We start from the raw sequence: 997,907 nt of genomic DNA on the forward strand, positions 1-997,907 counted from the left end.
AGTGTGTTGTGTATGTCCAAAAATTTCACCAATCTCAATTTAATTAATTTTTCCAGAATCTTGGACAATCCGCTTAATAGGCTTATTGGTCGGTAGCTTTCAGGGTTATCAGGAGGTTTTCCTGGTTTGAGAATTGGAACTATTTTTGCTATCTTCCAATCCCGTGGGAAATAGCCTGCCTGAAGACAGTGATTGGCAATGTTAACAATATGATTAATGGCGCTTGTAGGAAGGTTTTTCAAGGATATATTAGGTATTCCATCAATTCCAGGAGATTTTCTAGTATGGAGAGCTTTTACAATTGAAAAAACCTCTGGATAAGTGACTCTACAAATTTCTGCAATGTTGTTTGGGGTTTCAGCTATAGATTGTAAAGATATTTTGACTTGGTCAATTGTATTTTGGTTTGAATATGAATGTGTCAGATTATGCTTCAGTTGAAAGACATCAGCAAGAATATTCGCTTTTTCTTTTCCAGAAGCGTATATTTCATCAGCTTTACTTAGACACGGAACAATTTGTTTTCTTTTTTTAATTGCTTTGGTTATATTCCAAAAGGGTTTGCTGCATTTATCCAGCTTTTGAAGTTTATTGTTCCATTTTGCATTATTATAAATGAAAAGCTCTTTTCGTATGATGTAATTTAAATGATCACATCTTGATTTTAATAATGGATGACGTGACCTAAACCATTGTCTTTGGATAATATTTCTTGTTTTAAATAATTCAGTTATATGTACAGGGAGTGTAAGCTTGGAGTGATGTATAGGTTTATGAGGGACTGCTTTAAGAAAGGCATAATTGATTACTCTAGTGAAAGAGCCGATTAAATTATCAATATCCAAAGTCGATATCTGTGAGCAGTTGACAACCACCTCTTCAACCATCAGCCTTTCATTTATAATTCTCTTAAAAAGCGCCCAATTTGCCCTTCCCAAAATCGGATATGTTTTTACATTGCGCATAAAATTTGTAGAGTATTTTATAACCACTGGTAGGTGATCAGAGGAAAGCTCTTGCATTACTGCTGGATTAGCCAGCTGGTTAGGGATATTAGTGAGGCATAGGTCCAATGTTGATGCTTTTGCTTTATGGTTATGCGGAATATATGTGGGTTGCGTAGGGTACAAAATACTGAATTTTCCCAGATCTGAAAGTTCATTGAGAATTTTGCCCCAACCATTGGCTCGGGTACACTTCCATGCTCTGTGGCGCGAGTTGAAGTCCCCGCAAATTAGAAAATTTCCATTTATTTGTGAGATCTTAAGGAGATCAGATCTATACAAACTTTTTAAATGATTATGGTCCCAAGATAAATCACATGAACTAGGAATACATTTTGAAGTATTTCCAGCAAAGTAAATAGAGTAAATTTTTAGACTGGAATTAGAGTCAGTGTTGATTTGTATACCTACATTTTCAATAACATGACTTTTAATGCAGGGTATTTGTTCATGTATCAATGTGTTGCTAACTGCAATGGCAACGCCGCCTCCCCTACTTTCCTTCCTGTCATTTCTGTATATAGTGTATTCGGGTATATTAAAACGGTCACCATGAGTCAGCCACGTTTCATTTATAAGTGCTATGTGAATGTGATTATTTTCTAAGAACTTGATCAGTTCTATACGTTTGTTTCTAACGGCACGAGCATTCCATGCCATAATATTCAAATTATCAATAAAATTATTTGTTTGTGTAAACATACTTAATCGCTAACTGAGAAATTACTTGAAATTGCTCTCCCTTATTGGAGCATTCATTAAGTCTTGTTATTAATTCAGACAAAAGAGAATTTATCTCTTCACATGAAAAGAGATTAGTTTCATTTGTGATATTTGCTTTGGGATTAGGCAAAGTATGAGTATTGGTGAGTGCATTACTATAGCTACCAAAGTTGAGTTGTTGCACTCTCTTAGTTTGAGTAGGCAATGAGATCTGGGGTTGATTTCCAAAGAGAGCAGATGGAGCGATGTGTTGCTTAGAATTCCTCATTCCATGAGCTTCCAAGTTATTTCTTCCAATGCGTTGTGATGAGCGTTTGGAAAGTAAATTGAGATAAGAAATTCGGCATGGGCATGTCAGTTCTGTCGATGGATGGTCGCCTTTACAGTTAGCGCATTTTTTGTTGTTTACGTCCATACATACGGCAGTCTGGTGTGATCCAGCACAATGGGCACATGATGTTTTAACTGAACAATTATTTGATCCATGTCCAAATAGTTGGCAATTGTAGCATTGAGTAATTTTATTCTGCAATTTCACTTTATACTCCCAGCGTACTTTAGTGTGGTTGACATACATAAAGTTTTTGCGCAGTTCCTTTACTGTGATACTTTTGTTTACGAAATAAACAATGTACAGTAATAATTCATGATCAGACTTAGTTTTCTTTTCCACAATTTTGACTTCGGTGCATTGTAATCCTAGGTTTTGTAGCATGGATTTGACAGTTTTAATTGGTAGTTTATCCAGCCCGGATAAAATAGCTTTGTATGGCTTGTTTGATCTAGTATCGTACGTGTAGAACTCACAGTTATGTTCCATGAGTTGGTTACAAGCTGCATTGAAACAGTCCATATTTGGTAAAAATATTTTAATTCCAATTGAGATGGTTTTAATAAAGTAATCATCAGTTTTAATTTTAGCCATTAGCTCGTGTACAAATTTTGTATTTTGTTTAATTAATGTTATAGGAGGTGGTTTGATTATTGTTTCATCAAGTGTGTCCGTTTCAATAGGTTTATCATCATTATCATCGTCTAAAGTTTGTAGTGGACGAAAATAATTTGTAAATTGCTTGGAGCCCCGTTCGTTCTGGCGCTCCACTAGTGGTTTATTCCTTTTAGTACGCATTTTTTCAACGGCAGATGCTTCAGCATCGCCAATTGCATCACTTGAACGTTTGATTGTAGTTTTTTGCGAATATCACAATTAAAGAAGAAAACAGAAAATATTTAATGTACACCAAAATGTTCTCAGAGAGAATAGAAGATAACGATCGCAGCGTTCAATTTTTACAACCGCGTTCGACAAGAGCTAGTCGAAGACTGATAATGACTTTAAACCATCGAATGCAATGTTTGGAGTTTAAGCAATATAACTATGTTTTGAAAAATTATGAAATATACTTATTAGTAATTGTGTCATTTTAAAGTTATTCGTTCTGGGTACGCATAACAAATAATAATACAATTAATAAATCAATATATATTTATTATTATAATAAATATGTTTGTCTTCACCGAACCCATATGCAAATCAAAAGTAAGTCTTCACAGCTGTTAAATCTATATAAGCATCTTGAAACCTGATTAGCGAATCAGTTAAGGTAAAACTATTAAACTTCATATCCAAAAAATCTGATTAATTACGACTTTAATTCCCGGTGATTCAAAAAACGTTAAGCGAAAAGCACTACACTGTCTGATGAAACGATAAACATCTTTTAAAAATGAATCCACTTAGACCAAATACCTCAGGCAGCACAAAGTTTAAACTATTTGCTAACTCTTATCACAAAATACCACACAAATCTTAACACTGGACTGCTGGGCAATTAATCTCGTGGAACAAACCGAACTAAACCAAACCGAACAAAACCAAAACCAAGAAATCCGGTTGCCTCTAATGCGGCTCATAATTTATGAGCCTTCGCACGCACACAAAAAGTCTCGGCGTTAGGAATCAACGCTCACATAATTTGCATAAATTGGAGATGTATTAACCGAAATTGAGGTAATAAAGCCAACAGCCGACGGAGGGCCCTATCAAATGCTGGGCTTTGATGACGGAGATGCTGATCTGCTATCGGGGCACTTGTAATTGGCACTAATTTGCTTTCACTCCATTAAAGAATCCCCCCACGATTTAAATGCAAATGAGGGCGCCCCACTGGATAGCAAAATAACAGGTTGCCTCTGCGACTACTATTGAAATCAATTAAGAAATGGAAATAAAATCAATCTCCAAGCACGGGCGTACACCCCCTTGTATGAGGAAGTGACGCAAGCCACCTTCGCCTTTTATCACAATTTATGCAAACTGCTGACAAAAATGTTAATAATTACATTCGCTGTCGCCAAAATCAAGCTAAGAACTCTCAGTTGTGTGACGACCAGATACAAAACATGAGATACGATATCATGTATCTACAAAATGCGACCGTGAACCCGAAAGAGTTCACAGTTTAATCATTTAATCAGCTGTTTCGGCATCTTATGCTGCTGCATTCTACCGAACTTAATATTGAAAAACGTCGAAGAAACCACTTAATTGGCCAAGAGCAAGCTTCGCTCTCGCGCTCGTCTGCCATCCCGAGAAAAATAAAAATAAATTAAAACCCCCGGTCTTAATCCGGTTGTTAAACTTTACACTGCGCAACATGATCGTGTAACTTTTGGGCCGATTCAATTTCAAAATGGATTGGATTCACCGACTATAAAAATGCTGCGCATGCTCAGCGCCGCTTTTAGTTCGTTCAAAAATTTCAAAGTGTTCGGTACGGGACACAAGTTTCCCGCCTTAAGTAAACAAATAGGATTCCTAGCAAATATGTCACTGAAATACGTAAGTGGACGGGACGACTCGTGTGCATAACTGTGAATTTAAAATTGTCCAAAATGTTGTTGCATTATTTCAACGTTCAAAGCTGGTCTTTCCTGAAATAGACTCTAAAAAATTCAACAAATTGTTCTAATTAGCCATCTGCGTAAGCGTCATTAGCGAAATTCCAGTTTAATGCATAAATTTCATTATGAAATTGGTCCTGAACTAAAATTAACATAATTAAAAAATGTTGTACAAGAACAAAGTTAATTTTGTTTTATATCATTTATTAAATTTATGATAAGAAAGAGAGTGGATTAATTTTTTAGTCATAGCAACTAAATAAATGGCTTAATTGACCGAGGTGTGAACCTGCAAGTCATAACTACAAGTCGACGTATACTTTATTTCTTTTCAAACCAAATATTTGACTAGTTTTCAAGCTTAATTAGTATCTTTATCTGCGCTATGTTAATCAGAACTGGAGAGGGTATAATGACCTTTCCCACAAGGGAAAGAAATATTTGATTTATAAACTAAATGCGAATAGAACTGACTATAAACTAATCCAGTTTTGGCATGTGCCTAACAATGCAAGGCTTTTGCAGATTCGAAGGTCAAGACAAATCAGGTTGGAATAATTTCGTAGCTCCCACACTTGTAGAGATAAACTAACAAAATGTTTGAAATTGGAACACGTTGGAATGGTTGTGACCATATCAAACAATAAAGCCATAAGTTTTGAGATATATGCACCCGAAATTGGTAAACAGATACATCTTTTCGGCTAGGCAGTCTCTTTACGAAAACTTTCGCTTTAACTTATTAACATTTATTTACGATATATGCCACACCTATTAGCACGACCTTTTCTTAAATAACTTACAAAATATAAACAAATATAAAATGTAAAAAATAAAGTTGCCAGAGTGCTTACCTTTAGTAGTTAAAAAAAACTAAGTTAACTAATAACAACCCGCCCTGTTGTATTGCAGTTACTCATTGCTTCTGCCGTGCTGATCGGCTTGTGTGGAGCTGATGTGTCGAAAGTAAAGGCGGGTAAAGTGGATGTGCCATTCAATGACTTGCTACCACCTCTAAATGATGAACCAAGCACCACGACGACGACAACAACGCAGAAGCCAACCACTACTCTTGCCACAAAGCCAACCAAGAAAGCGTACTACCAGAAGCCAGCCCAGCTGGCCAAGGAGGATAAGCCGAAGACCAGTGCCATCAAGCAAGATGTTCCGCAGCTCCCTTTAGACCTACTGCCACCTTTCGAAGACGAGGTCAAGCCGGCGGAGGACAAGTTGCAGCCAGTGGTGAATACTACGCCAAAACCCGTGGCTAGGATCTCTCAGCCGGCTGTGCTCAAGGTCACTCCTTCGGCTGTGCTCAAGGTCACTCCTCCGGCTGCGCTCAAGGTCACTTCTCCGGCTGTGCTCAAGGTCACTCCTCCGGCTGTTCCCAAGGTCACCCCGCCGCCTGCTCCACGTCCACAGTACTCGGTTCAGCCTGCCCCAGCATCACGTCCACAATACTCCGTTCATCCTGCTCCTCAAGCGGTTAACCCTCAGCCCACCCGTGCTCCTGGTTTCGGGAGCGGGTTCCAATCCCGATTCTCAAACTACTTTCTCACCACTACCATTCGACCTAGACGCGGCCCCCTGCCCACTATCACCCCCTTCCCGCGCTTCGTCAGGCTATAGGAATCCATTTAATTAAATTAGATAAGCACCATTCAAAGGCCGACTCCAATATAAAATAAATAAGATACGACACACACAGAGATAATGAGTGGAAACTAGCGGTATTTTTTAAAAGCGACTGTTCAAGCATGAAATCTCAACAAATTATTCGAAGATTTCAAATTTTGACGGATTAAATAATTTATGAATGCACAAAAGTTACCATTTTGGATCATAGAGACAACGCCATCTGTTGCCACTTTGTCATGTCAGGTTATCTGTTTTAAATAACCACCTTTGTAAAGGAAAAAGTGGGAGAAGCTAAAACTATTACCTAAAATAAAAGTTATCAAATATATTAATTAATGAAAATTTCTTAGAGACGGATTGATAACTTTATACCTTTTTCAGAGCTTCATCCACAAGTTTTTAATTTTAATACATGTATTTAAAATAAACTGTTAATTCAACATAAAAAAAATATAACCTTAGGTCTCATAAAACCAATATAAGACTTCGAAAAGGTATATTTCTATTAAATTAAATTCTCGGTACTATGATGATAAGATATCTTTATTAAGTTAGTTAACTTTGAAATGAAATAATTTGAAGAATAAAGTTGACAAAAATTTGACAGCGAAAACTTCTAAAACACCTTTCCCATCCCCAAAACAAGAGCATTCTGTGTCCACCGCAAAAGCGGAATTCAGATTCATTAACAGCATTTAATTAATTGCTTGGCGCCGCCGAAACTGAAGCTGACACTGAAAGCCGCTGTCAGCTGCCAAATAGCTGCAAACGGCTGAGCCCCCGGCTAATATGCTATACACATGCATATTACGGCACCCAAACACAAGTCCAAACACAAAACCAAGCCTAAACCGAACTCGACTCCAAATTTCAAGCGTGAGCTCGAACCCATCGCTTGACATTCGCTCAACCTGCTAAATGCTAATTACTTGGCGTCGATGGTGGCGCCGACATTCGGGCTGTCAGAAATTTGTAGCTCTCACATGGCCATTCGAGTGCGGTCCAGAGCACGGAGAGAATAAATATTACAATAGATTCACAAATTAGACTTCCTTTATATACGTTCGATGAGGATATACTGTTCAGTACTACTATCAATACGATCGAAACAGCATACGACGTTTTCTTTAGTTCGCAGAAAGACCTTTTTCCGTAATATAATTAAAATGTTTTCATTACTGTGTGATGTATATTAGCAGTACGGGGATATTATTTGTGCAAGTTGATTCTAAAGTATTACCTAGCATCCAAGGCAGGTGGCGTGAGTCGGTTTCTCCAAGTGCTGTCCAGTGGAAATGTGTACATTGCCGTGCTGATCTAATCAAATCATTGCCATACCGATTAGCCATATTAATGGCTCCCGTTTGTCACTGGAATTGTTGTTACGGCCGTTGTCCATTTGGCCGCGTTAATTACACAGCTGATTGACATTATGCGTTGCCATTGAATGATTGTTTTATTGGCGGCAAGTCCGGTGGCGATCTGCATGCAACAGCTTATTTGAATGACTGTCGGCTATCTGCCCTCAGACACGAATGAAGCAAACATTGCACATGATTAATGGAATTGAAATAAATTTAATAAGCTATTGAATTGATTCTGGTAAATGTATGCATATTTTGGAAAGAAATCCCCCGTGATGAATATTCCTGCTCTGTTTACCCAATTTCCATATTAAATGATTTTAAAAGTGAAATCAAAGGCATAGCTTGCAGTATATGAAGGGCACTTTAAAGGATTTGCGGAATGGCACACAATAAAGATGTAACTAAAAATGTTTTTACCATGAACAATTTGAACAAAATGCATACAACAATGTCTAACGCAAAGCATATCATAAATTGTTTTGTTATCTACAAATGATTTAGTTTCAGATATGCTGTATTTGTAATGCAAAACTAATCAATAACAATTTCCAACTGAGCGTAGGCTATACTAGCACATCAACAACAAAACTGTTCTGCTCAGTTTCATACAAAATGATAAAACGCTTTTCGACTGCCCTGGAAACTTTGTAAGCCGATTCGCTCGATACTGGCTATGTCATAGCTGCTGTAACCCAAGCTAATTCCAAAGCCCCCAATGTCAGGCCGGCACAAAATCATAGAGCTTTAATGCGCCCAACTAATTAACCACCCCGCAGCTCTTCCCGCGGGAAATGCCACGAGCTGCCGGGCGCAGCAATAATTTAAATGGCACTAGTTGATCTCGCAAGGCGACTCGAATGGCTACGTTTCTTGTGTTTCAGGCCAGGCTATTGAATGCCCAATGGGCGTCAGTTTTGGTGCCGATAATCGGTGCCTAAACTATTGGAAATTATAAGAGATTTCAAAATAAAAATGCAATGTATTAGAGTTGTATGTTAGCCAGTCCCAACATAAATGTTGTAATAGGTTAATTTAACGCACAAAAAAAAATAGTTTCTGATTAGCTGCTGAAATTTGAAAGTAATAAAAGCTAACACTCTCGGAAATTATCTTTTTAGAAGCAGATCTCAGCGACCGATTTTATTAGTACTTCTTACGTCGACGAAGGGTATTGGCACGAATCGCTCCTATTAAAAAAGTTTTCCCTGAGTTGCGTGGAAAGCCATTAGATGGCCATTGCATTGGAGGGGGCTTTTCACTATTTCACACCCTCTGGTGTGCGGATCCAGCAGCAGCATTAAAAATCGCTTTTACAAATGGTGCCATAAGCTCTTAGGCAAACTTTTAATGTGCACACACACCCACACACCCACACACATACACGAAGGCGCGCTCATAGTTGGTATTGCATGAGGGAGAAAGATTTATGTAGCCAATGCGGCGTATGAGCGTTGTGAAGTGTTTTCAACTTTAACACTGAGACTGAACTGGCCTACCGTACCCAGGACCCAAAAATTTAGATATATTAAAAGTGTCTAGACTGCGTCACATTAGGCAGCACAATAAACAATACACACAATAAAAATAATGAATATGATGAAAGAACGGTTGCACAGCCACTAAATGAAAACCTTGTCCGACCTATTTTATGGTCAATAAGATCGGAATGATATGGCAACAAATATATATTCCACTCGATGCCAAAAGCTAGTCCAGGAGCTCGTTTTCAACAATCATTTTTTACGCCACTTTAATTAAATTTTCCCACTTGCTGCGCAGTATGTTAATTTCATTTCCCCACCAAAAGACGATTTTCACTTTCCGCAGCTGTCGTCCGAATGAATTAATGACCTTAAGTGGATGGTCGAAGGGACAATAACTTTCCGCCGCAATACTGATGTAAATGTTTTCACGAATTTTAAATTAATAGTAAATATTAAAGTTCCCCGAATCCCTCCACCTTAAATGCAATTTTCCGCCAACTTTTCTCATTTGCCCAGTGCATACAATAATAATTTTAATACGACCATGCAGCCGCCGCATGCGAAGGGAAGGATACGGCGAATGATGGGGCTATCATCCTGCCAGCCACCCACATATATCCCTTTAATTATGCTATGCCAACAGAGGGACGGGGAAGGGGAGGCCTTCATCTCGAATTTACATAAGAGTGGCGAATGACGAGTGGCAACAACTGACCGTTTGTAGTATTGATTGCCGACTTGGCAACGTTGCTGGCCATTAGCGGAAATGGGCGCCAGTGCTGTGAAACTGTCTACTTTCGGGTTGGGACTATCCTTTTCTTGTATTTTGCAGGATTTTTACATTTGATTCCAAAGTACATACATACAAAGTAATAGTTTAAAGAGAATTTCAAAGGAGACAACTATCATGATAAAATTTAGTTATGCTTTAACTTAATTAATTATTAATCATTTATCTATCATGTTCGATTGATTCTTACAAAGCTTGATACAACTTCATTAAATAATTCAAGTTACAACAATATTCAACGGTAACTAACTTTTTGTTGAACGACTTACCCAGTTGTCGAAATAGATTTTTCCCAACACTAACAGTCCTACATGAAGCCATAGATGCTTCATCCAACCGTTAATGTCTCGCTTCAGCTACAATAACGGAAATGAGTTTTAATGCGAAAATAATTGCATGTCATTGACGTTGACAACAGCAACAGGACGTAAGCAAACAGACAATGCGAGAATATTGATATAATATCATTAAATTCCATTTCATATTTGCTTTCTGATGAATGACAGACAGTTCAAGTTGCTACTCGTAGATGCTCCGTCCTCAACCTCTCCATCTCCTACCGCTGCTAAATTGAATCGAAGTGAATGCAAAACCTTGACTCACATCCTGCCGATGAGCGGAGGCTCGGAATTTTGTTTGATTCATAATTTTCTGGCCTTAATTGAAAAGTGAAATTTGCATTTCCTTTCAAATAATTTTTTTCAAGGTTTCGTATTTTGGTTCTTGCTTTTGAAAGATGGCTTTGAGTTTTTCGTTTGTAAATTAAGCATGTTCATCGAGATTGATGAAACATATAAGTAAAGTTACCTTTCCTTAATAATTTATAAACAAATTTTTTGCGCGTTTAAAATTATTTTGAAATATACAGTTTCACTTTTTTGCAAATAATTTATTTTGTCAAATATCCATAGATTCATAGTTTCTTTACAAATTCCCTTCTCTATATCCTCTAAGGATAAAAAGAAATCATATTTTATTCTTTGTCAACTTTTTGTCAAGATAAAACCAGATATGAATAATGAATACGGAATACCGAATATCCGTCAATCATTTAGGCCACTGTAGACAAACAAATTGCGGCGAATGACAAAATAGATTATCTTTCCAAAATCGTGAAAATGAAAATGGCAGAAAACATCACGAGCACGTTTTTTGCAGATGGAAGGAGTTGAGTCTGGACCCTTAGATAAAGAGACAAACGAACAAGCAAATACAGCAATTGACCTAAGGGTGGAACTTGGAAACAGGAATATTTGACATTAAAATAAATAATTCATTTATTCGACGACAAACAGTGTTAATTCCCAAGTCTGGATTCTGCCGGGACCTCATAGAAATTATTAATAATTTATTTTAGTACATTTCAAGGATTTCGCACGACGGCCACACGTTTTGGCAATTTCCGGGTAACAAAACCGGAAAAATACTTCAAAACGCAATAAATTTCCAACGAAGCAGGGGCCGAGTTTTGGCCGTCCCGTCTGACTGTTTGAGTCAAGGGTCGACATCTGGGGCGGAATGGGGTCAAATGTGAGTGCTTGACAAACTGTTGCCGGGACCAAATCAATGACAAAAAATTACACACGAATGCCTTGGGGCGTTCCTGAAGAGATTTGCAAACGCAACAGTCGCACACTTTCCCTTCGAGGGACGGGAAATTAATTTCTTTACGAAGTTTGCGCCTGGTTAAGTTCTGGCGGAAATGGCAATTTATTTAATGCCATGACCTTAACTTCTGATTTCAGTTCGGTTTTCATTTAATTTTCACTTAAAGCTTGGAAACTTTTAGCCAAAAGCCAATTAAAATGTTTTAGTAATAAAACTTTGATTGTAACCCAACAATACAGCACAAGTACTCATGGTGCATAAATGTCAAGTTATCATGCTTAAAAGTTACAAATGAACTATATTAATTATTGGAATTATTTAAGCATGTTATATGTTAAGAAATATATAAAAGAAGTACTGGAATACATTTAATTAATTTACCTTTACCGCAGTCTCTTAAGATTCCATACTTCAAAGGCATCTCAGGCACAAAACCGAAGAAAAATAAAAAGTATTTAACCAAATCAACAAAGCTGCTTCCTGAGCACCTTGAACATTCAGCGAAACCAGACCGAATTAAATCCTGCGAAGCATTTTGTATAAATTATTTTTCGCGTGGCAGATATACAGACTACAAAACACAAAAACGAAAAGAATAACTACCTCGGAGCAGTCCTAAATCAAAACACCAAAGCTTTTCAATGCCACGTGCTTGGAGGTCAAAAACTGAGCTGAAGTCTATGGGGAGAGAAGGACCTCTGGTCCTTGATTCTCGGCCCAAAAAGTGGAAAGGGACGCGTGCGGCGAACAAGCTTAGCTGAAAAAGACCATTAACAAAGTAAACAGCTGCAGAAGAGCCTCCAGTCTGCGGAGTTTGAAGAGGGGTTCCGAAATTCAGTCGAGTCAGCCATATATTGTTCGGCGAGTAGAGTAGAAATTAAAGAATTCTCTTTGTTTTGACACCTCATTCTGGAAAAGCCTCTGGGCCGCGCTGATAAAATCGGTTGCTTAGCATTGTGTGTTTATATTAGCATAATTTTAGGCAGTTTTAAAAAAGTAGCTATAAAATGACCACCCTCATGACACTAAAGCTTGCCAGATGCCACTTCATCTGAAATTATTTCTGAGACAGTTTTTTTTTTGGGTCACTAAAGTATCTGTACTTCATCGCCAAGTCTAAAACAGTTGGAAGCACTACTTATCGCATCTTGACAAGTCATTGCTAATGACGACCTACATTTGAATTTTCTGGGGTGAATTTGGCCTAGATTTGATTCCAGAAGACAAACATTACTTTGATAACCGCAGTCAGAACGAATCCTTAAAATCAGTGGGCATTGTTAAAAATTCAGTCACAAGAAAAAATGGGAATATTTTTGAAACATTAATTCAGCAAATAGAATGTAAATTAGACAGAAAACACGGTGATTCCGCGTCTTAGGCTAGTATATAACACATAGATATATGTATATAGAAACATAAAATAATAACGTCATTTCTTTTTTGATCTAAAACTGTGGAGCTATTCTTGTATTCATATTGAACATATTTTACCTTATTCGGGATCTATAAGAAATCTAAAGTTCCAGAACCTGAAATAAGTACGTATACTAAGCTATTACGCGCAGAGTACGAATAAAACCAGGGCATAATCGATGGCTCAGTGCCGCCACAAGACATCCGTCAATGGCGGTGGCGACCGAACGCTCCGCAAAACCCAAAACGGCACATATCGGTTATTGAAATTGTCTCGCAGGTGTCATTAACGTTGGCAGCACTTTACTGCCAGCAGTTTTGGCTTGGGCCATGGCAATAGCAATGGCCGTATGGAGCAGGAGCAGGAGCAGCAGCAGGTGCTTCCATTTGTGGTCGTGCATAAACGATATGGAGGCCGCAGGCTCCTCCTGCCCAACCCTCCGGATCGAACTCTTCCCTGACTCGTCCCCCGGCGCCTGTGTCCACTGTTTGGCGTTGTCATTAATTTCGATTTATGGTCATTAAGCTGAGGCATCGACATCGGCGTCGGCTCCTTTCTATTTAATGTGGAAAATATTTAATGAGTCGCAATAATTTATGCACCTTTTTTGCAGCCAGTGATTGGAGAAAAGTAAATTATCCCGCCTGTCGATTTGCGTTTATGGTATTAATTATTGCCTACCAGGGTTATGTCCCGTCATATCTGTGCCACATCAGCTTTAAATTCACACTTAAATTTTCACACTTTTTTGCGTGCTCGGTGGCACCCCGAAAACTTTTGTTTCTCTCGCCCCGAGGAGGGAAAAAGGAAAATTATGAAAGAGTCGCAGCATATTTTCTTGCATACTTTTTGCACAAATAACAAACCATAAATAATGTCATACGCTCGCCCAAATGCCAGCCAATGTTGGCCTCGCCCCCCAAAGCATCCCATCTATATATTTCTTGCTGTTCGCCTTCGGTTTGCTTTTAGGCCAAAGTTTTTGAACTACTTGCACGTCGCTTTTTGTGCGACGTTTTTGGTATTTTTTGTAATATTTGTTCTTGTTTTTTCCCAGCCGTCCGCTTCTTTTTGGCAACCCTGCTGTTTTGTGTCTTGGCCATTTCTGAGCCGCCTTGGCCGGGCATCTTCATCTGCTTAAGGCTGCCACGCCTCCTATCGCCATTCTATCCAGCCTCCCGCTGCCTGCCGCTACTTTATGTGTCCGCCGTCGCGAGACTAGAACTTCAATAAGGCAAAAATGATAAATGGCGCTGCTGGAAATTTTTTTCGGGTTTGGTACGCGCGTAATGTGCGAAAATAAAAATGATCAAATAATTTGGCTCTTGAGCGAAGAAAACGAAACACAAGACATTTGAGTAAAGGGACTGTAAGAGAAGAAATTTAACACGTTATGTGTGTTTTATTAAATCTATCACATTTTAAATTGCTAGAAAGTGTTAGCAACATCAAAAGCTTTAACAAAGAAATGAATGAAGTTGTAAAATATATTCTTTCCTTTTAAAGCAACTCATATCATTATAAAAATACCACTAATTAAAACTCGTGAGAAGAAACTACATCGTGAGAAGCACAATGAAGTGAATTTTAATTAACGCGAAGACATGTTTGTCAGTATGTACGTACACGTGTATATCCATATGTACCCGTTGAGATATTGCAATGCAATCATTGAGAAAATGAGAAACTATTTTAGAAACTCTTTTCAATGCCCTAATTACATTTTTTTATCCCATAAGAACCAAAACAAAACGATTGAAAGCTTCGACTGCTTTCCAGGCTTTGGGTGGGTTCTCGTTCTGTACTCGAACTGCAACAGCTCCAAAATTTCGCCGAACCTCCACCTGCACATCCGACATGTGAAAAGCCAAATGCGTACGTTTTCCCTCTATGTTTACACAATTCAACCGCAAAATCCTTTTGTTTGCCAAATATGCTCAGCGCTCTGCGCTCTGCGCTCCCGTGCATGTGGATGTGCATTGCGCCAGTGTGCGGAAGGCATTGTTCGCCTTGCGAGTGGGTAGGTGCCTTGTTCTAGTCTTAGCGATAATGATGTTTATTTAATGCATTTCAGGTGCAAGGTGCTATTTGCCGTTTGACGTTTTGCGCGCCATCGCACGTCGGATTTCTGCTGAGCATCAACCTTAACTCTACCTTAAAAGAGATGAGAAGTTAAGTTACCTTTGCACCAAAATGCATATCGAAGTATATATGCTGCTTTAAAATAATGCATTGTGAGGAAACATTTCATTATGTTAGGCGTACTACTTTATTCACGTTCTCACTCATTTTATAAATACATAGACATCGGTGTAACTATACCTATAAAGTACAAGCGAATTTGTACCTAGCTTCTCAGTGAAGTAAATTTCCTCTGTCTCATCTCTGACTTCTAAAAGCTTCTCCACTAGCACTAATGCCGTGCTCGGGCATTGGCTTATTGGGTTGAAGTGGGCGGAAAAAGGGGCGGTGGTGAAGTGGGAGTGGCAGGGATACTGGCGCTCATTATGCTGGTCGTGGATCCATTCCATGCGCCCGAGCAGCTGCGACGTGCAAGCGATAAGCGAAAGCGTTAGCTCAATGTCATACGCTGCGTATACGTAATGGCTCGGGCAGCCAGTTCCCTTACCAAAGCGCTGGGAAACATTGGCGCTTAAAATGCAACACACGTTTTTGTGGCACTGCATTTATCGTGCCCAACCCAATGGCAACACTTTACCCATAAATAATGCACATAATCACATTTAAATAAGTAATTTAATTTGTGATTTTCACATATCGTTAAGTTCTTAAGCTCTATAATGAAAGCGACACGAGGGGAGTGATACGCTAATTATGGCTTATCGTTGAATACAATGTGTGAGTGGAAACGAGAACGTAAACCCCCTCATCACACGTTAATTGCCAAAAATCATGGGTAATCATGGAAACTATTCAGAGAACCTGAAATATAAGCTACGCTTGTCGAATTGACCATGGCGACGAAAATACTTCATTTTTATACTGGACGCAGACGTGCTATTAATAGCTAAATAGGTACAAATGGGTTCATTTACCGCGAGCATAACTGACGTCATAACTGGTTTTTTTTTCTAATAATTTCGGTACTCCCCACTTCCAATTTTGGACGTCTTTGCTCAACTGTTTCCGTAGTGTAGCGGTTATCACGTGTGCTTCACACGCACAAGGTCCCCGGTTCGAACCCGGGCGGGAACAAGTCGTTAATTATTTTGTCAAATTCGCCTTTTTGAGTTGAAGGTGCAATTATACATTCTTAATATTATTAAATGACAATTTTAATAAGCATGTTTATTTTCATGTTATTTTGAAACACTGTCAAAAACATCTTCCTTCTATGGCTTATGAAATATATAAGTATTCACCCACGTACCCTGAAATGAGCAAAAAAATAAGCATAGTTATATAGTAGAATAGGGGAGAATGGAATAGTCGATTTCCTCGCCTATCAGATACCCGTTACTCAGCTAGAAGGAGTGCCAGGGTGACATTTCAACTTTTTGATGGTTAGGGAATAGAAAATTGCAAGAAAAATAGTTAAATAAAGAACAAGAAAATAATTTTCAAATGTGTGGGAGGTTCAGTTTTGGTTGGCTTCTGGGCGCTAGAGTGGGCGTGTCAAATCTTTCCTCTAACCTCAGCTTGCTTAAACTGCACTTTTCAGCTATTATAGTTTCCAGAATCACAGCGCTCATACGGACGGACAGACAAACGGACATGGGCAATTCGAATCGACTTGTGATCCCAATCACAAATATAGATAGGGTCTGAAGCGATTCCTTCTAGCTGCTATGTACATTCTATAGAATCATTCTTTTACCCCACGAGCCATATCGTCATGATCACTCTTGACAGCCTCCCGATTGCAAGTTTCCGTAGTGTAGCGGTTATCACGTGTGCTTCACACGCACAAGGTCCCCGGTTCGAACCCGGGCGGGAACAATAAACTTTTTTTAAATTAGTTTACCAATATTTATTTTTGATTCTTTTACTTTATGCATTTACTATTATGCATTTTGTGTGTTATTAGTATGGTATATTAGTATATCAGTAAAAAAGAAGCAAGGTTAAACAGGAAACAGAACGTTTAAAACTGCAAGTGTGTTAAAGAAGAAATATGGGTTTCTTCTGGGCTTCGCACATATGTATAGATCCCTTTACCTCTTGGCACTTGCGTTTTAATTCGCCTGGCTGCTTTAGTGGCAAAACATTCCGTTTCGGTGTTTTGCATATTTCGGGCACGTTCTGCATTGCGTTTGGGTAATGCCAAGCCATAATTTCCTTATATTACTGTCCTTGGCCCCTTTTGCCATTTTTTGTTGTCCTGGCAGTGCAACATTTGCTTTGTGCAACATTTTAATTACGCATTCAGTTGGCGCAGACTCGCAAGAATTATGGCACAGAGGGGGTTAAATGGGGCACTGGGTAGAAAGGGGCTGTGGCAGGATGCGTTCTGCCGCCGGCAGGAATCAGCTGTTGTAGACACGCCCCCGCCCGCACTTTGTTTAACATTTCGCGCTATTTATGCATAATTTAACCATTTTACTTTATTATTTGGGTCCCGCGTCTTGTTCTTGCTCTTGTAGAAAATAAATGGCAGGAAATATACAAAAATAATGTACAGGGCCAAAACAGTGTTGCAATGCCGTAACTTTAGAGTCGTGGAGTGGGAAAAAAGGGGTTCTGGGCCAACAGCTTGAGTAAATGTTTGATCGGGCTGGCCGAGCCAACAATTTTATAGCACCCTAACTGCGCATAAAATCTTGGCGATTCCCAATTTCATCATAAAACGTAGTTAGACCTGCCCCGCGGGTCGGGGTTGTTTTTCGCAAAACATCTTAAGTTTAATGGCAATTAACCCCTGCGCTACAAAATTAAAATCATGAGCCCGGCTTAACCCGCGTATGTGGCTCCACATAAATCTTCCCTCCAAGTCGTAGAAGGGTTGCCACTGAGAAGTGGAGTCGTGGAGTCCAAAGGAAGGCAGACATGACACGTATTTATAGCGCGCCAACGACCTCACTCGAGCCACATTGCTAATACGCCATGTTGGCTGCTGCTCAGTTTTCTGCCGCGCCATTGTTTTATACATATGTATGTGCATGTGCGCATACCAACACACACTCGCACAAGTCAAGTTGAAACTGGCCTTGCATCCTTCAGTAGACTGAGAGAAAAGCTTTGTTTATAGTTTGAAACAAAATGTATCACCCTTCCAAGGATATCTTTTATCGGGGAGACGTACGGTTCCATATTTCACTTATCAACGGCTAAAGGATTGCTCCTACTGTATTGCAATTCGATACCGTAAACAGCTCAAGAGCAATTTATTTTTAATTTAATTGTCGCCTAATGCATGTATTCTGTATTTTATAAATCATTTTAGTTCGTCATATAGTGTAAATATTCCTCTGTGCAATTCCTCAACACTCTGCATTTGTATTAGCTGATTGTGTGGGGCGATGCAGCTGAAGCAGAGGCAATCGCCGCGTACAAGCTCGTAAATTGAATAAAAGTTCAAATGTCGGCAATTAATAAGCCGAAAAAGTTAATTCCAAGTTTTCACTTCCGCCGGCATGTTGCACCAATAAGGAACTGCGGTTTCGCAGGAGCTACGAAATTACTCGGCTAACCAAGGCTAGATTTGATTTTTGCATTGTTTGGTAAGATCTTTAAAATTCAAAGAATTTTAGCTTTTCGTAGCTGAAACTCTCACCTGATTCCAAAGAAGTTGAAAAGGGTCTTGCTTGTGGCTGTCCCAGCTGATGGTTGGTAAGAGGGACTTCTTACTAAATTGCAGTTTTTATCTCAATAGTGCACTCCATTTCAATACCTCATTCGTACACACAAGTTAAGCTCTCCCCAATGTGTATAGAGCCATTCCCCTGCCGAGAGGAAGTTCGTTTTGTTAAAATAGTCTGTATCTCGCTGGCTTTTACCGCTTCCTTTTAGCCCTCTGCCCAGATTGTGGCACACGCTAATTGCTCGAAACGCTTGCAACCTCTTACCATTACAGCCTCCCTAGAAATCCCGCTCCAAAACAGCCGCCTGGTTCACCATCCATTTTGCCCTAATGCGTTGCCATTGTAATGAAGTCGGGCCACATTTTGAAATCGCTGCTCTGGGGGACCTGAAAACAATACCGGGCCCTAGTTGTTGTTTTTAATTCTGCGCAATGGGTATTGCACATTTGCACACTTGTTGGGTAGGCTTCAACCTATTTTCATTTACAACTGCTGTTTTTAAAATTTAATTGCCGTTCTAATGTCAAAAGCTGTGACCCTTTCGATTATGTTTTAATTCTTGTTCCTTAGTTTAAGTGCGAGATTTTTTTTCGAAGCATACACACCAATGCTGCCAGTTGTTAATATAAAAATGCAGCTCTCCGGAAAGGGGATGTTTAGTGAATTTTTCAGCTATGGTCGCTTTAAAAGGGACGGAGCCACCCGGAAAATGGAAAAAAGCGGAGCACTGAAATACACAAGAGAAGAGCAAAATACTTAAAAGCGAAATATATTACAAAAAAATTAGAATTAGAATTAGAAAATTTCTATTAATTTCAATTGTATTTTTTTGTATAACCTCTAAGCGTTACTAAACATACATAGCCATTTCATATTGGGAAACTAAAAAAGCCAGAGATTTGCTCACGCTGGCCATTGCGCAATATATAAATCAATGTTTTACGAAAAATAAACCGGCTGTTAAAAACAACAATTCCATTTTTACACCTGTTTCACCATAATCTTGATAGCTCCGCAAATTGTTTGCAGCAAACTTTGAATTGTTTTTGTTGCACACCGATGATTTGTTTGCCCAACACAAACACACCCTAAATGGCCAACGCAGGCCAGTTTGTTAATGTTCTTCATAATGATTTTCACTTAGCATCCGCGCATTTTAATTATTAAAACCAAAAACGCTGCGTATGCGCGCTATTAAATAAATGACAGCTATTTGCAGAAAGTTCGAAAATTATTAGGCCCGTGGAGAGGCAATTTCCTACAGCATTTTTTCTGGGCACGCTTGTAAGTCCCCTGACAGCAGTGGCCCGACTCCTGTTGATATTTGTTTGTCTTCCAGACTCTGGCAACCAGGCAAGGGAAAATCTAATTTCTAACACAGAGCAGTACAGATTACGCAACAAAAAACGGCCAGATCAGGGAGTGAAAAAGAATTCTGCCCTTGTTTTGCCGAGGCAGAAGAAAAATCAGGAGACGGCTGACAGCCGAGCCCCCAAAAAGCGTATGCAGTGCATGTGTGTGGCATAAATCAAAGCTAGACAATTTTGGCTTGGGAAAACATGAGCGGCGAAAAATAAGAAAAACAACCAAAGGGGAGGAAATCAAAAGTAAGTGACAAGCAGACAGGCAGACGCACAGAAACACATGTGCACCGCAAACAAACAGGATGTCTGGGGCATGGGGCATGGGGCATTGAAATTGTGTAAGGGGGTTCCGGGGGAGTTGGCTTGACAAGTTGCTCTTTGAATATTTAGAACGCTCCTTGCCTAGGACCGTTTAAGTACTTTAATTGTTTCTTGCCAAGTTGTTAATAACACGCAATTGGCACGAAGGGACGAAATGCTGCCAGCCAACAAATAGGACAATTTCGAGTGATGTTTAAGAGGAGCCCATAAAAAAATCTCCTAAATAAAAATATGTTCATCTTGCTGATGACGATGTAACAACAAAGTAGTTTGTTAGAACATATGAATGTTTAATTGACTAAGGAATAGGAATACGTTGTGGAATTTCAGAAACTAAATTGTAGCCTTCAAATACTATTCATTTTTAATTTTCCTAATTGGTGATTTTTTAAGTATTTCTACAACGCTTTCACATTAATCAAAAAAACACGCATCGCACCCATTTAAGCCATTCACTTATTTACTTATTTTTTCACAGGATAACGCAATGCAATTGTAAACTGATGTAAACTGATTCCAATTATTTTTCCCTCATCCGGTTGCACAACACACACAGCGTTCTTATCGGGGCTCAATAAATTGCTGTCTCGACACGAAATGCACACCTGTGTTTGGGCGAAAACGGAGGATCAGATAGCTGTCAGCCAACTGCGAGTTGCTTAACCTCTCCGCCAGCCAGCCCCCATTTTTATTATTTTTTGCGCCCCAGGTTGGCTTTTTAATCACTCCTCTGAAGTCCCGGCGCGGCCAGACAGTTGGGTATACAAAATATGTCAACAGAGGCGACAGCCGGCAAAAAGAAGGCGAAACTCCGGCCACTGTTTGCTTAGACCTTTAGACACTGGCCAGACAATGGCCGGTCATGTCAGCGGCATTTCTGTCTGCCTGTCACGAGGATAGCACTCAAGTCCGCTGCGATTTGCCGGAATGTTCCAATGAATAAACGGATAAACCGCACTGACATCCCGCCAGGACATTCAATGGATTTGAATGAATCGAACAGCAATTATGGAAGGACTTGTGAGTGGTCAACAATTGCATTACGCAGTGGTTAGCTTTGAAAGCAAACCATTTTATGCAGATTGCTACGAAAATCATTGAAGATGAAGTCGAGATTATATGTTACAAGTGCACTGAAGAAAATCACTCGAATATCAGTAAATTTGTTGCTTTTTTAATTGTGCTTTTGGGACCCCCTCACAGTTAATCAATCAATAATTGCTAGAGAATAGCGATTACCAAGATAATTTATAACAACATAGTTATAAAAAAATAAATTACACAAAGTAGTTTTTTGTTAGGCCCCCTTACTATAAACTTTCTTCTGAATTACAGAATTCCAGACGTGTAGTTACGTTTTCGTCGAGTGTGCGGAAACATTCATCGAACCCCATTGACTCTTTTGGGGTCTTTGTGATGAAGTATGTGGATAGAAAACCGCACAAACCGCAAGGGATTACTACATCAGAAGAAACCGCAAAAGGGGTTAATGCACTCTTTGCACATGGGACACAACAAGCCAATTGGTTTTAGTGAGCATTCGAAGGTTGCCAGGGTCTGTCACATGCTCGCCATTTAATATTTATTAATGGTCGGCAGGGAAAACAAAAATGGGGAAACCAAACCAAAATTGAATGCATCAGCGAGCCAGTTAATATTAAATTGCCGCATCAATGAGCGCAACAACAAAGAGATCAATTTGATTGAGCATCAATATATAACCATTGTCGAAAACTATACTTAGCTGGGGTTGGAGGCTTCCATTCCATCCGAACATCAAACGCTTCATAAACGCGCCGTCATAACCCAAAAAAGCTTAAGGAAAAACTTATGGCTCCCCCGGGAGAGACTTGAGTGACTACAAAAACAACAGGGAGTGGAAAACCGTACGAAACTATTTCTTTGCGCAGCGTTGTGGAAAATTAAAAACGCCCAGGCCTAAGACTTAAGCAACCTCCTGCCGATGCTGATGTTGCTGCATCTTTTGCTTATTCATAACTGCGGCGAGGGCAGAACAGTTATTATACTTAGCGTACTTGGAATCTGGGTTACACCACCCATATGCATCGCTACATTGGGTCGTTGAACCCATCGTCTGGTATACAATAATCAGTGGTACTCCGCGCTATTCAATCCGTTCCACTCGTCTCTAATCAGCACTCACATTACGCATACGCCTGGTTGTCATAATTTCGCATTATTGATTTATTAGGTCGCAATGTTTGCATAGCCGAATGTGAGTGACAGGGCGATAAGCGAACTGTTTTGGCCTGGATTTTTGCTTTAGCATAAATTACACACCGATTGACAACGCGGCGAATGCGTAATGCAGGAATAGATTTATAATTTGTACTGGGTTAGGCTAAAGCAAGAACTCAAAGAATTCATCATTTGTTGTAAGTGTGGTTCGGAAATAATCTTAAAACTAATATAATAATCAAGCCATGAGATAGCAATATTGTGTGTATATCTATAGGTAATTTTCACATACCATGTACATATATAACATACTACGTTTTATGAAATATGTCAAGCAATTATGTCAATATCAAGGCTGAAATACCTCTATAATAGATCGCAATTCTTTCTGGTATGAACCTATAAATAATGCTTACTTCCCCTAATCCCTACCCATATACCGTATATCATTATTAATATTTGCCGCCCTTCAATTAAGCCACTCAGCGGAGGAAAAGTTATTCCCCAATTAGAGTCGAAATTGCCATTATTCCAAGCAACCAAGGCCTCAGCCTTGGGAGCCTGTATTAAAGTCGAAACCAAGGTAAAATGGCACAAGAATGCAATTGTACTTAAAAGCGCAGCCAGAGCGGGGGGTGAAAATGGCGGATAATAAAGAAGGGGTGGCAAATGAGGGGGTGGAATCTAGGGGTTGGCGAATGAGTCGGAAAAGCCGCTGCGAACATCATTTATAAAAATGGCTCAGCATTTTGTGGGCGTGGCCGGGAGGCGAAGAGAAGCCAGTGCGAAACCAAAACGCATTCAGGCAAACAATTGCAATTGTAATTGAGCCGAGACTTCTCGAATCACTGTCTGTGTGGGGGTGTGTATCTGTGTGCGCCCGGGTATCCCTATGTGTGTGTGTGTGTGTCTGTGTGCGTGGGCCGAGTCTGTTTGCATTGTTATTTCTACATCGGTGGGTCGGTTGGTCGTTTTTTCGGTCGCTTAGTGGCAATAAAAAGAATGCGCGTTCCATGGGGAAATTATGAAAGCGGATTCCTTTTGTTTAGAATCGTTTCTAGATTGCATGCAACCAAGCGGTACGAGCGAGTGTGTGTGAGTGTGTGCGGGAGTGCGGGAGCCAGATATTTTCCATTTCCGCTTATTGCTAATGCGACTGTTGCTGCGAGCCTTCGATATTCACTTTTAACCCAACGCCTCGCATCATTTGAGCCCGTTATGTCTAATGCTGATTGCGGCATCAAATATTTATTAATTTCCATGCCGACTTCCAAATGAAACGGTAAGAGTAAACCCAAGAGTTAAGCTGTACTTTAATCACGCTATGAGTTTTTACTGCGCCCATTTTATTGGAATTTATTTAAACGTCACGCACTAAAAAGATGTTTTATCCAATATATCCGCAGCAAACATTTAACTGCAAACTTTTCGATAAAAAATATGTTTTAATATTTCCCCTATACAAGCACTATTTTTCAAGTGCACCCGCTTACGTTCATTTCACTTTATTTTAGCTAACTTTCTGCTGCAATTCTTAGGTTCCTTCACAACTTCGCAATTTAACTTACATGCCAGAGAATCATTCAAAATAGGTCAAATGAAATTAAAAAATAAAATATTTTGTGCTAGCATGTATTGCAATAACTATAATTAAGGCTATGCCTTCAGCGGTAAAAATTCCTTTCCAGCGATTGCTTTCAATCACTAGCGCAGAGTTCAACTCATGGATGCTCCCGCAGCGCATTCAATGACTTTTGAGTCGGGAAAAGGGAAGATGCTCCCCCAAAGTGCCATACGAAAGTCAAATTTTTTATGATTGAGCAGCCAAGGAGCATGAAAACGCCATTTCCATTGCTGGCATTGAATGGCTCGCTATTTTGTATCATCATGCAATATGACCAGGGAACGCACTCCGACTTTATGCCAATTTCAGCGAGCTGCTGCTGATTTCATTTCCTCTTCAAGCGCGCATATTATTTGCATGCGAGTGCAGATGCGGATGCCAAGTATCTATTGCTGGGGTCATAGGGGAAATCGAAGTTTTATCAAGTGCATCAATTTGCATAGTACTTGCGATCCGACGGACAATGAACTATGATGACTGATTGATTAGGGTGCTTTGCAGGCGATAATGGTGGGGTCCCCCTGAAAAAAGGAGACCTTCACGCCATGGAAAGCCTCTTCAAGTTTTTTCTCGTAAAGTCAATGATTTGTCGGGTTCAAATAAATTCTCATTTTTATGACTTTCTATTGACTTGCATTTCTGAGAGGCAAGAACAACAGGATAATAGCCGAAGATAACAATGCAACTTCAGGCGCTGAACAAAAACAATGGACTTAAGATAAATATTTTCACGCGACGTTTTCACTGCTAATGAAAATTTGCTTTCAACTAAATTAGTATCTGTCTGTGCAGCAACGCTGGCAACAATGACAGAAAATAAAATTAAATAATGCAAGCACTTTTAGGTTAATTAAACTTGAATAGCAGCAAACTGGCTAGCAAACGGAGCGCCAAACTAAGCTCAAATAAAGTGAGAACGAGGATTCCACCCCACCACCCTGGCTAATGCCAACCGGCCAGGACTCCAGGCGTGTCCTTGTAATTGTTATTACAATACTTGTCCTTTTTCGGTGTATTGTCTGGCCGTCTCGCATTGCACTTTCACATAATTGTGTGGCGCTCAGCCTTTTGTTGCCGAATGCATTTTCAGCAGTGCAAGCCGAAAACCCAGCAGAGTGCAGTTGTCCTCCAGGATACGACTGCTCCTTTGGCCCACGAACCCAACTCCTTCTGGTGGCTTTTCTGGCCAAAAGCTGACAGAAATGGATTCAGGCAACGCCTGCCACTGGTTCCGGTTGTGTTTTGTTTTTGCCTGCAAATCTGCAAAAGTAAACAAAAGTGTTGCCAACTTGCCACAGACAAATACAAACGGCAGAACAAGGAGCACGACAAGGATTCGTCGGCCAGCTCCGTATCTTTTAATGCACTGAAAAAAATGATTTATCAGAGAAAAGGGTCTTTTACAATAGTGTTATTCAAAGCCAATTTTAAGAATTATTTGAGTATCTCTGTTGCATTATAAATAATACCTTATACAAGGTAAGATTTAATTTTCTTTTGCTTTCCATTAAGATTTAATTTATTATAAAATGAGAACTCTTATTTGTTGTGCTTTATCTTAAATTTTCGAGTGCATATTCTAGCTTCGATATAGTGAGCATTTTTTGCAGTGCTTAGCTTGGGATTTTGTTTGAGTGCAACAACAAGTTTCTGATACGGCTGCCTACCGGTATTCCTGCTTATTATAATTGCCTGTGATTTCCACCTTTCCCAAACACTTTCTAGCTGCATCGGGTGGGCCAGGACTTTTGGCCGGCAGTGTCCTGCGAGAAATGTAAGCAATGACATTGATGCTGCCTGCACTTCTCTAAGAGAGAGAGAGAGTGTTTCTGCTCATGCTTTTGTTTTGCCCTGCACATATTTATTTTGTATTCCGAAGTTTGTCGGATGGGAAGTTGTTATTATTTGTATTGTGATGGTTGGCAGCATGTCTATGCTATAAAGCAGCTGAAACAAAGCCAGAAACCAGTCAACATTGTGGTCAGCAAATGGAAAAGGTATGGGTTACCAAGTGGTTGAGGATGGATTTCAGAATAATTAATAAATTAAGCAAAAATATACTGGTAAATTGGCATTGGGACAAAGATACATAAAATACATTTGCATAATTTTAAAAATATTGGAGAAATATACTAATGATCTGCTAAGATTTTAATACTAATTCAACTTTTCATTTAATTACGTACAATACGTATTCCTTTGTTCGCCTTGTCTGGCTGAAAGTTTCTTGTATTGTAGTTTACAATTGAAAGATGTTACAAAAGTGAGGATATGAAATCTGTCTATCGTTTCTAACGGCCTGCAGTTGTTCGGACAGTCGTCTTTGGCATCTTCCCCAACTCGGATGTCGTCATAATGCCATTTGCAGCGCACACAATTGCTAATTGCTTTAAATGCATTTTAGCCGGAAGTGGATTTGCCCAAGCCTTTGGCATATGCACAGAAAGCCGGAGCAGTGCTGTGTGCCCTCTGCTATTTGTCCTGCGTATTATGTACTGCATATTGGCCGGCATTATCTGTGGCACATCCTGCCCTCCTTGGTTTTATTCTGCTTTATTTTATTGTATTGTGTTTTTTATTTATTTAAAGCTATTAGCCCGGCTTAGTCCTTGCCTTGGCTTCTGCAGCACTTAGAGTGCAGGCCGTATGTGTAATGTGATTCACCAGTTTCAATAAGCCAGTTTCTTGGCAGCACAAACAACACAGGCCAGCAGAAAAGAATCAGCAGCTTGTCCAATTATTTATTTTTCCATGTAAATACATGCACCATCCTACGGGCTTCTCACCACACCACACTGGTTGGGGTATTTAATTGGAATCTATAAGTTTATGATTGTTTTGTATGCAATTTCCATAAGCAATTAAATATGCATGCCTTTCAATTCATTGTTTGCCCATATTGTCTGCGCCCTTGCCATTTATCCAGGCCTCTCTATTTTCCCAACTCGTCGCCTCACCAGTTGCTGTTTGTTATGGCCGGGCTCTTTTGTACTGTGGCTTAATGAATTTTGTGGCCGGCATAAATAAGAAACAGACAGCAGCCATTATTTGTTTGGTACTTGCATTTGTCAATATTTATTATGGAGTCCAGCCATTCCAATCGAAAACCTTGTGAATATTTGCCATGTTGAAATTGAATTAATTTTTAAGTTGCCTTAAACTCATATGCATATCTCTTGGCAAATGTAAACCACATTATTTATTCTAAGTAAGGGATTAATTAAAGCCAATAAAGTTTCACTTTTGGATACAAAAGGAATACACAGCATGAATATTACATTTAGTTCTGGTTAAATGGACGAGAGGCTTAAATGTCATACTGATATAAATCTAAATACATCTCGAATATTAAACTAAACCTCTTAAAATTGAAAATATAAAATTGATTTTTCAATAGTTGCCGGACTTTTCTTAAAATCTTTTCGAATTCCGTTGCCGCAATTTGTTGATTTATTTCCCTATTAGCTCCCGAGCCAGAATTGAATTTATTTCGACTAATAAAATTGATTGTGTTTTAAAACCCCCAGCTCCGCCCTAAAGGAATTTTACACTTTAAAAGTAAGGCTTAGTGAGAAGATCCGAGCTGTTTTGGTTTTTGGGTTTGAGTTGGCTGCTTATGCGTTGACATTTTTATTGGTATTTTATGTGAATCAAGTGAATATGGCGAAGACAAAGCTAAGCTCCTTCCGAATCGATAAAAATGCAAATTAAACAGCACCAGTGTGTGTGTGTGTGGGTAAGTGCCATATAAACTTGCATATGTGCCACGGATACGGATATATACAGAGAGATATGGTGGGAAAATGGGAGGCGAATGGCAGCTCGTTAAAAGGAAAGCCGTGCGAAATTCAAGTGCCGGAAAATGGCTTTTGTTTAGAAGGAAAACTCTGAGTGTGGTGCTCGCTATCTCTCTCGCTTGCATGCATATAAATATGAAAAATATTCAGAAAATGTCAAACGGAAACAAGTTTCCAAGTCAGACTGCATGATGGAGCACACACGTCCTGGCGGTCACAGGACTCCTAGCAGGCTTCCACTCCTTCGACCACTCGGGCGACAAATGAAAATGGCAGAAATGATCGGAAATGACCAATTTGTAATAAAAATGTAGCCAACTGTGATCCAAGCACAGGCAGGTTTGTCCCATACATGTATGTATGTACATATATACAGTAGTTATGCTCAACATTATAAAATGACAAACATTCTAAGCTTGTTACATGTTGAAATAAAAGTAAATAGTTATTTGTCAATCCAAAAAAGTATAATTTATTCATTAAGTTTTTAACTATATTCAACACTGAAATCTTATAATCCAGTTCTGAGTTAACAAAAATTATTAATACTAAACAGATTGATAGCAAACCAATTACAATTCAATACTTTTTCGGTTCAAGAGAGATAACTCCAGAACTATTTTTTTAACAGCAACTGTGTTTTCGTGTGAGTGTGTGTAAGCGGAAGTAGAGCGCTTGACAGCCACCAATACCAACAAGTGGAAGACCAGTGCACTGCAGTGCAGGAAGCTCACAATTTGTACGGAACACTGCAGTTACCAGGCTGCTTCCAAATCTGAATGTCAAATGCAGCAGCTCAGAGCACTGATCAGATATGACAAGATGACAAATTAGAAAATTTGTCAAAGAAGTTATCGCGATCTTTGGATTGCCGGTTTGGATGGGACTCCACATCCGATTTGAGAGTTCCTTGACCCTTGGGCTCGAGGCGGCACACACATAACTCACACTCATAACTCACAGATGTCGTATTATGCATGAATTTAAAAACAATATCTTGAAAGCGCTCACGCATGTGAGGACTCCGGATCTGCACTCATTCCACTTCTTAGTGAAGTAATAAATCAAGACGAAAGGCGGAAAGTGGAAAACCCTTTTCAACGATTTCTATGCAAAGTGCTGGCACAGGCAGAGTAATTCATCAAAAATAATATAACAAGACGCCAAATGAGAAAAAACGGAAAACAGAACGGCTAAGAAATATAGAGAATGTCTTGGATTGTACATGGCAAAATTGAGCTCCTATACTGCAAAATGATGGTCTTGCAATCAGTTCGTATGTGGGTGTAAATTCGTGTGAGCCATATGGTAAAATCTTGCTGCAAGGCATCTTTTCGTTTCGGTGAGGTCTTAAAAGTAAAATAAACAAATTCTTTGATTATATTTTTTAGATGAAGCACTTACTAAATCCTGATAGATTTTCTGAGCACACCAAATAAAAATAGTGTTAAATAATATCCTAAAAAAATCGTTAGTTTTGATTGAAATTAAAAATTGGCCTAACTTTCTTGGCTCCTACATGAATTAAAAACTCCTTAAAGCTGGCAACAGTTCGACATTCTCCGCTCACCCCATACCCTTTCGAGTTGCACCGTGTCACATTGCTCTGCAAAAAAACGGACTGTAAGCAAATTTCGTTTGGTATTCTTTTGCAGCTGGGTCAGCACTCTGAAGCGCAGTCGGTGCTGACATTCTCCTTGTTTACTGGCTGGTCAAATGTGTCAACAACATTGCTGTGCAATTAGGAAGGTCCTCGAAAGTGTGGAGCAATTTGTTTCCTTCCTCTTTGCACCCTTTAAACATGGCTAAAACCGAGGGGATTCTCTTTAAGCTAAAAATAAGAGCCGGAGAAACGGGAAAGCAATTAATAGTGCTACACATGTTCAACATTCATCTGCATAGCATACCTACATCTGTTTTAGTTTTGGTTCTCGCTCAGGTTGCCTTTTTTTGTGCTGCGTGTGTTTTATTAAGTTTTTAATTAATGTATGAGCAGTTTAAACTTGTAAAAGTGCTGTCATGATAAACTAAAACAATATTTCTCACTTGGGGGCCAACGACGACAGCTCCCCTGTCTGATGTCCGATGTCCATTCTCCGTTCTCCGTTCTACGTTCTGAGTTTTCCGGCTGCCAGGAGAGCAGCCCACCCCACAGGCAGTCGAATTGCCCAAAGGCAAGCTTTTCAAAATAAATGAAGTTACGGCTAAAGAATGGTCGTGTCTGTGTTACTAGCTGTGTGCTCCGGTGGATGTGCCATTAAAATATTTGCATCTCATTATTTAGTTTTGGGATATTCGTGTCGGCCACTGTCGAGCATACCCTCGAACGATAGATGAAGAAATCCAACTATATATCTTTCGTCTATTTTATGGTAATTGACCTTTGCCAATTTCTTACGCATATACCACACTCCTTTTTATTTCGCTTTCTTTTGTGGGCAGACTTTTGTTTCGATTCATTTCTGTGTGCTCTGGCTCTATCTTATCAGGCAAATTGAATTTGTGGTCGGCACCCAATGAGTGTGCTAAACCATTTGGCAAACAGACATCAAGCGGCTTACACACACACACAAATACAGCTGCACTGGGAGAAATCGGCATTATTGCAATTGTTCTATATTATTAATTTTCAGGCATGTCCTCTAAAGGCCCAAGTTGATTGACAAATTAAATGGCTACAGATAACATCAATTACGGAACAGATTTACTGTTAGTATTCATTTGGGAAAAGGTGAAGTGGATTTTTCCTCTGCATTCGAGTGCCAGTCATTTTTCAGAAGTCTTGCAATCTGCTTCGGTTGAGCTTTTGAATGTGTGAGCTGGGGCTTGTGTGTGTGTGTCTAATCCTTTATGCATTTGGTATCCCAGACATGGACTGACCCCGTTTGCGAAATTCTCTACGCCATCTATCAACACATGCCCACAAAGACACGCACACAAAGCACAGGAAATTCACACGACATGGTCAAAAACTTTGCACAATTAAAGTTTAAGTGTTGCACAAACTTGTGTCGTGTGCTCAGGAGCAAGGGAAAGGGCGGGAAAGGAGATGGACGAAAATTGCAACGATGGATGCATAAATTTAATTTTGTTATTATAGACCTTGCCAACGAATCCCAAAGCTGCACAGTGAAGAAGAGTATATTATGTTAAGTTTATAGAAGTTTACAAAAAGTACTTGATTTCACTTTGCCTTATGTTGACACAAAGAAGGTGTGTAATACAAATATCGTGATAATAGGCAAAACCAAGAGGGATATATTATAATCCGGTACCATTAGATTTTAAAGTCCCACTTGGACTGTGCAAAAAGATTACCTTTTAAGGAAGCTTTTTGCTCCATTTACCTAAGAGAGTTTGCCCAATGTGCGGGTGTGTGTTTTGGGGAGTTATGGGAGAAGAAATAACACCTTTCGGAAAGTTGCAAATGCAGTAACAAAGTGTAATTAAAAAGTTTGACTACGCTTGCAAAAATAATGGAATCGATTATGAGCCAGCCCTTGACTGCCACGCCCAGGCTGGCCGGCCCACCTCGCATCCGCCCGCACTCAATGGAATTAAAAGGATATTTTTCGCCTTTGACTCCCTGCTGCCGACTGCCAATTGCATTCCCATGGCCGCCTTTCCCTCGAACCATTGTTTTCGTCTGTCAAATGCAGACACTTTGCTTTTGGTATTCATGCCTCGAGTAGCTGCAACAACCGAGCGGAAAACTCTTGCAGAAACTGTCAATAAGAGCATTTTTATGCATTCATTTCTTTCGCATTTCTGCAATCAGTTGAAAAATTGCAAAAACTACAGCGAACGCATTGAGAATGAAAAGTTTGAGAAATGTTAATGCAATTGCTTTCTCCGAAAAGTCTGAGTTCAGGGAACCTCATTAAAGTCAGCCAAGAATCGCAAAGGCTTGCATAAAATTTGTTTAACGACATCCTGGGTTTAATTAGATGAAGGTCCATTTAATCAGAGGGTATTATCCGATATTACTTAACCACTCTTAACCACTTTATGCAAGCAATTAATTGTAATGGATAGACGGGCCATTCGTCTGTCGCCGTTAATTAAGCACAACAAATGCGACGTTTTTATTTTTAATACTTAAAAGAGTCCGGTCTGTTATTGATTTAAGGGTAAACGTATATTTAAATTTGCATAAACTGTTATTAATAAGGCAGATTAAGCCGGCAATGGTTTGTGTTGAAATCGAATCGAAGGATAAAGAGATAAAATTTGTCGCTTTTTTGTGCTTCTTACACTGTATATGCACATTATTGGGTTATGCACCTTGCTGATATTTTTATTTCCCACGCATTTGTTATGCTTTTTAATGTATTTTTAATCCGATATAATTAATACGGCCCCAATAACGGGCCTATCGTTAATTAATAACATTATTTCGAAAAAATATTAACACAAGCCCGCAAAGTCATAAATAAATCTACGAAAACATCGAATGAAAAATAATACCTACGCCACAGAATATTGGAGGCTTCTTAAAATAAAAAACAAACTCGAACAATTTAATTATGACAATACTGCGCCTGACGACGACAAAATGGCTTAAGTCGCCGCTGGGGAAAACAAATTATGTGTGACAAATTAATGGAAAAGATAAGTTTAAACAATATAGAGCGCTTTAGGCAATTTCCTTGAATATCAGATAGCCTCTGCTCAGCTAGAGAGGGTGCGCGGAACACGTTTTATTTTCACTTGGACAGAAAAGAAAATCAGAAATGAGTGTAATGTGCCAAAGGCAAACAAAGGCTTCAATGCGGAATATATTATAATAAGAGTATACAAATTACACAATTATCATATGGAAGATTTAATCCGCAAGAAGAATGAAGCTTAATGCGAGAAAAAAAAACAAAAATCAGGCATTGGTTGCGTGTGTGCTCCATTGAGTTGTTCACACATGGATTTGCCTTTCATCGTCAATTTAAAAACAATTTCCATGTTTGTGCCATAGTTTTGTCATCGTTTTAAGTGTTTGCAAGTGTGGGTGGGTTCAGGTGATCCACAAACACACACGCACACACGCACCAACCACACCATCCCACTCATCTGTCTGTCCGTGTGGGAGATTGTAGGCTGTTTGTTGTGGTCAGCTGTGCTGAAAAGCTGGAAAATGAATCCTGAGGTTTCCTTGGTCACCGGAATGTTGTTATAGCACTCACACTTCAGGGCCAGAGATGTTGCTCATACGCCAGGTAATCCATATCTTTTTTGTACCCCGCTTTTGCCGGCAGGTCTAATCCAAAGCAAACACCTGCGTCATAAACTTTAAGCCCGACAAAGTTTCGGGCCAACAACCGAATTGGAATCATTGGAGCGTACTTACGGTTTGCCGTGTGAGAGTTTGGCCAAAAAGAAAACTTTTCGATTTGTCAAATGGTATTTAGGGATATCCTTGGTTGGTCTGAAAGTTTAAAGAGTTCCTTTGTACATTTGGTTATAATAATTTTTAACTAACATATATTTAGCTAGGATAAGGAGCGCTGGCTTTACTTTTCATTTAACTATTGTAAATGAATATGTACTAATGTTCGGCTTGATTACTAAAATAATTGGTAATATTAGTATTTCCTTGTAAAATCCTTGTAATAGACAAAAAGATAAGACAAACAGTAAGTCAGGGCTTTACGGCTAAAACTTTAAGGAATTTATATAAGCGAGGCATCAACCAATGCGACATTTCTTCATCATCTTTATCAAGTCGTTATTAGAGTTATTATCATTAATTTATTAAATCCCCTGAACATGGCGCGACATGACAGTCACAATTCAAACAGATACATTTCACCAATTCCCCACCCCGGCTAAACCGAATTTAATGTCCTTTTCTGGGGAAAGCTGTTTCGGAAAATCTTTAGTACGCGGGAGCAGCGCAGTACTGTTGACACTCGTTTCGGAAGGAAGACTTCATCTTCGCAGCTTAGTGGCGGACAAATTCCGAGTCTTGGTCACGCTCCCCCAACCCGTCGACTACATTTAGCTGGTTATTGTTTTAACATTTGCCCCCGTCCCCGTTCTCGTTCTCGTCCCCGTTCTCGTCCCCGTCCCCGTCCTCGAGCTCGAACCGCAAATGTGCGTCTGAGCTGCTCTTATCTTATCGTTATTAACGTTCATTTTATTGTCATGCTGCTCGGCTCGGTGGCAATGGCATTGGCAATGGCAGCTTTTGTCTGCTAGTTGCCATCAGTTGGCCGAGCATTTCAAAAGACCTTTTATTGTGTCATTATTGTCATTTACTCCGCTTTTCCGCTACTCTTGATCATTGCCGAGCTGTGTGGCCTGCATTATTTTGGTTATTTGCGAGTCTCCCTCCAAACGACCTAGTTTCAATACATTATGCCCGCGATGCTCTCTGATTCACCGATGACATGCGTCACTGCCACACTGCGAAAATAGCAAAACGAATTTAAACAATTCTGTTAAAATAGTATTTGAATTCTATTATGGGGGTGAAAACATTCTGATAAACTTAACCAGATATACCAAATATTATACACAACTTTTTTAATTTTAAATAAATACTTAAAATGTCGTTCAGCAGGAATATAAGAACTTTATATAATTAAGTTTCAGTTAAGTGAATTAAATTTTTTTGCATTTTCCCCCTGTGCATCTGAGAATCCTCTAAATGGGCACCCACTGTACATCGGCATCATTAATGTGATTAACGTCGCCACAAAAGCCGCTTTGATTTGGACGCTTAAAGGACCGAGCGATTTCTGATTTTCTTGTGCTTCATTAAGAGCATTCTATACATTTCACCGACCGTTATGTTTGCTGACCCATAAATACAGATTGGCCGACTTGGGTGCCGAACCCCCGTCAACAGCAAAATGATAAATAAAGCAGGCCGCTCATAAATTGATTTCGATATCAATTGCTGAACTTTGACTTTTAATTAAAGGCTGTACGGCGTGCTCACAAATAAAAGCAAAGTGTGGGGACCTTTCATATATGTATTGATTGGGAAAGTGCATATATGATATGCATGCAAGTTACCAATTTGGCGTTAAAATTCATACAAACATACAAACATGAAAAGCCGTGGAAAACGCATACATTTGCGCTATAAAGCATGCTTTTCCGAGGGGAAAACACGGGCGATCGCTGCGTTAAAAATGCGAATTAAAAAAGACCAAATGAACGGGAACTGGGCGCAGCAGGAAATGTTAAAACGCAACTCCGGGACGGGCTGAAATTATAAATCAATTTAACGTTGCCAAACGAACGAGGAGACCGGACAAAAGTGCGAGCCTCGAGCCGCATAGTAAGTAAATGTGCGGTGGCGGTGGCAAAGTTTTCCATTTTCCATTTTACAAGCAGGGCCTGCAAAAATTGTATAAATTGCCAACTCAAACGGAAACGCAATGACACCGGACGCCATTGACCACCGCCGACCCCGTGGCCCGTGATCCCGCTTGAGAACCTCCGCCCGGATGGCGGATTACGGGTTTCGGGCTACGGGTTACTGGTAACCGTTAACGGGTTACAGCTTTCGGGGTGCGGGTCTCTCCGGGATTTCGGGGACGCATGCGCGGCTCGTCATCCGGACATTTCGTGCTGCCTCGGATGTACGCGCTTTAATCCGTAAACCACAAACGACGGCATCAGATACAGATACTCGAACTGGGGCTCGGGACATGCCCCATTCAAGCCACTGGCCCGCTGCATTTTAAGTCAAGCAGTTGAACAACTGTTTGTAATTGCAGCTTCGCCGGCACTGTGGTAATGGCCCTTTGGGGCCGACTTGGGGTTGCCGTCCCGTCCGCCGGAATCTCTCACAGTTGAATGCTGCAAAAGTCCTTGCTACCGGATGTTGTGCAATAAAAATGCAAAGTGCGCAAAAGTTGCCGTCCAAAAGCAGCCAGCTGATACAGTAAATAAATGTGAATTAATGTTGTTCTGGGGCAGCACGAGACATTACAACTTTTGTAAAGGGCCAGTTATGGGTAAATTTTTACCATGGGATACAATATACCGGTGCGCCGCGGCGGTCCCGATGAAATTGTTTTGGGTTTTTAAAAGAATATGCCTAAAAGCATTCCTTAATTCTATTTTTTTGTACACTTACTTATTACTCGAGTAGCTACCATGAAAGGCTAAGTCCTCACATGAATCAGCTGGCAAACGCCGTGAGCAGTACTCGCCCACCAAATAGGCCTACCAGAAGACAACCGAGGGACCTCATTCTTCGATCTTCTTTGAGGAGGGCGAGTAGACACTGACATTTATGCCACTTACTATCTGTGATTGTTCCCTTTTATGTTTTAGTTTCTGTTACAAATTTAGAGACACCTATAACTGTAGTAAGCCGGCGGGCCCAAATTGGCCCAAGGTCACATGGGGGGAGAGGGAATTCCTCGTAATAAAAACAAAAAAAGGAAAAAAGGGAGGAAAAAAATGTATGAACTTCTTTATAAGAATTCTGAGAGCTGTGTACTATAATTATATAATAAATTAGTTGGTCAAACCAAAGACAGAATAATTAGAGTTCGAATTTCATAGTCTTTGGCCAAACACTACTTATATAATGTAACAAAATAGTATTATAAAAATACTTTTTTAAAAAGTTCCTCTGTTCCCGCCCGGGTTCGAACCGGGGACCTTGTGCGTGTGAAGCACACGTGATAACCGCTACACTACGGAAACCTGATGTCCAGCACTGTTCAAAGATTAGTGAGAAAATTAAAAAAAGTTCACTTATTCATTTTTTTTATTGCAATATATTAATATAAATACATATATTAATTATTATAATTTATGTTAATAATCCAATAAAAAGATTTTCGCTAAAAAAAATTAAGACTTTTAAATATTTCGCCAAAGGTAAACAAGTTTAAGAAGATTACATCTTGGAGGTACCCCGAAACAAACTCTTGTTTTCCGTAGAAGAGCATTTTTAAAGATGTTTTTTATGTTTCTTTTATGCTCGTAAATGAATCCTGAAATGAATTACCAACCATAAGGTGACTTGACTTTGACTTTTGTTTAAATGAAATAGAGAGCAGTAAGTTTGGACCTAAAATATTTTATATTTATTTATTTTTCTTAAGTTTTTTCATTTTCTTCAGGCTTTTCCGATAGGCATATTTGTCTGTGCGCTGAATAACCTCGTTGTATTTTCTCTTGTTGAACTGCTGGAATCTTTCGTCTTCTAACAACTCATTAACCAAAGACTGCTTCTTCTTCGACTTCTTTTCCTGATAGTGATCCAAATGCGAAGGTAGCACAGTTCCGATTTGGAAAAATTTGGGCAGACGTTTTAGGTCGTTTTTCTTGTAGAATTGCTTAGGGTTCAAAACTGATCGCATCTGAACTATTTTAAGTTCGTTTCGCATTTCGTCGGTGATCTCTGTTGCGGGGAGATTAAACCATCCTTTGCCCTTGGTCTTAGAGCGTTCAACCTGAAAGAAAGAAGGCGATTAGAAATGAGAGTAGGCGTAAAGCAGGGATATACATATACATATATCTTGCATTCAGATTACTAAAGACGTCGTCACCATGGCAAATAGCTTGGACCTAAGTAGCTCCTGGGTCAGCAAAAGTGCGTGTTTCATTTCTATTTGGGTGTTCTGTAAGCCAGAAACTAAACTATCTGTCTAGGACTTAAAGACAGACAATAGTCTTGATACCTGGCTGTTGGTGTTCCGCTGGCCTTACCGCCACTGCCAATTCTGGAGGGCAGCAGCAAAGATTACAACGGATGAAACTAAATTTGCTGGAGTCTGAGCCTTAGGTCCGGTCGCCAATGCGCAAACTCCGATGTCGAATATGTCATCATGGGCAAAAGGGGTGTTCGTACGACATCGCTTCATACTTACTCTGTTGATGATGGGTTGCTGCCTCTTTCCAACGGTGGGAATAGCGTGCGACTGATCAAGACCTGGATTCAAGGCCTGTTTCGTTCTCTTCATATCACTTTCCAGGTTTTCCCGTCGCAGGTCCAGGTGCGGACCATCATGGTTCAGTTCTGTTACCCGCTTTCGTGGCACAACTTTCGGTTTGCTGAAGTTCTCAACAGCACTCTCGACCTTGTCGCCGAGGTCATCCAATTGCTTGGCAACCTTTGAGACCGGCTTCCTTTGGTCAGGTAGGGAACTCACAACATCGAGCACTTCCTTGCAGTTCAGCTTCAGGCCAAAGAGCTCAACTGCGCCCTCCGTTTGTTCCTCGTCGGAGCTGTACGCGTCATTTTCTGCGAGGAGTAGCTCTTTGTGGTACACAATATCCTGCTGCTGTTCGCCATTATATTCCTGGCGGCCTGTTGTGTCTACCAGAAATACAGAATCCATTTTGTGCAGCGACCACGCTTGTTTATAAAATGCAAACAGTGTGACCGTGCAGCAGAAATAGAAACTCTCTGTGCGGCTCTCAAAAATATACTAATTACACCGCATTTATTTTGGAAAATACTAGCTCTTGATAAGGGTATTCCTTAATCTTTATTAGTTAAATATAAATTAAAAAACAAAAAAGGGTCCGTATTACGTCTGACGAATATGGATCTAATGTTTTTAAATTCAACAATTCACACACGATTTAATAACAGAAAAATATACATTACCCTCAATTTCTATGTGTTCCACTATGAATATATAACAATCCGAAATCTAGATAGGAGGGCATAGAGCAATAGCTAACTTGGTCGACTTATGTATAAACTGAATACTGCTTAAAAGTGCAAATCGACTGCAGCTAAATTGCACGGAATGTCTTCGGAGGAAGACTGTCCTCCATGTAATTCGTATGCCATACCTTTACTTTAATTTTGCATCTTTTATCCCAAGACTCGAAAACTAGAAATACGCATTGTAAACACAAAAGCTACACATGCCCACATCTTAGGAAAATGTACCGATTAATTATCGTTTGCCTGCTGTTTCCAAAAACCCATTTGATGTTCTATTTCAGCAAATTCTTGTTTCACTGACATTAATGATACATGCAACAGTCGTAAAATAAATAAGTTACTATTAGTATATTTATTTCACAGCAGCAAAAGAATGGGCAAATTGCTCGGCAATGCCGCGTACATGGAAGTGTTCTGAACAGCAAATTTGTTACGAAAATCCGAAGCTAAGCTACTAAGTTACTTAACCAACAAATTTTGAAAGTGGCTGACTCGGGCAACTGTCGCCGGCTTCAGCACCGGACCGCCGCCCGTCCCCGCCCAATACGGCTCCCGGTCGAGACCGGAATCCGAGGGGTGGAGGGGGCGACGGATCGGGGGTGCGTGACCGTGCGTCGACCGCCGGATAACCCGTCGTTGTCCGGCGGAAGGCAGCGGAAAGCCGATCCGAGCGAGGAGCCACGGCAACGCCAGGCAGAATTACTGGGAAACACAAAGGTGTGACGGAGGGTCGGCTCTGAACAGATCTGATAAGCAGATGCAGTTACCTGAATATCGATCAATGTACAGAACAATCACAGAATACACTTCCGTTTAACTGTAAAGCCAGTGTCGTATTTATAAGACGGAAATTCCGAATAAGCACTTGGGAATTACACGCTGCCAGTTAACCAAACGTGCTGGTGCGCCATCAACTTGGGGTGGGTTTTCGCTATTGCTTGTGCATACAAAGCTCCGAAAGCAAAAGTATTGCCTATCTGCAAGTTCTTTAAATCGTTTCAGAATAACTAAGTATTGCGGAATTGTAAAAAATAAAAACTAGTAGAATATGATAAAAATTTCTTTTCTGACTCGACCTCGGCTGGGTTCGAGCCCACAACAGATTTCACTCAGTGCACTGCCAGTATGAGATTGCTGCTGCACTTATTTATATTGAGCTGTTTGCAAATAAGCAACACATTTATATCTTTTGAAATTATTTAAAATATAAGAAAAAAACATAAAATAAATTGTTTATCAAGACGCCTAAAATAAATAACTTTGCAAAAACAAGTGATTGGTATTGTTCCCGCCCGGGTTCGAACCGGGGACCTTGTGCGTGTGAAGCACACGTGATAACCGCTACACTACGGAAACACCTGAAGAAAATGCGTTCAATGTTAAATCTCCGATGTACCGAACCTTTCAGAAAGTAAGCCTCTTAGAATAGAATATAAAATTAATGGAAATAAATCGGTACACTCGACTTTTGGCTACTTCCATTTTTGTTGCTGTTGCTTTCGATCAGCATCGTCGTCAAAAAATAAAAAGATGTGACACTTTCTTGAAAGTCACTCGCAATTTATTTGCTACTTTTGAAGCAAGTATGTACGTATTTTATAAAAAAGGCAGTCGAGTGTTGAGCAATTTAATAAAATAGTAAAAACCAGTTCTCATACAGCACCGCTTTTTGTTCTTGATTTGATTAAATCGTAGGACAGTAAAGTACCTACTAAACATTAGATGTTAGACAAAATAAATATGAAAAACATCCAATGGATATCGCGAACCAGATGGGGATTCCCTTACACAATGCTAAACAAATTTTTAAAAGCTAAAGACAGTTTAAATAAAATTACATCAAATTAAATAAAAAAAATCGGCTGAAGAGGATATGGACCTAGATGCCTCGTTTTGAGAATTTATTGTGACACATTGCAACGTTTTCAGTCGAGGGCACCGATTTTTGCCGCTATTCCGCTAAGACATCCGAAATTCGTCGCTTCAAAGTCGGAAGTTTGGGAACTGTTCGAGGAGAAAAAGTAATATAAAATGCTTATTTTTCAACAGTACAACGAAGCAATTTTTTTCCACAACAAGAAAGCTTTCTGAAGCATTGAATAAACGATTGCTCATATATAATATTTACGTTTACAGAGTAATTGCTAAACAGGTAAAAAGTCTCATGTACTATGTACATATGTACATACGTTTATGATCGAAAAATAAGCAAAGCGGAAAGAAAAAGACGGAAAAAGACGACTGATGCTAGTCTTTGATTTTTATCGCCCTTGATTTAAGTTCATACTTTAAGATCTATACTTTCAACTTATGGTTTTCTCAGATGCATTACAATACCGACATTTTTTAGAAGGTGAGGAAAATCGTTTAAATATGTACTGGTATGTCACGATGTGAGGTATGTATTAGACAGTTTCTTACTGCAATCGTGGGATATACATATGTACATATATCGACGTATCACCTTTTCATTCAGCATAAAACATGGATCGCTTATTAGACCGGTAAATCGAGGTGTGAAAATAATATTTCGGTAATGTCGGTGGGTGCAAACTAAAGTTTGATAATAAAGGAAAATAAATCATGGTAGAGCATTTATTGCTGTCTTTAATTTTAAGCCAACCGCTTTTTAATAAATTAATAATTTCAAAAGGATTTCTTTGTGGCTGCCAACTACATATGTACATTAATTGTATTAAATTGTATGTGCAATCTGTCATCACTTGTTTATAAGGGTTGGCCCATTTTTTATAAATGATTTTTACATTCGAGCATCGTGAGTTTTGAAAAGCAAAGCGGGGTATATGTGAAACTTACCAAACAACAGTGAACTAAATAATTCCCCACTAATTAGATTCTAAATGTTAAATGCACTAATACGAATTAAGCGGGACAAAGTGTCAGGTTTCATTTGGCAAAAGCCAGAGCTAATCTGGCACATTTTCGCTGGTTTATTTGTATTTCTAGCGCCATCAACCAGCATTCTACTTTACTTAGGCACGCGGCATTAAACTGAATGCAGATAATTAATTTCATTGCACACTGAGCTGGTGCTAGCTAATTAAATAAAATAGTGCAAAACGCTTTGGTGACTTTCCATTCACACATTAATTAATTTGATTGCCAATATAGTGCGTAAAATGGCAAAAATTCCTTGTGTTCATTATTAGAAACCAAATGAAAATTTGTTCAGGTTTACTGAGCTGAAAAAAGAGCACATTTATTTTATATTCACTGATTTCCGGAAATCAAATATAATTAAAAAAGTCATAAATGGAATTGACACTGTATTATGATCATTTTTTACTCCTGCCCAAAAATTTCATAGAGCACATCCCTTTATTGCTTGTTCTTGGTTGAGTAACTAAGTCCAGCGGACAACCTTTGACCCGCCCACAACAGACTATCACAAACATAGTTTTTTATAGTCGTAAACTTTATTCATTGCTCTGAATACACACCGCTTTGATCAGAACACCGAAGAACCATGAAAGGGCACAAATGAAGAACGAATTTGAAATGACCTCTCTAAAATATTTATTTATTTTATTATTAGTATTATTAGAGAATTCGTGTCCTTGGCAGCTATTAATTCAGTCCATTTGGGCACGCCGACTAACTACAGCTGTGTCTAAATTCATACCAATAATAAAACATATAACAACAATCACAGATCATACATGGCCAAAAATGCCAGTGTCTACTGACCCTTCTTAAAGGAGATCGGAGAAAGAGGTCCATCGGTTGTCTTCTGTCATTGTAACGACTCGAGTGATGATTAATTTCGTCAAAGACCGATGTCAGCTTCAAATCGTTGTGCAGAATGGTGTTTCGCACAAGCCACTTGCAACCAGTCTTGAAGCCAGTTAATCAGTCTTGCAGCCCTGTTCTGGAGAACCTGGAGACACTATTATATGGATTTTCATCATTCGAAGTAAAAGGAAGTTTGATCCAAACCAGAATAAATTGGACCGAAACTAAATTGTAATTTACAAAAAGGATTTTCTATATTTTACGTATTCTGTTTGGTGGAAAAAAACGGACGTATGAATTGGTAGATAGAAAGCGTGGTCTGCTTAAATCTAATTCTAATTCTGAGACAAGTTTGGCGTGCAAGCCTCGGGGCAAAGTGAAGCCAGAAAATGTAAGCTCAAGGCTAAACAGGTGTGATTATACCCTCTCAAAGGGTATCGAAAGTGGGAGGAATGTTTACCACGGCGCCTAAACAAACAGTGCATACTTTTGGGCGCCCAATGTTGACACATGCAGGGCGTGCAATAATGCGAGCCACCGGGCTTGTTGTGGCCGTGTCAAAAGTATTTTGACTTGGAAAATTTAAATTTATCCCATCCTCGGAGGAGAAGTGACTGACTTGTGCGGAAACAAAGTGTGGAAGCCATGAAAAGGTTATTTTGCGTAAGAGCTGGAAGGGTAAAGGTAAACAGACTTTCTGTTTGGCAACAAGTTTTTTATTGCTTACCAAATGAGCAAAGGGCAGGGATTTGCGAGTATGGTAAACACCGCCGTGTTAAGTTTGTCAATCGGAACTTTTTAATGCCATAAAAAGGCGCTGGGCAATAAAAATGCATTTTTTATTTGGCTCAGTGATTTATTCTCCCGAATAAAGAAGGGGCACAAAACGCGAATTTCTATTTCTTTGCACTACGTGATTTGCAATTTTCCAATTTCCCAAGAGCCGAAAATAAAGTTGCACCCCGACCCAATCTCTGTTTCAGTTTGTGGTATATCAACCCAACCCACACGCGGTTGTCCACACGGCAAATGTCGGCTGCCATTTGATTTTCCTCAGAAATTTTATTTGCCAGTCGCGATGCGTATTTTATACATGACTACAGCGAAAATTCACTAAGGAATAACGCGCGGGGAATTGGTTTGGACTAACTCCAAAATGGTTGGGATATTAACCATTTTTTTGGCTTGAAGGAAAACAATTTCATATTTTAACACATTCAATATCATCCAACTTTTGGTAATTTAAGCTTAATTATGTATATGCTTTTATTGTGTTTTTATTGTGCCTCTTAATAAATGAAACCATTAACTGGTTTCAAAATCCCAGATTGCTTGGTTAGACATATTTAATATATTTTTTCAATTTAATTTAGCTGAATTTTACTGTTGCGATTGTCAGGGATTCGGTATCGTTTCGGCTTCGGTTTGTTTGCACTTCTGCAAATGTATTGCATTTTATTTACGATTTCTAGCTGTCCTGGATCCAGCCGTTGTTCGCACATTTCCCTGACGCGATATGCACTTCCTGGTCTGATACCTCAACTTTGTATTTCCGCCATTTCCTTCGGCTTTTCTCCAGGAGCAGCAAAGGCAGGAGTCAGGGCCAAAGCCGTGGCCATATCTGCAGCTGGGGCACAGCGCTTTCTATTCCAACGCTGCCAAGGCAGCGCTCCAGGCCAATAAATATTTTTTGGGGCACGCGATTTTGCGCCATTTCGCTTTTCCTTTTTTATACCCGCTTCTAGTAGCGGACAAAGGTATATCGAATCCGGTCAGAAATTTATTTATTAAGTACTTTTATTTCTTTCTAAATGGGTTCTGCTTTAATATTCTTGTTCATGTATAGATTTTATGTATTTTTTATTTGGACACTTATTTAAAAGTTATCTTAAAAATCAAACAATAAGTATTTCGGGGTCTACGCCCCTTAAAGTAACTTCCAGTGTTTATTTTGCTTTTATTTCACTGCCTCGAGATGTTTCTATTTCGGTCTTCGGTCTGGGCCTCGTCCTTCGTGTGCTGCTGCCATTGTCTGCCACGCCATTTAATGTGTTTACTAGATAATCGAAATCATGGCAGTTTCTTGGTTTTATATGTTGCATTAACACATTGCAATTGCAGACATGTGGGCTGCCAACAAACTTCCTTTGTTTGCCTCTCAGTCTGCCCTTTAACCCACTGCAGTGAACTATGTTCAAGAAAAGAGTCAAATTGCTCAGTTACTCCCGAGCCAGCTTTATTTTTGCATTCTTTGGGAGTCACATGCAAGTTTTACGAATTATTAGCCAATTTAATTTCAGCTAGTCAAAGGATAGAACCGTCTTTAATTAATCTTCCTGCTCGTTTCTAGCAGATTGAAGACAACCCCGAAAACTTTCACAATTTGCGCACACTCACATTGCAGCAGATGTGATGTCAGGCGATAAACTTGCCAGGGTGGAGTTCAACTATTAATTACGTAACGGAAATGCAAATATTTCAACCAATTTGTGCCCGCAACAAAATACATCTACGTGCAACACTTGCCAGCTGATAATTAGCAAAAAGTTGCCACTGAAATAAAGTTACAGCAAACAGCTTGATGGCACCGTTTTCCCCCACCAAACGTACCTGCGTCCTTGGGAGCAAGGATAGGATCCTAGATTGCTGCACCTGCTGTCAGGTGTTGCCAGCATTTTGCATATGTCTTCCTTCCATTTTTGGCAACTGAGCACCGGAAATTGCTGTCGGCACAACTTTCTTTTTCTCTCCGCCGAAAGTGGCTGCGAAGGAAGGGAAAACGATTTATAATTTAACCAATTTGTTACAAGATATTCGTAGGTCGCCATTTCAGCATGGCACTTTCGCTCGATTGAAGGACGCCTTAACTTTTATCATACAGAAAATATTTAGCTTGTACTTTTATTGTTTGTCAAAGTTGGCCGAAGTACAAATGAATGGGGTAGACAAACTATTGGGTATTGTTTTACTTTTCCTCGCAAAAATGTTTGCTTGTTGCATTTGGGAAAGGGGAAGCATTTCAGTGTTGTTTACTTTTTTGTTGCAACGATTTCGTAATGAGAAAAGTTTTTGGCATGGCGAAAATGTTGCTGACTGCGTGGTTGATTTTTGGATTATGCGAATTTAAATTTATTTCTGTCATTTGATACAAGTTTTTAGCAAACAATCAAACCGCTTTGGTTTTATGTGATTAATTAAGACATTTTTTTTTTAATAGTTTAAATTTTTCATAGAACATAGTATTTTATTGAACTAGAAATTAAGGAATCAAGAAGAATATTAAATACAAAAACAACATATTACCATATTCTAATTTTCAAATCGTTTTTTAAAATAATTAAATATCTAAAACAATTTTTTATCATATGTATTGTCAGTTTAGCCTACAAAATCTATGATTTTTATATATGACCTCATAAGTTATGTACATAAATATGTACATATACATATGTATATGTAATATGCCTTATATTATATGGAATTATTTACATTTTCATATTCCCTAAACAGAAATTAAAGCCAACTACAATCTGTAGATGAGGAGCCAGCGTGAACTCAAAAACGACTCCTTTATCACCGCCTTCTCAACTCCCATCTAGCTTTGCATTTCACTGACTCTCTGACATGTTGAATGCTGTTGCAACATGAACATGCTGGGTACGGCCATAAAACTCTTGTACCAATCCCAAAAGCCCACTCTCGAACAACCCCAAATATGTCATTACGCATACGCACGGTGGGCGGTAACCGGGCCGAGTTAAACAAATGCGAAAAAGTCAGGCTCCCGGAACTGAGATCGGCCGAAAAGCTCACTGCGGCAATGCAAAAATTAATTTTCACCCAACGGCCATGCAGCCAAATTTCGACAGAAGCCGGCAACGCCTAATGTTAAGCAGGGTTTTGGGTTAGTAAGGCTCTTTCGGGGATGGAGGGCTCTGGGTTTCGGAGCTGGGTTTTCGGCTGGTAATGTCGGTTCTCCCGACAGTTACAAGTGCTGGCTGCAACTTGCCAAAAGAGCCACGACCAGCGAGCCAAACAAGCCGCATTAATTAGTGGCCAAGGACATGGACACGGACATGGACGGAATCCTGGCTCGTGCTCGCAGTGCCCGCTTTTACATTAACAATTTTTTCCGCCGGACTCTATCCCGCTGGCTCATGACAAATTGGACGTGCTCTCCCGAGTGTCCAAAGTAGCGAAGTTATTGCTATTGCTCTACTCCAGTACTCCAGTACGGATCGCCGGAGGACCCGCTTCCTTATCCTTTCGCCTCCATCGCGGTGCATTTGTTTAGCGATATTGCCACCCGGCAATGTCCCGCTGCTGATATGCATTGAGTGCATTAGTTGCATGTGTGTACACTTAGAGAAGTGGCTTTAAGATTGGTTGGAACTGAAACAAGAACTTGCTAGAATACAAAATATATATTTATACATATTATGTATTTAATATTATATATATATATATATCAATCGAAATATCCATCCCATTCAGTCTGATACCTATACTGTAGCTTAGTTTTACAAGTTAAGTATACAGCGTAAAATAAATATATATACATATGTATACATAAAATATGAAGTAACATATGAAGTATTTATATATGATATTTAAAACACTTATTAAGAATGTTAATTTATAAGAATTCGATGTAATTCCATAGTAATTTTCACCATAGTTTAAATATTCAAGCAAACCAATATTTTAAAAAACTTTCCTAACAATCTAATAGTACGTGCATTCCTAATTTCAGTTGGCTTTTTGAAGGATAATATCTAATTTGAAATTGCTCCAGCTATTATAAAGAAACAAATACATTTAAATTAACATGCAAATTTCCATTTTCTCCAAGTGCCTGATAAAGTGGTAGCTCTCAGACTGTGTGTGTGTAAATGCTCTCTATTTTGCGGCGACACTAAAAGCTATTTGTAAATTTCGCGGCTGCAATTATGTTTGCTGTGTCGTGTTGCCAACAACCCCTCCCACCGCACTTAGCACACATCTCTGGCCATCTCCCCCTGGACTTACTTCCGGTTTCCTCGCACTTTTTCTGGCCATGTGGCTTTGCTGGCTATTATTAGTTTGCTGCGGTTTTTTGGATGTGGCCGGATTCTGTCCTGCTGGCCACGTCGCGACGTGTATATATCCATGTAAGCATAAAAATATTTACACCATCGTCCGTGGGACCTTTGTTTTTGTGAGTCTGGGATTTTTAAGAACTTTAAAAACCTGTGCAGTCATTTTTGGCAAGCTCTTCGTGTACAGCTCAATACACGTTTCTTCATTAATAGTGAAATTTTATGTTGTTAGAATCTGACTAAGTTAACGCCATACAAGCCAGTGTTGTGCGAAAATTGATTAGTTTTCGTTCTAAAATAAGCTCACATCTGCTGAGTAAATACATTTTATGTATTAGATCCGTGTATAAATATGCCCGACAAAAATGTAAACATAATGAAATTTGATATGCTATTTGTATATGTTTTAAATATTATTTTTGCATTCATTCATTATTAATTTTTATCTGTTCGGGTTTCCTAAAATAATATCGAATTGTAAATTACAAAACAAATAGACAAGAGTAATCAATGAAGTAAAGCAATCCAAGCACTGTTAGCTGTGTTTAAATATTACTATTCTTGTATATTAATCAAATGCATTCGCTTTACGTGGAAATACTTCACAGGAACTACACTACCTTTAAACATAGACGAGAACCACCCAAGAACTGACCACAGTCTGCGTCAGCAGCTGCTTTGCACAACTTTCCCTAAGGTTCACCTGAAAAATGCCGACAAATTATATTCACACTTCAACGAAGGCCGAACTTCGACGTCTGCTCCTATTGGCAAACATTCAGCCTCCAAATCTCTCGCCTTTTTAGAGGGTGCCACAAATCATTAAGTGGCATGAATTATAGCTGGGAAGCAGAGAACGTGCTCCCAGCGTTAAAGTGTCATTACTGGGCTTTATGAGTCGGCGAACTGCACAAAAAAGAACCAGATACATACTGCGCTGGAATAGTATGCAAAAAATATGTGCAGAGACACGGAAAAGGAGCCAAGGACGAGTGAAAAATGAATATATGTAGCATGCAAACAAGCGCAAACTACATTGCTCATTGTCTGCGTCTAATTTATGTTGCTGTTGGTCAGCCAGCACTAATAAATATAAGTTCTTTGCTCAGACAAGTTCTGAAATAAGGTATAAGTGGGAATATTGGTGAACAGAGAGCATAATGTTTTGAAACTAATATTTCAATCAAAGTTGTAGAAAATAATCGTTAAATACATCCTAAACTTTTTTTTTAGTTTATACATATAATTTGATATGATTTCAAGAATATTATCAACGAAAACGCATTACAATTAATGAATAAATGTATTTTTTAAATTTGGTTTATCTTTTTAATCAATTTATTAAAGGCATTTGTACCGAAGGTACCAAGGTATACTTATTATATTCCAAACTTATTCCAAGCAGGGGTATACTTCACTTATTTGTTCAACTGACAACTAGTTCACCTGCTGATTAGCAACAGCTCCAAGTGGGCGACCGGACCCATTAACAAGGATACGTCACTCTGCCTGTGGCTAAGTGCAGAATCAAGAATCTTTAGGCAATGGGGCCGGAGCACTAACGCCACATAAATTGCGACGCCCAAAATGCATAAACCAAGCATGTCGCGCAATCATTTTCAGCTGCCACGTGCCCCGGCATACATTTCGGGCACTTTATGGGGCGAGAAAGGAGCTGGCCCCATGCTACTTGGCTAGCAAAGAAATGGCCAGGGGCAGATGGAATGGGAGTGGCTTGAAAAATTTTAAAGCTGATTACTCAATAACTTTACTTGGAGTGCATAAAACGCCGGGCATATCCTTCCACTGCACAACTCCCCCGCACTCCGTTCTCAGGACACAAGGACAGGAACAGGAGCCGGGCTTTCAGCTGCCTGCAAGTCGCTTTATGTGCACTTAAATTGTGTTTGTTATTAAAGCCGGCGAGGATGCAGCTCCTGCGGAATCTGCTGCTGTTGTTTTCACTTGGACCAAATGAAATTTATGCTCAAATTGAGTTGCGTCCGTGTGCGTCGAAGTGTTTTGCAGGTAAAACGCAGGCAACAGCTCCCTCCTCGAAAACATTTTTCACGTAATTTGTGACACTTAAGTGAATAATTTATGCCTGCAACATAATTGAGTTGCACCTGGTTCCGTTTTCTAATATCATATTTTCTAAGTGCCGTGCACTTGGAAGTCAAAAATCCAAGTTCTATTGACTTTTTCATGTGCAGCATTCATATATATACAGACACTAAATTGATGTGTTAATCAAAAGCAGCGGTGTTTTTTTAGAATTATTTCTTGCTTAAACGATCATGTATTATTATCTGATTTTGCGGCCATCGAAGCACTTATTTTAAGCAAGAGTAAACCATACTCAAACATGTAAAAACCGTTCTTAAAAGAGTGCGCTCTATCGTTCATCGGGGAAAAAATAAAAAGAATAATCATTTACATGGAATGGTATTTATTTATGTTATTTTCGGCTCAATTTCCATTGAAATTTAACACAATTTATTTTTCAGCGCACGAGTTATTCACTTTGAAAATTAGGAATAAACTTTTTTTTGCGTAAAAGCTGTCATAGTCACTCCAACGAGCTGGACATAACAGATATAAACATTCATAAAAAATCGTTGAATTCGTGGTGATCCCCTCGTAATGGCCAGAGATTCAAACAATGAAATCCTCCGTCCGCATACAAACCAGAGTCTTTTATTATGTTCTTATTTTATTATTCAAATGTACGGCAAATTCAATTAGGCCGCAGTTAAAAACAACGGGTGCGAAAAAAGCCAGCGTACATGCACATTGCTGAAATTCAATTACAACCGCTAATGCCACTTGTATTGCCTGGAGCCCCGGCCACAGAATGTTCAGCTCTAAATACCTGTAATCCGGCAAATTTAATTTGATAAAAGTTGAACTTGAATAAGCGCCACAGTTGCCATGGTTGTCGGCCATTATAATTGCGGTTGCTGTGTGTGTGCTGACCACTTTTTGTTAAGCGGCCGCCACAGTTCAGACCGCATACAAATATGATCAGACATCCGACGAGTGACTGCGATAAGCAACAAGCAAAAGAGTATAAAAAGCCCCCACGACAAGTGGCAACACGGCGGATGAATTTGGCTTATGCAGGCAAACACACTGCCACGCACCTACGCATTGACATGTGGGGCATTAAACTAAAAAAACATTTTTATTCGTTGCATACTTTCCTGCGGTGGCGGAAAAAATTCTCCATCTCAACTGGCAACAAAAAACAAACGTCAGGCTTTGAGTGCAAAAATATGTAGAATCCAAAACGAATTAAATTGAGTGTCTATTTAGAGAAAATGCATTTAAATGCCGTGGTCAGTGTAAAAAGTATTTTTTTTTTTTCAGTTACTGCTAAACTTCCATAACATAAACTACTCTAACGAAAGATTCACAACGAAAAAACCAAACAATATTGTAAAACCTCAACATTTAACACCATTTATGTTTATTAAGTGAAACCTTTGGGAAAATAATTAAAATGGATATTTTAATAGGTTGATTACAAATAGCAAAACTAAAATTGAAGAAGACTATTTTTTACAGAATATTAAGGCGTACTGTCACCCTGATAAATATCATAAGACAATTTAGACGAAATGATTGCAATGATTTGAGTTTTGGACTTTTAAACACAATAAGGATTCAATTACGTTAGTTGGATATTTCTAAGAGAACACATTTATAACTGAAATATGAAATTTACCCAATCCATTCGTTGGAAATTAAAACTTGAAGCTGTGCGCAAATTCATTAAAATCAAATTGAAAAAATATTTAATCAAACGCCAGAGCCAGGAATTGAAAGAGGAATGTGTAAAACGAGAAATCGCATTCTCAAACAATTTTGTGCAACGGAAAAAATTCTAATTTATTGAGTTAACGCCCATTTTTACACCCCGTGCACATGAACAGGATCCAGGCGCTAACCCCTCCTGGAAGGCCCCCTAAAAACCCCCATCCGTTGGTCACGCCCGGGCGCATGCCGCAGCCATGACCATAACACAGTCTAATTCTGTACAAAAAATTCTATATATATGAAAAATTTAACGAAAAATCGCCCGACCCTCTGCAAAAACCCCGCCTGTCCACAAACTGAATTTACGCTGCAGACGGGAACACGCATCCCGAACACACGGCGAACGAGCCTCTTTGCATTTACCACACAAACATTTCGGCCGTGTTCCGGCAAAGCCCCTCCGCCTAAAAAAAACGAATTAAAAACTTGCAAAAATTTTAATGGAATTTTTTTTCATTCTTTCCCGCGCTCCCTGGTGTCATCCTGCCCATCGTTGTTGGCGGTGGCATTGCGGAAATTGTTGTCCTCTTTGATTGTCAAGAGTCGGCTTACACACATAAATGTCACATCAGCATATAGCCAAGTGGGTGGAAGGGTTGGCTATACGCTGATGGTTCTGCCTGGTGTTAGCCGTAGAGATGAGCGGAGAAATAAACGTTCAAAATGCAGCAGGTTTGGAAAAGGCTGTCGCCACCGACACTAAACTAAATCTTAAAGCGGATCTCCCACACGGAAGTGTTAGTATTTAAAAAATTTATATACATCTCGGTTACTTCACGAAAAAACGATTGTGTTTGAGTTAAAAGATATGGTAACATTTATTTTATTTAATGCCAATCCGCTTCGGAGAAACTACTTAACTGTTTTTATATTTAATTTTATAAGATGCATTTATTAAAAGGGTTATGGAGTTGCTATGAATTATAAAATCGATAAGCAGGTATATATTAGTATAATCATTCTTTAAATTATGATAATTATTTTAAATCATTAAAATTTTAACTTTATTTAATTAATCAACATATCAATCGTATAATGTCCACATAACATATGTACAGCGTATTTACACAAATTAAGATTATCCAAATCCAAGGAATTGAGACAGCTAAAGCTATAAAACCCTATTAATGATGCACTGCATCTACAGTCGGTGTGGGGCGTAGAAACTATTCCACACAGGCTCGATTTTTTGCAATTCTGGAAGTGCCATGACTTCAAAATTATCCCCAATATTGAGACACTTGAAATTGTTCTCGTTTTCGATGGGTGCGAACTTAAGCGATTTTATACTTTCGCAGTTGGGATCCCCATGGGCTGCGAAACTCGTCCAAACGTCGATCATTCCGGTTATTACCTTGTGTTCCGCAGAATCGGGAGCCGATTGATGCGACAACATGCTGTGGAAAATATAGCACAGATCGTCACCATGGCATACACCTCGCATCTGATGACCGCAAAGTACAATCCTAATAGCGTTGCACAGTTTGGAATCGTGATCGAATCGATACAGATAGGTGGCGGCACTGGATTTCCGGACGCGGTTCAAAGCTGCCCTGTATATAGGGTGCCAGAATTCTCTATATGAACACAGTTCGAGAAACTTCATCATGTTTGCCTGGTTACAGGGTTCATCGCCGAAATACGCTTTCTTCAGCTGCAGACCGTAGTTCTCACGCAGTTTATGATCTAGGTTGAGACTGAGATCGTTCGGTAGCAGATTTTTGCAGTTTCCCACCTCATCCAAGGTTGCTGGTCGCCTAGAAACCTCTGAAAACAGAGCGAAATAATTAGCGTTTGAACAAATAAGTATCAGCACCATGTACCTGGATAGAATAGCAATCCCTCGAAGCTCGTGCCCCCAAACATCATGGGTATCCTGTGGCTCCAGCTATTCTGCATCAATTCATGTGGCTGGGTAGCGACCACAGTGTGCTCGGTAGTATAAGGTTCTACGACAGGTCCAAATGCGAAAAGAATACGATGATGCTTTTCATCGTTGCTGAGAACTGTTGCGGTGGCCTTTACAATCTCCCCGCCGCTCACTGATCTCAGAAACTCAAAGATTGCCTTGTCCTTATTGTCACCAGTGTACCCCAATTTTTGGGCCAGTCTGTAAGCCCAATTATTTCTCGGTGGTTGCGTCCAGGGGCACAAAACACTGCCCGACATTACGATAGCTTTGTGAATAAGTCCTTCAGTTTGGGGACTTAGTGTAAGGAAGTGGGTCGAGGCACCTCCGGCACTTTCGCCAAAAAGTGTGATATTGCTGGGATCACCGCCGAAAGCCTCGATGTTTTGCTTTACCCATCGAAGAGCCATTATTTGGTCCTTGAGGCCGGCATTTCCGGGCACGTTCAGTTGTGGATCGTCCAGGCTAAGGAAGCCCAAGGCACCCAGACGATAAGCAACGGTGACTATGACCACATCCTTCGACATGAAAAAGTCAGGACTATACATATCCCGAGAAGCTTCTCCAACTTGAAAGCCTCCTCCGTAGATCCAAACCATCACTGGACGCAGTTTATCCGGCTGTAACTGAAATGAAAATCATAACAATAAGATTAGACCCACAGGCACAAATTTTATAAGATTCATAGGCACACGAACCCAATAGTATTAAGCAATACCCAAAACTTACATCTTTGGCATACACATTCAAGTAGAGGCAGTCCTCTGAGCCCGCGAATTTTCGGAAAAACATGTGTGTCTGAAGGGGCTTGTCTGCCGGCGAAGTGCAGTCCAATTCCAAATCCCATGGTTCCACTGGTTCCGGCGCCTTAAAACGGAGATCTCCGACTGGAGGCTTTGCGAAAGGTATCTTCTCGAAACTAAAGTAGCTTCCTCCCCAGATCGTGTTTCTTTTCACTCCCCGCACAGGACCTGATTTGGTCTTTATTACGGAATATATTGTTGTGGCCAACTTGCGCTGCTCGTACTTAAAACTTAGCACCCTGTAACCAAAAATGTTTATTAACATAAGTTTAAGTTTCGATTGTATGGCAACAGTTTTTGGTTTAGCTAGTAATAATAATAAATAATAATAATTACATTAACAACAGTAATTTATGCACTTCTAAAGCTGTTATAGTCGAACACATTACTTACTAAAGATGACGTGTTAATATAAGTTTAAGTGGAGTTACTGCAAACTGTGCACTGCAAATAAAACTCGCTAATCTACCTGTGAATATATGTAGTTATTTTCTTAATATTTCTTTCAATTAGATATTTTGAATATTACACTTGGATTTGCTTTTATAAAATACGGCTGCTCATGGTAATAATCGTTTTATATACACTCGTACAACAATTGCATTCAAGAATAGGTTTCAATAAAATTTGGGGACTAATATTTTCTAGGTTTTAAATATTAAAAAAATTTATTTACTTTGAGAAAAAAATTCTTGAATTAAGGAATTAAATTTAATGGCGTATTTCTGGAAGCTCCTATGAGCGTAGGATCGTAAAATGGCGTATCAAGTGGCTTGTAAACTTCTTAAAAATGTCATAATGCTTACTGACCCATTAAAAGGTAACTCTTCTTCAAAATATTTATACAATAATGTTTGCGATCTAATCCGCTCACCGCAGTCACGCATTAGGAACATGACCACAGTGAACACTAAGCAGTGAGCTTCAGTCGCACATCAAATTGCCGAGGAACCACTTTCAATGTCGTTGGAGGTCTTTGTTGGCTTGAAAGTCTTGCGAATTGTCAACGGCTTTTGACCAACCTCAACTCAACGCCTCACATTTGCATGCACGACCAGTTCTCTATTTTCTATAACTCACCTTTGTTTTTATGCCTGAGATTTTTGTTTCTGATTTTATGGCTAATTTGTGGGTGGGCGTGAGGCGGTTTAATGCATTTAATGGCCTATTTTTATTTGTTCGCACTGCGTACCGTCGATAGAGGCACAAATCGTATATCTAACTGGCATTCTGCAAATGCACTGACATAGTTTGATTCAACATCATTGCACACGAATGCATACAAATAGGTAATTACGTTTGGAATTGAGAGAAAGGCGGGATCAGATTGTATCAGAGTATCAGATTGAGTTGTACGTGACTGCTGTCGGTCTGTGAAAGCCAACTTCCAAGACATAGCGCCTTAAAATATTTCTCGACGATCTGAGTTCGTTATTTAAGTATTTTTTGCCAGTGTAGTTAGTTTTAAGTGGCCTAATAAGCAGTAGAAAAGCAGCAGAGCGAAACAAATGAAGGTAATAAATTTAGACTAATTCACTCAGTTAACCTAAGGTTTAACATTTTTTTAAGTGGGAAAATCATTCGATTGCACTTCAAACACCAGGCATATGCGCAAAGTAATCAAAATTAAGTTGAGTCGTATATGAAATAATTAAAGCATTCGACAATCAATCAGTCCAGTGGAAGTGATCACCATTTTAGTTACTTAAAAGTCAATGCCTTGGCAACAAAGTGACTAGGATGACTAACAATATAAGCGACTGTACCTCAAGTCAGTCGTTAAAAAGAAACTAGAAATGAGCTTTAATTATATCAGAAATGTATCTATCGTGAAAATAAATGTCTAATTATAAACAGTTGATGTAAAATCCGCCATGTCATGCCCGTAGGGCAGAAAATATGGTAAACCTATCACCTGAAATGAACCCTGTACCCGAGCAACTTATCAGTATAATTCCTCTTGTTTATACATACGTGTGTAAGTACATGTTTGCGATTTGTCAAAGCGATTTGAGTGAGTGGTATAATGTAGGGAACGTTTATCTATAAACTAGCTATTAACTAGCAAGGAATATTAAACTTCAAACTTCAAAGAAAAGGTAAGGTGCTCTTGTTTTGTTCATGGTAATTTAGTTTTATTTGTGGTCCGCTATTTTTCTATTCCTCTATATTTTTTTTTGTTTGTATGCTCAATATAGTGTTGGTGATAAATTTATATATAAGTTTGATTGACTTCTTACTGACCTAGCCTACTTCACCGACTTCCTCAATTGAAAGCCCGCACAAACAAATAGTGATAAATAAATATAGATACACGCAATTAACACAATTCTGTGTGGATATGCAATAATTTATGTTAAAAATACTAACTACCCGCAAAACTGGTAATAAACCTGCAAAAACGCGCAAAAAATAGAAAACCCAAATCAAAAAATAATAACAACAAACGAATGCCGCAACTATGGTAACATCGCTGAATCAAAAGTGAAAAACACGGTAAAGATACAAAAGCCGAAAAAACAAAACGGACAGAAATGAGGCAGGGGAAAAGCAGAATTATTAGGTTTATGCAAACAACTGAAAACAAGCAACATTCATACATATATGTGTACAAACAACAAACAATGCTATAGTAGAGTTCCCCGACTATCTGATACCCGTTAGGTGCGAAGCAGAAATTTCATCACTGAAAGTTCTTGGCGGCTTCCTGGTGTTAAAGTGGGTGTGGGAAATTTTTTGGTAAATCGATAGAAATTTACAAGACTAATCAAAAAATAAAATTCGAAAAATTTTTCAAAAATGTGGGCGTGGTTAGTGTGGGCGTGGCAGCATGTGTGGCTTGCGTCTATGTCTCTGGAAACTGCTAGCTGAATCTGTCTAGCTTATATAGTTCCTGAGATCTCGACGTTCATACGGACGGACAGACGGACATGGCGGGATCGACTCGGCTATTGATTCTGATCAATAATATACATCTTTATATTGTGGGAAACACTTCCTTCTGTCTGTTACATACTTTTCAACGAATCTAGAATACCCTTTATAACAAAAAAAAAAGATCGAACTAGTCGGTATACTCGGATATCAGATACCAGTTATTTTGCTGTTAGGAGTGCAAACGGGAAAGTTCAACATTATTTTTGACATATCGATAGAAGTTGGAAAAAAAAAAATAATAAATTGAAAAAAATACAAAATAATTTCAAAAGTGTGGACGTCGGAGGTTTAGGCAGTTTGTGGGCGTTAGAGTAGTTTCCAAATATTTTTGTTGCAAATCGATAAAAATTGGAAAGATAAATAATAAGATGAAAATATTTTAACACATTTTTCAAAAGTGTGGGCGTGTCAGTTTTGGGTTTGTGGTCGTCTATGTCTCTGGGATCTGCATGTTTAATCTCAGCTTTCTAGCTTTTATAGTTTCTAACATCTCGACGTTCATACGGACATGGCCATCGACTCGGCTATTGATTCTGATCAATTATATAAATGCTTTATATGGTGAGAAACGCTTCATTCCGCCGATTACATACTTTTCAACGAGCCTAATATACCCTCTTACTTTACTAGTAACGGGTATAATAACCAACACGAAGCAAAGTTTGCGCAACAATTTCACCAGCGCAAGACATAAATTGATGTGTGCACAGATTACACTGAGAACAAATTACAAAATGCAATAATTTTTTTGCCTAAAACATTGATAAATATTTCAACCTGATATCTAATAAGTATTTATCTAAAACTATTTTAAATGAAAAGAACATCTGGCTTTATTTTACAGTATATTATATTGTATAGTCTGGTATTTAATGTTTTGAAGGGGTAAACATAAATTTATAAATAACATAAAATAAAAAGTGTATCATCCAAAATTTTGGATTGCTTAAGTTTTTTTTTAAATTTCTTCTTCAAAAATATTTTTCCAGTGCACACGTATGCATTTGTATGCATGCTGGGCAGAAGCTATTGCAAAACCAAGTCGCGAGACCTCAAAACAGAGAAAACCGTTTAACGCTCCGCAAAGGCAAGAAACAGACCCTGGGAGAACTCACTTAAAGGTCAGCTTCAGTATATCCATAAATCGGGTTGCCATATCGAATTCCTTATCGCGCACTCTTCTTCATGAACACCCAGACACGCTTGTTATCTATGTTCAGCTATACACGGTTCGAAAACGGGCGATTTGGGGAAAGTGTCACAATAAACCCGAAGCTAGCCAAGTTAACACAACCGGCTGGAACAAAACTATCGCTAATCGCTGAACGGATCAAACAGAGCGCTCTCAAAGAGCGTGCGGCACCAACTGACCGGTGTCTTGGGATCGGGCTCTTGTGGTGGCGGTAATCCCACTCACCAAACTCTCTCACTCTTTCCTCTCAGTGCTCTTGAACAGCGAAAGCGTTTCTCACCTGAATCAGCTGTTCAGTTACCAACTCTCTGCTCTGTAAAATACCGGTTTTACGGTTCACTTTCCGAGTTTTCTTACTGTTATGATATGTACATATGTAAGTGTTTCTTTTCAAGTGGGTCGAATCGTACCACAGTCATCTTAATTTATAAAGGCCAAGTATTAGGTATTAGTATTACCAAGATTAATATTTTTAATCGGAATCTACTCTTTTATCTTCGGGATACGCGTAGGGAACTTAATGTATATAAAATTCGGTTTCGTGCACTTCTAGCATTGCTCGGTGCTAAACTCGACGGATGCACTCTGTAATCTAAAGGTTCAACCAAATGTGAATGTAACCATAAGGAATACAAACGAACGGTCGCTGTAGGTCAAGCTTTCCAAGAAATATTAGGAGTTAGGGTTGCTTGATAACCTACCATAATAACACACGCAAAATTTTTGGCGGTTATCCCTTACTCAACGTTAATTAATTATTAAAATTTTTAATTCATATAACGGCAGCATATCACGATCAATCGCGAACATAATGCTTACTTCATTCAATCACAATCTTATCATCATTAACGAAATAATCAAAAAACAATATTTCTATCATTAGTCTTCAAATAAAATTATGTATCTTCAATACAAAATAATAGAACTCGAATTGCAAAATTATTTTTAAATTCTTACAATCACTGTCTAATTGATCTATAAAACTCCGTTATACATATGTACATATATAAACGCACACTTTGAATAAATTATTTCAAAATGATTAAGACATGGAAAATCAATATAGAGTAAATATTCGACTTCCGCAAATTTCCGGAGGTGCTTTACAAAGGTATTTCAATATTAATGCCTGACCAAATTCATTGTGTTCGTTATGATCAGAATTTAAAAAGATAAAAGAATGATTCTGTATGGAAAAGCGTGGGCTTCATCAATCCTCTGTCTAATCCCCCTGAACTTCGGTTCACCTAAACATACATGTATGTATGTACATACATACATAAGAAGGGATCTGCCGCTTCACATGTCAGGCTGTTAGCATGGTGCACGTGGCTTTGTGTGCCTAAATAGTGTTGCTTCCTGAGTTAGGATCGTGAGTTAGGATGAAGTTAAACTGTTTTAATATCACGGCCCAGAAATGTGAATGCATTCGAGTGGAGACTTACGATACTTGCCGACTACTGTAGCAGTTCCTGTTAGACTGCTGTTGATGCAACTGCAATTTTTGCTGCTAGAACTGCTGTTGTTGCGATGATGCGGTGGCGATCTATTCCGATTCGGGCGTACTGGAAATACATAGATTGAAGCCATATGTAAACTGTCATTCACAGTGATGCTCTTTTGTTATTCCTTACTGCACATGAATTATTTCAAAGTTTATCAAAGTATTAAAAAGTTAAAAGTTTGATTATATGGCACTGGGTATCAATAAAATGTCGTGGGAAAAGCTTTCCTTGGCAAGCTTTCTGAGCGCGCGGAAAAGCTAAATGTTGTGATACTCAAAGGTATGATCAAGCTTAACAAACAATTAAACCTATATACATATGTACATACATATGTAAAAAAACCAACGCCTCAAGATAACTTTGAACACAAACTTAATTAATTTACTTTTACTTTTGAGATATTTTAAGCCTTCCTGAAAAGACTGAATCCCCTAAAACATACACATAAGAACGGGACTTACTTTGTCTCTTCTTATATAAACTAATTGCTCATATTAGTGTTTACTTTTGCCCACGATTTTTTTTTTTTTTTTTACAAATACAGTAACTGAATAAGAGAGGGTAGCCTAATTTCTTACATCTTTTGAAATATTGCAACACTTTTCCATGTGGGCACAGCCCATTATGGAGTGACCCTGAACTTATGATATGAAAATACACCAACCAACTGATAAGTAAGTGATTTGCAAATACTTTAGAAATAAATTTCACAAAGATAAGACATATTATGTCATTAAAACTGTAACGATTATTTTATACGACCAACTAAGCCCCAGTATCCATGTGACATTTTGGAACTCACAATTGCCAGGGAACCTTGTCAATAAAAAAAACTGTCTCTCTGCTGAAAGATAGTAGATTTATTTACTCATGGATGGGCTTCGTAGGGCTCTGTTCGTGGCCCCCTTAATAGTCGAAGTCATCGGATGCAGTGTAGTGCTCTTCACTTTCGGTTACAACTGTGTCTGCCTCAGCGGAAGGTACATCGTCACACAATCCCAAGTGCAGGCTTACAGCAATAAAATATAAGCTGAAAACAAATTGGTTTATTTTCTAAGGCCCTCCACATCGAGATATAATCTTACCTGATCAACAAAACAATTTTCAGAAGTGCATCCATTTCGACTCGTCCAGCTGAGAGTCCCGAATATTACTGATACTCAGATGCATGGTGAGATATGGAAATATCAAGCTGGTTATACAAGTTGGATTACACTACCTATTAGCACTTGAAAGCTGATTCGTAGATATTTGCACAATCGGCGGACATTAAGTAGAACAGATCAAACAACCTCTGATTACAATACCTTGACATTCACTTTGGACAATATTATACAATTAATAGAGCTAATCACCGTAACGTACAAATGAAAATCATAAAGGTTCCAATTAGCAAGGAATTAGTCACGCAGTATTTCATTTCGCAATTTGTATTAGGTATAACATTTTCGCATCAACGCATTTGCGATAATTTGTGGCAATTTGGTTGGTCTGATAATTCACATGAGGCCCACACAAAAATTTATGACGCAGCCCCACGTTCCAATAAAGTTTTATGGGAGTGGTAATGAATATGCAACCACATGTTGAGTTTACGTTTTTCATTAGGCTAAACTATCGTACTTACTGCTGAATGAAATCCCAGTTGGTGAAGACTTTCGGTACACTGTTGTTTGGAATGAGGCTGAAGTGCCTTAGTTTGGTCAGAAATACGCCATACCTGTTCATTTTAATAGTGAGAACTTTTTCAAAGCACATGTTAAATCCTATATTTCTTTGTTTCAAAACACAAAGTTTATTTTTTTTCATAAAATACATTTATCAATTTCATAGTGTTTTTGCATCACATGACTTTGAAGCTTTTCGACAATATGTTTCCAACAAACTCGGATACACAGAGAATTCTTAGGCAAACTAGTTTTAACCCGTTTGTTTTAGATTGTTATCTTCTTGTGGACATCAATAAACGACTCCAAATAAATTGTTTTTGTTTTCACTATTTTGTATTCTAAAAATGATGTAAAACTTGGACAGGTTTATCGTTTGTTTGTTTAAATATAACATTTTACCAAAAACAACCTAAGCATACAAAAGATGTATATCTAAATAGACTTAGGCTTAGAATATAAATAAATTGGTTATGGTTAACTAGTAGTCTCAGTTAAATATACATATACTCTTCAAAACACAAATGGAAATTCCCTTCTTGTAAATTTGCGCGTTCGTGATACTGGAAGAAAATATAATGGATCTTCTAACTCGATTGTGCTTAGTACCTAAAACGATCTCGAATAAATTGAATTGTATAAAATACGTTTGATATTAGTTGGGTTTTAAAGACATCAGCGAGACTTAAAGGAACGTTATACTCGTATATAAGATCTTAGTTCAGATTCCTTGGCTGTCATGTTGAGTTTGGATTAGTGGGTTTGGTAGTTTCCCATAGAAGGTACTTCAGTTGCGACTTGTTTTACACTCATAGATCGTGCGCCTTGACTACATACGGACAGCCTGCTTAGACTACAGATTCGATCCGCTAAGATATAGATAGAAACGGATGAACTTTAACACACCTCGAATTCTTCCCGTTGACAAACTTAACAATAAACTCTCATATTTTAGTTCTAAAGCTACGCTTTTCATTGTATCAAACATAGGCTTCAACGTAAAGCTTTTCGAATCATAAATTAGGGTGGGTTCACATTGTTGCAAAAATAAGTCTTTAGGACAATCTGAGGGCAAATTCTTCAAAATGTTTTCATAAAACAGTGGTTCTCTCATCAGGAATGAAGTCCTATGATTATAAAGCCAAATATGTGTTGAATTTTGTAAATTTTCCTCCACGTAGTGTAAGGCTCAGACTGCAATGAAAGCTCAAGTTCTCTTGTCTTCAAATGTGACCCACCCTTGTACTAATAAAGCTACATATCTAGCCTAAATGGATTCCTGCAGATCACTACAGCAACTCGTCGCGTCGAAAGAAACTCTCCCAGACCATCAACTTCTTAAGATCGGGCACGTCGATCACCTTCAGCTCGTCGGATATGTTAAGGCACTTTAGCTGGTGTTTCTCGACGGCCGCAGGATCGACGGGTTGCCACAAGTCCTCCTGTTCCGGATCGAAGTTGGGATTTCCACATGCCGCAAAGTGCGTCCATAGTCCCACCAGCCGCTCGATGCACTTGTACTCCCGGGTGTGGTTCTTGAGCTTCCTCGCCAGGGAGTTGTAGAATAAGTAGGACAGATCGTCGCCGTGGCACGTACCCCTCACCTTTTTGCCGCAACTCAGGATGCGCAAATGGTTGAAGTGCTTGGAGTCGAAGTCGAAGCGGTACAAATACGTCGGAGCACTGCGGGCATACTGCAGGCGGGACAATACTGTGCGGTATATTGGGAACCAGAAATACTCGTGGGAAACCATCTGGAAAATATTCAATAGTCAATATTCAAGTTATTTTATGATTGGTGTACACATCGACCTTGCAAATAATCTTTATGGCGAATGTTACCATAAGGGACTGCCTAAATTCAAAATACGTTCTATTGTTACATCCCTATATGCCTAGGTATGCCTATACTCGTAATTACTTTATTTTGCAGAGTTTATAAGTAACCGATGCTTCTGCTTGTTTCTTTTAAACAGTGTAAAATGAAGTACATTCAAAATATATCAGCATTTACAACCATACTATTGTCACTCTAGTTTGCTTTTATCTGAATAACTTGACACACTCCTTAGTTGATTCAAAGAAATATTCAAGATTTATATATACAATCATAAAATACGTTATTTTCTGTCTTCTTCGTGATGTCAGTATACTTATTACTAAAAACCCATATTCTGTTTTCCATCTTTTATAACCGATTAATTTAAAAGTCATATTGCCCATAGTCATTCATAATTATTGGGGTTTCACCCACCTGAAGGTATTCATGTAGGGTGTCCAGACTGGGCGTTTTATCGCCGTAGTAGCACTGTCTCAGCTGATCGCCGTACTCCCGGCACAGGGCACTTGCCCTGTCCATATTCAATTCGATAGGCACCACGAACCGGCAGTCATCCAACTCATTTAGACACTTAGGATTCGTCTTGGTCTCCGAGTACAAGAGGAGTCCCTCGTTGGAAACCCCCCCGATGATCAGTGGGATATTATTGCTCCATGCGCATCTCATCATTTCGATGGGCTTCTTGGGCACCACACAGTGGTTGGTGACGTATGGCTCGATAACGGGTCCAAAAGAGAATCCAATCCGCTCCTTTTTCTCCTCGTCGATGCAGAGTTCTCCATTGGCTTTGATGATATCGGCTCCCTTGGCATTCTTCAGGAACTCCCAAACATCGCGGGTGTTGTTTTCACCCGTGTAACCCGCCTGGACAGCCAACCGAAATGGCCAGTTTCTCTGAGGAGTCACTGCCCAGGGCGAAAGCGTATTACCCGACATGCAGATGGCCTTGTGGAAAAGTCCACGCGTCTGCTCTGTGATCATCATATAGTGAACCGAGGCACTTCCCGCACTGTCGCCAAAAATGGTTATATTTGCGGAATCGCCTCCGAAGCGCGAACAATTGGCCTTGACCCAGCGCAGGGCCAACACTTGATCCTTGAGTCCTGCATTACCGGGCACATCAAGATCTGGATCGTCCAGACACAGGAATCCTAAGAGGTTTAGGTTAGTATAAATCTATGTATATATCTGTTTCACGCTTCATTCTTACCCAGAGGTCCCAATCTGTAGTTTATAGAAATGACCACTACATCCTCACGCAGCAAATAATCCGGACTGTAACATTCCCGCGAGGCCTCGCCAAACTGAAAGCCACCGCCATAGATCCAGACCATCACGGGCATGGGTTTGGTGGGATATAACTGTGAAGGAAATATTAAAGATAGTTTTTATTGTGATACAATAGAATAGGAAGCAACATAATATCATAATTGTTTGGGCTTTCAGTTAAAAAGTAGTTTTAAGATCCAGATTTGCTGCACTTCAAGATATCTTCCAACTATGCACTTACATTCTTTGTGTAGACATTGAGGTAGAGGCAGTCTTCGGAGCCATCGGTCATCTCGAACACGAAGTGCTTCTGCAGTGGCTTAGGACCCTGGGAAGTGCAGCTCCTGACCTCCGTCCAGACCTCCGGGGGCTGGGGGGCCTTGTAGCGCAGCTCGCCCACCGGGGGCTTGGCGAAGGGGATCCGCTCGAAGCTGAAGTACGACTGGCCGTAGATGGACTTCCTCTTCACACCCTTGATGGGTCCGTAGGTGGTGCTGACGACAGTCTTTTCGCTGGTCCTGTAGCGACGTTGTTGGACCTTAAAGTCAACCATTCTGTAAGAGACAGGGATCGGAGTGAGCTTTGGCGATTTCTCAAGATATTAGCCAGTTTGCACCAATTGATCTAAGCCTAATAAACGAAAGGGGGAATTCGCAGTCATTAATCAGGGACAATAAACGACGTCAGCTCTGCCAATATTGATGAGAGCGGTGCGTCTTTTCCGTTTGGTGTTCTGCTGATAAGGTTAATTTTTATCAGCTCGCGTCTGACGGACCAGGTGTGCGCCATTTATCAGGGCCCCCGACTATCAACGATTCGTATGAAATCAGTTTGCAACATTTTGTTATTCTTTCTGGCTTTCATTTTTTGTTTTTTGGCTTATTTATTCTGAGTAGCAGTCAAACAAAATCCGACACGGCCTGGTATCAAAAGATAAACAAACCGCTAACCAAACAAATTTTCCAGTATTTTCTGAGTTGTTTAAGTCATTCAACTCGGGCGGAGGAATTCAAGGGTAAAGGCCATTGAAATTCAGAAGTGCACCAAACTTTTAACAGCCAATCATAGCTACGTTATGTGTTTATAGATTTCATAGATTTTGTACCTAAAGTAAGCAGGTTTTTGGGGAAGTTTTGATCTAAAAGACTATGGTTTTCTCTTTTTTTTAGTTTAGGAATTAATGGCCGCGCTTGCTAAAATGTATATCAAGCTTTGGTGCAAGGCCATTCACACTGCTTATAGGTTTTGTATTTTAAAAATAAAATCTGGGTCTTCGATTATTTGATGAACTTTTAACCTTTCTCAGGTGCCCATTAAATAAATAAGAAAATAAAAACGTCAAGGCTAATTGATAAGGCTCAAGACTTTTATAGTAAGAATTATTTCATAAGTGCGCAAATATGATTATTTGTCTTTCCGATTCCAATTTCAATTTTAGGTCGCCCTGGGGCGTTTTTGTTTACCGACTGCCATAATAGTTAGGTCGTGTACACAAAATAAAACCGTTTATGTCTTTATTTCCATTTTTGGATTAAACGATGCCAAGCAGAATAGCAGAATAGTTTTGATCACTTATGTGCTCACCCGGCGAAGGAACGTGTTTCAACTTTTAATTAATGCCTACGTAAGTCCCTATTTCTCATAAACAATAGAAACCAAGCTATTTTCAGAGACACTTCTGACACTTTTTGTATTTTTTGCGTTGCTGGCAAATGTCAGTCCTGTTGTTCGCAAATGTCATCAGCTGCTGAAGAAACCCCAGAGCGGCGAAAATATATCAAAATTTATGTTTATTAATAGCCGGTACGAGCTGATGCCTGTTTTCATTTGAGATGGAAGCCAAAGCCCTGACGCATGAAGCGAATACTAAATCCGGAGCAATTTGGGTGCGACTATCTCAAAATACGGCCTTAAACTTGATCATGGAAGTTGTTATGGCAAAGGAGCGCTTAGGCACCTATAACAATAAGGAAAGTCGATATAAATAATGTTTATGACGGGTCTGCCGTACTATAAAAATTGCGTCCTAATGACGGGCTTGCGTGTATCAAGGTTATTTCTCAACTTAAGGTCCTAAAACGCACCTAAATGGGGTGGACTGGACACTAAATAATTTTTAAAATGCTGAAAGCCTATGGAATTAATATATTTCTCTTTGCTCATGGATACTTTTTTCTAATTATGCAAAAATAAACAAGCTGCCAAGAATGCAGAGACTAAGATTTTATGTTAACTCATTTAAGACTGCATACAACTTGATTTTCCTCGTATGCTGCATTGCTTCCGTCAAGAATGTGTCTGCTAAACGAACTTGTGTGTCATAATTGATTTATGTGTTATTTTTGGCCATGGCAGCGATAAATTTAAAGCAAAATAAACAAGAAAATTCTGCTTACACTACGATGGAAAACACTCAGCTGCTTATTAGCAAGATGTGACGACAGCAGACCCAAAAAAGACACGAAGAAATTCCACAGACCTAAACGCAAATAAACTTTATCCGATTAAAGGAAAAAACAAACAAAATCTTCACTTTACAATATACGTTTAATAATAGGAATTCTCGCTTATGGAGAAAATTAAAAACTCCAGTGAACAATTCAAAAAGAAAATGCTATAATGATTCATTGAGAAATAAGTTTTCCAAAATTTCAGTGTATAAGAAATCGTATGTTATATATTATATATTCTTGGGAGAAATATGAGGACTTGCAAACGTAAAATTGAGATCACCTTATCTACAGAGCAATAGGAATATTTTGAAACAGCATTCACACATTTGCTGTGTTTTATGCACCCAGGGGAGAGATTAGCTCCACTTATGTCACATATGATTCAATTAATTTCCCGTACAAGCTTTATATTCTGCCCGACTCTTCTTATCAGCTAGACATAGGACAAATCCGGCACGCGATAGATGTGAGACTGTATAATCTAGAACAGTATTAAAAATATTGTCTGGCCAACGGAGTGACAGACTGTCATGGCCATGTTAGTTTCTTAAAAAGATGACAACACACGTAAAAGTAGATATTAAGTAGCAAAAATTTAATTTCCGCCTTGTAGTGCTCAAAGAAAAATGAAAACGGTCTATTGATGACCATAACAAGGCTGTAAAAGCTCCATTCAGATATTGCAGATAGAAAGCTTGGGCACCTTGAATGAATAGGACGGTTGAAGGCCAAATGGGAAGAGCTTTAAAACGAAAGGGATAGTCATCGGACAGGTCAAGGAGTCATGAATGGCGTGGGTGGGTCGGCGACTGGAAGTAAATACATTTAAAAATATCCAAGAATATTTGGCTAACGAGATTAATACGTGTAAATATATATGAAAATTACACAGCGAGCATGAAGATAAATATTTAATAATATTTGGTTTAAGAAATAAAGCCTCCTCAGCACAATGTTAATAGGATTTTAGCCTAATTTAATGGCCCCAAGTAGACTTTATTAACCCCAATGAAGTAAATATATTTAATGAATAACACAAACCGATTTGCGTGTCTTCATTTAATGAAAAATGTGCTAAAACTTGAACTCATTCATACACACTCATTGAACTCATTGAATACATTTAAAAATATCCAAGAATATTTGGCTAACGAGATTAATACGTGTAAATAAATATAAAAATTACACAGCGAGCATGAAGATAAATATTTAATAATATTTGGTTTAAGAAATAAAGCCTCCTCAGCACAATGTTAATAGGATTTTAGCCTAATTTAATGGCCCCAAGTAGACTTTATTAACCCCAATGAAGTAAATATATTTAATGAATAACACAAACCGATTTGCGTGTCTTCATTTAATGAAAAATGTGCTAAAACTTGAACTCATTCATTGAAAAATCCTTATAATACATGATATGCACACACATAAATTTAAAATTCTGCTTGCTGTTGTCGCGGCAATTCTTTCATTCTTTATTCATTTAAAAAAATTGTTTTCGCCATACAAAAGCTTTTAGTAAAAAAAAATAATAGAGAAAAAGAAAATGCGGCAAAATTAAATGAAATTGACAAGCGTGGTGGTGTGTGGGCGGCAGATAGAAGGCGAGCACGAACGGCCAGCGACAGAATTTCACATAGAACACAAACGAATTTTTATGCCGCGGTTATACATGGCGTATGCGCAATATCAGAAACAAAGCATACAGAACGAACAAATGAGTGCTGGAAATCGCAGAAATCGTTAAAATATATCATAATCAAAAAGAATTTAAACAGCTTTCTTAATCATAAGATTAATTAAAGGAAATTAAATTCATGTCATTTCCATACTCGTTTCAACATTCGTGGAAAAGTATGTATCCAGGTATATTTTTATCGATATTCCAAAAACGTTGAAATATCTCTCTCGGTCTCCTACTAGTTGTGTACCGGCTATCTGTTAGTTTTCGCTATAGATACATAACAAATAATTTTGATACATTTCAAAATATGAAAAAGATAATTGTAATTCAATTATACAACTTGTGGTATATAATTTAGACCGTCAGTTTTTTCTCTTTTGATCTCCTGCCAATATAATTGCGATGCGAATAAAGATGTTCAGCGCATCCATGTAAATGGCTAGGGCGTGATTAATTGGATCGTATGGCGATTTACTGTACTGGGGGTACAACTCCGCCGATTTAACGATCCGTTGCGTATCGTACAAGAGAAATCCGCTAAACAGAATCAGTCCGCCGTACAAAGACATGCTGGCCAGTCCCGCCCCCACTGCAGTAGTGGGAGGCAACCACATGGAGGCTAGCGAGGAGGCGAAGACCACGCCCAACCCAATGGCCAGCGGTCCACCCATATGCAGGAACTTTTCGCTCGGTGCACAAGCGGCCACTGTAGACAGGGCACCCACAATTCCGCTGGTATACAGAAGAGCCTTGGTCAGGATGGGTCCGCCCAGAAGGCACATGGGCGCCAGGACAGCTCCCAAAACGGCGCAGTGGACGAGCCAGGCCAGCTGCTTGGCCCCAAAACCTGGCTGATACTCTATGCCTTGTGCAATTGATCCACTAAGCATTACAAGTCCCAGGGTAACCAGTGAGGCAACCCATCCGGAACGCGTCATCAGAGCCATCATGGCATCCGATTGAAAAAAGGCAACGGCTGAAGCAGCTGTTACACCACAGGATGCTCCAAAATAGGCGTAGGTGGCATGAATACGATCCCTAACGTACTGTGGCCATACCATCGAGTGATCGTAGATACTGGGTTGATTGGCAAGGCCGAGACCATAGTAACACAGACCGACGATACCCATCAGAGCCGCTCCAGCGGCCGCTCCTTTGCCCATGGAGTAAGCATTCTCACTAGGAGGTCCCATCATGCGCTCCTTCAGAGAGGGACCCCTGGTTCTACTCTCCAGTTGAGAACGGTCGCGATCTCTCGACTCCCTGGAATACTTTCTCATCCCAAGTTCCTGCATATTTCTGTTAGGAATCACTGGTTTTCCTCGAGCTGACAAGGGCATTCTCATAGAATTACTCTTCATCTGCGGATGGGCGGAGCTCCACAAGCGAGGACCTCCAGACTGACCCAAAAGTCGCAACGGTCGTCCAGACAGCACATGGTTGATACGGGCCAAAAGCATTTCGAAATTAGATTTGGCGTACTGCTTAAAAATTAACAATTTCTTATACGATTTTAAGGGAGTATCTTGTACAACGTCAGAAAAGTATTAATAGAAAGAAAAGGGAGTTTTGCCAGGCTGTAAGTTTAAATGAACAATTTAGCTAAACAAATTTTGAGACACGACTAACAGATTATGCTTGGCAGATTTATTTTGAAAAGGCCTCTAGGTTACATCTAAAATGAATTTATAGCTGAAATTGGCATCTACATTTATTATATTATCATCATCGCAAGTTTAATTGTTGAATAGCCCATTCTTATATATTTTATTATAATGAGGAAATAGGCGATAGCCTCTGAAGAAACTGAAAGCTCTTACCGGTTCGAACGAGTTAGACCTCACGACAACTAGATGTGAACACAAAGAATACCCAAAAGATATTTTTATTCTTCTTATGGACATTTTTGCACGTGCCGAGAAAATCAGCGAATTCTCAACAAAGATTGTCTGAAATTGAAGGTTAAGTGGCTGGCAAACGATGAGTTTGCTGTGTCAAGTGATCAAACCAATGACCTAAATTGGTTTCAGCCAATAAATAACAATGTGGAATTGACCAAATTCTAATTTCAGAAACTTAAAGGGAAGCAATTTATTAATAAAATGAAAATACATTGTATGCGTATCGACAATTTGTAGTTGTATATCGAACTGATTGAATGTGGGCTGTGTGAATTTATTTCGACTGGCAGAAATTACAAAAAAAAACAAGAGAGAGCGCTATAGTCGAGTTCCCCGACTATCTGATACCCGTTACTCAGCTAGTTAAAGTGCGAAGAAGACATTTCAACACTGAAATTTTTTTGCGGTTTGTGAGCGGTTGTGTGCGTCCAAAAAGATTTTTGGAAAATCGAGAGAAATTTACAGGACTAACAAAAATGTGAAAAATATCAAAAAATTGTTCAAAAGTGTGGGCGTGGCAGTTTTGGGCGGTTTCTGGGCGTAGCAACATGGTCCTGAGATCTCGACGTTCATACGGACGGACTGTCTGACGGACGTGGTCAGATCAACTCGGCTATTGATCCTGATCAAGAATACATATACTTGATATGGTCGGAAACGCTTCCTTCTGCCTGATACATACTTTTCAACTAATCTAGTATACCCATTTACTCTCCGAGTGGCGGGTATAAAAAAACAATTTAAACATGCAAATGAATGAGGAATTAAATTGTTATATGACGTCATTATACTGCAATTTATTATTTGTTGTTTCACAGATGCAATCAATAATATGCATAATAGTAGCAGTATCTAAAAGAAATTAAAAACCATTTCAGACCCTACATCTTATTCGCCACAATCAAACTTTTTGGTTCTTTAAATTCAATGAAATCATCGTGTGAAGGGGCCGAAATGAAACCAGTTGGCCACCAAACCGAGCTGATCTCATTCAACACCATTCCCATTCTTTGAAAGTCGTCAGATTTTTTTGCAAGCCATCCTAAAATGTGAGTCAGATCTGATGTGTTTACTATGGTTTACATAGTACTACAATTTGCATACGTCCCGTGAACTTCTGGGAGCGGACTGGCGGAGGAATGAGGAATTCTAGTTTGCTACCTAATTATTTGCGCAGTTTAAGTGTCGGCAAAAAAGCCCACAGACAAAAGAGAGAGCCAAAGACCCCACTAAACACAATCGACTCGTATAATGACGTCTGCCCTGTAGATGTGTGTGTATGTGCCGGTATGTGTATGGGTATGTGCCAATGTGTTATAGTGTTTGTGGATATCTATGTTTGCCCATAATAAAGACCAGCTACGATTCCACAGAATCAATGGGAAATGGGAGAAAAACCTCATAAAAGGGTAAGAAAAGCTGTAGCTAGACTCATGGAAGCAAAATATGTATATATTTTGCTAGTTTACTATTAGGTAGCATTAATAGGTGTTAAAAAACAGAACAGATATTTAGCGCAGGTCCAATTTATAATTGGTTTAATAATATTCCTTATCTCAAATACAAAGAAATAGATCGAATTAAAATGTAGTAATTCTTTACTTAAATCTGTTAAACAAATTGTAGACTAAATTCTGGGAAATTAATTATTTTTCTGACCGCCTGCTATAGGTGTCTCACCCACCTGTCTCACCCACCTTCTGTTGTTTTCTAGTACATAATTAGATGTGTGTGCGTCTTTCCACAAGAATAAGCAATCCCTGGGGGAGGACATTATAGGCAGCTGCTCAGCAATATCAAAGCAATTTCATTGCTCCCAGCTGTGTAAAATTCGTAACGCAAAACAAGACAGAAAATGCTGTATGCATGTAAATATTTTCCCGAAGGGATTGAAATAAAAGGTCCGTTACTTTTTGGTTTTCACTTGTTATGGGAATTATCTACATCGGGGATAGATTGATTAGGAGCTGGGCTAGGTGAGTCGCTCTGTAGATCAGGACATAAATCATAAATACGTCGGTTGCGATTTACAGAAGGCTTTTAAATACCCACTGGTTTCGGAGGTGTGCAGTTTAATTATATAGTTTGCTTTAGTGGGGATGACACAATACGCTGATGTCATGAGGCTTGTGTAATTGGAATGATTTTTATTCCACTCTTAGCTAAGCAATTCAAACGTTTCGAAAGGGGAAAGCAAATCTTTATAGCCTAAACAATAAGGAGCTCCTTACTACGAGATTCTCGCTGATCACGCAAATTACACATTTACTGCTTATCTTCAATAAATCAAAAGGATGATATGTCAACTTACTTGAGTCCAATTTTAAACTGATCAAATGCAGCCATGGAAGACATGTTGTTATTTTTCTGCTGTGTCTTTTCGGCTCGGGTGTAATTGAAAAATCAACAGGCGCCTTTTTAAACGAGGCGGAATTCTCGCTTTTTATTAAAAATGATATAAATTGTTTTCAGTTTGGTGGTGTTTCGATAAATATTTAAAAACGCTTTTATAAAAATTGTCCTGGTGTTTATGCCTAACCGAGTTGAGGAACTGCCAGCTGTTCGATGGCCTTGCACGGACTGCGTATATCAACAAAACGGAGCTTTTATGTCCTGCGCACATACACACGCACACGCACACGCACACGCATACGCGTCGAAACCACGCTGGAAAATGAAAGCGCAGTATGCGAAATTCCGAAGCAAAAGCCTATCACATCACTTTTGCTAGGTTTGCGGAGTCGCAGAACTAGCTTCTGTAAATCGGTTCCCTCACTATTGTTGCCCGATGTCGGTGATGTATATAGTTTGTGGCTTTTGTGGGCTTCGGATGGTACTTTATAACTATATATAGTCTGGCATCTGTGCCGTTACGCGTCCGCTTGGCGTGAAGGCAGCTCGTCAACTGCCCGCCAAAGCACAAAAAGTTCTAAGCGTGGCGAAAAGCTCGCGAACGCATACGAAACATAAAAGCGTTTCTTGGTAGACACGGGAGATACGATTCGGGGAAGCATTATCTATAATTCAGTAGTGCTATGCCACATATATATGTACATATGTATGTACATATGTAGTTCTGGGACGCACTTCTGCACGTCCCTGACTCACTGCCCAATTACATGGCACAAAATGTGTCGACTTTGTCCTGCCGCCAAATATCCACTTTATCACTGTCGAAACAAAAAATTTTACAAAAGAAAAAAACAGCGCAAAGATAGCTGTATTCGTATAGACTCGCACCGGTTACCAGTTGTGATTTCGCTGATTCGACAATATTTTGTATATTGGTTCTTTTTTGTTTGAAGGGGGTGTCATGCGGCGGTAATCTTTATGGCCCACTCATGCTTTGATAAGAAAGCGTGAAGTCAATTTCACGAATGAGTCACATCTTTATTGGAGGGTCTTCTAGGAAGCTGGAATCGGGAAATATTTATTGGAGGTTTTAAGGGGTAGTATGAATTGAAGGAGCAATGTTTTCGGGGAGAACAGCATGACGTTTTCTTAAAAATCCGGAACTGTCCCAATTATCGGTTTATTTTGGAGCAACAAGTTCCTTTTATCACAAGACAATTCTGCTAAACTCTTTTTGGGAAATATACGTAAATATGTGTGTAAATGATTTTTCCCATCCAAGGTATGAATACTCGTACCTCCTGGCTTAATAAGAAAACATTAGAAAATGGTTATTTTGGTTAGTAAATTGTTTAATATTAAATAAATATAGATTGCCTACATTTTACATCGTGTATCTGTCGGTATGTTTTCCTAGTCATATGGCTTACTGCATCCTAATGGTCGAACTTTCTCAAATTTAAATGTACACCATACGCAATCATTTCCTTGAATAAAGTCGTTCATTTAGTAGAAGTCCTTCCTTTTCAGCTTTCATTGGTGCCACTAATAGCAGAGTAAACAAAGCCAAGTGACGAAAACAAAACAGGGGATGGCAGGATAAACACAGCTGACTGAAGGACCTGACTCCTGTTGCTGCAAAAGCGGAGTACGAAAGCGAAAGGGAAAGTAAAATCAACCCCATACAAGCACTGGTCAAGAGCTTTCCCTCCAAAGCTCTTAACCTGCAAACTATTTTGTGTTCGCATTTTTGTGCTATTTGATTTGGTCTGCCTCAAGTAATTGCCTCTAGTTATGGTCAGTTCTAGTTTCAGTTTAGTTGGGCACGCATCTGCCGCAGACTGGAATCAGCATAGATTACACCTAATCAAATTATGGGTTGGATTAATGGAGCTTTAGTGCTTTATCGACCGAAAAAAAGATCGCATTACTTCTGCCAAACACTTTGAATCCACTTAAAGAGTTGAGTTGCAAGAACAGAAATAACAGAAACAAGGCAGGTGCTTCACAATAAATCGTATTAGCACTCGAAAACATTAACAGTTTTTCAAATTTGAAACACCCAAACATGGTGGTTTTTCTCAGTGCATGGTCACTTGAGCAGCCGACAGATTTGTTTATACTTATGATATGCTAAATAAATAACCTTGGCCGAGGGGTAATATAAACTCTCGTGACTTTTGGCGCTTATGTTGCCATGCGCCTTTGCTCGCAGTGCTTCTCAATCGGAATCGGCTTCTATATATATACATATATACATATGTACATATGTATCTACTCGCGGTATTTATTAAAGTGCTCTCCGGGTGTATCTGTGAAAACCTCTCTGAGAACGATCGCGTGCTCTGGGGTCGGCACGTTTTTCGCTATATGTACGAATGCTTCTCTAATTCGTTTAATTCAATTTGAATAAAGTTGTCGTTTTTTGTGCAACTCAGCAGTGACTATTTCTGGCATTGTCAGACCGCCACATTGTCACACATTGTTAGATTTTAAATGATTTTAATTTAACAAAAATGATTATTTATTGTTATTAGGGCAACTGAAAATGTATTACTAATAGAAAAAGTTTGCCATTCTGTATGTTGTTTTCGGGGGCTTACGTTGGCCATATGTTTCCCCCACATTTATCTCTTGTTTATCTTGCTAATACTTTTTTTTTGCAAATGCACGGAATACACCAAGGTTTAAAATAAAGCAATGCCATTCAGAATATTCATATTATAAAAACATTTTTGGTTACTATGTCCGGATTATTTTGTTACGTTACTGCATTCTTATAAACTTGACTAAAAAGTTATAAATTTCGATAATAAAACATTTACTTATAAACAAAAAACGCATACTCATAGGAAAGGAATTTGTCCTAAAATAAATTGAAATAAGTTCCTGCGCATTACATTATGATTTAATATATAGTTACGTTTTAATGAACATTTTTTAACGTGTTCCTTTGGGTGGAAACAATACATGGCTCATCATTTTGAATTGGAATTCACGGCAATGAGTAAATGTTTTTCCAAAAGCAACAAGTTTAAAGAATTAAGTATTCATTTTGTATAAGTATTCCTCGCTTGCATTTTCCGCCACAAACAGGGCCAAGAAAATGTTAATGGAATATCAAATGTCCAGGAGCTGAGTCGAAGCAACGTGCTAGTTCAGCGGCCCAAGTCGCACATGATAATCATGAGCATTTCGCGCCGCGCAACAATTGCCTCATGAATTTTTCAAAGGCGAATCAAATCAAAGTAGACCCCTTGCCACGCCCTCATCAGTGTCCCCTTTTCCGACCGCAAAGTCATAATTTTCCGGCAGTTCGCGTGACTTTCCCATGCCATTTCGTGACTTGATTACAGCGCTTGCTTAACGTGCGCCCTTGTTTTTGTTTTCGCTGTGCAAGGATAATTGGAGGAGGAGTCCTGTTCCCGACGTTGAATATTACCCCGAGCCACAAGCGCACCATTTCCTTTCACGCTTCTGCACGTGACACCAACCTATTGTCTGTGATTTTAAAAAATCCGCACCAACCCATTTGACATACTTAGGGCTCACTTGAGGGGTCCAAATGTAATGGGATAGCTCCTTGAAGAATAACCGTCTTTAATGATATTGATACTGGCTATTCTCAGACGGAGTAACGGGTATAAAAATGTTTTGATATTTTTTCATTTTTTTATTTGTGCCACGCCTACTGTACACTTTTGAAAAATGTTTTGATATTTTTTCAGGTCTTTATAAGTATTTACAAACTCATTCTATTGATTTGTCAAACAAAATTTTGCCACGCCCACAAAAATGATATTTGATATTTCTTTACACTTTCATTAGTCACAAACGGCCAAAAAATGTCAGTGTTGAAATTTCTCCTTCGCACTTCACTAGCTAAGTAGCGGGTATCAGACTATATCGTTCTTGTTCAAAAGTGTGGACGTGGCAGTTTTGGGCGGTTTGTAGGCGTTAGAGTGGGCGTGGCAGCATGGGTCAACAAATTTGCGCTGCGTATATGTCTATGGAAACTGTATGCTTAACCTCAACTGTCTAGCTTTTATAGTTCCTGGGATCTCGACGTTCATACGGACGGACAGACGGATGGACGTGGCCAGATCGACTCGGCTATATTCTTTATATGGTCGGAAACGTTTCCTTCGGCCTGTTACATACATTTCATCGAATCTAGTTTTACATCGTATGACACAACCAGCTACAACTACCGAATCCTACACAGTCAAAGTCGGTCTGCTACCTAACTTCTCCTCAATCCTCTTGAGCGAGAGAGTAGCAATCCACTAAGCTATCCAAATCTGCATCAAGATGCCAGGCATGTACTCCATATGCACCGACTCCCTTTCCTCCACCTCCTTTATCACCAACCACAGCAACCACTATCACCTCTGTCAGAACCTAATCACTAGACATTTCCCAAAAAAAACCCTCATATGGATCTCTAGCCATATAGGTATTAAAGGAAACGAAAATTCGGACGCTGTATCCAAATCGGCGGTAAAACTTCCCTTAACCTACACTACAATCAATAACTCAAAAAGCGTGTGTAAACACACACACGAGCTGAAGGTCTACAGCAGCTATATCTCATTCCTACTGTTAGCTTGTAATTGGTAATTACTTAAATAAAATAAAACTGAAAATAAATAAATAAAAATTGTAGTAGTTGAAATTTCTGATCAATTTATATTATTCGTTAACAGTTTGAGACTGCTGAAGTCATACTATTCAACAAGATTTTCGGAATGGGCCAGGCGCTGGAGTATTGGGATAAATAGCGGCAAGTCAACCAACGTATTCTATCTATCTTGCAGTCGCTCTGGATCGCAGACTTAAAAGGCAAAGCACTATTGGCTACTCGCCTCTACTACGGCCGCGGAGTAAATTGCCACTATCAAATAAGGTGGTACAAAAGGAAATTAGCTCCTTTTCGGAAGTAGCCAAATCAATAGGATCCAGGTTATCCAGAATAGGGCTACGAGATTAGTCACTGGTTGCGAGTAGTTTGTGAGAAACACCACCCTGCACAAGGATTTAAAACTGCCCACGGTGTTTGATGAAATAAACCAGCACTCAAGTCGCTACCACGAAAAGCTAAGGCGTCACAGGAATCGACTCGCCTATCAATGAGGCTTAATAGAAGGCTACCGAGGGATTTCATTCCTCGATCTCCTTCAAGGAGGGTCAATAGACACTGACATCTATACAATTTGTTTCTGTGATTGTCCCGTTTTATTTATAAACTTAGACACAGCTAACTTTAGTTAGCCGGCGCGGCCAAAGGAAGTTGGAGTTGGAATTCACCGTATGCCTTACTAAAATACAAAAAAAAAGTTTGATAAAATGTAATAAGTTTACATAAACAAAACCTGTCTGTTTGTCAGAACTTTTGCTTTGTTTTGTAAAGGTAAAATCGCAATTGCTTGTTCTGCGATAAGACAATTAATGAAGCTTATACTTTATTATAAGCAATCAGATACATTTCTGATGACCTATTCTGCATATGTGCCCATAAAAACCAAATAATCCCCAAAATCTTAGCAGGCATTTTACCGACCGAAATCAGTGCATACTTTGTGGCATCCCAAAATTAAAGCATCCCAAAAAGCAGGCCCGACAAACGAGGAGAACGGAAAGTTCGTGCAAATTTGCTAAGCACCTGTAAATAATAATTACAGCATTACAGTATAAACAAAATGGCGAAAAATCCGGTTGTTGGGCAAAGGTCAACGGAAGTCAACGCAACCGAGCTTAGTAAATTTGAAGCACGTGTAAGTTTTTAATTACAATTAATGGTGGGTGGTGTGGGCCCAGGTATGCGAGGTTCAGAGGCTAACGACTTTGTTGTGTGGGTGTATGTCTTGTGTTTATAGCGGTCTTTGAAGTTGCCATAGTCACAAGCACATAAGCCCCGCGTGGGGTGTTGCTTTTGTAAAATGGGTGGGCAGGTGTACGATGTACGCCGCGTGCATATGTTTTTGTGCACAGGTGTGCGCGCGCTTTTGGTCTTGTCACCTGACAGCCTTCATCTGTATGCGTGTGCGGCTTCGTCGGTGAGCGGGTGTTAATATTGTCATGTTTGAGCGTTTAAGTATTTTTAATATCATAACATTTTGCATACTTTATGGGAGGCTTCGCATGGGCTTAACCAATACAAACGCACGCGTGATCCTGTCACTCAGGCAACGTAATAATAATTATAATCAGATCAATGTCTTTGCTGTAGAACTCTGATTTTTTCTGAATTCTTAACCATCAGTTAAAAAATTGAAAGTTTAAAAATCGAAAATACTTTCACAAAAGTGCACTTGTTGATCATATATTTAAATATAATTATAAAATAGCTCCATCATATTGACGGAGCTTATATGCGAAATAATATGTTAATTGGGAATTTAAACAGATTTATTAATAAATGGATGAATTAAATTACAATTCAGAGAGTAGTACTTAATATTGTAACATTGTAAGCAATTAATTAAATTAAATTATACTAAATATACATAAATACACTTCAAAGGGTATATGAAAAAAACATAATATAACATTCTATTTGGTTTGCTTTACGATAAAAAAAAGAACCTAGACAGAAAAGTACCTTAGAATTAAGTATGATTTCCAAGAACTCACATCACGTAATGCAAAAATAATTCCGCTTCGACTCTAACGTTCAATGGCCAACTTTCAAGTAAACAAAATATTTACCCACTCATGTTTGTGTATAGATTTTTGTAATTGCTATTTACATGTGTACATTTGATGTGCGTTTAAGGCCACCCCAGGGCCAGTTAAGGAGCTATATCTAAATCTTATGCCATATTGCTACGGATAAATGTTTGCGATGAGGAGTGTTGAGGGAAGGTCTGTGGGTGGGCCTTCAGTATAGGAGTTCTCTTTCGTAGATGCAGTCCCAAAGTCTCAGCTTTTCGGCTTCGGGCAAATCAATCACATGCACATCGTGCGATATATTCAGGCACTGGAAAACCTTATCGTCTTTCGAAATGGGCAGCCACGCACCCCGCGGCTGTTCCTTCTCATCCTGGGAGACCATTGGGATGTTCGGATCCCCGGAAATGGCGAAGTGAACGATCATGGAAACCAAACGCTTTATGGTCTTGAACTCGGCTGTGCGGCGTTTCAGCTTCTTGGCAGCCGCATTGTAGAACAAGTACGACAGATCATCCGCGTGACAGGTGCCGCGTACCTTACGACCACAGGTGATAATTCGCATGATATTGAAGTGCTTCGAGTCGAAATCGAATCGGTACAGGAATGTTGGGGCCAATGGGGCGTGGTGCGCACGCGAGAGTAATGTCCTATGAATGCCGTGCCAGAAATATTTGTACGAGAAGAGCTAAAAAAAGGAGTATTTATATTTTAGTTAATCCAAACGGCCTATTTAATAAAACGTAAACATAATAAATAATAAATTGGAAGCTGATATCATAAAATAAGTTTGACTATTAATAGCTTTTAGTTCTTACAGCATGAATGCATCAAGTTTTTAACAGACATTGTAAAAAAAACTTGACTTAGTGGTAATTTATTCCTTAGAACTTACATCGCTGTACTCCAATATAGTCTTCCTGCCAGGAGTCCTATCACCAAAATATAGCTCTCGTACTTTCTTTCCAAAAGCTTTTCTTTGCTGCTCATCTACGTGGGCATCTCTGGGCGCCAGGTTCTCGCATTCACCCAGCTGGCAAAGCAGTTCCGGCCACTTGTTCACTTCAGGAAACATCAGGAGACCTTCGAAGGAGTTTCCTCCGATGACCATGGGAATGCTGTTGCCCCAACAGTCCCGCATCATCTCCAGTGGCGACTTGGGAATCACACAGTGAGGGGTCGAATAGGGTTCGATGGTGGGTCCAAAGCTGAACATGGTTAACCGCTGGTGACGCTCCTCCATAGTGATGATATCTTCGGCCACCTTCAACATGCTGCTGGCCTTGCATTTCTTGAGATGGGCAAATATGCTCCGATCGTTTGATTCTCCCGTGTAACCAGTGGCCTGGGCCAAGCGATAGGGCCAATTTATATGGGTAGGGGTCTGAGCCCAGGGCGCCAGTGCGGATCCCGACATAATGACAGTCTTGTGGAATAGTCCTCTTGCCTGATCCGTCAGCATCATATAATGCGTGGATGCCCCTCCAGCACTCTCACCGAAAACGGTTATATTATCGGGATCGCCACCAAAGAAGTGGCAATTCCGTTTAACCCATCGCAAGGCCATGACCTGATCCTTTAGTCCAGCGTTTCCAGGAACATCCAGGTCTTCGTCTTCCAAACTAAGGAATCCCAGGGCTCCTAGACGATATGATATTACGACCAGCACGACATGTTCCATCATTATGTAGTCCGGGCTATATAGATCCCGCGAGGCTTCACCCATTTGGAAACCACCGCCATAGATCCAAACCAGAACCGGCAAAGGTCTGTGTGGATGTAACTTTGAGAAATGAAATAAACGAACGATTATATTATTATTATATATCAGACAAATGTTCAAGTTTAAGTACAAATGCAAATCTAAAAACCGTATAAATAATTACTTTAGGAGGTGTGCAACAATTCTTTATCTTTAGGTGTATTAAAATGTCGTAAATTATAAAAACCTGACTTATCAAATGTGATTTCGCCATTTTTCTGGTACGGTTCTGGTTATTTATACATTCAGCTCAAAATATTGATCTCGTTGTCGAATTCGTTACAAATTCATGTTGTTTCCACCATTTATACATATACATATATCGGAAAATTAATCATTATGTAAATCCTAGCTTAATTGTCTTTAATAATTTACTTTGTTTCTGCACTCTTTAACTATTTTCTAATCCATTTCACTTATGCTTCAAGCTTTAAATTTGGACTTAGAAATAATATATTTAAAACTGAAAGGCCAAAGGCCTTGTTCTTAGTTTCCTAGATAGACAATAGTTTCCTAGATAGGCAAAAATAGCGAAAGCCAGCAACGTTTTAGGTTTACATTTATTTAGAAATATTTTCTTTGTCCTAAACTTAAAGGTTGTTTTAAGTTAAAAGGTCGTCAATAATAAATTGGTATTATCAAGCAGTACACAAATATTTTCTTTTGCACTCGTTTTACTGATCTTCGACTCACCTCCCTGGTGTAGACATTGAGGTACAGGCAGTCCTCGCTGCCTTGCACCTGTTTCAGAACGATGTTGACCTGGCAGGGCTTAGCGCGAACATGAGTGCACCGCTTGACCTCTGACCAGTGCTCGGGCTCCACGGGCGCCTTGAAGCGGAGCTCGCCCACCGGCGGCTTAGCGAACGGAATGCCCTCGAAGCTGTAGTAGTTGTTCCCGTAGATGGACTGCCACTTCACCCCCTTCACCTTTCCGTAGACCGTGTCGGCGATAACCTTGTCATTGCTGCGCAGGCGTTGCTGGTTTGTCTTGAACTTGACGTAGCTGCAAGGACGAAATGTGAATAAATTAACAAGGACTCAATCAAAGGACGCAGAGTCAGAAGGACTTTGCTGGGAAAGCCACCTCTCGGAGTGTTTGGCAATTCGCTTTCAGCTTTGTTTGTAAACAAATGCTTGACGACGGGTTTGTCGTACTGTTGCTTTTTTGCGAATTTTTAATTAGCGCGTAAACAAAATGAACTATAAATAGCCAATAGTGAAAATTAAATGAGTGTGTGAAGTGATGAGGTGTGAGTGGTGATGCCCTGTAAGCCCAAGCTAATTATGGCGAAGTGAAATTATGAATAACCTTCACAGTGCAGTTGAGTTCAGTAAAATCTTTTAAGAACAAGAATTATAAAAAATGTATATTTTCTTTTAAATGTGAGTGGTGATGCCCTGTAAGCCCAAGCAAATTATGGCGAAGTGAAATTATTAATAACCTTCACAGTGCAGTTGAGTTCAGTACAATCTTTTAAGAAAAAGAATTATAAAAAATTTATATTTTCATTCAAATAATTTATATTGAAATAAATTAGTGATATGTAAATATGTGATAATAATGCAATATAACACAGTAGACAGTTACTAGGAAACCTTTAACGTTTGCCCTAGTCTTAACTATTTGATAAACTTGATATATTGGCAAAAAAAACAGGTTTATTTTAGGAAAAACTAAAATTTTATTTCTGACAAATCGAAAAGTAATATTTGTTCTCTAAAGAAGCAATCTGATTGAATTATAATGTGTACACCGAGCAGATATAATCGGAAATACCCTATAGCGATGGAGGCGCGGCCCATTTAAATTTCAAGTGCGTTTTCATTTGGGAACGTGCTCTTTAAACGACGCGTGAGCCGATCCACAACAGATCGCCATACGCCGCCACAAAATAGACGGAATCATAAATGTCTAAAATAAATGTCTAAAGTAAATGTATAAAATAAAAGAAGACGGAATGCCCAGCCCAGACAAAATTCAAGTACTATGCTCGCAAATCAAGAGAGCAAACGGGTCTACAAGTAGTAAACAGAGGCACTGATTAATTAACAGCTTCCCGGCGTCTACTTCTGGGGCTTTTGAAGCCACGGCCTTGAGGAAATTCCAGTAGAAATCTTTTTTGAGATGCAATCAGTGCGATCTGTTAGAGATCAACTGCTAATTACAACTGGCCAGTCGAGGCCGAGCCCTAAGATCCAGTCATCTAATAACTAGTATTTAAGCTGAGAACTTGTTTCTAGTCTGTCCCCGTTAAATACGGAATTAAATATACTTTTATGTTAGCAGAGAGTATACACCTGCATTGCGAAATGAATATCATATTTTTCAACGATAAATGGTATGAGAATCAAAATTTAAGGATGAATTCAAATTCGATTGCATTTCAAACAAATATGCCTGTGAGTGTCCGAGTTTTCTGTGTTTTTAGAAAAATAAACTGTGCGACGTGCAACTCAAAATATTTACAAATTTAAATACGTATGCGGGGGGATCTAAAATGGAAATGAAAGTGGAAATTTTCGGAAATTCAATCAATATGGCCATGCATCAAAGCATCGCATGCTGGTCAATGGCATTTTGCTAGAGTGCATTCTGTATTCAATATTATTTTCTGTCGAGAAGAATAATAAAGGAAGTATATTATTCCGCATTTTACATCTATCAAATTCAAGCATTCGTGTGTAAGGTGAACCAGAAGGTTAGAAACGGCCTTTGATTTTTGAACAAACTTGTTTTATTAGCTTTTCTCGTCGCATTTATTTTATCTTTAGAAATGGGCAAAGAAATATTTACAGCAGCTTCTAGTTGAGTAATCGTTATCTTTAGAATTGCTGGTGAGTTTTAAAATATTTGGTATAAATACACGTTTTGTATTTCAAAAGGTTCCGGTTCGTATCCAATTTAGTAGTACGCGGAATTTTAAACAAAGGTAAAAAAACTAGGCCATTTGAAAAAAGAAAAGGTTTTAATAGTGTACGCAATAAGCAGAAGAATTTTTGAACAAACTTGTTTTATTAGCTTTTCTCGTCGCATTTATTTTATCTTTAGAAATGGGCAAAGAAATATTTACAGCAGCTTCTAGTTGAGTAATCGTTATCTTTAGAATTGCTGGTGAGTTTTAAAATATTTGGTATAAATACACGTTTTGTATTTCAAAAGGTTCCGGTTCGTATCCAATTTAGTAGTACGCGGAATTTTAAACAAAGGTAAAAAAACTAGGCCATTTGAAAAAAGAAAAGGTTTTAATAGTGTACGCAATAAGCAGAAGTTTAAGTTCGTTGTTCAAGAGTCGAAAATTTTGCATTCGTTCATTGAACTTCTTCGTTTCTTGTTTGCCTTGCTTGACTTCTTCGTTTAACTTTTTCACTGCTATTTTTCTTCGGCTTCTTTGCTTATAGCCAAGTTTTTACCTATAAGCTAAAACTTTTGTGCTGAAGCTGCAACTTATTGTAATTGCCTTGGCATTTGCCAAACGTGATTCTTGTTAAATAATTTTTCGATTGTCACCAGACAGTTTTTTACTTTTTCAAAGAACTCAGCTGATAGGACTGCTCGTAAATGACTTAAATCAGAGGATCGTAAACAGTAGCTTTTTGTGACGCACCTTGTTAAGCTGGGGTAGTTTAAAATCTTATCAGCCTATTGTCCGATACCGATAATTGATAATTGCCTCAAACAGGAGGAACATTATTAAGTTGTGCGTTATCAATTGTGTGTGACTAGCTTCGACATAATTCGCTTGAACTTTTTCGCACTCAAGAGCCCTGATACTGATTTTCAAAACTGATGTGTAATGTTCGGGAGTACAAGGTTCACACCAGATGTCTGCTGATCATTTGATGTTTGAATATGATTGCTGAACTTTGGCGAGACTTCGTTTTGATGACGATTTGATTTGATTATCGCTCATGCCAATGATGCGGATGCAGAATCAAGAAATTATCGGCGGCTTTATGACTATTAATAAGACCCAAACGGTGAACCGGATTCGGGTCTAAGCTTTAGCAGCCTGTAATCGCTTGATAAGAAATGAGGCTCGGCGGGCCGGACTTCTCTTATCAGGGCCTCTCAACTTAAGACTCGTATGGTCACGGCAACCGGGTGCTTATGGTACTGAGAAGCGCGGCACCCAATTGACCTTACTGATTGATAGATTTACTACACTGTAGTGCAGCGGAATGATGGCCTGTGACAAACAACAAGCCACAGTTGGCCAGAAAAGCGCTTTTAAAAACCATAACCAAATTTAGAAATAAGTGAATAGATTCCCCTCGCCGTATTCTAAAGGTATAGTATATTCTCTATATGCTACATGTAAACTTGGTAAAACTGTATGATGATGCGATATATAAAAAATATTTCATTCAGAATTGATCACGTCATTGCATAAGTTTTAACCATCATCTAGTATTTTGAAATATTTATATAAAAATATATTTGGTTCTTGAATATTTTATATTTGAATCGCTTAAATAGGTATAAATATATTAAATAGATGTTAAGAATATGCATGACAATTGAAGACTAAACTCTACATAAAATCTACCAGTCGATATGGCTGAAATAGATTTTACTATGGGACTTACTTCAGTGCAATACGCATCTGATCAGCCACGGCTATATCGAATGACATCTTGCTGTGGTCTCACGCCGCTGACCACAATCAATTCCCTTCCGGATATATTCGCTTATATATGCGAAACTATTAAGTACACAAAACACAATTGGCAAGCCGCTCGAAATCCCCGTGAAAATATACGAGGACGGCAATTGTATAAAATACCAGCTGGACAACGGGGCGAATGCGTAACGGGAGTCGTTGACGGCCCTTAAACTTTCGATTTGTAACTTTTTGTATTTTGCGGAATTATTTTAGATTCCTATTCGGTATGCGCTTCACAAAGCACAATGTCACATCACTTGTTCCCGCCACCTTAACTGCTCTGATTTTACAGATGCGGAGTAATTGAAAAAAGGCACTGAATCGCGGGAACTGTTTCTGCCACTGATTTCAAGCCCGAGAATCTAAGGCTGGCGTTGCGCTTTACTCAGGGTCCGCTCGGCAACTGAGCATTTAAAGTAAGCGCCGGCTAAGTTTAGTGCCCACCGACGTTCGCCTCGCATACACAAGCACAAGCACAAGCACACACAGCTTGTCGATGATGATTTTTCCACTCGTTTGCCCATTCCGCACTGGCCACGGGGTCGAATGAGTGATATTCTAGCGCTAGCTGGCCGCGCGTTTGTGTGCGCTATGCACTCAAATAAATGCCTTGGGACACTCGGTCTGCTCGACTGAATCGCTTGCTGGCTGTTCTGGGCGCCGTTGTTTTGTTTAGGCGTTATCGTTTTTGTTGCTGCCGCTTTGTTTATTCTTTATAGCATGCCCCGCCATTCGGCTATCAGCCCCCCGCGATTATTATTAATGTTATTGCTGTTTTAGGAGGAGCTTCCCTTCCCGGTTATACAAAAGTGATTACAATCATTGAGGCCTAAGTCAATAAAATGCAGTCTACGATTCCTTTTAAACTTAAAACTTCAATTTTACAGATTAATTTGGTAATGTTTTTATATAGGCTCGGGAAAGGAAAGCTCATCATAATATTAATTTTTCTTTGGCAGTTCTGCTGCCTAATCTCCTTCTAAAGACGAAAAAATATAATACACTGTTATGCATGTTTTGTGAAAATTAAATACTTATTTACTAGTTTTAAATTAGAGTTTGAAACTTTCTGCGTAGTTTTTGATTAATAATTAATATATATACAATCTTCAATAATACAGGTTGCCACTTAAGATATAATGTAACATAAACTAATTTATTTGTATTTTATTTATTTATACATTATACAAACTAGTTTTCCGCATTATTAAGTAGTTAAGTTAATTTAATTTGAGCTGTTGAACACAATTATATTTCCCTTAGATATGACCATGATAAATCTATATGGTGCAATTAGCAAAGTAGCTGGGAATATTATCAATGGCTAGAATTATAAAACAACACGAAATCAATATAGAAACATTGCTGACCATCAGAAAATGTACTCCCAGCTAATTGAGTTCGTTTTCCCAAGAGGAAGCACCACTAAAACCATATAGTTCATGTAATTATAGAATATTATATCGACTTCCCAGCAAGCCACGCGACTTCCCCCCACTAAGCCACGCAAACTGACGTGCTTGTATCAGTTTCATTTCCATGTGATAAGTCAACGGCTGGCTTTTAACTGGGCTCGGCAGAAACCACTTTTCATTTTTATATGACAAATTTGTTTCCCAACGTAATTGGTCAATTAAACTCAGCAAGAGTAATTGCCTACTGTTGATGCCGCTTCAACCTATTTGACGGTTAATTTATTGAGCTCACATCATCTCTACCAGGCATGAATCTAATTTTTGTTGCTTGTACTGATGCCAAATGCCAATTTTTACTATGTATTAAGAAGACAATTGCTGTTCTCAAATGCTTTTGACACACTGCAGTGCTAACGTGTCCCTGTGTTCAGTTCTGGCAAAAACGTTACGCAATAAGCAATAAGCTGCGCAACTTGCATAGGCCCATAAATAACTTGGAGGACACGAAGCACTTCTGATGAAGTGGCGACTTTGTTTATTTTCGATTGGGACGACCTCAACCACATATTCGTCGATTGCAACTATAGCTATTTAGTCAAAAACAAGAGGAAACGCTATAGTCGAGTTCCCCGGCTATCTGAGACCCGTTACTCACCTAGTGAGTAAGTGCGAGGAAGACATTTCCAGCGTTTGCGACAATATAAAGTAGATATTTTCTTGATCAGGATCAATAGCCGAGTCAAACTGGCCATGTCCGTCTATCCGTTTAAACGCCTCGATCTTAGCAACTATAAAAGCTTGAATGTTGAGAATAAGCATGCAGCTTCCAGAGACATGGGCGCACCGCAAGTTTCTTTCCAAATGTTGCCACGCACAATTTCTATCGATTTGCTAAAAACTTTTTGCGAAGCCCACAAACCGTCCAACACTTCCAGCCCAGCCTTTTCAAAAAGGCTTACTCTACAGGTTCCGACATCACCAAGTATTCTAGGTCATTACTCGACAAAGCCACGGTGCGCGCCTCGCAAGATATGGAAGCGCAGTCAGGCGAAAGAAAATTCACTGGAAACTGTCTGGTCGCGTTGAAACTGCAAGAAACATAAGAGAACAAATTAAGCTTTCATAATGATACCGTTTCAAATACTCCTCAATGTCTGGGTTCTCTGGCCGCTTTAATGCTGACTTCGCCTCGATTGGTGTGATAGCTTGCTTGCAGTCTGCCATTCCGAATTTTCGAAAAATAGCGTCGGTGTAGGTGCGCTTTGGTTTCTTCAAACCATTTAGGATGATTCGACGTATATCCTGCTTCGATCCCATTTTTGCGCCCGACTCTAGTTTTCCCGTAAAAATGCTAAAACTGTCAGGTTTATGCATAAATACCTGCTCCTCCAGCTCACTGTTGAGGTAGGCGGTGCGACGTCCATTTGAAATTCCGCCAATAAAGCAACAAACAGTTGCATTGACGTCAATCGCGCTACAGGTGAGTAGGACTCAAAGAAATCTTCTCCAGGTTTCTGAGCATATCCCTTGGCAACCAAACGAGCTTTCTTTTTCCCAAAGCGCTGCCGTAATCTTTCGTTTGGAATACCACCTTGTTTCCAATCGTTTTTCGATTTTCGGGCGTTCTGTAACCTTCCAAATTTTGTTGAGAACTTGGGCCATAAACTAGAATTCTATTGCGCGTGGCATCTGTTTTGCAGATAGCAAGCCGTGATAATAGCTTCTGCCCAAAACGACGGTGAAGCCCCCGCCTGTTTTATCATACACCTGGCCATTTCTACCAGTGTACGGTTCTGCCGCTGAGCCACGCCGTTTTGTTGTGGAGAATGTGGAGCAGACGGTCGTCGACTAATTCCGCTATGCCGATAGAATTCGCTGAATTCCTTTTCCTGGAATTCGGTCCCATTATCGCTCTGTAAGTGTAACAATTAAAATTTCCGGTTACATTTTCAGGTAATGCTTTAAATGATTTAAACGCATTTAGCACCTCTGATTCGGTATAGAAAATATACCGAACAATATCGCGCCCACTTTTTGACTGTGTACGCATCGGTCCACACACGTCAATGTGCACAATTTCCAGAGTTTTTTGCGATCACTTTTTCGTAGCACTTCAATATGTGTTTGCTATTTGTTAGATTATACAAATTTCACACGGCGATAGTTTTTCATTTTCTTTTACCTTCATTCCGTGAACTTTTCCGCATAACGGCATTTTCTTTAAATCTCTTTAATTTAGATGGCCGAACCGACGATGTCATGTTTCTATTTTGCTTTTTTCTTGCTTGCTTGCTTCATTTTTCTCGGCATAAAAATAATACAAATTTCCGTATTTCTTCGCACGAAGCAACACTTCGATTCGGGCGAAGGTCCCAAACGTATAACACTTCTTTTAGAGTAATCTTCCCACTTCTGTTCCCTTCTATGTCGATCTTGACGTCACCAACACCATTAACCTTTGTCGTATTACTATCGGCCAAATGTAATGTTGGTTGCATGTCTCCTTTTGATCCTTGTTCTCTTTGCGAATATATTTCGGTTGGTACGTCGAGATCTCAGGAACTATAGAAAATTGAGATAAAGCATACAGATTCTAGAGACAAACGCAGCGCAAAAACTGCCACCCTCACAGTTTTGAAAAATGTTTGTATATTTTTATACCAGTTACTCGTAGAGTAAAAGGGAAAGGGAACTGCCACGCCCACACTTTTGAAAAAGGTTTGGATATTTTTCATTTTTGTATTAGTTTTGTAAATTTTTATCGATTTGCCAAAAAACTTTTTGCCACGCCCACTCTAACGCCCACAAACCGCCTAAAATGTAGAAAAATGTTTTGATATTTTTTCATATTTGTATTAGTCTGGTAAATTTCTATCTGGCATTCTAACGTAACTGGTGACTTTTTGTAGGGCATCTAGGACGTTTTTTGTTGCTGTACTTTTTACTTCTCGAACTATGGTGGACTGGGTTAAAGCGTCGACAAGGACTAAAATGTGTTCATTTCGCTTTGAGCTTTTCGGAAACGGTCCCTGGTGATCCATGTGAACGGAGGAAATTGGAATCCGCTTGATGTCATCGTAGTGGTACTAACCTTCCTGGCGTCCACCTGGTATTTTATACATTGCGCAGACGACACAGGACTTTACATAGCTTTTTACAAAATTACGCATTCGGGGAAACCAAAACAGATTCAAAATCCGGCTGATAGTTTTATCTGTGCTCATGTGTCCGGCTTGGTCGTGGCATTCGTGGAGTATACGATATCTAAACTGCTTCGGCACCACCCAAAACATCTTGCCGTCATTTTTTCAAAACAGACGATCTTCCTTGATTACATACTCGTCATTTTCAGATTTCTTCTCGGCTTTGATATCAGCAACTATATTCTGGATTTTCTCGTAGTTGTATGGCAAACAACCAGTCAGCTTCATCATCATTGTTTTTGAGATCTTCAGATCTTTACTTAACGCGTCAATGTGGCACATCTAAGTTTCTGATCTTTGAACAATATCGATGTCAAACTCTTGTATTCGCAACCACCATCTTGCGATTCGCGGTATCAACTCTCGTTTTTCCATAGACGTTTTTAAAGCGTTGCAATCAGTAATACCCTTTACAATTTTTCAATAAATGTAGTATTTAAATCGTTCCAACGACTCGACGACGGCTAAGGCTTCTTGCTCGTAGCTGTTGTAGTTTTTCTCTGGCTTGGATGTGGCTCGGCTATAATATTTGGCTTTAGTTGATAGTCATCATTTTGCATCAAAACTCCGGCTAATCCAACGGCACTTACATTTGTATGTACTTCATGTTCAACATCTATGCTGTAGCTAGTTACAACACGCCTTGACGTGAGGCATATCTACAATTTTTTAAAAGCATCGTCTTGTGGCTGCTCCCATTTAAACTTTTGGTCTTTGCGTAAAAGAATTCGTAATGGCTCTGATATTATTGCATATCCGGTTACGAATTTCCGGAAATATCCAGTGAGACCTTATTTGCTTTGCGAAGTCTGCAATGGCATTAGTCTTTACTTCTCCGGGGCTGATTCCATCAGGGTGTATTTGATGACCTAGTGATTGATTGACTGCTTATACAGCTCACACTTGCCTAGATTCAACGTCAATCCGCAGTCTCGCAATACTTGTAAAATTCTCTCTTGTTTTTCGTATATCTCATCAAAAGTTTGGCTGCCAATATATCGTCCATGTAATGCATCATGTCGCCATTCCTCACACGCTTCTGTAACTCTGCCATGAGTCTGTTGAATGCAGCAGGTGCATTCTTTAGCCCAAACGGAAGACGTTTAAACTTAAATAATCCATCCATGTTGAACTTGGTTCCATTTCAATCTGATAATATCCGCTATTCAGGTCTAGTGATGAAAGATATGCGAAACGCTTCGTATCCTGCAACCTCTCCTCAATATTCGGTACGGGGAAATTTTCCTTTCTGATCAGCTTGTTCAGGCGGCGGTAATCGATGCAAAGTCGATCACCACCGCTCGGCTTGTTGATGGCTGGCGTACTCTGACGTGGATGGAGTAATAATATCTGGCTCTAATAATTTGCCGACCATCTAGGTAACAACTTCCTTCTTCGGCTCGGAGACTCGGTATGGCGCTTGAGAAACTACTTGGCCACCCTCGGTTGTCTTGTCTTGCCTATGCCAAACCTGTGGAAAAAAGCCTGCAAACTTCTCAAGCAAACTGCATACTTTGTTCCGTTCTTCTTCTTTCTGAAAACTAACAAGGTTTTTTAAAATACTCTCGGTTGAACGTGTTGCTTGCTGATGAACTGCTCTCTTGACTTCCATCTCGCTTGGCTCGAATTTCCACAAAAGTTCAGCGCATGTGATGCACCTTGTCCCAACAACAAAATCCCCCTGCAACAGATTGTCGTCGGCGATGTGTCACCATTTTTCCAGCGATTTCATTATGCCCACAATTTTTATGAAGCACTCCTGTTGATCTAATCCGCAATTGATTTGCGAATTATACTTGCTTGGCTTCCAGTATCAATGAAAGCGTTATAGCCTTTCTCGTTAATGTGGATTATACGAGTAAACAGCGTGTCATGATTGGATGTGCCCAAACGCATCACCTGTGCGGCTTGGCAAATTACATTGGTGGCATAAAACTTATTGCATTCGGAGCAACGCGTTTTTTTCCTCTCCTTTGGGCATGAATTACCAAAATGCCCGACATCTCCGCAATTGATGAATGCTCTAGCTTCTCTTGGCTTTGATTTTCCAGCTTTCCCTCAGAGGTACTCATTGTTGGGACAGGTACGCTATATTTTTACCTAGGTAAGGTACAAGGTAGTTACAAAAATAAGTACCTAGGTAAGGTAAAAGGTTTTCACATTTTTCTGTACCTAGGTAAAGGTAAAAGGTAAAAACAAGTTTATGAATTTTCTAAATTTTTTATTTGGTAATTTTCAAATTACAATAACACTTCATATTTAAACATACAAAAACTATTATATTATGATTATCTTACTTAATTAATTGTTTTTTAAGCATAACTAAGGTTTCGAAAACGTTATCTCCCAGCCTATTTCTTTTTGGTGTTAGTATTTGACCCCCGCAACTAAAAATTCTTTCAACGGGAGCAGAGCTAGGAAGGACAGTGTTAAACTTTAAAAATGCATTGAGAATTCGCTTATATCTATGCAGAGAAGTGACATTTTTGTCGACATTTTAAATAGGCTAAAACTTTCAATTCAAATTTACAGATTTCTAAATCTTTTTCCACTCTTGACTTAAAAGCTGTGTCTGAGATTTAAAACTCTTCCGAGTCATTTGTCAAAACACTGTCATTTACAACATTTTCTTCGTATTCTTTACTTTCTTCAATAAGCCAATCTTTAAAAGATCTTTCCTTTTTTTTTTTTTGCCCACTGGAGGAACCCAGCTTTAATTTTGGGATTGTCATAGTTGACAAAACGAAGGGTTTGGAGTCATCAGAAGTAAAATTATTAATCAGGCATGCTCCGGTAATCGTAAGTTTTTTTCGAATTCGATTTGAGCCAAATCGAACGATTTCGTTTTTAGGTGCTTTGGTTTTCGTAAAATTTTTGCTATCGTTTTGCTATCGGAATGTTTCATTTCTCATCGCTTCTTGCTGCGCAAACAGCTGTTTTATTTTATTTCTCTAAATCAAACAACGTGAAATAATGTTTTTATACCTGTTACTCGTAGAGTAATAGGGTATACTAGATTCGTTGAAAAGTATGTAACACGCAGAAGGAATCGTTTCCGACCATATAAAGTATATATAATCTTGATCAGGGTCAATAGCCGAGTCGATCTGGCCATGTCCGTCCGTATGAGCATCGAGATCTCAGGAACTACAAAAGGTAGTTGAGATTAAGCATACAGACTCCAGAGACATAGACGCAGCGCAAGTTTGTCAATTCATGTTGCCACGCCCACTCTAACGCCCACAAACCGCCCAAAGCTGCCCCACACTTTTAAAAAATGTTTTGATGTTTCTTAATTTTTGTATTAGTCTTGTAAAGTTCTATCGATTTGCCAAAAAACTTTTTGCCACGCCCACTTTAACGCCCACAAACCGACAAAAAACTGTTAGTGTTGAAGACTTCTGCGCACTTCCACTAGCTGAGTAACGGGTATCAGATAGTCGGGGTACTCGACTATAGCGTTCTTTCTTGTTTATATTTGCAATTGCTTGTTTTGAAGCCAGGAGAAGGCAGATATTTAAGGGCTTGAGAAAATCTAGAATTGCCACCTTTTTTACTGTTTTAATTCCGATGTTCGCAATTACTTTTTTACTGCACTGCGACCATTTAGGTACTTAAATTAGGTAGCATTAATTACAAACAACACTTTTGGCCCTCCTTTTAATAATTAATGAATTCTTTTATATTTTATAAGTACTTTTACCTGCCTGTTTCGTTCCACGAACAAGCTTCGCGATAGCTTTTGGTGACGTACTTATCGACCATTTACCAAATCGTAAATAGTTTTTGCCGACGACAACATTTTGTTTGTCAATTCTGAAGTGGGATCAGAAATATATTTTTTATAAAATAACTAAGTGGCAAAATAATTTTGTGGGGATGTGGAATTAACATCAATAGACCACTGAGTAAACTGTTTTTTCCCTTAGTAAATAAGATCTGATTTGAAATAAAAAAAAGGCATTTACTCTTGATTTCGGCCAGACAAAAGTGCCCGTTTTACAAATCGAAAAATTCTAACGATTTCGAAAACCGGAGCACCATTTTTTCGATTTTAAATCGAAATCGTACAAATCTTACGAATTCGATTACCGGAGCATGCCTTTATAAAAGGAAATTGTCTATTGACCCCAGTTAATAGGGCAACTGAAAGCGGTTCACAAAACTTTAAATCTGTTAAACTTTCTAGTTTTCTTGTAATCCCAATTAATGTGGTTAGCAAATATCCCAAGTAACAACGACTTTCACCCTGTAGAAGATCAAAAGCCTTCGCAAAAATATCGGTAACGGAATTCAATTCCTGCAAAAAATCAAGTTCTGTTGCACTAAAATATGGCTTCTTTAAAGTAGTGCATATGGCTTTTAGATGCTGCTTTACTTGTAAAAGGCGGCTTATACTATCATGAAAGGAGTTCCACCTGGTAGCACACGGAGCTATTAGCTTAAGATGACAAATTTTCTCAACTTCGTCTGCTGCAACTGTTGACCGGCTTACATAGTTTCAAAGTGACGTAGCTTTTGCTAGCGATGAGTGGTACAAACGTTTAAATGAGATGTTCTCGAGTGCTTTTTCTGCGTCTTTTGTAACCACTAGGTTAAGCGTGTGAGAAGCGCATCTAAAATGCATTGGTAGAACAATTTCATCCTTCGCAAATACGTCAGTCTCAATAGAATCAACTTCAGATTCCTCTAAAAATTCGGGATTAATTGCATTCGATCCTGTAAATGTATCATAGCTGTAGACCTTAAATGCTTTACTAAAGTTCGATGCGTTGTCGGTAACAGTGCCGCATATTTGAGACTCTTTTAACCCATAACGAGAATGAACGTCTGCCAATGTTTTTCCAATTAACTCACGCGCATGAGAAAAGCGTACTCGCTTACATGCCAATACAACGGAATGCCTTTCTAATTTGTAATCAATATAATGCCCGGTGACACCAAAATAACTTTTGTTGCTGGCACTCCAAATGTCAAAATTGACAAAATCATTTTTTTTCAAACTTTGGGAATGTATTTTCGTATGAAAATGTGCGTATGTATGTACTATGTATAAATACACATTTCGCGAATAAAATATTTTCCTAGGAAGTACCCAATTAACACTTTACAAAATTTGATTTTGTCAACAAAATGTTCTTCAATTTAAGAAGTATAAACGAACTTTTATATTCCGAAGCACAGAAATTATACGCATTTTCATTTACTTTACTTCACTTTTTACTTGCACACAATTACACACATATGAACATATAATATAATTATATTGTACTTGCCTCAAGATGTTTGTGTAAATTTCCAGTCGAATTTTCGTCGAATTTTATCGTTTTATTTATGCACAGTACACATTTGTACATAGAAGGGAGTTCCTTTTTATTTGAGCTTTCTTTTCCGGACATTTTTCGTCTCTTATGTACTGCAATTATAATCGAAACATAAATAACTTTCTATGGTGGAATCAGCTTTTTTTATTATTGTGGAGTTCGATTATTTTGTTCAATAGAAAATAATCAAAAAGTCTATTTAGTAGTAAATAAAGCAAAACACAAATATTTCAGTACCTTTTTACCTAGCTTACCTACTTCTCTAGGTATATACAAATTAGTACCTAGGTAAGGTAAAATGCTACCTTTTATATTTTTATACCCGTTACTCGTAGAGTAAAAGGGTATACTAGATTCGTTGAAAAGTATGTAACAGGCAGAAGGAAGCGTTTCCGACCATATAAAGTATATATATTCTTGATCAGGATCAGTAGCCGAGTCGATCTGGCCATGTCCGTCTGTCCGTCCGTATGAACGTCGAGATCTCAGGAACTACAAAAGCTAGAAAGTTGAAATTAAGCATACAGACTCCAGGGACATAGACGCAGCGCAAGTTTGTCGGTGCATGTTGCCACGCCCACAAACCGCCCAAAATTGCCACGCCCACACTTTTGAAAAATGTTTTGATATTTTTTCATTTTTGTATTAGACTTGTAAATTTCTATCGATTTGCCAAAAAACTTTTTGTCACGCCCTCTCTAACGCCCACAAGCCGCCAAAAACTGTCAGTGTTGACTCTCCTTCGCAATTCCACTAGCTGAGTCACGGGTATCAGATAGTCGGGGAACTCGACTATAGCGTTCTCTCCTGTTATACCTAGGTAAGGAAAAAGATACCAAAAAATGGTACCTAGGTACAAGTATCTAGGTACTCCCCAACACTGGAAGTACTGGATTTGGGTAAGAACTCTATTTATAAAATATTCCTCGGTAGCGAACTCGAAATTCCTTCATCGACGAAAAATGAATGGCTGCAATACTGTTTTGCAACTCTCTGGGCTGTAGACCCGCTCTAACATATCGGATGACTGCTGCTTCACTAAGCTAAATCGCACTCCAAGTGCTGCCATACGGAAACAATACTCCTTTACGGTTTCCTTCGATCGTCTGGTTGCATGTTGTGTGTAAAATCTACGAAGAATCGAGCCACATTTTGGAGGGACCCTTCAGCTTTGTGTATATAGAAAGAAGTACAACTTTTTCGTCCCACTGATACGCATCTACAACTTTGTAGATTCACGGTCCAAGGTTACGGTTGATAAAATAATCTACACCAATATCATCTTCCTGTTGCTGCCGCTGCTGATTATCTGTTGGCATATTATTGACAAACTGTGCCATCATGTTTGTCAGCGTCGTCATCTGCTGTTTTAGTTGTGAAATCGCAGCCGCCTTTACTACGAATGATTCCTCTTGTTGGCTCATAATTTCAATAGCTTGTGGCAAATCCTCTTCTTTAGAACTCTCGTGTTCCACTAATCTCTGCACTATTTCTGCTCTGCAGCCTGAAACTCCCAAGTTCCTTTCTCTTAGCAGATACCGCAACTGGTCTGCCTTGAGCTCCGCTATCTTGACCATCTTTTTATGTACCTACAACCACAATCGTTTGCACGCACAATCTTGCACCCACGAGCACCGCTGTATGCCCGTCTGCAAGGGGGCTTCACCACAATTGTCGCGAATTTCACCTTCTGTGAATTTCACCACGACGCTACACATACACACAAGCTTTTTGCATGTATACCTCCAGGTACACCAAGATTTCTGAGTACTCGGCTTTGAATCCATCAGCCACGTAGGATAAGATGACTTATCCGTAATTTGTAATCTCTTGTCCTTTAGACTTTTGGGAACACTTATCCCATTACAAACATCCCACGCCAACGACTCTTCTGGTGCCTTTGCTTTTCCGTGTCTCTCACACTGTTACTGCCTCTTACACATTACCAACTCAAGTTATCCCACGAACTGTAAAATTACAGGATGGCTGGCTTCTCGATTGGTGGAGTGTTTATTGTTGGCTAAGAGGGTAACATTCACTAAATTGACATTCGCTTTTACAGAACTTCCCGTGCGCTTCTTTTCAATCTCCTCTTCTTCTTCTATCGGTATCGATCATCATACGACTTAACTATCGATTACAAACTATAGGGTTTTGCTTAAATTATTCCTGGACAACAACCCGTTAGTTACACAATTCACACGATTGAACGATACGGTTTGCCACAAATTCAACCACATACGTATAAAAGCTCGATCACCAGACAATGTTCTTCAGCCCCCAACTTTGGCTTTTTGTGTTGTTTTGGCTTTGGGTTTGGAACTCATTAGTTTAAATTCATTTGAGTGTCGGCACCCACCGCGAACGGACGACTCTTAAAGATGTCAGAAAGGTGAGTTTTTGAAAACCGGAATCCTCCACAATTTAATTTATTGAGCTTACCTAAAACAGCCTGGAAACTTGCGAGCTTACCCTGCCCGTGGGTCAAATTAAGGGCGTAAAACGCCTTAGTCTTTATGACGACCCGTACTTCAGCTTTGAAAAGATCCCCTTTGCGAAGCCCCCGCTGGGAGAACTGAGATTTAGGGCTCCAGTGCCTGCAGATCCATGGACCGGAATTCTGGATTGCACCCACTACGCACAGAAGCCAACCCAGAGGGGATTACTGACTCGAGTTGTCGAAGGCGGCGAGGATTGTCTGTATCTGAACGTCTATTCCAAGCAGGTTAGAGTACTGCGGGCTATTTGGACCAATAATAATCCGCTAAACGAAACCTAGTAGGCCCGTTAACTTAAAGAGAAGGTTCCGTTCTCCCACCCATTTCCTCCTGTTTTTTGGCATGTTTTTAACTTTTTTAAAAAGCTATTTAGATATATTATATAATAGTTTTTTAAGCAAATTACGATTCTGCATAATCGATTATAATGACTGATAGCTAATTTATTTTTACAGTTGGAGAGTGACAAACCATTGCCAGTAATGGTGTACATTTATGGCGGGGCCTTCACCATAGGAGAGGCAACCCGTGAATTGTACGGCCCGGACTATTTTATGGCCAAAGATGTTGTTCTTGTGACGCTTAACTATCGCGTAGATTGTTTTGGTGAGTAATCTGAAACGGATAGCAATTATCTTATCAAAGGTTGTTTGTTGTGCCTGTGTTTTGTATGTAATCTTTGGATTGAATATGACAATCAACTTTTATTGAAAATATATAATAATTTAATTATACCAGTTACTCGTGGAATAAAAGAGTATTCTATATTCGTTGAAAGATATGCAACAGACTGAATGTAGCGTTTCCAACAAAATAACCTATATATGTACATATACATATTATTGATCAAGATCTCTTGCCGAGTCGATCTGGGCATTCTCGGTTGTCCATCCGTCTGTCTGATATTTTATAAATGGTAAATAAGATTTAGTGAAGCTATACTACAATATCTTATGGACCACTACAGTGAGACTCGTATTATTTATAAGGCATTTTCATACGATTTATACAAAGAACAAACATTTAATGGAAAGAAAGAAACAATTTCTTGACATTTGTGTTGATACCGATAGTAACGTTTTCTTTATGAATTTAAAGCTCAAACTCAACATATAACACGGTTTTTAGTCACTTTTCAAAATATTCAGGAGTACTTAACATTATATTAGGAAATTAATAATCTGATATCAAACAAAATCACCTTCTAACAATATTAATATTCATATTCTTTCTAATTCTGCACATTTTTTTGGAAGTCAATAAAGTGAATGGTAGAAATGCATTACTCACTTTTGTTAAAATAAATCAATTTCATTTAAACAAACGTTATTTCTTAAAGGATTCCTGTCGCTCAAGGATCCCAGTCTGAAAGTTCCTGGAAACGCAGGTCTCAAGGACCAAGTGCTAGCTCTCAAGTGGGTCAAGCAGTACATTTCCAACTTCAATGGCGATGATAGTAATATTACGGTATTCGGAGAGAGTGCTGGCGGTTGTTCTACCCACTTCATGATGTGTACGAAACAAACCAGGGGACTGTTCCACAAAGCCATTCCCATGTCGGGAACAGTCCACAATTACTGGTCCATTAACCCGACCGAAGACTTTGCCTTCCGCCTGGCTCAGCAGAATGGTTTCACTGGCGAAAATAACGACGCCAAGGTACTGGAATATCTCCGGGGAGTTCCGGCTAGAGATTTAGTGAACCATAGTTTGATAACACCTGAACACCAAAGGAATGGTCTGCTCTTCGCCTTCGGACCCACAGTGGAGGCGTATGTGGGTGAGGATTGCGTGGTCCCCAAGCCGCCGATGGAAATGGCCCGGGATGCGTGGTCCAACGATTTGCCCGTCATGCTGGGTGGAACTTCCTTTGAGGGGCTCTTCATGTATCCAGCCGTTTCGGCCAATCTTAAGGCATTGGATGACCTAAGCAAGGATCCACTTAGGCTGGTGCCGGTTGAAGTGCGTGAGGTCAGCAGCGAGAAAGAGAGTCTGCAGTACAGTCAGCGACTTATCAAAGCCTACTTCGGAGATTCACCACCCAGCTCAGCACTTCTTATGAATATGCTCGATGTGAGTAACAGTGCTCACCAATGCACAAAGCATTTTGTTTTGTTTATTTGTTATGGGTTTATTACCTAAAATATTATATTTATTTTAGTTGTATTCCTACAAAATATTTTGGCACGGTTTTAATCGCACCTTGAACGCGAGACTTACCTATGCAAAAGCACCAACATATTACTATCGCTTCGACTTTGATTCGCCGAGCTTCAACTTCTACCGGACTAAATTCTGTGGAGATAAGGTTAAAACTGGTGTGGCCCATGCCGATGACCTGAGTTATTTGTTCCGGAATGTGGGCTCTTGGAAACTGGAGAAGACATCTGCGGAATATCGCACCATCGAAAGGATGATTGGCATTTGGACGGCCTTCGCGGCGACCTCCGATCCTAATTGTCCTGAGATTGGTCATTTGGACTGGAGACCATCTACAAAGGATGATTCCAAGCGCATTATTAACATCAGCAGCGATGTTAATATAATAGATTTGCCCGAGTATGAAAAAATTCAAATTTGGGATAGCTTCTATAAGCAAAATCAATTGATCTAAACATACAAATAAATTTTCACGCATTTACGTTCTCAAAAGTGCAGTTGTGCAAACCTAATTGGCAAAAAAAACGCGTCCAAGGCTAATTTTTGTTAAATAGAGCTACGGACGATTTACGCGGCCAACAACAACGCCCGTGGCCACTACACCATCGGCAAGGAGATCGTCAATCTAGTTCTGGACAGGATCCGCAAACTGGCCGATCAGTGCACCGGTCTGCAGGGCTTCCTTATCTTCCACTCGTTCCGTGGAGGTACTGGCCAGAGCCAGAGCATCACCTCGCTACTGATGGAGCGTCTCTCCGTGGACTACAGCAAGAAGTCCAAGCTGGAGTTCGTCGGGATGAGGAAATTTCCGAAGTCATCAAATCACTGCCAATAAAGAAGCCTCCTGGTATCGACAATGTCTGTAATGCCACGTTAAAAGGACTACCTATCCGAGCTATTCTATACATGGCGCAAATATTTAATACAGACTCCAGGAACATATACGCAGCGCCCACTCTAACGCCCACAAACCGCCTAAAACTGCCACGCCCACACTTTTGAAAAAGGTTTTGATATTTTTTCATTTTTGTATTAGTCTTGTAAATTTTTACCGATTTGCCAAAAAACTTTTTGCCACGCCCACTCTATCGCCCACAAGCCGCCAAAAACTGCCAGTTTTAAAGACTCTCCTTCGCACTTCCACTAGCTGAGTATCGGGAATCAGATAGTCGGGGAACTCGACTATAGCGTTTTTTCTTGGTTTACTTCTTCTCTTGCCTATTTCTATCGGCACACCGTCGAGTTACCTCTGTCCATTAATACGCCTTACATTTTTCTTAGCGAACATTTAAAATAGGACAACTTATGTCTGACAAGTTTTAATTCATGGCCCAAACTATATATAATTTTGATATACAAATAATGTGAGCTGCTGCTGACCTTATTCCGGTCGCTTCTCCGCATTCTTCTTGGTGAACTCTTCGGCCGTCTTCATGAACTTCTTATGCTCCTTTACGAACTCCTCAGCCAGGTCAGAACGAAGCGGATGTTCTGGCTCCGGGTTGTGGACGATAGCTACCAGGGCCTGGAGCACCTGCTCGGTGCGCGTCGTGGGCTTCCAGTTGTCTGTGCTGATGATAGGCAGGCACACCTCTCCCTTCTCATCCACGTTGGGGTGATAGATTTTCGTCTTGAAAAGGATCTTCGGGGGCAAAAAGGGATACTGTGGCGGGAAGTTGATCTCGATGCGGAAGGCGCCCTTATTGTAGGGAGCCTTTTCCGGAACCAAAAGTCCCGTCCACATCAGCAGGGACTCGTCGCTACTCTCGATGTTGCGCAGAGTGCTCATCTTGGCCTCAACCAGATCAGAGAGTTCCCGTGTCAGACGACGAGTGGCAGCCATTCTATCAACGGGATCAGAGTTCCTTTCCTTTGTTTTCCCTAGATCTCGGAAAAAAACTTGTCAATTTATAAATGTCTAAAAACTTAATTTTCCTATTGCTTTAATGAAGGCTTGACAGTAAAGTCAAAAGAACTTGTCGAACTGCAGTTTACATTTATGTTAGTTTAGTAAAAGATATGTAGGTATACAATTACAAATCCAATTCATCAAAAGTATTTAGAAGTGATTACAAATTTTAATAAATTGCGTAAACAAATACAAATTTTTATTTCTTATTGATAAAATATAAACAGTAAAATATATACCCAAATACACCCAAAACCGCTACGCCCACACTTTTGAAAAATATGTAATATTTTTTCATTTTTTTATGTCTTGTAAATTTCTATCGATTTTCCAAAAAGTTTTTTGCCACGCCCTGGAGTAGCTGAGTAACGGGTGTTTGATAGTCCAGGAACTAGACTACAGCGTTCTTCTTGTTGTGGATGGGTTTTATATTATCACGCAGTTCTTTTTTATTCCGCTTGTCAGCACAGACTGACTCTTAATCTTCTATACATCAGCTTAACATTGTGTTAACATAAGTCTAACATCGTTATCATGTAGTATAAGTATTGATATCTCAGTGGGACCGACCCTCTGGTCTACTGCAATTCGGCCATCCTGACAAAAAGGATCCCCTGATCCTGGTTTCTCAGGAACTAACCATCTATGTTGTAACAATTTGTTATTTTTCCTATTCAAGGTTTTATGTTTTGAGCACTCCATATACCCTTGTAAGGATTTCGAGAAACTTGAAAACCTTCAACATCCTTTAGCAGGAACCTGTCATTACGAAGTATTTTAGCAATTACGTATGGGCCTTTGTTCTTTGGTATAAACTTTCTAGCAACTCCCGTAGTACTGTCAAAATTTCTCACCGTTACGTAGTCTCCTTTACTATAATCTTTTGGCTATTTCTTTGTTTTATCATAATATGTTTCGTTATAGGCCTGTGCTCGACTTTGATTCTCCATTGCCCTTTTTCTAATTTCCTCTAAACTTTCAACCTGAACTGTGTCGCTAATTTCTTCTAATTTCTCCCTAAGTTCATCAATAAATTGACTTTTCTGCTCTACACCAAAGAGCATTTTACTACGGTGTTATTGAGTGCATGTTCTACTTGTTCGATTACATTATCCCAGTGTACACCATTTTCAGGCTTAGTTAACTTTGTTATCATTGGCTCTATGGTCCTGTTTATGCGTTCCACTTGTCCATTTGCTTGTGGAGAACCTGTTGCAATTTTCAGAATTTTAATGTTTGTTTCTGCTAAAAATTGTGCGAATTCGTTAGATGTGAAACAACTGCCTCTATCCGAAACTATACATTTTGGTTTGCTGCTTGAAATGTAACTTCAAATGGAATTCTTGACTGCTTAATGAAAGATATCGCACTCCCCGAATCTATGAGACACTCTGCAATAATTAGTAAATTAGTGAAATAAACAAAAACATGTTTAACCTTCTTACCTAGTTGTTAACGTTGCTGTTGTGGTTGCTTTTCCTTAGACGACATTCTCCAACAAAATGGCCCATCTCTCCACAAGCGAAACAAGATCCAGGTGCTCTTGCTGGCTTGCGGTAGTCTTTGGCGAAATGACCCTTGGAGTTGCAGTTCCTGCAACGCAGGCTGTTGACTTCCGCCGCCTCCGACATCGACTTTTTTGGTGCGTAGTCTCCTGCTTGTTGCGGAAGGAGTACATTGGCAAATGCTAGTAGCATCTGCTCCGGATTGGCGAACCTTTGGATGCGGGCTTGACCACGCAAGCTCGCTGATGGGATTCCCTCGATGAGATGTTCGAGCAGTTCCTCCATGTCCATGTTGACGGTTTGGGACATTATTCTTTTTTCCTCGAAATACATGGTAAAACGCTCGTTCCTTTGCCATTTTCGTTGCAAACATTTTCGGCGAAGCTCTGACTTGGACGCTGTTTCTCCAAATGCTAAGATCACAGCCTCTCAAAAGAAGCTAGCATTCGTGTTGGGTTGGCGTGCAGCCTTTTTTTTTGGTAACGAACAACATCCGTAGGCAGTCTAGATCGTCACTGTTGCCAACTATCTGCTCTTGTTGCATTTGTGTGGCGGTTTGTGTCTCTTCCTGTTGCTGTGTATAAGTGTCGGTGCGCGTCTCTTCTTGTGGCTGTGTACGTGTGGCGGAGCGTTCTTCTGCCAGTTGCAACGCAGCCTTCAGTTGCGCGATGATCCCAAGAAGTTCGTTCTGATCTGTTGCATTCTGACTGTGATCGATAGCCGCGGGCGAAAGAAATATCGTCTGGAATGAGCACCTAAGGCGAGGTTGGCAGTCCCAAGAGGAGAAGGGGAAAGTGGGATGTATGTAGAGCGCCCCCTACCGTCCACACCCAAGAAAGGGGAAGTGTGGATGGTATGTGGAGAGAGGAGAACACCGACGAAGTGCATCCACCCACACTAAGACGGGGAATGAGCACTGGCATTGGCCTTGAAGTCGGTTCTCGACCTATGTGAAGGGAAAGGAGGAAGCAAAAGAATAGGAAAGGGAACCGGCAGAGCCGAGCCCATAAATAGGGCGAGGTGACCGCCATGTGGGCCATAGAAAATTTGGGAATCGGACGACCCGCTGCCGCGAACGAAATCTAACGGCCGTATTTTAAAATCGGTGGCACACATAAACGTGTGAGTGCGGTCGGTCTACCGGAGGTGAAAGCTCCGAAGAAAAGTTTAGTGATGTTTTTTTTATTGTTGGTATAGGGAAATCCAGAAAATTTTACCCGATCCGGAGATCGACGGGAGCAGGACGGGAGCAGAACTGGAGGACCCGGCAGCCGGAAGTGGAAAATAAACGTGAGTCCGTTCCGAGAGGGCATAGGTATTATATTTATATATCTGGGTTGCAGAGGGTATATAGGCATTTTCTTGACCCCGGGATATCCACAGTTTGGACCCGGGGAGACCTTTTCTGGAACCCGTGGTGGATTCCAACCTAAAATCCCGCCGAGGACCAAGCCAGACCGCCCGGGAGAAGCTCGCCCATAAAAAATTAGAATAATTATTTATTTATAATTATTTATTTATTTATTTAATCCGCCTTATTTATTCGCATCTATTTATTTATTTCCATTTATTTATTGATCGTTATTTATTTATTTATTTAACTTATTTATGTGCCCGTGTTAAAATTATGTAAAATATTCGTCTGTGTGTAATTATTTATTTATTCATTTTAGTGGCGTTTAGCATGCCATAAACAAACACACAAATATTTGTTTGAAAGACGATAAAACCCAAAACGCGTAAAACTATGATAAAAAAATTATAAATATGATATAAATAACCAATAACTTATGTATAATTAAATCGCGCCGAGTCCAAGCAAAATTAAATCTAAATCTTGAGATACGACCTCCGAGAAGACCAGGCCGATCCTGTGTAGGGGTATGGACCTTTCATAAATAACCACCTGACCCGTCTCAGCCCCTGATCCTCCTTGGAGCTCCATGTAGGCAGGAATTCTGAAGTGAAATGAGGGTTTATTAATTTTATTAATTTATATATATTTATATGTCAATACCCGTGCAGTAGTTTCGCGTCTTTGTTGTCCTCTCCAGCTCTTTAGTCGTCCTTTTTTTTTTTTTTGTATCGTATTTGCTTTGGCCCAGGGCGATGGAAGCCTAAAATTTTGGAAAAATTAAAAAAATGTTGTTTAGTATAATTGAATATTTAAATAAGTAAAGATTATAACGATGAATTGCTAGAGCGTATTATTTAGGGGGGGAAGATGAACGGATGAGCCGATAACCTGGAGGAAGCCGATGAACCACATACCTGGGAGATCCTCAAATTGGAAATAGACGGATCCTTGGTAGGGATGGGTGCGTCAGGGTCCTTTCCATCGAAGACCCAAATCTGCGTCGTGTCGTCCGGTATTAGTCCTTCACTTGTAGTTTCTGTTGATGTTTCTTTGTTGTTTTTGTGGATTCCATGCCGAGTGGAATTTATGGTGCGACCTGTGGGCACAGGGGAAGAATCCGCCCTGTTGATGACTGGCTAGCCGGCCTTGCCCCATCAAAATCAGCAGGCCGTAACAGATCTGGAACATTTTCGGAAGAGCCTTCATGCGACGATTTGTAATTTCAGGATCGGTGTCAGGCTGATCTTCTTTTCAGCAAATTATAAATACTTTGATTTATGTATACACTAAGGGAAAAATTAACGCTTTTCGATATAAAATCAAGACCGAACCGCATCGAAAGTACAGTAAACTCGCATATTTTGGATTCAAGAACGAAAATTTAAATTCAAGAACGAATAATTGTAGACTGAAATTATGATTAACGAACTAAATTTAAGTACTAAAATTTGATGGGATTAAATAAAGTTACCTTAAAATACTAATTTAAATGTCTCTATAGAGAGACTGGGTCCAGTGCATTTTCACCGTTCTTGTTAGTTAGCTTTATCTAAATTAACCTTTGGTATAATGTCAAGGGGGTCAGTCTTATCACTTTTTAAAAGTTTTATTAAGATCGAAAAGTAGTCGATTTCTGAGAGGTGACTGATTTTTGTCCATTTGGGGTATACTATTCAGGAGAGGTGAAGCTGTGGTGTGAAGGTTAGTAGTGATATGCGGTTATTAAATGTGAATAGAAAGGATTGGTTTATAAATTTATATAGAACGTTTCCTCGAGAATTATTATTATGTGATTCCAAGTAACGGCGATTGATTCAAATATATATGTATGTTTTGGCAGTCAGTTCATTTTGCTTGATAAAGGCAGGTAAAGATTTATCTATTGCGTTGTAGTGGTTATTTTCGTTTAATGCAGTGAGAGCATATCTTAGGGCTTTTACAAAAGTCGGAGGAGTGTCCAAATCTAAGACAGTCGAAACATCTCAATGTTAGTGCGATTTAAGGTCTTACATTGATAACTTCATAATTTACCATAACCTGCCAGGCAGGTTGTTGCGAAGCATAGTATTACTTATCCTGTTTCAGTTTTTTATTGCTGTTTTTTAAGCAATAAGTAAGTCATTGGAATATATTACTCCTTGGGTGTTTGTTGGTACGAAAGGGTTACCTATTGGTTGCTCTTACTTAGGTGTTGTATGCTGATAAGCTGGCGCCTAGAGAGTAGGTCAGTTGGAAGTTCTTACACTTTAAAGCATCCAGTGAAACTCAAAGCAAAATAACTCAATAAAAAGCATCAAACAAGTAAAAAGAAGCCCATTGTAGAATATATTTTATAAAGCATTTTGTCCTATTTACAATTCCTAGAGACTTATTTGTTAGGCTGTACAGTACAGTAAGTTCAATTTAGAATAATAAATCTTTGTTTTCATCATAAAGGCTCTCCCAGACCTTCAACTTGGACCACTCAGGCAGATCGATAAACTTTAGGTCATCACTGATGTTGAGGCACTTTATGACCTCGTCGGATTTGCGAACTGGATCAATGGTAAGCGTGTCCATTCCGGTAATCTTCTCGCTGTAGGGATTACCCGTGCCAGCAAACTGTGTCCAGATGCCCACAGTTCGCTCGATGTTCCTGTACTCACGACTTTCCTTAGGCAACCGCCGAGCCAGAAGGCTGCTGAATTGGTAGGTCAAATCGTCGGCATGGCTCACCCCCTTGACACCGCGTCCCATTCGCATAATGCGGTACGGAAAAATTAGCTCTTCGGAGTCGAAATCAAACCGGTAGAAATATACTGGTGCTCCAGCCGCATAAGCGTGACGGGAGTGGACCACCCTCAGGGCCGGAAACACGAAGTAGTTAATCGAACAGAGCTGGAAAGAACTCCCACTTATGATTAAGTAAGCACACCTTATTGGAAGACACTTACATCCATGTAATTATCTGGGGTGCTTTCTGGTCCAGTGCGATGAGCATCTCGAATCTTAACACTCCATGCATCCAGCTTTTCCTTATTGGGTTCGGCGGCCAGCAAGTCCTTGGGAATAAAAGGAGTACCAGCATCAAGCTGCTGCAATACCTGCGGCATAAGCTTGACCTCTGCGGAAGACAATTAAATGTACTTATTGATCGAAAATGCAAATAAATTCTCATTATCCAACCTGGGACCCACAGCAGTCCCTCGTACGAAGTGTTTCCTATAAACATGGGGATAGAGTTACTCCAGGCGGTCTTCATCATCTCCTTTGGAGGCTTGGGTATCACGCACTCGGGCGTGGAGAATGGTTCCAGGGATGGTCCAAAGGCAAACATTATCTTGTTCATGCGGTCCTCCAACGTGAGAACATTTTCCTCCACGCGTATAAGATCTTTGGCCTTCACGTTCTGCAAAAACTCCAGCACATCCTTGTCGTTGTCCTCGCCCTTGTAACCAGCTAGCTTGGCTATCCTGTAGGGATTGTGGGTGATATCGCCGTTGTACGCCCAAGGACAAAGGGCACTGCCCGACTGCAAGATACCCCTGTGAAAGAGTCCTTGTGTCTGTTCGGTTATCATCATGTAGTGAGTGGATGCGCCTCCTGCACTTTCTCCAAAAACAGTGATGCAGTTGGGATCTCCACCGAAACTAGCGCAATTGTTCTTGATCCATTTAAGGGCCAAGACCTGATCCTTGAGGCCAGCATTTCCAGGTACATTTAGCTCGGAGGACTTCAGACTCATAAATCCTGTGTAGGTACAAACATGTTTAGAAAAAATTGCGCATACGCACACGTAACCTACCCAAAGCACCAAGTCGGTATTGTATGGTGACGAGCACAACATCTTCTTTCATAAAGTAGTCCGGACCGTACCACTCCCGATTGGCCTCGCCGATAATGAAACCACCCCCATGAATCCAAACCATAACCGGGCGGGCCTTATCAGGCTTCACCTAAAATGTACCACAAAACAGTGGTTAGTGTAAAAATAAGCTCTTAAGTTTAAGTACTATATTGAATATTCAGACATCAGACAGCTGCTGATCTCTTATAAAATAAAACCACGATATTGTTGTTAAAAAAGTTTATTTAGACATCAGCTTAGGCGGACAGATAGACGGACGGACGAAAAGATGGGGAGACGAATAGATAAACGGACAGTAGGGTGGGCGGACCGATGGGCGGTTGGTTTTTCGGTGTTACTTACATTGTTGGAGTACACATTTAGATAGAGACAGTCCTCAGATCCCTCTACCTTATCGAAGACGAAATGCACCTGGACGGCCTTATCCTTGGGCTGGCTGCAGTCCCGAACTCCCTCCCAGGGAATGGGCCTTTGCGGAGCCTTGAACCGCAACTCCCCCACCGGAGGCTGGGCGTAGGGGATACCTTCGAAACTGAAGTAGGGCACATCGTAGAGCGATAGACGTTTGACACCCCTCACTTGGCCGTACTCCGTGTCGGCGACTACTGTTTCATTGGTGGACTGGCGATACTGCTGGACTTTATGCTCGATGGTTCTGCAATTGCACGATGGTACAAATAATTAGCATAATAATATTGGGTCTGCGCCAAGATAATTTGATATTTTTGTCACAAAGTCAATTATTTTAATTCATTCTCAAAGCCACATGCCAGTAGGCATACTGCATGCATTGCATTAAATTTAAATTGTTATGCTGATGTTCATCACATCGCATCCCATCCACAATTCATTCCAATGCATCACAACCAATTTCTCAGCCCTTTGGTAACACTAAAAAAAACAAGCTAGGAAACATATTAGATAATACTTGATTTCCTTAGCAATGTAATATTTTTTAGCTCCGTCCAGTTACTTTCGTGCCTAATTTAATTTTGAATGCTTGATATTACGTTATTTTTTATTTCTATTTATTTAATTTGGATTGTTGTTTTGGACCTACAGATGTATATACGAAACATGATGAAATTAATGCTTTCCTGAACTAAGTTCTTAAGGTAAAGAGGAATAACGGACGTTGTGAAAGAATTCAGAGTTCAAAAATATAAATTTATATTTTTTTGAGTGTGCACCTAGCAGCACATACAAATGTACAGCTGAAGGACCTGGCGAAAAACGGGTTTAGTTGGTGCAGTCGACTGTGTGGTCCACCTGCTAACCAGGCACGTCTGTCAGTGATAAATTAACACAGTCCGCTGCCCAAAATTTAAAGCCCAGGACTGAACTTAAATCATTTGCAGTTGAACTTCAGACAAGTCCTTGGACTGCCGTTAATGAACATCAAAATGTGGCAGTAATCTCAGTAATATTTAATAAGCATGAGCAGTTGTTCTGCCTTATCAGAAAATGTCAGTTTGTTATCACAGGCCAAGCTCTTAAGTTGTTTTAATTGTTTTTAATTGGTTTTATTGTTAACTAAAAATAGACTTTTAATCCACATTGCTAGATTACCATATGACCATTGTATGTATATTAATGCTATAAAAAATTAATAGCAAACTTAATGTGTAAAACTGCTGATAATTATTCTAATCCCCTCACAGACTTTTAATTACATTACGTTACGGCAGCAAAATAAAATCACACCTATTTAGCTACTGGTGATCAAATTTTATTTTCCCATTTATGGGCTGCAAAACGTTAAAGGCGAAACACAGTGAAATGGGTTGAAACCGAGACTATTTTCACCAATCGGCTTCATTATCAAGGTTAATGCGTGATAAGAACCGGACGAGACTACGATGACTTTGAAAATCGAAAAATTATTGTTGGGCCCACAACGAATAGTCAATGTTTAATTAGCATTATCTATATTGACGAGCTACTCGTCTTTTTAATATAAGGGTGCGGTCGTCATTAGAGATTGTATAGATGTTAGCCATCGGTTTGCATCACAAAACAAAGTATCCAAAGTGCCAGAACCCATTATGTATTTCCCTTTAGCTATAATATTACGGGTTAATTGGTCAATAAATAAATATAAAATATCATTTACGTTAAACTGATTAAGCAATGAATACAGATTTATGAATTAATGCTTACAAGTGACGGTTTAATGTTTAATACTCTCGATAAAAACTTTCCGGAATTAAACCAGAATATGTAAAAACTTTTCCAGTTAATGCTTTTGATTGGCAATTTCGCTGGTTTATTATGTTTGGCTCTCTCAGAATGCCAATAAATAATACAATACACAACTTGCCAATCGCGTCTACCCTCGCTTGCTGATTCATTTCATCGATGTATTTGATGACCTTATCCCACCTTACTTATAATGATTGCATAATGCTACAAAGCTTCATCTCCCGTCTGCAAAACTGACTTATTTGTGAAGCCACAAATTATTAGTTTCTGCCATCCAAAAAAAGTAGTCATGCGTGACCGTGAACATATGACAGATATGACTATATTTGCTAAAAAGGCAAACCAATTGTGTGCAAAGCTAACCATTACAACAATTACAATCGAAAGTAAGGAAAAACACTCCCTGGCATTAATAAGACAATAATTTAATAAACAATTCCCATCATCAAGGTCAACGGCGAAACTTACTTGAGACGCCACCGCAGGCGCTCCACAAAGCCGAGGTTCTTATTCATATGGGATGGACTAGAGCACACACACGATCCGATCGATTTGCTATATAAATATATGTATGCAGATACTAATGGGCGCGAGCTGCGTACTGTATCGCGCCACCTCCGAACCGAAACTGAAATTAAAAACACACTTTTTCACAACGAATTCCAGCGGCCAGCGAAAAAGCCCGCAAAATAGGCGAAAACAAGCGGAGAAAATATTATAGAAAAAAATATATGTACTACATTAACACAAATATCAGAATACAAATTACTGAACAAGAAGAGCGTGGGGAGCGGCAGAGAGAGAATAAAACACACAAAAAGAACACAACAAATTGTATTTCAAGTGCGGTGCCAAGATAAACGGAATAACTGATATAGCTGGATACGATCATCGAGCGTGGGCTGCCGGGTGGAGGCTTGGGCGGTGGGCGGTGGGCGGTGGGCGTGGCAGCACCTCATAGACAATGCATAATTATTCAACAATGCGAGAAAAGGCTGTTTGAGCCCAGAGTGCAGAAAACCACAGCTTCTTTCAACCCAACCGGGTATCTATAACCCTGGTGGAGTAACTGCGAGGTAGATAAGTATCTCGGTTATTGAGAGACCAGGGGTATGACTTACTTGGCCAACTAAGCCACGCTCTCAGCTGATCTATCTTAAACTTAGCCAAGTGACTATTTTAAGGGGGGAACTCCCTTTAGACATTTCAAAAAATCGATTTTTTTTTTACTGTCTTAATCGATAGGTATATGCTTCGAGAATATAATTCCGAAGTTTCAAAATTCTATTTTCAAAATTGTGGAAGTTATGCGACTTTAAAGCGGCGCGCTCGACCGGTGCGTGAGCCTCGACCGCTAACTTTGAACGTCGTTTTCTCAGAACCATGTTTTTTAAATTTGCGTGGGTGATTACAAAAAAACTAGTGAACCGATTTTGTTCATCCTTGATTTATTTTGAAGATCATAAAAAACTGCATCTGTGGTACTAGATTTATGAAAAAAAAAATTTTTTTTAACTATTTTTTAAATAAAAAAAATCGAAAATTTTTGCTTCAAAAACGGAAAATTTTTTGAATGCTCAATTTTTATAGTTAATGTTCATAAATACCGTATATTTTAGTACCACGGACAGAAAAAACCTTCTCGAGTAAAAAAATGTTTGATTTTATGATTTCAGATAAGAATTGCGGTCAGGATCGCCCACGCAGATTTCCATGTCAGCGGCGAGGCGAGATACAAGATCAGCTAAAACTTCAATTATTTATAATTTTGCAAACAATGAAAATGTTTTTTTCTTATCTTTAAACATTGTCCTGAATATATATAATACCAATTTGATGTGATCTTTTTTTATTTTCCCAAAAATAAATAACAAAAAATCACTAGATTTTTGGCTTCTAAAGGGAGTTCCCCCCTTAAGGCTTCTTGCTAGTAAATCGAGGGGAAGAAGTGGTGGTTCGCCCAGTGAGTAGGTCAACAACATTTCGATCGCGCCGGCAAAACTAGTGTAAACAAACAAATTTATGCGATTTGTTTTTGTTTATACGGCCACCGAGCTTTCGACTGGAGTGGGGCGTTGCCGTAAAGCTCCGGATCGGCTTTAATTGTAAAAAGCTAACAGTGGGCTCAATTGCGGTTTACGCGGAGTAAAAAAATATGAAATGCTCTCAAGGTAAGTGGTTCCAAAGAGATCTTTGGAACGGTGACTGTGTCACTTTTCCAACGGCGATAACAACGACAATCTATGGTTAAACATTATAGAAAATGACCATTGGACGAAACAAAATCGTTTATTGAATAATTACAAAAATTATAGCAAAATAGACTTCCATATAACCCCCCTATACTACTTCAAGTCATTGTATAGCCCATTCCACACCTCCAGACCATCCTTTTCGACCTGCGTTACACACTCCACCTGCTGTCCAATATTCAATACCTTGAAGGGAGTCTTTGTGGAGACGGGTAACCACTGATCCGGCCCCGTCTCCGGGCAATTGGGATCGCCAGTCCTGGCAAACGTGGTCAATATGCCCACCATACGCTGGATGGTCTGGAACTCCGGCGAGTCAAGCGGCTGCTTCGTTTGGGCCTGTTTGTGGAATATATAGCCCAAGTCATCCGCATGACAGACACCGCGCTTGATGTCATCACCGCAGAGCTGGTTTCTCATCAGATTTAGCTTGGGCGAATCAAAGTCGAACCGGTACAAATAGGTAGGTGCTTGTGCGAGAGATAATCTGGAGAGGACCACCCTATGTAGGCCGTGCCAGAATAACTTGTAGCTGAAAAGCTGTGGATCAAATATGTCAATTATCATTTTATTTACAAATATTTTTATCCGACTATCTCAGGCGGGCTAGGTTACACATAAATGCTTTGACTGGTGTAGTTGTGAAGATGTAAAATTAAAGAAATACCTAAGTTACTCACATCTAGAATCTGAGTGATGTTATTCTTGGTGATGCCGCGCGGTCCATAGTGAAACTTCACAAGAGCTTCGGCCGCTGTGTTCCGCTCCTCGACGCTCATTAATTGATATAGCTCGTGGGGCAATACCATCGCTGGTTCATGTTTCAGCAGCTCCAGCATGTAGCCATTATCCAGCTGACAGAAAGGGTAGTACACCAGTCCCTCGAAGGAAGTGCCGCCCAGGAGCAGGGGCACTTCGGAGGACCACGCCTCCTTCATCAGCTGCGGAAATGGGGCTCGAACCAAGCCTCCAACAACTGGAACAAACGAGTTAAGAAACCCAAAGCAACGGTCACGGGGTGATATGAAATCGTGGCATATGAGTTTTTCGGCATTCACGTTGCGCAGAAACTCCAATATGGAGACCTCTTCTGCGGGTCCTTGGTATCCTGCAGACGTGGCCAGGCGACAAAATATATTATCTCTTTCGGGAGCATTCACCCAGGGACTCAGCATCGATCCGGACATCATGATGGCCTTGTGGAAGAGCCCCTTAGCCTGCGGCAGACACATCATAAAGTGCACAGAGGCCGCCCCAGCACTCTCGCCAAAAAGCGTTATGTTCTGCGGGTCTCCGTTGAAGTTCCGTATGTGCTGGCTAACCCATTGAAGTGCTAGTAACTGATCATGGAGACCCGCATTGCCCGGCACGTCCAACTCGCAACTGGGCATGCTAAGGAATCCCAGAGAGCAGAGGCGATAGTTAAATAGCACATAAACAACATCCTTGCTCATCAAATAATCCGGCCCGTATTTGCTCCTTACAGCTCCGCCGGTGCGGAACGCACCACCGTAGATATACACCATGACGGGCAAAGGGGGCTCCGATTCATTGAACTAGGGGAACATTGTTTTAAATTATGAAAAAATTATTGAAATAATAGAAGCCTGCAATTATGCTAAAACAAGTTATACCCATCCTAAAAATTGTTTGTTGCTAAGGACACAGTATGTTTTTCTCATTTTGTGTTTGTATTATCTAAATGTACTCGTACTTTTTAATCCGTCCCAGTTATATACTGTTTATACGATTAAATTGGGGTTTGCAGACTATCTTCTCTAATAAATGTGGATGCTAACTGCTACCATAAAAACTAAGTGTGTTCTTAGACTGATAAGTAGTCATCTATCTAGCTAGTGTTTAGTCTCTATGTCTAGTCACAAAGATTTCCACGCAGTCAAAGTTAAGAGTTACTCGAGATCGGTTATGTCTTTCGAAAAGTAAAATTATTTTCTCTTTCACTTTTCATTTTAGTAAAGTAGTATATATTTCCAGTAGAGAAACTTCCCCCGTGGTGCAGACCACACATGGAAAAGTGCAGGGAACCCGGTTGAAGGGGCTTTATGACAATGAATTCTATGCATTTGATGGCATCCCATATGCTGCTCCTCCACTTGGATCTCTTCGCTTTAAAGAGCCAAAAGAGCTTCAACCGTGGACAGGGACTCGAGATTGCTCCAAGCCAGCTAGCAAGTGCTTGCAAGTGGGATCATTAACAAAATTGGTTGAGGGCTCAGAGGATTGTCTGTACTTAAATATGACAGTGAAGACGGTACGTTGATGAGAATGTTAAATTATTACTATACATTTTATTTTCCCCAACATGTTTTTTACTTTAAAGCTGCAAAGCGAGAAACCCTTACCACTCATGGTTTATATTCATGGTGGGCAATTTCTTCGCGGAGATTCTTCGAGACGAGCTTGGGGTCCGGACTATTTTATGCAAGAGGATGTCATTCACGTAAGCATTGGATATCGCAATGGACCTTTCGGTGAGTTGTTTTAAAGGTTCGGTACAAGAAACAGACGAACTTTTCAAATTACGTTTTAGTTTAAGCCTAAAACTAGCAGATTAGTTAACCAACAATGCTTTTCAGTTTTTGATAACGCACGTTGATTTTCTGAAAATCTAAGGCTTTAGTAATGCATAATGCCTCATTGCATTTACATTTCAGGATTTCTCAGCTTTGCTGACACCTCGCTAGATATTCCTGGAAATGCTGCTCTCAAGGATATAATTATGGCCCTTCGATGGATAAAGGCTAATGCACCTAATTTTAATGGTGACCCCGATAGAATTACCATTTTTGGCCACAGCTCGGGCAGCATAATGGTTCAAATGCTGCTGGCCAGTCCACAAGCAGAAGGGCTCTTCCATAAGGCCATCCTTTTGGCGGGTTTTTTTATGGAGATTAACACTCTGCCACATTTGGAGTTCCGATTGGCAAAGTGTTTGGGCTACGAGGGAAATAATGTCGATAGCCAGGTTTTGGAGTTCCTGTTGAAGGCTGATCCGCAACTGCTCGTATCTGTTGATGTTTTTAGCCCAGAGGAGAAGGCAGAAGGTATTAATTTATCGTTTAAACCCACCATAGAGAGGTATGCAACTCCCAATGCTGTTATATTGGCGGAGCCCAAAGAACTGCTGCGAAACAGTTGGAGCAACCGCATTCCCATCATTTTGGGCGCTAATACTGATGAGGGCCTACTCAGTATAGTTGGTTTTAAAACGGATCCTAGTGTCTTGCAGGGGTTCCGCGAAAACCCAGAGAGAGTACTTCCCTCTGTCCTTAAGAGCACCTGCACCTCCGCTGAAAAGCGTGAAATGGGTCTCAAAATGCTTGACTATTTCTGTGAGGCGAATGGTGAACAACTAAGCTTAGATCATTTCGATGCTATAAAAGAGATTTTCACCCACACTACCTTTCACTCGTTATACCGAATGATCCAATCCAGACTGGCTTTCGCACAGGCACCGACTTATTTTTACCGCTTCGACTTTGATTCGCCGGACTTCAACTTTTACCGAAATCGCTTCTGGGGAAAGGAGCAGCGTGGAGTTAATCACGTGGATGAGCTGGGCTACATATATGTCCTGCCAGACACTTTTAAATTGGACAAATCCCGACCAGAGTTTACCACTATTTGCCGAATGGTATCAATGTTTGTGCATTTCGCCGCCACCTCGGATCCCAATTCACCGCTTACAAAACCTTTGGTGGATTGGAAGCCCGTAAGCTCGGGACCTGCGCGTATGGTCCTCAACATCGGCGAGCAACTACAGTTTATTTCGCATACCATGCCTAAACTAGTGTTCTATGATCAACTATTAGAACAGGCTGGAGTGTCCCTTTTCTAGTCTTTATAAAACAATCCTTTCACAATAATTTTGTTACGGAATCTTAAATTGAGCAGGCCAAAGTTAGGATACGATGGCATGCCTGTTAATAAATGGTTAGCCAATGGTTCTGGGAAGAAATGCTTACATGCTTGGTGTATACGTTTAAGTACAGGCAATCCTCGCTGCCGATAACCTTGCCAGTCTTTCTGTCCATCTGCAGAGGAATCGGTCTCTCCTGCCGAGCATCGAGCTCTGAATTCCACGGATATGCCGAATGGGAGGCCCCAAATCGGGTTTTCCCCAGCGGCGGCTGGGCAAAGGGAATCCCCTCGAAGCTGTAGAATACGTCACCATAGATACCGCTCAGCCGACGACCCTTTACATTCCCTACTGAGAGCTTGACGACCTTGGAATCCGCATCACCTGCTGATGGGCAGGAAAATCGCTCAAAGCTGGGACCACAACGCGGGTTAAGGAATCTAAAACATTTGATCCGACTTCGACTTCTCGGCTGACAGAGCTTCCACATGTCATAGTCAAATGCTATTTTTGACCCAAATGAGATGGTAGACTCGATTCAAACGAAAATGTGTTCCCGATACCCCTTAATAAACCAGAGAAGTTAGGTAATGAGGTGATAATGATGGCCAACTGATTAGAAAGAAATATATGAGTAGAAGGAAAATATAGAATAATATAATATATATTTCCACAATGAACAATAACATCAGAGAAGGTTTGTTCATTTTTCGATGCACATATGTACATAGTTCAGTGTGCCTCAATAGGCAAATCCCGGTGCTCGCAATCACGACAACGACATCCTTTGCGGTGCTCCTCCTCCAGGAGACTTAGAAGTTGCTCATTATCGCATACTTTATATAGCATTTTGCCTTCCGTGGATTCCTGACCCTCATATGGTGACTCCGATGGATATTCTTTCTGAATACAATCCGTTTTTTCAGCTTTAGCTTCGACTATATTCGATTTATCATTCTTGCAATTCCGCAATTTCCGGATCTGGACATCAACAAGTGGCTTATACGACTCGTACAGTTTTGGTAGGGTAAAAATAAACACGTGTCCTAGAAAAAAAAAATTATTTAAGTATATATATTAAGCATGTGCTCATACATACCAAAAATAAGCAAAGTCAATCCGTTGAAACAATCTCCCAGCAAATTGATGCCGCAAAGCAAAACTAGGAACTTCAAGGAATCCTCCCACTTTTCCACCAGCAACAGTTCAATCATACGGTTTAAAATTGAACTCAGATGGAAAACTGCTTTCCCGGCCAGATGAAGAATCTCCTCCCGGGGAATGTCTATCTTCACGTGAGGATAAAAACTTGAGATATGATCTTTGTTCCCATCCTTCTTCCAGATCCTCCAGAACTGCATCAGAAGGCGATAACCAATAGCTGCCAGGAGAACTGTGATCCCTGCCATGCTTATTACACTGATCACCGAGTGGACCATTACATCCAGCAGGAGGAGCAGGATGCCCGTAAAGACCATCAAAGTCTTTCGGCAATCGCGCCACAACAATAGGTTCTTCAGATACATAAATATCTGGCTGGACTCCTCAGCCTTCAACGAAGTATCGGAATTCATATTTTTGAATTTCTTAAACTCACTTTCGGATGCTGGTTGTGGACTAAAAGTAAATTGTGTTTAATGTTTTCAGAGCTGAGTAATATTTCAAAGGTCAACCGAATAGACATAGTAAAAGGATTTCCGGTTGTCAGGGCACTACATTTCGAATAACCATTGTGAGGGTTACTAGTTGAAATATCTCTAACCGTTAAATACCATATTAACTGTGCACCAAAAACAAAAAAAACAAAAACTAGTAATTGACATACCCTAAATCTGCCACACCCATATTTTTTAAAAAATAAAATTATTTTTAAAATTATATTTTAAAATGCATCTGTGCATTATTTCAAAGCGTACTAGTTTCGCGCGCAACCAATCGATAAGTGCGCAAAGTGGATCGATATCTGCGCAGACTGTAATGCACACAAAAATGGTACTGCACACAAAAATATACTAAACGTGCCAAAAGCGGTCGCTGGGTTTTCAGGTGGCTTGCTCCTTTCCTTAAGATATATGAAAAAGATATATATAAAAAGAATTAGTTAATCTTAATGTTGTCAATTTATTTTTATCTATAACCTACCTATAAAAATACAAATTTCGATTTAAACACTTTGTTCTTTTTGGTAACTAGTAGATCGAAAATCTACACATTTAAACTTATTTAAATGGAACATTAGTAATTTGTCAGGATTTATTATCATAAGGAAACAAATTAAACAGAAGTCAAAATTCAAAGAAAATATAATGTTTTTACATTTCTTCAGTGTGTGGCTTATGGTTTATTTAAACAAGTATTGGTATTTCTTGAACTACTTGGTATCTTAAAATTTCCACCCCGGCGGTCACACTTAATCCACTGAACAAGCGTGCTTGTGCTAAATTAATTGACTGATCTTTAAATCTGGTAAATAGCGCCTATATAGCCGCATCTGAACGTCTTGCCGATGGTAATCAAATATTAGCCAAGAGCTAGCAATGTTGTGTGAAAATCAGCGTGAAACTAAAGCCGAATTCAAACAAAAAAACCAAACAGCGGCCTGACAGGGTCTTCCGTGCCACCAAAGCAAAATCGATTGGTAAAAGAAACGCGTTTACGTATAATATAGATAGTTATCTAATATCCGAGTTGTGAGGCTAATTTTCGTAAAACAGAGCTACGGGCGATTTACGTCTGTTAAAAATCCATTCTCGGGCATTCCAACGTATACGCCCGCAGAGTCAGACCCCAAAATCGTAGGCTTTACACTTTTTTCGTTGATTGAGAAACCGAAACTCGAAACAAGAAACAAGAAACCCGGAATCAGAAACCCCATTAAAATCAATATGCGGGAATGTATCTCCATCCACGTGGGCCAGGCTGGTGTCCAGATTGGAAACGCCTGCTGGGAGCTCTACTGCCTGGAGCACGGCATCCAGCCCGATGGCCAGATGCCTTCTGACAAGACCGTGGGCGGAGGTGATGACTCGTTCAACACCTTCTTCAGCGAGACTGGAGCTGGCAAGCACGTGCCCCGCGCCGTGTTTGTGGATCTGGAGCCCACTGTGGTCGATGAGGTCCGTACCGGAACCTACCGTCAGCTGTTCCACCCCGAGCAACTGATCACCGGTAAGGAGGACGCGGCCAACAACTACGCCCGTGGCCACTACACCATCGGCAAGGAGATCGTCGATCTAGTTCTGGACAGGATCCGCAAACTGGCCGATCAGTGCACCGGTCTGCAGGGCTTCCTCATCTTCCACTCGTTCGGTGGAGGTACTGGCTCTGGCTTCACCTCGCTGCTGATGGAGCGTCTCTCCGTCGACTACGGCAAGAAGTCCAAGCTGGAGTTCGCCGTGTACCCAGCTCCGCAGGTGTCCACCGCCGTAGTGGAGCCCTACAACTCCATCCTGACCACGCACACCACCCTCGAACACTCCGACTGCGCCTTCATGGTCGACAACGAGGCCATCTATGACATTTGTCGCCGAAACCTGGACATCGAACGACCCACTTACACTAACCTGAATCGTTTAATCGGCCAGATAGTGTCCTCGATCACTGCCTCTCTGCGATTCGATGGAGCCCTTAATGTGGACCTCACCGAGTTCCAGACCAACTTGGTTCCCTACCCCCGCATCCACTTCCCGCTGGTGACCTACGCCCCCGTCATCTCCGCCGAGAAGGCCTACCACGAGCAGCTGTCGGTGGCCGAGATCACCAATGCCTGCTTCGAGCCAGCCAACCAGATGGTCAAGGTGGATCCCCGGCACGGCAAGTACATGGCTTGCTGCATGCTGTACCGCGGCGATGTGGTGCCCAAGGACGTGAACGCCGCCATCGCAACCATCAAGACTAAGCGCACCATTCAGTTCGTGGACTGGTGCCCCACGGGCTTCAAGGTGGGCATTAACTACCAGCCACCCACTGTGGTTCCTGGCGGGGATCTGGCCAAGGTTCAGCGTGCCGTGTGCATGCTGTCCAATACCACTGCTATTGCCGAGGCCTGGGCTCGTCTGGACCACAAGTTTGACCTGATGTACGCCAAAAGGGCCTTCGTCCACTGGTATGTTGGTGAGGGCATGGAGGAGGGCGAGTTCTCAGAGGCCCGCGAGGATCTGGCTGCCTTGGAAAAGGACTACGAGGAGGTCGGCATGGACTCTGGTGACGGCGAGGGCGAGGGTGCTGAGGAGTACTAGAGCTAATAGGTGTGCATCTCTCAAAATCCTGCTTATTTTCATACGCTCCCACTCGCATGCATAAATTCTCTCCGACACTGTATAGCGAACAAAGAAGAAAATAAAAACCCCAAGAACCCAGTTTGTGTTTTTATTAACCACTTTTAAAAAAGACCCCAAAAAAGTCAGTACTAAATATAATTTAATTAAAGGAACTTGAGGTATTAAAATGAACTCTAATTTTATATAGGACCAAAAGTATTTCTATAGTTTTTATGACTTGCTGCTTTTCTTGTTCATAAGCAAGTTTGTTTTTTGGGTTATTTAAACTATTCTATTTACATGAGCTTGGTACACGACGAACTCCAGCTCGGACTTCTTGCTGTAGTCCACGGAGAGACGCTCCATCAGTAGCGAGGTGATGCTCTGGCTCTGGCCAGTACCTCCACGGAACGAGTGGAAGATGAGGAAGCCCTGCAGACCGGTGCACTGATCGGCCAGTTTGCGGATCCTGTCCAGAACTAGATTGACGATCTCCTTGCCGATGGTGTAGTGGCCACGGGCGTAGTTGCTGGCCGCGTGGGCCAGTTGTTGGCCCGTAGCTCGGATTAACGAAAATTAGCCTCAGAGCTCGGATATTAGATAACTGTCTATATTACCTATCTTTTAACGAATCGGTTTGCAAAACAGCACTTTTGAGAACGTAAATGCGTAAAAATTTATTTGTATGTTTAGATCAATTGATTTCGCTTATAGAAGCTATCCCAAATTTGAATTTTTTCATACTCGGGCAAATCTATTATATTAACATCGCTGCTGATGTTAATAATGCGCTTGGAATCATCCTTTGTAGATGGTCTCCAGTCCAAATGACCAATCTCAGGGCAATTTGGATCGGAGGTCGCCGCGAAGGCCGTCCAAATGCCAATCATCCTTTCGATGGTGCGATATTCCGCAGATGTCTTCTCCAGTTTCCAAGAGCCCACGTTCCGGAACAAATAACTCAGGTCATCGGCATGGGCCACACCAGTTTTAACCTTATCTCCACAGAATTTAGTCCGGTAGAAGTTGAAGCTCGGCGAATCAAAGTCGAAGCGATAGTAATATGTTGGTGCTTTTGCATAGGTAAGTCTCGCGTTCAAGGTGCGATTAAAACCGTGCCAATACGTTTTGTAGGAATACAACTAAAGTAAATATAATATTTTAGGTAATAAACCCATAACAAATAAACAAAACAAAATGCTTTGTGCATTGGTGAGCACTGTTACTCACATCGAGCATATTCATAAGAAGTGCTGAGCTGGGTGGTGAATCTCCGAAGTAGGCTTTGATAAGTCGCTGACTGTACTCCAGACTCTCTTTCTCGCTGCTGACCTCACGCACTTCAACCGGCACCAGCCTAAGTGGATCCTTGCTTAGGTCATCCAATGCCTTAAGATTGGCCGAAACGGCTGGATACATGAAGAGCCCCTCAAAGGAAGTTCCACCCAGCATGACGGGCAAATCGTTGGACCACGCATCCCGGGCCATCTCCATCGGCGGCTTGGGGACCACGCAATCCTCACCCACATACGCCTCCACTGTGGGTCCGAAGGCGAAGAGCAGACCATTCCTTTGGTGTTCAGGTTTTATCAAACTATGGTTCACTAAATCTCTAGCCGGAACTCCCCGGAGATATTCCAGTACCTTGGCGTCGTTATTTTCGCCAGTGAAACCATTCTGCTGAGCCAGGCGGAAGGCAAAGTCTTCGGTCGGGTTAATGGACCAGTAATTGTGGACTGTTCCCGACATGGGAATGGCTTTGTGGAACAGTCCCCTGGTCTGTTTCGTACACATCATGAAGTGGGTAGAACAACCGCCGGCACTGTCTCCGAATATCGTAATATTACTATCATCGCCATTGAAGTTGGAAATGTACTGCTTGACCCACTTGAGAGCTAGCACTTGGTCCTTATATATTTATATTATTTTATACCTTTTATGTTGAGCGATCGTCACTACCGTTTTTCTTTCTTGTCAGAAGGTGATTATGTTTGATATCAGAAGATTTAAGACAGATTATTAATTTCCAAATATAATGTTAAGTACTCCTGAATATTTCGAAAAGTGACTAAAAACGACGTGTTATATGTTGAGTTTGAGCTTTAAATTAAAAAAGAAAACCTTACTATCGGTATCAACACAAATGTCAAGAAAAAGTTTCTTTCTTTCCATTAAATGTTTGTTCTTTGTAGAAATCGTATGAAAATGCCTTATAAGTAATACGAGTCTCAAACTGTAGTGGTCTATAAGATATTGTAGTATAGCTTCACTAAATCTTATGTACCATTTATAAAATATCAGACAGACGGATGGACAACCGAGAATGCCCAGATCGTCTCGGCAAGTTGATGGTCATTTCAATCCAAAAATTACATACAAAACACAGGCACAACAAACAACCTTTGTGATTGATAAGATAATTGCTTTCAGTTTCAGATTGCTCACCCAAACAATCTACGCGATAGTTAAGCGTCACAATAACAACATCTTTGGCCATAAAATAGTCCGGGCCGTATACTTCACGGGTTCCCTCTCCTACGGTGAAGCCCCCGCCATAAATGTATACCATTACCGGCAATGGCTTGTCACTCTTCAACTGAAAAAATAACCTTCTCTTTAAGTTAACGGGCCTACAAGGTTTCGTTTAGCGGATTATTATTGGTCCAAATAGCCCGCAGTACACTAACCTGCTTGGAATAGACGTTCAGATACAGACAGTCCTCGCCGCCTTCGACAACTCGAGTCAGTAATCCCCTCTGGGTTGGCTTCTGTGCGTAGTGGGTGCAATCCAGAATTCCGCTCCATGGATCTGCAGGCACTGGAGCCCTAAATCTCAGTTCTCCCAGCGGGGGCTTCGCAAAGGGGATCTTTTCAAAGCTGAAGTACGGGTCGTCATAAAGACTAAGGCGTTTTACGCCCTTAATTTGACCCACGGGCAGGGTAAGCTCGCAAGTTTCCAGGCTGTTTTAGGTAAACTCAATAAATTAAATTGTGGAGGACTCCGGTTTTCAAAAACTCACCTTTCTGACATCTTTAAGAGTCGTCCGTTCGCGGTGGGTGCCGACACTCCAATGGATTTAAACTAATGAGTTCCAAAGCCAAAACAACACAAAAAGCCAAAGTGGGAGGCTGAAAAACGTTGTCTGGTGATCGAGCTTTTATACGTATGTGGTAAAATTTAACAACATTAACAATTGCACGATTAAAAGATAAGGTTTATCTTTTATCGTGTAAGTTGTTAAAGGCTTTTGTGCAAAGGCAACAAATTTTGTTTTTGCACCAAAAGCAAAGTTTAAAAATAATAACAACAAGAAAATTACAGCGATAAGCTTAAATCTTCTTAATATTGTCTGGTGTTCGAGCTTTTGCACGTATGTGTAAAATTTAGCTGGTTTTGAAAATGTTTAATATCACCTTTGAGCCTTTACTAATGATTATAATTCAAACAATTGTTGCTCGATCAAGTGAAAAATTTATTTATTTCTAATGAACATAACATAAGTTTTGAATTCAATAAAGATGAAAATGTAGGATTATTTAAAATAAAGGTACTCCTGCCATTTCGTAAAGACGATCGAAAAACTTCAGCTTCGGCATTTCTGGCTGCGGAATAAATTTTAAATCCTCGCTAATATTAAGAACCATTCGCTTTCCGAATCGAGTTACGGGTTTCCAATCCACTAGAGATGTAGTAAGCGGAGCATTTGGATCCGAGGTGGCGGCGAATTGGACAAACATGGCCACCAATCGGCGAATGGCTGTGAACTCTGGTCGCGACTTGTCCAATTTAAAGGTGGCTGGAAGCTTGAAAATGTATCCTAGCTCATCAACATGTGCAACTCCCCTCTGGTCTTTTCCCATGAAGCGAATTCGGTAGAAATTAAAATCCGGCGAGTCGAAGTCAAACCGATAAAGGTAAGTGGGCGCCTGACCGTAAGCCAGTCTGGACTGGATTAGTCGGTCCATTGCATGCACAAAGCCGTGGGTGAAGAGCTCCACCAATCCGTTTGTGTGATCGACAGTCAACTCGTGGCCGTGCGCCTCGCAAAAGTGATGGATCAATGCTTGACCCAATTGGCGCCGCTGTCCAGGATCACAGCGGTTTCTCAGGGTCCAAGGCAGAACCCGCTCAGGGTTGCACTGAAAGTCCTTCAGCCACGTGGGGTTCATTTTTAGGAAGTTTAAGATAGACAACCCCTCGCCACTGTTGGCGCCTAAGATGATAGGAATGCCATTGCTCCACGAAGTTCGTTGGAGGTCAACAGGCTCGGCAAGGAGCACTGCATTGGGAGTGGCGTAGCTTTCAATGCTGGGTTTGAAGGGCATGCTGTGACCATCTCTCTTCTCCAGTGGAGTGAAAAAGTCCGCAGAGACGATCAGTTCCGGATCTGCCTTCAAGAGGAACTCCAAGACCTGGCTATCGACATTCTCTCCCTCGTAGCCCAAATGCTTGGCCAGACGGTACTCCATTTGGGGTAGGCGATTCAGCTCCATTGAAATTCCTGCTAAAAGGATGGCCCTATGGAATAGTCCTTCTGATTGTGGACTTGCCAGAAGCAGCTGAACTGTCATGCTGCCGGTGCTGTGACCAAAAATGGTAATTCTCTCGGGGTCCCCATTAAAGTTGGCCGCGTTGGCCCTGATCCAACGGAGGGCCAAGATTACGTCCTTTAATCCAGCATTGCCAGGAATTTCAAGGTCGGGATCCTTAAGACTGAGGAAGCCTGTAAGAGGATAATGAAATGTTAGCGATTTTATCGAATTCCAGTTGTTTTAGCTCTATTAAATATCACCTAAGGGTCCCAGTCGATGGCCAATGCTTATGTACACAACGTTTTCTTTCATAAAATAGTCGGGACCCCAGGCGCGCCTTGAAGAATCTCCGCCCTTAAAAGCGCCTCCATGGATGTAGACCATCACAGGCATGGGATCACCGTTCAGCTAAAAGAAACCCATTATTGGTGTTTGGACCAAAGTTATAGAAAGGAAAAGACTTACAGATTTTACGGATATGTTCACATAAAGACAATCCTCAGAGCCCTCTACCAACTTGGTTAATGTGCTCACTTGCAAGCACTTGCTTAGCGGCTTGGAGCAATCGCGAATTCCGTGCCATGGTTTGAGGTCATGTGGCTCCTTGAAACGTAGAGTTCCCAACGGAGGAACCGCATAGGGGATTCCATCAAAAGCGTAAAACTGTTCTTCATATAGGGATTTAAGTAGGGTTCCCCGAACCTTGCCATGTGTAGTCTGTACCACAGGGGCAACTTCGTCGCTAAATAAAACAATAAAAAACAAATTTGCCTTGGATTTAAATGAATGCTCTTACTATACGTCCGACATCTTCGAATACAGCTGGTCTCTAGCTTTAACTGACTTCGCTTATTAAGCAATGAAGACCTCTATCGATAGCCGGGGCTTATCAACCTAAAAATACTCGGATCGCTCTCATATCTCGAACAATGGTAAATTTGCCGCATATAAACAAGGGGCCAAAAATTATAAAGTATACAATCTTGAATGGTTTACATACAAAACAAAAGAGAATGCTAAGTCGAGTTCCCCGACTATCTGATACCCGTTACCCAGCTAGTGAAAGTGCGAGGAGAAATTTCAACAGTTTTTTGAGGTTTGTGGGCGTGACAAAAAGTTTTTTGGCATGTTGAGAGGAATATGAAAACATTTTCGAAAAGTGTGGGCGTGGCAGCTTTGGACGGTTTTTGGTTAGAGTGGGCGTTGCAAAAAGATTTTTAGAAAGTTGGTAGAAATCTACAAGACTAATAAAAAAATGAAAATATATCAAAGCATTTTTCAAAAATGGTATAGTGGGCGTAACAATGTGGATCAACAAACTTGCGCTCCGTCTATGTCTCTGGAGTCTGTAATCTCAACTTTCTAGGTTTTATAGTTCCTGATATTTTGACGTTCATACGGACGGACAGACAGACGGACATGTCCATATCGACTCGGCTATTGATCCTGATCAAGAATATATATACTTTATACGGTCGGAAATCGGAAGGAATTCTGCCTGTTGAACACTCTTCGAGTGAGGGGAATAATTAGGATATGGATACGGCCATGCGAAAGTGGATCTAGGCAGGATTTAAAATTTAAAAAAAAAAGTATGAATCCGAAAGCAACAAGTCATACAAAGTGTAACGCCTTATATACATTATTTTCTTTTCCTTTTGATTGCTTAAGAAAATATTAAATATAAGCAAAAGGGAATAGTATGCGGATTTACAAATGCAAAACACACCGACCTCAACAAATAGTTGTCCGATTCTTTATACAATATATTTCCAACTAAAATTTGTATTGTAGATACTCGACATCGTTATAGAATGTTTAATCAATTGTTTGATTTAAGATACAAATTTTGTTTGGAAGGACATTTAATACTCTTGACTAGTCCGTTGATTGGCAGACACTTTCCCAGACCCTCAGCTTCTGCAGCTCCGGCAGCTCCATCAGCTTAATGTTCTCAGAGATGTTGAGGCACTCCAAAGCGGATTGGCTGTTTAGTGGCTTCCATTCTTTGGCTCGAGGAAGCTGATCCTGGATGAGCTTGCAATTAGGATTCGATGTCCTCGCGAAGCTTGTCAACATATCAATCATCCTCTCGATTGTGAGAAACTCGGGTGTGTGCTTGTCCAGCTTCCAGGAGAAGTCTCCATACCACAGGTACGAGTGATCATCCACGTGGGCCACGCCCCGCAACTTGTCCCCGCAGTACTTCAATCGCTGGTGATTGAACGTCGGAGAGTCAAAGTCGAACCGATAAAGGTATGTGGATGCACTGGAAGCACTCTTTACACGAGATCTCAGCGTTTTTAGAATGGGATGCCAAAACACTTTATAGCTGGCGTACTGAAAGAAGTTATCAAACAGTCTTTCAAATCAAAAGATGCAAAGATCTAAATTATCTCACCTCGCAGTACGCTTTTAAGGAGTCTGGCGACATGGAAGAAGGGTCGCTTTCGCCGAAATGAGTCTCCTGAAGTCGCTGGCCAAGATGTCGAGCCAGCGCCTGGGGCAGATTCCGCTTCACATCCAGTGGTAGCATGTGCTCTGGTTCTTTTTTCAGGCTGGTGAGCAAGTACGGAGCCATTTGGACTCGGGCGTACATCAGCAAACCCTCGAAAGAAGTGCCGCTCATCAGCACCGGAATCCTGTTTCCCCAGGCCTTGTCTAGCAGTTCCTGCGGATGCTTAGGCAGCGCGCAGTGCTCAGTTTTATATGGCTCCACCACTGGTCCGAACTGAAAGACGCAGTCGTCCAGGTGCTCCTCTGCGCTGAGTAGGTATGGTCGAACGAGTTTCTCTCCCGGTAATTTCTGCAGGAAGTCCAAAACCATGGCGTCGGTTACATGCTCGGCACTTTCCATTCCCAGGTTGACCGCTAACCGATGGGGCAGATTTTTGATAGAGCAGAGGGCCCAGGAGCAGAGCACATTGCCTGATTGCAAAATGGCCTTCTGGAACAGACCCTCAGCCTTGGAATTCAGCATTAAGTAATGCACTGAAGCGGCTCCGGCGCTTTCACCAAAAGCGGTCACGTTTTTGGGATCGCCATTAAATCTTTCTGCGTTTTCTTTGATCCATTGCATTGCCAGCAGCTGATCCTTCAGACCTGCATTTCCGGGCACTCCAACGGCAGGATCGTTCAGGCTCAGGAATCCCAGTGGACCCACGCGATAGGAAACTGTGACTACGACCACATCGCGCATCATGAAGTAGTCAGGACTATGCAGCTCCTTGGTGGGGTCGCCCTTTTCGAAACCACCTCCAAAAAAGAACACAATCATCGGTAGTGGACTTGGAGAGTCGAGCTGTATCGAAGGTAAATAATGGTTTAGGAACGATGAATTGGGTATATTTGTCAATATAAAAGACTTAAGCCTCCTTAAGACTCCTGCTCTTAGAATAAAAACTTTAATGGGCTCAAAGGGTATTTCTATAGAAGTAATAAAGCTTCAAAAAGTAATATAGCTGGCTTTTGCGTTAAAAACGAATAAAATACCTCAAACGCCGTCCAACGGACTAACGTGACTCAGCTGTTGATAATCGTCATATCTTATAAACGTGAGGTTAGATAAATGAATACAATTTCATTGGCTCAACAGTGCCTCATGGTTTTTTGGACAACACCAAACTCGATTTATACTATTGACACTCAACACAAGTAAATTGTACTCTTAAAGAAAGTATACTTAACGACCCCGCGGTACCTCCTTCGCGAAGACATTCAGATACAGGCAGTCCTCGACGCCCTCCAGCTGCTTGGAGTAGTGGTTGAATTGGAGCGGCTTCTGGCCGGGCTGGGTGCAATCCAGAGGCTGGCTCCAGGGTTCCACGGGCAGGGGGGCCATGAACCGGAGGGGGCCTACCGGCGGCTGCGCGTACGGAATCCGCTCGAAGCTGACGTACTCTTCGCCGTAGACACCTGAGCACAGTTTTCCGCGCACCGGTCCGCTGGTCGTGTTCACCTGCAAGCTGGAGGATCCAGGAATACTTAGTTCACTGCGGAGGTTTCACTGCTTCTGCGACCTCACCTCTTCATGTTCGACTGCTAAATGCTGGCTTCGCGCTCGTAACTTTTTATCTTGCAGGGGAAAAGCATTTAAAGCCCTTTTATCGCGCAAAAAATGAAACAAAAAACAAAGAATTTCGAGACAGCTGATTTTCAGTTTGCTTTGGTAGCTTTTTGTAGCACTGTGTTTGAGAAGTTTAATGTCACTGCAAAGTGTTGTTGGGGGCTATTGTTATTATTATCAGCTGACTTCGGCAATAACAGAAAGAGAGCATCTTAAGCGATCAAGAGAAAAAGCTCTATTCTTAGAAGCGATGATTTGCTACCAGTCACAGTCGCGTACCACATAGTGATGCGTGTAATTTTTTATTATTTCACTTATATAGTTATTTTTTACAGAGTTTTCCCTACCAAATGAATTTAAGTTAAAAATTTTATTTTAAATTAAAATTTTTATTTAATAGTTTGCGTTTGAAAAGCTTAATGTCACTGCAAAAGTGTTGTTGGGGGCTACTGTTATTATTATCAGCTGACTTCGGCAATAACAGAAAGAGAGCATCTTTAGCGATCAAGAGAAAAAGCTCTATTCTTAGAAGCGATGATTTGCTAACAGTCACAGTCGCGTACCACATAGTGATTCGTGTATTATTTTATTATTTTACTGCTATAGTTTTTTTTACAGAGTTTTCCCTACCTAATTAATTTAAGTTAAAAATTGTATAAGCCTTTTGCTTATTTAATAATATGTATTACCGACTGGCCCACAGTCAAGGAAAAACCTTTTTTTTATTATGCAAATTAACCGCATTTCCCAAATCTATTTAAATGAGAATTTCACATATGTAGATATGGGTTTTCCCTAACAAGAAAATTGATGTATACCCGTTATTCATAGAGTAAAACAGTATACTAGATTTGTTGAAAAGTATCTAATAGGTGGAAATAAGCGTTTCTGACCATAAAAGTAAACAAACCGACCAAAGCTGCTACGCACACACTTTTGAAAAATGATTTGATATTTTTTCACATTTTTGTTAGTCTTGTAATTTTCTACCGATTTGCCATGCCCACTCTAACTCCCACAAACCGCCAAAAACTGTCCGTGTTTACCTTCCATCGTACCTTCAATAGCTGAGTAACGGGTATTAGATAGTCGAGGAACTCGTCTATAGCGTCCTCTCTTGTTTTTTTTTAATTTTTCTTTCCAATTTTTACTGAATTTCCCGGAAAATGTTGCAATTTCTCCTTCGCACTTCCAATAGCTGAGTAACGGGTATCTAATAATCGGGGTTGTCGACATTCCCTCTTGTTTGTTTTATTAGTAATTTAAATTTTAATCGATTTGCCAAAAAACTTTCAGATACATATATCTTATATATGTATGTATATGTACATATATTTATTATATCGTCTGTAGCATCGAAGTCGCACTAAGAGGAATGTCTAATTCTAGTTAGTATATCAGAGTAAAAGCCAGGGCCAGATCCAGGGCCAGATCCAGGGCCATACCTTTGGACATGGAACGCTCCAGTGCCGCTGGTTATTACTTCTTATCGCTTAAGGCTCGTGCCAGAAAACTCTCGTAGGCCCAAATCATCCATATGCTCTCAGGTATTGGCAAATCGCGTGGCCTGGAAGAACCACAGTATCACAGCACCTATGGACCTAAATACGGAATAGGTGTGCTTTCGATGAAAGACGCTCCATGAAATCAGTTTGGAAATTGTTAAAGGCATTTTATGATGCTTTGAGAATTTGGACAATGGAATTAATACATATGAAATATTTTTACTTTCTATATTTTTTAATATTTATATTCATCAACACGAACGTTTAAATAAGCCAGACAAGTTTTTGACCATCTGAAATATCGAAAAAATATATATACATACGTTTTTTGAAATATATCTACGTCTTCTAGTTTTTAAAAACTTAAAAAAAAGGTACCCATTTACACAATATATCTTCTAGAAAGTAAATAGTATTAAAACTGGTGTAAAAACTGCGTTAATGAAATAACGGGTGTTTTTTTTAGAGGTATAGAACTTTAAATTGCAATAAAACAACGATGGATTATTCGATTGACATGAATTTTATTGACATGAAAGATAATCTTGTGGCATTACATTTTAAATATGATTTCTGGCATATGACCGCCACGGCTGGCTCGGATGTAGTCCAATCTGGACGTCCAATTTGCAATGACTTTTTCCAACATATTTGGCCGTATATCGGCAATAACACGGCGAATGTTGTCTTCCAAATGGTTTAGCGTTTGTGGCTTATCCGCATAGACCAATGACTTTACATAGCCCCACAAAAAGTAGTCTAGCGGTGTTAAATCACAAGATCTTGGAGGCCAATTCACAGGTCCAAAACGTGAAATTAGGCGGTCACCAAACGTGTCTTTCAATAAATCGATTGTGGCACGAGCTGTGTGACACGTTGCGCCGTCTTGTTGGAACCACAGCTCCTGGACATTATGGTCGTTCAATTCAGGAATGAAAAAGTTAGTAATCATGGCTCTATACCGATCACCATTCTTCCATAAAGTGGATGGACACAGATCCAATTCCTGTGCTCGATGGCGGATGGACTCATTCGGGTCTTCCTCAATGCTACGCTCTACAGCAGCAATAGCTTCTTCTGTACGCACCGTACGGCGTCTCTGGGGATGCGAGTTATCAATAAGAGTAAACGCGGTGCGAAAACGGTCCATGGTTAATCGAATTAACTGCTCTGATGGACGATTTTGTCGACGATAAAATGGACGTAGTGCGCGATACGTATTTCGCACAGAACCATTATTTTCGAAATAAAATTGCACTATTTGCAAGCGTTGTTCAGGCGTGAGTCTATTCATGACGAATTGCCAAACCAAACTGAGAATAAATCACTTGACAGCTGTTAAATCGGTCGCCATCTTGAACAGTAATGCCAACTTAAAGTTCTATACCTCTAAAAAAAACACCCGTTATTTTAGTTTTGTATTGTCTACCTATGTAAAACAAAATTTTTTAAAAATATTATCAATAAACGTAAAAATAATTAAATAATTATGGGTGTATACATGAATACAATGAATACAAATTTTTACAAGTTTCTAATTCGCTATTTTATTTATATTTTATTTTTGAATGTATATGTTTGCTTCCAGTAAGATATGTGTATCATTTAATGTATGTTTTGAAGCAAAACAGTGACCTATTTTGCTAACCAAAGCTGTGCTTGATAATGATCATACGGCTATATAGTTATATGTATTAGAGTATAATCGAGTGTTGCCGGCGTCTCTCCTGATTTAAGGTGCTATCACCGAATTTCTCCGATCAGTCGCACGGGAGTATTCGCTCGAATCAGAAATACCGCGAAGCCCACCAATCGTGGACCTTAATATAATCCTTACAAATATAAACGAACAAAACCATGGAGGTACATGTGGGATGGCCAAAGCTGCTGAAGATGGGAGCCCAGTGAGTAATTAGATTAAAGGTCAAGAGTACATGGCCAACGTCGTGATTTTTGGCAATCGTTACCTTTGAACCTTGTTCTTTGTCCCTAAACGCTCAACAATGTCTACGACCCCCGATCTGACCTAATTTCTCATTCAGGTTGGTGGGCCACAAGGTGCAACAGTACCGGCTATCTACGAGTCACACAGTGATTTTGGACACCAAATACGGACAGGTGCGCGGACTCCAAAGGAAGACGGTCTATGATAAGGAGCCGTACTTTGCCTTCGAGGGTATTCCATACGCCAAGCCCCCCATGGGTGACCTCCGATTTAGGGCTCCTCAGCCACCGGAACCCTGGCAAGGAGTGCTCAACTGCACTAGCAATAGATCCAAGCCCATGCAGAGGAACATGCTTCTGGGAATTGTCGAGGGCAGTGAAGATTGTTTGCACCTAAACGTTTATGTGAAAGTCCTGAAGTCGGAAAAACCGCTGCCCGTAATTGTGTGGATTTATGGAGGTGGTTTCCAAAAGGGCGAGGCCTCCAGGGATATTTACAGTCCCGATTACTTCATGAAGCAATCAGTGGTATTCGTCTCTATCAACTACAGGTTGGCAGCACTAGGTAAGGAGAAGCTTTTCGTACAAACAAAAGTGGGGAATGAAAGTCATTTATGACTGAATTAGGTGTACACAGTACTCGTACACATGCAATTCCAATGAGATGAAGAACTCATTTTTGATAATGGGTCTAATCATTCACATGTAAGCTGGGAATTGGGTTTTAGCCAATATATATAATTCTTATCAGCATTAACAAAAACAATGTTGATTAATTAATTAGGTATAAAATAAATGTATATCAACTTATTTATAGTAGGGGTGTCAAGTCGGAATCTATTTACGATTTAACATTTTGTCCTAGGAAACAAAGTAAATTAGTTAAATAGGGATACAGTAATTTGTAAATATTTTATCAATTCATATGAAATATAAAATCACTTTAATATTTTATGTCTCTCTCTTAGGTTTTCTCAGTCTAAAGGACCCGAAGTTGGATGTTCCTGGAAATGCGGGACTTAAGGACCAAGTAATGGCTCTACGTTGGATAAGCCAGAATATCGCCCACTTCAATGGCGACCCGAACAACATCACATTGATGGGAGAAAGTGCGGGATCTGCTGCTGTCCACGTGATGATGACCACGGAGCAAACACGTGGTCTCTTCCACAAGGCCATCATGCAGTCGGGATGTGCCCTCAGCGAATGGATGGAGAGTCCGGATAACAATTGGGCGTTCCGGTTGGCCCAGAACCTGGGCTACAAGGGCGACGAGAAGGACGCGGATGTCCTAAGTTTTCTTAGTAAGGTTAGCGCTCGTCAGATAGCGGCTGTTGATCAGAACGTTATCAGTCTAGATGAGGTCCGGAGCTTCCTATTATTCGCCTTCGGTCCTGTGGTAGAACCTTACGAAACCGACCATTGTGTGGTGCCCAAAAGACACAAAGATCTGTTGCCCGGAGCTTGGGGCAACGACATTCCCGTTATTGTCGGAGGGAATTCTTTCGAGGGCTTATTTTCGTACCAATTGGTTAGAAATGATCCTTGGGCCTTGAAAAACTTTCACAACATCCTGCCAAGGGAGGTTAGAGAAACCAGCAGTCTGGAAGGGCAGGATCTTCTTGTTCGGCGACTAAAGAAACTCTACTTCAACAACGAGATGCAAGAATCAATGGAAATGTTTGAGGCCCTAAATATATTTTCGCATCGCCAGATTTGGCACGATACGCATCGCTTTATTCTCGCCCGCCAGTCTTATGGCCCCAAAACTCCTACCTATCTATACCGTTTCGATTTCGATTCCCCGCACTTCAATCAATTCCGGCGATTGGTGTGCGGCGATCGGATTCGTGGAGTTGCCCATGCGGATGAATTATCGTACCTGTTCTACAACATCATAGCCTCCAAACTAGATAAGTCGTCGATGGAATATAAAACCATAGAGAGAATGGTGGGCATGTGGACGTCGTTTGCCTCCAGTGGAAATCCGAATTGTCCAGAACTCGGGTCTACTAAATGGGAACCCGTACAGCCGATGGAAAGCGCCGTGGAGAAGTGCTTCAACATCAGCCACGATCTTGAAATGCGAGAATTGCCGGAGGCCGAATGCCTGGCGGTGTGGGATACATTTTATCCCAGAGAGTCTCTCTTCTAGTTCTCAAATATAAATACAAGGTCAAGTGTAAATGTTTTATTCCTTAGTATCGTTTGTAAATTCCGCTTTATCTTTTGTCTTGATAATGCATAAATACATATAGCTACTTGCTTTTGATAATAACAAAGACTTCCATTTAAGACTTCTAAAATAATCACAAATTAATTGCTAATTATAAATTTTGCACTTATGTGCTTATAGATAAGGAAGTATTTTGGTTGTAGGTCGTGCATATTTTTGAAAAGCACATATTTATAAATAGAAATTAGAGATTGGGTACTTATTTTAAAGGTATTTACCCCTTATTTATACAATTATTGACAGAATTAAACTTTTTTTTAAGCTTACCATTGAAATAGATTTGCAACTGGCATTAAATCTCATTATAATCGGCAAACATCGTTGAGTCATTGCGAAGATCAAGTTTAAGGTCATTTAATGGAAAACTACCTGGCAAGGCGAATTGCTTTTTGCGTTGTGTGTAATGTGTATAATCATACAAACAAGTTTTATTTAACTAGATTAAACCATATAAATATTGATTAAGCAAAATCTAAATATATATCTATATAAATCTAAATATATATTTTTTTAAAACCTAATTTCCCAATGTTTACCTGTTTCTCCTTTGCACTTCCACAAGCTGAGTAACGGGTATCAGATAGTCGGGTACATCGACTATAGCGACTCTCTGGATTTTGATAAAAGCAGGCTAAGGAGGGCTAAGCAGGCTATTTGAACGACCAATGATAATTAAATTACATAATTCATTAAAATAATTTTCATTTTCCTTATTGGCGAAACCCAGTTGTTATTTATTTACAAAGTGCACAAACAAACTCCCATCTAGAAAAGGTCGTGCTTATCGTATAGTCTATCCCAAATCCGATTTTGCTTTGACTCCGGCAGCACAATGAACTCCAGTTGTTTTCCAATATTGAGACACATCTGCGGACCTTGCTCATCTAGCGCTTCCCATGTGATCGGGCCGATCTGTGGACAGTTGGGATTGTCGTTCCGGGCGAATGCCACCCACATGCCGACCAGTCTCTGTATTGTTTGGTACTCCATGGAAGACTTCTCCACCTTGTTGGCCAAAATGTGGTAGAAAAGGTAGGAAATATCGTCTGCATGGCTGACTCCGCGAACGTGTTTTCCGCACATCACCTGCCTGAAGTGATTAAAGTGGGGCGAGTCTACATCGAATCGGTACAGATAGGTGGGCGTAGTGGGGGCGTGGCTGAGGCGGGCCAATACAGTGCGATGGATGCCGTGCCAAAAGTGTTTAACGGACAGTATATGCAGGCACTCATTGAACTCCATTCGCCCACGAGTTGCATCCTCGAAATTATCCACCTTGAACTGACGTAGCAATTCCTTGAGATGAGACTGAGTACTCTTTTCCCTGATCTCCCGAGGAATTAGGACCTCAAAGGCACTTAGCATGTGTTCCTCGTCGTGCAGGGTACTCTGGTAGGCGAAGAGGCCTTCAAAGGAGTTGCCCCCCAGGATCAGCGGCAGGTCATTTCCCCAGGCCCCCGGCAGCATTTCTCTGTGGCATCGGGGCAATACGCAATCCCTGGTTATATATGGTTCCACAACGGGAGTAAACGGAAACAGGACGTACTCCCGTCGTTCCTCTTGAGAGACGAGAGTAATTCCCTGTGCGGCCATTTCGGAGGCGGGGGCTTTCTGAAGGAATCGAAACACTTCCTTCTCGTTCTCACTGCCCGAGTATCCTAATTGGCAGGCCAGGCGGTGTGCCCACCTGCCACTTGGCTCATTGGCCCACTCGCAGAACATGGACCCCGATTGCATGATGGCCTTATGGAAGAGCCCTCGTGTTTGCTCAGTGGTCATCATCGCGTGAACGGAGGCTGCTCCCGCACTCTCGCCCATCAGCGTTATATTTTGGGGGTCTCCATTGAATTGGGCTATGTTCTGACTGATCCAGCGAAGGGCCATCACTTGGTCCTTAAGACCAGCATTTCCGGGCGCATCCAAGTCACGATCCGTGAGGCTAAGGAAGCCTGAAATATTCCAAAGATCCGAGTTAGCAATTGAGAATTGTATATTACTGGTGAACATATTAATAAGATCAGCTTATAAAGTATACCCGAGCGATACTAACGTAAAATGACAAAAGCAATTACATTAGAAATTCATCTCTCTGTTACCAATCGATAGCCCCAAATAACGAAAACATAACTGATTATACCAAATACCCAGAAGAGATCTCTTAAAAATCATAAAACTACGTCTAGGAAACACCAGACTGACCCATGAGTATCGATTCTCCGAGCCAATCAACAGCCAATGCCGTTTCTGCAATATTGATCCAGCAACTCGAATTTGATCCAGACATCTTAAAAATCTCCAACATTTACTTAAATTTCCGAAAAAAGCTAACATAATCAATCTACTGTAATTATTCAATATATAGTACAATAAGAAAATATCCGTAATGCCCCAATTGTTAATCACTGTATATATATTGTAAATAATTGTAAATATTGTTGTAACTAAATACTTAAGTAAATATTGTTGAAGTCCGGCTGAAAGCCCCAACTGATATAGCCGATATCTATTGTTGCATAAGTTTTGAACTTTTGTCTACAACGTACAACTAAGTAAATAACGTAAAAATGGTTTGATTTAATAAAAGCAGATTTGATCTATACTATAGATGTAGAGCATTTCAATCTACCAGTTACATGATACATACATATTCTTTTAATTGATCGTTAAAGTAATAATAATTACAGGTCAGTATTGTTCTCTCTCCAATTTAACAGCAACTTAAGCGACAGTAATAATAGTGCTAACGATTTTATGACTAGAGGTGGCAGTAGTGGGCAATTAATCTACACGGCCTAAGTATTCTTTGCGATTGATATTGAGTTTTCCTGGCGTGGAAAGTGATGCGTGTAATTCGTATGATATAGACTATTCTGTAAGTAAGTGGGATCAAGGCAGAATGCAGATTGTTTAAAATTATTCTATATTAGTGTTTAGCTTGTGAATAATTTAATAAGAGAAGCAGAGCTTTCGTAAGTATAATGATGTAGATGAGACAAAAGCCACAAAACTAATTTTCTTTTAACAGAGCTACGAGCTATTAAAATTATATTAAATACATTAATTAATATTATTACATTATATAACATTTTAGCTTGGAATGTGCATGTTAAGTATAAGTAATGTAAAACCTTAGAAACTTACCTAATGCGCCCACCCTGTAATTAAATGTGACAACCACGACGTCGTGCTGCATGAAGTAGTCTGGACTATAGAAATCACGACCAGCCTCGCCGATCTGGAATCCACCGCCATAGATCCACACGATCACTGGCAGCGGTTTGTCCGACTTCAGACGCTTGGAATATACGTTTAGGTACAGGCAATCCTCGCTGCCTTCGACGATGCTGAGCACGAAGTGCTTTTGCATCGGCTTGGCCCTCGGGTAGGTGCAGTCCCGCACTCCCAACCAGGGGAGTGCTGGCTGGGGGGCTCGGAAGCGCAGCTCCCCCACCGGCGGCTGTGCGAAGGGGATTCCTTCGAAGGCGAAGTATACTTCCTCGTCATAGAGTGTTTTTCGGCGATGACCGCGCACCTGTCCATCCCTGGTGCAGACCACCTTCGTCTGCTTTGTGCCAAGGCGATACTGGACGATCTTGTGGCCAATGAGCCTGTGTGAAAAAATTAGATTTTTATGTTTTCTTTTTTTTTTAGTTAAAAAAATACTTTTCCCATTTATGTAGTAGTTGTAGTTATGTATGTATATTTTTGGTTGATTATGTGTTAATCTCTTTTGAGTTTGAGTTTACTAGTAAGCCATTCTTATCTTATCATTGTGAGAGCAGAACAAGTACTCAATTGAATAAAAAAGTGAAAGCTCATTTGGTAAACTGTTATGGCTGTCAACTATTTTCGAACAGCAAGCGTTTTGAAATCTATAGCCTTAGCTCGAATTCGAGCTCCCTTTTTTGATGTTGGTAAGAATTTGGTAGCCTGAAACACAAAGCTAAAAAGCCTTGAATCGAAAGTGATTATTTTAAAAATGAAGATAATTATAAATCGAGCTTTTCTCGCCTTTGTATTAGGCGTCTTTCGAGCAATGCCACTCATTAATTTGCGTTAGAGCTGTGAACTATTTGTGATTACTTCGAGGAGCAATAAGCCTTATCAAGTATTTGATTAAACTGTGTGTTCACCTAAATACTAGAATTCAATTGAGTAATACCATAGAATGAAGCACTACGAGGTCTCTCCAAGTAAGCTTTTACTGTAACTGCCTATAAGTCACCTACTTGGTGCCCATTTTCAGCAGATCGCCCACGCCCACTCGGATCTCCATTTATCCGCTCGCGACTCCAATTATATTCACTACTACTATGTGAATAGAAGACTCAAGGGTCAGAATCAGCGGTACAATCCAATGGGGCGCGATAGTGAAGTGAACACTTCCGCAGGCCGCGATCGACGGGGAACAACTGAATCGCGCAATGAGCACCGAACAATCCGATCCATCAGTTCGACTGCCAGTAAGCCCACAGCAGCCTCAATTCAGTTTGGGCTTTAATCGCGACCGCCGCTTATCGCAATGTGAGTTGCGGCCGCTGCACCGAAACATATGGCGCAGAATATTGGAGTAGAATATCGCGACTGATAAGCGGAGAGGGCCGAACTGCTCACAGGAGACAGCTGTTTTGCGTCTTCTGTGTAATAGCTTTTTAATGATCACTCTGCGTGCTCGCGTAAGTGATATAAACTCGCAGTTCATTGGGTCGAAGAGCGGATTAAACCTGCCAGATCCCATTTACGATCGGTGTTATAGGTCATGCAATTGCCACCGTAATGGGTTTCACAATAATATGCGCAAAAAATATGGATCCGCTTTAGAGCTATCGTGTTAGCATTTAAAGCTGCGCGCGCAGCTAACATGAACTGCTTTCACTGCTTGCATTTCTCGGTGGCTGTTAAAGCACAAGAGCACAAACTAATGTACGTTATCATTTAAGCTAACATTGTTTTGTTTTTTTTTTGTTATAATACTACAATTTACATATATCTGAAACCCCTAATAATAATGAATTTCTTAATTCTACTTAAATGTTCTATTATTAGCCGGACATGTTAAAAGAAGAAGCCTTTCAAAGTCAGTCTAACATTTTTCCCCTAGTTGCAGTTGGCCATCGCGATTTAGCTTTAGGGGATTCTTGTTTGCTAGCATCTTTGGTAAGAGTATAGCCGAGTAAGGTCAGGGTATACTTTCATAGTTGCCTAGAAAAGTGCAAACGTAGAAAACGAGCCACGATTTTTGCAGATGAGAGCCATGAACTGCTTATTGTTACATATGTGTACAAGCATAACATAAGGTAAACCCATTTCCAATTTATCAACACCAAATCATTATACATATGTACTTTTAATGAAGCAGGTTTTTGCGTCTTTTAATTTAGCTCAATAATCTCTTATTGACTTACATATGTTACATTTTTCCAATGCTCTCTTGGTAACTTGTCTAAAATATGGTAAATTGTTGTGAACTTTGTCGCCTCCTTGGGGAAATATTTTACAGATTTCCAATGAAAGCCAAAGAATTCATGTGCGAAAAAATTCAAAAAACTGTAAACAATTGCTATGAAAAAAAAAAGCCAAAACTTGTGTCGTTAAATTTGTTGAAGTAACACATAAAGTTATGGAATTTGCATATGCGTCTCGAAATATTCTTTTCCAAGCAATGGAAAATTTCATAGGAAAAAGTTTATTTACGCGCAAACGATTTTGATTAATAAGGCAGCTCCGAAAAGCAAAAGGCGACGGACGGCTGCGTCAAGTAATTAAAAAATTGTCATAAATCCCAAGAGTTTAACCCTTTTACAGCCGACTGGCCTGCTGAGAAATGGCCAAGAAAGGGATTGCTCGTATAATTTGAGCAGCTACTTAATTACACTTGCGCGCACTTTAATTTCCAGTTAAAAAATGCTTACCGAAAATCGTAAGCGACGGCAAAGAAATGTTAATTTTTTCCCTTCTCCTCCCTGAACCAAAGTCAAGACGAGCCGAAACATTGTAAATTATAGGCTTAAGCCAGGAGATGTGGAAGAGGAGGTGAAGTCAGGCCCTCGAGTTGGTTACATGGAGGAGCTTATTAAATTATACGAAGACATTCGGTTGGCGGAGGAATCGGGGTGCGGTCTTAAATTTCCAGCATTCTAATCCCGATTTGAGCCATCGGGAGCAGCATCGGCGGTATCAAGTGAATTCAATGTCAAAAGGGTTAATTGAAAGTGGCGCAGCAGCTGTCAGCCCAAAATGAAAAGTGGGAAAAGTGCCGTGAAGGTCTTTTCTGGTTCCCTGGTTCCCTGGTTCCATGGGTTACCTTTGCCAAAGTACACACATGGCACATATGCAGTAGTCATAAAATCAAAGTCCATAAAACGGTACAGACCCACCGCAGTGCATAAATATTTTTCTTTGGGTCTGGCTAGAAACTTTCATGTCTTGGGTCCAATTACGCTTTTTCTGACCGTCTTATTGCACCCACAGGGACTTTTCATTGACTTGTTGGGCCGAACTATTTCGAATTTGAAATGTAGAAAAATTGCTATGCGTCAAAAATTATGCGGGCCCCGGAGGGAATTTAAAATTCGAAGTGGGGTAGGTGGTGTCGTGGGAAAATTGTTTTCATATTTTTCAGAATATTGTTCAATTTGCCACGTCTGAATATGCCTGAATATGATTTTGCCCTTTATTGTGCAGGCAGTGAGTTTACAATTTAAATTATTATTATTTTCACAAGTTCGGTATAACAATAGCCATATAAATAATTTGGGGCTCTGCGCAGCAACCTGACATAAAAATAGCTTTATTTCTTCTCATAAATGAAACGACATGAAACGGTTTAGAAAGGTGAAGAAATCGTTTTTAATTAAATACCAAATTTAAAAAACGGAAAACCCAAAAAACAATTGAAGATCTTATCAAGACCTAAAAGAAAAGGGTAAATTAACTACAAGCCACTGACGCTAAAATCGGGAAGGTTTATATAGAAAATGGAAACCGTTTTGCATTTACTTTGCCATTTTTTACAAAGTAATTTGGTTAGAAAAGCAAAATGAGTAATTATTAAACTGTCGCCCAGGGGCTGAGATTGGGTTAAGCAAGGAGAAGCCCCTAAAGAGTAAAGGTAAGGGAAGTTTAAGGGTACTTTTCCCGTTCAAGGGGAAAAGGTGCAAACATAAACTTAACTTTGCTTCTTTCCCCAAATACATACCTTTTGGAAGCCGGAAAGAAGCTGAGAAAAAGAAATAAATTAACTTTTCCGAGGGGAAAGCGGTATTTCTTAGGTGGATGGGCTCGGCAAGTGCTCGGCCCCCATCAATGACAAAATAATGGACTGCTCGTCTCATTATTAAGTGAATGCTTTTTGATCATGCTAACGCAAATTACAAGCTACAACACGCTGAAGTTGACTGCTTCGCTCCCGCGCTGTTCAACGAACAATGAAACATTATCTTGGCGCTGGTCCTGGTGTTATATATAACACTTTCAAATTGATAAGGACGGGGCGTCGACTCCATCGTCATTTGCCAAGTTGCCACTGTCATTGTCTGGTGGCATTTGTAATTCACTTTGATTAAATATGCAAGGATGCTGGGCTCTCTCGCAGGACGCCACTGGACGAGGACCGCATTCAAATGCCGCAGCAATGCAACGACAGTCGAGGGACCCGAAATCCAGCAATCCACTATCTCACTACACTGGAAGAATTGTTGGAGATGGGTCAGCCAAGCCTCCAAAATAACCTCTAGTGATATATTCTTAGCTGACATAGCATCGGGTTATAATAATAATAATATATAGTTGGTGGTCATATAAAAGAAAAGAAAAAAATATATTTAAAACAACATTTTTCTTAAAATTTTAGTAAATAATACCATTTACCATTTTTTTTTTACAAATTTTGTATAAATTAAAATTGGCATAGATTGGTTTTGATTTATTTAACAAATATTTGTTGAGTGCATCGGCCCGCTTCTTAGTCAAGTCGCCAAGAAAGCGCAAAACAAGTTTGTGAATTTCGGCAACGGCGTGTCCTCTGACAGGATATAAAACAATCAGTGCAAGCTAGCGGAAACGGAAGTACTGCCCCACCCCCGCATCGCCCGCCCTCCTTGCGATTCTGTTGTGTGAAATCGTCTAAATTGTGGGCGTGGCAGCCGCTGTCTCTCTTTGTTGGCTTTTTCTCCCGGGGTTTGTGTGTGTGTGGTGTGTGTGTGTGTGTGAGACTCCTGTGAAATGTAGTCCAAAGTTGTTTTGTGGCCGCTGCCGCTCCAAAAGAGATGACTAACCAAAGAGTTGGACGGGAAACTGGGGGTGGGATATGAATAGTTGGGGGATCGCTCCGCCTTTGACTATTGTCTATTTTTGTGTCTTTCTCTCTGTGCTCCTGATTGCATTCGCTGGAGATTTTCAGCTGGGTTTATTAATGGGTTAAATTGAAATTTCACGCTTTGCTGGCTTCGCATCTCGTTGTCAGGGCTTGGAATAGGTCAGGTTGGTATCGGTCTCTATCTCGGCCTCGGTCTCGGTCCTTGAAGTTATCCTTGAAACGAATGCATATTTATAGTAATGCGGGTCAGGTTAACCCAACCGAGTGATTATTTTAAAAGGATAATCGAATCCAAAGGAGTGTAAAGGTAAGCGCTGTTTTAAAGCCAAACTGGCATAAAAACCCTATGTACAAAAGCAGTTTGATGGGTACAGTAAAGAACATCAGCGAGAACCTCCTTTCTTAATATAAAATGTTAAATATTAGAATACAAATAGTAAATTAAACTAATAATCGAATTTCCTTATATATTTAAGACAATTCGACTTAAAGCACAATCACCACAGCACCTTTTAGCTCTTGAATTTTAAGAAACTATTTACGCAGAAAGTTGTCATTGGCGTGGCTAAACTCAAAAACACGCATATATTGAATGACGAACTTTTACTTTTCAGCTGTCGCTTGCAGAATCCTAGGAACTCAGGACCAACAATGGGCCCTGAATATTTTTTGGCTGCTCCCTGCCCAAGATGTCAGCTGTCAAGACTTGGTGCGTTGTTTTCCTTGCTCGCCGCTGGGGCGTTTTGGGAGGGTGTCTGAAAATGCAAGAAAACCAAACAGTTTTGTGGCATTTTCTTGCAGTTGGCCATCCTCCGCCACTTCCTATGGCCGACTCTTTCCATTGCCCCCTCGTCCGTCTCCCTAACTTTTTGGTCAATGCTCGTCGTTGTCGTTGTCGTCATCGTCATCGTCATCGTCTCGTTTTGGTGGTTTATAAATGCCTTGGTGTGCTGTGGACTGCTGGCGGCGGAGGTCATCCTTTGTTCCTGTTGCTGACATCGTTGTCCTTCACTGCTGATTCGGCAGCTCCGAAAGAGACGGCTGTTGTGTGGGAGGGAGACGGGGAGCGGACTGGACCGGGGGCTCTTTCTCACAATGATAAACTGCTGCGCTGGTGGCCTCGGCTCATGGACATTTGGTACTATTTTGCTGGCCGGCAAGAAGAGTAACTCTCCAAAATGTTTGGTTCATTATACCCTAGAACGGGGTACCGCAGATATTTCCCAATCCTAATAATTTGCATTTATTCTCAGGGTTAAAAACTCGTCTTAGACAGTCGTTCATATATAATTATGTTATGTAGTGATTTTTTCATTTTTAGTTTTAGCCTGTTTCTGCTCATGGACTTTCTGAACATATATTTTACGCTGTAGGTTTGTATAGAAAACGCTTCGGATCCTGAAATGAATAAATAGAAAACGATTTAAATTACTTTTCATTATTATTATTTTATTCACTGTGGTGTTTTTTCACTTTCAGCAAACAAATAAAGGGTATTGCAAGATATCATATCGAACGCCGGCATCCTTTCGCTTTACTTATGCAGTTAGTCATTAGTTGCCTGCGGTTTTGGGTGGTTTATATTGATGACTCTGGTGGGGTCCCAAACATTTGCTGTGAGGAATAACTCACAAGATGCATTTGGAAATAGGATCCCACCTCCTAGGGCCTCTGCATTTAAGTTTACACCCTCAAACAATTGCAAAGTCATTTGCAATTTGAGAAATTACTTGCCTGACATCGTCGAGGCTGCTCTCTTAATATTTAATGTTGTCTGTCTAGAAAATGTTCCTCCGTCGTCTCTGAAGCAAGGCGACATTTTCAGTTTCATATTCTTAAATCTTTTTTGATTTGTTCTGTCATAAGAAAATTCACGGACTCAATTTAAATGATAAGAGCTGCTACGAAAGAGTGTGGTACCTTTCACGCCAAATTTCTTGTGTCAGATTCGTTGAATAAATAAGCTTTATTAGCATTTGTTATCCATCATGCTGAGTGGAATTAGTTTCGGCTTAGCCCATTTAGCACAAAAAGAAAAAATGTATTGTAATAGCAAGTACAATTTTTTTAGCAGCCACAAAATTGTTTGAATTTTAATATATTGGCATATAGTAAAATGAATTGTTAATTATGATTAGAAATCAATGCAATTGAACTTTGAGATAATCATAGACATAGAACAAAGTATCCGAACACGGATACCCCATCGGAGATGGGGGCTTAAAGTATCTCCAGCGCGGGCTTTCTCGCAACATTCTGATAAGCCCCGCAGAGATTTATCATCTAATTTGGGGCAGAACTTCTCCCCCGAGAATCCTTCCCGTCTGAAGACATCGCTAATTAGCAACAACATAATGTGCTTAGGTGTGGCGACACTGGCCGCAGAACCACACTCATTACAATGTCGCACCTAGTCGTCCTTTTCCCCAGCTTGCCCCACTACATCTCCCCGATCTCCCCGATCTCCCCGATCTCCCGGTTCGGAGCCATAAATACTGAGTGCAGCAGACTCGGCGTCCCTGTCTCGTGTAGCTGTACTGTTCCGGAGCCGTGCCTCCCTGACATTCTGCTAATTTAAATTTATTGGAACGAAATTTATGCGCCGCAGTTGCAGCGGAGGCGGCTGGGCGAAGGGCTAAGGGGGTAAAGGGGCGGGGCCGCATCTTGGCCGTCGTCTGCATGCGAAATTTATGACATTCGCCTGCATTGACACTGGCAGGCTCCGAAATATGGCAGCCAACTGAACAACGGCCGTTTTTATTTTTGGCATGGAAGAATGGGCCGCTGTGAGCCCATTTGGGTATGCAAATGTTGCGGCTTGCCATGCTTGTTTTGTCAACTTAAATGTGAGACCCACTTCTGTGCAAAACCACAGGGAGGTTATTGGAACGGAAGTGGTGTGCGAAAACCTCTCGAACTTAAAATAACAATAGTTAAGATGTACCCACAACTTTAGGTCTCTTTGATATATACGTAAAGCTTTCCGTTAAAGTTTTAGATATGTTTTGTTATACGTATGCCTGTTTATAGTTTGTTTTAACCTATCCTGAAGATTTAAATTATAACATTGAAAGTGTACATTCTAAGGTAAGTTTACGAATCAATTACCATGGAATTTGCATTACAAATATATCTATGATCAAATAGTACTCAGACATATTTTTCCAGATGCTACGTTCGACCGAATTTGTTAGCATTTCACATCTAACTCACGTTTGCAACATTTTTTAGCACATACTTTGTTTGCATAATTTATAATGTAATTAAAGCGATTGGTGTTTGTTGACATCGTGGTTTCGACCACGGGTTCGAGGGTGCCTAAGCCCATTTTGGGCCTTTGTTGTAGTTCTGTGGTCGTTAGTCATCCACCGGGTTTGCTCATAGGGGATACAGCCGAAAAAATCCCGACACACAGCAATTTTAATTGAAATTATAATAGCCTCATTATGCAAATTTCTTTTTTGTTGCTTATTTTTCGCCCGGTTGCTGCACACACAAAAATAAACACAAAACAAGCACACGGAATCCAAAATGTCGCTTTCTCAGTCGCCCCCCCCGAGTTTTTGTTTATTTTCTATTTGTGTTAATAACACTTTTTGTCTCTGCTGTGTTTGTTTTGTTGCTAAAGCATTTTTATTGTTTGGCAGCGAATTTCCCATTTATACACTTTATTATTCAACAGTTATTTGTTGTTGTTCCATTTTCCATCGTTTTGTAATTTCCAATTTCAGCGACATAATTGTATTTGTTTGACGATTGCAGAAGGGTAACCAGACTAAATTTTTAAGTAAGGGGATAAGGAACCATTGCGTCCAACGCAATTTTATTGCATTCTGATTGCAATTTAATTTTTGCAATGTTGGTTTGGTCCAGTAACGGATTAATTTTAGAGAGTCTGAAATTTTCGTCGTAGTTCAAACCAATTTAATATTTGCCATCAAATTGGAACAGAAATAAAGCATGAAACCATATTATAATTTAAAATTATGAATTCGTGTGTGCGAGTGGAACATGATTTGGTTTGGTTCCATTAACAACTAAGCAACTCCAATTGCAACCTTTTGCCGTTCCCTCTTCTGCCCCCTTTGAATGGACACCCAAAATGGAGGCTGGACTCATTTACAAAAGGCATAAATAATGTAAGCCAAAACAAATTTTTAACGGCACAGTTTCGCACAACTGAATGCGCACATTGGGGGAAATGCACCTGTTCAGTCGGATTTTCGCCACTCCCTCACTATTTACATTTACCTGGGCCTGGGTCAACGGCCCATTTGCCCCGATTGCGTGGAACGTGTGCGTTTTACCATTTAATAGCATTAACTTGAAATATGTAAAAGCAAACCCAACTCAATAATGGAGGACCAGCTCGAAAAATTTCTGGTCGTGGGCATTTTTCGTGGCCGCAAGAAGGATAATTTTTACTCTGTTAATCTAAACGAAATTGTGGAATATTTATTCTTGTGCAGTATGGCACAATACGTTTCATTTAAGTTTTTTAGTTTTTGACCGCGATATAGTACGTTCAAGATTTGGTTCAAGGGCTTTTCGATAAAGAAATCGCATTTGCAAACAGGCACTCCCCCAAAAGCTCATTTAAAAGTCGCTTTGAACCGTTTTGACATTAAACGCCTGCTGCCTTTCGGGGCCATTTCATAAATATATCCAAAAGGGCATCAGCCCAAACGATCCGGGCGAGCGGAGCCAATGAAATAACCCCGTCAACCCTTTATCCCGGATGCTCTACAACCAAAATGTGCAATGGGGCGTTGTGTATTGCATAAATATTTAGTCAGGCGATGCATTAAAATTAATGCAAAGGAGGCAAAACAAATTGGACTCGTAAAATTCAGTGAATTTTGCGATGCCAATCCTTAAAGACGACTAAACTGAAAACGCCATAGCAATAGCCATAGCCATTAAATGGAATCTCTCTTTATTTCCATTCCCGCCGCAAACATGTTCAAATGTCACATTAAAAATGGTTGCTACTGCTTTTGCATTAATTAAAACTGCGTTCGATCGATATGTTTGCGCGCCGGAGCTGGGATTATAATATTTCTGTAAAATGCAAAAATTGACAGAAAAATAATAACAATTGGCAGGCGCGAGTGTGTGTGCACACCAGATATTTCCAGAAACATAACAATGCACAAATTGCACCCCCATCGTACACGTTGGCTTTACGGTACGAGTTATTTTGGGTGCGAGGTGGTCCCGATTATGAGCCAACTGGGAACTGCCGCTATAACCGCAATAATGGATATCAGAGTCAATGAAAATTAATTGTTGTTTTAATGATTTGCCGTTTCCTGTTAATTGAAAAATGCATTGAGCTTAGTGTTCTTAATTCCGAATGTTGTGGTTCAGGCCTAAGGTGCCTTCTATGGATTGTAAGCAGTAATAGCATACATTTTGGCGTCGATACAGTGCATTTTTTGTTATGTGGGTCAGGGCGAGAGGTAGCCATTTAAACCCATATTTCTGCACATCCGAAGGAGGTAATCCTTTATTTTGCATGCGGTAATATATTATACATATTACCTTAAATCAGCAACGTCAGACACATTATTCCACTGTTTGCGTTACAGACCCGTATAGAGAGGCGAATAAAGTCGTTAAAAACTATTTGTTAAGCCCACATAATTGATTATATTAAATTAACATTAAACAAACACAGCAACGTAAATATTTTTCAGAAGCTGAAATCTAATTCGAATTGTGCATTCAACTGTAAAGCTAATGAAAAACTAAGATAAAACACATAATTAAATGGTAAACAAAGGCGTGGAAAAAAGTAAAAGGGAAACCAAAAAATATATACATGGCATTTATATGTTTGCATATATCGGGCTTATTTTGTGTCTTTAACCAAATTTCAAAATGTTATTACAAATTAATTTTTATTATAACTGAGAAACAAGTTTTTAAACTAAGCTAATGAACTATTATTTAAGTATAACAAACTTGTAAAACACATTTTTGAAATATAATGATTTGTAATATGGGAAATAGGCTTGTGAAATATATTTGTTAATTAACCACACTATTAAGAAAGTCAAATACTGAAGGATTTCTATTTTAAAACGAAACTGACACACAGAGGCCAAAAAGCCTTAACGAAAAGTCAATTTTAAAGGGTGGAACCCTTTTTTCGACTAGATTTTATTTGTCACCCAACTGGAATCCATTTAGTAGCTTCAGATTAAATGTAAATTCAATGTCCATCGGAAAGTGTCAAATCCCTTTGTAGCAACTCCTGGCCACGTGCTAATAGCAGCAGCTGCTGCCAAGGACCTTCTGCAGTTCAACTGAATGGACATTCTAGTGTCCTTGGGTGCTGTTTTTCTTAAGACTCTTAGCTCTGCAACTTTGAATGCGGATTGCATCTGCATGGAGTTGCTCATACGCCATGTGGTCAATCCACCTCGAAACGAGAAGATAGAGGTTTATTTCCTTTTTGAAGCTTAAGCCTAAGGTTGTTAGTGAAATAACCAAATAAAGTTTTACAATCCCCTTCAAAGGTGTTACTTTTTTATTGTCCTTAAAGCCATTCAATGGTGGTTTTGAACAAATGTTGTGTGCTTCAAATTAGATTTCATGTAGATACTATTGTATAACAACTCTTAGAAAAATGCATTCATGAAGATTCGACATATAACTGCTCAACCGAAACATGATTGGCATCCAGAATTAAATAGCTTCGAGTTTCCTTTCCGTTTTTTTTTTATACATTTTACATTTTTTTGTTATTTTATTTTAATGTTCTACAAAGAGCAGGTATAATGGTTTGATTTTTCAATTAACTTTCTTGGATTGAACACTTTACGCTTCGTAAAGAGCCTGATTTGTACGTAGCTGAATTGTATTTTTTAGAAGCTTGTTTGAATAGCATTGGGTAGCGTAGTAGAAGAGTTAGTAGAGTAAAAGGGTATACTAGATTCGTTGAAAAGTATGTAACAGGCAGAAGGATGCGTTTCCGACCATATAAAGTAAATATATTCATGATCAGGATCAATAGCCGAGTCGATCTGGCCATGTCCGTCTGTCCGTCCGTCTGTGTGTCCGTCTGTCCGTCCGTATAAACCCTAACGCCCACAAACTGACCAAGACTGCCACGCCTAATCTTTTGGAAAATTTGTAATATTCTTTTGATTTTATTATTTTGTTCCTCAATTTCTACCGACGTTCCAGAAATTCTACTAGCTGAGCAAAGGGTATCTGCAAGTCGAGTGTTTCGAGTGACTATAGCGTACTCTATTGCTTCTTTGTCTATCTGTATATGAATCATTGACAAAGTCTCTATGACAATGTCGTCCGAAGCGCAGGATTTTTATAGGATATTTATCTTCCAATTTTCAATTTGTTTCATTAATATGTGTATTATAATTATAAAGAAATACCTTTTATAAATGTAACCCCTGCGAAGTGAATCTATCTGTATCTATCTGTATAATAAACATCTTTGAATTGTGAGGCTTTGTTACAAACTTTCAGCAAAATAATAACATTTAACAGAACAGAAACTCAAATTGGCTTAAGTTTAAATAGATTAAATGTATGTTTGGTAGAGGGTCCCGTAATGTTTTTCCCTGTGTGGGACGACTTGCTCACCGTTGCCGCTGCCATTAATTACCAAACTCATCCAAAGTAATTCTATGGGAAAATTAGTTTAAGCGGGCGTGGCAGCCGCCTTCGGATGATTCAGAGCTGTCAGAGTGTGGATTGCTGTTGGTGGAGCTGCCACTGCAATTATTATGCAATTACTGGCGGATGGGCGACCGGATGGGTGGGCGGTAGGAAAGGGGGTGTAGGCCGACGTCGTTTTTCCATTGGCTCTCGGAGGGATAACTACATAAAACTGTTACCTAAGCAACCTGCTGCACAAAGTTATGCCCCCCGCCTCCGAAGAGGAAGGCAATTTAGCGGTGGCAAAGCGTTTCGGCCTCTCGCTCCCACTCCCGTCTTCGAGCACTCCCTCTCGTTTTGGCCTTTTGTCTTCTTTACGCGTCGTCGGTGGCTGTGTAATATTTTGCTTTCTTTGCCAGCCAGCCGACTGCTCTTTTTGTGGGGCCCCGTTGCATGGAGGAAAAGCTCATAAAACTTTTTCAATTTCACTTTAATTTCGCCGGCATTCTCCGCTGTCTTCATCACCATCTTTTCGACGGCGCGTTTTTCTAGCAGCAAAGGCATTTGGCGAATAGGCCTCTTCTTTAGTTGTGTAAAAATTCAATTATATGCATTACCTTCCTTTGCCTACCCACACATACAAACAAAGTATCACTCAAAAAATTTCAAATTCTTAGGTTCTGAAGCCTGTGTAAAAGTTTTGTACCAATCGTCTAAACTAATCAGTCCAAAGTCCAGATAAGTATGATTGGGCCTTCAATAATGTTTTTATATGAGAGTTGTATAGGAAATAGGTGTTTGTATAATTAAGTTACATATTTAGAATTCTGAATATTTTAAGTGTACGCATTATGTTCATGCAGAAGGTTGGATGAATTTGTTTCTCGCCTTCGCTGTCTAATGACAATCAAATTAGCGGCATTTTCCTTGGCGCCAAAAACTTTTTCCATTAAACGTGCAATTTTTTCTTCATTTATTTTTTTCCCTCAATAAATTGATTGAGCAAAGTTACGCTGCGTTTGGCTAAAAGCAATTTTTGTGCTGTATTGTCGCCAAGCTTGAAGCGATTGGCAGCTTGGACTGCACTTGGTCAGATAAACTTATCCATTGCCGCCGCATTCCCAGTCTTAATCAAAATGTTTACCTCTAATTGAAGTTTCTTGTTACCGGTTTAGTTTCGTGTTCATAATCTTATGCAGAACACCCGATTAAGTTTAGAACCATTTTCTGAGGGTGAAGTACACAGAGGGCGGAGATGGGGAGGTCAAATGTGGGATCTACCTATCCGAAGCCATGTTTTGCCCATACACTGTCGCTCGAATTGATTTATTATCAAGTGATGAGCAGCCTGTTCGATTAGGGACTTTCATGAATAAAATGCATACTTTTTACTTGATAACATAAATGAGCCATGACTGTAATCGACCTTTTTATGTTAAAAATAAGTTATACTTTAATCCCACAATTCAGTTTTAAGAAATGTACTTGCCTAAACAAACGAGTTGTAAATTATATGGATGTTTTAAAAAGGACAATGAAAACTGTCAAAAATAATTACCGCGCATATGGTTAGGCAGAACTTTGCACTGCTAAAGGGGTTTGGTGTTAATTAAAATCATTAATGGTCTCCAAACTCGAATCTTACATACCTTCTGCAGAGCAAATATTTCCATTCGGTCATTTATAATTATTCAATCTTAACCAATTTGAAGCCATGCTCGTGACTCAGCTTGCTAATTTTTGCCAGTGTCCCATTCCTTTACCCCTCCTAGTCATTCGTGTCATATTGTAGAGTTAAAAGTAAAGGAGAGCCCGATTTCTGAAGAAAGGTGAACAGTTGGCAGTGTCATCGCATCATAAACATGAATAATTGCGACGCTTAACGGGCGTTGAGAGCTAGGAGACCTCTGATGGGAGATGAGTTTCCCTTTCCACATTATTTAGTATGTGTCTTGCCTCTACTATAATACCTCCAAGGCGAAGAGATAAAGAAGAACTAACACCTATTAGTTCGGTTTGAATTGGTTCAACGCAAAATATGTTAGGATTTGTGCGTAATCTTATGGTATGTTATGCAAAACGGAACGTAACCATATAATTCTTGATAGTAAATTTTTTATTGATCAACAATCCTTAAAGTTTTAAGTATTAATTTCAAAACCTGTTGATAACGTATTCCTTTATTTAGGATATGATTCTCTATAACCAGGTATCCCATGGTCGAACCCTTGGCGGATCTATTTGATTTGGTTCTGTGTGCGTTCGTGCGCAAGTTCGAAGTTGCCACAACTAAAGGAAAGGGGATTGGATGTTGGGGCATACATGAAAAGTAGCTTAACATTAGACAGGACGACATACGACACTTGTCGGCCAGTTGGTGCCTCCGACTCCCCTCCCTGCTCGGGACGAAGCTATCATTGACAGCCATCGAGTGTGACCCTCGATGGGACGGATAGGAAGGGGGGATACGGAGGTGGATCGGGTGGGATAGTGTTGTGGATGGATTGGGGGTGACCTGGTCTTCATTTTGCACTCTGCGTATTTCAGAGTGAGCTGCATCGAATGTAAGAACTCCTCCTTTCTCCCTTGGTGCATTTGTGATTCGATTTGATTTGGCTGAATGGATGGATTATGGTTTCCATACATGTGCGAAATTTGGGTTAGTTGGAGATTGTATCGAGTAAGGCGGATCGGAAATATATCAGGGCCATTATTGCCGTCCTCAGTGTGCACTGCATGTGAGATCTGACGACTCTATAAAAGGGACCTCGTAAACGTAGACGAGAGTTTCCACTCTCGAAACACACTTGTAGTCTATCAAATTTGATTTTCAGGAAAAAAATCCCCTAAGTCAATTGAGTAAATCTGATTAATGAGCGGTTTTGACGGCTTTAAGGTCTACGTGAAATGTTATTCATAGCTGTTCCCAATTGGATTAGAGTTCATCTGGCTACTGAATGGGAGTGCAAAGTTTTCACTCAACAATGACAAAAAGACAATGGGCAAACTTTGTTATTTCTGGTTTTTGTGCCACGGGAATTGTAACGAAACCGAACGCGGGAAGCAAAAAGAAAGGTATTGGTCAAGCAACTAATAAAACTTTCTGTGGCATTCAAAAAGCGTATAGTAGTGAATCCTGTTTTCACCTGGTTTCCAAAAAAAACGGAGTGCAGCATGCAAAAGCTGCAAAAACACACTATATAAATATTTTAAAAGTTGAAAAATGCAACTTGGCACTGGGGCAAAAAGAACAAATATAAATGGCAAAGTAAACTGAAAAATAATACAAACTAATTGCCGTCCAAATAAAGTTTACCCAACGAAAAACTGTTATAGTGTATATAACATTTTTTGCTCAGCTACTTTTCTTCGATTTCGTTTAAACTTTTCCAACGGCTTCTGGAAAAAAACATTAACGAACTTTCCGCAAATTGTGCGAATTTTTTTTGGTCGTCGACCAATTTTTGTTAAGCAATCCCGAACCCAATTTTGGTTGGGATTAACGTTGAAGTGCTATAAAACTGGAACTAGTTAAACTTTCAAAAGTACTGCCAGGCCCAGCCTGAAGATACGTTCGCTTTTCCAAGTCTTTCGCAAAGCAGTAAAGGAGATATTTGCGACACCAACTAGTCTTTTATATACATAAATATAATATAAAACATAAATATAATAAATAAAATAAGATTAAAAAAACCAAAAATCGACTTCCTTTTTGATCATAATATGTTCGGCATAAGCTTGTTTTCCGGCAACGTAATATTTCGGTTTTTATTTGATTAAAATCAGTTAAAAAAGGCATTGAAAATTATAAATAAGTTAAATAGTTCGTTGATGCTCACCAAATTCATTCATCAAATTATAGTATAAGAAAACAATAAGATCTACCATTAAAAAAATATATTAACTAAAAGTGCTCTATAGTTTCCGTGCAATTCGGAATCACCTTAAATTAAGTTGTTTGCTATCCCTTTGGAAAGACTTTTATTAGCGTATAAGGCAGTTTCCAGCAGATTTCGCAACATAAATTATCAACTTGTCTGGACTTCGGGTAACGGCAGGACGGATGTTCAGTTCGCCAGCCATTGAGTCTTTTGGCCTCACGCCCATCAAAGGGTCGAAGGAGGTCTGCCCGCCACGCCCCTGGCTTGTGACCTTTTTGGCAGCATTAAAAGTGATAATTTTCACTCACACGCAGGGGGAAACACGATGAAGGGGAGCCACTTGGAAGACTTTTATTATTTAATTTTGCCGGGCGGTGCTAATAAATTAAGCACAGCTTGACTTACGCCCACCATCTTGGTTCCTGATTTTAAGTGAAACTGACGAAGAATAACACGTACGACCAATGAGTGCATAAAGTATCTCAAAAGCTGAATTACGAAATTGAAACTTTTTCCAAGGGATTAAATGCCATGACTCGCCTTTTTGCCCCATTGCTATGCGACTTTCAATTGGATTTTGTCATAGGTAATGAAAATCAGGCAAATCAGCCAAAAGAGGAGAGAGGAGAAGAGAGGACGAAAGCTAAGCTAGTTTGAAATTGTTTTGATTCAATTATAACGTTGAGCATATATGTACATGTGGGCTTCGAGAACAGAGGAATAGTGCGGTTTTATTTCTATTTGTTAATTGAAGACACTGATGGAGTAATAGCGAACTCACTTACGTCCTCCAAATTTACATAATAAATCTATTTGTAATGGATTTAACGTTCTTATCCATCTCTTTTTCGTTAAGGAAACTTTTATCCATCGAGCTCTGCCTTTGCGCATTCTATTTTGCTATCAATAGAACCATTATTGTACTTCAGTCCGCAACCCACCCAACTATTTCCCCGCAAGTCTGTATTTTTCCTTTATCCTTGGGGATGCAGCTCTGCGAATATTTGGTTAAGAGCTGTAGATGTGTGGATCCAGTATCTGTGCGAGCGCCAGAGCCATATTTGTTTCGCATAAAGATGTACGAACTATCTGTATCTCAATAAACGAGTCTTGGCGCCCATGTGTGCAGCTGTTTAACGCTTCAATGGGAACTTAAAGCTCACATGCCTCCGTTACTTAACACTATCGTTTGATTTGGCAATTTTCATTGGAAATGGACAATTTTTGGAAATGGAAATGTATTTTTACCTAGTGCCCATGCTGGTATTATGTGTTAGTATACTGGCCCCTTCTAAATAACTCTTACCTTTTTTGCTACGTTTTGCAATAAAACACCTCAGGCGTAGTTTTTATAATTTTTGCAACTTTATTATTATTTAAATTTTTAGTTCATCTTAATGCCTGCAAGTTGTTTTGCTGCACATTTGGTTATACACCATTAAACTAATTTTTCTTCTCTTCTCTCATAGGGTTTTAATTTTATGTTTTTCTGGTTTAACTATACTTCAGTTAGTCCGAATTTGTTAATGCTAAGTCCCTTTCGCAAAATCGTTACACATTTTCTAACGCAATAGATTTTATGACTTTTGGTTTTAGTAGTAGCCTTTTGTTTTGCCAGTTATGTAGCACTCTATATATAATTTATATATATATTTGTTGTATTATTTTGCTAATTATTCTAAGTTTACACCATTACATTAATATATAGATTTAATTTTAGATGTATGTATATGCATACAGAAGCTATAAACTTATACATTCTCAATGGGGCTGTAAATGGTTTCCGTTTTTCATTATAGTTTTCTTTTCGCTTTTGTTTTCACTGCCGCTAAATGTGTTTATATAATATACAAGTATTTTTTATAAGCGCCGCAAATTGTTTGCCATTTTCGTGCTGTTTCACTTTAATGAGCTGTTCCATTGCATAATTTTCCGATTCCCTTTTTCGGGGTATCATTTCCATTTTAGTTACAATTTTGGGCAACCGTTTGTAAATAGTTATTATTCAGAACGAAAACCAAATATAGTACAACAACTAAACGTAATGAATATCTGTTATGCTTTCAATGCGCATTTCAATTGCCCCGCTTAACTCCTAATGGAATTTTTAACTATTCTCGCAGTTGGAAATTTGTATAGCTATGTAGAGGAAATTATTGTTTTTTATTTTGTGTGGGCTTATATACGCATTTAATTTTAATGGCTATATAAATATTTATTTAGTTACATAACAAAGTACCTCATGCTTACAATTAACAGTTTAATTTAATTTTGCTTTTGTTTCGTTTGTTTTCTGTCGACCAAAGCTTAGTTCAGTTTTAGTATGAGTTCAGTTTACGACTATTGTTTTTTGGGGTAGTTGTACAGCTTCTATTTTACAAATCTTCTGCAAAAATTTAAAGGAACAGCTCCCTTTCACCTGTACATGATTTGATTTCATGGTTGCCATTTTTCTTGGACTTGTGTCTTATTTTGGTTTTCGGTTTGGTTAAAAACTGCTTTCTCATATTAATACTTCTGGAAACTAAAATATATATATATGAGTATTTGTTTGTACGTATAGAGTAGTACTTTTAATTCTGCAACTAGTTTTATTTACACACAATACACAATTATAATTCAGTCTTTGGAAGAATAACATTCATGTTCTTTTCATGTTCTTATTGCATTTAGAACACTCTTAGTTTTTCCTATATTTATTCTACCATAATTTTGTATACTAACGCCAACAGAAGGAAGAGAAGGAAACTTGTCCGTAACTTGGAATCGTGTAGTTTTGATTGGTCCTAATTAGTTGCTAAACACATAATAACATGGAAAAAATACTACTTGAAATATAAAGTGAGATAGATATTGTTGTATTAAATTGGAAGAACCTAAAGCGTACAAAGACCCATATGTACTAAGTAAAATAATACAGATAAATAAAATATCAAGAAACTGTACGAACTGTAAGAATTTAGTGTTAAATGCTTACCATCCAATAGAAAATAAAAACACTAAAATCATTTGGTAAAGACTTTGCAGCTTAGTTGTAATTCCAAGTTAACTTTCCTTAATAAAGAGTTCGACAACAATCTACACTTGGTTAGCTATTTACAGAGTAATTTTTAAAACCAACTAGCAACAAAGTTGAGCGGAGAGAAGCATCTGTGCATATTGGATAGACACAGGTCTTACTCTTACGGGCTACCACATAGCCTATGTACCTTATATATAGAGACAGCTGAAACGCATTGGGAAAGGAGTTCGGGTTGAAGGGCTGACGAGGCTGAGGAGGCTGGGGAGGCTGGGGAGGCTGTGCGTTTAGAGATCACATTTAAAACGCACGGTCAATTAATGTCACACTCGCAGCTCATCCATCAGTGGATGTTGCTGCTGTTGCTGCTGATGCTGCTGCTGATGCTGCTGCTGCTGATGCTGCTGGTGCTGCTGCTGGTGCTGCGTGGTGGAGGCCACAATCACCGGCACAGTGGGAGGCGTGGGCACCACCAATCCACCGGCCGTGGTCAGCACAGTGGTCATGCTTTGATTATGATGATTCTGCAAGTGTTGCTGATGGGTCACCACATGTTGCTGCTGCTGCTGCTGCTGTTGCTGTTGCTGCTGCTGGGCGGGTGAGTGCTGCTGGGCCTGGGCCTGCGTTTGCTTCATGCAGCTCTTCTTGGTCAGAGTGCCGCACTGATTGCCCATCACTTGGAGCGCGTGTGGCGGCGGCATTTGCACCACCCCGGAAACGCCCACCGCCCCGCTGACCGAGCCACCGCCCCCCGGATCCTGCAGGGATTTCATGTGCTTCGGAGGAGGCGGCGCTCGGTGGGGTATGTCTGCGAATTCCGGCGGCGGCAGTTGGTGGTGCTGCATGGCATGGTGGTGCGACAGTATTGTGGCGGGATCGCTCTTCGCGTGGATGGTCAGAGTTTCCAGATCCCCGCATATGTTATTCGGCATTTGCCCGTTTTCCTGCCTCTTCAGCTTGGTTTGGGGTCTGGGCTCGCTTAGTCGTGTCTTGTCCCTTTGGTAGTAGACTCCCGCGAAGATCAACACATTTAGGATCAACAGCGAGCATCCTATGGCGATGGTCACACTCAAGGCTGTGGAGTAGGCCGCAAAACCATCGTTGTCCTGCGAGGCACTAGCCGCCCCACTTGCGGGATCCCCGTCCATCATATCGTCCGGATATATCTTACCGCCCCCGTAGCGCGTCCCGTTCCTTTGCAGCGACGAAGACGGTGAACTGAGATTGAGCAGCGAGAAAACCTGGTTGGTGAAAATCGTAAAGTTTGCCATGGCCGCCGCATTGGCAGCCCGTGAAGTGTAAGGCGGATTAAGAGGCTTCACGGAGGCATCGCTGGGTATGTTGTTGTCCTCGTCGTCATCGTCGTGCAGTTGGTGGTGTGCGGCGGGCACATTGTCGCCTCCTGGCTTATGCAGATCCGGGATAAGATTTAGCCAGAAGGAGAGGCGATGCGCTCTATAGTGATTTTTGAGCTTTGGCTTGGTGTCTATAGGAAACATTTGAAATACAAAATGGAAACGGAATCCTCGTTAAATGTATTGCGAAAGGCGGTCATTCGAGTTTCAAAACCTTAATAAGCGACACTCAATTGAAAATGCATTAAGCTTAGACAGGCTGAATATGCATACTAACCAAAATTTAGGTATTTCTTGTGCACACTTTCGTAGGCTGTCCACTCGATTGTTTTATAGCGACTCCGTTCCTGACGACTTCCATGCTCCGTTTCCATTTGCTCATTTGGATTGCTGCGAATGGGGGAGAATGTGCGTTTAGTATCGGCAGTGGACGGATAGTGCTTGCATAAATTTGAATTGAGTTGCGCACACGCAGAGAATATACGTCTAGTTAACACAATTGCTCAATATAAAGGTGCAAGGAAATATTTCTCAGTGTTCGTGCCCGTAGCATTCAGAACTGCACTTACCCCGTTCGCACAAAGTTGGACCAATAGAACATCACAACTTCCGATAGACTGATTTCGGTTTTCGTGTAGTTGCGCGTGAAGTGATTAAAACCGCCGACGAGCGGGGCACCAAAGATGTAAGGCAGGTCCTCGCCGTGAATGCATCCCTGGCGCTGCAAAATGCCGGAAAACCAGAAACCAAATTAAGTGGCACTCATCACATCCTTGACCCTGATCATATCAAATGGATATTTGTGATATGTAAGAGGAGGGGAATACACACAAACCAACACAGGTATTCGCAAAAGGACCTTAAATGCTGGTGCTAAGGAGCTAAACTATGCTGTTGTCATTAAACGTATATAACAAAATAATTTGTTGTACATTAGAAAGGGCTCCTAAAGAGTGCCTACAAATTTTATTGTAATTTATTGATTTTATTGTTAGTCTGCAATGCGATTCACAAGCTGAACTTGAACTCACCTGAGGATAATCACCGAATCGCGTCTGGTAGTCGAACACATACAAGTATGAGTTTCGATGATCCGCCGAGTGCAAATCCACCGTTTGAGCCGCCGGAGCCACCACCTGAGCATCGCTGAGCGCCTCCAGTGTTTCGTCCCTGCGGTAAATGTGGGAAAAAGCACAACATTAAAATCAAATAACAATTTTTCAATATTTGCCCGCCGGCGCCCTTCAGCTCGTTTCCAATTTTCCGGCTATTTTGCCATTGCTTTTCGCCAATCGAGCTGTGTTCAAGTGCGCAACTAACAAGCCACTTTGAGTGCTGCCACTTTGGTTGATGTGGCTCGTATTTACCTGTTTACCGAGTGGAGCCCTCAACGCTGGCCTAAGCCTATTTCGGTTTAAGTTTTTTTTTCACCCGTCCGATTTTCCGCATTTCCCTTATTTTTGTCTGTCTGCGCTACACACTTTTTTAGTTTGTTAAGCAGTCGAAATGCAGCAACGGAAAATTTGAATAAACCCCATTTGGCGCATTTGCATACATATCTTTTCAGTGCAGAAAAGATGAAACCACCAGGAGGTATTTGTGTCCTCGCGTTTTTTTCTATTTCGGATGTACTTGCACATTTCGTGCTTTATTCTGAGTGTTATTTAATGTTCGAAACTCTCTTCAGTGCGCTCTATAAATTTGTGACTAATCCTTTAAGTGAAGTAAGTAATTATTCACTTCATTTAGTGTTGTTGTTAAACAGTACTCTCTGAAGAAGCGCGGCTGGGGCAGAGTAGCAAATCCATTTCTTGTATTGCTCCACCCCGCCACCTGCATTCCCGTCCTCGGCACCTGTGATCAATGCTCCGGCGAAATGCGGCCTTGGCGGAGTTGAAGCGTAAAACGTTTGCCGTGCTTCATTGCAGGCCACTTAACGCACGTCCGCACAACTCCGGGAAATGCTTGGCAGCGGGCTGTGAAAGGCAGTATTAAGTATACGCCACGCGTCGCAGTGGGGGAATCAATTTGTTTGGCGTATTTCTTTGGAAATATTGAAATGTAATTCCGTATAAATTATGCAAACACAAATAAATTGTTTGAGGAAATCGAAACGAGAGTCGAAATATATATTGGACATGATATGAATGCATTCTGCGTATGCTAGCTGCGCTGTCACTTTGACCTAGTCGCAAACATAAATATTGATTGAAATCGAAAAATGAAAAGCAAATCATATATTTGATTGGGCTTGTGTGCTAGCAATTTCCATGCCACTTATGCGACCCGTTTGCGGACAAATTGCAGCCAAACATTATTTATGAAGACTGGCAGGCAGGCTTGCCGCAGGCCGGCTGGCCGACAGAAATGGGCAAAAAATTTGCATTTCATTTGCCACAAGATTGAAATCAAGATTCATTTAAGCCCCTTTAATTGAAACCTGCTTGGGAAGCAAGCACCGGAGCAGCAGATCGGGCATGTCACTGCGTATTTAATTAAGAACGAAATATTTATTTGGCACACACCAGCCACCTGGCTCCCTGAAATCTCCGTCTTTACCCTTCCGCCCGTCTGGAATCTCGGGTTCAAGGGGCTTGGGTTCGCATACAAACGCAATTACTCACCGGATATTAATTGGATGCTGCACGGGCCTCTCCCAATCCGTATACTCATTGACAATCGTGGCGAATATCTCGTTCAAATGAAACGTGTACGTGTTCCGTACGTAGGCCTTTAAAATTCTCGACCGTCGATCCGCCTCGATTCCATATTGCACGTCGCCCGAATTGAAGCTGAAAAAGGCCTCGGCACGTGTCACGCCGGCCATCAGGTCGTATCTGGGAAAATTCGGTTGAGAAAGAGGAGTCAAATTGTGCACTCGAAAATGGTCTCAAGGAGTTGGGTTAAGCCTTACAAATAAGTTCGAAATTTCGGTCAGATTATTTGGGCTTCGTTCAATTTGTATACAATTGAATGAACTACTTAACCCTTATAGAATGAATGGTATATATGTATATACGTCTTCGTTAGAGACTTTTATTTTAGTGCAGCGATATTCCTATGTAGGTAGGGATACTGGAAGTAATGTTGGTTTCTGTGTACTAACAAATGGCTAATGCGAGAGGTGTCAGATTCCACATTTGATCACCCATTGCAAGGAGGAGGTTCCTCTGATAAGTTGGGGCTTCCCGAGTGGCTCCCACGAATTAAGAAATAAACCAAAGGCGGACTTAAGTTATGCCTTGTAATTACAAATTTACAACCAACAAATTGCATTCCTCAAGCATCAATTCACATTTATCTCTCTGCCACAATAATTTGGCCCGAAAACTTTAGATCCATTCATTTGTTAAGCAAGTTGAAGCACGCCCTTGCAACTAACCGCACTCTTGATAGATATAAAACTTTGAAGCAGCTCTTGGCCAAAAGCAGCTGGGCAAGTATATGCTGATACTTCTTGCAGCATTTGCAATTTTAAATTTATTTTTGCCCTATTTGCTTACGCACAGCGTGCTATGGACTTAGACGAAAGGAGAGATTGGTCGGTTGAAAGTTTTGCGTTTTATATTTGGCAAATTTTATTTGCTCTTTGTGCATGTGTTTAATGGAATTCCTTTGGATATTCGGTGTGCGTGTGTGCTCGGCAAATTGCTTTTAAATGTGCACAAAGAAATATTTATACTTCTTTGGCAGGGCCACCGACTAATAGCCCCCAGGACATTGACAGTTTACAAAGCGCACGCAGATAAATTCATGTTGGACCGACCCACAATGCAACGCTGCACTAGAGTGCAGTGCAGTTCAAAGCCAGGACCCCAAAGTGCTCCAATTTTCAACTCAAAAAGAGTTCTCATTAACTATTGACTTGATTGCGTTTGATTGGCTGGCAGTCCAATTCCCTGTTAATTATCTATTCAATTGCAGTTCGCAGTGGTGCTTGACTTGAAATGTAGCTAGCCAGTGATGGGAAATACTATATGCACATACATAAGTAGTTACCCTGTTTATTGGATTACAGTCGGAGATAAGGTATGAACTACGCACCAGTGACGATACCAGTAATATTTTACTTCCTAAATGGTGTTCCCATAAACATTTCGTTTGGCCCTCAAAAAGCTTCATTGCCATTTATTAAGATAAATTTAGTAAAAGCTTCCTTTGGTTTAAGTAAGTAGTTTATATTACTCCCATCACTATGGCTAACAGCAGAGCCGCACATCAAATATGGAATCGCAGCTAATTAGCTGTTTATAATATATATTAGCATTGTAAAATGGCTCAGATACAAAGTGCATAAATCAAGTGGCCCACACCACTGGGCTCCAGAAATTTACAAAAGCCACAATGGCCAGCAGCGAGTTGAGCATTACGAAATGAAGCCCAACATTTGCGTGCCGAATGTGCATAAATTAATTATATGCAAGTGCGCCCCAAGCTGGTTTGTGCCCAAATCTTATCGCTAACTAAACTGACGACTCGTGCCGCGGCAAAAGTCAAGATAAAGCTTCTTTGACACCCAACAAGGCAAACACAAGTTTGCTTGAAAAAGAAGTCGAAACTTTAAATTAATTATAGTCACAGTGTTTACATGAAGTTATGCACTGTGGAAAAACATCACGGTAGTTGATCAAACATTACTTAGGGTAAACATTTATCATAAAATCTGCAATTGAACTAATTTGTATAAGCCATTTGTATATTAAGACACCAAAATATACATTTCAAATGCATTCCAGTAACAACACTATACAAGGTTGAAGCTATTTTGAATGTACTCGTATTTAGCTTTGTGTAAGCACAGCATATGTACGTGTTTGTGTAGGGGCAGGAGTTCAGTTAAAAATAATTAAGCATTTGCTGGCCTGGCCCAACTTACCTTGACAACTTGTTAATGGCAGTTTTTCTCATTAATACTGCATTAATTAAAAAGTCCGCCGCGCGTTGTGAGAGCGTGAGTGTTGTTGGGCATTCGTGCAACCATATGTGTGAGGAAACAGCATGTTCATCATCGTCAAGATCATCATCATCAGGAAAGCCGTTGGATCCGTGTTGGGATTTGGGATGAAAAGTGGGGAGGGAAAACCATCGCATTATAATTTATTTTAATTATGCAAAGGAAATGAAAGTAATTCGCGAGTTAACGAAAACCGCGTTCAGATGCACTAATACAAAATGTAATGAATTTAATTAACCCCTTTTCATTTTTTACCGTAATTAAATGAAGCAGAGTGCATTTTCTATAAATACTTTATACAAAACGTAATTTTGTTATAATGAGGTCTTTTCCAGTAGCACATTGCAAAATTGATTTCAACTAAACAAGAAAATGCATAATACCAACACGGAATATAAATGATACAATGATACATGTCACACTGTCAAAACGCAATTTTCATTGCATATTGATTCTGCATGCAACCACCATGATGGGTTTCAAAACCCACCGATATTCTCGAGCTGTCCCGGTGTTCCCCAGCCGCCCGCAGCTGCGATTCCCGCCTCTCCGCCCAATCCGTTGCCGGCGGCCGTGGAAGCTTGAGCTTGAGCCTGGGCCGCCGGAGATCCAGGGGCGGGGGGCACGTAGTCGCCACCGTCGATGACCACGCCGTCGATGCTGGGCCCGAAGGCAAAGCCAAACTCCGGCGGACGAATGGGCACGCTGAGCAGCTGGTCCAGTGTCTTCTCGCGCAGGCACTTCATGAGGTGGGCGTGTGGGAGGTCTGAGGCGCAGTTCACGTGGTGGGCCACGATGGCAGCGTACTTGGCCGGATTACTGACCAATGACCATGGTGCCAGACCTGATCCGGACATCAAGATGGCTCGGTTGAAGAGCAGGCCTAGGAAATGGGAGAGAGCCCAGGAAAGTCAGTTCGGAGTTCTTGAAAAGAATGAAAAAAAATGTCTAGGGGAAACTATTCGTTGGATAAGGTTTTTAGTATTTTGTCAGTTTCATTGAGTGTAAATAAAGTAAATGTTTAATGTTATGTAAGAATCATGTTACGGAGAACAGTATAGTAACAGCAACTTTGTACAGAAATTAAGGACATCGCACCGATAACTCTTTTAAAGTGAAATGGATGAACATATCACTTTTCCGAGTGACAAATGACATGGGGCCATGGGGCCACACGTATGTACGCTGCTACGGTCAGTTTGACATTGCTGTAGTACTCACCCTCCGGCACGGCCATCGACGAGATGAGGAAGTGAACGCAGGCGGCTCCCGTTCCGTGTCCTGCGAGGGTGATGCTGTTGGCATCCCCGCCGAAGGCCGCGATGTTCTCCTTAAGCCAGTGCAGCGCTGCAATGATGTCCATCAGGCCGTAATTGGCCGGCAGCTTGGAGTAGCGGTCCGTGTTGGCATTCAGAAATCCTGCAAATAGTGACCGGGGTTTTCCGCACTTAATCAGCAGTTTTCCTTGCCGCCTGATTGGCTCGCGAATGGAAATTTAATCGAGTCGCCGCGTACTCGTGCAGTCAGTCGTCGGTCGCTTTGCCTATTTAAAATGTCAAACGCCACTCTTTTTTCCCGCTCTCCCGGGCGCGGAAAATGTGCAAAGTCACGCGTGCAAATCATGATGTCAGCACTTCCGTTTCCTCTGCAACAACAGAGGCGGCGGCAGCAGCGGCAGAGGGGTAAGCAGATTCGGGGAGGGCGGCCGAAGGGCTGAAGGAAATGGGGTTGGCGCCAAATGAGGTCACACTTATTTCGTCTGTGCATTTGAATTTACACAGGGTATCGGGCAAGGCACAGTGGCGAAATTACCTACTGAAACTGAACTAAATAGCCTAATTTTTTGCACTTTTAATTTAAAAGCAACACCATTAATAACGACGGTCTATTTATCGAAGAAATCTCTGAACTAAATGTGGATACTCTTTGAATAGCTGAATAAATTTAATTTGAAAGCTATAATTCAAAGTTGAAAAAAGTAAACTTTTACCTTTCAAATTAAACACCCACTGTGCAGCTGGCGAAATTTGAGCCAGATTGTAGCTAAATTAGTTGGATTATGGAATAAATGTACGCCTGGTAGCTGCTGCAGTTGCTACAGTTGCTCAGCGGAAGTGCAGTTGATGTTGCAGCTGGATGGGATGGATGGGAAAGGGGTTGAATGGAGGTTGAAAGGCTGGGAAGCGGGTCTATTGGCTGGCGCACGTTCGCTTCATTGCACTGACCTCACTCGCCCGTCCGCACGGTTGTCCTTCGTCCTTTTGGTCATGCCCTCGGCATATCAATTAGCATTAGGATTTGAGTGTGCAGAGCACTTACCCAGCACTCCGAGGCGATAATTTATGGTTACCACCAATATTTGTCCATAGCTGGCCAGCACGGATCCGTCGTAGGGATTGCCGCTGTTCCATTCATATGACTCGCCGTGCACGAAGACCAGCACCGGATACTTGGCGGGACTTCCACTTCCAGCCGACGAGGAGGACGATGAAGACGATGAGGAGGATGAGCTGGAGCCTCCACTTCCCGATGACGAGGAGGTCGAGGACCCGGCAGACGAGGACGAAGAACCGCCCGAGGAGTCACGCGATCCAACTGTAACGTACAGAGAAATTAAATTATTATTAACACACACAAGGCGTATTTATGGTCAATTACTTATTTTAAATTTACTTTTGATTTTAAGATGCTATTAAATAATACTGCAAAATTCCTGAAAATCCAACAATCATGTGCCATTTTATATTTTAGTTTGCATTGCAGACTTTTTACAGTGCATTGACATGCAAAAAGAAATGTTAATTAACGCCATTTCAATTGAAGGAAACGACGGAGATAAATTTTATAATGGGAAAGCTGAAATTGATTGTCTTTCCGGTGGAAATCCGGCAGAAATATTTCAAGTTTCCAATGAGGAAAATAATTGCGGCAGCAGAGATTCACGGTCTTCGTCTTTAAACCGCTGGCCAAGAAGCCAAAACCATTAATCAACTCTGCCTACGAGAATAGGTAAACAAGGCATTAAATCAGGTTCGATTCAGAGACAAATGAGCGTCTAAGCCCTGAAAATAAGACGCAAACAACTCTTTTCCCGTTTGGCTTCTGTGACGAAAGCCCCAAGTCATTGAAGGCTCTCCAGGTCTAGTGGATCCTAATCGAAACGGACACGTTTTGGAGCTTAAGATATTTACGCATCGAAAGGCTTTTTCCATAAGAAGAAAAAGGTATGGCATTGAATTGATCCTTTTTTTTCTGCCGACGTGTGTGTAGAGTAATCCTCAGCTAGGTATGAGCCTTTGAAGTCGCACATTTGCGGATTAAGGCTTATACACCATCTTCCTATTTGACTGTATTTTTTTCCATTTATCATTGCTTGTTGTGATAGAAATTAAGTAGCATTAAGCCAACACCGTCAAATACTCACAAAATAATTAAAAAATTAAAAGTCCTTACAAATGAAACAATGCAAAAGTAACCAGTAACTTTAAAAATGTTTTTTTAACTGCGTCACTTAGGGCTTTCCTAAAATTTAATATAAATAAAATTAAAAATTTTATTTACAGAATATCAGTTCATCCTGATAGTTCTTATGATATGCCAGTACAGTCAAATTTAAGGATTGAAGTTTATTGGTTTTGAAGTTTAATGTGTAACTTAAAACCCAAAGTAATACATCACTTTAAGGTTAGCTTCTAGTAAAACTTCACCCACTTTGAAGCAGAGAACACGAAATCGCTCGCAAAATGCAAACATAAATTTATCTTTGGAAAGAAGGAAACGACGAGGAAAGAATAGTTTGTGCAGCTGCATCTTTGGTAGATACATATCGCATGTATCTGAGTACACGCTTGTATCTGAGCTAGTCAACATCGGGCAAAGTCGCCCCACCCCCACCTTCGGACCACCCACCAGTCGCCACCCACCGAACAAAAGCCCCAACAACAAGGATAACAAAAGCAATATGAGCACGGGTTTCTCGCCTGCTGCCCACATAGAAAGTTCCTCGCTGGAACAAAAGAAGCTGCTTATCAAAGCGGAAAAAGAGTTGAGGAGGCGTTGGGGTTTGGGTTTGGTATATGGATGTTATGGGAGGTTTTGCTACCAAGAGTTAGAAGAAGTGGCGAAACGAGCACCACATAAAGGCCAAAGGAGAAAAGCAAGTTACTGTGTCAGTGACTTTTATAAATAGCGCGAACAAAGACTGACTCGTGGCACGTGTGTGGACCTCGTGCAAAGAATTGAGGCGGATCCACATCACATATAGATAGATACCTATTGAAACCTGGCCAAAACCCACTGCTAAACAGTGCTTGTGTGTTAACGTGCCACGAAATGGAAACCAAAGTCAATATGTGTGAAAAATTTTCTCGCCTTGATGTCACTGCGGTGTCACAATTCTCACATTTCCAGCTAATTCAATGATTTTCTCCGAAATACAAAAAGCTATTTGCTATTTTTAATGACTTTAAAATTTTGATCCATGCCAATTCCGACAATAAACGTTCTAAATTACTATGGGCTATTAAGGTGACGTCCTCATTTTCTCTCCTTAACATTAAAACTGCAATAAGCTTAGACCACACAAAGTATTTGTTTATTTGTAAGTGGTTCCCAAATGCTCTAATTATGCATTCTAAAGAAACGTGGCGTCTAATTAAATAGTTTCTCCCATTAGATAATGTGTTTATCTTTATCTTTACATTGACTCCTTAAATTAAGTTAAAAAGCTCTTAAAGTACATCGTACTTAAGCGTTTAAATAATTTGCATATGCAGAATGTGGAATTTTATTTCAGCAAATTACCCCGTAACATTAATACAAATTTCTGTATTAGTTCTAAGGAACTTTTTAAATGTAACAAGCTATAAATTCCTTGAAGGCCGCAAAAACTCAAAGCCCCCAGTCATTACAGTAATTTGAGGCCAGAAAGGTTCTTCCCAAAACGAGGGGCGAAGGGGAAGCCACGTAACATGCAAACAGCATTTAAAACTTGTCTCCAAAACTTCCGACCACCCGCACAAAAACCCGGCCAGAAAACTTTTGTTGTCATTTCAACAAAAATGGCGGCGTTTTCTGCAAGTTGTAGGCCCCGGGGGATGCTACTTACAACAACCAGAGAGAAAGGAATTAAACTTTTATGACTGCCCTCCAGAAGAAGTCAGCACACATATAGTGCACTGAGAAAAGCAAAGCAAGAGTTTGGAAAATGGTTGTTTATTAGACCTGCTGAAAGCTAGCAGCATTTCTTTCAAAAAACTTTATTTCACATTGCGACAACCAATGACAAATTTGTATAGAGCGTACAAGCGTAATGGATCGAAAGTTGAAATCACATATCTCGTTTTATATTCAGAAAAAGCAAGAGTTTAATTTAAACAATGTATTAACTTTTCTTGACATTTAATTTTATTTGCCTTTTTTCAATTGAAATACCAATTGAAACATTTTAAAATAACCTGTAGCTTAACTTTAAAAGTCTCTGTGCACCAACAGATCGCAGTCAGACATAAGTTTAGCAGGAACCGCCTACAACTGCACGCCTTAAAAAAGTTGTACAATAGTTTTGCTGGGTGCTTGGCAAAAAGTTTGCTCCGCATAATTCTGGCAAATGTAAATATTTTGTAGAAACTCGTCTACAAATCTGTGTTGCCGGAAAACTAATGCGACTTTCGGGGCCCACTGTCGGGCTTGTTAATAAGTTGAACATGTTTTAATTTACATGCTCACGCTGAGCTCGGGCTGCCATTCAGTCAGTCGCATTTATTTGCGACCGGCAAATCACAACTAGGAAGTCAACTTTTCAGGCAGTCTGGACTGAAAGTTGCCGCTGGGAGTTGCCGTCTTTCGGAGCAGTGTTATTTTGACTGGCATACATTTAATCAAATTTGTGGCATGTGCCAAATGTGCGAAAAATTTCTGACAGTGTCTGAATAAATGAAACTATGTGATTGACTCTGCTAAATCAGCACTCACATGCATAAGGCAACTGGCGAAAAGATAAAAGCGTATGACAGGATTTAATTTTTGAACTCGCAGAGAGGAGTAATGAATAAAGTATTCATAATGCTATTTGTTTATTTGCAAATTTGACTTCCATGGTTGTTAAATTCAAATGTTGCCACTTGATATGGGATACTTTAATGGAATCTTCTACATACTCGTTTCTACTTCTTAATTTTAAATTAAAATCCATATTAAATTTGTTTAATATTTCTTAACCTGTAAAAACCTGTCCCTAATAATTGTGTGTCAAATTTTTTTTCACATTTTTCGTAAACAAAGCTTAGTTGACACACCGAAAATGAAGAACAATTTGTTGATAATAAAGTTGGTGCTATTGAAATTCATTCTGAAGTATGCGCACAAAATATTGAATTGCTTGTTTTACACCCATTTTACACCACATTTTTACACCCAAAACAAAATCAATGAACAAAAAAAGTGGTAGACCAAAACAGAAGACGGAGGGGAAACTGTGTAGGAAAACAGCCTCCAGGCAACCAAAAACTAGGTGAAATCAATATCCTCAACTCATTTTGCTTGGCCTGCTGGCAGCCGCATTGTCGTCGTAGTTTTTAGACTTTTTCCAAACTTATATAAACCCTTTCATTTCCTGCTCCCCAAACAATGCTACTTGGGTTCGATGGAAGATGCTGCAAAAATCTAGTTCATTTCGGTATATCGTAGTTCTAGCGAGAAAATTTCATTTCGTTGAGCTTCAAGTTTAGTGTCGTCCATTGTTATACACCAAGTGCATTCATTCAAGTACAGCAAATTCTGGTCAAGGGGCATTATGTAGCTGGGCTCTCGAAATATATTGCTTCAGAAAACTAAAATAAAAATTCAGGTCTTCATCGGGTGTTTAATACATACGAGTATTTTACAAATGCACTTGTGTAGACTCGTTGTTTGCTGTATTTAAGAAATTTCTCTAATTTTTTGCTGCCACAAGCTCCGTTTAGAGTGCATTTAAAAAAAATCATCTTCATCAGTTTATTTTCCGTCAGAGTTGTTCGTGCTTTTTGTTTCCAGTCTTTATCGATTTAATAAATTTCAGAGTCGCTGGGTCTTCAATTTAAGGTTCATTGGGCTTTCGGCCCGTGGAAATGTTTCGCCGGGCTTTGAGTTATCCAGGTGACACAGTTACGGTCACGTAAGTTTTCCTTTTCTATCATTATTTTTTCGACATTTTGCACTTTATGGCCAAGCTGCTGGTCCCCTTAACTCCTGAACCGAAGCTTTCCCAAAGCTATTTTTCCCGTCCTTCTGGCTTCAGGTGGCGAGTGCATTTTCGGTTTCGTAGTTTATTACTTTCGCCTAAGTTTTTCTTTCCGTCCCATTTTTATGTTTTCTAGTCTGCGAAACTTTTAGCTGGTACAAATGAATGAAACTGGTTGAATATTTTTTCGATATTTTTTCAGACTTTTTCTGTCGCGTCCTGTAGTTTTAAAAAACTTGTTAAACTGTTGCCAGTATTATAGGTATTAAGTGATGTTGGTAGATTACACAAACAATAATTCAGTTGGCAGATAAGATATAAATTGGAATTTCAGGTTATGCTGCGGAAAACAAGAAAATGTTTTGCTAAAATGTATTTGCAAAAAATCCATTGGTTAAATACCAATTAAAGTTCCTGTGGTCATTCGCAGAAACTTGATTTTCCACTTAGTATTTGTCTCAAATGACACGAGTGAGTAGGCAAATATACTCGTAAATGCAAAAAGTCATTTAAACTTCAAGTTCTCGGTGTGGCAACTTTCACAAATTGTATGAAAAGAAAGTTTTCGAATAGTTCCAAGGCGAGTTGAAAATGTTAGAGTTTAAATTCTGTACGCAGCTGGAGAGAAGCTTTCACTTCCAACCTAAATGACCCATATAATCTCGAGTAATCTGTGGCTCTATATTGTTAATAAACCCAACGGATGAATTCTTGGCATTTAAAATATTGCACGTACTTTGCGAATATATTAGATGGAACCAACCGCAGGAAACAAAGCAAATGTCAAAAAACGAAGGGGAGATGAAATTATGATTTCGTCATGCAAAATGCGGCTAAGCACTCATAAATAAAAAACATAAAAGCTCAGAAAAGAAATATTAATGCGTCTGTGAGAGCGGGAAAGTATGAAGTTATCACGTGACTCCTTACGCACATTGCACGCCATAAATTACAAAGTACTTTGCCCGCCAAAACTCAATTTACATTCATGTACACAACACCCAAACACACACGAGCTCCGCTCACCCACACAAATGCCCTTTGCTTCCTTGCTGATAAGCCCGAAATGAATGGGAGGAGCACACGGAAAATGCGACTGGAAAATGCTTCAGGAAAGTGGGGAATGTGGGGAAGCTGAGGAAAACCCAGTGGCAGGCGTGTGAAGAAAAAATTGTTGCATTAAATTAGGCGAACACAGAGAGTGGAAAACTTTACGATGCGTCACTTGGCCCACGCCACACTTAAATGCCGATAAATCATTAAAAGAAAAAATAAGGGAAAACTCTGCGAAGACGAACCAAAACGAGTCAAATGCAAATGGAAAATGTTGCTGGCACAGCGCTTGATATGCTCTTTTTTCACTTTTTGCTGAACTTTTACAACCCACAAAATACGATTTTTATTGCCTTGGCCCTGTGGCAGCGTCTGGCACTTCATAAAAATGTAAAATATTATGATGCCTCCGGACACATTCACTCAAAACGCATTGTGGGAGATCCTCCCGATATTTGCTCATATTTGCCGTGCCGCAAAAGGGAAAATCCAGGCGTGTACGATAATTTCTTTCTAAATGTCATCTAAAATGTTACTGGTGGAAATCATTGGCCTTTCGGGTTTCTTTAACGATGCAATTAGCCCATCACCTGTTGGCCCAAGTAGCTCCAGCTGCCATTTGCGAGATAGTTAAACTCATGTAGGAGCTTAATGTGAGCCAGCGATACACCCGGCGTATACGTAATAAATGGTTTTGCAGGCCAGAGAAGGCGATCCTGCGATGGCTGCCTGGGATGCGGCCAGAAACAGAACCCGGCCACTTAATCTTAATGCATTCTACCGCTTAACCCTTGCATCAGCTTAACTCCGGCTTAAGCCAGCCAGCCGGCGTTTTGCATACGAGTGCTCAAGTGAGACTGCATTCTAACGAAACCAATATGCGGCAGACACATGACTTCTAAAAAAGAATTGTGGGTAAAAACGAAAGCCCTTAAATGCGTTGCACAGCGCGGAAAAATTTTACAGTAATACAAAAATGAAAATTTAAACAGAATGGAAATACGTTCCATTTCAGCATGACTTATACATGTGTATGGATCATTTTCAAGAAATTTTGCCTCGATAAAAGATACAAAGGAATCGGATTCCAAGAGTAAGAGGCTTCCAATCTATTGTTTCGAAACCGAAATTCCATGCCAGCGTCCTATAAAACCACGGCTTTTATTATTTAAATTAGGTGGGTATTTTCCCAAAGTGTCGAGCTGCAACCGGAAGATAAGGGGGTTGGAAGGGCGCAAGAAAATGTCTGGACCAGAAGGGAGACTCGATGTGGCTCCTGGCCCTGAATGTTGTTGCAAATTGAAATATGCAATTTGTCGTGAGAGATTTTGTGTGGCTTTGCCGCTGACTATGACTGCAAGTCCTGCTGTGCTGGGTCCGCGTTCGCTTACCAGCTCCCTTTTCTTTCCGTTTCCATACCCTTTTCAATTTCAACGTATTATCGGTTAACAACATTATGTCAGCGTTCAGGCGTAAAACTGCTTAAGAAAATTGCGGACTGGGAAAAAATGGCAAAAAGAAATTGGTTGGAAGTCGTTTTGAAATCGAAGCAAGTGCTTCGCCACCTTAACAGTTTTCCTTTCCTGATTTTCCACCGGACCAATAGCAATTTATGTGGAATCTGCCACATAATTGCGTTCCAGTTACATTTTGTGCACAGTTCTCGAACGCGCTTACTTTTCTGCATTTGTTGCAGCCCCGTAAATGTGTCATACATTGTGCCGGGACTGCAGGGCGAATGCATAATGTGCACCCTATTTACACTCGGGCTTTCTTATTCGCATTTTATGCTGCATTTTAACGACTCCGTGTGCCTTGTGCCTTGTGCCATCCATGGGGAAAAGTCCGCACATAATTGATGGCCTGCACATGGCAAGCTCATCAATAACTAACATGACGTATGTGTTATAAACAAATAAGCACAAAAACTCATCCATCGTCGGCATCATCAATATCCGCTAGATATGGCGAGAAATTGTCAAAATATTAATGGCCATCAAGTAGTTCGATCTGCCTGTTGTAGCAAATTTATGTCTATTGCTACAACTATTCGAGAGTGTTCTTCCCCTCTTCCCCTCTTTCCCGTTTTTCCTGCCATCTTTGATTGATAAATTTCCTTTTACGGTTGCCATTCTTTCTGTTGTTTGCCTGGCCATTTTCTTCTTATGGCTTCGTTAGTAAATTATGGCCACTTCCGTTTTTGCTGTCTAATAAACTGAGCCGTCATATGTTGTGCGTAAGTGTGTGCGCGATGGCTTACTTATGGGATGCTGCCGTCCTGCCGAACTTCACTTTTGTTTGGCCACCGAAAACAAATTGACGTAAGTCGTGTGTAATTTATAATGAAATATTATATTCGCTCGTGTAGCAGTTAGGCAGTCAAGTGTGTGGGAGGTAATAAATGACAATGTGTGGTGTGATATCTGGCCGGCTGGACGTGTTTTTGAGACTTTGAGTGGCAATGGAGAGTATTTTTGTAGGCAATTTAGTGCGTGTTTCCTGGAATCATGAAGCGAAATCTCTGAAAACGTTTTAACAGTTAAGTTTGATTATGCAATCGATTAAATCAATTCAAAGGCAGTTCATGGAATTTATAATGCAAGGATGTGAGATTTAAGTTTTTTTAAAACCACGCCATGACTTGATGATTTCATCGAAGACTAATCAATTAGAAACCTTGGCGGCCTCTAAAGGTTTTGTAAAGAAAACGCAAAATTTGATTTGAGCCTATGTAAATTATAAAGAACACAGACCTAAAGGTTCATTTACACCAATCTTTTGATTACCCGCAAAGCTATCAAAAAGGAATTTAGTTTTCACTTAAACTTAGGATTACTTGGCATGCAGTTGGCAGTTTGCAATGCAAAGAGGGGTGGAAGTCTTAGGACATTTTTTGTTGCACAAATTAGGCAAATACCCAAAATACGTAAGTCAACTGTTCACTTACTCGGTCGACTGAAGCCAACAGCTCAGATTTTTGTGTGTTTGCAAACATGCCGCTACAAATTCGTGGCTATGTGTCTAATGCACTGCTAGCATGCAAAATGGCAGTCAGTATAACGCCCTATAATTAGACTATGACACGCTAAGTGCACGAACACATGGAAGTAAAATAGAAATTCAGAAAGGACCTTCGAGGAAATGTCTTGGGGAAAATGCTTCAAGTGCATGCAATGAAAGTTACTTTCCGCTTTATTTCAACGGACTGGGTGCCATTTGCATGTTCTATTTGCTTGGACTTGCACATTTTCCATTTCAATTTGGCCACACACTCCTTATTCTGTCTGGAAAAGTATTCCTTTTTCTGAAAAGCCTTCCAAACTGACCCCCGGACAAGTTGGAGGCGTAAGAAGCCAATTATGAACTTTGACTTATCAATTTCTTGGGAAATGACCGCACACACTAAAATGCTCAAATTCTGTTGGTCACATTTAATGCGCAATTTAAATTCAATGCCTTGGGTTCTTGCTACATGTATAGCTCACTTTCGAGGGTCAAGTGGCCATTGAAAAGGTGAACTCACTTCGACCATTTTCCCGGGATGTGACAAATTTTTCATGCATATTTTATACGTTGGCTTTGAGTGTTCCACGGCCCTTACAGTGTATGCGTGTGATTGGCTGTGTGTACATGGGAAACTTTGTGTGAGTGACCCCGGGATGGAAAAACAAAAATACACATTTTACAAGGTGGTTTTGGGTGGAGTCTGGGCTTATTCCTGCGGCGTTATAAATATGGTTGGCGCTTTAAAAGCGCAATTTTCTGTGTCAATATTGAATATTTAAATTTGTATAAAAGGGGAATATAAATATATAAAATCCGACATATCATCGAATATCAAGTGCTCTACAAAAACCCATAGCTTTAAATTAACTTTTAAATTTTCTGTTAAATACAAAATTATAACATCCTGTGCTTCGAAAATTTTCATGTACACTTCTATTACCGAATTAACCCATCATTGATTTTGCAGGCTTACCTGTTTCTTTTTTGGTTCAGACAATATTTTATGAAATTAGAAAAGCCTATCTAGCGAACAAGTATTATCCTTCCACGTACACAGTGTTTAACAACTGCAACGGAAAAGATTATGGTATATCCGAAAACGAAAAAATGCCAGAAGTGTCATGCGACATTGTTTCATAACTGTAAATGACAGAAGGAAAGTGGAAAAATGTCACACACACGAGCACATTTATACACAAATGGCGGCCATCAGCAGAAACTTTGCGTTTCATACATATTGTAGATTTATTGATAGCGCTCCACGTTCACACAACCAAATACGCAAGCCCATGAGCAGAACGCATCTGCACAAAAAAAAATTTAAGGAAACTACCTAAGCAGGCAATTCTGACTCAATTACATTTCAGATAAAAACAAAACAACATAATAATTGAAACTTTACAAAAACTCGTAATTTGTTACGCTTTGTGTGCTTTAATGTGTAAATGTAATGTATAAAAAAAGTGAAAAAGATTTCTCCAGTGTAAAGAGTCACGGCGACACATACACAATCAACATAAACGCTTTCAGTTAAAGTCAATATGTAGTCAAGCGCTTCGTTTATAACACAGAGTTGACAAAAGTTTCAGAAGCCCCTTTTCTGTCAGCCGCTTTTTTCTGCTCATATTTATGGCTTCTATCGTCACTTGAAGGTAGTTATTCCAGAGTTATTGTAGAAGCTTGTATACTTGTATACTAGTATGTTGGCATAGCCTAGGAAATTGCAATCGCAAGCAGCAAATACAATCAGCAACACAAACGCAGACACAATCCCAAAGGACGAGTGACTATCTGTCTCGACGAAGGAGTTGCGCAAAATGAGCGATTTGATGTATGTACTTATGTCGTGGGAATCCCCTGATGGAAATCGATTTGCGGGTTCTTGTTTAAGCCCTGATTGTAGGCCGACTAGCGGACTAGATGCAAGAATGGTTTAATTGGAAAGCTTTACAAACTGAAACTGTACTTCGAAACTGTTGTATCGGATACACCATAATAGTAGGTAGATTTTTTAATATAAAATTACCTTAAAACACTTTATCATACCAAAAATAATATAAATTAGTCAAAAGAGAAGAGCTTGTGTTTGTATACAATTAATTTTTTTTGTATAATTAAAAAAATAAAAATGCTAATTTGTTGCTCTTAGTCGTTAATCTCCTGCCAAAGTACCGTTTATATTCAACGCGAATTTAAAAACTCAGCTGTAATTTTTGTATAAACTTCTCAAGTTTGCAATTAAAATTACTTTTAAATTAGTATTTTAGAAGTTTGTTAGTCATGAAGTGTATCAGAATCCTCAAAATTTCAGTTCCGTAAATGGCAGATTCAAGTTTCAGGAGTCCGCTTGCTTTAAGACATGCAAATGCTGATGGAAATCTTTGAGAACTTGACACTAAATGGTACGCAGGGGCTGGGGAAATAATAAATGTAATTTCGAAATTTTCCGTTTCCTACTCCCCCTTGTTGCGTTTGGCAATTGTGTCTGGCGTAAGAAAATGAGAAAAGTAACCTCATTCTGGTCTTTGTCTGACCCGATTCACTTCCCCACCGACAATCACATCCAGCTGCAACTCTTGTGCAAAGTTTACGGGAAGCAGACAAAGTAAAAAGTTTACTTGTTTTTCTTTGCTTTTTTCAACTCTACAGTTTATTTTCCTTTGGTCGCTTTATTCCGTGTTAATTCGGCTACTGTGTAAAAGAAAGGGGTCTTGCCTCTATTGTTGGAATTCATATGCATAACTCTTATATCGGCAGTGCTCAGACGAAAAAAGTTGAAAAGAACTTCATTTCCGTGTGAGACCAGGAACACGCACCACGCGGCTCTCGTTTCGATTTCCGGTTCCGCTTTCGGGACCGACTGATTTGTGCCGCCGTTTGCGTGTGGAATGTGGCACGCACTCGGGCACACATCAATCTCCCATCCCCTTTCACGACCCTTGTCTCATTAATAATGTATATTCAAAGGGCTGCGATCTTCCAATTTGATTGGTTAGGGGATAAGAAGAGGATTGGTTATAATGAAAATCTGTACACAGAAAATAAAGGTTTCCCTAAAATCGTTCTTTAGGTTTTAATTTATTCCGTACATTTACATTATTTGTTTTTGAGTTGTTGGTTCTTTGAATCGAGAGTTACATATTAAGGATATTTTTACAGTGCTCATGATAGATATTTGTTTATTTTCTGGTTAACGCAATCAAAGAAGTTTTTGGCAACGGTCGATTCGCTTATTGAAAACTATTATCGAACCCATAGACACAAAGGAAATATTTCATTATGAATTCAGCAGACATTGCTGCGATGGATTTATTTAAAATATGGATGCAACTGTTTCTATTTTCATATATACACAGGTCAAGAATACATTTATCAATTGGCCAATGGGCAAGAAAGCCCTCATAATGCGCTATTAAGTGAGCCTTTAAGAGCTTAATCACATGGAAATGCTAGAGATTAGAAATTATGACATTCATTTTTCACCAATCCCCGATTTAGGGGATATAGGCCATTTCTCAGTGGGCAAACAAAAGTCAGTTAAGCACAAAATATGGCCAACATTCAAGCAGCTGATAAACTTGAAATCTACACACGAACGAGCAGACCAGATGAGGGTTCAAAGCCCGGAGGGGCACGGTTGTAGGGGAATAAAAAGCCCAATGGACTTTTGCCTGGAAAAGCGGCAAATCATGCTTAATGTGGCATTTGTATGTTTATTTTTTTTACATTTTCCTTCTACGCTTTTCTCAGCGAGAACAAGCCAAGGACTTAAAAGGGACACGGCAACAACAATAATGCCGTAAAAAGGCAGCAAATAAAATAAAATAAGACGAGATGCGATGCGATGGGAAAGGGCACAAATGAAGAGCAGGTCCAGGAGCAAGACGCAGGCAAAAGCAGTGGCGATGGCATGGAGGAAATAAAAGCCACAGAGGCGAGAAAGGACTTCACTAAGCAGCGGTCCAAAGCAGAGAAGAGCTAAGATGATATAAATTTTATTGTCATGTCCAAGTAGATTAAACTAGCTGCATATCCATCCGAGTCCAGAGTCCCGAATTCCGGCTCGTCGAATCCCGTGGACGGAGCTCAAAAAGTAGCTACCAAAAAGGCACAAGAGATTTATGTGCTTATGCGTCTGTGCTTCTGTGTGTGTTGAGGATAATAACGCAGCAAATTCATATTCGGAAATTGAGGGAGCTCGGGCATCACACAAAAAGAGCTGCACAATCTTTCATCCTTTTGACATTCAGCAGTGAAGTAAGATCACCTTTAAGGCTCTAAATGTTTTGCGGTATAATCTGTGGCAATAGTATGCATTATTTTTCGGAAATAAATTTTTTGCCTTATTTTACTGTGTGGCCATGTAAGCGTGGCTTGTATTGTATTTTTTTTAATATTCACCTATCTTTCCCATCAATATTCCATTATCAATTTAGCTCGGCTTTGTATCACCTTTCTGTGCCTAACTCACAAATCACCCACAAAAATATAAAATGACTTATTCCTCTCGGTGCCCACCTGACAGTTGGGCAACCCCAGGCAAAAAATGGAGGCTTCAGCTCATTAGGATAAACTGTACAAAATTTACATATTCCGGTTTTATTTTCTCCTTTTTAAACGATTTATTATGAAATGCCCAAGGTCCTTGATTGGATGAGTTTGTTATCCCTTGTAAGTATGTCCTTATGTCTGCTGCCTTTGCTTTGCGCAAAAAGTTGTCCTGTTTTTCAGTCACTGCTTATCCAATTATCAAAACCAGACATTTAATTTTCCCTTCTACTGGCGCTTGCCCCCTACAAATTGCTCGTTCAATTAGCTGCCCTTGAAGATGATCAGTGCACTCGAAAAACGTACACATTTTCCAATTCAATTTAGGTCCGCGTCTCAAGTTTCGGCGCAAACAATTTATCATAATTTTCCAAAGAAATAAATGAGAAAAATAAAAACTCTTGCAATTCAGCAGGGTTGGCACGCCTTCATCGACAAGAGACCTTTTCTGCCATCTGCTGTCGAAGACAAATTACAGGTAAAATGTAAATTCCTTCATACTTGAGTGAATCTTTATTTATTCTATAGGTATTTACTTTTATTCATTTTTAATGCCGAGACAAGACGACATCTTCCTGATCGGCTAGCCGAAAAAGTGAACCGTTGTTATACCAACATAAATTCATTTAATTGGACACTCCCAATGCAAGAGTCTGTGGGGCTTAGCTGTATATCTATGGGCGGTCCGAAATCATTAAATAATAATAAATAATAAAACTTAAATAACTAATAAAAACATCATTTAAAAGCTGGCATATATGAAATATTTATTTTTTAGAAGAACTATATTTTCTATTTCTTTACTCGTACATGCTAAAAAGTAAACTAATCAAAATTGGAAACAAGAGGCACTATTATACAATCTTGAATTACGTTGCAACTACAAATGTCAAAAAGCTATGAAAATATATCTAAATTTCATTCGGAGGGGGGAGCTCAGCAAATACATTAAGTATACGCCCCGGCAAACTGTAAGTTAATTGAAAGCCAGCGGCGAAATCAAGGCAACTGTCTCTTCAAATGATAGACGACTGTCTTGGTGAGGAACTGCCTGACAGACTGAAGCAGTCGCTCTGCGGCTGAAACTCCATTGCCGTCGAGCAGTATATTAAATTTAGCTCTTAACGCGCTGATAGACAATCAAATTTACTTCGATTCGCAGTGCAGTCTTCGACTCCCCTGCTGACAGGTGCCGCGCTATTTGAGTTGCCAGAGTTGGCTCAGTAGTTGGCCCAGTTGGCTCAGTTAGATGAGATAAGTGAATGCCGCTGATGGTTCCCATTAAGTCCCAGTTACACGTCCGGATTCCCCACGGCCAGTGCTCCTTTGGGTTTTAATTAAAATGTAATTTACTACCCTGTCAAACGGCGGCGGCTTCGTTGGAGTTTGCTGCCGTTGCATTTCCCAATGGCCAGCTGAAGTTGACTGGCAGACTGACGTATAGACATCCAGACAGATCGATACAAAAAGAACTGAATATTTAAAGAGCATTCGGATTCAACAAGAGGGGACGCTTTGATCGATTTTCTCTAGCTGTTATGAAAAGATGTGAAATTAAAAAAAATATTCATATTCAGTCGATTAATCCGAATACCAGATAGCTAGTGCCAGCCTTTCCTGCCTTTCTGTTTCATAAATATAACACAAATCTCGAACTTCAGGGATTCAAAGGCTGTGGGATTATAAAGGTATTTTCAATCCAGCAACATTTTCTTACTGCCAAAAATTGACAAATAAATTGATATTTTAATGGAAAGTTAAAAGTTTTAGTGCGTTAAGCAAAAAATTCAACCAAACTTGTACTTGAAAGTGAAAACTGACTGAGTTAAGTGAAGTCTCCCGGGGCCATTTTAGACCATACTGAACTCAATTTATAAGATGAAATTTAATGGATCCCCAACTACTTTCACGCTTTTTCCGCTCAAAAAGCAAAACAGCTGCGGACAAATGTGGCAAATCGCTTTGGATTTTCTTCAGAAAGGACCAGACATTCTTTTAGGCATAAATTTGGCCACTTTGCATTCGGGACCTTGAACCTTCTTCTCGGCTTAGCGTATTTTTTTCGGAATTTGAAAAATGCTCAAGCATTTGTCTGTTTGCGTGCAGCACAAGCACAAAAAAAATATTAAAACCCTTGTAAGAAAAATCCAAAAAAAAGATATTTTAAACTTTACCAACGCTGACCCTTTTCTGGCGTTGGCCTTAGGGATTAACGGAGGAAAGAAAAATTGGGGCGAGTTTCCCCCGACCAGCTGGCTGCCAATTTATTCAAATGCCTTGCAAAGTGCTAAATAAACAAGACTCAGTCCCCCGACATGGTCATGGTCATGTCATTTTTCTCGGTTTTAGCTGGGTGCAAAAAAAAATATAGCACACTTATTTGGTGTTAGCCAAAACCCCGTTCGCCCCGCACTCACCTTGTATGGGCACATAAATATTTAGATAGAGGCAGTCCTCTGATTGATTCTGCAGATAGGGCAGCAATCTCTTCAGATACTCTAGTCTGCCCTTGGGCATCCGTTCCAGGGCCGCCGTCTCGTTGTGAATGTCCGGCAATCTTTGCGGGCAAACCGGGCTGAATCTGCAAAATCGAAAAAGATTTGAGTGGCGAGCTTGTCAAAGGAGAAACTTTCCTTCATGGCATTTTGCTTGTTGTTAAAAAGGTTTCCTCACCCCGAAAAATTTCTATAAAAATACAAGCAAAAAAGTTTTTGGTAAATAGGCTTATTTTTATGCCCGGCCTCGAATGTCGTTATAAATAGATTAATTTGCCGGAATTGTGTAATCTTTGAGGGATTTTTTTCAGGGGCGTTTGTAATGACTTGAAGAGAGGCCAAACCGAAGTCAACATTGTGATTGTCTTTTGGCCGTAAGAGCTTTTTGATTTGAACGCAAAGTTTGCGCTTTAATTTGTTTTTGTGAAATTGTCCCCTTTCCATTTCTTTGCTTCTGCATTTTCCTCTTTTAGGCCGAGACTTATTTTCGATCTTGGTAAATTGGTTTTCGATTTGGCTCTTATCGTTCGATTTTCCTCCTTGACAAATCTCCCTTTGTGTGTGCACTTGTGCAATTTACTAATTTCCTCCCTCTATTTCCACAGACAGGCCATGCAAATGCCAGAAGCGCACTCTTTTTTTGGCCTTGCACTCATTTATGAATCTGATGGGATTGGGAATACACCGAAACAAAATTAGCGTATTCAGTAATGTCAGGAAACTTAGTATAACTTTTAGTTTTTCAACTTAAAAAAGGAGAATATTTAACTAATATTCGCCGAAAAATTCGAATAAAACATCATCAAAATAACAAATATGGTTCTATTAAAAATATATATTTTTCACCAGTGTTCCGGGAATTGGGTTCTGCCATCCGTATTTAGCTGGCAGTGCTATTATTTGTTTTTAATCTGATCTATAAATGGAAGAGTTATACACATTCTGCCAAGTTGAACCCACCTGTGTTCCATCGATCCATCGGGAACGACATGATGCCTAGGTAAATTTACGCTCAAATGTATGTTGCCAGCAGTAGATATGTGTCAGTACAGGCCCGTAAAGGATTGGGAAACGAACGAAAGGGAAACTGTGGCCACTAATGCATTAAGGCCGATCCGATTTGTATCGTGAAAGCCCTCCACTCCATTCATCAAGCCTTTGTGGCCGTCAGAGTTTCTCCTAATTTGCAGTTGAGCGCTGAGATCCCTTAAAGTAGGCGGCTTAACTCATTAACCGCCGCAACTCCTGTTGGCCATCAAATTGTCATAAAGCGAAAATCAATAGGAGCATTTAAGAGAGAGTACGTCCTCCATTCCCCCGGCTGGCTGCGCATTATGAGGCTTCCTCTTCCAGTCATCCCAAAATGCATTAACATTAATGACATTGCGAAACGAGAATTTATTTTATTTAATTTCCTTAACTTTATTTCACCGTTGCCGTTGCCCTTTTATCTTTGTTATTACCGCCCACTCTGATTTTTGTTTACCATGGCGAGTATATTTAATTTTTGGTTTTTATGGCATTCCAAACGCCTCGCCGAAAATTGGGAATCTACTTGGAACTGACCCTCAGTGGGTCGCCAGTTAATGGACGCTTGTGGTGGCCGTGCGATTGCCATAATAATCATTAATTTTATGGCAAAACAATAAGGCAGGTAATAAAAGTTTCATTTTCGGGATCCATTTTCCCTTCGCCTTTTTTTAATGTAATGAACATGGTGTCAACCTCGGAACCCTGCAGCCACACGAAAGGGAGCTGGAGCAGCTTGGATGAGCAAAAAATATTAAAAATAATGAAAGTGAAAAGTTTTTACGGCAACTCTCGCGTAGTTGTAGTGACTGCCAGTGGCTGCCAGTGGTTGCCAATGGTCCAGGGTACAGGTAACGAAATCCCGCTCCATCCTCCCCAGTTCGAGGTCATAAAAGCCACATTTTGCCTTTTTAATGTTGCCCCCCTGGCAAACGAATGGCGCACACTTCTCAAGTGGCAAGCGATCTTGTTTATGCCACTTTGCAACCGCTGAACTTTCGCAGATAAGAACGGGTGGTGGCATCGAATACGGGTGGTGCAGGTGGGTTAAACATGTAGACTGCTGGAGGGGAGTGGTTGAGTGGCGCTAATAAAGCGGGTGCCGCAATTAAGGTCAGGGTGAGTTCTTCCCGCCATCGATGCTGCATTTGCAAATGGCAGGGCATTAAAAACTTGATAATTACTTGTAGATTTTACAGACAGCTGGAGGGGCGAATAATCATGTTTCCCGGTGGAGCAGTTTACTTTAGAGCCATCTTATGCTTTACTATTTTCCTTTTACTGAGATGATACGTGATAAAAGTAGGTAAATACCTTTGGATTGCTTTTCGAAACTGAACAAAGTTTTCAAAAGGAATTTTCACTTCTCTATTAGGAACATTGCTTTATTATTTCAGGTTTGGTGGCACTTTTGAAATTGACCAAATACCATGTACTAGCCCAAACCACTATTAATTCGAACAGCATGATTTTGTTTCTTCAACTCACGATATTTTCAATAGTATATAGAATAGTATATATGTATGGATGTATAGTATAGTATAGTATATATATATTGGTATTCCTAATCTGTAATAGGAACATAAATATCGTGTGTTGCACATTACGCACTGCAAAAAAACATGCTGTTCGAATTAATAGTGGCTTGGGCTCGTATATATAATTAAAATACTGGCACTTTCTTTTGAAATGCCGGACTACATATCTGGTTCATTTGTTTAATAGACATTTAGCAAAATACTATAAGTCTGCGAATACTGTTACATTTTTGTTGTAGCACAACTGAACATCTTAAACATATTTGCCTGCTGACTAATAACCAATATCGCATTGCTTTGCTCGGACAGCACCTGCTTTCCAGGTAGATTATCTGCGACAAACAGATATCTGCGAAATTCGAGCAAACAATTTGAAGATTGTGACCCTGGCCAGTGAGAAACTGCTCGGTAGACAAAGCACGCGGTCCAAGTAAACAAGGTTATAGCCATGGCTCCTTCCATTCCTCTGTGTTATTCCGAAATACATGCAGTTTGGAATTCACAAACAAAACATAAAGCAAAGCTCGCCCCAAATGCTCCAGTTTTGTGTACATTTGAGTGGAAGGCCAGGATAATCTGCATGTAGGGGAAAGAGACTCAAGAGCAGACAAAGCTTTAAGGGTCAGGGCTTTGGGGATATAATGGCGTACTTTTGCGGAGGAGGAGTGCTCACGCTTTGTGGTAAGTAAATGGTAGCCAGGACACCAGCCCTGCCAGATCCGCTGGCGATTTCGGCTTGAATACATCAAACAAAAGCATAATCTTAGCCATGCAGAAAAATACACGCACACACCGCGAGAAAAATGTACAAAAATTTTAAATATTGGCCCATTTAATAATTTTAACTGTTTTGGACTCGTATATCTTTGGATTGACTAAAATATAAGATAATCCTAATGAGCTTTAATGAAGACACATTGACGTGCCTTTATGTGTTTTAAAGTTTTACATGTTTGGTTCAGTATTGGGTTTTTTCAGTATTTTCAGTGCAGGCTATAATGAAATGGGCGGGCAGGTGATGAATGAAGGGCACCGGATCGCATAAAATTATACGCGACATTGCGGCCACGTCAAGTAAAATAGATTAATTTTACCTGTGGCCAACGGGCCAGAAGGTTGTCGTCCTCATCCTGATTTTTCCATCCCTCCGACCGTGCACACAAATTAGATTGGCTGGCGACACAGACTCAGTCGGAGTCGCAGGCCCTGGAACTCACACCTTCCCGGACAATCTCCCTCGGGCGGGCGTAAAGCTTTCTTGCCTCAGTCAAATTAAATAAAATCCAATTTAAAATGAATTTTCGCAATTTCATTTAAAACGGGCAACAGTTTGTACCGCCGCCGCCGCCGAGTCATTCGGAAATTTATGCGGCTGATGTTCTGGAGATGTCTTCCCACCTCCGCCCTCGGCCCTTAACCCTCCGCATCCTTGCGGTTACCACTTGCTCTTGAGCCTCAAATTGGAATTAACGTTTTTAATGACGTAGCAAGCTTCTGTTTGCCGGCGCGAAAGAGATGCCTCACGAACTGCTGCACGCATTTTCTGATGGTTCTTGTGGTGGTCCTCACCGCACCTCCTGCCCGCCATTCATTAATGCGCTTTTTTATTAGGAAAATCGTTAACTTGAGTTCCTCCACTTAGCGTTTTTGCGTCAAGCTTTTACTTTCGTCTTTATTAAAAACTTTGGCGTCATGCATAAAACTCGCCAGTTTATTGCGATTTTTACACTCCGTTTATGAGCCAGAACCTGGGACCCTGGAACCTGGAACCTGGAACCTGGAACCTGGAACATGGAACCTGGTCAGGAGAGGTTGGCCACTAATCCGCTTGTTTTTCATAATCCTTACGCCTCAGGCAGCGGCCAGGACCAGTGTGCAGCCGTTGGAACAACAGCACCAAAGTGCAAAGTGGCTGGCGGAATTTATTTCATTTTTATTAAAGACGTTGAGGCGGTAAATGCGTGGATGAGGTTGGAAAAGTGGGTGTGCGGGTGTAGGGGGCTAGAGTGGGTACCCGGGTGGCTTGGTGGTGACACGCGTGGCTTGTCAAAGCCATGAACAGCTGCTGCCTTTGCCGGGCTAGGAATATGTGGGGACATAATTTTCTCTGTTCTCTTTTTTTATTTATTTGCTGCGTTGCCTCCATTTTTTGTGGTTGCGGGAAATAATTTTTGCAATGGGGCCGATGAAAGTTGACGAGTAACTTGTGGTGGAAAGGTATGTAGCCTTTGCAACGTTAGATTCTTGTTGGAAATGTTGAAATTCAGGGCAAACTTTAGTTGAAAGCACAGAAATATGCAAGCAGTTGAGCCCAAAAATTACATTGTTTGTTTGCCTCGTCGACGTATCAGGAAAACTAAAAAGCAAATCAAAGGTCCAAAAAAGTTTAACCACAGAACTAAAATGGAAACACAAGCTAAACCACGTAACAAAATCTACTTGGTATCCTAAGCGGTATACATTTCCCAAAATCAGTCTAATGACCTATTGTGCCAACTGCCTATGGACAACTTTATTACGCTGACGTGCTGAAAAATCTCCCGACCATTACTCAAGCCGTTTTATTGGCTCCCTCTGCCGCTGACCCCGCTGTCAACAAGGCGGCCTGACAAATAAAGCCGTTCACCTATCCGGAAAAGCGAAGATGATGCGGCGGAGGAGGCCTTGAATTACCCAAACATTGGCGGGGAAATTCGAGAACGCGAAAATGCGAGAATCATCTGTCTGCTGCGGGCCGCAGGTGCTGTTCTTTGTTAAACTTGAAAAATTATATTTTATTTGCCGGGGCGCACTGTGTGCCGTAGTGATTTCTCGGCCCGTTTTCATTGGCATTGTGGGGGGTGGAGTCCGTGAAAAGGGGAAAAACTTTTGCTGCTTGACGGCCCCAGTTCGCTTCCCTTTTTTACAACAATGGAAAGTAAGGGGGCTGCGAATATCTCTGGGCATCTTTGTGAATAATGATTTGCCACTCGGGAGCATTTGTAAATTAGATGCCGCTGTGTAGCTGCTGCTTTCCCGTAGCGCTGTTTGCTGCCGGGGACGGCGTAAATATTTAATTTGCGAGATATTCCGCGAGGAAGTCGGCCGACTAAGTTGACCTTTGACTTGCGTTTTCCGCATTTTTTCATTCCTTATTTTCAGAAGCCATTATCGTTATGTCCATTGTTGTCGACGGCCGGGCACGGGTTGTAGCATTTTCCATTATTTTCATTACTTTCAGTTACACTTGGCCTTCAGTATTTTCGGACCGCCGCCTGCGCACTTGACTCAATAATGAGTCAGTTAATTGAGGTGACAATTGTTTGGTCCTCTTGAGAGAGTTGGCGATTTCAGCCCTTGACTTATGGCACTTTGATCATTTTATGCACTCGAAAGGCAAATCAAACTCAACCCTTTTGGGAGATGATTTAGTGCTTTTAGATGGACAAAGCCTTTTGTCAGATGGTGGAACTCGGCAGAACTCAGGAAATTTATTAAATTATTAAAACGACGGATCGTGCTTTTCCTAATGAAATTAGATTGACTATTTGCGTTTTTTGATAAATACTGTAGAAAGTTTTTTATGGTACTGACATCTCCATGTCTGCGACCGATTTAACGAAAGGAAATGTACCAATTTCTTAAAAAAAATTGGGGTAAAAGCATATTATTTACTCGTGTTTATATAACAAGGGTAAGTTTCCTCTTATAGTCCTCTCTATATAGACTTTTTACATAATGTTTAATAAAAAACTTTTTTAAACACAAAGCACTATCGTTCCTAATGAAATATGTACATGTTATTGTGCTGTTTTTTGCCCTGCAAACAAATATTTAAAACAGTGTCTGGGGTGTACGGAAATAATTTAATCGAATCCAGTTTAATGGTATGCCCTGATATCCCGCGACAAAATGCGTAGAGCCGACTCACCTGTCCGCCTTTTTGACACCTGACCACATGGCCGCGGAGACGGGCGGCATGAATCTCAAATTGCCGACCGGCGGCGAGGCGTAGGGTATTCCTCGGTACGCCTCCACCGGATCCAAGTGCCTTCCGTCTAATTGGACAATTACGCCCGATATGGCGCCATTGCGTGTGTTGATAATCCGCGACGAGAGCTGGGCGGGTAATTGATCATGGTTCGGGCTGTAGTTCGAGTTCGAGTTGCTGTTATTGCTTGTGGGTCTTCCACTGCGGTTGCCATTGGATCCGCTGGTGCTCGTGGAAGATGAGGAGGAGGATGAGCTGCTGCCGGGGGACGACAAGCCCGCCGACGATGATGAAGTGAGGGATAATGAGGGTACGGAACTGGAAGTGGCACTGCTGGAACCGATCAGCACGAGTCCGCCATTATTCACCGACGAGGGACTCTTTTGCGAAGTGCTCAGGTTGCCGCTGTTGCTGCTATAACTTATGCCGGCAGCCGAGCATCCAGATATATATATGTCCAGGACGACCAGAATTAGCAGGGATGACCACGCCCACCCCGACCTCCTCGCCGTGGGCGGCACTTTCCGCCGCGTTCTCGTTGCTGCTGATGGCGGGAGTTGTCGATTCGAGAGCAGCATAACCATTATTATTATTGGTCAAAATGGCCACGTCGCAATGTTGTCGGTATTTTTTCGACAACTTAATGTCCGACTGGTGTTTTATCTTTTTTTCCGCTCCGCTCTTGTATAATTGACCACAAGTAGCTGTTTGTGGCGTGGCCTGGTTTCCGCTTTGCTTGTTTCAGCAAGTATTCTCACTTTTTGCTTCCCGTATACAATTTTACTTTACAACATGGTTTGTGCAAAATATTTAATGGAAGTTATAGACAACTGGAATGAAAAAACAAGTTTTTGGTTTAAATTAGTACGTTTGGAGACAATTATTCAAGGGATCTACTGCTTATCGGAAAATGTTTATGGATCACACAACCACGAGCAGAAGTTCATTAATTCAACAATGAATTGAAAATTTGTGAAGCAACGAGCAGATATACAAATTAAATGCGAATTTTTAATTTAGTGAGTTCAGTAGAAGGAAACTCGCTATGTATGTATATTAATAGGTCCACTTCTAAAATGTGTTTAAATTTAAAAATCTGTACATCGGCTCTGGTGCTCTCTTCCAGGCAATTCAGTGAAGTGTGTTCCTTGAACCATTTCTTGTTGTCCTTTCTGTCGTTTAGTAATCTTACTGGGGCATTTGCCTCTTAATAGAAAGGCTCACGAAATTGGTAAAAGTCCCCTGCCCACTGTTCGCACTTCCAATAGCTGAGTAACGGGTATCGGATGTTCGGGAAACTCGACTATAGCGTTCTCTCTTGTTTTTTGGTATGTTTGCCAGCTGGAGCATCACCTTGTTTGCACTCGGTGTAGTGTCCTTGCCCTTGTTGTAGTTGACAAGAACAAAATCCATACGAAGGGGTTTTGAGGATGGGGTGGCAGGGAATGGGCTGGGTTGGGTGGCCAGGACATTTGGCATTTTGCATATGCCAGACATGTCAGTCTCGCAGGCAGGCAGGCAGAACCGAGACCCCTGACAACACAAGGGGAATGCCTACGTGGAATGACTAGGGAGTGGCCGATGGAGGCTATTGGTGCAGGGAACAAAGCTGGAGCCTTTTCATTGCCTGACTGACATTCGGTCATTGGATCAACAATTTAAAATAGGAAAAAGGGTAATGTGGGCGGCCCATTAACGGAACTGGCGTAAGGCTTCTTAACCGATTGGTTTGGGGTCATTTTTGGAACGTTTTAAGCAATATATTTCTTTTATATAGTAAAAGAGATATATTGAATGTGTTAAAGTGTTTTTAACAAATATCGTAGAATTAATAATTGCAAAAATATTCTTAATATATTTTATTGGAAACATTCAGTTATAACTTTAGTTCTGCTTAAATCGTATTTTCCACGAGGAGTAATTCCTTCCTTTTTTTTCAGTTCTACTTATGGCGTCAGTAAGGTGCTCCACGGTCTTATAAGCCGCAAAGCAGCAGTGCGCGTGATCCCAGTCGCCTTTTTACCCCAGAAACCGTATTTTTTTGGGACGAAGAAGGGCATTTTTATTCAGCTGGCACTTACTTATTCCGTGCGTTGGCTCTTCTGCTGTCTGCGGCTCGAGTGCAGGTGCTAAGCCCTCCTGTCGTGCATGTGCGTTGAATGTTGGATGTGGGATGTCCTTGCTCCTGCCGCAGCGCGTCCTCTTCGTCCTACTCCCGCTCCTTCTTGAGAATCCCTCCACGTACTGCTCGCTCAGCCGCGTCGTCTGCTGTTGCTGCTCCTGCTGCTGCTCCTGCTGCTGCGTTTTCTGAATGCCGGCACGCTACAATTGTCATGCAAGCTGACATTCTCCACGGAGACGTTCAGTTACTCAGCGATGAACAGGATTGTGAGAAGGAACACAGGACACTGGCCGACTGCTTATGGGGCTCTAGTTGGCGTCCTTCCATCGCGGATTATGCTGCAATCAGATCAGAGAGATGGCAAACTTTATTAGACCTTTCATTCCATCCCATGTGGCACTTAAGCAATGCGTAGTAATTATCCGGCACGAGCCATTTGCGTATTTGGAAGCTAAACACTTTGCCTTACTATCTAGAAAATATACTGTACTATACAGCGTTGAAGAATACTTCTATTACTTTTGTTTTTATAAAATGCGAAAAACCCATTCCAAAAAATAATAGTGCCTTAGTTATTTTAATCTTATTTAATCTCAAATTTTTAGATTAACTAATGATAATGATAATAATTCAAAAAAGCACTCCGAAACCAAAGTACAATTATTCCCATAGGGCGAGCGACTTATCTGCAGGGTATTAATGGAATCACTGACTTGGAGCTGGTGGAAAATTTTAATTATATGATGCCCTCAAGTGTAAGTAAATTATTATGCAGATCATTAGCAAAGTAATTAGACCCGGCTGCCGCCTCGCCCATAATCCTCGGCTCACTAGTTGAATTAATTGTATTCCTGGAAATTCAGTTATTCCCACATTCCATCAAATCATACCGCTGGCTTCGAATACATTTCCGCACATAATTTCCCCCAGGCCAGGACCGGGAAAGTCACATAAGTAAACAGGGGGAGACCAGAAGGGATTTTAGAGTGCGAGTTCCTTAGTTTGCTCAACAAATAACATCATCAAGTTGTCCGCAGCAGCAGTGACTTTACTTAACTTCACTCCAGCCCACTCCCTGGTAAACATTGTAAATCATACGCACTGTTGCACAGGCGCTTTGTTTTATTTTGCTATTGTGAATGAGTTGAGAGCCCGTCACACTGCGGTGGAATCCTTATGTTAAGCAGTGTGGGAAATATACAAATATCCATTTATTCGACCAACAGCTTTCACATTTCCGTTCCCCGCTTACTTTCTCGCTTTTTGAGTATAAGTGAAGGAAGTCTAACTAAGATTCAGCCCAAACGCACTCAAAATCTCTGTGTGCACAATATTCACAATAATGCCGCCTTATTACATGACAGGAAAAACATCTCTAACTTTGCTGATTCTTTCCCAAAAATTCTTAACGAACTTTTGGACTTAAAACAAAAAGTTGTCAAAAGTTGAAATTTGTATACAAGTATTTGGAACGACTTTATTCACATTTGTAATTTGTATCTCGCTTCTCGAAGAGATAATTGGATTCGAGAGTGTTCATGTTGTTTGCCTAATTTAATTGCGAATAAACGAAACAAAATTCCAGTTTGTGAAATACTTTTGCTTTAATTAAAAATCAAAACGCGATAAGCGGCCCATGGAATTGCTATGGAAAACGTTTTATCATGGTAAGTCGGTCGGGGAATTACATCTCCAGCAAACGCAAGAAGTAGTCTCTTGACTTTCCAACTGGCCGCAATTTCCGCCCTGCCGCAACTTTTTCTGAGCTCTTTGCTCCATAAATTCCGCGCCAGCTAGGCGGAGCATCCGCATCCGCACTCGCATCCGCATCCTCAGCTTCAGCTATTTCACCCGGTCCAAGGGTCATTAATTTGTCTTTTGAGGTGGAGTCGAGGGTGGATGAAAAGGCATTTAGGACGAGGAGCCGTCGTTGCCGCCGAGGTAGTAAACTGCTTAAGTAGCACAGCTAAATTAAGAATTGTGGGCCAAGCAATTAGAGAGGGGGCAGCAGGCGGTTCGCAGACAATGCGCAATAAAGTTGAAAGTTGGTCAATCCTTAGGTGTAATGTATATTTGTTTGCCTCGATTTTTTGTAATTTATCTTGTCCAAAGGAGACTGCAAGCACACACGCAAGTTCAATAAAAGCCAGGTGATACATGAAAAAAATCAAAGGACTTCAATCCGATATTTTTCGATTCATCAAAACAAGGTAGTTGGCGTTAAGAATTAATAGCGATTGTATTTGTAGTATTGTAACATTTCTCAATAGTGATATACGAGTACTTTTTAAAAGTTCCTTTTTTCTGGTTTTTCTCTGCTATAAACTAAGCTTAAGTTGAATTTGTTAGAAGACATCAATATTCAATGTTCCCGTGCCTGTGGCCGTATGTGAAAAGAAATAGCTTTATAGAATATCGATTGGTACGTTCGCAGTCATGTATTTCCGGAAATTTAATCAGTTTTGGTGCTTAACCGAGTTGTGGAAGCAAACGAAACGAAATATAAAAAGAAATCCAGACCCAAAGGCAAAGGAATGCCAGGGCAGCAGAGAAAATTATAGGGGGTTGGGGATGGGGAGTGAAATTGTTTAGCAGTTGTCTGACTGGAAATGGAAATGAAAATGTTTCTGACTTACTTGCCTTGGCATTGTTATTTCAGTTTATTGAAATGACTGTCTTGCCTTGCCTTGCCTAAGTGGGTATGAAAATATCCGTGTAAAGCCAGGAGAAATGAAGAGAAGATAGTGTATTATGGAAATGCTTTTGTGCGAAAACTTTCCCCTGTACCTATCAGCATCGACTGTCTGGCCTTTTTAAATATAATTATTATATTATATTAATTTTAGTAAATACCTCGGACCACAAAGAGTAAACTAACAGTTTTCAACACATGACTCCAGGGACCACTATTGCTCTTGCATAAAGCTACGTCTGATAAAGCCAAAAAGAGACCAAAGAGAAGACAGATACTCGGACCAACTCAAACTGCAATTTTTCATGCAAATTTATGCAAAAATGTGAGAAATTCGCTTCAAGAAAATATGAGAGAAAAATGCAATCTGCAAAAGAGTTAACCAAAGAAGAATGAAAAAACGAAGACTTAAGTGGGTGGAGAACTTTCCAAGTGATGGGAAATAATGCGACTTTTTAACTACGTTTTAGTTAAGCCAAATGCATTTTGCATGTCAGAGTTCGTCTCTTGATAATAATATCCGAGAAAAACTGTCTGACTTTTTATCTGCGTCTCTTCATTGCCCTAATGGGCAGCCTCCTTTTTGCTGCGATTTAGCTTTCATTATGTTGGCTATCCGACAAACAAAGGCTTATAATTTTTTGCTCACCCAGGTCCTTTATTTATGTATGCAAGAGCACAACTACTCGGCCCTATGACTGGAATCCGCCCTCTGCCAGCAAAAATGGCCAAAACAATGGATTTACACAACAACGAACGAAGAAATTAAACTGCCTTTCATTAGAAACAGCGCAACGAAAGTCAACGAGAAGAATAGAAAACAATTTCTGGAAAGTAGTGAGAATTACAATGCATTTGCATTTTTCAAATAAAAATAAAACGGGGAAATTAGAGGCCTGTGACCTAATGCAGCTTCAAACTGTATTTAATATTACCATAAATGCTTATACTCATACATACATACATATAACAGAAATATGAAAGATAGCATTAACGGCAAATGGAAAATATTAGTTATCCGTATGCAAATGGCGCACTTCTTTATTGCCGGTTAACTTCAATCTTCTTCAACTTTATGAATTATTTACTTGGTTCAATAGGCACCATTCAAGACGAGTAAGAAAAAGTGAAATAATAATAGTAGCTTTCCTTTTTTAAACTTTGGGTTCAGTGCGAAATACTTAATCAGAAAATGTTTAAATTATGCAAAGTTGAACGTTAGGAATTCTCCTAATGAGATACACATGTATTTATTCTTGGGCCGAACACAAGCAAAAGCAATAAATTTTTCGCACAATTGGGCCCGGCAAATGCATGGAAAATTAATTTTCCTCGGATTTTACAATTCCCTTTTCATACATGACATAAATAAAGCGCTCGCGGCTAACAAATTTCGAAGGCAAATTTTCGACGCAGTTGGAAATAAATTATCGTTTAATATTGGCAAATAATACGATACCAAGGGATTTCTGCCTCTCTTTCCAATCATTTCTGTGTTTTTCGGCCCTGCCAGTAACTCGCAAATTGAATTCGTTAGTCCGCGTCGCATGAAATAATTTTGCCTTGGAGGGTCACCAACAGCAAATGACGAAATAATGATATTAAAGCAACATTACACCATTACGTAGCAACACACATGCAAAAATAATTGACGACAATGTCGCAGGCGACGTACATAGGCAAGCAAAGACATTGCGCATACGCACAGTAAGCCGAGCCAGAGAAAATAATGAGGGTAGAGGTAGAGGCAGGCAGAGTTGGCAAAGTCAAGAAATGGAGGAAGCGGAAAGCTAAAAATTATCATGTCAAGGGATGTCAATTGCTTAACCTGTATGATTATTTTATCACCGAGGTAGTATAAAGCACTAAAACTCAAACTAAATAAACTTGAAATTTGCTGTTTGAATTGTTTAAAAACATTACTAGCACTTTTGACATTTAAATAAAATATTACAAGGGATTCAAAATCCAGTTTACCATATTCAAACCTACATTTCTAATCCTTATCAGGCGACCGCTCTAACACACCTAAGGCAACACATCCGAATGAAAATCAATTTGCACCGCACACGACAAAGGACACAAGCTCTAAATATTCATCCCGACTAAGCGCGTTAGTCTTAATTAATTTCCACCCACGACAAAGCAGCGTCCTTGGCTTTTTTCGGGATTACTTTTGCTACTTTTGCTGTGGCTTGGAACTAGATGCTCTTTGGGGTATTTTAATGACGTTTTCATAAACAGTCGTCGTCGTTCTGTGTTTCTTGCTTGTGTCTTTCAATGCGTTCTTAATTCCATTTTATGCCGTGTGCCTCGGCCTTCATTCTGCGTATTTGTTTTGTTTGGCCGAAATGGCAGATAAAATAATTTATTGGGTAAAAAAACTGGCCAAGAGCTAAGCGCTCTGGTTTCCCAAGCTTCGCTTTTTCCTTGCGTTGTCCTCGCTTTTGTCTTTTGGCTCATGTTATCTGCAATGGAATATCTATTTGGCCATCGCTTTCGGCCCTTCCATAATGTTGGCGCCATGTTGATGTTATCTTAGCGGAAGTGTTGACTCAATGTTTACTCAATGAGGGCGTTGCTGGCACGATATGACAACGGGTCCTTAGTCCTTTGGGCTCTTGTGTGAGTGTATGTGCGGTCATAGGAGCATTCAGCGCCATTTTGTTTCGCTTCGGGCTTTGTTTTTGGCCACTTAGTTAATACGTTTGCTTGTTTCGCTTCGCCTTATAAATATGCAAGAGCAAATCATCCGGTCCAAATAATGCAAGGTCAACACTGGATAGAGTTACATAACACGACGGCCAAACCTTAATTGACCTTTCAACAAAGCATTGATGGGAAAAATCTTCAGGAATAACAGCTTCATTTCTGCCTAGACAATAGACATCAATTAGGTTAACTTAAAAAGGCGGCTTAAAAGTCCACATATTGTTGGAAAAGATTTTATTCAGATACCAAGAAACTCTGTAGTCGCGTTCACAAAAGAAAGTTAAGAAATGTACTTTTTATGTGATGGATAATCTTGTGATTTCGAGTTAGTCATTTTTTACCCGTTACTCGTAGAGTAAAAGGGTATACTAGATTCGTTGAAAATTATGTAACAGGGAGAAGGAAGCGTTTCCGACCATATAAAGTATATATATTCTTGATCAGGATCAATAGCCGAGTCGATCTGGCCATGTCCGTCTGTCCGTCCGTATGAACGTCGAGATCTCAGGAACTATAAGAGCTAGAAAGTTGAGATTCAGCATGCAAACTCCAGAGACATAGAAGCAGCGCAAGTTTTTCGATTCATGTTGCCACGCCCACTCTAACACCCATAAACCGCCCAAAAATATTTTATCATTTTTTTATTAGTCTCGTAAATTTCTATCGATTTGTCAAAAAACTTTTTTCCACGCCCACTCTAACGCCCACAAACCGCCCAAAGCTGCCACGCCCACACTTTTGAAAAAAGTTTTGATATTTTTTCCTTTTTGTATTAGTTTTGTAAAATTCTATCGATTTGCCAAAAACCTTTTTGCCACGCCCACTCTAACGCCCACACTTTAAATAGCTGAGTAACGGGTATCAGATAGTCGGGGAACTCGACTATAGCGTTCTCTCTTGTTGATATATTATAATTGTTTATATGTTAAAATCTACTTTAGTTTTAATTTGATTATCTTGATTATATTATTTGTGGTCTTTGCCAGACCGTTCCTCACTATTGAGCTGTCATGTTAATTTCACAGCTGAGAAAATGCCTGTTAAGAAACAACTCTCAAATCTGGTCCTAATGAGTTCTAACCTCATGCTATAAGCCGGAGTCTTGGGCAGTAATATTTCAATCTGAACAATCTCAACCTTACCGCATAGGAAAGCCTGTTACTCTAATAAGCAACACCTGGGGAGACAGCAGAAGCAGCAGCAGCTGTAAAGTTGAAATAGTTATCCCCAGACAAGTTACAAAATTTACAGCACACCAGCAAAAAATCTGCTTAACCACAAAGTGGGTAAAATTGTGGGGCTCTGGAGGGTGGTGGCCGACCTAATGGCACATCTCCAGGCTATTTGGGCTTGGCTTTTGTGTCCGTCCTGGTCCTTGGTCCTGGCGTCCTTGCTGGCTTTGTGTGTTTCCGTAAACTGTCATTTCCGGCTGCTACTGCTCGACTGGTTCTAGCCCCCGTTTCTACGTTTCACTCCTCAGCTTTCAATGCACAATAATTGTTATCTTCAACAATTTGCGGATGTTATAAACATATACGACTGCTTCATATTGTCTGCATGTAAATACAGCATTATGGCATGGGAGCTCGGATTTTGAAAGTGGCCCGTGGTGCACTGACAAAATATTGAGCATTGTATGAAATGTAAGAAGAGAAATTGTAAGAATCTACATTAAATATCTAAAAAACAGACCAACAGTTCTTAAAATGAAATGAGATTCTGAAGTGGTATTTATATCGAAATGATATTTGAACATTCTATCTGGAGATTATTTTGGATAACTAGTTTATTATTCGTAAATGTTTTGAATTCTGGATCTTACTTAAGATGTATGTACGAGTATATACAAACGAAAATAAATAAAAGTTCCAATTGCAAGTCAAAATTTTCAAATACAAAATTAATGTAGATATCTATTAAAGTAGAAACCAAATTTGTATTTCTTCCCGTGTGGACTCCGATGTTTGCACTTGTCGTTCGTTTTAATGGGTGGGGCAGGAGTGCACCTGCTTCACTCGAATACGGTCCCCTTATCCTGCGCTCCAGCTCCTCCTTATCCAGTTACACGTCCTCTACCTCTGCTGGCTTGTACAACAATCGACATCCTCCCAATGGAGAACTGGCACGGAAGACATTTAGCTAAGCGCTTCGCTTGGCAAACAATTTTCGATTCCAGTTCGGGCCCTACATCCTCGCCCCCACCATTTTGGCATTTTCCCCTGGGGGGGATACGCGCAATTTGAAGCTCATGTGCGAAAACTTTCAAGCAGTGAAAGTTGTGAGCACCAGCAAGAAAAAGTCTCGAATTACAGAGATATGTGGGGTGGCTCCTGGGTTACGGATGGTATTACAAGCTAAGCCTCGCTTCGGTAACTTTTGGCTGCAAAATTTGTTAGATGGAATATTTCGGAGGGACTTTTTCAATTCCCCGATTGGGTTTCATGCATATTTCACTTGTACAGCATGCCCGAGGACGGTTAATAGCTGAAAGAAGTATTCACGCCCCAGATCTAGGCCATAATTAAGGAAAGGTGATTATCCTGTGCACTACGCATACGCCCCATTGTCTCAGTGGTCGACTCAGTGTGTCACGTCGTCTGTCCCGTAAATTCACCTGTTTGACTGCGTTACTCATACGCCTACGTGCCTCATTAAGAGACGTGTGTCCGTCTCCCTTCCCCACTCAAGTCGGTAATAGAAAACTTTGCCATAACATTTAGGCTGCCTAAACTTAATTAACAACCCCGAACAGGTAATAGGCAGGCAGTTGAACTGCCTTCCCCACCAATCTCACCCGTCGAATTTCCTTACATTGTTCAGGCCATTTCATTTGCAAATGTTCTCTGGACACAAAGCGCCATGGAGCTTTCCGCCTTCCCATTAAATTGGTCATTAGGCGTCAAGTGGCCTGCTGCCGCGTTCCTGGCCGCTCCAGCTTTTTGGCCAAACGATGGCATAAACAAAGGCAACTGAAATTGTTTTGGCTTAATTTGAACGCCCCGCCCACCCCGAACGTAGACTTTAATTACTCGCCCTGCTCGGCTGGCACATTCAATTAAATTATCGTGTAGGAGGTGGCTTTAAAACTGAAGGATCTCTTCCAAAAAACGGTGCATTCATTTTCTGTTTTGAAAACAAAATTCAATCTGGAAGCAAATCTTTTTAATTGATCTCTTCCGCGGCACAGGAGGCACAGGAAAGTTTATCATGAGTTTGTTCTGCCAGTTTTAACGCTTATATTTGGCATGGTTGACCCTAGTCTTCAACACGAAAACAAGAAAATTAGTTAAAAACTTTAGCAAAAACAGCGGACGTCGTTTACCTAAGGCCAAGTAGGAGGGTTGTGCAGGCTATTTGATGCTACATACCAACCGTTTTTAACAATCGAACTGAAAAAGTAGCCATTTGCCAAAATCTCTTTCCCCGAATATCTGTTGCAGAACGAGCCCTTCATCTGGGATTTAGGGTCCATTTTCATGGCTGAGGCACATCCATTTTCTGGTATGCAAAAATTTATTCATACCCAACACTGCTGCTTTGTCCATATAATTTTGCACTTCTGGCTGCAACTAAGCAGAAACCAAGAAAGAAATTTAAATTAATTCTCGACACAACACAAAAGACCCGTGCATATACATATATGTATGTATAAGGGAGAATAAGCGCAGAAATAAACTATTTGTTGTAAAGGCAGGAGGTTTCTAGCATTTAAGACTCCCGTTCTGTCCGGCTCCCTCAACTTTTTGTAAACGGCATACAGAATGAAAGGCAACAAGGGGAGCCGAGAAATCTGTTGAGTGGAAAATTACAAAAAACTGCAAAAACGGCGTTTACCAACATTTTCTGCATGCCGCATGGTGCCTCATTCTACGTCTCGGGCCCACGTGTGTTGCCTTTAAGTATTTTGGCAAGTTCTGCATATTTTAATTAGTTTCCACAGGCAGCAAGCAGGTTTCGCCTAACAAGCGAACAGGTGGCAAGCGAGCGTAAGACGTGGCGTATACGCAGTCTGTGACCTCTTGGCTAAACTTCAGGGTGCGTGCTTGTCAGTGTCAGTGAGCGTGTTGATGTGATTCATATCAGCGAATACTAAAACGAAGCCAGCAACACCCTACACAGGGAAAACTGTGATGCACTGGAATCAGTTTACAAGTTGGACTCTAAAAAACTAATTTGTATTAATGTGTTTTGAAATTAGAGTTACAAAAAATGCATAAGATTTGAATTTCCACTAGATCTACGATACCTGACATCATTATGAAAATGAGTTATTTTTTTCATATTTGCTGGTTCTTAACGTTCATCACTCCTTTAAAAAGTTGTTCCATATTTATTAGTTAGCTATAGGAATTATGTGCTCCCTCCATTTAGACATTGACAATGTGGTGCTCCTTCTAGACCCACCACGTAGCTAAACTTAAACATCACTCGGGGCTTGTCAATGGCTTTTCGCCCCTAAAAACTCCTGCTAAAAAGGCCACAAGTTTCAAGGAGCTGAGTTATGGCAAGTAGCAAAGTCAAACGAATGTCAAAGTGAAACTAGTCACACACCCACTAGCCAAGTCTTGGCTCAATTCCATGCGGGGATTTCGCGTTTAACTATTTAGGTAACGCATCTGCCCCTACTCGCAGATTTTGATTGCCTTTAAGCGCTCCGCCCGGCATTTAGGGTCGACAAAAGGCCAAAGCAAACCAATATGCGCGCGAACAGGAGAAAGGGGGCTGGAAAGCGTAATGGGAGGAGGAGGGTAGTCACCTATGCAAATATTTCCACACTGCCTTTCTCCACTTTCCCCATAGCCATTCAAAGTTTCTGCTTCAGTGGCTCGCCCGTTCTCCAAATGTATCTTGATACAAGTACTGCAATTTGTAGTCGTAGCTCAGTTAGCTTTGCCTGTCGCCTTTCCCGAGATTCGCTGTCATACACAGATGCACAAGAAAAAGGATATGGGGAATCAAAATAATAATACAAACAAAATAACACATGAGCATTGAAGCCCCAAAGCTGTGTTATTTCATTTATATGATATTTAATTTTTAATAATATGATTAAGGACTATTTAACTTCCCTACTTTTCAGTGTAAAACCCACCCACTTGACTGCTCGCTTTGGCTTTGCTGCCATTCAAATCCCGTCTGTATCCGAGGCTCCCGCCCACACAAAATGCATTGCACAGCAGACTGCTCCACACGCTTTCATTCCTTTCCTTTTCGATTCGATCCTTTTGGCATACACGGCTCCTTGTGTTTCTGGGGCCCGTTTAATAGTCGCAAATTGGTTCTCACACTTGGAATTTCGATTGGCTGTGTGATTTGGTAGGGGCCTTTGACTTGAAAATTGATGAGAATCGAATGGATTAGAAAGTAGCGACTGTTGACTTTGTTTTTGCTTAGCATGCTGACAATAGAATATCATATAATAATTTAATTTATAATTTCACAAACATATTTTGTTCCCTTTACGATAGCTTTAATCAAAGACAGTTATGAATGGACTTAAACGCAAATCTGGCTACCATGCCCTTGAAAAAGTCAATTTACCAATTAGCCAGTCAAGCTGATAATTAGTTTTCAGCTTTCGCTTATTCAATGCAAAGCAAAATCTACATTGTCAACCACTTATCGCCCACAAAACAAATAAAATCTAACAGTTTCTGTTTCGGTTTCTAAACCGTAGGGGAAAGCATTTTATTTGACTGCGGGCTGATCCCAAACATGAACCCGCAGATGGGCTCTGCCCGCTCATTAAAATTTGTTGCCAAGGCCATGAATCGCAGAGGTGGTTGTGCGCCATAAACAAGGTGAGTGTATCGTTTATGGGTTCGTCTTTATCGCAAACGTAAGCCGAAGCCATCAAATACACAGCTCACAGGCCATGAGGGTAGCAATAGAAAAGATATCAGGATTTGTGTATTTCACCTTAATTTGCGGGGGATAATTAAACTTTTTTACCACTCAAGGAAATTCCGAGAAATGCGCAATAAGGGGGACTTCATCCACCCGAAAATGAATAAATAATAATTATTGTTGTATCTCTTCTGCAATGTTAAAATACAAAATGTTTGTGGACTTAAAGAAAAAGTTTAAGTCGCAAACACATCCTTTTTTTAAGTACCACACTAAAAAATGTCGAACTGATACTATGTTCATATGGCCACTGACAATGTTAATATCCAAACAATATTCCCCTCCTCACCTTGGCTTGAAGTATTGACAAGCATTGGTTTATCGATCAGAGTTCGACAAACGCAAAAACTGATTTCGATTCGGGGAAGCTAATAAATTACACTTCAATGGTGCAGTCAAAGCCATGTTCGATATAAAATATGTTGTGGCAGTCGGTCTTGCGATTGTTTGTGCGGGAGTAAATCTGATGCTCGCAGCCGTCGTCTTTGATGCCCGTTACTGGCAGGGCCTGTCAAATCAAATAATTGAACTTTCATTCCATTGTGAAAAATGAAGCACATCCTAGCGGCTGGATAAGCGAAGAAAAACGAGAGCAAATGCCGCACATTAAAAGCGATTTAAAAATAGGAGGAAAAACCCGTGGCCCGATGTGAAGCTGAAACCTTCGCCTCCGCATACTATACACACACGTTTCTTCTTAATCCATTTTTGTACTCAGCGTTAGCTGATGGATTACTCTCGTTCAAATGTCGAATCTTGTTAGCGCAGCTTCCCAGCCACCTATCCCGCCCATCTCACGGGTATCACCCACCCACTGCCCACACTCCCTGCCACCACCCACATTGCAGCAAAAAAAGAAGGATATGTGGCTGGAGATCCGTTGACTGGGCCTGGGGGCCTTTTCTGGGGCACTACCAACATTCCACGGCAACAGATGCTGATGGCTAACAAGCCAACGGGAGCACAAGTGTCGCTGATTTTTCACGCTCTAGATTCGAGTTGTGTATGGGTGTCGGTGAAACCTGAAACAAGCGAAAAAAAGATCCCTCAAACACACTCGTTTCACAAATAATGGGAAAGAAAGTCCTCCTTAAAATGTATGCAAAAAATTAAGATAAATTGCAACATTTTATTTGTTTTGTGTGATTTTGCCTGTGATACATCTTACAGCTCAACTACCCAAGCTGGCTCGGGTATTCACCTTGCAGTTTTTCCGATAATTTCTAGCCAGGTTACTAGTCTGGTTTTCTTCAGGTTTTCTTGCTATGTCTGTCTCCTCCATTTAATTCCCTCGGGCCAAGGTCTTAGTAAGCTGAAAACATGAAATTTTTTGCCTGCCTCTGTTTTTTTAGTTTTCCCAAGTTGTTTTCCGATGCCAGTTCCATTTTTGTATTTTTTTTTTTGAACTTTTCCTTTGTTCTGCTTCTTTTCCTTGTTGTCTGACGGAGGTTCCTGCTTTCTCGCAGGGAATTGCTTACCAAAGTAAAATCTATTAGGGCTAAAGGTATGTTGAGATTCTTCAATGCTATGTCAGAACCATTTATACCTGCTTTCATTATAATAAATAAAAAAATATCCGTTGGATAAAAGATATTCTTATGTTTATTTTAAGATGATAACCTATTCAAGTAGACAATATTATGACATATAATGAAGGCTTAAAGTAAGAAGTAAAGTAAAGTAAGGCAATCTAAAGCTGTTATTATCGGCTTAGTAAGATTTCAAGACAACTGGTTCTAAAACAAAGTTAATTTACCTATAGTACGATTTTTAAGGTTACTCCCTGCCTTCTATAGCCACGCATAAGCAGCATAACAATCATAAAGAAAGACTTTCAACAAAATGACTAGCGGAATCCCCTCGTGTAATGTGCCGCACCTGCAGTGCGTCACTCGAGCTCGTCGTTTTCCTCTCTGAAATGAGTTACATTTTTTATGGCTTGACCAGCCTAGCCACGCCCCACAGGTCCTGCCCAAATACACACATACCTATGCAAAAGGCAGGCGTTAAATTTAATGAAGCTACATTCAGCCTCGAAGTTTTTCGCCAATTTCCGGTGTGTGCGAATCGGCGAGCTGTCATAAAATTGCTTTGTTGTGTACCGTATATACTCGCATAACTGCGGACAATAAAGCGGTTTATGGTCTAATTCTATTAACCAAGTGGGTGGGCTGTCAAATGTTCGCTGAATGCGTGTAGTAATTACGGCAGACAACAAGTGCTGACAAAATGCCGGGCAACATGCAATTGGCCTTTCTACCCAGAGGTGAGCAGAGTAATGTCTGTACACGTAAGGTTAGAACAATAAAGAAAAATTTAAGACCAACCATTTAATGTAAATAATATTTTGTAAAGAGATGCAAAATCTTAGACGGTGCATATCTTATTCTTTGTTGTCCCACAAATGCAACAAAAGGAACTCAATCATAGTATACACCAAGTACATGTGTAGGGAACTATTTTCCTAAATTATCAAAGAAAAATCTTTATCAAGCAAAAACTTTTCCCTTTCAACCCTTCACTTATGTTAAGTATCTATCCATGTTAGGTTATACATACATATAGTAAGTGAAATGTTAGTATATAGTCAAGAGTGTAAACGTGACAATTTGGGGCGGTTTGTGGGCGTTAATGTGGGCGTGTCAACATCAGTTAACAAACTTGCGATGCGTCCATGTCTCCGGAATCTGCATGCCTAAACTCTAGCTTTCAAACTTGTATAGTTTCTGAAATATCGACGTTCTTACGAACGGACAGACAATGGACCAACAGACAGACGGACAAACAGACGGACATGGCCAGATCGACTCCGCGATTGATCCTGATCTTCTCGGAACTTTTTCATGACTTCATGAATACTATTTAACGAATCTAGTATACCCTTATACTCTACGAGTCACGGGTTAATAAAAAAATTTTTTTTTATCGTTACATTAAGACAAAATACTTTTGTAAGTCATAGAAAGCATTAGGATAAGCCATATAGCTGTCTTTGTTACTCAGAAGATATAGGTTGTTCCGCGCTGATCTTGTCAATTTTCCTAAAGCTTTATATCAAGCTGTTAGCCCGCTAAAATTCCTTTTAGACCGAACCAATTTATGAAATTAAATTTTAAATTAAATTTTTGTTGTCTCCAAAACTCCTTGTTAATCCCTAAAGATGTCTAAGGGGTCTTAAAGTCAAGGAAGCGGAAGTAGCTAATTTTAATTAAAGCAACCTTTTGCGAATCAAGTTGGTCAAGTTTAAAAACCTATCCTCTAACCCATTTAGGACGCATAAGCCGGCGCGCAGACACTTATGTGTTTCCACAATACTCGCCCGTTCCTACTATTCACTATGTATAGATATATAGATATATAGATATATGTGTGTACGAAGGGAACTTTTTCCGTTGCGACATGCTCAAGTGCTTGCTAACAAAGTCAACACAAGATTACTAATACGCACCATTGTACGTGACTTTTTGCTGTCAGCTAAATCAAGTTTCATTATGTGTCAAGCCCTGTAGAAAGAGGGGTTGTGATGAAATACGGATAAAACCGCAGCCAGGAGGAATATTGGGGTAGAATCGAAGCTTCCTGCACACGTGGCGACTTGTGCATGAAACACCTGCAGCAACTTTTGCTAATTGTCAGCTAAATCAAGTTTCATTATGTGTCAAGCCCTGTAGAAAGAGGGGTTGTGATGAAATACGGATAAAACCGCAGCCAGGAGGAATATTGGGGTAGAATCGAAGCTTCCTGCACACGTGGCGACTTGTGCATGAAACACCTGCAGCAACTTTTGCTAATTGTGGGCAGACCACATGCTTATAAATGCTCCTATCCACTGGTTCTTGGAGCACACCAGCAGTATCGAGTGTGGCAAGTTTGCAGCATAATTAAGGCGCAGACACGCCTCCGGCAAGAAACCCTAATGGCATTTGCATGTGAGGCACGCACACTGACAGGACACCTCTTAGCATCTCCAGAACCCTGAGGTCACACAGAAATAACATCGAATGTTAAGAGGACTTCTATACACAAAAAAGCGTAGGAACAACAATCTTAAATCAATTACCTGTATGATACAATTTTTCAAAAAGAATGAAAAGATACAGCTTTGGTAAATTAAATTCAATATAGAGCTTATCTTATTTAGTTTTAGCTCTAGCACGTTTAAAATGTACCTATGTGTATGGAAGCACTAATTTATAGTTACTTGAATGAAGGATGGTCCGTAAAAATAGTAGGATATATACGCGCCCAATGGGTTTAATCTGATTATGTCAGACAGTTAGCCCAATTAGTTGGCTGTGTATAAAAGTCCAGTGCACTTAGCCTTCCAATCAACTAACTGGAAACGCCGGTGATGTCAGCACCGAGAGTGATGCTATTATATGTGGCACGCACTGAATCAGCCAGCAAAAAGGATAAATATTTAACGCAGCCACGGCAAAATTCAGCTTTTTCGATGGCAAGTGCAGCTGCTTATTATTTATGCCTCCCCAAAGACCTGGAAAATAAACAAAAATGTGGGGAGTGGCATAGATATTCCCGCACAGTGGCTGCGGCGAACCAGAAACCCCAATCCGTATCCGTATCCAAGTTTCCTCTAACCAGAAAATAAAAGCACAAGCTTGGCCTGATTTTCGAAACGATTTGAATGTTTTCTTCTCCCCAGGACATTTTATTATTTTTGGTCTTCCCATATGTGTGTGCGAAAGGTCTTTGTCCCGGGCAAGCGTGTTTAACTTTTGTATCATATTTTGCGGAGCACAGTTTTATGAGTTCAAGTTTTTAAGAAGCTTTCAAATTCAACTTGACACATTGACGGCAAATTGGGACAACCTAGGTCTCTGTATTTCCAAGCGCGAAAAGACGTTTTATAAAGCAAATTTATATTAATGCCATTCGACAAATGCCTCAGTAAGACTCTCAAAATAAACACACCGCATTCAGTTTATTAAAATAGCCCGTGTCCTTTTGTCCGTAGTAGCAGTGTCCGCTTTATCTTGTGATTACAGAGTAACCGTTATCCGTTATCATGTATCCGTTAGATACCAATAAATATTAGGTGATTATTATGCTTACGTATCTTTCGTTCTGTATGCAACTTAAATATTCAATTATTTTGCCAAAATTGCAATTCTCCTTTCGGGCCTAAGTGCGTTTGTGTGTAGCTCGGGCACATAAATAGTTAAAGTCTTGCTGGCAAAATAAAATATTACAAAGGAAAATATGTACGTATAGTGGCACACAATGCCTGGTGTCTGGAGGTGATTATGCAATCTAATAACAGGGAACTAACACAATCTATACCCTAACCCACGGGGTTGCCACGTGCGAAAGAATATGTGGAGTGGGATGCTGGCAGGTCAAACACTGGCTGGCAGTCTCATTAACCGCAACAGCAGCAGGAGCAGCCGCAATGCATTATAAATTTAGCTGGCTCGCACACATGGGCTTTGCCCAGGCGAACAAGTTTCTTCATTTACTCCATTATTCAATAATAAATGATAGAATAGCAGTGTCTGCGGAATACTGGCAAAGTGCAAAAAGCTGTAAACATTGGGGTCTATGGAAAGGGTATTCGGAAACAAAGGAACTTTTATTCATATTTAATGCTTACTTAATTAAATTCTAAATCGAAGATTAAGAAGATTAACCTCAATATTTCCAACAACATATATATATACATATATAACAACAATATATATATTATGTTCGACAAAAAAGGACATTACCATTGAGAATAGGAGTCTTAGTCTCTAAAGCTGTTTAATAACAATGTTCTTTAACCCAATGAGTTAACAATACAATGATGCTGAATTTGAATCTGCTTGGAATAATTTTGGGTTGGCAATATTCCTTGGAAGTATTCTTATTTTTATAATTGGCCCCACTGAAGGTAACGAATATCGTTCACGGTGAAGACAAATTTTGAGAGCTTACTTAAAGCCGAAACCAAGTCTTGCCTAGGCACTTTGCTAACTCTTAGGCTGAAGAGCTGGGCCGCATCTCCAACAGCCGTAATGGAAAAGTATAGATGCATATAATAATATCCAGCGTATGCTGTGGAAATTCTCCCAAGTTAACCGCACTCAGGAAGCACTTTTGTCTGGCTGTGGCTTGGCATTCAGCATTATCAGCTAGACTCCGCCTTGTAATTTCCACGTAGGCGACTTTCACTGCTGCTGACGGTGAGGCAAAGTGCCAGGCATGCATGAAATGCGTTTGTCTGATTTGCATTCTGGCATCGGCATCAGGACCAGCAGCATAAAGTCCTTGTGGCTGTGTACTGAATCTACCCCAGCAGCTGCCTCTGTCAAATATTTGGCCTTACTGTGGTAATGTGGCTTTGTGGCCAACTTGGAAGTAATTCAATTAATATTTTACCTTTTACCGTTTTGCTGCACATTCAATTTAACAATCTTCACATACCTAAAAGTAGAAGCAATAAGCTGTTGTTACAAGTGCTGCACTGACGTGGTAAGCAATTGTCACATAAGAAGATGAAAACTAGCTTAATTAAAAGATGTATATAATATAGAAAGAAGCTAAAAGTTCAGTTGAAAATTGAATTTAGTTAGAATTTGATATTTCCTAGGAGCCCTAACTACACTTCGTGAAAAGCCGAGGAAAAGTCAAGGAAATGCCCCCTGGGGAGGAGTGGTAAGTATGACAAAGTTTAATACATTTCAAGCCAAAAACTGTGCTCAATAGCACGGTCAACGAGTCGTATAATTAACGTTATGCCAGAGCGAGAAAGTACCACTTACTAAGCCGTCGGAAAAGTCTGTGGAAAGCGGGCGGAAAACTAAAGACAAAGTCAAACACTTGTCACAGTTTCGACTGGAGGTGGGGAGCTCTGAAACTTAAACAGTTGCACTTTTCCAGGGGGCGTGGCCCCCGAGGCACCTCCTTTTTCTGTGTGTGTGTGTGTGTGTGTGGGTGTACTTCAGTCATTAACTGAATGGCAGCCCGACAAAACCGCCGCCAGAATTCATCGCAGCACATAAAACGCACCACAGGCGAAGAGTGAAGGACCCAGTATGGTTTGGAGTGGCCTGTCGCAGCTTTTGTCTTAAATTGGCTAATAAACTGCCATCTGCCGGAGAAAGGGGCAGTGAAAAGTGCTGGGCGTGTTACTTTATGCGGTTGGCAATTTGAAATGCTTGCGGCTTCATTAAGCGTCCATAACATGAGCGCATGAAATTGAAATGTTTGTCGGTCATCAAGTTATCCAGTGTGAACTCTAAGCTAACCCCTAGATATAAATTTTTAACTTTTAATATGCACAAAACACCTTGAGCCGTAATACAAAATCTCAAGTCAAAAATTCAATTAATATAATAAAATTAAATTAATTATTTTTCAAAGCTATCAATCTTATGAGTATTTTACCTTGTTATCAATTGTCAAATTTTACTCTATTAAAAGATTAGTATTCGTATTGTTTGTTCTCACAATTTAATAATATTTTTAATTTTCTAATGCTGAATTTTTTTATAATTATTTTTATCTATATTTGAGATAGGATTTGTTGTATATTTATTTTAATTCATTTTATCTACAGGATATTTTAACCATAGTTCAACCTCTTTTAGATAATTACAAAGACTTAATAATAAACTTATACTCTGTTTTATGTTAGTGGATTACAGCTGGGGTCTTTTGTGTTAAGATCGCCAATAAAGAAATTCTTTGCGGCAAGGCAGTACATCTTTATTTAAATTATAACTTGCAAAACATCCTGCCAGTTGTTTTCTATGAATCTGTCCGTTGTAATACCCACTAAGACTAACACCTCCACACAGAACTAAAACGATTGACCAATCACGTAATTAAATCAATAGAAGTCGTATTAATTACAGTAACTTCTTGATGGACGGGTAGATAGTAGGTATTCATAAGGACAATTCCAATACATTTGCATTGCAAATTTGGGCTGGGTCTGAGTAAATGTCTTAATTAAAATACAGTCGGAGCACTAGTGTGGTGCCATTAAATATCCCTAAGAAGGCAACGAGTTGTATAAATAAATTTGGGAAAAGTATTCACATAAAAGCTGAATCGCCCGATTTTATGCCATGGGGTGCAAAGTGGGTCGGATTAGTGGGCTGGGGAGCGGGATTTCAGTCTAAACACATACAACTTTGTTGCGGTTTAAGTGCCCTCCGTTCAGAGTTGGCTCATAAAATGTGTGACCCACAGTTTGCCTGGTCGTTTGCTTTGTTTTATGGGTGCTCCGGCTTTGGATTCGACGCTTTTGGCCTCGCTGCTTATTGTCAAAGTTTCCGGCTGCAGCAAGTAGTGCGTAAAATTTCAATGCGAAATCAAGAAGTTAAGCCATAAATTTCTAAAATTATTGGCACAATTGAAGTTGTGCCTCGAAAATATATTTCTATATTCGCTTGTATATGTATGTATATCGAGTCCCTGGCCCGTTTTCGTAGGCCCAAGGCTTAATCAATTTCATTCGTTTCATTTCGGTGCGCGAATGGCAAACATTCCCATTCAAAATGGTATTGTTGCACAGTTTTCAACATGTTTTAACGAGATGACCTATTGAGACCACCTATTGTTAGGAGCACAGCTCTACAAATTGTCTTCAATAAGACTTTACTAGGCTATCCATATTATTTAAGTTGAGCGAAACTAAAAGCCTACTGTTAATTAATGTGAGCAAGAGCAGCCAGAGTTAAGAAATGTCTTTCTCGCAAACAACGCGCTTATCTCATCCTTTGCCAAGTTCAGACTGCAAACATAGGAGATCCCCTTGGCGTTTAGCATGCACCGCCTGCTTGGCAGCTGGCTGCTGCTGAGAGGCCGTCTTCTTGGCCAACTTGTGCTGCAGCAACTTTGACAAACTCATTAACTCATTATCTGTGCAAGAAGTTGACACAACGCTCGAACAAGTTTGCAGGCGACAGAGCAAACGGCATCGTCGTCATCGGGCGTCGGCCAGCACAAACGGCAGTTTTCCCATCCGCATGTAATTAGTTATCATTTACATGACGGACAATGCAAGAAGAGCTTGGAATTGCAATCGAGTTGGGGGCGGGAGGACGTGGATATATCGCCCGCATCTGGGATCCACGTCCTACGCCTCATTGAGCACCTTAATTGATGCTAATTGATTGTGCAGGGTCTGTTTGTCTTCCGACTCAGATTTACGACTGGCCAAAATTAAATAAAGCAAATTACCGCGCGCCCGACGTATGCCGAACAAAATGTGCTGGCTGAGGGTGTCCTGCGTGTCCTTTGCAGTCGCATCCGGCAGGGCTGTTAGCCGTTATCGCATTTGCAATGGCGGCTGGTCAACAGATTTTTTATTTCATTTTCGGCGGCTTACAAAATAAATTGGACTACGCATTCGCAGATACCGTGCAGTGCGGCGGACGGCAAACAATTCCAGTTCGAGTTTTATTTAATTTTGGTTGATTTCGGTGTAAAACCCTTTTGGCAAATCCGCCACATCCCATCTATGGGAGAGATTCCTTTGTTGTGCGGCCATATTCAAATAACTGCGCCACACGACTCGTGCGGCAAATTTATGTTGCTTCAATAACAATTTCAACATAAAAACAGCAATCGTTGGTGCTTTCAAATGGCATGTTGAGTGTATTAAATTGCCATTTATTTGATTTTTGTTTTCGCCGTTGGCCCCTTTGTGTCCCACTTTTTACTGCTGCCGCCTTTACATTTGCATTCCCTCTGCTTCATATTGCTCGGATTTTTTGTTTTTGCTGTAGCATATTTTTGGGAAACATTTAAATAATGTTTATATTTGTACGCCATGGATTTGTATTGTTGTGTGATAGCTGTCTAAGGTTTCAACAGTGTGCGTGTGGCAGGGCTTCGAAATAATTCATGCTGTTGTGATGGGGGATTTTACTTGGGTTGAGCAGGAATTCGTGACAAAGAAATCCGAATGATTTCCTGCACTTAGAACAATTCTCCTAAGTAGTTAGAAAATTAAAATACTCAAGCCATTTTTATAGATATTTAAAAAAAGTTAAATGAGGGTAGATTAAGTCAATGAAAGGTATTCTTTATTTCTAATACAATGATTTTCTAACATCTTTTTTTTTAGGTGCATGGCTGATGCCTTAGACAAATGAAAGAAAAGAAATATGGAATCGGTATTACTCCAAAGGGTTTCTCATCTATCTCGAGGAGATATTCGGTAACTGCTTAAAATTTTCTATGGATTTTCTTTAAGCCCGAAAGAAATATCATTACATTCGAGATTTCAGTTCACTTTCCTCAGCTCGTAGAGATTTCATGATTTTTTAATGTTCACCTTTTTTAGTACAATATTACTGTGTGCTTTTCGAGGGTCAAGCAGGCGAATTGACTTGACTTTTATGGCGGTCGTAAAAGAGACTTTAATGTGTTTTATGTCCCTTGCCAAAATGCGAAAGCAAACTTCTGCTGTCCTTCACATAAATCGCCTTGAAACACAGCCGGAAAGTCCGATGGAATCATGCGTGAGCGCACATCAAATGAGCAACAAACGATGTTTTCTACTTTTGGAATTTATGCCAGGACTTCACGGCATGTGTGTGGCAGGGAATAGTCCAGGCCTTGGGTATTGGCTTCTTCGCATCCAAATCAAGTTGTCAAGTCGGAAACACTAGGACTGTGTGGCAGGCACGCATTCAAATGAGCTGGCATAAATCCTCGCCGCTGGCCAAATATTGATCGACTGACGTGCTTGAGGTACAAACCCCCTCCAGCCTTCCAGAAAGTCGGCTCGCAGCGTTAGTTTGTCGCCCTCGCCTCTGCTGACAATCTGTCAGGTGCCACTTAACATAAAGGTGGGGTACGCCGAATAGAGGCGAATGCGGATGCGGATGCGGATGGTGTTTACCTTTGCCTTTCAGCATGCACGCAAATCCCCCGAAGCAATCAATTTGTTTTTATTGAATTTGGCCCAGCTAGCCAGCACTTCGGTAACGCCTGTTTGGCGAAGGGCATTTATTTTGAGTACGCATGACGCAGCTCACAGCTCACTGATGCACAGAAAGCGATTTTGGAACCGACTGATAAGATTATAAGAATAATAAGATAATAAGATTGATTTTTAAAATAGGTTTAATCCGATTTCATTACAGTTAAATATATAAGAATGGAAGCTCCCTTTTAATCATATACAAATGCTTTATTTTTAATAATTGAATTCGAGACTAATGCACAAAGACAACACTTTTGTTTTGTAAGAAGCTCAGAAATATTATGCTACAATAAGAAAACCCAATAATTTTGTATATGGTTTCTTATAAGAAAAGTATAGTTCTTCCATATCCTATTTTTTTTTGTGTGCAGCAGCTTAAGACTTACTACCGCCTGCATCGTATCCTGCCGGGCTACCTGGCGTATGAGTGACGTATGGCCAAGCATTTGTTATGGCTCAGCCATCACCTGAGTGTGTGTGAGGGTGTCTCTGTGTGGGTGCCAGTAAGTGTCCGTTAGTTTGCTTTTCCTGCCATCCATGTAACATTTTTTATTGCTCGCTTCCTGCTGGTCGGTCCGGGCAATCTCGTGTGTCTGTCCGTGTGAGCTGGCTGTCAAAACTTATACTGCTCAAATTTCCAGCACAAAAGTAACGTTAAGTATAGGTCGCCGTCTGGCTTGGAGAGTCCTGGGATAGCTGTTGATGTCTGTGACTAATCCGTATGAACAGTTCTTTTAGCGGACTTTGAGTCTTTCTGATATAACCACACTTTTAACGGGGACTGAATGAAAGTCATATCTTTATACTAGGAATGTAACCATTCATTTACAATGATAATGATGAAAAAGTAAATATAAAACATAAATTTACAAAGCTGGTGACTAAAGCCAAAACAGGTTTTCATTCCACGAAAAAAACACTACTTTAAATATTCCTGTGCATATAGGCAAACCCAGTTCCTAATACTGAGTGTTTCCAAATCTAAATCGTGAATCAAACACATCCTTCTTGTTCTATCCCCGCTTTTGGGTTGCCCATTGTTCGCCGTGTGTGTTTTTCGTTGTTCCCGCTCCTTTGGACCATTTTTCAAATTGATGTCTATCGCTTTGGCTCCTTTTCAAAGTTTTTGGCATTTTACATGTGCTAACCAACAAAGCTTCGCCCGGGGATCGAAGGGAATATTTGGGACGAATTGTTTCTGTGGACTACTGAGTGGTGGATGTGGCTTGAGTGCTGGCTTTGCCGTTGATTGTTATCTGGTGGCTCTCCTAGAAAGAGCAAACCGTACAAGTGGCACGAATCAAATCCATGTTGATAGTGGTCCTTTTCTCTTTGAATTGTTATTTTTATAAAAGGGTGTTCACTGCGCTTTCTCCCACAACGTTTGTGTAATGCGATCTAGAAATAAACAGTTTTGTATCACGCAATGCAGCTCTCATTTTTAATCAGTGTCATTCAACTGAAACTTGATTATTATTGATTGCTTGCCATTTAGCCGAAATTCAATTTGTGAATTCAATTTCGCATGGCTATCAATTGTCCAAGTCCAACCCTGACCTGAACAACTAAATCAGTTTTGTGTGCAAATTGATTTTAAATATTATTTTAAGTGGGACAAATTTGGGCCTAAAGTGATTACATTTTATTCGCGCTCAAAGAACAATGGGAAATGTTTATTTTCAGTTACTGCTAAAAGTTCGCACGTGCTTATAATGCTCTTCATTGCGAAATCGTGTTTCATTTTTGTATTAATATTAGTACAACATTATCGTTAATATTAATATTATGTTATAAATATTCAGAAACCTACATTGTTTCGTAGGCGGGACAAAACTTATTTTAATTTTTAATAGAATCCATGAAAAATGTTACTACAAAAGTAAAAAGAACCAAGAAAGCAAAGTTTTTTTAAAGCCATTGATTTTTTTCACACATGGAAGATACACACCGAGTTTTATGAAATCTAGCAACCCCAAGAGCAAAAATACAAAAATAGGGAAATATTCTAAGGGTGGGCGTGTGCTGGCTTAAAATATATTGTGTTGAGGGTCGCGTACAATTTGTATTTAGGCGGTTCCTTTTAGCTTGTCCTCCCCTTTCGTCCTGCCTGCTTCCCAGTCTTGCAATTATTATAAAATGGCGCACAGCATCAAGGACAATGGCGGCAGAAGGAAGAAATGTGGTGCGCTCCTTGGAGACTCATTTTCAAGTACTGGGTCGCTCAAGTGGGTCAGCCCAAGTGGTTTCGGAAAGTGGAGGATGTGGGCCGGCAGTTCAAGGATTTTATTGTTGCCAGCATGTAATTGAATGCAATAAAATTACGCAGCCTCCGAACGGGACTCTCAGTTTTCCTACTGTGCGACTATTTGTATGCAGAATTTAATTGCATTTGTTGTCTCCGTGCCGCTTGAGTTTTAGTTTGCTGGCATTTTCCGAGATTGGAAGTAAATTGGTTAAATTGTTGAATTTTGATGTCCTTTAAATAACCTTAGCTGTCCTTAGAAAAAGGCTGTCAGTACAAACTTATTGGTTATGATGGATTTAATCAAAAATTCACTTTCACTTTGTAAAAACATTTCGTTGGCATATAACAGAATATCATAAAAAAATACAAGGTTTGGATTTATTTAACATCTCAGAAAAAGGACTGTCTTCAAATATTTTTAAATTATAAAATGATGTAAATTATTTCTAAAAAGAGATGATGAGTTGTACAATTTTTCATTTCATTGTTTTGAAGAGGCGGATAGAAGATAGAAGAGCGAATAGATTTTCCTGAATGACATAGCTACCGTTCAAACTTTCACCCTGTCCTACAACTTCAGTAGTTTTGCTCTAATCAAAAAAGCTAAAACAACAGATTGCTCCAAACATGAGCCAAGTAAACAGAACACAATCTCATGTTTATATAATTTTCACTCTTACTCCTTCACTTTTTTCCCATTTTCTTTTTTGTTTGTATTATCTTTCAATTTTCTCCCTCACTCACAACTTAATTCACATGCCAGACTGTTCAACTGACCAGTAACTGAGCCACAGTGCCCATTCAGAACTCAATCAACAACGGACTGACCCATATTTTATGGGAAATTTTCGGGCTGGTCCCAAATAGAAATACAGCTCAACAGCCTGGGCTGCAAAACAAACTGCTAAATAAAAAATATATATGTTTCCCTATACCTCCTCGCTGTTGTCTGCTTAGGTCTGCCTGCAATTTAGGCTTATCACTCTGGTTCCAGACCATTGCGTATTAAAAACATTTTTGCTACGCCAATAAAAAGACGAAACAAATTTTGCATAATTCGGGTCATAAAAATGAGTCCAAAGGCAAGTTGTTGTTGTGTTGACATTTCCGTCGGACAGAAATCTAGGCAATGGGGTTAGGAACGAGCGTACAGCTTAGTAGACTGGAAAAGATAATTTACCATTTCCTTATGACCGTTGCTGAACTCATGAATGATAAAATATTATATCACGTACCAGTTAATTAACTGGTTGCTTACAAAAATATTAGGTAATTATGTATTTAAAATTTTGTAATATACAAATAATTGTTTTAAATTTCACCTGCTTGGATAGTTGCCTTAAAACTTTATTAACCAGGTCTGCTTTCAACTTGGTTTTTAGATCTTATTATGTTCTCTAGAGCTTTTCCTTTCTCTGTACACGCAGTTCTTGTATTAAGTCAGCCAAGTTATGCCGCCTGCTTTTTGAAAGCCCCGAGAAATGGCTTCTTTTTTATTGCTCACATAAAATGACCGGGCCAGACAGCATAGGAAGTTGCACGAGGAGAATTTATTTAGGGTCTCGGAAAAATCAGCCATGGTGCTGACAGACGCCTGATGCTGTGAATTTGCTCAGAGACATCTACTCAAGCCTCCAAGCGGTCATTTGTCAGATGAAAAAGCATCGCACAAACTATGTATATTGTTTGTCATTAACAAGGTCGCCCGAAAAGGCGGCAAAAACGTGAGTGGAAGGGCGAAAACTAAACTTGCTTTGATGACCTAAAGCTGTTACTCACACTCTAAAAAATATGACTCGAAATGTAGTCACCGTTTTATTCATGCGAAGTACAACGTTTTGGTGTATGTAATTATACACAGTAACATATATATATAACTGTACAGGACTTTATTTAAATTATAAGAATATTCGATTAGAAAAATTCCTTAGTGAAAACATGCTTTTACTAATTTAAAAATATTACCAAATTATACAAATTTTTAAGTTTGTAATACAGATGGATATGAAATCATGTGATACTATTTTGCTCAGCACCAAGATCTCTTTGAAGATGCGCTGAAAGTGTTAAGTGGGGTGTGCAAACCAACCTGACCCACAGCGCCTGACATTAATTTTGTTTTCATAACTTGGTGCAGCAGTTACAGCCAACAGACATCGGAGGGTCCCCGAGTAACCCGGCTTTTCCTCAGCATCGCAGTTGCTGGCTGGAAAATGAAGACACTTTGTTGCACTGGTGGCGTTTCCTCTGTCGCCTCCTCGTTTTTTCCTTTTCGGGGTTTTTCTTTCAACCAAAGCGTGGGCTTGATTGACATGCTGTCTGCCTGCCGCTTTTCCCCGTCTTTCTGCAACGTTTTTCCCACTGCTTTTTGTTTTGGCCAGATGGCCATGGCATAAAAATAAACACATAAAGCAAACACGACACCAAGTGCAAAAACAAATTAGCACAGTTCTCGGCTGGCTGTTGATGCTGTGATGCATTTTTGACAATGAACATCAGATGTCAGCCAGTGTGTTCTGGTCACAATGAGACAATCAGTCAGCGAGTCAAGGTTTGGCAACAGAAAAAGGATACACAAAAACTGTCCCTTTAAAATTGGTTCTGTTGGACAGGACAAAAGATAAAGACGCTTCTAACGATAATTACTCATTATAATGTTCGAAATAAAAATACTTCAAGAATTCTTTTGATTTTAGTATAAGCAAAAATGTAACTTTACAAATTTTATATTTGTTGCTAAAAATCGAACTATTTTGATAAAAGCATAATTATACCCGTTACTCGTATTCTAGATTGGTTAAAAGTATGTAACAGGTAGAAGAAAACGATCCCGACCATATAAAGTATATATATTCTAGCCGAGTCGATCTAGCCATGTCCGTCTGTCCGTATAAATGTAGAAATCTCAGAAACTATAAAATCTAAAAAGTTCAGATTAGCAGACAGATTCCAGAGACATAGCAGGCAACACGCAGTAAAAGTTTGTTAACTGATGTCGTCACGCCCACACTTTTGAAAATGTTTTACATTTATTTTATTATTTTTTTCCCGAATTTCTACCAATATTCCTGAAAATGTTGAAATTTCTCTTTTACACTTTCACTAGCTGAGTAACGTCGATCTGATAGTCGGGGAACTCGACTGTAGCATTCTCTCTGGTTTTTATTTTAATTTATCAAACTAAATTTAATATTATTACGAAAGGCTTTTCATCAATTCTAGCATCCATTTCAATTGAATTTGATCCAAGTTGTTAGACAAATTATGCAATTCATGCAGCTTCTGAAAAAATTACCCTTCAAAGCCAGCCAACCAACTAACAAACCAACCCAGAAACCAGTTCATACACACACTGTTCGCATTACGTTTAATTTATTTAAAGCTGGTCTTTTCACACTCCAACGCTCGCCGGCGCTCTTCTTCTGAAGCCGTAAAATGGAGCAACGCACTGGCATTGGACTTTGTTTGTGTATTGTTGGTTATTTGCATAAAAATCACGCATACGACGCGTTGCACGCCGACCCTCGCTCACCAAAGAAGCCTCAAGCTCGTTGTGCAGTGATTTCAAGGTTATCAGGCGCCCAAAAAGAGTGCTCTGAAAACAGAAAAGTTTTTGCAGTAATTATGGAGATTCGTGTGCAACAATGGCGGATTAAAAATTATTGCTGCACACACAGCGAATCGCTGGTTTTGTTCTGCCAATGTCATTGTCGCCGAATGATGCACCACAAAAGTTTCATTTCCCTTCATGTGCACTCGCATTGTTTGGCATTGCACTGAAATGGGCATTAATAGTCTCCGTAGTCGTTTCCGTATTTTTCTGATTTTTCCCGCTTTCCTCGCAGTTTTGTTTTTCAATTTTTCCCATTCAGTTGATGACTCTGGCATTGTTGCCGAAACAGAGCGTCTAGGACTGGGTTTATTTTCAATTAATCAAGTCCTGAGTATCAGACTCATAATGGATCCCATTTGAAGGTTCCCTTGCTGCGATGTGAATGGCTCTTGAATACGGAAAGCGGTGAATGAATGATTAAATACAGCACTGTGTGCCACGAAAATAAGTAGTTAACTATTGACAGAGCCGGCGAATGGAATATTAATTGCCAGTCGCGGTGCTCTTTCCTCAGCCACCATATTTCTTGCGCCCTCTGTTTTGTTTCCTTCCGTTGTCAACGCCATTGTCTTGTAATAAACAAGTTCGGAACAGGGGTGGTCCGGATCCTGGCCCATAATATTGGCAGGGCAACATAATAAACATAAATCAAGTGCGCTGGCATTGTGCTCTGTTTTACTGGATGATTTGATATTGGTCGGCCTGCGATTCCGTTTCGGTTGGCTCACACAAACAGAAAGCTGAATGCGAAATTCAAGTAGTTCCAATAGGGGACATTTGATAATAGAGCAGCTAAGAATATTATATTATATATTATTTGGCAAGATAGGATTAAAAATGATAGTCTATACCATTAAATAACGAGTTTAAAATTGTATTGCTCCATTATTGTTGTATTTCTTATTATTTTCAAGTGGAGTAATATTATTATGTATATTACAGACATAACATAAAATGAATTTATGGCATTTATGCATGTACATTTTGCTTTTTAAAGGCTTTTTAAATGTATAATATTTGTTATAGAAAATTTGTACCCAGAAAGATTGACTAACTTCCGATTCTCATTTCTCTGTGCAGTCCAGACTTGATCCATTTATCTTAGACGGTTTCATTGCCCGACCAGGCTGCCACACATGCATATCATACTCGTCATCGGTTTTATTATCGCCAACCAAGTGAAACAAAAGAAATACCGTTTCTCCTTCGGCTCCATAAATAAGCCAGACCAAGTCGGAAAAACAATTCCGGCTCTAATGAAAGTCATGGTGCGGCGAGCGTGTGAAGTTTATGTCTTACACTGCGTGGCACGAGCAGATTTCACTGCCTTCTTCGGCTTGGCTAATAGATATTTATCTGGGATTTTGTGGGTTCATTTATATCTTGCGCTGAGGGGAATTGATTTCCCCACAGAAAAGTAAATAGCCCAAGTTGTCGTGCAATTTTACGTAATTACTCGAGTATTTCCCATCCAGAGCGTTACATCACAAAGTTTTCTAAGTGAGTTGAAATCAGCCTGTAAACATATGTATAAGTCATCACATTAGGCTTTTCCCCTCTTTCATTATTACGCCAAAGACTTTGCCTGTGTCTAACACAATTTTCATATTTTTATGATATTAACTCGTCGTCGTGTCACTTAAAACCTCAACGTAAATACCAAAAATACCCTCGGCATTCTGGCAGGCATTTCGAAATTAAAATTTTCTATGTAGAAGCCAGTGAGAAAATAACAAATTTCAGCTTGCGATGAGGAGGGTTTTCATTTGCAAAAAAGAACTCACACGAGCGTGAGTGATGCTGTTGTCTTTAGACAAGTGACACTCGTCTCAAAATGGCACTCTTTTAAAACATTTATGAGACGGAAAGCTGAGAGAAATGGGGAAAGGGGTTGCTCCAGGCAAAATGTTTTTCATTGCGCAGCCTATTTCATAGCAGGCGGTCTCAAAAATTGCCAGCAAATCATGGAAAAAGAGTTGACTGGCATGTCTGGAACAAAAACGCGTTTCGGAATGTATTTCGGAAAGGTGTGACTCTGTAATTGAGTAAAAAAAATCACTCGTGAAAGTATGTCTTACAGACGTATTTATTTAAACGTATCTTAATAATGAAGTTGAGACATTCTTGACAGCTTAAAATAAATTGCCTTAGTTTTGTTTTTAACATTTCTATTTTCTAAGGCCCAGATATTGTTGCAAAAAAATAACTTTCAGTGTAAATCGTGAAAGTCCTTGAAGGTAGTTCACGACACGCAATGACTTAAATTGGAGCTGGCAGAAAGGAGGCATTGATATTTTATGGTCCTTCGGCGGATTTGACAAAAAGCTTCACTTTCCTGGCGCTTAACGAGTGCCATGGGCGATGATTATTCCCTCGACAACTTGTCGGAAATTTAAAACGTTTCCACGCAGAGGGCTAATGTGGCATATTCTTAATGTATGCAAATTTAATTTGCCTCTCACATTTAAATCAATATTTGTCAGATCTTCTGCTGCGCTTTTTAAATATATTTCTGTATAGATGTCTTTTTTTAATTATAATTGAAAGTTCCGCCACAGATAAATTATCACAAGCGCCAGAGAAAAAAGAATTGCTATTTAATTGCTGCCACAATACAAATTTATATTCGCCTTGGTCCTCGGAATGGGAAAATAAAAAGTCAAAGGAATGCTGCGGGATCAGAAATGGAAAGATATAATTGCAACAAAGACTTAAACTGTCCTCTTTATTGTAAAGATTAAATAATAATTAATTGTGAAGCCTGGTAAAGCAATCTTAAAGCAAAAACAAAGCTCATAAACTAGAGTATGTTAAGCTTTTCTTTGCACTACAAATTCAAGAAAAAGCCAATCCATAAGGGCGATCGATTCATGAGCACATATAGCTCTTTGGTAATCCATTTGTTAAATTTTATTCATGGAAAAAACCTTGAATATGCAAAGCCATCAAACAAACGTAAGGCCATTAAAAGGAACCACCAGAAAGAGGCCAAAATAAGTCCTTAATTAATTTTCGATTTTATCAATCGAAAAAAAGAGAATTCGGTTTCATTGCAGCTGGTGTATGTCCTCATAAACTTGGGATTTATTTGCACCCATATGGCTCTTTGCTAGTCTGCCAATCGCTGAGTGTAATAACTGCAGAATAAATTCAACCCAGAACGGGCAGTAAAAACAATTAATTGGGCAGCAGCATCAGCATTCATTCCATTATGGATGTCAGCAGTCAGCGCAAAAACTGCAAAGATGATGGCCAAGGTGGGTTAAAAAACGGGGTAAAAAGGGGCTCCGAACTGTTAGCCGATCCCATGTGCCATATAAAAGAATTTAATTATTGTTCATGTGCTGAAATATGAGCAAATTTATTTATGGCCCCGCATGCGATGCCAGGTGCCCGACAAAAGTTATCGTAGGTGGACCTTTCGGTTCCGGCCAGGATGGGGGCGTCCTTGTTGTCATTGTTGTTGTATAAATAAATGTTGCTGGCATACACGGTATTTTTATTTTGCCTTCAGTGAATGCATTCGATTCACGGCAGGGTCTCTCGTTCACCTGTTCAGCCTGCCATGCAAATGCCACGCCCCTTATGTGAGTTATGGGCGTGGGTGGCGTATGATTAATATTCAATTACATGGCGGATCGTCCTGCTCCTCGAGAAAACTATGCATGCGACAGGAGCCCCCTCGCAAAAGTATGCTTCACTTGTTTGCCTTCGCTGGAAAACTTTGCTAATTGCCCTCATCAAGAAAATTAAAGGAAACCAAAGCAAAACAAAACAATATAATGAATGTCCGGAAGAACCAGAGTCGATTTCATCAAACTTTACATTCGGGTCTGTTTTCTTTCCCCTCGCTTCCGATTTTTCCTGTTTTTCTGCTAGACAATGTGTGCCTCCATATTATTTAATTATGCCGTGCTGGAACGAGAAATGAAGCTGTGGAGTTTAACGTGTTCGCGAGAAACAGTGGTGTGAAAATACATTCCTCTTATCAGGCAATTAGCTTGGAGCGAAAAGAATTTATATTAGCATAATTATAAACAAATTTTGATGCCAAGTCAGACATAAGAATGAAATTATGCGGACCAGAAGTTGAGGTAAAGTTCTTGGGAATTTTGTTTAAACAATTCACAGCTTTAAAAATTTTTTGGGGGTCGGTATTTCTAAATTTCTAAATTATATATTGTTATACGGAAATATGTTAACGGTTTAGTGTCCCAAAGAAGAGGAGCATGATTTATAGCAATTTTCTCATGTGTAATTATTAAGCTAACACATATCATACAAAGCTAAAAAAAATTACACACATTTTTTAAGTTAAATTGTCATCAAAACGAAATAATCGATTTTATCAAAACAAATTGTGGAAATATCTACGCTGGAAAGCTACAACACTTCATATCAAAAATTCGAAACATCTAAGTAGTAAGTCTGAACTAAGGCCCATTTGGTCTACTTTAATTTACTTTTTCCCGAGTATTATTCAAATACCTTCAATTGCGGTCTGAGTTGGTATTCCGATTGCGTGTAGTTCTGGCATTCGCCAGCCGCAAATATATCAAACTCTTGCCATTTGACAAGGCCAATGTCCATGATTTATGGCTGCTATTATTTTATGTTTAGCTGCACGGATTCGTGACATATTATTACTGCAATTGCCAGGCAACATTGGGGCCTACGAATAATTTTCTTATCGGCACAGTTTACCCAGCACTTGCTGGAAACTGAAAATGAATTTGGCCAGCCGCTCCCGAATTACTCACTTTATTATTACCCAAGTAAATATCAACGCTTCGTCTGCATGAAGTAAAATAAACATTATGGTTGCCTGGTGCGGCTTTTAGTTGTTTAATGTGTTTTGCTGGGCATCAAAAATTAATTGACATTTTACGAAAACAATATATTTTTTTGCGCATTTGTTACACTTTTCAGCGTGCACTATACTTTTAATGACAGATGCAATTATTTGTTTGCTATACGCATATCCAATTCAACTCGATGTGGAGGAAATTAATTAATCATTCTGCTGGAGTTGCCATTTAATAAACCTTATTCATATTTCAGGTCGTTGGTTACCAAAAAGTGGGTAATCTTTCAGTGGTGCAGCATATTTGATTGTGTTTGCAATTGGTTACAGTATTATTTGCTTTTTTAATGCGGAAGGAGAATGAAATGTTATAGTTTTTCCGCCTGCATAATAATCAACTGATATAACATTTCTCGATGTTTTTCGATTTTATTTGAGCTTCCCCAATTGATTCATGCCCAATTCATTAACCCATATGTGTCGTGTGAGTGCCTAATGTGCGATATTATCGCTTGAAAAGCGCATCGACTGAGCGTTTATTAATTTATGCATTTAAACCATGCCCGATTGCACATCACCAGCCCATCACCACGCCAAAGCCTGCGCCAAATTTTGCATATTAATTGCTCATTAATTGTTGATTAGCTTTCAAGTGCCGCAACGTGGCCGCTCTGCCAAGCCACTGGTAATCCTTAGAGTTCAGACTCAAGTATACGCCGAACTTATCCGAGGCAGCTCGGTATTAGTGCGACAAAATGTGGTAATCAATCAAAAAGGGGAAGGGCCCCTCCGCAGCTCGGGCTGAGTTCTTTCCACGGGCGCAAATACTTGCAATTAGGCATTATTAATCACAGCGTCTAAGCACCAGCACCAGGAGCTATCGAATATAGCTTCGGAATTACCCAGGGCTATGCATGAAGTGAGCACTTCCGGTCCTGGCAAATAATTACATTGGTCATCGCCGTTGGTGGTGGGCACTGCGCTAATGTGCTAGTATTATTTTCTCATCAAAATTAATATTTAATTAAAAGTCAAGTGCGGGGGCTGGGTGAACACGCGCCAAGAAAAGTTAATTTCCTTTTGGGAAATCCAAATCCACCATGATATTCATTTTTGTTTGGCCAACTTAATGAAGTTGGGGTGCAAAATAACTACACAGCTGAATAATGCAGCAAATTAAAATTAAATTACAGAGAGTAAATAATACTTTTCTATTTTACATTTCACATTTATGGCAATGCTTTTGTGGATTCTCTGCGATGTTATTTATTGTTTTTGATTAAAGAATGATTAATTTTGAAATTTCGTTCATTAAATTCTTTATTGTTAGTTATAATCACGGAAAGTGCAAAATTAACGTTCATTGAATAAATTATTCAATTTTTCTAATGTGTTTGTTGTTTTGTTTTAGTATGATTAAAATCGAGTAAAGGTAAAAGTATGAATTTATTAAACTTATTAAACCTAATTCCAATTACTTAAAATTATAAGTCCTCAACATTATTGTTCTCTACGTGCCATTCCATTTAAAATCTTAAACACTTAAGATGGAAAACAGGAGTGCAATGATAATTGCCCGGTATATATATTTGCTGTTGCTTCACAAGCTCGCTGAGTGCAAGGATAAATGGAAAATGAATGAGCAATTGCATTCACAGCAACGGAATATCATGTTCGAAATCCGAGTGCAAAAAGTGCCTGCCTGAAATGCAAATACACAAAGCGACAAGCAGCAAACAATTGAACTCTAATGACTGACAGAGTTCATTGTCAGGTCGCGGATCAGAATCCGATTTATGGACTAATTGCGCTGCTCATGTCAAATGCTCAACTCGAGGGTGTGGGGTCGCTTGTCTGTTTGTATGGCAGAGAACAAGGGCAATCGAATAAAGAAAGGCGCCAATCGGGCAGAATATTCGTGGCCAAAACACTTGACTTGTGCGTGCCCGCAAGTCGACAACTAATCAATCAGTGGAAGAAGCCCTCATGGTCCATGTGATTTCTCGCTTTTTTCGAGGTACATCGTATGATGGATTAGATCGGTCTGAAGTTTGATTTTCGTTTTTTTCGACATCAACCACTTTTATCGCCTGCAAAAGCCCATTTCAAGTTTAATCTCGCGTGGCGAAGTGACCAAAGAACGCAGTGAGTTTCGTTTAATTATGACTTGATTTATGACTCAATTACCGTTTAATAGTCCAGACCGGATCCTAGTGCCTTGCTTTGATTTGCAAATTGTACGTACTTTCTCCGGAATGGCTTTTCTTGCTCGTCACACTTCACTGGAGAATTTAATTTTCTTTAATATTTCTTTCTGCGGTATATGCTTTTCACTTTTTCTGCCTTTGGGCTGCCGTTTGGCTGAACTTTTATTTATATTTTTCTGCCGGGGCAAGTTGGCGCCTCACACACACGCACACTTGAGCACAGCCACACACACAGGCACAACAACTTAAATTTTCGCCTGGCTCTTTGCGAATTCCGTCGTTGCTCGCTGCCTTTTATCTTCGTTATATTTTCTCGAGTAGGTCAGAAGAAGTTGATATATCCGTTCCCTACTTATCTGGGCGTAGTTTTTGGTCGCTCCTTGTCAATGCAACAACTTCAATACGCACACAGCCACACATTACAGCCAAATCGCACACTCACACACACTCACTGGGTGGTATTTTTGAGAACGATTTTTGGGAATAAGCGCGGCGCGCTCGTTTCGTTTTGAAAGCGCTTGGACGGTCGCCCGATTACCGCTACCAAACAACACAAATATCGAACGTGAACTGACATGGAAATTTGCTATTTCAGCCAGCCAAAAAGAGGCCCAGGCCACAGGATGCCTTTCGTTCCTCTCGGCCAACTTCGCTCGGGCGTAGCCGATTCAAAAGCACTGACAACTGCAGCGCCAAACGGGCGTGCGTCGAACTAATCGAGAGAGCTCGGAAAATTTTAGGGAGCGGGCGCATGGCATTTGCATGCTTTTTGGAGCGAAAAGTCCCAAGAGAAACTTACTCCTTTTGAAGGGGAAAGCTTTTCGATAGAGGGAAAACTCCCCTTTTTGTAGTACTTCGAACAAATTTAGATCTCTTAACTTGTTGCTAACGAACATCAGTTCGTGGATGAAGTACGGGCAAATATTTCCAAGCTAGAGCAAGGAAAAAATACAACTAAAATAGGTTTGAAACTACAGTCAAAAATTATTATAATGACTCTCTTATGCTATTTTAGAGTTCAATTTGCCAGCTAATTCAGCTACAGGTGTGTATTTTTGGTTTTGGTAAGCGTATAACCACTCCAACATAATGATAAGAAATAGTAAAAGGGCCAAAGTAAAATAAGTTTATACACAGTTTGTCAATTTAAAAGTTAAGTTGTCGCTTGAAAGGCAGACCACATTACCTCCCCTGAACACGTTAGTGCGCTAAATGGATTGTCGAGGGCCGCGCAATAAGATCCCCGTTTTGAAGCTAGGTCATTGTTTTAAGTTACTTGACTTTACGGGATAGCATCTTCTTTAAAATTTATTTACTAATGCATGTTGCTGTGTTCGTTTTCACATTATAGATTTATAGACTATAATAGACCTCATCCTATAATATAAAATTCGGAATCTCTGCCGCTCTTTAAGCGATTGATCAGTTTTTTAGCACATAAGTAGACAAATTAATAATTTAAAACAAGAGAGAACGCTATAGTCGAATTCATCGACTTTCTGATACCCGTTACTCAGCTGGTGGAAGTGCGCAGGAGAGTCTTCAACACGGTTTGTGGGCGTTTCAAAATTTTTTTGGCAGATCGATAGAAATTTACAAGTCTAATACAAAAATGAAACAATATCAAAGCGTTTTTCGAAAGTGTGGGCGTGGCAATTTGTGGGCGCTAGAGTGGGCGTGGCAAAAAGATTTTTGGCAAATCGATAGAAATTTACGAGACTAATTCAAAAATTAAAAAATATCGAAGCATTTTTCAAAAGTGTGGGCGTGGCAGTTTTGGGAGGTTTGTGGGCGTTAGAGTGGGCGTGGCAACATGAATCGACAAACTCTGGAGTCTGCATGCTGAATCTTAACTTTCTAGCTTTTATAGTTCCTGAGATCTCGACGTTCATACGGACGGACATGGTCAGATCGACTCGGCTATTGATCCTGATCAAGAATATATATACTTTATATGGTCGGAAACGCTTCCTTCTGCCTGTTACATACTTTTCAAGGAATCTAGTATACCCTTTTACTCTTTTTTGTGTGAGGGTTTAGGTAATGTTAAGATTGAGCAATAGGTGTTTAGTCTACCAGTGGGTGATTTGTCTCAGTTATAGCCTGATTTTGTAGCGCTTGTGGCAATAAAACTAGTCGGCAGGCAAGAAAAGCGGTGGCGCCATCTACATGTCGTTCCCGTAACGAGAAAAGGGGGCAGACGAGGAAAGTCGGGAAAAAGCGTTAGTATAGAAAGAGGCAACATAGGCATCTGTCAGATCTCGGCAAATACCGTAGGCTCGACGGTAGAGAACAGGGATAGCTTCCCAGTAACTTCAACTCAACGCCAGCTTTCTTTTCTGATTTGGCTGTTCACGAGGAGAGTTTGGCGCTGAAAGAAGTTAGAGACGTTACCAAGTGGCAGTGAAAAGAAGAGCCCACAATATTTTTAGCCCCCACTGTTTGCGCGATTAAAAATAGGGCAAAGTTTTAGAGCCTCTGAACGAAGGGAAGAGGAGAAATGAAATTTCAAGTTCAAGGTTAAGCGCGGAACATTGTGATAGAATCTGAGTTGTTTTTGCTTTGTCTCTCTTTAACTTTTTCTGCATTTTTTGATCGTGCCACCACAGCAGCAGTTTTCTTTAAATATTTATATTTTGTCGATGCGTTCACAATTCGCTATTATATGCCTTCGTCTCGTTCGCAGCCGCATAGTTAAGATGAGATCTAATTTGTGAAGTTTACTGTTAAGTCATGTTTACACCCGAATCTTTGTAGTTGTTTAAGACATACTTTTATATCGCATGCGATTTCTGTATATTGTATACATTGGCTTCGGGCGTGGGTTATAGTCGTTGGCCCGTGTTCATTTTCCTTTAAGTTGTTAGTTGTAAGGAATCACATTTAGTATGCTAAGAATACATTTTATAATGTGGTAGAAAACCTTTTGTTTGCCTATGGCTAGGATAACTCCTTTGTGAACATGTGTTAGTAATCTAAAAGGGGGCCGTCCAAGTATAGTGTGTAATGCATTTGTTTTGGAGAAAGGCGGCCGAGGCAGGGCGGGCATTAGCGGACCGCGAGGCCATCAGAGGATCGCAAGGGAGATGAGGAAAGGTAGTTGTTGTCCGATTTTCTGAGTTATGTTAAACTCTTTTAGCCCTTAACCAATTCTTGTCGCTGCACGCGAATTTATCAAGGCCTCTTTAACTCGTCTCCAGAACATGCAGCCCTCCAGCCATTCTTGCCCAGCCGATCGCAACGAGCAGCAACTCCGAGCACCACGTGTCTGCTTTTATCATGCCAAATTCGGACCAAATGCACGAAAATGCTCCTCGCCCTGTGCCTGGGTGCCACAGCAGGGAAACTAAAGAAGCTGTCATCTGTTCAGGCGACTGGTGACAGCAAATCTCCAAGCACTCGCCTCTCAAAGGAGTACCGACTTCACATAATCGATCGTAATACCAACATAAAATTCCTTATTGATTCCGGATCAGTCATCTCACTCATACCTGTTTCGATAATCAAGGGAATGCATCGTCGCAAAGACGACTTCAAACTCTTCGCGGCCAACACGTCTATAATTGATACATACGGCACGCTAAATCTAACTTTTGGTCTCAACCTACAGCGTAAGTTCACCTGGTCGTTCGTCGTTGCGAACGTCCAATCAGCAATCATCGGAGCAGATTTTTTCACGCACCACGGCCTCATCCTCGACCTCAAGGGTAAACGCCTTATGGATCCCTCAAAAGCTGTTTCGACCAAAGGAGAAGTTGCAGAAGCAAAACTTTACAACGTTTCTACAATCAACGTGCAAAGTTCCAGTGGAATAGATCGCCCGTACTCCAATCTTCTTAGTCGCTTTGTGCAGATCACTCGTCCTAATGCGCCTTTAGCAACCCGCATTCATAATGAGGTTGCGCATTACATTCAAACAACTGGCCCACCTGTTTTCGACAAGCCAAGAAGGCTGACAGGCGAAAAATTAAAAGCGGCACGCCGGGACTTCGATCTCTTACTCCAGCAAGGAGTGATTCGTCCCTCCAGCAGCCAATGGCCAGTCCTATTCATTTGGTCCCCAAGAAGAGCAGCGAATGGCGCACTACTGGTGATTATCGTAAACTTAATGCTTCCACTATTCCAGATCGCTACCCGATTCCCCATTGGGAAGACATTCTTCAACGTCTGCATGGATGCTCGGTTTTCTCCACAATCGATTTGGTGCGTGCCTACCACCAGATCCCAGTCGCGCCAGATGATATTCCAAAAACAGCTGTCACTACACCGTTCGGCCTTTTCGAATTAGTCGGCATGCCACCTGGACTGCGCAATGCAGCGCAAACCTTCCAGCGCCACATGGACAACCTGCTTCGAGGCATTCCATTCGTAGGATGCTATATGGACGACATCATCGTGTTCTCCACAACGCATGAGGAGCATTTGAAGCACCTCCAGACAATCTTTGAGATTTTGCAGAGGAACCACCTGCAAATTAACCCTCAAAAGTGCCAATTTGGTAAAAGTGAGGTCATTTTCTTAGGGTTCCAAGTCAATGCGAGCGGATTCAAGCCTCCTGTTGAGCGCACGCAAGCAATCAACAGTTTTCCCAAGCCTCAAACTATCATGGAATTGCGCCGGTTTTTGGGAATGGTCAACTACTACCGACACCTCATCCCACACGCAGCTCAGGCTCAAATCCCGCTCACAGACTACCTAAAAGGCGCAACCAAAAATGACAAGCGCGAAATAGCCTGGACCGGCCCTGCGGAGGATGCATTCCAGGTCTGCAAGCAAGGAATTTTACGTGCCGTATGCTCTTCGTTCCTTTCCCCATCGGCTCACCTCGCACTTAAAACGGACGCCTCCGATACAGCGATCAGCGCTGCTCTCGAACAACTAGTCGGCAAAGTTTGGCGTCCCATTGGGTTTTTCTCGCGGAAACTGTCTCCGGCAGAGCAAGGCTACAGCACGTATGATCGCGAGCTCCTGGCTATTTTCGCTGGTATCATCCATTTCAAGCACATTCTAGAGGGTCGTCCATTCATCATCCAAACCGACCATAAGCCACTACAATACGCCTTCAGGCAGAAAGCAAGCAAAGCATCGCCTCGACAACTCCGCCAATTAGATTTTATCTCCCAATTCTCAACGGAGATAGTGTACAATCCCGGGGAAAACAACGCAGTGGCAAACGCCCTCTCACGCATCAACACCATAAGTCTAGCTTCAGTGCTCAAGCGATATTCGAGGCCCAACAAACCGACGATGAAATGGCTGAGCTTCCTCAAAAAACGTCCCTTGTTCTAAAAATTAGGAACCTCGACAACCTAGACATCTGGTGTGACATCTCGAATGGACGCGAACGGCCATATTTACCCAAAAGTCTGAGACGCCAAGCTTTTGATGCAGTACATGGATTGGCGCATCCCAGCGGCCGTACAACTGCAAAGTTACTTAAGCAGCGGTTTGTCTGGCCAGGAATTAACCGTGATGCCACCCTCTGGTCCCGACAATGCGTTCCTTGCCAGCGGGCCAAAATCCATCGCCACACACGCAGCCCGGTGGAGAAGATCGATGTTCCTGACAATCGTTTCGAGCACATTCACGTCGATCTGATTGAGCTTCCCACTATCCGTAACTTACGCTACTGTCTTACCATCATCGACCGCTTCAGCAGATGGCCTGCAGCTATTCCACTATCCAACATCACCGCGGAGACTGTCGCGAAAGCTCTGTATACACAGTGGATCTGCATGTTTGGCTGTCCACTCACTATAACAACGGACCAGGGAACTCAATTCGAATCCTCATTGTTTGCTGAGCTGGGTAAACTAATTGGAGCCGAAAGGATACGTACAACTGCGTATCACCCTCAGTCAAACGGCATCGTGGAGAGATGGCACCGTACCCTCAAGGCCGCCCTGATGTGTAAATCTCACATAGCATGGCCGGATCTCCTGCCTACAGTTCTGTTGGGGCTGCGCTCGGCGTTTAAGGCGGACCTCCAGTCATCGCCAGCCGAAATGCTTTTTGGCACCACTATTCGTATCCCCAACGAATTTTTTGAGTCGCACACTCCAACCGCCTTCAGCAAGGATCACCGACTCACCGAGCAACTACGTCAACATATCAGGGCAGCCCGACCTACTCCTGCGGCGCATCACGCTAAACCACCTGTTTTCATTTGTAAGGACCTGAGAACTTGTACGCACGTCTTCAAGCGAGTGGCATCTGTTAAAAAACCACTCGAGCCGCCTTACACGGGACCTCATCGGGTAATACGCCGGGTTGATGACAAGTTCTACGTCATCAGCATTCATGGACAAGAGAAGGCCATATCAGTCGACCTCCTCAAGCCTGCCTTCATAGCTGAATCTGACGCTAGCGAAGACCATCACGAGGATCCACCGCCTGACCAACAGATTTCGCAGCCACCTACGCCACCGAGCCCTGCACCTGCAGCTCCAGAATTTATACCGTTACCTTCACCACCTGGCGAAGTCACTGGAGGGGGAGTAGATGTGGCGCCCAGACTAAAACCCAGTCTGGCAACACGGCGTAAACAAGTACTAACGCCAAGACCTTTCCTGGATGACGATATCTTCTGATATCGTCAGACTGACTACTCGGGACTTCAACCCCGCCGCGCAACAAGCTTACGGCATCAAGTTAACATTATATTGTATTTCGAATTAAATAAAGCAGTAACTACATAAGTTACTATATATATATATATACATACATATATTATAAATAATAATTATAAATAATATACATATATAAATGCGAACATCGGAATTAAAACTGTGAAAAAGGTGGCAGCTCTAGATTTTCTCAAGCCCTCCTATTTCTGCCTTCTTCTGGATGCAAAACAAGCAAAAGCAAATATAAGACATTTTTTCACGTTGTTATATTTTGACCAAAGAAAACACGTGTTTGAGCAGCAAGAAGCGATGAAAAACAAAACATTCCGAAAGAAAAAATTTTGCGAAAACCAGAGCATCTAAAAACGAAATCGTAAGATTTGGCCCTAATCGAATTCGACAAAATTAATTAGAACTGAATAATCGGAAATAATTGATCGAACGACAGCATTGAAAATAAATAAAATTTCAAGTATTCCCTTTAAGGTATGGGAACATTCTAATGAAAATATTTATAATGGCAAGAAAACAACTCCAACTATTGCTTAGTGTTAAAAGATAAGCCAATAGCCAATACTGTTTAAGAATGAAACTGGCCAGAATTATACGACACCCCGAAAATATTAGTTTCGACCCTCCTAGGTCGATGGCGAAGCATAGTACAAGTATGCAGAATGAAAGCTTAATCAATTCTGCTTAAAATGAGATCTTCTTATCAACAATAAAAAAAAAGCACAATAGCCCGATATTCTGCATGCCTGCTACTATATCAAAATTATACGACACATGCCAATTTGTTAGATTGTAATAGTTTTTGATTTTTTTTACAATTATTTTTAAACAATTAATCCGGCCACCTTGAGCCTCTGCAACCTCAAAAAGCCTCTTAGGCATTAAATTTATACATATACACTTTGGTCTAAAAGAGATCATTGTACCAAAATTTCAGATTTCAGGCTTTTGACGTTCTCAAATTTCTTGTTATTGGCGTAAACTCGCCTTGCTAAGATACCCCAGATTTTCTTAATTAGGTTTAGGTACGGGGAGCATGCTGGCCAATTCAAAACATTTATTCTGGTGGTCACTTATGAAGCGCCGGGTCTCCCTGCTCCGGTGTATTGATGCAATATCTTGCATAATGTTTCCCCATTTTGCTCCAAAAATGGCATAAGACGCTCCTCCTATACTGCTATATATTCTGCACTATTCATTCGTGAGCTTGTGAAAGCTAAATCATGCGTTCCAGAAGAAGTGAATGCTCCCCAAACCATTGCGGATCCGCCTCTGAAATTCTGCTTGGGGAACATAATGGGATCTTTTTGTAAATCCCTCCAATAGTGTTGAAATCCATCTGGGCGGTCCAGATTAAGATCTCATTTTCGGCAGAATTAATTAAGCCTTCATTTTGTATACCTGTACTATGCTTCGCAATCGACCTAAGAGGGCCGAAACTAAAATTTCGGTGTGTAGTATAATTCTGAGCAGGAGGCTGAAATAAAATATTAGTGTAGAGGTAATTTTTGGAAATTCCTATTATTTTTAATTCCGTAAATGTGATTAATTTAAAAGTTAAGGTTACGAATCAAAACTAAATGGATCGCTTTGCACAGTGGTTCCCCCAGAGGCCAAAATTCAAAAAATATGAATCAGAATAGATTTGCGCAACAAATCATCTCTAAAATGTCCAGCCAATTCAAGACAAACCCGGTTTTATCTAGAAAGCTAACGGTACTTTCTAAAAATAGAATTGAAGTCGCGAGCACAAGCTCATTTGCGAAGCGTAGTTGGACGAATTGCATTCTTCTTGATAACAAAGCAAACTTCAAAAAGGTAAAACGTAAGTAATACTTATCTGATTGACATAATTTAAAATGCAGTCTAATTTTAAAGGTATTTACTTTTATAAATTCTTTATGTTAAGTTAATTTCATTGATTAAACATTTTATGTAATTATATTTGATTAAACCTTTTTTGTGTATTTTGTGAACATCTTTTTTATGTTTACGTAAAGTTTTAGTTGTGTTCCGTCGAAACTCCGAAATAAATGTTTATGTCATTGTATTAAGGAGTTTCTTGAGGTAATAAAACTGTTTTTTTGCGGAAAGTTGAGGATGTGCTTGTTATCGTTAATAGTATACTAACCCAATCTCTTATTTTTTCATGGTCAAATTTGCCAACGAAGTCTCTGTTTTGCCTTTTTATTGTGCTGTCTGTGTGATTTTGTCATTCGTGCATGTGTAAAATTTTCAACGCTCATTATACCCGTTACTCGTAGAGTAAAAGGGTATACACTATTCGTTGAAAAGTACAGTTGCGAAAAAAATAATAGCAGCACCACTACGTATTTTATTCTCGATCAAATAAATTAAGGTTGCGGTACCGATGGTACGAAATACCGATTTTTCGCATAATGCTAGATATTTCTCCCATAAAAAATGAAAAAAAAAATTGAAAATGTCCACCCCTTTATTTTTTATAATTTTTTTTTGTGCGGCAAAGGTTGTTTTGGAAAAAAGCTCGTGATTATGAAAAAAATGTAAAAATAATTCCTTAAAAAAGTCATTAAAATGGGACGTGAAAAGCACTGCACTGAAGAAAAACGTGACTTCATCAAAAAACTCATTTCTGAAGGGAAATCCTATAGATATATTGGTCGAATGCTTCAGTGTTCGTGCAAAATGATACGCAATGCAATAACCTTCAATGTAAAGCCCGAAAAACGTGGGAAAAAACGATCCCTGAGGACACATCACGTCAAAAGGCTAGTCCGCGAGAGCAGGAAGGACCCGTTCAAAGCTGCTACAGAACTTAAAAAGGAGCTTAACATATCTGCAACAGTTCAAACTGTTCGTACATGTCTCAGGGAACATGGCTTAAAAGCCTGCAGTCCAAGAAAGGTCCCCCTTTTAAATGCGAGACACCTAGCCATGCGCATCAAGTTCGCCAAAGATCATCTAAATTGGCCACGCGAGAAATGGAGGAACATTTTATAGTCAGATGAGAGCAAAGTTGTCATGTTTGGTGGCAAAGAATCTCGATCATATGTAAGGCGTCCTAGGAACACCGAATATAATCCAAATTACACAATAAAAATAATTAAACACGGCGGATCCAGTGTAATGGTATGGGCATGTTTTTCTTACTATGGAGTTGGACCAATACATTGGATAAAAACCATAATGGATCAGCATGTGTATGTGAATATTTTGGAGACGGTGATGCTACCCTTTTGCTGAATATGATATGCCGCTAAAATGGGTCTTCCAACAAGACAATGACCCCAAGCATACCAGCAGGAAAGCCAAGGAATGGTTCCAAAATAAATCAGTTCATGTTCTGGAGTGGCCTGCGCAGTCGCCAGTCCTCAATCCCATCGAAAACCTTTGGTCGGATATTAAAAAGGCAGTTGCAGCTTTTAAGCCAACTAATAACGAAAGCCTATGGACCGTGATTAAGGAGTCCTGGAGCAATATAACCCCAGACCGGTGCCAGGACCTGGTGGACTCAATGCCAAAACGTTGCGCAGCGGTTATTGCTAATAAAGGATGGGCGTAGTTTTAATGTACAATCACTTGTTATTAATTAATTTGTTACTGTTAAGTTTATGTATTATGTTTAAAGCATTTTTTATGAAGTGATGCTATTATTTTTTTCGCCTTATTTTGACATTTTTAATTTCCTAAGAAGTGAACTGTTTAACCTTTCTAAAAAGGTATTTCAGCTCCTTCTAACCCCTAAATTGTAGGCAGGAGACTTATTCAAAGTATACTGGGCAAGGGCTGCTATTTTTTTTTTCGCAGCTGTATGTAACAGGCAGAAGGAAGCGTTTCCGACCATATAAGGTATATATATTCTTGATCAGGATCAATAGCCGAGTCGATCTGGCCATGTCCGTCTGTCCGTCCGTATGAACGTCGAGATCTCAGGAACTACAAAAGCTAGAAAGTTGAGATTCAGCATGCATGTGGTGACTAACATCTTGATAATTAGATGAACCCGAAACACTTACTGCATCCTCATCCTCACCGCCCGCATCTATGCCATAGTGTTCAAATAATCTGTCCTGCAAAGCGCTCTTTCGCCCATTGGTATCCAAACCCAATTCCGTTAGTGCGTGAGCCGTTTACGAATTAATTTAAATGTTAAACAATGAATTCAAAAATATTAAACAATGTTAAACAATTTTTAATAACCAATTTGTTAAATGCGCAGCCTCTCGCTCACCCAACCAGTGGTTACGACTCTCTTCCGCCGCTCTTCTCGTCTCTTCAATGTCGTCGTATTTGAGTTCTTCTGCGTTGCGAAATTCGTCTTCGCCGTAACCTCGCTCCGTATTGCGTTACGTATCACGTCGTCGATTGCTCTTACGTCGCCGTCGCTGCTCCTGCTCTTCGTTATTTCGTCGTTTTGTTCAAAAATATGTACTCATATACTCGTCGCTGTGCAAAACTAGTTGTTGCACTATTGCCAGCTCCAAGTCTTGCCTCTATTTGCGTCTCTGCTGCTGTTTTTATTTCTTCGTCGTTCCCGTCGAAATGCACGTATTTTGTTGTAGTGCACGCTTGATCCTACTCACGCCATCGATGCTTCTCTTGTTTTTGCGTCGTATGATCTCCTCTACTCGTTTACTGTTTCCTTGCTTATTTGGGTTGTCGTTGTCGTTGTCCTCTCGTTGTCGTTATCCTCTCGTTGTCGTTGCTTTGAAATTCGTCGTTTCTTTCGCCAGCTCTATCCGCTCTTCGATACGGAATTTCACAACGAAAAATTCTTGTATCGACACGTCTTCAAAATGCTTAAGAACTTTCACGTGCACGACGAAAGACTTTCTACAAGTCTCACCGTTGCTCTTGCGTCGTCGTTGCAACCGTCACTTAAATATTCCTTCAAAGGGTCTCTTCTTTGTCGAGAAAAGATCCATAATTTGCTCCAGTTTTGCTTTGTCGAATTGTCGCACGCCAGTTTCTCTTCTCCTTCGTTCTCTCAAATTCGTTAGTGTTAATGCACTTTTATTAATTTTTTTCTTTGAACGTTCCCGGACGAGCCCCCAATAATTTGTAGGGATAATACAAATTAAGTTTATTATTTTGGGTATTGTTCACAAAGTTTGAAATTAATAATTATAAAAATGAAAAGAACTACGACTCTCGCACTAATGAACGCATCGACTGATTTCGTTAAAAATTCTGCAGCGACTTACTTCAACGTATTACTTCAGAGACACCATGGGAGAGAGAGACTGTTGGCAATGCTGTTAGGATCTGGCTGATGAAATACTTGCCGGTTCTGGTAACATAGGAAACAGTGTGTGCACTCCCAATACATCTGGGCTGCATGATAATGCCAACTTCCTCCAATCCCACATATATGTACAGCTGCAGTCAAAATAATAGTAGTGCCCACAGAGGTTTTCAAACAACCAAAAAAAAACATTTTAAGTTTAAGTGATAAAAACTATGTAATAGCCCTATATTTAATGTTTATTTTAGTATTTTGTTGAATAGCCTTTGTTGGCTATTGTTCATAAATAAACCCGCCAGTGTTACTGTTTAGTTTGATTTATTGGTTAATTTCAGACACTTAATATTAATTAGTTCGACACCGATGCGTACGTTTTCTTGCAGATCAAAAATGTGACTAACTTAAGCTTTGGCTAAACTAGCATAAGACGTAAACATGTTACAGTTAGAAGGGAGTTTGGAAAAGTACTGGGCAAGCTCGCGGACAATTACAGCGGTGCGATGCTTACATTGATTCCGCTGATAAGCTCCGCTGAAGCTGCAGACAAATGATAATGTAAACAAAGATAAAGGGTGACTTGTTCGCGCATACAGGGTGTCTCGTTCCCAAACAGCTATAACAGACGAACAGCGCTTATGCATGGAATCAACTAGATTCTGGCATTTTTGCACAGGAATAGAGTTCCGTGATCTTTGTACAGCTTCCCACAGTTCAAACAAAGACATTAGAATAACAAGATGCGTAACGCCATACGATTTTTTTGCACACGATTTTTTCGTGGTGGCTTTTCAAGTGGCTCCAGGCTCTCTCGAAATTTTATTCAAAAGCCAGAGAGCGGAGAGCTCTAGAGCCACCAGCTCTCTTGTACGCATACAGCGACAGCTGACAACTGTATTGGTGCACACGTATGCACATGCATTGTAAAAATGCCAAAATATGCCCTTCATCTTAGAAGTTCTTAGACTTTAAATCTATATTATTTTTTATAAATTGACACCACTTAAACACTCTAGTCTTGCATTGCCTTAACATAACAATTATTCAAATTTAACACAGAAATAATAATAGCACAATCTATGTACAACAAAATGCATAATAATTTTAAAAGATGACTTTATATTAGAATAATTGTCATTAGAGTATTCAGCGTGCGACGTGTGAAAAATATAAGAAGACAATGATTCTTCGGTGCTTATTTCCGCACTTCGTGCTTCAAGAAATCAATTTTGCAATAAACAGATTCCATATTTTTATTTATTTTATAAATAATATTTTACTTTATGAATTATTTTTATGAAATATTTATATTTTATATGTAATTTCTTTTTTTTTTAAATTCTTTGTTTTAAATTACAGTAGTTTTTAAAATTTACTTTGTATATGTTTTTATTATTTATTATAGTTATTTAGTCAAATTACTAGTATAAAAATTTCCAATTTTCAATATTTAAAATGAAAATAAGATTCAGATAAATTATTTTTTTTTATTTTGTTTTGGTGTTTTTAAAAAAGCGCGCAATTATGGGTGGGAAGAAAAGCGCGCCAATTTTTTTGTTTTTCCTTTTAATACTTTTTCTTTTTCTCTTAATACGTTTGCTTAAAGCTGACTATACGTAGAGCTCCTCGATTTTTTTTAAATTTCGCTTTAAAATTGTGTTTACAATCAATTAAAGTTGTTTGGTTGCATTGCTAAAGTACGGAAATATATGTGCGAATTATAAATTGCGATTGGTAGTGATAAATAAGAGAACATTTCAGTTAACTGAATTAAACCTAATTTCGTAATTTTACGCGCTAATACTACGTGCTGCTGCTACTGCTGCTTTTTGAAAAAGGTTAGAGCTAAAATTTATTATTTTTAATATACAAATATTTGATTGGCCAATTGGAATTGCCTGGCTATGGCCGAAAAGAAAAGGAAAAACATAAGTGGGAACAAGTGCAGTTTACCACATTGCCAAAAATCTAGGCGCGATTTCCCCACCCTTAAATTGTTTAGGTTTCCTGAAAAGGATCCAACAATTTTAATGAAATGGGCGGAAAAGTGCCAATTTACGGAGGATTTTGTGGCAAGCACTTCATCACTGTTTTTATGCCACGATCATTTCTCCCCAGATGATATTGGGGTAAGATATCTGAGGAAAGGAACAATTCCAGATCGAAACCTAATGACATATAATAATAATGATGAAATTAATTTTAATGCTGTAAGGTCGCCTGCGCAAAAAAGATATCGCTCACAGTCCCCTGTTGAAATATGTCGTCAGTGTCATAAAAACACTAAAACATTAAAAGTGTTTCAAAAAAAATATATTTCTTATAAGAAAATGTCTGATGAAAGACAAATTCAAATTAAAATGCTGAGGAAAGAAAACGAGAAAATGAGAAAATATTGGCAAAAATGCTTCTGAAAGAAAAAAAAGGCACAAATACAAGATGGAATGATTCCGAAAAATTGTTTGCTCAGAGCATATATTACAGGTCGACTTCCACATATACGTTTTTAAGGGACTCTTTAAAATTAAATTTTCCCAGTCCATCATCATTACAAAAGTGGAACAGCATTAAAAAATTACAGCCGGGAGACAACGAATGTTTGTACTCAGCCCTTAGAGAAACCATTAAGGAAATGAATGAATCGGATAAAGAATGCATATTAACTTGTGATGAAGTAGCAATAAAAAAAAACTTAACATATAATGTATCAGTTGATATAATAGATGGACTAGAGCATTTAAATATCACGGTAATAATATATATTGTCTTGATGGCTTGATCCAAACTACTGAAGCTATATTTGGACTCGTCAACGATATATTTAAGGACCACACGGACCACTTTTTCTTTTTAACAAGTAGAGTTAACCAGTATCCCCTTGAAAATATATTTGCGTGCGTTCGAGCAAAAGGTGGTAACTGCAGAAATCCTTCAGTTAATGAATTTAATGTAATAATTGCCAAGCTTATATCCCTACACATTTTTAAATTTTCCCAAAACTCTAATTGCGAATCAGATGATGATGTGATGTTGCCAATAGAGTTCGATTCGATTATATAATATATCAGCCTTGCATTGAAAAAAAAGAAATACAGCAGCAAGAATACTCTGTATCATTTTCTGAAATTGTAGAAGGCAATGAGAGGTACTTTGACCAAAATATAGATAATTTTTTGTGCAATGATATACCCATTGAATTAACTTCGAGTAGATATTTTGTTGGATATATTGCAAAGGGATCCAGTTGCGATAAATGCAGATCGGTAATTTTAAAAGAAACCGAGCATTTAACAGCTCCATCAGAGCTTTTTATACATGAGAAAAACTACTCGACAGAATCGGACTTTGGAAAACTAAAGGCACCATCTGATCTATTTTTTAATATTTGTAAAATACACATTAAAGTTTTTGAAAATATTTTTAAAAATAATAAAAAACAAATGTGTATACAAAAATTTATTGTAGACCAATGCATTAAGTGCACAAATGAGAGTAGTGATTTCTCATTATGGTTTCATGTAGAAAATGAATGTTATGAGCATAAAATAGATCTTTTAAAAAAACTTATAAAAGTTTTGCTTTTTAAGCATTGCAAGTGGACTGTTATTGCTAATAGACAAAAAAGTCAAGCTAAACTCAGCATTTTATCTCATAAGTGAAAAAAATATAAACATTCAAATAATCGACGACTTTAAAAATTAAATTATATAATTAAAAAAAGAGGCGATATATAATAAAAAGCAATAGTTAGAAAACTAGCTTAGTTGGGGAACATGGAAATGTTTTAATGTTAAACATTTAAACATTTCAAGTCGACTCGAAGGTCATATAAATATAAGACCCCATTACAATTGTAATGGCCTCCCCGTGGTGTTCCCTGGGTACCGATTATAATGTATTACATATTATTAATTATCAATATAAATATAAATATGTAAACGGTAGCTAATTCGAGCGGCGCTTTTATCAAACGAATATTAAAAAAAAGTCTTTCAAACCATAATAGTTACGAATCGAAATTGACCAAAACATTAATCAAATTTGTTTCTTAGATCAAAATTGATTTCTTCCCGAAAATCGTCTTCTAGCACAAGCACGCACACATACACACTATCTCCTTTATTGCTTTTACTCACACAAGCAAGTCAATTCTATTTTTAGATTTTTACGCTCTCAATTTTTGGCGAGCAAAAAGAGAGCAATTTCGGCCGTCACCAAAAAAGTGGCTGCATAGTGCAAAACCAATGTATGGCCGTTACGCATCTTGTTATTCTAATGTCTTTGGTTCAAAGCTATTACTCGGTTTATAGACGGCTCTCTTTACGTTACACCACAAATTCTCAATTGAATTGAGATCGGGTGACAGTGCGGGCCACTCCATGACATCGACTTGATTGGCTTCGAACCACTTTTAGGAAAGTTTACTTGTACGTTTTGGATCATTGTTCTGTTGGAAAGTCTTAACCAGTGGCATATCCTCGTTTAAAATTTTTACATATAAATAACGATCCAAGATGTTTTTGACCTAATACACTCCATAATACGAAAAACTCGCCCAAATCATAATCGATTAACCACCGTGTTTAACCGTTTTTAATGTAACAGCCGAGAGCCATGGCTTCCAAACAAAATTATCTTGGACTCATCCGACCACAAAATATTCCTTCACATCTCCAAAGGCCAATTTAAGTGCTCTCTTGCAAACTTCAAACGATTGGCTGCATGTTTTTTATACCCGATACTCGTAGAGTAAAAGGGTATACTAGATTCGTTGAAAAGAATGTAACAGGCAGAAGGAAGCGTTTCCGATCATATGTATAAAGTATATGTCGGGAAGTTAACTGTTTCGGGGTCCTCTGTTGCCGCGTTCCGCCCGCGAGTCGTACATTTCCTCGGTTGCGACATATTCACGCGTCTGCTTTCTCAGAGTTTTCAAACATAAGTGCCTCGTGTACATTTCAACATCGCTCCATCTCGCTTGATACATGCTGGTCCGAACTCACCACAGGACAAGCATTTGTCTCACTCTAACGCATCGTCGAACCGAGGCTATGTAGAACAGAGCAAAATCCGTTAAACTCGCATAACGGAACTCAGCGAACCGCGATCAAAAAGAAACGAAGACAAGAACAGCTCGATACGAATTTTATTTATTAGAGGTGACATGTTTATTAGAGATGGAACATAGAAAATAAAAATAAGACTAATAATGATGCGACACGGCCTTCCTGACCAGCACACGTCCTCGTGTGTAATATAAGTTTCAAAATTAAACAAGCTTAATCTAGAAAGATAACATTAAACGTAATTCAGAGTATTAGTAAAGGTTCTCTTTTTTTTTTTTTTTTAATTTTATTTTTCATGTTATCGACCAACGTGAGTGACAGAAGTACCAAGAAGATCGTTTGTTATTATTAGCAACACACTAGGACAATTCAACCTGCCACGCCGCCAGTCACCAGACATCAAATAAGTCAACACAGTAACACGTGTACCTACTAGCACTGGCAACTTGGCGACGTTGCATGTGTCCCCAATCTCGCATTGAAATCCATCAATGCCTCTCATTCACTTGAGTCTTCAAACAACTCAGTAACTTTCCGCTCACATTGGCATCCACCAACGGATTTCTAACGTCTCTTTCAACGTTTTCATCCACATTGGAATCCACCAAGGGATTTCTAACGTCTCTTTCAACGTTTTCATGATCGTCACATAGATCTAACTCTTTGGGGATCTCCTCTGTTGGCATACTGCGCAAAGCTTCATGTGGGTACTTATAAGTCCGCTTATTAGTTAAAGATTTTAAAATATAACGATCTCCCTCAAGTACCTCTGTCACAAGGAAAGGTCCTTTATACTTTTGGTCTAATTTTGTTTGGTGCCTTTCTTCGTTCTTAAGTAAAACATAATCGACAACACTAAAGTTATCAAATTTGGCTTTGTGGTTATCGAATCTAGTTTTTTCATACAAGGCGTTCTTTTTAATATTTTCTCTCGCGATATTTCTCATTTCACACTCATTACGCGTTCTACCTGTCCATTGGCACGACTAGCCCCTGTTGCAATTAAGTGTAGTTGAATTTTTTGCATGGAACAAAATTCACTGAAACAAGAGCCTGTAAAGCATTTACCCTGATCTGCAATGATTCGTGTTGGTACACCGAATACGGAAATTGAAGCCTTCAAGGCGTCTATACAACTTTCACTATTAATGGTTAACGTGTGGTGCAAAGAAACAAACTTTGTAAACGCGTCAATCAGAACGATAATATATTCCTTTTGATCCCTCTTGCCGCTTAATTTTCCCGTAATATCTATATGGATCGTGTGCCATGGAATTTCTACTTTTGGTATGGGGTGGAGTTCGATTGGCAATTTTCCTGACGGAGGCTTAGTTAACTTACACGTAATGCAATTATCAACGAACTTACGAACATATTTGGCCATGTTCTCAAACCAGTAAAATTCGTACATTTTGTCTAAAGTCTTTTCCCACCCAAGATGTACAACTGCTTCATGGACATGGTTCACTACTGACCATCTGAATGATCTGGGGACAACTGGCAGGCAACGAGTTTTACCGTTCCTTTGAATTTTGCGAAAAAGCATTTTCGAGCGTATTTCATAACTTTTTGCCAAGCTCTCACCCAATTCATTGTTCTGTATTTTAACAACAATCGTGGAAATCTCTGAATCCTTTTGTTGTTCTGCAAGTAACCAGTTGTCCGTTATTTTGGCCAATAGAACATGTTTTTCTTCCTCACCAGTAATAACCCGAGCAGTTGGCAGTGGATTGCGTGACAAGAAATCAACATGTGCCATTTTGGCACCAGGTCTATATTCTATGTCAAAGTCGAAGGACTGCATATATGCCCACCAACGGTGTACTCTCGGCGTTAGTTCAGTCTTGTTGCGAGTAGCTTTTAGGGAATTACAGTCTGTAAAAACAACAAATCGTCGCCCATGTAAATAGTGACGAAAGTGTCTCATGGAGTTATACACAGCTAAAGTTTCAAGCTCGTACGAATGATATCGAGATTCCGTCAAGGATGTTTGTTTGCTGTAATACTCAACTACACGACGTTTATTATCTATTTTGTGGAGTAGAATTGCTCCGTAGCCATCCATACTGGCATCTGTATGCAGTTCAATGGGGTGCCGAGGATCGAAGATAACAAGGACGGGCTCATTTGTAAGCAATTTAGTGACTTTTTGACGAATTTGTTCGTGTTCAAGTTTCCATTCAAATATTTTGTTTTTGCAGGTCAGTCTATATAAGGGTTTCATGATTTCTGAAAACTTTGGCACAAACTGCCTAAAATAAGAGGCTAGGCCAATAAATTGTCTTACTTGGGTAACAGACTGCGGAGGCGGTAAAGCGACTAATGCTTTTATCTTAGATGGATTTGGTCTTATTTCGCCCTCTTTTACCACAAACCCCAGATATTCAACGCAAGATTTCAGGAATGAACATTTTCCGATATTAAAAGAAAACCCAGCCTGCGATAATATTTTCAAAACTGTCCTTAACCTTACAAAAGCTTCTTCTTTTGTTTCTGCGATAATCATTATATCGTCCATATAAACGATAACGTAAGAATGGGCAAGCTCACCCAAAGCTTTCATAACTGCACGCTGGAACACGGATGGGGCATTCTTTAACCCGAAGGGCATAGTTAGAAATTCGAATTGGCCGTCAGGTGTCACAAAAGCCGTGCGTTCAATTGAATTTGCGTGAATAGGTATCTGATGAAACCCGCTGGCCATATCCAAGCAACTAAAGAAACTTGCTCCACGCAACCTAGATATTTGGTCACTAATTAGTGGTAAGGGATATTTTTCTGCAACTGTGTTTGTATTTAGTTCGCGGTAATCCACGCAAAGACGATCAGAACCATTTTTCTTTTTAACGAGTAAAACTGGACTGGCGAACGGTGAGCTGCTAGGACGGATGATGTTAGCTAACAGCAGCTCATTAACCTTGTTTCGGACAATTTGTTTTTCCTCTATACTAAGTCGGTACGGTCGTCTGTGTACAGTTTTTATTGGATCAATTAAGCGTACTTCTAATTCGCCAGTTGTAACAAGATTTTTGGGAAAACCGTCTATAAATGAGTCACAGAATTCATTCAAAAGATTTACCAAGATTTTCCTATCCTCGCCACACAATTCGGTATTAACATTTTCAAGATTAAAACTACTACTCAAAGCAGATAGGGTTTGCACAGACTCTAACTCTATTTTATCTATTGTTATAGTAGCACTAAATCCCTGACTTAAAATTTCGCGTCCAATTATAATATTATAATTAATGCAATCATTAAGCATTACGTGAAAAAGCACTTCGAGACAGTAACCACTTATTGTTACGTTTGACAAAATTTGTAATGTACTAGTAACAGTATTATTTCCGATACCCTTTAAAACTACAATGCTGTTAATTCGTGTGCCCGAGAGTTGGGTGGACACAGATTCTCTTACAAGTGAGCATTCGGCTCCAGAGTCGAAATAAAATGGATACGACTCACCCGATGATATCAATGTCCCAATTGGCTCGACTACGTGACACACGTTGACACGCTTCTCGTCGGCTTTAGTTTGGTTTGACAACGATTGTCTTGCAGGGCAAGCTGACGCTATATGCCCCTGGTTTCCACATCTATAGCAAGTAATTGACCCAGGTTTAGAGTCAGATAAGCGCCCAATACTCGAACTAGATCCTTGTTGATTCTTTAAGTTGTTTTTCACGGAGCGGCAGTCAGCTATCTTGTGGCCAATTTTTCCACAAAAGTGGCACTTAACATTTGGGTGTAGGCGAGCTCTTTTGCTGGTAGAATTTTCTGGAACGGGATGGTCCTTCCTCTTGCCATACGAAAACGCTCTTAGCTCGTTCTGCAACTCGTTGCGTGTTTTGACAGTAGTTGTGAACACAGTGCGTTGCAGCCTACCATCTATATTTGCAGCATGTGCCAGGGCAACAGACACTGCAATTTCTTCTGCGGTCATAGACTTCCATTTTGCCATAAGTGTTGTTATTAATCGGCTACCATACAGCGCAAGACATTCGCCGTCGTTTGGCCGCCCGTTTAATACATTAAAGACTGTTGCTGCTGGCGTCTCATTGCCTTCATACTGCTGAAGGAACATTTCTTGGAATTGGCTCCAAGTCATTCCGGCGAAACAAATTTGTGACAGCCAATTAGAAGCACTGCCCTCCAATGATTTGGTTAAGGCCATGAGCAAAGCACTGCCATCCAGAGGATTTTCTCCTACAATAAGGTCCACTGTAGAGCACCAAGTGGCTGCACTTGAACCGGCGGACTCGGGGTTGAACTTGGGTAGTACAACTACTTGTGTAGTCTGCGAGCCCCTCACGGCATTCACAATTTCCAATAGATTACGATGCTGCATTTCCAAAATTGTGGACAGGCGATCATCAGTGATGGCTTGGGGCTGAGGCGATCCCACTTCTGATGTCGGGAAGTTAACTGTTTCGGGGTCCTCTGTTGCCGCGTTCCGCCCGCGAGTCGTACATTTCCTCGGTTGCGACATATTCACGCGTCTGCTTTCTCAGAGTTTTCAAACATAAGTGCCTCGTGTACATTTCAACATCGCTCCATCTCGCTTGATACATGCTGGTCCGAACTCACCACAGGACAAGCATTTGTCTCACTCTAACGCATCGTCGAACCGAGGCTATGTAGAACAGAGCAAAATCCGTTAAACTCGCATAACGGAACTCAGCGAACCGCGATCAAAAAGAAACGAAGACAAGAACAGCTCGATACGAATTTTATTTATTAGAGGTGACATGTTTATTAGAGATGGAACATAGAAAATAAAAATAAGACTAATAATGATGCGACATATATATATTCTTGATCAGGATCCGGCTATTGATCTGGCCATGTCCGTCCGTCCGTATAAACGTCGAAATCTCAGGAACTATAAAAGCCAGAAAGTCGATATTGACATAGACGCAGCGCAAGTTTGTGAATTCATGCTGCCACGCCAACACTTTTAAAAAATGTTTTAATATTTAGAGAGCAGAGTTAATGTGTGAAAAATTTATTTGAATATGTGAAGGAATAAAGGAAATAATGAGAAATAACCTGTTGCTCTACCGGCACTACTATTATTTTGACCGCAACTGTACGTTATGTATATGTAATTAAGTATTATAATCTCGACTGGTTTATTAACCCAAACAAAGCACTGTGGTTCCTCTTGTATAGAGACAAGATAAATACTTCCAGTGCAGTTAGAAACCTTAAATTTGGCCTCAGGGATCCAATAGTGCTTCAGAAAGCTTCGTGTAAAAATTGTTCGGATTGCACTATGGGAAATTTGAGCCCTTTTTCTGGCCAAAACCCATTTTCTGAAAGCCGGAATATTAAAATAATATTTAGTGTACGCATTCATAATGGACCAATCTTTAGTTTAGATTTAGGCGAAATCTTAATAGAAAGCCCACTGATTAAAATAATTTTTACAGAATGGAAATTAACGCTTTGGTTCCAAACATATTAAAACTTTTGTAACGAAAGAAAAACTTAACGTAGCAGATTGTTGTTTTTTGTACGCGCAACAGCTGTACTTAACAGCTGATTTCTTTGTTGTGGCGCCATCTATTAAAATTTCTAGTATGCAGCACTAAAGATTGGTCCATTATGAATGCGTACACTAAATATTATTTTAATATTCCGGCTTTCAGAAAATGGGTTTTGGCCAGGAAAAGGGGTCAAATTTCCCATAGTGCGGTGCCACGCCCACAATTTTTGGTACCATTAAATTTATGGACTAGTGTAACTCCATGCAAAAAACACAAACTAAATATCTTTCCCCGTTCTGGAGTTATTAATTTAGGCCAGAAAAAGTGGTCAAATTTCCCATAGTGGATTGGTTCCCCACCAAAATGCAAAAATAAAACCTTTTTCAAGCACCGATAAGTAGGCAATAATTTTTTAAGCAAATAACATTTTTGACAAATGGGCAGGCAGACAAATATATATACTTTATGGAGTCTTATTCTTCTCTCTATTCTTTTTTCAATGAAAAATATAAAAATGCATATTATAAATTAATTTAATACTTTATTATTTATTTAATTTACATTAATTATGAACAGATTCAAGCAAAGTTGACTTAGAAGGAGTCATTCAAAATGTCGGTGTTTGTAATAATCCGTGAAATTTTCTGGCTGTGATAAAGTCTACACTTTTTATTTTCTTTGTTGTTGGATTCCGCAGCTTCCTCGGAAAGCTCTCCAATTGATATAATTGCATGCTCTATAATTGCAAATCCATGAATTAACACCTTATGAACTGTAGCCGGCAAATAGTACCATGAATATTTTTTTTTATCAGTTGCTTGGCAGTTTTTAAAGCGTATTCATTAAATTCATTGGCATTCATTTTGTAGCCCGATGCAATAGCTTGAAGTATAGTGGCACAACGATGGATCAAGTTTTCATCTATTCTTGTAATATCAGATGCCAATTTTGGATTAGAAAAGAATTTTCTAGCGAAATTTCCGTCGTTTCTATTTTTTCGCTAAATTCCTTTTGCATTTTTTGCTTTCTTTCCATTATTTCCAATTTTTTTCCGGATCTCTAATAGGGATTTCGTGATATTATCAAAACAAAATGATGATAATATTTAAAATATCACAAAAAAAATATATTGACATATTTGATATTTTCGATTTTTATAATACAATTTTTTTTCCACAATAAATAAAATAAAAGTGTCTTATTAACTTTATTTTTATACCCGTTACTTGTAGAGTAAAGGGGTATACTATATTCGTTGAAAAGTATGTAACAGGCAGAAGGAAGTGTTTCCGACCATATAAAGTATATACAGTTGCGGTCAAAATAATAGTAGTGCCGGTGAAGCAGCCCGTTATGTCTCATTATTTCCTCTATTCCTTAACATATTTCTAATGTAATTCTCTGTAATTCTCTGTTCTCTCAGAATGTAAAGTTATTTTTGGTTCTCTCTTCGCTTTACATTCTTTTTCGGCTTTAATTGCAAGAATGCACTTGTTTGACCCAGTCAAAATAATAGTAGTGCCAGATAAATTGACAAGAATAATTAAATTTAATCGCTTTTTAGCCAGGTTTGTGGTATTTTACAATACTCTTGCGTGTATTTAAACAGTTTCTACCATTTTTAGGCTGACGGCAGAGTGCGCGCGAGAAGCGAGAAGCTATGAGCAAAGCGAGAAGATGACATTGCTCTCTTTTATAAATGTTAACGAGATGGATTCGGACGAAGAATTTTTCGCATCAAGTGCAACTATAAACTTTATATTGAAAAAAAAAACCGGCGTCCACCCCCTTAACACCAACAGAAATGAAAAAGGGGAATTCAACAATTTATACAATGATTTGCGAAACTACCCAGATAGGTTCTTTAACTATACGCGTATGTCTACTTCGACTTTTGATTATATATTAAATAAAATTATTAGTCGTTTGATGAAGAATTGGCCAAATTTTGGTATACACCCTATACTATACCTTGTCAAAAATTAATAATAACATTGAGGTAAGTTTTTAATATATTTATTGTGTATTATAGTTTGTCAGTATCGAAAATATCGTCAAAAGAAAAATTAAAAATGGTTTTTTGAATTACCATTCGGCATAATAATTTTTTTTTCGGATCCATTTTCTGCCTCGTCGTCGTCTTTCTCTTTTTTGCCATTTGTTTTTTTTGTTGTTCAATAGCAACCAATTCCTCCGCTGCAGTCACCTTCTTTTGTTTTTTTTTTTGGTGGACAAATTGGTTGGTCATCACAAAACTCTCGAATTTCCTTACAGATGGTCTCATCTAGAGACACTTCTGATGCAAATCCAGGTGAAGCTGCCTCGAAGGTAAATTGTGATGATGCGTCAAAACTTCCAACCAATTTGCGCGGTTTCATCTGGTCTTTTAAAAAAGCAAACTGGTGAAATGAGGCCAAGAAGTGTAAAGGCTGTAAGCCTCCTCCGAAATTCCAGGGTCTCCAGATTTGGGAATAGGAATTTTTTTCCATACGCTTCGGAACTGGTCGCGGATGTTCTTCCATTTTTTTTTTTAAACAGCCTTCTGAAATAAAAATTGTATTAATTACACTGATGTCGAAAATTATCCGTAATTACAGATTTTTAGCTACTGGAGCATCTTTCGCATTATTGGCATATTCATTTAAAATTGGGAGGACTACTGTTTCAGTTGTTGTGAAAGAGACTGTAATAGCTCTTTGGGAGGAGCTACAACCGCTACATATGCCTCAGCCCACGAAGGAAATAATTAGCCAGACGGCAGACAAATTTTGGAATCTGTGGAACTTTCCCAATTGCGCTGGAGCAATTGATGGAAAACACATCCGTATTAAGTGTCCAGCGGATTCTGGGTCTATGTTCTATAATTATAAAAAGTACTTTTCGATAGTACTTCAAGCGGTAGCAGATGCCAATTGCAAATTTATTGCCATAGAAGTTGGAGGTTACGGAAAACAAAGTGATGGTGGAACATTCAATGCATCACAGCTGTATATGATGCTAAAGGCTCGACCATTCTTGCCGCCAGATTCTTGCTTGCCTGGAACAAACACATAGATGCCATATGTTTTTATTGGTGATGAGGCTTATCCATTACTCGGAAATCTTTTAAGGCCATATTCAAGAAGGGATATAAATGCAAACAACGAATATTTTAACAGTAGACTTTCCAGAGCTCGAAGATGCATTGAATGTGCCTTTGGTATCATAACATCCAAATGGCGTCTGAGACAGATCCCAATTTTGTTGATATAATTGTGAAGAGTATATGTATTTTGCATAATACAATTATTGACCTGGAAGGGCCTTATGATATTGATATGGAAACACAAAATTTCCATATTGACACCGAAACTCATAACGACGAAACTTTCAATCATGTTAATTTAAGAACAGGCCAATTTATTAGAAACGCCTTTCGCGACTTTGTTTGCACTCACAGAAACACTGAATAAAAATATGTAAATACAATAGTTGTATACTTACTTTCTGTTTCAAATATGTGTTCCATCTCTGTCCAATTTTTTTTCTACCAAGATTCTATTATGATAGATCTTGCTCTTTTGATCCCATAGCGCTGGGCGTAAAAATATATCGTCAATTAATTTTTCAACGTTTATCTCCATTTCGTTCTGTTGTTTTCTCACAAATGCCACCAAATGAAAACATTAAAAACGCATGCTTTGAAAGCAAACGGTAAATAAAGCACAGAATGCAACAAAACAATCGTACGCTTTGAGCGAGTTGAAGCGATAAAGCAGGTTGCAAACTGCTCTTTCGCTTTGCTCTCGCTTTATCGCTTGAACTCGCTATTCGCCTCGCTCTCACTCTGACATATTTCGAGCGATTTCACTTAAAAATGCTTGCAGAGCTTTATCGCTCGTTCTCGCCCAATATTATCGCATCGCTTCGCTTCTCGCTTCTTTGATATTAAGTACCGAATATATGGGGCGTGGCAAACATTGTACTGCCGAGAGGCGGGAACTCATTGAAAAATTGATTATTTCTGGCAAGACTTATGTCGAGGTGCAAAATATTGTCGGATGCTCTTCTACTATGATTCGAAATGCAATCAAATATGAACCAACCAATGAAACTCGTGGTCGGCCCAAGTTATTGACCAAAAGGTCAGTAGATCTCTTAGCAAGACAGGCAAGAATCGATCCTTTCGCATCCGCTGCAGCCCTAAAAAAGTCTTGTAATCTTACTGTTAGTTTGGAAACAATAAGAATACGTCTCAGAGATGAAAACCTCATTTCAAGAAGTCCACGAAAAGTGCCGTTACTAACAAAAAAACATGCAGCAAGTTATGCAACATTCCGTTTGAAGCTTGCAAGAAAGCCCTTGAATTGGCCTTTGGAGAATTGGAGGAATATTTTGTGGTCGGATGAGTCCAAAATAGTTTTGTTTGGAGGCCATGGCTCTCGGCAGTTTGTTAGACGATCACCAATATCTGCTTTTTCCCCGAAGTATACACTTAAAACGGTTAGGCACGGTGGTTCATCAATTATGATTTGGGCGAGTTTTTCGTATTATAGACAGTGTTGGGGAGTACCTAGATACTTGTACCTAGGTATACAAATATTATGCTACCTTTTACCTTACCTAGGTACAAATTTTTGTATACCTAGAGAATTAGGTAAGCTAGGTAAAAAGGTACTGAAATATTTGTGTTTGCTTTATTTATTACTAAATAAATTTTTGATTATTTTCCTTTGAACAAAATAATCGAACTCCGCAATAATAAAAATAAGCTGATTCCACCAGGAAGTTATTTATGTTTCGATTCTAATGCCACCATTTTCCACGAAAATGCTGTTCGGCCATTATTAGCTTGAATCAAACTCATATTTGATCCTACCTTAACAATTTGTGAAAGAACCCAGAACATACAAGAGACGAAAAATGTCCGAAAAAGAAAGCTCCAATAAAAAGGAACTACCTGTTATTTTAAATGGCCAATTTTTTAAGCCAGATGGCAAATGTTTATTGTGTGTAAATAAAACTATTAAATTCGACGAAAATTCAACTGGAAATTTACACAAACATCTTAAGGCAAGTACAATATAATTATATTATATGTACATATGTTCATATGTGTGTATTTCTGTGCAAGTTAAAAGTGAAGTAAAGTAAATGAAAATAAGTATATGTTCTGTTCTTCGGGATATAAAAGTTCGTTTATACTTTTTAAATTAAAGAACATTTTATTGACAAAATCAAATTTTGTAATGTATTTTGTATATAAAGGGTATTTTCTCGGAAAATAATTTATACACGAAATGTGTATTTATACATATGTACATACGCACATGGAAAAAATGATTTTGTAAATAAAAGCGGATTTAATTTAGAAAATATAAAAATTGTGCTTTGATGTGTCGACGTTTTCTTATACCAAATCAAATCGGCACATTTTATTTCATACTTACATATGTATGTGTGCTTTTGTGACGGAATTTTTTGCGTTTGTAAAGAGGAATGGTTACATCAATTGTTTGGGAACGAGACACCCTGTATGCGCGAACAAGTCACCCTTTATCTTTGTTTACATTATCATTTGTCTGCAGCTTCAGCGGAGCTTATCAGCGGAATCAATGTAAGCATCGCACCGCTGTAATTGTCCGCGAGCTTGCCCAGTACTTTTCCAAACTTCTAACTCTCTTCTAACTGTAACTTGTTTACGTCTTATGCTAGTTTAATCGTATGGCGTGAGTACAGCCAAAGCTTAAGTCAGTCACATTTTTGATCTGCAAGAAAACGTACGCATCGGTGTCGAACTAATTAATATTAAGTGTCTGAAATTAACCAATAAATCTAACTAAACAGTAATACTAACGAGTTTATTTATGAACATCAATATATATTGGAAATGGATGATATATATTATATTGATGTAGCCATTCATTTTTACATGCGCACATACAATAATTTGCGCCAAAATATTGATAATATATATTGATGTAGCCATTCATTTTTACATACGCACATACAATATTTGGCCAAAATTCCGTCACAAAATTAAATGTTATGATGTTTTAAAAATATTTTATTCTATTAATACTTTTTTTGTAGAGGGTGCATCCAAATTTCTTCTGTTTCCAAAGTTCAAGTCAGGTAAAGAAAAAAAAATTATATGTTATAATAATTCATATATATTTTAATAACCTTTTTTTGTAGCTAAACAACAAAATTTGCGACTATATTATCGCTGAAATGCTGCCACTATCTACCGTGGAAAAGGCAAGTTTTATATCCCTTTTGGGTGCATTCGCTGGGTGTTCGGTAAATATTCCGTGCCGGAAAACTATAAGGACGATGTTGGATAAACGCAGAGAAGATTACGAAGAAAATATTTCAAAAATCTTGCGGTTGTTTGTACTACGGCTGACATTTGGAGTGCCAGCAACAAAAGTTATTTTGGTGTCACCGGGCATTATATTGATTCAAAATTGGATAGACATTCCGTTGTTTTGGCATGTAAACGAGTACGTTTTTCTCATACTCATGAATTAATTGGAAAAACATTGGCTGGTGTTCATTCTCGTTATGGATTAAAAGAGTCTCAGATATGCGGCACTGTTACCGACAACGCATCGAACTTTAGTAAAGCATTTAAGGTCTACAGCTATGATACATTTACAGGATCGAATGCAATTAATCCCGAATTTTTAGAGGAATCTGAAGTTGATTCTATTGAGACTGACGTATTTGCGAAGGATGAAATTGTTCTACCAATGCATTTTAGATGCGCTTCTCACACGCTTAACCTAGTGGTTACAAAAGACGCAGAAAAAGCACTCGAGAACATCTCATTTAAACGTTTGTACCACTCATCGCTAGCAAAAGCTACGTCACTTTGGAACTATGTAAGTCGGTCAACAGTTGCAGCAGACGAAGTTGAGAAAATTTGTCATCTTAAGCTAATAACTCCGTGTGCTACCAGGTGGAACTCCTTTCATGATAGTAACGGGTGTTTTTTTTAGAGGTATAGAACTTTAAATTGCAATAAAACAACGATGGATTATTCGATTGACATGAATTTTATTGACATGAAAGATAATCTTGTGGCATTACATTTTAAATATGATTTCTGGCATATGACCGCCACGGCTGGCTCGGATGTAGTCCAATCTGGACGTCCAATTTGCAATGACTTTTTCCAACATATTTGGCCGTATATCGGCAATAACACGGCGAATGTTGTCTTCCAAATGGTTTAGCGTTTGTGGCTTATCCGCATAGACCAATGACTTTACATAGCCCCACAAAAAGTAGTCTAGCGGTGTTAAATCACAAGATCTTGGAGGCCAATTCACAGGTCCAAAACGTGAAATTAGGCGGTCACCAAACGTGTCTTTCAATAAATCGATTGTGGCACGAGCTGTGTGACACGTTGCGCCGTCTTGTTGGAACCACAGCTCCTGGACATTATGGTCGTTCAATTCAGGAATGAAAAAGTTAGTAATCATGGCTCTATACCGATCACCATTGACTGTAACGTTCTGGCCATCATCGTTTTTGAAGAAGTACGGACCAATGATTCCACCAGCCCATACAGCGCACCAAACAGTCAGTTTTTCTGGATGTAACGGTGTTTCGACATACACTTGAGGATTAGCTTCACTCCAAATGCGGCAGTTTTGTTTGTTGACGTAGCCATTCAACCAGAAGTGCGCTTCATCGCTAAACAAAATTCGCTTATGAAAATCGGGAACAACAGCAATCTCGTTTTGGGCCCATTCGACGAATCTACGCCTTGCTTGATGATCGTTTGGTTTCAATTCTTGCACGAGTTGGATTTTGTAAGCACGCAAACCAAGATCCTTCCGCAAAATCTTCCATAAAGTGGATGGACACAGATCCAATTCCTGTGCTCGATGGCGGATGGACTCATTCGGGTCTTCCTCAATGCTACGCTCTACAGCAGCAATAGCTTCTTCTGTACGCACCGTACGGCGTCTCTGGGGATGCGAGTTATCAATAAGAGTAAACGCGGTGCGAAAACGGTCCGTGGTTAATCGAATTAACTGCTCTGATGGACGATTTTGTCGACGATAAAATGGACGTAGTGCGCGATACGTATTCCGCACAGAACCATTATTTTCGAAATAAAATTGCACTATTTGCAAGCGTTGTTCAGGCGTGAGTCTATTCATGACGAATTGCCAAACCAAACTGAGAATAAATCACTTGACAGCTGTTAAATCGGTCGCCATCTTGAACAGTAATGCCAACTTAAAGTTCTATACCTCTAAAAAAAACACCCGTTATAAGCCGCCTTTTACAAGTAAAGCAGCATCTAAAAGCCATATGCACTACTTTAAAGAAGCCATATTTTAGTGCAACAGAACTTGATTTTTTGCAGGAAATGAATTCCGTTACCGATATTTTTGCGAAGGCTATTGATCTTCTACAGGGTGAAAGTCGTTGTTACTTGGGATATTTGCTACCCACATTAATTGGGATTACAAGGAAACTAGAAAGTTTAACAGAATTAGAGTTTTGTGAACCGCTTTCAGATGCCCAAAAAACGGGGGTCAATAGACGATTTCCTTTTATTAATAATTTAACTTCTGATGACTCCAAACCCTTCGTTTTGTCAACTATGACAATCCCAAAATTTAAGCTTAGATGGGTTCCTCCAGTGGACAAAAAAAATGTTAAGATCTTTAAAGATTGGCTTATTGAAGAAAGTAAAGAATACGAAGAAAATGTTGTAAATTACAGTGTTTTGACAAATGACTCGGAAGAGTTTTACAACTCAGGTACAGCTTTTAAGTCAAAAGAGGAAAAAGATTTAGAAAACTGTAAATTTGAATTGGAAGTTTTAGCCTATTTAAACGATCTCGACAAAAATGTCACTTCTTTGCATAAATATAAGCGAATTCTTAATGTATTTTTAAAGTTTAACACTGTCCTTCCCAGCTCTGCTCCCGTTGAAAGAATTTTTAGTTGCGGGGGTCAAATACTAACTCCAAAAATAAATAGGCTGGGAGATCACGTATTCGAAACCTTAGTTATGCTTAAAAATACCATTAATTAAGTAAGTTATTCATACTATAAAAGTTTTTCTAAGTTTAAATATGAACTGTTATTTTATTTTTAAAAAGTACCGAATAAAAAATTTAAAAATTTGTAAACTTGTTTTTACCTTTTATCTTTACCTAGGTACAAAACAATTTGAAAACCTTTTACCTTACCTAGGTACTTATTTTTGTAAAAACCTTGTACCTTACCTAGGTAAAAATATAGCGTACCTGTCCCAACACTGATTATGGAGTTGTATGGACCAGTGTATTGGGTCAAAAACATCATGGATCGTTTTTTATATGTTAAAATTTTAAACGAGGTGATGCTCCCATATGACTCCGAGGACATGCCACTTGTTTGGACTTTCCAACAGGATAATGATCCAAAACATACTAGTAAACTCGCGAAAGAGTGGTTCGCAGCCAATCAAGTCGATGTCATGGAGTGGCCCGCACAGTCACCCGATCTCAATCCAATTGAGAATTTGTGGTGTGACGTTAAAAGAGCAATCTCAAAAATAAAACCGAGTAACAACTTTGAACTTTGGGAAGCTGTACAAAGGTCATGGAACTCTATTCCTGTGCAAAGATGCCAGAATCTAGTTGATTCCATGCATAAGCGCTGTACGTCTGTTATAGCCAACAAAGGCTATTCAACAAAATACTAAAATAAACATTAAATATAAGGCTATTACATAGTTTTTATCATATAAACTTAAAATTTCAATTTTTTTGAATTGTTTGAAAACGTCTGTGGGCACTACTATTATTATGACTGCAGCTGTACATAAAATTCTTAAATAAGGAAACGTACCGTCAAACATACGCCTTTTTAATCCCGATGTTCTTGATTCTGATTAGTGGAAGATATTAGGTTAGATTCATGCATATTTATACTACTTTACCCATTGATAAAAACTTTAAACAAAACAAGAGAGAACGCTATAGTCGAGTTCCCCGACTATCTGATACCCGTTACTCAGCTATTCGAAGTGCGAAGGAGAGTCTTTAGCACATACAGTTTCTGGCGGTTTTGTGGGCGTGGCAAAAAGTTTTTTTTTGCAAATCGATAGAAATTTACAAGACTAATGAAAAAATATCAAAACATTTTTCAAAAATGTGGGCGTGGCAGCTTTGGGCGGTTTGTGGGCGTGGCAACATGAATCGACAAACTTGCGCTGCGTCTATGTCCCTGGAGTCTGTATGCTTAATCTTAACTTTCTAGCTTTTGTAGTTCCTAAGTTCTCGACGTTCATACGGACAGACAGACGGACGGACAAGCTCAAAGAAGCTGGGTCCGCAAAAATCGAATTCTTGATCCTGATCAAGAATATATATCCTTTATATGGTCGGAAACTCTTCCTTCTGCCTGTTACATACTTTTCAAGAAATCTAGTATAGCCTTTCACTCTACGAGTAACGGGTATAAAAACCACTGTGCATTGGTTGGAGCGAGATAGTGGAAAAGCCGATTGCGAGCGCTTCGCACCGAATAAAAATCCAGCGCTTCCAAAACAGATGCTTGAGAATAGTCTCCAACGCCCATCCCTACCATGAGAACTCCATCATCCATGAGGAGCTCGGGATCCCATGGGTGGAAGACGAGATCTATCGTCACAGCGAGAGATACGCAAGAAGACTGCACAACCAGCCCAACCTCCTGGCCATTAACCTTCTGGACAATAGCCAATCCCGTAGACGTCTGCTGAGAACGCACCCACGTGACCTCACCCAACATTAAGATATAAATTTAACACCTACACAAGTACATCCTGGGTACTTACCTTATATTAACATTTAATTATTGTACAAATTGTCAATTATTAAATAAAAGCTATACAAAAAATATATAAAAAAAGCAAGTGATGTCCTCATGCAACTTTCAAAATAAAATTTCAACTTTGAATAGTTTTAAAAAATTGTTGGAACTTGTTGAGTAAGTGTGTTAGTCCATGTTGTAAAGTGATCAATTCCCTATTTAAAACTTTACGATATTTCGCGAACATTAAATTTTTAGGTAGCAACCTTTTAATTAGCAATGCGGCCCTCCTAGAAGTGTGGCGCACGCATTTGTCAGCATGTCGACGACAGACTTTTTGAAATTAATCAAAGTTACTTATGGCATGTTTTATGTCAATTTGTTGCGAAAATGAAAAAAATATGCAATAGATTGCTGGATAATACCCGGATAATAAAAAAACGTACACACACGTATGTATGTACATACATAACTGCATCAAATTGTTTATATGTAATTTATTAAGTAAATACTTCAGCACGCCAGCACAAATTAATTGCACTTCTTTTAGTAAGAACTCCTCTTCTTATTCGTTGTCACCCATTGCGCACGGCAGTCAAAATCAAAGTGACGCGTGGCCTAAGCAGCAGCGATCATCCTAATCTTCTTCTGTCTTTACGTTTTTAATACTTAACTGTAAATTGAAGGAAAACACAAGAAATATGGCTAACATAAAATTTGCGGGAATAGCTATTTAGTGGAAATAGTTATATCTACTGAACTGACATCGTACTTTATTTAACAAATAACAAACCATAAGTTAATAATATACCAATTTACGTATATTAACGTATGTTTTTTTTTTATAATAATATAATATTATATTATAAATATTAATATATTTTTTTTGTATTAAAAGATAATTAACTTTTTAAGTGAAACATGACAAATACATTTTAATGATTTTAATTATTTAATATATTATTTTGGGATATCTTAAAATATTTCCCGCTAACATTCTGCCAGCACTAGCTCTGGTGATTCCTTTGCCGCCTTTTAGAGCAAAAAAGTAAAAGTGAGATAGCCATATTTAACATTTGTATGCATATGTGAAGCCAAGGCGGGAAAGAGAATAACTGTCCGCTTTTCTGACCACGCGTTTTTAAAGATTTCATATTTACAATTATTATTGTATATAACATATGTACATATGAATGAAGCTATTTTGCCCTACCCTTGAAAGAGCAATGGACATATGTACATGTCCAGCTCACCACATGGTAATCATTGTCCATGTGTCCATAAAAACAATTTGCGTATTCATTTCATTGTGGTTCTTTGCGTTGATCAACAACAATTTCATGGTTCTTACCGTTAATTCGCTCTTCAGAATGAAAATTGTGGTTAGATGGTCTTTAAATCTACATTGCTAGAAATTATACATACATATTTATGTATTTTTGTTGTCAAAGTAGTATCTTTTGTATTTGTATCTTTTACACTTTTCATCCGGTTTGTAAACTATGCGCTAAAGGTATGACGATTATAAATGCACGATATTAGATTTTACACAAGTGGTCAATTGTTTTTATTTGTAATTGTATACATTTTTAATAATCAATATTTGGAATGAGAATGAGAATAAAACGGTAACTTTGGTTATACACTCCTGCCCAGAATTATACGACACCCCGAAAATATTCGTTTCGACCCTCGTAGGTCGATGGGGAAGCATAGTAGAACAAAATCAAGTATGCAGAATGAAAGCTTTATCAATTCTGCTTAAAATGAGATCTTCTTATCTCTGATTGCATCTTTCGTTTTCAATCAGCAGGAAAAAAAGCACAAAATTATACGACACATGCCAATTTATTAGATTGTAATAGTTTTTTATAATAATTTGTAAACAATTTTTAATAATTAATCGGGTCACCTAGAGCCTTTGCAACCCCGAAAAACCTCTTAGGCATTGAATTTATTAATTTTTTAAGTACATTTAAGCACAATGGTCACTGTGCCAAAATCTCCGATTTAAGGCTTTGGACGCTCTCAAATTTTTTGTTATTAGCGTAAACTCGCCTTGCTAAGATACCCCAGATTAAGAACACATAAGATAAGCAGAATTGATAAAGCTTTCATTCTGCATACTTGATTTCGTTCTGGGCAGGAGTTTACAAAAGGCCGACCGTTCTTAAATCAATACCGAATAATATCGATGTCAGAACTTGGTCTTAATAAAAATAAAAACAAAACGGCATTTAAGTAAGAAATCGGTCTTAACTTTATTCAGTCCTTTTTTTTCTAGGTGTATAGTTCCTGAGATTTCGACGTTCATACGGACAGAAGGACGTTTACAGTTGCGTACAGTACTGTTCCGAAAAAAAATAATAGCACCACCAATTTATACTCGATCAATTAAATTAGGGTTGGGGCACCGTTTTTAGGAATTTTTAGGAATTTCGCATCAGTCTGGGTATTTTCCCTATGCAAATATAAAAAAAATAATAGTATGGGCCATACCTTTATTTTTTATAATTTTTTTTTGTGGAACAAGGTTAAAAATGAGTCGAAAAGAAAAATATTTTCTTTTTTCTTCTTCCTATTGATTATTTTCATTCATCTGAGTCTCGACGAAAAAGACTCATGAAGGTAGTTTTCATCCATTCTCCGACTGATCCCCCTCTCAGGTTTTTCAGCCTCTCAATTGCAGCTTTCAAAATTTCTGTGTCTCTGGCGTAAAATAGGTCCCTGAAGTTATTTAACCAACCTAATGCTGTTTTAGGGGTTCCGGCAACCTCACCACCTGCGTTGCTCTCACCCTCTTCGGATGCAGTCATGTTATTATATCCAGTTACATCATCCACTCCTACAAACTGACTTGATAGTCCACAGGATGCCTTGTGAGCTGTAATAATTATTGCAGCATTTAACACAATGTCGATTGATAAATTTACGGACAAGAGATTCGCATTCTTCTTTTACTACGGCTGTAGGGATGGTTCTAGATGAATAAGGGTATTCTGTTGTCATAACCCTAATAAATGATAAGGGACGCACGGTACCAGGCACAATTGTGGTTCCATAAGAGATCCAGGGGGTGAGTAGTCTCTCAGTGGACTTTGAAAATAAAAAGTATAGGTACTAATGAAAAGCACTTAGATCACATACTGCCCCAGTTATTGTTTCCCAGACTCGGTTCCCTGTTGTACTCAAATTTTGTTCCTTTCCTATCTGGAGATGCAAGGCCGACCGTTTATCATCACCTTCCTTTTTTTCGAAATATCTTTTCGGAAACATCTTTCCATGTCAGGAATTTGGGGCTTCACCCACTTCTGACTCTTGACATAGTATACTTGCCCTTCTGAGTTGCGTTTATTTGAGCGACGAGTTCCAACAATAGTTGATTTATAGGGCTCTTTCAAAAGGGCGTTGGCAAGGGGTATTGAAGTGTCCTAATTGTCAATCATAACATTACGGTTAGATCCATAAATCGCTTTAGTTATCCCCTTTACAAAGTATTCAGCAAGCGGCATATTTATAATATTTAAAGATTTTCCTTAGTACGGAATGTCGATGATCATGTATTTTGTTCCACTGTCGCACATAATAACTATTTTTAAGCCATATTTTGCCGGTTTATTTTGTATATACATTTTAAAAGAAGTTCTTCCCCTGAACGCTAACAGTTGTATGTCGACAGTCACTAGGGTTGCCGAAAATTTTTAAAATATGATTTTTTCGATATTAAAAAAATGTCAATTTATATATTATTTTAAAATATCATATATAAGATATTTAAAATTTTTCTTTAATTTCAACAAAAATATATCCGTCAGACGATAAAAAGATGTATGTACATATAATTGTAAATAACAAATTAAATATATTTTAATTTCATTTTAAACTTATTCTAATTTATATTAGAAAACGCGCCACTTTAAATGCTTACCATTTTTTTGACATTTCAGATATATATTATATATAATCAAAATCATAAATGTACATTTATTGTATAAGTTAACAACACGCTTTACCAAAAGCTTATAAAGTAAAGCTTAGGTCAGCGTCTGCATTATTTCCTGCACGCGCCAACAAAAAGTAAACCAAATCACAACACAAGCAATATTAACAGAGCATTGAACTGCAGTTGCAAAACAGTTCACACGGGCACCTGCAATTCCTAATAAATATCAGCCACAACAGGAAATGGATAAACAGGTCACACGGGCACATGCAATTCATGAGAAATATTGACGACAACAGGAAAAAGCCAAATTTATTAAGAAGTCATCAGCAGAACTGCAATTAACCAATTACAGCCGACTGCACAACTGACACACTGTTATCAATCTTTGATTCGTCGCTGCCACCGTCTCTGCACCAGCGCTGCCACCATCGCTGCCACCGCTATACAAAATTCAGATTCACAAAAGGCCAGTTTAGGGAGCTAGAGTAGAACTTTAATTTAGTCTAATTTTTGCATTCAATCAATAAAGTTGGAAAAAATAAAATTGTAAATCTATTTTTATTTCTTTCATAAACAAATAAATTAACTGGCGCCCGAACAGGGACCGGTTTATAACATAACAGAGCAAAAAGCCTCTAAGTGTTCGCGAATAAAAGAGCAAAAAGCCTCTACGCTCGCGTCGTGACGAAAAACAAAAAGTGTAAGTCGCGAATAACCGTGTTCCGATAAATAAAAGGGAAGACTCCCACCCACAGTGGTGGCCCTAAAAGCAACATAAAGGCAACCCATCGCCTACAAAGACCAACGCCGTGCAAGGCCCGTCCCCACGGAACCTTCCGAAGGAAGTATCGCACCTGGATCCTCAGTAGATACAGCAAACCGGACCAAATCCAGACGATCGGGAAGGATGGCAACAATAACCTACTTGTAAGATAGTTTTAAGGAATATTTAAAAGAAAACTCACAACAAAAACGTAAAAGAAAATTAGAATTAACAATTCAAATCAAACAAAACTTAAAAGAAAAACTAGAAAATTAACAATACAAGTTAAGCAAATTTAAAAAAAGAAAAAACATATTGGCATAAGAAAGTGAAAGTGAAGTGATCAACCAAAGTAAATAACACACTGTAAAAATATAAACGATTAATTGACTACAGAATACTGTAGTATAACAATTTCCAACTTTGCGATTCCCTACGAGGACCCTCCAAAGTAGAAGGAAGAAACCAGCTACTGGTTTTCAAACATATAAAAACTTTCCTCTGCGACCAAAAATTTCGTTGAATCACTTTCACTGGTTAAGATCATATTTTAACACAAATCCTTTTGCGAACAAACACTTACGATTTCTATTTTTATTAGCCTGAATTAATACGACATATTCTAAAATCTTTTAATTTCCTTGACCGTTAATGGTAAATCCTAATAACTTACTTAGACCCCCAATTCTTCCAGCAAACCAGATAGAACAAAACAGAATCAATATGAACCAACAAGAACTTAACGCACACATTGTTAGAATAGTTTCAGAAACCATCGCTTCTCAGGTTCCCCCATTAATTAGACAACAAAATAACCCGAATAGTAATTTCTTAGATGTACCAAACCAAATAATTCAGCCTCAACATCGGGGAAATCTTAACGATTTAGATAAAATACCGGATGTAGTTAAAAGCATCCGAGAGTTCTCAGGCGACCGCGGAGAATTTAGTTCATGGAAAAAGGGCGTAGATAGAATCATAGAGAACTACGCGGCACTACAAGGCACTGCTAAATATTTCGGTATAATACATACCATAAGAAACAAAATTGTTGGCAATGCCGACACAGCCTTAGAATCCTATAACGTGCCACTAGACTGGAATGCTATTGCAAAGTGCTTAATAATGCATTACGCAGATAAGCGCGATTTGAGTACATTAGAGTACCAATTGACAACCATTACTCAGGGTATCAATCAAACAGTAGAGGAATTCCATCAAGTAGTTTATCGTCACCTGTCCTTACTACTGAATAAAGTTGGTTGTATGGAATTATGTCGCGAGTCAGAACAAATGATGACTAAGCTTTACAGAGATAAAGCTCTAGACACTTTCATTCGTGGATTGAGAGGAGACCTACCTCGCCTTCTGGGAATGAAAGAGCCTGAAGATCTACCCCAAGCTTTGCATCTATGTTTGAAAATCGAAAACCAAACATATCGATCAAACTATGCTACAGGCAAAATTCAATCTACGGTCTTCCGACCAAACCAAAAACCAATACCAATGCCTAGAACTCAATTCTTAAATAATTCGACTCCCCGAGCATTTCAAAACATGCTCAACAATATGTCAGACCAATGCACAACATGACATTCTTTAGCAACCAGACACCAATACAACAACCGTACGTACAACAACCATACGCACAGCAACTATACGCAAGACAGCCGTTCACACCAAACCCAACTTTCTCACCGAATCGCCCCACGGCACTAAAACCGCTGCCCCGTCCTGAGCCTATGGACGTGGACCCCAGCATCCGCACAAGACAAGTGAACTATATGAACAGACCACGGAACTTCGAAATGGGTAAACGACCAGGAAACCCCATTCCCCCTGTTCCACAGGAGGACAAACGACAACGTACTTTCAATATAGAAAGTAATGAACAAAATAATGACACTACCGCACCTAGTAGCAATGACCAGAATACAGAAAACGAACAAACAGAATATGAACAGTTAGCGTAAAGCCAAACAGACTTAAACGAATATGGACAAACATTAGACGAATACCAAGAACAATACGAGTACTGTTACGGGACCGATGTAGGACAAGAACAATACGCCGATTTGCATTTTTTAGAGTAAATTCCTCCTCCTTACCTTATTTTGAGGTGAACGTAGGAGGAGAAGTTTTGAGAATACTTATTGATACGGGATCTAATAGAAATTATATTAAACCTAGTTTAGTTAGTAATCCCGCTCCAATCGAAAAACCGTTTCAAGCCGTTACAGTTGGAGGTAACGTTAAAATTACACACTATAAAATGGCACATCTGTTTAATATCCGAGATGTGCGTATTAAATTTTTTCTTTTGCCGACATTAAAATCGTTCGATGCCATTCTCGGCAACGACACTTTAAAAGAACTTAAAGCAGTAATTCACACACATTCAAATTATATGATCATTAAGGACAACGTAAAAGTAATTATTAAAGAAAAAAAATATGACTCAATAAACAATATTTGCCGCCGTACAGCCCATTTGTCCGATCAACAAAAAAATAATTTAGAAAATCTACTACAAAATTTTCCCAACTTATTCTCAAAACCAGACGAAAAATTGACATACACTACTAACGTGACAGCAGAAATACGTACGAACAATGAAACACCTGTATATTCTAAATTCTACCAATATCCCATGTCTCTAAAAGACGAGGTTAATAAACAGATTTCAGAACTATTGGCAAATGGTATAATACAACCATCTCGTTCCCCGTACAATTCACCTGTGTGGATTGTTCCCAAGAAGATCGACGCCTCAAACGAAAAGAAATACCGAATGGTAATAGATTATAGGAAATTAAACAAAGTAACAATAGCTGATAAATACCCTATCCCCGAGATAAATGAAGTGCTTGCCCAATTGGGCAACAACAAACTTTTTTCCGTTCTCGACTTAAAAAGCGGATTTCATCAAATAAAACTAAAGTCCTCAGATATAGAGAAAACCGCTTTCTCTATAAATAATGCCAAATATGAGTTCACACGCCTTCCATTCGGTCTTAAAAATGCTCCATCCATCTTCCAACGAGCACTAGACGATATACTGCGTGAACATATAGGGAAAATTTGTTATATCTATATTGATGATATAGTTGTTTTTAGCCAAGACGAAAAATCTCATCTTGAAAACTTAAATACCATATTCGATACCCTATATAGAGCCAATATTAAATGTCAACTTGATAAATGCGAATTTCTCAAGAGCAAAGTTGAATTTCTAGGTTTCGTAATATCCGATAAAGGTATTGAAACCAACCCTGACAAAGTTTCGGCGATAGCTAATTTTCCTACCCCAAGGACAATAAGAGAACTCAGATCATTTTTAGGCTTATCAGAATACTGTAGGAGATTTATAAGGGATTACGCAAAACTTGCTAAATCACTCACCATACTGTTAAGAGGTGAAGATGGACACGTAAGCAAGAAAGCAGCATTAACTAAAGCAATAAGCTTCAACCAAGAAGCCATAACAGCATTTAAGAAATTAAAAAATTCATTAATATCACAAGATGTGATACTTAAATACCCCGAAAAAAGAATTCCACCTCACCACCGATGCATCAAACTATGCCATTGGTGCAGTTCTCTCACAGAACAGTCAACCTATCTCATTCATCTCACGAACCCTCTCCAAAGCTGAAGAAAATTATGCAGCTAACGAGAAAGAGATGTTGGCCATTATATGGGCCCTTAAAGCGTTACGCAACTATCTATACGGTAAAGCCAAAGTGAAAATATTCACTGACCACCAACCGCTTACACATTCATTAAGTAGTTGGAATGGCAACGCTAGAATTAAAAGATGGAAATCTCACTTAGAAGAATACGACTACGAGTTACTCTACAAACCAGGAAAAGACAATGTAGTAGCAGATGCATTGTCTCGCATTTCAAATTTAGTTCAGATAAACTCAGTATCCACTCAACATAGCGACGAGAGTTCAAGCCATAACTTCATCCCTAGTATAGAAGTACCCATTAACGCTTTAAAAAATCAAATCTTCATCCATAAAGCAAACAACAACGACTATAAATTTAGCATACCTTTCCCTACCTTTCATAGACATGACATATACTTACAAACTTACGAACCTGACGAACTTATACTAATACTTCGGAAATACCTTAACCCATCCGTTATTAACGGAATACAAACTTCTGAAGATATCATGGGGAAAATACAATCAACCAGATAACTTTAGTAAAGTTAAAATTCGTTTTACTCAAAGTAAAGTTACCGACCTCACTAATGAATCAGAGCAAGAAGAGGAGATACTTAAAGTCCACAATAGAGCCCATAGAAATGCTACGGAAAATAAAACTCAATTGTCCGAAAAATTTTACTTTCCCCAAATGAAGAAAAAAATAGAAAAATTGGTAAAACAATGCAAAGTTTGCAAAGAAGAAAAATACGATAGACATCCGACTAACCCCGTTTTAGAGCAAACTCCTATTCCGGAATACCCCGGACAAATTATCCACATCGATATCTATTCTACAGAAAAGAACTTAGTTCTAACAGCCATAGATAAGTTCTCTAAATTAGCGCAGGCCAAAATAATAAAGTCCAAAGCAATAGAAGACATAAGAAACCCTCTAAGAGAGATTATTTTCTACTATGGCGTCCCCAAATATGTTGTCATGGACAACGAAAAGTCTTTAAATTCATATTCCATAACTTTTATGCTCAAAGACCAACTCAATATAGATATTTTTCAAGCACCACCCCACAAAAGCACTGTAAACGGACAGGTCGAAAGATTCCATTCGACACTCTCTGAAATAATGAGATGTATCAAGAAAGATGGAACCCACAGAAACTTTCCAGAATTACTAGAAAGAGCAGTGTACGAATATAACTACACTATTCATTCTGTAACAAAGAAAAGACCACTTGAAGTGTTCTTTGGTAGAACAGTATCCACTAATCCCGAAGCCTACGAACAAACCAGACTAGACAACATAGACAGACTAATAGACAAACAGAAAAAGGACCTCGAATATCATAACCAGAAACGTAACGCATTAAAAAACTACAACGTAGGTGACGAAATTTATGTTAAGATAAACACACGACTTGGTTTTAAATTATCAGCAAGATATAAAAAAGAAATAGTTAAAGTTAACAAGAATACTACAGTTGTAACAGAATCAGGAAAGAGAATACACAAAAGTAACATACGAAATAACTAAAATTATCTTACCCTTTTAGGACATTAATGCTATGCACCATAACAATAGCGAATGAACTTCTAGACATTACCAACTATACCGACGTACAGACTGCAGTAATAAATAAAGGATTAGGAAAAATTCAAACATCCACCACAAGAATAATTCATGTTATAGATATAAACCACATTACAAACACTTTAAATACCTTAGCTTCATACGTAGATAACGAAATAAAACATTCAAACAGTTACCACACTATAAAACATGAATTGGTTCAAACATTCTCTATTCTCCAAACTTTATCCCCCACAACTACAATGGCACACTAGAGTGGAACAACAAAATTCAGAAACTGGAGGGAACATACGTCATCAACTTCTTCAACGAGACACTCACCATTAACGGAAAGGAGTTCAACAACGTTGAGACGAAGCCCATACAATCATCAAGGCTCATGATCCAAATAACCCCTTCAGAGAAAGAACGAATCAAAATACTATCTCTCAACGCTCTGGAAAGTTTACATATTAACAACACCAAACGTTTGGCAGAATTGGAAACAGATAGCAACTATAACAAATACTACGTCACCCTTCTCTTCGCTACCTCCACAATCGTCGCAGGGTTATTATACTGTTGCAAACGAAAGCAAGAGAAGATTATTCTACAAGTGGCATCTCCCGAACCCCTGAAAACCACCAACAGAGTTAATCTCAACACCATACCATTCTTCTAATGAACGTCGCTTGAGGACAAGCTCAAAATAGAGGGGGAGGAGTTAACAACACGCTTTACCAAAAGCTTATAAAGTAAAGCTTAGGTCAGCGTCTGCATTATTTCCTGCACGCGCCAACAAAAAGTAAACCAAATCACAACACAAGCAATATTAACAGAGCATTGAACTGCAGTTGCAAAACAGTTCACACGGGCACCTGCAATTCCTAATAAATATCAGCCACAACAGGAAATGGATAAACAGGTCACACGGGCACATGCAATTCATGAGAAATATTGACGACAACAGGAAAAAGCCAAATTTATTAAGAAGTCATCAGCAGAACTGCAATTAACCAATTACAGCCGACTGCACAACTGACACACTGTTATCAATCTTTGATTCGTCGCTGCCACCGTCGCTGCACCAGCGCTGCCACCATCGCTGCCACCGCTATACAAAATTCAGATTCACAAAAGGCCAGTTTAGGGAGCTAGAGTAGAACTTTAATTTAGTCTAATTTTTGCATTCAATCAATAAAGTTGGAAAAAATAAAATTGTAAATCTATTTTTTATGTCTTTCATAAACAAATAAATTAACTTATACATACGAGTATAAGAAATATTTTATCTAAAAGTATGTACTTTTAAGTTTTCTTACGTTGCCTGATGCTATATCTTTGTTCGCCATTGTATGAAGAGAAGGCACATTTTAAAACAAGAGAGAACGCTATAGTCGAGTTCCCCGACTATCTGATACCCGTTACTCAGATGGTGAAAGTGCGCAGGACACACAACACTCACAGTTTTGGCGGTTTGTGGGCGTTAAAGTGGGCGTGGCAAAAAGTTTTTTGGCAAATCGATAGAATTTTACAAGACTAATACAAAAATGAAAAAATATCAAAACATTTTTCAAAAGTGTGGGCGTGGCAGCTTTTGGCGGTTTGTGGGCGTTAGGGTGGGCGTGGCAACATGAATCGACAAACTTGCGCTGCTTCTATGTCTCTGGAGTCTGCATGCTGAATCTCAACTTTGTAGCTTTTGTAGTTCCTGAGATCTCGACGTACATACGGACGGACAGACGGACATGGCCAGATCGACTCGGCTACTGATCCAGATCAAGAATATATATACTTTATATGGTCGGAAACGCTTACTTCTGCCTGTTACATACTTTTCAACGAATCTAGTATACCCTTTTACTCTACGAGTAACGGGTATAAAAACATTTTACGGTACATACGAAAAGCAAATGAGGAAAACGATAGAAGCAGACAAAGAATTTTGTCTGAAGAGAGTCTGTTAAATTCTGTTTTGTTGCTTTTTCAATGTTGAATGGTCAAATCGCCGGTGTTTTAATAGAAAACTAGCGAAGGCTTTCAAATTTGGGTGTGTAGTTCGCAAGTAAGTATTATTCTTTTCCTTTCGTTTTTTTCTTTTCAGCTTTATTTTCTTTTTTATTAACAGAATTAAACAGTCCTAATACAGTTATATGTATGTATGTATATTATCTATATATTGCAGATGTTTGCCTTACCTCTACCAGGATAAATCATTAAGTCTATAGACTTTGTAGTGACCAGCTAAGCTTTACACTGCCAAAAACACTTCATGACACCCTCGCACTAAATTATAGCAGCTTTTGAATAACCCAAAAAGTGAGAGAAATGTATTAGACCAATCAGGACAGAATATGATCGTGCGATTGTACAGTTAGGGAAAAAAGAGCCTATAGCAGTGGCCACCGGCATGCAGCTTCCCAGAGCTTAATTCATTATCAGATAAAACCTCTTGGCGAACGCTCACATTTTTTGACGCTGCCCAATTAAACTCCCCATACACGTGCAGATATAATTAAATGATATATGTATATTCAAACCAAATAGAACAAGAGTGGGATATTTCAATAAATTTCCGTGTGTGATTTTTGTGAATGTAGAAAAAGTACAAAAGTTCGATATAGTAAGTTCCAATTCTAGCCCAGTTTTTCAGTTGTGTTTCGTTGTTTTGTTTTCATTATTGATTTTCTTTTAAATTGCAATTATTAATGAATTAAATACTCGCAGATTGGCGGAACTTTTGAATAGGAGTTTAATTTAGGATCTTTTAAAGTTTGACCTACAGCTCGACAATGTCAACGTGAACTTGGGCCCAACTTTACGCGCTTCATGGAGTGGATATTTTAAGGTCGTGAGTACCACAAAACAACAACGATAAATATTTATTATGAAATACCTACATATGTACATATATTAAAATTCTATAAAATGCCGCTTGAACGTCTAAATTAAAAATAAGATCTGCATTTGTCTGAAGATTATATAACTATATTTGCTAATTTAATATTCAATTACTTATATCTACTTACTTTATACTTTACTTTTATATACTTTACTTTCTCCATTAAATATAAATGAAAATGAAGTTAGAGAATGACTAGAAGAGTAGAAGAATTATACGTTAGGTTAAGATTTGTTAGTTTGTAAACGAGAATTTAATGGAACAACTGAAACTTAATGTATATAAATGGAATTATAATTGAAGATAAATGAAAAAATAATGAATTGTGAATAAATAGATTTAATGTTTTGTCGGGTATGAACATCCGAAATTCCCAATAACTATCAGAATCTGTAGCTTATCTTCACACGTGCCGGCGTGCATCCGTAGTATCAATATATATGCATTTCTTTAATTAATCGATAGCTTTGAATATTGTTTTTGAATAAGACGCACTTATTAAATGTAGTAGTGTTTTGTACTATCCTAAGCTAAAAGAACCCCGACCTACGGCGAACTAGACCCGAGCATAGTAAGAGTGCGCATCCCTAGCGAAGGAAGTACTAGGTCCCTTTTATTAGTAATTACCACCCACTACTAAAAGAATGGTTAGTTACCAAGTTTTGAACTACGTACACTACAACTCATTGTATTTAAATAAATTTAAAAAAGAATATTTATTGAACTGGTACTGTGTTATATTCTCTAAACACTGCATCTACTTTAGTTAGAATACACGCAATAGAAAATTTCCTAATAATTAATTCGAAAAATGCATCCAAAAGCCTTTCAGGGAATGTATCTAGAAGCATTTCAGGGAAAGCCTTTCACGGAGTATTTTTAGATGCGTTGTACGGAAAGTATGAAATAGAGTCTCAGACCCTGCCAAATGGAATATTAACTTCCCTACTTGTGGAACACCTTTCACTCGAAAAAGAAGTAAGACAGAACGGGTTCCGAAATAATTCCACTTCTATTCAATGATTTTTCTATATTGTGCAAAAGAAGAAATTTGTTCGTTGTTCTGTGGAAACAGAAGCAACACTGGTTTTTCGCGACCATTCCCGAACTTCCGACTGGGCGTGTAAACAAAAAATAAATAAATAAAAATAAATAAAATAACAATTTTAGTGTTCTCATACAACCACTTAGTATCCACTCTAAGGAAGAATAGTAAACATGTTGTGAAGACTTTTCTGGTATATTGAATATACTGTACAGTATAGAATAAGTTCAGTAGTTTTGAGAACACATCTGCACTACTATACAATCACACACGTCACATGACGATCTTGTAATATCTAGGGTTGTTGATAAAGTATCAAAATATCAATATATCGATATTTTTTCTGAAAATGATATAACGATAAACGATATAACGTGATATTTTTTTTTGCCCAGATAAAGATATTGCGATATCTTTTTAAAATTTTTTTTTAATATTTTCCCTTTGTTCAACACCTCCATTGCAAGAGACTTGGACGATGAAAACAAGGAGAGCAAGGAGCTAAAATTATTTATTTTTAACGACTTTCACGAAACTTGTCTTGGCCTAGTTTGAATTCGTTACGGCCTAGTTTGAATTCATCATACCATCGTAAAGCACTGGTCCTTGATGGAGCTTCATCGGCAAAAATGAAATAAAGTCACGTCGATTTAATTATTTTTTTGGGTGAGATGGATCTTTTAAGTTACTGGAACACAAGTAGCGGTCGTATGCCAAAATGCTCTGAGTACGTATTACCTCAAAAATGCCAAGCTTTACGCTGTCAGTTGGCAAATTGCAACACCAGGGTTGACTCTATTAGAAGTTAAGCTTTCTGTCTAAAAGACACACCTTCCTTTACTTCAGCGATGCTTCGCACAAATGGCTTATTTGTATAAGACTTTTTCATTTGGCCTCAAAAACCAGCAAGCGTTCAATGGTGCCACATACGCGATACCACATTGTTTACCTTCTTTTATTGACGCGCCTACATTTTAAACAATCATCAGTCATAAAAACCTTAAAAGCTCAGATTATTAACAAAATTAGTTTAATGTAAAAATAGCCCAAAATCCTAGTTTTATAAAATTAAAACAAGAGAGAACGCTATAGTCGAGTTCCCCGACTATCTGATACCCGTTACTTAGCTAGTGGAGGTGCGAAGGAGGCTCTTCAACTCAGGAAGTTTTTGGCGGTTTGTGAGCGTTAGAGTGGGCGTGGTAAAAAGTTGTTTGGCAAATTGGTAGAAATTTACAAGTCTAATACAAAAATGAAAAAATATCAAAACATTTTTCCAAATTGTGGGTGTGGCAGCTTTGAGCGGCTTGTGGGCGTGGCAGCATATATCGACAAACTTGCGCTGCGTTTATGTCTCTGGAGTCTGTATGCTTAATATGAACTTTCTAGCTTTTGTAGTTCCTGAGATCTCGACGGACAGACAGACGGACATGGCCAGATCGACTGGGCTGATCAAGAATATATATACTTTATATGGTCGGAAACGCTTCCTTCTGCCTGTTACATACTTTTTAACGAATCTAGTATACCCTTTTACTCTACGAGTAACGGGTATAATGATGTATTTGCTAATCAAATACTTGCGTAAGTTCATCCGGCAACCATCAGAAACCATTCATCCGATCAACCAACTTAATGGCTATAGTACGCTCAGTAAAAAAGGTGGAAAGATATCATGAATACACAACCGAGCAATGATAAACAATTTGTATAACAATTGAACAATAACAATTTCTGTTTTAGAACGCGAGAGACATTAAATTTTTTTGTCCAGACAACGTTCAAACTTTATTTCCAAGGCTGAGTTTGCTCGTTGGGTTAGGCAGGCAGGTGAATTTTCTAGACTTAGCACGACAAGTGGCTGCTATTTCGTGTGCTCTTTCAGGTGAGCTGCTTGTTCAGGATAAAAGCCCAGGATGACCCTGGGATGGGATGACGTCGTAGAGTTCAACTCTAGGAAGGATATGTCCCATTAATGTGAAGTTGCAGTGCTGCGAGATGTTCCACCTGTGGCAGTATGAGTCCAGAATTGGGTCTTGACGCTTCGATTCGACAGGATGAGATCTCGAGGAAGGCAGTGTCGTCTTGAAAACGGTCGCAACGGCATTGAAAAATACAACTTCAAGAGACTAAAGAATTTAAACCAGTTGAATTGCGAGTTTAATAGCTAATCTAATCTAATAGCTTGATCTAAGTAAGGAAATAAACCATCTGTAAAAGTTATATGTTGATACTCGAGTTTATCACTGTTAGCCTGCTATAGTATAAGTAGAGACATGAACCATATTTAAAAGTTTAGCACAGGGACATAAAATTCTACTTTGTAAACAAACTTCCCATTACCGCATCCAAAGCTTTATACAAAAATATCCTTCCAATTTTTCCAGCTCTTGCAAAGTTTGAATTAAAAGCTTTATAATAGCTTCCGAGAAGCGAAAGCACTTTAACGGTACATGAAGCTCATACGGAAAATTGGGGGTTCTTTCTGCTTTATATTGAATTGAATTTTGTACTTCTAGTTCTTTTTATCTCCGCCAGCTGCGTTCTGATTCGTTGCATTTCGCTTTTAAATTTCATTTCATTACTATACATAAATAGAATAAATAAGTTAATTTACTCAAATATAATAGCACTTTATTGGGAATAGCACAATTTATGAGCATTATATGCAAGTGCCAAATAAAATTTAATCAAGGATGCTCGTTAGAGATTTCTAAAAAAAGGCATTTGTAAGAGCATTAAATTAACAATGCTGCTATGATGTGAACTATGCTGACTGTGGAATTTTCAAAAAATATAGTTCACCTGCAGCTAAAAGCAGGGCATAACTCAGTTTTAATTTCACATTTTCTTTCAAAAAGAGGTGGAGATTTGAACAGTAAAAATCATGGTCAACGGACCAAAATATTAAAAGAAAGTGCTACATAGGAGCGCGTTTAAGGTTTGGCAATGATTTTAGTTTGGGAGTTTCCTTGTGTCTGTGGCTTTGTATGAAAGCTGGGAGTGCAACTGGCTGCTGGCCTTATAAATCATAATTTCCAAGAAATAAATCCTTCGCGGACAATTTAACCGCTGCACCCGTTTCAGGGCCAAAACTGCAACAGTCGTAGGAACTTTGTGTCTCGGATTGCGTATGTTTTTTTCTTTTTCCAGGATGTTGCTAGAGGTTTGGTGTCTGGCAGCCAAAGGCCAAACAATAAAATGATAAACGGAAATGCAGTTGTACGGGGGAATGTGCTTTTTCTTTGGAGATGACTGAGTCCTCTGATGAAGTTAATGGAAGATGCAGAATTTATTTCGGGCGTCCAGTCAACTCCATTTGCAGGTGAATGATAGCAGCTTCTCAATGTCCATCTCCTGGCAAATATGTCATCCCATATCTTCGCAGTTCAAAATCGGATTTGTGTTGGGTGTTCCATAAGTATGCTGATGATGCATTTGGTTTTGGGGTAACTATTTCGCAATATGGGAGTAACTTACCGCAGCACAAAACCCAAGCGATGCATTTCAACTCATGAGAGTGTGTACAGAAAGAAAATATTCCAAAGCTGGTATGGCTTATGACTTTTTCCGAATCCATATTTAATATAAGACTCGAATGAACTGTGAACCTATGTAGTCATTTTTAAGTATTTAGTATATAAGGAATCAATATGGGGCTAATAATAAAAATAATGTGATTTGTAACCTAATATTTTATGGTGTAGCTTTTCCAGCTATTGCATTTGTGTGCCGTTCAGTTGCATTCTCATTGAGTGTCCATGTGTCTGTTTGTGCATTGAGACCCGACGCAGAGCTACTTGCATTTCACAGCGCGCTCAAAAATGTAATTTACAAACCTTTCTCATGCAATGGCTATTTTCCACAGACGAGGAGTGCTGGAGATGCCAGTCCGAAAACTTTGGTAATGTTGAACATGACATTCCGACAATAGCAGTCGGACTTTATTTTAAATTACCCACATTTGCATTCCCGCACTATGCACACTCTCTGAGCGAAGAACATTGTAAGAAAGACAACACTTATTTTTTGATTTTTTAAATAAAAGTTTTATACATCTGTCGTATATTGCGAAAAAAGTTTATATTTGCTTATATTTCATATTGAATTTGCAGTGTCAAAACATCGGCACGAGTTCTCGAAGCCACTATTCAATGGGGTTCCCGCAGACTCAAGGGGGAGGCCCTACGCAAACACACCGAATCAGTAGACATGTGCAAGCAGTGTAAGCAATTCTACTGTATCCCGGGTATGCCCTTCCCATAGGGGCACCATGTCCCCCGATATTTCCCTCTCTTCCAGGAGCTAATTAAAGCGCGCACGCGTGTGTGATATGCCACGCCAGATGTTAGCTAGTAGATGTCTCAGCAAACCAGCGTCAAAACCCTAGGAACATGTCGCAAGGGGAGCGTAAAAGTAAAGCAGTAGCTGAGGCATGTACACTGGAAAGTGAGTACATGAGTTTCAATTTAATTACAGTGTAATATAAAAATGAGGTGACTACATCTTCATAAACACTTTAACATATCTATGTTTGCTATTTTTTTAAACTTAGCTATTACGACTATTTATATTGAATAGCTTTATTATATGAACACTTTGTATTTTGAGTGTTAAGAACTAAGTGCTAGGACTTAGGAATACAAATTTAAACAGAAAATAATGGGGAAATTCAATTTATTGTATTAAGCTGAGTAATACTTTTACTATTACTTCTTCCACATTTCTGAAATTATTTATATAAGAGGTCTTCAGTATTTTGCTCGGTGCATAACCTTCCCTCTGCCGGATCCTAATCTCTACCGCAACATATTTTAAATTTAGCATAACATCGAGCCCCAAAGAGGAGGCTGGATGGCATCTTTATGCAAAGGTCGCCTCATCAACAACATCTTGGGATGGGAATGGGACCTCTGCCGCTCTGACTGCGGGGTGTTTGAACTGAGAGTTGGCGATGCGTGTGCTGTTTTGATTTGGTTTTTGTCGCCGCCACCGCCGACGCCATCAAAAAGGTAAACAAACACTTTTTATTTTGTCCTCCGGGGACGTTAAGTATAAAAATTTCAAGGGACTTGAAATAAGCTTAGTTCATGGACACGTTTAGATTAAATCCGTTAATGTAAGCTACGTATTTACGTCAATTGTACAAAAATTCCATTCCGAGCTATCAAATATTTGTTAGAGTTTATTATGTTGTTATACATACAATAAAAATATTGTATCAAATGCATAATCAAATGCAAGCCATTCAACTAAATTATATTTACCTTAGTATGCATTTTTATAGTACTACGTTAAATTTGTCATATATATTTTTGGATTTCAGCTCTTCAAACCATGTGAAGTGACTTACCACCTAACGATAAAATATCAAAAGAAAACTGATGGGAGATAAGTCGAAATTTTACCGTGCTCCCTTATTTGCATATGGCGGGTGGAGTATCACTAGAGTATTCAAATTCGATGGAAATACGCTGATTATATCTGAGGATGCAGTTTGGTTAGACTCACCCTTTGGGCAAGATGCATAAATTTGCAGCCATTTTTAGCTGCTAGCACTGCGCCACGGCTACAAAGTACTGATTCCCAAAGATTTTAATAATTGAGCGCAGGAAAAGCAGTCGTTTGAAATGCTGAAAAGCATTTGCCACTTCATGCAAAATAATATGCTGGGACGCGTGGTTTTCGCGCTGAACTGTGCAGATAAACCGGGAATTGAAAATCAAAAATGCATTGGCATGGAACGAACTAGCTTCAGCTTCCCCCACTCAACTTTTTGCGATTCAATATGGAATTTATATGAAATATGCAGTATTCAGAATTATTACAAAGCACAAAATGTGCGAACAACTATCAGTACATAAATATAATAAAAATAGCAATACCAAATTTTTTTTAAGCACATTCGGCAATTTGCATTCTATACTTTGGAAAATGTATTGAAAATACTCTATCCCCGGCGCAATAACCTTTTTTTTTCGCAAAGTTCCATCAAATCTGTAAACCACTTTATTCCGAAACTTCGATGCACTTATTTTAACGTCAATATCAGACATTTGTGTAAATTCATAAGCCATTTGGTGTCATCGCTGAATTGACAAAGGGCATCATCAAACTCGGCTAATCTACGTTGTAAGCTATTTCTGTCCATTATTGCTAACCAAAAATATGCGCCAAACAAAAGCCTTTTGAGCATTTTTGTTTGCAGCTGGATAGGATCGCTCGACCTACGCGAATAAAATACATTTTTTTAGCAATAACAATGAACAACACATAACACAAAAAAAGCAGCGATACTTAGAAACAACGTGCGGTGAAACACTGCTTTGGCGTATGTTCTCGCAAACTTAAGAAAAAAGTATAGTAATATATATATACATATATAGTAAAAAAGTATAGTAACACACAATAGGGGGATGGGCTGAGTGTTTTCTATAAAAATGTACGATTTCAAGCTTTTCTTTTTGCTTCAGATTTTTATTCGGCTTGTACACGGCCAATTGTTTTGTTTATTCCGTTCGGCTTACTCTTCCTTTTCTTTACGGCGAACTGGTAAATAAATTGCACCGAAAGTGCAGGGAAATAGTTAAGTGATTGATTTAGTGCTGCCTGGAGGCACCCATCCTCTTTCTGAATATTTTCCCCCGTTTGACAGCTTTGGGGCTTGGAAAGTTGCAAGCCGAAATTGATTTCAATTCGGGAGTTTTTGCTAACAAATTGAGTTCTGGCGCTCGAATGGGGGCTAAAAATTTCCATGAATGTATTAAGCGCGAAATTTATTAACAATGAAATGCGATAGGTGGACCAGAGAATTGGGGGAAATGGTCGCGAAATTTGTCCTGATGCTTTGACCCGAAATAGTGGCTTAGTTAGAGGAATGCGAGATCATTATTGCAAATTGCAAATTTGCATTTTTGGTTCAATCAGGAAAATTTGAAAAGTTGAATAAATAGATTGAGTGCACAGAATGCACTAATACGCGTTTTAAATGAAGGCGTATACGAATTGCGTAAAAGGTTTGAAGTCTAAAAATTTGTATTTGCTGTTTTGTAGGCTAAATGAAAGTTAATACAAATAAACTAATTTTGATGTTAGCTTTACATATTTTAATATTCTTAATAAGATGTTATGATTACTATGTGTATTTAGTTTCTTAAAAAGATTCTACAATTTCCATTTAAATACGTGTTGTCATATTCCAGTCCATGGCCTGGAAGTTGGGTAAACAAACGAACCTCTCCCATTTCAGGGCGGTTGGGGACTTTAAGCAAATTACAAATGCAGTGCCCTAGCTGGGGCTTTTGGGTTTGCACAAACTTGCAGCTTGGCTTAAATACTTCATGACTTCCCGGGCGGCACGATGCGCCTGCCACTTGAGCCGCAAAGCGGCCATTAGCGACTGATGCAGACAGCTGCGAAGGATGGCTGTCAGTCTAAGCCCCCATCACCCATCAACACACTCCCACCTCCAAGGACGGATCAGAATGACGGCTACACCACACTCCCAGGAACATTAACGTGGTACTGGGAAAAGGCTGTGCTGGCAACTGCCAACTGCCAACTGGTAACTAAAGGCACGCAAACTATCTCGCCACTCAGCCGAGCCACTTGAGTTATTTTCCAGGTCGCGAAGGTAATGGTAATGGTAATAGAGTTGAGTATTGGGCCCAGATGAAGACGCTAAACGGAATCCGAAGACAAAGACGCCGGCAATTCATCTCGAGCAGCGCAAGAGTAGGCAACAGCGGTAGACTTTTTCGTTTAATTAGCTGCAGAGCGCCAGAGCAGCGGGCCTACAACTTTACAACCGTTTTAGAGGGTTTTGGCATTAACTTTTATTTGCAATTTCTGGCTGTTGAAATGGCACACGTACAGCGTCTTAAATTGTCAGATGACGTCGTTTTTAATCACGTCGAAAATTGCGCTAAATCATTTTCTAATTGCCTCCTCTTGGCAGTGGCTCACAGCGGCCGGAGTTCTCTAATGAGTTCGCACATTTGCACGGTGTGTCTGCCTAACTTCCAAGCTGTTTGCCATATCTACTGTGCATACCAACCAGACACCACGTACGCACATGTGTTAATATAAAGATGGAAATAACCAGAAATCAGTTTTTTCATGGGCTCCGGGTCGAGTTACTTTTCGAGTTATTAGATAGCGGGCGTAGATAAATTATTTATTTTTTTCTGATTAGGTATCATTTACCATTGGTTATAAAGTTTATATTAAAATTAGTTCAATGTTACAGGTTTAATATAGTCCTTTCATTTAGTTTGTACGTTTAAAATATCCGAATGTTCGAAATCAGTTTGTAATTAGGTATATTTAAAATTGACTTAAAAAACGAAGTCATAAATTCCAAACATTTCCAAAGCCAATTTAAATATTCCCCTATAACACCATCTCTGGAAATATTTTACACCGCATCCACACTCCGGCTTGGCCAAGTTGACCACCTCCATTGCAAGCCATGTCCGCTCTGTGTGAGCCGTGTTTGCATATTCGTGCTGCAGGCTGTGTGCTAATTATGCCGAAATATGGGGGATTTCATGGCTTGAGGATGCTCGGATTTTCCGGCTTAGAGAAGACGTCTATGAGTGCTCGACCATAGTGGCTCTTGTCACGACTGGGCGTCCATTGTTGCTGCTGCCCAAGCTGTTTGCCATATCTACTGTGCATACCAACCAGACACCACGTACGCACATGTGTTAATATAAAGATGTCGATAGTCATGTAGATATTCCAAACATTTCCAAAGCAATTTAAATATTCCTATAACACCATCTCTGGAAATATTTTACACCGCATCCACACTCCGGCTTGGCCAAGTTGACCACCTCCATTGCAAGCCATGTCCGCTCTGTGTGAGCCGTGTTTGCATATTCGTGCTGCAGGCTGTGTGCTAATTATGCCGAAATATGGGGGATTTCATGGCTTGAGGATGCTCGGATTTTCCGGCTTAGAGAAGACGTCTATGAGTGCTCGACCATAGTGGCTCTTGTCACGACTGGGCGTCCATTGTTGCTGCTGCCAATATGGCTGGGATGTAAATGCCTGAATGGGCCATTAGCTTCCAATTAGTTATTGTTAATTTGTCGTTTGGTCCTTGCAGGCGGATCCTGTGGTGGTGTTGCACCTCGGCAGTTGTCCTTCGAACTCTGTGTGGGTTTAAGATATGAATTTCGAAGACGTTGTATTAATTACGGCTGCCATGTGTTGGTTTCTGGTTTGGGTATTAAATAGTTTTGTAATGGGTTTTCTTATGAATTTTGATTAGTTTGTTGGTTGGGAGTGGACGATTTTAATTGATTTCCAGTTTCAATCATATAGGTCATTTGAAAGTTAATGTGCAATATCTAAGCTAAGTTGAAAGATGAAAACACCATAATAATAATAATTGCAATAATAAAAAAGGTAATACTTATATTTAACGATCGGGATAGTAATTGCAACTATAAGTGTAATCACTGATATTTCTATTTGATTTTAAAAACGTGGCCGACTAGAATGATTTCCCATCGTCATCCGAATGTTGATCTTAATGATGCGTTGTTCCAAACCAAGTAGCTAACTCTTTCCTCTGGCAGTAGCAGTCCGTTTTTCCTTGCAATCTGCGTGGCTTTTCCGCCTAAATTGCTGCACTTGCGGACTTGTTTTGTCAACCCTCGCGGACCACAGGCTTCGACAGCGCGCTGTAGCAGCAGTACATACAATTCGTGTTTATTTTGGTACGCGCGTGGCAAGTGCAGCGCGTAAATGTGGCATGCCCCTCATCGGCGGGCACGTATATGTACATATCCCCCACGGGCACAGCGGAAAGCCGGAGCCATCAAACGCCCGGGAAGTGGAGTCAGTGCTGGGGGCCAAAGGGTTGTGCACTTGTTGTCATCATCATCATCTCCACCATGCTCATCCACAGCCACATCATCCGGCGAAATAGCAACATCAGTAGCAGTGCACACGGAGAGAAATCTGCAACCAAATAATTGAAAGAGTATTATCAGAGTATTATGAAATAATGTAGATTTCATCAAACATAACTTTTCTATTGCACAGTAATATTTCATTTCGTAATTTTTAGATTTGTAGACTTGGCGCTTAGATATTAATTTATAGCGAACCACTTGTAAGTACAATTAAATATTGAGGCAGAGAAGTATAAGAAAGTGTAATCATCTTCTTTCTGTGCATAATGGGAAATTGCATAAATAACAGGGTGTACTCCAAAGTTGCACTGGTTGACTGAGCATGATGACGTTGATTATGTTTCGGAGGCAACAACTGTTGTCTCCTCGTCCGCGAAAAACAAATCCCCACTAAAAGACCCCTGGTATTGCCAGGAGCACTTCTGATTGAAAGAGGTCTTACTTGTAGTGCTTCCAGCGCGATTGATGTGTGCAGCCGCAATCTAAATGCAAAACAATGTATGTGCATTTATTGTGATTTTCAGAACTTCTTCACCCCGGAAAACCCTTTCAGATATTTTAAAATATTGCGTTGCTCTTTTGCATGCACCACGGAAGAACATTGTGTTTTGCAAACCATGAGGACTAAAATGTGCGAATATTTTAGAAAAAATCCAAGCCCCGTACCTACTTGTCTACCCAGTTGTTCACCAAGTCGACTTCTGCTCGTTGAAAAATTGCGTTTTAATTAAAAACGCTCAAGTGCACTTAAGTGTGCGCTTTCTCAGCCACGTCAACAATCAGACAGGCAGCCATTTCCCACCCACTCCCACTTACAATGCCAACAACACCAGCAGCCAGCAGCAGCAAAAACAATATGAGCAACAACAATGGCAGAGGGACCAGGAAAAGGCACAACAACAATTAAGCCGACAATAGTCCCGAAGTGTAAAAAAGCACAAAAGACAACAAGCAGTGCAGAAATAAAGCAGAATAAGAATATATATAAATCGGAGCGAAGTCGAATATCAGACTTACTACTTGCAGCAATGCAGGGCATTGCAGATATTCAAATAGGTAAAAATATAATATAATATCTCATTTATGTGATACCTAGAATACATTTCTGCAGTGCGCTTCGATGTAGAAGATATAGAAGTATAATATAGGAATAGAATGATTATTGTTAGTGTGGACAGATGCAAGCGTTTATGTACAAATACAAAGTTTTTAAAAATTGTAACCTTCTTTTATACATATGCCAAGATTGTGGCTTAAAGAAACTTCAATGGAAAACTTACTGGAGGTTGTTGCTGTGTTGTATTCTTGCCTTTGCTTTTCATTGGACTCATAAAAGACTCTTGCTCTACTCGACATTATTACAAGTTTATTTGACCATTTTTTGCCCTTAACATTTTAAATTCTCCATTTCATATGTTTTCTCCTCAGATACCAAACACCATTTTATTCCTCGAACGGTTTTGCTATATACGTTGTTAAGTCCGTCTTTTTCCATCAGTAGAGTGTCCCAATCAACATATGTATTACAGTTACATATGTATTACCAAAGTTAATACGCAACGAGATCACGTAAGGGTATATCGAGCTGCATTGTAAATAAGCAGGGAAATTTATACCATTTTGCGCCGATTTACACAGGTACCTGGAAGAGAAGACACCGCGCCCTGTTTACACTCAGTTCCTCAGTGCCGTGCAGCAAATGAGGAAACCTTCGGTTGAACTGCTACTTTGCCTGAGCTTCCCGAGCTGCCTGAGTTTCCCCCTTTGACAACGTGAAAGATGGGGAGATGCGCTTCCTTTGAGGCTTCTTCAGGGGAGTAACTGCAATTGCAAGTGGGTCTGATAAGCTGCTCGGTGTGCCTGCAGGAAACAGGATATGACATATTTATAATGCGAAACAGATGCGCACATTTCGGCCGGAGCTGCGATGCCTCCCTTTTCGATATCACGAATTAATTTCATGCCATTTTCATAATGTGCCCCACTGCAGCTGCCTTTGTCGTAATTATGAAATAATCAGAGTCCTTTCGGGAATAAATTCATCATAAATATTCAACCAAAAAGGTGCAAGCCGAGATGGTCGCGAAATTTGCATTGCAAAATGTATAATAATCACAAGAGTCCGAGCCAGAAAAAGAGGTAACAATAATAAATGGCTAATTGAATGCAAATGACAAAGACATCTCGATTAATTCATTTTTGAACAGGCAGGGTCCTTGTGAAATAATATTTCAATGCAAAAAGAGCTCTGAAAAACTAGCTCAAAACGAAATTAATAAACTGTCCAGTGAAGTGGAAAAATAATCCGAAAGGCAAATTAATTAGGTTGGCTTAAATTAATGCGAAAGCCAATACCAAAAACCTTTTCTAGATATATTTACATTTATATATATTTAACTTAAATTGCTATCTATCGCGTTTAATGTCGCTTTCTGAACGGCCAAGAGAGCGCGATGAAAGGCATTATTTAATCCCCTTCTAGTTGCAAGTTGGGCGGAATCTCGGATGCCATTTGCATGGAAAGACCGACCACTGACCAGCACTTTAATGGAAACTGACCCAAAATGAGATGGGCAGCGAAGGGACAGGGATCTGGGACTTGAGCTAAATGACACACACGCAAGCAGCCACGCGTTAACAAAAAGTGTCGCAACTTTTCCACTTCTCGTGAGTTGTTATACCCGTTACTCGTAGAGTAAAAGCAAAGACATTAGAATAATAATTATTATAATGTCTTTGGTAAAAGGGTATACTAGATTCGTTGAAAAGTATGTAACAGGCAGAAGGAAGTGTTTCCGACCATATAAAGTATATATATTCTTGATCAGGATCAGTAGCCGAGTCGATCTGGCCATGTCCGTCTGTCCGTCCGTCTGTCCGTCCGTCCGTATGAACGTCGAGATCTCAGGAACTACAAAAGCTAGAAAGTTTAGATTAAGCATACAGACTCCAGGGACATAGACGCAGCGCAAGTTTGTCGATTCATGTTGCCACGCCCACTCTAACGCCCACAAACCGCCTAAAGCTGCCACGTCCACACTTTTGAAAAATGTTTCGATATTTTTTCATTTTTGTATTAGTCTTGTAAATTTCTATCGATTTGCCAAAAAACTTTTTGCCACGCCCACTCTAACGCCCACAAAACCGCCAAAAACTGTATGTGCTGAGGACTCTCCTTCGCACTTCGAATAGCTGAGTAACGGGTATCAGATAGTCGGGGAACTCGACTATAGCGTTCTCTTTTGTTTTTCAGTTTGAGTCCCCTGGTTTTTATAAATGCATAAAAGTGGGCGGGCGACGAACGTCACTTGCTGTCTGCCGAAAAAAGGAAACTAGAGGAAAACTCGTTTCATTTGCTTACTGGAAAAACTTTCATGCCGCCGCCGCATCGACATTAACAACACTTAAAATGCCTGCGGCGTTTTTCCTTTAATACAAGTGACAGTCCGAAGTGCGGTCGTTCAGGGTTTTTCTTTTTTTTGCCACCTTCCACGGCTCACCACTTGAAGAGTGGACTCTGCTTTGGGCCCCATTTTTCAGAGGACTTGGTCCGTTTTGATTTAGTCAACGTTTAGTTTCCTTTTTTGTGGATTTTGTTTACTTGGTGCTTATTTACACCTCTTTTCGGGATAGCTCGAGGGCGACCATCGTAAACGAGTGTCATTTAGTTTCAGTTGAGTGAAAGACAGATTTTAAATGAAAGCGTCTCTAGAGAGATTTAAATGCAAACGAATGAATTGACTGCCTGATTCATTTGCATATGCACAGGGGACCTTAAACACACAGACCACAACAAAGAGCCTAGTCTGTTAACGCTTTAGCTAAGTTTAGTTAAATTTCCGTAAGCCTAGCTGAGCTAAAAATCAATAGCCTATTTTACGCCAAATTTACTGCCCTAAAGCCCATGAGGCAGTTCTGGTTGCCGTTGGCTGTGTTTTCTGCTCAATTGGGTTTGGACCACTTCAATTTGAGTTGTTGGCTCGTTCCGCTGCAGAGAAATTCCCCCTGATTAGCGGAAAGTTCAGGCAAGTTTACGGACCGGAATTCCAGCCAAAATGAAGCGAGGGAGAATAAGTTTGCAATAATTCAACTTGCCTGTTTTCTTGCTTAAAAAAATGGTTGAATATATCGTTTTCTGTTAAACCCGTTACTCGTCAAGGAAGGGGTATACTAGATTCGTTGAAAAGTATATCACAGTTACAAAAAAAAGCTTTTCCGACATAAAGTATATATGTACATTCTTGGCCACTTCCGTCTGTTTGTCCGTCCGTATGAACTTCGGGATCTCAGGAACTATAAAAGCTAGGTAAAAATACTGTTAGCATTAAAGAACCTTCCTCAATTGCTCATCATTTTTGTGTGTGTACCTCTACTTCTTTTTGTATTTGTGCATAAGTGTATATAAGTGCATTTCTTGGGGCATTTCTCGAGCAATTTTTGTCTAATTTATTTGCACTTCACTTTGCGCTGGCAGCCTCAAGTCAAATACTTAACCACTTTAATTCCGTTTAGAGACGGTTTCTCTATCTCAGTTCCTTCGCTTTATTTTCGGTAAACACTTCCTCTTTATGGCAACCTAAAAGCACCCAACTGCATTCATAATTTCCCGACTTAAGGCATATAATTAGCAGCAAATAAGTTGACTTGACCTGGTGCACTTCCGAATTAAATCATCCGCTGTGGCTTTTCCTTTATGGGAATGCCTTCAGTCATATCTGCTGCAACTTTTCCTGATTTTGGTCAGTAAAGAAAAACGCTCTTTTCGTCTTTACTTTTGTGTTTCTCCAACTTAACCATTGCCGACTTAATTAGAGTTGGCTTTCATTTGGCACCGTTGCCTCTTCCTTCACAGTTTCCCCCGATTTTTTTTGTGCTCCACGGCCTTCGTTTAACTCGGTGTAATGTGGCCGCCATATGGCCAGAACCGGGACCCAATTGCAGTGGCAGCGGCAAAACACAATTACGTTCGCACTCGCTTTTTGTGTCATTTTGCTTTTCTAATTTCAGCTCTATTCTTTCAGTTATCCTTTTGCCTGCGCCATGGCCAACTTTCGTTTTTCACTTGATTGCGACGGTCTAATTTTTTCTTATCTAGGGGTAAAACTGGGCGTGTCTCTTGGCAGAATTATGCACCACGAAATGCAATTATGTAAATGTCCTTGTCGTTGGAATCGAAGTTAATTAGATTGCAAATTGCTAGTCATTCGGCCCCAGATCCCTGACCCTGTCCCAATGTGGCAAAAAGGATTGTGACTGGGAATTTAGCAAGCAATCGGACGGTTTTTAAAAATGGTAGCCCTTTATGAGCTAAAATGAGCTTAGTTATTAAAAGCGAAGCTAAAGCCAAAAAGTTTCAAAGACAACGAGGATATATGCTGTTTTATTAAACATCGGAAGCTGGCTTTTAGTTGGCAATATCAAGGCAACTGACAAAGTTTCCAACGCAGTAAAGGGACATATGCGACCATTGCTCAGTGTTCTTTCTACTGCATGTACATACATATATAAGACAAAAAGGGCCGAATTAGGCCACTATATTATACAGCTGTCAAAGGAACATTCGTAAAAAGGGAAACATCATTTTACTGATTTATATTTTTTGTTTAAATATGTATATCCTTACTGTATGTAAGTAAGAAATACAAGTCAGACTTAATAAGTGTTTATTACAAAAGAATAGAATCTTTATCTAGATCATTTTTATTTTGTATTTGAGAAGAACAGGACAGGACTTAAGAAAAAATTATTGGAATAATTACAGCCATCGTTTCCATTTTTATTAAATTTGTAAGCAAACTGCACTTATTTGTTTATGCAATCCATTTGGCACCTGGATGAAAACCATGAATATAAAAACTAAATATATAAAAGAATAAAATAACTGCATTTATTGAGAAATATAATAAGCAAGAATAATACAAAATCTTAAGGATGAAAGATGTATTTTTCGATAAACTAACAGCCTGCAAACGAAACTTGTTCAAATATAAACAAAGGGGCCAGAAAAATTGTTCTTGAAATTGTTATCTCCATTCAGAGATGAACGCTGTAGTCAATTTCCTCCACTTTCAGAAACCTTTTGCTCAGCTAATGGGAAGAGTTAAATTTTAAGATTGTTAGCCGTATCTATAGAAATTGTCACAAAATGGGTTACAGTGGGCGTTGCCAAACATGTCTGGCATAACGATAGAAAAATGCATGGCACATATTAAATTGAATACAAATCGGTGGAGTGACAACGTTCAGAAGTAACGTCTGCATCCATTGTCTTAACTACATAGCTTTCATGGTTCCCGCGCCAGATCGTCCTGGTCAGTGATCCCGATCGAGAACAAATTGTGTACTTTGAAGGTACGAAACGTTAGCTTCTACCTGTTAGATACTTTGCAGCGAATCTAGAATTCCCTATTTACTGTTCAAGTAACGGGCATAAATGGAGTTTTTTTTTCAGATTTGTATAATCTTGCTTCATAGAAATTTGTATGGCTTGCTTTATTTCTCTTAGGATGTTTCGAATGAGTGTATGCCGCCGCATTGACGTCGAATGTGGTTATTTTTAAATGCCCTGCTGACGTTCCCAATGGTGCTTCTTTGGTGTGCGTGCTTTCGAGTACTGCGTCTCGGGCATGGGGCTTCGATTTTAATTAACTTGCAATTAAACAAAATTTATTGGCGCACTTTGATGGTCGTAAATTAGCTACTCGAGTTACTTCGAAAATGTCAGCCTGGTAAATTCAATTTCCCCCAAAAAGCGTTTTAGGTGTGTGGCCAAAGAAAAAGAAAGCCGGGCGTAAAGCTCTACGAAGCTGTCAGCCTTTTTTTTTTATTCTTCTTTGCACACACTGAAATGGGCTTGAAAGGTAACATGCTGAAAAAGGTGATGTGAGGTATATGGGTTGTTGCCACAATGGATACCTATTTAGAATTTATTTAGCAATAGTCAAATCAAGAGGTGAAAACTAATGGATGCCCTTAAAATTAATTTAGCAGTCAGTATTTAGCCAACTACAAAATATCTAAGACGAATAAAATTCTATTCAAGAAATGAGAACATTTTGGAACATTCATTACCTTTTCCCTTTGAGGGGTTTTCATACGAGTTGTAGTCTTAGCCTCGTTAAAAAAGAAGAAAATCTTCTTTGGGAGTCCTCTTACCCATGAACGCATCTACAATAGATCACTAATGGTATTTCTCTTAGTCCTGAGAGTTAAACTTTGCCTAGTTTGCAAAAAAACCTTTAAAAGGCGGCTCCTTCAATCCCCTTTAATATCCTGCCTTTGTGTAGTGCCTTTCCAAATTGACGATGAAGTGAAGGCGCAATGAAGAAGTCAAACAAGTCACTTAGCTACTGCGATGCAAAACCCCTTGGCAAATAGAAGTAGACCTACGTCGTAGTTTAGCTTTGTCTCTATGGGCGCAGTTTTTGCATTTTCTTCACTTCTTGATTTAGGACTTTAACTTGGCGCCCGCCTGTGCACTTAGACTTAGAAATAGATTTGTGGCAAGAAGTCTTTTATAGGAGAAGGAGGAACATCTTTTCACCCGACACCCAAAAATGTCGATTTACATATGCTTAAAGAGGATGTTGTGGAAATTTCACCAAGTGAGATATAGTTATGACCAGGAAATTTTAGAAAATTAAAGGTATCAGCAGTCGGTAAAAATTCGTAGCTTCCGCTATTTTCGCTAGCAATTGGCTAATTTTGTATATGGTAATTAATTAGGCAATGGGGGAAGTCCACGTGATATGTGCAGGGTACTGAAACGAGAGTGCTTAAGACATAAATAATATTTACAAAACTCTGAGAGAAACGGTTAAGAGTGCCTTACAAATCAGGAATTTAATAATGCGTTAGATAACCTGAGGCGCGTTTCAAGAACTCTTATAATTAGCTTTTCCTAATGAAAAAATTGTTGTATACAAAATCGAATATATATGCGTACAGAAGATTATTCGCGAGTTTCCCGGTACAAAAACTAAATACTCAGAACTAAGAGAAGATCGTGTCAAAGAGAAAAGATCTCGAAAATGCTCAGATATTCTTCCGCCGGAATAGTCCCCAAACAGTTGCATTTTGAACGAGGATCGTGTCGGATGTTGATCGCTCCGTGTTTTTCGGATCTTCAGGGGGAATTCTTGTGCAAAGCCAAAAGGCAGTGAAATAAATCTTGTATGTGATCCAAAAATAACGCCAGAAAATATCTGCAAAAGGGGGACAAAAACAGAGCGCGTGCCAAGTGCACGAGTGAAAATGTTTACGCGCAGAAGAGGCTCCAAAGTTAATCAGTTCGAAGAAGTAAAGTCGTCGCACAGTGATTTATTTTAGGTGTGGTGCAGTCGTTAGTGAATGAAAAATAATCGAAAAGTTTTCGATTTATTTGTGCATGACAGACATGAAAGTGACAAACGAAAACATAGTCCTTGCCAAAATCGTTTTGCGCATTTTTCGGGCAGATCAAAGATAAAACAAATCAAGCGCAAATTGGTAATGCAAAAATGTTCAATTTTACAACGCGCATAATTATCGGCAATGCAATGGCAAATGCAAATAGCTCGTGAAAATATATTTTCGAACGAAATAAGTTTGTCCTCATATACGAAATACCACGGCTATTTGGGTTAATTAAGAATCGAACCGAAGCGATGAAAATTATGCAAAATAATAAATACAAGAAATGCGGAAAAATGTTACGCGTTTTCCGTTCGTTGTTCGAGTAAATCAAGTGAAATAACTTCATGTGGAGCTCGTAAAATATCCCCCTATAAGAAATGCGAAAGTGCGAGACAGAGGAAATATTCTGATGTTCAGTGATGTGTGACGTTAGTAAACATTTCAGCTTATGTATAAGCAACGTCAATAATAGCAAACAAATATAATCCGTATATTTTTGCAGATTATCCGCTAATACAAATTTTGAGGTGTTTATTAGATTTGAGTTCGGGTGCTCCCAATTGCAAATAAGCTTTTTGGGCTTTAAACACAAGGCTCATACAAGTTTACTCGAACTGTGTTAAATGCAAACAAAATCCCTTTTCATTGCACAAAACAATTGTGTAAACAAATTTAACTAAATTGCTTGTGTTTCGAGTAACCGAATTATTTAAAAATAAACATTACACTTAGTTGGCGCGATAGTTCGCCACGAACACCGCCCACCGCCCACTTGTGTGTTTTGGCGAGGGAGACCAAAAATAAATCGCATAATTCGAAATAGTTCGGCACGATCTTCTGCATTTGGCTTGGGGTTTGTTGAACTTTTTGCCGCGGATTTGCATTGCCAGCTTCCAAATTTGTTTTCTGCAAGTCGGCTAAAATTGGTTTCGACTAATTTGTTGTTGCCGCTCATACTTTATAGTTCCCATTTCATTTGGCGCGTCAAAAGTGACAGCTTTCAATGCGTCGACATTTCTGTGCTAATTATGCAAATTTCGCCTGCGTCCGTCAGCGTACAACGTTGTACAATGTTGTTTTTCCGGAGGTTAAGGGTGCTTAACTCATGGGACCCCGGCTACGTGGCCCTTCTGCCATCATTTGCATCACAAAAGCGCTGGAGCAACTCTCGCCGGGATTGTTCACCGCTGGTGGAATATAATTTATGACAGTGTCACAGCTGTTCGGAAACTATGTCGAGGTGGTGCGACATTGACTATGCGGTCATACGCCTTTCGCTCCAATTTGAAGTTATTCGAGCAGACAGCACACTTCAATTGACCCACAAATTGCTGCCTTTTGCCGTCCAAATGCCGAATCAGCGGCTAAGAGACTTTAACAGAGCACGAAAAGCATTCCGCGAATTGTTTTGACCGGGCCAAGTGGACCGGCGGAAAATAAGTGACTTCGCGACAGAGTAATCCAAATCAAATCAAATCGCTTTGCCCAAGCTCCAATTGCAATTTTCCTCTCTCGCTGATTTTCCCATTTTGCCAGCTTGTTTCCATTCGGCGCGTTTCCTTTTGCCAGCTGCCAACTGGCAAGTTTGTCTTGTGATTTCTCTTTTATTTTAGAGAATTCCTCTATTTATTTATCTTTGCCTTTGGTGACGACATTTCGAGGAGTGCACGGACAATGCAGCGAAATTCCGTGAATATTTTCTCTCATTCGTTTTTATTTTTAAGCACTTGCTGTTTATTTTGAACGCTGTGCGTTTTGTGTAAATTTGCATTGCCACTGTGTTCTATCCTCCGTCTCTATTTATTTTTTATTACTTCCATTTCTACAGGCGAGTATGGCTGGCTCCTGCAGTTTTGGCTTTCGTTTTTCGAAATTTGCATTTAATGGCCACCGACAGCTGTCTTAATTTACTTTCACTTAGTGGAACGCTAAACCCACAGATTGCCAAGAAAACATCACAGAAATAGCATTGATTTCTATTTCGTTTGCTTCTAAAAATACTATACAAAATGCTATAGCGAGCTGGTCCAAAAAAAACATTCGCTTATGTCGACTCAATTAGCTCGCGATCGAATTGGTCAACTGCCTTCAGCAAACTCCCTTTTTTCCGTCCGCAATGGTACCTTGACATGTATTTATTCCGGAGAAACAAACACTGGGGCACTAAAAAATCGGACGTTAATAGGCAAGCCTTCTATAATTCCGATAGGAATACCATTCGAATCGCAACAAACTTTTACATAAAAGGAATTTCTTCTAAATTTATAGCTGCACCTAGTGAATTAACGTGTATTTTTTTTATTAAAATGTAGTATAAAGTATATATTAAAATATAGATAACAATACATCGGCGCTCAAAAGAGCGTTTACTTCTCGTCTAGTGCCTTTTCCTTCAATATTTTTGAACATTTTTATTTTTCCTCGTTCTACTTAGTTGGTTGTTATTGTGGAAAATGCTTTTAGAGTGTCGGTGCGTTGCTATTATTTTGATATATACTTACGAATACACAAAGAGTCCCCACCCTCTGTCACACATTTTAGGTACGCACACACATGTGCCGCCCATGTGCCTCCCCCTCCCTACACCACTGCGCTTTTCTTAGCACGCTCGTAAAAAAACATTTAAATTCCATAGCGTTTTTAGATTTTGCGTTTGTTTTACTTTTATAGCGAAATTAGCTCACTTCGCTGGCGTGTCGACATAAATCGAGATGGAAAGAAACAGAGGAACCTAATTGAATTTTCATTGGTATTTCTGCTTTTATGATTAATCGTCATGGGAAATCTTTCGCTGAACTGGCTTTTCCATTCCATTTACTCTGAATGCTCTTTGTTTACGTTACGCAAATGTGAAACTACACGGCACTAAATTCTGAAAAGCATTCGGAGCTCGTTTTCCACATGTCAGGATTCTTGAAAGACGGACGTTTGTTCGACGCCTCGTATTTGTATACAAATTTTGATTTCATGGCAACTCTTATCACATTTATGACAAAAGCGTAGGAACTTGCTTTTGTTTCATTTCCGTTCACTCCGATTGAAACGATTTGACAAAGTCCAAAGTCTTAAGGCATTCATAGATAATGGGCCACTATAAATAAATGAACTTTACCATTCCCGTTCCATGGATGAGTCCTAAAATAATATTTGAAATTTCGAAAATGAACAGCCCATCGATTTTCTGACACACAAGAGATGGCATGTCAATTGGAAAATGCAGAGCCACTGAGAAGTGAGCTATGACTCAATCAGAATGGCCTCTCTTCCCAATTTAGCTTGGATATTTAATAATTTCCCCTTTTTAAAAAAACTTTAAGTGAGCAACAAATGTAATACCTAAACGTAAGAAACTGAAATTAAAAAAATAATGGAATTGTCGAGCTGCTTCAACTTACTTAATGTTTCTCACCAACATTCTTGGTGTTTTTCTTTTCGCTTACAAAAAAGGACGAAACTTTTGTTGCAAATGAAATTAAATACAGAAAGGAGCTGGACAAAGGAGCAGGCTAAATACAGCGAGTAAATAAACTGTCGAAACTATTAAAGGCGCTCAAAGAAAATCCATGTAAATACAGCGTCCAGAAAATGTGAGCAATTTGGTTTCACGCAACAAAGAAGGAAAACAGCAAGCAGTTGGGGAAAAAGAACAATTAACCAAACAGGAAAAGCAAGCACGAGCGGAATGTAAAAAGTTTGGACCGAGTGGGCAGTGTAAGACCGAAATTAATATCAAAATATCACAAAGGCAGCAGGAAAGTCCAGGTCCCGAAGGCGGAGAACAAAGCCATGAAGTTTCGTTTGGCAGCATTTTGGCTATTTCTGCTGACAGTTGGCGGCAATCACAAGCTATTCAGCCACGTTCCCCCAATGGGCGTGGCAGCCGAAAAGCAGCCGTTGCACAAAGGAAATGAGCTGGAAAACGCTATGAAATTGCGTGAAACCCCAAAGCAATCGCGGGTTATCGGGGACATCACGACGACAATTCAGCCGGACTCGGATCCGGGACGATCAATTGGCCATCAGACGGTGCGACGTGCCAAGGCCCCGCCGCCCAGCTTGGAGCTGCATTTCAGGCAGAGTCTGAACAAGCTTTTCGCCGGTGATGAAACTAACCACGTCAACCAAACCAATGCCACTGGCAACACCACGGTCGCAGTTTTGGCCACCGATGAAGGCCGCGGCGAACACGAGCCAACAACCACTCATCACCCGGAAAGGCGACACGTGGTCCCCGATAAGCTGCAGTACACCCAGGAGATCCAGGTGAAGCAGGGCCGGCTCATGGGCATCACACGTCGCTTCCAGGTGACCAGCGGACTGCGCCAGGTGGACCAGTTCCTGGGGCTTCCCTACGCGGAGGCGCCCACCGGAAACCGCCGCTTCATGCCACCGGGTGAGTGTAGAAAAAATTCCTTATAGTCTTTAATTATACCCGTTACTCGTAGAGTAAAAGGGTATTCTAGATTCGTTGAAAAGTATGTAACATGCAGAAGGAAGCGTTTCCGACCATATAAAGTATATATTCTTGATCAGGATCAATAGCCGAGACGATCTGGCCATGTCCGTCTGTCCGTCCGTCTGTCCGTATGAACGTCGAGATCTCAGAAACTACAAAAGCTAGAAAGTTGAGATTATGCATACAGACTCCAGGGACATAGACGCAGCGCAAGTTTGTCGATTCATGTTGCCACGCCCACTCTAACGCCCACAAACCGCCTAAAACGGACGCGTCCACACTTTTGAAAAAGGTTTTGATATTTTTCCATTTTTGTATTAGTCTTGTAAATTTCTATCGATTTGCCAAAAAACTTTTTGCCACGCCCACTCTCACACTTTCGAAAAATGTTTTGATATTTTTTCTTTTTTGTATTAGACTTGTAACTTTCTATCGATTTGCCGAAAAACTTTTTGCCACGCCCACTCTAACGCCTACAAGCCGCCAAAAACTGTCAGTGTTAAAGACTATCCTTCGCACTTCCACTAGCTGAGTAACGGGTATCAGATAGTCGGGGAACTCGACTATAGCGTTCATTCTTGTTTTATTTGGAAACAAGAGATTTCTACATATCTTGTATGTTAAGTCACTTTGAACTAGATCAGTTTCGGCGGTTCTCAGTATTCGGCGGTTTTTTACACACAAACTATAAATTTAAAGCGAGTCAGGATGCTCATTTTGACATTGATTGCAAAACGTTTATTTTCAATATTCTATGTGTGTGAAAAATGATTTCTGCAATTTATGTGCATACACCAAGTCGTCAAACAGGATCACACTTTTTAAAGTGCTATACATAATTCAATAACAATTAGTACAGATGATTGAAATGGGCAATATTCCTAATATAAATAGCGGTTTCCTTTCTTTGACCGAACCTGCTGGCTGGGAGTACAACCATTTTAATTCCACTTGCCCGACCCGCCGTAGGCACGCAGGACTATTTGTGACCGCAAATATGATGGCAAATTGCCACTTTGCAGCACCAACAGGCAAACCCGAAAACCTCAAAATCCCCAAAAACCCCAGAACCCAAATAGGAGTTCTTCGGAAGGAGCGAGCACTCCTCGAACAACCGACCATGCCAGAACATCCGGTTGGTCCTGGAAACGCTGCTGGGGCACTTAGAATTTAGCCTGCAATTTAAGCAATTATCGTTGAAGCAGGCCCGGCATTAGGCTTTCAGGACTTGACATGTGCCCTCTCTAACACCGATCTGGCAGGATGTTGGTTCTGAAAGCACGTCCCTGTGTGTGTGGGCTTCCTGTCTCGGATGGCTATTATTATTGCAGCTTGTTTTTACAAGGATTGCAATGTAAGTCCCAGCCGTCCCCTCCTCTTCGCTCTTTTATTTTGCCATATGCTGGGCGATTATGTTTCGGACTTTGTACATGAATATTTTGCTTGTTTAATTAAGAGTGAAAATTTCTGGTATTATACATATATATAGTTAAAGTTGTTTTTCCAAACATGAGCTACGACACCCGTGCCAACTTGTCTGTGAGATTTGAGGCCGCCAAGCTGCCAACACTTCACCCAACTTCGGGCCTGCATCCCGCTGTTCTGGGCATAAACAGGCCGCAGCTTCAATTGTTGCCACCACAACTTCCTCCTTTTCACTTGGTCCTCCGGTTTCACTTGCTATGCACCAAGAATATCATTTATTTCACATGGCAAAGACATTGGTGACTTAACATGTGATTTTATTATCTACCACTCAAATCTTTGGGTAAATAAGTAGACATTGGGCCTTCATTAGAATCATAAAATTAAATCAATAAAACTAGCGCCATCTTATTGAATATAATACGAAGACGGAACTAAACTCTGAAGCTGGTAAATTAGTAAAAAAAAGCTGAAGGCCTAACAATCGAAGATTATGTTTTCAGTGTAGGCCGCGTTACAGGCCTTGGTCCTCCCAATTGCATTACGTGAAGACAATAAATTAACACGCCCCGGAGGCTGTCGAAAGTGTTGGCCGCGATTTGCGTGTCAGATGGCAGATGGGCTGCTGCTGTAGTAGTTTCCAGTTGCAGTTTCCAGAGGCAGTTTTCAGCATTCAGCATTCAGCTTTCAGTTTCCAGTTTGCACTTCGCCGTTTGTCGCGCTGAGTTTATTGAGCACTTCAGCGACGTGCACTCAATCCGAGAGGACAGCAGCGCCACACAGCAGCAACATATATGTAGTTGCACCGCAGCAACATCAACAGCAGCGGCAACAACAGGAGCCGGAGACGGGCGGCGAGGAGGTATTTGTCAGGGGAAGTTGTTGTGAGTGTGCCATGGCAAACAGGCTGTCGCTGATACAACTTGCCTTGAAATTCGCCCCGCAAATATAAGCCAATGCAAATATGCTCACGCTGCGTATGCGTAATGTGTAGAGAGCCTGTCAAAGCAGAGGACATTCAAACTCGTATGCAAACAGAGTCCTGTGCGTTTGTATGATAGATTTTGTTTGTGCGCGACAACCAAACAAATACACATCGTTTTCGATTCAGCTCTTCGTTTTCCATTTCGGCCACATCTTTCAGGAGCCTTTTCCTTTTGCCTGTTGCGAAATTTATTAATAACAAAATGCAAATAATGCTCACATCCGCATATTGAATCCGCGTTCGGAGGTTGCTCTTTTCGTCGCATTTTTATGAGCTCAATAAAGCGACGAAATGAAATTTGTCCGTTTCGAATGTGTCAAAGTGTAAATGTTGCTTATTTTTTCTGGGTCGCCGAGCCAGTAACGAAGTTGGAATTGGCATTGATTTTCTACCCTTTTTAAAGATTATAAATGTTGTAGCTGAATCGATGATTTTTGAAGTCGTAATATTATTTAAACATGATTGGGATAATTAATCAAAAATGGGTTTTGATAAGTGGTTTCAAAGTCCTTATATTGCTTTCTAAAAATGTCTATCACATTTTTTTATACCCCTTACTTGTTGCGTAAGGGGGGAATACTAGATTTGCTGAAAAGTATGTAACAGGTAGAAGAAAGCGTTTTCGATCATCTAATATATATATAATTTTGATTAGTATCTGTCCGTCAGTCTGTCCGTAAAAAAACCAGACTAGTTCGAATCCGACTTATATTTTAAAGTGTTAAGATAAGTTAATAATAAAAAACACATACTATTTTACAAAGTGTAATTTGCAAAGATGTGTCTGTGCAGTTATTGCGTTATATGGACAAATTTCAATTAGTAACAAAAATAATATGATTTGCGATGACGATTTATGTTTTCATGTTTTAAAATGATAGTATTTGTTTACCTTATAAAATGGTGCATATATTTATTGCAATCATTTTTGTGCATGTATATTTGTCTGACCTAAATCAATTGTCGCAGCCATAAGATAAGCTAATATCTTTATTTAATTGGTTCGAACATATAGTAATGTTTTCAGTGCTAGCTGTGGTTGCTATTGAAGCCACTTGATTTTCGTGAGCCACGGCATTTGCATATCGATCGCTTCTAAATAACCGCAAAACAATCTGATGCCGTAACAATGCGGTGTCAAAATTTGTAAGCGATTTGCCAATTCTCCACCGAGATGGATTGCCCTTAGCTGCTCTTGCTTGTCCCCCAGCATCCCCTAAACCGCAGGAATTTGGATTTGGATCGGAAGCAGAGACCAGAGACCAGAATCCGAACTAACTTGACCAAATCGTGGTTGTCCACTCACCGACGATTCTCCGCATCTGCGAGCACGGTTTGACGTTAACTGCAACACCAAAGCGTAACCGCAGTCAACTTGGCCACGAATCGGATCCAGACAGGACCAAATACGGAGCACCGAGGGTCCTTTGGTCTCCGATGGCACTTGTGTGCAGGATGTGCGAGCTCTGTGGTGTGAAGGCAGTGTCTGTGTTTGCTTGTTTATGGCGTTTTCAAGTGCCTGTTGACCGTGTTACATAAATACGGAATTGACTTTTTGGCCACAGCGTTTCGCAAGCAATCGAATGACTGTGAAACAGAGAGGAGAAAAAGCGAAATGTGTTTGGCCAATATGGGTTAGGATGTCATTCGGTATGCCCTCTTTGTCAGTTCTCTGTTGGGGGATATTGAATTCTTAACGTTAAAGATTTGTGTAACGTTCGCTAAAAATGTAATTCGTAAAGTCGTTGTGAAAAGCTTCTACGTTTCCTGAAGAAAATAAAAATACTGTTTTAATTAATATCAAAGTCTAAGAAAGAATTTTCGATTCGTCGAAACGAGTTTCATTGTATCCATGCAAGCAAAGGATGGAACTCTAAAAGTAATATATTTCGATTTACACTGGCTTAAATGCTTGCAATACTGTAATTCGTAAACTATGATCTACTAATAGAAGAACTTGGTAATGTGATTTTTGCTATTCTCTATGGTTTTAGGTGCCCCACTGCCCTGGCAGGGCTTGAAGATAGCGCGGCATCTTCCGCCCGTGTGTCCGCAGAAGTTGCCTGACCTTTCGCCCCTCGGCAGTGAAAATATGTCCCGGGCTCGTCACAAACACCTGAGTCGCCTGCTTCCTTACTTGCGGACGGAGAGCGAGGACTGCTTGTATCTCAATCTGTATGTGCCACATGAAGGTAGGTCCACCATATGATGTACTGATAAAATGTAATTAATGTGCCTTTACATTGTGCTTAACTTCAGGTAGCTTATCATGTTAATATGCAGTTCTATTTAATTTGTATTTAATCTTATTGGATAACTTTTTAATCTTTTTGTGCAAATTACCGTCCTTACGCCCGTTACTCGATTTGTTGTTGTTTGTGGTTGGGTTTTTGTTGTTGTTTTTGTTGATAAAATATGTAGTCACAAAAACTGTTCAAAAGTCCCTATTCTTCAGAAGCTTGTAATAAATAAAGTTTTGGAGGCTCACCACGGCAATGAGGGCCTTTATTTGATTCACGGGTATCTGACAATTAGGCATAGTCAATAATCTTCAAAATACATTAGCAACCTTACCATGGGTAAGGGAAGCTATCCTTTTGAATTATATGACAAATCTAAAACTGAATTTAATTCATATATTACACTTAGAGCCTCAAAGCACTCCCAAGCAGTATGCGGTGCTGGTTTATCTGCACGGCGAGTCCTTCGAGTGGAACAGTGGCAATGCGTACGATGGCTCCGTCTTGTCCAGCTATGGAGAGGTGATTGTGGTCACCGTCAACTACCGATTGGGAGTGTTGGGTGAGTCCCTTCAAGAATTTTCCCTCCAGACTAAACTGATTTGTGTTTGGCCACTTACAGGATTCTTGCGGCCGAGCATCGATGCGCATAATATAGCGAACTACGCCCTGCTCGACCAGATTGCGGCGCTACACTGGGTCAAGGAAAACATCGAAGCCTTCGGCGGGGACAATTCGCGCGTCACTTTAATGGGACACAGTACGGGGGCGGCGTGTGTCAATTACCTAATGGTATCGCCGGTGGCCTCAGGTGAGTCGGGTGGATTACGACTGGCATAATTCGATGAGAACATATTGTCCTCCCTTCCACCGCAGGCCTCTTTCACAGAGCCATCCTCATGTCCGGATCCGCGATGTCCGACTGGGCCGCCAGCAATCAGTCCCTGCAATTGAGCATGCAAATCGCCCATGCCCTCGAATGTCCGCTCAACGAGCACGTGGAGGCAGAGGACGACGATGTCCTGCTCGATTGTTTACGCCATCGTCGGTGAGTAGTCCTCGACCAATTGAATTATTTAGCCGCGCCAACAACCGCATCAGCGATATGCGGACCGTTATAAACAGCCGTAATGTCGGCTAATGCCTTTCAATGGTTTGCACAAGAAGAAACGATTTTGAAGACATCAGTCAACAAGAGAAAAAGTCTAGTAAACTACTCGTACTTTCAATAGTGGGATTCTTTTGAAACAATGAACATCGTCTTTTGAGCATGATACATTTGTCGTTTGGCAGTTCAGTTTGTTTTAAAATTCGAAAATCGTTTTACTTCTTTTCGCACAGTGCTTACTGTGGCGAGTCCGAATGCGTCTACTTCATTTGCACTGGCATCTTCATTTGAATAGTGTTTTGTGTTCTTTGGTTCAATTCGTCAGGCCAACAGTATTTGGCGGCTTTGTGACCTGCCTAATGATTCGTTAAATTTACGAGCTTGCAACACCGTGGTGTCAATGAGGCGTAAAGGCCTTTGGGCTCAACTTCCCCATCAAACTTTGCGTATAGGACGTCGACTATTCAGGAGTAATCAGGAGTGACGATGGCTTAAAATTTGTGTGGCGATTACCAGTAAAAGGGAAACATCAATTTCGAAGCTGATTGATAACAGGGATTCAATTTAGACGCTTTATAATTGCTTAATTTTTCTAGTATTTGACTGAATTACTATTAATTTACGAAGGAATTTACTCGTACTTTCGCAGTATCAATTCCATTTATTATTTATTGCACGCTTTTCAGCAGCTTATCCTACCAGTATGCCAGTGTCCCCGTCCATTAAAGCATGAGCCATGAGCTTTAAAACGCTTAAAAATAAACACGACTTAAAAGCACACTTTTTTTTATCAGCATTTAATGCATGTGTGCGGCTTTCTGCGCTTGTGCGGAAGGAAGTTCATTTGTATGCGCAGCGAGCACACAAGAGCGAACTAAAAAACAATTTGCATACAAAATGAAAAAAGGCGCGTGTAACTAAATATGTAAAACTAAATCAACAACGGCACAATAATAGTAATTATGTTAATTACGCTAGCACACACTCATCCACAAACTTCCAGCCATTCGAATGCATTCCGCTGACAAACACTATGAGCCAACAGTCGGTTTTATCCGCCTGTGTGTGAGTCTGTGAAAACTTTCTGCTTGTTTTCTTGTTCTTAATACAAGTTGGCACAGTAACTTGAAAACCCAAGCCAGGACTTTTGCTGATGTAAATTGTACATTCTATTAGTTGGCATACGGCCTTTTTAGGCATGCTGGCATACTGGGGGAATAAAAACGAAACGAAAAAGGACCATACTAGAAGACACAATTTTAAAAATTGTAAGTGATTACTTATAAATTATGGAAAATATTTTGAATAAAAGTACTCAATCAGAGTTTTGTATGACCGTTCAAAAAGTAGGAATACCCAACTATAGGGTTAATTTCGAAATGTTTTAATGAATGAGCTAAGCTTCGGTTTGATCCTGGGAATTGCAGCCTCGTGTGGCAGCTTACTTAAATTACTGAGGAAGGAGCGAGTGAATGAGTGAGTGAGTAGAGGTTTAGTAGCATGTGTGCCAGCCAGAGCGAGTGTTAAATGAATGCAATGAATTATGCATGAATTACTGAGCAAATGTCCTCATCTCTTTTACTGCAAAGGCACACGATTCACATACACACAACCATACCCATACCAATACCCACACCCACTGAAACACAAACAGGTAACAACTACTTGTGCAATCAAACGGGGAGTCACAGTGGCATTTGTTTAACCCACTCTCACAAACAGGCATAAGTCTTTGTCTCCGGGCTTAGGCTTCCTAAATATTTAATAGAACCTCCGCCCGAATCCCATTGATTTGAATGTGTGCTTTTCCAACTTGTTAATTTATTCAAATTATTTACCTATTTCCCCAGCCAAATGTGTTTGCCTGCCTGTGATCTTTGTTTACTCATGGCCGAGCTTACCTAAACTATACTCTAAAATGCGTATTTGAATGCCTTAGATTCTGATTGGCCACTTGGCGTCAAAAAGAGCAAGTCATTCCATTAGATTGCACTTTATGCAAGAACTTTATAAAGCTAACTATTGTTTGTTGATTTGGAACTATTAGAGTCGCTTGCCCCTACAAAAATCAATTTGAAAAATTCATGATTTAGGCAGTTCAATATTTTTAAAGTTTTTTATTTCATTAGCGCTCTGAAGATGGAACGCGATTTTTACCACCTGATAAGTGCAACAACTTGGCCTCATCACGTATACGCTGGTAACAAAGTACAAGTCGAGCGTGTCACACTGACAAAATAAAAGGAAATGCCTATTAAAAATTCATTAAATGAAAAGCGGGCAGATACGAACAGCTTAAGCAGGAACAGAAACTGAAACTATAGCCGTACTAGATGCAAGGCTAAACTGGGGCATAATAAATGTTCGGTTTGCCTGCACAAGACTCCCTGCAAACGAGTGTGTATGTGTGTCGTTCCAGTAGCTACATGCAGCCTTAAGGACATCATCCATCTTCGTTCCTGCCACCAGCACACTGACAAATTGTGCATTTCGTTTTCAGTATCCAGTTTGCAGTATCTATATTTGTGCCACCACACACAAAATATATAGAGAGAAATCGCACATATTGTGTGTCTAACGAGTTAATCGCAGTTGCAGCTCAACTTGTGACAGTTTTGCACCAGCAGAGCTAATATGAGGCAACAACAGGAGGCGATAAACTCCTACCCATAAGAAAATCATAAATCACACTGTTCCATGGCGAACAACTTCGCAGCAGCAACTTCGACGATGAAGTGGTCTTTTCAAGACCCCGCATCTGGGGGCACAACTCACTTTCCCGGGCTGCCAAAACTGTTTTAGCTTCCACAAATTGTCAAAGTCGGAGAAAAACACAAGCTCACGTAGCTGTGGCCGTGCGGTGCAGACTTCAGCCCTAAACTTGGCCATGTGCCGATAGCCAGGGCCCAGAATGACCACATAAGCCAGGATCATGTGCTGCAGAACTTTGCCTGCACTAGAAAAACAGAAATTCTTTCGTATAATTCATAAAATATATTTAAAGCAGTATAATTTAGCATTACTAAAAAAGTGTTGGTGTTTTTAAGCTTTTTTTAGTTTTGCATACACTTATATAACCAAATTTATAAATCCAAATGGGCAAATACAATTATTGTAAATTACTCACTTAGAGTACACAATTTCATATCTTTTGATTATGTGTATATACAACGTTACCTACACACCCGTATATACATTTTTGACGCATACACTTATTTTTACTTAACAAACAAAAAACTGTAAACTTACATTTTTGGAAAGTGTCTTCAAGCTTAACTTCTTTAAAGAGCGGGGAAGCTTTATTTGGTCTCGAAAGTGTTTGATGGCATTGCATCGATTGCTGCAGTCAGCTCTTGGCTTAAATGGATTACGATAATGTCCCTCTTCAATGGGATTCGAAGGTGTTGAGTGAATTAACACACACATCCACCGACAGATGGAAATTTTCGGTATTTTTTCGGGCTTAGCATGTGAATGGATGCCAGGCATCCTTGGCATCGCTTCCAATTGAATTTCTCCCCAGATCTGCTTTTATTCGAGTTTTATTCAAGCGAAGAGGACGAATGATTAAGAGAGCCTGGGGTTTTAATTCAGCCGCATTGCCAGAATCATTGGCGAAAGGAGGACCAAATATTATGACTGTGCAAACTGGGGACACTCACTTGGTTCGGTCCAAGGTTACTCCGAGTTGAACTGAACTGAGCTGAGCATGCAGATTGTCCATTTGAATTTCTACTCCGAGCACTTCCACCTCAGCTGGCAGGTTCATTTCTGGTCTGCATTTTCCAGATAACAATTGTCCAACTCCGGCGGCCAAAGTATTCGAGAATTCTCTTTTCCTCTCCCGATTGTTGTGGCTATATTTTTTGTCGATTTTGTCGGTCCTTTTCTTAATTTGTGCCAATTTCTGTGCCATCGACACTTCTTCAGTTGGAGCTCTGGCATGTGGATTTTTATGCAAACCATGCCAGAAATTGCACCCAACTGAACCATTTTGCCACTGCAATTTTGTATCAATACGTGGGTGCGGTGGGTTGGCCCAAACGAAGGCCAAACGAGCCAGCCAAGCGGGTAAAAAGAGCAAAAAGCGTAAATATTGCAGCGAACGGATATGCTTTGCAGCACGAGCAACTTCATACCAGAAATCGCAGGAGCATTTGCTATGTGAGCTGATTGTATTTCATATCCACGTGGCATTTTTAGGTCGAAAAAAGGTTGGGTTCCCCTGTTTGCATTGGCAATACCCACACATAAATACGAGTGTAAATCCGTATGAGTATGTGCGTGGGAATTGGTTTGCATTGCCGCTCTATTATGGCTTTGAATGGGTAAAAATACTTTTCGAAAAAATACCATAACTACAGGAAGTAACACAAGTGCCAGTGATAAGAGCACACAAGTTGATGGAAGGCTTTTTGTTATTTGGAAAGAAAATTTGAATATGTGAAAATGGGAACCCTCAGAGCTCCAAACGTTTTTGTTGCCTGCGCTCAGAAGTTATAATTTTGGACACGTAACTTAAGAAGACATTTTCGTTCAGGAATTGCAAATTATTTCAAGCGATAGAAGCTCTTAGGTTCTCGTTGCCTTAGAATTTTAGGATACAAGAATCAATTTATTCACTGTGAAAATAGTGAATCTTGCACACGATTCTGTTTGGATTGATGAATTGGTTTTATCACGAATGTAGTATAATATGGGCATTGGCCTTCAAAAAGCTAAAGAATTCTTAAATATTTCTTGGAACTTGAATAATGGGTAAATCCCTGTCCATACTTATGCTTTTTAGGGCTCCACGCGGAACGCTCTTAATCTTCTGCGTAGTAATTTGGCAATGCCCTTAAGGCCATATGTGTATCTGTAGGCCATCTCGTTCGGCTTTATGGGACCACGTGTGTGCGGTACGTGCGAGTTACTGCCCAGCAACAAATCACACATAAAATTTATTAGAAACTTCAAATCAAAGTGAAAAGTGACCGCTGTCAGCCAGCGGAGCGGCTTCAGTCCCAGCGGCAGTCCCTCTTTTAGGATGTATATATCCATCTACTGCTACATTTATACCCAGCTCGTTTGTAAGGCCTTTTAACGCATTTTTTGGCGTTCTTGTTTCTTTGCAGCTACCAGGATATCTTGCACATACCGACGGCGCTCACACAATTTTCAACATCATTGGGTCCAATTGTCGATGGACATGTAATACCAAATCAACCGTACAAGGTCATGGGGCATTATACGGAGCACTTCAGCCGGTTTGTTAAGCAATTCCCCCCTTCCCTATTTTTACCCATTTTATCCATTGCGATTGCTTTTCCCTAACCTAGCCCTAACCTAGCCCTAACCACTGCCAATTCCTTACTGTTTGATATTTACTGGTGCTCCGTGCTTTGGGCAGCTGTCAAACACTCCCTTTCATCCGCATTTGGCCCGGACAGACAGCTCACCGGACTATTTATTGTGCGTTACTTGATTAGGCGTCTGGTATTTCATTCTTCGGTGCATGTGTTTGCCCTCAGGTGAAGTCAAATCGTGTGTGAAAATCGGGGCCTGGGGTGAACCATTTAACACGCCGATTTTGCGTTGGCGTTAGCTCAGCTATCATCAAGCAAATTACGTCTCGATGTCAATTCTTTGAAGCCAAGCGAAAAAACATCCATTTCAACACCCATTGCGCCCTGCTTTTGGTCCATTTCAGATGCTCCAGACTCGATACTATATGGGGACGGGAAATGGGTTCAGCTGCGGTCATGTCGAAGGTGAAACAATAAACCAATAGTTTTATTGATTCTGCATGGAGAAAAACGGATTGGGTTGAATTAGATGAACCTAAAATGGTCGAAGTAATAGTGATATTCATTTTATTACAGCATCGTTAATGCTACTAAATTTACTCTTCATGAAAAAAATCCCGGAGGCCCTTTTTAATATAGCTATCAAATGTTGTTTTTTAAATCAGTTTTTCTAACGACAAGCTTAGATACTAGACTTTCTGATCGTTATTTATAAATCACCTTGCTGATACTTGAATTTTTCGACGTGTGTCAAAATCAAATTAAATAAGCCTAATACAAATAACGACCTGGGTCGCATCAAAGAGCGGCTTTGAGGGATTTGGCACCGACGGGCCCTTTTGAAATTACGTCCGTCCATCAATCAATTGGGCAACAAGTAATAACTCAACTCCGCGCAGGACTCCGCACTCCCTTCGCATTCCTAAGGCAGGATGCCCCATTCCGATTCTCACATTTCCCTGGAGGACATTAGGGCACGTGCTGTTCAGCCATTCAGTCAACCTAACACGGTATAATCTAATAAAATGCGTGATTAATTTGATTTTAATTGTTATCCTTTTGCAAGTCAAACGTGTTTGACACGCAGTGCCGAGAAAAATAGAATAATAGCTGCCAGGAAGAGCCATTAATTACGGCAAACAGACAGGGTTCCGGGCGCAGAGAGGCAGGTCACGGTTCAGTTGGGAAACTGAGGTGGAAGCACGTTTCACTCGACCGGAGATGCCGTCCGGAGCGGTAGCCCCCAGGTTGGGCTTTTAATCACCTTAATCAGCGATGACCAAGGATTAAAGCCTTCCCAAATGAGTGAGGTTCCCGGAAGAGTGCAGGAGAAGTGGTCCTCGAGCACGCTCAAGTGTCCAGTTGCGATTCCATTGGCAGCTCCATTCAATTTAGCAAGTTTACCAGCAGCTTTGCATTTACTTTTGGGGGGCAAACTTTCCGGCCCAACTTGAGTGGAACTTTTAATGCCATGTCCACGGCGCAACAGGAAGACAATGCCCGGTTGGTAGCTCGAGGGGCCCCCAAGGGAGGAAGCCTGGTCGGGATCCGTACTAGAGCTGGGAACAGAGCAGCTTCATAGACGAGCGCCAGTCGCACCATTTATCAGGCGGCGTAACAAGTTACGCCACAGGAACGAGGGCTCGCTTTATTTTAGTGCTTTTCACTGCGTTTTATGGGATTTCATTGGACTGGTGCACTGAGAGACGTAATTCTAAAGGGTGCATATTGATTACATAAGCTTAAATAAGTACATGGGTGAAAATTGATGATTCAAAATAAATTAGCTTTAAGTCAGCTTCTTAAAGCCCTAATGGAGTTTTACGTTGCAAAGTTCCTAAACGTTGTGTATTTTCCACACGGATTTTTGTAATCCTTTTCTGTGCACTAGATTGCCCAAAGATTGCCTTCTAAGAGCGACCTTTCAATTTGGTAAATTTGCTTATATCTAGTCCCTTTGGCCCCCATATTAACACCTTGAGTGGGGCAAACGGCACCTGCTATTTAACAGTGCACAAAAGTAGCCTTCGTCCACCAGCGGCAAACACAAGCTGTGCATGTTGACTGCTGGCTGCATCCCGCCCACACCACATCATACCCCCTCTCTCACTCCGTCTCTCGCTGTCTCTTTCAGTTATGATTTATTATTCGGCATCACGGAGTCAGAATCCTATCACACACTGGCCGCATTAGCACTCGAGGAAGGATTACGTGAAAATGAACGCGATAATTTATTGCGCTTCTATATGCAGAGCCGCTTCGATGTACGCCCCGATTTGGCATTGGCTGCCACGCTGAAGAAGTAAGTGAAATTTATGCTCCATTTTATGACGGTGGGCAATGCAAATCCGGCCAGCCCGTGGCCCGAAGCCGTGTAACTTACTCCGCATTTAACATAGTGGCCGGATTGCGAGCGATCCGATTGACTGGTTTGCATGGGTGTAAGAACACGGTCCTATCGTTCATCTCAATTAGAATTGTTTATGTGGGGCAATTTGTTTGCTAAGTGCCGCGGATTAGCGACGCCCGCCTGAAATGTCGGTTAGGCAATTTTGCTCAGCCATTGACGTCATCGGAAGCCGAATCGGCTTTAAGGTTTAATTTAAATTGAAATTTATTCCGTGCGGAAATATGTTTGAAAATAGTCGGGTTTGGGGTTTCGGGCCATTGTGAGCAGGCTCCTTGGAAGAGCCACCATAAATTATAATAAACGACTATCCCAACTGATCCGCAGGAGAGCACTATTATGTCATCAGCTGGCTACTTAGTACTTTGAGCTGGCGACGTTCCCGCGGGTCGACATTACTCCGTTCATTTGGGGAAAACAATGCCACTGACTATCTCATTTTCACAGGAGTTGTTCCGTCTCGTCCTGCTGCTAGTCCTGCTGCTAGTCCTGCTCCTTCTCTCTTTCTGGAAAAGTTTTGTATGCAATAAATAAATTGCACAATGCACAGCAGTGACCTCCTGGCACAAGGGGCAATTCCCACCCACCGACGTCCATGGAATGTCAACGTTTCTTCTTCCGAAACGGGGGTCCTGAGCTCCTTTTTCGGTGCCATCCTATAAAGTTATTTGCACAAAAGATGCAATTGTTTCTAAAGATGCCCACCAAGGATTATAAGCGGAATGTCCAGACGATGCCGCATGTACACTGAAAATCGTTTTGAACCGAAACCGAATGTTGTATGTGCTCATCAGATTCTGAGTTGAAGTAAACAACCTTTAACACCCTTTAAAGGTCAACTTAAATGGAGTGTATAAACCGCTCTATATAGGAATGGGCAATTGAGCTCTTTCCATTATTTTAGGAAAGGAGATGGTTTTGTTATAAAGCTATAACTGGTTTTCTGCAAACAATATAGGCAGATAATTTCAACTAATTCAGCGCTTTTAAACATAAAATTTTTTGTTCCTTCCATGATCGTAACTATTTGCTTCCGTTTAATTGCCATGCAAATATCGAACTTGTTCGGGTAATATCTTCATTCGAATTTACAAAAGCACTTTCAGTATTCGGTACAAACTGCGACACCAACTTGGAATACCCCGCAAGTGGCGGAAAGTGGTCCAAAAACTATCTGAGCTGCTGGCATTCGCCTGGAGCGGATAACAGCAATAACACCCGCAGCAACAAAAACAGTAACGGCTTGAAAGGCAACAACAGCAGCCATAAGAATAAACAACAAAACAACAAACAAATAGCAAAAACACAACGACAACTGAGGGAAAAAAGAAGGACAAACAAACGATTGAAAGGAAGTTCACACAATCAACAACAGATGCGCTTTTTCACATACGAATAACTGAACATGGAAACTCTCCAGGGGAAATTGTTTTGTATGGGGACGGCGGGCGGTGGGCGGTGGGCGGTGCATAGTGGGTGGGTTTCGGTGGGTGGGTGCATGTAGTGTGTGGGCGCGGCAGTGGAAGTGCCAGCCTTTCAGGCTTTGCTTGCACATATTTGGCGCTTTCTCACTGCTCTGTTAACTGCATCCCAGTGGCAATGCTTTGTTGTCCGTCATTAAATTAAATGGCGGACCAAACATCACTGGGACCCCAGGACATCGGGCATGAGGCAGTGGAAAACGTACGGAGGCAGTCATTGACGGACAGCCGAGCCTTTGCCTCGATTTATTTCATTTCGACTCCTGACTTTTTTCAACCCTGGGTGTCTCTCAAGTTGAGGATGCACGAAGGGGCACATTCCGGGCCTTTCAGCCCGCACTCGTCTGTTGATCAAATGTTCAACACGACACCTTTGACAATCAATGCGCCGTCCGCAGGTCCTGTATATCCAGCACTTACTTCAATCCAGTTAGTCAAAGGGCATACACTTTCAAAAAATGAGCCTGCATTGTAGACCAAATATCTTAATAGGGTGTAATATTATAAAATATATCAACAGTTATTTGAACTTCCAGTTTTAAGAGCCTTCAGTAGTGTGCAACCAACATCTGAATACTGAATAGTAAGAAGCGAGCTTTATCATAATAAAACCAGCACAAAAAAGGTATATCACAACCAAACATAAAATTGTTTATATATATAATTAAAATACTATTCAATATATACAATAAAAAAAATATATATATTAATAATAAAAATGTACATTCTAAATATATTTTGTATAATATATGTGTTCAAAAGTGTTTAGAGGGTGTTAAAAAAATTAAAAACAATTTTTACATATAATTCTAATAGATTAAATTTAATCATTACGGTAATCATGTAGTACGAATTGTAGACTCTAACCACTAAAATATTAAAAATACAAATATTTAAGCAATACATTTTAAGCCTAACAGTATTTAAAGCATTTATGTGTAACCATTAGTCTAATAAGACATTAAAAAAATATGTATGTAAGTAAGTAGCGGATTTGGGTACTACAGTGTAACCCCTAAAATAATGGCGGGTCTTCTATTAATTTACTTCTATGAGGTGATTAACCATAGTTCTTAATCCGAAATTGCCCTGACAGGGAATATGAGTATTAATATTCTCGCTCATAAATATTTATGACTTCGCCGGCAATCTTTTTAGCTTATTGCATTTCATTTTGCCCCAGCCCGCTTATGAATTCTATAATCCACCTTTGAGGCGCCTTAAAGCGCACACAATTGCTTCCGCCGCGTGCCTTGATTTCATTTCTGACCAACTTAAAGCAGCTCAAAGCAGCGCTGCAAGGACCCTCGAATGCACTTCCTCTACGAGCATATCCTCTTCAGCTGGGCCATTTTATCTGCTGCAGTGTCGTAAGTTTTAGCCGCCCGAAAACTTTTAGGCATTGCGCCATTTTGAACAGTTTTTGGATTATGGCTGGCTCGCCTCGGGCCCCTAGGTTTTCAGAGGGATCGGAGACCTGTTATCCGACCCCTTTTAGCATGCCCGAGGCGTGTTTTCATGGCTGCGTTTAATGGCTGGTCAGATACAGTTACAGATACTACACCGTCGGAGGAAAATAGAACACACCCCCATACACCTGTGCACCCCAAAAATTAGCTACTCCAGCATCAAGCAACAACAGAACGGGGCCAGACAATGGCCAAAGAACCAAAGCAAAGTGACCCTAAAGCAAAGGTACAGGACGAAAAATAAACTTTATCTTCTGCTCTTTTAGTAAACAATTCACCTGAACAGTATCTATAATATCAAGATCTTCGTTTACCTTACTGATTACCATTCGTGAATGGATAGAAATGTATACGTATTCATATTCAATATGCAAGCAAACAAAGATATGTATAAATATATCACACTTTCATATTGTCATAATGTGCCACAATCCAGACCTGTATCTACTTGGATATATTTCTTCCTGTGTAGACTTAGTGCTGCATGTTAATGAGTTGCCCGGCAATTGCCTGAAATTGTTTCTGGGGCCGTTGCCCAAATAGCTTTGTCCACTCCTCAGGTGAGGCTCCAGGTGGGTGTCGTGCACGTGTGGGCCTAATTGCAGGTGTGTTTGATTTACACTAGCCATGAAATTGGCTATTTTGGTATTACCGTAGCATTCCTCCTGTTCCTTTAAACGCTAAGCTGACACACATTCGCTCAGTCGGCTCAGATTTATGGGCCCATCGAAAATGTCTGGCTGTTTGTGGTTCTTTTTTGGCCAAGAGAGAAACTGTCGGAGTGAAAAGGCAATTATTTAGTGCTGTATCCGTATCTTGTACTTGAGGGCACAGCCGACTTCCGGAAGCGATTTAGTTGTGGGTATTTTCACTTGCACTATTCACAGAGAAGAGAAAATAGAGCAGGGATTTTTAAGGTTGCCAAATTTTTCTTTTCATCTCAAGATGGTTCTTAAGCTGCTATTGAAAGTTGCAGATGTAATTCCCCAAGGTGTTCAGCTGTGCTGTTCTGCAATCAAATTGAATTCAAAGGAGTGTAATTTGTTTGCGGACCGTGAGATGGGAAAATCGAATCAAACACGTCTGCTGTGTGATTGAATTGAATTTTGATTGTACAGAATAAGTGCCCACTGCCTCACTTTTGTAGGATTTCATTGTCGCCAGTTTATTCCTCGTCGTCTTCCCGGATTGTAAACTGTTGCTTAGTCGCTTAATCCGTGGCTTATCTGGCCGCGACACAATTGACCCAACTCAAAGTGTCGCTGACAGCTTTATATTGTCGTTTTAATTTCAGCCATTTATAAACCGCAACCTCGAGCGGGCTCCTTAATTACCCAGCTGGCCACAAAGTTGTTTACTCCGCAATGAGACCGCTCCAGACGAGGCGTGTCTATAGATAACAAGGCCCGTGGGAGCGGACAAACAATGCCGGAGGCCGCCAGCAGACGCTTAATAGCTTAAACTTATTTATTATAGTATTATTTACGAAAATATGCAAGGCAGCGTTGCGGTCGGCTCGGTGATCCTTGGCGACAGGCGGCACATTTTCCGAAGTTCAGCTCCTGCAATTATTATCCGTGGGCTGAGGCACAGGAAGTCACATACATTGTGGCCAGTGCTGCCAGTTTTGCCCACATGTTATGGGAAAGTCAAGAGCAGATACCTAATCTTATTTTAAAGGTTGGATATTTTTTTAATGTTTTTTTCGCAATCGCGATTTTTTTTAAAAGTCCTTTTCGCGTTTGGTCTTTAATGTTTTTAGCTGTACTGTCCGGACCGACGGACTGATGTATAAAATAAATCATTTTATAGTAATGTGTCAATTGGCTAAATAGAAGAGCTATTCCGCATTTAATAAGCTGAGCTCTTATTTCTTCAACTTCATTCATTCCCTAATGCTCATAAGTTGACTTTCCAGCTCCAGTTCTGAAACGCATATGGCGAGGACAATGATGTGGGCGTGGCCCTTGGGTGGGCGATGCAAAAACCATAAACTTTTAAATGGCATTGTCTGATGTTGGCCCATACGCCTTGCGCTTTAATATCCCGGCTAAATATGCATTTGGTATACAGCTGCTCCTGTTCCACATGGGCATGTCCATATATCCCTATGCCGCAGCATCTTGAACCAGTTGCTCCCGTTTTATTTGCCAAACTTCTCTCGTAAATTACACGTTGCTGCAACTAGTGCAGAAGCATGCTTCCCTCTGTTTCAGCCTCCTCTTTTTTCGACGGCTCGGAACGTGTTGTTTACACGCTGAAACATCATAAATTACATGCGTGCTTTTTGCCACTCCTCTTGTGTGTACGCGAGCTCAAACTCAATCTGGCTCAGCGATTGTTTTGGGCCATCATGTGATGGCCCACATGCACTCGTCCTCGGGCGAGCGGTCCGCCCCTGCGCTGACCACGCCCCTTTCGGGGCGATCCTTCGCTGACATGCATTTTGAAGAACTTTCGATTATGCAACCGGGCGGAGAACCGCTCTCAAACCCAAGCCATTATGTACTTTGCATATTTCAGTGTTTTTCTTTGCTAGGCAAATATGGAAATTGCAAGCATTTTGAGTGGAAATTCCATTCATGAAGTGCGAACGCCATCTCAGTAATTTTATAAGCTTTCAGGTATTTCAAATGGGGAGGTTTGTTTTAAAGTAAATGTGCTTAAAGAGCATTTAAATGGGAAAAGGTAAATATTGTGTAACATAGTTTATGCAGACTGAAATATTGTTAGCATGTATATAGAATACAACTGCAATCATGCGTGCTTAAAATTACTTGAGTGGCAAACCAAATTATTGATACGCAATTGAGAAATTCGCATTACAAAGCTTTTCTCGTGTACAAAACACTGTTACCATAATACGGCCATGAGGGGCTAAGCCTTATATTTACATATTTTATTCACATCTCTGAGCTTTAGACACCCAGACCACTTATTGCATCCACAGCTCAACTTGGCTGCTCAGTGTAGATGTTCAAGTGTAATAAAATGGTGCTTATTGCACAGTGAGCGGCATAAATACTCGCTCACACGCGCGCAGCAGCACACGCTGAGATATTTTCCCGTTCGCCCGCCACTATGAGTGGTCACATTTCCCCGGCGTGATGCAGTTATTCATATTCGTTTGTCAGCGCCGGGGGATATGAGTGTGTGTGTATCTGTGTGTACATTCCAAACTATATACAGGCGCAGAAAGCGGGCACAGTTTGCGTATGCGGCAAAGCAATTTCGGTAAACGCTTTTGGGGCGGATCGGGGGGCGTATACGCAATATATTACATTATATTCCGCACTGACCAGAAATTGTTGTAGGCCCACACGGACGCAATAAATAATTGAAATTTGGCATATTACCGAAGGCTGTGAATTGTTTAATTCAACAATTGCCATGTCGGCCAGTGCATTAGTGGCGAATTTGTGTATTGAAAGCTTAATATTTTGGTAATCGATATATAAACTTAAATAAAAACACCAAGTGCCGGTTAATTATGTTCGACTTTGGACCCCAAAGTCTGTTTGTTTTAGTCCCATTAACTAGAGCAGCAACAGTAAAATTATTATAATTAATAATTTAAGTCAGAAATGATTAAAAGAAATTAATAAATATAAATGCCCAATTAAAATTTGGAACAATCTTAGCCTAAAAGATATCCATATTATTAAACGTACGCCGCGTACTCTTTCTAAAGCAGTAAACATAATGTGCACATACATTTTGATGATGCCTTTGAATATTTATTGACTTGATCTACAATGTCCTGTGCCTAGGCGAAATATATGTTAGCACCCCTCCCCACCACAATCCTTCGCTCTTTTAGCATTAAGGACGTAGCAGGAGTTTCGAGCACACATACACACACACATCCTCCACTGCCTTGGCTGCTTAGCCTGGCAGCGGTTGAACACTTAATGGGCGAACCTCTCCACCTTCCCACCACGCGTCCTCTCACCCACATCCACGTTAAGTGGGGTTCATGAACCCGCACTATTCCCCGCAGAAGTCGGGCATTAACGCCAGTTAGTGGTCCGCATCCGAGCCTATATGTCTATATGTGCACGGCTATACCTATGTATATGAGGCTCGAGTTGTTTCGCTTTGCTTGTTGTGCTCACGGGCATATCGGGTGGGAGGGGGTTTCTGTTCTGGGTGATTAAAGGGATTTGATTTTCCCCTTTTTCCAGGCCGCGGGCAAGCTGTGATTTGAGGAGGTGCGTAAATGTCTGAGGTCTGCTCTCACTTAAAGTTAAGCCAACTTTATATGCCAGGGAAAGATTCAAATTTCGGGACCTATCCTGGCTGCTTCGATATTTGTCCACTCGTCTGAATGCCATTAGGGGCATATTCCCGTTCTCTGCAATTTCCGCTTAATGCAATTTAAAATCAAATTGCATTTTATTTGATAAACCGGTCGTACTTCATTAGCAAACTCCTCAACAAATTCATTACAGCTCTGCAGCTGCCAAAAATCTAGGGCACTAGAAAACTGTGCACCAGGGCACAGACAGCCGGAGACCAGGCTCTCCGGCCAGAAGTACGGCAAGCACCTCCGACTGCCCCAGTCTGCATCTGAATCTGTCTCTCCGTTTTCGCATCCGCATCCGTCTTTGCCGCCGACTGTGAGTGTGTGTTTCTGGCGGAGAAGTGTTTGTTTGAGTGCGGAAATATTTAAAGTGTCACATACGCTCTTCGGAAATTAAATGTGAGTGTTGCTTCATGCTCCAGAAACGAGCAGCGGAAGTCAGCAACCTACACTGTGCAACCAAGTTAGGGAGCAAGTGCCGCCTGCGGAAGGCCTCAAAAACGGGTGGTGGTAATTTGCCTTGTTCTTAATTTTAACTCATGCCTAGGTAGTCTCTTATCGTTGAATATAACCGGCGCGCCGTAAGATCTTCAGAGTCAGCTCAAAGCCAGCTAAATACTAAAATACCTGCCTTTACTATTCAGTCATTAGAGCTCTTTTGTTTTTACAAAATACAAACGATGGAAATCGCACTGTACTGCCAAATTAAATCGCACTTGTATGAGTTCCCGAAATTCCAAGGTCATTCCTTGGACTCCGCTCAAGGTGCAAGAAGGGGTGGGCTGGGGCCCAGGGGGCGTGGCACTGGCACGGGAGCAAAGCAAATGACGCTCACCGGCTTTGTTAACCCCTTTTCACCTGCTATGTGTTGCTGGTTTTGTTGCGTGTGTTTTCGCACTGCATACTTGGGAGTGTTTGCTGTGCATATTTCCGGTGGCCATTTGTTGGGGGCGTTTGTGTGTGTGCGAGTGTTTCGAGAGCTCTGCGGTTACTTTTGAGTGTTTTCGTGTGTTTGGAGGCTTTTGTGGGTCGTTTTGCGATGCGTGTATGTTTTACGTACGATTGTCGCCTAAATACACAAGTATATGTATATATTTAATTATATTGTCGGTGGCACGAAACTTTCGTATGGCTTTAGTCCTGGAACTGTTCCACTTATTGTTTGTTTGGTGCCCACTTTAATCTTATTTCCTTAGCAAGAGCACCACATTTTCGGGTTTTTCCATGTTTGTCAAGGGATTTCCCAAATGCGCATTCGTCCAACTTTTAATTAAGCATTTGTGCTGGTCTGGTGGCATTCAAAATTTGTTTGCTCGACTTTCCGTTTGTTTTGGCAAGCATTTCGCGTGATTTCCAAACTATATTTGCAACGACACATTTTTACTGCTTCCTCAATGAGCTATAAAAAACTTTCTCCACCCCCCAACGGAATTATCAGGGGTTGCATACATTTTTAATTAAGTCGATGGTTGGTGCGGGTTTTCCGATGAGCTTATAATAATTCCTCCGTGGGAAGCATAATGAGATCAAAGTTCTGAGCTGTTGCGGGAACCTCAGCATATGTACCTCCCAAAAGTATAGCAAACGAAGGAGACATTCAAGATCACTGTTGTTATTTATTGCGCATTCGCATCGCACACTGCCAACTGAACGCTCTAAGTGTTGCTCAACTAGATGGGATTACACAATGGAAGCCGCAAATAAATATAAAGCGAGGTTGTGCAGTTGCGATTCTGATTCCGACTACGATTCCAATGCTAACATCTGTCTCCGATGCGGCTGCTGGAGGAGAAGTTAGATATACAGGAGCGGACAATGCGGTGGAACACAAATATGCATGAATGTGCTTTAGCATTCAATAATCGACCATATAATTTTTTAATTTTCTTTAATATTATTAATCAGACTCCAAACTGTTGAGAAAGCATCTATGCGTTCTGGTCCTGGCTTGGAATATATTTTCTACATCTGCTGAAGGTATCCTGCATATCCTTTGAATCCTGCATAAGCAGCAGCATGTAGAGCAAACGAGAGGCGTCGTGCGAGCCACTTTGGGCCATACATTCATGAGTGGCACCGTACACCCCGCCGTTTGCTGACTTTGCTTCCTCGAGGCTTCTTCACAGGGGGTCGACGACGACTGTGCTGTCTGAATGGAGGTCAAAGTGCATAACTTAAGTAGCCGACAATAAAATGCATAACGTGGCACACAAAACACAAACAGACAATCCGGGCAGCAAAGGAAAACTAAGTACAACCCGTACGAAAATGTGGAAAATATGGCTCTATTTATTTGTACATTAGGCCATGCCAAGACGTTGAAAAACCCGGCGTACATATTCCTTAGAGTGAGTGTGAGTCTGTATGTCTTGTGGCATGTTGTACCTGCTTCAACAGCTGCTAGCAAGAGGCCAAGTGTTGGGCTTGACATGAACACAAGGCAGGCAGGCACAGAGGGATTTCTGTATTTTTCCAAGACCCCGTGTCTTTCCCGCTGCGCCGTAATAATTTCATGCTGGGATGGACTTAACCAGAAGCTCGCCGATATATCTAATGTGGGAGTGGAGGGCAACAAAAGCACTACAGAAAAGTCAGTATAGGAAGGCGTTTTACTAAAGGTGTTCCTAAACTGGGTTTAATTGTTAGGCGGTCTTTCTCTGAAAATTGCATTTTGCTGTATTCATGTCTTGTGGTAAAGTTGTTTCAAATGTAGTAATGTTTTAAGCCTGACTTGAAGACCACCTTGAATACTTTTATGATTTTCTCCAGTTAAGATATATTTCTTAATGAATTCAAATATTCATACAATGGCTCGCTTAACCTACAGCGCTGCCGGTGAAGCCTGCAGCAGAGCGGCGTTCTTATGTTTTATTTACTTAATGTAATAGAAAGAGTAGTTCAGAAACCTAACCTAACCTTCAGCCCTTCAGCGGTGGCTGAAGGGCCTATGGCTATGTGGGTTCACAATTGCATTGTAACTTAATCTCATATTGGGTAATGGGCTAAATGATGGTTGTGTTTATTATGTACATTTGTCATTATATTTTTAGATTTTATGGTATAATTCTGTTTTTTGAGAAAAGGTAAGTTTTTTTTGTTGTCTGGGTAGGCGTTGCTAAGAAGGTATAGAGGATTATTGTTGTTAGATATGTCTAGTTTGCTTTGTAGGAGGGCTGGGCTTGTGTTAAGTATATGGCTTATTGAAATATCACCTTGGCAAAACGGTAGTGTTGGTAAGTTATTTTTGTGTGTCCTAGTCGAAGACGTATTATTTTTATACCCGTTACTCTTAGAGTAAAAGGGTATATTAGATTCCTTGAAAAGTATGTACCAGGCAAAAGGAACCGTTTCCGACCCTATAAAGTATATATATTCTTGATCAGGATCAATAGCCGAGTCGATAGGACCACGACCGTCTGTCCGTCCGTCTGTCCGTATAAACGTCGAGATCTCAGGAACTACAAAAGGTAGAAAGTTGAGATTAAGCATACAGACTCAGCACAATTTTGTTAATTTATGTTGCCACGCCCACACTAACGCGCACAAACCGAGTAAAACTGCCACCACCACACTTTTGACAAATGTTTTGATACTTTTTTCATTTTTGTATCAGTCTTGTAAATTTCTATTGATTTGCCAAAAAACTTTTTGCCACGCCCACTCTTACGCCCACAAACCGCCAAAAACTGTCAGGCTCTCCTTCACACTTCCACTAGCTGAGTAACGGGTATCAGATAGTCGGGAAACTCGACTATAGCGTTCTCTCTTGTTTTTTTTTTACATATGTGGCGGTGTTGGCATTTCGAGTAGGAGCCCCAATTGGTTAAATTGTATTTCTCTCTTAGAAGGAGGAGTGCTATAGGCACGCATGGTGCTTTGGTCAGCACTTGGGCCTGACTGTTTGTGCAGCACTCTGATGCAATTTGTTTGTACATATATAATTTTGTATTTATGTGGCTGACATTGGTACACATATCGGTACAGAGGTATAATTATGTATCAACTGTCATAAGCAATGCTTGTTGTAAATATCAAAAAGGCTATAAACGAGATAGATGACAACAAACTTTTTAAGACAAGAATTAAAGACACATTTAAAGCATTCCCAAACTGCTGAATTTGTGAAGTGTGAAAAGTTTACAAGTTTTACGAACGAAAAGTTTAATCTTGAATTTTATTTTCGAACTTTATATTGTTAGTTAAATGTGTATATTGTTGTGTACTTCTTTAACGCAATGAGACTTTTGCAAAGAAAGATGAAGACGTTAAAGTTCCTTGTACTTTTAAAAAGCTTTTTTTTTTAAATAAGCAGATGTTTGTTATTACATCCTGTGACGGAAAACCTTTCTTTTATGGAGCTCATTTAATAGTTGGTTTCCCTATGTAATTCTTTTTTATTAGGTAGTTTTACAGACCTGTATCTAAGTTCAGATTAACATGGCCAACGCAATGGCTTACTCCACATTGTTTTGTGGGGCGTTCTCTTAATTGTTCCGGGATTAAAGCGTAAATCTTTCACAAAAATCAATTGCAATCAGCGCTAGTTTCTTGGTTGATTCGCGATGCTCGGCATTAGTCCCCATTGTTGTCCATTGTTGTCTGGGAATGTCCCACGGGGGGTGCTCTTCACAAAAGCCAACCGCGTAATTAAGCTTTACGTACCAAGAGTAAATACACAAAACGAGTACCACACGCACACCCATAACCACAGCGAGCCACCAAATGTTAACAATGCACATTACGCATACGCCACGTTGCGATGATGTTTTGCGTGCTTCGTAGCCTACACTTACGATCGGCCCACACTCTCTCTCTCCGCAGATACCAGGACATGTACAACAATCCGATTAAGGCCACTAATTTGGAGCACCGTGACGTGGTTCTGGACATACTGTCTGATGCCCGCGTGGTCGGCCCACTCCTGCAAACCGGGATGTTCCACGCGGATGTCAATCGGCGCAATTATATGTACGTATTTGGCCATAACAGCGCGACGGGACCGTTTGCCCACGTAAGTATTAGCCCTCCTCAATGCCCAAACGGCGATTCCAATTACATACTCTACAGCGCATTTAAATTAAATCCAGCGTGAGTTGGCATCTAATGAGTTTCCATAATGTACTGGACTCTTTTCCCTCCGCTCACCGCATAGCGTCCACCCAATAATGGAACAATAATGCTGAAAAGTTTGTGGCACTGGGCCGTTGAATTCAGTTCATCATTGACAAGGCTGACGGAGCTTGTTTTGGCTTTTTGGAAAAAACAATTCGCAAGTTTGCAGCTCCCGATGGGGAATGGTCGTAATGAAGGCATTGAACCCCTAGCAACATAAATTGCTAAGTATATGCACATAGAGAAAAAATAGCAGTATACTTCGGATGGGGTTTGAGTTATTACAAAAATATACTTAGGAATCACTTATGAAATCATTTTTCCGAGAGCAGCCAAAACAAAAGAGAACGCTACAGTCGATTTTCCCGACTATCAGATACCTGTTACTTAGCTAGTGGAAGTACGAACGAGAAATTTTAACACTTTTCTGGCATATTAATAGAAATTGGCAACAAAATAATAAAATTAATCATTTTTTCAAAAGTGTGGAGTAACAGTTTTACTCTACGTAACGGGTATAACTAGAGACAAAACAAAATTCAAAAACAAAAACAGTTTGCTTAGCAGACGGCATCCTCTTGACTTCGGGTTCATTTGAGTCCGAGAAGGGATCACTTTCGTGGTGCGGAGGGGGAAACGGCTATGGTTATGGCTTTCTGTGTCCTTGTCCATCCTACTTGGCTAGGTTTTATGGTTTTGTCATTCTTATGGATTTGTTACTGATTGCCTCACATAGATAGCTTTGTGTTGCTATGAAGCTGTCCTGGCCTCGGACCTCTGCTACTCTACAGTTAAATGGACCTATTGATTTGTAATTAAGATGATTGGACTGATAGGCAAATGGGGCGCTCTGAGTAAGTAAACATTTTCAGGGAAATCTTTTCATCTTCTCACTGATTTCCCCGCGGTAAGGGTCCTTTGAGCTTCGCCAATGCCTTCGCAGAAAAATTGAGAAAAGCCCGATGGCAAAACAGAAATTGCTCACCAGACGGAGACAAAACTTCCACGACAACCCATACAGAAATAATGAATTTGAAAACAACTCAAACAGGGATCCGAAACAAAGGAGACACTCCCTCCGCCCAGCGGAAAGTTATTATTGCGTATTATATTTTTGGCAACTTTTAGTCTTGTGCTAAGCGAATTTTTATGGCCATAGTGGCGGAGCAGTTGGCCATAGTACACACTGCAACTGCAAAATAGATAAACAGCTCGGGGACATGGACTTTCGGTTGCGACAACAGCTTGTGGCGAGCGGAGTGCAACAACTTTTTAATAGACCGCAATTAAAGTATGAAAATAAGTCTGATAAATTGCCAACGCTTGCCATCGACCGAAAGTAGCCAAATCACACAAAAGAACATGTTTATGCCCCTGATATATGGGCGGATTCTGCAGCCAGGCATCGCATTAGTGCGAATAAATTGCAAAAATAAAATGTACTTAAATATTTCATGCCATTGCCGGGAATCCTTGAACATGAAAAGCGGATCCCAAGGATATTCGGCTGTGCCTACAAATTATCGCTGCCTGTCGCCGAGGCAACCTACTCGTTTTCCGATGCTGTTGCTGTGGCTGTTTCTTTACTTTTCTTTGGGGGCCCAGCCCAGACAGGAAAACAGTCAGACAACTTAAGGCCCACACAATCGCATAACATGCTGGCTCTTCTTTTATTTATGCCAACATCTCTCTGTTGCCGCATTCTCCGCTTGTCAGGGCCGAAGCCAAGAACTCGCCTGAATGCGAATGAATTTGTGCATAAACTGCGCTTCTGCACTCCATCTCGAGCTCAGCCACTCACTTGGAGCACGCCCACTCGGCACTCTCTGCCGCCCAAGCAGCCCCTACTTTTTGACTATTTGCCTTGGGCCGCGGGCTCATTGTGAAACTTTTTGGCACATGTCTTGCCTGTTTGCCTCAAACTCGGCCTCAAAATGGGCCAAAGAGACTACTTACGTACTTGGCTTCAAGTGTCCGACCACACCATCTCATTCGGCTGAGGCGGAGCTGCGCCTCAAGGCGATTGTTAAAAATGGCGAAAATTATACCAGGCACAGATAATTCCACTGAACTGGCAGTTGTGCTTTAAGAAGGGCTTAATTGATTTATACCCAGGGACAACCCCAGCAAAATCAGAATTGTGCTTAAAGTACATCCTAACTGAATTTAATACCGACGACAAAACGCAAAATGGCACAGAAATAAAGAACGTTGGGACTCAACAAAATTGCTGCTCTGGAGATTTTCTAATTCTGTTCTTCTTTTCTAATTTCCCAAGCTGAGCAATAAACTCAGCGAGCCGAAAACTTTGGCAAAACAAGTTCCAATTTATTTAGGCATAATAGAGGGAAACGAGATGAGAACGACTTCGACTCGAGGACTGTTTAATAAGTTTCCCATATTAAATCCAGCATTTTCCGGGGACCCAGGAACGCACAGACCCACGTAGACAAACGTCATTATCATCGCATTCTAAGCGCGGTCAGCATCCCAAGAATTTTCCGCAAAACCCCACAAATAAAAAACATTTGAAGTATGTCCCGTCTGGTCGCCTTCTTTTTTCTTGGAAAGTTTTTTCGTCGACTATTTGGGCATTCCCCCCGCTCAACGGGCTTTCTCCTTCTGATAAGAATGCGAAATGGTTGAGGAAGGAAAAGAAATTTATGAAAATAAAATAAATATGACTCCAGCCAAAGTTTTTATTTTAGTGCGTGGTTGAAAATTGCGACCGCAATCCGCAAAAAGGTTCTGAAACTCGAGTGTTTGGCAAATACTAAAAAACGTGGTGGTTACGCTTAATGTATATCGTACATTTTGCCAAAAAATTTGTGAGCGAAAATATTTAATTACCAACACCCAGAAATACAAAATGAAAGCGACCGGGCTTTGGCAAACTCTTGCGTAATCCAATAAAATGATAGAAAGACGACGGCGAATTGTCCGGCGAGCAATTCCCAGCCTTCTGGCAAATTCACGCCCAGGCAATTGCCTCAGGATACTGATACTAAGTCCCCCGTAAAACCTATTCGGGGAAATATGTTTGGAAATTTTACACGCAGCGAGTGCCATTAACTCCATTAGGTTTATTACGACAAATGGCGCTAAGTCAAATTGTTGTTTCCGTTGCCGTGGGCACAAGAAGGCAGTTTCCGAGTGGGCACACGGAGGGGCATAAATTACGAAAGTTACGCATTTATTCCAAATTGAATTTCCGCCTCCGCTCCGGTAATTTTTAAAGCGAGAATCGCTAGCCTATACAAAATTCGGTACAGGAAGTGCCCACGTTTCGGATAATCGAATAAATTCATGAATTCTTTTTTGGCCAATTTATGAACATGCTTTAATTATGCATTCATAGCGAGGACTAATACTGAGTTTGCAGAATTTAAACGGAAGTATTTAATTAAAATTTTTAGATCTTGTGCAGCATAAACATTTGGATAAAATGTGCGCCATTGCAAATATACCTTTCGCCAAACGCAAAAATATACAAATAATATTAGCGTTCGCAGGCACTCAATTTGATTGATATGAAAATATTTCCTTGTCCATTGTCCATTTCCTGGCATGGCATCAAAATGTTAACCGTAAAATAAACATTCGCCTTGCTAGAGTGCCGAATCAATTCGAATCGTGGAAATACCTTAAAGAATCGCTCTGATTTCGTTATAGGGCCATTGAACCGTGTATATTTACCACAGAACTCTCAACAAAAAGCTTAGACTAAGCCTTGCCACGGAGAAGCAATATTGAATTTCGTTTGCCTGTTTTTTTATCCAATTCGCATACAATTGCAAAATGAAAATCAGAATCAAAAGCGAAATTCATCATTCATAAATGCCATAAAAGATCTCGGCGGCGCAGAGGACATCGTCCGAGTGCCAAACCGAAAAGAACAGTCAGCAGCTCCGGGACAGTGGCATTTTGATGTGCTCAGACAGCAATGCTTTGTGACTTTGTTACATTTTTCATGGCAACAATAAAAACTTGGCTTTATTACCTACTTACATTCAGCGACTGCCTTCGGCGGTCTTGTCCTGTCCTCATCCTTGTCCTCGCCGTCGTCCTCGTCCTGGTTTTCGCCCCTGTCTTCGGCTAGCTAAATATTTATGCAGGCCGTCTAAGAAGATTGATGCCGGTTGGTCACAATGGCCAAAAAGAGCCGTTAAAATACTGCTGAAAACATTTCACACCGATCTCGTAGTCACCCACCCACTTTCTGACCGCATTTCATTTCGCCGGGTAGTATACACTAAGTGATGAAGGTCGGATACATTAGAAGAATTCCTTCCGTAAATCGGAGTCCCTGCGAGGCGGCCGCTCATAATTTCCGCTCTGTATTTAAAATAAAGAAACAGTTACTCCTTTTACTTTTACTGAGTTAAAGATAAAGGGGAAAGTTCATCTCATTTTGGAAAACTGGCATATTGAGAGTGCCGCATCTGTTTATCTCTTTAGAATCCGAGCCATAGGAATTGGAGGTTCCTTTAGTTTTGAAAGCAAATCACTAGAAAGCAAATCCTAGCGTAATGCTTTATTATTTATAACTATAGGCCCACAACCCTCTTTAACTGCCTGCGTTTTAGAGTATTTCACTGCCAGCTTGATTTACTGACACTGCTGAACTGGATATATATACAATTTCACTTACAGCTACCGCATAGCATTATGGGCGAGGAATTGGCGTTTATCTTCGGGGCTCCTTTGGCCGCCGCAGGTCCCTTTCCCAGCGGCAACTACACGGTGCAGGAAAAGCTGCTTTCCGAGGCGGTAATGGCATATTGGACGAATTTCGTAAAGACCGGGTGAGTACTGCCTGCTGGACTTTCGGTCCACAAAGCGGATGTGCAAAGTGCATTTGGAGAAAGTTAGCTGGGGAGTTTGTGGTACTGCCTTGGTACTGCAAGGCTGGGAAATATAAAGCTGGGAGGGCCATCAACATCAACACGAAGAGTCACAGATCTGCATGCAAATGCGGATGCGGATGCGGCTGCGGATGCAGTGTGGGATATTCATGAGTTCTGGAATGGCAACGACTAGTGGGTTTGGGTCTGGTTTGGCATTGGCTTTGGCTGTGCCTTCGAATACGGCACGTTTTGCAATCTGCAACGCTCGGACAGCGAAATGAATAGAATTTTTAGTGCCGCTTTTATTATTATTCTACAGCAGCCGGATTGGGTGGCGGCACATGCAAATATTATTAGTTGAAGTGGCCACCGCTCAGGGATAAAAATAAAGGCCGGGCAAAAAATGGAAATGGGTGCGGCAATCAGAGCTGAAATCAGAGATCGTTAGCAGGGCGTTTTGGCATTTGGCTGGCGGCGGGTGTGGTTATTGGCCATAACCATATCATTTAAATGAGCAAATGAATGGCCGGATTATGTCTATAAAATAGGATTCCTTCTGGAAAAGTGGAGACTCAAATGTGAACCAAAAGATAACATATCCGTTGGCAGATATTCTCATTCGTTGCTATGATGCTTTTCCAGAAATCCCAAGGCACCATGGAAGGGCATCTTCCTCAACTCACATGCCCTGGAGTGGGATCGCTATGACCTGGATTGGCCGGAATTCAACAGGAGGGCTCAGGCATACCTCAATATTGGTAGGAGCATGTCATTAGATACCGGAGCCTCTATACGCTTTCGGGAAATACAGGGATTAAATAAAACCATTTTCTTTTTTCTAGGCATTCCGCCAACGGTGGGCTACAAGTATCGCCAGATTTATATGAATTTTTGGAACAAAGAGCTCCCGGACGAACTCAACCAGATAGCGGCCATCCAGGAGCAGCTCCAGAAGCCCGGTCAAGAAGTGATTACGGGTCACATGAGCAAGTACGGCCCGAGGGACCACGGAGCGGAGGACCCTGTGAGGACATTAAAGCTGCTCCTCCAGGAACCCAGTCTAGCTGGACCAGCACAGAGCGGCGAAGCCACCGAAACAGCGGCGGAAAATATGTACAATGCTCCTCCCACCTTCGGTCATGTGCACAAGATGCAGGGTGGTAGGGATTTTGAGGACTTTGTGACCTCCACAAACCCACTGGAGAGCGGGGAGGATCAGCATCAGCCGCCTCCTGAAACAGTGGCCAAATCCGAGGCCACGATGCAACTACTGATCGCCCTAATTACCATTATAATAGTTCTCAATCTCCTGATTTATGGAACCTTTTTGTTGCGACAGCGCCGTCGAAGGGCCAAGGCCCTACCATTCCCGGCACCTAAACTGGGCGGAACTATCCTCAGCTACGATGGAGCCAATGATGAGGAGCTGAAGAGGTGCAGCAAGTCCCGTGACGGAGATGATAGCTTCGTTCTGGAGATGACAAGGAAGTCAAATACATATGAGGCCATCAAGACAGGGCAGAGATCGCTGAGTTGCTCTACAGTAGACACCCACACTAAAGTCTGTGAGTGGATGTCAAGTCAGGAAGCTCCGAAATCGGGTAGCTTCAACACGGCCACTCCGCCTCCACAACCGATTTTATCCGATGGCAGGCTGATCATATGCCAGGATATAGAGGTGGCCGACGCAGCTCTACTCATCCCCCAGCACATGCACGAGCCGCAGCACTATGAGATGCTCCTGCAGAGACAACATTCGGCCTTAACCGAACCGAGTGAAGACATCCTGCAACAGCAATATCCCTTGAGAAACCACTCCCATTCCCATTCGGATCCTGTGGACATGATCCTAGCTGCTGATGAGCAGGTAACCAGCTTTGTTCATGCCGACGATGTGGATATCAATGTGACGAGTAGAGGCGACTCCGATGGTCTGGAGGTTATACCTTTGACGGCTGCTCAGCAATTGGAGCTCTTGCGCCAGCGTAATTACCCCAAGGTCCTGCCCACAGAACAGGATTTAATTAACAGCAGCTATAAGAGAAATTCCTTGCCGCCACAGAATTTCAACGCTCCTTTGCCACCGCCGCGAACCATTAGCCACACTCTTGGCAGGAGGCGGAGGGACAGCAGCAACATAACCACTTCGCCACTCCAAGTGGCCAAGGATTGTGGAGGCGAGGACGAGGACCTCAAGGTGCCCCAAATCTCACAGAACACTCTCATTGTCGGTCCCATTGTGCCAAAATCACCCGCCTCCAGTCTTAAGCGAGTGAAGAGAATGCCAGAGTCTTCGGCGATGACGGCTCTCAGCGGATCCTTTCAAACCTTCGAATCCGTACCGCCGGCCCACGAAACCACGCCCCCTCAGGGAGGCGAGCGGACCGAGTGCATCTACGCGATTAGGCCCAGTCAAGGAAGTTGCAGCTGGGCGGCGCCCAATGGCGATTTATACGCGCAGCCCATGAAATCGCCCTCGAGGAACTCGCTCATTCCCAGGCCCACAAAGCCGGCGGAGTCTCAGTGCCAAGTAGGAGTCCAGCCAGAAGGACCAGCTGGGGAATCTCTTGGAGCAACGGGAATGGCCACAACAAGCCGCATTCCTCAACTGCAGCGGCAGGCTTCCGGAAAGGATTTGCCAACAAGAACGGCCACTGACAACACCGCAAATCCTTTGGGATGCCAGCAGCGAACCGATTCCACTATATCATCGGGCTCGTCGGCATCCTCTGCCTCGACCACGGACTCCTCCTCCTCCTCGTCCACAGGAACCGTACGCACCGAGCTGCAGCAGTTCCTGCCAGCTCACGGCAGAAGTATTACCACCAATATATAGAAACTCCAGGGAACGGCTGCCAAGAATCCTTCAGGACTTCCCGCCGTGCCCGCAATGCGGCGACAGACAGCTGCCTGCCAAGCCCCCCTCCAGTATTTGTCCGGATCCCATCTCTCCGGTTTCCTCTGGTCTGAAATTTTACGGGGTCTGCGTAAATTTAATAATACATTTTGGTGTAAAGTTTATCTTTGACTTGGCGGCACTGCCCGTGGTTAGAGCTCGACTGACTGCTGGCCTTCTGGCTTTGTGCGAGCAAAGTTTCTGCCGGCGTAAATTAGTTAAGAAAATTGCAGTGGAGGTTTCCCTGGAGATTGCGGCAAAGGTTCGCCATATCGATATAAGCAGCGATTCCCATTAGGGAAACTAATTTCCTAGAGAATATTGCATAGCTAGGTCGCTTTAACAAGTTATTTGAAATTGATTACAAGAAGCATTACACAGTTTCCGTTTTCTCCAATTTTACCAAATAATATACTATGAAGGTATTAGATTTAACGTCATATTTAATTGGATTGCCTAAAAGAGTTGTACGTTTTTTATAATATAGTTCGAAAGCTATTAGCTTGACCGTTTGTATATAGAACAAAAGAAGATGATTCGTAATTATGTATCCATTTTTTTAACATAATCAGCTTGTACAAATACAAGTGATGCTAAAAAAGCAAATAGCAAAAATATTTTTAAAAATTTCAGAGCAAATGTTTAATGGGCTTAACAGTAAGCTTCTTTAGTAGCAAATCAATCGAAATTAGCCACAGTATTTAATATAATTCTTTAACAATTAGAATACACAAGTAGGCTAAGGACAATTCAAGTTGTAATCACCCATAACATAAGCTAAAGAACACGGGACTCAAAAGAAGATTTTGTTAATGTCCAAAATCCCAATTTCAAGTATTATAAGATAAACATTTTAATAGCTTAAACTTAAATATGGTTAATCATAAGCTAGCATCCGCACATGTGCACAAACTGGAAAATATAGTGAATTCAAGAGATGAAAGAAATTTGTATGCGGCTGGTTTTGTATATATTCCCATGACAACCGACAGCAAAAATGGCTGTTGAAATTGCCAATAACAATGCTTCGAATTTTGCCACTCGCTCACCAAAACTTGTGTCAACTATTGCTGCCGCCAATTTACCAAACAAAAGCTACTTACGAACATGTCTGCTCCTCTTTTATGTTTGACTTCTGTTTTCTCTGTGAATTTTGTTGCCAATACTCTCCGGGCCACGCAATTTCGCATTGCCGCCAACTTAATTTGCCACAACATTTCGCCAGCCAAATCACTCGTAAAAATTTTCAGCGTTTATCTTCAAAGTTATCGAAATTTCGAGGTAAGAAACCATAAACAACCAAAACTTGTTTCACTATTTGACGATATGATTTGGCATATTTTGTGTAAAACAATATGCACCTAACAAACATTTGACACCATGTGACTTTCTTTTATATAAAGAAATATGTTTAAAGAAAAAACGCTCCTCTGTGCACTCCTTTTGTAATTTAGTATAACTGTTTATACAATTGTAACCTTTATTTTAATTCAAATGTATATGTATTACTTAGAAGCACATTTTTCGGGGTAAAGACTTTTTCCGAGTGTTTAGTAGAGGAGCACTCTCAGCGGAGAAATGGGGTCTGAACTGTGGAGACCGCCTGGAAATCAGTTCAAACGTCAACATTTTCGTTGCTACACATATTTCAAATATTTGGCGTTTTGGGCATAGTTGTTAACTCTTCTCCACTTGCCTAAAACTGGGATCTGTCCTCGGCCAGGACATCAAAGTTGTCGCTCCCCTCGAGGCGGAGCAATAGTTGTGCGTTGTGTTGCTAAGCTTAGGGCCATATCCTGCAGGATTTACTGCCTGGGCAGAAAAGTTTCTGCGTTGGATTTTATGCCTTATTCCCTTTGTGGCACATTTGATTTTCTTTTTTTGCTCTTGTGCTGCGAATTGAGTTATTGTGTCGTTTCTGCGTGGGCCCCTTATGCAAATGACTCAGTCTCCAAGTTGTTCTTGCTTCTTGCGCAGGTTTCGCAGAAAGTTTGCTCTGAACTTCGGGGAAATTGAAAATCTCCGCCATAAACAGAGCTAACGGAAATGTTTTCCCCCCGGAGCGCCCTTAAAAATTCGTAATTATATTGCTTGACCCATGAATTGTTCCTAGTTTTCCTTTCGGATTTCCTATGGCCTCGTTTTGTGCGAGCACAGGTAAGTAATAATTTCGTTGGCAAAGGATTCCTTTAGTTTTGAGAAAATACCCTGTCGAAGAGAACTAATTGGGCAGCTCAAGAGTCCTGCGAAAAAGATTTCATCTTTTCTATTTGACCATAGGAGAACATAAATTGCGATAATCACAGCTTGGACAACCTGACGTGCTGTAGAATATGTTGACATTTGCAGAAAACATTCTGCTCAAGGAGCAACATGCTGCTGGTTTTCTACAGCTTTCCATATCAGTCTATCAGATTGCTGTGGCCAGAATTCCGCAATTTTTCTCTGTCGCCTCTCTGCTCAAGCTTGTTCTGTGGCCCATGTATCGTTGGTGTTTTCTTTCGCAGGATGAAATTCCTTGTGCGCAGTCTTTCGGTTGTGTCGGTGAAGTGCGAAGTGTGTAAAATGGTACTTGAATTGAATAAACTCAACCCAACTTTTGTGGCCAGTTGCAAAGTGCTAAATGGAAGTTTGTTTGCTTGATATGCGTGTAATGGAATTTCTGCAAAGAACATTGGCAATAGAGAGACAAGGAAACGGAAACAGCTGTCCTCCCATAATCACTTTTACGATTGTTAAAAACACTTATACCCCATTAAATATTGAGTAGTTGAATCAATTTAGTACATTTATCTCATACCTCCCTTGGTTTCCCCAGTCTTAATAATTCATAACCTAACATGGAAAGCCGCAAAAGTCGAATAGTTTAGTCTAACAAATCAAAGTTCCCAGGCAACACAGCCACAAGCAAAACGCAAAACAGAAATACGAAAAATTAAATTTCCCAAGCAGATTTTGCCGGCAGTACTGTTGTCCAAAATTTGCTGACAACCACAAATTAGAGTAACTCGAGAGTATATTAAAGTCAAATATGCAGGGGCGGGCGAATCGTAAATAACGAAAATTGGGGGACAAGTACTAGGGGGAAGAGGAGCCTTTTCGGAGACGGGAAGCCTTTCATGCATAAATACTACTATGGCGTTCTGGTCTCTGATTTGATTTACTGTTCGGGGACTCTTCCCTAGTTCCCGGTTAACTGAAAAAGGCCGAAAAGAACGATGAGTAGGGGAACCGGAGGGAGGCAAATGCAAAGTTATGACAGGAAGGCCATGGGCAAAAACAAAATACTTTATCGGCTTAAACTGAAATTGGATACAGAATGGATTACTGCGTACATATTTAATCTTCTTTAATTGAAACTAATTGAGAGCGACATGTCTAATATAATGCGTATGTTCTGCACGATTTTTTTCGTTCACATCGTAAAGTGCCTAATGACTAATTAATGCTTGTTATTGTATTGTGCGATTATTTATTAAATGTGCAATTGCAATGCCCACAAAGCAACCGGTCTTCAAATCAATAGCCTTGAACAATAAGCTGGTTAAGCATTGCACACAATGCAAATTCCCAATTGCCTGCGATGCGAACTGAAACAAAAACAGCGACTGCAAATAAACACATATGCAAATGATGTGTTGTTATTTCCTTACTTTTTCATTCATGTCGTCTGTTTGACTTTATAATGAACATTTTAATAATTTAACAGGTGCCAAATTACACAACTGCAGCTGGTATGAGCAGTGGTAAATCATTTAAAGCCCAGCAATTATTGTAGCTTTGTGGCAATCAGGCGTAGAAATTTTGCTCTAAACAATCAAATTGAACGGAAATCATTCGGGCCTGGCTTTTGCGAAAATTGGTTATGGCTGGTAAGTTTTAAAACAGTTAAAATAAAAAAAGTGGTTGTCGTGTTTCTGGTCGTGGTAATTTACACGCATGACACGCAAAATATCTAATTTAATATTGGGAAATAATTTGCTGGCAAACATTTGCATGCGTTTGAATTCCACTTTGCGTGAATGAGATCTGAAATGCAATTTCTATACCAACGGAAAATGTTTAATTAATAGTATTGGGCGACTAGACAACTGAAAACAGACACAGAAATATGGACAACAAAAGTCATTAAGGACATCAAGTGCATAAACGGATTTGCTGGCTGATAATTTTGTGCTGCGAGAATTAAATGTAATTTTGCGGTCGAGCTTGTAGACTGTGCGCATGTGTTAAATGCAAATTATTCGCATCGAAAACCTCAATGAATATAAATTCGCAAGTAAACCGAAATCGTCTAGTGTGGGGCAAAATAATAATAATATAAATATTTAATTAAACACATTTTTTGCCAGCGCCCTGTGGTACAACTTTTTTTTTTAATTAATCCTATCCATTGTTTATTTGTTTGTTCTGTGGTCCAAAGTTCAATGGGACGTGAAATTTTGGCGCCATAAAATAATATTCTGCAATTGATTTAAATTGGTCAAGTACAAAAGGCCGAAACCAATTCGCTCCAAGCATGCTAGAATATGTTAATGCGCTTTGAATAGTTCGATTTTTATTTACACGATTAGCTGGGACGCATTAGCTCGTCTCCTCGGTCGGTTTTGCATATCAGAAACAAATTTAAATAAATGAAACTGTGAGCATATCATAACAGCCGTTCTATCCGCAGAAACACATTGCACGGCGCTTCAATGTAGACAAGGACCCATTTGCATTAACATCTATCATATTTTTCCCTTTATTAAATTTGTAAATTTCAGCCAGGATCTGATGGTTGCTGCTCTGCCAGGATGCCAGGATGCCAGGATGTTTGGCAAGTCAGCACGCACGAACCAAAAACTCCCCTCGCACAACAACTAACGCCCACATGGACACTCTCACGTATGCGATTTATGGAGGAGCGCATTTTATTTATATATATTTTATGACTTCTGTTGCTTTCATATTTTAGTTCTCGCTTCTGCTCTATCGTAAATATTTCCCTAGAAAAGCGAAAGCAAACCTGCAATTACAAGGAAAAACTCTGTAAGGGCTGAAGGGAAACTGCGCATAAGCTCCTTTAAAAGTAAATAAAAGTGTAGAAGAGCGCAGAAAGCTTTGTAGAACGTGACTTGGTCCAGCTTCAGTGGACAAAATGCTTCCCTAATCTGAGTTTTCCTAAAATTTCAAACTTCATATTGCATCGTTAAAAAATGCTAAATACTAAATGCAGCTACGCAGTTAAAAACAGAAAATAAAAACGCAGTAGTACAAATGTGAACAACTAAAATAAATTAAAGTTAAATTAAAGAAATGAATAATGCTATATTCTTTTGAAAAGAGTGCAAATGTAGTCGCAGTTTAGGTCTTTGATCACTTGCAACCGTAATACCGTAAAAAAATAAAATAATTCCTATAACAACAATAAAATCGTCAAATAATTAAAGGCTGTAAGGCTATTAATAAGTGTTTGTATGTAATTGGAGTTATTGCAGAAATCTTTGCCATCACTGCTACTGAAAATCGTTTCGTGTGGACCACTCAAGCATGGCCGCAGAACTTTCCCAAGCCCCGACGCCCATTTCCCGTTTTCCATTTCCGCTTCCTACTGCCCCTTCCCCACCCCAACATTATGCATTCGTTGGCAATTAACGCCCATGAGATTGCGCTTCGGTTGCATGTGGCTGGTGGCTGCTGGTGGCTGCTGGCGGCATGTGGCGTCATCGGGGTGTTAATGCGCCAAGTCATTCCGTTCGCATTGGCAGCCGCTGGATTTTTATTGTTGCCTACTTTGCAGGGCCGCATTCCCTTGGCATTTAATTTGCTTATTACGAACTTACGCAGACAAAGCGTCCATCGTCGCGCTCGTTGTCGCCATCGTTGCCCCACTTTGGTTCAAGTTTGTAGCAATTTGCAATTTGGGTCGTCGTCTGCCCGCCCGCCAACCCTTGCCACGCCCCCTCAGCCCGCCGCCACACATTTGTCGCTAATTTGGCGAGGAAGTCTTTGGCTTCCTTTCACGCATTGCGCTCCTTTCCCTCTGAAAAGCACCCTCCGCGTAATTGTTTGGCACCAATTGTTTTAAATGCTCGACGAGCGTTCACAAATTGCTTCGCAGACTCCGCAGCCAGTTAACTGCGCTGAGTGCACTTACACTCTGCTGTCAAAAGTTCGACCGGAATCGAGTTATCTCTCCATGAAAGCAGTGGCTTGGGTAAGAAAAAATATATATTCAAGATACTGGAAGGTTGTTTAAATCATAAATTTGTGGATGCAGAGGCATGGGGATTTGGGTACATACACTAAATCTTTATAAACAAAAGGTACGTAGGTATATGAAATGAGGGTCCTTTCGAAAACCATTTCCAACAAGAGAGAACGATGCAGTCGAGTTCCCCGACTATGTGATACCCGTTAATCAGCTAATGGAAGTACAAAGATACAATTTTAACACTGACAGTTTTTGGCGGTTTGTTGCCGTTAGAGAGGGCGGGAAAAAAAGATTTTTGGCAAACCTAGAGAAAGACTAATAAATATGTGAAATATGAAACAAAAAATTTAAAAATCAAAAGTGTGGGCGCGGCAGTTTTGGGTCAACAAACTTGCGCTGCTAAGTCTCTGGAGTCTGCATGCTTAATCTCAACTTTCTAGCTTTTATGGTTCCTGAGATCTTGACGTTTATACGGACGGACAGGCGGACTTGGCCAGATCGACTCGGCTATTGATCCTGATCAGAAATATATATACTTTATATGCCTGTTACATACTTTTCATCGAATCTATACTCTTTTACACTACGAGTAACGGGTTTAAAAACACTGTACGGTTCGGGACCATGTATATCCACGTGTACCCTATCCTTCAAGAAACGTGTACAAACATTTTCTGCTAAATCTATTTTAATGTGTTATAAGTAGGCGGACTATACATTCATATGCTACATTCGACACCTTAGTAGCCAATTTAATTTTTGAATTCTACTATTACCACGCTGAATAGTGTTAAATGCCATTCAATGCGTGACTGCAAGAAAGTGCAAATGTTTTGATTATAAACAAAGTGAGTGAATGCGTGTGTGGGTTGCTTGCTTGAACTTTCCCGATTTCAAGTCGAAATCGATGCGCATCAATATTCAATATGTTGCCTTTACTGGCGCCACGCCCACAAGGAAAGGGGCGATGTGGAGCCGCAAGAAGCACCAAACGCAATCATGCCTCGCAGCCAACGCCAACTGATGTTTGCTTTACGTAATGGAATTGTGCGGCGAATGCCGCGTGCCACATTTTCTCCTTGGCTTGCCCGCGCTTTCCCTTTTTCCTTTTTGGCCTTTGTGACTTTTGGGTCTGTGAATTTTCCTGGGCTCGCCATATGTCGAATCCACCCGTCGAAGACCCTTCAATCGTTTTCCACCGGCGCCTGTCAACATTCCTTTGCTGTTTACGCTCGACTTTAATTAAATAAAAATATGCATATGAGCTGGCAGCAGTTAATCGAAAACCCCCACCCCTAAGCTGATTAATATTATTTTCTGTTTGGAGCAGATACAGCATGTAGATAACAACATGGGAAACTGTTTCTCTAATTCCAGCCGACTAGTCATTTGCCGTAGAACTTGATTAACAGTAATTAATCGAGCATGCTAATGACAAATTGAAAGCATAACGAGTTCGACTCAATTGGGTTCGTATTGGGTGTGCACTTTTTATTGTAGAAAGCCCTGTTTCTATAATGGATGAGCATTGCGCATACGCCGTGTTGTGCAACAAAGCAGACACGTGCTCGTATTAGCAGCCAGCTAAGTGCTGTTATTCTACAGTTTTACACCACAATTACCAGTTCCCACACACAGGCAACGTGTCAAAATCGACACCGGCACAAGCTGCCCCGCGAACACCCCCAAGACCACCCCCAAGACCACCCCCAAGACCCACCCCCTGAAACAGCCCTCCCGGGATTACACCGTTCTACGTGTCCTGGGATGCCCGCGTACGTGTCGAATTCCAAATAGCAACGCCAGTCATAACTGTAAGACAATGTCTGCGTGTGATGTGATGACGGGTACGTTGTCACGCAGGCGAATGGGATTCCGGAAGGGAACTTGGACGGGGGAGGACGTGTAGGTGCTGCAAAGCAGCGCTAGTTAGTATGTCATATGCATGTGGGCATACTTCGTTCGAGACTTACCTTGGGCTGCCTACGCACCCTCCTTTGGCCTCCTTTTCACACTATTATATACGCTTCCGAAGGGTATTCAGGATTCAAATCCATATTACTGAAAATAAGTCTGTATATTAAGATCTTCATTTATAATTCGATTCGTTAACCTAGCTAACAATAATACGAAAATGTTAAGGTAATACATTTCAGTAAAGAGGGACTACCCAGAACTCCACTGCGAAGAATTGGTCTTAAGAAATGTTTTGTATAATGATATTGTCGTGAATTTCATTTATTGCTGTTTACTTTACTCCATTTTTTGTCGTGACCTTTTAAAGAACTTGTCTAGCAACGAAATCATATCAGAGTAGCATTCTGGCAAACTCCCCTCTTCTTTAACATCCCTCATTTTTCTTCGGCAAGTATTTTCTCGTGTTTTCCATGAGCGCTACAACGTGTTCTTCCAAGGTTTCTTTGTTGATGTTGTTGTTCTCCTAGGCTTGGCCTTGGTAAAAACAAGAAAGGATTTGGAAAACAACTCAACCCACTCAAGAAAAACCAAATTAAGTTTAAAGCAAGAAATGTGCCAGAGAGATAAAAATAAAAAACAGAAAGATACAGTCCTGCTTTCGGGATTGCACCTATGACCCTTTGGTGATTCGAAAGATGTTAGCTAAGGTGCACGTGGTAATATTTAAAAAAAAACTTGCATAGGCATTCTAGCCCTAATAGTTCCCGAGATCCCTACTTTTGAACAAATTAATCAACGGAAAGACGGACTTGGCCAGATCAACACGGCTGCGATCCTAATGCTACGTTCTACCTATGACATGCCTATTGACAAATTATGTGTGCTTATTGGTACGAGTTAAGTTTTTTTTACATAATTGAATAATTCTAATAAAATGTAAAGTTGTAGGTACTTTAATGAAAAATCGAATGAAAATATTTTATGTTGTTATCCGCCACTATTGAATAATCATTTTTCGCCGTGCCTTGATTTAAGTGCGAAAAAACTGACGACAGGTGGTGGCACATATATATGGTCATATGCATACAGGAATCCGTATAGTGTCATAATCTGGATGTCAATTATTTTTCTGCCAACAGTCAACTTGGTTTGTGGGTAGTCATACACCAAAAAAAAAGTGGTTTTGTTTGAAGTAAGCCCAAAAAAAAAATGTTCCAAGTGGAGATTCAAAATCGATCCAGCAGCAATCCGAAACCCACGAACTCGATTCGAGTACGTCAAACCTTTGACACATTTTCAAATGTGAAGCGGGAAGACTTGAGGTGCGGTCGATGTGGGATGCCAACTTCCATTCAGAGTGGATCCCCTTTGGCATAATGAACACTCCGCCTCCCTCCGAGCTTGCTGGAGCTTTCCGGAGACGGGAAATTCGAGGGCGGAAGTACGGATACAGTCGGTGCGAATGCCATCAGCATTGAGAGTACTGCATGTTAATTGCCAAAAATAAAGTAAAGCAGGAGCGATAACAATTCGGGAATGAATGAGTTTTTTCTCTCACGTTGGTGCAAAAGTATTTTAATTGCTTTGGCAGGAGCGTGGCGGGAAGAGCTAGCGATGGAATGGCAAATCATATAAATAAAGAGGAGTTTTCGGAGTGGAGTTTATAATATCCAAAAACGAAGCGAAGTGAATGAAAAACTTTATTCACCGCGAATAATTGAATAAAAACATTACCAATAGCCAACGTTTAGATTGTCCATCACGGGTAAACGAAGTCTAATTTTTTGAGATCAATCAAAATCCGCCATGGACTATTCGGGTTTTTTTTTATATCCACTTTTTACTTACTTGATAATTTTTTGCCATCAATCAATCAATTCCCTAAACCCAATTGCAATAATTTTGTTAAAAGACCAATACCAATAACTATAGAAAACATAAAAATTAAGTTATCCTTTCTCTTTGGCAAGTGTGTACCAACTCTATTTCTTCCTCTGTAGAGTTGCCATCCTAAACGTCACGTTTCTCGTAAATTTCTTTTGGCACCAAGCAATGTGAAATTCATAAATGTAAATTTACTAATGCTTTTGAAAAACCAGATCGACTCTCCCTCAACTGTTCTAGCACACCGGAGACGGAGACGGCAGCCATGTCGAAGGAGGACTCTGGCGCATCCAGTGCGGAGGCGAATCCAGCTGAATCGGAGATTTCGATGAGTCGTGGACCCCGCCCTAGGTCCTTTAGCGGCGGTGGAGGCGGTGGCGGCTCAGGTGGAGCGGGTGGAACAGGTGGAAGTAGTGGTACCTCCGGCGGTGGCAACCTCAGGCCCGTAAGAAGCCCGCGGGAAGACGACGCCATCGACCGTGCAACGAATTCGAATTCGGCTCACCGAAAACTGCTGAGCGATCCGCGCTTCCGGATCCGGCCGCTGCAACAGGTGATCTCGGCCTGCACGGGGGCCATGATCACGGCCTGCTTCATGACGCCCCTGGATGTGATTAAGACCCGCATGCAGTCGCAGCAGTCGCCGGCCCACAAGTGCTTCTTCTACTCGAACGGGCTGATGGACCACCTCTTTGCAAGTGGACCCAATGGCCCCGAGTTGGCCAGCCTGAGGCCAAGACCGCAGTTTTCCAGCTCCTGGGATGCTCTGATGAAGATCAGCCGGCACGAAGGAGTGGCCGCTCTGTGGTCCGGCCTGGGGCCCACCCTCGTCTCCGCCCTGCCCTCCACCATAATCTACTTCGTGGCTTATGAGCAGTTCAAGGCCAGATACCTCCAGATGTACGAGCGCCACTATAGCAATTCTCTGGAGCCCCGGCAACATGAAAACAGGTACGTTATACATATTCATATATAGATGTATGAAAGTCGGTATAATTATTATATATAATTATAATTAATTAATTTAATTCCTATAAATACAAGTAGTTTTGTTGATGAATCGCTTATTAAGCACTTTTCCGTAGCGAATATATAAGTTGCTAGCAAAAGCGCAGGAATAACCAATTAGTTTCGATAAACTTTTAAATAGTTTTAGTAAAAGAGTTAAGTAACTCCGCAAAATCCTTAGCAAGCTACGGTCCTTTTATTGGACTACCTGGCGATACTACTTTTCAAGTTTTTATTTTTCGTTGCATTGTGTTATTTAAACTGGAAAACAGCTAAATTAATGTTTATCAATACACATATTTGAGGCATATAAAAAGTCTATACTTCATTAAACTGGATTTTGCCTCTTACGCAAACGTAATATAATCTGAGGATAACAAATTTTAAAGGTTTAAAACATTTCCCTACCTCTAGGGAAACCAAGAGGAGTCTTCCGTCGGTGGTACCCATGATGTCCGGGGTGACTGCCCGCATTTGTGCAGTTACGGTGGTGAGTCCCATCGAGCTGGTGCGAACCAAGATGCAAGCCCAGCGGCAGACCTACGCACAGATGCTGCAGTTCGTCCGGAGTGTGGTGGCTCTGCAGGGGGTTTGGGGCTTGTGGCGGGGCCTGCGGCCCACGATCCTCAGGGACGTTCCTTTTTCCGGGATTTACTGGCCCATCTACGAGAGCCTGAAGCAGAGTCTTGGCCATAGCTCACAGCCCTCGTTCAGTCTCAGTTTCGTGGCAGGTGTGCTGGCGGGAACAGTGGCGGCCATTGTGACCACTCCGTTCGACGTGGTCAAGACGCACGAGCAGATTGAGTTTGGAGAAAGGGTCATCTTCACGGACTCGCCGGCGAGGGATTTCGGAAAGAAGTCGACATTCAGCAGACTGACAGGCATTTACAGGATACACGGCGTTAGGGGACTCTTCGCAGGATGCGGACCCAGGCTTCTGAAGGTGGCACCTGCCTGCGCCATTATGATCTCCACCTTCGAGTACAGCAAGTCCTTCTTCTTCCATTACAACGTGAGGCATCATAACGAGGCCCTGCTCCTGGACAACCCGAAAGCCACGCCGGTCAAAGATGATGCCATTGAGTAGTGAGTTCGGTGGCTCCTTTGTAAATAAAGATCGCATATTTTATGTAAATCCTGGGCGGCGAGGCGAATTCAATATCCTCAAGCCCCTGGGCCACGCTATACGACTTACATGTTGCGTCGATAAGGCGAAGCCGGAAAATCAATTTCTATTTTCGCAGCTTAAAGTCTCCGGCTGCCTGTTGCTGGTGCTCCAGGGATACCGGGAATCCCACTCCCCAAGTTGACATTTAATGGAATATTCATTCATTTACATTAACTGCAATTAAAGAGACTGCAAAGGCGAATTAAACGGAAATGGCAAAGAGCTGGGGGACAGGTAAGCTGACTTCACAGCTGCAACGGACCGGGAAAAAACTACGCTAGCTTTTCCCGCACATGTTCTTACTGCATTTTCAGGCAGCAGTAATCGAGTTTTCTTTGCCGGCCAGTCACGTTTTGCTTTAGTTTGGACCACTGCAAATGCCATTTGAGCCGAAGCCCGTGGGCCGAAAGTATTTCAGTGATAGAGTGCAGCAGAAAATCTATAAATCACAGTTGGAAATATCAAAAACTTTGGCGAGTAATTAAGAAGCCTTCGTTTTCCCTCAGGGCCCCAGCCTCAAATTCGATGGCTAGAAGACTGTGTTTTACTTTATTTCTGTTAGCCACAACCATTTTGCTCGAACGATTCGCCTATTACAAAAAAATTGTCCAAGCGGAAACTTCTTTTTTATGTGTCCTTTGTTTTTATTAAAGACCACACAAAGTACACAAAGCATTCCCAAACACGAACTACGGAAGCAGACTGTCAAAAAACTGAGAAATATGTATTTTTCCATTTTCTCTGGATGAAATAAAATGGATGAATTTCCTTGTAGAGTTGTGTTTGGGGTCACAGCAAGTGAAACGTGATACTTTTTGCTTGTTCTTTTAAGTATAATTTATAAGGTTAGTAAGTAAGGTAACGTACTTAAAATCATATCGCTGGAAGTGTCAACGTGCGGCGGGATCAATTACTGGTATTTTTCACAACCATCGCGGTATTTGCGGCAGTTCAATCAATTGTGCAGTTTTTCTGCTGTCAAAACCGCTGATGAAATAATTGGAAAAGCGCGCAAAATTTATTACACTTTCTGAAAAAATCGGAATAGTACATTTTTTTCCGACCTTTTAATTATATTGTTAGCCAAGAGTGCGCCAATAAAGCCAGTATTTAAATAAAAGAATATGACTGCGGCTTGTCATTCCGTTTTCCCCCTTTCCATATATTCCCTTTCTGCAAAATCACATTATTGAAAATACTTAACGGCCTCCCGAGGGACTCACGCGGTGCTTAATATTATATATTCCCCTTTTTCATACTGGTATTCTTGCTGCTCGACGAAAATTGCCAATAAAGCGAATTAAAATATGCTTTCATAAATATATAATGGAAATTAAATTTAAGTGAATATCTCATTTGTGTCGTCCGCGTACATATTGTGTGTGTGTGTGATGGGTGGCGTATTTTTTGCTTAACCACAATCAAGGACCTCTGGCTACACTGCACTCCTTTCTCATCCTTTGTCTTCCAGCTACTCTCGCGCATTGTTGTTGCCAAGGGCGGGCGGCAGTGTTGGTTGAGGGGGCGTGGCTCTTGTCTATATTTTTTCCGCAGGCTGTTGCTCGCCAGTGTTTTTGTTGTCGGCATCAAAAATATTTTCCCTGTCGCAAAGAAAAAAAACAAATAAAACCAGAAAAGGAAAAAATTGGGCGGCAAGCAGGAAAAAGCTGTTGATAGAGAACAGATCCGTCCGCCTGGGTGTCCTTCAGCTGTCCCAGGGCCATCCTTCAACATCTGCCTGCTGTGTGTTGTCAGTCCGAGAGTTCCATCCTTTTCCCTCGCCCTATTGTATTTGCATTTAATTGTGGCATTAAAAATACACCGGAACACAGCCCGTCCTGGTCGGATCCTTATTTATGGCCCAGTCCGTCTCTGTCGGCAGTCTATCTCATTTCTGACTCTGACTCTGGTTCTGGTTCTGGTATGTTTTTGCCCGCTCACCATTGACATTGAGTGGGCGTGGTCGTGTGAACGGATTCGATTTATTTGCCCCATCCCCACAAACAGCAACTGGAGGCCATGAAAATGATTTAAGATTGGATTATATGGTGACAAAGTGTGAAGATATTAAATCGGCGACAGAGCCGTCGATTGAAATCTAATGAACTGTTAATTGACTAATCAAATCAAACACGCTTAAGCGACCGGAATTCTTTGAGCCCTTAAAGAGCGGCAAGCAAAACACGTGAGTAGTTAAAATATTAATGTAGCCAACGTCATTTAATATAGTTATTGTATATATATTTTTTTCGCTCCTTTCCAAATCAAAATAGATAATAAGCAGATATATTTGGTTTAGAGAACTGGCATGTAAAGCTGTCAGTGCTAACTGAAATAATATGGGTAACCCTTGAAGTTATATTGACCTTATTAGGTGACTAAAATATTATGTTGCTTACCACCCTTTTTTTTATCAATTAGGAGAAAATTATTTTGTATATTGCTCCTTTAGTTGTGCTCAATTCCGAAACTTAAATAAATATTCTTTTATTTTTCCCCGCGGTGATTTTTCAAAGAGCTTAAGGCTGCTGCATCTTAGTTTCCAGAACTATTTGCTTAATTGTTTAATTTTATGCGCGGAGTTCGCTGAAACTTTATTAAAACGCGTAATTGTGTAGCGTTTGGCGGCGAGGAAGCGGAAGCGGAAGGCCTTCCAGCCCCTAGTTAGTTAAAATTTCCGCTTTCTTCGAACCGACAGAATTCTATTTCAGTTTCCTTTTTTCTTGCCAAACATCCGACCCCTCGAAAGCTAATTGTTGGCACTAGCCGTGTATGAAGGAGGAACCATTTCCTCTTTGACCTTCTGCCTGGTGAGTGTTTAATTAATTTCGAGAACTGAGCCAAATAAATGGCAGGCGGTACCATAGCCCTCGAGTTCACAACGAATGAACGAGGAGGTCGGACTTAAGTCTATTTAAAAATGAGGCTGAATTTTTCACACTTCATGGCTATGCATCATCAGGTGACGAGTGGGAATGGGATCCCTGGACGTCTTTAAAGGGACCGAATTTCTAATTTTTTTAATTAGCGAACCTTTTGCTTTGCTTATCCCTTTTGGCCTTGGCCTGTTTACACTGTACCTGAGCACGCAGGGTTTTAATTAAAAAGCACGAAATTGGCAGGATACAAAAATGTTTACCTTTTGCCACCGTGCTGACCGTTTGTTCACGATGGTTCGACGGGTCTTTTGGCAGGCTTTTAAATTCCGCAACCCAGGTGGACTTCTTACTTAGTGCCAGTCACTTGATTATTTGGAATCCACACACTGGAGCGATTGCAATCAGCGCGGTTGTTTTTTGAGCGCTTTCGTTAAATGCTTTAGCCCGCCTTGTCAAAATCTAATTGCGGTTAATTTAGTCCTTAATAAACACAAGCCCTGCCCATTTCACACTACTGCCCATTCTGTTGGTCATAAGTTATGCAAGGTTTTCTTGTTTTTTCAGCTATTTTCGCTTTCCGTTCGTTCTCGTGGTTGGCTAAATTATTTAAGCGATAATGGGGCGTAAAAGTCATAACTTTGAGGCTGTAAACTGGGGGCTTTCTTGAAGGTTCTTGGGTCTGGTCCTGTCAAGTGCATTAAACATGAGGGAAGGGTTTGGCTTTGTTTTGCTTCTGACCTCCGGCGCGCTCGACTGAGATAATTTGGTAAGCCGGTTTGTATCAATTGTTGTGTACCTGCCAAATGGCTTACTTATTTCAAATGTAATTTATGGTAATCTCTGTCTTAATAACAAACCAATTAGAAAGTTTTCCATAATTTCATCAGATTTTCTTATTTGCCAGTAAAGTCCGCTTGCCAGCCGGCCGAGTTTCTCCTGCCAACTCCATCACTTTGCCTAGCAGAAAAACTTAAAGATTTTTCCGTTCTCGCTGTTTTTCTTAGGTTACGGTACGTCTGCTTCGTTTATGAATAATTCATGAGGTAACTTTATAAAAATAACGCACAAATGGCACTAAAACAAGGCAAGTGGAATACCAGCCTTTACGCAGAATTTGAAATTCCCTTTAGCTGTTTGAGGTGCAATGAAACAAAATTGTGATGGTAGTGAACAGGGTTAAATAATTAAAGTACATGCAATTATAATTCCATAATTATAAAATTGTTTACTTGGTTTTTGATTTAATTTTGAATGTCCATTCTAGAGTCATTATTTTAAATGGTAACTATTTTTTTATTGTTGAACAAGGAATTATTCTATTTAAGCTAATGCTCATAACTTTTCTCTACAACCACTAAAAGCTAGTCTGGGAAAATTGCGGAGATAAACGTTTTGTTTGGCCCTTACCTGCGCAGCAAAATATGCCAAACATTTTAAACATCTAAAATGGAAGATCCTTGTTTGTCAGTGTGTGTGTGTAGAACAAAATATGGTTTATTGTGAACAGAAATATGCAAAGAGACCTTAAAAGAGGGGCACATCGAAAAGCGGCTTAAAGCTTTAAAAAATGTGATAAATTATTAAATATATTTAATGGTTGCCGCAATCGTTTAAGCGCAATTTGCATATTCAACAGATTTTTAAACGAAACCGGGGTCGCCCGATACTCCAACATATCATATCAAGCGGAGTGAAAACTTTGAACTTCACCTTTTTGTTTTTTGGCCCATCGCAAACTTTGCTGCGGTTTGTGTTTGTTCAATTTGCATACCAAGTTGGCATCCCACCCCCATTTGGAAATGTTAAATTTTTATTTTGATAGCACCTCGCATGCAAATGAGTTTTGCGGAGAATTGGACTCGGTGGATCCTGTTGACCCGGAACGGAGGAACTTCCTTTTAGACAAGTTGTTTCATTATGTGAGTCGTGGCGTTGGCAGATACACAGCAAGCAAAAGGGGAAACTAATTAATTAAGGAACCGAGTGTTGATGAATATTTAAGATACCATTATAATAATGCACAAAGTTTGCCCGCTCGTGTGTCAAATTTAATTGCGGTAATTGAATAATAAATTTATAAACCGCAACTTATTTCGAAATTGCCATTTCAGCCAAAAATCAGCATACGCATAATTATGTGAGAAAACCGAAAGGAAATTAAATAATCTGAAAAATGTGCGGTAAGCTGTTCATAAATCCCGATAATAGCCATTAGCATTCCTCAAAGTCAGTGCATAATTATGTAAGCAGCTTGAAAAAATGGCATTGTTAAGAAGGCAGGCAAAATACGTCAGTAAGCGGATATTAATTTCTCTTTCGCATTTTAATTGTGCCCTGGCCCAGGCACACACGCCCGCTCTTTTTGTGGCTTAAATTCACATCGCTTACCTTGGCAACGGAGCACCCAACCCATATCCCATATCCCATATCCCATCCCTCTCCACCCTATGTCTTCCCGTTCCAAAGGTGCCAGGGCGTCGGCAACAGCACGAGTCTGATGGGCAATGACAGCGATGGCGACGCCATGGACACATCCTGCAGATGTCAGCCGTCTGCTGACAGGCAGCTTTCGGAGGGCACGAACCCGATCCACTGACGACCAGGGAAGAAGCCTGTCCGGAAACATTCCTGACTTATGAAATATGCTGAGCAGTGTAGAGCAGGCGGAACTGCCGTCAAGGAGGGGCACTTATGCGGTGTGTTCCCAAAATAATTTGTTGCTTCATTTTCGCTATATGTTTTTTGGCTTACTGGAACGGGATTATGTTCACTATTGTGAATGCACAGGCAGTTACAGAACTCTTTAAGTTAAACAAGTGCAAAAGCTATAGTCGAGTGCCTCGTCCATCACTCAGCTGGTGAAAGTGCGAACGAGAAAGTTCAACATTCTATTTGGCATAGCGATAGAAATTGGAATGACAAATAATAAAATAAAAAACTGCAGGAGTGACAGTTTTGGGAGGCTTGTGGCCGTTAAAGTGGGCGTGGCACCATAAGGAAGCAAACTTCCGCTGCGTCTATGTCTCTAGATCCTGCGTGCCCAACCATTTTCTAGCTATTTTAGTTTCTGAGATCTCGACGTTAATACGGACGGAAAGACGGACCGACAGGCTGACATGACCAGATCGGCTATTGATCCTGATTAGGACTATATCTAGTTTATATGGTCGAAACCCTTACTTCTACCTGTTACATTTTATATGGGATCAAAATCTATCATATGGCTAAAAATCCATTTCATACAATAAGAATTAATAATTTAGATAAGCTTGGGAATATATTTCATTTGGGTTTTATTGATACTTTGAAAGCTTCCTCCTGTTTAAACATAAGATTATATTTAAGTAGTCAGGTTTAAAGTTCTAAGTGCAATGCCCAATCAAATGTAACAAGGCCAAGCAGAAATCGTAAGTGAGAATCGCTCCTCAGGCAAAAGTTGTCACCATTTTTTGCCCCCGTTCCTCTAATCTCGTGTAATGCTTTTGGCAGCCCTTGTAATTTAGTTTGCAGTGTGTTTTTCCCAGCTACCGGAGACGGGACAGCGACTAATGACTTGGGATTTGTTGCCCGCCAGCCAAATGAGCATGTGTGCATTCGCCTCCTTCTTCTGCTCTCTATCACATTCTGTAAGCCAGCTGTTGTCGCCTCTGTTTGCCATTAACGCCTTTTTCAAGCCGAAAAATAGAGAAAACTGCAACTTAAGTGCAACAGAAGCGTGAAAATCATTAAGCTCCAGCTGCCTCTCCGACACTTGCATATGCCGCCGAACAAAGGACACCGCGGGACAAACTAACTGACACGGACAAAAGGGACAAGTTTATCCCTCCTGCCAAACGTCCAACGTGACGTATGAGTTATGCAGATAAATTCCATGCCACATCACTCATACCACCTATCAGCTTTAATTAAATGCAGAAATGCAACGAAATTCAAAGCGAATTAAATAAGTTAAGGAATTTAAAACTGTTGCGTATTTATCATGCTGTGTGAGTCATGACTTTTTATTACCGCTATGAATGATATTGGATAATTCTGTTTATCTAATAAAACATAATTTAATATCACCTTTAATAAAGCATTTAAGCAAGTGCGAACATTTAAGAAAACCGTTTATATTTAATTACCTGAAGTATTATTAGTTTTGTAAAATATCGTTTTGTTAGGCTAATTGGCCTCTAGATAGATGCGCTTAATAGCAAATATCCTTAAATTAAATGGATTGGGTTTGCCATTAAAAATGCACTTGTTTTAAGTGAATATTTTGTATTTCCCTTGAAAATAACTAAGTGAAAAAGTTACCCAAATGCAAATATTGCCCTCTTTGTTCTTTCAACCCATGATACAATGTCATGAAGAATGTGTCCGTTTCTCCTTCGTCGAACCTTGTAGGGAGGACGTGGTGTATGTGGAGCCATCTTCGGTGGAGCCTTTGTCGGTTCATTCTCCGTAGTTGTTTCCGAACTTAGAATGGAGTCAAGCATATCATTAAATTCCTTTTCCTTACATTCTAAAATTTGATAATGTTTGAATTTTCTGAAAAGAATTACCTCATCATTAGGATTACCTTGAGTTGAACATGTTCGCTGAAACCTGGAAACGAATGGGGAATTCGCCTTATTACCTCCTATGTCGAGTGAGATTTGTAGTGTTTTTATTGGGCTGCTTATATTTTTCGTACCTGCACTAAATATTTACCTCTTTCCCTGTTGGGATCTAAACCGTTCTTTGTTGTGTTATCCAGAGCGTTTGCTTGGCATTGAATTAACAATATAGAGGAAAAAATCAGAAGATCGAAAGGCAACCTCCCCATCTTGACGTCTCCAATAACAATGGAGAGCGAAAAAATGAATCGTACTCAACGTTTATTTAATTTAAAAAATGTCATTTGATTTATTTGCCTTTTAAAGCGTAACAAACTGATTTTGCCCCTAAAGACAGGTTTAAGAAGCATGAAACATTCAAATACCTTGGAGCAATATAAATGAACTAGTAAAATGCTCAGCCTATAGTAAAAAATAAAGTCAATTAATTACCGCAGGCTTCACGATTTTGCACATTGAACACAGAAGACATACCCCAGTCATTCTCTTATGACTCTCGTAACCGCAAACCCATTCAGGAGAATATCTCGTTTGTTTTTCAACAATGCCCTTAATGAACAACGGAAATTTGCGACCACCAAAGTACATTTCCAATAAATATAAATCAAATAGACAATGCAAAAAGTCCCGGCAGTTTAATATGCGGGAGATTTTGGTGTTAAATTAAATGGATTTAACCTGACCAACAGTTATAAAGCAGAAAATAAATTGTCTAAGCTACGATTTGGTAAACATTTTCCGTAGTTTAACCCATACTTTTAAGTTGAAAAATTTCGCGTTTAATTGGTAATAAGAGCCAACAACTAGTTCGGACCTTTATTTTTGAGAATATTTCAAACAAATAAAACGGAGTAACACATTACGAAATGCTCGATCAGATTTCATCCAAGTAAAGGCAACAATGCAATCGAACAATGCTTAAAACATCACAATGTTCTGACATCGCTGGTTATTTTTCGCCTCCCATTCAGACACAGGACTCTACAATCATGGTGGCTGATATATAACGACGCAATTGACTTGAAATCGCAACCGCTTTTACCGCACTCACTGCAAAGGGGATGCTGCGATACAAAGGAGTGTTGTCTTCAGATGGTTGTAATACATTATATTCAGTGGTGTGCTCGGTTGACATATGGGGTCAAATAAAACTGCTGTGAAATTTGAAAATCCTGAAAAGTCGCCTTGCAGCCTTAAATTTCTTGGAAGGGAATAAATATGCTCCTCGTGACATCCTTGCTCGATTTATTCACGTCACGAGGACATCTCTGGTTTTGTAGAACCTGTCGGATGTGTTTTATTGTTGCCTTTTCACACACGCTTTATTTATTTATTTATTTGTATGCTCTGTTCCACTTGGCTCTTTCGGTTTTCCCGCACCCTTACCCTCGCCCATGCAGATGTAAGCCGTATTCATTTTTTGTTTATCAATATTTGCTTTTTGTATCAATATGCAAAAACTTTTATTAATGACCAATATGTGCAGATTTCCTTTTCACAGCCTTTTATTTAGTTCAGCTACCAGGGGCCGCTGGCAATTTTCTGGCGAGTTGGCTGAAATGATGCAATGTAAATTTTATTTTAAAAGCTTTTTAAGGCTTTAAGTGGTAGCCGCGGGTATTTTTTGTGCGCCGATAAAAATATCGCCAAGCAGTGATACTGAAAGGTTGTCAAATATGAATGTGTACTGTATATAATTTCTTACTTTTTTAAATTCCGCCATTATGCATTGTCCAATTTGGCATTTATTTAAATGATTTATTTTGTTTCTTTTCATTATATCACTGTTGTTGCTCTTCCGCACAAAAGACTGCGGATCATGATTGATGGTCAAACGGGTCCACAGCATTTTCCAGCAGCAGCGGCCTCAGCAGGCACTAGGATTTAAGTTGATTGAATAGCAAACCGAAAAATCAATTCCAGCTAATGGATTTTCCACACCGCACTAGGCTAGATCCCTCGTATTCGGATTTCATTAAATTTTATCTTTTTTTTTGCCAAGCATTCCCCGCCTTTGGCCTCAGCCATTTGCATCCACTGAGGCATCGATTTGGGCGAAGCAATTTTTCAATAAAGGCAAACAAAGAAAAAATGTTTGGTATTCCACTTTGGAGCCGAGACACCCCTCGTTGCTTAGTTGATGTCTACAGCTGTTGGCGTGACTTGTTTTTCCAGCAACATATAAGGTGTAATCATCATCAAGAGATTGAACCTTTTTCTTGTGGAAGGTCGAGCCAACCGGTCCCTCTGCGGTTTCCCCGAGAATTGGTTGCCATTTTGTGTATATGTATCTACAACTGGGATAAAGTTTCCTCAGCTTTGTCACAAGAGCCTCTTGACAATTTAGGACATTTCCATGAATGTGCTAGGGAGATTCTTTTATGTTTTAAAGCAATAACTTAGTATGCAGCACTCGAAAAATGAATGTAGACATTGTTTAACACATACCTAGTAGAGCTGCAATTGCAACACATTACATTTAAACTTAAAAGTTTCTAAAGATCCCGAATTGGGTTCTATTAATCTCTCGACGAGCTCTTCCAATTGTGAGCATCAGCAGTGTAGTACTTAGCACCTGGTGAGTTATTGATAGCTCGTTTATACTGAGTTCAAGCTCGTCCATCGTCCTTGAGGTACATAGCTGCCAGTCTGCATTTGGATGCCGCGTCCTTGGCTTCGAGTTAATTAGTCGTCTGCACATTTAAAACCTAATTAACAGCCGTGGTCGTAATTAACGTTATTGGCAGCTGGCAAAAACAACACCATCATGGGCAGCATGTGGCTGCGCATCCAGAAAAACAGAGTGCGAACTACTGCCACCCAACTGTCGGACTTTATTAACTCCCAGTCGGTGCGAGGCAGGCCTCCGCAAGATTGGCGCATTCAAAGCAGATCAATAGGGCCACCGAGTGACAGAGGAGCATGCCGCTCCACAATTCCGCACCATGGCCATGGGAAAGCGTACCGAGGGGGAGAAAAGAGTTAGACGCCTCCATGTCGTTGGCAATTAAGCATAAATCCGTTGTCACTGTGCGATGCACATTGTTGTTTTAGCCATTGCTGCCGGTCCTGTTCTCTACTTTTTGCGCTTTCAGCACTGTTGCTTATCCTGGTGAAAAATTCACGAGTTGCCGGAAGCGGCGGCCAACAGCTGGGTTGACCTGACCCAAGTGGGAGAACCCCGCCAGAGAGAGGAAGATTGTATAGCATTCAAAAGTTTTGTTGAACATTAAGAGCAAAATAGTTACACTACTAAGCAATCCCAATGGAAGTCTAATCACTTTAAAATGTACGCAGTTATTGGGTCACAATTCTTAACATTGTTCGTTTCATGAAATTGGTTTCGCCTGTAAAAAACGAATTATTCTCGTAAATTAAAAAAAGAGTGTTAGAAAGTAAAAAAGGGTTTGAATCAATTTTCATTATTGTCAAGCCCTAAAGTCGTATTTATTGCATGTGCGAACTTATTACACATTTTTTTATTTTCCGTTATTTTGCAATTATAATGCATAATAAGACAAAATAATTAATGCAATTAGAAAAGATATAAAATACGTTCTTCATGAACAGATTATATATTTATTTTCCAGTGTGTTTTGAGGAAGAGCTAGCGAGCGGGAGAAAATGTAGAAAATTTAAACAGAAAACGCTTGGTGAACTCAGCGCATTTCCTCATGTCGTCCTCGCTGCTCTGCACTACTTGGTCGTCCTTTCTCCGCTTGCTTTCTTTCCCTGCCCGACAGATTTCTCTTTGCCTTAGCCCAACAAAAAGAAATAATTAATTTTTATGGTTTTGTCTTCGGGTGGCACTTTTTGATGTGTCCGTCGGAATGGATCAGCTCGGCACTGGAAAAGTCAGTAAAGTGAAGGTGAATGGGAAGTGAAGCCACTGCAAGTGTAAGCTGAAGTAATTTAGAAATTGTTATGTTTTTGTTTGTGCATCTGCTCTTCGTCTGGTTGGGAAATAAAGAAAGAATTTTAACAAATTCACGCCCTCTTCTTACTCTTTGGAAAACCATTGACTGCCAGATTATTAAATAACATTTCGGAAAGTATTGTAAGAGGGCTTGGGCTACAATAACATATATTGAATATTATAAATATGTTAAAATTTGAACCGACTTTTAAGAATTATCCTTACAGTATAAGAAGTTCGTGTAATACCTTAAAATGGCGAGTGCTTAATGTGATTATAACATGTCAAGTTTTCGTACTGTTGCCAAAAAGCATAACATACCAACACCATATCTAATATTCATAAAACCGAATATAAAATCTATGTTATTCGCACCCCTTAAACCACATTTAATGGCCATTAGAAGTGTCATATAAACATTAACTGTCCCATGCTATAACTGTTTACACGCGTATAAAAATCAAGCTGAACTCATTTAACAGCCCCATAAGGAGAAAGTCCGGGTAGGTCAGATCGTTGACCGCATCCTTTCCCTACCAAAACCCGATTCTCGATTTTTCCTGCTGCCGTTGCTATTGCCATTGGTGCGGTAAGCAGGTGAGAAGCGGAGCATGGCGCACACTTCACAGGTAGCCGCAGGATCTGCAGTCGAGCAGAACCACAACTGAGCCCCACCCTATCGCCCACCTTGCCACCCGCTTTTCCAGCCACTTTCCACCCACTTGCCACTCGCTAGCCACTCCAGTTACAGTTACCATTACAGTTACAGTTACAGTTTCGGTTTCAGTTCCTTTGTCTTCTCGCTCATAACAATAAAGGCATAATAAGAATAATAAAAAAGGAAAATCGGCCAAGGAGGAGGAAGGGAGTTCTTTATGCTGGGTAAAATTTTTAAATATTTTATTGTTTAATTTGAGTGCGTCTTGTGCAAAAATGTAATGGCCTGCAACGCTCCGCTTCACATTACCATTACAATTGCGAGTATTTCCACCTGGCGCCGTTAATTCGAGTAGGTATTAATTATAAAGCCCCGACGGGAACCTGGTCATAAACAAAGAACATCTTGCGTATTGCACTCCATTTTCTGCTTGGATTGCGGTCCATTAACCGATGGTTCTCAGTAACCGCAATCGTAATGAGAAAACACAGATACTCACCAATACAAAGTGCAACGAAATTAAGTTTCCGAATGGCGAACAAGCATTTTAATTAATATTTCTGTAGGAAATTAATGCAGGTAAAATTGAGATAGCACTTTAATTTGCAGCTTGAGCTGAACAATCAAGCTCAAGTCGACACTTTTCTCCTTTAAATAATATTAAGTTGACTATTAATATATATAACCACAACATATATACAACCTTTGAACTAAAACGGGAACTATTTAAGTAGTTACATCTTATAATTTGTATGTTAACCAGATAGCCAAGCAAACAAATCATTTTTAACAACCTTGACAAAATCAACACATAATTACAATTTACCTTTTGTTTCCTTTATTTTGAGGTCAGAATAGTCAACCATTATTAAAGGTTGACAAACCCAATTATAAAAGTTTGCATCCCCCAAATGGGTTCTTCCAATAATCAAGTTACAATTATTAGGTCAGCCATTGAACTCCCTCGAGGGAATTGACTTTTCTGCCTCAGCACACACACTCTCATGCTTCAGAAAAGAGGACCCTCTATTCATACGTAACCATTTCCCACTTTTGCATTCAAGTTTTCCATTTCCGCTTTGGCGCCATTTTCCTGCCTCCAACCACGTCCGCCCACCCCCGTCTTCGCTCCCAGTTGCATAATATTTTATTATCCCCAACGCCTATCTGCATTGTCCTGGCTCAACAGGACACCTCCCTCCGGAGCAGCCCCCTTTCATTGCCAGTTATCTGCGAGTATCCTTGTGGCAGAATTATAATCTTTCAGGCTCTAACAAGTGCAAGTGCGGCTGGAATTTAATATAACGGACGCCTTTGTTGTTTTGCTCGTTGGATTGTTGGTTTTAAGTTTTCGTGTATTTCATTACAAGGCAGTTTTGGGATTGGTAATAAGGATCGGGCTTGTGTGCCGCTCGCCACATGCAGCAGCCGCTTAAATCCTTTACACAAGCTGTTTGCCGCGCATAACGAAATAAAATAAATAATCCTGCTTAATGGAAAGGCCCCAGAATGAGGGGGCCGGTTTCGGCGGCAGCTTCACCTCGTCCGCATCTTCAGTTCGCCAACGCCATTGCCATCGCCACCATCTCCAGCCCCAAAGCATTTCACTCGGAGCACCAATAATGCCGCCCGGCATCACATTTCCTTTCCAATTTTCCTCGCCCGTGCCTGCTGCTTCTTTCCTGCTGCTCCTGGTGATTCTGCTGCTCCTGGTGACTCTGCTCCTTTTCAGCTCCTTTTCCTTTTCATTCCGCGACGCTGTTGTGCACACGTACGCGGCTCAAGATTTCCCATTCATATCGTGTGCGCCACTGCTGATGATTTAAACAGGGATGCAAGCCAGTTCAGAGCCGAACCAACCGAACTGAACCGGCTGCTCCCTAAAAACAAAAATTGTTTTGGAAATAAAAAAGTAATATTTAACTAGATTATTTTATAGAATGTGTATCTTTCCCTGTGGTATATGATAAAACTTTTTCCAAGTCTATTTTGTTTGCTACTAAATGTCAAGAGAAATACATTTTTTCTTATCATCTTGTGTATAAAAATAATCTTATTTGAACTCTCATTGAACTCAAAATCATTTCATTAAGAATTAATTCCATTTCAAGGACCAGTAAAAATTAAAATATTTATCGAAACAGCTTATTGATAATCCGAACACGTTCACCGCTGGTTCAATTATTCGCTGAGCCACTGAACTGAACAAATCAACATTTTCGATCTGCTGGCACCTCTGCACTTTAAGGAGAATATACATCCTCCCTATGCGAAGTCGACATCCTGTTCAATATGCATTTGGCTGGTGGTTAATGCCGCCTTGGGAGTAACTGATTGCCACAGTGGCACCATTATTATGCATTCAGATTGATGCACGTCCTCAACATTTTTTTGCAGCCAGCCTGCCGCAAATGCACACACACATCCGGCTGTTGGGTCCTGATTGTGGTCCCAGTCTTGGTTTCTGGCTTCCTACAGGACACCCATATACATCGCACCCACTTAACTAGCACTTAAGCGTCTTCGCTCGGAGCTGCTTAGCTCCAAATATTATGTTTAATTAAATATGAGCTCATAATCGAGTTCCCCCATTTAACCTGCTGACCAGCTCGCCTTTCTCCCATTTTATAGCCACTTTATCTGTTTAATTAAAAGGCTGGCTTTTAATTGAAATCGCTCTGATATCTGAGCTGTCACAATTGCCATCTGGCCCCTTGGGCGTGGGAGAGAGATATCTACGTATGATTAGTGTAAGTGCTGCAGGCGGGCTTGAAAATTATAATCCGATATGTAGAGGATTATCTTGAAGGACCCTGAGCGTGCCGACGGTTGGGAATTTATCTTGTGCTTAATCAATCAACTCGGGCACTGAATAAAATATGTTCGACTGGTCGAGGATAACCCACGGCCATAAACGAGCAGCTCCCACATTTTATTGGCTATTCCCCGAAGTCCGTGCGAGGCTCGTTTGGAAGGACCTCTGTCACTTTGGGTTTTATTTGGCTTTCCCCGGAAAACATATTTATTAGCAACATGTCGAATGGGTAATGCAATCGAGGCCTTGAATCAGTTTTTGCCAAGAGTGTGTGTGCAAATGTGACTTTTCAATTTGAATGAACGAATGTGGCTGGGTAAATATTTGATTTATTTTCGAGTGACCTTTGTCAAATAGACACACACGAAATCTGACATTCCAGCCCACACTTCTCGCACAGCGAGGGATACAAAAATAGGACAAAGAATACTCTGGCTTTACTTTGAGTCAGTTAGTAGAACCTCTAGCGTGGACCCGTTTGCAGTAAATAGCTAAAACCTAGTATCACAGTACTTTTGTGCTCTGTGCTGTACATAAATATTCAAAACTCGCACATTTGTCTCTTTGTATCTTTTGACTTGAATGTTGCCCGAAATTCAATTTGCATACTTCCATCCAAAAGTTCATAATTTCCATTTCTGTTGCGGGGCTCGACAAGCACTTTTCGCTTTATAACTCCATTGCCGCACAAGGTCAGGTCGAAAGCAGTGAAACCAATTTAGAATAATCTAACCAATTACTGCCAACGCTCCACAAGGTCAGTCGAGTCATTTGGGCAACGCACAAACGATTATTACTGCATTAGGAGTCGGCAAGGCAACGCACATGTGAGTCGCATGCAGATAAGCAAACGTAATAGAAACAGATTATATCCCATCCCCACCGGGACCCACACTTGAACGCATATCCCGTCTCCGATTCCCTTCCCGGTTCCCATTCATCCGTAACATAATCGTAAAAGTCAAAGCTTAGCTCAATGCTAGATTGCAGCATTTTGTACGGAGGGAAGTTTTTAAAGCAGCCATAGGGGAACGAGATATACAGAACAGAGATGCTCTCCAGGCTCGAGGATGTGACTCTTAACAAGGGATTTGACTTGAAGTTCTGTCAGATTTAATGTGAATATTTCAAGGACTGTAACATTTAAGCCGAAAATAATGAGATCCGTTCTCAAAAACAACGAAGTATTAGTTTCATTTATTTCCTTACTGAATTTTTAGGTCACAGTCAATGCCAATCAATTAAATGAATACTATTAAATGAAGATCATTGAAGGAAGTGGGGAGTTAATTTGTCGGTACAAAAACCTTAACTAGGCTATCACTGGTGGGAAAATAAAGGTAATGAAATAAATAATATAGCTCGAAGTTCTTATGAACGTAGTAATCTTATCTTTATGTAAAGTTCAAATTTAAATGCAATTTTCTTTTAAATCCATTCCGCCAGTCAACAGAGTCAAACGTAATGCAAGTAATCATTTTCTTCTTATGTGTCCTTGATGATCTGCGGCTTAAAGTCATGCTCCGAAGCCTTTTTGAAAGACTCCGCATACAGCGGAACTCTTTGGGTCATGCGGAAGCCCCAGAAGTCCTTCACCTGGCGACACAGGTTCAGATCAAGTTCAACCACAAGCAAGCCATCTTTGTCCCGCGATAAGCTCTGTCAATGAAAGTTATTAAATTATTTTGCCGTCCCTATAGCACTTGATTGGGTTATCAAAGTTGAAACTTACCGGTGTTCTTGAGCCGTCAGGAGCAGCGACATAAGAAGATCCGTAGAAGGGGCCAAACTCCTTATGCGCCTTGTTACCATCCCCAGATGTGTACTCGTTCGGGAACTGCTCAGTTCCCACGCGATTAATCGGAACCGTGAAGTAGCTATTGGCGATGGCAGCATTACGTGCCTCAATGCCCCACAGTGGCTCTGATAGCCGACCGATCGTAGCCGAGGGATTGAAGACTATTTCGGCTCCATTCAGACCAAACATCATCCAGTTCTGTGGGTGATGGCGTCCGTAGCATATGTTTACAGCCAGCTTGCCGAACTCCGTCTCGAAGACCGGGTGTCCGGTGTTTCCCTCCATGTAGTAAGTGGACTCATTGAAGTCACCCACCCGGGGAATGTGGTTCTTGCGGTGCTTGCCCAGGTAGCGACCACTGTTCGAGATGACCACTGCAGTGTTCCAGATGGTCTCGCCGTGCTCTACATCGCGCTCCAGGATCGAGTGGATGATAACCATGTTGTAAGCCTTGGCTAGATCTGCGAGCATCTTGGTGGTGGGACCGTTTTCGGCTTCTTCGGCAAACTCACACCAAGGAAACTTCTCCCGAGTGCAGAAGGCAAAGGGCATGGCTATTGGTAATAAATATTGGTAGAATTGATATTCATCGAAGTACATTTTTTTCTTGTTTCTTTGGCATACTTACTCCACGCTTCTTGGGTGCAAATAATGTTGCATCCGGCCTCCGCTGCCGCCTTGATCATGGCCTTTACCTTGTTCCAGATGGCTTCTCGTTGCTTTTCAATGGGAGCGGTAGTAGGGATTACGATAGAGTTCTGTATGGCGCCCACTCTGACTATCCTGCACTTGCGAGTTTGCTCCTCTCGCGCCGTAAACCGATAGCCCTTGATGTCGAATCCATTTTGTTCAGCAATATCTTTCGCGCTTGTGGGTAGCTCAAGCGTTTGACTGCAAAATAAATTTATATTTAATTGCGATTGGATATAATACTTTGAGTTTAAAAAAAAGTTTAAAAAAAGTTGTTTCCTATGAACATAACTTCTAATCTTAGTGGATGGATGTTTATAACTATAAATAAGGATTTAGAAACCGTATCAACCCCAATACAATTTTGGAGATCCTCACTATGTGGTCTGAAGCTTCGACTAACAAAACAAAGTAATAGATAAAGAAATTTGGCTTACGAGTTTCTTATATACAAAGATAAAACCAACACACTGAAAAAATATCCGAGTTTTATTTTTGTACTGCGTGCTGCGGTTCGTGATCGTTTCACTTTCATCACCAGATGTTCTCAAGGGAATATATGTACACGTATAGATGGATGAAGAACGAAAACGTAGCTCGTTGAACAAGTTCTATATTTTAATGTGATTCGGTGTAAGCCTCTTTTTATAAACTAACATTACGCTTCTGAGCAACGCTAAGGTAACAAAGAAAAGCCTTCATATGATACCCTTGTGTTTGTTAAAAGATTAAGATTAAAACAATTTTAGAATAATCTGGAGGTTTCATAGACACCCCACATGATGTTCTTACTTGGCCAGGCAGTCTAATCTTAATGGTCTTTCAACTGTACTCACTCTTCTTCAACACCGTACAAAATTCGCTTCACCTCTTTTAGTTCATCGGGGGGTAAATGCTTTTCCAAGCAATCGTTCAAATTTTTTAGTTCAAATGTAGACATATTTCCTCTTTCCAGCAAAAGAAAAAATCGAATTAATTAGCGACTCAATTGACAGAACAACCTTCTCCGACCGCCGCACTATATGAAATAAATCTGCTGACGATCGCCTTCTCTTCTTATCTATACCTCTTTATTTTAATCTCTCTTTTGGATTCCTCTCTGCGCCTCTCCCAAGTGTTACAAAAATAGTGAAAAACATTTAAATACACTCGTTGGCATTTAAATAGCATATATAATGAAATATAACCAGAAAGGCAAACACTGAAAATTACGTATCAAGTGTTGAAATTTTTTTTTATTGTATACGCAATAAATACTTATATTAAATTTTTTTTTCTTTTTTTAATTTCTATTTATCTTTTTGTGCAATTTGGACAAATATGGAAACGGTCACTTAAAAACGCAGTGATCTACCAATATCAGAAATCAACCTTGTGACACTTTACTTGACGATTTGAATTTCAAAGGTTAGTCAGTAATTTCAGCTTAAGAAAAGTTGACTACTGACTTTTTAATTTTTAGAAAACTTATCAAAATACATTTCTGGCAAGAAAAGGAATTTTACAAATTTTAAATATTCTCGCACTGTTTGTTCTGCTGAATAAATTTATTTTTTAACGCCTCATTTCGATCGATGTTATTTAAAATTCATGTCTAAAATCCCCAATATCTTATGTCCTCTCCTGAAAATGCAAAAAAAACCCGCGTGAGCTGATTTTGTCAAACTTTAGTAAATATTGACTAGGTTTTGTTTATATCCTTATCTCCTCTGCCGGAGCATCTCCGATGTCAGCCTCTTTTCCTGAAAGCTGACAGCGCTTGGGCCATTTTGTATTAGAAAAGATTAACTTCGAGCCGAATGTGGGTCGTTGGCGCTTCGAGGCAATGCAAATTACCCGAAATCTTCCTCCGGCGAAAACAGTTGGTTTGTCTAGTTCTGGTGCTTCTTGGTCTGCTTTTTGTTTTCTTTTTCAGTTGGCAACTCAATTGAGTGTAAAACAATTTCATTAAATCGACAGTCGTCGCGTTTCATTCATCGCACCCAACTTTTCTCCGCGTGTGTTTGTGTTTGCTTTGTCGAACAGTTTCCTAGGGACTCAGGGTCCTCCATTTGGCCACATTCATTTATTGAACTCGGTCCCAAGCCGATCCGAACGGAATCGAACCTCATCATTGTCTGTGTCGTCTACTCGCCGGTTTTGTTCTATTTTTATTATTATTTTATTGTCTGGTTTCATTGTCCATGTGGGAGTTGGTGCCATTGGGAGGACCTTCCGAGGACCTACTGCGATTGCAATTTATAGCATACGCTTTGGAAACATGTTCACAGGCATTTTTATCATTTCCGCATTTATATGGTTTCCGCTTGAGCTGCAAGCAAACTAAGAAGTGGCTTTCTGCCTTATTGCCCGTCCGCCGTCAGCCATCCAGGATGTCCCAGCAGCTGAAACAGAAACCGAGCCTCGCTCAGCCGAATGAATTGTTTAGGTTTAATTTATTGTTCTGAGATTGGTTATGGTCTTCTGGAGAGGTCAAAATCGTACTGCAGCACACACTGCTCGAAATGAATGACCCGGATGGTCAAATCGATGGGAGGTCCAAGGCCGAAGTTCGCCAAAGTTTCAGTTTTCAGTTTGATGACAGCCCTTAATTCATAGAATCAAGCTGCAAAAAGATAAATGAAAATGCCTGTTATTTCTGGTGCAGTGTGATCAAAGCAAGAACTGCCGCCTTTCTTAGCAGGACCTTAATTAAATTTATAAATTAAATTTATAATTTGCGGTACTAGATAAAAAAAGAACTTAGATTAGTTTGATGATATAATTATTTGTTTCACAATAAGCATTAAAAGAAGAACTAATAAATCAACCAAATTAGGTTAACGATAACAAGGTTGCAATAATGAAACAATGAGTGAAGTCTAAGTCCGCAATGTCTAATGAAATATTTATAATTTATATTATTAGACATGGAACTTACTAGGTATCGCGATTCTATTGAATTCTTAGTAAATGATTCACAGAAAAATTTAAAATAAACGTAACAATTCTATTACCTAAAAATCTTTTATTTATATACATAACATTCTACGTTATACAATACCATTAAACTTAACCAAGTTTTTGTAGAAAACTGTTACCCCGGCTAAAAGCACTCACCAAAACTTCTTCCCTGTGTAATTCCCAATAAAAAATATAACACTGGCCACGACTGGAAGCAAAAAATTACAACTCTTACATAGCTCGTCTATTCTGCTCCATTAAAAAATGGAAGAAATGAAACAGGGGTACGAAAAGCAAGGGACAAAAGAAGGGCCAGCGAGACTTGTTAAGGGTCAGTAATAAATCTCAGCAGCTTGTGCGGGAACTTAAATTAAACACTGCAAAATCGGCTGGGCAATGGCCAAGTTGTGTGGACTTGTGACGGCCGTAAAGGAAACCTACTAGGAATGTAAGGAAAATCGCCAGCACACAGCGACTTGAAAAATGAGAGGCAAAAGACCACTGAGACGTGAGCCGGGCGAAACAAGAATCCAAATTAAATAGAGTTTTCAAAAACAAGCGGCTAAATATGCTGCAATTGCCGGCTCTGTCACAAGGATCACAGGGCTCTCCCCGAACGCCATTACTCAGTTTTTGCATATGCGAAAGTCTGGCAGTCAGAACAGAACCTGCACGTGGCTAACAAAACTGTTGGCCACTTTTTAGCAGAAAAGCGGCAAATTTATGGCTGTTGTTGGCAGCATTTGCGTGCCAGCAACTTTTTGGGCACTCCTCCACCTGGAAAAAGACGTGAATATTTCTTTTTCCACACGTACTGTAGCAGAAGAGTTAAATTGGCAAACCAAAGAGCACGAATAAAATGCAAACAGATGAGTTTTCCCGGCCAAACTCGGTTATTAAATGGCGTAAAATGAGCGGTGCTCGACTATTCAATTTGCGTTAATGGCCAAAATATTGGCAGGGCTCAATTGGACCCTCTCAGTTGTGGCATGAATATTTCAACGGCTTGCCAAAGTGTTTCGCAGGAAAATCGGCTTACATCTAATTTGATTTTGCTAAATTATGTTTCCATAGAACAGGGCCAAATAAATTTCATTTGATTTATTTCGTTTCGGTGCGTGGTATTATTCATGATAAATTGGAAGTTAAGCGTCCGCAGTGTTGCCTTTCATGTTCGCAACAATTGCTTTCAGTTAGACAATCGCCGTCGAGAAGCAATCTAAAATTTCCCACCCGAAAACTGCATTAAAGGGGTGGCCAGTGCGAGTGCCGTAAATTAATATGGTGGCGAAACTCTAAAATTGAAATTATGGCAACTGCCAACTAATGAACAGCGATAAAAATAAATACAAGAGCTGGCTCCAGCGAACTGCCGGAGAAAGTTGGCCACTTGCACCTGAATGACTTTCAAGCCAGCTCCGAAACTATGTCAATACATTCTGATCCAGAGTTCATAGTCATTGCCTCAAACTCGTCCAAAGTTGCTCAAGTTTCCACTTCGAAAAGTGTAGCATGCCTTTGTGCGTCCCTTGGCGTCGACTGAGAAATCCGAGAGCAGCACCGAGTGCTTCCGAAAGGACTCTCCGCTAACGAAGGCACTTCGGCACCGGGAGCTTTAGTTCTCTTTCACTTATCCCAACCTTTGCAGACTCTCTTCGCTGTGCGAATGCAATAGGAATATATTGCTTGCGCCGCGAAAACGGGATAGCCTCAGTCAGGTCGGACTGCTCGCACCTTGAAAGCTCATCTGCCACTTGTGACGCCTAGGATGAAACAATGAGCCAAAATAAATCGAACTGTCGTGAATTTGTCAACATTAAGAAAACAAACTAGGCAATTCCAGCTCAAAGTAAAGGTTTTAACGACCTCTTTTACATCTGAAAATTTAAAAAATTTCGAATAATTTATGTATGCACACTGTTAAGTTTAAAAATTATGTACAAACCAGAGAATTGGTCATTTAAGTGACGATTATATTTTACAGCCTAAACCATAAAGATCGAAAAATGTAGTCATGAAAGAGCTTACCTTCCAGATTAATTCTAGACATGTAATGGAAATATGGCTTTAAAATTAATTATATTTCACATGTATATATTAAATAAAATAGATTCATATTTATACCCGCTACTCGAAGAGTAAAAGGATTTACTAGATTCCTAAAAAATTATGTTACAGCATGCTGAATCTCAACTTTCTAGCTTTTATAGTTCCTGGGTCTCGACGTCCATACGGACGGACGGACGGACAGACATGGCCAGATCGACTTGGCTATTGATCCGTGTTTATTAATTTAAAATCTTTCCAAGTGGACAATAATTAAATGTTTTGGGGGGGACATTAACATAAGGGGAGTACTTAAGATGTACTTGTGTAGAGGTTAACGTATATCTTAATATTGGGTGAGGTCAAGTGGGTTCTCTAAAATGCAAGCAAATAACAAAAATCTTTCTCAGTTAAAAACAAAAATATTTATTCCCAGCAGTCTGAACTTCACAATTGTTTAGCTATTAATATTTTAATTTTACTTTTATTATGGCTGGGCTCACTTTATAATAAACTAATATGGTGGGTTTTTTAAATTATCTTGAGAGTAATATTATCTTTTAAGCATCACAGTTAGCCAAAATTAAATTGAAGTGTAAGCCCCTACGTTTGCGTTTGTGTGCGGGTGGCACATGCAACATTTGACATTGCTGGTAGCCAGTGTTGACTTGTTTCCTAGTCGCCGCTCGCTGTTTGGGGATTTGGGTGGAAAATGAAGGGATGCGGTGTTGGTAGTGCGCTGGCCATTGTTGTTGCACTTGTTGTTGATTGTTAGTGGGCGACAGCTGAGTGGGGCACGTCTGAGCATTTAAGCGGGGAAGAATGTGGGTTAATGGGTTTTTAGTTGCCCTTTTCATTACTCAGAAGACATCAACTCACATACGCGCCAAATTGTTTCGTTGTGCGAAATGCTAATCAAATGAAGTTCCACGAGCTCCCCAAGTCGGTCCAAGAGTCCTCCATTTTCCATTGCAAGCTTGAGTGCCCTTTAGCCATAGTAAGCATCTTACTATGTTGGCCGAAAACAGAAAGCCAATATTTCCGCAAAGCTCCAGCCGCATAATAATGGCAACAGTTTCGCTTCTCACGCTTCGCTGATTAACATGTGAATCACGTCAGGTAAGGACACTATAAAAAAAGATGACTGCGTATACTATTCACCAACTCCAAGAAAATATTAATACATAAAAAATTAATTTGGTATCAGCATCGGTCTTACAGACTATTGCGATCCTAATGATTAATATATACTTAAATTTTAATTCATCTACATTGCAAAATTTGTATAATTTGTATGTTGACAAAAAGTTTAAGTTTAAGCTCGAAGTGCATTCGCACCCATAGAGCAACAAGACACTGCACAGCTAATTGAAATTTAATTTAATGACCGTTCTGAGCACGTGGAAAAGCTGCGTTGCGATGCAGCCAGGCGTTGGAAAATTCGTGAAACTCGTTGCGCCTTCCATCGCTAATTATATTAGCAGCCGTATGCATGCAGGAAGCGATTTATGAATTACATTCCAGTCCAAAAAGGTGCAACACGGAATGAGAAAAAATGGAAAACACTGCACTGACCTATCCGTAAATGTGCCATACAATACGAGAATTTTCCTAATTGAACATGTGTCCGACATTCAGGTGCATACTACATAGGTAGATACATGCAAACAGAGTAACCCTTTTGAATTTGGTTTTTGTTTCCACTCCACCTCTTTACAGTTCATTAATATTGCGGGCCGCAGTGGGGAAGGTTTATTGGAAATTAAAAGCCAACTTCATTTGCGTTCTAGCCAGCACTTTTGTGTTCTACTCGCTCTCCGCCACGACAGTTTTCCATTTTCCCGGTGCCAGCTAATTTAAATTTTTTGCTTGTTGGCTGCGGAATTTATGCCTGACAGCGAATGGAGACCACACAAATTGAGGCATAAATTCGGTTGCATTTCTATTTTTTCTTCGTTAATTTAAACATTGCTTTGGCCACGAATATTATTATCAAATAAATATTCCAGATTACGGATTTTTCTTCGCTGAACAAGTTTACTAATTTTCACATCTAATGACTGTATTTTCAATCTAATTCAAAGTCGATTTGAATAAAAATTTGAATACAAATTTTCTGCAAGTCGTTGAAGCTGGAAATATCCATTGGCTGTACCCGAGGTACCTTTTAGTTTTTTGGCTAAAAATATATCGTGTTTCATAATGTATATTCTTGGTAACTATCGGACTACATTCGTATGGAAGCTTAAATAATCATAATTAATATGTAAAAAATATCCAAGAAATTTCAAATCTCGATATCCAGCTAGAGTATCCCTGTTGATGCCATAAATTAACTTTAATGGCAGACACTTGATGAGCACTCGAAAGTGTTTTTAATTTCAATTAATATACAAGACACTCGAGGGCAAAAATACACAGCCGTTTCACTGACACACAAGTGACTCATTCAGGTCCTTGACCAGGACTCAACTCATACTCTATGGCTTCGAACGGAAATCAACTCAAGTGGCGTCTGCCTTTGAACGTTGGTTCGTCGTACATCAGTAGTTGCCCGAAAAAGTCGGAAAGTTGGGAGCAGCTGAAAGAGCAGACCTAAATACCTTAAAGTTTGCTTAAACTTTCGCCACTGGCCAAGAAATTAGCAATGATACCCAGTCGCCGGATTAGGTGCTCCTGGACCATAATGGCCTCATTAAGGGTTAAGCCGAAGTTAAAGTTTCAGCGCTGGGAAAAGAAACTGTTCCGACGTGTTCTGGGCATCTAGAATATCCTGCCGTAAGCAGGAAAATTATTAAACAATGCCCAGGGGCCGCAAGACGAGGAAGTGGTAGGACGGGTGGGAGATGAGACAAGCATGATGACAATGAGGACCCTGGTGCATGCAACTATGAAAATGGCAAAGTGCTGACCTAAGCCCACAAACAAAATGGCATGCTACAGAGGACGAGACAGCTAAAAAGTGTCACAGCAGCTCAACACAAAAACTCAAATTCCAAGCGCCCGAGTTCGACCCCGGCTGGAACTGGTACTGGTTATGGTACTAGTATTACTACTACTACTACTAAAACTGAACCCTGGCAGACCGGCGGACGGATGGACATGACGAAGTGTCAGTGGCTCACAGCAACGAAATCCCAATGTAGCCAGTGATAAGGCCAACTACAGAGCCACGTGTTTGCTTTTCAATTTGTGCCAGCAGTCAGCAGCCGGCTGTGGAATTATGAATAGGCCGGCACAAAAACAAAGCGGCCAACAGCAGAAAGACATCGTGAATGGGCCAAGTGGAACGGCTTTCTGGGGGCCGCAAGGGGTTAACGGGCGTTACACGGAGCGTTGGAGCATTCATTGAAGCTAAACAGGATGTGAGGTGCGGGCAGGCGAGGACTCGGAATGGATTCGGAGAGGATGGGATAGGATGGGTTCGGATGGGATGACTACGCTTCGATGCCGACAGGCAAAGGAAAACAACTTTTGCGAAAGTTGTACTCGATTTGTGTTCTATTTTAGTGCTCCCTCTCGTCCTCTTCTGTTCTCTTTTTACATCACTACTTATGGCAAGCTGCATCTCATGAAATGCAAATGTATATCTGTAAGGACTCAAAGTCGCTGTGGATGAACATACAAATTTCATGGTAAACTCCCTGATCGCTTCAATAATTTGGATAAAAGGAAGCAAAGATTCATAGTTCGAGATACAAAAATGACATAATCAACTCCCTTTGGAAATGTTCTTAAAAATGATGTAAGTGGGCTTTTTTACATGTAAGCCGTTTATTTGGAGGAGCATGTATTTGGAGGAGTTATGTATTTAGGGAATGAAGATGCAGGGACAATTTTCGACATTTAAACTTAACTTTTCATCAACAAATACAGAATCCACTTGAATAATTAATAATTTTTGAATAACGAGTTCCTCAACTATGGGATACCCGTTACTCAGCAGCGGAAGAGCTGACGCGAATTTTCACATTTCTCTGCCACATCGATAGAAATATTGAAAAGAATTACATGAAAAATAAAATTAAAAGATGTTTTAAGACCATAACAAAACTGAACAAATATCAAAACATTTTCCAAAAGTGTGGACGTGACAGTTCTAGTCTGTTTTTGGACGTGGCAATATGGGTCAACAAATTTCGAGTTTTTATAGTTCCTGAGATCTCTACTGGGCTATTGATCCTGATCAAGAATTTATATGATCAGAAACGCTTCCTTCTGACTGTTACATACTTTTTAACGAATCTAGTATACCCTTTTACTCTACACTGCTCAATGCTCAACCACTTAATCATCAAATAACGTAATCTTGAACTTTAGCAGATTTGACTGCTATCAAAATTTTAGAGTAACATGCCGTATCCATCAACAAACACTGCTTTAACTATCAAATATAATATTTAGTTAGACCATAGCCAACAATTACATTCACAAATTCCACAAGAGTATCCAAAACAATAACTCATCCACAGTAATAGCCATTACTTCAATATAACCTTCAAAATGGAGACAACCAGTGAACGGAAAACCCAAATTATGGAAAAGCGAAAGCTCATGGGCGACAAGAGGATGAGCATGGGAATGAAGTCATTCTATGCCTCGGTAATAGGAAGCATTTTCCGGATGAGCGATGAGCAGCGGAGCTCTTTTGCAGCCATGTTTAGGCGCCACAAGGCTGACGCACAATATGTTGACACTACCTACGTTGATAATCCCGTAGAGGAGTACGAGCCCATCTATCAAACCGTCTTCGATGACGACAGGGATCCCGTGCTTGAGCCCACATTCTCTAAACACCGCATACCCCTGTAAGATCTTCAACCAAACTGGATAAGGTCAAAATACTTCTTATTTCTTCAGTCAGATACGTTGTCTGGAGCGCTACCACAATTCCAAGCGGGAGTACGCCAAGCAGTTTAAGCGGGAGATCCAACTCCTAATTGACAACCAGTCAACGGCGGAGGATGCCTGGCAATTCGTGAGGTAAAGATTCTAGTTTTAGTTTTATACCCGTTACGCGTAGGTTACTAAGGTATTATACAGTAACAATCCAATACTTATTTTATTGGTGCACGTCTTAGGCAAATACTTACTTGAATATACAGCCCTTACTTAAGGTTAGTATTTTTTATACCCGTTACTCGTAGAGTAAAAGGATATACTAGGGGTATACGTTAAAAAGTATGTACCAGGGAGAAGGATGCGTTTCCGACTATATGAAGTATATTTATTCTTGATCAGGATCAATTGCCGAGTCGATCTGGCCATGTCCGTCTGTCTGTCCGTATGAACGTCGAGATCTTAGGAATTATAAAAGCTGGAGAGTTGATTTTCATCATGCAGACTCCAGAGACATAGACGCAGAGCAAGTTGGTCGATTCATGTTGCCACGCCCACAAGCCGCCCAAAACTGCCACGCACACACTTGAAAAATGTTTTGATATTTTTCATTTTTATATTAGTTTTGTAAGTTTCTAACGATTTGCAGAAAAACTATTTGTCACGCCCACAAACCGCCAAAAACAATCAGTGTTTGAATTTATCCTTTTCACTTTCACTAGCTGAGTAACGGGTATCAGATACTCAGGGAACTCGACTATAGCGTTTTTTTTTGTTTAGTTTAGTTCCCACTATTATTTTGTTTGATACTACTCTGTACATCAGTTTTTTACTAAAAATATTATTTCAAAGCGCTAAATAATAAATAATAATAATCACTAATAATCATTTCAGTTGTTGCGCTTTTTTCCGTTTGGTGCTTCGTTGTAACCGGATGAAGAGAAACTATAAATATCCAAACTTATTATTGTGAATTTTATTTTTCTTCCAGAACCATGGCTTATACCACACTTTGGCCGCCGCTGCACACAAGAAAAGAACTCAAGATTTTTGAAAAGGACTTTTGCAAGCTTACCCCTAAAGAGCAGAAACGCTACAATAAAATAATGGCGACCAATTTTTCTTAACGTCTTTAAGATTTAATATCTAAAATTTTATAATTTAAAAAAAAAATACAAAATAATAAAAGCAACAAAAAGTATATTATTACTTTTTATTTCAACAAAGATAATTGGGAATACAATAAGTATTTAATACTTAATTTAAAGTCACTTAGCACGGTTACGTTCCTGAAAACGGCGTGTCAAACAAAAACGTGGTAAAATATACAAGAAAACAAATCCACATCCTTCATGTGGTTCGTTCCACGATTTTAGGTATCCTGTCCATCATTCCAGAATAAGCATCTATAGTACCACTTGTAAGCATACACGCATTAAGAAGGGGTGTAAAAATTGGAACCCAATATCTGTTCTCCGGAAATAATACACGCATGTAGAAGTATACAAAGTAATAGTAAATAGTAGAGCTATTTTGTGATCTCAGTCTATCGAATATGACGTGTAACATACATATGTAGACCGAATTTGTTTCAATTACAAAAAAATTAAAAAGCTCTCTCTGATGTTGTTGAGAGCCTAAAAATATACCCTTCCTACCATGGAATCTGTAGCCAAATTGTGAGAAACCCATAAAGCAAATGCTACTGTATTGTTTTAACACACGTTGCGCATTATTTCGCTTATGGTATTCATACGGCAGGCTTGCGCCCAACTGGCTGATACCTTGATCGTATGACAGCTAAGCTCGAGCGACCTTAGCCTTTTCCACGTTGCCGAGGTAGTGAGTGCATCTGGAATTTTGGCAGCTACCATAAGTGTTCCCAACCAGGGTGCTTAACACATCGCTTATAATGGTTTTAATTTAGCGAAAGGGTCATTTCGAAACTTAAACCAGACGTCTTAAGAGGAATCCGCCCAAGATCGGGCACTCTCAGACTCCATACCAAGACCTAACCTCAATTGCACCCGTTCTGAGCGTTCTCGCCTCAGAAGAATCATTTCAACAACAGGAGGTTGCAACTATGGATCTCGGGCTTCTCCAAGCTAGGAGAAGGCCTGGCGAGCAGTAGGCGAGGCTTTTCGTTATCTTAGCAAGGATAGGTTAAAGATCGGCTACAAACAATCTAACCAACAAAAATCTAAATTTTGTAAACTGCTCGCGGAACTTGATTATGATCCTTTACACTTTTTATAATCTCCTACAGTACGTCGTTAACCAACGTAGGAAGGCCTTCATCACAGTTACAGCGAATGGCTGGGTGCATAATATATAAGCCTGATGTTGGTTCCCGATCTAATTCGTACATTTAACATAAATTTCTGAACCATACATTTTGTTAAGTAAATTTGAAGTACGGCACGCTGAAGTCGACATGATAAAAGAAATTTAAATATATTTAGAATAGGATCCTTAATATTAAGGAGTAGTAACGGATAATGTCTCCTTTGCAGTACAAAAGGGTAATATAAACACGTTTGGGAGCTCCGAAGGGTTTATAGGGCTCATAGGGTAAAGACGCGATATTTGAACAAATTCATCGTAGAAGCGCAGATAGGGGGCAATAGCAATTTTAGGTCTCTGTTCAATCGGCACGCCCCACGTTAAACCAATATTAGGTAAGAATTTCCTATATATATCGTGTCGGTGCCGGTCGTGTAGCTCACGGAGACGGACATTTTTAAGAAACCCGGCCACAGGCTGTTTGGCTAGCAGCTTTTTGAAGGAACTTCAAAGAAAGAAAAGAGAATAATCAAGGAATAGCTTCGAGAAGTATGTTAAGATCTTGCTCAGGAGAAGCAACGAAACGGAAAAGCAACCTAACCAATGCCATCTAAACCTAGGACCAAAGAAAGTCACCGAATGCACATTGGGAACGAAGCATTCTACCTGCATTTGATGGCAACGTTGGGAATGGATGAGAATAAGACTTTCAGAACGGTCACATAATGTCGGTGTATTCATCCAATTTCTCATTGTTAAATGAAATTTAATCAAATTATTTTCAAATATTCTATCAATTAGAACATAAGAATACTAATGTGTGCTACGGCAAGAGAAGGGAGGCTGTCTGTTTCGTGCTTGAAGAGGCACGAATTAAAGGCAAGAATTAGTGGCTTCAAATCATTACGTCAGTATATTTAATTATTTCACTAGTAAAATTCCATATAGCTAGTATACATTCATGCCAACAACAACAAAAAAATAAAATGGGACCCTCTACTATAGATATATACACGAATTTCTAACAAACTTACGTAAATTATAATAAATGATGGCGATTATCAAATAGTAAATGGTAATTTTCTCCGAAAATAATTTACCTAAATATGGCAAAGCAACGAGGTATACAAAATGATATTGGCAAATCAATAATAAAACAATAATAAAAACGCTATAGTCGAGCTTCCCAACTATCCCGTTACTCAGCTAATGGAAGTGCGAACCAGAAATGTTCACATTTTTCTGGAATATTGATAGTAATAGGAAAAATAAAAATTAAATGAAAACAATTTAAAAAATCTTTTAAAAGTGTGAACGTGACGTTTTTGGGTGGTTTGTGGGCGTTAAGGTGGGTTTGGCATGGGTTTCAAGTGAAACCCAAAACTAAACAAGAGAGAACGCTTTAGTCGAGTTCCCCGACTATCTGATACCCGTTACTCAGCTATTGGAAGTGACAGTTTTTGGCGGTTTGTGGGCGTTAGAGTGGCGTGGCAAAAAGATTTTTGGCAAATCGATAGAAATTTACAAGACTAACAAAAATGTGAAAAAATATCAAAACATATTTCAAAAGTGTGGGCGTGGCAGCTTTGGGCGGTGGGCGTGGCTACACGAATCAAAAACCTTTCGCTGCGTCTATGTCTCCGAGGTCTGCATGCCTTATCTCAACTTTCTAGCTTTTGTAGTTCTTGAGATCTCGCCGTTCATACGGACAGACGGACATGGCCATATCGACTCGGCTATTGATCATGATCAAGAATATATATATCTTATATGGTCGGAAACGCTTCCTTCTGTCTGTTACATACTTTTCAAGGAATCTAGTATACCCTTTTACTCTACAAGTAACGGGTATACAAATATTCATGTTTTGTCCGTTATTGTCGGGGTGAGAAGAGATGTAGGCTGTTCAATTGTGTTTGTGAGAATGTGAGACATTAGGAATATTTTGTTAGTGTAGAAATGGCTCTGCTGGGGGTTGCTGCGGCTGAGAAACCGGATCGTTCTGATTCCAACTGAAACGCAGAGGCGAGGATTTCTGGTTCTCCAAAGGGTAGTCTTTATTCACTTTGATATATATATGTACAAATATAAACAGGTTGCTCCAAATTTTTGTCTTCGTGACTTGTAGAAATGAAAGTAAGTAAGTGAGTAAGCAAAAAAAAAAGGGTGTGGCCAGCGGTCCCTAATGGAAGAATACTCCCTTTTTCAAAAGAGAGTGGGTGGATTCCCTTCTCCATTTAGGGACGCGTGGAACTGGCACACGGGAGCTGGAGTAAACATCCCGCCCGCCTTGCAATGCCACAGATTGCAAAAGAATCTGTGATGCGTCAGTGGGCGTATGTTCCGGAGAGCATCCATCCTAAAACAGTGCTCTGTGCTACGATGTGCCCGTTCTGGCTGTGCATGACACCCGGTTGGATGAGCGTGGGAAACACATCCGCACCTAGCACGACGGAGGTACCAGCCGGCCTGTGGAAACTGGGGTCCGACAGGATGAGGTTGGTGAACACTGTTTTGGCAGCGTCAGGCAGCTCTCGGGCAGGAGTCCGCATTCGCAGCTGCTCCTCGACGTGGAACACCACCTCAATCCGTGGCGTCTCTGTATGAATCGGTATGAGAGTGGCTCTGCACACCCTCTCATCACCGACTCCCAGGATAGGGAGGGCCATGGCCTCGGCTAGTGATCCGTCAATGCGGCTCAAAGTAGAGCACGCATCTACCATAGCCCGCACATCGAAGCGTTTGTCCCCGATGTCGAACCGCAGATTGACGGTGGGCAGGATAGCCGTTGCAGTGTGGGAGAGCACTGCCGAGAGGCGGGGTTGCTCGATGTTGGCCTTCGGCTCTGGCGTCTCGATGGGCCTGTCCGCGCTAGCAGACCGCTCTCGCTTTTCCCGCCGATGGAGATGCAGCAAGGTGTGATGAGTGTCCCCACATACTCGGCAGCGACACTCACTTCGGCACGAGCCTCCGGAATGCTGGTGCGCCAAGCAGTTCGGGCAATATTTGTTGATGAGGACCGCACGGAGCCGCCGCTCTGCATCTAGCCGGAGAAACCGCGAACACGTCCGAAGCGGATGAATCCCCTGACAGACTCGGCATCGGAACGATCGAGTTCCTCGAGAACATCTGTCGATGAGCTGGCGACGTTGGTTGCGATGGGACGGCATGGCTGGCGCAAAGAGATGAGAGAAGCTGAGAGAAAAAAACGACTGGAGGATAGAACAAAAAAAATAATAATTAGTGGATACGCTTTACTCTCACAGTTATGGACATTGAACGCATAGACATGGGACATGTTTGTCTACGGGAAGGAAAACTAATTTGGAAATTGGCCGTTTGAGGATACCACGGGCCGTGCGGACGTCTACGACGCGAACTTTGTCATCAGAGCCAGGATAAACCCTTTGAACACGCCCTAAACGCCACCCATACGATGGAACGTGGTCTTCCTTGATAATTACCATGTCGCCTTCGGACATATTCCTGGTTGGAATTTGCCACTTGGTCCTCTTATGGAACTCTTTCAGGTATTCAGCTATCCATCTCGATGCGAAAAGCTGGCCAAGGGCTTTGAGTCGCTGCCATCGGTTCAGGATAGAACTGGCTTCGCCGGCGGTGGGAGGTTCGGCGGGGACAAGTAGCGGTCCGCCTATCAGAAAATGTCCTGGATTGAGAGCGAGGATATCCGACGGATCTTCTGACATCGCTGAAATTGGTCTGGAGTTGAGGCATGCCTCGATCCGACACAGTAGAGTGGATAACTCTTCAAGGGTATACTTAAAGTTACCTGTCGTCTTGTAGAAGTGAGTCTTGAAGCTCTTGACTCCTGCTTCCCACAGGCCTCCCATATGGGGGGCGCCTGGAGGGTTGAAATGCCAGGATAGGCTCTGGTGACTAAATGACGAGGTAACCTTTTCCTTAACCGCAGCGATGAAATCTTCTGTGAGGGCCTTCTCCGCGCCCACAAAAGTCTTTCCGTTGTCCGAGTAAAGATGGAGAGGGCACTCTCTTCTGGCCGCAAACCTTGAGAAGGCTCCGAGGAATTTCTCCGTGGTCAAGTCCGAAGTGGCTTCCAAATGGATGGCCTTCGTACTGAAGCACACGAAGACGCAGACATAGCCCTTCGTGATTCGACAGGCACGACCTGAATAGCTCTTGACATCAAACGGTCCCGCGAAGTCGAGTCCTGTGTGTGTAAAGGGTCGCGAATAGGTCGCTCTGGACTGAGGTAGTTTACCCATTAGCTGGGACTGCACCTTCTTCCGGTGAATGACACACACCTTGCAGGTCGTGGTCACACGTTTGATCAGGTTCCGCAGCTTCGGAATCCAGTATCTCGTCCGGATGAGACGAACCATAAGCTGGTTTCCCCCGTGTATGGAGATACGGTGAGTAAATGTGACCAGAAGCTCTGCTAGTTTGGAATGGTACGCCAAAAGGATAGGATGACGTTCGTCGTAGGATAACGAGTCAGATGCAGTCAAACGACCGCATGACCTCATGATGCCGTCAGCATCCAGGAACGGATTAAGGTTGAGGATACAACTAGACGAGGGAAGCTGTCCTTTGGATTGCAGGATGTTGTATTCCTCTGGATAGTCGGCCCGTTGAGTTTGCCTAATAAGCATGAGTTGTATATGGGCGAGTTCTTTACTGCTTAAGTCTGTAGAAGAAGTCGTAGGAATGCATCTGCAGCGGTTGATGAACCGCTGCACAAAAGCCATGACTCGCAGCATGCGATTGAAGTTTGAAAAACGCTCTAGGAGATCCCATGCTGGACACGCTAAATGGCACCGGACGGATCGTCTTTCGAGTTCAGGGTCCGATACCTCTTCGTGCGACGTGGGCCAGGCGACTTGCGGCTGAATCAGCCACGACGGACCATGCCACCAGAGGTCACTACTTGCCAGCTCTTCAGCCGTGACACCACGACTGGCTAGATCTGCTGGATTGTGCTCGGAACGCACATGTGACCATTGACTGGCATCTGTATTTAGAGCAATCTTAGTCACTCGATTCGCTACGAAGGTGGTCCATTGACATGGTGGCTTGTTCAACCATGCCAACACAATGGTGGAATCAGTCCAGAAAAACGTCTCTATTCGACCAAACGGGATGTGAGGAAGAATTGCAGCCCACAGGTCAGCAAGAAGAACTGCACCACACAATTCTAAGCGCGGGAGTGAAACGGTTTTGACAGGGGCGACTTTAGTCTTTGACGTGAGCAAACTCGACGAAATGCCTCCGTCGTATTGGATGCGAACATAAATCGCTGCCCCATAGGCCTTCTGAGATGCATCACAGAAGCCGTGGATCTGAACTTGTGCTCCCGGTCGGAATTGTACCCAACGCGGGACGCGAACCTTGTGGAGGGAACTATGGCTGCGAAGGAAATCATGCCAGCGTTGCCGTAGCTCTACAGGGAGAAACTCGTCCCATCCAATGCCGGCTAACCATATATCCTGCATTAGGATCTTGGCCTGGACTACAAATGGGGACAACCATCCTGCGGGATCGAACAGTTTTGCGATTTGCGATAGGACGTTGCGCTTGGAATAATTCGCATTGACAACGAGCTCAGTCGGGACAAAATAGAACTCATCCGCCTTGGCGTTCCACCGTATTCCCAACGTTTTCGTGGTGCTCACCTCTTCGATGTCGAGGAAGTCACCTGAGAGCAGGTGGTCTGAAGGAAGTGCCTTTAGGAGAGTTCGCTCATTTGCTGTCCACTTGCGGAGAGGAAATCCTGCGGAGCTCAGAGCTGTCCTCAACTCTTGAATGGCTAAAGTAGCCTCGACCTTCGTGTGGGCTCCTGCAAGCACATCGTCCACATACATATAATCTGAAATTATTCGAGACGCCCGTGGATATAGGGCGTGGACATCCTCGGACAGCTGCCGCAACGTTCGTAAAGCTAGAAACGGGGCACAATTAACTCCAAACGTGACAGTCTGAAGCTCATAGTCCCTGATGTCCCCACGATCATCTCGAAAGAGAATTCTCTGCAAAGCGGTGTGTGCAGGGTTTAGGGGAATCTGCCTATACATCTTGGTGATATTGGCATTAAAGACAAATTGGAATGTTCGCCACTTTAGGATCTGGAGGGTGAGATCGGACTGAAGTACTGGCCCTGGATGCAGGATGTCATTCAGGCTGTTCCCATTTGACGAGGGACTGGATGCGTTGAATACCACACGGACCTTTGTGGTAGTACTTTCGGGCTTGAAAACCGCGTGGTGGGGAAGATAAAAATTCACCGTGTCCGTATTCGGAGGCACAGGCTTCATGTGGCCAAGATCTATGTACTCTTTGATCACTGAGTATTAGGTATCTTTGAGAATGGGATCCCTTTTCAGGCGAGTCTCATTCCTTAGGAATTGTGCGAGAGCGAATGATCTGGAATGCCCCAAGTTGATGTGCTCAGCATCCTTGAAGGGTAGGGATACTACATATTTCCCGTCCCGAGACCTGATAGTCGTTCGAGCGAAGTTTTCTTCGCACAAGTTGTCCGACTCCTTTACTACTTTACATGGAAGATCCTCCACCTCCCAAAATTTTGTAAGAAGTGTCTCCATGGTAGGTTCCGATTCTATGGATATCTTTGTTGTGAAGGACGAAACCCTACTAGTGGCTGTAGAAACTGGCCCGGTTAAAATCCACCCAAAAATGGTCTCTTGCCCTAGCAGTGACCCACATAAGTTTGGCTTCAAGCCTGAGAGGAGGACAGACGGAAGAATATCCGCCCCTATTAGAAGGTCGATCTGGGAGGGCTGGAAAAAGAGTGGATCAGCCAACGGAATATTGGGAAGTCTTCCGAGAATGCTGCGATCGATCGAACTCGTCGGCAGATTCCCGGCCAGATTGGGCAACACCAACGCAGTCGTGTCTATCTTGAGCATCGGCTTCGCCGCCGTGCCCATCTGGAAATGACACATCCTTTTTGAGACACCTGTGCTGGTTTGGTTCAGCCCCGTGATTCTAGTTCTCACGGTCTGACAAGGAAGCTTGATTCTGGTCGCAAGCTTCTCGGAGATGAAGGTGCCCTCTGAGCCTGAGTCTATCAAAGCCCGTGCGGGAAAGTTTTCTCCCTGGTGACAGACTTGGACAATGGCCGTTCCTAAAAGGATGCCCTGCCGATTGGAGGCGAAATGAACAGAAGTGTTCGCAGTGGGCTGATCTGGATTATGAGCCTGCGCTGCGCTGGTGGAAGTAGCAGGACTTTCCTTATGAAGCAGCGTGTTGTGGCGGCCCTTGCACGTAAAACAATTGTGTCTACTTGTGCACTCTCGAAGATTGTGTCCTTTGGCGAAGCAATTAAGGCATAATCGCTTCTGCTTGATATATGATACTCTTTGTGGTTGAGTCATCTGGAGGAAACGAGGACACTGCCGAACTGGATGTGACTCTCTGGAGCAGAGATCACAGGAGCGTACACGTGGGCCGACTTGCGTTTCAAAGGAGTTTACCCTTCTCGGCTGTGGGTTCCTGGGCTCCCTAGTATGTTGTGAGTTGGAAGTATGAAGTCGAACCTCTTCAATCGCTTCTAGCGTGCGATATCTCTCTTCGAGAAACGAATTCATCTCGTCCCAGGTAGGAATTTCGGACTTGTTGTTCACCGACTGTTCCCATAATGAGAGAGTGACTGTTGGCAACTTGGAAGAGCAGAAGAAAATCAGAATGCAATCCCAATTTTCTGTGGAGACATTTACATATTCCTACATTTACTTCGGCCACAGTAACAGTGTCTTCACACTGCGTTACATTTCTACAATTCGCATTTCTGGTGGACGGTACTTAATTTATTTTGTTCAACTGATCGTTTTTTTGCATAAACAAATATTAATTTGTGCAATTAATAGTTCCCAATTGTCCATATAAACATAAACATACATAACATACAACACATACACATTTACATATTCCTACATTTACTTCGGCCACAGTAACAGTGTCTTCACACTGCGTTACATTTCTACATTACGCATTTCTGGTGGACGGCTCGAAGGACCAAAAAATGTAGAAATGGCTCTGCTGGGGGTTGCTGCGGCTGAGAAACCGGATCGTTCTGATTCCAACTGAAACGCAGAGGCGAGGATTTCTGGTTCTCCAAAGGGTAGTCTTTATTCACTTTGATATATATATGTACAAATATAAACAGGTTGCTCCAAATTTTTGTCTTCGTGACTTGTAGAAATGAAAGTAAGTAAGTGAGTAAGCAAAAAAAAAAGGGTGTGGCCAGCGGTCCCTAATGGAAGAATACTCCCTTTTTCAAAAGAGAGTGGGTGGATTCCCTTCTCCATTTAGGGACGCGTGGAACTGGCACATGGGAGCTGGAGTAAACAGTTAGTAGCGGTGTTATACCAGGTAAAACTTTTCATATCCATTAAATTTAACGTTAGCTATCGTCACCAAGATTGTCATGATCTGCAAGTTTTGGAAGCCATATTCCGAGTCGTCTTAGTCATTTCAACGTTTTAGATATATTTATTAAAATGTACAACATTTAATATTAAAAATGATATTTTTCGTAGTTTTCTATAAGTTTTGAGTGGGTATTTATCATTTCGATGCCTTTATTAAGGTTATTAATAACGTGATTTAGACTGTGAATCTGTACGTTGCGTCTCTCGGCCCACTTGCTCTTCTGGCATCGAGAGAATGACGCTTAATAATTAAGTGTTGCCGTATCGCTTAAATCTAGTATTATTTTAGGGTTGCCAGATGTAGGTGACGCTACCGACACATCGCTATCCCCCTTCAGTGAATCCGTCACGATCCTAGACTCGCGAATGTTACCTTACGCAGCCTCTCGTAAGTCTTTTGAGGAGTGGGATTGGATTCCTCCGAGTCGAACTGCTTGTCGTCCTTGAATAGAAAAACAGTCTTGAGGCGGTCGACTGATACTGCTAAGTCCTTCCCGTCGAATCATATGGTGAAAACTCGGTCGTTGTCGCGTTTGATGATTTCGTACGGTCCGGTGTAAGGAGGCTCCAGAAGTTGCTTTACAGCGTCTATGCGGAGAAATACATGGGTGCATTTGTCAATTCCCTTCAGTAGGAACATTTTTTCTTTAATATGGTGCGTTGGTCGAATTTTCCATTTGGCACAGCGATCTTCTCCGGCTGAAGGTGCTTGTGCTTGTGAATTTTGGAGCGCTGGCATGGGAGACACAATCTACACCATTTGAGGACATCTTTGTTCATCGAAGGCCAGACAAACTTCTGTCTGATCTGACGGATGCGTGTCAATTCAAAATCCGAGGCTTGCTCCTCCTCGAGTTGCGCCGCGGTGATCGCTGTGGGCATCGTGATTGTGCAAAGCCTCGAAAATGCGTCTGCGACTGTATTTTCTGTTCCTTTTATGACAAGATGGTCGTCGAGAATTGCGATATATAATTTAAATGCCGCAGCTGTCGAGGTGATGCTTTTTCAGGGCGCTGAGATTCTTGGAGAAAAATCCTAGAGGTTGCCAGTCATGACTAGTGCGTTGTTCCAGAACTGCTCCGATTGCGAGGTCCGATGCGTCACAAACCAGCTGTAGTTCAGATTTCGGTGCAGGAAATGATAAAAGCGCTGCGTCTGCTATGCTCTGCTTGCAACTCTCGAAGACTGATATGAGTTCTGTAGTCCAGAGGATTTGTCGTTGGTCGTTCTTCTTTACATTTCTGAGTGTGCGACGATCGGGGTAGGCATCTGCGATAGTAGTTTATAACGCCCAAGAAACGGCCTAGTTGGCTGATAGTTTCAGGATGCGACTGGACGGTGGTTTGATACCGTGTTCGTTAATCGTGTAGCTGAGAAAATTACTTTGCGTTTGCGCTAATTGACATTTGCTCAGATTGATGCTTAGCACGTGTTTCTGCAGGACTGATAACACTGCTCGAAGATGTTCTTCGTGTTCGGCGATCGATTTCGAAGTCTATGTAGCAATATACGAAGTCCATGCCGCGAAAAATATTGTCCATAAAACGCTGGAACGTCTGAGTCGCATTCTTTAACCCGAAAGGCATGTACTGGAATTCTATGAGTCCAAAAGGGGTGCATATGGCTGTCTTCTGGATGTCTTCTTCCGCCAGGGAATTTGGTAGTACGCCTTTACCAAATCAAGCGTTGAGAAGACTTTCCCACCATGTAGCGGTTTGGTGCAGTCGTGAATGTGTGCAATCGGATAGCGATCTGGTATCGTAATCGAGTTGAGCTTACGATAATCGCCGCATGCCCTCCAGCCACCGTCTTTTTTGGTGACCATGTGGAGTGGGCTGGACCAAGGACTTTTGGAGGGACGACATATGCCTTGCTCAATCAGAAAGTTTATTTCCTTTTTCGCAGTTGCAAGTTTATCTCCAGATAAGCGTCGTGGTCGGTCAGAAACGGTGGTCCCATATGTTTCGATATGGTGTTGTACATCATGTTACTTTGTATGCTTCGATGACGGTTTAGTGACTTCGACAAACTATTGCAGAAGCTCTCGAAATTTAGAAATTCCCTGCACAGTGGAAACGGATGTTTGATTCGCCTGTGCTAGGCACGCGGTGGTTGATAAGGCATCTGTTTTTGAGATCAATAAAATGCTGGAATTCGGCTAAAAAGTCTGCTCCAATTATAGGTTTGTGTTTTTCTGCAATGATGAATGGTCAGGTAAAATTGCGTCTGAGATCCAAGTCCTGTTTAGTTATATATCTACCATTGGTGTGAAGGATGGTCTGGTTTGCTGCGTATAGCGTCAGATCGGCTTGGGTGGTTTTCTGTTTAACCAGCGTGCAAGGTACAACTGAAACCACAGATCCAGAATCGATGAGGTATCTGAGGTACGATCGGTGACGTGCAAACGCTGCTCCCGTGGAACAGCTGACTGAACTGGTGGATCGCTGCTGCTGTCCTGGCTGCCGCTGACCAGCGCGTCAGGCGGCAGCTCCTCTAGTTTAACGACGTGGAGCGTGCGCAGGGTGGTCGGCATTTATTTGCGTTGTCACCAAAGCGCTTGTGGTAGAAACAAAGATTTTTCTGTGCTCCTGAAGTCTGTTTCCCGGTATTGTCCGCTGGTCTTGCGCCACGAGATGAACTGCGTGATCGGTTGCGTGATTGGATGCGCTTGACATCCATTTTCAATGCCGTGACATCTTGCATGAGCGAACGTAAATTGTCAGAAAGTTCTTTCAAAGGATCTGCAGGGGCAACTGCGCAGATAGCCGAACTTGCTGGAGGAACAGCAGTTGAAGATGTGCCGATGGCAAACGAGGCGTTCGTGCTAACGGCTTCGAGCATTTTGTCTGCAATCTTCGCAAGCTTGTCCAAGTTCGTCTCAGGACCGAAGTCTCCTATCCGGTAGCACCTCCTGCTTGAAGTAGTCGTCGCAGTTTTGATTCGGGCGACTCAGCGATCTTCTGCAGCAAGCGAGTTTTGATTGATGCGTACTTGTTATCTGCCGGTGGACGAGTGACGAAATCCTCCACAGCCAAAACCACATCTTCTTCCAAATGCAATGTCATCAAGTCGAATTTGTCAGTGTCGTCGAAATTGTGGTAGAAACGGAATGATCGCTACACTTATGAAAGATGGCAATTGCACGTTAACACGTGTGTGCGTGCGCGGCGACTCATCTCTGTCCGCAGGAACGTTTGTCTGAAGTACTTCGAGCTGTTGTTGTAGCTCTCGAATTTGAGCAGAGAAATGGCGATGGACAGATTCTCTTGATCGCTTTCGTCGTTGCAATTTAGGCGTCTTCTTTGTAAATTTTGCAATTCGCGAAATCGCAAATTGTAACGGTTGTTGCGCATTGACTTGAGACAACGTTTGTGTGTGAGTGTGCAAATTGTGCGAGAATCTGAAAACAATTTTTCGTACTATTGTGAATTTTAAGTGCACACTCATAAGATTATTTCTTTTAAACTGACAGTCGTTGGCGGTTTGTGGGCGTTAGAGTGGGCGTGGCAAAAAGTTTTTTGGCAAATCGATAGAGAATTACAAGACTAAAAAAAAAAAATAAAAAAATATTAACGAATCTATCTAGCTTTTGTAGTTCCTGAGATATCGACGTTCATACGGACGGACAGACAGACGGACGGCTGGACATACATACTTTTCAACGAATCTAGTTGTATACCCTTTTACTCTACGAGTAACGGGTATACCGATATTAAGTCATTCATCTTTAATCATCATTATCCTTTAACTAGGGTTGTGATTGGGAAGTACTTCATAGACTAAACATTTCAGATCGGTTTGGTGTGCAGTGATGTAAGTTCCTTACCAGAATTCTGTGTCTAAATTCGTTATCTAAATTTGCCTTTTCTTTTATAAGCTCAAATAGATAATTTAAGTTGCTAATATTAACAACAATTTGGGGGGGGTTTTTAGGATCTTTGACTTGGTTAATAGCTTTAGATGTTTCCTGAGATTTACTGCCAGTATTGATTTCTACAAATTGAAGTTCGTCCATTTGGGCACCAACAGCATCAGCATCCTCAATCATCATATCTTCCCCATTCTCTTCATAAATAGAGATGACCGTATCGAGAATAGCAAACCTGTTACAAGAGCTTGCCTTCTGGTTAATTGTGGGGACCAAGTGCAGATCCTGGATCCAAGTGCAGATACTGCTCACTCTTTTCGGGTTAAAGATGGGGGACAGTGGCTTTGCATTTTTTCTCTTGCCTACTTTCCGATTTTGATCGTCCAGTAATCTTCTGGCAACATCGCTTAGGTTTTTTGCTGCAATGTCAGGGCTGGTCAATTGGGAACTTTCTTGGTTTTTTGCACTTGAACCAAAACAGATGCTGCTTGTTGTGGCATTTGCCATTGTGTATATGGTGCTGCTACTGGCACTGGTAAATGTTACTGTTGTGAGACTGCTTTTTGAGTCTTATTGCATGTAATGCGTTAAATTTCTGATCGGCACTCATCTCTAATGTTACTATGTAATTTTCCATATATTTTTCATGATCAATCTGCTTCTTTATAAGCTGAGAGTCATGAAAACTGTTTTCATTCATTTTTTTTAATAGTAGGAGTTAATTCAGGAGTTTTCATTAATTTTTTTAATAATAGGAGTTAATATTTAGCAAATAATTTGCAGACCTATATGTCCGCAAGCAGAGCAAAAAAATTGAGAGAAACCGGCAGAATTATTGATAAACCAACGCGTTGTGGCCGTGGCTGTGGTCGAGAGTGTGAGTGAGGCGCCCGGAACATCAGTGAAGCGTCGCTCTCAACAATTTGACATTTCCGAGACGTCCCTTAGGCGAATTTTGAAAGAAGACCTTGGTATGACACCGTACAAAGTTCACTTTGTTGAAGAATTGAAGCCACAAGACCATCCGATGCGGTTTGCCTTTGCCGAATGGGCAGATGGGCGCTTGGCCGAAGAAACGGAATTTTACCAAAAACTCATCTTTTCCGACGAAGCTCTTTTCCATCTTGGCGGCTACGTCAATAAACAAAATTGTCATATTTGGGGGACGGAAAACCCGCACGTGATCAAAGAGAAGCCAATGCATCCTCAGAGAGTTACTGTTTGGTGCGGATTTTGGGCCGGCGGCATCATTGGCCCATTTTTATACCCGTTACTCGTAGAGTAAAAGGGTATACTAGATTCGTTGAAAAGTATGTAACAGGCAGAAAGAAGCGTTTCCGACCACATAAAGTATATATATTCTTCATCAGGATCAATAGCCGAGTCGATTTGACCATGTCCGTCTGTCCGTCCGTCTGTCTGTCTGTCCGTCTGTCTGTCTGTCCGTCTGTCTGTCCGTCCGTATGAACGTCGAGATCTCAGGAACTATAAAAGCTGGAAAGTTGAGAATAAGCATACAAACTCCAGAGACATAGACGCAGCGCAAGTTTGTCGATTCATGTTGCCACGCCCACTCTAACGCCCACAAACCGCCTAAAACTGCCACGCCCACACTTTTGAAAAAGGTTTTGATATTTTTTAATTTTTGTATTTGTCTTGTAAATTTCTATCGATTTGCCAAAAAACTTTTTGCCACGCCCACTCTAACGCCCACAAACCGCCCAAAGCTGCCACGCCCACACTTTTGAAAAATGTTTTGATATTTTTTCATTTTTATATTAGTCTAGTAAATTTCTATCGATTTGTCAAAAAACTTTTTGCCACGCCCACTCTAACGCCCACAAACCGCCAAAAACTGTCAGTGTTGAAGACTCTCCTTCACACTTCCACTAGCTGAGTAACGGGTATCAGATAGTCGGGGAACTCGACTATAGCGTTCTCTCTTGTTCGTCTTAAATCCGTTACGGTGAAAGGCGAACGCTACCGCGCCATGTTAACGGATTGGTTCTTCCCGGAAATCGAAGAGGAGGACTTGGACAACATTTGGTTCCAGCAAGTCGGCGCTCCGTGCCACACAGCCAACGTTACGATCGATCTTGTGCGCACTGATTTCGAAGACCGAAATATCAGCCGAAATTCTGATGTCGTTTGGCCGCCTTTAATATGGAAAAACAAGAAAGAACGCTATAGTCGAATTCCCCGACTATCTGATACCCGTTACTCAGCTAGTGGAAGTGCGAAGGATAGTCTCTAACACTGACAGTTTTTGGCGGCTTGTAGGCGTTAGAGTGGGCGTGGCAAAAAGTTTTTTGGGAAATCGATAGAAATTTACAAGTCTAATAAAAAAATGAAAAAATATCAAAACATTTTTCAAAAGTGTGGGCGTGACAGTTTTGGGCGGTTTGTGGGCGTTAGAGTGGGCGTGGCAAAAAGTTTTTTGGCAAATCGATAGAAATTTACAAGACTAATACAAAAATAAAAAAATATCGAAACATTTTTCAAAAGTGTGGACGTGGCAGTTTTAGGCGGTTTGTGGGCGTTAGAGTGGGCGTGGCAACATGAATCGACAAACTTGCGCTGCGTCTATGTCCCTGGAGTCTGTATGCTTTATCTCAACTTTCTAGCTTTTGTAGTTCCTGAGATCTCGACGTTCATACGGACGGACAGACGGACAGACGGACGGACAGACGGACGGACAGACGGACATGGCCAGATCGTCTCGGCTATTGATCCTGATCAAGAATATATATACTTTATATGGTCGGAAACGCTTCCTTCTGCCTGTTACATACTTTTCAACGAATCTAGTATACCCTTTTACTCTACGAGTAACGGGTATAATAAATTTGATGATCGGATGAACCGTTTTTGTTTTATTGCATTTAAAAAAAAAAAAGTTACGTGGCGGACCCTGTATGTGATTTGTGCTATTAGCACAAAATAAACCATCACTTTTGCATGCGCACGACACAGCCGATCTCTTTGAATGCAGATTTGCGACTTCTGAGAATATAAAAAAGTGTCTATAAGTAGCCGAAGAGTAGCCAAGAAGAGAAAATCAGCCAGGTGGTGTAGCGCTTGTGGCAATAAAACTAGTCTGCAGGCAAGAAAAGCGGTGGCGCCATCTACATGTCATTCCCGTAACGAGAAAAGGGGGCAGACGAGGAAAGTCGGGAAAAAGCGTTAGTATAGAAAGAGGCAACATAAGCATCTGTCAGATCTCGGCAAATACCGTAGGCTCGACGGGAGAGAACAGGGATAGCTTCCCAGTAACTTCAACTAAACGCCAGCTTTCTTTTCTGATTTGGCTGTTCACGAGGAGAGTTTGGCGCTGAAAGAAATTAGAGACGTTACCAAGTGGCAGTGAAAAGAAAATGGCGAAGCACTAAGAAGGGAAAAATCCAGCCAAAGGCAGCGCTAAGTCCAATTGCAGGGTAAGCGAGGAATAAAAAACAAGTGCGATTTGGGTGGTGGTGCAAGAGGTCTATTGTTTTACCCAGATTTGGCGCTTAGTACGAGATCTAACATCGAGCAAAAATGCGGCCCAGCATCGAGCGAAATAGCGATCGAACTAATACCCAGAAATAAGGGATTACTCAGCCCCTGGAGGAGCCGATCGCTGGCCTCCCAAATTCTCGCAGCGAGCAGCAGCGGAAATCTTATAAAAAACCAGCTTATTTATTAATTAATCCCTGACCTTTCGCAAGGTTTAAGTTAAGAGTCGGAAAGTCAGGAAAAGGGCCCCAAATAGTTAGATCCCAATTAGCAAACTGGCGATACCCATTTCTCCAATTCGGCCGGAATTTATTCTCTTTACGTTTCTCTTTTAAAAATCGTATCGTGACGTCAGAATCTCCATGGTCCGCAATTTCTACGTGTTCCTATTGAGCATCTAAGGAAGGAAAGAAAAGGAAACCCAAGTCAAAGTCCCCAGTTCTCATTTCGAATTATTGTTCGGCGGACGCAAAACGGAGAAGAGGAGTTATAAATTTTGTCGCGCGGTTGCATACGCATCGATGTTTTCGGGAAAAACGAGAAAACGGAGAAAATTCGCGAATCAGCGGCGCGGGAAAAGCCAAGGATCGAGAGGCTGATGGGCGGTAGATATTTTTGTTAGTTTTTCTTTAGTTCAATAAATGATGTAAGCGGTATTCCGGTGAGGAGAAGAAGAAGTGAATAAGTATAAGCGGAGACGAGAAGGAAAAAGTGGCAGTGTAAAGAAATAGTGTGTGAAGGGTAACAAAGAAGGATCGGCTAATTTTCAAAAAAAATTAGCGAAAAGGATTATTAATGTCTCCAACAGGTGCGGAAACCAACGGAAGCGCTTTCGTCGGTGGAACCCCGGATCTCTGGAGAGTGTACAAATCTCTGGGATTTAAGTGGCGAGCATTAAAGAGAAAATGCAAATGGATTGAGCCCACGATATTTTTCGCTCCTTGTCCCACTCTTTGCGCGATTAAAAGTTGGGCAAAGTTTTAGAGCCTCTGAACGAAGAGAAGAGGAGAAATGAAATTTCAAGTTCAAGGTTAAGCGCGGAACATTGGGATAGAATCTGAGTTATTTTTGCTTTGTCTCTCTTTAACTTTTTCTGCATTTTTTGATCGTGCCACCTCAGCAGCAGTTTTCTTTAAATATTTATATTTTGTCGATGCGTTCACAATTCGCTATTATATGCCTTCGTCTCGTTCACAGCCGCATAGTTAAGATGAGATCTAATTTGTGAAGTTTACTTTTAAGTCATGTTTACAGACATACTTTTATATCGCATGCGATTTCTGTATATTGTATACATTGGCTTCGGGCGTGGGTTATAGTCGTTGGCCCGTGTTCATTTTCCTTCAAGTTGTTAGTTGTAAGGAATCTCATTTAGTATGCTAAGAATACATTGATAATGTGGTAGAAAACCTTTTGTTTGCCTATGGCTAGGATAACTCCTTTGTGAACATGTGTTAGTAATCTAAAAGGGGGCCGTCCAAGTATAGTGTGCAATGCATTTGTTTTGGAGAAAGACGGCCAAGGCAGGGCGGACATTAGCGGACCGCGAGGCCATCAGAGGATCGCAAGGGAGATGAGGAAAGGTAGTTGTCGTCCGATTTTCTGTGTTATGTTAAACTCTTTCAGCCCTTAACCAATTCTTGTCGCTGCACGCGAATTTATTTGAGTATTTAGAGGAGGATCAGGCTGAGGTATAGGGACAAGACTACCACCCCACATAGCCGACAAGGAGCAGCTGGACAATTGCGCGTGCGTCCCAAATACCTCCCACCACCACCCAAGCCGAGTAGCAATCCGTTACAGTGGTAAAACCCAAGCCACCCCTATATGCCGCGCTGAGCCCTTAGTTGGTAAGTTTTTGGGGTTATGAATTTCGTCGGCAGTTGTTTAGGTAATATTTCTTAATAGGCTCGGCGTTTAATAAAAATTTTAAAGTTTAAACATTTGTACGGAATTGAAGTGAAACTTGTAGCTGCAGCGGGACGGAGTTTCCGAAGCGACAAGAGAAAAAGCTCAATATACCGTCGCCGCTTGAGTTTTTTTCGCTGAGCGATGCCGCTAAGCCGCTGTCTTGAGCCGATCTTCAGCGTCGATGCCTAAGCTGGCAGTATGATTTAAGCGCAGAATTAATAAAAAACAAGAGGGAACGCTATAGTCGAGTTCCCTGACTATCAGATACCCGTTACTCAGCTAGTGGAAGTGTGAAGGAGAGTCTTCATCACTGACAGTTTTAGACGGTTTGTGGGCGTTAGAATGGGCGTGGCAAAAAGTTTTTTAGCAAATCGATAAAAATTTACAAGACTAATACAAAAATGAAAAAATATCAAAACATTTTTCAAAAGTGTGGGCGTGGCAGTTTTGGCCGGCTTGTGGGCGTTAGGGTGGGCGTGGCAACAAGTTTTTCTGCAGATCGATAGAAAATTGCAATACTAATAAGAAAATGAAAAAATATCTAAACATTTTTCAAAACTGTAGGCGTGGCAGTTTTGGGCGGTTTGTGGGCGTTAGAGTGGGCGTGGCAACATGAATCGACAAACATGCGCTGCGTCTATGTCTCTGGAGTCTGTATGTTTATATCAAGAATATGGTCTTTATATGGCTTCCTTCTGCCTGTTACATACTTTTCAACGAATGTAGTATACCCTTTAGTCTACGAGTAACGGGTATAAATACTTCTAAAAAAATTAGACGATTTTGAGCGAGGACGTGCTGCAAGCAGTACGTGCTTGCAGCACATGCTTTGTGAGGTCTACCAGTATAGGATCTGTACATTTTAGGGAGGAAACGTCGAAATCCGATTACCAAAGCTTTTCGAAATGATCTCTTTCTTAGTAGTGAGAAGCTCGGCTCAAGTCTCTTGATGGACTTGAAAGCTTTGCTCACGGCCTCTCAGTGGCAGTACCTCTCACCAAATCGATTATCATTTCCGATTGCATTTAAAAAGTCTCTCGCCCGTTAAGTCGCGATCAGTTGTCTCTGCGTCTTGAAGGCGTTCGTAGCTTAATTTCGCTTCCCGGTTTTCTGGTTCGAGGTCGACGAGCGTAATCGCAAAGACGCGTTCTGTTTATAAGCTGTGAAATTTATTATTAAGATTTGTGGGAAATATCCCAGAAGATGAAGTCAACACGCAAAGTAGTTGGGATTTTATTGGCCTCCTGCCTGCTGCCTTTCACTGTTCTACACAATGTTGAGGCCCAAGGAAGTAAGTACCGAGCTATAAATATGTGATTCACTCAGAGCTGACTCATTAATTGAGACCGGTACTTATACTCGTTAAGCGCAATAGCTTAACATAAATCAATGCGGTTATCAAACTTGAAATTTACAATTTTCCCATGTCAATGACTTAATTGAGCTCACTCGTGTAATCTTATATTTTCTTTTCAATAAATTGTATGGATCCAGTCAAACAACGCATTACATTATCAAGATATTTGATTGATGTCAAAAAAATTAATCGTATTTTGTATTAAACTTTCGACCATTTAAAATGTTTTATTTTAAATGAACCCTTTGAAACTACTTAAAAGTGTCATTTGAATTTTTATTTTGTATAAACTAATTTCTTAATAGAACTTTATAATTTTAGTAAAAAGTAAGCTGCAAAACTAGGTCACTACAATTTTTGATAGCACAATCAAGCAAATCAATATTTTGAATATGAATATGAATATATGTATATATGAATATGAATATTTTTGAGTACAGCAATCGCTTTATTGCACATATTGAGCTTAATAACTGTTTTACTTTAACATGCTCTATTCTTATTGTTGTTATTTATTTATTATTATTTAAATTGTTTTATTAGCGGGTAGACTCATTAATTTAGAATTTTCAGAGATTTTATCTAGCCATGTCTGTTTGTCCCTTCGTTTTTAGTCTGCCAGATTCAATGCTATCTGTACACTATTCCGATTAGTTGTTTTTGACAGGTGAAACTGATCTGCCTACTTGTTTAAATTTTTTGCGTAGCTTGTATAAATCCCAACCAAAAACAGGGGCGATGCATGTCCGTATACGACTGCCAAAGTCTGCTCTCCGTGCTTCAACAGACTTATGTCAGTCCGGAGGAAAGAACATTCCTTCGGAACTCACAGTGCCTCAATGGAGTAGGTCGCCAGCCATATGTTTGCTGTACAAGTGATCGCAGCTTTGGATCCCAGGAGACCACCTCCGGTGCCCCGCCTCCGACGTCTACGAGTTCAAGTCCACGGGGTCAAGAAGGTCAGCCGAGTCAGGGTAGCGTGCTGCCCTCGCCACCCAAGTGCGGGCCCCACTCCTTCAGCAATAAGGTCTATAATGGCAACGACACTGCTATTGACGAGTTCAACTGGATGGCACTGCTTGAATACGTGGATAGTAAGAGAAATTTTAAATTAAGTCAGGTAATTTTTAGATAACCGACCTCTTTCCCTTTTGGCAGACAGGGGACGTCGTGAGCTCAGCTGCGGTGGCAGTTTGATCAACAATCGTTATGTTCTTACCGCCGCTCATTGCGTCATTGGTGCCGTAGAAACGGAGGTGGGTCGCCTGTAAGTATTTTAGGCAGAATAAAAAAGAAATTGGACAAACATGATTTGAAAAAAGTTTTTGGTTTGACCAAAGAGGTGCACATAAGGCAAACATGATATGATTGAACTGTATTCAGGTCTTCAAAAATCTCATAAAGTTGCTCATGTCTCTGTACAGAACTACCGTTCGTTTGGGTGAATACGACACGAGCAAGGATGTGGACTGCGTAGATGAAATATGCAACCAGCCCATTCTTCAATTGGGCATCGAACAGGCCATTGTACATCCCCAATATGATCCTGCCAACAAGAACCGCATCCACGACATTGCCCTATTGCGATTAGATCAACCTGTTTTGCTTAATGAGTATATTCAGCCGGTTTGTTTGCCTTTGGTCAGCACACGAATGGCCATCAATACAGGCGAACTCTTGGTAGTCAGCGGATGGGGCCGAACCACAACAGGTGAGCTTAGTTAATAAATATACTTACTTATACTTGTTCTACGGATATCACCTAACGCTATTAACCAAGAATACCCTAAAATACCTTTATTGATTAAAATTCTTATTCTACAGCCCGGAAGAGCACCATCAAGCAGCGATTGGATCTGCCCGTGAATGACCACGATTACTGCGCGCGTAAGTTCGCCACGAGGAATATTCACCTGATCAGTTCGCAGCTCTGTGTTGGCGGGGAATTCTACCGCGACAGCTGTGATGGCGACTCCGGCGGACCGTTGATGCGAAGGGGGTTCGACCAGGCGTGGTACCAGGAGGGCGTGGTCTCCTTTGGCAACCGCTGCGGACTAGAGGGCTGGCCAGGTGTCTACACACGGGTAGCCGACTACATGGACTGGATCCTGGAGACTATTCGGCCCTGAGCAGGGGAACGAAGGCCGCTTTTGTCCTGATAATGTTTTAATTAAAGTCAAGTCGAGAGTGCTCTTTGGGCAGGGCGCCCATCCCTTAATTAACTAGCATTCAATGTGATTTTATCAGCTGCAGTTACCACGCTGCGTATACGTAATGCGCTTACAATCTAGCGCCGTTTGCGGTAATTAAAATCGCTGTTCCCCCATGGGATGGGATGGTAAGAGTTCAGTGGAATAACTTTCAAGATGCGGCCAACTTGCCCAGAGGCACCTTCTTAGCACCACAGCGATTTTCTGTGCAATTTGGCAATGAATTTCTATTATGCAAGCAGTGCTCTTCCGGATTTCCTGCGCTCCCTCCTCAAAGTTTTCACTTGTTTGCTGGCTGATTGCATTGAAAGCGTGGCGGGGCTGGAAAACAAAGTAGACAATGGCTAGGCTCATTAATTATGTGCGCGCGGAAAGGTTAATGATGACTGCAGGAACCGGTTAGCATGGACAAAAGGCTCGGGTTTCTTGACCAAATTTACCGAGTCCACATAAGAGCTTTGAGCAAGAAGTAAACAAGGATCGCAAAGCTATTTCTAAAAGCTTAACTTAAATGGTTTAGTAGTTGGGTGATTCTTCCTTTATGTAAAAGACCCTTTTTTTAAAACAATGGATTTGACCGTTCAAAACGGTCAAAAGCCTTGCACATTCGGGGCATTTTCCGTTCGACCCGAAGTCAGGCTTGGTTCGATAAACCCAGAAACATTTATCTTCAAAACTTTTGGTTACTTCATTATTGTCATTATTATTATCATTAGCTCATGGCCCTTAAGCTAGTATGAAATCAATCATATTCACCTAATTTGCGATCGTAGAGGCATTGGGATTGCTTTGTTTGTTTAATTTTTTTAGCCCATTGGCGAGAAAAATAATATAATATAAACGAAAGAAAAAATGTTCCTTGAATCCGGCGGCACAGTTTTTGGCTGTTGATATATAAATTCTATTTTCTACCGATATGCTAAAAAAAATGTTAACCACGCCCACTTTAATGCCCTCAAGCCACCCATAACCCTCAGGCCGAGTCTTTTACATTTTTAAAATTTTTTTTTGCCTATTTATATATATACTTTATATAGTCGGAAAGGATTCCTTCTGCCTCATACACAATTTTAATCGAATCTTTTTACTCTACGAGTAACGGGTATAAAAATGTTACTCAGCTGGAGGAAGTGCGAACAAGAAATTTTTGACATTTTTCAGCATATTGATAGAAACAGGAAAAAAATTATATGACAAAAAATAAAAAAAATCTTTCAAACGTGTGGGCGTGGCAGTTTTTGGAGGTTTGTGAGCGTTGAAGTAGGCGTGGCAACATGGGTCAACAAACTTGCGCTGCGTCTCTGGAGTCTGTATGTTGAATTTTAACTTTCTAGCTCTTGTAGTTCCTGAGATCTCCACGTACATACGGACAGACGGAGATGGCCCGATCACCTCGGCTATTGGCCCTGATCAAGAATATATATAATTTATATGGTCGGAAACGCTTTCTTCCGCCTGTTACATACTGTTCAACGAATCTAGTATACCCTCTTACTCTACGATAAAGGCTTATAAATAAGTTTTAGATCACCATTTTCAAAAAGTTTAAGTATGATAAAACGTACGTTGTCAGGCTCAGATAAAGGTTTCAATCCGTGGCCTATGACCTTACTCTATTACTTACTCATAAAAAGTGATTCTGCCGAAAAGGTAGGAGAAGGTATCAATATTCTCTTCTTTTCTTTGTACAACCCTTAAAATTCTTTTCTTTTGTTGTATTTTCCAGCCGGAAGTTTCGCTCAACTTTTGCCAAAATGAAATAAAGAGAAAATTTCCCCCATTCAGAGGAGCTCTCTGGCCATGTGTGGCTAAATTGCGCAAACGAAAAAAACGCTTTTGCTAAATGCTGGCGAGCGAAAAACTTGTAATTCAATTTTGGGCAACTTTGCCCAAATGCAAGCCAAATGTAATTAACACGCACACGGACACTCGCACAGGAGTTCGAATCTGCTGCAATGGAGTGGCAAAACGACTTGTACACCTGCCAGCCGGCCAGACAGATATTCCCAGCCCATCCTGACCCAGCCGAGTCCAACCGGACCAAACTCATCGGCCACCCATTCCAATTCCATGCCCACTTCGTGCGAATGCCGTCGATTGGCGTGGAGAGTGTCCGGAATCGCCTCTAACTCTGGGCCCGGAATGGAAATGGCCAAGTGGGAGGCTGGCGCTGCCTTCGTCAGTAACAGGCTTAATTGAGTTGTGTTCGCAGCATTTAAAATGGCCAACAGCGCTAACGATCCGACCAGCTTTACCATGGCCAAAACAACCACGAAAATAAGTTGCATAAATACAACATTTTCATAGATTAGCAGCGCGTCAAAAAAATTTTATTTAATTACCAACTTAAATGCAAAACGAACTAGGGTTTTTTAAACTAGTGAATGTGCTCATCAAATTTCAGTCGTATATTATTATATGTGTTGATACCTATACAGCATAGGTATTTAGGTATTTTTGTCCTTATAATAAATGGGGTAAAAGAATCCCTTACATCCTGCTGTTTCCCATAGTGCACAAACCATAGCGGCAGAACACAAATTGGATTAAATGCCGACGATTTGCAAGAAAAATACTTGCCCCTCTTGCTGTGCTGAAACCAAATTCAAGCTTAAGTGGCCAAAATGAAATGTAGTGTGCTGCGCGCAATGAAAGCGAAAAGAACTTAAAACAAACATAAAGTTTTGGCACGCAAAAAATAAACTGGACTGCGGCAACAGTCGCATAAATCTAAACCATTTTTTAGCGAGCAGAAAGCATGAGCATCGGGACCGATTCGGTGATTGATGAATTGAGCGAGAGTTGCGCATTCGCCATGTGGCCCGGGCAAAAAGTTGCAATAATTTCATTTAACATGCATAGGCAAACTGGCAAACTGTCCCAGCGCAAAGCCTAGCCCAAACCCTCCAATTAAACCGATACCAAAGCCCGAAACCGCCCAGAACGATTCTCGATTTTAGCGCAATTTATGACTTTGGCCTGGATGCACTCGTCACAAATGCCAATGTCGATTTGGGGGACTCTCGCGTTCTTTTGATTGGGCTTCAATTGCTCGAAAGTCTATGCATTTTGGAATATTTGTACGGCGCCATAAGCAGGAGAATTAAAGGAGCGGGTAAATTTGGTCGTGTTAGCCAGCTATCGAGTATTGAAAATCCATTTTGTCGAGTCCATATATAGTGGATACCACTGCTTCACATTTGATTACTGCTGTGGATGGACTCGAAGGCCACGGGAGCGAACTAATGCGATTTGCGCCTGCCCCGCTGATTGTTACCGCCGATTCTGGCTCGGCCACATCATTTGCCGTTTGCCATTTGCCATTTGCCGTTTGCTGTTTGCATTTGCAGTTTTTGCAATGACATTATTTACTTAGCATTTGCATTTCCAATTTTGCATGCTGTGCATTGGCAATTGGCAGTGCAAACACACACGAAATGCCAAAGGACAGTTGATTTTTACGTCTGCTGATTGTGCTCCTATTATGCTTATTGGGTCCCAAATAATAAATGGCACAATTAATTCGAAATAGCAATCAAATGAGTTCAAACTATCTGCTTGCAGAATAACCAAGGGCTCTCTGACCATTTTCTATTACAATTGGGCGCCCCTTCTGGCAATTTGAGAGTATACATTTTAAACAGGCTGCCAATCAAACGGTATAGGGCTTAGAATGCCCTCATTGAGACACAAAGTGACCCCTTCTGTGCAGACTTTTTAGTTTCATCTGGAAAAATTTAATTTGTCGCTTCAGTTTCCTTTTTGTCTTGCAACTCTGTGAGCTGGGCTAAATAAAATTTGAACTTTGAGCATTTGAGCATTCTCAGCCGTTTTGCAGGCAACTCAAACAGAATGCCTGAAAATATTCCAAAAACATTTTGCTGAACATGGCGATTTAAAAAACTCCTTCTATGCCGGAACTATGGGCTCAGGCTCTCGATGTCGAAGCCGCACCGGCGTCCTTAAAATGTTTTATTAAATTTTCATTCTCGAGAGCAACATTTTGCGGTTTCTCATAAGCATTACAGGTCGTCTTCGTCGACTCAAAAGTTTCGAATCATTTGGGCTAAAATATGGCCGCCAGGTAAATGCGATGATGAGGCAATTTATTTGTGTTTATTTTCGGCATACGTTTTCCCGAGTTCTTTTCACTTCTTTGTCGATATTTTACAGGAGCCCAGCCCCAGACCCTCCAAGCATTGAGATGATTAAGTGTTCGTCGGCAGGGCAAGTATTAATAAACTTGCGGCACACACTTTTCCAGCGCAAGCGGGAAAAACGTGATTGTACAGCAAAGGAATGACCACCGCCGAGTCGCAGAAACGACTTGTAAAGGGATCGACAATATAATTTAAATTTATTTAACAACCGACTTGTTAAAACCGTAGAACGAGAGGGGTGGGTTGGGTTTTAGTAGGAAGTGCACCACGACAGCATTAAGTAGCTCATTAAATTTCCTTAACCAACGAACACAACACAAACAAGCCACTGGCAGACCAACTGACTTTTCGTTTTTATTTTGTAAGTAGGAAATATTATAGTAGAAAAACGGCGCCGAAAGAAATGAAATCGCCTGAGAAAGTGGAGTGGGCGGATGTGGGGGCGTGGGGGGCGTGGCGGCGGACAGCCTCAAAGCAAGCAAGCTGTAAAAAACCCCGTAAGTGTATTTTTATTGCGTATAAAATGCATTTTGCAATGCCACACAAAATTCAAGTGGTGTGCGTTCTGAGCGGAAGTTACGACCAGCGAGCTAGGACCACAAGCGCACACACACACAAACACACACATACAGACACACGGGCGGTTTGTGGCTGTGGTGGTGAGTGCTTATGTGTGCGCCACGAAATCTTGATGTCGAAAGTTATGGACCTCGAAATCAAGAAAATCGCAGGAAATTTCGTACTCCAGCTATTGCATTTTTTAAATAATATTCATGTGGAACAGGGCAATCATGCGGAAGCAACATAAATAAGCAAATATATAAATATTTATTGTTATTAAGCATTTATTTAACACTGAGCAAGTCAAAAGCTAAAGAGTTTGACCTCGTAGTACAAGTTCTTAATCGTTTGATTGAACCTGAGCTTGATTTTTATTATTATTTTTAGAAAAGAAAACGTATGAAAACACCACCCAAGCACTTAAGTGCGTGCCAAATATTCAAGATGTACATTACTTACACTCAAGTCTCCAGCAGGACTTAATCATACTTTCCCCAAAGCAAACTGCTTCAGGCGGGGCAAATACCCCAGTCAAGAAAACAAACGAGTTGGCAAGCAATGATTGCTCAGCATTGCTACTTGGTGTTAAATATGTTGCACAAACAAACAACATTCATTACCCCGGCAAGTGGATTTATGCGGAGAGAGAGGGGCTGAAACGAAGGATCGCTACGTGAATGCTGGGAAATTGGCTGTGCAGCGTAAAAACCAGAGGGTATTGCCAAAAGGTTAAAGCTAAACGCGGGATACGATGTTCGAAAGGATTGGTGTTTGGTGATGGAGTCGCGATTTACACCTTGTATAAGTCTAATGTTTACTCTGACGGGGTTACCCAGTGCGAATGCGTGATAGATATGCTAATGCTTATCCTTTGGGCGTGTTTAATGTTGATCATGCTCAGTGAATAAAAACAAATGGCTATCCATTTGGTATGATTTACAGAACAACCATTTCGCTTGCAGTAATCAATGAATATTTAACAACCCCATTCGACTAATATGGGTATACACTACTTCCATTGATTTGACAAAATACCAAATATGTATTAACATGCAAATGTATCATACATATAAATTTAGGGTCGGATAATAATAATAAAAGTCTGCTGAGCGCACCGCTTAGTCGAAGTAGTGAGCATTATATTCAATCGGGTGGGTGTCTAAGTCCCGTTGAGCTACTGGTTACACAGTGCGTATGAGTAACATAAATCCATTGCTCTACGACGTGCGAAGCCTGCGACTTTAAGTTATGCATAAGTTTGTTTTTTATGTCTTTTTCCGACACTCTTTTCGAGCACTATTAATTATAATTTTTTCTCGGGCTATTCTGGCAACATATGTACGAGTATGTATGGGCACGGACACGGGTGTCGGCCAAACATTTTTAAAATTATATGTATCAAAAAGAGGGGGAGCACAGACACGGACACGCTCACATGTGCCGGAAATTGGCGCACACCTTGCAGCCATGCAGTGGCAGGAATTTTTTCCATAAGCATCATAAAACCAGCACTGACCGGACGATGGTCAGGCCATTGGGTTATGGAAAGGCGGCGTAAACGGTGCTGGGGCTGCTCAGCATGCGGAAATTATAATTTATAGCTGTAAGCTGCGGATGCCAGAGCTTCACTGTGATTTTTTACTCTTGCGAGGGCTTTCTTCCCGGAACCGGCTTTAAACTCGCTGGAACTTGGGCATTAATTGAAGTTGGCCATCGAGGTTGAAAGAGCACTCGAGCTTGAATCAGCGTCTATGGGATGGCAGTTTTCAAGTGTTGGGGCGGCGAAAAGGAAGCAAGGAGGTTATTCAGTTTTTAATTTAATATCGGCTGATGCGTGAACTGGAGTGGAAAATATTCCAAGTTTGCTTGCAAAATGATTAAATCCCTGTATCCCTGTCTAATGCCTGTAAATGGTTAAGTCACATTGAAAACCAATATTTGATTTAATGACAGGCCTGGCTGCATTCACAGCTCCGATTTAAAACTGTGAAACCTTTGCAAATTAGCTTCGGCTGACCAATTATTCAGGATTGTTTATTTTTTGTGGCCTATGCGAAAACCAAACAATAAATCGAAACGTTATTTGATTAATTTTAAAGAAGAAATTCAGCCAAGGGCATAACTGATTTAAAGAGCGAATTCACATGGCGTTTCTGGCCATTGTTCACTGCGTAAACATTTGTAAAGTTGGTCTTTTTCAGGTGTGTACACGGCGCAAACAAAACTCAACTCAACGGCTAAAAAATGGCCATAAAATAGCATTTGACAAATGACGCACTTCCTGTCAACGCACACAATCAAAAAAGGCACACATTTGCCCCTTATCGGTAACTTGTAAAAAAGGTGGAAACAATTGCATCGCTTTAAAACATGAAATTGTTCACATAGTTACATAGTTCAACAATATAATAATTCATTGTTTGAAATTATTTATGAGCGCAGCTCAAATATTTAATATGCACAAACGGTAGTTTGTTTAAATGTAATTTAGCGGAAAAATAAAACAAATGCGGATTTTATTCAAAACTATTTAGTTACTGTCCGAGCAACTAAGCTTTTTGCAAACGAGATCTCATTAAAATTAACTTCGTAAACATAAAATATTTTTTCTTACGTTTCGAAACTCCCACTAATTTCATATTCCAACAATAAAAAACGCTGTAATTGCACAATTTAATTTATTGGCTGTACAATTTTTCATAGGGTAATTACATAATTTTTGCACGAAATAATTGCAAAAAAATTAAAGGTGCTACTTAATCTGTTTCCAAATGGAATAAAACGGCTCATTTACTTTCCAATTAAATCAGTTTTAGCAACCCAGACTTAAATCTGTTTTCAGAAGATACTCCACGCGACACTTTTCCTTGGGTGTCATTTGAAAGAATTTTGACACAAAGTTATTTAGTTCCCGCTTTGTATGCAGTGGGGGCCACCGTGTTTTATAGCACAGGATTCTAGAAAAGCCACAAAGGTCCCAGTGAAATTATGTTTTCATTTCAAAATTTTTGCTTACTTTTTCAGAAAAAACTGGTCGCAGATATTGCGTTGATTGGCAATGAAGTGCTCCATTTCCTGAAGGAACTGCCTGTCGTATTTCTCCCTCGCGTCCAGATAACGCACATAGCAATTAAGATCGCTGTAAATATGGGCGCATCAGAAAACCTATGTAACTCAATAAGTTCTTTCTTTACTGACTATTGAAAGTGCTTTATTTCGTAGCTGGGATGCAAACTGGCATCGGCCTCATCGTAAAACTTGATCCTCGGCTCATACCACTCGTCGAGCTCCTGCAGACATTTGGACTTATATCGGGAAGCAAGTCCTGACAAGGAAATCATCGAAGTCGACTTGACCCTGGTCAGGAATTCCTCCACCTTCTTAGCCTTGTCCTGTGCCTTGGCCACATACTTCGAGCTGAGCCGATGAACTGGAATTTTTTTACCTCGCAGGACATCCGCCGCTGAGGTAATCGATTGAATAGTCTGAACGCTCGATATGGACATGTTGAAAATTTGACACTGCTCTTGGGAAATTCGAGATATTCGAGATATGTTAAATGGCTTATTTATGCGGAGTCTACTTTGATTCGACAATTAACGCTTTAATAAATAAGCGGCATAGTTGTCACCGCCAACAACATTTGAGTCCTTCGGGAATTCTTCTTTTAAGCCGCTGGTATTGATAAATACACATAAAAACAGGCGAGAATATCATGGGGATTTATCAAACGATATCTGGAAAGAGGTCAGGCTACTGCATTTTATTTACAGAGCCATTCACATTGCCATTTCAAAAATCATTCATTAATTTTTTAATTCAACAATCAGGCTGGTTCAAAGAGGCGTGGAATAAAAACAAAAAAATCTCTGTAATAATATCACATGCAATTAATGCAGACAATATGCATGCAATTATGCTAAAGGATATCCATTGTAAAAAACATTTGCAAGTGAGGGCGACATAGAGTTGCGAACTCAAAAGTTCCCAGTGGGATCGGATAACCTGTGGAAAAATGATATACCCAATAAACTGAACAACAGTGGCTTTATTCGAACTTCCACTAATTTATTTATACACTTTATAGTGGCCTTCCAAATAATCTATGAGCAGTAGTGCGACTGCTAAGCTACCCAAATTTGCACCCATTATTCAGGTGTGGTCGAAAATTAAACTCAAAAAGATTCCACACATTTGCGCGCCATTAAACATGCATTCGCGCATTTAATTTCATTTTTTGAACCGCCCAAGCTGACGGAACAGAGCCATCAGCCGGACCACAAGAGTGGCCCACTGAAGGGGGAATAGGAGCTGCCGCCAACAGGAGAGTTGGCCAATGTTTGCCCAGCAAAAACATGGCCCAAAACGCTGGGTCTATTAAGAGCACATTTGACCAAAGTCGGGGCTCCGGCACGTGTGCAATGAAAACAAACGAGCCCATTATTGTTACACTTTTCTTTGGCAACCGGCCGCAGAGCCCATTAATGATGTGTTATGGCCTCAAGAGGCCGGCCTAGCCGATCCTTGAACTTTGACCAGGCAGAGCCTGTGAATTGAACTCTAATTGCAGATAATGAATTGCACACATTAGGTCAACGAACAGTCGTCCGGATGGCCGCAAAGTGCCTAATGGAAATGCAATGAACTATTTATGGGCATAAGTAGCCAGCAATTGGCTGGCTGAAGTTTGATCACGCAATGGGATTATTAAAGCCGAGACAGGTCGACTTCTCTTTAAAGTGCTCATCAAAGTTCTGGGTGTTTTCCCTTTGCTTTTTGGCCATCAGAAATTTCGGCGCCACCAAATTGATAGCAGCGTTCCCACAGCGCGTAATGACAAAACAGTGACTAAAATGTTAACACAAATCCAATTTATTACACCGACCGGCCGACGAGGGGCATTGATTAGCAGACGGATCACGTAAAAGGTATTAAGAGCCAACTCAATCTGCTTTAGGGAAGATGACCAAATAACAGAGTGGATGGTCAAATCTGGACGCACAATGGGGAATATCGAAAACTAACACAATATGCAACTAACTCCCGCAAACTGCATTTATAGGTAGCGGGTTTTATTTAATAAAATATGTTCGTCGCTATTTATCATATACATATAAACGTCATTCATAAGAAGCTTTAAACAATAAACATTGAAAGAGGTCGATGGTCAACGAGTGTGTAAACAACAAGATTTAATGCCATATGCTAGGGGATTACGAGTGTAATTTTACGCCACTTCGAAATGACATTGAACCAGTCCTGAAAATTGATTTGGGGCCTGATGCCGAGTCCATTAAGGAAATAAGTTGGCTGAGCACTCGGGCAATATTTTTAAATATACATGTTTATTGGGCAATTATTTTACTTAGTCACTGGCAGACTGAAACAATTTCACTCATGCAAGTATTTCATTTTGTCACACAAATTCATTTTCATTTCAAGCTCTCGCTCCAGTGTCCCCTGAATCCTGCAATCCAAATCCAGACATAATCTCTGTCAAACCCACACACATTTGCACAGATGTTTGAGCAACTCAACTGAGACTTTTGAGATTTTGCAGCTTCCTTCAGTGTTAGTTGGTCCATGGTCAAGTTTTAATTTATTTGATGACTGCGAAATTGCGCACCTTCTTCTCCAGTTGAAGGAGAAGTCCCAGATGACTTCTGTATAGTTTTGCAGGCAATTAATTTTAGCAATGGCTCCGAGCATTATTCTCGTCGAGCCCGACATATTTTAATTTGATGAAGACCTAATAGGGTTTCGAGCATATGTTCACAGCAAAACTTGTGAAAGGGAAAAACTTTCAATGCAAATGAGTTGGCATATGGCTCAACTAGCACGACAACTATGGCGTTTCGGATGGGGATTCCTACAACCCGAAGACTTCCTCGCAATGAGTCCTAAGTAATCCGCCGGAATTTGGTCGAAAGCATTCGGTGGAACACCGCCCCACATTCCACTGAGTCATCAGGTTAATTCATTTTGAGTTGTAAGCAAATTTTGCACAAATGAAATGCACAAACTTTTGCCATTGACAGACACACACGCCAACCAAGAGTAATAAATTTCCAAAGTGTTTATGTAAACGACCCGATTGCTGTGCAGAAACACAAAATGAAAGCCGTCGTCTGGCTGCACTTTGTCACCAGGCATGCGGAACATAATGCCGATTTTTTCGCCTGGAAAATGGCAAGGCGATAATAAATCTTCCGCTTGGAACAAATCACGGCAATTCCATTATATACACATTTAATGATGTTGCCAGCCAAAGCCGCCAAATCCGGATCCAAATCCAAAGCAACGAGCCAGAGACAATTACTTGCAGCCCGCGAGCATTTTCTACGACTTTTGCAGAGAGAAAAAAGATTGCCTATTTAAATTTGAAATACGAAGTAATCCTTCGGGGATTAAAAAAAAACTCTAACTGAAAAACTAGTGAACATTGCAAGCTAAAGCCTTGGTTGATGGCAGCAATATAAATTTATAAAAAGTATGTAGACAAGCTTAAGTGACAATAAAATATACATTGCTAAACTTTAAAAGACTTGTATTAATCTTATATTAAATGTATCATCTACATGTACAAAAGACTGCATTTAGCTCACTATAAAATATTTACTACTGTTTTTGTAAGTGTCAATGGTGCAAATGGCTCTTCGTGTCCTTAGTGAGTGCAGCAACATGGCCAAGTTGTTAAAATAATCACAAGAAATGGCCGACCGGTTCGGAAATTTTCCCCTGGGCAGAATAGAAGGAGCAGAAGGGGTTGGTTTTCCGAGGCAAAGACAAAGTTGCATTGCAGCCCTGCTATTGCGATTATTTTTAATTAGCAAAATTTCTTTATGCATTGACAGTGGCAGAAGGGTAACGGCAAAGTCTTTCATTAATTAGAGCCACTCACAAAGTATGCAGCTTTTTTGTTGTCTTCATAATCCTGCAACACTAAAAGGTGAAAATAGGGAGCAACACCCACATGTGGACACTAAACTTTCACACCTGCCAAGCCTCAACGTCATCTCCTCTGCTTTATATTTGCCCATAAATCTGCCACGAAATAGAACAGCCGGCAAAAAGGCGAAAAGGATGGCGACAGAGTTTTCCCCCGGGAAAAATATTTCCACTGAAGCTGCTTATTAGCTTTGACATTCGAGTGCGATGCACTCTGGCCGAAAGGTGTTTCGCTTGATGTTTTGCAATCTACTTTTTATCATCCACATATACATCATTTTTAGGGGCCGCATAAAACATAACGCAGAGTGAGATGGGGACAGCATAATTTATTACTCGCTCCCATGCATTTTTAAAGTTTTCTGCCTAGGGTAATTCTGTAATAGCAGGTCGCAGAAAATCATGTGGAAAATGTCGTGAGCATTTGCAACTGGAAGAAAACTGCTATACTTGAATATTAAAATTGTATCATTAAAAAAAGGAACGTTACTCGTTGTTTATATTTATTTTGTTTTTTAGTGGTATAAGACCTTTTCTATGAAATTTAAAATCAGTAACTTTAAATAGTTATTCAAAACAATATATTTAAACCCGTTACTCCTAGAGGAAAATGATCAGAATCGCTGGCCGAGTAGATTTAACCATGTCCGTATGGTCGACCAGATCTCAGAAAAGATCATAAGATCACAAAGATCTTAATACATTCAAATAATAGTTTATTTTAGGGAATTGTAGATATCACGGTACCTTTTTTAGTTTCCACCAAATGACTAGTATAACTGAACTTCAAAATCTGAAAAAAGACTATTTTTGTCTATAAGCAAGTATTCTAAAGTCCCCCCAAGCTTATAACTTCAAGCACTTATCTCTTGGCTACTTTGTCAGCAATATTTTGGGAATATGTCGTATTCAAATGCATAGTTGTCTGAAAGTTTCCGGATAAAAGTATCGTGTCTGCTGACCCCAATGAGACAAGTTATGCCCGGCTTTCAAGCTCAGCTGGAATTTTGTCCTGCCCGCACGGCATAACCCAAGGCAAGGCATCGAGCAGCCAGCTAACCAAAAAATATCATAAAACTTTTCAGCTTTTCCAATTCACTAGTTGGTTGAGAATGCGGGCCGCGGGAGATGAGAGTTACGACCATATCGAAATGGTTCGCTCACGTTGCGTTGTTGACCGCATCACGCTCCAGAGCATAAAGCAATTACAGCGCCGTGCATTGAATCCTGGCGCTCCTTTAGATACTCGAGTCCTGCAGCACGCACCTCCCGACGGCACTTTGATTTATGAAATTTTCCGAGCATCAGCCCCGCTTTTTCTCCAGCCAATGCAGCCATCCTCGATGGGTTCTAGTTCTGGTGATGGTTCGGGATTGGGTCTGGGTTTGGGTTCGGGCGGAGCAGATTTGATTTCCGTCAGTCATTGACTTGACTTTACTTGACTTTGCTAACCAACTTTTTGACGCCTTGTATGGCTGCACGGAGGAAAAAGAAAGTTGAGCTTAAGAGTATTCAGGGGTCTTTTTTTTTTATATATCTTAACCCATCAATACACAGCCTGTAGAGCTATACACGAAACTATTTTCATTAAACCCAATCTCCCAATAGAATTCAAAATATGTCAGCTACACATAAATCACTTTTTACGTTAATTATTAATATTTTATAATTAATATTTTGTTTATTAATATTTTAATAGTAGTAAGCTTACGTTTATAAATTTGTAGAGTTGAATAGAGTGTTTAATAATTATGAAAAATATAATATAATTCACTATACACGAAATTATGAAGCTAGTAGCTCGATAAGGAACGTACTTTTTCTCCGAGTTGCCACCTGCAGTCGATTGAATGCGATCTAGTGCATGCCCCATTGCTCTGCATCTTTTTGGGGGGCACCGGAAAAGTTTCGGTTGCATTTGGCCGTTGTCTGTGCAAGTCGGAAAAGTGGCTTAGACTGTCGACACAAAACTTCAGTCAGTGCCGGCTTAAATCTTGTCAATTCCAATTTTGGTCTCTTTCTTCTGGAGGCGAGAGTGTGTGCCGCTGGTGTTCCTGTATATCGCACAAGTGACAATAAAGTTTTTAGTTTTGGCTGTGAGTGCGTGACGAGTTTTTGCCATTAGCCAGAGTCGGGTAAACTTTTTGGTTTATTGAGAGCGGGGAGGGCTGCCTGTTAATGAAACCATAATGAGCCTTGCTATGGAACTTGGATAAAATAATGGCCAGTCTTATGAAGAAATCGAAACACAGAAAACTCCAATCCGGAGAGGCAATTTTAGAGGATTTATTTGGGCCACCTTCGGTAGTTGTGGAGGAATTGCCTTTCCGCATTTCCGCCACTAATCACAAGTGCCCAATCATCTTTATTGCTCGACTGGAGCTCAAATAGCGCCTGTCGAAGCCAAACAAGGATACTGAATACAAGGACAAGGATTTGGAGGCTTGCGGACCTCTCAAATTGCTACCGTCAAAGCCGCTGAAATTCGTTTGCGGGGCCAAATTCACTTGCGATTGTTCGCAAAAGCGCTGTTGATGTGGCGCGGGGTTTTCAGGTGGTTTGGGTGGTCAGGGTGGGTGGTTTAGCCGGAGCAACCATCGGTGAAATTCGCGTGAAATCCGCAGCACACACACTCGAAGCCAAAGACAAACAGCGCTGCTTGAGGTGCAAACCAGCCGGGATAAACAAGAAATACGTTGCGTTTCGCCAAAGAGAATAACTGAAATAGCTTTCCACCAAAAAAACAGGGAAAACAGCCTTGCCCAGGGGAAAAGCAAAAACCCTAGCCCACAAAAATAACCGGCAAATCGAATCCACAAAAAATGCTAATTTTATTTCCGCTTCTTGTGCGTCGGTGGGTAGTACTCAACGCACAATGTTGGCCAGCAAATTGGACTAAACATGTCTATCTATGTGGCACGTACATTGGCATTATCTATAATCCATTAGGCGCCCGGGCAGAATCAATTGCAGGCACTTGACACATGAATAAATAGCTTTTAAACTGGCACCGAAATAAATTAAATAATAAAACCCTTAACAACGCCTCGGGATTTGTTTGCGCCAAAGTCGTAAAAACTCGAACAAGGCATTTCACATTTGATTTTGGCTCTCTAAACAATAGGACCCAAGAATACCGCCTAACGATCTGCATGTTTTTGCAGTCATTTTACCGCGGGCTGAGCTCAACTAATTTCGTTTTTCTGTTCTCTGTGTTTTTCCTTCCTGAAAAGTACACCTAAATTCCAAATTTCAGCAACAACCGTCTAAGCATCAGAATCCACTCGAAACAAGAAGCCGAAACTAGTTATGCATTTAGTTTAGCCAGTTTGGCATTCGGACATGCCAAAGCCAAACGCCAATTACCACGAAAGCGCCATTGAGTAAGCAATTCAAATGCAGAGGGCCAGCAACAGCTCCCCAATGAGACTGCGAGACTACAGGGAATCCAGACCCAGATACCCCCAATAGACTGGGTCATTTGGGGGGAAGGACGAGGGAAATTACTTAATGCGGTCATTAGTTCGGCGCATTTACCCATCTAGACTCGACTGGGTGCGATGTCTACACTACTCAATGCGACTGCAGTGAAAAACATTTATTTACAAAGCCTCTGACTAAATGTTGTCTTTAACATCTCCTTTGTGCATTTAAGGCTCTTGTTTTCAAGAAAATTAGAACTTTATATTTACCAAACACCAAGTCTGGATATGTTTTTCTTTTGAAGGATGATGAAACTGCCGAATGAGTAAAAAAAATGCGTAAAAAATAGTTTCGAAATGAATGAATAAATCTTATTTTGGGCATTTAATTTTCCTCTACACTTACTTCTATTAAGCCCGACTTTCAAGTGAAAGCGCAAATTAGCTCTAAGCAAGAGTGAACTTAATTGAAGTCAGGAGGAATTTGTAGTTAGGAAAATATGGTTTATGAGTTGATTAAATGCTTTTAACGCTTACATTCCACGTGTCAGTTGCTCGGTATCCGCTTACACTTAAAACCTAAAATTCCGGGGTCCAGAGAGGGAAACCCATAGACTGTGGCCCAAAAAAACAGGGAGCTTACGAAGGACAATCCAACAGATTACCAACCTGAAAGTTTGGACTGAGAGAATGGGTCACCGGTAAGCACGAGTCCGCGAACAAATGCGCGAATGATAAAAACTAAACATGTCCGTGGGTCGGTGTTTTGTTTTCCGTCCCCGAAAATTCTCCCTAATGGTTGATGGCATCATGAGCGTGCCGGAATCTCAATTTAAGCATTTAAGCATCACCGACATAAAATAAATTCATCGAATTGAAACGACCTATTAAACATATTACTAGGCATTGCATTTTCAATAAAAATCTTGTTATTTTAGAATACGAGATTTATTTTGCGAATTGCGAGTTTAGTTACGAAAAGTGGTAACCAAGTTTTTTCCTAGGTCAATCAGTTTTTTAAGAGAACACGTCCAAATGCAACTGTTAGGCTTTTGAATCTGCATTCTCAAAACTTTCCAATACGACATATCGCCCTGGTACGAAATTTGTTATACACATCACGCCATAAAAGGTACTCATTCTATAAAGGTTCATACACTTGCTGCTATAACTTATGTCCAAAGCGGCATCCTATAACAGTTCTTATACTATTCAACAGTGCTATACAAATCAAAAATAGAGCTACTTTGTTATACAGAGCGAATTCGGTTTACGAACCATTTAAAAACCCTATGTTAAAAACAGCTTTTGCGCACCACAGGGTACAAAAATGAAAGCACAATTGTATTTTTTATTGAACTATAATATCACGGACCTAAAAAAGTAGTACGTGGCAAATATGAAACTATATACATTTTAATCAAAACTCTTGTTGTTCTTCACTTGCAACAAAATGTAACAATTTACATATTTAAATACAGTACAGGATATTTCCGGAGAAAATTTTCACTTTAATGTGGAACGTATTGAATCCAAGAGCTAACTTTACAGTAAGAACTAATGGATAAAATAAGGAGTAGTAAAATTTCTTGTGAGCCCCATTTTCAATAATTTAATGTAAGTATATGTAATTTTGCACCATGTAATATACAAAGTAGAAGCGAAAAATGTTTTGTTACCGTTATGTTAGAAGTATGCTGTCACTAAGAAATAATTTACATTTGGGGTTAGAAGAAGTTAAAAGAATAAGCTGTAATCTTACTAAAATAATACAACGTAGCACAATGTAGGAAGTAAGGAAAAAGTAACAGGGAGCTACATATATCAGTAGTTGGCGTACAAATGTATAAAAGTAGTCAGAATAATTCGCGCTGTAATGTCAGAAGTAATTTAGGAAGTGCTTCAAATGTATCTTATCAATATGTTATATACAAAGTAGAAGCGAAAAATGTTTCGTTACCGTTATGTAAAAAGAATGAAAATAATTTACATTTGGGGTAAGAAGTAATTAAAAGAATAAGCTGTAATCTTGCTAAAATAATACAGCATAGCACAATGTAGGAAGTAAGGAAAAGATAACAGGGAGCTACATATATCAGTAGTTGGCGTAAAAATGTATAAAAGTAGTCCGAATAATTCGCGCTGGAATGTCAGAAGTAGTTTAGGAAGTGCTTCAAATGTATCTTATGAATACAACTAAATTGTGTACTGTCTGGATGGACAGTTTATTTAGATATTTTTTACTTTTCGGTGTACAATGGACACAAGCCAAGATTGCTGATTGGACCACTTTGTCAAAAATGGCTTTATTTGACATAACTTTGGTTGACGTATCCAGCATTCCGGGTGTTTGCCGTGAGGACGGGCGTAGGACTGGGTATACTATATACGGGATAAAGGGGAGCAAACTCATTGCTTCCGAATGCATGTAGCTCTTCTTCGTTGATATTGCCCCGTTGAGTGTGCCGGGATTCCTCATAATTAGGGAGCCCTGTAAAATAGTAGAATGGTATTTTTACGTAAACTTTAAAACTATTATAAATATTTCACTTCACTTAAAAATGTTATAATGCTAAAAAAACCTGTTCAAAAATTTGTTATTGTTACGATTTTTTAACTTTTTGTAAGTTTTTATACAAGAAGATTCAATAAATAAAAGCAAAATAAAAAAATAAAAATAATGTAATCTAACCTAGCTATAGGAACCTACATATGTTTATACATATATATTATATATACATATAAAAGTCTCTTATAAACTCAACCTTCACCGAGCATTAAAATAATAAATGAACATTTTTGCTTGAGTTTGAAAAATGTAGTAATCAGTTCATTCACAACACCTTATCGTCTAAATGTAGAAATATTTGTTTATCTGGAAATGAGTATGAAGGTTGAAATTGAACATCACGCTTTCTTTTACTCAACATCCCCTTATAAGCGAATTTGACATGATTTGTTAGTTTCTTTAAACTTTTGGTAGCCCTTTTTTAATATTACCTAAATAATGGTACTTGAAACTTGCGTTTGACATATGTTTTGAAAGTATGTATGGTCGATGTCTAAAAAGACTTCGTGCTTGGTTCGTAAAAGAATTTGATAAGATTGCAGTCAATCATTACAAGTTCATTGGCACGTAGACTGCAAAATCATGGTCTCACCTGAATCAGCTGCACCGGGCGTCAGATCGCTAGGCAAGCTCCCAAGTGCGGTCACCATGGGTAGCTCGTCGGGAGGATTCCTTCTAGATTCCGGTCCTTCGTAGTGGGCACTTCGCCGGGGGGGTTGCTGCACCACTATGCCCGAAACCGCCAGGGGAATGGTGCCAATAGTAACCGGCATGACCATCAGCTGTTGTTCCCGTAGACTCTTCACTAACGCCTCCACCTCCAGTTGGTAGGCGATCTGGATGAGGTTGCTCAGCTCCACGCAGGTGGGCGGTGTTGAGGGTACGGACAAATCGATGGTCTGGGAGCGGGTGCACTGCTTCAGCACGGAGTCTCCTTTGGCTCGCGATATTATTATTCGTTCCACCCGAGAGTGTTCAGGACTGACGCTGTAGTATCGCACTAGCATCACCAGGGAGAGTCGCAGTTCGGAGACGGCAACGGCAGTGTTGTTGACTACCACCATGGTCACGGGAATCTTCTGGCCAGAAACGTAGCCCGCTTGCGGGAGGTGGAGCTCCAATTTTAGAGGATCTGTCTTGCAGGGACCACAGCAAAAGGTGCGGTAGCCCTCGCTATGAGCAGCGGACTGTGATGAAAAATCGATATGAAAACGATTGCTTAAGTTAAATATAGTTTTTGAGTCACTATAACGCCGAATTAAAGCAAGATTCATTTGAATTATTGTTATCTTATTATCCGGTTTAAATGTTTAAGCTATTGAATACTAACCCTTAACTGGGGAGTGTCAAAATTGAGATCCAGCATCTTAAGAACCGTAAAGCCCTTTGTGTAGGCCTGATCGAATTTCCACGGTCTGATCAGCAGGACCTTCACTATATAGCGGATGCATCCATAGCGTCCCTCAAAGGACGAGGGACACTGATAGGGAAGCTGGCAGGCGAAGTTATAGTTGTGCACCCCAGCCTGAATAGTGAGTCTATTGTTGTCTTTTCGAAGATACAATTGTTTATAGACGCAAACATTTTTGAAAGTGCTACTCACTTTGCTCAGAGCCCAGCAGATAAGTGTTTGATGATAGATAATCCTCACGGCCCACGTAGAGCTTTGTCGAGCCCAGACTCTTTTCGCTCCACTTGGTTATAGAATACCCGACCACCTTGAGCAGCACGGCTGAGATTTAAGATAAAATAAAGAAAAGAGTTAATTACGATATTAGCGTTATATAATCAGTAAATTAAGTTAAAAGTGCCAAATGTATGATTAATTCAATTCTAATCCTAACTAAAGTGCTATAAATATTTGAGGGGAGTAATAAATAAAATTATTCATTATTCATTCATTGAAAAGTAGCTGAGTAAGGAGTATCTGATAGTCAAGAAACTCGACTATAGCATTCCCTCTTGTTTTCAATATAATTTTGTAGGGACCCTAATCTCGTTATTAAAATAATACCGAAGCAAAGCCACTTTGGAGTCTTATCAATCAACACCACACATTCCGCGTCGAAGAATGTCCGCTAAATTCAGTATCGTCATAAAAATATAGAGTTTATACATATACACAAACCGTTATCGAGCAAATATTTATAGCACTGCCGCAAGGTAGAGCTAAATTCAAGCAGTTAACGGAACTTTTGGGATTTGTTTTCAATATAATTAATCAAACGTTTATGGCAAGTACCTTGAACCTCCTTGGACCTGTCACATTTGAGGGTCGCGCATCCGTTTACTAGCTGACCGGCGTAGAAAGTACTATGTCTATTATTATCGAAGCTGATCTCACACGTAACGACCATTTTAGCCAGATTAGATGTCCGAGCGCGAAAAAGCTAAAACCGATGTTCTGGGGCAACTCACTTCGACTAACTTAAGTACAAAACTTCTGGACTGCTTGCAGTGCGACCGCGTCGTTAGATAAGCGATAAGAACCAAAACTTGGACCCGTCGCCGGATTCGGATTTCTCAGGGAACGATATGGAATCGGAGTCCAAACTGTATAAGAGTCGATAAAAAGCTCCCTTGCGAACTACTTGAACGATCACTTTGGGTTTTCGGTCTGTTATCTGGGTTGGTGGAAGAGGCCTTGGCCCTGGGGAAGTTAGTGCCAGCATTCATTTATCATTATAGAGGTCTTTTTTTAGGAGTAAGAAAATCATATCTTTTGAAAATCTTAATCGCAAAGGGCATTAATAACTTACAAGAAATGTAAAAATAGCTTAAACATGTATACCAGTGATAATAAGTGTGAAAATAATGTTTATTATAAAGTTTTAGGTGGAACTTTTGCTTTCTGTACAAATGCTTTATCGCCCCTAAATTTCTAATATTTGTTTTCGTTTTCATAACCATGTTCCCTTGTCCTTGTCCACATCCATGGCCGGATTGACAAAGGCCCTCTCAGCCATATAATTCTGTGTATAATCCGTCGGCGGTGGAGCTGAGGGACTGGGTATGTCGAAGACCGGATAGAGTGGCTTATAGGCACCGCCATCCAAGCTGAGAGTATTGGGCGGTACTGGTTCCGGTTCGTCTAAGTCGTCTGACTTCGTTGCAGCCGTGCTGCGCATGTGGATAGCCTCCTGATAGTTGGGAGGAGCTAAAAGGTGCAAACACAGGACGTAAATTTATACTGAAATTCGTAAAATTATAATTCTAGTAAACTCACGAATGGATTCGTCGACAGCCCATGGACTCGAAGAATTTGGGTCTGGTGCCGTGGCTAATTTTTCAACAGCCAGTTCATTAACATCCAGCTGGGGGACCAAACCTCGAGGCTGGATTGGTACGTGTTGCGACAGAGGAACACTGCCAATGGTCACAGGAATGCTGACGACCTCGTTATTGTGGCAGCCCTTGACCTTGGCCTCCACCTCCACTTGGTAGGCGATCTGGATAATGCCGCACAGATTGAAGCAGGTGGGCGGAGTGGCCGGCACTCTGATCTCATAGCTAAATAGTTTCTTGCAGTTCCTTTGCACAGCGTCTCCCTTGAAAGTGTTAACCACCAACCTCTCGGACGTGGTATTGGGCATCGAAGGTGGCTTGCTGTGGTATGTCACCAGCATCACGAAACTTATAAGGAGCTGCTCCACCGGGATGTGGCTATCGTTGGTGACCAATACGCTGATGGGAACGTTCTGGCCAGGCACAAATCCTGTCTGTGGAACGGTCAGTTGGAGGGCCAATGGATCTGACCGGCAGGGCCAGCAGCAGTAGGTCTTCGAGGTCTCACTGTGGGCGGGTACCTAAAAATATGTGATTAGTTTAGTTTTTAAGAGATTTTTATTCGTGTTAGATTTGGATTCGCACCCTTAGCAGTGGACTATCGAAGTTGAGGTCCATCACTTTAAGCACCGTAAAGCAACGTGTGTAGTTTTGATCGAATTTCCAGGGCCTGACCAGGGTCACGTTTGTCATGTAGCGCACCCTGCCGTGTGCTCCCTCGAAGGACGAAGGACATTCGGTGGGAATTAGGCACACGAAGTTGTAAGTGTGTATGCCCGCTTCAATGGATACTTGGCCTGCAGATATGATGAACAATAAAGTGGACATTCGTGCCTAAATGGGGATTTACGGACTGCTCAGATTGGATCCCACCAAAAAAGTTTTGGACGCTATGTAATCCTCGCGGCCGTAGAATGTGCGACGTCTCCGCCTCCTGTTTCTGGTTACCCTTTCAATCCATCGCGTCTCTGCGTATCCGGTTATATTCAAGGTGATGGCTGCGGAGTAAAAACTCGACGGATGAAATGGAATTTGGTAAACGAGAGATGTAAGTATTTATTCAATTGGTGTCAATTGTTTATTCGCACACGGTATACTTCAAAACTACATTTTACCTCAATGCACTGGAGTCACAAATCTAATTAATTCTTTAATTTGTTAAAAGTCATTTAAATGAAACACACAATTTTGTTATGATATTTTAAGTATTAAATTCCTTTAATCAAACATATTTGCAGATATTGCGCTCACATGGGGTATGCCCTAAAACTTATATAAGAAATAGTTGTATTTATAAAAAAACCAAATATGTATCACTCCCTATTCAATATCAATTAATGCGAAACCCATTGATTATTTAAAAATAATTTAATCTTATCGAGCGCAAATATTTATCGTTGATGCATTTGTGTATGTTTATCGAACACCTTTCAATAGACATTACATTTCGCACGTGTGGTTCTTGGCTCACTATAAATATTATGAGTCACTGGACTTGATCTTCGCTTCAAATCGTTCAACCGCATTTTAAAATGGTCGATAAGATAAGAATGACTCATGCCATACTGCCATATTTCAAAGGCATCTCTAACGAACACCCTCACCTTTTACCAACTTCGTCTTGTCCAGTTTCAACGTAACTCTGCCAGTTAGAACCTGGCCCCCAAAGTAGGTGCCATGGGGATTGTTATCGAAATCAATTTCACAGGTAACAACCATAATTATAATTGTAACCGCAATTGCGTATTTATTGGCCGATCCTACTCTGATGCCGGGGCAAACACGACTGATTTGATTTTAATGCCAATGTTCAGTTATTTACTCCCTAACTTCCGAGAACTCCAGACAGACTGGAATGGACAGCTTTTGCCAACGATAACACCCACATGCCCACTTGGGTGCCAGAAATGAACTGAAAATGAAACAAACATTGCGGTCGTTCTATATTGGTAGCGATGGCCAGGGAAACTTTATCTTATCGCTGTCACAATTTTGAATTATACATTTTGCCAAATGCAGTCGCGCAGCAAATAGCCCTCATACCTCTGGAAAAAGCTCAAGGACTTCTTGACTAGTAGGCGTGGGATGGGATGTCCAATAGTTTTCAAATTTGGAATCGTTTCTTCGGTCGCCATCATTTTTTCCCATCTTTATCCAAAGCTGCTTCCTCGCTCTTTTCCACAGTGGAAGTAGACAAATCAAAGACAGGATACAACGGCTTGTATGACTTCTCTTCCAGATTTCCCGGTTCTGACTGTTTCTCAAGGTCACTATGAGTATGCATCGCCTCGGCGTAGCTCGGTGGCGCTTAAAAAATCGGGACAAATCGGGTTACAAATTGGATATGGCCTTATTATAATAAGGATAACTTACGCAGTGTGGATCCCTCCAACCAGGGATATGGGGGAGCAGCTGGAGCATAAGCTCCCTCTCCCCCAATCAAAGTCGATGCTCTTTGTTCTGGAACCACTGGCCCGGAGCTCTGTGGTGTATATTGCACCATTGGCGGCGATATCGGAACACCACAAATAGTAACCGGCATTATCAGAGTTCCGTTGATATGCATGCCCTTCACCTTGGCCACAACCTCGATCTGGTATCCAATCTTAATAATGCGGCACAGATGGAAACACGAAGGCGGAGTCGAGGGAATCAGCAGTTGGAAGTCGTATATTTTCCGCGAGTTCCTCAAAACCCCATCTGCCTTCAACTTAGTGACGGACTTGCGCTCACATGTGGAACCGGAACTCAGGTCACTGTAGTAAGTGATCATCATTGATAGTCCGACCTTTACTTCATACACCCGAATTTTGCTTTCGTTACCAACCAAAACATTTACCGGTACCGTCTGTCCCGGTACAAAGCCAGTCTGCGGCAAATTCAGCTCCAGCGTTAAAGGATCCGATCGGAAGGGCCAGACTCCAAAGGTTTTCTCAGTCTTGGCCTGCACGGGAACCTTAAAAGCGAGTACGTTATTTTTGCTTTCTGTGCACATTCAAATGCAATTTATATTTACCTGTGAAACAGAGTTATATGTGTTTATGTCCATCACTTGAATTACTGTGAAAGCTCTTGTAAACACGCTGTCGTACTTCCAAGGCTGAATGATATTGACGTCCACCATATAACGTATACGACCATGGGTCCCCTCGAACGACGATGGACAGTTGATGGGTATTTGACAAGCAAAATTATAGGACCTGGTTCCTGGCTCCAATGACATTTCTTTGCCGAACAATCAAAAAATTATTTAACGAATTTCAATAACAAATTATCACTTAATGCCATACCAGGGCTTATTTCGGAACCCAAGAGATAAACTTTACTGGACAGGTATTTCTCAAATCCATTGTACGATTCTGAAGTGGACTTGTTGTTCGAATCAGTCTTGCTTTCGGTCCAATGAGTCTCAGCGAAACCTTTTAGCTTAAGTCGAATTGCTAAGTATATAAAATGTTAAATGTTAAAAATGTTAAAAAGTCGCAATTAGATATGAGCACTTACCTTTGATTTGAATCAACTTATCCGTGCTCAGAGTCACTTGACCAGCAACCATTTGGCCCGCGTAAAAAACGCCTTCCGTATTATTGTGAAACAAAATTTGGCAAATTATTCCCATGATTTCATTTATTGTTGGCCCCACCGCAGGTTTTATGTTAATTTATGGCTGTCAATTGTTGAGATGTTTTCCCTTCAATAGCCGCAATCAAACTGAACAAAAAAGTTTCTTTCAACGTGTTTTGTGCTCCGGAGACCTTTAGGTTTATTTATCTTATCAGTACACTTATAAATCTATTTATTGGTAAACCCAAAAACCCCCTACAATTTTGATAGACAGTATATGGATGATTCGTAACCAGCTAACATGTGAGCCGAGTTATCAGGTCCAACAGCGAAAGCAGCTGATAGTAAAATTTCTGGCTTAAAAAGAAATTCCCCAAATGAGTTGAAACTCGGGCATCTGAGAAGAGCAATTTCATTAAAATAAATATGTATATTTTGTCATGGATAAGATATCGCGCAACTCGGCAAATATTATTCACGCCGGTTAAAACAGTTACCGCAGTTTTAGTTAAACTACAGGGTAATGAGGTCTACCTATTGTTATGTTGTATTTTGATTACTTATAAATTGTTTACACAGTGGGAATATTCATTTTCCATCTTTTTAAAGCCAAGTGCTCTTTTCCACTTCGTCATTGACATAGCCTCCGTCAGTCTTGAGTTCATTTGTTCTCAAAGTCAGTTCTTCCACTTGATTTGACAAATCAAAGACTCCGTACAAGGGTAAAAACACAATTGCGTCATGTTTCTTCTCTTGTGATCCTTTAACGTTGATGCTTCTTTTCTGAGACTTTTTCTTAGATTTCGAAAACTTCTGCGGATCGAGGGAGATGTGTTTAGCCGCGGCATAGGTCGGCTGAGCTAAAATAAATAATGATGGGTTGATTTATAATCTTAAAATTCATATATTGAATTTTGTAAATTGGAGAGCAAACGGTTTGATTGTATATTCCATTTTTCAATTTTCTTAAAACTCCTATTTAACTTACCAATAGAAGGATCCGCAGCCCATGGATTTGGGATCCCAAGTGGTTCTCCTAGCTGTTCGCTGCCAATTAAAATCAATGCCTTGGCATCAAGCTGCTGGGGTGGCAGGACTTCGCCCCAAGTCATTGGTTCTTTTTGGAGTTGCTTCGTTAGCGGGACACTTCCAATAGTTATGGGCATGTGAAGGGATTGGCCGCCATGGCAACCTTTGACCCTGGCCTCCGCCTCCACCTGATAGCCGATCTGAATGATGCTACATAGATTAAAGCAGGTAGGCGGCGTTGCCGGCACCTTAAGATCGAAGTTAAGTTGCTTCCGGCATTTGGTCGACACGCCCCCGCCGGTTTTCAAGACCATCTCGAAACGATCCTTGTTGGTGTCCGCGGACGGGGGTTGACTGTAGTAAATCACCACCATAGTCAATTTCACGGTTATGTCCTCCACGGCTACCCCACTGTCATTGGAAACAACCACCTCCACCGGTACGGTCTGTCCTGGCACAAAGCCACCTTGTGGAACAGAAAGTCGCATACTGAGTGGCGACGAGCGGCAGGGAAAACAGCAGAAAGTGCGCTGGGACTCCACTTGGCTGGGTACCTGAAATTGTAAGAACACACAGTTTAACATCATTTACGGTTAATTTCATACTTGAGTATGGTACAACACATGGTACAGTGGACAACATAAAGGTATAGGTATATGTGTGTCTTCGAAAAAGCATTTATATTTATCAGCATGCCAAATATAAGATATAAGAAATAACTAACTACGTAAGATATAGGGTAAATAAATCTGTTGAGTTAGTGTTCTAAATGATATAAGAGCTGGTTTACGAAAGAATTGAAAACTATAGTAAAAAATAACACAACTTTCGGTCGCCTTTTATATACGAGGGTCGTTTGATAAGTCCGTGACTTTTTGAATAAAATATATTTTTTTCGTCAAAGAAGCGTTTTATTTCTCAACATAATCTCCTTTTAGCTCTATACATTTAGTCCAGCGTTTTTCCAATTTTTTTATTCCTTCCAAATAATAGGTTTTCTCAAGGCCCTCAAAATAGTCGTTTGTTTCTGTGATGACCTCTTCATTTGACCCGAATCTCTTACCGCCGAGCCATTTCTTCATGTTTGGAAACAAAAAATAGTCACAGGGGGCTAAATCTGGAGAATATGCTGGATGGGGTAGCAGTTCGTAGCCCAATTTATGAAATTTAATTTATGTTAATCGATAACTGCTGACAGGAGCAGTGTTGTATTTAGAGCAGGTGCGCGGCAAATACAAAAAGTCACGGACTTATCAAACGACCCTCGTATATATATCGCTATAGTTTGCTTAACGTTTCGGAAAGGCATTTTGAGAAACCATACAAGAACACATTTGAACGTTCAAAAAAACATTCGAGAAAGTTGACTAAGAAAGAGTATCAAAGAATATTGGAACGGAGGCCAAAAAAACTTACTCTCAGCATCAGACTTTCGGAGTTCAGGTCCATCACTTTGATTACAGTGAAACATCGATTAAAATTCAGATCGTACTTCCACGGACGCACGAACCTCACATTCACCAGATAACGTATCTGACCTAGTGTCCCCTCGAAAGAAGAGGGACATGTGATGGGCAACTGACAGGCGAATCTATACGTGCTGGTGCCGGGCTCAATAAGCACCTCTGAAATGGAGCTTTGATTTCATTGTCTCTTGATTTATGATGATTTATCATCTTCGAACGCACCTATGCTGGAACTAGACCCGTGCAGATAAGCCCTGGTGGCCAAGTAGTCCACATGTCCATTAAATGATTCACCGTTCGACTGATCCTCCGGATCGTGTTCTGTATCGGCCCAGTGGGTTTCGGCATATCCCTTGATATGAAGAATTACAGCTGGAGTAAAAAAGGCTTTTACTTTAAAAGCTATTTTTAGCCCTTGAAACTCTTGCACTTCAAATCCAATTCCGTCTTTCCGCAAATAACGTTTGCTTCGAATAGAGATAACGTGTAAAATGAATCAGCGCCTTACCTTTCACTGGCTCTTCCTTGTCGGTTTTAATAACCACCTGTCCAGAAATCAGCTGGCCTGCATAAAAAATTCCCCGGGAATTATTGCAGAACTCTATCTCACAGATTACCATGGTTCGGAATAATTTTGTATGATAATCCGGGAGCTGTGTAACTTTTACCCTGCCTGTGTCGTGGCTCCTAGCAAACTGAAGTCACCCACTGGGTCTATTTTGATTTTATTTTTTTGTGCAGAATTTATTTGACCAACATTTTTATTTTATCTTATCAATGGGTATTATCAAAGGTATCTAAAAGTATTTAAACACAAATTTGTACCATTGCTATCGAAGTATTTACATATGTAAGTGACAGCAATTTGAGAAGTATGAAACTGGCAGAGAGAGCTGATCGATGAGGGCCAGTTTTGCCAAGGTTGGGATAGGAATGATAAGGCGATGTAGCAATAGAGGACTAGAGGAATAGCGCCACTGATTTATCATATAAGTATGGATGGAGGAATTATGGAGGAATTTCACTCAACTGGCCGCGTTGCCAACTATCCTGAAAGACAAATATTGCAGTGGGTTTTGTAGAGAGTTAAGGCGATAAGATAATGCCGGCCGACGGCAAAACTGAAAAGAGAGTCCAATTCAGTTGGCCCAGTTGGCCCAGTTCGTGTTTAGCAGCGGGCGTGTTAGGACCAATCTAAAAGCTCTGGAGAGCCATAAGCCCAATACTTGTTCGCCACCATGTCAAAGAACTGCATGATAACGTTCGACCAGAATGAGCACGGCACATACTTCACCGGCCAGGTGATAACCGGCAAGGTGATTGTCAATCTGAACAAGACCAAGAAACTGCGAGGTAAGTGAGACCAACTAGGATACCCGAACCGTTCTGAAACTAGTGGGGGCTTTTGTTTATCGAGCGCGGCGTATCTTATCGCTTCGCATAATGTCAGGTTTGGCAAAAGCAAAAGATTCAACAAACCATTGAAATGGGTAATTAAGTGATAACCATGCGGACACTCCAAATGTGCGATAATTGATGATTCCTGGAGCCGAAAGGGACCGATAACAACCTTACTTATGGCTGGGGATCTACCCAACTGATTTTATTTTCTTTCGAGGAAATACCAGGGGGCTTACTCACCGTTTACGTCTGGGCTTTGCAGTGATGCAGACAATAAATGTTAATTCTTCGAAATATACTTTTTCTAGTACTTTTTAAAAGGTTAATTGTTGTCCTTAAATTAAAGTGTATCATTTAGCATCTGCTTGAATAGCCCGAATCAAGTATTTATGAAATTTAAATAATTTTATAGTGTGCTTTTCTGTTTTAGTTAAATTTAAAATGCCTTTCAGCGGTTTTTTTTCCGGTTCTTGGAAATATCTGTTAAGGCTCCTCGCTTTCGTTTTATCTTATCCTAAATTTAGACCCACAGTGTAGGGCAATCCAACAAGATAAACAAAGTGAGACATTTTTATGATCAAGCCCGTTGTTTTTTTTTTTTATTCTTTCAACTAAGGAACTGTCTTCTTGTTCTCCTAGCCTACATTATAAGTTTATTTTGTATAACGGCTTTCATATAAATACAAGTAAGCACTTGGCTTACTAAATTTAGGATTTTCTTTTAATAAGCCCTTCTATGCCCTGTCTACATATTCTAATACCTTTTGTCTTTTAGGAATAAAACTGCAAGTAAGCGGCTATGCCCAAGCACAGTGGCGCCTCCGCAGACATGGTAAAGCGGTGGCCATCCAAAACCCTAAGAAGCGATCGAAACATCAGTACAGCGGGCGGGAGGACTACATAGCCTCCACCACTTACCTCATGGGTTCCGAGCAGGGCAGCAACTTTAACATGGACGCCGGCACGTACACCTACACTTTTGCCTGCCCCATTCCCAGCCACTGCCCCTCGTCTTTCGAGGGTGCCTATGGACACATCCGGTATCTGGCCAAGGTTACCTTTCTGAAGCCAGGAGCTTCCAATCGTACCCACAACGTGGGTTTCACGGTGCTAAAGCTGCTGGACTTGAACCAGGAGACCAAGATGCTTCGGGAACCGGCGAGCAATGAAGCCGTGGAACACTTCTGCCTGATGCACACGAAGCCCGTGCAGTTGAAGGTTACTCTGCAGCAGCAGGGCTATGTTCCGGGTCAGTTCATGCTGATCCACGCCCATGTGCGCAATGACTCCAGTTCCGACTGCCGGAAACTACTGATCATGCTGCACTTGCGAGCCACATACACGGCGGATACGCCGTCGCTCCGCACCACCTCCGAGAAGATAATGCTGGTGAAGCGCGAGTGCGGTCCGGTGGCTCATCATGGGCAGCGGACATACACGGAAACCCTGAGGATTCCGGCCACGGCGCCCACCTGCGAGCACCTGAGCAAGGTGGTGCGGGTATCCTACGAAGTGCGTGTGGTGGCTGTTATGAACTGGCTGATGGCTAATCCGCGGCTCATTATCCCTGTGACCATTGGCAACGTGCCCCTGGCTACTGCGGTGTCCGGACCAGACTTCCTGCCTACTAACGCCTTCGCAGCTGGAAGCCCGCTGCCAGCCGACTTGCCATGTACCTCAACAAGGGCCATGGAACTGGCTCAGATGGCCGCAACCGGGGTCAGCAACTCCGGCTACGAAATAACCGAGGATCTAGAGGACTTTGAGCTTCCGGAGGACGGAGACGACGAGTTGGAAGCCGCCGACGACTTTGTACCAGATTTACGTGAGTACTAGAGCACACCACACTTCGAGATGGGACTATACTATGAAACATGTTAAATAGAGTCTTTTGGATATAATTCCTGTATTTTTTTAAAACTCTTTCAAATCACTATATTTCTACATTTTTATCTTTTTTCCCCTAGCTCCTCCTACATACGAGCAGGCCATGTTCATGACTGCTGATATCGCGGATACGGACGCGAACACCGTCAGCGAGGCTTCCCAATTTACTCCCCGCTACCCGGTTTTCGATGTGGACACCTTCCAGAGCCCGCCGCCAAATCCTCCCCAGAAGAAGAGGCGTCGTCGCCGCAGACGTCCCGCCGATCCTGGACAGTCAAAGCAAAAACCGGAGAAACAACCAGTGGAGTCACCTGTGCAGATCTGAGGGCAGTTATCGCGAAAAATCACGACTGTATCTTATCTCGGCAGTATTTATTTCTTTCACGGTTCGCCAGTGTACTTACCAAAATGTTTACTATATATGTATGTATATCGGAATGATAAACAAACCAGAATATAAAAGTGTCTACTCGGTGATATGCGATAAATTGTGATTATAGTCTAGACAACTACAAATGTTTTTCTATATTGTTCAATTTATATTTATATTTCTTGGCAATTTCTATCGATATGCCAAATGAATTTTGAAACATCTTCATTCCTCCCTGAGTAACGTTTGTCTTATCCGACCCGTTTCGTCTTTTATAATAATTGCATATTGAAATAGTTTGAGTTTGATAGCTTATAAACTGAGAAACGGACATGGCTATATCGGCTTGGCGCTCGATGCTCTCGACCGTGACAATACCCTTTGATGGGTACGCACCAGGACTGAAAATCTCAGACTTGAGTCCGTGACGAATATGATTATTTTTCCCCGTATTTTGTAAAAAAAAAAAACACTTGTTTTACAATCTTATGTACATTTCCAATGAGACAATAAAATCTCAATGTTGAGCAAAGCGTGTTGTGCTTTGCGAGTATCCATCTGATTTTTGTTTACAAATTTAATGATTTTTGTCCCTATCAATCGTAACAAAACGGCGAATGTCAGTGTAGCAACAATAAAGAGAGCTGTGGGACCAAATCCGATGCCCCCCAATATTGTTTTCAGTGAGCGCAAGCTCCAAAGCTCGCTCCGCGCCCTAAACTCTCCATCAGAAAAGCTTTGGCGCTCGAGAAGTGATGATGTCACTAGCAACTCAGCTGTTGCAGACGCAGACCGGCTATTATTCTCAGTCTATATCTCACTTCGGGTGCGACGCTTGTCTGGTGGTAAATAAATTTCATGGAATTTCTAAATATATATTTGCCAGCACCCACATATTGACGAATCGCTTTCGTTTTCTAGGGGACTCTAAAATGCCTTCCAGCTGCTCTTTTGAGCTTGATCGCCGCGAACCTATTTACTACAGTGGGGAGACGGTCAATGGAAGAGCCGTTCTGACCACAACATCCGAAAAGTCTGTAAACGGTGAGTTTTACTCGTAATATAGTAGCTAATGGTGCAATTTTGTTCAGATATTCGTAATCTCTGTTTACTTTGTGAAACTCGTAGTACCAAGCCGGTTGTAACGAATGCAGCAAACAAACAAGTTTTTTGTAGCGCCAGAAAGTGTTGTGCTCATTATATAAGACGCTTTTAAGCGATCATTTATATGGCTTTAATTATCGCCAATGTTTCATTAGTATCATACTACACTGTAGCTACTGATGACCTGATGAGCTCAGTTCGCCCCCTAATGCGAAATTCATTCATAAATATTTTCGTTTTTCAAATGGTCAATTCTAAAAAAAAACTTAAAAGCTTTTAAGAAGAAAATATTGGCATTATACAATAAAAACGCGCGAAATGCGAGCAACAAGTATTTGATACATTTGATAGAGTGGATTAAGTGCACTCTTAATGCTCCACATAGTTTTATTTTTGATTGGCTTTAATATATATGTGCTTAAAATGTATATACATGCATCTAAATACAAACCAAACCTGATTTATAAAGTTTGTGTATAATTTAATAGTGTTAATATAATATCGATATTGCGAAATAACTAACACTCGGTCATTACGATTAGAGGTATACATTCTCTTCGAGGGCGAGGCAAAGGTGCGATGGGACGAGCGGCGGACAAGGACGAGAGGTGGAAAGACTGAGCACTACACGGAATATTTCCGAGGCAAGCAGCAGTACTTGTACACCCGGACCTCTGTCTTTGCATCCGGGAATCTTCCACCAGGTACGCACACCTACAACTTCTGCATTCCGCTGCCCCTGGAATGCCCCTCGTCAGTGGTGGCACAGTACGGGAAAATCTATTACGAGGTCTCAGTGATCATCGATCGCCAGTGGCGCTTCAACAACGTCTTCAAGCAGCCACTGACGGTTATACAGACCTACAACCTCAACATGAGCCCCCAATTGCTGGTGAGTACAAAGGATGTTTCTGGGCGACACGAAATATTCCCAAAAGTTCACCTTGAGTTCCTTTTGAGTAAGACAAGTTCAAACACAGCGGCAGTAAATCAATGCAGTTTTAAATTGTCCCGCAACAGAAATGTAAGGACACTTAGATTAGTCATTCAAAAGTAGTAACATTGCGTGCCTTATAGATGTAAAATCCGAAATGATAAAACTAAAAAGGGGAGTGTTCATCAAAGTACAATTAAAAATTATAGTAAAACATGCAAACCAAAACAAGAGAGAACGCTATAGTCGAGTTCCCCGACTATCTGATACCCGTTACTCAGGAAGTGCGAGGGAGAAATTTCAACACTGACAGTTTTTGGCGGCTTGTGGGCGTTTTAGTGGGCGTGGCAACACTAGGAAATAAACTTGCGCTGCTTCTATGTCTGTGGAAGCTGCATGCTTTATCTCTTTAAGTTCCTGAGATCGAGGCGTTCATACGGATATACGGACGGACAAACGGACGGACAGACGGACATGGACAGTTTGACTCGGCTATTGATCCTGACAAAGAATATATATACCGTATGTGGTCGGAAACGCTTTCTTCTGCCTGTTACATACTTTTCAACGAATATAGTATACGCTTTAACACTACGAGTAACGGGTATAAAGATGCACGATATTTCTAACTTGTCCCGTTTCTCTTCATTTTTTCTGCTTTAACCGGACTCATTATTGTATGTTATAATTAATTATATGCAGTTCGAGTAATTAGTTAATATTAACAAGTTTACAATCCTTTTGCACAGATGCCTCTAGTTCGAGAGGACATCAAGCACTTCTGCTGTTGGCCCTGCAGCTCAGGACCGGTTCTCTCGACGCTAACAATACCGTTCGGTGGTTACGCACCTGGACAGAAGATACGCTTTACTCTGGAGATCGACAACCAGTCGAGCGGCTATGATCTGGATGGCATCGAACTGAAGCTAAAGCAAATATACAGATTCCAGGCTCAGACGCCCCACTACAAAACCCGCGAAAAGGAGCTCAGCCTGAACAAAAGTTGTCAGCAGGAGCGTGTGTTGCGGCTCTCAAAGAAAATAATCGAAGGAACTCTGGCTATTCCAGCGGTACCGCCTTCTTCTCGCTCCGATGGCATTATTTCGGTTAGTTACAAAGTGATTCTGACAATCAGCATGGGCGACTGCCACGTGGACTCGGACTTCGAGGTACCGATTGTAGTTGGCACTATACCATTGATCCAAAGTGCCGAGAATCCAGCCAGTGCAGCGCAGTGGATACCGGAAACACCGGACACTCCGGCCGGAGCTGCCGCAGATCTGCCACCCAGTTATGACAAGTGCAGTAAGTATACAGCGAAAACATCAGATAATCTCCATTTGAAATTAAAGTGTTGAATAACATCTGATCGCTTATGGTGTTTTGTCTAATTCTAAAATGATTTATGTTTTTAGATCCACCAACCTTCGAGGAGGCCACAAACTTTGGTGAAAGGTTCATCGACATCGATCAGGATGAGCACAATCGCACGGATGACTTTATTCCCCGTTACCCCATGTACACCAACTTTGCCATGCCATCGGCTCCACCTCCACCCGCTGAAGAATCGGGATCCATTCAACCCGTGCCCATTCTGTCATTACCTCATGATCCCACTGCCCCAATGAGCGGTCAAAACTATTCTGACCGACCAGCACCATCATACGGTTGGAACTCCAACTCTTAGATAGAACCGAGACAAAATCTCATCAAATGATTTTAATTTGCTTTACCTTTGAAACTAAATCTCAGGAATACATATATATAAGTTTTCTAACCAGCACTGTTATTATCAGAAACAACTATCATATTATATTTCCAATTTGGTAATGCTGCAATCCTTCTTGGAACGAAATTCGACAGTAAATATTTGTTGAATTCCAATTTCATTGTCCAATACACCGACTCTGCCTGTACGCAATGCAAATTTAAGTTTTTGTTTTCATCTTTTTTCAAATTCTTCATAATTAAGTCAACAAGTCGAATCAATTAACCAAAATTCTCGATTCCCCATTATCGCCTTTAAATAGAAGAATTATATTTAATCAGTGTAAAAACCAAAACCAACAAAGATATTGATTCTTAAAAGAAATGTTTCCCTCAATTCGAATTTTCCAGGTACTTTCACCTGAAAATGCTGGAAAATTATATTTAAATAACATGAAAACCCAAAAGATACTCCGAGACAATGAAGCTACGACGCTATTGTGATAATGGAATAACATATATTTGTGTATTTTTGCTAATAAATGAAATAAATTAGGCGATGTACAAAATAAAGCTGTGGTGTCCATTCACTGGGACTTCACTTCCTCCGATTGAGTCTGGTCCATTTCGTAGTAGACATAGCGTGGTCTAAAATCCAACTGTTCACCAGACAAGTAGTGTTTGTTGGTCTTATTAAGATTGGTGGCTACCATAAACTCGGCTTCGCGGAAATCCGAAGCTAAATAGTATGACAAAAATAATATAAATTGAGATTCTTTAAAACAAGGAAAGACGCACCCAAAGATGTAGTCGAAACGCTGAAATTTGGAACCAACTTGGATGCTGTTTCGACTGGGGGAGTTGGTTCCGGAGCAGTACCCTCCATTGGTTCTTGCATTAGCAGTTTGCCAGGACACGGCGGCGTTACATTGCCAATGATGACCGGCATCCGGGCCGCAATGAAGCGTTTTTCCTGCTGGGTCGTGACCAGCACCTCTACCTCGTAGTTAAGCTGCAGGCAGGCACATCCTGCCGCACTCAAGGTGGCAGCAGTTTGGGGCACTTGCAGCATGTGAAGATGCTGAAAATTTTGCAGTTCCCCACGGGGCAGGTTGTGGAGCTCGTGGCGGCTGCTTACGACAGTTTGTCGCTCAACCTTGCTCTCCAAGCGCTTGGGCTTATTCCTTAAGTGGGCAACGTACGTGCTGATCTGAACAAGAGAATAAACTACTTCGCGAAGTAGCAATTTCTCTGGATTGTGCAGCTTTACATGAACAGAAATACCGGCTCCTGGCGAATAACCCTGCCTGGGAATCTGGATCTGCAGATGCAGTGGCTTCATCCAGAATTTAAGGCGAGGAGTCTGCTCGTAAATCTGGACTTCACAGCTCCGAGTCTCCTGGCTTAAAGAGTTCTGTGGGAAAATCTGCAATTGGCGTACATGGAGCACCTCCTGCGGACGATCTGCACTGCTGTGGATGAGCACTTGGAGTGTGTACCGTATGTGTCCGTGGGCCCCCTCGAAATTTCCTGCACAGTTCTTGGGCAGCTTCACATGGAAACCGTAATTGTAGGCGCCGGCCTCCATAATCTGTGGCTGTGCGACCTCCGAGCCCACAAAATAATCGATTTTGGCAAAAAAATCCACGCGATAATCAAAGTCCAAGTTCTGAAGCACCACTTGCGGCTCGTTTTTCTTTTTATTCTTCTGCTTTTCGGGCTGCTGCCAGGCGGTGCTCGCATATCCATTGGCCTCCAAGCATATTGCTGAAATAATTAGCAAAATGGCAAAAATATTAATGAAATAAAAAAGGGATTACTATAATTTATAGGTATACAACATTATTATTCACAAATATGGTTCAAGTTACAATTATGAAAAGTTACTAATCAATTTTGCCATCGATAAGCTCACTGAAAGGTATTAGCAATTTGTTTCCCACCGACAAGCACTATCAGCAATTTGCCAGTCCACAAAAGAAACCAGATCTCGATCGGTGATTCAGCGGCACCGATGGCTTTTTTAAGTGGGGTAGCCCATGAGTCACGCTCCAACTTACCTTTGATTAAGGCACGCTCCGAAAGGGTCAAATAGACGTGACCATTGACCGTATCACCGGCCCGATAGGCCCCCCGTGGGTTGTCCAACTGGATCTCACAGCGGTGGCTCATTTTCCGCACTCTGCGCTTTGTTGACAGCTCGACTGCTAACCGATGTCTGGCAGTTGTTGACAACATGCCCGCCCATTAAGAGCGGGACTCGACGCGGCCTTATCGGTTATACTAGGTGTGAATGCTACCACAACCATGGCTATTATCTCTGGAGCTATATCTTATCTGGCCTAGGACGCTGCCAGCCAAGCGTGCCAGGTGAGGACTGCTATCGCGCCCCAAACAATTTGTAATTTAATTAAAATGCGTTACATTGGATGGCCGGTGTAGCCTACATATGTGCGAAAGGTTCGGGTATATCACGAATTCAAGGACTCTCAAGGTCTGTGCTAGGTAGTATTTTTCTGTAAATAGCCAGACAAAATAATCAACCTATCAAGACACTCATTAATTTTAGCACGGCAAAGTCAAAGCCATGAGCGAATATTTCCTTTATCTTTCAATAATTTATTTAAATAGTTTTTCATCAGCACGCCACACAAAATATAATTCACAAACTGATTGTTTGTATACTGCAATTATTTATTGTCCACTTAAGAACGCATTAATTGGTACTTACAATAGTTAGTAAATGTATGAAGTCGATTACATATTTAAACCGTAGATATTGACGGATGTATAAGAGCGGTAATAAGTATGCTAGAAAAAAAGATTTTGGCACTCAATAAGTTCGATTCGATCAATTTTGGATGGTACCCGAGTGTACAAATTTGCGCAATGAAAGCTCACTAAAACTAAACGACGGACTAGGATCCGGCCTTAAAATCCTGTATAAGCCTTAGTCTTGAACACTTAAGTTACTTATTACTGCGGATGGCAATACGTATATAAGACACTTTTCCTTTAGAACAGGTGCTCGTCCTGTAGATCCTCCTCGATCACTGAAACTTGTGCCCGTTGAGTTGGCCGATGCACCTGGGCAGTCACATCCACATCCTCATCCTCTGCCTCCTGCTCCTGCTCATGCTCCTGCTCCTCGACGTGTTCGGACAGTGGACCACAGAGGGATCCGAAAGTGTCCAGACTCCGGCCTGTGTGATCCGTGTTAAGCGATCCGTACGACCTGTACATGTGCATATCCAAGCCAGAGTCCTCCATTCCGTGGGCAGGAGCTGTCCCAATGAGAGTAGAGAATCCGGGAAACTTGGGCAAGTGTATACGCTGCAGGACAGCTGGGGCGTTACTCCCTAATGTTTGCTGACTGCCTGCCAAGGTAGCAAAACTGAAAGAGGGCGGAACTGCAAATGGAAGTATTGAAAAGCTAATTAAGTTGTACGACGTGTTCAAGAAAAGCACCTTTTGATATAATATTATTGACTTGAATGTGATCTCTAAACTTTATTCAGTTATATTTACATTTTTTTTTAAATTTATGTAAAGGACTTGATGGTTTTCCCTTTTAAATGTTGGTTTAAACGAATGCCAATATTGTATATCGGGATTATTTCGTATTTCTAACTCCCGGAAAAAAAAGTATAAAATAGGCCTATAATGTTTATACCCGTTACTCGTAGACTAAAAGGGTATGCTAGATTCGATTAAAAGTATGTAACAGGGAGAAGGAAGAGGTTCCGACCATATAAATATATATTCTTGATCAGGATCAATAGCAAAGTCGATCTGGCCATGTCCGTCTGTCTGTCCGTAAGAACGTCGAGATCTCAGGAACTATATAAGCTAGAAAGTTGAGATTAAGCATGCAGACTCTAGAGACATAGACGCAGCGCAAGTTTGATGACCCATGTTGCCACTCCCACTCTAACGGCCACCAGCCGCCTAAAACTGCTACGCCCACACTTTTAAAATACATATGCTCTTTTATATTTTTCTATTAGTCTTGTAAATTTCTATCGAATTGCTAACAAAATTTTTACCACACCCACAAATCGCCCAAATCGGCAACGCCCACACATTTGAAGAATGTTTTTATATTTTTTCACATTTTAAAATTTAACATTTAATTTTTTCTTTCGATTTGCCATACAAATATTTCGCAACGCCCACTCTTCCTAGCACTTCCACTAACTAAGTGACTATAGCGTTTCCTCTCCTTTTTTTTGGCATTTCAAACAGACTTCAATGCCACATGTTAAAACACGATAAGAGAAGGCCAGCAGATATTTATTAAATTCTGAAAAAACTTATACCATTGAGACCCTGTACACGAAGAGTAAAATGCTGTATATATATATACTATTTAATTTGGTAAAATGAACAGGTCGTGTTAAAAACGCTATAAGTACATATATCTAGTCATGTGCTTCCGTCTGTCTGTCTGTCAGGCTAGGCATTAAGATTGAAGAGTGCCACGAACACAAAACTAATAAAATTTTCCCAGGCACACTTTCAAAAAATTTGTGAACTTTTTAATTGTACTTGTACTTTTCTATCGCTAGAGGAAGAACGGGTATCTGATAGTTGAGAAAATCTCTTCTCTTGTTAACAATTAGCAGCTGCGTCAGAGTCATTATGCAACTTAAAAAGAAATAAATTAATCAATGGATATCCATACAAACAGAAAATTATGATTATTGCTCTTTACAAGGTCAAGTTCTGTTAAACAGTAACTTTAATTTCTATTCTAAGCAAAAGTTACCGAATTACACAAAAGGATTTTATAATCAATAGAAAACCAAATCCTTAGTTTAAGTGTGACGTCCTACCAATTATATTTTAAAACTTATTAAATACTAATTAAATAATATATCGCGCGCCTGATGCAATATTATATATTTATTTAGAACTACATACTTTAATAAATGAGATCTTTTGTGTGATGATGATTTCACTTATGCACATTTCAATTGCAAATAAGATCAAATAAAACTTACGGCAACTGTCGTAAGATGGTGGCTCGTCGTCTTCGATCACCCGATGCGGCTCGTCGGTGGCCGGATCTGTTTCTCCGGCGGACTCCTCCTCCACAGTTTGCGGTCTGGGAGTGACCCGCTCGATGAGGCGCTGTCTCTCCGGTGTGGGCGTCCTCCGCACTGGCTGCTGGGTGTGAACCGAGTCCCTGAGGTGTTGCAAAGAGGTGGTGCCCACGATGATGGGCACCGAAAGGTCCGTGTCGTAGTGGAAATAACCCGTCTTCAGCTTTACCTGCAGTGTGTAGTGCAGAAAGACGATGTAGTTGGGATTCAGGGTGGATCGAGGCGTGTCCATGGGCATACAGATGCTGGACTCGTATTGACGCTTGGACAACCGCAGAGTGCGGTCCGAGATCAGCTCCTTGACCAGCGTCTTGGAGTAGAAGTTCCGCTTCACGGGCTTTCGGGACAGAAAGACGAAGTGCTGCTTGATGGATACCTCCACGCCGATGATGTCGTAGTGTGGCGACTGGTTGTCCACCTCCAGCCGGAAGGGTACCTCTTGAAGGGGCGTGAATCCGGAGGCGGGCAAAGTCAAGGTGGAGCAGATGGGACCCGAAATGCAGGGCCAGTGGCAGAGATACTTCAGGTTCTCGTCCTTGACAGGCAGCTAATGTAGAGAAAAGTATTTATTGAATGAAGTGTGATATTGAAGTGTGATTTGAACAGCACTCAAATTATTTTGGTAGTGCTCCTTAAATCTTAACGTGGAAAAAGAAGCATTACATTCTATTCTAAAATCCATTACAAATTAAAAACGTTTATCATTAATGCACAATTTACTACGTTTTATATCTTTGCATTATACACAAAAGTAGAAAGTAGAAAGTACTCACTGAAAACTCTGCATTGTAGTTGAGATCCAGGGTCTGCACCACGATGATAGGCTTCCGGAACACCTCGTCAAAGCCCCAGGGCTTGTCGATGGTCAGCGAGATGGTGTAGGCTATATAGCCGTAGGGACCCTTGCAGGTACTGGGACAGTCCGGCGGAATCCGGAGGGTGAGGACGTATACGTGGACCCCGGCCCGGAACAGGGTGTTATCGAACACATTGGTGCGGGAGTGTAAATATTGCTGATGGCCCGAGTAGTTGGCCGTCTCGCTCTTGCCGCTCATCGACCACTGAACCTTGGCCTCGCCCTCCAGAGTCACATATACGGCTGAGGATTTCAGAACTTGTAGTCTTCCCGGGGGGTAAGAAGTTAGGACTACTTTGAACCCACCATTGACTCGCTTCACCTTGTCCGTACGCAGCAAAATGCGACCACTGATGTACTCCCCACTATTGTAGACCGTATTCAGGCGATCCAGCTGAAAGACACAGGTGGTGGGCATGGCTGCTGCACTTGCTTCCGGCTCGAGTTCACCGAATCTTCACTGCCAGTTCATCACTACTACTTCTGTGTCTGGGCTTCTGGAGACGGAGCACCAAACAACCGCAACCCAACCGCCACACAGCCAGACGCGCACTAAGTTCTGAACGGCGAGTTCTTTGTCAGCATCCGACGCCATCGGGCTTGGGCTTTCGCTTTCCGGGGAGCGGAGTCTCGGGGCGGTCGAATCAATAAGCTGGCGCCTTGCGTCTGTGTAGCCGTCTACTGTCTGCTTCTGGTCTAATATTTCAGCGCGAACCGTTCGGAAATGGAGCAGCTTTTGGCCGTGGCTCCTTTCGGTTTCCTTTGTTTCCCTTTGGCCAGCACACACGCACACACACCCTCGCTCATGTGCTGGCTGAAATGGTGGACGAAAGCCAACGGGGCGGATGCTGGCGAGGTCAGGAGCCCATATCCACCACATACTGGGGTACATTTTAGTTATTACCATATATCAACCGCCGATACAACGGCCGAAAGAATGTCAACAAAACCGAGTAGTGCGTCACAACAAGCACTTTGTTTTCGGGGTGTTGGCTGTAACCCTTGGCCACTTTGCTGCCGCATAACGTGGCACAATTAGGACCCCGAAATTGTTTGGGCACTCACTTCATTAATCCGGCATGCATAATTCCGATAATAAGAGCGTGCCAGTTGGCTGTGTAAAAGGAGGCTGCATAAAATGCGAAGTTCACAGTGAAAAGGGGGAAGTATTTGCACATTTGAATTATGTTTTAGATAGTAGTACACGTCACTCAAATTTATTGGGATGAGTAAAAAGAAAATATTCAGGGAATACATTTTTATGTGTAAGCTAGTTGTCCCACCAGCGAATCCATTTGTTTGTTTGGCTTACGTATTTCAAGTTCAATTATGGTGAATTCTACAATTTTCAATAGCTTGGCACTGAAATTCCAGACTCGGCACATGTCAGGGTAGTACTTTCATAAAAAAGTATTGCAATGCTAATCGCACGTACGACTGTTTTCTCTTTGGGCCTTTGAGCAACTTGATGCGTTCACAATGATTGCTCAGCGCCAAGGCGTCAATTTCGCGGGAACAGCTGTGGGCCAGAAACTGATTAATTGGCCCAAGCAGATCGCTATGGCTAAGAGCTAGATGGGACAATTATTAATTACTTGTGGCCCTTTTAGTGGGGAGCATGTGGACTCACCCATATTTACGAAGCAAAGTCGGGACGATTCCAAAGAAGAATATACGGGGGGTGCAACAGTGGCCACGAGAATGGGTAGTTTGATTGGGGCATTCAAGAAGTGGGATGTCTCAATATAGTAACTGATTTGTATAGGTTCCATCGGATCTGAGTGACTCATAATGGGGACTGTCAAAGGTAGGTGAAGATTACCATTTAATTCGGTACTCTCGGACAAAACTTGTGTCACTGTCTTGGTCTTGGGGTTTGGCTGCTGACTAGTGTAGCTGATTTTTTTGCACAAGCGGGTAAGGAAGTCGTGGACTCCATCTTTGGAATAGATTCCATAGCTTACACTTTGACCCGGAACAAAAACACTTCGGGGGAGTCTGAGGGCCATATTCGAAATCTCCATGTATTGGGGCTTGAGATCGTCGAATTCCAGACTCTTTCGTATCACCAATCGCTGATGAAAGCATTTGTTATGTTTTCCACTTCTTTCGAGAACAACCTTCAGCATATACTCCACATTGCCAAAAGGAAGCCTACAGGTGGCTGGAAGATTTTCAGGAAACTGAAACTTAAAGTCACCCAATCGAGAAGTACCAGGCTCTAGCCGAAGAGCTTCGGTCAACTTTTTTGTTTGATTTATGTGGACCATGCTGCCGTTGTAATCCACTTTGGCGCAGTCCAGGTTACCGGTACTATCATTGTGCTCGATTTCCGGCTGACCTCGAAGTGACTCCCGCCAGTGAACAGTGGAGACTCCATGGAGAGTGATGCTTACGCCTGTTGAATGGGGAACAACAACCAGATCAGCATAACAGATTGCCCATCGTTGGCACCACTCTCGCCTATCTAATCACTAAACCAACTCATTTGCCTAATGGCATCTTACCCTCTAATTTGAAATGTTTTTTCCCTCCGACTGTCACAGTGAGTGATCCCGAAATTTGCTCGCCTGTGTAATAAATGGCAGCGGCACGCGATAAGTTAAATTCACAATTTATTGGCATTTTCAGTGGTATGGAGTAGCTCTATTATATGTGTGGTTTTCTAAATTTCGCATTCACGCGACTGAGACTCCAGTTGCGACCTCGCCAACGGACGGCAAACAAGTGACTGTGACAACTTGAGGTTTCAGCCGAAGCCGTTGGAAGTCTGAAAAACTTTTTCCACACGAGTCGTCTGAATGAGAAATGGTTGCTGTTTTACTGCTAATTTGGCCAGAAGTCTGTTTTGGCCGCAGCGATAAAAATATATGTATATTAGGCTTTATGGTCCAGCTCAGTGAACTAAGATTTTTTGCTGATAATACCGTGTACAGGATGTAATTGTGACTACAGCTTTGGGTGTACGTAATATATTTAGCTTGTTTTGCTTTATTGAATCGGATTAAATGGAATTGAAGACAGTTAAGACTTAGGAATATACTTATATGATTGTTGGTTAGACTGGCGCTTAAATAAGAGGAAGTACAAAGTATATAGTAAGACAACGCAATCTAAATGTAATCGCTTGTATACAAACTAGAGCAAAAGAGACTTTTATATACCCTTGGTTGGACAATATTTTGTTTAGACACCAAAAAAAAATAATGATGTGATGATTTTAAATAATAGAAAACAAAATGCAATTTAGCTAATCTTTGCTTGTAAATTTCTTATAGATTTATAAATACAATTTTCGATATTGGAAAATGTTAGTTTCGCGGCTAATTTCGACTCTCCCTTTGGTAAAATTGTGCAGAGTTTTTTAATATTACGGCTAAATGACTTCATCTAACTTCTCACTACGTTGTTCACATATACTTAGCCAGCGACCACTGTATCAAGTTGTATGTTCAATCTGTTTACAATTAGCATGGCTTAAAAAATAATTGTATATGATTAGTTAAAAAGGGGGAAATAAGGATAAGAAGAGAAAGACTTGGAAGTATAGGATTGATTGTAGAGAGGTTGGATAAAATAATTAAATATTCCAATTGCATTTCAGCTTAGATAGCGTTCTTCTCCAAAATATATATTCCATTCTGCGTTGGTTCTGTAAAAATGTGCTCGATTTGCCATTTGCAATTTTAAATTACGCCCTGCTTTAAGTTCTACTATACGTTAGCACATTGGGTTACATATTCCAATCTTTAGTATTTTGATTTCGATTAAATATGTAAGTGTTGTCGCGGTTGGCTTATTGGTTTACATTTCCGTATCGTTTAGTCCCAGGAAGTCTCATTTCTTCTCACAGGTTAGGGACTCTCCTCCTCGTGTATTCGTGGTCACCTCCTCATCCGTTTCCGGGGCCGCCGAGTCCTGGCAGCTCAGTGTGAGGCGCAGCCGGGAACTGGACTCATCGTAGAGCGTCTCTACGGTTTCGGGTTTCGAAGGAAAAGGTGTTGGGGTCGTGAATGGACGGTACAAAATGTAGCATGTTTTGGGGCGGTAACAAGAGAATAAATTTACAAGATAAGCACATTTTAAAATTGATTCTGCTCGGCTTACGTCTAATTAACAGAGAAATGCATATTAGGAAAGTAGAAAAAGTTAAGATAAGCGTTGAAATTCATAAAACGTTCTTAATTAGTATTTGATAAATATATTTGTCTTAAACATTAAAAGACGCTATATTAAAGCATCAGCGAACGTCACTATATAATTTAAAATTGATAAATGTTTTTGGTCCAGGCGCATATATTTTTTTCGTTTTAGTTAAAAATTTAATTCATATTGAGTAAATATAATAAAAAAAGGCATATATGTATTTTTGGAAGGTAATGGATAAATTATACATTAAGAATAGTAAAACAATTTTTATTAATTTAAGTTCTATAATTATGTATGTATAATAGGGTAATGCAATAAAACGTGCAATTATTTTAGATACACTATTGTATATAATAGGAATAAAGTTTAATTCGTTAAAGTGATATGGACAAGTAAGTAATGAGATTCAACTAAAATGAGATAGGCTAACAGACACTCAAGGACAGCAGAAGGGCAGTAAATTTATGAAAATGATCTAACTACTATTAAGTAAAGGAATAAAATAGAACATAGAACATAGAAAAAGCCACTCAGCCATTCAGTTGATTGGATCATTTTTCATATTAAGCATTTGCTTTTTTGGTAAACAATTTTTGGTTTTTTTGTTTTGATGGGGGTTTTATGTGTCGGATTCATTAGAATCATCACTACCGGGCGGTATGGTCGGTGTCTCATAATCGTAATAGACCGGATATCGCGGCTTAAAGGGCTCACTTGTGGTGACATCAGCCTGAGCGGACAAAATGCTGCTCATGCTAACGTTGGTCAAGAACTCAGTGTCATCGCTGAACTTCTCACTTAGAGCCATGGCGTCTTCATACGAGGGCGGCACTGCAAGAAGAAGAGTTGTAATAGGGCCATGGTTATTGCACAATCAATTGCCTACGTTTCGGTACAACAATATACATACATATGATGCACAAAACTATGTATGTATATTTATGTATTTAATTACAAAAGATTCATTTCATTTCAATTTGGAAAGGCAGGCTGAATAAGTATTCGGTGGTCTTACTCATGGGTATATAGTCCGGGGGATTATCGCTATCACTGGTCACCAATATCGCTGGCATGGCCGTTGGCCTGAGGGCGGCAGTTGTTGGCGTTGATGAGGGCGTGGAGCTTGTGGGCGTGGGACTGGCACTCACTATCATATTCGTATTGCTATTGGTCGGCAGTAGTCCACCCACAAGGCGTCCATGATTGTTGTTGTTGTTGTTGTTAATGGAGCTGATACGTCGATGCTGAACTGAGGCACTTGTCCGGTCCCGATCTCTATCTCTTTCGCGATCCAGATGCATATCCCTATCCCTATCCCTATCGCGGTCGCGATCCCGATCCCGATCCCGATCTCGAACCCTTTGGCGCTGCTGCGTCGACATTTGTAAATTTTGACTAACTACTTGGTGCTGTTGCTGCTGGCGATTAAATCGCAGCAGGGCCTCCGGACCATCCATGATCGGAATACTGCCGATGGTCAGAGGAATCTTCAGCTTAAGTTTCCAGTGAAACTCCGTGGGGTTCACGATGATCTTAATCGAATAGTTAACGCTAATAGGGCACGTCGGCTTCACCGAAGTGGGCGGTATCGAGGGCAGGTCGAGATACCCCCTGTACACCTTCCTCGACCATCTCAGCACGTTTCCGAACTGCTTCGCCGCAATCAGGTGCTTGTCGTAGCGGTACTCATGCTGCGGGTCGTGCGACTCGTAGCTCACCTCCTGCTTCAGCTTGACCTCGCACTCGGTGATGTCGATCGAGGACTCGTTATTGATGTACAGCACGAAGTGGATCTTCTGGCCGGGCGCATATCCGCAGTACGGCGTCGAGAACTTCACCGTGAGCGGGCCTGTGGGACAGCAGAAGCTCCAGAAGCGCTTTCGATCGAGGATCTCCAGTGGAACCTGGGGAAACCGGCGCATTAGCAGTAGTCTTAATAATTTATGATAGTAAGAAAAAATGGATTAACCTATTAATTAAGCCGCAACATAAATTACACCTACATGCACCGTTTTGGGTCTCCCATCGACTACGTCGATTAAACGCTTACCCTGTAAATGGCATCAGCGTTCAGGTCCAGCGGTTGTATCACCGTAAATGGCAGCTTGAAGACCTTCGGGTGGCGAGCGGCCCTTTCGATCGTCGTTATGATCTCGTAGTGGATCTGGCCATACTTGCCGTCAAAGGACGTGGGCAGATTGTCGGGCAGAATCACGTGGAAGGTGTACGAGTACTCGCCGGCCGGCCAGTCGAAGCTCGAGTTGTTCGCGCAGGATCCGAGGACGTAGGACCGCGAGGACAGATACGATCGGTAGGCACGGCACATGGCGCGCTCGCTGTCGCGCGGATATCCCTTTTTTATCCAGCGTATCTTGGCATAGCCGCTGACGGTAACGTGGATGCCTGAAAGTATTCCCCACCCCGCTGTGATTAGGGATTGCGGAATGGAATTGCAGGGCGCAACCGCCAAACAGCGACTCATCGCCGCCGTCAGGCGCCTATAATAGTTTAAAACTAAACTAAAAAAACTAAACTCTAAAACTATTAATTAGATCTTATGCATCAGAAAATGTGGAGGTAATTAAACAGAAATGTATAAGAAAAACCGTGTCTAAATTATATGCAGAAGGTAGTGATAGCCTATAGATTGTATATTATAGCCTATGAATTTAAATGATAGTTCAAAAACGATACAAACTATTCCAAATTGGACCGAAGTCAGATGACTGAGCAACTATTTTGCGCGTGTAAATGGCTTTTCCACAAAAACGAAAACTAACAAATAACCACGCCTTTAACGAGTTCATGGATATCTGAAAATGGCGGCATGCCAAGAGCAGCACCACAACTGCGGCATATTCCACAGTGGCAGTCACAACAACGATTAATAGTAGAGCACGTTCAAATCGGCGCCCGGTGGGAGATACATTTTAATATTGCCATTAGCCGGTGGCCTTCGTGCATTTAAATGCACGTCGAAATGCCAAGTGACCGCATCACTCATACGCCCCGTGAGTCATGGACAGCTTTTATAGCGTAGTATACGTTAGGGGCTCACCTTTAATGCGCTTCGTGGCGTCGACGCTGAGATCAACAACGCCGGATAGCTCCTGTCCGGCATAGTAGACACCTTGTGGATTATTATCAAATGATATAAGGCACTCAATGGGCATATATTGCTATATATTTGTCGTTTGTGTTTGCGTTTGTGAGTCCGCTTGTTCCCCCCGTCGATCCGTCTGTGTTAGTGGTGTGTTTGTGTGTGTGGGTTTGTTACTGTGACCTGTGCAAAAATCAGACCACAGATGTAAAAATATCACTTTTCCCTTGCTGGCTGGAGAGTATGAATTGAAGAATTTTGGAAATGGGCTGTTTCGTTCATTTGCTATATGTCATCAAGCCATTTGCACTTTGCCTTTGTCGCCTTTGTGGCACTCGCACTGCATTTTCTCGGCACCCAGCGGCCTACACACATGCACACGAGAAATTCGTTAACGCTTTCCACGAGCCACCGACCGTCCGACCTCAAAATTCCTTCCGCCGTAACCTACTTTTCTCTGCACGCACTCAACCGACGGGGCAATCACTTATGGATATTTGGAACTACTCGCAGCATTAACACAGCCGTGGCATATTAATTATTCTTCGTGTTTTCCTGTGGCCCCTGATTGTCAGGGTGTCAGTCTGTCTGTCCGCTCGTCCGCCTATCGCAACGATTCCGGGCGTGAGCTCCTTTTTGGCGTTTCGGTTTGTTTCGGTTTCTTTCGAATTGATTCAACTCTCGCTCGCTGCTCACAGCAAACACGTCCAGCAGCCGTTCGTGTTGGATTTGCTCTATCCGCATGTCATCATGTCGCAAGGGTCCAAGCTGAGAGCAGAGAGCCGAGCATAGGATATACGTGGTCGGGTCGCTCGGGAAATCCGACAGGACCTGCGGCTCGCCAGAACAACAACCCCTGAGAAAGCCGCCGAGCTGAGAGTCACGCACACGTGCTGCCGCTGTTTGTTTTTGCACACATTTTTCGCAATGGCAGAGTTGACAAAGCCTTGATGCGAATAATATTATTTTCATCTTAGCATTCGAAAATTGGAACAAGTGTTTGTATTGTATTGTATGTCACATATATGTTTGCACAATACTGAATTCCGGCATATTGCAAAAAGAAAATAAATGATTGCAGATAGGTTTAAAATCGCTCCAAGACTCAAAAGGTGTAATAAGTGCGACACCTATGGACAAAATGAAATGTCTGTGGGGCGTCACCTATCGATAAAATTATAGGTTTACTAAGGCTCCATCTATTGTCAAATACTGTTTCCTCAGTGGTGCCATCTATCAGCCAAATAGTTCGTCGCCATCTATTGAGGATTTTAAAAAATGCCTAGTGGCGTCACCTGGCGCCAAAACCAAAAGTATTTCACTTTGGCGCCATCTAGCTCAGCGAAACAGTTTCAAAATAACAGTCTATTAACATTGCTGCTAATGATGCAAGGACCATATTTACATGCCCAAGAAATACGGCGAAAAAGCGTAAGTCCGATAGTCACCCAACGTGTGACTGGCCACACTAAGCGCAGACTGATTTGCTAAAATTTTGCCATCAATTCGCTCGCCGGTTTTGCTATTGTTTTGTTTGTTTACTTAATCTTAATCTGACCATCCATATCTGACCTTGAATAAGTACGTGTAAGTCTTATCTGTGAAATCGGCAATAATCAGTAGGTAACCCCACAAACACAGTGAAGTTACTGCAGGCGATTCGCAGGATGAGCCAAGGAGCCTCGGAGGTGCCACTTTCGGGTAAGTAACTCCATTAGCTAAATATTTTCTTTAAAATGGCAAGCGTTTAACACTGTGTAACTAGCACTTCGCCTAAAGTACTGTGAGCGCAAGAACGCCTTCCTGGAGGATAACATCAAGGTGAAGAACCCCTTTTGCGTATTCCGAGACTGGCTGGAGTTGGCCCTTAAAACCCCGGAGATCTTGGAGCCCAACGCCGCCGCTCTGGCCACCGTGAGTCCAGAGGGAAGGCCCTCCAACCGCTATGTGCTGGTCAAAGAAGCCACCGCCGAGGGCTTCACCTTCTTCACAAACTACGGAAGCCGCAAGGCGGAGGACATCAAGTCCAATCCTAATGTAGCCATATCCTTCTACTGGCTCCCTTTGCGGCGAAGTGTCCGCATCGAGGGCGTGGCTGAGAAGATCGCGACGGAGGACTCTCTCAAGTACTTCCACCAGCGACCTAGGGCCAGCCAAATAGGGGCAGCTGCCAGTCCGCAAAGCCAACGGATTCCATCGCGCAGCTACTTGGACGAAGTGGAGGCAACAATCAAAGCGGAACTGGGTCCCGATGGCGAGGTGCCGCTGCCCAACTGGGGCGGGTACTTGGTGCGTCCCGACCTTATTGAGTTCTGGCAGGGTCAGACCGATCGGCTCCACGATCGCATCCGCTTTAGGCGAGGTAGAGGAGTGGAATCCGAAGTCGACAGCAAGCTGGTCCACAAGGGAGAGGATGGTTGGGTGTACGAACGGCTGGCACCTTAGGCACTTGGAACTGGAATTCAGCTACAGATGCATTGAAAATGTCTTCCAAATTTAGTTATTATGCGCAGGATAAAGAAATGTTCAAAGCTGCTTCCAAATATATGCTAAGCCATAAACCAACAACTGTAAATGTACTTGCATTCACAACTACCTAATAAAAATTGTACTTTGAATATTCATTTTCAATTTGACAAGCAACATAAGCTTTTTTAATCCGTTCCCTTCAAGTTTGTTATAAATTGTAAGCCACAGCAAAAATTAATATGTCGACTGTTTTGATACAAAAGTTGTGTAGTACGCTTTGGTCACCAGGATCACTAAGCCGCTTTGCGCAGCACATGAGCCATGTTTCCCACCAGGTGAGCTATATAGCCAGCGAGGAGCAGCGGGTATACGAGGAGCCCCACGTGATCTTCCAGAACTGGCTCTTGACCGCCCAGAAGGAGGCGCCTCAGGTGCGGCCTCGACTAGCCTGCATGGCCACGGTGGACAAGTCTGGTGAGCCTGTGACCCGCCTGACCAACATAGAGGAGGTCAATGCCAATGGAATCACCTTCTTCACGACCCTGGGCAGTCGGCAGGCGGGCGAGATTAGCGCCAATCCGCACGTGTCGCTACATTTCAACTGGGCGCCGCTCATGCGCAGTGTCCGCATAGCAGGATCTGCTCAACAGCTAACGGAGGAGCAGACTCGGGAGCAGTTCCGACGATTCCCGCGCCACATCCAGATGAGCATCACCCATGGACCACGATTCGCTGCGGCCGACTGGCAATCCCGATCTGGGTTCTTTGCGCGGATCGGAGAGCGCTTGAACACCTGGCTTGGCAAGGAACCGGAGCAGATACACATGCCGCACAACTGGGGAGGCTTTCTTCTTACGCCAAGCCTTTTTGAATTTGGAATGCTCAGCGGAGAGAAGGCCGGTAGGACTCGGGTGCGATTTCGTCGTTGTCTTGAAATGCCAAGGGTATGTAGGTCCAAAACATAGGGGTTGCACCTCGTTTTTGTACTTTGATACACAGAGATTCGGAGACAAATTGTGTTGGCCTTTTTTATATATAGTAATTGTATAACCTATCAATTGCCTTCATAACATTAACTATAAATGCAATTCCTGTTTACGGTAGGGTAAATATACCTTTTTTCGAAAAAGCTATGTATACGAAGTATACATCTGTGATCTCGAAATCTATTAATCACAGTCCACGCTGTGCAAGTTTATTTCAAAACGTTGACATGCCCATCCTAACGCCCACAAAGTGCTAAGCGCTTTTTGCTTATTTGCTCATTTGATGGGCAATTCCTGTCAGTATGCAAAAAACCTTTTTACAACCCCCACTTCAACGACCACAAGATGTTTAAATTTTGTTGATTTTCCTACTGGTAACGGTTATCTGATAGTCGATGAACTTTAAAATAGCGCATTCTCTTGGTTTACTTAAATTACACAAAAGTAAATTATATTCAATTTCATAAATTCATTTATTCCAGGGCACAAGAGTTGGAACCGTTCAAGCTGAAAGGCAGGACTGGGTCTATGATTCCTGTGAGGAAAATTGATATGGAAATACTCAAGTATCCAATTTGGCTTTAAGTCTTTCTGTGTATTAAACCTGGTAGTCACCTTATCATCTTTATGACCACCGCGGGTAGCGTACGTTATTCCCTTACTGCTAAATCTTAAGTCAAATAAATTTATTAGTATCAACTAGCATTATTTAATAACCTTCGTTTTGTTTTATTTACAAAAAAAGAAGCCTTAAGAATCTTAAAAGACGCTTTTTTTTATTTCTGCTTAACATTTGTATAATTTTACCCGTTACTCGTAGAGTAAACGCGTATACTAGATTCGTTGAAAAGCATGTAACAGGCAGAGGGAAGCGTTTCCGACCATATAAAGTATATATACATTCTATATATATATAATCTTGATCAGAATCAATAGCCGAGTCGAACTGGCCATCTCCGTCTGTCTGTATGACCGCATCGACCTCAGGAACTATTAAAGATAGAATGTTAAGATTAAGAAACAGTTTCCAGAGACATAGACGAAACGCAAGTTTCTTTCCAAATGTTGACACGCCCACAATCCGCCCAAGACTACCCCGCCCACTTTTGAAAAATGCTTTGATATTTTTTCATTTTTTTATTAGCCTTGTAAATTTCTATCGAAAAATATTTTACCACGCCCACTCTAAAGCCACCGCAAGCCGGCAAAAACTTTTGACATTTTTTTGTTATTATTTTCAGAAAAAGTTGAAATTTCTCGTTTGCGCTTTCACTAACTTAGGTATCTCATAGTCGGGAAACTCTATCTTTACTACTTTTATTTTCATTTATTTTCTTACAGGCTTGCAAACAACAAAGTGGCGGAAAACCGTTGATTTTTGTAACACAAACACGAGTATATGTATGGTTTTTATGGTTTTATTGTGATCCGACGATTTCCTATGAATCATTATAAATCGTTTGCAGTCTGTTCCCCCATTTTCAACGGGGTAAAAAAGTAAAATAATTGGCCGTCAGGGGAGCTTAACAGAGGAGTTAACACATCGTTGCCAAATTGGATTTAAGTGCAAGCGTTAGTTCATTCAGCTTGGCCTCAATCGCATTTAAAATGCATTAAAAGCACGGCCGCAGCCGCCTAATTGGCTGTCCTTGGGTCCTCAAAATGCCAACTGCAGGTGAGAGTGTACAAGTGTATGGGTGTGGGCACGTGAAACTTAATAAAATAAATAGGCGAGTGCAGTCAAGCGCAAAGAGTAATGCCCGCCGGGAAATGTGGAAAGTGTGGGATAGCTGGTCGGATGGATGTGGCGTACATGGATGTGTAGGGAATGACGGCCAAGCGGCTGTGACAGCAGACAACAAATAGTGAAAGCCAAAGCGCAAGGCCGGAAAAGCACACGCCATCAAACCATGCCACTATGCACACCCACATTTTCCGCCCGCTCTACAAATTTGCCTTTGCACTCCTTTGTAATTGTATCCATCGCTCTGTCAGCCGTTCGCTTCCTTCCTCGGTTCGTTTTGGGCTTTCCTGTTTACTTTGTCCTGGTCTGCGCTTTGTCCTATCCTTCTTCTCGGTGTTTTGTTTTGCTCGTCCTGTTTCGTTCCTTTTCGGCATTTCCCGCCCGCACAGAGCGTTTAAAATGTTTAGCTCTTTCTCTCTCTGTCTCTGTGAATCTCTCTCTGCGGCTCTCACGGAAAATGCAGGGAGCACGAGAACTTGTTGGCAAGGGTAATGAATATTTCTTATTTTCGTTGCGTGCCAGCTCAGCTGGATAGGGTTGCCAGCGCTGTCGAAATTCCACACAATATAATAAAAAGGCAAATAAAATATATAAGAAGCCTAAAGCAAAAAAATGTATCCCTATACGTTCATATATTATCACTGGAAAATATTTCCTAATTATGACCATTACTCGTAGAGTAATACTAGATTCGTAGGGTATACTAGATTCGTAGAAAAATAAGTATATAACAGTTAGAAGGAAGCTTTCCGACCTTATAAAGTATATATGTACATACATATATCAATAACCGAGTTGATGTGGCCTGATATTTTTTTTTGTATTACTTTTTTTTAAATTATTTTCTGTATCAAATTTTTAATTTCGATATGCCAGAAAACAGTTAAAATTTAAATACTCAAGATATTTTTTAAAATCACTGCTTTAACATAGAATTTAATAGTGAAAATAAACGTGATCTTGGATTAGCGATGCGAGGGTTTTTTATTAATACATTTCCTTTAGTCACTAGATTACTTATTTTACTGTTCCCTTAAGGAAATACCAGCATTTTCATCCGCCACCTGGCAACCCTAGCCGCCAGCCTGCCGCCTTTCCTTTGGCTTTGGACCAGGCCCACTCCGCTTTGGGCCACGGCATCTGGCAGCGAACAGTGAGGGTTGCGGTCTCGTTCAGTTCGCCGCGCGGCTCCGGCAGTTTCGCTTTCTGATTGAGACTCAGATTCAGGTTCGGTTCCAGTCTCAGTTCCGAGCAAACTTCGGCGGGGAGCAGAAGGAGCTGTGGAGCCCGAGCAGGACATAAAAATAGACACGAAGTACTGAAACAATAACTCGAGGCGGCGAGCTAGTGTAGAATTTTATACATATTGAATTGCGAGGGGAGAAAGCAGGAAGTGGCGGATAATTAAGGACAAAAACGCAATTTCAATTATCGTTAGTGTAATCTTGAATGTGAATTTAAATGTGAACTGTGAGTGCATGGTGTTCCGCGATTCATGGTAGACACCTAGATACTCTGGATGTGGCGTACTTTTTCCCATTGCAAATTAGTTAGTGTGGTCTAATCAAATATATATGTACATATATACATATATATACCCATATATTTAAATTGAAATTTGAGTATGCACTACATGTAGGTTAAAGTGCAAGTATTTTTGCTATATATTTATTAAATTGGTATGGCTTTATATGCTTTTCGAACGCTCGTGCAGTTATTGTAATCTGAATAAAAGAACTCTAACGCATTCAAATGCCAAAGGACTAGAAATCGGAGTCCTTTTCTCCAAAATTCATAAGTGTGTAAGGCCATTTGCCTTTCTCGGGGGGGTGTGTCCAAAGCGGGAAGCTGGGAGTCCTTTTACATAAGCAGGGTGAGCTGCAAATGGGACAGCCACCTGCGGCTACACGTCCCCTACTCAACGCTGAAATCCCTCGCTTTGTTCGCCGCTGAGTGCTGCGTGTCCTTGCAACGTGACAGCCCGATTGTGTCCCGGATATGCAAAGAAGCCCCACATCCCGACAATGGCCCACTTAAAACTGGACACCCTTCACGTGCAGCGAAGCCCTCGCGGCTCCCGCAGGAGCAGTCCGAGCAGCGGAAGAAGCAGTGCCTGTAGTTCCGGTAGCCTCTCCCCGGTGCCCATCATCCCGATCATCTCCATCAGCCACGATGGCGACGAGTCTGAGTCGGAGTCGGAAATCGAAACTGAGCCGGCGCGCCTCTTCCAGCGCCGCATGTCCACCAAGTGCACCAATAACCTGGTAAGTTCAAGGATCTGGTCGTACTGTACACTGATATAGTTGGTATCAGTTTAATAGGTTTGGAGATACAAGAAATTTCGATTAGGCTTAATAGGACATTCTGCAATACATGGGTAGCATGACCAAAACTAATTGCATCTGAACTCTTCATAGTACTCACGATAGATTATTTAGAATCTTTAGTCTTCGTTTTCAACTAGATCTAGGACTTTATTTTGTATCAATAGTAACTTTACAGCTGAAAGGACTGCATTTTTTCTGCATGTGTCAGGAGTCCTGCGGCTTTGTCACGGGACCAACCATCGTGGTGCAGCGGAGCGTCCTCGCGAAAGTTTCTGGAGCGGAAGTTGCATGCAAAGGGGCAGAGGCAAGCAGCTACGGACGGGGTGCCAGCTTTATATGCGAGTTGCGTGTGTCGAGAGTTTATGTTTCAAGTACCTTGGTGAGCTACACCACTGCCAAAGGTCAGAGGCGCAGTTCAAGAAGTCGGTAAAATATTTTAGCTTCGCTGTCGCATAGGTCAGGGGTCAGGGAGGCCCCCATTTGCAGATTGCTTCGCCGGCTTAGCGGACGCTCATTTCAATCACCATTTGGGTGCATTATTAAAATGTAATCCGACGCTGTCCATGTCGCCCGAAATGAAATAGAATTGTATCAACTTGCGACTCGCGGTGGCAAAAAAAAAAAGAGCCGAGCGGACCGTCGACGTATTTTAATTAAACGTTGCCATAGTTGCCCGGCGGCCAGGTTTCGCGAATAAAAGAATCAAAATGATGGAAAAGCAACAGAAAGGCAAGCCACAAAACTCCGCGAAGCCCGAGAAAAGCTTCAATTAAGTTCTTTATGGTTTCTTGACACTTTGTACTCGCCCCTGCCCTCCAGCACACCGCGTCGTATGAACAATGTTACCGGGTTGCTGGCCATTTGATGTTAATTATACGCATCGCTGCGCTGACCCTTCCGCCCAACTTTGGCCTTTGCAAGCCTATTTTATTTTTATCCAACTCCCGATGACCGGTGGCCGCTCGAGTTTCGGCCACCGTTTCGCCAATTCGTTTGGCAAACTGCAATTTATGCTTTAAGCGAAGGCATTTCTTTTTTGTGATTTATAGCATTCGGGCGCTGGGCAAAACACATTTGCCTGATTGTGACAGAAAAGCAACATTCAAGTGCTCCCGGTTGGAGAGGGGCGTGGCCCCATGAACTCACATGTAGCCTGTTGTGTTGCCTGGTGTGGGGTTTACACATGTCAAACCGCAAAACAATAAGCGAACGCTAAACAAAGCGGCTTAGTGCAAGGCTTGACGGCAGCGTTTTGGTTAGCGTGCTGTTAGCCCTGAAGGTGGTGACAATAAGACAATAGAGAGAGCCTCAACAGTTTGGGGCACAGTGCGGGACAAGCGACTAGGAACGGGGGTCTCGAAAACTGGCAGCACTAACTAGACTCGAATGGGTTTTTAGAACAATAGACTCATTTGATTTGGTAGTTTGTTATGTTTTGATAGATAAAATAACAATAACAATAACAAAAATGTTATCTGTTTACTTTCTAACAATATATGAGATTGCAACAATTTTGAAAAATTGGCAAGTGTAAGCAGGGAATTATTTGTTTCTAGAAGTAGAGTTTATTAATTCAGAGTAATTTGTAAGTTCCGAGATACTCGTAATAAAATTATGTTTTTTATATGAATTTCGGTTATATGTACATACAAATAAAATAAATAAATTAAACTTATTTAGCTCGCTCTCCATATTTTTGCCAGCGATTGTAGTCCTTTTCAACCATTTAAATCAAGCATTAAGTAAGCCTACTGTACAAACAAAGACAGAAGTCTTGCCAACTCTTTACCTCTGCCCCATTCTGTGGATCTTTCTGAGTAGGCTGTTGCCGCAATATCCTTGAGTCTGACTTCTTTTCTCGCCAGGTGCTTGTTGAAAAAAGGCTGAATTATTTACGACTATTTACTCAGACAATTGGCCAACAGTTTTGCGCCTCACATGAGGCATCAAAGAAACTCGAAGCTCTGAATCTAATTTCCTTAATTTAAAGCTGATTTCTTGAATTGAAAAGCTTAAAAGTCAGTGCGAAATGGAAAGGAACGGATTGCCTAATACCTATGCATAACGTATTTGCTGAGTGATAGAATTAAGGCACAGAAATAGAAGTAAAGTCATGGCTGGGAAACCTTACGTTATGTTTACATTGCCCGGCTGAGTGAGCAACAACATCAAGTCATATTCATATCTACGGACCGGTCTTTTTATTTATCTTGTATCTTTTTACATCAGCGAAAGTGGGCACGAAAAGGGAGAAGCTTGGGGCAGGTGGCGTTAAATCAAAATCAATACCCGGCTAACAAAAATTTCAAACTTGCTTATCATCGTCGCGCTGTCTGTTGTCGACTGGCTGATGGACTCCGGCTTTGCGGGCTTTATCCTTGGCCACTTTGGCGTATACTTGATGTGTCAGCGATTGGCCTCATGGCCGTGCCACATGATTGATTGACGATGATTTATCTTGGCATGATAGCCCCTTACTTTGATTTTTAGTCACAGTTAGGTTTGGCTTGTGCGCCTAGCATTATCAATTCAATTCAATTTTTCATCTCCCTTGGGAGGTCAACGGCCTACTTTAAAGAAGGTTCCCCTACTCGTTATGGCTTTATTCCCCAAAAATCGTTTAAAGTCACGTAAATCCTTAAGCAACCTTTCAGTTCCTTGACTATGTAAACATTTCCGTTTCCCACTGCCATTTGCTGTACAAACAGAAAGCAAATGGATTTGCTGCAACTGGATTGGTTGCAATGTCCGTGGATTTTTCCAACGATTTTTCCATTATTATTTGGCGCTTCCTTTTGCCGCAAGGGAGGGCGGATATGGCCGCGTTCAAAAATTAAACGGATTACAATATTGTACACCCATCCAGCTGCAATCCGATCGATTTCTATGACCCTGCTTCCCCAAGTCGGAGGAATTGACCGAATCAAGAAGTTTACTTGTCGTATAATTGCCCCAGATTATTGTCACTTTTGTCGCCATTGCGCCCCGCATATTTACACTTTTATAGCTCGCAAATATGTGTGAATTGCGCCAAAGGCTGTGTGGCTGCTCTTTGTTTGCACAATTGATTGCCGGCCATATCGACGCCCCCACTTTTCGCCCTTTAGCCTTTGCCCTTTCTTCGCCTGCAGTCAATTATTTGTTGACACTCAGTCGAAGATTGTAAGTGACGGGTCCCGCAGAGAGCCGCGGAGTTGCTGACCGGAGTGTCCTGCGTGTTCTGTGTACTGTGTCCTGTGCTCTGAGGGCGCACTCCCATCTGCGCCTGGTATATGCTACGCTCCTCATTATTATCATCCTCGGCCCATTGACTTCGATCCGTGCAGTGTCAGCTCATCAATTGCTAATTGCCCCTGGCGAATCCATGGCTGATTGGGTATTTTCACAGCCAAGCTGAAACTGCAATCACTTTGTTTTGCCCTCTTTTCAGACTGCCATCATCAAGGAGGGATTCCTGCTGAAGCACACTTGGTCCTTTCAACGCTGGCGGCGTCGGTACTTTCGCCTCAAGCGGAATATGCTATTCTACGCCAAGGATGAAAAGGTAAGTGCTAGTTAAACCTCAAGTTATATTCGATATAAGTGATAATTTGTTTGGTAATTAAATCACAGGTATTGGTAATTGAATTCGATGCAGTAATTCTATGGAATTACCACCCTTTGCTGAATTATAAGTAATACTTACTATTTATTTAGCAAAATATACTTTTGGGTAATGGCTTTTATTTTTATCTGACAAATATCTTTTCTTCTTTAACTGGTCATATATAGAAAATAATTATAAATAATAATTATCGTATATACCGAAAACAAAATCATAGAATAAACTGCAGGTATTAGCACACTCTTTTCACTGTTTATGTTTTACTTACATTTTAAGTGAAAGTCTATCAGATAATTGTAAATTAGTAAAGTTTCACAAAACAAGCAGTATTCAACAAAACAGTTCTTATGCATTAAAAAGAAACATTGGACATCAAAATATAAACTCCTTCACATTAAGTGGTTGGTTATGGATTATTTTAAGTTATGAATGGATGAACCCATACTTTTACCCAACCAAGTTTTGGGAAACCCAAAAAGTAAAATCACAAACAACTCAATAGCTCAGAGCGCAAGTGCTCCACTAATTGAAAGGCTTTCTGCGGTCTGGTTTAGAAAGGAATACTTTAATTTGCCATTTTTCGTTAAATAGCAATACGGCAATGGTCGGCAGTGCTCGATGCGATGGATGGCCTCACTTTGTTAGAACCTTTTTTCAACCTGACCCTTCACATTTGTTGCCAGCGCACTGACACGATCCTTGTGCTCTGCACTCTCGAATTGCGTTGCAGCAAATTGCAGGATATAATTACCAAATGAAATTACCGAGCAGCAAGAAGGCAAAACAATGTCGAATGGAGCAGACGAGGGGTGCAGGAACTGAAGGGGGAACTTAAAGGGGGAACCAGACAGGTGAGACGGACAATAAATTGGTTTATTGCGTGCAGTGCTCTTTTCATTAATAAAGTACGCTTTTAAAATGCCCGCGGTACTTGGAGCCGTGCCACCTAATACAATCACAATGCGGGTGAATTTTCGGTGGCAATATTGGGTGGCAATAATAAAGGTTGCGGGCTGAATGCAGTAGCTTTTAGTGTCTCAATAAATCGGACCGACCGCCTCGCCTGTCAATGTCAATTGAACTCGATTGCGACGTGCCCCTGTCATTGATAATATTAACGGAGCTAATTGCCAGGTAAATCAATTATTTATGGCCGGTCTGCGAGTTCCAGTTTCGGTCTTGAATTACTGTGATCAGGAGCAGAAGTACGACTACTAAACTGATTACTCAACTCATTTAAGCTGAATTCATCTCCACTCAGTATTTAATCCGAAGTTCTTGTGATGCAATTGCATGGCATCTCATCCGATTGCGATTGACGTCAATCTTGCTAGCAGCGTAAAATGCAATTATTTTATAAACTTTGAAGCAGGCAGTGTGTGATGCAGCCTCTTCAGCGCCGGCTTTGCGTTATGTAAGGGCTATGAAAACATTACGTATTGCGTATTGCGTATTGCGTATCCGCCGTGAGTTGCTTTCTCGCTGACACAGTTGCAAAGCATAATTGTGCACGCTGGCCTTGTTTCCGCGCTTTCGTTACGCAACAAGTCGAAGGCGTCTTCAGCACCTCTCAGAAGCTCCTGGCTGGGGACATTAAGTATTCAGTAAAGTAATGACAGGTCGCCGTGGACTCGTCGGTCGCCCAAATGATTAGCCCCATTAGTCCCTGCCGGCTGACGGAATTTATTCTGATTAAAAATTCAGTTTAATGCCCGATAAATAGAGCTTAATCTGCTGCCTTATTAAAAGGTTAATATCGCCGGCGTTCGCATTCTTCGGCTGGCCGAAAGGTGCCTGGGAATTCATTAAGCGTAGGCACGAAATTTCAATTATAATTACGCATACGCCATGTTGTGCCCAAGTGGCTTAAACGGTGGGCAATTTGTTGCCGTAGTAAACTCCAATAAAAAGGGCAAATGATAAGGAGCGGGAAAGTCCAGGAAAACAGCGAAGGACTGAGGAAACTACGCCTGCGAGACAAATAGGAGGCTATGCCAGAGTTGGTCCTAAGCTGAGACACAAAAAGGATAAGCCTTTCGCGGGCTGGTTAAAAATGAAAGTGGAAGGCATTTGCGGGATGGAAGAACGGCGCGCTGAGACTGATGTTCATGCTGATGATGGTTGTGCTGCTCGTAAAAGCGCAAATTTTTGTTTGCATTGTTTTCATCGCAGCCTTCTCCTTGGACGGCTCCTTCGGGCCCTAAATCCCTCCTACTCTCTTTGCGTCCCCCTCCCCCGCTTCCCGTCGTTTTGGCCCACTCTAGCGAAGCTCTTTCGACTTTGCTGCACGCGACTCGGCCAGAACAACAACGGCGGGCCAACTCACCACAGTTGTAAAGTCGTAGTACTCGGCTTTTGGCCATGTGCGCTCGCACGCAGAAAGAATGGGGATGCTGTGTGCATGTGTGTGCGTTTTGTTTTGAAACGTGAAAGCTTTCAGTTCTCGAATGAGAGCGGAAAAGCTCTGCGCCTAGGGTTGCTATCGTCGAATATCCCGAATATCTGGAGTCATGCAATTACTAATGCGAATGAAACATAAGATATCTTGGGTTCTTTTTGTTATAGGCAGCGATTGTATAGTTAGATAGAAATTACTTTGTCAATAATTTCTTTCCTATTTGGCACTATCTGGCATCTTAATATCATCATTTTCTCGCGTAGCGCAAATTGCGCAATTGTTTATTTTTAAAATTTCTTTTGAAATCTTCTAAGGAACTCAATTTTTTTTTCCGTGTTCAAATAGCTTTAGCTCTGTAGCCCCCACCCCCAAGACCCAGCTCACCTGTAAATATTTGTATCCTTTCGGGCGCATGGCAGATGGAGAGGAACAGCGGCTGGCAGCCAGCAAGTCTGTGTGTGGTGAGTTTCGGAGGGCGGCCAATAAAAGCGACTGTTTGGCAGGACCTGAGCTCAGTTTTAACTCAACGAAGCGATGTGCCACAATTCAGCGAAAAGAAAACCATCACCATCAACAGCCAGACCCGAGGAAGCCTACCAGGCCAAATAATTAATTATTTAACCGCGAGCAAGCTCAACATCGATAAAGCTGCAGGGACAAATAATTCCCTATAAGTGCAAGAAAAAACAAAACTCGGCAAACAATTAAATATTTATTTTGTTTTGGTTCGCGAGGCGGCGGCGCTAAGGAGGTGTCCTTAAGCCATTGCCTCGAGTTTTGGGTGTGAGCTCGCAAAATGTGAGCCAAAGATACAGCAGAACTTTCAGCCGTAAACCAAAGAAGCAACAGTTCCAAAACCGTAAACTAAACGCCTAAGTCACCGCTAAATCAATATTCTGCGTGTTTTTCGGGGTAAGTTTAGCGTTCACCCTGCGACCCCATTTCCATTTCATTCTCGTTTTAATACCGCTTTGGGGCAAGTGATTTGTCCTGGGCTTACCAAACTTTCCGTCGGCTTTGGCTTCCATTAATCCTGGAACAAATATATTTATATGGAAAAGATTTGTGCGCCTGCCAAAACTTTTAATTGGCTAATTTAATTAATGTGCGCTAGTTGAGCTCCCCAAATAGGGGCTTAAGACATTAATTTAAACTTCAGCGGAACAGACGTTGATGTACTACAAGAAAGACGTGGTCTTGCCTTCCCCCACTTCTAATTTGTGCAATTCCGCCCTCAGATAAATATCTAATTGACTCCGAGCAGTTAACACACACTCACGCAATCAATTCGATTCAGCAAAGACCACTGACCCTTTGTGTGAGCTGAGTATGTATAGCAAGGCATCGCGGCTACGAACCGCCATCTTCTCGTTGAGCTCCCATTGGGAAACTTGAATGGAAAGGGGGCACTTTCTGGCTAATTACCTAGGCACACATCCATCCCACTACGGCGGGCATATGCGTATTAAATGGCAACATGAGGCTGCCAAACAATCAGCCAAAGTGACATTTCCACCAAGATAATTGTGTGCATATTTATAAAGTGCACGAGCGGCAAGACTGGAGCAAATTAAAAGGGCCATGGAATGGCCCATGGTATGGAGCTCGTGTGTTGTGATGAAAACGGTACAAGAGTAAGCTGTGCCCGATAATGGACTGCACGACTTACCTGGAGAAAATTGTCCTGCTATCGTCTGCACTCGACAAAATTCCTCTGCACTGCCTCAGTCATAAGAGTCTTTTAACTAGCCAGATCGATTCTAGAAAGGTTTTGTAGAGGTCCGTCCTCCTACTTTGAATAACCTATAAAACCCCGAACTGAATGTTGAAGTCCCAAGTTGGTCTGTGTGTAACTAGTCATGGATTTCACTTCCATATGTTGTAGCATATCACTGTTATTATTATTCGGACCAGCTGATGGACATACGAGGTAATACCGCACGCGTTGCTTCCGGCCTTGCTCAGATTCGGGACGATGGGTGGGTTTTTCTAAGTGTATTACTCGCAGTGCTGGCGTCGTATGCAAAAAGAATTATTAAATTTCGCGTGCTTCGGGAATTATAGGAAAAGGGCACTCAGATCCGAAAAGAACAAAAAAAAACAAAAGGAAACAGTGGGGCGATAGACAGAAAAGAATTTAGGAAACAAGGCGACTTGAAAAATTGTTGCTATGGCTGTTTTTATAGCAACTGGTATTAGCCCACCCAACCTTGACCATTTTATTCCGTACAAGAAAAAATAAATAATTTCAAATGGTCCCTATTTTCAAGTTCACGTTTTAACACCCTATCATTTTTAGGTTCAGCATGACCCCCACGGCAGAAAAATTAGCAAATCATTTCAACTTCAAAACATTTTATTCATAAGACTAAGTTTTTTTCCATTTAATTTCTCCATCTAAAATTGGCCTAAATCATAACTTCTAACATGAGCTTATTTATTAGTTTTTTTTTATTTATGTGAGAGATATGAGAATGGTGCTGTGGGTAGATAATATGTATATGTATGTATAGGTATGGATATGTATATATTTAAAATGAGTATAATAAAAAGATATAAAATAGTATATAATATGTATTAAAAATAAAATAAATGCGTATAATAAAGATGGGGAAGGCAAAAGTAAAGTTTTCCTTGCATGTTTTAATAAAAAAAAGAATTCGATGGTGAATATATGTCAGCTCAGACGGTGTTAAATTACGAGCATTGAAAAATAATTAGTTGATTGAGAATCGACATGATATTTACTTTACTGAGAGACATCGAGTTGACTTTGCGTCGATTTCTACATGCTTTTACATTTTCTTTGTTTGGCTTTTGGATTTTAGAACAATTGTTGTGCAGACTTACCTCTCCATATCCAGACGGCGAAAGCGCTTTCGGCGAATCTATGGGGAGGGGTAAAGGGGCTTTTAGATCACTTTTTCTTTTTTCTCTTTATTATTGATCACTTGATTGCACCTGGCAACGACATAATTTTCCCCTCATTTTCTCGAAATTTTTATTTTAATTATTTTTCATTTTCTTTTGTTAGCACGCAATCATCATCGCTTTTATATATTTATCACTGGACCGATTCACTTCATTACTTTACTTATATTTTACGTATATTTCCACTATTTTATTATTAACGCACAATTTATATTTTTTTTCTATTTTTTTTTTTATATCATATTTTTTCTGTTTTTTTTTTTTTGTTTTCGATTAACTTCACATATTTACACAAAACACCATTCTCTCACATGAACATTATCTCCTCACCAAACTTCAATATTTTTCCCACTACCAAAAAACTTATATATACTACAACAAAAAAAAATTAAATAAAATAAGAAAATAAAAAAACTATAACTAGCCTATTCTCGATACGGCCATTCCTTGGCAAACAAACTTCACTCTTCAATATTTAAAAATTTTAACTTATACGCATATATATGCATATATATATATACGAAAATATATATACATATATATATATATGTTATGCAACCGCCTGCATGCGGGTTGTTCACGGTGTGGGGTTATGTTTTTTTTTCACTTTATATGGCACACAAAAAAAAAGGTTTTTTTCTACATTTCCCGATTCTTCGTTCCTTATGGGTTTTCTCTGGGTTTTCCGGGCGTAGAGAGCTCTTTTCGTAAGCTACCGATGCCGCGACCAAGCCGTGATGCTCATCATACGAATTTTCGGCAACTACTCAGCACCTGCTGACGAGCCAGGTTTGCCTTCCCCTCTCCCTCTCTTTTTGTTCTCAGCAGCAAGCTTTTTGGTACTGCGGGGTGGGGAGATTTGCGATGATCTAAGTTGAATTGTGGCCTGCAAAAACAATTACCCCTTAATTCCCACCGTTCTGACCTTTAGTTGAAAGCCCTTTTTTTTTTTATTTACCTTCTTTTCACTTTTCCTTGAATTTTACAATCGTATCTCAGCGCGTATAGGTTAATTATAACATTATGTTAATGCATACTATTCTGAAGATCGAAAAAGAAATATTTTCCCAGAGACTTCGATGTGGCTGGTGTGCAGGTGAAGCGGCAAATAGGCCGAATTTGGGGGTTAAGGGCAGTTTTATAGGCCCGAATTCCAAAGCCATTTTAGTCTCCAGTGTCAATGTGGCACTGGAACAAGGAATATCATCCCTGAGATGAAGGCGGAGCCCTACCCACTTTAAGCTATAAACTAGCTAATCGGTAATAAATTTTTGAAATTTCCACATTCCGAATTCCTTTGACAATTCACACCCTATGCTCATTTCAGAGGAATGTCCTAGCTATGACCGCACCCGCGCAAAGTATTTGTACATTATTATGCGACTTTTTTTTTTAAATCTGTGGACGGACCTTGATTACCTTTGCGCTTGCCTTTGCTTACAGTTGGGACATCCTCCAAAACCATTGCCTACTTTTAGGCCTACATTTATTTTCGCTCTTTGTATCTTTTTATCTTTGTGTATCTTTTCATCGACCAGCGCTTCTACAAAACCCCCCCAACAAGATCGCGCTTAGGAGAGAAAGAAAAGCCTACAAAGCGGGATCCACGCTGGGAGCTATAATTTCATGATGTTATTGCTTGAGATCTTTCACATGAAACTTTCCTACATATCGTCCTTGTGTATCCTCCACGTCGTAGTAACTGTTGCCGAGTTTTCTTTTAATACGCGCTTTTAGAAACGCAGGGGCAAGTTTAGCATTGAACCCCTTTGCAAAATTACTTTGACAGAAATTCCGCCTGTAGACCTCTTGACCGGGGACGAATGAAACTTCACGGCTTCTTAAATTATAAGAGTTTTCATTTCTTTGATGCTGCTTCCTCATGGTCGCTACCGCCTTGCTTCGTTCCAAATCAAAACTATCATCTCTCTGGAAGCGAACTGAACGGTCTTCAAGCACCCCGAGATTACGTAGAAGCCTATACGTTGATCCATTGGTAACCATGTGCTGTCCGAAGGTCAACCTATAGGGTGAAGTGTTAACGGCCGTATGGAAACTAGACCGTAGGGAACAGCAAATCTTGCTTAAGTGTTCATCCCAGTTTGTCTGATTGGGATGTATATACGACTTAATTGCAGCGATCACAGACCTATTTACTCTTTCCGACGGATTACCTTGAGGGGCGTAAAGGGCCGTATAAGAGTGACGTATGTTATATTTATCTAAAAGACGGTTAAAAGCATGTGATTTAAACTGAACGCCGTTATCAGATACTATTACTTCAGGAATGCCAAAACAGTGTAGTAACTCTTCTTCAACGTACTTTAGAATTGCCTCTGCCGTAAACTTTTTGATAGGCTTTAAAAAAGGAAATTTAGTAAAGTGATCCAGCACTACAAAAACTCCTATATGACCAGACCGAGATCGCGGGTATGGACCAAGGAAGTCGACATACAGTTTCTGGAAAAATCTTTGCGTTTCGCCTGTTTTGCTAAGGTTTGGTTTAAGACTATAATTGGGATGTTTCGAGCATTTGCATATCTCACAACCATTCACGTGAGCCTTAACGTCCGCAACCAGATTGGGCCAGAAGAAGTACCTACGTACTCGTTCAAGGGTCTTATTGATACCACAGTGAGAAGCTAAGGGATGATCGTGCGATATTTGTAGTACCATGGGAACCAGTTCTTTTGGTATCCACAGTTTCCAAACCATATCATCCGCTATTCTTTCGCCAGCTGCATGTTCCGTCCTGCGATACAAAAGACTGTCCATAACTTTTACGTCTGGAAGCAAAGACTGATTCTGTTGAACTTTTAATTTTAGTTCCTCATAATCCTTGCTTCTAAAGTGGTCAGATTGCAGGTCAATAAATCGATCTAACTCCAACGCGGAAAGGTCTTGTGTGAAAGCCCGAGAGAGGACATCTGGAACGACGTTCTGAGTACCTTTTCTATGTTTGATCTCAAAACTAAACCCCTGAAGCTTGAGTGCCCACCTCGCCAATCTGCTGCTCAAGTCCGTTTGAGACATGAGCCATTTCAATGACGCATGGTCGGTGACTACGGTGAATTTATGGCCTTCCACGTACGCTCGAAATTTCTTTATAGACATAATTGCTGCCAGACATTCTTTTTCCGTGACGGAGTAATTCCTTTGGCATTGATTTAATTTTCGCGACATAAAAGCGATCGGTACTTCGTCACCTTCAGTACTTATCTGAACCAATACCCCACCAATTCCAGTGTGACTGGCGTCACAATGTATAAAGAAGGGTTCATCAAAATTTGGGCTATGCAAGACAGGTGCCTCGCACATGTGTTGTTTCAGAGCTTCAAACGCCTTTTGCGCCTCTGCGGACCATTCAAATTTCCTTTTTTGTCTGAGGGCATCAGTCAAGGGTGAAGCAACGGTGGCATAGTTTTTAATGAATTTATGGTACCACCCAGTCATGCCCAAAAATCTGCGAAGCTGTTTAACTGATCGAGGTTCCGGAAAGTCTACAATGGCCGACAGTTTCTCTGGATCCGTCGCGATGGTTCCATGTCCGATAACATGGCCTAAATATTGAATTTCCTTTAAACAGAACTTGCTTTTCTGGACATTAATCGTGAGACCGGCCTTGGAGATGTTCACTGCAAGTTCTTTTAACGTTTGAATATGCTTCTCGAAAGATTCGGACACTATTAATAGATCATCTAGATAAACAAAGACTTCTCTTTTCAAACTGGCCGGAACAATTTTGTCCATCAGTTTGGACATAGTCTGAGGTGCATTGCAGAGCCCAAATGGCATGACAGTATATTGATAGAGAGGGCGGCCTGGGACCGTAAACGCAGTCTTATCCCTCGATTTTGGTTCAAGCGGAATTTGCCAAAACGCGTCCTTTAAGTCTAAGCTAGAAATGAACTCAGCTTTTGGCAAACGGCTTAGTATACCATCAATAAACGGCATAGGGTATGCATCCTTAACCGTTACTGCATTTACCTTCCTGCTATCCAAACAAAGGCGGACTTTTCCTGGCTTACGTACAAGGACTACAGGAGAGGACCATGCACTGTTGGATTCCTCGATCACTCCTAACGACAACATGCGGTCAAGCTCTGCGTACATCATTTTTTCAATAGCGGGAGACACTGGATAATGCCTCTGCTTTATTGGTTTTGAATTTTCCACATCAATGCAATGACTAAGAACGGAAGTGCGACCCAATCCAGTTTCAGAAAATGACGGAAATAGTGCAATGGAATCTTTTAGTTGTTTTTGCTGCTTCGCAGTTAACGGGCGCAGCATAGAATCTTCTACTGCTGAAACAGCAAGATTAGAGTTGAACGAAGGTAGCAAATCAAACCTGATCCAGAAATCAATTCCTAGGTAAAGATTTTGAGACAACGATGGAACGATATACAAATTAATTTCCTCCGACTTGTTCCTAAAGAATATTTCTGTGGTCAGCTTGCCCATAACCCGCTGGGACTTTCCATCTGCAGTTTTTACCGAACATTTAAAAGGTTTGAGCCCTTGGCTTTGGTCATTTAAGAGATCCTCTGCAAAGGTTCCGCCTATACAACTAATAGATGCTCCAGAGTCTAACAACCCACTAACAGTTCTGCCCAAAATAGATACTTCTGCATATGGTCGTACGTCTAGCGTATTTCCAATCATGGCTGAAAGCACCGTAACGCGTTCTTGCTTACGCTTCTCGAAATAATGACGGCCTCGGTCTGGTTTGCATTGTTTTGATTTTTCATTTATGGCTGGGACCTTTTCTTTAATACTATAATGTTGTTTACTTATTGATACTTCCGGGAAATGTGTACGATTTGTTGGCTTAGGAATGTCAGCGATAAGAAGAACTGGTTCGTGACTTATTGGTCTACTTTCGGTTCGGACGACAGATAAGTTTTGCGAGCACTGTTTGTTGGTGCTCGGCCTTTCCAGTTTTTTGAAGACTGACAATGACTGCAATTCGGGCGGTAGGTATCAGGTTTTCCGCAACCATAGCAGAAAACGCGGCGTTCCCTCGTACAATCATGGTATCTATGCCCGGTCATGTCACAGTTCCAACATTTTAAATCTATGGCCGCAATTTCTTCAACTTCTGGATCTTCACTATCTAGTTGATCCTTAAATTGCGGTTCTATTTCGTTCACCTGTCTTTTGGGCGGCGGTCGACTGAAGGTATTATTTGGCTTAGACAATTGCTGCTTGAAAATCTCATGTCTGCGCACCGCTTGGCGCAGGTCAGCCACGCTGTGGATGGGAATATGAAGCAGCTCATGCTGTATTTCCGTCAAAAGGTTTGACCTTAAGACCCCTAGCATATAGGATTCCGACATTGGCTGCGATAAATGGTCAGCCATTGCCGCGATTGCCTGATAATATTCATCAAACGACTCATTGTGCTTCTGTTTACGCTGATCAATTGAGGCTTGGATATCTCTATCCGTACGTGCATCTTTAAACTGTGTCCTTAAAGCTACGCACAAGTCGGTCCAAATTATTATTGGTACTGTCTTATGATACCTCCAAAACCACTCTGCTGCCCCACCTTCAAACAAGTTGCTCGAATATCGGGCCAGCAAGTTAAAATTCCCGTCCAGTGTTTGTCTAGTCAACGCTTCTGCTCGATAAATGAAATCGTCAACTGACAGGAAACCCTTACCCGTATATCTTAATTTCCAATTAGTCATAATTTGGCTAATACGATCTGGCCGGAGATCAAATGCTTCTGAATGAAAACTGGCTTCGGTGTTTATATTTCCGGATTGATTAGGGGAAATTTCTGTCGGAACTTGCTCTCTCCTGTTTCTTTCGCTTGTCCGACTCGGTAGAGACATTCTTTGGAAGCCTGCCTCAATTGCCCTTGAAATAAGTCGTGATTGCCTGTCTGACATATCCCTTATTTCTTCTGACTGCCTATGTGCAGCGGAACTCAACGCGTCTGTTATAGCCCGAACTAGTTTACCTATATTTGGATCACCCACTTGCGATTCCATCATTGTATTTGCTTCTAACTGTTGGTTTAGATTTTGGGAACCTGATGGTTTTTCTGCCAGGCTATTGTCTCCCGATTCTGTCAATTCAATGGGAGCTCTACAGACGGGACACACCTTGCGGTTTGTCGTATTAAAACACGCCAGGTGGAACGTATGATCACAATTTGTTGTTAGCAGCTGTGCTGTATACTCAATGGGGTTAGTACATATGAAGCAATGTGCAGCTCTTTCTTCCTCATGTACTGTCTCTGGGCTGCGTGTTAAAGGCATGGTTTTAAGAAAACTATAAAAATTTAATTTAAATCAAAAGGTGTGGTAAGTATTATTCAATTAAATACCGGGGTCATGCTATTACTTGCTTCAGAAAGGGTATAAACTTGTTTTATTCAGTTCTGTAAGATAGGATTAATTTTATGTTTGGTATAGAACACATTTGTAGTAATATACCACAAAAGAGTTCAGTATACACAGAACATAAAATATAATAAGGAAAACAATCAACACAGAGAATTTAGCTAGCTCCGTTGGTTATTTTGAAACTAATCGTATTCAATAGCTAAATTATTAGATATGTAGAAGGGTATAGAAGTCGGGCAAATTTAAGAAAGGAAAAGGCTTACACTGCATCCAGAAATCCTTTACTTCGACTTTCCCATTTATCTCAACTAAAATACAATTAACCTTAGACTCTTTGGTCGAAGCGCGATTACTTGAAATCATTCGCTAGTCTAAACTCTTAGAGTCTAGGTTTAAATATGTATACTTTGCAGAGCCAGGGCCAAAAATCTATTGAAAGATACTTTCGTCCACCTGGTTCATTTGCAATAGCATGTTTGTTTATTTTTTTTTTCAAGACAAAAGATAAAGATTTTAGAAAAGAGTGTGAGTGAGGGATTAGTTGGCCTAAGCTTCTGCTGATTTCCAAAAGTTGTTCAATGGAGATGGCCAGTTAGCATATATTACTCGGCTTGCCGGTTGGCCGACACGTTTGGGCGCCATTAATTATTCTGTAGCATATCACTGTTATTATTATTCGGACCAGCTGATGGACATACGAGGTAATACCGCACGCGTTGCTTCCGGCCTTGCTCAGATTCGGGACGATGGGTGGGTTTTTCTAAGTGTATTACTCGCAGTGCTGGCGTCGTATGCAAAAAGAATTATTAAATTTCGCGTGCTTCGGGAATTATAGGAAAAGGGCACTCAGATCCGAAAAGAACAAAAAAAAACAAAAGGAAACAGTGGGGCGATAGACAGAAAAGAATTTAGGAAACAAGGCGACTTGAAAAATTGTTGCTATGGCTGTTTTTATAGCAACTGGTATTAGCCCACCCAACCTTGACCATTTTATTCCGTACAAGAAAAAATAAATAATTTCAAATGGTCCCTATTTTCAAGTTCACGTTTTAACACCCTATCATTTTTAGGTTCAGCATGACCCCCACGGCAGAAAAATTAGCAAATCATTTCAACTTCAAAACATTTTATTCATAAGACTAAGTTTTTTTCCATTTAATTTCTCCATCTAAAATTGGCCTAAATCATAACTTCTAACATGAGCTTATTTATTAGTTTTTTTTTATTTATGTGAGAGATATGAGAATGGTGCTGTGGGTAGATAATATGTATATGTATGTATAGGTATGGATATGTATATATTTAAAATGAGTATAATAAAAAGATATAAAATAGTATATAATATGTATTAAAAATAAAATAAATGCGTATAATAAAGATGGGGAAGGCAAAAGTAAAGTTTTCCTTGCATGTTTTAATAAAAAAAAGAATTCGATGGTGAATATATGTCAGCTCAGACGGTGTTAAATTACGAGCATTGAAAAATAATTAGTTGATTGAGAATCGACATGATATTTACTTTACTGAGAGACATCGAGTTGACTTTGCGTCGATTTCTACATGCTTTTACATTTTCTTTGTTTGGCTTTTGGATTTTAGAACAATTGTTGTGCAGACTTACCTCTCCATATCCAGACGGCGAAAGCGCTTTCGGCGAATCTATGGGGAGGGGTAAAGGGGCTTTTAGATCACTTTTTCTTTTTTCTCTTTATTATTGATCACTTGATTGCACCTGGCAACGACATAATTTTCCCCTCATTTTCTCGAAATTTTTATTTTAATTATTTTTCATTTTCTTTTGTTAGCACGCAATCATCATCGCTTTTATATATTTATCACTGGACCGATTCACTTCATTACTTTACTTATATTTTACGTATATTTCCACTATTTTATTATTAACGCACAATTTATATTTTTTTTCTATTTTTTTTTTTATATCATATTTTTTCTGTTTTTTTTTTTTTGTTTTCGATTAACTTCACATATTTACACAAAACACCATTCTCTCACATGAACATTATCTCCTCACCAAACTTCAATATTTTTCCCACTACCAAAAAACTTATATATACTACAACAAAAAAAAATTAAATAAAATAAGAAAATAAAAAAACTATAACTAGCCTATTCTCGATACGGCCATTCCTTGGCAAACAAACTTCACTCTTCAATATTTAAAAATTTTAACTTATACGCATATATATGCATATATATATATACGAAAATATATATACATATATATATATATGTTATGCAACCGCCTGCATGCGGGTTGTTCACGGTGTGGGGTTATGTTTTTTTTTCACTTTATATGGCACACAAAAAAAAAGGTTTTTTTCTACATTTCCCGATTCTTCGTTCCTTATGGGTTTTCTCTGGGTTTTCCGGGCGTAGAGAGCTCTTTTCGTAAGCTACCGATGCCGCGACCAAGCCGTGATGCTCATCATACGAATTTTCGGCAACTACTCAGCACCTGCTGACGAGCCAGGTTTGCCTTCCCCTCTCCCTCTCTTTTTGTTCTCAGCAGCAAGCTTTTTGGTACTGCGGGGTGGGGAGATTTGCGATGATCTAAGTTGAATTGTGGCCTGCAAAAACAATTACCCCTTAATTCCCACCGTTCTGACCTTTAGTTGAAAGCCCTTTTTTTTTTTATTTACCTTCTTTTCACTTTTCCTTGAATTTTACAATCGTATCTCAGCGCGTATAGGTTAATTATAACATTATGTTAATGCATACTATTCTGAAGATCGAAAAAGAAATATTTTCCCAGAGACTTCGATGTGGCTGGTGTGCAGGTGAAGCGGCAAATAGGCCGAATTTGGGGGTTAAGGGCAGTTTTATAGGCCCGAATTCCAAAGCCATTTTAGTCTCCAGTGTCAATGTGGCACTGGAACAAGGAATATCATCCCTGAGATGAAGGCGGAGCCCTACCCACTTTAAGCTATAAACTAGCTAATCGGTAATAAATTTTTGAAATTTCCACATTCCGAATTCCTTTGACAATTCACACCCTATGCTCATTTCAGAGGAATGTCCTAGCTATGACCGCACCCGCGCAAAGTATTTGTACATTATTATGCGACTTTTTTTTTTAAATCTGTGGACGGACCTTGATTACCTTTGCGCTTGCCTTTGCTTACAGTTGGGACATCCTCCAAAACCATTGCCTACTTTTAGGCCTACATTTATTTTCGCTCTTTGTATCTTTTTATCTTTGTGTATCTTTTCATCGACCAGCGCTTCTACAATGTAAGTTACAGGAAACCTGCTTCGTGAAATATATGTAAGTATATTCCTCACTCACTTTCTTCAACACTCTGTATTTACTCTTAATTTTTTAAGTGTGCACATACATATACAGCAGCTATGCCTGCGGCAAATGATTGCGTGCCTCGAATGCTATCAGCACTTTTGTCCTGACATGTGCGTGTCCCACACACAGACTCACCTACATAGAGCATGATGTCCTGCGGCCGTGTGCAAATGTTTATTGTGTGTAGTGTTAAAAAATTTACATGAAGGCCCGCTCCATTTCGAACGAAGCATGTAATGTTTGCAGTGGACAATGAGCACATTGCCATTTGGGTGTCCTTTCTGTATTCAGTATTCAGTGTCCTGCGTCCAGGTGTGTTTGCTGTGTTTGCCGAAGAATTAGGTTTTTCCTGCATGAAGGACTGTTTCAATACACTTGCAGAGGGTATTTCCATTTACTCAGAAGAAGAAGAAGGAGAAATATGCGACCATATAAACCCATGTCCGCCGGTCCACCTCCCCATCCATTCGTCGGGATAAATTTAATCAAAATCGGAGACCTCTATACCTACATATATGAATGCCATATGGGCAGTCGGAAAATTGACAATAATTGATAATATTAGAAATGAAGTAATAATTTCTTTTTCCAATATAAACGTGTTTACCGCAAGGGTATATGGTCCTCGGCTTACCGACGCTGTCTTGCTTCCACGTTCTGTTTGGCATTACCCAAATTTCCTTGGGGCTCGTAAGCTCATTAAATTGGCAAATCATGTTCGCATTTTATTGTTAGGCAGCATTCGGAAAAGATTAAATAAACCAGAATCGCACAGGAGTGTTGCTGAAATAAAAGACTTCGAGATGAGCGTGACATTAGCAACAATATCCGCTTTTAATAGTAATTTTATATTATCAATCTTATGAATGATTGTAGCGAGCATCGCACTTAATATCTATATTTATAACTGTAATATGTATGAATATCCGGGAAATTAAAAGGTAAATTGAAACTAAAAGCCGTATGCATTCCATATTCAATCATCAAATTTAGTCGCTTAAATAAAATACATGTATTGTGTGGAGCTCTATTACCAATATTCTAGTACTTCAGTCACCGAACTTGCATTATCGAGGTGTTTCGGAATTTATGAAGGGTCGGTATTTTGTTCGTACTCAATTTTAATAATAATCACCATCAATTTCAATTAGTGGCAATAACAATTACCAATTAAAATCCAATTAAATATTAAACCAGCAGGAAAATTAAGAAAGCTCAGGTACAGTAGCCCAAATAGCCGCACAAAGCCACATGTTACGTCAGTAGCCATTTGGCTGACACATTCCTTTCCGACGGTAAATAGTCTGACGCTGTTCGTTTTCCTTGCTTTTTTTTGGGGTAAGCGCGATTAAGTTTTCATAAACAGAAAAACAACCTTGAAATCCATTCGGTATGTCTCTAAAATTAGCCACGAAGGTCGACTATATTGCATTCAACGGGGGTCGAAAGTTTTTCATGGGCCTGTTTGCAAGGGTCAAGAAGCAAAGTGGCTGTCAGGGGTCTTGAAATATGCATTGCTGAGGAGAACTGTCTGCTCAGCCAGGTGTATGGGTAATCCTAGAAGTGTTAAAATTGAGGCGACGTAGACATGCCGATTTCACTCAAATGACCAAGAAATTCACCACCATAATCCTATGTTAGAAGTGCATATATCATTGCAGTCAGAAAATGTGTACTAGAACTTAGAACCCGTATACTAACAGTAGGCACAAAGAGCTGCATAAATCGTAGGAAACATTTTTCATATGTTCTTTTTGCATTTCGTTCTTCCATTTTCCTACGAAACTCCCCCGAGGGTTCGATGGCACCAGCTGCGAGTGCATAATTTGCTGGCTTAGTTTTCAAAAAGGTTTGCTGGCAATTTACGTACACCCAACCAAACCAAACTGAATGAGGTCACACATGGGCCCCCTCCTCACAGTCACGTGCCAAACACCCCAACAACAGAGGCCGACATTTGTTTCGGGTTTTTGGGCAAAATCGATGGCCTGATATGGGTCTGAAAGTAAAACAATGGAGGCAGCCACATGTGATATTTTGACAAACTGCATAAACAGTGTGAGGATTTGCATACGAAGTCACAATAAATTCAAATTAATTCCACTAAAGTGATTTTGAGTTGTACAAATCATTCCAGTTGCAAGTTTGTAATCCTATCATCCATTTTATGTGAATTTTGTTAGGCTCAAAACAATGATTCTATTTACTAATGACAGGAAAAACAATGTGTAAAAATAAATCTGTAATAATAATGTTATCACAACATAATTAGACGTAAAGAATTTGCCATGGAATATTTGAAAATGTGTTCCTCTGTACACCATCAGCACTATTATGTTAAAGGCTAAAAGCTATTAGTTTTGAAAAACTTTTCAATTGAACAATTCTTGTGATGCTGGCCGGGATATCCTGATATCTGTGGCCCTGACAGGCAACATTACTAACATAGAAGCTGTCTGTTCGCCAATGACGAGCTACAGCCAAATGGAAAATGTCAACGAGACGGAGGAGGATGCCATCCGGCTCCAGAAGCTGGGGGATTGTTGCGAACCAGGCCCACTTTCAGGTCTGTTCAGTTCCAGTCATTTTCCTTTGTTCGAGTCAGTCCCAGCTGACGTGGATGTGTAATTTTCATGGCATTCACGCACAAGAAAGTGGTACTAGCGTCATAAGTTATTCTAAACATATATGGGAAATGTCAAAAGAGTTATTTAATCACATTTTATTAATCCTGGAAATATGTCTGATGATTGTATTCAAATTTAAGAATTCATTTAAAGGTCTACGCAAATTTGGACGAATTTCCGCGAAATGTATATGAGACTTAGGGGTCTGAAATAAGTATTTAAGTAAGCTTGCAGTCACTGTGTACTTCACTACCTTGTGCGTTTTTCTTGCAGTGCTTGCGAGAGATACGCGCAGCTTCTATTTGCCGCCAGTTGGCGCTAGTTTAATCAGCATAAATGTTGCCCTTGCATGTGGCGTCGCCTGGGCCTACTGGCTTTGCATATTGTAGCGGCTTTACGGACCTTAATGACTGCATAACCATCGACACCGTAGTGGCGCACTGGCTCATCTACGGAGCCCCTATATCTCCCCGACCGCCACATCCTGCACTTAATGAACTTGTTCATTTGTTGCACGTGGACGGAATAAAAGCCTTGAGTGTCGCACTCTAAGGATGTGTACAGTACGCACAACGTATATTTCTATATTTTTCTTGTCATTCAGAGCTACGTGACGAGGGGAGCTGGCAGGACGTGGAAGACGGGCAGGATGACGAAGATGTGCTCATCATTGACACTGAAGGTTGTCGCTTGGCTCGTTTTGCATTATCTAAATTTCATATTTATTTAGGTGGGTTTTTGTGCTAAATCCACGCTGGATGTTGAGTTACTGCATTGTGAGTGCATGAATGGCTCGGCTTTTGCTTTTCTTTTTTCCTTCTCAGACACAACAGGCAGGATATTGTATTTATGGGCAGGGCGGAAATTTATACATATAAAGCACGAAATGAATTCAAGCGCGAATGAAACAAATCAGCACTGTCAAAGGCATAACTTGTCGAATTAATTCGATAGCCATCACATAAATGCGAACAGCGCAACTAACAATGGCCAAAACCAATTTAATGGCCATTTGAAATATTACGCATACCACACGTTGGTTGGCCCGTCAACAAAGCTCACTGCCGCAGGGGGACAGCAGCGATATTAATTCGAGGCGGAGAAAAGTGAGTGGTCAATTGCCGTGGCCTCTGGTCCTACCAAGGACCTTTCCCCACCCAACCACCCAACCTCCCAATCTTCATAATGCTTTGGGAGCTTAGCCATCATTTATGTCGCCGACATCTGCGTCCAGCTCACTCGTTAAATGCCTCAGGTCGCCTAATCGCCTGTTTGTATGCAGCCCGAAGTATCAGCTTTGTTGGGGAAAAAGTTTTTCTTGTCCGGGAAATAAGTAGGAAACTCCCCAGACATTTCGTCTTTAAACAATCCTGGGTGTCGTCTTACTGGGCTGATAAAATTTCCATGCAAAGTGAGTTTATTTTATGGATTATCAATCGATTACCAAGTGTTCTAAGTGCATACTCGCCTCACAGAAACTTTACGACGAAAATGTAATTACCTTGCACCCAACAACACACGAGAAAACTGCTCCCTCAAATTTAATGAATTTTGCGCAGTACGTCATTGCAAAAATCTGCGGGCTTGGCTGCGCCTCAGGCTTCCTTACTATAAACGTTTATTTAAATACATACGAGTGGGAAGCCGCAGAGCTTTCCAGAAGACCGAGGACGCCATCGCTGGTGTGTCCAAAATGGGGGACTTCGAGGGGCGGCCTCAAGGGTGCATTAAGCTAACAAGCGTACTAAATGTACTACAAAACGTGGCAACAACCAACCGCAGAGACAGCGACACCAACGAAGCTATGACGTCGGTGCTGAGGTGTTGCCAACACTCTGGGCCCACGAGAGTGCGAGTACGGGGAAAGCTGTTTGGAAAACTTATGCAACGAAATGTGTTCCATGAAGTGAACTACAAGCTAAGGCGGTGGCTTGTTCAAAATATACACTATTACCAGGATTCAGGGAAACTAAGTTTTTTATCATGGGCGTTGCGGATTCGATTGGGGAAACTGCACCACAGCAAAAGCTTAAGGCTGTGTAAATAAAAAAAGGTATTTCTCCTTTTCCGAGTGTAATGGAAAATGCTTAAGACGAACAGTTTGAGCAGCCGCCAATCGTTGCAGTTTGTGAAATGTGAAACTTCCGCCTAGGCTTCGCCCAACTTTCGAGGCTGTAAAGGGACAATCATTAACATTTCCATAGCACCTTTAGAATTGTCAAACAAGGACCGACGCGATGTCACAACTGCCATTTCCAATCTTATATTGAGTTATGTGTGACTAAATTGACATTTCACCTTGATTAATGGCCACGGAGTGGACAGCAGACTGGAACAGCTCAATCATGGCCCAGTTCTATATTCGGTTCGCTGGCCATAAAGGAGGCACGAGCCAAGTTCGTTAGGTCATTGTCTCTTGCGAGTGGCTCAAATTTATTGTGGCGCATTAATTTCCTCATTGCGGATAAAAATCATTTTAAATGGAAAGCAATCACGGCCACCGAATCGCTTCTTTTGTCGTGGCTCAGCCCGGTTGGGAGCCTACATATTTGATTCATTTGGAAATGCTCGGCCGGCAGCCCAAGGGCTGACGACTAATGGGCGCATGAATATTTAATTGACGTCAAGCCCCGAGGTGGAAAAGGGTGGAGGTTTTCGAATAATTCCTAAGAAAATTCCCTGACAGAGCAATGAGTACTGGTTTTTGCAAGTGTTAGTACATCGGCTTTATATTGCCAGTGGAGCTTCCTTAATTTATCATTAAAATGTATACACATTTCGCTTGTTTCTTCTCCAAAACTTTCTCTTTAAAAACGCAACAAACCCAATTTTTTGCCATTCATGGTAAGCAAGCCCAAAGTTTTAAATAACGCACAAAACGGCGCCAAGCTCAAAGGAGCGTTAGCTTCGCTGTGTGAAGGCAGCGAAAGGAAAGGTCGAAACGGCTTTCTTACCCCTCATTTCGGTTGGGCACTCGTGCGACTTTGAAATGCTTAGTGAAAAGTTTTGGGTCCAAAGGCAGTTTCTGGCCACCTACCCACAGAGACAGTTCACCGACAAAAGGTAGTACCAGAAATGGGGCACAACAAAGGCTGCTTCTTGCCTTTTATTGAGTGGGAATCCTTTGTGTGACAGGCTCCTGAGCAAAGCAATGTCCTTCTAAAATTTCCGGCCAGCGTAGCTATAGGTAACGCTCCCAAAAAGCCTTCTAGGCTGTGAAATAAATGATTCAGCAGGGGTGACACTCGAAGAAAGGGGAGATGGGAATTCGTTTAGTGCCCTGTAATGTGTCAATTATATGGCCATTTAGTGCAAACGAAATATACTTGATTCGATTTAGTTGCTGGGCGAAAAAAGGGAACCCTGCAGGGTCAATTTCCCATTGAGCTGCCGTAAATAAATCAATTTTCTGTTAGCGCTAAGTGAACTTCATTCTTTGCACCCACTGCGTCAAAGTATCATCCATCAAAAGAAATTGTTTTAATCAAATTAAATTAGTTTTAAGTACGTTGAGTACGTTGACAAATATTTGACAAGCTTTAGCTTCAGCCCATTTTAGTTGGCCCCGTATTTTACCAACGCCTTACATCAGCGTTGGATTATTACAAACTGCGGCCAGTAAGTTGCAATGAAACTTTAACCCTTCAGAAAGAAAAAATCTGACAATTGACTTTTGGTTTATTCTTTTGCTCACTAATAAATGGACAACGGATAACTAACTTTATTTTTAGTACCTTTACAGGGAAATTGAAAAACTGATTTGCCGGGCGGGCGGGATTTTAACTTTAAGCTGCCGTAAACAAAAAGTAAAAATAGAAGATAACCGGGCTTAGCGAAAGTTTGCACAAGAACACCACACAAGTTACATAAACATGAGGTAAATGGGGCAAGTTATCATTAACACCTCGCTGATCCAGCCATCCGAAGCCTCCTGGACCCCGAAAAAATGAAATGGGGAATAAGGGGAGATTGGGGGCGAAGGGGAACAGCCTAGAAAGGTGTTGGCAGTTGCTGGGGGCGCGTGATTCCTAAATTGATGGGCGGCCTCTCAGGTTACGTGGCATCAACATTTATGCGAGGATTTACACTCGAACATAAATCCTTCACGTGGCATCAAGGAGATGCGTGCTCTTTGCGGCGTTTTCCCATTAGCTGCTCCTTTTGATTTGCATCGGTCTGGGCTTCGATTTAGGGTCTGTTTACCGCCCATTTTATGCACCATTTTTGAATATTTCCCCTCTAAGTGGTTTATGTATTGCTCTTTAATGGTAAATGTCGTCCAAAGTTAACCGAGACTTTGGCTCCGCAAACACCACGGTTTATTGAAAAAGTTTCCTCAAAGGCTGGGAACACAAGTCACTATTATTTCGGCCACTGGGAAAAAAAGTTATAAAGTTACGTGCACATACTAAGACTAGTGAATTTTATCCATGCAACTGGGCAAAGTTGTTAAACTGCATTCTTATTCTTTGTAGATAATAATTACACTACACTATTCATTTAGTATCAGTGCCTCAAAGTTACATACGTTTTTAATTTGATTGGGAAGGTTTTTCACATTCATAGTAAGTGGGATCTTATGAGTTTTATTAAGGTATTGCAGTCATGTTCGGGTTTTTGTGAGTGCATGCTGACTATACTTTTCCTTCGTGCTAGGGCGGCAGAAAAACTTTGTACTTGTCTAGCAAATAATTTATTCGAGTACAGGGTTACACCGTTCATATAATTTTTACTGCCTGCTGGCTGTGCATGTTTTACTAAAGCCAACAAGGAAAAACTGCCGTCATAAATGTTTAATTTATAATGTGCAATCTTGGCATGGCCAGCAACCAAAAGTTAACCTTTTTGTCCAAATTAATGCACATTTATTAGGCTGAAACTGTGGGCCAGGACACGAACTTTGTGGAGAGTCCGGCAGATAATCGCCGGAGCTGTTGTCGGGCAGTTGGATTTCGACATCCGCCCTTTCTGGGACGAAAACGTTTTTGGTTTTTATCAAGCTGCTGAAAGCGAGACCGTGTGTTCTTTCGGAACGGAAAATATTATTTTATCAAGCCCGAAACGAGGTCATGTGAGTTTCCCGCCGATTCGCAGACCAAGCACAGACCGCACGGCTCAAAAAAAATTGAATTTGTTGAATATCCACATCGCTCTTCGTCCTACATTCCCCTTACTTTTTTTAGCATAAAAGGAGACTCATAAATAATGTAGCATAAATCACGGCACAGCGGCTCGGTTTCAGCGTTTAGTTGTATATTTTCACAAGAGGAAAATATATAACACATGCATATGTCATTAATAAAATCAGCAGAAGTTAGCCCCCGAAAGCAAAATTAAACAGAAATGCGAATACTTTTATGGTTGCGCATACTAAGACATTTTTTTTGAGGACTCTTGGTCTTTACCAAATGAATTAAAATACACCGATATAACTATAATTTCTGATATTTTCAATGAAACCTAAAAGGTTGACACGAATTCAAGGATGTTTGTTCGTGTGCACTTCTTCTTGAAATGCATTATTTTTTTGACATATGCAAAGAGAAAGCAATCAAAATGCATATGAGATCTTAAGCTGCTATTTAATGTGCCACAAGAAGAAGCAGCATTTGTTTGCCCCTAAGAATTATTAATGTGAATTTTTATGCACATGATTGCGTGTAAAATCTGTATCCAATAGACAAGAGCGGCAAAATTGCAAAAATAAGCTCGTTCATCTGATGCATAGCACTCTTGCGGTTGGAATAATCCCATAAATCTCAATTCGCCCTCCAACCTTTATTGAAATATATGTATGTTTTCATCAGCATTACGTTGTCACAATGGGTTATTGGGGCGTATACTTAACGTGTGTGCCTGTCATTAATACTGCATTCACTCTCAATGCCACGCACCGCATCGAAATGGCCTGAAAAATATTCGCTGACGCCCCAGCGCTATTAATCACAATTATTGTCAGCCAGCTTGTCGGCTCCGCAGCCTCAGCCCACCGACATCTGCCCTCGAATCGGGTCACAGTTGTTATCCCGTTGCAGGGACATGACAAATTACACTGGGCCTCCAAGTAGGCCATGCTACTCCTCCGCCTTCGCCCTCGCCCTCGTCCTCGCCCTCGTCCTCGCCCTCGTCCTCGCCACATTCTAAATCGCTCTAATTGCGGGCTTTTGTTCGTTCCCATAAAACGCATGCAGGGGTGAAATGTTCATTTCGCAATGAGTGGGTCACATGTAATTGCCAGTGTGGATAATGCGGGCCAGCTTTGCTGACTGGCTATGTGGCCCGGAACAATCAATACTGAATACTAAACACCGAAGACTTAATAGCAAACTCTGTAATTTCAAATCCAGAATGCTCAGTTTGAACAGAAATCAGGGCGTTGGGATGGTGTCCTTCCCTCCATTAGAATGGAATCTTTCTGCGGGGGAAATGTATTTCTGCATTTAGAAACATAAAATATAAATCAATAGAAATAAGATGATGCGCAGAGAGAATAATCCAAAAAGGTCTGTAAGTTTGAAAATTATTTGCTATCTACATGAAAGGGTCAACATTTGTACTCTAAATATGTGTTCCGAGAAAATAGTCAATAAAAAATTCCGTAAAACAAATTATAGTCTTCTAATTTTTTATCAGTATAAATGACCATTATCATTTGTTGTATCATTTTTGTCTGTGCACGAACCAGAATCTTGCGAGCCATAAATACTTTGCCAGTATTTAAATGTGGCTCTCAGCAAGGATTGGCGTAGCACAGCGGGCGACAGGCGATGTTGTGGCACATTAATAACTAGGAGGGAGTGTTCGGGGTTGGTCGAAGAAACTGGAGCTGCTGGTTCCTCGGGGGAGTGGCGGGTAAGTTATGCCATTAAAATGTCAAAATTTCAAGCTGCGCCACTTTGACACGCCAAATGAAACGTGGCACGCCCACGCAGACACCTACGCGCCACGCCCCGCAACGCCCACGGAGATCCCTGCCCAGAAATATTTGCTGAAGCCCCAAACCCGAGGCATCCACCGAGCGTAACTTGTTCCCGGGCAGCCAAAGCTATTTAATAATAATTAGACCCAAAACTGGTTTGCAACATTAACGCACAAAGGGCAACGAGGCCCTGTTCTGTTTGCTGTATTTGCTTGGCCCTTCTTTGTTATCGCACCAGTGTCAAAAGTGTTCTTTTCATAAGAGGATTGAAAAAAGCAAGTTAAGGGAAAAGTCAGCGGCAAAAGTCTTTAATGTTTGTGTGTCCCACCATCGTCAGCAAATAGTTGGAATGCAACTGCGAACAAAAGTTTGCCAAGTGACTTTTCAAAGGAACAACTTTGTCTTCAGGAACTTCTTGGCACTTGCGATGTGAAAGTAAGCGCTGCAAAGGCATCAATCCGATATTGATGTTCCACCAGGATTGCTTTCTTTAAGTTTCTGCACTGATAAGATTGCTTTGATTTGCCTTGAACTTTCTTAAAGAGAATCTCTTGTCGAATGGCGCTCAATTAGTGGACTTAGGGTCTCATCGCCCAACTCAGCACTTTTCCGACTCGAGCATACTAAATTCTAATGACTGCCAGCTCTATTTTCCCATTAAGTGATTTGGCCTGCAGAAAACGGGAGAGCCCACGAAGAAGTCGAAATGGTTCAGAAGTAATGCAAAGAAATTGATATGAATGGTCCCGAAACTTTTCTGCAAGCTGTACGCAGCAACAAAAAATGAAATAAAATAAATAAAAGGACAGAGGAAAGTATGTTCGTGCGCCAGGTGGCGGATCCTGTTCGAGGACCTGGGCCCCGGACCCTCAAAAGTGCGCAAATTAATGATTATTTGGGGCCGTTTTTCGTTCGGTCTCGAGGCAAAAAGAAATCTCGCCATAATGCAATCAAAGTTGGGTTAATGCCTGGGGACTGGAGCTGATAACACAGAAAATTAGCAATTTGCCTTAATGTGTATGTGATTGACCCCAGAGGAAGCGGCAACTGATGTGGATGGGATCGCCGAGAAGGCAATTCCCAAACGTGCTATGTGCCTCAGACCCATCGAAATATTCCCCTTTACGCGCCTAATTATTTTATCGATTCTCATTGCCCGGTGTTTTAAATATAAATCAAACACAAAAGCACGAGCAAATAATTTATTCGCCTCCTTTTCAATGAGATCCGCGGCAGGGTTTCTGCTTTTTTATTCTGCTTAAGATTTGCGATATCCATTCGAGCGGAAAATGTCTGTGCTCACTTAATTTAACAAGTGCGGAAACGCGCGCAAAACAGGAAAACCCAGGTACTCTCACAAACGCGCGCATTCGGCCTCAAGCAAGGAACAACGATAAATAAAAATAAATAAATCATGGAACTTATACGTTCTTATACGTTTGAGATACTCTTTGTATACCTTTTTTGTTAAAAAATAATAACACACTTTGAGAAAAATTAGTTTCATTTTGTTCTGCTACTTTTATGATGTTTAAATTACATTATTGATAAAGTTTTGCAATACGGTTTTAAAGTTCGTGAATAAATTACCAGCAACATCCATAATGTGCTTAGCTACTTTTTGCAACTACTCACTTGAGACTTAATTAATTAATTAAGCCATTTCACATAACTAAGAGAAGTAAAGTTTGGTAGAGAATGTGAGGCTGAAGCTCGAGCACAAATTAAAGTTAAAAACGTTGGCTGGCAAAAGCACTTGAAAGCACTCCTCGCTGATTTCCAACGATTTCAACGCACCCTTCGCAGCCTGAATCCACCAAGGACTAGGAATTCGGTAGGAGATTCCTCGAGTATGAGTCCTCGAAAATCTCTTGTGCCTTCCACGCAACTCAAACTCACATATTTTCCGTGTACGCCTGTGTATCTGTGGGGACTTTAACGTGCCTGTGTGTACGTTTAATTATTGTAATGCTCACTCTGGCGGATTAAGCCGCTCCATCATACATATCCACTTGGTTTTGAGTGATGGCCGTGTTTTCAATCAATTATGTGCCAAAACAACTTATTATAATTGCACGCTGGCGAACGTTCGGTTCGTCACACTTTCGTCGGAAAGACACCAAGATCAATGCGGTGGCTCCCTTCGAAATTCATGGAACCGGAAACAGTACTGGTATTGGTTTTGTAAGCTGCAGTACTTGGGCGTCATAATAAGACTTAAGGTGGCTTCAATAAAAGCTCGCAACCTGCCACTGACACAGTGCCTCAAAACGGAATCCTCAAAGTCAAGGAAGTTTGCTCCACATGAATAAATTATGTCATGGCTGTGTGTGGAAAGCGACCACGTAGGTGAAGCTGTGACTCTCAGAAACGGTAACATTGTTGAGGTGGAACCACCAGAAAAGCCCGCAATATTAAATTGATTTTAGATCACTTAAGTTCGCAAAGCACGGTGCACAGACCAGTAATCAAATATTAATTGCTGTGGGAATTGAGCCAAATAAAACAAAATATAAAAATAATAAAACATGTTTGTCTACCTACCCAGCAGCCTTCACAGTTACCTTGCGGCGCAAACAAAATTCAACTTTCTGAGCCACTCGAGTCAAAAGAAAACCAATTTTCGGCATGCTCAAAAACTACTTGAAAACACAAACCTTGGCGTTTCGATGGTCGTGGAACTTGAGATTGAGATTGGAATTGGGTTTGGGTTCATGTTTGTGGGTCTCGGGCTTTAGAGAAGGACACCTTGATTTCGTGTTTCACTTCGTATCGACACGATGCCCTTCCTTGTCACATATATATTATGTCTTTGGGCTGGCCTTTGTTGGCTGGTAAATATATATTTATTTGCCGGCCTGTGTGTGTGAAACATTTCAATTTCCTAAAGGACCTGCGGGCCGGTCGAGGGTTTGAGCCACAACAAAATAGCCGCCGGCTAGCTTTAAACATTCCATTAGGGCCAAAGACAAGGCGAAATATACCATATACATATATTTGCTTATTCTTTCGCCTGACCTGGCTCAGTGCCAACTCATTGCCTTGCTTGGAAAGGCCGCAAAAGGAATTTCTGCCACATAATTAAAAAAGAATTGTATGTGGCTGAAGAGAGGGTCGCAATTTGCATCTTATTCTTTCCAAGAACTGGATTCTAATTCTTGCCCTAAATATTTTCCCTTGCAGTGCGATGTTTTCGACGATATTGACCTATCGGACCTGTGTTACTTCGAGTGTGGCATCAAGAACGTAAATCATAGTTTTCAGGTAAGTCGTAACTAAACGATGGAGGACCATAAATGTGTAATGTGAAAAGTTTGACTTTCAAGCTCAGGTTTCGAACTTCGTTGGGCTCAGTATTTCATTGCCCGTGGGCACCTTTCGCTAATTAGTTCACCAATTTGACTACTAGCCATCTGTTTCCTACAATAACTGCCTTTTAATTACCAACCAATACCAACTTTTGATAACAATGTGAGACCATTTGGCAGGCCCCCAGAACATTTCCTCGAGGTGTTGGGTAAGTAAATAGGAAACGGAAAGGCTTCTCGCCTTAACTTCGATATTCCGAGGACTGGGAGCAAGAAGTACCTGTTTGCGATTGACTGGTGTATCAGATACACACGCAAAAGTCAACCAAGAACCCCACTCTTACCAATATCCTTTTATTTCTCTATACAAAAAAGGGGAAATAGGCGAGCAGAAAAGCAAAAGTCAGAAGGAAAACAAAAGAAATCGAAGCAAAACGTAAACATTCAACGCGGTCTGCATGCTGAATTAGCATAAGTAGGTGACCTTCTGCCAGTTCGAAATCTGATATACTCTTCACCATATGTACTTTATATGTAAATTTTTGGTTTCTCTTCATACACGAATGCGCAACATTTGATGCGGGAAATTAGAACGTTTACAGGAAATCCTCGGAAAGCTGAATTTCTGGGCCCAGCTTGTTGCTCAATTTCGTGCGCCTTACCAATAATAAAAATCTCCATATATACATTCTTTATACTTTCTTATAATATAAATAATAAAATTGCCAGCCGAGCGAATAAGGGAGCCCCAACACTGGAAATTGCCAAAAGGCTTTTCCCTCTTCACTTTCGGGAAAATGTTATTAGCGAAGAGGCGGTACCCATCATCGCTTTTATTGTCTTTTGTCAGTTGAGTTTCCACGACGGTTGGCGTGATTCCGAATAACCCTTGAGCAAATGTATGCTTAAGGTGTTGTCTAAAAAAGAGAAGAATCAAAATTTGATGGTGGATCCTCTTATAGCTGGTTTAAGCCAAGGCAAATCCTTATATTTTTAAATACCGAAACTTTTCTGTCGAGGGAATAACTAAAGTGTTTTTTTCTTTGTTTAGCCAAATAGAAAGCAAATTCAATTTGCAATGTTTCACGACCGCCCACAGGTCGCGAGTCCTGCCAAAAGCAATGCACTCAGGATACTACGAGTGCTTGTCAACAATGTCAGCGACACCATAAACCGCAAACAAAAGAATTCACTCATTGCAACCGTCAGTGTCACGAAAATAAAACAGCAAATAAGCCAATGAGCTGAACATTCAATAAAAAACGGATAGGAAAACACATTCGCGGAAAAACCAATTTTCCGTGAAAGCGCCATAACAAGTTTTCCATCAATCTTGAAGTGCAAACAGAAGAGGTTCATATTGAATTTCGGTTTACCTAAAATATGTATTTATAAACCTATTCACAAGAAAAGAATTTATTTAGCAATTAACTTAAAGCTGGGGAAGAACTTAAGTTTTTTTATCACTTATAAGAGTCGCATAACCTTTAGTGTTCCCAGGCCAACTGCGAAACACATATTTTCGATTTATTTAGCAGCGTCCTATTCTATCAGTTTCCTTCTTTGCAAATAACTTTTGCCCTTCCAAACATCAATCATGGAATTGGGCTAAGATGGGTTTTATGTCTCCATTGCTCGGATGCTGCTTGATTGTGTGACTTTTACAACGAAGTTATATTCTATGACTTTGCTCCAAGTTTTTCATTACTGTGTATTTAAATCTTAGATAATCTTATGAACTGATTAGTGGTGACCAAGAGCACTTGTAAGTCATCCGCTGGACGACTAATTAACACCAACAACTGGCTTATTATGAAGGACCGCATATTCAATAGTCGTCTAAAACAAAGGGCAATCAAGCGTGACAGCCTCAATTTGCGTACTTCACTTATCGATGGAAATTTTCATGTACCCCTTACCACACTCCTCTCGACGCGCAAACTTTCTGGGAATTTGTAATAGCAATCAAGCTGATTGATTGTCTTCACCACACACAGCGAACAAACAGCAGCGGCATCAATTATGCAAGATGAAGCTCGACTTCTGTTAATTTTGCACCACGCGGCGTATGCGTAATGCGCAATTCGAGCGTCTGCCGAGCTCCCTTGCAAATTGAGCAAAGTGCCAGTCATCAGAGCAGTTTGGCATCCCAGAATTTGTTTTAAAAAATGAGTAATTTCTTCGTCGCTTATAGCAGAACTTAATTGATTTCCAAGAACAATAGCAGTCTACAAAGTTATTCCCCAACGTCAAATATTTTCGTAATTAGGGCATTTCCTACACTGGCTTTTTGTTATTATTTAGCAAATGTCATCGCCAGAGATACAGGCAATTGTTTAATTGTTTGCTCAGATTTAGTGTTGATTCGAGACCCCAATCAAAAGTTTCGTTATCCCAATTTAGAGTCGTAAAGTCAAGTGTTGTTAAATGTCAAATGGCAGTGCTTAAATAATTAGTGCATTCATCAGAAAGTCAATCTTATTTATTAATAATTAATATTTGCAGATGGTTACTTGGAAACTGCCTACTCACTGATATGAAAGAGCTTTTCAGCCTTTGTGTATTCATTTCATAATTTCCAATTTAACACAATGATGTCTTCAAGTTTATTACTTAGCAAGGCATTTCTATCGTGTTTATTGTTCACGCTAAAGCAAACATTGCAATATTAAAGCATGTTGGTTTCTAAGAAACACACAAAGCTCTGGATTATTAGTTTTCCCCTCAGGGATCCGGCAAGTTGAAAATTGTATAATTTTCGCATTTGCTTTGTTATGGCATTAGCCCAGTTTCAGCTAATTCCGAGGCTTCCAGCGGGCTAAAGACTCTCACTGCCCTTGATGTAATTTACCAGAGATGAACCCAATGTATGAATTGTCTAACCAGTCTTTAAATTTGTGTTTATGCCCGTTACTCGTAGAGTAAAAGGGTATACTAGATTCGTTGAAAAGTATGTAACAGGCAGAAGGAAGCGTTTCCGACCATATAAAATGTATATATTCTTGATTAGGATCAATATGAACGTCAAGATCTTAGGAATTACAAAAGCTAGAAAGTTGAAATTAAGCATGCAGACTCCAGAGACATAGACGCAGCGCAAGTTTGTTGACCCACGTTGCCACGCCCACTCTAACGCATACAAACCGCCCAAAGCTGCCACGCCATTGCTTTGATATTTTTCCATTTTTATTAGTCTTGTAACGCCCAATTTCTCCTTCGGAAATCCACGAGCGGAGTAACGGGTATCAGATAGTCGGGGAACTCGACTATAGCGGTCTCTCTTGTTGTTTCTTCCACTATTCCTGGATAATAAATACGTCTCAAATAAAACGTCTCTGAGACTTAAAAACGTTGAATTTCCTTTTTACCCATAAATTTGATATTTGCTGCACTTTGCGTTGCGAATGGGTTTCGCAAAATTTAGATTTACTTACATACATAATAAAGTAAATATAAGTAAAAGTGATCAATATTCACTGCCTTTAAGAATCGTTAAAGGAAAACCGCAAACTTATTTTAAAATTCACTTAAAAACAAAAGGAGAGCGAATGCAGGATTTGATACTTTAAAACTCAGTCAAATGACCGAAGGAAGGCTGTTGATATTACAAAAGTTATTTTAAAAGTTCTCCCTATCATCTTGTGCGGTAACGTAAAAACGGCTAGTTTGTATTTCCGTGTCTTTTTCTAAATAATGTAGGGAAATAAGAATCTTCACGGCGAGCCTGGTGGAGAAAGCCAAACGGTTTTGAAGTCCTCTTCTGAGGGATAACGCGGCGTATGCGTAATTTGGAGTTTGCTTCTGTTCCTTCTTCATGAGGCTCCTTGTTATGAATACTTGGCCGCCACTTTGGTGTATTGCGAAATTAATTTTGTCATATGTCGGCTCAAGTGGGAGCGGCACTGTGGTGCGTAAAAATTCATAAAGCAAGTTTGAATTTGCCATTTAAAGTACAGAAAATAAAAAAAATAACTTAATAAAAACCATGAGCATGGACACGATATGTACTCGAGTTTCCGACTATCAGATACCCGTCACTCACCTAGTTTGAATGAATCCATTTCAACACGTTTTTTTGGCAATTCGATCGACAGAACTAACAAAAAATGAAAAAATATAAATAAACTTTTTCAACAGTGTGTCAAAATATTGCGCTTTTTGAGACCTCGACGTTCATAAGGACGTACAGACGGACATGGCCAGATCGACTTGGCTATTGAACCTGATCAATACTCGACGAGTAACGTGTATAATGGTGACTCACATTTTATAGCCTTAGTGATTTATTGGGTGTTTCTGACCCGTTTTAAAAATAATAAGAAGGATTTTTTCAAAATAATGTTTATTCAAATAGAATAAAACTGTATACAGGAAAATAACCTTAGATTTATTTTAATACATCAAATTGTTTTCTGTGAATCGTGCCCACAATAGATCTGCAAACAAAAAGGTCTAGGGAATGCTGTCTAAATATTTGGAAATGCCCGGGACTTTTAGTTCCTCGCGTACAAGCCCAATTTAAAGCACTCAAAAATTTCAAAATTAAATCTTTTACGTTTTAAGCTAATTCCACATTTTTACTGAGCTCTGAAGAACGAGTTATTTTACTATGTAGTAAGTTCCAATTCAGGACGACCTGAATTTAATGTGACTCATGAATTTAAATGTAATTATTTCACAAAAATAGTTCCTCAAACACAGATGATTGTGTTTGTACATGCTTATAAGAAAAGTACTGCATCTTAATGGTTTGGCTCTTGATTTTATTTGTGATGCGAAGATCCGGCGTGGGGACTCTGAGATCAGACTAAACTAGATAGAAATTACGCAGCTAAAAGCGATATATGGAGCTCAGCTCGTGTTTAATACGATTATTCGGGTGCCGCCTTTCTGCGAGCTTAATGGATAGAAAGGCCAACTGCTAACGGCTAAGCTGGAAAATTGTTACTTACTTAGTTCATTAGAAAACATTATCTATGTAGCTGAGAACTATCAGATTAAAGCAATTCGCTGAAGTATACAGTTAAGTTTGTATTGATTTTTCCGAGAGCGGAACTAGATTCGCCTCACTAATCAAAGCTTCCAAGCTTGATTGGCCATTACTTTGCACATCAAGGATCATAGATGTGTTTATTGATTGTTAGAAAATATAAAAAAAAAATGCAGTATTCCTTGTTGGAATATTTCTTTGGCATCAGGAGGCCAAAAGGACCTGACGAGAGGGTCCTGCATGTACAATGGCCAGCGACATCGGCTTCTGCTATTTTATACTGGTGTGTCCCAGTTTTTCGGTCCATTTTTATTTTGCAAGTGGAAACCCGTGATGGAACAGTGAAAACCGCAAGCTAACACCGCGAACTGGTCAACAAAGCACTAGTCCTGGCAAACAGGTTTGTGCAGATTGGCTTTATCCGCTGTTTGGTGGACGCCCAGAGGTGTCGGTGGGTTATAAAAAGGGCCTGGTCCCTTGTTTAACGGCGGTAATATAATTGTTCTCAATGATTTCTGTAGAGGAACTGTGATCTTAAAAAACTGTTCACAAAATGTAAAGTGAAAATATTCAGAAACCAAAGCCGACTTACTTAAATTTGCTTTTTTTAAAGAGATATATAAATACAGGTGCAGCGAAAAGGTCAGAGATAATAAAACATCTGGAAAAACTAATTAATTCCCCGTCCAAACTGAATTAAAACAAGAATTAACAATGAAATACCCAAATGCCGCTGACAAAAGTTACACTTTAGTTTCCAAAACTGAACCGCTGGCCCCGGATTTACTCTTAAAAGCACATTCATGTTCCCAACCTCCATCGCCACCCACACCGAATGGCACGTGCATTGGCAATCAGTTAACCTTGCACATCCTACTAATTGAAAACAGGAAGAGTCCCAAACCCAGTAGCCTGGCCAGAAAGGAGTGCCAGGATGGATGGCAATAATGACTTTGCGGTTGCGGTTTCGGTTACACATTAATTGCAACATCGAGCATGCAAACAACACGGGCCTGATCCCTTTGATTGAAAATTCAGGTCCGACGAGAACCAGTACGAAATTAATGCGTTTGGAATGCAATTATTGCGTTATTGCTCGTTTTTTCGGGTAGTCATGGTGTATCCCTTAATGCCTGGTCTTGTGTACCCTGTGGAAAGTGCTTTCACCACTCTGTTGCTGCCACAACAAAGCGCACATTGTGCGGCTTATGCCACAGACACTACTACCCCCACCTAGTGTACAGTTCAGGGGTCGTTTCAGCCGATGACATTGGCATGTCAACTGGCCATTGTCAATGTCCTCCAACAAAGTCATCTGCACTTGCATAACCCGGCGAAAGGACGTTCGTCATGGTATGCTTGATTTATTGTACTCATTCCGCACCTTTTGGGTGCAGAGAGTTTATTAGAGAAACTTATTACGCTCGGGCATTGAAATTAATGTTAAAAAACAAAGTCATAACTTCACCCTGCATAGACACTTTGTTAATAGGGGAAACTGTAAGAAGCGAAGATAAAATATCAGATATATCAGATATATATCAGATATATATCAGAATGACATGTTTTCCATAAATTAGGCAAGGCTTCCGAACAACAGAACGTTGCAATCAAAATCCGCTGAGGTAGCTTTGAAGGTCGGTTGTATTTGTTTTGTGGAAGGTTGTGTGGTCGCTGGGTGGCTATGGGTGGTCTATGGACGAGCCACTTGAACGAGATTATATGGCGGCTTGTCCTACTTACGGGCTTGGCACATGACCTCAAGCCTTTGGCTGGTCCATCTGTCCGCGCATTATAATTAGCATGAGCAGAATTAGCATATTAATGAGACCGCCCTTTGATTACACAGCTAATAAGCAGACAGCGGTTTGTATCCTTGTTCCAGCTCCAGTGTGTGGTTATTAGGGGAAATTACTTTGCCAAAAAATAATTAACCATAAAAAACCAGGTTTTTGTGAATTTTTCCGTCTATGCTTTTATATTCCTTGTAAATTTCATAAGCATGTACTGCATAGATTCGTCTTACTTAGGATGAACTAGTATATGAAATACAATTCAAATTTAGTATTCTACTTTTGGTATTTTAAATTTCCTAACTATCCTATTTAAGCGATAGTGAAATGGTAATTACAGTATGTATTTTTTGATGAGTATTTAAATTAATTATGGAGACGAGTACACTTTTCTTACCATATTTTTTTTATTATCCGCAGATAATCACACCCACTCGTTCGCTGGTGCTCTGTGCAGAGTCCCGCCGCGAAATGGAGGATTGGCTGGGCAGCCTCAAAACGGCGTCGGCGCCGCAGAGGCCACGTGGTGACAGCTTCCTTATCGAGCAGCACGACATCCTGTCCAACCACCACCACTGGTACGCCACCTCCCACGCCCGCCCCACCTACTGCAACGTGTGCAGGGACGCCCTTTCCGGGGTCACCTCCCACGGACTCAGCTGCGAGGTGTGCAAGTGCAAGGTGCACAAGCGGTGTGCGGCCAAGTCGATAGCCAACTGCAAGTGGACAACGCTAGCTAGTGTGGGCAAGGACATCATCGAGCAGGCGGATGGCATCATAATGCCGCATCAGTGGATGGAGGGCAACCTGCCGGTGTCCTCCATGTGTGCCGTCTGCAAAAAGACCTGCGGATCCGTGCTGAGACTCCAGGATTGGCGGTGCCTGTGGTGTCGGGCCACCGTCCATGTGGCTTGTCGTCCCCAGATGGCTGTGGCCTGTCCAATCGGACCTGCCAAGTTGTCTGTGGTTCCCCCAACCAGCGTGCACTCCATTAGCACCGATGACGCCTGGGATGTGGCCAGTCCCAAGGGCAACTTCTCGCCACTGCTGGTCTTCGTGAACTCCAAGTCTGGGGACAATCAAGGAGTGAAATTCCTGCGGCGCTTCAAGCAGCTACTGAATCCTGCACAAGTCTTTGATCTTATCTCTACGGGTCCGAGTCTGGGATTGCGGCTCTTTCGGCACTTCGAGATGTTCCGTATTCTGGTCTGCTCCGGTGACGGATCAGTGGGCTGGGTTCTTAGCGAGATCGATCGCTTCAACATGCATGTATGTTTTGATATATGTACATAATTATTCACAGCTTTTCCCGTCCGATCGCATTAGTAAAGATACATTTTACCGAGTAGCTATACATTAATCACAGACTGGATTAATTCTACATTTACCAGTTTAACATTTAATAATGTACTTATGAAATATGGGTTTCCTCTCAAAATCAACAGAAACAATGTCAGGTGGCCGTGATGCCGTTGGGGACGGGCAACGATCTTGCCAGAGTTTTAGGTTGGGGCTCTAGCTGCGACGACGACACCCACCTGCCGCAGATTCTAGAGCGCTACGAGTCAGCCAGCACCAAAATGCTGGATCGCTGGAGCATCATGGTATTCGAAAAGGCTATTCCCGTACCCAAAACACCCAAGATGTCCATCAGCACTGAGCAAGAAGCGATGCTCACTGGTATGGTGACATCGGCCAACCACCACCTGCGTTTCATAGTGGAAACCAGTGACACCCAGACCCTGATCAGCTCCACGCGGAATCTTTGCGATACCGTTGACGACCTGGTATGCCGCATCTCGGAACACCACAAGGATGACGAACAGCTGGCCGTTAAGTGCGATATCCTCAGGCAGAAACTTAACATGCTGCTGGATGCTCTGCAAGAGGAGGAAATGGGTGCCCACAGTGGCGACGATTTGATAGCCACCATCAGGAGTCTTATTGCTAGAAGTATTCCGGTGACACCAGGATCCAGCGCCTATCTGCTGTGAGTAACTCTCGTCTTTCTACTACTTTTTTCCGGGATATTTTAATGTAAAAACAAGAGAGTTGCTAAAGTCGAGTTCCCCGACTATCAGATACCCGTTACTCAGCTAGTGGAATTCCGAACGAGAAGTTTCAACACTTTCTGGAATTTTTTTGAAAGTCTGGGCGTGATAGTTTTTAGCGGTTCGGCGTAATATCCAGTTCAACTCGGCTTTTGTTTCTGATCAGGAATATACATATATACTTCATATGGGCGGAAGTGCTTCTTACTGTTTTACTATACGAGTAACGGGTATAATAACCTCATTCTATAAAATGTAATACGAAGTAATTGGAAATTATTATCTAAAACCTCTCACTACCAGCAACCCAAACATATCAATCGAAAAGACGGAAAAGGATCAAATTAATACAAAGGAGCGCAGAAATAGTCGGTCACTTCGCTCTAGCGAGAAAGAGGCTCTCCAGTGCCGTGCCAATAGCGTCAAGCGGGCCATCTACAATGTAGTGGAACACTCGGAACCGGGACGTCCTAAACGCTACCAGCGAAAGTTGTCGATCACACCGTTTGAGGCCCTTAAGCTACCTACAACCGCATCCGGAGAATCATCGCCCTGCACCTCCCCTTTACCGATAATACCACCCATCAACATTATCTCTCCCACCATGGAAACCTCACGGCTCACCTGCATTTCCCCTCTGCCTGATACCCGACGAGATTCCGTGGATGAGAACTTCTTTAACAGCATCAATTTGCCGGCTCCGCGGCAATTTGCGGATAGTCGTAGGAGCTCCGGTGTGGAAGTGATCCAGGAGATCGAGGAGGGTGCCAATGGGGAGACCATGTACCGAAGATGTCGCATGTCCCTGACCGGTGGAGCTAATATCGATGATGCCGGTAATCGTTTGTCACCCTGCAGTGATGGAGGTGAAAATACGCCCTCCGAGCGGAAAGTGGACTTCCTGAGGGTTCCGATCCACACTAGCGAACCGATCGTGGACCCCTTATGCGATTATCGTCCTCACGAGGTTTTCGAGCGTACTTACTACATGACCCGGGAAATGGACAAAGACAAGGAGAAGGACAAGGACAAGGACAAGGAGAATGACAAAACCGTGGATATCGACAAGGAAAAGGATAATTTTGTGGCGAAGGAGGGCAGCATACCTGCCGAGAGGCTGGTTCACACATGCAACCTTCAGGTACCCGGCGTTGTCGTTACCCCAAACTCCCAAAATGTTTACTCAAGCGCCAGCATTACAATCATTGATACCGATGCACAAACCACTACCGTACGTGTCTCATTGTCGAAAAGTTCCATCCGCACCATGACGCCAACCTTGTTTTAATCCTTACAGGAGCAATCCTCTTCCGATGATCTTGGTGGTGAAGCTAGCGATATTCTGTCTGCTATTAGCAATGAGGAGTGCAGCGTGGCTTCTGAAATATTTGACAAGCAAGACGCAGGACAAACAGTGGGTGATATTATTCAGGTGAGAATAGTTATAATTTGTTAAAATTTTATTGAGACCATATATTTTATCTCATCCTGTTCTTTTTAATTTTTGTACTTTCTCTTTAATCCAGAATATGGATGCGAGCAACTTCACACACATCGACTCCCCAGAGACGAGCGACGAAACAGAGGCCATGCCTGGCGAGAGCATAATGGACGACATAAGCTCGGTACTGGGTCACGATATAACCTATGCCTTACAGGACAACACGCTTACCGACGACACAACCACTCTCTGCTCGGAACACGCGGGGCCACCGAAACCTCCCCGCAAAAAGTCATTGAGCGCCCTAAGCCGCACCCAAGCCCATCCGCGCCGTCGCAACTCTTCTCCACCGAGAATTGCGCGATTGGCGCGAATGGACAGCGATGACAATCCCCAGCAATTCGGATTTGAAAATATCGTTTTCGAGATAGATAATAGGTGTGACGACCAGAAGATGCGGGAGCCACCGCGCTACTGCAGTCTGGCGCAGTTCGTGGAAGGTAACGATATAGCGCGTCAAAGCTTCAAGGTAGGTATAGCCGATCAAGTTTGATTAGCTGAATGTCTAGATTGTAAATAGCGAGTGTATCTAGAGTTGTTCTGTATGGTTGTCGGCAGTGATGAGATATGGCCACTTATGGTAAACTCTTTGTTGCTCTACGTTTGCTTCTTTCTTAAACTTTTCTTTTTCGGCTGTTGAATCGAATTAACCAACATCTAAATATTAACCCGTCCAAATCGAACTAATTAAACCAAACCAAACCGATCTTAAACTAAAATCAATCCTGCAATGTGCCAAACCATCGACTACTTAATATAATCCTGCTCCCGATGAAGCGTCCCAAAAAGCGCATCTCACTGAAAAAACCCAAACCCACTACAACCACTGAAATCGTATCTCAACAGCAGCTTATGCTAGAACACCAACGAGACGGAGACAACGATACAGACTATCCAGAGCAGCAGCAAACTCCAACGAATAAAGGGGCCAATTTAGTGGCCACCACCAGCGAGGACGAGCTGTCCGCGCAGACGGCCATCAAAATAGAAATACACGACATTGATGCCACAGTGCGCAACATCAACAGCAGCATGAAGCCCAATACGATCTTGACCACATCGACATCGCCCACGAAGAAATCGGGCCATGGACAAGATGTAAAGCGCATTACTTTTGATGAGTCGTGTAAGAAAGAATCCTTTGATGATGTAAATCCCAACTATCCACAGATAAGTGTTGTTGTGAGGCCGCCGACGCCGTTGCGCGGCGACTCCATCAAGCCCACGGTATCGCTCATGCCGGTACCCTCCGGCGGAGCCATGGCCGTGTCCATGACCTGCTCCGGAATGCTGGGGGTGCGAGCCATGAACGCCTCTGAGATCAGGCGCCACTCGAGCCACGCCCCCGGTCTGGCTGTCCGCGAGTTCGACAAGGACAAGGACCGCCGGCACTCCGGCTTTAATCCCAACCAGCTGACCCTCGACCCGGAGCACGCCCGTTTCCTCAGCAGCTCGCCGGCAGCTAGCCGCAGGATCAGCTGCGGCAGCCTCTTCAAGGTGAGTCTACGAGCAAAGCACCTCCTCCTCAGCGTCTCTACAACCAGTTCCCCATACTGCACGCCTTTAACAAAAGTGGCACAACATATTTTATTCAAACGATTTACAATAATTGAAATACAACCACGATTAAGAAAACATTTTTAAAATAGTTTAACGACATTTGTTTTGGCCACTTGTACAAGTGCGGACTTAGGTAGTAAAATTTTTCCTATGCTGACATCTCATTCAGAAATTGAACTTAAATACTTTGTCATAAAATAAAACTAAGTAACAAAATAGTATCAATATCTAGATCGATCGTTTTAAAGGTAATATTTTACAGCGCATTTATAATGAATATTATTTAAATCATCTCAATATACAAATCGAGTTGTGCCACTTTAGTTGAGTGCGTGCCACATGTTCGATCCAAATTGGCCTCGCATCGTCGGCAATTGCGAAGTTCTTGAGTTTTGATTGTGTCAGTCGAGCAATTGGTGTCAAGTGCAATTGCAAGTGCAGAATGCAGCTATCACACAGTCACACACTAACAAGAGCGACTGTGGGTAATGATGGTTCGATCAAGTAATTCCCAGTCAACCACCTACACCCAGGGAGTTTTAAAAAATAAATCTGGATTCAGTTCCATGTATTCACATACTTTTAGCCTAGCAGCTTATACAATATTTATTTATTAGGGAGCATTTCGTGAGAGTTTATGCAGAGAGTTCATTAGAAGTGAGAACCGAAGAAGGCTGCATGTCTTCTTAATATTAGGCATTTGTTCTAGTTTAATAAAATATTCGCTCTTTTATTAATTAGATGATTCGGGATTTATGTTTGTTCAAACTTAAGGGTATATAATATTGCAAGCAGTTTATGCAAAAACCGTACAAAGTGTTTCAACCCGTTAATTTTTATATTTTCCACTTTATTAAGTTACTTTAGTTCAAATAGACAGTTAACAATAAATTAAACCACCACAGAATAATACCAAGTAAAACATCCATGTTCTATATGATTTACATACATGTAAGCACAAAAACAATTGGTACGTATTTCAAAATTCATTACCCTTTATGAGCTTTTGATTTAGATATTCTTAACCAAGACCTAAACTCCATACCACAACGACACAATTCTAATCTAAACATGTAATTAATTATAATTATCAACACACTGTAAATGGAAAACATTAAAAATTAAACACGATTTTTAAAAGCAGTCATTATAAATGCATTTTCTTAGAAGAAAAACAAAAAGATCGCCACCAAGCGCAGCTACGGATTGTTCAGCGTTCGGTTCTTTGTGGTGGCCGAGCCAGATTTTCGCCTGGCCACCCTGGCGCTGATCAGGCCGCTGATTCCTCTGGTAAGCCAGTCCGGAAATCCGGGCGCGGTCCCAGGTTCTCGGGCTCCGGACCCTCCCCACTCCCTCTGTTCTAATCCCGAAACCGTTTCTGCGTTCTTCGTTCGTTCGTTGTGTAAGCTTCCCAGCAAGTCCCAATATCTGGATCCACCAACATATGGAGTAATATCTTCGGGCTCACCGAAATAAACCTATGACATTTGATGGCTTAACTTCTTCATATAATTTAAAATGAATATATAAACAAGTCCTGTCACTGTCCGAGTAAAATTTTTAATTTTTTCTTCTTGCCAACAAACAAGCTTGAAAATACCGAAGTTTTTGATTTAGCCAATTTTGTCATGGGTCTCAAACAGTCTTTGAATTTGGAAATCCCTCTGTAAAAAACGTCTCTTTAAAAGTGGCAGTTGCAGATCCTCAGCACATGCGTCAGCTCGCTTTTGAGTAGTGTTGAAAAGTAACCAATAATTTAAAAAACTATCCTAGCCAAATCAATAACGAAAACAAAAAACACGTAGCCTCTGCTTAAAACCCTAAAATCTATGATTTCCATTCTTTGGTTTGCTTACGTAGTGTGCTGTCTTTTGTGCTCTGTCTCCCTCTAAATCTCACTTCGTATTTCTCTCTCTCTCTCGCTATGTCCCTCGAAATGTACTTACCAACCCTGCGCCGTATTTGCAAGCCACCCAACACTGGCACACTCACCCACACAAGTCACACTCAATCACATCCACATGTTTCTTTGTATCGTAGTTAGTGCTGACTTTCCGGTTGCTCTTTGACACGTACTTGACTTTTCCGAACTTTGGGTTTTCGCGACTTATCGAAGCCTCTCTCTTGCAGCCGAACGAAGCACTTCCCAATCTCCAGACTCTAAAGGGGTCCAAGTCGAGCTTGTTTATGGGGTCAACTTTATTCGGTTTCGATCATTTGGCTTCAGCGGAAAAGGACAAGGACGATAAGGGCGGCAAAGACAAGGATAAGACGCCCACTGAGGAGAACAACCGCAAGTTACCCATCATCAATCCTCTAGTGCGACTGCCCAACTGGCCAAGTACGAACCATGATAGGCTTTTACGATACCTTCGTACTTAATCGTTTTATTAATTCACGAATTTTTTCCTACAGATCTTGCCAATGGCGGTGGCTTTATATCCAAATGTCTTCTGGCCAATGCCGATACCCTCTGCGCCGCCGTTAGTCCCCTAATGGACCCGGATGAGACACTGCTAGCCGGTTACCACGAGAAGTGCGTGATGAACAACTATTTTGGCATCGGCATTGACGCCAAGATCTCGCTGGACTTCCACAACAAGCGTGAGGAGCACCCCGAAAAGTGCAGATCCCGAGCACGGAACTACATGTGGTACGGTGTCCTGGGATCCAAGCAGCTCCTGCAGAAGACCTGCAAGAACCTAGAGCAGCGAGTGCAGCTAGAGTGCGATGGTCAGAGAATTCCACTGCCGGAACTGCAGGGAATTGTAATTCTGAACATACCTAGCTTCATGGGCGGCACCAATTTCTGGGGTAGTAGCAAGAAAGATGACATATTCCTGCCGCCCAGCTTTGATGATCGGGTCCTAGAAGTGGTGGCTGTCTTCGGATCGGTACAGATGGCAGCCTCGCGGCTGATTAATCTACAACATCATCGGATCGCCCAGTGCCAAAGCGTGCAGATCAATATCCTGGGAGACGAGGAGATACCCATCCAGGTAGACGGAGAAGCATGGCTTCAGCCGCCTGGAATGATTCGCATTCTGCACAAGAACCGAGTGCAGATGCTGTGTAGGAACAGAAGCTTGGAGCTCTCGCTGAAAAGCTGGCAGGAGAAGCAGCGCCAGCACAGCATTTCCATCCAGAGGGATGCATCTTCTACAGCTTCAGAGCATGCCAACTCCACGGACGAGGTAATCTCCGAACGCGAATGCTACGTACTTCTCAACTTCATCGAAGCCGTAAGCTCTTTGGTAAAGTGGGTCAAGTTCCTGATTATCTCGCATCCGGCACTGCAACACGACCTATACGAGGTGGCCTGCCGGGCCAGTGAAGCCCTGGAATCGATCCATCCGCAGGGCAAACTACTCGAAGGTCCTTCGTTGCGCACCAAGCTGGTGGAGGTCATCGACTCGTCGCGGCAGCTTTACGACGATGCGTGCACCCTGCTGCGCGACCGAGGTCATAGTTTGATTCTCCGCGAGGATTTAGAAACGAAGCTCAGCGCGGCATTGGCCAACATGGAAATGGAGCTGAAGAAGTGCTCCGTACAGAAGTGCATTGACGGCAAGCTGCGGGCGTACTTTAATGTCCTGGCGCCCAACGAGGAGGTGAGTGGAAAAATATTTCGAAGCTTCAAACCAGACAAATATAAAACAAGAAGGAAAGTTGTGTCGCTTTCCTTAGATACCTGCTACTTAAGTTACTGAAGCTAATTTAAAATTTCGTTGACATATGCATAGATAGAAATAGTAGTAGGAAAAGAAACATCTTTGAAAATCTTTGCGTTGTGTGAAAGTGGACAAAATATTATTGCTTATTGATAAAAATAATAATCTAAAAAAAATTATTAAGATAATGCTATAGTCGAGTTTCTCGACTGTAAGATACCTCAGTTACTCAGCTAGTGGGAGTGCGAACGAGAAAGGTGAGCAACCTTTTTGGCATATCGATAGAAATTGGCAAACAATAATAAAATTTAACAAGAGAGAATGCTATAGTCAAGTTTCCATTACTCAGTTAGTGAAAGTGAGATCATATTGTGGAAATAGAATAGAAATAGCAGCTATCATAAAAATAGCGACTGTAGGTAATGGTTCGATCAAGTAATTCCCTGTCAACCTTATGCAATATTTATTTATTAGGAAGCATTTCGTGCGAGTTTAACCGAAGAAGGCTGCATGTCTTCTCAATATAAGGCATTTGTCTTAAAAATTAAAAGAAAAAACATTTTAAAAATGTTTCAAAAGGGTGGGCTTGACAGTTTTGGGCGGCTTGTGGGCGGTAGATTGGGCGTGGCGACATTCGTTTATGTCTCTGGAGTCTGCACGCTTAATCTCAACTTTTAAGCTTTTATAGTTCCTGAGATCTTGACGTTCATACGGACGGACAGGCGGACATGCCCAGATCAACTCCGCTATTCATCCTGATCAGATATATATATACTTTTCAACGAATCTAGTATACGCTTCTCCTCTACGAGTAACGAGTATAAAAAGTGTGGGCGTCACAGCTTTGTGCGGCTTGGGGGCGTTACGGTGGGCCAAAATATATTTGGCTTACTGAAAGAAGTTGGCAAGATAAATAATAATATAAAAGAAAAACATCAAATCAACATGACGTGTTTGGACGGTTTGTAACGGATATAAAAAAGTTAGCTAACTGATTAATTTGTATTACTTTTTAATTCGAGCACTAATTTCAAAATGGTTTTGCTCTTCCGCAGTCCGATGGCCGCCGAAAGTCTCGACCTTTCTGGGTGAGATTGCGTTCCGGTTCGACAGCCGGTCAGCAGGCATTTAAGCCACCTTTGACCAACACCCGCGAGGCGGCCAGCAACTGGAGCGTCAACGAGGTTGTCACCTGGTTGGAAACGATGCAGCTGTCCGAGTACGTGGACAGCTTCTTGAAGAACGACATTCGCGGCAAGGAACTGCTAACTCTGGGCAGGCGTGACCTAAAGGATCTTGGCGTGGTTAAGGTGGGACATGTCAAGCGTATACTACAGGCAATAAAGGATCTCAGTGAGAACTAGGCTTCCCTTGGGACTACTTAACGACCAGTACAAACAAACCAGTCTTCGAATCGCGCTCTTGGAGTTAAAGGGCTAAAATAAAAAGTTGTACGCGATCACAGAAAAAGATATGTTATTATGAGACAAAAATGCATACAACAATCATTAATTTATAGGCTAGCCTAGCTAAAATGCCGAATGATATGGAAATGGATTCAGCAAATTACAAGTGATATCATTCGGTAATTCGACGATTAAACTATCGATACTCTTACATATGTATATAGGCCTAGCTGATTTTCTCTCGGATAATTTATCTCAATATACCACTTTGGAATGGTATAGATATGTACATTTTTTAAGGCTCCCAGCCACTTTAAATCGAGACAAATCGAAAAGCACATAAAATGGATTTATGTTTATCAAATACGTATGTCAAATTTAAGAACACTAGCAGATAAAACGAATATAAGCGTAGTGGCACATACAAGAACGTAAACGGTAACTGCAGTTAGATTTTAAGTGATTAACCTTCAACTTACGCTTATATTACCAATTTTGGGAACCCATTTAAGATCTATTCAAAATTGCAAATAACGGAATTACCCAGAGCGAAAACATGAAATCGATTCTAAAATTAAAAGCAATTTATATTTTACAAACACAAAACAATACAAGTGCAAACCCAATCCAATATAAAGATTATATAAATTTTACTTATACATATACCTACAAAGAGACATTCGAAACTATATTTAAATGTTTCCCTCACTATTGTTAAATCGCAATGATGCTAACATTATGTTAATGCAAGTACGAGGCCAACTCTCGTCATTGCAGCAAAGAAAAGTCTGTTAAACGTGTCATTTTTGTGGTAACAAAAAAACTCTATCTTGTTTATTTAAATGAATTTAATTATTAAGTGCGTGACGATTTTCAAGATAAGTTTAGGTTAGAACCTTGGGGTCTTGGTGCCGGGTGCTGGGCCCCAACAAATTTATTTGGTACTATATACAAGTATATGGTAAATCTTAGCTAGCATTGGAGCACGGAATTCTGGTGTTCGGAACCCTTTTTGGAACCCCTTTTAATTGTTTACATTTAAGCGAATCCTCGTGAAAATCAACCACTTTTATGCAAACGTTAAATGTTAGGAACGAAATTGTGCTAAATTTTTTATATATGTCAACTTTCGATTTGATCAATTAAGTTATTCTCTATCTCCCTGTCTTAGTACGAACATAGTAATATAGCTGCATATGAGTAGGTTTAGCAGTCTACAGATTTGAAATGACCCGTACATTTTGGCCCATCCTCAAATGTTTGCTCAAGTTGCCTCCAGCTGAGTGAGTTTTTGAAATGGCACAGCAGTAGCTGAGTTTAATCTAAAACAAATCACTTGAGCCACGTCTATAAATTATATTTTTTGATATAAGTATAATGAGCCCAGACCAACTCGATTGATTTGTTGTGATCCTATCACGAACTTGTTTTCAAATGGCACCAGTAGCAATCCTATGATTTCTCAGTATTTTGACACATATTTGATAAGCTATATACGCTTATGTATTCTAGATTTAATATACAATATAGGGAATTCGATAATTGAAAACTTTTGCATAATAAAAACGATAAATACAATGTTAAAATTTGAAGACACATTTTTTCGAAAATTTTTCGACACATGTATTTTTGAGCAAACTTTAATGAAATTAAAAGCAAAATTTAAAAAAATCCTAAGGTATTTAACAAATGAATAATTTATATAACAAATGTTAAACCGTGATCGGCAACTCTCATTACCACGCTTATGTTATATTTTCCTCGGTTTCTACATCACCTCTAATCATTACCCCACATTAAACTTATGTTATTCTTTAAAAAAAACTGTGATAACAGCTTTCTATATTCCTGTAAGAAAAACTACGAAGATCAGCAAAATAATAATGAACGCAATTCGTGAAGTGCAATGAATAATAAATCATCTGTAAAGTCTAATAAACAGTGTGTCTACAATCAGAAAATAGGTAATGCCTATGAAAACCATTTACAGCAATAAATGTTTTACAGTGTATCTTAATTATGTAATTTCAACTACCTTCTTCCCAAATCCTAGAAATTATAACAAATGTAAAAACTAATGTAAAAACTGTCTGTGCGAAATATCCGGATACAACAACAAATCGATAATACCGTTAAGTGAAAGCAAACCATGAAGCAAACAATATTTCCTATTAAATATAATACATCAATTATAATAGAATACATTTTCTTGAAGAAAAGCCTAATAACAGCAATAAAAAGCAAAACAAAAGCAATGTCGATGCGTTTTATTTAAATTGGAGCAGGTAGATACGAAATTGTAAAATGCCCCTTTCCATATTAAAACATAGATTTTAAAACGTTTATATTCATTTTTCATTTATTCGATTCATTTAATGTTATAATCATTTTACCATCACTTGTTTTTCGGATTCTATTTTATTTTCCATTACTCCTCTATCATATGATTCGGCTTTTCTCAAGTATAATTATAATTATATCGTGTAATTAGCATCTCTATGAAGGCTATTTGGTGTGCCTTTTTATGACAATTCAGAAAAATTATCAATTGGGTTGTATAAGTACTGGTATTATTGCATTTCATGTTAGGCTTTTTTAATTCATTAAAACTTTAGGCGCATTTGGGCGTGAAAGTCAATTTTTAAAATTTATATAATTGTTTGGTGATTTTTAATATTTTTCTTTGTGAAGGAACCGAAAATAAAAAGTATTTATTGGTTTGACTTTCGTATAAGTGTTTATAAAAATCGATTTTCTTTTTCACTGCTGTTAAAGGAAAGCCGTTTAGTGCGCCTATTTTGGAATCGTTTTGAGGGTATACTTCGTTTAGGTTTTGGTTTTTTGTCTCGTTAATCATTTTAGTTCCTTTTGTAAACAAGCTAGAATTAATATCAAGTTCGTTCTTAAGTAGATTCGTATTAAAGTTGCCTAAAATTTGTTTAAGTACGATATTTAAAACTAAATGAGTTCAAGAGTCTACCATTCAGTTGGGTTACCGTGTTTCTTTAATTGCAACTGGAAATATAGTTGTTTGTGTATGTGAGTGTGCATTTTCTTTTTCTTTCATTAATTTGTCCTTCTTTTAAGGTTTTTGAGATTGCCAGAGTTTAATTAGTTTAGCTTCTTGTTTATTTCTAACTAATGCATTTGATTGAATCGAATCGGTGACCATTTTTAGACGTAATAAACATGTTGCGTTTTAGGGGCTCTTGACCATATGCATTGTGACTAATTGATAACTATGAGATTCAGTGATCAACTCATCGATTTGAATTAACAAACGGGTCCATTCATGAAAAACATATAAAAATACTCAACTGTTTAATAAATGCCATTACAGTGGCGTTATTTTCCTTCCCCATTTTTTTTGTTTGGTTTATTTGAGTTTTATATTAAAATATATATAGGCAAGCAACAAGTAAGCTCAATACTGAAGTTAATCACATAACGTATGGGTAATGGAGTTTAACTTCAGTTTACACGATTTTGTATTTTATGTTTATTCCTAAGAAAGGTTTAAATTCAAGCATTTCTTCTACACAAAAGAAGTTTCTGCCAAACTGAGTTTGAATCGGAATTTGGTTTGTACTAAAACACTGTCAACACTGAGAGAGATTCGAAAAACTAGGTCCAACCAAATACTTGTTAAAATAGCATCAAGTTTCTCAAAGCTATTGACCTTCGGGAAGCATTTGTTTTAATTATTCAGCGCTAATTTTACTCAAAACATGATTAAATCGATTAGGTCTTTCCATTTTGCTTGACCATTTTGTTTCCATTTTTTTTTGTCAACTATTTTCACATTCACATGATAGTTATACGAGTATTAGAATTGTAGGCATGTCTGAATCTAGTTTCACAGCTTCTCAAAGCATAATCTCATTGTTTCGCATTTTTTGTGTAGTATTAGTATGTTTTGCTGGTGTTTTCTTTAGGGTGTTGCTATGTTTTAACCATCTCTTGCCTTACATTTTTATTAGCCAAAGTATGTCTTAAATTATTCTTAACATCATGTTGTCGTTTTTGGTATTTTTCCCTTTGTAGTTCATGTGCAAAATCTATTTTCAACTTTTTGGTATTTGACGGATCAGCAGTTTAGCTTAGATCACCTTATGCATTACCCAAATATACGGTTGCTCATCTAATGAAAGCTACAAAAATGTGAGTATATCTCTTGTCGAATGGACTCACTTTTTGGACGGGTCTTTGCGGTGATGTTTGTCCCATTTGAATATTTGGTATGACTGGATGATATCGAAATATTGCAAAGTTCTCTGGGTGTATTTCAAAGTATAGAACATTGGTTTGAGTTCGGTTTCGTCTTCGGTTTGGGTTGAGGCAGTGAAAGTGTCTTACATAAATAAATTTTTGTGTAATGCTCGTGTCGTTAGATGACATTTGGCCTGATTAGATTTGCTTGCAGCAGCTTAACTAGGAAACCAAAAGCGAATTTAGCTTCAAATTCAAGCCAGGTTGTTGCGGGATTCCCTTAATGTTTTGATTTCACTACGACACATTTATCCATAATAACATTATAATAAAAAAATGATAACAGTGTTGATTTTCGGATTGACTAACAATATCATACATACATGAAATACTAAGGTACTTTATCGAATGTAACAGTTCAAAGTAATAACTGATATTAAATGAAACATTCAATTAAAAAGGTACGAATAATAACGGACTTAATGGACATTAAGGGCAAACCCAATTGGTTTAATTAATGGACACATACAGTAACTTAATTCAAATGGAGAGCTGTGTTGCAGTGTAATCAGGCTCTTAGATAGGATATATGGTGTACATGATTAGGTATTGCATAACGTCTATTACGTATTATAATTGCTTTCAGGGACAATTAACTGCCCGGGGAATACATTTTGCACTTGAAAAGCACTGAGTGCCTGCTCCAGGATCCAGGATCTCGGTTTTTGGATCTGGGATCTAGACGCTCTCCTCCTTGTTGGCGCTGCTGTTGCCCCAGAATCGATCGAATCGGTCGCGAGCCTTCTCCAGGACCTCGGCGGCAGTTGTCCGGGCGGTAGAGGCTGTGCCCGTCGACGAGGAGGACGACATCGCCGGATCCGGCTGCTGAAGCGGCTGATCTTGGGCGACAGTGCAGCGCACCGCCCCGCCCGGCTGGCCGGTGGGTGTGGCATGGGGCGTCAGAGTTTTGCCGTACATCGCGGCGCTGGTGCTTGGACTGCAGGACTTCCAGGCTGGCGGGATGGCAGTGGTCGAAAGGGTGGGGGGAGGGGGAGATAGTTTTGGAAATAGTGTTCGTTATGTTACGCAAGGATCTACGGTTTCGGGTACGCTATGTGATTTCATTGGCTTGCACAATTTCTTTGGGCTTGATACAGAAAGAGGGGAACTTTGCTTTATATTTACGCTTATCGAGATTGGCTTAATTTGCTGGTGTGGTTTTTGGTTTTCGTTTGGGTTTTGGATTTGGAGAAGTTGGAGCTTGTCTAACGATGATTCGATTTTGGATTTTTGATGAGGTTTGTGAATAGCGATACATACATATACATATACAGATACACATATTTAAATACGAGTTAATATATAAATATTTGTAAAAGCGATTTGACTTTTTTGGTTTTTCTGGATTGGTTTGGTTTGTCGACTTCGTTTGGTTTTGCTGATGCTTTTGGTATGGAAGTTTTGCGTTTTTATTGAAGCGTGCTTAATGGCTTACCGTCCATCTTAGCCTGTTCTGTTAGTTGTGGTGGAGCCGATTGTGGTGGCGGTGGGGGCTTCTCCACCGGTGTCGAGGCTTTAATCTCGCTCTGAGGTCGGCTGTAGTTCTCCCCTACGGAAATTAAAGTATTCAGTTAGCTGCAGCTCTTATGTGTCAGGCAGTGATATATTTTGTAGGCAGAAATCAGGATCAGGCAGAAATTATTATCTTTGAGATGGATGTGCTCCAATCTTCTGCTCTACAGAGTGGTTCACCACTTTGGGTCTACTTTACCGTCTTTAACATTCTGCGTCACCGTAAACGTTTTGCCAGTGTCCAGGGGCACCGTCCAGTTGACTGGATCGGGGGAGCGCATTATAATCTGCTCTGGGGACTTGACCCGGGTCGGTTCTGGTGGGGACTTCACCAGGGGCTCTTCGGGCACCTCCTGCACCGGGGGTTGGGGACTGCAGCTGGAAATGGAAATGGCAGTCTCACGACCATCCTCGCCTTCGTCTGTTGGTTGGGAAAACATCCAAAAATAATTATTAATGGTAGTTCTGGTCAGTACCGGGGGCTATGCGTTACGGAATTAACTTAATTATAAGCGCATTTTATGTTTCTCTTATTTCATTATGCTGCCGCAGCTGCTGATCTTCATATATATTTTTTGGATAAGTCCTTTGTTCGTTAAGCAAATTTTGTGTTTCAGTTTTACTGGTTAGTATTTGTAAACGAAAATCGAAATAATTATTTCTAACTTAGTTAGGTAACCGAAAACAGAACGAAACTTAGTCAACTAAAGAATATTAAGCCGTAAGCTTAAAAGGCAACATATTGTTAGTAGAACCAAAAGAATATTTTCATTTTAATTTTTTTTGTATTTAATAAAGCGCACAACATGAGAAACAGCATGCCACAAATACACAAACAAGACACACAACATGAAAATCCGAAGAGGAGTAACAAAACTATTACATTTTTTATGTTTGAAAAAAATGGTACAAATCCTGGCTTGGCATTTGCTTATTGGTGTGTCTTTTTGGGCAGGCAACAACGAAGGCGTCGAAGACAACTTAGTAAAGATTAATCAGTTGATCCCTGGCACTTTGAGTTCGCTTATATATTAACAAACACTAATCATGTATTTTTGGAGCTGGTAAAATTGTTAAAGGAATAATATGTAGTAAAGAAAAAAGTTTATGTTCCTACGTTGATTTAAAAGTGCACTGTAGTTAGTGGAAATGATTTACTTTCTTCTAAAACTGTTCATCTATCCCGAACCTCTATTTCCAACATCAACATAACTAAGTTGGCTTACCAACTGGGCCTTGCACATATATTTTATTCTTATTAGCGTATGTGCTTAGGTGTCGTCTTGTAGATTAAATTGTTTAAAAAGAAATGCATATACAAGTTAACACATATAATCTAAAATGGGAAAGGATAGAAATGCTACAAACTTTGCATATGTACACAAACAAAATAGTTATATTTGAAATTCTGGGGTGGGATTTAACAACGAAAATCTACAAATCATGAGACGCACATTCAAGGGCATTTAATTTCAATTGTTTATACAGATACATTTATATAGACGCACGGTTGACACAACAAATACATAGACTGACTACAACAACAACTAACATTTAATAACATTTAATAATGCATTTTGCTCATTGGGTGTAGCTGCAATTTCCAGCAATTAAGAATTTGGAATTTCGTTTGAGTTTCGTACTTTCACTGTGACTTTTATATTCAGTGGCTTTATTTTGAACTGCCTACCAGTGGAATAAGTATAATCAAACTACAATTTTGTACAGTTTCTACTACCAATCTTTCAATACAGGTACATAATTCCACATGGCTTGGCCCAAATAAAAAACACACACGTTTATCTAATCGACGAGGCCAATTGGTAAATCATAAGGTTAATTACTTTTCACTAATTGTGGACGAACAGATTTGACCAAGGTGTAAAATGCTCAATTATTAATAGCGTCACATAAGTTTGTTTTTGATAGTTTGGAGTTTTACAAAAGTTGCAACACAAACATTTCGCGCATCAGATATCATTTTACAGCAATTTCCGTGATTTTACGTTTTAAATGGGTTTTAATTTTGGTTTAGCTTGGGATTATTGAAGACATTGGTTTTTGATTTGTTCAAGTTTTCGGTAAAACTTTACTCACTTTCAGCCAATTTTCTATCCTGACCTGGTACCGTGAGCCGTTTGATGTTGATGGTGGCAGGCCGGGTTGGGTTTTGGGGAGATGACGATGTTGCTGCTGCTGTTGCTGCTGCAACATCGAGATGCTGCTGCTTTTGCTGTTGCGGTTGCTGTTGCGCTTGCTGTTGTTGCTTTTGTTGTTGCTGTTGCTGCTGTAGTTGTTGTTGCTTTTGCTTATTCTGCAGATGCTTGACACTATTTGCTTGACTACCGCTACCAGCACCAACATGACTACCACTGTCAATGCAACTACTATTCGATCTATCTTTGTCTTTCTTACGCATTTGCTGTTGCTGTTGCTGTTGTTGGGCGGATGTGGCCGATGGTTTTGAAACTCTGCCGCTGATGCTACCGCTCTTGGCATGTGATGATTGTGATTGATTAGCATGAGCCTGATTAGCGTTTAATGCTGATTTGGCTGCTGATGCTGCTGCTGCTGCAGTGGCTGGCGGCGCTGAGGCTACTCTACCGTTGGGCGGTGGCAAGGAACTACTTTTAATGCGGGATTGGAATGTTGTGGATAGGGTGGCTATAAGAACGTAAACGGTTTTCGGTTTTGTTTGTTTCACGATGATTTTTGTTGTTGTTTGTTAAAGTTTTTTTAAACATTTTTTTGCCGAAAACAAAACGCAGGTGAAAAAAAATTATTAAATGTATTTTCATTAAAAATGTTTAATTTGGTTGGTGACGGACGAGTCGAGAATGCAATCAAAGCAAAAGCTTAAAATTGTCCTAAAACAAAAGTTCGAACCAAATAAGGAGCTTAAAGAACCAAACATAAAATGCTATTAGTGGCGTTTCAGTTTTCTTTCGGTTAGTTGTGTTAACAATTCAAATTAGTAGTCTACTTATATCAAACTAACGGTATTTTCATTTCGCTGCTATTGAAAGGAGAACACAATGTTGGCTTTATGACCCTTAACTTGGCAACAGGACAAATTAAGTATATTTAACAGGTAGTTGGTTGGCCCTGCCCCACAAAGATTATATTATAAGTATATGTTACAGATATTCGGGTTGTAAGCCAACAAAGTCACACTTATGGTTAGTAGGATAATGGAATACAAATTAAAACTCGAACGGTTAGGCACAACACTGAACTGGATTGTTAGTATTACTTTTACTTTTACTTAATTACAGATAAGTTTAGTTGGTTTTTGTTTTAGTTGGTTTGTTAAGTAGTTAGTAAATCTTGTTAGTAACGGAATCTCAACATGCTAAACTATAGATTGTTATGTATTCGGAAGACCAATCAAACGCTGCATTACAGAGAGAACAGTGATCGAAACTAAAGTGGGAAAGGAATGAGAATTATGAACTGAAAATTGAACATGACCAGAGACCAAACTAACAAATACTGTTAACCCAAAATGAAAGTTGTTTCAACTATGAATTACTAGTTTCATTAGACACTCAACTAGATGGTCAATCGAAATATGCTTTGGGTTTGGAAGAACGAACAAACTGGGGGTGTGATAGATAATCTAACTTAACTAGGAACAAATCCTGCAAAAGAAACAAAAATAAGGCAACGAAAAATCAAAAAACCGGAACGCAATCTAGTTAACACATGACATATGCAAACTATGACTAAATAAATAAGGCAATGAAAGCATCGCATCGCATCGTTCAAGTCGAGTTCTGGGTATTCGGCGGGGGATATTCTCTTGCCTCCTCTAAAATGGCTACTTACATGGGCGTGCCTTGCGTTCGCTTCCGCTTCCGGTTGTCGGCGTCTTTTTACGGCTGCTGGGCACCTGACTCGCCGACCGGATCTGCCGCTTCGGTGACTCATTTTCAGCAACGCCCGGACCCGCCGATTGCGACCGGGCTGAGCACGCACATGGACACGGATACGGATGAAGGATGGTTCGGTTTTCGGTATCGGTTTTTGGTTTTGGCATTTCGTTTGATTCGTTATTTTTTTGCGATTTTGTTGTATGTTTGGTTGGTGGTGGTGGCGGTTTGATGACAAAAGTACGATTTGTATGTTTTAATTTAAATTCGCATTTGACTAGAGAATTTCATATTCCATATGTTGGGCGGGGTGAGAGCCTTTCTACTAGTGATATTTGTGTGGGTGTTTCAAGTGAGTTATTGTACAAGTTGTCATGGCAATGAGCTACAAATTGAGCTTCTCATTTTCACATCGTTCGGATGGATTATATAACATACCAAGTAATCGTTAAAGCTTCTGAAAGTTTTATATTATAGTTCTGTTGCAATTCTATATCACCTTTTGGGGCTAAGACTAAGCTGGCAAATTTCTGACGAAACCCGAATACTAATTAAAAACCGTAAAAGACACTCTTTATTCAGTCAAGATGATCAAAGATACTATGTGTACATACAAATCAAAAGCGAATTGGATATTTTTAAAGCTTAGCCTTACGCACAGTAATAAAAACGCATTTTCGAACTTACACCTAGCACATTAAAATATTCATGGCCCCAGTACACCGATATATTTATCGATATACACCGATATGATTTATATATATGCGATACGAATGAATGAATATGTGGGATTATACTAATTAATGTCCACCTCAATAAATAAATGTAAGTAGTTGTGGCTTTAGGAGATTGACTCATACGTTCTCAAATGCTTCCAAATGGTTTTCTACAAATAATATCTTAAACGTAGAACATTAAAACACCTTTCAACCGATTTCAAAACACGAACCCTGATAAAAACTGGCAAATGTAACTAGAAAAAACTACATTAGTATTGTGCACAAATCTCATATCCCAAGAAGCCTTCTGTGCACTTGACAAGGATACAATTCGAGTCGACTCCTTCGACCGTCGGGGAAAAAATGCAAATCAAACGGTTGAAGCAGTTGAGCAAACTATGGCAATACGAAAATCATAGGAAACCAAATCAAGGTGTTGGTAACGGGGCGTATACTTATTGTTGGAGCGTGTACAATGTTCTGTTCTGATCCCGAACTCGTAACTCTATTGGTAAGTGCATTTTGTGTACTTGTGTCATTGTTGCATAAGAGTAAATTTTGCTATTCGGATACGGTTAACTTTGGAATTGAAATCGGATATGCGTATGCATTCTTTCTTTGTATCCTCTTCTCAAGGTTGGGGAAAAAATCGGGGAACTACTCACTTTTAAGGACCTTCTTGGGGCTGCCCTTTTGTGGACTGCCCTTCTGGGGCGATCCATGCCTGGACAAGGCGGTTTTCTTAGGACTTCCTCGCTGAGATTCCGATTCCCGCTTGGTTATAGCCGGCATCAGCTTCTCGCGCGTGGGCGAGGGCAACAAAGCGCCCTCTTCCACATCTGAACAGAACAGAGTAGAACAGAACAATAGAAGAGTTAGCCTGGGCTAATCCTTTCATATATCTTAGCTACTTACCCGGACCCGTGGTGCGTTCAAGGTGATGGCGTATATTGCTAAAGCGTGCTGGCAGTGCTGAAATCTCATCCTTATTATCAATCAAAAAGGCTTGACCAGGAACACGAGGCTTCTGGGCCTTCTGCAATGGTGTGGACTTCTTATTGTTTTCCTGTTCCTTCTCCTCCTTTGTAATGGGTCTAAGAGGGTTGGAGAATGTGTTTGATTATGATGTATTTTTTTTAAGGGAACACACAATTTTAAAATGGTAGTAACAAGCAGCTTTACTAGATGCATTACCAATTTTAATGATATTATTTTTAAATGCTTAATAAAATTGGTTAGTGTTTTTAAAATTGTAATTACCTATGAACAGACGAAGCTAGAGAAAGAGCCGAAAGTGAGCTGCGCTTTGAAACCTGATCCCATAGATCCTTCTGTTTCTTATACAATTCCGGGTCAATTTCTATGCCCCAACCACGACACTGAAATTAAAAAAAAATTAAAGGAGTAAGGGTAGTTTCAAATATATTAAAGACATTAACAATTAACAAACATATATAAAGTTGCAACTGTATGGTGTATGGTTACCGAAAATCAGCAGATGGTGAGTAATTTAAGGAGTTGGGATTCATTGATTACTAAATGAGGATAAAACAGATAGAGAATTCGGTCGCACCTTGTATTCGCCAGCCTTCTTGCGCAGCTCCACCATCTCCTTGAACCACAAATCCAAATTCGGTTTCGAGTGCGGCGGGGCGGAGCCGTTCATGACCACCACTTGACCGGATTCCACGGCCTGCTGCCTGTTGTCCACCTCGTCCTTGAGGGCCGCGGCGGCCACGGCGGCATCGGCGAAGCCAAAGTTCTCCTTTTTCGTGATGAAGTGGTTCAGACGCTCCTGGTCGATGGCCTGTGAAAACGGACGCGAGGTGATCTTGCGCTCCACAATGGTCACTTGTCTGCAAGAATCGAGGAAGTCATTAGCTAGGGGAAGTAGTGCTGGTAAATAAGAGATTCTAAGCTTCAAAAGGGAACTGCTGTGCTTCTCGATGGCTGCTACATGCAACACTTGCAACACTTGCAACATGCAGGTGCGGATGAATGTGGGTTCTGAAAGCTTTTTTTATATTTAGGGTGATTTTGCTCTTTCGGGTGGGCTTATGAAGGACATCACTGAATGAGAATGGCAGAAGCTATGAGCGAGTTGGTTTATGGGCTATGTTAATTAAATGTTCATACTTCTCGTGCGTTTTTCTATCATCCGTATCGCTAACCAAGGGCTCCAACTCATGTAGAGTAGCTGAAAGCACACAGACACGAAATTTAATGCTGCAATCCAAGTCGATCGATAGCTTTATAGAGATTTTCGCTGATGTCTGGCATCAGTGGGTACATTAAGATTAGTTAAGGAAAGTATAATTAATTGTAGAAAATGCAGTAGGAAACTAAAGGCAAAAGGTGGAAACAAAGGTTAGGTTTTCTTTTGCAAGGTGTCTCGAATACGCTAATCTTCAACTCAGGGTTAAGAAGAAGGTTACTTCATATTATTGTACAGAAAATAAATGAGCCGGAAGCAGCGCTTTAGTGGGTGGTTTTGAGGGTGTGGTTGTGATTGGGTGGTTAGTTTGTGGGCTTACTCAGCTTACTCAGCTAAGAGAAATGCTAAATATAAACTCAAAAAATGAAAATCAATTTGTGTTTTTGGCATTGAGTTCAGAATCAAAAATCTATAATGTTGAATGTTGGTTGAAGCGTGTTTGGCATGGTTTCCTGGTAGTTTCTGGGGATATGTTTGAACAATTTAGGGTAACTTTTATTTGGAATATAGAACGAAATTCAAACCAATTGTTGTATTCTTTCTTATGTAAAATATGTGTTTACAATTCGGGTTGAATGCAGCGTTGGATAATTCATATTTTTTTGATAGTTAATTGTTAGATATTTGTAGCATTTTTGTAAGCACTACGTCCAATTTTGTACACTATTGCTGGAAGCTCGATGCGTCGCACAAGGGTTAAAGGCAAGACAAAAGCATTTTGCAATTGAAGCCACTAATTACCACTGATATGCAGATGCACTAAACGATTTAGCGTATAAGTAGAGGGGTAAAGTTTCATTATATTCTATTTGATTGCCGTTTTTTCACTTTCGTTTCCGGTTGCCTTACCTATGCGCTTTGCTTAAACTGTAAATTTTGTTAGTATTTGGAAAAGTGATATTCACATTTACTGCCCACAGCCTAAGCTAACCCTCACTAAGCTTGCCAATTTGTCTTGCCGATGATATGTTACATGTGAGTAATACAGGTATATACGATTGATAGCGAATTGATGATGCCGTGTTGACTGATTGATTAATGGTTGTCTGGTTTAATGCTTGACACTATAGTAATTTGGATTGGTTGTCGTTTCACACATGCAACGAAACTAAGGCAACTTATGTAATAACTTTCACGCTTCCATCTAAGTGAAAACGGAGTATATCACACAACCCGCGGCCACAACATGCTCATACTACACTTGGCTTTTTCAATTCATAAATTCATCAGTTCGTCACGTAAAGTTGCATTGACACTGCGTGTTGGATGAAAATGGGCACGACCCGGGAATAATCCCATCAATTTTCAATTGATCAACGCAATTTTACGCTCGGCAGTAAAGGAAATTGAATTGGTTTAGCACTAATAAACATTAAATTTAGTTCAACACTTACGTCAGTTTGGGCTAAGAAGAAGGTCTTGATTGTGTTTAATCTTTTAGAGTCGGGTTTAGTTTTGTCTTTGGAAAGGAATTTAGCATAATTTCGTTCTATATGAAATAAATTTTAGACAGTAAAAAATTGCTAACTGCTTGAAATAATATAATTTTAGTTACAAAAGCGTTAAACAAAACATTAGCTTGTACGTACAGAAAGAAAGAGGAAATCATACGGAAATGTTCAAGGTAATTATTCTAGAAAATATCTATCTTAGTTTGGAGCAATGTAGTATACATATTTATAAGTACGAGTACGATTATAAAGCGAATGTTACGACGACGTGTACATAAAAACTTGATTTCGAATTCGATTGATTTCTTGGTAGCAAGTTTGCATTTTTTATATGGCGGCGGTGAGAGCGGAAAAATCGTTTAGACTATCTTTATTTACCAACACTATTCAACACTTTTCTATTGGGCTTTTCTTTTTTGGTTTTTTTTTGGGCTCAATGCTGCTGCCACGGCACAAATTTTCATTTAAAAATCGTGAAAAATAAACAAATCTCAACGGTTACGGAGGTTAGTAAACAAAATATTACGCATTCTGCCGTGAATTAGTTTGTTAGGTTGATTACGTAAAGAAACGTTTAATTAAAAATCAAATGTCAACTCATTTAGTTCGCACTCGCTTTTGGATTGTTAAAAAGTTTTAGTATTACATATAGTAGTTGAAAGAAACTATGCGCTAGTAGGAAATGTTTCGTCTGTTTCACATATATAATTTATTGTATTTTTTTTTTCGGTTTTGTTTAGTATGATAAATAAATGCTTAGCGACGACAATTTGTTGTCGCACCTTCTTTCTGATTTGTTGTTCGTTTTTTATGCACCGTCGGCAAGCCCGCACCGCCACCCATCATCGTGTGATGTGTGTGACCATTCTGGGCTTGGGTCAGACTCTGACTTTGATTCTGGTTTTGGGTGTGACTGTGACCTTGGCCCCCGGACCGAAGGGCGCCCAGCGATATGGACTTTCTCGGATAGTCGCCGGCAGCGGCCCTAGACGCCGCCTCGCCGCCGCCCTTTATGCGCCGGACTGTGGGCCAGACGAATTGCAGGCGGTACTCAGTGCTCAACTTATTGATGGTCTTTTTCAATAGCCCATTTGACTCACCCGCCTGCGAAAGAGAAGAGAAGAGCAGAATGACACAACGAAAAAGGGTTTTCGGGTTTAAGATTTAAGGCAAAAAGAGAACGAGAAAAGAGAACAAGAACGAGAACGAGAAAAGAAAGCATTGCAGTGTCGCATTGAGTGTAAGGATAAGTTTAATGTTTAATTATTAATTATTAATCAAGGTTAGTTTTCATAATTGGGGGTTTTATGGGGACGATCAGAGCACAGTTAACATGGAGAAGAAGATACCGGTTAGTCATAGGTGGAGAAACAGAGAACGAGAACGAGAAAGAGAAGAAATACACACAATACAAGTATAAATTGAAAATTTTGAACATCTATTACTAATTGCGTTATAATGATAGGTAACAGCCCCAAATACGCAAATAAATACATTTAAAATTACTAGTACTGGAGAGAGTATAAAAGGGTTCAAGCTGCAATACTGGCATAACTAAAAGATTCGAAAATACAACTGGTATTTTCATAAAAGATTAACTATTTTATAGTAAGTAACAACGCTATATTAATATTTATGGGAAGAACTTAATTTAATAATTTCAAATGCCACAAACTTCTTGACTTCAAGGAACTTATTTATGCTCCAACTATGTATCTTCTACCGAAGACAGATGTGTCTATTAATAAAAAAATAACTTATAGAACACAATAAATATATGCCATAATACCTACTATTAAGCATTGCCCCAAAATGTATGCATAGAAACTTTAAAACGCACAAAACTCCTTTATCAACAAATATAAAATCAAATTTAATCTAACACATACTCGTTCGTATTTTATTCACCAACAGAAGAGAGTACAGGGAGATAAAAACTAGCATAAAACCCCTGTTACATGCATTACCAAGCACAAGCACAAGCACAATGGCCACAATCAGAACGGCAAAATATGACAGTATTGAAAGTATTCAGATATTACTATACAAGTGCTCGTATAGAATGGGCGAAAAAACCAATGTACAACTTATGCAAATGTTGAAGGGTTTTGCAGATTAAAATTGTACATTCAGGTCGAGTAGCCGCCCGACAAACTGACATTCTGCCTGACAACTCAATGCTGCTCGGGCTCACTCACTGCAAATGCAGACACATGCAATCATGCTCGTGTGAGTAAATGAAATTTACCCATAGCCGCAAAGGGCGCGACGAACTACAAATGTTCAACAGCATGTCCTGCACGGGGAAAATTGCCAATAAAGGGACTGTAAAAGTTGCAGGCAGTGCGAAACAGGCGTACGAATGCTGGGTGTGATAGACAGCATCGCCGCTAATAGAAACTGTTACTGCCACCAAGTTCCGGCCCAATGGTCCAAGGCGCGTTCTATCTCCGATCGGAAAACTGGAACAGGTCCTCTATCTACATGTTTTTCCCAGTTTATGTGGCGCCACAAACGTTCAAAGGAACTGAAGCCCTTACTTTGCATTCACGTTAAGCGTCAGCTTTAAAATTTATGAGAAGGTCCCTTTAGTTGGTACATTTTAAATATTACTTTTAAAATGAAAAAATATAAAATAAAGAGAATTAACTTCAATTCAATGTAGGTTAGTTTAAAAACGTATACCACAGGATCTAAAATTTCTTTCGTTTAAATCTTTAAAAACATTAAATTAAGTATCATTAGAGTTAAAAAAGTACGGTCCTAGTAAATAAGGGTATTTCAAATATAATTCCATAATGAAGCTTTCACGTTAGGACTGACTATTGCATTCTTTGCGCTGGTGGAAAGCTATTTCTGGACAAGAATGCGAGACCCCAATGGGCTCATCCAATACTGTAGAGCTTGCAGTAATGATTCAACTAATACAGGCATGCTGGGACTTGAACTTGCAAACACAGGTACACACAAACACCCAAGCCCCCGAATTCGAAGTGCACACACGAGTATTTGACTTATTTGGTTTGGTCATAGACAACTATTGAATTAGACAAGTCATGTGACAATTGTGTACCTGTTTTCTTGTGGTTCCGTCGATCTCCGTGGCAATGGGATACGCACGTCCATTGGGCACAACGGGTGGTCCCTCCGATTTGCTGCGGCGCGAAGGTGTGCCACCACGCTCCTCCGACTGCAGAGAGACAAAGAGGGCATTAAGGGCGTTAGAGATGTACGGGCATGTCTGGTTAATTAGCTGGTCGTAAATAATACGCATACGCCCTGTTGACGTGCGTCATGAGGTAGAGTCAATTAATTATGTATTGTCAGGGTGCCCATGATAGTATGTCAAAAGCACACTTTCCCCGGTGTTCTGGCGAACAAACAAGTATTTAGGTCAGTGGCGGAGGAAGAATCTTGGAGAGGGAAATTTTAATGAGTAATGAATGTACTATCAATGGTCACGTAAGGTAACATTATAAAGTTTCATATAATTTTAACTTTTAACTTTTTGAGAGTATCAAAACTATTGTTACAACATTTATGCATTCGGTTTCTAAATTGAAAAGCTATATTATAAACGATATAAGAGCACAAACAGTTACATTTTGAAAAGCAGAATGGATGCCCAAAGGCACAAACTCCCTCAAACCCCTTCATCTGCGAACGCCACCGATTTTCGCTCACGTATCTCAATGTCCTTGCAACATGTGCCACTGTGTGCCCCATTATTAATTAGTCTACGGTTGGAGAAGAGGGGCCAAAAATGAACTGGGAAAAGACCAAGCTCACATGAAGCTTTTCTAAACAGCTTTTGTGTATTTCCTGTGGCATTTGAGAGCGTCGACTTTTTTATGAGGGCCGCGGCTTAAACGCATTAACCCTAATGCCAAGCCTCCCGTAATGGTGGTGGGCTTTCGAAAGCCCATAAATATCGTACATGAAAGTATGCTTCCAATGAAAACGTTATACCCTCTAAGCCTAATTAAAACAAATAATTTACGCCATCTACCTCCTAGGTGTACAATAACATTCTCAACTTCTGGCGCGATTCTAATAGGCAGTACAAGGAAGGCTAACTATTTCCTCGGTTTCTCGACGAGTAAATAAAACTTAGGGTATACAAATAAGAAAGTTTTATACTCTTCGGAAAACCACAGCGTATTTAGTTTTTCTCTCGCGGTCCTCTTCAAATGTCAAAAGCGCATAAAGGTTGTGTGGCCATAAACTGAATGTACTACTACTATAACATGTGGATAGCTAGTTGGGATTTGCATTTTTAGCTTGTTCATGGAGACGTGGATATGCACAATAATCTTGCATATTTAAAAGCGGACATCTCAACTTTTTATACACAGAAATGGGAGCTTGGATTATGTGGCAAAAAATTCACAATTGCATTATGGACTTTAAGCTGGGGACTATGGGTGGTTATAGATTTAAAAAAGTTTACTTTAAAGATATATATACGTAGTTAATGTATATATATTATTTTAAATTATAATAATAAATCAATATTATAAATTTTGAATGTTCTCATTTTCTGATGTTCTTTCAAAAATATTTTGATAAAATGGCATGGCTTTTCCCTTCTTCTTTATGAAAAATAAAAGGTAGTAGTGATACATTTGTTAGTCAGTATCGGTATTTAATATTCGCTGCAGCTGTCAAAAATGGAGGTGGAAATAGGAAATTCGTGAAACGACACTTACTCTCGCCAAACGATGTGCACTGGCATCCCGGCGTCCATCTGTATACTCCGATCCTATAATAAACTCGTGCGATTTATATGCTAATTCTGGGCATTTTTTCCGGCGCGGCAATGGCGGCTCATTTGTAGCTCCTGCAGATGCGCAAAATCCAATCGAAAGTCGAATCAGAGCGAGATCAATAAATAGTCCGTGACAATGGGCGCAAGACAAATTTCTTCGCAACTCACCAACAAATTGACTTGGGTTTGGGGCAGGCGCCCGTCGCACAACCTCTGGCCGCGAGTTGCCCGTAAATTCATGCCAGCGATAAGTGCTCCGATACTCCGAGTGGAGCTGCTGGGGGGAAGGATGAGAGATAACATTGCGTTGAATCAGAAAGCAATCAAGTAATATTTCAAGATGGATGGTATGTTTCGGTTAAATTGAACTATTGCATGTGTTATAAATTCACCTTTTGAAAACTATTTCATTCACAAGGTAGCCAGGGGATATCAGTCAAATCTGATGTAAGACAATTATGATTTCTCTCTCTCTCTCTCTCTTTTTCTCTCTCTCTCTCTCTCTATCATTCCTAACAATAAAGGACTTAACAATTTTAAATCACATCCCTAAACCCTTAAATATAATAATAACAAGAGAGAACGCTATAGTGGAGTTCCCCGACTATCTGATACCCGTTACGCGTGGCAAAAAGTTTTTTTGCAAATCGTTAGAAATTTACAAGACTAATACAAAAATGAAAAAATATCGAAACATTTTTCAAAAGTGTGGACGTGACAGTTTTGGGCGGTTTGTGGGCGTTAGAGTGGGCGTGGCAACATGAATCGACAAACTTGCGCTGCGTCTATGTCCCTGGAGTCTGTATGCTTTCTCTCAACTTTCTAGCTTCTATAATTCCTGAGATCTCGACGTTCATACGGACGGACAGACAGACGGACAGACAGGCGGATAGGCGGACAGACGGACAGACGGACGGACATTGCCAGATCGACATGGCTACTGATCCTGATCAAGAATATATATACATTATATGGGCGGAAACGCTTCCTTCTGCCTGTTACATACTTTTCAACGAATCTAGTATACCCTTTTACTCTACGAGTAACGGGTATAATAAACATAGTTTCTCGCTATGGACTACATATGCCAATGATTTCAATTTGGAATATATAAGATAGTCCATTTGATAATTCTGATTTTTTTACCAAAAGCAATGGTTTATTTAACTTTTTATGAACGACAACCTTAAAAGAAAGTCAATAAGTCAATAATCACAGTTGTGCTTCAGCACAGTTTTTCCTATTAATGTTCATTTTATGTGAAACGAAAATTCAATATTTTATTCCTGGAATATATGCCTTAGTAATAAAAACGATGTAAAAACATACAGGCTTAGCTCGTCCAACTGCATTTACGAGTATATGTGGACTCCGTTAAAACAGCCCTTTCTGCTGAAAAAAACAATGGGCGCATCTTAGCATGGATAATAATTACAGCAGAACGCATGACAAATACCACAATGAGACCAACAAAAACTAACCACTTCCACATATGGCCACATGTAAATATTTTCATTTGCTAGGGCCAGCCTTTTAGGCCCAGGGCTTTTGGCCAATTGGCTGGTTAGTCAAACAGTTCCGTTTCGGGCTCTAGGCCAAATTGCGGTTTGCCGCATTTCAATGCGGCAGAACGTCCACCCACTTTCTCCATTACAACTGCAGCCATTTGATAATTGCGACAATGGCCAGAGAAAAATCCATATTAATGGCCTGTTTTCTACTGCAACAGTTACTCTTGCTGCCACTTCGGCAGTTACGGCTTGTGTTTGTGTTATTTTGCGACTTATTTTATGGCCACGACAGCGCGTATCGATCTAAGCCAAGGGACTTGGACATTTCGAGCAGAAGTCGTTGCATGTAAGCTGTAAATTGGGTGAAACTCTTTCAAACACAAACTGGCTAAGACAGCTGCAGCGACTGTCCTGGCCGACAGGACAGACAGCTTTTCCAGGACATTCTCGTGGAGCAGCCAAGTCACTCGATTTAATTATGGCCGGGTTGGAACTCTCCTCCTGCCCACAGAATTTTCGTGTGTCTACCTGAGCTTAACTTTTGTTGTCTCGACGTCGTTTCCTGCTCCACTTTTGTACAATGAAATAATTGCCGGCTGGCACGCAATGTCAAAAGACAGTAAACATTTTATTAATTATTTGCAGCACCCATTTCCTTGGTTTAATTTTAATTTTTAAACTCCTATTCGGGATCGGTTGTTTACTTGATTATACAAAAAGAGGCAGTAGTTTAACCGGTTACCATTTGAATAATTGATTCTATATAGTTTCGACGCAATACTAATATTTAAATTTTTTCTTTGACTTACGCACTCTATATCGTTTTTTCGCCTTTCTTGTGAAGTACTGTTTTTTAAGGGCCTAATAAATCTAATCTTTCGCAATATACCAGTCGCACTAAGGCACTTAATAAATTAAGCTGCAATAGCATTCACTCTCCCTCATTGAGCCCTGCGGCAAGGATACACATATAATCCAAACAATGAACCCAGAGGCATTTAACCCAGTTGCGGGAAGACCCCTTCAGTCTAGACACACTCCAATATCCGCCAACGCGTTGCACCAATTATAAGGAGCTGTGGCAAATCATTCCTTGCCAATCAATAAGGCTTACTTGGGTGGAATGGATCCAGTGCCTCGCCTGCGGCAGTGCCATACCTCGACGGCACGCACCTTTTGCATAATTTAGCAGTAAGAGCTCATTTCATTGGGGTAAAACTCGAGCCTACGAGGGCTCGTTTGTCATATGAATTGGCAGTTGATGTCAGGAGCGTAGCCTTCGTTCGCACTGCCAAAAGTGCGGGGATGGTCGTGCCACGTGGCAGACTCGCACCTGCACACAACGCTGGAGTCTACTTACACACTTATTTACGACCCCACCAACTTTCAGTGTATTTCCTGGGCAGCTGCAACAATTTATCATGTCAAGGGAGGGGTTCCTGCAAAAAACTTGTATTTCTCCAACTGATTTATGTCTGTGGTGGTCCAATTGATTGCGGTCACCAAATGCAGCCGCACTCTAGCATAAATATTTAAATAGTGTTGTGTATATGCTTTTTTCGCTAGTGCGTTAAACTTTAATGTCATATGAAATTTTAAGCGTTGCGCGTCTTTTGGGGCCAGCTAGGCGAGAGTGTGTTGTTTGCGGAAAACATACTGCTTAAATTTTAATCATTCTTACGAGAGAGGCGGCCATCCCACAGCTGCGAGATACTAGGTCTCCCTGTGCAGTGATGTTGAAATCCCGATAAGCCTGCTGACATCACAACTATCCCACAGCTGACAGATGAGCGGGCGAAAGAACCCTCCTGCTGGTTAGATTACTTTTAATTAAAATTGTAAACGGTGAAGAGTGTACGGCTTAAAGGGGTCAGAGCCCTGGCACCAAGTGAATTTTTATGAATTTTCCAGGAGGTAATTGCCACTTATTTGGCATGAATACTGGGCGCATGGAGCGGTGCCCAATTTGTGGTGTCCCTAACTATCCCATAAATAAGTGTCCACGTTGCAGACATATTACTTGTATAGATTTTCCTGTATCCGATGCACATTCTGGAGATAAATTTATGGCTTATGGGTGGTGGGGATTGGATTTCAGTATTTTTCGTAGCATACTTGCAGGCGTCAGTTGCACCATAAGTTACACACTCTCAAGTCTCTGACCGCAGAAATGTGTGTGTGGGAAGTTCGTGTGCGTGTTTAATCTACCCGAAGGGACCTTTCAAGTTTTATACGGGCAAAACAAGCAAAATGACACCTCGAAGCATAGTTATCGCCTCGGAGATCCTTGTTTTGCGGTCTCATATGTTTGCCTGTGTATTGGTATAGTCCTTTGAAGTGCCAACCACATTTTTGGGGAGCAAGAAAATGTCTTTGTCCTATGCGTTCCGAAAGGTAAGATTCAAAAGATTGTTGAACATTGTGCGGTATACAAACATTTTAAATTTTTATAAGCTATAATTTCATATATTTTTAACTGGTGATGAGTTTATTAATTTTTGTCTGCAAAATTATATTATTGAATTGATTGTAATCCGACTGCCCAAATGAAATGAATACTCAATTAGCAAACTGAGTTTTCATTGCTATTTTTATTAAAAGGTTCAACAATTGTAATAATATTTTTATAAATGTGCAAGTGCAACTTTAACCTTTAACCTTTAAAATATTAAAGCTACGTAAATTGTTATCGTGAAGCTGCAGTTTGGTAAAAACTTGTTTTGCTTTTATTTTGGGCTGTTACTTTTGCCGCAGCCCTCGGCTTGTTTGAAAAGTTTTTCATTTACTTTTTGTTTACGATGCATTTTTGCCATTTGACACCATTTTGTCTGGCGCAGACAACAGCCGCATACACACCGTGCTTTTATGGTTTCCGTTAGCTAGACCAAAGCACCTGATCAGGTGGGTTCCATGTTGGCCGCAGGCGGACTCTGCCCCACCCGTTCCCATTTTCTCTGGTGCGTGCCTTTGTGCCACAACGGCTTAGTTTGCTCGATTGCTCATCTAACTTGGCCCGTGGGATGTTTGCTGCCATTTTGCGTGGTCTGTGCCGGCAATTAATTCACTCAGCAATGGCCCAGGCGGGCAGAAATGATGCTGCTGCCACAAATTTAATTGCCAGCTGCACTTCTGAGAATGAGAGACGACAAGAATCATCCGAATGACTGACTGACGCAGATTGACCGGCAGTCAGGAGTCAGTTAAGGCTAACCACTGACAAAAGTTAAGAAAAGCAATACATGTTAACTAGGAAAGGACGGTGAAAAAGAAAACTTTATAATATTTTCGAAAAATAAAATGGCACTATGCCAAGGCTTTAAAAAGCAAGTACTATCTATACTTTCCATTGAGTATATACAACTTTTAAGCATTTAGGGTTAGAAAGAATCAAAACTAATATAGCTAGAGATTATTAAACGTTTTTATTGTTTATAGACACGTTTTTTGCACTGTATAAATGCACCACAAGAGGTCGACAAGGCAACAAGGCTCATCGTGCAACCAAACGTAAGTAAAGCCCCGGTTAGAGGTCACCTTCATTAAATTAAAGAAGACTGCTAATTTGCAAAAGCGCCTTCTTTCCGTTTTTGCCGTTTGCCTTCTACCATAAATATGGATTTAGTTTCCTTTCAAATAAAAGCAGAACAACATGCGGACAACATTTAATTAGTGGCAATTAATTTACAACCGCAGCCGGAGTTCTAATGGATTTACCTCGTACGTAATGATATTAAAAATATATATAATCCTTATCCGATGATACTTAACCGATTAAGCAAAATGTATGAAGCTATAAATAATAATGCGTACAGCCTTGTATTCATTATTTGGCGTTTGGGAGGAAATAAAAGAATTCACCTTTTACTTGCTAAATGTAACTTAAATATAAAGAAATGTGCTGAAACCCCTATTCCTATCCTAAACAGCTAACATTTAAGCTTGCTCTTTACAACGCGCATTCATTTCACCCACAAAGATTTCACCACCTATTAAAGTTTGGGAGAACTCCTGACGAGTTATGCACCAATTTAATGTCAACATACAATTAAGCTAGAAAATAACGAGGCGAAGGCTGTCGTTGAAGTCAGTGCTGCGATTTATTGGCGCCCCAAACCAAAAGTCAGACGGCAAAACGGAAGACAGACAGGAAACAGGAGTGCAGGAAAGGGCGACACATAGACGACGGCTAAAAAGTCATTTGTATGCAACCGCAAATCGAGGGACATTAAACTTTTAAGACGCTTTTATTGCTCTCCCCACAGCCCATGTGCTACACATCGTCTGGGTCCTTTTCAATTCTAATCCTTATACCTTTGGACCCTAGGGCTCGGGGCCTTTGGCTTCGGCTTTGATTCGACGGCTTAGCGTTGACATGGCTGTCGATGGGACAGCCTGATTTATGTGGCCCAGTCCTTGGGCAAATCTCAGTCAAATTGCTTGTGGCAACTGCAAAAGAGCCACCGGCAAGCTCTATAAATTCTGCATAAGTCATCGGACTCAATAAACCAGGAATAAAACACATACATTGAATATTTCAGATATGTGTTCCCCCAGTTACGATTCATCTTTTAGGCCGAACAGCGAATTTAGTCTGTGGTTTGCGTATTTTAATGAATTACAACAATAATAAGTGCCACGAAGTTGCGCTAGTGAATCTGAATAGCATACTCTCTTATTTTTGTTTATTTCTACGAATAAAATGTGTGCCTAACTTAATTTTGAACTAAATAAGCTAACATGCCCTCATAAACTAAAATCAAGGCGCGTGTTTGTAAATATAAATTTAAATTTCCCTTATTTTTATAGCATTAACCGTAGCAATCTCTTTACGCCAACAAATGAAAATTAAAATCCATTTATTTTATCAAATTCTTTCCTTTCACACTCTGCCAGCCGCAGACAATGAAAACTTTTCACACATACTTGGGCCGAGAAATTGCAGCACTTCCTGAGCAATTTATGCAGGCAAACTTTTGTGACACCTTCCGCCCACCTGGCAAATATTCGTCATATTTGTGAGCAGAATGCATCTAGAATTACGCGCCCCTCAAACGTCTGAACAACGAAAATATCAGGTGGTCCAGGGGTGGGCCGTTATAATTGCATTTTCCTGTCTGTCGTCTGCCTCCGAGACAAACTACAAGAAAGACACCCGTATCTGGATCTCCATTTCCCTACATGCACGCCTCTGCTGCTAAGCGTTATTTAATGTTAAGCAATTAAACTGAAATTCGATAGTGCCTTTAAGCTTGGAAAAAGAGGGAAAATAAAAGAAAAACTATTTTCCGTCGCTTGTGCGTGCCTTCAATGGCTTTTCCTTTTCTTTTCCTTGTTCAGCGATTACCGCACGAGTGCTTTTTGTCAATGTGCGGGTGAACGAATACGCCTGCGTCTGTGTGGATAAGTATCTGTGTGAGATGCTCTGCTTAGTGCACTCATGTGAATAACGACGCTGTCGACAAGGCGACATTCCCATCGATATGGCACGCGCTTAGCTTTCAGTCCCCCGAAAACCCTGAAAGCCGCTAAAAATCATACAAAACATCAAGAATATTTTGTACAAACAATATAAATAGCTGAATAACACTAAGAACACTTATGTGAGAGAATCTGTTACTCTTGTACGAAATATTAAGGAAACATTTACATTTCAAACAAGAGAGAACGCAAGTCGAGGTCCCCGACTATCTGATACCCGTTACTCAGCTAGTGGAAGTGCGAAGGAGAAATTTCAGCACTGACAGTTTTTAGTGGTTTGTGGGCGTTAAAGTGGGAGTGGCAACATGGGTCAACAAACTTGCGGTCAAACTATAATCGGAAACGCTTCCTTCTGCCTGTTACATACATTTTAACGAATCTACGAGTGACTGGTAAAAAAAGTGTGAACATTTTTGTTTAATATTGTCACATTTTAAAACAAGCAAAGGCTTATTGTTAAAAATGTATCTTTAATGGTATCCTAATTCGTATTATTTTCGTATTTCCTTTTTATTTTCGTTAAAATACAAATTTTAGAAGAGACTAGCACAGTGACTTGAGTTAAGGCATTTCAATTCGACGTCTTCAGCCTTTGTTGACACTCCTTCCAGCTGCTGGGTCTTAGCTTTCTTTGGCGTCTCTCCACTGGCCGCAGAATCTGCTGGCTGCAATCAAAAGTGCATTCTGAAGGAAATTTTCCGCTTATAAAAGTACACCGAACTTACGTCAGCCATGATGAAGCTCAAGGAAAAATAAATGTGATGTCAAGTTCTCCCTCAAATACTCGTATTACCGCATTTCCGCTTTTCACAAAACAAAGTCGAGTCTTTATGCCATAAAACATTGGCAGTTATCAGCGCGTTTAGATTATTCACAGCCTTTGTTTTTCCAAGCACGAAGTTTTACTAAAGAATCCTAAAGAAAAATGACTAAAATGCTGGAAGTAAGAAAACTTCGGGAATTTTTATGTTTCTTTTTATCTTTCTTACTAAACTATGACAGATCTTATGCCTTGCTCAGTTCCTGAATTTAGAATTTAAACAAGGGTCAGCTAATTTGTGTAATGGGTAGGGCTTCAGTAGATTGAGTAAGGCAAACTGTGAGTTACATCATTCATTACGTCAATAAAGTCATCAGCAAATCGTGAGGATTAGATCACGCCGTTTTTATATATTCTTCTAATAAAGCTGACAAGTTTTAAATGATAAACCATTTGTGTACTCCTCCGTTTAAGCCAGGGCTGAAATAACATGGTCCGGAGTTGCAGAGCTGTCTAGCCAGGAAGCAGGCAATCGGAAGCATTCATTTAGTTGCAAATGATAAAGGATTTTAAGCCATTTAAACGAACTTCATACACTTATTATGTTCAGCATATTACTATTTTATGCTAGCTTCGCTTTTCAGCCAAGAAAGTTAAACTTTCTCTACTGTGTGGCAAAGTTTTTACAGATTAATATAAGCACATCAAAATATAGTGCTCCCTGAACCATATTTCAATGGTTCCATTGCGTAGATCCCTAGTAATGTCAGACTAGTCTTAAAACCAAAATTCATTCCAAACACTATATGCCCTTGTTTTTTCTGTAAACATTTTATTGAATTGCTACGTTTTAATCCAGACATTGAACAATGCCGAAACAGCAGTAAGTGTGTGACAGACATGTCTGGCACATTGCGCAATCTGCGGACCTGGCTGGATCCACTTAAACCCAGATGAACTTGGCTCGTGATGGAGCCGAGTTGGCTAAATCCCCCAATGCTCGCAATTGAAAACGCTGAACGTTGGTTGAATGCTATTAAGACAATGCAGTACAGAATTGCACTGCAGCGTGCAAAACAAACATCGGTGTTTGAATGGGAATGTGCTAATGCTTCTGTGAATACAGATCCCTTGGCTGTGCACATAATTTTCCATTGTTGTGTTCATGTTGCAGTTTTATTTATATTTCAGCTGCATATCAAATTGCCATTGCCATCGCAATAAAATGGCAAAGAATTTGAAATTATATCCAGCCAGCGAATGACAACGTGCCAGCAAAGTTCTTTCTTGAAGCAACTTGTAGAAGTCTATTGAGTTTTGTTGAGTTGACGAAGTATTGGTTATTTATGGCCATTGAAATATTTACTTAAACCTCGTGACATGTTTTAGTTAAATATTCCAATATTTCGGCTGACATCACTCCGAAATGTTGGGAATTTTATATGCATTTATTCCCGGCCAATTGGCAGCGACTTCCTCTTCGCTTGCCAAGAACCAAAGCTAACACATTACTTATAAGCAAATAAGGTCAGATGAGGGGCAGGACACTACTTCCCGTTTTCCTTCCCCTTCCCGTCGCTTTGCATCCCATTCAGGGCCACTTAAATATTTTACGCTTTTGTATTGTTAAGCAAAAGTTTTTCGCCATCCCGCCGGCCAAACGCATAAAAAATGCATACGCACACAAGTTTTCATATCGTTTATATAATGGGATTTTCACACACATACATACATTTTCGGTTTGTTTGTGTTGGCCAAGTTAAAAACAAAAGCGCAGCAAAAGGCAGTACTAGAGTCTGAAAGCGTGGATCGTTTAACTTTTTATGCAAAAGAAGAATTTTTTCTTTGCTCTCCATTTGCGGCTAAAAAGTGGGATTGCAGCAAAGAATTCTAAAAGCCTGAAGAGCTGGATCAGGCAAAAAATATTTAAGTGTTGTAGAAGAGAACACCTGGATGTAATCATCGTTATAAGTTTTGGTGGCACCATAACTTACAGGCTGGTCCAACCTGTGTTTAAGTCGGATTTAAAAGCACATCGCATCTTATACATTTTTTTATTTTAAATATTTTGTCCGTTGCATAAGGTTGAGCTTATCTGCATAAAGTTGAAATCTTTAATGTGGCGCCTTGGATAATAAAAACTGGATTTTTCTTCAATTTAATATCAATAAACTGCCCAAAGTACATTTATTTCAAGAAATGCAGCATAAAGAATTTAATAGATGGCAGCCATACTAAGTGATGACATTAAAAGTGAGATGCCTAAGAAACCCAAGAGCTTCTTAACCAGCAATGCCGCGATATACCCCCTCTTCACCAACTGTCCAATAAAATTACCATCAGCACTGTCAGCATCAACAGCCCCTTGCAACTTGGTCGCCAGCCAAGAGCCAACATGGCGATGGGTTCAGAGGTAGAGGCTAAGGTTAAAAGGGGTTTTGGAGACTGCGTCAGTGCAGCGGCGACAGGCCGGGACCCATCTATGTAGTATATGGCGCATAGCATATGGCATACGCCATATGGCAAGTGCCATGTGGCATGTGGCACCTGGCAGGCCGTTAGCCCGGCGCTGTAATCCATTCACTTGCGCAGAGAAATTATTATAATTGCATTAGTTCAAAGGCAGAAAATTGAAATTGAAATACGTTAGACGATGTGATGGCACGGCCCTGCTCTCCAGGATGCTGATGGATGGATGGTTCTATTGCTGAATGGAGGGAATGGTGGGTTTGAGGGACTGAAAGGTGGAAGTACTAGAGCCAAAGTTGACGTAATGTGCCAAGGATGGGTCGTAGTCGAATGGACCAACGGTTAGCGATGCGCCTTCGCAAATTAATTAATTTTTTCTTGGCGTTTTTCGGTTCCTTCCTGCCTCAAATAAAATTAGACGGAAATCATCAGCAAATGGCTTATAATTGTCGTTTAACCGGCGTTCTCATAGCGGCTATTAAGAGCTTCTGCTTTAATGAAAAAAGTTTGAACCATATAAGTTCTAATCGCCTGACATTGATGAGCACGACTTGATAGACATTTCGTGCTCGTTCGACATTCGTGTACAGTTTTTAATGGCTGTCGAATAGAAAAATCAATATGAAAAGTTGTTACTGATTAACACGCTATGAGAGCCCGAGCACATACAAATCAAACAATCAAGGCTATAATAAAGTTGCCAGGAATATTCAAGAGCAGGCAAAGTGACGTGCCCTTTTTTTTGATTGATTTAAAAATTCATTCCTATTATTTTACTTAAAGGGATATTATTTTTGTAAACAGTAATGTAATTTTCAGTTTTTTAGCTTACCTCCCATAACTCCGTTAATTAAATGTATTTTAGCTCTGTTCCGTGATAAAATTTAATCGATAAATATACAATCAGAATTGCAATCCAATGGCAAATTTTAAAGAACCCTAAACAATTTCTACCAAAATAAAGTAAACAGCAGACGGCAGCAGATTAAATAAAAACTTCTAAGAAATGTAAAATTTTTATATTCGCTCTGCATGCGATTCACTGATTTGTGTTGAAAATATGCAAATAACCAAATGACTGACTGCCTGAAAATGCAATCCTACAAACAACAGAAGTCCGGAAAATGGAAAAAGACGGGGAATCTCTCGTGCGACATGTGCTTCTCCCACTTTCTGCCCCTCAAATGTTTAACCAGTCAGTCAGTTTTGTGTACACGTCAGCACAATTCAGAACAGTTTTTCAGTACAATTTCATATAAACGGAAAACAAGTTTAATTTTACAGAAGAGTGTTTTTCATTTTTGATTTCACACCAACCGGCTCCAAACACTTGACCCCAAGTAATTATAAAACTTTTCACCCGGCTGCAGATCCTCCACCAAATCCATGGAGATGCACATCGGTTTTCAACAATCACTGAAAAAACAAAACAAAAACTTCCTTCTCCCTGGGCTCCTGGCCCGTAGTGGCTTGAGTTTGCCTTTGGTTTCCCCCATTTTTGGTTCTGGCAACTGAGGCAACTGTTGTGGGAAGACAGTGGCAGAAAAGTGCAAATTGCCCCCGTTAGATGCAATAGGAAGGGTTTTCCGGAGAAGACGTAGTTGGCTGGCAAAATTTGCACTCTCTTGATGCACAATAAAAGTTCTAAGTCCTCAATCATAAAAATATTCTCAAGGGATAGGGAAACCGATATCTTACAATCTCCGTGGCTAAGCGTACCAAATTAATTTTTATAATTTATATTATAGTAAATAATTATCTACATATTATGCCAACGTTATGTAAATAGGTTCTTATTTGAGTTTTAACATTGCACTTAACTATTATTCATGAAATGATTATAATGGCTTACATTTCCAGCATTTTCTATACATATACATAAATCCTAAGCCCCAATCAGCTCGCAGAAAATGTGTCAATATAGACTTGGTTACACGGCAAAGAGTTGCAACTATGTTGTGTATGAAAGTGGCCAACTCTTGGCAGTTTCCTGCATCCATACGATAGCCAAGCAACAACGGCAACCGGCTCGCCTTCTATACAATCCAGCAGAAGACATTGCGGATGGTTATAGATGTGCGAAACAATAGGGGGATATAACTGCGAGTGCACTGGAAGATAACTCGGCACAAGTTGAGTGAGCATACACAGAGAACAATTTTGTATATAAATCACTCTACAATAAACTCCCAAGCCGAAACAAGATGGCCAACGGGCTTAATACAATTAAATTAGTTAGAGACTCCTACTGGCACACACAGTTTTAATCAAATATAACAGTTCTTATTTATATGGTATTTTCCCCTCCGCGTGCGTAGTTTCTTTCAGTATACCTCGGGGCGACGCCCAGCTGACTGTAAGGATTCAGCGAATCGCACTGGATCGATCCGAGGAGTGACTAAGAATTAAGCATGGCGGTAACCATATGCGAGCTGAATCAATAAGCGTGTGGCATGCAACCGACGTCCGACTGGCGACACTTGGCCGGCACTTGTTGTTGCCGCTAGGTAGGTGGATGGGTGGCTCGGTGGGTGAGATGTGGTTGGGAAGAGGGTGGTAAGTAGGCGTGGGAGTGGGTGGCGAAGGTGCCGCCATAAATGTTTGACTACTCTGCGCTGATGTAATACCGCAAGATAATTTGCCTCGAACGTCATATGGCTGAACAAGCAGCGGGAAACAACAACAAAAAGCCAGAGCAAAAGCCGGCTAAAAGGCGCTCTCCTCGCTCCCTCTTACTTTCTCACAGCGCCGCTTTCTCCGAATCTCTATCTCTTCCCTATCTCTATGTCTTCTCTCTCAGCTGCACATGCGCGAGGTCGTGGAATGACGGCATGTTGTACCCTTCAATTTGTGCGCAATGTGAAATGTGAAAGTCTACTCAAAGTATACCAAAATAAAAGGAAACGGTTTTTTGTTTAAAAAATATTCCAATTCTAACCTAATCGTTTAGTTTTTTAATTTATTTGTTCCTTTTAGAGCCCTAATGTTGAATGTTTGAAAAAATAAAAGTATTTCTTGAATGACCAATACATGCAATGTATGCAATTGTATACATTGTTATTGCGAAATGATGAATCAGCTGTTTCGCACAGCGACTGGAAAGGCGGCGCTGGAAGGCAGGAGAGCGAGTTCTTCGGTCTTCGGTCTTCCGTCTCCGGCGGAGTAGGTGTCCGTGTCCGGGTCCGAATCGGAATCCAAGTCCGGGTTCTATGTGGCACCCCGGCCGGCCACAGCTGTGGGCCCAAACAAGCCACAAGCCATATGCTATTGATTTTCTGGGCCTTTTCAGCCTTTTTGCCCATTTTTCTTGCCTTTTGCCTTGGTGCCATGTTTCTCTTTATATTTTTTTTTTCTGTGCTGTTACTTGACGCTGACGCGATTGGTGTCGGGCGTAATGCAAGTTAATTTATTCGCTGCCAACGAATTTCAGTTATTTACTTTGGGACTCCATATATATTCGCTCTACATTGTGTGAAATAAGCTGAAAAATATTGCATGCTTCGGACAAACGATTTGTGACGACACTCCAAGGATTGCGGACGTAAGGTGATATTGATCAACATTATGAAAGTTGGAAGAAAAATGTGGCCAAGGGGAAATCAGGTGGAAGAGTTCAAGGAATTCCCGCATGGCATTAATTGAACCGAAATCTCGTTGACGTAAAATAGTCTCTACATACATTTATTTTGTTTTTATGGGTGAACAATTTTAAAATTGAATATTAGTTTAAAATTTGAATTTTGATTGACTAAATTCAGAATTCCTGAAAAGAGCATAAGCCTTGCGTAATAAATTAACATTTTAATTACAATTTTGGGAGTTATTCACCTCCTATTTCACCGTAAATTTCTGGTTTGGTCCCCTGAGTCCGATTTAAATCCTCCATATTAAAAATTCACCCTAATCCAGCAAATACTCGAAACGAGTCATAACTCAAGCCAAGTCACCCCTTTCTCGGCTACAGCCCCTTTCACTTGTCGCCCGCAAGTATGCAATAAAAATCTATTATGTCCTGCAGTCGACTTCTCTCATACCCACACGCCGATTCAGACAACGTTCGCACATAAATTAAACGATTTCGAGGCTATATGCAAAACGTTTGCTGTCTGCGAACTGGGCTAAGAGGCTAAGGGAGCGAATCCCCCGGAAAACTGTCTAAAAATAACTCATCCCATTAACGATTTGGTTTGTAGTATAACGTTTTTGTTTTACATTATTATGGAACCTCTTTACTGACAACAATCAGCAACTCGACTACGACTGTAAAGGCGTTTAATATCTGTGTAGTTTAGTAGTAAAGTAGTAGTTAGTAATCATTATTCCCATTTTGCAATGTGTAAACGGAGCTATGCACCCAATACATTGTTCGGGGGCATTGCACGTTACTCACCTTGTCTACCGGCATTGATGGGCACGCTCTGCACAGATTCCAGAATGAGCCAATCATAGGGAAATGCTTTTGCTGTTTGCCAACCAAAGTGCCAAAAATTCAAATTAAACACGCGCGCGTAGTGGTTTCTCTGCTTTCGATCTCCGGCGATTGGCGTTGCTTATTTTCAACAACTTCTGATGGGTCACACACACGCGCCTGGCCGTTAAACCTAAATATTTCACCTATCGCTTGCTCGTCCGCTATCCCTCTCGCTCGCTCTCTCTATACGCACACGCACATGGACAATGCGTAGCGAAGAAAGTGCGTTTGTATTGTCATAGGCCAAATTGGATTAGACTTCCGCTGCGGGGAGAAATGGAGGCGTGAGAAAAAGTATTGCATACCAGCGGCGCCCTGTTCCGGCGATGATCTCATGCCCACATACACACATACAGCCTACACATTTGATGGCCCACTGAATGTGTACGCAATTAGCCCGTAATACCCGTTTGTAACGGGCAAACAACTTTATTGTACATTAAAAACAGAAACTAGCTTGGGAGCCGAGCTCAGATTCTTATTTTCATGCCCTGGCAAATCGATATCTACTTTTCATGACAGCCCCGTAGTATGCAATACTTTTTAGCCGCTTCGCTGGAATTTGCACGTCTATCCGCCGCTTTTTTCCCTTCGTGGACGTGGTTTGTGGTCACTGGAGCGAATCTTTGGTAAGACAATAGATCCAGAAACTTTAAGTGAAACACTAGGAAACACACTATTCAAGATTGCACCGATTTGCTCTCTGCTCTGCCGCTGCTGCTGCTGCCTGCTCATATGTATATGTAGCTGTGAGAAACTGCCTGGCTTTTTCGGTTTCAACTCGACGACGTTACGAACACGACTGAACCTGAACTAAAAGGTCCCACCAAATAATCCAGCGAGCAAAGCGACGGCGTTGGAGTTGACGCAGGGCCTGGAAGTTTTGGGGGAGAGAGATTTGGAAGTGGAACCGCGAATGGAAATGGAAGCCACACCGAACATCTGTTTGCATGGGCGTCGGTGCGTCCTCGAAAGTGCATTACCAATAATCAAAACCAACTATCAGGTATTTGGTAACTTTTGCGGAACGACGGTTAAAGCTTACTGCAAATTTAATTTGTTTGGTTTCGCCGTTCAAAAGCCTGGCAACGCTAGCATGCGCACTGGCATCGATTAACCTGTGACGGCACAGCAGACCAAACAGCTGTTTTGCAGCCATACATGGGATTTTTCGGCGGCTTATGGACGGCCACACAGGGGTTTGTTTACCTTTCCATCTAGTGAGTAAAATATTTTAAGCTGATTTTGATGCTTACTTATTAAAATTAAAACGCTTAAAATAGCTGTACATAAACGTTGTAACGCGCTAGAATAGTTTGTAGGAACTCACGGAAACGATGATTCGTATACGGCAAGCGATTTGTGAGCAGGTGAGCTTAATATTGATGGAACTACCCATTATGTCAGACCAAACTTGTTCCCATACTCCAGCTGCCGCAGCTGAAGAACGCCTGCCATTCCCTTGAGGTGCCTGTCAGGAGACAGCAGCTCCAGAATGCCGGACGACCGACTGTGGAGTGGATTCTACCCTCTGCGGTTGCGCAACAGGAAGGGGAACTACTAAATTCATTAAAGAACAGATTCGAGGAAGCCTATGTGGAAAACGTTCGAATTGTACCCAGTGCTGGCCGCAGTGCAGCCAAGATCGTGTTCCAGCTGCAGCCACAGGTCTTTGTAGAGCAGCTCCTCCAAACTAAAGGGAATGCTATACATCCTTCGCCTTTTGCTGCGGAACACATAGTAGTAGAGTACAGCTCGCCCAATATAGCCAAACCCTTTCACGTGGGCCACCTGCGCTCCACAATTATCGGCAATGTTCTGGCCAACTTGCACCAGCACTTAGGCTATCGCACCACCCGCTTAAACTACCTGGGGGATTGGGGCACGCAATTTGGACTACTGGCACTAGGAGTTCAACTGCTAAATGTAAGCGACAAGGAAATGCAACTATCCCCAATAGAAACGCTCTACAAATCCTACGTGGCCGCCAACAAGGCGGCTGAACAAAGACCTGAAATCGCTCAGCAAGCAAGGGACCTCTTCGGCGCTTTGGAAGGAGGAACTGATAAAACAATGGCCCTTCAATGGCAGCAGTACAGAAAGTACACTATAGATGATCTATCCAAAGTCTATAACCGACTAGGCGTTCACTTCGATATCTACGAATGGGAATCACAGTATTCCCAACAGCACATTCAGGAAGTTCTGGGCAAACTGCGCATTAGTGGACTCCTGCAGCCAGAGCATGATGGTCGTGAGATTGTTGTGGTGGATGGTCGACGCATTCCTGTGATAAAGAGTGATGGATCCACTTTGTACCTAGCCAGGGACATCGCTGCGCTGCTGGAGAGACTCTCCAGGTTTGAGTTCTCCCGCTTGCTCTACGTCGTGGACAATGGTCAATCGGATCATTTCAATGCCCTCTTTAAAACATCTGCAGCCCTGGATGACCGCCTAAGCCTGGAACAGCTGCAACATGTAAAATTCGGACGCATTCATGGAATGAGCACTCGTCAGGGAAAGGCAATCTTCCTTAAAGATGTCCTGGATGAAGCACGAGATATAATGCGAGAAAAACGAAACTTTAGTCCAAGTAGGTACTTACAAACTTCAATGAACTTTAAGTCCCAACATTGTTTTCTAGCTACCAGAGAAAACTATAACCTGGATGATGAACATGTATGTGATATTCTGGGCGTGTCAGCCGTCCTAGTCAATGTTCTCAAGCAGCGAAGGCAACGAGATCACGAGTTTAGCTGGCAGCAGGCGCTGCAAGTAAATGGGGACACTGGAATCAAGCTGCAGTACACACACTGCCGCCTGCACAGTTTGCTGCATAATTTCAGCGAAGTAGATCTGGACGATATTAAGCCTGACTGGAAGCACTTCGCCACGGAGCCAATGGATGCTTTGGATCTGCTCTACGCACTGGCACGCTTCGATCAAAGCATTTGGCAATCGAAGGAACAATTGGAGGCATGTGTCCTTGTCAACTATCTCTTTGAATTGTGGTGAGTACAATAGAATAATAGTAAACATTCGTTATGCACTGTCAGAATCAAGCGCTAAGTTATAAGAGCTTTTTTTTTTATCTCCGTCATGAACTAAATGTACTTTTTTTTCCCCTGCAGCAATACCACCAGTCGAGCGCTGAAAAGATTGCCTGTGAAACAAGAGCCCTCCCTACAAAAGCAGCTCCAACGCCTTCTTCTCTTTCACGCTGCCAAAAGAACACTGCGACAGGGAATGGAGCTTCTGGGTCTGCGTCCACTGGACCAAATGTAGACCAATGGACCTAAGACACCTCTGTTAACATAGTTTATATATTTATTAATAAAACACTTCGATATAAAATGCAGCCTAGTTGTAGATGCACGTGACCGTCTAGCGCTTCTTCCACGTGTACTTGCGGCGTGCTCCTTCCTGTCCGAACTTCTTACGCTCCCGACGGCGATAGTCACGTGTTAGCAGGCCGGCTGCAGCATAAATTGCAATTAGCGGCAATAAGCCAACGGAGGCGGCTACATTGGAGACTCATGAACTTACCTAGACGCATTGACTCAATCATCTCTTGATCGACAAAGCTGCGCAAACTCATGGCGATGCCCCAGCGGATGGCTCCAGCCTGACCGGAAGGTCCGCCTCCCTCGACGTTAGCCTCCACATCGACTTTGCCAAGCAGCTCGCTAAATTGCAGCGGGAAGAGCAACTGGAAAAATCGAGATAACGAATCAGCGAATGAGAATGGTATAATATCGTGGCCGTTAGATGTCAAGTTCGAGCACCCGAGGCAGCCATTGTACGGATCTCTATGTATTCAAATGATGCTGCGCTTCCTGTACAACAATGCCGATAGATAATGGCGGAATGGTTAGCCAAATTAAATGTCTCTCGGCCGCGGCCACTAAACTGCAGCAGATTGTTGAATGTCCGCCTGGCAATTAGTGGACTCGTCAACCGAGTGGGTGGGAGCTGAATAGTTTGTCTGCCAGGCTAGGTGTGATGAAAATTATAAGTGCATTATAGCAATGCATCAAGTCCGGATAATTGCGGAGCCGCGGGCATGATCAGCACGCGCTGTCCCGTTAATGGGTTGGGTAATAGTTCGCTGTACGTAATTAGTCGAGTTCTTTTGAGAGTTACTTAAAGACGGCTGAGTAATGCAAAGAGCTACGTTTATATCGCTAAACCATGTTCTTTATAGCTCTTCATTGGCCTTTAATAACATTGGCATTCAAAATACGTATCTAGCTTTTTGTCTCTATATATACTAAAGAAAGGATGTAACATTCTCAGCAAAAATCAAAGTATTTCATTATATTGCATTTAAACGTCTTAAATTTGTATGGATCGAGTCATGAAACGAAATCTGCTGGCAAGGAAACCATTAATTAATTATATTCGCATACTTAGCAACAGCTCTGACGCCAGTCACAAAGTTCACAGAATCCAAAGATCAAAACAAATTGTAATTCAATTTTTCGTTTTGGCCTTTTTTCGAATTCGACTGCGTGGGAATCAAAGTCAAGGGGCTTGACAAACGTAACGCCCAACAATGGTCGGTTGGCAGGCGTACAATAAACGTTATGATTAAAAAACAATAAGCAATAAACAAAACATGCGGCAACAAAAGGGAAAGACCAATTTTTAAACTATTGTTCTTCCGATTCTCTTTTTTTGGCAAACCAAATCGACAACTGCCATCAATCACCAAAATATCAGCAAATGAACAGCCAAAGGGGAAAGAGACAAACTTTGATTTGTTTAAACAAATTTCTAGATGACTTCACGCAACAGTAACAACAATAATAAGCATAATAAAAGGCTTACGAACAAGATTTTTAAATTAATGTACATAGGTACACACCACACAAACACCGAATGCCAAAGACGAGCGACAGAAAGTCCTAATTGACGGCGATAAAAATAGCACCAGATTTGCAGAAAAGTGACGAGGCGAATAATAAAACTGGTTGCCCCAACTTCAGGGTTCCCCAAATCCCAAATCTCTCTTCGTGCGATCTATAGTCGAGGGGGTGGTGCGTTAAAGGGGAGGCATCCTACCGGCATCTCAGAGATTCAAGAAAATTCGCGGTTACATTTTATTATGATTTAAATGAGTTTTATAGTCTGACACATGAGCGATGTCGACACGACTAAGATGCACGAAGATATCAAGATATCGCTCGGCGTTCCAACTGTACAAGTGTACTGGTGTCGGATCTGCGGGGATATATTATATATACTATATGTACACCTTCTTCATTGGCGCTCGTCGAGCGGCTTACTTTTGGTCACTCATATCGCGTAGAATATCATTTAGGCGTAGTTCTTTATATCAGTCGATCCCGCGTCGTCGAGAGCGCGCCCAGTGTCGGAAAATATTACATCGCCCCAAGAAATTTTCATGTCAGATAACATCTCACAAAAAGGATAATTTTAGTAGCAAAATGTCGCAGTCATCGATTAAGCTCCTCCACCGGGTCTGCAGTTAAAACAATACACGCATTGGCATGGCATAATGTAAAGTGAACTTTCCACAACGGTCAAGAAATTTAGTTAAGCGCTTCAAAATACGTGAAAATCGATCTTATCAGCGTATTGGAAAAGGGAATATTACAACCACACTCAGAATAATAAAGTCTGCTTCAATATATTTTGAAATTGAATAAGTAAAATTATTATTATTATTATTATTAATAAAAAAATAAGTTCTTGCAATGAATAATCATTTACAAATCTTCTTGCTATCTTAGAAGTGAAGTTTCACATCCGTTTGAAAGAGTATCGCTCATTATTATATATCTATATATCAACTGAGAACTATTAGTACATGTTCATAGTACTATCATAATCAACTTTTCCCTTGACTACAATTTCGGAAATACGATAGATACCTATTATAATTATTTTACCCAAGCAGAATCGAAACTAAATGCACAAACAGTACAAAAATTAGCATTAATCATGGACCAAAGTATCTAGAAGTTTTCTATTACAAAATCAGCCAAGTGAACAATAAACGATCTCTATAACAGAGTGCAACTTATGAATAGCAATTGAGGTTTGTTTACACACGGTGCACGGCTTTTGTCGACTGCATTATCCTTTAATTCGCGCACTCTGGCTCGAATTCAATTGAAACTGCATAGGCCCACGAATACTATATAGTTTATAGTACATAGTATATAGTAAATAGATCGGATCTAGTAATCAGCGGCTGTACGGCGCAGTGTGGGGAATGGTCATGCGCTTCAGGTTCAAGGGCATTATGGCAACGCAAAAATAAAACTCAACTCAGCCCAATGCGTTCGTTCGGATAATAACCCCCTTAAGTCCCCCACAAAGGCGCGAGCAAGCGAAGAAGAAGCCCCAAATTGATTTCAATTATAATTGAATCAGCGGGCGGCGAAGAAATACCCGCGAAATACCCGCTAGCGAACGATCCCGAAGATCGCTCGGCCAACCCGTCGGCCATCTGCCATTTCCACGGCTTAATGGCGACGCAGTTTTCCAAAATGGCCGGCGGCGGTCTGTCGTAACGGGTAGACAGGTATACGCCACTTCCGGGCCTTCGAGATCAACAAAACCCAGCCAGCCGCCAGCCGCCAGCCGCCTGCCCCCCGACCTCTTGCTATTTAAGGTCCAGCACCTTTTGCACCTGCAATAGGTATAAAAACGTATTAATTGATTGGGCGATTTCCAGCAATTCACACAGTGCGCCAAAAGTGGAAGCACATTTGTAATCACAAGGGGGCGTTTTTAAACAAATATTTGTTTAGTGTGTTAGCGAGTTCTGGGGCCTCGCAGACTCCAGACACAACCCAGAAAACGCACACGGCGAGAAATAAAAGAATCTTAGAATTTATTCAAAAACAGAAGTATTAATATAACTCAATAAATAGTGTTAATGAAGGTTTTTCTCAGCTTGTGAAGTTTTACAAACACGATCTCTATTTTGTATCAAAAACCATTTCAATATTCAGCAAAAGCCTAATTCTTTCTGTGCATCAGACATCAACTAATCAAAAACTGGTTTCTCAACTACTCACAGATTTTGATTAATTTGCTCATATATTTTAGCCAACTCAACTTTGGCCGCAGTTTTGGTTGCCGGCCCTTGTTTATCGCCGTATATGTTTAATCAGTCAGCGGATTTTTGCCTAATCAAAGAAAGTTTCTCATGCGTTGTCGCCAGGCAAACAGAGACTTTTTTGCGTTTCCCATTAACTTTTGTTTATGTTTTGCAAACAAGTTTGAAAGATTCCCAGAATCGCTCGAAATTGTTTACAGTAATGCGATGCCAAAAGCAATGCAACAAATAAAACCTTAACAAGCTTAACGCTTCACTAGCCAATTTAGTCTAATGTGACATCGTAACTCTCTAGATTCCTAGCAGTCGAGTGGCTAATCTCGCGGAAAAGCGGAAAATATACATAACTTAAAATTGCAACAGATGTGATATATCTTTGACCAAATCAATTATTGCAAGTCGAAAAATAAGCAAACTAAGATTAATAGGAAATGCTAAATAAAAGGATAGGATAATATAAATTAGAAATGAGACAATAGCATTTTGAATGTTTTTAGTTGATTAAATCTGTCAGAAGAACAACACATGGGCAGAAACGTTTTTATTCGGTATAAATTCATTATAGAAATTATAAAAAAACACCAGGGCAAAGTCTATATCTAAAAGAGACACTATTAGAAATCAGAAATAAACTAAATTCTAAAGTAAACCGCTCCTGAGCGTTGGAATCTGCTTGCATACTAAAGGAATGAGTACTTCCACATCTGACGTTGACAAAAATTGTAAATAATATGCACAAACAAAATCAAAATAAGAAAATAAACAATTAAGGCATGGGAGTGTCGGAAAGGGATGTCAAAATATACACGTCTATCCCAAAAATAGCAATAATCATGAAGAGGCTCATCGAGCTTAGACTCACATAATTTGGTTAAAAGTTACATAATCCTCGACTAATTCAAATGATATATCTCAGCGATGGCAGTTTCTTAACCCCCCTTGTGATGAGCATTTAGAACCAGTAGCACTCTAAGATAAATCCCCGGATAGTCTGGCGATAATGGTCGTGATTGTGATGATGTGGGCTTATCGCTGCGTCAAAAGGAAGACGCTTAGATAACTGCGGCCACAAGTGTCGCATCCAACGCACGACTGGCTATCTTTCGCGGAGTTCATCCATCCAGGCAGTTGGGAAAGTTTGCCAGTCAGTTGGGTCCAGTCTGCTTGGGATAACTCAGAGGGATTGTTAGGATAGATGCCTCGTAGAAAGCTGCAGTCCAAAAACTTCACATCGAACTATCTTTGCAGGCCTTTAAAAATGCCAACCAGTCGCTGAAATTGGGCTATAAATTGGCGCTCCGCTGGCGTGTGATATTGGAAAGTAACTTTTTCGCATACTTATTGCCGATTGCACGCGGTGACAACAAGCAAAGTTGCATTGCACCGAGGTTTTTGCGCATATTTGCGCGTTTTAATTGCCACAACCACGAAAGAGGCAGCATTGGCACCGGCGACGACTGCAGCAGCAACTTCTGGCCGTCACCATGGAGAATCTTGGCTATAAGGAGGGCAGCACCAAGCCCCGTCGCATGACACGTTCGATCAGCGTCGTTACCAAGACCGAAGTGGAACAGCCGCTCACGGAGAATAATGCAAATAACCGGTAAGTGCCAGTTGGAGTGGCCAGTTTTCAGTTACCTGTTGCAGTTGCAGAAATTTCTGGATACAATAAAACACTCAAAATATACATATACATATAGGCGTGATGGCCGGGCCCAAAAGGCGAAGACGCGGCAGCATTCCGTGATTTATGTGACAAATGAATTGCCGCCGAGAAAACCATGCATGCTATTCGCAAAATCAACAATACCATATTTATATAATGTCTGTTTATCAAATGTCGGGAGCAGTGAGCCAGCTTTTGTGAGGGTATGGGGGTATTATGGGGAGTATTACTCCAAAAAATGGTAAAATTACATGTGATATTTGTTTCTCGCATAAAAAAGATAATTGCATAGAATTATAGGAATACACAAAAAGTTTGTTTAATGCTGGGTGTTAAAGAGGCAGTAAGTTGGAAAGGTTCCATTAAACCTACTACTTTATATGTAGTATATCGAATACCAAATAACGGAATATAAATTGTTAAAACAGTGATTTTGGGCATGTGCTAGCTATTAATATGACTTGAACTTAAAGAATATAAAGAACTTAAAATCATCTTATCATATTGTAACGCTGCCTGCACAATACAAAAACAAAGCGAAGTAGCTTCTTTTTGCCAAGTGTAATTTGAAGTTACTTTTACATAAACTATTTTATATATATATTCGTGTATTTTGAATTTAAGAGCTAAGGAGTCTTAAAATGTGGTTTTAAGGTCATGGCATTTTATACAATATCACATAGAAAGAAAGAAACAATAGCCCATAAAAAGATAGAAATGCCTTAAAGTGAAATGTACCAACGATTATCACTCCCACTCGCAACAAAATTGCAGACTTTTTGGAGATTTCTCACTGTCTCTCTAGAATTCTCCCTCCAAATACTATTTATTTACAACTGCGGTCAAAAAATTGGCACTAAAATGACTTCTTACTTTTTAATTTTTGAAAAGGTATTTTTGAAAAGGCATTTCCATCAAAGACTGGCAATGGCCTTACATAGTATATTAAACCTCACAAACAGGCAAATATACTAAAACTTATGTTTATCCCCGAGTTCCCAGAGCTATTATTTCGGCCCTACCTGTACACGTATCTCCCCACTCTCTAGATTACCTCTCTTTCAATTTCGATCGACGACTTAGCCAACGCTTACCGATTTTCATCGAGCTCAGTCGGTTTTGGAACAACAAGGCAGGCGGACGCGTTCGTTGCTGGCCGAAACGAAAAAAGAGCCACAAAACACGGCTAGTACGCGTTCGAAGTGATCGTCGTCGCTTTAGAAACAATAGGAATAAACGCTAAAACAACGTCCGAAAAATCGAAGGCAACAACAAAACGGAAGTGAAAATTTCGCGTTTTTTCACACAACATTTAGCATTTTCCGCCCGTTAGACGCAATTGTCTAGTTCCCACAAAGGCCTCCATTGTGAGGCACTTGTCCCGTTCCGACCCCATCCCATCCCATCCCACCACATCCCATCTGGCCCCATCCGATCTGATCCAATCCGATCCGATCCGTAGTCCGTATTTCGAATTTCGCGGATCGGACGACTGGCGCGCCGGGCTCTCCCATGTATTTCGGAAATGAAATTAGAAATTGAAAACAGTTCACTTGCGAATTGGCATCATCCGTGGATATGGCTGCAAACGGTGTACGTATTCAGTCCCAGTCGGTCGGATGCCGAGATTCCCGGCTTAAGTGGCCAACAAAAGCAGTGGCAATGGACGGTGGGCAGTAAGCAGTCGTAGTGCTTTAGTTGCACAACGAGTGCACCAGCTTCTGACCATGGACGAGGTCCGAAATTATGCATCGGGCAACTATGCTGAGCAGACCTGAGTTGGCGACCAAGAAAACAAAACAAAGTCTACCGGCACAGTCGGTAAATCCATCAACTTACGAGAATAGTGAACAGTGAATACTGAGCAGGAAAATAAGAAAACCGCTTCAAATAAACCGCCTACTTTGCATAACTCCCTACTCAAAAATAACACAAAATAATTATTTAAAATTATGCATGCTCGAAAAGTCAACAGATCTTGAACTCCGTTGCTCAGTGCCATTTGAGCGATGGGGATTATGTGTACAGATCTATAAAAAGGTGATCTATGCGAGATGAGAGTGTAGACAAAGAGAAGTGCGAGTCTCTCTAATGGCTTTGTTTTAATATTTAGCCAGCTTAGTTCGACCGCATGGGTTGTCTTAACGACGCTGAAAAGCGTCGAATTATTTATGAGTTCTAACTTCACAGTAATTACAAGTTCCTTATAAATCTTCAACAAACTACAAATTGAATGGCAACGCAGTTTGAAGTTGTAAATCATCACGTCTAGACGAAATGTAAAACCATTAAATAAATTGAAAAAACTTCCACTGAGATTAAATGTTCTCTAATGACTGACAAATTATTTGAATGCTTTATAAGCCAAAACAACTGACTTATAGTGTGTTATCCCCAAGATCAAAATCACCTCAAACCCATGAAAACCTGTTTATTGTTTAAGAATTATCGTTGAAAAGTTTGATTGTTCTCTTCTCCGAAATATTCAAATAAACTAAATAAATATTATAAATAAATTTAATTTGAGCTATATTTGGTATCTCTTGAAACTGTTTAATGAATGTGATAGATATTGTGAATCTTCCAATAATTCAATAGTCAACGTTCAAATCGAATTAAGTGATTGAAAAAGACAAAATTGAAAATTTATGTTTAAATCGATAAAAATAACTTAAATAAAAATAAATACATATAGCCTGTGAAATAATCGAAGTATATCAATATTTAATATTAAGCGCATAAAAACGCACATGTACGTCTGGTTGAAGTAAAAACAAAATCCATGTTCATGCCATGGGAATCTTGAAAATATCAAAGTTTTTGTTAGGAATTATCCAACCGTAAAACATCCGTACAGCTTTCAATGCGATAATACTCATCCACTAATCGGTTTGCTTCTCCACAGTTTCAAATCGATTCCACCCAACTTGATGGTGCGATGGCGGAACAACACTGACGCCATGATCGAAGCCCAGTACCCGACCGCTGGAGAATTCGAATACATGGAGTGTGGACCGTCGCCGCCGGCGGAGAGTGCGCCGAGCATGTACGACAGCTTCGAGGAACCGACCAGCGAGCTGAGCGTCCAGATATGCAACGATACGCTGCGGATCAGCCTAATCGACCAGATGAAGAGCGCAGCGGGCCGCGTCAAGCTCTTTGAGGATATCGAGCAGAGCAACGTGGTGGCCGAGGGCATACGGACGCACTTTGAGTCCGCCTCAAAGCTGGAGAAGAATCTCTGCTACCTGTGGGCCGCGTATCTCAAGCGCTGGGATCTGATCGAGAGTCTGCTGGAGGCGGGAGCCGACCTGCACTTCTGCGATCAAAATGGAATATCAGCCTTGCACCTGAGCGCCTTTAGTGGCTGTTTGGCCACCTTGGGCCTTCTGGTGGCCAAGGGTTTGAATGTTAATCTGCAGTCCAAGTGCTACACGCCTCTGCACTGCGCAGCCTTTGGAAATGCTGCGGAGGCGGCAAAGTTACTGATCAACAATGGGGCGGACATATCCAAGGACACCAGCAAGCCGAACTGCGAGGAGAGCCTGCTGCACTGCGCAGTGCGATCCAACGCCCTGGAATGTCTGCAGATCTTTATTGCCGAAGGCGCCGATGTCAACTCGCTCAAACCGAATGGCACCAATGCCATTCATCTGGCAGCTGATCTGGGCAATCTTCAGTGTCTGGAAGCCTTGCTGAATGCCCCCAATGCAGATGCCAATGTGCGTATCTGCATCCGTGAAAAGGAGTCCACAGCCTTGCATCTGGCAGCAGATGAGGGCAACGTGGAGTGTGTGGACTTACTCCTGGCCAAAGGTGCTGATGCCAAGTTGAAGAATCATCGAGGCTTCACACCGCTCCACCTGGCAGCTAGAACTTCCAGTCTGGATTGCGTTGAATCGTTGTTGAGGAATGGTAATGCCGACGCCAATGCTGAGGACTTCGATCACCGTACTCCCCTTCACGCGGCGGTGGGAAAATCCGAGAACGCCTACGACATTATGGAGACTCTCATCCAGTGGGGTGCCAATGTCAACCATAAGGACATCTATGGGTTTACAGCTCTTCACCTGGCTGCGTTGGATGGGCTGGTGCAGTGCGTCGAAATGCTTATATTTCACGGAGCGGATGTAACCACCAAATCAAAAAAAGGTACCTCCGCGTTGAACGTTATTACCCGGAAGACCCCGGCTTCAGTGGCTATGATCAGACAAAAACTGGACGCAGCCATAACGCTGCACCACTCGCAAGTAAATAGTCTTCCTTTGATTCCCATTGGAATTCCGTTATCCATTCCTTTTACCAATTAACAGGACCCCGTGAACCGTGAGGTGGAATTGGAGCTGGACTTCCGTCAGCTGCTGCAGCACTGTCATCCGCGCGAGATCAGCTACCTAAACACGTTCGTCGACGAGGGTCAGAAGGAGATCCTAGAACACCCACTTTGCTCCTCGTTCCTGTACATCAAGTGGGGCAAGATCCGCAAGTACTACATTGGCAGGCTAATCTTCTGCTTCAGCTTCGTGCTCTTTCTCACGCTCTACGTGCTGACTGCTTTGGCCCACAACTGCTACAATGGCAGCAAGAACGACAACACGACTATTCCAGCGCAGGAGTTATGCCAGAAGCAATCGATCTTGGGAGATATGCTCAGGAACAACCCCTTTGTGATGGAGATGCAATGGTGGGTTCTGGTTGCAATCACCATAGTGGAGATATTTCGAAAGCTATATGGCATTACGGGCTACTCGTCATTTCGGCACTACGTAACGCAAGTGGAGAACATTATGGAGTGGTTCGTGATAACCAGCGTGTTTGTTATATCATATATCTACACCAACAAGACGTACACGTTTCAAAACCATATAGGCGCTTTCGCCGTACTACTTGGTTGGACCAATCTCATGTTAATGATAGGCCAGCTTCCAGTCTTCGATGTCTATGTGGCCATGTACACGAGAGTCCAAGGGGAATTCGCAAAGCTGTTTATGGCCTACTCCTGCATGCTGATTGGTTTCACCATCAGTTTCTGTGTTATCTTCCCATCGTCGTCGTCATTTGCCAATCCGTTTATGGGTTTCATAACAGTGCTGGTAATGATGATTGGTGAACAGGATTTATCGCTGCTGATCAACGATCCCGAAGGCAAAGATCCACCTTTTCTGCTAGAAGTCAGCGCACAAATTACCTTCGTTCTGTTCCTGCTATTTGTGACCATCATTCTGATGAACCTGCTCGTAGGCATTGCAGTACACGATATCCAGGGATTAAAGAAGACGGCGGGACTATCTAAGCTAGTACGACAAACGAAGCTTATCAGCTACATAGAGTCGGCGCTATTCAACGGCTACCTTCCGACATGGCTGCGGAACTTGCTTCATTACACAGCTCTGGTCTCTCCCCAAGCCTACAGAGTGGTTCTATGTGTCAAGCCACTAAATCCCAGCGAGAAACGCTTGCCCAGAGAAATCCTCATGAAGGCTTATGAAGTGGGAAAGATGCGCAAGCATTTCGGTCATACTGTCTCCTCAAAAAACTCGGCCGAAAACTATTTGTCGTACAAGAACAAGTATAACAACAATAATGGCGCCACGACCGGATATGTACTACCCAATGCGGACCCGGATGCCGGGCAATTCACCACACTAACCACAAAGATCGATGACAATGCTGATCGGATCGAGTTCCTCACCCAGGAGATCCAAGAGCTGAAGCAGGCACTCATCTCGCAGCAGCAGCAGGCCAGCAAAGTGATCGACAAGCTGCTGATTGTGATCTCCAATCAGCAGAAGCAGAATCTGCGCAAATAGCAGGAGCATTTACTGCACCCCATTTGTAATATTTATAGATCAAAGTTTGACTTTACCACGACGTAAGGGGTCGTGCAGATCCCAAAAAATCCAGAACATTGTTGATATTATCGTAGCAGCGAGTTGTAGTTAAACCAATTTAGATATCGACGCGCCAGGCGCCCTACATAGCCATATACCCTACATACACTACTATTGAATACAAATACTATAACTAGCGTTTAGTTAAACTAGAGGCGAGCAGTTGGCAGGATTGATTTGTGGCTGGTTCCAGGCTGTGTCTTTGTTGTTTTGGCGTTGTCGTCAGAGAATCGTTTATATAATAATTCAATGCAAATTATTATTCTTAATAAAGTATATGCTATATATATTGTTATGAACAAAGCCTTATTATTTGTAGCTGTCGGGCAAAATGGGCGATGTCTCTATTTTAAACAAAATGTCAAGGGAAAAATATTTCATTTCATGTCAATAAAAGTTCAATAATATTTAAACTCTTCTTAATATTCATTCAGTAGAATTTAAAATTTTTAATTTTAATTTGTATTTAAACCATGATTAATGATTGACTTTTCTCCGCAGCAGTTCAAACAAGATTCGCAAGATTCGCATATTAAATTCTAATAACTCAACAAATACTATAATTTCCAAAATAAATGTTGAAAAAATAACATTAAGCAAACGAGCCAGTTTTTACTAAAAGCTATTGTAGTCTTAAAGTATACAACTTCACTCACCTGTTCCTTGCAGTTTTCGTCCTCAAAGTATGAAATATCTTTTCCGTTAATGCTGATCTTTCCTGTTCCGGGTAGCCGTACTGTGACATCGGCTCTAGCAGTTTTGCGCAGGCACTCGTAGGTGGTGATGTACTGGCGACCCTCTTCATCTATCCTTGGTTTGGGCACCTCCAACTGCTTGGACTGGTCCATCAGCGGTTTCAAATATCGCTCGATAAATGCTTTGCTTTTATAAGCATATGGCGATGCGATCAGTCGATCCATGGACTTGGTAAAGTTGGAGTACTCGATATCTGCAATGCTCTCAACTAGCAAAAGTTCCAACTGGTCCTTTGGCAGCAACTGAAAGCCGGCAATGCCACTAAAACCAAAGAACAAAACCAAATCAAATCTATTTCAAAATATATCCTTTACAAAACATGCAATGCTTGCTTACAGCTTCTGGTTGTCATCGGGCTTATTGCCGCGCCGAAGCATGCGCTCCTCCAGATCCGCCAGCTTGTTAGTTTCTTCCACAATGTCCTGGTAATTAACAAGAGAGGTAAATAATTAAATGGCTTAAAAATAAAAGCTATGAAGTCAAGACTCAAGACAATAAAATATTCTATTTCTGCATTTACTTACATGAAGCAATTGGAAAAAGTTGGGCTTGCCGGTGTAGAACATACTGTGGAATGGTCTGCCCGTCTCATCAAATTCCGCGGCCTTGCGGGCGGGAAAGACAACCTCGGGTGACTTCATTGCCGGGCGGGCTTTTTGGTCGTACAAGCCGGAGGGAAACAGATAGGATATCGCCTCCTGTAATTCATAAAAATGTATGACAGCGGGTTTAAGATTTCCATAGTCAAGTATCTCACGTCTATGTCCTCCTGGGTAAACGTCTCCGCATCGGCGCCCATCATGTTGGCCAGGTGCCGCTTTCCGATCTGGAACTCCAGATGCTGGGTCTTCATAAACTCGTCGTGTTCGTTGGCTCTTTTCAGGTACGCCCGCATGGCCTTGCTCACCCTTTGCTTTTGGACAGCCGCCGGGGCAGCCTGGACGGTCACTTCGGTGGCAAATGGTGCCGCTGCCTGAAAGGTTATGCAAACGTTTGGTCTCACACTTGGGAACATTGGATATTAACAAGTTTACGCTTCGTAGACCTGACTATTGTACCAACCATGTAGCCTGCGACCGGCGCACTGAATTTGCATGCATTTTGCAGCAGATTCCTTTTAGTTTTCACTATATTTAGGCCAAAAACACGCAGTGCCATCCTTTCAATTTTGCGGAAGAAGAAGAGAATAAACAGCTGTATCAATCGGTTGAAGTTACCCTAGTCTGTGTTGGAAAACGCAAAATTTCAGCTGATTTTTAGCGCGGACTAAATATCTTTTTAAATAACTAAGAAAAACACGCCCACAATTTTCTTACAATGTTATACGACTGTGGTTGGTCAGAAGCCTTTCCGACCATATAACATACATATAAGTATATTCATAATCAGGACCAATAGCAGAGTCGATCTGGCCATGTCCGTCCATCTGTCGGTTTGATCGCCTCGATCTACATATGTATAAATGCCAGAAAGTTGAGATTGAGCATGCAGATTCCAGAAGAAAAGACGCAGCGCGTATTTAGTGATGTTGCAATGCCCAAAACGCTGCCCAAATCGGCCACACCCACAATCTTAAATAATGTATTTATTTTATTTTTGTTTCATTATTTGTCTTGCCAATTTATATCGGTATGCCAAAAAGAATGTTGAACTTTAACGTTCGCACTCCTATTAGCTGAGTAACGAGTATCTGATAGTTTTATTATCAACAATATTTTAATCCACCGCCAGTTTAGAGCTAATAACATATCTAATTAGTTAATTCCGATGAAAAAATTGTTTATTTACTTTACCATTGTCCTCCTTTACAAATGCTTTTATTGACTAAATTTTTTAAACACACTTTCAATGCTGATATTTTTCAAATGCAAATCTAAACATATACAAATCAAAGGAACAGAAAAATGCAATGAAAACCTTTCAACAGCTAATTATAATTATTTGATGTTTAACGCTATATAATTAGTTATAAATAATTGCCTAGGCTTAGCGTTGAGAAACGGTTTTATTCGCATTGTGGGATGTAATGCAGATATCAGAATTATGTTATATATCAATACTCTCTCGCCGATTTACACTTTCTCATCATTCCATCCTCCCTTGTGTTATTTGGTCGCAGTACAATTTTATATGTATTTAAAGCAATTATTTAATAATAATGCCAAGCCTATTTCCACGCCTGCTTGAGCAATTTCCGCGACGCTAAATGCTTAACAATCAACGAGCCCGATGTGAGCGCGACTAGCACTATGGAAATGAGAATATAGTCAAAGTCCTCCTTCAACAAGTCAAACGTCTTTGATGGCGCCACGCGCGTAACGAACAAATCTAAAAAAAAATGGAATTGAATTGTTTTGACTAAAAAACTTTGAATAAATCTCCCTACCTAAGCCCGTAGCAACGACTAGACAGGTACTCTCCAAACCACTGGGCGCGGTATAAATATTTCGCAGACGGGCCACCGTCTGGTTGTAATTTATATGGCTCTCCGTTGGCAAAGGCAGCTCGGGTATGTAGGGGATTGCTCCTTCCTCACGTCCCTGAGTCGTGGATGCGATTGGACGACGGGGATCGAGCAAATGCCACGGCATTTCAACAATGGAACCACTTGCAGTGCCGACTAGAATTAATGACGAATTGTTATCATCCCATTTGGCGATTAAATAGCTTTCGATAATGCTTACTAAGCACATGCTTGTTGGTGATTCCGCGTTCCGTGATAGTTTCCCGCAGAGCCTCAACTATTGTGGGGAGTATGTAAGACTGGCGCTCCACAAGGGGCATTGGTGGAGCTTGCAAGGAGCTCCAAACACTACTGTTTGCCTGAGTCTTGCCCTCGTACAGTTCAATTGTGGCTGTAACAAGTGAATGAAGTTTTTTAAATATGGGTATTTTTTAAAGGCTATCGCTGTTATAACTTACTAATTTCTGTGCGACGCAATTTCTCATTGAAGTAAGAGTAGGCAAGCCAGTTTTCAGAGTGGACAATGCTTAGTGGTGCACGCACCTTACGATGCGTCATGGTGAAAACCACTGAGCCGGAGACCACATCAACCAGATACAAATTTAGCACCGCTGTGGAGAGTGTGTCATGTAAATGGATTCTAAATTAAACGGAGCACATGCAAACTCACATTTGTGTGTGGAATCCGGTGCTTGTGTAACAAAAGCCACTAGATTAGGGTTGATGTACTTGTACAGCACTGATCGATCGCCCAACACACGTCCCTGGGAGTGGACATGCTCGATGGGATTCTTGCCGGCGACACCGATAATCTGCTGCTCGGAGTTGTGGCCGCCCAGACGAGCATTCCAAATGTGCGTGCTGGACAGTTGCTGACGGAAATGGTTTAATAAGTTAAGTGCTGACACATAAAAAAAAAAAATGCATTACTTACCCCACCCGCATATTTAATAAAGTAGCCGGCCACCTCTGCAGATTTCACATCGGCGGTGTACAGATACATGCCATCAGCCTGTAAAGGTAAAGATTTTGTATCTCATTTATATATCTATCACAGAAATTTGTTTCTTACCAGTGGTGTTGCATGTTTAGGATAAACATGTACCTTGTTCGAAGCATCCAATAACAGAATGCCTTTCACAAAGTCCTTTTCCGTTTCTTCCAGCAACGAGAGCTGCTTAATGTTGTAGTCCAGCTGAACGAGACCACCTTCTGCTACTTGGCCCGTAATAGGATTAAAACGATAGAGCACGCCTTTGCCGTTGACCTAGGGGAGTTCAGAATAAGCGTGGGAACTATACGATTGGTCAGTCCGACTTACAGCATTTTTGCCCAAAATAGTGCACAGGGGCTGAAGCGGAAAGTGTTTGGCCGAGCGCTGGACAATCAGACGCATCTGTTCGTCGTTAGCGAATCCAACAACATTTGAAAGATACAACTGCCAGTGATGCTTTCCAGAGACATTGTCAATGCCAAAGATCTTTCCAGAACGCGTTAATAAAACCAGCATCTTGTGGAGACCAAAGGAATCCCTGACCAACCCGGCTCGCTGGGTGTCCGTAGGTGGAGGTCCTAGACCGATAACATGAAGGAACAAGCTCCGAATCTGAACAGCTTGAGTGGTGATGCGGCGCAAAAAGGCACTGGCAATGTCTCCTGTTCAAATGGTGGAGACATATATATTAGTGAACAAATTTTGTACACTTAGAAGTACTAATTAAAATTGGTCCTTTTATTAAACTTTAACGAACTACCAATTTAATATTTGAATTTAAATTGGAATTTAATTAGTGGCCAGTAGAAAAACTTTGTAATGCACTAGCATAAAACTAGCAATGCATGCTTGAATTTACATATTTAATAAACATTCGTACATTTATAGTTAAACATTAAGAACCACAAAATAAAAAAATGTTAATCACGTAACAAACAATATTAGTTTCTAGTTTGTAGTAAACGTTCACTTACTCTCAAAACTTGTGAAATCCCCTTTGGTATGCATTTTCAATAATAAATGTTAGGAGTTTACCTTAAAGTAGTGGATAACTCAAGCACACTCACCGGCCTTGCCCTTCATTTCGTTCTCCAATGTGCCCTCGGTATCGGCCAGCGGCAGATCCACAAACTGTGAGTCGATCACATTGGCCAGCGCCTCTTCGCGCGACCAACGAACGCGTCCCTGCTGCACTGCCACAATGGACTCCGATGTGGTGCTAAACAGAAACAGACAGTTCTTGCCCTCGCCATTGCGCTTCTGCTTGCAGTCAAAGTTGTTCAGCGACGGAGTGCCAAAATGCTCGGGGAATAGCAGACTCTGCTCCAACTCGGCTGCCGGTGCACAGTTATCCAAATACAGAGCATTGATTTTGAGAATCTGTCCAAACGCACATTAAAAGGAACAATTACTTTACATATAGAAAATACACGAATATAATAGTAAATATAAGTTTAAACGTACGCCAGAAGACAGATCTGCGTTCGCCAAGATCTTGCGATAGTTGAAGCTCCCCACGGCGTAGCTAGAGCTTTGCAGGCCACCACAGATCGATTGCTCCTTGTTGACACTAATTGGCTTGCCATCCACAATAACAACACCATTCAGACCCTGTAGAAATATTTACACGAATTAGAACTTATCTTATAACATTATATCGTACAACTTAAAATAAGCAATCTGTTACTTCAGTTCCGATAAAAGCAATAGCCAAGCCAGAACGGTTTTAAAATCATTAGAATAAAAGTTCAACATATATTTTTCTTACCGTTAGGGCCTGAGTTTTTTCCTTCGGCTCTGTCTCGAGCGAAGTACGAATCACCTGACCGCTTTTGGAAACAAGATCTAGGCTAATCAATTGCTTTCCTTCCGTACAAACGTAGAAAGTACCGCTGAGCGTGCAGCCCTCTGGGGTGATCCAAGGAGCTATAACCTTACTGGTGCTGCCAGTGCTGTGACCCGAGCTGGCGAAATACGCTGTAACCTCCAGGTGGCTCCGCCAGGCAGGCAACACGTGGTATAGCACGGATTTACTGTAGATCCACATGGCGTCCTGGGCCCGCTCTGTGTTCATTGGCATGATGGACCACTCCCACTCAAGGGCACCCATATTGGTGTTCCAACCGCGCACCAAAGCGGGCGCGTGTCCCTGCACGGTTAGCATGTCGAAGCCCATGTTGCTGCCCATAGGAGCGGCGGCCGTGTCGCTGCTGTCATCGGAGAATCCGCTCACTTGGAGCAGCTTGATGTCGCCGCGCGGCTTCTGCTCAAGCACCTGCCGCCACACCAATTCGCCGGTCTTCACGCACAGACTGGCCACCACTCCCTCATGAGTGCTGACCAGGATACGCGGCTGAAAGTGGTTAAGGTCCACGCGAGACTGCTTCAGTGCTCCCACATTAACGCCTCGCCTGTAAAGCGACATATATCCGCCGGATTAACGCCGGGTCAATGGTCAGATATCGTACCATACTTACCAGTCGAACTTCTTGATCTGGTCTTCGTACAGCGCCGAGCAGGTGCTCATTAGAAGCGCCACCGAAAGGCCGGCCAGTAACCACTTCTCCTGCATGTCCTCCGCTTTGCTTTCTGCCCTTCGACTAGCGCGATCTCTGATTGTTCAACTTTCCACGTATTTTTATGTTATAAATTAATAAAAATCCACATCAATTCGTGTTTTCCGTCATGGCAAAAGGGATGAGAAGACGAAATTGGAGCAGGGTTGGCTAATGATTGCCTTATCGATATTTTATCGGATTCACATCCGATATTCAAAGCAGTTGGTATACCCACTTTACTCGGGCGACAAACCCTTTGGACTTCACCTTTATGTTTGAATTTATTGGTAAGTAGCTTGCGAGAAATGGTATTATATTTTGCGGTATACAACGCTATTTGCGCTGCAGATGCGGATTCAGTGTGAATGATTCCAAGTATTCGTGGGAACTGGATCGATAACTGTGAACTGAAATCCATTACTAGCGTGGTCATCTCTAATAAGCATTTAGTATCTTCGAAAAGACTATAATTTTTCTCGAAAAATCGCATTGAAATGTTTGAAAAGAAGAGCGACAAGGTTAAGCAAGCTGAGCACAAGTCGCGGGAAGATGGCGTAGAGTTGGAGAGCCAGTTTATCATGCGCGTGCCGAAGGTAAGTCATAGCACATCAATCAAACATCAGAAAAAGCCGTGAAACTTGACTTACTGATCACCATTACCCGCAGGAAGTGGCGGACACGGTCCATGAGGCAATAAATGCTGGCACCATAAAGGAACGGCTGACCATCCAACTGGATCAGGATCTGAGGTACGGGGAAGTGCGAGTAGATGATCAGTTATTGTACACGAAGCTCGTGGATTTGCCCACTGTCGTGGAGAGCTACAAGACCATTGACAACAAGAGCTTCTACAAGTCGGCAGACATCTGCCAGATACTCATTTGCAAGGAGGAGCCGGAGGACGAAACAGAGAAGGAGTCGCCCAACAAAAACAAGAAGAAGGATCCCAACAAGGTGGACAAAAAATACCTATTTCCGCACGGTATCACACCTCCCTGCAAGAATGTGAGAAAACGACGATTCCGCAAAACTCTTAAGAAAAAAAATGTCGAAGCTCCTGAAATCGAGAAGGAAGTGAAGCACCTGCTCCGTATTGACAACGAGGCCGTGAGAGTCGACTATGAAATCATAAACGAAGAGGACAAGCCTATGGATGAACTGGAACAATCGGACATCAAGCCCTACAACGATGCAGATGACGATCTGCAGGACGAAACTACCTTGCATGCCAGCGAAAAGACGATCATGGAAATGAGCAACCAGCGGGACATCAATGTGGAGTCCGATGATGACGAAGCCAGCAACTTTCCCTCCCACCGGGCGCCGAACATGGGAGTTGCTGTCCACGACATCTTCGGCGAGGAAGTGTCCACCACGGATGACGAGGATGAGCCGGTTCGGGGCAACAACACCATGCAGCGGCGGGAGATGGAGGAATCCTCACGCCTCTCGGCTGATGATTCACGGATGTCGGACTTCTTTGGCGCTAGTGGCAGTAATACCGGAGCGAGCGGCGTGAAAATGGATCAAAGCGAGTTTAGCAAGTCTATGTTTGGGCATGAAGCCAGCAGTCCTAAGCTAAGCGCCGCCGGGTCGAGCTCAAACCTGGCTGCTCCCAGTGGCTTCTACGATAGCCAAATGCTAGCCAAGCGAGAGGAGTTTGAGAACATGGAGTTCATAGACGAACCACAGCCGCAGTACACGCAACAACAGGTGCAGCAGAAGATCAATCAACTGACGCGGCAGATAAGTGAACTGAAGGCCCAACAGGTGCAGAAGTCTACAGAAATCGCTTCTATACAAAATGCCACGCTCAAGCAACGAATGCAGGAAACGCTTGATAATCTTTATACTCAAGTTATTGAAAGAGAACTTGAGCTAAAGGACTTTGAGAATATGCTGGAGTCTTAAGAAGAATATAAAATACAAATTGACTGTTCGAGGAGTAGCATAAGCTTTATTTAAACTATGTATATACTTATTTAGATATCATTTAACACTATGTCCGTTTTGTTGTTAAAGTGAAACTAGACGTCGATTGGGACACTTCAGACCGTAAACACTTGCCAAGAAATGTTGCCCTATCATTGGTCAACTTATTATTTGTGTATGATTAAAGTGTTTGATCAGTATTAATAAGAAAGGAATTAGATCGCTTTCTTGCAAGGCGACAGAGAACGACAGATGAATCTGTTTCTACGTAATTTTTGCAGTGTCTTGTTATCAATTAATAGTCATAAATTTAAAAGAATTAGTTGAATGCCTCCAGTGCGTTTCGATCCCATGACCTCCTTATGAAATGGTGCATTGCAGCAAAGAGTCGTCAGCATCGCCTTGTTAATCGCACCTTGGAATAAACTGGTTGATGTCATACACGTAATTTCATATCTTCGATGACTTTCCATGCATAAAAAAAAAAGCCTGGTTCAATAATAGTCTAAAGTCTTTATTATCGGCATTTGCAAATAACAAATTTTAGTGATATTCAAGATGGGCAACAAAGAGTTATGTATTTTGTACTATAAGTAAAGTTCCAGAGGCAAAACCAGACTTTAATCGGTGTCTTTTAGCTTGGGGAAGCACGTGGGCTGTTTACTTAAGATCTAAGAAAGTAGAGTGTAAATAGGAATGGGTGGGCTGTAATGGTAGATACACTAAATGCAAAATTTGTGACAGTAATTTCGAGCCCTCTATGGCTATGTATACTGCATTTTTTGTTGTTTTGTAGTGGGCATTTGCGTGCAAAACTGGTTTCCGAAAGTCTTTTTCAACTCTTAGCTGTTCTGAGCTTCAATCGGTATCACCAGCTTAACTCATCGGGCAGCCCACCGGGATATTCGCCAGTGAGACAGGCGGTGCAGTGGCCTGTTGCCCTGGACTTACCATCGCCTGCATCCCGGTGCTTTAGTTGGACAGCCTCCACTAGTCCCTCCACACTAAGATAAGCCAGACTGTCGGCGCCCACATGCTTAGCGAGTTGGTCGGGGTTCAGCTTGTTGGCAATCAATTCCTCTCGAGTCGGAATATTTATACCCATATAGCATGGGTACTGGAGCGGCGGGCTGGCAATTCGGATGTGCACCTCCCGGGCGCCGGCATCCCGCAGCAGCTTGATTATTGGTCCTATGGTGTTGCCTCGCACGATTGAATCGTCTATCAGAACCAATCTCTTGCCAGCCACGTTCTCGGATAGGGCTCCAAACTTCTTGGCTACTCCCAACTGCCGCAATCGGGTAGAGGGTTGAATAAATGTTCGTCCCACGTAGCGATTCCGGCAGAGAACCTCGGCAAATTCAATGCCAGATTCACGGGCATAGCCATGCGCCGCCGCTGTACCAGACTCGGGAACGGAACTCACAATATCCGCTTCCACTGGAGCCTCTCGCCACAGCTGTCGGCCGCACTGCAGCCTCACTGTGTAGACCATCTGACCCTCGAAGATGCTGTCTCCGCGGGCGAAGTAGACGTACTCAAATATACAAAAAGCCATGCGCTTGAAGTCGGGTCTTTCCACAATATCTACCGTGCGGTAGCCACTTCGCGACAGCTCCACTATCTCTCCGGGCTCCACTTCGCGGACGTATCTTGCGCCGATCGACAGGAACCCACAGCTCTCACTGGAGACTACCCAACCATCGGCAGGTGTGTCTGAGTTATTGCCGTGCCCAGCATTGATGGGCACTATCTTGCCAATGCAGAGCGGCCTATTTCCATAGGTGTCCCTCACGGCGTAGATTTTATCCTTTAGCATGATCACCAGCGAGTAGGAGAGTGGCGCCAGCATCATGAAATGCCTGATCCTGGCTGGCCAGTTGGGTCCATCCAGTTCAGAAACATCCTCCGGGGCGCAGCAGAGCGACTGGGCGATCAACTCACTGTCGCTGTGGGTGGATAAGCCCACGCCTCTGGCCAAGACCTCCCTCCTCAGAGATTCGTTGTTTACAAGCTCACCATTGTGGGCCAGGGCCAATGCTCCATGGGTCGTATGCACCACGAAGGGCTGACAGTTGACCACTCCAGATCCGCCAGCAGTCGAGTAGCGCGTATGACCAATGCCCAGATTGCCACGAAGCTTCTTCATGGATTCATCGTTAAACAGGGTGCTGATCATTCCCATGCCCTTGTGCACGTTAAAGTTCTTGGAGCACTTGCCCTCGCTGGTCGCTATGCCTGCGGACTCCTGCCCGCGATGCTGCAGTGCAACCAGTCCCAAGCAGATCACGTGTGCAATGTCCATTTGGGTGGGCCAATCTCCGCAAGCGATGGCCCCAAAAACGCCGCACTCGTGCGTTAAACCGGTTAGCTCCTTGCTGGCCGAGATGGATTCCGATACCTTGCTGGAGGTCACCGCCTCAGCTGGTTCCACCTGTTGCTGCTCGACCACGCGCACATGTTGTTGCTGCTGCTGCTGCGACTGTTGCTGTGGCGCTGACATGTTGCTGCTGGGAATAATGTGCAATATGGTAGTTGAAGGCAACTGATTACAGGTAGTGGCGCTGTTGAAGGCGATCTGATTTACCTGTTGGTTTACGCAACGGTTTTATACAAGAAAAATTCTCGCACGCTCGCACGCACAGCTTAGTTTTCCCGAATCGGTCGAGATCAAGCCCAATATCAATCGGTCGCCGATATCGATAGTTCTGGGTGCCGCTGGATCGATAGCATTCTATTGTCTGTATTTTCAAATTAAAATTTACATCGCACTTATGTTCGGAATAGGTCACCTAATTTGAATTATATTTAATAAATCTTATATATAATTAAACTGCTCAATGGGAACAAATATATATTTCATTCTTTAATGTATAATAAAATTAATCAAAAAAAATGGCTGCTACTAATTCAAATGCTACCAAAAATTATATTTAATTTGATTTTTATCATTTTAATGAATATAACATTATGTATATATAACAATTATATAAATTAACTATATATGTGTACGTATTGCAAATAACTTTACTGACATCCGTCAATAAAAGCGCCGTGGTTTCAGATATTTCCAACTAGACTATCTACCCATTCAAAGATAAAGGATATATTAGAAGAAATGCACAGCAGGAACATTTTTACAAAAACAGTTTCATCTATACATTTGATGTATCAAAGTGAAATGCGGTTAGTTTAATTTGTTGGTGTCATTATGGGGAGTCGGAATTTAATTAAATCGGTTAGCTTAAGTACTTGATTCGGTATTCGAATTCCGCTTTGTACATCATGCAAGTTGAGTGATAAGATAACTGATAGAATAACTATTTCGAGGCAAAAGCCGTACGAAGATTAGTAGTACATCTTTCAGCAAAGCCTCCTTTTCCAGACTGTTTTATGATATCGCTATTTCGGTGAGATGAGCTTCTCGCTAAAGAACGGAGCTTCCTTCAGCTTGCTCTTGTCCGCCTCGTCAAGGAACGCCTTGGCCTGCTCAATGTCCACCCGGATAGCGGCAATTAGAGCCTCCAGGGAGTCGAAACTGCGCTCTGGTCGCAGGTACCCCACAATGCATATCTTAAGTATCTGCCCGTATAGGTCGCAGTTGAAATCGTGCAGCATGTGTGTTTCCACGCTCTTCTCCTTGTTGTTGTAGAAGGGATTCCAGCCGACGCTGAGAACCATCTTGTGCACAGGTCCATTATCCACGTTCGCCCAGCCGTAGTACGCGCCAGTGGGCAGCGATTCCGGCAGCGATTTCACCACCTCCAGCGGAAAGTTAGCTAACAAGTGGTTTGGTTATCAATTAGCAATGACCTTCGCGCTTCGCTTAACGTCGCCACCAACCTGTCGGGATGCCCAGCTCTTTAGAGCCGCGTCCGAAGCCCCGGACAATCTCGCCACCAGCGAAGAGAGGTAGTTGGCTCAGCATTTCCTGGATTTCCTTGGACTCTGACCCAAATGTGCTGCGCTGCCTCTTGTAATGAATCTCACAGGCCAACGGTTGGTTGATTTGCGGTATTTTTGCGACCGCAATGCGCTGCGGGCTAGTTTATCGAGTCTGGCAAGGAATCAAGTGTGGTATGTATGTATGTTGTGATTGCCGCCTAGCCACTCACATAACTATTCCTCGTTTCATTGATCGGCTTAATATTCATAAACACACAGAAAAATGTACCGCATTCAGAAAATTAATCAGCTGTTACCGACGGGCTGCCAACCTGTTTCAGATGTATAGTACTGACACTTTTTGTATTTTAGTTGTAAAAACCAGATAATGATTCAATTAATCGGATTTGTTTTTAAAGTTTAATGGAGACACAACATTTTATTCGGAAAAGCTATATTTCCTGTGCACAGTTTCTATTCCTATAAAGGCTTTTTGGTTCCATTGCAAAAATTGAACTTTTAATGAATCTTAAAAATCCTATTTTTATATTATAAAAGCGCCGTATAGCTTTAGATAAGCTGATATTACAAAGTAAATATATCAACAAATCAAAATTAAATTGTTGTATAAGCCTTATATAAAGAAATAGGACCTATAGTATTGCCCTAATGTATTTTTTACTTGGTTTTACATCAAAATCATGATGTTATTTTAAAAAATTATTTCCCACCTATATTAATATAGCTTTCACAACATTAATCCGTTTAATGTAAATAATTTATGATGAATTTATTTGAAGGTCTCCAAAAAGAGAACACTTGTGTAGAGTGAAAAATCAATCTCACTCTTCAAAAATTGTCCCGTTTATTCTTATGAATTACTAGCAATGATCGCTTTCAATAACTGTAAATCCAACGAAACGGGATTATTAGTTTGCAAAACAACGCCAAATATCGATTCATAAGATGTTGTAAACTGTTCCTTTATTGAATAATATTGCATTTGGTTGCAGATTAAGATGATGACTGGTGCGAGGAACGTATGCCGGACTTGTATGGATGAGACCGCCACCCTGGTAGATATATTCGCCAATGTGCGGGATCCTGTGCTCGACGAGCCGGAGATGAGCCTCTCGCACATCGTGGCCAGGTGCACCGATCGTCCAGTGAAACGCGGCGACCTCCTGCCGCAGTACATCTGCCTGTCTTGCGTCCTGGCCGTCCAGAATGCTTTTCGGTTCAAGTGGAATAGCGAGCAGAGCTACCAGCACTTCTTCCGGCTCCTTAACCAGTCGAGTAGTCCGGAAGACCAATTGCATTCAATTGCTTGTAATCAGGATAAGAATCAAACCCAGAAAATGCAGCTCAAAAGCGATCGCCAAGAGGACTTGCAGCAAATGTCAAAAAGGCAGCAACCTGAACATGATCTAGGTGAAAAACATACACTTCAAACAAAGCTCGAAGAGAACCATAAAGATAGCCCGCCGGAGACATTCACTCCGCATCGTCGCAGGCGGACTTGTCGCACAGAAGAACATAGAGACAGGATCCCAAAGGAAGCTCCAAGGTAAGGCAATCTGTTATATGTATGAATGTAAATATTAGGCGGGGCGTCGAACTATAAAAAGTTTTCCTTAGCTACTATAGTATTCTATTATAGGTCTTAGTTTACTTACAATATTATAAATTAAGTTTTTAAAATTAAAGCAAGATCCATAATTTTTGTATATCTGTATTTAATTTATAATTTGTAAACATTATATGAATGCCAATTTATCACATTACAATAAAAGCATTCTCTATCTGGTTTTCAGAAGTACCAACATTATTAATCCACAGGTGCGTTGCGATGCCAATGGCTACTACAAGTGCCCGCACTGCTCTAAGAGGTTTTATTCTCAGACCCAGCTAAGAACCCACATCAGTGATCTGTGCAACAGGTGCCCCTATTGCCCACGCTCTTATAAGCAAAAATCTAACCTAAAGCGACACTTACGAACCCACGTAGCCAAGCCAGCGCACAAGTGTTTCCACTGCTCGAAGGCTTTCATGCGAAAAGATCACCTCAAAAAGCACCTCAGCATCCACGACAGTGACGGTCCGCTCTCCTGCAGCCAGTGCTCAGCGGTATTCATTGAGTCTGTTCAGCTGGAAATCCATCGCAGAGAGCATCTCCTACAGGCAGGCTCTTTAAAATCCGAGTCCACAAAGGAACCTGACTCGGAGGTCGGTGATGAAGCACACGATCCGAAATCAAACTGCACAGAGAACAGTCCAACTATGCTTAATCCGTGAGTTTAGAAGTCTTACTCGTAGAATCTAGTATACCCTAGATTCACTTGAAAGTGTGTAACGAGGAAAGAACGCGAGTTGGACCCTATAAAGTATGCATATACATACAATGTATATTCTTAATCGGAATCACTGGCCGAGTTGATAGGGCCTGGTTAATCTGTCCGTCCGCCTGTTTTTCGTCTGTCTGTCCGCTGTGATCTCGGGAACTCTAAAAACTAAAACACTGTAAAGTCCGCAAACGCCGTAAACAGCAACGCCAGAATGCATAGCCTGCGCAGTGCAAGTTTGTTGGTTTTAATTGTGTTCATTTTATTATTTGTCTTGACAATTCAATTCTACACAATTTTCAAGCAAGTTTTGATGTACACTTTTGATCGCACTCCCAGTAACTGAGTAACAGGTATCTGCTAGTCGAAAAAATCGACTACAGCGTTCTCTCTCGTTTTTCTTCTTTTTGACCAGAATTAGCGATTTCAGCTGCGATAGCTATTTTGCCAAAGAAAATATTCAAAATATTTTTAAACAACAAGTATTGCGGTGAGTTACAGTCTGGAGATATCCTTTATCCTTCTGCATTCAAATATTTACCAACTACACCTTTTCAGCGACGGGGAGCTCAAAAAACGGGGTGATGTCCTTCCTGGTACCGCTAAAGATGGAGCTGACATCAAAGAGAACGAAATCCAGATTTTGGATCGTTTTCGTAGCCCACCAGCCGAGTAAGCACAATGTTATGATTGGTTATTCATTTTTATACCCGGTACTCGTAGAGTAAAAAGGTATACTAGATTCGTTAAAATGTATGTAATACTTCGTATTGTATGTAACATGTCGTAAAATTGCTTCCGGTTCTATGAACTTGTTCGTCCGTCTGCGTGTTCGTATGAACGCTGTGATTCCGGTAACTATAAAAGCTAAAATGCGAAGAAATTTGTATCAGATCCTTGACACGCCCACTCTAACACAACATGCCAAAACTGTCACACCTCCTTAACGATCGCTCTTATTTGTTATCTACAGGAAACCAAAATGCCATCTTTGCCTAAAGAAGTTCTGTAGTATTTACAACCTGAAACGCCATATGCTCACTCACAATCGCCCTCCAGATCTTAGGAAATGTTCCTATTGCTTTGAAGAGTTCCACACAGAAAAACATCTGAAAAGGCACGAGCGTGGTCACTCTGGAGAACTGTTTCGTTGCGAATATTGCTCATTAGTATTTGTAGATGTTGACTACTTGCGAAAGCACAAAAAACGCATTCACAGCAACAACTTAATAACTATTCAAGAGAAGATCTTGTCCAAACGGATGGCTAGATGAATCAATGAAGCAGGTTAATATAAAAGGAATATAAACGATTTATTTTTATGCATAGGACCGAAGGCCTACGCTTCTGTTTTTGATGCTTACGTTGGATTTTCTTAATACAGCTATCGTTCTATTATAATTCATTTCACTTGAAATATTATGCTTTTGACAGAAATTACCTTTCTTATTTTATTGTTAGTTTCATAAACTTACTATTACTATTCTTTAATTTCTTTAATTGTATACACAAGAATACACAAAAATACACTGAAAATCATTAACTTATCGGTTGATATGCTTCCGTATATATCTTTAGAGCTTCGGAGTTCTTTTTGATTGCTCTGCTGGGATTTTTTTGGTGGGCAAAAAAAAAAGAAGAAAATGATACAAACATCATCATACAAATTCGTATGCCATGATAAAGGATTTCCTGTAATTTAATTGTACGGTTGGATTTTAAGAAGTAATATAGCAATATATTTATTTCTTTATTATTCTTATGAAGCTAATAAACATATAGGGCATATGATTATACCAAATGTAACGTATAAACTTAAAGGAAGTCTGCATTGCCTTAATACATAATTGAAATGAATTGAAAACGAATTCACTCGTTATTATACACTTTGGTGAAGTTGTAATACTAAATTAAAATACGTGGATTCACAATGCAAACAGTTTCTTTAGCTCGTCGAGGTTGAGACCACCGCCAACACATCTGGACATCCCTCCCATTTCCTCTGGAACCACCACTTTAGCAATTTCTAGCTTGAAATCTTGCAGGGACTTAATTCGTTGCTCTACAGTGTCCTGACACATGTAGCGGTAGATGAAGGTAGGCTTAGTTTGACCATATCGATAGATGCGGTCCTGAGCCTGGCGCTCCAGCTGTGGGTTCCAGTGGAGGTCCACAATTAGCATGTGATTGGCTACGTTCAGATTCAGTCCCACTCCGCCAGCGGTGAGGGAGAGTAGGAGCACGCGCTTGTCGAGATCGGCGTTAAAGTCTCGCAGCACAAGCTCGCGATCTTTGGCGCTTAGCTGGCCATTAAAGTCAAGTGTTTCCCATGATAGATCCTGCAGTCGTTTACGGATAATGGCGAGATAGCTCACCCACTGAGATGTGACAATGATTTTGTCATTGGTGCCTGTGAGAAGTTCCTCTAGCTTATTAATGATCAGCTCTAGTTTGGCAGAAGGGCGTATAAATTGAAAGATGGGATTCTGTGGATTAAGCAGTTCAAGAGCTCTGGCACCATCTAATCGATAATCAGAAGAACCGTCCGATGGTAGGTCATCACCAGAAACCCACGGGACATTCTCCTCCTTAATTTCATCTTTTATGACTTCCAAATTGAAATTTTGATCTCTTCGAGTACTGTCCTCCTCGTCTTCACTATCGGGCGCGTCAAATTTATCCAATTCTGCAAGGACATCCATCTTGAGCTGGCCCTTTACGTCTGAGGCATCCACCTTTACATTCTGAAGGTCCTCGGCGGTCCAAGCACCACACAGCATCTGGCAGTAGACGTTGATTTTGACTATGTGGCGATAAAATGAAATAAATATATTTACCCCAAGCACGAGTCCCGGATGGCAACAAAATTGTCGCAGCCGCAGCAGTAGCACCAGTATATAGATACCAAGGATTTTTTCTCCCGGATTGTAGCCAAGCGACTTAAGGAATCTTTCGTAGATCTCGTTGTACCGTTCGTCGAAGATTTCTTCGTTTATAAACTGTGGGGTTCTTTCCAGAGCGTAATAATTTAAATCACTGTTGCCCTTCTCGCGTTGGAGCAGGAACTGTTTAAAAATTTTTTTGGATATGGCAGACAGGATCTGGTATACGGCCATTTCAGTTTTCGATAGCTGTACGCATATTAGTTCAACCTTTAGGAAAGGCAGCGCAGGCATATCACCAGATGCCTGCAGCTGTTGCTTTGTCCTGCGCAGCATTAGTGGTTTTATTATAAAGTTGAGGCGGCGATGGCCGAGCATGCCTTCGTTTAGGTACATTTTCCACTGCTGGAGGTCCCTAAGGTTTGGTACATTTAGAAACCGCAGCAGGGCGAATACATCGACGGCCCGATTCTGGACAGGAGTTCCAGTCAAGGCCCAATGACAACGGGCTCGCAACTGGCATACAGAGCTACAGAAACTGGTTTTTAAATTTCGAATGATGTGAGCCTCGTCGAGGATCACCCGGTTCCAATGAACGGCAAACAGCGGGGAAGCGTTTCCATATCGTTTAAGCTCGCTTACTACGATATTATACGAGGTAATGATTAAATCGTAGCTCCTAAATGCCTCTATTCCGATTTCACGGCGATTGGGTCCGTGAAAAGTCAGCACCCTTATGGCATTTTGCGCCACTTTAGAGGTTACCTCCTGAGCCCACTGGCACATAACGCTCATGGGGCAAACAACTAAAGTGTTTGCCGAGGGAAAGCGACCGCTTGAAAAGTTGTCCTCACCTTCATCCGAACTAAAAACCTCTTGTTCAGGAGTCTTTGCTAGTAGCTCGTTCTTTTCATTCTGCACTACAACTTCGTCTTTATCTTCATCGTCCAAAATTCGAAATTGGCTGTTTTTTTTTTTAGTTTTGGCTTGACAGTCGCGTTTCTCCGGCGCTTCGTAATTCTCCTCCTCTCCAGATTCTTCTTCATCGTCAAACATGCAGATCTTACGGATTTTCTTGGTATGTATTCGATTAAACTCCTGCGTCCACTTTAACTTCAGAAGCCGCTGTTTTTCTTCCCGGTTTCTGTTCTTAGTTTCCTCTGAAGCCAAGATCAGGGCTATCATAGATAGAGTTTTTCCCAGACCCATGTCGTCGGCAAGAATTCCTCCGCAGATCTTCTGGCGCTCACGGAATTGCATCCATTTCAAGCCAGCCTGCTGATGCTTCAGCAAACGAACCAACAAATAGGCGGGTTGCCTTTCCAAGTCATCGATTGTAGGACCAGGCTCAATGGGCTCATAAAGGCTCTACAAAGAGTCCATAAATAAATCTAATAATTTCTATTGATTTAAACTATATAAAGATTTACAAAATATACAATATATAGACGTAGAGACATAAAAACCATAAAAGCAATCAAGCATTAGACCATAAAACCTATGTGTGCAATATATCTTTATAGTCAGTGTTTTACCTTCAGGCTGTCGATTATGTTGCTCTTGTGCTGATAGAACTGAGCCGCAGTGTGGTTGGCCTTTTGCCGATAGCGGTTCAGCCCGGAGTACAAATTGCTCCACCGGGGCTGCTCGGTCTGGTCCACCTGTTCCGAGTCTTTGATCTGGATCGCCTGGTGATCCTCCCGCACACGCAATGTATCCAGGAATCCGCCCAGCGCGTCCAGGCGGGCATTAAGCTTCTCCAGGTGCGACTTCAATTCACAGAGCTCCTTTCTGTTGGACCCGGTCTCTTCCAGTTGCCGCTGCTGCTGCTCCATTGTGAGCATCTTTTGCACCAGCTGATCGATCTGTGTTTTTTTTTCGGTATACTCCGCACCACTGACAAAAATTACACATTCGTTGTCTGCATATTCTGTTTGAGTAAATCAATGTAGGTAAGAGGAAGAGCCATTGGAAGTTCCTGGACCTTACCATTTGACAATTCGAGACTGTTATCTGGCTCAAGCTCCAGCCGGTTGTTAATTTCACCAGAGCTGTCCGACAAGGGGATCTCATTCTGATCTTGAATGCTGCCAGGTTCTGATTCTGCCAGGTTCTCAAATTTAATTTTATTTAAACCCCAAATCACAGATGAACTGCAACAGGGCGGCGAGTCCGACCTCGAGTCTGGACTCCGTGAAGCTGAAAACGAATCGATTAGGCAAAATAATTTAGTAAATGCTCCTTTGAAAACCTACTGCCTGATGCCATTTCAAAACATATAAGATTGTATTTGTCAAATACTATTTGAGCACGAGAAATTAAGCGACAAATTAAACCTCACATTAATCTTTCAAAGTAGTCGCCGGGTAATCGATAAGCGCTTTTGAAAGGTGCATCATCGCCGATAACTTCGTATCGAAGTGTGCACACTGTGGAAAGAAGAAGATAACAATGACATACATGCTCGTCTCGATTTTTAAGTTTAAAGTAATTTGTTTGGTGGTCATCGAAACAAATGTGTCTTCAAATAAACATTTTATAACATAGCAGTCTACAAAATAATACCGGCACGAGTTCTGCTGTCTAAAATATCGATAGTTTGTGGCATTCTTTCGCTCAGGTGGCATCTCCATACTGAATGTCATTCTGAAATAAATGGCGCTGATTTACAAGCATTTTTCGTTAAATTCCTGTAGCTAAAAATGTCCAGTGAAAGCGAGCAGTATTATAGCGAGGAAGCGGAGGATTCTGTAGTTAACAACTCGAGTTTGGGTGAGTAATTGATGAAGCGGATTAGGTTTGGTGCCCAGTGCATATCGTTTACTTAACATGCAATACAGGCCGATCAAGAAAGTCCTCGCGACGCAGCAAATCCTCGCGCCCTAGTAGCGTTGGCGTGGTTATAGATGAAACGGAATCAGAAGAGGAGGAGTCCCAGTCAAGTGAGTCAGCGGAATCTGAAGAGGCCGGTGAATCCGAGAACTCACAAAATTCCCAGGAGTCTGAAGTCTCTGATGACGACAGCGTTCGTCCGCCCGCCAGAAACACTAAGAGGAAGCTCTTGGGAATCTCCTCCGATACCGAAGATGAAGACGACGAGCTAGAACAGCGCGCTTTATCTCCCAGCACTCGCATGAGCATCACTGGGGTGCGACCTCAGGATCTCAGCGATGAGGACAGCGAAATCGAGTACAGCGATGGGTTGCAGGAGGCGCCTCTGGAAGCAAAAACTGCCGAATCGGTCGTTCCGCGCTACACCACCCAGTTTGCTGATAATATACAGAACGCCCTCCACTCCACGCTCGGTGCTGCGGATTCTGAGGTCTTGGACGACTCCAGTGGCAGTGATGTGCTCATACTAAGCAACAAAGAGGCACCAATTGAGATACTTTCCAGCACAGACGACGATGCTAGCACCAATAAGGAAAACCTGACAGGTCCGCCATTTGTACGCCCATCTAAGTCTTTCTCGCCCAGAAGCAGTGCTGGTGCTCCGGTGGTCAAGACAAGTAAGAAACTCAGTCAGCCAACAATACACGCGGTTCTTAAGCAAAAGACATCTCCTGCCGCTCCACGTCGATCTCGTATTAAGAGCGAGGACCAGAAGGTGGTCAGCCAGGTGGTCTACGATGAAGAGATGCGTAAGTTGGCCGAAAAGCGCGTTCAGCTAAGCGATGCGGAGAAGCTATTCGAGAAAGTGGCGCACAAGCTGCCCGACAAGGGCAGCCAGATTAGAAAGCGCATTGACACCCTGCGCCGTGAGCTGGAAGTGGCCGCACAATCTGCAAACGGACTAACGGTTGAGCCGAGTAGTGTGTCTGCAGTCAAAGTGGTCAAGTCAACATTGAATCCGCCCAGAGCTCCGTCCATCGATACTCCTGACTGGGATGAGTTGTCGGAGGCTGTCAATGAAATCAAACCCGTCTATACGGGTGCCCAAGGAATGGCCACGTTTAACAACCAGAAGGCACTGACCCTGGAATCGCTAAAGGTAAGGAAAATAGGGCTGACAAGTTAGTTCTGTGAATTATAGTCTTAGGAGATATTTTCCAATCCTCTGCCATTATCGGAAAACCTTAAAACCGACGACTATATTTTGCCTCTTGTCCATGTGATGAGTCAGAACGGATATCTGAGTAGCGTGCTCATACTGGGAGCTGCTGGGCACGAGTTACTGTGCGGCGGCTGTTCAAGAGCAGGCCATGATTAAAACTTCGAATCCTGATTAATTGATTCGGGCAAATTTATTTTAGATATCTGGACAGCAATTAATGGTTGTTTTTCTAGGACCTCCACGTCTCACTCAAGGACCTCCCTGGACCCGAAGTGCTCGCGGAAGATCCTATGGGCCTGAAAGTATCGCTTATGAATCACCAAAAGCACGCCTTAGCCTGGATGTCCTGGCGCGAATGTAAACTACCTCGGGGAGGAATCCTGGCCGACGATATGGGTTTAGGCAAGACTCTAACAATGATCTCATCTGTCCTTGCGTGCAAAAATCGCCAAGAGGGCAAAGATGACAGCAGCGACAGCGACAGTGAGGATGATAAAAAGCGAAAAAGCGTGGTCGGATGGAAATCCAAGGGCCGTAAAGATAGTAAGTGTCGTAGTGAGGGTGCTTGTGATTCCCCTAAATTAAATAGCATCATATTAGTGGAGTTTATTTTAAATTGTTTTACATTTTCCAGCACATAGGGGCGGCACATTGGTGGTGTGCCCTGCCAGCTTGCTGCGTCAGTGGGAGAGCGAGGTGGAATCCAAGGTTTCACGTAATAAACTGACCGTTTGCGTGCATCATGGCAACAATAGGGCGACGAAGGGAAAACACCTTCGAACTTACGACATTGTGGTGACAACCTACCAAATTGTGGCGCGAGAGCACAAGAGCTTGAGTGCTGTGTTCGGCGTCAAGTGGCGTCGGATCATATTGGACGAGGCACACGTGGTGCGTAATCACAAATCGCAGTCGTCATTGGCGGTGTGTGATTTACGGGGCAAATATCGTTGGGCTTTGACTGGCACTCCTATTCAAAACAAGGAGCTGGATGTATTTGCCCTACTGAAGTTCCTGCGCTGCTCGCCTTTTGATGATTTAAACACGTGGAAGAAGTGGATTGACAACAAGAGTGCTGGAGGGCAAAATCGTCTTAATCTTTTAATGAAGTCACTAATGCTGAGGCGCACGAAAGCACAGTTGCAATCGGATGGCAAGCTGAACAGCTTGCCAAATAAAGAGTTGCGCCTGATCGAGATCTCGCTGGACAAAGAGGAGATGAATGTTTACCAAACTGTAATGACTTATTCGAGAACACTGTTCGCTCAGTTTCTCCATCAGCGCGCCGAGAGAGAAACGGATTTTAATTACAGAAGCGATGCTAATAAACCAACCTACAACCAAATTAAAGATCCCAATGGGGCATATTACAAAATGCACGAAAAGTTTGCCAGAATGGCCGGAAGTAAAAGGGAGGTAAAATCTCATGATATATTGGTGTTATTGCTGCGTCTTCGACAAATTTGCTGCCATCCTGGGCTTATCGATGCGGTGAGTTGAACTAAAAAAATAATTACACTACCATAAGTTTAATTGTATAATCAAATTGTTTTTAGATGTTGGATGGAGAGGAATCCCAGAGTATGAGAGACCACGGTTCTGACAGCGATACACCGGAAATTGACTTGCTAGCCCAGCTTAATAAACTCGCAATTACGGACACCTCGACGGAGGGTCAGCTTTCGGTTGCCAATGCAGGTGACGACGGTCCTCCGCTGTTGCCAGATGAAGCCCGCATTGCCAAGGCCTCCAAAAATCTGCTGAAGCGCAGTAATCCAGTATTTAACCTGCGACGTCCCTCTTCAAAAATTAACATGGTGGTACAAATCCTTAAGACTTCGATCTTAAAAAGCTCGGACGACAAAGCAATTGTAGTATCGCAGTGGACTTCAGTCTTAGACATTCTTCGGGAACATTTGAGTAAGGATGGTGTGACGACCCTATCTTTAAACGGTACTATTGCGGTGAAAAACCGTCAAGACATTGTAAATCAGTTTAACGATCGAAACAATCAAAAGCGCGTTCTTTTGCTTTCCCTTACTGCTGGTGGTGTGGGCTTGAACCTGATTGGTGCAAACCACCTGTTGCTCTTGGATCTTCACTGGAACCCCCAGTTGGAGGCACAGGCACAGGACCGGATCTACCGCGTTGGCCAAAAAAAAAACGTGATAATCTATAAGTTCATGTGCGTGGACACAGTTGAGCAGCGAATCAAAGCATTGCAAGATAAAAAATTGGATCTGGCCGATGGTGTCCTCACAGGCGCCAAAGTTAGTTCAAAACTTACTATAGATGACCTAAAAGGATTGTTTGGAATGTGAGCTTGCTTGTAATGTTAGTTTTTTTTATCAACTTACTTTTTGTTGTTTTGCAAATGTATTCCATAGAAGACTCTTTTATGTTTATTTACAGCGAAATATTTATTCAAGATTAATGTAAATTTTCTTTATGTTTTCATTTCTTTGTTTCAAAGCTTTTGTATTTAAATTAACTAGAATACCATTTAAGTTGTTTGGTGAATTATAATGAGTTCCATTAAAATTGAAATGTGTTCTATTTTGTCTTAATATCCTAATTTAATCATTTCGCGTTTTTTGCTTAAGCGGATTCTACAATGTGAATAGCATAACATATTTGGTTTTTGTCAAACTTTACAAAAGAAATCTTTTATATGTAAAGGAAAACTGTTTTTCTTAAGTTTAGAAAAGTACGCTACACTACTTTCAGATCAGCCAGATCAGTTCTCACGAAGTAATAATAAACCGCATGCTTTCTTCACATGGCAGCGCACAGCCAATAAAAATGTAATGTATTCTAAGGAGTAAAATTAACAGATTATGTTGTAGGCTGATAATCTCATATCAATTACACATGTTTAATGTATATAGAAAAATGTTTAATAAAGTGATCTAATAATCTTTTCGTTTTCTAATTTGCTTCATGTAAAATAATAATTTCGAATTGAAGTGCTCAAGCTTAGGACTAAAACTTGTTTATGTAGATGTGCCTATTTTAGGTTTAAAATGTTTTTTAGTTTGTGCTGATCGATATTAACTTTTTGATTATTTCCTTGCAGAACAAGATTACAAATAACTAATATACAATACATGTGTACTTATAGAGTTACTATTGACATTTATCTCTTTTTATATTAACTCATGGTCGAGTTTAGTTAACTGTTTAAAATAATTATGTTTGTTTATTTTAGTTGTTTGAGATCAATTGGAAAAGTTTTTCGGGGATTACAATTTGATAGTCTACATGTATGTTTTAAGATTTTCACATTTCGCTGGAATTATTTTAAGCCTGGTTAAATATTAAATAACATTTTGCAGAAGTCGTAGGTTTCTTCCACGCTGCTGAAGATGCTGCTGCTACTTAATTATCGCTGTGGAAAAACAAAAATAAATGAATATTATTAGTTAGCCACGAATTTCGTACATTTTCGGTGGATTAGTTAGCAGGCTCTTTTTAATTAGTTTGAAATTCAATATTGCATTGGCAAAGTGCTGCATCGCGAGTGCTGCATAAAACAATTTTTGAAGCCAATGATCCCAGTGCGCCATATGGGTGCACTGTCTCGGCCATAAAACCCATTAAAATCATTGTAATGTCTGACAGTCAGTCAGAGGCAGCTGAGGCGAAGACCTCACCAAGTTATCCTGGCCAGCTCACCTTTGCCTGCTCACCGGCGGCCCGGTCCGCGTCCTCGAACTCTTAAGCCATGAGCTGCGCTTTGGCGCTCGTAAAAGCAAATTTTATAGCCACCGTTGCCCACGAACGCACCAAGTGGCCAGGGATGGACCGAAGTGGCATGGAGTGGATGGCTCGCCAGCTAGGTCCGCACAATATGGGAGCAGCTGGGTCTCGACCCAAGAGCTTGATTTTTATAATGCGAAATGTGATTTTTACGACGCGTTTTAAGATAATGCTGCAGGCGCTGAAACTCGATTTTCGATTCGTTTTGCCTGATTTCTAATTGTCGCAGTCATTGGAGCTCAAGGTAACATTGGAAACCACTTTTCCCCCACCCAGCACAATGACGTTCTTAAAGGAATTCAAAAAGTCAATGACATCAAAATTTAAACTGTAAACAAATAAGTAATTTAACAAAATCAAAGACACCTTCGAACAAAATGTTACTCCAGTGTTCGTGCTTACATTAATCTTGGAATACATTTCTAAAAAAATGCTTTTAATTTTACCGCCCGAATATATAATTAAATAGATCTACTGTTAAATTAAACAACGTAGTTGACCATTGCGTAAAGGACCCTATTCTTTTTTCATGGAGTACACTCTATTCCTTGTACTTCTGGAGTTTAGCGGCTTAATGTGTTTTTTATTTGCCTTTCAAGCTTGAGTTGATTGCCTCAAAAAAGTTTCCACTGAAAAAGGAGTAGCTGAAAATGATTTTCGAGCCCCTTGAGTTAAGCTGACTGCGGCTCGGCTCGGTTCGGCTCGTTTCGGATTGGTTTGCTTTGGTTTCTGGTTTTGTATACTCCATCCATCCATCCAAACATTATTGTTTATTTTTAATAATGCGTGTCCACTAAAAGCCGAAAAAGAAGAGGAAGCGTAACGCGGCTCCATAAACAACGAAGGGCGCTCAGCACGCAAGACGTCGAAGAACAATAAACACGAACCCCGAAAATCCTATGACTGGGCTCCGAGCAGCGGGTTGAAAGTGACGTGGATGAGGATGTGGACGTGGATCTAGGGGAGGAGCTGTCCAAGTGGGGCAGCCGCAAGAGTCAAGAGTCGGGGCGAATTTCAAGCAGCGTAAGCTGAAACCGAAACCAAAGCTGAAACCTCGAATCGCGCTCGCTCAAAACTATAACATTTTTCATTTTATTCCTTTATTTTGTTGTGTTTTATTTTTATGGCCAGCACTGCATTTATTATGGCAGCCCCCGGGTATCGAGAACAGGCGACGATGATGACTGGGGGCATTAAAAGCGGACGGATTTACTCCTTTTTAATGGCAACTCAGCGGAAATTAGAAATCGGCGGAAATGTACGGCAACAATAATATTCAAAATATATTGTATTATGTTTGTTGTTTGTTAAAGCATACTCTTGTAGGGGAAAACTGTATGGGAGGACTACAAAGTAGTTGCCTGGGCAAATGACCCGGAAATCTGATGCGGCTTATAATCTTTCTGCGAGATCCAAACTTGGAGCTGATCAGTATTAAGATGATCGATAACCTGCCAAAAATTATGCTTTATTCTTTATTTTAGAAAACATACATTAGATATCAATTTCAATTATCACTATATAAGGTAGTACGCCTGGTGACGAAGCGCAGTATTAGGAATGTTAAAAATCTATAGTGCTAATCAATGTATCGAAACTGTATATGTTATATTCAATAAATAAATCTAAAAGATTTATTGGATCTCTATTGGATCTATTTCGCATATAAAAAGTGTATTTTAAGTGAAATTGTTGAAGTTGATGCAAACTAATTTACTTATATAGGCAAATAGGAATTGGGGGTGTCCTAACTCTATCACTGCCAGCGCCTAAAATTGTTTGTCAATGTTAATGGGTGACTTTGATGTTTGTGGTGACATGTTCACTCCTGCCTGAAATCTTTGATGGAAGCATTTTTATACCTCTGCCTGTTCGTCTGATACTTTTGAAGTTCCAAAGATTCAGTTAATTTACACCATGTGCAGAAGCCCCATAAACGTGCTAAAGCAAATTAGTTAGCGAATATATTTAGACTAAGAGAAGAATGACGGTGTCCGCAAAATATTTTCCCAGTGCATTCGGAGCACAGTGAAAAGGTGAGGAGGATTGTCTAGGAACTTGCGCAAATGGAAACAAAATATCGTAAAATGAAAACTTATGCATTTATTGCCATTTTGGCCCGGGCAACAAAAGCGAGTTGCAACGGAATTGAAGTGCCACTCGAAAGGATATTCGCTTCTTGTGTGCGTTTGTTCTTGGCGAAATGAAACGCATTCAGGAAATGCTGCTCGCAGGATCTCCCCAAGGCTCGTAAAAGTTTTCGGGATTGTTTGCCCGCTTTTATGGTTTTGAGTTTTGCCTGAAATAATTGTTTGTTGCTGCCAATGTGTTTGCTTTCCTTTTTTCTCGACCGACTCTTTTTAATAAGTTTGATTTGGCCGATCCCCATCACAGAGTTAAACGAACTTTGCGATAGTTTTACGAGTTCGATATCCAACTGCCTGACTTTGTAGTCTTGCCCTCTCAAAGGGAACATTTAATTACAGTTCTAGGCTTAGAAAGGGACAGAATTGTTGGCCAGCGGACGCCTTGGAAAAGAAAAAATATTTTCACGCAGCTATCGTGCGATTCAGTTCAGTTTCGGTTTTATGATGCAGACCCATAAAAACAGAACACTGCACTTCGTCCGCGTCCCTTTGAAGCTGGAATAAATATGCCACAGGAGTGCGGCGAGAAATGACAGGAGTAGAGTTCGGCAGCTGGGGTTTTTAATGGACGCAAAACAATCGAAGGGCCACGAATGCGCACAGTTTCTACACAAGATTTAGATGCCAATTCGGCGCGCTTTCATAATGCTGCAATGCGAATATTTTATTACCTTGGACGAGACCAAAACATTGAAATATGCATTCTGAAGTGTCATCTTCGCGGTTTGCCAGGGTGAATCGTAAAACGGCAAACCGAGTGAAAAAAGAAGACTTGCGAAGCGTATGTTTTGATGTTTGGATGTGATGCCCGTCCTCTAAACACCACACCCAAATCCCTCTTCCCTTCATCGGGGAGGCAACTGGAGAACCCCTTGCCGCTGCTGGCGCCACTTGAGTTTTTAATTAAAGCAAATCGCTTAGCAAAACAAAAGGCTACAAAATGCTCAAACGCTGGGAACAAAACACCAGCTCGTCTTGCCCATCTCGATGGAAATATAAACAAAAATGCCAATGACAACAGCATGGAAATTCAACACCCGTCTCTCTCCGAATGAAGCAACTGCAGCAGGAGCGCACCAAGAAAATGCCGAAATGCCTCAATTGTCAGACGGTGCGAAATTAGGGGGCGTGGTACGTCGGGCCAAGAGGAATTGTTTTTCATCTGGAGCGCTTTTGTTGCCCACGTTGCAGTCATCAGGACAAATGATGAAAAAGCCATTGCATACTTTGGTGCGCAGTACGGAAGTGCAGCCAGCATCTACACACTCGACCTCGCCTGCAACCGGAAATGGGAAATAGGAAGGGATCCGGGCGAGAAACCAGGAAGCAGGGACCAGGGACCGAGACTGGAAAAAGCCAGCCAACCCAAATTGTGAACATAAAACTATGCTGCGAAATTGATTTGATTAAAGGCAATGCGCCTGGGCCAGAATGCGAAATGAACTGCAAGTGTGAAAGCGGAAACGGAAACTTTTGGAGTATTAGGACTAATGCTGGGCTAAGTTTAAGATTTTACTTTAGTTTTCGACGTTATTGAGTTGAGCAACTGAGAAGCTACATGAGCACCCAAAAACAATCTACACAGAGAGCTGGAAAATTTTAGCCCGCACATATTGCTTTTTTGTTTACAGGCTTATAGTGAGAACACATTGACTCACGGCAAAATTTTGAAATCTAATATTATTTATTTTATATTATATATAGGATTTTTAAACAGATTGTTAGTTAATTATTAACACACATATTAAGTTAAATTTTCTCTAGTGTCAAAATAAATTTGAAGTCGCTCAATTAATGATCAATAAATAAACGAAGTTGTCAGCACAATCTGTATACGTATACTTACACGAAAAGGACAGCGGCCGCTGCTGCTGCTGCCACGGCGGCAGCAACGTTGCGATACTGCTACGTGGCAGCCGTGGAGCTGACCAGGTGATGGCCGTGGTGGTAGGCTCCGTTGCTGCTGCTGTGGGCCGGTGGTGGTGGGGGTGGAGTGATGGGCGTGGCCGAACGCGATCTCTGCCGGCGGTTGAGCGTGAGCGTGGGCGTGGAGGAGGTTGTGGCCATCGTGGTCACCATTGTGGGCGACGCCGCGGAGTTGACGGTGCCGTTGCTGCTGCCCGGTCGCGAGGGTTTTTGGTTGTGGGCGGCCGACGGTCCACTGGGACTGCTCGGGGAGCGGCTGAGAGCCAGTGGCTCTGGAGTCGGCGGACAAATCTGGGTGAGCGGCAGATGGGTAAAGTGCGCCCCATAGCGACCCTGTTCGATGCTCGGGTAGGTCAGGTACATGGGCGCCCCGTTCACCAGGGCCATCGGGGTGTAGTAGTTGTAGTAGATCTGCGCTACAGTGCGATTTATTTCCACTCGAGCTGGGAATTAACAGAAGTTATGCGATTAGGACTGGGCAAAAGCATTTCTTGACTCCAAATAAATTGTGTACACCTTAAAAAAGAAAACATTTTCGGGTTTACACATACCCATTAAAAATATTTTAAAGTGTACATTCGTTTTGGGAAAATAGCTTAATAGCGGTAAGTATTTTTTTAAAAAAAAAACCTAATACCAACACAATCGTTATATAACTCTTCTGTATTATCTCATGGGACTTTTTTATGTGTTCAAATGTGAAGACTAAAAAACGACCAACAAAGTTATTTTTCTTCTTAATTAAATGGCATTTCATATATGTTTTATTAACATGAGTGTTTCAGAATCGTTATGAGTATTTATACCCGTTACTGCAGAGGAAAACAGTATTTTAGATTCGTTGAAAAGTATGCGACAAGATATATTCCTGATCAGGATCTTTAGCCGAGTCGATCAGGTCATGTATGTATGTATGTCTGTTCGCATGAACGTCGAGATCTTGGGAACTATAAAGGGAGGAATGTTAAAGTTAAGAATGCCGTTTCTAGAGCCGCCGACGTAAAGCAAGATGAATTTAGAAGATTGGAAAATATTTTGATATTTTTTGGCTTTACTGTTAATACCCGTTATTCGTAGAGTAAAAGGGTATACTAGATTGGTTAAAAAGTATGTAATAGGCAGAAGGAAGCGTTTCCGACCATATAAAGTATACAGCTGCGAAAAAAAATAGCACCACTTGCCCAGTAAAACTTTGAATAAGTCTCCTACCTACAATTTAGGGTTTAAAAGGAGCTGAAATACCTTTTTAGAAAGGTTAAACAATTCACTTTTTAGAAAATAAAAAAAAATCACAATTGTTCTATGAATTCCTAACTTATTTAAGGAACTTTATGAAAAGTGACAAAATAAGGCGAAAAAAATAATAGCACCACTTCATAAAAAATGCTTTAAACATAAAATATAAACTTAATTGTAAAAAATTCATTAATAACAAGTGATTGTATATTAAAACTACGCCCATCCCATTAATTTAATATTTGGTAGTGTATCCTTTATTAGCAATAACAGCTGCGCAACGTTTTGGCATGGAGTCAACCTGGTCCTGGCACCGTTTTAGGGATATTTTGCTCCAGGACTCCTTAATTATACCCAAAGTTATTCGTTGTTAGTTGGCTTTGAAGCTACAACTGCTTTTCTCATATCTGACCAAGAATTTTTGATGGGATTACGGCTTGGGGACTGTGCAGGCCAATCCAAAACAGGAACAGATTTATTTTAGAACGAATCCTTGGCTTTCCTGTTGGTGTACTTGGGGTCATAGTCTTTTAATTGTATTCCGCATAGGTGAGCATCATCGTCACCAAAATATCCACAAACACATGTTGATCCACGATGGTTTTTAACCATGGTATATTATGGTATAGCCCCAACTACATAGTACGAGAAACATGCCCATACCATTACACTGGATCCTTCGTGTTTAATTGCTTCTACTCTGTAATTTGGCTTATATTCGGTGTTCTTAGGTCGCCTTACATACGATTAAGATCCATTGCCACCAAAAAAAACCACCTTGCTCTCATCTGACCACATAAAGTTCGTCCATTTTTCGCATGGCCAATTTAAATGTTCCTTGACGAACTTAATGGGCTTGGGTATGTGTCTCCCATTTAAAAGATGGACTTTCCTTGGACTACAGCCTTTTAATCCATGTTCCCTTAGACATGTGTGAACTGTTTGCACTGTTGCGGATATGTTGAGATCCTTTTTCAGTTCGGTAGCAGCTTTAAATGGATCCTTCTTGCTCTCGGGCACTAGCCATTTGAAGAGATGGGTGCCCAATGATTGTTTTCTCCCACGTTTTCTCGTTGGGAGGTGATTCTCGTTGTAGGTGATTGCATTTCCTATCATTTTGTTTTAGCATTGAAGGATTAGACCAATATTTCTGTGTGATTTTTCTTCAGAAATTGGTTTTTTGACCATGTCACGCTTATCTGAAGTGCAATGCTTTCCTCGTCCCATTTTAATAATTTTTTATAAGGTATGTTTCAAAAATAATGTTGGAAATAGTAATAGAAATGTCATGTTTTATAACCATGTGCTTTTCACCAAAACAAACCGCCAAAAAGTATTGAATATTTAAAAAAATCGATAGTGGTGCTATTTTTGTTTTCGCCTCATTTAAGACCTTGCTGTCCGTCTGTCTGTCCGCCTGTATGAACGTCGAGACACAAGTTCGAGAAATGCGTTGATGTTTTTTTATTTTTGTTATTAGTCTTGCACGTTTTAATCGATTTGCCAACAAGTTTTTGCCCTAGAATACAAATCGATCAAAACTGCCACTCCACACTTTTAAAAAATGTTTTGATATTTTTTCACATTTTTGTTAGTCTTGTAAATTTGCCAAAAAACTTTTTGCCACTCCCACTCTAACGCACACAAACCGTCAAAGACTGTCAGTGTTAAAATTTCTCCTTCGCACTTCCACTAGCTGAGTAACGGGTATCAGATAGTAGGGGAACTCGACTATAGCGTTGTCTCTTGTTTTCCAATCTGATGTCGTATCTGACTCTCCCCTTTTCCTTGTTAGTTTTATATCATTTTACAAGTGAGAACAAAATATAAATGAAAACTTTTCCGGGGTGTTTGCACAATAACTTAAACATAATCCAGTGATTGCTTAATGGCAATCCACATCGTTAATTTAACACACTTTTTTTATGGAAAATATAGTAGAGCAGTTTAAAGCCGTTGCTGGCGGCCATAGCATTACCTACGGCCGCATTTAATGTCTATGCCACCCGGCCAAGATGTGCGCCATTTTGGAAGACACATGAGGAACCTGAGGTCCCAGTTTCTCGGACTCCAAGCACGGGCCCACCTATGGCCCCGGAATGCACTTTATGTGCAACCTTCGCACGGTGCTCACATAATAAAACCTCCGCTCCTCCCTCCAATGTGCCACGCCCCCGGATCCACGACCACGACCACATCAACATCCACATCAACGACCACATCCCGCTTCCAGTCCCAGTTGGAGCTTCGGCTGGCTAGAGCCTTTGTCTTCCGCTGACTCCCCGCCTTATCTGCGTGGCAAAAACTTTTCAAAATTTTACTGCTTGCTGCAACATCAAAATGCCAAGTTTTTACGATTACGCTGCTGCTGCTGCAATTTTACTTAATTTTAATGGGATTTTTTCTTCCGCCAACTGCAGAATGCATTAAACAGGGCCAGAGCATACGAGAGAGAATTACGCATGTGCCTGCCTCCCCTTTGTGGTCCCCTTTCTTTGGTTGGGGAGTTGCCTCCTCGGAAGACGCACAAGTATCGAAAGGGAGTGGAATTGGTGGAGTCCGAGTCTAAGGTACAGTCAATGCCAGACCTAACCTAGTCGCAACTAATGCCGCCCGCCCATTGTGCGATTTGACGAAATAATAAAAAGTCGTAAAAAAGTTGTGACCCAGGTTGGTGATGGACAGCGGGTCAGGGTACGGAACAAGCTCAGCTCTCCTCCTGCCCGGGCATTGTGGTACTTGTTAATATATAGCTAACTCTCATTGGGTTTGTCCATAAACCAAGTCTTGGTGTTGGGTTAATTAGAGGAATGCTTTTCCGAGCAGCTTTGCCTTGGCCATGGAGCACAGTGACGACCTTTCTATCCGATAGCTCTGCGAACACTCTGCTTTGGAAATTGCAGACTGGGTGTAATGAAATAAGTCAAATGAAAATGGACATAGGATTTTGACTGCAGGGCAAGGAAATCATTCGTTAGACAAGCTTTTAAAGTTGGGTGTAAGAATGGTTAAATATGTACCTTTGGACCACCAATTAGTTACTGCAAACATTTTATTAACTTAATATACCCGTTACTCGTAGAGTAAAAGATATAATAGATCCCTTGAAGGTATGCAAGTATGCAGAAGGAAGAATTTCCGACCATAAAAAGTATATATATTCTTGATCAGGATCAATAGCGGAATGGACCTGGCCATGTCCGTTTATCCGTCCGTCCGTTTTTGTTTTCCGCTTTTTTTATATTAGTATGCCAGAAAAATTTTGCAATTTCTCGCACGCACTTCACTAGTGCGTAAGTAACGGGTATCAGATAGTCGGGGAACTCGACTAAAGCGTTCTCTCTTGCTTTATTTTATAAACTGGATTGTTCAGAGTTTATCAAAGCCCTTGGTAGCAAATGCACTGAACTATGATAAGAACTGAATTTGGCGCAGTGATCATATTTCTTTAAATGTTACTGGTTTTTCAATGTTATTAATATAAAAGTCATATATTTGATGACCTCGTTTAATCCATAAGCTTTCTGAGCCTTCCTTTAAAGAAACTAGTTGTTCTTGCTTCATCCAATGACTATAATCTAAGCTTTTGCAGGCCACAAAACCTCAACCATAAGTTTCCGGTCGAATTGACTGGTTGATGGAGGAATATGGGGTGTCGAGGCAGTTTTGGGGTAACTATGTCCAGCCCGATTGCCCTGGAATCCTTTATGACAAACTGCTTGCTCATTATTTAGCGAGCGAGGACCGTGGCCATGATGAATCTTGATTGTCCTTGGGAGACATTGGCTAGGCATGTGGATCAGATGTCTGGCACAAGTGGCAGCTTGTAAGTCGTGGGGCAGTAAAAATGACAGTAGCGAAACTCAATGGGAAACGAGGAGCGGTTCGGAAGTGGAGTGGAAGTTGACGCTGCACAAATATTTTACGATCCGCCCACAATATGAAGTCGTAAAGTTGGAAATTTTTGCTTCCTGCAGCCGCTGGGTCTGCGCTTTCCTATAGTTTTTAATAAGCATTGGTAAATGCTTGGGATGAAAGTGGAAAGGAATTTGTTCTAGACTCGTTGAGCCGAGCCGAGCTGAGTTGAATCGGGCTGGGCAGCCCCATACGACGATGATGATACGGCTTGCAGCTTGTTATGGCGCTCCGTACAAAATGGTATACTAGCGAGTCTATTTTTTATGGGAAAACTAAGAAAGGCGTCGCTGGAAATATGACAACGCAGGGATGAGGCAGTGCGTCGTAAAATAGGGTCGAGGAGAGTGGTTAAATTGCATATGAATTTACTATATGCTCTGAGTCATGAGGTGGTTTGGTCATCGCACTCTTTGAAAACAGACTATTAAGTCCTATCTATCTACATATTTTCATATATCCAAAATGAGGTAATAATACAATGTTAAAACAAAACCGAAAATAAATGGTTTCTATTTCAATTACAAAAAGTAATGCAAATAAATGAATGTCTGAAGTGTATTTGAACTGTAAAATATGTATACATAAATTAAGAAATTCAAACTTCTGCCTAAAAAATATGATTAAATTAAGACTTGAAATCGTTTATGATAACAAGTTTTCCATTGTTTTTAAATAAAGAATGTCTTTCTGACTTATATTGGACGACTATGATGTAATTTTTTCAGCGCGTAAAACTTTAAAATATCTTTAAAATCATTGCACTAGTTATATTTGTTATATTATGTTATGTTATGACATACGGTCAGCTTTTCTTTTTCAGTATTTACGATTGTTTGCTGTTCTTGTATAAAAAGGTAGGTTAGCAATATTTCGTTTTTAAGGGGCCTTGAATATCGCAATAAAACTTTCGATTCGTTGGCATCAAATACCTTTATCGATTCGGCGATTCCTCTTTCACTTGCACACATTTCAACCATAAACACTTTGAGCTTTATGGTGCCCACATTTACACGTCGCCATTGCCTACCCACGGTAACCCAGAGATTCACCCTCCCAGATCGCCTGCGATTCCTGAAATTTCATCGTGACGTGTTTAGTGCCGAGGAGCTATGTTGAGCTGTTACGGCCGGAGCATTGCAGCTACCTGGTTGCGGACTAGAGTCGTTTATCCCAGCTGGAGAAACCAAAGCCGAAGCTGGGAACAGGCACTCACTTGGAGAAAACCTTAAGGCAGCTCTAGCATTTACCCATTAGGATCTATGGATAGTACCGATATAAGTTACTATTATAACGAAGGAACAAAATGTTTTCCCCTTCGATAGAATATTCTAAGGTAGTCAAGTAAACTATAGCATTATTTAAGTCTACCCTTTCTAAATATTCATCTTATAAATGGATTCGATTTGAACTGAAGGCTATCATAAAAGCGAAAATGAATTTACTGAAAACTTTTCTCCCAGTGCAGGCCTTTGGCAATGGTGTTGGCAGTGTCGTAAATTTTTCGCATGCATTTTTCGGTTTAATGATGCATTTACGATCCAAGCAGCAGTGGCGACACAAGTAACTCCAGCTCCCAACTCCCAGCTTTGAACTCCAACTCGGCAAAACTTCAGCTGATGATGCTGGGACGTGCAATGGTAATGGATTCGTGAAACGGCAACAACTTGAAAAGCAATCGTTACCAGTTTAATGTCATCAACAAAACAAACAACAGCTGATACTTCCAGTTCAGTGAGGTAATTCGCATATCCGAGGGTTTTCAGTTTCCAATTCATCATTCCATTTTGTTTAAGGAAAATAGTTTATTTCTGACATTTCAGGTTTATCCTTTTTATAGTATTCCGCTGGGCTAAATCTTAAGGTCGTAACAATATTTTACAATGTCAATGAGAATTAAATATTACAATTAGAGTTTCGCAAGACATCGATGAAATTAACCTAAATAAATTTATAATTTGTGCACTGTCTCACAACAGATTTGATACCCAGACCCCGGAAAATAGTGATCATTTCTTCAAGGGTTTCTATGCACCTTGCTAAGATACAAATTCACACACAGAGAAGAAATTAGAGATTGGCTTGTAAGCCTATTTGACTGAGTGTGTTTGTTTTCTTCTCGATCCCCTTTGTTGATCAATTTAGTGCAGCTTACGAAAGAAACATTGCTTTGTACTTAGATTCAGTTAAGTACTTAGATAAACAATAAAAGCATAAATGACTGAAGTAAGGCGCTTTTAATGGCTTTAATTAGACTGTAATTAGCCCAATGCCAAACCTAAATAAGATTAAACTAATGCTATATAGCCGATGTGCAGATTTGGGTAGCGAACGTGTTGAAATGTTGATCGTTGATTTGGCGTGGGTATTTCGAATATTTTTGAAAACGTTTAGTAAATTTTTTCCTTTGATTATATTATTCGTTGGCGGCAAGGGCTCTGTTGCATGTTGATTAGTTACGTTGGGGGATTGTTGATTGAAGAGAAAATGTTGATTGTAGATTAATAATTGGCTGCCAGACATCTCAGCACGGGGTAATGTTGATTGAAGAAAGCTGACACGGAGTACGGCGGTCACACATCGGTCACATATTTGGCTTGTTGATTGAAGATAGTCCAAGGCGCGCGTTAGTTTACCGATAAATTCGATTTATTAACAGAGGTTTTGCTTCATAAAACGCTAAGTTACTGAACTCTAAGTTACAAACGTTAGATTCGCGCGATTTCACCAAAGCATTAAGCTAATATGTGATGCTGAACAATAAATATCGGTCAAAGTGGTATTTGTTACTCTAGTTAATGAAAAATTATCATCCACATTGCCGCGTTGTGTTGCGCAGCTCACCCCCGTCATAGATATTCAAATTATGCTGACGGGAGTACTCATTCACAACGTATTGGCCTGGTTTAGATCAGATCGAGAGACATTCGTCATTTTATTATACAATTTTACTTCACAGCCAGTTTAAGGGCTTAGCAGTAAGGTGCTATACAGTTATCAGCAGACTTACCCTCTTCGATTCGCCGGGAAGCCTCTTCAATGTTGGCGTCTGCGTCCTTCAATATCACATACATGAGCGGCATCAGCTCCCAAGGGTAGCGGAATTTTTCTAATAGCTTTTGGCAATAGTCTAGGAAAACGTCTTGGCCTAAAAAGCAGGGAGAGGAAGATGTCGTTAGTTTCTTATTCCCGTGATTCTCGATCATCATTTGTCTGCAATCGATCTCCCCATTTATTTCGCAATCAGCTTCAATCCCATAAACCAAACAATTCTATAAGAGTCGTGAAGGCACTGCATCTCGAATTTCGCCGGTTTGCAAAAGAGCATGGTGCCAAAACTGGCAGACAGCGATGTGCAACGTAAACATGGCTGCAAAAACGTCGGCACAATTTGCAACTTAATACGGGGAACCTATTGATACCAAACAGGAATGTACGCCATTTCCAATCTCAGTAAAAACAAGTAGCATCAGCATAATTGTTAGCTAGGTGGAACGGACTAAGCAAATCTAGGCAAAAAAACATTAAATTGATTTTAGAAGTCTGTATATATATGTATATATACGACATAAATTGTTCTATTAGAAGAATCAAAAAAAATGGTGGTGTGAGACTCCGTCCTAAAGCCAATGCTGGTTTCCTTTAAGTATTATTTACAATTTGTATTTTGTATCAAAGTAAGCAATTCAATATAACATAATAATTATACTTTGTATAAAAGGAACACTGTATCTCTAGATGAATACGTTCGTCCAACCATTTCTTCTTTATAATGATATTAATAATACAACCAATAAAGACATCAAAAATCTATGCTAAGTAATAAATAGGAGCCGTTCTACTCTTTTGGCCATATGAAATACATTTCGTTGGAGTCATATATGCATATTTCACTTACTTATGTCAAAAATAAACCCTTCACTATTCTTTCGCTTACTTGTGGAATATTTGCTTCGTATTAATATTTTGCCCTCTGGTGTTTCTCTTTTGCTCGCCGAGCTTGTGCCATTATGCTCTTCGTATCGCCAGCCATTTTTTCGTTTTCTGGTTTTTACCTCCACACCAGCAGCAGCACCGCAACAACAACACACCAACAGCAACAACAAACCAACACACCAACAGCAGCAACAACACAGCGGCTACATTGGCCCGTCGTCGTTGTCGTTGTCGGTAGTTTGAATGTAGGCGGAGCTTCATATCCATTGGCCCGTTTTATGGTGGCTCTCTGCTCGTTGGTGTTGGTGTAGCTGGCGTGCAAGTGTTGTTGCTGCTGCTGCTGCCGCTGCTGTTGCATGCAACACAAACGCTGTTGCAGGATTTGCATTGGCGCACTCAGATTGCGTGTGCGAACTTGACTAGAAACTCGTTTTGGGAACAGCTCTACTTCCTGTTGTGGCTTGTAACTTTTACTCGAGTGTTGCCCACATGCTCATTCAGCTGGTCGCGTTGCACGAACATTTGCCGCGCTGTCTGCGCCTTTTTAATTTAGTAATTAAGTCATTAGTGGGCTGGGCGCTGTTTGGGCGCTGTTTTGTTACCATTTTATGACTGCAAATTATTTTATTGGGCGCAAATAAATCTGATAAATTGATTTATTGCTGCCGCAACCGACGCTTGACCATGTCAACAACTGCAAACCAATTTTACTAGCCGTATTCGTTTCGGTCTGCCCACTTAACGCTAGCGCCATTGCTTATTAAGCAATGACAGTGTTTTTGAATTAGAGTATATTAACGATTCCCATTTGAGCAGCGAAGAGTATTAGAATAATCTAACTCTAATTAGCTTTTCGAAACCACAACGTGAAACCACAAAGAGTCAATTTAAAAGTATAAAATTAGGCAGTTAACAGCGTTTATGGTCTCAAACTATAACGATAAAATAAACATTGCAAACGCATATATTTTTTTAGGTCTCTATCACATCGCATTCGTTTACGAGTGGTATATGTACAAAAGTCCTTACGGATTCTTCTAATGCTCCGACTACATCTTTTCATTAGATTTCCCTAGTGAACATTGCAAATTAATATTATTAAAACCACAAGAGCAGTCGAATCAGATACTCTTTAGGACATATTCATAATTTTTTTATTACGAATAAATATTAATCTGCGACTATTAAATTGGAGCGGGAATTACTATTTCCGTATGCATATAGCCTTTTAATTACCTAACCATTTTTAATATACTCTCATAAATAGTATTCGTGACCCCGATTCTGAAATTATTAACGCTTAAAAGAAAACTAGTACTTTTAAAAGGAATTTTCATGAAATGTTATATTTCCGTGCGATCCGCAAAGCATTAAAATGCCGTTCAAGCTCTCACGTACATAAAAATTTCAAATACATTTCTGGAAAACAAAATAGGAAATAACAATCACTAATTAAAATGTTCAACAACAATAATTATCTGTAATCTAAACTTCTTAATAACACTTTACAACTGCATATTTTTGCAGCTAATTAGTCCCATTTTTGGTCTTGTGCAACAGTGCCATGTTTAGAAATTAAGCCAAAAGCTCAAATAAATCGAGAACTGCAATATATTCATGGAGTTTTGAATGAACCATTTACTTAATCACCGAACATTTTAGTCACTTTAAGTGCAATCATAAATAACACACACATTACACAATATTTATATAAAACGCTCGGGAAACGTTGGTAACGCCCACTTGGCACGAAAAGTATCCCCGCACGAAAAGCTGCAGCTGTCGGTGTTGCACCGCCCTCCCCTTCAGAACCATGTATGTACCGTACACGAATATGTATCTATATCTTTGTATATGTAGATCTGCTAGATGCACGTCTATATGCATGTACAGTTAGCCAGTAAACGATGCCATTAACGCGCATAAAGCGACTCTGCGCAGGGCCTTGTGGCAGGAGAACTGGGGGGCACACAAATCCGAGCTTCGTGTGGAGCAAGGTATATATAGTACATATGTATAGTATGCCCCATGTACATGGTGGAGCTCTTTGTGCAAGCTGCACTGGTACTGGTTCTGGTGCTGGTGCTGGTACTGGTACTGGTACTGGTGCTGTTATTACTTTTATTACTGTCCAAGCTGCAGCTAACCTTCCACTCGGCAGTCTCCGAGCTCCACGATACCGAGTCCTCCACGAGGACCTCGTTTCCCCAGCTCCCCTCTGCAGCGTTTAAGTCGTTAGCAAGCTTTTCTCGCTCGTTTTTCTGGGCCTTTTTATGAGTTTGTTGCTGCAGCACGAAGCTGTTTCTGCTGCTCCTGCTGCAGCTGCACAGTTTCTGGAGGAGGTTTTATATATCCTGTATATAGTTATTTGTACCAATTGGCAGGCATTACATGGCCAAGGCACCACTTCGCTCGCTAGCTGCCTCTTTCTCCAACCATTTCCTGCGTTTATCTGGACGGTTTTAATTTTATTTACGCAGTTACTTTTTTTTAAATTCTAAGACAAAACTGCATACATGCAATTCTTCTTTTTCACATTTGAAAAATATATCCAAGTAAGAGTTGTTTAAAATTTGTATACATGCTTGAAATTATAATTGTTGGAATATTTTTTTAAATTCCCTTCTGTTACTGTGACGCCCAAAAATAAACATTTATACAGATAATACGAAATCAAAAAATATTCAAAAGTTACAAGATGCCAAATATTTTCGAAACATTGCGTTCTGATAAGGAATCAAGAACTGTCGTTTAGATATATGTACAATTTCAAGATTAATTCTTAATTTTAAGCACATATTACCTATTGCTCGAAGGGCAAATGTAATCACCTGAAGAAAAATAGGATTTCTTTAACTGAAAATAATTGTTATACTCATTTAATTGTTGAAAAGTATCATACGGCTGCTATGCGTTTTACTTTGTTTTATTTTTCGTTGAAAAGTATGTAGCAGATAGATTTTATAAAGTATATTTTCTTTATCAGAGTCACCAGGCATGTCCGTCTATCTGTCCGTCCGTTTGAATGTCAAAATCTCACTAACTATAAAAGCTATAAAAATTAAGCATACAAGTTCCATACGCTGATACATAGACGCGGCGCTGATGTTGCCACGCCCACGTTTAGGTATATATTTTTATAACCGTTACTCGAAAAGTAAAAGGGTATACTAGATTCGTTGAAAAGTATGTAACAGGCAGAAGGAAGCGTTTCCGACCATATAAAGTATATACATATATTCTTGATCAGGATCAATAGCCAAGACGATCTGGCCATGTCCGCTTGTCCGTCCGATAGTCTGTCCGTCCGTATGAACGTCGACATCTCTGGAACTATAAAAGCTAGAAAGTTGAGATTAGTCATGCTGACAGAGACATAGCTGACCCATGTTGCCATGCCCACTCTAACGCCCACAAACCGCCCAAAACTGACATGCCAACGCTTTTGAAAAATGTTTTGAAATTTTTTTATTTTTTTATTAGAGTTGTATATTTCTATCGATCTGCAACAAAATTTTTGCCACGCCCACCCTCCAACCGCCCAAAACTGCCACGACCACACTTTTGTATAATGTTTTAATATTTTTTCACATTTTTGTTAGTCCTGTAAATTTTCTCTCCATTTGCCAAAAATCTTTTTGCCACGCCCACAAACCGCACAAACTGTTAGTGCTGAAAATTCTCCTTCGCACTTCCACTAGCTGAGTAACGGGTATCAGATAGTCGAGGAACTTGACTATAGTGTTCTCTCTCGTTTTATTTGTCTTGTCAATTTTTTTGATTTCATTTCTTATATGATATTCCCCAGAAAGGAACATTTAAAATACGATTTTTTTAAAGCCGTCAATTAGGTAAAGTTTTAAGTTTATTTTATCATCCAAAACCAAAATACATGCGCACAAATATTTTTCAGATTAAAACCATTCTTTTTGCAGCTGTTGAATACCCATAGAAGATTCACTCCGCGTGGAGCACTTCTGCATCGCGTTGTAAAATTAACTTGTGCAATAAAGAACAGAGCAGAAGCGAGATGTTGGAAATATTTTGATAAATTTTCGTGCGCTTTGCAGCTGGATGGAGATAAAGCCTGGCTACCAAAACGATGAGGAACACCCGTAAATTTCTCGAAATATCTGCAGATCTGCCCGTCGGCAGTCGAGTTGCTCGAGGAAGGTCGTAAAACGTAACAACAATAAAAAATAATAAATCGACATATCCACAAAATGGCAACTCAAAGTGCTCAGTATGCACAGAAAGGAGTAAGTGGCAGGCAAATGCACCCAGAAGGAAGGCGAATTGACGAAATCCTTCTGCACTGGGGCAATGTGATAAATGAAGCAAGCTTTGAAATGCTGTGGGGTATATGTATGTGTAAGTCCGGACCAAAATCGGGGGACGGGTGTAATGCAAATGTGCGCTGAGCAGACAATATAAAATCTTTGGCAACGGAAAAGAAAATGCAAAGAGCAGAACAGTGTTTTAATGAGCCACAACACCAGACGCAGATGTGATGAACTCAGAGGAATTGACCAAGACATGGATGGATTCTATTTTATTTGGAGTGATTTGCTATGCTGTTGCTTACTCACTAATTGGTGTTTTAGATGTGAACTTAAACCATTTTAGCAGCAAACTACGTTTCTATTTTTAATTAAAAGCAATAAGACTTTACGTGAACTAACTAACTAATAACTGGAAATACTTTTGCATGCACGCAGGCTTTCGGTGGACCGAAGATTAGTAACAAGAACTTATTAAAAGGAAATCAATAAGGACGAGTCCTAGCTGGCATAAAACTAAACAGCGAAAATGGGAATACATAACGTCGCAGAAATATATCAGGATATGAATGGCTTTGCGAATGCGGAACTGAAAATTCACGAATCAGCTTTGCTCTGATTAAAAGTCATTGATAGGTTCCATTTCCGTGCGGACAATAGCTCCCACGTGAACAACTATTGAAATAGTAAGCCGGCGAAGTAACCGTCGCCAGATTGCATTTACCTTTTCATTTGTTATTCATTGCCTCACCTTCAATCGAGTTGAATTCCCGAACACAAAACCCTGGCCAATATCCGCTGGCTGGCTCACCTTCTGGCAGAGAGCTTTCTTCATCGCTGCAGCTCGTTCCAGAGGAGCTCTTTGTGCATTCGTCAACACAGTGCAGTAAAGGCCAATAAAAGTGCATGTAGCATGCAGCCTTTTTACGAGACTTGCGAATGAGCACGGGATTTGGGTGGCAAGTGCCACTCCGATTTCGCTCGTCCTTGCCAGAAGGCGGAAGTTGGAAGTTGGCTTTGACACAGGGGACCCTGCTTGGTTGACTGGCATTCGGTTGGCCAAGTTAAGCTTGTTAAGCTCCGCACGAAAGCCGTTTTAATCTCAAAATTAAAACGTTTGCAATTTTCGAGCGACTTTACGAGTTATATAAAGAAGAGGCGAGAGCTTCGTCTTGTTCGTCAGTCCCCATTTTCTTAATAGTTGTCGTTGCCGTTGTCGTTATCCCGTCTAGTATCCTTGCTCCTTTCTGACTTGCCGCATTTTCCTTGTCGTCGTAATTCACTTGAACTTGTGTCATATTTCAGTTATATCCCATACTATTCACCCCCCAGCCTTTTCTATCCCTCCTTTCCTGCTGCATTTTGCATGCATTTATATAGTTTTTATTTTTATTATCGAAAATAACAAGCTTTTTCTGTAGATTTATTTTTATGATCGCCGCGCTTTCGCTGTTTTTTTTTTACTGTTTGAACTTAACATTTGACTTCAACTTGTTCCCCATAATAAAGTTCCTTTTCTTTTTGCTTTTTTTAGTACTTGTGGATACAAATTAGCAAAGAAAAGATTAGATTTGTGTGAGTTTGGTAACACGTATTTTGTTAGGGTAGCCATTTTACTGATTTTGTTGTTTTATAGGGTCGATTTTGACCCAAGTGCATTATTAAATGATTGTCTGATATAAGAAGGGCTTATCAACAGTTACTTACGTATCTCTTACTTATTTAACACAGTCAATAAATTCACTTACATTGGTAGATTGTAAAGCAGGCGTATAAGGTAAAGTTCAGTGCAGTGCCCAATAGAATGTATATAATAACAAATGTTAAAGTAATTTCATAAATTTTTGTACTTTATTACATTACTTTGTGAAAAACTATTGTTAGACAACAGACTCAACAATATATACGACTATATATATTGGAACAGATTTTTCAAGTTTTTATAAAGTTTTATTAAAACAATGTTTTAATTAGGGTGCGTAACAAAAGACGATAAAACTCAAAACTTTTTCAGGAACCTGAGAAAAGAACCTTAAGCCCTTAGGATTCCCTTATTAAATTTCATACTTAGTTGACTTTATTAGAGATTAGACTGATGATTTTACGGTTCAGATTGTCATTTAATTGGGGTCAAGAATTCGAGGTTTAAACTTAACTTAATAATCTGCAATCCTACTTGCATTGGTAGTAACAAGCTTTTTGCTTAATTGTTCGCTTTTCTGTCTGCCAGCCTTACTATAAGTACGTCCTAGGCGTTTCTCTCAGTGTATGGACCACTTTGTATGTGCACATTGGGATACATTTTAATTGCCAGCAAAAAGGCCTGTCCAAATGTGCGACTTTTGCAATCGAGCTGCCAAATATTTGGCTCGTCCAACTCTGGTGCCTTTAATTTTATGACATTTTAATGAATGCCTGCTCAAACTAATAGGCATGCTAAATGAGCCAAGTTGTCTTGCAATGACATCTCTTGTTTGTTTTTGGTTTCTTCAATTGTGGCTTCACTTCAATAGGAATTGAATTAAGATATTTTACAACGGGTTGGCTGCTAAAGTATGTCAACTATATGTTCTAAGTGACTTTAACTTGATTTTATTTTGCCGGACAAATTGCTATAAAGATTGAAATACTGATTATATGAAATCGTATCTGGAAGATAAGTTCTTGGGCGATTAGCCCGATTGAATCCGCAATAAATGCGGAAAATTCGGAGCGAAAGGAAGCAGACACACCCGCTAATATAGACCTCAACCGCCAATTTTAGGCAAGAAACGCTGACAGGGCAATACGGAAATCAAATCGGCCAAGTGCGAAGAAATTGCCAGAGTCCGACCACCTGTCGTGGGTTTCAGTGGGTGCCAAAGTGGGTGAATATGTGCCCATCAGTACGCCACTTGTTCACCTTTACCAAGTGATTACTGTGGCGGTGTTTCGGGACGCCAACTGTTTATGGATTACACGTGGCGGGCTTTTCAAGATGAACTAAGTGTCGGGGCAATTTATATCTCGTCGGTGAAATATCAAAGGTGAGAGATCTGAATGCCTAACACTGCAATAGCACTGCGACCAGAAAGGAATGAAGATTTCTCAATATTAAAATGCATTTTTGCTTGCATTAGGTGAACCTCCCATTTAAAATTAATCACATTCCACAAAAGCCCTCTTGTTTTAATCAAGTTGTGATGTATTTACTTAATTATATAAGGATTAATAATAGGAAATAATGAAATCTTACATCCATTAAGTCTGCATAATGTACAAAAGTAAGGAAAGCAATTATCGTAGGACTGTAAACTTTTAATATTATTTTCTGTATTCACAATTTATCTTCCGACCGTTCAAATTCTACACATCGCGCACATTCTTATTAGGCATCTATATATTAAATAAAATCTGCTCGTTTTGTGTGCGAATAAGTTTTGCTCAGTTTGCAATTTCATAACGTCTAATTTGGCCCTGGTTCAAAAGAGATGCCGCCGACGACGCGTTGGAAATTGCGCGTGAATAGCATAAAGAGCGCGTGAATTGGTGGAAGAAGGAAAAAGCCCCTACCCAGGAATATCCTCGCCACCTAATGAAGTATAACTCGTTCAGAATTGGCCATTAATTACAGAGCAAATTAGTATATGGGGCTTTTTTTTTAGTTTCCGGGTCTTTGCGACGCACAAATCGCGTGGTTTCTTCTGCCAGAACGTGTCATGCCCAAACACCTATGATGACTGAATGTGCCAACTAGGTGGCGGGATTCAAGATCAGAAAACACTTACATCGATTTACAAGTCCCAGAGTTAATAATTATTTCATGAAAATATCCTAATTTCTTTATTCAACTGAAATCAAGTTGTCTAACACATACAAACGCAAACGAAATATCTTTGTCAAAAATTAATTTCTTGTAGTGCCCCACAATAATTAGCTGATTTACAGAACCAACAATCTCCCATTTAATGAGGCCCTAAATTTATATAAAATCCGGACTAGAACCTTGCCAAGACATTACATATTTAATTCCTCATAGAGGCTGGTGAATTTCTCGACCGGCTGTGGACTGAGAAATGCCACGGGATGCATCCCTGGCGAAATATTTTGGCAGCAAGTATTCGGAGGTGTATTTTTAGCTGGCCAAAAATGAATCGAATGCATCCGTCAGTAAAACCCGCACGCCGAAAGAAGAAAGGGGCAAGAAAGAGCGGCACTTTCACTTTCAAATGCACATGTCCCACTCATCACTTATCGTCGTTATCAGCTTTTGTGCCATCTATTTGCCCTTTTCCCGGACTGATGATGATGACGATCGCGATAAGCGGGTGGAGCTTAGGCTCTTATCGGCCAGGGCTGCCAGGTGTATAGAGAACAGAACGTGACGTGCAGTCAAAGTAACAATTGCTACACTTAAACAAATATTGTGAGGCTTAGTGTGTGATGGCTTATGGGAAGTTTCCGACAAACTAGCTAGGTGCCCAAAAGTATTGCTGGGTTCTGCACTACTCCGCTTTAAAGTCACAGATGTTATATAACCTTTAAAATTTAGTTGGTAAACTAAATACTCCCGGCAAAAATGAATTCATACAGTCTATGAGTAAATGATAAATGTATACAAACAAAGAATGGGCGAATACTGATGCCTACGAAAAGAAAGCAGATTTTTCTTAGTGCAACGCCGAAGCATTTAATTGAATTCGGGTTGTGTTCGTGTTGCGTATGGTTCCGGAACCCCACTAAGCCCTATTGCCAATTGGCTCTGTCTTAAGTACGCGAATGCCTTGCCAGAGAGAGATTTGCTTTGGCTACCGTGCAGGGCCACTAATTTCATACATCATCGGAGGGTTCGGGGATTTCCCGAGGAGGAGGAAGTGGAAAGTCAATGCTTTTGTCTTTGAGCTTAGCCTCCTTGGACAGACGCCGAATGCTTGCTAGACTGTGGCATCGTAAAGTTTTCCTCTTGCGCTTTTTACGAGCCAGCCCGAAAAACGTTCACGTTCACGTCAAAGTTGTCGGTTGATGATGACGACCCAAGTCGAACAACTACAGCGACAACTGCGGCAAACATATTTATTTGGCTTTGCCCGCAGGGTTTTTGGCACTCGTAAAATTAAGAATGAAAAAAACCGAAACAAAATGTTCCCAAAGAGCGTAGATTTCTTTTTCTCCGACTACCCTCCAACTTATTACTGGTTTTTACTGCCGCCCGTTACATTCGCGTTAATTGCTGGGACCGTGATATAAATCAGTTGATATGGCGTCCGTGTCCTTTTGAGCCATCACATGAAGGGTTTTGGCTGGAAATTGATTTTTGGTTTAACCCCCATCGAATTCTGAATATATCGCTCACGTATGTGGTAGACTGCAAATGCTTCCTTTGATCTTTAAGTCGATTAAATTCGAAGTATCAGCTTTAAAGTGTACACATACATATGTATGCCCGATATATACATATATTCCACGCGGTTTCGCCTATTTTTGTAAAACTTTGGTGTTAAATTGTGTTAGGGAGATCCGTTGAAATTCTTTATGAACTTGATTAATTTCGGACTGCACTCTAGCTATTTTAAAATTTAAACTAGTGTCAATGAAGCATGATAACATTTAGCTCCTTTGTTTAAGAACTTTAGCTTCATTTAAAAGTATATTTGAAAACTTTAAAACCGAAATCAGTTCGCTTGTGAACAAATATGAGCTAACTTATATTTCTCATTTGACTGAGCAGTGCACCTAGATAACCAATCAGTGTTTGCATGCTAAATTCTGGTTATTAAGATATATAGATATTTTTATGACCCCGCTTGTGTGTAGAGAGTTCTTGCGCAATCGAAGCGACAAAAAATCGTAAAGTTAATTAATCAATTAAGGCGAAAAACACTGTGCAGCGGACGTTTCACAAACCAGATTTGAATTTTTGCATGGATATGAACATAAAATCGGAATTTATTGAGCGTCGATTGAGTGATAGGCAACATGTTATTCGAATTAAAAAACCGGCATAATTGTCAAATAGTTGTAGCAACCGAGCTGTTTTTTTTTTTTTAATTTTAATAGCATTGGCCAGTCAGTTGCATTTAGCAATTAACGAAAGAATTGAACAAAGTGCACAATTTGCATGTAAGTCATTAAAATAAATATATTGAATTATTGGCCGGCAATTGGCAAACGGCAATCGGCAGATGGCAAGTGGCATTAAGTGTTAAGCATACGCCGTGATGGCCATAAATCAGGCTGCAGAGACACAAAGCTATGTCTGCAGGCGTGCCGTCATAAATCCAGGCTAGTCTCAAGACAATTAACGGTATAATTATATCTGCTGAGCATAATTGGATAATTTTGTTGCATCTCTCGCCATTTGGATAGCCGAGGGCTATCCAATAAGCAGGGCCCATAAATTATTCCTCCGATAGCGCTACCCCCATAAATAAACCATCTAAATTACTCGAAAAATGCGAATCTGTCTAAGACATTCTCGGCACTTAATGTTTCATTTAAATAAGCGCTCGCCCAACGTTGCGTATACGTACGGTGGTCGGTCAAGCATAAATTAATAAGGAAAATGCCATTTTCATTGCGCACTTTCGGTTGTCAAGGCAAACCAGTCCCCGTCGCAAACAATCAAGAGCAACTCGAGAGCGCCCGGCTGCAGTTTGCACACCGCCATCGAGAGCGCCAGAAATGCATCGCGAGTGCATTTGTTTGCGATTACGCCAACAAATTGCTTACACGTGCCGATTGTCGTGGTCGGGGATGGGTCGCGGCCGGGTCTGCCCGACTATACCTATTCCTATAGCTATATCTACACCATATACTATATGTTCGCCAGAGAGAGCGGTTGAGCAGCCGAGAGCCGAGAGCCAGACAGCTGTGGGTGCTCGCTGGTGTGCGTATGTCTATCATAAACGAATGCATTTGACTTTGCCTTCACACGCGAACAAAGTGCAGCGTGAGTTTCCCATGTGCTTAAAGCTGACTGCTTCATTTCAAACCCGTCCTTGGCTTTTTCATATTCTGCCTTGCAAATGTCTTTCTATTGGGCTCGGGCTTTTCATGACCTTATGCGCAGGGAAGACAACAGAGTTCACTTATAAATATACTATATATACTACATATAGTATACTATACTATAGTATAGTATATAATATACTATACTATATTAAATATTATAATATATATTGCCAGAAAGTGAGCCCAACGAAACCGATATTTGAAGTTTAAAGCTTTCAAACTTTATATTTTCATTTAAATGGTACCACTTAGAATTTCCGAAGGTTTTCAGATAAAAGCGGGGAATATAAATGATGCACAATTTACATAGCATACAGGTTTGTTTAATTTTTCTTTCTGCAATGTACTGTGGCAAGGAACCACATCAGCATCGCATGTGGTCAATTTTAGCGCCTGTCGACACCGAGTCAATAAATTTTCCGAAGCTCAGACGTGTCTGCAGTTCCGCTGATAGGAATGGACCAGAGATTCTTCACAGAACTGTCCACTACGTGCCCATTCATTGCCCTATAATGTGAGACGTATTGGGCAGGTCGGTGAAGTGTATTTTCCAATGATAAATTGACAAGCTGATAAAAGTGTGCTGGAAAAACAATGGAATGGCTTAAATTTGGCAGATTTTTCTCGATTTGAGGGGAGCGTTTTTAGATGCCACTGACAAAGTACTAAATAGCCGATTGGAGTAGACAAATTGTACATGCACAGGACTAATTTCGCCTTACGAATTTTATTTTTATACCTATCAGTTCTTACAACTGCAGAAATTGCTGAAATGTTAATGGAGGGTCTGTGGTCGGGGCTCATTAAAATCCATGACCGCGATCGTAAATTTCGAGCGTAATACTCTGTGGGGCGCCGAAATTGAAATTACAAAATAATTCGCACCGACTTTATAGTGTCTGGCAGTGTCTTGGCCAAGAATTTGTTGGAAATTGAAATTAATTGGCTGGGGACAAGCTGTCAAAAGTTTTGACACAAAACGTATGCCATACATACAGTTAGTAGTATTCTTTATATGACATATGCACACTAATCTATTTATGCGATTTTGGCTAATTGGGGATTTGAATCAAAGACAAATATGACTAAGACAATGTATTTTAATTGCGATTATTAATTTTACTGTGCATGTCAGCCAGAAATATTTATAACCTTTTTAATTGATCAAATTAAAAGAAAATATCTTTTATTATATGTAGATGCTGAGTGGTTCTTAATGGGCATCGTAAAAGTGTAATTTGCATCCATGAGATATTGCTCCAACCTTTGCTTGCAATACATGAGCTATCAATTACTTTGCGGATTAAATAGTAAGGATGGAGCGGTATTCTTGCATATCTTTTTTAACGAATACAAATTTCCGAATACAAATTCCCCGCTGCCAAATAAATGTGCAATGCGAAAGCGTTGGGAAATGATTTGGAAAGTTTGCTGAAAAAATCGCAACAGTTCGGAAAAATTTCAATTTCAAATACCAGGCGTTTTCACTTTTCCTCACTCGAATTCCAATGCCAGCGGTGTGTGCCACCGGGAATTGAACTAGCCCACGTGCCCACCCTTGGTCATGTGTGTTTGTGCATCGGTATCGATGTTTGTTTAAATGCAAATACCCGAGTTCAGAACTCTTACATATGTATACATACCCGTATATAAATATAAATATAAACACTTCGATATGAATAAGCAATGCAGTGGAAACTAATTCAAGTTCAAGGTGAGTTTCGCCGACGTTCGCCGCCCAGCGATTTCAATGATGATGATGATGATGTTTCTATTCCATCTGCAGCTATCAATGCTCGTTTCGCTATCCAAATTATGCAACATGTTTTCACTCTCCACCCCGCGTAATTGAATGGAATTGCATTTGTATAAAATATCATGTGCGCCGACCAAGTGCCAGATACTCAGGGTTCAATAGCCTATCGAAGGTTGGATAGATACATACGATGCGTTATGTCGTAGAACTAGTGGAACATTTGACTTTTTGTCTTGGCTTCGCTTGTAAAGTTTATTATTATTTATTATATATTTAATTTTTGTAATTTACATTTTCACTATTGGAACACACGCAGATGTAGTTGAATTTTTAATTACTTGCCTCTTTCTTTGAAGCGGTGATCTTTTGAAGGTTCCTATACCTTTGATTTCCTTTTTCGCAGGATTAAGCTTAAAATGTTTGGAATTTCGTGTTTTGGTTTGACCTGCAACCTAGGGATTGCAATAATATGAAATAAAAACTAAATGGCAACGTTTTAAAATGAAATCCCAACATCATTTCGCAAGCAATCAGGGAAGCCACAGGCAAAGCTAATTAAATTATTTTTCCAAGATGTATGGTGAACCTCAGGGTTGTGGAGTGGCGGAAAACGACTGGCGATCGGCGGCTGAGGACCCACCGCTTTGGGCTGATATTATGCTTCCATCTCTATCTCTATCTTCATCTCCATCTCCATCTCCATGTTCATCTTCATCTTCATGGATCTCCATCGGCAGTCGCATCTGTTTGCCGCGCATTTCATAAAATTACGCGCTGTTAAAATCAACTTAAAAAGACTCCACGTAGTTTTATGTTTCTCCTCTCCAGCCAGCGAGCAAAAAACAAAGTTGTAAATTATAATTTTATGTTTGAAATCTCAAACCAATAATGTGGAGTCCCAAGAGCCTGCAAAAGGGTAACCAATTGGCAAGGGGTTTGATCTACGATCCTGAGAAATATTCGGCCTGCATTCTTTTCGTGTAGAAGTTCAACGTTCGGGTAAGTAAATTATTTATCGGCACATAATGTGGGTCTACCCATCTACTCATCTATTGTGTGTTTTCTTAAAGAGTACATACACCACATGTATTTGAATTACATATCTACAAAACCTGAAATACACTTTAAGTCAGAGTGAATTAAACATATCGAATTGACCATTTCGTAGTGCAGTCCATGGTTGGTTCTAGGGCATTTTCTTACAGTGCACGGCTCAGTCGTAAGTCGTTAAGAACCTAACAAAAATATTGTAGGAATTGAGCAAAACATCGTTAAAGAAACTCAGCTCTGAGCGCAGCAACTCAGCGGCGCGCAGCTCATTAAATGCGTCTGCGCAACGTAATTTGCCTTTGAGGCGCGCACGTTTCCAACGTTAAGTTCCTGCGCAGGTTTCCCGGCGTATTTCCCATATAGTTACACCCCATATACTGCCCATATACTGCCCATATACTCCCCATCTACACCCATACACTCCCGGGAGCACTCACACATCCTCGACTGAACACCCTACACGTTTACGACACAGCGCGACATTTACTACTTTGATGCCCAGGAACGAGATGCAAAAATGCTTTAGAATTGTAAAAATGTTGAAAATAAATTAAAAATGTGCTAAAAATCTCGAGCAGTCCGCAGGAGGAGGAAAGTCGGTGGGTGTAAGGCCGCTTTTATGATCCTCTTTGCCAGCATTTTGGTGCTAGTTAATAGCTCCCATATATGTACATATATTTTTGAGGGAATTAATGCGTGTGGGCGAGGCTGGAGCTTTGCCATCGTTTTAAGTTTAATGAAGGCAACAAAAACCGATTTCCAAATGGGTCCGAGCACATGAATTCTAGTTTAATACATTGCATAATTCTCGGTCTGAGCGGATGGTACTTTACCAAGCTCTTTGGGGAGTGCTATTATATCTAATTAATTGAATGAGGATGGATAAAGGTTAAACAAACGAGGTTAGAGCTTCTGAAAAGACTTCTCAAGAAAAGACAATCAAATCAATAATATATAAAACAGCTCTTAAATGCATCCATAAATGGTAGCATTATTTATTTAGTTTTCTCATAATTAATTTAAAGTCTTTCTCTTCTCACGCAAAACACAAACACCAGTTAGACCAGAAAGTATAGGGTAATATCTCAAAAAGGATTGTAGACAAGTCCTTGAACTGTATCTATACCTATTCTTGGTATTCAATCGGTCTTAAAGCACTAATAGTGTTTAACAATTTGTTAATCTTCATGGCAAGCTGTCAGTTAAGTTAAGGTGATCATGGAATCCTATCTAAATCATCTGGCGATATGACAGGAAGCGCCACATTCACTTAAATTGTTTATCCAGCAAATGTAATTTATACACATAATTAAAGCCCGAGTGTGATCAAATGCTCGAGTTTGCGCGCCGCAATTCAGATGCTATTTACGACTTCTCAGCCAGACATTCACAATCGGAGCGGACCAGACTTGCAGGCCAAGATACGCACAACTAATCCGGCTGGAGGAGCAGGTATCTTATGGCCAGTGTCCATTAATGTAAATTGACGTGGTTAATTTCCTTTTCAATGCAACAATTTGTGGCAGTCAGCAGCGGGCAGTTCGAAGCTCTGAGTTCTGGTGTACTTTTTGTCCGCCCAGCCGGTGTTTCGGCTTCAAATTGAAATGGCAACAAGTTTTTAATGAAGTGAATGGGGTGCAGTCAGGTCCGAACTGTTGAACTGCTGATAGACAAGCGCGGTGGAGGCCTGCGAGTGACAGACCGACTGACTGGTCGCGTGTTGAGGGCGTTCGTCGGCGAGAGCCGTGGGTTGTTGGCTGTGGCCGAATATGCAAATTCACATATTTACCTTAATGGCCATCGACATGCTCGGAGTTGTCGGTGCTCCTGGCCATGGCCTATCAATCATTGAATTCTGGACATTAAAGAGAGTATTCAGGACGAAATAAAGTCGTTTAGCCGGACGCCTTCAGCCAGGTCAGAGCTCGGGCCGTGCATCAATCAGTCTTTATGTTTGGCCAGCTATTTGATCCCGATCTCGATACCGGTTAGACCAGCCTTAGGCGGCGCTGCAGATGCAGATGCCGATGCCGATGCAGATACTTGCATCCCGAGACTGTCCGAAATAAGATGACCAGGAACATGACCAAACAAAGGTGTGCGCCTCCTATGATCATATCACATTGCTTCGTCCCGCCCTTAGATTTGATTTGGTACTTTATGAATTCGCGCTCCGGCAAACATCAGGGGACACAATTATCCGGCGGAGGAAGTGGATCGGCGAAACTGGAGGTGGTGGCATTCAGGAATGACTAAGTGGCATGCCAAACTTTTTTCCTGATGTGCAAAGTGGCTGAGAACAATGCATACTAATGAAGGGGCGGGCAGGTCCTCAATCAGTTGGCTGGAGTCTTCTAATTAAATTAAGTTAGTGAAGTGCATTTGGAACTTATGAAATTGTGTTCGTCGAAAATCCGTGACGGTATTTAAAAATATTTGGCAGAGCCACCGAATAAAATGCAATATAAATACAAAATCTAATTTTGTAATTTGCATATTTTGATGATTTTTCCTGCTCTTTACAGGGAATTGCCAGTGTGCAAATGGTTTGAACGAATAACAAAGTGCAAATAGTAAAAATCGTACACTGTACGAATTTATTTGTATTTAGCAATTAGCATTTGCATTAAATAATTTTGTAACGTGCTTGCATAATTTTCTATCAAATTATTAACTTTTCCCAATGTGTTTCATAGTTTGAAGGAAATAAAAATTAACTATAAATTTAAGTAATGCGAAAAAACCGATATTTTTCCCGGTGCATGCAGTGAGGGACCCACTCATTCCGGACTCTGTAGCTGTTGACATTTCGGCTTAAAGTCAAAGATGTACCCTTTGCGAAGCGGCATTGAATTCGATCACTGGAAAACCTGTTTCTCATGCGGCCTATGATCAGCTGATCAATGTAACTATTTATGAACGTAACTGTTTGCTCTGCAGTTCAGATACGCATTCGCTAGGAAAAGTGGCATAAAGGGACAGGGCGGTTGGCCCATAAGTTGTGGATATTATTACTGACAGTTTTGTTGCTGCAAGTTTAATTGTTGGGATATGAAACCGAATGCGCAGCATGAGAGTGTTGAAGAATGAAAAGGGAAACATGAAGGGCGTTGAACTTCGTGAAGTTGGCTAGCATTTGGCGAAATACATTTACTTCATGGGTTCAGTTTGATACATTAGAAAAATTCCGAAATTGTATATTAATTTAATTTGTGCATTGCTGGATAATTATAATTACATTTAGAAAAGGTTTCTATTAGCATTAACTCATTATTATTTATATCGAAACATAGTAATTTCCTTCCTTGGTAAGTTGATTCGTAATTAAAAACAAATTATGTGCTCATTAGAACTGTGCATTTTGCTTTTCTCACAGAGCCCAAATACTAATTTTATGCCCAAGTCTTTAAAACTTTATTCGTGTGAAACGCACAGTTTTCCTATTTGCAATCGGATTAAATCACTTTTATATATATTTTCTATCACCGACTTTAGTTAGTTATTATAAATAAGCCCCCAGTTTTTATAGATCATGAATTATATACAGAAGCCAGAAAACGCACTTTTCTACATCTGTAACCGTTTTAATACACTTAAGTACACTTAGGTTATCTGTTATTATAATTAAACCACCGAGCTTATAAATCGAAGATTGGGACATCAATACCACGAGGCCAACATCATTTGTAGGCGCAAACTCTTCTGATTGAGCAGTTGATAACTGCTAACACATATCCGCAGAGGACCATAAATCAATTTGGCCCGCGGCGAGACCAATCACACACTCGGTTTATGAAGCAAGTTCTTGGCACCTTTGGGCAGATGCCTGCCATAAATCTGCAAGTGCTTTGCTCTGCCCGTTCCTAAATTCGAGTTCGTTTCAAACGTACTCAGTTCGCGCACTTGCAGTCGTATAAATCTGCCTCAGGAAAGTAGCAGGTTGCCTGTTGCAACCAGCGATGCCTATGCCGATGCCGATGCAGTGAACAATGCCTGCCCCAAGCCGGATCATAAATTGCGTGTCTGTGGAAATGTAAACAGTTCTGAAATTGAAGGCAACCCGAGACGGAGTCCGATAACTAAGTGGCAACAGAGAAACCAAGAGCCAGCGTCCCAATCTTTCGGGGGGTCCAACATTGTTGTGTTAAGCAGCACTTCGCATGCAATTACACCATTTGCAGCAACTCGGCCGGCTTCATAAATATTTTATAAATTTAATAAATTGAGTGGCAAAGAATCTGGCCCGGAGAAACAATTATTTTAAGTGCCCACCTATTTCGATTGGGCAAACAAAAGCAGGGCCGGAGCTGTTGATTTTGTTAACACTATGTAAGCCCCTATTAACATTTATTAACATTTAATACGATCGATCATTTAATGACTTCCTTACAGCTAATGTCTCCTTTAAATAAAAAACTCAGTTTCGTAATTGTTTAACTGTTTGTAGCGAGGCAACTCGCCACCTTATTTGGTCAAGCTTCGGGATATTTTCATAGCTACACAGAGAGAACATTTTGGCAACACAGTCGAGTGGTGGGAGTCCAATAAATCTGAATAAAATTTTAATAAAATGAATACGGTTTTTTTTGTTTTAAACATTTTGAAATTTTAAATGATGCCACACGGTAACATAAAACAGAGAACGTGTGTTTTCGGCGTGTAAGGTATCTTTTTTGTTGAATTATGCTTGTGCCCCATCATTTTACTCACTTAAAAAGCCGTTGAATCTTCACATAGGGTAATTCAGTTTTTTTGGTGGTCCGCTTTCACGGCTTCACAAGCTTTGGACTTGTCAAGAAAAAGAGTGCGAAGCTTAATGGCCCGCATTTCGAGGATGCTCCTCAAGTGAATACTTCGGGGCTTAGAACCTGGCTAAAAAAAAGGGGGTTGGGCTTCATTGAGAGCCCTCTAATTGGTGCCTTCTGGATGGGAGATGATTATGCCTGTACTCCGATGCAAATGACTTTGGCAGGTTGTAAATATCGCCAACAAGAATTGCCTGAGCTTATGAGCCCTATGCCTTTATCCGCTGCAGCTGCCTCGTGATTAGAGCCATTCTAGACTGTTCAGAGGCCAGTTCGCGAACTGCGACTACACTAATTTTCTGCTCGTAAAAACGGCTTTAATTGCGAGAAGAGAAAACCATATTTTTATTGTTCGTGCGGAAAAGTATTTTTTGTGGTCTGCTCCTGGATAGATTCTGGCTATATAATTAAGCCCCATTTCGGTCGGATATAATCCCGACTTGGACCGGACCGGCGGGCATCGCGAACAAAGTCCGGCGAAGTATTAACAGTAATGCCAACATATTAACTGGAAATCTCGTAAATTATCCACCCAAATGACCTGTCAAAGCTGCCAAGCGCTGCTCCCGAGCTCATTTCTCAAATATGGGAAATAATAAAATGCAAACTACGCTCTCCAGCTGGAAACCGGCAAACGATCCATTTGAAACGAAATCGAAAACAAAATCGGCCAGAATGTATGAGCTCGCAAAATATACCAAAAATACATTTTACAACTTCATTTTACGAGCGCAGCAAAGTTTTTGTTTTCAGCCAGGGTTTTTCAGTCGAATTGGCGGCACTAAATGTTCTAGACAGACAACTTGGAGATCTTTTGGTCTTGCACCAGGTCTTTTGGGCCTGGCCAGGAGGCGCTGCCTGTCTTAAGAGCCCGAAATTAGCACAACCCATTAAATTAATTAACTGAAGTCGAAGTTTATCGATTGCGGGTCACGGTTACCTTGACTTTGTGAGCACGCTACACATACATGATTCTTATCGAGTTCGAAGTTGTTTTAAATTTTATGTTTATTCAATATAAAGTTACTACCATGGCTGATTTTATATCGTTTAGTTATTTATAATGAATATATATTAAGTGAATTACTGCATTGTTAAGCGCATTATGCAAAATGAACAGAAATAAACAAAATGAAATCAACAAAGTGTAGCCAAATAACGTACTATCAGTATTCAAATAGCAATTAATTAATCTGATGAAATTATCTTTTTCGTTTGGCGGGATCGTTCTAATGGTGTATATATAACTTTATGATTAATCTAGAACTACACAATTTGTTTAGATTGTGCTTGTTGTTAAATTACTAGCCATTACACTTCAGCACCACAACATAGAACTAGAAAACGGATTCTAGAATGTTGTACTTTCTATCAAAGGTACTGCCCAATCCTCACTTAGCCATTTGCGAGCTTAAAGCTGCTGGCTGATGATCTACTCCAAATCAATTACGTGTTCAACCAGATGTTTAAAAAGCACTAATCGCATTACACTGACCATAACCTTATGTTTTAGAAATTATCTTGAGTACAGGAAAGCCCTAGAGTCCAACTGATACCAGGGCAATATATTGTTCTACAATATTGGCCATTATCGGTGGAGTATGATGGCCATCAGGTTTAATGACAAAATGATAGTCCTGGAGCTGGTACAACTGCTGGAGGAGCAGGAAACCCAAGGAAAAGTGCCAAGTGCTTAACCTCGCGTATGGAGGTGCCTCGCAGACGGCATGACTAATTCCGGAGTCGGGCAGCGCCAGTGTGGGCAGCAGGCCAAACTAATGAGCCGTCCGACTTGTTTTGGGGGACTGGAAAAATTTGCAACAAAGTTGCCATGGTCAGCAAGAAACCCGATCTCGGTTCCTGTTTGAAGACGGGTTAGTTAGCTCCGTGCCGGCGATCGAGATTACTTTTGGGTTTACATGTCTGCAGACATCGGTGCCACAACCTGGCCACTTGGCTGCCAGAGACACCTGAGAGTCTCTAGGAGCTCAAGAAGCTCGAGGAGCTAGAGGAACTGGAGGAGGTGGGGCGGTGTCCAATTGATTGACGAACTGCCTGCAGTTGACAGATGTCGGTTTGCATTGTCTGCGCTTCTGCTAAACGATCGACGTAATGTCTGATCCATGTCTGGCTGCTATTACGCGTCGATAATGATAATATGCATAAAGAAGACATCGGCGAGTGGAAAATGCAACTGTGAAAAAGTTTCATGCCTGCTTAGCACTTTGATGGATGGTCGTGTTGGATCGGCTCGACAGACCGTCTTGTAATTGTCCGTAGTCGTAGATTGTGCTGCATTTGTATGCCGCGTTGTGTGCCGAGGTGCAATTAGGGAACGTGGTCAGCCGAGCGTTGGATGGCCCTCATTGCACCTGATTTGGCGGATTCCACACCCCCAGACAGAATCGGAATCCAGCCGCTAATGAGCTTTTATATCTTTATATCTGAGGCCCTAAGATATAGCCATTCTAAGTTCTTGGGAACGCTGATCATAAATGCTAGTCCCAAGGAATCGGGTAATAATAGCTCACTTAGTACAGCGAATTATTCATAAAGGGCCATTTTTCTCCATTTGTACATATATGCGTGTCTACAAGATTAAGCCTATAGCTTGATTACTTATGTAGGGACAAAAGTACTACTCGCATGGTGTCGGTATCTGAAAGATCCATAAATATGCTAATCACTCCTTGAAAACTCAACTTAAAGATCAATTAAATCCAATTTGTCGACTTTTAAAATGTTATACACTTGCATATCTTTTTCGCATTGCTCTAATAACCGATGTGCTAAAGTTTTAGCAAGCGAACATGACTCACAAATTTGAAGAGTATTTTTCCCACGCATGAAGCATTCAAGCCTTAGAATGCTTCAAGATCAAATCGCTTTAGAAAGAAAAGGCGGCACTGAAGCCATCAGGTGTCAACTGTTGACAGCCAGTGTATCCATGTTAATTGATTTTGTCATGGGCCGTCACCGATGCCACAATGCCTGTTCATCCAGGCATTTTCATCTTGTTGGTTTGTACAGGGCTTTGGTCTCCTGATTCTCTGTCATTAGGACTATAACATTTTTTAGAGTTTTAAAGTGACTTATTTATTTTTAAAATTAAACATCTAAGCTGTGCCAATTTGCATCTAAGCAAATTCCCTTACCTTTTAGGAATGTAATGTTTCCAGAAAGCTTTAGCTAAATTATAATTCTAACTTTAAGTCTCTATAAATTATAAACGTACGAGTATATGCGCAATAGGTAACTTTATGTCGACTCCATTCGCAATTGTCATTCCCGCTGGCTGCCTTTGTTATTTACTAGTCTGGACCCCGAGAACAACTACAACTTGATTAGGCCTTCTGTCGGCGGCGTCTCTGCCCCAGATGCCTATGGTACGTGCCGCGACGCCGCGTGGAGTCATGGTTCTGTCCTCGGGACTCCCAACGGCGGCCTTTGCGGCCTATAATTAGGTGGCAATCATTTAGTGGCGGGAGATGCACGGCCACTCCTTGGCGGACTGCTTCTCGTGGACTGGGCCAGGATGAAAAGGTTGGGCAATTTTCTTTGCGCTTTCCATTTTCAATTTTCCGTGTGCACTTTACTAAATGAGCCATAAATACTGCTAGATACTTGCAGAGATCGCAGGTTAAGGAAGCTACACGATACATCGTGTTTGCCTAGGCGCTCCCAAAGGAAAAACTTAACATGACAGGAACAACATAAGACATTACCCTAATTAAGTCGGTCTGTTCTAAAATTTATTTGAACAAATACTGAAAGAAGTATTCTATTTTTTATTTATCATCTAAAAATATTTTATTTGTTTTGTTTTTCATATTCAATTTTCTAATGATTCTTTGTATGTAACGGGTATCTGATATTCGATGGACCCGGCTATAGCGTCCTATCTGGTTTTTATTTCTAATCTAGCTTTTTGAGAAATTGAGTAAAGCAATTCACGTTCTGTAACCTTAAAATATAACTTATGTTGGTAATGTGTGATCTCAGAAGATATAAATATAGTTTTTTGCGGGATCGTGGTGGGTAGAGTTGAGCTTTTGGCTCATAACGAAGCAAATTGGATATTGAGTCCAGCCCATGTAATGCATTTTCAGACGTATGTACATACATATGTACATACATATGTAAATGGTATTCACTTACCCAAGGGCACGTTGGCGCCGTTCTTGCGATTGACTGAAACTGAGATCGGCAAAATGGCGGCACCGGAAGTGGACGACGGCGATGGAGATGACGAGTCGCAGGACCCCTCCAGCGATTGGGCGGGCGTAGGAACCGTGGTCATGTGATGATCGGCGCTAGTGATCACCGATGTCCCCGAGGATCTACCACCTCCTGCTCCGCCTCCCGAACTGCCACCTGCGCCTCCTCCTCCTCCACTGCTGGATCCGCTGCTCGAAGTGGCCGCTGCCGCATTGCTGGAACTGGGTGCTCCACCGCCAGAACTGCTGCTGGCCGGACCCACACTGCCCCCGTGCTCGCTGTGCGGCGGAGATCTCAGAGCGGTCTGCGGGGCCGGTTGTTGATGCGGATGCTGGTGGTGGTTCTGGTGGTGGTGGTGCGAGTGTGGGTGGCTTTGGTGCTGGTGCTGAGCCACCGAAGCGGCTGCAGCGGCTGCCATGTGGACGTGGTGCGCGTGGGCGTGACCGTGGAGGCTGGAGGCGGCCGTGGTGGACCCACCAAGATGGGAGGCTGGAGCCGACGGAGCTGCTGCTGCGGCCGCCGCCGCCTGCTGGTGGTGCAGCACATGTCCGTGATGCGAGTGGTGTCCGTGTCCGTGATGGGCATGCACATGGTGGGCGTGGACATGGGCGGGAGCTGCGACATGATGGTGATGACTCAGCAAAGTTGTGGCCGCCGGATTGGCAGGCGGCACCTCGTGCATGTGCAGTGCCCGCTGCTCGTCCTGCGCCTGGGCTCGCCTCAAGGCCGTTTGCAGAGCCATCACCCGCTGGCGGTCCGCCGTCAGCCGGCACTTCTCGCACGTACAGTAGCGGAACTTGCAGTACCTCTTGTGTCCCTTCAGTGTAATCTTCAGGCCATGATTGCGGCAGCGGGCGCAGTTGGGTGGCGTCCTCGGCGAAATCGAGCTGCCACTGGAACTGGAGGCTCCGCCACAAACGTCGTTCTTTGAGTCGATCATGTCCGAGTCGGACATCGTGTCGCTATTCCAGTTCTCCTCCGAAACCATGTTTCCACCTTCTGATATCCTATGTAAATGTTCGAACGTCTAAATATATTTTACCGTGCTTTAAGCTATTTTTAGCAGCATTTTCTGTGCCTATTAACTGTCTTTTGCTCTTTAGTTCACTGGGGCTTGAAACTATTTAATTTTATTTCAATGAGATTTAGGTTATTAAAGATTATGTAGTTGTATTGCAATTTAATCTTGCATGAATTATTGGTAAGGATAAGTATTGGGTAAGTCTGAAGAGTATTGATAAATATTTAGACTTAAGGTCTCACTTTTAAATTTTTGCAGATTTCCTTTTTATTTTAGAAGCACCTGAAAAGAGAATGAAAAATATCTTTTTAATACAATATAATCGTCATATTATCCATATATGTTTATCCACTCCACTCTTATTCAAATGATGCAATTCCAATGCATCTATGTATCTATGTATCTACACTAGGCCATAGGCACACGTATTTATTAACGATTGAGAAATTTAGTTAGGCCTTCTTTTTTGCATGCTTGGCTAGCAGTGGGAAAACATTTACATTTAGAAAATGCTTGAAATATTTTTCCGTACACCTTACGTCAAAATAGTAGAAAAACAAGACCAGATGTTAAAACTCCGTTCTTATTGGCCATCGAATATCGCATGTTATAAGGCAATAAAGCATGAAACATGATTTAGATTCGATTAACCACGCCCCTTTACATAGGAGCACATTGCTTAGACTGGTATTCGGTTTCAAAAACAAGTCGAAGGTGGAGTCAAACACGTAGATACATTGTATTGATAGAGTAGTGAATTTATCCCGGTATCATGTAATACTGTCCCAAACAGACCAAACGGATGCGCAAATAGCTAATGGGAGGTACTGGAATTATGGTCGACTTTTGACTCTTTGAAATGGGTAGGCATTAATTTTCCTAGCGTATTTTTCGTTTGAGAATTGTGTGAATAATTCCTCAGATACATTTACGTAATACGGTTAATAATGAATCGTAAAAAAATATATTATAACTATGAGCAAAAGTTAATATAAAAAGCATGAATAATTTGGAAAAGTAATGGTAAATTTACAGCCAAAATTTGCTTATATACTTTTTAAAATACTTTATCACGAGAAGTTTTTGTTACAAATTTAACTGAAAGGTTTTTTCGTATTTTATTATTTCGATTACTAATTAAAAATTGTTTTATTCAAATTTTGTTAAAGATAATCCCAAGTATATATGTATTTAATATACAGAAAAAACAATGCGAAATAATAAATCTAAATATCTTCTTCCGCTAATTGAATTTGTAATAAGCAGTTTGCAAATTCTTTGTTCAAGTATCTATATAATGTATTAATTTAATTTTTTTAATTTATTTGTTTACAATTAGAAAAGAAAATATTATTTACTATTTTCAGAAATAAAACAGCTACTATAGCTAACAAAAAATGTATATATTGTATACTTGTCATTATTGCATGATTTATAATACATTTATAATACATTTATATTTATTTTCAAGCTCATTTGATCATTTAAAATATCGTAGATTCTAACTTTAATATTAAATATTAAGTTTACCTGTTTAACGTGCGTTTTGAAAGATTCGTTTGATGATATTTGAAAATATGTTATATATTATAAATAAATATATATTTAAAGTTGATTTTATATATTTTGAAGGTTTTTAAGTTATGGGTAAGAATATCCCGGACTATGTTTGCTGGTTTAATATAATAAATGGTATATTTAGCTTTTGTTGATTTTTACACAAAACACTTGCATCCACTACTCCAAGTATACAACCACTTTTAGCTGTATGTTAAAAAATATCAATCAATAGTCGACACACAACAAACAAAAAATCACACATAAAGTGTTGCACGATCTCAACTGACTTGCAAAAGCCGCCGGTAAAACGCGCGACTGAAGAATCCGATTGTAGTCCAATTGAACAACTGTTCAGCACCGATAGCAACGTACAAAAATCAATATTCATAGGGCCCTATGAAATCCAAATCTGCTCTGTTAATCCGCACAACTTTTCAAAATCGTTCCGCGAGTCGCGAGCCGAGCTTTTTGCTTCTGCTGCTGCTGACCGATCTGAAATCTTTGGCATGCACAAGGCAACTCACATTGGGCCGCAAGACGCGGATGCAAAGAACTCAAAAGCGCCGAGCGAATGCGTCAGTATTGGTGCCCGGCCAGCGAATGTGCGAGTGTGTGTGCGCCAGTTGGTTGGTGTGTGCGATGTTTGCCTGTGTTTGCGTTGAAGTGGGCACCGCCAACGAAACGGAACCGAAAATCGCATCGAGAGAGCAAGAGCAGCGCACCCAAACTGAGCCACAGTGGGCCAAATGCACTTGATAATCTTGCGAGGCAGGGCTGATGTCTGACGCTGAGTTACCCTGGACTTCCAATTGTATTTATTTTATTCATTGAACTAAAATGGCTTATTCAAAAAATCATGAAAGTTACAACAAGTATTACGTGTTCTTCATATTCCAAAGCAACAAATTTTTTGAATTTGGGTTTTAAGGGGTAGTGCCAGTTTTCAAAAGTCGTAAAATCTAAGTCATTCTGCACCTAAGTCATCGTTTTAGTTTAACACTGAAAGAAAACTACTTGAGAATCGAGAATGCAGCGTTGAAAACCAAAGCCGACAATTTTGAAAGTAACAAAAACGCAAAAACCCTATCTAAAACAATATCTAGGTGGCTTGAATATTTGTGAGTAAAGTCCCATGTTTTGGTTCCACTATGCAGCGTCGACGTTGCGTGCATTTGGAGAAAAGTGGGGGCTGCACAACAATTCCAACACAACATCGCACTGCCACATGCAGGAAACACACACACACTCGCGCAGACATACGGACGGACTAGTACATAGGCAGCCTCACACACATTGGCTGGCGTTGTTGTTGTCGATTCGTTGGTGTTGCCGCTTTCGCTGCACTTGTGTGTGTGTGTGTGTGTGTGTGTGAGTGTGTGTTGCCGGTTGCAGTCGCCTCGCAACTTGTCCGGGTTCGAGTTGCAGTGCGCTTGACTTAGTCTTAGTTTCGTCTTCCGCCTCTTAATTGCCTTTTTGCATTTCTGCTCGCCCGCTTGTGCTGCGAATTTTATTGCATTTGTTTTGGTTATTTCTTCGTTCTAAAGGGCGTGTGAGTGATGTGGATATTTGTGGACGGCACTCGGGTATTATGGGCTTTTAGAGGCCTCTGCAACTACCTAACAAAGGAGCTCCAATCTTTCTGTACAGTCGATAACAACTACACACGATGAAACAGCTTCAAATGGGCTATTGGAAATACTTGTTTCAGAGGTATCGCGTTGAAATCTGACATACATATGTATATATTCCTTATCTAACTATGTTGGAAATTAATATTTAAAAGTGCAATTGGTGGCATTTCTATTACTCTTTTAAATGTAAGTGCATACATATGTATGCATGTATACAATGTATGATATTACATGATTTTTAGGTATATATCAAAATGTTATTATCAATGAATGGAAGAGCGGGAATCTGACAACCATTTTTTTCAAAGTAAAACTGTTTGAACTGAGATCTTGGAAAAGTATTATTACCTGGTTAAATATGCCAATATACAAATATGCAGTGTGTTGATAAATGGTCCTCTATCGTCGAGAAATATTTTTTTTTAAGACTAATATCAAGACTTTAAACATATTTTATAAGAACATGAGAATCATTAAATTTTTTTATTTTTATTTATATAATACAACTTAAATAATGAAGTATACATACATAGATGGAATGTGGGTTATATTTCTTAATATGTATATTTTACCATTAATTTATATTAAGAAAAGGAATATAAGATTCTTATACACATACATATGTATGTATTTGATTTTTCGATATATTGTTTTCACGTGTTTAGACTCAGATAGGGAATAAATGATTCTTCTACACCACATTTTCTCACCTGCTGGCGTGTTTAATTCGTGTTTAATCTAATTTGCACGTAGTTTGACATTTGGTGTGACTCATTGAACTTGCCTATGCATAAAGATTCGCACTCAAAATGTTTGACGATTGATTAGAACCTAATAAGCGAAAGATAAGGAGAAATATACATATTTGACGTAGACGAAAGCCCCTTGCAATGAAGATTTCAACCTATTAGCTAGGTGACATAAAGTGTTAGTGTTTGTCTGTCCCAATTTTCGTTTGCCGTAATGACTTAATTTCGGATTCTAAGGAGTTAATACCCTGTATTTAAATGGAGGGTAAATTGAGCATGAACGATGTGCCGATAACGGGTCCCACATTCGTGCTAGCACCAGATAGCCGCTCCTCTTCCCCCCCGCCTCCTGCTAGCCACGGGAAAAAGTTGTTATTTTGCCTCTGTGTTTAAAAACTGCACAAGATTGCTTATCTTGCATGTCGCCTCTAATTTGTATGTGCTGAGCGACCTGGAGAGACTAATTTCTCCGAAGAGAAACTTTAAGAGAAAGAACCTGGGGGCTATCAGTTTTCAATTGAGAATTTGATAACTGTTGGGGGGAAATAATGACAAATATCAAGGGAAACAGCTCCGCAGTTGCCAAAGGAGAAGCGGATTAAATTGATTACGGGCGAGCATAAAAAATGTGCAGCTTGCGCATGTACACTCAATTAATTTGTCTCAAGCGGAAGAGATCACGATAAGAACGCACTTCAGGTTATTAATGGGCCAAGGGCAGCTCGGCGTTATAAATGGCAAAAGCGCCTTAAATCGTTCATATAATAATTGCAAGCGGAGTGCAGCTTATAAAATTGGGTGAAGATCATTATTACTGTGCACTAAGAAAAATACCTCCAAAGGAATCTGATATTTATATTTATATATGTACATTGCAAAATGCGAAAATGAACCATGCTTAGATATCTTCTAGAGAAAAATATTCGACGGTCTTATACGTTATAATAACTTACTAAACATTAATTCATAAGGGAATAGTGTGCTCGTTGGCCGCAGAATTCAACCGCTTACTTGATTCCTTTTTATTATTGTTCATGAGAACTAGTCTAGTAGATTTCCGAGAATTTGTGAGTAAAAGCTAGATGCAGTTTATACTAAAGCCCCCAATCGCCCACAAAAATAGGTTTTATACATTTAAATTAAAAGTTCAGCAAGGCTACCAATGACTATAGTAATGACTATATAAAAACATATAATCTTCAAACCTTAAAAATGAATACATGTAAACTGTCCTTTTCGGCTGTATAATTAGGGCATTGGCAACAATTAAAGTTCTGAATTTAATTTGTTAGATACATAGATCGCTTTATTATAATTATAGCACTTGTGGATAGTCAATGGTAAGCTTAACTAGTGACAAGAACCGGCTTCCCTTAAACTTTAATTTGAATAAGAATATGCAGCATGTGTTTGTCGTCTTTAGCAAGTCGGTTTCCGTATTTGCTATTTGCATTTTGCTTAAAAGCATTCAGACTTCGGTCCAATTTGCCTTATAAGCGCCGATCTAGGATGACCGATCACAAACGGCAATAGCAATAGCAATGGATTAGGCTATCCCAATCTTTGAATCCAATGGAGCTATGCGGGAGTCTCAGAAACACGACCTGTTGCTCGTTTCCTGTTCAATTTGGAAGTCAGACAATAGCCTGAACCGGGCGCTCGCAACCCCTGGTTCCCCCGATCCAGCAGTCATACTGCCAGTTGTAGATGGCAATCGCTGAGCGTACCTGCTGCTATCGCCATTAAGCCTTGTACACACGAGCATTTATGTCAGGCAATTACAAGGCAGTTTGCAACGCCCCCAAATGCCGGGCAAAAAGGTGGCAAAACGGAGCGGAGTGGTGGTGGTGGTGTTGGTGGTGGCACTTTTGGCCGAAGAGCGCTCATAACTCATTGTTCACTTACCGGTACAATGCCAATTGCACGCATCTACAAAAGTTTCTCCGGGTTCACTACTAAACTACTAGCAGTATCTGTATCTGTATCTGCAATCGGCCTCCGCGCAGTGTTTTTTGCTCTTGGTTATGCAAGCAAAGTGAGAGAAAATATCACTAGCACTTGGAGCACTGGATGAGATACGGGGAGCGCGATCGACTGGGACGAGGCGGTCGGGAGTGCTTCGTGGACCGAGAGTGGGAGTGTGGAGCCGGTAAAAATTAATTTTTTTATTTGTTATTTTAAGCCGTTAAAGCTGTAGTTGCAAACGACTTTGTTTAGCATGGCACTCGCGGTTCGATCTGGTATTCTGTGGGTCAACGCATTCTGGAGATATTTTCGGACATTGCGTAGCAAAAAACACTATCGCACAGATTTTTGGACCCGAATCCGCTCCAGTTCCGTTCACTTCAGCTTGAGATGGCGATTTCGAGCACGGAACGCGGACCGTGCGAGACGCTAACGCGACATGCACGACCTGCAAAGGACGATCGATGCCAGCAAACTGGTTGCGGCCACAAAGCTAGAGCTTCGAGCACGATACTAACACTCGGACCAGTACCAGTCCGACTACCAGACCAAAAGCCAGCGGACAGATACACGGACTTTCAGGCGACGGGCGGACCTAAAACTGAGCATGTGTTTCTGGCACAGAGACGGGCCCACCAACTGGCGACGCAGCGCTCTTGCTATTTGTATTTGCACTCTGGTTGCTGCATCGCGAAAATAAAACGAGTGCGAGTATCGACCTGCACAACTGCTGGATGCACTGCAACCCTACGAGGAAAACCCAAATTGGTGTTGTACCAGATAGGGACTTCAAATTGATATCTTTGTCCGTAATCAATCTTTTAAGGCTATGTATTAAATTAAAATATGTTTCTATACGATAATACATTTATTATATGTTACATTTTCATAACAAATTTCAGTATTTTTAACAATCATTCTACACTATGAATTTAGAAGTAGTCTCTTACCGGATCTGTCACGGAAGGATAAGAAAAGTATCAAGAAGTATCTTATATGTGGTCTATATTTAGTATGTATATGTATTCTCACTGCAGAGACCTTATGCCATTTATTTTCGTTGCATACTTTAAAGGGCTTTGTAGTGATTTCCATTAATAGCATTTAAATATGATGTGTTGAAAATATTATTCTTGTGGGAAAAAACATATTTAAAAAAATAATAAAATATATTTGTTGCATTCCTTTTAAGAAGTAAAAACCGCCAAAATTATTAAGTAAATTGTTCAGTATAAGTATATTAAACAATAAATAAGTTATTCTTTTTAAATAGCACCTTGTTCTCTATAATAGGGTATATGATTTTCCCATACCCACGATTTTTAACTCATTAGCTCGAAACAACGTTGGTATGTGAGGAACTCAAACGAAAGCATCTTGGGCAACAGAGAGTTAGGGAGAGAAACGGGTCTGCGAGAGCGTAAAGTGCATTTGCCCCATTAATGGGAAGCATAAAATATCGAAGACATGCTCTTCCTCTCTGTGCGATTCTCTCTTGAATTTCGCTTGTGCTTGTTGCGAATCTCTGCGAGAAGCTCGAGTGGAACAACTTTGTTGCCGTACATTGACGTCTTCGCATGCATGTGCCGATCGTTAATTTGCGGCGCTCTTATTCGTTCTCTTTTCGTGTGGCGCGAGAAGAAGAAGCGCCAGATACGGGAAGCATCGAATCGGGTCTGGGCGTCTAGCCAACGATATAGGTCGAACCACTCAGCTGGACTTCAGTCTGCGCCGCAAATTTATGCCACCTTCAGAGGCACCGATTTTGTGTGTCGCACTCGCATTTATCACATTGAAAGGACTCCTTTCATCGTCAGCCGTTAGTTCGCTTATTCAGGATCGTTTATTCAGTACGGCGGAGATAATTGTGCTCCATTAAAAGATATTATACTTCCCCCAGGCAGTGCACGCAACTCCCAAAAAGGAACCCGAAGACGGTCGAAAGTTGGATACAGGCAGTGACTTCAATGCGCAAGGGCCTTCGGTACTTCGGTAGTTTCCCATTGGTGACCAAATTGAAGGGAAAGGTATTGTTCAGCGATCAGAAAATATTCAAATAATACTCATTAGGTAAATTTTGTTCGATAGTCAGTGCTTTAAAGGCAAAACTTTGATTTCCACTTAACTTTACTTACTTTGATTTTCAAATTAGTGAGGTGTTAAGCGGATCTCAATTTAAAGAATTATGCCCTTTAACTTTTGACCAAGGGCATATAAAAGAAATTAATTACCTACTTATATATAAATATCAATATCATCGAGATAAGGTGAATCTGAACGTATTTGTATACCAGGGCATATCTCTAAAGCGGAGAGCAGTGGGCTTCATTATTGATTTGCACGAAACTGTATAGATTAAATAGCCGAGGAGATACATTTGACGTACATTTCTCTTTCAAATCCTATCGATAGAATTCACAAAGCTCTAAAGGAGCATTTTCTGCATATTTATACCGTGTATCGCACAAATTTTAGCCAACTTTATGGCGGAGTGTCGAAAGAGCTTGGCTGGAGGCATCTGCAGTTGCAATCTCATAAATCAATTAGCAAAGAGCGGCGCGGGAAGAGTATCTCGCGGATACGCATCCGAATCGAAACTTGCTTGGCAGAGTGCGCTCTCAAAAAACGCCAACAGGGCTGGGGCAGAACGGCAAACAACAAACACTCAGAGGGCCACAGAAAATGCAAATTGCTAAGAAACCGGCAAATATTTATTTATGATCTGCTCTCTTGCATCCTGTTTCACTCTCTGCATCTGGGAGATACTCTTTTCCCTCATAGGACCTTTGCGACCCCCGCATTGGTCATCCGCGTTTATTCAGAGTGTTTTATTTTTAAGAACTCCACATCCACCACAACCGACGCATCAGTGGCAATTGCAAACATTTATACAAATTGACGTTTAGCTGTCGCAGTTGTCACCTCGAAAGCCGCACCAAAGATACACGACACACCGACGACATCGGGGAATGCTGCCAAGTGCTCGGCGCAGAATTCTCCGGATGACCCGGCAGCCAGATAAAGGTAATCCAAGTTGCCAACCGCAGTCTGTCTACGCAGACACCTTCCTCACTACCTCTCACATTGCCGTTGCAATTCCCCGCAAGCGACTCGTGTTCGTGTTTTATAATTGTTATGGCCATTCTACATGTTGTTGTACATTGTTAGCGACTTGGAAGGAGGTCTTTCGGTTTAGTTTTGCGGTAGTGGGTTGATAGTACACCGAAAGAAATTATATCTAGTTCAAATGTGTTTTATGTTACTTCGAAAGTCTGGGGAGATGTCATGAGCATTGAATTTTTAGAGGATTTTAAATCTTTGCGTGAATCTACTCTATTTCCAGACACATCGCCTTTGTATTATTAATATCAGTTTTTGAGAAAAAATGTATGAAAAGGATTAAGTATAAACGAATTTATTTTAAAATGAAGAGTACCTATCCAAGTACTTCGTGTTTTATTTTGGATCAAAAGACATATTTATCAATAATATCAAAATTTTAGCTTACAACCATAAAATCGTTTTCCTTCGGCTTAACTTGGTAGCCGGTCGAGTTGCTCAGGCATGCGAATCGTACACAAGTCTGGCGCCCAGATCGCAAATGTATATCAACCGCTGTCAGTTAGCATTTCCTCCGAACAGATCGGGTGAATATGTACACGAAGTCCAAACTGCTTCCGTGAAATTGTTCAAGTTGCCATTCAAGATTAATGGGAGAATTTTCGGAGTTCGTGTAAAACAATTATGATTACAACACACTTAACTAAACCAACTGGAGGGTTAAATTCCACAGAAAAGTGCATATATCGAGGAACAATCTGATTTTCATATAAGTTCAAGATATCCTAGTAATGGTAACTTTTGTCAGAATATACAAAACGTGTTAACTCATTAAGGTAAGAAAAATAGTTGCAATGACACTAAAGTTAATTAAAATAATTGAATGAATTTTCCCTATTCAAATTATGAAACATTTTAATTTAAAAGCATTTTAGCATTTAAGTATTTTAAATGTTAAATGTTTAAATGTTCCTAAGATTTGTGTATTTTCCATTTTTGGACAGGCGTCGAGAAAGGCTCACTATCCGCGTCCTCGTCGCTTGCTTTTTGATCTTTCTTCTTTGGGCTGTTAACCTTGCTAATTTTCAGCTCCCCCCTCTCGTTGGGAAATTTGAGATGTTTTTGAAGCCGGGCAAATTGGTAGCTTGATGACAAATGGGGTGCCAAAAACGTGTTTTATGTTCATAACCAAGATACGCACAGTTATTTAAAGCAGTCAGGCACAAGATTCCGACAGGCTCACCAAAAAGGAGGAGGAAGAACGGAGCAGTCCTCGAAAGCGATGGCAATCTGCATATAGAACGTAACCAAAGGACAAACCTTTTAACCGACCAGCGGGCGGAATTCGTGTGGGGAAGGGATCGGTGTTCAAGAAGGGGTAAAGGGGTCTCGAGCCGAGAGTAATTTACGCTTGCATGCAAATTGAAAAACAGTCGAGAGCAGGCACTGGACATGGGATTCTGGGGAGGGATAAGTTCCGGAACGGACCAAACAGAACTGATTGAGCGCCGGGATGATGCATTTTAAAACAAATTGGCACAGTTTGTGAAAGGTGGCTGGTCGGTGTTGGTCTGGGTCTGTTGTGTCGGTGGTGTTGTGTTGTTCGTGGCGTGTTTGTCACTCAATTAGATGCAACTCATTTAGACGCTCTTGCATTTGGCCGCCATTTCTGTGCACAAAATGTTAATCAAAGCCTGATGGGATTTTTTAGGCCAACTAATGATGCCATGCTGTGATGAGGATGGAGCAGGGAATGGTCCATGGGTGGGTTCCGCGCTGTGCACAGACATATTGATGACAGTCGCTCAATTAATATGCAAAATTTATGCATGGGAAAGTTCAAAACAAACAGAAATACGCACCAGCAACATAGAGCTGAAAAAGTATGAGGGGCAAGAAAAAAGGGAGTTGGCTTGCACGATAAAAAATCAATACAAATTAGCCGACTCATTTGGCTGTTTTTTTCTACCCATCGAATTGAGTTGTTGACACTGGTGCGTATGTGCCCATAATCCGATGTAAGCCCTTCAAAGGAACCCTAAGCAGATATCGTGACACCTAATAAATGTGCCAGCGAGGTTTTTACCGTAGAAACACCTGTAATTGGGGTGAGTTGTACTACATTGTATTTAAATATCATATTTATATATATACTCCCAAGGGTGTTTTAATTTAATTATGAAACTTGCAACGCAAATTTCTGAAACACAAAGTAAGAGCTCGGCAGTCGGCAATTAATAAAGCAATTACGGAGATCATGCAACATTCAACATGCTATTATCGCTTAAGATTACTTTCTAATCATAGAAAATTAAATAAATAAAATGTGTGCAGATCGTGACAATAGCTATTATGCCTGAATATTAAAGTTCTTTCTTGACTATTATAATAAATTATTGCAGCAGGTACATGTGCACCCTTTAAGAACATGAAGTCGAGGGTCTGGTCTCTAAAATTTCCTCTACTTAATTTCATTGGTTGCATTTCAAAAAGGAGAGATCTTTAGATTTTAAAAGGATAGGAGGCAAACGTGATGTTTAAATAAATGCAGTTTGATATGACAAGTGATTACAATGCCACTATTCTAAATACAAAATATTGTTTAGAAAGTTTATTATACACGGTATACGCACAAAACATGCGTATCCTTAAGTACACTTTCTCAAACACTTTCTCAATCGCAACCACAGATTGCCAAGGGAAGCAATTTATCCCTTGGCCATTTGCAAGCCCAAAGCCGGGATATAAGTGCAAAATTTATTAAAACCCACTTAACGCATTCCCCAGCGCATTTGGTGACATCGCAGCAGATGTGTTGCACATTGCAATTAAATCAGCGGTCAGCCCGAGTGGACCTGTCTAGAAGGGTTGGTGCTGCATTTGATGACTGCCCGATGGAAAAGTTGTAGCGACAAAATAATTTCGCAGCGCACAAGGCCAGGTCTAAAGTGGAGGGTGGAGTGGAGATGGTAATGGTGATGGTGATGGGTGGTATGTGTGGGGGGAAGTGGCGGAATGCCGGTCGAGAAGTTCGCAGTTCCCAGATGATGATGGTGATGATGATATGGACGATGATGATGACCTGCGCAACAATAGTTTGCATCTCAGAGATACCCAAAATGAAGTTGTTCTGCTCGGTAGTCGAGTTTTCTTGTTATTGTAGCTGGCTTGCCGCAATCAACTGCACTGCATGTTGCGGTTCCTCAAACAAGTCGCCTTTTCCAGCATCAGCATGCTGGTGTTTGTGTATCTAATCACATTAGCACGTGCGCATATCCTTTTCGTCTTTTGCTGGTACATACAGACAAGTGACGGGGAGGTATGCGGAGAGAGCTCTTGCTCCCCAGGCTGCCATTCGAAGCCAGGACTGTGCAAACTAAAAACATTTTGGCCGCTTTGTTTTTGGCTCATTTCGCTTGTCGATTTTGATTATTTGTCTCTGGCAGCCCGCACGGACTTTTGTTTTGCCAGCTCGCCCAAACTATTTGTATCTCAAAGTTGGCCCACACACGTATGCCAAATGCATTCGTTATTTTCTTTGAGGTCTTCAAACTTTTCCACAAAGACCGAATAGTTCTGCTGCTTCTCAGTTTGGTACGAAATTTACCAACTTGTTAAAGAAGGCCAAATAAGAAAATCCCCATCACTTCCACATCATACAAGAGGTTTGAATTTGAAGTATAAGTTAAACAAAGTTGCCATTCTGGAGAAAACTGGCGTTGCCAGAAGGTGAATGTTGCCAGCATAGACTAAAATGCAAGCTTTTAGCCAGATTGTCAATTAAAACGTTATTAAATGTTTATTATATTTTAATATTTCTCTTTAATTTTGAAGCCCTTGAATGAATTTCAAATTTAAATGCTTTTAAAAACAACGTCATTTTAAATGCATGCAAATATTGTATTTATTTCTTAGCAAGCGCATGAACAAGTAAGCAAGTCTAACAAGTCCTCAGCGAAAAACTTTTAAATTTTGTTTGGCGGCTTTAAATCTCAACGGTTAACAAAGCATTTTACTTTTTTTTATACAATTACTGTATATATGCCTTTAAGCAATATTGTTGATTTTGCTGTATAGTAACAGGTGCTACCGCATTACTCCGCCTTCACTGGCACATAGGTCAGGATAATGCTGGAGTGTGGGGCCACCTTGAGTTCTTTGAGATTCACCCTTCCAGCATGAGCAACCTTTCCGGAAATATCCATGTTGTTGTTGTACTGCTCGCTGAAATAGGACACGGTCATTTTGTCTGGCAGATTCTCCGGAATAGTAAAGTTGCTCGCCTGTGGCAAGTCGGTGGGATTGAAGATGACGAAGTAGCCTGGGTTTCCAGACTTGATCCTGTGGAACAACACAAAAATGGGTTAGATACAATTAGAAAGATGTGTGAAATCATTTAACATTCTACTACATAAAAACACAATTATTACTTTAAGAAAACTAATATTTACATAGAATTGTTTAGAATAGACAACACAAAACATTAACTGCTTCACTTCACAATATAAAAATAATTATGTATGTAACAATAAAAATGTAAAAATATCCAAAATTAAAATACTACTTTGTAATATACAGGGATACATGGTTTAAGTTTTTACCTTTGCCTTCAAGTGACAAGCATAAAGAATTATACAAAAGTTAGTAACAATTACAATCGAGACAGTTAATGACTTGAATTACCTGGAGAAGGCGACCAGTGGATCGGCCTGGTATAGAGTGAGTTCTCCGTGCATGTACGACGCAGTTTTGCGCAGAGAGGTGATCTGCCTGTAGGTCTCCTCAGTAACGTTCTGATATGCCACAGCATCCACAGCCACCACGGGAACACCGGGCAGCAGCGATAAGAACATGACCAGAGCGGATGGATCCTGCGGGGTGTCGACATAGACGTCCGCGAAGTTCCACTGCAGCCAACTGTCGTTTCCTGCTTGGATGAGTGTGTTCTCCAGATCCTTCTGCAGCGACTTGTCTGGCTTTGATTTGCTGAGCACCTTAACAAAGTCTCCGTACATGGGCAGATCGATGCCATATTCTGCAGTAAGTTCGTTCAACTGGTAGACCTGTGGATTGATTACATCCTCGGCAACCGAAAAGAAAGACTCGTCGGAGGCATTCTTGACGATGCTCAGGTATTCATAGAGCACATTGCCCAGACCGGATTGGAAAGTGGTTTGCTTGTGGTTGTAGAAGCCATAGTCATTGGGTCCCAGGCTGAGGTCCTTCGGCGATGCAGAGTTCGACTCATTTTCGAGGCCATCGGATAGCAAAAAGAACTTGGTATTTTTAAGGCGGAAGCCTCGAACGCCCAATGCTACCAGATGCTTCAAGACTCCTCCGAGCTCGTTCCTAATGATGGTACTGTTCATCTTGAGATCGTAGTACCCGTCTTCGAACTGGGAGAGCACATAGCTGTCTCCCAGCTTTTCCCAGGCGCTGCGATTTCCGCCCACCTTGAGCCAGTTGTTGGGTTGACTGCCTTCCCCGCTCACCCAGACAAAGGCGGATCGCTTATCCGGGTTCGCAATGGCATCCTTCACCAGCTGCGAGTCCTTTGCCGCGTAGTTGGGCGTCAGATCAATTATAACCCTGGTATCGCTGCCCTGGTACAGAGCCACCAATTGCTTGATCTTCGTCTCCACCTCCGGTTTCTTCACGTCGTAGGTCAGAGCAGCTGGCAGCTCATAAATGGCGCCAGCAGAAACCAGCTTCTTGGCCACCTGAACATCCTCCGCCTTGCAGGTATAAACGCTGGCGAACTTCGCATGTGGTCCACGCTTGTACCATGGCAGTGGCTGCGGGGCAGCGCACTTGGGGGCTCCGATGATGATCAGGATGGCGCCCACCAGCATGCCCACCCAAATGGCCCAGAAACACACGAAGAAGATCCAGCGGAGACGCACCCAGAAAGGATCGTTGGCATACTTCATGAGTTCCTCCTTGCTCATACCCGTAAAGGCCTGTGACGACGAAAAATGAAAAATGGCACAATTTCCGTTTATTAATTATTCTCATATTAAAATATTCATTTGTATAACAAAAAAAGGCCTTAGGGTTAAAGAAGGAAACAGATTATAGATTCCAGAAGCAAGTAATAACATGTTAGTAATATGTAATATGAGTAATAGTTATTTGATATTAATTACTTAAAAGCAATAGCTCTGCACAAACAAATGAAATACATATACATATCGGCATATACATATGTATTATTATTGAATGACAAGCCAAGGTCATTAACCGGAGAACAAAATTCAACTATGTGATGTATTATTTGGCGTGTATAACTGTAAGCCAATCATAACCACATCCATACATAACTAGTGACTAAATATTTAAACTATTTAACTATTTAAATTTTGTTGCTTTTTAAATAAGAAGCAATGACGGCTAAATATATCTGAGCTGCAAGTTTATCATACCCTTGCGAAGGTTTTAATGATTTAAGTATTCAGTCAGAAGCGAGTTTCCTTTCTGTTTTGCGATTATTATTAATATATTTAGGTATGTACATATAATACTCACAGGCTTGCCTCCGTTGACGGTTCCGATGTCGATCTTGGCATCTCCGTTCTGGTGATCGCCCTTGATGAACTTCACCTCATCCCGACGCTCGGCCAGCTTGTCCTCCACTCCGTTGGAGCCCAGCATCTGCTCGTCGGCGCCATCTGTGTGGGCCGCCTTCTCATCCTGGACCATGTCGACTGAAAAATAAATGATTCAACAAAGGTTAATTGGCTCTAATCTGTTTCAATTAGCCTAAGCACATAAATCTCATGCCCACAGACTTTCTCCGGGGAACGAACCAAGCTTTGTAAGGTTAAGTCGAGATCAGAAGCCACATTTCTCATGATTCACAACAGAAGGGGAGTTTTCCGTATGAGATTTTCCAGGGAGTAACTTGGTGACGTCACGGAAAGCGAGCCACGCTTCGAGTTTGCGCCTCATTAGGAAATGGACCTGTGGCTTGTTCGGAAATCGATATCATTTTCAACATACTCTTCTTATCTGCCGCACTGATAAGCCATAACCACACACTCACGCCCACCACGACCCCCGACACCCACAAAAAAGGCAGATATATACTTTTAAATATAGATACTTAGATACATTTTCATGGGCGCTTCCAGTGAAATTTCGACGCGTTGTTACGTCAGCCACACATTTTTCCCCAGATGTAGACAACATTTCTTTGTTTAATTACCTTTTTCTGTGTTCGAACTGCCTCCCACAAATGTATCTTCGGCTATAGATTTGTAGACCTCCGTGGAATCGGGTGGGTTTTCAGCAGCGTCGTTCGTTGTACTATGAGACACGCCTAAAATAGACCACAGCGAAAATTAGCGAATTAAACGCGGTGAGGCGTTCTGTACAAGTGGCTCGCATGTGTGGAATGTAAAATATTTTATGAGAACGAATACGGGCTTACTAGGAATACATCTTGCCATCGGTCATACTTCCTTCAACTTTTTCAAAATACCTCGGTGATTTTCAGTGCGTTTTACGCTGTCTTACAGAAGCTCAGTGCTGCAACCCTGACTGGCGCGAAATTTGAATAGTTTGCTAAGGAAAACTCACCAGGAGCTGGAAGCGTGACGGAGCTCTGAAATATTATTATTACTAAAATCGCTAAGATATTTTAGTGAACTGAACTCACTTTGCTGGCGCCACCTCCAAAAATTTTCAAGCGCGATAATAGATTCATGGTAATAGTTTGTTCCTGAGTTGGTAAGAAATGTATTTATTTAAATGAAAACATAGAGAGATCGCTATAGTCGAGTTCCCCGACTATCAGATACCCGTTACTCAGCTAGTGGTTGTGCAAACGTGTGAAATAAGTAAATTCATCAGGTAACATTGTAATTTTATACGGATTCTTTTCATATTGATAATATATACATATATATGTATATATATAATATTTATATATTGATAGTTAATGCCGAATAGTTTACTAATTTAATATACCCATATAAAAGAGTTTGCATAAAAAATATGGGTACACACCCTTAACTTTTTTGAAAGGAACTATTAACACAAAATGCAATATTTGGCACGGCCGGTACTATTCACTGCGACCTGTCCGATAAGAGGTCTGATTCGCAACTAAAGTTGCAGTTTCGCGCTGGCAGTGCAACGCCCCAGAGCCACAACCCAGTCCGAACCGCTCCTCGAGTTTGATTTAATTATACCTGTGAAAAAAACGCGTTCCGTGTGCGTAAGTAAGATTTATGGCCCGCGGCGATTGAGATTGAGCCGGGCCCAAAAACTACCTGTCTGCGTGGCAGCTTACCTGAGCTCTCTCGCTTGACCAAAAGCGAAGTTGGTGGACCTGGTATTGTGGTCAGCCACCAGCGCAGTGCAAACTGCACTCGTCGGCGCATTCCAGGCGAAAATATGCTGAGTTGCCGGGTGTTTGGAGAGTCAGAGTCTGCCGACTCAACAAGGTTGGCGAATAGAACTCAAATTAGTATAGCTGGGCCACACTAAAATTGACCAATTTCTGCATTACCCTGCATATTACCTTTGTCCGATTAAGAGACATGCAAGTGTCATTAGCCTATTAAGTGGGAGCTATATATATGGCAGCCGGGTGCGTAAGCCCCAACCAAGTTGACAAAATGGGTTTTCACATGGGACGACAGCTGCTACTCTCCGGATTTCTGCTGGTGATGCTCCAGGTTTTGTCCCAAACGCAGGCCAGGCCACAGGTGAGTAACGAGTATAATCAGGTTAAACACGCATAATCCAATCCGCCACCAGGATGTTATCACGGTTGCCGGCGAGGAGACAGAGGTTGTGATCAAACCGGAGGGCGATGGCGACGACGATGACTCCTCCTCCGAGGAAACAGTCGAGGATTCGGAGGAAAGCAGACGCAGACGTCGCGAGGTGAATACGGACAACACGCCATCGGCTCGAGCGGTCATTCCAGGTTTGCCAGATCCGGCCACCATAATCAAGATCGCTGAGCTTTTTCAATCCGTAGGCGAGCAAGTCGTCCCCATTCTCGTGGAGGCCATTCTTCCCAGCGTAGATGAAGCAGGCGATCGCTTTGCAAGATCTCTGCCATTTCTGAAAAAATTGACCCCTGGCTTCGAATTGTTTGCCACCGAGAAGAACGAATAGCCCAGCCAACTTCAATGTGACAACTATGGAAGGAACTGAAGCGGAGTTCGTTTGACTTTTGTATCTGCATTGTAAATGTTAATCAAGTGAATAATATTTGGTTATAGTTTGGTTTCTTAAGTTTTTAAAAATATTATTCCCCAAGAATCAGACATAAATAGTAATAGTTTTACTATATAAAGACATGGTATACCATATTTACTTATAAGAGGTATTTGTATTACCCATTGTTATTTTATTTCGGTTGCTTTAATATTTTATATTATAGCAGCTCAAATAGCGGTTTAACCTTTTGATTCCACTATTTCATTTTCCGCACTGGTTAAAATATAATAGCTTTGGAATCCAGGCCTCTCCCTACAATTTCTTTCGAATTTTCCAAATAAAATGTCAATAACGCTATCGATTGCTTCCGACATGCTTCCGCCACATAGAAGTGTCTCCGTGAAAACTTTGTGGATAAGTGGGTGAATGGGTTTGTCTAGACATACTTCATTGAGCCTGTCCAAAATTCCACTTATCATGCCACGGATCACTTGGCTAACCAAGTTCTTCTCTTTGAAAATATCCATGCAGTGATTATAAAACTTTCCCGCATGATCTCCCAATTTAAGTTGTGTTGTTTGATTGGTTCTGGCCTTTATGACATTCTGCTTTGGTTTCACAAAGCTTTTGTAATGGCTCTTGATAGGTGTGCTGAGGGCCCCAAGCACGCAGGGCAACAAAACTATCAGGATGCAGGATACCACTACGGTAAAGTGTCGCTACAAAAATTATTACATTAAACCAGGACAACGATTTTAGGCAAAACATTACCATCTTGGTTACTTGCCGATCCAATTGCTATTGATATTATTTTGCTGATCTCTAAATTTCGCTTTGCATAGTTCGTATTTTCCGCTTCATGGTTATACCTTAATCTGTTAGTGCACTTTGTAGCCGAAAGGCCTTCATAATATAGTTATGGTTTTTTAAAAGTAGTTTGCCCATCCACAGTGGAGTACCATCATAAGATGTATTATCTTGGCTAGAATGTGATAACTTTGGAGAAGTCATATTATTCATTATTCGGTAATCATGTTCTTGAGGATAATATTGGCCATTTATTTTACCACAAATCAGGCCCTAGGTAATGAGAGTCGATCGGAAGCTGTTCATTAGGCCGTAATGAAATAATTATGCATGGCGTCCTATCCGTGTTCTTGTCTGCTTATTGCCAACAAAGTATTGGTAAATAATTTGCATAAACTCAGTGTGCACCGTTCTGCTGGTTTCCTTTTTTCGAGGAACCCTCAGAAGATCTACATATGCCCATACATCTTCTCATTAACCATAATGACCTGACATGCCTACTATTTCTGTAATAAGTCAACTTTGTTTTTCTGACTTATTTTGGAGGCATGGCAACTTCACATCGGATCGATGCAAGGTCAAATACCTTTTGAAATTAAACTTCTTGTTGAACCTTTTTTGAAATTTTACGTACCTGTACATTCGCGTTGGCAAATAATCCCTGGTACCTATTGAATATTGTTTGAAATACGTTTGAGCATACTTAGTTGTACTAAAAAATGAAATAAAACTTACTTGTAGTAAATAATTAAAAATATCTTGTTGTTTGCCCGATCGTTATCTGGTTTCAAATTAATTATTTATTTATTTATACAATAGATATCGGCTATAGCTGCTGGTGGTATACAATTATTTACAATATATATACAGTGATTAACAATCGGGGGATTACGGAGATTTGCTATTTGTACTACGAATGCTTTGTGTCAAATTATTTATTTATGTGTCAAATTATTTATATTTGATATTTTATGGTTGGCGACATGCAGCCAAAATTAAATTAAAGAAAATAACCAAAAACGACGTTTTTTGTCGAAACCATCCCACGAGCAATATTTTTTTTCAGAAAATAGATAATATCATATTTTTTATGTTCCACTTTCTGGATGTCCAGTATTAAAACATACTATCAACTTTGAAAATTAGTAAAATTTTTAGATTAATAACTTACAACGTTTTGCGAACGCTTTTACATTTTACACAGCTTTGAAACCCTAAAAGTATTCTTCTCTCTTCTGTATGTAAGTATGTAATAAAAATAGCTCACCGTAGTTCTGTCGAAGATCTCAAGGTGGCGCCACCAAACTTAACATACAATTTCTTATTACACTTGTATGATTTTAAAAAATACGAAATCATTTACTCGTTTCAAGGTATACAAATATGTCTACAATACTTCAAAGTTACTGTGACACCCCCCGATAAAAAAAAGAAAACTTGAACCAAACGTTTTCAAATTAGGAATACAAAATAAAAGACTGTTCACTACGTTTTAATCTCGAATTTATTTATAAAATAAAAACACATTTCGTTTGTTTAAAACAATCCATAGAAATAAAATACACGTACTAAGAAGCGTCGCTTGCATAAAGAAAAATAAAAAATGGTAGAGCGATAGACACGGAAAGCAGGTACACTTGGGAACGGATCCTGGAATAATATGACCATCGCCTTGCCCCAAAATGGTGTATTTATGTATTAAAAGTAGATGAACGCCGAACCACTAAGTCATCAGCAGCTATAAACGATCTATGTACATGAACATGGATGACGATATGCGGAAAGTGTTGGGTACTAAATGTGGATATATTTGTATTTGAGAAATGATCGATGGACACCGGTATGCCAGCGATTTGTGATCCTTACGTGCGATCACCATGGATTGTCCATGAAATAATGTTTTTGTTTCCTCGTGCGAATTCGATTTGGCTTAGATGTAGGCTTGGACTCCCTATGCTTACGTTTAATTTAAATGTACGGTATTTTAATTGGTAGCGTAATTAATTTATGCTTATGTGTGTTCCATGTTTGGCTGGCTGGCTGGTTGGCTGGCGGCGCTCACTTGTTGCCGGCGTTCACGAGCACGCGCTGTCTCGTCGAGGAGTTCAGGGCCGGATTGCACATATCCGTGGTAAACTTGGAGAAGGTGTTGTGGAAGCCGTTGGCCTGGCCGTAGGTGGTTGGCGTCACATCGCCGTCCTTGAGCGCCTTTATGTGTCCGTTGGCATGTCCGTTCGCCTTCACCGCCGGCTTGTCCTGAAGAAAGAGAACATTTGGATATGTGAATATTTGGATATATGCTGTCTTAAGCTTTTAAAGTTCAACACGAAACATAAAAGGATATTTTGTCAATGATTTTACATATAAGCCTTTTGCTTTAGTATAGCGTAAATATCATATTGTTTGCCTTCTTACCTTGCCATCGCGCTTCACATAGGCACGCTTGTAGAAGTTTGAGAACAGGAAGTAGAACATAACCGCATGGGCTCCGATGAAGTAAGCGAAGCCGATTGGGTAGTTGCAGTCGTTCTTGAAGAACAGCTGGAAGGAGTGCACCATAACCAGGACGAACTGGATCATCTGCATCACAGTCAGGTACTTCTTCCACCACAGGTACTTCTGCACCTTGGGTCCCATGGCGGCCAGCATGTAGTAGGCGTACATGAAGATGTGCACGAAGGTGTTCAGGAAGCCGAAGAAGGTCGAGTGGCCACCGGGGGTGAACTTGACGCCCCACCAGACTGAGACTGGCATGATGCCGTGATGGATCACGTGCAACGTGGACACTTGATCGTATCGCTTACGCATCACAAAGAAGAAGGTGTCGAAGAACTCGGTGAACTTGGAGAAGTAGTACCACCAGCAGCCCTCAGCGGTCTAAAATATTAAAAGGACATGTTTATTAGTACCCTAACTTTGAAGTTTTTCATCAAATTAAACGGGATTGTAAAAAATCGTTTTTGCCTGGTCTCAGAAGTACTTGACAAGGTGACCAAAGGATTCTAGCAATAGATTACTCACGAAACACATTATGGCTTACGATTATTTCTTAGACTTTTAAAGAAATTCAAATTCCACTCAAAAATAATATTTGTGCTCATTTCTATCACATATTTCAAGCCTTTATTGTTATGCTAAATATAATGGCAGCTTGGGCAGATCAATTCCGTTTGCCCTGGAACTAACGGTTGGACAAAACCCAAGCTTATCAATAACAAGAAGATGATGAGAAGGTGATTTGCAAACATCTTTCGCCTGCCAACTTTCTAAGACCGCCACTTTCTTTGGGTCATTTACCCACTTTAGCCAACCTGGCGACACACGTGAGATTCCTCAAACCGCAGAATCCACCGACCACACAGCCGGCCGGCTTTCGGCATCCATTTCTTCGTGATTAGCATAAGAGAACCTGCCGCCATTGCCGTTTTTCTAATATCTTGTCTCTTCGCGGCTAAAAACAGGTTGCTTACATAAAATCTGGCCCAGTCAACAAAAGAACTTTGCTATTTGCCAACCATAAGCAAAAATGAGAATTTATAGCCCGATGTTTAAGAATACACATTAGCTTAATGCTGTATATAGGAGCTTCCACAAATACTTACACGAATCGCTTTGGGCGAGTAGGAATAATTAACGGGTTCGCATCGCAAGTTATAGCCGTTGAGCCATCCGCCTATGCAGGACTATAAATGCAAAAGAGGTTGGCAAGTGTATAGTTTTCAGTGGAAGTTTACTAATAAATATTTATTATATTACCTCGTAAAAAAGCCAGGCACTGAAGATAACTTGCGCTGCATTGTAGACGATCAAGACTTTGCGAAGCTCGAAAGGCTTTCTGTTTTCCATGAGCTTGGGTCCGAGTACCTGAAATAAGACGTTGATTAGTTCCACTGTAATACATCCTCTTCACCCCGAATCTTAAATCTCAAGTCTTGTCTTCGTTGTCTTTGTGTGTTATTTACATAGTCAAACAGAGGCCGAAGCCTGTTGCAGCAATTATCAAATCAAATCAATCGTCGCGACCGACTTTGTCTGTTGGTTTTGTGACAAGTTCGTTGCCGAAGTCTTTTGTTTGGCCAACCGCCGTCCCGCGCGTTCGCCTATTAAATTTAGCAGACATGTGAAAGTAAGTTAAATGCTTTTGTAAAATTATGAATGTGAACCAATGCAAAGCGGGAAACCTAAAAAGAAATCGATTTTCGAATTGATTTTTTAAATTTTGCATAATCTCCCGCCGCCTGTGCTTGGGTCACTAGCTCTTTGAGGCGATCATCGCAGAAATCGGATGGCCCTGAACCCCTAGCTCGGGTTTCACAGTCATTTGCAATGCAATAAAGCGAAACTAGTTTGCGAAAAGGATCCACATAATCACCAGATGAGAATCTGCCAGTTCTGGTTTCCGATATCAGCGTAAATTGCCCCCATAGGACTGATGTTGTTCTGTTCTGTTCACTTCGTTTTTTGTTCGATTCCATTTAGCTGCGCCTGGCCCCACTCCACTCCAATAATTATGGATTGGTGCTTCCCCAATCCCGGACCACTTACCTTGACGATGTACGCGTATGTCAGACTGATGGCTATCGTGGGGAATGGCGAGCTCATCAGCGGGTAGTCTCGTGTTCGCGGATCTGATTTGTTGTCCATCAGATCCCGCCAACCGTCGTAGAACATTGTGAGGTAATCCTGCAAGTGCAAAGACCAAAGAGATAGCAGATTAGTCATGTGTGCTCACCGGGAGTGGCTAATCAACATGGCCACTTAGCGAGATCAAATGTCAAATCAATAAATTTGGGTTGATATTGCAACATTGCCGTTTCAGGCATATTAAAGAAATTTACAAGCTAGGTTCAGAAAGGCGGACAACTGACTTATTATGAGTACTGAGCGTTTGGCTTTGGCGTTCGGATTATGGTCTTAATTAAACCTCCCCTCTCAGAGCATCAATCAAACATGGTGTAATGGCTGACAACAAAGGAAACCCAAAGCCATTCTAGTTTGCCGAAAAACCATTTGGCGCGAGTTTCCGCAAAATGCTTCCCATTAGTCGACAAGCTGTGATTTGGTATCATATTTATGCGCCGGTAATATCCCATTGTCGATTAGCACTCGGCGATGCCAGTCGCAAAAATATATGTACATCGAAATAAAAAGAAAAATGTTGTAGAAAAACTGGTGCAGCCGGCTGGCGGCGATGTTGCAATCCGCAATGGCCTCTTGTCCATGTGATAAATAGCCAAACAAAACAATCTAGAAATGATTTGACGGCCTGACCGACTGACTGACATAGAAGTTGGGGAAGTCTACAGGGGATGCCAGGAAAAGCTAAACCAGTTCCGCCAGTGTTAATCGTCGCTTAAATAGTTAAATACCTGACTGACGGCAATTAAAGAAAACAGCGCTACTCTTAATTGCAGCGGGGGTTGCAGCCGTTTCCACAGAGGGGTTAGGGTTAACTTAATTGATTTGAACGAACCAGGGCCGTATGTGTGGATAGCGGAATGTCAAGGGAAGTCCACGATGTGAAAGCTGTCGATTAAATCGATACCAACATATCTCAATTATTGAGTTAAGAAAACTCTTAGTGATTTGCAATTATAATGGGAAATCTAATGGGGAATCCGTTTGGAATCCGTTAACTCCGCATGGGCTCCACCTGACATGGTTTTATCCGTAATTAAGGAAATATTTGAAGCAGTGAGAAACTGGAAAGAACTAGCGTTTAACACTTTATTGTTTTAATTTGACAAAAACAAATGTAATTACACAGCCTTGTCCCAAATTCCATATCCGTAAAGAATACCTATTTAGCTCGAGCGGAAATAGAGTGGAGAACATGAAAAAATACCTCCTATATTTCTACAATAACAAATCGCACATACTAGCTAATGCAAAGCAAAATATACTTTTCAAAGTTTTTAACCAATTTAATACGGAAATCAATTTCCTTGACTGTAACAATATCCAATAAAGTTCATTGACTTATTATTTTGTAATTATATACATTAAAAAATTGCCTTGTGTGTTTTCAATTGAGGGGGCTTTTAATGTTCGAGTTATGTAGACTGAATTGTATGTAATTTGGTCTCTAATTTTTTCCAATAGCCTTGCCTCTTGACTAAGTCGTAGTTGCGGAAAAGTTGACTGGCCAAAGCAGTCCGATTCTTACCCCGTTTGTCCATAGCGTTTATTTTTTGCATAACACGTAAACACGAAGCTAAGTGACCAGATGTCTCAACTACACCACTGGCCACCAAGAGCTCATCAATCATTCTGTGCTGGTGGGCCTCCCGGGCACTTGCAGCACCAACAAGACATAGACATCTGAATTGGTGGATGAGAGCGGGGGACTGCTAGATTGGGAAAAACAATGCTCATTTGTCGCCTGGCCAGCTAAGCACGTCAGCAATCATCACCGGCGGAGGAGCGGAGGAAGTTCGAGCCTCGTCATGTCGTTTGTTCATTAAGAAGTCGAGTCTGCCATTACGCTGCCAGGTGAACTTACTGACCGACTGGGTGTGGGTGTGGCCAGCCATCTGTAATTGCTGGTTTCGGGCAGAACCACACCGTCCAAGCCAAACAATTTCATCTCTCTGACACAAGGTAGTCGTGTTGCAAGATTTATTGAAATTTCAGCCACTTCGACGATCGGACTCCATCTGTCGGCAGATGACTGGCAAATTTTTCTATTACACATCTGACGCAATTTGGGAATACTCCCGACGGAAGCCAGTGAAGCGTCTTAGGACGGACTTTGCCGATGATGGTGGGATTGTGGCCGTCATGATGATTCAGATCGAGGTTGTATCTGGGCTGGGCTCTATTAACCAGGTCACAAAGTCCGGAAGAGACAGCATCGCATCTCAACAATGTCGCCGTTGATTGCATCTAATTAAGATTCACTTTCCGACAGAGACTCAGGCCAAGATTTTCACTTTTTTAGGTGCGTGCTAGTTAATTGAATTTTTGGGCAGAAGGGGAAACTCGAAAGTACAAAAACCAATCTTTGAATACTCTAACGGCACAGGGAAAATTACGAAAACATAAGTGGTGATAACTCACAACAAATTACATCATATAAGCCCTATAATTAATGTTCCCTGAAACTCCCGTAACTTATTAAATAAGTCTGGTAACCGCTTGGGAAATTGGTCAGTTGTGATAGTCGAAAGTGTTTACCTCAATAATTTTGTTATATTGTTTATCACTGATATTATAGAATGTTTTGTGATTATATCGTAATTTACGCCTCTGCAAGAGTTCGGTTTCTTTCGGAGAAGAAACCTTTTTCGGGTATTTCTCAGCTTTATTGAGTGTTAAAAACAGCAGGTGTGGGTGTAAATCAAGTGTAAATTTGACCAATTAAAGCCACTATTGTGCCAGACACCGGCAGTACTTATTAAGCAATTTGCATTGAGCTCTTCCTGGCCAACTGACGTAGGTCAGCAGCAGCTGCTTTAATTTCACATATTTTATGCCATTTGATTAAGGAAAATTACTAGCGATGAGCGTCATAAAACCCGTTTTCACACACTATCTGGGTGAGATCCATTAAGAGGAAAATAGTATATACTTAACACGTATTATAGTGCACTTGCTGGCGGCCACTAAGCGCAATTAAACTTGATTGTCGGTCTGCGCCGGTATTTGCTTAGTTCGGCTGTGTCCAAAATTCGGTGAGTTTGTATCGTTGCAGTTCCGACTGCGTGTCTTTTTATTTTGAAGGGGGGCATTTGGATTTGCCCCAGTTAGAACTGACGTATACGGCCTTTGCAACCGGCTTTCGACAAGTGGCCAAAGGAAGTTCAGACCCATTCCGGAACCAAATGGAATTTCATTCATAATTGCCGGACAGCCGCCGATCAGTTTATCCGATGATCTGCCATAATTCGATCTATCATGCAAAGCCTTTTCTTGTCATGTCTAAGCTGCAAGCCGTTTCTTGTTTTCGTGACTTATCAAAGCGCAAACAAAAGACTTAAGACACAAACTCGCCGCAGCAGCAAGTGCGCGTGCGTGGGCGCCGAAGATCACCAGTCATCGCTGCTGATGGTGTTTGAACTAGTGCGCACCACAGTTGCATTAATAAGGCGACTCACATATACCACATTAGCTAAGTTCCTAGCGCTGTTTTGAATACACAAACCAGACAACATCGTTGAATGTGATTTATTTGAGTCTGCGATTGCAATAAAATGAATGTCCATCTGGGTGGTCGGAGAATTGAAGCTGGGACGTAAACAAAATTAACTGGCCATCTGTAAGCTCCAGGCAAATCTTAAATTATAATTTTGACGCAAAATGCGCGGTTTGTTGAACTTTGTTTTTGCCAAGCAAATTAAATAAAATACAGCATATGGAAAAAGGACAAAACAAATGGCAACCGGTATCTGTAAGAACCAACAAATTGCTATACGTATATATGTATATGCATAAATTCTAAAGTTCGACTGCTGATTGAGTTTTTGTTGGATCTGCAAAGGTTGACCAAATTTTGCAAATAATGATTCATACCGCTGGGCAGACTTTGGAGCTTGTGTAATCCCCCAATCGAATTCTGCCGATTCACGATGATGATGATGTCTTGTCCAGAATTTTAGCTTTTTGCCATGCTGTCTCTTGTCGCCAGTCTGCCAGCTTCTGTTTGGACTTTGGCCTAGCAAATATGGCAGCTGAAAATGTATTGTATTTGCCATTACATAAAGTCGGCTAGCTTTGGTCAGTTTGCGTAAGCCACGGCAGCAAGACACCAGCAGCATCCGAACACTTGCCCAAATGCTGACCCTTTTTCGCTTTCTTTGGTTCACACGCGTTCGCCACCAAATGCTTTCCCTGAAAACCCACAAAAATGCTTCCGCCAGCGGCAGCGGCAAGTGTAAAGCGGCATTTGTAATTGTTGTTTGTGGCCTGGCCGCTGCTGTTGTGCGTTACATTTTAACGCTTCATTATGCGCCATAAAGTCGGACGGGGTCCAGAAAGCCGGACAAATGAGCTGAAATGTACAGTGCCCCTGATTTGGGCATCAGCTGCGGCGGAGAGTGGGACTCTCCGGCGATGAGTTGGCCATTCACCATTCATATCCATCATCATTGTTCGATGTCGCCATCGACGGCAGCAACTCAGCAACTCAGCAACTCAGCATCTAACCCTCACCCAGAGGGGAGTGACTAAGCCGCCGGACTGGGAACATTTTGCTGGACAATAATTGTTTTTAGTCGCACTCGCCAGCGACAAATTGTCGCCCTAATGTGCTGCCAGTGACTGTGTGATAAGCGATTGGCGGTGAGACGGCTCATTGTGTTGGGCAAGTGACCGGATATTTGAATATCTCAATTAGGGCAATTTAGAATTTTGGGCACACAAATAGACATTGACATGGATCTTGACATTCAAGTAAAAAACTTAGGTCCACTCACTCCAATTAGGATCAAAGCATAAAATTGTGTTATAATAGTAAGTATTCCTAATAAGAACTTACGCATTTGAATAAACTGAAAAAGTAACTGACTTTTGAGGTTTTGCTTTTCTCAATGCTGTATCTAGGCCGAAAATCCCCACACGAATTCAGGGTCTTATGGTTCACATTCCCGCTTGGCTTTTGTTGACTTAACTAATTAATACCACTATTTCGATTTCAATGCCGCGTCTTTAGCTCTTTTTACAATTTATTGTTCATTCCAGCGGGGGGAAGAAGTCGAGGCATTCATCCCGAGCCACAATGCTTGCAAAATAAAAATTCCAAGAGTTGACTGCATTTGTGATCATTCAAATTTGTTCGGCTTTGCACAATTTGACCCAAAAGATAATATAAATCAAATGGCCAGCGGACAGAAATATATTTGCTAACATTTGCATTTGCTTGGTGCCGAGTGCCACAGTCGACTAAGCAATTAAATTATCAGCGATAAAGCAGCAGCCCCAATCGGCCAACAAAAATGTTATTAACACTTTTCAACATGTTGGCAATTAATTAACCCAAGCGTCCGAAATCCCGCATCCCCAAAAGCCCCTTATTCCCACCGCTCTCGGACTGTAAGTTCCGTCCCAGGCCGTCCGAAAAAAGTATCTGACGGGTTTGAGTTTCAAATGCATAATTGGGAAGACAACAAAGAGCGTCGAGCGACTGGACTGACGGAGAGAAGAAGATGATATAGGTGTTGAGGCTGCGATGTAGTAACAGACATCAGTTCAAATCTTTAACATTTTAGTACGTATGTATTTCTTTACAAGGCCAACCGGCCGAGCGGTTTGCTGACTGGGATTTTGGGTTTTTGGTCTCGGGCTTTATTTTGTTACTTTTGGAAATATTTGCAATTGGCCTGGCGAGAGCGTCAGGTGGCGGCATTTGCATTTCTAAATCCTTCTTTGATTTATTTTAACGACTTTTATATAAGTCTCATCTGCCAGGGCGGCACTAAGCAATTTGCACAGTAAGAAAAAATTATGGTTTCCCGTTTGTAGAGCCGCATAATTGTCCAGCTCAACACTTTTACTTTCCCAGCAAGAGCAGCCGCGGCAGCAGAAAGAAAAGGCAATAAGAGATAAATTTAAAGGGCCAAACTGGTTTGAAGCCATATGTTGTGGAGCATCAGGGTACCGGCGATTGATCATAGCCGTATGGAGCTGAGACCCAAACTCGTGTCGCACTTAATGATTTTCGATCATTAAAGTAAAAATTGCTTTGTATGGAGAGGCCAAAGAAAAATCAAACACAGTCGCACGAACCTGCGCAACATAAAAACCAATTTATAGGTCAAGTTGAGCGCAGCCAAATGGGGGGTTCAAAAGAAACACATAGGCGTACGGAAGGGGGGTTTTGTATACGAATCTGTATCTGCAACTGGCTTTCGGAGTTAACATTCAGGTTCAGACCGCGACTTTTACTCCGGCAGCATCTTGTCTAATATGACAAGCGATGATGCAACACTCCACGATTGGTTGAATGCGTAAACAAATCTTCGGTAAATGGAAAGCCGTTAAGGAAAACACCAGAAAATAAAAAAGTATTAATAATAAGACAATAAAACACCGATTACAGCCCGCGGATCGATAGCCGGCTGTTGTGGGTCAAGTTGAAAAAGCAGCGCGCGTTTTTAAACTTTCAAGCAAATGCCAAGCTGCGCGCGACTTGCACGCGATCGAAATCGCTGACGATTTCTCAACCAAGCTCGGGAAAAAAACGCGCCAGCAACATGTGCAGCATATGCACATATGCACTTGCCACACAGCAACAACACGATATATGCAGGGCCCATATGCATCCGCATTTGTGTGTGTTTCGCCAGAGATGTCTTGACTCCGGCAACTTTTAAAAGCAGCTAAATCGCGTTAATTTGGCAATCGAGTTGGAAGTTTTTCTTGCTGCCCAGTTGCGCTCTTGTCGTTGGCCCCAAATCTTCAGTAATTAGTGCAAGACATTTTTTCCGAGTGTATGTTGTTGTTTTGCTGCCGCTGCTGTGCTGTCCCAAGGAAGTGGTGTTGTTGCTCTCGGGGGCGGTTTACTCCGCTCACTGAACGCAGCAGCGTTTCAAGTTGCAAGTTGTTGAAATTCACACAGAAATATTTAGAATTATGTCTCCGAAATGAATTCATACATTGAACTCATAATTCAATTTTGGTTTTAATAATAAGAGTTGCGTTTAGAATTTTTCGTCGTATTATTTTGTTGTATTATTTAATAAATTTATGAACATTTTTTATCTATAGAAGCGATTTTATACGACTTTATGAATGCAATTTTTTCAGTGCTACATAGTTTTTGCAGCAACTGAAAACTCAGTCAGTAGTCAAGTGCACAGCTGCAAATACTTAACAGGTTGGCTAAATGTGCGTAAGTGTAAGTGAGTTCCCCAAATGCCATTTGAAAGCCTCAATTCGGCGATATATAATTTAGCTGATTCATGCTACATTGCGTTTGCCAGTCCGCCGATGTTGATTTTTTCGTGAACGTATGTGGCGTTAATGTTAGACGTTTGCATTAAAAATGATTCCCTACCATCTGGATTCAGGTATTTAATATGCAATTCGGAATGGGAATGACGAACTTTGGTTTTCCTCCCTGCCGCCATTTCCCAGCCTAGAGTTCTCTGCCCCCAAGACCGTAAATCACTAGCCACACAATTAAACAAGCAATGACTTTGAGCTCCTCAATCACTTCACATTTACGTATTTACGTATTTATCAGGTTTTTTCTGTTCACTAATTTAAATTTTGCTTTAGCCCCTCAATGTTGATTTTTTAATTATTTGTGTTCGGATTAAATGTGTTGAAAATATATCACCGGCCATCGTCTCTTTTAAGTGGAATTTATTTTAATTTATTGTTATACAACAAGGAAATTTTTAAGAAATACTATTAAACATTTGTATGCGCATCTGAATGCACGCTGATATAAATAAGTTGAACCACAAATTTGGTATGACAGCATGACCCACAAAATAATTTAATGTATACAAATGAATTCATCCAATTGAAAGCGACAAATATGTATAAATTAATTGTTTTTTTCTGGAACGAAGAGTTTGGAAAAATTGCACAAAATAAAAACACTCAAAAAGCCGTAAAATATGCATGCCAGCGTGTTTGAATAATAATTTAAAAGCTGTTATTTTTAGTGTTTTAAACACCTTTACCGGCATAACATTTCTGTCTAATCTCAAACGAGCAATAATTGAATTTCAAATGACACTTACTTCAATCACGGCCCGATAAGAGTTCATAAAAGTCATCATTTTGTCCGTATAATGGTCTCTTTACGTTTATCTACAGCGAATTCCTCTCTTTGCTTGCGTTATCAGTTTTGAAGTGTTAATTTTTCAGATATATAGTACACTGCCAGTAAAACAACTTGTTGAGACACACGCACTTTTTATGTTCAACAATAAACCTTTGCCCAAATGGCATATTCGCAATTGAAGTGGACACAAACTAGCCAGCTTCTGAGAAAATCGCGCATACGCCGTGTGGTGCCAAACAAATCTAAATGGAGCACCGAATGCACTGCGATGGCAGTCCCCTGCGGCAAGCCTTATCTCACACACACAGTCCTAAGAGGGCACTCTGTCTATGGTTTTCTATTTACTATATGCTCTCTATTTTTTCTCTTACCAAAAACAGCTGAGTGCCGAGCGGCAGTTAACAATAAAGCGACGTCAATGCGGCTGAGACTGGCTCTCCAATGTAGCTAACTGGCCCACAGGGACTGCAAGCAAATCGGCTGATTAAAGCACATTTTTATTATGATCACTTGGCGGGGGCTGCGCAGTTTGGCAGCTGGGTGGCAGTGGCTCTGGCTGTGGCTCTGGCCAACAACCAGCCTCAAACAACCAACACCCGATAGCTCAGAGCCGATAGCCAACTGGCCCAGTTAAATTCGCCGCCAGCGTCTTTGCACTTTTCAGTGTCAAAAGAGGCAACACAAAAATGCGGCAAAAGTGCCAGTCGAAAATAAATTCGAGGTGTAATAATTATTGTGTAAGAGGCCAAAAGGAGAGGAAAACAACTCGAAGATTTGAATAAGTTTCGATTTCTGGGTTGCCTGCTTTTTTTGTAAAATGGTGCAATGCCAGTGATCATTAGCCACCGGCGCCGCGGCAGCGGCGATTGGTTAACCCACTGGGGTTTTTTCTCTCGAATTTGCAGAGCTGAATGAATATGAAAATCACTGGATTTCTACACCCAGCAGCATCTGCAATGATGTGCCGAAAGGTGGAAAGGTAAGTAAGGTGGACGGGGCAAATGAGTCGGCCTGGCCCTGAGTGGCTATCATTTCACCTGCGGTCCGATCGCCAGTTATCCCATATCCCCGGCCGAGATTCAAGGTCAGCACTGCACTGCATTTCCGTGTGAAATGTTGTCGGACCACTGAGCTGGTGAGCTGGTGAGCTGGTGAGCTGGTCAAAGCCAAAAGCCAGCCCTCACTTCACTTGACCGCCAGCAGCGATGTTGCTGCTGCTGCGGTGTTGCTGTAAGTGCTGCTGCTGCTTCAACTGCGAACGTAATAAAGCAACAGCTTCGAAATAAGTGCAGCACTTGCAGTTTCTGCATGCACATTTGGCGGAGCTCAAAAGCGAATGGCTCTAGCAAAACAGAACGGAGCAACACGCTCATGTTTTGGGGCAGAAAGCGGGGGAAAAGTGGGCGAAAAGCGTGGAAAGGTCTGCGCGGAGTCGGCAAAAATGCATTTGGGAAAAGACATTGGAAAACCTTGCTAGCGAATGTACTTGAAAACAAAAACCAGTTGCTGGCGTGCGGTTTTTTTCCATTTCCAAAGAAAGCGAATGAGAACCAGGAATGGCTGTTGCTCGAGAGATTTCCTCGATTAATAATATGCTCAATTAATTTTTACGGCTGCATTGTGGATATTCATTACAGGGGCTTTATTTTTATTAATATTCTGCTTAATAGCAGCACACACGAGTCGTGTGCAAAGGGTCATTTGTGGGATTGGACGGAAAGGCCAAGTCAATGTGCGAGTATGTATATTTAGTCAGGCTTGCATGTTGGGGGTCGGCATCGAAATTACTGGTTGCAAAACCATTTTAATAAAGGAGGATTTCAGTGGCATCAATTTTCCGTTGAGTCACATTCGGAGTTCGGGAACCCCGGGCACTTACCATTGTGCTAAAGTTCGCTTTTGCAGATAATATAAGTCCTTAACTTCCGATTTATACAATGGAGACAGTACTGTATGAATTTCCTTGTCTAATTTACTGAGCTTTCCTCGACTTTGGTATACGATTTATCACTTTAAGTTCACTATCCTTGTTCGTTTCGTTTTTCTTTTCTTGTAGAGTTGTAGTTTTTATTTTACACACGCACACACTGTTTGACCATCGTTTTACGGTTTCTTGGTTTCTACATCACTATTTGGGGAACTGCTGCTGATGCTGCTGATGCGGCTGATGCGGCCGATGCGGCTGTTGCGGCTGATCTGCTGCTGCTCCGCTGGACTTTACTGGACAACACCTGGACAGCGACTGGGCGAGCGTGCGCTTTTTACATTCAAATCAAAAACACTGAAATAAGTTTGATTTCACGCTGTCGCTTTACTTTTATACCGCCCCGCAGTCGTAGGAGCGGAGTTGGCGCAGACGTCGACGTTGATCGGCGCCGCCGACCGCTCATTTTCGGTGGCGTTGAGGTGAGCCGAAGTCGAGTCCGAGTGGAAAGCTTCGGTCGCAAGCCAGGTTCTGAGCAACAGGTTGTCGGTGTGTGCTCTCGCTCTGACAGCTCAAGCGATCGGGTCCGGCTTCAGGATGCCAGAGTGAGGGCGAGAGAGAGTGATAGGGAGGGAGAGAAAGAGAGAGAGAGAGAGAGAGAGATCGAGAGCAACCAGCGGCCCTTTGGAATCGGATTCTTGGTATCTGGCCGTGCGGGTATCACCTGCCTTTGCACCCACACGCCAGTTCGGCGCTAATTGCCGCCAATCCAAATATCAGAGCGGTACTTTTACCTCGTCTTGGCAGCGCGGATGATTGCACAGTTCAAAGTTCTGGAAGAATGTCCGTTAATTAACCCCTGTCCAGGCCCGGCCCTTCGTTTCGAAAAAGTGTGCAAAAAATTATCGTATCCACAAATCAATGCGAGGGGGAACGGAGGAAAGGTTGCTAGCCACAAACCCAAATCTTTGAATACGTATTTGGTAAAAAGCAGAAGAGGATGGGGCTGCTAAACCAGTTTGTCTCTAGGGCTCTTAAATATTTATAATGTCCAAGACTTCGCTTTCCTCTGTTTGCCTTCGTGGTGGTTAATAAACGGCCAAAATGCGCCGTGAACTTGTGAAACAAGCAAAGCTCCAAATGAGAAAAGCGGCTACCGAGACCTGGATGTTGCAGGCTACCTGGCGGATACTTAATATTTCAGAGGACCCGTTGACTTGTTTCCCGTGCGAACTTGAAACATTACGTAGTCGATTTTTGTGAGCTAAGCAATTAGAGTAGGAGTTACCAATCGCATGTGGATCGAACTTTGACAGTGAATTGGCTGACGATTTACTTACCCTCAATTAACGACCCTTTATTCTAATTTACCTGCTAAAAATCTCACTATTACCCTGCACCTATGATGCGTATTTTGACAAAAAACCCAAGCAATGCAACAAAGCCAACATTTGCATTTTTCGTCTCAAAGTCCGCCGCATGGCCGCCGAGCACAAGATCTTTTTGCGGAATTCTAACCGAATAACACGTAACTGACCATGTAATATAGCCGCGCCGAATTTACATGTGCAAACAGTCGGCGGGGGAGAAGATGAATTTGTATAAACAGGTGGCCCCAAGCTGATCCCATCTTACAGATCCGACACACGCGTCTGCCATATTGGGGGAAATATGATTACGAGCGGTTCAAGGGCTTTCTCGTGGCTCTATGACTAGAGGAAAATGGAATTCGCAATGAAACCATGTTAGATCAGAATGAGGTTCCTTATATGGACAGAGATGGCTGGCAATATTTCCGTTTACTCTGAAACTTTCCATTGAATCAGCAGAAGTTATCAGAAGTTATCATCAGAAATGTTATAAATGGTTCTTTGCGACTTTATTCACCAGAAAGCAATATGTATTTTCCAGCTAGAACGCACTTCACGAAGACGTCTGCTGCCATATAAGACTTTTAACTAAAGCTGCTCACAAAAATATATTTTAACAAATGCTTAGGTGGCGGCAAGCCACGCCTAGTTGTAAAATTATTTGAACAACATGTGGAAATAAATAAGATAAAACCTTGACCATTTGCAGAAATTTACATACAAATCGAAATGTTAAAGCTACCTGCAAAATATTCATAATGTAATTAAATTCATGAACGAAAGTGCACCAGTTCACCATTTGATTTTAATATGTTAATTTTTAATGCGATTGCATAATCCAAAAGTTGAAGGAACTTGGCCGCGACTTCCGATCGATTTCACATATTCCGTTTATCCGCCTTTGCTGACCAGCGATCAAACCGCAATGGCCGAAACCATCCGGTTATTCAGGGCTCATTCCCTGGTGGAGTACAATGACTTTTTTCCGAGACTCTTCTCATCGTTAGTCTGGCTTTGAGTTTTTGGCGAGCGCACGCGGCGTATGCTTAATGGCGTAACCTTCGGCCCAGAAATATTGACTTCAATTCAAGTCTTAATCGGACGAGCCGCACCAGGTGACGATCGTAATGATGCCACGCAGATGGACCGCGTCCAATTTTGGTACCTGGTGGGTGTCGATCGCCGGCCAAAGCCATTGTTTATTGGGCCAAGCTTAGGATTGTTTTTGTGATTTGGATCCATCTCTTTGTGGCGTTTTTTTTTGCCTCTTGTTAGTATTATTGGCCTTATCCGAACTTGGAAATAATAAAAACCCAGAGTTCAAGGTTGCAAATCTCGTAAAATCATCAAAATGATTATTGCAAGGCAGTAGAATTTACATCGGACTGGTGCTAATGAGTATATTTGTAGGAGGCAAGTAGCATTATCATCTGGGAAAATGCAATTGGTTGGACTGCACCTCCCTGCAGTTGTGCAACCCAAGATGATTGATGCGTTGATTTCGCGATGCCGGAGTCTCAAAAGCCCTCGAAACCACAAAAGCAGCCAACACGTTGGATTGCAACACTTGAACACGGTTCGAAAATTAAAGAGCTAGATTCTATAAAAAGATACTTAAATTATGTATACATATACATATATTTATGTATACATATACATATATGTATTATTTTACATATGTATATATCCAAGCCGTTCTAGTTTATTTTAAATTTAAACTATTTTAGTAGTTAAACAATTTCCTTGTAGGGAATAAAATTATTACCGAATCTTACTAAACAGGTTAATGAAATAGACTAATATTCCACCTATATTAGTTAATACCTCAGTGTATGGCGGCAATTGTTATTTCTGCTGGTGCTTTTCTGATTTATTAAATAACGGTTAAGTCAAGCGGCATTTTCCGATTCTGCAAATCATTCTCGCCTGTACATTATCGTGGAATTTGAGCTCTGAGGCAATGCAATCAAATGTGTGAAATACCAAAGGCAGGCAAGAATAACAAACCAATGCACCAGTCATTCTCCATTCAACCCGCCCCCAATAAACCCGAGATAATAACTCAAACCCTTCAAGGACCTGCCGATTCCGATTTATCTCATTTACACACATACAAACATATATACATATGTACAAATAGAAGATTTAAAACTTTAAAGCTTGAATTAACACGGCTTTCCATTCAAAACACCCTTCGTCAAATTTGTCGACTGCTTTCCGAGCAAGTTCCGAACACATCAATCAGCGGCTAGCTCGATCACCCAAAATTCCACAAATCCAGAGAAGTCGCAAACTGCTGACGATGGCGAAGCTGATGAAGACGAAAAGCTGGAGATGGAGATGGGGTTTAGTACGCATATAAAAACAAGAGAGACATTAGAAATTGCGCAAGGCGTTCGTGTTTGAACATTGATCGGCCATCGTGAAAATATATCAAGGTCAGCTAGTTGACACAGAAAACAAACGAATCAGCTAACTAACATTAATTGATGGATCTGTGCGTTCGAAGTCGGGCAATTCGATAGCCTTCCAGCACGGGGGAATTATCTGCACTACGGATTTGCATAAGAAGAGGTATTAAATTTTAAACGAATTCATTTAAGCTACATATGTATAAATACATATTTTATATGCATTTTATTAATTATTTTTGGTTGCTCAAACACGGTTTCATTCACATGCTAGATATACCCCTAAAAATTACGAATAACGGTAAATGGACTGCATTTACGATAATAATACGTGCATTATAATCAATTCAGCTTGTGAGAAATCATCATCAATAATTTTAATATGTATGTATTTCCAGTCAGTTTCTCAGAAAATCCAACTCACGTTTCGCGCCACTGAGTTTTGCAGCTACCAGCTTTTGTAAGGCTTCTCCAAGACGCACTAAGGCCAGCCCGAAGTATTTGGAAAAATACTAATTAAATAACCAATGTCATCTCTTATGAGGCTAAAACCAACATTAAATTTTATTTATATGCATTACAAGCCTCTTGAAAAAAAGTTAAATTTTTTAAAAATTGAGTGGCAAAAATAGCTGCTTAATTCTATAACGAATATGCATACACCAAATACCAAAATCGGATTAGTTGAAACGGGATATTAGCGTTATATAACGTTTTTAGCGTTTTCTTTTGGAAAAAAACTGTTTTTTATTCGCGATTACAAATTTAAAAAGATATAAATGATATGTGAAACCTCGTTGAAAATACATGAAGAAATATACACTGATTGAATACTTTTAATGTAATCTGTGCAGCTTGCGGATACCTGTACCCATTTGAATTTAGTGGGAAATCACAGCTGTGTTTGAAAATTTGTAGGCTAACCTGTTTTACCATCTGGTAACACCTGGTCGAGGAATGGAGCCCAAAGTGACGATCCACAGATATTATAGCCGGCAAGCGAAATATGAAGGATCCGTGGAAGGGGATTTGGAACTGTGCATCAAGCACTGCGGCGGCGACGTGGTTCGCATCGAACTGGTGAACCGGCTGCATGGAATGCAACTGCAGCGCAAGCTGCGTCGAATACTGCTGCTTGTTTTCCTAGCTATCGCTTACTTTGTCGGGACCTGCGGATTTGATAACAGGACTATTAGTTTCCTGCAGCCGCGCATCCTGTACCCACTAGTAACATGTGCTTCCGTAGCCATCCTGCTGATCCGTTCCACTCTGAACCTGGTGCAGGCAGAGCGGTTGTTCTATAGCTGGGACATGGCACTCCAAATGGATACGGTTCGCTCTTTCGGCAGGGAATCGGTCTTCTGCGTCCAGCGGGGACACATCGAGGACATAGTGCTAAACGAAGTCATTGAAAATGTAGGAACTACTGCGTTTTTAGATCTACTTTCTTTTTTAAGACATAATGCTATTTAGGCTGTCTTCAATTGCTAATGTTTTTATTGACTTTGTTTATCTTTTAGCTGGACGTAAAGTACATGCTAATATTACGTACAAAAGGAAGTCAATTCATGAAGAGGCCTATAATACCCCTATTCAATGTAAGTTCACTTTCGCTCTTGTAGACGTACATAATTATCTTATGATTAAACTCTTTATTTCCAGAGTCAATCCCCCCCAATTGAGTGCCTGCAGCACACATATGCTGTGCTGCATAAATATTGGCTGAACAGCACCAAAGACCGATCAGAGCAGTCCTACATCAAGGACAAGCAGTCCTTAGTAAATTCGTAGTCCTTGACAGTATCGCTGAACTGTTAGTTAAAGTATTTAATTAATATAGAGACTTAAAAACAATTAAACAAACTTACCTGTACCGCGGATGTAGCGTTTTCATCTTCTGCAGGTAGTGGAGGTAATTGTGGAACCTTTAACTCTGATTTGACTATATTAAAATCAGCACGGACCTATGAGACATTTTATGTAAAAGCGAATAAAGCAAATATTGAAAATTTGTGATTTTACAATTGCTTACCAAATTGTTCAGTTCTGATCTAAATTTCTTTTTCAGTACTTGGCGGTAGGTTTTTAGGTACGTGTCCTTGTTGCTATTTAGTTCCTTCTGGATATTTTGCAGGTCGATTAACTGCTGCAGCGAAAAGTCTGTAAATAATTATTAGTGTATTACTAATGTATAACTATAACTATAAACTAACTATTACTATAAACAATAAAGATTATTTTTATTGCGCTTACTTTCCATGGCGTCTATATTTTGTTTTGAAAATGGGGCAGTGTTGAAAAGCGACCAAGGTCTTAACAGTAAGTATATGATAAGTGTTACAATTTATTCGCACGCCTGTTTCGCATTAAAGAGGCTGTCAATAGCCAATTTGTATAGATTTTTTCTTTCTTGCTTCTAAATAACTGTTTCTAAATAAATTTATATTTATACCAAAGGGCATTGTATAGAAAACGATATATTAATTTTTCTAATTACGGGATGCGCACTGTGTATCGGCTTTCTGCCAGTGCTGCAAAGCGTCCCACTTTACAGCCCTGCCCGCCTGACGTAATTGGCAGAAACGTCGTATTTTTGTTTATGTGAGACCCCGGTCCCCGCCCCTCATAAAGTGAGTGGCCATCTGCTTCTCCAATGACCACCTCTAGTTGCGGAAATTAGTATCTCCTTATCGGAATCCCTCCCAAGCCCTGTTGGAATTCATCTGTTGCTGACCACAGAAGACTAAGGCATTTCATCAAAAGTGAGTTTCCATCAGCGGAGCAGTTCCAAAATCAGTCATTCGGGTGTGCTACCCATATGGACAAGAAGCTCTAATCCGGTTTTCTGTTTCCGACCGCAGTTCCCCGTTTCTCCGGGCACACACAAAATGAATCGGTCCGAACCGATTCCCATACGTCGGGACCGCTCTTTTGACAGTGTGATCAACCGCCTGCTCCGGATGAGGTCCCAGAACCATGAAAGCTTTCGCGCTGCCATGTACAATTTCCTGATCGCCGCCGGAGTGGCTGCATTTGTTGCTGTGTGCTTCATTCTTGGGCCCTTCGTCCGTCCATTGCTATGGGCTTTCCTCATGGGCGCGGTGCTTTTCCCATTCAAGCGACGTTTGGCGGAGAGCGTAAACAGTTGGTTTCATCGCTTAGAGGTGCGCGATTCCAATGTACTCGTCTCGATCTGCCTATCGCCGCTGGAAGCCACAGAGCATTGCGGGCGGCTGCTGATCGGGTGGCTCTGCGAACACTGGCAACTCCTCCTGGCCGGATGCGGAGTGGCCGGGTGCATTAAGCTGCTGGTTCTATATGCTCCGAAGGGTTTTCTGTTGGCCCTCTGGCATTGGATCACCTTTTCCCATGGCTTGTTCGTCCAAATTATTGGATTTCTCAACGTATACGTGGTAAGTACCTTGTTGATTTATCGATGGTGAATCATCAAAAAGTTCGTAGAAAACAAGTTAATACAGAAACGAACGAAATAACACAAATTTTTAACTTGTTTGCTCCGTAGCTCATTTCCTTGATTGTGGTCTATTTGAGCTGCGTTCACTTCTTCTGGAAGCCAGAGAACAGTGCCCACTTTGTGGTCGCCGGACAGTCCATGTGGATAGCTGTGGCAGGCTATCTAAGTAGCTTTCTTGGCGCCCTTCAGGTGCCGGTATTTCTACTGGTTATGGCCTATGTAACAGCATCTACGGCATATCATCTGCAAACCCTTGATGATTCCGGATCCTATCTCCACCGCCTACAGAAGTTGTTCGACAAGAATGATTTTGAACGGTCATTAAGCAATTTTAGCATTTGTGGGAGGCCAAGCAATGAGCCACTGAGTCCAGGCCTGCAGTCGGATGTGGAGGACATATCGTTAAGTGACACTGTCGACTCGACGGACACGTTCGATGTCAAGCCAGGAACGGAGACTTCCAGTCACCAGAGCGATACGTTCTTTAAGCTCCTGTTTTATGCCTGTCTGGGTACATTCCTCTATCGCAACGTGTGGATGTTTATCCTAGCGGCAATCCCAGTATTACTGCATCTTATCTACACTGTAGGAGCGTATACGGGTATTACCCAGTTTGCTTGCAACAAAATCAGCGAAGTTTACGCAGCGCTGCGTGTGAGTTTTACATAAAATTCTTAAATCATGAATTTTTATTTTTCATAAGTATTGCAGTACTGGGCAATCGAACACCATTCTGCGGTACTGCCACTATGTCTGCCTGGTGTCCTGGAACTCAACTATAAAATCAACACTATTGTGCGGGATTCACTAAAGGCCTCCGTTGAATCAGTTACCTCCATCCTAATGATCATCCTCATGCTTCTCATCATCGTGTTTCTAAGCGTGTTCTTCTGCGTGAACATTTACTCGGAGACGATTGAGGTGGCTTACCTGGGCAAGGATTTAATTAACAAGACGATCACAGATCGGCCTGAGCTAATTGACATCTTGCCTGCCAACATGCAATCGTCCATCGAGGATGCTCTAGATAACGCACACCATTATGGTCGCCGTAAGATTGAAACCTACATAGACGACTGGCTGGCAGACGCCGATAAGGTGCACGCCACCAAGTTGAAAGAGCAGATCCTCGAAGTGTGGGACCGGCTTATCCAGTATTGGATCGATTTCAATAAGGCCGGTTCATCGTACGGACCGCGTGTACCAACGGATGCGCTGAAAAGCACATTTGGCGAAATCGTCGACAATCCTGGTAAGCAAATGTTCCCATCTCTATGGCTTCTTTCGATTTTCTTTTTTCCCGTTTTACTAATAAATTTGTTGAGATTATTTTCGGGGTTTTCGCATGGGTCTCCGGTCTTTCGTTAAGTACTTGCTCCCTTCATCCATCTCGTAACACTCGTTTGCGTCTACGAAATAACTCATACTGTGTGCATCTGCTAACCAACGGCCGTTTATTTAACCAAGGACATTTTAAAGAGCTAGTTTTAGTGGCAAAACAGGGCATTATCGGCTGGGCGCAGAGCAATACACAGACGATCCTTGAGGTAGCAGAGTCGTTGTGGCACATCATCCGGACCAACATGTCTATGATAATGGGCGTGACCGGGGAGATTCTATCACTTGTGCTATCGGGTGGACAAGCGTGCATTGAGTTTATTTTAGATATGGTGAGTGTAAATAAATAACAATTGAGTACATTAAGGTACCTTAAAATAGTAATGTTTTAATATTAATACCAACTAACGAGATAATCACACACCCTTTAGATTGTATTCTTTACTGCCCTGTTCTACCTGCTATCGAGCAGCCAGGAAAAGTACGCGCCCCTACAGATCACCAAGTACCTGGGCTATTCCAGTTCGGGCATCAAAATCGCCGATGCCCTGGAGAACTCTATTACCGTAGTCCTAGTCTCAATGTTCAGGTGCTCTACCTTTACGGGCTTGTTCACCTGGTTGGTGCATACTGTTTTTGGGGCCCGGATAGTGTTCCTGCCGTCCGCCTTGGCAGCTATGTTGGCTGCTGCTCCATTCTTAGGCAGCTACTGGTGTGCGGTGCCAGCCTTTTTAGAGCTTTGGCTGGCTCAGGACCGCTTCTATGCAGGGCTTATATTGTTCCTGCTTCAGTTCTTCGTGCCGTCATCTTTTGAAACTGCTATATATGCGGACCTCAAAGGGTGAGTACTTTTTTTGATATGAAAGTAATTCATTTTCTCCCGTCATCATTTTGCTGACATTTCAGTGGTGGTCATCCCTACCTCAACGGCCTGGCCATTGCAGGCGGAATGTATTGGATCGGTTGGCAAGGAGCTATTTTTGGACCCCTGATGCTTTGCTTCTTCATCGGTCTGTTCGAGGTGGCCACTCTAGCCATGCGCAGTCATCAAGAGCCCAGGTAACTTAGAAGTTTTAAGTCAAATTCTATATATTTGTTTGATTTGCATGCAAAGTATGGACTACATCAGACTTGTTGGGCAGGGATTAAAGTGAGTTATTTTGCGGCAAGTAGCTTTGAAACATTCTATATACCCTTGCAGAGGGTATATTGACTTCAGTTAAAAGTTTGCAAAGTTATCATGTCCGTCTTTCTGTCCGTCCGTCCGTTTCTTCGTTAGTAGTCTCTCTGAAACTGTTTTAAAAGTCATATTCCTATTGCAGAAACGGTCCGAATCGAACGACTATATCATACAGCTGCCATAGGAACAGTCGGTGCCATGGAAAATAAATCTTAGGCTCGTTTTGTTCGTGCACATGTTAATACACCCGTTACTCGTAGTAAAAGGGTGTCCTAGATTCGTTGAAAAGTTGGTAACAGGCAGAAGGAAGCGTTTTCGACCACATAAAGTGTATTGATCAGGATCAATAGCCGAGCCGATCTGGTCGAGTCTGTCTGTCCGTATAAACGGCGAGATCTCAGGAACTATAAACTCCAGACACAGACGGACTGATATTTATTCACATTTTTCCCTAGCTGAGTAACGGGTATAGCGTTCTCTCTTGTTATACCCGTTACTCGTAGAGTAAAAAAGACTATAGCGTTCTCTCTTGTTTTTTAATATAAATACTGCAAGGATATAAAAGCTCCGGATTAACGAAGCTGGCTTCGTTTCTTTACATATCTTTTTAATGCCAATCGTCTACTGAATTTCAGGAATAGTACGGATGAGGAGCGGACCACGTGAGTTGGCTTGGGCCAGAAACTACGAATTTCTTTTTAATACTCGAACTGCGAACTAATATAAGCTGTGTGGCCAAATACCTGACAATCAAAATGAGATTGGCCCGAATATCGTACCCTAGATTTTGGCTGGAGTTTCCTTACATAATCTCTGCTTTGCGAAATTTGATTTTTATTAGTACTAAACTTTTTAAGTATTGAATATTCCGTCTATTCAGCAAGCGCTCCTTAATATCTCTTCTATCGATCTTAATGTTCTAATATACAAAATGTACCTCGAATTGTTTGTAGTCGTGTAACATTTCCAAAGCCTTTAAGTACCGATATCGTGCTCGCTACTAATTGCTTACTGTACAATTGTGATTTGTTTAAACTTAGATACAAAAGTGCTGCAAATATATTTCTGTACTAAATAACCTCTCCTGAATGCAAGCTTTTCTATATTTGAAAGTTATTTTTCAGCTCGAACGCTCAAAGGGTCAACGACAGCTCAATAAAAACGAACGATAATACAGATGGAAAGCCTGCCGCAGGGGGAAAACCTGTTGAGCTGAAAATCGTAACGAAAACCAAGACATTTCAACTGTTGAATACCAAAGAAAACCAGTAAAGAATTTGGATATAAATAATTTAGGCTAACAACATTTTATGTGTGTGTAATGACGAAAATACGAATAAGGGTAATTAACGATAAATAAAAAATTTGAAATAACTTTTACAAAATAAGTTGTTGATTTTCGATAAATTCGGCACAACGTAATGAAATGCGAAAAAAATATACTGCCGACTAATATGTCGTTTAGCTCGTGTACTGATTCTTGAAGGTAAACTCGGGGTGCCTTTCCACTCTGTAAACAAAATATAAATAGCTATAAAATAGAGGGATGTAAGACATATTTTCATACCCATGGAAGAATGCAAAGTCACAGATTCGAATATTCTTGTCCAGGCTGGACAACTTGGCCACCTCCTCGGCAGTCAATTCGAAGTCGAAGAGATTTAAATTCTGCTTAAGGCGAGCGGGATTCGTGCTCTTGGGAATGGCGGATACCCCAGTGTCGATTATCCAGCGGAGCAGGACCTGCGCTGGCGTCTTGCCATGGGTTGCGGCAATCTCCTTCACCTCAGGGATGTCCATCAGGTCAGGCAGATTCCTCACGATACCCTTTCCAGCATTAAACTTGGCGATCCCTTTGGATCCCAGCGGGGAGTAGGCAGTTACGGTAACGTTTTCGGACTTGCAGAAGTCGACCAGGTCTCGCTGCTGTAAATAAACGTGGTGCTCGATTTGGTTGTTGGCCGGCCGGATCTTGCAGTTCTTTAACAGTCGGGCCACCTGATCCTTGCTGAAGTTGGATACCCCAATGGACTTGGTGAGACCCTTCTCCACCAGGGCCTCCATAGCAACCCAGATGGCAGCGTGGTTCGTGGTAACGTCGACCTCCATCAGGCCATCCTTGTCAAGCTGAAAGTTAATGCTTGAGATGTAAATAGGACTTGGAAGTAAATTCCGCAGCACAGCTACCTTAAAGCTTCCGTCCTCGTTGATATTAATAGTGAAGGGCGTGTGCACCAAATATAAGTCCACATAATCGAGTTGTAAATCTTCCAGCGATTTTTTGATTGTTGGCTCTACTTCATGGGGGCGGTTGGCTAAAACAAGGATTAATTGTTAATAATATTTTGCAATAACTAGACAATAGGCCTTCTATTACGACAATGAAAGCTCTCACACCTTCATCAAAATTATATATAAATTAATCTTTTCCATCAGGTTCATCCATGAGATTATGAACGTTGGACAAGTTTATGTTGGTGTTTTGGAAAAATGTTCATCGTCCTATCTTATCAAATAGATTTCTAGAACATTGGTAACTGTGGTGAAATGTTTTTGTGGGAGTCTATGACTGTGCTTTTGAAGTATTTTTTGCTTCTACAAGATAGGAGTTAATAATATATGTATATTTTAGATTTTTAATAGAATTGGAACCAACTTTTAGATGTACACAAATGTATGTTACTTACAAATGGGTGGCACCTTGGTCACAATGAACAGCTCCCCCCGCTTGACTTTGCCGGCGTCCAGCCAACGCTTGAGAACTCTTCCGATGGCTTTCTCATTGCCGTAAACTGGTGCCGTGTCTATGTGGCGATACCCAGCTTCCAAAGCCGCGTCGATGGCGGTTTCAATTTCTTCATCAGATGCCTGCAGTGTGATGATCAAAATGTGGTTTAGTGGTTTTGAATATACATTGATGGTAGTATTTGTATTATCTATACTGGTTATTTATTCTCCGGTAACCAGTGAAAGTCAAGCCCACTAGGGCAGATATGTACAACTGAATGGAGGTTTATTGTTTGTCTTTGAAAACCGGTCTAAAGTCCCCAGCACCAACAAATTTGTTGATTGCATCGGAATTTTCAAAAGATTTAAATGACGTGTCAGCGATTTGTCGGGTCGTTAATGAGTTAAAACAATAGCGTTGAGATTCAAGTATCCACTATCCATTAACCACTTACAAATGATTTTTCAAATTACAGAATACAGAATCGTGATAATAACTACCTGCCAGGTGCCGATGCCAATCACGGGCATCTTCTCTCCATTGTTGAACGTTAAGAACTTGGTGTTGACCATTTCGTATTGATCTTTAATTACTTCTACAATGAAGCAGACTTGGGTAATATATTAAATGGAAAAGCTGCTGCACAACCTGTTGCTTCGAGGATAGGACTGAAATTAAACGAAAAGCTACGACCTAATCACCGGCCCCCTTATCATCGCCCAATCCAATGAGATTTTGCCCTTTTCAAAGCGCGGTCTTACTAGTCGATATTTTGTTTACAAAACAATCGAATTAAAAATTAAGTTTAGTTCCCTTATTTTGTTCAAGGCTAGTTAAATATACTTTAAATTAAGATCTAAACACAATAAACACGAAATTAATATGCATAAAAACTAATTTATTTGGTTTAAATTAATATAGAAATAAGTTCATCCATCGCATTGCATTTCAGTTAGATTTATTTTTATAACATTAGAACAATAGAACCAAATACTCTTCAAACATGAATAAGAAAAATACAATTCCGTTTCGTTCTTAACGAACTTAAGCCTATAAAGAAAATCTAATCCACCACTATGGAGAAGTTGGTGAATGTGAATTCTGTAAGTTCAACAGTCTCACTGAAAATGCATTTGTCGATTCGACTGGTGGGGCTGCCGGTGTGCTTTAGCCAGAGGCGCCTGTAAAAAAACCACTGGATAATCAAACTTTAAATGGAAAAAATCACTCACATGGACTCAAAGGAATGTCGATGTGCTTGAATCTCGCCCTTCACCGTATTCTCGTTGGTGTTTTTGCACCAACCCCGGACTCCAAGCTTCTGAGCTCTTCGCAAAGTGTACTAACACATTGGAATTGGATTATGAATGGAAGAGTACATATACATATACCTTGTTAATATAAGGAGGCTGATGATCCGAGCAAGTTCTTACCATTCGAAATGAAACGCCTGTGGGTGCAAGATCACTATTATTATGACTACCCGACTTGTGAATATCCTACCTTGCACAATCCCGAACACTTCGAATTGGCAGCTGAGGACCGGCTCATCGCTTCTATCCGATGTTACTCTTTTTTGGAACTCTGTGTGGGAAATTCGTTTGGGCTCCTCGCTGTTTTTTGGGGATGGTGCACCTTTATCGGATGTCGAAGGAGGAAGGGTTACCCGCCTACGCCTACCCTCAGTCTGCGTTTCATTGGAGGTCATTTTACAAAACGTATATATATCATATTTGGAGCGGTAAGCTGTCAAAACCCGATAGGTCGATAGGCATTAAGTGATTTGTGGTTTTGTGTGGGTCACCCTGAATTTTAACGGTTTTATAAATGGTAAATTTTAACAAATTACTAGAATCCAACAAAAATTTAAAAGTTTATTTAATACTATCAACAAATGAATCATTTAGCCATTTGTTGAAAATTTCAAAAGCGATCTTTGAGCGGTTTTTTTAGATCTAGCTTTTTTTATTAGCCGTTTTATAATCGTAGATCGACCTGATAAGTATAGTCTTGGCTATCGGGGCATCTAAGGGTTACCCTGTGCTCAAGGCGGTTCGTTGGAACCAGTTCCGACCTGACTTTGAACAAAACAAAATCATCCAGACAAAATAGTGAAGAACAAATATTACGCAGATACTACTTCATCGCACTATGCATACCCTGTACGCGCTTCTGAAGAACAAGCTGAGCGATGTGCATCCCCTACACAACATTGATTTGACGCGGGATGTGGCTTACTTGAAGGCGGTGGTGACCAAGGAGATGCAGTTGCAATTCGACGCCAGCGAGTTGGGTGAGTGACCCTCCGATTCAGACTGTTGTCCATTGCCTCAATTGTGTCAAGTCATCTGCTGCGCACTTGCAGAGATTATCCACCATGGACGCGTGCTAGAAGACGCTGACACCCTCAACCGAACGCTGCAGCCCAACTCCGTGATCCACTGCTTTCAGAAGATTAAACGTTACTCGCCGTACGTTCCGCCAGCCGCGACAGAGATCAATACCAAACATATCCAGGAGCTGTTTTCGTTGACCTCTCACCTGCAAATCAGCGTTACCTCGCGGTTCAACATTCTGCAGAAGATACTCGCCGAGTATCCGGAATTCCGGAGAAATCTAGGTGCGCAGGCTCTTATCCGCGACTCCGTACTGTTCAACATGCTGCACGAGCCGGAGGTGGTCCAGAACCTGGTTAAAGATTATCCCCTTATCTGTGAGGCGGCTCCATTCATTGTGGACACCATTCGCAAGGAGCTAGCCAGGAATAGCTCCGCCACGCAGTGTAACTAAAGCCCTATCCTTACTTATTTTGTAAATCTTATAAAGCGTTTCTTCCCTTTTAGTCCAAGAGCAGGCTGCCTCGGAGTCCACCACTTCGTCAGAGGAGGAAAACTCCCTGGGAGCAGGCAGCAGCAGCAGTGGTGGAAGCAGCAGCACAGCCGTGGCAGCTGCCGCGGCCGCCAATCGGCGTGATGAGATGGCTAACATCCGTCAGATTAGCCGCCAGCAACTAGCTAACGCTTTGGCCAACGTGACCTCGTTTAATTCACTATCAAATATTGCACAGAGAAATGCGGACGAGGCGTTGCAGGGTGATGAAAGACCAAGAACCACCTCGGCTCCATTAGCAGGCGTTGGAGCAGCGGCAACCGCCGCAGGAAGCAGCAGTGGAGCCATTAACAGCGGCTCCATATCTTCAGAGTTGTTCCGCAACGAGCTGGCCCGCGCTTTTCAGTCCCTGGCGCAGAATCAACCTGCGCCCGTGGAGAACATGGAGGTGGAATCCGGAGGAGGACCAGTCCCAGAGCTAGTGGCCACAGCACCAGTTGATGATGTGGATGACGAGGACGATGGTGGTGACGACAGTGATGTGCTGCCACGCTGCTATCGCCGTCATCGGTTCACTGAACAACTGCGTACCATGGCCGCCATGGGCTTCATTAATCACACCCAGAACGTTAATTATCTAGAACTTTCCGATGGGAATGTGGAACACGCTATTAATCTGCTTATGTTGGGCATGAACTAATAGGGATCGGTATTGACTAAATAGCCAACTTTATGTGCTTACTTTACGGACTTATATTTATTCTGCTGCTGAGGATTCTGAAGAATTTACTCCCAACTTAAGCAAGGAATATCTCGCAAGAACTTGAAATAATTAAATATACATTTAAAAGAGTCATCTTGGTAAGCTGATTGGGTGGGGACTGGGGAGTTTGGGCACGGGGGTTAAAGCTGGCCGTACAAAATGTTTCCACTAAATTATACTAGTTGATTAGATAGTCCAACGCCTTGTCCTTATTATTATTAAACTTGAGAAGCGCCGCCGAGATTTTCGATTCATCAAACCCGAGGTCCAGAAGTTCTCCCAACGGAATAAGGTGTTCGATAATCTGAAAAAAGTCAAATTTCGGACTAAAGGCTTTTGCAAGTGTCCGAAAAGGCGTTACCTTTTTATCATCGATACCGCACAGGCTAACCACCTTTGCCACCCGTTCCAGAGGGAAACCCATAGTACTAATACGTTGAGCCAACTTCTGTGCCGGACCAGCCAGCTCCCTAAAGGAGTTTTTGTCCACCACCAACTCGACCGTTGGCTGCTGCTCCGCGTTGTGACTGTGCAGGCGGGTGCGACGCTTTTCCGCCTGCTTCAGCTCTGTCTTCAGTTCCCGCAGGATGTCAGGCACACTCCTTGACTTCATGGCCACCTCGTCCTCCGACTGGCTGAGCGCAAGCATGGAGGAAGGCGCTGGAGGAGCCCTAAAATGGTTGGGAGTCCCAAATCCATTGACTTGGTAGTTGCTAAACTGTTGGTAAGAATGCTGCTGCGGGGAGTAGAAGGGCTGGTGACTATAGCCCTGCATGTGGTACACCTGCAAAAATAATAAACAGCCCATGTTTTGAATCAGAACGTCTGTAGAAATATTTGCTAGTTATAAGTGAAATATTGGGAACCGGATTAATATTTAAAAACTTCGAATTATGTTTTGATGTTAAATTTTAAATATTGATAATGGGATTATAATAAGATCATGTTAAGATCGTACTCAAACTCTTTGCAAATGTTGTTCTCTGTAGTACTATTTGAATCAAGCATTAGCCCCACCACCGATTTTTGATGAACTATCTATAATAAGGAATCTATCTGAAAAGTGCTCAAAAATCAACCCAATTAAATGGTATACTTCGCGTGAACGAACGATATCCTTTTTTTATTACAATTTAATGAGTAATGGGGATCCGACACTAAGAGTACAGGGATAGTACCAAATTCCATTTTCAATAGAATCAAGATAACATATTAGGGCTCTTTTACTGTTTAAAAGTGTCCCACCTGGAAGTGTTCCGGTTTATGCAGCGGCTGCTGGCCGGAAGCGCTATACATGGGCGTTGGGTATAGAGCCGTGGCTGGAATGCTTGGCTCGCTGTTGTCCCCATTATCATCACAGTGAACATGGAAATTGACGCTGTCAAGCGTCGCTTTGGTCTCCGCCAGCGTAGTCATTGCTAGCTCTACCGAAGCTGGCACTTCCTTGCCGGATGGCTCCTCCTTGGAATGATCCTCATGCTGATGATCCTGCTGCTGATGCTCCTCTTGCTGCTGCTGTTGATCTCTGCGCTTCTCCAGCTGTGTCTGGTGCAGCACCTGAGCTAGTATGTCCAGATCGTTAATGGTCTTCAGCTCGATATTGTCGAAAGGTGTGGAGTTCATATTGTATTCAAAGTCTGCGTAATTTAGGGAGCTATTCCGCTTGTGAAGCGTCTGCGGACTGACCACTGGAGTGGTGCTCAAGATGGTGGGCTGCAAGATATTGTGAAAATTGCACACACTTATTGACTTTGGTTCTTCGGCAGAGTCGCGTGACTCAGCGGTGATTGGAGGTGGCTGCAGTTCCTCTTCCCGACGTTCAGGCTCGTCCGACTTATGCTCCTCCTCGTCGTCATCCGATGACAAATCGTCCGCATTAGGATAATCAACTGCTCCAAGCATCTCCTTCTGCCTCGCCTCCAGCGCCCGTTGGCGTTCCTCCTTGCGGCGCTCCTGGCGACTGGCTCGCTCCTCGCGCTGCTGGCGACGTAGCTGGCGCCATCGTTGTGCCTGACTCACCACAGCCCGCTCCAGCTGACAGTCATACTGGTAATCCGGATGATCCGTGTAGAAACCTACTCGGAATTGCGATAGCCGATTGAGAGTCGCCTGCGGCAGGTGGAACACGGCAGGCGGGGGTTTGTAGCGCTCGACTATCTTAACCGGGACATCTTCCATGTTATGCTAGCGCATTCACCACGAATTTTGTTAATTAAGTTGCTACTACGCGTTTTTTCTCTCTGTTCTCTTTTGTTGTTCGCCGAGCAGCAGCGATAGGCGATAGACGACTGGCTTGTCATCGGTTACTGCTGATTCGCTAATTTCTACCAATGTTGGTTATCGCTTTTACTTAAGGTTCTCAATTAATTAGGTGTATTTTGGTTTGGTTCCGAGTTGGCCACCAGCGGATTTTTAATCTTATAAATAAATAATTTGAGTAAATAAATAGCGGAATATATTCATAATTTGTACAGATTATGTTATAAAACATAACAAATTAAAATTTGAATCGACAATTATCCGCGATAAATACGTTTATTGTTACCAAGGGTGTATGAATTTATTAAATGCATGGGGAGTAGTTTCTTATGAAATGCTTTTTAAAACATAGTTTGAAATATTGCAGGGTATTAAAATCATGCATGTATTAAAGACCAGCAACCATGTTATCGATAGTGGAGGCCAGGCATAGTTCATCGCTAATCTTCAAGGCAATGTAAACAAAACAAACCGAGAAATGGACGATGTCGAGGATCTGCGGATAAACCAGCAGCAGCTTATGAACGAGATTTCGGCCCTATTGCAGAGCACGTCGGAACGGAGCGCCGCCAACGCACTGCAGTTGAATCAGGAGCTCCAGCGCCGGCTTATGCAAGTCCGGACTAAAATCCTGGCCATGTTACAAGTAGTTAGGGCCCGCTTCTCTCGGAACGAGGAGATCCTGGTGCGCCGGCTTAGACCTCGCTCCCATTTCGGCCCGGATTCTCTCAATCTTAGCGGCGCGATACTGCGTAAAGGTACGTTTCGCTTCAAGGGCAACCTTTTTTTCCGAGACATCGATGGCCGAAGCTGCCCTAACAACGAGGACTACGAGGCGCGCTGCCACACGGAGATGTTTCCCACCGACTTTGACATGCACTCCAGACACGTGTGGACATTGCTGGACAAAAAGAATGTGATAATGGGGATAAAACAACAGGTGAGTGACGGTTGTAGGTCTAAAATATGGACAAGTCATCTCTGTTAAAAGGGTAAATTTAAATTAGACACTACCATTATCTTTCGAAATTATCACTAATGTATTTTTGTCGTGCCTTTTCATTAATGAATATAGTCATATAATCCATATAATGAGGGATAAATTTAATGGTTAACAAATGAGAAAGTTAATAAACTGTAAAGTTTATAACTCAATTCATTTAAGACTTTTTTACCAATGAACTCAGATTGATTACCATTTATAACTATTAAAAGCAAATATTAATATTCTGTGTTAATAACAACTCAATTCTCAGTTACTTGACCATAGGGCCCACAATACAAATGCGTTGCCCAGTGGAAGCCTTAAGCGTAAGCCAACGGAGCGGCACTTAAACACATTGGTAAGTCTGTTGACTTCTGCGGACAGTAGATTCAGCATCGACTGGAACCAGATCAGCACTCTGGACTTGGAATATCGGCACTCTCCGTACAGCTGTGAGGCAATGTGGCGGGTCTACTTATCCCCTGATCTCAGGCGAGACGATTGGTCGCCCGAGGAGGACGAAACCCTGCTGGCAGTAGCAACTGCGAATAGGATGCAAAACTGGGAGCTGACAGCCGCGTCACTAGAACGACGTTCCGACTACCAGTGCTTTGTTCGCTTTCATACCGCCTTGCGTTATCTGCTGGAACCAAAGACCAGCTACCGCTGGAGCGATGAGGATAACGATAGACTAAGGGAGATCGTTGATAGGAATACGGCAAACGGCGTAATTAACTGGAAGAGAGTCGTGGAGTACTTCCCGGACAAGTCTAAGTCAACGCTGATTGGTCGTTACTACTACGTGTTGCATCCTCGCATAAGTCACGGTGGGTACCCAATATATTGTATAATTTTTGATTGTTCTTTCCTTAATATAAAATCCTACTAATATTACTGCAGAAGCCTTCACTACCAAAGAGGACATGATGCTGTTCGCCGCCGTTGAAGAGTACAATGGGAAGTTTCACTGCTTTCCGCGATCTCTTTTCCCGAACCGGTCGTTAACACAACTCCGAACTCGCTACCACAATGTATTAGCACAGCGCAACAAGACCGACTCCTGGTCCGTACAGGACGACACCCGGCTAATGAGCTTCGTAACGCAATACGGGGCATCCCAGTGGCTGAACTGTGCCACATTCTTGGGCAATCACACACGGACCAGCTGTCGAACCCGCTTCCTAGTCATCAAGAAATTCCTTGAACAAAATCCCAATGCAAAAGTGGAAGACTTGCCACGCCGCCGATCGAAGAAGGTGTCCTTGGTCAACTCTGATAACTGGGCGCAGCGTTTGCAAGAGTGGCAAGAGGACCCAGAGTCATTAGTTACAGCTGAACGCACCACAGGAACTCGGGTGCGAGGACCCAAATCGAAGAAGGCTAAGATTGAGCAAGAGTGTTCCTCAAAACTTATGAAAGTGGATATAGAGTTGTGCGAGTTCTTTAAGTATAGTTACAATCTGCCGCTTACGACTCCAAAAACATTTCCACTTCCATATGACCTTATTAACCTTGCGTATGTGGTTAGAGCTCTTGCATATAAGCCACCAATTCGTCCCTCGCTCTTACAAAACATATTTATGCCAAATGAACTGCTTAAGTGTTACAATAGCATGATCCGGAACCTTCCGGACGAGAAAGGTGATTTGAAGAGCCCACTTTTGCCACCCAACTGGTCAACGATGATGGGATTTCGGGCTTTGTGCATTCTTTCTGGAGATTGTCGCAAGAAGGGTACGGAAGTACGAGGCTCCGATTATAATGAATCTGCACCACCCATTCAGCTTTTCCGCAAAAGGTTGCGAGCTCTTTTCTATCGTACCACTCTTCTCAGCCGCTTGGAATCGCAACTCTTTACGGACTTACGCTCAGCATTAGTGTCTCTGCCACGACCCAATCCCAATTATGCTAAACTGGGTACACATGTCTTAATCGATCCCGAGCCGGAACCACAGAATGATCTAAAATCCGAGCCGCTTAGCGAAGATGAAGTGATTAATACAGTCAAGCAGGAAGTGGAAATGGAATTTATAGTTCCATAGAAATTATTAAGTAAATACATATTGAAATATTTAAGCTTTAAAAGTTTATATTTTTTTACTTTATATCGCGTTATATAATAATTCATTACAATGGCTAACAAATAATTTATAAACTTGTAGGTACTCTCAATGTATTTCGCATACAACAAAATCAAGTGACGGACCGATGTGCATTAGGGTGGCTCATTTTTCTGAATGTAGTTTAAAAATATTGTTTTTTTTGTTGGCGTTTTAGAATCCTTTCAAAATGTAACCTCTATCCTGGATGTTTACCCAGAGCAGAATTGTCAAAACCTCATTTTCAATATAAAAAGAACCGATCCATCCTATTGTACATGCGTCCACAATGCATTACAAAGCATTTTTATGAGCTGAGCGTGAGGACTATTTTGTTCGAATCCCGGAGGAGGCGCTCATTGGAAGTTACTGAAATCCGTCTTCAGCTTAATCGTGGGCTTCTGCGGCTTGGCCAGCAGGTTCCTCTGCGCCTCGCTTGCTTTTTGGGCAATGTTAATCGACTGTTGCTGGCTGCGAATGGCCGCTTCTAGTTTTTGTCGCAGTTCCGGGGATTGACTCATCAGGGCTTTGAATTCCTGCGGATATTTGGGACCGATCTTCAGAAGCCACTGCAGCGCCTGGTCGTGGAGCTGCCGTTGGTACTTTGGCAGCGTCCGGAGTCGACTAGGCTCCGCAAGGAATCCAATAAGCACAGGGACCAATAAAGTCAGCATTTGAATATCTGTGAAGTGTGGACAGGGAAACAATTAATATTTTAAACTTAAATTTAAATGCTTGCTAAACAGAACAACCATTCACAGAGATAGACAAGTCGCATCATCCCATACGTTTACTTCATACGTGCAACATTTAAAGCGTAATCTTCTTTGACAACAAGAACTAGAAACTAGGTGTTCAGCTATTCTATGGATTGGTGCATTCGAAATCATTAAGGGTGCAATTAACGAAGCATTTCAAAACTAAATGACAGTTTATATAAATATAAGAAACTTTATTAGAGAAAAGAACAGGATGATGTTCCTTTTTTATTGTTGTAGAAAAAGTATTCCATTTGCAATTACATAGTAAGACGATGACAATGTAGTAAAATAACAACGCGTGTCAAAGATAAGAAATTAAAACTTTTATTGTTTCGTTTGCACTGCCTTAAATTTCTGAAATGCTTTTTCGACATGAAACATGTGAGTTTGCGATCGAACTCTTCTATTTACCTTGTAGTAAGTTTATGTTTCCTAACATTTGATTTCATTTTTGGTTTAGTGTTTTGTAAATGATTTGTGAGTTGATAAAAAGAGAAGACAGAAAAGAGAGCAAATATATAATAACGTATTTCTTTTTTTTTTTCCAAAGTGTGAAGTTTGAAATGTATGTTACTTAACCAATACTTTGGCTGCATTCGAAGAGATATTTGTAGAAACAGAGCAGCCTAATGGCAAATGTTGGAAAGGGGAGACTGTCAACTATATAGGCGGGGAAGGGGGTACTGCTGTGAACTACATATATTATAAGATGGGGTACTCCTGCACCAAATGCAAGTAATGTCGAGTTTGGGAAGTAATAATAGTAATATTTAATCTTTATATTCACAAAAATTAAACATCAAATAAGATGTCTTCTAAAGAAAGCTATAATGTAAAAAACTGAACCATTTTTACTTGTTAGCAATTTTTATATTATGTTAACCTCTTAATTAACAAACAAGAAACAACGCTGGACTATTAGATATCCGTTGCTCCAGCTATTTAAAGTGCGAAGAAGAAATTACAACATCTTTTTGAAATATCAATAGAAATTTAAAAAAATGGACACAGCCAAAAATATATATGCTTTATAGGGTCGAAAACGCTTCCTTTTGCCTGTTTCATACGTTTTAAAGTTTCCATGTTTTATAATTGTAAATTATACCCTTCCTTCAAAAGCATACATTTTAAGTCTATTGATATAACATAATCGAAAACATGTTATTAAGGTTAAATTCTAAAATGTTCTTACAAAAATAGGAGTACCCCGTGTCTTAAAGAAAGACCAAGCTAAACAATTCTTAATTATACCCATTTACTTACGGTTTTGTGGCTCCGACAAGTCTATAAGTTGCTCAACGGTAATGATGCTCTCAAGGGTAATCTGTAGCTCCAGCTCGCCTGTGGGCACCTTGCTGGACTCCGCATACAACGATTCGATTATCCTAGGCGCAAGTGCGTGGATGTAAGGGGTTGCCGTCTTCAATTCGGCCCGAGCGAAGATCGATCGAGTTGTCTCGATGCAGCGCAGCTTTACGGAGAGGTGCTCCGACTGCAGGCACTGCCGGAAGTGATTAATGCAGGGATATTGCAAAGAAGGAGTAGACACAACGGAGGCGGGGGTATGTAGGATGAAAACCGTGATGGCCAACAGCATAGTGACCTCGTCGACTTTCCTTTCCTCGTTATCGCCAGCCGTTTTGGTGAGATCCACAATGGTGGCAAGGGCACTTTGAAGTAACTGTTGCCATTCCTCGGTTGTCTCCTCTACTTTAGCCCACTTGTGGACACAAACGGATCGCAAGCACTGCAAGGCAGACTTCACTGCACATGTGTTTGCCAAAATAGTACTATCTATGGCCGACTTGTTGGCGATTTCCTTAACGATACTAGTTGTCATATACAGGACGGTGGGCAGGATTGCAAGGGCACCCTTGGGTGTACATAAATCCAGCAACTGTTCGACGCACTGCAGTCCGCTGGCTACAAGCAGGCCGTTTTCATCACCCAGCACCGAGAAGAATGACGAGCCAGTGGCCATTTTGGCATAGGCAAAATCCAGCTGCAGGCCGGAGCCACCAGCTCCCTGCCTCGTGGGATTCATCGTAGGTATTTGGCGAACAAATAGACAAAGACAAACCTCCAGAACGGCGTAGACATGCGAGCTTCCTGGCTGCATAGAATCATCTTCACCATGTCGCTCCCCACTCCCCTTTTCAGAGTTTGCATTATTGTCCCGTTTCCTTTCCAAATCTTCCCTAGCAGCACGGATTGTTTGCTTCAAAATTTCCACGCAAAGAAGTTGAACGAGTAATTCATCTCTCGTCAGTATCTGGCGGTGTAGAACATGACAGAGTTCAATGGTTAAAGCCCGATCCTTGACCAACTGTCTCCTAGCCCAATCAGAATCAAAGATGCTGTGCAGTGAGCGAAGGCAGCTCACAATGTTTTTAGGCCTTTCAGAACTTCTCATGCTGCAGAGTGCCTCCATGCAGATGCCGAAGATCATATGGAAGCGATCCGCCGACAAAGATCCGTGAGTGATCTGATTATTGTTGGATTCCGCTGCGGCTTCACTTGTATCAAGATGACGGGCGAACCCCTCATCCCTTAACCATAGTGCGGAGGCATAGAGGATTGGAGGCCAACTGGTCATGTAATGTGGTTTTGACGAGTTAATTGTGTCCGTGGTGTAAAAAGCTCCTCCGTCGTGTGGTAGTTGGGACTGGAACTCCGCAGGTAGTAGCAGCAAGGCGTGATCCTTCATAGCACTTAGCCAGTGTGTTGAAAGATTGTGAAGCTCAGGTTGCACCAATCCTAGAAGACTTTCACCTCTACTGTCAGGAACATCTAAGTCCGTTTCCACATTGCCTGAGGATTGTAAGCCGGACTGTTGGGACTGGAGGTTCAGTAAGGAAGCCGGAGCCTTTCCATTTCCTATCATAGCCACAATATAAACCTCTGCCCACGCCTTTAGGATGCTTAGCTTCTCCAAAGTAGCCATTGATTCGTTATATAACTGAGTGCTGTTGGTTTTCGAGGAAAGCTTATCAAGGGAACTGACTAGCAGCTGATGAACTCTTTTTAGATCCCCTATGTCGCGAGCTACTCCAGATCCAATCCACGCTGAGCAAACTTCACAAGCAGCAGCCGTCACATGAGAGGGAGTATCCGGCGCGAAAGCAGGACGCAAAGCAGCTCCCACCTGAGCCTGGAACTGCTCTAAGAGTAGATGTCCGGGGAATTCTGGTTCTGGAACATTAGCGAATCGATCGATTATTTCCTGCAGAGTGCGCAATCCTTCTAATCTCAATTGATCCGAATCTGAGGTGGCGGCCATGAAGGACATTCGAATAAGTTCCGCCAAGTGCAGGATGAGGTAATCTCCGCGAGAGCGAATGAGTTGCTGTTCCTTAGCCTGTAAGAGATCAAAGTGCACTGAACTAGCAGCTTCACAGCTGGATATGATCCGTCGCACGCACTGGGCGGCGAAAACACGAGTGGGCCACTTTGGTTGCACTGCCGGATGGGTGGATGTGTTCTCTTCTGCTCGGTATTCTGTTACATCATCAGCATACTCCTCCTCTTCGTCCTCGTCCACATCTTCTCCTCCAGCATCTTTGCTCTTGCTTTGTTCTCCACTAGCAGGATCATCATTTAGTCCTCCTTCCACAGCGACGGTTAACACGTTCTTGCAAAGACTCAACCATGAGCTGAGATTATCTGCAGCCAGCATTTGAAGCATGGAAGTAAGTGTATCATGAATGTTTCTCAGCATCTCGGCATCCGTTTCTGTGTCGAGCAGAGAGAAAAGCAATCCTGGAAGTCCATACTCCGTTATTACCAAATCAGGAAGATGTTCGGCGTTAATAGTTAAGGCTAATTCACAAACTTCTTTAGCTTCCCGATGTGCCAACTGCCGGAGACAGGAAACAGAGGCCTTGCGAAGTATGAAATAGTTACAGGCTAGCATTCCAACGAGAGTGGGTACCAACTCTTCTAGTTGCAGAGATTTACTGGCAAAAAGATGTAGCTGCTGTAGGCAACCAATAGCCTCAGCTTGCACAAGAGAATCTGAGTGTGATTGAAGGAGAGCTGCTGAACAGAGGAATGATCCTCTCATGCTGGCTACTGGTCCACCTCCTCCTTGTAGCTCCGGTCCCACAGTGGTGATCAACGCATTGACTACGCGGCCCACACACTGATGTACATCAACATGAGCGTGGGGTACGGTAAGTAGAAGTTTCAGGCACAGCGTCAGGGTTGCCTCCACATAGCCGCGGAACATTGGACCTCCAGAGTCGGCAATCTGCGCCAAAGCATAAAGCGACCAAGCCTGTACCACTGGCGACGCACTATCTTGACCCAAGGCCAGAAGAATGGATACACTAGTGCTCAGATGCTGCGACGATCCCATGCCACCCACGTAGCGATGCAGGCAGCCGAGGGCATGTGAATGTCCAGTCCTCGTAACCACATCTCTGGCAGACTTTAGTTTATCAAAACTATTTTGAGCCAACTCCGCGGTAAAATGGGAATCTCCCACGACCTGGGCTAATCGTCCCAAGGCCTCTCCAGCCGCACACCGAATGGTAGAATTGGCACTCGTCAACGATGCAACTACCAATGCCGTGGCACTTTTTCGTACATCCTCCTGGCCTAGGCTTGTCTTGCTGTCTGTCAGATTTTTTAGAGCGCAAAGCAGAGCCGTAAATATATTCATTTGGACGGCTTCTTGGCGACTGCTCTTGGCCTGTCGAATACACTCAGTAAAGTGCTCTAACATCTGCAGTCTATGCTTGTTTGCCACTTTGGGAAAGATGGTTCCATACAGAGTCACTGCCATATCGATCACTGCTACTCCAAGTGGCAATGGTCCTGGACACTGTTGTGCCTTGCTGATCTGCTGGATGTTGCTTCCTCCGCCGCCACTGCTTCCACCAGTGGATGTTGTTGATGCACCATTGGAGCTGGATCCAGTGCCTAGGGCAGACCAACTGGGACGGTATAGACAGCATGGATCGTGCTCTAGGGCGCCAGATCCCGCGGCGCTATTGGGTTGCAGCTAAAAAACAACGAAATTTTAATTAATAAAATAAATAAATAAATAATAAATAATAATTAATCTGTAATTTACTTTAAAAACAACTTATGACAAAATAAAGATAATTTAAAATTCATTCATGCAGGAAAAGCATCAATATCGATTCTGATATGATTTTCTCAGCCATAATTAAAGAACTATATACATTGTTATAAGATTAACAACAAAAAAGCTTACTGAAAGCATATCAACAGTTTGCACTCGATATCGGAATTTTAAAAACAATTTAGCTACAAAATAAAAACATTTAATTATGTTCAGCTATTTGAACCTATTAAAATCACACACTTAAACATTTTCAAAATTTTTACTCATGCTCAATTAAGAATCAAAATCAATTCCAATATGTTGAATAATAAATATAGGCTAATATACATGTAACGACTTAATAAAACTAGAAACAAACACTGGTAGCAGATATTGCACTCCACTTACATGCTCGCCATCGACTTTGCGATTTGGCTCCATCTTTGGATAAGCACAATTATAGAGAGAAGGGTGGAAAAACAGTGATTTGGGGTTTACGGATAGACAGTTGGTTCAGCGTACACACACATTTATGGGAAGATGTACCCAAGCTTCCAAATTAAACTCACCTGATCTTCAATGGTGCGATGATTAGTTTCCTGCAGCCAAGTGCCCAGTATGATCGAATCATCACCATGACAAAGCGTCCGCAACAAAGAGTTTGTAGTGTTGGCCGCGTTATCCGCAAGAGTAAACTCCGAGACGAGCATGCGGAGAAGATGCGTATAGGAGGCCTCTAGTGCATTAGCCGGCAGCAGAGTCAGCGTTTCAAAGAGACGCAGCCGTACCATAGCTGCCGGAGCCTTGAGCTGGGTTCCATAGCTCTTAAGGACAGATGCCAAGCTGGAAAAAGTATCAATAAGCGTGACAGATAAGCTGAAAAAAGATGACACTCACTTGACCAGCATGGCCAGTGCGCTTTCGATGGGAGTGAGCAGTCGTCTGGTTATGTCTTCGTTGAGCAGATCCGGGCAGTTAAGCAGGAAGCTGTGCATTACAGAAAGAGCTCCAGCTCTGCCCTCTAGCGTCACCTGCCAAGTGAAGGCATCACCACGAGCCTTTTCCGATTCAAGCTCTTTGTTTGACCGCGGAAACGAGTTCCGCCACAGTAGCAGCATCCGCGGCAACAGTCCCTTGACTACCGGCGATCCTAAAGTCATTATTGCTCCAATTAATAGCCAGCCGGCCTGGGTACGGTGCAGCGACATGCGGCTATTCTGGGAAGCAGATCGCAGCAGTTCCTCCGCACAGTTGAACACGACCTTGCCCTTTGTGTGGGGTATGCCCAATGGCGAGTACCGAACGCTTCCCAAAATTGCCGCCAAAGCGCAGCTATATCCGGCCATTGCTTCTGGCGAGGATCGCATTTGCTCGATGGCCTCTACAAAGCGATCAATCAATGGAGTGATTTGCCCAGGAACCGCCACACAAGCGCATCGTAAGCACCAAGCGGCAGCCAAACGGGCAGCGGCACAGGGATGTATCAAAACGGCACAGGTGGCATCGATAGCTTGCAGGGATTGATCTCCCAACAAGTTCTGAGCCGTGGTTCCTAATCCAATTAGTAGGGAACTAAGTTCCTGGAGGGCACACACCAGCAGGTGCTGACTGAACAAAGTTTCTTGATTAGAATCCTTGGCGTTCTCGGGATTAAAGTCAATAGAGTTCATCTGTTTGGCTACCAGATGGACCAGTTCCTTGCAGGCAGCGCTTTGCGCCTTTTCGCCTAGCATCTTGCCAATTGTTGATCGGAGTATAAAGCTGATGCATTTGCGCGAATACACTGCATCCACGTGGGAGCACGCTGCCTTTGGATTGGCCACCAAATCTAAAACATGTGCCAGAAATGTGTTTAACTGTCGTTCCAACCAAACGCTGCCCATGAATTGCACAAAAACAACGTAGGCATGCGTTACACCCACTCGGACTTCTCGGTTGACTCCTGAGCTGCCTTTAATAATCTCTCCGGTACCTTTGAGAAAAGAGGCGCCACCTCGAAGGAAACCTGACATCAGGATGCCCAGCGCTTCATCGAGGGAAACCAAACGTTGGGTAGCTCCCTTTGCCGCCTGTATAGCCACCACTTGTCCCTGCTTCTTTTTGCCTGTTGCGGCTTCTGCCAGTTGTTGAGTGTAGGCCAGAAGTGTTCCCAGCAGTTGAGCTACTGCACATCGTACTTCGTAGTTGCTGCCGTCGAAGGCTCGGAAGCATAATGTTCCCAGGCTTTCCAACTCCGTTTGATAGAGGAATGGTGCACTATATATCATTTTGAGGATGCAGCGGGCTGCAGCCACTCGAACAGCCATAACACGGTCCAATAGGCAATGCTTGGCAGCCTTGTAAATATCTTTGTGCACGTTGGCAATGGCGGTTCCCATGCCAGCGCTCACCTTCTCCAGCGTGTGCATGATCTCAATTCGCGCCTGCGACTCAGCGTTGCGAAGTGTTCGAATAAGGATCTGCACCGTATCTTCGTAGGTGCGGCCCATCATCCTGCCCAGCTTTTCATACATCGAGCCCAGCACACAGATGGCGGCGCTGGGGATAAAAGAGACTGAGTTTCGATTTGGTATATATTTATATGAAATATACTCACAGCTTGGTTGGCAAGTAGCTGGGCGAATCGTCCTTGTTCTTCAGGATGTCATTGCAGGCGTTGACGGTGTCAAAGAGCATGAAGGTGTCACCGACGGAGAATAGCGTGGCCAACGCGCTAGCAATAAGCTTACGAATGGGCGGACCTGGAGCACCCTGGATTCGTTCAGAGAGCTGCTGCACCAGCTTCTTTTGGCTCGCCTTGATCTCCGCCTTGGACACCAGTGGCAGGGACTTCTCCAAGTAGCGCAGCCATTCCAACTCGAACACAGGCCGCTTGTGTTCGGGCAACTGCTTGAGAGCCTCCTCATTAAGGGTCAAAGTGTGGGCCAGCTCCATTTCGGATAAAGCCTCCTCCTCAGTTTCCGAGCGTCCCCTTGCGGATGAGGCGGAAAATTGGTCGCTGTTTATAAACGATCTGCAGAACAAGCGAGAAAAAATAATATAAATTGAGGAATGTTTTTGTAATTAAACGCAACATATGGTTGATGAGTGTGTTCGGGACTATTCGGTTGACCTTTAACCTTGCCATTTGAGTATACTAGTACGCATTTCAGATTAAGCTTAACAAAAATGATTATTTCCCTATGTTAAGAATGTATTAAGTCATGTTATGTTTTCTTTTTTTTTTAATACTTAACGTTGTATAACCACCAAGTGTGCAGATCAACATTAATTGATATATATGTACGTATGTGAATTAAAAAACAACCATTAGCCATAGATGTAGAGTGGTGAAATAGATGGGAAATTGGTAGGGAAACAAATTTATGAAATGTAACTATTGAAAAGATAAAATTATTTATTTATAACAGAAACCTTGGAAATTGTGTCCCTTTAACCAAAGCAAATATGCCTTAAATGCTTGCCACCAATAAGTAGAGCAATCACTCTACAGAATATACGTTTATAATAGAAGGGGCGCAGCGTGGCAGTCCCCCATAGTATTGTGTGGAAAAGTATGCATCACTCAATCTATATATACGGCGATGATGACGGTGATGAAGTCAACCCAGAAACATATACAAATGTATCGATGCGCCGCCACACTTCGAACGGAAACTGCACTGGTAGCGACTAGGAAGTCCACCCACACCCGTCCTACTTTCTTGTTTTATCCACAAACCCACTCCCATCCAGCTTTGATAAGTGCGGGAAAGAGCTGTCGCCTTGGGCTCGATTGCAGCGCCCGTTGACACAGATGGCGGCAAAGTCAAGAGGAACCAAATCATTAAGGAGAAACAAAGACTTTTCCTACGAAAAATCAAAGGGGTTCAATGCGGATGCGTCTCTTGTCCTCGTCATTTGTGTGCAATGTGCGAAATGATGTCCGCCGGCTATGGGTATTGGGGTAAGCTGAGACAATGGGACGGATTTGTGGGAGGTGGGCTGCAATTTTAATGGTTGGGACGTTGGAGCACAATGGTGCTTGGGAAGGTCGTTTGCAGTAATTGCTTTACTGGAAACCTTCTGACATGTTTGCAAGAGTGATTTTATTAGTCACATTTTCACTATGGAATTACGCATATACAAATGAATCATTTTAATTCGATTTTTTTGGTTCATTCAGGACATTTTTTTTATTTATTATTAAAATAAATAAAAATGTGTATTGTCAACGCTCAGTCAGTTTGTTAAGCAACATTTTTGCATAAATAGGGCGTTTATTTATAGGGAGTCCTTACAAAAATGGTTATTCAGATAACATCCACTTTGGTAAACATTTTTTTCAAGAGTATGTGGAATTTCCTATTACTAATTGTCGGCCTCTCAAAGGGTATCCCGTGCCTTGGGGTTATTGGTTCCAGGGGTTTCTGTTCGATGCAGCTCCTTCCGTCTGCTTATTTGTTGCCTTTGGTCTTTGTTTGCGGTTTGTGCTGCGAGTGGCTTGTGTGGCATGTTGCACAAGGCACATATTCTCACACTGCTTACAATTTCAGTGGGCAAAATAGCACTAAGAATAAGATATATCACATTTATTCATTTCATATGCTCTCACAAAACTAAAACTGCCAAAAAATTATTCTGAGTGAGCTGTGACTAAAAAATTTGTTGTGTAGCTAGTTAGCTCGAATAGGATTTATTTAATTTAACTGTTTTTTACTAAAAACATCATCATTAAAATATTGTGAATACCTAAATGTTGCTAGAGTGATGAGTATTTCCTTTTGTTGAAAAAACAACAATGTCTAAATGTAATGCCCTCATTCATAATTCATAATCGATACGTTACAATTTCTTCGCCTAACTATGAACAAGAATTTTAGTGCTATTACTTTGACCACCGCTGTGTGCACATACAAGGAGAAATAATCCTCTGACGTGAGGACACCGAACCATTGACGTCTGCAGGCTCGAGTTACATAAGACGCCGTCGGGCTGCTGCACCGCCCCCTGGCACCCACTTTACCGCCTACAAAAGGAAAACAAGTAAAACCTGTAAGGTGCAACCCAGCTAGAGAAAAGAAACCAAGAAGCAGCCACAAATGCAAGTCCCGACTAGACTTGTCCTGTGGAACACGGAACATTAGGGTGACTCGTTCGCCGGTGGGTGGTTATTTCTTCTGGATGGTGGTGGTGGTTGACTTTTCCACTTTCCACCCCCCTCGAGCACCCCACCCTCCTGCTTTGTTTTTGTTTTCTTCCTGAATTTACCTGCGCGCCTCGAAGATAACTTTGCGCAGAAATTGCGGCGTGCGTGCAAAGTTTAAGTTTTCCATTGTTGTGGTTTGCTGTGGCGTCACATTACCAGAAAACTTTCTTTGGCTTTTCTCTCGCCAATCTGCAGCCTGCAACTTTCACACAAATCGATAACTTTTCCACAACAGCACTTTCAGCAGTATTTAAATGTCTTAATGGAGTTTGTTTAAAATTGCTTGTTATTATTGCTTTGTTTTCAGTTTCATCAGGGCGATTAATTCTTCAATAGCTTGTCACTCGATGTGGCGTAAGTGGCGAAAAAATAAAACAGAATTAGATGAGATTACAGGCGCTACTCTGGAGTAGAGGCAGGCCCAACCAGATCCGCTTACACTTGCTTCGCGCACCGAGTACAAAAACAAAATGAAATGAAAGAGCGTTGGCAAACAGCAACCCACCGAACGAAAGAGTGTTCTCTCTTAATACCCTTTCTGAGAGTAAAATCGTTACCAAATGTCAGCAGCCCTGGATACAGATTCGTTCAGTTCTTGAGTATTTATTTATTCATTTGCTAATATATAGAAAGGAATTTTCTTTAAACAAATTTGTTTCCTTTAATAATAAAGTTCAAAAAAATAATAAATACAAACTTTTTTAATTTAGTTGAAAAGTACATAAAAATAAATTAGCAAATATCTGTAAACCGCCTCTAGAAGTGAATACACAACTTCAGTATGTAAATAAATAAATTTCAAAGTGAGAGAGCGCCAAAACAAAATAAAATCAAAGAGCGGTGGAAAGAACACAAGAAAAACATCCCAGTGCAGCAGCAACAGCAACAAGAAGGGCATGTTCGAGAAGAGTACGAGTCGAGTACGGTGGCAAGCTAGCAGAAGAGAGCGGCTTGTGAGAGAGTGCCGATGACGTCGCACGTTAGAATCGCAGCTGATTTAGCAACAATTTGCAGCCGGCGGACCTGTTATAGACTTTTAGGCACATTAGCACCGATGCACACTCCCGCATTGGCGTGAACTATGTCAATGTGTCATTTAAGTTGTTTGGCTGATTCAGTGCTCAAGGAGACGGAAGGGCGGTAGGGGGTGTTCTGTGTTCTGCTCGCTTTGTGCTAAGAGAATACCTTCGGTGGCACTTCCGGCCGTAAAGGGTCTGCAGACTGATCTAGAATCGGTCACAAATACAAATTTAATCACACAACAAGAGTTCCTCGACTATCAGATACCTGTTACTTAGCTTGTGGGAGTGCGAACGAGTAAATTTATCATTGTTTTGGTATATCGATAAAAATTGGCTAAACAAATACAAAATCAAAACAAGAGAGAACGCTGTAGTCGAGTTCCCCGACTATCTGATACAGATATAAGCTAGTATAAGTGCGAAGGAGAAACTTCAACACTTACAGTTTTTGGTGGTTTGTGGGCGTTAGAGAGGGCGTGGCATAAAGATCTTTGGCAAATCGAGAGATATTGACAAGACTTACAAAAATATGAAAAAATATCAAAACATTTTTTACCGCTTTGGGCGGTTTGTGGGCGTTAGAGTGGTCGTGACAAGATTTTTGGCAAATCGAGAGATATTTACAAGATTTACAAAAAAAAGAAAAAATATCAAAACATTTTTCAAAACTGTGGGTGTGACAGTATGGGCGTGGCAACATGGGCCAACAAACTTGCGCTGCGTCTATGTCTTTGGAGTCTGCATGCTTAATCTCAACTTTCTAGCTTTTCTAGTTTCTGAGATCTCGACGTTCATATGGACAGACAGACGGACATGGCTAGATCGACTCGGCTATTGATCCTGATCAAGAATATATATACTTTATATGGTCGGAAACGCTTCCTTCTGCCTGTTTCTACTTTTCAACGAATCTAGTATACCCTTTTACTCTACGAGTAACGGGTATAAATATGGTCAAATGTTCCTAATTAATAAAATATATGAATGTATGTACATAAATACTTCATTGGGTCGGAAACGATTCCTTCCAAAGATTCCTTGAAAGATACCTTTCATCGAATCTAGTATACTCTGTTACTCTATGGGTAACGAGTATAAATAGGTGTCCGAACTGAATTAATCTTTTTGAAGACGAAAGAAGAAATACTAGAAACACGAATATTAATGAGTGGTGTGGTATGGTACACCAGTGCAAATTAAACCTAATTTCAACCTGCGAGTCATAGATTACAAAATATAGTAAAAAGCACAAGTCGGGTAATAAATAGTTGCTTTGATTTGTAATAATAGAAGAAGAACGCGATGCTACTAATTTCCAATGATCAACGAACAAAAATGAGATACAAATTATGTATAACAAATTTTTGTAAACTGTCTGTTTTAAAAAAAATAGGCTCAAATAAATAATATATATAAAATAAATGTTAGTTAACTATTTTCTAAAACAAAAATTCAAATTTATCAAAGTACACACACAATTATAAGGTCGACTTTATTATGACTTATCCTAGGAGCTTAAGGTAAAAACTGCATGCTGGGAATAAAAGTCAATGCCTTGGAAGTGGCGCTTTTGGGATTCCCCAGATCTTTGGCGATTCCCTGGACGCGGGCCACCACGTCACTGCGCTGGATATCGCCCCGGTCCAGCATCCGTTTAAAGAGAGTATGCAATTGCCTGGCCGCAGAAACCTGGGACAACGCGTGCAGCTCCACCAGCAGATCCTCGGAATATCCCTCATACTTGCTCAGACTCGCCGCCTTGGCATCGCGCTTTAGCAGATCGTAAACCAGCAGGAAATCCACATAGGGCTTTGTGGGGGGAACCCTCTTTTTGCCAGCTATCGAGGCGGTACTCCATCGATCCATCGCAGACTCAGAACCAAAAGCTGCCCTTCCGTAATTATCGTCGTAGAGGCGCAAAAAGTTATCCAGCGACTCCACATCGTTGGTAAAGTCGTAGCGCTCGTTTTGAATATCACGGATCAAAGACAAAGGCAGGTTATCAAAGTCCTCATCATCTCCGATTTCTGCAAATAGATCGTTGCCCTCAAGCGACTTTTCCGGCGGGGCGGCTGGTGCGAAAATTGCCGGACGGTGCGGCAAAGTGGGTGGGGATGTGGGTCTCTCGGTAGTGGAAGTTCGATGCGGGGTCTCCCACCAACTTGGCGGTTGCCACCAGCCCATGCCACCAGATCCAGACACACCTGCTCCAATCGGTCGCCTTGTGGTAGTAGTTCTCATCCTCGTGGGCAACGGTGTGGATGGCCGAGGACTGGCGGTGGTTGATATCACTCCTTCATCATCCGCACTGAAAGGAGGCTCCACTGTTGTGCTGGATAGTGGCTCGTACTGCAGCAAGTCTATATAGTATGCCAAGGCCTGCATGGAGGCGGGCAGATAGCTGGTCAGTAGGTTAGCTGGCGCCACTGGAGCCATTAGGTGACCCACTAGAAGCACCACCAGCATTGGACGAAGCGTTAGCCCACTGCGCATTTCTTGCTTTTCTTACTTTCTTCTGGCGGGAACGGTTTGCTCTGGGGGAATGAAGGCACTCAACTGAAGCGACTCTTCCCAGCAGCCAACGAGCATCTGTAGTTGGCTCTGTATATCTGTCTTTGTCCCCGTATCTGTATCTGGTTTCCAAAATGGGTGACAGCGGGTTCGGCTTTAGCTTAATACTCTTTCAAAAGGTATTTCATTACGAAGAAAATATGAATAATTTTTAGGGTCATATATATTCTATATATGTGTGAATGTTTATTACATAATCTGCTAAAAATTTCTTACTTTCCTTCGAAAAACTCCTTTTCAAATAATTTGCCTCAATGGAATAAAAAATAATGTATTCTTTTAACATCATTATTTTCTGAGCGTACTTATAGCTTCGGTGTTTGTCTTATTTTTTCACCTGCTATTTTTTTCGGGGGGTTTTAGCAAACTCGTTGAGTGGAGAGGCCAGCGACCGCGATTGCCGCTTGTTGCGTAAATTTTGTAACCACCGATGACCGGAGGAGAATGTTGTTCTTGGAAAGAGTGAAAGATGTTCCGTTGCCAAAAGAAGAACCAGTTTGGTCATAAATATGCAAAGTGTGCACAAAAACAGGCAGACAGCAGGCGTACCGCAAATAAACCTGATTTAGGTTGCTTCATTTATTTGGGAAGAGTACATAATAACTTACATCAAATGAAATGCATCTTTGGTGGAGTTTTACATTCACTTGCCAGAACTACACTTTGAGAGCCACTGATGTCCGCTGTCGATCAAAAAAGGAGAGCCAGAGAGACCGGCAAACAGCTGTTTGAGAAGCATTAACCTGTTGTTGTTCCTCTTGAGTTTGCTGGCTAGATGAGTTTTCGCTTTTTTCGAGCAAATTGGAGCAAGGCTAACGAGTCAGCATTAACGGGTTTCCAACGCAAACTGTGCCACTGGTATTTTAGCGCATACATAACGGTCTCACACACGCACATCTAAACTTTTTGCACTTCCGCCTGGCCAATTAGCACTTAATAGTGTCATGTGTATTTGTTGACGCGTCAGAATCATACACACGCACAGGTATCAATTTTACAGGCACACTCCCACACCCAATTTGGGCCCATGCAAATGGTGGCTTTGTTTTCAATTCCGAAGTATTTTCACGCTCAACTCACCGTTTCACTTGGTGCACAAACAAGTTTACACATTAAATCACACTCTTCACATGGTTATTGCTTTTAGTTTACTGGAAAAATTGCATTTTTCACGAATTTTCACTGCGCTGCGATATGTGTTGTGTAGGCTAGCTCGATAACTTTAACCGATAGCGATAGACGAAACGTTTGTCCACGTTTCGTTGTGAATGACGAACAGCTGTTTGTTGATAGCACGTGTACTGAGTTTATTTTGTTTATTAAAACGCTCCTGAATTTCTGTACACAGCTTTGCAAATTAAGACAAATCATTCAGGGAGAATGGCCAGAAGACCAGAGCACTCGGCGCCGCCAGAAATTGTGAGTATAGCCACGTACTGGCCATACAGAGAACCCTATGTAATTTATAATTCCTCTAGTTCTATAACGATGATGAGGCCAAGAAATATTCCACAAAGTAAGTTGATTCATTAAATAAATTAACGAACTCATAAGAACTACAACTTTTTTAGCACCCGCATAATTGAGATCCAAGTGGAAATGGCCGAACGTGCCTTGGAACTATTAGCGCTCCCGGATGATGATGAGTGTCGCTTGATTTTGGATATCGGCTGCGGTTCTGGACTATCAGGAAGCGTTCTTGAGGACAGCGAACACATGTGGATCGGCATTGATATTTCAAAGTCTATGCTTGATATCGCCGTGGAACGCGAGGTAGCTGGCGATGTGATTCTGGGGGACATGGGCGAGGGAATGCCCTTTAAACCGGGCACCTTCGACGGCGCCATCTCGATCTCTGCCCTCCAGTGGCTCTGCAATGCGGACAAGTCGTATCACAATCCTCACAAGCGTCTGCTGAAGTTCTTCACCACCTTGTTTTCCTGCCTGACTCGTACCGCCCGAGCTGTCTTCCAGTTTTATCCGGAAAACTCCGACCAGATCGAGATGGTCACCTCACAAGCCATGAAGGCGGGGTTTTACGGGGGATTGGTTGTCGACTATCCAAACTCCGCCAAGGCTAAAAAGTACTACCTCGTGCTCATGACTGGAGGATCTGCTGAGCTGCCAAAGGCTTTGGGTTAGTTTAAAATAACAATTATTGAATAATTCCTTGACATCTTTGCTTTTTTAGGTTCACCTGAAGAGGAACGTCGTGTCAATTATATCAAGAAACGTGATGCTTGCCGTGAGGCCCGTGGGAAACCACCAAAGAAATCACGTGATTGGATCCTAGCCAAGAAAGAGCGTCGACGTCGCCAGGGGTTGGAAACCCGCCCAGATACAAAGTACACTGCACGCAAGCGCACCGGCAAATTTTGAATAAAGTTTTTATATTTAATATTACAAAGCTTTTAATTGTTTTTATTTTCGAGTCCCGCTTTTATTCATCCAAAGTGAAATGGACACATCTCTTATTCATAAAAATATATTTTTTTCGAATTTAATTCATTAAACTTAAGTCTATGTACGCTGAGGACTAGAGAACTCTACGATTGCTTCCCGGCTACTTTTTGCTCGCGCTCTTCTTGATCGCGTCTGTGTCGTTCCTCAGCTCTCCGTTTGGGGGTGTCGTAGGAGCTTTCGGCGAGGAACATCAGGTATACGGCTATTCCGGCAAAGATAAACGCCAGCAAGACCATGTCTGTCTGACCTGACATCTTGTTGGTCTCCTTTTGTACCTTAATTCGGTCATATTTGGCCTGGGCGGCCTGTCTCCGGTCAAATGATTTACCGTAGTGATTTCGGGACCACTCGTCGAAGTCATAGATGGGCGTACGGCCCTCAGAGTCCGCTACACGCGATTTCCGAAAACGCGATTTGTAAAACTTAGTTTCCGCATCGTCCTCGACTACGGGTTCCGCTACATCCTGGACATCTTGGGTATATTGGGCTCCCGCCGTATGCACGATTCCCTTGTCGTAAAGACGACGCAGCCGATAGTTTCCCAGAATCTCATAAGCCTGATTGATTTCCCGGAACTTCTTGGCTGCGCTCTCACTTCCTTGGTTCCTGTCCGGATGGTAGAGCATCGAGAGTTTATAGTAAGCTGCCTTGATCTCGTTCTGCGTGCACTGACGTCCGATTCCCAGTGCGTCGTAGTGGCTTATCTGGTGGCGTTGACCCAGGTGGAGACCGCGCAGCAGAAGCAGAGGTCGCCACAACATTGGGCTGTGCTGAAACATCTTGGAGGTGTCCTTTCGCCCGCTTCACTTGTTTTGGTTTCGTTATATCATATGAAAATTAAAAACAAATCGAATCAGCTGCTTGAACTTGAACTTGTTCACCCTCGCCAGCGTTGTTATCGATAGACCGATAATATGCCGAACCAGTGGGGCTGGGTGAAGCAAAAATCAGCTGCGAAGAGAAAAAGAGCTAGAAAATAATATATTATATCGATATATAGAAAATATTTATTGACTAAACGACTATGTCACAAACGTTTTTCACAGAATTAACAGAAGTACACACACATATATATAACACAACATTTTTCATCTTTTACAGAGGTAATAATTTGGGTATTTAAGACAGCTGTTTCGGCTGTAATGAAGAAAGCCAGACCTATGCAATTCCACTGTTCCAGACAGCTGTTGGGCCGATTCGCTGCGAATGGCAACTGTTGCAACTATTTTGGTTTGAATCTTCTCAATTTGTATTTATATATAGAACAGGGCAGCAGCCGGTTTAATTTTCTTACACATCGTGCTTGATTTTCCCGCTAACCGTCTGTGCCTGTATCTGTGTGTATTCGAGAGCGATCGAGAAGTTTCTGGCGGTCGAAATTAAGGTCAGATTAGTGAGTCATTCGTGATCAATAAGAAGTTGCAGCTATAGTTTTTGTCTTTTTATACAGAAAATTGTGTAACCATGACGAACACCATCAACAGCGAGGAAGTTTCCGACGCGGGGACCTACAAAGATAAGGGCAACGAGGCATTCAAAGCCTCCCGCTGGGAGGAGGCCGTGCAGCACTATGGAAATGCTATTAAGTCGGGTTCTAAGCACAAGGAGCTGCCGGTTTTCTATAAAAATCGTGCTGCTGCCTATCTGAAGCTAGAAAAATATGAAAACGCCGTAGACGACTGCACTGAATCTTTAAAAGCGGCTCCGGGCGATCCCAAGGCTCTGTTCCGTAGGGCTCAGGCGTATGAGGCTCTGGAAAAGTTCGAGGAGGCCTACAGAGACGCCACTGCTTTGTTTAAAGCAGATCCCGGCAACAAAACCGTGCAGCCCATGCTCCAGAGGCTGCATGTCGTCGTCGAAGAGCGTTCAGCCCTCAATGCCAAGACCTCCACGAAAGTCATGCAGATGATGGATCTTACTTTTAATTTGGCCACGCCCATCGATAAGCGACGCGCCGCAGCCAATAACCTTGTAGTTTTGGCCAAAGAGCAAACTGGCGCTGAACTACTCTACAAGGAACACTGCATCGCCAAAGTAGCCTCTCTAACCAAGGTGGAAAAGGATCAGGACATTTATGTGAATATGGTGCGTTTAGTGGCTGCGCTTTGCGAAAATAGCGTGGAGCGTACAAAAGGCGTTTTAACAGAACTGGGAGTACCGTGGTTCATGAGGGTTCTCGACCAGAAACACGAGGACTATGTGTCCACCGCCCAGTTTTGCTTACAAACAATATTAAACGCATTGTCTGGGCTTAAGAACAAATCCGATTCGAAGCCGGATAAGGAGCTGTGCACTAAAAACAACCGGGAAATTGACACTCTCCTTACATGCCTAGTTTATAGTATCACGGATCGCACGATTTCTGGAGCAGCTAGGGATGCCGTTATTGAGCTTATAACCAGGAATGTCCACTACACGGCTTTGGAATGGGCTGAACGCCTGGTAGAGATCAGGGGTCTGTGCCGTCTGCTGGATGTGTGCTCTGAACTGGAGGATTATAAGTACGAGAGTGCAATGAATATCACCGGCTCATCATCCACAATTGCTTCCGTTTGTCTGGCCCGCATATATGAGAACATGTACTACGATGAAGCTAAGGCAAGGTTCACGGACCAGATCGACGAATACATTAAGGACAAGCTTTTGGCGCCTGATATGGAATCCAAGGTGCGGGTTACCGTTGCGATAACTGCCCTGCTCAACGGTCCTTTAGATGTGGGCAATCAGGTCGTGGCCAGAGATGGTAAGATCTATTATATATTTCAAAAATAATAAATAAATTTTATTTAATATTAAATAAATAAATTTGTTACAGGAATATTGCAGATGATTCTAGCAATGGCTACGACCGACGATGAGCTGCAGCAGCGAGTAGCCTGTGAGTGCCTAATCGCCGCTTCCTCTAAAAAGGACAAGGCCAAGGCACTGTGCGAGCAGGGAGTAGACATCCTAAAGCGGCTCTACCACTCTAAGAACGATGGTATTCGAGTACGCGCCCTGGTAGGTCTTTGCAAGCTGGGTAGCTATGGTGGTCAGGATGCGGCCATTCGACCATTTGGCGATGGAGCTGCTCTAAAACTAGCGGAGGCATGTCGTCGGTTTCTGATAAAACCTGGAAAGGATAAGGATATCCGTCGTTGGGCTGCCGATGGCCTGGCTTATTTAACACTGGATGCTGAATGTAAGGAGAAGCTCATTGAGGATACAGCTTCCATTCACGCTCTAATGGATTTGGCCCGCGCTGGAAACCAGTCCTGCCTCTATGGTGTGGTCACCACTTTTGTAAATCTGTGCAATGCGTATGAGAAGCAGGAGATGTTGCCGGAGATGATAGAACTTGCTAAGTTTGCTAAGCAACACATACCGGAGGAGCACGAGCTGGACGACGTAGATTTCATCAATAAGCGTATTACAGTGCTGGCAAATGAGGGCATTACAACTGCTCTTTGTGCATTGGCCAAAACGGAAAGCCACAATTCGCAGGAGCTTATTGCAAGGGTCTTGAATGCAGTTTGTGGACTGAAAGAGTTACGGGGAAAAGTAGTCCAAGAAGGCGGCGTTAAGGCGCTGCTTCGTATGGCGCTTGAGGGCACTGAGAAAGGAAAACGCCATGCTACCCAGGCGTTGGCCAGGATTGGCATAACCATTAATCCGGAAGTATCTTTCAGTGGTCAGCGGTCGCTTGATGTAATCCGTCCTTTGTTGAACCTTTTAGAACAGGACTGCACAGCGCTTGAGAACTTTGAGTCGCTAATGGCACTCACCAATCTAGCCAGCATGAACGAGAGCGTGCGCCAAAGGATAATTAAGGAGCAGGGGGTCTCCAAGATAGAGTATTATCTGATGGAGGACCATCTTTACCTCACCCGTGCAGCTGCCCAATGTCTGTGTAATCTCGTTATGAGTGAGGATGTCATTAAAATGTTCGAGGGCAATAACGACCGAGTGAAGTTCTTGGCACTGCTCTGCGAGGATGAGGACGAGGAGACCGCCACGGCTTGTGCCGGAGCTCTGGCCATTATTACTTCAGTATCCGTCAAATGCTGCGAGAAGATCTTGGCCATCGCCAGCTGGCTGGACATTCTGCACACTCTGATTGCAAATCCCAGTCCGGCAGTCCAGCATCGTGGCATTGTGGTTATTCTAAACATGATCAATGCTGGCGAGGAGATCGCCAAAAAGCTGTTTGATACCGACATTATGGAACTGCTGAGCGGTTTGGGGCAGTTGCCAGATGACACGCGTGCCAAAGCCCGGGAAGTGGCCATCCAGTGCCTAGCGGCGGCGGAGCGTTATAGGATCATCGAGCGGTCTGACGAAGCAGAGATCCCCGATGTGTTTGCCGAAAACGCTAAAATCTCAGAGATTATCGAAGATTAAGCGACATTCGTTTGTAGTCTGTCCTTTAGTGCCTTTTGTTCCTCCACCATTTCATTTTCTTTAATGTACTCACAGTGTCATCGCAAAACTTAACTTATATTTTTTAAAAATCAAATGTACTTAATGGTTTTATTAATATTGATCGAATTTATTTCACACAGTTCGTTTTAAGAGGTAGTTTGCTTCATTCTTTGGTGGGTGGGATTTGACTTTTACAACGTTTAAAGGTTGTCCGATCGTGAAATGCTGAAACTACTTTATAATTAAACTATATAGGACGAGTTCTGCAATGCAATTAGGAACACTCAGTAATTCAGACTAATCAGAGTCTATGTGGGTTAGCAGCGCGACTTTACCTTATTATCCAACCGTAATTGCTGTAGTCCAATGTGAGTTGATTATGAATTGCCAAAAGAGTTCTCAATTTTTCCTATATTGCCATTTTTGGGGCTATCAATTGGACGCACATGACATTACAGTTCCTATGGCTTTTAAGGACTTGGCGCACATTTTTGATGCCAATATTCTTTCATGCCCAGCAACCAAGTTGCTAGTCGCCGGTCGCAGACTGCAACTGGATGCAAACTGCCTAGTGTTTTCCCACCGACTCGATTTTTCCCGGCGCACTACCTTGGTATGTTTTCTATTCATTGCCACACTTAAACTGACATTAGTCGCCAGCTAGAGGTAGCTGACTTCCTCTAATGCACAAATAATTGCAGAAGATGCTTCTGATGTTGCAGTGTTGCAGTGTCAGGTAGCCGGGAATTCCGAGCCGCGCATCTCTTCCAGCTGATTGCTCAATCTCAAGGAAATATGATTAAATAAATAATTGTTGCTTTAATTTAGTTTTGCTCAGCGCAGTGGGAAATGGGCGAGTGTTTCGGTTGCTCGGTTGCTAATGAAGCCACCAAGACTTAACGGCATTTTGTCCGCAATCCTTTTCTTAAAACGATTTGCTTTGCACACTTCGACCAAAAAATCAATAAAAAGTTGGTAGAAGGTGAAGTAATGAGGAACTTTATAAGCTAAAGAGTTTAGTATAAGATGTTGATTAAAACTGCGGGAAGAAACAACCTAATGCTTGAAAAACGAATTCCGCGGCATGGAAGCTCTTCTTCTATTTATGAAATCGATAATGAAAAAAAAAATCCCAGACTTAATCCCCAAGAAGCGGAAACTTTCAGTTTCGGTTTGGATGAAATTGCATTTCCCAACGAAAAATCGAAAACCCTCAACCCATATTTGTTTAAATTCCATATAGCGACATCTTTGGTCAAAGCCATGGAAGAACTTTCCCAATCGAAGTAAAAGTTTCAGCCAGATTGATAGGCTTAAAGCCGCTACGACTAACTGGCCAACAAACACCGCTAAATGATCATTACGGTGCGTAAAACGAAACCGAACTGGACCGAGTTGTATTTACTTTTTCGGCATTGGTCAACATCAGACATTTTGTCCTAATTACACAGACGACAGTCACAGACGAAGTGGCAAAGAGTTGGCTAAGACTGTGGATCGGAGGCTCTGGCTTAGAGCTTCATCGGTCTCCATTTGATTGGCGACGTATGTGCAACTTCACTTTCCATTTAATCTCGTTTCGGTGGCGCGGAGCGTTTCAGTGTGGTGCAACAGTGGTGCCGCACAATTTGTCCCGTGGAAATCGAAAGCCGATTTTCATGTCAATATTTTTGTTTAATAAACTGGACGACTCAAGTCGTCTGCGCATGCGGAAAATATGCAAATTACCATCGACGGGCATCATAAGGTGCCCCCAGGCAATGCAACGCAACAAATTTGCACTGGAAGAAATACAACGAACGATGCGATAAACCGACTTTTAATTGATTTAGTCCTGGATTTGACATTGCCTAATTTCCAAACAAAAAATGTATATATACGCAATTGATATAAAAGTTACTCAAGAGATAGATCTTTTACTTTTAATTCATCAACTAATACACAAATTGAATTCATTTTGTTTCGTTAGTGTACTGATACTGATGCAGGGGCACAAAAATACAGATTCATATACACCGCCAGCCAAGTTGCGTTGACCGATTGAACGAAAGTGCAGGCAGCAAAAGATACGGTATGAAAGATGAAAGTTGTCCGCGAGTAGAATGACGATGCTGAAAGTGCAAGTGGCTAGGCGGATCGATCGAATCGATGTAAGACGGTTACGGTTATGAAGACATCAGATTGGTGCAGGTGTAAACTCAGGTAGCAGGAGTTGTTACCCTTTTGGAAGACTTGGATTTGGATTCCAAGCTGACAGAACTTGGAGTTGAAAGATGAATGTGTGAATTAAATGGTGAATATCGTGACAATAAAAATTGTTAAGCGTACACTAAAACTATTGTGATATATAATTCGAAATATTTCTTAGGTGTGATTTGACCTTATTTAAAGCCAAATAACACAAATGTAATATAAATTTGAACAGTCTAACCATAGAACTATAAATTCACATCAATCAGTACTCTAAAAAGATTTTAAGGAGAAAACTAACCATGTAATTTCCTTAGCATTTATTTAATCGACGTGAATGAATGGTTAGGCTTTTCTAAAAGCATTAAATTCCTGAAAAATGGTAAAATGATGGCCCCACAACCGGTCAACTTTCCCAGTCTAAAGCTTTGGGTTTTACCGGACAGCAAATTAGTCGAGCCTTTTTATCCCCTTTCCCCAGCCAAACATTTGTAAGTAGTTTTTTCCTTTTCACCGGAACTTGTGGACAATTTGCCAAAGCACCGCCAAACCAAACTCGTACAGCGATTTTCCTTCGCATTGGCCATGGTAATTAATCAAACTGCTGTCATCCGCCGAAAAGCGTTCAAATCGATTGCTAAACGCAAAAATTTGCTGTAATACGAAAATGTGACCGCTGCTAAAAAACAGGCAGCAAGCGGCCGAATAATTTAAAAAGCCAGGAGAAGTTGTGGTGGTAGTCAGAAAGTTTGCTTAAAAATTTATATCAATCGAATGTCGTTGGCCGGGATCGTTAAGATACTCGTTCCATCCTCCAATATGTGAATATGCTAAGCATCTCTGGGCGGAGGACGAATGAAGACAAAACCAAAAGAATCATCGAATGCCATTAGTAACTTGGTCGGAAACTTGCAACAAGCTAGCCATGAAATTGCACTCGAAAGAAGCTCTTTTTGTCAAAAATATAAAAAAGATTACCTAAAATACTACTTACCTAAAAAATCAAAACACACAAATGCACATTATTGAAGGCACTTTCTAGTTTAAGAATATAGAGAATATTGGATTCTCTACAACATTTCTGGCAGTGTAGGTGCATTTGCCTTGGTGCCTGCCGTAGGTGATAAGAAATAATTGAAAAGATTGTCGGGCATTTGAATCAATTGAATGGGCCAAAGAGCTGGAAGAAGAAGAGCCGCGCAGGGCCATAATTAGGCGATTGGCGATTGTGTGTATTTGTGGTCAAGTGCCCGAATGCAAATGTTTATGTTATGACAATTGTCGACCACACAAGAAAAGAGGATGGAACTCGAAGATCCCGTGATGGGCGGTGGGGGGGTCCAGTATCGGCCAAACTGTGCTCTGCCCGCTGTCATTAAGGTTGCGCCACTTGCTTTCTTTTCGCTGAGCTTGCAGTTTTGCCTCAGATTCCCACCCATTCACTCCACTGTCCTCTCACCTTGCCTTAATTGTTTTGTTGCACTGGGCGGGCGAGAGAGGCAACTTTCTATTTGCACATTTTCACAGGGAAAATATTTTATTTTCCTCCTTTTTGGATTGGAAACCACGGTAAATGCTTGCTTTTTATTGAAGATGCGACTTGAGACAGCAGCTGACAACGATAATATTTCTTTGCCGCCTTATTTCAAGTGGGAAATTTCAAATAGTGATGTGTCACTGCTTCGAGCTTTGTGTCGCTGGTAATATATATGTAATATCACAAGTCGGACCCACTTACCCGAATATTGAATTCCCATGTTGAATCCTTTTTAAAATATTTATGGTATTTGTACATAAAATAAGTACTTTTGTTTAAATATATGTGTATGTATGTATGTATTTGAAATTGTACACTGAGCTCACGCTTGATAGGCACATTGTCCGCTACAAAAATAAATTATTATAATTCCAGCTCTCTTAGATTGGTATTTAAGTTTTGCAGATAATTCTTTCGACAGCTTCCAAAAACATGGTTGACCAAATTTTCCAGAGTAAATCACAGATGTCATTCGTTCGACTTGCTATTATACATAAATGTACAAGTTATAAAAACTATAGTTACCGAAATGAAGCACGATTAAATCTTTAATAGCTTATTATTTTCAGTAAGGCAAAGGATAGTGCTTGTTTTGTTTGTTGGAAATTTTGATATTTAAATGCATTTTTTACTTTCGTTAATAGCTGTCTGAAGTCGAGCGAGTTTCGCAGCCTTAATTATGACTTTCATATGGGCCTTGGCATTGGTCTGCGACGACCTTTTTTATGTGCAAACTTTGGCGCGTTTTATGGGCCGCTCATTAGAACCCGAACAGGGCCAACAAACAGAATCGGGCCCAATGCGTAGGCCAGAAATTAATAGGAAAGGGGTTTGGACGCTGTGTGCCGCTCCTTTATGACGTTAAGATTGGGATGTCGACGACGATGGCTGAATGGGGTTGGTAAGAACTGCACTGCGATGAATACATTTTCTTTAAATTTGAATGAAGCATCCTAATTCGATTTGTCGATTATTTGTCACTTTACCTGCATACGACATGATTCTTCTGAAAACTTGATATTTACATATTATGTACTATTGTTCGCGTCAAACATAAAAATAAAGGGTATACTTGAAAAGTTGAAGTATAGCATTTTAACAAGATCACATACCAAAGCAATTTTTATTCCTGTGTAAAGGCAGGCGGCGAAGAAGGCAAAGTTGTGGACTGGGACGTGGTGCGCTCGGCTCATTATAATGGGCGGCACTTTATTTAAAAGCGCACACGGCACATCATTAACAAGGCAAATGCTATGCAATGCCAGTTCAGTTCTGCTCAGATCAGTTCCCTTCGCAGCTCGGGTCCGTCGGGCTCAGTGCGAGGGCCAGAAGGATGTATGTACATACATATGTACATACATGAATGCGTCTCTATTAGCGAACGCGGACCGCACGCACTCGCTGAGGAAAGCGGGGCGTGCAGTGGATTTCATAATATCTCAATTGATGAGAGGGGTCCATCCAGCCCCTTGGCACAGTGGTAAACTACCCTACATAAACAGACGAAAAGTAGTAAGAAAAACTTAATTAGGTTTAAAATAGAACAAGACAGCGTGTGTTATCATCACACATGTTTTGTACGTCCAGCAAATCTTAAAATAAATATATTTTTATTTGTATTTATTAATGAGTTCCCTTATTACTACCCATACCAATGAAATGGGCCAAAAACCATTTGCTGATCGAAGGCCTTTACCATGCAATTGCTTTTAATCACAGTTATCAACTTTGGGGTGACATCTCTGACATTGTTTGTTGTCGCCAGCAAATTATTACTGATAGCATTAAATACAGTGGCGTATGAATTTGGGTTTGGGGGATTGTTTGGGACTTAAGAGGACCATACATGATTTTCTTTAAAAAGTTTCCACAACTACGTCGGTTAGTTTATATAATTTAATTTTTTTGATAATTCATTTGACAAACGCCCTGTCATAATCTTGTTGTTGTTATTTAAATTGTTGTTGATAGCAAAGTACATTGCGTGTTTCTTTAAAGAATCTATAAATGCGACTTAAAAGTGATAATAAATTCATTTTGAAATCAACTTGCAATGGAGTTGCTGGTAAGAAGTATTTTGAATGTATATTATTTATATTAATCTTTATTTGCATAAGTTCTTAATTAGTGTCCTTTTGGCCACCCAGTGGACTACAGCTCAACCAACCGTTTCCAACGCACCTGAGATAAACATCGATAAACTCTTGGGATTAATTGGTGGCGTTGTCAATGAAGGAATAAAGTTGCACTTTCCTCAGCAGAAAACTGAAGGTGGGAACAATGGCGATACAGGTGGAGGTCCCTATAGCAAGGGACAATCTGGTGGCCCACCAATTGTTGGAGTCTCTAAATATGATATCATAGATCTAAAGTTCCAAAAGCCGAATTAGGGTTACTCCTTCACACACACTAAAACAAGTAACTGGCGTAAGAAACCCCATGTCAAATGGAAAACAGGTTCTGTAATTACCATACATGAAATTTTAAAAATTCTGAACATTTCATTAAATGCCATATGCTTTCATACATACATATATGCGTTTTTAAAAAATATTTTTAATGGAATATTTAAGAGTAAATATATTATTTACCTTATAAAAACTAAAGCTATACAACATTTATTTTTTTGATCAAGTGCATAATAAATGAGGCCAAAAATATTACAATAGTAAAACCTTAAACCTAAACTGAAATGTGTCTGTAATCTGGCAGATTATATAATTATTTTCAAAATTTAAACAAATGTACTGTGAGGGTTCCATCTCGAAATTGGATTTTATTTCAGTTTTGGTGTGGATACGTTTTTTTGATTGAGACATGTTCGTCTGTTTTTTTTTACCAAAGTTTTGGCTTGATTTGGAATTCGTTTGATTTCTATTGGCTTGAAACCAACGTGACTTCGAGTGGCGCCTTAATTGGTTTCCTAGAATTCGCGGTGCGCCCTTCTACTCGATGAACGCTTCACTTACCCCACCGCACCCCACCGCACTCCAGCTCTCTCCCCCTCAAACAAGCATGTGCGTTTGCCTATTATTTGCTGTTGTTCTTGGCTTTGATTCCTCTTCGGCCGTCTTCTGCCCGCTAATTAAGGTCGTCATTGCTGACCAGCGACTTGGGCTTGGATATTGGTGCGTTTGCAAATTACTCTGCAATTCCGCCAGCAAATACTGGTAGAGAGAAGGGAACGAAAGTGGTGAGCAAGAGGTTCCACGTGGTAATTGCTTCCATGGCTGGCTTGCCACAATTTCCAATGCGTTCTAAACTGCAAGCGAATTTTGCTTATAATATGCAAAGAAAGCTTTTTCGACCCTATGTAGAAATAGAATATACATATGCACATATGTACATATGTTCTTGATCAGCTCCTTAAGCCAGTTGATTTGGACATGTCCGTCTGTTTGTCGAAAACTAGGTATGTATATTCATACATACATATGTACATATGTTCATAACTAACTAGTTTTTTTTTTTTGTTGTATCGTACATTTATTAATTTAAAATCTGTCCATGTGGACAATAATTAAATGATTGGGTGGTGATTAGTGACACACACGCTGTGCAAGTTGGTTTTTGAACGTTCATACTTGGTTTTTGACCCGCTCTTTCTAACGCCACAAACCACAATATTGAATATTGACAACATGCAAATTTTTACGATGACAGGTATCTTATAGTCGAGAAAACAGGCGATAGCGTTCACCCTCGTTTTTAAATAAACTTCATTTTATTTCAGATAAGAAATTTATCCGTTCGTTCTCTTCATATTTTGTGGCAAATCATCGCATTAAAAAGCTGCACACGATCAAAGGGCAAATTAAACGCCCATTAAGGCATCATTTTTCTTTCGCGTATCGTTTTGTTTTGGCCCCCGTGACGGATCAATCAATCAATCAAAGCGCATCGACCAAAATCCCCAATATATGACAGTGGTTCCGCTTAGCCTTGACACCAAATTGATACCAAAAAAATCGCATCAAATATTTATGCGTAATTATTATAGGCAGCTAAGCTAACATATCCCCCTCAGCCAATTCAAGCAGCCCAAATCATAAAGAAAAAATTTGATTTTGCGTTTGGTTTATTTGATGTTCGGTCGGTCTTGTTAGCTGATTTATTTTGGCCAACCTTCGTCCCACAAATCAATGGAGGGTGGGAGGCAATTTGGCCGTAGACTTGTCTTATTGTTTATGTTTCCAATCTTAATTACGCGCGTGTATCTGTCAGATGCCCAAACCAATCTCTTTAAACGTGAAACAAAAACAATAACAGATAAACAACAAATTTGAGCGAATATGGCAAACAATTAGCATTGGGAAAAAAATAATTGAAATTGCATCCACTTGAGCCAAAATAGTAGTGGTTTTAAGAACCACTTTTTTTTCTAAAATTCTAAATTTTCGAAATACAATCTTTTTTTATTTGCATTTTAAAGACTTCATATTATTATGATTAAAAAGAAACCTACCCGTTTTTAGACACCCAAGGCAACGTGCCTTTCTTGTTTATTTGCAGCTGGGCTTTCAGCGATCACCTAGCGGACTCATACTCAGCTATGCCCAGGGATCGCTTATTTGGAGTCGGGCCACATAAGTTTGCACAGAAATTATTAGCACTTTATTATTATTTCGGTGGTTACGCCTCTTTCTTGTTCGCATTAGCACTTATTCAAAAGCAGACTCGAAGAAGCACACTAGCAAGATTTTTCACCTTTCGCTTTTAAATATTATTTTAATGAACATCCGTCCAAAAGGATTTAAAAACATTACAACAAATATAAATTTCATTAAAAATTGGAAATAAGGAAATATGTCTTCCAAGCTTATTTATGATTAAACATAAAAATGTTTTTAATACAAGTTGTTAGTTCAGGTATAGATTATTAAAGGAAATCCTTATAAACCTATTAAAGACATTATGGATTTTTATACGCGTTACTTGTAGAGTAAAAGGGTATACTAGATTTGTTGAAAAGTATGTAACTGGCAGAAGGAAGCGTTTCCAACCATATATTCTTGATCAGGATCATAGCGGAGTCGACCGGGCCATGTTCGTTTGTCCGTCCGTCTGCCCAAAACTGCCCATACTTTGAGGTTTTGATATTTTATATACATTTTTGTTAGTCTTGTTAATTTTTCTACATTTTCAAAAATCGTTTTTGTTACGTACATTCTAAGTGAAAAACTAAAAAAAAACTGTCAGTGCTACAATTTTTCTATTATTATAACTTATTATTTTGCAGTTGCTTATTTTAAGTGCACTCCGACTGAGGAAGCATTTGTGGACATTTGTCATCGCCGATTTCCGCAAACTGGTGTCCCGTCTTCCTGCTCATCAGCATTACCGTCACATAACGATCGTGTCCAACTCTTCCACACTCGTTGACCGCCCAAATTATTCGGTTGACCCCAAGGCTACTCCTGCAGATAGGCTGAGCGGCTAAATGGATGAAGAGCGGGAAAACCGACAACCGAAATCAGCACCAGCTGACCGATTGTGAACCCTGTGGTGGTTGTGCAGACATCTTCACCTCTTGTCGACTTTCCACGCTTCCCATTTCCATTTCCATCTCCATTTCACTTTCTTTTGGCACGACGAGAGATGCCGCCAAGATGCCTCGTCGCAGCATCGCGCAATTAACATTCAGCTCCGGCTGGTGAAATCCCTGCCAAGTATACGAGTAATGAGGAAACAAATGTTGTCAAATGCGTTGGCGGTTGGGCGCTCGATAAGCAAAGCCGCAGAAGGAAAATCTGCAGCTGTGCGGAAAGTCATTGCTCCCAAGTCTTGGCGCTCGGAAGTCGCTCTTGAATGCGGCTTCCAGACCCACCTCATCCCCGCCAATTAATGAAGTAAGTTAAGATTAGGGTATGTTTTCCAAAACAAGACACTTTTGACTAGGATATACAGGTTGTTAGGAGAATTTAATATCGTTTTATACAAATTAACATACCTTCCTGAATGCAATATAATATTTTTAGCTTCAATTAACACATGTAGTCATAGTCATACAAAGCAAGCTCTTTTGACATTGGACATCTACCAAACGAAAGTTACTTGTTGTTAAAACGTTGTGTTTTTAGCTGCGTAACAAGAGTTAATAAGGTAAACTATTTTAAAATGAATTTGTTGATGCGCTGTATCCATGCTTAGTTTGAAGTTTGGCGTATTAGAATTCGTTTAAAGAAGTCGTTTATAGCAGTTGACAATTGCCCTAGATCATTCAACTAAATGACAGCTACGCGCCTCAATTTGTGGTATGTGTGTGGCTTTGAGAACCGTCTGTTCCCACAGTGCCGTTTAAAGCTGATGCTAAAGAAAACAAGAGAGAATGCTATAGTCGGGTTCCCAGACTATCTGATACCCGTTACTCAGCTAGTGAAGGTGCGAAGGAGTCTTCAGCACTGACAGTTTTTGGCGGTTTGTGGGCGCTAGAGTGGGCGTGGCAAATAGATTTTTGGCAAATCGATAGAAATTTACAAGACTAATACCAAAATGAAAAAATATCAAAACATTTTTCAAAAGTGTGTGAGTTTGTGGGCGTTAGAGTGGGCGTGGCAACATGAATCGACAAACTTGCGCTGCGTCTATGTCTCTGGAGTCTGTATTTTTAATCTCAACTTTTTAGCTTTTGTAGTCCCTGAGATCTCGAAGTTCATACGGACAGACGGACAGAGGGAGAGACGGACGGACAGACGGACATGGCCAGATCGACTCGGCTATTGATCCTGATCAAGAATATATATACTTTATATGGTCGGAAACGCTTCCTTCTGCCTGTTACATACTTTTCAACGAATCTAGTATACCCTTTTACTCTACGAGTAACGGGTATAAAAATCTCTAGCGATGCTTAAAACTGAGCAAACGCCGATGTAGATCAGAAAAGAAAAGCGCAGCATATTTAGCAATAAATGCAAGTCTTAGACTTATTTCGAACGTGTTAAAATGATACTGCGAATGGCCCCGGAAGCCAGGGCCAAACAATGGAAGTGACTAAAAAGATACATTGTTTACACGCCATATGCGAGTTTTCTGACTTGAAAATACCCAGGCATATCTTGCCTTAACTATCTTATCAGTTATATGAAAAGCTATTTAACTGCCTCAGTTTTAATCATGATTAAAAAAGTAATCTTTCAATGTATCTATACAAGATATATTAATTGTGGTATTCACTTTTTTGTTAGGATACAATTTTGGTATTGTATTTTTGTATATATTATTATTTGATTGGTATTCAATGCTTTTGGGTAAATGTATATTACCATATTCTCAACATGGGGCCTTTACTTTGGCACTCGTCTATGTTGATATTCCCTGCCAATACCCTTTAAGTGCAGCAATCATAATTTCAAAGCAAATTCTATCGTTTATTTAAACCTTAGAGCTAGAAACTATGGAGTTCTCACTCTTGCTCGCCGCTAATTTCCTGGCTTTCTTGGAAAGCGCTAATCAAAAGTGTAATGCCCAGCGAAGGGAACTAGTGTAAAAGGCAAAAAGCAACTGAAAATCGACAGGCCGCATACCGAAAAATGAAAATCTGCAAACGGCAACTGGAAACAGGCAACCGGCAACACTGGCAACCTGCAACTGCCTGCATTCAGCCTGCCTTTGCCACTGCTATCGCGCGATGAGGTGAGCTCAACAATTATTATGCAGCAGCAAAAATCCACTCGAGGCGTTGCCCGCAGCCAAGTCGCTGGCAAGTGATTCTAATGATGCTTCTAATGATATAGTCAAAAGCGAAGCGCGACTTGCAGCAGTTGCAAGATGCAAGTTGCTGGCTGCCGGTTGCAACTTCCCAGTTGCCGCATGTGGCCCGCGTCTGATTTGCTGGCATGGCGCTTCCATTGCCGCGGCGAGGGGATTGGAGTCGGTAGCAATTGCATTCGGTTAGCCATTTGGGGGAACCGCAGTCCGCCTTTAACCCTTGGGCTCCACACGGCGAGATTTCCTGACTGCAATGCTGGGATTAGGGGGCACCTTGACAATCATTCAGACCACTTGACATCGAAAAAACAAAGATTTTTAAATTTCGAACTGCAGTTAAAAAAACCAACCTGTTCTAGGTCAATTGTACGAAACTTAAATTAAGCAATCCAAGACATAAAGTACTTACTGGAACATATTACAAAACTTTAATACCATTGGAACTAAAATCGAAGAAACTATTTTGGCCATTTGGATATAAATACATATATACAATATTATATATATAAGATAATTTTTTGTATATATAGTATGCTGTACTATAAAGTATAAGTTGTATAAACAAGGATGTGTTATGGTCTTAATATTAAATAAGTTTCCTATGGAACAGTGAGGCACTCCTGTACCTCTGTACCCGCTATTGGGTTAACAAAAATGTTCTAATACCTCCTTTTCAACTGCTCCTTGCTTCCTCGGCGCGCGTCATACTTTTCCGCTTTAATTTTGCGTTAATCTTGGCTTGCACCTGTTGGATGGTCTGGTCTTGCGTCCGCTTCTCGGTGGGACGGACTCTCCACCGTCTTCTCCCCCATCTCCTCTGGCTGGGAAACCCCCTCTCTGCTTGCCGCACTTTGTTCTGGGAGCAATGGCGATGCCGTTGTTCAATTTTGCGTGCCGTTGCCGCCTCTGTTATTTTAACAATCTGCCATTTAAGCGTAAAAAATGTTGCCTCGTTTCGTGCCGTTTTTCCTTTTGGTTATTTTTTTGTGTCTCTGTCTTGGATTCAGTATTTTCGGGCTATTTGGTTTGGCAATCATGGCCCGATGGCGCTGCGTTTTCCATTCTGCATTCTGCGTTTGCTTTTTGGTTTCTGGCTCCTTTTTTTTTGGTTTTATGGGCGGTGGCATTGCGTTAGCTGAACCTTTTTCGGCCAAAACACATTTGAGAGTTGGTTGGGAGACAGACAGGTTGGACGGCATTTAGGTGGATTAGTCCAGATTTTGATTGGGAAATTCTTTGCGTGCACAGTGTTTTGTCAAATGGGTAAATAGGATGTTACGAGTATTTGGAGTTTTCATTTACTTTCACCCGAGCACACAGTTAATTGGATTTTCTGATGTTTTAATTTTTTCCAGAAAGTTCCTACTCAAGGGTTTATATTTCGTTATATTTTGATGAAGGCCGTCCACTTATGACAGCCGCGGTTCGTCGTTCATTTCTTCCCATGGCCAAAGGCAAGGTAATCCAGGATTGTATCCCAATGCCAACTCAATCTCAACTTGTCAGTCAGGTTGATTCTCTGGTTTTCGGAACTCCTCCGATAAGGTGACTATTAAAGTCAGTTGAAAACCGAATGTGTAATAGCAAGTTATTTATAAAAAATATATTATTAATAGGAAAGAACATTTTTTTTCGTTTTAATAATTCGTATATAAAGTTATATTGTATTATTAGTCTAGAATTATGCCATTTCAATATTGCGTAATTATTTATTAATATAATTAATAATAAGTGATTCAAAAAGGTGGATTTGGAGAAAACGACACAAGAAAATAGTTCATAAAATAAAATAAAATGATAACACTAATAACTAAGAATTACAAACAATTTTTACAAGGACGATACTTGCGATGAACATAAGGTGGAATAAAATAATACTACATTATAGGAGATAGGCAGAAGCTGCTTCCATTTCAGCTACCATTTAAAATCTGCAAACTACATAGGGGTTTATGGCTTTACACAGCTCCAAAAACATTGGAAATAAAATTCGCTAACCCGGGCTGCAGAAATAAGGGTGCAGTATCTCCATTGCAAAACCAAGATACAACATGAGTTACTAGTAGCAACAACATCAAACTGCGGCAATTGCGTAAATGATGTTCTAATATAACATCAATTACAATGGCAAGCGGCCATGGCCAAAACGGTAATTATGTAGTCAGCCTCCAAGTTGCGTTTCAGCCAGGTCCTCAACTCTCCCCTTGTTCCTCCCTCTGCTTCTCAGTACGCTCCTCCAGCGGCATTCACGCCTTGTTGTGGCCAGCCTCGTCCTCAGTCTCCTCCTCTGCTCCATCCTCTGATCCTCACCAGTTGTGTAGCTGTTATCGTTGTCGCTGAACCGGCTGGTCTGGCCTGCACGTCCCTGCACTCCACGTCGCCTGTGTTGAAGCCAAAGTACAGGTGCACTGGAAAAGCAGATCTATTTAAAAGATTATAAGTTCACGGGCCAATTCCCAGATGTATTCTCTAGATACCCTGCATGTTAAATAGCAGCACACCAAAGTGTGCTTCAACGAATTTGAAAATGTATAAATGAATATAACTTCGAGAGATCATTTTAATAAAACTTTAAAACAATTTGAGTTTAATTAAATTTAAACATGTTACAAAAATTTGGTCATCCTAGCATTATAAAGCAGAGGTGCACTGGAACCTTAACACAACATGTTTTTAAAAAATGCGTTCTTTGAAATACATAATGCGTAATACTGAATACTAATACAATGAATAAAAAGGTGCCCAACTTTTAATGCGCTATTTTCAAAGAACGGGAGTGGTGGATTTCAATACAAAATCCATGCATGTTGTTGCCGTTCTGCTGTTCAGCAGCAGCAGCAACAACAACCGTTTTACGCATGCGTGTGGCTACGGGGCCTGTTGCACCTGCCCCGGCCCCCCTCGACCAACAACTGCATCAGCTGACTGCCGCTTAGCTTCAATATAAGTTTTAATTGTGGAAATTATGTGACATATGCTGCTGTTGTCGTTGTGGCCGTTGCTTCTGGGAGGATCGGGAGGAAGGCGGTCCGACGTCTGTCATAACTGGTAAGGTTGTAATTAAACTGGTGCTGAGACTACCACCCCCTCACTGCACCACCCCACCCCACCCCACCCCATCCCCTTCCCTGCCCCATCCCCATACACAGCACTAACTCTTCTTGTGGCGAGTTCGTTGCCGCCCATCAGATGAAATTGTCTGGAATGGGAAGACAGCATTTTGTGGGTTTTTCTCGGGCTGGCAGTAAACATTTTACGGTTGTTTATTGCCGCCAATTGATGTTTGGGTGGAATCCAGCCATTGGATGTTGGATGGTCGACGGTACGTTAGTACACATGTGAGCAGATGATAGATGAGTCAATTGAATGGGCACTTGATCGATATGTGGGCTATAATGGGTGGGCTTCGGCCTGACTGAGAGGAGTTACAAATTAACTGGTCCTACAAATTTCACAAAAATGCTGCACAAAAATGTATATTTTATATTGTAGGATTACTCAAATGGTTTATTAAAGATAAAAGTAATTCAACATTAAGAGTCACTTTCTAATATTATGTTTCTATTAATACTTTATCTTAGATGTGATATTTAACATTTTGTCCTGCAACGATTTTGTCCATAGTCAAGTTCAGGAGGTAAAGTACATATTTACAAGTCGACCACTTCGTGGCCATATTTAATCTAAGGCAACTCCCGTGTGAAAACCATATATTTACACTATTTTGGATGCTTATGGGTTTAGCCTTCGTTGTTGTTCTACGTCCGAGAACAACTCTAACTGCACTTTGATTGATTGATTGCCCCCGAGTCCAAGTAGTTGTTGACTTTACAGCGTGTTTATGGCTGCGCCTGAGTCTTGAACCCATATGAACCCGCCACAAGCCAACCGCAAACACCACCGCCAACTTTGGCCGCTCCACCCACCGGGTTATATGAACGCAGGCTGAGCATTATGGAGTGTTTGGGAATCGGAGCTCGTTGCTTAACCATAACGGTAATGGTGGACCAACAACCGGAGCGGCCCAAACCTTTGGGTCACCTCCGAGTGGCAGTCGGAGACGGGGATCTCTTATAATAAAAATCAAAATACCGTCACGTAAACCGATAACAAGGCACAAGACCCGGCGTCTGTGGCGGAATCGCAGTTACTGCCGAAACGCAATTAAGACCGACATTTTTATGGTGTTCAAACTATAAAATTCATATAATTAAATTGCAGTTATAACTTTAACAGCAGCAACAAGAGCCACACTAACAGCAGCTACATGCAACTCCAGCATCTAGCGAAACTATCATAAAGCTCGGATCAAAATCAAATCGCTGCCGAGAGTGAATAATCTCCTAAATGGGAGCATAAAGTGAAAAGCGAAAATCAATGCAATGACGGCTGAGAACAGAAACAAAAATTACGATCGTTGAGCGTTACCGAAAATTTAAAAGAAAAGCAAGAGCAGGATTACGAAACAATTAAGTCTGGTGCCTATGAATTGGATGAGGATTGCGGAAGGATTTGGTACTCTGGTATTTTTACTACATATTATCATAGGGATAATAATAATTGACTCCTAGTGCTTGTTTTTGAAATATATTGAACAGGAAGTGTTTCCAATTGTCCATACAGGTTGATGAAGAATTTTTACATATGTATGTAAGAGTATGGATCAGACATGGCTTTGTTTAGGACCTTCTTTGCAAAAACTATACAAATAATAAATAATAAGTAAATATAATAAATTCAATGAAATCAAAACAACAAAATAAACAAAATACTTCCTATCGTCACTCTCCCCACAATTTCTTTGCAGTTGTTGTGCAGGTGCAGCAGGTGTCAAAAGCTCCTTGGTCTTTTGCTCTCAGCACAGCGAGCTTTTCAAGCCCTCTCTTTGTTTTTTTTTCGCTCCCTTTCTCAGCTTACTGTTGCGGGTTTTGTGCCGGTTGTTGTTGTTGTTGTTTTTGCTTTGGAGTTGGTATTTTCATTGATAAATCCCACGGCATGAGAGAGTTTGGAAGAAACTAAACCACAGTCGCTTCCAAAACAGACGGCAAACCTTTAAATGTTAAGCTCCATGTTAAATTGACTATCGGGCGAATATAGAGTTATTTTTCGGAGATAACAAATGTGTAATGGCAATTAAATATTTTTTAACAATTGCATTAACTAAAACAACAGCTTACTGATAATCAATCATAAAGGTTTAAAAACACATTATACATTTTAACATTTCCTTGAAGAAAAAACGGGAATAGGAAAAAACATTAATAGGAAGATATCGCGGCACTTCCTGCTTTTTTTCATTTTACATTGTAATGATTGTGATTTCGCGAATAACATTTGGCAAACAGCTGAGCTATGTTTTGCTCACTGGCACTCTCTAAATGTAGCAGGTGCAGCGCAACAAGTGTCGATCGAAGCTTTTGCTCTTCCATTGGTAAATGTTAACGAATGTAACTTAACATGGCGATAACAGCGCGAACGAAGTTAATTCAGTTACCGCCTCGCACTCCACAGTCGATAAAAAGCTCTCGTGCGAGACAGACGTGCATAACGCAATAAAGATATTTTACTCGATCCAAAACCAAAATCCAAACCAACTGAAACTTTGGCGCGACTTTTCGCGAAGTGAACGAGCTGAAAGCCAAGCGAAATTAAATGTGAAAAACCAGTGTGCATGGCAGGCGGCAGAGAAAGAGAGAAATAAGGTGCATATGTGCAGCAAGTGTAACGATACCCAATACCCGCGCTAAAGCTGTAGAAAAAATAATAAAAACACAAAAGAAACAACAACAAATAATACCCCTTAGTGGCCAGCAGCCATGTCTACGAAACTGGAGCAGCAGCACTCGAAGCCCATTCTGAGTCCAACTCGATCCCTGGACGAAGGTTTCGAAAGTGATCCGGATCGGGTTTCCACCGATTCGGAGCATCAGACAAGTGGAACCACTAACACCAGCACTTGCAACAACAGCAATGCAGCCATTACGGCCAGTAACAACAATGCCAGTAAGCTGGCGCAGCTTAGTTCGGCGGCCACTGGGGGCGCAACCAAGACGACATCCGGAGCTACTGCATCCAGCCCTTCAATGGTGAACTCCGGAAATGTCAGGGGCGTACTCACTTTGGCCGCCCCCCAGTTGCAGAGGCGGGAGTTTTTTGCCAAGGATCAGGGGAAACTAAGGCACCAGGCACCCCCACAACAGCCACGCCTCCAGTACCAAAAACAACGACAACCTCTGGTTCCCAGTGCCGCCTCCAGTGTCCACAATCACCGGTTAACTGCGTCGATGCAGCAGGGATCTTCGGGATTGGGAAATAGCTTGGGAACCGGAACTGGAACTGGAACTGCAAACTACCGGCGCGGACGCCGGCTCCACATGAATCCCCCTCGAAACGGAATTAGATCCCATTCGGTGGACGCCATTTCGCGGCACAATCGCCATGGCTACGATCCCAGTAGCTTAATCCTGAAACACGATGGAAATGGCAATATAAGCAGCAGCAATGCCGGTGCCACCACCACCCGCATGCTCAACTACAAGTCGCCGGGCGGAGGCACTACAGCCGGGGCCCCGGCAGCCGGACAGGCTCTACTCGTCCAGCCGATTTCTAGTGCCACCCTATCTCCACTCGTGGCAGCCGGCGTGGTCGATGTGGTCGAGGGCGGTGGCTCCTCGCCGGTCATCGCGTCGGCCACCCACAGCCTGTACACCTTCTATCCGGCGGAAGGGAATCTCCAGGTTTGGCAGACGGAGTGCGGCGACCTCACCTACAAGTCCTCCCGAAATATGCACCAGCTCCACAAGGCACCCGTGTGCTGGACGCAGTCCATTCCCAGGCAGGCCAGAAGGTGAGTGATTAGATTGTTATTTTAATAGAAATAATTAAGAAAAGTGAGGATATCAAGAATTTAAAAGAGGGTACTACGCCTAATATGCTATTTAATGTTTTAGTATATTTATTAATTTGAAATGCTAGATAATTTATTTCAATTATAGATTTGGGTATGCTAAGCGTATATTGCTATACGCGCTGCTCGTTATAATTAAATTATAATTAAAGCAAAGTGCAGAAACGGGGATTCAAATATTATCTTTATACGTCTTCTTGCAAACATTACTTTGGGCAAATCTTGAGAACAAAAGTAAAATGGTTTTAAATATGATATTGCAGTTATTCTACAATTCAAATATTGTTAAAGGTTAGTTTCTCTAAATATTATTTAAGCTAAATCACAATGTATCCCACAATATTCGGATAAAGCTAGAAACAGCGAATTAAATTCCCTCCTTTAAAATGAATGATTGCTTGCTCTCTTCTTGTTCTCTAATTCCAAAGCGAGCATTTTATTTAAAGTTAGACGAGCTATGCTTAATTCTAGAGCTCAATAAATCGTTCAAAATGTAAGCTAATTAGTTAATGGTTCGGTTTTATTTTTGACCAAAAATGAAGTCAAATGCCATTTCATCTATAGCGCTCGGCCAGAGTGAAAGTCTTTTCAACAGCATCGGCCGCAGCAACAACAAGCAGGCCAAGTTAAACAGAGACAGAGAGGGAGAGAGATAAAATATTGTAGGAGAAAGAGAAAGAGGGCTGGGGCAGGCACATGTGTCATTTAACTTGGCCGCGAGGCAGGTTGCAGTGTTGCAAGTTGCTTTGTGGCAATTAAAATGCCTCTGGAGACTTAAACTGCTTCACATTGATTACCCTCAGCACCGTCCCTTGGCACATTGTTAAATTCAGTTTTACATAACGTACATTGCCCGGGGTTCGCCCGAAATGTGTGTGACCCCAAATTAAACGCAAATTGCACTCCAAAATTCAGGCACATAAAGTTTGCCAATTTCGCGCTTAACATTTCCAAAAGACATTTTAGGTTTTTGCCTAAATTTGGGTAGGGTTTCGGTTTATTTTGTTCGCTTCAAGTCTCTTACAATTTTTGCCCACAAAATGTGTCTGAAATATTTAATAGCTGCGGCAATCGTTTAACTTTTATGACCATGCACAGATGTAGAAACGTCGAGGTGAAGGGGCGTGTCATTGGTTAGAAATGGCTAAATTGTTCCACTTTACCGATATCCGAGAAAAGCCTAAGCTTAGTAAAAGTAGCCAAGCTTTTTATTTTAATGGGAATATCAAAAATAAGGTAAGGTGTAAAGTGTAAGTGCAATGTAAGGTTTTGTTTCGTTCTGGGAAAGAGTGTGGTTTTATTTACTATAATATTGTTTAAGTTCAACAGGATACTAAATAAATAGCAAGACAGTTGTATTGATATTGTACTCTATTGGACACTTCAATTGGACGACATGTCAGTTCGATTTTTGATATAACCAATTCGTATTTGGGCATACGCTAGAAGGTGATAGACAAGTTGCCGTTACTCAGATAGTGGGATTTCCAAGGTAAAAGTTGAATTTTTTTTTTTAAATAACTTGAAGTATATATTTGCATTCGGAATTAAGTTGACTTACATCTTCAGCAATTTCAAAACATTTTTGAAATTTGTAGGCGTGACAGTTTCGTGCGGTTTCGATAGAAGTTGAAAAGTCGATTGATAACGTAAAAATAAGTATAAAAATATCAAAAGTAAAGGCGTGAAAATTTTGAAGGGTTTAAGTGCGCGTGGCAACGTTCTTCATAACATTAATCTTCACTTAAATCTGCATGCCTAATCAGAAATTTTAAACTTTTAATGTTTTCGAGATCTCCACATTCATACGAACATACAGACGAACTAGATTAATTTGACTAGTGATCTTGATCAAGAATATAGACTTTATATATATAATATATTATTATTTATTTATTATTCAACGGATCTTGTAAGCCCTTTTAATCTACATGTAAAAAACTAACTCAGGACGAAAACAGTTTTTGCTGACTTATGTACTTTTTTCCCTCAGTAAGCGAACATTTTTTTTATATTAATATTTAAGTAATAGGCTGATTATTATTTTTTTTCCAAGTGGGAAATAATTTGAATTTACTTTCAAATTTCGCGTAACGCCTAAACGGTTTTTGATGTACAAATATCAGTCTCAGTTTCATTTGCGGTTTTTATTGCATAAGCACACGCAAATATGTTTATTAAAAGCCTTTTACTTTGACTAAGCGCCGCCCACTCCATGGCCGCAACTATCTGCCCCAATGGTTGGTAGGTACTCCACATAGCCGCCGCTGAAAAATGGCAAACATTTCAATCGGCAGGAGCAGACATGCAAAGTGTATCAAAAGCGAAAGAAAAGTGGCAGCAGAGTGAAGCAGAAATGTTGATAAGACTCCCAGGGGCATTCAACGGAAATGTGTACAATCAATCAAAAGACTTAGGCAACGAACTTGATTAGTTCAACGCACTGCAAGTTGTTTTTATCAATTGGAATTTTTTGTGTAAGCAATGCTTTCGGAGTTTTCTCTATTACGTCTGTTGTCATAGCAGGCTTGAGTGGAACTTCGATTGATATCGCACTCGAAAACACAACTCACATCTACCTTGTAAATCAAATTGCATGATGCGCAAATATTTCGGCTTCGACAGCTTCTCTAACACCACAAGAAACAATACAAGTAAAAGTTTTTATTTCGCCTAGGCAAATTTATTTACATAGTTTTTGGTACATTTGGCTCACCTCTTGGTCTTTTTACAATGTGTCATTCCCTTGTACACTTTTGCTTTTCATGAGGCATTAGTTGGTGCTTGTTTTTTTCCTTTTTTTGGATGCTGTGTGGGGATGGCCGACGTGTAGGTGTCCGAGATGCGAGCGTTTGAAAGTGTTTTTTATGTCTCTGTTTTTGTAACTCTTTGATGGGGTGTTGCTGAAGATATGATGTTTTTGCTTTCGGCGTGCGAAAGTTTTTTGGGATGAGTGGCGCGGTTTGATGTCTGCCCGATAGTGCCAAACTTCCGCTTTATGCATATTATGAGAATTTACCAAAATGTATTTGCATTCGAAATTAAGATGGCTTTACAAATGGTGTTTGCATGCATGAAGGTATTTACAAATTAAACTGTAATTTTGATCGGAAATTGGCGTTGATAGTAATGAAACTGAAAAGTTTTATATCAAGAATAGTTTTGTACTTTTTTAGTATTTGTAATTCATTAGAAATTTTCAATTAGTCGATTACTATCTGAACTGTCTGAACCCATTTCTCACATGATGAAAGAGAGTCAAAATAATAAGACTTTCCTCATTGAGTTTTTGTAAGAAACTGATTTTATTTAGAAATTTCTTCGGTTTAAGTAGGTGACATGAGAATCGCATCTTAACGTAAATGGCCTACGCAGAGGCCTAATTAAATAGTCCCCCACTAAGGGACTAATTTGGGGCACGATCTCAAGTGCCTGACTCATGTGGTGTGCACTTAGATTACATGTTTTTGAGCACTGCACTCATATCGCCTTAGATAATAAAATCCTAAATATAAAATTAACACTCTTGATTCATTTACACAAGATATAAACGGAGCCCAAAATTGTAGGTCTTTAAATATATTCGTTTTCGTCTGAACACATGATAAAACGTATCTCAAAACATTTAAAACCTGCAAATAAAGATTATAAACTATTTAAATACACAACGAGTAAATGCAATATCTTAAAACCTTGTTATAATGTTCATAAATATCATGGACAGAACCAATAATATAACAGCACTTGCCAAGGCTCCGTTTTTGCATGCAAATTCTTAATGACGCCATTAAGGAGCCCATAAATTTGTCACTTAGCCATTGATGTTTGCCACTTGGATCGAGATTCGATAAACAAATGCCACTAATTGCTCCTCATCAGCCAATCGGGAGATATCTAACCATAATTGCTCACTATTTTCCGTGCCGGAGGTGAGGGCTGAAGTTTCCTTCTGATTGCTGTTTTGCCAGTCACATTGCCCTGCTGCTAGATAATAAACTTGTTGCTCAGCATTCACTTTGACTGCTCATCATTGAGCTCATAACCAGCGCCGAAATCATCGGCAAATATGGTGCCTAATTAAAAGAAATAAATGCTTAGATAGAACCAATGACGATCTTCCGTATTTGACTTATGAGATGACTGCTTCTTCTTTTCGCTTAGTGATTTTTTGGCAAAGTAAATACAAATACGAAATTCGTCAGTCAATATTTGTGGCGCAGATCGGAGATTTATGTGAGCTGTGGGCCTAAAAATAGATCAAGTATTGTAGGAAGAGTCTCAAGGGGCAACCAAATGCGACAAGCAAACTGTTTTTTTTTTTCGATTTACATAATGCTGAAACGGGGATTGTTGAGTCCGTCTGTTAAATTATTGTGTTGACTTTAGGCCAAACACTGTCACACAAATACGAATGACTTAAGCAACTAACTTGTCATTTATGCAATAGGATAACTCGGGGTGATTCACTTTCTTGGCTAATCTCTTAAAGGCTTTTGCAGCATTTTCAATGTCAAATTGCTTTTTTAAAATTCGAATTTTTGTTGGCACCCACACTTGGCAGCGTTGAAACACTTTCAATTGCAAAGCTTTGACGTCTGTTTTAGCACCATTTTTGGACGAGTCATCAACACAAAAGAACTATTAAATGGGGATCTCAATTTTGTGAAAACTTTAACCTGAGTGCCCCCACCAAAATTCTAGCCGCTTGTCGCTGTCAATGACATCAGACACTGTTGAAAATGAATAACCGAAACAAAAACCGAAAAGCAGCCGGAAATGCAGCGCAAAAACTTCCCAAGCCCCTGTAGGGTTTCCCGCTTAACTTCTGTTACATTTTTGCCATTTAGCATTTGCCACATTTGTAATTATGCGAAAACGAAAACAATTCGACCCGGTGAGTCACAGTCACCACCACCAGCGTCAGCATTCGACACCTGCGACCGCTTTGGGTCACAGGCCAACCATGTGAACCCACATGTGAAGAGTCGGCGAGAGTCGGGTTCAGTTCAAATGTTCAGCAGGGTCGGTAGCGAGCCGAATTGTAAAATGCAATAATATTCGTGTGCTCTATGGCTGCGGCTTTTGTTCGAGTGCGAGTCATGGTAATTATCTCTGGCATATGGACAAATGAATTTTTCTACTGCCCCGCACGGGGTGTGTGGTATGCAGGGTATGCAAAACTAAATTATTTTATATGCATTTTTTTTTTAAGCTTAGACAGCGAAAGTCATCAATGTACTGAAATCGCCAACTGTGACTCTGGGGTTGAAGCGGATCCATGGGAATTTTGAAACAATATATAATTAGTCATTTCGTTTTCTGCGAACTTACTTATACAAATTTTACTAGCGATGTTTCGCAATTTACGAAAAAAGCCCTTTTTGGAAGCCCTTATACTATCTATAACCGTTACTCGTAGCGTAATAGGGTATACTAGATTCGTTGTATAGTATGTAACAGACAGAAGGAAGCGTTTCCGACCATATAAAGTACATATATTCTTGATCAGGATCAATAGCCGAGTCGATCTGGCCAAAACCCTAGAAAGTTAAGACTCAGCATGCAAACAAATGTCTTGATATTTTTTTATTAGTTTTGTAAATTTCTCTCGATTGCCAAAAATCTTTATGCCACGCCCACTCCAAAAAAAAAATGTCAGTGCTGAAATTTTGCCTTGGTACTTCTACTAGCTGAGTAAAGGGTATCACATAGTCGGTGAACTCGACTATAGCGTCCTCCCTTGTTTTAAATTCCATTTATAAATTCCATTAAGAAGTTTTTGGGTTTGGTTGTCTATATAATTTTAATTAAATCATTTAAATTCCATTAATACTTAAAAAAGTTAAATACAAAAATGATTTGGAGAAAGATGTTCTCAAGATAATAAAAGTCACTGCCACAAATAGAAGCGAGCCCAAGAAAACCGCAGAAACCTCACTTTTAATTTGAAAAACAAAATGCAATTTAAGCGAGGCCAACGATTTTGATGAACCGCTTAGATGTTGGGCCTGAAAAAAAAGCCACAAGGAATCGAGATCCGGGCAAAGCAAGAGAACTTGGCAAATAAATACAATTTTAACACCTTTGCTCCACATTCCACTCGGATAGTTCCGTTAGCCAGTTCGGGTATCAATTGTTATTATTATTAATTAGAAAAATATTTTGCTGCCAAGCCATCGCCGAATCCCAGGCCTAGCCGTTCCAGAACTCAGCCTAGCCCAACCCGAGTCCAAACATCGCCTGACTGGAGTTATCGGAGCAGAGGCATCAAACCACTGGGAGCGTCAGCTCGCAACCAGGCGAAGAGTTACATATTTGGTCCAGAGTTTTGATTGGAACTCCTAGTGGCCGTGACATGCGAGCCCCGCCGCTTCGTGTCAGCAAATTAGAGAAATATTTTGTTCGTTCAGTAATTGGCAATTGATCCGGAGATCCCCCGGAACGTTTCGGAATGGAACCAGAAACAAAGCTTTACAAATTGCCGAGGAGCTCGTGGAGCACACGCCCCAAAAATTCGTTTAGCGAAATCAATAAACGTCTCATAAATTTTAACAATTGATTCCAGTTTCTGTCTTTCGGCGTTTTAGCGGAGAACCTCCATAGGAAATTTGCATTTTAAAATTTTATAATTAGCATGACAAAGAGCTGATCAACAAAAAAGCATATGGCTATAAATTTATATTTAGAAAATTATGGTCGGCGATTCTTTTAATTTTCGCTTTCAGTAAAGAAAACAGCTAAACACACTATAATAATCAATAATATTATGCAAGCTGCTGCTAGAAAATCAAGAAAAACCATTTTAAAAGCAAGCAACCAAAAATTTAAGAAATAACTTCATTTAATACGCACACGTGTGACTAAAATTGTACTACAAATCTAGAGGCAAAAAACTCCACTTGAGTAGTTTTATCAATTACAAGAATTTTGGAAACTTTCCTTTCCATAATTTTCTGCGTGATGTTTTTTCGTTGGTTCAGCGGTATTCTTATATATAGATATTTTTCTGGCCAGTAATTTTTTAAACTTATAGAACATGCTAATTAGAGACTTGCAGAAATGTTTTTATTTTGTTTTCTGCTGACATTTTTGTAGTAAAAGCTGACAAATTTTGAATAAGCAACAAATATACGAAAAATATTTTAATTTTAATAAAATATGGACATTAGTTTAATTCAGTTATAAAACACATATTTTTTATTCAAATGAAATTGGAATCAGTCGGTAAAGATATCAAGCATTAATTGCATAAACATTTGTTGCCTTCCAGTTTACTAAACAGCCCACTGAATGTTTTTTTGCAATCGCAACTATTTGTAAGCATAGCAATATAAGCACAAATAATTTCAGGCATCAGGCCACTTCATTGAACAAAGCGACGCCGTAGAACAATGATACATAAAATAATTAACGAGTAACAATTTAAAATAAATTGTTATACAAATGTGCCTTCGTTTTTTATTGATTTTGAGTGCGTGACAAAAATAATGAAAAACAGACATAGACGAACAAAGGGAAATCAATGTTCTAAACTATAAATTAGAGAGGAAACAATCCCCAGGTTCTGGACACCATTTTATGGTTGGTGCGGATTACGCAATGAGAATCAGTGAAAAGAATGAAAGATGGGAAATTTCATCTTACAACTAATTTATGTAAACGGAAATACCAAAACAGAATCTGGAATTTGAAAGTTAGCCAAGTTCCTTGACTCGCCGACTGACCGATCCCCTGTTAGATGAGTGCGTAGATCGGCTTAATTGCTTAGCAGCAGCAGCACTCAAAACTCGAATTTGTTTTGTCTTCCTCTGTTTTTTCACACACTTGCGCCCCTTAAAAAGTTCTTTATGAAGTTATTTGCCTCAAATTTCTATAAACAATTCTAATTCAATTTCGGTGACCCGGTCTTTGCTTACTTGGCATTTGATGGATACATTTTTTTGTCTTTTGACCACAGCGTAGCAAAGGTTTTGTTGTCATGCAAATGAGCCAAGTGACCGGCCAAATGAGTCTGTTTGCTTTCGAGTGGGTGTAATGCTCGTCTGCAGTTTACGTTATTTTTTGTTTTGCCTAATTGATTTGGAGATTTAACTGGATATACTTTGATTTCTGCATTAGGGAATATAAAACGACAAGTGACTACCCGCGTTTCTAAAAATACCAATAAAATAAAATACAAATTAAAAAAACGTTTATAGGTAAAAGTTAAGGATTCCATTTTAGATGAACCACTGAGACTATTTAATTTTTCAAGCCTATCAACTATTCTCCATCAACGTTAGGAAAGTACAAAAACCTTATATAGAGTCACAGACGGCGATAAGAGAGCTCCAGCCATGTAACCCGTGTGCCTCATTTGTCTTGGAGCGGTTGTGGCTGCCGCTGTAGATCTAGCTCCTAGTGATGTTGCATACACCCTCACAGAAATGCACTGACAACGGGGACGGCATATTTTCAACACCTGCCTTGCCTCGACTTTGCCCGTCAACCTTTGTGCCACTTTGCCAGTTCCCAAAACTCACTTTTGTGTCATTGCAGCAGTTGCTGCGCTGCTGCTGTTGTTGTTCCTCTGGGAGATAAGCGCAAAAACTATTTGCCAGCAAATGGTGTCGTTGTCTCAGCTGCTGGGGATCTGAACCTTGGAACCTCGGGGCCTCGGAAGAAATCAGGCGGGGATGGCGGGAACGTCGGAGAGTTGGGGTATTTTGCCTGCATGCATTAGAGCAAGTTGGAGGCAGTCAACAAATTAACTTGGCAAAGGAGGAGGAGGAGAAGCCGCCAGGTAGGCGAAGGTAGACGCATCACTGGCTCTTCAGTTCCCCAGGCCCCCAGCCACCTCCTTGCCACCCCATGTTGTGACTGCAAATATGCGAACTGCGCATCTTATTAAGAAAGAAAGTACTTTCTGTCAGGCAGCTGTTGTTCGTTGCCGCTGACTGTTTTCTACTATATACTCTGCCTAGATATGATCTACTATTATTATACTCTTTCTTGTTCAGTCACTCTAAAAAGCGCAAGCGGTTTTCCTAATTATACAAATGGGAATAGTTTAGATATGACAAACATAATTTTGAAATTATATTATTATATATAAATTTGATCCTATGGTTCCATTAATATATGCAACAAAAATAATAACCTAGTTTTGTATCTATTATAAATTTAATTTAATACGTTTAAAAAACTCTGATTATTTTAAAATTACTTAACTTAATATTGTTCTACTATAAATTGAGTTACATTTTTTTTTTTAACTTTGCTCAAACGATTTCCCTAATTAGCCACTAAACTTAAATATTTGAGTGTATTTGGAATTCATCTTCGGCCATTTTTCGGAATTTTTTCTATTATCATCCATACAATATAGCGTTTTTTTCATTCAGTTTGCATTTTCAAGTGCCGTGCGAACTTCAACTTGATGTCTCGTTGTTGTCGAGCCACACAAGATGACTTCCCCAGCCACAATCCAAGTCGGAGTTGCAATCTTATTACTAATACCCAGCCTAGAGCCCAACTGGTCGGACTTGTTTGCTGGAGTTTCCATTCGGAGTTTTTCTATCATAATTCCAGATGCATTAAAATTGGCCCAAAAAACACTAAGAAACCACCAGGTTGCCCAACAAGATTTATTTCTGCTTTTTCGCCAGTTGACTTAATTGCCGCTAATGCAATTAAATACAAATATTTTTCCTTTTGTTGTATTTTTGTCAGAGAGCGTAAATATTTTTTGTTTGGGTAAAGGTTTTTTTGCCTATTTCCTTAATTAAGTTAATTGCAAGTAATAGCGGAGTTATGTTGAGCATGTGAATGGAATTTTCAGACATACCAAACTTAACAGAAATAACAAAAAGTTTTTGAAAATATGCGATAAATATTTTGAATGTGGTAATAAATTTAATTGTCTGTTTAATAAGTTTGGGCATACAGAATAATAATGCCTGATGTGGTGAAACTGTACAAAGTTATGATTCGTTTTGTGTTTTCCTCAACTCGTTATACTAGAGTTATATAACCCGACAGCAATCATAATGGTTAGGCATGCACTGACCACACTCAATCCCCGAGCACCGTTCCAGACCCTAAACAAGATGATCGGACAAAAGAAAATACTCGTAGTATAAGAGTTCACTTTCCTCTCCACGGATCCAGAGTTGATGTTAATAATGCTCGGGTGATGATATAATTGGGTTTGGGCTCCTAATGAAGTCACGCCAAACTTAAGCTAATTTGCAGCTTTAGTTCTTCGTTGGCCACTACACACTTCTAATTGGGTTCAGAGTCAAAGTGATTATGTAAACAAGGAAGTAAACAACTTGAGTGCGTAAACAAAACTTTTACTTGGCTGCGGGCGCTATTCGTTGGCTTCCTTTCGACATAAAACGACGGAAACTGCCCAGAAGCAGGGCCAAATTGAAAGTGGTAGGGAAATTTCGAATAAGGTTTCTGATCACTTGCCAGCCACCTAATTTAAAACGAAAGCGCAAATAGGTAGCAGGAAAATGAAAAGTGCAAATGACAGCCATCGATAATCGAATGACAACAATGAAAACCCTTACCGCCGGCTCTTTTCCTTCGCTTTTCTTTGCGCTGAACACTCTTGATTTCCGCATCGACGCCCTGTCCGCTTTTCGTTTCGTTTTTCTTTACGTTTTCTATGTTCATTGGAGCGCCGCCGAGGTGAAGGGAAATTTTCGAATGGAAATGCCGAGAGTGATTTTGTGTCGGAGTGTTGACCACTTTTAATTAACAAGAAAAGTATAGAAAAAAATCCGAAATGAAGTCAACTCAAATTGTATTCCGTTTATTTAGCAGACTCCTTTTATTGTAAAGCTGGTTTTATTTATTGTCAGCTTTTTCGTCGGCCATAAAAGTTATGACTTGACTGATTCTTCAGCTAGTTTAAGAAGGAATTTTTACCTAACCTTGATAAAGAAACATTTCATTTCAAACGTTTATTATAACCGTCTTTTGTTTTACTTTCTTTCGATGTAATGCGAAAAGAAAATAGCTCATAATATATCCCCTAGGTACTCTCTCTTTCATTGGCGATCTTGGCCATCGCCGCGGCAATAACGATAATTTCCTGTTGGAGAAAAATTGCAGCTCTGCTAATTTGCTGTAAATAAACGACGCGAAAATAATATACAATTAATTGCTATTCCAGCTTGGACTTGAAGTCGTAGCTCGGATTCAAGTTGGCGGTCAGATACAGATGCAATGGCCGTTGGGCCAATACATTGCTCTGGTATCCAATGATCATCCGCCACCGGCTTCAGCTCCCCGCTGTCTTTAGTTGGCAGATTCAACCCTCCGGAGGGGACGATGGGCAACGCCCACACGCAAAGATTCTTCAAGGGCAATTTGGAGTTTGGGGCGCTCTGATCGGCAAATTATGAAGTGCCAAGGAAGCCATTTAAACGATTTAATGGCACCCTGCGTTTCTCCGCGTTTCCCAATGATCGTAAATAAACAGAACGTAAAAGAACAGAAAGCAGAGCAAAGGTAGAAGTAGAAGTAGGAGTAGAAAAAGCTGTCCCCCATTCGGGCCTTCCTCTCCAATGATGAAGCCCTCCTGGTGGTCGCTTGGATTAACTCCACATTGGTCGTGGATTGGTAGTTTTCCAAAGCAAATGAATCGATTATTGCTGGGCAACATGCGAATGGGTGAAATGAATTCATTGGCGTGAGATACGTCAGTGAACCATTCGGCGAAGATCAGCAGGAGCCGCACCTGAAGATTCCACTCATGCGGTCTTTACTCTTGATTCAAGGTTTATTACTTATTACTGCTTACTCACAGAGCTCCCAGCAGTTTGTAAATTATGTTAGTCAATTCAAGACGCTCTTAGACAACAAAAATGTATTTTTGAAACAAAACTTGACGCCTAATGATTTCTGAGGAGATAATCAAGGTTCAAAATGTTAAAAATTACTGGTTTAATGGTTTACTTTAATCTTGCTTTTCGATATGCTTTTCAATTCTTTTAGATTCTTAATACGTTGCTTGAATGTAGAACATTTCATAGAGTTTCTAAACTTAAATAGCTGAAAATTGTACTTAAGTTCATTAAATTTCTTTTGCATGGCTGACTAACCAACCCCATTAGAATGTATTTTTTCTGCTAGATTTCCAACACAATTGAAACTCATTTACAAGCCACAAACGAATTTCACCCAACAACTGCGATTTGCAGGGTCCGAGATCCAATGTGCAGTACCGGGCATCAGACAAAGGCAAAGATAAAAGTAAAACCAAATTGTTACCCTCGGTTCATCCATCGCACTGCAGATTTGCAACAATGTCGGCTTGTAGCGGAAGTTGTAGAAGTATCTTGTAGTTTGCTGCGATCTAAGTGTGTTTGTAGTGCGCCTTTCTGGCAAATGATTTGGGAGATGAACTTGAAGCTCGGTTGAGATTGTGACTCGTGGCTACGTCGTCATCATTTGATTAATTTTTCTCTTTGTTGGAAAGTTTTCTTCATTTCATTTGCTTTGTTTTGTTTGGGATATTTTTTTCATCTATCTGCAGCGAAGTGAAATCTTCGGCTGTGCTGTGTTTCTTCAATTCCAATTCCGATTCCAATACTTATTTCAACCTAAGAAATTCAATTTTACACAGCTCTCGGATCGGCTAGGGTCTTCAAACTCAGCTCCATCTCCGATTCCGATTCCGATTCAGACCGCATGCCAAATCAATTGTGTCTCCTAATAATAATCACAATAATTCGTTATTTCTTTTGTGTTTCAATTTCGAAGTGCGTCGCCGTCTTTTTCCCCAGGCATCTATCTTTAGCTTCGAAGATTGTCAAGTGCTGGACACGTACTATCAGATACTCTTGGCTTTCTTTTCATTTTCATCTTTTTCTCCCCAGTACTCGTACTAGACATTTTCTCCACGCTTGACCAAGTCGATAATTACGCAAGCACATAGTTACCCGAGGCCCTGGAATCGAAATGAAAGCATCAATTCCATCCAGCAGATACAACATGCTCGCTGCTGCCAGATTCGTTTACAGCCAACTCGTTTAGCACTCAATACGATCCTCCTATGCATATTAGTTATTAGGCTCGTCGTAATTGAATTAACACCAGTTTCGGGCTCGACTTTTCAGTCTTGACTCGAAAACTTTGTATCTCGCCAGCCGTTGTCCACGATCTCGATCTGTTTCTAATTCCGCGGATGACGCACGATGTTTGGCTGTGTGCCAAGTGCCATTGAAGTGCTAAAAACATGCAAAAAATTGTTGGATAAATAACATAAGTTTAAATACAATATTTGCTTAATTACGTAGAGCTCTACTGTTGGGTACACTTATATTTAGATCAAATTTACATAGCCTAAAAAATGTTGCACCGAAAATTTAAACACATGTTTATAACAAAACTGGTGTCAGATGTACTATGTATGTACCATAGAAAAAAATAAATAATTATATTTATTTAACTATATTGATTAAACTAGACGTTGATTGTTCTTTTAAAGTCGACAATAAATTTCCGTTTCAATGCTGTGGGAACCAAGACATACATAGCTTACTCACCTTATTGTGGCCCTAAGTGAAAACATATATTACACAATCAAATCGGTATCATTCAAAGGTCACCAAACGCGGCGTACTAAAGCTGTACAAAGCTAACTCACAATTCCCAAATTGGCCAAATGGCAATATAAATTAGTATAATAAAAGTTATAAGTTACCCCAGCTAACTGATTCATTTATCCATGCATCATTATGGCTTACCTAAGCATCCAGCATATATGTATATGATGATAGCCCCAATTCAACTAACCGTTTAACGATCTTGCACATTTCCCCAGCTCGTCGAAACCCAATTTCGGCGGGTTGTGGGGCTCCACTTGAGGGGGCGCCACTCGAAGGCACGCAGTCTGATTACGCCAGATTTTCGATATTATTTTTTTTTTGTTAGAGGTTCAGCAACAGCATTAGCGGGAAATTGTTACATGAAAAACAGCTGGATAACAACATCAACAAAACGGAGCTACATCCAAAGCCAAAATCCAGCAAACGAATGCGACGCTTCAACGCTCGTCAAACACTTCAATTACGAATTCAATTTGTTGCTCATTAAGCCGCTGAAATGTTTATCAACATTTTTGCTGCTACGTTTGTTGTTACATTTGTTGTTATGCAATTGGCACGCGCTAAGGTCGAAAAGCAACAGCCAGCATTTTATGTTTTTGGGTTATTGTTTGCCCAAGCTATTTCATTAGTATTATTAGGTTTCATTTTTGCTAGAAGCTAGGTAGGAAATAGAGACCGTATTAGTTCCAATCTATTTAAAATGTTATTTTTCTTTGAGCATAAGCCATCGAGTCAAATAGTTAATTGTGAGCTGATATTTAATTGAAATAAAACAAATTAAGTACACGATTCCTAACAACTTCATACTCCAGGGTATCAGCGTAACTGCTTCTTCTAACTTAGCCCTTTCTTCATTGTTTCACCGAAGTTTCGTTAAACTTTTCGTGTGTGTGGAGATTGCATTTCCTTCACGTTACGTGTTGAGGTTGCGGGCACTTGAAGAGAAGTTTTACGATCACGATGATCATCACGCTGGCGATGATGACGATGGGGTAAAGGCCCTGCCATTGCCCTTTACCGTGTGTTGTATAACAGGGTAAAAGTTGCAGTGCCCCCCACCAGGAAACCTCCTCCCGCTTTCTCCTCCCTCCCCCCTGAAAAATAAGACTTTTCCGGGGCCATTGCAACAACGACATAGGACTTAAGACTTCATATTGTGTTTCTCACGCACTTTAACACCATTTAGTTGATAACAATCGCAGAAACGTTGCGCACCGCTCTTTCATTGCCGCCCATGCCAACTCACTCCGCGTGCAACGCCACTTGCCACCGCCTTAACTCAACTGCAAGCCGAAGATTCCGTTTGGCTTTCCCAAATAAAAAACGAGAAAAGGCACCAGACATAAACAATTCCAGCCGCGATAAGCAAAGTCCACTTACAAACGGACCTGAACCTGAACCTGTGCACCCAACTGGTTGCCAGCCAAAAATCGCAAAAAGATGAATAAAAAAACGCCAGGCAAAAAAGAAATGCACGTACCAAAAAATAGCAGGAAAAAGTACACATCGAAGGAGAAAGTAAACGTTAACGAAGTTGCCGCAAAACGTTGAAATGTTGCAAAGAAAGCAGTCGAAGCCGACAAAAAGGCTGAAAAGAAATATTCCTCATATTTATCTCTTTTTTTGAGCAAGTGCCTGAAGTTTTTGGCTTTCGGTTAATGATGAGCTTGTCTGGAGTTTGGTAATTTTCAGCGCAAAATGCGAAAACCAAGGGATCCTGATAAGATTATCAGAAAAATGAAAAAAGTGTATGTACTTCTCAGAGATTCGAGTTCACAGTAACTTAATTCTAATTCACTGCGTTTTCATTTAAAACATCCAAATATTCATATGCTGATGTAGATAAACAAACCCTTATTAAACTAATTAAGCTAACAACTTGCGCGACGTCATAAAACGATCCTTCACTGTATGTGAAATTTGCAAGCTAGTTTTCCCAGCCCCAAACGATGAACTTCCGTTGGGTATGTAAATTTTATAAATTTCCCTGAACTCCAACAGATCCAGATCTACCCCTTTTCGTTCGTTTACCTCCATACAACTGTTACTGAAATTCCTGGCAAATGTGCTATGAAATCAATAAAGTATTCGAAGCATTTGAGGCAGCAGCTGGTGATGCTGCTGCTGATTTTTCTGATGCTGCAGCATTCGCCGTTTCGACCACTTTGTAGCTGCCACTTGTTGCACCTTTCTCCTTTGCTCTGGCCCCGCAATTCGATACAAGCCGGGCGATGATAAATTTCTGCAACCATAACGGCCACATTCGAGTATGTGCCGCTACATATGCGATAGACAACACAAAAAAAAATCTTACTACATTCAGTATTAGGAAAAAATAATGCTTTGATTTAAAATTTGTAGAACAAGAAATAAAGAAATACCCCAGCAGTAATTATACATATACATAATTATATGTACAAAATTGTTGTTCCGTATAAGATAAGTTTATGATCAAAAGCAACGAATCAATGATTTCTTGTCTTATGTTATATATTAATATTCCGACTGTATGACTGTATAGCAGCTATATGATATTTTCGTCCAAACTTAAGCAAATAAAACCGAAATTATATGTTCTCAAAATACTAGTGCTCAGCAAGTAAGAACATTTTATGAATAAACCATAGCATCCATAGTGGCTTTAAGTTTTTTTTACTGTGTGCCTACCCCCACTACACCTGCCCAACTTGCAACTTATGCGCATAATTTTGACTTGATTTCATTTTTCTCGCAAGCGATTTTTATGTTTTTTCTGCTATTCGTTTCGTCCAATTTGAAATTGAAATTCAAATGTGAATGCACCTGAATCAATGGAGGAATGGGGGATCAACGATCGATGGCCCAAGTTAGCCGCTGACCAGCTGGCTATTTATTACCTCACAGCGAATGCAAATTTCCCTGAACTCCCCCTCGTTGTATTCCTAACTTCTGGGCAGACAGAAAAGCTACCCGCGCCAAATCATGACAATTTCCTCCGAGTTTATCGAACTCAGCTAAGGTTTAGCCTCTAATGATCGGCATCGGCACGAGAAAATAGAGAAACATGGGGAAGTTCATATGTAGCAGCAGACCCCCATCAGAAACCAGTCCAACAATCCATTGACAAGGTCATTTCCGTCACATGCCGCCATACCGTGTCGTGGGTGGGTATTCACCTTTTTGCCAGCCATAATTGTTTGTCAAGGCGCTTACGGCCGAGCTCTAAACTGGGTCAAGACACGCGGAGACTGGCACCCAATTGAGAGGTAATGTTGCGGGGAGAGGACACCACATTGACCCTAGTTGGGATGAAGAGCGGCAGATACTTTTTCAAGTCTAGCTAACTGGAACATTTAGCTCGACTGCCTTGAGACCTTGCTAACGTTTGGTTAATGTTTGGAGGCAATTGACAGGTGCCTTGAATTATATTTTTTCCTATTTAATGGGCCTCTATGACGGCGCTCCAGTTAAGAGTAATAACGTGTGACGTGTGTGCTAACTGGATTACCGTACTAACTGTTCTAAATTAGCAGATTACAATAGATCTCAACGGAATTGTAGCTTTATATACAGAAACTTCAGAACTAGGGCTACAAGTTGGGTATAACTTTAAAATTGTTTTAGATATATGTAGAAGTTAAATTTACCTATGCAGCATGTACTCATTTAATTCTTTTCTATTACAAGTATGTACAATAGCTCGTAAATATTGCTAAAATCCAAAGGTCGGTAAGAGATATAAATATCTATATAAGATATGGGAAATACTGATCAGAATTTGTCAGTAAAAGTCTAAAAGTATCTGGAAAATAAAGCCTTCGTTAAAGTCTCGGAATTTTAAAAAACCCAAAAAGACTAGATCCACGAAGAAATTAAATTCTTTTAATTACAGGCAATTTGTAGACACAATTGTATCTACAAGATACAAAGTTCATGACATAATGTAATTTTTTGTTGCGTTATCTTTTGTTTGCAGACATTGTTTTTTGATACTTTTACTGTCGATTCTGTTGAGATCTGTACTTCTCGGGGAAAAGAAATTGCTTTTAATTATACGTTTTTTACCTTAGGGAGAGTGAAAGGGAGAGGCATATAATTAAAATTGGCAACTGAGGTTTATAGAAATCAAGAGTTTTTTGTATTTCTCCTCATTGAAAATCTGTGACGCGGATGTACTGAGCCATCACACTGAACAATTACAAGACGACGTCTTTATAAGTACACCTAAAATATTCAGGAAAGAAGATCAGAAGAGAAATACCATAATAAATAAAACTTTCTCAAGTGCCGACAGTCGATCAATTGAAACGCTCGACCGAGCAAAACGATTCAATGAAATAATTATAAAGCCAACCGCAAGACACATAGATACAGATGCCCATCCCCGCACTCCAATGCCCCCTGCAGTCTCCCACACTTTGCCACTCTATGTCGCACTAGCAATTTGGAAAGTAAAAGTCGCACTGTCAACGTATTTTTTTTCCGCGAGGTCCAACCTTCCTTCCATTCAATTGAAATCTCTGCCACAAATGAGATTGTTTATTTTTGTGTAGCCCGTGTACTTTTTTTGGTGCATGTGGATGAGTTCGCCGAGTGTTTGGGCTGGTGTGTCATGTAATCAAAAATCACTCGCACGGATCAGTCGATCAATTACTTTGCTCAATCATGCAGTCATGTGCGAAGTCTGACATCTGAGGAAGGGACTCTGTCATGAGTGGAACGAGTGGGGCCCTCGAGAGCTTTGGTAATATATTCGTGGACTAGGAGGTGTCGTAATGGTTCAGAAACGTTTTCAATTCTTAATTGTTATACCGAATGCTTCAGATTTCTTCTGTTTACTTAAGAGGGAGTAAATATTTAATCAGTTTGTATCGAGTTTTATCGAGTCTTGAAACACAGAAAGCGGCTAGTCGTAAAAATTAACTTTATAAATAAAACATTACAAACAAAAAACCACATAGCCATGAAATACTTTTCTCGTGTACTTTGCAGATAAGTAAATGTTTCTTATTAATATTTTGAGTTATACGTTTTTGGGCAAATCGAATGCGATTATCAAAAGCACTTAATTGGCAATTAATTTTTGGCCGAGCTTGTGCTCGAAATCTTCAACCTGAAGCGTGGGACTCCCTGCAGAGACTGGTGGGTGTGGGGTGTATGGTGTGGAGAAGTGTCTTGAAGGTTCGTTCAGCCACTCGAGAGGGCTCACTTTCTTCTTTCTCTCTTTTATAGAGTCTTTTGATGTGTGTGGTAATAAAATCTGATGAGTGGCACCCGCAATCCACTTCCAGCCGCGTCTCGCCCCCTTTTCATCACCCTCATCATCTGCGCGATCATCATCATCCTCTGCATCGACTCCAGCATCGCAATCGCCATGTGGCAAACACTTTCATTCGCCGTTGACAGAAGTCGTCAAGTGGCCAAGTGGTCAAGTGGGGGCACTAAAGTAAGGGCTAGGGGGGAGTGGGCCGAAAACTTGTTGCTGCCTCGTTTGTTTGTTCATCAACGTCATCATCAGCGTCAGAGTCCCAGCATCCAAAAAGCTTGACTCGCCGCCGAGACACGAAGAAATTTCACTTTCAAAACTCACAATAATTCCGGGGGGTATCCATATATTTATGGCGCGGGTGCAGCCAGGAAACGCCAACTTGAAAGCGTAATTGTGTGGCAATTGTATTGAATTTGCATGCCTCGTTTTCATCCATTGGCGATTCGAAAATTGATGCTGATCTCGCTCTGTCCGGGCTCTGTGGCTCTTTTGGTGATTTGTCGACAACATTTTTGCCGCTTAATTGGATTGTGGACGGATCTCATTGTAGCTTTCTGGTAATCATAATACTTTAAGTTCAATAATTGGCTGAGGCTTTTGTTTTCAGTCGTTAAACAGAAAAAAGTGAAGTCAGCTAGAGATCTTGAGCAGAGAGTATAAATTAGAATGCTGATTTCCTGTGGGGTTTCTCTTTAATTTCTGATTATACCTAGACGATAAGATTTGTATCCCCAAACGAATTGTTTGGATCAGTTAAGGAAAATTCGCAGGCCTAATAAAGGCAGTCTGTCTAGTTGATTTAATAATCAAAATTCATTAAATCTTAAATAGGTATTCCTATTTTTAATTCCCTCGCTTTGTATCTCGTAATACCTGAAGGCAAGTTTTTATAAGAAAGAGTACAGCTACCGGTCTAAATTCATAAATTCCGATGTTGAATATTTTATCATTACTATAACTTTCTGCTAGATTTTAATACTAAATACATTTAACACATAATCACCCATTGAGGCAACCATAGTATTAATGATTCAGCCTGATTTTAATCTCTTCTTTGCTATCTGAATACTGTCTCGACAAATTCGCTCTCCAATTCAGGGCCACTATACACTGGCACTTTCCTTTCAGATCCCTTTTTCTTCATTCCACAACGGGCCATAAACAATTTAGGGTTTTTAGCAGCTTTTGCTTTTACTCGAGTCGTGCGCGAAACCGTGAACCATTTTATCCCCCGAATGAATGACTGCCTATAAGACTGACAGACTGCCAGCGATAGACTGGGACTCTCTGCTGGAAAATTACATAGTTTTTCCTCGAGTTTTTGTTCGGTTTTCGTTTCGTTATTGTTGCCTTTCAAGTGAAACAAATAGAACATAACTTTTGCTTTCACCTTTTTCAAGGGGAGCCTCCACAGCAACGTCAGCAGCCACTCAACGACAATTCCGGCAAAAATCTCCAGTACTTTTGTTCCCTTTTTTTCCATTTTATTTGCTGTTGTTGTTGGAGGTGTATGCCAAAAGCGGACAGCGAAGTTTGTTGGTAATTGCGTTGGCCTGCACGTGGACAATTCCTATATTATTTCCCAGAAAATATACGATTAACCTAAGCATTTAAATGTTATAACCTTATATATAATGCAAACATAACTAGAACAGCAAAATCGTTGTTTTCATTATATTAAAACCAAATACATTTTTTCAATATTGCTCTTCGGTAGGTCACCCTTATTTCTCTCTCTGCAGCACAACAATGGATGGAGGCGGAGTTGTTGTTAGCGGTGTTGCCGAAGTTTCTGTTGGCTGCTGCTGCCGTTGAAGTTGCGTTGGCGTCTGGCGCTCAATTTGCATGCCACCAGCAGCCAAGCGAAGAGCCGGAGGGACGCGGGGGGCGAAACAATTTGTTATTTGCCTTTTGCGGCTCGCGTTCTCTGCCATTTCAATTTTCGCAGGGGACAGGTGGCAGGTGGGAAAGTGGGAAGGTGGGAAGGTGGGCTGGTGGGCTGGTGGAAGATGGGTGCTGATCTGGGCCCAAGACCGAGCTAACCCAGTGACCAAATGAACCACATTCTGCCAGCCCTGCAACTGGGAACTACCTAGATGTGTCTGTGGCTGCTTAGATATTCTGAGCGCGGCTGCAGTTGAAACTCGCGCGCGCATCCAAATAGATTTGGAATGCTCGACGCATGGCAGAAGGCAAATGGCAAATGTTTGGGATCGCAATCCAAGAAAGTTTCTTTTGCTTCTCGGGCAGACTTTCGAAAGAGAAGATTTGCTAATTTCGCTTGGGTAAGGGAATTTACGAGCTGTGTCAAGGCGCCTGACAGCTTGGAAAGTGCTGAGAAGGGCCAAAAAATTGGAAATTAGAAACGGCTGAGCTCCACATTTGATTTCGCACAAAACGCATCTCAATGTCGCTTTAATTAGGCAAAGAAAATGATAATGCCAGCGAATGTCACGAAACACAAATCACAGGGGCTTTCGATCGATAGGACAACCTGGGGCTAACCTGTGCCCAATCTTCGTGCAAGCCATGTAAAGGTTAGAGGTCAAATGCTATGCTATGGAGCAGATCGCGCACTCACATGTGAACTCTTTTTCTCTACCCTCCTGCAAGGGGCAAATGGTTAACTGTTATTTGCAACCGGTTATTAAGTCGCTTGGTTTGTTTACCTCTGCCATAAGTGGATTTATTTTTTGAACCCTAATAAATTTTAATAGGCGCGATTATAAAACAAAATTTGACAACCAATAAAATGCATAATATTTGCATTTATAATTAATGGCAACCCCAATAAAATCATTAACGTGTAATTTGAGCTTGGCAATACATTTCCTATTGAAAACCTTTCCAATACCTGAGTTTTTAGATACTATTCAGTCATATATTAAAGCGTTGGCCCACTTCGGCTCCTTATATTTACTCTCATGTCGTAACACTGCCACTATGCAAAAGTAGGATAATTTCGGTTTAAGCTCATACCCCACTACGTATGCCAAACCACCTCATCATCTCCACCATCTTAAACCATGCCAAACAATCATTCGAAAATACACTAATCTTATGCGAAATGTGAAGGTTGAAGCCCACAACGAGCGATGGCAACTTTTGAGTGATTCGCCGTTTTAGCTAATTTTTAATTTACGTATTTATATCGAGAGCTTTAATTTACATCATTTTTTCGCTAACGTAGATCTTTGATTTTGAAAAGCAAACACGTTTCCAGATCGAAGCGAACGGAGACTAGTTTCAGTACAATCTGCATTAGGCTTTTTGGGCAACTTGGCTTAACCTTAGGCAATTTATTACAGCCAGTTTGATGTTTTATATACAAGTTTATGCAGATCTTTTACTTCGAGCTGCCCATTGATATCGGTCTGCCTTTAAATATTTATGAAATAGATTTTATGGTACATTCCTTTGTCCACTCAAAATTTGGAGACTTGCTTAATGGCTAAATGTATGATTTGTGAGCAGCTAAATTTAAATGATAATATTTGTGTGTGCAAGCATTTATAGTTCGGAAAATGTGGGGGAAATGTAAATAAAGATGGACCAGAAAATAAAGCTAAGAAAAATAATTATTCACATTGCGATCATAGACTGCAATTTGCTAAGATGTATTGAAGATACGCCCTCTTACTTAAGAGATACGCCTTATTTTTCAAAAATGAAGGATCATCTTTTAAAACTTTCTCCTTGATACATCTAAATATAACCCATAACTGAAATTTTTACATCACTCACTGTTACAACATACGTCTTTACATGATGAGCTGTCACAAAAATGACCAGCAACAAAATCTCATTAAATGAACTAAAATGATTCGATTTACTTTTTTTTTGTCGGCTGAAGTCATAAATTTGTTGCTCATTAAATTGCTGTTTAATGGGTTTTAGCACGCGGCCACTCACGTAATCGCAAATGACAAAAAACGTTTCAACAAAACAGTTAACTACAACTATCTTAAGTTGCAGCTCAACGAACTGTGACGAGACGGCCGTAAAAGAAAATGAGTTTAAAACCTCCTCGGCTTCTCTTCCACATATATGTTTTATGGACATTGAGGAGCGGTTCAAATTTGTGCAGTAGCGCGATTTGAACTTTAATAAAGATTTCGGTTTTCCCTTTAGCCGTAATTAAAAACTGTTCACTTCAGCTCATACATCATTTCTGATGATTTCTTAATTAAATGATGTAAGCTGCGGGGAAAGTCGATGAAAATGTCAATTGAGCTGGGGCGGACTACCTCGTGACCCAAATTAAAAATTAATTAAAGTGCACGCCCCAGCATGGTTTTGCCTTCTTTATTTTCTTCTCATTCCTGGCCACTGGTCCACACCCACCCACATTTTACAAACTAACCGACTAACAATTGGCCAGGTTTTCCCCCTTTCCATTCCGTTATTGGGTCTGGTCGATCGACTTGAGCTTGGGTTGGTCCCTGACCGCAAACATGGAGCGTTCCACGATCCCCAATCCTCGAACCCTGTCAGAACACAGAGCTGCCCCGGCAGTTATAATAATATTAAGCATACGCCACCTACAACAGCAAAAAAGCGGAGAAAAATTGCAGCTCGAATCTACCGGGCCCTGGGTCAACTCCACTTTGCTGTAGCTCCACACAGCCCCTGCGCCAAAATAAATAATAACAATTTTTTTCAAGCAACAAAAGAAATCAACAGGAGGAAAAGAAGCGCCCAGAGCAGATAGCCATGCTAACCGAAAAACCAAACCCATTTTAACCGTTAAGCACATTTGACTAAATCTGCTACACATGGGCGTTATCCGCATTGCGGGGGATCCATCGACAGTGGCGTCCGAACAAGCGGGTTGTTGGGGGTGTCCTTCCCAAGAGTAGGCGATCGCTGCAGGAAATGTGCTGGAGAACATCGGAATGAACTGGATGGCGGATCGTTTGGATGGCGGGGTTTCAGTCGATTCCCCTCTAACTTCTTTTTCGGCGATAGCAGATCGCGGTACTAACAACAATAGATAACGAGAATGAAGCCGACTTTTGGGAATAACTAGAGCCGCTGAATAAATACACTTGCTCTGGTTTTCAATCAGCGAAATTAGCAAAAATTGATAGGTTTACATAAAGATTTCAGTACTTTTGATCTTTTCAACTAGGAATACTTCAACAAGCGGAACAATTCTTTAAATCCATGATTCCTAACTGAATTCTGTTAGCAGTTTTTTTTTTAATTGTATTCTTTTGTAATGGTATTGTATTGTATGGGTAATTGAAATACATTGTTAAAAAATCGCTATTAATACAAGTCCGTCCATTCATAAGAAAGGTTAACTTGGTCGACTTTAGTATTGAACTATTTGACAAAGAGATCAAACATTATCTTAGGTTTGCATTTGTCAACCAGCTTTCGACATGTCTGCTAAGCCAAATTCGATGCCATCTCCATTTCTGGGTTAGGGCATGCCGAAAGGTAGCCACTTGTTGCAGCAGGAAGCTGAAAGAGCCAGCCCACATACACAACACAATCGCACACACGTAGTTGCATACAGGCTTACACACACCGGCTGGCGGATCGAGTGAAAACAGTTAAGACAACAGCAACAACTGCAAAACTGCAAAACTGCCAACTGGCAACAGGAAGACCTTAAACTTGGCCTCAAACGTCAGTGGCAGCGGCAACGTCGTGAAGTCAGTACACAATAACAAAACCAACAACATCGGTTACAACAAAATAAAAACAACTGCAACTGCTGCACAGTCAAACACACAATTCAATTTTATTTCATTTACTTTGTTGTTGGCTGCGGTTGCCATTCGCCAAAGAGCCTGCTGTGGGGCTTTTGGCCCAGCCTCAGCCTGGTGGATTTGCTATTGCCATTTCTGTGTGTGGGCTGCAGCTGCCCCGCCCCCCGGCTCGTTTGGATGGCTCGAATCGTTTGGATCGCTTTCCTCCCCTCCCCTACCCACCCCACCCCTTCACTCCACTCGGCTCTGGTCCATTCCATTCCGCTCCTCGAGCGCCAGCAGCTCATGAATGGGAAGTCGTCGCAGCTTCTAACTCATTTTCCTGCCTGCAGTTGTTGGGGCTCTTTTTTTGGTATCTACTTATTTTTTGTTTTTGTGAATTGGCGTAAAAATGTTGTGAGAACAAATGGTTGTTAACTTTTGCACATACTTTTGTTAGCTTTTTTTCGCTGTTTTTCTATCTTTTTGTTTTGTTGATTTTTGTCTCTGGCCGTTGTTAATGTGGCTCTTGTTGTTGTTGGCGCATTAAATTGCGTTTAACTGTTCAACTTTCCGCTGCCCCCGCTAAAAGTTCGTTGCCTAAGTTTTTCGTTTTGCGCGCGATTTTTATTGCCCATACGAATTTCGTTTTATTTTATATTATTTTCGTTTGCTCACTTGTGGCTTTTGAAATCCTGCCGTTGTTGCAATAATAATCATACGTAAATATGTGGATTCAGTTGAATGACTAACCAACTGAGTGAACTGAGTGAAATTGTGTGTGCGTCTGTCTGAACCACGAAGTTGGCGTAACATGCCGTTAGTCAAAAGACTACGAGATGTTCCCCCAATTTTTTACTTTATAGTTTATAGTTTATTACTTTGGATAGGGCGACAATTCGAGTCAACGAAGGTTAGCCAAAATATTATTGCCATTTATTGCTTGCACTGGGAATTACAGGTTAACCTCTCCATGAATTAAATTGTGAAATATTAAATCTTTTTGTGATATTATAATATAATATTAATAAACGGCAAGTATCCCAATTTGGTGAAATTTCTAATTTGCTCAGATATTAATTCTTATTTTAGATATTAATATGCAACTCTTGTGATGTCATTTAGTTGATATACAGCTTTATTAAAAAACGTAAAAATAACACATCTTTCAACAGCGTTTGACGTATTGTCACCTCTGCCGTTCACACTCAACTTTCAATACCGCATAAATAAAAACGAAAACGAATACCATTCATGGCGTATGTACATAAATGACTGCCTCCCCATAACCTTGAAAAAATCACTTTAAAAACCAACAGGTCAAGTTGCCCAACCAAATAATTTAAATATTATGACATTCAAAATGAGGAAACTAAATTCCATTCATTAGGAAGAGCAGACAACACCCAGCGAATTAAAGAAGAAACAATCAGAATTGATTGTAGAATGTTAACTTTTGCGTATTTCTGTGCGATGACAATCGTTAAACATTCGAATGGTGTAAGATGAACGTTGCCGAGCTGAACAAATAAAGCAGACGAAATCACACAGAAACTGGCCTTTCATATGCAAAAGAAATCCATTTACTATTGCGAACAAAAACGAGTTGGGTTTAGTTGGCTGGGATGGAACCAGATCTGTGAAGGTCAGCTCGTTTAGCACCTCTCCCCGATCTTGGGACCATCTTCTGTAGACAAGATGGGGCCGGAGGAATAAAACGAAGTGGCATGGAATAAAATTAAATCAAAGTGCTGCCTCCACTTTGCTGGGTTGACAATTTTAATTGCGTGCCAAGTGCGGTGCTCATAAATCATTGGTGGTAGTGGAAATTTTTACGGCTTTTTCGGGTATCTCTTGCAATTAGCCGCTGAGCTAGCGTTTAATTTATATTATTAGGTGGCTTTTACAGTTATGTGCCGACTGATTTGTGACTGTCTCCTTTCCTTTCCTCACCCAAGACTCATGGCCATTGTCAGCATTCAGCATGAGGCATCCAACATCTGCATCAGCGTCATCCTCTCCTCATCGTTCGTGGTGTTATTTTCCGGAGTAGGTTAATAGTGCCAAAACGTTGCAGCAACAACTACAATAAATGACTGCTACAATGACTGCAGCATCAACAATCGGTGCCTCATTTATTTTTCTCTTTTCACCATTTTCCCTGGCTTTGTTTTTCGTCTGTGGCACCGTCAGTTGCACCCTTTCATTCTCTCCAGAGTCATGGAATAACATTATTATCCCGAATTTTCCGCCGCACTCCCTTTCCAACGTGGCCCATCCCCGGAAAAAAATCGCATTTCCAAAGTGCTAGGAATATTTATGCAGCATTATTATTTATTTTATTGACAGGCAGACAGAAAGAGTTTCCCTTGACTTTCCGTACTCCCTCCACCCGATGTAGAACTCTGATTTGTACTCCTTCACTACACTGGCAGTGCCTTGCTAACGTCGATTTGTTGGCTTATATATAAAACAAAAGTTAATATTGCATTCGTTTGAAATTGGATTCAGTACCATATAAGCAGTTTATTTTACTATGTTAAGAATAAAAAACAAACGCATCATTTCAACACGTTGAAAATATGGTTAAAAGACAGAGTCTGCAGTATTCGATTCGACTCGATTCTGATTCACTCTTGCCTATGACAGTCACCCATCCCAGGCAAATTGACTTCGATCCCCAGCTGGATGGATGCTTTGACTGCTCCGACAGCCCCGAATGCTGCTCCTGCTGCTGCCAAGTGGCAATAATTTCCTGACTTGCCCAAAAGTCGGACTCCAGAGAAGAGAGTACCAAAAGAAGAAAACCTTTTACTTTGCGCTAATAAATTGCCATTAAACGACTTTGCCACATTGGCATTGCCACAATTGTTGCACCATAATTTCCCATCAAATTTTTCACACTCGTTGGTTGGTTTTTGGCGCTGCGAGTGTTCGCGATAATCAAATATTTGACCTCTGTCGCAAATAAATTCCCAATGCAATCGCGGGCCAGGCCAAGGAATCGAATCCAGTTGGCCAGAGCGGAGCTGAGTTGAAAACGTGAAAGCACATTGCCGGTTTGCCGGCATCCGTTGGATGCAGAACACTGAACGCTGTACGTTGAACGTTGAACGCTGGCTGGCAAAACGTCGACGTTGCGTGTTAAACACAATTCAAAGTCTATAATTATTGTACAATTGCCAGCAGAACCAACAGGCCCAGTCAGACTTGGCTCTGGCCAGATCCGAGCTCCTGCTGCCGACCAAATCGGAGGCTGGGATTGGGATTTGGATTGGGATTGGGAATTCGGATGGAGACCGAAGTTGGAGCCGCAGTTGGGACACCAGCAGGCAGCGTGGAACATGAAAATTGTAGCGTGTAAGTTGCAGTGAGCGGGGAAGCAGAAGAGCCGAGCATTCCAAACACACATTCTAATTCCACATTCGCCTCGACTTTGGGTTTGACACACTGCTGGCAGCCACTGGCTGTGTGCCAGAGATGCGTTCGTGACACGCATTTCACTTATCTAACTTAGGCCCAAAAATCCTATATACCAATTGCATTTATTCGAATTTGGTTAGGTCTTAAATATCTATATAATAATTTATATATGTATATTTATAGTAGGAACTGCAAAATACAGTATGGTATGGGAAACCATACCCATTTCCATTCCGTTTTCAGTGCAGATGTTTATCTGAGAGAATCTGCCGCAGAAGCGCCTGAGAAGCGCACTCCTCAGCTGCTGACTCTGCTTCTGCTTTTAACAGTTAACTTTGCTCTGACTTTGGATCTTTTGACTTGCAATTAATGCACCAGACCTTGCTGTGTTTGCAACTATTGTTGCAATTCTGGTGGCATTACCTTTGAGTTGCAGTTTCGGGGAAGCGGAAGCGTTGCTCACGCCCACTTGTCAGTTGGCCAAAGGCGGCGGAGTGGGAGTCAGAGTGGGCGGTAGTGGCGTTGGGGGGTGTTCTGCGAGCCAAGCACACCGTCAGCCATCCAGCAATACAACCCGCCCCCACGCACACACTCACGGCTAAGAACGGGGTAAGATAGCCGGTGATCTTCGGTGGAGATGGCGGCAATAGTTGAAAGTCTAATTGTAAACTGTTGTTCGCAGTTTCCTAACTGTTGCTTGTTAGTCGCTTGTTTATTAACAATTTAGCACGGAGAATTCACAGGCAGCGCAGAAACCGAGGATTCGGTGTGAGGTGGAGATTGGGCGGATGCAGGTGAGAGAGATCTCCTTGTGGGCGTTACTTATCTCTCCGACCGGGACCACCGAAAAATTTATGCCCGAAGCCGGAGCGAACTCCTCACATACTCGTAAAGTTCGTCAGTTTATGCACTGACCGTCTGACCTTCCCTGCCCCTTCCATCACCATCCATCACCCTCCACCACCCTGAGTCACTGAGTCCGGCCTCCCCCCACCACGCACTGCCACATGCTTCTCCACGACCATAACTGTCACAATGTTCGAGGCACGAAAATGGGGCGTGCTGGGTGGCTCGGGCTGTTTCTGGTGATGGAAGTTGCGGGGGAGTGGATTAGATCACTGAGATTTGCAGGATGTGGGCATCGTTGTAGGCGGGGCGGGCGGGGCGGGCGGTACTGACGGTGTTGCAAATAGTTTTGGGGCATCGGTGAACGTAACGGAGGTTAACACATTATGATTTGGCTGGGATTTGGAGGGCAGCTTTTCCCTTGAAAATTTGAAAGCATGTGTGAACTATTCAAGTGCTTCTCAGAAGCAATAACTTTACCTGTTTGGTAAGGTGAGAAGGTATAAATAAACTAATTGGGATAAGCATTAATTTTAATTAGAATTCAACAATGTGAAATATGCGAATTGGTTCTTTCTTAATACAAAAGTTAAAAGAATAAGTAATCAACTAGCTTTCTTCCACTTTAATAAAGAATAATGTATGAGAAAATTATATTTAATGGAAACCCAAACATTATAACATTTTGATAGGCTAAACAATTTTTAACTACGCACTTAAAGGAATGTCTACTCCAAGCCATTTTCAAATGCCACAAACCTCACTGATTTCCCAGACAACCCACTGTAACTCCCTTTTCTTCTCGTTTCAGGTAAGCTCTTGAAATCCCGCTGCACGCTTTTTTGGGTTATGTAAGTTGGGCCAACTACACAACTAAGTTAAACTAATGCAAATAATTGGACAGATCGAAGCGGACCAACGCCCTAGCCATAGAGCTCGGTGAAAACGAAAAAACCAAAATTATAGCGAAAATCGTAGCAATGGGCCACTGACCGTTGCACCCAATTTCAATTCGAAATGTAAACGATTTTCATTTTAGTGGACCGCTGCAGCGCGCTTGCATAAGTTTTGTGTGCGCAATTCAGGCTAAATAAGCCAGCGGAATAATAACGGCCAGCATGGGTTAATGATGCGACATGTTAGCCAACGAAGCACAGGCAACCAGAGCAAACGAGACGAAAAAATGCGTCACGCTTGCCGTTAGCATGCCAAGGAAAATCGTTCGGCAAAGGGGTGCAAAATGAGGTGGGTAAGGTGGGGGAAAGTGGGGGCCTCAGTTACCACGGAGAACGCACACGTATGGCAAACCCCTCCCTGGGGGGTCCAAATGCCAGCCTAGTAGCATCCCATCCCATCATACATTTCCACTCTCCCACGGATCGGCTTGGACTTTCCACCGCCATTTCCCCGCCGCCCAGCAGGTGGTGCACTCCCTTTTTTGGCAAATTTGGTGCAGTGGCAGCAAAAGCAGAGCGGCAGCGCCTTTCACAAAATCTAATCAGCAGGGGAGGAGTGGTGCTAAAGGAAACGATCAGAGCAATTTACTCAACTGCAAAATGAGCAACAAAAAAATTCGGGAAATTTAGCTAGCCTAACAGAATGGTATATACCCTCTAGTTAGCATTACTTGTTTTTAGATAACTGTCGAGATGAAAACTGCATTTCAATAATTGTGCTAGTACACCCGTCACTTATAAGAAGTTTGCCAGCGAATACCCTTGTTAAAAATCGAATTTTATTAAAATACACCATTAAATTCGGCCTTTCCACAGCTGTAATACCCTAAGCTACTGTGTTAAAAAAAGCAGAGTCTGTAAAAAAACGGGCTGCTCGACTTGACCAAGCCGCCAGTGGGCGTTGTGCCGCAAAGAGAGCGGTACGAGGGCCGGAAAATGGATAAAAGCCATCCAACATGGAAATCTTGTTACGCTCGCATCCATCTCATTTTTCTGCCGGCCAATTCTACTCTCGAATTCCGCTGTGCGTATGACTTTTTCCCCAAGAAAATGGCAAACAGAAGGTGAGGAGGAGCGATATCCGCTTGCATGAGTAAATTTGATGCCATCTGTGTACAATTAGCTGTCAATATTGCGCATGCGCCACTTATGCAAAAGAAGGCGCCGATCTGCGTGGAGGCAGCTACAAGACGATCGGTAATGGTAGTCAGGGAAAAAACAAAGCAAACAAAACTGACTGGCGACTGACTCATTTGGCCAAAAGATTTTGCAACACGCAACACAAAGTCAACAAAAACACACGCAACTTTGGCTGACCGACCGAACACAGTGGGTTCAGTTTGGAAAGTCAAGACCTACATAAATAAAGCCAACGAACGACAATACAAATTCTACAAATTTAGTTAAATGCATTGAAATGTTAATATTTTTCCAAATTTATTTGTTGATTAAATTTCCTTAATATGATATGTTTAAATAAATAGTTCATAAACCCACTGTTCCCGCTGCAAAGACATCATTACCCACCTCAAATCGTCACCTCTGTTTCCCCCTCAACTAAACCAAATTTATGCCTATTGGCTCACACATATGTATGTAGAAACGTTAAGGCAAGTGCAGCTCTGGTGCCGGACATTTTGCATAAAGACCCCACATAACCCCACAGACATCCATATATATGGTTATATAGGCAAGACGGCCAGATCCGTGCCCAGAAAATATTAGGCGGAGCTACTAAATAAGTTTTTAAGTCGCTTGCCCCACATTTGGTGCGTTGGGCAATTCGAGAGGTGAATGAAAATCCCGAGGCAATGGCACTCGATGTGTGACACATAAATTCAGTTGGAGCTGTTGCTGTCCACACTCAAAGAAAATATTGAAAACAATTGATTCGACCTTAGTTCTGATAGGCCGAGCCGAGCCCCAGCGATTAGAGATTATTCTCTGCGCAGTAGAACAGGTGGTTTTCCAAAGGCATAGTCACAGAAGCGCGTGAGTCAAAGTTTTTTCCTGTCATAGGTTTTTATATTTTACAATAATCGATGGACAAAGGGGCGTTCCCGTTCACCTCGGTTGCAGGTTGCAACTGCTACGGTCGCCAAAATTCGTGCAGCCTATGTGCCCCGGCAAGTGGCACGCGTTAGGCCAAAGTGAACGTGGCCCAAACAAGGCCCAAGTCCGTTTTCTCGGAAACCTCTCGAAGGCATTTCTCTCGGCTCTCAATGAAGTTAAGTCAAGGTAAAGTGTGTCAGCAGTGTGTGAGCATGTGGAAGGGGGAGGTGCAACTGAATATGGTAGTTTGGCAATCGGGGTTCTTATGGATAAGGTCACTAAGTTGAAATGAAACTAATATGTTGTATCTGGAAATGACTAGAAGCTGTCAATTGAATTAGATTTATAATCATTTTCATTTGTTTTCATTATTATAATTGATGGAGTAGTTTACATAACTAAACTAACTTAAATATTATATCGCTGGCTGCAGTGCCTATGGCTATGTTGGTTTACAATTCTATTGTAATGTATTGTATAGCCATTTAAATTTAATTGAATATAAAAAACTTACATATATTTAAATAGTAAAGTCGTGGTTTTACCTAAATTTTAAATAATTCTTAATAGAATCACTGAAATTACGTTGTATTGAGGGTTAATGTAAAGAACTTAATAAATAGTGACTGAATTCATTATTAAAGAAAGGGTCGGACATAAAAAGTCGATTATCCGTTTTCAGAGTCTTCCCAATTCCAAGAAATAACAGAGCCTCCAATCTTGGCCGAGACCTTAATGAGAACAAAATAGTTCTTGAGTCCCCAGGAAAAGCCAAATGGCCCCCACCTCTGGCCCGGCAATTTTCCAATTCACCGCCTTGACAAGAACACTGCCAAAGAGCACCCCTCCGTTGCATGCCCCACCGAGATTAACAGTTGGGCGGTCTGATGAGTGGCAAATGTCTTAGCCCGGGTGGTCCGCCGAGTATCTTAAGTATCTCCGGCAAATTGTATGATCATAACTCAATAGCCGGGCCTCATTAGGGCCCCAAAAAAGTAGGAAAACGCCAAGAACTTCACTCAACCGCAGACAGATCGCTCTAAGGAGTGAAGTAGCAAAGTTCCCTCAATGGCGGCGTCGTGTGCAACAGTAGCCTCAATTTGTTGAGCTTCCCCCGCAGCAGACACACACATGCCCGGAGGTATATTAGAAGCATTCTAACTAATAGGCAAAACATTGTTAAGTTTCTACTCATAAAATGGATCACAATTTCCCTCGTTTTGGGGCAGGTGGAGCCACCCGGGGCTCCCAAAGCAGAACCCAAACAGAAACCGCTGCCCACGAACCTCGCGTCACCGCCGATGGTCACGTCAAGCCGTGCGCGTAATGAGCGTTAAATTTGTGGCCCGCTTTCCATCGGCCACCTTCTGCAGTTGTTTTTACTGATTTTGGTTGGCGGTTCTTTTTTGGGCAACTTCTAATCACCACCGAACACGCTTCATTATTGGTTAAATTAGTCACAAAACGGTTTCCGAAGATGAGCTTTAATTATTGCAAAAACTACACAAAGAACGAGCGATCGCAGCGCGACGAACAGATGCCCTGGACCTATTTCCTAAAATATAATGATAAAGTTTGGTATAAGGCATGGTTGCGCATGAATTTAAGCCAATATTTTTAAAAGATGTTTAATAAGTGCATCAACTAAATCTATTAAGTTTATAGTACCCTTTAGAAGTCAAAACATTCCCGAGAAAAAGCTTATTCAACGTTTATTTTGCGGTTTGATCTGCCTGGCTTGATTTTGTGGGGAATGTGGGTCAGAATAAATTATTAATGAAGTGAATTATAATGCTTCAATTGCAGGCCTGGGCTGAGGCTGACTTCGGCTCAACTCCAGTTTAGTTTTCCCAAGCCTTTCACTGCCTATCAATAAATTTCCGTCTGCGATGGCAGGCGGCGATAAAGACAAACGGCCTGCCAATATGAATTAGCTAAGCGAATTGGCCATTTGGCAACTTGGTAAACAACTTCCAGGAGAGAGCATCCGCCGGCCCCCTCCACTCCTCTTCCAGTATCATCATTATCATTAGCACAAGTTTGCGCCCAAGTAAAATGCTTGTTGGGCAGAGGGGCATTAGGAAGGGGGTGGCGAGAAACTGTAGCAGTTGATAAATGTTAATGGTGATAGCAATTTACTTTACAAGATAGAACTTTTGAATACTCTTGAAACCATAAACCACTCACCTATAAATTTTCATCGCAAATAATTATAAAAGTTGAAAACGTTGCATTTTTTGTAGACTTTTTTAATGTAATTAACGTTTCCAAGGTTAGGGATATCTTGTTGTAATGGATGTACAATTCTTAGAATATTTTAAATAAATATTAAAAGGCTTCTTTTTGTAGGTAAATTTACTAATTAAAGTTTAAACATAAATAGGTAAACAATATTCAATACAAAATATTAATTATGTTCCTAATTTCCTTTTTGGCCATGCCATTATTAAACCAATATCTAGTTGACCAGAACTTCCTAAGAAGTTAGTGTATCCCGTTGAAATGGGCAATTGGCTTCCTGGCTAGCTAAAAAGGTTAGCAAAGTTCAGCGGCTATGCAGCGAAATTCCATTCATTGGCCATTGGAGAAAGAGAAAGACATGGTGGCTGGGAAGCTGGAGTTGCAGGAGTACGAAGAGGTGAAGGAGGAGCAGGAGGGTCTCATTGACGATGTTGTCGTCTCGTCTGCGACTGAAACCGTGGCTTGTGCTTTGGCTTTTCAACACGCTTGGCCAATAAATTGTGGCCAGCACTTGTTGTTACGCTTTTAACGGTTCGGATTCGGATTCGGGTTCGACTTGGAGTTCGAGATGAGTGCTGGGAGTTGGGAGCTGGAGTCGGATTCAGGTTCATGTCCAGCTACGGCTTCAGCCCCTCTCACTTTACATTCCTTTTGGCATTGGCCGTGCGGCTGCTGAATGAGAGTTTGGCCAGATCTATTTTTGCTTAACAACAAAATATCTCTCTTGTACAAATTTTTTACAGGAAACTGAAACTGCTTAACCATTAAAGGCAGCCTCTGAATTCCAAAAACAAAAAAAGAGATAAACATTTTCTTGCTTGTTTTTTTTTTTTTTTTTTGTGCGGGCAACAATAGATTTGGCTCATTCGATTAGACTTGATTTAGCCGGGAAGGGGTTGGGCTGAATCATAAGATTTAGTTTTCAGCTTTTCCACGGAATTTCCGCTCCATTCGTGATGCTTTTTCTGCTGGATGGGTCTTTTTCTGTCGGCTCTCTGCCGTTTTTTCCAATTCGATAGCATTGCATTGTCATGGTCAGCTACCGGGGGAATAAGTTGTAATTTTTTCTATTATTTTATTGGGTTCAATCGGAATTTGTCAAATCATCAGGTGGCGCGTAAGAAGACGGTCCAGTGATTTGCATAAACCTTTTTAGCAGAACCAGCCACATAGGTGCCTTTGTGCCCTGGGCTTTTGTGGGCTATTAGCCTAGAAACCACAGATCTGGCCATTCAGCATCCATACAGCAACATACATCGTCTTGACCCGTCCGCGTCCGCATTGATGATGTTCATCTTTTTGGCAGCTTTGAGTCTTGGTTTGTTCGGCTAATTGCCCCGATTGGCCCTCGCCCCGCGGCCCAGCAACTTTGTGCTAATCACTTTAGCATTTGCAACTGCTTTTTGACCCGATTTTCCACTGCCATCGCTTCACAGTTGGCAACCGTTTTGTTTATTTGTAATTATTTTTGTTTATTTCTTGCTGGCTGCTTGCTGGGTCTTAAAGCAAGTAACATTTACATTTACAGTTTTAGAGGCGTTGCGTGTGGGTAATGATGGGTGATCTATGCAAGTATCCGAATGTGTGTTTAGATTGCCTAATAGTCACGCCACAAGTTCTGGCTACCAGAATCTTAAATTCGACTTGTGGCACACATTTCTCTCTCGGCTCTTCGATTGGCTTTATTAGATATGCAAATTTAATTTTTATGCATTATTGAAAGGGTTTTCAGAGTGACGCCAGTTTAGACGTACATATATGTATCTGAACAATCCTTTTATGCTTTTATTTAGATACTATATTTTTGTGTTTCGTTCAGATAAAGAACGTCCATGTCAGTGTGTAAGGGTATTGAAATCATAGCTCCATTAAAATGTAAATATATTATTTTTCACACAGCTCACTATATTAAATCTACATTCTCAGTAAGTCAGGCGCCTTGCGGTCTGGCATTTTATAATAAATTGCTCAAAAGGTGAGCAGCTTAACAAATATTAATGTCGGCTTTCACATCGAATCACATTAGCTAGTATTGTGTAATAATGAGTCAGCATTAGTGGTGATTCAATCGACTTTTAAATAATTTCTATTGCATTATTCAATATTTCTTAGGCTTAAAATCATTTCCTTTACCATTTTCAATGCAATACAATTATACATTTAACTTTATTTTCTTTTAAAACTACTAGTTACCTACCTACCATTTTAGATTTGCATTTTTATTACAAAAGAAATAAGTATTTTCAAAACATGTAGTCTTTTTAAGTAGTTTATAAAATTAAATCTAATACACAGCTCTTTTCGATTTCATCATGAGCATGCCAGACTTTTACTATAAAAACGTTATTAGACTGTACTTATATTTACAACTTTAACCATTATAATTCGGAAGCCCATTTTTAGGCGTACAAACATGGCTATAAAGTGTGCAACTATTTTCTAGCAAACTATTAGCTTAACTTCTTTATTGCGGGGCTTCCACACCTTCAAGACGTGGTTATTTATGTTTAGCCAACTTTAAAAAAATTGTTTTTGTCAATGTATACATTGACAACTATGCAAAGTCTGTCTTCACCGCAGTACCTGTACTTGGACTAACCCTGACTTTACTCTTCATTGCACTTTTGGCATTGAGTTGTTGCCGTTGCCGTATTTGTTGTTATTGCCACTGCCGACGACGAGTTGCAAGTTGTGTCTATAAAAAAGAAACCTGCAACTTGGTCAAAGTGTCGCCCTGACATGTTTTTGCAAAAGACGCTTGGTAGGAGGAGGGCGAGGAGCAAGAAAAAACACTTTCCGTCTTAACGCAGAGTTAAAAACCACAAAGTGTCTTTGGGAAAGGCAGTCAGTCGGAATCGGAGAATTGGAGACTCGGGAACTCGGAGTCAGTCCATGACATGTTTGGACTTTCTGAGCAGGAAGCCAACCAACGGCAAGTGGCATTGTGTCTCCTCTGTCGCGTCGTCGTTTGTGCCACAGGTTTCACCTACCTATGCACTACCGTGGGCACCCAAGCACCTTCTAGAGCTGCACGGCAAGAAAGTCTTGAATCCATTTATTAAGACAAAATCCTCTCAAGAGTGGTTTACTACAGCTTTATTTACTATAAACGTTTAAAACCTAGATATTGATTTGGTGTTCATCTGTATTGCTACCTGCTTACCACTCTGAAATCAATTTCTTTCTGTGTAGAGAGGGTCCGCTCCAAGGGTAGACAAGTACACTTGAGTGCCTCTGCAGAAAAGTTTTGAGGGCATCGCAACATACTGGTCGCAGTCTGAGTCTAACCCATCTGCAGTTTGTTTTCATAGTCTCCGAGATCATTTTCTCCGAGATCTCAGTTGGTCAAGTGGGCAGCAGAATTGAGTCAGTGTGACAAACAATAATAACTCCCTTATTCGGCTGGGAAGCCCCATAAAAGTTGCCAACCAAGCTTCCAAGTGGGGCACACTTTCATGACCGTCCGTCGCAGCTAATTTCATGCAAATTATCCATCTGAATGGGTAAACTCCCTTGTGGGCGCTGTACACTTGCATAATTAAAAGTTTCGACAAAAGTTCCCAAACAAATTGGAGCAATTTCGGTTGCTAGCTTTGCTTGTAATACACGCTCTCAAGGCACAAAAACAAAACTGTTTGGTTATTCCTCCTTTTTTCGTTCACATTGCGAAACCTCAACTTGAAATGATAAACGAGAGGGACACGCCCCGCTAACGAGTTACAAGCGGCGGAACAGAGTTAGTTTTGCTATTTCTTTGTGAAACATTTAAACAATTGTCTTGTTGGGTGCTTAATTGATAGTGTCGTGATTTGGCTTGTGCTGCAGTCGGAATCTAGCTTGCTTCGTTTGAAAACAAGCCAAAAAAGACGGGCGTTAATAAATAAAGGCGTTGCCGCTGTTGGGAAATGCAAACAAAAGTTTATAAATTATAATTGGAATCGGGCAAATTTCAAGCATATTTCTCTACGATCAAATAACGAAAAAGCGATGTAATTACAGACTGTGCCAGTTTATGTACGCTAACTACCATCAACAGAAACTTTGACATATAATCATTTCAAAGTTACTCAACTCCTAGGCTGACTAATTCTGTAAATACATATTTATAGAATCTTTACTGGAAGATCCACTAGACTTTATATGTAAAGGTAAGCTACTCAGTATTTGCAATAAAGTAGATAAGAAGCATTAAATTTACCAGCATGGGTTAGCTCGTCAGGTGCTGCATGATGCAAATATCGACCATTGCCACAGCAGGCAAACATTCATTCTTGCCTTAATTGATCATAACTCAAGAAGGGAACCTCGAACTGCCGGTTGACACCTTTCACATTGCTAAGCGCAATGAAGTCGACATCAAAAGCTTAATAATTGCCTTTGAAATGCCAAGTGCTAATAAAATACACGCACCCACACAAAGTGGCATGTCGAACAGCCACCACAATCGGAAAAAGTCGGAAAAATGGGGAAAGGGGACTTGCTTACGTCGTAAACAAAGCTGAAATTGTCATCAGGCATAAATGCTAATTGATTTTTATAGACTTTTGATTTTTCACCATGAATTTTCATTAGACATCAAAAGAGCTTCCTTATGTTTGGACTTCCGCATGAGCGCATAACTATTGACAACTGTCATGCCCCTCCATCTACATCTAAATTATTGTCAGCGCCTTTGTTGAACTTTCAGTTTCTCTGCCGCATATTTCTGTTTTATTTTCTTTCCTTGTGCAAATATAATTATGAGCAAAGTGCCTTAAAAACTTTTACTTCTTCCGCTTACGTTTGACGCTCGAGATGCAACTGTCCAGATATCCGTATATTCAGCACAAAACTGAAAACTGGAAACACTCGAGAATGATGCGATCAACTCGACTGCATCTCATAAATGCTTTGAATGTTCGGCTTTTTTATTTTTCGGGGTGTGAGGCTGAGACTTTATTTTGAAAGGTGTTAACGTTAACCACTTGCGGAAGTTGTTGTGATGCACTCTTCGATGCTTTTTAATAGCAGTTAGCTGACATAACGAAAAGTATTTTTAACTACTCGCTGTTGGTCAATCATTGCCGCAGGAAAGACTTTTCATAACCGCTCTGGAAATAAAGTGCTGCAGAAAGGCCTTGACTTATATGAATCGATCTTACGTTTTTGTTTAGTTTAGTTGTTTAGTTTAAAGTTAGTTGTTTTGAAATTATAAGTTGTTCACGTTTGGCTAATAAACGTTTAATTGGGCTAAAACATCTATCTATCTAATGTGGTAGTTACCACACTTTGAACTGAAAAACTCCAGCATTTTAGCATAAACCTATTGCAATCTCTTTGATGACCTCTCCATTAGGTATCGGTAATCTGCTTTAAAAGGCTTCTGCCGCACTTATCTTTAATTTGGGTTAATCTATGCCCCAAAAGAACCGTCCATAAGAGCCCGAATAGCCATTTCCACTCGCCCGTCGCTTACCTAATCAACTTTTTTCTCGACAAAGAAATCCTGCCCCATCTTAGGTCGCTTATCTATGCATCTTCAGGCACTGTAGCCTTCAACAGTAGCCAACTGCCCGAGCTGTTAGTTGTTCATAGGCTCTATGAAGACAAGACTTTTTCGCCGGCGAAGCCTTTTAACGGCATCTAGCACCTGGAAAATTGCCAGCGCTTTGGGGTCAGTAATTAATTCACATCAACCTGCTGTACGACGCCACGGATCCCGACTTTTGGACAATTGGCCAATTCATGCGCTTTAATTACTTCATAAAAGAGCAACGTTGCTGCCTTTCTGCCTTTGACGTCCGCTGGTTGCTGGGTGCCCTTAGCTTAAAAGAGTACACTTGCACAAAAAGTTTGATGTAATATGAAACCTATAAGTGATGATTTATAATTTAATAAATTACAATTTATTTGAGTAACTTTTCCTGCAACTAAATTGAAAGAGGAATCAACTTTCTAAGATACAAAGCTAGAAATATAAATAAGATGGTAAGACTGTTAAGGATCAATTAGGCATTCTCAAACTAACAATTTGAATTTACATTTTAAAATTCTTTAAACATTTTTAATGTAATACTAAGCAATAACATACATATTTATCAGTGTAGGAACTAACTGTTTTCCCTTACAGCTTACAGCCGTTGCTCTTTGAATTTTTGCGCGCCTTTTGTGTTTCCTTTCTACTGCGCTTTGATCGCTGCTTCTTGTTGTTGTAGAGGTTTTTTTTCTTTTTTTTTTTTTGCTGCTCTTCAGTAATGCTAACCCCAAGGTTTTGTAGACGTTTTCTGGTATTTTGTTATGCTCGCCAGACTATTTTTTGATTCTCAATTGCGGGCAATCAGAATGGTTTAAGTGCTTACTTTTCAAGGTTCGATCAACTTCTTTGCCGATTGGCAAAAGGAGTGAAAATCGGAATATGGGCGAGTTGTATTACCCAGCAATTGGAGTGTAAAACGAGATTGAGTGCTGTCCACGCTTCAATTCCGCAGCACTACGAAAATTGCATTATTTTGCTGGTGTTAATCACTCACTTATCACTTTATACCAACAACGCCTTGGAGTTGCTGGAAACTTTATTATTCCAAATTTATTAAGATGAAGCTCAATTTGTGTAACTTTCTCCACTTATAATTCATTGCTCTTATATGTATTGTTCCATGGAAATTTTTCTGTTTCCCCGTACATACTATTAAAATGTATTATTTTTTATGTCATAAATATATTTCTTTTTAGATGTATGTATTTGTAGTAGAGGACTTCTTTTTATGCTCTTTATTTGTATAGTTGGTAGATGGAACTATTCTAAACGAAAGAATTAAGCAACGAACATGAAAATGTTACTTCCTTGGTGCACCATAAAAACTTTAATTTAAATTTTAGATGTTCTGTTGTCTTAATAAAAGTTTAAAGAGAAAGAAAAGTAAAAAGCTAGAAGAAAATTGTAGAATCTAACAAAACAAAGCCCACAAAAAAAAAGAAAAACAGAGCGGAGAGCAGAATCTGCTGTCTGGCGAAACAATTTGTAAATTGCTTCCGACAGCAAATTCAATAATAACAACAGCGACGGCAGCAACTGCGGCAACTGCTGGCGACTGCTGGCAACTAATAGTAACTTTCAATCATTCATCATCGATTTCAATAAACAATTTCGATGGTCGGAGCGGAGAGACGCACAGTAGACGAGGCAGAGTGGGGATTACTCGTACTCCCCTCGAAAGAGCTATGAACGTGTGAAAGATTTGCCTCACCTCATGTTGCTCCTGCCCTTCGGCCTCCGGGATTCTTCTATGCCTTCAATTCTTCGGGGCGATGACTGGCTAAACAATCAGAGATCCATTTGGGCTTTATGATGCCCATCTTCTATTCTATCCTTCGGCCACTGTAATTGGAAATTCTCGCCGCTTACAAGTTGCGAACTCGCAAATGGATATTTGACGAGTCAGCACGAATGTCTTTTGGAACTTGCAACCTTGACATTTCGCGTCGCCCCAAGTGATCGCTTTGCGCAAAATAAAAGGGAGAACGCCCATGCTGAATATTAGAATATTTCGAGAAGCGATCAAAACGTGTTTCGATTCGATGCGACGAACTGCGCTAATCGGTTGAAAATGTCAAAAGTCGAGTCACATGATGCGATACATATTTTTATATAGACATTACTTATGCCCGAACGGCAGAATAACAGTCAGCGATCTGAAGGAACCAGTCAATGCTAACAACAAGTCGGTTAAAGTATGCCAAATAAATTATATTACCAAATACACCAAATAAGCAGGCCAAAACAAAATTGGAGTGAAGCGAAATTTTGTTAGCTTCCTCTGAAGCTAAAATGACTTCAGCACGTGGTTTCCAATTTTTGAAGTTTAAAAATGTACTTAAAAATATTTTTATGTTATTTACTTTTCTTTGCTACTACGCCTTTAACTGAAAAAGCTGTAAAGCTGAAACTAATTACATATCCCTAATTGATATGCAATTATATCGAACAGTTACTATCCATTTACATACGCAAATTTAATATGTACAGCCAGCCTGGCGGCTGTCAAACTGTAAGTGCACCATATTAAAAAGCCTTTGCCTGTAGAAATTTCTCCACGGAATCTGTGCAACTAGCGACACTTTCCATACCAACTTCCTCCGCCTCTGCTAGAATATTTTTGTGCCGTATGCTAAACAAAAGACTCTGGCAACGAACTGGAGGCTGGCACTTGCCTCACTTCGCGTTCTGCATCGCCTTTGGCTGTTGCAGATAATTGTGGCATAAAAATTGCTTTTCATTTGCCCCAAAATAAAGCAATTGTTGGGCCGAGTGACGAGAAGGGACGGGAAAGGGGAAGAAAGCCATGCGGATGTGAAACTGAGCATGTGCGGCGCTTCTTTTGTTTTCTTTCCTTTCGTTATTATATATTTTCTTTTTGCCATTTTCTGGGCAGCTGCTTAACATACCACACAAGCAGAAAGCTGGGGAAGTTCCAGACGGGCTGCACAAAGAAGATGCAACTGCAACAGTAAAAATATGTAATTATGTTGGAAGACAGCCGGCAGCTGCCTTAGATCCGCAGCTTTTAAGAGAAATTTCTATGCCATATCTATGCTCTACAGCTGGTAATATATTTATAGTATTTCTGGTTTGAAAATGTGTAAAATAAACAACGAGTTTATTTTTTTCTCCCGTTTTATGATTTATTTATGAAAAAATTTAATGGTATCTGGAAACGTAATTATTCTTCGAATTGAATTTTATGATATACATATATGTTGAATTGCAATATATAATATATATGTTTATGTTATGTTTATGTTTACTTTATTTATTTTAAAGAAATAACAGTAGTAAAAGTTGGTTTTAATTTTAACAAGAGAGAACGCTACAGTCGAGTTCCCCGACTATCTGATACCCTTTACTCAGCTAGTGAAAGTGCAGGAGTCTTCAGCACTGACAGAATCGTTAGAAATTTACAAGACTAATACAAAATAGAAAAAATATCAAAATATTTTGCAAAAGTGTGGGCGTGGCAGTTTTGGGCGGTTTGTGGGCGTTAGAGTGGGCGTGGCAACATGAATAGACAAACTTGCGCTGCGTCTATGTCTCTGGAGTCTGTATGCTTATTCTCAACTTGCTAGCTTTTATAGTTCCTGAGATCTCGACGTTCAAACGGACGGACAGACGGACATGGCCAGATCGACTCGGCTATTGATCCTGATCAAGAATATATATATATGGTCGGAAGTGCTTCCTTCTGCCAGTTACATACTTTTCAACGAATCTAGTATACCCTTTTACTCTACGAGTAACGGGTATAAAAATATTAGTACTGTCGGTTTTCCCCCTTAAGTTCTTAGACAACGGTATTCAATTTCTGCAGTTTATCCCACTGCCATCTGCAAACTCGTGTTTCCCCTCTTCGTTCAAAGTCTTACAATGTTTATGGCTTAGCCTGGCTTTTATTTGGATTTATTATGCAATTTGCTTACTTTTGCTCTTCTATTGATTCCGTTTGACGGTTTTATGTCGAGAGCATTTGACAAATTATTATGCCAGACATTTGCCTAATGCTTAGCATCGTCGCAGCGCGTTGTTGGCAATCTTGTGAGTACTTGGCCAGAGAAACTTGTTTGGTCATTTGTCAAATGTTTGACAACTTCGTGACATCAAAATTGAAATATTTGTTTGCATGCACCGGTGCTGGAAGATTGCCACATCAAATCAAATTAACTCCCAATCGGTATTAATTGCGTTGATCTGGAAATTAAATTGCCTCAGCCAAAAATCACACAATTTACCTGGCCAAAAACAAATTCCCCTTGCGCTGATCTTCGATTGGATTTAAATTTATGCGCTCGCTGAACTTGAAAACCGTCACTCAGATGCATATATATTAAAATTAAATGGGGAAGCAAACAAACATCTTGGGCAAGCCGAAATCGGCTATGATTTATTAATTTAACCGGTCTGAGCCCCATCAAACCACTTCCTTCCCCACTTCCCCTCTTAAAAAACAGGCGATGAGAATTGGGTCAGAATTAGCAACTCTTTAAGCCAATTTGGATGCGTTTTAGTAGCGGAGACCGGTGAGGGAGTTGCATGGAAACTAAGTTATGGGATTAGACAAGTGCTGACGGCCACCAAGATATCTAAAAGAATGTGTTATGGTGAACAATACACAACAGATTTAGATCTGCATAGAAGTGCATAAATGAACTAAATGAAATGAAATTGAAATCCCAAGAATGAAGAGGGCCATTGAAAAGAAGAATGTAGCAAATTGAGAAGGTTAATCGTACACCAAATAAAATGTACACCACACAATGTATTGTCAGCGTGAAAATCTGTTTCGAAAGTCATGCATTTTTGCAGCGAAAATATCATTTTAAAAATAACTAAAGTATTGATTAGCATTTTTAACGTTGCTGGCACACTAATTAAAATTTTTCAGTTTCAAGTGGCATCAAAATGCACTCTGCGGTAACAACTTAGGAGCCTATTTTCGTACTTTTCCCTGACATTACTACAAATACCTCAAAAATTAAAATACCTCGAAACAAAAACACAACGAAAAAACCCCCTTCAACTGTAAATTGTGAGAAAAATGTCGAGCAATTTTCTCACACACTTGCAGATACAGACAGTCGTCATATGTTGTGGGCCAGACAATATGAAGATGTCTATAATATTATAATTAATTATGATTTTCTGAATGCTTCAAAGCCTCAAAGTCAAAGCAAAGTTCAATGCCAAAGCGAAAACAAACACAGACCAAAAAACAAAAGCCACCGACCAAAATACATTTTGAATGCAACTCCCTGCTTAATGATATACTCATAAGCCGCAGCCCAAGCAAAATAATAAAAACAAAAAAAAACAAGAACAATGGCCGTAGAAAAGATGAACAAAATTGTAAAACGAAACCCTAAGATAATTCACACGGTTCGAGCACTTGAGCAAAGGGCATGATATAGCGAGCAATGAATCCAATAAAATCCTCTGAAAGCTTAGCAAACAAATTTAATGAATGCAATTAAGATTTTGAGCTTCGACTGCGCTCTGTCTCACATAGATATTTTCTTGACCAGATGATCAAAATCGCCCTACATCTGATAAATCGAATCGCAGGTAATGAAAAGATTAAGTGTAACCCGTTTTCTATGATGCGCTTGTATTCTAAGACGATTAGGCCCCTACAATCTCATTTATTCGGAAGTTCAAACACAAGGCAATATTATGCTAATTCGGACTAGTTACGATCTAAGTACAAAAGTTGCACTCGAAATGCATTGTAAGGGCAAGCGTGCTTGAGATTGACATCAAGCAAGCGAATTATATTGCCAAAATAATTGCTACAATTAACTCAACAATGCCGAATGCCGAATCTATCGTAAAAAGCGCAGATATCCAAACCAACCGTCCGTCATTAAGCCAAAAAGCAAGCGGCAATTATATCTTAATGCCTGCAAAATAAATACCCTTACCAAAAAAGGCTTGTTCTAAATTAAAGACTCTTAGAAATCTTTAGTTTTGGTTTATGGATTTAATATAAATTACAATAAATGTCTTTGCTCATTATTATTTGTTTTTCAGTTAAAGTAAAAAGGGCAAACGTTTCCATTAATGCTGAAATAACGCTTTAACCAAATAACTTTCGTTTCTGATTCATGGGATCGATCGTGCGTCTTCAGTATGTGGAAAAAAAGCAATGAATTTGTTATACAATTGTGTAAATATTTGCATCTCATGAACCCAATTAAAGAGATCCCTTCAAAAATCAGATGAACCACGCCACTTGAATCCCAAGTGGCAGTTAGCCATTTTTTGGTTTTCGGCTTCAGTTTCGGCTTACAGTGGATATACCCCTTCAGTGTTTGAGCACTGGGATCTTCTTACTGGCGTATTGATGTCTCATCTGGCATTCATTTTTCATCACACTTTATTTACCCAACCATTTCAGTTCGCCGCAAAACAATTATCTCGAAAAAAAATCGAGGCTGCTGTGTGTAAACTCATTTGCATATATATTTTTGCACGACAGCACAAATAATGAAAACCTTATAAATATATAGATATATATAAACTAAAGTAGCCCAAAGCGAGCTCGTCTCATAAACAAATTGATTAGCGCCTTTAGCGTTGCACCAAGAGCAGCCCAAACCAATAAAGCCCACTCGGCACACAAATACACTCGTAAACACTGATGGATCATGAATAAATTTCTGCGATTTGATAGCGGAAAACGGCTGTTGCCAACCACTGGGATCCCAAATCTGGGCATCATCCTTCCAAAGAGTTCGCAGTTGTGTGCGACCTGATGGGACACACCTCTATATATGGGGTGATCTCTTCACACCCGGCACGTGTATGGTTAGTTTCAGCTCTAAGAAAAATAAATCAATTAGCGGGCTGAGTAATATCAGCGCCCAGCCCTTGCCAATCTTCTACTTCCATCCAGGTGGCGATAACAAGATGGGAAATGTATATTGTTACCACACTTGACGTTGAAGTGGTATTTTTTAGCGGTCGTTCGTAATAACGCAAATTCAGATCAGCCATTTTTTCATACCACTCCCTTATATGCATTCTAAAAACAAATCGTAACTTTAATAAAAATTGTTTTTTTTTAATAATAACATCTTAATTTTCGTTTCACATTTTGAACTCATTTTAGGGTAATGTATTTAAGGTATTTTCACTTTGTATCTAGACAATGGAGATATATATTTCTAGTTTATTTCTAGTATATTTCTAGTTTTATGATCATTTAAGAGCTGAAATTAGCTTTACCCTAAAAAAGGCTAATTTAGAACTTTTATTTGTATTTTAGATACATAACTCCGGCAGCAGCCGCTAGTGCAACGGCAACCTCATCAACCTCAGCGGCAGGAGGCGTGGGTGGCACCAATCTGGCTGTTTATCCCACGGCCACCGCCCAGGTTTATCGCTCGAGCAACGGCCTGGATGTTCTGGACTGCGCTGGACTGGAGCACCACAACACGGCCAACACTTCCGGTCACTCAGGCAGCGGCTTCTCCCAGCGCCTCAGGGAACTGGCCGCCTCCGCCGGACTGCTCTCCCTGAAGCCCCGCCAGCCCCTCAAGCCGGTGATCAAGACGCGTGGCTCCCCCGGACCGGAGTTTCCCAAGAAGGTCACCTTTAGCGCCTTTGCCACCGTGCAGGTGGTGTGAAGGGCGTGAACAGTGGGTCTAGCATCTGTAGCATCTGTGCAGGCACAGAGCAAGGTGAGATAATAACCATTAAGCGACAATGTGTAAATATCAACCAGACAGTACGCTATAGTCGATTCCCTCGACTATCAGATATCCGTTACTTAGCTTCAATTTGAAGAATTTTATTGATAGAAATTGGCAAAACAAATAAAATAATGAATAAAACAAGAGAAAAAAATGTTATAGTCCATTTCCTCGACTATCAGATACTCTGCTAGTAGAAGTGTGAACTAGAAATTTCAACAATTTCTGGAATATCGGTAGAAATTGAGGACGTGGCAAAAAGTTGTTTTGCAAATCGATAGATATTTAAAACATGACTAATAAAGAAAAATAAAAAAACATTTTTCATAAGTGTGGGCGTGGTAGTTCTGGGCGGCTTGTGGGCGTCAGAGTGGGCGTGACAGCATTTGGACAAACTTGCGCTGCATCTGTCTCTAAAAGCTGTATGCTTAATCTTAACATTTTAGCTTTTATAGTTCCTGAGATCCTAGCTATTGATCCTGATCAAGAATATATATACTTTATATGGTCGAAAACGCCTTCTTCTGCCCGCGTTTGCCATACCTTTCAACGAATCTAGTATGCCCTTCTACTCTCCGAGTACGGGTATAAATATAGAATGTGAAGGCCTGGACTAGAAATTAAAAAACATTTTGTTCCAGATCGAGTACATTTTTTAATAAAAATAAACGTTTGAAAAATATTAAAAACATTAAAAGAATCAATGTAGATAAACCTTTTAAGAAGACTTTAAACTCAAACGCACCTGTATTCTGATTTAATATAGTTAATAATATCAAATAATTTAAGCAGTACGATTTTGCTGAATTTTTTATTGATTATTTTTCTATTGTTTTCCTTTCTTTTCAGTTTCGTCTTGCACTTGTTAACGATTATTTGTTGTTGTTTTTATATTTGTTGCTGTTGTTAAATGTTTAGCCAAAACTATGGGAACCATATACGGAAATAAATTCCTTAAAATTAAAAAAAAAAAAAAAACATAGTAAATTTTTGTGCCATGTCTGTGGCTTAAAAGAAAAATAAAACCATATAGAAATGACTAATACACCCCATAGCTGAAGAAAATACCTCAAGGATCCAAAATATCTACCCTCCTTTATCTAATCTAATCTACTTTTCTGTACATTTTTCGTTGGTAGACTGACATTTCAATACGTTTTCTATAAGTTCCTCACCCTCTACTAAAACAGTATTTTCCATATTTCCTCATCTTTCGAAAATTTTCCTCGCCAAAACACCCGAAAATAATTGTATAATATAACGACTGCAAGCGCAGAAATTCTAAATATTTACTATTAAATTGTAAATATGTATGAATTTTTGCTTATAACATTTAAACAGCAAATATAGTCATAAATATATGTATTCATGTAATATGTAAGTCTGTTTTGTGTATGTGTGTATATATATAAACCATGATTTTGCATTGATAATTATATAGGGAATGAAAAACGACTTTCAAATCCACTCAAATCTTAAGCAAAATTGCTGTATATTGTATTTAAAGTATAATAAAATATATTTTATAAGCCTAATATTATGGATAATAAATAAAATACGATTAAAACCAAACTATTGTCTTTTAGTTGGGAAATCAAAACAAAGGACAAGTACATAAAAGGGGATCGTGGTGAAGCAACATCTCCATGAGAAAGTTATTTCTCTTTTTAAGCCACTGAAATATAAAAGCTTTAGCTCGGAAATTCCTTTAAGAATGCTTTTCTAAAAGCTACAAGGTTATCACGCTAAGCTACTTTCAAATGGATTTTATTACTCTCGAGGAAAAGTGTAGTATACAAATAAATTAAGGGACTTGCCTAATTTATTTTAAATATTGAGTTTAATTTCCCGCCAAAATATAAGAGTATTTTTAAATCGCTTAGTACACAGCTCTCCATGCTAACTGTTACTGTTAACTGTCAACGAACAGTGCTGACAGATTTAGCGATAACAGTGCCCAGGGCTAACATAGAGTGTTGCCAGCTATCGATATATTCCCACCAACTAATTCAAATAAATGTTGATAACTAATATGGTTATTAGTTAAAAATAAACGGGCAAATGGGATGACGGTTATTTGACGGCTTTTATGTTATTTTCTTTTACTACGGATAGGGTCGAAAGAAAGAACTTCTTCTTTGTTACGACCCTATCGATATAATATTGCAGCGATACGGCAACACTTAACACATCGTTTCTCTTTTATCGATATTTTCCCGCCATTCCCGCTTCAATCAGCCTGCACCCCTGGTCACAAAATAAATGTACAAATCTGCAGCACAACACGGCGGAATTATAATTTAATTATTATAAACAATTGCAATGTCCGAATCACCGTGTAAGTTAATAAGATAGCACCCTTAAACATCTTCTTCACCGGAATAATATATGTCCAGCTGAACCGCGCGCCAAGCGCCAGAGAGTAGACAAAAATGGGAGGTTCGCCGCCATGGAGCGACTGCGTCAGCTGAAGGGAACCAAGAACAAATGCCAAGTGGAAGACCAGGTGGACGACGTATACGATGTGGTGGATGAGCGAGAATACGCCAAGAGGGCGCAGGAGAAGTACGGGGACGATTGGATCGAAGAGGGTAAGTAAGAGGGTATCGACATGGTCGATCAAACCGCATCCTCTGAACTTAATCATTTATAATACAAATTTCGATTTTCAGATGGTACTGGTTACGCAGAAGATCTTCGCGATTTCTTCGAGGATGAAGATGAGTACTCCGATGGTGAGGAGGATCGAAAGGACTCCAAAAAGAAGAAGGGTGTTGCTCCTAACAACAAGAAGAGACCACGGGAGACTGAAAAACCAGTAACAGGAAAAGCGTCCATCAAGAATCTATTTAGCAATGCAGTGCCCAAAAAAATAGACGTAAAGAACAGTGTGAAAGATGATGATATCCTGGCTGATATCTTGGGAGAAATCAAGGAAGAGCCTGCGGCGACGTCAGAGAAGGCGGAAAAAGTTATAGCCCCGGCCAAAATATCAGTTACCTCGCGTAAATTCGACGCCGCTGCTGCCAAGGAATACATGAATAGTTTTCTGAACAACATCAAAGTTCAGGAGCAGGAACGTAAGAAAGCGGAGGCCAGTAGCGATAACGAGATGCTGGAGCGCATCCTGAAGCCCAAGGCAGCTGTTCCAAACACAAAGGTGGCCTTTTTCTCCAGTCCTACAATCAAAAAAGAGCCGGCGCCCGAAAAGACACCTGCCAAAAAAGCAACCGAAGATGCCTTCTCCGACAATGAAATGGATTTCAGCTGTCTGGATGACGATGAAAATCAGTTCGATGTGGAGAAGACGCAGCTCAAGGAGAAGATTTCCCAAACGAAAAAATCAGCTGAGAAAACATCCCAAGCTAAAGTCGACGGGAATGCATCGCCCAAAAGGGAAACAGGGGGTTCCGCAAAGGGTTCCGAATCGGAGTCGGAGGACATAAGCAGGCTGCTAAATAATTGGGAGTCCATATGCCAAATGGACGATGACTTTGAAAAATCCGTGCTCACCATGGAGCAGGAATCGACAATCTCCGCAGATCAACAGCTGCGGTTCTGGTACTGGGAGGCCTACGAAGATCCAGTAAAGATGCCCGGCGAGGTCTTCCTCTTCGGTCGGACCGCCGATGGAAAGTCCGTCTGTCTCCGTGTACAGAACATCAACCGTGTGCTCTATCTGCTACCCCGGCAATTCGTAAGTATTATCTCGCAAATGTATTTACATTTATTTCTATTTCTATTCCTTCAGCTCTTAGACCCCATTTCGAAGGAGCCAACCAAGCAAAAGGTGACAGTCGCAGACATATACAAGGAGTTTGATAGCGAGGTGGCAAACAAACTTAAGCTGGAATTCTTTCGATCCCGCAAGGTCACCAAGAGTTTTGCCCACCACGCCATCGGTATTGAAGTTCCGCAATCTTGCGATTACTTGGAGGTTCACTACGATGGCAAAAAACCTCTGCCGAATTTGTCGGCCAACAAGAAATACAACTCCATAGCACATATATTCGGTGCCACCACAAATGCACTCGAAAGATTTCTCTTAGATCGGAAAATCAAGGGGCCCTGTTGGCTGCAGGTGACTGGATTTAAGGTGAACCCCGCTCCCATGAGTTGGTGCAACATCGAAGTCACACTGACTGAGCCCAAAAATGTGGAGTTGGTGCAAGATAAGGGAAAACCAGCACCACCACCTCCACTTACGTTACTAGCACTTAATGTACGCACCTCAATGAATCCCAAAACCTCGAGAAACGAGATATGCATGATTTCGATGCTGACCCACAATCGCTTTCATATCGACCGCCCTGCTCCACAGCCCGCTTTCAATCGTCATATGTGCGCTTTGACCCGTCCGGCAGTGGTTAGTTGGCCTTTGGATTTGAACTTTGAGATGGCAAAATATAAATCCACTACAGTGCACAAACATGACTCGGAGCGAGCCCTATTAAGTTGGTTCTTAGCTCAGTATCAGAAAATAGATGCAGATCTCATTGTGACCTTTGATTCCATGGATTGTCAACTAAATGTGATAACCGATCAAATTGTAGCCTTGAAGATTCCTCAATGGTCCCGAATGGGGCGACTTAGACTAAGCCAATCGTTTGGCAAGCGTTTGCTGGAACATTTTGTCGGGAGAATGGTTTGTGATGTAAAGCGGTCTGCCGAGGAGTGTATAAGAGCAAGATCCTATGATCTGCAAACGCTATGCAAGCAAGTTCTGAAGCTTAAGGAATCAGAGAGAATGGAAGTGAATGCTGATGATCTCCTGGAGATGTACGAGAAAGGAGAGAGCATCACTAAGCTCATATCGCTCACCATGCAGGACAATTCATATTTACTAAGGCTGATGTGTGAGCTCAACATCATGCCGTTGGCGTTACAAATCACCAATATTTGCGGCAATACCATGACCAGGACCCTTCAAGGAGGGCGTTCTGAACGGAATGAGTTTCTATTGCTGCATGCTTTCCACGAGAAGAACTATATAGTGCCGGATAAAAAGCCGATTTCCAAACGCAGTGCTGCAGGAGATTCAGAGGCCACGTTTTCAGGTGCAGATGCTACGTTGCAAAACAAAAAGAAGGCAGCCTATGCTGGTGGATTGGTCCTGGAGCCTTTGCGCGGTCTCTACGAAAAGTACGTTCTCCTTATGGATTTTAACTCCCTGTACCCCAGCATAATACAGGAATACAACATATGCTTCACCACTGTCCAACAGCCCGTGGATGCAGATGAGTTGCCCACTCTACCGGATTCCAAAACGGAAGCTGGAATATTACCCCTCCAACTAAAACGTTTGGTGGAGTCGCGGAAAGAGGTGAAAAAGCTAATGGCAGCGCCAGATCTTTCACCGGAACTGCAGATGCAGTACCACATTAGGCAGATGGCCCTGAAGCTAACTGCTAACTCCATGTATGGTTGTTTGGGCTTCGCCCACTCCCGGTTCTTTGCCCAACACTTGGCTGCTTTGGTCACCCACAAAGGCAGAGAAATCCTCACAAGCACACAACAACTCGTTCAAAAGTTGAACTATGACGTTGTTTATGGAGATACAGATTCCCTGATGATAAATACCAATATAACAGACTACGATCAGGTCTACAAGATTGGTCACAGCATTAAGCAGAGTGTAAATAAACTTTATAAGCAGCTGGAATTGGATATCGATGGAGTATTTGGCTGTTTGCTCTTGCTGAAGAAAAAGAAGTATGCCGCTGTCAAGTTGAGCAAGGATTCCAAGGGAAACCTGAGGCGTGAACAGGAGCACAAGGGCCTGGATATAGTTCGTCGGGATTGGTCTCAGCTAGCTGTAATGGTGGGAAAAGCCGTTCTCGATGAAGTGCTGTCGGAAAAGCCTTTGGAAGAAAAACTGGATGCAGTGCATGCCCAGCTAGAGAAGATCAAAAATCAAATCGCAGAGGGTGTAGTACCGCTGCCACTGTTTGTCATCACCAAGCAGCTAACTCGGACTCCCCAGGAATATGCCAATAGTGCTTCATTACCCCACGTCCAGGTGGCCCTTCGGATGAATCGAGAGCGTAATAGGCGGTACAAAAAGGGCGATATGGTGGACTATGTAATATGTTTGGATGGCACCACAAATGCTGCAATGCAGCGAGCGTACCATTTGGATGAGCTTAAGACCAGCGGGGATAAGAAGCTGCAGCTGGACACGAATTACTACCTGGGACACCAGATCCATCCAGTAGTCACGCGAATGGTGGAGGTGCTAGAAGGAACCGACGCGAGTCGCATCGCCGAGTGTCTGGGCATGGACCCAACCAAGTTCCGCCAGAACGCGCAAAGGTATTCATAATTGCTTTAACTATTATATTACTCCTTACAAACTCGAACCTAATCAAAATTTCGTGTATATAGAACCCAGCGAGAGAACACCGAGCAGTCGGAGGGCGAGTCCCTGCTCAAGACGACTCTCCAGTTGTACCGCCTGTGCGAACCGTTCCGCTTCCAGTGCGTTACCTGTAAGGCGGAGCAGCTAATGGCGACCGCATACCGTCCGGGACCAAGCAACTCCCACATAGCCGTGCTCCAGCAATGCGCGAACTCCGAGTGCCAGACAGCACCGATTCAGTACCTGGCCAGCGTCCGCAATCAGCTGCAGCTTTCCATGCGGCGGTATGTGCAACGATTCTATAAAAACTGGCTGGTCTGTGATCACCCGGATTGCAACTTCAACACCCGCACGCACTCCCTAAGGAAGAAGTCGCACCGCCCGCTGTGCCAAAAGTGCAGGGGTGGCAGCTTACTGCGTCAGTACACGGAGCGGGACCTGTACAATCAGCTCTGCTACCTGCGATTCATGTTCGATCTCGGAAAGCAAACGCTGCAGCAAAAACGTGAGTAAACACAAAGTCAAGTTTTTAGAAATGCCTACGTTATATTTGAAAGACAGCCGCCTAATACATAGAATGAAAAAAGATTTGAAAATTGAACGATTTTTCAAAGTTGGGCGTGACATCTGTGGGCGGTTTGAAAACAAAAAACAAGACATCAGCATCCTTAATCTTTAGCTCTCATACTCTCTCATGATATCCCGTGATATCGACGTTCATACGGACGGACAGGTGGGAATGGAAAATAAAAATGAAACTTTTCTAAAAGAAGTTCCAGCCTTGAACACAGAAAGTAATTCTTTATGCTCGCATCCTCACATTCTTAAGAAATTGCAGTTAAATATATTTATTCTCAAACCATAAACGTGCACACAAGTATTTCCCCTAAGACTTCTAGCTTTAAGTTTCACGGCATTTGATATCCCGAACCTACTAGAACTTTAGATCAATTTTGAAATTATATTTCGTCCATCATTTCTAGCCACCCTCACCCCGGAGCTGGAGCAGGCCTATCAACTCCTGTACGAAACGGTGGATCAGCAGCTGCAGAGCTCCTCCTACGTGATCATCTCGCTAAGCAAGCTCTTTGCCCGCTCCCTGGCTCAGATGTCCCTGCAACCGCCCGCGGCGCAGCAGCAGAACGAATCAATCCCGAGTGCTTTGGCAGATGTCGTCTGAGTGTTTAATTAACTAGCCTTTGTTATAAGTTCCAATAAAAATACCACAAAACAGATACAGATTAACTAGATGAGGTCACGCGGCGAGGAACTTCTCGAGGGGAAAGTGCCGGAAGGACTCGTTGAATATATCCGTAAATGCCGTGCTGACCAACTCGTTAATCATCGGCTTGATGAAGGGCAATCCCAGCTGCCACATGCTGTTGATCACTCCATCGGCTAGTTGGTTGAGGGGCTGTCCCTGCAGCAAGTTCTCAATGTGCAGCTCCATTCCGCCGATGCGGTCCACCTCCACGTGGACTTTGATGAGCGAACCCGGACCTCCGATGCGTCGAACGCTAGTGGTTTGACTGAGGAAGGAAATAAAGTGAGCGATAGGTTGTCGTCTTGGGAGCAGTGGAGTCAACTTTTAAGCCAAAGCTTACAACAATACTGGTGTTTGCAACACAGCTTGGGAAATATTTGCATGCAACGCGGTGCCCACCTGTAATCATAGAGGGTTAGATTCCAGTGGCCTCTTCTGTTCATCTCAGTGCCCAGCATCTTGGCGGCAAACTCGTACTCCCCCTCCAAGCTTTTGTCGGGGAAATACTGTGTGTAGACGATGCGGTGGTCCTCTGGATCGGCATGGAACTTGGTCACCTCGGATCGCGCCCATCCGTACTCGGATACATTGCGCAATATCAGACGAAAGCTGCCCAGACCCTGTGAATCACCCCGCCGCAGTTCAACATAGCCACAGTGGTGTGGGTCAAAGGGCTTGATGTTGTAGTCGGGCACACCTGAAAGAGTTGCCCCATGATTGCTCGCCCGTAATCCAAATCTCACTCACCTGTTGTGAAGTAGGCCCTCAGGTCGTTAAACACCTGCCGCATGCACTCGTTGAAATCCTCGTTCACCCTGTGGCAACGACCCAGCATGTGCTTTAGATCCGCATCCACATCGATCTGGCTGGACGCGTTTGCCAAGTGAGTGGCAAAGAGCATAGTCGCCACCAGGTAAGCCAGTAGCCTAGCACAGTTTGAGGGGCACTGTTGCGACATGCTCGTGGTTTTAGTTTAACAGCAACGGTTTGCTTAACAGAACTGTTTGTCGACTGTTAATTTCAAAGGTAAATGTACATTCGTTGGGTTTATATTGCCTTTATTGTTTTAAGTAATCTGAGTTAGTGGGCGTGAAGAGCTACCGGTATTTGTTCAAAGTGTCCTTGTCTTTTGCACGCAGATTTGTATATTAATTATTTTTGCTATTATTGATTCTTCAGCATGTTACAGTACTTTTTAAGTTCCTTAACATTGGGTACATTTCAAGAAGGAATATGAAATTAGGCAATAAAATGGATCAGTAAAACTATATGTTAGTTTATAAAGCCTTACCGATGGCTTCAAAAACTTAAATCTTCATTAACGAGGAAAGTTTCTTTTATCTCATGCTGTAATAATCATTTTCTTTATCTAAATTGAAAATACTTATAATTTATATTATAAAAAATTATACAAAATGTTTCAAGATACTGGGTGCAGTCTGATAATAATGGTATAATTGTCATCCGAATTTAGTGTTTGCATGCAATTCAAAAGACTTCCATATTATTTTAATTGCCATCGTAAAGACTTCTCCCAGCACCAAAAATAAAAGACACTTCTCATCGCAAGCCATTCAAACGGCCTCATCTTCATGTAATTCGTTTTGTAATCTTTTTGTTTGCCTCCTGCACTTGACCCCTTTAACTTAAGCTCGGCGATTATTACTGGTCTTAGTACTGCAGCAAATAAATACAAATACAGCGTGAAAAGAAAACTACAAACATGACAAATCGTGCGTTAGTATGGAGACATGGTAACAGTGGTAAACGAAAGACTTCAACAAGACACAAACTTGGGGGTGCGAACAACTTTTATTTCCACTTAGAGGCAGCCAGTCATGCAACACGGGAGCAACAACGTATGATAATATTTGGCAATTGTTCAGTTTGGCGGTTGCATTTGCAACCAAATTGACCAACGGTCAGTTATTCAACAAAACAAGTTACCTATGTATGTAGCTTCTTATTTTATTAACGTATTCGAACTCCAGAGCATTAGTTTCACTCCTAAGCTATTTACAACTTCTTGTTGTTCCGAATATACTGCAGCCAAATATGAAATTCTGGAACTCGTACGCGAAGGCGCGCCGATATTCGCGAATAATAATAGCTTTACTGTTATTTGCGCCGAATACGCGACGTGAATGAGGCGAGCTCCCGTACCCAACTGAACCACTCCAAGACCGAGGAAACCAGAGAAAAAGAGCTTCCACCAAAAGTGGCAGCAGCAGCCAAATGAGCCATAATAAAAAGCCACAGAAATAGCAGGAAAATGTTTGAAAGCCGTGATATGGCCGGGCACAAAATTGAGCTTTGTCAACTCGGCTTAGAGTTTGACACCCCCAAGTCGCGTTTCCTCATGCTCAACTTACGAAAATGAACAAAACGGTCGTAAATCACCAGCAGAAATCATTCATAAATTCCTTTAGAAATGCGTAGAATTACTCTACTGTGCGAGATGCGCCTTGGCGGATACCCATTGCTGGACTAGCCAGTTATTATAAAGATTATCTCATATAACTTTAAAACCTCTTTGAAGTTTAATAATAAGCAAAAAACAATGTAGATACGAAATGGATTTATAATTTTAGGACAGATTTATTTAAGCTCCTAATAAAACTTGAAATTGAACATTTAAATGTACTTTTCATGTCTCTAAAGACAAGTTGAACGATCTGAGAAATAAATATGCCCTTAGTCCGTCTGTTCCAAACAATAACCCATCATTGCTGGTCGAAAAGTGATCCGAATTTAATTAGGCAATGTTTATTAGGCAAGCCCATGTCCGTCAATGGGGTTTTTTGTCAGGTATCGAATCAAGTACTCACCACAGCTCTCAAGTTCATGGAGTTGAATAAATCAACAGACGTGATTGACAATCGTAACGATTGACGACAAAGCTGCCGGTGAACGAGAGGAAGATTATGTGGACTGCTTTTTGGCAAATGGATCTCACAAGGTTGCAGCTTCAGATGTTATGGCTGATTGCAATTTAATGAAAGGACAAGGTCGCTCTTACAGAAATTCAAAACGGGGCTGAAAACATACGACAGCACTTTGTGGTACTTTAATTGCGATAACAAATGGTGTGCGTAAACTGGAAATTGTGCCTTAATTTTGATTACATTTTATTACAATTTTATTACAATTACAGCCTTTACCAAAATTTTATTTTTTTGATTCTGTAACATTTTGTAATTTTATTATACCCGTTACTCGTAGAGTAAGTATAAGTATAAGTAAGTATAAAGTATATATATTCTTGATCAGGATCAATAGCCGAGTCGATCTGACCATGTCCGTCTGTCCGTCCGTCTGTCTGCCTGTCCGTCTGTCTGTCTGTCCGTCTGTCTGTCCGTCCGTATGAACGTCGAGATCTCAGGAACTATAAAAGCTGGAAAGTTGAGAATAAGCATACAGACTCCAGAGACATAGACGCAGCGCAAGTTTGTCGATTCATGTTGCCACGTCCCCTCTAACGCCCACAAACCGCCCAAAACTGCCACGCCCACACTTTTGAAAAATGTTTTAATATTTTTTCATTTTTGTATTAGTCTTGTAAATTTCTATCGATTTGCCAAAAAACTTTTTACTACGCCCACTCTAACGCCCTAAAACCGACAAAAACTGTCAGTGTTGAAGATTCTCCTTCGCACTTCCACTAGCTGAGTAACGGGTATCAGATAGTCGGGGAACTCGACTATAGCGTTCTCTCTTGTTTTTATTTAAAAAGGGTGTGGGAAGCGTTTTGTAAACTCTTTATTAATAACAAATAATAAAAACAAAACAAAAACAAATAATAAAACATTAACAATAATTTAAGAGTGAAAATATAACTACAGAACTAATAACACTTAGCTCTATACAAATTAATTTAAAATTAAGAAAGACTCTAAAAGAAGCATTTAAGGTGTTTTAAAAATATTTTTGATCATTTTAAAGTTCGAATGAAATTAGTAATTTAATTTTAAAACTTTTCAATAATTCATCTTGTAACGTAAATGCTATAATACCTAATCAGTTTTTACTAACACTGTTATACAATTTATGACAATTAGCATGTTAACATGTTCTTATTGGAGTTCAGTATTTTCCATGATAGTAGCCAATCGGTATTTTTCCCCTGCGCACAGAGGGTCATACTGTCCGGTTGCTGATTTGTTTATAGTTATTAGGCCTCAAATTTCTCGTTAACTTTAGCTATAACCAACAATAATGGAGGTGGACTTCAGTAAGGAGAACTTTCTGCTGCCGGAGTTGAAATACGAGTGTGAGTAGATCCTCGACTTGCAGGAGACCAACCTGTTGCTAAATATTTCATCACATTGCCTTGCAGACCTCGATCACACGGCGGATGTTCAGTGAGTACGACAACAACAACAACAAATGTGCCCGATGACCATGTGCAGTAGGGTGGTTCGCTATTCGTGGCTGAATAATACAGATGATAAGAAAAATTCTTATAACCGTGTTTGTCTAGGAATTTTAAACCATCTGAATAAGGAATTATATATACACATATATTTTAAAATCAATTTTTCTATATTTTCCCAAATTCGATAGTTAAGGGACTTTTAAAATGCCAGGAAAAGAATAATATCTTTCAAAAGCAACTTCCGAAAGACTTTTAAATTCATTTTTTTTTTGGTATCAAAACTGATACCAATTTTTTCAGAAAAATACAGGTATGTTTAAGCATTTGGAAAAATTGAAGACAGTCTAGCAGTTATATAGTCGTAAAAGTTCATAAAAGATTATAAATAATGCACATTTTTGTAAATTACCGCTCAGTGTTAGACAACATGTATATGAACTGGCATTTTTTCAGATAACCCTACGTCATCCGCAGTTTTTTATCTCAGTCAAAGGTTCTTTCATATATCAGAAGATAATGAATATTAATACTACTTCACTGAAAGGCAATAGTCTTTGTTTGTTTGACAAGAGAAATATACATACGTAGGGATTGTGACCACAACACCCGAAATATTTCTTTTAAATGACTGCTTAATGACCGTTGAATAAAACATTCGATTATTCTGATGGATTCCCTCCCACTTAACAGAATCCACGGATGGGGATCGTCGCTGAAGGAGGCGTTTGAACAATGCGGAGTGGCCATGTTCGGCTATATGACCGAACTGGATTACGTGTCCGTGGAGCAATGCTTTGAAATCGAAGCCCAAGGAGATGATCTGGAGGGCTTACTCTTTCACTTTCTGGATGAGCTGCTGTTCCTGTTCTCCGCCGAACCGAATTTGGTGTGCAAGAAGCTGGAGATCACCAAATTCGATATGGAAACTTTCAAGATTTCCTGTCGTTGTTACGGGGAACCATTTGAGCTGGGAAAACATCCGCAGGGCACCGAGGTGAAGGCCATCACATACTCGGCCATGCAAATCGTTCAGGACGCGGAGGCCAGCAACTACGAGGTGTTTGTGATAATTGACATTTGATCCAGCAGCGATCGCCGGGAATTAAATGTGACTGTTCTGTTTCAACCCCTTTGCCTGTCTCCATTAATCATAAGTGAAATGCCAAAAAACGATATAAAAACCGCTGCAAAAGCCCCGAAAAATTTGCAATCTCTCGTGCTGCGACTGCATCCCTTGTCGATGAGGATGACTTATCAAGAAACCACTCGATTGTGCGGCTGCAAATGCAATTAGGACTGGCTGCCTTCTCAACGGTCTGATTCCGGAATCAAGATTTACCCTTTTGCCTCCCATTTTTTTGTGTACTACTCACTTTTTTGCCCACGGCTTTGTGAATTGGCAACGTGTTGAATTCCCAGACAAGCGCCGAATTTGTTGTCCTTTCCCAGGCCGAGTTCAATGCACTTTTATTTTGCAGCCTTCAGGAGCTGCTGGGGCGATGGGTTTCATTAAAGACTTTAGTTGCTCTTCTATTTGGGATGTCATTTCGAATACAGCAGTCAGCAATGCAAGACAAGCCGTAGTCTAAAAGCGATGATGAGCTGGTTTTTAGGAACAAGTCACTTTTTAAATGATCGAAAATAGGGGGCATAAACATAACAAACTTACTTGTGTATAATGTTGATAACAAGAGTGTACAATAAATATATTAGCTTAGATCAAGTAACTTAACCAATAGCCATTTGAAATCTACCCAACGACAAAATAAACAAATATTTATTTATATTTCAATAAAAAAAAAACTTTGATTTCCTTTGAATAACGCGTTATTTTTCGATTTGGCGGAAAATCGGTATTATTAGGTTGATTTTCGCGAGACGCGAGATTATTTAGTGGCCGCTGAGCGAAGTCAGCTGGTAACACCGAGCGATTTGTTTTGAAACAGCTGACCGCGCCGTCAAAACCCAAAAAGTAAACAACAAAAAAAACATTTGCCGAGCAACGTAGCCCAGCATATGGGCTTTTGTAGTTGTGTGGGTGTGTGCGTGCAAGAGTAGCGGTATTTTTCCTTGGAACATAGGGCAAACGGCGAACTAAAAAATATACGTTTTTACAGCTGATTGATATTAAAAAAAGCAACGCTGCGGCACGTCGAGCGATACGAAAGAGCGTGCGAAAGAACAAACAAAGTATGAAGGCAAATAGCCCGCGTACACACACGCACACACAAACGGCCAGTTGCTCGATTCGCTTTAGCTTTTAGCTTTTCGAGTACGCCGAAGTTGAAGTGGCTAAAAACCCTGGTAAAAGTTTCATATCTGCTTACAAGACAACGGTTAATCGCGGTGATATTCGGCGGAAAGTGGGTGGCACAAACGTCTTTCGCCCGCCCCGCTGTTTGTTGTTGTGTTTGCTGTTGCTTTCCAATTCGCCCTGCCAATTCGCCGCACCGCTCATTCTTTCTGCAGCCACCAATTGTCATGGTGTTAAAGTGAAGAGGAAGCAGCAGCCCGTGAGCACATTGTGCGCTAGTTGTTGCCGTTTTACGCCCAGAAATCGGGCAGATATCGCCCTGCAATCCCTACCAATAGACAGGTGACGTTCTCACCTGTAATTTAAGATCAAAAACACAAAGCTAACCCAAGGGGAACTCAGTGAAAAACGTGGCCGAAAAATCCATACGAAGGCGGAATGGAAAAAATGTGGTAGGTAGTACTAGAAGTAGAGAATGTGACATGTGTGTGTGCTTGGCTGTGTGTGTGGGGTGCTGCGCTGGGCATTTTCTTTATAACAGCGGCCCCGCGAGCGAAACAGAAAACAACTGTTTTTGGGCGTGCGCCCCCAACTGCCGGCTAAAAAGTTCATATGCAAAAAATTGCATGCCGGTCCAGCTGACACAGCAGCTGCATCAAGAAAAAGACGTCGTGGGTGGAGTGAAGGGGCGGGGGAGAAGCATCTTGGGGGAAAAGGCAAGAGAAAAGGGCTGATGATAATGCGCACTTTATATAATTGCAGCTACCTGTGAGCCATCTCTAATGTTTCGTGCCTCTATCTGTATGCGTATAGGTGTGCGGGTGAATGTGTGGGTGGCAAATGGCTAACGGATTCCTGTCCGATTCCAATTCATGGGATCTCTGCGCTGACGTCACTCCAATTTCATTTGCAATCATTTCAATTTGATTTATCTCAAGTGTAAAGCCGAGCTTCAGAATACAGTGAACCCCCCAAAGACCAGAAGAAGTCAATCATTTAAATTTGCTTACGAATTTCATCTGTTTTAAGAATACGAAACTTAAAGATATCAAAAATTGAACTTCAACGTCATTTTAAATCAAATTCAGTCACAAACTACAGTGCTCTTTTTAAAACAGAACATCCAGTTAAGTAAATCCATTATATTATCAGGTATTCATATCTATCGTATTTTAAATGAGTTTTAAAATATGATTTGTAGCTATCGGTTTGGGCAAATTGATAAATTCTTTTCAAATCGATACAATTCATAGATTTAATAAGCTTTAAATTTATTTATTTGTAGTATTTTATCCATACTCTCCTGTTTCCGAATGTTGTTGCATCCACAATCGTGTTGGGTTTAAAAATGTAAAGAGCGATTTCCCACTCATATGATTATTTCTTAGCATCATTAACTTTATCGTTTACATAAATAAACACAACGCTGATTTAACAAGAGAAAAAGCTACAGTCGAGTTCCCCGACTATTAGATACCCGTTACTCAGATATTGGAAGTGCTAGGTTGAAATTTTAAATGTTCAAAACAAAATTGGTTTGCAGGCGTTAGAATAGGAGTGGTTAAAATGTTTTTGGCACATCAATAAAAATTTCCATATAACTGAAGTCGGAAATTATTTCTTCTACCAGTAACATACTTTTCAATAACGAATATATTCTTTAATTCTACAATTAGCGGGTATAAAAATAGCTGTTGATTCATATTACTTTTCTGATAGCCCCAATAAAGAGACCACTATATTTTTATATTTATATGTTGGCGTGTTGCATGTCCCGAGAATTCATGTTAGTCCCTGGGGAATTGATTAGATTTCAAATTGGAGCAGCAAAGCTCGTGGAAGCGTTGCCAGATCGCCCATAACGGATGCTGTGACTGTGCACGCGATCACCTCAGATTGGGGCAGGAACTACTGCCAAGGGTGTGGTTTTTATAGTGCCGTAATGTGATGGAACACATGGAACATGTCTAAAAGCCGGCGCATGATAGCTGCAACCTTATCGGCGTATCAATTAACCCAGATATGGAAACACGGAGCTTGTTTCGGGCTCGATAAGACCGAGGTTCCAACTTTCTCCGTGACATCCAGGCGTGGGAGACACAAGAACTCCAGGTAGGAATTGCAATCGTCTTGGGTCACCTTTTGGCGACGTCATAGTTTGATGACTTCCAATCGACTCGCACACCCAAATACCCACCAACACTCGAGCAATTATGCACGTCCGTGTGCACACGCTACAGCCGGGCAATGGCGAACATCGAAGACGACGCTGTCTCATGGTTTTTGCTCCATCTCCATGTATTGGGCGACTATATTTCTCGAGTCTGCAGTTTTTTCTTTTCCGAGTTGTATACATTTTGTTTTGTATTTGGTCACTTTGGATTCGCTTGGCCTTCGGGCGCAGACTTGGTCTCTTGGTCGGGTCTTTTGTGAACCAGTTGCTCTAAGCGCCTGTGTTACCTGTTCGCCCCTGTTTGGTATACACATCGTTTTGGACTGCCGTAGTATGCACCAAATCCGATACATCATTACGGAAGCGGTGATTTCTACATTCCGTATGTCGCCAAGGAAATTTTAAATCTTTCCATAAGTGCAATTGGTGCACCGACAGCTTTGATTTGAGCTCGTTCTTTTATCTCTTGCTGCGATGATAAGGCCTTCGAAAATTGTGAAATTTGGGTCATTCTTAGTTTCATTAAGGGGAGCAATGATTTTTCATCTTAATAGGTATGTATTTTTAATTCCTTATACGTTTACTCACTTTTTACTTTGCCACTCAAACCCACCTGCCCTTTTTAAGATGGTTTGCTTAATTTATTACAGTTCTGACCTAGTACGGCTTACATTCATTTATTCGATTACTGACAATAAGACAGAATTAACTTTTTGATTAGCTCTATAAAACCAAGAACATCGTACTTAGGCTATAAGCGCATTGATAAGCGTAGTAGCTAACCATATAACAATAACAAGAGAGAACGCTATGGTCGAGTTCCCCGACTATCTGATACCCGTTACTCAGATGGTGAAAGTGCGCAGGAGAGTCTTCAACACTGACAGTTTTTGGCGGTTTGTGGGCGTTAGAGTGGCAAAAAGTTTTTTGGCAAATCGATAGAAATTTACAAGACTAATATAAAAATAAAACAATATCAAAACATCTTTCAAAAGTGTGGGCGTGGCAGTTTTAGGCGGTTTGTGGGCGTGGCAACATGCTGCGTCTATGTCTCTGGAGTCTGTATGCTTATTCTCAACTTTCTAGCTTTTATAGTTCCTGAGATCTCGACGTTCATACGGACGGACAGACCGACGCACAGACAGACGGACATGGCCAAATCGACTCGGCTATTGATCCTCATAAAGAATATATATACTTTATGTGGTCGGAAACGCTTCCTTCTGCCTATTACATACTTTTCAACGATTCTAGTATACCCTTTTACTCTACGAGTAACGGGTATAATAATCCAATTATAAGTAGCGAGCACCGGTTCCAATTTTTGGACCGTCTGGCAACTCCGACGTAAAGCTCATTGGATGGCTTATACAATCAGCTCAAAAAAATATCACGCACACTCGCTCCAACATCAAATAAAACTTGTGCACTTGTTCCAAGCAATATATACCCAGATTTCGGACAGGCTAATACATTTCATGATATATTAAACACTTGAATTCCATTTTATTACGTACTGACCACTTTGGGTCATCGCTAGCCCGCCGATCGTATCGTGTTTGTTTTTATCATGTGCCTTCTTTTTCTTTTTACCTCGAGTGACTGTGTGTGTATTAAGTTGTTGTTGCACTTTTATAACACACCAAAAGGGGGCCACATGAGGAGGCAAGTCTCCATGCCCGAAACACACGCTCGCACACCCGCTGGCACCAGATACTTAAGCGAAACGAGTTAAAAGCGATTTCATTAATATGTTTTTGTTGCCAATTCCCTCCGCTTGAGGTGTTGTTAGTGTGCTGGACGCTGCTGTGACTGCTCACTTTTTTATTGTTTTTTAATCTCTGCCCTTGCCCTCTGATACCCTCTGCTTTAATTAGACCGGGAACTTGTTGCTTAGGATATTTCGTGTTGCGTATGGGGTCACAATTCATCACTGAAATGGTCAATTGTTTACTGGATAATAATAAATAACTGAGTAATAATATAATTCCTTTATCATGACTACTACACTACATATGTAAATATATCAGTTAGTTCAATAGTATTTAAACCCAAGCTCAATTTAGAGTAACACCAGTTTTGCATAAAATTGTTATAAAGAAATAACATTTATAAACATCACGTGTAGTCAGCATTGTCATGTGCCTTTTAAATGTATACTTTAAGTTTATTTATAATGCTTCCTATCTCGGCAAATAAATTTTGAATTATAAATACTTATCTCCAAGGTTATTTTACGTCCGAAAAAAAGGGTATTAAGATTCGTTGTTGCCAACTCGACTAGCATCTTAATTTTTTCGTGTTCTTTGTTTTGTTGTTGATTTTTTTGTCAGTGCTGTTAGCTGGTTTGTGTTTGGCTTTTGGTTGCCTGGCTATTTTTAAAAATTTTGTGCGAAAGCAACAAAAAAGTCAAATTAAAGAGCGAAGTAAAAGAAAGGAAAAGACGAGGCAACGCGAAGTCGGCGCAGTAGCATCAGCAATTGTTGTTGCTGCTTTTACTGTTGCTGCTGCGTTGGCCGCATAAGAAATATGGAAAATGGAATTTCTCTGCGCGGCCCCACATTTACCCACACGGACGCACAAGAATCACACACAGATACGCAATCCGAGTCGCGACTTTTTGGCTTTTTGTGAGCAAGGGGAACAAAAAAGGGAAACGGATAGGGACGAGAGCAGAGATTCAGATACTTTTACGTCTCCTTCTTTGTATCTGAATAAATAGATGCGAATCAGACAAATTAAACTTAATATAATGAAAATTTCAAAACTCTTTTCAACTGCTGAAAGCAAACTGAATGTAACCGAAACGGTCATTTATAACTTTTTAAACATCTTAAGAATACAACAAAAGTGTTTTTATATGATATTTTTTGCATACTTTAAATAATACACAAGCAGTCATATTATTTATGCGCAGATATTTAAGTGACTTGTTTTAATTTGTAACTACATAGCAGAATCCCTTTATACCCGTTACTCGTACAGTAGAAGGGTATACTAGATTTCTTGAGAAGTATATATGTACATATATAACACACGTAAGTCACGTCTATCTGTCCGTGTCACGCTGTCCATATAAAAGTCGAGATCTCGGGAATTGTAAAAGCTAGAAAGTTAAGACAAAGCTTGCTGATCTTTGTAATGACTGCGTTTTGCATCTGCAGTTGCTTAATACGATCTAAGACAATCCTGAAAATAAATAAATTCTGTGTTTATATGCGCGTCCTGGACGGAATTATGGTTATAATAATTAAAGATTTCCTAGTTCTCATGTTTTCTGGGGGAATCCGCTCCGTATCCACGTCCGCGAGTGACATCTCATTTGTTGTTGTCCTCAGTCCAGTGGCTCTTTGTGGGTGACGTCGTCCCTTAATAACAGCAACAAAAACGGCAACAGGAACAATTCATTCCCATTCTCGACTCCAGAACCAATTAGGTCACATTGGCGTCGTGGCAGCTTCTTCATCTTCGCCAAGTCCGTTTTTCACTCTCTTTTCGCAAAACATTTCATTCGCCTGCCTCTATCTCTTCATCTCATGTTTTTTATGTCGCAAAGCAACTTTGCACTTCATTGATAAAATGATTAATCGTTATGGTGACTGTGCGTTATGGTGTTATGTGTGAGAGGAAAAATTCACATACATAAATGCACTAAAAGAATTAGCAAACGGTGTGTTACTAAACCACATTGAAACCATATATAGAAACGATTTAGTTATTATGAAAATTAATAGTTTAAGTATGTACAAATTCTTTGTAATTCCTTACATTTTTAAAATATTTGTATTTTGAAAAGCGTAATTTGGGCATATTTGATTAAAATGTAATTTTTTCTCTGTACACATGCTTAATTTTGAGTTATGTGTGTCACCTAGACAGCGACGCGTAAAAGCGGATGTTTAAACAATTTATACGCAAGCACGACATTCCCTTTTGGGGTCTAATGCGGATTTGATAACGAATTTTGGGTTCATCTTAGGTCATTTTCGGCTTGGAATAATTTTGTGGATAAAGTTTTATTGCATTATGTTTGGAATTCCACAGTTGGTATCATGAGGGAAAGCTAAAAGCAAGCCTAAGGGAATTCAGAAATTGTTAGGATCACCTACATATCTACGCATGTCAAAAAACGTGAGAATACTTGAGCATTCATATATTTAATTGATCTTACGTAATATTTTTATTTATTAATATATGTATGTATAACAGTATGAAACAATGAATGAGCCAATTTGTAAAGAACAACTAATACCTCGACTAAAAGTTTCCTTCATTTATTCAACCATTTGTGTAGATTACAGTTTCACCCAATGATTTATGCTTGATCACCCAAGAATGAAAAATTCCCATGCCGCGATCCTCAAGACTTGCCACCCTAGACATAAAAAAAAAGGCTCACCGTAATCATAATTCCGGTCCAATATTTATACGACATGGAAAATTCAACCCTAGATAATTACACGAAATTGATTTGATTTTATTATGCCATAAAGCAAAGCGATCGAGCAGCTGCCCCTGGAAATGCACTAATTGCCTAATGCATTTCGAATTATGCGAAAGGTAAAAGCATTTCACCCCGGGATCCTAAGAAATCACGAAAGAAACAAGGAACCCACGATCGAGTAAGCGAAAAACTTTGCTAAAATCGATAACGAATGCAATTTATGGGACACGGGGCGATCCTCGAGATACAGCTGCATCACCCAGGACAAAGAAAGTGTGAGTGAAGGACCTCGGCCATTGAGACAATTGCAAAAGTCGCTGGTAGTAGCAGTAGTAATAGTTCTTCTTTCCAACGGGAAAGGAAGAAAGGCAGCTGTCGAATACAAAGGCAAGGCAACTCTGGGGACATTTTGCATCATCTCCTGAATGAAAAGGGAAGCGGACATGCATCTTTGGTCCTCCTTCCCAGCCGCAGCGTCCACCTCCTCCTCCTACTTTTTGTTTGCCTGTGGGATGATCTTTTATAATCCTCGGCATACCGTGATCTCCGTGTACGTGCTCATAATTTATGCTCCGGCATCAGCTTCAATGGCACACAGATACAGAAACAGATACAGATACACACCTGCTCAGGATCTTCGTTAGCCGTTCCTTTTCTAGGACAGCTGCGCTGCTTGATATTGTCGATATGTTGTTTTATAATTAAGCGCCGTCTTCAAACTGTTAGGGTTCTCCTTACTCTACACCTTCCACAATTTGTTCCTTTTGTGTGGATTAACAGGTGTGCTGTACAGTCGGGCGAAGGAGGCCTCCGCAGTCATGATATGTGTAATTGCTGTTTTAGGACTTCCTCACATTTTAAAGGGGTATGCGAACATGTATTTTTGCCTAATTGAGTGGACTGTTAGTCCTTTTTAAAGGCTAACAGAACACAAAATTATTTCACGTAACTAATTGTTTAGCACATAAGCAGTGCCCATAATAATGTTACCTTTTAGTTAATATAAAATTCGCTGGTTGACGTTAAAAAATAGGTAATCCTATACGTATAATTTCAATCTGCAATGATTTTGCGTGATGATACATGGACAATGCCACCTTTTTTTGATCAGCAACTGGAATCAAATGGGCGATTCCAGTTTTTCCACTGTTTTCATCTTGTTACTAGTTTATATTGCCATGTTTCTGGTTGTTTATGGCCTCGAGCCTAAATCGACACACGTTTTGCATTGCCCGATTAGATTATATGGGCCGTATTATCCACACCCATGCTGTATGCTGTATTTCACATCCACGCCAAGGAATGCCAATCCAAGTGCGATCGCACGCACAGTCAGCAGCATCGGCTGACTATCTACCCCATCCTCATCCCCATCCTCATCCATATGCACATCATCGGCATCGGCCATATCCTTTCCCTCACCTCCGACGCAGAAGTCGCAAAGTTCAAAGTCAAATGACTATTTTTACTGCTGTGCTGTTGTTTTGGTTCTTCGCTTCTTGGTGTTCTTTTTGCCGGTTGCGATCTTTTTGCTCTGAGGATATCGTTCGATGCTCTTTGAACGGAATAAATCCGGTCTGGTGAACTTCTGAAATTTTTAAGGTTAATACGGCAGTAGCACATCATCATATTGGGGGATGTTGTAAAGTATTGCTAAAAATTTTGAATTTGTTTTTTTTAACAGGATAAAACTTTTGACTCCAGTCAAGATACAGAAATTATACCATTTTTAACTTTTTTCTTTGAGAACTCATATCACCCAATAAGCTAAAATCACTTCAGCACTATAATCCCATAGACTTTCTACTATCATTTCAAAATAAGACCAAGGGCCAAAGCTATGTAATAAGAAGAGGGCATTATTTTTAAAACACCTCTCCCATGACGTTTTATAACAGTTTCCCGAATCAGACTTTATGTAGAGTGTGTCAAAAGTTCGGCGCGTTCTTCTCGTATTCCCGTTTTATATTTTGTTTATTTTCTTGCACTCTCCACTGCTCCACTGTCCGCTTGCTGCGCTTTTTGTATTTAATTTGCCAGAGAGCCAATGGTTCTCTTTCGCGGCTTCTTTTTGCTCAGCTACTCATCTACTTGCTCCACTCGTTGTCGCCGTTTGTCGTTTATCTACTTTGCTCTGTAATTGCGGTTTCGTCGCATTTTTGTATAATGGAATTTCAAGTCAGCTCTTCGAGTCCGATTCCCTTGCTCCGCATACCTTTCCCACCCGACCCAACTTCCTTCCTTCAAGGTTTTTTATACTTTGTTTACGCGATAATACAACTAACCATTTTTATTCGTGGAAACGCAATTAAATAGGTATACATGCAGTGTATAGGAGGTTTCTAATCAAGAAAATAATTTCTGAAACAATTGGGTTTTGAATCTGCCAATTAAATCTTTAATAGAAAGGGTAAATTTTATGAAAACTTCTAACATTTTGGGGCCTAAAAAGGAACATGCTTACTTACGATATGAAAGGATCCTTTTTTAATTTTTTTGAGTTAGCTCAGACTGATTAATGTAATTAATTTTAGTTAGTAAACCATATTTTAACATATTTTAACAAAGTATATTAAATATTTAATTTGTGGAATTTTTGCATTATTAAACTTGAAGATGTGGAAATGTCCTCTTTAAACGGACTGCACTGTATTAAGCTTGTAAAAAGCAGCATATTCTATTTTCATAACTGTTTTCACTTTTCCCTTTTAATTTTCGTTCTAAATAACTTTTGGTAGTCGTGTAATTAGTGCGATACTACAAAAAATTAGAATTAGATTCGTAGGGGGTGGGTTTGGGTTTTTCAACGTCATCAGGCCGTAGCCTCAACAATTAAAAACGCATTAGGTTCTTGCCCACCCTTCTCCTCCCCATCTCCCCTCGCCCACGTTGTTTACGCTGTTTCGTTTGCTGATTAGAACTAAGAAAAACATTATTTGCCGCATTTGCTGGTGTATTAGAGGTGGAAGAAGAAGAGCACAGCTTGCCACAAGCATGCAAAAATGTTCAACGGCCACAAAACTCGTTTCGCAAAAAGAAAGGGAAGGGAAAATGAGTAAGGGGTGGGCGGGAGCGGGATGGAGCTACACAGGAGGTTGGACAACATGCCACATCATTGTTGTTGTCTGCCCCACTTGGGGTCTCGTTTCATATCTCTCTTTCCTACTCTATCTCTCTCTTTCTCTCTGCACATGATTAGCGCTACAACAACACGAATCGCGAGAGCAGGAGGAAAACGAATCGTTGCAAATGAAAATAAAATTTACAAATTCCATTCATGAAATTTCGCTGCGTCGACGTCCACGCCAAGCTCCACTTCACACAGGCACACTGGCACACATACATGTGTGGAGCTGAATCCAGCGCGAGAGAAAGAGAGAGCGCGAGAGGCTGAAGATGCAGATTCTGCCTCCTCTCCACCGGGCTTCATCTCGTTGTCCTGCTCTCCTCCTCCGTGTGAGGACTCTATGTGCATTTGTCTGCGTGTGGCGCTCGCTCTGCTGTGGCTCTTGTGTTGGTGTTGCCGGCTTTGCCATTGCAAATACCCTGTATCGACGGGGCGTATGGGGGTGTGGGAATTCTATTCGAGTTCGATATTGAATGAAATATTAAAACAAGCATTAGATCATTTTACTACATTTGAACTGCTCTAGGTTTGTGTGGGATGTGTTTATGTATTCCATGTTTTATAGAATCAAATAAACTTCTTGTGGAGTCATCAAAAAATAGGTTTTGCTCAAGTACATAATCAGTTGCCACCCACGAGATCTATAATTTAGAAACCTGTCGTAACAAATATCCAAATTGCTAATAGTAGTTGTCAATAAACATGGAACTATTTAAAAGATGTATCCTTGTAAATAGGTAAATATCGTAAATAGGTAAAGTAACTAAACGATTTCGATTTAAAAACCAAAATTATTTTTGAAACAGATTTAATAAATCGAAATCATTAATAAAAAAGAAACCCTTAAAACCCTTAACTGTAGGCTACAAGTTAGTTTTAATTGATTGTGTAAATAGTGGGAATTAGTAATACTAACTTGTAGCCTACAGTTAAGGGTTTCTTTTTTATCAATGATTTCGATTTATTAAATCTGTTTCAAAAATAATTTTGGTTTTTAAGTCGAAATTGTTTAGTTACTTTATAGCAATAAAACATATCCTTTTAATAACTTTATACACAGTATCCAATAGTTTTGTTGGGCATCTTTTAATTTGCATTCCAATTCCTTGTTTTTCTATTTGTCGCTCTCGCCGGATGTTTTGTTGTTGCAGCTGATGGGGCTGCAGTTGTTTTTGTTGGCCGGCGGGCTTCGCGTCTGACCGTTTCATCTGCCGGCTTACTTCTTGCTGTGCTGCTCTCCAGCCCACTTTCCCCTCTCTATCTCCCTCGCACTCCAGTTCGTCTGGTGGGGTCTTAAGAAGAAGACTGCGTCTGGTTCTCTGATTCTTCATTTCGATTTTGGGTCTGGAGCTGTGGGGCTGCGTGAGTGCAACTTTGTTGTCGCCACCTCCTGCCACTCCCCCAACTCCCTGCCACACTCCGCCCCCCTCCTCAACCCCTTTTTGTCGTCTGTCTGGGCAATTACAGGCGAAATACGTTGCGGTTGCAATTTTACACACATTTTTATGCGCTCTGGTTTATTATGCGGGTGATGCAGTGCGCCCCCAACTTTTCGTAACTCCGTTTTTTCCGCAGCTCATAATGTTCATCCGTTTCCTTTGGCCCGTTGAAAATGCAACTCATATGCTTTGTTATTTTTACACATTTTATGGGTACATTTGTATGTATAAAATGACAAAGAAGTGGGAGGACTCCACACGAAAGTATACAAGTATTTTCTCAGTTTAATGTGGGGTAAATAATTTAGAACTTTTTAAAATTAATCTTCTTTATTTTCAAATGGTAACTTATTGCTTTTTGGAATGTGTTCCAACGCACATAAACTTCGTGCATTACACACTTTTGAACATGTTATTTTGAAAAATATATAATTTATCATTAATTTGCAATATTTTCGGTATGTTTTATGTTTTTCTCTGTGCAGAAGACATTGCAACGTCATCATCTGTCGCTTTATTTCTTGATATTGTTGTTGTCGCTGCTCCGCTGGCGTTTATTTATTACAAGAGAGGCGGCAGACGTGTCTACCCCTGCAAGTTCCCACCATCCCCTTGATGGGGATGGTCCAGCATGGGGCTCAATTTTCAAACGATTTCAATGGAACTCTCAATGTGAGTGCAAACGAAGGAGTAAAGGATGCTGAGTGGAGGAGAAGTTCCTACAAAGAGGAAGGGGAATGTCTAAAGAGCCAGACACGCATCTGTGTCTGCTCCTTGCATCCTTACACTGAGCGGAAAACATTGGGCACATGGTTAATGTAAACTTTTGGTGTTTAGGTGATTCATAAAACACTGCATTTTTGTGGATTGATGCTTACATCCTAATCATGCTTGCATAAGCAAAAATTATCATTTTATTTTAAAAATGTTAATATATACTCATTATAGGTTATAAATGATATGTAATAGGCTTTGCATTATTCTAAACTATTTAAACTATATTTGCTTTAGTTTGCTTTATGGAGCCACCTCCTTCAAGACGGCCCATATTTTGCTGCAGCGTTTTTAATAGGGATTAATATTTATTTATTGAAACATAATTTACTGTTTTGCTTATAGTTAAATATGCTTAAAATTAATAATTTCGCAAATGCCCATAGAAGTGTCAACAATCAATGTAAATATTATTCCTAAGCAAAATCATTGGTTCTTTTAAGTACTCAATTTGTTTAAAAGGTATCTGTATTTCGAATCCCTCCCTCGATTAACTTTATTTCCCACACCAATATTGCATTACTGTTTTGCTTATTTTTGTTTTGAATGTAGCCGCCGTTGGCGGTGGTCCCCCCTTTCCCTTTCCTGGTTAAAATCCTCTGCCTCTTGTCTCGAATGCTGGTTGTAATGGTCGATTGTTGTTGTTTTGGGATGTTGTTTACGTTTTTGTGATGCCCTTTTGGAGTTGGCCGCCCAGCACCAGCGAAAAACATTAACAAATACAGCAGCAATAGCACTGAAAGCTGGTGAATGCTGTCGTACAGAACTGGTTACGCAATTGGTTACTTTTCAATTTATAGCAATTTATCGGTCGTGTGTGTGCAATATATGCAAAGCATACAGTTTGGGCCTTAGATAAGGCCATTCTCCGCGTCCTAACTTAACAAGTGCTGCCATGTTTGGGCTTGGCTTCTTTTCCTGGCTTATCTTGCACCTCATCTTTGGGTTTCCACTCAAGTTTATTGCGGTTTCTGCTTTTGCACTTCTTGTTTCTCTCTTCCTTCTTGTTTTCCTTTTTTACAGCTATTGTTGCATTGGTCGCATTTCTGCGGTTGCTTTTGGTCGCTCGAAACGCTCTATCTAAAATACTCTATAATTTTAGCACAGCAAAGAAAATGTTTTAAAATTGCGCAACAGTGCGTATGCGTAATATTTTAATATCTATTACAATTTCTGAAACAATCTTCCTTTTTTAATTTAACTGTTTAACTGTAAGTTCTTGCAAGTAACCAAGAACATATTTCCCCATAAAATGTAATACATTTTAGTTTATAACAAGAGTGTTTAATTATTCGATGATCAACAGATGCCTGTTTTTACCAACTTTTGCGCGAATTCCTTTTCCCAGCAGGACACACGTTTCAAGTGGTGACCACAAATAAAAAACATCAACAAAAATAATGAATTCCTTCTTTGGGCTTTAACCCCAAATTGGCTTAACTTCATTTATTTCATTGCAATTCAGCTACCATTGGGGTTGGGGCCACAAACGGGTTAAGATAAGAAAAACAGGCGAAATTTTTCACTTTTGCGGTTTGTCAGGGGGATTTAGGGAGCGAAGGGGTGGTATGGCACCCTATTGGACAAGTCGCGAGCCACAGTTAATCGCCTGGGCTTCGTGGCCAGCTAAGCCTGACAAACTGACACCCTTTAAGGGGGCCGAGGGGCTCAAAGTTCCACTGCTTATAAAGATTCTTTACATTGCCCACATATATAGGGATTCTTGGCAGAAAGTCGGCGCGAGTTGGCTATAATCCCAGCAAAACGTTACCAGGGGTAGAGAGGGCTAGGTGACTTACCTAAATATTATTCCACATAGTTAAATTACGACGAGTATATACACAAAAAATAGGTTTTGTATATTTAAACAAAACTGAATATTTATCGGGCTTATACTATAAATTGGTATTCTCTCGTCCTCTGTGTTATTTTTTATTTTTTTAACGCACGAGCGTTATGGAAAACCGTACAGAAACGAGGAAATGTATAAATATTATTAAGATCTAATTATGTGTTAAAAAGGTTAATATTGATTGCTATAAGTAAAAAGTTTTTTGAACCGATTCAATGCGGTCCGAGTGAACTACGTATTGTTGACTCTAAACAAGTGATCCGAACTCAATAATCGGACGGACTAGTAAAATGAATAAGGTTTTGATTATGTAAGGATCGTAAAATTCCTTTGACCACCTTTTTATAAAACCAAGCACACCCCTGGCCTTATTGACAATAGACGAAATATGTTTCTGTAAATGTTAGTATAGAGTCAAGAAGAACACCGAGATCATTAACCCGTGTTATTCTGTCCAAAGAGCACCAACTTAGAGTGTAAGGCGCCTGTCTTGGGTTGACACGACAGAAGGTCATAACTTTACACTTCGATCCATTTAAGTTTAGAACGTTATCACGGCACAATATTTGAAAGCTATCTATATCGTATTGTAAGTCCAAATGACAAGAAAATTACATGACATCGTCTGCGTACATAATTACACGCGAATATTTGATTACTAATGGAAGGTCGTTATTAAATTAGGTAAAAGGGAGAGGACCAAAGTGGCCCCCTTGTGGAACATCGGAGGGGACTCGAATAATACAAAAAGAGAGATATAATTGACCTACAAAAGTGCTGCAAATAAGGAGTGAAAACATTTTCAAAAATCTCAGGGATTCCGTCAGGGACTGGCGAATAGACAGGCTGAAGATCGTAAAGGTGTGGGACAAAATATTTAATTCGACTTTCATACCTTGTAAGAGTAAGGCTGTTCGGAAAAAGGTAACGTGGAATATGATGTTTGAAAAAACTTAGCAAATAGATCAGCGATTGCTTGATCCGATGTTACCGTAGTAGTTTCATATAAAATATTTCTTTGCGCTTAGTGTTAACGAAATTATAAAACTGTTTCGGATCCTGCGAACATTCAACTTTTTAAACAGTTTTTGCAACACTGAGCATGAAGCTCGGTAAAATTTAACCGACCACTTTAATATTTAGAAAAGGTTGTGTTTGATTAAACTTAATGTAATTATATATTTCTAAAATAGAATATGTACAAATAGAATGGTTTTTTTTTGAAGCAGAGAAATAATATTTCCGAGCAGCAGGTGCATAAAAACAACTTTCACTTGTGTAGATAAATTTATATAAAAATGCTCAAAATAAAAATAAAATTCTGTGGGGCGGTCACGCAGTTTCGGAAGTTTGGGCATGTGGATGCGCTCGAATACCAGGGAGTGGGGAAACCTTGGGATCGGGACTGATCAATATTTCGCAATATAATTTCGTGGTCAGTTGGCTGCCACGATCTCGTGGCTTTCGGCAATCCAAGCTCTTAAGGTTCCATCGCCAGCACAGACACAACATGTTGCAGGAGGCCACTGAAATTACATCAAATTATGCTGAAATGCGAGCTAAATATGCGGCGGCGAATTTCGTTTTCGAGGCTACATAATTCGTTTAACTCTAAAAACTGCAGACCCATTGTGAGCTTATCGCCCGGCCAGCCTCAGCATCTCTACGCGTAGTTTCTTTGGGCTCGGCTGCCTCAGTTTTCGGAGCATGTGCAGCAAGGAAGCACGAATGCCGTGCCACAGACCCGGTACTGTGCGTTGGGCATGAAATATTTTGAACGCTCCAATGGAAGAAGCGTCAGCGCTCACACATTCACACGGAATATATTTTAGTGCATTTTAATGTGCCACTGAAATGGGATTTAATTGGCATTGTTGCGGTGCACATCGTGGCAACTACGACTGCAAATTGATTCCAATTTGTGTTCACATGTGGAACCCTCGGAGCCTAGTACCCCACTTGACTTCCCCCACTAACCACAAATATGGGTTTTGTTGATAAACCAAATGAGCATTGCGGCACTATCTGCCCTCGACAGGCTTCATTCTCAGTTAGTCTGGCTCCAAACTTGGCAATTTGTGGTACTTATTTCCTAATCTCCCTGCGTTTTTGGTAAACAATGGCTGACACATAGAATGTTCTGCGGTATGATAAACTCTGAAGTTGGTTAAGCCACAGAATGACTCCAATGCCCTAGATCGTAACGTTCCTATCGGTATTTGTATAAAATAACATTAAAAGTTAATCGAGTTTTATTCCTTTTAGTCATCTGATTATAAGCGTAAACATGATTGGTTGGTTCAATAGTTTTGACACATTTATTATTTATCAAATTAATTATCAAATTACATTTTTATAGATTTGTACATAAACATATTGGCCCCTATAAAACTTGAAGAACGGTTAATTTCTATTAAGAAGCGTCTAAATTACTTGTCATAACCAACTCCTTATGGTCGGCTTCATCGATCTGGCCGCGATCTGGTCCCACGGTTGGCCAAGACTAGACTTTGGACTAGACGCACTCAGCTGGCTCCGCTGGTGAAGATCTGGATCGGGGTCTGGCTGGTGTCTGGTCGGGTTGTGTGGCGCTCCATTGGTCCCTTGGCTTTTGCTGTGGGACGGATTTGCTTTAATTAAATTCATTCTCACAGTGTGTGCAACATGTGGCCGAGTGAAGCGCTGGAAGTTCGGTGTCGCAGTTGCCAGCGGAATGCAGCAGAGGAGTGCTTGGAGTCTTCTGGCCGCAGTCTCCCGCTTCGATTCCTGCCATCTATTGCGTAGTCACTCCTCCTGCCCCTCCCTTTTGGACCGGGTCTGGTTTTATTTCCTACCTACACTCGCTCGGGCCCTTTAAACTCTTGCGACTTTGGCTGGGCCTCCTGGCCTTAGCCCCCGTTCCTGGTCGTCAGCAGCAAATCAGGTTTCGCCTGCCTCCGCTGACAGACGCATAAATCGCTAAAGTTCTTTAAATGCCAGCCAGCGAGGAGAAGAACTCTTCAGCAAAAAGTTATAAATGTTTCTCATATTTTTAACACCAAACCCATGGCGATCCAAATCGGGATCTGACAGAGGTTGGATCTCGTTTCTGCTCCTCAAGTTCTCTGTTTGATTTGACAACTTTGTTGGCATTGCCTGTACGATATTTGTTCATTTGTGTTTGCCTCCGAACCTTTCCATGTTTTTTGCTCTAAATCGGAGCAGATAGCTTTAGCCCGATTTGTTGATTTAGGTTAGGACCCCTGCCCAAAGGAGGGATGTGTTTTCACAGCCTCACATTCTCGAAGATTGATGTAGAATAAACGTGACAATGCATCCACAAACATATGGTTAGAAGATTTTTAAGAAGTCCCAAGAAAGCAGCTAGGGGTTCGTTAAACATATTTTAAATGTGTGTGGGTTCCGTAGAAAACACAAAGCAGTGTATTATATAATGTCTTAGACTATTTTCATTCTTCTTTATTTTAGATATCATTTTGATTTTAACCAAACTATCATACTTTTTTTTTGCAGATCGCTTCTTTTAATTATCGAAATATTGGTAAGTCTTATTATAAAATTATAGAATATATCATTATTCGGCTAATTAATTACGTGATTACGACTGGTTTAAAAAATAGAACAAAGGCATTAGCTCGTTTAGTATTTTTCTGAAACCCATTTATGGAAATCACCAAAGGGAACCTAGTTCTAGAAATCAGCGATCAAAAAATGAGATAATCCCATGTTCCTATTTGTAGTTTCCCGGACAAATCGTATGCGTAAACATATTATTTAAGCTAAATTGTATGCAAATAAAATTTCCTCACTTCGATCTGCACTTAACCCATGGTGAACCGAGCCCACAAAGGGTTCACTCGTCCTAAGGAACCCGAGTCCACTCAACCGTGGACAAGTCGACAGCCAACAACTTTGAAGGATCACAAACAACCGGGCAAATAAAGCCAGGGAACAAGTTAACCCCGAAAAGAAATAAGGCGAAACAAACTGGCGGACAGACTCGCGGACAAACATCAAAAGACAAACTTGTAAGTCCGCCGGTGGACAAGGATCGGCGGATGGTTATTTGTGTATTTCTGTATCCCGCCAAATGTCACACGATTCACAGGAACTGGTTATCTCTTCTTTCTCCTATCTTCATATTAAGCTTACAAATCAATTTGAATTTTCCCCACTAGAGTGATGGTGATTCTAGAAAAATGTTTTCACAGATTTGTTTGACATTCACTTGACACGTTGCTGTCCGCCAAATGCATAAATTAAAAAAGATTTTACTATTCTACTAGGGACAAACGGGCCAGGGTCAAAGATGTTGTCCCGAATCCAAATGCTAATTAATCCCACGGCTTCTCGGGGAGGGACTTAATTCCGCTCCGATGATTTTCACACACGGGCCGTCCGGTTCTCTACCTGGCCCTGATCCTCACCTCTAACCCGCTCTGATTTCCAATTTCCGATTTTCCAATTCTATGCATGTAATTGCACATTGCATCAGGCATCCCTCCCCATATTTTGTAGGTAGGCGGCCAACTGTCGCCTTATCCCGGTCTCGCACATAATCTGTATTGATTTCGCACAGTTTCGCCGCCTTCGGGCCAGGATGTTTACCAAGATTTTTCAGGATTTTCTTGACACGCGCGACGCATCCTGCACTGCCCCGGGCAGCCCTAGCCCGGCCTCAAAGGAAAACAAGAGCAGAAATAGCACGGAAAATAAAAATAATAGTGACAGCTGTTACTGCGCCTGCGCAACATACCTCTACAAGGGGACCAACTGATTAGTTGTAACCGGCAACCCTCGCCTCTTCATTGCACCCCCTGCCCCCGGCTGGCTCTGCTCTAATTTACAATACCATTTTATTTTTATAGACCCCTTTACCCTCGACGAGAGCTCGACAGCTTTGCCCAGAAGTTTGACACGTAGACAGCGAATCATCCGACCTTAGATCAACAACCTCAAAGCATCCTTGTTTTTATTGCCCACTGATCCTTAGCTTAGGGAGAAGACTCAAAACAATTGTTTTCTAGACTCAGTTACACGGGTCTAGACTGCATAAATTTAAAATAGTTGAGCTATATATTACTTAAACTAGTACTATCTTGACATTCTCTTATGAAAGTACAGAACACCATTAAACTGCACCCGAACGAAAAGTTCATAGTACATAGTTCAAATCCATCCATTGGAAGGGTGTTTGCTTATTCGGCTTGCCAGCTGGCTTTGCTTGCTTGCTTCGCTTTTCCGCTCTTTTTTGCACACACCGAAGAGTGGAATGAAAAGTGGTTCACCCTATTCCCAGTGCTGACTGGCGAATTCCCGACTAGGGGTTGCATCTCCCCCCTCCGGCTGGCGGCTTTAGTTTAGTTTAATTATTGGCTCAGTGCCGTGAGCGGAGCAGCCCTCGATTTGGCGGTGCTGCTGCTGTGGTCACCCTCCTCGGCGAGAAGGGGCCATCGACTTTGCGTGGCTGCGTGGCCCGGCACATGCCAATGCCTGTAGTGGACATTGGCTCTAACCAGCTCCCCTCGAAATTTGCGCCCTTGCAGCACACTGGTTCAAAACTGGTGGATGTTCCGGTTAATCTTTAATGAGGATCCGACGTTGGTGGAGGGTTTTGGAAGAGTTTTTCCAAGAGTTGCTAGTTCCATATATTATATTATTCATATATTCGTCCAATCGGAATTACTTAAAATGTATGCTAATTCACGAGACTCATAAAACTTGGGCTGTATATGTCTGGATCTTATTTATTAATATCTGTTGACTTACATTTTTGGGTTCCCTTAAACAAATTGTGTTAAATTCACTAAAAATCACTTTAAAACTGGAAATTTCAAACCCAAATGTCCCACTGTGCCACAATGCTGGTTTTTGAGCGACGTTCCCCAGCAACCACTTTTGGCTTCCTGTTGCAGTTGCAGGAAGCCCTGAAAGGACAACAAACACGACCAGGAACAGAGGGAGCCGAAAACAGTCGGTCCATTCTAATACTAGATCCCTAAGGCGAAGCCTCACAAGAGAACTTCTGTTGCATTTCGGCAGCAACAATTACAGAGTGAAAATAAGTGGTGTGAGGTGTAATACCTCTGTTGCAACATGCAACATTCACAGAGCAACAGGAAAGGTCCTCTGTCTTTTTGGAGGGTCGAAGACTCGAATACTCTTATTATTATTATTTAATTATTTATTATTATTTAAGTATCGTAGTAAGCAATTACTTTTACAGAAAAATAGCTAAACAAAAGTACACGCTTAAACATTCTGACTATATTTTGCTAGGGCTGACTGGAGATCTCGTAAAATATTTTTTTGATTTAGTTAGGAAAAGTCATTGTTTTCGATTTTATGTATTACGTATTGATTCTGGTTTAAATACAACTTTTAAATCACCAAGTGGAGAATGCAAGGAAAAGTGTTCTTCATTACCGCTGGGCTTAACAAACCCTCTCTGCAACCGGGACATACGTAAGTGTCCTACAAGACCCCATCAAGGAGGCAAAAAGCGCGACATTTGCAGGCTGCACCCCACGGCGCACCCCTCGCCCAAGTTCCACCCCTGGTTCGTTCCACTTTCCTACATTCCAGCAGCGGGGACTGTCTGAAGTGGATGGTGGAAATCGAGGTGGGGAGTGGAAGATGGTTGCTATGAAGGGGTGCTCGAACTACTGCTACTTACTACTATTTTTTTGGTTTTCCTTTTAAGGGTGCTTCTTCGGGCTGTCTCTTTTGCTCTGGTTCCACACCTCCTTTGCGCAAGAAAAGCGGACCAGGTGTAAAAGTGCGTTTGCGCTACCTTTTGCCTCTCTGCTTCTCGGCTTCTTTTCCACTCGTTCTTCTCCATTTCCACTTCTTCATATTTTGCCTATATTGTTTTCTGGTGGGACATCTGCCACAGCATTTGATTTCGTTTGGATTTGGCTTACTTCCGTTCGGGATTGCTTTTTTATTGAGACAGAAGAAGAAGCTCCCACGCCTGGGATCCACTTGGAGCCCAAAAACCCCCATTGTCCCTTCCAGGCTAATTGCACTCTCTTTCTCCCTCCTTCGGGCAGTGTCCTTTCCTGATCTGGTCCTGTTTTCCGCTTTTGCTTCGTAGGAAACGCAACAACAAAAGGCGCAAGAGATTTAGTGATCGGCAAATTTCCAGGAATTCCGTGAATGGGAAAAACAAAAGCGCAGCACACAGAGAGAAAAAGAGAGAAGGAACTCGAGTGGAAAGAGCGGTCTAAGATCCTCTACCTATCTTGTGCACTGAAAAAAATCGTGTACCACGTTTTCGGATTAAGAAGTAGAATTATGGGCCATTTCTCGAAAAAGACTAATAAATATCGCAAATAAAACAAGCTTCGTTTAAAAGTTTTAGTTCGGTTTCGTGTGTAAAATTAATTTTATGTTTTAAATCAACATATTTATCTCAGTGCCCTCAACCTGAACCTGAATCTCAACCTGGGACATTTGAGGCCGCCGCTACTCTTATGAATGTACTTGGTACTTGGCCCGAAGGTTTCGGAACAGACAACGGCAGCTTTAGTTGCCGTACCGCTCCGCGTATCCCCGTCCCGGTCGCACTCCTTGGCCGGCGGCTCCTCTCGTTATTGTTACTTAAAATAGCTGAAATGAACGAAAGCAGAAAACGTGAGGCGAACATATCCCAAATTTGAAAACCGGTGTAGCCTGAGCCGCAACCTCAGACTCAGCCTGAGGTTCAGATTCAGGTCCAAGTCCAAGTCCCGGCCCAGACCAGACCAGATCTTCTCAGATCAGATCGGCCAAAGGTAGCCAGGTAGCCTCCTCTCTATCTCTCTTGCCTCATTCTTTCTCCTGTCTCTATGTTTAATGATCCCAGCTCCAATCGGTCTTAATACTTAAAAAGTGAGGATATCCAAGACACAACCAGTGGAAGTAATTGCAGTGATAGTATTATATTAGCAACTGTTTAATAATCAGATACACAATTCTCCTACCAATAAATTATTTGTTATTAAAGGAAATATCTGCTTGATCCAGATAATCCAGAATTACATAAGTATCTTCGGCATTTTTAAATCACTGAAAAACTGGAAAGTTACTAGAAAATTGTAGCCATAGGCTCCAAAAAAACACCTCTGAATCCGATTGAATAATACTTTGTTATTAAATTCAAATACACCTAATACACCTATCTTAAGTTGGTAAGCATCGTACTTCATCTATTCAACAGATGTTTGAGTACTCGAAATGGATCCAGGAGTGACACCAATTGATCGACGGTGTTTTCCAGTACTCTTCGTGGTTCTTCCAACTCGGAGTCCTCTCAGATCCTCAAGAACCCCTTACTATTACAGTTCTTATACGATCCTCAGACCCTTAGGACGCTGCCCTGTAAGGATCGCCCTGACCCCAGAGAGACCAGACCGTCTGCCATCTGTAGAATGTCTGTAAGATCCTTGGCTGCGTTCCCTTTTTTCAGCTATGCCAACTCCCCTTTTCTTGTTTGTGGCATGCGCTAAGAAGGTTGGTGGCATTGGTGATTGCTGATTGTGTGTGTCAGCGGTAGTTAAAGCCGTAGAGCGACAGCTGCAAACTATTCTCCTCTTCCTTCCTCGATGGTTTATGCATATACATCGCAGCAATACGTCAGTCAGACCCTCTGTCAAACCTCATCGAACCCCCTCAGTGCAACACGAGCTCTTCTCTCTCTCCCGTTTTGGTATGGTTCCCTGTTCCTGCTCCTGCTCCTGCTTCTGCTTCTGCTTCTGCTTCTGCTCTCCGCTCACCTCTCCGCAGTGCAATGTCCTGGGCAGTCTGTACTATCCTGCAGGACCTGACGGTTATGGGATGTACAGGCATAAAGGCATCGCAGCGCTGTGACTTCTATTCTCCGTGGGTCTTACGTGGCCGCCCAAAAAGCACTTGGGGGAAAATTGGATCCCAGACAGCGACAACTCAATCTCCTGTCTCATATTCTTACTTCCGACGACGTCCGCGGCGAAATTCCTCCCGCTCTCCTACTTTGCACAGTCATCCATAAACTGATTATATTTTGAAATTGATTGCTCACCCTATTATGTCGGTGCTAGCTTCGTCATATTTGAGTAACAAATGTAATAAAAATTGTAATTTTATTACCGAAAGAATAATTACATTTTTGCGGAAAGTCTGTGCCCATTAAAATATATCAACCGAATTATTTCATCTTAACAGATATACCTTTCTTTTGTTAATTTGATAATCTTAAAATTTCAGATAAATATTTTATTATGTTTTATTTGTTTAAATAATATTCATAAAGATAAATAGTAAGTGTTTAACGTGTAATTCACCGTTAAAGTCGTATGATCTGAAAATAAAATCACCGAACTCTGATTGCTAATCTCAGAAGTCAGCGAATATTTTAGTGCGTTCTCTGTATAATTTATTTTTTGTGTGCTATCAGAAAAGGGGATGTGTCCTGTTCATTCCCTGTTATTAAGTCAGTACCGATCGAGCAATCTTGTCCGATTTTTGTTCACCTCTTCTGCAACTCTGACTTCCGGTTGATTTGGACTTCTTTTGTTGGATTTGCATGACCATAAAAGCGTTATTCCTTCTTGGTCTTCTGTTGGCTTGTAGTTGATCTTAAGTTCTGGCGATCTGGGGTTCAATGGACCTAGAAATAGGCAAGCAATTAGCACCTGTCAACAACATTATCGCCAGATGAGGCCTTTTTCAGGTCCGACCACTTTTACTGGTAGTAAGTAAGTACGATAGGGTACTCTCTCTGTGGATTCCCTCTGTGCTGCCTTCCCTTTCACACAGATGCTTACTCCCTCTTTGCACGGAGAAAAATGCATAGAGATTGTTTAAATAACGATGAATTATATGATTATTTCAGACAATGCACAGAAATCTACCTATAAATTGAAATGCAAGGTATTATTATCATCTATTACTGTTTCAAGAAGCTTTTGGATAGAGAAACACCTTTTTTGTTAGTACTAGTTGTTTTTTAATTTAACAAATTTATTTTGTAAGTGAAATATGTTCTTCTAAGATCTTATTACACACTTTTTGGCACAACGCGAAGCGAATTACATAATAATTGAAATACATATATTTGCCAATCTTATCGCTGGCACAAATTCTTGATGTGGACTTCTTGAAGGCACTGTTTTGAAGTTATTATATTTCCAAGTGCCGCCATCCATGTTTCCTGCTTCTCGGCTGGTCTTCGTAGTTGGGTCATTTAGTCAATCAAGGATTTGGGAACAAAGGCCTGGAAATCCCTGTCCAGACGTCTATTGTTTGATGTCCATGCCACCTCGGAGAAAAGCTCTCCGTACTCCGGTTCCCTCTGCTTCTCCGGAACGTAGCTCTCCCATTCGCTCCTTCCCGAGAGGTCTCTCCGATCCGAATGCATTATCCTCCCTTATGGCTTTGTTACCCTGCTGCATTCCTGCTCATGCGCCCCGTTACGAACTCTCTCTCCGTTCCCCTGGCACTGGCACTAGCACTCGCACTCATGATCCCCTGCAATTGCATTCCTGTTTCGGTTTTGGTTTCGGTTTCGGTTTGCAGAGAGCCCTGCTCTCTTTCTGCTTCTTTCTTTTCGCCCGGTTTTTCGGAATTTGTTGTGGCAAGAAAGAAGTACGCAACATTTACGAATCGAACGCAGCAGAAAGTGGAAGTGATCAGCGGATCTCCCTGATCTCTGGATCGCACATAGTTATACGCGCGTTGTTTGTTATTGCCTTGTTATCGCTGCCAACATTATTAAAAATAATATCCCAACTCACCCAAGTGAACCCAAAATAATGTATCTGCAAGATACGAAAAGTATACGCGCGCTTGCAAAGTGTTGTGTTTTGTTATAACCCACAAACAAACATCACTACCAATGTTTCGGTTTCCGAGGATATTACTCAAAATGCATACATCACGGTTATAATATAAAAGCATACAAAATATTATAAAACCCAAAAAAATCAAACACCAAATTCTGTTTCCACCTTGAATCTATGCAATACTTAAAATTCTTTCAAGTTTTCTGTTTGTTATCTGTTTTTAAAAATCTCACGTGTTAAGAACAAGTTTTCTTCAAAATCTCATTACTGTTTAAGTGTTTCTATTCCGAAAATTTGTTCAAAATTGTTTTGAAACCTAATACAAGTTCTTAAAGTTATACATACTATTTTTATGTTATTTAACAAAAGCCAAATTCTTTTAATTCGTAACGCTTATTTATTTATTATACACTACTATTACATTTGAATTATTTGAATTTGTAATTACTTTAGTATTTACCTAAATTATACAATCTTATAAAATTCAATTCAAAATTGCTGCCAAAAAGAACCATTGGATTATACAACAAAATTGTTGATAAGGGCTTCAATTGTGTAAGTATATGAAGAGTAAAAAAACGAATCTTAAAAGCAAATATATTTTTTGTATGGATATTATAAATTAATTGTTCGTCTAAATCGGACTTCTATAAAGATGCTTTTGATAACCAACATCGACTTGGAATAAATTCAAGCTAAGAACCTTTTGTTTTCCGGCCAAGTGTGTTTTATTTCTTACCACAGTCGGTTGGTTTTTCCACTTACATGTAAATGATAATTAAACATAAATAGGAATTCATTCTGTTGTTAGTAGTCTTGTGGCCTAGAGAGCAGAATACAGATAGACATCAAGAGAGAGGAAGTTCATTGAACGTGGTTCGGTAGAATCGAGAACCCAAACTCAAACTGAAAACCGAGAATGTCTAACCATATAAGTTGGTTGGTCGCTCTGTGCGTCTGCAGAGTATCTGTGAGTTTGTTGAGAAATCGCACTCACAGTTAGGGCGGACAGGTAGTCCACTTTAGGAATTCTCTCTTTCCCCCACATTGGGATACAGTATGCAGGGGAAGTGGTAGCGGTGGGGTAGGGGATCTGGTGGAGTCGCACGTCTCAATGTCGATCGTTGAGCAATGTGATTTGTAATTCGTAGTCACTGTTTTTGCTTTTTGTACATTTCTGTTCACATGTGTATGAATAGAGTCAACTAATAGAGGGCATTAATGGAAAAAAACTTTGAAGTCATTCCCATATTTACCTCATAAACGAAGGTTTGTTATTCTTCACAAATTAAAACGATCCAGTGAAGAGTATTAATTCAATACAATAAAAATGACACGTTAAGATTTAAGGTTAGATTTTTCCAGTTACTATACCAACAATATCTTCCTTGCATTCACTTTATGTACATTTTTAAGGAGTGTTATCACTGTTTTAGTAAACTGGACTAGCACTCATTATCGCATCAACCAAACGCTTTCCACTTTACTGATATTAAGGCCCGAACGCTATGTCTATAATTTAATTAGCCCTAACATCAAATCTATTTTCAATTTCTGTGAAATCGGAAATGGATGCGGCGAAGCATTTAAGCTACTTCGCTATGGGGAAGAAAAATAGGAGAATGGGTAAGGACTGCCGTCTGGAAAAATTCAAGGAGTGCAGAAACTCCTCCACAACGACACAATCAATTTTGTAGAGAATCCAGGATGACACAAGATGTTCAATAAATGTTCCTTGCAGGCAACGGCTGAGGTAAAGAGAAAAATCTAAGATCCAGTGCAGTGGAAAAAGTCTTCATAAAGTTCAGTCTTGAATCAAATACATTTTTGTAACGAAATAATCGAAGATCAAGCAGTATCAAGTATATTTAATTCTATTAATTATGATGATTATATCATAAAATGATTTTTTTTGCTGAGATCACAAAGTGATACTACATTGATCCCTAAAACTCTAGTCAGTAAACACTTTATATCCTCCAAGTGTACTTTGAAAGTTGCTGCCGCTGAATAAAAAACGCCACCCGGCCGGCTCTGAAATCTGACTGACATTCTGTCAAATAGGCGGCGACGTCGACGTCTACTTCAACATCGTCTCGTTCCACCTACCGCCCGTCCCCCCGTCGACCCTGTGCACCTCCCCCTTTTTGTTTCACTTTTATTTTCAAATTTGAATATTGCGCCGTGGCCGGAGATTCTCAAGTAGTTTTTCTGTTGATTGCATTCCACGCCGGCGTCGTGGTTTCCTCTTGTGCTTCCCTGCTCCGCCGGCAACTCTCTTTCATTTCCCATATGTCTGGCTCTTCGTGTGGCAGAGGGGGTGGCGGTGGGGACATCGTACTGTAGTACTACATCCGATTTTTGCACCCCACTGAAGGCAAAGGGGTTGGTTGCTTCTGCGACGCTGTTGAGGAAGGAATTGCAGGGAGCGAAGAGTGACGAGGCTGTCGAGGAGCCTGATGAATGCCAGGCGCAGCTCTTCCAGGCTCTCAGACTTGAAATGCTGCCGCCCAAAGGCGGCTGTGCTTGAAATTAACCTAAAAGATAAATGGCTAAGGGGCAAGCTGATAACTTTTTTCAAATTTAACCAGAAAATGTGTCGAATTTTCAAATTCTTTTCGAATCGATTAATAAATAACCTTCTCAACCTTCTCACTCTTTGAAATTTTCCCAGATTTCCAGTAATGGAAAAAATATGTAGCATACTTTCCAGGGAAACTAAATGAGTGCAATTATCACTTGAATGTCGAGTTGTCGAATAATAAATGTAATGATAATAGCATATTTCATACTCTAAATGTATTTTTCCTTATTTATCTTTTATTTAGTTTATTTAGCTGCCTAGAAAATTTCTGTATTATTACCAAGGCTTCCTAAAAGAGTGATATTTAAAGACCCGTTCCTCAACTATGTTTTAATTTTCCGCGTAATCAAAGTATTTCAAAGCCCTTTACCGTTACTGCCCCAGTTACTCGCACCCGTTGCAAAAGTGCGACAAGTGTTTTAGCCGAATTCTTGACTAAGAGTTCATTGATCCGGTCCAAAAGGAGAAACATCTGCTCAAATATGTACGCAGCGCTTGTGCTAGCCACATATCTATTTCACCGCATTGTCTGCCACCCTCCCTCCTTTTCGCCTCGCCCACCCGCAAGAGTTTATGATATGACATACGGGAAAAAATCAAGCAAATTATGGTAAATACGCCCCTGGAAACTCACGCCCCGCTTTCGGGTATCTGGAATGGGCAGAAACGGATACACAGATACTCACGAGCGACTGGCAAGCACAAAACACAAGAACACAAAAACAGAAAAGCAGAAAAAAGAAGCCAGGCACTCGCACACGCATTTCCAGTTAATTAAAAGTATTTATGACACTGCGCACATAAAATGTCTTGCAAAGTACAAAAGTCCACCCAAGGATCGTGGGAAGTTCCCGCTTGCTCTCTTCTATCTGGCAAGCGAAAAAAACATCTTGCAGAAAATGGTTGGAAAAAATCAAGCATAGAGATACTCTAATTGCATATGCCGGGAAAGGGATGGGAAGGGGCAGAGGGAGAGGCACGGGCAGGGGCCAAAGTTCCTCTCTTTCTGCGTCCGTGAGGGGTGATTCTAGCTCCTCTTCTTCTTCTTCTTCTTCTTGTCTGCCGGTCTGGCTTATGGGAAATGCGAAAAAAATCACACTCACGGATCTGTGAGGGTCCTCGCCAAACCACCCCACCCCACCCAAGAAACGCAAAGGATAACAGCCTCGCATACACAAAAAATGAATCCCAAAAACTGCCCAAAAAGCTAATAGAAATCGAAAACTGGAAAGGAGATTTCATTTCTGAGCTCGTGTGGTGGTGGGGGATGTATCTCAGTTTCTGGGTATGAGAAACACTGCGCAGATCGGATCGCCTGGCAAGTTGTACTGATTTGCGAGATACATTTGTGCACACAAAACCACACAAACACATGCAAATGGTAGCGGGCATGAGTTGTAAATATTTATTCAGATTGCTGTTTAAAAAAAGTAGCAAGGAAGCAATTTCTGGTAATTTATCAGTACAAACTTCACATTATTCCAGAGTGAATGAGTTTTGTTTTATTGGTACAAAATGTTTTCGCTTATAGTGGTTAAATAGCATTAAATAGCAAGAAAGGAAAGCTAAATGTTTGAACAGGTTTCCTTAAACAGGTCAGAGGCTCAGCAAATACATAAGGGAATTTAGTGCGCTTGTACTTTTCAGTTTTTGTTTACTAGGGTAAACAAATATTTAATTAAATAATAAATGTATTTAACATTTGCAAACTTATTAAGTATATTTACGTGGTTTAAAGTACTTACTTGCTTTTAATCTCAGGCATCCTTTTCATGGTTTTCGTAGAAATTAATAGATTCGTGTGCGACATGTCGAGTTATGCGATAGACCCATTTAATGACTATTTCCGGCCTTAAAAAATCTACCCCTTGATGATGGGGCTCTGAAAATCGGCAACGCTGCAGCGCTGCTGCAAGTACAACAATGTCGTCACTGCAACGCAATGCAACACTTGGCACACAACTGATAAAGATAAGGAAGATGGGGAAGAGGATGGGAGAGGGGGAAGGAAAAGGTTCTCTGCCACCGCCTCTGCCAGCGTCACTGCCGATGTGGGTGCGGTAACAGCGACATCGCCACTTCCGTCTGAACGATTTTTAGCCGATTTGTAGCCGGCAAGCCGAAGAGAGCGAAAAGGTATGGAGCAAAAAGCAAAAGCCGCTCTCACCGAACATTCCAGTCTGGCTTCCACATGCCACATGGGAAGAGTAGGAAGAGGCGCCACTCAGATTCCACCCTCTTGCGCTTTCGCTTTCCGCCCCCTTCCGCTCACTCTTTCTCTCTCGTGCTCAGCTGTTGCCGCTAATTCGCTGCAATTAGCAGCGGGCCTCTCTCAGTTTCAAGCCTTAGTTTTTTATGTCAACCGAATATATATAATATAAAATATAAATTTATAAAAAATTAAATCGTAGGTTTAATAAAAAGATAACATAATAATAATACAGTTTTATAAGTCAATTTAGTAATTGACAATAGGCATTTAAAATTACTCTAAATTTGTTTATAACATAAATGAACGAACGAACCTAATAATAAGGTAGCCAAATTTAATATATTTTATTAAAAAATTAAATTTATTTATTTATAGCAATATTTAAATTACGCAAAATATTAGTTCCTTTTTGATTTGACATACTCTCGTAATATATCGAATAGCTATCGTTTGATCATTTTTTCTCCCTCAACACACGATCCACTCTCTCACACTCTCTCGTGTCGCAAACGCTCAGCTGCTGACGCCTCGAATTCGCCGCTACAAGAGACGCCGCGGGTTTTGTGGCTCATAGCTTGTTCCGTCGATTCGCCGCGTTCAGTGTTGTTGTCGCGTCGTGACGCTGCTGTTGCCGCTGCCGCCCCCACACACATTTGCGAGCAGAAAACACGTTACGAGGGAAAAATCGACGGAAAAATCTGAAAATATAATATAAAATCTAACTGAAAAGAGTACAAGACTGAGGTATTAATAAGTTAATGCGGTTTAATACAATAATTAAGCACAAGTGGCCGCTATTAAATGTGCCATTACGACGGTGCTTACGTTTTCTCCGTCTGACGTAAGACAATTCCATCTCTTTTTCCCGCTCTCTCTCTCTCTCTCCGATTCTCTTTCTCCGCGTGTGGATTGCGTTTTGCCGGCGACGGCGACTCCAAAAAAGACACGGCACAACACACTTTGTGGCCCAAGTTCAGTTCGCTTTTCGTCGCCAGTCCGCAAAAATGTGAAAATGGAAAACTGAGGGGAAAACCGAAAAGCCTCAAAAGACTGCCACTGCAAGAAAAGGCTCCCAATCGCTAAGTAGCAATAGCAAATGCGCTGAAAAATCAAGAATAAAATACAAGAAAAGTGCGGGCGTGTAACAATTATGTGATATCTACAACAAATGCTCGAACTGCTGACGTCACGCACAGAATCGTAGAATATATAGAGAATAAAGAAGAGAATCGAAAACGTCGCGTAGTAAAGTTAAAAGTTCCCACACACACCGACGTACTCGCACACACACACACACACACACAGGCTGAGTCAAAAGAGTAAGAAGCGGCAGCACATTATACGTGGAATACAAAAAGTAACCGACGGAAAAGGCAAAACGCCCGCAAAAAACGAAAAATTTGCAAATATGAAACGTGTGTGATATTCAAAAAGAAGAAGAAGAAGCAGGCGGCGGTGGAAAAAAAACAGAGCAATTTGTTGTGGTTCCGTGTGATATATAGAAAGCAAGTAAAAACCGACAAAAATTCCATTTTAGGTGCGTATTCAAACAAGAAAAAGAACCAAGGGAGGGAGTTTCCACCTCACCGATGATGATCAATTAATCATTCAATTTTGGGCTAAGCCCTCTAATAACCTCCAAAACTTATACGGTGAATAGCAGTCATTCGCTCACTCATTCAATCCCCCAACGCTCCAGTTTTCAGAGATAACGAATCGAAAATTCGGAGTCCATCCGTTTTTATTTCTGTTTGCCCAAAGTCGGCGGCCGTTTCTTTATGGCGCCCCCAGATTAACATTTTTCTAGATGTTAAAACAACAGTGCAGGTAACAGTTTGGAGAACTCGTGGTTTAACTTTGAAGATTAAGACATAAATACATAATACATAAATAAATTCAATTAAATTTAAAGATTAGTCCAACCCAGTGAAACTAAGTGAAGTTAAATTATCTGAAAACAGAGCTCACCATCTATCATTTCACTCAAAGATACAATACACCCATGAAATAATTAAATAATATTTTGTTTAATATATACTTGGTCACACTTTAAGGTGCTCTTAAATGTTTCAAAATCTAAGGTCAGTTGACTTATTTAGATGCTGTTCCAAATTGTTTTTCCTTGTTTTTTTTACTGTTATTTCTAACACTTTCGTCGGACTAATTGGACTTGCATCAACAGTTCTTCACTTTAATCTGTACATGTACTTGGCGACTGCACCACGTACACATAGTGTGTGTACATGATATGTGGCCCCTGTTATCAGGCCTTTTGAGTACACAATATTCGATTGGCTCTAAATGCGTCATCGGCTAAATGGACAGGAGAAATGGAGTTATGTACATTTCGTATGTATTTTGGCGTGTGAAACGGGCAGGGGACTTCCCCGAAATTCTCCTTGCCTTGCCGGCATTGAATTTCCACACCCACGCGATGATTTTCCCTTTCCCGGGTTTTCTTTTTGTTTGCAGTTTTCTGTGGGCGAAATATTTTGCGACGCATTTTGTGCTCCTCTCCCTGAACAAAAAGCCGCCTTCTCTTTCGCTCGTTCTCTTTGCTCGACTGCAGAGTCGTTGCCAAAGATTGGCTTTCTCAAACGAAAAAAGCCAAAGCGAGGCTTGTGGGCCATATTATTTTATATTACTTTATTTTATTTCTGTAAGTGTACAATAAAGTGGATGCCTTCTGGCTTGAGCCTCGAGGTTTATAAGAAAGTGCCAAGTGTAACTGACCAAAAGATATTAAGTTAATAGAGAAAATAAAACCGGCTAGAAAAAAAGCATCCATGTGGACTTTTTTTCAGCCAACAACAACAAGACGAGGAGAGATGTTCCATGTGGATTCTGTCTGTGAGTAACAGCTGTTATTCGGATTCAGGCCGGCTTTTACTCTCTCCCCCTTTCTTTTCCCTAGCAGCATCCCATCCCGCACAACTACACTCTGGCAGACGCTCTCTCTCTCTCTCTCTTTCTTACTCTCTTGCCTGCCGCTTAATACACAAAATTCGTGTTCTTCCTCTTTTTCTGGCTTTTGATTCACTTTTTTCCTCGTATTGCAATGGTTGTTGCTAAACACCTTGCACACTCGCACAGTATTTATTTCACTTGTCCCTGCCTTTTTACTGCGCATGCAAAATGATGTGCAAAAAGAAAGCGAAACTTTTTATTAGCTCTTGGTATCTGTGTGGGTGTCAGTGTCCATGCCTGTTTGTTGCGTGTGCTTGCGCCTTTGCTAGTGATTGTGTGTGCATACATAACAACGTGCATAATTAATAGCCATGTAAATGCATGATCTTCATAATTAATAACGGTAAATTGGCATTCCGGAGAAATACAGTTATGCCTGCAAGTTAAATGCCAGCCATTAAGTGCATTCGAATTGGGATTTTACAGGAAATTTGCAGTGCAGTTATCAATTTAGCTAATATTTTATTAATACGTGTAATGAGATTTCTTTACTGCAATTGGGTTAATTTATAATTTGGGTAAAGATGCATTTCATTTGAATTATAAAATGTAAACCCGTTAATTTAACACTCTTTTCTCCACCTTGCGGCCGGTTTTTGTTTTATACTAAATCGAAATTAACACGGCTAACGTGAACGGCGAACGGAGAAGAGGGAGTGGAATGGGAACAGAGGAAAGGAGGCAGCGCTATCAAAAGTCGCATTGCGTGCTCTGAGTCGCTTGGCTGCTCCCTCCCCCTTCAAACACCACTCCCCACCCACTGACAACCCCCAACGAAATTATTTACTTGGCCACTACATAATGTGTACGTTTTATTTTCTAGCCTTTTCTTTATCAGTAATACAAATGTTGTACGGCAAAGCAAAAGCAAAGCAAAGAAGAGCTATTCTAAGTTTTATTGTAGATCCGCTCTGTTGCGCCAATGCCGATTGAAAAACGTACAGATAGAAAAAGAGAGGGAACAATACAAAAAAAATAAAGAAAAACTTGTTATTCCTTTGCCGTGTAGGCCACATTTTCCACGATTTTCCACTCACCGCTTCGTATTTTCTTGTTCATTTCCCTGTTTGCATAATGTTACTTTTCTATGTTCGCTTCGCCTTGTGCTTCGCCTTCTGCTGCTATATAAATGTATGCAGAGATGACTGACAAGTGCACTTAGAAGTTGTTATTATACAGATAAAGATGTATTATCTTCGATATACACTGTTGCGTTTGTTTAAGAAATTTGAAATTTTTTTTATAAGTTTTCTTAAATAAATAGTTATTACAAAGTCATAATTGATTTCATTAATAACTACTTGTACATCATACTTTGTCATACTTTGAAGCAATCTCCCACTGTTGATAAGATAGAGGAGTCCTCTTTGTAACCCCTGTATAATAATAAAATGTAATGTAAAAATGCAAATTTAGGGCCTTAAAAGCCATCATATCACATACATTTGAAGACCTACAAATTGTGTGACTTTAAAAAAGTAAGGTTTTATCTTATTTCTGCATTTTATTTGTATGATCTCAAGGCTTGCGAGTCCGCCTCCCTTTTTTTTTTCTTAATTTTGTTGTTTGGGTAATTTTATACGTCCCACTGTAATTTTAGATGCAAAATATTTCGAGCTACTTGTTCGCATTTTGCGTGCCGATCAAAAGAAATTTAAATTGGAAATTTCAATCGGCGAGACCTACCTGGTTTTTTCGGTACCTCTCCCCCGTCTCCCTCCATTCACATGCGTCTTTTGTCTGGCCCACATGATTTTAGCATTTCTTTGGGAGGGAGAAAGAGAGAGAGTGTACGATTTCCATGTATAGGAGTTGAATTACCTGAGCTCATTCGTCTGTAAGCATATACCGTTTTTTAGCTTAAGCACACATAAACACATTAACACACGCTTGAAGAATCACTGCAAAGCTTTTGGCCAATGTACAAATGGTTGCGAAAAAAGTTGTGGTGGTGGGATTAAGTTGCCGCCAACGCGACTGCAATTGAGTGGAAGAGAGATAGCGATATAGAGGGAAAGAGAGAGGGAGCATGGTTTGAGATCTATTTAATGTTTATGTACATACATATAATGGTTTTAACATTATGAAATATATCACCTAGATTTCCAACGTACATATGTATATTCCTACTCTTAGAGAAATAATAAAGATCTAAGATAAGCAGTTTCTGGATTTAGTTGCCTTCATCTGTGAAATTTGGGTGAAATTTGAAAGGCGGTTTGCGAGCGCCAAGGCCACTGTGCAATGCCAATTTCGATGGTCTGCCTACCTGGCGCGTTTGCCATTCCATTTTCTTGCAAATTTCAGCAAATTCCATGCGATATTTTAGCGGTCTCTGGCTCACTTTACCTTATCATTCTGTGGATGTTTTTCTTGTCACTTTGGAAATAATTATCAGCTCGCGGAGTTCTGTTTCTAAATATTTTGCTAAACTCAAACTCGTCGGCTGTATGGCTAACAGTTTCTGTTATGGAAATTAACATTGCATGCAGGGCGAGCAGCGCTAATTGCCGTTCTTACCTGCCTGTTGTTATTTTATTCTTTTTTACGCTCATTTGAGCTTTTTAATTTGTTGTTGTCGTCTTCCATTCATGCTCGCTTTAGCTGCGAATGGGGCCAGAATTCCCCTAATGAACTTTGAGTCAGGCTTGGGGAACAAGAGGTGACAGGTAGCAAACACTGCGAAAAACTGTTGTACACTTTTTTAGTGGGATTCTATCGAATCAATTGAAAATTTGTAAAATATGTATGACATTGCGAAAGAAATTTTGTATCACATTTTACAAAATGATATTTGAATATCCAGACTATATCTGGATGTATGCCGCATACCTTAGTTTCTTTCAGTGTTTATTCTGGCATTGTGCCAAAAGCGGTTAAAGCCAAGCGCGGCAATAACGTTATTTTCTTCTTTACCTGATGGTTTTTCTCGTTCCATACTTTTGGCTTCTCTTTTGCGTTTGTTGCCTCTGCCTTGTGATTCTTCCACACACATATTGATTGTTTAATATTTTATGCCGAGTTTATTGACATTTTGTGCGCGAACCTAAGCGCGTCTTCTTCTTGGCATCAGAAATAGTTTCGGCATGCTTCAGAGCGGACAGTTTCCCCGTTTCCCTTCTTCTAACACTTGAATCCGGTTCGGTCGAGCTTGGCATTTTTTGTTTAGCATTTTTTTATTTTTAAGTTCCTGTATTTCACATTTTTGCTTATCATCTGGTTTTATGTGGTTAGTTGCCTTTCAAAACTGTAGAAGACTGAATTTTCGACTAGATGAATATAATTTGTAGTCTGTTATAGTATAGTGCAGTATAGTAAACACTTTTCTGGAAACAACTATTTTAAATAGTGTATCCAAGTGCAAAAGTATGTTTACGTGTCACAATCTAACAAAATTCCCATTGTTTCTGTGCGAGAATCTATGTATGTATTTATGAAGCGAAAAGTTTATCAGTCGATTGCAATATATGACTCTCGAGTAGTCTCGGTTATCATAGCTGTTGCTGATGTGGTTTTTGGCCAGAAAATATACGTCGAAAGTCTCTCGTTATTGACCGGTTTTGAGCTATGCTACTCTCCTTTTTAGCCCTCTTTTTACTATAGTCGCGAAATTTTTTTCTTTTGCCATTACCTTTCGATTCGTATATATTTGCATTACATACAAACACTCGCCCGTCCGCTGGTCAGTTGCGCATTTTAATTTGTTGTTGCGCCCGACTGGACAAAAGTAAGAGACAGATCAAAAGTTTAATGTGCCAAATGCATAAAATATCGAGAAAGCAGGTCAATCTAGCTATAAATAAATCACTCACACACACATACATACCGCATTTAATATTTATATTCCTTGTTTGTTCTTTTGCAGATGTGAAGAATCCCTAGGTGCTAATTTAGTTGATAAGCGCAAAAGCAGAAAGAGAGAAGTTAGAAAGCGATAAACAGAAACAGGCAGTACAATAAGTAAACCGACGCGAGCGCTGGAAATTCCGACGGGGTGGCAACTTTTCAAAGGCAGTGCTTAAAAGTATGCTGTAATATAGTGCCAGTGATTGCCGACTGCGGCGAGCCTAACAGAATCGGCATTATATAGAATATATACGGAATATATATAATACGCGGAGCAAAGAGCGAGAGAGAGAGAGAGAGAGTAAGAGTCAGGCGTTGAATCGCCGTGGAATCACGGAAGAATCGGCAGCGAAATGTCCAAGTTCTTTGTGAATGTTGCCCCCATCAACAACAGCAGCAGTAGCCACACCACCACCAGCAGCAACAACCAGCGACACCAGCAGCACCAACAACACTATGGCGGGGGCGGGACAACCGGCCACACGATGGTGGCCCGCAGACTCAACTACGACCTGCACGGCGGCACCACCAGCATCAACAACAGCAACAACAACAACATTGTGATCAAGAACGAGGCCCTCGACTTGGACTACGATCACGGCTTGAGCAGCAGCGACAGCAACAGCAACGGCGGCGTTGCAGCTCACCTGCGGGATCATGTGTACATCAGTCTGGACAAGGGGCACAACACGGGGGCAGTGGCAACAGCAGCGGCGGCAACGACGGGCCACACGCTGCAGCACCACCACCAAAATCAGCAGCAACGCAAGGCAACCGGCAAATCTAACGATATCACAAATTATTACAAGGTCAGTTGGTGTTCTATGAGATCTGTAGCTAATGAAACATCAATAACTAAGGAAAAAATATATAAAACTAATGTAATGGAATTGGTTTCTAAATTTCAGGTCAAACGTCGGCCACACGCCGTCAGCGACGAGATCCACCCGAAGAAACAGGCCAAGCAGAGCGCCCACCATCAGACGGTGTATCAGAAGCACACGGCCAGCAGCACGCCCCAGCAGCTCCGGCACAGCCATCATCAGCTGCACCATGATGCGGATGCCGAGCTGGACGAGGATGTGGTGGAGCGGGTGGCCAAGCCAGCATCGCATCACCCCTTTGCACTGTCGACACCCCAGCAACAGTTGGCCGCGTCGGTGGCTAGCAGTTCTTCGAGCGGAGATCGGAATCGGGCGGACACCTCGCTGGGAATACTGACCAAAAAGTTTGTGGACCTGCTGCAGGAGTCACCGGATGGCGTGGTGGATCTGAACGAGGCCTCCAATCGGTTGCATGTCCAGAAGCGACGCATCTACGACATAACCAATGTCCTCGAAGGCATCAACATCCTGGAGAAGAAGTCAAAGAACAACATACAGTGGCGCTGCGGGCAGTCAATGGTCAGCCAGGAGCGATCACGGCGCATCGAAGCGGATTCGGTGCGGCTGGAGCAACAGGAGAACGAGCTGAACATGGCCATCGACCTGATGCGCGAGAACCTGGCTGAGATCTCCCAGGAGGTGGAGAACTCCGGCGGCATGGCCTACGTCACGCAGAACGACCTGCTCAACGTGGATCTCTTCAAAGATCAGATCGTCATCGTGATTAAGGCGCCGCCAGAGGCTAAGCTTGTGGTGAGTATTCGATTTGAGGCAACCAGAGGTGAAAGACCGTGAAAAAACTCATGTGATAAGTGACATTGCTGGTAAATTCCACCAAAGAGTATTGATTACTTGTCAACTGGAAGTCTTTTTATTCAAAATGTGCTACTTATGAGGAGTGTTAGCGATATTAATTCAACAACAATAGTAACATTTTCCGACGACTGTCTTACATACATACAATGTCTACGTCAGAGCTTTTCCCAGCTTTTCTCTGCTTTTTTCTAGTCATTGGTGCTTCTTCTTAGCGTCTGCATGCCATTAAACGTGGCGCTTATTTATAGAAGCCCATCGCAGCGGCAGACACGACAGGCGAAATGGAATCCCGCCCAGCTCGCCTTCCCTCCTGGACACCTTCTTTTTGATATCAAGTAAATTTGTGGCCTCGTCCACCAAAGTTCTCCAACCGCCATTGCTGGTGCTCGGTCTTCCTAGATGCCGCACTATTTATAAAAATATACCAATGCCTAATGTATCCGCTCGCCTTGAACTGTTAAACGAACTTGCGCTCGCACTATTTTCTGTGCAGAAGGGAGAATTGGTGCTCGTGGATTTCCTCAGATAGTTGAAGCTCCAGAAATCCTCGTTTGCCATACAAAACTGCCAAAGTTTGTATATGTTGCAAGCCCTCTGCCAACGTCAATAACTAATTGCCGAAATAACAAGAACGCAAAAGGCGGCTATTCAAAAATTAAATAAAATAAAAGAAGACGGGGGGCGCGAAACAGCGAAAAGCAAAATATCATTTCTAAAAATACGCGTGCGGCAAAAAAACGCTGCTCATTCTGAGGCTCGCTTCATTTGTGTTTCTCTTTTGCTGCCGAGCGGTCGGCGACCGCTTAAAAATTTCAACCGCTCCCCATCAACTTGAACGTTAGTTCCCCGGTTGCCATTTATCGGTATTTAATTATTGTGTATACGTACCTACATTTGGAATTTGGTTAGTAATCTGGTTTCATTTGTGTTTTTCTCAGCTGCCCAACACAAAATTGCCGCGCGAGATTTACGTGAAGGCAGAGAACAGCGGGGAGATCAACGTCTTCCTCTGCCATGACACCTCGCCGGAAAATTCGCCAATTGCGGCGGGCGCCGGCTACGTTGGAGCACCCGGAGCAGGATGTGTCCGAACGGCCACCTCCACACGACTGCATCCGTTGACAAACCAGCGACTTAACGATCCGCTCTTTAACAATATCGATGCCATGAGTACCAAGGGATTAGGTGAGTTTAATGCCAATCAAGGTTTAATTGAAAGGATAGTCGCACCTACTTATTTACTATCTGCTTAAGGTCAATAGTTAGTTTTGATTGTAGTTTGCCAACTATTACTACTATTTACAAATATTTCAACCATAGCTCTCAAAGTTATTTATTTATTCGCTTATTATTACAGTTCAAACGCCCTACCGCTCGGCTCGCAACCTCAGCAAATCGATCGAGGAAGCCGCCAAGCAGTCCCAGCCTGAATATAATAACATTTGTGATATTGCGATGGCCCAGCATCATAATCTGAACCAGCAGCAGCAGCAACAGTTGCTGCAGCAGCAGGAGGAGGACGATGTGGACGCGGAGCTAAACCAGTTGGTTCCGACACTGACGAATCCTGTGGTCCGGACCCATCAGTTCCAGCAGCATCAGCAGCCCTCCATCCAGGAGCTGTTCAGCAGCTTAACAGAATCCTCGCCTCCAACGCCTACCAAGCGGCGGCGGGCGGCAGCAGCCGCAGCAATTGCCGCAGGCAGCGCAACAACAGCAACCACTACGCTTAATAGTCATAACAACAGCAACCACAGCAATCATAGCAACCATAGCAGCAGCAACAGCAAATCCCAGCCACACACAATAGGCTACGGCAACAGTCAGCGCCGCAGCGATGTGCCCATGTATAATTGTGCAATGGAAGACGCAACCACAACATCTGCAGCGGCAAATGCGGCAGCTGCCACATCGCGATCGGCCGCAGCAAGCTCGCTGCAGATGCAATTCGCTGCCGTGGCGGAGAGTAACAACACCAACAGCAGCAGCGGCGGTGACGGCGGCTATGGCAGCATCACTGGCGCTGGCGCCAACGCTGATCCCCATCAGTCGTTCAGCCATGGTCGCAACAGCCTACCGCCCAGCGTTGCCGACTGCGATGCCAACAGCAACAGCAGCAATGTCACGCTGCAGGGTCTCGATGCTCTCTTCAACGACATTGGCTCGGACTGTAAGTACTTGAGCACCTTGTTTTGTCCTTTGCTCTAAGCGCTTGAAATAATAGTTGTAATGTATTGGCAAAGGTACACAAAAATGAAATTATGTATGGTGTTTAGTACATTGCAACATGAGTAAATATCATACACAGATCATGTCTGCTATCGCTCGCCGCTCATTCATTCATGATCCATCCATTCAGCACCCGTCTGTAACTGTCACTGAGGAGCCTTGGATGCATATTGATCTCCATGAGGCGCACTTGTCAAGAACTTTCTCTGTGACCTGCGTGTACTTAAAAGCCGCATCACAGTCTGAGTTCTTGCTGAGCGCGGAATCCTCAAAGCAACATAAAGCGAAATCATGGGCTGGGTACTAAAAACTTATACTTATTTCCAAATTTTCAATTTGTTTAATTTTTCACAACCTTTTGGCCAACGAGAATCAGTTCAAAATTGACAATTTGAGTTTATATTCTTTTTCGTTTTATCCCTTATTCATATAAAAAAAAAAGAGCTAAAAAATTCTTTTAAAAGGAGAGAAAGATAAATTTAAGTGAACGTGGTATTTTTGACACTTCAAACCTTAACATATATAAATAAATTTACAAAAAGCAGATCGCCCAACCCTTTAAAACATTTATAACATCATTGTGTTTCATCCACAACTTTTACTTTCACACTGTGCTAACATCGAATTGGTAATCTAAAATATATATAATCTAATAAAATAAAATAATTGTGCATAAATGTATATATGTATATATCGAGAAAAAAAACCCGCCGCCTCGTCAGCAATCGTCCTCGTGTCAAATTCATTTTGGAACTGAATTCTCGTGGGTCTGCACTGACAACACTGACCGCTCCAGGGCCAATTGTTCATTTTGAAATTGAAATTCTGTAGCACCATGAGATTCAGCTCTGGCGTGAATTTCAAACATGCATCCACAACATATCTCGCTCTATCAGCTCTCTCCCTTTCTATGGCTGTACAGATGAAATCGTCTATAACCCCATGTAAACTCATCTGCAGCCCAGCCCAAAACACCAGAAAGTGGTCTGAGCAACCAGTAATGTGTTTCATTCTTATTTACAGACTTTAGCAACGATATTGCCTTTGTGTCCATTAATCCGCCGGACGACAACGACTATCCGTATGCGCTGAACGCGAACGAGGGCATCGATCGGCTGTTCGACTTCGGTTCGGATGCCTATGGACCCTAAGAGGAGACGTCCACGAAACACAATCACACACACATACATATGTCTAAAAAATTGGGATTATGGGGGTGTTTATAATTTTAAATTATATACAAATGGCAAACAAAAACAAAAAATTAATTATTAAATTATTTGATTGCAAATACCACAAACAACAAAAAATCCAAAAATAAAACACAAAAAAAGCGAATCAGCAAAACTTAATGAAACTAAGTTGTGTGTACAATTTTAAGCTTAAAAATATATACATTTAAATTTATAACCCAAACTAATTTAAGAGAAACAAAACGAAAACACAAAATCTACTTTACAAAAACTCAGCCTCACGAGATAAATAGGGAGAAGTCGTAGCGAGAAGAGCCACATTTTATAAGCAAATTTTAATTTTAGCCTTTAAACAAAGCAAAAAGAATCAGGAATACTATTTAACCGATTGGATAACACACAAAAAATGCGAATACTTCCCACTTATCAAACAACTTTTTGGGCTAGAACTGTCTGTAAATTAGTAGAAATTACACAAACACACACACATAATTTTAAATTAAAAAACAAAATAGTTGTAAAGCCAATCAACATTAAACAAAACAAAAAACAATAAAAAGAAAATCAATTTCAAATTGTAAAAAATATCGAAGACATTTCAAATTAATATGGAGCAGAAGAAGAGGACACAACTCCTGGGCACCAACAAGATGCCTTTGGTTCACTCTTAATTCGTCCTTCCTGTTTTATTGACGCATGCAACAGAATCCTCTTCTGCCATTTGTTTCATTTGCTTGGATTTATCGATTGATTTTTAATTATAATATTATTAAAGCTATAACTATGTATCATAATTTGTTATTGTTATAAAATTTAAACTGTAAACACACACATGGGCCCAATAGCAGTTTATTCATAGAAGCCAAATCATCCCACAAAACAAACAACCAACCACTTAACAGAGTCAACTACAAGTACATAAATAATTATTTAAACTCTCGCCTAGGAGTTATATATTTAACTAAACGATAGATAAAATCAACAAACAAATGCAAATCATACAATTGTATAAAACCAATACATAAACGAAGGAAAACCACAACAATCCCAAACCAATGTATAATTGTACGTTTAATTTTTATAAGAGAACACACTTGTTAGGTACTTTTCTTTCTTTCCAAAAACAAACACATGAAAAAAAGAGAAAATAAATATTAGAAAAACGAAAGAAACTTTAAAATAAACTAAATACATTTTTAAAACCAAATGTCTCCTGTTTCAATGGAAATGGAAGTTTTTCAAGCCAAGTTTCTAGATCTAGCCATGTTCAACGAGAAGTATTTATGGGAAACATTGTTTTTAACTATTCAATATTGATTCGGCTCTAAAAAAGTTTTGCTTTCGGTCCTTAGTAGACTATTATTATTAGAACGGCAAAATTGTATTGGCTTTCAACACGGAATTTCATTTTTACAATAAACAAAGTAAAACTATAAATACTGGTTCAGCAATTGCTCTACAAGCCTGAAACAATATAGATATAAAATCAAACCAAAAAAAAAATCGCAAAATAAAAACAATATTTCTAATATTTTAATTTTCATATACAATATATTCCAAGTATTTTTATAATTTTACCTATGATTACTAAGCAGATTTGTCTGCATATTTTGAACTGCCCGCCAACTCGGTAATCAGTTGAAGCAGCATACTGCTTGCAATTTCGAAATTTAAGTGTGTCGGGCCATATTTAATAGTTTAATATTTAAGCTTGATTTGTAGGTAGGGTATTGAGGGTCTGTCCATATATTACGTAATCATGTATGCGTGGGTTCAAGGAAATGATTATGCATGATTACATGAGGAGGAAGATTACAATGATAAAGTAATTATTTTATAAGGATTAATTATTAAAAGTACGTCAACTAAAACTATTTTCTCGCGATCGAATGTTATTTAAACAAGAGAGAACGCTATAGTCGAGTTCCCCGACTATCTGATACCCGTTACTCAGCTAGTGGAAGTGCGAAGGCGAGTCTTCAACACTGACAGTTTTTTTCGGTTTGAGGGCGTTAGAGTGGGCGTGGCAAAAAGTTTTTTGGCAAATCGATAGAAATTTACAAGTCTAATACAAAAATGAAAAAATATCAAAACATTTTTCAAAAGTGTGGGCGTTAGAGTGGGCGTGGCAAAAAGTTTTTTGGCAAATCGATAGAAATTTACAAGACTAATATAAAAATGAAAAAATATCAAAACATTTTTCAAAAGTGTGGGCGTGGCAGTTTTATGCGGTTTGTGGGCGTTAGAGTGGGCGTGGCAACATGAATCAACAAACTTGCGCTGCGTCTATGTCTCTGGAGTCCGTATGTTTAATCTCAACTTTCTAGCTTCTGTAGTTCCTGAGATCTCGACGTTCATACGGACGGACAGACAGACGGACAGACAGACGGACAGACAGACGGACAGACGGACATGGCCAGATCGACTCCGCTGTTGATCCTGATCATTAATATATATACTTTATATGGTCGGAAACGCTTCCTTCTGCCTGTTACATACTTTTCAACGAATCTAGTATACCCTTTTACTCTACGAGTAACGGGTATAAAAATAAAAACATAGACAGGAAAAAAAAACTGTTCAGAAAAATTAAATGCTTGATAACAGCAGACCAATATAATTTAACCATATACCACGAATAATTCGTAGGATTTATTACTAAGCTCCATTGCCTGCTAGTAATAGCTGTCCCTTAACAGCGCTGCTATAGGTGGCGCGTTAGTAACAGCTAGTCACTAACAGAGTTCGCAAGCGGGCAGTAGACAGAGTTCTAAAACGCCAGAAAAGTGTTGGAAAACGCACGAAACCGAAAATCGCGTATACAACAAGGGTAACGGCTGGCAGTGTTTCACGCGATTTCGAAACGTTAAGTTCGTTGCTGTGGTCGTCGGGAATTGGAATTGTGAGTGTGTCCGTCGTGCGGAAAATAATCGCTGTCAAATAGAGGCCACAGTGGATTGCCGATATATAATACTGTGCAAGGCGAAAATGTGTGCCCCGGCATTTGGTGAATGAAAGGTGCGAAAACACAAAATAAAGAGAAATAGTGCGAGGTAGGTGGAGTTCGAATAGATGAAATTCCACGAAATACAAGTGCGGGCGATTCTCGTGTGCTGGCGAGAGTACGGCATGCCCGGGTGTGCGAGTAAAATTCACGGTAAATAAATAAATAAAATTTGTGTACACACACACATACACGCGCCCATTAATTATATATACACAGCATGTTGTGAAGTTGCGGCGCAAAAAGAAAGCACGCGAATAAAACATAAGAAAATTTAATTACGCCTGCGTCTGGGAAAGTGCGTCGTTCTATTTTGAAATCGATACCAAAATAAAATACAAATAGAAAAAAAACAAAAAATAGGTGACACAACAACAACTTGAACAACAATGCACTACACAACAACGTTGCAAAAAGGTATGTAACAAAAACAACAAATAATAATAAAATGAATAATAGTAGTACGAACGTAACTGGGAAAATACTCGGCTGAAATTACTACGCAGCAGCAATTTATGCCAAGTTGTTTTTACTCTTCTCTCCTCTCTCCACCCGGTTTCTCTTGTTCCTTTTGTTGTTGTTCCATATCTATCATATCTTCGGCTGTTGTTGTTCTTCTTCTTCGCACACCGCTTTACGTCTCCGTTTTGTGAATGAGCGGCGCACCAACATGTTCTCTTTCTCTCTCTGGCATGCAGAGAGCGGCTGCGCGAAGAGAGGCGGAAAAGAAATGAAAGAATTTCGATTGCTGCCGGTTTTTGTTTTATTGTTGTTGTTTTGCTGGTTTTTTTTTTTTGTTGCTCGCGGTAAAAATAAGTTTTTCATTAAAAAAAATCCAGCACTGAAAAAGTAATTCCCACTATTGTAAATATAGTATTTTATGAAATTACTAGTACTATTACTAAAAATATTATCTCGATTGTCCTCGGTAAATTTTAAAATATACAAATGTATATGTAAATACTCAACAATAAGTGTTATTTATATTTTTTATAATACTATGTATTTTTTTTTAATCTTATATTCATAAATAGAATGTTATTAAATATATTAAACAAGTTCCGTTAAACTCCTAAAGTGTTACACTTTTAACAACCGCCTGCAAAACACAAACTTCTATTTAATATTTTATAAATAAATTTGAGCTTCCTCACCTGTTGATTTGTCAAATCATTTGTTGGAAAATGTGTTGTTTACACCCTTCTTTAACGTGTTTAATAACAACTAAGTTGGACACCATATTTTTAATGTTTGTCAAAATTCATGACAGTGCTGTTTTTCATTTTATTTTGGAGCTCGTAATTAGTGTGGCCAAATAGCTGTGCAAAACCAGCCCCATTTATTTAGTATACTTTTAAAGTTCTCACACGTTTTTGCATTAGAAACCAAAACAATTTTCAAACAGCTTAGCATATTTGCTCGAACTTTGACCTTATAAATAAGAATTTGAGTTGATTATAATCAAATATCATTATAGTAAAATATTTGTAAAAACATTAGGTGCTTCTAAAATTTCTTCAATTAACAAACATTTAATATTCAAGTCCACTTTTTGCTACTTTTAATTGAACGTTTGAGATTATTGTTACTAAATTGGGAATTAAAAGTGGGTCTTTCGTCTGAAAGAAAGAGATTTGGACACACCCACAATTTAGGGACTTTGAAACCTGTGTTATATCCACAACAAAAGCTGATCAATATATCTGGGGTCTGTGGGTTTACTCAAATGGTAAAAAATGGGAAGACATTTCCCGTGAAATGTGAGCGTGAAGTTGGGGAGGTGGGAAATGGAAAAATTGGGGATGGGTCCACTTGCTAATTAAAAAGCATAAGCACTAATTGGCGTGCCGCTGCGCTTGTTGTTGCTATTTGCGATGCCGTTGGACTTCCCACTTGCTGTGCTCTTATTATATTCGCGTTGTTATTGTATAATAAGAGAGAAATGCCATAAAAAATTGGGAGGTGGGGTTAAAACAACAGGCAAAACCGAAGTACAAAAAAAAAAACACCACAGAATTGCGCATTTTTGTATTAATCATGCTATATTTTTGACGAGGCCCGAAGAATGTTGGCCAATGTATTTGTATTTGTGCGTAATTTATTTATTTTTAAATCGAGTTTGCCCGCCTGCACTGTGTGTGTATGTGTATGTGTGTGTGCGTGTGCGACCATAAATACGAGTGTGTGTGCATGCTTGCGACAAAAATAAGTCGCCGCAATAACAAATTGCTGAAATAGAACCAAAATAAAGCAAAAAAACGAACAGAAGAGATCTATAGAGGATGAGGCAATGACGGAACCCGGGCCAAGTTTGTTGTTGTTGCGCCTGCTTTTGTTTCTCGGCTTTTTTATTATTATTTTATTTTCGTGTATGTTATTTCTGATATTGGCTTTTTAATGGTGTGGCTAAAAACCGGAAATTGTTTGTCCGGCTATTGTTGATGACGTATGACCATCGAGTTGTTGGCGGCTTTGGCGCATAATTTGGCCACACTAATTAACAGTGCCGAAACGAACAACAAAAACACACATGCCGCCACCAACACGAATGCCTTTTAAAGCGAGAAAAAAACAAAAATTGTTCTGGCCACATGTCTAAACGTAGGTGCGCGAAGGCCAGAAAGAGAGGGCGCGAGTGCAGAGAGTGGCCGGTGATAACCCTGTGTGTGTGTGTGTGAGCCGAGCGAAACAAACATACAGGTGTCATTGACCTTTTTCGCTGCGAAACAGCACACACATTCACATAGCCAAACCATTTTCTGTGCACTTTTTTCAGCTGCGTTTGCTTCTTTTTCCCTCTCCACCCTATCCCCCCACTTGCGCACTCTCGCCCTGCTGCTGCTGCTACTGCTGATTTTTCGCCTTTGTTGTTGTTGCTGCTGCTACTGCTGATTTTTCGCCTTTGTTGTTGTTGCTGCTGCCTTCACTGCTTATGTTGTGAACTACTTGGCCTTGAACTTAGACGCGCGTCTCCTAATCGCTCCACACTCCCCCTGCTACACCGCCCCCTTCTGCCTACAAATTCATGCACGCACTACGATGTTGTTTTTCTGTTTATTAATGGGGACCGGCAAATGGAATTCGTCGATTGTCCAGAAGTTAAAAATAATATTATTAAATGCGAAATTGTAGAAAAATAATATAATTCAATTAATTTTATTTTATACTATCCATTGAATTAATTTGTGAGTAAAATGATTTTATAATATTATTTTTTTCTGATACCATATTAATATTATAATTTTTTTTTTATGTTTAGTCAATTTTTTCAAACTCTTGTTTCACATAAAAATGTATTTATGTACATATGTATGAACATACACACATTATTGTATAGCTGACCGATCGCCAAGGTGATGGGGAATGTTTTTATTTATTGGCATTATTGCACAGCGTTCAGCTGTGCGTTTTTGATCATGCCCAAATTGGTATTAATTACGCAAGCCGTGTAGCTGCCATTTGTTTTTCCATTGCGAAATGCAACGTATTTGCAGTGAGTCAACTTGTTTTCGCTGTACCAGCCGCACATAATTGTGCTTTTATTTGCATTCGACTCGCGGAAAATCGAATGAATCGGAATCAATTGTTCCAAGAAGCGATGAGAGGCAGCCACAGTGATTCACATGCGGACTCGCATCTCTCAACGACCAGCCATCCATCCATCTCGCCATCCGCTCAGACATTGCCACCCACCATCCACCACCCATCACCCATCATTACACGCAGCTGCTCCCGAATCTTATCATGGGAAGAGGGTCTAAGGTCCAAGTAAATAATACCCAGCCGCAACAGCCATGGTAATAACAATAGTGCTGGCGACAGCGGGAACAAAAGTAACGCATGGAGCCCCTCCACGCGCACACTTGGAGCCAACAACACATGACATGGTCGACGTTCGTCAGCCGGTCGTATGACGAGTGTCCCCCGATTTCACCTTCCCTTCGGAAGTAGGCTGTCGCCTACGCATGAGCCTCAAATACACTTACAAGTGCGGCCATGATAATAGATCTGCCACATAAATAGTTCTTAATTGTTGGAACTTGAAGGAAAGTTGACAGCTGGGGAAAATTGTGTACAAATATTACAACATTTGATTACACCATTAAATTTCTTCAAATTAAATTAAATTGATTTCAATAACCATTACTTTCAATTGCATTTTTTCTGTCTTTTGAAAACTTTTGACGATCCTTAAGCAATGACTCACCGAAGAATTTTAATATTTCTTCCGCAGCTGTGCACACCAATTTATTTTTCAGTGTGCGAGTGTGTACAATTATGGTTTTCACTATGTGATTTAGAGAACAGCAATAACAAATGTATTATAGGAAAAGTTAGGTATAATAAACTGCTGGTGCGAATGGCAACTAAATCTACAGGAAATTTAGGGGGTAAGCTGGCCGACTTGGGTGGGTGGTGGTGGGTAAGTGACCGTCGGTGGCAGGCGATGACGTGGTGTTTATATGGTTACGGGATCTTGTGATCATTTTGTATGGGGCTGTCTTCTCGTGAAAGTGTTTATTCGGTATCTCATTTGGCGACACACACAGACGCTTTCAATAAGAATACACCCACAAGAATCAACAATTGGCCAATGGCAAGTTGTTTGTTTTGATATTTTGATTCCAGATTATGGGCAACCTCTGCGGATGGTGAGTAAGGATTAAGAGCTTATTAAACTAGTTGGCCGTGATTAGCCATGTTAGTCGTTTGAAACATAGCCCTGATAATTATATAATTGAAAATTATACATTGTATGACTACAAAAGACCATACCGATGTACACTTATGTGGTGACTTAGTTCTGTAACATGTATTTTAGATATTTACAAATTTAATAAATATATACCTTAATTAGCGGGAGATTGGAATTTAGATCTGATTATAGTATATTTTATGTAAGGGCAGCGTATGATTTGTTACTACTCACCTTTGTAATTCAATTACGTTTTTTATTTTGACGTTTAATATCTTGAAGAAATATTCGGTTTTATAGGCTGTTAATACACATACATATTTACATATGTATTTTGTTTCCGTCACGAATATATTTTTAGGTATAATCTTCCATCATCCTTTTTTATCTGAATAATGACTGAATAATAATAACGAAAGCCTCAAAAATCTTCCTAAAACCAGATAGTAACTAGAGAAATCTGAACGTGAGATTCAATATCATGCTGGATATATTTTACGCATGGTAATATCTTGGGAATATATATTTAGGTTTAATGAACTTTCATGTTGACTTAAGTTATAAAATTCTTAAATGTAATTACTTTTAGAACCGCGAAAAGTAGTAGCTATTTTTTTTTAATATCTCATAACTTAACGGACTTGGATATTACCCTTTCTGTAATTTTAAGACCCAGTTTGTAGCAATATGAGCAACAAATGTCTGCCCCTTAGTTGTTTTTATTGCCCGTTCTCCTTTTGACAATTTTATTCTGTCTCTGTCGCTCAGATAGGACCGTCCCGATCCCACTGCACCTTGTTTTTGCCTTTTCGGCATTTCGCTTTGCGCAGTTATTTGTTTTTCTTGTTTTGAAAGATTCCGTTTTCGTATTGACATTCGTTTATTATTTTCCGTTGCCAGCTTTCGAGTGTGTGTTGGTGTAATAAACATCACACGTGGTTGCATTTATAGGCATGCCATCTCCCTCTTGCGCCCACGCGCTGCAGGCAACAGAGAGAGTGAGAGAGATCTTCTATTTTGTTTTTGATAAAGTGCGTGCTGCTGTTTGTCTTTTTATGGCGATGTGTGTGTTTGGCGAGTGTGTGCTGTGGCGCTTGGAGCATTTTGCTTGCGTGCTGCTTACGTCGACGCCGACGTCGCTGCTGGGTGGGTGGCTGCGCTTTGGTTTGATGCCCGTTTGATAATAATGGGTATGTTGTGTTCGTAAAAATGTGCTAGGTATAAAATAAGGTTCTCCAACATATGGGTGTTTAATATTGCTAATATATGTGGTGTATATGTAGATTTAAGTATTTAATTTCCTTTTCGATTATGTTAGGTACAATATAGTAAAGGCTGCTTTTGATAATCAAGCAACGTCTTGAAGCAAACTTTTTTTTGCGGTGCCGGCGGTTGCGGGTATCTCAAAGTCTATGCAATCTACCTAAGCGTTCTTGCTTGTTTTCGCAGCTTTTGTATTGTATTTATAGTCATTTTCATAAACATTACGAGATAAGCCCGACGCCCGCTCCCTTCTCCCTTGTTGTCCCCTCCTTCTTCTTTCCTTGTGTTTTTGTGCGTGGGCATTTCGCGTTGCATATCTATTGATTGGCTTTTGGATTTGCTGACGGCATTTCGCCTTGCTTTTGTTGTTTATATGTTCGTTTTTTTTTTTTTCTTTATTTCAAGTTAATATGTTGCTCTTCGTTTTTTAAGTGTTTGTTTAGCTTTCTTTTCTAATCGCTGTGGCGTCAACAATGTTGCCTTTTGCTTCAGATCGTTCTTTCGCCCGTGAATGACCTTCGCCTGTCCCGTTATTTGAATTCGTTTATTCTACGATCAGTGATCTTCGGATTGCACTTTAAGGATTTATTGAAAATGACCGAGAATGTGAATGACACTTGTAAATATTAAAGTAAATAGTGATTATTGTTATAAACTAATCCATTTATTTACAGATTATAAGCTAACAAATTTTACCATTCATTCTAAAAGTTTTGGGTTGTCCGCACTGCAAATGCCTAACATTTTCAGAGGTTCGCTTAAGTCTTTATTCATGAATAACCTGTGCTCTTGTGACAGGCAATTGCCTGTCACTTTGCTTTAATCTCGCACGTTGTCACCTTTACTGGGGTTGCTTGTTTTTGTTGTTTTTCTCATTTCCATTGAAGTGGAAAAATTAGTGAGGCCAGAAAACCTGAAATAAAACTTTATTTCGCCAATGATCTTGTGGCGTAGAGTTTTGTTCATTAAATTCTTCCCCTCGGACTCTTTTAGTCGTCTTGTCTTATCATTCCTCTGCGGCAGCCTGTCTGCTTGCGTGTCTTTCTTTATTTTTTTTTCTACAAAATGATGTGTGCCCGGGAAGTTGTTTCCCAAGTGTTTCGTGGAAATTGCAGGCCACAACTTCTTGAACTACTTCATCATGTAAATTGTAAACTAAACTCAGGTTTCACTCTCCCTTGTTTCTTTTTCTGAGGCTGTCCTTATCACACACGCCGTCTCTTTCGCTTTGTTTGCCTGCCTCAACAACAACCATCGAGAAGACATTTTTATGATTTTATTTTAACTGTACTCGTAAATTTAGCGATTAGAGGACGCGGTCTGCTCCTCGCTACTTCTGGCTGTTTGATGTGTCTCTTCTCGGGCACTGCGCCACCTCCTCCTTCGCGTCCTTCTTCTGGCCACCTTCTTCCCTTTACGGCTCTACATTCAACCAACTCTCGTTTCGCGTGCTTCACGCGCCCAACGCGGCACACCATATACCACATATCGTGTTTTTGTACCCTTTATAGGAGTTTTATAGATGTGGTGAGAAGGTTAGACCATTTTTAAAAAATGAATATATAAGATTTGCATTATAAAAGTTTCACAATGTATCTATGTTTTATTTTTTAATAATAAGTTCTTGGATTAGATTCTCATCAATTTGAAATTTTCTGTTCTGAAGAAATCGACTTAAAAATATAAGAAATTTATAAATTTGTTTATGTATTCTGTGGTCATGAACGTTTTATAGACAAAGAGTATTCCAAGCTTCGTGGTACCAAAGCCAAGCATGCCACTGCTGCTGCGGCTGCTCCTTTTAGCCATTGTCTCTGCTGCCGCCCCTTTAACCGCTCCACAAACAATGCGACTGCGGCACTCCACTCAGCAGGCAAACAGAATGAGGGACATGGAAAGAAGAAGTCGGTGGCGGAGAAGGGCCAGAAAAAAGGCCGCCGTCTGGCCAAGAGCGCTCCACTCTTGTCTGGCCGGGTCGGTTCACATCCCCGAGCCCCAGCAAAGTCCCCTCTTCTCCACCGGCACCCACTTTGTGTCACTGACTGTCTGCTGATGTTTGCTTTTGCAACATTGTTGCACAAGTTTATTTTTAGACACATTTCCATGATGTTCCGCTTTTTTGTCCGTCTGCCACGCTGACTCTGCACATTGGCCAATGGGCGTTGGATCGGATCGGTAGACTTCCAGGTCCGAATTGCAATCCTTGGAATGGCGGCTGCCGAGAACTTCTACCCTAATTGACTGCCATTAATTGAGTCTAAAATGTCTATTATTCTACAATTAGTTTGCAATCCAGTTTCGATAACTTTAGAATTGGCAGTCACAGAAGATTAAAATAAGCTCTTAGTGACTAATAATTGTACATATTTAATAACTCTCTTAAATACATTTCCCCTTTTTAATTGACATTTTACCTTACTTTCCATTTACTCCGTTATAACTATATACATATGTAGTTACTTTAATACAAGATAACATGCCTTTAGTACAGAAAAACATTTGTGTAGATTGGAATAGTTTTGACTTAAGAGGTTACAAATTGAGTTGGCCATTAAAAATGTTAAATGAAGTTTAAAGCTAAAATAGCATTAGATAAGTCTTATTTTTCAAAATAATTTAGTTTCACCGAAACTGAACCCAATGTGCTTTGACTGCACTTTTAGTTTCCACTTTTCTCTGTTTTTTTTATCGCTGCTACCGCGCGGCTTCTTGTTTGTTTCGTAAGGTAATTCTTTTTAGCTTTTATTTTTATTTCCTTATTTTTGGGCGCCCGTTGCCGTTGCTGAAAATTTATGTATTTATAAACTCCCATACATAGGCGGTGGCTTTAATTTTTAATGGTTTTTTAATTAGGCGGCGCCGTTTGATGATTCTTACTCCTTCGTATTCGGATACTCCTTCTGCAACACACCCCTTTCTTCTTCATTAGCAGCTCATTTACAAAACACGAAGCACTAAACCCACAAAAATTTATTGAATTCGGTGGCCCAACCAAATTCTCATAATGAAGAACATATAACAAATAAAGTGATATACGTATAATAAAAAAAAAAAAAAAAAGAATACAAATTGTATTAGATTTTAAAACGTAATTGTACTATATTTCGTTTTTTGGTATATCGCACCAAATAGCATGTATTAAGGATCTAATAACATCTAATGATTTAAATATTTGGCCGATGCCGGTAAAATGCGTTTTTACAATACCACTAGGTCGACTCTAAACTTTAATCAAAGTTTCTCTATGCACTGTACCAATTTGTTGTGGTAGGATAATGTGCCTTTGATGTCCCGATTTAAAGCAGAGGGAGCGTAAACACTCGATTACAAATTACAACCACTACGACTGGAAACTACGACTACAACTAGAACTACGTCCGCAATGTTACAACTTTACAACCGCATGCGTAGTTTTTTATTGCAACCCATTTGGGCGACGTTGCCGCTTCCGTTTGCTGCCTCCCCCTCCCCCCTCTTTCTCACTCTCTCTCTCTTCTTCTTGTCCTCCTGCTGCTTTTCCTCTTCCTTGCCGCTTCCTCTTTGGGCCGTTTTACGAGGTGCCTGTTAGTATTTTTGGTAGTCACTGTACCACATTGTGCCGCAACAACAACAAAGCATAAAAAATACCAGCAAAGGGCCAACGACACCGACGTTTTCTGCACTTCGCACTCGCACACAAACATGAAACTCCTTCTTCCTCTGTCTGCCTCGCTCTCTCTGTCGTACGGCCACGGTTTTGGGGGTGTGAGCGAGATAGTTGTGCGCCTCTTTTTCCATTCATAAGCGACTGCGTTTGCGACTCGTTGTTGTTGCTGTTGTCCCTCTGCTGGCGCTTGGCAAAAAATATTTTAAAACAATTATTTGGCGACCTCCATCTGTGAGGAAATTTGTTTTTTTTATGTATGTTTGAAATAGTTGATGCTTTTTTTTTTTTTTTGGCGTTTGTAGTTATTTTTTTTTTCCTTGGTGAGACTGCAAAGTTACCGCCCTTATAACACACACAGACTCAGCCTGCTGGTTTTCCACGTTTATACGTAAGACATGTAAATCGTGATTTATTCATGCCCAAAACAAACATACATACATACATATGTATGTACATATATCAAACGGTCATTAGTGCAATACAATTCATGAACTCGTAGTGGTTTTGCTATAACATTGCTTATTCAGCTTTTAATGGAAAGCAGCTAAGGGATATTATGGTTATTTTTTGTGGAAAATATTTTTGCATGGCATGAACGCACTCCTACGCAATTTCATTCGTCCTTTTTCTTTCCCCCTTTCCACAGCTCCCTTTTCGTTGCCAAATTCTGCTTCCTCCTTTTCGCTATCGCACACATGCGCTCTCCTCGCTTTCTTACGCTCTTTGTCTTCACAGTTTGCGCGCGCTCGGTATGCCTGTCTCTTTCTGTCTGGCCGCCGCCTAACTGCGCTTGCACTTTGTTGTTGCTCTTCAGGTTTTCGTCCTGTCTGCGTGTTTTTATACGCACTGCGCTTTAGCACGTCTATCCGCAAAACAAAAAAGCGACTTTTGGAGGGGGAGAAAGCCAGAAAGAGATCGAAGCATGCAGACGTCGACGCTGTTCGCCTCTCGCTTGCACTCGCGCCGGCCGTTATTAGATTTCAGTTTGTTTTCGTCCCCGTTCGCATTCGTTTTCACACATTGTGCTTCGCGTCATTTTTCGGGGTCAACGTCATCTCGAGGGTTGCCGGCGCTCTGCTTCTGCCGGCGTCGGTGCTGCGCTTCTTGCACGCTTGGCGTTTTTTTGATTTTCCCTTTTGTTTTTCGTTTTTGTTGTTTGTGCTTGTCTCGTATTTTGTATTTTATCTCTCTCGCGTGTGCAAGCGCTCTCCCAGTTTTGCTCTCCCATTTGCTGCTGCAGCACATTTTTAGTGCCGGCCTGTGCGAGTGGCTGTGAGTTTTTGTGTGTGTTGATTTCTTGCATTGACCAAAATGAATTTTTGGTTAAATATGCGGAATTGTAAGCAAAATAAAGCTAACTATGTATCAAGCCAATATTTATTCGTTTTTATTATTCCAAGTGCAAAATCCAATTAATTAGTTTAACTGTATATTTACCGTTTTGCAGTATATTTTGTGGGAATGCCTTGTGCTAATTGTTATTTTTCAATTGGACAACGATGGTGACTGACATGGGTTATGTACATACATATTTCAAATTCAAAACATGGTAGTTCAGAAATGGGTTTCTAAAATTGTGGTGCTTTGGAGCAATACCCACTGTTTTGCTAATAAGATGCATTAATCCGAAATAAACCATCTAATTTATTTATTTATTTAGCTTTAGTTCAGCAGTTTTTCATTTTTTGCATTTCGCGTGCTGCACACAACACCCCACGTGACTTGTGGAGTGTGGTGGAGATTGGGAGCGGGCGAGCAGCAGAGCGAGAGAGACGCTGTAGGTCTGGCCTCGTATGGTGGGGCAGAGCAGGCATGGGTAGTGCGCGGTAAGCGCTCTCAAGAGGGGCGTGACGGCAGCTTTTTGATGCTTGAACTGCGCTTGTTTTTCTTGGTTTTGTTGTTGTTTTTGGCGCAGACGGTTTTTATACCCATTAGGTTGTAAAACCAAAGTGTTTGTTCGAACAGTTCATTTATTGTAATTGTTCATATTTAAGTAAAAAAAAAAACGAATGTATAAATAAAAACTATTTTAATTTAAAGGTGACATTAATTCTAGCAACAAAATATAGTAAAGCCAATAAAAAATGTACCGAAAATGTTAATATTTTTTGCAAATAAGTTGCATATGCAAAACATTTACTTTGGTAATACATAGTTACATTTTTTGAAAAGTTTCCTTTTAAATCATTAAAAAAACATGTGTTTCAGATTTTAAGCCGTCTAAAAAAGGTATCAAACCGTCAAAATGTCGCTTTATTATACTTCTCTATTTTTCCACACTTCTGTTACGATTTTTGTTCTTTATTTATCGGTTGCACTTTATAAATTTTATATATGTACTTGAGTCGTTGTTGTTGCTCTTTTGAAAAACAGGCGTGGCCCATGAGTGGCAACCAATAACTACTATCTTTTTAGGCATTTTTGCGGCGGCGATTTTGTAATAAAATGTTGTATATTGTTTAATAAAGATTTTCCTGAAATAGATAATATATTTTGTTTTTTCCGCTTGGTTGGCGAATTTATTGTTGCTTTCCTTATGGATTCGCACGAAATTTGAAAGTTCCAGTGTTGTTGGTCTCTTTGATTTTGGGTGGGGCCAAGTGGATATTGCTATCGGAATAAGAGCCTAGCATTAAATTATGGATTTTCAGGTGGATTAAAGTGGCACGAATGCTATTTTTCTTGATTTAAAGTGATTCGAAGGAATTTGTTAATTGGATAATGGTTGCACTGCAGTTTTTAGTGGGCTGACTGTACTTGGTTGGAAGTTTAAGTTGGGAGAGGTTTCTTTAACAGACACAAGTTGCAAACTTGTTGAAACCATTTTCAGGCTAGTAGATGTATGTATGTTGCATATATGTATGTACATAATCAAAATCATTATATTATTGTTACTTATTAGAAGTTGTCCAATTATAGGTCATAATTCTAATTATACCCGTTACTCGTAGAGTAAAAGGGTATACTAGATTCGTTGAAAAGTATGTAACAGGAAGAAGGAAGCGTTTCCGACCATATAAAGTATATATATTCTTAATCAGGATCAGTAGCCGAGTCGATTTGGCCATGTCCGTCTGTCCGTCCGTCTGTCCGTCCGTATGAACGTCGAGATCTCAGGAACTACAAAAGCTAGAAAGTTGAGATTAAGCATACAGACTCCAGGGGCATAGACGCAGCGCAAGTTTGTCGATTCATGTTGCCACGCCCTCTTTAACGCCCACAAACCGCCCAAAGCTGCCACGCCCACACTTATGAAAAATGTTTTGATATTTTTTCATTTTTGTATTAGTCTTGTAAATTTATATCGATTTGCCAAAAAACTTTTTGCCACGCCCACTCTAACGCCCACAAAACCGCCAAAAACTGTATGTGCTGAAGACTCTCCTTTGCACTTCGAATAGCTGAGTAACGGGTATCAGATAGTCGGGGAACTCGACTATAGCGTTCTCTCTTGTTTTTATATTTCGTTCTCACCTTTTAATTCTCCCATTTCAGATCGGTGACGACTAAATGCATGATTGAGATCTCGTGAAATGATCACTGAGTGGCTCGAAGGTGTGAAAGTAAAAATTATGTGAAAAATGTGAGAAAAAATGAGGAATCCTATGTGACAACAACCACAAAGACTTGCAAACAAAAGATCAAGGGAGCAACGGGAGAAACAACAACATCGAAAGAATCAAGAAAAATGATAACCTAAATAAATCCAATTGCTAGTCAGAAAAAACAAACAAAAACAGAAACCAGGGAACTCGAAGCCACAGACAGAGAGAAGAAAATTAAGTTATAGAAGTGATCCGAATTCCGATCCCGCGTGCATTTTCTCCCCCAATCTCAACCTCTCTGGTTAACGGGGTTTTCCAGAATTTACAATTTTCTCTTGCCACCGAAGAAAGCTTTCGCTACAAGCTGAAAAGAAAGTGCCAAGGCGGCAGTGAAGTAAAAAATATTATTGCAACGTGTTTGAAATTTATAACAAGGAAAAGCGAGGGAAGGTGTCATTCATTTTTCTCGACCGCAGTAAGTTAAATTGCATTCTTGGTTTTCATTACAGTAAAATAACTTGGGACTAACTTAAAATATTTAAATATTGTTTAACAATGTTGTTCATTATATATTATATGATATATTATTGTAAAAACATTGAAAAATAGCAAATAGACTTAAATTCAAAAACTTGCAAGCAAAAGTTACTTTCCTAAAACTCAATCTATTACGATTTTCTAAGAATTTAACAGAAAGCAATTGTTTGGAAAGTTCCACTGTAGTTTTGTTTGTCCACATCTATCTCTTTCGTTGTGCTTAATTTGTGTCACATTCCAATGAGGTTGAACCAGAAGGGGACGTTTTGGAATTTTTCCTAAGAAATGTATGCTGTTTTGATTGTCAATGGGGAATTTGTGAGCTAGAAGCGAGCTTCTGCACCCGACAAATATAGAAAAAGGAGAGTAGCTCTTCTGCTTCCGGATATATCATCCCCAGCTCCCACATTGGTATTCACATTGGTATTTCCGCGTGCCCCAATTTCCAGTAACTCGCTTACAATAAATACTGGGTAAAATGGGATAGAGCAAAAACTAAAATGAAGGCTGGCCAATGAGGGGAAAAACGCGGGAAAAGTGGGCGAACGGTGGCAGAAGTTGGTGTTAAATGGCCTCTGTTTCTAAATAATGTGTAACAAATGGTGCGTCTGACGCAACAACAACTGCAATAATATTAGCTTGGCAGCAAGCTAACTGCATTAACTGTATCCAGAAGGTTAACAGGGGTCTTCAAGAACCCCCTACTTGAGTAATATTTTAAAGAAATTGTCTTAAACAGACAATTTCCTAGAAGGACAAATCCAGTCAATTTCAACTCTTAAACTAATATTATTCGGAGGAATATAATTCATAAATAAAAGGCGGTTTACGAGAAGGTGCTATTCGTGATTGATTCATTTTCGAAATTTTGCATAGCATTGTATCTAAGAGCTTCTTATGTGTTGCTTGTAAGTTGGGGTTACGGAGTAGGTTCAATGGGGGAACACAAATCTCCACCGGACCCGGGAAGTGGGCGGGTGGCAAGTGAAGGAGGCAACCAACCGCATCAGCAGCAGTTGAAGTAGAAATAGAAGTAGCAGCAGTCGCTCAATTGCACACTCACTGTCTGGGCATTTTCACAGTTTTTGAGCAGACACACTCGCTCGCATGGGAACCACTCTAGAGACGACGACGGTTGACGCCTTGGAGAGTGTGGGCCAGGGAGAGCGGGGGGGCGGGATCTATTAGTGTGTGGCACCATGTGGCATGCGGTATGCCATTGCAATTGCACAAACATTTCTATATTGCTCTAATGTATCTCTCCACGCCTCGTGGTTGTCGCCGTCTCATTGTAGTTGTGGTTTGTTTTTCTGCGGTGGAATCGAGTCGGGCCGGAAACAGTTTCAATTGGAAAGGCAACCTGGTCGAAAGATCTGTGCTCTGGTCACTGATAAAGCCATAAGTGGCCTGCATTCATGCGAGTGCAGCTGAAAAGCTACAATGAACTCATTTGTGTGAAATGGAATGGAATAAACGAAAAATAAAAGAAATTGCCATGCACATTCGAAAGTTAACCTAATTACTCAATTGTTTCAAATAAAAATGTATTTCAAGATGTATGTATTTCCAATTTATAAATACATACGGGGCATACTATCTTAGTTAAGCTATAAAAATACTTTGTCGCAACCTTTAATTCATCTATCGCGTAGGAGAAATATTTATGAGCTCGTGCATTTACTTCTGGGAAATCGATTAGCTTTTTCTGCTAGAATAAACAGTTTTATTTTCCTTTGTCAATGTGAAAAATCACTACCCATGAGCCTCGCCTGTGGGAATCCCTTCTATTATCAGTTTAGTTTGCCTCCTTCGCCTTTTGGGCGCGAGTTCTGTGTGGCAACTGATATTTTCCCAGGCTCCCGGGGGAGGACTTTAATGACTTTCGGAGGGAACCGCGGTGTTCCACAACCATTCGCATTCGCACTGTTGCAGTCTGCTTTTTTTCGTTCTTCTATGGGGCTCGGCTTATTTTGTTTTGTTTTGGGACTTTAATGGCCAACTGGTTGCGGTGAGCACGTGTTGCCTGCCAGTCATCCATCCAGCCAACCAGCCAACCAGCCAGCCAGTCAGTCACCCAGACGTTGATTGAGATAGCAGACTGGATCTGTGAGGAGAACAAGGGTAAGGGTCCATGAGGGGCGTCTCAGGGTCTCTGAATCTCGGAGTCTCAGAGTACCGGGGGCTCTTCTTTTTTGGGGGCGTTCCCCTCGCTTTGTACCACTCGCCCCAGACGCGCACACTCTGTCAGTTGCTCAATTAGACGCACTTCCGCTTTCCCACTCGCATTAGTTCTATATTTATTTCCGTTTTGTGCGTGTGATTGATGGCCGACTGCTGGGCAATGATGTAATCAGAAATTAAAGCGGAAATGAAAACGAAAACGAGACGAAATGTGGTGGACGTAAATAATGTCGCGAATAAGATTGGGGCAAAACTCATAAGAACAAGAGTACTGCTCTCCCAAACTCTCTTCCCCATTTTAATCGCCTAGTTCAAGCTTGTAAGCAAAAACACAGGACCGAATTTCCTGTTATGCATTGGCTTTCTTTCCGCTTTGTTTAACAGTTGGTAAGCGAAATTCAAATTATACGTTTATGTTAATTTTCGCGTATATAATTTCGTTCATTCATTATGGTACCCATAAAGAGACTTTTGGTTTCCAGTTGTAAACCTCTGAACCAAACTAATAGTAAAAAATTATAGTTTTTTCAAGCCTAAATGTTTTCAAAATCAAAAGTACATATTTTTTTTTTTGGAGATTTGGTAATTTGTTTTGTGCACTCACTGCGCTGTATGCGCTTATGTCCGGAGACAGTTAACATGCCGTACCGTTTTCATTTCTTCTGGATGCATTTACCTTACCCCTGCCCTTCCAGAATTTTCTGCTTTTTTCCGACGTGGTTTTAGATGTATCCAATAAACTAGTAGAAACAGCTGCAGCCGCAGACGACACTCACAATGCGAAGGGTGTAAAGTGGCGCTGCCACATTCCAATGTCTGTAGCTGTTTCTCTTCCTTTTTGTTGTCAAGAATGTCGGAGATAAAGAGGAAAACGAAGATGAAGTCGATGAAGCAGCCGCAGCATTAATCGTGGCATCATCTCTTCGACACTCTCCATGTTAAAATCACGTTTTATGTTATGTGAACGGCGCGTGAATCAGTTAAAGTCCAGAGTTCGAATCGCAAGGAAGAAAGAGAGGGCCGGACGGCAAACGAAAAAGACAGACAGAGCTGCAGTCTGCGAATGCGATCGAGCTAAAAATGCAGAGTTAATTCGCCGAGAGGGAGAATTTTCTCGACTTGTCCCGGAATGTTTCCAGACCTAACCCCATTCGCTTTAAACTTAAGTATCTTCATGGCATTGTCATCTGTTATTGTATATGTATATCGTATTTATACCCGTTACTCGTAGAGTAAAAGGGTATACTAGATTTGTTGAAAAGTATGTAACAGGCAGCAGGAAGCGCTTCCGACCATATAGAGTATATATATTCTTGACCATGATCAATAGCCGAGTCGATCTGGCCATGTCCGTCTGTCCGTCCGTCCGTCTGTCTGTCCGTCCGTATGAACGTCGAGATCTCAGGAACTATAGAAGCTAGAAAGTTGAGAGAAAGCATACAGACTCCAGAGATATAGACGCAGCGCAAGTTTGTCGATTCATGTTGCCACGCCCACTCTAACGCCCACAAACCGTCCAAAACTGCCACGCCTACACTTTTGAAAAATGTTTTAATATTTTTTCATTTTCTTATTAGTATTGCAATTTTCTATCGATCTGCAGAAAAACTTGTTGCCACGCCCACCCTAACACCCACAAACCGGCCAAAACTGCCACACCCACACTTTTGAAAACTGTTAACGGGTATCAGATAGTCGGGGAACTCGACTATAGCGTTCTCTCTTGTTTTATTTATGTAAGTTATTACTATTGGGCTTAAACGTAAATGAATAATGTTTTTTATGTTTTTGGATTGTAATCATTTAAGTTATTTTCCAACTCATTGTTAGAATTCCTCATTTTGTTTCACCTTTTAATTAAAAGTCAAACGACAATAAAATGTGTCTAGTTTTTCATTGAAACATAATCATTAAGCAGGGTGATGCTTTTATTACATCATAAAGTACTGATATATTGACGTAAACCTTTCTTCGTTCAATACCAGGACAAACCATTTAGACCCACAATATTGAGCCGACTTTGTAACCGATAGAAAAATTAAAATTGTGCAATAAACACAGCAAACGTTTAATATTTTGTACTTGATGAGGTATAATGAAATGATAAGGCCATAAGCCTACTCCATCTGTCATTTAATTTATTTTCATTTTTGTATAAGTAATCGGCGGTACCCCCTTCAATGGCAATTTGGTTGCCGCCATTCGCTGTCCCAACTCCCTTTCATTAAAACCAATTTTAATGGCCATCAATTAATTTAGAACAATCGGACAAAGGCGGAAAAGAGATGGCAAGAGTGTCATACTTTATGTGTGTCACTAGGGTGCATTTTGAGTTATGCACCTAAAAATAAAAGAGCTCAGAAACACAGAAACCGAAAGACTCATGGGTATAAACCATTTCCGCATTCCACAGTGGAAAGTCAGCGAAACAAACCAAAAAAAATAAAAACGGAGTTGGGCGCATGCGCAACGGTTTCTGAGGTAAAGACGGATAGAGGAGTTGGAGAGTGAGTGAGAGAGAGAGAGAGAGGCACAGTGCTAGCGGGAGGGTGTAAGTGGAAAGGAAGGGAAAGACCTCGACCCACACTCGTGTGGCGCCCATAAAAACGTCATCGTTGCACATAAAACTCGACAGTAAACAATGCAGCTTGCCATTTGGCTGCCGCCGTAATAGTTTTTTAATTGCTCACAAGTCGTCAAAGTTCGTCTCCTCCACCTATATACATAAATGTATATTTTCCTCAAGCATAACCCGTACAAGGTAAAGTTGGATGCTCGTTTGGGCCCATTAATCACTTGGAGAGGAGGCTGGGGCAAATAACGCCACCAGGTTAAAGCCAGAAAACCGTTAAGCGTATGCAACAAGATCGCCGCCGCCTGTCTGCCTCTTGGAGATCTCTTAGCATATGCGCATATCATCCAAGTCGCCTGCTTTATATACATACGAGTGCTTGTGCAGAGGAAGCGAAGAAACGATCTTGTTATTGACATTGACAATGTCATTGGGAGGCTGTGGAAAATTGTGATACCCTACTGTACCGATCTTCACGTGGATAACTGTATGGGTGTTTTTAAAGACCATTAACGAAAGGAAAGAAGATTTACATACATACATATAATATTACTTTGACCCATATAATAGATTTAAATAATAGATAATAGATATTTAAATTGTAAAACCGAAGTACCCTCTAAAAGAGTAAACAGAAGAATCGTGTTTTTTTCCTTCGTCCTCCCCATATTTCTATCGTTTACTCCTCTGGGCGCAAAAAAGTGACCTTGCCTAATTTTTAGTCTGACCTTTTAACTTTACCGTCCACAACAAGGCAAGGCCATTTCGCCATGTTTGCCAGTTGATTTGTTTTACTGAAAGCGATCACTCAAAGCGATCAAGATATGCAAGATGGAGTCGTTTTCTTGAAGTTATATTTGCTTAAAACTTTTTCTACGTACCGATTATTACTCCAAGCTCGGTTGCGATCTTTATTTTATAGTAGTATAGTAGTATGCATAGTAACTGCAGTGGATGTATTGTTTGGAAATCGCCGGCGACATTATACGATAATGGGCGACACATGCGCATAATGACCCGGCTGCCGCTGTAGTTGCTATTTTATTTTTCCTGCCCGTCAGACAAAAAGGGGTAAATGAAAACAGCGGGAGGGCGGTTGCGCCTGGGAGTTTAGATCGGAATGTTGTTTATTGCATTTTCAGCTAAATGTCGCTGAGACGTTGTCGTCGCCCATTGGAAACATCAGACTCAGACACACAGATGCTATGCATAATGACTGTGATTTTGTTCCACATGCTAGTATGTGTTTGGTATTGGCATTTGGAAAGTTAGCTGCTCTCTCGGCTGGCCGCTTTTTATAGCCCGCAATCTGCAGCCAGCTTTGTGTCATTGTGCCCATTTCTGGATTTGACATTGCAGCCTTTTTGCATTTTCATGCATCCGGGATGCAGTGATGATAGTCTCGATGCTAATGATGATGATGTGGTGACGATTACCATGGCCATTACACACTATATATGCAGTAATGATAATGTCGGGCTTGGGCTCCCTAGGTGCGCACACGCCGGAATCTAATGGACCGGCATGTTGGTAAAGCCGTTTTATGAATTTTATGTTGGACCCCACAAATTTGTTGCATCTTAGACTTTCGGTTCTTTAAAATGGTACTACCTTTTTATTTTAACGCCTCATTATCATTCAATCTAATAAAATGAAAACCTATGAGTTATTTATATAAAAACACCAACATTTATATAGATGTCATTGGTTTAAAAATAAGCATTTGACCAAGCATTAAGCCACTTTGCAACACATGAGTCTTGAGTCTGGCAGCTTTCGTTGCCAATCAAGCGGCATTTGCCAAATGTGCAAACACAAAGAAACGTAGCACAAATGGTCCCATGACCGAAAATGCCAAAATACACTCTCACACCGCAATTCATTGAGTCCGCACAGTGCAGATGGATGTAAGAATGTATATAAAATGCAATTACAATTACAAATTGAAATGCACAACAGATGACGCCGTCGTAGCGACGGGGTCGTCTCAAGATGTTGTACATATAGAAAAAATTGTTTTCTTTTTTGTGCTGGGGACCTCATCTGACGAAATTCAGCGCGGCATTGGTGGGCAGGTAGAGCTGGGGGGGTTGCATCCCACTCATGACGACGACCCACGAGCCTCGAAAAAATATAGCAAAGCTATTCTGATTCTGCCTCATTGTCTCGACGACGCTGCTGTGACGACGCTGCTGTTGTCCCACTATTATGCCACTTACACTGTTTTCAAGGGTTATTAAATACATTCCGAAAATAATAAAGAAAAAGAAAACGTAAACATAGAAAAACTTTCGCTGATCAAAAATAATTTTCAAACAGATCTCCACTGACTTTAGTACGACATTTGACTCTGTTGATCTTTATACCCGTTACTCGTAGAGTAAAAGGGTATACTAGATTCGTTGAAAAGTATGTAACAGGCAGAAGGAAGCGTTTCCGACCATATAAAGTATATATATTCATGATCAGGATCAATAGCCGAGTCGATCTGGCCATGTCCGTCTGTCCGTCCGTCTGTCCGTCTTTCCGTCCGTATGAACGTCGAGATCTCAGGAACTACAAAAGGTAGAAAGTTGAGATTAAGCATACTGACTCCTGAGACATAGACGCAGCGCAAGTTTGTCGATTCATGTTGCCACGCCCACTCTAACGCCCACAAACCGCCCAAAACTGCCACGCCCACACTATTGAAAAATGTTTTGATATTTTTTCATTTTTGTATTAGTCTTATAAGTTTCTATCGATTTGCCAAAAAACCTTTTGTCACGCCCACTCTAGCGCCCACAAACCGCCAAAAACTGTCAGTGCTGAAGACTCCTTCGCACTTTCACTAGCCGAGTAACGGGTATCAGATAGTCGGGGAACTCGACTATAGCGTTTTCTCTTGTTTTAATTGGAATTTAGGTTATTAAAATGGCGAGTTAGTAGTAATAAAACATTCGCGTGTACCTATATACAAAGACGATGTTAAATTATGCCTGCAGCATAAGGAAATTTTTTGCCATTCGTAGTACAATCCGATCTAGACAGCTTTCAAATATAGTGCTGTGGAAACTACTTACTAAACATAAATAAAAATTAATAAAGCCAGGGGTGTACTTGCTTTTTTAAGAAGGTGGTAAAGGGATGGTGATCTTCATTTGACGATCCTTTCATTGCTAAAACTTATTGAGTATGGAACACCTGTTTGGAGTCAGCAACATGGAGTTCAGCAACTCACCTTACGGCGCCCAAATTGGGATGCGCACATGACCTTCTTATTCCAGGAGATTAATGTTAAGTAACTTACCTACCCTATAATGATGCTTGGAACATTATTTATTTGTAATCTTATTCGTGGAGAAGTTGATGGTCCCGACTTGGTTAGTCCGTTGAAGTACTCTGTTCCAAGTATATTCACTAAAATTAAGCATATTTCCCTGCTTTCTTTACTGTTTCCTATATTGCATTAATCTCCTCGAGAATCGAGCCGTACGATACAATGTTGTTTTAATAACTAATATGTAAGAGAGATTGAACAGTCGAATGGTATGGTATGTAAATACATACAGTTGAAAAACAGTGAAGAATTTATTTGGTAAAATAAAATGTGGTCATATTGCAAGAGTATTTGGGATTTGCACTGACTTGCAGTTCTTATTTCACGTTTGTTTTTCGTTTCGCTTTAAACGAAGCGATAATTTTTTTAGCTATACAACGGCGCTTGAGTGGGCGTCCAACCGCCCACTTTCCTCTCTGTCTTCCGGCAATCCGAGCCCCTTCGTGAAACTTTCTGTCTCGGTGGCGCAGGAAAATGTTTTTAATTACAATCATTAGAATGAAATTGATCGTGAACTGAAACACGAAAATTAAATTAGGGAAATGCGGACGTGCAGAGACCACAAACTGCACCTTTAGAGCACGTCCAACCCTCCGAATTCTCCCCACTGTGATTTCAGAGGTCCCCATTGGGGGACGTAGCGTCGGTTGTCTCGTGTTATTTATTTGATAGAAATGCATTTTGCTATTTTTAATTTTTTCTTTCAATTTCACACCCCCGGCAAATGCATGTTAAAAATAAACGAAAATGTAAATTATCTTTTGGGGTTGCTGGGAGGAGTACAAAGTCCTTGGGGGAGCTGACTATTAAAGAGGGAGCTTCGAGAGTTCATTTCGTGAAGGGGAGGAAACCTGTGAAGAGCACAAAGGTGAAAGGACTTTAAAGTCATTGTTGTTTCAAACTTTGTAGGCTGTTCTCCATTTGGAATTCCTTATTGCTTTGACGTGACTCAGTGCGGATCCAATATTATGGAATCTCTCTGAGACCTCTGACTAATAAGATTCATGAGGTATTTCGGCTTGAAAACCGCTTTGGACCGTCATCGATTGATCACAGATTGGCCAGGATGACATCCGTTTCTACTGACTAATTGCTTTTCTCAAAATTTTTTCCCCAATTAAACAAATTAATGATTATAGTATGGCGCAAGCTTTAATACGGATCTTTATACCCGTTACTCGTAGAGTAAAAGGCTATACTAAATTCGTTGAAAAGCATGTAACAGGCAGAAGAAAGCGTTTCCGACCATATAAAGTATATATTCTTGATCAGGATCAGTAGCCGAGTCGATCTGGCCATGTCCGTCTGTCCGTCCGTCCGTCCGTCTGTCCGTCCGTCTGTCCGTCCGTATGAATGCGAGATCTCAGGAACTATAAAAGCTAGAAAGTTGAGATTAAACATACAGACTCCAGAGACATAGACGCAGCGCAAGTTTGTTGAATCATGTTGCCACGCCCACTCTAAAGCCCACAAACCGCATAAAACTGCCACGCCCACACTTTTGGAAAATGTTTTAATATTTTTTAATTTTTGTATTAGTCTTATAAATTTCTATCGATTTGCCAAAAAACTTTTTGCCACGCCCAATCTAACGCCCACAAACCGCCAAAAACTGTCACTTCGCACTTCCACTAGCTGAGTAACGGGAATTAGATAGTCGGGGAACTCTACTATAGCGGTTTCTCTTGTTTTAAATTTAAAATTCTTTAAGACCAAATAAATGATTGATTCTTCATCGCAATGATTTTTATCTGTATATGGTTCTCTGTAATTTAAATATTGGTGGTTTTTAGTGAACTGCATATGCGAACCCCTATGTATAAAAATATTTAACCCGCTCCTTTTTATGACGCGGAAATCCCATATAGACCATAGACCTTGTCAAAATGTTGATCATGAACTTTTTGTTTTCTTTGAATAAACAAGTTTGGGCTGTGTAAAAGCCCATTTACATTTATTTATTTGGGTGTGAGGGGAGCAGGCACCCTTGTCGGACCCCGAGGGCAACCCCTTGGCAACAGACCGATCCATTCCGTCCCATCCCAAATCCAACCCGTCTACACGGATCTTGTGATCTGTCATTACAAGCAGACGAAAAAAAACGAAGAGCCTGAGTTGTTTACGTTTTATGTAGATTTATTTTTGCCTTGCAACTTAAACGCACAGACATTTAAATTTAGCCGCGGCGATCATCTAATGGCCTCGTCCGCACACAAAAGCTGCCCGTCCCGCTCGCACCTGCGCCCGGCGGTACCGGTCTGGGCAATCTGATGTGCTGATGCTGGTCCGCTGTTTCACGGCGTGGTGTGATGGGCTGGTGTCGGATCGTCTGCACTTTTCACACTCAAAAAAAACTCGGTGCTTATCGCGTGAAATTATTTAGTTCCCCAAAAATGAAACTCTTTGGCTTTTTAGTTCGAATTTGTATTGTGGATCTTAGAAATAAACATGGTTGGTAAAAGGCTTAGATAAAAAAAAAAAAATTGATAAAAATAGTACTACACTTTCATTAGTGCGAGATCTGTATCTGTATCTTCAATTTGTTATATACTGGAATCGGACAGAAATTAATAAATGTGTTGCTTTAGACATTTTATGGAGATGTTTTAGGGACTTACAAACACATTGCACAGCCTACTGCCTCGTCCGTCCGTTTGTACGCCTGTCCGTCCGTTCGTACGCCTGTCCGTCCGTTCGTACGCCTGTCCGTCCGTCTGATAAATCCGTCTTGTCGTTGCTCTCGCAGTGGCACTATTTCCGTTGCAATGTTGTGTCCGACGCTTGATGTGGCATAAAAAGTGTGATAGATAAAAATCTGGTGACCCAGCTGCCGCCAGCCCTTGCTTTCCCCGTGCAGATCCTCGAATTTTATTTTAATGGGCTAGGACGAGAGGTGTTGGGGGACATTCAATTGAACACACCACTGCGCCTCAGCTCACCACACGCCAGTCCAGTAGGCTCCCTCTCGCTCTAATCTGATTTGTGGGATCAAACAACTGTAAACACGGGCTTTGGGTACGCTCTTTCTCCGTCCTTTCTCCACCTTCTGTTTTCATCGCAGTTTCTCCGAATTGTTCGGCTTTTTCTTGTGGTTGGCTTAAAAATGCGTGCGCGGTATTTTGTGCGTGCTCTTTGTCGCATTGAGCTACTTTGCGGATTTGCCTTTGTTATCGATAGGTCCGCCCATTCAACCCTTAGGATATTTAAAAAATTAGGGGATACTTTAAAAAAATTTGTTTTTAAATCTAAGAAATCAGCGACCTAAATTCTTTTTTTTTTTTTTGTAAAAAGGTAAAATTATTGTATGATGCAAATTCATCAAGAGGTTTTGTTAATAGTACAACAAGAAAATTGTTTTTGGATGTGTATTACGATTTTGTTGTTATTGCCTTTATTGCTGCTTATTTGTGTTTTTACATTAACTAGACACTTCTAACCGATTTGTTTTTATTTGCATCTCTAGTTTGTTTTGTATGCTATTTTTTACTACGACTTTTGCGCTTCGTTGCCTTTTCTGATTAGTTTATTCAATTCCGCCACTGATACCGGAGTTTGTGTAGTTGCTTGCGCTATTACATACTGTAAAATTTAAAGCGTCTTCTGTGTTTATACCCGTTACTCGTAGAGTAAAAGGGTATACTAGATTCGTTGAAAAGTATGTAACAGGCAGAAGGAAACGTTTCCGACCATATAAAGTATATATATTCTTGATCAGGATCAATAGCCGAGACGATCTGGCCATGTCCGTCTGTCCGTCCGTATAAACGTCGAGATCTCAGGAACTACAAAAGCTAGAAAGTTCAGATTAAGCGTACAGACTCTAGAGACATACAAGCAGCGCAAGTTTGTCGATTCATGTTCAAAAGCCCACTCTAACGCCCACAAACCACCAAAAACGGTCAGTGTCGTAATTTCTTTTTGCACTTTCACTAGCTGAGTAACGGGTATCAGATAGTCGGGGAACCCGACTATAGCGTTCTATCTTGTTTTTTTTTTGTGAGCCCGCTATCTATTTGTTGTCTTATGTATTTCTATTTCTACGCCTATGTCCTCAGATTGAAAAACAAATTACCATAAGTGTTTTTTAAGTGTAATGTATTAATTGTAATAGAAATATTGCTGTAACATCAAAAAGGAATAGCGTCCATAAAATGAAGAGATTACTCTGCAGTAGCTGAGCTCAGTAGTAATACGCTGAGCACAAAGTAATCAAGGCTCATCTCCCGAGAGAAAGAAAATAAATGAATTTTTCTCTCTCGTCTATGAGAATCTCAAAAGAGTTCGGCAAGGGAAGAAATCTCGCGATAATCTTGCGCACAGTATATATTTAATATAAATCTTAGAAAACTGCAAAATTCGTTTTATTATAGAGTTCCTAGAAAGCTTGACAAACAATTGGATAGTCATAAATATTAAACATTTGACACAGTTTCCGAGAACCGGGTTTCAAACAAAAACACTTACATGTCTTCTGGGAAGTATAGTTCCTTGTAAATGTGAAATGTTGTGTATTATCAAATACTGTATGACGCAATAAATATTGTTTTCTCTGTCACATGCTGCCAGTATTAAACTTCTGTATTTAAATGTAAAGAAATATAGTTATTTTCTTGAGCTCCTCAAAATTGAAGAGCTGGTGAAACGGCTACTTGTATAAGAAAAATATTTGTTGTTAATTTGTTTTGGTACTTCAAAAACATACATACTTATTTTGTAAAACATTATTATTTATAATTTGTTTTCCTTTGGCCTTGCTAAAAAGTTTAGCTGCGTCTGTCTGTCTGCCCGTCTCGTCTTGCCGCGAATCTAGGTGTTTTTTTGCTAATCTGGTTATTTACTGTACTTTAGTAGTTTCTCTTGTGTATCTGGGCCTTGTTGTTTCTGCTCGGAACTGAACTGGGGCTTTGAGAATCGAGATTTTAGCTTCGAGAGACTGAGAGTGGATGGAAATGGAAACTACTGGCACTGTTTGGGCAAGTATTTCGAAACCGCTCTCGTTTGCATTGTTGTTTGTATTATTATTACTCGTTTTGCTGTTGTTATTAGGCAGAAGCAAGGAATAAAGAAGAGGAGAAGTAGCAGAAGAAGAAAAAACAATATTGTGTCTTGTTTATTGCTTTATTTGCGGCGTTTTGCTCTTGATTAGGTTCTTTTGTGCCTCGCACTTTGCTTATGTAGTTCTCCCCATTCTGCTCCAGTGGTTGTTGTTGTCGTTGTCGTAGTCGTAGTCGTTGTTTTTGCCGCTGGCGCTTTCGCTTGCTTGTGTTTGTAAGCGTAGCTATGTACACATGTATGTATATATGTATGTAAATATATGTTTATAGCATTGGCGCACGGGCATAAGGTAAATGTGAAATTTAACAATTTAAGCGGAACTTAATAGCTAAACAACCATTATAACTTGGTGGCCTTTTGTTGCTGTTTCTTGGCAATTTTTCAGAGGCTTGTAAAAACATATTGCGTTCTATTTTGTGATCAGGAGGCCTGCTGCGTTTTCCCTCCAAGCCCGTTGTAATAAAGTTGACTTTCAGTAATGGGAATAATTACTTGCAAGCAATTACTAGTTATAATCCATAAAAATTAAATTAGTAAGATTATGCAAGTTTATACTTAAAATGTTTTGCCATATTCGGCTCATTGGTCGTTGTCGTTTCGGTGTTTTTCTTTGTTTCCCCTCACTACTGTTTCGCCATGCACTTTTCCGCCGAGCTCAGACAATTGCGTCGTGCAGCGCGCCTTTTTGGCGCCTCACACAGACAAAAGCGGACTCACACACTCGCAGGCATTTCCGTTACGCTGTCCAAATCAAATCAAATTAATTCATTAAGCCAAATAAATGTTTAATAAATCATAACAAGAAAACAAAACAAAACCGAGAGCTGAGAACCAAGCGACTGGTGAGTAGAGGAGCGGAGAAAACTCGAGCGAAAATCAGTCTGGCGCCTATTTTATGAACGGTTCAAAAGCAAATGTCAAATTTGACAAGCGGCGAGCAGAAAAGAACCAGCAAGCGAGAAAGGAAACAGATGAGGGGGCGCACGAGCTAGAATCCAACTGATAACATGTAAGAACCAAAATTTGAAGAACGGGGAGGCGGTGGAAATCTTTTTCGGACGACCATAGCTTGTTATTAATTAGCTTGACTCTTTGACTGGCCCGTCAAAGTTGTGATTCAGCTCGAAAGATACAGCGAACAGCCGACAGATGGGAATAGATGAATGGGCTGCGAAAACGGAGGGGGTTTCATGGGTTGTATTGTGGTGTTCCCATTACCCAAAAGGGGAATATTCATTCAACAAAAATGGGGAACATTTGTGGAGTGAGCGCAGGGCGATAAGGCGGCTGATAAGGTAAGCAAATATAGAACTTATTTACCCGCCGTCAGTAGGTAAATACGGCAAAACCACTCTAGCCTGAACGTACATCTCATAGTTTAATTCTAAAATGCACTGTACGCATGAAAAAGACCAATAAATATAATGGGCGATTTTGAAACAAATAAAAGGTGCATGAATTATTTTTAGTAATATTTGTGTAAATAGAAAAGCGAGCATATCTTGAGAATTCAGTGGGATTGCATTTGAAGAAATCCACGCTAGCCAAGTTGTACTGTCGGTAATTGTGCCAACTTCAATTTCTGGTGGTATTCGTGGGGGAAATCGGGGTCCCTGGGTGTGAATGAAATCGAATTCAATAAGTACGCGGACAAATTTACTCTACTCACGCCGGTTATTCCTACGTGCGTGTGTGTGAAATTCATTGATAACTTGAAAATGCCAAATCAAACAACTCACACACTCGCACTGCTACAAGCACACTGGGAAATATCTTGTGCAATGCATTCCAACAAAAACAATTGTGCAATGGGGGGAGCGGAACGTATCATAAATAATACAAGTGAGAAAATAAAGCGTTAGCCAACCTACAAACAAATAAGAAGACCACGAAAGGATCGGTAGGGGAAAATCCCCTGTCGAGATTAGGGAGGAAAGCTTATCAAATCGGAATTTATATGAAATGTTATTTCTGTTATTGCCGCTGACAATTATTGTTGTTTACTCACTTGCATACCACACACGCACACCTCGCTCTCTCACTCACTCACACAGAAGGGCGTCCAACCGGGCACTTGAAAATGTCATTTCACACGGAGAGAAAAAAGGCGCGCGCTAAATACTTCATTTACTTGATTCACGCTGCTTGCCTTTGTTGTTGTTGTGGTTGCTGTTGCTATTTACGCCACTGCATTCATTCACACACGCTGGAGAGGGAGAGAGAGGCCAAGAGATTTGGTGAGCAAGCAGTGCAAGTACCATGGGATCGCCTGTTGTTGCTTTTCGTGCCTTTCATTCAATAAAAACGCGGCACATACCATACACACACGGTATACTAGTAAAAGTACTTTACATTTTGCCTCGTTTAATTCCAAAAACAGCAATTGGGATTTTTAATTGTATACAATCCTGTGAATTAAAATAATAGTTTTATATGTACATACATACATATATCATATTTTATAGTATAACAAAAAAAAGGTTAAACCGTTATATTATTCTTTTGACAGTTGCTGTTGAAACGTATTCCTCTGTGCATTTAACACTTTGATAAACAAAAAAACCACAAAAATGTTTTATAAGCGGGTTTTAACTTGCCACAACCGCAATCTCAATAATAAGAACCAAAACCAGACTGAGAAGGATCTTATCTGACCGGAACTAGCCAGCTCAAGGTCTTTAAGTACTAACTCTCAATACAGAAGTATAGATACTGTAATTAATAAAATCGTTATTGGTAATGCGATTGCATTTCCCAACCGCATTAATAAGATTAATGAAAGGCGAGACACGTTTCACACAATTCAATTGAAAGACGAAACTTGTTTTACTATTAGATAATGTGAAAGGGTTTAAAAATTGTACTCAAAGTTATTAACTTACGAGTAATTGTAATATAAATTACAAAAAAGAAAGTATCCAGTGACACAAGAATTTATTTCTATAAATAAGTCTGTTAGTATTAAATTTTACATAACTAAGTCTATTAACAATTTCTTTTTAAGTCGCTAAATAAAGAAATAATAAAAAGTAAAGAGCAATATAAACTAGAGCGAACGCTTTATTCAATTTTCCGACTATCACATACCCTTTACCCAGCTGGCGGAAGTGCGCACGAAAATTTGGAAATATCAATAAAAATACAATAAATTAGATCGAAATGTACAATTCAATCACGACATAAATTAAATAAATATTAACAACCGCAACATCTGCAAAAGTCCAATGAAAATACCATGTAAACAAAGAATGCTTGACAGAGATCATTGGGGAAACGCATACGGTATTTAACTATGTTTACTACTATGAACGACCCATAATAAAAGAAATGCAATTGATTGTATGCGTCATTTGTACGTATAAAAACACGATTTACGATATGTAATATATCAGCCAACATATCACATATTATCAAACTGGAAATGCTTTAAAAAATAATAATAGAAAACATTATTTTTTTTTGGTTGTTCATATAAAAGAAAGCCTCGCCTTATTTAATTACGTAGCTATTTAAGATGCGATCATCTTATGACATGTATGAACTGTTGTTATGAACACTAAGTTATTCTAATTAGTTGTTTAGTATACATTGGAAACATGCTGGTTATGCAAAAAATTGGTTTTATATACCCGTATTATTATACCCGTTAGTCGTAGAGTAAAAGGGTATACTTGAGTCGTTGAAAAGTATGTAACAGGCAGAAGGAAGCGTATCCGACCATATAAAGTATATATATTCTTGATCAGGATCAATAGCCGAGTCGATCTGACCATGTCCGTCTGTCCGTCCGTCTGTCTGTCCGTCCGTATGAACGTCGAGATCTCAGGAACTATAAAAGCTAGAAAGTTAAGAATAAGCAGAGACATAGACGCTGCGCAAGTTTGTCGATTCATCCTGCCACGCCCACTCTAACGCCCACAAACCGCCAAAAACGGTCAGTGTTGTAATTTCTCTTCGAACTTTCACCAGCTGAGTAACGGGTATCAGATAGTCGGGTAACCCGACTATAGCGTTCTATCTTGTTTTATTTGAAATGTTTAACAGTTTTAGTTCTGTTCAATTACTTTTGGATTTCGAAACAGGGACTCTCGTACTCGATCAATCACAACAGCTTAACTTGTTTGCATTGCCCTTTTGCTAGCTGTGGTGGCTTTTCCGAGAATTCTGCGTAAGCTTTTCGTGCAAAAAAAGAGTGCCTAGATAAATAAATGCCAACTGGGAAGCAAACATAACAGGAAGTGCCATATAAATTGCTCATTCCATGTAGTACTGCAGCAATATTTTCTGTGGACAAATAGAAACTTAGATAGGTAATGAAAGGGATCGTCTGTAATATTTTGTCATTTATCCCTAGCTCTAAGCTACATATTGACTCTGATTGTAATAATGTTGCAAACAGCACTTGCAAAGCAAACAGTTCACCTGACTTGCTGGATCGGTGGGGGGCTTATAGGGGTAAATATATGTATATCAGTCAAGGCAGTCCTTTAAAGATTAAGATATGGGGGGTGTTATAAATTATTTATTCAATTATATCACTACTGTTCCGAACTAAATTTAGTGTGTTATGGCCGTATATATGTATGTATGATTAGTAGTATTTTTAGCTAACTTATCGTTTCCTTATTTATTTTCAGGTGTTCTTGGTGGAACGAATAGATAATAATCTCGCTACAAAAGTGTTCAACCTATGAGGTATGCATACAAGTCTACTTAAAGTTATGCTTTTAAGTAATCAATCGCTCTGGCTTACTGGAAATCTAATTTTAGCCGCTGATTTGTCTGTACGAACTTTGTTCGTATCATTAATTTTAGTGGAACAATTGCACTAGTTATTCCCGCTCTTATCTTGTTATTGTTATTGTGAAATTCAATGCCTGCCGATCGGTTGAATAATAATTCATTGAATAAACACAGACAGCAAGCGGGTGTATGCGGCACTTTATACTTGGCACTGGAGAATAGAGCCGGGAATGCAACTGTAAAAATAACACCGCGTCAAGGATCGCCCCTAATCATCGTCTTTGATATGACAATGACGTGTACAAAGTATGAAGTATTCCGATAAAGACGGGAATGAAAGGGGCAGCCCGGAAAATGTGCAATAAACAATGTATTTTGATTCGAACGTGACGGCTTATTGGATTGTCACAAGGCTGTGTGGTACTTTACCGGTCTGCCCATGTGATTGATGACCAAAGTCTGTTTGCTGGGCTCTATCTGCTAGTGAAAGTCACGAGATTTCGTAGCGGGGTAATGGAGGTCTTTTATGGGATTTAGATTGCTGTCTATGGTCGTGTGAAATGTGCACTTTTGAATAAATCAGCATAATATATACTTAATAAAAGTCCGGTCATATCCGTAAAGTAGTAGTCAGATACAAAGAACGCCTTGAGTTTCCAAAACTATTTTCATCAGTAGCGAATTGCTAAATAATTTACCGAAATAGGAGTTTGTATCAAGTTTGTATCAATGGCAGCCGAAAGCAGTCAGCAATCATAGTCCTCTTTGCTATCGTTATCGCTAACCATCTCCGATTGGCCGTTTCTGACTTGGCTCACGCACCGAGATCGGTATTTTTGGTCTTAATCAGCTGACGTGGTTGTTTTCGCCGAGACTTGTGACTTTAAGATTTCTGATTCGGCTCGCTCGGCCTCCAATAGTTTTTATCGGCATGGTGTGCAAACCAACTATTTCGTACGCTTTGTTAGAATGATGGAAATAAATTATTATTTACTTTCATTTAACCGAAATATTTTGTTTTCTTTAGGCAAGATATATTTTTAGTAGATTGAATATAAAAGTTAACTGAAAGCTATAGGGATTCAACTGCTTAAACCCCGTATTTTTCATATGTGATCATTTTTACTAGTTAATTGCATTAGTCATGACATTCGTTTATTTTTTTGGGTTGATTTTTCGATTATAAATTGTTAATCGTCTCGATTACTGGAACCTGCGGGTAAAAATGTATACATATGATTTGATTACCAATTACCCATATTTTCGGGGCGATAAAAGTCAGTCATCGCCAAAGCGTGTACGTCATGATCGTGGAATTTCCGTCTCGGCTCCGTCTCATTTTCCCAAAACCATCTCGACAACCTCTAGTGTGCTTGGAATGCGAAATGCCCCGAAATATAAAAGCCGTTTACTGTGTGTGCTCACTTATCGGGGCTTATTTTTTGTAGAGCGCAAAGGCATTTCATAATTATTTAAACATTTTCGCAGGTGTCTCTTGTAATGGTTTCTTTTGGATCGGCTCCGATTCGATTGGGTTCGACGGATTTTGGGGCTAGGCCTCGAACGTTAGTGTTGTTACTGTTGTATGATTCGTTTCGTTACGTTTTATGTTCGCTTTTCGAAGCGGATCTCCCCATTTTCGTTGCGTTTCTATTTCTTGGTATTTCGGCTTTCCTACATTTTTTGTGTGTTAATTAAAATTTTATTGGAATTTTTTTGTGGTGCTTTTGTTTGTTTTCGAATTTTTTACGAGTTTATGAATGAACGTGCAAACAAACAAAACGCGCGAGACATTTACCAGAGTTTCGAGGGCTTGGGTGGCTTTTTCAGGGGTGTGAGACTGTTTCTGGTTGGCTCGAAACCAGTGTCGTTGAAATGCGCTCAATCAGCAGCAGAAGCATAAATATCAACCGCAACGAAGGCATTCACTACATAGGAAACACAGAGGAAAATCAATCGGTGACAAGCCAAGCAAGTCAATTGAAATTGTAGTCGTAAATAATTAAAATTAGTTGATTACAGTATTGGCCGTGTTTTTATGATCGCAATCAATAGGAACTCGTTTTTATGATTATAACTATTTAAAGTGTCAGCATGTAATTGTTTTTTTTTTATAAAGATATTGCATCTGTATCTTAAATGAATAATACTATTTTGTTTGTAATTATTTTTAATAGAAAAGACGAAAGTCTCTGGTTACCGTCACCTTTATTATTTTCAAACGACATCGGATTCTGGCATTACTTAATTTTTGTGTTCCACCCCTCTTATTGAATTATATATTTCCCTGTAATTTATACATCTACTCATTTCCATAATTAGAAGTGTTTTATAGCCTCATAGCAACCCTACCCGCATGTTTCTACCCTCCGGTTTCCAGCTTCTGTAAATCAGATCTGAAAACATTCTGATGAAAACCCTCGGAAAACTGTCACCGCCTGGTACAACTCCATATAGCGTTTGCTGGAGACCCGAAGAGACCACAAATAGACAGGCCACTTTTACTCGCTTTACAACGATAGTTCCTTTGAAGTTAGCGGCCAATATTTCGAGACAATTGTTTGTCGTAGAAAGTCTGTAGATGGGGTAACTGCATACTAAGCCCAAACCGTATATAGAAAATACGCAGTCGGTCGTACGAAATACCTCACAATATCCTGGATCAAATAGATCACAAGTGCACTTTTCCTACCAGAAAGAATAAGATAACATTATACTTAGTTAAATTTCGCATGGGCACTTAGTATTATATAGAAAATACGCAGTCGGTCGTACGAAATACCTCACAATATCCTGGATCAAATAGATCACAAGTGCACTTTTCCTACCAGAAAGAATAAGATAACATTATACTTAGTTAAATTTCGCATGGGCACTTAGTATTCCCACCCAAAAAACAAAATTACTGATGAAATAACTAATTATTATTTCATCACAGCGGGCAAGATTGGCGACACCCACAATTGATTGTTTTAATTGGGCTTAGCTTCGTTCCACACATCTGGGGGCTGGGCAGGCGGCACTATCTATATGGATAATTGTGCCCCCCGTTAGTAGTCGCATTTAAATGTCATATTTGTTATTTGCAAAAGCTAGTCGTTCTCTTTCGCACCCGACTAGAGGCTGTCTCTTTTTCACACTTGCCGGGAGGGGACAAAGTTATTTATCTCGCGTGAGGCGGCGTCACGTTGCTTATCTGGAACTCGCACCTCGAACACACCGATACTCACCACATTCTACAATACACTTTTCGCACTGAAAAGCGACCATGTCAAGCAAAACAACAGGCCCACACCAACGTACTGTGCGATTGTAGGAAGACAACAACTGGAATATAAAAGTATTTAGGTGCTCGAAAGCTTCAGTCACCTTTGCTGGTGCTAAAACGATCGTTGGACAGCAAATTGGTGGATCCCAACTCTGGGCATGAGTTGGCAGATCTGGAGATTAGGGGGCGCCACATGTGACCGGTATTGTAAGTCACGATGATGCACGGGTTCGATCTCGACGTCACAGAAGTTTCCAGAACATGAAATAGTTCTTCCGACATTCAAAGCACATTATTTTGAAGTAAAACAGAGTTAAACATGGTAAAGTTAAGGAATTAGAATACTAAGTTATTTTAAGCTCTTTGCGTATCGCCAGTGTTAAATGCTCGCTTAAAAAACCTTTCCAAAATATTCAACAGAATATGCAAGATCGCTGGGGAATGAAAACAAGTCGTTGCTGTGACAAACCGACAAGATTGAGATATTATGAATGGGAGGCGGCGGCGGCGGCACCTGATGATGACGGTGATCACCAGCAGCCAATCGATATAAAGTTGGAATTTCGGTCGGTCAAATCAGGTTTTGGATCGTTTATATCTCCCAGTGAGTCTGGCGTGATCTCCGCTTATCATAATGCTGCAATTTGATTGTTTTCCACTTTTTCGGTTGCTTTGAAACTCGGGAAACAAAAAATCTTAAACCAAAAGTCGTTGGATTTGGAGCATAAGACATAATTCAATAAGCTTGTTTTTTGTTCTGGTCTCCTTCTTCAGATTCAGATTCAGATTCTTTTTCTTGTTTGTTGTCTTCTGGAGGCTGTTGTTTTTGTTTGTTATTCTTGGGATTGTTGTCGTTGCTTCTTAACTGGTCTGGCAACTTCAGTCCGGATTGGAATGTTGTTGGCTTTTGGTTTCGGCCGCACAGAGTCTCTGTTTCTCCGATCTCCGATTCTCCTCTTTACATTCTTCTGTCTTCACTGGCCTTTTCTCTGCCTGTTATTGCGTCAATGCCGGAGTTTATATTGTTATTGTTATGATTATTATTGTGGTTATTGCCACGCTACTTCGGAGTGTCTCTGTTTTTCTGCCAGTGAGTCAGATTAAGAGGTTTAAGGAAAGGCGGCGAAAAGGCAATGCAGTTGGCAAATTTCTTTCTTGATAATTCTTGCTTTTATTGTTTTCTCTATTCAAATCAACATTTTTACGCTCTCTGCTCATTAAAATGCAGTAAATTCCTATGGGAGTATATCTTTTTACGACATTCTTAAAGTTTTTAAAGCAATAGCGAAATTTTGCAAGCCGTTTAAGTGCATGCATTTCAAGTGTTCACGTCTCAAGCAGTGCAAGTTGTTAGGCAGTTTTGTGGACATTTCGGCATGCAGTTCTACCAAATATTAGGTGCTCATCAATGAATTTGGAAGGGAATATGTTTAAACGTTAGAGACTGTTAATAAATAAAATAAACATGTAAATATGTAAACATGTAAAATATTAAAGTAAATACCAGAATTTTATCAGTTTGTCATGCACTTATGCCAAATTCTTTAATTCCAACCTGCAAAACTGGAGTAACATATTCGCATCTGAAAACAGTTCGTTGTCAAGTAGTCTTGCCATTCGCACTTGAAAATGTGAAACAAAAGCGTCAACAACAATGAATAGTAAAAACAGGGACAAATGACGGTTAGGCGTGCCAAATGCACCTTTACACTTTTTACGAGGCGCGTGCACGGTGGCGCCCGAGGCGCGTTAAACGAAATTAAACAATAAAACGCTCGCCAGCGTCCGGAGCTCCGGAGCGGAGCGTTTGCTGTTAATTTCCATGTGTGTAAACGAGTGCTGATAAGCCAAGCCAGCCGAGCCAGTTTCGCTTTGGCCTGGCCCTTTCCTTTCCCCTTATCGCGTCATCATCAGCCGCCGTGTTTCCACTTCAGCTTGGCATCTTTAGTTCAAGACCTAACCGTTTTCAAAGTGGCTAAAGTTTTGTGGGTTTTAGGCGGTTCTACTAAGTGGACTTAGTCATCTTAAGTGAGTGAACTATGTACATACATATGTGCATTTGTAAATTCGAATCCATTTTAGCATAAATGTATTATTTCTAATGTGTTTACTTAGAGTTGTACTATATTGCTATAGTTTCATTACCATTGTTATTTTTCTACATTTTTAGACTGCCGCTTGTTTGTGTCGGAATTGTAGGCATTTTTGCAAGTCTAACTATCTTTATACAATGTATAGTCCATCATCTGGGCCTCCGATCTTTTGGCAATATTGTGTTTTCCGGAAATGTTTCTCACCGGAACTTTCATCTTTTAGTTAGTTGTTGGGTTGAACTGAAAGATACAAAAAAAAACTGTCAGGGAAATCTGGGTCACCCGCACACACATGCACCTGGCGAAAGTTTTAGAGCCACAGTTTGTGAGTCACTGTGATTGATGGGCTGAGAGCGAGAAATATGGCGCTTCTTTATTAAGATTTAGTAATTTTATTCGGTCGAGTCTCTTAACATTATTTGTATGTTTTAGCCATAAAATTTTAAATATTTTAGCTGAACATGTATTTTATGTATTTATAGTGCGACATTTGCTAGCCGTTTGTATTATTTTTTACTGCGCAATAAAAGCAACAATAAGGACAAAAACAAATCAAGCATAATAAACAAGCGGCATTAGTTGAGAGCACACAAATGTGTGCGTGAGAGAGCGAAATCGGAGAGAAGGCTATTTGATAAATTTTGGCTGTTTTTTTTCCGTTTTTTCTTTGGGGCGACAAGCTAGAAAAATTTGCAAAACAAGAACAAATTGCGTGTGCGGTTTTTTTTTTATTTGTTTGCCTGTGTTTGTGTTGTACATCTACTACGTTTTCAACTACGCAGCTGAAATTCGCAAAAACAACAACTCGCTCACTTGCGGCTCCCTCTGCCTCTCTCTTTCTCGCATTTCCATTTTTTTCCTTTGCCACGCAGTCGCATTTTCCTTGCCCCAAGTTACGCCCCAAAATTAGTGGGGTAAAAGCAAAAGGAAGCAGAGATAGTAAATACAAGTCTTTTTGCACAAGTCACCCGTTTGAAAAGGCGTAGGTTTTGATGAATTACAGCGTAGTAAAAATCGCACACACTTGCAATTACTATTTACCACGCTTACAACGCGACTGCGCTGCCAACGTCAAACAAATGTCGCGCGTCATTCAAAAATTGAAAAAAGAACACTCAACACTAGAAAAAATGAACGTCAATGCTAAGCTGAAGAATCGCTCTCCATATGCTTGCCATTCTTATTTGTTCTGCTCTTTTGTCTGCTGCATAAAATTATTTATTTTTTTTGCTCTGGCTGTTGCCTAGCAAGCTGGGCTTTTTGCTCGGCGAGTGCGAGCGAGATGGATAGAGTGGATCGTTGGTTCCCAGCTGTTTAGAGTATTATTTGTTGTTGTTGTTGCTGCTTACGTTTTGTATCTTTAAAAGTTTTAATTTCCCAACACCAAAATATTTGTACTTGGATTCCCAATTACTTAACTAACTATTCATGCACGTATATTATTTAATTTTATTTCATTATTGGCAACAAAATGGTGACTTAATTTGAAAAAATACATTTAAACGGCTATTCCCAAAGATAAATATTTAACATTTAAATAAATGCCGATGAGTAAGAATAACAAAATAGTTAATATTAATATATCATCTATTTATTTTCCTCTCATCTATATCACAAAATAATAAATAACATATTTTTACCTGACCTCGAATTTCCGACCTGATATCATAGAACTAAGTTTTTTTGGCCAGGCGATGCAGTAGAACTTTCAGCGAAAAACTGTATGTCCAATAGGTCAAGTGCAATAATTAGGGATTTGAAATGACGAGGGTAAAGCGTTAAAATGAAAATCGCTTTGTGCGAAAGAGACGCCAGATGGCAGGTAGTTCAGACACGTGTGCCGAGCACTTGGCGCCCTTTTTCGCATGGAATTACGTAGGTTGCTGTTCTTCTGTATTGTTTTTTAGCTTGAGAACTGAAACCTAATTTGCACATTCTGCTTACACTCTCGTTACAGTTGCAACGGCGGAGCAAGTAGAAGAAAAATTGCATTCCAACTGAAGTGAAATATTTGTTGCGCTTTTCCGCTGCAACAGAGTGTGAGAGCGGGACGAAAGATGATTACTTAACGGGGGTGAAATAGACCCAAAAACCGAAAGCAAAACTCGTGAAAAGCCGAAAATTTCAGAAAACTATTTCATAACAAAATAGAAAGACTCAAAATGTTCAATATGCCACGTGGAGTGACAAAAAGTAAATCTAAGCGTGGGAAAATTAAGATGGAAAACGATATGGCAGCAACAACAACAACAACAGCCTGTACGCTTGGACACATTTGTGTTTTGTGCCGGCAAGAAATGTTGCTGGATACATGTTGCTGTCGGAAAGCAGTGGAAGCAGTGGACATCCCCGCAAGCAGCGACGAAACATACAGCAGCAGCAGTAACAGCAGTAGCAACAGCAGCTGTCAAGCACGTAGTGAAATCAGTTCGAAGCAAGTCTGGTTTCTTAGTCATGATGATATTGTACCGTGCCGCAGACCAAAATTTGAAGGAGTGGAGACGACGGGTAAAAAGAGGGACGTAAAATGCAGTGGGCATCAGTGCAGCAATGAATGCAACGATGGCAGCACGAAAAACAATCGACAGCAGCGCGAAAAGTTCAATATCTTCAGCAACTGTCTTAATATTTTGCGAACATTGCAGTCGCTGCTGCTGCTCATGTTCAATTGCGGCATTTTCAACAAGCGACGCAGGCGACAGCATCAGCACAAGCGGCAGAAGCAGCAACAACAGCAGCAGCAAGTCCACGTTAATTACACAAAATTCCTATGGCTGCTTCAAACACTGGCAGCAGCAACCACAAGACTGAGCTTAAGCCCTAAAAACTACAACCAACAACATCTACAGCATAATCATCAGCTGCCACGTGCCACACCACAACAAAAGCAACAACAGATAGGGGAGCATAAGTGCTCTTACTACAAGCGCAATTACTATTACACGCCTTGGATCAGCATTTTGCTCTGTATCCTACTGGCTAACACATTGGCCATCCAAGCGGTCGTGCTGCCAGCACATCAGCAGCACCTGCTGCACAATGATATAGCTGATGGAATGGATAAGAACGCGCTTTCGGTGACGGGGACACATTCGCGATGGCCAAGGAGCGAATCAACCGAAACAACGCGACTGTCACAAAATGTAAAACGTATGTATTACCTCCTATAATCTACCTTTAAGGTTAAAGGAACATTTTTCTATTCTCGAGGCTTATACAATAGAAGGGCAGGCACTAATAACTTTTCCATTACCCTTATAGCTTGCAAATCCATGGACATCAGGAACATGGTGTCCCACTTCAATCAGCTGGAGAACTGCACGGTCATCGAGGGCTTCCTGCTGATCGACTTGATAAACGACGCAAGCCCCTTGAACAGGAGCTTTCCCGAGCTGACCGAGGTCACCGATTATATTATAATCTACAGAGTGACCGGACTGCACTCACTGTCAAAGATCTTTCCCAATCTAAGCGTCATCAGGGGGAACAAGCTGTTCGACGGATACGCGTTGGTCGTTTATTCGAATTTCGACCTCATGGATTTGGGACTTCACAAGCTGCGATCCATAACCAGGGGCGGTGTGCGCATTGAGAAGAATCATAAGCTGTGCTATGATAGGACCATCGATTGGCTGGAAATTCTGGCGGAAAACGAAACCCAGTTGGTGGTGCTGACGGAGAACGGCAAGGAGAAGGAGTGTAGGCTTTCCAAGTGTCCGGGGGAGATCAAAATCGAAGAGGGGCACGATGCCGCGGCCATTGAGGGAGAGCTTAGCGCCAGTTGTCAGCTGCACAATAACAGGCGCCTGTGCTGGAATAGCAAACTATGCCAGACAAGTGAGTTGCCCCGAAAAGCCAGACCATTTTCTTGCTAACATTTTCCATGCTTGTTCCTCCAGAGTGCCCCGAAAAGTGCAGAAACAACTGCATCGATGATCACACCTGTTGCAGCCAGGACTGTTTGGGTGGATGCGTCATCGATAAGAATGGGAATGAGAGTTGCATTTCCTGTCGAAACGTGTCTTTCAATAACATCTGTATGGACACCTGCCCGAAAGGCTATTATCAGGTAGAAACAGATTAAATTTAACTCTACAGCAAGTACCTAACTTTCATACTCATTCGCAGTTCGACAGCCGTTGCGTTACGGCGAGCGAGTGCACCACACTAACAAAGTTTGAAACCAACAATGTGTATTCCGGTATTCCCTATAACGGGCGATGTATCACCCACTGTCCAACGGGCTACCAGAAGTCGGAAAATAAGCGCATGTGCGAACCATGTCCGGGCGGCAAGTGTGACAAGGAGTGCTCATCCGGTCTTATCGACAGTTTGGAGCGTGCTCGGGAGTTCCACGGATGCACCATTATAACCGGAACCGAGCCGCTTACTATCAGCATTAAACGTGAAAGCGGTGGTAAGTGGTTTCTGCTGATTACGTTATGTATGGCTACAGGTGGCTATCTGTTCTGTTTTCTCGCTAGACTATCGGGTTTTTCAAAAGTCGTAGAACTAAACTTTATTAAAACGAGCAAATATTTTTAAAGTAGACATTTCGGTTTTTACAGTTATTGTTAATTAGTATGTTTTTGACAATGGAGTGAGAGTCCATTAGTAATATTGACAAAAAGTTATCGCCTTTGTTATAATAAAACTGCTATTTTCTTCAGCTCACGTCATGGATGAATTAAAATATGGCCTGGCGGCCGTTCATAAAATTCAGTCGTCCCTAATGGTTCACTTGACCTACGGATTGAAGTCCTTAAAATTCTTTCAGTCTCTAACTGAAATTAGCGGCGACCCGCCGATGGATGCGGATAAATATGCTTTGTATGTGCTGGATAATCGCGATTTGGATGAGCTCTGGGCACCCAACCAAACAGTGTTTATTAGGAAGGGCGGCGTCTTCTTTCATTTCAACCCAAAACTGTGTGTGTCCACTATCAACCAGTTGCTACCCATGCTGGCCTCCAATCCAAAGTTCTTTGAAAAGTCTGATGTGGGCGCCGACTCGAACGGAAACCGCGGATCTTGTAAGTAGTTTCTATTGAATTTTTCAGTAAAATTTAACATTTTGGCAGTACTGACCTGAATAATACATTTCCAGGTGGAACAGCCGTTCTCAACGTAACATTACAATCAGTGGGAGCAAACTCCGCTATGCTGAACGTCACGACAAAAGTCGAAATAGGAGAGCCCCAAAAGCCGAGCAACGCGACTATTATTTTCAAGGACCCGCGCGCCTTCATCGGTTTTGTTTTTTATCATATGATCGATCCGTACGGGAACTCAACTAAAAGCAGTGACGATCCATGCGATGATCGTTGGAAGGTCAGCTCTCCCGACAAGAGCGGGATCATGGTGTTCAGCAATTTGATTCCATACACTAATTACTCCTACTATGTCCGAACCATGGCTATATCCTCGGAATTGACAAACGCGGAGAGTGACGTAAAAAACTTTAGGACAAATCCCGGACGACCATCAAAGGTGACCGAGCTGGTAGCAACCGCCATCTCAGACTCGAAAATTGTGAGTATGGCGTTGTGCAATTTGTCCCTTTAGAATTTGAAATGATTTTGACGAAATTGTTCACTTTAACTGACCCTCTGTTTGCCTTTTTAGAACGTAACTTGGAGCTACCTAGATAAGCCTTATGGCGTGCTAACACGCTTTTTTCTAAAAGCTAAACTTATAAATCGGCCTACCCGTAACAATAACCGGGATTACTGTAATCAACGTAAGCAATAAAATAGTCTAATTTTGTCCATTGTTAACTTATTTAAATATTTCATCTGTGCAGCTCTAGTTAAGGCCATGGAAAATGACCTGCCAGCCACAACGCCCACCAAGAAAACACAGGATCCGTCAGCAGGTGACTGTAAGTGCGTGGAGGGCTCGAAGAAAACTAGCAGCCAGGAATACGATGATCGTAAAGTTCAAGCGGGCATGGAGTTTGAGAACGCATTGCAAAACTTTATATTCGTTCCAAACATTCGGAAAAGCAAGAATGGATCAACTGACAAATCAGACGGAGCGGAAGATGCAGCTCTCGATTCCAATGCTATTCCAAATGGAGGAGCTACAAACCCTTCCCGTCGAAGGCGAGACCTTGCGCTCGAGCCAGAGCTCGATGATGTGGAAGGCAGTGTACTTCTTCGCCATGTGCGCTCCATCACAGACGATACCGATGCCTTTTTCGAAAAGGACGACGAAAATACCTATAAGGATGAAGAACTCTTGTCCTCCAACAGACAATTCTATGAGGTGTTTTCTAAGGAATTGCCGCCAAATCAAACACATTTTGTCTTTGAAAAACTGCGCCACTTCACCCGCTACGCTATCTTCGTGGTGGCCTGTAGAGAAGAAATCACCAGCGAAAAATTAAGGGATAGCAGTTTTAAGAAGTCGCTTTGTAGCGACTACGATACCGTTTTTCAAACTACTAAGAGAAAGGGTAGGTGGACAGGAGAATGTGTTTATCTTTATTACTAACGGTTTCATTTACTTATAGAATTTGCCGACCTGGTCATGAATCTAAAGGTCGATTTAGAACACGCCAACAATACCGAATCCCCTGTACGGGTTCGCTGGACGCCACCAGTAGATCCCAACGGCGAAATTGTCACCTACGAAGTGGTCTACAAGCTGCTCAAGCCTGACCAACTGGAAGAAGGGAAGTGCATCCCGGCTGCTGACTTCAACCAGACCGCCGGCTATTTAATAAAGCTCAACGAGGGCCCGTACAGTTTTAAGGTGCGAGCCAACTCGATAGCGGGATACGGCGATTTCACGAAAGAGGAACATATAAAAGTGGAGGTATGTTGAATAATTTTTATCTTCTAACGCTTATAATTTTAAAAAATTGTTGTTTTTATTGTTTATCAAACAGCCTCCGCCGAGCTACGCTAAGGTCTTCTTCTGGCTACTGGGAATCGGCCTTTCGGTGCTGATTGTATCCCTGTTCGGATATGTCTGTTACCTGCATAAGAGGAAGGTTCCCTCTAATGACCTCCATATGAACACAGAAGTGAATCCGTTCTATGCGAGCATGCAGTACATCCCAGACGATTGGGAAGTACTGAGAGAGAACATCATCCAGTTGTCTCCCCTAGGCCAGGGATCCTTTGGCATGGTCTATGAGGGAATCCTGAAATCCTTTCCACCCAGTGGCTTGGATCGCGAGTGCGCCATCAAGACGGTCAACGAAAATGCTACTGATCGCGAGCGAACTAATTTCCTAAGCGAGGCGAGTGTTATGAAGGAGTTCGATACGTATCATGTTGTTAGACTGCTCGGAGTATGCTCCAGGGGCCAGCCGGCTCTGGTGGTCATGGAGCTTATGAAGAAGGGTGACCTTAAGTCGTATTTGCGTGCCCATCGTCCGGAGGAGCGGGATGAGGCCATGATAGCATATCTTAATCGCATCGGAGTGACTGGCAATGTGCAGCCTCCCACTTATGGAAGGATCTACCAGATGGCCATTGAGATTGCGGATGGCATGGCATATTTGGCCGCCAAGAAGTTCGTCCATCGTGATCTTGCAGCTCGCAATTGTATGGTAGCTGATGATTTGACGGTGAAGATCGGTGACTTTGGCATGACTCGCGATATCTATGAAACGGATTACTATCGGAAGGGAACCAAGGGGCTGCTGCCAGTTCGCTGGATGCCACCAGAGAGCTTGCGAGATGGTGTTTACTCTAGTGCCAGTGATGTATTCAGCTTTGGAGTGGTTCTCTGGGAAATGGCCACCTTAGCGGCTCAGCCATACCAAGGTCTTTCCAACGAGCAAGTCCTGCGTTACGTCATCGATGGCGGAGTTATGGAGAGGCCGGAAAATTGCCCAGATTTTCTGCATAAACTAATGCAAAGGTGCTGGCATCATAGGTCTTCGGCCAGACCAAGTTTTCTAGATATCATAGCGTATCTCGAACCACAATGTCCCAATTCGAAATTTAAGGATGTATCCTTTTATCATTCAGAGGCGGGTCTGCAGCATCGGGAAAAGGAGCGCAAGGAGCGCAATCAGTTAGATGCATTTGCGGCAGTCCCCTTGGACCAGGATCTGCAGGACCGGGAACAGCAGGAGGATGCCACCACACCGTTGCGAATGGGTGATTATCAGCCGAACTCGTCCTTAGACCAACCGCCCGAGAGCCCCATCGCCATGGTTGATGATCAGGGTACTCACTTGCCATTTAGTCTGCCGTCGGGATTCATTGCGAGCAGTACTCCTGATGGGCAAACTGCAATGCCAACTGCATTCCACAATATTCCAGCAGCGCAAGGTGATATTTCGGCGGCATACGTTCTCCCTGATACAGACGCTTTGGATGGCGACAGGGGATATGAGATCTACGATCCTAGTCCGAAATGCGCGGAGCTGCCAACGAGCAGAAGTGGCAGTACTGGAGGCGGTGGAAAACTTAGCGGAGAACAACATTTGCTACCAAGAAGGGGTCGGCAGCCTGCCATCATGAGCAGCTCGATGCCAGATGATGTCATAGGTGGATCTTCACTGCAACCCTCAACGGCATCAGCAGCTAGCTCTAATGCCAGTTCTCACACTGGACGTCAAAGTCTGAAGAAAACAGTGGCGGATACGGTTCGCAATAAGGCCAATTTTATTAACCGCCACCTATTTAACCACAAGCGAACGGGCAGCAATACCAGCCACAAGAGCAATGCCTCCAATGCTCCGAGTACCAGCAGTAACACCAACTTGACAAGTCACCCGGTGGCCATGGGTAATCTTGGAACTATCGAAAGTGGAGGCAGTGGTTCGGCTGGCAGTTATACTGGCACACCCCGCTTCTACACCCCAACAGCTACGCCTGGTGGAGGTAGCGGTATGGCAATTAGCGACAATCCTAACTATCGACTATTAGACGAATCAATAGCCAGCGAACAGGCGACCATTCTTACCACTAGCAGCCCCAATCCGAACTACGAGATGATGCACCCAGCAGGGAGTCTAGTCAGTCTGGCATATCCGTTCTATATACACAGGAATGAGGCTCCTGTGCAGATGGCGGGTGTGACTGTTAGCCATAATCCGAATTACCAGCCCATGCAGGCACCGTTGAATGCACGCCAAAGCCAAAGTAGCTCCGACGAGGACAACGAGCAGGAGAAGGACGACGAGGACGAGGATGACGACGTGGACGACGAGCATGTGGAGCACATCAAGATGGAGCGGATGCCATTGAGTCGGCCCAGGCAAAGAGCGTTGCCCAGCAAGACACAGCCGCCTCGCAGTCGAAGCGTCAGCCAAACGAGAAAATCTCCTACGAATCCCAACTCCGGAGTCGGAGCCACAGGAGCCGGAAACCGATCCAACTTGCTAAAAGAGAACTGGCTGCGGCCGGCGAGTACGCCAAGGCCCCCACCTCCAAATGGATTCATCGGAAGGGAGGCGTAATCGTTAAGTCCCGTATTTCAGTAGAAACACATGTAAATATATGAGAAGCAGCATGGACATAGATAGAGTAGCAAGCCATGGCCGCAAGCCAAGCTTCTTTGAATTTGACTCTTCTCTATGCATGCTAACTACGGTGGAGGAGATGTAGGTCCAAAGATATTTGTATTTAAATATGACTGGCTAGCAATCTATTGTAACTTTTTAGCGATGAAGCTTCAAACAAGAAGTTGATTCATTAGTTAACATTTTTCATTATTAGAAAATTAAAAACTTTGTGTCAGTCTTCGTTAAAGATCCCACTTTTCCGTGACTCGAGGACGATGACTCTTCTTGGTGTCGAACCAAAATTGTAAATTTTATATTCATAGAGCTTGTTTGGAATTCTCAATTGGTCTCACTTTTGTCGACGACTATGCCAACGACTATATAGAGTGCAAAAGGAAACGATGGCTTCATTTGCTAAGAACGAGCCAAAAAGATTGCTAACCGCCTCCACGATTCTTTGTTCAAGTCATCGAACCACCCTAACCGCGCATGTATAATACCAATAGTTTTGATTAAGCCTATTTATGTTTACGTATTCGTTTAGTATTTACTCTACATTTTTTGTTTGTTAAAATTAATGCACTAGAGCCGTAAACGCAATATAAAACGAGAGCAGAGAATGATAGTGAAAGCAAAAACAGAAAAAAACGAGAAAACAAGAAAACAAATAAAAGCAAAACAAGTCCTACATGCAAATAACAAAAGTACAAAAGCCAACAACCAACCAACCTAAGTACCGTTTAAATAGACATACAAATTCTACCAATTATAACTTATAACTCATACCTACTACGTATATTAATTATGATAATTTTTAGTACCTACCAAATCGCTTAGAGCAACGCGAGAGTAAGTGAAAGCCCCAGCAAAAACAGAAATAGATGAACTCTAAAACAGCAAACAAGCAATACAAAAACAAAACAGCAACTGTCTTCACTGAGTTAGCTAGCAATAGTTATAATTATCGATACACCTAAACTACACGGAACTAGGTTTAAATGTTACTCAGCTAATTTTACATGCATGTCGCCTTGCAGGTATAGTGCGTTTTACCCCTGATTTTTATTTATATTTACACCTACATTTATGTTAAGCAATTGGTAAGCATTGCTTGATTGTTCATACTTCACTTACAATATCTTATATTTTTTATTGCGTAATTATAGTATTTATTGATTAACTTCCGAAAGTTTGCTCTGCTCTAGGAGTACCACTTTCAAACTTGGTTCATCACTTTCAAGTGAGAGCAGGGCACAGTAGGAAGTGCATGCGGAAAAACTTTTGTTAAATATTTTTTTCTAAATCAATTTTTTGGAAGCCAAGCTTCGGAAAAGGAGTTTAAGAGAAAAGGAACCCATAACGTAATTTCAAACTGAGAGCTTAACTAACTAATGCATCATGAATATTGTATACAATCTGCTGTCGTTTTTATACAACACTCGTTATATACAAAAAAAAGAGCATTTTATGTACTAACTATAGATGAAAGCAACACTTAACGAAACAGACAAAATCCATAGACTCATAAACAACATTTTTCACTAGACCTAAATATTCTGCCATATGCCCCTTCAACTCAAATATGAACAAGAAACCGGACGGATTTTGTTTTTCTATAATTTAATTATTCAACAATAGCTCATAGTCGAAACAATAGACAAATTATTTACCATTTATATATACACATAATTAAGAACTGAACGTGATATGTTTGCTGAGTGTACTATCCTGACAGTTCTCCGATTTCTAGCAGAGAAACGGATCCCAAAGTTCAATCCAATCCAATCCAAACCAACCCAACCCAACTACAAAGCACACAACATTCTTTTGAAAATCCAAAGTAAGCAATAACCCACTTTAGCAACAGCAACAACATTTACATTATCGACAACAACTGCAACAAATGGAATTTTTAAACGAAAAACAACTACAACAAAAGTATTCGATATTTGCCTTCGCTCTTTATATTATTATATATTTAACTATACAAACACATATATTTAATGACTAAATTAAAGCAAAGCAAAGAAAAGCAACAACAAAAACAAACAAAAACAAACAAAAACACGCATGTGTTATGTGTTTTGTTTTTATTTTATAGATGCAAAGCGAAAACAAGGAAACTAAATATTTAAATGAATTATACAAATTACTTAGATTGTAGTCATTGTAAGGAGGAGACAATGAATCGAGAGATAGGTAGGAAACCTTGAACTAATTTTAGTATATGAATTAAATACAAAAACAACTAGTGCTAATTATATAAACAAAACTGGGAAGCAAGCGATATTTACACTGAAAACTGAAGTAAAATCTACAAAAAAAAACAAACAAAACAAAACGAAACGAAAAAAAAAACAAAACAATTATATTAATTTAACAATGTAATACGCTATATGCATAACGAAACAATAGATATTCTACACAAACACACATGCACACAGACACCCATACACACATTTACATATATTACACACATACACACTAAAAAGACTGAAAGATATAGTTCCTTTTGTTTTTATGTACATAAAAAATGTGAAAAGAAAAAAGAGAAATTCTAACGAAAATTGTAAACTTAAATCGATGGAAATAAAAGGTGGGAAAACGTAAAAACAATTAATGGAATTATACATTTAACGAGTAAATTAAAATAAAACAACAAAGCAGCAGAAAAGCAGAAAGCGCTGTGCGGCGTCACGTAACATGTATATTTAGTAGTCGAATTAACTAAATTGTTGTAACATAAAGTGGAATCATGAACGCTTTCGCGACAACGCCAAATATCAACTACTTATATAGCGATATATATTCAGGAAAGTTTGGCTTTGAGTCGCCGCTGCTTCTTGCTGTTTTAATGTATATACACGCGAACATCTATTTAAATAAACTGTACCATTTAAACAAATTATTGTCAACTAAATACACATAAACATTGTAAACACAACAGAAAAGGATAAAAATTAAAAGCTTCAATATTTTTATTATTTCTAATTAAAGCTAATTGTAAAAGTAATGCTAAGTTAATTGTTTCCTGTTTGTTTAAGCAAAAAAAAACAACTTATAATAAAAGGATATACAAATAAAATTCAATACTACAAGTAACAACCACTGGATCACTTATTTGAAAACAAACAATGCTTGCATTTTCAGGATCATTAACTGTTATTTAAAGCAAAATATGTAAATTTAAGAGACTATCAGATACTCCTTACTCAGGTGAAGGGAGTGGTACGATACTTCAAAATTTAGGTATATATATTAAATAAAGAAATAGTAAAATAAAACAAGAGATAACGCTATAGTCGAGTTCCCCGACTATCTGATACCCGTTACTCAGCTATTGAAAGTGCGAAGAGAAATTTTAACACTGACCGTTTTTGCCGGTTTGTGGGCGTTAGAGTGGGCGTGGAAAAATGTTGTTATGCAGATCGATAAAAATTTACAAAATTAATAAAAAAAATGAAAGCATATAAAACACGACGACAGTGTTTTCTCTTTTTTATATAATTTCCTTAAATTAAAAATATCCGAGACTTAGAGTTTTGCTACATTTTTAAACTCGAACTCTTATTTAGAAGACGTTATTGAATATAATAGCTGTTGTCCAGGTAGGACAATTGACATTGATCAAATGCCATGTGTAGTTGACCCCAAAAAGTTCTTAAAAGTTTCCCACTAACCTTCAGCAGATCCAAGTGATTGACTGTCTAATTAGCAAGTACTTTCCTTTAGTTTCACATCTCTGGGGTGTCGGGCCAATCGAGAAGGAATCTCAATGTTTTGGGGATGAGCTGGCTGAACTAGCCATTCAGCAGGGGAACTGACAAATAATCTAATTAGACGCCAGTGCGATGAGTTTCCACTGTCAAAAGATGAATGCGGGTAATTTCAGAGCCCGGCGGAAACTACTAGAAACGCGAGCCACTGGTTTGGAGATGCCGGTGCCGAGAGGGATGGCGACATTGTGTCAAGATGTCAAGGGGAAAGGTAATAAATTGTGGGCTCCAAGTCGCCGGCTCCTCAGCAGCTGGTGGAAAAGCGGTCCAAAGATACCCGCGGCATTTTCAGTTTCCGCAGCGGCATTTTTCAATATAAGCGGGAATTCCTCAGAGAACGCCTGATGACATGCGCACTCTCGGCCCGTCCCGACATGTAATTAGTTGGATACTTCATTAACCACAGTCGACAATCAACAAATGAGTAATTAACTTGCGCCCGGGACTCGCTTCTCGCCGGCTCTGTGTGCAGTTAATATTTCATAATTGAGCAATTTATTTTCGCCTCTTTGACAGGATCAAAGATGAAGCCGCCTCCAAAGCGCCGCATGCAAATTTTATGCTCGGTTAGTCGTCGGTGGGTGAGGCTTTGTGTGTGGCTCTCGGGGCAGAAAACTATCTTTGATCTTTTGAGGGAACACATCGAAGTAGGTGGTTGCCGGGCTGTCACTAGGAAACCACAGCACACGACACGACAAGGAAACACCACCTGCGATAGTGGACTGATTAGGTAACTGGATATGAAGTGACCAGAGCTCCCAATATCTGAAATAACTACAGAGCTATGTATGGTCCTGGGGTGAAAGTGGGAAACTGGCTGGAAACTGCTTTGTCGGAGGAGGTGAGCATTCGTGGTTTTAATAGTTTACAAAAGAGCATATTTGTTTATGGTTTGATGAGGGGAAACACGATGCACGAGGATCGATATATTCCTAGCTAATGACTATGGGCTTGCCGAGCCCATCTTTCTGTAGTATCAAAAACTTGACCAATACATTTCTTGAAATCCCCTCGTGATCGCTATATTCTAGCATCTCGAAAACTGGTTTGCCATTTGTATGAATCCTTCGACTAGTAATATAAATGGTGTCCTTATGCTCAGATGCGTGTGAGTGAAATGAAGAAGCGGCGGGAGAGCGGTAACCTGTTGCTGGACAGAACCCGCGGCGTCTACGACCGCTTCTACCAGGGAACAGTGCTGGGTCCTCCGCAGGATGTTCTGGCCTTCGGAGTGGTGGTGCAGATCCGGCCCGTGAATATCAGTGTCTGCCGCCAGCAGGTTGCAGATCAGAACCTGGTGCTGTCGGTGGTAATTACCCAGGAGGGACTTCATCGCAACTGCAACACCATCAACGAGATGTGCGATCTCACGGTGGCTCCTTCGCCACATCCCGCATTGCGCAACAGCTTCAAGATCGTCAGTCCGAACGAGGATGACCGTTCCGGTCAGTATCTGGCTTATGGCGAAAAGTTCCGCCTGCAAGCCCTGGAGCCCGCTGATGAGCCCATGTATGTTTTCAGCGGACCCAAGAGGCTGAACCTCTCGCTCCCCGTGGACAAGGCGTTCTTCACCACGAAAAACGGCGAGGTTACACTTCCTCTCGGCTTAGTATCCCATAAGGTTGGCGCACCCTTTAGTCTTTTAGTCATTAATGCGACGTCTTTTGCATATCACACAGAACTGTGGCCCTTCTGCCCGAGTGCCCACTTCGCACACTCACTTTTTCTGCGCCCACAAGGATCCCGATCTTCGATTCGAAAACGAAGGCAAAACCATACCCGTAAGTTATTTTAATTTTGTTCGTATTGCCGTAACTTGTAGATAGAATGGGTATGCTAGGTTTGTTGTGTAACATGTGCAACATATATATATTCTTTTTCAGGATTACTAGCCGAGTCGATCCAGAAATGTCCGTCCGACCATCCGTCCTTCCGCTTGTCCATCTGTACGTCTGTCTGTAAAAACGTGTAGATCCCGGAAACTACAAGAACTATAAGATTGAAATTAGGCTTCCACCCTCTAGGAACGCCGATATGGTGAAAGTTTGCCTCAATATATAGTCACGCGGTCTAAAATATTTCTGCCACGCCCACAATATACTAAAAGCTGTCACTGCCATAAATTTAAAAGTGTTTAGACTTGTTTTTGTTAATTAATTTTTTTTCTTTGCTAATTTCTATCTATATTTAAAGCAAATAGACATTTCTCCTTCACACTCTCACTAGCTGGGCAACGGGTATATTTTGTCGAGGAACTCGGTCCCAATATTATAGTAAAGTGGCCCTTATTTATATTTTAGGTACACAATCCGCTGATCATTGTTCACGCGGTGACCAATCGAAATTTGGCTGTGGAGAATGTTTTGGCCAACACCTTGTTTGGCCCTGAGTTCCAGGTGTCCGTGCAGACGTACAAGAATGTTTACAAGCGCGAGACCTGGAAAAACCTGTGGAAGTTCACGTATTGATAGCGCTCTTCCCTCGTGCCAGCTTATTTTCTGGCTTTTGTATGTCATATTATTCAGTTTGGTTATGGCTCGTACCTGCTGTGGCATCCAAACGACCCAATCAAATGAGCTGTTGCGAGTTTGCCTGTTTGTTCAGCATGTCAAAATAAAAGACTAGACGAGGAGCCGTCGTAAATTCAGTTTGATTGTAGTGCTATGCCAAGAATCCCGGGTGGAAATTTATGTCCCCTCGCAAGTTTCTAGCCGGCCAACGAGGCGTGTGAGTGATTTGTTGCGGGGCAACGCTGGGGAAATGTCAGGAGTTGCGCCACTTTATGCTTGTGATAAATTAATTAAAATTAGACAATAACTACGACGGGAAGAGGCTAATGAGCTGGAGACGATCGACAAGGGCAGCATCTTCTCCGTCGCCCATCTGCAAGCAGATCTTGTAGAACATGTCAGCGCAACAAATTTCAATTAGTTCGCGCTTCACTTATTCGACGGCAGCAGAGCAGTCATAAAAAGAAAGTGCCGCCCCCAGACGGAGTTGGGAATTGGATGGAGCACATGGTAAAATGTACTGGAAAAAATCCTAATTCAATAGCTATCACTGACATCCAACAAGGGGGACTGGGATTCCGCTGAAAAGTTTCGAGGTTGGAAGCCAGCCACTATAAAGGTGCTTAAAAGTAATAAGTAAAAACCACACAGTCCAAAGACATCCTAAAAGTAGGATTTGTCTTTGTTTCCGTGGTTTTCGAACTAATTTTTATTTCCCGTGCACCATAATTAATTTGAGTAACTAAATTCGACGCACCATCTATTACTGCGAAGCCCCGATTGGGATTTTAATTGGCCGCTGAATCGCCACCCAGAACAACTTTAGTGCCAGGGCCAGGCCTTGGGGAACATGGCTAAGTAAAGAGCTGCAAATGAAGTCAAAGGTCCCCGAGACCGAGTTATTTTCGGCAGTTCGCTCCGATTACATGTTTTCTGTCATAGATTAGCCGCGGACCGCCTTCAGTCGCCGCGAGCACACAATTTCACACTCCCCCGACTTTATTATATTCCGGCATCTGTTGCAGTCAGAGGAGTATCTCGGGGTGTCTCGGAGTATCTCGGAGTATCTCGGGTATTTCGAGTATCTCGAGTGACAAAGTGGTTCGAGGGGAGTATCGTTTTCGGATTCTGGGTGTGTTCGTCGGGCTAAACTGCACATTACTTATGCAGGATGATTTACTGGGACGCGTGACAGATTTACAAGTTGCATTCACTGCATTAATTCATCATAAATACTTTGTGGGGCCGCAATTTGTGCGGTTTGCCGCGAATGGATGAAAAATCTCAAATAGAGGCTTCAATAGCGGAATCTTCACACCTTCGGGTGGCCTGTCAGGTTGAGGAAACAATTACCGAATGCCATTTCCTGCCTCTGGTCATGCCTCTAATTGCACTTGATGTGTATTTATAAAACTTTATTCATTTGCAACACATTTTCGCCGTTTTTTGTCCGTCTGGCCGGGTAATTTTTACAAGGCGCTGACAAAAATACTGCTTGCAGGCGTCTCGTGTGTAACTGAATGTCGGCGGCTAAAATAATTTACACATCTAATTGGGATACTGGTGAATATAATGCTTTTATGACTCTTTAATGCATCCTCTAAATACTGCATTATAACCAGTTTAATCATTTGGCTGCACCGCAAAATTAGCTAGCCTAATATTTTGCTGCCATGGGTCTCCTCATCGCGTACACGTTCCCAGCAATGCATTATAAAAATGTCACTCACTGCCAACTGAGCACACTCAAAATACAATAAAAGAAGAAAATGTATTTTGAATATATTGCGTTATAAAACATAGCATCATTTGGCCCTTACGGCGACCGAAAAACAAACAGCCCGAAAAGACATTGTATTTGCTGTGTGTTCTCGCATTTTTATGTGCTATGAAATTAATTTACGATTACGACAATTTAAATTTTTAAAATCCCACTAAAAGTATGCCAACAAAGCCCTCGAAAGTGTTAAAAAGCAGACAGAAATGCAAAGAGGAAGCAGCCACAAATGTTGCCCGGATATTATGTGTATTGGGGGCTGTGGGTCCTGAGAAAAGGGGGCTCTGGGTCCATTGTGTCGCTGTTCAATACCAAAGTGTTGAGTTGAGTTTATGCTTCATATTTTGTCTGAAGTCATTTAATTTCTATAAACAGACAGCTTGCAGGGCTTGTAGCAACCCGCCCGGGATGAAGATGATGATGTGGCACTGACGTTTATGTGGCATTCACGGAGGCGGAACTCGTTCACGGCTTATTTGGCAGCTCTTTTGAGTCTATTGCGTTTATTGATGTCGCTGCTGCCAACAACAAGTTTTAAGTGGCTGTTACTTTATGAGCTTATTAAAGAGGAAGTGCTGGTGGTGCACCCGAATTTATTGGCCTAAAAAACGGAGCCATAAAATTGTATATCGGAAGGAGCTCAGGTGTGGCGACTGACAAGACTTTCCACTCAGGGCTATGCATACGATTTATTTGGTCTTTAATTTTGGAACAGAAAGAGTTCCCTTTCCCTGCTTTCTTGATTACATCGCATCAAAACTATTCACACAATTGGAAGACTAATCAAGCATGTACTCTCGCATTCGCATCCATTTCGGGGATTTGGCCAGTGTCTGATTTGAAAATTATTTATTTATGGCAATCAGCAGCAGAGGAGCACGAATGGAATTTGTGTTTCATTTCTCTTAATACAGCTCGTCAAATAAACAAATCATGGTGTTAAGGCAAATGATGGATTGACATCAGCTCGCACACATGAGTGTTTGTGCACTCAGCCAGTAGCCAGCAAGCCAAACATGGCCAACAGAAAATCCGAGGAACTGGAACTGGCCAAGCGGCAACAATGGGGAAATGTACAGTGGATTCAACTCTTTACATTTTGAGAAATTACAGTATCAGCAAAAAATTCCTGCTATTCAACTTAACTAATTTATAAAAGACATCAGGGCAATTATTAGTTTAAATTATCAAAAAAATATGGTAAGCTTACAGATTTATATGGACATATCCATATAAAGAAAGAATGGAATTGAATTTTTAAAAATGGATGAATAGATCTTACTAATTTTATGATGAGCATCATTATTAGTTGTAGATCACCGAAGTAATATTAAATTAAAAATTAATGTCAAGCTATGTGCTTCACATGCATATTGACTCGATTTCGGAAGCTGAAAAGAAAAGAGTGTAAATAAAAATGCTATAAAGAAGAATTGGGTTTTAGCGTTCATAGTGTGCGATGTGTCGATTTTGCAGTAACAGTGGCGGTGGGAAGTTTGGTGGCATATGCCGACTGTTTGTGCTACATCTCCTTTTGTTGCCGCAGTGGCTTTAAAATCTGCCCCCCTCTCGCCGATGCAGGGTACTTTTTTATTTTCAACACTTTTTTGTGCGACCTGACTTGGCACAGAAAGAAAAGAGCGGGGAAAGCACGAAAACATTCATAAAATATGCATTATGCAATCTAAGCTCGTGTGAGCGTTGCTAAATATTTTATGCACATGTATTGTGCCACACACAAGCGCACAAAACACGCCAAACAGCTGTGTGCGGATGGCCGTATTGTGTAGTTTATGATTTTGTTTTTCCCCTGAATTTATTCATAATCATTAATATATCGCCCGCCACAAAGGCAAATATCGAAATTAACAGATTCCTGCACGTCGAAAAAATTCCACGCCTCACCGAAGACAAATGGCTGGAGCCGGGCAGCTAAGAGTCGAAAATCCGAAATAATAAAAACATTAAGGTCATAATAAATACAGTTTTAAATCACATGTGCCGTTTAACACATTGAGCCGAGCGTTTGCTTTTCATTTTTAATGTGCTTTCCGTTGGACTGCGCATAAATTTCAACTTAAATTGCGCGCGCAGGCCAAAAAACCAGAGGCTGACCCCTTTTCCCCTTTCATTTTGATGGAAAGGAATCGCCGCCCACTTAACGCCCTGGGTGGCAGCTATCTCTCTCTCAGCTCGTCCCGTCTCGCTCCCGCCTCAAATTGGAATCTTGGCAATTAGCATGTGTGTGCGTGGATTTAGTGGCCGATTCGCCTGGTTTAATTTGATTTGCCCAAGACTTTCATTTCGGCATTTCGAAACTATTAAATTATGGCCAAAAAGTCGTTGCTCTTTGATCTGGCTGCCAAATGTCTTTGGGATCCCAAGCCTCCGGGGCATCGGGCTGCCTTCATATACGCACTTTAAGGTGCATATATCTTTATTACTGCTCGACCATTCGCCTTCTTTGTTCTGGCGCGGTTTCATTTACGGCCTTTTAATGAGAATTATGTGACTTTAATTTATGCCTCAATTTCGCGCATATTAAAATCTTTATTTTGCGCTCTGAGATTGTATGTTTCCGAATTTCCACTGCTCAGTTATTTCGCTTTTTTATTATTGTAAATAATTTGTTATAGCCCAATTCAACTTATAGAAATATAAAATACTATGTCTTGCTCCATTCAAAATTATTATTATGTATGAGTTTAATAATTTTTCGGTTTTTAGTCCGATCTCCTGTCCGCTAAATTATATTGTAATGTCTCAACAAAACTATGTATGTTCAGTACATTTTCTTACTATATATTCCTAGTAATGTATGTATATATAATAACTTCATAACCAAGCAAGACTATTTTTCTATATACATATGTATATTATTCTGTCTAAAATCTATACCAATTCTTTTTATTTCTATCTCGTGCTGGAGTCGTAGCAATTTATTCTTCAATTATTTCTGTAATTGTCCCAGTAGTTCGAAGCGACAACATGTAATTGTTGCTGGTAATGACTGCAGCTTTGAAACTATTTAAATGGCCTGGCCAAGTGCCTCATGCGGACATATTGTCCTGCACACAGAATTAATATCCTCCCATCCTGCTGGAAAACACGAACCTGCTCCAAGGGAAAGGACTTTTCCTGTCCCCGGATGAAGTCTTCTAAAAACACAGAAAGAACGTGGGCTAAGGTACTTGTTTAATCAAAAATGTGGCATGACTGCTAAGAATACATAGAAGGGCTTAAAATTATAAGCTTATAAAAAAAATGTTTGACCATTGTTTTTAAGTATACTTAAATTAATATTAAAATGATTTATTAAAACAAATATGGAGCATTTATAAAATAATATATAACGAATAAACATTTTTAAAATCGTATGTCACTATTTTTTGTAGGTTCCTTTTTGAAACTTTTACATCCGAATTTAAAAAATGATTAATTTCGAATAATTATTGCTATTATTATTAATTCATCAAGTTACATTTTCCTCTAACATTGGGGCATACTAATGCAACTCCCTTTTTTTCCGTGTGGGAGACCCATCCTTCGTCCTTTTGGTGTCACACGCACACATACAGTGCCGTTTGGAAATCCACAGCGAGTACAGCAGACTTAATATCTAAAGCAATTTACAGTTATGAAAATAAGAGACACATCCGCAAAACGACAAGCACAGTGCGGCACCGCACGGCAACAGCAACAGCAACAGCAACAGCCACAGCAACAAAACCAACAGCAACAAGGAGCCGCGCAAAGGACGAAGGACGAGGGACGAGGGAGGGCAAGAAACTTCTGCTAACGAAGTAAGTACCCTGGAGGACACTTAAGCGCGCGACCCCGGCCCAACTGGCGTCGAGCGTCATAATGTCGCCAACATTTTCCGAAATTACACACAAATGACAAAATAAAAGGTGCAAAAAGTCTGCAAAACGACCAAACCAAAAGGAGAAAGCCACGCACACTTCCACACTTCCACACAATGCGCTCTCGCGCTCTCTCGCTCTTCGAGTGACTTCCGTTTGGCGGCCATGTTGAAAAGATTTGAGTGCCCACTGATTTCACTCATTGGCTGCAGGTTGAGGGGCGTGGCCTCCAATTGGGTTTCCCTGAGCGGGAGAGCAACTGAAACACTTTACGACAAAATAAGGTTTGTGGCAGTAAAAAATATATATGTACTTGCCTAGAGCGCTTGCGCTATGAGCGGCCAACTTGAGAAAAGTGGGTGGCTGGATGGGTGAGTGGGTGGCAGCGCAAAGTTGCGGCTGGCAAAATGAGGGTTAAATCGCGTGCATAATTTAGCAGTTCATTTCATTCATTTGAGTGCAAGTGCTCAGAGATGTGCGCTGCCTAAATGCCTTTCCGCTGCTCCAGCTCCAGCTCCATCTCCAGCTTCCGTTAGCGTTTTCGTTTTCGTTTCCGTTTCCGCTCTGTCTCTCTTTCTCTGCATATGGGTGTGCGGGTGTGTGTATGGGTGAGCGCTGGCGCAGTATACACCAACGTTTACCGCTACAATGACAAGCATTTATGGCAATTAACACTTTAGCTGTTTATATGCTGATGCCGCTGTTGTGGACACTTAATCGTGTCGGCCATTAGAGACGAGCGAGAAAGAGAGAGAGATAGAGAGAGAAAGATCCTCCCAACAAAGAAGAAAAATCATGCAAATCACGTTTCCCGGGCTTTTCACTTTCCTGATACTTTCTCTAGCGTACCATTTCCGTTTCCGGCTTTGCGTTTAGTACAAATTCAATATCGTGCATAATTAATTTGCAATTAGCACGTTTCTGTTTTTGTTTTCATTCCACCAACCGCCGCCTCGCGCCACCTGGAAATTTTCTAATTACGTGCACAAGCTGAATGCAAACTAGTTTTCCCACTCCATCCGCTTTTCATCCGGCCGATTGCCCGCCGGCATTTCGTGCGGCCGCCCACGTGCTTCGATAGCTCCTGTCCATGTCCGCCGCCCATTGCCCATTGCCGATTCCCCAATGTCCAATGCCCAATGCTCACTTCCATGCCCCTGATGATGGCCTGCGAAATGGGTTGGCATATGAAATGAGCTGCAAATTGATGGAGGAATTAGCGCAGCATATTTAATTCGTACTCGCAGCACCAACAACAACCACGGCGATTGGTCCTTGTTTGCCCATGTGCGGCGGCCAGTGAATGATGATGGGCTAATGGGCTTTTAGGTGCACATTTTTAATGCAGATTAGGCACACATTCGATTAGCTGATGGCAAGGAAAAAATCGCAGCTTAAGCGCCGTTGATTGGATCAATAATTCGTTACCTAATTTAGTGTTCTAATGGTGCTTAAAATTTCGATTTTTGGTTCAGCTTTAAACTTTGATTGTTGCCTTCACAAATATACTTGTGTGACCTTGTGGAAATATGTAATAAGTTGTACATAGTATTTTATTAACAGTATTATGTGAATACCAAGTAAATCATTTATTCTTTCCTATATGTATGCTTACAACCTTTAACCATGATCAGGGAATAAATAAAAAAAAATACTAATTTCAAGAAAAATTCAATTCAAGAATAATATTCAAGAATAATTCGGGAAAACAAGTGATCAAACCAGAGATTATTCTACAGTCGAGTCTAATGGCAATTCAAGAAAGTTGGATACCCTCAAGTAGGAAACCGACTGCTTTCCACGTTGGCCATTAGCGCAACTGAGCTGTGGTTTCATTTATTGCTCATTGACCGCTATTCGGTAGATGTTGGCTGAAAATATATTTACTTCCAAGGAAAAGTATCAACCATGGGCGTGGAAGACCTTTAAATCAAACTTTCATTATTCAGGCCTTAATGGGATCTGCTTGCTTTATATACATTTATAGTATATTCTTTCACAACTAGTGTAACTTTTACACATCAATTAATTAACTTATCTAGATATAATAGCGACTAGTGGTTTGGGGTAGTTTTAAAAACTATTTACAACAAAAAACCCAAATAATTGAGCTCGAATTTCTTCGCCATTAAACTTTCAAATGACCAACCGAAATCCAATCCAATGATTTATTAAATGATATAATTATTTGACGGCCGAATTAGATGAGCTTAGGCAGTCCTGCAGCTGCCGCTTCGCCGCTTCTCGCCCAGTTTGAGAGCTTACCCCGTCTGGCCGACTAATTTATGTATTAACTTTGAACGCTCATTAGTTTAATTAGTCAAACAAATTAACGTGGGGCTTACGGCGAGTGGAGTGCAAACAACAAAATGGCCGAATAAACAGAGCAAGCGGTAAAACTGCGGCGGGTGGAGTGCGCGGGTGGCAGCGGCGGTTGAGCGGAAGTGGAGGCCACCTCCCTCTCACTTCATTAAATATACAAATACAATGGGACAATGGGATAGGGCTTAGGGCAGACGGCTGGAAAAATTGAGGGAAATCCTATAAACAAATTGGCAATAATTTAATTATGGCATAATTATGCAGATGACCGCGCACTTGTGCTTTTAATTGCCTTTTGTCGCGAGGTCAGTGGCTCATATTATCAGCCTATCGATTTTCAGATATTCCCCCTCGATCTGCAAGCCTTTTATTTGCCTTTTAATTAGTTGTAAATCTTGCACAGCCTGTTGAAAGCCAACGGGAAAGCAAACAGAAAAAGGGGCGGGCGGCCGCCATTGCATGCACTATTTATTTTAACAAGAGCTGCTCATTTAATACTTATTTTCACTAATTAAATGGAAGAGTAAGTACATCAGAGAGAGGGAGAGAGAGAGAGAGCGAGAGAGAGGGAAGGCCACATGCGACACCAGGAGCAATTTTCCGCTTTTCCGCAGCGCAAAAAGTTTGATGTCTATGTAAACAGCGGCTTTCGTGTGTGCGTCTGGCGAACTGCCAATTTTGCCGGCCCACTCACACACGCACACACATTCACACACGTGCGATGGGTGCACATATATGTACATATACATATGCACATGCCATAGCGTATTCCGTATACGTCGGCTGTTTGAGCGCACTTAAATAATGAATAATGACGAGACAAGCAATTAAAATAATTTGCGGTTTTACCGTGCGTATGCGCATCATTTAATTTTGCATGTAAAGAGTTAAGCACTTATTACACAGAGAGAAACGGGCCAAGCCGAAGGACGCCCCACGGGCGGGGATGGGCAACTGAGTGCGATAATGCGCTGAGTGCAGAGTGGAGTATATACGAGTATACGAGATCCACGCCATCAATGGGCCAATTAAAATGAGTGCCCGACGCTCTGGTGTTGGTGGCGAGCATCTTAAAACTAATTAAAACGAAAAACGGCATAACAAGCTGCTCATTAAGCATCCGAGTTCCCTTCGCCACCCCAATCTGTGGTTAATTATAGGAGGGAGAAGACGAGCCTTGCTAACGAGCGGCGAAGTAAAGCCAGTCGATATACATACATGTATGTATGTATAGGAGCAGTAGCTAACACCCAACTTTCCAGCGTCGGAGTTCATTAAGCAGCGCCCGGCGTCCATTTAACGATGTCACTTATACGCCCCATTGTCCCCCCGACCAAAAAGGAAACAGGAGTAAAATCCCCAGAGCCGAGTGGCCTATCCCCCATCCACCCATCGACCACCCAACCCGCCCCACTGAAGGCCACTGCTGCGATGCGAATAAACCGCAAATTGGATGCGATATTAAATCGTCTGTGCCAAAGCGCATATAAATTTTTGTTCAATTTTAAAGAATTTTCCGAGAGCGAGCAAGCGCAGGAGAAAGAGAGGAAAAAGCCCGACGAAAGAGAGAGAGCTACTAGTGCGGCTGTCCCCCTCGAACACATTGAGTTTTACATAGGAAGTGTCAAGGAGGGAAGCCACAAGGATGATTTTTTCGTTCTAATCATGAAAGAGAAAGAATAAATAAACCAACTAATTAGAAACATAATTACGGCCACGAAAATATTCAAAAATTCAATTAAGCTGAAGAAAGCACAAAGCATTCATGCATAAATGACTAAGAACAAACCAGGCATGCCGAAAGCAAAGCAAAGCAAAGCACACAACTTGCAAAAATATGAAATAGGAAATAATAAAATACAACAAATAAAAGTAAGAACTGAGAGAACTGTGCAAAAAGTTGAGATCCATTTCGAAAGCACTCAACCGCATAAACAAACAAAATTTGCGCTAAATAATTTGACAATTACTCACATCCTCGAGAGGCGAAGGCAGCATGGATGGCTGGCCAGCTGGCTAGCTGGCTAGCTGTATGGCTCCATGGTTGGCCTTTGTTTCCATCGGGTGGCTATTACAGTTGAGTGAGGAACTATGTAAAACAGGACTCCAGAATCCTCTCCTCTCGCGCTCGCATCCTGCCGCTCTGTGGCTTAGACTTGCGACAGACCATTACATTTGCTAACGAGTGGAAGGCAAATTAAATCATTAGATGCTAGTAGAGATTAGAGCCACGGCGGGGAGGAGCCAATCCACTCAAAGAACCACTCAGCGGTGGGCGTGTAGAGCGCCGCACAGAGAGTCACTCAAAGCGAAAACCACCACCGTACCACAAAAACTGCCTCCACCACCACCATCACCATCACCGCCACCACCGCCACCACCAGAAGCAAAAGCAGGAGCAGCAGCAGCAGCAGCATCAGCATTTAGCTGTTGACTTGCCACAGGCACACAACACGGCACATCTGTTGGATTACCAACTCGGAGAAATCGGAAACAACCCTCATCATTACGCTTCTGGCTCTTGAGCGTGTGAGTCGTCGCGCGCGGATTACGCCCAGGATAATCGGACGTCGGACGACGGCAGCAGCGGCAGCACAGCAGCGTCCACCTCGGATATTGGCATCTCCGGATTCAGTCGATTGGCTGCCCTCAAGGTGACAAGACACGCAACGCGCAGTGAACCCTCAGTGAACTCGAACTCTTAGTGAACGCCCAGTGAATCCAAGACAATATACCCAAAGACCGAAAAATGGTCATGTTGCAATCGCCGGCGCAAAAGGCCAGCGATAGTGCGTCAGCCCAAAACACAGCCGTCGGTGGTCTGATGAGTCCCAACTCGAACCCGGACTCGCCCAAGTCCAACACCTCTCCGGATGTGGCGACTGTGGACAGTGTGATGTCCGGCGCAGGAGGTGGCACCACTCCGCCAGCGGCTAAGATTCCCAAGTTTATCATCAGCACCAATGGCTCAGCAGTGGCGGGTAAACAGGAGCAGGAATTGAGGTACTCCCTCGAACGGCTAAAGCAAATGAGTAGTGATTCGGGCAGCTTGCTCAGCCGCTTGAGTCCCTTGCAGGAGGACTCCCAGGACAAGGAGAAGCCCAATCACAACAACAACAGCAGTCTAACTAACCACAACGCAATCAGCAATCCACGTCGCTCTCAATCCCCTCCAGCTTCGGTGGGATCCGTCAACTTCTCCTCCCCAGCCCAGCAGCGAAAGCTCCTGGAACTGAATGCCGTTCGGCACTTGGCAAGGCCGGAGCCACTGCAGCATCCACATGCGGCCCTGCTGCAGCAGCATCCCCACTTGCTGCAGAACCCGCAGTTCCTGGCCGCCGCCCAGCAGCACATGCACCACCACCAGCACCCAGCCCATCCTCACTCGCATCAGCATCAGCATCCACATCCTCATCCGCATCCCCATCCACATCCACATCCGTCGGCGGTCTTCCATTTGAGGGCTCCTAGCAGCAGCAGCACCGCCCCACCCTCTCCGGCCACCTCGCCCCTGTCGCCGCCCACTTCCCCGGCCTTGCATTCCGACCAGCAGATGAGCCCACCCATCGCTCCACCCCAAAATCCGCCACATTCCTCGCAGCCACCACAGCAGCAGCACCCGGTTGCCGCACCATCGGACATGGATCTCGAGCGGATCAAGCTGGTGGCTGCGGTGGCAGCCCGCACCACCCAAGCTTCCAGCTCCTCCGCCTTGGCGTCCGTTTCGAACTCCGTGTCCAACGCCAGCACCTCCATCTCCAACTCCAGCTCCGGCTCGCCCAGTGGCCGGGACTTGAGCGACTACGGATTCCGAATACAGCTGGGCGGCCTGGCGGCGGCGGCAGCTGCTGCGGCGGCCACTTCGCGACAGATTGCAGCAGCCACATACGCGAGGAGCGACTCCAGTGAGGAGCTCAACGTCGATGGAAACGACGAGGACAGCAACGATGGATCGCACAGCACGCCGTCGGTAAGAAATCAAGACTTAAGGGCCCTGAGTGCGACAGATTTCGAAAATTCATGTAGCAAGAGTTTAGATTGGGTGCTTTTTGCATTTTGATTTGGGTGTGCTAAATTTTTAAAATGTTTTAAAATAGATGGATGAGAATGATAGTTCTAAAATGAAGGTTCTTAGCGAATACATATGTGAAAACGTAAATACCCAATTCAATTTTGTATGTTTAAATTAATTACCCACACAGTTAGTAGCTTTTATTAGCTTCTTGCAAATTGGCTTATACAAATTAATTTTATGTTTTGCTCAGTTAACATTTTTATGCGATTTTGCATTCGCGTAATTGACACAATTAACACTTGGTCGAGAAATAACTTATTTTGTACAGTTTTTAACTTGATTTTGACATTTCAATATGGTTTTTTACTTTTTTCCTATCACATTTTTGTATGTTTAATTATTTTATTTCTTCTACAAGCTAGATCTTTACAAGCTAGATAGTTGATCAAAATAATATTTGTTGCTGCACTCTGTTTAGTATTTACATATAGCATTTGAACATAGCTGGCAAATAAAGAGCAATAATTGTTGTCAGTGATCTCATAACTTACTTTAACCTTTTACTTCCCTCCATATCAATTATCCTTGTAGGTCTGCCCAGTAGATCTGACGCGATCGGTGAACAGCAACGCCACGGCAAATCCGAGTTCGGCCACCACGAGTGCCTCCAGTGAACGCGATGCCGCCACAAAGCGGCTGGCATTTTCCGTGGAGAACATCCTGGATCCGAACAAGTTCACGGGCAACAAGCTGCCAAGTGGTCCCTTCGGCCATCCGAGGCAGTGGAGCTACGAGAGGGACGAGGAAATGCAGGAGCGATTGGATGACGATCAGAGCGAGGATATGTCTGGTGAGTAGGGATATTCATTTCGCAACATACTTAGACCCAGACCCCACACCCTGTGAGTCCACAACCACTTTGATGGTTAGCTGTCTGATTTGATTGAAATCGGAGGAAATTCAGGGCACGCCAACATGCACGTTCCCCCGAGTGACTCTGTGCAACACTCCGTGCTCGAGTACACGTCCAATGAAATGAGGATGGGCTGGACACCTGCAAACAGCTCTGCTTCCCATCCGCATCTCCTTTTTTTGTGCCCGGGATTCCTGTGGGGGGTTGAAGGCACATGTTATATTTATACTGCTGCTTGTATCGTTTTTGTGTATGTTTTGATTTTGAATTTGCCTTCAGTTCTGCCAGCAGCACCCTCGAAAGCTGCGACTCTGCCATTTCGAAGGCCCTGGGATTTTTCGTGTTGCCTGCTTTCCGGCACAAGTCACGTAGCTACGGGTGTGTTGGTGCTTGGGTGGTGTGTTTATGTTGGCCATGAAAGCATTTATATTTTGCGTATATTCAATAGCAAACAAATGCGCAAATGCCAGAGCAACCAAAAAAAAAAAAGAAAGGATCTCCGATTTGTGAGGCTGGCACTCTGCATTTTTCCAACGCAAACTTGTTTAGACCGAAAAAGCTGCACTCATATCCAATAAGGATTTTCAATAGAATCGCTTTTAATTGATTGATTGATGTTTTAATTGGGGAAAAGCCATTGCTAGCTGGGAAGCTAAATTCTCTTTTTCACTCACTCACTCTCTGTTTCCCCCTTCCAACTGTTTGTCTTGCTGCGGATCAGGTTTCGGGTTCCCAATGATTTTTTCGATGCCTTTGCTGCCTTTTTTCCTTCGATGGCTGGCTAAAATTTTGCTGAAAATTAATTGATTTTCATGCTTGGCTCGTTGCAAAGAAATTGCTCAAATAAAAATTTGCAAATTTGATTGAAGTTGTTGTGGGCGGGGGGCATGGCGATACCATCGCTAAGCCACTGGCCAAAACTCCAAAAACAGGAAAAAGAAAGTAAATGCTTATGGGGTTTTGGCTGATGGAGCTTAAGTTCAAATTCTATGTGGCTTGTTTGAACGCTGCTCATGATCTGATTATGAAACGAGTTGATGACTTGGCAAATAGGTTTGGATTCAACGGAAACGATATTAATATGATCGCACTTCGGACTACCCACAATTCGGTTTGCATCACTCTGTAAATTACTCATTAAAACTTTATTCACATAGTGAAGCATTATTTTTACTAGCAGGTTCTTACTTTTTAAGAGGTTGGACAGATAAGCAAACATAAACTGTTAATCAGGGTATTTCTCGCTAAGATGAGTTAATAATGATGTTTAAATAATTTTAAATTATACTCGTAATGTGTTGTTAGCCTTATTTGACAGAAATCCTTAAAAAAGTATGAGAGCAATTTACACTTAGGAATTTGTTTAAGTCGTTGACAATATTTAAAGCATTCGAAGCTCGATTGCATTCCGATCGGCTGCAATAACCCATTCTCTTTGGTCTCTTTGAAGCTTCCGTATTTGTGTTTATCCAAGAAGCAATGTTCAATTTATATTGCCAATTAATTAACCTGTTTTAAGCCGCCGCACTACGACTGCTCTTAATGGGCAATTCGTTAAGCGCTTATGTTGAAAATTATAAACCCGGAAAATGGCGGAAAATGGCGTTTCGCCGACTATAGTGGAATAGCCATTCACATCGCTGCCACATTCACATTCACATTCACATCACCATACACATCCACATCATTATCAACGACACATTATCGGCCATTTCGGACTGTCGGCTTTGCTGTTTGCGCATTTGTGTTTGTGTTAATAAAACACAATTAACTTCATCAATGGCGGGCGAGGGCTGCGAACATAACTGCTAATAAAACCGACTCAATGGCCGCGCCAACGACCCCATGAAAGGGGGTTGGGATGTGGATGTGTAGGTGGGTCAGGATGTGCAGTGGAGTGGTGGAGAGCACTGAAATGGAGGCAGACAGTCGACAGTCAGGCGGGGCAACTTTGCCACGATAATGATGTTGGAAATGATTATGGTGCTGCCAGTTTACAGCAACCCCAAGGCAGCATACTCACCCACACACACAGACAGAAGGCATATAGACAGACAGTCAAGTGCGAGTGTGTGTGTGTGTGCATCACGCATACGCACTGTTTGCCGGCTGGCATTCAACGACTGTTGCTTGGTGTTGCTGTAGTCATTAATTAGCAAGGTACTTAATTACCGCACATTCATTAGGCGCTTCAATGGAGCTGTCGCACACACACACTTATTCAGAGAGAGAGAGAGAGAGATTTAAGCACCCACCTCCAACCCCCTGCTTTACGTTCTACTGGGAAGAGGTGTTAATGCCTTCGCATCGGTTTAGATTAGCGTAATTATGCGGCCCTTTGTCATTGCGATTAATTAGATTTTATGTCACCAGGACACTCGCTCCTTTCGCATTTAACTTGGGGCATCTGCAGCTGGTTAATAATTCAAAAATATTACGCATACGCCGGGGCCAACTGCAATTCTCGAAGGAGCCATTCATTGCGTTTCAGGCGCAGCAATTTGCATTTCATTTAAATTGCAAAACGTAAAACTAACAACACGAGCTAGGCACACTTGCAACAATAAAGCCACATATTGTCTGCATAATCCAGATAGCCAGAAAAGCAACTGAAATGCGCCCCAAAAGTCATATGAAAAAACAAGCGATAACCGGACTGAAGTGGGCAAGGGGCGGGAAAATCCGGGGGTGGCCGACATTTAAATGTGGGCGGTACAGGAATGGAGGATGGAGCACAAACACACAGGCCGTACAACCAACCCCGAAAAAAAATGTAAAATGGCTGCGAAAAACTTTTATTCTTTTTCAGCACTCCATTTGGCGCTCTTTCTCGATCGCTCTCTGGCGCTCTCTCTCTCTCTCTCTCTCGTGCGCTTTTATGGGCGACAGGACTCTGGGGAGTCCTGTGTCTGAGTCCCTGTGTGTGTGTGCGTGTGTGTGTGTGTAATGCCGAGCTCCATTTCGCCTTCTTGCAGTTGCCGTAAAGTCAAGTTAAGCGACAATTTCCAGAGCCAGAGAGCTCGGCCCGGTTTTACGAGTATATCCGTCCATCAGCCACTCATTTATTATTTTATGAAAATGGCAAAATGAGACGACAAATGCTCCCCGGGGTCGCATTGGCCAGGCGGATGCGATTACAATGATTGCCCCGGCACAAAGAACTTAAAATTTATAAGCCATTTCAAGCGAGCCCCTGTGTGTGTGGGCTAAATTATGCGCCAGTTTGTGGTAATTAACACTCGGATTTCATAATTAAGTTTAAATTGTATGTTGTAATTTCAGCTACCATCTGTCCTTCGTCCCTTTGGAAATTTCACTCCCCTTGTGAGTCCCTCGCTTTCAGTCTCCTTGACTCCGCAATATCATCAGCATTGCTTATGAAGTGCTTTCGTCATAATTATAATTAACAGCAGCCATTTTGATAATGGCAGACACCAGACAGATAAGAATTTCGTAATGATTCTTGCTTTTATGGGCATTCAGCTTAAATTATGCACCGGGTGGATCGACTTAATCGAGAAATGCTCTTTTAAATGAGGTGGATTAAAACTGTTGTGTTTAATAAATGAAGGAAATTTGTTATTAAAGTATAAAGTTATGATAATTAAATGACAATAATCCATCCCGTGTGTCTAGCATTCAAGTACAACAAGATGGGGTTTCTTATTGTTGTTGTACCAAGAAGTTATTCATTTTAAGCTTGAGGATAATCATAGAAAGTAAAGGAAAATTTCCAGGCGCGTAATATTCAGATTACCCTACGCAAATATGCATAATCCTTTCAGTTTAATTAAACGTCAGCACAAATATTGAACATGGTCCGACGGGCTTTCCCCATCTTCCACCCCCCTTCAGTACCAGACATCACGCATACGCCACGTTGCAGCTCTCGGTTGAATGGTCAGCGTAATTAGGCGCCATGGCTCGTCCTGCAAAATTGTGGCTGCAACGCTTATTAGCAGCGCTGGCTTTTCCGCCTCCCCTCCCGACTTTCCCGACATTCTCGTCTGCCCTTTGAACTTTCCCCATTTGTTTGGCAGCGCATTAAGCGTGTCTGTCTGGCTGTCGATTTTCGCCGTTGGTTTTCGGGGCTGTTAATTCAATTGACTCAAACCAATTGTGGTCAGGGCCAGTCGTCGACTCGAATCGGTTAGATTTTGATGGGGCTGGCGGGCATCTAATGTGCCATTAATGCATATCAAAGTGCCTGCAAACACTCCACAGCCCATTACCAGCGGTAAATGGTAGTGTGCCCACACTGCGGATGTCTCGAAATTCGTTAAATATTAAATGAAGCGTTCACGTTAATTTTCGGTTTAATTGCCGGCCAGTCTGCGGTGCACTCTTAGGCGCACTCGCCACTCTGCGCCCTCTAATTTCATGCAAACACGGCCAATCATGTTGGCCAATTAGCAGCGCCATCGCGAGCATCCTTGACGGAGGGTTGACACTTTTGCCGACCCTTTTTCGCCCGGCTGAATCGATTCCGCAGCTTTGAAAGGGGTTCACCGCAAAGTTGCCCAACGCCCGCAGAGAAATTTGTTAACAAGCGAAGTTCTTAGCGGCTTACAATATTTTCGGTTACCGAATTTGGCTTACTATTGCATAATATGACGCAATCAGACCGGCAAAAAGGTATTGCCGTAATTGGTAACTGATATTTCGGTGAAAGGCACACCCACGGACACAGTTGGCCAGTTGGCCAGTTGGCGAGCTGCCTTAATTGAATTTTGATTGTCGAATCATGGCAATCGACGGAGCCAGACACTCCGCCCTCGGAAAATTGCGGACTGGTCATCCGGCAGTCACATGTGCCAACATGTGCCGAAAAATTCCAATTAATCGAACAATGATGCGGTGGTCGAGGTGATTGATTTCCGTTTGCCAATCCCCCAGGACATTGCCATTTGTCTGTGATGGATGGTCCTACCCTGTTGACTTATGCAAAAAGAGAGACACGCAGAACTGAAGACCCAATCTCCTCTTTTTTCTTGCAGCCCAGGATCTGAATGACATGGATCAGGACGATATGTGCGACGATGGCAGCGATATCGACGATCCCAGCAGCGAGACAGACTCCAAGAAGGGAGGCAGTCGTAATGGGGATGGAAAATCCGGCGGCGGCGGCGGAGGTGGTTCAAAGCCTCGACGAGCTCGCACCGCCTTCACATACGAGCAACTAGTTTCCCTGGAGAACAAGTTCAAGACCACCCGATATCTCAGCGTCTGCGAGCGGCTGAACTTGGCCCTCAGCTTGAGCCTGACGGAGACGCAGGTGAGCAATGCTTATATACTTTAGTATAGAGAGTCGCAAAATCTAGAAAAGATAGGTATATATAGGCAAATGTTAGCTGAAGCGAAACACAAAAGTCTAGAAATTGATTTGCAGTGTGATAATTCGGAACCATTGAATAAAAACAAAAGAACACAAACAAAAGAAAAGTTAACATTTGATGCAGTAGTACTAAGTTTACGCCTTTACATTTTATTAAAACTAGTTGAGTTAAAATATCTGTTATTATAAAGGACGTTTATTAATGTTTCACTGCAATGAAGATTGCACTTCCATCTACCTGGTAGTCACATACACATTTCTTCTAAATTGTAATATGCAAAAGCTTAAACTAGAATACGAAAAATAAAATCTTTTTCAACAATGCCATTTCCCATCACGCTTTTCCAGGTTAAAATCTGGTTCCAGAACCGCCGCACCAAGTGGAAGAAGCAGAACCCGGGCATGGACGTGAACTCCCCCACCATTCCCCCGCCCGGCGGCGGCTCCTTCGGACCGGGGGCGTATGCCAGCGGACTCCTGTACTCGCACGCGGTGCCCTACCCGCCCTACGGCCCCTACTTCCACCCCCTAGGCGCCCACCACCTTAGCCACTCGCACTCATAAAATTGCAAGATGCAACAGCGATTGTTGCAACTGTTCGAAAAGCGAGGCAGGACGGAGGCGGGAGGGGCAGGTCCTGCGGCCGGAAGTGGATCACTGGGCAAAAGTGGATCCCAAGGATAAACTGTAAATGTCAAACTGCTTTAAGTGTGTGTTTAGCGTTTAGTTCGGCCAGAGATTTCTTTTGGTACTTCGATTCCTTTGATTATCCGCTGTATATAGTTTTTGTAAAATATACCTACTAGTGCTAGTGCTTAGAACCTCGAATGCCATATCTAGATTTAAATTATACAATTACCTGTAGCGTTTAAGTGGCAAGCAAAATCAAAAAGAGCAAACAAAAAATTGCATAAATGTCAAGTGAAAAATAAACATTTTGAAAACTACCCAGAGCGAATGTGCATATATGTTTACTCAAATATCGGATGATCGCCTTTGGGGGATGCGAGGGCACAGAAGCGATGTGTGTGTGTATCGTGTGAAATGGCAGGACAACAATGCTAAGTCAAGTGTAAAATTTTAAATTTGCTTCTCATTTGCCATCAGGGGCTCAGGCGGCACTCAGATACCCAGCTACTCACACCCGGCCACTCAATTATGTGGCAAACGGATGCGAATACGAAATTTCTTAATCCGCTTTGGGTGTATGGATGTTTGGGTGACACAATGCTCCTGGCCGCCGCCGGCCGTCTGTCTCTCTCTGGCCGGATATATCTTCCTGTTCCGGTGAAGTCGGGCGGCGAGAGGTTGTCAAAACAGTGACAAGCAAATGAATAAATTCACGCGCACACACCTCCGGCCCATTGATATTATAATCGCCTCAGGGAGTGTGCGTGTGTTCGGGCCAAGATGCGTATAATTGAAACAGAAATCGAGAAATCCATGCATGACCGGTCATTTGGGCCCGGATTGACTGCGCCTGCCGCTGACATCGGAACCCAAACGCAATCAGAGCGAGTGGATCCGGGAAAATCCGTTTATATCTATTACCACCGGACTCACTCTGTTTTTTGAGCGGGTGCATTCGGAAGTATTTCGTTTTATGCCGCCGCGTTCTGTCATTTCGCCTAAATAATTTATTAACAATTTTTGCTTTTACATTTGTTTAAAGCTTTGCTTAAGTACTTTGCAATTAGTCGCCCAAATCCTGTTTGCACCGCACGCCCACACATGCACGTATCCTTCGCAAGGACGCGCGTGTGTTGGTGTGCGGTAATTTCTGTAAATGTAAGTCGCTAAATTATTCAGCTGCAGACATGTGAGCAAATTGAAACAGCAGCAAGGGGGGAGGGTGGTAGTTGTTTAATTTGCATAAAATTAATGCTTATTTTAGTTGCACACACTTTATCCCGAAAACTTTTAGCGGAGGGCAGAGCGAAGTGGGGACACGAAAGCAGTGCGCACTAGCATTCTCTTGGGTTTTCTAAAGCAAAAATCAAATCTGCAGCCCATAAATTACTGTATATCCTCATATCCCAATGGATACTTAATCCATAAAGTTAATTAATGAGTTTTATTAGACATTGAAATTGTGGAGATTGCAAATCTGAATTATATCTAATATAAAATGGTTTCTAATTACCGCTTAGCCTTTTGGCTAAGGGTAAAGAAAGCCAATAAAAAAAAGCAAGCTGTATCAGTATTTCTACCAAACTAGAAATTTTTATGTTTCAATCACAACGAAGGTGATTTAATTTTTTTCGATTAGACTATATGACTGGGTATACTAGGTTCGTTGAAAAATATGTTGCGGTATAAAGAAGCGCCATGTCCGCCTATTCGTCCGTCTGTCTGTCCGTATGAACGGAGTGAGTTCGCGAATGAAGGAAAATGGAGGAAAACATACAGCTGTATGTACCCGTTACTCATAGTGTAATAGGGTATACTGGGTTGGTTGGAAACTATGTTACGGCAGAAGAAAGCGTAACATGTCCGCCTATTCGTCCGTCTGTCTGTCCGTATGAGCGGAGTGAGTTCGCGATCCATAGAAGCTAGAAATTTGAGATGTTGTGAAAGTTGGTTGCAGAACGTTTCCACACTCACCCTACGGATTTTGAAATATGCTTAAAAATATTTCGTTTTATTATTTGGGTTGCCAATTCCTATTGATAAGCAAATAACAATTTGGACACGCACACCCACACCACAGCTTTGAACGCTTTAAGATTAGATAGACATTTGACACTGCTGTCATAAGCAGACAAAATACCGATGGAACACGTGCACACAAAATTCCAATCTAGAAACAAATCATTTTGCTTGAGTAAAACATAAAATATCGGCGCTCTTTTAGTTTACGAAAACAACATTTGAAATTGGCTAAATTGAGTTGCAGAATATAGACCAAAAATGCTTTCTTATTTCTGTTTTATCAAATCTACTATACGAGTAATTGATATAGGGAATGCACATTCAAAAAATATTTTTCTTTGACATTTTGATGGGAACTTTCCTGCTCAACCAAGAATTAAAAAGAATTTATTAAAATATTTAATTAGGAACAAATTTCTTGCTTTTTTAAAGCTTCAGAAAATTTCCCTGCGTAATCTAAGTTATATAAAATACGATTATATGCTTTCCATTCCAATTCGTTCGCAATTCAGATCTCCACAAATAATGCAACTTAGTTTGTGGGAAATAAGATATTACTTTAAACAGAGCTTCCTAAGCCCTAATACGATTTGAAATTTATACGCTGGGGGTGTAAATTAGGCCTGACAAAAACGCCTCGCAAATCAGTGAAACGATAAATTAACGCCGGGTCGGCTGGCGTTAAGCTACCCTTAACGAGGCCCAAATGCCTCCAAACGCAAATCCAAGACAATTGCTTTTCAATCCGGAGTCCGGAGTCCGGAATCCGGAGTGTCGCAGCCAGCGGAAGGAAGTTGTGGAACTTTCGGTGTCACTCTCCGAAGATTTTCCGCAGAATCAAAACACAACACTCACACAATTAAGTCGTTTTCCCCGCCCGCCCATTTCCCATTAATCCGCCGAGCTGAGTTTTCCGTGAATTTGAGTTGGAATTCGATTTTGATTTCGAGCAGTGTTTTGTGGGCCGAGCTGCGAGCTTCGAGCTTCGAGCTTCGAGTTGAGTTCAGTTCCTTTTTTGTTCACGCGTTTCAGAAGGGCCTTCTTATGCGCCTGAATGGCTCCAGATTACGCATACATCACATCCTCGTCCTCCAAGTGAGTATGTGCCCAAGTTGCGTTGGTGTGAGCAGCGTTTAATCTGCCCCATTGACTTCTCTTCTCTGGAGAAAACCCACTGCTCCTCGCTGCCGCGGACAAACCATCCCCTTAGCTGGTGGGTGCTAGTAAATTTTATGCGAATATTTAGTTTGCCCTCTTTATCGGCGCGGCTTTATCGAAACTTATTGTGTTTGTTTAATTGAATTTGGATTGCTGCGACAATTTCGCGACTGAGTGCGCTCCAAAAACTCTGCCGAAGCGTAGATAAATAGGGATCCGGGAAACTACTCCTCCGCCGGGTCTCCCTGTCTAATTGGGAGTGGTAGATAAAGTTGCGACTTAGTTTAGTTCATTTAGTCCGCTATTCGCTGGCGCGTCCATCTGTTTCTCTTGCTGCAATTAAAATTTAATAAGTGCACCACGCCCCAAACACCCCCTACTCACTATGTATGTATACATATGCGGCTCATATAAATGATGGCCTGAAGTTGACATAAACAAGCTCCCAAGAGTCCTTTTGCCGAAGTTATATGACAGATTTGTGCAGAGCGTTTTGATGAAGCTCGGGTCGGAAGGTCGCACTGGTGCAAGGACGAAGGGCCGGAAACGCTAAAGTGTCACCAGGGAGCGGACGGGTGGGTGGCTGGGCGGTCGGCTGGCACATGTGTCTTCGGTCACAATCGCCAGGGGGTGGGTTCCGCTGAGCCCTTTGTTGTTTTCCGGGCGAATCACATTTTGATGATTGTCAATGTGACTTTAATGCCATCTCTCAGCTTCAGGGCGCCGTAGCCCCGACCTCTTTTCCCAAGGCACGTGCAAAAGGGCTGTCCCAGAGACACTGATCGTAATGCTGACATCTGTGGATTAAATTGCAATTTGTGCTCATGTAATATTGAAGCGCAGTGCTGTACTGTAAGTGTAACGCGTTTTCTCCCATTGTTCGCGCGAACTTAACTGGTTCGGTTTGTGTTCCCCATTTTGCCGGGCTATTAATATTTGAAATTGCGCATGGGCAATAAAACTGTAAAAAACCGCCTTTGTACTGAAAGTTATTCTTGATGTTATTATGGTCGATTAGGGGAGGGGATTGGAAAAAGGCAAGTCCTATATACGAGTATAAACGGTGCTACTATTTAAAGCCAGAGACTTATGGAGATATTTCTTTTATCCAGTATTCTTATTCGACTGTAGAGTTCAGCTGAAAAATAATTCCCCTCTTGAAGACTGCCAAATATATAAATATTTCACAAATATTTCACTACATATATGCATCAAGCATTCGAACATTAAAATGCCTCAGGGCTGGTAAGTAGTAGACTGCTTACTATATTTGTATCCAATGCAAATACGTCACTTTACAAATGCGGGAGTCCAATCTATATACTATACTTATTAATGTTTTAAAATCAGCCCCTAAAGTCTAGCATCTAATCTTTACTCCATGTTAGTGGCTTGGGTGCGTTCGAAAAGATACTTCGTACAAGGCTTATTCAGGACTTGTAAATGTGGATATTCCATAGACAAGATCGAAGGCCGATTCCCACATTTCCGCTGGCCAATTGAGTGGCCAACTGATTGGCATTTAGGCGTCGCACGCGCCGCCAGTTCATCATCGTCCCGATCAGGCTCACCTGTCAGCCTGGATGATTGCTGCGTTCCACTGTGAAGGGCGTCGCGAATTCACCCAAATTGAACGTGTGCCCGCCCAGCTTGGCCCGTCTGCCCGAATATTTCGCAGTTAATTTCCCGGCAAAGCGTGGCGAAATGAGGCACAAAGCCCGGCAGTTTCGAGACTCCACTACGGGCCTTTTCGCCGATTTTATTTGGTGAGAAAACATTTACGCACTAATTTCTGGGCATTGACTGGGCCACCGGTCCTCCTCCCTCTCTTCCTCCTCCTCCTCCTTCACATCCTGCTCCCTTGCCCATTAGCCCTGTGACCAGAAACCAGTTGCATGCCAATTGGTTTGCAATTTGCTGCGCTTAGCAGGGGGCGGGGTGGGTGGTGCCTGGTGGCCGGGGGAGTGCGTACTAGTGGGTGGCTTGGGTGGCAGTGGGTGGCAGCGGCCTTGGCGGGGTTGGCCGCAAATAGCGCACGCGTAGCTGCCCGACGCGTGGCCCAATTACGCGGTTAAATGCATTCAAATTGAGTTGTTTATACTGCGGGCGTGTGCTTGGGCGCGGTCATCTGGGGATCGCTCTGCTCCGGAGTCAGAACTGCCCAATTGGCGTTTTTTTGCCAAACCTAACAACAATCTTGAACCAGTATTAGTCACTTCATAAAAGCTTTTTGTTGTGTATTTCGGAATCTTTGTTATTTTTTCCATAGTAACGAAGATGTGACAATTTAGTTACTCGTTACCCATTACATTTTAATTTAGGATAACCACTTTTGATAAGACTAATCGACATGATTTAGACTGTTGATAGTATATTAGATATTATGGCAACTGTGGATCATAAGAACAAAACCTTGGCAAATTTGTACAAATAAATAAGAATGCTTTTTTGGAAGTGCCATGGCCTAGCTATTTTTGGTACCTCATCTTTGGTACAAAGCTGTTGCTCGGCATACTTATGTGGACGCCGCTGGCGAATCCGTTCCAGTTACAGTTGTTGCCATTGTTTGAGCCCGCAAAGCGCCACGCGGCCGGAGAGCATTGTTCACGGGTTTTGGGCAAGTGTCGGGCAGGGCCACCCTTTAACCTACCAGTGGCAGTGGCAGTGGCAAACATAAAACTATCAGCATTCCGAGTGGCCAGAAGTTGCCACCAACTGGTTGATTATTTATGTCATTGCTACCCTTTAGCCGGGCTTTCTTGGCAAATCCGCTTAAGTGTGACATTACAGGCGAAAGCAAACAAAGCCGGCACATAATTAAAGGAGCTGCCGCCAACTTTACGGGCAAAGGACTTGTCCATGTCTATAAGAATTCTAACAGAAAGAACACTGTAGAGAAAGTTGGTTGAAAGGTGCAGATGTTGTATACAGTGAGTTCTATGCTTTCAGTTTGCGACAAAAATTGTATGTTCGAAAAGCAGATACTTCTCTTTTAATAGGATTTTAATTGCTGTTCCTAAACAAAACTTAGGAAATGTATTAAATAACTTTTATCAAATATTCATTTTTTTATTTTTATTAACATTTTTCATTTTTATTAACAGCTACCAAGTAGTTTTCCAATTTCCAATTTGACAGCTAAAATGGTTCAACGTTTTCTTTCTGTGCACTGCAAGAAGGATGGCAGGAAGGAATGGATGGAACCTCCTGGCAGACAACAAACTACAGCAATTATAATACGCGAATTGCGGCGGAACTAAGCAGCCACAAAGGAGCAGAAAGTATCTTTTGATGTTGCGCTTACAAGGATTAATTTATTTGCATTTGCCCTGAACAAGTGTCCCTGTCATCCTGTTGACTTTCAAGCACTCCTGGGCCCCACCAGGCTGCCCAATCTTCCATCAATTTATTTAATTTATTCGTTATATCCGACTGACTACGGCTACGGCCATGGAACTCAATTACAGGGCCACCTCTCAGATTGCTGGTATTTCACCTTTTCTGCCAAGTCGGCTTCATTTGTTGCGCTAGATTTTTCTCAATCACATACGAACGGAGCGAACGGAGTCCCCGGGGACTCGCAGGGGAAACTAGTCCAGACACATCTGCGGTGGCTCGGGCTCCCAAATAAACTTGGCTAACAAAGAGGACATTTGCAAATGGCTTTGGTTTGCTGCCTTGCCAGCCGTAATGAGCAGATTTGTTTTAATAAGAAGGACTGCAAACTAAGCGCCCGGCCTGGCCTCACTTGGCAGTTTTAAAATGAGCAGCCCGACCGGTAACTAATTGCGAGCGAGATCCGCATCTGCATCCGCATCCGCATCTGGATGCGGATCCGAATCTGGATAGAGCACTCATCCCCCTTTCAACCAATTCATCCCATTTTTAGCGTCGGGCGGCGAGCTTAACAAATCGCTAGTCCGCAAAATGAATGAGTCTTCGCAGGGGATGCTGCTAATGTGCTCGTTAAAGTTTTCCGCTGGCAGGAAGTGAGCAAAAAGATGCGACACCTGCAGAATACTCGCATCTGGTCGTTATGACAATGCATCGCATCAACTGGATGTGCCAAAATTGTCAAATAATTATCGCAGCCACTGCTGGTGGATGGTGAAGCCAGTTCAGCAGTTTTTAATCTGGCTATTTTCAAGGCCGATAATAAGGCAAATAGTGCATCTGACAACATTATTAAAACCTCTGCTGTTGCTCACAATTATTACTAGATATTAGTTGAAAAACGGAATCTTTTGAAATACAAAATAAAGGATGGTAATTTATGTATTTTTAAAACGTAATTCGGATGGTTTATCCCTGTTTATAATTTGACTCAGACTTTCAGGTGGTCTTACATAGATTTTAAACATTTGAAATAGATTTTCCAATTAAATAATAGCTAATTTATTTAAAATATACTTTCATTAAACAATTTGCATTTTAATATAAATTTTCGGAACAGCTATAACCAATGGAATAGGTTACAGGAAGTAAGGTAGCGCTATTTACCAATTTGTTTTATATTTCAAAAAAGGAATTTAGCTACAATTATTCGGCGGACATCACTGCACAACACTGCTGAAACACTCTGATCCTGATCCCGCTTTTCGCTGGTTGCCAATAGCGTTGCTAATTAGCGGATGGCCCGACCTCAGGTCGTTATATCTATTGGTTTTCCCCTATCTATTTGCTGTCCATTGTTCGGGCGTTCGATTTTCGGGCATCAGCGTGAAAATGGGATTGCTAGAAAATGTGGCCCGGAAAAGGGACCGGACCGAGAAAGAAAACTAACCCTTTGGACAAGTAGAAGTTCTTTCGGATGAGCGCACGCAATTCAATTCTAAACTAACAACTTAATCCTTTATTCAATTTGAAACCCATTAAAAGGACATTGCTTATCCTTTTAAGTGAATGCAAACAGCTTTTAATGTAAATAGGAAAACGAGATTGATGCCAGAGAGTTTGCCAATCTCCCCAGCTGAATCTGCATTCGGTCTGAGGAAGTGGAAGTGGAAGTGGAAAATTAAAATGCAATCGGTAACCGGTTCGATTTTGGCCGAACGGCCAATTGACATTTGCAACCGCACTTAAGAGCCAGGCGCTCCGGTCCGGTTTGAGCATCCGCATCCACACCCGCATCGGAATCCGACTCCGAATCCTTGTACCGGAATCTGGAATCGCACTCGAGAACAAATCGAGAAGTGTTGGCTGGTCGAGACGAGGTGAGGCGACTGAATTCCATTTGAATATTTCATGCTGTTGTGGTGGCAAAAATTTTAAATCGACTCAAGTCAAGTGTGTGGGGCTGCCGAAATCAATCTCGATTTGTGTGGTAACCGAATTAACATAGGATCTGGAGGCAATGTAAGTGTAAGCCACTTGCCGCAGAGTCGGTTGCATTTGCTGCTTAGTGTCGCCCCAGTCAGCTCCTCCTCCTCCTCCTCCTCCGCCTTCTCCTTTTCCTCCTCCACTTCCAGCCACTTATCCATGTCTCCCTGATTCTGATTACGGTTGCGATTCCGATTCCGATTTTCCTGGTTTTGTTTGAGCTATGCATTTGGCTCTTAATACCTTCAAGTTTACTTTTTTAAATGTATTTTATATTTGATTCCGGCAACGCACCATCAACACCACCAACATCGCCAGCATCGCCACCATCCCCACGTTTTCACATTTTCCACTTCCCCTGATGAGGAAATCGTCCCAAAACCAGGGCCACTAAGTAGAGTTTGGGAAATTCACCATGTGCACTCACGTAGTATAATTTACCCTCCTCGGCACAAAAAAAAGAAAAAACTTAGCTGCAAGTGTTTCGTTTTCTCCTGTTTCCTCTTCTTCTTTTTTATTTTAAGCAGTGCGCCTTTTTTGATTGCCTTTTGTTTTGCCTGCCGCCCATTGTTGTTGCCCGTAATGGGTGATGCTGGGTTTCCTGGAAAAGCCTTCGGGATGGGACCAAAAAGAACTTTCCTGTAGCCAAGTGCTTTGGAACATTGTAGCATTTCGTGTGGGCTACATTTTTCGAAGGAAACTTGACCCAGAGGGGCGTATCACACAAAGCTTGTATCAAGGATATGGAAAAGTAAAGGTGTAAACACTTGGAGAAATATATAAGTACATATATCTATCCGAAACAGGCGGTTTTTCAATTAGTGGTCTTATATTCTAATATTTTACATATTTTCAAAGGAAGATCTTTAAAATTGGAGAAAGTGGCAGTGCAGAGGAGTTGGAGACACATATGGTAAATAGAAATAGAATATGGAAGAAGACTAATTTTGAGATTGCTCCGTAGCGGCACCTGATGGTTAACTTTATTGTAATTGCACTCACTGGGAGTTGGTGGGCGTGGCAATCTTCTGATACTGTTACATACCTTCAGCGCATTATTATGGTTATACAAGGAACTTGCTATAAATGACATCACCTGTACCCATCACGCACTAGATTTTTAATTTGTTGTATTTATTATTTAGCCCTGTGGCAATAACAATGCTATTGAACACAACAACTCAACAGTCGTTAATAAGGATACTTCCCTATGTCTACTCCATCACACGATTGAATACAATGTCCTGTAGTTTCCCAATTGGATTGTCCTCCTGCAAAGTGGACCTACCCCTCTTAGGCTGCAAACTGTCCTCGACCAGGCTGAACAAACAACAATATTTGGACACGCGACTCGTTGGCCACTTGAGCTGAGTTCCGAATGGGAAGATGACAGATTTTGGCAGGAGACAACAAACGGAGAGGCAAACAAACATCGGAGGGATATAAATGTCAGCGAGTCAATGCTGAACAAACAAATAAATGTAAATAAAGGGAAATAACAGAAATATTAAATGTTACCCCGAAGGGATGGCCCTCACTCACCTGTCGCAAGTCCCAGCAGAAATCTCGGAAAAATGTCGCAAGATGAGCCAATCCTTTGCAGGCTTATGGCCACTTATCCCTGTAGCAGCTGAAGTGGGGACACAGTTGGCAGGACACTAATAAGCAGCCAGTCGATCGGGTCAACTGGCGGAGCTTGGGCTAACTTCTTATCTATAAATGGCCATAAGCCACGAAACGAAATGCGTGTCCTTTTTGTGTCCTTTTTTCGGACACTTACTTTATTCTGCCATTTTTTTCTGGTTAGCTGCCACTTGGTCTATCATTAAGACCCGAATTTCAACACATTTGTGCGCATAATCCCTTAAGGCTCTTTAAACTTTACACACTTTTCAGATGTCCACCTTCCCCGAAAAAGGACACAATTTGCGCTTTGCTGTACCGGAAAAAAATCCAAGTAAATCCTTTTTCCCGCAGACTGTTGAAATAAAAAATTCCTGTGGAAACGGTTAAAAACATCAAGACTAAAAGGCGCAGGCATTATGATGGGTCTTGAGTTTTAATTGAGTGTGTGAGCGGGGAATGGGCGAGGCGGGGGTCATCCTGGCCAAAGGATGGCCCAAACTGTGCTAAAACAATTTGCAACGTGTATGTGTGTGTTTTGTGCCCAATTAGAGTTGCAGCAGCGGTCACTTGAAGGACAGGCGAAAGTTTCATGGGACGGCCCGAAACTTTTCCATTCACTCCTCAAGTATGAGTAATTGAATCCCACTCCATGGCCAGATTTGCTCTCGGACTCCGTTCCAGAATATGCTAATTATCGGCTTAGGCGCATTTTTCAATTAGGACTGCCAAAGTTTTTCCCCAGCAACAAATTAATTTAATTACTAACAAAAACAATTGCCGTCCAAAGATGCTAAAGAGGATGTCCTTTCTGCACAGAGAATATATTGATCTGCGATCTCGACCAATTCAAATGCACAGAAAAATTGTGTTTATCACATAACATTTACTTATGTATATATCTACAACGTGGATTCGTTACCTAGACTCAAATAATATTATAATTCGTAAAACCCCAGAACTGTTTTGGAAATTCTTCTACAAAGCTTGTGCCTATTTGTTTGTAATAGGATCTGTGTATTTAGAATCGTGACTAATCGCAAGGTAGGTTGTAAACGGAAGCGCACCAAATTCGATGATGAAAGAGAGGCCGAATGTGTGACATAATTGCGCCATTGCGCCATTTGCCACGCCATCCCGCCGCATCCTGCCACGTCCTGTCATGTCCTGGCACATCCCGGAACGCTCTGGCGCCCCGTAATAGGAGCCGTAATTCACGCCGCAGCATGCCTAATTATAAAATTAGTTATGGCCCGGCGGCCAAACGATGCTCGCAAGTCAATTAAACAAATAACTGGCGACGATTCCCCCCGAGGCGCAGTAATTCGCCATCCACCCTGCCAGAAGCGCCAGCAATTGATTTATCAGTCGACAATTTGGCATGCAAACAACGCGGAGACCCGTAAAATGATCCATCTATCCGCCGGAGGCCTGCTCTTATATTGTTGACAGCTCGTCAGCTAATTACACGCCACAATAACTTTAATAACTTTGCAGCCGACTCGTCTTCGGCTTTCGGCTTGTTCCCTCTATATATGTATGTTTATACTTTTGTCATCAACACTTCGACGGGCTAAACATTTTAATTAACTGGAGGCGTTCTCGGCTGCGTCTCCTTTCTTTTCCCCGCAAGTTTATGACTACTTAACCGCTGCTCATTTCACACTTGCCCCGGCGTGGAGCCCGGCTCTCCCATCATCCCCCCTAATCGATTTCGGCTTTCATCGCAAAGTGGCAAACAATGTTTCATAATTTTAACGCTCTGCCGGCGGCAGTGCTTCCTGTTTCGAAACGGAGTCCTCCGTCTGCACCGTCTGCCCCGTCTGCTCCTTGGCCCGAGTCCATCGTTATTTCCTGCAATTTATGACGCATAAATAAACTGAATTTCAAACTAAAGGCGTCATCTATGCGACTAACAGCAGCAGGGCAAACAGCAAAAAAAGTGCTCAAACTCATTAATTTAAACGAGATTTGACGTGCGCTTTGATAAAGCCGCAATTTATATTCGCCAACGTGGCCCAAAGAGCTGGCCAAAAGGGGAGGGCCGGACTTGGGTAGCAGTCTGCGATTGCTGGGTTTAGTTTACGAGAACAATGGCCGGTTTAGTGACATGGCGGGCCGAAAAAATATGATTCTATATGCAAAGCTCAATTACTGCACTGCCAGGAATTGGATAGAACTCTCCTTACTATGGAGTACTTGAATGGGGTGAAGCAAAAAACCAAGCTCATTAAGCCACGTTAAACATTGAAACTGAATCTATGATAAATAGAATACATCTTGGTTGGCTATCTGAAGTCGAATCGCCTCCTGTGTGTTTCAGTGCACTCACTAAAAAGAAAACGAAACGCACTCCACTTATAGCCACAACAAAAGGGCAAGCAGCCAACTATGTGTGGACTGTGGACTAGCTGGTCAGCGCCATTTTGGCAGCGAACTCCATTTGCAAAAGCAATTAATATGCTTTTTGTTCTTGCTCCTTGGCTGCAGGACTGCCCAATGGCACATAAATTTCAACAAAGTTGTCGTGGCCCTGTTAGCATCTCGTAATCGAGTCAAGGCACACGGATACATCCTCGAAAGGGGAGTTGCTGGCTGAGATGGGCCGTGGGGGGACTGGAAGAAACGGGGGGCTAGGTAAGCCAACAATTTGCATGCATTTAAATGATGGGCGACAGTGCGGTGGCCCAAAACGCAACTAAACTGGTTGTGGTGGTTTGGCCAGAACTAAATAAATATTTACGCACATGTGGCCAAAAAATGTGAAATAGACACTGCAGCCACGTCAGCATCAGCAGCAGCATCAGCAGCAGCAGCAGCTTCCAAAGCAACAGCAACATCGGAAAATGCCAATTTCCAAAGCAAACAAACCAAAGCCAAAAGCAATCAGAGCGACCCGAGTCGAGCGGGTAAAAGTGGAAATCAATTTGTCAAATCGAACAATTGAAATGGGCACGAAAGGATTACACATGCGACCTGGAGGACTGGCATTTCGAGAGCGTGTCTATATAAATCAAAATATTCCAGAACGCAGCGTAAACAAATTTGTTTTAAGAGCCCGCCTCTCGTCAAAGGGTTTTCCGTTTTCGATCCTACGTCCGACTCCTTTGTTGGCGATTTGCTTTACAATTCGCTGCATTCGCCATTAGTTGCGCCAATTAGAATAGTTGAGAAATTTGAATTCTGCCACATCATTTATTTTTAAATATTTTATCGAAATCCGGCGGGGTGTGGAAATTTTTAAATTATTGCGCTGCATCGCCGGCGGCTCGACACGTCATTTGTTGCAGTGCCAACCCCACCCAGGAAATCACCCGTTTCAACCAACCCATCCAGAATCTATGCAGAACCCATCCACAACCCATCCAAAAACATCCCATTCGATCCCATGTGATGCGATCCGTGTAACACGCGAATTTAAATAATCTTTTGTTGCTGCCTTGCAGCCAAATGATAAATTATTAAATTAGCTGTGCCAGCAGTTTTGCATGTATCACCATCGCCCGGTGGTGGTTCCCCCACCAGGAGGAACGACGACTCGACTCCGGCAGTGATTTGTGAGTGCCTGCACTTAGGGAGCGGAGGCCTTTCGCCTTTGGGTAGTTAAATTGAATCGTCTGGGGACAAGTTTCTAATAGAGAGAAAGGCAGTTGAGAATTGTTCGGATCGTTGTTGCCGCCCCAGAACATTTTATTTTAAATTGCCGGGCTGGTTTTTGCTAATTTGCCTTTTACATTGCAGGATGCGACCCAAACTACACTGAGCCAAATGACAAAAGGAGTACTTTGTTTGCATGCCTAAGTGGGTGCTTCAGGGCGATGCACTGAGCAAATTAAGTACTCACCAAATGGATCGCTTAAGAAATGCTTCTGCTACCACATGAGAACCTCCTTGGGAATGAGCATGTATTGTGGCTTCTGTACAACTTTATATTTGTATGTTTATGCCACTAAAATACATTGATTTTCAAAGATAATCAAATTAATTTTACATTTAAAATTAATAAATGTTTCCACACAAATGTATTATATTACTTACATACTTGATCGAAAACGGAACTTCATCTTTTATGAATTTCAAGAGTATGCCTCAGGTTTCCAGAATTTCCTCTCCCTTTCTTTTTTCGAGTGTGGGCTATTTTTTGGGTCCTTGCACACTTGTTCCCATTTACCACGCCGGCAGGACAATTTACAATGTGTTTTGTTCATTATAGAACTATTCCCGTTGACCTCCACGGCCCGTCCTAAAACAGCTCAAGGCGCATATCAACGCACTTGAGTGTGGCCGCCTGTCGCCTGCGGGTCCTGTTCCTTTGCTGCTCCTGTTTTTGGCCGCACGAAGTTTTAGGGAACAGGGGTTGCAAGGACTGGGATAGCGATCCGTGTGCCCCCGACTGCGATGCTGGGATTCTGTGGCTTCTGCGTTGTCGGACCCTTTTGTGCCGAGTTCCGAGTGGCGAGCGCCCCTGGGGGTTGGCTAATGAATAGTTCCTGTTACCGGAATCGGAGTCGAGCAATTTTCAAACACATTTGTTGTAAATTACGTTGTTTGCGCGAGTGTCGACTTGGTTCAGTTTAATTGATGTCAATATGCAGGGATTTTTCCTACCCTTCGTGCTGCCGGCGGAGAAGGGGTGAACAATTTGTGGATTGCATTTTGGTTGTTTACAAATATTTACACTTTTTACGGCTGCTCGCAATCATACATTTATCTGATAAGGGCACATGGCGCATTTTTGAAAGCCCTTGAGCTGCCATTGCCTCCGCTTCTGCGTCTGCCTCTGCGTCTGCCGCATATGCAAAAGTATTTGCGCATATTAAAAACTAATTTCAAAAGTCAACATGCCGATAAAAACAACAGCTTCCCGCCAAGAGGGTGGCTCCATCCGCACTGGCAGGTACTCAAGACGCACCCCTTTTGGTGGCAGCCAACGGCGCTGACAATCCTGTGGGTGGGTGGGTGTGCCCACAAATTAAGCAAAAGGCACTCGATGCCACCAGCTAGCAGCTACCAGCTACCAGCTTACAGCTACTCCCCCAATCTGCCGTGAGCAGCCAGCAATAATTTAGAAAATATGCTTAGGCGAGTGCTAAGGGTTGCTCCGATCCGAGTCCGGACCCGGACCAACCAAAATGCGGGCGTCCCTGGGAGGATGCTGGGATTTCGAGCTGCCGAAATGCTGGGGTGCGCCTGTGGGCTGGCTGCTCAAACAAAAGCCAAAAGTTATGCCGAAAATGATATTTTTCATTATTAAACACAATAATGTGGTTATTATTTTTATGATTGCGGCTGCCCGCTCCTTTCGCTGCTCGCTCCTCTTACCACACTGCGAATTCCTTGGGGAAGGAGCTGCATTCATTCGGTTAGTTTGTTTATGTTGGGCTTGTGGTCTTTGGGGATTTGGGCACGCTTAATTTTAAGTGCCCCGTCGAAGGGCCGGAGAAGCTGAAAAGCGCAGCGTGTAATGAAATATTATTGCTTGACCAGGGGCTTTTGCTCTCCTGTTTGCCCGCCGGTCGGGCATGGGCGAAACAAAGAAAAACATTTGCGCCAAATGGTTTTCTGGTAATTAAAGAGGGGCCCTGCTATTCAGAACGGAACGTAGCTGTTCTATTTAAAACGACGTGCCCCGAATGTCCCAGCACGCTCCCGAGAATTATGATCCGTGGCAGCAGCCGGATTTGGTTTCTCACGCATAAGCCAACGCCTCTAATAAGGCAATTAATCAATATAATTACCAGCGATTAATCATAAGTCAGCCAGCCACGGCACGATGACAGTTTTCCGCCGTTTGGCCCAAACTTTAAAAAACTAAATTGGGAATCGGAGGCAAATAAATCAATGCGCCGAAGGCTAGGGTATGCTCACTGAACTGCTCAGGAGACGGGAAAACCCATCAATCCCCCGAAATGTCAAAGCCGCAAACGAACATCCTACAAATTCCCGTAAGTCCTTGCCGAGTGACTCTATTTGAGAGCTGTTTTATCTGGGTGGCTGCTTAAAAATTAAACAATCTTTGAAGGTTGCTGCGTCGACACCCTTTCAGTAGCTGTCATACGGTGATATGCTTAGCATCTCATTGACCCGTGGCAGCCGCAGCAGGAGAAAGCATCTCCGAGTGTCGGCTAATCAGTTTAAAACGCTGTCATCCCGAACTCGCCCATCTTGGCTCTGATTCCCGTGGAAATGGGTCCCCGAAAGTGTGTGGGCTGCCGCACATTTTAATTTGTAATACGAGTCGAAATTGGGTGTAACTTAGACGCGCCGCCATGAGATTCGGGTGTGGATTACACCCAGCTAGCTCCCGGCTGATGTGGCGCGTAGAAGGTGCCACCTGGAGTCGGAGTCCCACTCAAAATCCAAGTATGGAGCTGGGGAAGATGTGCGGCGGATCAAACCGCAGACATGTGTGTGAAAGTGTGACTAAGTAGCAGCCTGAGAAAATGTGACAAGAGGTCGAGCTTCAATTTGAGTAAATTTTTCATCCACTTCGAGACTGTGTGCCTAGGTAACAAAATGTTGGCGTATTTACTAAAACTTATGTCGCGATCATTGCAGGACCACTTTATAGGAGGCGTTCTTAGAACTTTTGCATTTCACCTTAAAGACTGTACATACAAGGTCATTGTTTTTAATTGCGGTCATAGTTAATGAATAAAAGAACCAATGACTAGAAGATATGAAATAGTCGTTCTATCCTGCCCGTTCTGACTTATAAACTTCCAATATAAGGATGATATCTAGATGTGTAGAGGACCAGTCGGATGGTGTTGATTTTAAAACCAAACTGAAAATAAGCAAAACATTTGATTTGTTATTACCCATCGTAAAGGACTTAAAAGAATAAACTTTCGGCATATTCGATTTAGAATGCTGTGTGTTCTGCCTCCTTTCCAAATAAAAAGCATATTCTGGCAGACATATGATGCTATAGTAACCTGTTCCGCATCATGACCACTGCTAACAGAAATATTCCTTCCACTGCTGCAGTCCCAATAAATTTACCCGATTTCCTTTTGCTTCCATTAAGAACTGCAAAAGGAAATCAAATCGAACATCCGCAAATTGCTTCCCATGGCATGAGTTGGTAATCTCTCGATTATGCCATTGCCAAATCCAGCAACTTTAATGACAAACCCAATTTACCAGCGACAGGACAATAAATCACTGGCAAAATGACGCTGTCAAAGACCGAGTGACAAGGAGGAAAACAGAGCAGAAAAAACAGTGAACCAGCAAACAGGACGATAAAAACAATGCCACAAAACAATTTCGCAAGGAGTTGGCAGCTGGGAGATGGGATGTGGGGATGTGGGCGTGTGTGAGGTAAAGCTCATCCGCATGCTGACCAACATGTCGGTGGCGTCAACGTAATACGAGCACTCCCCATTGAAGGACCCCCAAGGAAATCGCCCCACACATTGATAAAGGTGTGGAAACGTGCGATTTTGTAATTGATACTAAAAAGCCCTTAATTGGCACCTTAACGCTGCTGATGCTCTGACAAATTTCCCCCAAGGACCAGTGACGAGGGCCGTTCCTGGCGTTGACATGCGTGGGTTGTCCAAGGACACAGCTCCATGGCCAATGGGGGTGGACTTGCGAATGGGGTGGACGAGGACGTGGACGTGGACGTGGGGCGGAGGTAATCGGATACCTTTTAGGAAATGGAGATGCCGCAATCAAAGGCGTCGAAAATCGGTGCCACATTATGCCGCATAATCATGGTCGGCACTCATCGCTGTCATGTGGCCATGTGGAATATCCAATCCCGGCGCAGCCAAAACAAATGGCTCTAATCCATAATTGTCTGGTCGCTGGTCAAGTGGGACTTGAGCCAATAAATCTCATCGAACTAATTCGATACGTTGGCCGTTGGCCGTGGGGCGGCCAGGACGTCCAGGACGTCCAGGACGTCCAGGGCGGAAGTCCTCGAGGAAGAGCCACCCTTGTGGTTTTCGCTACTTGTTTGCCAGCCTGTTGTCATTTGTTAACATTTCATTACATTTATTTCACCGGACACAATTGCAAAGTGGATGAATGGATTTGCCGTTTGATGTCGCCTCGAGGATGAGTCCCCGCCATCCAGACCACCACCCACCCACTGGCGAATTTATCTGCTTGTGCGAGTACTTATTTGCTCTCAAACCAATTTGTTTTATAATTGAATTTGAAATTGAAGATGACATTCGGTTTCCGATTGTTTGGCGTGTGGTGCTATATCTATAGCTATACCTATGGCCACAGGCCACGCCCCGCCCCGCCCCTTGTAGTCGGCCCTCGCTGACCTGACCTCAGCTGTCTATGTGTTTAGGTTTTGATAATTGTATGCAGAGATTCTCGGCGCGTGTGTGTGTGTGAGTGCTTGACCAGAAATTCAATTATGTATAAAATTTCACAACCATTTTCGGGATGACTTTCCGAAAAACTCAATTTTCTATTTAATTTGCTTTGAAGTGCCATGGCGGTTTCTGGTCTGGCCATGGTCGTAGGCTAGGCCTACATAGGTCATAGGCCAAAGTGCCAACCATCACACACACCATATGTCGGTGTGTGTATGCGTGCACTTTGACCTCGAGGTGATTCGCATCTGCAAATATTGTTTGGCACGCCGAGCGGTTTTGGATTTTATTCACGCATCATTTGAGTTTGCGGCTATTTCGATTGATTTATTCGAATTACCATCGAAGTGCTCTATAAATTTTGCATTTTTCCGCTGTTGAAGTGGGATGCAATTATTTTAATCGGTTTAACGTTCGGCGCGGGTTAAGGTGCAATCATATCAATTAGCGCGAGAAAATTTTTTTTTTTTTCATTCATCCAATGGGGGAAACTATTTTTGAGTCCTGCATATATTTCCAACATCTTAGCTGCAAAAATAATATATCTCGATCGGAAATGAAGCCTTTTTTGGTCGTACTTACTTATCAAGGTAATTGAGCATACTCGTACACTCACGCTCTAATAGAATCGATTAAAATGTCTTTCCATTTTTAACCGTACTTCCTATCACTAACTTTGTTGTATCATCCTTTTCTCAAACTCATAATGCTATTCGCATAAAGATACGTATTATTGCGCAATATATCTGGAGTATCTTTATGGCTAGTTTTATTTGCAGTAACTTCCAAATGAATTCTCACAATACAAGTTCATGTAGACAAGCATGTGGCTCAATCGAAAATTAAAGGACCATCAAGTGCATCGGGCTACAAGACCAAGTGCACTGGACCCCAGATTGAATGACCCAGCCCGAGCCAGACACCAAATTAGCATACATACCATAAAGCAAATTTGATTTCTATCACGGACCACCCAAAATCCGGCCCACAGAGCGGAGGCGAGGCACTCAGCTGTGCGCCAAGCACTTAACTCGCTTTTAGCAATAAAATTAACTTTCCATAGAGGATTGGGATGCAGGGATGTGCTGGCAGCACGTACAAGTCGAACGTATAGGAAATTAATGGTTTAAGGCAAAAGTGTTTAACGAAATTGGCCGGGGCATGGGGATGGGAGTTATAAGGCAGCACACATGCACACCCAATACCATGTAGCCTACTTCAGAAGGCAGTAAATCCTCCGACTATCTCCGCATTTCACTTTATTGGCGCATAAAAACCGAGTCAAACCAAAACGAATACGAAGGAGGAAAATCAGCAAAGGAAAGGCAGCCCAGATCAGTCCCCGTCCGTTGGCAGTGGCTGTCCACCCAGCCACCCAGCCACCCATCCACCCAGCCGCCCAGTCGCCCATCCGACTATCCGACCGTGGAAGCCGGATGCCTGATGCCGGACGGGTCTGGTGGCGTTGGTTCAATTTGAAAGGGAAGCTGTGCTTAAGAAGGCGTGTAATTGAAACATTCAAAAGACAATTTCCAAGTCTTAGCACAGACACACTTAATGGACGCAAAAGACATGGACAAAGTTAAGAAGTGAATGCGAAAGAAAAATGCCATGGATTTCGGGAGACAGTGCATCCTTGGCTCGGCGGGGTGTGTGCGGGTCAATCAGGCGTAACTGGGGGTCAAACGGATTGGCATGAAATATAGCAAGTTCCTCACCACCCAGCTGACACCCTCAACCCCTCCTTGTTCTCCCATTCCCATTCCGCTTTCCATCTCCATTTCCATAGGTAGTCAATGCGTACGTTAATTAAACAAACAGCCAACAAGATTGATGGCACTTTGATTGAAAAACAATTGATGCAACTGTGCGTACACATTAGCATGATATTGGACGAAGCTTCCTGGTCATCAGAGGAGCAGCAGCATCCTTGTCCGCATCAGCGTGTGGCTCTTATCAGCTGGCGGGCCAAAAGTTCCCGAGGAGTTGGTCCAAAGTTCGCATAAATAAGTCCAATATCAATAGAGACACACTTGTGTATGTGTAAGCTGATTGACAGCATTTCGGGGTCCGTTTCCGTGGTGTTTTAATGGATTTTTGATTTCCACTTGGCAGGGGGGTTGGTGCCAGGCTGCCATTTTTTGCTTCCTTGTTTATCGCTTATGTAAACAAGCCACATCTAGCAACAGGACACCACTTGACACTGACGTGCTGCGTTTTTGATAGGATGGCGAGACCAATGCGATTCCCATTAACCATGGTTTTCATTGGTTCGTTGTTAGCCGACACAATCACATTTTGAGCATTGAAACACGGTGGCGCATAGTAACACTTGTATTACGTTTACATAAAATATTCCTTTATTTACAAATACACTACAGAGACTAATATCGAACGTATTCTAACCAAAACGTTATGAGTAGCTATAGTTCTCCCAATATTCGTTGACTTTGCTGAAATCCCTTAAGTTCTCACATACAATTGCCTAGTTTAATATGATGTTTTGGTTTTCTAGCCAAAAAATGTGTTGTTTTCCTATAAGTGTAGCGTGTAAAAAAGTTGACAGCCGCCAAGTCTTCTGTTTGTTTTGTCTTCTCGTGGTTTTGTGTTTAATGTTTACCAGCGTAAACGTATTACGTATAATTGTTTCATAATCCAAGTGCTGAACTTGTACTAAAGCCTATAACTAAACTGTCGGCTAAAGCTGAATGCTAAAAGCAGTGCAAGCATATTATAGGACAATAGGTTGCAGTTCTATTAATTAAATACCATTACTCACCAAAAATGGCTTTAAAGTCTTACCATTTGGTAAGTAAAATTAAAACCATGCACAAAATTATGATCATAACCTAATTTTTATAATCAAAAATATTTTTTAAATAAAAAAGAATCTAATTGCTTTATAATATTGTTAATATGCAATAAATTATATCTCTTCAAACGATCACTTTGCCCCCCATCTCCTCTTTAAATATGCTGTTTATCCTTGTTGTCCATTATAATAAACCCAAACTTCTTTTAGATTGCTCAGAAATGTATAACTCACTACAGCGTGGTGCTATAACAATCACAAATACGGTGTATATCATCTATATTATAAGAACCACAAAAACGTTACAATTTAATCTTTGCTTTATGCCTAAATGACATCAATGGAAGTGCCTCGAACAACAAGTAGAACATCTTTCGTTTTGTTGCATTCTATTTCGAAAATAAATATATCACTTGCACTTATTTATTCAAAAGTGTGCAGCTTCCGTTATTGCTCGCCTAGTGGCCTTCTTACAGGGCTATTAACTTGGTTTTGCACTTCTCGACTTCCCATAGCTCCAGCAAGTGATCCCGTGAGCTGGGGCCGCGCTCCGGTGGAGAATTTTCGGCGGAGAGGCTGGTAGGTGAAAGGACTCCGGTCTGCAAAATTCGGGGTGCTTTAATAAATATATAAAAATAAGCTAAGTGTTATACCTTGGTGGCTATCTTTCGGGGATCTAAGTTTAAGCCAATGTTCTTGGCCAGCTTTGAGAGGGGACTGGTAAGCTGCTTCAGCTTATTGGCTTCTGGGTGAGTGGGCAAACCAGGAAGGCTAAGATCCTTGGCCGACGTACTGAAAACGCGTTACAGTACAAACACGGCTTAGCTTTAACTAAATATATTTATTTTGAGCGATTTCTGGCCAGAAACAGCCTGAGTGTATGTGGTATGGAGCAGGCACTGATATTTCTTTTTTTGTACAATAATACATGCTAGTCTTAGGTATTTATTGTAAAGATAAAAAACATTGAACGTATAGAAGGATGGTAATACTTTGAGCTTGAACGAATAAAACTGAGCAAAAGTTTACATAAACACATTTACAATATCTACTATAAATAGTTCGGCTACTTAACAACATAAGACAAAACACAAAGTTCTAAACGAAATGTTCTCTACAACCAAAGATCAAAGATCAATCGTAGAATACAGACCTTGACACAGGCTTCACCCCCTCTTCCCCGTCCTCATATGCTTCATGAGCTTCAACACAGATCAACGGATTCGGCGTAATCGGTCGAATGGGCGGAGCATTTTCCAGAAGGCCTGTGGGCAAACCAACGTGGTCCGTCACGGAGGTAATGGAAATGGTTAGCACATCCTCTGTGGTTTTGCACATGCTATCCTTCTGCTCCAATTGTCGAATTTCATCGGAGGAGCTAGGCGAGTCCTCTTTCTGATTACCCATTACAATACCAACCGAGGGCAGAAAGGCATTCTCGTTGTAGTTGGACTTGTCCATAGCTATCTCCACATCCGAGTCCACCTCTGGCTCGTACAAACTGTTATCGTGCTCATCGGTATCGGTGCTGCTGGCGCTGTTGGAATTTCGCTGCTTGCTACCCAGGGTGAAAACTGCCTTTTCCGCTTCTTGGCCAGATTCTATTTCGATATCTCTCTGACGTATTCCTTGAGGAATAGTAGTTGCCAAGCTGCTGGGGTGAGCTTGAGGCTTTTTGAAGGTCTGTCCCAATTTCGAGAACTGTCCCGCTACATTTGAAAGTGCCTTGGAGCTGAACTGTACCAGCTGAGACTCGGAAAGGTTGCGCGGCATGCCTCTTGGAACATCCAGAGTGGGTAACTTGCTCTTTCTTCGCTGCAACACACCACCCGTTATGTAGCGGACTTCTGTATTCCCTGCGTTATCCAGGGCAATGCGAAACATCTCGACAATTGAAGTCATGGACTCGGCTAGCTCCTCCTGCGTCTTGATCACGTAGGTCATGTTGTTAAAGAATCTTAGATTGGCCGAGCGAAACATGTGGAAGTAGCCTTCTTGCTCGTCTACGCTGTAGTTGAGACGCAGACAGAGATGCGTGGGAGCGGATCCCTGAAAAATTTTCGTCTGCTGATGCATGCCTAACTCAATGAGACGCACCTGCGTCAGTTGCACCTTCTCGAAGCGGACAATCTTGTCCAGATGCGAGTCGTATTCGGCTACAATATAGCAATCGTCTGTGAGCAGCAAGATGGTATCTACCTCCGTTTCGTTGATATCGCCGGAGCTGCGGAATAAAATTTGTATGTTTATAAATATTAAAGAAATGCGATGTAAGTTGTCCTAACTAACCTTGGGTCAGCATCTATTAGACCCCAGGCTCCAACGGGATACTGAGCAGTTCCCAGCAGCAGGCGTCGACAATCTTCCACTAGCAACTTGGCTTGCTCGGCGTTTTCTGTTCCGTCATTTTCGTCTGGGCCGGCTTGTCCGCCCAAAGCACTGAGTGATTCCGAGGAGACCTGGTTGCCTAGCATCAAATCTATAGTGGCTTGTCGATACGAGTCCTTAAAACGCGCCAAGTAATAACTGAAAGTTCCAATAACTGATTAAGTAAAACTAAATTTATCACCGGTTAAAAAATAAGCGGATGTGCAAATGATAGGAAAGGATAAGTATTAAATGTGAGAATAATACCTTTTGTGATAAAATAATCATAGGATATATAACAATTGAAGAAACATAAACTTTAACTGTCAGGACTCGATTTCATGGCCATCTATTCAGCTTGGCATCGCCTGTGAGCTGCGCACCTGGTCGTAACGATGGATTCGAGAAGTTGTAGTTCGGGACCCAGCACACCGGGGTTATAATAGCCCCGAAGCGGGGGCCGTGTTTCAGGAGTAAGGATCTGAAGAATGGTGTCTAGGACCTCGTCCTCCTCCAAGTCTTCTGCCCGCAACAACTGGCCCTGCATCAGATCGATGATGCATTGGCGAAACGAGTCCGCAAAGTTTTGTATAAAAAAGCTACGAAGAAGTTGGGCACGGCATTAGCTACTGGTCAGTGCATTGGAATAGTATTATGGTGTTAGAAAGACCCTTTGCTTAACTTTGGGCTTGAATTCTAGACGAACACGTAAACTTGTTCTCATAAGATTTGTTTGAATATGCAGAAACAGGCATGCAGCGTTAGTAAAGCATATGAGAACTATTTAAAAACGGTTTAAAAAACATAAACGCATGACATGGCTATTGAGCTTGAAGTTTTGATTGATTGGAAGCCCAATTACCAGTAATTAGCAGAATGACCGAGAGCCCATTATAATTTTAATAACAAAAAGGAAATTAATATTGACAAGGGGATTAATGAAGATAAAGAAAATGGAACAAATGTAAGGCAGCAACAAATACAATAAAGTTGGGAACATAGAATTTGTATACGAACCGATTGGCAGAGTTCATGCCGTCTTTCATCATACCGCTGATTTTGCGTTCGCCGGTGCGAGTATAGTCTCCCTGTATTAAATCAAATCAATTTAAATTTAGTGGACAATTCGCTTAATTTGTTGTTAATCTACTTGCCTTTAATGCATTGGTGCCAGCATACTGCCTACTGATTATGTCACCATTGTTTGCCCAAAGCACCATAAATGGAGATTTCAGTTGTTCCGGAATGGGAGTGTAGGGAGGAGAGAGGCCTAGTTTTACTAGCTGAGATTCGAGCACAGCCTTTCCAATAGCCGTTTGCACCACATTCGTTCTATCTAGACAGTCCATGCAATTTACCCTAAACACGGATTTCTGGTTGCATATCATTCCACGTTGATCGCGCCAGTGGAAACCCATTGCACCTGCCTCAGGACCCACTGCGTCTATTAGAGCCGACACATTTTCGAAGCGCATGCCGCGGCTGAATAGGTCGATTTACAAGTATCTATTATAAGATGATCAGGTGAGATTTAACTAATTGCATATTACCAGTAATCGTGAAAGTCAAAGGTCACATATATCAACCGATCGTTGTTATATTTGATCACGTGATCTGCAAAAGCATCTCCAATGGTCTTCTCCTTTCCGCTCTGCTCTACCAAATTGACGATGCACACCCGTCCATAGTTCTCCATTTCCTTGGTAAAGTGCAGTTCAAAGGCCTGTTGGGTCTCCGCAACACCACGATCGAGGCGTGGCGGTGGGCGGTACTTGTAGCCCGGCTGGCTCCAGTAGATAGGCACGGATCCACGCACTTGGGTGAACGAAAGCTGGTGATGACGGAATGAGAGTATTTGTTCCGTCTCTACGTAATTGGCGCAGTTTCCCTTTTCGTCTACTCCCCGTCGCTTATAGCTGTTGTTATGCATGAATAATATTTATTACATCGAAGGGAACCAGTAAGTTAAAATATAATACCGCGTTCCCGCGCGATGACGTGATCTCCGGGAAACCAAGGCCAAGGTGAAGCACTCGTTGCCTATAACACAATTTTCAACTTGCATAAATCCCTGAATGATGGGCAGTATCCACGTTTTGTCCTGCGATAAAAACGACTTAGTATTGTAAAACAGTGACGAAATCTCCCAGAACACACACATTCAAGTTAAGCAAATCCCGTATCATATGCATGTTCCAAAAGAATCTCTCATCCGGCTGCGACTGACTCTCCTCCGGTTTGGTCTCATGACGCTGCAGATTGTTGGTAATATCGCAGTCGAAGCTAAAATAAAAGCTGTCCGTCTCGTCGAATATCTTGTGTAATTCCTCTGTAATGCGCCGTTCAATATGCCTGGGCTCCCGAATGCCCACTGATGACTTAACCTGCTTGGTGGCCAGATTCGCAGCTTGCTGGGTCGTATTCTTAATTGTGTTTCCGGCGCTTTTTACGGCGCCCCACGTCTTGTTCATGCCCTCGAACAGTTTGGTGCTCTTTGAGGAGCCTCCGGCGCTCGATGGAACGCTGGCATTGTTGTTGTTGGAGGTGGAGACGCTGTGCGTGGGGGTCGACTGGTTGCTCCTAGTTAGAAACATAAATGAATTACTAGGGAACACACGTAAGCTATTGTATAAACTCACTTGGTATGCTTGGTGCAATTGGGCAAATCGGTGTCCGGCTCGTCGGCACTCAGTATGCATATGGATTTGATCTTATACACCAAGTGTGGCGGATAAAGAACACCCACCGCGGATGCCTCCTTTACCACAATTAAATGGGGTTCATAGAGGTTGGGCAGTGAGATCACACCCACAATTCCATGTGTCACCCCAATGCACTCTATGTCGTCCACAGAACTTAGATCCCATCCTGGAAGTAGAATGTATTCAAGTTAATTAATAAGCAATTAAACCTTTTATTACTGGAACTATAGGACCTATAGAACGATGCTATTAGACTAGAGTTCAATTTTTAATCCTTCTTAACAATTTAAATTGGGATTATACAAAACTTAAGTTAGAAATTGTTAAATAGGAACAAGTGTTTTTGATATGGATGAGAAAGTAGTGATCGAAATCGTACTCAGTCTCCAAAGTTCGAATACAGAAATGTCAGAATAAGTTGTCCGACCATTTATGAATGATGTGTAGGTATGTCTTCTCCCTAATGACCATGTTCGTGCTCGTTGGGCTTTATTGGGATTTGATTAGCGTACGCCCCCAGAATGAAACAATCTTTCAGAATAAACAACTGGCAAAGCTAGTCCAAATAACTAGAACATTGCTTGTTAGGTGAGGACGACGAATAATGACCGCCGACTAATGAGGACTGCCCTTAAGTGACAAAGCCTGTAATTTCAGGTTACATATTTGCATCTGGGGCGTTGCGTGTGGAATGATTTCCCCTTGGGTCATTACTGTGCAGCGAATCTGAAACCCATATTGCCCACCGCTGCAGCTAAAAACAGCAATGTGCAATAGCACTTTACGTGCCGGCTACGTGCATCCTTGGGAATCTTTTATATGTGGCCTTCTACTGCTGGCCTTAAACATCGATATGAAAATGTGGCCCTTATAAATTAGACCAAGTTGATATGGGTGGCAAACCCCTTTTCATCGTGGGGCACCCGGTTTTCAGCAAACAATGAAATTTGACAGGCCAAGCATCTGCGGTGACCTTGGCAAAGATTTATGGGCTGCGTATGGGTCAGGGGTCACAGGGCAGTTGAGTCATGTTAAACAAAAAGTGGCCATCCCCAAGGACTTGGAATCCGAGGAGACGGGATACAGTCCGATTCCGTTTACAGTCAGGTTGCGTGTCGCCAAATTGATCCAAATGTAATTGCTGCGCAATAAACACGCCATTAGCGGTTGCAGACGCATTGTCGACTGTTGATTGTTAAAGTTATTGGAATTAATGATAGGAACAGCAGGATGTGAACTCGGCTGTATACGAAACGAAGTTTACATATAGTTCTAGTTGATGCATGCCAATGAATCTTTCAAACTCCTAAGTTATTAAACTGTCACCCAGGTCCTGGTAAATCCTTGCGCACTTCGAGGCTGAACTGAATTAGTAGTTTGATAAGATGGGGTTCTGGAGAAAACCGCATTCCGGGATTATTCACGACTCATGAATCTTTTAAGGCTTGCGCCCTTGAAATATCTAAAATCGTCGCAGAGTGTGACACATACACACTGAAAACAAACGACACTTTTTCAGGAAGTCGCAATTGCGCATTTTAAGCATATGATACATCACTTGTCTGAATGAACTTTGTAACAATATTGACCTCCGATTATTAAACAAACAATGAACACTGCGAGACCCACACAAATACCGCACGATTCATTCGATTTGACAGTGTTTCGAGACTTGTAATTTACCTGCTTTTATCGAGAACTCTGACGTCCTTCGGTGCCACCACAAACTCTTATCCCGCTTTACGAAGATATAGTGTGAGTCGGTCTGGAATACCTCCATGGCTGGATTTTCTACTCTATTTGCGACATTACCCAACTAGCAGACAAAGTCAGAGAAAACTATTACGAGCAATTTCGCGACTCTTTTGTTTACGAAATTTGTGACATGACCGGTGTGACCAGACTGTGGATGAGGCAAAAGGTCATTTGATACTACCGATGGCGGCTGCGACGATATTGTCCGGCAAGCATCGATAACTTTCACTGCAAATTGGTCGAAACTGATAAACGTCATATCATCATATTTTAGTAATAGAACAATACTGTTAAAAAATAAATTCTTTTATTAAAAGGTGGGTAATTAGTTTTTAATACTACTACTATTGAGACAAACTTTCTCAACGTATATAAACTTTTTAGCTCCTGTAGCTCTCGAGACTTTTAGAGATCCTGATCTAGAATACATATACTTATAGACCAAACTTTTGATCAATAATAAAACAAAACGCAGTAAACTTTTGTTTTAGAAAAAGTAGAAACCGTAGAAATAAAATATCTCAGGTCAAAACTTGTTGAACTGAGATATTCTTAAACATGCTTTGCCACCTATTTACATTTACCGTATTAACTTTTCATAAAACAAATATTTGCCATATTACAATTTAAAAACAGGAGAGAACGCTATAGTCGAGTTACCTGACTATCTGATACCCGTTACTCAGCTAGTGGAACACTGACAGTTTTGGGCGGTTTGTAGGCGTTACAGTGAGCGTGGCAGAATTTTTTTTGGCAAATCGATAGAAATTTACAAGACTAATACAAAAATGAAAAAATATCAAAACATTTTTCAAAACTGTGGGTGTGGCAGTTTTGGGCGCTTTGTGGGCGTTAAAGTGGGCGTAGCAAAAAGTTTTTTGGCTAATCGATAGAAATTTACAAGACTAATACAAAAATTAAAAAATATCATATCATATATCATATTAAAAAAATGTCTCTGGAGTCTGTATGCTTACTCTCAACTTTCTAGCTTTTGTAGTTCCTGAGATCTCAGCGTTCATACGGACGGACAGACAGACGGACGGACGGACAGACGGACATGGTCATATCGACTCGGCTATTGATCCTGATCAAGAATATATATACTTTATATGGTCGGAAACGCTTCTTTCTGCCTGTTACATACTTTTCAACGAATCTAGTATACCCTTTTACTCTACGAGTAACGGGTATAATAACCTTTCGGCGCAAACGCCGGTATTATTCTGTGCTGCCATTTTGAATTCTGCAGATTTGGGGGTTGCCATCCAATTTCTATACAAACAAAAACTTGCCTGGGCAATTCATATATAGTGGCTCCATCTCTACGGTCTATTCTCGAACTACATTTATTTTAGCGGCCGACTCTATTTTCTGATGGCGCCACTCTGTATATTTATACCCGTTACTCGTACAGTAAAAGGGTATACTAGATTCGTTGAATAGTATGTAAAAGGTAGAAGTAAGGTGTATGTATGTAAAAGGTAGAAGTAAGGTGTATATATTCTCGATAAGGATCATTAGCTGAGTTGATCTGACCATGTCCGACTATTCGTCCGTGGGCCCGTCAATAGATCTCAGGAACGATAAAAGCTCGAAAATTTGTACCAGCCATGCAGAGATATTGACGCAGTCCAAGCTTGTTTCTTTATGTATATATGTATGTATGTATATACATACATATATAATTTCTATCAATATTCCAGGCAAATTATGAAATTTCTCGTTTGCTCTTCCACAAGCTGAGTAACGGGTGTCTAATAGTCGGGGAATTCGAATATAGCGTTATCTTGTTTTTTATTAGTTTTTTAAGAGGTAAAAATATTTGATAAATTGTCTACAAATAAATGCCTATATAGTTAATAGCTTAAAGGAAAATAAGATTAAAGCCGACACAAGATAATATTTAAATAAACTTTGCTAAGTTTTCAGAGTATAGTGGTCTTTCTACAAACCTCTTTAAATTACTTTATATAAATCCTATATTTTTTGAGAACGGAGGCAATAATATTTTAGAAGAATAAAATAAATAACCATTATCAGGCAAATTTCGTTTTTATTCAAAAAGCATTAATAGCAAAAGCATTAAGGCATTATAAATAATAATAAAAAATTGGAGCCAAGGTGATTCAGGCGTATTTAGATGTCTCCTTTCTACTATAGAATTGTTTATTTATACACATGTTAATAGTGTGATCGTCGAATAATAATAGTTCATAAAATAAAATAAAATATAAAAACATTTATTTTATATTGCGAGCATAGGCATAACTAATTATATTTAATTATACTATGCGCTGACATGACTTCTGCTATATGGTTTAGGAACTACATATGTCGTAATAGCCCCGCTGATTCCTAGACGGTATATAATAAATTGACCTTTAACATGTGCGAGAATCTAAAAATCTTATAATCGTATTCTTCTAACTTTACATACACATACTAAATACATATCTAGGTACATTCCAATCGTTCTAGTATATTTTTAATTATATATGTATTTACTGCGTAGAGCTTTGAGCGACCCTTAACGATTCGAAAAAATGGCTCCAAGTCACTAGCAATAATAACGATGCTATCGTTTATTTACGAATTTGGGTCATTATCATCAATCAATGCTTTCCCGTCAGTCTGCGGCTGGGTGCGATTATGGCAGCCGTTAAAACGGGTTGAAGCCCCCAGCTTGGGGATGGTGGAAAATCGGTTTGGAAAAGTCTCGTTTCAAGATGTGCTGCAAAAACCATATTTCATTTCCCCTCCCCCGCTGCAAGCTATTTTCTGGAAAAATAAGTGTTTTAATAAAGCGCAGGACATTGAAAGAGCACAAATCAATTTGAGCAACATGCAGATCCGGGTGCTCATCTTGTAAATGGCCCAATCAAATTACTATGGGGACGGGGCCAGCGTTGCGCATTTATGAAACATTTGTCATGCGCGCCTTGATGAGAAAACAATGTAGGCACGTTTTTATGCGACTCCTGGCCCTTTGAGCTGCCTTCGTTCCGACGGGGATGAAGGGACAGGACACGCCGATGAGGTTACGGCTGAGAAGCTGACGAACGGCGCTCAGCATCTCGCAGTTAATTACCGTAAGTGGCACGGCGATAGTTGCTAGTTGGACGTTGAATGCCGAGTGTTGGTGGCTAGATGCACCTGCCACCCGGAACACGGCTGTCTGACACGGAATCGGACAGTCGCAACTGGCGGATCAGGCAAATCAAACGCCCTGCCATCCGGCTAAGCCGGCTCATCATTCACGGAATCCATTCATAAAAAAGATATATGACACAGTCACGCAGAAACACGGGAAGTGCTGTGCTTCAAATTGAATTGCAAACGAGCTAATCGATCCTCGGGGAGGGAGGGATGTAGGCAGGGACCAGGACACGCGCTCGAGGTCCTTTTGCCTGGTGCTTGGGGAATATGAATTTATATCTTTTAATCTGCGACAGCAGCAATGACTGCCTCTGCCCTCTGCTGCCCTCTTGTGCCCTCGGCCAGTGCACACAAATAGAAGTGAATTTAAGGACGCAGGACATATTTCAGCAGAGCGGCTGCACTCTGGCTCTGTTAATTGTCACTGTCAAGTGGGCCTTCGGGGTGTAAAGTGGGTGGATTGGGCGGAGTGGGTAGAGTGGGCGGTTCGGGGTGGAAGCGCACTGACTGACGTCCTTGTAATTGCATTAAAATGCAATTCGAATTGCCGGTCGACCGCCGATTCCGACTTTTCCCAGGCCACTGTCAGTTGCGGATCTCCAGTTACCAGTCCGTCGGGTCGTTGAGTGCCATCGAGTGTAGGTGTCATCGACATCCTACCTGGCTCCCTATCTCCCAGGACTGCGTAAACTGTATTGATAGCTGCCTTCAACGCGTTTCCCACTTCCTTGTGGCTGCGATTCGCCGGTGGAAAGGGGAATCAGGACATTTTGAGAGACATTCGTGCGCAGCATGGGGACCTTTGCAATTGCCTCTTGTTCATTATTGCACATTCGGTCGAGTTATAATTAGCTCGGGTTACTTATTTAAATTAGCCTGGTTGAATACTAATTTAGATACAGCAACTGACTCTGAATGTTAGCCCAAAGGTACAGATAAGTACGAAGTGCGCTGATGTACACATCCCCTTTTGAATATCTTTGAACAATAAGTACTCTGATCATCTTTTAATAGCTTATATATAGTACATTTTCGAAAGGAGTAAGCTTTTAAATTTACGTAATTTCTAATCCAGGGGAATGAATGAGCTGGCTAGATGTTGAGGTGAATTTTATAACTAGGAGGGAAGACTCGTTTTAGCAATACGAACCAACTCTAAGAATTTCGTTATAAGCCAGAAACTTAACTTGAATATTTTAAGTGTTATTAAGTATTTTTCTATACTCCTACCCTAAAGATAAAACTGTCCTGTTAATCTTTTTCCCATGAATTTTTATCAAACTTACTTCGCGTTTTGTGAGTGGCATCTGCTACCAGCGATCACTCCTGGGGATCAAGTGTTATCTCCTGAGAAAGTCTCGACACTTGATTGAACCAAACTCCATTCCCAACCCCCTTTGGCCGGTCAAACACTCAACGCCGATACAAGCGGATAACAATTACATTAAACAGCAGGCAAAACAACATCGACGCAGGATTTGTAACAGGATACGCGTGTAACCACGAAGCGGAGAGTCGGCAATCGCAGCATCGCCAGCAACGACAAAACACCCTTTCAATTAAATATTTGAAAACAACATTTGGCAATTATACAATTGACACCAAGGGCCGAGAGTGGGGTGGTGGTGGATGTGGATCTGGATGTGGATGTAGATGTTTATGTTCATGCTCCGAACACGACTTCATCAATTTGAAATGTTGCCAAACGCGTGACTCGAAGGCACGCGCGTCATTTTCTGCCGGCTCAGTCCGGGGATCGGATCTCCCCTGGCCGCAGGGATTTGAATAAGGATAGACCGAAAAGCCAGCCAGCCAGCCAGCCCGCTCATAAACAACATCAACAACATCAACAACAAGGACAAGTTGTGCGCGCTTAACATTAGTCAACGACGAGAACCTGCCACCCCTCCGCCCACAAAAACGCCCTTGCCGTTTCATAGCAGCTCTTTTATTGCCTCCCCATTCGTTTGTCGTTTACTTTTACGGCCCAACATTTATTTGGCCTGAGAAATCAGTGGTTATACCCGGCGTACCCGGGTTAGACATTTTAATATGCATTTGGGAGAAATTTGTCCGGTAGCTTCTTTTTGTTTCAATTTGCCAGCGGACTCGGCCCACAAATGCGTGAAAATTTGAGGAGCAGCAGTCAGTCTGCCGAGCTGATTGCCCAAATCCTGTCCAGCTTTCTTTGAATTATTCACGTGGCAGCTACGAGTTTTGACTGGCTCCGGACAGGCGAAAGAAAAATTACGCAGAAATCAAAACTTCCCCCGAAGACCACTTACAGAAGGTCCGAGTGCGAGTCCAAACAGGATGAATCCAAGAAAAAAGGTCGGATCCTGTTGTGCGGCCAATAAAAGATGCAAATGCCTCGTCCGTGAAATGGACAACAGGGAACTGGGCCTAATACAAGGAGAAATCTAAGGAAAGTCGGACAGCAAATGAAATGAGAGTCAAGTTATGGAAGAGCCGAGCCTCGGCAATTTAAATACCTGAGATGGCTCCCTCTTAAACGGACACTGGAGACCGGGATGCGGAATATTTTGAGCCACCTTGATTGACTTTTTCCGAACGGTGCGAGCCCGTAATTAATGCTCGCCATTGATTTCCGGCCAGCAACGAACGACAAGCAGGGCAATTTTCACGCCATAACTCTAATGGAATTCAACATAAATTTTCCAGACTTTTCAATATTTTATTAGCCTTTTTGGACGGAGCGTGGCTATAAAATTGAAATGTTTTCGGGCAGACTCCAGCTCTGGCAGCACGTCAAAGTCAGTGGGGTTTTTTATGGCGTTTCACTGGTTGGTCGGTTATAAATTTGTGTGTTCGGCAATAAATACCAGAATAATTCTATCACAGCCATTCGCACGTGGAAGGTCGACCATCCTGTTGACACTTGTGGGTTGGGCTGCGGAGTGCTGTAAAAAAGATCGAACCACCCCGAAACCAATTTAGAGTTCAATGCTGACCATTGAGTGGAGAGCTCGGTCCTGGCACACAATTTTACACAGTTTTTATCTGCTGGTGATGTGATTTTGCACTCAATTGGAAACAAACTCGATTAAATTTTCATGTCAAATTGCATGGGAAAATCAGTTACATGACTTGCCACTCCTCGCACGTGGGCTGGGCTGTTTATTGAAAACTTGAAGTGCGGATGATCTCTTATTGTCATCGCATTGAGTTTGTCTCGTTTTGAGATTTACAGTTAAAGTCATATGAAAAAGTAGACCTCAAACCGTTTGCAGCTCATTATCTTACATTGTTAATAATGTAGAGCCATCTATGAACTGTCTCATACTAAAACATGTGCCAAGTTTTTAATTAGGCTAAAGTCACAATCAAAAAGTAAGCCTTGATGCTAATTATATGTAAATTGTTTCAGCTTTTCCGTACCGACAACATTTGAGCTCTTTTCAAATCTTTCTTGATTGTGAAACTGTGTAAATCTTTGCTACTTTTCGCCCCTTTTCCAGTGTCACACCGCGCTAATGCGTCCTTTGATAAGGGTAAGGCCTCTTTTTTCCACGACTGCTAACAGGACTTGCTTGTTTATAAGACGTAGACCCCTAATAATTGCAGAAATCTGCTTTGTTTGACTCAAAAACCCTTTTAAAGAAATCTATTTCCAAAAATGCGCACTAAAGCGCTGCTAGGCCCGACAAGATAGCATCTAAATCGGGACTCCCCCGAGAACAAAAACTAAAGCTAACAAATAGCGGACAGGCTAATGACAAGTTTAATCATTAGTTTTCAGCACAAATGAGCGGGGCGGCCATTAGAGTGCTGTTAGTTGTGGGTCCGATATTGTGGGTCGCCATATACATACACCACCACACGGGGGTTAGTGTATGAAGTGTATGAAGCGGGGAGGAGGGGGTGATTAGCGCACTCCATTTACTTCATTTTTAAGCCCATTTGGTGCCCCGTTTTTAACGACGTCCATGCGGAGGAAGGGAGACGGCTAATGACAGTTGGCCGCTTTTGTTTGCCAGAAGACCAGAACAATGGCGGCCCTGTTTCGTTTTTACAACCGCACTCATAATGCGGCGAAACAAGCTCGCAGCTCGTACGTTAGGTGAAATGGTTTTCTTTATGACGTTTTTACGACTGGCTGGCCTGTTCCGACAGGGGGTCGCCATAATTAGATAGCCCCCGGAGCAGCCATATGTACACACTCACCTCTACTTACCTGCGTGCAGCGTGCAGCGATAGGAACTCATATTTAATTTAAATGTCCCCGATGCCCGGTAATCAGTCGCTGTCACAGAACTCAGTAAGCAGTGCATCCGCGGAGCGGCTGAGTGGAAACCCAGCAGACTGAGTGACAGACTGCAAACTGTCCAACTCTTGTTGTCAACTCTTTTGTGGCCTTAGCCAAAATGATGAAAAACTAATTTGAAAATGTGCTTAGCTTTGTGGCTCTGGCTGGCTCTGCTCCAGATACAGATACAGATCCGGACCTAGATCCAGATCCATAATGTCTGCCACCAAGCGACCGCCATCCGTGAGCTTAAATCCTTTTCAATCTTGCCATAATCCAAATTGACACGTACATGTGCAGCTGGACGTGCAAAGAGTCCTGGCTCCGGCGATCCGGATCCGTAGTATCTGTATCTACGTCTGTATCTGTATCTGTTTCCGTATCCTGTCTTGTTGACCAACCGCATTCTGTTCGGGCTGTTCGTTTGTATTTTTCATACTCGCATCCACTTTTTTGACTGACACACGCCCATCGGCCCCCTGGTCACTTCCAATTTGGCTTTTCCTTTTCGGGGGATTTCCGTTCGCAAGGCCAGCAACTTTGGAGCACTCTGACCACTGTCCAGTCGTTATGATGGTTATCCTGTTATCGAGGACTCGACCCACTTCCGCTCGGGGCCCAAGTCGCTTCATGTTGTATTACACTAAGTGGACACAAATAGATTGGAGTTCGGCCTGTCCGCAAGTTTGCTCAATAATCAATCAAACCTGGGACTTGAAAGCCAAAATCGGGATCCCGGGGCAGCAGAAGCAGCAGCAGCAGCAGCATCAACGGTAGCCAATTAGGGGTAACCCCGCATGCAATGCCACACACTCGTTGGGACCGAGGATTCAAACGAATCGGGATGGCAATGCCATCCTCATTACACACAAAATTTGATTTCTTCGCTGGCCGCCGGCCACAAGGAAATAAAGCAAAGATTGTCCAATTAAACGCAATTTATGCGGATTTCCAAGTAGCCCTGTTTGTGCATCATATCGAGAGCTTGCACTCAAAGAAAAAAAATTTATCGATGCACAATATTCGCCACAGGTTATCTAAAAGCTATTAATAGGTCTTAGAAAGTCTTGAAAGAGTAATAGGTTTATTTTCTATACTCCGTTTTATTTCTAGTTTTATATATCTAACGGCTATGACTGTTTAAAACAAAAGTTCATAAATACCTAGATTGCTGATTAAACTGCCGTAATCAGTTTTTTTTATCCATATATGGTGGTATGGATATACACTTTAAAGGATACATAAATTTATATCAAATGATGTAGATTAAGGCACCCTTTTTTGCTTTTTGCAGTGCATTCCCATCCACAAGCCCGGCAGCGGCAAAGGCCAAATTAAAAAGGTGTCTCTGCTGAAGCCACAATAAACAGCATTTGATCGGCCGTCGTCTGCAACTTTGTGTGTTTGGGGCGCCGTCTTTCAACTCCCGGGACCCTAAAATCGTTTACTTCCGCACAGGCGGCCAACGACCACCGGCCAACTTGTAGGAGTTGAGGTCGGTTGATTCGGACCGAGCTCAGCGCTAATGTGACAGCGGCAACACTTTGGAGGCGGAGGACTCTAGGGCTGGAGAAGATGGCTCTAAGTATAGGGCTACCTGTGCGGCGGCGCCTGTTTGTTTTGCTTTCAGCGCAAAAACACGTAATATACTTATAATGAACGGGCTCGGCATATTCGCCGCTAATTGTTGTTGGTTTTTCGGGCCGAGCATATGGCTGATTTTTTTATGGGCATCCCAGTCATTAGCACGTCGAAAGGTATCCGGTTAAGGCGCAGGTTCCTATCAAAATTGGTCTATAGATCGAAGCACCCAGTCCTGTCAATAAGCGTCTATAAATCATCTTCAATGGGTTGTTTTTACTAGTTAAGGGTTGGAACAGTGCCGATTAACTGCGTAACTGAAGAAACCATCCCCCGACTTCCGATTCTGTTTGTTTTGGTTGAGGTTAATATCAATTGCTACTTATTTGGTTTCCAAACAAACAAGATGAATTTTATGTAGTGAGACAACAAAACAAGCAAAAGTTAGTTAACTTATTGTCCAAAAACGAAAGATCCTATTCTATACAATTGGATCTACGACGCATTCAAAATAGCGAATTTGTATATAAGTTGAATCTTGTACAACTTTATCGATATGGCCACACGATAAGAAAAAGCTCCGTTCTTTGATTCAATAATGTGTTTATTTTCATTGCTCATCCTGTCTACTTTTCAATAATCGTACATGTATTTAGGGTTCATAATTTATAATACTAGGTAATGCCATTCGCTTAAGCCTAGAGACAGATGTTACAATTACAATACATTACACTTACAATCTGTATATAATTTTGTATATTAAATATGTTATTACTAGGCGTGGCTTCCAAGCTCACTGCGACTTTTTGAGATGCGGTTTGCTTCTGCTGAACTGTCGAACTGTCGAACAATAACTAAGATCCTAAATGCACCACTACGAAACGCAAAACGGAAATTGGAGATTCTACACAAACTTAAAGCGCAGGTCCAGGCCACCATCGCAAATCCTCGTCATTTTAGAATCCATTAAGTAAGCGTCACTACAGAGTAAAGCTAGGTATTTACAGTGGGGCTCGAGGCGCCGCCCCTCTCCTATGTACAGTGCCAACTGTCTGTTCATCCGAACTATGTATGTATGTACAAAGCGAAGTGTATCACAAATAAACCAGCTCCCGCCAAACTTTGTCTATCGGGCTCCTTCCACCGATGGCGCGGCGATTAGCAGCCCGCCGCATGCGACGCCTCTGCCCACGGCTGTAGTCCGTGCAGAGCAGCCAGGGGCGCCCCGTTCACGCCCCCCTGGGAGCCCAGGGGCGCCGAAGGAGGCGCGAATCCCTTGCTGATGGCCTCCGCCTGGAGGGACAGCATCAGCCTGTTCGCCGCCTGCCGCTCCGCCTCCCGCTCCTCGGCCGTCTGTCGTCTGAAATGGGAAAAAAGAAGGTATTGATAAGTAACTGGCCCAGCTATGGATATTGAGTTTGGGGTAGAATGTGGCTAAAACATACACTAAGAAACAATTCATATTTTATTAAATTATTCCTTGAAGCCTTACATGGTGGTTGTCTAATGTTCTGTGATGTTCATATTTGCTGGTTTTACTTGTCAAGTGGTTTTTGGAGTTTTTCTGAAACTTAAATTCTTGAAAGAACATTTAAGTTTTAACGTTTGTGTAAAACCTAAAAAATAGACCAAATTTGGAGGCACTCTTAATTCTTTTCTTTGATCTACATTTAAGTTCTGGCATTGCCAATTCGGTTGATTTCTACGGATTTGTTTATGGGAAATATAGGACAGGGGCTTAGGGCTTAATTTATTTAACATACTTTAAAGCTGCGACATCTGTCACGCTCCAATCGATATGCATGATGACCGTGCACATTGAACCTTATCTGGCAAATAGTATCGCCTAATGTACATATTCATTATGGAAAACCAATTTGCCGCAAGCCCATTTCAGTGGCTCACACCTGACCAATTGGGGCCGAATCAGAGGCTCATCAAGTCATTATGTGGGCGGCCTATAAAGACCATTTAAAACTAATCAAATCAAATATGCTGACTGCTGTACAGGCACACTGCTCCATCGATTGGGCTTGCTTCTGCGGAAAATGGAAAATTAATTTCGTGCCGAGTTGGAGCTGCGTAAATTGCATTTTGAATGCTCCCAGCTTAAAGGGATTTGCCCCACTCCCCAACTTGTGCCCTGCCAGCTGATAAATAATTCAGGGCTGAATTGCACTGCAGATGCAGCAGCTCGGGCCCGCGTTTGCGCAGCATGTTGCTCTAATTGTGGCCATGGACCTGCACCACCACCGCCACCACCACCACCACCACCACTGCCTCTACAACTCCACCACTCCACCACTCCGCCACCGATGCTCCATCCACAGGAACATCCACCCCCGCAGAACTGGGGGTTGTTTTGCGCCATCTTGAATATTTCATGAGCTAATGAAGTTCTTATGTTTCGACTAAAGAGGCGGAGGGAAGGGGTTGCTCGAATTATAACCACAACTAGGCGAGGCTAGCACATGGCAGACATATATCATAATTATTGTTTAATATGCTTTCATTACGGTTTTCAGGTTTTCATCAGCAATGTCATCGTTCAAACTACGGCTTCGTAACTCGCAAGTGGGCTTCATTAAAAATACATTAGCCTGGGCGTTTAGTGCAAACTTTCGGCCCACAAATTGGATAACTAGCTCGTGTCTTCATGGCTGACTAGTGGTTCAGCAAGGGAGCACTTCCACTCAAATGCGTGGAAATGTGCCTAGTTCTGGGTACCAGGGACTTTATTTTATTTATAAGATCAAGAGCATCATTTGTTCATCAGGTATGATCTTATTTTTAGAAATTCTAAAAGAACTTTATATTGGAGTTGTACTTCCTTTAAACTGGCACCAGAAACTCTCTATTACTCGAAACTTTTCTTACACCCCAACAATTCAATTGTTGGCACAACAATTCAATTGTCGTTTTCGCGATGGAAGTGAGTTATTATGCAGCAAGCAGTTCGCTTTTACTTTTTCACCTTTTCGCCTTCAAGCTGCCTTTATCGGGCAGCATTTTTACCAGCTACCGCATGAAAAATTCAACGAAAATTGATTAAAAACTCCAAAAAGGCCAGGCCAACGAAAGCGCCTCTGTGAGATTCGGATGAGTGCGGGCTTAATTCGCTCTTTGGGGTTGAGACAGAGACACGATTGTAATTTATCTTCGGGCACGGAGCTGGGAAATGTAACGAACGCTTTACAAATGTTAAATGTTGGTCTCTTGGCGCCATCGCGTTGATGTGGAAAGTTTCTGTTGCCATCCGCGATAAGTAATGGCCCGACATTAGCCTAAAATGTTTATTAAAGCCCGGCCCATAAATCTCCGGAGCTGCCCCGCTCCAAGGCCCCAATTGTCGCCAACGGAGGCAGCTGCTGTTTAAGACTTTTCCGGCCATGTCCTGGTAATTAAAATCATTTCACACATTGCACGCGAACGACTTCGGCAAGTTGAGAGGAAGGCGGAGGCGGAGGCGGAGACGGAGATAGCGGTCCCAAAAAGGTCCTGTGGTAATTATCCCCCAAGACATAACAATTTAGCCAGACCATCAATTGGCTGCCCAAGACGTCCAAGAAGCATCCAGGCCGAGATCCCGAGGGAATGGCCCACCGCAAACTTGAAGATTCTACGCAGGACACGTGCCGACGGGCGAAACAGGCGAAACAGCGAGTTAATTTACAAATGGCTCTCGCCATTGTAATTAATTTTATTTGATTTTTCGGCTCTGTCCGCAAAAACTTTGCTTTCAGTCAAATTGATTTTTGTTCTGCGGTCAAAGTTGCTTTCTGGCATGTGTGTAAATTTTTAATTAGCCAGCTTTCAGCAGGAAAACTTTCGCACATGGCAGGCAATTACTGTGAAGTACCAGCTAAGCTAAGCTTAGATTTTCCAAGAATATTTTTGAGTGGGATGGAAATGTTTTGGGATGATAAACGAGCGTGTAATTAAAAAGGGTTTAGCGGCATCTTGATTTATGGCTGTGCAACTAATTGAGTTATAGACCCGGTAAAGAGGGAAAAGGTCCCAGACCAAAGTGTTTGTTTCGGAGCCATATGGATAAAACGCCCGGAAGTGTGCTTCACTTTTTCTTTCCCCTGCTTAGTATCCGTATCTGTATCTGTATCTGTATCTGTATCTGTATCTGCGTTGTGTCTGAATCTGCTTTGGCAGACTGCTCCTCGTCTTTTTTCTTGCCTTCTTGGTAAACACATTGTCAGACAGTGACGGGCAACAGGAGTTCATTCATTTGGCCGCGCAATCTTATTAATAATTGATGGCAAGTTGTTGCTGTTCTTGTTGAATCGAATCGTATCGAATCACTCAATATACAGACAATACTCGTAATGAGGCACTCACCTTGTCGCAAACGAGTTGCTATTTATTAGGAATTGGGCAAGAGACAACAACTTCGCAATCTTTATTCGTTGTCTAATGGGCACATGGCACATAGCACATACGCCACGTTGGACAGGGCTAATTATTCAAATTACTGGCAAATGCAGCGCAGTGTGCATTAAGGCAATTATGTGAGCACATTACACATACCCTGGATATTTACGAGTAGTGCCGCCTCGTAATCATGGCAACTATAATGTGCCATTGCCATTTCACTTAACCGCAAACGAGCCGTGGCCGAGGCGGTTGCCGTTGCCGCTGCCGTTAACAAAATTGCGTTTTACATCATTAATTTTTACGAGCTGGAATAGGCCCAAAATGGCTGATAAGCCAGGAGGACTGGGCTCTAAAAACGACTGAAATGCCTGAAACGCCTGAAAAGGCCGCCTGCTAAGCGGCAATTAACGCGACTTAAGCGCCGTCCCGCCCGCTTTCCCTGTCTTGCTCCCTTTCCTGGGAAAGTGGAAAACTTCGCCCATTTAGCCGCCATTTGCCATCGTCTTTATGACGGCCCCTAATCGCATATGAGTGCAAGACTATCCGAACTCATCCGCTCAAATAATTTCATATTCAAATACTTTTAGTTGACGGTAATAAAAAAGAACCCAATTAGTCGCACGCAATATCACGCTTCAATACCCCGCCAAATTGGGGCATTTTGTCTGACTAATTTCGGTTTCAAATAAATAGTCATTTGCATGTTGAATGTGAGTACATGAGTTTTTCTAACAGGGGCCACATAAATCAGAAATTCCTTCGCTATCTGACACCTAGCTTGTGTGCACCCAATTATTTGAAAGAAACCCACTATAAAGTAAGGTTAATACCATACAAAGAAAGTTACCTATTCTGAATAGATAGTCAAATAGTAAATTGTCATATTTTTAAAAAGTGCGCTGGTAAGAGAACGTACAAACGTTTTATTGAGGTATATAAATGTTAATTGACTTAACTGACTCAGTAATTATTATATCCACAAAATGTAGCTCTATGATTTTGAATGGTAATATTAGATGCTGCTGCTACACATACTCGTATGTCTACTTCAATGCGACTCTGAGCCATATAGTTAGCCAGGCATTGTAACTGGCATAAAAAACTTGGCAATTAGCTTGTTTAACAAGAGCGCTCTTTGTGGCTACAAAATGCAGCCATCCCTCCGCAAGCCTCGTAAATATGCTCCCCTTTTTCTTGGGGATTGGTGCTGTTCATTTAATGTGCCCATGCATATTGTATGAGCCATTTGCTCGCCGTTTATGCGCGTCGGGCTTTGATGCCCTGTGGTCTAGTTGGGTTATACGAGACTAGGCATTAGCCTGGTGAGAGGTTAATAATACTCTAAATTGAGTAAGAGCGAACTGATGCCACATTTCTGAGTCTATTTGGCAGATTGCTTCGGAATGACAGAGTTAGATACAGAGGGTTAGTGCCATAAAAATAATAAAATCTGATAAAATATTTAATTCCGAGAACCTACGCCACCATTTGCAGGGCATGTTCACGTCGGCTATCTTCAGGGCTTGCTCTTTTTAACAAAAGCCTTTGTGCATATTGTAGTTTAAAACGGCACGAAAAAACGGAAAAGAGGGGCGTAGAAGAAGGTAAGTGTCAAGCTGTCAGCACTTCCGAGCCCGGAAAACGGTAGCTGCGCATGGGGATGGGTATTGATTTTTGCCTCTAGCCCAGCGGGAATGCCCTTCGAATGGGGAAGTGGGGAAATGGGGCGACTCGGCACTCACCTCCACTTGGTGCGTCGGTTCTGGAACCACGTCTTCACCTGGGCATCGGTCATCTTCAGTCCGCGGGCCAGCGCCGCCCGCTCCGCGGATGCCAGATACTTCTGCTTGTGGAACCGCTTCTCCAACTCGGCCACCTGGATGCGCGTGAAGGATGTGCGTGGCTTTTTCCTCTTGGGCGGTGTGCGATTCTGGTAGGGATGTCCGATCCGTCGGGCGATGGGAAAGGCAGCTGTAACGAGAGGAGTGTGTGAGTACTCAATAAGGCTCAATAGGGTTTAGAGTCTCCTTATTCTTTCTTCGTACACCTCTAGCCCAGGAATTAACTGGAGGGATGATCTCCAGAAATAAGTAGTACTCGTATAGGCATTATCTTGTATGTAATATAGTAGCATTTTCCCTAAGTGTTATTGATTTATGCATTTGGTCGTTTGAAAAGATTCAATTTGTAAAGTAACACTGAGCATTAGGAGCCGATAGGCCATAGAGTGCCCTTACAATACGGAGTTCATAACTTAAACTCGGAACGCTTTTAAACAACGGGCTTCCTATTTTGATAAAATAAAACTTTAAGTAAGGATACCCTCTCAAATTTAGATGCGACTCCTGCGATTGCATCTGTATCCGTCTCCCCTTGCGTGCGGTGAGTGTCCTGGCGGGCAATTAGCAAACAATAAATTCCTAGATAACTGGTCATTTCCGAGCGCCGCTTCCGGAGTTGAGCGGCGGCACCTGTGCGCCTCCGAGTACTTAGCGCTGCTGTTACTCGATACCTGTTAGCTCTTAGCTGTTACCTGGCTGCCTAAATGGCTAAGTGGCTAAATACGACCCCTCCCGCTGGGAAATCAATTTGGAGGCCTGCCCTGCTGCCTCGCTGCCTAATTGCCAAGGATTGAGGTTACGGGCGGCGGTCTAGCAGGAGCCCTTATCGCCGCCTCTGGTAGACAAAGCACGCGACATCCATTTCCATTCGGATTGAGGTTGAGTCATAAAGTCGCGCTCGTAGGACGCATAAGTGACCCAGTGTCCGAGTCTGGATCTCTGTGTTTTTGGATTTCTGGATTTCTGGATTTGTGGATTCGGGCGCGGAACGGTGGCTGAGCCTGTGCTGGCGCTGAACCTTTTAAAATTCCTGCCAGTCGTCGTTGTGTGTGCTTTGTTGTTTATTGGGTGCGATAAGGCAGGCACAGTGCGCGCCGAAATCGTAAGGCGGTCGGCCAGTCGCTGACAACAACGCAACACAGGCGACAATTAGGAAACCGGATTACCAACTGACTGATCCGCAGATGAGGTCAAGTGAGAAGTTGGAGGGAAATGTGCTGTGTGAAATCAGCAATTGTGAAATGTGATGGCCAATCACCTCCACCACAGCCAATACAACAATTTAAACAAAGCCAAGACTGCTGCAACTGCTGCCTTATTATTCAAGAGTATTGACACATTTTTAGCAATGATTAAATCAAAACCAAATTTATAATGTCCCAAAACTATTCAAATTAATCAACTGCCACTCAATTCTTTTAATGTAATTAAAACCCAGACAACTAAGAAACATGCTTCAAAAATACAAGAAGGTGAAAAAATTTGAATGATATTATTGCATGTGTGCTCACAAGCATTCTTAACTTTTCTAACGAGTTTCACAAGGACAGCAGTACATTCACCACTTGAATGATTGCAATGATATATGTATATGTATATTCAATATATGTATCTGAAGCACACCCAACTCGGTAACTGCGCAGCGTGGGGGTATTTCTCCAATCCCATTATCTTGGAATAATTTCTAAAGTATGAACCCCTTTCCAAAATAATTTTCCGATTTTAATAATAACAATCCGACCAGTCCCATTGAAACTGAGTTGTGTTTATGGGTGTCCAGGCTGGCGTAGGAAAATGGCTGGACTGTCAAAAGCCATCAAATGCTGGCGAATGGATGGCGGGTGTTAAGCTGACAAATCATGCTTCTTATTGCGACTTTTCCCGGTAACCCTTTTTCCGGGCTTTTCCCGCACAGGGGATAAACTTTCGAGGTGGTTGCATTAGTAATCCAAAGGTTTTTGGGTCGGAGGTCGTGTGGGCTGCCGATCATTTGAATATTTCAGGCAATATCAATTTCAATAAAAAGCCATTTATCGCACCACATAAGCAGCAGCCTCGGGATTTCCCCTCTACCGCAGCTCAGATGTGTGTATCCTTTAAGGATGTAACATAGCGGCTTCGAGGGAGGATAAGGCGCATAAGCATAATTTTATAGCTTTCTAACACTCCACCGTGTTCCACCGTGCTCCATCGTGCTCCACCGAGCTTATTTATGATGTTTCGCACAAGCTAACATACTCGTAAGTATCTTAAAGATACAGATGGCGGTGAGTGTGTGGCTGCGGCCGAGAAGTCTCACCAGAAATACCTAAAATAATGCAAAAAGCTTTTAGCATGCATTATTGATGGCGGCCTGTGGCTCGGCTTCCTCGGTTTCCTCCCACTCCGCTATTTTGGTCTTTTTCGGAAAGTGCTGCACTCTGACCTTTGCTAGTGATTCGGATTATTTAGCCATTATTATCTCAAGACTTGCCCGTAACCAATCAAAACGTATGCACAAAGGAACTGTTAGGTTACAGGCTCACGTAGCTTACAAAGTCCATATTACTTTTTAAAGCCAAAATGTAACTTACTGTAAGAACTGGGAAATAAATGTATTAGAACCTATAGATCCTGCTCCGCCATACATGGGTAACATTCGTGTGGGCAAGTGTCGTGACAAAAGCCCAACTCCCATTCTGGATATTACGGCTGTTATGAAACTGCATTAGGGCGTTCACGGCCGAAAGTAATTGGCGCCTGCTGCGACGTAGTTTCCCAAAAAATAACGAGAATTAACATGCGATGGTTATTAATCATATGGCGCTAAGAGCCCTGGCGGAAGGTAGAGGAGCACTTTGGCCGCGGGAAGGGATCGGATCGGATCCGCACCCTGGACGCTCGTTTGTCTTGTTAATGAAAAAAGCCAAGGCGCCAGCTTATCAGCCACAAGGCAAGCGACACAATAAACACAAAAAGACACAGACGTTGGCCGAGACCAAGACCAAGATCAAGACGAAGCCAAAGGCGAAGACGAAGACGAAGATGTTGACAAAACGAAACCAAGCGGCAGAAACTTGGATCACCCGGTGGCCTCATAAGTGTGCCCCTCAGGTGGAATAGTCGACTCGAAGTGACTGATCCGATCCCATTCCATCCCATTCCATCCCATTCTATACGATCCACCCGATCGGATGCCCCTCCTCCGCGGATATACGCACAAGTATGGATATGGATATGCAGCCCTCGAATCGCCAGCATTCGACTGGCTAATTAAAAGCTGACCATGTCAGTTGGACTCAAATGTGAAGTGCGGTATGCGGCGATAAATAAGCCGGCGAGGACAGAAAACTCACTCGCTGAGCACTGCGACCGCCCAATGCGTAATTAATTCCTTTTCGAGCCCAGCGCGAAATTAAAAAGTCATGTAAACCAGCTCATTAAAATAACTAAAATAAAGAAAAAGGGCAAACAGCTAACCAGAACCACTAGGCGGATGTCGGCCATAAAAGCCAATCAGAATGCCGGGCTGCGCAGCTCCTAAGCAGCTTTTCCACATCACATGGCCGAAAAAGGCCCGAATGTTATGAGTTATAGGATTCGAATCCTATCGGGACCCCATTCCCTTGCAGATCCCTCGACTGCCGAGGCGTAATAAAATCAACGCCGTCTCATTATTTCAAAGGGCTCGCGCTGTGCCCATCGCTTGTAGCTACAAGTGAAGCTCATAATGTAAACAAATTAACAAAAGGGAGCCAGAGGACCCAGCTGCACATGGAGATGCAGCTTCAGATGGAATACAGATACAGATTCAGATACGGATTCAGAGGCCCAGCGACAGATACAGATACAAATACAGCTGCGCATGCGCATGCAAATAGGAGGGCGCATCTCATTCCTGCGTCGCTTCTGGGCGGCGGCTCAGCGTTAAGTTTTTAACTTAAGCTGCGATTGTGCATTTGAAGGCAAACATGTTTTTATACTTTAGCATCCCAAGCACCCGTGAGTGAGTGTACACTGAGGGAAACTTCTTATTGTAAGCTCCCTGATAATGTTCTAGTCTTCTTCTAGTCTGCTTCTTTCCCACTGAAACGGACAGCCGCAACATCAGAATTTTTATACTCAGAAGTTTCTAAAATATCTTGTTTTCCAGACCTGAAAACCGGAGATATACAGAAATTGGTATGTAAGGCCATTATACCATTAGACAACGTTTCTCGCACCTTATTGACATGATTTAAAAGGAGTCGAAGAATATATAGTCTATTGTAAAGTGAATTAAGTGCATCTTATTATACGCTATATAGGCATATATAACATTCGTATCTTGCCCTTTTATACAAGTGCCAAATTTTCTCTCGGTGCACGAATGTGTTGGCCAACAATGACATGCCGATAGGCATGTTGCCTTAAAAGTCTTCTCTGATCGTGCTTATTTGGGGAACAGTAGCAATTGCCACCGCGGGTCATTGGAGGATTGCTCCCCCGAGAGATCTGGGCGAACATGGGCCATCCCGACATGGGGGCTCCGAATGGGTTGGAGTTTGCCCGGACTCTTGACTTCACTGCTCTTCACTCACCTGCCAGACGATCCTTGACCGCCTGATGGGCCAGCGCCGCGTGATGCAGTGGCGGTAGTGCCCAGGTGAGCGGCGTTCTCTGGGGCGGCACACGCAGCACATGACCGCCGGCCGCCGAGGGATATAGATGCGGATACGAGTAGAGGGCTGCGGCGCTTCCGTACGTCGAGTTGGCGATGCTGGTGGCCAGCTTATAGGCGGCCAGATCGTGGTCCTCCTGCTGCAGTAGCTCCTTCTCCTCGCCCTTTTCGCCGGTGTTGTTGTTGTTGCTGCTGGAGCCGGGACTGCTGCTGAGCAGGTGGTTGTTGTTGTGGTGGTGGTGACTCGTCTCGAAGGGCTTGGATAGCAGGCGTGATATGCTGAAGGGCAGATTCTCACTGGACGAGGAGCGCGTCTGCTCCGACTGCAGGGACTCGCTGGGGAAGAAACCGGAGAAAAGACATCAGAATCGAAGGGAAGGAAGCCCTACAGAGGTGCGGGCTCATTAAAATGTGTCGCCTGATAAGCGGGAAAACCTGAGAACATTGACCATAATTAAGTCTGCTGCAGTACGGACCAGTCGCGGAACCACTAACCAAAGGCCCACGCGAGCGGATAAGCCGATCTGACGACATGACATGCAGAACCCGTGTGGCCACCACTGCGTATACGCAGTGCGGCTGGAAATGAAGTAATTATGCAAATGCTGACGGCCGTTAGAGGCATTTAATACGCGCCCATAAATCATCGAATGCCATCAACTGACGCACCGAAAACAAGTCACGCACGGCATTTAATTTATAAATCCAAAAAGTAAAAACCCATTTGGAACAGGAATGGAATTGTATCTTGTATCGGAACAATGATCTCAAATCGCCATCCACCGACACACCGGCACACAGACACTTTCCAATATCAAAAGTTATGAGCAAACACATATTATTTTGCTGGCCAAAACTTGCTGCTATCTGGTGCTCTACATTCGCTGGAACGCGGCTTTTATAGCCTTTTTATGACGATCTCTATTAAAATGTTAATCCGACAAACGATTTCGTCTTTGTCCAGCATTCAACCCGAAGATCCAACTCCAGATTGAACACCAAATGGACCCAAAAGTCATATCACAGCGCGTTTTTGGCGCCTTACTAATGTGCGTTTTATCGTCGCCGTCTATTGGAAACCCTGTCCAGCCGTGCACTATGTAAATTCAGGGAGTTTCTTTGGCACTTTATGGGGCATTTCGACTTGATTCTTTTGGTGGCATTGTGGTCAATTCATTAGCGTTTAAGAGGTTTGTTCACACCGATCTCCTAAGCGCACAAGCGCTTCAAAGGCAGCTTGTTATCCTCTTTTGTCGGTTGAGAATTGGACCTTTTGTAAGACCGGACAATGAGCTTACAGATCTGAGCATTTCAATGGCGCTCAACGCCACGATTCGAAAAATTGGATTTGTGAGCATTATGAGCGAAAATACCGAAGATCGTAAAACAGTGGGAGTCATGAGCTCATAATAGCAGATGCAAATAGCTTTTCTCTGCCACAATAATTGTTTGACTTTTATCGGGCAATAAAATGAGACTGCAGGCAACTTCTATGACTATTTTTTCCAAATCTGTTCCTTAGTAAGTCAATCGAATGGCGGTCAGTCGGTATTGCACTCTAGTGACTTACCCTTTAATAAGCGAATATCTAACGAAAATGTGGTCAGTTAAATGCACGCACACGGTAAGTATTCAAAAATATACATCATGATTACACCCATTTTTATAACGGAACGGAAAACTGGGCATTTTCTTTAAAATTTGTTGGGGATTTTCCGTAATGAATTTTATCAGACCTATTATATTTTTGGGTACAATGTTTAATCGGAAAGTACAGTCAATATTAGTTTTAATACAGACTCAATCACTTTTAAATATGCTACACTATTTACGATACCAGTTAATCAAAAATAGTTTTGATTGTCTGGTTTAATGGACTTTCAGTGCTTTATCCTGTCCAATTTCAGACGAAACGATTATTTTGAAAAGGCTTTTCAAATCTATGTAAATTGTACGGAATCTAGTTAAAAACATCCCACTTAGTATCTTATAGCATCTCTGTTACCTTTGTTTATATTTGGCAAATTTGAACGGGTAAAGAAGTGTTATTGAAATTGGAGGATCTGTTTAAATTCGTAATTATGATATATTAAGAAAATGTATGTCTATATCGGGTACTTTCAAAGACTTTCTCCCCACTTTCCGCCTATCCAAAATCCCTCCTCACCTCAATGGCGTTTCGGACTCATCGTAGCAACTGCCGCCGTCCATATCCACATCGGATCCGCTGCCACATGACATCCGCGAGTCCGAGTCCACGTCCACATGGATCTCCTGCTCCTCCACCTCTTCGCCGTGCTCGTTCTCGTGCTCGTGGTCATCCTCCTCGTGGCTGGACATTTTGGCAACTAGTGGCGCCAATGCGGAGCTCGTTCACTGCACTCTCCAAATTTTATTGGGCACTCTTTTCTCTTAACAGTTAGCAGTAGAGTGTTTAAAGCCAGAAGCACACACTAAACGTTTGATTGATTTCAGTTCAGTTATCGCGTTTAATCACTACCCGTTGATGGGCGTTCCAACTGCGAACTGCTGTGGGTTCACGGACTACGGATTACGGTCTACGGATTACTGATTACAGATTACAGATTACGGATTACGGATTACGGATGGCGAATTGCGGATGGCGGATGGCGAATTGCGAGCTGGGAGCGGACGCGTGCTGGCGGCCGAAAACGCTTTTCATAAATGCAATCGAATTGTGCCGACGGCCGCTGCTCTGCCTGTCCTCTGCCGGCTTGGCTGCCTCTGCCGATTGCTGGTGGTTTCGGGCGGTTGGAGTGAGCCGGAAACAAGTCAAACCAGTTGCCCGACGTCGACGCCGCTGCCGACTTCCTTCCTATTTCGGTTAAGAGCCAGTTTGCCACCTTGTTTGAACCTAACCTACCATAATACCAGCAACCTGCCTCTTCTGGTTGGTCCACCCTTGCGACTTCCGTCCCGCTCTGGCCGCACATGCGCCTCGCTGCCTCTCGCTCGTGGAAACAGGTTTCGCTCTGCCCGCCGATGGGCAGCACTGGTCGGTAATTGAGGCACGGGGCGTGGCCTCGGCCAACCGCCATTGGCCGCTTGCCGCTGGCTGCTGGCCGGAGTTGCCCCGCACACTTGCCACGCGAGTCCCGCTTGCAGCAGCTGGCAGTTGCGACGACATTTTAAATGGAAATCGTTTTGCTTTTGGGGTTTTTTATTAGACGAGCGCATGAAGAGAATGTATTTTTATTTCAATTGTTTCTATTTTCAGGTTAGCCAAGCGTTTCCACTCTGCCACACTCTGCCTCACTCTGTCCCACTCGCTCGCCCGCAAATTACCCCTGCAGAACGAGCCAGCCAGCTGGCGAGCGAGAGCGAAAGAGATAGCATCCGCCCGCCGACTCTTTTCCGGGGAAGTGCAAATGTGGCAGATTAATAGCACAATTGGAAATAGCGTTCTGTCAGCTTGAGTTCACAAAGCAGCGGATTTGGCCAGGAGGGCAGCCCTGCACCACCGCCTCTGCCCCTCCTACCTTCTACCACCTAACTCCTCTCTGCTGACTACTGAGATCTTTATTAGCGCCAAGAGTTCTACGCGCTATCGCCTGGCATGTGGCAGGCGGCGATTGCGATAAGCAGACTCGAGCTGAAGCCGCAGGAATCCAATCCATTTGCCCCAGCCATGCGAATGCAAATTGCGCGGCATGCAGCCAATGCAGCCAATTCAGCGGATGCAGCGGATGCAGCAGCTCTGGCATTTTCCACAAGTTCACCCCACGGGTTAATTGACAGTTTTCCTTGGGCACGAGCCGTGTTGTTGCTCACCGCTGGCCGGGATCTCCGGCTCAGTCAGTATCAGGTGTTGTTCCAGCCGGCCTGGCATCCAAATGCGAGTGCCTGGGATGCGTGTGTGTGGCCAGAAGCGATTGCGTACTCCGTTTTCATTAGCCGCGATGCCGTCGAGATGTGGAATGCGCGGTGAGCTAAACTTCTGAACCAATCCAAAAGGATATGGTATGAAATCCCAAATCCTATTTGCGAGTACTTTGATAATGCCGTACTTTGTATGGGACTTTACATTATCCGTCTTACATAAAATAATATCTGCATCGCACCAGAGTAAGGTTACTTTCCCTCTACTTCCATGTCAGTCCCATGAATTTGATTTGTTTCTTACGAATGCTATTCTGAGATTAGTGGAAGTGTGCTGTTCACTTCCGATCACTCACTTTCCAAACTGCAGAAATCTATATATATATTAATAATTTAACATAGTTCTGCTATGTTCAAATTTCGTAATTATGTCAATGTCGATATATATCTTTATTCGAAATTTGATTATTATTTCTGATAACCAAACAACCATAGAAGAAAATGCTTGAGAGCGGGCCGCAGGGGCACACCGTTCACTTACCATTTAAACCGACTCCAATCCTAGAAGTAACGGCTGTAAATATTCATTTCTGCACTTAACTGGCCATGTTTCTGTGTCAGACACGAGCAGCAAATCATGGCCAAAAATGAAGAAAGCCAATTACTGCATATTCCATTGCCAAGGCACACAGAGCACACGCACACCACATCCCAGTGGAAAGGACTCTGGAAAAAGTCACGAGGCGAACTCCATTTCTCCTCGTACCGCCTCGCAATGTCATTGTTGCTGTTTCTGCTTTTCCTGCTGCTGCTGGTGGTAGCCGTTGGTAGGCCTTGTAGTCGGCTAATTGGATTTCATTTGGGCAGAAACAACGCAGAAACAATTGCCGTAATAAAAGCAACAAAGACGGCAACAACAGCGCCCCTTCCACAATGTAGGCAATTGTAATGCAATTTTAATGCAAAACGAGAGGCGGCCAACATTTTTATTGCATTTTTACTTTTATTTCACTTAATAGCAGGCAACAACAATAACTGCAGCGGCAGCAGCGACGAGGAATTGGTGCTTGGTATGAATACGAAATGATGAGGCCCAGACCACCACATCGCATTCATGCAGGGGCCGGAGAAGGAGACTGAGATTCTGGTGTTGCTGGTGGTGGTTCTGATCCCAAGATGAGAACGAGAAGACGGCGGCCCGATTGGGCGGTAACAGGGCGGTGGAAAATTAGTATGCAGCAGGGCACTGCAGTCGGGTGGCAGACAAAACAGCAACAACCAGAGCAGAACTTAGCCTAAGTGTATCTACACAATCACTGGGAGGATAAGTTGTGTCTTTCAGATAATAGGTGAAATTCAATTAACATTAAATCCACTTTCTTGGTCCTAACGAGTTGTTCCATAACTCAACTAAAAGTGTTATTAACTACCTCTTAATATATTTAGTTGGAGTACCCGCTTTTCAGCATTTGCTTTAGCTAAATCCGAACAGCTTCAATCTAGACCCACCTTTATAGGGGAAGGATACAGGTACCACCAACCCCGGGAAATGGTTGTTCTTGCTGTCGCACCAGGCGATTGATATCCTTGCAGCCCTTTGGGAATTATATATAAACGTTTCAGAGCTGAAAAAACCGAGAAAAACTGTAAATGAATTTTTCACGTGGTAAGACCAACTTCTCTCAGTGTATGCACTGTAACTGGTGCAGCCTCAGGTTCAGTTGTTGCCACTTGACTTTATTGGCAACTTCATGGAATATTCAGCAGCAAAGTTTGCGCAAGTGCCTCCGAATAATACCGCCCCAGGAGTCGCTCCTGCCGCTCGAAATCCTGGCAGTGCTGCTGCCTCATTTGGTATGCATTTTTATTCGGCTCATATACAAATGGCGGAGCACGGCGCGACTTTGGTTCGCTGGCGGGGCTGGGCGGGGCGGGGCGGGGCGGGGCGGGGCGAGGGGATGTGATCCAGATTGGTGTGACAGCGTGGGGAGCGGGGTAAGCGGGTAAGCGGGGAAGCGGGGCTTCCGGGGGATGGCGAGCTCCGCAGACCAAGTGTCACTTAAAATGCCAATACTGATTATGGCCATATCTTGCGCTCCCTCTCTGACTTGAGCCCGCTGTCTCACTTTCTCTCAGGATGGCTCAGCAAGGACTTTATGTGCGGTCAGGGCTAGGCTATTATTGGTGACAGTTTTACCTTTATGCGAATCTAAAATGCACACATGCTCGGGAATACTTTGTATGAATTCCGAAGGTATCGCCATATGCGGGTAGAGATGGTCCACTAGCTATTCAATCAGGAGGGAATAAAAACGAACACATTTCTTTCCCTAACTCCAAAAAAGCGTGGCTACTTTGGAAATTTCAGGGTTTTCAATCATCTTTACAATAGCTATCCCTGCATTACTTACAATGCTCACTAATATTACCTTGCCATCACTGCTTTTAGTATCCCGATATGTGGGTTGGTTCATTTTGGTGATTTCCCTCAACGCCAGGACCGACCAAGGGTGCTTCCCTTGGTGAAATCAAACCTAAGTTCCGTTCTAGAGCAAGGCCGTCGTGATTGCTTTTCGAAACTCGATCCGTCTGTCCACACTTGACTTCGATTAGGCCAGGCTGCCCCATTCGCCCAAAATGCCCAAAATGCCCAAAATGGCTCGGATGAGCTCAATGCGTGTGTTTTTGTTTTAGCCAATTGACCACGCAATTTGCCAACCAATAAATTAACGCATCAATAATTGATCAGACTTGTGGCCTGAAGTGGGTGTGGTAGTGTGTGTGTGGTGTATATACTTTGTCCGATTTCACGGCGAACGGGGAGAAGAGGACGGCGCCCCACGTCTCTGGTAATTTGGCTCAAACGAGCGCCTAAAATCGGCAACTGTGGTTTCTTTCTTTGTTCTTCACAGCTCGAAGAGACTTTGTTGGAGAAGATTGGAAAGCAAATCTAGTGTTGAATGTAATTTCTGTTTACCAGCATTACCAGTTACTTGTAGAGTAAAAGGGTGTACGGTTTCTAGCCCCGCCAATTACATTATATTCTTCATCAGGATCACTAGCCGAGTCGATCTGTCCACATCCTAGAGACCTAGATGCTTACTAGGCATGGGATGGTTGATATTGTTTTCACCTAACAACACTATTCTTATAAACTTGGGTTTAAATAGGAAAGGATTAAACAATTGCCAAAGTCTGTCCCAACGCAAAAGAAACCAGCACGTTGGTGAGGTCACAAGAGCAGCTCAATTAAACGCGGCTCCTAATGTAAAATGTTCGTTTCGTAACTTTGCCATCAAGAAACGGTTTGAGGGTTCCAACGACCCTTTTATTTCGCTATGACCATAAGGGTGCTTCTAATTAATTTCGCACCCACTCCAATCACCTCGATTGCCCAGAAGGAGCTACTGATTTTATGCAGCGTACCCTGCCACTTACACTTATGTACGCCGATGTAACCATATACAAATACATGAGCTCATGTTTGTTGCATGTATATGGGCATTTTTAATAAGTAACTGATTTCCTTCACGCATTTCTCACTGGCGCACAAAAGACCTCTCTTCTCCGTTCACCCCAGGGCTTTCCCCTTTCACCCACGCGCCTCTTGGAATTCTGGCCCATTTGGTGGGTGCCGTTTCAGCCGTTTTAGCCGCTTTAGCCGTTTTATAAATTAAATATGCCCGCGCGCAGTGCCAGTCAAGGATTTGGGCCGCAAACGCAAATTTGGCACAGTTTTCGGGGCCGTGTTAAATGGGTTTTCTGCGGGGAAACTGTGGGTAATTGTGTGGGAGGAGACTATTGTGGGGGAGTTCTGATTGCGATTGTCTGGATGGGCGACACACCGTTAAGCAGTTCATTTGTAGGCAATTTTCGTGCGATTACGAACAATTCCCGCACTCTCCTGCGATTAGCTCCCGAATTTATGGATACTTTGCAATGGGGAGCCATGATTTTTATGGTTTCAAGTGCCTCTTCGCGGTGGGATTGGAGTTGCGGAGGGGTTGGTTTCGCAGGGGTTGAATGATATGTGGGTCATAAATTCGCCGAGTGCGTATCTCGTTGTATGCCAAAAATTAATTAGCTAACAGCACGGTGTTTGGTATACGGTTAAATTTGTTTCCATAACAAGTAGAAACTCTCTATATTAGTCCATTGAACTAATTTTAATAACAGCTCTCTTAGCTTTATACAGAGGGAAATATTCAAGTTTTACTATCGTTTCGCCACATAAAAATAATTAAATAAGACTCGCTCGTAAAAGCCGAGAAAAACAGCACCACGGCAACTCGAAGCCTTCGTTTAGGCCATTTTGGACTCAGGCCTCCATAAAGTCACTAGACAAATGCCTGCACCGACGGCACAGATGCCGGACAGCCATTAGACATTTTGAAAGCAAATTATAACATTTAAGTGCCATTCAAATGCGGATCGAAAAGTGTCTCTCCACGTCTTTCCTGACTCTGGGTTCGAATCAAAGTGCCCACAACCCGTTTCCCTGTGATTTGCATATACAAATTGGCTAAATGCACTAAATCGCCGCGATCGGGTCACAAATATTAAGCGGACACCCTTCATAGCACGGTTATCTCAACTACCCCGGTTAATTGCTTAATTTGTTGAGACACACTGCTCAGGCCCTCAGGGCATTAGAGCGGGCATTGGGAATTTTTACGATTCCGATTCCGATTCCCATTCCGATTTTGATTCCGATACCAATTCCAATTTCCCAGCGACCTTTCTACCTGCCCTCGTGTCGTATGCAATGCATATGCACGGCATACACCGTATGCAATGGGCATGAGTCATATTCGATCTTTCTGGGATGCAATTTGCTTATCGACACTCCGAAAACGACTCGAGAAATGCGTCTCCTGTCTCCTGGCGGTGGCTTCAATAATTTTATTGCTACGAGGGCCTCGTCGACGGCGACGTCGCTGCAATCAATTAGCATTGTGACCTGTTTCTCTACCGCTCCCTCTGCTCCCTCCGCTCCCTCCGCCGCCCCTCGCCGCGCGCATTCTTATCACTTTGACGCGCTTGTTAATGAACGAGCTGGGGCTGAGACCGAAACCACACTGCGAGAAATGTTCGTTTGCTGCAGTGGACGGCAGAGCTACTTGGTGTAACAGAGCTTGCAAATCCTCGTAGATAATACGATTATCAGGAGGTAGGAGACAGGAAAATGTTCCGAAGAACCTTCATCGACCTCCTCGACCTTGTTAGATGTAAAGACTTCTTTCGTAGTTCTTCAAGCAATAATCCCTTAAGACCTGAGATAACTGCACTTATTCGAGGCGAAACGTGGAGATCAGCTTAGTATAATTCTCTCAGTGCACCAACTTGAGGGACTCGGGGTCGAGATTCCCCTGGAGTGGCTTGTCGTCCCGTGCCCCCCACCGCTCGTATTTTGATGCATCGATCTGTGAGCGACTTTGTTTTGTGCTTTGGTTATGATTATTGTTATGGCGCCGATTTCTTAAAAGCTTTTTGCTTAAAACGCATTTTAAATGCTAATTAAAATGTGTTTATTTCTTCAAGCAAATCATTAACAAGTTTCTCGCCGAGGTGTTTAATATTTAATTTGGGAACTCATGCTCAGTATTCGATTCGATTCGCCTGGGACAGCGCTGAAAAATGAGTGGATGAGAAATTATAAAAAGCTCGCAACTGACAATGAAACAAAGATCAAAAATCATTTTTCAAATGGTTGTGCGGATGCAAATTAGCGTTTTCCATTTATTTTTTCTACGTTTCTGCTATTCTTGGCCCGTTCCGGGTATAACTAATGAAAAATTTCATCCTAGTTGGCCGTCTGTTCCCAAAACAATTAAAAACGGCAAGAAGGATGCCTGGTTGGCCGGGATGGCCGGGATGGCCGGGATTGCCGGGATTGGGTCGTTCATCATGTGAAATGCACTTCGGTGAAAATGGAAAAGCTCCGGCGGAAGCGCGCGGGATTGTCTGGAGAGAAAGTGGAAGGCGGAGAGGGGCCGTGAATCAGAGTTCATTAATTTCAAATGGCCTCAGCCGAGAAGCCTCGTCCAGGTGTTGGGAAATGCATCCAGCGGTCTGCTGCCAGAGAACCGCCCTGGCCAACTGACAAATGAAACTTGTTTGCTCCTCCGCCGAGTCCCAGAGCTCTGCCAAGTGGGAGTTGCACGACTGTGAGTGGGACTGCAGGCCGCGGCTAATGGTGATAGAACCACCTCGGAGTTGCCAGCCTCTGGCTCTTGAATATTTCAAAATGGCCGGCCTGTCATTGGCAGAAGAATGATGAACTTTGAGTCAGAGGGATTCCAAATGGGTATAGGCTCATTTCTGAAGGCACTCAATATTCTACGTATTTGTATTGAAATTGTGTTCTTATTTAACATTAAACAGTTGAATTCGAGGTTTTGAAACATCTTACGATTTTATACTGCAATCCAAAATGTTTCAATCCTTGTGCAGTCTCCACTCTTTTGATCAATACAAAGTTAAGAACATTTTGAATATAGAAGCTAGCTTGCAAATTTTCCTATGCAAATTTAAAAAATGAGTATACATTTTTGTTTACTTCAACTACCAATCGAAATGCCATTGGAAGTCTGTCGTAAAACTATTTTATACAACTTTTCCGGCGTACCATAGTTAGTTAATCCATTCATTGTTAGTTGTTTGTTTTAATATTAATGTTTACAATTCAAAAGGGCTTTTAAATGTTGAAAATATTTAAAAGCCATTACGGGCAGCCTAAACTGCCATTTGGACCAAGATCTTTGTGCAACCTCGACGACCGAGTGACAAAGCTTGATGAATGTCTGTGCAGGCGTAAGATGTCGTCGAACCCCCTCCATCAAAAATAGCCCCTTCAGCCACCTCATATACCAATTTCCGTTGCCGAGACACTGCGATTGGCCAGCTTCCATTACACCCACACTCCATCCAAATCCGGCGTCGCCGTCCACCAATTGCCCACTTAATGGATCGCAAGCGCAGTTAATAACGCTCCAAGAGAAGGCAGTAAAACTGTGCCAGCTTGGTAACTCCAAATCGGATTCTCGAGCCGAACACGGGGGCAATTAAAGACTCAACCGCAAAACCGTTGTTAATGACAGCCGGAGGATGGGGACTGGATCCTGTCCGGTCCGAAGCTGACCACGTGTGACAAATTGACGCTTTTTAATTTCGCCTGCACCCACACCACCACCACCACCAAACGAAAAGTGCCACACGGATCCTGCTCCGCCCTCCGCCCTTCGTCATCCACCATCCGCCGGCCGGAGTTCCAAGTTTTTAGCTGATTGATGACATCGTTGTGGTTGTTCTTGTTGCTCCATGTGCCGCTGATGCTGAAGCTGATGCTGATGTCTTTAAAAAGGTGTTTTCATTTTGCATGCGAAAACAGCGACCTGATTAATTGCCTCGCACAATCGAAAGGGGTGAGAGGAATCCACCTGGACGGTGACTCTGCACTGGAAACTTTACAAGTTTGCACACAAGGAGTTTGATGATACAACACAACATTATAAGACACGATTAAATAATCTTTTAAACACTGAATTTGACTTAATATTAGCTTGTAGTTCTGAAATGATTACCTTTGAATGACAAAATTGCTACTTCACTTCGTAATACATTGCTCAGACACTAAATTTCTTTATTAACATGCAGATTTATTGCGATCCCTCGGTTAAAATAACAAAACATATACAACGTAGCCTTTTCCGCTCTGTGCATTTGTTTAACAAACGATGTGCATGTCTGGTGTGGCGATAAGAAGCCAGCCAAATGCAGTCGGGCTCATAATAGAGTTGAAGTGGCGCTGGGACTGCGAGCCAACCAAATCAAAATGTTAATGACACTCTCAATACAGTTATCACGGCAAGGCTCCAGCTCCAGGAGGAGATCGGGTGTCGATGGAGACGGAGGCGGAGGCGGAAAAGGAGGCTGAAGCGAAGGCGGAGTTGGAGTTGGAGTTGGATGCCTGGCCACTTGACCGAGCCTTTTAACATTTTTGCCATACCCATCCGCGTCGTGGCTGTTAAGTTGTCATTTCCATTATGACCATGTCGCTTTAGCATTTAACAAATAGTTGAGACATTTACATGCGGCGATAAGCGGGCACACGGAGCGTATACGCATCGTTTCTGGACGGGAACTGGAACGGGATCGGGAACGGAAACGGGAATGGGAATGGACATGGGCACTCCAAATGCTCGGCGATTTGTGTTAATGTATTTATGCCCGAGAGCTAATTGATGTCGCCTTTATGTGGCGGGGCAGCGAATTTAGTATTCATTTGGCCAGCGTCTCCACGCCTGTCACGCATTAATCAAAGACAGCGGCCATAAAGCCTCGTAAATATGTAAGCATCCAGTCGTGGCCCACACAAAGTCCAGTCCATACAATTATGGACTGGCGCTTTTGACAAGCAAACACGATAATATGACAAGAGCAGTCAACGGCTCATCAGCAAAGTTATCACTGGGGCAGCGAAGACACAAAGAACTGCGTACCGGATGTGGATGATGCGCTTGGATGATCGGCTATGGCCACGATTACTACGGACCCCTGGTCTCCAAGTAATGTGTGCTGACAAGCCGCTAGGCGACCAAGCTCACTGAATGAAAGCCGAGAAAAATTGTAAAGCGATAAAGCCAGGCAACACACAAAGCCAGGTCGTGAGTCAAACAAAGAAACCTATCGAGAACATAAATATGCATATCGAAAATGGCTTAGACAATATCAATTTGTCAGGAGATATGATAGGAGTCAGGAGTCGGGGAGGGAGACCCGCAACCTCGTTGGTGGGCGTTTCCATTGTCTCACCAAATGGCCAGCGGGCAATTTGAAATCGATTTGTCATTGAGAAGGAATTGAGCCAAACCTACCTTATGGCCTGCACTGAAAAACATTATTGTTATTGTTTGTAGAGCGGTTCATGAACTCTGGGATTACAGATGTACGCTTTGGGGTAATGGTGGTACTGGAAATTAAAAACCACACTACAGAAATCATAAAAGTAATGCAAGTAGTTAGCTAGTTAAGCGAGGACTTAGAGAATTTCTTAGAATGTGAGTCCCTTTTTTAACCTGTTAATTCTTGAATGAATCAATGTCTAGGCTGTGCGCTCTTCTGAGTGCCAGCGCTTCGTCTGCTCTTCATTATAAATCATTTCCAGTGATCATTTCCGTGAAGCGACTTGGACCTTTTTAGGCAATGCCAATGCCAATGCCAATCAGCGAAAACACTTCCGATGAGATCGGCTGCGATTGCCGACCACTTATTGCAGTTCTCTGGAGAGAAAGAGATAGTTTAGCAGCACGTCCGACGTACACCTTTGCGTAATTCCCACAAAACGTTTTGTTTGAAATTGAAATTGGTTTTGTTTGGCAAGACAATTTAACCGCAAATCGGGTAAAACGATGGACCCAGCCCCTTTGGGCCGACCGTTTATGAAGCCCAGGCCCAAAGTGAAACTCTGAGAACGCATTCGAAATTCGAGCGCGATTTAGCATACCCTACAAAAGAACGAACTACAAAATTGGACTCGGCGCATCAGGCAGGCACGTTTCGTATTAAGAAAATCGCCGGGGCCGTAAAGACTCCAGGACCGGGTTACAACCTGCAATTGGCTTGACTCGGCCATGATGGACTCGGCTATGAAGTGGCCATGTCTTGGACTGGCCATCGCATTCACAGCGAATCAATTTCAAACAGCCATCCATCGCTTGGATCATCAACAAGTCAACGTCATCATCGCCGGGCCAGGGAATTGCTGATTGCCGCAAAATCATTTTTGCATTTCGAGCGGCAACAAAAACTCTTTGAGCTGATGTTGATGAAAACGATTTTAAATTATTTTATTGCAATTGCAAAATGGTATTGCCATTGCCCGACTGGCTGGCTGAGTTTGGCTCACGGCTCACAGCTCACGGCTCACGGCTTACGACCATGCCGCATGGCTATATCAATTTTTTGCGCTTTTTCTGTTTTATTGCTACTCCATTAAAATTGAATTGACTTTTTGTTGTTGCTGCTTGCCGTTTCTGCAGCTGTTGTTGCTGTTGTTACTGTGGACCAGGTTGCTGTTGAAAACATAATAATGGTTATTACGTTGAAACGATTGTGCGATTGTTGTTAAATTAAAAATTATTGATTATGCCGCATACTGCAACGGAAAAATTTCGGTAGATAACTATGGACATAAACATACTGCATAAAACAAGTCTAAAACGCCGATGAGCAGGACAGCCCGCCAAAAATTAAAATATAGTCAAACTTAATTTTCCAGAAATTTGGTACGTTGGTCAATAGGTCGTTAACCCAGTCGTAGGGAATGAAATCAGTTACATAAATACAAACTAGAACCCGAAAGTAGCGCTAAAGCAGAAAGCACTAGGGTGTAATTTAAATGCACCCATATACATATGCACCAGGTCCGCCGAGTGCAGGTTTCCTCAGCTGCGAGGTCTTTCGCGGTGTCCGTGGTCCGGAATGGTCAAGCATTCACTCTCTGCCTGCTCCAGCTAGATCGTGCTGGATGAGTTTCATATGTCATTCAATCGAGCTTTTCACTATGTGAGTAAAGGGTATCTTATAGTCGCCCCCCTCAGCAGTCTCTCTTTTAAGTTGTATAGCTATAATGAAATTATATGAAGGACAATACCTTTTCAATTAATATTTTTTACTTTAGTAATGAACAAGTTTATACGAGTCTTAGACACATTGCAACTATTTTACATGCAATTACCCACGTGGGTTTACTATCTTAACTGCTAATAATAATAATTTAACTTATAACTTCAAGTACGTCTTATAACTTCCAACGACAATCTAATATTGTGCGCCATCTGGCGGACTGTTCGCTCCCACGTAACAAATAAGAAGGCGAAGTATTTTTTATGATAAGAGGACATCCGAAGTACAGCGCCATCTAGTAAACCATTCGAATAGTAATATATATGTATAGTCTGGCAACACTACACAAGGAATAATTTCGTAGTTGACGAGTTCAGTGTTACCAGAATGTTGTGTTCTAAAAAGTGTTGGGAAGCACTTTTGGATACGTATTGATATTCATATATATCGATTCACCTTTTAGGCGCTCATTTTAAAAAGGTTTTGTGACATCTATGCTCGCGTGTTTGTTATAAAATGGTATTCAATTCAGTTTCCCCAAGAAAAAGTTATAAATTAAAATGTGGTATTAAAGTATTCTGTATTTGCTAATCATAATAAGTAGAAGAAAGGGCTTTCGAGCCCATAGAGTATTTTAATTCTTGAACTATTCCAGCGCCCCCATTATACTCTAAATTGTTCGCATGTTCAGAAACTGCACAAGTTTTTATTTGACAGCGGAACTACTCAAGTAAATAAGGGTAGCAATCAGAAAAACTTTACTTTCAGTTATTTTGTTATTATGTTCACCTAAAATAAATTAACCTAGTTAAATTAGTGTACTTTCTTGCGTTAAAACTCTAAATCTTTTCTTAAGTAACAACAATCAATTGGACTTCTAAAGATCTGTATCACGTATTGACATAAATTTACAAGATTAAAGTAACATTTCCATCAAACGATATAAAATCGGAACATCTTAACAAATCACAAATAATGTAATGCAATGGCACGGCGCTCTTAATCAACTAAAACCACATCATCTTCATCGCTTGAAGTGCTCATGGTTTGCAAACGTCGTCGTTTATTAGTCGGAGCCGGAGGCACTTTACCTAGTCGACGCTGCTTTCGTCGCTCCTTTAGAATGCGTTCGGCTTTCTCTAGAGGGCATTCAGAGACATCACGCCCTCGTTCAATCGTGGAGCTTTCATCATCGACGATAAATGAGCATTGCATGTACTGCGAGGAATCGTCTTCCACTGGCTGAGAAAATATATGGGACTCGTCGCGAAAAACTCGTGGAGGGGGCATCTTGAAGGCACCTGGCCTTTGAATGGGGCTCCTAAAAATGAGATGTCATTTAATTAGACGTTTTTGGCTTTCACCCTCGACTTACTTCATTGCACGGAGGTAAATAGCATGAGTGTTTGTGTCGTTATGGTCCTCATCATCGCTTGAAACGATCATAGAGTCCTTCAGATATGTGCCAATGGTAGTTTCTCCTTCTTCCTCATGGTCTGATCCGCTTTTATCGGCCTCATCCAAAATAAAGGAATTGAATTTACTACGTTTGTGTCGAGGTCTCGTTGGAGTTGTAGGCGTATCAGGCTGAAAAGTATAAATTAGTTGTATAGATAAAATTCTAAACTGCAGGTAAGAACATACCATTTGCGTGTTGGGAATTTGCTCGTATTCATCGGAATCGCAATTTCCTTGGGTTTCCTGAACCTGTGGCTTTTGTTCCTCTTCCTCATCGGAACTTATAACAATCTTGCGTTTGATTGGACGCCGCGCAATAGGAGAATCCTCTTCGTCTTTAGCCAGTGGGATTGTGGTATTTGTTGAAGTTATACGGTGCAGATTCTCCGCAGCTTTAGCCAGACGACCACGTCCCCGCATTCGACTTAAATATAGATCAAAGATGCTTGGGGACTTATCCTGGATCAAGGAATTCGTGCGTTTCCGGTTCTCCGGCGAATTAAGACCTACTGCACTCGGCGGTGGGCCAGGCAAAGTCTTTGCTGCAGTCTTGGCTGCCAATTTGGCGGCCAGACTTCTTCCTTGTGGCTTCAAAGGCGACATGGATTCAGACCCAAAGATATCTGGCGAAACGGTTCGCGAGTAGTCCTCAGGTGCGATCACGCGACATGAGTATTTATTCGTTTCTGTACCTAAAAGCTGTATATTTTTCTTTTGCTGGCTCATTAGCTCTAACTCTTCTGCCATTGGCTCTAGAAAGTCCGTAAAGTCATCATTTGTTTGTTGAATTATCAATTCTACTTCCTCTGCCATCGGCTCTAAAAATTCTTTCAAGTCTTCGGCCGTTAGATCAACTGCATCATTGTACGTTGTTTCTTTCTGCAGGCAGTTTTTCTCCACTTTCTCCGTTTGGTTATCTCGGACGTTTTCTTGTGCCTTTCCCTTTGTCTGAGAGGTTAATTCGAGTTCCTCGTCCATTGGCTCTAGAAAAGCATCCAAGTCGATATCCAAATCATCAGCATTGGATTCCACCTGTATTTTCAGGTTTGAAGAGGACTTAACTTCTACTTTCGTGTCGTCCATGCTCATTGGATATATCTCACTTTTTTCATCAACAGGACAGTGATTTGATTCACCTGAAGATTCTGAAATGGGAATGGGAGTTGATCTTTGACTTTCTTCTACGGCAGGATAGCGACTTGTCTCAATTGTAGACTCTGGGATAGGAATGGGTGTCGACCTTTCAGTCGCTTCAATCTGCAAAATCGATTCACTAGCGCTCATCAAGGAATTTAAGCGACCCAAGTTGTCCCCTAATTCGCTGGCTTCCATTTCGTTATGATACTCCTCTTCAAATTTGCCCTGCAGGGTCTCAAACTTAAATCTTCTCAAGGGGTTCACCCTCAGCGGCGTTGAGCTATGTGGGACAAGATCCGCGGCTGATAAGTTCAATTGCTGGCTTAGGTACATGGACTCGCATTTCACGTCTTCCTCCTGTTGCTCCCACTTCTCTTCTGACCAGGACGCTTCAATGCCACCGAGTTGCTCATTTACTGTGGTTTCCAGACTTCGAAGTTCAAGTTTTTCCAAAAGATCTTGCTTCAGTTCAAAATTGTCCGAGTTCAGGCCATGCTCATTCAGGCCCTCGAAAATCTTATCACAAATCGTTTCGAACTTCTTCGGACTCCGATTATAAATAGGATTCTTTTCATCCCTGAAGCTAATCTCTGCTCCGTTATCATCCGCTTGGAGAAGCTCCGTCATTTTGTCCATTCCATCGCAAATGTCCAGCAGCAGTTGATAATTATTTCTAGTACGTCGCTGTCGACTATTCAGGCGATCATCAGCTATATTCAACTCGCTCTGGACTTGCATCTTTGAATGTGTTTCCCTCAGAAATTCGGGATTACTTTTCAGTAAGTAGAGCTTTATTTGCCTGGGTAAGTGATCGTCCTGCAGATGGCTTATAAGATCCTTGGAGTCCGATACCAATGGTTTGTTTGACTGCAGAAGGCGAGTGAGTTTTCGGAGGCGTTGCACATCTTCCTGACTTCTGGTTAATGTTGAGCTGCCTTGAGATTCCCCAAAGAAATTCTTCAGATTTACGCTGCGCCTTAGGACTTGCTGCATAACCATTTGCTGGGACGCTTCGCTCATTTGGTACGGCTTTATTCCCTGCAATATTCCGTGCTGACTCTCAGTTGGTGCGCTTGCTTTAAAGTATTTCTGTAGGCTACCAGTCTTTGCCATTGGTTGCTTCTGCTTCCTGAGTTCTTTGATCTTGGCTAATGACTTTAGCTTGGGTTTCTCCTCAACAGCTGGCTCCATGTGTTTCTCTTCGCACTTCGGTTGAAACTGTGATGGCACCATTCGAGGATTTTGTTCATAAAGCGACAATTTAACAACGGATGAATTTAATAGCTTCTTGTTAATCTGATCCTTGTTGGCCAGAACATCCTTAAGCACCTGCTGTTCGCGTCCCTCGGTCACTAGCATAACCACCTCTCCATTCTTCTTCCTTCCAGTCCGCCCAATCCGCTGAACGAATCTAGTAGGATTAGAGCTGCAAATGTCGAAGCACACAATCATCTCCACTTCGCCTACATCTATACCCTCCTCTCCGATCGACGTGGCCACCAGAACGTTGCTAGTGCCGGATCGAAAGTCGGCCATTATTTGCAGCTGCTGTTTCTGGGTGAGAGCATAGCTTGCTCCAACTGTGCTGCCCTGGCCAACAAAGCAGCGAGGTCGGAGCACCGGCCTGTGTTGAAGGAGTAGACGGTGAATCAGCATTACGGACTCACGGTACTCGCAGAAAACAATGGCGCGGGAATCGGCGTTTGCCTATTAAGAAAATAATTGTATTATAGCTTCATGTTACTCGCAAAATGCTGATGTTTTTTCCTACCTGAAAGTGTTGGACCAACACCTGTCGCAACTTTTCGTATTTTGCATGTCCAAAGTCTAAATCAGAAGGCAAAGGCGGCACTTCACCATTCGTCATGGCATGAGTGCTGTAATCTAGGGGGTTGGCGCCGAGTTCTTGGCGGACCTGCTCTACCAAATTCCTTAGATCACTATCTTTGGCCAGTACAAATTTCTCTCGTCCGTCCTCGGCGGCATCAAAATTGTTGACGAAAACGCGAAGACCGTGCCGCTCCATTAGTTCCAGCGAGTGGTACATGCTGATGCACATGGCAAAGTTGCCCATTATTATGTTGTGATCCGGATGCCGCTGGCCTTGCGCCGATCGTTCGATGAAGCTTTTCTGCTCAAAGAGTAAACTGTTTTTGCTCACGTTTCCCTTGTTGCCCTTAAAAATTTCCGATTCCAAAAGCTGACGTAGGTATGGTTCGATGATCTGCAGCAATCGTTCTCTCGGCTCCTTGATTCGCTCCTTCAAGGAGACCACTATGGTTCGAATAGTCCGCCTGTGTATGTAGGGCTGCACGTCGATCGAGGTGTCCCAGCGCACTTGCAGATTGGAAATGTATAGGTTTTGGCACACAGCGGCCACATCCTCCATAGTTCTTCCCGGTGTAGCGGACAGAGCCAGCATCCGGAAGTTCCTGTTACGCGCCATCAGGCAGTCGGCCACTTGGGTGTAGGCATAGCGACCTTTGGCCCGGTGCGCCTCATCCACCACTATCAACTTAATGGACTCAAAGGGAAAGGTGGATCCGCCATCAGTTTCCAGCATGTCTGAGTGCACCACCTGTGGCGTGGCAAAGAAGACCCGTTTGGAGCCCCACAGCTCAGCTCGTTTGGGTCGAGGAAGTTGGCCTGGAAGAAAATGGGATTGAAACTGATTTTTTGTGTTCGAGGTTTGTTAATCGTAGTTCCTTTGTCATATGACCCCGCAAGCATTTGTAAATAAGTCTCCTAATTTGAACTGACCTGTCAGTTGCACCGTATCCGCAGATGGGAAGGGCATAATCTTCTGGGATGCGTGGATCTGCTGCGAGACCAGCGGCCTTGTGGGTGCCATGAACACGATCTTTCCCGTTGGATACCACCTGTAGAAGTTGTACATCAGCACTGCCGCAATGAATGTTTTTCCCAATCCCGTGGGAAGCACCACCAGGGTGTTTTTGAACAGCGCCGACTGCACGATGGTTTGTTGATAGGATCGCGGGGGCAGGTTGTTTGGATATATCCAGTTGTGACCAGTGGCCATATCGAAGCCTACACAGGATTCGTCGGAGAGTTCCGGTCGTGGGTGCCCGTCCGCTGCATCGGCTTCCTGAAGATCCAAACAGTGGGAAACTCCTTGTTTGCACGATTATTCGAGTAAATACCTCGTTCTCCTGCTCTTCGTGCATCGCCAAGGCCGCCACTAGGTCTTCGTCGTCGTCGATCCAATTCACATCCATGATAACAGCAATCTTTTGATAACAACTGGTCGAAGACGATCTACATTTTGATTTGAAAGTGTTTACATTGCATTACATTGTGTTTACAACATAACATTCAGTTAGTGATGAGCTAATCGTTTCAGGTGGCGCTGATGGTGAGACGCGCGATATCGATCATACAACTCGTGACACGAAATTAAATATTTGTCTGTAAATTCCTGTACTAACATTTTTTCGTTAGAATAGATAGAATAGAATAGATAGATTGTATTATTCCCATAACATTTTTGTTACCCATCTAAGCAAATCTAAAGCGGCTTTTCACCGCGCGGTTTCTGCGAGCCATTAAACAGTGCTCTAAAATGGCGGCAGATACTAAAGTGGCAGCACTCGTCCAGATGGCGCCACTGCTTTATATCTTTGGCAAACTCTTAATTCAAATAAAAGTGCGCCAGTTTCAAACAGTGAAAAGTTGATTTTAGTGAATACTGAATACTGAAAAAAACAATGTTGCTGCGTGATCGGATGGCAATGGTGGATTCAAATTAAAAGAGCTATTTGAGCGTTTAAGGTATCAACACCCATCACGTGTATCATTTATATCCAAAATAAAAAGTAAAATGACGAATTCCTTACGAAAACGCAGACCTCACAATTTGCCCGGAAATGTCAAGCCCCATTTAGTGTCGCCAGTTCGTAATTGGGCGAATACACTGCGTGCTTACAGATTGCCCGAGTACTTTTCGCGATATTTCCGTCGTAGATGTTCTGATTGTCTTAAATTAGGCGCTACCGACGAATGCTCGTACAAGCTTTAATTTCCCCAATAAAAAGACTTGACATTAAAAGAAAAGCATTAATGAAGTGCAGAAGCAAATAATCAAATCTCAGAATCCAATCACTATTGAACTATGTGTAAACTTAATGTATAAGCCGAATAAAATTATTGAAATTTGTTCTATACTGAACTAACCCTTAAGCTGAAACCATTCCGCAAATGCTTGCCATGCTGCTGATGAGGGAAAATAATAATTAGCGAGTACGTACACTTGGCCAAGTTTGACGGAAAAACATACGTAAATAGTCGCAATCTCATTTCAAAATCTCCACGTAATGAGCATTGACCCTGAGTGGGACAATCTGAGTCCGGGTGGTGGATGTCATGGCCCACTCCCGCGGAAAAGCGCGAGCACCGGAGAACGCTCCGAAATGTAATTACATCGCATTATTTGTCATTCCGAGCAAATGAATTGAAACAAATTTAGTGTGACAAATGAATTGTTCACTTATGTACGTAAGTTCGTGTGTTTGCTTGTAGCGGGGGGCTGGGGCTGGGGCTGGGGGAGGGGCACCCCATTCGCCAGCCACCGTGAGCTGGGACAGAAATACACGGGTACACGGGAACACGGGACACACTCAATTTGCTGGCTCTCTAGTCAATTTCATTTCATTTGCATGAAGTTCTCCCTCTCTTCGGGGCTCCCTTCTCATATAGACAATATACGAGTACATACGTATTAATGTATCTCGGCGTGCGTGCTATCTGTGGGATATCTGTGGGCCATGGGCACTACGCCTTTTGCCTAATTCGGCTTTATGAGCCATGTCTAATTACCAAATGAATTGTGCAATTATTTATTTTTGTTTATTAATTGGCTGCCGCTTTAATGAGCCTAATGACCAGATATCTGAACGTAGATTCGAGTGTCCTATGGGCTCATGTGATGAGTCACAGGTTATTGCGATGCCCTGCTCGACATGCCCGACATAAATGTCATGACTTATGCGAAGTGCTGCGATGCGATGCGGTGCGGTGCGGTTGCCATACCCTTCTCCACTCATGGACTTATCTCCGACGACGCCAAGTCGCCAAGTCGCCAAGTTACGAGTATTTGCGGTTGCCATCATAACGAGCACTCTCCATACAAAGTTGCCCAAGCGGAAGCATCCACCTCGGAAAACCAGGCCAGACAGGGCCCAGACCCATTTATGCAAAGTGCTTTTAAGCGGGGTTAGGGTGATCCGAAGGGTCTTCACTACGGCTCGAACAGTCACTCGAAAAAAAGTGTCGAGAAAGCCTCGTATTAATAACCCTTGAGATGAATATCATATGGCCCAACAAGAAAATGTTGCGAGAATTTCATTAGGCAGTCTTTACATTAGTTAAACATTATATTACGTTTACTTCTTATTAAATTACAAATACATAAGTAGTTTATTCATTTACGTCCACAAGTATTTTTACTAACTTTCCAAGGCTTCTGTGGGGTATTCCCCCTTTAGTGCTGGCATTCTGAGTGCGACGCATTCTGAGCCTCTTGCAGAATGCATCTTCAGCTCGCCAGAGCGCAGTACCTCTGTGGGTTGGGCAACTCATTAGCACTTATTAAAACTAAGTGCTGGGACCTCGGGCGGAAATGGACCTGGATTTGCGGTGCCAGTTACAACGGGCTGGCGACAGCTGCGCCAGTTGGTAATCAACGTTTCAGCGATTGTCTACCTCAATTGCAGTGCCATCGAGTTGCAGTTGCGTCGATTATGGGGCTGCAGAGGCATTTCGCCGGTTGCAAGCTCCCAGCACTCAGAATGCAACGGCGCGTGTCGCCAGCAGACCGACAAACAAACAAATGGAAAGACAAACTAATCCAAATGCAGCTCAAAATGGCTGCCAATTATCTGGGCTGCCATATTTGTTTCCCCGGTTGTTGCCGGGCAATAAAACATTTCGTTTATTAGCCACCACCCGAAGTTATTCTATGTGCAAGTATATCCTGGGCAACACTGAAAAAAAAAATTTCGATAAGTATTATGAATCCAGCAAAGCGAGTGCTGCAGCCAGCGGAAATTAAGTACTTTTAATAGCCAATAGTCAATAGTCAAAACTAAACAATTTTTCGTAAGCTAAATATCATTTGCACATCTATGTATATATATTTTAACATACCTTTCAATGAATATAGCATATCTACGAGGAACGGATCTAAATACGAGAAAGGAATGTCTCAGAAATTTACAAATATATATTCCAGTTTGTAAATGTTATTGAAAAAGGGAGAGCATTTCCTATTAATAAATCGAAATTAAAGATTGCTTATATAATATTATATTTGTATTTATATTCTTACTATTCCTTAATAATTTACAAAAACTGTTAATAGCTTGAATTTCTACTTTAGTTAAATCCATTTAATTGGTGTTATAAAATTATTTTTCTCCGAAGACTTTTAAAGGGATATCATTGTTATTAATGATGAGTTATTATTTTGAGCATCGCAACAATTAGCTAAATATAACATTCGACAAATCGATTTATAATATGTTAGATGGCATTTGATTTGAGAAACGTTTTGCATTAATGACAATAGTTATACTATTTTTAGCAACGGCTTCTCATTGCAAGGTTGCAAGTAATAATTTTCCGTGTGCAAAGATTAGGAATTTTCATTAGCTGAAACTGCCAAAAATTGCAGCCAAACTTTTGGTTAGCTCGTGTCTGCGGGCAGTAAGTCGAGCTTATGTGAACAGCACCTGCAGGATCAGATACACCGCAGTGCGGAATCATCAGGACACGCCCATGCCAAGCCACGAACACTTCACACTTTCACAGGACGGAACAAAAAGATGCGCCGTTGTGAGCCAACGGAATGAAATAACAAATTGGTCAACACGATTTCATTATAAAGGCAATAGCCGACTCCATCTCCGCCAGGAACCCATCAACCCTTCATCAGATTACGGCGCAGCTGCAGGCGCCGCTGCCCAGTCGATGCTCGAATCGATTAACCCCAGCCCGGCCAAACCTTTTGCATACATACGTGCCGCACCTGTTGTCATGGGTTAATCGGGCAGCTCTTCTAAGTGCTGACTGCCATGCGATCTGATCCGATCGAATCGGGTTGGGAACGGGTATGGGGATGGGGATAGGGATCGGGATGGGGTTGGGCCTGGGGATGGGGATGGGATCGCCATCGCTTGATGGCTATCGACTCTAATGGCGTCCAGGGCATTAAATCGGCCGACAGCTTTAATGGGCCCAGAAAGGAAAGTCCTTCGGCGCTAGCCCTGGAATTGGACACGGCCAACAGGATATGCTTATGCGAAGAGAGCACGCATCCTCGATCCGGATCGGTGGCTGGTAGGTGTGAACTCCCAAGTCTGTGGCGTTGCATAATTATATGCAATTTGTACCGACCTGGGGTCCCTTGAGGCCTTCCCAGCAGGCCCGGCTACCGAGTTACCTGCTGGGCTTCGCTCTTCTCGCCTGGAGTGATCAATGAATGGAAGCCGACTATTTGCTCGCCTAATGTCCGTGGGTGTGTCCGAGCTGGCAGCTGTCCAAGTAACTTAAAAACTAGCCACGATGCACGTGTTAGAAGTGCAATTACTTTCCAAACTGACATTCTGAAATATGTTATAAGAGCAGTCATAAAATAACAGATGAACCTGACTAAAGTGGTCGAAGGGCATAAAGAATATTCAGGTAATGCAACGCCATCCTTATTAGCATTTAAAAAAACATCAGCATATGAATGCAGGGCTTTTTAAATCAAGCTCGTGCTTAAGCGCCACTAACTTGGCAATAACTTACTTAATTAGCAGTCAATATCACGCACTTCATATCGTCCAATTAATTTAGCATATTACTACGGCTAACTATGAGCTACAATTTGCCGTGTGGCAATTACCTGGCTCGCAACATCGTTGCTCCGCAGCTGACGGCTTCGTTTGTTGCAGCAGCGCCAAGTTAGTTCGGTTGGGGCCGACATGCAAATCAGAAATCACCATATTGCATGTTGTCATACTCCGTACTCCATACTCCCCCGAAGTCCCTCGTCCCTCCTCCTTGGGCCGCAGTCCCCCTGCTTTCCCTTTCCGCTCCCCGATCCCCGCTGCCTAATGATAGGGCTGACGGGCGGTGCAGTAGACGTCAAAACGTCAAGCGTCTATTAGCTTGATTTTTGCATGCGTCGGAGCTCCCGTCTCCGTCCCTCCCACTCTAGATCGGTCGTTTGGCCCTTTAGTCAAGTAAATTGGCTGCGGGCCTTACCGTTTTATAATCCTAGACTCGTATGTAAATAATGCAGTGCACTTTAAAAGTACGTTATACATTTTCGTTATATATCTCCAAAAAATAAGTATCTAGTAACATTCATTTGGGTGAAGTAAAGTTAATCAAATCTGTCTATTTTGTTGCCCCCAAAGATGCATTTTTTTAATTGGAGGACAAGGTGATTTTAAGTTGTATATTTTATAAAAAATACGATTTTTTGATAGATAGTTTTTTGCAGTGCACGTTCTTTGCATGTTAGGTGCCTTTTTAAATCGGCTAACGAAACCCCGATCGGCAGCCCCCACCCCCTGTCTAGCTCCCAGCATCGACTTTGTTTGTTCGTTAACATTCTGACTTAAATGCCACAGTTGGGAGGTGCATGCAGCGCGCTTACAATGTTGTCGTAGTTACAATATTTAGTAAATTTAGGCGTTTTTCTGCTTTGTCAGGGTGTCTCCCGAATTCGTGTCATGCGCCCGTGCAATTTAGCGTTTAATGAGAAGGCGTTCGTTGGCCATTAAACTGCTGCCCCTCGAATCGCCAGCAGTCAGGCACGTAATTGTGACTTGGCTCTTTTTGCTGAGTTTTCGTATAGCCGCTTATTAATGCCGCCGCTCTAAGCAGCTCGTAAAGCCACTTGCGTGACACTCCAATGCTCCGGTTTGTCCACGAAGTGCAGGCAGCCGTAATTGCGGGTTGCTCTTGGCCGCTCCTAAGTAGCCTCAAATTTGGAATGCATTCAGCGCAAACAAGCATGTCGATAAGTCTGCTTTGGCCATCAAAGTCATCGCCGTAAGGGCCTGGTTGTGTCACACGCTTGAAGCTCTCTGAGGCATCTTAGCGTGAATAAAAACTATTTTCTTTAATTTTCCAAATTTAAATAGACGACTTTCATTTTCAAACCCATAGTCGAACACACAAAACGGAAAATATCACCCATCAGTACAGTATTGAACCTCGTTTTACAGTACATGTTCGTTTTTAAAGCTTTTTTACTGACTTTGGTAATTTATTTCCCATAACATGTGGTGAGTGATACAGCCAAAAATGGTTACTTTGTTAACATTTTAGAACCGTAGTCATTTTTTTTATTAAAATATCCTTTTACCTTGTCGGAGGTACTTCAAATATTTTGGTATTTGATATAAAAGCTTGCAAACCCATTCTATAATATTTTGTTCACCCCTTTTGTTCATACTTATAATTTACGTTTGTTACAGGTCCCAACAATCACATATGAGCACCCAACCAAATAATTGCCATTCCCATAATTTAGTCATTAGAACGAAAATAATGGGATCTATTTACTTGCCCGAGGATCCACATGCCCATTTCAAACGATCGCCATCATTTGTCCAACGATCTTCTGATAATTTCGATGACTTGGTGCTGAGAATTGCATTGCAAAACGCGAGACTGTTGGCCAATGGCACTTCGAAAATCACATAAATAATAGCCGCAATTAATTTTCATGCAAAATACCAGAGTGCCGAATGCAGAGCCATGTGAAATGCAATTAATTCAAGAGCGCTAAAGCCACAAAGGCCGGGCCAACACCCACCTCCACAATGGCGGGGCAACAAAGTGGTAACAACAATAAAAGATAAATATAATGACGGCGTTGACGTTGCCGCCGCCATGTTTGAAACTGTGCCAGCAAATGTTGCCGGTGGTGTATCTCGATGTTGCAGTTGTATTCGCATTAATTATATACTCGGCAAGTCACAAAAGTATCTCATTTTCCAAATTACACACGCTAAACAAAAAGCCAGCTCCATTCCCATTCCCGTTCGCGTTCCCGCACCCGTTCCCTTTCCCGCTGCCAGTGTCATTTCCATCCCCCGGTTTCCATTCCGATTCCATTTTCATTTCCAATTCAGCCCCAACTGCCATTTAAGTTAAATATTTTGTCTGCTTGCTGCATTTAAATTGGCGCATTAGTTGGCTAAATGTATTTCTTGGCTATGGCTTGCAACTTGAACGAGACGAACCACCATGACGGATGGCAGTCACTGCGAGAAAAACCACGTATGTAAGACTCTATCTACAGATTTGCAGAGTCACTTGAACAGATATGCCACAAGGTTGGATATATGCTTAAACAGGTTTCTTTGGCTAATCCCCAGACTGATCATGATCTGGCCACCTTATCCAGATCAGGCCATAATGAACTGAATAAATATTTATAACAGCACTTTCGCCTTTTCGAGTGGCTTGTCTTTGATTTTTTGTCATTATGTCGTAGTTGAGTTCATTTTCATAAAGCTACAAAATAATACATTTCATTATTATTATGTAATTCCTCAATAAGTAGGTATTCAATATATTGTTTTAACGCAATCATTTTGTATTCTTAGTATCCCATTTCGGTTAGGCTATGTTTTTCTCAGTGCATTGGTCTCCCACTGCAGGTACTCTTGGCCCAAACTGGGACTGTGGGCATGGGCATGCAGATGTGGTTGCCACGCCCACCTGGGGCCATTTCGCTGCCTGGTCGCCTGGTTATTTGTAATTCATAAGCTCGACGGCGGCTTTTTGATGTTTCGTCCGTTTTGGCGCATGCATTTGTCATTTGGCGGCAAAAGTTTTCCTCCAATTACACATTACAACGATATAATAATGACATAATGTGCCAGGCCACGAGAGTCGACGGCTGTGCTCGTATGCAAATGGCTATCCAGAAACGCCAGAAACGACAGAAACACCAGGCCCATTTCAGCACGAACACAAACATCACTCAGAAATCCTGCCCGGGACGCAGTTCTCGAATCGCAGTTCCAGTTTGCAATCTCCCACTGCAGCGCGACTGCACTGCAGATATCCAGCCAGTTGGCCAAGTGCAGAGGTAAACTGGAAACTGGCCGCTTTGATTGGCCGGCCAGCTGGGCAGGCGGCCATTGCCATTGACTTGGCTTAAAAGCGCGGCCTGAAAGGCTTAGTTGGAAATTTGTGCATTGCCCCTTGCACTGGCCGCCATGTTGGAAGGCCACTGTGCTAGTAAATGTGGTAAGACGGAGATTAAAGTTGAATTACACTTTTAAAAACATATACAAATACCCATATACAAACATTAAATTGTTTTCAGATTCATTGTTAAGTTTAAGCCAAAATAACATTACAAAACCGCAATCTCGCTAATTTATAATTAGCTATTACGCAATTTAAGTGCTTTGAAATAATAAACTTTGAAACTGGTTTAAGTAAACACTATCTCAGGTCTTAAGCAAACATGAACCAAGAAGTTCACTTATATTAAAGTTTAAATTAGCATATATCAAGGTCGTTATTTGGCCAAAGTTCTGATTTCCTCTATCACCGGAATAGCTAGTAGTGACGCTCTTACACCTCGCACATTTTCTCAAAGTGTACCATTAGGCTAACTACGAACGCCCGAGGCTCCGTTCGCGACTTGATTGTCTTAATTGCATTCGCTTCGTTCTGCAGCCATGTTAACGTAAAGCGAACCTAAATCAAAGTGCTAATTCGATCATGTGCGTATGGCTACGTAAATGGGCCTGGCCAAGTCACATTTATCAAGTGGCTTTGTCATGTGCCGGCTGCGTTTCTCCGCTTTCTGTTCTCAAGTTCCCGATCCTAGGGCATGCCGTAATGCTCGTGATCATGTCCGGAGGGGAACTGAAAGTTGAGTCAGCTGCCCGATGGGAGGGGAAACGACCATTTTGTTGGGAAAGACAAACACTGAAATAAATCAATTAGATCGACGTTGTTTGGACTTGGCTACTTCGTGAACCAGCTTTGGGTGTTAGCCTAATGGCTGTCTGGCTAATTAGTCGCCGACTATTTTTGTGGCGACTGCGTAAATTAATTTGCTTAAAGTTTCACCAATTAGCACATTTTGTTTATGGTAATTTCGTTATCGCCGCCGATATATCGTGTTTGCATTAGTATTAATAGTCCAAATAGACCAAAGGCATCGGCAAGCCGAGAACCGCCGTATATGACTTCAATTGGCACATTTCAAAAATATCCCGTCGCCGTGGCCACAAAAAGCTGCTAATCAAAATTAGTTAAAACCCACTTGAACCCATTTTAGCGTTGCGCAAATCACGCCCCAATCAGGCGAAGTCTCGAATCTCGGCTTTATACACCCAATATAGCGATATAGCAATATAGAAATATACCAATATAGCAATATAGCAGACCGGGGCCTGTGACAGCATTCATCTGAGACTCAGTTAGAGGGCCCCCCAAACTCGGAGTTACTTGTTTTTATGCTCTCATATGAGTTTCATTAGCGACTCTGCCATAATCAAGCTAAACAATTAAGCCGAGACAATAGTCATACTGGAGCCATGGCAACAGACTGAAAAAAGCCAGGAAAACAGTCTGTCAACGGGTGCCAATTAGCGTTAATATTCATCAAACAATATTTGAGGTAACTAGAAATCATAACCCACTGACTGGCGATTTGCTGTCGGCGCCAACTGTACTCAGTTTTTCGTAGTTATTTATTCGAGTTTTATTTAAATAATTGATGACTGCTTAATAAAACCCAACGTCTCGTATAATTCCCAAGAATTCGGCACTGGTGCGTGCAATGAGCAGACTTTTTCCACAGACGGGGGCGTGACTTCCACAGGCTTTCTGCTTGGCTGGGGGCCTGGGAATCGCATACGGATTCGGATTTGGATTCGTATTCGTATTCGGACTTGGACTCGGAATCGCCCGGGATGGGCACCCATCTGCGATCGGTGATCCGATCTCGCCGGCACTTAAAACTCATGAATAAGTGTCCGCTCCTCCGCTGCTGTGGGCTGCAATTTGTGACATCCGGCGCAGATATGGAAATGGATATACGAACCCATATGGGCGATGGGGCCCCAAATATGAGACTCTGCTAATTGGACTGTCAGTTTGGAGCTGCTTTTGTTTGCCGCATTTAGTTGGCATAAATTTCACATTGGTTAGCGTTGCCCAAATGCGAGAAAAAGCCGATCGAGAGCTCGTGAGCGGTACGAAGTGCTACCGAATTACACTGCCAGAAACTGGGAGTCAACTAGAAGATTCCAGTTACCCTCCGGTCTTAATTCGGAACTTCCCCAGAACAATAGATCCGAGGCCCGTGGACTTTATGGAGAGGTGTTTGGGTTTGGGTTGTTCATAAATTACGCTAATTAGACGAGTTACAGGGCAATAATCATATCAATTATCATATTATATTAGGAGAATGGTCAATAATTATACAATCATATAAGCTAATGCTAAATTTCACTTAGTACGTATTCTTTCTCCAGGAAAGCACATTTTATTAATTCACAGCACCCTTCAAAAAGATATTTTTGTTTGATCTTTACAGCATTACTCGGTAGTAATTTCCTAGTTTCCTTGAGTAAAGCATCTAGAATGCATGGTGCTTAGATCCGAAAAAAGCTCGGCCACACGCCTCAGTGCTGCGGCACAGTTGTTAATTAAGTGCCATTAACTGAAGGATATAAACGCAATTAGCGCCGAATGCATCTCAAGCAAATCGGCAGAGATACTCTTGGTAGGCAGTATATGTGCATATGCTCATGTATCTGGCAGATACAGATACTTTTGCGATGCTCGCACACCCCCGAAAACACGGGCGGCGCTGCTGCTGATGTGGCATGGCCGCCGATCTCCGAGTGCCGTCTGCTTAATTAGTCTGCAGCCCCAAGAAATAGACCCCAAAGCCCCCGCGTTCCCTGGGGTCCACGAGGTCCCTGGGGTCCCAACTCATTTGAGTCGCATTTAATAAAATCAAAATCCATTATGCGTAATTTTGATTAAAACATTGCCCTGCCGCGCTGCAACAGAGTGCTCATTAAATTGTCACGCATGTTCTGCGTTCATCCCGCCGCAAGGGGAGTCCTTTCGGACCAGGGGCGGCCGGCCGGCAGGGGGGGCGTGGCCGGGGCGGTGGCACTTTGAAGTGACACTTTCCTGACATGCCGGTTGACAGTTTGCATGGCGGCATGACACTCTTCACACGTTCCCTGGTTTTCACAATATTCCGACGCACCCAAAACACCTCCCCCTACCTCTCCCCTTCCCCTTCCCCTTCCACCCGCCCGCGCGTTCTGATTGGTTTGTATTTCGCTGGCAGCGTCACCTCAATCTATTTCCAACATCTGCTGGGTTGGAAGCGAGGGGTGTCCGGGGGGAGGCAGGGCAGGGCCTTCGGAAAAGCGATTTAATTTAATTTTTATTGTTGACATAAACGTAATTGTCAGACCATTTATCCGCATTAAGTGTTTTGATGCGTAAGGATAACAACAGCGCCCAACGGCCACACCAACAATGACTGTGGCAATAATAAGAGGGCAACAACAAAGCCAACATGGCGCCGAGGCGGTTACAGTGGGCAAATCGGGCAGAATTGTGGACAGAAATTAAGGTGGCTCCTAGGCCTTTTAGATATGTCTTCAGATAGTCTGGCAGCTAACGACATACTCAGAGATTTCAGACACATAATTGAAAGTGGTTTCATATATAAGAACATCTCAATAAGCAAACAATGAAGTGGAGGCCAAAAACCCCAGGCTAAATAAAATTAAGATTGGCATTATAAATAGGTTTGATAAAACTTATAATTTTGTTTATACATTGCTCAGTAAAAAAGGCTTATTAGAGACCACTGTGCTGATTTCGGCTACGGGTAGCATCCCTTGACGGCAGCCCAACCACTGGACACGTTAGCAGCGGGAACGTAAATATTTACAATTTCGCACACCGTAAAATGAGTTTAACTTTATCTGTCTTTGTGGTTGTTCTTCACCAGATGTGGGATCCGAAAATGTTGGATGTTGGTTTGCTTTCGCTGGTTATTTATATGCAAGTCAGGACCTGGTCGAACGTAATGGCGTCAGGAGCGATTTCCGGACCCATCATCCCATCAATCGCCTGGCTGGTCACTAATGGAAAATCCAGTGAGCCACCCTCGTTTTACTACTATCACGACTATTACTGGTGGATGATTTAACAGTCGGCTGGCAAAATGGCTTAAAGCGGCTTAAAGCGAGCGTCACATATGCCCCGAAACTCCCTACTTGCGCCATATTGCCATTCTGATCGGATCGAACACAACCCAATCGAATCATTAAATTGGTTTGTTTTCGCCGCCAACTTATTTGTTTTAATTTGCAATTTGCGGGCTGCCACATGCGGAGTTTCGAATTTCCGCTGGGAGCGGCACGTGGCTTTGTTTCGATCCGGTGGAATGGGACTGACTCACGTTACACACACAAAGCCACGTGGGGAGCCACATATTCCTAAACGATTGCCTCGCGTAATTGCTGGCATGCAAAGTTTACTTGGCCTCTAATGATGATGTAATCGCATAGGCAACTCATTATGTAAAGATCATTCACCAGTGCCTTGGCTATATTAAAATCCAATTAAACGCAAATCGCTTTCGTTTGTCTAGGCCCAACACACAGGCACACAGTTATGCCTTCGGTAAAACCGCAAATAATGGTTTTAATGAAGCGTTTTGGGGTTCCAATGGGGCTCTTTGGATGGGGCAGTCAGAGTCCGGGGTTGCATGCCGCATTTCTTTATTATTACAATTGGGTTACAAAGAAATGTAATACGTTAATCGGATATATTTCGATATTCGAAATAAGATGATGATTTAATATCAGAAATGTTTAACTTGTCCCTGCTAAAATGCAAAGCTATCACCAGTGATGAATGTTCCGAAAAACTTAAGTGTCTAAGGCACTTAAAATGCCTAATACCAGATTTCTTAAGTTCTGAAGTTAAGTAAAATCCCGTTTAAAGAAGGTAAATGCGCTTAATTCCCCAGTGAGTATTAATGGTGAGCTATTTGTTCTGCCCAAACTTGAATTGCCCAATCGACCCACTGGAGTACCCCAAGGTGCCATGGAAAACATAAAGAAACAGCAAGTAAGAACTAGCCGAAACAAAATGGAGGCCAAATGAGGCCTGAACGCGTTCTGTGTGGTCGCCCTCTGTTTGTAGGGCGTTGCTGTAAGTGCGGCACAACATGGCGTATAATTAATAAATTGTACACGCGCTGCGAGCAAATGCTTTTCTCTATAAGTCCATATTTCATTTCATTCGGGTTCTGGCGTTAATTGCACAAATTCGTTTTTGAGCAGTCCATTGGCGGACTTTCTCAGGTCATCAGCCCACCAATTTGTTGGTTTTTTGTCGGGGAGAGCGCGCGCGTCAAAAGCGGAAATTTGTTTATAATCGTTCTTGGCGTGTGGTAGGGCCGAAAACCAAAAACGGCTATATTTAACCAAAGCCATATCAATTTCCTAAATGATTCCGTTGCGAGCCCTAAGCGCACCAATCAAGCCCGAATCCAAATTGATACATTTCCCCGCGCGAGTCCATATTTCAATTTCTGGGGCTGGGGCTAGGGCTGGGACTGGGTTGGTTTGGGTTTTCTTCATCGAGAGCTGGTCGGTTTTTGTTTCTTTTTCCCTGGGATGGATGGAACTTACTTCTGGGTGTTCCATCGCCATATGACATGCCACTTTCTTCGCTTCATTGTACGGCAGTGTTTTTAATTTGTGCGTTTCGTAATTTTCCCTGCCTTTCTTTAATAAATTTTTTATTGTTTGTTTGAGTGCCAGTGTCTGATGGCCATTGAGCACGCTCCGCTGGCATTGTAAAATGTATCTATTAGGCATTGTATCTATTAGTGCGCCCTTCCCATCCTCCTTTCTTTCCATCTATTTTTTTGGCTTTGGGGCACCAAGGAAACCCTTTGTTGCTTTGTTGCCTATCTATTGTTTTGATAAAGGATTTCATTGGTCTAATTGCCCGTGGCCGTTGCCGGGTAAATTGCCCCTTAAAACCGCAACCAAAATGCACGGTCGGCATATGAGCGTCATTAGAAAATTGTTTTGCCAAATGGTTTTTAAATTGTTTATGCTCCTAATGCAGCCGCTTTCTATTTGGCCAACTGTTGTCCGTTGCTGTGCTAACCGCTCGGAATGAGTTAATCTCCGAGTTGTGGTTCCACCCCGACCAATTTCGGGACAGTGCCAGTCGATCCAACAACTGTCGGATGAATCTTATGGATCGGATGTCGTGGCGTCTTTGATTGGCGTCAATTAAGAGGGCCTGAAGTCCGGCAATTACCTATGTTTAGATCGACTGGTACCAGTTGAAGGATGTGCTAATCCGAAGCGATGCGGGCCAACTTAGCCAACTTAGCCAAGACCAAGTCCATAGCGTTCGTCACAGGTGCTAATCAATTTCTGCTTATATTCGGTTGAAATATCTGCCTGCGGGCCATAAATATTTGTGAAATATGGTAAATCGAAAGCTGGCCCCGAGCAGAGTTTCTTACTCATCAATCCGCCATAAACACGGACTTTTCAAAAGTAATTCAATTAACCGAAAAAGCCGTCATTAAGGCCCAAAGTGCCCCCGAATCATCAGCTTCTTTGCCCACTGTAAGTAGCCCTTTGGATACCCCATAAAAACCGCACAACAAAGTTACAGTCACACCTCAAGGCGGTGAGATAAATCGGAAGAGGGATTCAATTCCACTGGTTCGCCAAGAGATGTGTGCGTGACATGTTTACTTTGGAGGTGGTTTTTTCGAACGAGATTGAAAAAATTATTATTTACTTATTATTATTACTAATTATTATTTATAGAAAAGCGCCTAGGATTTCAAAACACAAATACTAATTTCTACACGGTCAATTGTAAGAATTGGTGAATACTGATATCATTGAATTGGTTTTAAAATGTGCGGATTTTACAAATACTTAAATATATTATGTTTAGTCACTCACGGCCCCATATATAACTTCTATGTATGTATTTATACCCACTTCTGTCGAAGCTTGCGGGCGGCCAATTTTAATTACCAAAATTATGACTAAGTTGTTTACGACATTTTAACGTGAGTTTGGGGAACGCACTCTCCGAAAAAATTTGTCTGTAAATTTATTGGTTTTTAAGAGTCTCTGACAGAGTTTGGGCAATTTATGCGCATGCAGATCCGCTTAGGCATTGTGCCCATCAATAAACGGCATTTTTGGGCCATAAACGCGGAGCGGAAAACAAAAAGCGCTAAACTGTTGAGGCTGCCGTGGTTTTCGATTGGCTTTTCGGCTTTTGGACTCCTTGGTGGCCGCCGGCTACTGTTTGGTGGGCTCTATGCCCCCAGTATTCGTAATTTTCATAATCTGGAGACGAACCCCCGATTCTGAGCCACGAATCCATGATTCGGGAACAATCGAAAGATCATGATCGAGTTGCGGCTACATAAAATCGATTTAATCCTTGCCAGCCAGCCATCCGCGCACGCTCACCCAGATTAATTGCCCACAAGCAGATGAGGGATGGAATGGGATGGGATGGGATGGGATCGGTGGGTATGGCTATGGGAATGGGTCTGGGTCTGGGTCTGGGTATAGGCATGGCTATGGGTATGGATACGGGAATGTGCTTGGGCAGGGAGTTAAGAACCAGGGTGAATAAGAAATGGAGACCTACAGCAGCGCATCGAAGCATGCAGCATGTGAGGCATGCCGAGGTATGCGCGTCTGGAGCCCGGAGAATCCAATAAAGCCGAAATTATCAATTTATTTCACGCCTCGAAATCACAACAACCATCAAGGATGGGGGCGGGGGCCAAAGGGCTAGGAAAAGGATTGGGTAGGATTGGATTGGGCTTCGGATTGGCAATCAAAGGCAACGGCTTAATTACGATTGTGGGAGTTTCCGACGTACTGTGTGGCAGGCAGTGGGATCGGTAGGACCTCGATGAGGGTAATGAGTAATGCACATGGGGATTGGAAGGATTGGACGGTCGACCGGGCTTACATCTACTGGAGTTTTCGAGATGCGGTATTCAGATGGCCAATCTAATGTTTACTGAAAGCAAAATGGATTCATTGATGCCTTTAACCAATTATTTATTTATAGACTTTAAGCAATGAAAAGTATTTCAATTGTTCATAGCAATCTGTGAGAATGACTTACTTTGCCAAATACAAATGTTTTAAGGCTTTTTTAATTGTTCAAATTGATTCAATTGATTCATTCATCCATGAACAGACATCCATTTGATTAAGCCTTAGAGAAATAGAAGGATCGCCTAATTCCCTTTGATCCGTTTTTGGTCAATTTATTCGGCCCAATACTTTCCATCAGTGGCATCGGCTGACTGCTTTCTTGACACAGTCGTCTTTCAATTCGCCGCTGCACAAGACAATCAATATACCTGGTAGGTGTTAAGAAGGTGTTATCCTTTAGCGCCTTCGCTTTATCACTGACAAAGGCCACAAAGACCCAGGATCGCCTCTTCCCTGTGCGGAAAACGCTCAGATAATTGCGACCCGGGTCCCGCAAACATAAAGGCGAATTTACAATGCCTGCAAGGATACAAAACGGCAAGAACGAGAGCCTCCAGGGCCATTGTTGGCATGGCCAAAGTGCCTCTTTGTGGCCCCATAATGAATGAATTCCATTAAAGATTTATGCCAGTTTGATGATGCCGCACAAGGATCGGCGAACAACGCCCCGTCTTTGGATCGCTCTGGTGTTGTGTGGTGTGGTGCGGTGTGCGGGGTGCGGGGTGCGGTGTGCGATTGTCTTGATTGAAGGTTGATTTGTTGCATTTAGTGGCTCGGACTGGAGCTGGGCTGCCTGTGGTACCTGGTGGTCGGTTGTTTTGATGAGATTAGCACACGTGTTGAACACGCACGCCGTTGTGGCACATTGTCCAACCAGCAGATCGCATTCGGATTCGGATATATCCGCTCGGACCCGATCTGGGTGCGGTTTTAGTTGGCCCTCGGGGGCGTTTCGGCGGCGGCTTGAAAGGCCGTTAAATTTATTTTGACAAATGACATTTCAATCGCAGTTGACTGCCCAGCATGTGGCCATCGTATCGTAGTTCAAACATTGAAACGGCGCAATTCATTTGGCCAAATCAAACAAATCGTAAAAGGCAAGCAGTGCGCGAAAAAGCAGCACCAAATCGTGATTGGAGCCACCTCAAGCTGACGCCAGCAGGTCGGCACTCCCCCTCCCGACTCCCAGCTCATCCCCGTTGGAGCCACCAATCCGCAGCCACCTTGTGGTCTCCTGGTCCACCAGTGGTGCCCGCTTTTAAAAGATAAAAAAAAGTTTTCCATGGAGAACAATTATTTAAGTGTTATACATCTTAGTTAAGTAATTCATTAATCGTTTATTTGGGACTTTCATTTATTTAGATTTTTTTTTAAAAGTTAAATCCATTTACAGTCACGCTATACATTTAGATCAATCTAATAATTTCCAAATTATTCTTATTTGAAATCCTTTTGCCTGCCTTCAATCTAATAATCGGCCTTTAACTATTATATCATTGCCTATTGTGACCAACTAAAAAAGACAAATTAACTTGTATTCATTTTACTAAAAATCTCTAAATTGTAGACCCAAAAGAAAGGGCCAGAAAAAGGCTAACGCACCAGCACTGGTGTCCACCGCCGGCCTACCAAGCTGTGTGGCCACAAAGTGATTTGATCTTTGCACCAAAGTGGTAATCCGCATCTAATAATGTGAAGCGCTGCATTCGGCGCACGATCTCCACCAGGATGGAAACGGAGTGGCTCCGGGGCAGAGAAGAGACCTCCCAGTCTGGCGGATCCCGGTGCCAGCAACGCCGTGTGCAGCCTGAAAGTTGATTGGAGTCAACGATGGAGTTATTTGTACGATTGCCATGGCCCCGGATACCCGAGTCCCCGGATCCCCCAGATCCCCCAGATCCCCCAGATCCCCCATCCCGATCCCGATCCCAGTTCCCTGGACCTGCTCTCTGGACTCTGGGCCATCTGCTCGCCGCTATCTGCTGCTTTGTTGGCCGCGATCGATGCGCACGTTGACTGTGTGGCGCGAATAAGAACAAATTATATGCGTTGAGCATAATTGGGAAATATTGAGACATTAGGTCAAAAAGAAGGAACGGGGAGGGGAGGGGGGTGAGCGGTCGGGAGGTGTGGCAGCAATTACCGACAAATCTTGTCTCTGTTTCTAATTGCAACTGGAGATGGAAACAAAGTTTGTTGTCTCTTCGTTACACCAACTTAGCTCTTTGCCATAGAAAACACAAGACACTGACTGCACTGCAAAAAAATAAAATGGAAATTGTTGGTCTTATGTTTTTTGTTAAATGTAATAATGATTATTTAACTAACTATAATATTCTCTTTAAACGTGTTTTATGTATTCTAAACTGTTTATCATACATTTTGTTTAAGATCTACAACTAGTTCAACTAGCTTTTCATCCCAAAACATGTTTTTGAAACTCGAGAACAATTCTCAATAATTCCTGCAAGTGTAGGAGCGAGAAAGCTGCAGAACGGTGATTTTGTTTCACAGATAAATCGCTTACATTATGGCGCAGGGAGATCGACATCAAATCATTGCCCCAGAGCGACCTACAGCAGCGATTGAGCCGCTCCGAATCGATATCGATGCAGCATCAATCAGCGATTGAGTGAAAGAGAGTGAGTCAGGGGTAAGGAAACTAAGAAAGTCTGTCATACATTTTCACGTGTATAAACACGACAATGCCCAGCCATTTAGTGGAATTAAAAGCTGGGCCACACCCACACGGCCCTCGGAGCGAAAGGGGATGGGCGCAGAGCGAGATTGACAAATTGAAATGAATGTGCCCATTCACTTGGAAATGTTCATTAAGCGACTCCTCCTGGGGGCGGTAGGCGGTGGTCGGTGGGCCTCATAAAACGGTACGGACCTCAGGACTCAGAAAGCAGGAGGCACATTATGACGCCTCACCTCAAATGACAGGCACATGATGGCCTAACTGGCAACGCGCACTTGACGAGAAACTCATCCGCTGGCCGACCAACCCAGTCCCAGTCCCAGCCCCAGAACCATCCTCTTGAAATTGAAAATTCCTCGTAGTCATCAAAGCCATGACGATGTGACATCGTGGGGCAAGTTAATGCGCTCCCCGCTTCCTGTGCTGGCATAAAAAGCGTGACGTACTTCCGCTTCCATTTGCACCTGCATTCATTATCCTGCGGTGGTGGGCATGCGTATCTAAACTTCAGCAGTTGTAAGTTTTTAGGTCCTCCGGAGGGGAGGGTTGTCTGCCACATCGAATGTTACGAGGGCTGAAGTCCGAAATCTGGATTCAGCGTACAAGTGCGCGTGGCCAATGCGATTTAATGCAGTCAAGTGACTTTATTTCTATTAGCACAACTTCATGAACCTGAAATTTTCAACATTTATTACCATGTACGTACATTCTTCTTCGTCTGATTCGGGAAAATTAGAAAGTCAAGTGATTTATGAACGTGCCTCGACTGAAACTCGAGTATCGCAAAGCCAGCGAGTTGGAGTGGATCAAGCAGACAAAGACGGAATAGTATATACTCTATGGCTAAGAAGAAAATGGTAAATTGGTTTTGTAATTTTGCCAAAACAGAGAAAACGTAATGGAATGTTTTGAGTAAGTGGCTATTGATAAAACGAGTATTTTAGGAATAAGTGTTTCGTTAAATTCAAGTTATAATAATCATACATTTTTTTTGCTCTTTCTTATTCTCCAGTAGATCTTTTTAATTGTGATATTTACCACCAATTAATTAGAGCCAACGCCGCATAATATGGCAAAGCAATCAGTAGACAAAATAGCGGGAAAGTTTAATTGCCGGCTTTTGGCTTGGAAAATAAGAGTACTAGTACTCCATAATTATATGCCAAGGAAAAGGGGAATTGCCTTTGGGGACGAAAGAGTGCGGAGTGCATGACGCATGCGCGTAATTGCACTGCACACGAAGAATTGCAGAATGCAAGAGGTGGAACGCAGGGCGCCTCCGTGGTCCTATTCGCATGCCCAGCACTGTGGCCGGGGACGGCAATCGTGTATATTCAATTTATTAAACTAACTGTATAGTTTATTATATAGAACATACAAAATATTTGTCAATTGCATGCAAGGATTAGTAGATTCTTACATAGAGATTAACAAAAATATTACGGAAAAATAAAGCAATAAAGCAAATAAACCACAATTAGTTTACTTTTCTACTAAGCTGCAAACTTATATTATACATATAAGTAGTAACCAATTAATTACTTTCCTTCTTTTTGTACAGTTGAAATAATGCCTTGGCATGTAGAAACTGAGACTGTGAGATTAAAAATCGAAATATGTGGGTAACATTATTTGTCTGAGGTCTTGTTTCCATGGATACCCTTTTCGCTGCATGCCAGCAAGCTTCAGCTCTCAGCTCTGTTCCAATCCGGGACCCCATTAACGTCAGCCTCGCGTTAAAAATCGATAGATGGATTGGGCACCGGCACTACCGACCGACGTCGTCGTCGTCATCGTCGTCGTCGTCACTGTGGTCTCAGCGACTTCCCTGGAGATCGGCTGGTGGACTTGGACTTGCCTTGGCCGCGGCGGAAGATCAAAGCCCGCGAAAAACCACCATCATCTTCCTAAAGGTGGTAATTATGCCTCACTTCGGACGTATATGGTCGCCTCGATGCGATGCGATCCGAGATGCGTTCAGAACAGAGCTTTGGCGGTGGAAGGGGCGCGAGTTCGAGTTCGAGTTCTCCTCTGCGGCCTCTCGTTGGTAAGGAAACTGGCCTGGTTGGGCATCTCGTTGTGCCGGTGAAAGCTTCGCAGCGAATTTATACGCACTTCCCTGGCAAAACATGGCCGCTGGCTGCAGACTCGTCGCCAAACCCCAAATTTGGCTTTAAGTAGCCCGATGTCGGACTAAACTAAACTGAACTGAACTGAGCTGAACTGAGTGAAAAAGGGCCCTTGATCATAACTCAGCTGTCAGCTGCATGTCACTTCTGCGGCTACCGATCGACCGATCAGCTCGATCGGCTCGGCAACACTTTGAAATTGTAGACGCAATTAGTTTGAAATATTATTATCGACACGTACTCTCCAGATCGCCAGATCGGCGAAGGTATGAGATGTTAATGGGGTCGGGAGGGGGAGCCTGTGGTCGCTCTACAATTACCCTTAATTGAGGAATTTCATTCGTGTTAAACTCTTTGACCGCATCTCTTTCTCTGCGGCAGACGGATTTCACCCAAAACCGAAACCAGAACAGAAGGCCCCAATCCGAAAGCCGGAGGAGCGACTACTACACGCTCAATTGAAAAGCTGCTGACAAAAGCTGTCATTGATGATGTTGGCCGCAGCCCAGCCGCTATTTAAAAATCAAATTGCGCCATTAACTGGTGGCAATTAGTGGCCGAATGGGCATCTCGTCTATAGACCCGGCTCTGTCAAACTGTAGTGGAACGTTACTTTATCAATTATGAACGCAGAATGATTGTTTGTGCGGAGCCAAGTGACTAATGTGCTGCACTGGGTCTTAACCAAGGTTGGTGGCGTTGGGGGCAAATATATTGGCAAATATATGGGGGTAAATATATTGGCATCAAACTAAACTTACATTTAAATTTCCACTGAGTGCCAAAAAAATGTTGGATTAAATTAATTCCAGTTTGTCTCCCTTATTTAGGTTTACGTTAATTTTTACTTTTAACGTTGGGCGCCACATGATTTAGCTCACACTTAAGCCAAATAATGATGCGTTTATAAATTCACTGGTAATTGTATATTCTCTAGGTGTTATTTGAATTTTATTATTACCTAACTATTATAATGAAAGAAAAACCGAAAGACATTTTTTCACTGCAGGCCAAATAACTTTGAAAACCCGAAAGGCCCAGCATGAAACTTATGGATTACAATGGCAATGTACTCGTTCCCTGTCGGTGTTAATTAAGTTGCGACTGGCCGAGAGTCGGGCTAATTAATTAGACAATGGGCCTCGAATGGGGCCTCTCCACACAGCGCATGATGGATTTGCTCGATCAGCTAAAAGCTGAAAGCCAAATGCGCCATTATCGTTAATAATATGACATTATAAGCTGGGTGAATTTATGTCTGGGCTACAGGTAATTTTACCCTGCCAAATTATACGTTTGCTTCAGACTCCACTCAGTGGTATTGATATTGAAATGAGGAAACGGCGACGAAATGTCACAATGTTATTCGTCTCCCATGTGAACTCACTTCATTAATTTATTTATGAGTCGACTGGCACATGGCAAACAACACAAAATTGCACTGAAATTATAGTCACAATTATTTTAAAATTGAATTGCGCCCAATTACGAACGAAATGAAATGCAGATGGCATCGAGATAGCGTTCTTATTCGGCGTAATTTTGGCATTGGGTTTCTGGCTTCGGGATCGGAATCGGGATTGGAGTGGAATGGAACTGCAAGACGATGTGGAGGCGGTAGTGGGCAAAAAAGGAGCGAGGCCCGAAGGAAATCCAATTACGCGTATGCGAAGTGGTGGATGGGCGGTGGTCGTGTCAGGACGTAAGTTATTATCCTGCAATTAATTTGGCTAAATGTTCGCTGCCGCTCTGTGTATCCGCTGCTTCGTGTGCGCCGACTCCGTTTCGGCGGCTCTGATTGGCTGGGAGCCCCAATGACGTCACTGTTGCAAGTGGCATGTAAGACACGCCTGCAACGCTTGGAAGCAACGCGAAAGAGGGAGAGGAAGTCAGCAAGAGAGAGTTGCCGCTCTCATGCAACACGTTCGATGCTCGACGGTTGTGGGAGTCTGTTTATGGGCAGGACTAACTTTACCTGATTTTGTATATATTTATTACGTAGTCTGCATTTAAACGTAATAAAAAATTGTTGATGATTGAATTGTTTTTTAATCGAACAAGAAAACATATCTACCTAAATACAATTAATGTTGTAATTGCCGATATATATTGTAAGAATTTAAAGCCAGGTTTATTGACAAAAAATTAAAATAAGTTCCTTTTTTTTGTTTATATATTTTTTCAAATCATTATACTAAAGTTTAAAGTTTATTTATATACATTTTTTTTATTTGCCGTCTCCGTGGGCAAAACTGGGAAGGCAAACAAACCAAGAAGAACACGGGAATTAAGCTTTTATACCCTAGTAGTATATAAATATAATCAAAATGGGTCAGTAAATGTTGAAATATTATATTTAAGAACTCCTGCTAGTTTCAGTGATATTTCACTTTATGATAAGCTATGCTTTCCCTTCTTTTATTTTTAGTAAATTGGTAAGAGATATAGTAGTCCGATTTATACCGATGTATACCACTTATACAGAACTTTATCACCTTATGAAACGACGTCAGATTTATGTGATGTCAGCAATAGAAAAAAGGCTTTTGGAAAACTGAAAACGAATTTTAGGAAATAATATTGTAATTATATAATTCATAGAATAAAACCTGAAGTTAAACTCACTGCCCAAAGCGTTAAAAACCAAATTGATTCTATATATAATATATATAATAAAAGCTCATTTATTTCCATAACTTAATTGTTGATAGGCTAAATAAAGACTTGAACTATTTTGTCCAAATAGCTTGCGCCATTCCTCACCGTTTCCCAAGGGCCAAGTCCAAATTCATTTGAACAACGGCCTAATTGGAAATCCAAGCCCGCAGTCATTCAGTTATCTGAACTAGTGGCTGGCCGAAGTTGCGCCCACTTGAATCCGATCCGATCCGATCAAGTCGAATCAAGTGGATCGCCACACGCATTTTGGGGAAGCATCGACCAAATTAATTTTCGGATTGGTCGCCCATCACGCTTATCGAAAATGGCCGAAAGTGGAAACCTTTTAGGCGGGTTCCCCACTTGCCGCCGTGTCTTCTTGGGTGGCAAATTAAAATTCCATTTTTCAAAACATCAACCTCGGATGCACAAGCTGAATGCGAGTCCACTTAATTCGATTTAGTTTAATTTACTTTTTCTCCCCAGCCAGTGTTCTTTTTGTTATTTCATCGATGTGTTGATGTTACAAATGGAATAATCCTGGCATGGGGATTTTAGGTGTGAGGCGCATTGTCTGGAGGTGCGTAGCCAATGTCCTGGACAAAGGGGTCGAAATTGGCACAGGTTTGCCAGCAGGTCTGGGTGTTCGGACTTCGGACTTCGGTGCAGGGAAACTCATTACGGAGCGTGTGATAATCCACAGCCGGGCACAAAGGACTCGCATTAGGTACGCGTAGTTAGCGCAAGGACTCGAGGAGTCCTTCTCCGTCCTCGGCGTTGGTGGCTAATGGACTGCCGCACCAAGCACTTTAGTTTTGGTCAATGCCTTTCACACCTACGATCCGCCGAGCGTGGAGAATCGCAAACGACGGAGCGAGTGGCAGGGATAGATTCGTCCTTTTGATCCTTTATCTTTGATCAGTGCCGACTCACACAGGTGCCTCTTAGCCCGCTTAGAGCCCGGCCACAATTAGGCATTAATACGCCGGAGAGAGATTTATAATTGTGTTAAAATCCCGCACTCGAATTTCATGAGAACGGGATCGATATCGATCGAATCCCAAGCCCCTTTCCCTTCCCATTTCCATTCCCATTTCCATTCGAGGGCGTTGTTGTATTTGCTGTTAAAATTTTAGGCTAATTTACACATTTCCCAACAGCAATCGCGGAGCGGAGCGTAAAATGTGGCGTCACTGTGTTAATTGCTGCCCTTGTCCAGTCATTGCACTCAGATCTATCGGCATCTGCCTCCCGAAATCACGCCCCAAAAATAAATCTCCATTAGCCGGTGATGGGGAGCCCAAAGAAGTGCCAAAGAGTCCTGATCCCGAAAGAACAAAATCATTCAACTGCTTTCGTCGCGGAAGCAATAAAATCTCAAATTACATTTCGTTTACATCCTGTGCGGGATTTCCTCACTCCATCTCGCTGCCGATGACCCCGCCCGAAAATGTTAAATCTTAATGATAGCAATTAATTTTCCAACACCCCCGCAATTGGGGGCTGGCTTTGGTCAAAGACAAACAAATCGGAAAACATATTTTTATTGCCGCCTCGCAAAAATGCCGCTGGGTGCTATTAATTACCGAAATCCCCGAATGGAGTGTGGCGAATCGCTATCCCTTTTCAATTTCAGCCAACTTTTCCCCGTATATCAATATCAGTCTGTTGCGTCTACACAGAAGTGTCGCTGTGATTTATTGCCCGGGTAGTAATAAATTTCTTCACTCCAGGTGATAACACATAAATCAATCCATTAGATTTTGCCCACTCACATGTATCATCGACTTCGATCTGTTGACTCTGGACTTTTGTTTACTCGCGGGGTTACTTTGGGGTGGCTGGGCCAACTTTGGGGGTTTGCTGGATTCGTTGCGCAGCTTTCTGGCTTTGCCGAGGGAGTGACAATAAATTATTGGCATGATTAGTCTGAATTTGGCCCAAATGCGGAAACAGCGGGTTCCCACAGCCCAGCAGCACTGTATGGATGAAATGAAGCTAAACTTTCCCAAGACTTGCCAAATGCCTTTCCCAGGCCGAAATTGAATAAAGTCAAGGCACAGAGCGGGAACGAGAGCGGGAACGGTAGTGGAGATATTAGCAAACTTTGAGGTGACAACGTGATGGGGCACAACGGCGTGGAACGCCCGAAGGTATGCAGCAATTGAGGGGCCACTCAACCCCAGAGCTCGGACGACCACAACACAACACAGGTGGCAATGTGGCCATTATGGCTAATGGGCAAAAGGCCCGCCGGCCAAATGAGTTAAGCCAACAAGAACAACCACCGAGGCCCCAGAGCAATGCGTTAAAGTAAGCCATAAAAAAGACAAAGCCGTCATTTTCTAATGAACCAGCAAGCAGCAGAGGAGAACGCTGGATGCTGCACGTTGGATACTGGGTGCTGGAACCTAAACGACTTTAGCCAATCACGCAGCCGCGCCGAACTTCAAAGCCAGACGGAAGATATGAGCCGCTTAACGCATCCAATGGATACCGTGCGAGCGAGAGCTCTTGGCCAGCTTTGATAAATGGCCAGACAGGCGTACAAAGTGGAGAATAACGAGCGAAAACAGGCCGAGACGCAAGGTAACGAGCTTCGCAGTGTCCCTGTGTGTGTAAGTATACATGCATTCGAACGAGTGTGTGTCTCGTATCTCGTAGATATCTGTGTATCTGTGGCTTAATCACATTGCCTGGCCATTGGCCAGTCGGCGGCAGAAGATCAAAGATCAAAGCCGGCATCGCCTGTTAGAAGCGGCTAGCTTGGTGGTCGCTCTGGGCTTTGCTGCCCCAGTCCCCCAGTCCTCCAGCCATCCAGCCATCCAGTCCTCCTCGGCTAGAATAATTGGCAGGTAGCCGTGCGGCGGCATCCGACCAAATGACATGCCAATGCCAATGCCACCAACAAACAAATAAAAACCAACAAAAAGCCCTCTTCCTGCGGCGGAGGCACAAACACCATGCCACCGAATGTGATATTTTCATATTCCCATGACATTCTGCAAGATCGCTCAGCTCAGCAAAACGCCAGCGGAAGTGGCAATATGAGTGGCGTTTCAAGACGCCGCCACGATTTGGGTGAATCGGTTATATTTCGCTGGCGAAATGCTAAATGCCAAATGCGAAATGCGACAAAAGTGACATGCAAGACTCTGTCAAATTAAAGTCAGTCATTCGGGGCATTGGCTCCGAATCCGGGGACCCCCGGGTGTCATTAGCATAACTGTCAAAATCCTCCAGCAGAGGGGCCACATCAAAGGCCTCTGTTGCACGGACACGCACCGCTGCCAAGCAGACAAATGTCAGCAAAATAAATTCGCGGTAAGCAGTAAAACGAGCGGCGATCAGTATGTGAAAAATTGGGGGAATATTGGAACATTTCCTTTGCCTTATACCATGGAACTCCAGATTTATTATTCCCATAAAACTTAGGATTTGTCAAAAAGGCTGTACAATTTTTCAGATCTCAAAAGAATATTATTTTTCCACCATACACTAAACACACTGAGATACCAAGTACTATTGTTACAAAGCTGTTCTTTAACACTTCCTTGAGTTAGTATTAGTATTCGCCAGTATTAGGCATTATTTTATGTACATATATAGCATTTTAATTCCTAGCATCATGAACTACATTTTTGTAAGCCCAAAAGAATGTTATGCCATTAAGATATGAATCAAAAAAGTTTAAAAATACCAGAATACTTTCGCATTGTGACAGTGACTTCCAAAGGAAATCCTTAAATTGATGTGCACTTTTAAGTGATACTAAGTAACACAGACTGATGGGGAAACCGGAGTCCCATTTCCCATATCGCACTTCCTGGCTTAAAACGCCGCCGAGTGGCAAAAATGAGGAACATCCTGGCTGCTGCCGGACAGGCAAGTGCCACCAAGTAAGCGTGGAAAATTCGAAGGCAATTAAAGAAACACCATGTTGAACAATCAAAACACACTTGCAACGCCCTCGAGAGGCCTAAAAAAACAAATAAAGCAATCAAAGGCGATCCAGCGAACGGACACATGTTCGTTCCCACAGCGGAAACCTTTCTCCATCAGCATTACGTCAGAGGGACGCAAACGAACAACAAATTGTGGGATATTTATAAACGTCAAAATAGGCAAAAGTCAAGATCCCTTGAGATATTTTATGGCCACAAGAACGAGCACTTCCCACCGCCTTGGAGGAGCTCCTTGGCCAGGTCGAGGGAATCATACGAGTTTTCGGGACTGGGCACTTGTCAAAGCCGTGTGAATAGAATCGGCAAACAGAACTAGGAAATGTGGAGATGGGATATAGATGTAGCCGGGGAGAGATCACAGAATCAAAGGGATTCTCCATTGGATTCGGAATCGTAAAAACGCCGACGATTTCACACTCACCTCTGTGGAGCGTAATAAAAATTAAACGGTAGCTAGTTAGGAGGCATTCTTGGATCCGAATGGTATTGTTTGCATTGATTTCGGCATCGGCGGCATTGACTCTATGCGTTTTATGTGCCACATTTTCATTAACAAACCCGTGTTTTCGTGGAAACGCGAAGGACGGCTCTTTTGAAGCTCATTCTGGCCTGGTAGTTGCCCTTCCCAGAAAGCGGATTGGTAGCACACCCGAGGACCCGGGTTCGAGAGCTGGTTCTGGAACGGAGTTCCAAGTTCCAAGGCTTCTGCTAATTAAAGCACACGAAAATGTTAATTTCCGAATTGGTTCCGGGGCAGGCGTTGATGGGCATCAATCGCCATGCCACACACGGGCGAAAAGCTGCCACATCACGATCACGGATTGCCCATCGCAACCATTGCTCAGATAATCGATATGAACTGGCCCCTTGATTGATGGCACTCTGCGCCGCAGCTGCTCGAAAAGAAACTGTGCCACACATCACGATCAAGTCGGATGTGAGTCCGGCAAATAAATTACGGGCTAATCACCAAAAATTAATCGCAAAAGGCAAAGTTGGCTGTAAATTAAAATGTTTACGCGGATAAGTTATTGCGTTGATGGCAATGAATATTCATGACGCGGTCGGCAGCAGCATTTTAAATTAAATAAAAATAAATTAAGGCATCTTGCCTCTCACTAATCAAATTAATTAATTATTTACCTTTGAAACACACCGAAACGCGGCCATAATAAATTCAAAACAGCGGTAGAAACTAGTGGCATCAAACCAATGGCTGGCCATATGGAACTAATCATAGTTTATTAGCTCGGCCAAATGGAAATTTGCATTAGGTTTTGCGCTGACAACAAATAAATCTGCAGTAAAACAACAAAAATATGTAGTAATCAATAAGTTAATTGCAAAAAAACATATCAAATTGTTTTATTAAAGGGACTTCTTTGTATGGCAAGACTTATGTAACCTAAGGATAATTTAAAATGTATTTTTTACCTAAGTGATTTGCATAAATAACCAGAGAGAACGCTATAGTCGAGTTCCCCGAATATCTGATACCCGTTACTCTAATGGTGGAAGGACAAAGGAGAAATTTCCCCACTGACAGTTTTTTGCGGTTTGTGGGCGTTAGAGTGGGCGGTGAAAAAAGATTTTTAGCATATCGAGAGAAAATTTACAGGACTAACAAATATGTGAAAAAATATCAAATACATTTTCAAAAGTGTGGCGTGGCAGTTTTGGGCGGTTTGTGGGCGTTAGAGTGGGCGTGGCAAAAAGTTTTTCTGCAGATCGATAGAAATTTACAATACTAATAAGAAAATTAAAAAAAATGAAAACATTTTACAAAAGTGTGGGTGTGGCAGTTTTAAGCGGTTTGTGGGCGTAAGGGTGGGCGTGGCAAAAAGTTTTTCTGCAAATCGATAGAAATTTACAAGACTAATGCAAAAATGAGAAAAAAAAAACATTTTTCAAAAGTTTGGCCGTGACAGTGTTGGGCGGTTTGTGGGCGTTGTAGTGGGCGTGGCAAAAAGAATCGACCAACTTGCGCTGCGTCTATGTCTCTGGAGTCTGCATGCCTAATCTCAATTTTCTAGTAGTTCCTGAGATCTCGACGTTCAAACGGACGGACAGACGGACATGGTCATATCGACTCGGCTATTGATCCTGATCAAGAATATATATACTTTATATGGTCGGAAACGCTTCCTTCTGCCTGTTACATACTTTTCAACGAATCTAGTATACCCTTTTACTCTACGAGTAACGGGTATAAAAAGAATCGATACTCATTCCCATTAAGCAAATAATGGAAAATATTTATTCAATGGTACGTAAAATGGTTAAACATGTTTATTTTTCCCTAATACTAACAAATAGTGCTTGTAAATTTCCACTTAAATGTTGTTTGTTTTTTTAAGCCCACACACTAACCCAATGCCAAAAATGCAATTTCACTCATATTTAATTGACTGAATTAGGCGAATGGCACCAAATAAAAACGAAGATGAGATTTATGGTGCAATTTGCGAAAAATTATGTTAATTGCTGCACGGTGGATGAATTGGGCGATGGTTCGGTGGTGGACGGTGGAGCAGTGGTGCAATGTTGGTGGTTCACCTACGGCAATGCCACTTCAGGTTTTTCATGCACTTGAGCGCGAAAACATCGTTGATTTAAATGAATGGAAATGTCAGGCAATTAATAAATGCAAAGACCATGGAAACTGCATCCGACTAGGCGAAAATTTATTCAGTACATAGTTTTATATGGATGGGGGGACTCGGGTTTGGCGTGTTTTACGATGGGGAAATCACCGAACCAACATTATGAGCTGAGAAAACTTAAAATGAAGTGAAATGAAATGTGGTATAATTTAACGAAAATCAAGAAAGTCAACTGTCTTGGGAACTGTAATAAAGTGTTTCCATTTATAAATTAAATTCGCGCTCTTGTTATTTCTATTTCGAATAAAGTTTTCCTACTACTTTTTTCCATTAATCGATAAAAACTTCTATGTGTATATGTCGATGTGATGTGGAACTGCAGTTTCGGTGCAATGTATTATTTGTTAATTCATTAGAATTCTCCATCCTTATTCTGTTTTTTGGACACGGTGCCAATCAATTAATGAAAGGTCCTTAAATTGGCAATTGGCATAGGAGTTTTTCCTACCCTCTGTGAAGTACTCATGAATTTAATAGAGTCATAAATATGAACTGCGAATTTCCATCGCCCAGCTGCATTTGCTACCGATTTCACGCTGGCAATCAGTTTGCCTTTTGATTTCCTGGCACATTGTCTCCTTCATATTTTTGGCTTCTGCCCGCAGAGCCCTCGAGGCTCTAATGAGTTTTCAATTAAGTGTGACATGGGCATTGTCAGTGCCGAGCATCAAGAAGGGGATGAGATGAACCACCCCGAGTCTGAATATCACGTATACGCCGCATTCGTCACGTCGAAGTGTTGGCAGACCCTTTTTGGCCATTCCACTCGAGTGCAGGGACTTAATTTGTTTGAATTAAAATGCCATAAATCCCAGCACAGCCCCAAAAATTGCCCACTCATTTCGCATGCGCCAAGTGGCAACACCGAGAACCAGCCTCAAAAAGAACCCTTTTCCGGTGTGGATGGTACCTACTAGATTCGATTTGTTAGTCAGCAGCCCCTTTTGCAATGGCACTCGCCATTTTCACACTCATGCAGCTAATGAGCAATAGAATTAAATGAAAATGCCACAAGAGGAAAAGCCAACAAGAAAAGGCAGCGACAGCGACAGCGACGAAGCGGCCAAGAAATCGATTTGGTCAATTTGTTATTGTTGCACTCGGCCTCTGCTGGTTGCTTTGCACTCTTCTTAAAGCGGCACTTACAGAAACTGTTGTGAATAAGACTTAATTTATTTCTACTTAATAAATTTCTCGTGAAATAAGAGCATATTTAAAACCTTATTTCACTTAAAAGATATTATTTTCAAAACATTTAATTTACTACTTACAAATTGATATAAATAAAGATTGTTATAGCAAACAAGTTGCATTGCCTTTTTTTGCTTTCGGTGTACGTTGCCACAGCCTTTTTGCAGCCGAGAACGAAGCGCGCAAATCTGGAGTCGCCGCAGCTTTAGCGGCTAACTTGAAACGCGTCGGCGTCCTTTGATCAGTTCATATTATAAAATACTATGGTCACGCCTTAAAGGCATTAAACGAGATGGCGCTCGGCTCCACACACACTCATGCGCCGATGCACCCATACAGAGGCAGAAGAAGCTGCACAGAGTGGGGCAATAGATTCCCGCATCCAGGTTCTTTGTTGCCAGTGCAACTTCTTCTCGGCCAGAACCAGAACCAGAACCAACTCATCGTGATGAGGCCAAAACCTGAAGCGACTTTGGATCGGCCAAGGGAACTGGAATCGGAATTGCTGCTTCCACATATGGGCTCGCAAAAAGAGAAGAAACAGAGGGAGGGGAGCCAAAGAAAGAAAAACCCTTCCTCGCTTCCTGCCAACGTCTCCCGACTGAGTTAGTGGCTCGAAGCCGATCTCGGGGCAGCGTCGCAAATGCAACATCATCTCGAGAGGCGCACGGCAATCAAGCAATGTGGTCTGACCCCGCAGCCCCCTGAACCCCCGGATTTCCCCACTTACCCCGACGTCTTTGCCAGGTCTTAATGCTCTTGGGGCGTTCTGGACCACCAAACGAGCGAGTGCAGCTCAGAGGTGTTTGAAATGCGCTTTTTAGCTGCAATGTAGTTGATTTGATATTCATACGTGCGCCGGCCCTTTCCGCGTCCCAGCTTTCGAAGTAATTGTGAGGCTCAGTCGGCCTTTTTAGCAACAAAAGCTGGGAAATTAGGTAGGAAGTCGACGGAATACCCTTTTAGTTACCCGCGTCATTATGAGCTAATGACATAACTAATACTAATTACAACAGATAGCTCAACTGCGGACATTTGTATTTGAAAAATCAATGAAGTCTTAGGGATACGCAGAACTATCAGTAAATGGTCACAAAATAAGCATAAACTGTTTGTTTTTGGGTATAACAGACTCCGCGAATATAGTACGTATTTAACCCGTGTATCCGGCTTAAAGACCTTTAAGGACCAGGCAAGTTGATATACGAATGCTGCGCTCCAAGCTGCTTGCAAACTTGAAATACCCCGCGTGAAAGTATAGCAATGGTCAGTCGCAGTCATGTAATTACTTCGTTTTTGTATGCAAATGTTAATTGCACTTGCCCCCCAAAAGGAGAGAAGACCGACGAGCAGCGCAAAAAAAAAAACATTGTTTCCTCTTGTAAGCCGGTGAGTCAGTCCGTGGAAGTCGATGTGGAAGTCGGTCTGGGGGCCACTGTAATTTCCACTCGCATTAATTATGTTAAACACAAGTCTCAATATTTAAACAAGCGATTCCCCCAAAGAAAGTGCAGTCCAAATGAACCACTGAACCGTTTGTTTGAGCACGGCCAACGCAAAGTCAAAGACAAAGGCGCCGCCACCGCTGATGCTGATGCCACTTTTTGTTGTTTTCCCTGCCCCTTGTGGACCAGTCGGTAGCATCTACTTCGACAGCCTCATCAAAGCCGCCGCAGCTGGGGCAGCGCTGTAATTATCACACGTCGGTCAAAATCAACGCCGGCCACGCGCACTCTCGTCCAAGTCTATTAACTCAATTAAGAGGCCAACGAACAAATATTTGTGCGCGGCATTCAGTCGAAAAAGTATCTAAACAGTGTTCTCTGTTGCATGCAAATACGAGAGTTCCCCGGGCACTAGAACACACATGTGGGTTCTTGGGGGCTCGAGGGGGTCGAGTATTGACACAGCATCACTCGATGCGTATACGCCGTGTGGCACGTATCTCAGGTGAGATCCGAAAAGGGAGTGCAGCACGGGAAAAATATTTCTATTAAGAAGTTTAGCCTTTAGCTAGAAATATATTAAATATTTTTATTCTATATATGTATGTAATTTATGGTAATGGAATAAATGAACATGTAACTATACTACTTGTACTGTATCTATAATTGATTGGATTCAACGTTGATAGTAGGAAAAAGATTTAAATGTATTATTTTTACCTATTTATATTACTAACCTGGAAATATTCGATGCTGATGAGGTGCATTGCTATGAGCTTCGTTAGCCAGATTCAGATGTAAATTAGTTCAGTTTGTCATTTTCTATATTTTTATTATATTTATATTTTTGCAGTGTAGAGCTGCTGGCCCAGATCGAACTGCTCTGCTGCGGATCGCTTGGCCCTCTTGCACGGACGGGAAAAAAGAAGCAATAGATTGAGTCGAAAGCACAGACCCCGAAAATAGAAACCGAGATGAAAAAGTTAAACATTTCAATTTGAGCATCGCTTTAATTAGCATGCGCTTGTTCATTGTTTTCCGTTTTTGTGCTTTCCATAGAGCGTTTGATTTGTGACTCGCATTTACTTTCTGGTGTTGGGTATGTGGCTTTTAGCTTTTAGCCTTAAGCCATCCCGTCTTGATTAGCGTGCCCAACGGAGGCTGCCCAACTTGGTCTTTTCGCCTGGTCTTTGACTTCGCGTCCAAAACACACTTTGTGGGTGGCCCCTAAACGGCTTACTTCGCTCTGCTACTCTTTCCTCTGGGCCACATTTTGTTCGGCCAGGGCTTTCTTGGCCATGCCGATGATTACTGTGAAATTGGCAATGTTTAATGGCCGCTCCAGCTCAAGTGTCTTTTGTGTCTAACTACTTTCCTCTTTGATGAGTTTTCTTTTCAGCCGTTTTTCTTAATTCGGCACAAAACGCTCGAGCTGAAGGACTTTCTCTTTGATTCTCGAGTCAAACCAAACAATATAGTAATGACTTCAACTTGGGTAATCAAGATTTAGGCCAGAAATATGGCCAAATGATTGCTCAATTTGTCGCAAGCGCTTGGCAGTCATGGGAATATTGGAAAAACGTTGCTTTTTATTTTTTTCCTTAGCTGCAGTAAAATTACGATACAATTTAATGTGAGTTTAAATAATTGTAAATAAGGCAAGACAACGGTAATCTACTTTAACTCCCAAGCTTTTTGAATCATTTTGGGTCAATGAAACACACCCAAGTGTGGGGGGACAAAGTAAAGGCGGCTTAAATGCATAATTATTGTCTAGCTATCGGTAGTAACACAATTTTCGACGTGCTACCAAACTCGATTCCAGTCTCTTGGATTTTTATCTGCCGCACAGCCGCAACATCAGCAACTGCAAGTGGCAGTGACGGGCATGTGTCAATGCTGCGTGGGTCGCTATGGAGCTGCAAATCGGAACCGAAAGCGACTCCGCGGCATATGCAAATCGCTCAGGGCAACTAAACACAACAAAAACATCGAATATAAATTTGTTTATGGAAGCTGTGACTTCAGGCTGTGGCTGCCGTTGAAAGCTTGCTAATTGACAATTACAGACAAGTCGTTGTTTTAGTAGTTGGGGCATTATGGCAACGGTAATACACTTGCTGAGATAGATAAACATAGCCAACTTGAGCAAAGTAAAGTGAAGGGACTAAATTATCTCTTCAAATCGCGGGAGATACCTAAATATACAATTTTGAACTATCCGATTTGGTAGATAGATAGTATGGGCCTCTACATGAAAGGAATTAAAATAACATATAATTTCTTTAACAAATCGTCGAGTTAGTTGCTTAGTTGTGGCCATTGAAAGTGTTACGTTAAATACATTATAATGTTAGGGAGCCAAATCGATCATAAATTTATTTAGTGATTTTCTGCCAACATGATGTAATGGATGATGAATTTAATATATTATTATTCAAAGTAAGGAACTATTTTAAGTTAATGGCAATTTGTCGTACCGCACATTTCGCTAGTTGATAGCAAGCTTATGTAGTCGGCCACCTAGTACTTATGAGGCATTTAGATATCTGACGATAGGAGCGACGATCTAAATTATAGAAAATCTATCGTTTCCGGCGGAATCGACTGATTCAGCTGCTCCGGCTGTATGCTCCACCATTAGGCGGCAGCTGGAGCCGAGCCGATAAATCAAAGAAATCGTCGCCCTGCTTTTAAATTTGAATATTAATGAACCCTTTCCCTATTCCCACTTTCACTGCAGGAGTTTATCATCGTGTGAATGGAGCCACACACAGTGGGAAATTTAGAGAGGGAGCACAGGTGTAAATTGACCTTCCCCGCGAAGGAGTCATCGACTCAAGGACCTGGCATAATTAACACGACGGCTTTTCCCACGCAGCCCCCGTTCGTGTGTCTATGTGTGTGTGGGTTAGTATCTAATAGATACACTAATAGCCGCCGAGAACAAAGGTGAAATGGACAGCCGAATTTAGAATTATAAAAATACAGAAGCGCTAAACGCGGGAAATCAAACGCGCCGCTCGCGGCGAGCCTCAATCACAAGCGGAATGCTCAAATATTTGTGTGATTAGTCCTTATCAACAGCCGCTCTCCGGGAGCATCAGGTAGTACACCACGGCTTTGGGAAGGGAAGGGTCCGGATAAGGTTAGAGCCCAAAGACCCACTGCGGCTAAAGCCGAGCGCTGAGCCTGCGGTGGTCGCCGGCGATTCCTTTCGTTTAGCATCCTGCTGCGGCGGCAATTGGTTTCGATTTTGGATTTTCGACTTTTCGTTAATAGACCTCTGGCCCTTTGTTTTCAGACGCCCTGACGCCTTTGTGCTGCCGCTGCTGCTACTATTTCCTCCTTTGTTCTCCGCTGTTTGTTGCTGCAACTCGCATTTGTTTCAATTAAAGGGATTTGGCGTTGTTTGTTGGCCCGAAGGTGTCAGCAATTGCCTTCAAGTTCGCTAAGACGTGTGGACAATTGCAAACTGGCAGGCAAATAAGTGCAGCTCGAAATCGGACGACAGGGATTATAGGCACTTCAAATTGTAATAGCCCTTACTTTTCCAATGTCGATATTTAGTATTTCAGAAATCCTAGAGAGGATCATTTAAGTCTTACTAGTTTTTAAATTCTACAAAAAAGAACACATATTATTTCCGGTTTAACAATGTTCCGTTTCAAAATGGAAACAAATAAAACTATTGAAAAGAAAGAGATAATGTCGTAATATTTTGTATCGTTTAAGATAAAAAAAGTGTACATTTTACGTGCACCTGAAGAAATAAAATTGTAATGTAAGTTTAATCTCGCAATTTGTAATTTAGTTTAATTAACATGTTCCATTTCAATTTTCATAAAGATATTTTACGAGCGCAATATATTTCGCTTATTACAAATATTACTTGTAAATTAATTAATACAAAAAGTAATACAAAAAGTATTATTTATGAAATATTAATATAATACTAAAATCATAATTTTAATTTCCGTGAAAAGCCGTCGGTAGTGAAAACATGCCGAAAGTAAGTTCTCAAAACCAAATAAATAGATAGGAGTAAAATAAGTAGTCCATGCAATTAGTATTAATTAAACAAAGTGACTCCTCACCAAAGTTGGCTAAAAATAAAGAATATTCCTTTCATTCATTCGAAACTGGCCTCATTTCCATTCTCAGACTCCAATTAATTTCCAAATGTCTTCAAATTTATGCGCATTTTTATTTCCCCGCTGTTTTCTATTTTTTGTTTTCCTCCAAATTAATTGTTCCTTTTTTTTACGGCAAATTAATTGCAAACGCTTGACAATTAAACGCGGGCTGCCTTCGGGGGTCATCGTCATTAATGCTAACTGTGAGGGGGTTACGAGCTGCTGTACATAAAGTGGCGAGGGGGTTCCTAGCCCCTCTGCCCTTCCGCTGCCTGCGCCGCAGTCGACGCATTCGGAGTTGTGAAAACTTTGCAGCGACTAAAATACTAAATACAGTCTCGTTACAATCTGAGGAGCGCCCGTCTCGCTCGCACCCGCCGTCTGCCATCCCTTTTGCACACCAGTCTCATGATGAACGCCATAATTACCGTTACGTATACGCCACCATTGCTATTTTTTGTTGCTGTAGCCGATTGGTGCTGAGAGCCGAGCAGAGCGAGATGGCAGTAACATACGGCTATCTCGCTCCACCGCAGAACGGGTTTTTCTCTCTCGCGAGCGAGAGCAGCAGCAGCAGCGGCAGCGGCAGTGGCAGCGGCAGCGGCAGCAAAAGAACTGAAGAAATATCGACGTGTCTAGTTAGCAAACCAATCTTCAATCTAGTTTCGAACAGTTGACTGCGAAGCGTCGAGTTGAGAGGTCCTACGCCATTGGATCAGCGTCGTCGTGTCGAAGCATCAGTGTAAACTAATCAAACAAATCAGAGGAAATATAGCAAGATTCGAGTGTACAAGGCTTGCCAGTATTCTCCGTACCCACTTGGTGTAGTGTAGTGACAAAGCCGTCTTGAAAAACAGTTAAGTGCTAGCCCAAACGAAACGGAGCGAAACTCTCGGAAAAGAAACCAAGTGCTGAAGCGAACCTAAATGCTCTGCCCTCCAACCATGCGTCCGGCCAGTCCCGCCGAATCCGAAATCTCCGTGGGCGGAGCCCCCAGCCCCCTGCCCACGCAGCACCATACGCATCCGCACTCGCATCCACATCCGCTGCAGCATCCGCGGGCCAGCACCATCGATCTGCTGCAGCAGCAGCAGCTGTTGATGCAGCACCATGCCGCAGCAGCCGCAGCAGCAGCTGCAGCCGCCTCCGGACTCACCCGGAGTGCCGTCGGCAATCTGCCGGAGGACTACTTCCATCCGCTGAAGCGCCTGCGCATGTCCTCGTCCTCCTCGGAGCCTCGGGACCACACACCCAGTCCGCCGGCAGCAGTTCCGGAGCCCCAGAGCAACCAGACTACGAAGTCTGCCATCGAGGGGGTCAAAAGCTTCTCCATCGCGGATATCCTAGGTCACTCGGAAAAGCAGCGCGAGGAGTCCGTTTCCCCGCCCCCAAATGCGAATCTCCTGGCTCCACCTGCCTCCAGGCCCATTGCCCCGCCGGGCGGATTACTGCAGCCACGCACAGAACCGCTGGATGTCCACCCGGCTGCCGCTGCTGCCATGCTCCTGCCAAGCGGCCAGATTGTCCGCCCGTGGGATCACCTCCTGGGTCCGACCATGCCCGTCCGCCCCTTCATCCCCTCCGCCCTGCTGCACTACGAGCAGCGCCTGGCCCTGGACTACCATCGCCAGCTGCAGGAGCACTTCAACGCCCAGGCCCAGCTGCTCCGCCACATGGGCATGAATCCCGCGATCATCGCCTCCGAGGACGGCAGTTCGGAGCGTTCCCAGCGATCGAGCAGCAGCAATGGCAGCACCGAGTGTTGCAGCCCACGGCAGGCGGAAAAACTTGAAAAACTAACCACCCAAGAGGCTAGTGAGGAAGCTCAAAAGAAGAAGTCGGAGGAGCACCCAACGGGGTCTGGAAAATCCAACGGAGACACTCCTCTGGATGCCCTCTTCCAGATGACCACCAAGGACTTTGACGAGTCACAAGGTAAGCATACTCTTATCAGATTCTATATACACATAGCTCAAAATGGACAGAACAGCAGGGTATGTGGTCAATTGGATGTATCCTGGTTTTCTGTTATTGTTATAGTCTATAACGCTTTCCTCCTTTTTGGGATACGTTTGATTGGCTTAGAGTGTACTAACGATTTGTATGTGATTCTCACTGGGAGTCCTAACTTAGCTACCTCATGTATTTTCCTTAATTACAATTAATCAATATCTAAATGGTGAATTTCTTAGTAGGCCAATTGATTTGATTAGTGCGGCTCGATTGAAAAACGTCTCAGTTTTCGTAATAAATCTGCGCGATTTCTTAATTAGAATAAAAGCTTCTAATTTGTTATCGCTCTGAAATTGGGGAATCGCAAACGCAGAAGCTGAATATTTAGCTTATTATGACGTTTTCCATTTATCAATCAGCAAATTCGAAATGCGTTTAATTGAAACAAATGGTACCACTCTCCCGCGACCCTCCGTTTGATATCTTTTGTTATGTAAATTCCTTAACCGATTCGATTTCGAGCTTTTTATTAATTGGCAGCATGCGCCAGCGGCCGACAGAAACCGAAATATATCTCATTCTGCGGCATTTTTGTTCTTCAACTTTGGTATACAGGCATAAACTCATCCGAAGGTATTTAGTGGGCGTTCAAGTACTCCCTGCACTCCACCCCCGACCCCAAAGTGATTTCATGGCAATTAATGGTTAATAGTCCGCACTATCCGCATTAGTATATTGGTGTAGTCGTGTCGATTCTGCAGCGATTAGCAACAATTAGCTGGCTGGTGCATTGCCTAATCGAGTTTTGTTGTGGCGAACAATTAACATGCCGTTTCCATTTGTTGCTACTCAAAACTAATAGCTGAGAAACTCTAGCCCGACTGTACAGTGAATATAGTGGCTACAGCTCCAGTCGTAAACATGTTTTTAAAATACCCCCAACGAGCGATTAGCATTGTATAATGCCGTATCTCCGAGTATTAAGTTGACAAAATACACATACGAGTATTACTGTTTATCATGGGTTGTATAAGCCGCGCTCGAAATATTTACGACGGATCTCTTCGGTTTTGCGACTGGGATGCGTCGTTTGTCTATCATCAGTTAGTCGGAGGAAGTCTGTGCAGGGCGATAGGCAGATAGGCAGTTGGGGGCCATGGGAGTCTCCTAATTTATGACGAGGGCCCATTAATATCACTCACACTAGACGGAGATATTTTCACATTGGGAATTGGAGAGCAATGAGTATTTGTTCTTGAGCTCATTTGCACTCTCCTCCCTCCCAGTGGACTGAATGCCAGACGTGGTGTCGCCTTTGCTGGCCAAATATTAATTGCGATTCTCGGTACTGCGATACTCGCGCCAAATTAAAACATAAACTCCCTGTGGCCAACTGTTGCTCCGCAGGTTCCTCGAAAATCGATCGGGTTTCCTCCTGTGTTCGAAAACACATTCGACATGAAGCCCTGACAAATGCGACCAAAACAAAACTCCCCCAAGTAAGAGCCATATTTATGCCTGTAAGTGGACACCTGAGTGGGTAAAAGGATACCCAAGTGGCCCGCTTGACTCCCTTTCTCCGTTTCTCTCTTTCTCCCTTTCTCCAGAGATAAGTCATGGAAATTACTTAATGAGGCCCGATAAAAACAAATACAATAGCTGCGGAGGAGAGGGAGAAAGGCTCGGAGAAAGCAAAGGGAGGCGTGCAGTCAAGTGCCTAATGGGTTTTGGGTTACAAAACGTGCTCGAGATAACAAATGACCAAATTATGCATTCCGAATATGTGTATGTAAAACGGGTATACCCACAGACAAGCTCCGGAGACTTCGTTTGCATTCGGTTGGAGGGCATTTAATTAGTTTTTAATGTCGATCTAGTTTGTTTGACAAGCAATCGAAATGGGTGTGAATCCATAGTCCGGGGAACCGGTTTGCCAATATTCAATAGATAAATATTTATGCTGATGAACGTTGATCTGCTCCAATCGCTTTGACTGGCACCGCGCCTCGGAATTTCGTCAATAATTTGCACCAGGAAACGTTATGCAAGCTCAATCAGCGCCTTAAGTACGGGTCAGTGGCTCATTAATCAAGCCGTGGCTACGTGTACCACTTAAAACTGATTTGTAGGTGTCAATAATTATTATAAATCACACTACAAACGAGACAAATGAGCAGCTGTCTTGCATAAGTCGAGGCTCTGGGAAAGCTGCGATCGTCATTAGACCCACAAAGCCAACGAACGCCCACAATTCGCGCAATCAATCAACTCGAAATTATACTCTTCAAGTGGCGAACTGAGGTCGCGAATCCGAGATCTGAGATCTCAGATCTGAGAACTGCAACTGCAACTGCACCTGAAACTTAAACTGCAACCGCAGTTGCATTCATGAAATGTATCAATCACGGCATTTAAATAAACACGCGCCCTGTTTTGCGAGGCAATTAAAATCAAAGCCAAAGTCGCTCGTTAGTAACCGGTTCGCCGAATGCCATGCATCGGGAAATTCACTGGCCACACTTGAAGTGACTGACTCCAATTAATATGAGCTTTTCGGAAAAAATGATCTTCTTATTATTGTAAGAACATATATGTATTATGTCGGGCGGGAAAGGGCTTAGCATGCGATCAAGTACCCATTTAAATAATATGATTGTTCAAATAACTATAGATAATCTAATGCATTAACTAACCCATCATAATTTCCACTCTCATTTTAGATAAATCCCACTTGGACATCTTCTCGAACAGGCCGCAGCCAAAGAAGAAACGCAAGTCGCGCACCGCCTTCACCAACCACCAGATCTTCGAGCTGGAGAAGCGGTTCCTCTACCAGAAGTACCTGTCGCCAGCCGACCGCGATGAGATCGCCGCCTCACTGGGACTGTCCAACGCCCAGGTGATCACCTGGTTCCAGAACCGCCGGGCCAAGCAGAAGCGGGACATCGAGGAGTTGAAGAAGGACTTCGATAGCGTCAAGGTCTTCTCCGCCCACAAGTCCTTCCTGGAGAACGTCAACGATCTGAGCATTCTGAAGAAGAAGCCCATGCATGAGTCCGACATGGTGGGCCTGGCCGCTGCGGCAGCCGCTGCGGGAATGGTGGTTCCTGTGCCGGGATCCGTGGCTATGGGAGGCGCTCCGCCCAAATGAGGGCGTGGCCAGGTGCGCACCGAACCGCCAAAGCATTCTGATGATTGGTACAGAAAGTGAGCAACGAGGAGTCGAGTATTTTGTTTAATTTTGAGCTGAGTGCCGGGAAAGTTGGGAGGCTTCTTTTCGCCCAACGCATTTCCCCCAGGCATTCGAAGGCCAAAGAAAGAAGCAGGACATCCTTAACAGCTTCCGAGGCCACAACGCAGAGGGCAAGGGCAACATTTACCGCCAAGCCCAGATGGAGACTAACCAGCCAGGACCAAGCCCCTTTGTGGGCCGTGTAATCAAGCCAGAACAATCAAAGCCGGAAACGGAAGTGGAAATGGAACCAGCCAGAACTTGGATTCGGCTCTACAGCCAGGATCACATCGATTATAATCGGCTCTTTTGAGAGCCACCAAGCAGATGAACGGAGAGGCTTTTAAATTTTCATCAAAAGTTAAAATACATTATTGTATATTAGTATACTAAATTTGAGCGGCTTACGAAACAGTTTTCAAAGTGAAGATGTTTTGTATATTAACTTATAATTATTTATTTCAGTTTTTCATAACTTACAAAACTCTGACTGTATTTCCCCAAGAATTTAGCTTTGAAAAAGAGAAATATGTTTCACTCCAATTAATAATTTGATGCGAACAAAGGGAGATATAAAAGACCGCAAATTGTTGTCAATAAATTTAAGCATATTTAAGCAAACAATGCCCAAGTCCCAGCGAGAGCTTCCATTCGGCCAGTTTCGGTGAGTTCAATTCGATTTTGTGTATCTATATCTGTATCTGTATCTGGAAGCCAGCAGTTCTAATTTGAATATTCTGCTGCTGCTGATGCTGCTGCTTCTGCGCGATCGATGTTAATGATGTTGCTACGGATTTTGAGGCTGTGCTGAGTGGCGCAGTCTTAAAGTAAAAGAAATCTTTTTTAATTTTTATTAATGATTATTTACAACCGTTATTCATAAATTCAAACTAATTAATTATTAATTTAATCACTTGGCACGATCGAAAACGAGTTAGGCAAAAACTCGGAGCCGAAACACAACACTTTTAAGTGTGCAAAGCCGGGCGATGATGTGACTGGCTTTTTGTGGATTTGTGCACGGCGCCAATTTGCATACGAAATTTACTCGAAATTATTTCGATATTTATTAATTTTCGAAGCGATAATTTTCATAAATTTCCAAGCCAAAGTCTGCTGCTCTCTGGCTACCGTTTGCGGCTAAGTTCAAAGGTGGCCCATCATCGCCAGCGGCGCACACATTTTTCAATACCAACCTGAAGAGCTGAGGAGCTGAGAAGCCGAAAAGATGACCTGCGATCTCTCCGCGACTGAAGTGCGCCATCAATCTCGGTCTCGATTTGGTCCCACTCAAGCGAACCCAGCGAACTTGGCCAGCAGCCGATCGTTTGTTAATCATTTGAATAATCAAGCTATCAATTCCGCTGCTAATGATGCCCGATACCAATGCGATTCGATCGGATCGGATCGCATCCGACCAACTGGTTCATTCGAAGCCCACTCCCAGTGTCTCACAGTTCGTAAACTAGACGGGAAAAGCCTCGTGCATATGGATGAGATGCAGATCGACTATCTCAAAACTCGGACGAAAGCAATTTATTTTCATTTTCGAATGTGTGACAATGCAACGCATGCGTCGCGATAAAAACTTTTAGTGGGCCCGAAAAGCTTCTGATTACCCGGTCTGGGTGTTATTAATGCGCTTGGCTTGGCTACTTGCCCGGCGAAAGTATCTCCGCAGAGCATTTAATTAAAATTGAGTTGTACTACAAATTACTGCAGCCATTACCGGTGGCATTTGTTTTATTGGCTGAGAAAATTTGCCACGCAAATCGAGGTAAACGTAGCCGGACTCTAATTATGGGAAAATCTCTCCGACCACTTCCGTGAAAACAAACAGAAATGCGTAAACGTGGAAACCCATTAATCGAATCAACTAAAAGTGCCTAATGAACCCACCGCACAGTAATTGTAAGTGCCTCATGAGCCTTTCAGCCCGGTTTAATGGGCCCAGATGCCAGAAAATCGCAGTGGCCATGATTGCGACACTCAGTAGGTTGGGAAATCGTTACCCTGTTAATATAATTAATAGTTGAACACGGTTGTTCTCATAATATCCATAGGAAATGGAAGAAACATGCCCCTAACTAACTTGTATAGCTCATGAAAATCAATTGACAGTCCACGTAGTGACTATGCGCACGTAGTGACTAGGAATAGGAATTGAAAATCTGCTGTGGTTGTTCCATGTAAATATATTCATATTCTAGGTAATATTTATTCAATCTTTTACCCGTAATGAATCCTTGTTTTTCGTCTGGGTTGCCAATAATCTCCTCACAATAGGGCTAAAAAGCTAATCGTCCTTATTCTGCACACTTAACAAAATCGGTCTGTATTTAAAATCTCTGAGAACGGAACTAATAATAACATCATGCAGGTACCCAAACCATTTAAACTTTGGTACTTTTTGGGGAACCCGTCTTAGCTTTGCCTGTCCGATCCTTGACTTATCGCGTTGTCTTCCCTGCTCAGCCATATTGTCAGCAATTACTCAACGTTTCCCCTGTCAGGTGATCAAGTGCCGGCACACAGATACTGACAAACCATGCCGACGAGCGACCTACATCAAGTGCCAGTCTGGGACGCAGATGCATCTGCATCTCGAACTCGGACTTCCAGTTTAACTGGCGCCGCGTTGCCAAAAGATGAAAAGGTACCCTTGCGGCGGTTACAAACGACTGGAGTGCTGATTATGATAAATGTAAACAATTCAGCTTGGCACACAAATGCAATCAAAGGACTGCAATTACAACTAAGTTGTGAGAGAGCGGGCCCAGAACCAGTTTGGAGAAGCCAAACAGCCGATCGAGCAATGGAACCGAGGAACCCCCAAGAGGCCAAGATTCCAAGACACCAAGTGCAACTTGGTCGTGGCCAACATCCGCATCTCTCTTCCTGCCGAGTGTGCGAGTATCTATGTGCGGCTCGTTGGGCCTGTGTGCGTGTGCGATAGAGATATAAAAGCTAAATTGGTAACTCATACTTAATTTGTTAGCGGCACCTTTGAACACGCTTCCAATTAGCTTACAGCCGACACCTCGGGCCGGCGACTTGGCCACGTTTTGGGCCACAGGATAATGCTGCATGGGGCATGGAAATGATGCAGCACAAAAGGGGAGACTTAGTACCGACTGATGGCAATTTGTTTCTGCTTTCTGCGTTTCTGCGTTTCTGATTTCTGTTTCAGTTACTGGATTCATTCATACGCCGGAATCTTGATCATGATGCGGCATGTTTCGATTCAAGAATCTAAAACATAGGGGAAAACCAACAATATAACAATAATATTTCCCGATTCATGAATGAAACTTTATGATTCGTTGCGATCTTATGTTACAAAGCGCTAATGAAGTTGTAAATTGTGGAAAGCAACATTAACATTTGCCCCAAACAATGTGAAAGAGACCATTTGTCTTGCTTGTGGCTTAAAGGGTTGGAATAACAATTGCTTTTATGAGAAGAAGTCAATCTCCCACATTAATATATTGGTGGCACCAATAGATAATATTCTTTAAAAAGTAAGATTCGGAAACATGTTCCTAGCAGAAGGATTTCAATTTGGGGCACCATCTTATGTTATAATGTTTGATTGATCCTATTATTAATCACCCGGACTGAAAGTTATTTAGTTGCATTTAGGCCACACTTGGTGGTTCCCCACACTGGTTGCGGCTAATTTATATCACGATAAGATCATAAGCTCGAAGCCGCTATAGCCAATCACATTCCCATCTTGATCGGACCCCGATCCCGATCCCCCTCCCACCACAAAAGCCATCAAAATCAGCCACTTAGCCCATCTCGTAGGGAACACACACGTAGGCGCCTCCAGCAGCAAGTTCTTCGGTGTCCGTCACCGGAGCTCGGAATTTGCCGGACACGTTCGCGGACAAAGATCGATGCTATGGGGCCCACTTAATACGTTTGATGGCAATGAGTTGACGCGAGCCTCCGCAGTTGTACCGCTACATCGCCGATAAGGCGGCGGACGGCGATTTGGGAAATCAAAAGATTCACAGCTCCTACAAACAGAGGGAAGTGTTAATGGATGTCACTTTAGTTGGACCCCCCTCCACACTTTTCTGGCCCCCCTTATTTGCCTCGATCCGATCCACCTCTGGATGACATTAAGCTTCATCAGACATTCAACCCGATGCTGAATTAGCATACAAATTACACACGAGCACTAGCACTCAAAAACGCTCTCCGATATTCGGTCTTGGAGTTGGGGGTTTTCGGATTTTCGGATTTTCGGCTTTCGGATTTCTGACCACAACAAAAAGCCGACAAATTTCGCCCCAAACGCTTCCAAGTGGCAAACGGCTACCGATTTTATTATTGATAATGTTTTGATTTATCACAAAGATATACAAATTGCCACTGCCCCAAACTTCGGCTGAGCTCCATTCTGTACCGTGCCGCAGGGCGCGGCACTTTTGTGTGTATCTCGTGGATAAACGCTGGGGCATTTCATTCCAGACCGTAATTTTTATGCGGTAGCCCGAAAGTCGGTTGTTGGTGTCACTTCGTGCTAAGTTCCATCGTATCTGCACAGAGAGAAATTGTGCAAATGACAATTTCAGGTTATATGATTCTTTAAAAAACAGGTTTGTAATGTTTATTCTCTGTGTGGTCTTGCGGCTTCACCAAACTACTTAAGATGAGGGATCTCCGGTGCTGGTCTTAATAGACGGATCCGATCCGCATTGACAAATGTTGTTCGTTGCGTTCAGTAAATTGTTTTCGACATTTTCGTGTCGCATTTGTGGTCGAAATCTGCATAATGAGTTGGCAAAACGCTGACAGCTGTCCCAAGTGTCGAAGATTACTCGATGATAAGGCGAGGATCGCTTGGCCATGAGCGCATTCGTCACAGATTCTCCTTCTCCCTTCGGGCGCAGCTGAAAGGTTGAGGTTGGGTTGAGGATAGCTGCGAGCTGGCTGTAATTGGCATGCAGTTTTGGGAGCGCTGAGCGCTGATTGTTGACAACTGGCTGGCACAACTTCATCATCGTCAGCCAAAGGAAGGGAACTCGATCTCGAGCTCTGGTGAGGATCGGATCGGATCGGATCGAATCGAATCGGATCGGCAAAACAAAGGACGACATTAATGCACTGCCAGCAGCACTCTCGAAGTCGCCGAAGGGGCGTGACGAATTGGACACAACGGCAATGACTTTATTAACAACTGACTCCTGCTCCGACATCCCCGATCGGCCCGGCAGAAGCCCCGGCTCAAACCCCCGTCCATCCCCGCCCCTGGAAAAATGACAATATGACAATGTACACAAATACGTGGACCGGGGTGAAGAGAGCTCTCCGGGGATTTGGGTTTGCCAGATGCGACAATAAACACTTTGGCTATTTATGAGGTTTAAATGAACACGAGTCCGCCATCTTGGGTCGCCTAATGAAAGGATATAGAGCCAATACGTTTGGCTTATGAATTTGCAGAATTAGAGGCGTGTCGGATCGGTTGAGGGGCCATGGATTTGAGTGCCGGCTCGAGCGGTTCGCTTCCTAGGGGCGATGGCTAATTGTGATTGACAGGGCGTGTCGCGTCTATTGAGGCGCCCAATTAAGAGTCGTTCTATAATTGATTTTGAATACGAAGGCGATAGCGATTGCAAATGCTCACAAGCCCCGTCAATTTCCCACTTCCAAGGCAAGCAGAAGGAGAGGAAGCCTTGGTTCCGCAACTTCAGTCAGTCAAGTGCAGGCATTAATCAAACACCGCGGCCATCTTGCCACCAAAATAGGGGCAGGCGAAGGGATGGGAGAAGGGCCCTTATGCAAATGCAGCGTCATAAACGGCGAGGTGGGGTTCGAGTGAAATACATTAAAAGTACACCCTTTCAAGGGTCTGCATAAACTGGATTTTATACTTAATATGCTTGGCTCGTCACATTGTCAGCTGGTAGCTGGCTGTAATACTTTTGCTCGAACTAATACCTCCATTATGATCATGTTATTATATTGTCATTTTCTGCGGATGATTTTATAAAAACATTAAAATCTAATTTGTCCACACTACGTAGTGTAAAACTGTAATTTGGTTTAATCCATAGATAAAACCAATAATCATAGGTAAATTATGCCCCGCACTTTAATAAACAGATACTAACACAACTTTGTTTAAATTGCTACTTCCCCTGATTTCTTTTCCCATCTCGAAGTAATCAATTATACCCCGTTTTCAAAGGGCAGTGTGGGCCGAGGTAGAACCCATTATCGATTACGGCTCGCCAGTTACATCATTTCACTTAGCCGACTCTTCAGTCACATTCCCACCGGCAAAGGGCGCAATGCAGTTAAATAGACATTTGCATGCAAAATGCAAGGAAAAGCGAGAAATAAAAAGAAAACCAGGACAAACAGCGGAGCGAAATTGAATAAAAAACTGACACTGACAAACAAACAAAGCGAGCCGAGGCGCATACAGGGCGCATACGTGATACAACGAGCGGACCAAAGTTGCAATCAATTTGGAAGTGCATTGAGTTGAGCTGGGGTGTGGGAAGCGAGGGAAGCGAGGGAAGTGGCAAGACAAACGAATGTGTGCCGGCATAATGCACTAAAACAAATGGAAATACAATTAAATGGAAATATAATTAAATGGAAATGGAATCATACATTTTTTGTGGCGACACTAACGCCAAGATGCAGCAACGTCAAGTTTCATATTAATACCTAATATTTTTCTAAACATTTTCTAAAAAAGTACATCACATATTAGATTTAGCAACAATCTCAAGCCAACAGATAACAACAATCCCTACTTAAGAAATATTAAATTCTAAGAGCAAAGTTACTGTATATTTTTGATCGTGTTGCTTGTTCAAAAATAAACAAATGTAAATTCGTGTTTATTGAACGAAAAACGGTTCCCAGTGCACCAGAGGTCTCGAAACACGGATTCAAAGAGGCTTGTTTTTCCAGTGGAAAATAGATGAGGAGCCGAAGCCAACGGTACAACGAGACATCATTATTGATGACAATTGAGTGGGCCAAAAGAGAGCTGCGAAAAGCGGGTGAGCCAACAATTACGATAATTAACGCAGTCAGCCGCCTGGAAAGCGAAGGGAGAGAGAAGGAAACAGTGTCGTCAGCGAGAAAGTGGGAGAATGAGAGAGAGGGAAAGAGAGCGCATGTCAAATTGTACAAATTAATGACGTTCGCATGTTGACAGC

The 997,907-nt window shown here is 41.3% G+C and overlaps 88 protein-coding genes, 3 long non-coding RNA genes, 5 other non-coding genes and 2 pseudogenes across 159 annotated transcripts; 41 read left to right on the forward strand and 57 right to left on the reverse strand.

Annotated features, from left to right (window-relative positions):
• Positions 1 to 4,495: 4,495 nt before the first annotated feature.
• On the forward strand, positions 4,496 to 6,642 carry LOC122620103 (lysine-rich arabinogalactan protein 19). The gene is made up of 2 exons (XM_043797407.1): positions 4,496 to 4,569; positions 5,544 to 6,642. The coding sequence occupies exons 1-2, from the start codon at positions 4,555 to 4,557 to the stop codon at positions 6,258 to 6,260; spliced, it is 732 nt and encodes a 243-aa protein (XP_043653342.1). The 5' UTR covers positions 4,496 to 4,554; the 3' UTR covers positions 6,261 to 6,642.
• A 9,436-nt stretch (positions 6,643 to 16,078) lies between these two features.
• Trnav-cac lies at positions 16,079 to 16,151 on the forward strand. Its single transcript has one exon. It is a non-coding gene; the product is annotated as a tRNA-Val (tRNA).
• A 671-nt stretch (positions 16,152 to 16,822) lies between these two features.
• Trnav-cac lies at positions 16,823 to 16,895 on the forward strand. The gene has a single exon. It is a non-coding gene; the product is annotated as a tRNA-Val (tRNA).
• A 19,698-nt stretch (positions 16,896 to 36,593) lies between these two features.
• Trnav-cac lies at positions 36,594 to 36,666 on the reverse strand. The gene has a single exon. It is a non-coding gene; the product is annotated as a tRNA-Val (tRNA).
• A 363-nt stretch (positions 36,667 to 37,029) lies between these two features.
• Positions 37,030 to 38,360, reverse strand: LOC122621173 (deoxynucleotidyltransferase terminal-interacting protein 2). Its single transcript, XM_043798947.1, has 2 exons — positions 37,839 to 38,360; positions 37,030 to 37,421 (listed from the first exon to the last, which is right to left on the reverse strand). The coding sequence occupies exons 1-2, from the start codon at positions 38,307 to 38,309 to the stop codon at positions 37,053 to 37,055; spliced, it is 840 nt and encodes a 279-aa protein (XP_043654882.1). The 5' UTR covers positions 38,310 to 38,360; the 3' UTR covers positions 37,030 to 37,052.
• LOC122622736 lies at positions 37,488 to 37,803 on the reverse strand. The gene has a single exon (XR_006326335.1). It is a non-coding gene; the product is annotated as a small nucleolar RNA U85 (small nucleolar RNA).
• A 1,570-nt stretch (positions 38,361 to 39,930) lies between the features above and the next one.
• On the reverse strand, positions 39,931 to 40,003 carry Trnav-cac. Its single transcript has one exon. It is a non-coding gene; the product is annotated as a tRNA-Val (tRNA).
• A 12,234-nt stretch (positions 40,004 to 52,237) lies between these two features.
• On the reverse strand, positions 52,238 to 61,393 carry LOC122622454 (esterase B1). Of its 2 annotated transcripts, none has more exons than XM_043800886.1 (4): positions 61,271 to 61,393; positions 53,936 to 54,248; positions 53,121 to 53,832; positions 52,238 to 53,064 (listed from the first exon to the last, which is right to left on the reverse strand). In XM_043800886.1, exons 1-4 carry the CDS (start codon positions 61,369 to 61,371, stop codon positions 52,439 to 52,441), a joined length of 1,752 nt encoding a protein of 583 aa, XP_043656821.1. In that variant the 5' UTR covers positions 61,372 to 61,393; the 3' UTR covers positions 52,238 to 52,438. The 2 variants fall into 2 exon arrangements, with proteins under 2 accessions (XP_043656821.1, XP_043656822.1); XM_043800887.1 differs by lacking the exon at positions 61,271 to 61,393 and adding an exon at positions 58,062 to 58,319 and having other exon boundaries at positions 52,243 to 53,064.
• On the reverse strand, positions 60,484 to 60,961 carry LOC122622455. Its single transcript, XM_043800889.1, has 2 exons — positions 60,729 to 60,961; positions 60,484 to 60,673 (listed from the first exon to the last, which is right to left on the reverse strand). Exons 1-2 carry the CDS (start codon positions 60,761 to 60,763, stop codon positions 60,550 to 60,552), a joined length of 159 nt encoding a protein of 52 aa, XP_043656824.1. The 5' UTR covers positions 60,764 to 60,961; the 3' UTR covers positions 60,484 to 60,549.
• A 90-nt stretch (positions 61,394 to 61,483) lies between the features above and the next one.
• On the reverse strand, positions 61,484 to 73,349 carry LOC122620057 (esterase B1). The gene is made up of 5 exons (XM_043797333.1): positions 72,769 to 73,349; positions 64,661 to 64,973; positions 64,361 to 64,511; positions 63,565 to 64,301; positions 61,484 to 63,064 (listed from the first exon to the last, which is right to left on the reverse strand). Exons 1-5 carry the CDS (start codon positions 72,810 to 72,812, stop codon positions 62,600 to 62,602), a joined length of 1,710 nt encoding a protein of 569 aa, XP_043653268.1. The 5' UTR covers positions 72,813 to 73,349; the 3' UTR covers positions 61,484 to 62,599.
• LOC122620058 (growth hormone-inducible transmembrane protein) lies at positions 68,863 to 70,192 on the reverse strand. The gene has a single exon (XM_043797334.1). It carries the CDS (start codon positions 70,014 to 70,016, stop codon positions 68,919 to 68,921), a length of 1,098 nt encoding a protein of 365 aa, XP_043653269.1. The 5' UTR covers positions 70,017 to 70,192; the 3' UTR covers positions 68,863 to 68,918.
• A 5,850-nt stretch (positions 73,350 to 79,199) lies between the features above and the next one.
• On the reverse strand, positions 79,200 to 86,297 carry LOC122618761 (esterase B1). Its single transcript, XM_043795293.1, has 4 exons — positions 85,831 to 86,297; positions 81,934 to 82,246; positions 80,374 to 81,261; positions 79,200 to 80,166 (listed from the first exon to the last, which is right to left on the reverse strand). The coding sequence occupies exons 1-4, from the start codon at positions 85,875 to 85,877 to the stop codon at positions 79,690 to 79,692; spliced, it is 1,725 nt and encodes a 574-aa protein (XP_043651228.1). The 5' UTR covers positions 85,878 to 86,297; the 3' UTR covers positions 79,200 to 79,689.
• Positions 86,298 to 98,085: 11,788 nt separating this feature from the next.
• Positions 98,086 to 100,999, forward strand: LOC122621595 (esterase B1-like). Its single transcript, XM_043799511.1, has 5 exons — positions 98,086 to 98,241; positions 98,301 to 98,574; positions 98,803 to 98,953; positions 99,687 to 100,420; positions 100,509 to 100,999. The coding sequence occupies exons 1-5, from the start codon at positions 98,231 to 98,233 to the stop codon at positions 100,959 to 100,961; spliced, it is 1,623 nt and encodes a 540-aa protein (XP_043655446.1). The 5' UTR covers positions 98,086 to 98,230; the 3' UTR covers positions 100,962 to 100,999.
• A 58-nt stretch (positions 101,000 to 101,057) lies between these two features.
• LOC122622348 (tubulin alpha chain-like) lies at positions 101,058 to 101,476 on the forward strand (the record flags this gene model as incomplete). Its single annotated transcript, XM_043800735.1, has 1 exon — positions 101,058 to 101,476. A coding segment is annotated over one exon (285 nt), but the record flags the coding sequence as incomplete, so codon positions are not given.
• Positions 101,477 to 101,784: 308 nt separating this feature from the next.
• Positions 101,785 to 102,482, reverse strand: LOC122621598 (ubiquitin-conjugating enzyme E2-18 kDa). The gene has a single exon (XM_043799515.1). The coding sequence runs from the start codon at positions 102,348 to 102,350 to the stop codon at positions 101,889 to 101,891; it is 462 nt and encodes a 153-aa protein (XP_043655450.1). The 5' UTR covers positions 102,351 to 102,482; the 3' UTR covers positions 101,785 to 101,888.
• Positions 102,483 to 102,674: 192 nt separating this feature from the next.
• On the reverse strand, positions 102,675 to 104,569 carry LOC122621599. Its single transcript, XM_043799516.1, has 2 exons — positions 103,862 to 104,569; positions 102,675 to 103,807 (listed from the first exon to the last, which is right to left on the reverse strand). Exon 1 carries the CDS (start codon positions 104,252 to 104,254, stop codon positions 103,862 to 103,864), a length of 393 nt encoding a protein of 130 aa, XP_043655451.1. The 5' UTR covers positions 104,255 to 104,569; the 3' UTR covers positions 102,675 to 103,807.
• A 1,145-nt stretch (positions 104,570 to 105,714) lies between these two features.
• On the reverse strand, positions 105,715 to 107,312 carry LOC122622349. The gene is made up of 4 exons (XM_043800736.1): positions 107,289 to 107,312; positions 106,193 to 106,414; positions 105,939 to 106,038; positions 105,715 to 105,879 (listed from the first exon to the last, which is right to left on the reverse strand). The coding sequence occupies exons 1-4, from the start codon at positions 107,310 to 107,312 to the stop codon at positions 105,752 to 105,754; spliced, it is 474 nt and encodes a 157-aa protein (XP_043656671.1). The 3' UTR covers positions 105,715 to 105,751.
• Positions 107,313 to 107,580: 268 nt separating this feature from the next.
• Positions 107,581 to 111,943, reverse strand: LOC122621590 (esterase B1). The gene is made up of 6 exons (XM_043799507.1): positions 111,796 to 111,943; positions 109,468 to 109,780; positions 109,063 to 109,213; positions 108,444 to 109,007; positions 108,212 to 108,381; positions 107,581 to 108,155 (listed from the first exon to the last, which is right to left on the reverse strand). The coding sequence occupies exons 1-6, from the start codon at positions 111,840 to 111,842 to the stop codon at positions 107,682 to 107,684; spliced, it is 1,719 nt and encodes a 572-aa protein (XP_043655442.1). The 5' UTR covers positions 111,843 to 111,943; the 3' UTR covers positions 107,581 to 107,681.
• A 1,714-nt stretch (positions 111,944 to 113,657) lies between these two features.
• On the reverse strand, positions 113,658 to 118,074 carry LOC122621591 (esterase B1). The gene is made up of 3 exons (XM_043799508.1): positions 117,566 to 118,074; positions 114,260 to 115,135; positions 113,658 to 114,119 (listed from the first exon to the last, which is right to left on the reverse strand). Exons 1-3 carry the CDS (start codon positions 117,947 to 117,949, stop codon positions 113,673 to 113,675), a joined length of 1,707 nt encoding a protein of 568 aa, XP_043655443.1. The 5' UTR covers positions 117,950 to 118,074; the 3' UTR covers positions 113,658 to 113,672.
• LOC122621594 (esterase B1-like) lies at positions 115,412 to 117,550 on the forward strand. Its single transcript, XM_043799510.1, has 4 exons — positions 115,412 to 115,519; positions 115,575 to 115,851; positions 115,921 to 116,071; positions 116,255 to 117,550. Exons 1-4 carry the CDS (start codon positions 115,449 to 115,451, stop codon positions 117,436 to 117,438), a joined length of 1,683 nt encoding a protein of 560 aa, XP_043655445.1. The 5' UTR covers positions 115,412 to 115,448; the 3' UTR covers positions 117,439 to 117,550.
• Positions 118,075 to 118,105: 31 nt separating the features above from the next.
• Positions 118,106 to 119,145, reverse strand: LOC122621597 (reticulon-1-A). The gene is made up of 2 exons (XM_043799514.1): positions 118,559 to 119,145; positions 118,106 to 118,505 (listed from the first exon to the last, which is right to left on the reverse strand). The coding sequence occupies exons 1-2, from the start codon at positions 119,031 to 119,033 to the stop codon at positions 118,192 to 118,194; spliced, it is 789 nt and encodes a 262-aa protein (XP_043655449.1). The 5' UTR covers positions 119,034 to 119,145; the 3' UTR covers positions 118,106 to 118,191.
• A 718-nt stretch (positions 119,146 to 119,863) lies between these two features.
• LOC122621596 (tubulin alpha-3 chain) lies at positions 119,864 to 121,817 on the forward strand. Its single transcript, XM_043799513.1, has one exon. The coding sequence runs from the start codon at positions 120,345 to 120,347 to the stop codon at positions 121,695 to 121,697; it is 1,353 nt and encodes a 450-aa protein (XP_043655448.1). The 5' UTR covers positions 119,864 to 120,344; the 3' UTR covers positions 121,698 to 121,817.
• A 105-nt stretch (positions 121,818 to 121,922) lies between these two features.
• Positions 121,923 to 122,282, reverse strand: LOC122622350 (tubulin alpha chain-like; the record flags this gene model as incomplete). Its single annotated transcript, XM_043800737.1, has 1 exon — positions 121,923 to 122,282. A coding segment is annotated over one exon (282 nt), but the record flags the coding sequence as incomplete, so codon positions are not given.
• An 87-nt stretch (positions 122,283 to 122,369) lies between these two features.
• On the reverse strand, positions 122,370 to 124,879 carry LOC122621600 (annotated as a pseudogene).
• Positions 124,880 to 125,255: 376 nt separating this feature from the next.
• LOC122622354 (esterase B1) lies at positions 125,256 to 127,061 on the reverse strand. Its single transcript, XM_043800744.1, has 4 exons — positions 127,048 to 127,061; positions 126,717 to 126,993; positions 126,512 to 126,659; positions 125,256 to 126,442 (listed from the first exon to the last, which is right to left on the reverse strand). The coding sequence occupies exons 1-4, from the start codon at positions 127,059 to 127,061 to the stop codon at positions 125,256 to 125,258; spliced, it is 1,626 nt and encodes a 541-aa protein (XP_043656679.1).
• A 938-nt stretch (positions 127,062 to 127,999) lies between these two features.
• Positions 128,000 to 140,413, reverse strand: LOC122622361. Its single transcript, XM_043800752.1, has 8 exons — positions 140,232 to 140,413; positions 139,144 to 139,610; positions 136,771 to 137,951; positions 134,862 to 135,026; positions 130,276 to 130,479; positions 129,952 to 130,209; positions 128,653 to 129,552; positions 128,000 to 128,591 (listed from the first exon to the last, which is right to left on the reverse strand). The coding sequence occupies exons 1-8, from the start codon at positions 140,276 to 140,278 to the stop codon at positions 128,130 to 128,132; spliced, it is 3,684 nt and encodes a 1,227-aa protein (XP_043656687.1). The 5' UTR covers positions 140,279 to 140,413; the 3' UTR covers positions 128,000 to 128,129.
• LOC122621593 (esterase B1) lies at positions 133,592 to 136,760 on the forward strand. Its single transcript, XM_043799509.1, has 3 exons — positions 133,592 to 133,726; positions 133,865 to 134,331; positions 134,735 to 136,760. Exons 1-3 carry the CDS (start codon positions 133,680 to 133,682, stop codon positions 135,919 to 135,921), a joined length of 1,701 nt encoding a protein of 566 aa, XP_043655444.1. The 5' UTR covers positions 133,592 to 133,679; the 3' UTR covers positions 135,922 to 136,760.
• A 3,156-nt stretch (positions 140,414 to 143,569) lies between the features above and the next one.
• On the forward strand, positions 143,570 to 143,731 carry LOC122622367. The gene has a single exon (XM_043800763.1). It carries the CDS (start codon positions 143,570 to 143,572, stop codon positions 143,729 to 143,731), a length of 162 nt encoding a protein of 53 aa, XP_043656698.1.
• A 15,131-nt stretch (positions 143,732 to 158,862) lies between these two features.
• On the reverse strand, positions 158,863 to 192,332 carry LOC122621589 (neuroligin-3). Its single transcript, XM_043799506.1, has 12 exons — positions 192,097 to 192,332; positions 189,956 to 190,845; positions 183,401 to 183,564; positions 167,477 to 167,752; positions 166,379 to 166,576; positions 165,648 to 166,040; positions 165,080 to 165,116; positions 162,828 to 163,040; positions 161,235 to 161,373; positions 160,773 to 160,924; positions 160,481 to 160,593; positions 158,863 to 160,334 (listed from the first exon to the last, which is right to left on the reverse strand). Exons 2-12 carry the CDS (start codon positions 190,597 to 190,599, stop codon positions 159,172 to 159,174), a joined length of 3,492 nt encoding a protein of 1,163 aa, XP_043655441.1. The 5' UTR covers positions 190,600 to 190,845; positions 192,097 to 192,332; the 3' UTR covers positions 158,863 to 159,171.
• A 52,052-nt stretch (positions 192,333 to 244,384) lies between these two features.
• Positions 244,385 to 248,676, reverse strand: LOC122622368. Its single transcript, XM_043800764.1, has 2 exons — positions 247,653 to 248,676; positions 244,385 to 244,405 (listed from the first exon to the last, which is right to left on the reverse strand). The coding sequence occupies exons 1-2, from the start codon at positions 248,674 to 248,676 to the stop codon at positions 244,401 to 244,403; spliced, it is 1,029 nt and encodes a 342-aa protein (XP_043656699.1). The 3' UTR covers positions 244,385 to 244,400.
• A 43,692-nt stretch (positions 248,677 to 292,368) lies between these two features.
• On the forward strand, positions 292,369 to 331,620 carry LOC122621588. 4 transcript variants are annotated; one of them, XM_043799502.1, is made up of 13 exons: positions 292,375 to 293,109; positions 295,851 to 296,023; positions 296,129 to 297,074; positions 301,542 to 301,739; positions 302,197 to 302,349; positions 302,410 to 302,598; positions 302,664 to 302,835; positions 308,013 to 308,144; positions 310,318 to 310,485; positions 322,665 to 322,854; positions 327,609 to 327,760; positions 328,445 to 328,560; positions 328,645 to 331,620. In XM_043799502.1, exons 3-13 carry the CDS (start codon positions 296,468 to 296,470, stop codon positions 330,636 to 330,638), a joined length of 4,071 nt encoding a protein of 1,356 aa, XP_043655437.1. In that variant the 5' UTR covers positions 292,375 to 293,109; positions 295,851 to 296,023; positions 296,129 to 296,467; the 3' UTR covers positions 330,639 to 331,620. The 4 variants fall into 4 exon arrangements, with proteins under 4 accessions (XP_043655439.1, XP_043655437.1, XP_043655438.1 ...); XM_043799504.1 differs by lacking the exon at positions 295,851 to 296,023 and having other exon boundaries at positions 292,369 to 292,459; XM_043799503.1 differs by lacking the exon at positions 295,851 to 296,023.
• Positions 331,621 to 340,818: 9,198 nt separating this feature from the next.
• Positions 340,819 to 342,928, forward strand: LOC122620800 (solute carrier family 25 member 40). Its single transcript, XM_043798427.1, has 2 exons — positions 340,819 to 341,646; positions 342,118 to 342,928. The coding sequence occupies exons 1-2, from the start codon at positions 340,961 to 340,963 to the stop codon at positions 342,788 to 342,790; spliced, it is 1,359 nt and encodes a 452-aa protein (XP_043654362.1). The 5' UTR covers positions 340,819 to 340,960; the 3' UTR covers positions 342,791 to 342,928.
• Positions 342,929 to 349,996: 7,068 nt separating this feature from the next.
• LOC122621500 lies at positions 349,997 to 350,594 on the reverse strand. 2 transcript variants are annotated; one of them, XM_043799368.1, is made up of 3 exons: positions 350,446 to 350,594; positions 350,315 to 350,374; positions 349,997 to 350,257 (listed from the first exon to the last, which is right to left on the reverse strand). In XM_043799368.1, exons 1-3 carry the CDS (start codon positions 350,558 to 350,560, stop codon positions 350,046 to 350,048), a joined length of 387 nt encoding a protein of 128 aa, XP_043655303.1. In that variant the 5' UTR covers positions 350,561 to 350,594; the 3' UTR covers positions 349,997 to 350,045. The 2 variants fall into 2 exon arrangements, with proteins under 2 accessions (XP_043655303.1, XP_043655304.1); XM_043799369.1 differs by having other exon boundaries at positions 350,144 to 350,257; positions 350,315 to 350,340; positions 350,429 to 350,594.
• An 8,324-nt stretch (positions 350,595 to 358,918) lies between these two features.
• Positions 358,919 to 361,255, reverse strand: LOC122620587 (beta-ureidopropionase). The gene is made up of 4 exons (XM_043798121.1): positions 361,065 to 361,255; positions 360,167 to 360,429; positions 359,473 to 360,092; positions 358,919 to 359,399 (listed from the first exon to the last, which is right to left on the reverse strand). Exons 1-4 carry the CDS (start codon positions 361,166 to 361,168, stop codon positions 359,226 to 359,228), a joined length of 1,161 nt encoding a protein of 386 aa, XP_043654056.1. The 5' UTR covers positions 361,169 to 361,255; the 3' UTR covers positions 358,919 to 359,225.
• Positions 361,256 to 369,556: 8,301 nt separating this feature from the next.
• LOC122621501 lies at positions 369,557 to 371,257 on the forward strand. 2 transcript variants are annotated; one of them, XM_043799370.1, is made up of 3 exons: positions 369,571 to 370,025; positions 370,078 to 370,200; positions 371,048 to 371,257. In XM_043799370.1, the coding sequence occupies exons 1-3, from the start codon at positions 369,721 to 369,723 to the stop codon at positions 371,181 to 371,183; spliced, it is 564 nt and encodes a 187-aa protein (XP_043655305.1). In that variant the 5' UTR covers positions 369,571 to 369,720; the 3' UTR covers positions 371,184 to 371,257. The 2 variants fall into 2 exon arrangements, with proteins under 2 accessions (XP_043655306.1, XP_043655305.1); XM_043799371.1 differs by lacking the exon at positions 371,048 to 371,257 and having other exon boundaries at positions 369,557 to 370,025; positions 370,082 to 370,200.
• A 3,259-nt stretch (positions 371,258 to 374,516) lies between these two features.
• LOC122621479 lies at positions 374,517 to 375,857 on the reverse strand. Its single transcript, XM_043799341.1, has 2 exons — positions 375,804 to 375,857; positions 374,517 to 375,479 (listed from the first exon to the last, which is right to left on the reverse strand). The coding sequence occupies exons 1-2, from the start codon at positions 375,819 to 375,821 to the stop codon at positions 374,667 to 374,669; spliced, it is 831 nt and encodes a 276-aa protein (XP_043655276.1). The 5' UTR covers positions 375,822 to 375,857; the 3' UTR covers positions 374,517 to 374,666.
• A 16-nt stretch (positions 375,858 to 375,873) lies between these two features.
• LOC122622371 lies at positions 375,874 to 378,629 on the reverse strand. The gene is made up of 3 exons (XM_043800766.1): positions 376,130 to 378,629; positions 375,944 to 376,048; positions 375,874 to 375,899 (listed from the first exon to the last, which is right to left on the reverse strand). The coding sequence occupies exons 1-3, from the start codon at positions 378,627 to 378,629 to the stop codon at positions 375,874 to 375,876; spliced, it is 2,631 nt and encodes an 876-aa protein (XP_043656701.1).
• A 12,482-nt stretch (positions 378,630 to 391,111) lies between these two features.
• On the forward strand, positions 391,112 to 393,614 carry LOC122619813 (serine protease 7). The gene is made up of 5 exons (XM_043796993.1): positions 391,112 to 391,330; positions 392,104 to 392,490; positions 392,555 to 392,663; positions 392,821 to 393,107; positions 393,221 to 393,614. The coding sequence occupies exons 1-5, from the start codon at positions 391,243 to 391,245 to the stop codon at positions 393,523 to 393,525; spliced, it is 1,176 nt and encodes a 391-aa protein (XP_043652928.1). The 5' UTR covers positions 391,112 to 391,242; the 3' UTR covers positions 393,526 to 393,614.
• Positions 393,615 to 400,991: 7,377 nt separating this feature from the next.
• On the reverse strand, positions 400,992 to 401,905 carry LOC122621526. Its single transcript, XM_043799423.1, has 3 exons — positions 401,526 to 401,905; positions 401,344 to 401,466; positions 400,992 to 401,284 (listed from the first exon to the last, which is right to left on the reverse strand). Exons 1-3 carry the CDS (start codon positions 401,831 to 401,833, stop codon positions 401,140 to 401,142), a joined length of 576 nt encoding a protein of 191 aa, XP_043655358.1. The 5' UTR covers positions 401,834 to 401,905; the 3' UTR covers positions 400,992 to 401,139.
• Positions 401,906 to 410,116: 8,211 nt separating this feature from the next.
• On the reverse strand, positions 410,117 to 413,675 carry LOC122620961 (arrestin domain-containing protein 17). The gene is made up of 5 exons (XM_043798661.1): positions 413,509 to 413,675; positions 412,870 to 412,998; positions 412,597 to 412,814; positions 411,859 to 412,453; positions 410,117 to 411,188 (listed from the first exon to the last, which is right to left on the reverse strand). The coding sequence occupies exons 1-5, from the start codon at positions 413,621 to 413,623 to the stop codon at positions 411,004 to 411,006; spliced, it is 1,242 nt and encodes a 413-aa protein (XP_043654596.1). The 5' UTR covers positions 413,624 to 413,675; the 3' UTR covers positions 410,117 to 411,003.
• A 407-nt stretch (positions 413,676 to 414,082) lies between these two features.
• Positions 414,083 to 416,451, reverse strand: LOC122619514 (arrestin domain-containing protein 17). The gene is made up of 5 exons (XM_043796496.1): positions 416,156 to 416,451; positions 415,406 to 415,549; positions 415,137 to 415,348; positions 414,493 to 415,072; positions 414,083 to 414,423 (listed from the first exon to the last, which is right to left on the reverse strand). Exons 1-5 carry the CDS (start codon positions 416,268 to 416,270, stop codon positions 414,167 to 414,169), a joined length of 1,308 nt encoding a protein of 435 aa, XP_043652431.1. The 5' UTR covers positions 416,271 to 416,451; the 3' UTR covers positions 414,083 to 414,166.
• Positions 416,452 to 416,488: 37 nt separating this feature from the next.
• LOC122619515 (arrestin domain-containing protein 2) lies at positions 416,489 to 418,248 on the reverse strand. Its single transcript, XM_043796497.1, has 5 exons — positions 418,056 to 418,248; positions 417,842 to 417,991; positions 417,568 to 417,776; positions 416,925 to 417,507; positions 416,489 to 416,858 (listed from the first exon to the last, which is right to left on the reverse strand). Exons 1-5 carry the CDS (start codon positions 418,168 to 418,170, stop codon positions 416,686 to 416,688), a joined length of 1,230 nt encoding a protein of 409 aa, XP_043652432.1. The 5' UTR covers positions 418,171 to 418,248; the 3' UTR covers positions 416,489 to 416,685.
• A 144-nt stretch (positions 418,249 to 418,392) lies between these two features.
• Positions 418,393 to 421,287, reverse strand: LOC122619512 (arrestin domain-containing protein 3). Of its 2 annotated transcripts, XM_043796494.1 has the most exons (5): positions 421,119 to 421,287; positions 420,833 to 420,982; positions 420,561 to 420,769; positions 419,104 to 419,698; positions 418,394 to 418,975 (listed from the first exon to the last, which is right to left on the reverse strand). In XM_043796494.1, the coding sequence occupies exons 1-5, from the start codon at positions 421,228 to 421,230 to the stop codon at positions 418,719 to 418,721; spliced, it is 1,323 nt and encodes a 440-aa protein (XP_043652429.1). In that variant the 5' UTR covers positions 421,231 to 421,287; the 3' UTR covers positions 418,394 to 418,718. The 2 variants fall into 2 exon arrangements, with proteins under 2 accessions (XP_043652430.1, XP_043652429.1); XM_043796495.1 differs by lacking the exon at positions 421,119 to 421,287 and having other exon boundaries at positions 418,393 to 418,975; positions 420,561 to 420,780; positions 420,833 to 420,962.
• Positions 421,288 to 421,761: 474 nt separating this feature from the next.
• On the forward strand, positions 421,762 to 424,789 carry LOC122619086 (arrestin domain-containing protein 17). 2 transcript variants are annotated; one of them, XM_043795794.1, is made up of 3 exons: positions 421,762 to 421,963; positions 422,787 to 423,836; positions 423,979 to 424,788. In XM_043795794.1, exons 1-3 carry the CDS (start codon positions 421,849 to 421,851, stop codon positions 424,221 to 424,223), a joined length of 1,410 nt encoding a protein of 469 aa, XP_043651729.1. In that variant the 5' UTR covers positions 421,762 to 421,848; the 3' UTR covers positions 424,224 to 424,788. The 2 variants fall into 2 exon arrangements, with proteins under 2 accessions (XP_043651729.1, XP_043651730.1); XM_043795795.1 differs by lacking the exon at positions 421,762 to 421,963 and adding an exon at positions 422,451 to 422,571 and having other exon boundaries at positions 423,979 to 424,789.
• Positions 424,790 to 425,026: 237 nt separating this feature from the next.
• On the forward strand, positions 425,027 to 428,586 carry LOC122619084 (arrestin domain-containing protein 3). The gene is made up of 5 exons (XM_043795793.1): positions 425,027 to 425,113; positions 425,190 to 425,312; positions 425,915 to 426,264; positions 427,056 to 427,611; positions 427,722 to 428,586. Exons 2-5 carry the CDS (start codon positions 425,201 to 425,203, stop codon positions 427,991 to 427,993), a joined length of 1,290 nt encoding a protein of 429 aa, XP_043651728.1. The 5' UTR covers positions 425,027 to 425,113; positions 425,190 to 425,200; the 3' UTR covers positions 427,994 to 428,586.
• A 14-nt stretch (positions 428,587 to 428,600) lies between these two features.
• Positions 428,601 to 430,223, reverse strand: LOC122619087 (arrestin domain-containing protein 4). Its single transcript, XM_043795796.1, has 3 exons — positions 430,074 to 430,223; positions 428,812 to 429,780; positions 428,601 to 428,752 (listed from the first exon to the last, which is right to left on the reverse strand). The coding sequence occupies exons 1-3, from the start codon at positions 430,183 to 430,185 to the stop codon at positions 428,601 to 428,603; spliced, it is 1,233 nt and encodes a 410-aa protein (XP_043651731.1). The 5' UTR covers positions 430,186 to 430,223.
• Positions 430,224 to 430,686: 463 nt separating this feature from the next.
• On the reverse strand, positions 430,687 to 434,407 carry LOC122619569 (arrestin domain-containing protein 3). 2 transcript variants are annotated; one of them, XM_043796585.1, is made up of 4 exons: positions 434,281 to 434,407; positions 433,892 to 434,217; positions 433,017 to 433,665; positions 430,687 to 431,423 (listed from the first exon to the last, which is right to left on the reverse strand). In XM_043796585.1, the coding sequence occupies exons 1-4, from the start codon at positions 434,390 to 434,392 to the stop codon at positions 431,029 to 431,031; spliced, it is 1,482 nt and encodes a 493-aa protein (XP_043652520.1). In that variant the 5' UTR covers positions 434,393 to 434,407; the 3' UTR covers positions 430,687 to 431,028. The 2 variants fall into 2 exon arrangements, with proteins under 2 accessions (XP_043652520.1, XP_043652519.1); XM_043796584.1 differs by having other exon boundaries at positions 433,892 to 434,392.
• A 953-nt stretch (positions 434,408 to 435,360) lies between these two features.
• On the reverse strand, positions 435,361 to 436,710 carry LOC122619570. The gene is made up of 3 exons (XM_043796586.1): positions 436,482 to 436,710; positions 435,605 to 436,372; positions 435,361 to 435,545 (listed from the first exon to the last, which is right to left on the reverse strand). Exons 1-3 carry the CDS (start codon positions 436,597 to 436,599, stop codon positions 435,361 to 435,363), a joined length of 1,071 nt encoding a protein of 356 aa, XP_043652521.1. The 5' UTR covers positions 436,600 to 436,710.
• A 156-nt stretch (positions 436,711 to 436,866) lies between these two features.
• Positions 436,867 to 456,944, reverse strand: LOC122620247 (arrestin domain-containing protein 17). Its single transcript, XM_043797624.1, has 6 exons — positions 456,421 to 456,944; positions 441,182 to 441,406; positions 440,174 to 440,526; positions 439,139 to 440,027; positions 438,775 to 438,954; positions 436,867 to 437,945 (listed from the first exon to the last, which is right to left on the reverse strand). Exons 2-6 carry the CDS (start codon positions 441,294 to 441,296, stop codon positions 437,812 to 437,814), a joined length of 1,671 nt encoding a protein of 556 aa, XP_043653559.1. The 5' UTR covers positions 441,297 to 441,406; positions 456,421 to 456,944; the 3' UTR covers positions 436,867 to 437,811.
• Positions 442,688 to 443,866, forward strand: LOC122620249 (pyridoxine/pyridoxamine 5'-phosphate oxidase). The gene is made up of 3 exons (XM_043797627.1): positions 442,688 to 442,804; positions 442,865 to 442,924; positions 442,989 to 443,866. Coding segments are annotated over exons 1-3 (741 nt in total). The 5' UTR covers positions 442,688 to 442,803; the 3' UTR covers positions 443,669 to 443,866.
• On the forward strand, positions 443,854 to 445,394 carry LOC122620248 (pyridoxine/pyridoxamine 5'-phosphate oxidase). 2 transcript variants are annotated; one of them, XM_043797626.1, is made up of 3 exons: positions 443,854 to 444,027; positions 444,088 to 444,636; positions 445,161 to 445,394. In XM_043797626.1, exons 1-3 carry the CDS (start codon positions 443,932 to 443,934, stop codon positions 445,227 to 445,229), a joined length of 714 nt encoding a protein of 237 aa, XP_043653561.1. In that variant the 5' UTR covers positions 443,854 to 443,931; the 3' UTR covers positions 445,230 to 445,394. The 2 variants fall into 2 exon arrangements, with proteins under 2 accessions (XP_043653561.1, XP_043653560.1); XM_043797625.1 differs by having other exon boundaries at positions 443,859 to 444,636.
• On the forward strand, positions 447,396 to 499,405 carry LOC122620245 (diacylglycerol kinase eta). Of its 4 annotated transcripts, none has more exons than XM_043797621.1 (13): positions 447,396 to 448,686; positions 452,180 to 452,293; positions 480,084 to 480,164; positions 487,412 to 488,260; positions 488,437 to 488,981; positions 489,346 to 490,273; positions 490,340 to 490,474; positions 490,569 to 491,012; positions 491,321 to 491,641; positions 491,714 to 492,040; positions 494,234 to 494,444; positions 494,519 to 495,714; positions 496,830 to 499,405. In XM_043797621.1, exons 1-13 carry the CDS (start codon positions 448,447 to 448,449, stop codon positions 497,136 to 497,138), a joined length of 5,700 nt encoding a protein of 1,899 aa, XP_043653556.1. In that variant the 5' UTR covers positions 447,396 to 448,446; the 3' UTR covers positions 497,139 to 499,405. The 4 variants fall into 4 exon arrangements, with proteins under 4 accessions (XP_043653556.1, XP_043653557.1, XP_043653554.1 ...); XM_043797622.1 differs by having other exon boundaries at positions 491,390 to 491,641; XM_043797619.1 differs by having other exon boundaries at positions 491,321 to 492,040.
• Positions 499,406 to 499,578: 173 nt separating this feature from the next.
• Positions 499,579 to 531,468, reverse strand: LOC122620312 (AF4/FMR2 family member lilli). 10 transcript variants are annotated; one of them, XM_043797715.1, is made up of 16 exons: positions 531,353 to 531,468; positions 530,595 to 530,939; positions 516,155 to 516,260; positions 515,928 to 516,058; positions 514,292 to 514,408; positions 512,319 to 512,322; positions 509,689 to 509,749; positions 509,126 to 509,408; positions 508,813 to 508,931; positions 508,468 to 508,646; positions 508,218 to 508,391; positions 506,790 to 506,927; positions 505,059 to 505,625; positions 503,161 to 503,382; positions 502,885 to 502,998; positions 499,579 to 502,402 (listed from the first exon to the last, which is right to left on the reverse strand). In XM_043797715.1, exons 2-16 carry the CDS (start codon positions 530,649 to 530,651, stop codon positions 502,128 to 502,130), a joined length of 2,547 nt encoding a protein of 848 aa, XP_043653650.1. In that variant the 5' UTR covers positions 530,652 to 530,939; positions 531,353 to 531,468; the 3' UTR covers positions 499,579 to 502,127. The 10 variants fall into 10 exon arrangements, with proteins under 10 accessions (XP_043653650.1, XP_043653647.1, XP_043653649.1 ...); XM_043797712.1 differs by having other exon boundaries at positions 512,001 to 512,322; XM_043797714.1 differs by having other exon boundaries at positions 516,155 to 516,263.
• Positions 523,467 to 523,992, reverse strand: LOC122620313. The gene is made up of 2 exons (XR_006326123.1): positions 523,701 to 523,992; positions 523,467 to 523,640 (listed from the first exon to the last, which is right to left on the reverse strand). It is a non-coding gene; the product is annotated as an uncharacterized LOC122620313 (long non-coding RNA).
• Positions 531,469 to 531,845: 377 nt separating the features above from the next.
• Positions 531,846 to 534,033, forward strand: LOC122618821 (probable arginine--tRNA ligase, mitochondrial). The gene is made up of 5 exons (XM_043795405.1): positions 531,846 to 531,895; positions 531,959 to 532,045; positions 532,107 to 533,268; positions 533,320 to 533,686; positions 533,807 to 534,033. The coding sequence occupies exons 2-5, from the start codon at positions 532,013 to 532,015 to the stop codon at positions 533,958 to 533,960; spliced, it is 1,716 nt and encodes a 571-aa protein (XP_043651340.1). The 5' UTR covers positions 531,846 to 531,895; positions 531,959 to 532,012; the 3' UTR covers positions 533,961 to 534,033.
• LOC122618822 (28S ribosomal protein S9, mitochondrial) lies at positions 533,985 to 547,292 on the reverse strand. Its single transcript, XM_043795406.1, has 7 exons — positions 547,144 to 547,292; positions 546,839 to 547,054; positions 546,606 to 546,779; positions 546,418 to 546,503; positions 545,982 to 546,342; positions 534,222 to 534,384; positions 533,985 to 534,151 (listed from the first exon to the last, which is right to left on the reverse strand). The coding sequence occupies exons 1-7, from the start codon at positions 547,237 to 547,239 to the stop codon at positions 534,060 to 534,062; spliced, it is 1,188 nt and encodes a 395-aa protein (XP_043651341.1). The 5' UTR covers positions 547,240 to 547,292; the 3' UTR covers positions 533,985 to 534,059.
• LOC122618820 (transient receptor potential channel pyrexia) lies at positions 536,014 to 545,603 on the forward strand. Of its 3 annotated transcripts, XM_043795403.1 has the most exons (4): positions 536,014 to 536,198; positions 539,017 to 539,371; positions 542,340 to 543,684; positions 543,748 to 545,603. In XM_043795403.1, exons 2-4 carry the CDS (start codon positions 539,253 to 539,255, stop codon positions 545,242 to 545,244), a joined length of 2,961 nt encoding a protein of 986 aa, XP_043651338.1. In that variant the 5' UTR covers positions 536,014 to 536,198; positions 539,017 to 539,252; the 3' UTR covers positions 545,245 to 545,603. The 3 variants fall into 3 exon arrangements, with proteins under 3 accessions (XP_043651338.1, XP_043651337.1, XP_043651339.1); XM_043795402.1 differs by lacking the exon at positions 536,014 to 536,198 and having other exon boundaries at positions 538,373 to 539,371; XM_043795404.1 differs by lacking the exons at positions 536,014 to 536,198; positions 539,017 to 539,371 and adding an exon at positions 540,540 to 541,027.
• A 441-nt stretch (positions 547,293 to 547,733) lies between the features above and the next one.
• Positions 547,734 to 552,250, reverse strand: LOC122622690 (ER membrane protein complex subunit 1). 2 transcript variants are annotated; one of them, XM_043801340.1, is made up of 13 exons: positions 552,017 to 552,250; positions 551,308 to 551,950; positions 551,004 to 551,150; positions 550,607 to 550,919; positions 550,514 to 550,534; positions 549,867 to 550,201; positions 549,618 to 549,812; positions 549,480 to 549,557; positions 549,216 to 549,417; positions 549,004 to 549,156; positions 548,766 to 548,936; positions 548,468 to 548,701; positions 547,734 to 548,409 (listed from the first exon to the last, which is right to left on the reverse strand). In XM_043801340.1, exons 1-13 carry the CDS (start codon positions 552,109 to 552,111, stop codon positions 548,249 to 548,251), a joined length of 2,748 nt encoding a protein of 915 aa, XP_043657275.1. In that variant the 5' UTR covers positions 552,112 to 552,250; the 3' UTR covers positions 547,734 to 548,248. The 2 variants fall into 2 exon arrangements, with proteins under 2 accessions (XP_043657275.1, XP_043657276.1); XM_043801341.1 differs by lacking the exon at positions 550,514 to 550,534 and having other exon boundaries at positions 552,017 to 552,249.
• Positions 552,245 to 554,207, forward strand: LOC122622692 (transcription initiation factor TFIID subunit 7). The gene is made up of 3 exons (XM_043801344.1): positions 552,245 to 552,384; positions 552,446 to 552,690; positions 552,764 to 554,207. The coding sequence occupies exons 2-3, from the start codon at positions 552,592 to 552,594 to the stop codon at positions 554,006 to 554,008; spliced, it is 1,344 nt and encodes a 447-aa protein (XP_043657279.1). The 5' UTR covers positions 552,245 to 552,384; positions 552,446 to 552,591; the 3' UTR covers positions 554,009 to 554,207.
• A 320-nt stretch (positions 554,208 to 554,527) lies between these two features.
• Positions 554,528 to 556,725, reverse strand: LOC122622691 (amidophosphoribosyltransferase). Of its 2 annotated transcripts, none has more exons than XM_043801342.1 (2): positions 556,617 to 556,725; positions 554,528 to 556,536 (listed from the first exon to the last, which is right to left on the reverse strand). In XM_043801342.1, the coding sequence occupies exon 2, from the start codon at positions 556,530 to 556,532 to the stop codon at positions 554,898 to 554,900; it is 1,635 nt and encodes a 544-aa protein (XP_043657277.1). In that variant the 5' UTR covers positions 556,533 to 556,536; positions 556,617 to 556,725; the 3' UTR covers positions 554,528 to 554,897. The 2 variants fall into 2 exon arrangements, with proteins under 2 accessions (XP_043657277.1, XP_043657278.1); XM_043801343.1 differs by having other exon boundaries at positions 554,528 to 556,539.
• A 388-nt stretch (positions 556,726 to 557,113) lies between these two features.
• On the reverse strand, positions 557,114 to 558,233 carry LOC122622693 (putative riboflavin kinase). The gene is made up of 3 exons (XM_043801345.1): positions 558,145 to 558,233; positions 557,873 to 558,086; positions 557,114 to 557,808 (listed from the first exon to the last, which is right to left on the reverse strand). The coding sequence occupies exons 2-3, from the start codon at positions 557,955 to 557,957 to the stop codon at positions 557,432 to 557,434; spliced, it is 462 nt and encodes a 153-aa protein (XP_043657280.1). The 5' UTR covers positions 557,958 to 558,086; positions 558,145 to 558,233; the 3' UTR covers positions 557,114 to 557,431.
• Positions 558,234 to 558,791: 558 nt separating this feature from the next.
• LOC122620659 (uncharacterized zinc finger protein CG2678) lies at positions 558,792 to 561,694 on the forward strand. 8 transcript variants are annotated; one of them, XR_006326144.1, is made up of 6 exons: positions 558,792 to 559,481; positions 559,729 to 560,205; positions 560,621 to 560,746; positions 560,815 to 560,988; positions 561,230 to 561,259; positions 561,316 to 561,374. XR_006326144.1 is itself a non-coding variant. In XM_043798239.1 (6 exons), the coding sequence occupies exons 1-6, from the start codon at positions 558,934 to 558,936 to the stop codon at positions 561,528 to 561,530; spliced, it is 1,503 nt and encodes a 500-aa protein (XP_043654174.1). In that variant the 5' UTR covers positions 558,792 to 558,933; the 3' UTR covers positions 561,531 to 561,692. The 8 variants fall into 8 exon arrangements, 5 of the variants coding, with proteins under 5 accessions (XP_043654174.1, XP_043654176.1, XP_043654173.1 ...); XM_043798239.1 differs by having other exon boundaries at positions 559,729 to 559,753; positions 559,817 to 560,205; positions 560,815 to 560,928; positions 561,230 to 561,692; XM_043798241.1 differs by having other exon boundaries at positions 560,815 to 560,928; positions 561,316 to 561,385.
• Positions 561,695 to 561,972: 278 nt separating this feature from the next.
• Positions 561,973 to 565,552, reverse strand: LOC122619034 (transcription termination factor 2). Its single transcript, XM_043795709.1, has 5 exons — positions 565,394 to 565,552; positions 565,128 to 565,337; positions 564,674 to 565,068; positions 563,094 to 564,506; positions 561,973 to 563,036 (listed from the first exon to the last, which is right to left on the reverse strand). The coding sequence occupies exons 1-5, from the start codon at positions 565,404 to 565,406 to the stop codon at positions 562,182 to 562,184; spliced, it is 2,886 nt and encodes a 961-aa protein (XP_043651644.1). The 5' UTR covers positions 565,407 to 565,552; the 3' UTR covers positions 561,973 to 562,181.
• Positions 565,553 to 565,747: 195 nt separating this feature from the next.
• LOC122619033 (transcription termination factor 2) lies at positions 565,748 to 569,733 on the forward strand. The gene is made up of 5 exons (XM_043795708.1): positions 565,748 to 565,910; positions 565,979 to 567,129; positions 567,426 to 567,735; positions 567,827 to 568,683; positions 568,749 to 569,733. Exons 1-5 carry the CDS (start codon positions 565,841 to 565,843, stop codon positions 569,511 to 569,513), a joined length of 3,153 nt encoding a protein of 1,050 aa, XP_043651643.1. The 5' UTR covers positions 565,748 to 565,840; the 3' UTR covers positions 569,514 to 569,733.
• Positions 569,734 to 569,870: 137 nt separating this feature from the next.
• Positions 569,871 to 614,652, reverse strand: LOC122619035 (protein doublesex). 3 transcript variants are annotated; one of them, XM_043795711.1, is made up of 5 exons: positions 614,077 to 614,652; positions 607,151 to 608,513; positions 583,186 to 583,323; positions 574,945 to 575,467; positions 569,871 to 570,580 (listed from the first exon to the last, which is right to left on the reverse strand). In XM_043795711.1, exons 2-4 carry the CDS (start codon positions 608,196 to 608,198, stop codon positions 575,004 to 575,006), a joined length of 1,650 nt encoding a protein of 549 aa, XP_043651646.1. In that variant the 5' UTR covers positions 608,199 to 608,513; positions 614,077 to 614,652; the 3' UTR covers positions 569,871 to 570,580; positions 574,945 to 575,003. The 3 variants fall into 3 exon arrangements, with proteins under 3 accessions (XP_043651646.1, XP_043651645.1, XP_043651647.1); XM_043795710.1 differs by lacking the exon at positions 614,077 to 614,652 and adding an exon at positions 609,762 to 610,300; XM_043795712.1 differs by lacking the exons at positions 569,871 to 570,580; positions 574,945 to 575,467; positions 614,077 to 614,652 and adding exons at positions 580,899 to 583,076; positions 609,762 to 610,300.
• A 2,857-nt stretch (positions 614,653 to 617,509) lies between these two features.
• LOC122621362 lies at positions 617,510 to 619,506 on the forward strand. The gene is made up of 3 exons (XR_006326211.1): positions 617,510 to 618,032; positions 618,286 to 619,304; positions 619,358 to 619,506. It is a non-coding gene; the product is annotated as an uncharacterized LOC122621362 (long non-coding RNA).
• A 1,569-nt stretch (positions 619,507 to 621,075) lies between these two features.
• Positions 621,076 to 624,916, reverse strand: LOC122618752 (4F2 cell-surface antigen heavy chain). The gene is made up of 6 exons (XM_043795275.1): positions 624,854 to 624,916; positions 624,775 to 624,799; positions 624,401 to 624,514; positions 623,722 to 623,900; positions 621,880 to 623,156; positions 621,076 to 621,537 (listed from the first exon to the last, which is right to left on the reverse strand). The coding sequence occupies exons 1-6, from the start codon at positions 624,899 to 624,901 to the stop codon at positions 621,291 to 621,293; spliced, it is 1,890 nt and encodes a 629-aa protein (XP_043651210.1). The 5' UTR covers positions 624,902 to 624,916; the 3' UTR covers positions 621,076 to 621,290.
• A 592-nt stretch (positions 624,917 to 625,508) lies between these two features.
• LOC122621159 (antennal-specific protein OS-C) lies at positions 625,509 to 626,493 on the forward strand. Of its 3 annotated transcripts, none has more exons than XM_043798918.1 (3): positions 625,509 to 625,643; positions 625,736 to 625,907; positions 625,960 to 626,493. In XM_043798918.1, exons 2-3 carry the CDS (start codon positions 625,779 to 625,781, stop codon positions 626,323 to 626,325), a joined length of 495 nt encoding a protein of 164 aa, XP_043654853.1. In that variant the 5' UTR covers positions 625,509 to 625,643; positions 625,736 to 625,778; the 3' UTR covers positions 626,326 to 626,493. The 3 variants fall into 3 exon arrangements, with proteins under 3 accessions (XP_043654853.1, XP_043654851.1, XP_043654854.1); XM_043798919.1 differs by having other exon boundaries at positions 625,602 to 625,907; positions 625,960 to 626,131; positions 626,186 to 626,489; XM_043798916.1 differs by having other exon boundaries at positions 625,594 to 625,907; positions 625,960 to 626,492.
• A 29-nt stretch (positions 626,494 to 626,522) lies between these two features.
• On the reverse strand, positions 626,523 to 627,251 carry LOC122621160. Its single transcript, XM_043798920.1, has 2 exons — positions 627,142 to 627,251; positions 626,523 to 627,089 (listed from the first exon to the last, which is right to left on the reverse strand). Exons 1-2 carry the CDS (start codon positions 627,142 to 627,144, stop codon positions 626,610 to 626,612), a joined length of 483 nt encoding a protein of 160 aa, XP_043654855.1. The 5' UTR covers positions 627,145 to 627,251; the 3' UTR covers positions 626,523 to 626,609.
• A 1,412-nt stretch (positions 627,252 to 628,663) lies between these two features.
• On the reverse strand, positions 628,664 to 642,199 carry LOC122620686 (elongation of very long chain fatty acids protein). Of its 2 annotated transcripts, none has more exons than XM_043798280.1 (6): positions 641,790 to 642,199; positions 631,723 to 631,860; positions 630,934 to 631,041; positions 630,780 to 630,860; positions 629,593 to 630,054; positions 628,664 to 629,433 (listed from the first exon to the last, which is right to left on the reverse strand). In XM_043798280.1, exons 1-6 carry the CDS (start codon positions 641,790 to 641,792, stop codon positions 629,236 to 629,238), a joined length of 990 nt encoding a protein of 329 aa, XP_043654215.1. In that variant the 5' UTR covers positions 641,793 to 642,199; the 3' UTR covers positions 628,664 to 629,235. The 2 variants fall into 2 exon arrangements, with proteins under 2 accessions (XP_043654215.1, XP_043654214.1); XM_043798279.1 differs by lacking the exon at positions 641,790 to 642,199 and adding an exon at positions 639,867 to 640,008.
• A 4,247-nt stretch (positions 642,200 to 646,446) lies between these two features.
• Positions 646,447 to 647,651, forward strand: LOC122619558. The gene is made up of 3 exons (XM_043796564.1): positions 646,447 to 647,031; positions 647,136 to 647,213; positions 647,278 to 647,651. Exons 1-3 carry the CDS (start codon positions 646,573 to 646,575, stop codon positions 647,404 to 647,406), a joined length of 666 nt encoding a protein of 221 aa, XP_043652499.1. The 5' UTR covers positions 646,447 to 646,572; the 3' UTR covers positions 647,407 to 647,651.
• On the reverse strand, positions 647,288 to 647,971 carry LOC122619559. The gene is made up of 4 exons (XM_043796565.1): positions 647,869 to 647,971; positions 647,648 to 647,775; positions 647,484 to 647,579; positions 647,288 to 647,426 (listed from the first exon to the last, which is right to left on the reverse strand). The coding sequence occupies exons 1-4, from the start codon at positions 647,873 to 647,875 to the stop codon at positions 647,370 to 647,372; spliced, it is 288 nt and encodes a 95-aa protein (XP_043652500.1). The 5' UTR covers positions 647,876 to 647,971; the 3' UTR covers positions 647,288 to 647,369.
• A 186-nt stretch (positions 647,972 to 648,157) lies between these two features.
• LOC122619555 (transmembrane protein 245) lies at positions 648,158 to 652,902 on the forward strand. 8 transcript variants are annotated; one of them, XM_043796555.1, is made up of 9 exons: positions 648,158 to 648,377; positions 648,477 to 649,028; positions 649,139 to 649,744; positions 649,802 to 650,342; positions 650,558 to 650,760; positions 650,860 to 651,269; positions 651,335 to 651,487; positions 652,244 to 652,270; positions 652,733 to 652,880. In XM_043796555.1, exons 2-9 carry the CDS (start codon positions 648,504 to 648,506, stop codon positions 652,878 to 652,880), a joined length of 2,613 nt encoding a protein of 870 aa, XP_043652490.1. In that variant the 5' UTR covers positions 648,158 to 648,377; positions 648,477 to 648,503. The 8 variants fall into 8 exon arrangements, 7 of the variants coding, with proteins under 7 accessions (XP_043652490.1, XP_043652491.1, XP_043652492.1 ...); XM_043796556.1 differs by having other exon boundaries at positions 650,570 to 650,760; XM_043796557.1 differs by having other exon boundaries at positions 650,582 to 650,760.
• Positions 652,885 to 655,028, reverse strand: LOC122619556 (1,5-anhydro-D-fructose reductase). 2 transcript variants are annotated; one of them, XM_043796562.1, is made up of 5 exons: positions 654,837 to 655,028; positions 654,296 to 654,476; positions 653,796 to 653,923; positions 653,176 to 653,735; positions 652,885 to 653,118 (listed from the first exon to the last, which is right to left on the reverse strand). In XM_043796562.1, the coding sequence occupies exons 1-5, from the start codon at positions 654,906 to 654,908 to the stop codon at positions 653,070 to 653,072; spliced, it is 990 nt and encodes a 329-aa protein (XP_043652497.1). In that variant the 5' UTR covers positions 654,909 to 655,028; the 3' UTR covers positions 652,885 to 653,069. The 2 variants fall into 2 exon arrangements, with proteins under 2 accessions (XP_043652497.1, XP_043652498.1); XM_043796563.1 differs by lacking the exons at positions 654,296 to 654,476; positions 654,837 to 655,028 and adding an exon at positions 654,006 to 654,136.
• Positions 655,029 to 655,277: 249 nt separating this feature from the next.
• Positions 655,278 to 656,094, reverse strand: LOC122621327 (acylphosphatase-2). Of its 2 annotated transcripts, none has more exons than XM_043799160.1 (4): positions 655,840 to 656,094; positions 655,770 to 655,786; positions 655,569 to 655,678; positions 655,278 to 655,501 (listed from the first exon to the last, which is right to left on the reverse strand). In XM_043799160.1, the coding sequence occupies exons 1-4, from the start codon at positions 656,042 to 656,044 to the stop codon at positions 655,411 to 655,413; spliced, it is 423 nt and encodes a 140-aa protein (XP_043655095.1). In that variant the 5' UTR covers positions 656,045 to 656,094; the 3' UTR covers positions 655,278 to 655,410. The 2 variants fall into 2 exon arrangements, with proteins under 2 accessions (XP_043655095.1, XP_043655094.1); XM_043799159.1 differs by having other exon boundaries at positions 655,278 to 655,517; positions 655,840 to 656,091.
• A 305-nt stretch (positions 656,095 to 656,399) lies between these two features.
• LOC122619538 lies at positions 656,400 to 658,021 on the forward strand. The gene is made up of 3 exons (XM_043796525.1): positions 656,400 to 656,629; positions 656,702 to 657,118; positions 657,180 to 658,021. The coding sequence occupies exons 1-3, from the start codon at positions 656,488 to 656,490 to the stop codon at positions 657,863 to 657,865; spliced, it is 1,245 nt and encodes a 414-aa protein (XP_043652460.1). The 5' UTR covers positions 656,400 to 656,487; the 3' UTR covers positions 657,866 to 658,021.
• On the reverse strand, positions 657,899 to 660,224 carry LOC122619537 (transcription factor SPT20 homolog). Its single transcript, XM_043796524.1, has 3 exons — positions 659,174 to 660,224; positions 658,290 to 658,712; positions 657,899 to 658,232 (listed from the first exon to the last, which is right to left on the reverse strand). Exons 1-3 carry the CDS (start codon positions 660,104 to 660,106, stop codon positions 658,107 to 658,109), a joined length of 1,482 nt encoding a protein of 493 aa, XP_043652459.1. The 5' UTR covers positions 660,107 to 660,224; the 3' UTR covers positions 657,899 to 658,106.
• Positions 660,225 to 660,617: 393 nt separating this feature from the next.
• On the forward strand, positions 660,618 to 663,220 carry LOC122622224 (snRNA-activating protein complex subunit 4). Its single transcript, XM_043800519.1, has 3 exons — positions 660,618 to 661,127; positions 661,444 to 661,999; positions 662,073 to 663,220. The coding sequence occupies exons 1-3, from the start codon at positions 660,666 to 660,668 to the stop codon at positions 663,212 to 663,214; spliced, it is 2,160 nt and encodes a 719-aa protein (XP_043656454.1). The 5' UTR covers positions 660,618 to 660,665; the 3' UTR covers positions 663,215 to 663,220.
• Positions 663,221 to 663,243: 23 nt separating this feature from the next.
• LOC122622223 (HEAT repeat-containing protein 5B) lies at positions 663,244 to 679,117 on the reverse strand. Of its 6 annotated transcripts, none has more exons than XM_043800517.1 (8): positions 678,965 to 679,117; positions 671,700 to 672,116; positions 670,001 to 671,641; positions 669,673 to 669,946; positions 669,512 to 669,544; positions 665,296 to 669,037; positions 664,444 to 664,464; positions 663,244 to 663,953 (listed from the first exon to the last, which is right to left on the reverse strand). In XM_043800517.1, exons 2-8 carry the CDS (start codon positions 672,035 to 672,037, stop codon positions 663,628 to 663,630), a joined length of 6,375 nt encoding a protein of 2,124 aa, XP_043656452.1. In that variant the 5' UTR covers positions 672,038 to 672,116; positions 678,965 to 679,117; the 3' UTR covers positions 663,244 to 663,627. The 6 variants fall into 6 exon arrangements, with proteins under 6 accessions (XP_043656452.1, XP_043656453.1, XP_043656448.1 ...); XM_043800518.1 differs by lacking the exon at positions 678,965 to 679,117 and adding an exon at positions 678,493 to 678,722; XM_043800513.1 differs by lacking the exon at positions 678,965 to 679,117 and adding an exon at positions 674,354 to 674,718.
• On the reverse strand, positions 676,829 to 678,486 carry LOC122622225. Its single transcript, XM_043800520.1, has one exon. The coding sequence runs from the start codon at positions 677,804 to 677,806 to the stop codon at positions 676,829 to 676,831; it is 978 nt and encodes a 325-aa protein (XP_043656455.1). The 5' UTR covers positions 677,807 to 678,486.
• Positions 678,851 to 680,266, forward strand: LOC122622226 (probable 18S rRNA (guanine-N(7))-methyltransferase). 2 transcript variants are annotated; one of them, XM_043800523.1, is made up of 5 exons: positions 678,851 to 678,869; positions 679,233 to 679,303; positions 679,363 to 679,400; positions 679,456 to 680,021; positions 680,076 to 680,266. In XM_043800523.1, the coding sequence occupies exons 2-5, from the start codon at positions 679,265 to 679,267 to the stop codon at positions 680,261 to 680,263; spliced, it is 831 nt and encodes a 276-aa protein (XP_043656458.1). In that variant the 5' UTR covers positions 678,851 to 678,869; positions 679,233 to 679,264; the 3' UTR covers positions 680,264 to 680,266. The 2 variants fall into 2 exon arrangements, with proteins under 2 accessions (XP_043656458.1, XP_043656457.1); XM_043800522.1 differs by lacking the exon at positions 678,851 to 678,869 and having other exon boundaries at positions 679,144 to 679,303.
• A 52-nt stretch (positions 680,267 to 680,318) lies between these two features.
• LOC122618787 (dnaJ homolog subfamily C member 30, mitochondrial) lies at positions 680,319 to 681,249 on the reverse strand. Its single transcript, XM_043795351.1, has one exon. It carries the CDS (start codon positions 681,124 to 681,126, stop codon positions 680,431 to 680,433), a length of 696 nt encoding a protein of 231 aa, XP_043651286.1. The 5' UTR covers positions 681,127 to 681,249; the 3' UTR covers positions 680,319 to 680,430.
• A 182-nt stretch (positions 681,250 to 681,431) lies between these two features.
• Positions 681,432 to 684,887, forward strand: LOC122618786 (protein unc-45 homolog B). Of its 3 annotated transcripts, XM_043795349.1 has the most exons (4): positions 681,432 to 681,450; positions 681,611 to 681,731; positions 681,798 to 683,090; positions 683,163 to 684,887. In XM_043795349.1, exons 3-4 carry the CDS (start codon positions 681,812 to 681,814, stop codon positions 684,725 to 684,727), a joined length of 2,844 nt encoding a protein of 947 aa, XP_043651284.1. In that variant the 5' UTR covers positions 681,432 to 681,450; positions 681,611 to 681,731; positions 681,798 to 681,811; the 3' UTR covers positions 684,728 to 684,887. The 3 variants fall into 3 exon arrangements, with proteins under 3 accessions (XP_043651284.1, XP_043651285.1, XP_043651283.1); XM_043795350.1 differs by lacking the exon at positions 681,432 to 681,450 and having other exon boundaries at positions 681,520 to 681,740; XM_043795348.1 differs by lacking the exon at positions 681,432 to 681,450 and having other exon boundaries at positions 681,520 to 681,731.
• Positions 684,888 to 690,422: 5,535 nt separating this feature from the next.
• On the forward strand, positions 690,423 to 690,887 carry LOC122621845. Its single transcript, XM_043799835.1, has 2 exons — positions 690,423 to 690,540; positions 690,593 to 690,887. The coding sequence occupies exons 1-2, from the start codon at positions 690,529 to 690,531 to the stop codon at positions 690,863 to 690,865; spliced, it is 285 nt and encodes a 94-aa protein (XP_043655770.1). The 5' UTR covers positions 690,423 to 690,528; the 3' UTR covers positions 690,866 to 690,887.
• A 10,820-nt stretch (positions 690,888 to 701,707) lies between these two features.
• Positions 701,708 to 751,820, forward strand: LOC122620553. Its single transcript, XM_043798068.1, has 3 exons — positions 701,708 to 703,032; positions 749,956 to 750,370; positions 751,232 to 751,820. Exons 1-2 carry the CDS (start codon positions 702,002 to 702,004, stop codon positions 750,314 to 750,316), a joined length of 1,392 nt encoding a protein of 463 aa, XP_043654003.1. The 5' UTR covers positions 701,708 to 702,001; the 3' UTR covers positions 750,317 to 750,370; positions 751,232 to 751,820.
• Positions 751,821 to 752,594: 774 nt separating this feature from the next.
• On the forward strand, positions 752,595 to 757,985 carry LOC122621206 (DNA polymerase alpha catalytic subunit). The gene is made up of 6 exons (XM_043798993.1): positions 752,595 to 752,720; positions 752,779 to 752,973; positions 753,055 to 754,079; positions 754,134 to 756,694; positions 756,767 to 757,245; positions 757,724 to 757,985. The coding sequence occupies exons 1-6, from the start codon at positions 752,705 to 752,707 to the stop codon at positions 757,918 to 757,920; spliced, it is 4,473 nt and encodes a 1,490-aa protein (XP_043654928.1). The 5' UTR covers positions 752,595 to 752,704; the 3' UTR covers positions 757,921 to 757,985.
• On the reverse strand, positions 757,899 to 760,157 carry LOC122621207 (circadian clock-controlled protein daywake). Of its 3 annotated transcripts, none has more exons than XM_043798996.1 (4): positions 759,952 to 760,157; positions 758,752 to 759,004; positions 758,404 to 758,701; positions 757,899 to 758,269 (listed from the first exon to the last, which is right to left on the reverse strand). In XM_043798996.1, the coding sequence occupies exons 2-4, from the start codon at positions 758,960 to 758,962 to the stop codon at positions 757,996 to 757,998; spliced, it is 783 nt and encodes a 260-aa protein (XP_043654931.1). In that variant the 5' UTR covers positions 758,963 to 759,004; positions 759,952 to 760,157; the 3' UTR covers positions 757,899 to 757,995. The 3 variants fall into 3 exon arrangements, with proteins under 3 accessions (XP_043654931.1, XP_043654929.1, XP_043654930.1); XM_043798994.1 differs by having other exon boundaries at positions 758,752 to 759,015; XM_043798995.1 differs by having other exon boundaries at positions 758,752 to 759,207.
• Positions 760,158 to 762,126: 1,969 nt separating this feature from the next.
• Positions 762,127 to 763,582, forward strand: LOC122620841 (protein archease-like). The gene is made up of 3 exons (XM_043798494.1): positions 762,127 to 762,274; positions 762,341 to 762,365; positions 763,070 to 763,582. Exons 1-3 carry the CDS (start codon positions 762,220 to 762,222, stop codon positions 763,458 to 763,460), a joined length of 471 nt encoding a protein of 156 aa, XP_043654429.1. The 5' UTR covers positions 762,127 to 762,219; the 3' UTR covers positions 763,461 to 763,582.
• A 780-nt stretch (positions 763,583 to 764,362) lies between these two features.
• LOC122619349 (transcription factor E2f1) lies at positions 764,363 to 807,182 on the forward strand. 3 transcript variants are annotated; one of them, XM_043796221.1, is made up of 7 exons: positions 764,363 to 765,085; positions 781,956 to 781,983; positions 800,873 to 801,662; positions 801,762 to 802,490; positions 803,492 to 803,738; positions 803,911 to 804,723; positions 805,806 to 807,182. In XM_043796221.1, exons 3-7 carry the CDS (start codon positions 801,207 to 801,209, stop codon positions 805,931 to 805,933), a joined length of 2,373 nt encoding a protein of 790 aa, XP_043652156.1. In that variant the 5' UTR covers positions 764,363 to 765,085; positions 781,956 to 781,983; positions 800,873 to 801,206; the 3' UTR covers positions 805,934 to 807,182. The 3 variants fall into 3 exon arrangements, with proteins under 3 accessions (XP_043652156.1, XP_043652157.1, XP_043652158.1); XM_043796222.1 differs by lacking the exons at positions 764,363 to 765,085; positions 781,956 to 781,983 and adding an exon at positions 794,648 to 795,577; XM_043796223.1 differs by lacking the exons at positions 764,363 to 765,085; positions 781,956 to 781,983 and adding an exon at positions 794,766 to 794,784.
• A 1,650-nt stretch (positions 807,183 to 808,832) lies between these two features.
• On the forward strand, positions 808,833 to 858,325 carry LOC122622206 (insulin-like receptor). The gene is made up of 13 exons (XM_043800468.1): positions 808,833 to 809,396; positions 822,080 to 822,604; positions 840,431 to 840,488; positions 847,855 to 849,047; positions 849,159 to 849,734; positions 849,797 to 849,966; positions 850,026 to 850,314; positions 850,568 to 850,930; positions 851,005 to 851,429; positions 851,523 to 851,637; positions 851,701 to 852,354; positions 852,412 to 852,716; positions 852,790 to 858,325. The coding sequence occupies exons 4-13, from the start codon at positions 848,060 to 848,062 to the stop codon at positions 855,319 to 855,321; spliced, it is 6,417 nt and encodes a 2,138-aa protein (XP_043656403.1). The 5' UTR covers positions 808,833 to 809,396; positions 822,080 to 822,604; positions 840,431 to 840,488; positions 847,855 to 848,059; the 3' UTR covers positions 855,322 to 858,325.
• Positions 858,326 to 859,784: 1,459 nt separating this feature from the next.
• Positions 859,785 to 861,789, forward strand: LOC122621337 (cilia- and flagella-associated protein 161). Its single transcript, XM_043799171.1, has 4 exons — positions 859,785 to 859,983; positions 860,245 to 860,763; positions 860,822 to 860,923; positions 861,443 to 861,789. The coding sequence occupies exons 1-4, from the start codon at positions 859,927 to 859,929 to the stop codon at positions 861,608 to 861,610; spliced, it is 846 nt and encodes a 281-aa protein (XP_043655106.1). The 5' UTR covers positions 859,785 to 859,926; the 3' UTR covers positions 861,611 to 861,789.
• A 10,343-nt stretch (positions 861,790 to 872,132) lies between these two features.
• Positions 872,133 to 880,766, forward strand: LOC122621031 (homeobox protein slou). Its single transcript, XM_043798757.1, has 4 exons — positions 872,133 to 873,584; positions 874,221 to 874,479; positions 879,540 to 879,817; positions 880,226 to 880,766. Exons 1-4 carry the CDS (start codon positions 872,364 to 872,366, stop codon positions 880,439 to 880,441), a joined length of 1,974 nt encoding a protein of 657 aa, XP_043654692.1. The 5' UTR covers positions 872,133 to 872,363; the 3' UTR covers positions 880,442 to 880,766.
• A 21,279-nt stretch (positions 880,767 to 902,045) lies between these two features.
• On the reverse strand, positions 902,046 to 908,760 carry LOC122618791 (phosphatidylinositide phosphatase SAC2). 5 transcript variants are annotated; one of them, XM_043795360.1, is made up of 12 exons: positions 908,536 to 908,760; positions 906,790 to 907,018; positions 906,310 to 906,730; positions 906,130 to 906,251; positions 905,701 to 906,066; positions 905,305 to 905,632; positions 905,168 to 905,238; positions 904,534 to 904,749; positions 904,073 to 904,309; positions 902,937 to 904,007; positions 902,437 to 902,575; positions 902,046 to 902,382 (listed from the first exon to the last, which is right to left on the reverse strand). In XM_043795360.1, the coding sequence occupies exons 1-12, from the start codon at positions 908,630 to 908,632 to the stop codon at positions 902,254 to 902,256; spliced, it is 3,426 nt and encodes a 1,141-aa protein (XP_043651295.1). In that variant the 5' UTR covers positions 908,633 to 908,760; the 3' UTR covers positions 902,046 to 902,253. The 5 variants fall into 5 exon arrangements, 4 of the variants coding, with proteins under 4 accessions (XP_043651295.1, XP_043651297.1, XP_043651296.1 ...); XM_043795362.1 differs by lacking the exon at positions 904,534 to 904,749; XM_043795361.1 differs by lacking the exon at positions 902,437 to 902,575 and having other exon boundaries at positions 902,046 to 902,399.
• A 9,543-nt stretch (positions 908,761 to 918,303) lies between these two features.
• Positions 918,304 to 930,820, reverse strand: LOC122621140 (T-cell leukemia homeobox protein 3). The gene is made up of 4 exons (XM_043798899.1): positions 930,648 to 930,820; positions 928,401 to 928,816; positions 923,743 to 923,971; positions 918,304 to 918,974 (listed from the first exon to the last, which is right to left on the reverse strand). Exons 1-4 carry the CDS (start codon positions 930,818 to 930,820, stop codon positions 918,773 to 918,775), a joined length of 1,020 nt encoding a protein of 339 aa, XP_043654834.1. The 3' UTR covers positions 918,304 to 918,772.
• Positions 930,821 to 930,995: 175 nt separating this feature from the next.
• On the reverse strand, positions 930,996 to 931,628 carry LOC122622048 (annotated as a pseudogene).
• A 12,094-nt stretch (positions 931,629 to 943,722) lies between these two features.
• On the reverse strand, positions 943,723 to 948,885 carry LOC122619132. Its single transcript, XM_043795874.1, has 6 exons — positions 948,703 to 948,885; positions 948,302 to 948,647; positions 947,313 to 948,187; positions 944,591 to 947,248; positions 944,322 to 944,533; positions 943,723 to 944,267 (listed from the first exon to the last, which is right to left on the reverse strand). The coding sequence occupies exons 1-6, from the start codon at positions 948,775 to 948,777 to the stop codon at positions 943,946 to 943,948; spliced, it is 4,488 nt and encodes a 1,495-aa protein (XP_043651809.1). The 5' UTR covers positions 948,778 to 948,885; the 3' UTR covers positions 943,723 to 943,945.
• Positions 948,886 to 986,455: 37,570 nt separating this feature from the next.
• Positions 986,456 to 990,633, forward strand: LOC122621449 (homeobox protein B-H1). Its single transcript, XM_043799303.1, has 2 exons — positions 986,456 to 987,464; positions 990,203 to 990,633. The coding sequence occupies exons 1-2, from the start codon at positions 986,456 to 986,458 to the stop codon at positions 990,631 to 990,633; spliced, it is 1,440 nt and encodes a 479-aa protein (XP_043655238.1).
• A 471-nt stretch (positions 990,634 to 991,104) lies between these two features.
• LOC122620605 lies at positions 991,105 to 991,741 on the forward strand. The gene is made up of 3 exons (XR_006326143.1): positions 991,105 to 991,137; positions 991,220 to 991,378; positions 991,653 to 991,741. It is a non-coding gene; the product is annotated as an uncharacterized LOC122620605 (long non-coding RNA).
• The last annotated feature ends 6,166 nt before the right edge of the window (positions 991,742 to 997,907 follow it).

Source organism: Drosophila teissieri, chromosome 3R (genome assembly GCF_016746235.2).
Source record: "Drosophila teissieri strain GT53w chromosome 3R, Prin_Dtei_1.1, whole genome shotgun sequence".
In the NCBI taxonomy this organism is placed as follows: domain Eukaryota; kingdom Metazoa; phylum Arthropoda; class Insecta; order Diptera; family Drosophilidae; genus Drosophila; species Drosophila teissieri.

Coding starts and splice junctions, on each gene's coding strand:
- LOC122620247 (XM_043797624.1), bottom strand. CDS start 441,296: ATGCCCATTGAGTGCCTTATATCATTTGATAATAATCCACAAGGTGTC. Junction 440,028..440,173: donor ACGCTGATGCCATTTACAGG/GTAAGCGTTTAA, acceptor CGGTTTCCCCAG/GTTCCACTGGAGATCCTCGA. Junction 438,955..439,138: donor CCCGGACTATATACCCATGA/GTAAGACCACCG, acceptor TTCTTCTTGCAG/TGCCGCCCTCGTATGAAGAC.
- LOC122619087 (XM_043795796.1), bottom strand. CDS start 430,185: ATGAGCCACCGCTGTGAGATCCAGTTGGACAACCCACGGGGGGCCTAT. Junction 429,781..430,073: donor GGAGCGTGCCTTAATCAAAG/GTAAGTTGGAGC, acceptor TAATTATTTCAG/CAATATGCTTGGAGGCCAAT. Junction 428,753..428,811: donor CGTTTCGACTACATCTTTGG/GTGCGTCTTTCC, acceptor CATACTATTTAG/CTTCGGATTTCCGCGAAGCC.
- LOC122619537 (XM_043796524.1), bottom strand. CDS start 660,106: ATGGAAGATGTCCCGGTTAAGATAGTCGAGCGCTACAAACCCCCGCCT. Junction 658,713..659,173: donor ATAAACCGGAACACTTCCAG/GTGGGACACTTT, acceptor TTATTTTTGCAG/GTGTACCACATGCAGGGCTA. Junction 658,233..658,289: donor GCGGTATCGATGATAAAAAG/GTAACGCCTTTT, acceptor GACTTTTTTCAG/ATTATCGAACACCTTATTCC.
- LOC122619515 (XM_043796497.1), bottom strand. CDS start 418,170: ATGGGAATAATTTGCCAAATTTTGTTTCACAATAATACGGAAGGCGTT. Junction 417,992..418,055: donor TAAGTTGATTCAAATCAAAG/GTAAGTGCTCAT, acceptor TTATATACTTAG/CAATTCGACTTAAGCTAAAA. Junction 417,777..417,841: donor GGGTTCCGAAATAAGCCCTG/GTATGGCATTAA, acceptor TGTTCGGCAAAG/AAATGTCATTGGAGCCAGGA.
- LOC122621598 (XM_043799515.1), bottom strand. CDS start 102,350: ATGGCTGCCACTCGTCGTCTGACACGGGAACTCTCTGATCTGGTTGAG.
- LOC122622354 (XM_043800744.1), bottom strand. Junction 126,660..126,716: donor TGAACATATCCGTAAAATCT/GTAAGTCTTTTC, acceptor GGTTTCTTTTAG/CTGAACGGTGATCCCATGCC. Junction 126,443..126,511: donor CCATCGACTGGGACCCTTAG/GTGATATTTAAT, acceptor ATCCTCTTACAG/GCTTCCTCAGTCTTAAGGAT.
- LOC122620841 (XM_043798494.1), top strand. CDS start 762,220: ATGGAGGTGGACTTCAGTAAGGAGAACTTTCTGCTGCCGGAGTTGAAA. Junction 762,275..762,340: donor GCCGGAGTTGAAATACGAGT/GTGAGTAGATCC, acceptor ATTGCCTTGCAG/ACCTCGATCACACGGCGGAT. Junction 762,366..763,069: donor GATCACACGGCGGATGTTCA/GTGAGTACGACA, acceptor CCCACTTAACAG/AATCCACGGATGGGGATCGT.
- LOC122622225 (XM_043800520.1), bottom strand. CDS start 677,806: ATGCGCAGTGGGCTAACGCTTCGTCCAATGCTGGTGGTGCTTCTAGTG.
- LOC122620057 (XM_043797333.1), bottom strand. CDS start 72,812: ATGTCTTCCATGGCTGCATTTGATCAGTTTAAAATTGGACTCAA. Junction 64,512..64,660: donor TCAATGTCTACACAAAGAAT/GTAAGTGCATAG, acceptor TTTCCTTCACAG/TTATATCCCACCAAACCCAT. Junction 64,302..64,360: donor CTACAGATTGGGACCTCTGG/GTAAGAATGAAG, acceptor TAAACCTCTTAG/GATTCCTGTGTCTGGACGAT.
- LOC122621596 (XM_043799513.1), top strand. CDS start 120,345: ATGCGGGAATGTATCTCCATCCACGTGGGCCAGGCTGGTGTCCAGATT.
- LOC122620245 (XM_043797619.1), top strand. CDS start 448,447: ATGGCCCACTTAAAACTGGACACCCTTCACGTGCAGCGAAGCCCTCGC. Junction 480,165..487,411: donor ACGTAAATCATAGTTTTCAG/GTAAGTCGTAAC, acceptor TATTATCCGCAG/ATAATCACACCCACTCGTTC. Junction 490,475..490,568: donor CAGTGGGTGATATTATTCAG/GTGAGAATAGTT, acceptor TCTTTAATCCAG/AATATGGATGCGAGCAACTT.
- LOC122620553 (XM_043798068.1), top strand. CDS start 702,002: ATGTCTACGAAACTGGAGCAGCAGCACTCGAAGCCCATTCTGAGTCCA. Junction 703,033..749,955: donor ATTCCCAGGCAGGCCAGAAG/GTGAGTGATTAG, acceptor TTTGTATTTTAG/ATACATAACTCCGGCAGCAG.
- LOC122619349 (XM_043796221.1), top strand. CDS start 801,207: ATGTCCAAGTTCTTTGTGAATGTTGCCCCCATCAACAACAGCAGCAGT. Junction 801,663..801,761: donor ATATCACAAATTATTACAAG/GTCAGTTGGTGT, acceptor TCTAAATTTCAG/GTCAAACGTCGGCCACACGC. Junction 804,724..805,805: donor CAACGACATTGGCTCGGACT/GTAAGTACTTGA, acceptor TCTTATTTACAG/ACTTTAGCAACGATATTGCC.
- LOC122621599 (XM_043799516.1), bottom strand. CDS start 104,254: ATGTATTTCGAGGAAAAAAGAATAATGTCCCAAACCGTCAACATGGAC.
- LOC122621594 (XM_043799510.1), top strand. CDS start 115,449: ATGTCTAGTCACAAAGATTTCCACGCAGTCAAAGTTAAGAGTTACTCG. Junction 115,520..115,574: donor TCGGTTATGTCTTTCGAAAA/GTAAAATTATTT, acceptor ATATATTTCCAG/TAGAGAAACTTCCCCCGTGG. Junction 115,852..115,920: donor TAAATATGACAGTGAAGACG/GTACGTTGATGA, acceptor TTTACTTTAAAG/CTGCAAAGCGAGAAACCCTT.
- LOC122621337 (XM_043799171.1), top strand. CDS start 859,927: ATGTATGGTCCTGGGGTGAAAGTGGGAAACTGGCTGGAAACTGCTTTG. Junction 859,984..860,244: donor AAACTGCTTTGTCGGAGGAG/GTGAGCATTCGT, acceptor CCTTATGCTCAG/ATGCGTGTGAGTGAAATGAA. Junction 860,924..861,442: donor ACGAAGGCAAAACCATACCC/GTAAGTTATTTT, acceptor TTTATATTTTAG/GTACACAATCCGCTGATCAT.
- LOC122621595 (XM_043799511.1), top strand. Junction 98,575..98,802: donor TGAACGTCTATTCCAAGCAG/GTTAGAGTACTG, acceptor TTATTTTTACAG/TTGGAGAGTGACAAACCATT. Junction 98,954..99,686: donor CTATCGCGTAGATTGTTTTG/GTGAGTAATCTG, acceptor TATTTCTTAAAG/GATTCCTGTCGCTCAAGGAT.
- LOC122619556 (XM_043796562.1), bottom strand. CDS start 654,908: ATGGTCAACACCAAGTTCTTAACGTTCAACAATGGAGAGAAGATGCCC. Junction 653,736..653,795: donor ACGAGGACGGAAGCTTTAAG/GTAGCTGTGCTG, acceptor ATTAACTTTCAG/CTTGACAAGGATGGCCTGAT. Junction 653,119..653,175: donor GACTTTGCATTCTTCCATGG/GTATGAAAATAT, acceptor TTTTGTTTACAG/AGTGGAAAGGCACCCCGAGT.
- LOC122621159 (XM_043798918.1), top strand. CDS start 625,779: ATGGCAGCCGGGTGCGTAAGCCCCAACCAAGTTGACAAAATGGGTTTT. Junction 625,908..625,959: donor AAACGCAGGCCAGGCCACAG/GTGAGTAACGAG, acceptor ATCCGCCACCAG/GATGTTATCACGGTTGCCGG.
- LOC122621327 (XM_043799159.1), bottom strand. CDS start 656,044: ATGACCTCCAATGAAACGCAGACTGAGGGTAGGCGTAGGCGGGTAACC. Junction 655,518..655,568: donor CGACATTCCTTTGAGTCCAT/GTGAGTGATTTT, acceptor GTTTTTTTACAG/GCGCCTCTGGCTAAAGCACA.
- LOC122621206 (XM_043798993.1), top strand. Junction 752,974..753,054: donor GGACGATTGGATCGAAGAGG/GTAAGTAAGAGG, acceptor TTCGATTTTCAG/ATGGTACTGGTTACGCAGAA. Junction 756,695..756,766: donor TTCCGCCAGAACGCGCAAAG/GTATTCATAATT, acceptor TCGTGTATATAG/AACCCAGCGAGAGAACACCG.
- LOC122622226 (XM_043800523.1), top strand. CDS start 679,265: ATGGCCAGAAGACCAGAGCACTCGGCGCCGCCAGAAATT. Junction 679,304..679,362: donor ACTCGGCGCCGCCAGAAATT/GTGAGTATAGCC, acceptor TAATTCCTCTAG/TTCTATAACGATGATGAGGC. Junction 680,022..680,075: donor TGAGCTGCCAAAGGCTTTGG/GTTAGTTTAAAA, acceptor TTGCTTTTTTAG/GTTCACCTGAAGAGGAACGT.
- LOC122619034 (XM_043795709.1), bottom strand. Junction 565,069..565,127: donor CAGTCTCGAATTGTCAAATG/GTAAGGTCCAGG, acceptor TTACTCAAACAG/AATATGCAGACAACGAATGT. Junction 564,507..564,673: donor ACATAATCGACAGCCTGAAG/GTAAAACACTGA, acceptor GACTCTTTGTAG/AGCCTTTATGAGCCCATTGA.
- LOC122622693 (XM_043801345.1), bottom strand. CDS start 557,957: ATGCTGAGCCAACTACCTCTCTTCGCTGGTGGCGAGATTGTCCGGGGC. Junction 557,809..557,872: donor AGAGCTGGGCATCCCGACAG/GTTGGTGGCGAC, acceptor ACCACTTGTTAG/CTAACTTTCCGCTGGAGGTG.
- LOC122619086 (XM_043795794.1), top strand. CDS start 421,849: ATGTCAAAGAACTGCATGATAACGTTCGACCAGAATGAGCACGGCACA. Junction 421,964..422,786: donor CAAGACCAAGAAACTGCGAG/GTAAGTGAGACC, acceptor TTTGTCTTTTAG/GAATAAAACTGCAAGTAAGC. Junction 423,837..423,978: donor CGACTTTGTACCAGATTTAC/GTGAGTACTAGA, acceptor TTTTTCCCCTAG/CTCCTCCTACATACGAGCAG.
- LOC122622349 (XM_043800736.1), bottom strand. CDS start 107,312: ATGGTAAATTATGAAGTTATCAAT. Junction 106,415..107,288: donor TAAATTATGAAGTTATCAAT/GTAAGACCTTAA, acceptor AAGGCCGGCTAG/CCAGTCATCAACAGGGCGGA. Junction 105,880..105,938: donor GACGCGAAACTACTGCACGG/GTATTGACATAT, acceptor ATTTCACTTCAG/AATTCCTGCCTACATGGAGC.
- LOC122618822 (XM_043795406.1), bottom strand. CDS start 547,239: ATGGCACTGCGTGTTTTTGGCCTAAATATAGTGAAAACTAAAAGGAAT. Junction 546,780..546,838: donor TTACCCAGGAGGACATAGAC/GTGAGATACTTG, acceptor TATGAATTACAG/GAGGCGATATCCTATCTGTT. Junction 534,385..545,981: donor ACGAAAACTGCAAGGAACAG/GTGAGTGAAGTT, acceptor CGATTTTTCCAG/TTGCTCTTCCCGCTGCAATT.
- LOC122620686 (XM_043798279.1), bottom strand. CDS start 639,905: ATGATGACTTTTATGAACTCTTATCGGGCCGTGATTGAA. Junction 631,861..639,866: donor CTTATCGGGCCGTGATTGAA/GTAAGTGTCATT, acceptor TTGCACTTGCAG/GATTACCTCACAATGTTCTA. Junction 630,861..630,933: donor GTGCCTGGCTTTTTTACGAG/GTAATATAATAA, acceptor TTGCATTTATAG/TCCTGCATAGGCGGATGGCT.
- LOC122622368 (XM_043800764.1), bottom strand. CDS start 248,676: ATGTCGCAACCGAGGAAATGTACGACTCGCGGGCGGAACGCGGCAACA.
- LOC122619813 (XM_043796993.1), top strand. CDS start 391,243: ATGAAGTCAACACGCAAAGTAGTTGGGATTTTATTGGCCTCCTGCCTG. Junction 391,331..392,103: donor CAATGTTGAGGCCCAAGGAA/GTAAGTACCGAG, acceptor TTTTTTGCGTAG/CTTGTATAAATCCCAACCAA. Junction 393,108..393,220: donor ATGGGGCCGAACCACAACAG/GTGAGCTTAGTT, acceptor CTTATTCTACAG/CCCGGAAGAGCACCATCAAG.
- LOC122619558 (XM_043796564.1), top strand. CDS start 646,573: ATGGAGCCCAAAGTGACGATCCACAGATATTATAGCCGGCAAGCGAAA. Junction 647,032..647,135: donor TAAACGAAGTCATTGAAAAT/GTAGGAACTACT, acceptor TTTATCTTTTAG/CTGGACGTAAAGTACATGCT. Junction 647,214..647,277: donor CTATAATACCCCTATTCAAT/GTAAGTTCACTT, acceptor CTTTATTTCCAG/AGTCAATCCCCCCCAATTGA.
- LOC122621526 (XM_043799423.1), bottom strand. CDS start 401,833: ATGTCCATATCGAGCGTTCAGACTATTCAATCGATTACCTCAGCGGCG. Junction 401,467..401,525: donor GAAATAAAGCACTTTCAATA/GTCAGTAAAGAA, acceptor CCATATTTACAG/CGATCTTAATTGCTATGTGC. Junction 401,285..401,343: donor GACCAGTTTTTTCTGAAAAA/GTAAGCAAAAAT, acceptor TGGCTTTTCTAG/AATCCTGTGCTATAAAACAC.
- LOC122622223 (XM_043800513.1), bottom strand. CDS start 674,418: ATGGAAAACTTAAACTTTGCACGCACGCCGCAATTTCTGCGCAAAGTT. Junction 671,642..671,699: donor AGCTACTTGCCAACCAAGCT/GTGAGTATATTT, acceptor TTTTATCCCCAG/CGCCGCCATCTGTGTGCTGG. Junction 669,947..670,000: donor GCACTGGCCATGCTGGTCAA/GTGAGTGTCATC, acceptor TACTTTTTCCAG/CTTGGCATCTGTCCTTAAGA.
- LOC122618752 (XM_043795275.1), bottom strand. CDS start 624,901: ATGAATCTATTATCGCGCTTGAAAATTTTTGGAGGTGGCGCCAGCAAA. Junction 624,800..624,853: donor TTGGAGGTGGCGCCAGCAAA/GTGAGTTCAGTT, acceptor ATAATATTTCAG/AGCTCCGTCACGCTTCCAGC. Junction 621,538..621,879: donor CCACTGGTCGCCTTCTCCAG/GTAATTCAAGTC, acceptor GTTGTTCCACAG/GATCAAGTCTGGAAACCCAG.
- LOC122621597 (XM_043799514.1), bottom strand. CDS start 119,033: ATGAATTCCGATACTTCGTTGAAGGCTGAGGAGTCCAGCCAGATATTT. Junction 118,506..118,558: donor ATTGACTTTGCTTATTTTTG/GTATGTATGAGC, acceptor TTTTTTTTCTAG/GACACGTGTTTATTTTTACC.
- LOC122620961 (XM_043798661.1), bottom strand. CDS start 413,623: ATGGTCGTTACGTGTGAGATCAGCTTCGATAATAATAGACATAGTACT. Junction 412,454..412,596: donor TTGACACTCCCCAGTTAAGG/GTTAGTATTCAA, acceptor TTTTCATCACAG/TCCGCTGCTCATAGCGAGGG. Junction 411,189..411,858: donor GCCCGGTGCAGCTGATTCAG/GTGAGACCATGA, acceptor ACTATTTTACAG/GGCTCCCTAATTATGAGGAA.
- LOC122622454 (XM_043800886.1), bottom strand. CDS start 61,371: ATGAACAGGTATGGCGTATTTCTGACCAAACTAAGGCACTTCAGCCTC. Junction 54,249..61,270: donor AACTGGGATTTCATTCAGCA/GTAAGTACGATA, acceptor TTTTGGTTACAG/GGTGCTAAGTTTTAAGTACG. Junction 53,065..53,120: donor GGGATTGCTATTCTATCCAG/GTACATGGTGCT, acceptor CTCTGTTTTCAG/AGGTTTCTAGGCGACCAGCA.
- LOC122621591 (XM_043799508.1), bottom strand. CDS start 117,949: ATGTGGAAGCTCTGTCAGCCGAGAAGTCGAAGTCGGATCAAATGTTTT. Junction 115,136..117,565: donor TAAACGTATACACCAAGCAT/GTAAGCATTTCT, acceptor ATGTTCCCCTAG/TTCAATGAATCGGAGCCCCC. Junction 114,120..114,259: donor ACATCACTCAGATTCTAGAT/GTGAGTAACTTA, acceptor TTTGATCCACAG/CTTTTCAGCTACAAGTTATT.
- LOC122621031 (XM_043798757.1), top strand. CDS start 872,364: ATGGTCATGTTGCAATCGCCGGCGCAAAAGGCCAGCGATAGTGCGTCA. Junction 873,585..874,220: donor GATCGCACAGCACGCCGTCG/GTAAGAAATCAA, acceptor TTATCCTTGTAG/GTCTGCCCAGTAGATCTGAC. Junction 874,480..879,539: donor TCAGAGCGAGGATATGTCTG/GTGAGTAGGGAT, acceptor TTTTTCTTGCAG/CCCAGGATCTGAATGACATG.
- LOC122622690 (XM_043801340.1), bottom strand. CDS start 552,111: ATGCAGGAGAAGTGGTTACTGGCCGGCCTTTCGGTGGCGCTTCTAATG. Junction 551,151..551,307: donor AAAAAACTCAGGCCCTAACG/GTAAGAAAAATA, acceptor ATATTTCTACAG/GGTCTGAATGGTGTTGTTAT. Junction 550,920..551,003: donor ACGCAGATCTGTCTTCTGGC/GTACGTTTAAAC, acceptor GCGTTTGGACAG/ATTCTCAAAATCAATGCTCT.
- LOC122620248 (XM_043797625.1), top strand. CDS start 443,932: ATGTCGACTGTTTTGATACAAAAGTTGTGTAGTACGCTTTGGTCACCA. Junction 444,637..445,160: donor GTTGTCTTGAAATGCCAAGG/GTATGTAGGTCC, acceptor CATTTATTCCAG/GGCACAAGAGTTGGAACCGT.
- LOC122621589 (XM_043799506.1), bottom strand. CDS start 190,599: ATGGTTATGCTGCTCTCGAATCGACAACTCCCGCCATCAGCAGCAACG. Junction 160,925..161,234: donor GATTCGGTGATTATCCTCAG/GTGAGTTCAAGT, acceptor GGCATTTTGCAG/CGCCAGGGATGCATTCACGG. Junction 160,335..160,480: donor CAAGAAATACCTAAATTTTG/GTTAGTATGCAT, acceptor TGTTTCCTATAG/ACACCAAGCCAAAGCTCAAA.
- LOC122620659 (XM_043798237.1), top strand. CDS start 558,934: ATGATGACTGGTGCGAGGAACGTATGCCGGACTTGTATGGATGAGACC. Junction 559,482..559,728: donor ATCCCAAAGGAAGCTCCAAG/GTAAGGCAATCT, acceptor TCTGGTTTTCAG/AAGTACCAACATTATTAATC. Junction 560,747..560,814: donor TTTAAACAACAAGTATTGCG/GTGAGTTACAGT, acceptor ACACCTTTTCAG/CGACGGGGAGCTCAAAAAAC.
- LOC122619570 (XM_043796586.1), bottom strand. CDS start 436,599: ATGCCAATAAATTGTGAATTTAACTTATCGCGTGCCGCTGCCATTTAT. Junction 436,373..436,481: donor AAAACATTTCAAATTAGAGG/GTAAGATGCCAT, acceptor CCCATTCAACAG/GCGTAAGCATCACTCTCCAT. Junction 435,546..435,604: donor ACTTTGCTTCGTAAATATGG/GTGAGTCCACAT, acceptor TGTCCCATCTAG/CTCTTAGCCATAGCGATCTG.
- LOC122619084 (XM_043795793.1), top strand. CDS start 425,201: ATGCCTTCCAGCTGCTCTTTTGAGCTTGATCGCCGCGAACCTATTTAC. Junction 426,265..427,055: donor ACATGAGCCCCCAATTGCTG/GTGAGTACAAAG, acceptor CCTTTTGCACAG/ATGCCTCTAGTTCGAGAGGA. Junction 427,612..427,721: donor ACCCAGTTATGACAAGTGCA/GTAAGTATACAG, acceptor TTATGTTTTTAG/ATCCACCAACCTTCGAGGAG.
- LOC122618820 (XM_043795403.1), top strand. CDS start 539,253: ATGGAGAATCTTGGCTATAAGGAGGGCAGCACCAAGCCCCGTCGCATG. Junction 539,372..542,339: donor GAGAATAATGCAAATAACCG/GTAAGTGCCAGT, acceptor GCTTCTCCACAG/TTTCAAATCGATTCCACCCA. Junction 543,685..543,747: donor TAACGCTGCACCACTCGCAA/GTAAATAGTCTT, acceptor ACCAATTAACAG/GACCCCGTGAACCGTGAGGT.
- LOC122622691 (XM_043801342.1), bottom strand. CDS start 556,532: ATGTCAGCGCCACAGCAACAGTCGCAGCAGCAGCAGCAACAACATGTG.
- LOC122622224 (XM_043800519.1), top strand. CDS start 660,666: ATGGACGATGTCGAGGATCTGCGGATAAACCAGCAGCAGCTTATGAAC. Junction 661,128..661,443: donor TAATGGGGATAAAACAACAG/GTGAGTGACGGT, acceptor CTCAATTCTCAG/TTACTTGACCATAGGGCCCA. Junction 662,000..662,072: donor GCATCCTCGCATAAGTCACG/GTGGGTACCCAA, acceptor ATATTACTGCAG/AAGCCTTCACTACCAAAGAG.
- LOC122621590 (XM_043799507.1), bottom strand. CDS start 111,842: ATGAATAAGAACCTCGGCTTTGTGGAGCGCCTGCGGTGGCGTCTCAA. Junction 109,214..109,467: donor TAAATGTGTACTCCAACAAT/GTAAGTAACACC, acceptor GGTACATTTTAG/GTGAAGCCTGATAAGGCCCG. Junction 108,382..108,443: donor GGGACTGCTGTGGGTCCCAG/GTTGGATAATGA, acceptor TGTCTTCCGCAG/AGGTCAAGCTTATGCCGCAG.
- LOC122620800 (XM_043798427.1), top strand. CDS start 340,961: ATGTCGAAGGAGGACTCTGGCGCATCCAGTGCGGAGGCGAATCCAGCT. Junction 341,647..342,117: donor CCCCGGCAACATGAAAACAG/GTACGTTATACA, acceptor CCCTACCTCTAG/GGAAACCAAGAGGAGTCTTC.
- LOC122619559 (XM_043796565.1), bottom strand. Junction 647,580..647,647: donor GATCAGAACTGAACAATTTG/GTAAGCAATTGT, acceptor AATGTCTCATAG/GTCCGTGCTGATTTTAATAT. Junction 647,427..647,483: donor ACGCTACATCCGCGGTACAG/GTAAGTTTGTTT, acceptor TTTAACTAACAG/TTCAGCGATACTGTCAAGGA.
- LOC122622371 (XM_043800766.1), bottom strand. CDS start 378,629: ATGAAGCCTGTGCCTCCGAATACGGACACGGTGAATTTTTATCTTCCC. Junction 376,049..376,129: donor TCACTTCTACAAGACGACAG/GTAACTTTAAGT, acceptor GACCAATTTCAG/CGATGTCAGAAGATCCGTCG. Junction 375,900..375,943: donor TCCCACCGCCGGCGAAGCCA/GTTCTATCCTGA, acceptor GCCCTTGGCCAG/CTTTTCGCATCGAGATGGAT.
- LOC122621501 (XM_043799370.1), top strand. CDS start 369,721: ATGGAGACAACCAGTGAACGGAAAACCCAAATTATGGAAAAGCGAAAG. Junction 370,026..370,077: donor TCTAAACACCGCATACCCCT/GTAAGATCTTCA, acceptor TTATTTCTTCAG/TCAGATACGTTGTCTGGAGC. Junction 370,201..371,047: donor GATGCCTGGCAATTCGTGAG/GTAAAGATTCTA, acceptor TTTTTCTTCCAG/AACCATGGCTTATACCACAC.
- LOC122621588 (XM_043799504.1), top strand. CDS start 296,468: ATGAAGTTTCGTTTGGCAGCATTTTGGCTATTTCTGCTGACAGTTGGC. Junction 302,836..308,012: donor GATTGTTTACGCCATCGTCG/GTGAGTAGTCCT, acceptor GTTTCTTTGCAG/CTACCAGGATATCTTGCACA. Junction 308,145..310,317: donor TATACGGAGCACTTCAGCCG/GTTTGTTAAGCA, acceptor TGTCTCTTTCAG/TTATGATTTATTATTCGGCA.
- LOC122619512 (XM_043796494.1), bottom strand. CDS start 421,230: ATGGTAATCTGTGAGATAGAGTTCTGCAATAATTCCCGGGGAATTTTT. Junction 420,770..420,832: donor CGGGTCTAGTTCCAGCATAG/GTGCGTTCGAAG, acceptor GCTCCATTTCAG/AGGTGCTTATTGAGCCCGGC. Junction 418,976..419,103: donor GGCTGCGGATCCTTCTATTG/GTAAGTTAAATA, acceptor TATTTATTTTAG/CTCAGCCGACCTATGCCGCG.
- LOC122621207 (XM_043798996.1), bottom strand. CDS start 758,962: ATGTCGCAACAGTGCCCCTCAAACTGTGCTAGGCTACTGGCTTACCTG. Junction 758,702..758,751: donor GAGGGCCTACTTCACAACAG/GTGAGTGAGATT, acceptor CAACTCTTTCAG/GTGTGCCCGACTACAACATC. Junction 758,270..758,403: donor CTAACCCTCTATGATTACAG/GTGGGCACCGCG, acceptor TTCCTTCCTCAG/TCAAACCACTAGCGTTCGAC.
- LOC122618786 (XM_043795349.1), top strand. CDS start 681,812: ATGACGAACACCATCAACAGCGAGGAAGTTTCCGACGCGGGGACCTAC. Junction 683,091..683,162: donor TCAGGTCGTGGCCAGAGATG/GTAAGATCTATT, acceptor AATTTGTTACAG/GAATATTGCAGATGATTCTA.
- LOC122618791 (XM_043795360.1), bottom strand. CDS start 908,632: ATGGAGGTATTCCAGACCGACTCACACTATATCTTCGTAAAGCGGGAT. Junction 906,731..906,789: donor AATTGCACCAAGCATACCAA/GTGAGTTTATAC, acceptor GTTTCTAACTAG/GAGCAACCAGTCGACCCCCA. Junction 902,576..902,936: donor GGGGTGAAGCCTGTGTCAAG/GTCTGTATTCTA, acceptor ACGCGTTTTCAG/TACGTCGGCCAAGGATCTTA.
- LOC122622455 (XM_043800889.1), bottom strand. CDS start 60,763: ATGGATGCACTTCTGAAAATTGTTTTGTTGATCAG. Junction 60,674..60,728: donor AAAATTGTTTTGTTGATCAG/GTAAGATTATAT, acceptor ATTTGTTTTCAG/CTTATATTTTATTGCTGTAA.
- LOC122620058 (XM_043797334.1), bottom strand. CDS start 70,016: ATGCTTTTGGCCCGTATCAACCATGTGCTGTCTGGACGACCGTTGCGA.
- LOC122619033 (XM_043795708.1), top strand. CDS start 565,841: ATGTCCAGTGAAAGCGAGCAGTATTATAGCGAGGAAGCGGAGGATTCT. Junction 565,911..565,978: donor AGTTAACAACTCGAGTTTGG/GTGAGTAATTGA, acceptor CATGCAATACAG/GCCGATCAAGAAAGTCCTCG. Junction 567,130..567,425: donor TGACCCTGGAATCGCTAAAG/GTAAGGAAAATA, acceptor TTGTTTTTCTAG/GACCTCCACGTCTCACTCAA.
- LOC122618821 (XM_043795405.1), top strand. CDS start 532,013: ATGATTCGTATACGGCAAGCGATTTGTGAGCAG. Junction 533,269..533,319: donor AAAACGAAACTTTAGTCCAA/GTAGGTACTTAC, acceptor ATTGTTTTCTAG/CTACCAGAGAAAACTATAAC. Junction 533,687..533,806: donor AACTATCTCTTTGAATTGTG/GTGAGTACAATA, acceptor TTTCCCCTGCAG/CAATACCACCAGTCGAGCGC.
- LOC122619569 (XM_043796584.1), bottom strand. CDS start 434,392: ATGCCCACCACCTGTGTCTTTCAGCTGGATCGCCTGAATACGGTCTAC. Junction 433,666..433,891: donor ACTACAATGCAGAGTTTTCA/GTGAGTACTTTC, acceptor TCTCTACATTAG/CTGCCTGTCAAGGACGAGAA. Junction 431,424..433,016: donor ACCATCTTACGACAGTTGCC/GTAAGTTTTATT, acceptor TTCCATTTGCAG/TTCCGCCCTCTTTCAGTTTT.
- LOC122621500 (XM_043799368.1), bottom strand. CDS start 350,560: ATGGGGAGGTTGCCTTTCGATCTTCTGATTTTTTCCTCTATATTGTTA. Junction 350,375..350,445: donor AGATCCCAACAGGGAAAGAG/GTAAATATTTAG, acceptor CACTCGACATAG/GAGGTAATAAGGCGAATTCC. Junction 350,258..350,314: donor GCGAACATGTTCAACTCAAG/GTAATCCTAATG, acceptor ATCAAATTTTAG/AATGTAAGGAAAAGGAATTT.
- LOC122622692 (XM_043801344.1), top strand. CDS start 552,592: ATGTTTGAAAAGAAGAGCGACAAGGTTAAGCAAGCTGAGCACAAGTCG. Junction 552,691..552,763: donor TTATCATGCGCGTGCCGAAG/GTAAGTCATAGC, acceptor CATTACCCGCAG/GAAGTGGCGGACACGGTCCA.
- LOC122622361 (XM_043800752.1), bottom strand. CDS start 140,278: ATGGAGATCCGAGTGGGCGTGGGCGATCTGCTGAAAATGGGCACCAA. Junction 135,027..136,770: donor ACGATAAGCACGACCTTTTC/TAGATGGGAGTT, acceptor TCGCCCTTGTAG/CCCAGGTTCTGGGCCAACCG. Junction 128,592..128,652: donor CCTTAAAAGCGTACTGCGAG/GTGAGATAATTT, acceptor AACTTCTTTCAG/TACGCCAGCTATAAAGTGTT.
- LOC122619035 (XM_043795711.1), bottom strand. CDS start 608,198: ATGGTTTCGGAGGAGAACTGGAATAGCGACACGATGTCCGACTCGGAC. Junction 583,324..607,150: donor CGGCGCCAACGTGCCCTTGG/GTAAGTGAATAC, acceptor CCTGCTTTTTAG/GCCAAGACGTTTTCCTAGAC. Junction 575,468..583,185: donor TTCCCGGCGAATCGAAGAGG/GTAAGTCTGCTG, acceptor GTTAATTCCCAG/CTCGAGTGGAAATAAATCGC.
- LOC122620312 (XM_043797709.1), bottom strand. CDS start 530,651: ATGATTGGCTCATTCTGGAATCTGTGCAGAGCGTGCCCATCAATGCCG. Junction 512,323..514,291: donor ACGGAACCACAAGAAAACAG/GTACACAATTGT, acceptor TCTCTTTCGCAG/GCGGGTGAGTCAAATGGGCT. Junction 502,999..503,160: donor GACGCAGAATGTTAAAGACG/GTAAAGTAGACC, acceptor TAATTTCCGTAG/GGGAGAACTACAGCCGACCT.
- LOC122619555 (XM_043796555.1), top strand. CDS start 648,504: ATGAATCGGTCCGAACCGATTCCCATACGTCGGGACCGCTCTTTTGAC. Junction 649,029..649,138: donor GATTTCTCAACGTATACGTG/GTAAGTACCTTG, acceptor TTTGCTCCGTAG/CTCATTTCCTTGATTGTGGT. Junction 650,761..650,859: donor TTGAGTTTATTTTAGATATG/GTGAGTGTAAAT, acceptor CACACCCTTTAG/ATTGTATTCTTTACTGCCCT.
- LOC122621449 (XM_043799303.1), top strand. CDS start 986,456: ATGCTCTGCCCTCCAACCATGCGTCCGGCCAGTCCCGCCGAATCCGAA. Junction 987,465..990,202: donor GGACTTTGACGAGTCACAAG/GTAAGCATACTC, acceptor CTCTCATTTTAG/ATAAATCCCACTTGGACATC.
- LOC122618787 (XM_043795351.1), bottom strand. CDS start 681,126: ATGTTTCAGCACAGCCCAATGTTGTGGCGACCTCTGCTTCTGCTGCGC.
- LOC122622367 (XM_043800763.1), top strand. CDS start 143,570: ATGCAAGGATGCTGGGCTCTCTCGCAGGACGCCACTGGACGAGGACCG.
- LOC122619538 (XM_043796525.1), top strand. CDS start 656,488: ATGCATACCCTGTACGCGCTTCTGAAGAACAAGCTGAGCGATGTGCAT. Junction 656,630..656,701: donor ATTCGACGCCAGCGAGTTGG/GTGAGTGACCCT, acceptor GCGCACTTGCAG/AGATTATCCACCATGGACGC. Junction 657,119..657,179: donor GAATAGCTCCGCCACGCAGT/GTAACTAAAGCC, acceptor CTTCCCTTTTAG/TCCAAGAGCAGGCTGCCTCG.
- LOC122620587 (XM_043798121.1), bottom strand. CDS start 361,168: ATGTCTACATTTGAACTAAAAAATTTGAACGATTGCTTGGAAAAGCAT. Junction 360,430..361,064: donor TTGTACGGTGTTGAAGAAGA/GTGAGTACAGTT, acceptor TTTATTTTGCAG/TCAAACGCTTGAGCTACCCA. Junction 359,400..359,472: donor CTGACGGCTCAAGAACACCG/GTAAGTTTCAAC, acceptor TTTCATTGACAG/AGCTTATCGCGGGACAAAGA.
- LOC122621173 (XM_043798947.1), bottom strand. CDS start 38,309: ATGGATTCTGTATTTCTGGTAGACACAACAGGCCGCCAGGAATATAAT. Junction 37,422..37,838: donor AGCAACCCATCATCAACAGA/GTAAGTATGAAG, acceptor TCTTTCTTTCAG/GTTGAACGCTCTAAGACCAA.
- LOC122621593 (XM_043799509.1), top strand. CDS start 133,680: ATGGAGGTACATGTGGGATGGCCAAAGCTGCTGAAGATGGGAGCCCA. Junction 133,727..133,864: donor CTGCTGAAGATGGGAGCCCA/GTGAGTAATTAG, acceptor TTTCTCATTCAG/GTTGGTGGGCCACAAGGTGC. Junction 134,332..134,734: donor CTACAGGTTGGCAGCACTAG/GTAAGGAGAAGC, acceptor TCTCTCTCTTAG/GTTTTCTCAGTCTAAAGGAC.
- LOC122618761 (XM_043795293.1), bottom strand. CDS start 85,877: ATGTCATTCGATATAGCCGTGGCTGATCAGATGCGTATTGCACTGAA. Junction 82,247..85,830: donor CAGATGCGTATTGCACTGAA/GTAAGTCCCATA, acceptor TCGTCCTTGCAG/CTACGTCAAGTTCAAGACAA. Junction 80,167..80,373: donor CTATATTGGAGTACAGCGAT/GTAAGTTCTAAG, acceptor TCCTTTTTTTAG/CTCTTCTCGTACAAATATTT.
- LOC122621140 (XM_043798899.1), bottom strand. CDS start 930,820: ATGTCCAGCCACGAGGAGGATGACCACGAGCACGAGAACGAGCACGGC. Junction 928,817..930,647: donor GAGTCCGAAACGCCATTGAG/GTGAGGAGGGAT, acceptor TTTCTTCCCCAG/CGAGTCCCTGCAGTCGGAGC. Junction 923,972..928,400: donor GGTCAAGGATCGTCTGGCAG/GTGAGTGAAGAG, acceptor CTCTCGTTACAG/CTGCCTTTCCCATCGCCCGA.
- LOC122620249 (XM_043797627.1), top strand. Junction 442,925..442,988: donor CTCGGAGGTGCCACTTTCGG/GTAAGTAACTCC, acceptor CTGTGTAACTAG/CACTTCGCCTAAAGTACTGT.
- LOC122622206 (XM_043800468.1), top strand. CDS start 848,060: ATGTTCAATATGCCACGTGGAGTGACAAAAAGTAAATCTAAGCGTGGG. Junction 849,967..850,025: donor GCCCGAAAGGCTATTATCAG/GTAGAAACAGAT, acceptor ACTCATTCGCAG/TTCGACAGCCGTTGCGTTAC. Junction 850,931..851,004: donor GAACGGAAACCGCGGATCTT/GTAAGTAGTTTC, acceptor ATACATTTCCAG/GTGGAACAGCCGTTCTCAAC.
- LOC122619514 (XM_043796496.1), bottom strand. CDS start 416,270: ATGGTTGTTACCTGTGAAATTGATTTCGATAACAATCCCCATGGCACC. Junction 415,550..416,155: donor CAAGACGAAGTTGGTAAAAG/GTGAGGGTGTTC, acceptor TTTACTCCGCAG/CCATCACCTTGAATATAACC. Junction 414,424..414,492: donor GGCTGTCGACGAATCCATTC/GTGAGTTTACTA, acceptor TGCACCTTTTAG/CTCCTCCCAACTATCAGGAG.
- LOC122619132 (XM_043795874.1), bottom strand. CDS start 948,777: ATGGATGTGAATTGGATCGACGACGACGAAGACCTAGTGGCGGCCTTG. Junction 947,249..947,312: donor TGTTGGTCCAACACTTTCAG/GTAGGAAAAAAC, acceptor TTTTCTTAATAG/GCAAACGCCGATTCCCGCGC. Junction 944,534..944,590: donor AAATTCCCAACACGCAAATG/GTATGTTCTTAC, acceptor TATACTTTTCAG/CCTGATACGCCTACAACTCC.